The sequence below is a fragment of the Lissotriton vulgaris genome, chromosome 6 (assembly GCF_964263255.1).
Source record: "Lissotriton vulgaris chromosome 6, aLisVul1.2, whole genome shotgun sequence".
Taxonomy (NCBI): Eukaryota; Metazoa; Chordata; class Amphibia; order Caudata; family Salamandridae; genus Lissotriton; species Lissotriton vulgaris.
In genome coordinates this window covers 126,759,511-127,674,852 of record NC_141694.1, presented here as the reverse complement: position 1 = coordinate 127,674,852, position 915,342 = coordinate 126,759,511, and the positions used below count along the sequence as shown (strand labels likewise).

The 915,342-nt window shown below is 46.9% G+C and overlaps 2 protein-coding genes across 2 annotated transcripts; one reads left to right on the top strand and one right to left on the bottom strand.

The window, feature by feature from the left end:
* The first annotated feature begins 140,276 nt into the window (after positions 1-140,276).
* On the top strand, positions 140,277-281,303 carry TRMT61B (tRNA methyltransferase 61B). The gene is made up of 7 exons (XM_086926141.1): positions 140,277-141,274; positions 169,120-169,222; positions 173,877-174,067; positions 183,056-183,147; positions 236,150-236,364; positions 279,407-279,487; positions 281,011-281,303. Exons 1-7 carry the CDS (start codon positions 140,381-140,383, stop codon positions 281,061-281,063), a joined length of 1,629 nt encoding a protein of 542 aa, XP_086782267.1. The 5' UTR covers positions 140,277-140,380; the 3' UTR covers positions 281,064-281,303.
* On the bottom strand, positions 281,294-757,669 carry SPDYA (speedy/RINGO cell cycle regulator family member A). The gene is made up of 7 exons (XM_086926142.1): positions 757,432-757,669; positions 598,362-598,420; positions 593,505-593,561; positions 591,321-591,406; positions 547,965-548,136; positions 387,845-388,139; positions 281,294-281,465 (listed from the first exon to the last, which is right to left on the bottom strand). Exons 1-7 carry the CDS (start codon positions 757,667-757,669, stop codon positions 281,380-281,382), a joined length of 993 nt encoding a protein of 330 aa, XP_086782268.1. The 3' UTR covers positions 281,294-281,379.
* Between the last annotated feature and the right edge of the window lie 157,673 nt (positions 757,670-915,342).

Here is a 915,342-nt window from a genome sequence, read left to right as displayed (position 1 = left end):
GTCATCCTCTCCCAAAAATTCAAGAGCTGTTAGCAAATCTAGGCGGAGCTAGGTGGTTTTCATTGTTGGACTTAAAGTCCGCTTACCATCAGATTTCCTTGTCTAAAGATTCTCAAGAGTTAACAACCTTTGTGACCCCATTCGGAGCTTTTAAGTTTCTGAGACTCCCATTCGGGTTAGCGTCAGCAGCTAGCGTTTTTCAAAGGTTAATGGACTCTTTGTTTGGGGATCTGGTGGGGGTACAAGCATATTTGGATGACATTTTGATTTTCGCAAAGACAATGGATGAGCATAATGTTCTACTAAAAAAGGTTTTGTCTATTCTGGGTAGTAGGGGTATGACCGTCAGGGAAGACAAATGCAAGTTCGGGGTGTCTGAATTGGAGTACTTGGGTCATTCAATTTCGAAATCAGGCATTAGACCTAAATTTTCTGTGGTTAGGGCTCTGATGGAAGCTAAACCTCCAAGCGATAAGGATGCTCTGCGTTCGTTTCTGGGCCTAGCCGAGTACTATGCCAGGTTCGTGGAAGGGTACGCTCAGGTGGTGGAGCCACTGAGGTTACTCCTTAAGAAAGGCCAAAAGTTTGTTTGGACAAAAGATTTAGATGAGACTTTTGCTAAAGTCAAGGATTTGATTGTCTCTGCACGTTCCCTTCAGGCGTTTAGGGATGATTCCATGTGCATTATTGCAGTAGACGCAAGCATGAAAGGTCTTGGAGCTGTGCTATGTCAACAGGTGGAGGGCAAAGAACACACGGTAGCCTTTGCCTCTAGATCTTTGAAGGATTTTGAAAAGCATTACAGCACAATTGAGAGGGAGGCGTTAGCCTGCGTGTGGGCTGCCCAGAAGTTTAAGATGTACATCTGGGGTCGCAAGTTTGTGATGCTATCTGATCATAAACCCCTTTCATTTATTTTTAGCAAAGTTTCGGGTACTAATAGTCTTTCTCCTAGGCTGACTAGACTGGTCTCTAAACTTCAGGAATTCAATTTTGAATTAAGACACATTACTGGGGGCAAAAACTTCAGAGCAGATTGCTTGTCCAGGATGTTGATGGACAAGGATGATGAGGATGACTTGGTTGAGGAAGATGTGGAGTGTGTGTCAATGGTGGACGCTATTGAGGAGTGGAATTCGGTCATTTCTGAAAAAGATTGGAATGAAGTTAGCGAAATGGATGGTATTTTGTCCCAGGCTTTGGAGTTTTCAGCTAAGGTTTGGCCCGAGGTTAGAAACCTATCTGGGGACCTAAGGAATTTCGCTCAGGTGGCAGAGGAACTCTCAGTCAAGGATGGAGTTTTATTGAGAGGCGATAAGTTCGTTCCTCCCAGTGGTTTAAGAAACACTATTATCAAGTAAGCCCACGAGGGTCACCTTGGTGTGACCAAGACTTGTATGAGAATCAAAGCTCATTATTGGTGGCCGGGTATTGACTCACAGGTAAGGGCTACTGTGGACAATTGCGAAGAATGTTTGTTGTCTGATAAACATTGGAAGACTCATCAGGCTCCGTTACAACCTTCTCAATTTCCGGGGACGGCTTGGGAGAAGGTTGCTTTAGATTTCTCCGGTCCATATAAAGTTCTTCCGGAAGGGAAGAGGTACCTTATCTTAGCAATCGATTATTTCTCAAAGTGGATGTATTATAGGTTTGTAGAGGCTCCGGATTCAGATAATACCATTGCTTTCCTTGAAAGATTGTTCCGGCTGGAAGGAGCCCCTCGAACCTTAGTAACTGACAATGGGACCCATTTTGTCTCCGACAAGATGCGTACATTTTTGAAAGTGCACGATGTGAAACAGTTGAAGGTGGCACTTTATTCACCCTCGTCTAATGGTCTAGTAGAACGTGGCAATAAAGTTTTGAAAGAAGGAATACAAACGGCCCTAGCATCTGGCGTGGATGTTTTTAAGTTTTTGGAAAAGAAAATTTGGAATTATAATGTCTCGCCCCATTGTACGACTCAAGTGTCCCCTTTTCAATTGTTGCGGGGCAGGGAATTCCATTCCCCTTTATTTCCTGCTTGGTTAAGGAAGGTGGAGGGTAATCAATTTTCTTCAATAAGGGATAACATTGACTTTTCAGTTAAACAGAAACAGGCAGTAATGAAAGAGAATTATGACAGATCAAAAAGCGTGAAAGACATTCAAATGTTGGTGGGGGATTGGGTTATGATCAAAAAACCCTATAAAGTTGCGAAAGGTTTGTCTATGTTTTCAAGCCCTGTCCAAATCCTTAAAGTCAGTAAAAATGCTGTTTTTCTGGGGGACAAAGGTTGGTGGAATGTGAGACAATTGGCAAAGTTGACTGCAGACCAAGCAGCCCTCATTTCTAGGAGAAAAAATGTATCCACTCAGGAGGGATGTGATTGGTCACATTGGCTTCAACCAAAAGTAATTCAATATAACGATGGTTTGACTCCTACGTCACTTATTCCCTCTAAAGATTCCTCCCCTGCACAAGATCCTGTAGTTTCCCCTGCTGTTCCGTCTTGTAGTCGCAGTGGTCGTATTAGAAGACCCCCTGCAAGATATAACGAGTTTATATCTTTCTAGTTGTTTTAATTATTCTATTGTTATTTTTTCTGTATATTTGCATAAGGGGGAAGGTGATGTAGTGTATTGTATTCTTTGTTATTCTATTCTCGTGCTAATTATCCTTATCTCGTGAGCGCATGCCTGAGCACATGCACAGAATGTATACATGTATTCTTTTGAATGTGGAGACGCTTTCAGAAGCCAGGTGTCCGTTGTGTTTGTCCAGTTGCTACTTGGACTCCTGGCTGATGAGGCGCTCCTCCTGTGATTGGAAACCTACCAATAAACTTCATTTGGATTATATTCCTCTTCTGGAATCTTATTTAAGACTATCAGTCTTCTACACTGGCTCTCACCTGTTTGTCACTTTTACTTGGAATAAATATTATATTCTACAACTACAACTCGTTGATTGCTTCACTACAAATTGGCGACGAGGGAAACTGGAGTTTGAGCGTCTTTACGAGAATAATCTTTCTGGAAGAATATCGAAGGAAATCTCGTTTAAAAAAGAAAGCGGACCGGAGTAAAAGACTTTCTGTGAGTTACATTTTTTTTATTTTTTTTGCCTTCGCTTTGAAGTTGCCACCGCTTGCCGTCTGCGCCTTAACTTATTTAACAACTGCGGTATTATTTATGCACAGCGACTTTAACAGAGCAACCGTTAATTGTTATCGCCTACCTGCATCATTCAACTGTGCTCGCCATTCCACTGCATGCGCTGACTGTGAGAGGAACTGCGCGCGTCACTCATTAGCGCGTCTTCAACTATTCCCTCAGGAACTGACGTCAGACGCAGGTCACGCAGCGTGACCCCAACGTGGCGGCCATTTTATAAACTATGTTTACATTTCGAGCATTTCTCGCGTTGAAGATCGGCATTTCGAAGAGATGCTTTGATACATCGTGAGGAGGCAACGCACAAAAAAGGCAGTAACTAATCTACAGAATATACATTCCGGACAATACAGTAAGGTGAAGCTATACATAAAAAAAAATATAATGTATATATATTTTTTTTATTGCGACATTATAACAGGTGAGAAAGTCGGGTGAAGGTTGTTTTTTTTTCTAGTTATAAATTTGTACTTCACAGTGCATGGAAGAAGGTGACTGCAGTGTAACTACTGTTAATAAGGACAGAGACATGGCACAACAACATTTTTCAATTAGTCCTCCTGAACCATTTTGGGTTAAAGGTACCCAACCCAGTATAAAATGGATAGAATGGAAAGAGTACTTTGTTAATTATTTGGAAGCTGTTGATGAAACCAAAAAAATGAAAACTGAACAAAAAAAGAGACTGTTATTACATTCTTTAGGACCCATAGGTTTAAAAACATTTTCAAGGATGAGTAAATCTGATGACTCAGATCTTGATGAATTTGAGAATGCCATCAAAAATATGGATAAGTACTTTGCTCCCAAAGTATGTATCGGGGTCATAAGGCACAAATTCTTTCAAAGGAAACAAACTAAAGAGGAAACTGTCGATGAATGGATGGACGATCTTAAAAAACTTGCCATTGATTGTAAATTTGACAATTTACATGATGACCTGATACGTGATCAACTTGTGATGCACAACAACAACTCTGGTCTGCAAGATCGTCTTTGGGTCAATGGAGATGCACCTCTTGATTATGTGGTAGCTATCATGAGGAAATCTGAAATGTCTGGGAGGTGTGCCACGGTTGTGAAGGAGACTGAGAAAGATTTGTCCAAGACTTCTGGAACTGTTTGTAAGATTCAGGCTCCCAATAGAAATTTTCGTCAACAGCAGCAACAAGGGAGATGGACTGGTCAGCCTACAAGAGTTCAGAACAAGAACATGGAAGATAGGAGATGCTATAGATGTGATAGTAAAGAACATCTAGCATTTAGTAGACTTTGTCCAGCGTTAAAGAAGAAGTGTGGTATTTGTGGACTTTTAGGTCACTTTAGCAAGATGTGTCGCAGACGCAGTAATGTGAAATATGTGTATGAAGATGAGGGTGAGAGTATGGAGGAAGTAGAAACAGAGGATGAGTGTTGCATAAAGAGTGTTCGTGGAAACTATGTGATTAACATTTCCGAGGATTCCCTAAAAGGAAAACCAATTTGTGAGATATCTCTTGGTGGGGTGGTGATAAGTGTGTATGCGGACTCTGGTTCCCCATACACGATTGTAAATGAAGAAGTTTGGAGGAAGAAATTTGTAAATAAGATTGGTGAGCAATTGTATCCATCAGATGTTTGCCCAATCAGTTTTACAGGTAATAGAATTGGAATGATTGGTTTTAGGTGGCTTACATTTTTATTTAAAGGCAGGTCCACGAGAGCGAAGTTGTATGTGGCAAAGGTAGGACCATCAGTGTTAGGGTGGTTCGACCAGAAAAAATTGCACATCATCTTAGATCCTAATTCTAAGGATAAAGTATTGATTTTAGACGACTGTAGTAAAATGGAGGAAACACTGTCTGAAAATTTTCCCAAAGTGTTTAGCAAGGAGTTGGGTGTTCTGAAGGGGTTTGAACATAGGATCATTTTAAAAGCTGACGCGCAACCCAAAGTTCACAAAGTGAGACCAATACCTATACTGATAAGAGAGGAAGTTAAAAAGGAAATTCAGGGACTGCTTGCCAAAGGCATTATAGAGGAAATTGAAACATCAGAATGGATTTCTCTGATTGTGGTTGCCCGGAAACCCAACGGAAACATTTGTTTATGCATTGATTTGCGCCACTTGAACAATAATATCGTGGTTGAAAAATTTCCCCTTCCCAGAATCAATGAGATGGTATCTTCCCTTAAAGGTGCTACATGGTTCTCCACGGTTGATCTCTCTGCCGCTTACCACCAGGTAATGTTAGATCCCGACTCTAAGAACCTTACGGCGTTCATAACACCATTTGGTTGTTACCAGTTCAGGCGTATGCCTTTTGGGTTGGCCTCAGCCGCTGCTGTTTTTCAGCGGTTGATGCACAAACTTTTTGGAGACATGGAGAATATCTAATTTTTTCAAGATGATATCCTGGTTGCGGCAAAAGACAAAGAGAGCCATGATTCTAAATTAAAGCAAGTTTTGGAAACCTTGCAGTCAGCTGGCCTGACTGTAGAGTTATCCAAATGCAAATTCAGTCAAAGAAGTGTTTCATATTTGGGACATATCATAAGTGAAGAAGGTGTTGAACCCAAACCAACGTTAGTTGAGAATATAGTTAAATTCTCTGCACCTGTTTCAAAAGATGGGATGAGAGCGTTTCTTGGCATGGCCGAGTATTGTGCCAAGTTTATAAAAAAAATTTGCTGCAAAAGTTTACAATGTGCGTGCACTATTGAAGAAAAACACTAAGTTCATATGGAGTGAGTTATGTGAAGAAGAATTTAAATTAATCAAGAATGAACTGCAAAATGTAAATGCACTTGCCAGTTTTGACCCCAATATCGACTGTTTGTTAACAACTGACGCAAGTGACAAGGGCTTGGGCGCCGTACTGTCACAGCATGATGGGGAAGGTAAAGAAAAGATAATTCTGTTTGCTTCTAGGGCCCTTTCCCCTGCTGAAAGTAGGTACCCCATCATTGAAAGAGAAGCCCTTGCGTGTGCATGGGCATTAGAACATTTTTGAGCATTTGTTTGGGGCAAACCTGTGACCATTCGTACAGATCACAAACCTTTGATCCGTATATTGTCATGTGAAGGCATTTCTGGTGCGTCTGCGAGATTAGCTAGATTGTCTATGCGGATGAAGGAATATATCTATAAAATGGTTTACCTACCTGGATGGGATAACCGTATTGCTGATTGCCTATCAAGACTTCCACCTCCTCTTGAAGTATGTGATGACGACCCTTGGAGTGGGTATTGTGTGGCTTTAGTGCATGATTGTGGTGAACCGGCCATAAGTAAAACTGAGTGGTTGGCCGAACAGGAAAAAGACACTGTTTTGAAAAACGTTTTAGAATATTTCTGCAAAGGCTGGCCCAAGAAGAAGAGTATTCCTGTGTTGGATGCCTTTTGGCTAATCCGCACGGAGTTGTCCTCTAAAAATGATATACTCTTTAGGGGTGATAGAATTGTTCCACCTGTGTCATTGAGGAAGAAAATTTTGCAACTTTGTCACGAGGGGCATTTTGGTATTATGAGAACCAAGTCTATTGTCAAAGAAATGTTTTGGTGGCCAGGAGTTGACGGTGAAACAGAGGAGTTTGTTAAGAAATGTGTGGTTTGTGGGTCCGCTGACAAGACCCTTAGAACGTTCAAGCCCAAAATGAGCGATGGTTTAATTCCTGATTTCCCTTGGGACACTATTGCAATTGACATTATTGGACCTATTGGGGACTCTAAAGAATATGGGTTAGTTGCCATTAACCTTTTTTCCAAATGGCCTATTGTAAAATTTGTAGAAAAGATTGACACTCTGACAGTGCTTAATTTCTTAGATAAAATATTCATGGCAGAGGGTTTGCCGGCTTGTGTGCTATCTGACAATGGTGTCCAATTTACGTCCAAGCAGGCTAAGGAGTATTTTGACAGGTGTGGCGTCAAACACAAGACTACTGCACTGTATAACCCTACTGGGAACGGCACTGTTGAAAGGTTCAACAGAGTAATTAAAGGTGTAATTCAGGCCTCAGTGCATAGTAAACTTGATTGGAAAGTGCAGGTACAGAAAGCAGTTTGGTCATACAGGGTTACTGTGCAGAACAGCACTGGCACGTCCCCGTTCACCATGATGAGAGGCAGAACAGCAAGGTGTAAATTTAATCCTGCATGGCTTTTTGATGGAAAAATAGCATGTTGGTCTCCAGTTGAGGTCAGAGATAAATTACTGTCCAGTCACGACAAGAGCAAAAAGTTTTATGACTTTCATCACAACACCAAAGATGTTTCTGTCAAGGTTGGAGATTGGGTAAGGGTTAAGAAACCTTTTAAAGTGCCTAAGGGTGTAAGTCGCTTTGAACCACCATGTAAAGTAGCTGAAATTTTAAGGAATTCGGTAAGATTAGATGATGGAAGGGTGTGGAATCTTAAAAACATTGCATTGAATCCTGATCAGAATTGTGTAGAGGTATTTTCAAATTCTAGTGTCAACAATTTTGATTGGGTAGAAGATCATTTTGAGAATAGTCATGTTCAGTCTCAACTTGGCAATGATTTTGCGTCTGTTTCTTTTGAGCCCAAGCAATCCAGCCTTCCTTCGCATATTGAGGGGGGAGTGGGCGAGGGTTGCAGTCATGATGTCCAGACTAACACCAATGCCTCTACCTCTACAAGTCTGGACACATGTGGTACTCAGGATAAGGTCAGTGTCTTACCTGACAAAGAACAAGAGTTGTTCCTAGATGGCTTAAAGATTTCACTGTATAGCATTGTTGTTTTCTCTTTGTTGTTTTTTTTATTTTCTCTTACTATTCTTTTTCTTTCGTTTTACTTTTCTTCCTTTCATTGTATGGGGGGGGATGTGTTATGTTGTATATTCCTTTAATACCACGAGGTAAGAATATAGAGTGTAGTGTGTTCATGTGTTCTATGTGGGACTGCTGTTGTAGGCTGAGCTGTTGAGAGGAAGACATCGCTTCCCTGGCTCTCACCTGTTTGTCACTTTTACTTGGAATAAATATTATATTCTACAACTACAACTCGTTGATTGCTTCACTACAATTAGTTGAGGGGATTCTCTGGAAACCTCTTCAGGTGAGAGGTGGACACCTTCCCTCCAGAATGCCCCTGATTCCTACTTACATTAACCCAGGTTATTTGCATCCCTATAGGGAATGAAACATGTCCTGCAGGAACAGTATTGTATTTCAAGTACAGTACACCGGGTTCTGTAGGAGATAACCTATAGAAAGGATAGGGCTGCAGGCAGACCAGAATGGTGCTGTCATTACAAACAAATGCAAACTAGGTTGGCATATAAAGTGAGAAAAGAGGAGCTAAAGAAAGCCTTATGGATTCAGCTCCATGAAAGCGCACTAAGTAGAAACAGCGAATTATTTTGGAAAGTGGTGAAAGCACCTTTTCTGATGGATACAAAGGACCAGCCAAACATAGAAGTAGCTATTGAGGGCCAAACTTGGGTAAACCATTTTCCAAATTTTTTGGCAAACCCCCTGAAGTAGCTTCAATAGAAGGAAACAATAGACTAAATCAGGGCAATCCATTCCCAATCCCATTGGAAGTAGAACTATACGAGGTAATAAACGCAGTGAAAGCAAGTAAGAGCGGAAAAGCCCCTGGCCCGGATGGGGTACCAGTTGACTTCTTCAAATTTAAATTAGATCTGTGGGCCCCTATCATAAAAAGGGTGTTCGACACCACAATGAAGTGTGGATTACTTACATCCTGGACCCAATCAATTCTGGTGCCCATATTCATGAAGGGAAATAGAGAGGAGGTGACTTGTTATTGCCCGATCTCACTCCTGGACTCGCTGGGGAAAGTACTGGGCAGAGTGGTTCTCCAGCGCTTACAGGAGTGGGAGGACGATACCGGGACCCTCTCGGATATCCAGTATGGCTTCCGAGAGGGCCTCGGGACAACGGAACAAGCCCTGAACTTGGCCCTGATGATGGGAAAGTATGTGTCGGCCAAGCACGAAAAGTTGTATATGGTATACGTCGACCTTTCTGCAGCTTTCGACTGCGTTTCCCACGCAAAACTATGGTCAGTCCTGATCGACATGGGAATGGATATAGTTCTTGTAACCTTCCTTAGAGAACTCTATTCTAACGCCTCCTCCAGGGTGCGTTTTGGAGTACGGGGGGAACTGTCAGAGCCCTTTACAGTAGAGCGCGGCGTCAGGCAGGGTTGTGTCCTGGCTCCCTTTCTTTTCTCCCTCTATACCAATGGTCTTGAGGTAGAGATGTTGAAGGGGGGCTTGGACCTGCCCCGCGTGAAAGACCGCCTGGTGCCCGCGCTCTTGTATGCAGATGATGCAGTGATTTTAGCACGCACCCCACGGGAGCTACAAAAAGCCTTGAACAGCTACGCCAAATTTATGAGCAATCTAGATCTTCACATAAACATAAAAAAGACATACGTTATGGTGACAGGCCAAACAAAGAAACATGGAAAGAGCATCTTCCTTGATAATGAAAAATTAGAATCAACCCCCCAATACCCTTATTTAGGGATCATGATGGACGAGAAGCTTAACTGGAAAGCGGCTATAGAAGCCCGTAAACACCAACTTTTGCGCTCCATAGCGGCACTTATGAAATTCGCCCAGAAATTAGGAAAAAAACTCCACATTTATAAAGCTAAATGCCATTCCATCGCACTTTATGGGGCGGGCCTGTGGGGCCATAAAAATACAAAAGCCTTGCAGGTAGCGGAGAATACCTTCATGAGATTTCTATTGGCCGTCCCAAAACAAGTATCTACCTTTGCTTGTCACGCAGAGTTGGGAATGCCCCACATTGAGGACTTGGCTAAGATTGAACCTGTACTTCTCTGGCGCCGTATCTGGGTGTCAATAAAAAACACTTTCACTAAAGAGATTGTTGCAGACTGCATGACACTGGATCACGTTGAAAAAATAGACTGGCTAAGATACGTAAAAAAATTTCTTACTGACTTAGGGATGGCTGAGTACTACTCTAACCCCGCAACAATTGCTGAAATCCCAAAGAAAGAGTTAAAGGCAAGGGCATTGAGCCATATTGAAGAGCTACGTATCACCTCAGAGATCAAGAAACCATCAGTACAACATTCCTCAGCGGTTATGACTACATTGGAAATAGAACCCTCCCTAACATATGTTGATTCAAAATTTGAGCGCTTTTTATTAGCAAGATTCAGGCTGAATATTTTCCACAGGGTGGTAGCCTTTCCTAATAGAAATAGCTGGGAAGAAAACTTAATGGTATGCCCGTGTGATGAAACATCCGAACAGTTAACGATTCACACCGTACTGTTTTGCAAGTACTATTCCGCACACCGCAAGCTCTGGCTAATCCCCCTATTGAGAACTTTAGGTCTTAGAAAATGCCGTCCTGCTATGTTGTGGTTGCAATTCTTAAGCTCCGAACTTATATGTAAAACTGTGAGTACTTTTTTAAAATGTATTTTTAAACACAGAGTAAATCTTTAATATAATAATGTCTGATTACTTGGACTAAGGAACAACGGCATCAATTTTAAATGAATTTACATTAAATCTGTACTAGTCTTGTTAAAATGTATTTTAATGTATTGTAAACACTTTTATGGTTTTTCATGTAAATTGAAACCGAATAAAGATTTTACTTACTTACAATCAAATGCAAAAACAACAGTTGATGGACAGAATGCAGAACAATGTCATACATTCACCCCAATACAGAGATCTGGGCCTAAATCCATCATTTTTTTGCACTCCACACCACCCCAGTTCAGACATGGCCATATGCAAATCAGCCTTGACCCTGTGCCTCATGGGAACAGTCCAGCCCGAACTGCCAAGCCATGTCTTCCCTGGACCGGAATCAAGCATCCTAGGACCGGTTTCTGGCTATCAGCCGTCATCAGCCAGGATAGCTTGACTCCAGTGGTCTGGAGAGCACAGGACTCACGTCTGAGCATACCCATCCCACTCGGGGTGACAAATGCAAAAACAACAGTTGATGGACAGAAGCAGAACAATGTCATACATTCACCCCAGTACAGAGATCTGGGCCTAAATCCATCATATTTTCGCACTCTACATCACCCTAGTTCAGACATGGCCATATGCAAATCTGCCTTGACCCTGTGCCTCATGGGAACAGTCCAGCCCGAACTGCCAAGCCATGTCTTCCCTGGACCGGAATCAAGCATCCTAGGACCGGTTTCTGGCTATCAGCCGTCATCAGCCAGGATAGCTTGACTCCAGTGGTGTGGAGAGCATGGGACTCACGTCTGAGCATACCCATCCCACTCGGGGTGACAAATGAAAAAACAACAGTTGATGGACAGAACGCAGAAAAATGTCATACATTCACCCCAGTACAGAGATCTGGGCCTAAATCCATCATTTCTTTGCACCCCACACCACCCCAGTTCAGACATGGCCATATGCAAATCAACCTTGACCCTGTGCCTCATGGGAACAGTCCAGCCCGAACTGCCAAGCCATGTTTTCCCTGGACCGGAATCAAGCATCCTAGGACCGGTTTCTGGCTATCAGCCGTCATCAGCCAGCATAGCTTGAATCCAGTGGTGTGGAGAGCACATGACTCACGTCTGAGCATACCCATCCCACTCTGGGTGACAAATGCAAAAACAATACTTGATGGACAGAATGCAGAACAATGTCATACTTTCACCCCAGTACAGAGATCTGGGCCTAAATCCATCATTTTTTTGCACTCCACACCACCCCAGTTCAGGCATGGCCATATGCAAATCAGCCTTGACCCTGTGCCTCATGGGAACAGTCCAGCCCGAATTGCCAAGCCATGTCTTCCCTGGGTCCCGTGCTCACTAAGCCACTGGAGTCAAGCTATCCTGGCTGAAGACAGCTGATAGCCAGAAACCGGTCCTAGGATGCTTGATTCCGGTCCAGGGAAGACATGGCTCGGCAGTTTGGGCTGGACTGTTTCCATGAGGCACAGGGTCAAGACTGATTTGCATATGGCCATGTCTGAACTGGGGTGGCTTGGTGAGCAAAATAACGATGGATTTAACCCAGATCTGTGACTGGGTGTGAATGTTTTGCCATTGTGCTACATTCCGTCCATCATCTTGTGTGTTTTGCCGTTCACCCTATGTGGGAAGGATATGCCCAGACATGGGTTCCGTGCTCACTTAAGCCACTGGAGTCATGCTATCCTGGCTGAAGACAGCTGATAGCCAGAAACCGGTCCTAGGATGCTTGATTCCGGTCCAGGTAAGACATGGCTTGGCAGTTTGGGCTGGACTGTTCCCACGAGGCACAGGGTCAAGACTGATTTGCATATGGCCATGTGTGAACTGGGGTGGCTTGGTGAGTAAAATAACAAAGGATTAAACCCAGATCTGTGACTGAGGGTGAATGTTTTGCCATTGTGCAACATTCCGTCCATCATCTTGTGTGTTTTGCCGTTCACCCTATGTGGGAAGGGTATGCCCAGACGTGGGTCCCGTGCAGAAACCGGTCCTAGGATGCTTGATTCCGGTCCAGGGAAGACATGGCTTGGCAGTTTGGGCTGGACTGTTCCCATGAGGCACAGGGTCAAGACTGATTTGCATATGGCCATGTCTGAACTGGGGTGTCTTGGTGAGCAAAATAACGATGGATTAAACCCAGATCTGTGACTGGGGGTTAATGTTTTGCCATTGTGCAACATTCCATCCATCATCTTGTGTGTTTTGTCATTACAAACAAAGCAAATACAGGCATCAATTCTCAGGTTGTCAGATAGCCGAAAAGATGTTTTGTGCACGTGTGTGTCAAGTTCCTATATTTTTAGAGTGCCTTTGCATGATGTTAAATGGTGATGAACAGCACTTCATCCCAAAAAGAAAAGTGGTGCTGTGCGCGTATGTATTTTCCAAGCTTGATATCTTTAATGCAAAATATACATATTACATACATGCCAACATTTTAGGAAAGGCACGTGGGAGATTTAAAATAAAAAATCGGATGAATGAAAATTCCCTATTGACATATTGTAGAACATGCAATTTCAGGCGGGAGACAGCTAAAATAAAGCCATTTTTGGCTTACAAAATCGGTGCTCTCCCGCCTGAATTGGGTCTATTGGCATGTATGATATTAGGGCTTTACGTGAGATGTAAAACGTATGTGAGTGTGGGGTGGGGGCTCTAGAAGGGGCGTGGGCTTAAACATATAAACTTAATTTCAATAGTATATCCCCGATTGTCAGGTATTTGGGGGTCCTCTCTGAGGTTTGTTATTGCATTCATTTTCTTTTTATGCATTTTTATATAGCGCGAACTTTACCCAAAGGTGTCAGAGTGCTTTACAAAAGAACCAGGTAAGTTACAAAAGGTACACACGATAGACAAAATACGCTAACAAGTTACATATATACAGTTACAAAGGTACACAAGATAGACTCAACACACTAATAATTTACATATATACAGTTACAACACTAACAAGTTGAATATTTATATTGTAAAAAAATAAAATAAAATGGTGTCAGCTTTAGATTAAAACAGGAGTAAAGTATATATTTACAGAGTTGACCTCATGTGAGTGCTAGGTGGCCGTAAGGATCAAAAATGGGTTGTATTATTCCAGGAAGTGCCTTTGGAGGAGGAGAGTTTTAAGATCGCTTTTGAAAGTCTGATATATAACACAACAGCTGACAAACACCTAAAACAAGCCAGAATTATTGGTTTTGTCAATAGTTGTTAGCTGCTTAGGATTCAAGCAAGCCTGGCTAATGAGGAGTGTTACCCTAAAACCAGTCCCAGGATGCTAGTTTCCAGTTCAGGGAAGACCTGGCATAACATTGGTTTAACAGGGTGAATAACACATTTATACCCTCTCTCTGAGCTGAAACAATAATGGTAGCTCCTCGTTCTGGACTTCATATAACATATTGCCATGTTTTTATCTATTCACTTGTGTCTGCTGAGGTCCTCACCACACAACTGGTGTCTGTGGTATTTTGTACTGTTTGGCCAAGGGTATATGTCAGCGAAGGGGGGGCACAGCTCCCGCCACTCAGCGCATAGCGATGAGCCTGCGACGTATGCACTATCTTGTCTCGCGCATTTTGTCCAGTCCGTCAGATACTAGCTAGCCGCTCACTCAGGTGCGCTATTTGATTCCTCAGGGGGATTCTGTCATATTGTGCGAAAGTCCTTATGGATTGTGTCCCACTCCGTCGCCAGCAGTTGCTTTCGAATTCCTATTGCGTCTTCCTGACACAGCGCTATGCTCTCTGCTTGCGCCCAGCAAAATAGCAACTGGAATCAGGATTTTGTTGGTGGGGGTTCAGGGGAGTAACTGAATAAACATGAAAGGGAGCTTCCCCAAAGGATAAAAAATGAAACTATGAAAATCAACCAAGAACACCCACAGAAAGGCTGAAATATTTTGAAAAATGTATTTTAAGTCAATCATTTGTGATAAAATTATTGAGACCCTATATGATAAAGGTCAGCTTCTAGAGTACAAAAATTCTTTAAATGATGGGAGCTTGACTACGCATCAGCCCGAATACAAATAGAACAATAAAAACATGACATTTCATTCTTTCATTCTAACAGTCATTCACACGCTCTCATTCAAACGAACCAGTTATTCACTATCAATCACAACATCAAAAAACGTCATGCGATGGGAAAAAGCGCCGACGCGCGTTTCAGAAACACAAAGTTATTTCAGACGATCCTTCATCAGGGCGCATGTGTTTAATCCATAGATGAGAGTCGGTTCACAGTCTCAATTGTGGGCTAAAAAAGCAAATCTCTGAGTATGCCATAGCTGAGTAATCTGGGAGATGAACCTGTTATTTGAAACACTCCCAATAGTAAACGATATAATGTGGACGAAGGCTAGCAGGCAGAGGAGTTCCTATCATCTGATAAAAATGGTAAAATCGTCGACTCAAAGGGTTCAATTGGCGTTACTGTTCAGACCAGGTGGATTATGGGACGATTTGGCAGACTGGAAGGTTCAGATGTTCCCCTCCTATTTTATGATTGGCTGTAGAATCGATAGATCAGGAACAATATCGAGTGGATCCCTTAGTCTGGGAGTTCCGAAAAATCCCAGTAATGAAAACAAGGAAGTCTGTTCCTGATAATGTGTGGCAGTATATGGAAGGAGCAGAAAGCTGGGACTTCATGGGGGTTCAGGGGAGTTCCATCGCCGCGTGAGTATGCGCTTGGCTACCATAAGCCCTAAGTCTATGTTTTATATTTACTAGACCTCCTGCATAATCCCAAGATGCACATATCCCATGACCAGTTAAGAGTGCGCTCTGTATACTGTGCTAGACTTCTGGTGACTGATCCCCAATATTATCGTATGGATGTGCAGGACCATAGCATATGTAGTAAGTCCCCTCCTCTCTCACCATATCTTGGGCAGCTCGCTTCAGTGCGATTAAAATATTTATTTATTTTGGCGGGGGTCAAATAAGCCCTATGTACTATATAGTACTGGATGAGCCGGAACTTGGCGTTGTAGGTAGGGCTCTTGATGATATCCTCTCATTCACATCCAGTGCTGGGGTGCCGCAGGTCTGTATCCCAGTGAGCGCAAAGGGATTCTAGTCGCGGCGCTGTGTACACAATTCATGATTCCGCAAACCATCTAACTAGATGACAACCCGCGCCTAGTTCATGTAGATATTGCATAGTCAGATGCGTGGACTGCTCCTGCGCACCATTACCCCACATCTCTTGCAGCGTGCGAGCCACCACTGTATGTAATAAAAACGGACCAAGGGGTAGGCCTGAATCTTCATCAAGTGTCCGTCGCTATATAAGTCCCCTAACGTTAGAATACCCGCCTCCTTCCACTGTGGTAGTTCTGCGCTGATGACAGGTCAGTGTCTTCTGGGTGTGCCTAGAATAGGGAGAGACGGCGCATACAGGGTCACATGGGGGGTGACTCGCATGCTGCGATAGAAGCAGTAGTGAGCCACTTCCACCAGCAACTGGGCAGGCGGTCTGCCCTTCCTGCTCGGATGGTACAATGCCACAATCTGAGGGTGGGTAAGTCCCGGGGCACGAGTCGCTGAATATTCCAGGTGGCGCACGTTGAGTCATCTTGCCACCCACTGAAGCTGCGCTACAAGTTATATTGTTCCATATTGGGCAGTGAAAGACCTCTGCCGGTCGCTGAAGGGTAGATCTTGATTAGTGCCACCCTGCTGCGTGACCCGCCCCAGGTTAACCTCCGCACATCCAGCTCTAAGCTTTCAAACAGTGTTGGTTTAAGGCACAGGGGCACATTTACAAAATGGTACAGAAGTCGCAGGAGAACTACCATGTTAAGTAATGCAACCCGCCCCATGACCGTCAGGTCCAGGATGCCCCAGAATGTCAACTGCGTCCTTATTGCAGTGATAGCTCGCACCAGGTTACCCTCAAGTAGGTCCACAGGTTCTCTGTAGATAAGTATCCCGAGGTATCCGAATGCTGATAATTGCCAGTGTACTGGCTTGATGCTGAGGGACAGGTGTGAGTCTAAAGTGGACTCTGAGAAGGGGTACAGGCATGATTTGTCCCAGTTTACATGAAGTCCTGAAACACTAGCAAATTCAAGCAGTATTCTTTATATCGTTGCATAAGAGAACCTAACGTCTCTGAGGAATATAAGCAGGTCATTTGCGTATAAGGAGGTGCCATGCATGCCATCACGCATGGGGATTCCCCATTCGTCTTGTGTTTTTGTGCAATGACTCGGCCAGTAGCTCGATGGTCAGCACAAACAGTAGCGGCAAGAGCGGACACTCCTGTTGTGTACCATGTTCGATTGGGATCCGATCTGATAGGTATGGGCCAGTCTTAACTTAACTCAGGAACTTTTCCCCCAGGTCATATTTACGTAGCGCAGCAAACAAGAAACCCCTCTCTGGGGTGTCGAATGCCTTTTGCCAGATCTAATACTAGGAATCTAGAATGATCCCAGTCTACCCTGGAGTAGTGAGCCACTCTGAAGAACCAATGTAGATTTAGAGACGTGCCGCAAGCCGGCATGAAACCACTTAGGTGCGTGTACACCAACTTCTGAACCAGAGGAGCCAATCTACATGCTAGCCGTTTAGCTAGAACCGTATAATTTGTATTTAGAAATGCTAGCAGGTGGTATTAGCCTAGTAACTCTGTGTTCCTATTTGGCTTTGCTAACAACACCAATAAAGATTCACGCAATGTATCTGGCAGAATCCCTGTTTCTAGCGCATTACAATACACAATACACCTCATCGCAACCACTGACGACATCAGATCCCTGCTCGACAACGGGGAAACAGCGGCCCTCATCCTCCTGGACCTCTCTGGAGCATTCAACACTGTCTGCCACCGCACCCAAGTGCAGCACCTCAGCAACATCGGAGTCCAAGAGAAGGCACTGGAGTGGATCATCTCGTTCCCCGCCGGAAGAACCCAGAGAGTCCGCCTCCCCCCGTTCAGATCCGAAGCCACAGGAGTCATCTGCGGAGTACCACAAGGATCATCACTCAGCCCAACCCTCTTCAAAGTCTACATGAGCCCTCTCGCAGCCATCGCTCGCAAACACAACCTCAACATCATCTCCTACACCGACGACACCCAGCTGATCCTCTCCCACACCAACGACCCCGCCACCGCCAGAACCAGCCTGCACGAAGGGATGAAAGACATCGCCGAGTGGATGACAAACAGCCGCCTGAAACTGAACTCAGACAAGACGGAAGTCCTCATCCTAGGAACATCGCCCTCCGCCTGGGACAACTCCTGGTGGCCCTCTGCCCTGGGCACCACTCCCAAGCCAACGGACCACGCACGCAACCCGGGCTTCATCCTGGACTCCTCCCTCACGAAGACCAGACAAGTCAACGCCGTCTCATCATCATGCTTCAACACCCTGCGCATGCTCCATAAGATCTTCCAATGGATCCCCGCCGAAACCAGGAAGACGGTCACCCAGGCACTCGTCACTAGCCGGCTGGACTACGGAAACACCCTCTACGCCGGAACCACAGCCAAACTTCAGAAAAGACTCCAGCGCATCCAGAATGCCTCCACACGACTCGTCTTGAAAGTCCCCCGACACAGTCACATCTCCGACCACCTGAGAGACCTGCACTGGCTCCCCGTCAGCAAGAGGATCACGTTCAGGCTCCTCACCCACGCACAGAAGGCCCTCCACGACCTAGGCCCCAAGTTACTCAACAACCGCCTGACCTTCTACAAGCCCACCCGCCAGCTACGATCGACCAGTTTCGCCCTCGCCGCCGTACCACGCATTCGCAAAGCCACCGCCGGGGGAAGATTCTTCTCCTACCTTGCAGCCAAGACATGGAACTCCCTCCCCGTTCACCTCCGGCGGACCCAAGATCACCTTTCCTTCAGGAAGCTCCTCAAGACCTGGCTCTTCGAGCAGTAGCAGACCCCTCCCCCCCCCCCCAGCGCCTTGAGACCCTACCGGGTGAGTAGCGCGCTATACAAATGTCCATGATTGATTGATTGAATACATGGAGAGAAGCTGCGGCGCTAGCGAGCGAATCACTTCCTGTATTTTCGGCAATGTGAATGGCTCATTCAACTCCTCTTATTATTCGGCAGAGATTTGCGGCAGGGATGGTGGGGAGGAGACCAGCTCCTCTGTAGTTGCGCGGTGCACAAACTTGTATACTCTGGTGTAGTGTGATATGAATTCCTTATGTACATCCGGTTGTTTGGTGAGTATGTGTCCGGTGGCGGACTGTAAACACAGTATAGTTGTCTGTGTGTGTTCCAGTCGGATAAAACACGTAAGTGGCCTGCCCGCCCGGTCAGCTGCGGCGTGATTGCGTGCAGCATGTGATGTGTAATTTAAGCAGCGTAATCTCTCTAGCACCTCTGCTTGTTTCTGCTTTGTGCATCTATTGCTTGTTGTGTGGCCCCATCGTGTACTAAGTCGGCTTTCAGTCTGGTTAGGGTATGCTCAATGCAACTTATTTCATCATCGAGTTGTTTTCTAACAAACCAGCTTAACCCCGAGCAATGCTCCCTGATCGCTGCCTTTCCTGCATCCCACAGGACCCCTGCATCAGTTACGAATCCAGTGTTTTCTTTGAAATATGTGCCTATCTCCGCGTCTACTGTCTGACTTAATGGAGGCCTTCCAATGCCAGGTGCTGCAGCCTCCAAATGTGGGTAATGAGTTCCTCAACATCTCCCTGCAACTGCAATACATGGGGATTGTGGTCTGAATGCGTTTTACCCAAGTAGTTTTCTCTAGTACATGCGGGCCGACCGACTCGTCCCCGCAGGGGACCATCATAAGAGGGCGGCCCCCTTAGTGCCACAAGATGGCACACAGAGCAGCCTAGTGTCTCCGGACCCCGGTGGGTCCCGTTCGTCACTTCCGGCCGGGGCAGGGGGCGGGGAGCAGTATAACGTCCTCCCACACCCCCTGGCGGCCTCTTTGCCCCCTCACCCTGACGCCGTTTGTATGCCTTCTGGTAGCTCCGTCCAGAGGCCGGGTCTGGCGTCGGATTGCAGTTTCCACCGGTGGTTTGTCTTGCGGTGAGTCGCCCCCTCTCGGGGAAAGGTGTTGGACTGATTGTTCCGCTTTCGTGTTGGGGGGGGGTCGAGATGTTCTTGACTCCCCTGAGGAGCCGCGAACGGGGGGATGAGGCGTGCTACTCTCGTTTAGGAGAGAGCAAACAGTCTGGGTCGCGGGGACTCAGCCGCTACCCCCCACGCTTTTCGGGCCCGGGTTTGTTCGGAGGCCTGTGGGACCTCTGGGTTGTTGGATCCTGGCTGCAGCATAGCTCGGGGAGGGGGCGGTCGCAGGGCCTCCTTGTGGGGCACGGTCTCCTGGGGGGGCTCTGTCCGAGCCTGACGGGATAAAGATTTTTTTGGAGAATCAGGGAATGGCCCTAGGGTGCTGAGAGTTGTGCGAGGCCTGGAGGGCCCGGTGTGTGGCTGGCTGTGCCAGGGGATGGTAAGGGCGGTTGCTTTGTGGCGAGCGTGGGGAAGTGTGGTCGGAGCAGGGCTCTTCTTCCGCCACGCCGTAGTTCGAGAGCTGCTCCCTACTCTACCTACAGACTGGTATCGTAGCGCTACTCCACAAGACTCGCTATTGCCTGACTGATGTTTAAAAATTATCGCAGCGCTAGATTGCCGGTTCAGTTTAATATTTGCTAAAACTTTCATATTTGCCATAGCAATTTGAATCGTAGCGCTAGATTGCCATAGAGCGCTCTTACACTATTGTTAATTGTGGATTGCTGCCTGTTTAAATCGTCTGTGCCTGATTGTGCCGGTGCCACTGGCATTTGCATCGCGCCCACTGTGTGTATACCCCTATCCTGTTTCGGTTTTTGGCTTGCAGCCATTTTGTTGTTGTAGTTGTGCCCCCCTGGCCGAATATCCACCACGCACCCGCCTCCCAGCTGCTCCTCCCTCGCCCCCGCCCCCTCCACTATCCATACATGACAGATGCATTTGCGCGCAGCGTTCACCCGCAGCGGTCGCGCCCTATGCGCGCCGAAGGTGCGCCAAAGGTAAGCCCGTCTACGCCCGTCCGCGCCAGGACCGCGCCCAGCGCCAGACCCCCTGGTCCTCGCAAATGTCACTCCACCCGCATAACGTATGACGCTGCCTCTCTCGTTGCCCTTAACCCCGGTCGCCGGTCGCTCTCCACTATGCTGCACAGCTACCCCAGAATACACCCATGGACCGTTCGCCTGCCACGCCTGCAAGTTCACCTGCATCAGAACCCACACCAAATCCACTTCCCCCAAACACAGCTCCGACATTAACCACCTGAAGTGCATCCTGCTGAACACCCGCTCGGGCCACAGACACGCCACTGAACTCTGGGATCTACTCGACACTACATCGCCGGACGTTGCCTTCCTTACTGAAACATGGATGAACGCCTCTACAGCACCCGACATTGCCATAGCCATCCCAGACAATTACAAGATCATCCGAAAAGACCGCACCGTCCAAATAGGACTAGGCATCGCCATCGTCCATAAGAACACCATCCGAATCACGACCAGCTCCGACGACAACCTTGCGGCCGCCGAACACCTTCAATTCCAGATCCACACCGACCCCAGAACCACACTTAGAGGCACCCTCATCTACAGACCGCCAGGAACCCGCACACAATTCAACGAAGACATCACTGACTTCATCAGCCCACATGCCCTCACCTCCGAGAACTACATCCTACTGGGAGACCTCAACTTCCACCTGGAAAATAAAAATGACAGCAACACCACCAACCTTCTGGACAACCTGGCCAATCTCGGACTCAAACAACTTGTTGACACCCCCACCCACTTAGCCGGACACACGCTCGACCCTATCTTCACCTCCAGCAAACACATCTCCTTCGATCACACCTCAGCTCTTCACTGGACGGACCACAGCTGCATCCACTTCAGCTACAAAAAGACCACGACTCACAACCCCCCACAACCTATTCCTCGTAGAAAGTGGAATAAAATCACCTCCGACCAACTCACCACATCGCTTAACCAAAACCCCCCTGCCATTTCATCGGACCCAAACCAAACCGCCACCAAACTCACACAATGGATCACCCACAGCGCTGATGAATTAGCACCCTTGAAAAACCACCAGGTCAAACAAGGCAGCAAAAAGGCCCCCTGGTTCAACGAAGACCTTAAGAAATCTAAGAAGTTATGTCGCACCCCTGAGAAAACCTGGAGAAAAAACCCAACCACTGACAACCTGACCACCTTCAGGGACGCCACCCGCAAACACCACCAATTGATCCGATCCACCAAGAAATCAGCATTCAAGGATCGACTCGACAACAACGCCCACAACAGCAAGGAACTATTCAACATCGTCAAAGAATTAACAAACCCCACCGCCGGCACCAACGACATTACTCCCTCCCAAGACCTCTGCGACTCTTTATCCTCTTTCTTCCACAACAAAATCGTCGACATACATAACAGCTTTGAAAACCAGTCCGAAGAACAGTCCACTCCACCCACACCCGAACCAAAACAGCTCTCTCACAACCTTTGCGCCTGGAACCCAATCACTACTGAAGACACCATCCGCCTGATGAACTCCATCCACTCAGGTTCTCCAACCGACCCATGTCCCCACCACATCTTCAACAAAGCAGACTCCATCAACGCACCCCATCTCCGCGATGTCATCAACTGTTCCTTCAATTCCGCTACCTTCCCGGAAAGCTGGAAACATGCCGAACTCAGCGCCCTTCTGAAGAAACCCACAGCAGACCCCTCTGAACTTAAGAACTACCGCCCCATCTCACTCCTCCCATTCCCTGCCAAAGTCATTGAGAAAGCTGTCAATAATCAGCTCGCCTCCTTCCTCGAATCCAACAATTCCCTCGACCACTCACAGTCCGGCTTCCGAGCCAAACACAGCACCGAAACCGCCCTCTTCGCTGCCACAGACGACATCCGAACACTACTGGACAACGGAGAAACAGTTGCCCTCATTCTACTTGACCTCTCCGCCGCCTTCGACACAGTCTGTCATAACACCCTCATACAACGCCTCAGCAATGTCGGAATACAAGGAAAAGCTATGGACTGGATCACCTCGTTCCTCGCTGGAAGAACCCAGAGAGTCCGCCTCCCCCCATTCAAATCAGAGGCCACCGAAGTCATCTGCGACGTACCACAAGGATCATCTCTCAGTCCCACCCTCTTCAACGTTTACATGAGTCCCCTCGCATCCATCGTGCGACAACACATCCTCAACATCATCTCCTACGCAGATGACACCCAGCTGATCCTCTCCCTCACCAAAGACCCAAACACCGCCAAAACCAATCTACATGAAGGAATGAAAGAGGTAGCCGAATGGATGAAGAACAGCTGTTTAAAACTAAACTCGGACAAAACGGAAGTCCTCATCTTAGGATCATCCCCCTCTGCCAGGGACGACTCATGGTGGCCACCGGCCCTGGGTAAAGCAACCATACCTACAGATCACGCACGTAACCTGGGATTCATCCTGGACTCCTCCCTCTCGATGACCAGACAAGTCAATGCCGTCTCATCTTCATGTTTCAACATCCTACGCATGCTCAAAAAAATCTTCTGTTGGATCCCCACCAAAACAAGAAAGACAGTCTCCCACGCACTGGTCACCAGCCGACTGGATTATGGAAATACCCTTTACTCCGGAACCACAGCCAAACTACAGAAAAAACTCCAACGCATAAAAAACGCTTCAGCCAGACTCATACTGGACATCCCAGTCAAGCTCACATTTCCAGTCACCTGTAGGAACTCCACTGGCTCCCCGTCAACAAGAGAATAACGTTCCGTCTCCTCACCCATGCTCACAAGGCCCTCTACGAACTAGGACCCGAATGCCTCAACACACGACTTTCCTTCTACAAACCCACCCGCCAACTATGATCATCCAATCAAGCCATCGCTGCAATTCCGCGCATCCACAGATCCACCATGGGAGGAAGATCCTTCTCCTACTTAGCGGCCAAGACCTGGAATTCTCTCCCCACTCACCTCCGCCTTACTCAGAATCACCCCTCCTTCAGAAAGCAGCTAAAAACCTGGCTATTCGATAAATAATACACCCACCATCCCTCAAGCGCCTTGAGACCCTCTGGGTGAGTAGTGCGCTATACAAATTACAGAACTTGAACTTGAACTTTTATCCGAAAGGGAGCTGTCCCTATGCACTTTCTGTTATCCCCCCATCTCGCTTTCCGGGTGGCTTAGCAGTTCTTCGGTACTGGGGGAGGAGCTGGTAGTCTTTCTCGGAGCTTTTAAACCAGCCTAATGCTTTGTCGCTTGTTGGCTCATCGGTCACGTTACTACATTTTTGGATAGTACGGACGTTTGAACCACCCCCCACTCCCACCACCATCCGTAGGGACACTTCCAGTCTCGGTGTTTCATGCATTACGGGCTAGGGATACAGGTTGGGGCTTCGGGAAGGTGTTCGGGCCGAGATTCGTTCAAGCAGTGGCTAACATTTATGGTACGGCTTCACTTGCAAGGCGGATCCTCATATGGATTTGTAACTTGCGGGGTGGGCGATTTCCTCCACTGCCCCAGGGGCTGGGATCAGAGCGTCGCGGCAGGCCAGGGGGCTGTCTCTGCGGTTGCTGCCAGGTTGGGGTTGGCAATCACGGAGGCCCTCGGGTTTATATTTGTGCGACGGGAGTTGGACCGGGCCGGTGCAAGCGGCCACAGCGAGTCTGGTTATGACGCTCCGCTTTCCGCTGCAGTTGCCAATCATGTACACACTCTTATATGCCCATATAGCAAGGACCTTTCTCGAAGGTGTCAGAGCACTTCACAATAGGAACAGAACTGATACACGAGAGCACTATAGTGACCACATTACATAGGCAGATGCTAGTTGCATGTAGCAAGTGTCAATCGTCAGCAAACAATTCTAGAGTTTGCAAACGGTGCATTACAGGATGAAATATGACATGCATGCAAGTTACAAAGTAGAGGAATAATACTGCAAGATTTGGAGGGTCACTCAAACACAAGAACATACATTCTTAGGCAATGGTGGCACCTATGCAAGTACCGGAACTAAATCTCTATGTAAGAGGTAGCAAACATTGTGGTACTAGGGATGAGAGAAGTGTCCATGTTACAATAGAGTACCATATACAGGTAGAAGGATATGCTTCGTAATTGGCAGACACTAAAACCACAGGAACCACACGGGGGACAATTCCATAGTAAACACAATAGATTTTTCGAGAATGAAAGGTCTTCCTTCAGATATTAGGGGCTTGACAAGTTGGAAGTGGCTTGGCGGGAGGAGAACGTTGAAGTCAGTTGTGAAGGCCTGTGAGGCGAGGGTGTTTTTGGGAGGTACAGTAAACAAAGAACATTGTTCAATGTGAATTAGCATTTGAGTAATTATATTAGTATGTGCCTCAACCATCTCCTTACGAGAACGTTAGGTGGTCAACTAATTCTCGTAACTGACAAGCAGGCTTGGCCTTGGTAGCGCGGCAGCATTTATGGCCCCTGTCCCGTTGCAGTGACTTCATATTGGCAGAGGAGGGGGGCAGGGCTACCAAGGGATTTGTTGTATAAATACATGAACCGCGTGGGAGAACTACCCTACTCTCATGGGGGAGTCACCTGAAGCATCAACAAATTTATAGGCCACAGCACACTGGGGGTGTGGGGCTGTGGGCACAGCTGGGCTGAGCATAGGTCATCCATAAGGGGTGTGTTTCCTGTCCTCCTCTAGTCGGTAAAACAAGGGGTAGTTACTTGGGCATGCTCTTTGCGGTATTCAGCGCGCAAATTTCATGCATGTGGATATAAGGGCAGGTTGTATCACAAGTACGGCATATTACATACGTCCGCCAGTACCTCTGGATACAGACATGCACATTTCACACACTCCTGTGGCGGGCTACCAATCCCGGGGGCTACGTAGCGGTCCGGGGCGTGGTTGGTTCAACACCAAGGGTCACTTGGGACAGCAGGTAGGGTTAGCTGGGATGGAACTACAGCATCTAGGCTTGATAGGTTTTGTATAGGTCACCCCACATGGGAGGCAGTTTCTGCCCTGAAATGTATCAGACATTGGTACATTATGACTACAGGACGACTTTTTCATTCATGAGGCACCACTTTAGACCTTGATTGCAACATGATTTTGGATGTTGCAGGGGAGAGACCATAACATACTTTAACCCAGCCTTATTAAGACCCAGCTTTTCACTTTTTGTTCCTCAAAACATGCATTTGAGTTCCAGCCGCCGGGATAGCAAAATACTACATTGCTTTGGCCCGGAGGCACCAGGGAGCCTCATAACGTTGGCGGGAGTAAGCTTATCGCACTTTAGTATTATGGGGCCTCGCCTGGGGGGTTATGCGTTGGTTCCACCCCATGGGAGTAATCCAATTCTTGGCAACTAGTGAGTCTGAGCAGAACAGGTATCTCCTGTGCAATAATTGGGTGTTTTCTTTTGTAAAATGATTAGGTCTGGGCAATTTGTTTAGTCACTGGACAATAATTGGTGTGTTCTCTTGGAAACCAAATCATGCACCCCCTGTGGCATAATTGAAATGGGTTTGCTGTTAAACAATGGGTGAGTCGGAGCAATTCATGCATCCCCCGTGCAAGGATGGAATGTGTTCTTTGGTACAGCAGCTGGTGCTCAAGTAAGGGACTCGGATACTGTCGAGCGAGTTAGCAATATGCTTACCTGGCAATGCTGGTTATGGGCTGTTTTCATGGTACTGTTCTCTCTTCCTGAGACGCACGGGTTTCTTTGCATGATAGTCAAACCACGCCTGGCTGCCTGGCCTGCATGAGCGCGGAGCCTGTACAGGGGAAGAACACACGGTGGCTAGTGTGTGGGGTTCTGGGTAAGCACGTCCAGGAATAGAGTGTAAACTTTTTTCTAATTGCAGGACAATCGGATCAAGTACACTGGCACCACTCTGAGAAGAACATTTAGGGCCGTCAGAGTTTGGTTATAAAGGGGGCGAGCTTGTCGCACTACAGTATCGGGTGGTATAGTACCTTTGACATGTGCCTAGGGTTAAACTCAGGTATACAACTGGCAAATTATCTCAAGCCATGTGTCTAGCAGGCTATGTTTATGTATTCCCCGGATAGGGCTCGTAGGAGTGCATTACGTTAATAAGTGCAGCTTGTAGAATTGTTTTGATACGTTTTAAAATTGGTTTTATCAATTTAGTTGAAGACCGGTCACTTGCTGTGCGAAAATATATGGGACACAATAAATTATAATAACATTAGATCTTCCTGTCATAGCAATAAATCCGGGTCGCACAGGGGGGGGGGAGGGGCACTTGCTATCCTCCTTGCCTACTTTCTTGCGGGGTACACACTAGTCACTTTGGTAAATGTTTAGCCCAGCTAGGTGAGTTAGCCAAGTCTGGACATCCGGAAGTGGGATATGGCCCACCACTACTTTTTCAGCAACAAGTTCACCGGTGCTCAATTTACAAAGGGTGGTTGTTTCTGGTGCGCAGCACCGCCCCTCAATTTTCACTAGGTTACACTGTCTGGCCTTCAGAGAGGACCTCTACAACAGGCAGGAAGTAAGTCAAGTTCATTGGTGACTTTTGCCTTTGGATTTAACGGCTTGTTTTAACTTCTGGTGCCCAGAATAATTTGACACTTGTTGGCACGTTTCCAGCCAGACAAGTTTGGGTCTAGCAGGAGGGCCTGCATTGGAGTTGGCTGGGTTTTTACTTGGGGGTCCAGATGTGGGCAGGTTACAACAACAGTCTAAGTCGAAGTGCAGGGGTCTTACACGCAGTGGAGGGCCCTTGGCTAGGTGCACTGGTGATCGTTCGACCTGAGACAGTATTTAGTTAGTGGTTATTCAGGTTCTAAGGTGGGGAGATCTTAGGCAGTATTTACATGCCGGGAAGTAGAGTCCCAAGTTGCACAACATGGTATTTACTTTTGGATAGGGTGCTTGCTACTAGCCGCCTTGGGTCCAACGGGTGCTCAAACGGGGCGACATGTTAAGAGACAAATTGGGAAAGTTACACTGCATGGTAGAAGGGATGCTGTCGATGCAGGTCTCATACTAGCCTTAACGCAGGAGGAAGTCAATTATTGGCATGACTAAAGAGGTAAACCTGGTGTTAAAGGGATGGTATGCCGAAGAGAGACAGCTCTGTCTGCTCGCACAGGCAGGCTATTTCGGCAGGGGCTTAGCTGAGCTTGTGGCCAGGCTGGGGGCTTGTCCCAAGTATGTGGAGAATATCTAGGGTTGCAAGCATGCACCAAAAGATGGTTCTTCATAGACCAGCCAGGACAGACAAATACTCCAGCCCGACAGTCAGGCATTGGCAGAAGCTGCCAGATATATTGGGGATAGGGGTGCAAGATACTGAGGGGGTCATGGGGTCAGAACATAACCTGGCTATAACGATGGAAGAAGGAGTGTTTAGCGTTCTCACTGCTCAAGACGGGGCAAGTAATCCTTCAGGTTTGCACCTCCTCTCCGCAAGGCTAGGAGGCGAGGACACCATTACTTAGGTCACATACCCCTTGGCAGGATAGTCACCAAAGGGAGGGGGGATTGGCTGCAGCTGGCCTTGCCAGGACAGGGATAGCCATTCACACTCCTGGGGCATGTGGAGGAGATGAAGGTTAGAGCACAGACTGGGGAGTTTGGGCCAAGAAACCCCTCACTAGAGCTACGGGGGACATCAGGCTGGAAGGTGTCTTTGAGGGACGGGCAAGGGCATTATAGGGCTGTAGTACGGGACACTGCATTTGCGTTGACACGGATGGGTCCCAGGGGATACACCAAAAAGACTGAAGCGAAACATGGGGCACACAATTGTGCAGTTCGACACCGTCTTTGGTGTAGATATCAGGGTCACAGGTGGATTCACCAGTATAAGCATGGCCCGATTCTTGCTGGTTAAGGGAGTGGCCCTAGAAATAGCAGGATGTAAGTAGGAATGCCGGCCTTTGGTATGGGGCCCTGGCTGCGACGGTCGCCACATCCAATGCTGTGGCAGAGTTACAGGGCGATCCAGAGGCGGAAAAGTACTCAGGGGTACCCTCTTCAGGAGCGGAGCACAAAGGATTCTGAGGCCTAATATCCACAGGAAGTCTGTGTGGTGGACCCTGGGGTGCGATGGAGCCCCGTTATCCTACGGGCGGTTGGAAACCTGTACAACTGGGGGTCGCTTGAACGCTCCGCCCCTCGTAGGGGCGGGTGTGTGCAAGAGGGTGGACCGATGGTTCACAGGAAGTGGGAGTGACTACCCCCTCACCACAACCGCTAAGCACCGATTGGCCAAGGCCACGATGCAAGTTTGGCCCATCAGGTGGTAGGCCAAGAGAGGAGGCTTGCCTTTGGATCGCCTGTAGGATAACCCACCTTGTTGGCATATTGTTATTCTAATAAACCAGCAGCAAATTTTTCCCAACAAAAAAGTTGTCTTGTCTGCTTATTTTTTGCTGCATGTATGTTGCTGCGGGAGGGATGGTCAGTGTGGCCGATATTGGCACTATGTGGGCCGACCGACTCGTCCCCGCAGGGGACCCTCATAAGAGGGCCGCCCCCTTAGTGCCACAAGATGGCACACGAAGCAGCCTAGTGTCTCCGGACCCCGGTGGGTCCCGCTCGTCACTTCTGGCCGGGACGGGGGGGCGGGGAGAAGTATAAAGTCCTCCCACGCCCCCCTGGCGGCCTCTTTTCCCCCTCACCCTGACGCCGTTTCCCTCCCTACCGCTTACCTGGTGTTTTCAGGGTGGGGGGGGGGGGGGAATATGTTGTAATGTTTTTTATTTGTGTTGCAGGCGGAGTTACAGGGCCATCCAGTGGCGGAAAGGTACTCAGGGGTACCCTCTTCAGGAGCACAAAGGATGCTGAGGCCTAATATCCCCAGGAAGTCTTTGCGGTGGACCCTGGGGTGCGACAGCGCCCCGTTATCCTACGGGCGGTTGGAAACCTGTACAACTGGGGGTCGCTTGAGAGCTCTGCCCCTCGTAGGGGCGGGTGTGTGCAAGAGGGTGGACCGATGGTTCACAGGAAGTGGGAGTGACTACCCCCTCACCACAACCGCTAAGCACCGATTGGCTAAGGCCACGATGCAAGTTTGGCCCATCAGGTGGTAGGCCGCGAGAGGAGGCTTGCCTTTGGATCGCCTGTAGGATAACCCACCTTGTTGGCATATTGTTATTCTAATAAACCAGCAGCAAATTTTTCCCAACATAAAAGTTGTTTTGTCTGCTTATTTATGCTGCATGTATGTTGCTGCGGGAGGGATGGTCAGTGTGGCCGATATTGGCACTATGGCGTCAGCACCTGCTGGGTGGCAGCAAAACGGTTGATGCGGACATGTAGTCCATGTGGATGAGGGATCACTGACAAAATATCGACCTACTAAATATCGACCTACAGGAATATCGAGTCAAAAATATCGAGGGCAAGAATATCGACATCCTATCTACAACATGGTAAGTACAAAAATATCGAAAAAATAATATAGATGTTAAAATTATCGATGTTAAAAATATCGTTTTTTTTTCTTTTAAAATATAAATGTAAAATAAAGTAAATAACACTAATAAATAAAATGTACATAGTTTAAAGTATCTAATAATGTTTAAAATTAAGAAATAATACATATTTAATAATAATACATTAATTAAATATATACAGTAAATATATAATATATATGTACTGAACAATAAATAGTAATAATTATTTTACTAATTTATAATTTAATAAAATATATTCTAATTTACTAATACATTTACAAACATGAAACAATAACATAAATAAAATGTTTAAAATATAATAATTAAATATTCTTTTAATATTTATAACAATAATTATTTAAAACGTTGGATAGCGTAAGGGTAATAATTACTATTCCCACTCCAGAGAGTGCAACTGTAGGGAAAGCGTTGGATAGCGTAGGAGTATAAATTACTATTCCCACTCCAGAGAGTGCAACAGTAGGGAAAGCGTTGGATAGCGTAGGGGTAAAAATTACTATTCCCACTCCAGAGAGTGCAACAGTAGGGAAAGCGTTGGATAGCGTAGGAGTAAAAATTACTATTCCCACTCCAGAGAGTGCAACAGTAGGGAAAGCGTTGGATAGCGTAGGAGTAAAAATTACTATTCCCACTCCAGAGAGTGCAACAGTAGGGAAAGTGTTGGATAGCGTAGGGGTAACAATTACTATTCCCACTCCAGAGAGTGCAACAGTAGAGAAAGTGTTGGATAGCGTAGGGGTAACAATTACTATTCCAACTCCAGAGAGTGCAACAGTAGGGAAAGCGTTGGATAGTGTAGGGGTAAAATTTACTATTCCCACTCCATAGAGTGCAACTGTAGGGAAAGCGTTGGATAGCGTAGGGGTAAAAATGACTATTCCCACTCCAGAGAGTGCAACAGTAGGGAAAGCGTTGGATAGCGTAGGGGTAAAAAATTACTATTCCCACTCCAGAGAGTGCAACAGTAGGGAAAGCGTTGGATAGCGTAGGAGTAAAAATTACTATTCCCATTCCAGAGAGTGCTACAGTAGGGAAAACGTTGGATAGCGTAGGAGTAAAAATTACTATTCCCACTCCAGAGAGTGCAACAGTGGGGAAAGTGTTGGATAGCGTAGGGGTAACAATTACTATTCCAACTCCAGAGAGTGCAACAGTAGGGAAAGTGTTGGATAGCGTAAGGGTAAAAATTACTATTCCCACTCCAGAGAGTGCAACAGTAGGGAAAGCGTTGGATAGCGTAGGAGTAAAAATTACTATTCCCACTCCAGAGAGTGCAACAGTAGGGAAAGCGTTGGATAGCGTAGGAGTACATATTACTATTCCCACTCCAGAGAGTGCAACAGTAGGGAAAGTGTAGGATAGCGTAGGGGTAACAATTACTATTCCCACTCCAGAGAGTGCAACAGTAGGGAAAGTGTTGGATAGCGTCGGGTAACAATTACTATTCCAACTCCAGAGAGTGCAACAGTAGGGAAAGCGTTGGATAGCGTAGGGGTACAATTTACTATTCCCACTCCAGAGAGTGCAACTCCAGGGAAAGCGTTGGATAGCGTAGGGGTAAAAATTACTATTCCCACTCCAGAGAGTGCAACAGTAGGGAAAGTGTTGGATAGCGTAGGGGTAAAAATTACTATTCCCACTCCAGAGAGTGCAACAGTAGGGAAAGTGTTGGATAGCGTAGGGGTAAAAATTACTATTCCCACTCCAGAGAGTGCAACAGTAGGGAAAGCGTTGGATAGCGTAGGAGTAAAAATTACTATTCCCACTCCAGAGAGTGCAACAGTAGGGAAAGCGTTGGATAGCGTAGGAGTAAAAATTGCTATTTCCACTCCAGAGAGTGCAACAGTAGGGAAAGTGTTGGATAGCGTAGGGGTAACAATTACTATTCCAACTCCAGAGATTGTAACAGTAAGGAAAGCGTTGGATAGCGTAGGGGTAAAAATTACTATTCCCACTCCAGAGAGTGCAACAGTAGAGAAAGTGTTGGATAGCGTAGGGGTAAAAATTACTATTCCCACTCCAGAGAGTGCAACAGTAGGGAAAGTGTTGGAGAAGCGTAGGGGTTAAAATAACATACTTATAAATAAAAGCTTTTTTTAGTAATTAAAATTTAAACTATTAAATACATATAAACCATACACAATACCTATACATAATTAGTAAAGACATGATTATCAAAATATATTTGGCCCAAAATAAATATTAAAAAATACCAATTTATATTATTTAATGACCAATTAATAATTAATTATCAATTATATTATTAACAAAGCAATTAATTTAAATACACTATTACTTAATTACATTTAAATTACTTCCCACCATATTCCCCTATTAACCCACTACCCGCAACAGAACACATTTATCTATTTATGAATTAATGAAAATTATTTACCAATTAAAAAAAATTAATAACCAATTAATTAAAATTAATTAGCAATTATTTCAAATTAATTTATAATTCCAACTAATTAATAAATAATTAAACATAATTAAATTACTTCCCACCCTATTCCCCTATAAACCCACAACCCGCTACAAAACATATTTATCAATTATTCAATTAATTAAATTTTATTTCCAATTACATAAAATTAATTAGCAATTAATGAAAATTAATTTATAACTCCTACTAATTTATAATTAATTAAACATAATTAAATTACTTCCCACCCTATTCCCCTATAAACCCACAACCCGCTACAGAACATATTTATCAATTACTCAATTAATTAGAATTAATTTCCAATTAATTAAAATTAATTAGCAATTAATTAAAATTAATTTATAACTCCTACTAATTAATAATTATTTAAACATAATTAAATTACTTCTCACCCTATTCCCCTATAAACCCACAACCCGCTACAGAACATATTTATCAATTAATTAAAATTAATTTCCAATTAATTAAAATTAATTATCAATTAATTTACATTATTTTATAACTCCTACTAATTAATAATGAATTAAACATAATTAAATTACTTCCCACCCTATTCCCCTATAACCCCACTACCCGCTCCGGTACTAAAACATATAATTTGCTTATAAATAAATGTATTAATATATAAAATTAATACACATATAATATTATTTATTTTAAATACTTAAGTAACACATATAACACATACATAATAAAAAACAAAAAAATCATACAAATATCGATATTAGTGTCATCGAAATTAGTGACATCGATATATATGCTATCAATATTACTAACTTCGATATTACTTACATCGATATAAATAATTTTGATATTACTTACCTTAGGGTCGATATTCTGTCCAACGATATTCTTGACATCGATTTTCTATACCTTCGAAATTTCTAACACGATATTTTGGTAGGTCGATATTTACAACTCGATATTTTGACTGAGTACCGTGGATGAGAATAGTAAGAGTACAGGCGCAACTGCGGATTTAGGGCTCTCCACACATCTGGCCCTCACGCATTAGATGCTGCAGTTTTTTGTGACAGTGGAGGGAAAGACCTATCTATGGTGATGTTGAGGACCGAATTGAAGTACCCGCCTAATAGCCAGGGAACATCGCACCAGCACGAGAGTAGGTCAGACAACGTATGCCAGAATGTGTTTTCATTTGTGTTTGGGGCATAAATGTAGCCTATCACCATATGCATCTGATTCAGTCGCCCCTTTGATAAGACATATGTGCGGTAGGTATCTATTTCAGGCTCATTTGGTGTGAATAATGTCCCGGGTCTGATCAAATTAGGGCCCCCCTAGCAAAAGATGAATAGCCTGTGGCCAGTATCTGATCTTTCCACCTTTGCTGTAGTTTACGGATCTCCGGCTGTGCTATGTGTGTCTCTTGTAAGAGCACTACGTGGGCATTATGAAGCTTTAGATATGCGTGGATGTTATATCTGCATGCCGGCGTGTGCAACCCTCTGACAGTCCAGGTGACTACTTTAGTAGGTGGCATGAGTCAAGAGAAGAGCGCAGCACATTGTGTACCCCACTCAATATGGCTAGGGTTGGGTAGCTGTATACATTATAGTCAATGAGCGCGAGGCACAACCATTGTTGTTTGAGATTCATGTGAATGTCGGGGCGTGGAGTTGGTGAGAGAGGGAGCTGTGTGGGATTGAACTGGGGTAGAGCAGACGGACAACAGGTATCTGCCCAAACAATTAACAATGACATGTGGCAACTGACCGCTATATATGCCCCTAAGGCCTACTAATAATAGACAGACAAGGGCCCTGCCCATCTTGCCCCATAATCGGCATTTTGATAATTGGTCACTGGCACCATTGAAAAATAGATATGCCCTCCTAAGTTACCTAAAGGCGTGCGATTGAAACACAAGTCAAACTGTAGCACGGGACCCGCAACCCTTCCTCCCACGCAAATTAAAATCTACCCTAGTGCCCGATCAGCATGACCTGACTTTTATCTTGTGGAATATAGCGGGTTTCAGACTGAAATCACAGGATCCTGAATGGGAAATGTGTGTCTACAAGAAACTTGGGAGTTGAAAATGATCAGAATAGATGGGTTCAGAACTTATAAAACTCCGGCAGTAGCATAACATATAGGCCAAGCAAGAGGTGGGCTGGTTAGCCTAGTAGCCTGTAATAGTGGGACCAAGGTAAAAAAGTTTATAAATAGGTTGATATATAATCACATTCTTTTATGTGAAGGCAGGCAAGGAAAGGATTGACTCCCAATTAACCTATACAATAACAACTTCATGGGTGACATGGCTGAGGTAATAGACTCAATTGAGAAAGATATAGACATAACTACAGGAGAGCAATGCTAGCCCGTTAGATAGTCTATGGATGGGGACTTTAACATTCACACATGCAATAGGTCATACCTTACCATATGTGGTATCATGGATGATCATGTAGAGCCCATTTGCCACTTCATCCATAATGATTATGGCACCTCTATAAATAGACTATTATTGATTCATAATCTGGAGATAATAAACTCAGCAGATGTCAATACAGGCCTATTTGACCATACTTTTTTGCACAATATTTCAAGACAACAATAGATTTTATCTTGGCTTCTGAACACCTAAGATCACAGGTTTCCTCATCTAAGAGAACAGTTTATCCCTTTAGCGATCATGCAGCAATTAGCTGCCACATACGCTGGGGTAGGAGAGTCCCTATCTCAGGCGAACTAGTTACCAAACCCTCTATTGCGAGAAAAAATGATATTATCCTAAAGTGGGAGAAAGTGGATATACCAAATCTTAACTTCCAGAATAGTTACTACCATGGCACAGGAAATTACAACCTGTTTAGATCCACTCTCACACACAGAGGAACTAGTCATAGCTTTTGAGTTAATATTAACCAAAATTAATGACACCTTGTTACGCCCTTATAGCAGTACTTTTTATTTTTTCGTTTTTTTTTAGAGTTTTATATAGCGTGAACTAGACCAGAGACATCGAGTATCAGAGTGCTTTACATGAGCACCAGTTTCATTACAGATGGACACATTCATTTTTGTTAGGAACAGCGAGATTATTTCATTTGCCCAGAATCACAGGATGTGGAGCGTCATAGCCGAGACTCGAACCCGTGAGGCTACATCCTCTCCCCAACTGGTTGAACGACCGCTGCACTAAAGCTCTTAAAAATCTTCATACTGCCCTGTGTGCAAATCCAAGGGATACCTTACTGATAAAATCTCTACGCCGTACTTACAAAACAGAAAGAGAGAATAGATTAAGGGAGCTAAAAGTAGAGGCATGGGATAAACTAACAAAAGTAGCTACTATAAAAAATAGCAAGGACTTTTGGTGTCTAATTAATGCCCCGTTCCTCAGAGAAGAGTCTGATCCATCCACAGACCAGCATGTGACGGAGGATAACTGGGTAAGCCATTTCTCTGGGGTTTTTGGTAGAGAAAGGGTAGCCTCATTAGAGGAATCTCAGTGTTAGTCCCCACGGGATGGATCGCGTTTATTTTTTACTTCAGATTAACTGAAAGTGGCACTGAATCAATGCAAGTATCAAAAGGCTTTATTCGAGGATTAGACTCATAAAAGCACAAACATACATTTAAAATACATCATTAAACAATTGTTTCCTCGTTATATGCAGTAATTTAAAAAGGTTATGCAGGCATAAACATTTGATCAAGAGCAAATAAATATAAAACTTTGATACATAATTACACAGGAGCCAGAAGGGATACCCAATCAGTGCACTCTAGGGAAGAGCCCTCCGTCTAATAGACCATGCCCAACCCAAATACTTAGCTGTTGCTAGAACTACAGACATATGGGTGGAAGTATAAATGATTCGTAAGGCCTTGACTCCCCTGGATGTCCCTAGATTTTTACAAACAGGGACTAACCAAACTTTCCTCGGGTGGCATAAGCTTTACAAGAGAATAAGAAGTGGCCTATACTTACATTTGATGCACCACAAGCTGGACAATATGAGGTGGAGGAACTCCTCCACCTACCTGTCAGTGATCTCAATGGAAGGGCACCTGATCTTAACTGAAAGAAAAGCTTCCTGTCCCCATGGTTGGTTATGCTGTCCCAGTAGGGTTCCAAGACTGGATACAGTTTAGCTACCACAAACCGCCCCGTCATGGAGTCAGAATTAGTTTTACTCCAAACTCTTGCAGCTACATGATCCCAATATAGATCTTTAATTGCTTTTTTGCTTGGAAAGAGCTCCCCGGTTGGATTATCCCATAAATTTGAGAGACCAAGATCACCTAAAGAAGACCTAAGTTTTTTTAGCCAATCTATCCTATGAAAGATATCAGCCTTTATTATGGCTAGAAACCCCTCTGCGTAATGCAGGATCTCCGGGGTAGTCCAGAGACATCTCCAATAAAGAATCGGGTGCAACCTTGCTAGGTCGCTAACTGCTCTCCTCCCCAGGTCAAGACCAAGGGGAATCAGTGGGGTACTCTGCGGGTGTCCTGTAATTCCCCTAAAAAACCTATTCTCGGAGGTCTGCAAGGGGAGAAGCTTCCCAAAGCCCCACAGCTCTGCCCCGTAAAGAGCAGACCCAAGAGCCTTGGCGTCATATACTGCCAAAACGGGTTTTATTGGTTTGGACTTAGATTTTTTGTGCTCCACCCGAAGTGCCCCCGAGATCTGTTGGTGCCTCAAGACCGCCATTTCTATGTGCTGGGACCATCTTGAATCATTTGTTATCTGTATCCCAAGATAGGTAAATACAGTAACCACCTCTAGCAAACAATTGTTCAAGAATATTTTTGGCCTGGGTCTACGTTTTGGTGCAAAGGCCATCAGCTTGGTCTTACCCACATTGACTTCCAGGCCGTGCTCCCCGCAAAAAGAATCGAAAATGTTCAGAGCTCACTGCAGACCGCCTGGGGTTTTGGATAGAATTAGCGTATCGTCGGCGAACATCAGGATCGGAACCCTGAGGCCCGCCAACGATGGCGCATCTACACTGGCGTCCAACATTCGAGCCACTATCCCATTTATGAATAGTGAAAAAGGCAGGGGAGCCATTTCGCACTCCTGGCGTACTCCGCATTCAACCGGGAAGTCAGCAGAGGATTCACCATGCATGCCCCATTGGATTTTCGCGAAGTTGCACTCATGCAACCTCATTACCAGGGTAAGTAGCTCAGCCGGAAGACCCATTTCGCTCAAAACTGTCCAGAGCTTTCTCCTTGGGACCAGGTCGAAGGCAGCCCGCAGGTCAACAAAAGCAACATACAGGCTGCCTTTGCCTAGCACCACCGTCCCCCACTGTAGCAGAGCAAAACGAAACACCTGGTCAACTGTACTAGTGGTCTGCCGAAAACCAGCCTGGTAAGGGGACAGGGCATTGTTCTCGTCAACCCAATCCATCAATTTGTTAACCACCATCCTACCTACCACTTTTTGAATGGTGGCAATCAGGCTTATCGGCCTATAGTTGACTGGAAGAGACCGATCCCCTTTTTTGTATATGGGTATGATGATTGCTCCCCTCCATAGTTCCGGGACGACCGATCCCTTCGCAATGGCATTTCCCAAAAGGAATATATATATGGCCCACCGCGCCTTATCATTAATAAAAACATCAGCTGGTACGCCATCTAAACCCGGGGCCCTTCCCCCGGGGACAGTGCATAGATCATCTTCAGTTTCTTTAAGAGTGAATACATTCCCAGTGGAATATACAAATAAAATTGCTTCCACACCCTTATACTGAGGAGTCTCAGCATATTGGGGTTTAAAGTGATCTACCCAGGCACCCTCTGGGACGTTGTTACCGGGTTTGTCTGGAATTCCACCTCTACCCCACTTGACAATGTTCCAGAATAGCCTAGAATCCTTAGCCCCCGAGGCCTCCTTTAATTCGGCCCAATGCTGTTCGTCCCATAGTTTTTTAGCTAGGGATAGGCTGGCCTTATAATGCTTTCTGGCGCCACTAATCACTACCCCATCCCTACTCCGAATTGCTCTACCCAAGCTTAGCCTAGCTTCCCTACACTGGTGATTGTACCATTTAGCTAGTCTAGGTGGTTGTTTGCTATTTATCTTGCGGGGCCTCTGGAAGTGCGGTTTTAAGAGGAAAAAGAGTTTATCATGAATATCAGTTATTTGCCTTGACCCTGGGGTTACCGGGGTTGCATCCTCCATAGCCGTGATTGCAATGTCCACCTCGGAGGTTATGAATGCCATGGATTCCACATTAGCCAATACACTCGGCCATTTCAATTTACGCATGTCGTTAGTCATATCAGGCAGCGGACCATCGGTCGATTGAGAATTCCCTGTTGTAACCGACCACCAGTTGTGGGCCACATAGAGAGGGTTGTGATCACTCTCCAAACTACCCTTTATTTCCATGTCACATACTAACTGCCACAGGTTCAGGCTACAAAGGACATAGCCTATCCGGCTTTGGCTACGACCATTGTCAAATGTGCAGGCTCCTCCCCTGTCACTCTTCGTTCTCCCATTTAGGGCTCTTAGTCCCTGTTCCAGGCAGATGGCGTTCAATCGTATTATGTCGTTAGTCCACTGCCTAACCGGGGCCAAATCTAAAATTGGAACGCCCCATTGCGTGTCCTCCTCCCGCCCCAATGGATCATAAGAGATATCTAGGGGTTCAAAAGTCCGGTTTAGATCGCCAGCAACTATAGCTTTGTTGCCCAGGGACTGTTTTTCCAAAAGAGAGGATAAGGCCTCTAGGATAGGTGACTTCCCTCTTGTAGTGCCCCTGACATAGACAATATAGATGTCTAGTCCTCCCCTAGGGTCAAATACCATTCTTATCATTTGGATATCATTGCTACCTGATTCCACCATATTAATTGTTACGGGTAGGCCTTGACGTATCCAAATAGTTAGCCCCCCCATGGGTCGTCCCTTGTCACCTTTGCTAGCCGGGATTGAGAAGTTTAAGTAGCCCGGGAGGAATATAGGATTGCAGGTCCATGTCTCTTGGAATAGACATACATCAAAGCCATTGATGAAGTCTATCCAATTTTGGGATGCCAGCTTACTACTTAATCCCGCGATATTCCATGAGACCATCTTACCTAAACTGGAACCATCTACGGGAACTAATCCTATAGGGGGCGCCCCAGGATGACGAGTTAGGATTCCTACGTACCCCTCCTCATCTAGGTTTTTATCCTCGTTATTATTCACAACATTCTGAATGTCAACAATGCTAGTTACATTTAAATCCTCATTTTCTGATACCCCGGGAATTGATGCAGACTCCCCAAACCTTTCCTCTAAATTCATACTTTCCCGATTAATCATGGTATAATCTGGACAGAATTTTTCATGGCCCGATCCCTGAAGATTGTTACCATTTTGTCAATCAACCCACCCAGGATCTGCCATCACTTCAAAACAATTAGAAATTGGTACATTGTAAAGGTTTCCCTGCTGATAAGGTACAGTGAAAGGGTCAAATCCAGGAGTGGGGAAGTTGCGATAGCAACCTACTTCTGGGGTTATGCCAAAATGAATACCTGGTGGTCTCGGGTAGAAGAAGGTCAGGTCGACTACACCAATACCAACGCTACTTGTTCCCAAGTTCTGCCTCGTAATTAGATGTGCTACCCTGGAATCCTTGAAGTTAACAACTACACAATCCCCCTCAAAGCGCTTAGGGGGTACTACCTACCCAACCTATCCTTCTAACGCCAATAATCAGCCCATCCACTTCCCTGGGCAGTGGTCTGTTAGTCCTTAACCAATGCATTGCTTTGTTTTTCAGCATCTGGAAGGATTCTCTCTGCCCAGCCAACAACAATGGCACGTTGGTGAGGATGGCAACAAAAGGATAGGAGTCTGGGGACAGATTCATGGGTGGTATCCTGCGGGGCACTCTAGTAGGGATTGTGTCGGGCAGACTAGAAGCAAGTCATTGGAATTTGAAGTGGGGCGTTGGGATTTTTGGGTCCGGGATTCCCAGTATTGGATCTATCATTAGTACCCAGGACCACAGTATCTAAGCGCTTTGTGGGTTGAGATGTATTAACCCGTGAGTGGTCTGGTGGGTGGTAAGTAATCTTGGGGATTTGCCCTGAAAGACGGGGCCTCGTTTTTGTAGTAATAACAACAAGGGGTAGGGGCTCTGGAACAGGTACACCACTTGCCAGCCCACTTATTTTAGTAGGATTATTACTGTCCCCCATCCTAAGGTGGGTTTTAATTAGGGATTTAGTTGAAAAGAAGTTGTCTAAGGTAGCCTGTTCAAAGCAATTTAATCGATCAGCTAACCTTTTGACTCGTTCTTCAATGGGGGTCAGTAATGACTTCATCAACTTCTCAATGCAGTACTTTGAGGGCAGCAGGCTCTGACTGGGTTCCCATTGATGTCTTTCTAAACAACCAGGACCTCTGGGTCCCGTTACTTACTAACGTTCTTAATGCTGTGTCCAAAACGTATCCACTCTATTCTTAGAAAAAGTCTATTATTATACCGATCTTTAAAAAGGGGGACAAAGCCCTAGCGAAAAACTATCGCCCTATTTTGCTGTTCGACAGCACAACAAAACTAATGGGCCGACTTGCTAAATAGGCTAGAGTCATGGGTGGAAGAGAACAATACATTAATTCAATTGCAATATGGGTTTAGAAAGACAAAGGGGACAGTAGATTAGTGTCTCAATTTAAATTTGTTGATTGATAAATATACAGCGGCTAAAAATAGTCAGCTTTATATTTCCTTTACAGACCTGTCTGCCGCCTTCCATCAAGTGGCCCATTTGAAGGTCTGGTCCATAATGTCCAAAATTGAGATTGACAGAACAATAATTAATTTCATTTGCAAAATGTATTCCTCAGTTGAGGCTTGCATACGCATGGGCTCTCGCTCCTTTTCTTTAGCTTGTGGTGTAAGGCAGGGTTGTATACTTGCCCCCTTCCTATTCTCTCTCTACATGAACTGTGTAGAAGCAGCACTGGTGGAGACCAGGGGCGATGTCCCTATTATCGATTCAGCTCCAGTTCCCATACTCTCCTACACAGATGACGCGGTCCTACGCAGATGACGCGGTCCTGCTGGCCTGAACCGGGAATGCACTGCAGAGGCTAATAGATATCTACGTAAGTTTCATGAGCAATTGAGATCTGAAAGGTAATGAAGCTAAATAATTTGTGCTTATGGCGGGAGCAAGACCAAAAATGCAAATGAGGTGGCATGCTGGAGGGAGGAAATTGGAAGTAGTTGAATCGTTCACCTAATTGGGTGTATTGTTCGACTCCAAAAACTCATGGCGCAACATGCTAGAAAACCGAGCACTTATGATAGAAAGAAGCATAGGAGGCATCTTTAGTTTCATTAAGAAATTAGGGACCAAGCCGATAGAAACTATAAAGAAGATTTATGAAGCGAAAACAATCTCTATCCCAACCTATGGTGCAGCAGTGTGGGGAGTCATTCCTGCCTGTAGACTCCAACAAATAGAAAAAAAATTTGGAAGCGCCTGTTAGGCGTGGCCCAATATTGTCCTGCTATTAATTGCCACACATAATTAGATGTCCCCCTTATTTCAGACCACATTTGTGCCACTCCTGCTCTTCTCTGACACTCGATATGGTGGAGGGAGACCCTAAAGCTGACGTAAGACATTTTATTAGATTGCTTAAAACTAGTCGGTGCAGTAGAATAAAATGGTTGCTTTCTCTAAAGAATAGCTTATACACTATTGGGTTCCCAAAGTTATTTGACGATCCAACATCCTGTCTCCCTATTTTTAGGTCAAAGTTGAAAAAAGCGCTTAATTGAAAAGCAGGCTGAGAAGAGTTGGGAAACCAATCAACTTAAACCTAGGGTAAGACAATATCACCTCGACCAGAAAAACAAACTCACCTAGTCTTAACTTTTTATCGTTTGTGACCAATCATTATCATAGATTTTTGTTGATATCCTGGACTGCGCCCTCCTGCTGATGGAGACCTGAACACCCCTTCTTGCTGTCAGTCTCAGGTACCTTCTTGGACACTCTGGTACTGTTCCAGAGGTCAGTTCCCTTTCCAAGCTCTATGGGAACAGTGAACATAGACTCAATGAGGTACTGGCACAACTCTGCAAAACAATTGCAGAACATATGCACCCTCATTTTCAAATTGTAAACCCCATCATATTTGTTTACTGCACAGACCTTCACACAACCATCCAGAACCGTACTGTAGTAATCCACATAATCAACACCTAACTGCTTTTGGCTATCCCTTAACTTCAGACGATATTTCTCGGGGCTAGACAAAACTTCACATCAAGGGTTTCCTTCATGGGGCATATCTTACCATGTCAGCTTTCTCAAGGGGAAGTAAAGTATCCATCTTGTAGTTGACATGTGCTTCCACGGGTAATACCCCAGTCCTCCTCTGGGACTCAGTGCTTACAAAGGGCAAAATAGGCCTCAAACCACTGGTCTATGCCATCCCCTACCACATAGCTAGGCACCAGGTCTTTTGGAACTCCCTTACCTCTGCTAGGCACTTCACTGTTGCTGCCACCATTCTCAGTGGACTAAGAGATTCTCTTGGCTCTCAGATCCAGTTCTCTCTGGTCCCTCTCATTGTCCAGCAGGGCTGTCTTCTTTTCCAATGCCCGGTTCATTTTTTTCTCCTCCAGTGCCATCTCTGCTGCTGCAGTTTTCTCCTCAGCTGCCAGGACGGCTTTCTTTTTTTCTGCAGCTTCTTTTCTTCCATAACAAAGGTGGCCAGTTGTAACTTCAGAGCCTTCTCCGCTTGTCTGTCCTCTATCTCTGCTAGGGTCAGGCTGCTCTCTGCTCTTCTCTTCTAGACTCATCCTCTTCTGGCAGTGGAGCCTCTCCAGGGGAAGGCCCTCCTCCTCCTTTATCTTATCCTCATCCTCTGCTCCATCATCCTCTTGTTTCTGTGACCAGGCCTGCAGCAGACAGGCCTCATCCAAGGCTCTGCAAGTTATATGATACTCCAGTTTCTTGGACCATTTTTCCAGCTTCAACCCTCTCCCCTTGCACAGCTTTTTTAGATTTCCCACTTTGAGGCTCACAATTTCCATTCTCTTTAAAAAATCACAGGTGACACAAGCCAGAGGGTAGGAATGAAATGTAGGAAAATTAAAAAAAAATACCACTCAAATATCAGAGGTCAGTTTGAGAAATACATTTCGATTTTGACGTCAGATTACAAAAGTGATTTATGATTTTAACTTTAAATATTGGGTGGTACTGCAAAACACAAGTCTTGGATTCCACAACTAGACACCAATGTAAAAATTGGGTTATGACAACCTTTGTCAGGGTGAACCACTAAATTCACTAATTAAACTTGAGCTCCACTCCCTGGTAACCATGGCAGAGAGCAGACATATTTAATTTAAAGGCAATGTGTAAAGTTTTTACAGAGTGCTAAAACAGTAGCAAAATTAAAATGCAAAACAATAAAGATCCGAAAAAATATTAGAAAAATAGAGTCAAATGTAATAATCAAAATGCCACCAAAAGGGGAACCAGAGATATGCATTGTTAAGTAGAAATAGCCCCAAGAAGCACAAAGTGCCAATGATAGTCAATGGTTGTGGTCGAACAGGACCTAGGTGCAATTTGATGCTGACCGTGATGGAGCACGGGTCACATATACTAACAAAGTTCATTCTGGTCAAAGATTTTACCATCTGATTTTAGTTCTTTAAGTCCCAATCCACCATAGGATCACACATCTAAAGCCACCCAGGCCCTTTGTGGAGGCATGTAGAGACTCACAGTATAACAGGTAAAGTTCGTTCCAAGTCTAGTTGCCACTTATCATCTAAACAGTTGCAGGAAAGGCCTCTTGTAGCCTGCTGTATCCCTGTAGCTGAACAGGCGCTCAGCCTTATATCCCTTGCAGGCCACTTCTTTGTCCTTGGTACAAGTGGGTGAGCAGGTCCAGTCTTATAGGCTTTTCCCAGGTCTCAGACAGCAGGTTCAGTTCTCTTCTGATCCTATACAGGTCAGAGTGTTCTGAAATGGATGCCTGTAGTTGCCACATTTATTACTGTCACAAGCTTGTGGGTGAGAATGCCCCCTGGGGATGCCCTAACCAATGGGGTAGAGTTCCTGGGCTAACCCTACCAACTTTTCAAGATGGCTGTAGTCTTTGGCTATACTAAATTTGAGGCCTGAGGGCTGTGGGTGTGCTTGTGGAGTATAATATGGAAATACCAGTCTCCTCCCACATCTAACACCAACATTCTGTCTTGGGCAGTTCCCGTAGATCAACAAACTCAGAAACAGACTTCTGGTAAAATCAAAGCTAACCTTTCAGCAACCAGACAGTGGATACATTCAAGGTGTTCTGCTTACCTCCTTTGAAGTTAGCCCCAAATGTTGTATGTAAAACTCCGTCAGACCAGCCATGAGGATGTGACCTTCAAGCAGGATTTGACATAAATGTCAAAGGGGATATTCACAGTCCCTCCCAGGTGGTCACTCTGAATCAGTTCTGAGGCCACTCTTCCTCCCACTGGTGTTGGTGCCTGGCTGACTGGAAGGACAAAAGGTGAGTCAGACCCAGGTGTGATCTACATCTGCCTATGACAGGGGGCTTTTGAAGTGCACTAAGGGTCTGGCACACCCCATAGTACAAATGGATGAGTATGTTAAGCAGAAAAGTGAACCGCTCCGTCATCAGCTACAGTTGAGCTGTGCTGATGACGGAGCGGTTCCGTCATGGCCCGGCCGCCGCGCGTGCACGGCGCTGATTTCGCGCCTGCGCGGGCGTTCTAATGAGCGGGGCGGGTCATGACGGAACCGCTCCGTCACCAGCATAGCTCAACCGCGGCTGGTGACGGAGCGGCTCCGTCACCAGCATGCGGCTGCCCCACCCCTTTAGCGCTGCGCCGGAATAGCCGCCACAGCGAAGGGGTTAAAAGAACACTTGACTAGGGTGGACAATACTGACCACACACAATTATAAAATTAACTTAAAAAAATCTAAAATTGCTTACTTGAATGTGATGCTACTCACATACCGGCTATCTAGCTATGGTTAGGGTCTGGGTCTGGCTCCGGACTTCTTGCTGAAGTGTGCCACCTTACAGCCTCCAAATATGTTAAGAAAATTACAAGCCCTGATGGGAGGACTTGCTTGCTGCGTTATGCTGAGTGAGTGAAGCCCTTGTAGGATTTGATTTCTCCCACATTTTCTGAAAAACAATGGACAAACAATGGACAGAGAAACACAAAGCTATCTTACGTGGACTGCAAGCAGACTTGCTAGAGACTAAATATTTACAGACTAGGTATAGCAAAACAAACCTGGTTAGTAGAATTATTACCAGCTCTTCAAGCTCCACATATGCAGTTTACAATGAGGGTCAGACAACTCCTATAGCTACAAATTCACATTTGTAATCCACTCTTTGCACCCAATAGAAAAGATTCTTGCTGTTGTGCAGATGCCATGTGGAAAGATCCCTGTTAGGGCGAGGGAAACTAATCAGGGTGGCTCACTGGTTAGAGGCGGCAGACCCGAGAGCAGAGGACGGCCCGGGACCAGGGTTCGATTCCCGGCGCGGCAGGTTTCTGGACCAGGGTCAGCGGACTCGATAATTCTCTCGCCTCGGTGCCCACTCTGATCAGCGTTCACACTCGGAAACTCTGGGCATTAGCTTGCCTCATCTTCACTAACGGCCCTACCAGACCGCCGGGGATGCCTGGTCTCACCCTGGAGATACCCATTAAGGGACCATCTCTCAGGGAAGCCAGGAAGGGTTTCGCAGCGGTCGAAGCGCCTTGGGACCCTCCGGGTAAGTAGTGCGCTATATAAATACCTATACATTTACATTTACATTTACATTATAGCCTCTCTTATTCCTACACTAGAAGTAGTGACAAAAGCAAGCATTCCTAATGTTTGTGCTTTACACCTCAGTTGGGTACAGTGGGCCGCCTCATTAAGAACAGTTGATGTAAAAGTGAGTATGATCCACATGCAAGAATTGTTACAGAATGCACAAAATGTATCACAGACTACTAACATATTACTCATTGGGGACTACAAGAGTGTGTTTTACATGGACGACTCGGCACAGCCTGCAGTTAACACTAAACAGTTACACTCTGTAGCTTGACAGCAGTGCAGGGATTTTTTTTGAAGACTGTGGATTTAATCTGCTGCATACATACTCTAAAACTTTAAGTGATTGTACTGCACAACATGTAGAAATGCAAGCTTTGTTACTTGTGCAACAAAAGGCTAATTCATCAGTTCCAGGAGTAATAGTGTTGGATTAATCCTTCTTTGTATAAGGGTACAAAGATATAATGTCTATTTAGCACATTTTGTGCCTGAATGGATTCAGAGAGTCCCATAAAAGTGATTGATTTTATGCTAAAGGGAACTGCGCCGCCTACCTGTTACCAAAGTTTCAGAGTAGCTGCGGTAACCAGAACGCAAACCAATGTCGACATAGACCTTTTGGCAGCGATTCAAGTAGCAGCTAAAGATGAAAAGCCTCCTGATGGCTTTCTCTGCAAACATTCCTACACCTTTACTCAAGATGGTATACACCTGTTACAACGCAACTTTTACAACTACCTACCATTACAACGCAACTTTTACAACGCATACCATTACAACGCATTGCGCTGGGGGGCGCTCTAGGATAGGGAATAAGTTTAATTTACTATCCAACACCTTCCCTAGTGTCCACGGGGACTGGAGTTGGAATAGTAAATTATGCTTACCACTATCCAGCACCTCTAAGCGCTATGCGTTGTAATGGTATGCGTTGTAATGGTCGCGTTGTAATGGTAGGTAGTTGTAATGGTATGCATTGTAACGTCATACATCCCTCAAGATAGTACTCTAATTGTGTCTGCACCAAGATTGGGAGATAGACATATTCCTAATGAGCATGTTAGGTCAGATATAATTATAAAGCTCATGAAGGGTTAGTGTGTGTCCATGCTGGCATGAGTGCCACAGTAGCCATGCTACAACAAAGATATTCGTAGCCATATTTACCTACACAAACTAAGAACTATGTGAAGCAATGTAATATTTGTCAACAAATAAAATATTCTAGTTTCAGGACCAGCGCAGACTCCCATTACTATCTCCAATCACCTGTTAGGGGTAATTTTCCTCAAGCATATCGGGTCAATCATATTAGTAAACTGACATACGTTTATGTTAGTTGCTGTTGATTCATGCTCTAGATTCCTGTGGGTTTTGCCACAAAAAATGCTGATGCTCGAGTGTTCATAAAAAAGTTGCAGTGCTTAGGAGCAATGGGAGCAGTTCATACCTTTCATTCAGGTGATGGTCCTGCATTTGTGGCAAAGGTGTTTAGGGATTCTATGTCTGTTCTGTAAGTTTGTCTGCAACACTCTCACTCAACTCGCTCAGTGCCAATGGTACGCTTAAACAAGCCTTGACCACTAGGATAGACAATACAAGACTGAGTTGGCTTTGTAATCCTTATGAAGTTCAGAAAGCATTAAATAATTTGTCTAGGGGAGTATTAGCTGGTTACACTACATACAAGTTTTCTTCGGAGTCTCTATGTATGTGCCTGATCTTGATAGTTCTGGAAAGGTAGAGGAACAGAAAACATTTAAACTGAACAACTGTTTAACTGTCTTGCAGAGCATCCAGGAGGTTAGAGACACACTGCTTAATTTGAAACATACCTACTCTGCCACTGGGGAAGATAAGGTTTTTAAAACTGCTGACTAGTTGCTCCCCAAAGTGAAAGAGGTAGTTCCAGAACAATCCCCTATAAGTAAGTGTTTGTGCCACCCTACAGAACACTTGTCTGAGTTGATGGAGTAGAAGTCACATGATCTGTAACACTGCCTCCAGTGCCTAGTTTAAAGAAAAACAGGAAGTGTTGATTGACCACATTAAAAAGTACGAAATGACCTATTCTGTTCAGCAGCATACCTTTGATATCAAAGTGATTTCTAAGTAGAACTTCCCAGCCTCTCGCAACTCTAAAGGAACTACCCCTAGAAGAGTACAGCCACACAGAAATCCTGAGTCCCATACGGGGGGTGCTGCATCGGGCAAAGGGGACCATGTCCCCTGTCTAAAATTAGTTAGGGGACTCTGTGCACCGGTGTCCATCCCAGACTTATGCCCCTCTTCCTTCACAACTATGCCACAGGTGCTAGCTGCCTATGTTCAGAACTTATTTTGAACAGAATACAGTAATATCAAAACCAGTGCTCGACCAACTGGTGAAATGTCAAGAAAACATAGAGACATTCTACAAGACGTGAACAAGACCCAATGCACCTTCACATGTCAGACAATATACCATAAAATACAAATAATTTAACAATTAGACGTATTCTTTACTCAATACATGTTCATATGTAAAATCATTTTTTTAGTTGAATTTTTTTGGAGTGCTCAAATAGGTGGTTGCCAACTAAGGGCGGTTCTGTGGACAAAATCCTCATTTTAGAAACACTAAATGCAGGACAACTTCCATTATGGTTCTAATTACTATAACACATTTTTATAAATTTTGTTGTTGATTTCAGACACAATTTTAACAGTAGCCACACTCCACAAGTTCTACCACTGTTTTGATTCTTACCACGCAGCATTTCCTTTTACTTCCCTTATCATCACTTCATGCCCATTCTTCTGCATTTCTTTATTTGCCTTAACTGGCACTTTTGACTTACATCTCACCAATGAAATCATGGACTTAACTAGCTGTTTTAGTTTGTGCTCTGACATTCACCTCCTTATCTTCACCCCCTCTACTCCTCCTTTTATTCCCCTATCAGGGGCATCCCTTCTCTTCTTGCCTTACTCACTTTTTAATCGTAAATGGAATTTTACAAACATTTTCTCTCTTCTACTTGTGCTTCCTACTTACAATAACCTATCTGTGATAGTTCCTATTGATGTTCCCCTATATGTACTGATGTATCTAGTACCTGCCCATTGAACTGTACATGTCTGATAAATAATCCTTTCCCTCTTTAAATATTTATATTTTGCTGTTAAAACACTCTTTTTTTGTACCCTGTCATGTTTATGTATGGCTGCTCGCTACTATTGTAATTTTGTACTTCTACTGTATGCCATTCTAATGCTTGGTGTAATTTTTATATTTAAATATGTTACAGACTTTACCTTTTATGCAGAACACCAGTTGCCCATGAACACTCCTCATTTTTTTTTTAAATCTACTTTTTGTCAGAAATGAACGTTTTGGTAATACTTTTGTATTTGATCATGCATAGTGCTCCGCTGCCTATTGGCTGAGTTCTGTATACATAGATGCATACTCTAATGTGAAAGAAAACATCTGTTAAGGCATCTAAAGTATTGTGGTGTCCAAAATGCTTACAAATTTAATAGAATCACATTTTGAGTAGTAATCAAAGAATAATCAAGAAGTAGACATGCAATTCCAAATCTTTCAGATGATCCCCCAGGTATTTTAATTTGCAACATGGACGTCTTCCTACTTTTCACATTTGCATTGTACACTTTACAGTTACCACAAAGTTCAAACTTAGGCTCAATGTCTCTTTTCATGGTTGCCCGCTATTATGTTTCTCACAACCTTTTTTACTTAAAGTAATGCCCAACTGGCCCTTGTGTACCGACTCCACCAATTAGTACCTCACCTTCAAACCTGCCATAAATTTGAGCTCCCTCACATAAATTTCATAATTTAAAAAATATATATATATTTTTATTCAAATTGAACATAAAACGTACATCACATGATATATAATTTTACAGAAGGCACCACATTTATCACATCCACATTTTCAATAAAAGCAATAAGAACTTAGATCTGTGTTCCTCTCTACAATCTGACCCCTTGACTCATTTCCATATCAGCAGTTGGCGAAGTACACAACCCACCGGATACACGTTCCATTTACTCCATTTTCTATCCCATTTCTCATGACAACCCCGAGATTTAAACACATCTTTCTCAGCTATCATAGATTTATCGAGTTCCTGCGCCCAACTTTTTGGTGATGGCTCCTCCCCCACTTCTCATTTCATTGCAATAGCCCTCTTGACTAGTGTTTATCCCAATGCGGTCATTTGTTGTTCTACTTCTGTTAGATCCATTGCCTCCCAAATATTAATAAGCCCTTGGCGCGGCGTAAGGCTAATTTCGTTATCCAACGCCCTCTGCATATGTCTTGTGGCTCATTCCCACAGAATTTGTATTGCGGGACATCTCCAGATAAAAGGTTGCTTCCTGGTTGCAAGGACGAAGACACATCGAGTCTGATCTGTGCCCAATTTTTTCTAACGTGACCTCAGTTAGGTATTTTCTATGAAGGACTTTTAATTGGATACATTTCATCTTTTATGGATAACTCAAGAGATACTTTGACAATAGATTGCAACTCTCCTACGGGACATATTTCCTTTGGCAATCTGTTTTCTGAAAACCCCAGGCCTTACAGCAGTGAGTAATTCTCTTGAAAAAGCTGTTTGCATTTATTGTCACAGTCCTAGCTCTTTACCCCATTCTCCACTGCAGCAACCAAGCACTCTAAATCTTCCTTCCCAGTATACATGCCACCCCCTCTTATTTACATCTTCATTTATTGGTTGTCTGGGCAAACAATCAACTCTCTTTTTACATACACCATCAGTATAGTTAGACCTGAAAGTTGTACTCTATCAGTTTAGTTGCCAACCTGGCAATCATTACCATTAATTTAGTGGTGGGTGTGCACGCTTGTTCCACCAAATATGTATATCAGGAGTTGTGATCCATAAGTGACAGTTGGGATCTATTTATCAGGAAACGTGCCTCAGCCATGCAATGTTACCCATTCTCAACTCCTCTAGCTGCTGATGATATCATAAATTGGGTAATTCTAACATATATATAGTTTGGGTTCAGGAATTAATGTGTAGTGCATCCTCCACAGATACAAAGCCATTCACCAAGTGTTCTGATGTCCCAGGATCACTGCCAGCCTTACGTACTCCAGAAGAAACATATATCAAACCTGAGTCTGGAGTATTAATCGTGTGCACCTGCTAAGTGCTGTAAGGTAGACAACAGATCATGACCGAAAGCTAGTCTTGACTTTTACAACCTCCACTACTTGTGATTGTTGACAACTGTACCAGGTGGTGAAGATTTTAAACATCACACCTATAGAACAAACTTCACTCAAGTTAGCAAAAATCTAGGCTGCTTAAGGGCTGCCATAAAAAAAAAAAGTGAAGTCAGATCATCGGCTACCATTGCAAGGGGCTGATTTTGCAGAATGCTTAGAGATGCTGAGGTTCAAGCATCGATAAATCAGGAAACAACCATTACAATGCAGTCATTACAACGCACTACTTTTACAACGCGGCTCAGACAACGCGACTGCATTTACATCACATGCCATTACAGCGCAGACATTACAACAAATGCCATTACAATGCATACCATTACAACGCCTGCCATTACAATGGATTATAAGGTAAGTAATGGAGTTTTTTTAAGTTTTAGGGTGGGTATGGGTTTGGAGGTACATGGGAATAGTAATTTGTACCCCTACACTATCCAACACTTACCCTACTGTTGCACATACTGGAGTGGGAATAGTAATTTTTACTCCTACACTTTCCAACACTTACCCTACTGTTGCACTTACTGGACTGGGAATAGTCATTTTTACCCCTACTCTATCCAATACTTACCCCACTGTAAATGTAAATGTAAATGTATAGGCATTTATATAGCGCACTACTTTACCCGTAGGGTCCCAAGGCGCTTCGACTGCTGCGAAACCCTTCCTGGCTTCCCTGAGAGATGGTCCCTTAATGGGTATCTCCAGGGTGAGACCAGGCATCCCCGGCGGTCTGGTGGGGCCGTTAGTGAAGATGAGGCAAGCTAATGCCCAGAGTTGCCGAGTGTGATCACTGATCAGAGTGGGCACCGAGGCGAGAGAATTATCGAGTCCGCTGACCCTGGTCCAGAAACCTGCCGCGCCAGGAATCGAACCCTGGTCCCGGGCCGTCCTCTGCTCATGGGTCTGCCGCCTCTAACCAGTGAGCCACACTACTTCACTGTTACCCTAAAAGTATTATGCGTTGTAATGGTATGCATTGTAATGGAATGCGTTGTAAAGGTGGTTTCTAAAAATGCGTTGTAATGGCATGTTTTGTAAAATCACACGTTGTAAAAGTAGCTGCGATGTAAAACCCATGTTGTAAAGGCATGCGTTATAATTGCGTTGTAACGCCATATATTCCGATAAATCACCAACTCTGGTAGCCCAAGGCTAAAGGGGGGTGGAAGGGTTCACAAGGACTCGCAAGAAAATGTATGCATTACCAGTGAACAAATATGAGACCCGGAATCCAAGATCCACATTACCCACGAGGGTTATAGGCATACCTTCCATTACCCGATACCACCACCACAACCACTCAGTTCAACAGAAGTCCAGGTGATGTTATCATTAAATCCAATGGCTGGAAGCCACTTAGAAAAATTGAAGGGAGATGAAGAGTATCAGTCATTGTGGATCATTGAGGGCAAGGGTGCTCACCTATGGCCTACTAGACTTGAGCACTAGATTATAGATTCACCCCAAGTATGTGGTGTGCTTTCATTGACTACCGCGTTAAACACCATAATCATCCCTATATACAAAAAGGGAGATAGGTCGGATGCGAAGAACTACCGACCTATCTCACTTTTAGACTCGTCACTTAAAACAATGAGCCGAGTATTGTTGGCCAGGCTGGAGGAGTGGGCAGAAACGGGTGGTATCCTCGCGAAGTCCCAGTTTGGGTTCCGCAAAGGCATGGGAACTATAGAACAGTGTATTAATCTAGACCTTTTAATAGGAAAGTATACTCGCGCTAAGCAGGGGTCGCTGTTCCTCTGCTTTGCAGACCTTTGCAGCACGTTTGATCTCGTTGACAATGCATTGCTATGGTCGATACTATTAGAGCAAGGTGCCCCGCCTGGGATTATTTATTTTCTGGCCAGATTATATTCAATACTATCTGCCAACATAAGATATGGTCGAGGGGGAGAATGTACGAACAGTATCCATGTTAATCTGTGTATTCGACAAGTGTGCGTCCTCGCACCCCTTCTTTTTTTCCTCTTTATAAATGCGATTGATACCGAACTTAAGCAGGTCAACTCAGATGCCCCACAAGTTGATGGTCTGCCCATACCAGTCCTGCTTTATGCCGATGATTCGGTGCTTTTATCAAGAACCCCTTGTGGCCTACAGAGGCTAATGGATAAGTTTGCAGAGTTTATCAAGGGCAGGAAGCTAAAAATCAGTAACACCAAAACATTCATTATGCAGTGTGGGGAGAAAATGAGAAAGTTGAAATCATTCTATATAGAGGATAAAAAAATAGAAATTGTAAAAAAATTCTGTTATTTGGGGATTACGTTTAGTAGTAATGGTATGTGGTCACAAGAGATAATTAATGTGAAGGCCAAAATGTCTAAAAGTGCCCATGGAAATTTCAAATTTGCGACCAAGGTTGGGGACCGACGTATCCATGAAATGTTGCACATCTATCGTTGTAGATGTGTGTCAATCGCATTATATGGATCCGGCGTTTGGGGACACAGTAGGCATATGGATCTACAGGCCGAGGAAAATGGTTTTATTAAAAGACTGTTATGTTTACCAAAATCAGCCTCGAACGAGATTTCACATCGGGAACTGGGTTTGGATTTTTTGTCTGACCTAATCAGCCTAAGGCCCTTGATGGTGTGGAGAGCAGTCTGGTTGAAGGAAGAAACTGGCTTTACCAGGAGTATTATTAGTGATTGCCTTCTCCTAGACAAGTGCTCACTGATCCCATGGATCCATTATGTTGTGGTAACAGCTAGAGACATATTTAATCTAGATGTCAAGGCTGACCATGATTGTTTATCTGATATCCCCAAGAAAGAGCTAAAGTGTTGTTATATGAGTAAGAAAACTTATCTTCGTAGAGACACAAATATGTTGTTAACAACGTCACAATTTTATTTCTCCAATGTGGTGACACTTGGCTTCCAAAATTATCTGAGGATCGTCACCAAACCATCCCACCGGTTTGTCCTCACGAGACTGCGATTAGCAAGAGTCCACCATCTGGTGGCATTCCCTCGTATGAAAAATCATTCTTCCTCCCCCTGCCCTTGTGACGAGGTTACTAAGAAGAGTACTGCATATTTTTTTTTTATCTGCGACCTTTACTTGCACCTTAGAATTATGTACTTGAAACCACTATTTTAAAAAAGGCTGTAACAACGATAAAATCTGCAATGAGCCTTTTGTTCTGCCTAAAGGATCCAGACGTATGTTTTTTTACAGCCGTATTTATTTTAAAATCAATGGCCATTAGAAAAAGTATGGTTTTTTAACTCTTCCCAAGTCTTATCCGTATGTGCTGAACTATGTCTAAATCTCTGTTATGTTTTTTATCTCTGTATTTTTGTACTGGTATTTTAAATGATATTAACAATAGAGTGTATACTGAGAAACGTAAATTGCACATATTTTGTACGCTTTTATGATTGTTTTGTGAAATAATCGAATAAAGCTTTTGAAACTGAAACTGAAACTGAAACTGAAACTGACTCGAGCACTAGGTGATAGAGCAAGATAGGCTTCCAGGAGGAAAGGTCTGACTACCTTACAATAAATAACCATGGATTATAGTGAGCAGCACTAGGAATATGGTGACTACGAAGTGGGAGCAGGTTATAAGATGTGCCTATGCTGAAGTGACTCGCCCACCGACCAGGGAAAGTCACTCTCCCAGAGGGATAAGTCCATGAGGTTACTATGGTAGCAGATGGACACTCCCTTTGGTACCCAGTTCAAGAAAATTCTTGCCTTGGCTCCCTAACATCTTGACACTTTCCCTTGGCTGGGATCTGAAAACTGATGGAGTCACTTGTCGAAATCTCTATTTAGGATTAGTGTCTGGTGCCCATCTAGGGATCAAATGTCCCATATGTTACACTCTGAGACCTCATTCACCCGTTGCATCAATGAAGTGACTATGAACTGTACTTGAGACACTTTTGGTCACAGTGAATGAACAGACTTCAAAATGGTTTGTGCTGTACAGGCGAGACCTAGTGTGAGCTTACTGAGAACATGTAGGGCTTGGAGCCCGCTGATTGCTTACCATTTGTTGACTTTCCTTTCAATCTAATTTGCCTATTTCTTATTCGTGTACATTGTATCAATCTTGTGTTTGTCCCTCCCATGGAGCATGGCCTCTTTACCATCACTTTTGATTATCTGGCTTCTGTGCTGCCACTGTTTACTTTTTAACACTACTTTTTTCTTAATGGTTAAGTCTCATTTAGAGTGCATGTTTTTTACGAATATGTGACATTGCACAAACCATTACATTGCAAGTCATTACAACGACTTGCTGTAGGGGGCGCCCTGGATTTAGGAATAGTATGAATTACTATTCCTACTCCTGTTTGTGCAACTGCACCAAAGGTGTTGGATTTAAAATCCAACACATTCCCTAGTGTTGCACGCCCCCTACAACAAGTTGTTGATACGACTTGCTATGTAATGGTACGCGTGGTTACAACACTGTCGTTGTAACGACCACGTTGTAAAGGTACCGCGTTGTGGAGACAACGTTGTAAACGCGATTTCCTGTTTTTTACAGCTGTCTCCTGTAGAGGCCCCGTTAACCCCTAGTGAAGACTCGGACTCCGGAGCTACTTTCTTGTGCTTCTTTTATTCTCTATATGCCTACAACTCTCCTGGTCTTTTCTTATTCCCTCTTCCCCCGCCCCTTCCGCCTCTGCCTCCCCTGTCTCAATATCAGGGTCAGGCGAGGCAATACGACAACTCCCCCTTTTGTACAGTGAAGTTTACTGTCTCTTAGAGATCTTCAATAAGACGGACGGGTCGTTTGGCAATCCGTCGTGGCCGGCTGGCTCGCACCTGTTCAGGAGGATGGAGGTCTCTGACATCTTCATGCCTTGTCGGGCTGGAATGCTCTCGATTGCTGCGTTCTCTTTGGCTCAATGAATCAGTGCTGGAGCCTCGAGCCTGGGCTCGGTCTTGAGTGGAGGGATTATATTTTTTGAAATAAGATATGTTTCGGGTTATTCGTTTGTTGGCAGCCTCAGCTGTGACCATGGTCCCTTTTCGACTGGAGATTCGCAATGGGTGTGCGAGGTATCGGCTGTCTGCTTTCATTCTACGGTCGTGCTTAACCATCACCCAATCTCCTTCCTGAATGTCTGTCTATTTGGCATGCCTGCGTTGCTCAGCATAGTCTTTCATTTTTTATTTCTTGTCATGGTCCAGCTTCACCAGCGTGTCATGATCCAAAGTCACAGTTCGGGATTGTATGATAGCGCTTGAGGTAGGTAGCCGTGTGCGAGGAACTCGTCCAAGCATCAGGGTGGCCGGGAATTGATTTGTGGTACTGTGTGGTGTGGTGCGCTACGCTCGCAGTACTTCATTCAAGGCTTGTTGTACGTCATGATGAGCGATTTCTGCTTGCTGGACTGCCTTCTTGAGAGTCCCCATAAACCGTTCCACCATGCCGTTGGCTTGAGGCCATAAGGGGGTGATTTTCCTATGTTTGAAATTAAGATGTTTTGTGAATTCAGCGAATTTGTGACCATTGAACGGTGGTCCATTATCTGACTTTACTCTGGTGGGGATTCCCCACGCTGCAAAGGTCTCATCAATGATGGGGATGACAGCTGTCGCTTTGGTGGACGGTACTTGATGTGCGATGGAAAAGCGAGAGTACTCGTCCATGATGACGATAATATATTTGCCCGATTTCCGTTGGCCGAAGAAGTCAATTGCCACTTGCTGCCACACCCCATCTGGTAGTTCGGACATCTGCAGGGAGGCTGGCGGTTCGTCACGACCCACTAGTTGACATGAGACACAGTCTTTAAGTGTGGCTTCCACCATTTGATCCAGTAAGGGAAACCAGACGCGTTCCCGGAGTGCTTTCTTGGTGGCTACTATTCCTCTGTGTCCCTCGTGGGCCAGGTTGATGAATCCTTGTCTCAGTCGCTGAGCAATGACTATCCTCCGACCTCTTAGCAAGAGACCATCCGTGCTGATTGACAATTCCTCCTGGACATGTCGGAATGCTACCAGTTCCTGGCCATCAACGGTTGTGTCTGGATGGTTGTCCCTGAGATGTCTCCATGAGTTGGTACGGATTCGGACCATAACATCCTGAATAGTGGGGTCTTGACTAGATGCTTCACAAATGGCTTCCAGCGGTACTGCAGGAGGGCATGCGCTGTCGATGACGAAGTGAATGTATTCTTCAGCTACAGAACATCGCTCCAGGGTATGCAATTGTGGGTGTCGTGACATATAGTCCTCTGGGTTCTCTGCTTTCCCGGGATTATGGACAATGGTGTAGATATAGTCCTGCAAACGTAAGCCCCATCTTTCTATGCGCGGGGGCATCTGCGCTCATGGGTTGCCAAAGATGGTGACAAGTGCTTAGTGGTCTGTGATGCCCGTAAAATGTTTCCCGTATACGAACAGGTGGAAGTGCTCGCAGGCCCATACAACCGCAAGGCTCTCTTTCTCGGGTTGCGAGTAAGATTTCTCTGTGTCGGTGAGACTATGACTGGCATAGGCCACCACATGACATTGGTCTGCTTCTTCGTCGTATTGTGCCAGGATGGCACCTAGTCCGACCGAACTGGCATCCACCGTGCTTTCAGTTTTCCGTTTGGTGTCGAAGTAGGCTACGTTAATGGCAGAGCTCACAGCTTTCTTGATTTTGTTGAATGCGCGTTCACACACGGGTGACCATGGGAATTGTTGGCCTTGACGGGTGAGTTCTCTGAGCGGGTATCTGATGGTTGCGTAGTCTTTAATGTAGCGAGCGCAGTAACTCGCCATTCTCAAGAACGAACAAAGGTCGCTGATGTCCTGTGGTTGTGGGGTGTCCGCAAGGGCCGACACCTTCTCGGGATCTGGTTTCATGCCATCTTTGGAAAAGATATGTCCATAGAATTTCAATGTAGACTTGTGGAATTCACATTTGGATGAGTTCAGAGTGAGGTTGGCATTGAGTAATGCATGGCACACTTGGTCTATTGCTTTGTCGTGTTCTGTTTGGTTTTCTCCGAAGACTAGAATATCGTCACTATAGTTAAAGGCATTTGGGATGCCTTGGATCACTTGTCGAATGGCTTCTTGAAATATCTCGGCAGCAGAGGATTTTCCAAAGTTTAGGCGTTTGTAGCGGAACAGGCCTTGGTGAGTGGTGAAGGTGGTGATGTAGCGAGACTTCTCATGCAGTTCTAGTTGGTGGTATCCCTTGTTGAGATCCAGCTTTGAGAAGACGGTCGCTCCATTGAGGCGGGCAATCATATCGCTAATATGAGGTCCAGGATGTCGCTCTCTTTCAATGGCTGTATTTGGTGCGCGCATGTCCACACACAGGCGCACCTTATTGTCTTGTCCTTTCTTGGGCACTACCACTACGGGCAATACCCACAGAGTGGGCCCTGTGGACCGTTCAATGATGTCCGTCCTCAACAGGTCTTGTAGTTCGTCGTCCACTGTTTGTTGCAGATGAAAAGGTACCTTCCTGTGGTGTTGTACTATAGGTGACACTTGTTCGTCGATATGTAGCTTGACTTTGAACTGGTTGAGTTTCCCAAGACCCTTGAAGAGGTTCGGGAACTTGCTGACGATGTCTGGGGAATCATCTACCATGTATAGAAGTTCAACAACCTTGAGGGGTTCTGACGTCGGCAGACTGAGAAGACAATCTGCTGCATCCGGACCTTCAACACATGGACGTAGGCTTGAATCTGTCGGTCTTTATAAGCTAGGGTCGTGCTGAACTGTCGTAGGCACGGTAGCGGTTTCCTGGACATCCAGGTATAAACTCGAACAGCTGTTGGTTCCAGTTTCGGTCAGGGTTTCATGCTTTGATATTCCAGGGCGCAGATGTAGTTCAGAGACTCTCCTAAGTCTAGTGCAAACTTGGCAGGATGATTCCCTATTTGAATGTCCAGTTTCGGATATCTTTTCAGTCTGTCAGGATCTGACACCATGCATATGTATTCATCACTGTCCTGTGAGACAGGAGTGGGAGACGATGATTCCCGGGATGTTGACCTCTGGGATCTATATGAGCTGGCTGATTTGACGCTCGACCTCGACGGGCTAGATGAACGGCTTCCTCTTCCTTTCACTGCTCTGGCTTGGTGACGAGTGTCTGAGTTTGACTTGGTTGCCCTTATCTCAGATCTTCGTGTTTGACAGGTTGCTTCGAAGTGGTTTTCTCTACCACAGCGTGGCACTGTTGTCCGATGGCAGGGCACTGCCCTGCGTGGGGGTAGTCTTGTCCGCACCTATAGCATTTCGAGGCTGGTCTGTTTGTCCGACTGCCTCGAGGTCCATTTCGCGAAGACGTACCCCGGGAGGTCTGCATGGATCTTCCTGACTTGCGGTGATCCGACCAGCGCTTCGGATCGGTGTGGGACTGCATTCGGAATACTTGCTTCCTTTTCTCAGGCTTATTGGCTTCCATCTTCTTAGCGTGGTCTTCCGCTTGATCGTTTATACGCGTTAGTTCCTCTATTTCTTCAAGTGTGTAGTGTTTTTTTAACAACCGGCGGCGTAATGACTCTGACTGGCATCCTGCAATTATGCGTAGCCGCAGCGCGTCTTCTATGTTGAATGTGTCGAATTCGCAATATCGGGCTAGGCGTCGAATGCGAGCAATGAAGTCGCACATCGGTTCATCTTTTTCTTGCGACGCAAGGTTGAACGTGTACCGCTCATAGTCCAAGTTTCGCTTGTGCAGAAACTTCCGATCTAGAGCTCCTGTCACGTCGTCATATGAAGTGGCGCTGGCGGAAGGCAATTCTTTGATGATTTGTGCAATGTCTTTCCCTATCAGGTTTCGCAGCGCTATCAGCTTCTGCTTGGAGTCTTGTATTGAGACCCTGTCATAAAGTCCTCAAAATCTTCAGCCCAACTCTTCCATTTGGGCCCCATGCTGTTCCCTGATGTCAGCTCCAACGGTTCTGGCGGACGCAGATACGACACTCCCAGTATCATCGGATGTGGTTGCTGGGGTTGTATGGCTGATCCCATGGCTGCTGGTTGCGAAGTGTCAGGTTTTACTGACATTCTGGGCTCGGGTACAGGCTTTTCAGGACAGGCGGTGCTTTATCTGCTGAGATTCTTGTGATTTTGAAGGTATTTTGGAGGTTGCCTGACTTCAAAATGGCCACCGGATAACTGCCAATGTAGTTCTATGTATGGCGCCTGACTTCAAGATGGCCGCCAAAAGGGACATGAGACTCTGTCTTTACAGTGGCTCCAGTTTCTTATTAGCCTATTACTTCGAGGGTAGTCAATACTTTAGACTTGGACTCATCCTCTGGCAGCTCCAGTCTTCCTGGGATGGCGCTCACACAGTGCTCGCCTCTCTTCGTGATTTCAATTGCGTTTTCGCGCTCTTTTTCGTTTCGGCGCTCTGAGGAGGTTGTTCTCTGGCTGCACGATCACAGCAGGGGGGCAGCAGCAGTGGGTGGACAGGATCCCATCCTCATCGCCAGTGTAGAGGCTCCGTTAACCCCCAGTGAAGACTCGGACTGCGGAGCTACTTTCTCGTGCTTCTTTTATTCTCTATATGCCTGCAACTCTTCTACTCTTTTCTTATTCCCTCTTGTCCCCGCCCCTTTCGCCTCCGCCTGCCCTGTCTCAATATCAGGGTCAGGCGAGGCGATACAACACCTCCCTGCACTCTGTGCTGCTCTCTGTCATCCATGTAATTCTCCTAACTCCCCTTCATGTTGCAGTCAACCTGGTGTACTCCTTCTTTTTCTTTCTTGTCCTTGGGCATCCCCGCTCTACATTGCTGTTCAGCCTATTACTTTTCCCCAACCCCACCCTCCGTGCTGCTTCCCCCAACCACTCCTTTCTCTCTCACCTGTTGCTTATCCTCCTCAACCCATACTCCACACCCAGTGCCTGCTCATCCGTGTGCTTCACCCCACACCCCTCTACGTTTTTGTAAACAAAAAAAAGTGCTTGTGTTATTTTGAAGTTGCATGCTGTGAAGCATAGCTTAAAACCATTGGCAAATTCGATAGGTCCCACAGGCAAGACCTATTGGCTTTGCCAAGGCTTGTTCTTGGAAAGGTGGCAATAGTAAATAGTCTTATCAGGCGACAGATCCCTGCAGACGGAGGTGCGTTCCGGATTGCATGACCGTATTCAATCCCCAGGTGTTAACTAAAATGGGTTACTCTAACACCGGAGGTGACATATGGGAGCATTTCACCCCATGTATTAACAGGTAAGATGGAGAGTAGAGGAGCAGCAAATAACCGCCACATTTTGTGAGTGGTTCAGCTCACTCCTGCGTCACTACAGTAATTTAAATGCCCCATGCCTTGCAACTATCACACCCTAGAAATTTGTGAAAAGTTGCCCTATTGAATACTGTTAAGCCACTTTAAGACAGCTGTGAAATGCTTCAAATTTGACATTTGTTAGGTACAAGGTACAGGTTAACACATAAGGAATTGTAAATCTATTCCTATTATTTAATAACGCTTTATTTTTAAAGAGCGATTTAATGGGACACCACATTACTTTGAGGCCCGACTTGAAAAATGGACTTGACAAGGTCATTTATGCGGATGATTTTTAATTCTTTGTCAGGACTGAAAGCGAGGATTATGCATGTCTTTCCTAACTTTATTTAACAGTAGTCATTACCAAAAACATTCCACTAAACTTTTCTGTTCAAATAACTAAATTTCCCAAGTACATTGGGAAATAGTCAAAACAAAGTAACTGTCAGGACGCAGAAGTAATATGTGAAGTACATCCTTATTTACATTCATAGACACTACAAGAAAGGGTGGAATAGCAGATGGTTGTTGCCTTAAAATATGTTTCTTAGGATTCAATTCCTCCAATTACTGCTGTATACATTCAGGGAACAAGAAAGGATTCAGTATAATTGAACTTCTTCACATGCGTAGCAGACACATTGTGTGTACATTTGGACCTGCGGTCTAGTGGATCAGTATGCAATCATGTGGTACATTGTGGTGACTATTTAAACAGACTTGGAAGAGAGATCTGTGCTCCCAACTGTTGTTCCTGTATAGCTTCTGAAGGGGGATGCTGTAATCTTGCCTGTCCTGAAATTCTGCTTCAAGGATTCTTGACTGCTTGTCTGGATGAAAACATATTTTTCTGCTAATTATGTGAAGGTTGCCCCAGTTTCTGGATGCCGATATACTTTGTATTGATCTTGATTGAGTTAACCCTTTGGGTGCTCAGAATGACCTGAAACCATCCTCAGCAACGGTGGTTGTGTGCACCCACCTGTATTGGGTGTGCTAGTGCACCCCCACAGGCCCCCGCCACATGTCTCCATTGGGGGTGCCACCCACAATTACTCCCTCGACGATCTGATGACATCAGCATAAACATGGTACACCAACGTCATCAGATGGTGCCATGTGTAATAACGGAGCCACCCGGCCCGTCATCGCATGCACGCATGTACGCATGCACCCAGGGGCGGGGTAGCCCCTGGGTATAAATAAATGAGCGCAGGACCGCTCGTGGTCTTCCGGCCCCTAACCTGCAGAGAGTGTGAGCGTGATTCATTCACAGTGACAGCTAGGCCCCACGGCGTGGCATAGGTTTTCATTGCCACTTAGCCCCGACTCCACACTGGTGACGAGGCGGGTCTTGCCCCACGCCTCGCCTCCGTAGAAATAAGGCTACAACGTGCCTCTGCCTGGAGAGCTCGAGCAGATCGCGTTTGAGCCCTCAGCTAATGTCCAGGGGTCGCGGGTGCCCATCCCGCTACCAACGCATTGCCTGCCCGCCCGAGGCTGTTTGGTCTGCTCCTTCAACTAGTCCAGGCCGTGGCGCTCAGGTTAGCCTCGCAGGGACTCGCGGCCTACGCGGGTGCGGCCCCGCCCAGCCAGCAGCTCCAGCATTTGCCAGCCGTGGCCACGCCTGTGAGCAAGTGGTTTCCCGTGCTCGCCAGCGGCCCGTCCTGAAATACGAGGCAGCGCTGCGCATCGGGGGGACAGAGCCGGCCCTCGCGCACCTCCCGCCCGCATTGGGAAGAGCGTAGTTGGACGACAACGTCGTGAAGAGGGGAGGGAACAGGCCCATTCGTCTCCCACTCCCTGTGACACGCCACAGGAAAGAGAGAGTGGGTAGGTAGAGCGCTGTTTTGGCCGGGCCATGCCCGAGGAGTGCACACCATACCCTGCCTTTGCCTGGGTGAAGAAACAGCACCTCAGAGACAGCGCTCACAGCGGTAGACCCGAGTGACCCGGGTGCCTGGGAGGGGGGGCACAGCACACATCAGTGCACTAGCTCGTGCCCCGAGGGCGAACAACTACGCCTGCGCAAGTCAGACGCAACGACGTCACCAGAGAGAAGACATTAACCTGCTCTCCCCTGCTAACTTCAAGTGCCAGCCGAGGGTAACTTCTCCCACCCCAGCAAAGTGCCCTGAGGCCCTACGCAAGGACCGCGAGAGGCACACAGTGGGGAACCCCACCCACCTACCTCACAGCAAGGCGAGATTTGCGACGGCAGGCATCTGCCACATGCCAAATCACCCGACAGCATGAGTGTGCAGGCGGCAGGAAGCGGAGGCGCCGCAGCAGCACCTGCGCAGCAGCAAGCGCCTCAGGTCGTCACACCACCGCAAGTAGGCGCACAGGCCGAAGGCCCGGCGGCAGCCGCCGCGCCGGCCCCGCCCGGCCATGGAGTTGCGCCTTCCCTCCCACCATTCAGCGAACTTTCGGACCCATTCACGGCAGCGGCGAGATGGCGCCTGTGGATTGGAAGACTTGAACACTACTTCACTGGGAGACCGCTACTTACCAGCAAAACTCACCGCCATAGACGCTGCACCACGGAGGGAGAAGCCGCCACCGCCAAGAGTCATCTGCCCACAGAACTCCGCGTCGCCGCTCCGGGAACCACAACACCCGGCAGGCCTCGCGGCGTCACGTAGAGTGACGCGCATTGAGGGCGCGAAGGGCCATAAAGGCGGCAGGACACCGGCAAAGCGGGGGAGACCGCTACTTACCAGCAAAACTCACCGCCATAGACGCTGCACCACGGAGGGAGAAGCCGCCACCGCCAAGAGTCATCTGCCCACAGAACTCCGCGTCGCCGCTCCGGGAACCACAACACCCGGCAGGCCTCGCGGCGGCGCGTAGAGTGACGCGCATTGAGGGCGCGAAGGGCCATAAAGGCGGCAGGACACCGGCAAAGCGGGGGAGACCGCTACTTACCAGCAAAACTCACCGCCATAGACGCTGCACCACGGAGGGAGAAGCCGCCACCGCCAAGAGTCATCTGCCCACAGAACTCCGCGTCGCCGCTCCGGGAACCACAACACCCGGCAGGCCTCGCGGCGGCGCGTAGAGTGACGCGCATTGAGGGCGCGAAGGGCCATAAAGGCGGCAGGACACCGGCAAAGCGGGGGAGACCGTTACTTACCAGCAAAACTCACCGCCATAGACGCTGCACCACGGAGGGAGAAGCCGCCACCGCCAAGAGTCATCTGCCCACAGAACTCCGCGTCGCCGCTCCGGGAACCACAACACCCGGCAGGCCTCGCGGCGGCGCGTAGAGTGACGCGCATTGAGTGCGCGAAGGGCCATAAAGGCGGCAGGACACCGGCAAAGCGGGGGAGACCGCTACTTACTAGCAAAACTCACCGCCATAGAAATGCACCACGGAGGGAGAAGCCGCCACCGCCAAGAGTCATCTGCCCACAGAACTCCGCGTCGCCGCTCTGGGAACCACAACACCCGGCAGGCCTCGCGGCGGCGCGTAGAGTGACGCGCATTGAGGGCGCGAAGGGCCATAAAGGCGGCAGGACACCGGCAAAGCGGGGGAGACCGCTACTTACCAGCAAAACTCACCGCCATAGACGCTGCACCACGGAGGGAGAAGCCGCCACCGCCAAGAGTCATCTGCCCACAGAACTCCGCGTCGCCGCTCCGGGAACCACAACACCCGGCAGGCCTCGCGGCGGCGCGTAGAGTGACGCGCATTGAGGGCGCGAAGGGCCATAAAGGCGGCAGGACACCGGCAAAGCGGGGGAGACCGCTACTTACCAGCAAAACTCACCGCCATAGACGCTGCACCACAGAGGGAGAAGCCGCCACCGCCAAGAGTCATCTGCCCACAGAACTCTGCGTCGCCGCTCCGGGAACCACAACACCCGGCAGGCCTCGCGGCGGCGCGTAGAGTGACGCGCATTGAGGGCGCGAAGGGCCATAAAGGCGGCAGGACACCTGCATCGCGGGACGCCCGGGGCGAAGCCCGGGCAAAGGGCGGGCCCTCTACGGCCCTCATCAGCAGGAGGAGGCAGGGGCAGGGCCAGAAACTCTGCTCGAGGCTCACGAGGCCTCCTACTGACCAAGTAAGACCGTTTTGTTGGCAATAGCCCCCTGTGTGTTTTCAGGAGCTCAGGCACCTTGTTATATTTACTACTATGTCTAAAAAGGGATCTGCACCACCAGCTAACACTATGAAGAACTATTTGGTGCAAACAGTGGAAAAAATTAACCTACAGAGGAGAGAATCCTTGGGACTGAGTCAGTCACCTGACTTACACTGCCTGTCCCCTTCTCTAACCCCTTCACCTGAGGATTCCGTGTCCTTGCAGACTTTCTCTGATGCTTGTTTTAACTGTCCCACAACGCAGGAATCCGGCTCCATAAATGGCAATGTATTATCTGGATCTGGTCCTGAGGTTCTTATAGTGGACCTTGGAAATAAATCTGACAGTGATGAGGATCAGGAAATTCATGCAACCCCTACAGATGAAGATACTTCAATCACTGAACAACCCTCTCGCTCGGACTCTGGGAAAACTAAAAACCCGCCTAGGCGGGGGGGACTAAGATCTGGGACCAGGAGAAAGAGGGTAAACACCCCAAAAGCTCCCCATAAGGAAGCCGGAGGGGGAAGTGCTAAGTCTAATGTCAGCCTTGATGAGGACTTGTTTGACAGAATTGCTGAGTTAATAGATATGAAAATTAAATCCATTGTTAAACCATTGCTCTCTAAAATTGATAAATTACAATCTGAAGTTAAAAAACTGGGAGGGCAGATGAACAAACTAACTGAGGGTGTTGATAGTGTCATGACGTTAGCGTCAAACTTGGGTAATAACAGTAGGGAAGTTGACGATCAAGAGGGGGAGAATATAGTTGACGCCCCAAATAATCCACCACCCCAGCTTTCTGACCAAAAAACTAATGGTTCTAATATTAATAGAGGGGACGGTCCTTTAACGGTTGAGATACCCCCTGCACATGCTCAGCCAACCGACCCTCTTCAATTTATAGTTGAAGCTTCCCCTGTTGTTCTAGTACTGGCTAATGTACCACCTTTAGAAGCCGGTACTGAAGAGTCCCCTTCCTCCCTGTCTAATAAAGCCTTACAGTGGCTTACAACCAATATGAGATTAGCTCCAGGGGGGGGACAACAGCTAGCTCAAGAGATTAAAACCGCTAAAAGGGTTTCATGGCTGGGTAACCGCCCCAAAAAATTTAAGGGGGATTGCGTGGCAGTAAGCTTCTCACACACAGGTGTGCTACCCAATATCCTCATTAACTTACTTCCACCACAACGCAGGCAGGGTTCTGTTGTACCATTAACCTTGAAATTCTTTTATGGAGAGCAACAGAATGTTACATACCCTAAAACACCAGCCTTTGGATGGGATTCTAATTCTGATTTAAACCACAGATGGGGTCGTGAACATCCTCGCAATATTGTAAATCAATCAGTACCCCAAGGTTTTCAGAATCCTTTTGCTCAACCCCTCTTACTGTCCAATCGTTTTGCACCCTTATCCTTTTTGGATCATAATGACTGACTTCAGCCAGAACATTCTGGACAGACTGGGAACAATGTGCCTGTTCTTAGCATGCTTACTTGGAACATTGCACGTATTAAGACTAAAGCAGACAATGCAATATGGTTAAATTTTATATCTAAGTATGACATTATCGCTTTACAGGAAACCTGGGAAACAAACAATAGTTTTTCTCTTGATGGCTACAGTTACTTTTGTATCCCTGCTGTGGCTAGCACAGCAGGAAGAGCGAAGGGAGGCCTGATAAGCCTCTTTAAACTTAACATTAAAGGAAGCCTCAAGAAATGTGACTCAGGATCTGAGCATTGTCTTATTGTTGAATTGTCTCGTGCGGAATCTCCCAACATTTTGTTTATTAATTTTTATAATTCCAATGCTGCTGACTGTACGTCATATAGTCTAGGTAGATTGGATGATTTTCTGTCAGTCTATAGTGAAGATGTTAATGCATTTGAAATCATCTTCCTAGGGGATTTTAATATACACCCTTGCTTACTTTTGTGTGTTTGCGATGACACAGAATCCCCTCCTAATTGTGCAATGGTCCATCTTGAGCATAACAAACAGGGGAGTTGTCTAGAAAACTTCCTCGCAAGATGGAACCTATACGAATCCAGTTGTGGGGAGGGGGGGGTCAGGGCCCCTACTTTTAAGGGCTCAGACAATGGCTCTATCATTGATTATATTTTTATTTCTGCATACTTTTTAATCAAAGTTTTAATGTATAGAACTGTGGTATCCGCCTTTAGTGACCATAATCCAGTTTCCATGGATCTAGTAGTGAGTGAACTTTTAGGGCGAAACCATGGTCCTTGCCATAAAGATAGTTCACTTAAAGTTAAGGACCAGGGACGTAGACTGAAATGGGATAGTATAATCCCAGAACCCTTTGTTCAAGAAGTTCTATTAGAGGCAGAGGAAGAGGTCGGAGTGTGTTTATCTAGTGAAGCTAATGATGGGGAAGTAATCCTTGCATTTGGCAGCATATGTAGCAAGATAAACGGCAGGCTCTCTGTGATCAGTAAACCCAAGTTGAAACCTCTTAAAAGATGGTTTGATCACAGATGCTCCAAAGCACATTCTGCATTGCTCAATGCTCTTAAAACCGATCCAAGAGATCGTGACCTCATCAGTAATAGCAGAGCTCTATATAAAAAGGCCATTGCAGAAAGGAAGAAACAGCTTAAAGATGAAGCCTGGGCACAACTCACAGATCCAGCCATAATAAAAAATAGTGGAGATTTCTGGAGGATTGTTAACCAACCCCTTCTTACAGGGGAGGATAACTCCCCCCTAGAAACCAATATCCCAGATGAGGGTTGGATTAAACACTTCAGAGACATCTACTCAGACCATTATCATGCAGAGAATAGGGCACAGGAAGCGACTACTATTCCATCAGGTAATTATTTACACTTTGAAGTTGAGGAAGTTTTAGCTGCTATTGATTGTACCCTGACTAAAAAGGCACCGGGACCAGATGGTGTTCCTGCCGATGCCTTTAAATCCTTCCCTAACTTCTGGTCAAGACTGCTTTGCAGGGTCTTCAATGCTTTAAACCGTGACAATATTCCTAAGTCATGGAAAACATCAATAATTATTCCTGTTTTTAAAAAAGGAAATAGGCAGGACCCTGCATGCTAAAGGCCAATTTCACTGATAGACTCCTCAGTTAAGATTCTAGGGAGAGTCATATTAGTGAAATTGAATGAATGGGCCACAGAGAACAACATCTTGAGTAATGTGCAATATGGGTTTAGACCCAAGAGAAGTACCCTGGACCAGTGTCTCAATCTCCACCTGCTGATTGAGAAATATACCAGGGCTAAGGATGGGTCCATGTACCTTGGGTTCATGGACCTTTCCTCTGCATTTGATATGGTCAACAGAACTAAGCTCTGGGGAAAATTACTTGACATGGGCCTGGACAGATCCATAGTCAATTTATTGGCTGACCTCCATTCTGGCCTTACTGCCAAAATTAGAGTATCTACTAATGGAAGGTGCACAGATGTCTTTGCTTCTGAAAGGGGAGTCAGACAGGGTTGCATACTGGCGCCACTGTTGTTCACGCTATATGTGAACGCTCTGGAGCCTGCCCTCAGGGGCGTTACAAGCGACATCCCACGTGCAGGGGAACAGGGTATACCAGTTCTCCTTTACGCGGACGATGCGGTTCTTCTTGCTCGAACCGGGGTGGGGCTTCAACGACTCCTGGACGCCTTTGAATCCTTTATGGGTTCCCTTGACCTGAAAATAAATGCGAAAAAATCTCAGGTTATGCTCATGGGCCTGGCCTCAAGGAAATCTTTCCATTAAACCTTTTTCTGTGGGCAGGAAAAGCTTGTACTCGTCACCTCTTTTCCCTACCTGGGGATCACCTTTGATGAGAAAGGTAGTTGGGGTCCCCACGTAAAAAGTAGAGCAGCCATGCTGGCCAGAACATCCGCTGCCCTCCATGGGTTTTCTAAAAAACTGGGGGGTAGGCCAATTGCAGCTGTCAGTAAAATATACAAAGCTAAATGCATTTCAGTTGCATCATATGGTGGCTCATTGTGGGGTCATAGGGGAGTCGATCCCATACAGACAATGGAAAATAAATTTTTTAGATCTGTTTTGGGCGTCCCACAGTCAACCCCGTCCTATACCGTCCATACAGAACTAGGGGAAGGCTACATCGCAGATCTGATTAAAATTGCACCCTTAATCGCCTGGCTTAGGATGTGGCTTAATACAGAAATTCCCCTAAATCATACTATAATGAGGGATTGTTTGACCCTAGATAATGTACATAGGATTAGGTGGTTGATGTATATCAAGGATAGTTTTTCGAGGTTGGGGAGGCCTGAACTATACTCTGTCATTGACTCTATAACATCCAAAGACATTGTTTACACCAAGGTGGCTATGAAGGAGCTCCTATCCCTGGAGAGGGAAGAAGCCGAGCTGAAGAAACCCTGTGTCAGGGCCAGTCTATTGTTGGCTATACCTAATGGTCCTGACAGTTACCTCAATGTGGTGACCCATCCCTACCACAGGTTTATTTTAACTCGTTTTCGATTTAATTTGATTCATTTTAACTTGGGTTTTTACCCTGTGTGGAGTACCCCTGAAAAGGCACCGCCCTGTTCTTGCGATCATTTCTCTGAGCAAAGTACAATGCATTTTATAATGTTCTGTAGTTATTACAATGAAGCTCGGAAGTTGTTTCTTGTACCTATACTCAAGGAAGCAGGATTTATTCTAGTCAGACCTGCTCTTATTTACTTGCAAATGTTACAAACTCCCAGGATTATGTTTCACGTGGCTAGTTTCCTGGTGAGAGCTATAAGAAGCAGGAACATCAGACTTAAAAATGTGCCTACCTCCTTTTGTAGCTCAGATCTGCACATTAATTAGTCTGGCTGCTGGTGACTATTGGTCTAGAATCTTAGAATACATTGTAACAGGGCTAGTAGTCACCCTTTTCTAATACCCAGATGGGGACACACCTAGGAATTTTTTTTAAACTTTCTCGCACTTTAGCACCTTGCACTTTAGCACTTTGCACTTTGTATCAATCTCTTACTTATGAAATGTAACATGGTGTATGATGATTTTTTTTAACATGATTAATACTAAGATGTTTTTTAACTGTTTTTATTCATTGTACTTGTTGTTTGTGATTTTATGCCATTGTCTTTGTATGATATTAAGTTATCGCAATAAAGTATTTTGACTGACTGACACTACTTCACTGGGGTCCGAGAGACAGACGGGAAAGTGAAACTCTCACTACTGATGTGTTACGGAGGAGATGAACTCTACGAACTATTTGAGATGCTACCGGACAGGGGTGGAGCAGGTGATTACGACGCAGCCGTCAATGCATTGAATCGGTATTTTGACCCAAGGACAAACCCCGATTATGAGTGGTTCAAACTACAACAAGCACGCCAGGGCGAGGCAGAATCCATAGACGCATTTTACGCCAGGTTGAGGAAGCTCGCACTCGCCTGCGAATTGCCGGACCAGAGACTAGAAATCCGGGCGCAACTCATCCAGGGCTGCAGGTCGGTTCAGCTCAGACGCCTCATCCTCAGGCAGCTGCGAATATCACCAGATGAAATTCTCGTCCTCGCGAGATCGCATGAGCTCTCCAACGCCAGGGCCGACGAGATACAGGCCGCGCTCAGTCACTCCGAAACGCTTTCGAACGCCCCAACCATCAAAGAAGAACAGGTGGATGTCATCCGCCGACGCCCTCCTGCCCAGAAAGGAAACACACCCACCGCTCAACGCGCGGCGTGCGGAAACTGCGGCATGGACCACCCAGCGGGAGGAAGGTGTTTCACGAAAGGAAAGGTGTGCTCGAATTGTGGGAAACTGAACCACTTCGCGAAAGTGTGCCGCAGCAGTGGCAGCCGCAGCGCTGGATCGTACACAAGGAGTCCCACCGAGGGAGTGAAACAAATGTCGCTAGAAGACCCAGGCCCATGCAGCGACTCAGCGCGGTCCGCATTTCACCTGGAGGGGACGACGATGACGTCTCGGAAGAGAAGGGTCAAGAAGAAGGCCGCCGCCCATGTGTGAAGTCAACATAGCTGGCTCCCCAGTGCAAGCACTGATTGACACAGGGGCGTCGGTAAACATGATGGACAGTGCTCAGTATGAAAAGCTATCTCCACGCCCACCGCACTCACCTTCCAAGGCCAGAATCTATACCTACGATAGTGACGATCCGCTCCCACTGCGAGGAGTAATAGAAGTGGTAGCTGCTTGCAACAACCAGGAGGTGAAAACACAATTCCACTTCACAGGAGGACGACGCAGCACATTACTCAGTTGTCACACGGCCGAAGATCTCCAACTGGTGTTCTTTGCACGACAAGTGCATGAGCTGCACGATGATGCGATGCTTAAAGATTTCCCCACCTTATTCTATGGACTTGGCCGCCTTAAAGGAAAAACATTTAAATTACATGTGGATCACACAGTTAGGCCAACGGCACTGAGGCACCGGCGTGTGCTGTTTCACTTACGGCCACAGGTAGAGGAGGAGTTACGGAAGCTGGAGGAGTTGGATGTCATCGAAAAGGTATCGGGACCTACACCCTGGGTGTCGCCCCGCGTGGTTGCCCCTAAGCCAAAACAGCCGGGCGCCATACGCCTGTGTGTAGACATGCGCCTACCCAACAAGGCGGTGAAAAGGGAGATACACCTGACGTCCATGATGGACGACATCCTGGCCAATCTCAATGGAGCCCGATGGTTCTCTAAACTAGATTTGAACGCTGGGTACCACCAGCTTGAGCTGCACCAGGACAGCCGCAACATAACAACTTTTTCTACACACGTTGGCCTCCGAAGATACAAGAGGTAAGTTTCGGCGTGTCATCAGCCGCAGAGGTGTTCCAAAATGCAATTAGGGAACACTGTCGGGGTTGCTTGGAGTTATAAATCTGAGTGACGACATCCTCGTCTTCTCAAAGACCCTCGAGGAACACCACGGACACCTCCGTGCCACCCTACAACGTCTGGCTGACCATGGTCTCACTCTCCACAGGGCCAAATGCTCCTTCTACAAAGAGTCGGTGGAGTTCTTTGGATACATCTTCTCGAAGGATGGGCTACAAGTAGATCCCAGAAAGGCAGAAGCAATCAGGGCCGCGCCGAAACCAACGTCAGCGACAGAAGTCCGAAGCTTTTTAGGGATGGCCACTTACTGTGGCCGCTTCATCCCTGGCCTGGCATCCCTCTCGGAGCCTCTGCGTATGCTAACCAAGGCGGGTCAACCATGGACATGGGCCGAGAAGGAAGACGAAGCGTTCGCGGCCGTCAAGGCTGCACTCATCGATGACAAAGTCATGGCATACTTCAGGCCACACTGACGCACCGAAGTTGTTGTGGACGCCAGTCCAGTGGGTCTCGGGGCTGTCCTCATGCAGAAGACAGAAGAACATGAGTGGGTACCCACCGCTTATGCTAGTCGGACGCTGCCGCCTACCAAAATGAGGTACGCACAGATCGAACGGGAGGCTCTGGCAATCAAGTGGGCGTGCCAACACTTCCACCTATATCTATATGGACACGAATACAGAGTAGTCACTGACCACAAACCGCTGGTGCCACTGTTAGTAGGGACGGCCAGGCGCAGATTACCCAGCCGATTTCTTATCAAGGCACCCCGGCGGGACAACCACTGTGCAAGTCGACGTCGATGAGGTCGAAGAATTTGTGAAGATGGTCCTTACGCTGGACGTCATCGGGAAGGCCACGGATGAAGATGAATGCCTCAGCCGGGTGAAGGCCACACCGATGAACCGTGCCTGGAAGCACTTCCTAGAGGGGGTCAGTGCCCTCACTTTCGCAGAGCAGCAGGCGAGACAGCAAATATGGAGAGCCCAGAGCGAGCTCAGCGTGGGACCGCACGGGATTGTCCTCCGTGGCACGGCAATCGTCATTCCACACAGTCTGCAGAAAGAAGTGGTACGCTTAGCCCATCAAGGCCACCAACGGGTGTCAAAGACCAAGGCACGACTGCGTAGTAAAGTATGGTTCCCCAGTATGGACTCCGCCGTAGAGGAAGAAGTCAGCAACTGCCACTCCTGCACGATCACGGGCCAAGACCCCGCCCCACACCCGGTAATAACTGAGGAACCGTGTCTGCAGCCATGGTCAAAAATCAGCGTGGACTTTGGTTCCTTGCCTGACGGGCGACACACGCTGGTAGCCATAGACTCATACTCCCGTTTTCCAGTGGTGGAGGTGGTGCCTTCCACTGCGTTCATACATGTAAAGAAAGCCATGGAGAAGATCTTCACCATGTTGGGCCTGCCTGAGGAGCTAAAATCAGATAACGGGCCCCCGTTTCAGGGAAGAGAATTCCAGACATATCTGACCGCAAGAGGGGTTTGTCACAGGAAGATTACCCCGCAATGGCCCCAAGCGAACGGGGAGGTCAAGAGATTTATGCGAACTTTTAACCGTGCTCTTCAAATTGGAGTGGAGAAAGGAGAGGATGCAGAAGAATGCCTGTCTCAGTTCTTGAGCGCGTATAGGCAGACACCTCACTCCACCACGAGGTGTGCCCCAGCACATCTGCTGTTCAGGAAAGCACCCCGAGACTGCGTGTCGGCGGCACCGTCATGGCGTCCGCCGGAACTGGACCATAATGCCACTCAAGACAGAAGATGGCGCACTAATGAAAAGGCCAGTCAGGCGAGGAGAGCACAGACCAAATCCCTGGTGGTTGGTGACCAGGTTGTCCTTAAGAATAGACACCCGAACTGGAAGTTTGACACCGCCTATGAGCCCGAAGTGTGGAAAATAGTGAATGTCCGAGGCACCATGGTTTCTGCAGCCCGAGGCAAGAGAGACGTGACAAGGAACGTGTCGTGGTTCAAGCGTGTAGCCCGTGGGCATGGTGAAGCCAGTGATGCATCGGAGGGCATGGAGTATGAGGGAGGTGATCAAGCGGACAACGAGGCACCAACAAGCCAGAGCCAAGCAGAAGCATCTCCAATCAGACCTGAGACTGGAAAGGACAACGACACAGAAAGTACCCCAAGAGATATCCGGGGTAAAGCGGAGCAGCCTGATGGAGCCGGAAGGGTCGAGGGTCAACGCAGCCAAAGATACCATCTCCAGCCTAATCTGACTCCCAGTCAGAGGTTGAGAGACTATGCCTGCAAGCTGGGCTCCCTTAAGAAAGCCCCATGACTCTGGACTATCGATCTGTGAGTTTGGAGGGATGTAATAATGGAGCCACCCGGCCCGTCATCGCACGCACGCACGCATGCACCCAGGGGCGGAGTAGCCCCTGGGTATAAATAAATGGGCGCGGGACGGCTCGTGGTCTTCCGGCCCCTAACCTGCAGAGAGTGTGAGCGTGATTCATTCACAGTGTCAGCTAGGCCCCATGACGTGGCATAGGTTTTCATTGCCCCTCAGCCCAGACTCCACACCATGGACGTACTAGAAGCCTTTTGCTTGCAGTGCATCCAGGAGACAAGACGTTATTTGGTAAGTCCTTCTCCGACTGGGGGATTTAGGGGCCGTACAGACAGGTGAAATGGAAAGAGTTTTTCCTTTTCGCTGTGACTGTATGTAGTGGATTCGTGCCCTACAATCGCGTGTAGGGCAATCCAGGGCTTTGTTAGTGGTACAGGATGTTGCACCTTAGACAAGGGTTGATTCCCTTTGGGGTATTTATGATCCATGTTTTGCCCCCCCACCACCTGGGGGCTAGTTCAGCCATTTTTTCAGCCGATCTGCCTCCCCCCACGGAGGTGGGGGGGAGTACGAGGAAGAGGTTAAAACCTACTAGATTCCAGGGATTTTATTTTTATAAAATTGTGGGGATAGACCACTTGGGCAACAGCGTTCCCCTTGGAGTGCATCATTTTATTTTTGTATTGTATTCTCGCCTTCATGCAGAGGGCGTTTTGGCCGTTTTTAGGCCTGTTTTCCCTCTAAAGGGGCGGAAGCACACTAGACACCAGGGAATGATTATTTGAAAGGGAGTGACCCCATAGGCAAGGGTTGCTTCCCTTGGAGGGCTATAATATTTTAGATTTTGCCTCCCGAGGGCAGATCAGCTTGTTTTAGGCAGATCTGCCTTCTGGGGGAGGGGTGGTGGAAGCCCACTAGACACCAGGGATTATGTTTGGAGGGCAAGCAACCCCTTGGGTAAGAGTTGCTTCCCGTGGAGTGTAATTTTGTTTTGGTACTCTGCCTTCCCCTGAGGGCTAATTAGACATGTTTAGGCCGATCTGCCTTCTAATGAAAACAGAAGCCCACTAGACACCAGGGAATTATGTTTGGAAGGGGCTCCTTGGCCAAGGGTTGCTGCCCTTGGAGACTATATTATTTTGGTCTCTGGTCTTTTTTGAGTGGATTGGGCCTCAGGGTGGGTGGTAACACTTGAGCAACCTGGGAATCATTTAATGTATGTGCTGGGGGATCTGCTTCTTGGGTATGGTTTGCTTTCATCTTTTAGTGTCTTTTTTGCCTTTGTCATGCTTTCTTTTGGGTGAATATCAGTGTCTTTTGATTTCAGTTTTTTTATCATTTTTATGTGTGTTTTAATTTTCATTTCTTTAAATTGTAGAGCTAATTGTTTTTTTTGTTGTGATGGTGAATCCTGTTTGCGGGTGCAGCTTTGGCAAATCTGTAGTTTGTGGAGTTGTAGTTGGTAAATAACTTATTTTGTAATCTTTATAATGTGTATCCTTAGCCCGTTTGTACAATTTCTTTTGACTGATGTACTAATGTTTGAATCTTTAGCTTTTTGTGTGATTGTCTTTCAAAGTAACGTATTAATTTGTGCACGTTCCATAATGCCTTGTGATATGTGTAATGTATTTTTTCCCTTTCCAGTGGGATTTCTTTGGTGCTTGCTTTGTCTGTGCTAGGTAGGTGCAGTTGATCCTCAGTCATGCTGTTGCTGGCAAGTGAGTGGTATTGTTATTTAGTATATAGGTCTTTGTGTGCTTTGTATTGATTGACTTTTCCTTCCAGATTACTATATGACAGTTGTTTTACTTCCTGTGTGATAAAACCACAGTTTGTTTATTACTTATTTTACACAGTGTTGGTTATTGCGGACTTATTTGTTGTGTTACTTTTATTTGCAAGAATTATGGCTGACCAGAAGTTGACCACTCAGCAGGTTGCTGTTTTGCTTTTCAAATCTTCCTCTGACCATGTTTCTGAGTCTGAATGCATCAGAGGCAGAGGACGAAATCTTAGATTCTGGCTCTGAATTTTCTGTCCCAGAGGACGAAATCTTAGATTCTGGCTCTGAATTTTCTGTCCAATTGGAGAGATGCCTCTTTTAGAAGAGGACACTGATATGCTGATAATGCAGCAAGAGGAATCTGGTTTGCACCCTGGGGCTGAAAGGCTTCACATTGGACGTGCTAAACTCTGGGTTGCCCCAAACATCGTGCAGCCAGTGTTGCCTGCCTTTAAGGGTGAAGCAGGGTGTAGAGTCCATACTGAAAGCTTTTTGCTTATAAATTTCTTTCATTTGTTTATGGACAATGCATTTTTGGATGAGATTTTTGACCAGACTAATTTGTATGCTGAACAGTATTTGAGGGACAACAGTGGCAGACTTAAGCCCCACTCTAGAGCTTGTCAATGGACTCCCCAGAATCTGGATGAGTTTAAGAAGTTCTGGGGCTTAATTTTTTTGATGCGATTGATAAGAAAGCTGTAGCTTTAAACATATTGGTCTACTGGTCCTTGATGGCATTTGCTATATTTTCTGCAACCATGAGTCGTGATTGGTATTGTCTTCTGCATTTTGTTGATAATGCTTCAGCATAGACAAGGGATCACCTAGATGGTGACCATCTCTTCAAGATTCGGCCTGTCCTTGAGCATTTTGTAGATCGCTTTTCAGAAATATATTTTCCAGGGAAAGAAATAGCTGTGGATGAGTCTATGGTCCTGTTCAAGGGGTGTATGGTTTTTATGCAGTACATTCCTAGAAAGAGGGCATATTATGGAAATAAGATGTATATGCTGTCTGAGAGTAAGACTGGATGTGTCTATAATTGCAGGGCATAAAATGGTAGGAATTCTGCTATTAAACCCAGGTGTTGTCTGTCCACTATTGGAGTCAGTGAGAAAATTGTGTGGGAACTTGGTAGAGGAATTTTAACAAAGGTCACCATTTATACATCGATAACGTCTACACTTTTGTGCATTTGTTCAACAAATTATTCAAAGTGAACACTATTACATGTGGCACAACACACTCTAAGTATCAAGGTTACCCTAAAGAGCTTGTATGTAAAAAACTTCAGAGGGTCCAGTTCAGTGCCTTGTTTAGGGATGAACTTCTAGCAGTGAAATATTCAGCCAGGAGAGATGCTTACATGCTGACAACCATTCATGATGAAAGTACTTCACCTGTGACTCTTTGGAGTTAATTGTGCACTTTATAATACAATAAGCATAAGGATGGTGTAGCTAGGGTAGATCAGAAGTTGGAGCCTGACAGTGCTATTCGTAGGTCATACATTTGGTATAAGAAGTTGACGCTCATTTGTTTCATTTGGCAACCTTCAATGCTTTTGTTGTATTCAAGTTTTGTTCTCTAGAGTCAAGAATGACTTTTGTTCAGTTTCAGGAGTCTGTGATAAGAAGCCTTGTTGTTGCTGAGTACGCAAGTGTTCCTAGAGTTGGAGTGGTGGAGGATGTCGATAGATTGAGAGAGTGCCATTTTCTGGACCACATTCCTCCCACACCCAAAAAACCCAAACCTTTCCTTGTAGGAAACGTAGGGTCTGAGTCCAAAGAGGTATGCAAAAGGAGTCGTATGTACTGCACCGAGTGTCCTTGTAATCCTGGGCTATGTGTGCCCGCATCATATCACACGCAATTCAAGTATTGGGAGCAACCATGTGAGTAAAAATTCATTGACTGCTCTGTATAATTTTATATTTTTTGTTCAGTTTCATGATTAACAGTTGTTTGATGTATTTATTTAGACCTGTCATGTTTGTAGTCGTAGCGGGTTTTTCATCTTCTTCAAATTGGTTTGCATTTTTTTTTTTTTTTTTTGTAACTTATTTTTATTGACATTTTGCATTGACAGTGGCATGTTGTATCAAAAAACATTCACATCTAATATAGCTACTAGTATCTATCTCAGAGCGCATTAGTAATCATGTCATTACTAGTCAAGTGTCCAGTCACTATGGAAGTCGTCCGATAAGGACATGCTGAATATAAGTAGGAGGGGGGATAAACTGGGGTGGGTGTTCATGGAATGCAGGGCACAAAGAGCGGGTGTGACCGAAGGGTGAAGTGTACTCCTGTGATAATGTAGCACAGCAGGGTAATAAGGGTGGAGGGGGGACCCACACTCAGTTTAGGGACAAAAGGATGGCTTATCCTGAAGGCGCTTAGTTTGGTGCTGCCGTCAATTAGCTGCGGGTGTGCCGTGCGGTAGGGATCCGGCATTCGTGTCCATGGCTTGTCCCTGTGATAGTGTGATTTGCGACGTGTGAGGAACTCCCACCGGGTCGTCTTGGGCCAATGGTTGCGTAATTGATGTAGTAATATGGCCCGATCCATTGGATTTTCTTGTTTGTTAAAAGAAAACGTGTTTGCAGCGTGTGTAGACTGGCGCTTGGCTGGCATTGAGTGTGGACTGGCGCTTGGCTGTCAGTGTGGGTGGACTTGCACTTGGCTGTCAGTGTGTGTGGACTGGCGCTTGGCTGTCAGTGTTTGTGGACTGGCGCTTGGTTGGCAGTGTGTGCGGACTGGCGCTTGGCTGGCGGTGTGTATGTACTGGTGCTTGACTGGCGGTGTGCGTGGATCAACGATTGGCTTGCGATGTGTGTGAACTTGCATTTGGCTGCCAGTGTGAGTTGTGACCAGCAGCAAGCCACTACTCAAACACATCACCACCAAAAGGCCAGTCTACACATTTCATCAGCTTCCAGGTACTGTAACGGTTGTGTCTGAACTAGCATCTGGCTTATGCTGTGTGGCTGTGAGCACTGGTGGTGTGTCATTGGCCTCCGGCTGGTGGTGTAGGTGAGCTGGCATTTGCCTGGTGGTGTGTGTGTGTGTGTGTAGGGATTTGCTGGTGGCCACAACACACACATCCCTACTTATTTCACCTCCCAGCGCGGACGCGAGCAGCGAGATTGGCAACCTTGCTGTGTGCTGCACCTGCGTTGTATACTGAGAGGGTTCGGGGATACTAATTCCTTCTGAAAACGCATTTTTCATTTGAGGGCCAATAAGTTGTTTTAACCTGCGTCTTCTTACATTTTTTATCAACTTCGTTGTGCTTTAATGTGCGTGTGCAGTGACTATGACCGCGTTATTTCTTTAATTTCGTTGTATTTTAAAGTGTGTGTGCGGTGATTACGACTGCTCATATCTTACCCGTTGTTCCTCTTGTGCTGGTCCCCGTTCCGCCACGGCTTGTGCCGGTTGTGCGGAGGGACAGGAAGCACCGGCACACAAGCAGCGTCAACAGAGTTGCCCCTCCCCTTCCCTACTTATTTCACCTCCCAGCGCGGACGCGCGCAGCGAGATTGGCAACCTTGCTGTGTGCTAAACCTGCATTGAATACTGAGAAGGTTCGGGGACACTAATTATTTCTGAATACGCATTTTTCATTTGAGGGCCAAATAAGTTGTTTTAACCTGCGTCTTCTTAAATTTTTTATCAACTTCGTTGTGTTTTAATGTGTGTGTGCGGTGACTACGACCGCGTTATTTCTTTAATTTCATTGTATTTTAAAGTGTGTGTGTGGTGATTACGACCGCTCATCTCTTACCCGTTGTTCCTCTTGTGCTGGTCCCCGTTCCGCCACGGCTTGCGCTGGTTGTGCGGAGGGACAGGAAGCACCGGCACACAAGCAGCGTCAACAGAGCTGCCCCTCCCCTTCCCTACTTATTTCACCTCCCAGCGCGGACGCGCGCAGCGAGATTGGCAACCTTGCTGTGTGCTAAACCTGCGTTGAATACTGAGAGGGTTCGGGGACACTAATTCTTTCTGAATACGCATTTTTCATTTGAGGGCCAAATAAGTTGTTTTAACCTGCGTCTTATTAAATTTTTTATCAACTTCGTTGTGTTTTAATGTGTGTGTGCGGTGACTACGACCGCGTTATTTCTTTAATTTCATTGTATTTTAAAGTGTGTGTGTGGTGATTACACCGCTCATCTCTTACCAGTTGTTCCTCTTGTGCTGGTCCTCGTTCCGCCACGGCTTGCGCCAGTTGTGCGGAGGGACAGGAAGCACCGGCACACTAGCAGCGTCATCAGAGCTGCCCCGCCCCTTCCCTAATTATTTCACCTCCCAGCGCGGACGCGCACAGCGGCGCGCCGGTGGCGCGCCGAAGGCAAGCCCATCTGCGCCCGTCCGCGCCAGGACGCTGCCCATCGCCCTAAACCCCTGGTAAGTTTGTTATAACTTTCGAGGAGCCTAAGCGGCTTGTGTATATTAATCATGATTTGCTACAACCAACAGGAATTGCTCTCTCTAAACTCGTTTAATCCATCAGAATCCCGGGTCTGTCCCACTGCCATCCCTTTTAGGAATGAATCTGCCAGGATAGCTGTTTCCTCTTCACTCAGCGGGGGTTCCGAGGAACTTGTGCTTGAAAGCCCTTTGGAACTGAGCAATCCTAGTACGAACACGGACACCAAATTATTTGCTGCTCTCTATCTCAACACTAGATCTATCCCTAAATATGCGCTAGAGCTTTGGTGCTTACTGGATAATCAGAAACCTGACATTCGTTTCTTTACAGAAACATGGTTCCATAGCTAGGCTTCCTCTGATATTGCCACGGCATTTCCCAAAGAATATCATCTGATTAGGCAAGATAGAGAAGGAAAACGAGGGGGAGGCATTGCTGTAGCTGCAAAGGCCCCCATAGAGATTACCCGGCTTGTCTCGTTTTCCAACGATATGCTTGAAATTTTGATAATTAATATGAAATACTGCACTGCTTCCTTTGGCAGATTAGCTCTGGTATATAGACCCCCGACTTCGCCAACAATCTGTTAGACATTTTAGCATCCCATGTGCTGGCTACAGATAATTTTATCTTATTAGGTGACTTTAATCATCATGCAGAGTTACTATATGACACCGATTCTTGTAATTTAATTACAACCCTGGAAACCCTGGGACTAACCCAACGGGTACAAGGCCCCACCTACCAAGCGGGTCACTCATTGGATCTAATATTCTCCAACATAACTGATTTATATTGTGACTCTCCCCTGCAGATAATTTGGACTGATCACTTTTTAATAAATTTTAATTTTTAAAAGTTTATATATTTTATAAACCCTCCAGGTCATGGACCGCTACTCATAAAGAATCTACTTCTATACGACCTTGGCATAAATTGACTCCTGAGGCCTTCCTCGCGCATTTTAAGCCTCCGGATAATAGTTCTAATAGTACTGAAATAATGGCCACTCAATTAGAAGCGTCCATTCGCAACACTTTTGACGTAATTTTCCCGGAAACGAAAGTTAACCTAAAAAGAATCGCCTCACCTTGGTTTACCGAGACCTTGAAAAGAGAAAAAATGGTCTGCAGATCGGCGGAGAGGCTATGGCGGAAGTTTAGAACGCCAGAAAACCGCAAGAATTACAAATTATCCCATTTTAACTATCTAAAACATATAAAAGCAGCCAAATCGCTCTTATCACGCAAAGAATAAATAAGGCCGCCCAATCCAGTAAAGAATTGTATAAAATACTTAGGGAGTTCACCACCCCACAGGTGGAGCAATCAGTATTCGCTCCCACCTTGGAGTGGGTGAACTCATTGTCCTCTTATTTTCATAATAAAATCCAGCTAATCTATTCCTCGTTCCCTCCCTCCCATCAAAAAGTGGCCTTAAGTGGGGTGGCTTCTTCTTGTCTCGAGCCCTTTTTTGAAACCACTGACTCTCCATCCATGACAGAATTTGAGCCCACCTCCTCAGTAGAAGTGCTATTGGCACTCAAAAAATTAAATCAGGATCTCCTACAGATTCACTGTTTCCACGTAAGCGCAGCGAGATATTCCCGTTGTTGGTAGATAGCTTGACCAGTATATTGAATACCTCTTTTGAGAGTGCTTCCTTTCCCAGCTGTTGGAAGCTGGCTCAGGTCAGGCCGATCCTCAAAAAGCCCAACAGTGATCCCTCCATCTTGTCTAATTATAGACCAATATCTCTACTGCCTTACTTTGGGAAGGTCCTTGAATACTTAGTCAACAAACGTGTTTCTTCTTATCTTGAAACACATGCACTTCTTTATCCTTTGAAATCAGGTTTCCGTGCCGCCCTTGGCACTGAAACCGCAGTGATTAAGATAGTGGATAACATCCGACTCTCCCTGGACAGAGGCAAATCAGCCATTTTGGTCTTATTGGACCTTTCCGCTGCCTTCGACACCATCTCCCACAGCATTTTGAAACATAGGTTGTGGGAGATTGCTGTCAGAGGCAACGCCATGGCCTGGTTCATGGATTATCTCAAGGACCGTCATTCCTATGTCAAGATGAACTCCCATGCATCCATAAACATCCCTCTTTCTGTGGGGGTTCCACAGGGGTCGATTCTCAGCCCTTTATTATTTAATCTATCTTTCTCCCCTGGCCTATATTATAAAATCCTACAGCTTTACCACGGTGTCTTACGCAGACAATACGCAGGTGCTTATCACCTGCAGTCCCAAATTCCTGGAAACCTGCACCAGATTTAAACAATGCATGGTTCATATCAACAAGTGGATGAGTGAAAACAGACTTCAACTCAACTGCAGTAAGACCGAAATTCTGTTATTTGGTAAGGCCAAGACTATCTGGTCTCAGGATTGGTGGCCTCATGATCTAGGGGCCTTGCCCGGAACCTAAAGAAGTCGTACGAGATTTAGGCATCATGCTTGATAGTGCTCTCTCTATGAAAGCGCATGTCAATCAAGTATCCGGAACTTGTTTCGGAATATTACGGCAATTGCGAAAAATCTTTAAATGGCTTCCACCCGAAACCAGAAAGCCTTTGGTTCAGGGATTGATAGTCAGCAGGCTTGAATATGGAAATGCAATGTTTGCTTCCATAAATGAGAGTTTGCTGACCAAGTTGCAAACCCTCCAGAATACGGCTGCGAGACTAGTGTTGGGTGTGCCTCCTAGGTCTGCCTCCAAACCCAGCCTCAAAAAGCTGTACTGGCTACCTGTGCGCCAAAGATGCCATTTTAGAAATCTTGAGTTTAACACATAAACTCCTTCATGGCACTGGCCCCTCCTATTTAGCTAAAAAACTAGTCTGGTATACCTCGTCTAGAGCTCTTGCTCTAGCTCGAAGTTCTTGCTGTCCCAGCCTAGAGTCCGGACTTCCAGGAATGGATCTCGGTCCTTTTCATATGTGGCCCCTCAACTTTGGAATAAGTTGCCAACACATCTCCTGTCCCTCTCCAATCATCTGGAGTTCCGTCAGAGCTTGAAAACGTGGCTCTTTCCCAAATAAAGACTCCCCCGCGACGTTTCTCCGCTCTGGTAGGTTGATGCTTTCTTCTGCAAAGCGGCTTGAGACCTCTTTTGGTGATAAGTGCGCTATATAAAAGCATTTGACATTGACATTGACATTGACATTGACAAACGCCAGTCCACACATTCTGTCAGCTGCCAGGCTGTGTGATTGCTGTCAGTCCTGTGGGCTTATGAAAGTGATGGGCCCTTGAACTGTGCTGTTTATTGATATTAATGTTGTAATGCGCTGGGCACGTGGTGTGAATGGTTTTGTGTGCCACGTATGAAAGGTGTGTGAATGGCCTGTAAAGCAGTTGGTGCCTTGACGCGGCTCTACACCTCAGGAGCTGTGAGTCAATGGTTCAGCATTCTGAACTTTCAATTATTAACAGTGAATTTACATTTGTGAAATATTCTGTTAATAAAATTTACATTTTGAACTTTTCACTCACCCTCGTACCAAATCCAACCAGTATGTGTGTGTGTGTGTACTTAAGGAGTAGATGGTTGTGCAGTAATAATTGTCTTTTTTGTCTCTTTCTGCAAGGGTGTACACTGTCTCTAGGAAAAATCTACCAACTCGAGATATTTCCATAAACTAGACACCAGGTGGACTCCAGGGTGGCTTGTGTGGATCCCTCAAAGTACTAGAATCTGCTGGCAGACTCCAAACCTCCTGCCACCCAGAGTTCCCAAATATTGCCTGATAAACATTGTGCATCACCTGTGTGGGTGCGCCTAGTACCCGTAAAAGTGCAGTGTCCAAGACAATATGGCAACATAAACTAAAGTAGTAGCTGCAGGTTATGGGCCTGATTCGGCAGCCACACAGGAAAACCTACCACACCTAAGCATTTCTTAAAACTAGACTCCTGGGGAGGACAGAGTGATTTGCTTCTTGTGGACCCCACAAAGATTTCCTAGACACAATGAATGCCCTGCAAACCTCAACATTTGAGTACAAGTGCACATTTACCTTGCATTTCTTAGACGTATTCCTCCAGAATCATAAAGAAGCCACAAAATTCCTACCATCCAGCGTTTCCCCACTTGTCGCAATAAATTGATGTCAAGAGAAAGTGCATGCGCGCAGCTAGGCTCGACCTAAAAAGGGTACATTTTCAATGGCAAAATGTGATGTGTCCATGTTGCATTTTGGTACCTTTCCTATTGCGGCCACTAGCCCTACCCACACAAGTGAGGTACCATTTTTATCAAGAGGCTTGGGGCAATGGTAGGTGGAAGGAAATTAGTTGGTCTATGCAGATTCCAGAACTTTCCATCACAGAAATGTGAGGAAATTGTGTTTTTTAGTCAAAGTTTGAGTTTTGCAAGGACTTCTGGGTAGGGAAACCTGGTGGGAACCATTCAATTTACCCCACCCTGGATTCCCCTAGGTATCTAGTTTTCAGAAATGTACAGGGTAGCTAGGTTTCTCTTGGTTACAGATGAGCTGGGGCTCAAAACCCACAACCAGCCACATTGTAAAAAAAGGGTTTGTTTTCAGTGTAAAAATATGATGATTCATTGTTGCGTTTTGGGGACTTTTCTGTTGTGGGTACTAGCCCTATCCTCACAAGTGAGGTGCCATTTTTATTGGGATACTTGGAGAAATGGTAGGTGGTAGGATATTAGTTGCACCCTGTAGATTCCTGAACTTTCTGTCACAGAAATGTGAGGAAACATTTTTTTTAGTCAACGTTTGAGGTTTGCAAGGGCTTCTGGGTAGGAAAACCTGGTGGGAGCCATACAAGTCGCCCCACCTTGGATTCTCCTGGGTGGCTAGTTTTAAAAAATGTACTGGTTTGCTCGGTTTCCCGAGGTGCCGGCTGAGATAGGGCCCAAAATCCACAGCTAGGCACCGTACAAATAAAGGGTCAGTTTTCAGTGGAAGCATGTTATGTATCCTTGTTGAATTTTGGGTCTTTTCTTATCACAGGCACTAGGCCAACCCACACAAGTGTGGTAGCATTTTTATCGGTAGACTTATGGGAATATAGAATAATAGTTCTTGTTTTTACCAATTGTATTTCTCGGCATTTGTACCTTCCAAATGTGAGCCAATGTGTAAGAGAGAAGACATTTGGAGAAATGCCCTCTAGTTCATATGCTAGTATGGGTGCCCACAAATTCAGAGATGCGCAAATAACCACTGCTTCTAAACTCCATATCTTGTGTCTATTTTGGAAAATCAGAGGTTTCACAATGAAAAAACAGTGCAAGGTGCAGCTCAGATTTTGGCTCTAGGTACCTCAATTTCTTGGAAAACTCACAAATCCTACATGTCCCCACAACCAGAAGTGTCTAGCAAATGTAAAGGTATCTTGTTTTTGTAAATCGACCATTGTGATGAGAAGTTACAAATGAAAACATTGTCACAATTTTTCCAACTAATTTTCAATATTTTTTATTTCAATACTTCGTTTTTTGGGGAAAATCTTGACGGATCTACACAAATGACCACTTGCTCAATTCTGACTTTTGTCTTTTTTTTCAGACATGTATAGTTTTGTGGGATCCAACAGGGGCTTTCACCGGTTTCCTCTACAAACTGGAAGGAGGTTCAATGGACAAAAAATAGGATAAATGGGCTACCTCCCAGTAAAATGCCAAAACTCTGGTAAAAAATGTGGTTTTCTGACTCAAGTCTGCTTGTTTCTGAAAACTGTAAAGATGGAGATTTTAGCACAGCAAATCTTTTGTTGATGCCATTTACAGGAAAAAACAGACACGTTCTTCTGCTGCACTTTTTCCCATTTTTCCTCTAAAAAACAAAACTTTGTTTTGTTTTGACAAATTTCTCGCTCCCCTTCAGGCAAATTCACAATCCTGGATACCTTTTGAATCCCCAGGATGTTGGAAGAAAAGGATGCAAATTTGGCGTGAATAGCCTATTTGGAAAATAGTTATGGATGCCTAAGCGTAAACTATCCGAAATAGCCAAAAAAAGACTTAGCACTGGGAGGAGGTAAGGGCTAGCAGTAAAAGTGTTAAAGAGACTGTAACTTAGGAAGTGCTGCTAATTACCTAAAAGACTGATGCAGCTTGCTGGAGCAGATAATCTTAATGTTTATTTTTCATGATTTAACCCTTTTGCTGCTAGGCCTTTTCCCCTACTGTGTTAAGCCTTTTTTTTGCTTTTTGGGGTAGTTTGCGCTCAGGCCCCTGTAACTTTTTGTCCACGTAAGGTATCCATGCCAAATTTGCGCCCTTTTCTTCCAATATCATGGGGATTTTAAAGGTACCCAGGTTTTGTAGATTCCCTTGGAGGGGACCGAGAAATTAGCCAAAATATAGGGTAAAAACGTTTGGGGGGAAAAATGGGGAAAAGTGCTGCAGAAGAAAGCGTCTGTTTTTTTCCCCTGGTGGTAACACTAAAGGGTTTGTGGTGCTGAAACCATCATCTTCCCAGCATTCAGGGACAAACAGACTTTTGTCCGAAAACCAAATTCTTTTACACAGTTTTGGCATTTAACTAGGACATAGCCTATTTTTGCTATTTTTTTGTGCCTTCAACTTCCTTCTAGTTAGTGGTAGAAATAGTTGTGAAAGCAATTTATTTGGTAAAATATAAACAGTGAAAAATAGTATCAGAGGTGCCTATGTATTTCCAAAATAGGAACAAAATATAGAGTCTAAAAACAGTAGCTTTTTGCACACCTCCGAAATTGTGGTTACCCATACTAGCCTGTGAATTGTAGGACATTTTTCAAAGTGACTTATTTTTTACACATTGTCTTACATTAGGAAGGCAAAAATGCATAGATAGTCAATAAGTAATAACAGTTGCTCTAAAATTCTGAGTTCCATTACGTCTTCCAATACTAATGGTACCTCACTTGTGTGGGTAGGCCTAGTGCCCGCGACAGGAAACGCAACGTAGGCACACCACATTTTCACTGTGAAAACTGAAACCTTTTTTCGCAAAGTTCCTAGCTGTGAAATTTGAACCCTAGCTCTGTGGGCACCTAGGGAAACCTAGCAAACCTATAAATTTTTGAAAACTAGGCACCCAGAGGTATCCAGGAAGGGATGACGTGTGTGTGTGTCATTAGGTTCTGTTACTCAGAATCCCTTGCAAACTTCAAACTTTGTAAAACAAAAACACATTTTCCTCCGATTTCTGTGATGGAAAGTTCTGGAATCTGCATGGTTTCACAACATTTCACACACCCTGCATTTCTCAAAGTCTTCCGATAAAAAAAGTACCTCAGTTATGTGGGTAGGCCTAGTGCCCACGACAGAAAACCGCCCAAAACGCAATGTGGACACATCACATTTTTACAGTGTAAACAGACCCTTTTTTTGCAAAGTACCAGGCTGTAGATTCTGAACCCTAGCTTTGCCGGCACCTAGGGAAAACTTGTAAACCTATACATTTTTTAAAACTAGACACCCAGGGGAATTCAGGAGGGGGTGGCTTGCGTTGCTCTCGCCAGGTCCTGTTACCCAGAAAACACATTTTCCTCACATGTCTGTGATGGAAAGTTCTGGTATCTGCGTGCATCCACAAAATCCCACCCACCCGCAGTCTCAAAAGTCTTCCAGTAAAAATAGTACCTCATTTGTGTGGATAGGCCTAGTGCCGGCGACAGGAAACCGCCCAAAATCCAATGTGGACACACCACATTTTTATAGTAAAAACTGACCCTTTTTAGGTTTCGACTGGGGAACGGAGCGTAAGCTCCGCCCCCAGAGAAATCTGTAGTTTCCAGTAAGGACTCTTGAATACGCCCCTCTGTTCGATTGGCTAGCTCCATAAATGGAGGCTAGCCATTGGAACAGAGAGGCGTCCGTCATGGCCGGACCAGATTTGGGGGCGTTCCCGAGAATTTTTGGCTTTTGGCTACGTCATGCTACGTCAGCCAAAAGCCGGGAACGCCCCCGAATCTGGTCCGGCCGGGCCGTGCTTGCTGCTGTCCTGCCTTCCTCCGTGTCCCTCCTCCCGCCGTCCCCCCTCCCCCCTCCTCGCTGTCCTGTGCACGCTTCCCGCCTTCCTCCCGCCGTCCGTGTCCTCTCCCGCCGTCCGTGTCCTCTCCCGCCCCCCCCCCTGTCCTCGTAGGTGCTTGTTACATCCATGCCGAGCTCCACTGCGCGCGCCGTCCTCGGCTCACCTGCACTTTAAGAGACAGATTGTGGCCGGGTTTGATGAGCGGCAGAAACTCATAAACAGCCTCCAGAGGTGGAGGCTGCGGTTTATTAAACGTTCACTTTAGTAAGATTGATATCTGATGCGGTGGGTATTTTTAATGTGCCGAGAGCCACAGGCACTCCAGGTTTCTGGATCTGTTATGTCTTCCGGCTCCTCCTTGAGTCTGGGCGGACGCTTCATGCTGTCAGACCTAGGCGCGGTTTCAAACCAGCCCCCTTTGCGGATTGCGACGGGTCGGGTGTCTGGGGTGCTGGAGCGAGATGTGCAGCTCTGGGGTCAAACACAAGATTGACCGTCTACTTCACAAAGAAGCGGTCACATGGAAGTAACAGAAAAGCCGAAGGATGGGTGGGCTACAAGCCCCTCTATGTTCTTGATAAGCAACAAGATGCAGGAGAAGCTGTTCGAACCAGTGAAATGCGAGGACGTCCCCGGGTGGCAGGCAGGGAGTGTGAGGGGGGGGAGGGGAGGCGTCCCAAAAATCACGCAGGCACATGCTAACTTACAGTATACGACAAGTAGAGGGTGCACGGGAGTGGCTTAGGGGCAGCGGAAAGGGAGAGGAGCGCGGATTGGTAGGGACGCTAGGCGAGATGATTGATGTACGTGTCGGTGTCCCGACAGCACCCCTCGGGACTTTGTGCCCCCCTCGATCATACAATCCGAGCTTCTCACTTCTACATTGGCCACAAAAGGACTCGTTCGTCGTTGTAATTGTTGTTCTGCCATACTATGGGGTATATAATAACTAGTGAGTGGCGTGGATATATATGGTCACCAGCTCTTCCCCTTTGGTGCATCCTTCTGAAGTTCACATGGTGGCAGGAGGCATGCTTGCGTATAGACCTACCAGTGCCAGCCGCTGCGGGTAACTTCTTACTCTCGTTTCCCCCTCTGTGCCTCTCCACCGAGGCCTCTGGGGCATCGCAGTGCTCCCGTGCCGCGCCTGGGAGGGTCAACCCGGCTCCTGGCTGTGCGGCCCTGCTTGCAAAGGAGGCGGGCGTTGCAGGCGTTCATTAGCCCTGCGGCTTGCAGCCCCTGGGCTCTGGCTTTGCCTACTTAGCCTTCTGGGAAGGGCCTGGCCTGACTGAGCGGGTTGTGTCAGCAGCATGTTATCGCACCAATAAGCCTGCGTCCCCGCTGGATTTTGATACCCCTGCTGTTAGGCGGCCGATACATAATGTATGGGATGTGTGAGGGTAATGGCTCGTAAACAATTGTCGTGCTAACATATTACTGGCATGCGGAAATGTGTACGCTACCCCTCCTGGCTACATGGAGCACCTGCTCTCTTCCAGGCTGCCGCCTGCCAGGGTCTGGGGGTGCCACACTGGTGGGAAACGGATTCTTGTTTTCATTGCAAGTTTATCGAACGCGTGACTAACAGTACAATTACAGTTGCAGTGAATTCAGAATTCTTTTTCCCTAATACATTTGGAATCATAATTTGCCATAACATTTTATACGTTTTCCTTATTATGCAGCGCAGGTGCGATCATTAATCCGCAGTTTTTCTCTGGACCCTCATGAGTGTGAACAGGGTCAACTGTGGTGCGGAGTAGCTGAACTCCCCTGTGTCCTCTGATTGTGCATCATTGGCACACTTCACTACAGACCTCAGACACCTACGCTCAGCAGCTGTGATAAATACCAAGAAGGCTGTCCAGCGCCGCAGATGGTGATGCATGGGGTTCATTCAGTTTCGGCTCCACCGTGCTGTTTACACGTGTGTGCATGCTGACGATATGTTGCTTCTGTTGCAAGAGGAGCCCTCACTGGCCAGTCTAATCTCGGATACCTCGAATCTTCCCTTCCTTTTCAACTAAGTAAGTGAACCTTGTCAAAGCCAGTGGGTCTTGCCTTTCCTACCAGGCGTTGTACTGTGATTTATTATTTTTATTTTTTTTGCAGTTTTGTGTAGCGCGAACTCGACCCGGAGGTATTGAAGCCCATTAAAAGAGCACCAGTTACGTTATATTAAGGTGACATACATTTGAGAGGCGCAGTGTTTGTGTCCAGAATCACTGGATGTTGAGCTGATATTGAAAGTTGAACTTCTCTTCACATTTCCAGAGTCTGCAGCTGGGTCCGAAACGCCATATCCTCTCCAATGCTTGACTGTCCGTGCGTGTTTTCTTGTGTGTACTGCTCTGCATTGTGCAGGAGGCAAAAAATGGCAAAATCAATAGATCAAGCACCCAGTAGCAAAGGCGAGACCTAGTGGCTTTCCCAATCCGTATTCTCAATAGCAATTGAACGAAAACTAAATGGACCCTGTGCCCTTCAAATTTATGTGGGCGTTTTTGACCAAACATAATTTCTACGTCATTCTAAATTAGCGAGAGAGTGTTTTTGAGGTGAATGTGTATGTCCTTTTATTTAGTCAGGAACGCAGTAGTGCCTGAGGTCCGAGGTCTACTTATAAATCCTCAACTTGATATTCGTTTCTTTATTTAACATGTTTTTCACACAAGAGGTGAAAATTGCTTGCTGCACACGTCATTATTTGTTTTAAAAAGCGTCGTTAGGCGAGGGTTGTCGAAGATCGGCCCTTCCAGGCCTCGTGCCTGACTCTTTAATTTGATTGGTATTAACACCAACTTAACATAAGCACTATGCCATCTAATATAATAGTTAAAAAAATCTTTTTATTAACGATACAAAAAAGCATTCAGCTGCAAACACACCAAGGTAGACGAGGATAGCAACAGGGTATACAACATGCAGATTCAGATTTCCACTATTAGGCAGGACTCCCCCGCCCTGTCCCATCAACATGATCGTCAAAGTTATCAAGTCTAAGGCTTTCAGCACTAATCAGTACTATTGAGGAGGCCATACAAGGATTCCCCGATAGAAATTCCACTTGCCCTAGACCTGTTCCCACTTTCTGGGACAACCTCTACTTTCGTAGACCACTTTAACGGCCACCATGCATCAATCCATATATTTTTTCCAATCTAGAAGGGATGATGCTGAGGGTTCCTCCCAAGCCAGGGCAAGCACCACCAGCCCCAACGTGGTGCACAGCGGGCCCAGGCACCATCAGAGAAGGAGCAGCAGCAGCGGGAAGCCCAGCCAGCACCACATCTTGAACAGCGAGCAGAGGATGCTGGGGTTCACGTTACACGGCAGCAGACAGTACCAACCCCGCAAAAGTGCCTGGCTCCAACTCCGTGCAGAAGTAGCAGCACTCCGCACAAACAACACAGTGGTTGGTCTTTCTGTACAAGCCCAGGATGCCCCGAGCTGGACTCATCGTGCCCTGGCTGGCCCTGGCAGCGCCCGGGGCTCTGAGCAACGATAATTGCGGGATGTGCAGGGGTTCGTCAGTGTGGGGAAACTCCTCTGAAACACTGAATCAATTCCTATGATGCTTTTTCTACTCTGGTACAATAAGTGTTTAACAGGCCGCCAGGCAATGGTAGGAAATCTGTTGAGTCTGCCTTTTCTGTGCGGTCACCCCAGATTTTTCACCTTTATCGTGCTCCTATGGGTGCTGATCTAATCACTGTGTCCATTTTGTGACACTGTTGTTCAGTGCCACTGTGCGCGTTCTCTGGTTCTAAAATGGTACGGTCAAAATTGCTTTCACCCCATTGGTGTATTTAACTTTCCCATAAGGTCATGGGAGGTGGTGCAGAAAATACACTAATGGTTCTGGGTGGTGTGTGTGTGTGTGTGGCTCTGGGTGTGTGGGTGTGTGGCTCTGGGTGTCGGTGTGTGTGTGTGTGGCTCTGGGTGTGTGGCTCTGGGTGTGTGTGTGTGTGTGGCTCTGGGTGTGTGTGTGTGCCTCTGTGTGTGTGTGTGTGTGGCTGGCTCTGGGTGTGTTTGTGTGGCTCTGTGTGTGGTAGTAATTACTGTCTGCTGAGCTCGTCCGTTGGGTACAATAGGTCTCACATTTGCGAGAGATTAAGCTAATGGCAATGTAAATGACAATGCCATTTATTTATCTGTTTTCAAAACCAACACATAAATACAAATTTTGTCATTTACAATGCCAATAGCTCAAACTTTTCCAAAGGCGAAACCATTGCATTGTAAATGCTTGTTTTGCAAAGTGCCTAGCTGTAGATTTTGAACCCTAGCTCTGCCGACACCTAGGGAAACCTAGCAAACCTATACATTTTTTAATACTGCACACCCAAGTGAATGCAGGAGGGGGTGACTTGTGTGGCTCTCAGCAGGTTCTGTTACCCATAATCCCCTGCAAATCTCAAACTTAGTAAAACAAAAAACACATTTTCCTCACATTTCTGTGAGGGAAAGTTCTGGAATCTGTGTGGATCCCCAAAATTGCACCCTCCCCGCATTCCCCAAAGTCATCCGATAAAATGGTACCTCACTCGCGTGGATAGGCCAAGTACCCGTGACAGACAAGAGCCCAAAACATATTGAGGAGACATCACAATTACCTATAACAAAACAACTTGGTTTTGCAAGGGGAGGTCACCTGGGTTTTTGGCCTCTGGCTCGGCGGCCATCTTCGGAAACTACCAAACCTACACATTTCTGAAAACTTGACACCCAGGGGAGGCAAGCGAGGTATGGCTTGTGTGGACCCCCCAATGTTTTCCTACCCAGAATCCCCAAGCAAACCTCATATTTAGCTGAAAAATTCAAATGTTTCTCAAATTCTGTGTAGGAAAGTTATGGGATCACTGGGCTGACACAAATTTCCTACCACCCAGCGTTCCCTCAGGTCTCCTTATAAACATTCCACTTCACTCGCGTGGGTGGACCAAGTACCCGAGACAGGCAAGGGCCCAAAATGTACTGAGGAGACATCCAAATGACCTATCACAAAACAACCCGGTTTTGCAAGGGGGTCTCCTGGGGTTTTGGCCCCAGGCTCGGCGGCCATCTCAGGAAACTACTAAACCCACACATTTCTGAAAACTAGACACCCGAAGGAGTCCAGCGAGGTAGGGCTTGCATGGACCCCCCAATGTTTTCCTACCCAGAATCCCCTGCAAACTTCAAATGTAGCTGAAAAAATCAATTTTTCTCACATTTCTGTGTGGGAAATTTGTGGGATCACCGGGCTGACATAAATTTCCTACCACCCAGCGTTCCCACACTTCTCCCGATAAAAAACTGCTTTATTTAAAAAGCAGTCACAGACATGGTGGTCTACTAACCCTAGCAAGCCACCATCCCTGGGAGAGCTAGACATTCCTAATGGGGTCGCAAATTACACCTGCCTTTTGAATTTTAATGAGGCAGGCAATTTGCCACCCCCATTATGAATCCCAAGCAGGGTCTGAGACACTGTTGTAAATTTCAGTTTGCGAGTCGCACATTGACACAATGTGCGACTTGCAAATTGGAAGGTCGTACATCTGGCCCCAAGTTGTACTTTGTTTTAAGGAAGAAATCTATAGCAGAGTGTGAAGTGACAGTTTGCAATTATTGTGGACATAAAAGAAATGTCATGGACATAGAAAATTATATTTTAATCACCAGGTAATCATATACAGGAATTATTGAACACATATTTTGAAAGGATATATTAATGTCACTCTCACATTCTAAGTTTATGATTCTTAATACAGTTGTTTTCTAGATATAAACCTGCATATACACATGTTTATAGAGAGGCAGACATCCAAGAAATAGTGCATTAACCAATAGGTGGGTTTCATTCTTGGAGGCAGATTCACAAGCCCCTTGCGCCACTTTTGCTTCACTTTTCCCATGTTAAAAATGATGGAAAAGTGGAGCAATGGGCTTGTAAATCTGCTCCTTGGTGTTTATGTCCACTAAAGTAATACAGAAGTAATAATGAGTGTTTATCTTTATGTTTAGATATTGACCATTGAATCCATTACTGGCTGCTGTCTTCTCTTCATTTTGTATTCTAGTAAATCCATATTCACAATTGATTTGTGCAGGCAGGCAGGCCTTTCATGACCATGAGGACACACGATTCTATGAGGGTGAAGAATAGGAGTGGCCCCTTTCTGGCAGAGTCTCCCTGATAATTTGGCTAAACCCTTCTTACAGGCAGTTTCAGAAGCCCTGGAACTATCAACAATTTGCTTCAGCTACTAGTGGCCAGAGTTCTGGAAACTTTAATAGGAGGAAGTGTACCGCAGGGTCAGGGAAACTCAGAGGCTTAGTAAACAAGCATTAGAAATGCAATCGGGCTCGGATTTATTTGAGTTTGAGCTAATGGCATTGTAAATGGTAATGTATTTTTGCTAAGTGTTATGGAGTGTGTTAATGTGGTGGTGGTGGTAGTGGTAGTACTGGTGGTGGTGGTACTAGTAGTACTGGCGGTGGTGGTAGTACTGTTGGTGGTGGTAGTGGTAGTACTGGTGGGTGTAGTAGTGGTAGTACTGGTGGCTGTAGTAGTGGTAGTACTGGTGGTGGTAGTACTGATGGTGGTAGTACTGGTGATGGTGGTGGTACTGGTAGTGGTAGTACTGGTGGTGGTGGTACTGGTAGTGGTAGTACTGGTGGTGGTGGTACTGGTAGTACTGGCGGTGGTACTGGTAGTGGTAGTAGTGGTAGTACTGGAGGTGGTGGTACTGGTAATGGTAGTACTGTTGGTGGTAGTACTGGTGGTGGTAGTACTGGTAGTGGTGGTACTGGTAGCGGGAGTACTGGTGGTGGTGGTACTGGTAGCAGTAGCATTGGTGGTGGTGTTACTGCTGCCCGTAATACTGTTAGTGGTAGTACTGGTGGTGGTAGTGGTACTGGTGGTGGTAGTACTGGTGGTAGTAGTGGTACTGGTTGTGGTAGTACTGCTACTGATAGTACTGGTGGTGGTGGTAGTACTGTTGGTGGTGGTACTGGTAGTACTGGTGGCTGTAGTATTGGTAGTACTGGCGGCTGTAGTACTGGTAGTGCTGGTGGCTGTAGTACTGGTAGTACTGATGGTGGTAGTACTGGTAGTACTGGCCACTCTGCACTCACCGCCACTCTGCAGTCACCGCCACTCTGCAGTCACCGCCACTCTGCACTCACCGCCACTCTGCACTCACCGCCACTCTGCACTCTGCACTACCACTCTGCACTACCACTCTGCACTCTGCACTATCACTCTGCACTCTGCACTACCAATCTGCACTCTGCACTACCAATCTGCACTCTGCACTACCAATCTGCACTCTGCACTCTCAATCTGCACTCTGCACTACCACTCGCACTCTCAATCTGCACTCTGCACTCTGCGCTCTGCACTACCACTCTGCGCTCTGCACTACCACTCTGCGCTCTGCACTACCACTCTGCGCTCTGCGCTCTGCACTACCACTCTGCGCTCTGCACTACCACTCTGTGCTCTGCACTACCACTCTGCACTCTGCACTACCACTCTGCACTCCCACTCTGCACTCTGCACTACCAATCTGCACTCTGCACTCTCAATCTGCACTACCACTCTGCACTACCGCTCTGCACTACCACTCTGCAATACCACTCTCAATCTGCACTCTGCACTCTGCACTACCACTCTGCACTACCAATCTGCACTCTGCACTACCAATCTGCACTCTGCACTCTCAATCTGCACTCTCAATCTGCACTCTGCACTACCACTCGCACTCTCAAGCTGCACTCTGCACTACCACTCACACTCTCAATCTGCACTCTGCACTCTGCACTCTGCACTCTGCACTACCACTCTGCACTACCACTCTGCACTACCACTCTGCACTCTGAACTACCACTCTGCACTACCACTCTGCACTCTGCACTACCACTCTGCACTACCACTCTGCACTCTGCACTACCACTCTGCACTCTCAATCTGCACTCTGCACTCTCAATCTGCACTCTGCACTCTCAATCTGCACTCTGCACTACCACTCTGCACTCTGCACGAGCAGGGAGACTGTGTTCTCTCCTAGTGAGTGCCTGCAGCTGGCAAAAGCAAGGTGTGAAAAGCCCGGGTTTCATGGTTCGCTGGAAGGTGCACGTCTAGCAAGGTAAATTCACCATATTATTAAAGATGTGGTTGACGAAGACCAAGGTCATCAACATACACAATGTTCTGACTTTGAAGCGGATATCCATTTGAAAAAAAGAGAAGGTGTATTTATTTATCTCCCCTGTTATTCTTGTTTTTATGCTGCAGTTTGCAGCTAGGACATAATTCCCTGAGCTATTTCACCTGTAGTCTAAAACATGCGGGTTGTACAAGGCTCTAAGCAACAAACTCGCTATCCCACTAGTCTATGTTACACATAAATATGTGATCTACAAATATACGCTATATTCTGAAATAGGCATATTAATCATTTGAACTATTTTAACATTCAAACCTACGGCCAGAGGTTACACACAGATCTCTCGAGCACAATAACCACGGGTTGCATCTTACCACTATTATACCCCAAGACTTGCAAGTCAGACAGTTGTTTGCAGCAGCTGGTTTATCCCCAAAGAACATTTAATGTAGTCTGTAACCATTACCGTAAGCCCCGGACAACTTTACATTTTGTCAGATTTTTTTTTTTTTTTACAGCTGAGGGTATTACTGCAATACTTAGCCTGCCTGTCCTGAAGTCTTCTGGTCATGGTGCCGCCTTCTGACAATCGCCTTTACCCAATTGGTAGGTTCCTAGATCATATTTCCCCATTAACCGAAATAAAAAAGATGACCGAAAAACGAAGCATAAGAAGTCACGGTCACCTTCAAGGGGTGGAGCGTGTTAAGAACTTTCCTCAAACTTGTGTGCGGGTGCAAACTGCTTCTAAAAAGCGTGCTAGCGGTCTTAAGCGAGATAATGATTTATTAAGCGGTGAAGTTTTTGTTTAAGAAAAGTTCTTGAACTACGAAGAAGAGGCAAGTCTCGTTGGTGGCCACAACTTTAGTATTTAAAAACCCTCCAGTCACACAGATGACGTTTCGTTGTCGGCAGGCCATTCCCTCAGATCTGCCCTCCTCTGAGCAGGTCATCCATCAACCGCAGCAGAAGAATAGCGCGCCGTCACCGACCAGCACTACGGAAACAAAGAGGCCACATCACGCCTCCCAGCTTTCACCGCCTGTTGCCAAGAGCCCTTTCATGCCTCCAACTGCACTCATTTAATAAACACAAACCGAAAAAAAAAAAACATCAATTGTACCCTTCCCTTGCATGTCGCCTTTGTGATTTAAACACATGCATGCAAAACGGACCCTGTCAGAATTAAATTCAACTCGTAGAAAACTTTACTGCGAGAGACCATTTTGAATTCGGGACTATATAACAACTGAACTTGTATTCGAAACAGGCCGTGGTTGAAACATTAATCGAGCTGATGTAACCTACCTGAAATTACAAGTCATAAATTCATAACAGACATGACAAAATGTTGTCTTTTCGCTATGACACTGATTCGCTATGCCTGTGTGCACGTGAGGAGGACGCGCGCCCGACAAACTCACTGCTCTATGGTGAACGCACGCACACCATCTGGAATGCATTACACGGCCACCCTGACAGCTCCTAATTAAGATTAATAAGTCTTCCGTGCACGTAACCACACACTTTATGCCATGAAACTGAAATAAATGACGGACGAAAAGTTAATATAGCCTCTCACGTCAAGGCTACTAAATAGACAGCACAGCGAAGACGAATCACTAGGCAGATGCCATAAAAAACGCGGCGCGCACTAAGGAATGTGCCAGCCTGGACCCCTTTCAGAATTCTTTTTTTTTTCGAATACAAAAGAGCTCGGAAGCTCCGCCCCCACTTCGTGGTGACGCAGGCCCGAGCCCTAAAAATGACAAGAAATGTACGTGGTTCACCTCATTGAAGTAAGTGAGGTACACTTAAGTTGCGTTTGAAAAATGAAGTTTTTTCTCCTTCCGATATCCCCAATGGCATATACCGACTCTCTGGCTTGGAGGTCGAACCGCAACTGACACTTGCCATTAGAACATTCCTCAAATACATCATCCATGTACTACATCACCCCCCTTTTTTTAAACAAAATAATAATACTAAACAACTAATAACATAAAAACATCTTACCCCCAACCGCTAAATCCTATGGTTGGAAATCTAATGAAGTCATTGAACCTTTTAGGAACTTTTCTGATCCAACGACTAGCCTCATCTCTCATTTCGGGAAGTCCAGAACCAGCCTCACTTGAACCTGAAGCAATCACCCATTCCACTTCTTCCAAACCTCTATCTGTCTCAGTCCTACTCCCCACATCAGACTGCAGTAAATGTGCCAATCCTGATCCTCCAAACCATGCCTCTTCTACTTTATAAAATCATCCTGTTCTGTTGTCACCTTCACCAGTTGTCTCTTTTTCTACCAACCTTTACTGACAACAAATGCTGGTCCTTTACTGACTTGTACTGGACCGGAAAACTTAGACTCCCCTTTTCTCACATTGCAAGGTTTCTTAATGTAAACCCATTCACCCACGGACATGTCCTTGCCCGCAATGTAACACTTATTGTCAGAATTATTTTTCATAGTGATTTGTTTCTCAACCACCTTAGATGATACATTTTCAGTACTTAACTGATATAGATGTGTACCTCCCTTTCCCTTAACAGAGCAAACGTGGTGCAGTGTGACGACGTATTTTAATTCCACACCTTCTGCTCAATTAACTCCCCCACATCCAAACCAGACACGATGGCAGTGTGTATACCTTCCTTCATCACTTTATTGCCTTGCTCCACCAAACCATTCGAACAAGGCGAGTATAAAGCCACTTTGAAATGTTTTGTATCCCAAGTACTTATGAATGTACAAATCTTTCTGACACAAAATGTCTCCCGTTATCAGTGACTATAACCTTAGGGGCACCCTCCTTTAAAAATATAATTTTCAGGCACTCAATAGTATTATCCATATATGGTGACTCCACAAACCTATAAGACATCCATTTTGAAAAATAATCCACAGCAAATATTAAGTATTTCATCTCTGATGGTAAAACTGTTAATGGCCCTGAGAAATCCAAACCAATTTTTTCCCATGCCGCACTCGGAAATTGAGTTGGGTGTAATGGCATCTGTACTTTTCCTCCAGTGTTTATCTGACATTAAACATTCCGTACACTTCTCAATAAACATTTTAATCTGACTATCAATGGCAGGCCTCCAATAGTGTTGTTTCACCTTCATACTAGTCTTTGTGGCACCCAGATGCCCTTGATGTGCTTCCCTTATGATTGCCCCACGTAAATCAGCAGGAGGAATTAATCGATCACCCCGCATTGCCAAGTAATTTTCCACAGATAAAGCCTCTGCTATCCGTGCAAAAGTTTTCAAATACACACTTAAGCATCTCGAGTAAGACCACTTTTGGGTAATGTACTCAATCACCTTAATCAGTGTAGAATCTTTTCTGCCAGCCTCCCTCCAATCCTTTTCCAATATAACAGACCCACATTACGCTACTGCATTTACAACCGCCACACACTCCTCGTCATCCTCTAGAGGATCTTCTTCATCATCCTTTTCCAACAGCATTATGGACAAACAATCGGTTCGGAAATCTTTTCCTCTGTTGTCACAAAATGCGTGTAGAGCCTGATTAGATATGATTAACTCCTTCACCTTCACAAACGTAACTTTTAGCTCCTCAGACCATTTAAATGCCTGGTCTTTCCTTAGTAATGTATGTATTGGTTCAACCGTAAATAGTTATAACTATAATTGCCCACAAATCCGTCACAGTACTCTGCCAACCCCAAAAACGAGTGGAGAGTATCCCTACCCTTGGGTGTTTTAGCATCACTGATTGCTCTAATCACTGCTCTAATCACTGAGAACTTCGGCTTTTTACCAGTCTCTGATACTGTGTGTTCCAAATATTCAAACTCTCTTACAGCAGACTTGCATTTGTCTGCCCTTACAGTCATTTCCCACTCTTTTAAAATGGATAGCATCTTTCTTAAAATCACATTATGCTCTTCCAAGGTCTGGCCATATATCAGGATATCATCCAAATATGCTTGTACCACTTTGGTGTCATGAAATAACGTGTTCATAAGTTTCTGAAACACGGTGGCCGCTGATGCCAGACCAAACGGAAGTCTCCGAAACTTATAGGCACCAAAAGGGGTCACAAACGTTGTCAACTTCTGAGAGTCATTCGTCAATGATACCTTGTAATAAGCCAACCTTAAGTCAATAAGGGAAAACCACTAATCTCCCACAAGATTCACCAATAGCTCGTGAATTCCAGACAGTGGGTAGCAGTCCACAGCAACATTTCTGTTTAAGGCATGTAGGGCCATATGTATCAAGGAAACGATTTGCGATTCTGAATTAGCGAATTTTACCGAATCGCTAATTCAGAATCGCAAATCGGGATGTATCAACGCAATCGCAAATTTTTAGCGATTCGGAGAAAATCGCTAAAAGTTTGTGCGATGCAAAACAGCGATTCCGTAAAGGTAAAAAAATTGCTATTTAGCGAGTTCGCAACCAGTATTTTGCGAAATAGCACGATCGCAGCCCGAAAATCGCTAAATTGCGATGTTACCACGCGAAAAATCGCAATTTAGCGATTTTCTGGAAACATCCAATCGCAATCCTAATGCATAATGATGACATCACCATCTAGGAAGTGAAACATTACCCAAGGTGCTTCAGGACAGAGACAGAGAGTGTGAGAGTGTTGTTTGGAAGTCAGGAGCAATGGCAGAAGGTGGAAACCAGGATGTCCCAGCAAGCCAGCAGGACCAGCAAGAAGGGGAAACAGGCAGGAAGAGGAAACTAAAGTTTTCAGAGGCTGAACTGGAGACCCTCATCACCGAAATGGTGCCACACCATGAGGCACTATTTGGGAGGGTTCCCACAAGGTTCCAGAAGCCAGCAAAAGGAGGTTTTGGGAGGGCATCCAAGCCAAAGTGAATGCCCTAGGAGTCACCCACAGGACAGTTGAAGTGTTGAGGAAGCGCTGGTATGATCTGAGACAGCGCTCCAAGGAGAAGTTGGCTGCCAGACTGGAGCAGTCCCAGATCACCGGTGGGGGAACCTCCCACATCCCTGACTCCACACCACTGGAGGAGCTGGTAGAAGCCACACTGCCTACACAGAGTGTTGCGGGCGTGTCAGTGCTCGACAGCTCAGCACAACCTGCTGCAAGACCAGGTAAGAAGCATGCTTCCCCACCCTAAACCACCCCAGCAACCCCCTGCAGCAACCTAGGGATTAGGGGAACCACATGGCAGGCTAGAGCAATTACACAGGCAGACACAGCAATGCATTATGGGAGTTGTAGTCACCATAGACTGTAATGTAGAAAGTAGCTACAGATTTTAACTTAGTACTAAATTTACAGGTCAGGATAGGTGAATGACACAAGTAAAGTCAGGGAAGACTGTGAAAAATGTATTTGAATATCACATATAATGTGAAACAAATTAACGTGTGTTGTTCTATCCACAGCACCTGCAAGTGGGAATGCTACAGCCACTGCACCTGAGACAGGAATCCAAGCCTCTGGAGAAGGCAGCCATGGCAATGATTCTGATGGGGAGGACAGTCCTTACATCCGGCCACTGGGACAGAGTAGGAGGAACGTCAGGCCATTGAGGATTATGGATGACGATGAAGATGAAAATGATAATGTGCAGTCTGATGCACCAGTACCCCAGCAGCAGGAGTCCAGAGCAATGTCCAGAGGCAGGCGTAGACCCCGCACGGCCATCAGCTCCAATGTCCAACAGGAGGAATCTGTGTTCGCTGGCCTGGAGATGCACATGCTGCAGGTTCACCGGCTGCAAGCGAAGCACATGAAGGCCATTCAGAGGGAGATCAGGGCAGGGAACAGAGGCATACGGGAGGAAATCAGGGGGGCTGTGCAGGAGCTAACTGCAGAGTTGAGAGCGAAACGCGCAGCCAGGCGCAAAGAAATGGCCCGCATGGACCACTACACGCGTGCTATTAATCGCCTGGCTTCCTCCACCAATATGCTGGCAAGGCGTGCCATAGAGACACAGCGTGAATTCTCCCATGGTATCCAGGACATAGCCACTGTAGTGGTGCAGTCTACTGCCACCCTTGACGAGCTGCGTGCGCTGCGCACTGCTGGACCCGGGGTGCTTACCCCCAGTGAGGAGGACTCACAGTCGGTACGGAGCTCTAACACACCCCCACCCACTGTTGAGAGGCGCCATAGTGGCCGGAGCAACAGGCCTGCCACACTACAATAGGGACTGTTTTGAAAAGCAAATACCACACAGGGGAGTGATTGTGCCAGCAACAGTGTAACACTTGCTGCACTAAAGACTGATTGGTAGCACTGTGATGGAAACATGTGCTTTTGTTTTGGAGACTTCATCCATGTTTGTTTTGGATGTGTTACATTGTTGCAATTGGGTAGTAAACACGTTTGCAAAGCAACAAGTTGTCAGTGTATCATTTTCACTCACCTAGAAGTAGTTTCGCATGATCTCATCACGCCTCTGTCGGCCAGCTGCTGCAGCAGCTACACCAGCTTCCATGTGTATGGGTCCAGGTCCCTCCACGACAGTTGCTTCGGAGTCACTCAACCCCATAGGTGTCCCTTTCCTGGTTGCAATGTTGTGGAGCATGGCACAAGCTACAACAATTTTGCAGCACGTCTCAGGGCTGTATTGGAGGGCTCCTCCACTCTTGTGTATGCATCTGAATCTGCTCTTCAAAATCCCAAATGTTCTCTCAATGGTGCCTCTTGTGAAAATGTGTGCCCGGTTGTAGCGTCGCTGCCCAGCAGTGGCAGGATTCAGGTAGGGTGTCAGGATGAAAACCCGGACTGCATAGGCACTGTCCCCTGTGGATGGAAATGTGTAAAGGTCAGTCACTGTGATGCACATGCTGGCCATGTCAAATGTGGGCTGACAGTGTGTGCTGTTACCTAGTAGGTATCCCTCTCCAAATTCCCCTCTTGAGAGTCTACGGTATAGCCCACTGTGTCGGAATATGAAGGCGTCATGTGTGCTTCCAGGGTACTTCGCTACTATATCGGTGATAATGTTTTGGGCATCACACACCATCTGAATGTTCAGTGAGTGGTAGCATTTCCTGTTCCGGAATACATACTCAATGTTGGAGGGGGGTGAAATGGCTACATGTGTTCCATCTATACATCCTATGACATGGGGAAATTGGGCTATGTTGTAAAATTCCTGCTTGGTCTGTGCTAGTTCCTGTGGGGTGCTGGGGAAGTGTATGTGATGTTGCATCCTATGTGTCATGGCGCCAAGGAACGCATGGAAAAAGCGCGACAGGGCACTCTGTGACACCCCTCCTGCAGAGGCTATGACCCCCTGGAAACTACCTGAGGCCAGCAGGTGTAGTGAACAGAGGACCTGGATGTGAGTGGGTATGGCTTGTGTCCTGCGGGTGGGGTGTTCTAGGTGGGGCCTGAGTTCCTCTATCAAATCAAGTATGCTGTCTTCCTCCAGTCTGTAATGAGTGTAGATATCCTCCTCAGTGCGTTGAAAGATGGTGGTGCGTAACCGGAATATCCTCTCCTGCCGTCTCCTCCTCTGCGCCAGAGCTCTCACTCTTCGCCTCCTCACTATCATGTACAGGCCGGACATTGTGGTAGGGAGTGTGTTGCATTCTGGGCTGCAATTTATAGTTTGCACCTGGTTACCACCTGCTCCCACTTGATGGTAATTGCGATTCCTTATTTTGCGATTTTGAGAATTTCGCTATATGCGATTGTTTGATACATTCCATTGCGATTTCTGAATTGCGATTTCAGGTTTCATCGCTAATTTGGAAATCGCTATTGTAATCGCTATTTTGCATTGTCGCAACGCTTGGGAATCGCTAATTTGCGATTCATTATTTTGCGTCCGTTTTTGGCTTCATACATTGCGATTAGCGATTTTTGAGTCGCAAACGCTACTTTTTACCGATTCGCAGCGTTTGCGACTCATTTTTAACTTCATACATATGGCCCGTAAATCCGAACAAAGCCTGTTTTCCCCATACTTTTTCCAAGCAATTACTATGGGTGCCAACCATTGCAACAAATTCTTGGCCTGGATAATTCTCTGACAGCACAAACCTTGTAATGTGATCTTCAAATCTTCCCTGACACTCATAGACACCGCACACACTTTTTAAGCTACTGGTTGAGCATCAGGCAACAATCTAATATGATGTTCCCCACCTTTAACCAACCCCACTTGCTCACTGAACACCGACTTAAAATCAGCTAACATTTCCTTAATAGAACTCTCTGCTCCATCCACACTGCAAACAGACACACCCTGTACCCTTATCGGGTTCTCATCCCCAGGAACCAGATACAGACCCATGCATGGTAAGTCTTTCCACCCAATCATATCTGACAGCTACGTACACCTTTGTGTAAGTTTCTCTGCAGAAATTGGCAAACAAATACCCAATCATATCTACGTCCTTTTTCCCAAATGCCTTGGGATTCACATCCGCTTTGACACAAAGTTAAGCCTTTTCCCCACTTTTCATAAAAAAGTAGTATAGTTATTGGTGATCAGGAATCAGCCATGACCTGTAACACAGTGTTAACAATGGTAGAAAAACATAATGGGCCTTTAACCCAACATCACAATCCAGTGTTAGAACCACGTTGTTGAGGGAATCTGAGCATGTATCGACATCTACATCCACACTGTCTATTCTTACTGTTTTCTTATTACTCCTGCAAACCTTCTGAAAATGTCCCAATTGTTTACAACTCAAACAATGTTTGTTTATGGCCAGACACTCTATACAATTACTCAGATGACTCTTTAACAAACATCTGTAGCTAAAAGTGGATCCTTTTTTTGTGCAAATTTTGACTGTGTATCTTTCATACTAACCATGCATTTCCTCCTGATTTACGTCAGATGAACAAACCACATTGATACCCAAGACCGTATCCGTCTACATGGCTTTGGTCGAGATCGCCGACCTTTCAATACTTAATGCCAAGTCAATTACTTCAGCAAGTGATGGATTTTTGCAAATCAGTAATTTTTCTTTAATTTTGCGTAATACACAGTTAAATATTGGAATTGGTCTCTAATGTAATCGTCCGACAAGGAGCCAAAACCTCATGTAGTTGCCAATACCTTTAACGCTGAAATGTACTCCTCAACCTTTTTGTCCTCCATTTGCTTCCATTTATAGAAATTATGGCGCTCCAGCAAAAGGTTAAGAGTGTCTGAAATCACTTCCATATATAAATTCCATTGTCTATCACCAGACTGCCCTTGAGGAGGAAGTATCAGTGGGAGACTATCAAAAATGCACTAAGCTGCTTGCCCCAGACTCTCAAATAGCATGGCAAACTTACGTGCAGGAGCATATTCTATGGCTTCAATAGCCACCAAATGGTTCTCAAACTGTCTGAAACAATCTGACCACATCATAGCCGATTTACCTGACTTTCTTAGGAACAGTGGTGGTTGAGGGATTTGCCATGGTCTCTGTAAGTACAGATCAAACACAGAGATCCCCCCAAAAAGAAATTTGCTACTAGTAACTTTTTAAAGCCAAAGCTATTGGAAGCTATATCAAAGAAAGTGCATCTTCAAGTAGACCTAAATCCGTACTGTAGACAACATAAAGCTACCTTCTTTAAACCAGCTGTCACTTATGTTTAACATTGTTTAAAATGATGCCAGTGTAGCACTCCACAGCCCACTTAATATCCTGCTTTTTGGACCATAATTAATATGGCCGGCACGCCCCAAGGGATGATGTCCCCTGACTAGGGCGTGCCTGCCCGACAGGGACAATACAAAATTTTCCAGCTATCGCAACAAGAATTTTAGATTCTATTAAGGACACGGAGGTGAGGATTATGCTTACTTAATTTCTTTACTGACTCAATAGCAGCCAATGAAAAGAAAACTACTTAAGTAAAAAACAACATTTCCCATGAGGCTTTGAACCACGCCTCCTCGAACAGCCAATGGCAATACATCATAGTGAACAAAATGGAGAGGCACCATCTTGGCTTCTTCTTTCTTTGCAAACCAGTCCATAATGTCTGAATGAAAAACAAAGTTCCAACTCTCAATGGAGAGACAAACAGCAGAGTTCCATTCTCAACGGAGAATATAATCCAAGAATCCAAAGATCAGCATCCATCCTCCAACAACGCGGTGGTCAATCTCCAGCCGGAGCAGCAATTCAGTTCTGTTTAGAATCGTTCCCTGAAACAGAAAAAAGTTTGAAAATAGGGAACCACAAGGTCTGACTTCTCAGGGTGAGTGTCAACAATTTATGAAAATTGAATCATATAACATCGCAGTTGATATTAACTGTCCCAACGGGTGGGATAATCCTCGCCTCCGTGTCCTTAATAGAATCTAAAATTCTTGTTGCGATAGCTGGAAAATGTTTTATTCTATGTCAGGACCGGAGGCTTCTGATTATGCTGGTTCAACTCTCATCAATAACAACAGAGGAAACATGAGAAATAGGCTTGTAGTAAAACACCTTAAACATTGAATCTGACGACCAGTCGACCACTTTCAAGATATCCTCTAAGAGAGATCCTAACATGTATGCTTTAGAGGCCATAGCTCTTCTAGCAGAATGAGCACCATACACAGAAATATCAATGCCTGCTTCTGACATCACCCACCTGACCCACCTAGCCAAGGTGGCAACTGAAACTGGTCTAAAAGGTTTTTAAATTGCTAATAACAACTGACCCAACTGGTCAGACCAATGTGCAAGAGTGCGTTCCTCATAAACTTTTAAGCATTGCAAAACACATAATTTATTATTGTACGGGAAAGCAGGATACTCAACCGAACGTGACATTGTTTTTGTCCGTCTTGTGCTGATGAAAGAGACACCTTGTGGAGAAAACATTCTACCTGCTAGATCTAGAGCACACACATCAGACATTCTGCGACATGAGATTAAACATAACAGCATGGTGAGCTTGGCCGATAACTGTTTCAAAGAAAGATCTTTATTATCTGGCCAAGCCTCAAGTAAGGATAGGACCTTAGAGACGTCCCATAACGTTGAATACCTGGGACGCGGAGGATTAGCAACCCTGATACCTTTGAGTAACATACAAACTAGGGGATGCATCCCCACAGGTTTACCAACAAGAGAGTCATGGCCTGCCGAGATTGCTGATCTGAAGTTGTTAACCGACCTGTATGAACGACCCGATTCAGAACACTCCGACAGAAAGTTCAAAACCTCTTTTATATCTGATCCCATGGGATTCTCCTGCCGTTGAAGGCACCAACCCATCCATCATTTCCAGGAAGCTGAATATCGTTTCCGGGTGGATGGAGCCCAAGCTTGTTGTATAAAGCCGGCAGCCTCCGATGAAAGGCCGTCAATACTCTTGTGTCTCATGAGAGCGTCCACACCATGAGAGACAGTTGGTTCTGCAGGACCAGCGGATGGGGAGCTCCCACTGGGTCCCGGAGAAGCGCCGGGAATATTGGAAGTTGAAATGGAAGATCCACAGACAATTCCAATAGTGTGGGAAACCAGGACTGAGTCTTCCACAATGGTGTCACCAACACTATCAAAGCCGCCTGTCGACGGACCAGGGCCGCCACTCTCGGGATCAGGGCAAATGGAGGAAAAGCATAATTCCTCTGAGGCCCCCAATGCTGAAGGAACGCATCCATTCTCATCGCCATCGGGTCCGGTCTCCAGCTGAAGAAAAAATTGGGAGATGGGCATTGAGACGAGAGGCAAAGAGGTCTATCTTGCAAGGACCTCCCATATTCATGACCTTCGCAAACGGGGAAGGATGAAGCCTCCAGTCACTGTAATCCTTCAGGAATCTGGAGTTCCAATCCACCACATGATTGAGCTTGCCCAGTAGGTATTCCGCTGTGACATTGATCTTGTGATTCAGGCAGAAATGACAGAATTCCTTCACAATGTTCACCAACATACGTGACTTTATTCCTCCTAGGCGATTGATGTATCTCACCGCTGACACATTGTCCATCCAGAGGAGGATGTAACAATTGCTCTTCAGAGGGGATATTGATTTTATCGCAAATGATCCTGCTAATAACTCGAGGCAGTTGATGTGCAATTTCAACTCGTCGGCTGACCAACGTCCCCCTGTGGCTAAATCTCCTCACCAAGCGCCCCAACCCAACGACTGGCGTCAGACTCGATAATGACGTCTGGAGAGGCACCAAAAATCGCTCTTCCATTCCAGGACGCCATGTGCTACAGCCACCAAAGAAGTTCCACTCGAGCGTCTGGAGATAAGGTAATCAGGTGATTGTAATGAAACCTCTTTTGTAAGTAATAAATCTTGAGGCGTTGAAGGGCCTGATAGTAAGAGGCCCTAGAAAGATGGCTTGGATGGATGAGGCCAGGAGACCTACGATCCTCGCAAATACTCTCAACGAAATCATCTGTTTGGACAGAGTGTTTTTGATTTTTCGTTTGATAGATCTGATCTTGGTCAATGGAAGAAGAAGTTGCGTAGAAACTGAATCTATTTGGAAACCCAGAAAGTCTATCTGCTGGCTCGGAAGGATCACTGACTTGTTGATGTTTATGACGAAGCCCAGGTCCTGTAATAGGGATATCGTCCACTCCAAATGAGTGAGGAGAAGGTTCCGATTCTGAGCCAAGAGCAGCATGTTGTCAAGGTAGACAATCATGCGCACTCCCATTTCTTGAAGGCGGGTGACTTCTGGTTTCAAGAGCTTGGTGAAAACCCACGGGCTGACGACAGGCCAAATGGTAGTGAATGGTATCAGTACCATAGCCCTTTCCATTGGAATTGAAGGAAATTCTGATGAGAGGGGCAAATTGGGACCGTGAGGTAGGCATCTTTCAGGTCCAAGCGGATCATCCAGTCCTGTTCTAACAGGAGATCTCTCAGAAGATGGATGCCTTCCATCTTGAAATGCCTATATATCACAAAGGGGTTGAAATCCCTGAGATTTAAGACCAGTCTCTGACCTTCTCCTTTCTTTTGCACCAGAAAGACGTTGCTGCAAAACCCTCCAGGAATGGTCAAAAGATCTTGAAATTCGGAGTCTATAAAATTCTGTTCTTGAAGGGAAAAAAGGAGAGGCCAGGAAGGAGACATCTGACACGGGGAATCCAGAAGCTCTATCTGGTAGCCCTGTACAGTGTGAAGGATCCAGGCATCGGTGGTCAGACGTGTCCAATTCACAACAAAATGCAACAATCTGCCCCCTAGGGGAATCATCGGAAAAAAAAGACTTACCAGAGGACTGGGAATCGAAGTTTTTGTAGCCTCGGTTAACACCCCTGATGAAACGACCCCTGAAGCCTCGGGATCTGGATGGGTAGAAGCCCGCTTGGTCTGGTTCTTGGGTGTAACCTCTGCGCATGGGAGCTAGACCTCTCTGAGGACTAGGATTGATGTAGCGGCCGGGCGAGGGTCCCCTGCCACCCCCGACCCTACCAGAGACCTGATGGAAAACTCTCTTCAAGGAGGACTGCGATTTATCTAGTGAGGCGAAGGTACTCACAAACTTTGCAATGACCTTAACAAATTTCTCACCAAAAAGCTGCCCTTCTGCTAGCGGACCCAGTTCGGATGAGGCTAGCTCCACCAATTGCGGATCATTTCTAAGTAGGACAGATTTGCGCCGTTCAGAGGCCAAGGCGCAGTTAGCATTGCCCTCACATCCTTGTCAAAACTCTTTCGTAAGTGAGTTTGCATGTATTCCGCAACTGCAGGGGGGACCCAGTCAGTTGAGCGAAGATGGACAATGTTGGAAGGATCAAACATGAAGGGGGAGGGATGGACAGGGGATAAAGAGTGTTTGTGTTTTTTAGCGCACTTACGAGGCCTGGACTCTTGGGAGGACTCAGTGTCAGTGTCGGTGTCAATAGTGGTATCTGGAATCTGGATAGGAAGGGATTGGGATGGGGGAAGGGCCGGGGTGCCATCTTGAGCCTGCTCTTTTGATCTATAGAGCTTAGAGTAAGTGTGCACATGGGGCCATGGAGGCCTGGAGGTTCAGAGGGAGGAAGAGACCTCTGGATAGAAGAGGGCCCAGAAGGTGCAGGGGTAGTAGGTACCAGAAGGTCTAGGAGTTGGGATATAGGTAATAATGCGGAGGAGAGCACCTTATCCAGCTTGGCATCCAACTTTTTGTCTATAATGTCCTCCATTGACTCATCATAATAATATGTATCATCCTCTTGGTCATCACACGCAGCACCACCTCTTGGTAGAACTCGCAGTCTGCCATGTCTCAACAGCATACCAAATATTCAATCAAAATTCCCCAGTGGAAAGCACAATTATCAGCCCACACTTTCCTTAAGGTAGGGCGTCAGATGGGAGCAGTGCTGGGCAAAGACACAAAAGGAAGTTCAAAAATTGCGAGACTATTGGACTAATGGAGGGAGATAACCCTCACTTGCCTGCGCAGAGCAGGGGTGCCAAAATTAATTCCAGTCAGCTGGAGCTTGAAGGGTTAATGCTCCCGAGCCCTGGAGCTAAAACGCTGCCTTAATTGATGTAAATCCGCCCGTTAATTGCTCCAAAGCCAGCTGCGTTGATCACCGATTCAGCTTGGGGTAAGGCGTCTCTCCAGGAATGAAGAGGGAGCTGCGCGCGCGTGAGCTCCCGAGACACACAGGAAAGGCCAGCAACACTGGCAGCAGCAATAAAATGAAATTATGGGAGGAAAGCCTAAAGCGCTACACGCGCTCGAAAAAAGAGAACAACCGCAAGTGACACTTGCCATTCGAATCCCAACCCCCATCAGCGTTCACTCCACGTGCGAGTCAAGAACCAAATCAGAACATTACAATGTTCAATACATCAACATTCCTCAAATATATCAACCATGTACTCGTGAGAAAGTGACATCTTTCTTACATGGTATGCCCCCACTTTTTGCTGAATTGCTGATGTGCTTTGACTGAGTGTGCCCTGGGCTCCTGCCAATCAGGTTCCCAGGGCCTGTGTTCCTTCCCTAAAACTGTGTTGAAACCTAAACCCAATTGGCATCTCTAGCCACAGGTCAGCCCCTGGTAAATGGTACCCTAGGTACCCAGGGCACTGTGACCAAAGAAGACCCATAAGGTCTGCAGCACTTATTGTGCCACCCTTAGGGGCCCTGTACCCTGTCACACACACACACTGTCTTTGCAGGCTGAGTGTCTTGGTGCAGAACTAAACAAAGAGTCGCCATGGCACACAGCCCTGTGTGCCATGCCCACAAATACAATGCCCTGGCATACCTCAGTCACCCCTCTAGCTGTGTGCACTATGCCAGTGGTGTGGGTACAGGTGCATGAGCCCTGTGCCCCTACAGTACACAGGGCCATTCCTGGGCACTGTAAGTGCAGTGATGCCATTAAGAGTATATGGTGCTGGGAGGTTGTCATGATGAACTCCACAGCTCCCTAATGGCTACACTGAAGACTGACAACTTTGATATCAAACATCTCAGCACATTAAACCCACACTGATGCCAGTGTGGGATTTAATACCAAATGCACTACAGAGGGCATCTTAGAGATGCTCCCTGAAACCTAACTAACTCCCAGTGTCCTGACTGCATGGCTACCGAGGCTGCCACCACAGACATGTTTCTGGACCCCTGGGTCGAGAGCTTGCTGCTCTCGGGTGCCTGAAACAATGCACATCCTGGGACTAGGTGCCAAGCCTCCTCCCCCAGGATGGGCAGGGGAAGCTTCAAAGGCATGCCGCCTTTTGTGAGCTTCCCCAGGCCAATTGCTGTACTCAGCAACTGACCCCCACCGGTTCTGACCCCCACTCTGGCAGGAAGACAGTCGGGAAACCCTAAATGAGGAAAGGGGGTATGCCAGCCTGTGCCACCTCCACCCCTCAGGTGGGAGAGGTGAGGTAAAATTCAACTCCGGGCTACTGCCACCTTAAAGATGGGGAGCCCTACCCAATCAGAGCTAGGCCCCTGCCCCCTCCCACAGGAGAGGAGCAGGATAGGGGGTGTACTCACCCCAGGACAGGGACCCATTGGTACCTGCCCTTGCCCTACCTGTAACACCCCTTAATTTAGTATTCAGGGGCAGCCTGAACCTTCCTTCCTCAGATCCCGATTTTGAAACAAGAAGAACAACAAGAAACAAGAAGACCTGCCGTGCAGTTGCTAACAAGAGGACGACCCCAACTGACTTGGCCCCATAACCTACAGGCCTGTTGATCCTTGAACCTGCTCCTGCTAAACCCCGGTGTCTCCTGCTGACAGCAACCTTGAAAACCCCGGAGGACCTGCCTGCCTTAATCATCTAAAAGACTGGGACTCCCATGAGCAGTGGTTCTGCTCAAACAGCAACACCCCTGGTGCCAGCCAGGAACAGCGAATCCAGCACACTTTGCACCTGCCGAGCCCGGCCTGTGCCTGAGTGAACATAGACCATGAGGACGTCCCCCCAGCGATTGTGACCACAAATCCAGTACCCAAGGACCCTCCTCGACGACCCTGACGATGCCTGCAGCCTCACAACAAGGGACCCCTCCAACTACGACCAGCAGAGGGTAAGATTCCCGTCACCAAAAGACACCCCTGCACCCGGCGCCTCACGGCCCCCTGTGCCCAACTCCTCCAAGATCCTAACTTTCCTCTCGAAGTGGTGGTCGCTCCTGAAGAAGCTCCGTCCCCGAGCCTGCAGCCTTTGTTCAACTTCCAGCTTTCCCATTGACTGGCATTGGGCGGTGAAGGCCCAAAAGCACTCTGCAACCAGCCGCCCGAGTGCCGCTGGAAGTGCAGCAAATACCATACTCTACTTGCTCACTTTCCCTGTGTAAGTGACCAGGAGCTCAGCTCCCACAGCTGTGTGGCCTGCCTGTAGCAGCCACCAACCATAGGCCCCCTATCCTCAATAGGATAACATTGGGCCTACTCTCTCTGAACCCGGCTGCCCCTGTGCTGCTGAGGGTGTAACAACTGTACCTACCTGACCCTGGGAGACCCCTGAGTCTATGCCCAGAACCTTAACTCTCTCAGTCGAGTACTTACCCAAAAGCCCATAACTCACTTTTCTTCAATCGGGTACCATTAACTGGTTTCACTTGGAAATTCTTCTAAGTGTGGAGTTTTGAAACTTTAAAATAGTCATCTAAAATCAGCCGAACAACGAATTCCGAATTACTCGCCTGTTATCAGGAGAGATCCCAATGCTGTATCTTTCAGCCCAGCACTGAACCTGAAAAGTAATTATAACCGTGATTTACTGTTAACTCAATTTTTCTCCATAGGAAACCATTGTCTGGTTTTCACCAGAAAATCTTCTTAGTGTCCAAATTCCAAACTGTCAAATATTCCTTAAAAATCGCCTGTATGACCTAAATGAATCCTTTCAATTGTTTACAGGAGATGCACCAGAGCTGGATCCAGGATCCAACACTGAGTAAGAAAAAGTAACGATAACTTTACTTACCTGCTAAGAGAATTTCCTCCCATAGGATAACGTTGGTGATTCTATGTGAAAAAGTTTCTGTCAACTTTTAAAATACAATAATATTCCTTAAAAATCACAACTGTAACCAAAACGCTTTTACTCAACTGTTTACAGGAGATGTCCCAGGACTGAATCTAGGATCCAGTCTGATTGTTAGAAAAGTAATCCTTAAAGTAATTAATTGCATTTAACTAGAAATTCCCATTGAGCTCAATGTTACATTGTGTTTGAAATTGTGTTGCCTATTGCAACAACTGTAACTATTGTACTCAAAAGTCTATTGCCTATTTGAAATGTATTTAACTAAAGTAACTCATTCTGAGAAAGTATATTTTTATACCTTGTTGGTTCTAAAATAAAACAACTGTATATTTTTTATACAAACAATTGGCCCAGAGTTCAGTTCTTGAGTGTGTGAGACCATTTGCTGACTGAGTGTGTACAACAGATGCTTTACACTGTTCTCTGATACTGCCTACTGCTTGACCAAATTACCACTTTAAAGAGTAGGGTTATATCTAACTTTATCAAAAAATCAATTTGGGGAGAATGGACCACTTGTAACTACGTAGCCAGGGTTTCTTATGGTGCTGGTTAACCTTCATAAAAACTCTCATAAACGCACGTAGATGGTATGGCGGTATATCTTGATTCTCCGCTATTTACGTTGCGTTAGTGCATAATCATAGGGTTTTTATTTTCATGTATGCTAACCTCCACCCGGAGGTAACCACAAGATACGTAGTAGTGTCCAGAGAAAATCTAGTGCTCAAAAATAATGAGTTAAAATTCTTTGAATCATCTTTTGAGTTGTTCATATTAAATATAAGAGCGCAAATTGCACACTCTACATATAAGTTCAGCATAATATAGTTGAAGCTTAATAATGGGGTAAAAGATATGTAGAAATCGGACAAGCTGTTCTTCTATATATTTCTTTTTGTTCTTGTTTTCTTTCTTCTTTTGGCTATAGGTACTATTGACCTCAGTCTACTTAGATTGGAATACAGAACCACTTCTAGTTGCTGCACAAATTGTTTAAGTACATGCTTTTAATTGGTCCTGAAGAAAGCCCCATAGACCCGGCTGGGCACAGTGAGGCTGAAACATGTCGGCCTAAGTTTTAAATGCTGTGCAGAGGATCCAGTAACAGAGTAACAGGATCCAAAACTACACACCAAACATTTTTATTTTCTTGAATCACTTTTCCTTTTTTTTAATAAAAATACGCATCTTAAAGATGATTCAAAGAATTTTAACTCACTATTTTTGAGCACTAGATTTTCTCTGGACACTACTACGAATCCAGTGGTTACCTCAGGGTGGAGGTTAGCATACAAGAAAACAAAAACCCTATGATGTTGCACTAACGCAACGTAAATAGCGGAGAATCAAGATATACTGCCATATCATCTACGTGCGTTTATGAGTGTTTTTTATGAGGGTTAACCAGGACCATAATAAACCCTCACTACGCAGTCACAAGTGGTCCATTCTCCCCCAATTGATTTTTTGATATAAGATTGGAAGCTGAATGGACTTTGACCTCTTCCTCCCTCCCCCTTTTCTGATTGAAACATATATCTAACTTTAGCCTTTGTCATACCTCTGGGGACTGTGGACTCTGTGCACACTCTACCTTACGTTGGTCCAGTATATACAGAGCCACTTTCTTACAGTACTACACTCGTAGGATTTGTCAAACTAAGAGAATCCTATAAGAGGGAGCGAGCATTTACCCTCTACACAGAGGATGTACTACGTTGCCCTAGACTGTGAGCCCTACACCATTTCCCCCGTAAAAGGGGAGTGAGGTACAGATGATGATGTGACATCTGTTGAGGAACCAGGGGGGAGCAGACCCAACAGTAGAGTCGGACAACAAGCTGTCTTCATGGGACATGTTTGAACACAAGGATATATATCCCCCTAGAATAAATCTTCTAAGTGGGTGCCATCCACAAAGGTGGTAGTAGCAGTTGATGTGGCCAAGAAAGTCTCTATGTAGTATTCCTGGAACAAATATACACACAGTCAGATATGGATTAGGTGTTTTATTGATATTTCAGTTCTCAGGGTTATTCTTCTCTCCTTTGGATTTCTCCCTTTCCCACGTTGTTGCCGGGTGTAAGGGCCTTCTCCGTGAATCTTACAATCTCTCCTTCTACACAAGGGTTGTTCTCTCAACTTTCAATGGACCTGGGGTGGGGGGGAAATTATCCTCGGAGCAAAACCATATAAGAATGTAAGTGGTTCGTAAAATGGGCCTTGTACCCATTTGTGTACCCACCACCCTCAGCATGCACTAAACAGCCCACTCATGACATGTGTTCTCCCTTCACTTGCTTGTGTGCATCCTCACTCAAAGGATACCATTCCCCACACCACGACCATCTCAAATATAGATAGTGTATGAAAGGCACTTGCCTGAGACCACTACCCTCCTCTGGGGTCGTGGCGTTAGGAATCTCAGCGTGCCTCCGCCCTCCTGGACCGCCGGCTTCACAAGCATTGTATGGCGTCATAGTCCTTGGAGTCTCTCAAGAGGATTCTCTCCCTCAGTAGGCTGGTCACGTCTTCTCCTTGAGTCTCTGCGGGTGTTGCTGCCTCCTGAAAAGACTCAGCCCATTTCACCTGGGACATATCTTCTGTTGGAGAATTTCCATCCTCGCTCATACGCTCTCCGTCATCAGCTCCGTCATTTGCGCTGTCACTCTCCAACACACCTGCTCTCCTCATGCCCTCCTCCATTTCACTCTGCCTTTGTAACGCGTTGGCCCTGTGCGTTATTCTGACATTGCTTCCTACCAACTAGAGCATTGCAGTTCCGCCCATCTTTGGTATAATTGTGGCCATGTTGGATTTCTCGGGGCACCCTACTGAGCACACTCTAGATAAGGAAGTCTAGGTGGATCTAGCCACCTCGAAGGCAGGGCCTATATCCCAAGTGAACCGCTTTGGAGACCCCTTTGTCAAAGAACTAGGGAATTTTATGGCAGCCTTCTCAGCTCTTGACAAAACACAGACATCCATCTGGGACATTTTTCCCAGTGAAGGATTTAGTCAGTGCCGGAAGAGGCAGGCACCGCTCTTGTGGTCATCCCTATAACCAAGGCTCCATAGAAGGGCACAACAGGAGGAAAAATGGATGGAAGGATACCAGCTACACAGGAACCTTCTTCTTTTATGATGCATCACAAGAGTCATTGGCAGGAGGGGGTCATGTAAGGGAGCCAATGCCTCCTGAGATTTTCTGGTATGGATTATCCACTTTTCCCTTCTAGAGCTAGGAAGGCAGCTAAGGTGGTTCAGGAGCAAATGGGAGGACCTGACAAGCGATCCGTGGGTCCTACAAATGATTCAGGATTTTTGTTGTACAGAATTCTATGGGATTCCCAATTTAGACTTTTTGTCCCACCTCATGAGGTTCTTAATCAATAAATGAGCCTCATCGACAAAGAAGTGAAATAGATGGAAACCAAAGGTTTGGTTTACAGGTCAGTAATACACCCAAGAAGGTTTCTAAGCAATACCTTCCTGGTCAGAAAGAGAGGCTTGGATTTCCGGCCAGTGACAAACCTCAATGAATTCAACAAGTGGCTGGTTCACTGCCAGTGCAAGATGGAAGGTCTCCATCGTTTGATAGACGTGCTTCTTAAAGGAGACTGGATACTTGGGCTCGACCGAGAGGGTGCCAACTGAACGGTTCCCATCTTTCAACAACAAAGGAGATTTCTTCAATTCTGCTGGAGGGACCAAGTGTACAAGTTTCAAGCACTGCTATTTGGACTGTCGTCAGCCTCCTGGTGTTTTATCAGGTTGCTATGTCCTGTAACACATGGTAGGACCCAGCATAGGTCTTAGAAAATTATTCCTATGCCCAACCCTTGGTAATGTGGCTTCGAGCAGACAGGCTTAACTTCAAAGACAGTTTGTAAAGCATTTAAAAACACAATTTCAGCAAATAATTAAGACACATCACATAATAAAGATCCAACACCAATTTATAAAAATAGGAAATATTTTTATCTTTAATATGACACCAAAACGACAAACATCCAATGTAGGGAACCAGAGATATGAATTTCAAAGGTTTAATAAAATATAGCTCTTAGAAGATTAAAGCACCATATTGTGATACCTGCTCACGATAGACCGGGGCAAAGTCAAAGTTTCAGGCTGGGCGCCATGGAGCCCTGAGCGGCTACAGCCCCCGGCAGGTCCCGGTCTCAGTTTCTACCTTCACACTTAGAAATTTTTCTGGAGCTTTTTCTCTCGATGTCCCTTGAAGCTCCCAGCCAGTCCAGATTCGATGAGGGTTCACTGGCTTCACTTGTGATGAGGTCCCGGTGAACTTCCCTGGAGCGGACGTTGAAACTTTTCGGGAACTTTTTCTCGTGGAGTCTCTCGATGCTCTTCATGTAGCCGGATCCGGTGAGGGTTCGCCGGCTTCAGATTTTCTCTAGTCCCGGTCAATCCCTGGAAGTTGGAGCTATGGAGCTTTTAGCAGGACAAACCTGGTTGGCTTGGCATGCTCGCGGTTGAAGGTTGATTCGGTGCCTCTATGGAGGTTTTTTTCAAAGTTGGTCCAAAGTTCTCCAAACTTCTTGAACTTCTTCCTGAACTTCCTCAAGGGGTCCCAAAGTGTCTCAAACTCACTCTAAGGGTTTGGAAACTCCAAGAAGGTCCTTGAAAGTTGAGGACTTCAGTTTCAACAATCCACTGGTACGAAACCCTTCCAAATCCACTGGTGGGTCTCCGAGGTGTAGATTTAGTTGGTGATGTTCCAGTTGAGAGTTGAGTTGAGTTCAGTTGAGTTGAGTTGGCGCTCATAATGCTGGACCTCAGTGCTGTGTTTGACACTGTAGCTCATTCCATCCTGCTACAGTGTCTAAACCAGGCTGAGGTCACCAAGGCGGCATTGGGATGGCTTAAATCCTTCCTCATAGACCGAAGCTTCCAGGTTCAGAGAGGCAATTCCCTCTCAGACAGCATTGCCCTAGAACAGGGGGTGCCTCAGGGCTCTGCCCTGAGCCCCACCCTGTTTAACCTTTATATGGCCCCGCTGGCGGAGGTGGTTCAATCGTACGGCATAAAATTAGTATCTTATGCCGACGATACCCAACTCCTCATCTCCCTATCCCAGGCACCCACCTTGGCTGCTGCTAATTTCAAAACGTGCATGCAGGAGCTTGCAGGCTGGATGAACCAACACTGCCTGAAGCTCAATGGCTCAAAAACAGAGGTGCTTGTGATAGGGGGTAACTCGGCTAGTTGGACCCTGGACTGGTGGCCTCCTTGTTTAGGTCCTATGCCTTCTCCGTGCAAGGAAGCAAAGAACCTGGGTGTATGGGTTGATCCCAGACTCTCCTTTGACAGCCACGTCCAGAAGCTAGCAGGGAAATGCTTTGGTGTATTGAAGACCTTAAATCGCACCCTGGACCTCCTTCCTTTAGAGGCCAGACGCACGATGACCCAAGCTTTAGTCACCTCCCGTATCGATTACGGTAATGTTCTACTCTTAGGGACTACCGAGAAGAACATTAAAAAACTACAGGTTCTCCAGAACACGGCGGCCCGATTGGTCCTTAGGCTTCCCAGAAGAGCTGCCTCCAAGCCTACACTGGAGGCCCTTCACTGGCTCCCTATAAAAAAGAGGATCTTGTTTAAAGCGCTCCTAATATGCTACAGGATTACCTCTCAGGTAGCCCCTGAATACCTGAAGGATCTTGCTATCCCTTACATGCCCAACAGAGAATTGCGCTCCAAGGGTACCGGGCTTCTGAGTGCCCCCCGGATAAACAAAGCCAGAATGGGAGGGCGCTCCTTTCGTGCGCTGGCGGCCAAAAATTGGAACCTTCTTCCTCTGCACATTAGATTGGCAGAGACAGAGACCTTATTTAGGAGACTTTTAAAAACCTACCTCTTTACCCTTTAGGTCGCTCACTTTTCTCCTGCTACTCTCTCCACAGCGCGGGGACACGCCGAGATGGCGTCACCAGGCGCTTTATAAAATCCTTTATTATTATTATTATTATTATTTAACCTGTAGCTTTCAGGGAGGCCACTATTTAGTTCTTTTCCAGCAAGATAATCCACAGGGCTGTAGTTTCAGATAGGGCAGTCTTCAGGGGTCAGGCCTTAGAGTTCCTTGCACAGCAAAATCTTCTCAGCAGGGCACTTCTTGCTTCAGTAAGTTTCGAGAAGCAGATCTGGAGGGCTCTGCCCCTCTCAGATACTTATTCAAAATTCTCTGGGTCAAGCAACAGGTCACTTCTGACCAATGAGAGCAGGGTAACTCCTCATAGTATGACCTCATCCTGTAGAGCGTGGCATTATTTTGTCCCAGGGTGCATCACATCTTCCAAATCCATAATGGTTGATTTTCCAGCAAGGAGGTAAGAGCTGGCTAAACACACCCACTGGGGTGGCTTATTTTCATAGACTCTCCCCCTACCATCTGCACACAGCTTCCTTAAGCCTAGCCCTGACTCTCGGTCAAGAGTGTAAAAGTGTAACTGACACCCAGGCCTCCCCTCTGCCTTTGAAGAGCATGGTTTATGACTCCACCCCCAGGCATGGCATTCCTATGGACCTTTCACACTGCCCTCCTAGCAGAGTTGGTAACCCCATGGGGCTCTTTATCACCTCTTCAAAGCAGCCTTGCTGATCCACTTAACTCTGACCAATCAGGGCAGACCACTGAAAGGCTGAATTTGGACTTACAAACAAGAACGTTTTATAACTTCTTGTAGGTACACTTTAGAAGAAATTCAACAATATACTATTGTTGGAGTTTTCACTACAATTCTAGGAAGTGTTTGAAAGGTAGCTGTTGGACCCGGCCCTTTAGGCAGGTTCTCCCCGAGACTTTTTGCTTTTTCCTAGCCTGTTTCTGGAACCTGGTGGTGGTGATTTTAGGCCTCTGTGCACTTTTTCACTGTGGTACAGTGTAAAGTGCTTGAGCTCTCTGTGTATGTGTGGTGAGTGACCTGCCCTCCCATAGGAATGAATGGGGAATATGTATGCCCATGGTAGTTCCTGATGTGTGGGGAGTGCAGGGGCGAGTTTGGTATGAGAGAACTCGTGAGACTGAATGCTGCGAAATGGTATATGCGGCATGACTATGTCTAGTCTAGAAGTGCCACTTTTAGAAGTTGGTATATTTGTGTAATTTGTGTCTGGCGTGTGATTGGCTGGTGAGCCTGGTCCAGGAGTGCCTGGGCCTGCTTGTGGATTGACTGTCTGGTTTGAGGGTGACAGGGGCTGGAGAGCCCAGGAGGTTGTCTGAGTCAGCCCGTGGATGAAAGGCAGCATCTGCTGCCAGTGAAGTGGGAGGAGATAGCACCTGATAGTGAAGGGCTTTGCCTGCCTGACCACAATGCTGGCTTCACCTCCCGCTGGGCGACTGTCACCTCTGTCCCTGATACTGACAGGACTTCCCTATAACCAGTTCTAGCTGATTCTCACACTGCCTGCACAAAGACTTCAAAGACTTTTCCCTGTATAAGAAGAGGCTGTGCCCCCTTCCAAAATGTTCTTGTTTCGGACTTGAATCTACCAGGGGCGGGCGCTGCCCCTGGATGCCTGGAGGACTTCTGGGGGACCCCTCGGCCTTGCCTGGGCTGATGGGGGGATTTTGCTTTGCCCTGGATTACTGCTGTTTCTCTGGAGACCCTTGTGCTGGGTCCCCTTTGCTTCGCCTTCCTGAAGGACTTTGTGGAGGACTTTTGGGGCACTAGCGCCTGAGGAGTGCTTTGATTGTACTTGTTGCTGGACTGGTGACCTTTGGCTGCCTTTTAGCACTAGGAGCGCTTTATTTTTCTGTTGTAGCGCTTGGAAGCGCTTGACTTGCTATTTTTAGTGCATGGAGCGCTTTAAATTTCCTTTGGCGCCTAGGAGCGCTCTAGCTGTGTTCTAAACGCTTTGGAGCGCTTTGTTTCCCCCAGCGCTTGAGAGCGCTGTTTATTTGTTGACATTTACAACGGGAGTCCACCCCGTGCTTCGGCGAAAAAATCGCCGCCGTGGTTTCGACAGTGCGACCAGAGCCAGTGGGCTCGTCAGGAGGGCCGCGCTGCCATTGGGTGGCCCAGGGAGAGTTGCCGCGCAGCCATTGGCTGTTCCCCGGAAGCAGGGGTCCGGCCCGCCGCCTGGTTGTGGGCGGGGCCGGGAGGAAATGTTGTTCCGCTTCCCCCTGCCTGGGGGAAGCCTTTGCGGGAGTTGCCGGTCTCCCGTGCCCAGAGGGAGACCGGGGAAGAAGATGGCGTCAGCTGCTGTGGGTCTCCGGTGACCAAGAGTGAGCCCCGAGATGAGCAGGGAGGACGCCGCAGAGAGCGGCGCGACGATGGAGCCTCCCCCCAGCAGAGCCGGTGAGTGAAGGGCTGCGGGGGGGAAGCTCTGTGCGGTGCCGGTCGAGGCACTGAGTAAGGGCGGCCCCGAATGGCAGTGGGTCGCCCCACCGTGGTTACAGAGCCCGCGAGGGGCTCTTGAGGGCCCGCATTGCTGTCCGTTATTAAGGGGCATTTGATATTTTGAGCCCTGAGAGGCTCCCTGCCCCATGATGTTTAGAGCCCCGTGAGGCTCTTGGGGGACACCAGTGTTTTTAGAGCCAGAGTGGCTCCAACGTGCGCAGTGTTTGGTGTAAGAGCCTGTGTGGCTCCAGCAGTGGCGCAGTGTGCGCCTAAGGGTCAGTGAGGGCCCTGGCGCAGTTTTAATGATTCCCATCTGCCCAGCAATTAGAGGGCAGCTGCACCGTTTAGGTTTTGGATGTTCCCAGGTGCCCAGCAAGTAGTGGGCACCTGCTACGTTTAGGCTTGTGCTTGGACTGGCGCTGCATGGCAGCGCGCCCTGACATTTGGACACAGGGCGTCTGAGCCCCTTACAAGGCCAGTTGGCCTAGGGACTGCCACAGGTGGTGGCTTATGTAAGTTTTGTGCAATTGTATGGTTATTGCACCTCCGAATGTGTTTTCTTGCATCATGTGTTATTCCTGCACCTCTGAATGTTTTTAGACATCATGTGATTTTTGCGCTATTGTATTGTTCTGGCACCTCTGAATGTGTAGGTGTATGCATCATGTGTCTTCCTTTTCCCTGCGCTGCACCTCTGAATGTTTTAGGCATCATGTGTCTTCTTGCGCTGCACCCCTGAATGTATTTTATTGCATCATGTGCTCTGTCCTGAACACCGCTGAATGTGTAGGTTTATGCATCATGTGTTTCCCTTGTCTTACACCTCTGAATATTTTTAGGCATCATGTGTCTTCCTTTTCCCTGCGCTGCACCTCTGAATGTTTTAGGCATCATGTGTCTTCTTGCGCTGCACCTCTGAATGTATTTTATTGCATCATGTGCTTTGTTCTTAACACCGCTGAATGTGTAGGTTTATGCATCATGTGTTTCTCTTTACTACTCCTCTGAATGTGTTTCATGCATCATGGGTAATGTGTCCTTCTTAGACCCCTAAACGCTGTGTGATACTTAGGTGGTTGTCCTTACTACTCCTCGGAATGTATATTTATGGATCATGGGTAATGTGTTCCTTCTTTGACCCCTAAACGCTGTGTGATACTTAGGTGGTTGTCCTTACACCTCTGAATGTTTTAGGCATCATGTGTTTCTCTTCATTACTCCTCTGAATGTGTTTCATGCATCATGGGTAATGTGTTCTTGTTTATACCCCTAAATGTATTTTATTCTTAGGGGGTTGTTCTTTTTAGTACAGGTGGTCCTAGTGAGGTCCTGGTACCTGTTCCTAGTAGTTACTGGATGTATTTTATAACTGTTATCTTGTGCTATACTTATTCTAAGTTCTAAAAGTGGTATTTCTGATTCTGACAGTGGCCCATGTGGCCTTGTCCTGTAAATAATCCCTTGTGAATATTGCCCGTGCCAGTTGGCACAATGTACATGTGTGATACTATCTGATGTGTTTTTACAATACAAAAGTTATTTTATAATAACCTTGTGTGGAGTCTCTTTTGTGGTGTGCCTAGTATGTTGTTGCTGTTGTGTGCTGGCGCAAATGCTTTACACATTGCCTCCGAGTTTAGCCTTACTGCTTGTGCCAAGCTACCAAGGGGGTGAGCAGGGGTTATCTTGGTGTGTGACTTCCTTGCCCTGACTAGAATGGTGGTTTCTGCCTGGTTTTGGCGTCAGCCTTAGCCTACCAGAAATAGCCAGTTCTAACAGTAGCTCTATCTCCTTCCTATCAGGAGTTATTCTTTAATAACTCCCTGTAATGTTCACTTATGGGCCATGGGATTTGCAATGGGGAAAATGACTTGGTCCAGTTTTCTAGCACATGGGCTTATACAAACTTATTTTATAAGTATTTCCCAAATTTCTACAGGACCCCCACCCCCTGTGCAATTAGGGGAGACTTTAGGGGTTCTAAATTTGCAGAAATATTGCTGATCCTCCTTACCTAGTGCTCCTAGCATCAAAGTCGAATTTGAGCAGCACTTTAACACAACATGGGGAGTAAAATGTGAAATTTCACTTTATCCACACATATAAAAACTCATTTTATAAGGGTGTACCTTATAGATAACTGACCCTCCACCCCTGGGATACTAGGGGAGACCCTGGGGGTCCCTAATATGCCAAAACATTGTGGGTATTCCATTTGTAAGTGCCATACCACCAAAGTTGAGTTTGGGCACACTTTACTTTTTCAAAGCAGTCCTGGCACCCAGGGCTTTTTTTAAACTGACCTCAGGCTTCAGCAGTGCACACATGCAAGTGCAGAAAAAGCTGCTGGCCTCTAAACTGCCATGTCCCAGGGTACCGGGGACTTCTAGCTAGTTTCAATCCCCTGCCCTATTATATACTAGGGGCTGATGGGGTAGGTCATGCGAATTACAGGGGGTACCCCACCATACTATAGTGTACCCTAGTGTATGTTAGGTGTTTTAACTGTATTCTAATGTGTTCCTTTCAGCTTAGCACTGGCCCTGGGTCTGGTTAGGCAGAGCCCAGAGTCAGTCAAAATCAGTTACCACAAGCACCAGTCAGCAAAAGGTTGGGGGGTGCCCAGGGCACAGGATGACTTTTCAACAATGGGCCAATGCTGACAATAGTCATCCAATCTGAACATGACTAGTACTCTGCTGCAGAATCTGGGGTTTGAAATAAATGCAGTAAAATAAGAACTGTTCCTGAGCCAGACCCTGATATTCCTGGGGGTCTTCATACATTCAATGCATGCCACCCTCAGTCTACCTGAGAAGATTACAGCAATAAAGAAGGAATTGTAGACTGTCATTTGAAGGGACAGGGTGGGGAAGGATGTATGTCGTTACTACGCATGCTTTTACAACACATGCCTTTACCACGCAGGTTTTACAATGCAAGTCGTTACAACGACTTGCGTTGGGGGGCGCTGGATAGTGAATAGTTTAATTTACTATTCCAACTCCAGTCCCCGTGGATAGTAGGGAAGGTTTTGGATAGTAAATTAAACTATTCCCTATCCTACAGCGCCCCCCAGCGCAAGTCGTTGTAACGACTTGCGATGTAAAAGTTGTGTGGTAAAGGTACTGCGTGGTAAAAGTTGCGTTGTAAACACTGTTCCCCGAAGGAAAACACCCTTGGATGTGGCAGCTAATGTAAGAAATCTGACTGTTAAAACTAGGTAACCAAATTATAGGATGTGGATAAGGTCTTCAATCTTCTGTTACTTTGGTAAGACAACGTGTTCTTATCTTGAAATGAGTTATCAGCAAAACTCGCTAAGCTATCATGCCTAGTGTTTTGTCAAAGGGTCTCTGATGTCGGAGCATTAGATAATTGAGGGAATATATTTATGCAGGATGTGGTCCATTTCACAATAGCTACATGAACCAAAACTAGAAACAGCTCTATATTGTATCCAGCCTTTGTAGAGAAACAAACACTGTGCATGATAAGGTGTGCAGAAATAAGACTGCTGGGTGAGAGGCACCACTTGATTGCACTAAAGAAACCTTCCAAAACAGTATCATCTCCATCCTTAACCAGGTGGGTATGGTTGACTGCCGCAGTGGGCGGACGATTAGAAGATATTATGAATGTGGAAGACTATTCTTAAGAATCAACCTTTAAGAAGTTCTTGTTCAACCCCATTGCAGCAAAGGCATCTTAACTGGTAAGTAGGCTATAAGCATGCATAATCTTTGCCTCCATCCTGACAAAGAATCTAAAATTGCCTACACATAGAGAAGGAAAGTTTCAGTTCTACTAAAGACATGGTGGTGAGGATTATCCCATCCTGGAATCTTAGGGGAAAGGTTCTTTCCACTCCTGAGCTACTTCATTAAAAGTAAGTAAATTAATTTAAATTTGTTGATGGTATTGTTACAATGTATCATATTTCCATGAATCATGTGATGTTATTTTAGGATGCTAAATGTTACTTAGAGTAAAAACTATTTTGTGATCTACAAAAGGTGTTTTTCTCTTAAGAGGTTAAAAAATGTACATGTTATGTGAATAATGAAATGACTGGATAACGGTTTTGGATCAAAAGAACTAATATTGACTGACAAAGACGTTCGGAATTCCTTGCAAGAAGAACAAGCATTGGCATAGCCAATAGGTCTCGCCATTGAGAACTTATAAGTCTTTAGTTATGCAGCACAATATCCTCGGTGCAACAACATTAACTGTTGCATGGCTAAACAGTTATACGTCCCAAAGGCAAGACCTATTGGCTATGCCAATGCTTGTTTGAGTGGCAGCAGAGGGGAGGGACTGATGCATTCATGCAGTCCTTTGAAGATAAGACAATTTACAATGTCCGGCCTCTAGGAGGGGTGTAGATAAACAGGAGAGGCAATAAGGAAGTCTAAGTAGATGTATAGGTGTGACACGTATGGAGTTTAAATACATATACAAAGAAGTGCTGCTCACGGATGGAAAGATGGGCAAAGGAGGGCCTTCTGATGGCGAGGAGATTACAGCTGAACCCCTCTGAGCTGACATCACAGCTTCTGTAAAACAGAGCCCATTGACTCAATGAGTGGAAATGCAAACAAATGAAGGCGATAAAAAACAGTGACCCCCCCTTAAGTGTTCCTCCGCACACACGTTATCTGCTGACCCAACCATCACGTCCGCTTGTCACAGAGGGGCAGTAAATATGATTATCAGTTGACCTTTGATTTGTTAATCATCATATCGCCACCTCATTTCCTGCTTCTTTGGGAATATTCTAGACATGGATAGTCCAATTAGTTATTCATCCATGGCCATTGTCTTTTTACATATCTCCCAGACAACAGACGAGATTAATTTTTTTGACACTGCGCGGTCGTTTAAATAAAACACAACTGTTAGTGGCGTTCTCAACCTCATAAACAAGAACAAAGCAGGTTCTACCATAAATGTACGTTATTGTAGCATTTATACAGTACGTAAACCACAGGTGGGTTGCTGACGTGCTGGCATGCAGGTAGCATGCTGCTATACACCATGCAGGATGCTAGGTTGGGAGTGTTGCGTTAGTATTGGGTATGACGCGGTGCTTACCAGAGTGTGGTGAATGAAATGAGTGCAAGCAGGACCTAGGTTTGAGATAAGCTGGCAGCATTGGTTAAGTCGACAGGCGCCTAAGTGATTTTTGATCACCTCGAACGCTAAATAAAACAAACAAGGGGTTATGTAATAAAGAGAACTGGCAGTGATTTGCAAGAACACCTCAAGCTTGAACCAGACTGAAATTGACCCATTAATCACAAATCAGACAACAACAGACACACAGACCACGGTCGATTAGAACGCATGTGAAACACAAGAGGCATCAGACGCTCCCTACCTGAAGGAATTCTTTAATGTGCCTGAACTCCCCCACCTCTCTTCATAGCACTGCTCCAGGTCAAGACTTCTCTGGCAGGCAGCTAGACGGTACTGAAATGCAGGCCGTCAGCTCTGATGAGCTAAAATAGCAGGGAGGCGAAGGCTGCGCTCTGCCGACCACACATCTCCCCACTTTCACAGATGCAACAGCGCTTCCAGCCATAACAGGGATGAGTGCAACCTGCTTTTTGCCAAACCGTCATATACAAGTTCAACACGACGCTTTGTTATTGTAATGCTTTTATTTATTCGTCCCTGGCAAGGTAACTAGTGTGCACACGCGCCGACGGACCTTGGCAGCAGTTTTAACAAATTGCACAATGTTTACCGAATGCTATGGGGGGGGGGGGGCTGAGTGGGGGTTATGCTGTGCCACGGTTTCGTGGAGCCTACAGGGTCATGTTGGGCACTAATATACGGTAAACAAAAAGAAAAAAGTGAGTGCACCTCGCGCTGAAAACAAAAATAAAACAAGTTTATCAGGAGAGGAGGAGGCAGCAGGGGGAGGGGAGGGAGGAGGGGGAGGAGGGGGTCTGCGCCTGTTTCCCTTTCCGGAGCGAGCTTTGAAACCATCTGTTAATTACAAACAGATGGTTTCAAAGCTCGCTCCCGCAATGGAATCGCCAAACGTGCACATGTTGTCATTCAAAGCACTGCAATGCGTGCACGTTTTTGGCTGAAAAGGCAAATCGATTTCTAAAGGTCTTTTTCCTATGCAGTACATAAGCGCTGCGTAGGCGAGACCAAAAAGGACGTCAAAATTTAGACAGGGAACTTTATGATGGATAGTCATTGGTGATCAGTACATTATGCTGCGCTGAGGCCGGACACCAGGACTTGACCTAGTGTCCTTGTTCCAAAGTCGGCAGCTCTGGCCCTTAGGACACATGATCTCCAGATAAAAAGCTACTGTTTGTTTTACAAACAAATTTATTTGTTCTAAACAGTAATTAGTAATGCATCATTCTAGTAGCATTTGTAAATCATTAACCCATACTTGCCAACACTCCCAATTCAGACTGGAGACTACCGATTTCAAGGCTAGTCACCCGCATCCTGATTCTTGCATGCAGAAACCTTGTAGTGTTGCGGTCTACTGTATGCACGTTGCGTACCCACGCAACGTGCGGCGGCGGCCATTTTAGGATGCGCGCGCATCCTAGCATGGCATTAGCGCGAGTACGAGAGCAGAGCAAGGTGCAGGCTCGGCGCTCTCTGAGTTCTACACTGAATAAACACGTGGAACCCCACTAATAGCGTTGTGTGGTTATTTGGTTGCATGCAACCTTACAAAGGCGACGAGGACGGGGTGAGAAGGCAGAAGAACCCACGCAACCCCCCACAACAAAGAGAGAAAAAAAACGCTAGGGAAACCACAAAACTGATGAAAACAACGTCACAGGCCACCAGGAAACAACTAGGCACAGTGAAGGACGGTCACCAGGGAGCGAGGCAGAGCCCACAGCCCCGGGAAGGTAGGCGACCCCAGAACAGAGGCAGGAGACAGTACTGAAAAGGGAGCACATCGATCGGGGCACCCCACGACGTGACACAACGGAGAGCAGGAGCGCTGGCTACCTCAAGGATCAACGAAGGGGCAGAAGAAGGGTCCCCACAGTCACAGACAGAATATCGGGAGGGGAACAGCGCGCCAGGGAGCCCCAATAGTCACGGAGACACACCGGCCACTGAAAAGCGTGAAAAGATGAGCATGCAAACAGCGTCAGCGACGGCCCCCGTACAGTTCCTACCTAAACCAGGGGAACCTCTCATGAAGTGGGTGGATTGGCGAGACTACATAGACAACTTCATTAAGGTGTTGGAGGATGAGAACGAAGAGAAGTTCTCCAGCAAACGGAAGAGACGAATACTATTACACAATCTAGGCCCGGAGGGGTTAAGGATTTTCAAGAATTTGGTACCCAAACCACGAGCAAGCATGAATGACGATGTGTATGCACATGCCATAGAGGAGTTAAACGAACATTATAATCCCACCGTTTGTGTGTCAATAGACAGATAAAATTTCCAGCAGAGGAAACAACAACCAGGAGAGTCGGTAGAAGAATATGTCGCCGCACTGAGAAAGTTGGCATCCACATGCAGGTATGATACGTTCCAAGATGAATTCATCAAGGATCAGATTGTAATGCACACAACGAGCACCGCAGTACAAGACAAGTTGTGGGCCAGCAGAGACGCCACGCTACAGGAAGTAATGATAATAGTCAGAAGAGCAGAATTGGCGCGAAGGTGCGCAGAGGCGGCAAAGAGGGAAACCGCAGTGAGCACGATGGTGAACAAGATCGATGATGAAGAACGCCACAAGGAAAACAGGAGCAAGGGACCCCCTCCGAAGGGACCGAACAGATGGCAAGGTAACCCAGGACCGCCAAGCAAGCAGACGGGAACCAGCAAGAAATCGTGCTACAGGTGTGGGAGCTGGGCGCACGAAGCTCACGACAGGAAATGCCCAGCGTTTCGAGCCAAATGTATGTATTGTGGAATCGTAGGGCACTATGAAAAGGTATGCCTGAAGAAATCCTCCAAGAACAGGGTCAAATACATTGACCAAGCACAAGAAGACAGAGAAGGGGAGGACCATGAAGATGACGACACGGTTCTCTGCATCTACGACCAGGTGTTAAGCGTGGACAACAAGAGGTCGACCAAGCATGTGTTGGATATGACCATTGGGGCATACCAATAAGTATGGTGGCAGACTCAGGATCGCCCTACACCATTGTCCAGCGGGCCGTTTGGAACAACACTTTCAAACCGCACTTAGGCCCAGATCTAGAGAAATTGGACATCAAGCCGGTCACGTACAATGGGGACCGCACACCCATGCTGGGGTTCAGGCCACTGTGATTCGAATTCAGAGGACGGAAGGCCTACTGTAAGCTGTACATATCTGAGAGAGGTCCATCAGTGCTGGGATGGATGGACCAAGGCGATTTGGGCATCAAACTGGACCCGGGCGGCAAGGAGCAGATCCTGCTCACAGAACTAGAAGCATGGCCAGACTTAGATAAGTGGAAGACAGACTTTCCCAAAGTCTTTGGAGGCTAGTGGGCAAACTAGAGAAATTTGCGCACAAAATTATCCTCAAGGCAAATGCCATACCGGTGGCTCATAAGGTGAGGAACGTACCATTGGCAGTGAGAGAGGTGGTGCAAGTGGAGCTACAGGAGCTAGAAAAAAGGGGAATAATTGAACCAATCACGTGCGCTGAATGGCTGGCGCCGTTGGTGGTGGTTATGAAACCCAGTGGAAAGGTCAGACTCTGCGTAGACCTGCGCGAGCTGAATAAGAACATTGTAGTAGAGAAATTCCCCTTGCCTAGGATTGAAGAGATGCTGGCCATGACGAGAGGCATCAAATGGTACTCTACCATCGACTTGACATCTGCATACCATCAGATCGCCCTGCACCCAGAAAGCAGAAGGTTGACATCATTCATAACCCCCTTCGGGTGCTACCAGTTCTGCCGCATGCCATTTGGACTGGCTTCGGCAGCCGCTGTGTTTCAGAAATTGATGCACCAGTTGTTCAAGAACATGGATGGCATCCAATATTTTCAGGACGATATTCTGGTAATGGGGCGAGACAAATTAGACCACAACGCCAAACTCACGAAAGTCCTGAAGACACTAGAAGAGAAGGGCTTAACGGCTGAATGGGAGAAATGCCGACTGGGCATGGAATCAGTAACATATTTGGGACATGAGATAGGGGTGCAAGGCATCACGCCAAAGACTGAGAATGTGAAAGCAATCTGTGACGCACCCCCGCCAGCTAACAAGGAAGAAGTCAGGTAATTTTTAGGAATGGCGGAGTACTATAGTAAATTCGTTCAGCACTTTGCAACAAAGACACACCACATGAGGAGTCTGACAAGAGAAAGCTCAGTGTTCCACTGGTCAGAGGAAGCACAAGGGGAGTTTGAGAGCATCAAGAAGGATGTGGTTGGAGCCATACCACTTCAAGGGTATGATCCGCAAGGAAAATTGGTGCTAATTACGGACTCCAGTGATAAAGGCTTGGGCGCCGTGTTGATGCAGGATCGAGGACAGGGAGTGATGGAAATATTAAGCTTCGCCTCGCGCACATTGAGTGACACAGAGAAAAAATACAGTATCATAGAGAAGGAGATGCTGGCCGTGGTGTGGACTATGACAAGATTTAGACAATTCCTGTGGGGCACCCGCTTCCAATTGAAAACAGACCACAAACCTTTGGTGAAGGTATTAACCCCTTCGCTGCGGCGGCTATTCCGCCGCAGCGCTAAGGGGGTGGGGCGGCAGCGCGGCGGTTCCATACTAGTGACGGAACCGCTCCGTCACGGCTTGGCACTACTCCATGAAGGACACTTGGGGATAGTCAAGATGAAAATGAGAACCAAGCAAGGGTATTGGTGGCCAGGCATGGACCTAAGAACAGAAAGATACGTCCGAGAATGCCCACAGTGCAAGGGAGCAGACAAAACGCTCAAACCACTGCGCCCGCACTAGGTAAATTTGACCCTCCACAAAAGTCCGTGGGAGGAGCTGTCCATCAACGTCTTGGGCCCAATCTTGGATGGGCAAGGCATACAGAAATACGTATGCGTCATCATAGACAGATACTCAAAATGGCCTGAGATGAGGGTGGATGAAATAATGGACACAGAGACGATCTTGAATTTTCTGGATGACATATTCCTGAGAGAAGGTATCCCCAAATCGATACTAAGCGACAATGGTCCGCAGTTCACTTCGGAAAAATGGAATAACTTCATGGAAAGAAATGGCATCCTCTCCAAGCACACGTCGATCTACCACCCAGCGGGCAACGGTCAGGTGGAACGATTCAATCGTGTGGTGATGGGGTCGGTGCAGGCGGCCATACAAAACAACAAGGACTGGGAGAAGGAAATCTGGAAAATGATATGGGCCTACAGGATCACCCCCACAGGTACAGGATACAGCCCCTTCCAAATCTTGAGAGGCCGTGATCCTTTCACAAAGGACAATAGAGTATGGAAGGAGAAGACCATAGTGAGCCAGTGGTCTCCGGCAGTGGTCCTGGCAAACCTGGAGAAAGCCCAAGCTATATATGCTAAACACTATGACAAACGGCGGAACGTAAGAGACACAGGTCTGGAGGAAGGAGAATGGGTGCGAGTGAAGCAGGCAATGTTGCAAAGGAAGGGCGACAGCAAGTACAGCAAACTGTTGCAGGTGAAGGAAGTGTATGATAGGGCCGCTCTATTGAGTGACGGAAATGTGTGGTCACAAGACCGCATGGCAAGATGCAATAAAGTGCTACAGTGGAACCAAGCCGGAAGAGGATCCGACATCACGGGAGAGCCTAGAGTAGAAGAAGGATGACTTGATGGAGAAGCAAGCATGGCAGGAGAAGAACCTGGCGAGGAGCGAAACAACAGAGGAAGTCCCAGAACGGAGAAGGAGATGAGCTCAAGGGGTCCAAGGGAGAGCCTGACCACGCCGAACCAGGGGGGGGGGGGCAGAGCAGAGACTCCAGTGAGAGAGACAATGGCCACTCCGGTAAGACTAACCCAAAGGGGCAGAGCGGTGATCAAGCCCGCCAGGTTCCAGGACTTTGACATGAGCGGCGGACTGTAAGTCTCAGTTTTCATTGTTTGGAAAAAGGGGAGATATGTAGTGTCGCGGTCTAATGTATGCACGTTGCGTACCCACGCAACGTGCGGCGGCGGCCATTTTAGGATGCGCGCGCATCCTAGCGCAGCATTAGCGCGAGTACGAGAGCAGAGCAAGGTGCAGGCTCGGCGCTCTCTGAGTTCTACACTGAATAAACACGTGGAACCCCACTAATAGTGTTGTGTGGTTATTTGGTTGCATGCACCCTTACAAACCTGATTCTGAAGTTTTGTAAGACTGCCAAAAATAGTGTTAATGCCTGTCATACATGCACCAATCTTCCCCTCCAAGAATTGCCTCTGACATCAAGATTAGCTCTTTGTCCTCAATTCTTGGAGGGGGAATTAGAGCTTGTGACAGGCCTCAAATTGTACAAGTTTTTGTAAAGTTACCCAATAATGACAAGTATCAGGTGGTTGAGGTTGAACTCTTGTTTATTTGTTACAAGATAAATTATCTCCGAGGAGCGCCGGCCGGCGCTCTGCTCTATGCAATGATCGGCGCGCTAGTGAATGCGCGCGCACCCGGCGCCAACATGGCCGCCGTACGTCACGTCAACGTGACGTGCGTAAACTAGAACGCTACATATCTCCCCCTTTTACCAAAGACTAAATCAGTCACTTACACTTCGTTGTCTAGTTCAAAGTCTCGAAATCTGGATGGCCTTACAACTTGCCTTCCACTCCTGGTAACCCTACCAGTGTTCTCTCGAGTCCCTTGACACTGCGTTCCAGTACCTTCCATTTCTTCGCTCACCGCTCCGTCACTGTTCATATTTCCTCCTGACATGTCCATCTCAGCTCCTTGAGTCTCGCTCCCTTCTTCACCTTCTCGCGCCTCCACTGCACTTGCTCCATCACCATGCTCACTTCCGCTTGGCCTACTTTCCACATTCAACTCATCCATGTCTTCACCTTCCGTGTCCATTCGTCCCCATCTCAATACCTTGTTGCACCGAGCCATGCGGTCCTGAGACCACACGTTGCCGTCGCTCAGCAGGGCCGCTCGATCAAACACTTCCTTGACTTGCAGGGGTCTGCTATACTTGCTGTCTCCTTTCTTTTGTAGAGTGGCTAGCTTTACTCTCACCCACTCTCCCTTTTCCAGGCTAGTCTCCTTCACGTTCCTCCGTTTGTTGTAGTGGTTGGTGTAGATTGTTTGCGCTCTTTCCAGGTTAGCTCGTACCACTGCAGGGGACCACTCGCTCGTAACCACCTTATCCTTCCATACCCTATTGTCGTGCGTGAAGGGTTCACGTCCTCTCAATATTTGAAACGGGCTGTACCCCGTGCCTGTGGGGGTTATTCTGTAGGCCCATGCCATGTTCTCCAGCGCTTTTTCCCAGTCTTTGTTGCTGGATATGGCGGCTTGTATGGCTCCCATCACTACCCTATTGAATCGTTCTACCAGGCCATTTCCCGCTGGATGGTAAATTGCTGTGTGTTTGATGGTGATACATGAATTGGTTCCATCTCTCCGACGTGAACTGTGGCCCATTGTCACTCAAAATGGATTTGGGGATTCCTTCTCTTGTGAAGGTTTCGGACAGGAACTTCAGGATATTCTCCGTGTCCATGGACTCGCTCACTTTCAGCTCTGGCCATTTGGAGTATCGGTCTATGAGGACGCACACATACTTCTGCGTGCCCTGGTCGTCTAACACAGGTCCTAAAATGTCTATGGACAGCTCTTCCCACGGATTGGAGGGAGCATCAAACTTCCCAAGAGCTGGACGTAGTGGTTTCAATGTTTTATCCGCTCCTTGGCATTGGGGACACTCCCTGACGTGCCTCTCCGCTCTTATGTCCATTCCTGGCCACCAGTAATTTTGTTTCGATCTGGCCTCGAGTTTTCCAATGCCCAGGTGGCCTTCGTGTAGCAAGTCCAAGAGTTTTTCGGTGAGGTTCCTTGGGGGGATCACCTTGTCTCCTCTATAGATAAATATCCCCTTGTCTCCTACTGACAGTTCCTCCTTAACTTCGTAGTATGGTCTCAGGCTCGTTTTCACATTTCTCTTGTCCGGCCATCCTTGCAGGATGTGCATTTTCACTTCTTTGATGTCGGTATCCTCCTCGTATGCTTCGGCCCATTCTTGTTGGCTGATTAGCTTCTCTTGGTCCTCTACGAGGGCCACCATCTCCCCTTTGTCCGCAGGGTCTTCCTCTCCAGGGTCCATGGCCGCAGCTCTGCTCAGGTAATCCGCTACTCGGTTCCGATTTCCTGGGATGTATTCCACATCGTACCTGAACTCGAGTAACTTAAGGGACATTTTGATTATCCTGGGAGTGGCACTGGCATGGCCGCTCGATGTCAATACTTTTATCAACGGCTTGTGGTCTGTCTTGAGCAGAAATCGGGTACCCCACAGGAATTGCCAGAACCTTGTCATGGCCCACACCACCGCTAGCATCTCCTTCTCGATCACACTGTATTTGCTTTCCGTATCCGTCAATGCCCTGGATGCAAAGCTGATCGTCTCCATGTCCCCTCTTCCTCGGTCTTGCATGAACACAGCGCCCAGACCCTTGTCGCTGGCGTCGGTCGTGAGCACGGTGGTGCCCTGTGGGTCGTAGCCTTTGAGTGGTATGGCTCCCGTGACATCCTTTTTGATGGTTTCGAATTCTGCTTGAGCTACCGGTGTCCACTGAAACGTCGTGCTATCCCTGGTCAGCAACCGCATGTTGTAGGTCTTTGAGGCAAAGGGTACCACGAATTTACTATAGTACTCCGCCATTCCCAAGAACGACCTGACTTCTTCCTTGTTCTTGGGGGGTGGTGCTTCAGCGATGGCCTTTACGTTTTCTGCCTTTGGTGTGACCCCTTGTTGTCCGATTTCATGGCCTAGGTACGTCACTGATTGCAGGCCCAACCGGCACTTTGACCATTCCGCTGTGAGGCCTTTGACTTCCAGTGTTTTTAGCACCTTCCCTAACTTCCGGTCATGATCTGTCCTATCACGCCCCATCACCAGGATATCATCCTGGAAGTATTGGACTCCTTCACAGTCTCTGAATAGTTGGTGCATCATTTTCTGAAAGACTGCTGCCGCCGAGGCCAGCCCGAACGGCATGCGACAGAACCGGTAGCACCCGAACGGGGTGATGAAGGATGTTAGGCTTTTGCTGTCCGGATGCAGTGCTATTTGGTGGTAGGCTGATGTCAGGTCAATGGTGGAGTACCACCTTACTCCTCTGGTCTTGGCCAGCATCTCCTCGATTCTGGGAAGGGGAAATTTCTCCACCAAAATGTTTTTATTCAGTTCTCTCAGGTCCACACAGAGCCTGACCTTCCCGTTAGGCTTCATTACGACTACCAAGGGCGCCAGCCATTCGGCGCATGTGATTGGTTCTATGATGCCCTTCTTCTCCAGTTCTTGGAGTTCCGTCTGGACTGCTTCTCTCACTGCAATTGGTACATTTCTCACTTTGTGGGCTACTGGGATGGCTCCTTCCTTAAGCACGATCTTGTGTTGGAATTTCTCCATTCTCCCCACTGTGCCTCTGAACACCTTCGGGTAGTTCTCCTTCCATTTGTTCATGTCCGGCCATTCCTCCTGTTCTGCAAGTAGAATTTGTTCCTTCCCTCCTGGGTCGAGTTTTATTCCCAGGTCGCCCTGGTCTAACCATCCTAGGACGGAGGGTCCTTTTTCTGCAACGTATAGTTTGCACCACGCTGATCGGCCTCTAAACTCAAACAACAGGTGTCGGAATCCTAACATGGGAATGCGATCACCGTTGTAGGTGACCGGCCGTATGTCTAGTTTCTCCAGTTCTGGGCCCATCTTGGGTTGGAACTCTACTTCCCATACTGCCCGTTGCACGATGGTAAATGGAGATCCGGTGTCTGCCACTACTGTGATGGTGATGCCGCCCATGGACATGTCTAGGACGGGTTTGGTTGATCTCTTCCCATCCACGCTCAGTACTTGGTCGTATATGCATAAGACGGTGACCACTTCTTCCTCTGTGACTTCCTCGAGGTCTTCTTCACCTTGGTCAACATATTTCACCATTCCCTTTTGCTGTTTCTTCCGACACACCTTCTCGTAGTGGTCTACGATGCCGCAGTGCAGGCATTTTGACGGACATCTTCTGTCGTGTGCTTCATGGGACCAACTTCCGCACCTGTAGCACGTTTTCTTACTCTCACTGCTCGCCTGCTTCCCTTGCCATCTGTTGGTTCCTTTGGTCCCTGGCGGCTTGTTTCTTTGGTCTTTGCGGTGTTCCTCTTCTTGTATTCTGTTCACCATGGTTGGGGTGGCCACTTCCTTCTCGGTTGCATTTGCGCACCTCCGTGCGAGTTCCGCCCTCTTAACAATGACCAACACATCTTTGAGTGTAGTGTCGCCACTCGCCCACAGCTTGTCTTGTACGTTTGCGCTCGTGGTGTGCATGACAACCTGATCTTTAATGAACTCGTCTTCCCACAGTGCGTATTTGCACGTGGCTGCCAGTTTTCTCAGGGCCGCTACATATTCTTCGATGGTTTCTCCCGCCTTTTGTTTCCTTTGCTGGAAATTATATCTGTCCACTGAAACGCAGATGGTGGGGCGATAACGTTCATCTAGGTCTTCCACTGCATGTGCATACACGTCGTCGTCGGTATCTTCTCTTTTTTTCGGTACCAGACTCTTGTAGATTCTGAGTCCCTCTGGACCTAGATTCAGCAACAGGATACGTTTCTTTCTTTGAGGGGTGAACTTTTCTTCATTTTCATCCTCCAGGACCCCTATGAAATTGTCTATATATTCTTTCCAGTCCTCCCACTTCATCAGTGGATCTCCGGGTTTCGGCAGGAATTGCACAGGCGCAATCGCATACCCCGCCGGGGTACTCATCTTCACTTCCTTGGTGACTGTTATGTCGGTGCCTTTGCCTGTGGGGCTGCCTGGGGTGCTGTCCTTGATCCCTGTGTGCGTGTTTCCCTGGGGACTCTTGGTGCTGGTCCCCACCTCCTCCTCTTTGGTAGCCAGCGCTACACCCCCTTGGCGTGGATCTACAGGAACGTAGTGCGTGTGTCCTTGACTGTGGAGTGATTGCGCTGCCTCTCTGGCCTATACGCCGCTACTGTGATTGACTGTGGCACTGCCACGCTCCTCGGGTTCACTGTACCTCAGTATGTCCTGCCGTGTCTTGATGCGTCGTCTCATCGGCTGGGCTGCGCCAGGTATACCTTTCCTGTGTCTGGGTGGGCCAGGTGACCGTGTGTGTGGGTCCTTCTGTGCCTCGTGGCTGCCACGTGGAGTCCGACCTTCGTTCTGTGCTCCTCGTGGTCGTCTGGTTGTGCCTCCCACCTTCGTCGCCACTGTAAAGTTACCCAATAATGACAAGTAACAGGTGGTTGAGGTTGAACTCTTGTTTATTTGTTACAAGATAAATTATCTCCGAGGAGCGCCGGCCGGCGTTCTGCTCTATGCAATGATCGGCGCGCTAGTGAATGCGCGCGCACCCGGCGCCAACATGGCCGCCGTACGTCACGTCAACGTGACGTGCGTAAACTAGAATGCTACAGTTTTTATTTTCTATATGTTATTAAACTGCCAAAAATGAAATGCTGATTGTTTGTCACCATACATACCAATTGACCCGAATGAGGCAGATTGCCTCTGCGTCAATAAAAGTCGGTATATAAAATACCTTCTGCTCTTAAATGTTGCCAGGTGTGCTAATCTGAAATGATTTAAATTTGGCACGTTGATTTAGACGTTGTTTCAAATATGTGATAACGTTCCCATTTCAAGATGGCCGCCATGATTGACTGCAGACCTCCTGCGAGCTGCTCTGTGATTGGCTAGTGTGTCTTCTCTCTCTCTCTCTCTAGCGTCGAGGTTATGTGCCTGGCTGGCTTTTGACATTAGTATAGAACCTCGTGCAGGGGAAGGTGCAGTACTGATTATTGCAGTTGTGATGTTCTCGTCAGAAGGGTTAGCAGAGTCTTCATAGCAAGCATGCTGCAGTGTGGCAGGAAGCTCTTCACGCCAGTCCCGTGCAGGGCTCTGTTGCTGCACCGCGCCGCCGAGGGACTGCCGGAAGGGAGTGAATGGGTCTCCCCTTTGCATGCACTCTTCCGTTTGACAGCACCTTTCTACTCTTCTGCCTCCCAGAATAGTGGAGGCAGAAGAGACTTCGCGACTGGTGATGGCTGTGCTTCGGATCAGCCCCCTGCGGATTCTTGCCCACCTCCCGCTCAGCAGAGAAGCAGGCTGAGGAGAAGAAGGGGTTCTCTCTCTCCACTAGAAAGGCTTAGCCAGCTCATCCCCGCAGAGATGCTTTCTGAAGAGGTAACAGATCTCAGGGCGGCAGGACACCTTGAAAACACCAGCGTCGCCCCCCAGAGCTCGGCTACTGTATCTGAGCACACCCTGAACGCACAAGCCCTTCCTGCAAGACCACAGCCCCCAGTAGAGGAAAGGTGGTCGGGCAGCATCTCCCAGGACGTTAATTCAAGAGCCCCGACACGCATGGATGAAACGCCCCTGACTCCCACCAGCACGGCGCAGCCTTTCCAAGTGGAACCAGAGGTCAATATTGAGCCCCCCACGGGCGAAGAGCACCTGGATTGTTCACCTTTGGTTGGTCAAGGATGTGCCTTCAAAGTTGGGGATTTGTGCATGGCTGAGTTCCGTAGGAAATACTATTTGGAGTTTAAAAAGATGTTTACACTGACGGAAACGAACAAGCTGTTGAGTAATTGGGGGATGGTGTCTCACAAGGAGATCGCAGGGAAGCAGCCTGGACAAATGCTGAAGTCTTCTACTGGGTTTCCCCTGCTGTTCAGGAGACCTTCTTTAGAAGAGTTTGTGTTATTAATGAAAAGGGGGCCTACAATTTCATATCCGAAGGTGAGCTGATTGGGTGATTGGTAATGTTTTCTCGATTCCTTACTCTGCTTAGATTCAAGAATGTGTTTGACAACTTATCACCATATTTAGGTTCCACTTGCTCTACACAGTCAAGAGATCAGTATTAAGCATACACTCGTATGGGAGGATTGGGTTTGGTTGCGCGTGATTCAGAAGAAAAAAGACAAACTCAAGGAAAACTTAATTACAAACCTATTTTCTCAAATGGCTCTGTATGAATGGCTTTGGCAGGATGTTTGTAGTACATTAGTAGTTGGCTATGTTATCTTTCTAGTCTTTATGGAATACACCTCCTGTGTATTCTGTGTTCTGTGCTGGTTTATGCCCTGTATTCTATTCTGTGGCAGTTGACTGTTTGCTGCTGCAGTGTTGTGTTCGCTCTTGCTCTACTCTACATCTTGAATAAAGAAGTATATGAACTCTACCTACTACTCTGATGGAATCTATTTACTACAATTTTTGGCGACAAGGACTTGAACTCCACGCAAATGTAAAGCTGCACAAAGACAAGAGCGGACAAATTTGAGGTGATTCCGAATTTGGGTCTGCTTTGCTTCCTAAGACGCAGCTTAACACGAGTTGAGTATTGACTCTGCATCGCTCGATAATCCCCTCTTTCCACGGTAGAGCTACAGTTAAGGAAGTGTGCTCAACTCGTTCTGAGGCTGCAGAAAGCTTTTGCCTACATTGGAACCAACCCATTTTCAAGGTGACTTTAAAATATATTTTATGTGCTCTTTCGTTGTTATTCTTGAGTGCTTGTGACTGTTGGGTTTTTGTTTGGAGTCCGTCATTACTTCGTCTCTCCTCCTCGTACGTTGGCCCGGCTGCTCTGTCTTCACCGCTTCCCTTTGCCGGTCTGGTGACGTTATGTAATCCTGAAGGGGAGTTGGTGGACTGTTACATGACGCGCTAAGCTGTGTCCAATCCCTGCGCTCCAGTGACGTGGCATAACCTCATCCAATAGCGCTCACGCTGCCGGAGTCGCATCAGGGCGTCATTTCGTAAAAACGTCAAGAGCCATTTTGTTGTCATAATTACAGTCAATTCACCTCCAGCAGCGTAACTGCAAACCTCTTTGGTTCTGCCGGTTCATTAACGATTCGGTTACCTCAACAACGATACGCTCGTCATTTCTGAAGTTGTGTGAGTAATCTACTGTGAGCGTGTCTCCCAACACAACTGTATCTTCGACGATACACACGTCAAATTCTTTTTCGAAGGTACTGTTCACTTCACATATCTGTTGGTTAAAGTATTCTATTACCAGTGTATCTCTGACGATACACACGTCAGTTTCTTGGTGCAAGTATTGTTTAAGGAATATTGACTATTCTTTTGCCCTGGTCTTAAACTTGTTTTTACAGTTTTGCTAAATTTTTGTTCTTTTCACCATGACTGAACAAGCTCTGCAGCAAAACTGTACAGTTGTACTACCGCCAAGTTTCTTACCAACTCCAGGTCAACCTAGCATCTCATGGGAGGATTTGTTTCCCATGTTTGACAATTATTTAGATGCGTTTGATGCACAAGGATTCTCTGCAAAAAGAAAGAAGGCACTTCTACTTAGTTATTTGGGTAAAGAAGGCCAGAGAGTTTTTAAGTTCTTACCTCCCGGTATTGCAAGCTGGTGCACAAGCTTCTTTGGATGAATACAAAGAGGCCATTTCTCGCCTTGAAATAAGATATTCCAATGAAGAAAACTTAGTAATGAATAGGTATAAGTTTTATACCAAAAGTCAAAGAGTGGGTGAGTCAATTGATGACTTTGTTTCCAGATTGCGGGAAATGTCAGTTAAGTGTAAGTTTGGAAACCTGACAGATGAGTTGATTAGAGATCAACTCATAGTCCAATGCAACAATAAAAAAATTCAGGAACGTTTGTGGGCAGCAAAGAACCCAAACTTACAAACTGCTATTGATTTGGTGAAAATCGTTGAACAATCTGAGGGCTGCATGAAAGAGCTCGAAAAGAGAGCTGTGGTTACTGATGTCGGTGAAGTTTATGTATGCGATTCAACGATGTGTATTCAGGGGGATGACTATTTTGTGGAAGTTGCAGCTGTAAAAAACAAGAAATTTATCAACAGAAAGTTTGTTGGTGTGAAACCCCAGAATTCTGCAAGAACTGTCATTCAAAAACAGTGTGTTAGATGTGGCAGTCCAAGTCATGCCTCTGATTCAAAATTCTGTTTTGCTGCTAAGCAAGAATGTATGAAGTGTGGTAAAGTGGGCCACTATGCTAGGGTTTGTAGAGGGAGAGGGCGCTCCTCTATAGCATGTGTGAACAGCCTTGATGAGGTATCTGATGAATTTAATAAGATTTTAATTGTGGGTGTGGATGAACATAGTCACAGTGATGAAATGAGACGCAGAAACAGACCTAAAGCACTGTTTGTTATTAACGACAAGGATGTTTACTTAATGGTGGACACTGGCTCACGCTACACAATCATTCCCAATCACATTTATGTTGAGGGGTGGGGTAGTACTCCTCTTCTCCCTAAGGATATTTCTCCTGGTGGATATCCGAGGAACCATTAGACATTATTGGTTATTTTGATGCTTGTATCAAATTTTCTTCTAGACAGATTCAAGGGAAAGTGTATGTGTCTGCAACGGGACCTGCTATTCTAGGGTGGGTCCATCAATATGATCTCTCCATCATTGTCAATCCTCGTGCTGATCCACAAGTTATGGTTGTGGAAGATAATGAACAGCTTTCTATTTTATCTAGGTTTGAACATGTTTTTTGTGAGAAACTAGGGCGTTTGAAAGGTTATTCTCACAAAATTATTTTAAAGCAAGATTCTATTCCCGTCCAGCATATAGTTAGGAGAATACCCATTGTTATCAGAGACGAAGTAAAGCGTCTTCTTGATGATATGTTGTCTTCTGGCGTGATTGAAGCCGTGGAAGCTTCTCCTTGGGTTTTGCCCATCGTGGTCACGAAAAAATCGGACGGCAAGCTCCGCTTCTGTGTGGACTTGCGCTCATTGAAACAGTGTGTCATAGCTGATACTTTTCCTTTGCCTAACATCGCGGAACTTGTTACAACTCTCAAAGGTGCTTGTTTTTTTTCTAAGCTTGACCTTAGACGCGCTTACCACCAGATTGATTTGCATAGAGACTCTAGGAGTTTGACAGCTTTTATTACTCCGTGGGGCACTTATCAATTCAATAGGCTCCCTTTTGGATTAAATTCAGCGGCAAGCGTTTTTCAGCGGATGGTTACTGGCATTTTTGAGGGTGTACGAGATGTGGTCTATTTTCAAGACGACATTTTGATTTATGGGCAGACCGCAGATCAACATAATTCTACACTTAGGAGTGTTTTAGAGAAATTATCTGAGGCTGGTCTCACTTTGCGCAAAGACAAGTGTTTATTCTCAGTAGACCAGGTGGACTATCTAGGTTACACAATCACTTCTTCGGGTATCAAACCTAAGAGGGATTTGTGTGATGTCATTCGTTCTGCTCCTCGACCTGTTGATAAGGACCAGTTACGTTCCTTTATTGGACTTATCGAATACTACTCAAAGTTCGTAAAGAACTTTTCAGACAAGACTGGCTGTATAAGATCTTTGCTCAAGAGGAGTGGTAGTTTTGTTTGGGGCGATGAGCAGGAAAAATGCTTTGAGAACATCAAGAAGGAAATTTGTGGTGCTAATTTTTTGTCTCACGTTGATGTCAATAAGTCCATTGTCACAGTTGACGCTAGCGCAACAGGGTTAGGGGCTATGTTGTCTCAGGTTAAAGCTGGCTCTGAGGTTACTGTGGCCTTTGCTTCCAGGACTCACACTGACTCAGATAAAAATTATTCGGTTATCGAGAGGGAAGCTCTCGCTGCTTCCTGGGCAGTAGAGTATTTTAGGACATATCTATGGGGCATGAAGTTCATAATCAGGACTGACCATAAACCCCTCATTAAAGTCCTTTACCCAGGCTGAGCTGGTAAGGGTTCTGCCAGACTCATGAGATTGGCAGCTAAGCTTCAGGAATTTCAGTTTGTTGTGGAATACATTCAAGGGTGGAAAAACTTCCAAGCAGATTGCCTTTCAAGGTTATCTCTAGACTGGCGTAACTTGCATGAGTCAGATATTCTTTCAGATGTCGACGACATGGCTGTGGCTTCTGTTGAGGATGCGGTTTTCGTTGGGGAAGGTGTTTTCTCCAGTGATGAGTGGAAAAGAGAGATAGCATGTGACCACACTCTTCAAGAAGTTATCAAACGTATCAAATCAGGTTCTAGGCGTGAAAGTACTCTTTCAATCTCAGTTAGGCCCTATCTCAAAATTTTGGATGAACTTTCTTTCACCAGCAATGACATTTTGCTTAAAGGGGAGCAGTTTATACCTCCTTTTGGTCTCAGGAACAAGCTGTTGGCTTTAGCAAACGAGGGCCACATGGGACATACACTCACTCAACGCCGTTTAAGGAACCATTTTTGATGGCCTAGTATTGATTGCAGGTTGTAGACTGGATTGAGCATTGTACGATGTGCAAGGAAGGTGAAAAGCGGCTGAAGATCGGTCCTAAGTCAAAATCCGATACACACATACAGTGTCCTGAGTTACCATGGCATACTATCTGCCTTGATTTCATTGGTCCCATGGGGGAACTCAATGAGAAAGATAGGTTTGCCATGGTTTTGCGGATGTTTTTTCAAAATGGTTGGTCGTGAACTTTACTAATGACATCACTACTGAGAGCACCGTAAGATTTTTAGGAAACGTATTTAAAGGTGAGAGTTTACCGTCTATCATCCTTACTGACAATGGTACTCAACTCGTCTCTAGGAATATGCAAATTTTCTTGAAAGAGTGTGGCATTTCTCACCACCGTACTTCCTTATATAATCCCCAAGGCAACGCAGTGTGTGAAAGAGCAAGCAAAGTGGTGAAGGGCATAATTCAAATGGCTTCAGATGGTGGGGGTACTGTTAGGAAAATGGTCAACGAAATGTTGTGGGCCTATCGAACAACTCCCTCATCTAATGGCAAATCCCCTTTCCAGTTGATGAGAGGATGTGATCCAGATTCAAAGTTGGTACCTGCATGGAGGAGACAAGTTGTTGGTTTGCAGAGTGCACAGAATGTTTCGTTACCTCAGACTACACCTTTCTTAGTTGGGGATCTTGTCAAGGTCAAAAGTGGAAGGGTACAAATGGGTCTCTCGAAGTTCAAAGGTCCTTTTAAGGTTAAGAAAGTTCTCAATCACTGTGTTATTCTTAATAACGGTGAATGTTGGAATTTTAGAAGGGTGGCTCTCTATGAAAGAGTGAAGCCTCTGCCTGTTGACAATGTTTTTCCTTCCTCTTCATTGGATGGTGTGCCGCAAATTTCTCAGAATTTGTTACCTACCACCACCAGTGGTTATTTGATAGCTTCCAACACTCCTGTGGAGTCGTCTCCTCACAATGATGTTTCAAGTTCAGGGGGTGGTGATGCTCTTGTTCCAGATGTTTCTGTCCAAAGTAACATTGACAATGATTTCTCTTCACAGAATGATTTATTGCTTAGACGTCCTGTTAGGTCTCGCCGACCACCTACTTATCTACAGGATTTTATTCATTAATGTTGCTGTTTTTTTTTCTTTTCTTTTTTGATTTGTTTAAAAAAAAAAGAAAGGGAGAAGATGTGTAGTACATTAGTAGTTGGCTAGGTTATCTTTCTAGTCTTTATGGAATACACCTCCTGTGTATTCTGTGTTCTGTGCTGGTTTATGCTCTGTATTCTATTCTGTGGCAGTTGACTGTTTGCTGCTGCAGTGTTGTGTTCCTCTTGCTCTACTCTACATCTTGAATAAAGAAGTATATGAACTCTAACTACTACTCTGATGGAATCTATTTACTACAATGTTCAATATATTCTAGTGAATTCCCTCCATATGTCAAAAACAGTACATTTGTTTTTTTTGGTTGTTTTTGCAACATCAAATAGAGCTGTTTACTTTTTATGGAGAGATCGCCCATATCCCCACGTTACCCTTGCTTGTCCACCATGTCGTTGTCTTTTTTGTTGAAGAGAACCTCTATGTAAGCTTTGCATTTTTCTCGCTTTCGCTATTCCTGACCGCTCCCTCTCCCCTTCTTCCTCAATTATGCTTTTTTGTTACACAGTATCTACACACCTGTTTATACCAGAGTGTACAGATCCCTTCCTATTCATGAATATATCTACCTATACCTTTATTATAGTACCTACTCCAACCACTCTTCATTACTCTGCTTCCTTTTCTTTTGACCTGTTATCTTGTACCGTTGTCTCATCACAACCCATTTTCTGGTGTTTTTGTCAGATGAAATAGTTTCTTCTTTTAGAAAATTCATCAAAAAGTGTTTTCACAGGCTTAGGATTGTTAAAATGTTATCTGTTTTAGTTTTTACTCTGAAATTAGGTATTCATAGGTGCAGCTTTTAGGCATGCGCGTCATACTGATAGAGCGCGCAGGGACCTTTGCTATAAGTCCTGGGGATCGAAGAGGGAGTTAGTTTAAAACAGGCAGTATTTAAACACATTTATGTTTTCCTGTAATAACCACAGACTCTGGGGAAAGTTTTAAAACCTTTATCTATGAAAGATTTTCTGAGTCAAAATGAAAAAGCCACAATCTTGTGACCATAAATTTGACAAGCAAGAATATAACCAGTAGGACATAAAGTTTGTAAGAAATCACAATAACACCTTTAGACATTGGTACCTGAGAAGGGTGAGAAAGGGAAAAAGCATAAGGACATACCACATGGATTATATTTATCTAGAATGGTGCAATGACTAATCCTGGCCATGGGCTAGGGCAAAATATGGACCAGGCTCTCGACTAATCGGATGCCCACGGAACAAAACGGGTGCAAATCAGGAAAGGTGACCTGCTCTAAGTGCAACGCCAGCGCCACACCCCTATCTCTCTCAGGAAAAGCCAATTTTTTTACCCCGACTGGGTAATCGATAATTTCCACCAACACCTCGATTCTTCTGACGGAGTGCTCCGCCAGCAACTCTGCTCTCTATCTCCTATAGCATGCGTTGGGTCAGTGACAGGTCAGCTATTCGGACAAGTCGGACAATTTCTCTATCTAAACCTACCTTAGTTACACCATTTCGAGGGCAATGCACCACCCCTAAATGTTGCAAATCTATGTGTTCCCCTTCAGTGATTGGTCAGAAAGTCGAGGAGAGGTCATCACACCATACTAAGAAGAGATCATCTCAATTGACTGGTATTGATTAAGTCTCCACCCACAATGTATTTTCCTATGACTTTATTCCACCCACCAATATTATTTCATTTTAGCATACAATGTTGAAACAATTTGTAAGTCTTCTTCCTTTCCCCAGGTCATGGGGTGAGGTTCTCAGGCGCATCTTGGGGTAAGAAAATCCCTGGCACAGTTTCAATGCCACAGTTCGAGGTCTCTCATTTCTCCCGGCTCATGAGCAGAAAGGGTTTCAAAATGGCGATTCAAGACACCCCTCAAGCCCAAATACGACCTAATAACAAAGTCAAAGAAAGAAAAATTAGAATACAAAAATAAATGAATACACTGTATACCACTTATTTCTACTCTAAACCAATTACTTTATTTTAACTTTCGCATTAATAGTTAAGCAGATTAAACAAGCTTAGTACAAGCTGCTGCCTAAGCGTTAGCATGTGAGATTTAAAGTGGACATTTTGACACTAGTGCGCAGAAGCAAGAAATTCCCTCCAAAGCAGAAAGACGTCACACCACGTAGATGTGGCAGATGCATGCGCAATGAAGTTTCTGCGTTTTCGGCGGCCATTTTTAGTCACTTGAGTTAATGTTAGTGAATCAAAGAAAGTCTCTGCATATGAGACCTTGCTCCATCAATACTGTTGCAAAAACTAGGACTTTGATGTAGTTCTACAAGGTTTGCTTGAACACAGTTCAATGCACCAGCGCTGAATGTGAAAGACAGAAACCCACATAATACATTGTTAAAGTAGAGTTGTTGCTTTTTAACAGAGAATCCCTGTAACAGAAACCAACCAATTTTGATATATAAAAAATAAAATTGGTTGGTATCTACATACACACAGACGCACACTTTCTCTCTCCTTTTTAACTATAAAATCATTTATTACAAAAGGACTAATCGTTCCCACCAAAATGACTACACAGGATATCATAAAAACAGCAAGAAGGCATGATGTGAGCAGCAAGAATAAAATGAACATCTCTAACATGTTTAAATTGTCATTTAAAATCTTACACCTAAAACCTAATGCTATGGGCTACACTGAGAGAGCATAGAAAGTAAAGCAACTTGCATTCAAGAGATTCTTATGGAGAAGAGATGCACTGCATAACTTGTTGAAAGCAAGAGCTGTTATTATAGGCGGAGGCGTGAAGGCAGTGTTCCTGTGAAGGGTAAACATTGCTTTGGTAGAGACCTTCCTCTGGGACTAGACTTTATCAGCGGCAGGCGAGATGTAGCATCTTCAGACTGCGCTGACAGTGGGCGGGACCATCTCTGGCAGAATCTCTTTGTTAGACGGACCGGGAGGGTCGGCCGAGATTACGGGGAGAGGTCTCCAGGGAGAGCCGTCTCCAACGACTGTACAGATAAGTAACTTCCCCCCCCCACAGACGGACACCACACAAGGTTGAAGGTTAACGAGACTTTATATGCAATTCTTAGGTTACGATAGTACGATACAAGGAGGTCTGGACTCAGGGGTCCCCTCGGTTCTGATCTCTGGTTGAGGTAAAGGGTAGCGGGACAGTCTTAATTACCAATGAGGTCAAAATAGCTCACAATCCTCGAGCTCGGCGTTCTTAGATGGTCGGGCCGTGGAGGAGCCAAGCAGGTCCCGAGGTAGATGAAGGGCGACGGTCCGCGGCGGAGCCTGCAGGTCCCGGTGAAAGATGACGGTTACAACGGTCCGCGGCCACGCCAGCAGATCCGGGCGACGATGAAGGATGAAGGTTACGACGGCTGTGGCAGCGCCAACAGGCAGGACGATGGTGCACAGGACAGAGCTACGGCAGCGCCAGTAGTCCGTCCAGGATGAGTTCCTCTTTGCGTCTCTCGACTCCAAGATACAACTGCCTTCCTGCTCTGGCGCTGCCCCAGTTATAGGGCTGGTGTGCTTTGATGTCCGGACCCTCGCACTTGGAGGTCGGGAGGTCCGGGATGAGGGAGTCCAGACACCCAGCAGGGGGGTGGAGCCAGCGCCCGGGGAGGCGATGGGCGAGCGGCACTGGGCGGGGGAGAGCCATCGGCACCTCTTTCTCCCATTGACTTGCCAAGTAGCCCGCTCACCTCCTGGGTGGAGGGTGGTGCCGGAATGTCTGAGGCCGGGCTAGGCCCAGGGTTGAGGTCGATCGGGGGCCAGGCGGCCTCGTGGCGAAGTGTCCAAGATGGCGGCCCGGGCTGGGCGCATGGGCCGGCAGTGGATCGGACCCACGAGGTTATCATGCTCGAGGGCAGGGGTCCCTGAGGGGACGTAGGACGTGCAATGGAGGTGTGAGGTGCTTGCGTGACGGGGCTCGGGCCTGGTCGAGCCGGGGGAGAGCGGCCCGTCATGTGGCCTGTCCAACATGCGTCCCCCCCAGCTGAAGGCGGGGAGAGTTACCCATCCTCTTGGGGACTCTCTTCGTCGAGGCGGAAAAATCGGGACAGGCCATCCGCGTTGGCGTGGTCGGACCCAGGCCGGTGTTCGACTGTGAAGTCCATACCTTGCAGGGAGATGGACCAGCGTAGCAATTTTGGGTTCTCCCCCCGCATATGCATCAACCACTGCAGGGGTCGGTGGTCAGTCTGCACCCGGAAGTGGGTGCCAAAAAGGTAGGGCCGGAGCTTCTTGAGGGCCCATACCACAGCGAAGGCTTCCCTCTCTATGGTGCTCCAGCGTTGTTCCCGTGGTAGGAGTCTCCGGCTGATGAAGGCCACCGGTTGATCAAGGCCTTCGGTGTTTACTTGGGACAGGACCGCCCCAATGCCCTGGTCGGAGGCGTCCGTCTGGACGACGAACTCCCGGCTGTAGTCTGGGGCCTGGAGCACAGGAGCGGAACACATGGCGGCCTTTAATTGTTCGAATGCCGCTTGACACCCTGGGGTCCAGTTCACCTTTTTGGGCTGATTTTTTGACGTGAGTTCGGTGAGAGGCCCCACGATGGTACCATAGTCTTTCACGAACCTTCGGTAGTAGCCCGTGAGGCCCAGGAAGGCTCGCACCTCAGTTTGAGTGATAGGGGGTTGCCAGTTCTGGATGGCGGCAATTTTCAGCTGTAGAGGGGCCACTAGGCCGCTTCCCACCTGGTGTCCGAGGTAGGTCACCGACCCTTGTCCGATTTGGCATTTGCTAGCCTTGATCGTGAGGCCAGCTCGCTGAAGGGCTTGCAGCACTGCTTGGAGGTGGTGGAGGTGCTCGGTCCACTGGTGGCTGTACACAGCGATGTCGTCCAGGTAGGCGGCGCTGAATTCTTCGAGCCCCGCCAGGACCTGATTGACGAGCCGTTGGAAAGTCGCTGGGGCATTCTTCAGGCCGAAGGGCATGACCGTAAAATGATAGTGGCCATCGGGGGTGGAGAAGGCAGAACGTTCTTGTGCTCGGGGTGTGAGACCGATCTGCCAATAACCTGCCGTCAGGTCGAAGATGGTGAGGTAGCGGGCAGCGCCCATTCGGTCGACCAGTTCATCTGCCCGGGGGATGGGGTGTGCGTCCGTTCTGGTGACCTCATTCAGGCCCCGGTAGTCGACACAGAACCGGAGTTCGGGTGTGGTTCCGGGGGCGGCTGCTTTGGGGACCAGTACGACCGGGCTGGCCCATGGACTGTCTGAGGGCTCGATGACCCCGAGCGTGAGCATCTTAGCTACTTCCGCCTGGATGCAGGCCCGTACCCGATCAGGTACGCGGTAGGCCCGGTGGCGGATAGGGGGGCTGTCTCCGGTGTCCACATCGTGCACACACCAGGAAGTGACACCTGGGGTGAGGGAGAACAGACTGGCGAACCGGGATAGGAGGGCTTGGCACTCTTGACGTTGTTCTCTGGTGAGGGTCTCCGAGAGTCGGACCCCATCCACGGAGCCGTCTTGCTCCTGGGTCCGCAAGAGGTCAGGGAGAGGCTCGGAGTCGTCTTCAACCCCATTGTCTGTGGCCATCAGTAGGCTGAGTTCTGTTCGTGCAAAGTGGGGCTTCAGTCTGTTGGTGTGTAGGACTCGGAGTGGATTCCGGGAGGACTCCATATCGATCAGATAGGTGGCAGGACCTTTGCGCTCGATTACCTTGAAGGGTCCTGTCCATTTGTCTTGGAGAGCGCACGGCTCTGTGGGGGACATTACCCAGACCTGTTGCCCCGGCTCGAATTCGATGGATGAGGCGTTCTGGTCATACCATTTTTTCATGTTCTCTTGACTGGCCTCTAGGTTGGCTTTTGCTAGGTCTCTGAACCGCCGGGACTGGTTGCGGAGGGTGAGGAGGTACCGGAAGACATCTGGAGGGTTCTTTGCCGGAGGCATCTCCCAGCCTTCTTTGATCAGGCTGAGCGGCCCCCGCACTGGGTGCCCATAGAGCAGTTCGAAGGGGCTGAAGCCTAAGGATTTCTGTGGGACCTCCCGGTAGGCGAAGAGGAGGCACGGCAGCAGCACATCCCACTGGCGACGGAGGGGCTCTTCCAATCCCCCGATCATCCCTTTTAGCGTGCGATTGAACCGCTCAACAAGTCCGTTTCCTTGGGGGTGATAGGGGGTCGTGAAGCGGTAGGTGACCCCACACTGTTGCCAGAGGGACTTCATATATTTAGAAATAAAGTTCGTGCCTCTGTCACTGACGACTTCTCGGGGGAACCCCACACGGGAGAAGATCCCCATCAGGGCCCGGCCGACCACTGGGGCTGTCACGGTCCGGAGAGGAATAGCCTCAGGGTAGCGGGTGGCGTGGTCCACTAGTACCAGGATGAAGCGATGGCCTTGTCTTGTACGCGGGTCCAGGGGTCCCACAATGTCTATCCCGACCCTCTCAAATGGGGTCGTGACTACTGGAAAGGGTTGCAGGGGGGCCTTTAATTTGCGGCCGCTCTTCCCACTGGCTTGGCACGTGGGGCAAGATCGGCAATGCTGGTGCACATCGTTTCTCATTTTGGGCCAGAAGAAGTGGGTCACTAGGCGGCTGTAGGTTTTATCTTGTCCCAGGTGCCCTGCCAGGGGGACATCGTGGGCCAAATTTAGCAGGAAGTCTCTAAAGCGGAGGGGCACCACTAGGACTCGGTTGGCCCCCAGCTCGGCGATTCGTTGCTCGCTGTACAATAGATCATTGTCCCAGTAGACCCAATGAGTTCCGGAGGTGTCCCCTGCGCTTTGGGCGAGCGCTTGTTGTCGGAGTCCCTCAAGGGAGGGGCAGGTCTTCTGTTCCTGACGAAATTGTTCTTGTGTGGGTCCCCCTTCTTGAGCCCACTGGTCAAGATTAGCAAGGTCGGAAGGTTGAGCAAGTTCGAGGGGGGTGCCATGGTCGGGGGTCTCGGCGGGGGCGACCGGAGGCGGTGGCGCCGGCCATTCTGGTTCTTCCGGGTTGGCACGGGCGGCCATGGACCGGGTGGTGACGCACGCCCAGTCTGGGACGCCCAACATCCCCAAGTGTTCTTTTCGCTCCACGGCTGCCCACGGGGAGCTTTCCAGATCATTTCCGAGGAGGCAGCCCACGGGGGCGTCGTCTCGGACCGTTACCTTCAACATGCCAGAGACCCCTCCCCACTCAAAGGGGACGCAGGCCATCCGACACAGACTCTCCGAGTTGTCGGCTGATCGCACAGGGCAGAGAATGTTCGGTAGATATTGTTCTGGGGTCACCAGATGACAGCGGACGGCTGTCACACTGGCCCCGGTGTCTCGAAGGGCTTCGGCCCGTTGTCCATTGATGCTCACCCATTGGCTGTACTTCTGGGTGTTAGCGGGTAGGGGGACCCGCGGGACCATGTCTCTTCCCCCTAAGCATGCGAGAGTCATGGCGGCTGGCTCCCACTCTTGATACTCTTGCTCGTCTGTTTCTTGTTCCTCGGAGATCTGTTCTTCCCCTAGTGCCGCGGCGGCCACATGGCGGGGTTTTGGACTCTGATACTGCGGGCAGCTTGGGTCGTTTGCATAGTGGCCGACTCGTTGGCATCGGTGACATGTAACATTGGCTCTGTATCCCGGTCGCGCCGGGGTGCTGCCCCGGTTGGCCGGGGGGGTGGTGCTGGTAGTGGGGGCGGCCGGAGTGTTGTCTCTCCCTCGTCCTTGGCCCCCTCCTCCTCCTCTGGGTCGGTGGTGACCATTGTTGTTCCTGTTCTGCTCGTAGGACCCATTCCGGCCCACTCGGGTGATTTCCCACCGGTCAGCTTCGGCTGCGAGCTGCCGGGGATCGGTTAACTTGCTGTCGAGGAGGTGTTGGCGCAGTTCAATGAAGCAATTGTTGGACAGATGCTCCCATACCATCAGATTGAATAGCTGCTCGTAGGTCGTGACGTTGTTCCCTCTGATCCAGCCTTCGAAGGCTCGGCTAAAGTACGTTACATAGTCCACCCAAGTTGTACCTGGAATGCGTGTGCAGTCTCGGAACCTCTGACGGTACATCTCGGGCGTGAGGCCATAGCGGGTGAGGAGGGCCGCTTTCATATGGTCGTAGGAGGTCATCTGGTGGTCTGGGAGCTGTAACAGAGTGTCGCGGCCTTCATTGAGGAATTTGCCCCATAAGCCGGCTCCCCAGTCGGCTCTATCGATCCGGTGCGCAGTCATCGCGATTTCATAGGCCTTAAACCATTGCTGGATATCGTCTTCTCGAAAATATTCTCGGACCACATCCTTGGGGATGTGCACTTTTTTCTCCGTGGTCCCTGGGGTGGACGGTCTGTCGGGCACCCCTAACTCTTTATTTTGTTTGCGCAGGTTGATCTCGGCTAGGTTCCGTTCGTGCTCGTACGTTAGTCTTTTTTCCTCGAGCTCCCTTTGCCTCTGTTTCTCCTCTCTTTCTTCTCGGAGGCGAAGGTGCTCTAAGTTTATTTTTTGCTCGGAAAATTTGAGTTCTATGTCCATCTTGAGTCGGGCCATTTCGAGTTCGTGTAGTCGGGCTTTTTCTCTTTCTTGGATCTCGTCTTGCGAGAGACTGGTTCTTCGCCCCTCAGGGGCCGTGTTGGTATTTTTCGTGGTGCTTTGCTCAGGGGCTTCGACATCCCCGGTCTCTGCCCAAGATTCTAGGGCATGCTTAAAATCGTCCTTGGTACTTAGTCCGGTGGTAGCGATACCTAGTTCGATGCAGAACTGCTTTAGTTCACGATGGCTGTATTCCTCTAGTTTTTCCATTTGGAACTTCTCAGTTGATCCGCTCTCTTTAGTCGACATTGTTGTTCGTTGTGGGGTGAGCTACTCTCTGTACGTTATGCGGTGATTCGGATCCCGCCGCTGGCCACCAATGTTAGACGGACCGGGAGGGTCGGCCGAGATTACGGGGAGAGGTCTCCAGGGAGAGCCGTCTCCAACGACTGTACAGATAAGTAACTTCCCCCCCCCACAGACGGACACCACACAAGGTTGAAGGTTAACGAGACTTTATATGCAATTCTTAGGTTACGATAGTACGATACAAGGAGGTCTGGACTCAGGGGTCCCCTCGGTTCTGATCTCTGGTTGAGGTAAAGGGTAGCGGGACAGTCTTAATTACCAATGAGGTCAAAATAGCTCACAATCCTCGAGCTCGGCGTTCTTAGATGGTCGGGCCGTGGAGGAGCCAAGCAGGTCCCGAGGTAGATGAAGGGCGACGGTCCGCGGCGGAGCCTGCAGGTCCCGGTGAAAGATGACGGTTACAACGGTCCGCGGCCACGCCAGCAGATCCGGGCGACGATGAAGGATGAAGGTTACGACGGCTGTGGCAGCGCCAACAGGCAGGACGATGGTGCACAGGACAGAGCTACGGCAGCGCCAGTAGTCCGTCCAGGATGAGTTCCTCTTTGCGTCTCTCGACTCCAAGATACAACTGCCTTCCTGCTCTGGCGCTGCCCCAGTTATAGGGCTGGTGTGCTTTGATGTCCGGACCCTCGCACTTGGAGGTCGGGAGGTCCGGGATGAGGGAGTCCAGACACCCAGCAGGGGGGTGGAGCCAGCGCCCGGGGAGGCGATGGGCGAGCGGCACTGGGCGGGGGAGAGCCATCGGCACCTCTTTCTCCCATTGACTTGCCAAGTAGCCCGCTCACCTCCTGGGTGGAGGGTGGTGCCGGAATGTCTGAGGCCGGGCTAGGCCCAGGGTTGAGGTCGATCGGGGGCCAGGCGGCCTCGTGGCGAAGTGTCCAAGATGGCGGCCCGGGCTGGGCGCATGGGCCGGCAGTGGATCGGACCCACGAGGTTATCATGCTCGAGGGCAGGGGTCCCTGAGGGGACGTAGGACGTGCAATGGAGGTGTGAGGTGCTTGCGTGACGGGGCTCGGGCCTGGTCGAGCCGGGGGAGAGCGGCCCGTCATGTGGCCTGTCCAACACTCTTGCGGTAATCTGGGTGAAGCACTTCGCCTGAAAAGTGGTCAAGTGGCTGCACTTATATACTAAATCTTAACAGAGGTTGGAATTTCTGACATACGCTTAATCCTTTCCATGCGGCCGTCGCAAGCACTACCTCTATAGTGCTGCGCACGGCCCAGCCCACTCAATGGAACGCCCGCACCTCGGCAGAATTTTCGCCGCGCTTAAGGCGTTTAAAATATCTGACCTAGATTTTGCGCCTCAAAGTTTGCATCCCATACATTTCCTTATAAACATGTAGGGTAAAAGGTCATCAATTCAGACTGCACTATTTTGGTTATATGTCTGTATTCGTTCATATTTATCCCAGGATGCTTGTTTCCGGTTCAGGGAAGACCTGGCTTGGCAGTTCGTGCTGGACTGTTCCCATGAGGCACAGGGTCAAGACTGATTTGCAAATATCTGGGTCTGAACTGAGGCGGCGAAGTGAGCTAAAGAATGATGATGGATTCATCCCAGATCTGTGACTGGGGATGAGTTTTTGAAAAGTTTCAGCGCACCGTACATCATCTCCTTGTGTTTGCTTTGTTCGCCCTAAGTTGGCAGTGTATGCCCAGACGTGGGTCCTCTGCTCACTTTGCCACAGGTATATTGGCCAGTGATAATTCAAGAACGGTTTAAATCTAGACAATCCAGGCAAAAAGTCAGTGGATTCGAACAGCCACTCTGCAGTCATGGACAGCCTTCAATATGTTTATCTGTGATATCTGATGAAACAACTTAATAACACAAATTCTTGTTGGAAAGTACCTTTGCGTCTTCTGTTTGTGCCGGGGCGTTCGTACACTTGCTTTTCCTTTGTTGCGCGCACTGATTTATTCTACTGACAGAGCCATTGTAGTTTGCTATATACTCACCCATGCTCTGAGGGACACTGTGTTATACCTTTCCTTAAACGAGCCGAGTTTAAGGAAAGGGGTGTGGCCGTCATTAAAGTGAAAGTGTGGCATGGGCAGCTTTTACAAAAAAAGCATTTGTCAACTTGACAAACAAATGCTTATTTTGTACATGCACCCCATACCGCACTTTTACTTTAATGGCGGCCACGCCCCTTTATTTAGACACCGCTTGTCTAAAGAAAGGGGACCGTCTATATCAAAGTTGAAGCGCCGCATGGGAGTATTTTCCCCTTTATTTAGACACCGCTTGTCTAAAGAAAGGGGGCAGTCTATATCAAAGTTGAAGCGCCGCATGGGAGTATTTTCCAAACTAGCATTTGTAATGCAATAGGTGTTGCTTTTACGTAACTCCCATAAGTGCGAGACCTATTGTATGTAAATGCTTGTTATTTATTCTGATCACAAACCCTTAATTATCACTTTAACATGAGACTGCATCAACTTAAATATGGCCATCTTCTTTAGTCTTACTTAAAGCTTCAGCGTCCATGCAGGCGCTGCTAATAAACCCCTTAATTATACAATTTCCTAAGCATAAAGCTTAAAGTAAAGGTTAAAAGCTTCAGGTCCTAGGTGAAGTGCCTTCTTCATTGCATGTCCTGTTTTAAAGATTTGGCATTGTTCCACCTGATTGACTCTTTGAAATAATTTTATGCCTGTGAGTTATTGTAAGCAACATAAGCTTAACTTGGAGTCTATCCGAAATACACTTCTTTAAAGACACATAGTTTCCACACTCAGGCTCTTATAGATTCTTTATTTATCCTGCACCACGTTTGGTCTTCTGCAGACAACAGTCCTATGGTAACTATCTTGTGTTGAGGAAATGGGAACCTACACCAGCTATAATAGTTTGCTACTAAAACATTGGACTTCTTCTGTAAAGTAAAATATTTGTTCCAACAAATTTTCAACAAAAAAAATGATCATGCGCATAAGGGGTCCGTCAATTTGGGAAGAAGCATAAGTAAATGTCTTCTTCTCCAAGGTGATGTCACCTTTATAGTCTACATGAAACATATAGAGCTTACAGAAGAAATACCTAATATGCTTAAAATAAATGAATGGGTGAGTAAATGAATGCACTGTACATTTTTTTTATGTAGTTGATAAAAACTATGTAGGTCTCACACCTAAGTAACTGTCCTGATTCATTTTTAGGTCTCACCTGCCGTTGCAGCGCGAAAGCGCTGTAGCCAGCGAGACCTATTGTTCTTTTCCCCCCCAAGTGGCACAGACCGGTGCACGAGCCGATTAGGGTCTGTGGACGTGCTCACGCAGGCCGGCTGAAGGCACGTACACGCGCACAGACAGACACACACACCCCTCTTCCCTCCCCCCCAACTAAGCCCCACTTACGCATCAGCGGCCTCAGCCGCCACTCCTGACTTCTGCTGCCACCGCGGGGCTCTCCCTCAGGCATGGGAGTCCTGCATCACCACTGCTCTTCTGGGCCATCCACTCTGTGGGCTCGGGCTTCTCGCAGAAGACGGAAGTCCCGCCCCACGACAGGCGTGACGCTCCCGAACTTATGGTTTCGGGCTGTGCACGCTCACGGCTTGTAATTTCTAGGGTGCGATGCTTTGGCGTGACGTGCTTTTTATTTTTACACTAACTTTGTTTGAGAAAGGTATAACCAGTTTCTTTTTACGTGCTCTTTGAAGGACTTTTTAGCTGTTTAACTAATGGTTGAGTGATATGCATATATAAGAACGGATTTACTGGAGTTCATTATTTTATTGTACTATGCAATCCTGCCTGCTTCCAGGGTCCTAATGTACATGTTATGCAAGTACATTGTGCTTAAATCTGCACCGCTGCGACATTCCACGCTGTAACTGTTGTGCTTTGCAATCTTCTTAAATGCTTTGGTTCAACCAGGACTGTTTTGATCACTTGATTGCCCAACAACCTAATATTCTGAAGTGTGTTGTGTGTTTAACCTACTTGGCAGAGAATAGCTGCGGCTGCCTCAAGCCGTCATTTAAAAACCTAGAGCTTTTGTTGACACGTTCTGAATTATGTGATTAGATAATGCAGTCCTTGTTATAAAGAATGCTGTTTTTGGTGGGACGGGGGGAATGGGGAGCTCCGATGAATGCAGCAGTGATTTACATTCCAGGCTGAATCTGGTTTGTCTTTTAATTTAAACATCTCTCTGGCCTGGTTTATCTTGGCTTCGAATGTTCTACTTGCAGGCTTCTACACACCATTTAAACTTTAAAGTTAGGCCAGACTGCATATGGAGAGACTTATATTGGTCCTTAAGAACTGTGCTATGGTTTTGTAAATTAAAAATGCTTCCGCGAATGTGCCGTTGGTGTATCGCTACACTGGGTACATTTTCGAGGTGATTCGCTGTGTAAATTTCGCAGTCTGCAAACGCTGTGATTAAATGAATATTTCATCCGCCTCCTCTGACCGAAGATGAGGTCACCTCCTTTTAGTAGAATCTATTTATAGCTTGCCACGTGCCTGTCGGGGATCATGGCTGTACACAGGCCTCTGAACGGATCCTTGGTATGGCCTGGTAGGATTGCTCCTTGACCTGTTGATTACGAGAAAGTACATCGGTCTCCTACTGAGAGTCTCTTTCTTCTGCAGTCTCATGTGCAATGAAATAATTTTCTGCAGTGAAGGCAGAAACCACTCTTGCTTGGACATACACCGTCTGCGACTTTGCAATAAGAAACTGTATCTAGCATGACACCGGAGCAGGCACTGTAGAGTAACTTTGTATCTTGCTTTATGGCGCCATGTTGTATCGGACTCTAGTAACTAATTTCATGGCATGATGAACAATCCTTCTTTCTACACATCACTTGTTCACCAGTGTGGAAGAAGGGACATTTCATGTTTACCATCAGCAGATGGGAGAGTTTCCTCTAACCAGTGCTTGTTGTATTTTGCACTCTCTGTTCCTAACGTTATCATTTTCCCCTTCCTTCCGTGCCCCGTCTGTTTTCATTTTCAGCTGTTTTCATTCCTCTTCATTACACTATATCAAGGGCACGTTCAGTCCATTTCTCAGCAGAGAAGGGTGCGATAAAAATAGAAAAGTAACAATATGCAGCAGACCTGCTTTAGCCTGCTGCAGCAGAGAGGCCATAGATTGTATGGGCATGGAGCCTGGGTTATGTCCCCTGCACGGAAATCTGGTATATGGTTGTCGGTAGTTGAGCAACAAGCGAAGAAATAAAGGTTGCTCTGATAGTGCTTGGGTAGGTGTCTGTGTGTTGGTGTGTGAGTGGGGGGGGGGGGGGATAGCCATCCGTTCAGGATCTGACAGTTTTTCTACTAACTAGGCCGATGAGATAGTTGGCGTTTTCAAGGGCCAGGTATACATCTCTCACAGATACACATTTCACGCGGCCCGGCCGTCGGCGCACACTTCCTGCATCCTGACGGGCTGTCGCTCCAGCTCACATTCATCTTTGCTGTACAGCGCCCTAAAACACTGACGAGGCGCTGCTCTTCGTGAAGCAGCTATTAACTGAAGTTCACCCCCTCTGACAGGCAGTTAATGTTGCATTCCAAGGGCTGGGAGATGAAAGGTGTCCGCAGATGCTGGACAGGTAGGGAGCTCTAGGGTACTCAGAAGAGGAGGGCAGCGTGGTCCATGTAGGGAGAGCAGGGCCACTCGCCTTTCTTTTAAGAACAGGCTTTCTATAGCCTCCACTCCCTTCCACATGTCCCTCGCCTTCCCGCCCATTGCCTCCCTCTTTCTCTCTCCCCCTCACTCATGTACCTTCTTATTTCTGTCTCCCTTGCTCTCTGCCTCTCTCGTGATCTCCTTCCACAATATTTTCTTTCCTCCTTTATCCCCATGTCCATTTTGCGCCTTTCTTTTTGCCTTTCCCCATGACTATGCTCCTCTCTTTCCGAGTGGTTACTCTTTGTCCCTTCCCCTTTCCTCTGCTTTTCTCTACTTTTCCTAGGCTTTGTGGCTCCTTTTTGTAAACTGAATGTTTGATCTATTGGTGTTGCATTATTATTAGCAATGCAATAGCTCAAACTTCAATAATGCGAGACCTATTGCATTGCAAATGCTTGTTATTTAAGCCCTTGTTTATTTCATCCTGAAACAGTCTTATTGTTGCCATCATTTTCCCAATTGAAACAAATTATTATCACAATAAATACATGAAAAAAATCCGCAAAGAACAATCACTATATTTTATTTATGTGCATATTGAAAAACAATTTAGGTCATTAAAAACATAAAAATGCAATCAACACCTTGTTTATTTGAAGAAATGGGTTTCATACCTTTGATACTGTATTAGGTCTGTATGCCTGTATATCGCATACTTAATCGGCCAGACACCCTGGATAACAAGCATTTGCAATGCAATAAGTCTCACATTTGTGAAAGCTAGAGCTCTTGGTGTTGAAAATGAAAGTGTTTATTACTTTTGTTTTTTTGTATGCAGTGGAGTGATGATATTTACTTAGCGCTATTGCCATTCGTATGAGCTTGAGGTGCTGCAAAGCTAGAAAATGGGAAATAGGTTATGAGTGAGGGTAGACGATTATGGTGGCTGGAAAAAAGTAACAACATTCTGGAAATAGCAAACACTCAAAGGGAATGCAAGATTAAGTAAAGCATGTTAAATGTAAGCGGGAACAATATAGTTACGTAACGCTTTTACACTTATTATTCAGATATCATTGAGTGTTTTTGCATGAAAAGTGAAGAACATAACTACAGGGCTGGATGGGACCAGTTTTAATGTCCATTGCTTATATCCTTACAAAATCTAAGCAGTATGTTTTAAAAATACCACATCCCTGAACACAGAGCCGTGGTATACATTTTATAAACTAAAGTAAGGAAAACCGCTAATAAGGATCTTATTAAATGTTTCCCAATTTACGTATCAACCAGGGATTGCAGTACCTCCAGGAATGGTGCACTTTCCCAACCGGGGAAAGCAATGTTGTTCAAAGAAAGAGGAGGAAACTAAAGTAGCACTTCACTGGCAAACTCTGTAAAGTGGCGCAAATGTGTGTGGTTGTGAATAAAACCAATTTGGCCACTTTGCGACCACTCCGTCTTGCTTTTATTTATTTCACTTTCAAATAATCAAAAGAACACATACCAAAGTTGAGTTTCTAGGCGCACAGAAACTGCACTCTAACGTCTACGACTGCAGCCAATGAATCTGTCAAACTTCTAAGCATGCAACAGGCAGGATAACTAACCACGATGGCATGTGAAGTTCATGAAAGGTAACCAATTTACAAAGCACTACAGTGTAGGCGAGCTTCTCGTGCTGTGTGCAGTAATACCTTTGAAGTCAAACCTACAACCACTTTGACTGCAAGCAAGTTTCTAAACCTACAACACAGCAGTTTTTAATCACACAAACTGCAGCCGTGGGGCTTTAAAGCGTGTAGCAAAGAAGCAGGAATCGACCTACAAAGTAGAAGAACTAAAGAGGAGCTTGGAAGCACGAATACAGTGGTGCACTTCTAAGTAGGTTACAGAAAAATTACAGCCAACTGTCTGTGCAACCAATTACTAATCGCACAATAAAGAATTAAGGGCCATATGTATTAACAACCTGATTTGCGATTCGCAAATGGCGAATTTTTAAAAAATTTTTTTTAGTAATCGTTATTTGAGAATCTCAAATAGGGATGTATGTACAAAATCGAAACTTTTTAGCGATTTCTTAGTATTCCTTAATTGCGATTAGCAAAATGCGAATCGCAATTAAGGAATACTTTCCCATTCATTTCTATGGGCCAGGAGGCCCATAGGAATCAATGGGAAGTTATTCTCAATTTGCGATTCACAATTTGAGAATCGCAAATTGAGAATAATTTCAAGGGTGCAGGGGTGTCCAAAGGACACCCTGTTGCACCCCTGAAATAAGCATGGGTGCACATGTGGCGCACATACATGTCCTAAGGGCATGTATGTGCTTCCCATTGCACTTTGAAGAATGCGAAAAAGTGCATTTTTCATGGAATTCGCAAATTATCACCAACTTGAAGTTGGTGGTAATTTGCCATTCATTACGGCCAATTAGCTTTTTTTTTATGCTTCTTACATTGCTTTTAAGGAATCGCAAAATCTGCGATTCCTTTAATGCAATCGCAAAATAAGGAATCACAAATTTTTCTATTCCTTATTTTGCACGCAGATTTCTTTGATGCATACCATTTAGCACTATTGCGTTCGCAAATGCCGAAATTGGGCGAATTTCGGCGTTTGCGAACGCATTAGTGCTTGATACATATGGCCCTAAGAAACTGATACAGTGCTAAACACACATACAAAAGCACCTGTGACACACATAGCAGCACTAAATACATACAGTACTGCACTATGCACACAGCAGAACAAAAACACAATGCAAGACTTAAGGCACTGGCATCATCAAGCACATCCACACATCACCTAGCACCCCAGCACTACTGTTCCAAAAACATAGCACAGAACCATATATAACACAGCACCAAGCAGGATATCCCCAAACAGCACCAATCCCACGAGACTGACCTAAAAACGTCATAGTGTTAAGCCACACAATGCAACACTAAACTCACATGATTGATAGTGCAGTAAGTATGCAATGAAGCACTAAACACACACTTTATGGTATAAGGCACAAAGAACAGTAGCAAAAATATCTACACACACCACCCATCACACACATTACAATTAGGAGTACAAAATAGTGTAACACTAAATAAACAGCACAGAAATAAACACACCGCTAAGCAAACAGCAACTAAACTAAGTAACTAAACATACAGCAACTCAACAGGCGTGTACAGCACCAGAAACACAGCCCAACACTAAAGAGGCACAATACCTAAAACTTTGGCGGGTGGGGTACTCAAAACGTGGTGGACTAAGAGTAAACCTTAATCACCATATTAACAATATGTGAACCATTCTGTTGGGACTGGATGTATAGGGAGGTAATTTAGTTTGTTGTGTATCAATAGACAATTGTCTTTTGGATACTTGAACATTTGCTGCACAGAAAATTACAACAGTTTTCGAACAGTTGAGCCAAAGTGCATCATGCAGACTGAAGGAACATGGCGAAAGGGGCGTGACTGCGGTGTGAAACCGATATGTAATTACTGTGTGAGTGACTTCCCATACACATCAGAATCCGTAGCTAACTGACACTGTCGACTACCCTGATTGTGCCATTAGACTCACCTGCCAAACCAACATCAGCATAGAGATGTAAGCAGCCTGGGACAGCTAAACACATCCGGTGTCTCCCTTTGCCTGCCTATGCGTCACGTTATGCCCCTCATTAACCTCCGGTTCCGTACTGGTTTGTGTTAATTCACTGAGTGGGTCGTTCTATCACCAAAATCACCGGTATTATGAGCACCCTGTGCCACATATGAGAAACTTACAAGTCAATAATTTATTAGGATAACACGACGATATGTACAGAACATTACACATATTTACAAGCCTGCCCATGTCTCATTCTAGGTAAGGTGCCCTGGGCCTGGATCTCAAAGAGCCGTTAACGCTTCCTACGGGGGGGCTCTTAATGAGGCCGGTAATTAGAGGGGGCAGAGCCCGACGGCCATTCATATGGAGAGGGGACCGAGGGCTTCACTGAGGTCCCACTGTTGACCATGAATGTGCCCGTGCTGGGAGTCCCCCCCACCCGCCAAAGGCATGGACATATTCACCCTGAAAGAATGCATAGAATCTAAAACAACCAGGGAGATGTCTGACTTGGCAAGCTTCAACAAACTAGGGTAGGGGTACAAACGAGTGCTGCACTGTTTCATTTGCTTCAGTCTACATGTGTTTTGTGTGGACATTCAGAAGTCCCGAACAGTGTCTGTATAAATAGTATCGAAACAACCTATGAATTCCAGCATGTTAAGCCGCAAGTGCAAGATCCAGTCCGGATGGGCGAGCTGAAAAGGAGACTGGGAGGGAACAAACAAGACTCACTTCTAATAGAAAGTGGGCGTTTAGCATAAAGTGTGACGCTCGCCAATCAAAAGCATGGGCGGAGCTTCCACTCCACTTCCGAAATCGACTTGACGTGACGACAATAGATCTTTCAGCGTAAGCGCTGCAACGCTTGGCGAGTCCTAAAAACCCTGTTAAGGCTTCTTGCCCCCCATTCATTACTCCTCCAGAGCCCTCCTCAGGACTTCCTTTTTTTATTTAAATCTTTTTATTGACAATTTTACATAATAAATGCATTCCCCCCCCCCTTTCCCTGACCAAGACAATGTCAAAAATAGATAAATAAACAACTTATTATATACATACAACAGAAATGAATCCAATGTAATATACTTTACCATAAGGATACAAAGAAATAAAGATGAAGATACTACTATATACACAAAATACAATCATGTATTTCTCTGGATCCACAATAACATTGGTGACCAAATCCGCATGCCCATTAATGTTTTTTTAGCGCCTTTGTTTTTATAAATTGCAACTTCCAGGCTACAAGTGGCTAATAGCCTAGCCCTCCATTGTTGAAATGCGGGTGGATCAGGATCTAACCAGGCTGAGGCAATATTAAGTCGAAGTATTGCCATGGCCACGAATATTAACCCCTGAGTGTTTGTCTGTAATTCACGATTTGCAACCCCCAGCATGATTTCCTCCGTTGAGATTTCAATTCTTGTTTGACAAACTTCTGATAGAAATTCCGAAATGTCATTAATCAGCTTAGTCAGCGTGTTACATGTGGCAAATATATGTATAATATCGGCCCCAAATAGTGCACAACGAGGACATGTTGTTCCCTTCCCTGTTCCCCATTTAGTGATTTTCTTAGGGGTGTAATTTAGGAAGAAGAAGGTTTTATAAAATTGCGCCTGTAGCTTTATCGACAATTAATTTAGAGCAAAGTCATATGCTATGCGTGGGATATTAGAATGTACTCCCAGTTGTTCCTGCCAAATTGCGCATTGTTTGTCCATATCATCTGGGGCTATTAAATTCAATGTTTCATAGATTTCCCTAATCCTGGGAGTCGTTTTTTTACATAAATTATCAATCAATTGATTGTTCCGGACGTTCTCCCGCCCACAACTTTTCTTTGTTAGGAAGTTGGTGGTCATTGAACTCTAGTTCCACATATTCGCTGAGCTGTGATACACAGTCCTCATTAACATACTGCCTACCTGGCTGTCATTTCTTTTCTTTTAGTTCCCTTTTTAAATCTTCTGACCTCTTGGTAATGGAGTAGCATTGTATAAGGACAAGGATAGTGTTTCACCCAGTTTAGATATTTATCTGGTATTTAGTCCTCAAACTGCTGATCATCAGAACAGCACAACAGAATACCTCTCCGCTCTGAAGGCATTAGAATATAGCTTGTGATGAATGCATATCAAGGAGAGACGCACTAAAAGGGCATCTAAAACTAGGCACTTAAGACGTATTCTCAAATGCCTTTTAGTAAACTTCACACAGCTTTGGCTAATGATCCAGCACTGCCCACGCTGGTTGGACACATGGTGGCCCCTTTCTTTAAACATTGTGCTCCTCAAAATGAACATTAGGCGATTAAACATCACTTGAGAGCACAGAAGCCTATTCACCAGTCAAGAATTGGAACACTCTGGATTTTGCCCTTGCAGATTGGTTTTGCTTCATTGGAACTGGCACCTGTCTGGTTGGGGTATGTGTGTGCAAGATTACTACCAAGGGAGTATTTGTTGGCATTCCTGGATAGCTCCAGCAGCAACAATTGTCAGTCAGCCACAAACATGAGTAAATGCTGAAGGCTTCTGTTATCTATTTTTACATTTATTTTATTTCTAGTATTGTGCTGTCTACTTGAGGTCGTTATCTTTTCAGCCACCAGTACAGGGTTGCCATTTCTGATGGTCTCATACGTGATGTAGCTAGTCTTGTAGATGATGCAGATTTGTACGTTTTTCGGATCCAGTACAGCCTGTTCTGGGAATGTCCATTGTTGCACAGGTTTTGGGGGGAAGTCAAGACCAGGCTAAATGAGGTATCAGATAGGGATATTCAGCAGACCCTGGGTTTTTGTCTGCTACGCTGGTTTCCCCACACTGCCCGTAATAAGATTACCAGTAAATGTATAGATTTAGGATTAGTCCTAGCTAAAAGAGAGATTACTAGCCATTGGAAGGTGGTTACTGCACCTAATGATTCACGATGGCTGCGAGAGTTTATAAAGTGGGTTGACTGAGGGGATTTTTAGACTACAAATGGCTCAGAGAACCAATAATGACAAATTGTTGGACGCGGGTAGGGCATGGGTAGCGATGGTGGACTTGCTCAAGAGCCTGACTGATGTTGATGACTGACCCTATGAAGTGGGGGACCCACACTTGTGACCTGTAACATTGCCTTTGTTGAGTAGGAGGTTTGGATGTTGGGTAGTGAGATTGATATGAGAGCATCCCCCTAAGTGGAAGCTTACTTTTTGACACCGTGATTCTTATAGGTCTGTAGGAGTGCATGGGGCGCGACATAGTGGGGTACGGGGTAGAGCGACATGTCTGACAGGGAGGGGGGTGGACTAGGGCTTGTGGGGGGAGGAGGGAAGGGGGGGTGGAGTTGTTATTTAGTTAACCCATTGGATGTTGAGATGAACCAGACTATGATCCAGCCTGGAGCAGAAAGTTTCGACGAACTAGATGGAGTTGGAGGTCGCAACATCCTAGCAATGTCGGCTGGGCGGACAACTCCAAGAATGTAGACTGCGATGAGGACCTCGACGAGGTAGAACTGATTAAGATTGTGGCATAATATCTGTTTAAGGTGTTAAAAAATGTAATCCTACGTGAACTATGTAATCTGAGTTTCAATGCTTACGCATTTGGGATTAATGAATAAAATCTGGTTCCAAAAAAAAAAATGATGCAGATTTGTAAGAGGAGAAGCCAAGATAAGTACTTCATTGTTTGGAGTGATATGTTCAAATCTTTTCAGTCAATTGTTGAGACTTAATGCTGTATGTAAGGTGCCTTTAGTTTGGGAAGGCAAAGGTGCATCAGGAAGGTTGTTGAACAGAGCTTCACCTCGACTAGGTGACAGTGGCTTGCACCGTTGTCCTGATGCCTGTTTTGTGGAGATAGGGTTTTACTTATTTTTTTTTAGCTGGAGGATACCATGCTGTATTAGTTATCAGGGCCATGTGCCTGTTGAAGGAGGCATCTGTGTCATAGGTGTATCCCAGAGAATTTGCTTTGCTATTCTGGAGAGCCTAGGTGTCCATGTTCATTTCGAATAGCTATGCTTAAAAGAAATGTGAATATATCTTGATTCATAGTTTAAGATGTACCTTTTGCTTGAAAGAGCGGGACGTTTTGTGGTATAAATAAAGCGTTTTTCGTGGTCCGTATAGCCAAAAAGTATTGACTGTCCAAAGAGCTTTGTACATAATAAATGTCTCTTCTTTTTAATATGTAGGATAGTCACGCTATGCTGTCGCTGATGGATATCAACCCAGGGGACACTATATTGGAAGCTGGATCGGGGTCTGGAGGAATGAGCCTGTTTTTATCGAAAGCAGGTAGGATGCTGGATTTTGAGTATGATGTTTAAGCTGTGACTTGAAAGTCCTCTTTTCAGTTCTTTGGTAATCTATTCATTTGTCAGTTCATCAATTTGACAAAAGTAGGAGGCAAGAGTTAGTTCAAGTAAACTTTTAAAACCTAAAACAGGAAATGTTAGATCGTGATTCAAGTCAAGGGGTTTCATAGGAAAGGTCTTGTCGTGATGGGTCTTCCATTAGTGGTCTCTGGTTTAGTTTCATTTATTCTCTGCCTCCCACGGTTGGCTTTCATATGTACATGTTCTGTATTTTACATGTCCTAGAGGTGTCTATTCCTATAATGAAGAGCTGGCTGTGACTGCTCTAACCTATAATTCATGCAATTTGCTAATTTATAAGATTCCAAATTAGGCTGTATCAACTTGCCTTTCGTGTTATTTGGACACCCTTTGTCCTAATGTATGTATGTTTTCGAATGACTGTTTATTTTGTGTTCTAATTGATGTAATATGTGTATTTGTATGAGACTTTGTGTGAGAAATGTATCTACATCTAAATTACTAGCAATTGTAATTTGTTTCATATACCAACTTTGAAAAATTTCCCACTGAACTGGATTTTGTGAGTGTTTTTTTTTCTCTTTCTTCAGTTATGGGTGAAAATTGGTTTCACAGATTTATTTGCACTACAGTAATAAATAAATAATGACTGCTAGAAGCTCTGTGGCAGTCCCAATATGTAAAATTTGGGTTCACTTCATAAAGATTTTTCATGAGTAGGTATGCAGGCACTGAACTCTGTAATGAAGTTTCAGGTTTGGGCACCTCTCCCCTCATCAGTATTGATGGAGTGGGAATCAATTTAAATAAAAACGGTTTAGCATCTCTGTCTCACGCCAACAGGATTGATTCCTCGCTTTTTCTATGTCACAATACTATTTCTAAGTTCAGTCAATAATGACTGTTGATAAGTTTTTTAAGGATTTAATTTCCATTAGAGTTTAGTAAGTTCTTCTTTTTAGTCTTTTTATTCAATTAGTCAATTGCGTCAGTAAAATTTACAGAATTGATCATAAAAATATGGTTAGAACAAGTCCTAACAAATAACGAAATACACCGTGTTCCATAAAGGAAAGAATCCCTATTCTAACAATGAGCTGAAATGGGTGATAGCAGGAACCCATAACGAGTTCAAGTTCGAGAGGCAAGAGTGAGGTTAGCGCGTGCAGCTCAAAATTCAATCAGTCAGTAAAGCAGAACTTCCTTAAAGAGAGGTTCAAAAAATAATCCTGCAGTAGGAACTACAATCAGGTCAGGTACAGTGGCAAATCAGCATTTAGCCTTCAGCATAAAGCCATTAGCATTCAGCTTCAGTGCGGCAATCGGTAGGGGCAAGAGCATAGGGGAAAAAGAAAATAACCTACTCTAGGAACACACACCAATATAAACGGTAGAAAGAATATGTTGCAGTTTGTGTTGCTTCTTCTCCTCCTCTCATCCAATCATCTTTCTATGTCTTCTTGAGAACAATCTGGTCCCATCCTTTGCAACATCTCCACACAATGGGCTCACAAAGAATTATCTTGAAGTATGTTTATGTATAAGGCCTTTAGATTCGTAGATTTCCTTTCCCATGGCTATGACCACATTTGTAACCTTCTAATGAAATCAATTCTATGTTAGGCAAAATAATTGGCTATGTGAAATGGAAACATCAGCTGCTTCAAATATTATTCAGCATCACATTTTTTCATTAGAAAACGGAAAAGAAATGGAACAAACTATTAACATTTGCTATGCATGAATTGTATTGTGTGTGAAATAATATGAACTCATTCTATTCAATGATAAAGTATTTGTAGCAAAACATTTCAAACGTCATTATTAATCAAATACATTATTTAATACAATTTGAAGTCTTCACTAAAAGCCTGTTGGGGTGAGGTTAACTTTTAAGCATTTTGTGCATGTCTCGAGACATTTAAGTTTGCAGCTTGTGAAATGAAGCTTGCCTTAGACATTTCGAGGCCTAGTACTAAAAGATATGGTTATGTACTGCAATTTGCACATTTTAATGTTGTGTTAGTTCAAAATAAATTGCACATTACCAATGCACAGGTCTCTTTAACTATATTAATGTAGCATTTTAGTAAAAGCTTTTCATCTGTATGTTTGGCCTCATTACTGTTTAGTTTTGCTGCAGATCCCTGGTAAAGTGCCGGATTCCGGGTTTCCATTATTAACCATTTTCGCTACCTCACGCATCCCCAACCTCCACTAATGATCACTTGGCTGCACAGGTGACTCGTAACTCTTGTAGACAGACTGAACTATTTTGATTGTGGGTACTGCAGGGGCCCCTTCAATCCTCTCATCACACGTACTAAGCAGCACCAAAGTCTGCAATGTCAATTCAGGGGAGTAACCAGACCTGGGTCATGTTAGGTCTGCAGGCACAGCCCGACCTGACCACTATGTCTGCTTCAGCAGGAGAAGTCCAGGTGGCTTTGGTCTCCTCCAGCATTGCTCTATGTATCAAGCAGACGAGGAGGTGAACGGAGCTCCTGGTACATTCTCTGGCTTGGCTTGGTGTATCCAAATGGTGTCCCTGAAGAAAAATCCAGCTTACTTAGTCATGTCCCTCATGTTCCGTGTGTCCCTGTTCCACTGAAAACACCCAGTCCTGAGATCTGCCATCTTCAGCGCCTTAACACTCTTCCCACTCATTTACCCAAGTCTTTGTAAGTGTTGTGTTTTCCTTCTGTGCTGATCTTCTAGAAATTATTGGTCCACGTACATTGGGCATAACAATTCCCTCCTGTTCAATTCTCTGAATGTGAATTCAAAACTCGACTCATGCATTTGGCTTACACTAAATTCTTCTGGGAGTGTGCAAATAATGGAAGGAGCATTGCAGAGGGCGAGTAGGGACGGATTGAAAGCATCAGTCCCTCTATCACTAAAACCCAAGTAGCACCCTACAAACGTGGGGCTACCTACATCTGAGGATTCCTAGCATGGTCACCAGGTGCCCACGCATTGTGATGTGAACCCCATATAATTAGGAACAATTGGGGTTCAGTTATGACATACTACATGGATTTGCACATGGAGAGCCAATAAGTAACTTCTGCACTCGGATTAGGTATGTCACTTGACCAGTATTTTACCCATATCAACAGGTATTCAGTGGTGTGAGTCGGTGCTGATAAATAATAAACACCAACAATGAAGTGGCTGGTATTTCTATTATACCCCTATGTGCAGAAAGGCCTGTAGGATTGCTTTCTGTGGACTCCGTGCAGTAGCATGGTAAACAAAAAAACTTGAGAACCGAGACACAAGTGTACAATATTAAAAAGCTCTCAGGCCTTCTGTTATTCACTTCACAGGCAGACACAACCTTCGCCTCTAACCCCACCCTGTGGCAGAAGGACTGCACCTCAGTAGTTGCTTTTGAATTGAGGGCAGGCTTAGAGTCTGGCCTGGAAGGTGGTTCAGTGTGCGAGAGCCATTTAAATCCTTTGAGGCATCCAGGACTGAGGAATGTGTTGATGAGACTTTAGAGAACCACCATGCTCTGAGCAAGAGGGATCCTTTTAAGAGCTGCTGCCAGAGGATTGAGAAGGGGAAATGCTGCTACTGAAGGTGATGGGGAAAGATGGCCTTATTTATGGGTTTCATGAATTAGCAATTACTGTTTTTTCTTATGCATACCGAGGTAGATGAACAGGCATTTTTAACTCTGCCTTTAAAATCTTTAATTTACAGCACCGCACCTTAGATTTGGCACTTTAGATTGTGATGGTGGTCACTGTTAGGTGATTCATATTACTAAAATAAAGGATGTGGTGAGCTGTGTGAGCCTGCCATTCTTGAAAGCGATTGAAGGAAAGAGTGTAGGACACAATTACAAGTAAAGGGTGTGAATTAACGTTGTAGAGGGAATAAGAAGATGGAGCAGGAGAGCAGATGATGAAAGATAAAAGAAACGAGTGAAGGGACAGAAAATGTAGCGAGTCAGCCACTGATAAAAACATGAGTACAAAAGAGGTGTAGCGAAAGAAAATATGAAAGGGGTTAGAAATCCTAGAGCGAGGAGGAGCGTGGGTGTTGGTTGGCTGGTATTTCCCCTGCTCAAAGGTGGCAAACCTAACTGAAATGCAGGTAAAGAGGCTGTACCCCACTACTATAATCCATGGCAACCAACTATTTTTATTGTCTTGGCATGAACATAGGGGTGGTAGCCACCTATGTTAAAAACTAATAGCTCCTTGGGTATCCTCTGTTGCCCAGTTTTGTTGGTGAGCAACATAACCAAATCACTTAGGGCACTTGTTATAAACCTTGTGACCCTGGCCTTCTGCACAAGAAAACCTATGATGTAAGCTAGACGAGATAACAAGGAGCAATGTGTCACATGAACACTGCACCTTTCCATCCTGTAGTACATCTCTGCATCTTGAATATTGAGGACCTGACTCACAATGAGGTTTCTGTAAGTAGCTGTGCTTACCTCTGACTATCTCATGGGTTCCCTGAATCGGATCAGTTGTCTCTTTATGCGTTGAGTAAAATCATCTCCAGTCTGGTTTACAAATGCTTTGATGTTGGCAGTCTCTGTAGTTTTTACAGTCTGTATGTGTAAAACAGCTGATGTGCTTCGTTTTCAGCTGGCTCGGCGGGACGTGTTTTAAGTTTTGAAGTTCGAAGCGATCATCATCGACTTGCCAAGAGAAATTACCAACGCTGGCGGGATGCATGGCAAATCGGGCAAGGGCACCAGTGGCCAGATAATGTTGAGTTCATCAATAAGGACCTTTGCGCAGCAGAAGAGGATATCAAATCTATAACATTTGATGCGGTAAATCTACGAAGGGAACCCTCAGGCCCATTGATTTGAGATGGCCAGCTTCTATATTGTATAGACTGTGCTCGAAGTTTTTAAAGATGGCCTTTTTATTTTGATATTATTCATGCTGAGCAACTTTTGGCTCTAAACTTCTATCAGTTTCAGAAGCAGCAATTCACTTAACACTCATAATACCTATGCACCTAAAAACTATTGGGGGAATCGTAAAAAAGGTAACTGTGATTAATGTATTCCAATAGTTGCCAAGGTGAGGGGCTCCTCTGTGAATGTATTGTTGACGAGGGAATGAAAGAAATCATTAAGCATTATGTGACAAACTGCAGAGTAGAGGCGTCAGGTGCATTTCGGAGAGTATTGTGAGAATAAAAATTAATCTTACTCCCAGGTGTGCCTACATCATAAGACTTGATTATACAGTGGGCAGTGACCACCTTGGCATTTTCGCAGCCATCGTCTAAAACATTTTGATCCCCGTCACTTACTATCTTTATTAATTAAACCCTGGCAAAGGGATGCAGGACAGTCAGTGTTGTCCTGTTACATCAAACCAGAGGGTCTCCAACCTTTTCTGTAATGAGAGCTACTTATGTTCAAAGAAAGTCTACCTAAGCTACTCTTATTATGAGAGTTGTAGTAGTGACCACTTTAGCCAGGATTACATTAGTGGCCACCATATGCAAGATCACCAGCAGTGTCCACCTCAGTGCATCATGCGCGGTTACCAGCAGTAATGTAAAAAATACTTTGCCCATGTAGCATGCTTCTTCATGGGTAATACATTGCAGCAATAGTTAGTTTCCTGGCTCCAAGTTCATAACATTAATATTGGGTCTGCCCAACGCAAGATTATTTTTCATTAATTTCGTTTCATTCAAATACCATCTTTAACTCTATTTTGGAATGTCCACCATTTGTCTCCAAACATCAGCTTATGAATTCTGAAAAGCATACATTTTGGTCCTGAAAACCCCCCTTTCAATTTTGAAATACATATATTAATTCAACCAAGCAAAAGATTCAAATTCATTATGCTCGCTGCACAAAAGAGAGCTCCTTACAGGTAACTGGTGAGCAACCAGAGGCAATTTGCGTCTTTATTTCTGGCAGCCAGGTACAATAGCGTAATTTTTACACGCTCTCACCCGCCTCCTCTTAACTGGCCTAAACTGCACCTGTTTAATTTATGTTAATAAAATGTTAATTTTCCTGGCATGGATGCCATGTTCAAACCAGAATCTGCAGAAAGATCAGACCTCTTCATACACACTGCTGATTGGTAGATAGCTCTTTGGTTTTTTTTTAACTAGCAGAACTATTATTGATTCAGACAAAAAATACTTTAAAAAAATGTTTGGTTCGGCGGTTTCTATATCAGGCTTGTAGTCCTAGGTACGTGGGTCTGTAAATGTGCCTGGGATTTGCAGACTCTGTATTAAAAAAACAAGTTTCATTCTAAAGAAATTAATTTAATTAAAAAGCAAATTTGTAGTGTGAGTGGTCTACCTTTGAAGGCCCCACCTGGTACTTTGGGTCAAAATGTGCTGCCTTTGCCCCTTTCTATGGCATTCAAGACTTTTTCAGGACATGGGTACCGAGCCCCCAAGTCCCTTACTGGAGACTGCAAGAAAAAAAATTCTTATCCCTATCGGCCAATTGCAGCACTCTGGTCCACAAACACCTAGTGGACAACAAGAGAAAATATTCCCTTTTACAATGGAATTAGTTTTATTTTTTTTTCACAACAAATTTTATTGATTGATCAGGTAAAAGCACAAACACAGTTCTCCACGATCAGGAGGTTACTGCAAATTGTCAACACATATATATCATTGTAGCCCAATCAATAAAAGAAACATTTCGCCCTAACCCTCCCACAGCCACCCCGTAACCCCACTACCCACCCCTTATCCCTCCCTAGCCCTGTACACGCGATCATATCAAGCCTCCTGTAAGTGCTGTTGTGTATGCCAGGCGCCATGGGCCACTCTAGGCCTAGCGTCCATCCCCCAAATCCAGATCGTCGTCCGGTTCTGCTGGGGGATCCGGAGTCAAACCTCTGTAATCTGCCCACCGTTTCCAGATTTTGTAATGTTTCCGGGGGCAACCTCTGGCCTCGAACACTAGGCGCTCCAACCCCATAAAATAATCCAGTCCAGCTTTCCATGTGCTCGGGGGGGGGGGGCTCGCTCATTCTTCCACGCTTGTGGCAAGTCCCGCTTGGCCACCACTAGGCCCAACAGCAAAAGGTGACACTTGTAGATATTCCCACCTACACCCCCTAACACATGAAGGAGGCCCAGACGATGCGTGCGGGGGAGATCCCAGCCCAGCACTTCCGACAAACAACTCCAAACACCATTCCAGAACCTAGTCAAGCCAGCACATGACCACACTGTATGTATCAGGGAACCAATCTCAGCGCCACACCGCAGGCACTCCGGGGACCCAATCAGGCTCGCTTTCCACAGTCGCTCCCGTGTATAGTAGGCCCTGTGCAGATATTTGAATTGGATAAGTCGGAGTCGTACCGCAATGGCAGTCCCACGCGGGGACTTCAGGGCCTCCCTCCAGTCCTCTTCATCTAGGGGCCCTACGTCCTTTTCCCAGGCGTCCTTCAGCGGAAGCAGGGAGGAGGAACAATGAGTGACTAGCGTCTGATAGATGCGGGACACCTTTTTATCCCCAAGATCACCCATGAAAATCTTCGCTTCCACGGGGCTGACCTCCGGCAGTGACTCCAACCCAAGTAGGCTAGGCGCCAGTGCATGTCAAAATTGGTGATATCTGAAGAATTGAGTTTTAGACATGTGGAACTCATCCCGTAGTTCCTGGAACGACTTAAGAGTCACACCGGACATAACGTCTCCAAGCGAGGAAATCCCTATAGAGTCCCACCCGCCAAACCCCGTCAACGAGGCCAGCGCGGGGAGTTGTCCATTATGCCACAATGGGGTCTCCGCCATCAACCTTCCCCACCAACTCAAGCGGCGCAGCGATTGTCTCCAAACTGCAAAAAACACTTGTGTGGCTGACGGCAGCCGCCTCCTGATCCCGGCCGAGTACAAGATGGTATGTAGCGTGTTATTCCCCATCAGCGAGTGCTTCAGAGCATATGCCGGGTCACCTCCATCCCCATACCACCATTCATTTAAGACCAACAGATGGGAGGCTTGGTAATATGAGAGGATGTCTGATGTAGCTAGGACACCACATTATGTAGATATAAAGCATGTACGGAGCGCTACTCTAGCGGCACCCCCAGCCCACAAGAAGCGGCCCAGGACGGAATTGACCTGCCGGAACCATTGGGGTGTGATTGGGTGCGGATGGTTCTGCAATTGATAGAGGAGGCGCGGAAGGGCGACCATTTTAAAAATCGCCGATCTGCCATAGATGGTAAGGGGCATTCGAGACCAGGTTTTAACGTCCGTTTGGACCCCCTCCCACACAGGCATCACGTTACGCTCCCATGAGATCGTCGCCGACTCGGACTAGAACACTCCAAGATACAATATGCCCCCGGACGCCACTCGCAAGGCTGACGCCCACGGGCCCGTGCCCGCCCCGTCACCCAGCACCCACAGGGTGGACTTGCGCAGGTTAAGGTAGAGGCCCGATACTTCACCAAAGATACGCATTATCTCCAACACTCGGGGCCCGACCTATTTAAATCAGTGAGGAAAAAGAGGACGTCATCCGCATAGAGGGCGATTCTATCAGTAATGCCCCCATCCCATACAAAACCACGTAACTGTGCATCAATGCGTACCCAAGAAGCGAGGGGCTCCATAACCAACGCAAATAAATATGGGGACAGCGGGCAACCCTGGCGGGTCCCCCGGCCGATGTTAAACCTCTCCGAGATCGCTCCGGAGACACGCACGGACCCCGTGATGTCCGTATATAGAAGTTTGATATAGGAGATAAACACCGGGCCCAAGTTAACATGAGGCAGGAGCGCGAACAAATCGGTCCAACTCACCGAGTCGAAAGCCCTGTCTATATCCGCCAAGAGCAGGGCCGCCCGCTCTCCTGTGGCCCTCATAGCATCTATGGCCGTCTGCGCCCGGCGAATATTGTGACGCGTCTCTCTGCGTGGCGTAAAGCCCGCCTAATCCGGGTGGACTAGATCGGCTATATATGGGAGGAGACGGATCGCCAACGCCTTAGCCAACAGTTTAGCCTCAAAATTAAGCAACGATATAGGGCGATACGAATCGTGACGGTCAGGGGGCCTACCCAGTTTCTGAAAAACCACCACCTCCGCATGGCGCCAGTCAGCTGGCAGCCTACCTAATTCTCGTGCCGCCTCGAGCGGCCCTGTAATGGGACCCCAATTGGAGATGGAATTTCTTATAAAATTCACACGGGAAGCCGCTCGGCCCAGGTGCCTTCCCTGTGTTGAGCTGTCCCAGTGCATCACCCAGTTCCTCCGCCGTGAGGGGAAGGTCCAATGCCGCTTGCGTCTCAGTGGAGACTGCCCTCGGGGGCAGGTCAGCGATGAATTTGTCAATTGCCTCAGCTGAAAGGCAATCCTGCGGAGCATACTGCTCCGCATAGTAGCTGGCAAAGCTAGCTGCTAGTGCCGCCGGGTCCGTAACGGTGACACCGTTACCATCCGTAAGACCAGGCAGGGCAAGTGGCTGCAGGGTATGCTGGCAGAGCCTGTGGAGCATAGTATAGGACTTGTCCCCCCATTGATAAACCCTACTCCGCGTGGCCAACCACACCTGTCGAGCCTCGTCCAGTAACACCGATGCATAGGACTGCTGTGCCTGCAGAAGCAGCCGCACCGCCACAGCGTCCCCCTCCCCCTGACACTGTTGCTCCAGAGCTTCCACCCGAGCCGCCGCCGCCACTATGACTTCATGACGCCTGCGACGGGCCGCCGCACACCACACAATATCAATACCCCTAAGAGTAGGTTTCATGGCCTCCCAAACGACCGTCAAATCTGTACCTTCCACCAGATTTTCTCGCCAGTAGTCAGCAATTGCCCTACGCATATGTTGTACATAGTCAGTTTGCTGAAGGTGCCATGAAGACATCCTCCACCGGAATGGCTGTCTCGCCCTCTGTAGGTCAACCCCCGCGGCCACCGGGGAGTGATCAGACAGCCCCCTAGGTAGGATAGCAGCCTCCCGCGCTCTATTTAGGAACCCACTAGGCACAAAAATATAGTCCAACCGGAAGAAGGACCCATGGACAGCAGAGACCTACGTATACTCACGGGCCCTGGCATGCATGTGTCGCCAAATATCCGCCCAGCCCAGCCCTTTCACCATTGCACGCAGCCGGGTAGGGGCGGCAGCAGCGAGTGTCTCCTGCAACCTCCGACGGTCCTCATGCACATCCATCACGTCATTCCAATCTCCCCCCAGCACTGCTAGGGAATCCGGGATTTCAGCCCATACGGCAAACAGACGCTCAGCCAGGGACCACTGCAAGGGGGGGGGGAGAAGCATAAACACTGCCAAACGCAATTGATTCCGTGCCTACCATCCCCTGAACAAACACATATCGGGCCCGGGGGTCTATCCACTGTCTCTCGTGTACGTAGGCCAGCCTCCGATGGATCAGAATGGCAACGCCCCTGGAGCCCCTGGAAAACCCCGCATGTAAGACTTGTTGGTAACCATACCTTTGCAGGCTAAGCACTTTCGTCCCCATCATGTGAGCCTCTTGTAACAACAAAACATCTGCCGCTTCTCTCTTGCCCCATCGCAATATCGCCCCCCTCTTGATTTTATCCAGCATCCCCCTAACATTCCAGCTCAGTATACGTATTGACTCCCTGGGGAGCCCCGGGGTGGATGCCTCAGCCATAATCCCACGGGACCCAACACAAGAACGCCCCGCACCAGGCCCAGGCGCACAGCACATCACAGAACAAGGCACCAAGAGTTGCGTGTACCTCCCCCCCCTCCCCCCCAACCAACCCAAACCCCTCCCTCCCCCGCCCCCAAAACAAACCCCTCAACTCCCCATCCTCTGTTCCCTTTCCCCCACCCCAATACCTCATAGAACACTGAAGTATCTGTCGCGGCATGGGCAACCTCGGGCCCAAAACAGAGCGCCAAAGGCCAACCATACCAATGGATCCCAACTACCCTCTGAACAGAAGAAACCCCCCCCCCCTCCAAAGTCAACTCCCACTCACGTAGGAGGCAAGTAGCCCCTAGAAAAAGAGCACCCCGAACCCCACCCAATGTCATTATGACAAACCAGCTGTGGCAATATACTCAGCGTGCAATCATCAGTACAGTAGAACACAGCTGTTCAGCTCCTCCCAGCTGGAGCCTATGGCATCAGTAGATAGACACAGGACCCTGCATACTTTCAACGGCCCTTTCCCGAATGATCACAGTCAGTAGGCGCAGCAGATTGAGTGCCACTGCGAGAATTAGAGCGTCTCCGAGATCTAGACCTCCTGTTCCTTTTGCCCCGGGCATTTAGGTCCCCCCGGTCCTGCGATGGATCCCTCGAGTGGCCCGGGTCCAAGCCTGGATGAGCATGCGGCCTGACTCTCACTGTTTCATCAGTCCATTTGAAAACGTCCTCCGGCGTATCAAAGAAGTGAGTTTGTGATTGGAATACCACCCGTAGGCGGGCTGGGTAGAGCAAGGAGTATTGAATCTTCAGTAACAAGTGTAACCACAGGGGGGTGAGAGGCGCACTCTTAATTTAAACTTACTGCTTGCTATATGTTCAATCTATTTTGACAAGGGTGCTACACTAAAAACATGTGTTGGCTCCACATGTATAAACCAAATCAGACCCGGAACAGGATTAACCTGCTCTAGTGTGCACTGTTCCTAATGAACTGACTGTTCACAAATTTCAAACATAAATCAATTTCAAATCATGCTCATTATAGTTATACCACAGCATCAGTTTGTTTTGTACTGTTATTTACTTTTTGTTTCAAAACATAATCATATGACTTTTACACATACACATTCTTAATCATTTAACATTCAAATACTGTTATCATTGTTTACAGTGATTATCCATATTATTTTTGTTCATACAGATTCACTCATTGAATTTTTGTACAATGATAATTTTGCTACTGAACCATGATTAGTTTCTGGCCCAATGCATTTCGGAACAGAGGTTCCTTCCTCAGGGGCTGTGTTCGCGATATTATAAAGCAAAGACTCCTTATAACTGTTGCCTCGAAGGATATTCAAGCCCAGATGTCTACCTTCCCTGCAATATGGTGTGTGCGACTCAGCTCGTAGTGAATGCCCCGCAGCAGCGCGAGTGGAAAGGCGTGTCATCAGATGCTGCACCTCTTTGCGTTTTGTAAACTGACACTTAGTATGGAATATGCGTATCGGCTCGTTATTCTTGCTCCGCATCAACGCAAATGGAAAGGCGAGTCATCACGTTCTAGTCTTCTTATACGTTTTGTGGACTAACGCTATTCTTCTCAACCTCATCCGTACCGTCCGGCATTGACGGGAAGACTCTCCGGAGAGCAAGTCACCGAAGAGCTCAATAACCATATAGAGGAACTAGGCCGAAGACAGAGTTTTGTTATAAAATTATGGAACCCCGAGGTGACTTGCAACATCCTTATCGTGTCCGCCAGAAGTACTTTATGGAAATGAAATGAAATACCAGCTTTTGCAAAGCGCAAACAATTACCCCTAAGGGTGTCAAGGCGCTGGGGGCCGTTGGAAAGTTTAAGCGAGCTATTGCCCAGAGTCCCATGGTGCTGGGCTAACCTGGCACCGGGGATCAAATCATGAGCTCTGGTGCCCTGGACGCTGCACCACACCTCTTCCACTCCACTTCCATCTCATATAATATGGTCACACCATTACCTTTTCCACAAACCACTTAAAACTTTGGGCGGAGCTCTTACATATGAAAGATCGAGCCTGTTTGCAAACATGGAGAATAAAAATAAAACCTTCTAATGCAAAATTAAAAACATCAAAACCTGTTAGTTATTTGTTGCAAGCAGATATTGGAGACTGTTCAAAAGAAGTCAGTTTTAAAAAAATGAAGCTGCACTAGCTTGTAATGTGTAGAAACATGCAGAAAGATTGTAGCTTTTCTCCAACTATCTAATAAGTGAGAAAATAAACATGTTCTCTCTGCTTGTCATTGTAAGTTAAAAAACAGAGCAGAAGACAGAAAAGCAACGTTCTGTTTTCGTTGCTTTAAACAGCTGTTTCATTCATGTTCTTTGAGCTCACCTGCCTTTCACCTTGACTGCTGGGTCGGCAGCAGGCATTGTGACATTAGAACTCAACAGTAATAAGTTATTAGTTGAGTTCTGACGTCTTTTCTTTATTATCGGCGACTGAGTATGTCACAAGTTGCCTATTACCAAGAAATTAGAAACTGGCATTTATACAGGGATTATAGAATCCCATGTCAAATATACACTTCTTGTTATACTGTATAGGCCCACGATTGTATGTTAAGACGCTCTACGGCACTCATTGCATATACCCATGAGCCTCTACTAATAATCCTCCGTGACCATGATATTTTTCCTAGAAACCTGTTGGTGAAGGCAGTGCTAGGACATTTGCCATGTTTGTACATAAGTGCGCCGGTCTACCAGGCCAATCAAAATGCTCACTATGTGTAATGCACAAAGACACCTGTGTATAAAATAGCCTTGAAGGATAAGAGCTCTTAAAAGAATTCGTACTTGCTCTTGAAACGTTATCTCAGCCTGGTTGCTATTGTGGGAAGGGTTTGATCGCTTAACAGTGCCAACTTGGGGGATGGGGTTTTATTTTAGTAGTTGATGTGTGTGTTTAACTAAGGGACCGATTATCTTGCTCCTTTCTGTGGGAGGAGCGGAGAATTGTAAAGAAGTAGACCAAAATTAGATGCTATGTATAGCAGTTTTAAATCGGGGAACAGCAGTTTCATTCAGAAAGTCTCCTGTAAAGCAAGCCATGTTTTTTGGGGATTCTTAGTACCTAACCAGTGTGTCCACTTTCACTGCAGGTATCACTGGATATGCTCCATCCTCAAAGTGCCCTTCCTCTGATCTTCCAACACCTTAAACCTGGTGGTGTTTGTGCTGCCTATGTAGCAAAGTAAGTATTAGAACATACTGCTTGTATTGATTAACAAATTGTTCTGATGTGAAGTCAGGGTGTACCTGTTAAGTGGCTGCAGGAACCTTGGCAGATAAACTGGAAATATTTCAGTCCAGAATTTTGAGAGTTCCACTTGTATAGCAGTTGCTAATACACTACCTAATATGCTGCCTATGTACATGCTATTAACAATAATTAAGCATCTATTCATGTTCTTTCACTTTGTACGGAATGGTGAGATGTACCTCAGAGCCATTCTTCTTCAGTGGTGCAATGGCACACCTACTCCCTGCCCAGTGCGCTGAATGACGTTCAATGGTCAGATCATCTTTAAAAGATTTAATGTTCTTGTAAGCACTAGCAGCCTCATAAGCTAGCATTTTACTGCAGTCCCGGTTTCTCAATTCATTCTCCATATTATGTCCCAGTGAAAGTGGCATGCTGTTTGCTTTGCTGTATGAATAATTAGAGAATCGATGAAGCTGTCTTTTTAGGTCTCGCCTGAGCCAGCGCGCATGCGTTGCTTTTAAACTCGAAACACACGCTTGTGCGTGTGCTCTTTTTTTAAAATCTCCCGCTATTGGCCTTTGCATGCGTCTTTCTAAGAAAGACCGCACGCAATTGACCCTAGGAGGGTGCATGTCCCGCCTTCAATCTCCCATGGCCTAGGGGGCTAGCATCAGCGCCATCTGTTTTCAATTATCACTCCCGCGTCTCGCTTTCGCGTTAATTGAAAACAGATGGAGCTCGTGCTGGCTCTGGTGCACCCCCTCGTAGCCAGGGCTCCTTTTGTATCTGCCACAGTTTCTACGTGTCAGCAGGCACCAACCTTTATCTTTACCTTGCAGGTGTTCCCTATTTCTCACTCCAGCAGGTCTCGCTCTCTGGCACAGCTGCATGAGGGAAGTGAAAAGATGGCAGCGAGGAGGGTCATTCAGATTATGCTGCTAGTACATTACTGTGCATTTTCTCTATTGCCAGCAATCTTTGCTGAAGAAACATCTGTCAGACTGGATAGACACTACTTCCATCTTTACTCTTTCATTACCTCCGCTGTCAAAGTCCATACTGCCTTCTATGGAAGGCAATCTGTCTTGACATACTCTCATCGCAGCCGACCTGCACTCTCTGCGAAGCGCAACGTGTCAACCAAAGACCGCTCAGTCCCTGAGGCCATGAAGGATGGGTCTCCATCCCCTTCGAGTTCCCCTCTCCCAACCGATTCTCATTCATTCCTGTCCGAGCAGGAGCTTCTGGACCAGTAGTCCTTGGAAGGGATATTTCTACATATTTCTACATCACAAGCCCTACTTTGATCATCTTCAGCCCCTTCTATCTGCATACTGTTGAACCCACCTTCCTTAAGTTCAGTGAAGTTCATTGCTTGTCCTAGGTGCACCCTTTCTTGAGGATTTCGCATTGCCACAGGGCATGTTTTATGGGCCGGTTCTGCTTCCCGAGTTGGTTTTCATGCTGTGTAGTGATTGTAACACTCTCCGTCGAGAGGGGGATTGAGTCCCTGTATAGGTCCAACCGCTGCCTGATCAAGTGAATAAAGTTACATGTTTTGTCGCAAGTCCATGTTTACCATGATCACAGGCGAAACTGATTGTGCTTTATTAATCGACTTAAGTCCTTTTATGGAAGAATAGTGGTTGTCCGTCTTGGGTCTGCTTGAAAGTGTCTTAGTGCAAAGGCGGTCTAACTCTTTGAATGAGTGGGGTGCCGCTCGCTGCAGAGGAGAGGTGCGAACTCGGCGTTTGTGGTAGTTTACGGGGCAGAGCAGAGCCCTTTGTGTTGAGGCGCACAGGAGGGGAGAGTTGCCTTGTCGAGCGGGACACTGGGACTGCAAGGACCAGCATTCCCTGTTGGCTCACAGCTGGTGCCTCTTCCCGGGATCACCACGCCCACCTGCCTGCAGCTTCAAAACTCCTCGGGGCCCCCGCTTTGCGGGAGCTGCTCGCTGCAGAGGAGAGGTGCGAACTCGGCATTTGTGGTAGTTAACTGGGCAGAGCAGAGCCCTTTGTGTTGAGGCGCACAGGAGAGGAGAGGAGAGGAGAGGAGAGGAGAGGAGAGTTGCCTTGACGAGCGGACACCGGGACTGCAAGGACCAGCATTCCCTGTTGGCTCACAGCTGGTGCCTCTTCCCGGGATCACCACGCCCACCTGCCGTACATCAACAGGCTCCACCCGCGGAACACGGGACGAGCCCGGGCCAAGGGCGGGCCCGTTTTAGCCCGTTCGAGACCGGACCGGGCCACACCTCTTGGCTTCTACAGTCATCTATCTGAGGGGGACACTATAAAAACTGTAAGTGAAGGCTTTTTTCTTGATTGGGGGTTCCTGAACTATAAGATGGCTGGTCGCGAACTCAGGAGTAAAACCATACCTGCTATTAGCAGCACAGCAGGAACTTTGGACAACTACATTACTAGAACTAGCACACTTATATCCAACGAAATTTCTAACCTGGAAAAACGCCTTTCTCAAGAACTGTTAAGTACTAAAAGATCGCCACTGGGTCATATCAGGAATGCCAAGTCCCCAGTCAAGGGTGTGGTTACAATTAGCAGCTGTATTGAAATGCTGGATAATGTGGTAAATGTGGGGGCTGGCGATGTGGGGGGAACTCCTTCGCAATGTAACAACAGTAATGATCAAAGCATTTTGGAACCCAACCCTGTACCTATTGTAACCACTGACTCTGTAAAGATAATGCAGGGAACACAGAATGATAGCAATCCAAGGGGACAGCGAGAGGGGGCCATACCTAAAAGGAAACGCACTGATCATAAATTAGGTGGCCTGCAAGATCGCTAAACAAGTTGCTGGCTTAGACCCCCCCGGAGATAGAACCCCCACTCACAATATGGTTGATTTGAATAGTGATAATTCTTTTACCCAAGAGGAAGATCCAACGTCCACTAAATTAAGCATGATATGTAAAACTTTGCTAGACCCCCTTGTAACCAGATTAGCCCAGATAGAGCTAAGGCTGTCTAGTATTGAGAAGGCCACTGCCCTGGTAGGAGATTGTATGGATCGGGTCAAAATGATGTTGAGGGAGGGAGCGAACGGTGCTAATGAAGCGCAGGGTGGGACCCACACTGTCACCACTAATACCCAGGGAAGTGTGGGAGACACAGTACAAATGTTAACTAGTAACACCACTACTATTCCCCTGAAACATCTAGAACAAGAGCCTACCAGGAATGAGACCGAGAGACTCTGCACCAGTCGTGCATTGTAAGGCTAGCACGGTTCCTCGACAGCACAATAAGTTGGTTATTAATTTACCTCCAGAATCAAGCCCCTTTGTTGTTGTATTAAAAGGGGTACCTGTGCTGGAGGACCCGGTGAGGGAATCTTTTCAATCATTGAAAAACAAGGTTACTAGTTGGTTGAATAGGAATAGGCCTCTTCCTCCCCAATGTTTTAGTGAGATTTTGATGGTACGAAGGGTACACTGGATAGGTAACACCACTAAAAGTATCAACGGGGATTGCGTTCTGGTGAACTTTCGAGAACCAAGAACAGTTATGCATATATGTTCTTGGCCCCATCAAGTCCTTGATACTACTATCCAGTCTTTCCCTCTGTCCTTTTTCTATCAGGCTGCCCTTCAGACTTTCAACTGGGAGCTAGAGGATGGCTGGACTAGGGTGGGCTCCAGGGGAGGGAAAATTGGGACTGGGTCAGGGAAGGCCAATTTTAATCACCTGTGACCCTGTTTGACCTGTAATTGCTTCAGCCACCTCAACATGGTTGATGGACTCCCCCCACATTTGTTCTGGGAAGGTGCCGAGTCATTGGCCCGTTCCAGGCTAAAAAGACTCAATGGGCCCGTTACAATGAATTCTGACGAGGATTGTTGTCCAACCAAGGTATCCACAGGGTTGGACGCAAGTATTATTATAGCGGCCCCAAATTCTATGGTCACTCCTCCTGGTACTCTAACTCTCCAGTCCACAGAGCTTGGAAGTTCATCTACTGGCGACGTGGTACAGGAGATTATGGAACCCACTATGGGAAAATACAATATGGGAGGGAAGAGTGCTTCTAATTCTGACAGCCACGGCACTCTAACAATCTTTTCATGGAATTTGGCTGGCCTTGGTAACAAGATCGATTGCCCAGAATGGGGAACATTTATAGACTGGAATGATGTGTGTCTTTTTCATGAAACCTGGACCAGAGAGGAAAAGACACGCACTGGATATACTGCCTATTCTGTACTAGCGAGATGGGGCGGGAGGGGACGCCCCTCGGGGGGCCTTGCAATATGGGTGGGTTCCCACCTAGGCTGCACAGCCAAGTCCCTGAATACATCATCAGATGATGTGCAATGTGTGGTCCTGGAATGGCCTAATGGCACTAAGCTTGCACTGGTAAACGTATACTCTAGACCGGTGAGTGTCACCACGGAGTCCAACACAGTGGAGGAACTCTCTTCATTTATAAGCTCCATACCCAGTGGCACCAAGTTTGTGATTGGGGGTGACCTAAATTGCAACTTCGAACCGCTGGTGGGGCTTGCAGATGGAGGTTTCCCCGAGGAGGATGCTTGCTGGGCTATACACACTCTGGAATCCTCGCCCACCAGGCCTTGGACGCCATTGGCGGACAAATCACGTCCTTCACATTTAAGCACTCTTTTAGGGCGTGTAATGGTAGGGTTATCTCAGATCGACCCCCTAAATGCTTTTTTAACAAGCAGGGTCATGAAGCCCGGTTGGATTACATATTCCTGGAAACTAGTTCATGGCCTACAATAAGAGACTTTTTTTTAATACCTCGGGTCGACAGCGATCACAACGCCCTAAGCCTAAAAATAACCATGCCCGGTGTTGTAAGGGAGACTCTGGACGCGAACGGCGCCCCTGACTCTAGAATGATTTTAACCAATGATAGGAGAATAATAAAGTGGACAAAAATAGCAGAAAGACCGGAGCGAATTTCGGAGCTTTATGCTCTTATCCTCCCTATCCCAGAGAAAATTAGTGTTGCTCTCAATAATCGATCCATCTATGACAATTCCCGTATGGTAGGAACCCTGCATGAACAGTTAATAAATACATTATCAGATGTATTTTACCCTCCTGCGGCTAAGCAGCCGCAAAAAGGTTCTAGTCCTAATTGATACAACTCTACTTGTAGAAGAGCTAAGACGGCACTTGTTACTTCCATTAAAAATAAGGCTAGCAAGTCAGTCCAGACCTTGAGAGCTAACTACAAGCGTGTAATGAAGTGTGCAAGAGAGGAATAGGACCATGATAGGTGGACTGGTTTATCTAATGCCCTCGCTACTAGAGACCTACGAAGATTCTGTCCATTGTAAAAATTGGCTCGGTAGAGCCATCTGCAGCTGTGGAGGCGAATATAGCCGAAGGTGTCTGGGAAGAACACTTTCGTACCCTCTACGCAGCAGGACCTGCCATCCCGCTGGGAGTTCTAGGGGAGATGTCGTTAGATCAGATATGTCCACCGGATATCATTGAATTCACGATAAAGGAGGTCAAACGCTATATCTAAACTGGCAATTGGGAAGGCCCCGGGGCTGGACAAGCTACCAGGTGACCTCTTTAAACATCAACCGGCAATTTGGGCCCCATACCTCCTAATTATATTCAACGCAGTCCTGAGCGAAACCCCAGTGTCTGGTACTTGGCTGGGGGCAGAGATTGTCCCTGTATTTAAAAAGGGTTCACCTCTGCTTCCAGCCAACTACAGGCCGGTCAGTTTGATCGACGTCTCACAAAAGATCTTCGGAAGAATAATACTGGACCGTCTCCAGGACTGGATGGAGGAAAACTCCATACTAAGCCCATATCAGGCAGGGTTTAGAAACCGATTATCTACCATGGACCAGATACTTCGATTGAACATGTTATTCTGGAAGTCGGTCAAGCCTGAAGGGGGCAGTCTTTATACTGTGTTCGTAGATTTACGAGCAGCTTTTGAACTGGTTCCAAGACAAAAGCTGTGGGTTGTGCTTGCCGATTTGGGTGTTCCTCATCACCTGTTGCACATTCTAAAACGCCTACACCTGGACAATTTTGCTCGGGTTAGGTGTGGAAGAAACGGCCACCTTTCCACAAAATTCCCCGTTGGCAGGGGGGTGAGACAGGGTTGCATGTTAGCACCCACCCTGTTTTACCTTTGTCAACTGGGTAATTTCCCACCTAAATGGGATAAATCATACGGATGCGCCCAAACTCTCTGGTAGCAAGGTGCCAGGGATAATGTTCGCTGACGACACCCTGCTGCTTTCAAAATCACCAATGGGAATCCAGAGGGTTTTGGATGGCTTTGTGGGATTTTGTGAGTATAGGGGGTTGGAAATCAACGCTATGAAAACCAAATTCATGATTTTCAATCCCCCTGCACGGACTAGACTCAACCCGCGCATTGGAACAACCAGGCTGGAAAGAGTTCACGTTTTTGAATACTTAGGGATAACTCTTAATGAAAACATGACATGGGCCCCCCATCAAATAAAGTCCCAACTCAGGCAATCCCAGCTCATAGGAGGCATCCTAAAACTCTCCAACAGCTCCGCAATAAAACCTATTCGACCTGTAGTGGAGATTTACACAACAAGAGTGAGAGGGGCTGTCACCTACGGGGGTGAGCTCTGGGGGCACGCCTGTCACCCGGCGATTGTTGTCACAGAAACCAAATTCTTTAGGCAACTGCTGACGCTCCCCAGTAGCTCCCTCTTGCTACCCGTTAGACTGGATATGGGTCTTAGACCGATTGATGAGGTTGTGGGCCTGAAGCCTTTAATGTTTTGGAGGAGATTATGGAGCACCCCGGAGCTCTCTGTTTATAGACAGGAATTACTAGAGATTCTAAATACTACTAATACGGGGAAAATTCCATGGCTAGCTTACATCAAAGATGAATTTATTAAGCTGGGCCTCTCACAAATGTGGTATAATCCTGAAACCGCTTGCCTGAGCACCTCACGAAAAAGTCTGTCTAAACTTTTTTTTATGAAAGCAGATTATTATCCTCGATATCTAGCACTCACAGTGGCAGTTTAACAGACTCTTTCTTAAAGGTGAAGGATTTTTACTATTTTGAAACTGTCCTAGATGTTATTTTTCCGGCTTTTACAAGGAAGCTGTATTTGCAGTGGAGGTACGGCACACTACCAACCAGAGCTTTCACATGCAATTGGTTTGCATCTGCTTTGAAAAATTGTCCTAATTGCAGTTGTGACATTGAGAGTGAAGTACATATTATGTTCTTTTGCCCCGCATATCGGAGAGCGAGAAGGTACTGGTTGGTGCCCTCATACAAAAACATGCGAATCACTCATTGTATGCAAGCCCTACCTACGCATACTGAAAACTGATTTGTCATCTGTAGTTGTTTTTGCCGTTGCTAAATATCTGGCGGCTGTGTGGCTGAAATGCAGGGGAGCGCTGAACACTATTTAAAATTGCTAATGCACACGCACTTTATAAAGTTACTTATTTACTTGTTTTTTGTAAAGGCCATAGACTGTTTGCTATTTTCTGCTCTATAGATCCTTGACAGCTGTAACTTATAATGTTTTCATGTTTTTAATGGAATGGCTAATGTTTTTTATGATTGTATGCTTGTATTTTATGGCATGTATTGCCGAAATAAAGAAATATGATGATGAATACAGTATCTAAACAAACCGAAATTGCCTGATTTGGCAGTGCGAAGGTCTCGGCGTACCTCTGTAGTACCCAACGTTCTCGGTTTACAGCAAGACTGCAAGTGTTAAATGACTGAAGGGGCAGGAAAAACTCTGGCAGAGAAAATATTTATATGAGAAATCTCATTAGGCTGAAATTCCAGATGGCTTCTGAAAACGTACTGTTTTCTTTTTATAGTGTTTTGTGTCTCACAGTAGCAGGTCAATTCAATGTTCTTTAACATGTCAGGTTGGACGTTTGAGGCATTTTGAGTTTATGCAGTTTGGGGGCATCTTCCCTCACTAGTGCACTCCACTGACCCTCCCGTTCTTCAGCTTAACTTCAGTTACTCCACCATGTTTGTGATTTTGGAGACTATGATGTACTGAGATCAGGCAGGCGACCTAACCCTTAAAAATGTCCACTACTTTGATATACATGTTAGAAGGCGCTTTGTGAATGTACCTGCTGTTCCTGTGCAGCTGTGTCCACCCAGTGAAACATGTAGTATGAAAGTAGCGCAGGGTCTGACCGTCTAATCTGCCTGCTAATACCATATACTGCATGATCTCTAATATCCGACTGCAACCGCCGTTTCTCTTGTGGGTAACCATTCTAGTAACTATTCCCCTTTGGAAAACTGCCACCACCTCTGTTTGGATTTGGCTCTGATAATACCCATAGTGCATGCCCGGGGCAGTCTTGCACTCTGAAGCCTTGCAGTAGCTGAATGCATCCGCTGTAGGAGTGTGAACTTGAACAGTTAATTTGTGAAAAATGCTATGTGGCTGGTTTAGTCCTTTCTTTGACAACCGGAAGGATGTGAGTAATATCTTCAGCACAGGAATTATTGAACTTGTCCAAAGCCTGTTAATGTTTGTGGGTGGAGTTGGAAGTTGACTAGACCAGACCACTGATGTTTGTCAGTGTTGTGGTTGAGTGAATAAGGTGGAAAGGCCAAGGTCTCATTTTGCAACTTGCGAATAAAGCCAACGTGATCAGTTGAGGATTTTAAATAGAAAGGGTGAGTACCAATATTAGAGGACATTGTACCTACATTTTGAGGATAAATGCTGACAGTTGTTACATAAACCCACCAAACCTCTAAACTGAATTAAAAAATAAAAAGCAAAGCCTTCCTTTGAGGAAACCTTCCTTTGAGGTGTTATTGCGGTGCACACTGAATCGTTTTTACTGGCGAAAGCCTGAAAAAGGTGTAGTGCAGACTTGGGCTGGGAGATCTCCCACCCATGTGTGCAAAAATATATGTACGGTGTTATATAATATTTAAGAACACAGTGCAGGTGTTCTGATATCGCTCTTGACTTGCCTTTTGCTTGCAGAAAAAACTGAGCGGCTTGTCAGGGCTACTGCCCAGTCCCCCTTAATAGCTCAGCAGGTTATCAAACACTTTGATTTCGTCATTCCTCACTTAGGAGGTTATTATTTAGCTGTGAGGACCCCCTCATTGTGGAAATAAACACCAGTCACCGCTACAGGTCAGGCTGGCACCCCTCGCCCCCTGGGCAATATTTAGAGCAGTTTAGAACATGTTTCTTTCAGGAGGACTTACTCAGTTTATTTTCTCGCTTGCAAGTGCTGTGTATCACTGGCTCAAGAGATCCTAACTATTCATATCCTACAACAGCTCAAACTAAATTCTCCCTGTGGCAGTTGAAGTTTCTGCAGGAAGTGTGGTAGGGCTGCAAAAGACTGCACTCTGGTGTTGTATGTGGCTGAAGTGCAGCTCCTGCAGGACGCAGAGTCGGCTCTGTCGGTGCTTGTTTCAGTTTTGTGGGGGGAGTGTCACCGGAGCCCTTGCTTGTGACGGCTGCCTCCTGCAGAGGTAACATATAAACTGCTAGTGATGCTGGGATAACCTAATTACATGCCACATAAATACACTCTACTCAATGCAACATAAATACACTCCACATAATACCACACAGTGCCACATAATTATATACAGCATAATGACATGTTACTCAATGCAACATACACTCCAAATACCACTCAGTGCCACATAATTACACGCCACATAATTGCACTGTACTCAATGCATCGTAAGTACGCTCCACATAAATGCACTCTATACCACATACCACCAATCAACATAAATGCAATCCACAACATGACACAATTTCACTAAGCATAATTTCACTCAACACCAGTTCCAGGCCACACAATTCAACTCCACACATTTCCAATACACACTGCATAATTACACACTAAACAACATATTTCAACTCCACAATCCACAACATATCTCAATCCACACCATATAGTGTCACCACTTGAGCACCAAACATTCACCACCACCATTTTGCATCAGCCCACCACCGAAGCATCGCGTCAGTCTGCCCTTGGAATCTGGCATCTATTGATTCTCCCCTAGTGTCCGTCCGCTGCTCATGTTCTAATTAAATTACTGTTTTCCAACCTCCACTCCCCGTTTATTACGTCCCACTCCCCCATAACAACGACATTTATAACAAACAAGCATGAGAACAGGCAGGAAGAAGTTGCCAGCAGTGCAAGTACAAACAAAGTAGAAGTATGTTAAAATCGTTTTATAATCAGGTTTTTCAGTTGTATATAATGTCGTCTTCGTTTGTATAAACGTAACAAAAATGCTTAACACTTTTTATTATAACTTTTCAACATAATGCATAGCAACCAGAATGCTCTACAAAATAGCCAAAAGTTCTGGCTAAACAAATAAGGTGCCAAAGGCGAGACCTATTGGCTTTGCCAATGCTTGTTTTCTTATGTGCCTTTCCCTGTGTTTGGGCATCAAGAGGAGATTAAATTACACTGTCCTCTAACTCAACCCTTTGTCTGGCTTCTTCTTTCCACAGGCATTCCTTGTTCATTTTCTACTGCTATCTGTTTGAGTGAATAATTCTTGTGGTAGCATTGGATAGCTTCAATGGAGTGGGTCTCTTAGGAAGGGTCTGTATTTTGTTTTTCTGCAGGCTTGATCCCTGGGGCTGCTTTTCGTGAATGTACTCCAGAATAACAAAAAAGTAAATGTATACGTCTCCCTTCTTACGTCGCGCATTCAAGACCTCTTGTATATACTTTAGTATTTACTTATATATTAGTACATACTTATATGTGTACATACTTTGTGGGCACTGGAGATCAGTTAGGTCGAGCATTCAAGACCTCTTGTATATACTTTAGTATATACTTGTATATTAGTGTATTTACTTATATGTGTATGTACTCTGTGGGCTCTGGAGATCAGCCCTAGGACTTGTCTGCTTCCGCTTAGGGACTTCTTTTTCTGTTCAACTGCCTCTATTTAAATGTCTTTATAGAAGAGGACCAGTAAAGGTCAATAAAATTCCAGAATTGCTTTCTGCTGAGGGACCTTCTTTTTAAAAAAAAATTCGGGCAACTGTCTCTAACTTTCTTCATAGAAAACGATCAGCAGAGGTCAGTAAAATACCTGAATCACTTAAGCTTCTTTAGATTCCAGTACATAAAATTGTCTTCCATGAGCGCCCATATACAATAATATTTTTTTCAAATCTTGTATTTTTAGTGATATGACCACCGAATGCCCTGATTTTATACTAAAAACAGAGCTTTGGACCATACCATTTCATGCTTAAAGGCAATATTTCTCTCCATGTGTTCCCATACCTGGGGTGTCATGCAGTTTGGTGCTTACTTTTCCTCCATGTTAAAGAACAGCAGATGTTTCAGCACCCAGGCTAATCTGCTGCATAGCTAAATACATATAAGGTCCCAAATACGAGACCGATTGCATTGCAAATGCTTGTTTATCCGATTCTTTGCTTTGTCTTCTCCAATCCTGCTCTGTATAAGACCGAGACCTAGTTGCCAACATTGGTCATTTAAAAAGAATTTAAGCCTGAAATACAATAATATGAACTTTGGCCCACAATTACAACATAACCAGTATAGATGGAGGTGTGAGCTAATGAAAAGAGGGACGTTTCTGATGGTACCTGGTATCGAAAACATGTCATCCAGTCCATAGAGCGGTGGGGACCCAGGCAAGAGAAGTTAAGTCAGTCTGGGCAGTTGCAAACATGGATGCAGGTAAAATGAGACAAACTGTGGGGCAACTCAACACGGGTTGGTGGCACCATGGCTCTGTCCCCATGGTCCATCTGCAAAGGGCTTGATGGTGTAAGGGCCATTGCTTTATTAGCTACAGATGAGGGCTCTACGGTAAAAAAGCTTAGACAAACTGGGGAATATTATTTGAATGAATGTTTAAAATTTATAATGCGCAAACAATAACCCACAGGTATCAAGGCGCCTAACAGAAAGAGGTCAAAAAAGATTATTGCTTTGCTACAGGTACGCTTGCGTGAAAAAGTGAGTTTTCAGAGCCCTTTTAAAAGCCTGAAGGGTAAATTTGGTTAAGAGAAACTATTGCAGCCCGCATTTTTTGTTGGTGTTGAAAATTATGGTGAAACCCCAGTATACCGTCCACCTTCTAGACTGTTCTGGTGTTGGATTGTAATAAGAAAACAAATACTAACCCTGGCAACGCTAATAGGTCCGGCTTTAAAGGATTGCTGTATGGTGATGCAAAGCTTTACGGGAAATAGCATGGGAATGGATATGTATGTGCGTGGAAGCAAGGAACTGTAGAATAATATTGGTGTTGGTCAAAAGGTCAGGTGACAGTTGCACTGTCAAGCTAGACCTACAAATCCATGTAGGGTAATGACTGCCCTCCTCCCGTCCGTGCTGCTGCCAGAAAAAAACATACATCATCTACTTATCTTTAACACTTTATTAGCATTCCAGTGTTGTGTGTTTGTGTCCCTGAAACTTCATGCTCAGGCAGCTGGATAAACTAACAACGTGATCACAACTGCGTGGGGGCAAGCACTTTCTTGCGGCAGCTCACAACGTTTGCACATTCAGAGCATGTGCTCCTAGCTCCCAGCTGGTGGGTGGAGCCAAAAGCCTTCTCTAGTGATGATCACGATAATTGTCTGGTGACAGCTTTGTTGTCAAGCCACTTGACCATTTTCTACAGTCACAACATCTTATTGTGCTTGTGATTTTTAATACAGCTAATTCAGGATATTAAGTAGACGAGGCATCTGTGCGGAAGCAAAAAATTGTAGAATAGAATTGGTGTAGGTTAAAAGATCGCAAAGGTCATGAGGAAAACCAACACAGGGATAGCAGACCCAACTCAAGGTCCCCAGAACCACTACCAAGCCAAGTATGTATTTATTTGGTGGGGTGTCACACCCCCTGGAAGCTACTCCTCCGAGCAATCTCTTACATGGACTTAAATTCAAGGGAGGAACTTCATCTGGGCTGCCCATTAGACTTTGATCTCTCCCCTCAAGTGCACATTTTCAGCATACGGGGGGTTGGGGTAGGAACCTCTGACCTTTTAACTGTACAGTTGGTCAGCATTATGACTGGATCAATGACGCCTGTAACGACCATGCACAGTGTCTTGAACTAGACCGCTTTGCTGGGAGAGCACCTCACAAATACTTATGCAGGAGTAAAAGCCCTTGCTTCCTACCAGACGTTCTGGAAACAGCACTCATTTTATGGTCAGGAGTGCATATTCCAGAGGTTCAGAAGCTGAACTAGTTTGATAAATGGGATGCTATTGGTATTTCCACTCTGGGAGGTATGTGGTATAGAACACGCATGTGCTCCTTTGAGGAACTAGTATCCAACAAGCTAGCCCTGGCCTGTAACCCACTTAAACAATATAAATAAAGAAAATTAACTTTCCAACAAGTCAACAATAGAAACCAACAGCAGCAGCAGCACACACCCACAGTGGTATCTTCTCCCCACGTGGGAAGTAAAAACAAAACACCAGAGGCCTCATCTTTGGCAGCCTTCTCTCCACCTACCAACACCATACATCTGTACATACTCCAGGACCCTGTGTAGCTGGATCTACTCCCCTGCAGCAAACACCCCGAGCCACAACACATAGTGTTTCTAGGAGAAGTAGCAGGCAATGGCTGTTCGGCTTCCGAATGTTCCAACATATCTCCCCACATTTCCAGGGCTCTCTCCACATTATCATCCATGCGCACCAGCTGCAACTGCTGCTCCTCCGCCACACTTCACTGACGCATATCCGCTAACCACTGGTGGGCATCAGGACCATGTCCAGTGAATAGTGAGGTGCCGCTTTTCAATACTAATCCCAACAGGGCGAACCTATGTTTTATCTTTCCCCCATGCTTGGGGGTCGGAAGTACACCCAATAGGCAGTGTTTGATCAAGGTCTCAAGCCGGACATGGGTGTCCCCCTGTAGCACCTGCAATATTGCGATATCTTCTAATAACTCTATAGCATACAGCACTCCCACATCATGTGCAAGAATGCTGCTGGCTCCACCCTGCTCTGGGACGCACAGCAGATCGTGTTGTGTTGCTGGAGTGTTTAATATGTGTGGTGCAGATAATGAAATTGGGTGAGTTTGAACCGTGCATTACTGGCCGCCTCCTGGACCGGAGCGCAGGCTCGTCACCATTCACCCTCCATGAGAGGTTCAGGCAGATTGCCTGCCCATCTGTCATGGACTCCTGTCATATCCTTCTTGCGTTCAGCCTTCAGAGCCTTCTATATGTGGGATTTTATGTCTTTGGAGGAACCCATGTGCATCAGCAGCATCGTCTGCAATTCCACTGGCTTCGTGGGGCTATCGATCCAGACTTTGCATTCAGTGCGAGACACCTTGACTTACTGTAGAAATTGGGCTGCTGCAGCTGGAAGAACTCCTGTGTCTCGTGGAATGGGAGGAAGGAGCTATTGAGGTACTGATCACCAGCTGTGGTGGAGCCCCCTTGTGCCACTGCATCAGATCCATAACGGATTGTATCTGTTGGAAGCATGGCAACCACTTAAGGGGCAGTGACTTGCCGTATGGAGCCCTACGCAGCACTTACATGACTGCCTGCTCCCAGACCTCTGCCACCTACCAAACAATAAGTGGGTAGCTTTCTGGAACCCTTGCAGCTCACATCAAGCACCCAGGGAGGTCCATTCTAGTGCCCCACTAATGATGCCTTTTACCTCTTCGGGCCTTCTGCGCACCACTGTGCCGTGTACTGTAATAACCTGGCAAAGTAGTACATCCGGAGATCCGGCAGACTCGATACCCCTAGCTCAGTGTCTAACTTCAGGACCTCCAGCTTCACCCTACTCCTATTACAGACCACACCAGGTATCCCAAGCTGTTCAGCTTATTAAAGGTGGATTTTGACATGTGACAGAGGGAGTTCTGCAGGACATAGTGGCAGTGTGGTAGCACAACACCATCCGACTCGGGGATACCCTGCCCATCACAGACAAATGACATGCCAGAAACCGGTCCCCGGTAGCTTGTCTCCTTTCTGGTGAAGAATTGGCTTGGTAGTTTAGTCTGCCCTGTTCCCATGATGCACTGGGCCAGGGACAGACTGATCTGATTTGCATATAGCCAGGTTCTGAGCTGGGATGGTGCAGTGAGATAAATAACGGTGATGGATCAAGCCCTGATCTTTGGACTGGGTAAGAGTGGTCTGCTTAATTCAGACACTCTGTTCATCACCACCCCCTTTTCTGAACCACCCCCTTTTCTGAATCATCACAGACAAAGGCAGGAGGTTCCAAAACAGATAGACGTCTCCAGATTCTCGAGTACCCTACCCATGTTAAGGCTATAATTGGCCTCTGAAGTATAGGCCACCTGTATGCCCTAATAACAGAAGTGATCACGCTCACACTGGAGCCCCCCCCTTCACTGGGAGAGCGGCATCGTCCACCCGCACTAGCCCATCCAAAGGGAAGATCACTGACCTCTGACGGTTGACCCGCAAACCTGAGGCCTCCCCAAATTCAGCCATGATATCCAACAACGCTCTAACCGGTCGCTCTGGGTGGGTAACCAAGAGCAAGGCATCATCTGCATATATTGAAACTACGTAGGTACGACGTCCCACTTCTATGCCCCAGCGGGCCATGTCTCGGCGCACCTGAACCGTCAGGGCTCCATCACCAAAGCGAAAAGGAGCGGTGACAGTGGACACCCCTACCTCATGCCCGGTTCAATGGGCAGACACTCAGATGCCACATTCCCAGTCTGCCAGTTAGCCAGTCAAGACATTATCAATTTCGAGTCCTTCAGTTGACCATATTTCCCATTCTTTCGATTTGTTTCATTCATTGATTCTATATGTATATGATATTGGTGTTTTGTTATGTATTAATTTCTTTGTAGGATGTTTGATGTTTTATATATTATTTTTACATTGTTTGTTTCTATGTGTATCAAACCAATTGTACAGTGAGGTAAATATTGAATGCACAGTCAGTTTCATTTCTGCCTATTAATGTTAAAAAAGATACTTTAAAAGTCAAAATAATTGGCATTGAATAAGCATGCCTGGTTGGAATGTAATAAATATTTTTCTCACCTAAAAACGTTTTTTCGTTTAAGTAAGTGTGGTTTAGGCAATTTGTGTGCTTTATACTTAAAAAGGGTCTAGCCTTTACCACGTTTTCATAGACCCATCCCCTTTGGGTTCCAACATTCCCAGTCTGGACACGCCAAAGGTCCGGTATAGAGCAACTGCACCCATAACAAAAATACCGGTCCCAGCCCACTCAGAGATATTCCCATCTGAGTGTGTCAAAGGCATTTGCAATATCTAACATTACCACTGCAGCCTGCAAATCTGTGGCAGCAACCGAATAGCACATGGGTCAGCCTCTGCAGATTCATCTACATCCCTCTACCCGGCATAAATCCACATTGATCTTCATGTACCAAATGGGTCACTACCCAGCCTAACCGTATCGCCAGGGCCTTTGTATCGACTCCCAGCATGAGCAAGGGCCGATATGAATTCTGGTCTGATGGTACCTTACCGGGTTTCGGGAGTATGACAATCAGGGCCTCCCACATAGATCAAGGAAGCGGACTGCTGCGCCTGGACTCCTGAAGAGTCTCCAGTAGGCAGGGCACTTTCAGCCTAGCAAATGCCTGGTAATAATCCACCTGGAGCCCGTCCGGGCCCAGGGCACTGCTCTATACCATATTATGGACCCCCTCCTGCAGCAGGAGAAACTTCCTCCAGCCCCTGCTGCTATGCCTCCGTAAAACGAGGGAGCTCCAAGTCATCCACGAACTTCCAGGTGACCATGAGGCGATCCTGAGCCTCAGCGTGATAAACTGCTGGCGTGATAAACTGCTTGGCTCTTTCCCCTGTCCCTATAAAAATCGGCCACTTCCAGTTCACCCCCGTCAATAAACCACAAGAGTAGCTACCAGCGCCAGGATACCTGCCAGGTGACAGTCGCGCTTTATAAATATTTTAAATAATAATAATAATAAATAAGGTGACCCCTCAAGAGCAATTTAAGGGTCTGACTGTTCCGGCCACAGTGCTGTCTCCGCACTTCAGTGAAAAGATCAACTGGATAGACGTTCCCTTTTTAGCATCCACACCAGCATCCTACCTGACTTATCTCCCTCTATGTAGTTGCTGTCGGTAGTCATGCCAGATCAGACAGTCCAGCCTATCTCCAATTTCTCCTATTCGTCGCTGCATTGTCAAGAAGGCCTCCTGTCGCTCCCCACCCATGTGCACATGCTGCTGAAGGTCTGACAGAACCTTCTCCCTAGTCATCTCTAACTCAAGGCAGAGTCGTGCGCCACTAATGCAGAATATACATTTCCTGCATATCACTACCTTCAGAGTATCCCACTCCATCCCTCTCTGCAACGTCGACAACCAGTTAGTCTCAAAATAGTTAGTGGTCACCTCCCGGAGCGAAAAAGCATAACACCCAACACCTCAGTGCTGAGCTGCCAAAAACAGAACCTTGGCCAAGCTCCACCCATGCCCCACTTCAACAACAGCGGTGCATGGTGCGAAAGGAATCTACCAAAAATGTGAATATTCAGTATGGCAGCTGCCAGGACCCCCAACACCAGAAATTTGTAGAGACAACTATACGTCTCATGTGTAGATGCGTGGCACAAGGCGGATGACATACTCTGTTTTGTGCAAGACCGTGGCAGATGCAGATCTAAGTGCCAATCTAATGCATAATTAAAAATCCCTGGCCCACAGAAGAAGGATTCCCGACATAGGGAAGCAGTTTCCTTTCCAGCTCCAAGTAGAAACTCCATCATCGACATTCAGTGCATACACATTCAAAAGGCATTCTTCCAGACCATCCAGTAAACCATGCAATAAAAAGTACCAACCCTTCATGACTGTTTAAAACCACAAACTCGAAAGGGTACCTCTGGACCACCCAGGTCACAACCCCACGGGCATAGTTGGAATATGTGGCAGAGTGCAGCTGCCCCTTCTATTTCCTATGCATCTTGTGGACCTCAATGTCCATCAGATGTGTTTCCTGTAGCAGCGCAATGTGTATACCCTACATACGCAAGTATGTCTGTACTCTATTCTGTTTCACAACCTAATTTAGCCCACGGACATTCCATGTCACCAGCTTAAAATGCGTCATCATCCTAACTTAGTCCGGACACCTCCCACCCTATTATCGCCACCACAACCCAACACCCCATTATCGACACTGCAACTCCCCTTTCCCAAATGCAACACCGCTGATGTCCAATCCCAACTGTAACAATACACCCCATCAGCCCTGCCGGATAAACACAGACAAAAAAATGTGTGCTACCCCAACAATCTTAACCTCTTAAGTGCTGCGCCTATACCAACGGCCGACGGCACCACTACCTCGGGAGTGCTGCCGTCGGCCGTTGGACGTTCCAGCTGCACCTGCGCAATGGAACGTTCAGCACTGAAGCTGGACGTTCCAAAGCAGCTAAGGTGTTAATCTCCCCTAAACCCTCCCCGTTAAGAAATTCTCACACACCCAAGAGACATCCAAAAGGGAAAATAAGAAAAATAACAAATAGCAAACTCAACAACCACATGCAAAAACACCATCAACAATCAAGCACAAATGTATTTGGGGGTTGAACGCCTGGGACTGGCCACGACCGCTGTTACTCCCAAATGTCTTACCTCTGTTCCCAAACCTGCCCCCTCATGCACCTGCCTATACCTACACCTCCACAACCACAGAACACTACCACAACCAACCACTCAAAACGCACACTCGGCACTCCCCATCAGGCAAACCCACAAAGGGGGAGTGGCCCTGCCAGTTTACTCCGCATCCACTGCTCACACTTGAATGCTAGCACAGGTCCCAGGAATTGTACCATCCAAATAGAACAGGCTGCGTATGTGGAAGGCCATCTCGGACCCGCCTGTCCTAAAGCTTCCAGAAAAGGCCTCACCTTAGCAGTGAGTCAATGGTATTATAACATTGGGACTCCCCGCAACCGGGGTCTGCCCCACCCACATTTGTCTTGCCGTCGTTGAAATTGGTGGCAGTGACTCTCTCCACGAGCGCCTTCGCCTTCTCTCTCTCTGCCCAACCTGTGGCGCTCCAAGTCCAAGGTACCATCACAGCGGATCACCACCCAAGCACAGAACTGGGAGGCCACTTTGCCATGTTGCCAGTGAATCCCTCACTGGCGTCGAGCAGTATGTGTCCTGGGCCTAATCCACAGAGTGTTGGGAGGGGGGCTGGGGCCGGTATTCGACCATCTCCTCGTACCTCCCGCCAGTCCCACACCGTGTCGGGTGTGTTGAAGAAATGCATACGGTTGGCATGGAGCACCTGCATCTTTGCCGAGTAGAGAAGCACGTAGCACAGGCCCTGGCCTTTTAGTTTTTGTTTCACTCCCCCAAAGTACATCCACACCTCCTGTACTTTCCTTGTGTAGTCAGGAAAAGTATGGATCACCTGGTACTCGAAAGTGGGTGTTTCAGCCTGTCGGACTGCCTACAGAACGGCATCCCTGTCCCTACAGTTTAGCAGTTTTGCAAACATTGTGCGTGAGGGCGCCCCAACTGTAGGCCTCGGGCCAAGGCCTGGTGAGCCTGCTCGATCACAAACAGGTTAGACAGTTTGGCAGACTGAATGGTTTCCATAATCCAGCACTCAAAGAGTTCTGTGGCCTGTCCTATCACCTCTGGAAAGCCAACAAACTGGAGATTACAACATTTAGAGCACCGCTCTGCTTCTGTGCTCCAGCGTGGCTGTCTTAGCTGAAAGGTCAGTCGATGTAGTCCTCAAGGCAGTGACTGCCTGCTGGAGTTTGGCCACATCTTGTTCAGTGGCCAGAGAGCGTTCTGCAACTTTACACAAGTCCACATGAAACAGGCCAATGTTCAGAGAGACAGTAACTAGCTTGTACCACAGCACTGGTTGCTTAATTGCAGCCAGGATTTGAGCGTTTGTGGGACCCTGCAGCCCCCTTCCAGATGAGATCTCCCCTTGCACTCGTACCAGTGGCCGCGAACTGATCAATCTTGGTCTGTTGCACCCCTTTCTGTGGCCTGTCCTTCCCCATTGCGCTGTAGGACTCTAGGGGGAGAGGGGACCAGTCCGTCTACAATGCTCCGCTTCCCCATTTGTTACAAACACGGTCCTACCTAGCTGTCTACAGTAGGCGTCTCCTCCGGCACCGCCACTTAGCAACGAAAGGGAACATAATCTTCAGCTAGTCCCAGCAGCACTAGCTCTGGTCAGTGTACAGCAATATTCTCAGAAAGGAGGGTGGCGGGGACTATTCTGCACAACTCCAGCAGAACCACTAGTCTCGGAAGGGGGTCTTGGGGAGAACGAGAAGAGACATAGCCCTCCTGTCCCAGCCACAACCGCCAGTCAGCAGGGCTGCTCTCAGGGAAATGCAGAGACAGCGGCAGGACCCATCGACTCGCAACGGCCGACCCGAGGGACTTTTCTCGGCACTTCTCAGAAGCTCTCCAGTGGTGGCTCAGTCGACCCGGCAAGAAGATATGGGAGCAGGCCCTGTATACATCAGGCAAGAAGCTGGGGTGAACTCCCATTGTTCCAGCCACTCCCTCTTCAGTGCTGCGTGTCAGCTGCCACAGCAAATGTCAGGCTCTGCACAGTATAATGGGGCGCGCTGCAGAAAGCCCACTGCACAGGTACCCCGAGCCGCAACTACCAGCTTAAGGTGCCACTGTCCGCATGGCAATCTATGTCTTTCTTTTTGCCCTCCTGGGTGTGGCGCTGGCACGAAGCCGCTCACTGTAGGAGCTGGGGAAGCAATGGCGCAATAGCCTCCAGCAGGCAGTTGTCAAAGGCCTCTGTGGTGTAGCCCAGTCAGCAGGCATCACCACTGATTTCAAGTGAGTCATATTTGGCGCGATAGGAGGCTCCAGCGCAGGCCGGTCCGAGCCTCTGGCCCTTCTACCCTGTCCCCCTGAGCCACCTACAACATCAACAACTCCCAGACTGGGCCCCTGCGTGCCCTCTGACGCTCCCATACTCCGTTTCAAGGCGGCCGAACATTACGACCGAAGCTGGAAGAACTCCACAATCTGAACGGGACGGTCTGGTGGCTGGGGCAAAGTCTGGCAGAGGCAGCGAATGTGCCGTCGACAAACTGCAGCGAGGATGCCTGCAAGATATCCCTCCACACACCGAGGCACACTGCGAGAGACTGGTGATGGGTGGGGAAGAGGAGCCTGATACTGTTGCTGCACTGCGCTGCGAGAACCGCAACCGCTTCGGAAGAGGCCTGACGCTCGTTGGCAGAGTGGGGGTGGCCGCGGTCATAGCGCGGTCCCTGGGCGACCAGGTGGTCCTTTGGTGCCTGCGGCGGCCTGAATATCTCTGGCAGTGGGGGGGATTAGGCATTGGGGGATTGGTCCAGAGTGACCCCGGACCTTTATCAAGATTTGAATCCCCCCGGAGCTGAGCGGGGGACGGGGTTCCCTTGGGTCACTCATGAGGAAGCGGGACGACGGCCTGGCAGTCACTTGTGGAGGCATTTTGTGGGTGCGCAGAGCGGTTGAACACCCTGCCCCTCTCTGCAGAAGAGAGAACATACAGAACAGACAGGACTATACCCATTGAAAGTACACGCAACGGAAAACAAAAGTGGACTATATACAACAGTGACCGGTCTAGGACAAAGAGACTGAATGGAAAGGAAATAAGGGGGACTACACTGCAGTGATCGTTTGAGTTAGGCCATTTTCCTCCGTCTTGCGGCACATGAGCCTTGTAAACAAAGAAGGGTCCCCCACGAACCTCCTCTCTGGCTGAGCTAATGTGGCAGCCATCCAGGAGCGGTTGGAGTCAGTCACCAGTACTGGACATCTTTCATTCTGGCCAGCTGGCCCACCTCGGGTGGCCAAGAATTCCCTCTTAACGTTCCTATTCTACTTGCCTTCCAACCACCCATGTCTCTGCTTAACTATTAAGACCTCCCTACTGGTTTTGCTACTACGGCGGCCATCTACCTGCTCGGAGAGATGCCTTCGCCCAGAGTTTCGATCCAGGTCAGGATAAATGTCTCTACCTATCACTGTGATCCTCAAGGGGACTCCCGTTTCCATGCTGACTTCCATACTTTGAGGTCCTAATCCTTGGTGGTAGGGTTTTCCCCTTTATGATCCCACAACCTCTCCGCCACTGGAGACAAGTTATGCATTCAATCCCACCGGTATGATGGTTTAGAGGGGAGTTAGACCAGACTCCCTGGCCCTGCATTTCTATTTGCCCTCTGTCCACACTCTTTTTGGATTATCCTCACTCGACTTCCGGAATATGCACCCTCCTCTTCCTGTTCTTCTTCTTTGCGCTATCGCTACCCTAGTGGCCCCTTCTCTCCCTATCATGTCTTCCATTCAAATTAAGTCCGGAGTTAACTGTTTCTAAGTCATTTATCCCCCTAATCTGTCCAAAGCAGCAGCAAAACGGTTCAAGCACAACACCATTGAACAGTTCCCCGATTCCCTCTTTGTTGATCAATTCCATAATGGGTGCCTAGGGAAGCTAAAAAATGACGTAATTTTTTTCACTCACAATATCGCTTCCTGGTCCACCAGCTTCTTCAATTCCTTCAAGTCTCCTCCATCCCGCATGGAAAGCGGCTAAAAATGTCCCCCTCCACCAGCTTTAATGGCTCTCTTACCGTTACACTGTACGACAATGGCACTGTCATGATTCAAGCTACAGACTTCTGTCTCTTTGACCACCAAATGTCGGTTGTCAAACCCCTCCTGAAAAAGGCCACTTTGGACCCTGGGGTTCTGAAGAACTTCCACCCAATATCTCTGTTACCCGCACCAGCAAAAATTCTTGAGTCACACCTTAACCATCATTTAAGCACCTTCTTGGATGACTCTAGTTTGCTGGATTCATCTCAACACAGCTTTCGAAGAGCTCATAGTACTGAATCCGCCCTTACGGTGGTAACATCCGATCGAAGGTCGACATGGGCCAGACTACCCGTCTGGTCCTACTCGACCTCATGGCAGCCTTCGACACTCTGTCTCCCTCTGTCTTGATTGCGTGTCTTTGGGAGATTGGAGTTTGAGGCTCAGCCTTAAACCTCCTGACCTCTTTTCTTGCTCAAAGAGGACAGAGGGTGAAGCTGGGCGAATTCCTCTCCCCCTCCACACCAGTGCAGTGTGGGGTCCCCCAGGGATCTTCCCTGAGCCCCACACTCTTTAATATCTATGTGGCCCCACTAGCCAGGTTAGTAAGATCCTTTGGGCTAGAGGTGTTGTCATATGCTGACGACACCCAAATCATGGTTTCCCTTTCTCAATCAGTTAGCCTCTCAGCCCTTAACTTCAGGAACTGCATGGAAGCAGTCTCTCGATCGATGATTCAGAACTTCTTGAAGTTAAATGGAGAGAAGACAGAGGTCCTGATCTTCGGGGGTAACTAGGACATCTGGTCGACTGACTGGTGGCCGCCGTCCCTCGGGGTGTGTCCTCTTCCCTCTCAATATGCCAGGAATCTGGGTGTGCTGATAGATTCATCGCTCTCCTTTGACCGTTAGGTCAGTAGGACTGTTTCCACCTGCTGTGGGATCATCAGGGTCTTGAGAAAGATCGCTCACTACATCTCTCCCGAAGACCGGAAGCAGATCACTGTGACACTTGTCTCCTCGAAATTAGACTACTGTAATGCGCTTTATTCAGGCATCAATAAGAAGCTTATTCAGCGCTTACAGATAGTGCAAAATGCGGCAGCCAGGTTGGTTCTTAACCTTCCTAGACTCTCTTCAGCCTCTGTAGCTAGCAATAACCTGCATTGGTTGCCCATTCCGTCTAGGATCTCGTTTAATATTCTTTGTCTTGCCCATGGGGCTCTATATGGCTCAGGTTCTGAGGGCAATTGGGCCCTTCTACACCCTTACTCTCCCAGTAGAGCCCTTCGCTCTTCTAACAGAAACCTTTTGTCAGTTCCTCAGTTTTTTAAAGTAAGGTGGGGAGGGAGAGCCTTCTTCTCTCTGGCTCCTAGGTTGCGGAACACTCTCCCCCCTGAACTGGCAGGACAATCCTCTATCACACTCTTTCGTAAAGCATTGAAAAGCGGCTCTTTGTAGAGGCCTATCTGCAGTCTTGCACTAGAAGAATCACAAGCTGTTCGATCTTTAGGCGCCTTGATGCCCCTGGGCTAAGTTGCGCGGTACAAGTCTCCACTCATTCATCTCTTCCACTCCCTTCGTCCAACCCATTCAAATATGATCTCCCTAGATTCTTCCTTGAACTCCTCTCCTTTCACCCCCCTGACTTCCTGATGCTCCATCAGGCCCCGTTCTCTTTATTTCCCCCTACTTTTGCTCCTCATCTCCCACTCTTCTCCCTTCCCAATATGTTCCTCCCCATATCCTGTCTGCTCTGCCTCCGGCATCCACTCCCCCTCCTCACCTTGCACCTGCCTGTGTCACTAATGCTTTCTCCTCCCCCCCCTATTCCAACCAACCTCCCCCTTCTTATTCCACCTGTTTTACAACCAGGTCTACCGATCAACTTTCCTTACCTTCCCCCTTCCCTCCCCCTCTCACCTCATCCCTTTCCGCTCCTCCCGTACCCTTAATTCTTCTCATCCACCTTCCTTTTCTCTTCAAACTCCTCTCCCTCTTCCTTTGCTTCCCAACCATGTCTCACCCCTCTCACCTCATCCCTTTCTGCTCTTCCCTGTACCCTAAATTCTTCTCTTCCACCTTCCTTCTCTCTTCAACCTCCTCTCCCGCTTCCTTTGCTTCCCAACCATATCTCCCTCTTCGACAATTCCTTCCTCGTTTCTTTCTCTGACCTTGCAGTCCCTTATTCCCTCAGTTTCCATCTAGCCCAATCCCCCCACTCCACCTGTTACCTGTCCCCCTTCATTCACTGTTCATAACTTACAGTACCTGTCCAGCACCATTCTCTCTTTTCTCCCGCTTGTACAGCCCCTTCTCCTCTCTTCGCCACATACCTTTGGCATTCATCTAACCCTCTGCCCTCCCCTCCCTATTCAGCCTCTTCTCCTCTTGTATCCTCTTACCTTTGGCCTTCATCTGACCCCCCTCCTACCCCTCGACTTTCTCCTTCTATCTATGATCTCTACTCCTCCCCTCTGTTCAACATCAGTAACCTACTCTGCCCTCGGTACAATCTCACATCCAAGGGCGGCAGAGCCTTTTCTAGCACTGTCCCCCGAGCATGGAACCTTCTCCTGGGCGAACTCAGGAAGGAAACAAATCTATTGCTGTTCAGGAAAAAGCTGAAGACAGTGCTCTTCACAGAGGCATGGGGACCTCTGTGATCCGCTTTTTTTTCGTCTACTGATGTTGTGTTTCCGCTGATAGCGCTTAGATACCCCTGGGTGATATAGCGCTTTACAAGCTCATAATAACATAACCTAACATAACATCAGTACAAATTTTTCTCTTCCCACCACTGTTTTCCCATCCACTCCTATCGCTCACCACTTTCCCCACCTTCTACCCTTGCTCCCCAAATCCCCACCCATTCCCCCATCTGCACTTCCTCCCTTATCCCGTTCCCCCACCGTGCCCCGTCCTCCCTCACTCCCTTCTCTCCCTCCCACTATCCTGGCACCCACCTTGTTCAATTTCTACCTCGAACCATTATGGAACTTCCTAAGCAAATCTGGGATCCATTACCATCTTTATGGGGAAGACACTCAAATCTATCTCAAGGTGTCTTCCGCACACAATCTCTCATTACTCAACTCTACTCTCCACTCTATTCACAACTGGTTGTTAGCTCACCAACTCATTCTAAATTCCGCCAAAACCGAAATCCTTCTCCTTTCTACCTCTCTCTCTTACCTCCTCCCATCCAATCGTGGATAGATCAGCTGGACTTACCCAACAACAAACCCATCATTGTCGACCACGCTAAATCCCTAGTGTTGGACCTGGCCTTGTGGCGTGGTTTCCCCCCGTTCCTCAGCTCCCCGTTAGCCTAGCCCCGTACTCAGAAACCCCTGGCTGCCCTGCCCATGTCCGACCAAACGCCCGCGACCCGCATCTTCCTGTCCCCGGCCACCTTCCAGGCCGCGCGCCCCAAACCCGCAAGGCCCCATAGGCCCACCGGCAGCCATTTTCCCTTCCCGAGATCCCTGACTCCATGGGCTTAGCATGACCCCAGCCCCAGCGAAGCTTAGGCTCCAGACGCGCCAGCCCCTGTTGGGAGGGTGAGGGCTACCCTAGTGAGAGAAGACCGGGAGTTTCGATGGCACCTCCGGCCTCCCCTGAGAGACTGGTTTCTGTCACACCTCTGGTCTTCCCCTGGGGGCCAGTTTCGATTGCACCTCTGGCCTCCCCGAGTGCTGGCTCCAGACCTGCTGGGCGTCTGGGAATTCCAGGACACATCCTCAAAGGGATCAAAGGACCAACCGCCGGACCTCACCAACGGGCCGCCCCCAAAGCCTCAGACCTCCGCCTGCGAGGGTCTGGACATCAAAGGGCCCCTGGACTATATCAAAGCCCGCCCCTGAACTAGCGGGCAGTTGTATCCTGGACAAGAAAGCCCTGCTGATCTGATCGTGGCTGCCCTTGGGGAAAACTGAACTTCGTAACTCTTCGAGCCCTGCTGACGCTGACGCGGCTCATCCCTGGAACTGGAGCATCGGAGCCCCGCTGACCTCGTCGCGGCTCAAGCTTGAATCTTAAAGACCTTAACGAACATCCTGAGCCCTGCTGACGTGGTCGCGGCTCCTCACGAACTACCCTCCAGATCGAGCCCTGCTGACGCCGTCGCGGCTCCAGGAGTACTCTGGTCCGGCTGTACTATCGACGCTACCAACACGAGTTGAGTCAACATCAAGTGAATAGGACACCCAGTGCGACTACCATCTTTCGTAACCCCCGGCTCGAGGATTGAGAGCTGTGCGCAGGGTACGCTACGTACTGGCCTAAGAGACTGAGACTGTCCCGTTACCCCCTCCCCAGAAGCCTTGAGACTTTTACGAACCCTCGATCGTGTGTACATAAGAGTGCTAATTCCTTTTACCTGTTTATAAAGAACTTGATATCCAAAACCTACGTTGTAGTGTCTGTTCATAAGTGTGGTGTGGTCCTTGTGTGTACGATTCAATACTCGAGGTCCTTCCCGGTGGGGACCCCTCCCCGGTGGGGATCCCTCGTTAAGGCTCGGCATTATTGGTGGGAGAGGCGGGTCACAGAAGAATAGGCCTCTGGGATCGCCTCTTCTAACACCTAGGTGTCATACTTGACAAAAGACTCAACCTAATCTCTTACATCAACTCTATTGCCAAGAACGCACAATACCAGTTGCACCTTCTGTGGGGGATCTGCTGGTTTTTCCAGGAGAAAGACTTAAAAACCTTGGTACAATCGCTGGTTCTCTCAAAACTGGATTATTGCAATTCTCTTCTGACGGGCCTACCTAAATCTCACCTCCCCCCTTTCAAATCCATCCTCCATTCAGTAGCTCGCTTCATTACAGGGTCTAAACTAAGTGACCACATCACTCCTATCCTGTCCTCTCTTCGATGGCTTCCAATCGAGGCAAGATCTATCTACAAAACTGTCTGCATCAAACATAAAGCTTTGCACACATCCTCCCCTCGTTACCTGGCAAACAAACAAATTGTCCAGAGGCTCTCAACCCTCACGCAATGCGGAAAAGCTTCTGCTTGAGTCCCGTCTTCAAAAGGGAAAGATCGATGGCACAATCCTTCTCAGACAATGTGATGAGAATCTGGAACTCACTTCTCCCATTGCTATGTGCCACCTCCTCTACCCTGATCTTCAAAGCTGATCTCTTTCAAAGACATTTTCAGAACTAATACTTTAATGCTCAGGCCCCTCTTGGAAGTTCACTCCTCATTGTAAATTTTTATTTTTTCCAGTACATTCCTCACTCCTGCTTGCTTTGTTGGATTTTGTGTACGTAACCTTCATTTTTTGTCTCCTGTTTTTCTTTGTAATGTTTTATTGTGTTCCACTGTTCTCTTGTAACGTAACTGGCTCTATTGTACAGCGCTCTGACACCTTCGGGTAATGTCTGTGCTTTATAAAAATGCACTAAATAAATGTCTGGGTTGGAAAACTGTCTGGAAATGGGAGTGGTCCCTACGCCTTCCCTCCCTCTCCTCGCGGGGACCACGGGCAGCCTCACCACACCCGACCCAGGTCTTGCCTTGCAGCTTCCGCTCGCAGATGACCACTTTGACTTCGGCACAGCTCCGTGATCTCCTGGGCGCTTCTGTCTCAGTAGCTCAGCCCCTGGTCACCACTTAGCAGCAGCCAGTGCAGATCAGGGTGGCAGCTGGGACAATGGGGCCGCATCTCGCTGCACCTGAGCTCATTCACTCCGCGCCATCAAGACTGCAGTGCCACTGCAGGCTGCTGAATCTAAGGTCCTGCAAAGGCCCCATGTAGCGAACAACTCCCCCATCACTGCACACAAAGGGATCCACCGGTGCCCCCAGAGCATCAAGCTGTGTGGCTACCGTCCTTGCAGGACCGAGCCAGCATTAGGTAGAATATTTACGGACCATCTTGCCAGGCCACGTTTCCCCTCTTTGCCCTTCTTATGGTCCGACTCTCTGCTTGCACTTCTTATGGTCAGACTCATCGCTTGCCCTTCTTATGGTCAGACTCTCTGTCTCACCACTTCAGAGGGAGGTTTCAAATGCAGCTATTCTTCTGTGTGAGATATTTAATCCCTTGTTTGGGGTATTAGTTCCCTCTTATGGAGTTTGTCGATAGCTTATGACCCAGAGCTTAGGTATTTTGCTGTTTTTCAAAACTGGGTCTTTGTTGGGATTGTAATGGACAAGCGGCCATGAGCTTATGGACTTGCAAAAGGACCTGGTACAACCGTATCATCCAAGGAAATCAATACAGGTGGCTCCACCATTTCTGTTGACCCCAGTATCTGGAATGGAATTCTTTCACAGAGAAAACCATCAGGTAATGGATAAACACAAATTATGACACAGTATAGCTTCTTGCCATGAGAATAGGATGAATGGATCTGCATCTTTTGTATCACATGAGATTGTGGTGAATATTCTTGAAGATGGTGCTCATGCACATCCTCAAGATGATAATCCACAAAAAGAAGGATGAACCTGCTACAAAAATCCAAATATAGGCCCTTGGTGGATGAATGTTCCTGGCACTTCTCTAATAACAGGTGATCTGTCACCTAAATTGCTCACTTACCTCATACGTTGGCATTTCTGAGAGAGATCGAAGAAAAATGTCTTCAAGTTTCTCCACAATCGGGATCGTCTTTTGATAATGGAACTTCTTGTAATGAAACAATCTTCTACTGGTGCACATTCTTTTGGTCATGTGCAGACATAATCTGCAAACTCAGAAATCCCTCTGTTTGAGGAGAGTGTTACAACTTGGCAGATCTTCTCTCCAAGTAAGTCTGAAATAGTTACCCGATGTTTCTAGATGCGCCCAATTGACACCTGCCTGTTTCTCTTAGCATCAGTAAATGGTGGCAGGACTACTGTGCGAGTGCATTCTACTTTGCGAACTGTAACTGGTGACCGGTATGACAGTCCTAAAGATTCTCCTAGTTGTTGGAGACACCAAACAGGAGCTTTACTTTCAGAAACTGAATCGAGAGAACTTTTCTTTTAAAGACATTTTTATGTATTGTTTAACATTTCCAGAATCACAGTAAATCATGACAGAGGTTATACATCACAGGTGATTCTGACAATAATGCCAGTATATTCCTTTCGGGAATAGGACACATTCTCAGTATCAACCTTACATCAATAGAACATATCACTGATTCGGTATGTAAACAGCACTTTCATCAATATAAAAACGTAACCCTTAACACATCCAACCCCCAACCTCCCCCCAGGTCGCATTTGATATACTCTACCCGTATCGGATACAGAGGGACAGACTACTTCTTATGAGTGTTGTGTGTCTTCTGCACTCCTGGGCACTGGGAGACTCCAGTGTGTTGATGTTACCACTGAACCAACTTGGTCTGCCTGTGACCCCTCCGTCTCTCCCAGGGGAAGGGCCCCTCTCTTGGTGGATGTCTGTTTTCATGGCGTTCCATGCCCTCGCATCATCTTCAAGCTTTTCATATCTTCTATTTTCATTTGGATTAGCTCCGCTGTTGCCCACTCCCTCAGATCTTTAGCACAACTTTACACCATGGGGGAAGTAGAGCTCATCCACCTAATTGCTATTCTGCGTTTGGCTAGTACTAGCCCCAACTGAAGAAATTTCCTTGAGTTTTTTCCCCTTAGGTCTAGGGAGTAGTGCCAGTAATAACTCCTTAAAGAAATGAAGTATCGTCCATTCTGTAACTTTTGTTAAGCATTCTATCACCTTCCCCCAATGAAATGACAATTCCCGGCAATCCCAAGTCAACGGCATAAAATGGGCATCAGGACTTCCGCAATTCGGGCATTGGGTGGGCGTTCCGGTTATATTTTGTGTCGCACCCACGGGGTCTAATAGGTTTGATGTACAATTTTATATTTTGTGAGTTTGAATCTAGCGTTGGAGCTAATTTGTTGGACCCCCTCATGCACCCTCTTCTATCCGGTCTGTGTTAAGGATTCATCTAATATCGAGTCCCATTTAGTGTGAACTGGGAGAGGACCAGTGGGGATGTCCCCACTAAGCGCCCCATAAATGTGCAAAATTAATCTACATAGCTCGCCAAGGTGGAAATAACCTGTAGGGTAACCGTTATGGGTGGCTCTTGTGGAAAAATTGGCCACAATTCACGGGCCACTGCTGAGATTTTTGCATATTGAAGGTATTGCCCGTTGCCTAGCTCAAATATGGATTCCGCCTCCTCGTTAGTGAGGAATTGCTGGGCAGCATACAGATTCCCCATCATGTGACAACCCCCTCTGTCCATTTACCGGTTGACATGGTGTGCCCTATCCGTTTAAATGGTATCACGGCCCACAGCGGGGCATTTGGGGCATTGGGTGCTCTTTTCACCACAGTTTTGACTGCAACTTCCCAAGTTGTGGCACATGGTTACCAATGTATGGGATCTGGGTAGGCATCCTCTACCCCAGCATGAGGAGCTCAGGGAGAGGGATCCCCCCAGGCATGCCTGCCAGTAACCGCTTCTATCAGTTATCATGTTCGGCCATCCAGTGCACCGCATGCTGGAACTGCGCCGCCATATACTAGAGTTCCAACTGAGGGAACTCTAGCCCCCTCTGTTCCCATGTCTTCTGTAATGTATCTAATTTTACTCTTTTCCTTTTAGTTTCCCAAAGCAACTCCTCCAACAGGCGTTCCAGATGTCAGAAATACGTCTGTGGTATTTGGTAAAGTACGTTTTGCATGACATACAGACACCTTGGTAGGATCTCCATTTTGGTCAGTGCCACTTTACCCATCAGAGATAGCGGTAGCTCCCGCCAAAAAACGATTGATTTTTGATGCCCTCCACACACTTCCCTATGTTTCTCTCCAAATAGGCAGTCGGCGTGTGCACCAGCTTAATCACCAGGTATCTTACTTGGTCTCTGCCCAACTCATTCCCACCAGGGGTAGTTTGCTTTCTTCCTTCTCAACCAGGCGGCCCATGGGGAAGAGTTTAGATTTCCTTGGATTGAGGCGCAGTCCCGAAACCTCCCTAAATCTGGCCAATTCCCTTAGAAGCACAGGCACTGCCTCTTCAGGGTGTTGAAGGTATACAAGTGTATAATCTGTGTACATAGACACCACATGAATAACACTTCCCAGCGGTATCCCCCACCTCTCCATCACATTCCTAAGGGTGATCGCCAGGCGCTCCATCGCGAGCACGAAGATAAGGGTTCGAAGCTGTCCGACACTTGATTATGTAAAAGCGCCCTTAGGTCTAATGTATAGTAATTTCATCCATCCTATATACTTTTCCACCAGTCCCATCCTACCAAGTATCATCCTCGTGTAACTCCAATCAACAGTCGAAGGCCTGCTAGATATCCAGGAGGCACAATGCCCAGCTCTCTTCCTGAAGATGTGATGGTGCTAGTCTACGCAAAATATATGTAGAATTGCGACCAGAAATAAATCTGGCCTGGTCCTTGAGGACCAGTCTGGCCACATATGGAAGGAGACGTCCCGCCAACACGCAGCTAAGAATTTTTTCATCCATATTCAGGAGAGAAATAGGTCTGTAGGAGTTCGAAGAGAGGGGGGTCTCTATTCGGCTTGGGAATCATAGACACCAGGGCTTTCGTCATGCTGTTAGGAAGTTCCCCATGAGCCAGGGCTTCATTAAACACCTCTGGGAGGTGGTCAGCCAGCTGCAGGGAAATCTTTTGATAAAACTCCGCCGGGAGCCCATGGCTCCTGGGGCACTTCTCTGATTTCAGCTTTCTAATCAATGCTTGGACTTCCTCCCTAGAAATTGGTGCCCCTAGAGCTTTGGGTTCTTCCTCCCCGGGAGTGGGAAGCATCATCCCGTCAATAAATTCGCTGAGTACGTGCGGTCGAACCTGGATGGCAGATGTACACGTGTGTTGTGAGTGGGTCGCGAGTTCCTTCAGAATCACGTCTTGCGTGCATATCCTGTTTCCTTCACCATTTTGGAACTGTAGGATAGGTGTGTGTTCTGTCTCTGTCCTAATCAATCATGCTAGGACCGCTCCTGACCTGTCCCCCCTCCATATGTCATTTTTGCCTATAGGTAGTATACCTGTTTTCTTCTAGTCTTGTCCAGGCCTCTAGCATCTCTCTGCGGACCCGCGTCCATTCAGCCATACCAGTAGGTCTCTTGTAAAGAGCATCATCCAGGGTTTTAAACTGCTTTTCAAAGGATGCGTTATCAATACTGAGCTTGTGTTGTAACCCATATGTGGTCTGCATGCAAACCCCCCTTAGGACCACCTTCATGGCCTCTCATTCTGTGGATCTTTTAGCTGTCAATTATCCTAAAAAAAGTGTTGCACAGCCTCCATTACGGTCTTTGCGTATGGGGATATGTAAGTGCCTCAGCCCTATGTCGCCAGAGTGGAATGGCGGGTCGTCCCGGCCTGCTTTTCATGGTAAGTAATAAAGGTGCATGATCGGAAAGATATTGAGGTAAATAGGAAATGCCCTCCTTGGTAGTAGAAAGGCCCGGCGAGAGACAGCAGTGGTCTATTTCAGTAAATGTGTTGGAAGCAGGAGTGTAACAAGAAAACTCTCTTTTGGTGGGATTACGTTCCCTCCATTCATCCCGCAGCTGCATGCCCTGCATTATGGTGTTGAGTGAACTTGACATGCAGGGTTTAGTATTATCCCTAGGAGGTTCTCTGTCTAATTCTGCATCAAATATCCAATTAAAGTCTCCAAAAAGAATAAGTTCTGCTCCCATGTATGGTGTCGCTGCCTTCAGGACTGATGGGAAAAAATCAGGGCAGTCTAAGTTAGGCACATAAGCGTTAACAATACAAGCGTTAACAATACAAATTTCCCTGCCTTCCCTCCTCCCAAATAGAATAACATATCTCCCAACATATGTGGAATTTAAGTTTACGAACTGAACATCATCTGCGCCAGCTTGTCACCCACGTATAACCTGCACGACAGCCATTTTGGGTACCATGGTCTCCCCGTTCGCGATCGATCAACAGCGCGCTCCCCTGACCCTGCGAGCGTCCTCCGCGCACCCTGGCTGCCCCCCTCCCTCACATGCACAAGTCCGCATGACCCTGTCCTTGGGAGTCACGCTCGCGTCTGACCAACACCTCCTTTCCTTTCATGAATACCCCTCTGTTGGTAAACTCTCCCTCTGCGCTTGATTGTCCACGCGGCATGAATACCTCTCCTTTGATGACCCCTTCCACCGAGTCCGATTGTCCACACAGGTCCGAGGCCATCGCCTAAGCCGGGAGATACAGTTTACTGCCCCCTATTGTATGGAGTCGCTCCTCTTCAAAGGGCCCACTATTGATCCTGGCCTCCCCACCCCCTGGGATACGATCAGGCGCACACATCCTAAGAATCGGCGGAACACTCAGCTGCGTGATAGTCCCCTCCTCTTATCAGCAGGTTGAGGACCTCTATTGTGGATGCATGTGGGGGTGGGATTGACACGAGGATTACGGGGATGTCTTTTTCCTTACTTCACAATGTCTTGATTGTAATAAAGGGTGGTCACATGCCATAAACCAGTGTATAAGAGGCCAGGCCTCAGAGAGGCTGCTAGAGCACCTCGAGACGATACGTTGTTGTCTGATCTGATGTGTTCTGCTCCGTCTGTTTCCTGCCTTCAAGTCTCCAGCGCCTGCCTCTTTGTTTGATAACTAGAGTGGTATAGAGGCGGATAACGCCGGGCAACTCTGAAAAAGGTCATCAGCCCTACCCTTTTTCTACAATTGGCGCCCCATGTGGGGCCCGCTACCGAGCACCTTGAAGATGATGGAAGCGCCAGATAAGAAGATGATGGAAGCAACAGGAAATACCCGCTACAGGAACCCAAAGACTGACAATCGCCTTCTTCGTTGTCTCTCTCTTTTGCCTCCTCCTCATGACCTCCTTCTGGATCCTGGAGGAAAACACACCCGCTCGTCAAGTATTGCTGCCCACTGCTCAGCCAACCCCTACGAGAGAGCATCACCTAATCTCCCTGTCACCTCAGCTCCGAGAAAGGCGCAGGGAGTTCTGGAACAATTCCTTCGTGCAACTGTTGCACCAACACAACCTTGCTGCAAATGCCACGAACTGCTGGATCTGCGGGTTGCTCCCGCACGCCACTGGACACTCGATCCCTTTCATTCCTTCTCCTTTCTCAGTTCACGGCTCCTGCCTCGCCTGGCTGATCCTCATGCAAGAGAGCCACAGGGACAACGCCACTTCCGGCCAAACAGTATCACACTTCTACTATGGGTTCTGGCTGAACAAAACCGGAAGGACCTCTGCTCCCCTGTGTCCTGTACCCTCGGGTGCCACCTTCCTCAAGAACATCCCAGCCAAAGAACGTGTTGAAGTGCAAGTGCTCCACAATCCGGCTAGACCCACCTTCTCTCACCTGCAAAAACAAACTGCCGCCACCCTGACCGTGGCTCTGTCTGTTATCAATATCACAGGACTTGTGTGTCTCGAAGGCCAGGGAACACAGCTGGTGGGTCACAGTTCTTGCCGCATCACCAGAACATTGGACTCAGTTGATCCTCCTTCCTTTGTTGCTTCTCCAAATATGTACTTTGTTTGTGGCACCAAAGCTTACACCTGGCTCCCGAAAGGTTGGAAGGGCACCTGCTACATCGCCTTCGTTCTCCCTCCCACATATGTAGCCCCTGCTAACCATCACCGGCAGAGGCGCGCAAGTGACATTGAACAAGCCGACTCCACTGGAGCACAGTTCCTAGATGCAGCAAAGGGACTTGTTCCCCTGTGGGGCCCAATGGCGAACAGTCGCGCTATCCGACACCTGACCCAGGCAGTGGAAACAACGATTAACAACACGGCTGAGCTTCAGGCGGTCCGCCTTGTGGCCCTTCAAAACCGCCTTGTTCTAGATGTGGTTCTAGCCGATCGAGGAGGAGCATGCCGCATCATCGGATCTAGCTGTTGCACCTACGTGCCAGACAACTCGCCCTCAGTCTACAAAGCAATTGAACACCTCCACAGACTTTCCTCGGAGGTTCACCAAGAACAAGAGGGATGGTCGCTTGGGAGCTGGTTCTGGGGCACCTTGAAGGACTGGGGTTGGAGGTTGCTTTCCTTTGTATTGATACCTGTTGTGATACTATGTGGGTGTTGTTTAGGTGTTCAATGCCTGCCATCCTTGTGCGCACTTGTCTCTAACTGTGTGTGCCCAAAGACTTTGGACTTCGGAAATGAACGCATGAGCCCCCTCTATGAGGTAGAAATATGTGGCCTTATGGGGATAAATCCGAATTGACAAGTTGGCGAGACATGTTAAAAGGGAGGACTGTGGAATTTAAGTTTACGAACTGAACATCATCTGCGCCAGCTTGTCACCCACGTATAACCTGCACGACAGCCATTTTGGGTACCATGGTCTCCCCGTTCACGATCGATCACCAGCGCGCTCCCCTGACCCTGTGAGCGTCCTCTGCGCACCCTGGCTGCCCCCCTCCCTCACATGCACAAGTCCGCATGACCCTGTCCTTGGGAGTCACGCTCGCGTCTGACCAACACCTCCTTTCCTTTCATGAATACCCCTCTGTTGGTAAACTCTCCCTCTGCGCTTGATTGTCCACGCGGCATGAATACCTCTCCTTTGATGACCCCTTCCACCGAGTCCGATTGTCCACACAGGTCCGAGGCCATCGCCTAAGCCGGGAGATACAGTTTAATGCCCCCTATTGTATGGAGTCGCTCCTCTTCAAAGGGCCCACTATTGATCCTGGCCTCCCCACCCCCTGGGATACGATCAGGCGCACACATCCTAAGAATCGGCGGAACACTCAGCTGCGTGATAGTCCCCTCCTCTTATCAGCAGGTTGAGGACCTCTATTGTGGATGCATGTGGGGGTGAGATTGACACGAGGATTACGGGGATGTCTTTTTCCTTACTTCACAATGTCTTGATTGTAATAAAGGGTGGTCACATGCCATAAACCAGTGTATAAGAGGCCAGGCCTCAGAGAGGCTGCTAGAGCACCTCGAGACGATACCTTGTTGTCTGATCTGATGTGTTGTGCTCCGTCGGAATAAAAACTTCTGTTTCCTGCCTTCAAGTCTCCAGCGCCTGCCTCTTTGTTTGATAACTAGAGTGGTATAGAGGCGGATAACGCCGGGCAACTCTGAAAAAGGTCATCAGCCCTACCCTTTTTCTACACATATCTCCCATCAGGGTCCAAGACATGATGCAGGTGTTGAAATGGGACCGCCGGTGCCACCCACACCAGTGCCCCTCGCGCGAAGCCTGATTACGAGGTAGCATGTATCTGACCCCGCCATCTTTTCCGTATGCTCGATATGGAGTTCTCCCATATATATGTTTCTTGGAGCCCTGCAATTACTATTCTGTGCATCTTTAAAAAAGCGTGCACTTTTCGGCGTTTGTCAAGGCCGGCCATACCCCGCACATTCCAATTAAGTATCTTCAACGTTTGGACTGGCATGAGGATTTGTCTGAATGACACTAAATTGTGCCACCCATTCCCTGGTAAGGCCGACCCTTTGGCCTGTTAGTTTGTACGGCCCTTTGGCCCGTTAGTTTGTATAACACAGTGTAGTCCAGCGCAAACCTAAAAATTCCCCTACCAGCTGAAAAATCTTCGAAAATTGAACAAACCCAACCACCTCCCCACCCGATGGGCAGTTGTGTGAATTCCAATGTGTTTATTGTGATCTATAGAAAGAGCTGTACATACCGCCCCCTTCACAGAAAACATTTAAACATTTTAGGCTTATTGTTCAAGGGCTGAGACCCTGTCCAGCACTGTCCAACAAAACAAACGAGTGTTAGTGTCTGTCTAGTGCTGTGCTAGAGAACTGGCTACGCCGGGGTGTGAGATTGCTCTCAAGCCTCCCTGGTGGGCCTGGGAGGGGGTGGGGTGGAGGGGGGAGGGGCGTCACTACTCCTGCAGTCTCCCATGTCCTTATTGTAGATAATGATCAGCATGGTCTTCCAGGTGTACCTTCCGACTGGGGTCACAAGGGAGACCAGTGAATCTACTCAAGTCTTCCAGGGGCCCCATCAGGATACCTACGTGCCAGTCTCTCAGGGACCCCAATATGATACAGTTACTGACTGAACACCAATATTCAGCATTCAGTGTTCATTCGTGACCGCTGCCTGGATCGCCGGTTCAAACCTCTATGTCCAGGTGTCATTTCCATTGAGTCCGGCACAATCTCTGTATCTGAAGCCTGTAGCGTGCCGTGTTGTAGGACTGTGATGTGATCCAAGCTCGCTGTGCTTTTGGGTTGTGGTTGACGTGTAGATTGTCTGCATCCCCTCCATGATGTTTTCGTTGGTGTTGCTCCAGTGGAAGCTGTGGACGGCACCAGACGTCTCCCCTCAGAGGTTTTGGTATCCAGCCAGTCCCTTGCCTCCTCCGCTGAGAGGAAAAACAATGCGTGTCCGGGAACATGAGGCTGTAGGTTAAGTTTAAGTTTCTGTCTGCGTTTGATTGCAATAAAGGTCTTTCTCTGTTCCTGGACTCTCTGGGTGTAATCGGGGTGCACCGATATGGAGTGGCCTTCAAAGAAAAAGCACCGTCCGCTATGTGAGAGCTGAAGGAGGAATTCTCTGTCCCTAAAATTAAATAGCTTTGCGATAATTGCTTGAGTAGGCACTCTGGGTGTAGGGGGAGCCACCAGTGCTCTGTGTACTCTTTTGATACTAAATAATTTGGACAACTGTTTACAGCCATTTTGTGCATTATCCAGTCTTCAAGAAACAGTTCCATGGAAGGGCCCTCTGCTTTTTCAAGGAACCCAACAAATCTCAGGTTCCCTCTCCTCGACCTTCCTTCTGAATCTTCTGCCCGGTCGTTCACCTTTATAACCTGCCATTTCAGTTCCACCACCGTGGTGCCAAGCGTTTTCCCTTCCGCCTTTAAAGCGTCTGTTCCTTTCTCAGTGTCACCCTAGCCGAGACTTTCCGCAGGTCGCACCTCAATAAATTTGCATCTATGGCCACGGCATCTATTTTCTGTACCATGCCATCTCTGGTTGATTGGATTGCTTGAATGATGTCCCTTAGTGTGGTAGGGTCCTCAGTAAACCCCTTCGCGGGTTCTTCATCCTTGGCATCAGGCCCTTGTAATATGGGCTGGGCATAATTCGAGATTTTGTTGGCTTGTGCCTTCACTACTTCGGCCTTCCCCATGGTAACCGGTGCTGTATATTGTCTGGTATCCAAGGGGGCACCCCAGACATAAGAACCACCCGGGTGATCTATACCCAGGAGCTTCAGTTCATCCAATGCGCAATGCTGCTGACCCCGGGTCTCAATGGTATCCTGTTGGTTCTTTGAGGTGGACAACTTCCATGGAATCCCCAAGGGGACCAGCTCTCTAGGATCCCCGCGTTAAACTTAACTGGGTGCCTTATCACGTTGTCTCCTATCGGTCCAAGTGCCGCCTCACCCACTTGTATCCCACCTGAGGGCTCCCTCACAGGTCCCCGAGTGTTCTTCTCCCAGCCAGGATGGCCTGGGGCCACTGCCCTCCAGCCACGTTTGCCTCGCACGTCATCTGAGGTTCAATCAAGGCCCTCGGTGGGGGTCTTCATCTTCTCTGGGCTGGCAGCTAAATCTGGCCCCACCGCAGTCACGTGGGTTTAATTCTTGAGGGGTTCTCCCCCATTCCCCCGCCCCCCTTCTGGGGCCCTCCGCGCTGTCACCTCAGTCTTATCTGGGCCGTGTGACACCTCCCTGGTTTTTTCCTCGTTTCTGCTTCACGACCCCTCGAGGTCAGTCAATCTGCAGGACGAGGGCCTCCCAGCAGGAAAGGCGGCTCCGGACCTCGTCACGCCTGTGGCCCAGTCTTCCCACTGCTTCCTTATTACCGCCGGGGGCTTTCAGGCAAGCGGTCCATCCGCATTGATGTGAGGGGGAAGCAATTGCAGCCCGCTCTGTGTCTTGTGCCTCAAGCTTCCTTCGGCATCATGTGCACCGTGCCGCGTTACACACGCCAGTCACCGCTTGACCTACCGCTTGCACCCAGCTGAAGCTCGCTCTCCACTGGGGCTGCGTCATACCTGCGATTCTGTGGCAGGGTCCGGGTAGATCCTGGGTCCGATCGTTGCAGCACTGTTGCACCTCTGATAGTCAAAATGGTGCCGATTCCCAACCAGTGCGCGATCCCTGTCTCAGCGGTCCTGGAGTCCCCGAGTCGCGATAGCACTTATAGTTGCCTGGGGTCTCACGCTGTCCAGGAGACCATTTGCGAAGCAGACAAGGTCCAGGATTCTTCACGATTATGCCATAAATTGGGCTGCCGCACGGGGCTCTTACCGAGCACGTTTACGCGGCCATGATGGCAAGCCATCCCCTTTATTTGGAGGTTCTGTAGTTGATTGACATGTAAGTCAGGTGAATCATGGTTTCTCTCTTTCCAGGGAGCAGCAATTCGGGTACATACTTAGGTACTCCAAAAATATGTTTGGATGGTGTATGACATCTGACACACTTCTCAGAGAGTTATTGAATGCTTGCTGAACCTGATATAGGTTGTTGGTACCATGACAATCCTGTGTCAAGTACGCCTGCAACCTTTCAATCTTTCAACCTTGCAATCACACAAGGCTTGTTTAAGCAAATGCTATGTTAAAATATTTATAGAGCGCATGGCTGCCCCAGCAACAGGGCGTCCCAGTGCTATAGTCATTAGAGCAGGTAGGGACTTGCTCATGATCAGAGAATAGCAAGGCCTTCACAACCCTTCTAAAGGCCCAGTGATCCTGGATGCACCGAGTGGGGAGAGGCAGGGAGTTCCAGAGGGCGGGGGCTCTCGCCCGAAAGAGCTCCCCCCTACTCTAGCCCTATAAGCCTGTGGCACCCGGGCAAGGTGGAGGTCAGCCTAGCACAAGGCATAGGCAGGCACCTAGGGAAGACACCGATCACCCAGAATGATTAGGCCAGAGCCTGTGAGAATTTTAAAGAGATACAAAGGACATTAAAGAGGATTCTTTGCTCTACTGGAAGCCGGTGGATAAGTCCAGAGTCAGAGCAGTGCTTCAGAAGAGCGAAAAGTATCCGGGCGCAACATTCTGGGCCCGATGGAGCCTTTCGATCATCGTCTTGTTAGACGCAAGGAGCAATGCATTACAGTAGTCCAATCTAGCCAGTATGGTGGATTGAACTATCATCTGACGCGTGACGGAGTCGAAAAGCCCTAGAAGGGACTTTAAGCCCTGTAGAAGTCATGAAACAGATGCCTGCTGCAGATTTAGCCTGGGCACCAAAGGATAAGGTGCTACGACCCAGACACCCAAGTGCTTAATAGCTGTTTTGGGCAGAGGGGGTGAGCCAAGCACAGGGGGCCACCAGTGATTGCCCCATAGGTGGGTATCCCTTCTCAGAATGAGAATTTCCGTTTTAGTAGAATTCAGTTGAAGGCAGTTGGCGTCCATCCATTCGGAGATGTCTATAAGGATTTTCTTGGAATTTCACGGGGTCCTGCATAGGATCATTGGAAAAGGAAAACACTAGCTGCGTGTCATCGGCATATGACACCAGGGTGATGTTGCGCGCTTTCGCAACCAGTGCCAGCGGCTGAATATAAATATTGAACAGGGTGGGGCTCATTGCAGAGCCCTGGGGCCCTCAGAACGTAGTGGTTGGGAATAGGAGTGAAGCGCAGGGAGATGACTTGAAAAGTGCTAGCAGCCAGAAAAGATGTAAACCAGGAGAGAGCTTTACCGCCCACACCGATCTCCTGGAGCCAGTGCAGCAAGATCTTATGGGAGACTGTGTCAAATGCTGCACTCAGGTCGAGCAGAGTCAGCGCTGAGGCTCTGCCCTCATCCAGTGAGGCCTGCAACTGCTCTGTGACTGCAAGCAGAGCAGACTCCTTGCTGTACCAGGGTCTAAAACCGTTTTGAGAGGGGTCCAGGATCGAATTGGATTCCAGTTACTGAGTTAGAATAGCATTTACATACGATTCCGTCAGTTTGGCAATGAGCGGAAGCAGGGAATTTGGACTGAAGTTTTCAGGTCCAGCGTGTTTTTTTAGCAGGGGAATAACCTTAGCATGCTTCCATGATTCCGGTACCAAAGCAGAAGACTGGGACAGGTTGGTCAGTTCCAAACACCCGGGAAGCAAACAATCCTGGAACTTTATAAAAAGGTCAGGTTTGAGGGGGTCATCCAGAGACCCCAACTTTACCTTGGCAGAGAGCTAGGAGAGCACCAGAAGAGATGGGGGGGAGGGGTGGAGGGGGAGGAACGCTTGGCTTGGATATGTCCCCATGTAAGTGTCTGAGTCCTTGCTATCGGAACCAAATCTGTCATAGATTCGCTCAACTTTCCCTGTGAAAAACTTGGCCAATTCCTTGCAGTGAGCATTGGTGGATGCTGGGCATTAGTGGTGTTCTCTGCTACTGGTGGGGGTTTCACACTTTTTTTATTTTGATCGCAAAGTATGCGGCCCTAGCCTTCCGAATCAATTTATGGTAGACCTTAATAGCATCTCTGTACTGTGTTTTGGCTATGGGTTTGTAAGAACGTCTCCAGACTCATTCTAGGACCTTGCAGATCTCCCGAGCTAGAGTCAGGGACTCATAAAACCAGACGTTAGCCTGAGACCTTTTTGAGTGGGTCAGTTTGGCAGGAATTCACCTGTCCAGTACTCTAGTATTCCAGCCAAGGAAGGAGCTATTAGCTGCCTCTATGTTAGCAGGAAATTTAGGGCTGCCCAGAAATAGTTTGGGTCAAGCTTGTGCCAAGGGCGTTTGTTTGATTAGGGTAGACCTGCAATTTAAACCTTTCAGGCTTGTAGATAAACACATAAGGGACTGGTCAGTCCAAGTCCGAGGACGTGGGGCCTGAGCCTCTAGACCAGGAATATTAAAAAAAAACAGGGTCAAGAAGATGTCCAGCCAGGTGCATAGGCCCTGAAACCAATTGAGACAGTTGACAAGCTGCCATGTCTCCTAAAAAGTTGTTGATATTAGAGTCGCTATGCGATTCCAGATGGAGATTGAGGTTGCCTACGATATTAAAATTAGCTGTTTTTAATGCCTGGGTAGCAACTGCATTGGCCACAGCTTCTCCGAATGCTTTGGACGGGTCGGGCAGGCGGTAGATAGCAACCCAAAGAGTGTAAAGTTATAAGTGAGCGCAATTTTAAAAAGCCTGTTTTCGCAATCGGAAATGTCTTCAATGATGAGGTTAGATGGGTAGGATACTTTGTAGATGACTGCTATGCCGCCGCCCTTCCCTCCTGTTCTGTTCAGGAGGTTCATGGCATACCCAGGGGGCAGAGCCAGGGCTGGAATAGCTTTGGTATCCTGAGGGAGCCAAGTCTCTGTAAGAAATAAAATAGAATATCGGGAGACCGTTCCTGAAGAAGGCCAAACACATCTGCATGGTGCTTGACCAGGGAGCGGCAGTTTATGCTGCAGATTTAATAATCCCTCTTGTGTGAGGGAGGTGCTGATGTAGACAGACCGGTACTAGCCTTAAACTGGCACGAATTGAAATAAAAGGGGCAAGCAGTTGGAGACCAGCTATGGTTCGCACAGGCAGGAGCAGCATGGTAAAAAGCAAGAAGGCTTCAAGCTAGTAGACCAACCTGTGGGGGAGGGGGCATAGAAGCAGAGTGCCTGACTCCTGTTGATAGATGAGCTTGCCTTTGGCCCCTTCGCGTCTGCACTGTGGCGTGCATAAAGTACCGGGCGGGGGGCACCACTGGCTCCACCCAAGCTCATCCTAGATTGGCTAAAACTACTCAATCAGGACGAAGCACGGAAAAAGCAAAGAATGTCATTGGCTTGTCCCAAAATTATTTAAGTCTCTTGAATAAAGGACGCAAGAATAGCATACCTAATCCCAGAGTAACCATACCATTTCAGCAAACAACTTAGCAGCGAACACCAGGCCTTTATCTAAAAAAGACTACTCCCATTGCTACCAGGCATTGCAAGTCTTTTGTGCCTGCCCGACCAGTGGCAGTCTTTTGTGGCCTTACCCCTAGGAATCTTGAGGAATTATAGTTTTCTTGTGATTGTTGATGTAAGGTGGAATGAAATCTTGAGAATTCACTTAAATATTGATGTTAAACTTACTATGTCTTTCTCTAAATAAGCATTGAAATGAATCTATATGAATTATTAACTTGAAGCATAATATCAGAATATACGGTATACATTGTTTAATGGTAATTAACATAAATGCATATGAACCAATTGATGCAAATAGAAAATGACACAGGGCATGAGCAAGTTAGTAAATACATAATATAAGGGTCTTTTTTCATTTATTGAATTTTCTTTTTCACAGGACATACAGAATGTCAAACGGGGGCTTCTTATTGGCAGATGAGCAAACAGTGCCAAGTTGATGACCAAAAATGTTATTTTAACACTTGGTGAGGTGTGTAGCACTACCCAGCATTCTAGATCCAGGTTTACATATTAGAAGTATTGCCAAATAACACTGTGTACTCCTAGGATCTAGAGAAAAAGCTTGACAGCTGGCATGTATTGATAGGGTAGCCTGTGTTGCTGCTTACTACCAGTATAGTTTGTAGTGTTAGCTTTAGTGTGCAAACGAAAAGTTCTCTCAACATCATCTTAACACACTACCGATAAGGAGTTGAAGGAAGACCTTTCACCAACAAATGTGCTATGGATCATGTCCATATAGAATTTGTATCCCAGGGAGACATAATTGCAAAGCCAGCATATTGCATACCGCAAAACTTACCTGCTGTAAACGGGCAGATAGCTGGGCGGGAGGAGATACATGAAGTACATGTGCGTTTGGCATTTTCCTGAAAGCCTACTTTGGCATCCTCTGTCAACGCGATGCTTGATTTATTCCACAACCATATTTTCATGCAAAATGAACATCCTTTGTCAGTCCCAATGTCCTTCCTATTGTTCTTCCCATTTGCCCTTCCTTGCCACAGCTGAACCGAAATAACCTAGAATTTCTAGGTGCTGAACATGATCCCGGCACCGATTCAAGAGGGCAAAGCCTGTCCTGTTACTAATATATAATCTCCTGTGATCATTAGTTGTGCTAATCCAACGGGAGTGTCAACGCCAGAATTCTCAATTGCTGATGTTTTGCTGTTGTGAGAAAGCCAGAGGGATAAAGATCCATAGAAGACTTTTTCAGGCTTGACCGATACATTTCTTTAGAAATAGTAACTAAGATTACAATGGTCACTCTCCTAGAATTCATTTAGAAGTGGAGATGACACCAGTACTTTAAGGTTAATCAATTACATAGTCACTTCCTTATTTGGAAAAGTCACAGTAAATGATTTCGTCTCCTCGGTCCTGCCAGGATTCGGGGGCTCTAAGGTCTCAGCAGGGCCCGCCTAGCGGCTTTCGATCTGTGCTGCTAGGATACTGAAAGCTTATACCCTTAACTCGTTTTTTTTTTCAGATTTTCATTTTGCTTTGGTACTTTTCATATTGTATGCTTTTCCAAGAATATGGCACTATTTCTGCCTGCAGATTTTGGAAAAGCTTCAGGGACATGTTTGATCAGTGAAGGTTAGTGTTCTGCTAGGGGGAACTTTCGGCAACAAGCTGACATGTGCCTTGCCCAATATATCAAAACAATATTTGCTTTGTGTTTCCAAAATTGTTAAGTTTGCAAGTTGGTGTAATTCCCACATGGCAGATTGTCCACTCAATTGGGCTAGGAGGACCTTTTCCAAGCAGCTGATACTGATGCAAGTCTCCTGCCTGTTTTGGCGGGCTGCAGCTCACAGGTCCTGAGATGGTCTCTCTTTCTGCCCGAGGGCGCCATGTCCTGGGGTCAGAGGAGGACACGTTTTTTAAACATCAGGCCTCTTGGTTTTTAGGTCGAGCGACCTATCTCAATGCGCATGCGCATTGAGCGGGAGATCGATATATAGCGTCTTAAACAGACTTTACCTAACTGGGCGATTTGGTGCTGTGCCCGTGGCTTTTAGGTCAATGCGCAAACGCATTGACCTAAAATGCGCGTGCACATCACCAAATCGCCGTCTGATCCCTCAGCCGCACTCCTCCCACACCTTTGAAGTGAAGCTTAGCTTCACTTCAAAGGCCCCTGCTGCTTTCACACCCTCTCCCCGCTCCGCCCCCTCCCCTGCCTGCCGTGTCGCATTTCTCCCCCCCCCCCCCTTCTCTGCCTTCCCTCCGTCGCTCGGCCCCCTTCCCTCCCTCTGTTCCATCGCAGAATTACGTAGCAGCCCACGCAGAAAGCAATTTAGTTAACACAGATGACTCGGTGTGTTATAGTTTTATTGTATACCCTTTATTTGCTTATTGAATGTGCTTTCTGTGGTGGCAGGTTCTATCAATTGTTGTTCTGTTCCCTTCTGTGGATCCACAATTGTATTCCTACTTCTGTTTGTGTAATGTCTCAGTTTTTGTGTTTTTTACACAATATGTTCCCTCTTCTATAAATTCCCTTCACCTAGCAGCCTTTATCCCACCTGTCACCCCCCGATGAGCCGACCAACGCTTAAGCATGAGTTGCCGTGATTCCATGATTCACTAAACCTTCTCTCTTTCCCTCGAAGTCTATCCTATGTATCACGGACATGATGTCCAATACTCGATTGTTTTCTTCCGCATATTTTTTGCCAAACTTCAGCGACCTTTTTTGCAATGGATAAACCTGAATTACTGTTCAAACATGACACTTACCTAGCTTCACTCCATGAACATGGCATGAATGAGAGAGAGAAAGAAAGCGAGCATTCGCAAAGCCAGTAACCGAGCCTGTCATCCTTCTGAGGTTGGTAAAGTGAGTGGTAAAAGCAACATCTGTTATTTTACAATGCTTATTTTATTGATAAATTATTAGGGTGCTTTCAAACACCAGGTCTCGTATGAAACACTCTCTCTATATGGGCAAGCATTATAGGCATACATGTTTATTACTGCAGGTTCCTAAGTAATGCGGTGCAGTTTTACATATGGGTGTGTGGGTCTCTATAGGTGGCACAGGCTGATGGGTGCTATGGCGACATCTCTCTTTTCCATCGCGTCGTCACTGCTATCTCTCTTACCTTCTCCCATGCCTCTCTCTCACCCCTCAGACCTTCTCCCTACCCCCTCTCTCTCTCTGTACCCTTTCTTTTTATGGCCCCTCTCAACGCTCTGCAGGCTACAGCACCAATGCCCCGTTGGGCGCTTGGCCTGCCTTCTCAGCCTTCCATGGATCGCGACGCTCAGGCCACCCCTGCAGCACGGTTCTCAATGGCCTCTAACTCATAGCAGGATGCTTGGTTTTTTTCGGGATGGCTTCGACTGTTGGTTGTGTAATGTACTCTTTGTTCGAAATTCCGGAAGAATTGGATCTGTCTTAGACACAAATACAGACATGAATTTAAATGTTATTGAAATAAGATCATCTTTTCTTTGTCACAAACCCTTATGGAACCCACAGGACCACCACACCCACCACCACTACATCCACCACCATATCCAACACAACCACCACCGCATCCACCACCACCACCACCGCATCCACCATCACCACATCCACCGCATCCACCACCATCGCATCCACCGCATCTACCACCACACCCACCACCACTACTTCCACCACCACAACCACCACCACCTCCACATCCACCATGACATCCACCACCACATCCACAACCACCGCATCCACCACCACCACACCCACCACCACTACATCCACCACCACTACATCCACCACCACATCCACCACAACCACCACCCCATCCACCACCACCACCACCGCATCCACCATCACCACATCCACCGCATCCAAAACCACTGCATCCACCGCATCCACCATCACATCCACCATCAACGCCACATCCACCACCACCACCATCACATCCACCATCACCTCCACATCCACCATGACATCCACCATGACATCCACCATCACCTCCACATCCACCATGACATCCACCATGACATCCACCGCCACATCCACCACCACATCCACCACCACCACATCCACCACCGCATCCACCACCACCACCACTACATCCACCACCACATCCACTACAACCACCACCCACCACCCCATCCACCACTACCACCGCATCCACCACCACCACCGCATTCACCACATCCACCACCACCACATCCACCACCACATCCACCATTTATTTGCAAGTTTGTACAGCGCTGGCTTCACTCCCGGAGGAGTATCTCCGCGCCTTTGGCTTCTACAAAGAATTAAGAAGAAGGGCTATTGCAGATTTTCTAATCTACTGTTTAAACAGGAAGGTCTTCAACATTTTCCTGAAGGGAACCATCACCACCACATCCACCACCACATCCACCACCACATCCACCACCACATCCACCACCACATCCACCACCACATCCACCACCACATCCACCACCACATCCACCACCACATCCACCACATCCACATACACCACCGCCACATCCACCACCACCACCACATCCACCACCACCACATCCACCACCACTTCACCAACGCATCCACCACCACCACATCCACCGCATCCACCACATCCACCACCACCTCCACCACCACCACCACATCCACCACCACCACCACATCCACCGCATCCACCACCACCACCACATCCACCACCACCACCACATCCACCACCACCACCACATCCACCACCACCACCACATCCACCACCACTTCCACCGCATCCACCACCACCGCATCCACCACCACCACATCCACCACCACATCCACCACCACATCCACCACCACATCCACCACCACATCCACCACCACATCCACCACCACATCCACCACCACATCCACCACCGCATCCACCACCACCACATCCACCACCTCATCCACCACCGCATCCACCACCACATCCACCACCACATTCACCACCACTTCCACCACCACATTGACCACCACTTCCACCACATCCACAACCACCACATCCACCACCACATCCACCATCACCACCACATCCACCATCACATCCACCACCACCACCACCACGCCCACATCCACCATCACATCCACCATCACATCCACCACCACCACCACCACCACCAATCCCACATCCACCATCACATCCACCATCACCTCCACATCCACCATGACATCCACTGCCACATCCACCACGTCCACCACCACCGCATCCACCACCACCGCATCCACCACCACCGCATCCACCACCACCGCATGCACCACCACCACCACACCCACCACCACTACATCCACCACCACATCCACTACAACCACCACCCCATCCACCACTACCACCTCCACCACCACATCCACCACCACATCCACCATCACCTCCACCACCACCACATCCACCACCACCACCACATCCACCACCACCACCACATCCACCACCACCGCCACATCCACCACCACCACCACATCCACCACCACCGCATCCACCACCACCGCATGCACCACCGCCACCGCATCCACCATCACCACCACATCCACCACCACATCCACAACCACCACATCCACAACCACCACATCCACCACCACCACATCCACCACATCACCACCACATCCACCATCACCACCACATCCACCATCACCACCACATCCACCACCACCACATGCACCATCATCTCCACCATCACCTCCACCATCACCTCCACATCCACCATGAAATCTACCGCCACATCCACCACCACCACATCCACCACCACCACATCCACCACCACATCCACCACCACATCCACCACCACCACCACATCCACCACCACATCCACCACCACATCCACCGCCACCACCACATCCACCACCACATCCACCACCACTTCCACCACCACTTCCACCGCATCCACTACAACCACCACCCCATCCACCACTACCACTACCACCACCGCATCCACCACCACATCCACCACCACATCCACCACCACATCCACCACCACATCCACCATCACCTCCACCACCACCACATCCACCGCCACCGCCACATCCACCACCACCACATCCACCACCACCGCATCCACCACCACCGCATCCACCACCACCACCGCATCCACCACCACCACCGCATCCACCACCACCACCGCATCCACCACCGCATCCACCACCACATCCACATCCACAACCACCACATCCACCACATCACCACCAAATCCACCATCACCACCAAATCCACCATCACCACCAAATCCACCATCACATCCACCACCACCACCACATCCACCATCATCTCCACCATCACCTCCACATCCACCATGACATCCACCGCCACATCCATCACATCCACCACCACCACATCCACCACCACCGCATCCACCACCACCGCATGCACCACCACCACCACACCCACCCCCACTACAACCACCACCCCATCCACCACTACCACCACCACCGCATCCACCGCATCCACCACCACCACCACCACCGCATCCACCGCATCCACCACCGCATCCACCACCACATCCACCACCACATCCACCACCACATCCACCACCACATCCACCACCACATCCACCATCACATCCACCATCACATCCACCACCACATCCACCACCACATCCACCATCACCTCCACATCCACCATGAAATCCACCACCACCGCATCCACCACCGCCACATCCACCACCGCCACATCCACCACCACCGCCACATCCACCACCACCACCGCATCCACCACCACCGCATCCACCACCACCGCATCCACCACCACCGCATCCACCACCACCACCGCATCCACCACCACCACCGCATCCACCACCACCACCGCATCCACCACCACATCCACCACCACCGCATCCACCACCACCACCGCATCCACCACCACCACCGCATCCACCACCACCACCGCATCCACCACCACATCCACATCCACCACATCCACCACCACCACATCCACCACATCACCACCAAATCCACCATCACCACCACATCCACCATCACATCCACCACCACCACCACATCCACCATCATCTCCACCATCACCTCCACATCCACCATGACATCCACCGCCACATCCATCACATCCACCACCACCGCATCCACCACCACCGCATGCACCACCACCACCACACCCACCACCACTACATCCACCACCACATCCACTACAACCACCACCCCATCCACCACTACCACCACCACCGCATCCACCGCATCCACCACCACATCCACCACCACATCCACCATCACATCCACCATCACATCCACCACCACATCCACCACCACATCCACCATCACCTCCACATCCACCATGAAATCCACCGCCACATCCACCACCGCCACATCCACCACCACATCCACCACCACCACCACATCCACCACCACCACCACATCCACCACCACATCCACCACCACATCCACCACCACATCCACCACCACATCCACCACCACATCCACCACCACATCCACCACCACATCCACCATCACCTCCACATCCACCATGAAATCCACCGCCACATCCACCACCGCCACATCCGCCACATCCACCACCACCACCACATCCACCACCACCACCACATCCACCACCACCACCACATCCACCACCACCACCACATCCACCACCACTTCCACCGCATCCACCACCACCGCATCCACCACCACCACATCCACCACCACATCCACCACCACATCCACCACCACATCCACCACCACATCCACCACCACATCCACCACCACCTCCACCACCTCCTCCACCACCTCCTCCACCACCACCTCCTCCACCACCACCACATCCACCACCACCACATCCACCACCATCACTTCCACCACCACATCCACCACCACTTTCACCACATCCACATCCACCACCACATCCACCACATCACCACCACATCCACCACCTCCACCACATCCACCACCACCACCACATCCACCACATCCACCACCACATCCACCCCACATCCACCACCACCACCATCACCACCACATCCACCACCACCACATCCACCATCACCACACCACCACATCCACCACCACCATATACCCAAGATCCACCACCCCACATCTATATGTGTGTGGCTCTGTGTGTGTGTAGGTGCAAATGCAATGTTCTTGGATTTTCGTCACAATAAAATACACTGAACATAATCTTCACAAAAGTTATTTACAAACGTTTAAGCTATTGCCATTATAAATTACAAAAACTTTTATTTAAGTATTAATTATTTACAAAATTAAGAGCCATTGATATTTGTAATATCAATACATCTAAGTCACGTAAATACAACGCACATTGCATTACAAATGCTATAGGTGTCACATTTGCAAAAGTCAAAACTATTGACATTGTAACTGACAAAGCTATTAATTTTGCTATTTTCAAAACCAACACATAAATAAAAAGTGTCATTTAGAATGCCAATAGCTCAAACGTTCCTAATGCGAGACCTATTGCATTTCCAATGCTTGTTGTTTTTGCTTTTTGTGCCCTCAAATGCTTGCTCTTCCTTGTTCTAGTGAACATGTACACCAGCAACGTTTTATTTAATAGGGGATGAGGCACACACTTTCAGCATCTCTGCTTGCAGGCTATGCACATATATAAAACAATGAGCAAGTAGGCAGGATGCTAGAGCAGGCTCCACCTTTCCCAGCGAGCAGTTAGTCTTGGGCAAGTTTGTAGACTGTATCCAGGATAACGACTGCTGGTATTCTGAAATCCTTTTTACTTTGCGCACCTCACTACTTTCAGTGGCGTTTTGCAGGTAGTTCATTTTAGTTGCCGGGCCTGCGAATCTGTGTATGGGAAGGCCCAGGTGGTTGCCTGTGTATGCATAGCTATCCCATTCTATCCGAAGAAAATGCACTTTCTTAGACATGTATTATTAATGGTCTTTGCTCAATAGTTTTAAGCGGCATTACCGACTTTTTACGCAAGCACTGCATTTTATGTCATGCCTGAATATTTATTTATTGATTGCAATTTTATGTAGCGCGAACTCGAGCCATAGGTATTGGAGCGCTTTACATGAGCACCAGTTACGTTCATGTATTTAGGCACAGGGCGATTAAATGATTTTCCCCGAATCACAGGCTGTTGAACTGACGCCAGGACTCTGACCTGGTTCCCCAGTTCCGATATCGGCATCTCTGTCGCTCTCCAGCAATTTAGAGTTATGAACCTTGTCTTTTCTTCGTTTTTAATATCTTTGATAGATGCTTTGTATTTTGCTTATGGATATTTAGAACAGGGCTTGAATGGAAAGAAAGTTACTTTCAAAATACTTTAGAAAAACACTAAATTAATATGTAACTTAATCTTATCTCTGTTGTGCCTCGTTAGGCATTGAATGGTATAAATGATGCTCTGTGTACCATGTCAAATACAACGTTTTATTATGGAACTTGAATTGGGTTCTTTTAAGCTCTCCCTTTACCACAATAACTTGCTTAGCTTTAATTATTAAAATCCATCCTCATTGTAAAATTTCCATTCTAGGGAAGAACAATGTGTTTATTGTGTATTATTTATTGAGCATTACACAGGTGATCGATTTGCTGGAAGGAATCCGCATCTGCCAGTTGTCTCTCTTTTGCGAAAAGATCACTGAGGTTATTCATAAGGATTGGCTGGTGATCCCCTCCAGGCGGAAGGATGGCAGCATATCTCAGAGGATGGAACCCAAGCCATCTGAAGAGGTTCTGCGTCAAGACCCCACGCCAGCAGAGGATCAGGACCGTGAAGCCGAAGGTAATGGGTGCAGACTAGTCAGAGCAAATTTACTCCATAGTGGAGGCTTAATTTGCTTTCTTGTTTGATATATAGTCGCCTCTATTTCTTGCTTCACGTTCCTTTCATTTTCTAAGCATAGTCCACATCAGTGGTGCAGCAGAAACTCTGTGTTGAAGGTGAATCCTTCCTACCCTCAGTGGAGTATTATCTCAATGTTGAGATTTTATGTGCAGGTTAAGGTTTGTCTATTGACTGTTATTGTTCTCACTAGTGTGTAGCTCAGCCCTGTACTATTTATGTATGTTTTTTCAGTTTTTTGCAAGGGTAAGGTGAATATTTTGATGCATTTTGGCTTTCCTGCTGTCATGGCACAGTTCAGTTTTTTTATGGGAGTCGGGTCTAATGGAAACATTCCAGGTAAGTGCTTTGTCAGTCTTTAGTGGCAATGCTGATCAGGCGTCTTTATTCAAATAACTAGTGACATAGGCTAGTAGCAGAGCAAGTAGAATCCTTAAAGGTAACAAGAGGCTAGCATTTGTAAACCATTTGTAAAAAATCTTGTTATAATGCAGGCTGCGTCATCAGATGCTCCACTTCAAAATAGTGACCCTTCTGCTGTTTGCAAATCGTCCTGTTCATGCTCTTTGGTGAGACCTACCGCTATCTTTAATGGGTAAGGTGGCACTGACCAAAATGGTGATCCTATCAACGTGTCTGTATGTCATGCAAAACTCACTTTACCAAATACGACAGACGTATTTCCGACATCTGGACCTCCTACTGGTGGAGTTGCTTTGGAGATTCAAAAGGAAAAGGGTAAATGTGACAGGGCCTGCGGACCTAAAGTGACTATAGATACGGACTGGTGGTCCGCCACCCCCCTTTCACCATGCCCCTTTTCCCCACAGTTGCCACCTTGTACATGGACCGAGGAACCCGAGTCCGGCTGGACGGATGACATCAACTTGTGTGGCCCCTTTAAGACCACAGACCAGGAAGACGAGACTCCACCCCTCGACAACGTGACAACGTCAAAAGCAGGAAGTAGTGAAGGATCGTCGGACGGCGTTTCCCAGGAGGTAGCGGTTATCGAGGAGGACGGACGGAGGGACGCGGAGTCGAGGGATACAGAGAGCGACACGCCAGGAGGCCAACGCTTCGCCTCGCCACGTTCCCACAGGAGGAGCGTGGCTACAAGAGGTACGGGGTCGGGTAGCGGGTTGGGTCGGGCGGAGGAGACAGCCCTGTGTATAGTGTACAGCCAGAAAAACCTTCCTGCCTCTTCACGCGCACTTCCCCACACACCCCTGTAATTAAGACGAGTGCACCGGTTCACTGTGGTTTTTCCCTCACTCCCGGCCCTAAAGTGTTCTCGGAGTCTTCCAAGTCTCTGACCCAAGTTTCCTTTCTTTTTCCGGTACCGGAGTCGACCCTCGAGCGGAGAGACGATCCCTCACGGAGTACGACCAACCTGGCCATACACCCGGAATATCCAAGCTGAAGAGAGCTACCTTTTACTTTGGACCTTCCAGTGTTAAGGAGAGAATGTATAAACCCATAAATGAAAAAGACTTACATTATAATAAAGCCTTTGTTGAAACCTTTGCTTAAGGAGCCCGTGTTCCTTTTTTCCCCAGCATTGCCCACAAGTCCTAGCAAAGTAGTTGAGTTTCCTAACGTCCCGACCCGCTCGGGACAACTGGTGTCAGAAGTGGGATCTCCTCCAACATCCGTCTGTAGTAAAAAGATGGAGGCCCTTATCGAGTACATCATCAAAGGCCAAGAAAAACTGGAAAGGGCCGTGGAAAGCCAGCTTACTTCAGCACAGGCAGACCGACATATGTTCACTACAACCATAACGGCCCAACTGGAGAGTATGAGACAAGTGCCGCCTCCCCCTCAGGTCATCCCCGGTGAGGTGCGCCTGCACAGCCCTCATCCCACAGGCATGGCCCTCCAGAAATATGTACAAGGAGAGGATCCGCACGCGTTTCTTTTAAACTTCGAAAGGGCCGCCCGTGCAATGAGTTGGCCTGAAGACAAATGGCCGTTCTTTTTGGCTCCTCTCCTTACAGCTGAAGCCCAATCAGCTTATCAGGCCGCTAACCCCCTAGGCACAACCCCCTATGCAACCATTAAGATGGTCAACCTGGATCATTTGGGACTAGACCTGGAGGCCTATCGCGTTCGCTTTAGAAAAGAAAGAGGGGTTCCAGGGGAGAACCCGAAGACCCTTTTCTTTAGATTAAAGATGGCAGCGGATAAGTGGCTGCGTCCGGACTTGTGCAGAAAAGAGGATATATTGAACAAAGTGTATCTGGAACAATTTATGGAGGCATTGCCCAATGCCACGCAACGCTGGCTGCGTCAAAACGTGGGGATTACAGTCGAACAAGCCATAGAAATGGCATCCCAATATGCTCGGGCCCAGCCTAAGACCCCCTCTTGGGAGCCCGAGAAAGCCTCCAAACCCCTCCATCCCCCAAAGACAGACAAGAGACCCAAACCCGCGGTCGAGATCCCCAGAATGTTTAGGCCTGCGGGGCTGATGTCTACCCAGAATAAAGGTCCTCAGTGCTTCGAGTGTGGAGAATGGGGCCACATAGCGAGGATGTGCTCCAAAAGGAAGACACCAAAGGAACCCATGGAGGTCGGCTATCTCCCGAGAACAGTGATGTACTCCGCGGAAATGGGCAGCACGTTCTATGTGAGTATGAGGATGAATGGTTACAGGGTAAGGGCTTTGTTAGATTTGGGGTGCAGACAGTCAGTCATCCAAACCCGCTTTGTCAAGCAAGAACAGATGAACCCCCGAAGTCCTGTATATATACGGTGTGTGCACAGGGATGTAAAACCCTACCCTGTGGCCTCCATTACCATCACACTACCGGATAGGGAACCCTGTAGGGTCAGGGTGGGGGAAGTGGATTCTCTGCCAGAGGACATGATCCTGGGGACAGACAACCCCGAATTCCTCTCCCTCTTTAAGGAGACCCTTTCCCGACCAGGACAGAGAGAGAGCCTACCCACATACCTATCCCCTGAACCATGAGTTATTGACAGGAGTTTTAGGTTTGCCCAGGGAGAGGATAGGACCCTATTCCATGCCTGGGAAAACGCACACGCCCCGACTGGACTCAACCCTCAGTCATACCCCCGCTTCTTGATTAAGAATGAACTACTATACCGGCAGGTCAGACCAGAGGGAGAGCTGCAATTATTGGTGCCCAAATCCTTTCGCGAACAGGTTCTCTTTTTCGCTCATGCTCATTTGACGGCCGGTCATTCAGGCAAGGAAAAAACCACCGACAGCATAACCAGACATTTCTTTTGGCCAGGAATTTATCGGGATGTGAAGGATTACTGCGCCAAATGTGAGGTATGCCAGAGGCGAAACACCCACCGGCCAATTGCTGCACCACTTCAGAGGATGCCTATCATAGGAGTCCCGTTCGAACGGGTCGGCATGGACATAATCGGTCCCTTGCCGAAGTCGGGACGCGGACATCTGTATGCCCTCGTGATAGTAGACTACGCGACCCGGTTTGTGGAAGCCTTTCCTTTGCCAACCACCACCACGTCTGCCATCGCTGAGACGTTTGTAGAGCTTTTTTCTCGCGTCGGGTTCCCCAAGGAAGTGCTGACGGATCAGGGGACCCCCTTCACCTCGAAATTGATGAAAGAAGTGTGTGCATCTCTCGATATCAAGCATCTGAAGACCTCGGTGTACCACCCCCAGACCGACGGCCTTGTGGAAAGGTACAATCAGACCCTCAAGTTAACACTGAAAAAGATGCTGACGGCCGAAGGACCTACCTGGGACCGACTCTTGACTATCGCCCTGTATGTTATACGGGCACTGGGCTGTTCCTCCTTCGAGCTCTTGTATGGAAGGCTACCACGTTCCCTCCTAGAGATCACAAGAGAAATGTGGGAAAACGAGGAACCCCAAGAACAGAAGAGCATGCTGGAATACACCACATAGCTAAGAACTAAACTGGGGAAGCTACAAGAACTAGCATACTCCAACCTGGAACACCAACACGAAAGGTATAAAAAGACGTACGATAAAGGAAAGAAGCTAAGAAAACTGGACATCGGAAAGTGGGTTCTAGTGTTGTTACCTATTATGAGTAATAAAAACAAGAATGAGTGGCAAGGTCCGTTCCAGATCATCGACACCATCGGGCAAACTACCTACAGAATACGCCTGTCACCCACTAAAAGCCAAACGTATCACATCAACCTACTGAAAGAATGGTTAGGACCAGTACCCCGAGCAGGACATTACATCGGACAGACGAGCCAATCTAACTCCTCCACCTTGGATCAACTGGTGGTAAACCAAGGGTTGACCGCTCAGGAAAAGACCGAGCGAACAGACGCCCTGCGACCCTTCGCCGACGTCTTCTCTGACCTACCCGGGAGGACTAACTTAGCTGAACACCGAATAGAAACCCTACCGGGAGCAGTGGTGAAACAAAGACCTTACCGGATTCCCGCAGCTAGAAAAGAAGCCGTCAAAAGGGAAGTCCAAGACATGTTGAGACTGGGTGTAATCCGGCCCTCCCAGAGCCATTGGTCGTCCCCAATAGTGATGATACCCAAACCAGACGGGTCCAAACGCTTTTGTATGGACTTTCGGGCCTTGAACGCGGTGTCACACTTTGATACCTACCCTATCCCACGGGTGGACGATTTAATCGAGAAAATAGGTGACGCCCGATACATCACCACCATTGACCTCACGAAGGGGTATTGGCAGGTGCCTCTTCGTGAGGAGGATAGGAAGAAAACGGCATTCGTGACGAACGACGGAGCTTATGAATTCACGGTTCTTCCATTTGGCCTCCATGGGGCACCGGCGACCTTTCAACGCCTCATGAACCGAGTCTTACAACCTTACAACTCGTTCAGCTCAGCCTACCTGGACGATATCGTAATCTATAGCCAGGATTGGAAGATACATCTGCTCCACCTACAGACCATCCTCACAGCGCTACGAAGAGCGGGACTCCACATTAATGCAAACAAATCGAGAGCAGCGTTCCATAGCGTGAACTACCTGGGGTATGTACTGGGGGAGGGAACTATCGCTCCCCAAAGCGAAAAGGTACGAGCTATCGCTTCGGTTCCATTTCCCACTACCAAAAGAGATCTACGAGACTTCCTAGGACTGGTAGGGTACTACCGCAGGCTCATACCCTGTTTTGCCGAGGTAGCCGCGCCCTTAACCGACCTTCCCAGAAAAGACACAAAGTCCTGGGACTTTGGCCATCCGTCACCAGAATCCCTGAAGGCATTTTAGTTCCTGAAAACCACCATGACCACGGCCCCAGTCCTGGTATCCCCAGACCACACTAAGCCCTATGTGTTAGCCACAGATGCCTCCAATGTAGGAATAGGTGCGGTGTTGTCCCAAGTCAGCAAGGAAGGGGTTGAACACCCAGTGTTGTATGTGAGCAGGAAGCTCTTCCCCAGGGAGTGTAAATATTCCACTATTGAGAGGGAGGCCGTGGCTATAAAGTGGGCGATAGACAAACTACGATATTATTTGGAGGGCAAACCATTCATCCTACATACGGACCATGCCCCCTTGAAGTGGATACACCAAAACAGCAGCCACAACCCTCGAGTATTACGGTGGTTTCTGTCTTTACAGCCGTATTCCTTTACGGTACAACATCGGAAAGGGACAGACAACGGTAATGCGGACTTTCTTTCCCGTGTATTCCCTCTCCCCGAACGGGAGAAGCCAGGGGGGGAGGAATGTGACGGGGCCTGCGGACCTAAAATGACTATAGATACGGACTGGTGGTCCGCCACCCCCCTTTCACCATGCCCCTTTTCCCCACAGTTGCCACCTTGTACATGGACCGAGGAACCCGAGTCCGGCTGGACGGATGACATCAACTTGTGTGGCCCCTTTAAGACCACAGACCAGGAAGACGAAACTCCACCCCTCGACAACGTCAAAAGCAGGAAGTAGTGAAGGATCGTCGGACGGCGTTTCCCAGGAGGTAGCGGTTATCGAGGAGGACGGACGGAGGGACGTGGAGTCGAGGGATACAGAGAGCGACACGCCAGGAGGCCAACGTTTCAACGCTTCGCCCCGCCACGTTCCCACGGGAGGAGCGTGGCTCCAAGAGGTACGGGGTCAGGTAGCGGGTTGGGTCGGGCGGAGGAGACAGCCCAGTGTATAGTGTACAGCCAGAAAAACCTTCCTGCCTCTTCACGCGCACTTCCCCACACACCCCTGTAATTAAGACGAGTGCACCGGTTCACTGTGGTTTTTCCCTCACTCCCGGCCCTAAAGTGTTCTCGGAGTCTTCCAAGTCTCTGACCCAAGTTTCCTTTCTTTTTCCGGTACCGGAGTCGATCCTCGAGCGGAGAGACGATCCCTCACGGAGTACGACCAACCTGGCCATACACCCGGAATATCCAAGCTGAAGAGAGCTACCTTTTACTTTGGACCTTCCAGTGTTAAGGAGAGAGCGTATAAACCCATAAATGAAAACGACTTACATTCCAATAAAGCCTTCGTTGAAACCTTTGCTTAAGGAGCCAGTGTTCCTTTTTCCCCCAGCATTGCCCACAAGTCCTAGCGCAGTAGTTGAGTTTCCTAACGTCCCGACCCCCTCGGGACAGTAAAATTAGACACATTACAGAGGACATGGAAACAGAGGGGCTAGAGGTCCATCGGTTTGAACTTTACTATATGGCGGCGCAGCTCCAGCATGCGGTGCACTGGATGGACTAACATGATAACTGGAATAAGTGGTTACTGGCGGGCATGCGCAGGTAGATCCCTCTCCCTGAGCTCCTCATGCTTGGGTCGAGGGTGCCTACCCGGATCTCATACATTGTTCGCCATGTGGCCACAACTTGGGAAGTTGCAGTCAAAACCGTGGTGAAAAGAGCACCGTATGCCCCAGATGCCCCGCTGTGGGCCGTGATACCATTTAAACGGAGAGGTCACACCATGTCGACCAGTAAATGGACAGAGGGGGGTTGTCACACGATGAGGGATCTGTATGCTGCCCCACAATTCCTCACTAACGAGGATGCAGAATCCATATTTGAGCTAGGCAACGGGCAATACCTTCAATATGCAAAAATCTTGGCGGTGGCCCACGAATTGTGGCCAATGTTTCCACAAGAGACACCCATAACGGCTCTCCTACAGGCTATCTCCACCTTGGCGGTGGGACGTAGATTGATTTCACACATTTACGGGTGCTTAGGGGGGACATCTCCACTTGTCCTCTCCCAGTTCACACTAAAGGAGACTCGATATTAGATGAACCCTTAACGGAGACAAAATGGAGGAGGGTTCATGAGGGGGTCAAACATATTGGCTCCAACGCTAGATTTAAACTTGCACAATAAAATATTGTACATAAAACCTATTTGACCCAGCAAGTGCTACACAAAATATATTCCACTGCCCCAAGTGCGGAAGTCCTGATGCACATGACTTGGGAATGCCCGGAACGGTCATCTTATTGGGGGATGGTGATAAAATGCTTAATAAAAGTTATGGAACGGACGATACCTTATTCTGTTAAGGAGATATTACTGGGCATACTCCCTAAAGCTAGGGGGGGGGGTGGAACTCACAAGGAAGTTTCTTCAGTTGGGGCTAGTACTAGCCAAATGAAGAATAGCAATTAGGTGGATGAGGTTGACGACCCCCATGATGGAAAGTTGGGTTAAAGATCTATGGGAGTGGGCAACAGCGGAGTTAATCCGAATGAAAAGGGTTAGAAGAGATGAAAAGCTTGAAGATGATGCGAGGGCATGGAACGCCAGGAAAACAGACATCCCCAAGAAGAGGGGCCCTTCCCCCGGGAGAGACGGAGGGGTCACACACAGACCAAGTTGGTTCAGTGGTAACATCAACACACTGGAGTCTCCTAGTGCCCTGGAGTGTAAAAAAGACACACAACACTCATAAGACGTAGTCTGACCCTCGGTACCCGATACGGGTAGGGTATATCAAACGCGACAATGGGGGGGGGAGATAAGTTACGCATTACGTTTTTATATTGATGAAAGTGCTGTTTACATACCGAATCAGTAATGTGTTCTATTGATGTAAGGTTGATACTGTGATTGTGCCCTATTCCCGAAAGGAATGTACTGACATTGTCATTATCACCTGTGATGTATAACATCTGTCAGGATTTACTGTGATTCTGGAAATGTTAAACAATAAATAAACATTTATTTAAAAGAAAAGTTCTCCCGATTCAGTTTCTGAAAGTAAATCTGCTGTTTGGTGTTTCCAACAACTAGGAGAATGACTAAGGAAGAAATTGTGAAAAAAGCTTTAGAACGGTCATATCAGTCACAAGTTACAGTTCGCAAAGTAGAATGTGCTCACACAGTAATCTTTACAACAAGGGGTGGTGAGGGACAGAGTCTCTGAATTAAACAGAATACTCTCACCCCGTCAAGAGATCAGGGCTAGATCCAACACCGTTTTTTAGCTCACTGCACCATCCCAGTTTCAGAACCTGGCTGTATGCAAATTAGTCTGTTCCTGTCCCAGTGCATGATGGGAACAGGGCAAACCAAACTACAAAAGCCAATTCTTACACTGGGAAGGAAACAAGCTACCGGGGACCGGTTTCTGGCATTTCAGCCTCTTCGGCCCGGCTTGCTTGAATCCTGATGGTGCAATGAGCAAGGGACTCACATCCGAGTATACCCTTCCACGCTTAGGGTGGACAAAAATATTTACAACAAGGGGTGGTGAGGGACAGAGTCTCTGAATTAAACAGAATACTCTCACCCCGTCAAGAGATCAGGGCTAGATCCAACACCGTTTTTTAGCTCACTGCACCATCCCAGTTTCAGAACCTGGCTGTATGCAAATTAGTCTGTTCCTGTCCCAGTGCATGATGGGAACAGGGCAAACCAAACTACAAAAGCCAATTCTTACACTGGGAAGGAAACAAGCTACCGGGGACCGGTTTCTGGCATTTCAGCCTCTTCGGCCCGGCTTGCTTGAATCCTGATGGTGCAATGAGCAAGGGACTCACATCTGAGTATACCCTTCCACGCTTAGGGTGGACAAAAATATTTACAACAAGGGGTGGTGAGGGACAGAGTCTCTGAATTAAACAGAATACTCTCACCCCGTCAAGAGATCAGGGCTAGATCCAACACCGTTTTTTAGCTCACTGCACCATCCCAGTTTCAGAACCTGGCTGTATGCAAATTAGTCTGTTCCTGTCCCAGTGCATGATGGGAACAGGGCAAACCAAACTACAAAAGCCAATTCTTACACTGGGAAGGAAACAAGCTACCGGGGACCGGTTTCTGGCATTTCAGCCTCTTCGGCCCGGCTTGCTTGAATCCTGATGGTGCAATGAGCAAGGGACTCACATCTGAGTATACCCTTCCACGCTTAGGGTGGACAAAAATATTTACAACAAGGGGTGGTGAGGGACAGAGTCTCTGAATTAAACAGAATACTCTCACCCCGTCAAGAGATCAGGGCTAGATCCAACACCGTTTTTTAGCTCACTGCACCATCCCAGTTTCAGAACCTGGCTGTATGCAAATTAGTCTGTTCCTGTCCCAGTGCATGATGGGAACAGGGCAAACCAAACTACAAAAGCCAATTCTTACACTGGGAAGGAAACAAGCTACCGGGGACCGGTTTCTGGCATTTCAGCCTCTTCGGCCCGGCTTGCTTGAATCCTGATGGTGCAATGAGCAAGGGACTCACATCTGAGTATACCCTTCCACGCTTAGGGTGGACAAAAATATTTACAACAAGGGGTGGTGAGGGACAGAGTCTCTGAATTAAACAGAATACTCTCACCCCGTCAAGAGATCAGGGCTAGATCCAACACCGTTTTTTAGCTCACTGCACCATCCCAGTTTCAGAACCTGGCTGTATGCAAATTAGTCTGTTCCTGTCCCAGTGCATGATGGGAACAGGGCAAACCAAACTACAAAAGCCAATTCTTACACTGGGAAGGAAACAAGCTACCGGGGACCGGTTTCTGGCATTTCAGCCTCTTCGGCCCGGCTTGCTTGAATCCTGATGGTGCAATGAGCAAGGGACTCACATCTGAGTATACCCTTCCACGCTTAGGGTGGACAAAAATATTTACAACAAGGGGTGGTGAGGGACAGAGTCTCTGAATTAAACAGAATACTCTCACCCCGTCAAGAGATCAGGGCTAGATCCAACACCGTTTTTTAGCTCACTGCACCATCCCAGTTTCAGAACCTGGCTGTATGCAAATTAGTCTGTTCCTGTCCCAGTGCATGATGGGAACAGGGCAAACCAAACTACAAAAGCCAATTCTTACACTGGGAAGGAAACAAGCTACCGGGGACCGGTTTCTGGCATTTCAGCCTCTTCGGCCCGGCTTGCTTGAATCCTGATGGTGCAATGAGCAAGGGACTCACATCTGAGTATACCCTTCCACGCTTAGGGTGGACAAAAATATTTACAACAAGGGGTGGTGAGGGACAGAGTCTCTGAATTAAACAGAATACTCTCACCCCGTCAAGAGATCAGGGCTAGATCCAACACCGTTTTTTAGCTCACTGCACCATCCCAGTTTCAGAACCTGGCTGTATGCAAATTAGTCTGTTCCTGTCCCAGTGCATGATGGGAACAGGGCAAACCAAACTACAAAAGCCAATTCTTACACTGGGAAGGAAACAAGCTACCGGGGACCGGTTTCTGGCATTTCAGCCTCTTCGGCCCGGCTTGCTTGAATCCTGATGGTGCAATGAGCAAGGGACTCACATCTGAGTATACCCTTTCACGCTTAGGGTGGACAAAAATATTTACAACAAGGGGTGGTGAGGGACAGAGTCTCTGAATTAAACAGAATACTCTCACCCCGTCAAGAGATCAGGGCTAGATCCAACACCGTTTTTTAGCTCACTGCACCATCCCAGTTTCAGAACCTGGCTGTATGCAAATTAGTCTGTTCCTGTCCCAGTGCATGATGGGAACAGGGCAAACCAAACTACAAAAGCCAATTCTTACACTGGGAAGGAAACAAGCTACCGGGGACCGGTTTCTGGCATTTCAGCCTCTTCGGCCCGGCTTGCTTGAATCCTGATGGTGCAATGAGCAAGGGACTCACATCTGAGTATACCCTTCCACGCTTAGGGTGGACAAAAATATTTACAACAAGGGGTGGTGAGGGACAGAGTCTCTGAATTAAACAGAATACTCTCACCCCGTCAAGAGATCAGGGCTAGATCCAACACCGTTTTTTAGCTCACTGCACCATCCCAGTTTCAGAACCTGGCTGTATGCAAATTAGTCTGTTCCTGTCCCAGTGCATGATGGGAACAGGGCAAACCAAACTACAAAAGCCAATTCTTACACTGGGAAGGAAACAAGCTACCGGGGACCGGTTTCTGGCATTTCAGCCTCTTCGGCCCGGCTTGCTTGAATCCTGATGGTGCAATGAGCAAGGGACTCACATCTGAGTATACCCTTCCACGCTTAGGGTGGACAAAAATATTTACAACAAGGGGTGGTGAGGGACAGAGTCTCTGAATTAAACAGAATACTCTCACCCCGTCAAGAGATCAGGGCTAGATCCAACACCGTTTTTTAGCTCACTGCACCATCCCAGTTTCAGAACCTGGCTGTATGCAAATTAGTCTGTTCCTGTCCCAGTGCCTGATGGGAACAGGGCAAACCAAACTACAAAAGCCAATTCTTACACTGGGAAGGAAACAAGCTACCGGGGACCGGTTTCTGGCATTTCAGCCTCTTCGGCCCGGCTTGCTTGAATCCTGATGGTGCAATGAGCAAGGGACTCACATCTGAGTATACCCTTCCACGCTTAGGGTGGACAAAAATATTTACAACAAGGGGTGGTGAGGGACAGAGTCTCTGAATTAAACAGAATACTCTCACCCCGTCAAGAGATCAGGGCTAGATCCAACACCGTTTTTTAGCTCACTGCACCATCCCAGTTTCAGAACCTGGCTGTATGCAAATTAGTCTGTTCCTGTCCCAGTGCATGATGGGAACAGGGCAAACCAAACTACAAAAGCCAATTCTTACACTGGGAAGGAAACAAGCTACCGGGGACCGGTTTCTGGCATTTCAGCCTCTTCGGCCCGGCTTGCTTGAATCCTGATGGTGCAATGAGCAAGGGACTCACATCTGAGTATACCCTTCCACGCTTAGGGTGGACAAAAATATTTACAACAAGGGGTGGTGAGGGACAGAGTCTCTGAATTAAACAGAATACTCTCACCCCGTCAAGAGATCAGGGCTAGATCCAACACCGTTTTTTAGCTCACTGCACCATCCCAGTTTCAGAACCTGGCTGTATGCAAATTAGTCTGTTCCTGTCCCAGTGCATGATGGGAACAGGGCAAACCAAACTACAAAAGCCAATTCTTACACTGGGAAGGAAACAAGCTACCGGGGACCGGTTTCTGGCATTTCAGCCTCTTCGGCCCGGCTTGCTTGAATCCTGATGGTGCAATGAGCAAGGGACTCACATCTGAGTATACCCTTCCACGCTTAGGGTGGACAAAAATATTTACAACAAGGGGTGGTGAGGGACAGAGTCTCTGAATTAAACAGAATACTCTCACCCCGTCAAGAGATCAGGGCTAGATCCAACACCGTTTTTTAGCTCACTGCACCATCCCAGTTTCAGAACCTGGCTGTATGCAAATTAGTCTGTTCCTGTCCCAGTGCATGATGGGAACAGGGCAAACCAAACTACAAAAGCCAATTCTTACACTGGGAAGGAAACAAGCTACCGGGGACCGGTTTCTGGCATTTCAGCCTCTTCGGCCCGGCTTGCTTGAATCCTGATGGTGCAATGAGCAAGGGACTCACATCTGAGTATACCCTTCCACGCTTAGGGTGGACAAAAATATTTACAACAAGGGGTGGTGAGGGACAGAGTCTCTGAATTAAACAGAATACTCTCACCCCGTCAAGAGATCAGGGCTAGATCCAACACCGTTTTTTAGCTCACTGCACCATCCCAGTTTCAGAACCTGGCTGTATGCAAATTAGTCTGTTCCTGTCCCAGTGCATGATGGGAACAGGGCAAACCAAACTACAAAAGCCAATTCTTACACTGGGAAGGAAACAAGCTACCGGGGACCGGTTTCTGGCATTTCAGCCTCTTCGGCCCGGCTTGCTTGAATCCTGATGGTGCAATGAGCAAGGGACTCACATCTGAGTATACCCTTCCACGCTTAGGGTGGACAAAAATATTTACAACAAGGGGTGGTGAGGGACAGAGTCTCTGAATTAAACAGAATACTCTCACCCCGTCAAGAGATCAGGGCTAGATCCAACACCGTTTTTTAGCTCACTGCACCATCCCAGTTTCAGAACCTGGCTGTATGCAAATTAGTCTGTTCCTGTCCCAGTGCATGATGGGAACAGGGCAAACCAAACTACAAAAGCCAATTCTTACACTGGGAAGGAAACAAGCTACCGGGGACCGGTTTCTGGCATTTCAGCCTCTTCGGCCCGGCTTGCTTGAATCCTGATGGTGCAATGAGCAAGGGACTCACATCTGAGTATACCCTTCCACGCTTAGGGTGGACAAAAATATTTACAACAAGGGGTGGTGAGGGACAGAGTCTCTGAATTAAACAGAATACTCTCACCCCGTCAAGAGATCAGGGCTAGATCCAACACCGTTTTTTAGCTCACTGCACCATCCCAGTTTCAGAACCTGGCTGTATGCAAATTAGTCTGTTCCTGTCCCAGTGCATGATGGGAACAGGGCAAACCAAACTACAAAAGCCAATTCTTACACTGGGAAGGAAACAAGCTACCGGGGACCGGTTTCTGGCATTTCAGCCTCTTCGGCCCGGCTTGCTTGAATCCTGATGGTGCAATGAGCAAGGGACTCACATCTGAGTATACCCTTCCACGCTTAGGGTGGACAAAAATATTTACAACAAGGGGTGGTGAGGGACAGAGTCTCTGAATTAAACAGAATACTCTCACCCCGTCAAGAGATCAGGGCTAGATCCAACACCGTTTTTTAGCTCACTGCACCATCCCAGTTTCAGAACCTGGCTGTATGCAAATTAGTCTGTTCCTGTCCCAGTGCATGATGGGAACAGGGCAAACCAAACTACAAAAGCCAATTCTTACACTTACACTCAGACATGAGTCCCTTTCTCACTGCTCCATCAGGATTCAAGCAAGCCGGGCCGAAGAGGCTGAAATGCCAGAAACCGGTCCCCGGTAGCTTGTCTCCTTTCTGGTAAAGAATTGGCTTGGTAGTTTAGTCTGCCCTGTTCCCATGATGCACTGGGCCAGGGACAGACTGATTTGCATATAGCCATGTTCTGAGCTGGGATGGGGCAGTGAGATAAATAACGGTGATGGATCAAGCCCTGATCTTTGGACTGGGTAAGAGTGGTCTGCTCAATTCAGACACTCTGTTCATCACCACCCCCTTTTGTAAATCGATTTTGGCCACTATAGGTGTGGCAGGGTATACTCAGACATGAGTCCCTTTCTCACTGCTCCATCAGGATTCAAGCAAGCCGGGCCGAAGAGGCTGAAATGCCAGAAACCGGTCCCCGGTAGCTTGTCTCCTTTCTGGTAAAGAATTGGCTTGGTAGTTTAGTCTGCCCTGTTCCCATGATGCACTGGGCCAGGGACAGACTGATTTGCATATAGCCATGTTCTGAGCTGGGATGGGGCAGTGAGATAAATAACGGTGATGGATCAAGCCCTGATCTTTGGACTGGGTAAGAGTGGTCTGCTCAATTCAGACACTCTGTTCATCACCACCCCCTTTTGTAAATCGATTTTGGCCACTATAGGTGTGGCAGGGTATACTCAGACATGAGTCCCTTTCTCACTGCTCCATCAGGATTCAAGCAAGCCGGGCCGAAGAGGCTGAAATGCCAGAAACCGGTCCCCGGTAGCTTGTCTCCTTTCTGGTAAAGAATTGGCTTGGTAGTTTAGTCTGCCCTGTTCCCATGATGCACTGGGCCAGGGACAGACTGATTTGCATATAGCCATGTTCTGAGCTGGGATGGGGCAGTGAGATAAATAACGGTGATGGATCAAGCCCTGATCTTTGGACTGGGTAAGAGTGGTCTGCTCAATTCAGACACTCTGTTCATCACCACCCCCTTTTGTAAATCGATTTTGGCCACTATAGGTGTGGCAGGGTATACTCAGACATGAGTCCCTTTCTCACTGCTCCATCAGGATTCAAGCAAGCCGGGCCGAAGAGGCTGAAATGCCAGAAACCGGTCCCCGGTAGCTTGTCTCCTTTCTGGTAAAGAATTGGCTTGGTAGTTTAGTCTGCCCTGTTCCCATGATGCACTGGGCCAGGGACAGACTGATTTGCATATAGCCATGTTCTGAGCTGGGATGGGGCAGTGAGATAAATAACGGTGATGGATCAAGCCCTGATCTTTGGACTGGGTAAGAGTGGTCTGCTCAATTCAGACACTCTGTTCATCACCACCCCCTTTTGTAAATCGATTTTGGCCACTATAGGTGTGGCAGGGTATACTCAGACATGAGTCCCTTTCTCACTGCTCCATCAGGATTCAAGCAAGCCGGGCCGAAGAGGCTGAAATGCCAGAAACCGGTCCCCGGTAGCTTGTCTCCTTTCTGGTAAAGAATTGGCTTGGTAGTTTAGTCTGCCCTGTTCCCATGATGCACTGGGCCAGGGACAGACTGATTTGCATATAGCCATGTTCTGAGCTGGGATGGGGCAGTGAGATAAATAACGGTGATGGATCAAGCCCTGATCTTTGGACTGGGTAAGAGTGGTCTGCTCAATTCAGACACTCTGTTCATCACCACCCCCTTTTGTAAATCGATTTTGGCCACTATAGGTGTGGCAGGGTATACTCAGACATGAGTCCCTTTCTCACTGCTCCATCAGGATTCAAGCAAGCCGGGCCGAAGAGGCTGAAATGCCAGAAACCGGTCCCCGGTAGCTTGTCTCCTTTCTGGTAAAGAATTGGCTTGGTAGTTTAGTCTGCCCTGTTCCCATGATGCACTGGGCCAGGGACAGACTGATTTGCATATAGCCATGTTCTGAGCTGGGATGGGGCAGTGAGATAAATAACGGTGATGGATCAAGCCCTGATCTTTGGACTGGGTAAGAGTGGTCTGCTCAATTCAGACACTCTGTTCATCACCACCCCCTTTTGTAAATCGATTTTGGCCACTATAGGTGTGGCAGGGTATACTCAGACATGAGTCCCTTTCTCACTGCTCCATCAGGATTCAAGCAAGCCGGGCCGAAGAGGCTGAAATGCCAGAAACCGGTCCCCGGTAGCTTGTCTCCTTTCTGGTAAAGAATTGGCTTGGTAGTTTAGTCTGCCCTGTTCCCATGATGCACTGGGCCAGGGACAGACTGATTTGCATATAGCCATGTTCTGAGCTGGGATGGGGCAGTGAGATAAATAACGGTGATGGATCAAGCCCTGATCTTTGGACTGGGTAAGAGTGGTCTGCTCAATTCAGACACTCTGTTCATCACCACCCCCTTTTGTAAATCGATTTTGGCCACTATAGGTGTGGCAGGGTATACTCAGACATGAGTCCCTTTCTCACTGCTCCATCAGGATTCAAGCAAGCCGGGCCGAAGAGGCTGAAATGCCAGAAACCGGTCCCCGGTAGCTTGTCTCCTTTCTGGTAAAGAATTGGCTTGGTAGTTTAGTCTGCCCTGTTCCCATGATGCACTGGGCCAGGGACAGACTGATTTGCATATAGCCATGTTCTGAGCTGGGATGGGGCAGTGAGATAAATAACGGTGATGGATCAAGCCCTGATCTTTGGACTGGGTAAGAGTGGTCTGCTCAATTCAGACACTCTGTTCATCACCACCCCCTTTTGTAAATCGATTTTGGCCACTATAGGTGTGGCAGGGTATACTCAGACATGAGTCCCTTTCTCACTGCTCCATCAGGATTCAAGCAAGCCGGGCCGAAGAGGCTGAAATGCCAGAAACCGGTCCCCGGTAGCTTGTCTCCTTTCTGGTAAAGAATTGGCTTGGTAGTTTAGTCTGCCCTGTTCCCATGATGCACTGGGCCAGGGACAGACTGATTTGCATATAGCCATGTTCTGAGCTGGGATGGGGCAGTGAGATAAATAACGGTGATGGATCAAGCCCTGATCTTTGGACTGGGTAAGAGTGGTCTGCTCAATTCAGACACTCTGTTCATCACCACCCCCTTTTGTAAATCGATTTTGGCCACTATAGGTGTGGCAGGGTATACTCAGACATGAGTCCCTTTCTCACTGCTCCATCAGGATTCAAGCAAGCCGGGCCGAAGAGGCTGAAATGCCAGAAACCGGTCCCCGGTAGCTTGTCTCCTTTCTGGTAAAGAATTGGCTTGGTAGTTTAGTCTGCCCTGTTCCCATGATGCACTGGGCCAGGGACAGACTGATTTGCATATAGCCATGTTCTGAGCTGGGATGGGGCAGTGAGATAAATAACGGTGATGGATCAAGCCCTGATCTTTGGACTGGGTAAGAGTGGTCTGCTCAATTCAGACACTCTGTTCATCACCACCCCCTTTTGTAAATCCACACAGTAATCTTGCCACCATTTACTGATGCTAAGAAAAACAGGCAGGCGTCAATTGGGCGCATCAAGAAACTATTCCAGTTTTACTTGGATGAAAGATCTGCCAAGTTGCAACACTCTCCTTAATCAGGGAGGTTTCTGAGTTTGCAGCTTACGTCTTCACATCACCAAAATAATGTGCACCAATGGAAGATTGTTTCATTACAAGAAGTTTCATTATCAAAAGATGATCCTGATTGTGGAGAAACTAGAAGTCGTTTTTCTTCGATCTCTCTCAGAAATGCCAACGTCTGAGGTAAGTGAGCTATTTAGGTGACTGACCATTTGTTATTAGAGAAGTGGCAGGAACATTCATCCACCAAGGGCCTATATTTGGATTTTCGTAGCAAGTGCATCCTTCTTTTTGTGGATTAGAATGTGGATTATCATCTTTTGCATGAGCACTATCTTCCAGAATATTCACCACCATATCCTGTGATACAAGAGATGCAGATCCATTCATCCTATTCTCATGACAAGGAGCTATCCTGTGTAATAATTAGTGTTTATCCATTACCTGATGGTTTTCTCCATGAAATAAGTCAATTCCAGATACTAGGGCCAACAGAAATGGTGGAGCTACCTGTACTGATTTCCTTTGATGACATTGTTTAACCAGGTTCTTTTGCAAGTCCGTATGCTCATGGACGCTTGTCCTTTACAATCCTAACAAAGACCCAGTTTTGAAAAACAGCAAAATTCCTGATAGTGAACTCCGTACCTCACGCAGACTTTCTAAATTGCGCTGTGCCTCACCAGCAAGCTAAAGCCTTCTTCTCAGATGTGAAGTAGTTCACCTCTGGATTACTCAGCAGCCAGAATGCCAGTACTGCAATTCCCTCTTTCTTTTAAATGAATACAACGCCCATCTGCAAAAGGCTAGCATTGGTGTTCAGTTTATTCTTATCTTTCTATCAAATGATTTAAGCACATGAACAGTGAGAATCTCTCCAAACTCTGTATACCAGATAGTCCAAACCCCAATTTAGCATTTCTCCCTCTTAATAGGCCACTTTTCTTCCATGTGTCCAAGACTGTAGTGAGTGCTTTGTCATGCTCCTCCTTACATGTCCCAAAACAGAAATATTATTTAGAACATAGATCGCATTTGTGATGGACTTGAATTTTTGGTATCGTGTCCTTTGGAACACAGCAGCTGCGGAACTCTGGCCATTGGACATACACTCAAACCTATAAGATCCCTCTTATGTCGCAGATGAGCTAAGATGTATAAAACTGGCTTGTATTGCAACCTGGTGATATGCTGATAACAGAAAAAAGGTCGTGAATATCTGTGCCTCCTTAACCCTTTCGCTGCGGCGGCTATTCCGCCGCAGCGCTTAAGGGGCGGGGCGGCCGCCGCATGCTGGTGACAGAACCGCTCCGTCACCAGCTACAGTTGAGCTGTGCTGGTGACGGAGCGGTTCCGTCATGATCCGCCCCGCTCATTAAGACTGCCGCGCAGGCGCGAAATCAGCGCCGCGCAGGCGCGGCGGCCGGGCCATGACGGAACCGCTCCGTCATCAGCACAGCTCAACTGTAGCTGATGACGGAGCGGTTTCGTCATCAGCAGGGGAGGGGTTAAAAGTTGTGTGCTTTTCACCAGTGATGAGTAATGGATGAAAGGATAAATTACTTACCTGTAATGCTAGTTCTTTTCCAGGGGTATACTCCTCAAAGTCATTAGCACTGAATAATCCCCACCCACGTGCTGGACCCCGGAGCATATACAAAATGTCTAGAACCACACATAGTACTTTCGAAACACACACATACACATGTATATACACACATAAATATGCAGCCTATTATAGATCCAATAGACTAAAATGCCAAAATTACATGGATTTCTATAGCAAGAAAATAATATCACATGTAAATAGAGTAATATAGAGCATATACTGCAGTAGTGTTCAACAACAACCCTTTATTTTCATAAAAGAAAAACAGGTAATCGCAGGCAATTTGTTCTTAGGCTGCATATATGAATAATCCTCACTGTACAATAAAAACTGGCACTTTGTCTTAAGGCTTCAGATAACCTGGACACCGTGCCTGTAAGACCCCCAGGAGCCCCTTGCTCCCATCGTACACCACAGGTGACAGGTCAGTACTGTTTGTACGGCGTACTAACCTGTAGTACCCAGGATATCCGATGCAAACAACACACTATCCTACTGATAATGCTCGTCTTGAGATGCGGGAGGGTTGCTTATGACTTGGATGAGTATACCCCTGGAAAAGAACTAGGATTACAGGTAAGTAACTTATCTTGCTCTTCCATGGGATACTCCCCAATAGTCATAAGTACCGAATAGAGTAGCAGGCCCATACCTACTTCTTCGCGGACGAGCGAACAGTAGCAAGAACATTTAACATGGTATTTAATACATAATCATCCAAACAGGTTTCTGAGTGAGGCTTGCCCAAATTGGGCATCCGCCTGTGTATCATAGTCCAAACAGTAATGGTGCGTAAAAGTGTGTACTAAGCGCGATGTGGCTGCTTTACAAATTTCTGCCATAGGTATGTTTCTAAGTAGAGCTGTGATAGAAGCCCTGGTGGAATGGGCCTTAGGCTTGCCAGGAAGGTCTATATTGGCCAGTTGATAGGACAAGGATATACAAGACACTATCCATCTAGAGATAGATCTTTTAGAAGCTGCAGAACCAGTATTTATTGACCCGTAGTTTATAAACAGTCGGACCATTTTCCTCAAGCTCTTTGTCTTATCTAAGTAGAACTTCAGAACCCTTTTGAGGTCCAAAGAGTGAAGGGACCTTTCCGGAGGATTTGAAGGATTCACAAAGAACGTGGGGAGGGTGACTGACTGATTAATGTGGAAATCCGAGACTACTTTGGGTAAAAAACTCGGATGTGTTCCTAAAACCACTCTGTATGAGAAACAGCATAGGGCTCTTTACAGCATAGCGCCTGGATCTCACTCACTCTGCGAGCAGAGGTGATAGCCACTAGAAAAGCAGCTTTCCATGTGAAATGTTGTAAAGAAGATCTGTGAATAGGCTCTAATGGAGCACCCATCAATTTCGCTGAAACAATGTTGAGCTCCCAGAGTGGAGAAGGAGCCCTAACTGGAGGATAAACCTTTCTTAATCCCTCGAAAATCTTTGACCACAGGGATTTTGAAGAAGGAAATCTGATTTGGGGATTTTCTATACGCCGTTATAGCTGCAAGATGAACCTTAATATAGATAAATTTAAGACCAGATTTGGCCAAAAGCAGTAAATATGGTTAAAGCACCTGTTCCTGACCCTAGACAGGGTCATGTTCATTGTTTGTGCACCATAAGTAGAAACGCTTCCACTTAAAAGCATAGGATTGTCTATTGGAAGGTCTCTTGACCTCTTTTAGAATGTTCATACATTCCGAAGTCAAATCTAGATGTTCGTATTGAAGGACTTCAGGAGCCATGCCGTCAATCGTAGGGATGAGAGATTGGGGTGAAATACCTTCCCTTGGTTCTTAGATAGCTGAAGGACATTCGGATACCACCACTGATGAAGCCATTCCGGGGCTATCAGGATCATTCTGGAATTGATCCTGTAAAACTTGTTGATCACTGTGGGAATCAACGGAATTGGTGGCAAGGCGTACAGTAATGTCGGACACCATTTTATCAAACAGCATTGCCCCGAGAGCCAGGTTGGGGAAAACTGGATGCGAAGACGGGGCATTTTGCGTTTACCACGTCTGCAAACAGGTTGATGTCTGGTGTTCCCCAGTTTTGGAAGATGCTTTGAGTCGTTTAGAACCCAGTCTTGAGCTTCGACGAATTCTCTGCTTAAGGAGTCCGCCTGGACATTGAGAGTCCCAGGAGATGCATTGCCAAAATGTTTAAGTCTCTTGCGAGAAGCCACTTCCAGATGCTCTGAGACTCTAGAGAAAGAGGTCTCAATCGGGTACCCACTTGTTTAAGTAATGCATGATGGTGGTGTTGGCCGTTTGGATCAGAAGGTACTGGGACTGGAGTGAAGTTTACAACGATTTTAGAGCCAAAATTACTGCTCTCAACTCGAAGAGATTGATATGGTAACTTTGTTCTGTCTCCGACCACAGGCCCTGAACTTGCAAAGCACCCATGTGGGCACCCCATCCCTGGAGTGAAGCATCCGTGACTATCGTCTGGGTAGGAGGGTCCCGGTAAAAGTGAACTCCCTTCATCAGATTGGATCTCTTCATCCACCATTTGATGTATTCCTTGGCCAATTGGGAGAGAAGCATCTGATCCTCCAAGCACCCCGATATCTGCATCCATTGGTCCTCCAGAGATTGCTGCAAAGGACACATGTTTAATCTGGCGTTTGGTACGATGAAGATGCATGATGCCATTGATCCCAGGAGTTATGACACCTGTCTGACTGTGGGATACTGTGTGAGAAAAAGATTGCGACATTTCTCGTGACTTGAAGATAACCTCTCCTCCGAAGGACAATCGCTTGCTTTTGCGGTATCCAGTGAGCACCCAGGTAGTGGATCTTTTGAGATGGGTTGAAGATTGATTTCTTGTAGTTTACATGGAGACCCAACCTGCTTAGTAGTAGCAGAACGAACGAGAGATGAGTCTGAAGCAGAGCAGATGACGAGCTCTTCATGAGCCTGTCGTCCATGTAAGGATATATGAATATGCCTTGCTTGCGAAGAAACGCTGCCACCACTGCCATGCACTTGGGGCTCAAATCAGCTCCCCGAATGTTTTCGAACAGGACAACCTTGAACTGAAAGTGTTGGGATGACACTTGGAACCGTAGAAATTTACAATGTTTTATGTTCTCTGGAACAGGAAAGTATGCGTCCTGTAGGTCTATAGCACACATCCAGTCTTCGTGATGGAGCTGAAGGAATATTTGATGTAAAGCCCACATTCGAAACTTCTCTTTGCGAATGCATTTATTCAGCAGTCTCAAGTCAAGTATTGGTCTGTATTCTCTGGTAGGACTTCCTTTTCTGCACCAGAAAATAGCGAGAATAAATCCCCTGCTTTCTTTGTGGAATAGGGAACTTTTCTATGGCAAGTTTTTGTAGGAGAACGTTTACTTCTGCTTGTGACAAGTGGTGTCCTTGAAGAGGCCTTTGCCGCAGAGGAACTGATGGTGGTGGGGATTTGAACCTGAGCAGATATTCATTCTGCACAATATTCAGAACCCACTTGTCCTTTGTTAGTTTTCCCCACTCCTCCAGATGTAACTTAACACTTCCTCCCAACACTCTGGTGGGAGGTCAACGAGCATAGAGGAAGCCATCCCACATTGTTTCGCTGGTTGTTTAGGAGCATTAGACTGCTGTTTTGTAGATCCTCTCCCTCGTCCAGGTCTTCTTTGTTGGTAGTGGGGACATGACTTGACCTTGATTTTGTGTGTTCCAATGAGGGGTTTGAACCCTCTGTTGAAAGGAACGTCGATCATAGGGACGGAACCTAAGCCTAAATTCTTTCCGCTTCTCTAAGCCAACAGCTTTTAGAGTGTCCAAGACCTTCTTCATTTTGGACATTTTGTCTTCGGCATGGGAATCAAACAGAGAGGATCCGTTGAATGGAAGGTTTGTGATTTTTCTCTGTGCATCCGGCTTTAGTCACGTAAGACAAAGCAATGCCATGCGAGTATCCATTGGCCGCCAAATCAGATGTATCCGCGGCTGCACTGATGATCTTATTAGCTATCTGTCCTCCTTCTTGCAGGATCTCCTGGAAGTCCTTTTGATCCTCCTTCGGTAGCGTCTCTTTAAATCTCGCCAAAGAGTCCCAGAGAGACCTATCGTACCGACCCAGCAGGGTGGAAGCACTAGCCAACTTCATTACCGAAGCAGAGGTATTGCACATTTGTTTACCTAGAGAATCCATATTTTTGCTGTCCTTCTCTGGTGGAGCAGTATAGAAAGTGTTCGCCGAATGTGCCTTTCTGGCTTCAGCCACTGTGACTGAGTCTGGAAGTGGGTCAGTACGAAGAAAAAGCGGGTCCTGTTCTGAAGCCTTCTATTTTTTGGAAATCCGTGTGGGAGCTGAACCCATTGTGACGGGAGTAAGGAAGGTCTGCATTGCTGGCTCTAGCAGACCTGGAACCAAGGGAAGCAGAGGCCTTGCTGAAGACCTATGATGAAGGGTTTGGAAGATGACGGACGTTGAAACTGGAGGTGAACACATAGTGATGTTTAGCTTCTTGGCACCCCTGCAGAGAACTTTATTAAAAGTTGCTATATTGTCTATCGGAGACACCCTGTACGGGGGTGGCGTGGATGAAGCAGGCGAGTAATCTCTAATGGAAGACCTTGTAGACGTCGGTGATGATGGACATCTACATCATATTTTATGAGTAGGAGAACGGCGATATAGAACGATGCCTCGACAACAACCCGGACAATGCCACCACTGACGTTGACCGCTGTGGAGACACACTTGAAGATTCGTGTCTCTGCAGTGATGCCCTCGACGTCTGACTCTTCGGCGACGTGACAGTCTTCTCGACGTTGAATGCCGGTAGGTGTGTGGTGCCCTCGACGTCGACCGTCTGTGGGTCGGAGAGAGAGTTCTGGTCGCCGATCCTCTCAACGCTGACCTTCGTAAAGGAGGCAGAGATCTGGACGTCGACCAGTGTCTCATCGTCGACGAATGCTTCAACGTCGACTTTGGTCTGTCATCACCCATATACTGTCATCACCCATTATATTCGAGCCCAAAGTATGCCTCGATATCTACTTACGTTTTGTCCATGGAGGTTCTCGTCCTTAAACGGCGATCTGTCCCTCGACGTCTTAGGGTGACTTACTAATTTTTCTGATGCCGATTTCGACGCTGACGGCGAGCACTCTGGAATCTGCTTTCTTCTGGAAGCTGGGGAAGCAGATCAACACCTCTATTGTTTTCCATGAGAGGAGGGCTTCTTGGGATAAATCTCAAGGCCACTTTTAGTTTTTCCTTTCTCCATTGACGCATGAAGTCTGATCTTTTCTCTGTCACGCAGAGTTCTCTTAGAAAATTATTGGCAGTAGTAACACTTCTGTGGATTGTGTGAGGATGGCAGACACGCAATACACACAGACATTTATTAAATAAAGCTGGCATGTCTGACATAAAAAGATTGTAAAATTGTGAGAAAAGAGTTAGAAAATAATACTAGCAAAGGCAAATGTTGAATAAAGTTGTAGAAAATCATTTTCTGACTAGAAAAAGTCAATAAAGACCGAGCTCAAGCTCCAATATCCTCACAGAAAGAGCCGGAAAAAAGAACTGACATAACTGTCACCTGTGGGGCATGATGGGAGCAAGGGGCTCCTGGAGGTCTTAAAGGCACAGTGTCCAGGTTCTCTGAAGCCTTAAAGGCAAGGTGCCAGTTTTTCTATTATACTGTGATGATTATTCATCTATGCAGCATAAGAACAAATTGCCTATGATTACCTGTTTTTCTTTAATGAAAATAAAGGGTTGTTGAACAGTACTGCAGTATATGTTCTTTATTACTCTATTTACATGTGATATTATTTTCTTGCTATAGAAATCCATTTAATTTTGGCATTGTAGTCTATTGGATCTATAATAGGCTGCATATTTGTGTGTGTATATACATGTATATGTGTGTGTTTCGGAAGTACTATGTACTTGTGCTTCGAAACCTACACATATATATGTATTTTTGTATATGCTCTGGGGTCCCGGATGTGGGCGGAGATTATTCAGTACTTATGACTATTGATGAGTATCCTCTGGAAGAGAAATTTGTATTCAAACGAAGGTCTGTCCATACATAGTCCGATGAACTCACTGGGTGTTTTTAGCTAAAACTACTGGTGCCAATCACTCAGCCTCCATTCCTTTTGATAAATCCCTCATCACATAACCTTCCCATTTCTCTCTTTAATGGTTTTCGTTTCACCATGTCACACTATGCACTTTGTAATCCTTGTATACAACGCTGTCTTTCAGAAATATTTTATGTACCTTGACCTTGACCCTGTTCTCAGGTAAGGTCGCCCCCCACGCCGCATCTCCCTACTCCCGTTCCCAGCAAAAGTGACTGAGAAGATTGTCAACAAACAGCTAACCCGCTACCTCGAAGACAACAACATCCTGGGCCCTTCCCAATCCGGTTTCCACAGCACCGAGACCGCCCTCATCGCCGCCACTGACGACATCAGGATCCTGATGGACAAAGGAGAAACAGCCACCCTCATCCTCCTGGACCTATCAGCAGCCTTCGACACGGTCTGCCACCGCACCCTATCAGCACGCCTCCATGACGCCGGAATCCAAGAGAAGGCCCTGGCCTGGACCACATCCTTCCTCTCCGGCAGAACCCAGAGTGCCCGCCTCCCACCCTTCCGCTCAAAAACAACCAAGATCATCTGCGGCGTCCCACAGGGATCCTCCCTAAGCCCGACACTGTTCAATATCTAGATGGCACCTTTCGCCCACGTTGCACGACAACATAACCTCAACATCATCCCCTACGCCGACGACACCCAGCTGATCATATTCCTCACCGAAGACCGCCAAAGCCAACCTCCACAGAGGAATGAAGGCCGTCGCCGACTGGATGAAGGACAGCAGACTGAAGCTGAACTCAGACAAGACGGAGGTCTTCATCCTCTGACCCACCCCATCAGCCTGGGACGACTCCTGGTGGCCCACATCGCTAGGCACAGCCCCGAAACCCACCGACCACGCACGCAACCTGGGGTTTATCCTCGACTCCGCCCTCTCCATGACCAAGCAAGTCAACGCCGTCTCTGCGTCCTGCTTCAACACCCTCCGAATGCTCCGCAGGATTTTCAAATGGATCCCTTCCAACATGAGAAAAACCGTCACCCAGGCCCTCATCACCAGCAGACTCGACTACGGGAACGCCCTCTACTCAAGAACAACAACCAAGCTCCTGAGACGACTACAACGAATCCAAAACGCTTGGCCCGACTGATCCTCGACTTCCACCGACGCAGCCACATCACAGCCCACCTGAGAGGCCTACACTGGCTCCCCGTCAACAAGAGGATCACCTTCAAACTCCTCATCCACGCACACAAAGCACTACAAAAAACCGGCACCAACATACCTCAAAGACTGACTCTGCTTCCGCACCCACGCAGCCTCCGCACTGCCAACCTTGACCTCTCCACAGTCCCTCGAATCCTTCTCCTACCTCACCGCCAAGACCTGGAACGCTCTCCCTACCAGCCTACAGACCCAGGACCTGCTGGCCTTCAGAAGACTTCTCAAGACCTGGTTCTTCAATCAGTAGCAGCCTCCCCCCCCCCAGCCCCCCCCCCCCCAGCGCCTTGAGACCCTCACTGGTATGTAGCGCACTTTAGAAATGTATTGATTGATTGATGTTCAAAGCCTTGCAGTAAATCTAAATTTTCTCTGAAGATTTTGGATAACATGCTTTCGAGTTTTAAAGTTCCACACTCTCAACCACGTCAAACATTTCTACATAACCCACCACTTAATCAAGATGATTAGGGTCAAGTCTGAACATAAGATCAGGTTACTGAGATTAACCCTAAAGACAATCTCCATCCATTAATGCATACACTTTGGCCCAGATTCTAACCCTTTTAAACTCTAATGCACTCTCAAAATAGCCCAACACCGGTTATCATATGCTCTCTCTTAGCCTGATATCAGATGGTTTAATAGTTACCTCTAAAAACTGATACTCCCATAAAAGTATAACAAGCACACAAATTTGTGAGAACCTGTATACAATGCACCCAATTTTAATGGTACAATATGTACTATGCTTAACACTGTCACTTTCTTGCAAAATGAAACCTTCCTCCTGATCTTCTTTATCCACAACAGCCATGCAATCGTTTTATCTTCTACTTCCTACTGCACCAAGTGATTTTTTTGTTTAAACATGCAGGCATAAAGCCATTTACTACAGATTTGACCTAATGTAGGACCGTTTCTGAGAGTGGCAAAGTGACTAAAAAGCCCACACGTAAAACACAGATTTCTGCAATTATCACCCATCCTTTTCTTACTGATACGTTTACATTCCGCCCTCTCCTTGAAGTGAGCAATAGGGATATCTTTAACATGAACCACTCTTTGCACACTGCATCTTGCACCCTGCCTTTGACCAGTAATACGTGTATAGTAAGATGTTTGTAACTACCCTGACCCCCATCCCCACAGTCTAACCTCAACATATCTTTAAGATACCAAGACAGATAATTTAAACAATTATTTTATTTGTGCTGGTATCGACTTCAAAGAAGTCAACAAAACCGTTTTTTGGGGCAGCAGTATAACAGTTTTACTTACAGAAAATATGCTTAGGGGAGGAATGGCGTGAGTCAGAGCTCCGGAGCTTAGAGGTTGAAGTTGAAGACGCTGCGGGTAGATCCCGGTGTGACAAAGTGCAGATGGTGGAGAGTCTCAGAAAAAACAGTGGGTGCGAGCTTGGAACGGTTACTTGAAAAATTGCCTGATGATGGTTCTTGGTGGCAAAGTCTCCAACATGTTATGGTAGAAAGAGCACAAAGGGTGCTGAAAAGGCCTCCTGCTTTCGGAGCCCCCCACAGGACCGTAATGGCCAGATTATTAAACTTTCGGGACAGGGACATCATCCTACAAGTGGTCTGCGCATACGGCCCCTGGCAGATGAACGGAAAATTGGTGAATATCTACCCAGACTTCACCAGCACAGTGCATTGCCAACGGAAAACGTTCTTCTCACTTAAACACCAATTGAGGAAACTGAACTTAAAATATGCACTGTTCTTTTCCACAAAACTTCATATCATAGACCATGATGGATCACATTCCTTTACATCTCCTACGAGGTGTGGGAGTGGCTGGAGGCTGGGGCCGCCGGGTTCTGAATGGATGAAAAAGTATAGGCCTCCAAATTGGTGGATAAAGAAAACTAGGTTTAATCCATGACAACGACCCCAAGCAGCCACTACCAAGGACCAAGTGGAGATGGAACGTGCCAAAGAAGAGGCGGACATCCAACACCTCAGGTCCCTGGTTACTGTTAACAGATGGACAGCGCTGGAAAAAGATATAGAAGACAACGAAGGGGAGTCTGATGACTCCAGTAGCGACTAGGATGAATTGGCCCTGCCGGTGGTCACACTGATGATGTTGTACACTATTATTTAACAGGACCGAGATTTGACTTTGAGAGTGTACTGCATCAGCCCAGGGCCAGAGCCCCAGGGTGGGAACACAACATGCTGCCCTACACAGGCAGTTTAAGGATTGTCCGGTCTGTGTGGCCACGCCCCTCAATTGGTACACATAAGCTTTTCCTTTACCGGTTGACGTACTTGTTCATCGTGTTTCAGCAACAGACCCCTGGAGCGTGGGAGAGGCTGACAGTTCTAGATCCGCAGCGTAAGGTTGTGGAATGGGAGACTGATTGAGAGGGTGGCATTTTGAGCCTTGCTTGGTTGAGAGACGGGTAGCACAGTGCAGTATTGAGTAGGAAACACCTTGTGAAAATCGCAGATGGAAGGTCATACATCTAAACAGGCAACCAGGGGATTGACCCAAAAAGTACTCTTTGTGAACATCAGTGGCCTGGGCAACAAACGAAAGAGGGGGGTGGTATGGAAATACCTAGCTAGACATCACCCAAATACTATTATGATGTAGAAAACCCAACTGGTGGGCAACACATTTGGGTTTCTGATCGGGGTAGATATAAAATGATAGTCTGTGCGGCGTTCTCCTTGGGTACCAGGGGTGTGAGAATCCTAGCTAGTGAATCCCTCCCACTATGGATTACGCACACCTAGGTAGACAAAGGTGGGTGTCAGACAGCAGCGTGCAGAAGATGGAATGTAGAAAACTTGGTGTTAGCATTATGGTACTTTTCCCCCAGACCTGCAGACGGATGGGCTTGACAAGTTGAGGGGACTAGATAGTGGAAATACCCAAGACCCTTCTCTTAGTTGAAGGTGACTTGAATGTAAACCTCCTGGGTGAACTGTACAGGGTCTTGGGACGTGCCCAGGGTGGATCCATTCTGGCCTATTTTTTAGAGACAAGGGGAATGATGGACCTGTTGTGAGAGTAGCACCCTGGGACGCGTTAGTATTGCTATGCATCCAACACAAGATGCTCAATGTAACACCTGGACTACTTCCTGGTGACATGGCACCAACTTGGACAGATTTAGAAATGCAAGCTTCCTGCTGACGGGTATCTGCTCACTCTCCCAGTTACAACCATACAGAGAGCACTCCAGTGACAAGAGTGGAATGGAGGTTGGATCCATGGGAGATGAATGAGTGGAACACCAGAAGCTTTATTATAGAGACCACGAACCTCTACTTTAAAGAAAACCAAGAAACTGTGAAATTAGGGGCTGGCTTGTGGTAAGCCTATGAATCAGTAGTATGGGGTCAGTTAATTGCACATTTGACAGGGAATAATAGGGATGCAAGGACTGAAAGGAATTGGAGATTAGACTGATGCAGTGAGAGATGTAGAATCTGGCCTCTCCCTCATCAGAACAAGCATACAAATTAGAATGCACTAGAGAGAACTATACTGGTCTCAAAGCAGAAAGTGGACGATGTAGAGCAAGGCAGGTTAAGCTGTTCGAGGTGGTAAACAAGGCTGGGAAACTCCTGGCCTGGTTGGCATAAAAAGAGGACAGGCAGAGATGGGTACACTCATTCACTATAAATGACAGCAGGGTGACTGAGACTCCGGCTGATATTGCGCAGGCTTTGCCACCTACCTAGGTGACTTGTTTTGGTCACGAAGTGGTGACAGGGTGGGAGGCTTAGAGGGCTATGTTGACGATATCCAACCCCTAGGCTCGGTAGCGAGGAATGTCACTCCCTAGAAGCAGATATTACAGAGACGGAGATCATGGTGGCTCTATCCCAACCAAAAAATGGTAAGTTCCCAGGCCCAAATGGCCAGCCGCACAAATTCTTTAAATGTATGCGATCCTGTGCCACTGGACCGCTCCATGCTATGTTCTACGAAGCAAGGAAGAAAGGTACTTTCCTGCATGATCTACAGCATGCAACAATTGTTCTTATTCATAAGAAAGGCAAGGTACAAAAGGATTGCATCTCCTGCAGGCTAATGTCATTGCTGAACATAGAGACAAAGATCCACGTGAAGGTCCTAGTGAACCCCATGATGGAGGTGGTAGACTCCTTTGTGGCCCAGATCAATTGGGTTTCATCCCTTATGGGGCAATGAGACTGACCGGATACCTTGCCCAAAGACACCCCCTGGCTGAGTCCGCAATATTGCTGGCCCTGGATGCTTAAAAAACATTTGATTCATTAGGTGGCCCAACATGATGTTGATCCTGTTAAAGATGGGCTTCGGCCTGATATGTCTGACCTGGGTGAGGCTGCTTTATAAGGACCCGATAGCCCACATTCAGGTAAATGGGGCACTGTCGTCTGAATTTGGGTGGGCAGGGGCATCAGATGGGTGGCCACTGCCACTGCGAAAAGTAAGGGGGACAATCGTGCCGCTGGATGAATGAGTGCGAAGAGACGCCTTTATACGAGACCTCCGATGGGATCCAGACTGGGAGGATGGGATTTTCTTATACACAGATAATCTTGCTTTATTCGGCGGACCTGGAACATTCTGTCCTTAGAGTATTGCAGATCCTGAAGGTGTTTGACACCTATACGTGGATCCGTATTAACTGATCTATGTCAGTGATGTTTCCACGTACAGACTAGGAACTAGAACTGGGTGAAACAACCGCTCTAAGTGAGAACCTTTAGGATTTTCCAATCTCTGGATTTACATAACTACTGGCTCAGAACTGTTCTTTAGGAAGAACCTGACTAGAATCCTGAAAACTGCAGGAACAATGTGAGTCGCTGGAGAGAAATTCCAGTGTCCCTGCTGGGAAGGGCAGCCCTATACAAAATTATTTACCTACACAACGTTCTTTATCTTGCAAAATACCCCTTTGATATCTCAGACGGGTTTTTCTGCTCAGCGGATGAGTTGACATGATTACTGGGGAAAAGGAGGTAGGACTACATGGGGGGACTTTTAGGCTAGCCTGGCCGCCCTGTCTAGGAAGCCCCTGGAGGGAGGCATCACCCTTCCAAACTTGCAACTATATTACTGGGCTGCTCGACTGCTGGTGGTAAACGACTGGGCATTTACCACACTGCTGGAGCCCTCGTTAATTGCGAACTGAAGGGTGATGGACCAGAAGAGCCACGTCCTCCGACTTTATGGGCAGGGCAAGACAGCCTTTCTTCATGCCGCAACAGCTACCGTGGTTAAGATATGGCAATGGGCAACTCGGGCTCTGGGGTACGAAGGCAAGTTGACACTAGAAACCCCTCTGTGGTAGTCAGACATATTAAAAGGTCTGCGGATCATAGAAGGGTACAAGAAATGGGGCATGCTGGGCATCTCCAAGGTGGGGGCATATGGCGGGACAGTCCAATGGCACCCTTCCCTGAACTACAGGAGCAGTATGAGCTGATGGGGAGGCAATATTTCTGATACTTATAGCTGAAGTATATTCTGTAGGATTATGATGGCCTACTACAAGACCTGGCAGAGGAGCCACAATTAGACTATAGGGTGCTGGAGGTCCCTCTGAGCAGTCAAGCTGCCTCCCAAATATTCTCCGCACTCCTGAATAATAGTCTACAATTGATGTATAGCTTGAGAGATCGGTGGAAACGAGACCTGGGTCGACTAGATGGCGACTGGGGTGCGGAATGAACCTCCCAGCGGGAGGTGGTAGGTTTACCCCTAAATTTGGTCAATTTAACTCCTTTGTTGCCGCTTCATTGGAGCAGATTGCCCCTCTCCTATTTGTGAGATAGCAGATAAATAACACGTCTGCAGATGGTATATCTGGTTCATATATTCATTTCCTGGAGGTTAGTTGAAAAGAAAACTAAGAAATGCTTTTATTTAAAACTTAGAACTGGAAAAATAGAAAAAAAATAATTGTGAAAATGAATAATGCTGACAATACTCTTCTGGAAACTTTTAGAACTCTCAAATCATTAGATATTTTTGTATTCAGTCTTTTTTATGATATGTTTCAAGACCTATTCATAAGCTTTACTTAACTGTTGACGTTGTTTTCTGATTCTACTACTACACTGTTAAAATTCTCTCCTGAGGGTTTGTTTTTTATTTAAGATTTTGGGAAACGTCTTGTAGCAAGCAAGCCCATAGGGTCACTAAAAGACCCTTGTGCTTGCAAATGTCTCCCCTCAGTGAAACAATTGTGTTGGCCTTCTTTTGCTACAGGTCATTAGCTTCCCTATAGCCTTGGGTTTTGCATGTACTCAGCTTAAATTAGCAATCATATATTACAGATGAAGCGTGTATTACTGATGAAGCCTCCGCTCAATCCAAAAGATCCACCCAGTTTCCACCCATGCCTTTATTGCCATTCCTTACTAAATTACTGGAAAGGGCAGTGAATGTCCAATTTTAGGATTTTGTGGAAGAAAACAGTGTTACTGAGCTGCACCATATAGTGGATGACTACAGTGTGGGTACCCCAATTTTATTAGACATGGCAGTAAAATTCAGTACTGTTTGCCATATGTTTCTATGATAGTGAGTAACTTTCAGTACCTTAATTTGTCAGTAGCTCTAGATGGTAATCTTTTTTTCTTGTTGTAGGGACACCATTTGTTCAGTTGTAATTCTTTTCCTCAGCACCAACACCCATGTGTGGCGTGTTCCTCAGGACCTCTCATTAGCCTATCTTTTATTTAATCTGAATGTCACCCCTCTGGTTCATCTGCTGAATGGTGTGTGCTTTGCCTTTAGATGTAGCCAAAAGATGGAATGGTTGCTTACCTGTAATCCTAGTTCTCCTTAGTGGAATCTCCATAGAAATCCTAAACCCTGAATAATCCTCTATATGTATATTCCAAAAGAGCTCGAATTTACACACTTCAGGTCCTACCAAAACACTTCAAGAGTTAGTCCATTAAATCATATTTGTCCATTGAAGTGTATCATACATTCACTGGTATTGCTGAAGAAGGTTCTACTTCATGAAAATAAGTTGTTATGCGTATAGTTATAAAAAACACCATAGTGCCACCATAAGTCCATGGATGGAGTTCACACTAACAAGAAAATACAGTAATAGTGTAATTATGTTATGTGAGTTACAAGTTTGCAATTTGCCTTTATAGCCCTGATGAAGTCAAAGGTTGGTGTACTGTGTGACGAAACATGTGTTGTCCTCAAGTTTTGAAGCCAAAGGAATAAAAAGAAAAGAAGAAATACTAACTTCAGACTGACTTTTGAAAACAAAGTTTGGACACAGAGTGTTGCTCAGAACTTTTCGTTGAATTTCTACCCTGTTGTTGCCCATATCACACTTAATACTACATTTGAACTTTGTCTGATAACAGCCATTTTTAGATTGCTCATTAAATTCTAATTTTTAGTGTTAAGCACTCCTTTCTTGGTTTCTTACTTTTTCACCCTATCTTCATTTTAGCCTACTGCAATTTATTTATTTATTTATTTATTTATTTATTTATTTATTTATTCAGTTTATAAAGCGCGACAGCTACCCGAAAGGGTTTCCCGGCGCTGAAGATTGCAACTAGTAGAAGGCAAGAAGGGAAAACACAGTTATTGGTTAAAGAGCCACTTCAAACTCTCTTCCTATCCCAATCTGCTTGGTTTCTGATCTCTCATCAACACAATGTTGATGTCATCAATCTAGCGTTCCAGGGACTTCCAGAACATCTCCAGAACCATATAAAATAAAGAGATCTGAGCATCTGATCTAGCGGTGTGCCAAAGGCGACCCCATCTGCGCTCAGACAATCCTGAAGGTCAGGAATGCTGCCGATTTAAGCCCTCGACTCATTTTAGATCATTGAAGGAACAGCTTTTGATGCGCCACCTCCCAGGATCACAGACGATCGGACCTAATCACATCACATATCAAAGCCCTTTCACTTCCAAAATATGTTGAAAACCTGCTGACATCTCGATGTACCTCAATGAAATCCCCATCTAATAATTTATCACATACTAACACATTCCAGCATGTGGCTTTAATTAATGCTTGACTGATCTCTAGACATTGTATGGACGGTTTTGATTTACTCACTGCACACAACCTTGATATGCTATTTTTAAATTTAAATTTGTTTTATTGATTTCGAAAGCAAAGACAGGCAATACATTGCAATAGAAAGGCATCATGTAAAGGAAGCATTCGAGACCGACATATAAGGCTTCTCCACAAAGCGAATTGCAAGCAAGATACATGAGCCGGACCAGGAATGCGATGCAAGAATTGTAGTTGCCGAGCTTAATAGAGGAACAAAACTTCAAAAACGGAAACCCAAAACTCCCAACCCCCCCACCCCAGCTAGTGGGCCATGTCAGGAAAACGATCGCCAAAGTGCCTGTAAGTGGTATAGCGTGCCTTTTCAGGAGATCATGAAGGGTCATGAGGGGCCTCTGTGAGGCGTATTAAGCGGAGATATCTGGGGCATGTGATTTCATTGAATTCAGTGGAGAGGAGGGACAGCAGTGGTAGCCATACCTTTCGGAACGTGGCTGCGGAATGTGTGAGTGTAGCCTGAATGCGCTCCATGCCTTATGTAAACCAGATTTTGTGCAACCATCATGTATGGGTGGGTTTGGTGGTGGATCCCCAGAGTGACAAAATATGTTGTGTTGCCGCCTGTATAGCAATCCCCATTTGACGTCCTCGGATTGATTTCAGAGGGAAGGTCATTGCATTGGGAAGGCCGAGGATTGTATAGGCAGGGAACCGTGGGATTTCAGTATCGAAAGTTTTATCTAAATCATCTAAGACCGCTACCCAATAGTCCCTGACCTCCCAACAGTCCCAAAGGATAGGAGTCATGGTGCCTTGCTCCCCGCAGCCTCTCCAACAGAGCGCACTACGAGCCGGATTCCTCTTGTGGGGTTAAGATGCCAGTAAAGGGCCAATTTCACTGCTGCCTCCCTGCCCGCTGTGTTGCGTGTAGTGTGGGAAGCACTAAAGTATATGGAGCTCCATTCCCGGGCCGTCAAGGTCTTCCCCAGCTCTGCCTCCCAACGCTTCTGTCCCGCTGCCCGACCTGGCGCACTTGGGGGTGTAAGCATCTTGTAAAGGTCCGAGATAAGATGCTTGTCCGATTCCTTAGTCACCAGCCACCGCTCAAAACTTGTCATACGTCTGCCTACCAGGGGAGCATAGTCTGGGTGCGTGAGCCAGTGCCGGAGTTGAAAGTATTGGAACAGGTGGGGGGAGACGACATCATATCCTTCCGACAGATCGGAGAGGGAAAGAAAGCCCTGCAGGTCGAAAAGATGACGCCTGACCTGCAACTCGTACCGCGCCACTGCGAAAAGGCGCGGGGGTCAGTGCCCCGTGGGAATTCGGGGTTGTCTTGGAGGGGGGTGAGCGGGGAGGGAAAGGTCGTCAGATCTCTCTTAACGGCAACCGTGTCCCAGACGTGCAGGATGTTGCGGGTGATGGGAGATCTCTGGAGATATTTTGGCCGTTCATGTCGGCGAAGGAACGGAATTTTCCAGAGGGACGTCTGAGCCATCACCCTATCCTGAAATAACCATCTTTTTTCAGATTCTGGTCTTTACCACTCCACCAGATAGCGGATTTGGGAAGCCAGGAAATATTGCTGGAGATTGGGGATCCCGAGGCCACCCTCGTCTAAGCCACGATATGCCAGTTGTTTGTGCAGACGCGGGCGCTCCCCACCCTCCCTTCCCCCCCCCCCAGATAAAATGGTGAAAGGCAGTCTGCAGACCTGCGATGGCGCCAGCTGGGGGAGACACCTGTATGGTTTGGAAGACATACAGAATCTTAGGCAGGGCCGACATTTTCACTGCTGCAACTCGCCCCAACAGAGAGAGCGGTTGTTTGGACCATCGCGTGAGGTCGGCTCGGATCCAGGAGGTGAGGGTCGTGTAGTTGAGGACGACCGTCTAATCTGTGGATGAAGCGAGCGTGATGCCCAAGTAAAGGAGTTGCATTGTCGGCTGCAGGCTGCCTCCATACGACAGCGTGCTTTCCAGAGAATGGCTATTCCTGCCTAAGGGCAGTATCAACGACTTCCCCCTGTTAATTTTGAAGCCAGACATGGCGCTAAAGGTATCAATTTCCTCCAGAAATACAGGAATTGAGCATTCCGGATGGTCGAGTGCAGCTATTAATATTATTATTATTATTATTATTATTATTGCATTTATTGAGCGCACAGCTACCCGGAGGTTTCCCGGCGCTTGCCTTGGGAACCCGTCCTGGCTTTTCCCTGTGAGATAGCCCCTACAGGGCATCCCCAAGGTGAAAGCCAGGCATCCCGCCGCAGGGGGCCGTTGTGGAGATTAAGCAAGCTTAATGCCCAGAGTTGCAGAGTGAGAACCCATGATTAGAGCAGGCACCGAAGCGAGAATTATCAAGTCCGTGGACATTTGAGCTCAAGACCCTGCCGCGTCGGGAATTGAACCCTGGTCCCGGGTCTGACCTCAGCTTCCGGGTCTGCCTGCTCTACACCGTGAGCCACACTGCTCCACTATGATGTCACCGGCGTATAGGCTGATCGTGTGAGGCTTCCCGCCAAAAAGTGATGCCTTGGATGTTGGGGATATCACGGATCTTTTGCACCAGCGGCTCTACATAGAGAGCAAATAAAAGGGGCGAAAGTGGGCACCCTTGCCGCGTGCCCCGTTGGATTTCGAAGGGGCTGGAGCGGAAGCCGCCCAGGCGAACCCGCGCGAAAGGATGGTGGAAACAGCTCGAGATCCAAGATTGAAAGCGATCCCTGAGCCGGAATCGAGCTAAGACCCGCTGCAAAAAGGTCCAATCGACCTGGTCAAACGCTTTTTCAGCGTCGATGGCTATGAGAGCCGAGTCCGATTGATGGAAGTGGGCCTTGTCGACCAGGTGGAGGATTCGCTTGGTGTTGTCGCTACACTGGCGACTCGGGACAAAGCCCGATTGATCGGGTTCTGGAATCCCAGGAAGATACGGCCCGAGATGTGCGGCCAGCACTCCGGTAAAAAGGTTCAGGTCTAAATTGACGAGAGAGATGGGACGAAACGCCGAGCAGTGTGTGGGGTCTTTGCCAGGTTTAGGCAGCACCACGATCTCAGCCGCCAACATATCCGGAGGGATGGAACCGGGGCCAGTGAAGGAGTTGAAGAGCCGAGTCAGGATAAGAGCGAGTATCGGGCTGAAGGTCTTGTAACCGGCCGAGACGCCATCCGGCCCCGGGGATTTGAGAGGGCGGAGGCGAGATATAAGCGGCTACCACTTCTTTCAAGCGGATGGGAGCCTCCAGAGCGTCTGCATTAGCCGGGGAGAGCGTGGTAATCTCCGCCGTCTCCAGATAGCCATTGATATCCTTGCCCGGAACAGTTTCAGCGCGGTATAATGAGGCGTAGAAGTCCCGGAACATTTCCGCGACCCTCGCCTCCCCCTCGACGGCAACGCCGTTGTCATCCCGAAGGCCAGAGAGTTTCGAGCGCTGGGATTTGGCTTTCAGCGCACTGGCAAGGAGGCGGCCAGTCCTGTTCCCCTGACGTAATAAGAGTGACGCAGGCGGAGAGCAGCGAACTCTGCCCCGTCCGTGTCTAGGTTGGCCAATTGGGCCCTGGCGGCCTTCAGCTGTTTCCACACTCCTGGAGCCCCGGTGCGACTGTGAACTCTCTCGAGTACAGAAACCTGGTTGGAGAGGTTTTCCTGTTTCGCCTTGCGAATCTTAGCCTCCGCAGCCGCTATCGCGATAAGTTCGCCGCGGCTGGCGATCATGAGCAGTAACTCCACAGCGTCATGGTCGGAGAGTGCAGCAGGGACAATGCGAACATCTGCAAGGGCAGTGGCAAGATTAGAGGAGCCGAGGAAGTAGTCAAGCCTGGCATAAGTGCGGTGCACATGTGAGTAAAAAAAGTGAATTGGGATGCCCTAGGGTGTTTGGCCCTCCATAAATCCACCAGACCCCGTTCGTGTAGCCAAGCCTTACCTGCGGTGAAGAGGGTGCCCGTCTCCCCGTACCTATGCCCGGATCTATCCATATGAGTGTCCATCACCAGATTAAGGTCCCTCCCCCCCAAGAAGTAAGAAAGATCCAGGGGATTGAAGCGTCGCCGAAATGGCACCATTCATAAAGGGCTCCTGACCTGTGTTAGGAGTGTAAAGTGAACCAATTGTTAGACGTTGGTCACCGATGGAGAAGCTGTAAGCAAGGAGTCTGCCTTTAATTTCCCCCACTTTATCCCCCACCTGCCCCCGAAAGTGCTTAGAAACCAGAATGGCTACCCCTGCCTTTTTCAATGGGAGAGAGGAAAAGAACTGCTGGGGAAAAGCGCGGGAGCGCATCGTATGCCAATCTTTCGCTAGCAAGTGAGTCTCTTCGAGTAAACAGATCTCGGCCCCGTGCTTTCCAGATAGGAAATCACTGCCCTCCGCTTGATGGGATTGTTCAAGCCCTTCACATTTAGGGTTAATACCTTCAAAACAGAATTAGCCATCACGAGTCAGGTAGAGAGAAGGCACTGCAAGTGGGTGATAGCACCACGCCATGAAGTGAAGGTGGATGGCGATAGATCCAACTTGTTGAACCCCCCTTTGGCACACTGGCTCCCTCCCCAAACCCCTTCAGCCATCCTCAACCCCCCCTCCGACACCCATCCCCCCCCCCACCATCCCCCTCCTCCCCTAACCCCAACCCCAACAGGTCCCCCGATTCCAAAACCCAACCCCCTCCTCCAGCCACCCCAACCCCCCAACTGTGAGAGTTCAAAGTCCCAGTCCTGCCAGTCCAACACAGGGCTGTGGTAGTGTTACCTAGTGGGGTAATGTCCAGCGACGACCATCGTGGCCCCCCCGTCCACCCCCGCCTAGCATACAAACGTGCTGAGATGATCCTCCCCTGGAATGTGAAGTTAATCAGAGGCTAATCAGAGGGTGACGTTTCTTTGGCCACTTCTAAGATGGCCGTGGCTCTCTCCTGTGAGATGATGTGGGCTTCAGGTTTCGAGCGCAACTCCGGGGAGCGTCTGCAACCCACCGTGTGCCAGCCTCTTCTGGAGTGTCCTTGTGAGGACCTCACTGGTGATGCCTCCTCCGCCATCTCTATGCCCAATAGTGCACAAGTGTCCTTGAGCGAACGCAACTGTTGTAGGGCTCTGTTCCATTTGAATATAAGTCGGAATGGGTGACCCCAGGAATATGGAACCTCATGTGTACGTAGGAAGTCCGTAGCCACCTTGAATGCCTTCCTCTTCTGTAGAGTGATAGCCGAAAGCTCTTGGAACAGGGCAATGGGGTGACCGCGAAATTGAAGGGGTTGTTTTCGCCGGGCCTCACGGAGAATTCTCTCTTTGAGCGGGAAGTCAGGGAGGAAGGCCAAAATGTCAGGAGGTGGGGCAGGTGAACGCCTAGGGAGCCTCTCTCTATGTGCCCTGTCTATCCTGATGACAAAGTCGGAGGGTTCCCCCAGGATGTCACGGAAAATATCTTGCAGATAGCCAGTGACGTCCGTCCCCTCTGCCTTCTGAGGGGCCCCCCGGACCCGTATGTTGTTTCGACTGGACCGATTTTCTAAGTCCTCTGCGTGGGCCTGTAGGTCTAACTGTTGATCTTTGAGCCGCAGGACCTCCTGCTGGAGCTGCTCGATCTAGTCACTTCTAGCTTGATCAGCGTCTTCAATAGCGACCAAGCGTTCTCCGAGGCCTTCCACATCTCTCCTAAGTTCCCTAACCTTTCCGGCAACCTCCTGCTTCAGCGATTTGAAATAGTCTCTGAGGGAATTAAACAGGGACTCCAAAAAGGACTTGGTGATGGGCACATGGTCATCGGAGGGCGCCGGTTGTGATTTTGTGACCTCTGGGGAGGGTGGACCTTTGTCGGTCCTTGTTTGGCTTTTCGCGAGCATCTCTGGGAGCGTGCGGTCCCCCTTCTTCCTAAGACCCGCTATATTGTCCACTGTGCCGCCTCTAGGTCCACGTGCGGGTCGGTCTAGGCCCCTGGGGTATAGATGTGTGCCGGTGGGGCCCCAGATGTAGTCCCTTCTGATGTTGCGGTGGGTGTTGACACTGCCCAAGTGCGGGGCCTCTGTATATCTGACCCCAGTAGCCGATGAAGGGTAGTCTCGTCGTGTGGAGACCACAGCCCCAGGGAGCCGTCTGTCGCCACCTTGTGCTTTAAGCTATCCTCTGGCCAGGGGACAGCAGCAGCCAGGCAGGACCCAGATGCAGATGCGGCCCCCCAGGCCCTGCCTTGGGAAGACTCATGGGGTACTTTTGGCACACGCCAGTATAGATGGCCACTATCCCCTAAGCAGAGTCCTCCAGGTGGCGCTTAGGGCCCCCCCGCCTTGTCTCAGCGGCTGTCGGCTGTCTGGTAGTCGTTCTGTTGGGGCCCCGCCGCCGGTGACCCCCGGCGTCGCCGTGCAGTGATCCCGGGCGAGTTTGCGCTCGTGTCTCCCTTATTCTGCGTCCCCTCTGCACAGAAGGTGTGTGGCCGGTGGGCCCCGCTAGGTCTGACGCCGGGGACTCTATTATGCCCCCCGAGCTTGCTGCTCCCACCAGTCTCGCACAGCACTCCTCACCTTCATGGGGGCCCCGGGGGCCGCAGCTCAACCAGCTCTCCCACGGGCCGCCAGGATCCGTGCGCGATTCTCTCTCCTCTCTCCGAGGTGCCGGAGGGCTCGCACGTCAGCTCCCGTACAGGGAGTGACGCGGTGGCGGTCGCTCACTCCGCCCGTTGCCCACACTCGCTCCGGCCTCCAGGCCAGCAGGCAGAGAGCGCGGGTGATGCTGTGCTGCGGTATGACCTGCCGGTAGCTGGGGATCAGGTCGGCTGCAGTCACTCGGCAGGACCGGCTGCCATTTTCTTCCCTCAAGGGCTGGGCGAGTCGCACACAAACAGGAAGGAGCCCGGAGGCCGCGCGGGCCGGGCCATGGACACACCGGGAAAGCCAAGAAGTGCCCAACCAAGGCAGCCGGGTTTCAAGGTGCTTAAGGGGGTCGAGCAGCGATGAAAAAGGCGCTAAGGGGGATCGGGACAGGGAGCCACTAAAACAAATGTCCTTTCAGACTGCCATCTTGGCCACGCCCCCCTCTGATATGTTATTTTTAACAGAAACTTGGTTGATACCCTGGTCCACACCGCCATTACTTGATGCTTATTCTTCTGCCTACTCATATTTATCAGTCTTATCCTGTCAGTGATAAGCGAGGTGGGGGTGTTGCCATTTTCATAAAGGAAGAACATTCCATATTTAGACCAGTAATCCCCCACTTTGTATGACACTGAATATCTTTCTATAACTAGTTCACCACATGCACAATAAACACTCCTATTTACCTAAGTTTAATTAACGGCTGACAACACTAAGCTTCTCCTATGGCCACTGAATCTTCTTGGGATATTTCAGTGTGTATATTGAAGTCTCCTAAGCCTTCCATTAGTTTGGAACATCCGTAAGTGTCAATGTCTACCCTGCACCTTCAGCCAAAAGCTTCCAAAATATCATAGTCATTAATTACCAACCTTGTCTAAAATGTCTGTTATCTTCTCATTTTTATAGTTTTAAGTGAATGGTGGTCTTGGAGTTGATTATATACTGCTAGATGATTAGTGTGCTGGAATCTCTAAATCTACTTCAAGAAGGACTACCTCCAGTTGCATATATCTCTGTGTGGCTTGTTAGTCAAGGAAACCACCCAGTGATACTTACTGTTCTTAACAATTATTAAAGGCTTTGATACGGAGTACATCGAAAATGTTCTGAATCCGAACCACTTTGTAGTCTTTACACAGTTTGAAATTGTTCCCCTAAATTCAAAGTGTAATTAATGTAGGCCCAGTTGTATCCCTCACTCTTAATAGGTTTTGGTGGGGTATCACTTAGTGTTCTATAATTAGAATTGTTTAATTTCTTTCATGAAATAATATATGTTGCTTGTCAGACAAAGTAAGTAGAGAACTTGGTTCGGGAATTGGCTACAGTAGTTGAGTTGGCTTAAACACTTAATGTTACTAACCCTAGTACTGAAATCCAGTTCGGGTAGAGCAGTCCTCCAACGTTCCATCCTGCATGACATTTCATATGCTCTCAGGTTACCATAGGACTTCAGGACCATGCTTCACTCCATTGCGAAAATAGCTGCTTACAAATACAAAGTAATCACTGACCTATATTCGCAAACTGTCTTTCGAACAGCAATCTGAGGATCATAACAGTAGACGGAAGCATGACATTAAACTATATACCGCTTCAAATAGGTGCACATTCAATTGGCTTTAACTTTCTATTAGAAATTGAATGAATGGGTAGAATTATTAAAAGTTAGTCTAAATAAATATTTTGCATTTGACTTATGTTGTTATTATAACACTAAATGACACTGGTAATTTCTAGCGCTTATAACATGACTGGCTGTTAACATTACACATTTTACAAGTTGCTATTTCTCATAAAGCAATGTTAAGGTAGTGTTACTATGTTTTTCTTTACGCAGAGTCGCTGCCGGAAGACGTTGTGCCATTTGGTTCAGTACCATATATCGCTAGACCCTATCCTTGGCAGACTGGGCACACAGGTGAGATTTTTTTTTTTGATAAACAAATTTTATTGATTTTACAAAGAAAAACCAGCCAATCAGCAAGGTTCCAGGACGGCAAAGGAAGGCATACAATGATCTGGACAATCCAAGGGACAAGTGCATACAAATCAAAAGGACCGCATTTGGAAAATCCCCTACTAAACTAAACAAAGCCCCCCAACCACTTCCCCCAAACCCTACGATACTTCTTGGGGCACACACGTGCTGCATACATTGTTTTCTCTTATGCGGCACACCAGTCGACCCCTGCCTGCCACTTCCCTGCAGTGGGAGGGTCAGGACTCTTCCAAACTTAGGCAATATCCCTGCCACTGCCATTGCCGTCATATAAAACAACTTTTCATGTCTGGACCCGTCCAACCCATCTGTGATGCCCAGGATCGCATGCTTCGGGTCGTGAGGAATCTCACACCCCAGCACCTCAGTGAGCTCCCTCTGTCTCCCCAGAAGTTCGCCAAGCGCGGACATGACCACACCACATGGAAAAAATTGGTGTCAAATAGCCAGCATGAAAGAAGCCGAGCTGTATCATGCGCAGCCTGGCTGAGGCCGTGACTGTCTTGGTTGCCATATGGGCGTCACGCCAGTCGTCTTCTTCCAGGGGCCCACCCATTCCTCCCATTGGGTCCTCAGCCGCTTAAGCGAGGTGGGGGTATCGTTAATGAGTGTCCAATAGATGCTGGAGATGCCCCCCCCCTACCCAGATCCCCCAACATGATTTGTACCTCGGGCGGGCTGTGGTCCGGGAGACGAGTGCCAGTCGTGAGGTGCACCTGAAGGGCGTGACGCAGCTGCAAATATCTGTAGAACTGTGAATAATACAAGGAGTATCTTCCCTGGAGGTCCCGAAAGGAGCGCATATGATCACCCACCCAGACGTAACCCAGCTGCGAGATACCTATCAGGTCCCATGACTGGAAGACCTGCAGCCCGCTGACTTCCCTGAGCAAGTTCCCTTGCCACAAGGGTGTGCATTGGGTCAGAGTGCGGGTCCATCTGGTGTGGCGGACGCAGCCCGCCATGCCAGAAATGCTGAGCGAGTCATGTCGGGCAGACAAGACGAGACTGGACTAGTGCCCCATACATCATTGATTGGAGGTTGGACAAGCCCAACTCACTAAGTTCCAGCCTATAAGCCGGATCAGACCAACCCCCGTTAAACCAGTCATGCAGCACGACCAAGCGTGTTGCCAAGTAATACAAGTATAAGTGGGCCATCCCTAGACACCGTCAAAGGACGGTATCTGACAGATGCACAGGGCCAATCGGGACCTGCCCCCAACCCCCCCCCCCCCCCCTCCCCCCCCCCAACACACAGGTGAGATTTAAGAGTTTATGTACGTGTTAAATATATAGACAAATATGTTGTTTTTTAAAGCGTAGTGTTCAGCAAACTAAAAACTCTAGTCACAGAACATATATTATTGAGGCAGAGATGACATTGAAACAGTTTGTAAAATTTTATTTAACACATTTACATTTTTTTTTCTTAAATATAGCTTTCCTTGTCAAGCTGAGGAAATTCATACCGGCATCCAAAAACCTGATGTGACAAGACAACTGGCTGCTGAAAGACAACAAACTCTTAAAAAATTTAAAACAATGTAAATGATAGATGTCTTTTTCACATGTGAATGACTCCAACTATATACATATATTTCTTTTAAATATTTTAAATATTTTTTAAGGGTATGTACAACTACCTTATGAAAGGTAACACTGAAGAGAACAAGTAAAGCAAGCTGTGGAAAAGCAAATGGTGCAAATAAAATCACTTTGGGTTTAAAACGAATTTCATAAAATGTTTTCATTTTCTCGGAGTTGCCATGTGCAGCAGCCTTAAAAACCTTCATAGATGACCATGGTCTTCATTCTTCGTGTCCTGTAAACCACTCCATGGATCTGTCATGTGTTTGACCTCCTTTCTTCCGTTTGTTAGATTGGCTGTTGCCGTCTACCGAAAAGCAAATAAAATACACATAGGGCTGTAGTGCAGGACATAGCAAGTTTATTAAAATATAGGCTTTATGTACCACCCACACCTTATGCCAAGCATTGCCACCAACATTCCAGCGCTAGTATGGGTACCATCATGCCATGGATAGCCTCAGTATGCCAAATATCACCATTAATATACCAGGGCCAGGTTGTTGCTAGAGATGCCTGCCCAGTATTCCAATATTAACCAATATGTGAAGAGCAGCATTATGCCAAAGGTGGGCACCATAGCTCTATGGATACTTAACGTATACAAATATTGTTTGCAATATGCTAGGGTCACCACCCTGGGTCACCACCCTGGCAGGCATGTACACAGGTACACTCACTTACACACGCAGTATTTTTGCACTTTTTTGCTGGTTGGTTGATGTGGGCCTGCACCAGCTGTTTCACTTCTCTTCCCATGGCCTCTGGTGCTCTACTTATGGTTTGTTCAAGTAATATATGGTAAAGGCTGGCGACAAAGATACAAGATGACTCATTGCACAGAGCCAGGTTGGGCTCGAAATGTGAATTACACTGTATTGGTGAATCAAACCTGACATTTGTGAAGGAGCAACAACATATATCACTCCATTAGAAAGCGTTAGGGCATGTTTGGAGGCTTAGCTTTTGCACTGTCCAACAGCGCTTTAAAGCAGAAACTGCTTATGCCTACTTGTCTGAGCATGGACCACCAGCCAACTGTTACTCGAGGGACTGGGGCTGTGTGCTGCACACTTTCAGACCTTGCACCATCAAGAGCAACACACATTTGCAATACAATTGGTCTCACATTTGTGAAAGTTAGAGCTATTGGCATTGTAAATGATATTGTTTTTTACTCCGTCTAGAGGACTGAGAATGAGGAATTACCACTAGGAAGAGAGACAGCTGCAGCACTGCCTAGAGGACCTGGACTGAAGAATTATCACTGGCACTACAGAAGCAGCTGCAACACTGTCTAGAGGACTTATAAAGATGAAATACTGATGAGACCAGGGAAGCAGGTAGCAGCACTGTCTATAATACTTAGAATGAGGAATTACCGACTGGACCAGAGAAGCAGCTACCAGCACTGTCTAAAGGACTTAGAATGAGGAATTATTGACAGGAACAAAGAAGCAGCTGCAGCACTGCCTATAGGTCTTAAAATGTGGGAATTACCGACCGAACCAGAGAAGCAGCTACAGTGCTGTCTAGAGGATTCAGAATGGCAGAATTACTGATGATACCAGAGAAGCAACAAGCAGCACTGTCTGGAGGACTGAGAAGAAAAGAGTTACTTACCTGTAACTATAGTTATCCAGTGTTGGCATCTTTCATAGATTCACATGCCTGAATCATTCCCAGTCGTCGTCGTGGAAGTCCCACGGGACATAAATAACAAAGTAGTAAGTACTAGATAATACCTTTCCATAGGCTATTATGGTAGCAACCATATTCTCTATAGCCTATTAGTCTCCTTTTACAAAAAGGACCAAACTGAAAACGTAGCCAATCAGCACCCAGCACCCTCTAGAACCTTCCCAAGAGAGGCTGAGTCCCTCAGATTTTACCAGCACGAGTAAAGTAAGTACTACATCCTAGAGCAGAGGTCTTCAAACTTTTGTAGGCTGAGCCCCCCCAGCTGAATGTTTTTAGATATTGGGCCACCTGCCGGAAATGTCTGGAATCGACCCCCATGCGCATATACCGGGCATATCCAGCAAATAATGTTCAATACAATAAGAGTGTTTAGTAAACTGCAGGTTTGTGAGTGGGTGTGGTGAAATGACAGAGGCTTATTACACAGCTCAAAACACCACTTTCAAAGATAAAATGTGCACAAATGGTTTTTACAAGAATGCTTTGTTTTACACAGAACATAGATTGATAATAACACCACCAACATAAGTGTGACAGGTGTGCCTGTTTTTCAAAGACGGTCAATCTTTGGAAAGAACTTTTAATTGTTTTCTAGAGCTACCTGAAGGATCCATGACTGATAATAACAGGGAACAAAGACAGAAAAGTCCCATTACAAATGAATACGTACAGGGCCGACTTTAGGGCAGTGCAACAGGTGCAGCCGCAATGGGTGCTGACCTATGGAGGGTGCGCCGACCACATGGGGAGGTGCTGTGTTTAGCAGTAAGTTATGAATGGCACATATGTATGGTGGTAGTGAGAGGATCCGAGGAGGCAGTCATGGGGCGTGGGGGCGCCAAAAACGATTCTTACACCAGGCGCCACCAGCGCTACAGCCAGCCATGAATACATACTTTTTAGTGTCAAGACAGGCAATTTGCAGGCTGTTTAAACAAAACATGGCTGGTTGGCATTTTGCGCGCCTGCCTGTGTAATTTTAAAAGAAACTTTCAGGGACGTTTTAAGGATTTTGGGGGCCCTGGGCCAAATGTATTTTGGGGGCTCCAGTTCGGACCATCTTTGGTTTTATGATCCAGTCTCAGCTCTTTCATGCCTTCTTTGGTCAAATAATAAATGTGTGTACATCTGATATTCAGGGATAGTGATGCATGTTTTCAGTATGTAACACAACAGCAGTTCACTAATATTACTGCAAATAATCTCACACCCTCCATTTCTCATGTGTGAGGTCATGTATTGATCTAAAATACACTTTTTATATGGATGTTGCATGACACAAACGCATTTTGTCTGCAAAATGTCTGTGATAGACTCTTACACATTAAAAAATGAATTAATGAAAAACGCAATTTACAACACTGTTTAAAAAAATGTCATGCTCATGAGGGGATAACTCTATAGAACAGAGCTGGCTCTTTCAGTCAGCCCTCCCTGTCCCTAAATCACCCCACCCCTCTCCCTCTTTGAAAGGCTGGGGCCCTGGACCAGAGCCCACCTTGCCCAGAGCCCACCTTGCCCATGCCTTGAAACATCCCTGGAAAGTTTGTCTCCTCTCTGGGAACAGCTAACTCTCCCAGGAGGGGGTTAACTCAGAGCTGAAATGCTTCAGCTGCAGTGGGAGGCAAGGGGTCTCCTCTGCTAAAACCGAAAGCGTGTCTGTTGGTTTGTTTTCGGTTTTAGCAGAGGAGTCCTTCCTCCCACTGCAGCTGAAGCATTAACCCCCTCCTGGGAGGGTTAACATAACAAAAGTATGGGCGCTTTGTGCCCCGCCGGTTTCCCCTTCCTCCTCCCTCCTCCCCCCTTACCGGATTTCTCCCAGCCCAGGAGAAGGTCAGATTACAGTGGAGTGAGCGCCCCCCCTGAGATGGTGTCATGCCCCCCCCAGGGGGGTGCGCCCCACAGATTGAAGAACTCTGTCCTAGAGGGTCCTCTCCGGGGAGGAGGGTGGGTTGCATGTGAATCTATGAAAGATACCAATACTGGATAACTGTAGTTACAGGTAAGTAACTTGTTTCTTATCCAGTATTGGGGTATCTTTCATAGATTCACATGCCTGAATCAGAATAGTAAGCAGTTCCTTGTCTGTATGTGTGTGTGTGTATATTTATATATATATATATATATATATATATATATATATATATATATATATATATATATATATATATATATATATATATATATATATATATATATATATTGATTGGGGAAAGGGTAAGAAATGCACTGAAAATTGTCTATATGTATATAGAATGTCTGCATTGTGGATTAACTGTATTATAAACATTGGATCTACATGTCCCAGAATTCATGGGCATGACAAACAGGAAGTAACATAAAAACAGTTGCTGAAGGTATTACCACTTACCGTGACCAAGGCCGCAAGGCTGAAACGCGTTGGTGTGCAGACTGGGCTCTGTTGAATAAACCAAAAAGTAAATCGAGTTCCTGAGTGCGGCGTCTTCTTGTTGCAAAAAAATATATATATATTCCTGTTCACAAGATGCCCATAGCAGGGTGCACTCACTGTCGGCGTTAATAGGGTCAGGGAAGATCTTCAGCACACCCTGCGTCTGCAGCACCTGACGCGTCTCTGGCTCCGCCCTTTTTCAGAGGTATGCTGCTACATTCAAATGCTGACACGTGACTATCCAAAAAATACCCTTTAATGCTGCACACAATTAAACTCAGGTGAGTAAAAGCACAAAGTATCCTGGGATTGGAGGTCCATATCACACCCCAGTGGGCTGGCAGCATTTGCAATGCACAATAAAATTTTGTAATTCACTAGCATCTTCCCCCATTCAGCCACTCGCCAGTATGTTCCATCGTGCTATCAACTGGTGACAACTACGAAGCCGCCATCTGAGCGGCGGTGAAAACCCCCGACCGGACCGGCCGGATTTATTCCTGTTCACTAGTTGCCCATACCGGGGTGCACTCACTGTCGGCGTTAATAGGGTCAGGGAAGATCTTCAGTACACCCTGCGTCTGCAGCACCTGGCGTGTTTCTGGCTCCGCCCTTCTTCAGAGGTACGCTGCTACATTGAAATGCTGACACGTGACTATCCAAAAAATACCCTTTAATGCTGCACACAATCAAACTCGGATATATACTAGCAGCCCGTCCCGACCTTGTCCGGGAGCAACAGGCTTCCCCGACATTGTCCAGCAGCCCGTCCCCTGCCTGCCCCGACCCCCGCCTGCCCCGACATGGGTCCCCTTACCTCAGCCGCCGCTCCTCCCGCCTGTCCGCTGCACGCACCGCCGTTGGCCTGTCCGCTGCTCCTCATGTCACCGCTCCTCCCCCGCGCCATGTCCGCCGCTCCCTTACCTCAGCCGCCGCTCCTCCAGCCTGTCCGCTGCTCCTCACGTCACTGCTCCTCCCTAGCCCCCTGTCCGCCGCTCCTCGTTGCGCTCCGGGACGCTGCTCCTCCCCGCGCTCCTGACGTGAGCATGCACGTCGCGGCCGGCTCTACTTTGGAGGGACTACTTTTTTTTTTTTTACTGTAAATTTTTTAAATAACGTTTTTAAAAAAAATGTATATAGCCTATAACCATCTACACACCCTGACGATTCCAACGGTGTATTGGGTGTGTGGATTGGTGCTGTGGCTCCCGAGTTTACCCGCCTCAAAGGCTGAAAGTTCTTCCTTTATTATAGTAGTATAGATATACATATATATATCCGTGCATGAATATGCGTAAAATGCAGACTCGTCGTAAAAGAAACTAGCATTAAAAATGCAATAGGTCTCGCCTTTCATTAAGCTTTGCTATACAATACAATTAGCAAAGCAAATGGCTTGTACTTAATCTAAGTCGAGACCTATTGCATTTTCAATGCTTGTTCTATGTGTCTACCATATGGGATATTCCATGTATTCAAATTGTTTGTGTACTTGAAAAGCTTTATATCGAAATTGGAATAAAAATGATCTAAAATATGTTATGTAAAACAAACTGTCTTTTTGAATATTTGTTGAATGACTTGGCTTTATTGTGACGCGTTAACGCTTTATATTGAGGCGAGATATTCCTCCCCATCATTTCATTAGGCAGGCTTGTTGTCGTGTTTGCTTCTGTGGTCTTTACCCCCTGTATCCCTGCCTTAATATGGAATTGACCAGGGACCCTCTTCTTTTTTGAACAAATTGTAACTCTTGCCACCGATCTGCAAGAGGTAACAGGGACCTCGTAACGAGGCTCTAAACATGCCCTATCCAGGAAGTGGCACACATTTATCATGATCCCCGGGTGTCCTTTGGGAAGGGACATGGACATATCACCACAGGGGGAAGGGGATGCAACCACATTGTCCATTGGTCCAAGATTGGTTCATAGCTGTGTTCAAAGGGAGGCCGGATTAATGTTGCACCTACACGCAACAGTGCAGCAGGCGCAGCACTGTCAGTATCTGCACTCAGACCACTTAGGGAGGGCACTGAAGGACTCCAGCAGGGTTTGTGGCACCTAGGATCAGACAGCCACTCATACAAGAATTCGTGTCTCGTCTGTGGGGGTCTCATCATATGTGCTAATTTGCAGAGATAGTGCAGGAGACAGAGGTTTGTTTGTTGGTGCACATGGGAGAAAGTTATGGGCAAGCATTCTGATCCATCCCCTGGTGCCGAGAGCTCATGTTGTTCTGTGTCAGATGAGTACTTACCCCAGTTCTTGCTTGCTTGGGTTCAAGGTGGTGGATCTGATGTCACTCATTTCATTGCGAACATGGTGATCTGTCCTAGAGTCATGTCATCCATTTAACGCTGCCCCCTATGCTGTGCACATGCCTGAACATGCACATAGCAGACCCATCCACTGTGCATAAATCCTGAAGTTAGAATATTAAACTGCACAAAGAAGGGTGTGAGAGAATTCGGATGTACTTGGAATCACATTATTGTTCTACGATCCTTGTAAAATTCATATGGCCAGTAAATCCCAATCCATACTGTCTGTTTCAAGGTTTGTAAGGGAAGCTACGTGTCTGGTGCACATATAAGTGTCGGATGGTCCTGCAGTGAGCAAATGTCACGGCTAACATGTTTAGTCCTATGGAAAAGAGTTATTGTACAATTGAAACTGTGGCTTGTTGTTCCACCCTCAGAAAGATACAAGTCTGAACACACAACGTTATGGTTAAAACATACCCCCCTAACTTGTGAGCCAAACCTAATGGGTGCTTGTTTTTTTTATCTGCACTAGTGAGTAATACTGTCTGTACAATGTTTGTCTGGGGGTCCAATCAGGTAGTGTGCACCTTCCTGTATTCGCCATTGTAAGTTGCCATGTACTGTGTAGCTACTCACCAGATCTTCTGGAGGCCAGCCGTCATGAGCAGTACTGAGACCTCCACTTGAGGCTGAGATGGGTGTGACGTCAGGTGGTTCATGCTCGTATGCCATGTTCTCCTTCGCCAAAGGCATATCGTTCGGACCATACCTTGATACAACGAAGGGTTTGCTGTATGAACGCTCCAATGTTATTCTGGGAGGAGAGTTTGTGGGGAGGTGCTCTTGACCACGGTGGTGCATGCTTGTTAGGTGGCAAGTATGCATTGTTTGGCAATAATTGGCCGTCAACTTATGGATTATTCAGCACTACACTTTGTTTCTTTAAACGTAGGAAATTTCCTTTGGAATTTCCCTACGCATAAATGTGAGTTTCTAGAGTACTAGCAGGACTCCTGAGAGGTAACACTCGGTGTCGAGGGGCTCAGAGCATCATTGTCCTTCCTTGGCGGTGTCTTATTGAAGAGCCACAAAAACTCATCTAGTAGAGTTGTGACACACTACAGTACAAATTGGCTTTTTTTTAGAATGCCTCAGGTCATTGTTCCTCAAAGTACCCAAGGCAAGCAACAGAATATGGTCCAACAGGAGGCATCACCCCAGATACCCACTAAGAGTAGCCGTGTGCTAGAGGTGCAAGATGATTTGCAGCCGAAAGCCCTTTGGGGAGAATTTGACTCTAGAAGCACAAATGAAACCTAAAAGAAACCCCCAAGTGCAGGATGTGACTTTAACAACTTTAACAAATAGGATGAGGAAAGGTCTTGTTTTCCTACTTGGAGCTTTGTGACATTATACGAAGCGCAGTAGAGAATGACTCAAGACAACCACAGGCTTTGGTGGAGCTGCTCTAGGTTGGCCATGATCAAAGTGTGAAACCCGGGACGGAGCAGGCATAAGTTATCAAGCTTTAGACAGTAGGCGGAAGCTAAGGAGTTAAAGAGAGCAGGCAGCAGCTAAAGACAGTAGGCAGAAATAAGGCGCTCAAGAGAGCATGCAGAAGATAAGGAGCTCAAGAGCTGGCAGAAGCTAAGGAGCTTAAGAGCTGGCAGAAGCTAAGGAGCTCAAGAGCTGGCAGAAGCTAAGGAGCTCAAGAGCTGGCAGATGCTAAGGAGCTCAAGATAGCAGGCAGAAGCTAAGGAGCTCAAGAGACAGGCAGAAGATAAGGAGCTCAAGAGCAGGCAGAAGGTAAGGAGCTAAAGAGAACAGGCGGAAGCTGCGTGGCTAAAGTGAGGAGGCAAGTGATAAGGAGCTAAAGAGAGCAGGGAGAAGCTAAGCAGCTAAAGAGCAGAGAGAAGCTAAGCCGCTAAAGAGCAGGCAGAAGATAAGGAGCTCAAGAGAGCAGGCAGCAGCTAAGCGGCTAAAGAGCAGGCAGGAGATAAAGAGAGCAGGCGGAACTTAAGGAGCAAAAGAGAGCAGGTGGAAGTTAAGGAGGTAAAGAGAGCAGGCTCAGAGACACAGCAGCACGGTTTATGGGTTCCTATATGGGGTCTCTATATTGGACGCCTCAAATCGTACTCATTGGCTGTGAATCTCACACCTTGGAGCTTCGCCTCTCTCTTGGCCAGTCCCACTTACTGAACTGATTTTAACTGTGCCTCGCCTCATGAACCATCTACAAAGCAATTAGATTTTGTTACAAACCCCTAAACTCCTGCACCCATGGACTCCAGGACTGTGACTGGGCCTCTGAGAGGCGCAAGCAGTCACTGCCTCTTCCCTCCTTACAGGCCCCCAGACAAAATACTATATACCTGTGTAGATTTAAATTTTAAAAAGTGTCTAAATCTGAGCTATCCGAAGACGTCTGGCGGCCTCTAGCTGCTCTCTTTCCAGAATCACAGCTGGGTTCTGTGGGCTGGTGGTAGGTGGCAATGGGCCTCATTTAAGCCTAAGAATAAAAAGTTAATTTGTTAATTATTTAGAGATTCAGACCCTTGTTTAATCCTCATAGCTCATCAATACCAGGTTTACTGTTTTAGGACTTCAGAATATTCATGTGACACAAGGCACTTCAATGGAACGTGCAAGCTGGACAGCATTTCAGTGTTCAGCACCCCACCCCCAGGGAACGTTCTATGCACGAAAGGCGCTTTCAACTCGACAACTCTATGGCTTCAGGCAGACAGGTCAATAAAGAGTTCCATGATCTAGCTGGATATTCTCTGGGGCCATGGGGGCGCTTCAAAGATGCAGCTGAGAGCTGGTGCGAACATTCTGTATGTGCGCTGCACATGATGCACCCCAGATCACACTGCGCGCTCGCTCTACCTGTCACTTCTAATACGTAGTAACTGAGCAGTCCTTTAAAAACTCTAGCTAGCACGAGCTCAAGGGGGTCGCTAATGCCGATTCTAGCCTCAAACCTATCTGAAATGTATAAAATCGCAGTCACTCTTGAAAACACATTATATTGACTCACACCATCTATACAGAACTCTGCACCCCCCAGGTGTCCGGTGACCTGGAGGCAAATGATTGGGATCCCCTGTTTAGAAATGGAGGTACGGGGCCTCCACAGTGTGCTTTTTCATGAAGTCAATATAACCAATAACAGAATCACATTTCGCTCCACCGTTAATTCAACTCAAATCAACATAGGTAAGGTTAGAGAGACCTCTCTAACAAGAATTGGCAAAGCCAATAGGGTGGGCATTCAGTGCCAGTGCTAGATCTATTTGCTTTGCCAGTGTTTATTTTGCTTTATCGTCATACCTTTTGTAAAGCTTTGTTAGTGGAGGAGCTGCCAGGTCCTTGTGTCTATTAAAACAAGCTCTCTGCATTGCGCTAGCGGCAGTGAAAGTGAAACCAAACACGCTAACACGATATTTAAAAACAAGATGGCGTGGGACTGTCCACAGTCCCATGGACACGCACATGCTGTTTGCAATAGACAAATGGCGAGAGCAGCCATCTTTGTCCATTGCAGACGTGTGCATGAGAGCCCTCGCAGAACTGATTCCTAAAGGTCCTCTCTGGCGAGAGCAGCGCATGCTACGCTTTCGCCAGGCGAGACCTAAAAAGCACTTTGTGGATGGTGGGTAGCACTACAAAAATTTTTTACACAATAGTAAACCAAAGAGGAAGGATCTTAATAGAAAACAGTGTATAGAATACCTACAATATTAATAATCAAAGTAGTAAAAATGTATTATGCATATAGTAGTAAAAAAGACATAGAATGCAACCAAACCTCTCTCAGAAGAGGCTTACCTTAAAATAGGTTCCTTAACACCGCCTGTCCCACAGATGCATCAGCACGTTGTGATGACTCCAGGCAATAGTGCTGCGCAAACAGGTGCGTTGTCTTCCACGTAGCATCTCTACAGATTTTCTCAAGCGGCACTCCTGCAAATAGGTCAGTTGATGCTGAAACTGCTCTAGTAGAGTGCGCTTTCACAGTACTTGATAAAGGCTTGCCAGCCTTGTAATTGCAAAACTGAATTGCACACGCTATCAATTTGGCTTTAGTAGCTTTGGAGACTGCAGTACCTTGAGAGTTTGGACCATAAACTACAAATAGTTGATTAGATTTCCTGATGTCCTTGGTTTTTTGCAAATAAAATTTAAGGCATCTCTTGAGGTCCAGAGTGTGCAAAGCTCTTTCCGTAGGTGTGGAAGGGTTAAAAAAGAAAGTCCTCAGAATGACTGGTTAATTTAAATGGAATCATGTAGGGACCTTAGGGATGAACTTGAAGGTTCGTCCTCAGAGTGACTGTTTGATCTGTGAATCTCAAGTAAAGATGAGATATGGGGAAGGCCTGTATTTCACTAACGCTTCTTGTTGAAGTTAGTGCTAAGAGAAGGGCAACCTTCCATGTCAAGAACTTTAATTCTGCCCTATGTATGGGCTCAAACTGTGGCTTTAACAACTGAGCCAACACCATATTAAGGTGCCATTCTGGCGGCGGAGCCTTGATGGGTGGAAAAGCACGAAATAGACCTTTCATTCATTTTTTAATGACTCTTGAAGACCCCAGAAATGGAGTATGAGGTGATCGCCTGTACCTTGATATGGCTGCCAGGTGAACTTGGATTGACGGGTAAGTTAGACCAGATTTTGCTAATAAAAGCAAATAAGGTAGTATTTCCTCGGGAGCAGAAAGAAAAGGATCAATCTCTTTACGTCTGCACCATATGCAGACACGTTTCCATTTAAGATTGTAAGTCTTATTGGTGCTTTCAGCTCTAGATTTGCTAATGAGGTCTTTGCAATCTTGTGAAATCTTCACATCTCTAAATTCAAGGAATTCAGGAGCCACGCATGCAGTTGAAGAAAAGCTGGTTTCGGGTGACGCACTTGGCCCCTGTTCTTTGTCAATAGCGTTGGTGTTGGCAATAGACGGATGGGTTGTGCTTCCGAGAGAAGGAGGAGTTCCGTGTACCAGTGCTGTCTGGGCCACCTGGGGGCTAGCAGGAGAATCAGGCAGCGCTCCCATTTAATCTTTGTGAGGACCCTGGGTATCAGTGGAATGGGGGGGAAAGCGTATGCATAGATCCCTGACCAACGCAGCAAAAGAGCATTCCCTCGAGAGTTCGGGAGAGGTAACCTGCTTGCGAAGAACTAGCTTTTTGAGTTTAGTTGTGTCGCAAATAGGTCTAGAGTTGGTTTCCCACAGACTGCAAATATCTCGTCCAGCTGCGCTTGTTCCAGCTCCAATTTGTGACAGCTGTTGCTCGTTTTGCTCAAGGTGTTCGCCAAGGTGTTTCGAAGACCCAGGACATGTTCAGCTGTGAGAAAAATGAGATAGAGCGTCAACCAGTTCCATAACTCCTGTGCATCTTGAGACCGTGTCAGGGATTTTGTACCTCCTTGCTTGTTTATATAAAACATGTTTGTGGTGTTGTCCGTGCGGATCAACACTGACGATCCCTGTAATGGATAAAGTAAAACTCGAAGAGATAACAAAATGACTTTGAGCTCCAGTCTGTTTATGTGCATCTGCCGCTGGGTAAAGGACCACCTTCCTTGTACCTGTAGGTCCTGCAAGTGTCCTCCCCATCATTCCATAGAAGCATCTGTTGTGACTACGAACTCCGGAAGAACTGGGAGAAAAGACTGTCCTTGCATGAGATGAGAAGTCTGAGTCCACCACTTGAGGACTTCTTTCATCTGAGAAGTGACCCTCATTACATCGCCAATCAGTGGTTCAATCAAGATCTAAAAACCACTAAACTGGCGGTTCGCCGAGCGGAACGAGCCTGGAGGAAAAACTATTGCCCCTCTTTGCGACTAGAGTTCATCAACATCTTGACTCTATACAAAAAAAACATCTTGGAGGCAAAAACCATCTATTTCTCCTCCAAAATTCTCGCAGCCGAAAACAAATCGAAGGAAATCTTTTCGATCGTCCATAATTTGGCATTTTCGGACAGAACCTCCCTCAAACCTACTCCTTCCCAGGAACTTTGTCACTCCCTCAATAACTTCTTTATTCAAAAAATCGCCATTATAAAAGCTAACATCCCCCTTCCTTCCCCCTCCTTTGTGGACCCTCAGTGCCCTCCCCCTAAGGAACACCTCACTGCCCTTCCACTTCTAACCAAAGAATCTCTGACTGCTATAATCCCACTCGTCAAATCTGGTTCCCCACTAGATCCCTGTCCGGCCCATATTCTCCGTCACATCTTCCTCAGCTGTCCTGACCCTCCCCTCCACGCTCTTAACAGCTCTCTTTCTCAGGGCGTGGTACCTAACTCACTCAAATCCGCTGTCATTGTCCCGATATTGAAGAAACCGGGCGCTGATCCCTCAGTCCCAGCCAATTTTCGCCCCATTTCCCTCCTGCCGTTTCTGGCGAAAGTTCTCGAGCGCCATGTTACTTCTGCCTTGAGTTCTTTCGTGGAGAAGAATGGGTCCTCGCCCCCCGCCAGGCCGGGTTTCGCCCCGCACACTCTACGGAGTCCGTAGTGCTTTCGGTCCTTGACAACCTCAGGGAGGGTATGGATACCAATCAACCTCAGGCCCTGGTCCTCCTCGATCTCTCAGCCGCTTTTGACACGGTGGATCATTCCATCTTGCTTTCCCGTGTCAGGGCGGCGGGGATCGGGGGCACGGCGTTGGTCTGGTTATCCTCCTTCCTAAGGGACCGTACCCAGGCTGTCCGCCTGGGTGATTTCACTGCGGATTTCCGTAATATTCAGTGCGGGGTCCCCCAAGGTTCCTCCCTTTCCCCCCATTTATTTAACCTATACATCTCCCCTCTTATTTTTTCACTGCAACAAATGGAGGTCGCCGTATTTAATTACGCGGACGACCTCCAGCTTGTCTTTAACCTTTCCTCCTCCCCCGACTCTGCTCTTAACTTTCAAACTATCATGATTCACATCCGTGACTGGATGAACCACAATCATCTTAAACTCAACCCAGACAAAACAGAGCTGGTGTTGACGGGTGGTTCATCCAGCCCCTGGTCCCCCATCTTCTGGCCCCCTTCCCTTGGCCCCCCCCCCCTGCCCCCTCTACCTCAGTTAAAACTCTCGGCATCCAGCTCAACTCCCAACTCACCCTTCACTCCCAGGTCAGCTCTGTGGTTTCCTCTTCCTTTCTGGCACTGCGTACCATACGCAAGGTGTCCCGTTTTTTCTCATTTGATGCACTAAAACTGATTACCCTTGCCATGGTCGTGTCCCGCCTGGATTACGGCAACGCCCTATATGCAGGTATTCCTGCATATAGTCTTCGGCGGTTGCAGCAGATCCAAAACCAGGCGGCGCGCCTGGTGTTCAAACTTCCTAAATCTCACCATACCACTCCCCTCCTAAAGTCCCTACACTGGCTTCCTGTCTGTGCCCGTGTCCAGTTAAAACTCGCCTCTATCACCTTTCAGGCACGACTGGGCACGGCTCCGGCCTTCATCTCATCTGAGATTATCCCCTACGTTCCCGCTAGGGAACTGCGGTCTTCTACCCAATCCCTTCTTACGGTCCCACGGTTCCGGAGAAAGAAATGGGGAGGCTCTAAATTTGCGACCCTTGCTCCGATTTTCTGGAACTCACTGCCTTTGGAGCTCAGAGCTTCAACCTCGTACTTACTGTTCCGGAAACAGCTCAAGGCACATCTTTTTGCTAAATTTTTTAACTAATATTCTACTTCTCTCTCCTGTCCCCACTTAGCTTCCGCTCTCATGTCCAGTTCTCTGTCAGTTTAGCGCCATGAAACCGCTGGTGTACGTGCGCTGTATAAATAATTTTAAATAGAAAATAAATAGAAATAAATCGTCGAAGGAGCCTGAAGTTTGAACCCATTGACTTTGTAATTCCTCTTGAAGAAGTCTCATGTGTAATTGAGTTAGAGGTACAAGATCTATTGCAGAAGAGAGCTTTCCCAACAGAGATTTGTACATTCTCACTGAAACTCAATTTTTTCTGTACAGAGTGCCAATGCTCTTAACCACTGTTGCCTTTCCTTGGAGAGAAAAGCCTTGTTTTGGATGGTGTCTTGTTTTGCTCCTAGAAATGTCATTATCCGATTTGGGTAAATTGAACATTTTTGAAAATTGATCGAAAGACCCAGCTTGTGGAAAAGAGTGAGGCAATCCTTTGTTGCTTTTTCCACTAAGCGAGAAGATGGTGCCTTTAGCAGCCAGTCGTCGAGGTAAGGGAATACCTGATGACCTTTGTTTCTCAAGGCTGCCGCCACTGGAGCCAGGAATTTTGTGAATGTCCATGGAGCTGATTTGTGGCCAAATGTAAGAACTCTGAATTAATAGTGGGTACCGGCCACTGTGAACCTTAGGAACTTCCTGTGCTTTGGATGAATAGGGCCATGGGAATATGCATTCTAGAGATCTAATGACGTCATGTAATCGCTCTTGTTGAGGCGACGTAGGATGTCTGAAAGAGTAACAATCCTGAATGTTTGACTCTCTAGATATTTGTTAAATTTTCTGAGGTCTAGGATAGGCTTCCACTCTCCTGACTTTTTGCGAATGAGAAAGAAGCGGGAGTAGAAACCTTTCCTCCATTTGGAAAAAGGGACCTTTTCTATTGTCCTTTTCAGAAGCATGACACGTGCTGCCTTTTTGAGTAAGTGAAGGTGAGGGGGTGCGATCCCCTGGGTGGAGTATTGGGCAGTTTTTGGAGGAATTCCAATGTATGGCCATAAGAGATGAGATCCAGGACCCACCTGTCTGTAGTGATGTTTTTCCGCTGATCGATATGCTTGGAAATCTTAGCACCATTTTGGGGGAAAGAATGAGCAGCTGGTACCCCATTGAATTCACTGCTTTCAGACAGCATCATGGCCTTGGGACCCCGCTCTGCGTTTGGAACCTTGTCTGGAGAAACCAGCTGTATTTGCTTGTCTGTAGAACTGTTGATACCCTTGACGGTATTGCGGCTGATAGGTCTGATAGGACTGGGATCGCTGATTATTTCCTCTATAATTGGAGAAGCCCCTACCTCTGGCTCCTCGAAAGGGCACTTTGTGATACTGCAGGGTACCTTAGCCATGTCAGTGTCTTTCTTGATGGCGGTAAGTGCCTCATCAATATGGCTTCCAAACAAACTTTCACCATCGTAGGCCATATCCAATATCTTGGTTTGGACTTCTGGGCGGAAATTAGTTGCCCTCAACCATCCTTGACGTCGTAAGACAGCAGCTCTAGCTAAATGTCTGAAACCAGCTGTGGCAATGTCCGTAGCTATATTAATGATCTCAGAAGCTGCTCTCTCTCCCTCAGTGAGCAACTTAACAAACTCTTCCTTATTAGTATCCGGAATGACCTCTTTTATTGCACCAATGTCTGATCATATTTGCCTGTCATAACGGGCTAGGATGGCTAAAGCGTTAGCGGCCCTAACATAGACTGTCGCCATAGAAGAGACCCTTTTTCCAATTGCATCCAGGCGTCTACCTTCCTTGTCTGGTGGAGAGAGGATAGGTGTAGATGGATTTTTCGAGCGTCTTTGCGTTGCCTGAGAGATCACGGAGTCAGGCTTAGGGTGACTTGTAAGACACGCTGGAGAGCCCTCAGGCGCTCCATATTTCTTGTCTAACCTGGGAAGCACAGGAAGTAAAGAAGCCGGTGCCTTCATGACTTTAATTCCTTCTTGACAGATATGGTCAATTATGGGTATTGACCTGACAGTCTTCCTTTCCTGGTCCTTGAAATCATACAGGCAACAATCCAACTGATGGACCACCGCTGGTAAATGAATTTGCTTAGCGGCTCTGTGGATAATATTATGGAATCCTCCGATATCCTCAGGAGGCGAATCCAAAGGTTGATGAGGCGGCGGTGAAGGAGTTTGCGCTATGTAATCATCCCACTCATCCGCTGGTGGAGAGGGGTCTGGTAGCTCACCTTCTTTCATGTTCCTCTTCAGACGTTGTAGGGTCGTCTCTGGGAGGAAGAGGAATTATGGGAACCTGTGCCATTACCGGAGTAGCCCGGAGGTGGAGGCATTCGTGTTTGCGGAGCTTCTTGCAGAGGTGGAGGAGGCATAACATCCTCCTGAGGAGGAAACCTTTGTTTATAGTCCATAAACATGCTCTGAAGAGCCATGATCAACTCCGGAAGCAATTGAGCAGACTGCTGCCTGAGCTGTTCGAAATATTGTTGGTACTGAACTGGAGGGGCAGGATAATGATGGTAATAATGATCCTCCTCCTCATCCTCCTCCTGATATTTAACGTGTAGCTCTGAAGGACTACGTGCAGCTCTAAACTGGCCCTTATCATCCGAATCCTCCACGTCCAACAGATGGCGAGAAGGAAGCAGGACTTTTTGGTGTACTAAACTGCTGTTGTGCAGGTTGTTGAAATGGTGTTGATGAACCAGTATAATAAACTGGATGTTTTATCGTCGATGGTGAATCTTTCGTCGTCGACGGTACTGTCACAGCCAATGGGAATGCTATTGCCGCATCTTCAGTCGACGATGGCATCGTCGTCTACGGTAGCTTTGCCTGCGTCGACGGAGGTGTAGTCGTCGACAGTGTCTTCGCTGTCGACAATGGTGTTGACGGTGTCGTCAATGGTGGTGTCATCGTCGACCGCTTCGCTGACAGGCTCGTCGACGATGTGGTCTTGACCCTAGTCGTCGACAACAAGGGCAGCATTGATGATATAGAACCTCCAGAACGCACCGTCGATTTGGTAAGCGCCGTCAACGATCTCGACGACGAGAAAGTCACTGTGGTCGTCGTTGAAGTGAGAACAGGCGTCGATGGTGAACCTGCGCCTGATGAAGACTTGTGGCCATTCTTACCCTTAGAAAGGCCAGAATACTCTGGCTTTTCCTTAGATGTTCCTGGAATCTGAGGGGATCCGATCTCTTAGGAGATTTTAGGTTGCTTCTCCTTTTTAAGAGATTCTTTAGGCGCTTCAGAGGTTTTAGATTGTTTCTTCCTCTCTTTAGCCTGACCCTCAGGCGACCTGGGCATCTTGAGTGACAAAGAGGACATGTCACTGTCAACATTTGAAGACGCAGACTGTCTTTTCTTCAGCCAAAGTAAAAGCCTCCCTTCTCTATCCCTCAAGGTCTTAGTGGAGAAGCTGCGGCAAATGTTACAATGTTTTGTCTCATGGCTAGGATAGGGACAATAGATACAATCCTTGTGTGCATCATCAACAGGCACCCTCTTCTTCCTAAGGGGTTTGCAGGCTCTAAATAATCCATTCTTCTCAATGAAACTTATCTGAGAAATTTGTAGTAAACTGAGCAGAGCTCAGGGAGACTCCCTTACACTACGAAGTGCGGTGAAAATCTGAGGGACTCAGCCTTTCTTGAGAAGGTTCTAGAGGGTGCTGGATGCTGATTGGCTGAGGTTTCACTTTTGTCCTTTTTGTAAAAGGAGACTAATAGGCTATAGAGAATATGGTTGCTACCATAATAGCCTATGGAAAGGTATTATGTAGTACTTACTCCTTTGTTATTTATGTACCGTGGGACTCCCACTACGATGGCTGGGAATGATTCAGACATGTGAATCTATGAAAGATACCCCAATACTGGATAATGAGGAATTACCACTGTGATCAGAGACACAGCTACAGCACTGCCTAGAGGATTTAGAATGACTATAGAATCAGCTAGCAGCACTGCCCAGAGGACTAAGAATTAGGAAGTATCACTGGGACCAGAGAAGAAGCTGCAGCACTGCCTAGAGGACTTTGAGGGATAACTGATGGGACCAGAGAAGCAGCTAGCAGCCCTGTTTAGGGGACTAAGAATGAGGAATTACCACTGGGACCAGAGACACAGCTCCAGCACTGCCTAGACCACTTAGAATGAGGAATTACAGACGGGACCAGAGCTGAACTAGCGTCACTGTCTAGAGGACTTAGAATGAGGAATTACCGCTGGGACCAGAGAAGCAGCTGCAGCACGGTCTACAGGAATAAGAATGAGTAATTACCAATGGGACCAGTGAAGCAGCTGCAACACTGTCCAGAGAACGTTTATTGAGGAATTATCACTGGCAACTGAGATGCAGCTGGAGGACTAAGAATTGGGATTTACCACTGGGCCCGGATAACCAGCTAGCAGCACTGTCTAGAGGACTTGGAATGTCCTGATCCGTGTAGGGAACCATTCCCTACCCCAATAGACCCATAAACCAGTGTTTTGTGAGATTATACAGGAGGAATATAGAACGGAGCTCATTCTGACTCCTATGTAAAATTCGTCAAGCCTGCACATAACCAGAAGTGCACCGACTGAAAGCAAAAAATATAAATTCACTCCACTCCTAATTAAACCGAGTAAAATCAAGCACACGGAATAAGGGTATTGCATTCCGTTAGAAAGGGGATTTGTGGTTGGCTAGGGCATGTGCCTAAGCCAGGCAGAAACCACCACTCTAGTAAGGGTAAGGGAGTCGCACGCTGAAGATAACCCCTGCTGGTAGCTTGGTAGCTCGACACGAGCAGTCAGGCTTATCCCAGAGGCAATGTGTAAGACGTTTACGCAACGCGTTCCCACAGCAGTGACAAACTGGGCAAAAAAGAAACTCCACACAAGGTTATATCACAAATAGCCTTTGTATTACTCATAAAACACATTAGAACATAATCACTTATATACACTGTCACACTTGGCACTTAGTATGACTTAAAACAAAAATACAACAGAGTATTGGGGGGTCCTAGGGGAGTTAGTTTATAGACAATGTAAGTACCTTGTCCCCCAACTACTACTACAAAAAACAAGAGAGGTACTAAGAGTCTATGAAGTGAAGAACTGACAGGACCAGATTGTGTCCAGTATGAGTGTTCAGATCAAACCGTTGATCTTGAGCACATGACACTATTATGTCATAGAGGTGAGGAAAGGAAGATACAGGGTTTAGAAAGTTAGAACATAGTACCCATCCGCCCACTCATCAGTGGAATTTCGTCATCTGGGTTGGTGAAAAGAAAGGTGTCCTATGGGCTTTTCCTCAGGGAGAGTCTGAGGTGGTCAAATGTTGGACCCTTAAGAACCACATCCAACCAACAGAGGATAGTGTGTGAGTGGAAGGGGCAAATAAATTTGCAGTGCTCAGAAAAGAAAAGAGAAGGAAACTAATCCTAGTGATTAAAAATACCTACTTTGATGACAAAAGAAAACTTTTATTCGGTGTGACCATCAAAGTGGTATCGTTAAAAACAGTATGCTGATAGCATGTAAGGAATTGCTATCTATCATGTGTGTTAATCGGTCGACATGTTTCAGCCTATACCGGCTTTCTTCAGGACCTATGATAAGCTACTGCAACATATACTTATCGTGAGTTGGAACTTGAACATGAACAATCTCCAACAAATGAAGGTGTATCTCCTCCTGTGCATAAAAATGTGGGAAACAAAAAAACACAGTGTTAAATATATACAAGCTATGTGGTGTTTACCTCAACCTCTTGAAAAGCAAAGAAAACATAGTCTTCACTCACCCCAATTGTAGGGAGAAAAAACCTCACCTCGCCTGGCAACAGCTCAGGTTGGAAGGAGGCCACGCACTGAAAAGATAAGTGCGAGAATAAAAATTAATAATGCAGTAACTAAATAAGTCCTGCATTTTGTTTTAGACTTTTACAAACAGTGACACCAAAAGGCATAAGGAGGCGGCTGGATTGAGAAGCTGATGTAAAATTCATCTCTAAAGATTGTATCAAACCCCTTAATATTCCAAGGTTGTGCTACCAGTGGAGTTATTCAAAGAGGGCCAGAAACCGCCATGCTATGTTGTTAGCGCGAAGTTAAATCAAAGGGAGTTGGAGTCTTCCTATTCAGAGCCCTCTCAGAAAGAAGCGCAACATGGAGCACTCAAAAACTCACCTCTCCGTCGTTACCTCGGGTAGAATCCTGAGCCGAGGGGGAGGTGACTGGCTCACTGAGAATGGCTGTTAATAACAGCCGGTGGCGGACCTGAGAGAGAACTCTCAGTAAGTGCGTTGTTATTGGTTGTCAGAAATCGACCAATAGTGGCGATGCAAGCTAAGCCTGCAAAAGCACGAACCTCTTTGCGCGTTCTCATTGGTTAAGACTTAAACCAATGCCAGCGGATGGAGGCTTTTTGTGCGGAACTGTGTAAAATACGTCCCGCTAGTTTTCTATCAGTCATTCATGGTGATCATACATCTGTATAAGAGAACGACCTCATCTGAGGACTGCATGTAGAGCATTCGCATGGAAAACGTACGCCGCCCAATGATTCTGAGTATGTCAGGGAATCGTCTAAATGGGCTTTGGCACAAGGTGCGTGATTGGTGAGCTTGCAACCAATCACGCACTGTTTGGTAAAAAGGGGGTTGTTTTGTTTACCTTTCATAATGCCAATATAATATGTTGAAGAACAGGTCCGCGGTTTGCAGAGAAGTGATAGAAAGCAGATTAATGTTCATCTACACTCCATGTATACATCAGATGGTGTGTGAAAAAAGGAATTGTCATGTCTAACAGGTCGTATCCGAATGTAAACAAATGAATAGACAGATCGACCGGCAAGTTGCAACCAAGTTGTGTATACCAAAGGGAAGGCAGTATGTCGGAGGCTTGTCCGCTACTATGTGCGATCCCTAGGTTGCGGCTGTGTATAACAGTAATATTGGGCGAGGCTAGATTTACATGGTGCCAATATCAAATGGGTAGTCAATTCTATGGACCAGAGAGAGCGGGCCTAGACACTGACAACCTCCCATGTGGGACCAATGAGGTGGAGATGGTGTGCACCCATGTTTGAAATGTTAGCCCCAGGTGACCAAAAGCCAAGGTGAACTGTAAATATAATGATGTTGAAGATGGATGCTCACAGTTGCATCCAGGGTATATCATCGTTTAGCCCTTGTGTGTCGCTTCGCAGTTTGTAGACCCACCTTTGCTCTTTTCTCAGAAGGAACAATGAAATGTCTGTGATGTGACTGGGTATGTGTGGTTGTTCCAGGATTAACCACCTCAGTTCATCAGGATTATGTTTTTTCTCCAGAAAATGTGAGGTAAGGCGGGTAGCCTGTTTTGTGCGTTTGATTGTACTTTTGTGCTCTTGGATGCGCAGTTTGATTTTTCTTGCTGTCATCCCTATGTACCTTAAGCCACAAGGACAGGTGATCTGATAGATGACTTTGTCACTATTACAGTTTGTGTGACGTTTTAGTTTCCAGGGTATAGTGGTGCCAATATCGACTTCCAGGGTTTTACTGGTTTGGGCACACACTGAGCAGTTGCCACAAGGATAATGGCCCTGCACTGGAGGAAGATTCCATAGGTTAGAAGTGGATTCTGCAATGTCATCACGAGGTCTTGTGTGTACAAGAGCATCTCTAAGATTAGCCCCTCTCTTAAAAGAGAACAGTGGTAGAGAGATGTGTTCACCAGAGCTATTTAAAATGCGCCATTTCTGTCTAATTATTTTCTGTATTTTAGACGAAGAGGTGTTGTATGTGGTGACACACACTATTCTGTCGAGGGTGGTTTTGCAACTGGTGGTTCAAGTAGGGCCTCACGATGATTATTGGCAGCAAGTTTGAAAGACTTGTGAACCAGAGATTTAGGATATCGCCGCATTCTCAGTTTGCTAGTGAGATCCTTTGCTTTTGCACGGAAGTCTACAGTGTCAGAGCAGTTCCTCCTGACCCTGAGGAACTGGCCAAAAGGAAGATTTTCCCTCAGGGAACGGGGATGATGGCTGTCGAATCTGAGCAATGAGTTCCGTGCCATAGGTTTTCGATATAGAGAACTGGCCAAATGCCCTTCTTGTGGAAAGATTGTCAAATCAAGAAAGGGGAGTTCAGTTTTACTGTGCTCTAATGTGAACCGAAGGTAAGGGTTTTGTCCGTTCAACCAGTCTTGAAAAAGCAAGAGGGATTGTATATCTCCTTGCCAGACCACTATGATGTCATCAATATACCGTTTCCACATCTTCAAATGATGAAGATGTGGATTGGTGTTATTCAGTACCTGTTGGGTCTCAAAATGATGGACATAAAGATTCGCTAAGCTGGGTGTGAATTTACTGCCCATAGATGTCCCCGAGATCTGTAAATACTGAGAGTCCTCGAAGGCGAAAAAGTTTTCAGTCATGGCAATCCTTGCCAGCTCCATTATAAAATGGATGGGAGTTACAATATCCGCCGAAAAATCTTCTAGAAGTGTTTTAACCGTCTCCAGTGTCTCAGTCTGTGGTATACACGTGTAGAGTGATTCGACATCAAAACTTGCTAGAATGTCAGTGTTGATGTCGAAAGGGACATCGGGTAGTTTCCGTAAGATGTCCTTGGTATCTTGGAGATATGTTGGCATGGTTTTCACAATCGGACTGAGAAAAACATCAACAAAGCTTGATAGAGGCTCTAACAAAGATCCGATTCCAGAGATAATCGGCCGGCCAGGCGGTGGTCTGGCCGGTTTATGAATCTTTGGAAGGGTGTAGAAATACGGAATGATGGGGTATTTCGTGACTAGAAAGTTGGCCTCTTGTGGGGTGATCCATCCCTCAGTGCTAGCTTCTTCCACTAGACACTAAGGGCCAGATGTAGGTAGCCCTTTACCGATCGGAATCGGCCGAAAATACCGATTTTCGGCCGTTTCCGATCGGTAAAGGGCTATTGAGATGTAGGGGCACATTTTCGGTAATTTTACCGAATCGGTATCATTACCGAATCGGTAAATTTACCGATTCGGTAATATGTACCGAATCGGTAAAATAATTACCGATTCGGTAATATTTACCGATTCGGTAAAATTACCGAAAATGCAATGTAGGTAGGCAATGTACCTCCTGCACATGGCTTACAGAATCGGTATTTTACCATGGAAAACAAATCCATGGTAAAATACCGATTCCGGTGTGCATGCACATGTGTGCATGCACACCTATGCCATGTGACAGGCAGACCTGCCCTTAGGGCAGGTATGCCTGCCACATGGCACCCACGCCTGTTTAGGGGGTGCCAGGGGGTGTCAAAGTGACACCCCCTGCACCCTTGTGAAATTCGGTATTTACCGATTCGGTAAATACCGAATCGGTAAAGCCTATTGATTCCTATGGGCTTTGAAGCCCATAGGAATCAATAGGCTTTACCGATTCGGTATTTACCGAATCGGTAAATACCGAATTTTACCGATTCGGTAAAAGGGAACATCTGGATTCCCTACATACCAACCCCTCACATTTACCGAATCTTAATTACCGAATCGGTAAAATTCGGTAATTTTCGGTAATTAAGATTCGGTAAATGTTACTTACCTACATCTGGCCCTTAATCTCATTGGAGAGTCTGGTAGTGGGATTATCAGCAAGGGGGGTGTAGAACTGTGTGTTGCCTAATTGTCTAAGACATTCATTACGATATGTAGTGATGTCTTGAACGACAATGGCTCCCCCCTTGTCCGCCGGTTTGATCACTATCGTGGTGTCTTTGGAAAGCGAATTTAGGGCGGCTCTGTCTTTCTTGGAAAGGTTCTGGTAGTTTCCTTCTTTGGAGAAGTTTATAGAGTTCAAATCTTGCAATACTGCTGCCTCAAAAGTGCCAACCTTGGATGGCACTTGTTGGAGTAGAGGCATAAAGTTGGATTTAACTTTCAGTCCTGTGTTCGTGTCATTATTCGGTATAACAGGCTCTTTATCTTTGAAAAAATAGTGTAGCCTGATAGTCCTGAAAAATCGTTCGATTTCACTCCTTAACAGAAAGGGTTCTCCACGGTTAGTGGGAACAAACCCGAGACCTCTGTTGAGAACCTCTTGTTCACTGGGGGTAATGATCCGGCTGCTCAGGTTCACAACTAGATCTTCTTCCGGGGGCTGGGGTGTGTCGTCTACTGGCCTCGTTTGTTGTGGCTCGTCGAAGGATCTTGATCCGCTGCCCATTGTACATGGCCTTGTCCCTGCCCTCTTCGTCTGCCTCGGTTCCAACCACGGCCCTGTCCTAAAAAAGCCTGGTTGTCAAAATACTGAGGCTGCATGGGGTAGTGAGACATAGGTGGGGGAAATTGAGGGTAACCCCATGGGGCGGGTGGCCACCATGGTCCTGTCTGATACATACTGCCCCGTCCGTTATATCTCTTGTTGGCTCGATTATTGCGGCCTCTGCCCCTTGGTTGACTGGTATCCCCACTGTCTGAGCTAGAGGAATCAGTGTCTGTTGATGTGGCATAGGAAGAACCTTGAATGTTTTTCTGTTTATGAGAGTCAGTGGGAGTGTAATTATCACTGGTGTATGGGTATACTCTCTCATGTGAAAATTTGGCCAGATCTTTCTTGAACTTCTCTATCTTGGCCAAAAAGATTGGTTCTTTATATTCCTTATTCGCCTTGTTGGAATCTTCTTGTTGTTTCTCGAATTTTTTAGCTGTTAAGGTAGTCTGGATTTGTCCTTCAAGGATCTGTATTTCCACCAAGATGGCGTCTGCAATACGTTTGGCTGTGGTGATAATTAAAATCAGCCAATCTCTTGTACAGCGCCATGCTATTAGCGACCAGTCCTTGATAAAGGCCTTGTCTGTGAGAAACAGCCTCGGCGCATTGGTCACTATGAGACCTGTAGGGGCACATTTACCATGCAAATACTCCGCCATGATCTGTCCATGTATGACTGTGCGAGAATGACTTTTTTTAAGGTTAAGTACTGTCTCCCAGTCTGCCACTACAGTAGGTGTCGGGGTTGGGAGTTGATCTAGCATGCTCGGATTTTCTGATAGAATAGATGATAAAGTCTCATCATCAAAACCCAAACCATGGGGTTACCCTCAATTTCCCCCACCTATGTCTCACTACCCCATGCAGCCTCAGTATTTTGACAACCAGGCTTTTTTAGGACAGGGCCGTGGTTGGAACCGAGGCAGACGAAGAGGGCAGGGACAAGGCCATGTACAATGGGCAGCCGATCAAGATCCTTCGACGAGCCACAACAAACGAGGCCAGTAGACGACACACCCCAGCCCCCGGAAGAAGATCTAGTTGTGAACCTGAGCAGCCGGATCATTACCCCCAGTGAACAAGAGGTTCTCAACAGAGGTCTCGGGTTTGTTCCCACTAACCGTGGAGAACCCTTTCTGTTAAGGAGTGAAATCGAACGATTTTTCAGGACTATCAGGCTACACTATTTTTTCAAAGATAAAGAGCCTGTTATACTGAATAATGACACGAACACAGGACTGAAAGTTAAATCCAACTTTATGCCTCTACTCCAACAAGTGCCATCCAAGGTTGGCACTTTTGAGGCAGCAGTATTGCAAGATTTGAACTCTATAAACTTCTCCAAAGAAGGAAACTACCAGAACCTTTCCAAGAAAGACAGAGCCGCCCTAAATTCGCTTTCCAAAGACACCACGATAGTGATCAAACCGGCGGACAAGGGGGGAGCCATTGTCGTTCAAGACATCACTACATATCGTAATGAATGTCTTAGACAATTAGGCAACACACAGTTCTACACCCCCCTTGCTGATAATCCCACTACCAGACTCTCCAATGAGATTAAGTGTCTAGTGGAAGAAGCTAGCACTGAGGGATGGATCACCCCACAAGAGGCCAACTTTCTAGTCACAAAATACCCCATCATTCCGTATTTCTACACCCTTCCAAAGATTCATAAACCGGCCAGACCACCGCCTGGCCGGCCGATTATCTCTGGAATCGGATCTTTGTTAGAGCCTCTATCAAGCTTTGTTGATGTTTTTCTCAGTCCGATTGTGAAAACCATGCCAACATATCTCCAAGATACCAAGGACATCTTACGGAAACTACCCGATGTCCCTTTCAACATCAACACTGACATTCTAGCAAGTTTTGATGTCGAATCACTCTACACGTGTATACCACAGACTGAGACACTGGAGACGGTTAAAACACTTCTAGAAGATTTTTCGGCGGATATTGTAACTCCCATCCATTTTATAATGGAGCTGGCAAGGATTGCCATGACCGAAAACTTTTTCGCCTTCGAGGACTCTCTGTATTTACAGATCTCGGGGACATCTATGGGCAGTAAATTCGCACCCAGCTTAGCGAATCTTTATGTCCATCATTTTGAGACCCAACAGGTACTGAATAACACCAATCCACATCTTCATCATTTGAAGATGTGGAAACGGTATATTGATGACATCATAGTGGTCTGGCAAGGAGATATACAATCTCTCTTGCTTTTTCAAGACTGGTTGAACGGACAAAACCCTCACCTTCGGTTCACATTAGAGCACAGTAAAACTGAACTCCCCTTTCTTGATTTGACAATCTTTCCACAAGAAGGGTATTTGGCCAGTTCTCTATATCGAAAACCTATGGCACGGAACTCATTGCTCAGATTCGACAGCCATCATCCCCGTTCCCTGAGGGAAAATCTTCCTTTTGGCCAGTTCCTCAGGGTCCGGAGGAACTGCTCTGACACTGTAGACTTCCGTGCAAAAGCAAAGGATCTCACTAGCAAACTGAGAATGCGGCGATATCCTAAATCTCTGGTTCACAAGTCTTTCAAACTTGCTGCCAATAATCATCGTGAGGCCCTACTTGAACCACCAGTTGCAAAACCACCCTCGACAGAATAGTGTGTGTCACCACATACAACACCTCTTCGTCTAAAATACAGAAAATAATTAGACAGAAATGGCGCATTTTAAATAGCTCTGGTGAACACATCTCTCTACCACTGTTCTCTTTTAAGAGAGGGGCTAATCTTAGAGATGCTCTTGTACACACAAGACCTCGTGATGACATTGCAGAATCCACTTCTAACCTATGGAATCTTCCTCCAGTGCAGGGCCATTATCCTTGTGGCAACTGCTCAGTGTGTGCCCAAACCAGTAAAACCCTGGAAGTCGATATTGGCACCACTATACCCTGGAAACTAAAACGTCACACAAACTGTAATAGTGACAAAGTCATCTATCAGATCACCTGTCCTTGTGGCTTAAGGTACATAGGGATGACAGCAAGAAAAATCAAACTGCGCATCCAAGAGCACAAAAGTACAATCAGACGCACAAAACAGGCTACCCGCCTTACCTCACATTTTCTGGAGAAAAAACATCATCCTGATGAACTGAGGTGGTTAATCCTGGAACAACCACACATACCCAGTCACATCACAGACATTTCATTGTTCCTTCTGAGAAAAGAGCAAAGGTGGGTCTACAAACTGCGAAGCGACACACAAGGGCTAAACGATGATATACCCTGGATGCAACTGTGAGCATCCATCTTCAACATCATTATATTTACAGTTCACCTTGGCTTTTGGTCACCTGGGGCTAACATTTCAAACATGGGTGCACACCATCTCCACCTCATTGGTCCCACATGGGAGGTTGTCAGTGTCTAGGCCCGCTCTCTCTGGTCCATAGAATTGACTACCCATTTGATATTGGCACCATGTAAATCTAGCCTCGCCCAATATTACTGTTATACGCAGCCGCAACCTAGGGATCGCACATAGTAGCGGACAAGCCTCCGACATACTGCCTTCCCTTTGGTATACACAACTTGGTTGCAACTTGCCGGTCGATCTGTCTATTCATTTGTTTACATTAGGATACGACCTGTTAGACATGACAATTCCTTTTTTCACACACCATCTGATGTATACATGGAGTGTAGATGAACATTAATCTGCTTTCTATCACTTCTCTGCAAACCGCGGACCTGTTCTTCAACATATTATATTGGCATTATGAAAGGTAAACAAAACAACCCCCTTTTTACCAAACAGTGCGTGATTGGTTGCAAGCTCACCAATCACGCACCTTGTGCCAAAGCCCATTTAGACGATTCCCTGACATACTCAGAGTCATTGGGCGGCGTACGTTTTCCATGCGAATGCTCTACATGCAGTCCTCAGATGAGGTCGTTCTCTTATACAGATGTATGATCACCATGAATGACTGATAGAAAACTAGCGGGACGTATTTTACACAGTTCCGCACAAAAAGCCTCCATCCGCTTGCATTGGTTTAAGTCTTAACCAATGAGAACGCGCAAAGAGGTTCGTGCTTTTGCAGGCTTAGCTTGCATTGCCACTATTGGTCGATTTCTGACAACCAATAACAACGCACATACTGAGAGTTCTCTCTCAGGTCCGCCACCGGCTGTTATTAACAGCCATTCTCAGTGAGCCAGTCACCTCCCCCTCGGCTCAGGATTCTACCCGAGGTAACGACGGAGAGGTGAGTTCTTGAGTGCTCCATGTTGCACTTCTTTCTGAGAGGGCTCTGAATAGGAAGACTCCAACTCCCTTTGATTTAACTTCGTGCTAACAACATAGCATGGCGGTTTCTGGCCCTCTTTGAATAACTCCACTGGTAGCACAACCTTGGAATATTAAGGGGTTTGATACAATTTTTAGAGATGAATTTCACATCAGCTTCTCAATCCAGCCGCCTCCTTATGCCTTTTGGTGTCACTGTTTGTAAAAGTCTAAAACAAAATGCAGGACTTATTTAGTTACTGCATTATTAATTTTTATTCTCGCACTTATCTTTTCAGTGCGTGGCCTCCTTCCAACCTGAGCTGTTGCCAGGCGAGGTGAGGTTTTTTCTCCCTACAATTGGGGTGAGTGAAGACTATGTTTTCTTTGCTTTTCAAGAGGTTGAGGTAAACACCACATAGCTTGTATATATTTAACACTGTGTTTTTTTGTTTCCCACATTTTTATGCACAGGAGGAGATACACCTTCATTTGTTGGAGATTGTTCATGTTCAAGTTCCAACTCACGATAAGTATATGTTGCAGTAGCTTATCATAGGTCCTGAAGAAAGCCGGTATAGGCTGAAACATGTCGACCGATTAACACACATGATAGATAGCAATTCCTTACATGCTATCAGCACACTGTTTTTAACGATACCACTTTGATGGTCACACCGAATAAAAGTTTTCTTTTGTCATCAAAGTAGGTATTTTTAATCACTAGGATTAGTTTCCTTCTCTTTTCTTTTCTGAGCACTGCAAATTTATTTGCCCCTTCCACTCACACACTATCCTCTGTTGGTTGGATGTGGTTCTTAAGGGTCCAACATTTGGCCACCTCAGACTCTCCCTGAGGAAAAGCCCATAGGACACCTTTCTTTTCACCAACCCAGATGACGAAATTCCACTGATGAGTGGGCGGATGGGTACTATGTTCTAACTTTCTAAACCCTGTATCTTCCTTTCCTCACCTCTATGACATAATAGTGTCATGTGCTCAAGATCAACGGTTTGATCTGAACACTCATACTGGACACAATCTGGTCCTGTCAGTTCTTCACTTCATAGACTCTTAGCACTTAGTAGGACTTTACAGGGATTATATACACTATAGGGCCAATCGAGCCACTGTCCTAACCATCACAATTCCCAGTTAGCAAAAGGAACCAGTAACTATTGGTAAGAGTTCACTTAGCATTAGCACATTATGCATAAATCATCAGAGGCAGTGCTCGACACAGTACGTTAGGCACACCATCAGCAACCGTGCCCCCAAAGTACCCACTTCCAGAGGGTACACAGGTAAAAAGAAAGCATTCGGTGACTTCCAGAAATACATCCGGGTGAATCTACCTGCATGGCCCTGCAACTCCTTGGAGTCCGATTGCCCCTACCATGGCCATCACGCCTGCGACCAAGCGGTGCAGCTGCAACAATATAGGCAAATGCAAAAGCCACTGTGGCCCCAGGCACGTTTTACTCACAGCGTGTTGGATGCTCCCACTGCTGATGGAGGATGCCCCTGGAGCTCTGAGCACCAGGTATGGGGGTGAGGCATTCACCCACCTGGTCACTGCCTATCACAAGCAGGTGAGGGTGCAGCTGCCTGCAACCATGCAGCACAGCTGCTAGGACATGCCTGTAATGCACAATAAGGCCAGTCAGGGGCCTCCCACCTTGGCGCCTCATACCAGGGCTGCCCGCAACAGTGCGGTGCAGCCGCTCTGCCAGAAACAGAGAAAAACGGACAGCAGGGCACGGAGCGAAGCCTCCGTCAGCTCCGCCCACAACCAGGCATCCTTCGCCTGACTTTCTCTTTTGGTCAGCTCTTGTTGACGTGCAGTGCATGGCAACGGCCCTGCCCTCAACCAGGCTCAACCTGGTCTCCGCCTGCTTTCCTTCGGCCCTCCCATTCCTCTCGGACCCTCGGGGCAAGGCAGTGCCGCACAGACTGCCGGATTGCGGGCGAGCCTTCCTTTCTGTTTTGGTTTTCACTCAGCCGCCCTCCGGCCCCACTGTGGGCGTGCTGTAGAGCAACTCTGAATGCGGCCTCCTCATTGGCTTCTGGGGGCATGACCGGGCAAGACTGCAAACTCCAGCCGGCCCTGCTAGTTGCCCGGCAATGCTTGTGATTCCTGCGGCGTTCGTCCAGCTGACGGGCAGCCGCCTTAGATTCCTGCAAATAGCTTTGGCTCTCGAATCCGCCTTGGAATGATCTTCAACTGGTTCAGGGATACCGGCTGCAACCCAGGGTTCTTACCACGTGCTGCCACACACAAGAGCGCTTCTTCACGTTCTCTCTGTCCGCCCCCGGTAGACAAAGGGGACAACTCTCGCGTCCCAGCAAAGTGCTCCAAAATTAGCACGGGTTAGGGAGCTCCTCGCCCACCCTGCTCTGAATTTCAAAGTCACAGGGCCCTCTAGCAGAGGAGAAGTCCTTTGTGGTGGTTCCTCCTGGTGCCCAGCAGTCCTTCAGCTCCAAATAAGCACAACGCTTCAACACAGACATGGGGTCACAGCCACAATATTTATATCACTGATGCCTTTATTCTACCCCCTGGCACAGGGCTCTGTGCCCAGTCCAAACCAGTTCTGGGGGGCACTTACACATTTTTTTCAGGTGCACAACAACCCTTATTGCTAGTGTAGGTTCTGGCCCCAGACACACCACAGGGGGGCGGAGCCAGCATTGTGGAAGGCAGGTAAATTCTTATTCAGGATCAGGTGCTACTCCTCCCACTACTCCAAATGCAGAGCGGCCTATTCAGTCTAGGGCTGACTCACCCAGCCCCTCTGGAGCCACTGCACCTCCCCAGCCCTTGTCATCCAGAGCCAGACATGCAATACACAACAGGCAGGCACAAAGACCCATAGCACACAGAAATGCCCACTTCTAAAAGTGGCATTTCTAAAATAGTGATAATCAATCTGCGAACACCATCACGCAGCATTTATTACCACTATTCCAAACATACCAAACCTGATCAATCCAACCCTATCATATCAGGAATTACCACTGAAACACATACCCGGGAATCCCCAATGCATTCCTATGAGAGAGCGGTTTGTCACTACCAGGACATGTCACAAAGTTAAGGCACATGTCGTACCTTTTACCTACAGTGCACCCTGCCCATAGGGCTAGCTAGGGCTTACTTTAGGAGTGACTGATATGTAGTAAAAGGGTAGTCATAGACATGGCAACTTCTTTATGTGCCACGTCGCAGCGACAGTAAAATGCGCGCGCAGGACCTGCAGTGGCAGAGGCCTGAGACTGGTTTGAAAGACTACTTTGGTGGGTGGCGCAAGCTGGGCTGCAAGCCCATCAGTAGCATTTAATTTACTGGCCCTGGGTATATGAGATGCCACTTTACATGGGACTGATGGGTAAATTAAATATGTCAAACAGGTGTAGACAAATCTTACCACGTTTACCATAGAGAACACACGCACTTTACCACTGGACAGCAGTGCCCAGAGCCCTAAAATCACCAACACCAGGTCAGAAAAATATCAATAGGAAGGCAAAAAAGTTGTGGATGACCCTGCAAAAAGGTCCAAGTCCAACACAAATATGTTAAACGCCAAACTAAAAGCACACTACGAGAACAAAAATGGAGTCTGCAACTAAAATAAACATGACCTAAACAGTGTCACATTTACAAAATGTGAAGAGTTAACAAAGAATGTTTGTCATCAGCTAATAGGCTTTGAATTAGCTCATGAAAGTTGTTTTAAATAAACTAGAAAAAAAGGATTTATTCTTCAAAAGGTCCACGCTATAATATCTGCGAGTCAAAACAGTGGCATTAGAGTACAATACATTGCACATAGGGTTATGCAACTACAGAAACTAAAAAGGAATTTTTTTTACAAAGTGCTGCAGCCTGCACAAAAATAAAATAAAGGTAAAAAACCCTTAAAAAAAGGATATATATGTAATAGGGCAATTTTCCTGGGAAGGAGCAAGACTTGAAAATGTGGGACAAATAAAGGCCATAAACTAAACAAAACAAGCTTTTACGAATGACGCACATCTGAGCAAATTGCTAACGAGGGGCGAAATTAAAACCCACATACGAAACACAGCATGCCTCGCAGAGTAGCCATGCCCTGCCTAGGATCGACCTAAAAACGAGGTTGGGCTGCAACTGGACAATGCAACTCTGGTTGCTCTTGATTGCTCTGAGCTACGCATGTTAACTGCCCACCATGAGATTATGGGTGCTAGCGGTAGGCAAGTGTGCAGCTTGGGGGAGGGCCATTAAAGGCTATTGCTTAATGGCACCATGTGAACAGTAAGACTGTTAAATCCTGTGTTTTTTTCTCTCTCTCTCGCTCTCTCCCCCCCCCCGCCCCCCCCCCCCCCAGTTTATGCCTGAATTCTGATTTGCAGAACCAACCTCTGCATTCCTTAGATGATGCTAATATATTATCAAATTCTACAAATACTGGTTTAACTGCTATAAAAGTGAACCCTGAAACCCCGTCACAGATGGACATAAGTCACAAAACGTTAGCTGCTGTAGTACATCAGCAACCTAACTCCATTAATAAACTCCTGCATATTAACAGCATCCTGATGAAAACTGAATTATGTATACATTACTCTCGAAGCCAGGCTCGCTTTCAATTCCAAACATTTGAATCCAGTCAAATGGCAAAGAATGTTTGAGTTGTAATTGAAAAATCAAAGGACTGGTCAGTTGTTGGGATGGTCGACTGTTGAAGTGAGACCTATTTAGCGTGGAAAACCTTCACTGCTCCCTCTTCCCACTTTTTTGAAATGCCTAAGTTTTTACTATGGTGTACTTGAAGTTTGTCTTGCTAAACATTAGGCCTGGGTGGTGAACTCCGCTGAGTTTGCGAAGTTATCTGCACTCTGTGCTCCGCGGAGCTCAGGAGTGCAGAAAACTCAGCTTCGCGTAGTGCAGCATAGTTTTTTCCCCGCTCGCGAACAGTAAGTTTGCCAGCTGCAGCTCGGGTAGAATTTCTACCCGAGCGGCAGGAAGACCAGTGCGAACAGCAGTTCGCACTACACTCCGCCATTTGCTGAACTTCGCAGAGTTTTTTGGTAACTTCGTGGAGTTCCGTGTAGCAAAACTCCGTAAAATACGCCCAGGCTTACTAAACATCAGGGCTATGCCGTGGTATTAAAAGCACATTAAAAATGTACTCCGTTCTCAGTCAGGTTGATCTCAGCTCTTCAATTATGCTTCGAATAGTGTTTTGGCATCAGTTATTGTCCAGGCGCACAGGCTAACCCTGTGGTGAGACTGCCTAATGGCTCTCTGCAGTTAAGGTCCATGCAGCCCCCTAACAAAGGTCCCTTGCCTTCGTTTTATCTGTGTAATGTATGAAAAAAAGAACGTCCGTATGTATGTGATTGCATGGTTCATGGATGGTTGGAGAGTAGTAGAGTTCATTTGGACCACATGATTAAGACACAAAACAGTGGTCTCTAGTTCTGAGTTGTCCCTCTTTCCGAAGACTGTGTACCAGGAGGGGGGAAGTGTCCAGGTTATCCCAATGGGTTTCCCTGTTCTGGGTGAAAGGCAACCATCTTCCATGTTCTGCAGCCATCTGTCTTGGCAATGGGAGTAAATGCCATCCTCATTCTTAGCGGGAATACACAACACCTAGACCAGAGAGTACTGGTCTGACTGTAGACTCTTGCCTCATAAGTCTCCAGAAATCTTGACTGCATTGGTATTGAAGGGTTACACAGAACAGACTTGAATGTAACCAAGCCTGTGGCCAGCGCTAGCATGCTGCTTAACAAGTAGAGGGATAGAAGTATTTGACACCTCGACTAAAAATGAGTTTGTCCTCTAAACTCAGAGGACACATGCAAACAAGTATCTTACAGAATACATCGGAGCAAGAGTGGAAACTCATGCCCAGTCTGGAGGAAGAACGGTAACGGCAAAGTCTGGGAAGCCTGCAAAGTCTCAATGTTGCTATGACCTGAACAAAGAGCAAGCATTTGCAATGCAATAGGTCTCGTATTAGGAAAGTTTGAGCTATTGGTTTTGTAAATGACAATTTTTTTATTTATGTGTTGTTTTTGAAAATAGCTAAATTAGTAGCTTTGTCATTTACAATGCCAATAGTTATAACTTTCGCAAATGTGACACCTATAGAATTTGTAATGCAACAGGTTTTGTATTGACGTGACTTAGATGTATTGATATTACAAATAACAATGGCTTTTAATTTTTTAAAATAATTAATACTTAAATAAAAGTGATAGTAGTTTATAATGGCAATAGCTAACTAACTGATTATAAAAATGGCTTGAAAGAAGTCCTTGATCTTGATAGTGGCAGTAAAATTTTCTGGTTTAAACACGTAAAAACTTGGTTAATTAAGATTGGATTAACACATTTTTGGAATGAGCCGGAATCTTTAAACTCTGCCTCTAAGAAAATAGTCAAACTGTCTTTTTGGTCATATGTGAGCCATGACTCTGTGTATATAAGAACGCACGGTCCTCTTACCGAAAAATTTCTTATGGTAAAAAATGAGGCATCTTTTGAACAATTTTTCGATGAGATCCAGCCACCCTTGGCTAAAACATTGTATATAAAATTCAGATATGGGACCTTGAGGACAAAGGCCATTGAGAAAAGCTGGGGGAAAATAAACAATGATCATTGCACCTTGTGCACCAACAATCAAAGGGAGGATGTTCTACATATATTGTTTTTTTGCCCTAGTTATGGTAACGCAAGGAAAAAATGGATAGTTCCCTTGTGTTACAACATCGGCTCCTCTTCCCATAAGGAAGCTGGCAGGATCTTAATTACGGATACCAGACAAGTAATTGTGTTTGGAATCAGTAAATTTCTATTGGCCGTAAATTTCATTAGACAGAAAGTATCTCTTTCTTTTAAAAAAAATGCTTATCCTATGAACCTACTTAAACCACGAACCTTGTTTAGTTAAGTCGTGTGTTGCCTGGCTGTTATAAATCATAAATCAATTTAATGTTTTTTAACTCGAATTTTTAATCATTTTAAATATTTATTTAACTTCTGTGACAAATCCTAACCACAATATTGTGTCCCAAATATGATGAAAGGTAGATTTAATAACAGGGTGTTCAATTATAATGAAATGTAGTATTGACTATTGTTTTTGAGTATAATGAAATGTAGTATTGATTATTGTTTTTGAGTATTACGCTGTTTGTATTTTATTGTTATCTTTTATGTTGCAAAGCAACGAAATAAAGATTGAACTTGACTTGACTTATAATGGCAATAGCTTAAACTTTTGTAAATAACTTTTGTGAAGATTATGTTCAGTGACGAAAATCCAAGAACAGAAGTGAAATATTAACATCTTTTTGTGACATTTGTAATAAAGCTTGAAACATTGAGAGAACATATTTGAACCAGTGATGCTGTGGTGGTGCTGAGTGATGCTGTGGTTGCGCTGAGTGATGAAAACAAGTTACTTACCTGTAACTACAGTTATCCAGTATTGGTATCTTTCATAGATTGACATGCCTGAATCATTCCCCATCGTCGAGGCGGGAGTCCCACGGTAAATTATATATATATAGCAGTGCCTAAAAACCATTAGTAGTAGGCTAGAAAAGGATATAGGCCCAACTAGGCCCAAAACTTAGCAGCCTATCTACCTCATTATGTAAAAAGAACTGAAAATGTAGCCTCAGCCAATCAGCTAACCTCACCCTCTAGAACCTTCCCAGCCCAGGCAGTTCTCCTCAGATTTTCCCAGCACAAGTGAGAAGTAGTATCCATAATAAGAACTGCCCAGCCGGGGAGGAGGGTGGGTGCATGTGAATCTATGAAAGATACCAATACTGGATAACTGTAGTTACAGGTAAGTAACTTGTTTTCTTATCCAGTATTGGGGTATCTTTCATAGATTCACATGCCTGAATCAGAATAGCAAGCAGTAATAACCATAACTGTCGGTAGAGGAAGGTGGGAGACAATCCAAACCATATATCCCCACACAACCTGGAAGGTACTAGAGCAAGAACATATTTCAGTACATATGTATAATCATGACAATACCTTCATATAATATATATCTATATATAGAGCATTAAAACAGTATTTTAGCACAAATGTAGCAATAGAAACAAGAAAACCATAAAAGGCTGACCTCAGTGAAGAAGATGCTGCAACACTGCTTCTCCCACTGACGTATCTTCATGTAGCACCGGCTGCAGGCAATAGTGCTTGGTAAAAGTATGCACACTTTTCCATGTAGCAGCACGGCAGATGTTTTCCAGGTTCACCCCTGCAAATAGGGCTGTAGACGCTGACATCATCCTGGTGGAATGCGCCTTAACCGTTCTTGTCAGGGGCTTGTTCGCTTTCTCATGACAGAAGACAATGACAGAGGAAAGCCATCTGGCTATAGTTGCCTTCGTCACTGCCTGACCACGTGTAGCTTGGCCATAAGCTACAAACAGTTGGGTAGATTTGCGCAAATCTTTTGTCTTTTGTAAATAGAATTTGAGGCATCTTTGGACATCCAAGGAATGCAGCATCCTTTCAGCTGGAGTCTTGGGGTCTGGAAAGAAAGTTTTGAGTTTCACCGGTTGATTGATGTGAAACTGGGTCGGAACTTTGGGAATAAACTTAGGATGAGTTCTAAGTATCACACAATCTTTTGAAAAATGTAGGAAAGGTTCCGATATAGTGAACGCTTGTATCTCACTTACTCTCCGGGCTGAAGTGAGGGCCAACAAAATAGCCACTTTCCAAGTCAAGAATTTAAGTTCTGATTTATGAATTGGTTCAAAAGGCCTTTTGAGCAATTGAGATAACACAATATTGAGATCCCACTCAGGAGGAGGAGGCCGCACTGGAGGGAAAACTCTAAATAATCCTTTAAGGAACTGTTTAATTAAAGAGGAAGAGCACAAAGATGGTTTGTTGTAACTCTTCCTGAATCTGGATATGGCAGCAAGGTGAACTTTGATAGAAGAAAAAGCGAGACCTGATCTGGCTAGAGACAGCAGATAAGGAAGAATCTTCTCTGGAGGAGACTGTAGTGGATGGACGTCACGCTCTCCGCACCATAAACAGAATCTCTTCCATTTGAAGCGATAGGTTCTGATGGTAGACTGTGCACGAGCCTGAGATAGAACAGCTCTACAGTCTGGAGAAATCTCCAGGTCCTTAAACTCTAAGAAGTCAGGAGCCAGGCGTGCAAGTGCAGCGACTGAGGATCTGGATGAAGTATTTGTCCTTCCTCCCTTGTCAGCATTGAAAGTGTCGGCTTGAGGCGCAGTGGAGGTTGATGGGAGAGTATCAGAAGCTCCTGGAACCAATACTGTCTCGGCCAGCGAGGAGCAATTGGGATTAGAGAGTAACGCTCTCTCTTCATTTTCTGTAGAACCTTTGGGATGAGAGGAATCGGTGGGAAGGCATACGCAAAGATTCCGGTCCACCTCATCAACAGGGCATATCCTCTCGATCCTTGCTGTTGGAACCTGCTGGCAAAGTATATGCATTTGCTGTTCTGTTGCGTGGCAAACAGGTCCAGTGTTGGTGTGCCCCAGAGCTGGAAAATTGTTTCCACTTGGCGTTGTTCGAGTTCCCACTCGTGACATCCTGTGAACGATCTGCTGAGATCGTCGGCCAGAGAATTCTGAATTCCCTGAACATGCTCCGCTCTGAGGGAAATTTTGTGATGGAGTAACCATTCCCACATTTCCTGCGCTTGAAGAGACAGGGCTAGAGATTTTGTGCCCCCTTGCTTGTTTACGTAAAACACGCTGGTGGTGTTGTCCGTGCGCACCAGCACTGCAGAGCCTGCAATTCTTGGCAGGAAGACTCGCAAGGACAGAAAAATGGCCCTCAACTCGAGGCAGTTGATGTGTTTGTGCTTGTACTGATGGGACCACCGTCCCTGCACTTGAAGGTCTTGGAGATGGCCTCCCCAACCCTCCATGGAGGCATCTGTCGTCAGAGTAAATTCCGGTAGGGTCTGAAGAAAAGTGAGCCCCGGAGACAAATTGTTCTTTGCCGCCCACCATAGAAGAGCTTGTTTCATCTTGGGCGTGACCTTGATTCGGTCCTCGAAAGATCCGTCTATCTGCCGCCACTGTCGATGCAATTCCTCTTGGAGAGGCCTCATTCTGAGTCGAGCCAGTGGAACTAGATGGAGTGCAGAGGAACACATCCCTAGCAGGGAAACAAACTGTCGGACCGAAAGAGACTTTTTTGACCGTATTTGACTTGCCAGCTTTGTGATCTTGTCCTGACGAATTTGGGTCAAGAAGGCCTTGCACTGAGAAGTGTCCAGTACTGCTCCTAGGAACGTCAGAATTTGTTTGGGTTGCAGTTGAGATTTTTTGACGTTGAGGGTCAGGCCCAGATTCGAGAACATTGATAGAGCACTTTTGACCGATTGCCTTGTTGAAGTTTTTGTTGGACTCTTTATTAACCAATCGTCGAGGTACGGGAATACTTGGATTCCCTGTGACCTCAACGCAGCTGCAACCGGAACTAGAGTCTTGGTAAAGATTCTCGGTGCAGATTTCAGGCCGAAAGGGAGCACCTTGAATTGAAAATGGACACCAGCCACTGTGAATCTCAGATACTTGCGGTGGTTTGGATGAATGGGAATGTGGAAGTAAGCGTCTTCCATATCCAGGGAAGCCATGAAATCGCCTTCCATGAGGCAATTGAGGACATCCGTGAGCGTCACCATGCGGAAACTCTGCTTTTTCAGATATTTGTTTAAGTTTCGTAGATCCAAAATTGGACGCCACTCTCCTGAAACCTTTCCCACAAGGAAGAAGCGAGAGTAAAACCCCTGATTTTTCTGGGATGTTGGAACTTTTTCTATCGCATTTTTGTGTAGCATCTTCATGGCTTCCATGTATAACAAATGAAGACGAGGAGGGGAGGGACCCCTGGGCGGTGACGTTGGAGGTTTCTGCAAGAACTCCAGAGTGTTTCCGTGTTTGACTATGTCCAGAACCCACTGATCTGAAGTTATCTTCCGCCACTGTTGATAAAAGGCGGAGATCTTGGCGCCCACGGGGAGGGAAGGAAGGGAGGATGGTGTCCGGCAAAACTCACTGGCGTTTATTTGAATCGCGTCCCTGGTAGTTAGAACGTCGTTTCCCTCCTTGACGAGAGAAACCCGCTGACGATGACTGCCGATAGGACTGTTGGTAGTACGGCTTATTCTGAGGTTGATACTGGCGGTTTTGCTGATTCTGATAATGTCCTCGGGAAGAAAAACCACGGCCTCTTGCTCCTCTGAAAAAACCTCGCTTATACTGTAGTGTACCAAGCGATTTGGCCGTATCAGTATCCGTTTTGATCGCAAGCAATGCTTCATCTATGTGCTTGCCAAATAATAACTCGCCATCATAGGCCATGTCAAGTATTTTGGTCTGGACTTCAGGTCTGAAAGAAGTCGCCTTGAGCCATCCTTGCCGTCTGAGAACTGCCGCTCCGGCCAATTGTCTAAAGGCTGTATTAGAGACATCGAGGGCGCAATCGATAATCTCAGAAGCTGCCCGCTCGCCTTCCATGACAACCTTCCTGACCTCTTCAACACGGTCATCGGGAACCAGGTTGATGAATTCCGACAGATCTGACCACATTTGTCTGTCATAACGTGCTAAAATTGCCAAAGAATTAGCAATCTTAACAGTAGCAGCGGCATTAGCTGAGAACCTCTTCCCAATCGCATCCAATCTCCTGCCCTCTTTGTCTGGAGGTGTTGAAATTGGTGCAGCCGGATTCTTGGATCGTTGTTGAGCCGCTTGTAAAATCACTGAGTCAGGACGTGGATGACCAATCAAACATGAAGGAGTATCCGGTGGTGCTCGGTACTTCTTGTCAACTCTTGGAAGAACCGCCGGGATGGAAGCTGGCGTCTTCATTATATTAATCCCTTCTTTCCAAATATATTCAATGATAGGGACAGATCTGGATACCCTTCTATACCCTTCTTTGAAATCATGAAGAAAACAGTCAGTCTGCTCAACCGAAACTGTAATTGCAAATCGAGCAGCTGCCCGGTGCATGATGTTATGAAAACCTCCTATGTCTTCTGGCGGAGAATCTGAAGGTTGTGGCAAATTAGGAGAGGGCATAGGAATGATGTAATCATTCCATGGTTCCGTAGGCGTGGAATCCGGAAGTTCCCCATCTTCTCTTTCATCCTCATCTGGAGAGGAGACGTCAACATCATGACCTCCAGTCCCGGGGTCAACATCCTGCCTTGGAGAGTGCGAAGGATGTGGCGGGGAATTTATCGGCATGTCTACTGGCACAGGATTTGGAATAGGCAGAGTTGGTGGAAACCTCTGACGATAATCAGCCAGCATGGCCTGTAAATCATGAATTAGAAAAGACGGAAGAAGAGTCGTGTCTTCTGCGTGTTGTTGCTCCTGATGATAAGGAGTAGCTAAATTTTCCTGATAGTAATGAACCTCATCATCATCTTCATCCTCTTGATATTTTATGTGTAACTGGGAAGGGTGATGGGCCACTCCAAAAGGCTCGTCATCATCCCCTTCATCATCAGAATCTGCCTCCACGTAGTTTTCCAAAATATGCGAAGGCAAGAGGGGAGACAAATGAGAGTAACTCTGTCTCTGAAATGATTTCATCTGGAAATGGGTATACTGTACCCTTACCGGAGATGTGGGCAATAAATGCGTAGACGGCACATTCAAAGATGCCAGCGCTGCTGTCGACGGTAGAAGTGAAACAGATGTGTGAGTTGCCGGTACTGTCGTCGACGGTATCGTCATTGGTGTTGTAATCGTCAACGAGGACTTTTTTGAAGGCGTCCTAGTAGACGGATCCGTCGACGGACTCTTCGTCGTCGAGCTTGTCGTCGATGGAGCTGAAACCTTCGTCGACGGGCTCGTCGTCGACGGGCTTGTCGTCGACAGGGTCTTCGTCGACGGGCTCTTCGTCGACGGGGTCTTCATCGACGGGATCTTCGTCGACGGGATCTTCGTCGACTGGATAGTGGAAACCTTCGTCGACGGGGGAGCCGTCGACGAGAGCGTCGACGGAAGCGATGACGAATGCTTCGTAGATGGTGATTTGGTCGTCGACGGAAGACTCGTCGACGACGAGCTTTTCTTCGATGATTTTTTCTCAGAAGAAGAAACCATGACGGAAATCACAGGAGAAGTAATTGCTGAGGTGGTAACAGTACTTGAAGAAGTAGAGGACGTAGAATAGGTGGTGACAGTGAGAGAGGACACCAAAGAGACAGCTTTAGTGCGGACTGTACTCACAGTAGAAGACTGTGTTGACGCAGCACTCTTTGTGGACTCAGAGGGTTTATGAGAGAATTTAGGTTTTTTCAATCTCTCAGGAGAACACCTCTCTTTGGAACTGGCTCTCTTACTTGAGGTACAGGCTCTGTCCTCGTCATCTGTGGCAGACGACTTCAGCCACAAAAGAACTCTTGCCTCTCTATCCCTGATGGTCTTAGGAGGGAAGGTTCGACATATCCTGCAATCCTTCACAACATGTGAAGGGTGCAAACAATAAATACAATCAGAGTGCTGGTCGTCCACATGTACCCTCTTCTTGAAGCAGGAACCACAAGCCTTGAATAGAGCCTTCTTTTCAGACATCTTGAGAGAATAGAAGAAATTTTGAAGAAAAACTGAGTAGGCACTCAGGGAGACTCCCTTACACACGAAGTGCGGTGAAAATCTGAGGAGAACTGCCTGGGCTGGGAAGGTTCTAGAGGGTGAGGTTAGCTGATTGGCTGAGGCTACATTTTCAGTTCTTTTTACATAATGAGGTAGATAGGCTGCTAAGTTTTGGGCCTAGTTGGGCCTATATCCTTTTCTAGCCTACTACTAATGGTTTTTAGGCACTGCTATATATATATAATTTACCGTGGGACTCTCGCCTCGACGACGGGGAATGATTCAGGCATGTGAATCTATGAAAGATACCCCAATACTGGATAAGCTGTGGTTACGCTGAGTGATGCTGTGGTGGTGCTGAGTGGTGCTGTGGTGGTGCTGAGTGGTGCTGTGGTGGTGCTGAGTGGTGCTGTGGTGGTGCGTGGTGGTGCTGTGGTGGTGCGTGGTGGTGCTGTGGTGGTGCTGTGGTGGTGCTGAGTGATGCTGTGGTGGTGCTGAGTGGTGCTGTGGTGGTGCTGTGGTGGTGCTGAGTGATGCTGAGTGATGCTGTGGTGGTGCTGAGGTGGTGCTGAGAGATAATGTGGTGGTGCTGAGTGATAATGTGGTGTTGCTGAGTGATGCTGTGATGGTGCTGAGTGATCCTGTGGTGGTGCTGAGTGATGCTGTGGTGCTGCTGAGTGGTGCTGAATGGTGCTGTGGTGGTGCTGAGTGATGCTGTGGTGGTGCTGAGTGATAATGTGGTGGTGCTGAGTGGTGCAGTGGTGGTGCTGAGTGGTGCCGTGGTGGTGCTGAGTGGTGCCGTGGTGGTGCTGAGTGGTGCTGTGGTGGTGCTGAGTGTTGCTGTGGTGGTGCTGAGTGGTGCTGTTATGATGCTGAGTGATGCTGTGGTGGTGCTGAGTGATGCTGTGGTGATGCTGAGTGATGTTGTGGTGGTGCTGAGTGATCCTGTGGTGGTGCTGAGTGATCCTGTGGTGGTGCTGAGTGATGCTGTGGTGGTGCTGAGTGGTGCTGTGGTGGTGCTGAGTGGTGCTGTGGTGGTGCTGAGTGATGCTGTGGTGGTGCTGAGGTGGTGCTGAGTGATAATGTGGTGGTGCTGAGTGATAATGTGGTGGTGCTGAGTGGTGCTGTGGTGGTGCTGAATGATGCTGTGGTGGTGCAGAGTGGTGCTGTGGTGGTGCTGAGTGATAATGTGGTGGTGCTGAGTGATAATGTGGTGGTGCTGAGTGATGCTGGGGTAGCGATGATGTGGTGATGCAGAGGGCAGAAAGTCACAACAAACGAGTCTAACAGAGGGCAGAAGGGCAGAAAAACAAGGGAAAACAAGTCTAACAGACTTATATGTATTGATATTACAAATAACAATGGCTTTTAATTTTCTTAAATAATTAATACTTAAATAATTTATTTAAATTGTAATGGCAATAGCTTAAACTTTTGTAAATAACTTTTGTGAAGATTATGTTCAGTGTTTTTTATTGTGACGAAAATCCAAAAACAGAAGTGAAATATTAACATCTTTTTGTGATTTGTAATGCACATGTGTGTAAGGCGCGTGTGAGGTAGCAGAGATACACAAAGCGAAAAACGTCTAAATGCTGTATGGGTAAGTCATGCAAAATTAGTATAACTTTACTGGTAGGTGACATCAGGTGAGTTCTTGCCATGGGTATGATTGCATGTACATATTATACAAGTGCCCAGTAAAAGTTCAAAGGGCAATGTCATAAGAGTGAATCTGAGCTCGCACACAGTTATAACTTCGTGGCTTTTATGTATTTCTCACACTTATCAGTACATACAAGACTTTGAAATATCCACTGTAAGAAGACATCGACTTCCATATTATTGACAAATTAAACAGAAGAGGAGCAGGAATATCAGCACTCTCCTGTGACGTATGCCTTGTTGAGAAGAGGGGCCATCCATGTCATTAAAAGAAATATAGGAAAGGGGGCGGGGGTAATAATATTGACACAAGTTTAAAAAGTGAATCATGAGGAATACATACGCCTGTGTTAAGAAGCAGGCAGAGGTCAGACATGCTGAGCAAAATCCGGGCCTTCAAGAGGTATATATTTACTAAGGATTGCGTGGGTGCTTTAGTAAATATACCCCTAGGTGCAAACTGCGAGGCACCGGCTGTAGTGTCTAGCTGGAGAGACGAAAACATGAACACAGCGTGGTGTTGAGTACAACAGAGTGGGCAGTTGAACTGTTCCTAGCAATTAGGACTGAGAGGGAAGAAATTGGGAAAGACAGAAATAAAGCTTGATAGGAAGAAGTGAAGTGTGAACGACTGAGAAGAGGAAAAGAAGGCAGAAGTCTAATTGGAGGAAAGGAGGGAGAAGGACCGAGGAAGAAAACTGACGGAGACAGAGGGAAGGAAAAAAGGGCGAAGGGAAGGATAACTAGGCGAGAATGACCGGAATACGGAAAATGATGCGGAAGGGGGGAGGAAAAAAGATGTACACCGATTAAAGGCGTGAAAGTGATTGAGAAAGACTAAATGGATAAAATGAAGGGTGAGAGGAGGAGAAGCAGCAGAAGAGCTAAGGGTAGGTGAAGGAGAGGTTTGGGAGGTACAATCAGGGAAGAATAGGGGAGAGTAAGGGTGACGAGACGCACGGGGAGCAGCAGCCTTTGATGTGCCGGCCGGCCGTGGGCAGTGAATAATTAGGGGAGGAGAAATGCCAGCCTGAGGCACAGCGCACACTGGGGGAAGCTTCAGATGCATTTTAAGCCCCATTCGTGAAACATTGCACTAATGCCCATGTCTGTAAGGCGCGTGTGAGGTAGCAGAGATACACAAAGCGAAAAAAACGTCTAAATGCTGTATGGGTAATTCATGCAAAATTAGTAGAACTTTAGTGGTGGTGACATCAGGTGAGTTTGTGCCATGGGTATGATTGCATGTACATATTATCCAAGTGCCCAGTAAAAGTTCAAAGAACAATGTCATAAGAGTGAAACTGAGCTCACACACAGTTATAACTTTGTGGCTTTTATGCATTTCTCACACTTATTAGTGCATACAAGACTTTTGAAATATCCACTGTAAGAAGACATCGACTTCCATATTATTGACAAATTAAACAGAAGAGGAGCAGGAATATCAGCACTCCCCTGTGACGTATGCCGTGTCGGGAAGAGGGGCCATGTCATTAAAAGAAATATAGGAAAGGGGGGCGGGAGTAATAATATTGACACAAGTTTAAAAAGTGAATCATGAGGAATACATACGCCTGTGTTAAGAAGCGGGCAGAGGTCAGATATGCTGAGCAAAATCCGGGCCTTCAAGAGGTATATATTTACTAAGGATTGTGTGGGTGCTGGCGGGTGCTTTAGTAAATATACCCCTAGGTGCAAACTACGAGGCACCGGCTGTAGTGTCTAGCTGGAGAGACGAAAACATGAACACAGCGTGGTGTTGAGTACAACAGAGTGGGGAGTTGATCTGTTACTAGCAAATAGGACTGAGAGGGAAGAAAGGGGGAGATTCAGAAATAAAGCTTGATAGGAAGAAGTGAAGTGTGAACGGCTGAGAAGAGGAAAAGAAGGCAGAAGGGTAATGGGAGGAAAGGAGAGAGAAGGACCGAGAAAGAAAACTGAAGGAGACAGAGGGAAGGAAACAAGTAAATTCTGAACTAGGAACAGAGCATAAGAAAAATAAAGCAGCAGAAAAAAAACAAGAATGAAAGACAGGCCAAAGCAGGGTGAAGGATTGGAGCATGAAACAAAAGGCGAGTGTGTTATGTAGCGCTTTTTGGAGGTAAGGATGAAGGGTGGGGAAAGCCTTCAAGGCAGCGCTGGGAGGGGGGCTGGGCACGAAGGAAGGAGAAATGCGATTCACGGCCTGGCGGCCGTGAAGTGTGAAGCAGTGGGCGGGGAAGCAGATCCTTTTTAAGCTCTCGGAGGCAGGAGCAAATGGTAAGGGGAGGAGAAATGCTGCTGGAAGGCTCGGGCAAGCTGGTGCACGAGGACGTGCACTTCTAGAAATCCGCTAGTTTAGCTTTTTGGTTTCACCCCAATAGGTCTCTCTACGAGACCTAAAAAGAACCAACCTTACTGCCGAGGAGCTGAACAGTGAAACTCTTCATAAATGTTGAGGATTCCAGTAGGCATAAGTGTGTAGCTACAGAGTATGGGTTCAAAACTTAACATAAAAAACACCACTCTGTGTGAATAACAAGAACTAGAATAGAGGATGGAATGTTTATTCCAATGAAGAGTATCAAGGGTCAGTATTTGTACTGAACATAAGCATCCCATATGGCCTTTTTGGGAAGGTTAGCTACCTATCTACATAACAGTATTTCTGATGGATACTTCTAACCGCAGAGTCCTCACTGTTAAAATATCCCTACGGCACTAGTTAGGATCCAGAAGCTTCAACACTGCTCCTGCGTGCCACTAGCTAGCGCTATGTGGCTCCATGCTGGCTCTGTACCACCCTGGAAATGACAGAGTGGAAACGCATATTAGTGCGATCCCTGCATGCTGACCTATGTTCCTTTCTTTCTGACGTGGATCTTATGCTTTGATCGCAACAAGTTCGTCGGTCTTCCAATATCTTCTAAAACAAAATCCATTGTGCTAGGGAATGATGTCCAATCCTAAAATTACAGACCTTAAACCATGTCATGATTGCTGGAAACGGATTCGGGCGACGGAAGGTGTTTCTCTGGTGCTTTGGCTTAGGGCACTACAAGAATGTGTGCAACTGTCAGTGGCAGCTAGTGCATTTTAAATATGGTGGGGTGGAAAGTGTCGACCTGATGAAAATGTGTGAGCGAGCCAACTCAGAGGTGCGCGGAGGTATTCCTCCCTGCAAGAAAATATTGAAACACAATAAATTCAAATGGTGGATTTTACAGCACACTGCCAAACATGAAAACATTGCATTTCAGTGTAACACCTAGAACAGTAGCAGAGTGTGCAGTGTTTTCCCCTAGTCTTAGCTGCACGCAGATAGAAAGTATGCACTGGCTTAAGAAGAATTACGATCTCACTAGAAAACCTGTATTGTGTACAATACTTTCTGCCAGCAGTTACTTTCTACAGTTCTGTTCTCTGTTTCGGCCTTTTAGCAACTCAGGAGATTGAGGCCAGAATCAGGCAAGCAAGCTTTCCTCATACTATGGTCACAGCCCAGTAATAGAGGCCCCTTACTGTTGGCAATACCCATGTATTGCACTCTGGATGTTTTGTACCATTCATCCTAGCCATTATCCGCAGAGATCTCCAATGCATGTTAAGATTGGCAATTTAAATGCCATGCTTCCATTTGTCGGTATATGCCACCTGGGCATTGCCTGCTGCTGTGACCAATGTTCATTAATGTATGGAGGCGATCAGGCGTATTGGTAACTGCTGTGACCCATGCAACTCGACGCTGTCCTTGCTAAACTGTTCGGCCTTACTTCTGTGTAACCCTTCTCTCCTTCCTTTGTGCCCCCCTGGCCTGTAACCTATCTCCCACTATTTATAATTTGTTTAGTCCGTCTTCTTCATTATGTTCACTCTTCACAACCCTACTATCCATGCCCTGCTCACTCTCCCCTCTAACACAGCTCTTTTCTGTATATACTGTAGTCGTTATCAGCTCTTTCACCTCTTTTTACCTCTACTCCGCTCTTTTTTCTCTCTAGCCTTTCTCAACTGTTTTCTTTTTCTTCTCTCCATTCCTGCTTTCGTTCTCCCTACTGTCACCTCACTCCTTCACACCTGATGTGTCTTGTCTCACCTACTGTATTTAGGTGGTCCTCCTCTCTCTTCTTCCCTGCTATCTTTCATCTTTCTTTTCTCTTGTTGACATTACTCTAATCTCTGGGCGTACTTTGTTTTGATTCTCAACTTGAACACCTAACTGTTAGACCTGGCCCACTTGGCGTGGGTCTCCATACCTCCAGGGCCCCGTCCGTTGGCCCAGTACGAGGCCAACACCCGGTAACCCTATCCTCTGTCCACCCTGATCCCTCCTGACCCCGGAGGAATAGTAGCAGCCCCCGAGTAGCACCCCCATTCCCTCCAGAGACCCGACCCGATAACCCCCACACCACGCTCTGATCCCCGAGAAACCTAGACTCCCAACGCGACATGCCGGCTGAGGGAAGTGAGCCTCTCCCCCGTGGAATGGGGCGCAGGAGTTTCGATAACACCTCCTGCCGGGGATGGCCCCCCTCCCCGCCGAGCGTCTGGGAGCTCTCCTGCGCGACTTCAAAGGGAAAGAGGGCCAGATGGCCCGAAGGACCGACAATTAGCCCCAGGCCAATTAGCCAAGACCGCCTGGGAGGGCTTAAACTTCAAAGGAGAAGAGGAGTGTAACCGAAGCGACTGGCAGAGGGAGCGCAGTTAAATCCTGGAAGAAGAGAGCCTGCTGACCTGGTCGCGGCTGCTCCGTTGGAAGAAAAGAAATCTACGAGCTGTCCCTAACCACTGGAGCCCTGCTGACCTGGTCGCGGCCCAGCCTGCTGAGTAGAGACGGTGCTTCCTTGCTGGAACCCCTGGAGCCTGCTAACCTGGTCGCGGCCCAGCCTGCTGAGTAAGGACCGTGCTTCCTTGCTGGAACCCCTGGAGCCCTGCTGACATGGTCGCGGCCCAGCTTGCTGAGTAAAGACCGTTCTTCCTTGCTGGAACGCCTGGAGCCCTGCTGACCTGGTCCCGGCTCCCCTGAACCTCGAGGACACTTTTATCTACCCCTGCCCGCGCCCTGGAAACCTAGTCGCAGCTCGAGCCGGACCCTGTGTGCCCCGTGCTGAAATCCACAAGGAGATCCGCAGTGCCTGTGGAGTACGAGCCGGACCCTGGGCGCCCCGTGCTGGAAAACCACAAGGAGGTCCGCAGCGCTCGTGAAGTACGAGCCGGACCCTGTGCGCACCGCACTGTGACAACCGAGGAGATCTGCATCGCTCGTGAGGTACGCGCCGGACCCTGTGCGCCCTGCACTGTGACAACCGAAGAGATCCGCATCGCTCGTGAGGTACAAGCCGGACCCAGTGCGCACCGCACTGTAACACCCAAGGAGATACGCCTCGCTCGTGAAGTACAAGCCGGACCCTGTGCACGCCGAACCTGTAAACCGCAAGGGGACCACCCAGGGCTCGACAGGTACGGGCCGTACCAACGAAATCTCCAATAACCTCTGCATCAAAAGACTACATTGGACCGGGGAGTACGACTCGAACACGCAGGGCGGCACGCACTGGAGGCTGCGCTGTGTCACGCGACTCGAGGATTGTGAGTCGTACGCCTGAAACAGCTGCCCCAAGGCCCCTCTGTATCCCGCGGCTCGAGGATTGAGAGCTGTGCGCTGGATACGTGTCAGCCTCCTCACCAGCGACCGTGGGACTATTCTAACTAGTCCCCCGAACCGGACCAGACCTGGACTAAGGACACCTCCTCCGTGGGGACTGTGAGTACCTGGCCCATCCCTCCGAAGTCCCTGAGCCAACCCCGTCCATAGTTACCCCTGTCCTCAGAGTAACCCTGACCCCAACCCTGATTGTGCATTATATTATAGACCTGCTGAGAAATACTTTATAAAGAATCTATTCCGCATCTGACCAACCCATGTGGTGTCAATTTGTAGTGTGGCAGAGGTTCGATATACATGACCATAAGTGCTTAAAGCCTCACGGGGAGTGTGTGACTCACGTGCTCGGCAACGTTCCTGGAGGAGGGGGATCCCGGGGTGGCCAGAAGTAACTACCTCTGTCCCCTAGAGATCTTCCCACTCCAACACTAACACTTTGAGGATGGCGCACTTCTGTAATTTTGTCTGATTGCATGTATTAAGAAAGAAAGGAAGAGACGCACAGACACATTGATCTCTTCCTTAAAAATTTAAATAACTTTCAGGGTGCTTCATATATCCTCATTGTACTGTTCGGCGCTTTAGTTCCCGAGGTTGCGAACTGCAGAAATGGAGGCATGAAATAATGTACCAGGAAGAAAAAAGCACACACCAGGAACTATCCTCTCATTGCCCCTAGTAGGAAAATATAGAAACAAGAGTTTAATAGTAGTGATTTACCACAAGTACATTTCCACCTCCAGAAAATGCACATAATTATGACATAAAATATTTTCTGAAGAAAATGTAAAGACTGTAAATTGGGCTTTAATTTTAAATGTGTTTGATTTTGAATAAATTATTTATTTTTTATTAATTGCCGAATTTAAAATGTGTCACTGTTGCAAACAATTATTTACAAATGCCCAGAAGTATTTAAGAACTCATGTGCTCCATACTCTTAAAACACAAGTGAAGTGATAACACTATTCTAAATTTCACAGAGCAGAGTACAATAACTCTTGCTGTCTCCAGTGATGCCTGGGCAGAGAATGGTACCCTTTTCCTTGATTTAAGAGCAAGGAAAGCCCGCGGGCCCCAAATGCTGCAGGTACAAACACCACCTCACCTCCGCAATACCAGGCTCAGAGCTGGGCCTGAGGCCAGACAGTGCTTAATTTGAGCCAGTGGTTTCCAGTGCTCGGCACCGACACTTAATTGTCAACGCCCGCACTTGTGACAGTCTGCCACAAGGTGGCTCTGTCTGGCTAATTCAGAGATTTGATTTGAGTTTTGTGAAGCGCGAACAAATACCCGGAGGTGTGTCGGCGCTGAGAGTTAAAGAAACATAGAGGACAGAGTTGGGTGCCGATTACGATGTCGTTCGGAAAGGCTTCAAATGGGATTCGGTATTGCAGAATCCGATTCAGAACCTTTGTTTCCGAACAAATCGTACTCATTTCCCAACAGCCGAATATGATGCACGAAACCGTTCGGGCGGTCCGAATCGATTCCGAAAGGCATTCGGACAGCCGGAGTCTTTCGGAGCCGAATCGTACAGCTCTTGGACACTGTTTCCGAATCAGCAATTATGATAACCGATTCGGACAGCCGTTCCGAATCGGTCTGCCCGACACCAAACGGCTGTCAGAATCTGGTTTTGGGGGCCCGTTGCTGCCCCCCTTCACTTGGAGGCGTCTGATTGGGGCCTGTGGGGGTACCCACAGGACCCCCCTTCCCAACCATGCACAATGTGGCAGGCACCAAGTGTTGCCCACCACAGGGTGCAAGGTTTTCCCCAACAACCCCTTTTAGCAACGCAAGCCTGTGTTCTCGTTCAGAACACAGGCTCCCATTGAAGTCAATGCGTGTCCGACCGAACGATGTTGGGAAGCATCGTAATCGGTCATTTGGACTCGCAGGACCTCATTCCTTCTGAAACGATTCCGAGACCGATTCATTCGGAACAGTTTCCGAACGATATCGTAATCGGCCCCTTAGTGTTTAGTGGAAAGCCACGCTTTCAAAAGCTTGCAGAAACTCCAAAGAGGGGGCTGTTTTCATTTCCAAGGGAAGCTTGTCCAGTTTTGAGAGATGGTCACAACAACAGTCAATTACAACTTTAATATACATTAACAATTACTTAACTGTTTCCCAAGCCACTGTTCTAGCTTTGGGGGCCTCGAATAATCCGAATTATCACACTTGTAGGAGTGAGATGGTTAGGTAGTTGTGTTGTTACTTTCATTGGCAGAATAGCAGGGGCAATGTGTGGTGCAATCTGCTGTGGCCTATGGACGAGAGCCCTGGCACTGGCGCCGGACAACATTTCCTTTTCATTACAGCAGGTTTTATTTGGCAGAGCAGGAATAGAGGCATGAGCTAGCATGGTCAGTCTTTCCATACAAATAGGATCACTTCTGCAAATCCTGTGACTTCTGATGATGCAGACCCCTCTCGAGTCCCGTCTGTGCAGTCTGCTGTGCTGACTGTGCGCAGCCCAGGGACAGTCTGAGGCTCTGTAAGGTGGCCATTGTAACTAGTTATTGCTGCTGGACAGCTTAGTGCACAATCTTGACCCTAAATGGGCTGAATCCACCAGCAGGTTCAACTCCGCCAGTTAGTCCACCATGTCACACCACCATATCAAGAATCTGGGCATCACTTTGCTCAAGGTCTGACACAGTACTAAGAGGTTACCAGTGACTCAGAAATGTGACATGGTAAAGGAAACTGCTGGGGCAGACGGCACAATACTTTCCTTTTTAGTGCCTGTGCTGCATGACACACACCTTGCCCAAGCACAGCAGCAGCCTCATGCACATAGACCAAGTATATTCAACATAGGTGTTAGATTTGGGGGTCTCTAGTTGGCACAAGTAGGTACTTGTGACAAGTAGGGACCCTCTCCTCTAGTCAGGACAAGGGGATTACACTCCTAAAATAACCCCTGCTCACCCTCTAGGCTGCATGGCGAGAGCAGTCGAGGCTTACTTCAGAGGCGTTGTAAGTTAAGCAGTTGTGACCACATGCAGTAACCCAGTGACAACACTACAAATGGTCACAACACAGGTTTTATATAAAAAATAAGCAGACTTTATATAGAGTTACCCCAAGACAATAAACGACAAAAATACACACTATGATTACTTTAAAATGGTAGATTAAGCTTAGTTCAGTTCAGTTCTTAGATGCGACACTCTGCGTCAATGTACCTTAAGTTGCGATGCGCTTCCATGACAAGCAATGTCGCAGCGATGGGAAATGGGGTAAAGTCAGGTGCAAAGAAATAAAGACGTGAAGATCTTCCAGATGCGCACGCTTCTCGGGGATGCGTGGACTGCAGCGGCGACCCTCTTACATGCGATGGCAACAGCTCCAGCGGCGACGCTCTTCTCCACGATGCGTGAAGCTTCCGCTCGATGCGACAACTACAGCGGCAACATCCAAGATGCGATGGCAGCAGCTCCGACGGCGGCACGCTTCTCGGGGATGCGAGGTGCTCTTGGTCGGTGCGGTGCAATGCGACAGTTCCAGCGGCGACACCCTCCTTCTTCGGAGTTGCAATGGCAGGTAGAGCGACGGCGACATGCTCCGATCTCGTTGCGAGATTCTTCTCCTGATGCGGTGCAGTGCGACGGCTCCAGGGGCGACACCCTCCTTCTTTGGAGTTGCGACGGCAGCAGCGACACGCTTCCTCTTCGTTGCGGCATGCTTCTCTCCAATGCGGTGCAGTGCGACAGTTCCAGCGGCGACACCCTCCTTCGGAGTTGCGACGGCAGATACAGCAACGTGACACACTTCTTCTTGTTGAGTCGTGCTACCAGCTCCTTGCGACACGCAGTTCCTCAGAAGGCCCAAAACAGCAGCAGGCAATTCCAAAGAACTCTGGGGAGCCAGGGGGGGCGGCGGGGGGGAATCTGTTGTCCCTGAGACTTCAGCAGGAGGCAAGCTCTTTTCCAAGCCCTTGGAGATCCTTTACAAGTTGAAAGCAAAGTACACAAAGTTCCTTTCTCCTTCCTTTGGCAGTAAGGCAACCACTGCAGGCCAATCCCCCAAGCCGCACTTCAGCTTGGAAATAGTCTCTCCTCAGTTTCTTCTGGTTCCTCTCCTCCGTAAAGGTTTCTTCTTGTAGTCCAAAGTGATCTAATTTCATGGGATCAGGGTCCCAATATTTATACCCAGAAATCCTTTGTTCTCTGAGGGGAGAGGGGCCTTTGCCCAGTCCAAACCAGTTCTGAAGCACTCTGTTTACCAGACTTCTCCTCTCCTTTCACAGTGCAGGGCAGAAGCATCAGATGCCCCACAGGAGGTGGAGCCAGCATTGTGGAAGGTAAGTACAGTCCTGGAGCACTTTGTTGACAGGACTACTTCTCTTCTTTCAGTGTGCAGGGCAGAGACAGTAGCCGCTCCCCAGGGGGTGGAGCCAGCATTGTGGAAGGCAGGCACAGCCCTATTCAAGGTTCAGGTGCGACTCCTCCCTCCCATCTAGATACAGATCTATCTATTCACCACTGGGAGACTCCGCCTGTCTCCTGGAATTCCCCAGCCCTGTCACTCACGAAACCAGACATAGGAATACACAACCTAGCAGAGGCAGGTTTAAATGGTTAGGCAAGCAAATACCTACTTTCTAAAAGTGGTATTTGTAAACCCAGAATATTAAAATAAACTTTACTAAAAGATGTTGTTAGACCTGTCTGACTGTGTGGGTTCCCTACCAATTATCATTTATTTTGTCCCCTTTTTGCCTCCTACATTTTTCTTTTCTTTTGATGTCCACTGGAATTTTTGGCGTTGTCCTAGGGGCTAGGTGCTACCTTGCCCCTCTATATTACTGAGGCCTAGCTGTCCTTAGAGTATGGGGACAACAGGGACACAAAATGGTGGCTTGTAACTGCCATAATCTTTTTACCTCAGGCCTTGAGGCCATAGGAAACTATGGACAGGTTCTAGAACCTTCTGGCTGGCTCTGGTAGCCAGAGCCTAGCCTATAAAAGGTCAGTACCCGGGCGGCCATTTTAGAGTGACCAGGGGTAGTACAGAGAGCACCGTGTGTGGAGGGAGGCGATAGAACAGGGAGGTAGGCACACTGTTAGAGGCTAGACCGTCCCCCGGGCCGACTGTCTACACTGAGGAAGTCACCCCCTAGCCATTGACTGAGCCCCATCACCTGCTGTTTGGTCCAAAAACCTTTAACATTGGCGGTGCCCTGGGAACAGCGTCTGTGACCCCACTGCGAGGAGCAGTTAATAGTGGCTCTGGGAAATTCCTCTGGGAAACCTCCAGTTAGGAAGAGACTGTCACAGTTCCCTTCTGTCATCCTCAACGATCGCTTGTGAGTTAAAACTGTGGTGAGCGATTCCTGACCCGGGAGGAGTGAAGGGTTGTAGGTAGCAGGGTCGATGTAAGAAGGCTGAAACCCCGGCTTGAGCCCTGCCACTTGCTGCCACCTGGAGTTAAGAGGTTTATTCCCTGTAAAGTTCCCCTGTTTTGACCACACTTAGATTACTCAGTGGGGCACGTAGGAGAAGAACGAGAGGGGAACGTTAGTGACGACCCTGCTACTACTTCAGAACTTCGAAATTGTAGAAAGAGAAAGTAACCCTACCGTGAGGTGACTGGGCCCATGGGGTAGTGTTGCCGAGCAGTGTTTCTGCTGCTGATCGGCGGAGTCCTCGCCCCCCTCCCCCCCCCCCCCCCCCCCCCCCACCCCCCTTGTTGTTTGATCTAGGGGTAGAGAGGAAAGGGGGCCCGGTTTAAGTCAGCCGAGTGTGGTTCTCTGAGGCGACGCTGCGTGTGAGCAAACACCCCGTCCGAAGATCGCCGGAAGAAGGGGGCAGGAAGCTGAGGAGGCCGGACTGCGGGCAACTCCCACCTCCACTGACAGGCGAGAGAGGGGCGGAGAACGAGAACGGAAGCAGCGTGTGTGAAGCGCTGCATATCCCCGGCCTGAATCACGGCTGGGATCCTGCTGTATGTGAGCTGAAGTCCGACTGAAGAGTGGAAGGGCGGGCAGAACGAGCGGACTGGGAACCAACGCAGCAACCTCCGGGTAAGATCGTGGAGGTGCTTTGGGGGCGCTCATTGCCGCCACTGGAGAATATTAAACCTGGCTTTCTGACACTGAAAGGAGGAGCGGGGGAGCCATTTGAACAAACAATACTTGTCACAGTGCTTAGGAAGAGAAGAGCTAAGCGATTAGGAAGTGCCCAGTGAAAGTGACTTGTTGAGAACATCGAGGCTGCATTAACTGACTGAACCAACTGTCCCTCTGCCATAGCGCCTTGGAAGGAAGGAGGGGAGGTCAATTCTTGAGAAGTCTAAATGTACCTGGGAAATTGATTTATGTCTGAGTGACAAACCCATGAAAACTGTTATTAGAGGCCTTATTGGTGTTAGAATATACCAGGTTGTATATTGCCTGCTTCCTTTCAGAGGAGAGAGGGAGATTGATTATTTGAGTACAACTTTACTGCTAGAGTACAGAAATCTGAGAAATGTCAACGGATTAAGATTCTATAAGAATGGGAAATGTTTACATCTGCAAATGAACCTTTACTATGCAAAAAGTGTAAATGTGACCCTGATTGCAACTAAGAGAAAACCAAAACTAACTAAGAAGATATAAAGGTTTTTCTACTTTTCTAATCACGGTGTGGTGTTTCCTTTTTGGTGGATGGGCATTGGGTTACTGTGAAGGTTGTGGTGCAAGTGTTACACCATTGCCTTGGAGAAGGTTCTTCCACTCTATGCCAGGCTACCCTATGTGGACTGGTAACCCCAGGTCCAACATAATTGGTGTTCAGCGGTGGGATTAGAGCTTATACTTGCATCTACCTGGCAGTAGCCTAGTGTGCTCCACAGACCCACATCTGGAGTTTTCTCCAAGCGGACTCCCTAATTAAACTTTTGCTTTTCCAAATTTACTCCTGGTGGTGGGTGGAGGTAGCTCTTACTTTACACCCTTCCTTAAATTCTTCCAAGTGGCTGTTTGATACCCTATTGACAAAATGGAATTTGATTTAGAAGAGTTGGAGACCTATACAGCGGCACAACTCAGAAAATTCTATCAAAGTAAGGGGGTGTTTTTCAAGTGTGCTGCTGAAAAGGGGGAACTCCAGACCAGCTTGAGAGCATGGGTGGCAGCTCACCCAGATGGAAAGGAGGAGGAAGAGGCCGACCGGGACACTGTCATCGGGGTAGATGTATTGTACCGACCTGAGGGGGAGAACCTACTGACAGGTCCCAGAACACTCTTAACGGAGGTTAGCAGTGTCTCTGTGAGGAGCTTAACTGAAGCTGAACTGACGGACCGAAGAGAGGAAAGACAGTTAAAATGGGAATTAGCGAGATTGGAGAAGGAGAGGGAGGAGAAGAGGTTAACCCATGAACTGTGTCTCAGGGAGCTAGATCTCAAGGCCCTGCAAGTAGGTACTTCTAGCACTCCTAATGGTGGCAGCGAATCCAAAGAGATAACCAGGGAACCCAGACCCTATTTCCAATGGATATAGTCACCAGCTACAGTGCAAAGTGGCTGGCTGCCTATGAGGTCTCCTTAAGAGCCCATGGGATATTGGAAAAACACTGGGGGGGTGGTTTGTATAAATACATGCCTCCTGCAGGAAGGGATACCCTCTTGGCCCTAGAGCAGGGAGAGCAGACCCACTACCCCACCATGAAAGTGGCGCTGATAAAAAAGTTTGGGCTGACTCCGGAGAAGTATCAACAGAAGTTTAGGAGCAGCCACAAATTAGGCACATAGAATTGGGTGGATTTCCTTGACTATGCAAAGAAGGCCCTGGAGGGTTGGGTACAAGGCAGCGAGGTGGGGGACTACGAGGTGTTGTATGACCTTATCCTTAAGGAGCACCTACTCGAGAAATGTTTTCCCGAGCTGCGACAACACCTGGTGGACAGCAAGCTGACCAGCCCCTGGAAGCTTGCTGAGGAGGCGGACATTTGGGCTAGTACCCGGTCGTCCTCAAAGGGGACTGGAGTGGATTCCCAAAGGACCGGACAGGGCGCACCCCAGAAGAAAGAGGGGGGAGATAAAAAGAGGGAGTTCTCAAGAGGCCCCCAAAACAGTTTCCAGGGAAAGGTAACAGGATTCACCCCTAAGGCTAACCCGCCCAGAAACCCTCATCCTGGCCAAAGTCAGCAGCCAAGGGTTGTCCACTGCTTTGAGTGTGGTGGCGTTGGGCACTATAAGGGAGATGTAAAGTGCCCCAAGAGACCACCCCCTCCCACTGGAGAAAAAGCCCCGGGAGTAGCTAGTGTAGTGCTCGGGGAGGAGTTGCCCTTGGATAAGGGGGGGGAGTGGGCGGGTGTCACCTTAGTGTCCCTGGGAGATCGAGAGATGGTTCCAAAGATCCAGGTGCCCCCAAATACTACTAGTATGGGCAGTGGGTCACCATCAATGGCCAAAGAGGGGAAGCTCTGAGAGACACAGGAGCCAGTATGACTATGGTAAGGAGTGAACTGGTGTCTCCAGAGCAGGTGATTCCACATGTACTCTACCCCGCCGCGATGGCTGACGGCAGAATGGGCCACTACCCAGTGGCCGAGGTTCCATTTGAGTGGGAAGGGGTTGCAGGTCTACTTCGAGTTTCTGTAAGCCCTGCCGTGCCAGTTAATTGTCTGTTGGGGAATGACATGGAGCACATTGCTTTGGAGGAGGTGGAATACCGGACTCATTCTGAGATGCTGGGTACACCTGACTGGGCCTGTGCTAGCACAAGGTCCGCGACTACCTGGAGGGGGAGTTTGCTTGGGCTGGAGCCTGGAACAAATGCCCAGCCAGCTGCCAGAAAGGGAAAGATTCGGGGACAGGAGAAGCCTGCCTCGGCATCCACGCCCCGTGAGGCAGATAGGCCACCTGCGGTGGTGGACCAGGAGTCCGCGGAGGGGGATGTTATCTCCCTGGAGAACCTACCTGTCCCTGCCGAGTGGCATGTGGAAGGAGGGCCTACCAGGGAGGAGTTTTGTAAGGGCCAGAAGGAGTGCCCTACTCTTGAGGAACTGAGGTGACAGGCTGAAGCCCAGGCAGCAGGGAACGTTACTGGGAATTACCATATTTACTGGGAGGATGGACTCCTCTACAGTGAACCTAAGGCACCCGTGCACGGTTCATCACGGGCCTTGGTTGTCCCTCAACGTTATCGAGCCTTTCTTTTAGAATTGGCTCATGAGATACCCTTGGCAGGACACTTAGGACAGGACAAGACCTTTGCCCGGCTTGTCCCCCACTTTTATTGGCCTCAGATGAGGGTGGCATCCGACACGTACTGTCGGGCATGTGTATCTTGCCAAGCCAGTGGGAAAACAGGGATGAAGCTAAAAGCTCCCCTGGAACCACTTCCTGTCGTTGGCACCCCCTTTGAAAGGGTGGGCATCTGCATTGTGGGGCCATTGGATCCACCAACTTCAGCTGGCCACAGGTTCATCCTGGTTCTGGTGGATCACGCCACGCGATACCCAGAGGCAATTCCTCTGAGGATCATTACTGCACCTGTAGTGGCGAGGGCCCTGATGAGGATCTTTACCCGAGTGGGTTTCCCCAAAGAGGTTGTGTCCGACAGGGGGACCAACTTCATGTCAGCTTACATGCGGGCTATGTGGAAAGAGTGTGGGGCTAATTTGGCAACCAAGTCAAAGATCAGGCGCACAGCTCTAAGTACAGGAATATATTACAAATTCAACAATATCTGAAACGTGAACTGAGCGAAAGCCGGGAAGTTGACGAGGAGACACTGCGATAACCGAACAGGTACACGTACTCGTGTATCCTGTTACCTTTAATTGCTGTATCGGATCTGATGTTCCCTTCAGAGAGGAATCACCTATACAACGATAGGCTCTTCTAACTGATTTCTACGTATCACAAAAATATTGTGAAGCATTGTTTTTGGCAAGACTTAATTGTGACTGAGCCCTGATGAAGTCTGTTGATGCAGGGATTAGCATCAGACGAAACACGTGTTGGCTGAAAGACAATTAAGGACAAATTGTGAATTGGAGTGAAGAAATACCATTAAAGGAGATTGGAATACTGGAATTGTGGAATTTTTCTTAATTAATGAAATTACTGTGGCAAGGAAGATATTACTCCTGCACTGAACATAATTGAACATTGTACCGGATTGGTGGATTCACAACCTATTATATTTGTGGAGCTCAGAGAGATACTGTTCTGTATGGAAAGAGTGTGGGGTTACCTACCGGTTCACCACTCCTTACCACCCACAGACCAATGGTCTGGTGGAGAGGTTCAACAAGACCTTGAAAGGCATGATCAGAAGTCTGCCTGAGAGCCTGCGGAGGAAATGGGACGTCCTCCCACTCTGTTTGTTGTTTTCCTACAGGGAAGTTCCACAGAAGGGAGTGGGCTTCAGCCCCTTCGAGGTTTTGTTTGGGCACCCTGTGTGCGGACCTCTCAGCCTGGTGAAAGACGGATGGGAAAAGACTCCCAGGAAGCTTCCCCAGGATGTGGTGAGCTATATGCTGGCCTTCCGGAGCCAAATGGCTAAGTTGTGGAAGCAAGCTTCTGACAACTTGGAAGCCAGCCAAGCAGTGATGAAGGAGTGGTATGACCACAATGCTCACCCGGTGGAATTGGAGCCTGGCCAGAAAGTGTGGGTGATGGAACCTGGAGAGCTTAGTGCCCTCCAGGATCGCTGGACAGGCCCCTTTGAGGTGATGGAGAAAAAGGGTAAGGCCACTTACTTAGTGGATCTGAAAATCCCCAGACAGCCCCTACGGGTGCTTCATGCCATTCGTCTCAAACCCCAAACCCAGATTGTTTGAGTGCTCGTGGTGTCCTGAGGCGGAAAGCCGGGACGTTGAGATTGTATGTACATGCAGACTACTTGATTGTACTTATTGAGTAATTGACAACTCGGTTTTTAACCTTCTCACTGCGTCCGTATTTTAATACTTTCACTGGTTGTTAATTTGTGGCACAGTGCTCCTGGCAGATAAGGGATCGCTTACACCCTCTATGAGCCTCCCTGATCGAGCGCTGCCCATTGTAGCCGATTTTGGTGCCACCTGGGGTACAGCATTTAGGTGCCACCATCTTGGGTGAGGGAAGGAGTAGGCGAGCGGTCTAGTGCTCGGCCCCTCCCGCCCTCGCAGCTACAAAAAGCCCATCTTCTCCCACGAACCCAGATTGATTGAGTGCTCGTGGTGTCCTGAACGTTGAGATTGTACGAGATTGAGATTTGACGTTGAGATTGTATGTACATGCAGACTACTTGATTATACTTATTGAGTAATTGACAACTCGTTTTTAACCCTCTCACTGCGTCCGTATTTTAATACTTTCACTGGTTGTTAATTTGTGGCACAGTGCTCCTGGCAGATAAGGGATCGCTTACACCCTCTATCAGCCTCCCTGATCGAGCGCTGCCCATTGTAGCCGATTTTGGTGCTACCTGGGGTACAGCATTTTGGTGCCGCCATCTTAGGTGAGGGAAGGAGTATGCGATTAGTCTAGTGCTCGGCCCCTCCCGCCCTCGCAGCTACAAAAAGCCCATCTTCTCCCACGAACCCAGATTGATTGAGTGCTCGTGGTGTCCTGAGGCGGAAAGCTGGGAGGTTGAGATTGTATGTACATGCAGACTACTTGATTGTACTTATTGAGTAATTGACAACTCGTTTTTTAACCTTCTCACTGCGTCTGTATTTTAATACTTTCACTGGTTGTTAATTTGTGGCACAGTGCTCCAGGCAGATAAGGGATCGCTTACACCCTCTATCAGCCTCCCCGATCGAGCGCTGCCCATTGTAGCCGATTTTGGTGCTACCTGGGGTACAGCATTTAGGTACCGCCATCTTAGGTGAGGGAAGGAGTAGGCGAGCGGTCTAGTGCTCGGCCCCTCCCGCCCTCTCAGCTACAAAAAGCCCATCTTCTCCCACGAACCCAGATTGATTGAGTGCTCGTGGTGTCCTGAGGCGGAAAGCCGGGACGTTGAGATTGTATGTACATGCAGACTACTTGATTGTACTTATTGAGTAATTGACAACTCATTTTTTAACCTTCTCACTGTGTCTGTATTTTAATACTTTCACTGGTTGTTAATTTGTGGCACAGTGCTCATGGCAGATAAGGGATCGCTTACACTCTCTATCAGCCTCCCTGATCGAGCGCTGCCCATTGTAGCCGATTTTGGTGCTACCTGGGGTACAGCATTTAGGTGCCGCCATCTTAGGTGAGGGAAGGAGTAGGTGAGCGGTCTAGTGCTCGGCCCCTCCCGCCCTCGCAGCTACAAAATGGACTCCTCTACCAGGGAGCGCAGCGGACGGGTGCAGCGGGCGTGCCGACGGCGCGCCGAAGGTGCGCCAAAGGTAAGCCCGTCTGCGCCCGTCCGCGCTCGTACCGGGCATAGGGCAGGAAATGCTGCCATTACCATGCCTCTCATTACCTACAATAGACAAGAGCTCATGGCTATTCAGGCTACCTCTACCACCTGTAGTTATAAACAGGACATCTCAAGACTGAAGGGCCCGTGAGTTGCAGAGGATGTCACAGAGTCTTCCACTGGACTCAAACCGCCACATACACTACAAACGATAAAGAACTAAAAGGAGCCCTGATTAATGCCAGATCACTACCGAAACACGCACTAGACATCTATGATGTAATATTAGAAGGGAACTTAGATTGCCTGTTTGTTACGGAAACGTGGCTCAAATCATGGTCCACACCAGACATAGTGCATGCCCTTCCTCTGGGATATCGTATTCAGAGGATGGATAGGGAGGAAAACCGGGGTGGGGGAATAGCAATTATATACAGAGAGTCACTTAACTGTACTATAATGAAACTACAGGAGCTTAAGGAAGCGGAAGCAATGGGCTTTCTAATTAAGCTTAATGATTCCTTTACGTTTGCAGGGGCTCTGATTTATCGCCCCCCAGGCCCATGCAAAGGCTTCCTGGAAAGTATTGGGGAAGCGCTGAGCTCTCTGGCACTTCGTTTCTCCAATTTTACATTACTTGATGACATCAATATACACCTTGAGTCCCAAACTGATGCTTCAGCAATTTGCTTCAGGGACACAATGGACGTGTTAGGCCTAAATTTATGCATCACACAGCCCACGCATGAGGCAGGACATACGATTGATTGCATATCGACCAACCTACAAGAACTCCAAATCAAATGCCCCATAGTCCAAATATGGACAGACCATGCTTTAATACCTTTTGTCTTACCATTACAAACGATTAGAAAAGGGGGGCGGAGCTTGCCGGCGTCCATGAAAGACGTGTGAGCGCTGAGCTCCTCGCCTGAGCCCCTTTAATATTCGTCAAATCTATCCTTTTGGCGCCTAGCCGGCCCTGAAATCTGAGGTGGACTCACCATCTACCCCCCGGCCAGGTGGGGGGCCTTTCCCCGGTCGAATTCGGTGGTGGTTTCGCTCCGCTGTTCAGAGGAGGGCGCAGTGGCGGACCAGGCCGTAATCCGCGGTCTATCCTGAGGAGCAGCCCGAGCTGCGTCACGCTACGTGCGGCTAGTGGTGCCGGAGTGGAGTCGGTCCGCCCGCTTGGTGACTGCATGCTGTGCCTGCTGTGTGTTCTCGAGCTGTGTTCCCGGGAGCGGCTATGGTGGACCTGCCCACGGTTGTGCACTTAATGGAGAAAAACTGCGGATGCTTTGAGGTGCGCTGGCAAGGTGCGGGAGACCCCCGGTGGACCGCTGTCTCCCCGCGGAGAGTTTCGTCGGCAGTTGCCTGCCCCTGGGGCACCTCGGAGACCACTGTGGTGCTGTGACTTGGGCGTGCACTGGAGTGTGGGGGCCCAGTTTGCTTGACATTGGTGGGGTCTGGCTTCGTGTGAGTGCCTAGTGGCTTGCTTCTCTGGCTCCTGGGCCTACTCGTGTCTCGAGACCCGCGGCCGCCATTTTGACTGCATTTCTTGCTGCGCAACAACTCGCCCCACGGAGCTTGCTCCCCCAGCGCCCCCTCTTCGCCCCACCAGCACTCGCTGGCGACATCTTTGCTGGCAGTAGGGCGCTTTGCTGAATGTCCTCCAGGAACGCCATGGGGAAAGGTGATAAGAATCAACCTAAACTGTCGTTTGACCAGCGGAAAGCGGAGGGGCCGGCTCCGGATGCCTCAACGCGGCCCACGGCTGCTGACAGTTCATTATGTGCAGACATCCGTGAAATGTTGGGTGCCATGGAGAAAGGCTTACAAGACAGTACGGCGGCGATTGGCACAAAAATCGACGCTTTGTCCTTCAGGATGGACCGCATGTCTGAGAGGGTGGATAAACATGCTGAGCGGCTAGATATGGCGGAACGGCGGTTAACGGAAGCTGAGGAAGCCCAAACGGAATGGGATGAAGATCGCAAGCAGTTCGGTCGCCTACTCCAAGTCATACAGGACAAGACGGAGGACTTGGAAGCACGCTCACGGCGCTCCAACGTCCGCATTATTGGGGTGGCGGAATCTACCAACACTGGCAAAATGGAGTTGTTTGTGGAGAAATTGCTCCAGACACTGCTGGGGGAGGAGGTCTTCTCCCCTATGTTCATCGTCGAGAGGGCTCATCGCACCCTGGGGCCGAAGCCACAACCAGGACTTCCGCCGCGGCCGATTATTGCCAAACTTTTGAACTATAGGGATCGAGACTTGGCGCTCCGGCTGGCGAGGGAGAAGGGAAGTTTGCAATTTGAGGGCATGAACATCTCCCTCTATCCGGACTTCACGGCGAGAGTGCAAGAGGAGAGGAAGCGCTTCGCCCCGTATAAGAAGCAGATGAGAGACCTGGGGCTGGACTACGCCATGTTGTACCCAGCGAGACTCAGAATCAACAAACAAGCACACTCGCATTTTTTCACGGACCCGGCGGACCTGAAAAAATCTCTGAAGGAGTGGGCCAAGGAACAGCGCAACAGCCCGAGGGGTCAGCGTGAGGACGCGGAGGAGGCCGCTTCCATGGACGGTCAGGGGTAATCTACCTTGTGGCCTTTTAACCGGCTCGGCTCGGCCTCATCTGTGCGTTTATCTCAGCTGCAGGTCCTATGAACCTACTTAATTGACAATGTGGGGTGTGATTTTGCTGGTTGTGGGTTGAAATGGGGCTGTGGCATCAACATGGTTTACTGTTCGGTGATAGCTTTGGGGGAGGCTCCCCTCCGAGTGGGGGATCTGTTATTTGACGATTTTCTTTTTCTTGGGCTGGTGAGGGTGCCGAATGTTGCTAGGGGGCAGGGTGGTGGAGCCACCGAGGTCTGTGGTCCTTGTCCTGATTGTACTGCTGTCTAGCTGGGAACCTCTGCCCCGCGCTTTCGGCTTTTGGCTCCCCGGAGGGCCTTTGGGTTTGTAGTGTGTTTCATTGGGGAGGAACGATGGTGGGTGGTGGTGAGTCCTGTCTGACCGGGTTGGGGTTGGTCGGCTGTGGGTGGGTGGGCGATTGCTCTAATCTTCTTTTGTTGATCATGATGTGTGGGTTGTTGGGGGACTGTTGGGGGAGGGTTTGGTTGGGCCAGCTACTGGATTGTGTCTACTGTACCGTCTGTGCTACACTGATTTGTTCCCTGTCCTACAATGGCGAATGTTGAGTCACTAGGGCCGGAGAGTGGCCCCAACTGGCTCCGACTGCTATCATGGAATGTGAGGGGGCTGAATGATTTCCGTAAACTTAGGAAGGTATTAGCCTATTTGCAGCAGCACCGGGTTGATCTCGCCTTGCTGCAAGAAACCCACCTGCCTCTGACCAGTCCTATATTACAGACCAGGGGTCTTGGGAGTGCTTGTGTTACTGCAGGGTTCAATACGCATGCAAGAGGTGTGATTACGTGGGCTAATCCCAAATCTCAGTTGTCACTGCAGCAGGTTGTCGTGGACCCGGAGGGTCGGTATGCAGTTGCCCGCTGTGTGGGGAAAGGCCACAATTTGTTGGTTGTGAATCTGTATGGCCCCAACTACGACACTCCCGCTTTCTATACCTTGCTGGCAGACCTCTGTAGACAGTATGAGGGCTCTAGGCTGCTATGGGGGGGGGACTTCAATTTTGTGTTGAACCCGGAGTTGGATAGATCGGCTGGTGCCCCCCGGCGGCCTCGGCATTACTTATGCAGGCGGAGCTAGTGAAATTCGATCTGCTGGACGTGTGGCGCCATAGGCACCCGGGGAAGGGTGGATTCACTCATTACTCAGCCTATCCTAATGTCCACACAAGGATTGATTATTGGTTTGTCTCCCGATCCCTCCTTGACTCAGTGAAGGGGTGTGCTGTGTTGCCTCGCACGCTGTCTGACCACTCGCCACTGCTTTTGCTACTAGAGGCCCCGGCTAGGAGGATACCCCCGTTCACCTGGAGGTTCCCCCCGTATTCACTTCTAGATGAGGCCTTCAGAGGGGAACTGGCTGAGGACATAGACACGAACTTTTCAACTAATGTGGGGTCGGTGGATAGTGTCCAGGTGCTCTGGGATGCATTCAAGGTGTACATCCGGGGGATGACGATGGCCAAACACTCAGGGGTGCTTAAAGCTATCAGGCAGCGGTTGAAATATCTGGAAACACAGTTGTCTGATCTGGAACGTCAAGCGGGAGGTGTAGGAGCCGCGGACATGACTGACAGGCTTAAGCCCCTGCTAGCGGAATTCCATGAGGAGGCGGATAGGGAGATACGGCATATGGGAAAATATGCCACAGCGCGCACGTATGGGGAACGGGACCGCCCAGGCTCCCTGCTTGCTAAGCTGATGCGTAATAGCAGGCCGCCCCTAGTGATCGAGGAGTTGTTAACAGCTAATGGTGATGTGGTGACGGGGGAGCAGGATATCCTGTCGGAATTTCATACTTATTATACGGCATTGTACACGTCGAAATCGAGCCACCTAGAGGAGGAAATAGACGACTACTTGAGTTACATCCAGATGCCCTTTTTAGCTGACTGGCAAAGGGAATTTCTGATGGCCCCATTCCAGAAAGAAGAGATCACGGAGGCGCTGGAGGGGATGAGGTCAGGCAGCGCTCCTGGGTCGGACGGCCTTACGGTGGCCTTCTACAAAGCCTTTCAGGATAAGCTGGTCCCCTACTTGATGCTCCTTTTTGACGACATTTGTCAACAATGTAGCATGTCGAAGTCTATGAGGGAGGCGCTTCTCATCACCATCCTGAAACCGGGCAAACCCCCCAACCAATGTGGCTCATATAGGCCGCTTTCACTGATTAACGTAGATGCTAAATTGTATGCAAAGGTTTTGGCGACACGATTGGCTCTCCTGGTCCCGGACGTGGTTGCCCCGGAGCAGGCTGGGTTCGTCCCCGCCCGGAATTTGACCTATAACATTCGCACGGTGCTAGGCGCTATTCAGCATGTCCGGCAAGAGAATAAGGCTGTGGCTATTTTCCTGGATATGGAAAAGGCCTTTGACTCAGTAGAGGGGTCATTTATGCTCAGAGTCCTCCGTAAGTATGGGCTTGGCGAACCCTTCCTTCAGATGCTAGGAGCCCTATACTACAAGCCGACTGCGCGGCTAAAGATAGGGAACTCGGTCACTGCCCCAATTGAGATCAGCAGGGGCACTCGGCAGGGTTGCCCCCTCTCCCCACTTTTGTATGCACTGGTGGCGGAACCCCTGGCCTGCGCAATAAGAGAATACCACGGGTTTGAGGGGATCAACTTCCCTTCTTATCAGATTGGCATCTCGACGTACGCAGACGACACTTTGTTGTATGTCCGGGAACCGGAGGTGAATCTGTCGGCGGTCTTGCGGGAGGTGGTGCGGTTCGGGGCCCTTTCGGGAATCGGGTCAATTGGAATAAGTCTGTGGCGTTGCCTTTGACTCCGGTGACTCTCCCATTCGACTCGGAATATCCGCTGCAATGGACCACGGACTCCATACGTTATTTGGGGATCCGTATTCACACCGATCCCGAGATCCTGATACGCGAGAACTATGGGGTTGCCTACTCCAAGCTGGTGGATGACGTTGAGGTGTGGTGCAGGCTCCCGCTGTCCCTAATGGGTAGGATTGCAATTATGAAGATGGTGGTTCTCCCCAGATTCCTCTTTCTCTTTGCTAACATACCTGTCGTACTCTCCAAGGCCTTTTTTCGGCAGCTTACTCAGACGCTTATTAGGCTTGCGTGGGGGGGCAAACAGCCGAGGGTTCAATGGCAAACTCTCCTGCTTCCTTATGAGCGCGGGGGTCTGAGGGCTCCCGACCTAGAAAGGTACTACAGGATAGCGCAGGGGGCTCATCTCCACACCTGGATCCATGGGGACCCTGGCATCCCGCACGTGAAGCTGGAGCGACTCTTTGCAGACCCCACCCCGCTTCCGGCCACAATATGCTGTCCTGTCGATCGCAGGGTCGGTAATTTGGACTCCATTGCTGCCACAAACCACGCTTGGCATGAGCTGGTCCGCTCCCGTGAGAGTGAGCTGTTGTACTCTCCCCTTCTGCGAGTGGAATGGGCGGTGTGGTTGGCCCCGCTGACGGAGAAGGGTGTCCTGAAGGCGTTACGGGATCTGGGCATTGACATGATGGGGGACCTCTTTTTGAACGGCACGGTGAATACGTCGCAGCAGGTCCTCCAATCCCACACTGGGGCGACGCTATTGCACGGCTTCCAATACCACCGGGTCCGCAGAGCATTGCGGGAATTGCTGGGCCCGGAATTGGCAGAACCGCAGGAAGTGCCTGAGCTTACGTACGTTATTAAGAACCCCTCTCCTCGTAAACTGGTAACTGCTCTTAAGAAACTTGGAGATAGGCACCGGCAGTACCCTCCCTCCAAGGCCAGATTGGCCTGGCAGTGTGATCTTCAGTCGCCGATCTCGGATGAGATGTGGCTATACTGCTGCACGAACACTAGGAAGATTTCGCTCAATAGTAGACATCGCCTGATACACTTTAAATACCTACAGCGGGTCTATTATACACCGGACAGGTTACATAGATACGGACTACGGGAGTCGGCGGAGTGTGAGCGTTGCCATTTTCCCACAGCTGATTTCCTACATATGTCCTGGACTTGCCCAAGTATCCATAAGTTTTGGCGGGAGGTATTCGCGGAACTTAGCTCTATGCTGGGTACGGAGGTTCTGCCTTGCCCGGCACTGGCGTTGCTGGGTTTTTCTAAACCGTTGCCTGTGGCGATGCAACGCCTCGCTGACATGGCTTTGCTGACGGCCAAGCGCCTGATTGCGTTGTGCTGGATGAGGGGGCCGGTTCCTACTAAAAAGCGCTGGGAGACGGATTTGCTGTATTGCTGCACACAGTCTGAGGTGTATAATGAACTGCTTCCCCCAAAGAGTCGCCCTAGGAATTTCTGGGGGTTATATAGGGAATACCAGTGCGCTAAAGGGGATGATGAGTCAGACCCTGAAGGGGAGGAGTTGGATGAACTACAGGAGGTTGGGGTGGCGATGGCGGAGGCTGGCATGATGTGTGATTGAATGTTCACCTGTTGGAGGTGGTTGACAGGTTCCTTCCTGGTCTCAACTGAAAAGCAGAGTGCGTAACTCCCTGGGAAGGCTGCGCTGGGAGGGTGTCCTTAGTGGTCCTTTTTGAACTCTGCATCATTCCATTGGGCCCTCGGCCCCGTAGCTGTGGGTCCTTCGTTCGTCTGTAGACTCGGTAGTTAGTGCAGGTGGGTGGGTGGACACGGGTATGGGTAGGCTGGCTTGTTTGTAGGGTTTGGGTTTGTTTTAGCTGTGGGTTTATTGCACCTTTCCCCCCCCCCTTTTCAGGATATTTTGTCTTCATGATTCCGAGACTTTGTTTAGCACACGCAAACTGACTGCATTACTTTTGCACACCGAACTATGGTCAGGAGTGTCAGCACCAGTATTACCTATCCTCTCTTTTTGATATCAGCCATTAGACGTTTCCACAACACGGTTTTGTTTTTGTGTCTTTCTTTCCTATAAATGCGCCGCCAGGCCTCCGGGATGCTGGCATTACGGCTGTGTATATGACCTCTGCTCAGGGATCTGGGTGCTATCTATTGTTGCCGCCGGCCTCCGGGTTGTAGGCGATGAGTGCTGTGTGCAAACTTCGAAGGTGTAATAAAGTACAAATTTAACAAAAAAAAAACGATTAGAAAAAATAAACTGGCAGGGACATTAACCCATTGCAGTCAGGGAGAATGGAAAGCCGTAATAAAACACCCTGAATTAATTAATATGGCGAAGGAACATGAGCCATTGTGGTCAGGACAACCGGATGTGGAGAATGACATCTTTAGGAAATGGATGTCAGAACTGAAAGAGAAAGCAGCCCCGGGAAGTCGTAAACCTAGGTCAGCCAAAAAGAAACAATCGGCGCCATGGTTCAACCCCATGTTAAAAATCAAACAAGGAGAGGTACGAAGAGCTGAGCGTAGATGGAGGAAAAACTACTGCAATGATGATCGCAATAAATATAAAACAGCTAGAAGCGCATATCATGCACTGATTAAACAAGCAAAGACGAATTTTTATACTGCAGAAATAGAAAACGCCAGTAATAAACAAAAAACCATCTTCAAAATTGTAAACTGCTTTAATAAGCCCAAAATATTAGAACAGGAAATCCCGCCCTCGGAGAGTCTGTGTAACATTATTGCAGACTACTTTGAGGACAAAGTGCTGGGCCTTATGAAGGACTTCACTACTCCCGAAGCAATGGCAGAAGACGAAAACAGGGTAAGGAACCAGTTGGAGACCTTTCACCCAATTAGTATGGAGGAGACATCTAAGGCAATTTTAGCTGCCAAGTCAGGCTCTCCTTTCGACCCATGTCCCCCGACACTGCTATACATGATTGTTGAGGTAGCTAACCCGGTGATTAATGGAATTGTAAATGCTTCCTTGGTCACGGCAAATATTCCATCAGAATGGAAACTAGCCGCAGTCAAACCACTACAAAAAAAGCAACTGCCCGACCCCACCACGTTATCAAATCTTTGACCAATATCACTACTTCCAGTGCTATGTAAGATCACAGAGGCCTGTGTAAATAAACAGATCACCAGGTTTTTGGAAGATAACGAAGCATGGCATCCCAATCAATCAGGCTTCAGGGCGCAACATTCTACTGAATCTGCCCTCCTGTTCACCACGGATACCATTCGTATGGCACTGGACCAGGGTAAGAAGGCCGTCCTGATTTTGTTAGACCTGTCGGCGGCCTTCGACACGGTCTCGCATGCCATACTGATTGATAGGCTGAAAACATCTGGCATCTCCGGCACAGTCTTAGATTGGATTAAGAACTTCCTGAGTGGCAGGAGACAAGTAGTCACCCTGGGCGAATTTCGATCTAAGGAGAAGCAAATTAAGACGGGAGTGCCGCAAGGGTCGAGCCTCGGCCCGACATTGTTTAATGTTTACACTGCTCCTTTGGTCAAGTTAATATCGACATTTGGAATTGATGTAGTGGCATATGCCGACGACACTCAATTGATACTGGTCCTGGACAAAGATACACAGGAATGGGAAGAAAATCTCAAGTGTTGCCTAACTGCTACATTCAATTGGATGAAGACTAACCATCTAAAATGTAACACGGGCAAGACGGAGATTGTGCCAATGGGCCCAAATAACAACTTTGTCCCCAAAACATGGTGGCCGGAAAGAGCAGAAATCGCCCCACACAACCGAGTCGGCACGGAATCTAGGGATCACGTTCGACAGCAATCTGTCTTTTAAGCAGCAGGCTCTGAAGGTCGCAGGGACCTGCTTTGCCATCATCAAAGGACTCAGGAAGTTTTTTGATCTACTTCCGTTGGAGGACAGAAAAACGGTAACAGTTGCCTTGGTGACATCAAGGATAGACTATTACTACAGTCTATATGCAGGGACCAACAAAACTATTACCCATAAGCTTCAAATGGTGCAAAATGCAGCAGCCAGGCTAGTCCTGAAATGGCTGAAGAAATCATCAGCAACATCGGCACTAAACACACTGCATTGGTTACCAATAACCAAGAGGGTCCTTTTCAAAATATTGATCATTACTTTTAGAGCCGTCTACGCCCTAGGCCCAAAATACCTACAGCGGAGATTTGCCAGATACCATCCTACACGCACCCTCCGATTGTCTAGAGCGAACTTATTGTCGGTCCCTACTTTCAGGCTTAGCACTAGAGGCGGCAAATCACTCCCAGTCCTTGGAGCAAAAGCCTGGAATACTCTCCCCCCTTTTCTACGTGCATTAGACAAGGAAAAAGATTTCAGAAAGGGATTGAAAACCTGGGTCTTTAAGTTACAGGACACCTGTCTGCAATCCTATGATCACCCCAGATTTTTGCTTTTTGCTTCACTGGTTTACGACTTCCCTGGCTGTGGGCCTGCTAATCAGACCCACAGCCTAGCTGTTTCTCTCTAAATTGACACGTGTACCTTAGGTGCATTTACCAATTGGTACTGGGCCACCTTATCAGTCCCTGTACCCAGGGCATAGGTGTACCCAGGGCCTACAAGGGGCTGCAGCATGTATTATGCCACCCCTGGCTGGCCATCTAAATCTGACACAACTAGCTGCACGACAGCTGGGGCAAGGTGGTGTAATCACCCTTTGCTTTAGATATAGTATACCTATATCTAACCCTAAAATGGACACATGTATTCCTATCAGTCACTCCTATGGCAGGCCTTAATAATCCTGAAGGCAGAGTGCTTGGAATTATGTGAGATGGTGCTCTGGCATGAGCTGAGCCCGTCTGCAGCTTGCGGAACCAAGTCCTAATAGCTGTTCTATGATAACGCGTACCATATACTCTTAAGTGCATTATAAGCCTCGCGGTTATTTGCTATCTTTGGTATCGCTTTATCAAAACATGTCGAGTAAGGTGTCATACGAATTGGAATACTAACCCCTCGCCAATTCTGGTGACGGGGTTAGCATTCCACCCTTCTAGAGGGACACAACATGTATGTAACTGTGAACCCCGGTTAAAGTTAACTCGAGCCTCAGCATCACAAAATGGATGCTGCCACCACAGACACAAGACTGACCTCCTGCTGCTGGGAGTCCTTCCAGCGAGGAGAGCTTGGACAAAGGGTTTCCTGTCAGGGGCGGTGCTGGCACCATCCCAGACAGGGTTTTGTGTATCCTAGGTAGGCAGGGCTGAATAGGAAGGTGACTGCAAGTGGCACCCCGGTGCTCACTATGCATCTGCCGGCTTGAACCAGTTCCAGGGGCACACCAGCCCCTGAGCTGGGGAAGGTCCGGACAGGGGAGAGGGGTGTAACCACCCCCCTTCCTGGTCCCACCCATGGGCAGGACCTAGTCGCGTACCAGCCCCTTTCTTTAGAATAAAGGTGGGAGCGGGGACCCTTCCAAATTAGATCATCTTTGAATCCTGAAACTACTTTCTACGAAAGGAACTCAAGACTTCTTCTCAAGATTTCTCCCTTGTGACTAAGGAGTAGTCACCCTGCATCAGCAGGCACCAACTAAGTATCTTGTGGTTTGCTGCACGTCCTTCCTCCGGAACCAGACCGACCAGCACGACGAGACCCGGACTCCCTGCCATCTCTGACCTCTACCTGCCTCTACAGCACAGCTGAGAACCGTGGGTGCGACGAGACCAGAGGACCCGGCTATCATCAGAACCAGCACGACACTGACCCAGCACGACCGCCGAGGGACCCTCGAGTGGGTGCACTGGGGTAAGAGAAGGCCCAACCCCAATCAGCACGAGCACCGAAGTCCAGCCCCCCACCATCCACCAGATCTGCCTGGGGCCCTTTTGCTTCTGTGTCGCTTGCCACGTTGTCCGGTCACTTGCCCGTTGGCTAGTGACCCTCCAGACGACGTCCTACGTTTGTTTCACCGCTGGTCTAGCTCCTCTAGACTGGCCCTTGTCTCCTCTTGAAGGGGACCTTCCTCGGACCCTCCTGGTCCACTCCAGATGCCATTTTGTGTCCCCACGTGGGCTTGCCTTAGCCAAGGCTTGTTGCCTCCTTCACCGGATCCAGCATCGCCAGCAGCAGACATCCGACGTGGGACAGCTCGCAGACCTCCAGCCTGGTCGACATCAGCGCCCATGGTCCGTGCAGCAGCAGAATCCAGTGTCACCTCTTCACCTGGCTGAGTGACCTCGTCCGGTGCCATCCTGGTGCCCACCTAATCACTGGCTAGTGATTCAGAACTCGGTCCCCTCTGCTTACAGGTACTCTTCTTCACTGATCCGTCCTTGGATCAGCCCGGAACATCTTCACTGGTCGCCTGCCAGCAACTTTTACTTCAGGCTCCGGTTCGTCAACGAGGATTCCCGACGACACTTGAACCCTATGCAGCCGCAGCCCCTGGGCTAGGTAAACCGAGTACCACGGTGCTCCAGCGTAGATCCACTCTCTAAGTGTCTAGATCCACTTTCGTTTTTGACCTACCTAGTCGGGTTCGACCGAGAACACTAACTTTGCATTTACTAGCATCCATAGACTTTGTCCCGCATTACGCGTGAGAGTTTCCACTCTGCACCCGGCGCCCCTAGGCCTCCTGCTTCTAATCTAAGGGTTCAGCATTGTAGGCCTAGCGATTCTAAAGTCTCTGAGAACTGTTACTTACCTGCTAGTGATTCGCATTCCACTTCCATAGTATATGGTTTTTCGTGCCCCTCGGGCATTTGCGTAAATTATGCGACTTTCAGTATTTCTTTAAGAGTTTTGTATTGTGCTTAGCACCCTGTCCTCATAAAGAGTCCAGGGTTGTTGTGTTATAAATAAATATCCTTTTATTTTCATAACAACTTGTGTGGTGTCCTTTCACTTGGTGTTCAAGGGGTATATGTGATGGTATAACAGCTGGCTTAACACGCCCTCTAGAGTTTAGCCTAAGGACTGCTCTTGTCCATGCTACTAGGATAGCTGGTCTATAAGGTTGACTTACAACCAATCATCAATAAGGGTCGTTTGGACTGATACATAGTGATCACTAGAATAGTGAGCACTGCATATCAGGTCAACTTCTCACATTGGTGAGCAGTGGTTGGGATTTGAGCTTGCTGTTGTTTTACCACACGTATCCTAAGAATATCATTTGAAAGATCACATAAGTACCAAGGTACATATAACTTAGCTTAGAATACTCTGAGTTCTACTGAACCAGCTGTTGTAGTTTAACAGGGCCTAGCACACCCTGACTACAACTCTTAGCAAGGGATCAGTAGGCAAACAAATAGTGTAGGTAAGTGCACCACTTACACCTCACTAGAAAAGCATGTCAGACAAAGGAGGGAACTCAGAGGCCCCCCTTGTGTCAGTTGACCCTCCACAGGTCATTTCAAGATATGCAGCTCTTAGCTTCCAGGAAATGAGACAAGTGTGTACCTCCAGGAAGCTAAAACAGGGTTCTAACCGTACCATCCCATTCCTGATTGGTCTCTTAGAGACTTATGATGCCAGGAGGGCTTCTAACACAGGCCCTCCTAATCCAGATGGGAGCATTCCCCCCTTAGAGGGAACCCTTGGGGACCCTGACCTCCACCTCAATGGAACAGTGAGTGAAGGAGAGGAAGAGGATCAGGAGTTATCAGGGGATGAGGCAGACAAAGGTCAGGTAGAAGTCAGTAGACTCACTAGGACCAACTTAAGCAGGCATGAGAATGGACTTGGGGGACCCCCAGGGCCACTTTCAGGCAGGCTTAACATTGGGAATGGACGAGTTAGGTCTCTATCCAGAGGCTCTAACAGATCCATTCGAACCAATGGCTCTCAGACCTCTTCTCACAGAGGGATGACATCCCCTCAGAGGAGAGAGCATGAGGCCAAGGTGAGGGAAGTCAATCTGAGGATTGAAAGGGAAGAACTTGCCCTGGCCAAAGAGAGACTTGCCTTTGCTAGAGAGCAGAAATTGAGTGGGGCAGACCCCACTGGTGGCAGCATTTTACCTAGAGAAAAGGACAGGAGTTTAGACACTAGACACCTGAGTAGGATAGTGCCCCCCTTTAAACAAGGGGATGCTATCCACAAATGGATAACTGCTTTGGAGAGGGCCTGCACTGTCCAGTGCGTCCCCCAGAGTCAGTGGGCAGCTGTCTTGTGGCTCTCCTTTGAAGGCAAAGGTAGAGATAAGCTCCTCACTACTAGAGCTGAGGATGCTAACAATTACCAAGTCCTAAAAAATACACTGATTGATGGTTTGGCCTAACCACTGAGCAGTACAGGTTGCTGTTCAGGGACACCCAGAAAACTCAGTCTCAGGATTGGTCTGACTTTGTGGATTGTGCCACTAAGGCTTTGGAGGGCTGGTTGCTGGGCAGTAAGGTTACTGATTACACAGGATTGTACAATCTGATCATGAGAGAACAGATTTTAAATAATTGTCAGAACCAGTTGTTGCATCAGCACCTTGTTGACTCGGATCTGACCTCTCCCCAAGAATTGGAAAAGAAGGCAGACAGATGGGTCAGAACAAGGGTTAAGCAGAACCAGACTCAGAACCAGGGTGGTCAGAAGAAAGCAGACCAAAAGGGTAGTAATAAGAATGAACAAAATGACCAGAAGTCTTCGACAGGCCCCCAACAAACCAAAGAGGGTGGGGGTCAGGCTTCACAGCAGAAAAAGAAGACTCAAGAAGGCCAGTCTAAAAGGTGGTGCCAGTACTGTAAAAGTAAAAATCACTGGTTTAGTGAGTGCACCAAGAAAGGAGGGCAAACTCCTACCACTACAGCCCCTAAGGCACCTGCACCCCCTAGTACAGTCAGTAGTGGTAGTGCACCTCCCAAGGGATTAGTTGGGTTAACCTTGGGATCTGAGGGGTATGACAACTTAGTTGGCACACTCACTCAGGCTGTCCTTGTCTGTACAGGGGATGTGGATATATCCCCTGAAGCAAGTCCCAATACTTTATGCAAATACAGGCAGACACCTTTTATAAATGGAAAAATGCCTCAGGCCTACAGGGACACTTGTGCCAGTGTCACAATCGTGACACCTAACTTTGTGGACCCTGGACAGATCATGCTAGGTACAGACTACCTAGTGACCAATGCCAGCAATGTCACTACCCACCATAGTATGGCAATTGTTGATTTCTCCTGGGGAGGGGTAAGTGGCCAACAGAAAGTTGTGGTTAGTTCAGACCTCCCAGTTGAATGTTTGTTGGGCAATGATTTGGAGACATCCCTATGGTCAGAAGTGGAGCAGAGGACTCACATGGAAATGTTAGGCTTGCCAGCACATGTGCTTGCTGTGACTAGGTCACAGGCCAGAAGATGCCCCACTGAACAGGTGCTGGATCCTGGAACAATGGACCAGACACCTTCCAAGAGAAAGAGCAGTAGGGTTAAGGCATTGCCTTCCGCCTTGCCCCAGGTTGTGGATCAAGTCTCAGAGGAGGCTGACCTTCAAGAACTGAGGGAAACTGAGCCTAAAGAACTTGAACCTGATCAGGCTGAGTTTCTGGGTTCAGGGGGACCCTCCAGGGAAGACCTGGGGAAGGCACAGTTAGACTGCCCTTCTCTTGAACCCCTCAGACAGCAGGATGCTGCTGAGGCTGCAGGGAACGCCACAGGTACCCACAAGGTATACTGGGATGATGGACTCCTGTACTCTGAAGCAAGAGACCCCAAACCTGGTGCAACCAGGAGGCTGGTCATCCCCTTGTCACCGAGAGGTTTCCTTCTTACCTTGGCCCATAAGATTCCCCTTGCAGGACACTTAGGCCAGAATAAGACTTGGGACAACTTGTCTCACACTTTCACTGGCCTTACATGAATGAAGATACCAGGGAGTTTTGTCGCTCCTGTGTCACTTGCCAAGCCAGTGGTAAGTCAGGTGGCACAACAAAGGCCCCCCTTATACCACTACCTGTGGTGGGGATACCCTTTGAAAGAGTGGGGATTGACATTGTTGGTCCAATGGAACCCCAGACAGCATCAGGGCACAAGTTTATACTGGTGGTGGTGGACCATGCCACCAGGTATCCTGAAGCTATTCCCCTTAGGACCACTACAGCACCTGTTGTGGCAAGAGCCCTAGTTGGAGTGTTCTCCAGAGTGGACTTCCCTAAGGAGGTTGTCTCTGACAGAGGTGCAAACTTCATGTCAGGATATCTGACTGCTATGTGGAAGGAATGTGGTGTCAACTACAAGTTCACCACACCCTATCATCCACAGTGCAATGGGCTTGTTGAACGGTTCAACAGGACCCTAAAAGGGATGATTCATGGACTACCTGAAAAGCTCAGGCGTAGATGGGATGTCCTGATACCCTGCCTTTTGTTTGCTTATAGAGAAGTCCCACAGAAGGGGGTTGGCTACAGCCCTTTTGAACTTTTGTATGGACATCCTGTAAGAGGACCCCTTTGTTTGGTGAAGGAAGGATGGGAGAGACCTCTCAAAAAGCCTGCAACCAACATTGTGGACTATGTACTTGGTCTCCGCTCCAGGATGGCTGAGTATATGGAAAAGGCTTCTAAAAACCTTGAGGCAAGCCAAGAACTCCAAAAAGCTTGGCATGACCAAAAGGCTGTCCTGACTGTGTACACGCCTGGACAGAAGGTGTGGGTGTTGGAGCCAGTGGCCCCAGCAGCACTCAAAGACAAATGGTCTGGGCCCCACACAATCATTGAGCAAAAGGGAGAGGTCACCTACCTGGTGGACCTTGGAACTCCAAGGAGCCCCCACAGGGTGCTCCATTTGAACAGGCTCAATGCATATGTCGACAGGAAGGACATGAGTTTGCTCATGGCCACAGATGAGGGACAGGAGGAGGAGAGTGACCCTCTCCCAGACCTGCTCACTCAGAACCCTGATGATGGGTCAGTACATGGTGTTGTCTTTTGTGGCAGCCTCTCTGAGCATCAGCAAAAGGATTGCAAACAAGTTCTTCAATCCTTTAGACATATGTTCTCTCTGACACCCAGTCAGACCAATTGGTGTACCCAGGAGGTTGACACTGGGGACAGTCTGCCAGTTAAGAGTAAAATCTACAGGCAGCCTGATCATGTCAGAGACTGCATCAAAACAGAAGTGCAGAAAATGTTGGAGCTGGGAGTCATTGAGCCCTCAGATAGCCCTTGGGCTAGTCCAGTAGTTCTAGTGCCAAAGCCTCACACCCAGGGTGGTAAGAAAGAGATGAGGTTTTGCGTAGACTACAGAGGCCTCAATGCAGTCACTAAGACTGATTCCCACCCAATACCAAGGGCAGATGAACTTATAGATAGATTGGCTTCTGCCAACTACTTAAGCACATTTGACCTGACAGCTGGGTATTGGCAAATCAGGTTAGCTGAGGAAGACAAGCCCAAGACAGCATTTTCTACCCCTGGTGGGCATTATCAGTTTGTGGTAATGCCCTTTGGTTTGAAAAATGCACCTGCCACCTTCCAAAGGCTGGTGAATCAAGTTCTCACTGGGCTGGATGACTTCTGTGCAGCATATCTTGATGATATAGCTGTCTTTAGTTCCACCTGGGAGGATCACCTGGTCCACCTGAGGAAAGTGTTAGAGGCACTGCAGAAAGCAGGTCTCACTATCAAGGCCACAAAGTGCCAGATAGGGCAGACACAGGTTGTATACCTGGGCCATCTTGTAGGTGGAGGCCAGGTTCAGCCACTGGAGAGCAAGATACAGTCCATCAAGGACTGGGCTCCTCTAACCACCCAGACTCGGGTTCGAGCTTTCTTGGGCCTGACTGGTTATTACAGGAAATTTGTCAGAAATTATGGATCAATTGTGACTCCACTTAATGACCTGACAAGTAAAAAGATGCCAAAGAAAGTTCAGTGGACAGCAGGCTGTCAAAAAGCATTCGATGACCTAAAGCAGGCCATGTGCACAGCACCTATCCTAAAGAGTCCAGACTACTCCAAACCATTCATTGTCCAAACAGATGCTTCTGAGTTGGGTGTGGGAGCTGTTCTATCTCAGCTGAATTTTGATGGTCATGACCAGCCCATTGCTTTTATTAGCAGAAGGCTGACCCCCAGAGATAAAAATTGGTCAGCTATTGAGAGGGAGGCCTTTGCTGTGGTTTGGGCCCTGAAGAAACTGAGGCCATACTTGTTTGGCACTCATTTCAAGATTCAGACCGACCATAAGCCCCTCTTGTGGCTAAATCAGATGAAGGGTGAAAACCCCAAACTACTTAGGTGGTCCATTTCCCTACAGGGGATGGATTTTACAGTGGAGCATAGACCTGGCACTGATCATGGCAATGCAGATGGGCTCTCCAGGTATTTCCACTTAGAGCAAGAAGACTCACCTGGTCAAGGTTAGTTTATTGTCCCAAAGTTTGGGGGGCGGGGGGGGGGTCATGTAGGAGAGTAGGGTCTGCAATCCTATGATCACCCCAGATTTTTGCTTCACTGGTTTACGACTTCCCTGGCTGTGGGCCTGCTAATCAGACCCACAGCCTAGCTGTTCTCTCCCTAAATTGACACGTGTACCTTAGGGTCATTTGCCAATTGGTACTGGGCCACCTTATCAGTCCCTGTACCCAGGGCATAGGTGTACCCAGGGCCTACCAGGGGCTGCAGCATGTATTATGCCACCCCTGGCTGGCCATCTAAATCTGACACAACTGGCTGCACGACAGCTGGGGCAAGGTGGTGTAATCACCCTTTGCTTTAGATATAGTATACCTATATCTAACCCTAAAATGGACACATGTATTCCTATCAGTCACTCCTATGGCAGGCCTTAACAATCCTGAAGGCAGAGTGCTTGGAATTATGTGAGATGGTGCTCTGGCATGAGCTGAGCCCATCTGCAGCTTGCAAATCCAAGTCATAATAGCTGTTCTATGATAACGCGTACCATATACTCTTAAGTGCATTATAATCCTCACGGTTATTTGCTATCTTTGGTATCGCTTTATCAAAACATGTCGAGTAAGGTGTCATCATACAAATTGGAATACTAACCCCTCGCCAATTCTGGCGACGGGGTTAGCATTCCCCCCTTCTAGAGGGACACAACATGTATGTAACTGTGAACCCCGGTTAAAGTTAACCCGAGCCTCAGCATCACAAAATGGATGCTGCCACCACAGACACAAGTCTGACCTCCTGCTACTGGGAGTCCTTCCAGCGAGGAGAGCTTGGACAAAGGGTTTCCTGTCAGGGGTGGTGCTAGCACCATCCCAGACAGGGTTTTGTGTATCCTAGGTAGGCAGGGCTGAATAGGAAGGTGACTGCAAGTGGCACCCCGGTGCTCACTATGCATCTGCCGGCTTGAACCAGTTCCAGGGGCACACCAGCCCCTGAGCTGGGGAAGGTCCGGACAGGGGAGAGGGGTGTAACCACCCCTCTTCCTGGTCCCACCCATAGGCAGGACCTAGTCGCGTACCAGCCCCTTTCTTTAGAATAAAGGTGGGAGCGGGGACCCTTCCAAATTAGATCATCTTTGAATCCTGAAACTACTTTCTACGAAAGGAACTCAAGACTTCTTCTCAAGATTTCTCCCTTGTGACTAAGGAGTAGTCACCCTGCATCAGCAGGCACCAACTAAGTATCTTGCGGTTTGCTGCACGTCCTTCCTCCGGAACCAGACCGACCAGCACGACGAGACCCGGACTCTCTGCCATCTCTGACCTCTACCTGCCTCTACAGCACAGCTGAGAACCTTGGGTGCGACGAGACAAGAGGACCCGGCTATCATCAGAACCAGCTCGACACTGACCCAGCACGACCACCGAGGGACCCTCGAGTGGGTGCACTGGGGTAAGAGAAGCCCCAACCCCAAGCAGCACGAGCACCGAAGTCCAGCCCCCCAGCATCCACCAGATCTGCGTGGGGCCCTTTTGCTTCTGTGTCGCTTGCCACGTTGTCCGGTCACTTGCCTGTTGGCTAGTGACCCTCCAGACGACGTCCTACGTTTGTTTCACCGCTGGTCTAGCTTCTCTAGACTGGCCCTTGTCTTTCCCTTGAAGGGGACCTTCCTCGGACCCTCCTGGTCCACTCCAGACGCCATTTTGTGTCGCCACGTGGGCTTGCCTTAGCCAAGGCTTGTTGCCTCCTTCACCGGATCCAGCATCGCCAGCAGCAGACATCCGACGTGGGACAGCTCGCAGACCTCCAGCCTGGTCGACATCAGCGCCCCTGGCCCGTGCAGCAGCAGAATCCAGTGTCACCTCTTCACCTGGCTGAGTGACCTCGTCCGGTGCCATCCTGGTGCCCACCTAATCACTGGCTAGTGATTCAGAACTCGGTCCCCTCTGCTTACAGGTACTCTTCTTCACTGATCCGTCCTTGGATCAGCCCGGAACATCTTCACTGGTCGCCTGCCAGCAACTTTTACTTCAGGCTCCTGGTTCGTCAACGAGGATTCCCGACGACACTTGAATCCTATGCAGCCGCAGCCCCTGGGCTAGGTAAACCAAGTACCACGGTGCTCCAGCGTAGATCCACTCTCTTAGTGTCTAGATCCACTTTCGTTTTTGACCTACCTAGTCGGGTTCGCCCGAGAACACTAACTTTGCATTTACTAGCATCTATAGACTTTGTCCCGCATTACGCGTGAGAGTTTCCACTCTGCACACGGCGCCCCTAGGCATCCTGCTTCTAATCTAAGGGTTCAGCATTGTAGGCCTAGCGATTCTAAAGTCTCTGAGAACTGTTACTTACCTGCTAGTGATTCGCATTCCACTTCCATAGTATATGGTTTTTAGTGCCCCTCGGGCATTTGCGTAAATTGTGCGACTTTCAGTATTTCTTTAAGAGTTTTGTATTGTGCTTAGCACCCTGTCCTCATAAAGAGTCCAGGGTTGTTGTGTTATAAATAAATATCCTTTTATTTTCATAACAACTTGTGTGGTGTCTTTTCACCTGGTGTTCAAGGGGTATATGTGATGGTATAACAGCTGGCTTAACACGCCCTCTAGAGTTTAGCCTAAGGACTGCTCTTGTCCATGCTACTAGGATAGCTGGTCTATAAGGTTGACTTACAACCAATCATCAATAAGGGTTGTTTGGACTGATACATAGTGATCACTAGAATAGTGAGCACTGCATATCAGGCCAACTTCTCACAGAGGCTATCATGGCCTGGGAGCCCCCCAAGACCCAAACAGAGGTTCGAGCTTTCCTGGGCCTCACAGGATACTACCGTCGCTTTGTGAAGGGGTATGGCACCATTGTGGCACCCCTAACTGAACTTACTTCCAAGAAGCAACCCCGATGGGTAGTCTGGACGGGGGCTTGTCAGCGAGCCTTTGACACCTTGAAACAAGCAATGTGTGCTGCTCCAGTCCTCAGGGCCCCTGATTTCTCCAAGGAATTCATCATCCAAACAGACGCATCAGAACATGGCATTGGGGCAGTGTTATCGCAACTCAACGAAGAGGGTCTGGATCAACCTGTTGTTTTCCTGTCCAGGAGACTGCTTCCCCGGGAACAGAGGTGGAGTGCAATTGAGCGGGAAGCCTTTGCGGTGGTATGGGCTCTGAAGAAGCTGCGGCCATACCTGTTTGGCTCGCACTTCCTGGTACAGACCGACCACCGCCCCCTTCGTTGGCTGATGCAAATGAAGGGAGAGAATCCTAAGCTGTTGAGATGGTCTATCTATCTACAGGGAATGGACTTCCGGGTGGAACATCGGCCTGGAGTGGACCATGCCAACGCAGACGGTCTCTCTAGGTATTTCCGCCTTAGTGATGAGAACTCCCAAGGGGTTGGGTAGCTCTCCCCACTTTCAGCTGGGGGGGACGCCTGTTAGATCTGTCCGATTGTGGGGGTTCCCTACCAATTATTATTTATTTTGTCCCCTTTTTGCCTCCTACATTTTTCTTTTCTTTGGAATTTTTGGCGTTGTCCTAGGGGCTAGGTGCCACCTTGCCCCTCTATATTACTGAGGCCTAGCTGTCCTTAGAGTATGGGGACAACAGGGACACAAAATGGTGGCTTGTAACTGCCATAATCTTTTTACCTCAGGCCTTGAGGCCATAGGAAACTATGGAGAGGTTCTAGAACCGTCTGGCTGGTTCTGGTAGCCAGAGCCTAGCCTATAAAAGGCCAGTACCCGGGCGGCCATTTTAGGGTGACCAGGTGTGAGACTTGGCCCTTTCCCCAGAATTTTTTTTCGCTTTTTATCCCCTGTTAATTTAGAATGCCCCTATTGAAACAACAGTGTGTAGGCCTTGTGTGGTGGAGAAGGGCCTGTGTAGTGTAAAACTAGTGTTAAAGTACAGGTACTTCCTACCCCTAACATGGCCGCCACAGACCACTGCTGCAGCAGCGTGGTTTAGTGGGCGCATTCTAGTAGCCAGGGGCTGGCTGGAACCCTCAGGCAATGTATCCATCTTAGCCTGCCAGCCTGCCCATAGGTAGAATGGTGGAACCACCTAGCACCACCTGGAACCTTCTGGAACAGGTGAGGTGACACCAACTGACACCAACTGACACTACCAACTGTCAACTGGCACTATAAAAGGAAAGGGAGGGAACTTTCCTGAGGAGAGAAGCTGAGGGGAAGACCTGGGGAAGTACCTACGCAGGAGGATAGGCAGTGGGGGTCAGGGCAGGGTCTTATGATGCTGGAATGACAGGGCCTAGTGTGCTGCTTTACAAGTGTTGAGGTATCCTGTTCCCCCCCACTGACCTAGCCCCGCGGCAGGGAACCCCCAGGGACCACTTGAGGGGATTGGCTGAGGAGATCCAACACCAGCCACCAACTTAACCCCCTTCAAGGAAACAAGAACCCAACTGCTATTTACAAGGGCGCAAGAAACAGCTGCGCCAAGAAGAAATCAAGGAACAAGAAACCAAGCAAATAAACTAAGGGCGCAAGAAACATCACGCCAAGAAGAGAACTAAATCCCCACAGGACTGTTGAGGAACTTCCCAGGTATTGGCGCTGTGTCGCTCCCTGTGCCCCTCCTGACGCCACCTGGGGTTCCTGCGCTAACCTGCCACTGCTGTGTGGCTTGTCCTGTGAGCTGCCTTTACTTTAAATCCACAATGGATGAAGCGCTGAATCAGAGATTGCCTGTCCTGTCAAGCTGCTTGTAAAGCGCTGTGAACTGTTGCCCTTGAGAAGCGCTATACATGTCTCCCAAGCGCTGGTCTCCCCAGCACTGCGGCACCCTTGCAAGTGCTGTATTTCTCCCCCATGTAAACAAGAACAGGTCCCAACAGGTATTATTTAAAAGACTGTTTCAATAGGAGTATGCCACAAGCATTACTAAGAACAGAACACAAGGAGTCAGAGGATTGAAAAAAGGGTGGTATTATTCACCAAGGGTAAGGGGTAATACATTTACAGTTAAGACAGCACTGTAAAGATTAGATCTTGTGACAACCCAGTGGCACTTGGTGCAAGGTGCTATATACAGTTTGAAGTGAAAATGAGAAGTGCAAGTGCTTTTAAAAAACAGCATAAGTGGCGCATACATGAAATTATGTACATCATTTAAAGCTTCAATTACAGAACAAGTTACAATCACTTGAACAATAGTTTTTGGTAAGAGCTTTAAGTGTGATATGCGTCGTATGATTCACGCTGTGTGGTCGACGGCGTTTCGATCCCCTTGGTTTGGGATCGTCATCAGGACGGGGTTGTCGATGGATACAGTGAGTTGCCAGTTGGGATGGCGAGTCTGGCGGCACACGGCTGTTACTAGCGTCAATTGCTGGTCGCGTTCCGTCCCAGGGATGCTCACAGAGTTGGGCAGCGTCTGGAAAAATGAAAAGCACAGAAGGCAAGCGCTCATCTGGCGTGGCTGGTCGGCAGTAAATGCGGGAACAGGATATGTGTTTGCATTGTTTAGCCTCAGTTTTTGGGGCTGCATTGATGTGAGAAAAATGATATATGTGCATACATATATGTGGAGCGAGATATATGTGTTTTATACATATATATTTTTATATTGTTTCCGGGGTCCCGCACATGGGCGGGAATATTCAGTGCTTATGACTATTGATGAGGATCCCCTGGAAGAGAAACAGCTGCGCCAAGAAGAAATCAAGGAACAAGAAACCAAGCAAATAAACTAAGGGCGCAAGAAACATCACGCCAAGAAGAGAACTAAATCCCCACAGGACTGTTGAGGAACTTCCCAGGTATTGGCGCTGTGTCGCTCCCTGTGCCCCTCCTGACGCCACCTGGGGTTCCTGCGCTAACCTGCCACTGCTGTGTGGCTTGTCCTGTGAGCTGCCTTTACTTTAAATCCACAATGGATGAAGCGCTGAATCAGAGATTGCCTGTCCTGTCAAGCTGCTTGTAAAGCGCTGTGAACTGTTGCCCTTGAGAAGCGCTATACATGTCTCCCAAGCGCTGGTCTCCCCAGCACTGCGGCACCCTTGCAAGTGCTGTATTTCTCCCCCAGGCGCTGGACTGCCTGAAGACTGTTACTGTAGGAGAGCTGTACATGTGGCTCCAAGCGCTAACTCTGCTAAGGCTGTCATCTGCTGTGCCCCTGAAAGCGCTATAGTCTACCTATATTAAGCGCTGCATTAGTGCCTCTAAACGCTATCTTGAATGCCCCTGCGAAGCGCTGTGAAGTTGTGAGGCGCTGTACATCTTTTAGCTGTCATCAGTGACCAGTACTACATCAGCAAAGTGCTGTGAGGAGGAATGTGCTGTACCACCCCTGCTGGGCCCTTGAACTGGGCCAGGAGTTTATTTGTAACCCTGCTGTATTGCCTACCGAGCCCCTGTATATTAAAAAGGCCAGGGGGCTGAGAACTGGAATGGGAATAATCTCCTAATGAGAAGTTGATTCCTAGTTGAGGAACTGGTTAGTGTTACATAAAGGAAATGGGTACCCTTGCAGAGTGAATTGGGATCCAAGCACTAATGAGAGGTGTTGCCTTTTTGAGGGATGCTACACTGATGGAATGTCTATCCAATTGGAAATGTTTATTCCTGACTAAGGAAGTGTTTTACCTACGCTTAGGGGATGGTTCTTCCTGCTTGAGTGTTACTGGCCTGTTTGGTCAGGGAGGGTGGTGAGATGTTTGCTCATTAACCATGGAATGTTCCACCTTGGCTGGATGTTCTGATGTAATACGGTCTAATGGCAAGTTAAGCCCTAAATAAGGAACTGTTTATATTTACCTAATGTGATGTTGCTTGATCTGTTAGGAAGTGTTCTACATTCCTGCCTAATGCCATGTTTAGTTAGAACTAATGGGATGTCTACATAATGAGGTGTTTACTTAAGGGGATGCCATCCTTGTTGCATGAAATGCATATTCCTGATTGCTGAAATGTTTTATTCCTATTTAGTGCTATATGGATTTAAAACCTACCGTTAGTTATCTGCATATTTATAGATGTGAAACGCTCACCCTTGTTTGGTGAGGAGTGGGTAAAATGCCCACAGAACCAATGAGACGCAATGCTATTTGGTTGTCTCTTTAATGTATTTCTTTCAGGTGCTGACTCAAAGCAAGGCGGTAGTCAGGCCTGTGTTCTTCAAATATTTATTTATCTAATATTTAATATTTATTGCATATTCAAGATTCATTCATCTAGTATTTATTACAGAGAAATGAAACATATGTATTTGTAAAGGTAAACTGAAAAGCTAATGTTATAATGAATTTCTTCTACCCTGATCCTGCTCCATCTACCTGATTATCTATCTTAATAAAGTTAACTTGAGTTTTTACACAAACTCACTGGAGTGGTGTCACTAATTGCGTGCCCAGGTTTCTGACTCAGTGGTTGCGTGTGCTGCATGGTTGCTTTACACATAAGCTTTCTGATGCCTACCCGCTCGTGCCATGCTATCCTAGGGGACTGGTGACCCCAGTTCCAACATATTGGTGTCGAGCGGTGGGATACAGGACTTGTGACCATGCAGCACCCTCCATTGGGACAGGGTGCACAGCAATTGGGCTGCACAATTATTGTGTGTGTAAGCCAAAGTAATTGACCCCTCCACTGTCTAGCCTGTGAGTGTATCAAGATCTGTTAGACCTAATCCTGTCACCCACGTCCTGGTATCTTTTCCCAGATTTATCTGAGTCCCCACCTGGCGTACTGGAGTGTTGTGTCAGGGGATGGGGGTGCCTGTTGGGAGGCGGAGGGAAGAAGGAACTCCGTACCACTTTGGGGGCACGGGTAGGAGCCCACCCAGAGGGGAGAGGGGATGGGAACAGGAGGGGCAGGTCACACCCAGGGAGGCGGGCACACCAGAAGACCCAGGCCTACTCAAAATTGTTGTCTGACAACGTGCTACCGGGAGGATGTTCTGGGGCAGGGAGTAGAGTAACTGGGGGTGCGCCTCGTCTAAGATGATAGAGCATGAGAGGGAGAGTGAGGGCCTTGCATTGGATGAGAGGAAGCTGGTGCACAGGCTTCAGCTAGAAGAGTTAGAGCTGAAGGCCTTGGAATTATGTGTACCAGGTGCTTCCAATGGTGGCAGCGTACCCGAGGTTCGGAGTTTAGACCAGTCACAGAGTGTAGGACCTGGACTGGGGTTTCAGGATCAGGAATTGCCTGACCTGGAGGGTGGGGTACCGGTAACTAAGGACCCTACCAGAGTGACTCTCAGGGGTACTACTCCAGGTGGGAGGGTGCGGAACCCTGGGAGGGGGTGCAGAGGGAGGAAGGACTCTCCTCTGGCACCGGTCCAGCCACAGGGCGCAGATCCTGGGTTGGGTGGCTAGGTTCAGGGGTTGCCTGACCTGGCGGGAGGAATCTCTGTATTCAGAGTTCCTCCGGTTGTGACTTCCAGGGGTAGCTATCCGGGGAGGAGGGTGGGGAACCCTGGGAGGGGGTGCAGAGGGAGGAAGGACTCTCCTCTGGCACCGGTCCAGCCACGGGGTTAAGATCCTGGGTTGGGTGGCCAGGTTCAGGGGTTGCCTGACCTGGCGGGAGGAATCTCTGTATTCAGAGTTCCCCCGGTTGTGACTCTCAGGGGTACTACTCCAGATGGGAGGGTGCGGAAGCCTGGGAGGGGGTGCAGGGAGAGGTAGGTCTCGCCCCTGTTACCAATTCAACTTAAGGGTTTAGACCCTAGGTTGAGGAGGAGAGTGGAAAAAGGTACCACGGGCCTGGGGCGACTGCCCCCCACTCTGAGAGAGAGTAAGGGCCAGAGACATCTGGATTGGAGGTCTGTCCTGGCCGCATCCCACTAGGAACACCAGTGGGGTGGTTGGATTAGCGAGGATGTCATGGTGGTATTGGGCCTGCGTCCACCTTTTTCCGCCCCAAGCAGGGAAGCCCGTCAAGGGAATGATCAGTCTACCCTGGCTTTTGGCTGGGGGGGGGGAGATGTGTGAGACTTGGCCCTTTCCCCAGAAATTTTTCGCTTTTTATCCCCTGTTAATTTAGAATGCCCCTATTGAAACAACAGTGTGTAGGCCTTGTGTGGTGGAGAAGGGCCTGTGTAGTGTAAAACTAGTGTTAAAGTACAGGTACTTCCTACCCCTAACATGACCGCCACAGACCACTGCTGCAGCAGCGTGGTTTAGTGGGCGCATTCTAGTAGCCAGGGGCTGGCTGGAACCCTCAGGCAATGTATCCATCTTAGCCTGCCAGCCTGCCCATAGGTAGAATGGTGGAACCACCTAGCACCACCTGGAACCTTCTGGAACAGGTGAGGTGACACCAACTGACACCAACTGACACTACCAACTGTCAACTGGCACTATAAAAGGAAAGGGAGGGAACTTTCCTGAGGAGAGAAGCTGAGGGGAAGACCTGGGGAAGTACCTACGCAGGAGGATAGGCAGTGGGGGTCAGGGCAGGGTCTTATGATGCTGGAATGACAGGGCCTAGTGTGCTGCTTTACAAGTGTTGAGGTATCCTGTTCCCCCCCCACTGACCTAGCCCCGCAGCAGGGAACCCCCAGGGACCACTTGAGGGGATTGGCTGAGGAGATCCAACACCAGCCACCAACTTAACCCCCTTCAAGGAAACAAGAACCCAACTGCTATTTACAAGGGCGCAAGAAGGATAAGTTACTTACCTGTAATCCTAGTTCTCTTCCAGGGGTATCCTCATCAAAGTCATAAGCACTGAATATTCCCGCCCATGTGCGGGACCCCGGAAACAATATAAAAATATATATGTATAAAACACATATATCTCGCTCCACATATATGTATGTACATATATCATTTTTCTCACATCAATGCAGCCCCAAAAACTGAGGCTAAACAATGCAAACACATATACATGAACTGCAATTAGTAAGGAATCAAAAAACACATTAGGTCGAAAAACCCTTGAACTTTGTGTTTTAATGAGTCAAACCACTCATAAATCCTGAAAATTGCTTATAAATAGACATTGTTAGCCCTCAGGCTGCATTGCAAAACAATACCATAGAAAATGAAACCATTTTCACAATAACTGGCACTGTGCCTTTAAGGCAGCCCTGACCCCAGGCTTCCCATCATGCCTCAGGGGTGACAGTTAGGTCAGTTGTTCTTTGCATAACCCTGAAAACAGGGCTCACCACAAGATTGAAAACAAAAACAGTACCAAATCTCATTTACCTGGGGAGGCGGGTGGGTTGCTTATGACTTTGATGAGGATACCCCTGGAAGAGAACTAGGATTACAGGTAAGTAACTTATCCTTCTCTTCCAGGGGATCCTCATCAATAGTCATAAGCACTGAATAGAATAGCAAGCCCATCAACCACCTGCAGGTAAATGAGAAGTACATGACCCAACCAATCATAACAGCCAAAAGAAACTCTAGCTGTTAAACAGATTCCTCAGGGAGGCCTGGCCCACCTGGGTATCTGCTCTCGTGTCAGAATCTAGACAGTAATGTCTGGTAAATGTATGGACAGACCTCCAGGTCGCCGCTTTACAAATCTCAGACATGGGTACATCCTGCAGGTAAGCCGCCGTGGCTGCTCTACCTCTAGTAGAATGCGCCTTAGGGGAACCCCCTAAAGTCTTCCGTGCCAATTGGTAAGCAAGCTTGATACACGAAACGATCCACCTGGAGATAGAACGTTTCGAGGCTGCATGACCAGTCCTGATCGAACCGTAGTTAACAAACAATTGATCAGACTGTCGAATAGACTTGGACCTGTCCAGATAGAACTTTAAAACCCTTTTCAGGTCCAGAGAGTGTAACGCCCTCTCAGCTGGAGTAGAGGGATTAGGAAAGAAAGTGGGTAAAGAGATAGACTGATTGACATGAAAATCAGACACCACTTTAGGCAGGAAAGAAGGATGCGTTCTAAGCACCACTCTGTTCAGATGAAAAACCGTATACGGTTCTTTAGTACATAGGGCCTGAATTTCGCTCACCCTACGGGCTGACGTAATCGCTATCAAAAAAGCCGCTTTCCAGGAAATATGCTGTAAAGAAGCTTTATGAATAGGTTCAAAAGGTGAACCCATCAATTTTGATAGGACTAGGTTCAGCTCCCAAGGCGGAGCAGGAGGCCGAACAGGAGGGTACACTTTCTTTAGACCCTGCAGGAAATCTTTTACTGCAGGAAGCTGAAAAAAAGAAGTTTGTGAAGGTGATCGCCTATAGGCTGAAATAGCGGCTAAATGCACCTTAATGGAGTTAAACTTCAAACCTGCTTTAGTCAGGTACAACAAGTATGGGAGAACTGCTTCTTCCTGACTTTTTATCGGATTGTGACCATTCTGCATGCACCACATATAGAATCTCTTCCACTTGCATGCATACGAATGTCTAGTGGAAGGGCGTCGTGCTTCTTTCAGAATGTCCATGCAGTCCTGTGGCAGCCCTAGGTTTCCGTACTGTATGACCTCAGGAGCCAAGCTGCCAAGTTCAGTGACGGAAGGTTGGGATGGTGAATCCTCCCGTTCATCTTCGACAACAGGTCCTGCCTGCATGGAAGCCTCTTGTGAGGAGACACTGATAGGTGAAGTAGGTCTGTGTACCACCATTGTCTCGGCCAGTCGGGTGCAATCAGGATCATGTTGTGCACGAGTAGTTCAGCTTGCTCACCACCTTCGGGATCAGCGGAAGGGGTGGGAAGGCGTACACAAACTGCCCCGACCAGTCCATTAACAGAGCATTCCCTCTCGTTCCTGGTCGATAGAACCTGGAGGCGAAGCTTGGGCATTTGGTGTTTTCATCGTCTGCGAAGAGATCTATTGAAGGACGACCCCAAGACTGGAAAATGTCGTCTAGCACTTCGTCGTTGAGAACCCAGTCTTCTCTGTCTTCGAAGTGCCGACTTAGAGCGTCCGCCCTCACGTTCTGCTCTCCTGGGAGGTGGACTGCCTGAACAGACAACTTGCGAGCTAGAAGCCAATGCCAGATGCGCTGAGCTTCCAGAGACAGAGTCCTTGAGCGTGTTCCTCCCTGCTTGTTTAAATAGTACATCGTGGTGGTGTTGTCCGTCTGTACTAGAATCATTTTCTCTTGAAGCGAGGGAAGGAACGCTTTGAGAGCCAGGTGAACCGCTCTCAACTCCAGCAAGTTGATATGATAAGTGCTTTCCTTGGGAGACCACAGACCCTGCACTTGTAGGGGTCCCATGTGCGCTCCCCATCCTTGCAATGATGCATCTGTGATGATCGTTTGTATTGGAGGCGGCTGATGGAAGAGGACTCCCATCTGCATGTTCTGTCTCTTTGTCCACCATTGGAGGGATGATTGAGCAACCTCCGACAAAGTGATCCGATCGTCCCACTGATCTGAATGTTGGTCCCATTTGTCCTCCAGATCCTGCTGAAGAGGACGCATCCGAAGTCTGGCGATCGGTACTAGGAAGATGCAGGAAGCCATCGACCCCAAGAGCGAGGCTATCTTCCGCACCTTCTGGGTCCTGTGGAGAAGAACTTGCTGGCACTTGAGAGCTATCGAAGACTGTCTCTCCTCCGAAGGAAACACTTTTCCTACTTCGGAGTCTAGCAGAGCTCCTAGGAAGTGGATCCTCTGAGTTGGTTGTGAGACAGACTTGTTGAAATTGACATGCAGGCCTAGACGTTGACAAAGTTCTATGCATGTCTTGAATTGATTCCTTACATTGCCTGGAGTGGGACCTTTCAACAGCCAATCGTCTAAGTATGGGTATACGAAGACTCCCCTGCGGCGTAGAGCTGCCGCCACCACTGCGACACACTTGGTGAACACTCTGGGAGCCGACTTCAACCCAAACGGGAGGACTTTGAACTGGTAGTGAGAGGTCCCCACCCGGAACCGAAGGAATCTTCTGTGATCTTGCCGTATTGGAATATGGAAGTACGCATCTTGAAGGTCCATCGAACACATCCAATCCCCCTGCCGGAGATGTGGATATATCTGATGAAGCGCCAACATGCAAAACTTTTCTTTTCGTACATGCAGATTGAGTGTTCTCAAGTCCAGAATGGGCCTGTATTCTTCCTTCTGGCCCTTTTTTCTGACCAGAAAATACCTCGAGTACACTCCTTTCCCCCTCTGTGACACCGGAACTCTCTCGATGGCTTCTTTCTCGAGGAGTGTAGCTACTTCTGCTTTTAACCTTTGTAGCTGGTGACTTGATGTTGACATCGGGGAAACGTGCGGAGGTAGACGATGGAAACGAAGACAGTATCCATTCTGCAGCGTAGACAACACCCATTGATCTTTGGTGATGGACTGCCACTCTTTTCTGTGATGCGCAATGCTTCCCCCCACTGGAGTGGGTAACGGCGCTGGGGGAAGTGAAAACTCATTGCTTCTGCTGCGCTTTATTGAAGTTGTTGCCTTGGCGCTGGTTTCCATTTCCCTTGGAATTGCCCTTGCCTTTGTACTGTGTCTTTTGTTGGCCTTGTTGGTTCTGGCCTTTCTGCCATTGAGGGGTTTGAACCCTCTGCTTCGAATAACCCTTGTTGTTCGAACGGAATTTCTTCTTAAATTCCTTTTTCTTCTCGAGTCCCACCGCTTTGAGAGTGTCTAACTCGGTCTTCATCCGCTGCATTTCTTCATCCGCACTCGCTCCAAAGAGAGATGTGCCTGAAAAAGGAAGGTTCAGGATTCTTGCTTGAGCCTCCGGTTTTAATGCTGTGAGGCGTAACCAAGATGTTCTTCTTGCTGTTACTCCGTGCACATAGCCATGTGCCGCCAGAGTTGCCCCATCTGCTGCTGAACCTATAATCTGGTTGGAGACTTGACTGCCCTCCATCAGAACCTCCTCAAAGTCCTTTCTGTCTTCTTCAGGGAGCTTTGCGGTAAATTTCTGAAGAGAGTCCCACAGAGACCTGTCATACCTGCCGAGCAGGGCCTCCGCGTTAGAAACCTTGAGGAAAGAGGCTGAGGTGTTACACACCCTTCTCCCCCATGAGTCCTGCACCTTGCTGTCCTTATCCGGAGGTACCGTGGATGAGGAAGCCACCGCATTGGATTTCCTTGCCGCCGTAATGATCACTGAATCTGGCGGGGGATCAGCTTTGAGGAACAGAAGATCCTCTTCCGGAGGACGATACTTTTTGAGAATCCTCGCTGGAACGGACTTCACCGTTGCCGGAGTGAGGAAGACTTCATTCACATGATCCATTATACCCGGAACCAGCGGCAACAACGTTTTGGGTGCTGATCTGTGTTGCAGGGTTTCGAATATGACAGTCGTCTTGACTTGTGGAGCTGTCATCGGCACTCCCAGTTTCAGGGCTCCTCTGCCCAAGATATCTTGGAATGAGAAAATATCCTCAGTTGGAGACACTCTTGAGCGTGGACTGTTTGTAAGAGTCGGGGAGTAATCCCTGTGTGATCGTGTTCTCGACGAACTTGAAGAACTACTTGCCCTCCTGGACCTAGTTCTTCTGCTAGAACGCGTCTTGGAACGATATCTCTCTCTGTGACGAGAATGCCTCCTGCTTGAGTGTCTAGAACGAGACCTTTCTCTGCTGGGAAGAGGTTGGTCTCAATATCGTTTTAGGCGCTCTGCCGTCTCCTTGTCCTTTGCCCAGTGGTGAAGAGGTCTATTCCACCTTGGGAAAAGGTGAACCGAAGGAGATTTGTGGACGGGATCCCTCTCAGGTGTACGCGACCGTAGAGGTCGTTCCGTTCGATCCTGTTGCGATCTTGCAGGTGATTCGGACCTCCCCCTGTTAGATGCGCCGCTCCGTCCATTCGAGGATCTCCAAGATGATGAGGATGATGAGGAAAGGCTCACCAGAGATCCAGAAGGAGATCTTGAGCGAGATCTTTCTTCTGCAAGTCTCCGTCTCTTGGCGGGGGGATCCTGCACTGGAGATTGTTCCACCTCCGCAGCCGATGCTGAGCCTGGAGAACCCAACTGCGGCTCCAGGGCATGAGTCTGGACATGGCCTGAGTCACCTTCCTTGTCTCGAACCTCCTCCTTTGATTTTGTAGGAGTAACGTTCTTTGTTTGCGAAGAACTTCTCTCCCTAGACCTTTGCTGATCCCTCGGCGGTGGTTGTATCGACGCCGAGCGCCGAGCAGGAAGACGCTCCCTCGACGTCGACCGTGATTTTCCCGTCGACCTCGGGTGGCGATGGCTGTCCTTCGACGTTGAAGGCTGTCTGCTCGACGTCGATGGAGGCTGTTTCGACGCCGATCGTCGTTGATTTGACGGCGACTGGGCGTGCCTCGACTCCAAATGCCGCTCCGACGTCGAACGCTCTCGTCCAGGCGTCGACGTTGGCTGCATCGACGTCGACCAATGATGTGTCGACAGAGGCTCCCTCGACGTCGAACGACCATGGCTAGTCGTCGACGGAGGATGACTCGACGCCGAACGTCGATGGTCCGACGTCGACGGAGAATGCCTCGACGTCACAGCATGACGATGCTGTTTCGACATCATACGGCTCGCCGTCGAGCTCTTCCGCTGCGACGGCGACCTGTCCCTCGACGCTGACTGAAGCGGAGGTACCTTCGATGTAGACGCTGAAGACATCTTCTTCGTCGCCGTCGACTGCTCCTCCAACGCCGATCCCGACGTCGAATGCGAACCAGTCGGGGCTCCTCTCGACGTCGACCGCGTCTTCCGACTTTTCTGCTTCTTGGGAGATCTTCCTCTCTCAGAAAGTCCATAAGCTCTAATCCTCTCTCGATCCTTAAGAGTCCTTGAAGACAAAACCTGGCAGTGTTCACAGGTTTTAGAGGAATGAGAGACTGGTAGACACAGGATACAGACTGAATGAGAGTCAGTCTTTGCCTTTTTCCTTCCACATGAAGGACAGTTGTTGAAGAGAGAAGGCATTTTTTTACAGGAAAAATACCTTTTTTAAGCACAAAAAGTGTTCAAACAGCACTCTATGTCTAAAAGACGTCGAGTGAAGCCAAAAAATCTAGTAAAAGCTAAGTATTTTCTTGACAGAAAGTCAAAAAGAAAAGGAGCTGTTTCACCAGGGTCCTGACTGAAGGAGCCGGAAAGAACAACTGACCTAACTGTCACCCCTGAGGCATGATGGGAAGCCTGGGGTCAGGGCTGCCTTAAAGGCACAGTGCCAGTTATTGTGAAAATGGTTTCATTTTCTATGGTATTGTTTTGCAATGCAGCCTGAGGGCTAACAATGTCTATTTATAAGCAATTTTCAGGATTTATGAGTGGTTTGACTCATTAAAACACAAAGTTCAAGGGTTTTTTGACCTAATGTGTTTTTTGATTCCTTACTAATTGCAGTTCATGTATATGTGTTTGCATTGTTTAGCCTCAGTTTTTGGGGCTGCATTGATGTGAGAAAAATGATATATGTGCATACATATATGTGGAGCGAGATATATGTGTTTTATACATATATATTTTTATATTGTTTCCGGGGTCCCGCACATGGGCGGGAATATTCAGTGCTTATGACTATTGATGAGGATCCCCTGGAAGAGAAACAGCTGCGCCAAGAAGAAATCAAGGAACAAGAAACCAAGCAAATAAACTAAGGGCGCAAGAAACATCACGCCAAGAAGAGAACTAAATCCCCACAGGACTGTTGAGGAACTTCCCAGGTATTGGCGCTGTGTCGCTCCCTGTGCCCCTCCTGACGCCACCTGGGGTTCCTGCGCTAACCTGCCACTGCTGTGTGGCTTGTCCTGTGAGCTGCCTTTACTTTAAATCCACAATGGATGAAGCGCTGAATCAGAGATTGCCTGTCCTGTCAAGCTGCTTGTAAAGCGCTGTGAACTGTTGCCCTTGAGAAGCGCTATACATGTCTCCCAAGCGCTGGTCTCCCCAGCACTGCGGCACCCTTGCAAGTGCTGTATTTCTCCCCCAGGCGCTGGACTGCCTGAAGACTGTTACTGTAGGAGAGCTGTACATGTGGCTCCAAGCGCTAACTCTGCTAAGGCTGTCATCTGCTGTGCCCCTGAAAGCGCTATAGTCTACCTATATTAAGCGCTGCATTAGTGCCTCTAAACGCTATCTTGAATGCCCCTGCGAAGCGCTGTGAAGTTGTGAGGCGCTGTACATCTTTTAGCTGTCATCAGTGACCAGTACTACATCAGCAAAGCGCTGTGAGGAGGAATGTGCTGTACCACCCCTGCTGGGCCCTTGAACTGGGCCAGGAGTTTATTTGTAACCCTGCTGTATTGCCTACCGAGCCCCTGTATATTAAAAAGGCCAGGGGGCTGAGAACTGGAATGGGAATAATCTCCTAATGAGAAGTTGATTCCTAGTTGAGGAACTGGTTAGTGTTACCTAAAGGAAATGGGTACCCTTGCAGAGGGAATTGGGATCCAAGCACTAATGAGAGGTGTTGCCTTTTTGAGGGATGCTACACTGATGGAATGTCTATCCAATTGGAAATGTTTATTCCTGACTAAGGAAGTGTTTTACCTACGCTTAGGGGATGGTTCTTCCTGCTTGAGTGTTACTGGCCTGTTTGGTCAGGGAGGGTGGTGAGATGTTTGCTCATTAACCATGGAATGTTCCACCTTGGCTGGATGTTCTGATGTAATACGGCCTAATGGCAAGTTAAGCCCTAAATAAGGAACTGTTTATATTTACCTAATGTGATGTTGCTTGATCTGTTAGGAAGTGTTCTACATTCCTGCCTAATGCCATGTTTAGTTAGAACTAATGGGATGTCTACATAATGAGGTGTTTACTTAAGGGGATGCCATCCTTGTTGCATGAAATGCATATTCCTGATTGCTGAAATGTTTTATTCCTATTTAGTGCTATATGGATTTAAAACCTACCGTTAGTTATCTGCATATTTATAGATGTGAAACGCTCACCCTTGTTTGGTGAGGAGTGGGTAAAATGCCCACAGAACCAATGAGACGCAATGCTATTTGGTTGTCTCTTTAATGTATTTCTTTCATTTGCTGACTCAAAGCAAGGCGGTAGTCAGGCCTGTGTTCTTCAAATATTTATTTATCTAATATTTAATATTTATTGCATATTCAAGATTCATTCATCTAGTATTTATTACAGAGAAATGAAACATATGTATTTGTAAAGGTAAACTGAAAAGCTAATGTTATAATGAATTTCTTCTACCCTGATCCTGCTCCATCTACCTGATTATCTATCTTAATAAAGTTAACTTGAGTTTTTACACAAACTCACTGGAGTGGTGTCACTAATTGCGTGCCCAGGTTTCTGACTCAGTGGTTGCGTGTGCTGCATGGTTGCTTTACACATAAGCTTTCTGATGCCTACCCGCTCGTGCCATGCTACCCTAGGGGACTGGTGACCCCAGTTCCAACACCAGGGGTAGTACAGAGAGCACCGTGTGTGAAGGGAGGCGATAGAACAGGGAGGTAGGCACACTGTTAGAGGCTAGACCGTCCCCCGGGCCGGCTGTCTACACTGAGGAAGTCACCCCCTAGCTATTGACTGAGCCCCATCACCTGCTGTTTGGTCCAAAAACCTTTAACCTTTGCGGTGCCCTGGGAACAGCGTCTGTGACCCCACTACGAGGAGCAGTTAATAGTGGCTCTGGGAAACCTCCGGTTAGGAAGAGACTGTCACAGTTCCCTTTTGTCATCCTCAACGATCGCTTGATGTGGTGAGCGATTCTTGAACCAGGAGGAGTGAAGGGTTGTAGGTAGCAGGGTCGATGTAAGAAGGCTGAAACCCCGGCTTGAGCCCTGCCACTTGCTGCCACCTGGAGTTAAAAGGTTTATTCCCTGTAAAGTTCCCCTGTTTTGACCACACTTAGATTACTCAGTGGGGCACGTATGAGAAGAACGAGAGGGGAACGTTAGTGACGACCCTGCTACTACTTCAGAACTTCGAAATTGTGGAAAGAGAATGTAACCCTACCATGAGGTGACTGGGCCACTGGGGTAGTGTTGCCGAGCGGTGTTTCTGCTGCGGATCGGCGGTGTCCTCGGGCCCCCCCCTTGTTTTTTGATCTAGGGGTAGAGAGGAAAAGGGGCCCAGTTTAAGTCCGCCGAGTGTGGGTTCTCTGAGGCGACGCTGCGTGTGAGTGAACACCCCGTCAGAAGAGCGCCGGAAGAAGGGGGCGGGAAGCTGAGGAGGCCGGACTGCGGGCAACTCCCACCTCCACTGACAGGCGAGAGAGGGGCAGAGAACGAGAACGGAAGCAGCGTGTGTGAAGCGCTGCACATCCCCGGCCTGAATCACGGCTGGGATCCTGCTGTATGTGAGCTGAAGTCCGACTGAAGAGTCGGAAGGGCGGGCAGAACGAGCGGACTGAGAACCAACGCAGCAACCTCCGGGTAAGATCGTGGAGGTGCTTTGGGGGCGCTCATTACCGCCACTGGAGAATATTAAACCTGGCTTTCTGACACTGAAAGGAGGGGCGGGGGAGCCATTTGAACAAACAATACTTGTCACACAGTGCTTAGGAAGAGAAGAGCTAAGCAATTAGGAAGTGCCCAGTGAAAATTGTGACTTGTTGAGAACATCGAGGCTGCATTAACTGACTGAACCAACTTTCCCTCTGCCATAGCGCCTTGTAAGGAAGAAGGTCGATTCTTGAGAAGTCTAAATGAACCTGGGAAATTGATTTATGCCTGAGTGACAAACCCATGAAAACTGTTATTAGAGGCCTTATTGGTGTTCGAATATACCAGGTTGTATAATGCCTGCCTCTCTTTCAGAGGAGGGAAGGAGATTGATTATTTGAGTACAACTTTACTGCTAGAGTACAGAAATCTGAGAAATGTCAACGAATTAAGATTCTATAAGAATGGGAAATGTTTACATCTGCAAATGAACCTTTACTATGAAAAAAAGTGTAAATGTGACCCTGATTGCAACTAAGAGAAAAACGAAACTAACTAAGAAGATATAAAGGTTTTTCTACTTTTCTAATCACGGTGTGGTGTTTCCTTTTTGGTGGATGGGCATTGGGTTACTGTGAAGGTTGTGGTGCAAGTGTTACACTATTGCCTTGGAAAAGGTTCTTCCACTCTGTGCCAGGCTACCCTATGTGGACTGGTAACCCCAGGTCCAACAGATGTATTTTATTATTCTGAGTTCAGGCATACTAAACTCGACTTTCTACCATATTCTCTGAGACAGTTAGGATTATAAAATGTAATAATTCTAACAGCCCATTCTGGCCTATGGAGAACAGGTAGCCTTGCAATAGTAAAAATTCACTGTAATTCACTATTAGGACATGCCACACACATCCGGGCTTGTCCTGCCTTATACTTACAATGCACCCTGCCCTTGGGCCTACCATAGGGGTGACTTAATATGAAGAAAAGGGAAGGTTTAGGGACTGGGAAGGGGGTGCACTTGCCCAGTCAGCATGACAGTACCAGACTGCACGCAGGCTCTGCAATGGCAGACCTTAGACACATTTTACAAGTATGCTTCTGTGGGTAGCACAACCAGTGCTGCAGGCCCACCAGCATCATTTGGATTACACGCCCTGGCACACTCAGTGCACTAGACTATAGTCTGACAAGTAAGCCAAAATAGCCAAACATGGAATCACTAATCCATACATCAATTTACAATAGGGATCACTTGCACTGTATAGCAGTGGCACAGTGCCCAAAGCATCTAATACCAGCAAAAACACACGAGGCAACAGAAAAAATGGAAAGGAGACCCACCCCAATGGTGCCAGGTCTAAGAATAGCTATACAAAAGGGGGATGATGGACGGAGCGTTTGAGCAAATCAAACACTCACCCCCAGTCAACTGATCTGGGTTTAATTCATCACCATTCTTTAGCTCACTCAGCCACCCCAGTTCAGACATGGCCATATGCAAATCAGTCAGACCCTGTGCCTCATGGGAACAGTCCTGCCCGAACTGCCAAGCCATGTCTCCCCTGACCAGAAACAAGCATCCTGGGACCGGTTTCGGATTCATAATCCTCATCAGCTAGGCTATCTTGAATCCAGTGGCCAAGTGAGCAAGGGACTCACGTCTGAGCATACCCTGCCAACTTAGGGCGAACAAAGCGATACAAATGGGGATGATGGAGAAGCGTTTGAGCAAATCAAACACTCACCCCCAGTCAACTGATCTGAGTTTAATCCATCACCATTTTTTAGCTCACTCAGCCACCCCAGTTCAGACATGGCCATATGCAAATCAGTCTGACCCTGTGCCTCATGGGAACAGTCCAGCCCGAACTGCCAAGCCATGTCTCCCCTGGACCAGAAACAAGCATCCTGGGACCGGTTTCGGATTCATAATCCTCATCAGCCAGGCTATCTTGAATCCAGTGGCCAAGTGAGCAAGGGACTCACGTCTGAGCATACCCTGCCAACTTAGGGCGAACAAAGCGATACAAAAGGGGATAATGGACGGAGCGTTTGAGCAAATCAAACACTCACCCCCAGTCAACTGATCTGGGTTTAATCCATCACCATTCTTTAGCTCACTCAGCCACCCCAGTTCAGACATGGCCATATGCAAATCAGTCTGACCCTGTGCCTCATGGGAATAGTCCAGCCCGAACTGCCAAGCCATGTCTTCCCTGGACCAGAAACAAGCATCCTGGGACCGGTTTCGGATTCTTAATACTCATCAGCCAGGCTATCTTGAATCCAGTGGCCAAGTGAGCAAGGGACTCACGTCTGAGCATACCCTGCCAACTTAGGGCGAACAAAGCGATACAAAAGGGGATGATGGATGGAGCGTTTGAGCAAATCAAACACTCACCCCCAATCAACTGATCTGGGTTTAATCCATCACCATTCTTTAGCTCACACAGCCACCCCAGTTCAGACATGGCCATATGCAAATCAGTCTGACCCTGTGCCTCATGGGAACAGTCCAGCCCGAATTGCCAAGCCATGCCTTCCCTGGACCAGAAACAAGCATCCTGGGACCGGTTTCGGATTCATAATCCTCATCAGCCAGGCTATCTTGAATCCAGTGGCCAAGTGAGCAAGGGACTCACGTCTGAGCATACCCTGCCAACTTAGGGCGAACAAAGCGATACAAAAGGGGATGATGGACGGTCTAACAATAGGGCATTGGCGTCCTTGGTGCAAGGAAATGCAGCCACAGGACATTTCCACTTCAAAAGGACTCGAACGGATCGACCGCCCAACGAGATGACCCTGAACCAATTTAAACACAATCTCTACCAATGTTGCACTACAAAAGCGTAAACAGTCACCATACAGCCTGATTCCAATACTATTCTTCTTCTAGAATGGACGTGCCCTCAGTGGCTCCATTGTCTTCAGCTCAGATTCTGATCAAAGCTTGCCACCACCCAGAGATGATGATGGGCATGTTTTACACCCCCTTCAATTATGACAATACTTCATGGATTTACCAGAGGCTAGTGGGCTTGATAGCTCCCTTAAAACAAGGTTGAACTTTCCATTTCCAGTGGAAGACACTGCCTCATTTGCAGTGGTAATTCAACATGCAGACTTGGACTTGGGCCTACAACTACCCTCCATTTATGTTAAAAACAAATGTCTTTATGGAAATCTTGCAGCATGTGCCAGTCACACCTACGTTGTTGTTCCTGTTCAGTGAGGCCCCTCACTGACACTTTAATGGGCATCTGGTCAAAGCCCTAATCTTCCCCACCCGAGAATAGGCTGCTGGCCAGACATTACAGACTGGCACCAAGCAACCATGATTTCCTCACAAGACACCATACGTCGGAAAGTGTGGTGGTTCAGGCTTCAATCAGCAAGGCGAACCCCACCCTATTCCCCATAGAGAGAGTCAGAGGCTGAGGTGTTCAGAAAACAACTGTTCCCTTTAGACCAGCCTGGCAATGCGCTCAGTCAATGCAGTTTGTTTGTTAGGCAGATATAGGCACACATTCTGAGAGATGAGCTGCTAGATGCTGCCTGCAGTCCCAGAATACCTTAGGGCATCACTTGCTCAACCCATTCAGAATGATCAAGATGGATCCAAATACTTGATTCATGCTGGCCTTGATACTACTGGTTGCCTGGGAAAATCAGTTGGCACTAGTGTTCTGCTCCACTGCAATCCCTGGATGCGTTCCACAGGATTCTCTGGAGGTGGACAAGCCTTTCTCTTGGATATGCCTTTCGATGGTTCATGCCTGTTCAATGCAAATGTCAACTGTGTTTTAAAGTGCTTTAAGAAAAGTAGGTCCTCTGCACATTCTCTGGGTCTCCTGACTCTGCTAAATAGTTTACTCACAAGTTTCGAAAATTCGGAGACTATATTAGGGGTTTAGCTAGCGTATAGGCAGCATCAGTTCCCCCAGCTTGTGCTGCTTGATCTTACCATTGTTCAACAATCAAGATCAGAAAAAGAGTAACTTGGTCAATCAGTTGGAGTGCACCAGTATTGTAGCCCTGGGACACAAGGGGCAAACAACAGTACCCAAGCAGAATGCTTCCCAGTAACCACTGACTACCCCAGGAGCCCTAGAATAGGCCTCACTTCCACCATGTTAGTCAAGTGAAATACTATTTTTAAAAACATGTGCTTTGATTTAAAAAAAAAAAAAGCAGTATTGTACGACATAATCTGATTGTGACATAAATGGTAAATATATTGACAAGACTTGAGATACAAAATTAAGAGCACACCAGGAAAGCGTTTTCTTAAATTGTTATAACCGACAAACTGGTACTTGATACCCGAGTTTCTAACATGTAGTTAAAACTACTTTTACAATGTAAACATGCTTAGGCTATATTTTTTAAGGTGAACATTCCAAGTACCATATGTGTAGGAGGCTTCTAAGTGTATGGAAATATTTGAGTGCTCTAATAAAAGATTCAGTGTCACCATTATTCATGTGACAACAGGTGTTTCTAATTGTGACTGATTTAATAGCCATTCAACTCAACAAGCAAAACGGGTGTTATTTGAAGGGGACAGCTAAAAAAGAATGCATCTTATTTTTTGGTAGAGTATTACCTTTTAGGTCTAGCCTGAGTCAGTGCGCATGCGCTGCTTTGCAAGACTTGTTGTGGTGGAGTAGCGAATAGAAGCCCCGCCCACTCTCCGCCCATATTTGCCATTGGCTTGTGTCATTGTCTGTCCTAAATGCTGGCTTCTGATTCATAAATAGGCTTGTTAGTCCCTCCTTAGTACAGCCTCCTCTTCATTTGCCACCTCCCATGGCGACTGACCCCTTTACTTTGGTTGTTACACGGTACGTGATATTTTAGACTGTGAGCACTATTTTCTTTAATGAGGTTCTCCTCCTCAGGCACGTCATGCTTTGGTATCCACCCCATCCCTCCTGTTGTTGGGCCTTTTCCCCCCCACCTCCCTTCCTACCTGCCGTTATCCGTGCCTTCTTGCCCCCGAACTGCCCGCTCTCCTATTGTACCTGCCTTCTCGCCATCCCTTCTTTGATTATTTTTTCCTCACCTCAGCGCCTTAGTGTGGCATTTTTTCTGCCCGCCAAAGGATGTTTGCCCTCTAATGGTTCAATGACTCATTCATGCCCTTACAAGGGTTGTTATTAATGCATAATCACGTCTTAGTCCTAGTCATAGAGTTTTATTGACCACACATATCACCCAGAGGGGTCTCAAAGCGCTGCAGCGAATGCTGGTGAAAGCGAAGATAGCACTGCTGAAAACGAGGGAAGGGTGGGCAGTCAGAACAGCCAGGTTTTAAGCTTTATTCAGAACTGGTTATGATTCGAAATAGTGCGCAGCTGCAATGGGAGTTCGTTCCACAGGCGGGGGGCTAGATGGAAAAATGATCGGCCACGGTGCCTAGCCGTTCGCACCCTGAGTGGAGTGAGAATATGTTTAGTTCCAGACCTAAGGTTTTTGGGAGGGAGATACCAGTTTAGTTTATGGCCAGGTAGCTTGGCCCATTTTCAAACAAGGTCTTGTGTACCAGATAGCTCATCTTAAAACTGATCCGTTTTCTAACTGAGCCAGTGAAGAGTTTTCAGACTGAGCACTGACAAGGACCGAGGTTGAAGGTTTAGTACCAGCCTGGCAGCTGTGTTCTGTAAGACTTGGAGCCTGGTGACAAGCTCTCTGTTGATTGAGGCCATTAACCCTTTCCATGCTCATGACGAGCTCAGCTCGTCATGATGCACGGTTGAGCTGTGCTGATGACGAGCTGAGCTCGTCATGATCAATGGACCCAACGATAAGTCAGCATAGGAGGGGAAAACACCTAGCAGCCAAGGTGTTAAAGCATTTCCATAGTCAAGACGACTGATGATTAAGCCTTGGACAAGCGGTTTTCTTGACTCTAATGGGATCCGTTGGAAGATCTTATGTACGCCTCGTTAGGTCATAACAAGTACTCACTATTTGGTTTACCTGGTCTTTCATGGATAGTTTGTCATCAATTTTTACTCCAAGGTTGCGTACCATGGGTTTAGGAGAAAGACAGGAGCCAAGACTATGGGGCCACTAGTGGTTGGACCAGTGTCCATGACCCTTGCCAAATAAGATGATCTCGGTCTTACTGGCATTGAGCTGCAGATAGTTAGCTTGCATCCATAGGTTAATATGAGTCATACAGTTTTTAAATCTAATTCTAGTATTAGTTGGGCCGGGACCGAGGGTGATTAGTAGCTGGGTGTCATCAGCGTATGACAATACGTCAAACCCATATGATCTAATCACCTTGGACAGGGGTGCCACATAAAAGTTGAAAAGGATGAGTATGGATCCCTGGGGGACTCACTTGTCTACCATCCTGGATGGCTACGAGAAGCTGGGGTGCCCAGTTGTACTATGGTAGTTCGGTCTTTTAAATAGCTTCTGAGCCAGCTTAGGGCTGTTCCTCTGATACTCATCTCTCACAGTTGTTGTTATAATATATGGTGGGAGATGGTGTCGAAGGCGGCTGACATGTCTAGCAGGACGTCAGCAGGAAAGCATGGGTTGCACTCGGTTTCCAGACTTTGATGCACGGGAGTACGATTCCCTGTGTCTAAAACCCTTTATCTGTGTGTCTTTGAGTATTTCTAGACCACACCCAATTTTCAAAAAAGGTTCTCCGCTGTGCAGAAGTGCCCCCACCTCATCCATCATGGTGATATTTTTATGAGCTAAGACTTGACAGACAGTTATGTAATGAAAGTGCATTTTAAACTGTTCATGGGGCCACGCACCCCGTTTATTCCACGCTCACGGGATAACCCTCCCCCCCCAACCCCACCCCCCCACCCCCTTCCCCTCACTCTCCGTTGTTGTTTGCAGAAGTTATTTTGACAGATTGTGTGCTCAGTAGCAGAAGGAATGAGATCCGGCCGAACTATTACAGGCATAGGAGCACTGAAGCGAGAACCGTTCACCTTTAGCTGTAACAACTACGGTGGCTCGTGCAGTGCACTACTCTCGGGAATTTTCTTATTTTACTTTTGGAACGGTCAGGTTATGCCCAGTTTAATTAAAACTCAGAAATCTGCGGCCTACATGCGGTATGTTTTGTCAAAGAGTGCCTGTGATGGTGTTCTGTCTATGTAAGCATTGGCAAAGACAATAGGTTTCGCATATACAAGATCTATTTTCTTTGTCTATATTTTTAACCATGTTGGCATAGCAGCGTGGCCTCTCTGTAACATGACTAATTTTTTATTTTATTTTTAAAGTGCTACTGCATGGCAAATGTTGACTGCGTCATGCTGCTTTCATTTTCTTTATTTCCAGCCCTAATGGACAGCTGCCGCACTGCTGTGCAACACGGTTAAAAAACATCGACAAAGCCAATTGATGTATTTTAGGCGAGATCTATTGGCATTGCCAATGCTTGTTATTTCATATATTTGTATCGTGTAAACATCCGTTAAACTTGTAGCAGTCTTGTCAGATATGAAAGACCGATTCACTTTAACACATGAAACCCCGTCTGCTCAAATTCTTCAGTTGACTCAAGAAATGTGGTAGGCAGAAGGGTAACTGTTAGTGTTTGGGACAAGAGGGCACACAAGTAGTTCTACTTCAGTCTTTCACTTCTAGAGTTTCATCCCACCCGTGCAGCAACTTCTCAAATCCCATTAGGAAGGAAAGCAGTGAATCATCCTTAATATGCACCTTGAATTACAATGTAAGCTACTCCTACCTGGCAACTGAGGAGGATCAATCAGCATTTTGTCACAGGAGTTTGATCCATCGGAATCCTGGGATTCCTGCTCCTCCTTCTCATTGATGGAAGCACTGGATGAGGACGAAGAGGAGGGAGACAGTCCTAGCCCTACGAATCTCCCTTTCTTACCACAGATTGAACAGTTTATAGGCGTTGCACTTGGTCCTTTAGGGAATGGGGCGTCTTCCTTGCCGTAATTTCGAACTGCTCCACTGTGGTGTACAGAACGCTCTCGCTGCCAGATGTAATGCATCGGTGCAATGGCCATTACCTAAATTAGGAGAGAAACGTTTTTAGAATTGTCTGTAAAAATGTTTCAGCAAAAAGGTCACCAGCATGAAAATATAATGTACTATCTTATTCACTCAGATTACTGAAACTTTTCAAATATTCATGCGGAGTTTTTAACTCCGACTACATGAAGCTAAGGCAAAACATTGCTTAGATACAAATCTAATGGGAATACTGAAAATATTTCCATTCTTATACACCTCTCATGCTAGCCTGCTGCCATCACATCTAGACACAGGTACTGTACCTAAGCCAGTGCCTTAAATATTGCTTCTCTGTGAAAATAAAGGCTAATGTGATGGATATGTCTAACTGCAGATTCCTTACCTGTTGAATTCCCCCGGGTGCCAGACTGCATCCGGTGTGCCGACAGGTGGTGCCAGGGGTCTTGATGGTGTGAGACACGTCTCTGAGCTACAGTCATTGTCCATGCAATCTTCTCCCTGGGCAAATTGGTGCTTCATTTATCCTGACACTCCCTTGCACGTGCACTTTCCCTGCCTTTTTTGCTCCACCTCACCCTTCTAAGGAAGACAGGCTTCAGCAGCTAGATCCAAAAAGATCTACATGGATCGTATGACAGAGCACCAGGTGGATGATCATCTTTTTATAGGCTTTGTCGGTGCTAAAATGGTGAATGGTGATCCAGTAGCAAACATTATCCAGGTGAATCATCTTGTGCATAAAAACATGCTATGTCCTGGTAAAAAAGGAGCCTTCAGATGGCCTTCAGGCTCATTCCACCCGAGCCAAGGCTTTGGACATCTGCCAGGTTGCTAAATGGGTGTCTGTGTACATCTTCACCAGGCATTAATATCAGTTCAATAAATCCACAGGAAGGGCCAAGGTAGGCGCTGCTTTGCTATTCATGAAAACTGTGAGGAATCAGCGGTAAAAAGGTGCCACCGAAGAAATACAGATTAATTACTGCCGTCACTCCTCTCTGTCCTTCGTTATGGACTCCAGAAAGATACTAAGTTAGATTTTGCATGCTGTCACTCTTGCAATTTGTCACAATCGAACCACGTTAAAGGGTGCATAAAGAAAGTAACTGACGTCAGCAAAAGGGGGTCGCCTATATTGGGCTCCATACCTTTGCTTCTAGAGGCAGTGTGAGGTAAATGAGCAGTCTGATGAAGTTGCCCGCCCATTGGAAGCAAATGCTGTGAAGAATTCTGGACACAATCTGGCACCTGGGGGATTGAAAAGGCTAGGAATCTGCAGTTAGATAGAGTATCCTCCAGAAAAAGCATTACCAAAGGTACGTAATTTGTCTGACAGATTGTGCAAATAATGCCCTTCTAGGGGTTAGGCACGCAGTGAAGAATTAACATATCCAGGTATACAACAATCACACATTTAAATGCAACTTTTATTTTGCACTGATTACTTTACTATTTAAAATTAATTAATACTTCAACACTAGGGCTTTTTCAATAAGACAGAGGAGTGTGATAAAGAAGAATTAGTTGGGCTATTCAGATCAGTTGCTGTGGCTGCAATGATCCATTTACTGCTTTTGAGACTGCAATATTAAGCTGTGCTGTGAGGGGTATACTCTTTTCATTGGTTGAAGAGACCCCTTGATGCAAACCACATTACTCTCTTGATACCCAGCAAATTAAACATTCCTGATCAGAGGCGAAGGTGGTTGCTGGATCGAATTTGTGTCACATGAGCCTGGCACATCGCCATTCTTTCATCTATGCAAGAACTGATGCTGCAAAGAGTTGCCCCACCTTCATAGTGTCACACGGTCGGATAAGTATTTATTAAGTAGAATTGTAAAGGTCTATATGTAGCTGTTGGGTTTCTTCAGATTGCTGATAATGTGAGCACCATTAAGTTGTGCAATGTCTATTATTTAAGCATATTACGGGCTGTTCGGTTGTGATGTGCACTATAAAGTCATTATCCCTATATTTTTGAGTGGGTTTTAGAGCAGCTTATAGGTGCACCCTGTGGGAACAATACAACTCAAAAAACTTAGGGGCAGATTCACAACCCCGTGTCCTGCCAGTGAGTCACTTTTTGTGACACACTGGCAGCTTATTTTTCTGCCCCATATTTATCAGGACAGGAGAAGCTACCCTGTGTTGCTTTTCCTGTCCTTGTAAATACAGCCCCTTTACACGCAGCACTTTGCGTGAAAGGGGCGTTCTATGGGTGCTGCTGTGGGTGTTCCCACGCAACACCCATGTAACCAGACACATTTCCAGATTTACAAGAAATATTAAATCTGGAAATGCGTCTCAATGCTACGCCTCCCCAGGGGAGGCGTAGGGAGACGCAATGAGGGGAAATGTATTCATTTGTCCTTGTTGTTTTCCTCTATGCATGCTGCATTCTGCAGCAGCTATCAATAGAGTTGTACAGAGTTCCCCAAGGGGAGCCAAAGAATTTTAGCTCAGCCTTTCTTCTCTCTCACTCACTTAAAAAGTGGGGGTTCAGTGCATGGTGTAGACCCTTGTCAGAATGTAAGGATACCTCACACAGGCTATCGGCAGGACCACAACTGTTGCCCCAGCCGATGACCGTCCAGCGTCATCATCGGTATCCTGCTCCTACGGCAGGCTGGCGGTGCAATGCCCGTCGGGCAGCTACAAAAGCTGCACTTTGGCGGAGATCTTCTATTCCGTGCCAACGGGTGTGTGGGTGTGAGGGGCCTGTAAAAAGGTGCAATAGTGAGCGTGGTGGTGTGTTTTAAAAAAAGTCAGTAGAGTCCTAAAATAGAGAGGATTTTATTGGTCAGGCTCACTGCTTTATTAAAAAAGTGAAGGGGTATTAAGGAGTGGTGAACAATGAGACCAAACCTTTATTCAACCCTTGTTGTGGAAACGGTCAACATGTTTCTCGCCCTAAGGGCGATTCATCAGGACCTTGTGCTCATGTAATTGCTAACATCCCCCGGGATTTGGGAGGACACTGGTATACGACCTGTATGGTGTCGCTCGCGGATGTTTCCTTATAACAGAACTCCTGAAAATGAAGAGAAACAAGCACCCAAACAATGATGTCAAAAGTAAATCATTATTGTGCCTATATCCAGGGTGTCGGCGGATACGTGCCCAGTGGTTAACGTTCTGTTTAGGCGGTGGTAGGGTCGGGTGGTGCTGTGAGTGAGAATTGTTTAGAAAATATATAAACATATATATACACAGTGCGCCTAGGTGAGCAGCTCAGCATAGTGCTGCCATGCTGCATCGCTATAACATGCATCTAGGTGAAGGCGTCGCATTCTCGCCTGTGCATATGTACAGGAAAGTGGTGCATCCTCATTTAGTCGAGCGGTGGATTGCGCCAATGGTATATTATTATGCAAGCATTTATAGGCTAAGATTTGAGCCGAAAACGCTTAAAAAGCTTAAAAAACCGCACAGTTAGAACCAAGAGGTAGTGTGATGTAATTTGACACTCTGTAGCTAAGTAAGTTCGATGCTGGCGAGAAGGTCGTGTATCCCAGCAAGGAAAAAATGATTAAATAAATAAAGCGAGTCAACATGCCATGCTGGATGCGTGCGTCTGAAGAGACGCGTGCGTCTATGTGAACGCCAGTTACAGAGTCACTGTACCACTTACCCGGAGGAATTCCTGTATAAGGCCTCACAAGCTGTCCAGGTGGGGCCAGCAGCGATTGAGGAATTCCTATAAGGAAAGTAGCGTATTTTAACGGGATCGTAGGGGCAAGTAGCCGGCTGGTGACCCAATAACGTGAGAGGGCTAGCTTCGTGTAAAAGCCAGGGGCTGCCTGTCAAACCTCAGATCCCCACCTTACCTCGGACGTCGCTGGTGGCAGGCTGCTCTACACCTACCCCTCCCACACGAACTCCGGTGACTGGACAGCCGGCAGCGTAGTACAGCGAGGTCCAGTGTTGATAACGGAGAGTAAAGCGCGCGCAGGGGGTGTGTCAATCCAATCGCCTGATTACGGCGCGCGGCAGTAGAAACCAACGAGGGGTTGGTAGGCGATAGCGCGGACCAAGTCCAAAATAAACCGGCGCCATCTTAGAATGGGTTTGAAAGGCTCGCAAGGCTTGTACGGGGCACTAGGGAGTGGACCAAGGGTCCAGATTGGAAATAATAATAATATTCTAGCGGGTTTCCCCCTAGCATGCGCAAGTGTGGAGCACCGAAGGCATGGCCAGAGAAAGTGTTCAAGCCAGCCCAGAATGGATTTGCAAAGACTTCTTTGTATATATAAATAAATATATATATCCAGTGGGGCATGTATTGAGGCGCTTGGGAAAGGATAGCTAGGCTAGATTAGTAGTGACTAGGTAGTGGGTCTCCCCTTGGCATACGCAAGTAATATGCAAGGGATGAACTAGAGATAGCACTGAACAATTCGGAGGCCATCTATAATTCGGTATGGGAGTGCAGCCAGGCATGTTGAGACACTAGTAATTGGACAACTGGTCCGGAATGATCCCTATCTGGCGAGTGTCGCCCAGGGCACCCCATCATTCAGTCCCAGATCGTCGCTCTGAAGCCGATGTATCCATCTCTGTTCATATCTGAACAGGGCTTGTTGGTTCAGGTTCGGTAAAGACTCGATGACAGTCCATCGAATGTTCTCTGGAGAGTGATTATTGTCCTTGCAGTGTTCGTACAGCTTTGTGTGTGTTTTATGACATCGGACGTTGCTATTGTGCTCCATTATACGTTGCTTCACAGGACGCATTGTCATCCCGATGTACAATAGATCGCAAGGACAGATCAAAGCATAAATGCATTTGGAACTGTTGCAGTTGGTATGTCTGCTCATTGTCCAAGTGAAGTTCTTGTTCAGTACAACGGTCTTACCCTGGATGGTCTGGGGGCAGACAACACAGGATCCACAGCGATAGTGTCCAGTCACTGGGGGGAGGTCCCAGAGTGTATTAACAGACTGAGTGCTGGTTTTCTTAGGACGGGTATGGATGAGGGTGTCCTTGAGGTTAGCCGTCCTTTTAAATGCAAATCGTGGGTGCGGTAACTCCATACCTGCGGAGTTGAGAATACCCCAGTGGGTATTGACAGTCTTTTTAATGAATGAGGAGTTTCTTGTAAATGAAGTAACACAAGTGATCTTATCATCCGGCTCCTTGGGGTGTGTCTCAAGAAGGGCCTCTCTATTATTGTTGAGGGCCCGTTTGGTAGAGTTCTTTAGAAGACGTGTGGGGTAACCCCGGTCGAGGAGTTTGGTTTGCAGAGTTTGTGCCTGTCGTTTGTAGTCGGCGATTGAACTGCAATTTCTCCGAAGGCGGAGAAATTGTCCAAAGGGGAGGTTATCCCTAAGGGATTTCGTGTGGTGACTGGAGTAAGGCAGGAGACTGTTCCTGTCAGTCTCCTTCGTGTAGAGACTGGTGCTGATTGTAGTTGGCTCCAGGATTATGCTGAGGTCCAAATAGGGTATGGATTGATCCGAGATGGTGCCAGTGAACTTAAGAAAGGGGTCTTGTTGATTTATCCATGTGCAGAAAGCCTCACATGTCGTCCGATCCCCCTTCCAGAACACCAGGATGTCGTCGATGTACCGACGCCAGCACGTGAGATTTTCACGGAATGGGTTGTATTCAGGGGGGTAGATGCATTTTTTCTCGAACGATGCCATGTAGAGGCATGCCAGGCTCGGCGCAAAGGTCGAGCCCATTGATGTCCCGCGGATCTGGTGGTACAGGTTGGACTCGTATTTGAAAAAGTTTTCGGTCAATGCAATATATGCCAACTCCATTATAAATGAAACAGGGGTAGGGGACGACCACTCTTCTTGTCGTAGAAGGGCGTCCACAACTTCCAGCGTTGCCTGTTGGGGTATATTTGTATACAACGCTTCCACGTCGAGAGTTAAGAGAAGGTCAATGTCCTCTCTGCCATCCATGTCGTCGATGAGCCGAAGCACATCTCTCGTGTCCTGCAAATATGACGGGATGGATTTAACCAGAGGTTGCAGGAAGGCATCGCAGAATTGAGAAAGGGGTTCTAAAATTGAGCCGATGCCAGACACAATAGGTCTACCCGGGACTGGGGTGGTACCCTTATGTATTTTAGGCAGGGTGTAGAAGTATGGTATGACCGGGTCGGTGGTCACCAGAAATTCTGCCTCTTTTTTACTTATCCATTCGTTGGTCTCTGCTTCGATGACCAGGGACATCACGGTGGTGGTCAGTCGGTTGGTTGGATCCTCTGTCAATAATCTATAATGGGACGTGTTTGCTAGTTGGCGTCTACACTCCTGATCGTAGTCATCGTAGTTTTGTATGACAGTGGCTCCCCCCTTGTCAGCTTGCTTGATGACAATTGAAGTGTCCTTGCAGAGGGATGAAGCTGCCTGTCTTTCAACATTGGAAAGGTTGTTAAACGGTTTGATAGAGGGTTTGTTCTTCATGGTTTGCAGAACCGCTCTTTCAAACGTCAGGACCTCTGGTGGAACCATCCCATCGGTGGGGGTGAAGGAGGAAGGCTTCCTGAGACCCGTGTCCTCACAGGGTAAGTCGGGCCGATTGTTGAAGAAGGCCCGGAGACGTATCTTTCTGAAGAACTGCTTAAGCTCGATCATTTCCTGAAATGAGTCAGGGATCGGTGTAGGGACAAAGCCCAGTCCTTTTTCCAGGACACTCTCCTCTGTGGTGGTCAGATTTCTATTGGAAAGGTTCACGATCAAACTCTTCTCCCTTTGGTTGTCGCGCTCCTGGTTTCCACTCCCGTTGGCTCTGGCATCTGGTCTTGCCACTGTACACCCTTGTTCCCGCCTCGCTTTCGCCCTCTTCCTCTGCCCCAACCTCTGCCTTGAAAAGGAGGCGGATTAAGGGGGTAGAATTGCGGGGGGCCCTGAGGGTAGAAGGGGTATTGCCATGGTGGTGGTACATGGGGTGGGCCATGGAACACTGGTCCTTGGTGGTATCCTTGTTGCCATGGACGTGTTGGTCGTGCATTTCTCACTGGATAGCCTCCACTGGAATCACTACTCGTGGAGCCCCGCCTGGTGTCTGTGCTTGAATTATCGTCCGAAGAGTAGGTGTTCTTCTTTCCTTTGTAGTCATCCTTGAGGTAGGGATAGACCTTCTCCTTTGCGAATTTGGCTATATCTTTCTCCAATTTGGTGGTTTTCTGTTTGAGCAGGAAGTCATAGTGGTCAGCCATCTCTTGGTTGATCTCAGCGAGTTTTGTTGTAAAGGCTGGTTTGTTGATAACGATTCACGGGTTAATGATGACAGAATACCTGAGGAGCAATATAGCGCCGCAGGGCCTAATTGTAAACATCGTCCCCAGGCTGTTCTTAGACGACAAACGGTTCAAAGTAGACTGGTGCCAGGTCTCCTGGAAATGCACCAAGGACCTACTGTTTCTGATCAGCCAGACTGCCAAACGATTGTCTGAAGCGCTCCAAGAGAAAATCTCTGCCATAGAAGCAACCATGAAAAATGCCACTTCCAAAAACAACAAACCAGCCTTTACAACAAAACTCACTGAGATCAACCAAGAGATGGCTGACCACTATGACTTCCTGCTCAAACAGAAAACCACCAAATTGGAGAAAGATATAGCCAAATTCGCAAAGGAGAAGGTCTATCCCTACCTCAAGGATGACTACAAAGGAAAGAAGAACACCTACTCTTCGGACGATAATTCAAGCACAGACACCAGGCGGGGCTCCACGAGTAGTGATTCCAGTGGAGGCTATCCAGTGAGAAATGCACGACCAACACGTCCATGGCAACAAGGATACCACCAAGGACCAGTGTTCCATGGCCCACCCCATGTACCACCACCATGGCAATACCCCTTCTACCCTCAGGGCCCCCCGCAATTCTACCCCCTTAATCCGCCTCCTTTTCAAGGCAGAGGTTGGGGCAGAGGAAGAGGGCGAAAGCGAGGCGGGAACAAGGGTGTACAGTGGCAAGACCAGATGCCAGAGCCAACGGGAGTGGAAACCAGGAGCGCGACAACCAAAGGGAGAAGAGTTTGATCGTGAACCTTTCCAATAGAAATCTGACCACCACAGAGGAGAGTGTCCTGGAAAAAGGACTGGGCTTTGTCCCTACACCGATCCCTGACTCATTTCAGGAAATGATCGAGCTTAAGCAGTTCTTCAGAAAGATACGTCTCCGGGCCTTCTTCAACAATCAGCCCGACTTACCCTGTGAGGACACGGGTCTCAGGAAGCCTTCCTCCTTCACCCCCACCGATGGGATGGTTCCACCAGAGGTCCTGACGTTTGAAAGAGCGGTTCTGCAAACCATGAAGAACAAACCCTCTATCAAACCGTTTAACAACCTTTCCAATGTTGAAAGACAGGCAGCTTCCTCCCTCGGCAAGGACACTTCAATTGTCATCAAGCAAGCTGACAAGGGGGGAGCCACTGTCATACAAAACTACGATGACTACGATCAGGAGTGTAGACGCCAACTAGCAAACACGTCCCATTATAGATTATTGACAGAGGATCCAACCAACCGACTGACCACCACCGTGATGTCCCTGGTCATCGAAGCAGAGACCAACGAATGGATAAGTAAAAAAGAGGCAGAATTTCTGGTGACCACCGACCCGGTCATACCATACTTCTACACCCTGCCTAAAATACATAAGGGTACCACCCCAGTCCCGGGTAGACCTATTGTGTCTGGCATCGGCTCAATTTTAGAACCCCTTTCTCAATTCTGCGATGCCTTCCTGCAACCTCTGGTTAAATCCATCCCGTCATATTTGCAGGACACGAGAGATGTGCTTCGGCTCATCGACGACATGGATGGCAGAGAGGACATTGACCTTCTCTTAACTCTCGACGTGGAAGCGTTGTATACAAATATACCCCAACAGGCAACGCTGGAAGTTGTGGACGCCCTTCTACGACAAGAAGAGTGGTCGTCCCCTACCCCTGTTTCATTTATAATGGAGTTGGCATATATTGCATTGACCGAAAACTTTTTCAAATACGAGTCCAACCTGTACCACCAGATCCGCGGGACATCAATGGGCTCGACCTTTGCGCCGAGCCTGGCATGCCTCTACATGGCATCGTTCGAGAAAAAATGCATCTACCCCCCTGAATACAACCCATTCCGTGAAAATCTCACGTGCTGGCGTCGGTACATCGACGACATCCTGGTGTTCTGGAAGGGGGATCGGACGACATGTGAGGCTTTCTGCACATGGATAAATCAACAAGACCCCTTTCTTAAGTTCACTGGCACCATCTCGGATCAATCCATACCCTATTTGGACCTCAGCATAATCCTGGAGCCAACTACAATCAGCACCAGTCTCTACACGAAGGAGACTGACAGGAACAGTCTCCTGCCTTACTCCAGTCACCACACGAAATCCCTTAGGGATAACCTCCCCTTTGGACAATTTCTCCGCCTTCGGAGAAATTGCAGTTCAATCGCCGACTACAAACGACAGGCACAAACTCTGCAAACCAAACTCCTCGACCGGGGTTACCCCACACGTCTTCTAAAGAACTCTACCAAACGGGCCCTCAACAATAATAGAGAGGCCCTTCTTGAGACACACCCCAAGGAGCCGGATGATAAGATCACTTGTGTTACTTCATTTACAAGAAACTCCTCATTCATTAAAAAGACTGTCAATACCCACTGGGGTATTCTCAACTCCGCAGGTATGGAGTTACCGCACCCACGATTTGCATTTAAAAGGACGGCTAACCTCAAGGACACCCTCATCCATACCCGTCCTAAGAAAACCAGCACTCAGTCTGTTAATACACTCTGGGACCTCCCCCCAGTGACTGGACACTATCGCTGTGGATCCTGTGTTGTCTGCCCCCAGACCATCCAGGGTAAGACCGTTGTACTGAACAAGAACTTCACTTGGACAATGAGCAGACATACCAACTGCAACAGTTCCAAATGCATTTATGCTTTGATCTGTCCTTGCGATCTATTGTACATCGGGATGACAATGCGTCCTGTGAAGCAACGTATAATGGAGCACAATAGCAACGTCCGATGTCATAAAACACACACAAAGCTGTACGAACACTGCAAGGACAATAATCACTCTCCAGAGAACATTCGATGGACTGTCATCGAGTCTTTACCGAACCTGAACCAACAAGCCCTGTTCAGATATGAACAGAGATGGATACATCGGCTTCAGAGCGACGATCTGGGACTGAATGATGGGGTGCCCTGGGCGACACTCGCCAGATAGGGATCATTCCGGACCAGTTGTCCAATTACTAGTGTCTCAACATGCCTGGCTGCACTCCCATACCGAATTATAGATGGCCTCCGAATTGTTCAGTGCTATCTCTAGTTCATCCCTTGCATATTACTTGCGTATGCCAAGGGGAGACCCACTACCTAGTCACTACTAATCTAGCCTAGCTATCCTTTCCCAAGCGCCTCAATACATGCCCCACTGGATATATATATTTATTTATATATACAAAGAAGTCTTTGCAAATCCATTCTGGGCTGGCTTGAACACTTTCTCTGGCCATGCCTTCGGTGCTCCACACTTGCGCATGCTAGGGGGAAACCCGCTAGAATATTATTATTATTTCCAATCTGGACCCTTGGTCCACTCCCTAGTGCCCCGTACAAGCCTTGCGAGCCTTTCAAACCCATTCTAAGATGACGCCGGTTTATTTTGGACTTGGTCCGCGCTATCGCCTACCAACCCCTCGTTGGTTTCTACTGCCGCGCGCCGTAATCGGGCGATTGGATTGACACACCCCCTGCGCGCGCTTTACTCTCCGTTATCAACACTGGACCTCGCTGTACTACGCTGCCGGCTGTCCAGTCACCGGAGTTCGTGTGGGAGGGGTAGGTGTAGAGCAGCCTGCCACCAGCGACGTCCGAGGTAAGGTGGGGATCTGAGGTTTGACAGGCAGCCCCTGGCTTTTACACGAAGCTAGCCCTCTCACGTTATTGGGTCACCAGCCGGCTACTTGCCCCTACGATCCCGTTAAAATACGCTACTTTCCTTATAGGAATTCCTCAATCGCTGCTGGCCCCACCTGGACAGCTTGTGAGGCCTTATACAGGAATTCCTCCGGGTAAGTGGTACAGTGACTCTGTAACTGGCGTTCACATAGACGCACGCGTCTCTTCAGACGCACGCATCCAGCATGGCATGTTGACTCGCTTTATTTATTTAATCATTTTTTCCTTGCTGGGATACACGACCTTCTCGCCAGCATCGAACTTACTTAGCTACAGAGTGTCAAATTACATCACACTACCTCTTGGTTCTAACTGTGCGGTTTTTTAAGCTTTTTAAGCGTTTTCGGCTCAAATCTTAGCCTATAAATGCTTGCATAATAATATACCATTGGCGCAATCCACCGCTCGACTAAATGAGGATGCACCACTTTCCTGTACATATGCACAGGCGAGAATGCGACGCCTTCACCTAGATGCATGTTATAGCGATGCAGCATGGCAGCACTATGCTGAGCTGCTCACCTAGGCGCACTGTGTATATATATGTTTATATATTTTCTAAACAATTCTCACTCACAGCACCACCCGACCCTACCACCGCCTAAACAGAACGTTAACCACTGGGCACGTATCCGCCGACACCCTGGATATAGGCACAATAATGATTTACTTTTGACATCATTGTTTGGGTGCTTGTTTCTCTTCATTTTCAGGAGTTCTGTTATAAGGAAACATCCGCGAGCGACACCATACAGGTCGTATACCAGTGTCCTCCCAAATCCCGGGGGATGTTAGCAATTATATGAGCACAAGGTCCTGATGAATCGCCCTTAGGGCGAGAAACATGTTGACCGTTTCCACAACAAGGGTTGAATAAAGGTTTGGTCTCATTGTTCACCACTCCTTAATACCCCTTCACTTTTTTAATAAAGCAGTGAGCCTGACCAATAAAATCCTCTCTATTTTAGGACTCTACTGACTTTTTTTAAAACACACCACCACGCTCACTATTGCACCTTTTTACAGGCCCCTCACACCCACACACCCGTTGGCACGGAATAGAAGATCTCCGCCAAAGTGCAGCTTTTGTAGCTGCCCGACGGGCATTGCACCGCCAGCCTGCCGTAGGAGCAGGATACCGATGATGACGCTGGACGGTCATCGGCTGGGGCAACAGTTGTGGTCCTGCCGATAGCCTGTGTGAGGTATCCTTACATTCTGACAAGGGTCTACACCATGCACTGAACCCCCACTTTTTAAGTGAGTGAGAGAGAAGAAAGGCTGAGCTAAAATTCTTTGGCTCCCCTTGGGGAACTCTGTACAACTCTATTGATAGCTGTTTCTCAGGACGAGTACATTGGACCCCACTCAAAAATCGTCCACCCCCATTCCCCTTTTTTTGATACCAGCTTCAGCGTGCATCCTGCACGGGAATTGCTTTGTTTTAGGTTACCAGGGGCAAGGATTTTCCGCCCCTTGGACCAAGCCGCACAGAAAACCTTGAGTACACTCTGTTGAGTGTTTCTTTGACACTCTGCCCTGGCCACGTAGCACAGGGCACCCCGACCCCTGCCACATTCCACACCAATATGGAGGATGTCCCTGGTCTCAGCTTTAATGAAGATACTATTGCTGAAACACTAAGGAACACTCCTTCACTCCTCAATAATCCTCCAGCTGCGGTGTCAGGAACTTCTTCTGATGAGTGGTCCACACTATGTGAGATGAAAAAAGAACTGATCAGGATAACGATTCACGGGTTAATGATGACAGAATACCTGAAGAGCAATATAGCGCCTCAGGGCCTAATTGTAAACATCGTCCCCAGGCTGTTCTTAGACGACAAACGGTTCAAAGTAGACTGGTGCCAGGTCTCCTGGAAATGCACCAAGGACCTACTGTTTCTGATCAGCCAGACTGCCAAACGATTGTCTGAAGCGCTCCAAGAGAAAATCTCTGCCATAGAAGCAACCATGAAAAATGCCACTTCCAAAAACAACAAACCAGCCTTTACAACAAAACTCGCTGAGATCAACCAAGAGATGGCTGACCACTATGACTTCCTGCTCAAACAGAAAACCACCAAATTGGAGAAAGATATAGCCAAATTCGCAAAGGAGAAGGTCTATCCCTACCTCAAGGATGACTACAAAGGAAAGAAGAACACCTACTCTTCGGACGATAATTCAAGCACAGACACCAGGCGGGGCTCCACGAGTAGTGATTCCAGTGGAGGCTATCCAGTGAGAAATGCACGACCAACACGTCCATGGCAACAAGGATACCACCAAGGACCAGTGTTCCATGGCCCACCCCATGTACCACCACCATGGCAATACCCCTTCTACCCTCAGGGCCCCCCGCAATTCTACCCCCTTAATCCGCCTCCTTTTCAAGGCAGAGGTTGGGGCAGAGGAAGAGGGCGAAAGCGAGGCGGGAACAAGGGTGTACAGTGGCAAGACCAGATGCCAGAGCCAACGGGAGTGGAAACCAGGAGCGCGACAACCAAAGGGAGAAGAGTTTGATCGTGAACCTTTCCAATAGAAATCTGACCACCACAGAGGAGAGTGTCCTGGAAAAAGGACTGGGCTTTGTCCCTACACCGATCCCTGACTCATTTCAGGAAATGATCGAGCTTAAGCAGTTCTTCAGAAAGATACGTCTCCGGGCCTTCTTCAACAATCGGCCCGACTTACCCTGTGAGGACACGGGTCTCAGGAAGCCTTCCTCCTTCACCCCCACCGATGGGATGGTTCCACCAGAGGTCCTGACGTTTGAAAGAGCGGTTCTGCAAACCATGAAGAACAAACCCTCTATCAAACCGTTTAACAACCTTTCCAATGTTGAAAGACAGGCAGCTTCCTCCCTCGGCAAGGACACTTCAATTGTCATCAAGCAAGCTGACAAGGGGGGAGCCACTGTCATACAAAACTACGATGACTACGATCAGGAGTGTAGACGCCAACTAGCAAACACGTCCCATTATAGATTATTGACAGAGGATCCAACCAACCGACTGACCACCACCGTGATGTCCCTGGTCATCGAAGCAGAGACCAACGAATGGATAAGTAAAAAAGAGGCAGAATTTCTGGTGACCACCGACCCGGTCATACCATACTTCTACACCCTGCCTAAAATACATAAGGGTACCACCCCAGTCCCGGGTAGACCTATTGTGTCTGGCATCGGCTCAATTTTAGAACCCCTTTCTCAATTCTGCGATGCCTTCCTGCAACCTCTGGTTAAATCCATCCCGTCATATTTGCAGGACACGAGAGATGTGCTTCGGCTCATCGACGACATGGATGGCAGAGAGGACATTGACCTTCTCTTAACTCTCGACGTGGAAGCGTTGTATACAAATATACCCCAACAGGCAACGCTGGAAGTTGTGGACGCCCTTCTACGACAAGAAGAGTGGTCGTCCCCTACCCCTGTTTCATTTATAATGGAGTTGGCATATATTGCATTGACCGAAAACTTTTTCAAATACGAGTCCAACCTGTACCACCAGATCCGCGGGACATCAATGGGCTCGACCTTTGCGCCGAGCCTGGCATGCCTCTACATGGCATCGTTCGAGAAAAAATGCATCTACCCCCCTGAATACAACCCATTCCGTGAAAATCTCACGTGCTGGCGTCGGTACATCGACGACATCCTGGTGTTCTGGAAGGGGGATCGGACGACATGTGAGGCTTTCTGCACATGGATAAATCAACAAGACCCCTTTCTTAAGTTCACTGGCACCATCTCGGATCAATCCATACCCTATTTGGACCTCAGCATAATCCTGGAGCCAACTACAATCAGCACCAGTCTCTACACGAAGGAGACTGACAGGAACAGTCTCCTGCCTTACTCCAGTCACCACACGAAATCCCTTAGGGATAACCTCCCCTTTGGACAATTTCTCCGCCTTCGGAGAAATTGCAGTTCAATCGCCGACTACAAACGACAGGCACAAACTCTGCAAACCAAACTCCTCGACCGGGGTTACCCCACACGTCTTCTAAAGAACTCTACCAAACGGGCCCTCAACAATAATAGAGAGGCCCTTCTTGAGACACACCCCAAGGAGCCGGATGATAAGATCACTTGTGTTACTTCATTTACAAGAAACTCCTCATTCATTAAAAAGACTGTCAATACCCACTGGGGTATTCTCAACTCCGCAGGTATGGAGTTACCGCACCCACGATTTGCATTTAAAAGGACGGCTAACCTCAAGGACACCCTCATCCATACCCGTCCTAAGAAAACCAGCACTCAGTCTGTTAATACACTCTGGGACCTCCCCCCAGTGACTGGACACTATCGCTGTGGATCCTGTGTTGTCTGCCCCCAGACCATCCAGGGTAAGACCGTTGTACTGAACAAGAACTTCACGTGGACAATGAGCAGACATACCAACTGCAACAGTTCCAAATGCATTTATGCTTTGATCTGTCCTTGCGATCTATTGTACATCGGGATGACAATGCGTCCTGTGAAGCAACGTATAATGGAGCACAATAGCAACGTCCGATGTCATAAAACACACACAAAGCTGTACGAACACTGCAAGGACAATAATCACTCTCCAGAGAACATTCGATGGACTGTCATCGAGTCTTTACCGAACCTGAACCAACAAGCCCTGTTCAGATATGAACAGAGATGGATACATCGGCTTCAGAGCGACGATCTGGGACTGAATGATGGGGTGCCCTGGGCGACACTCGCCAGATAGGGATCATTCCGGACCAGTTGTCCAATTACTAGTGTCTCAACATGCCTGGCTGCACTCCCATACCGAATTATAGATGGCCTCCGAATTGTTCAGTGCTATCTCTAGTTCATCCCTTGCATATTACTTGCGTATGCCAAGGGGAGACCCACTACCTAGTCACTACTAATCTAGCCTAGCTATCCTTTCCCAAGCGCCTCAATACATGCCCCACTGGATATATATATTTATTTATATATACAAAGAAGTCTTTGCAAATCCATTCTGGGCTGGCTTGAACACTTTCTCTGGCCATGCCTTCGGTGCTCCACACTTGCGCATGCTAGGGGGAAACCCGCTAGAATATTATTATTATTTCCAATCTGGACCCTTGGTCCACTCCCTAGTGCCCCGTACAAGCCTTGCGAGCCTTTCAAACCCATTCTAAGATGGCGCCGGTTTATTTTGGACTTGGTCCGCGCTATCGCCTACCAACCCCTCGTTGGTTTCTACTGCCGCGCGCCGTAATCGGGCGATTGGATTGACACACCCCCTGCGCGCGCTTTACTCTCCGTTATCAACACTGGACCTCGCTGTACTACGCTGCCGGCTGTCCAGTCACCGGAGTTCGTGTGGGAGGGGTAGGTGTAGAGCAGCCTGCCACCAGCGACGTCCGAGGTAAGGTGGGGATCTGAGGTTTGACAGGCAGCCCCTGGCTTTTACACGAAGCTAGCCCTCTCACGTTATTGGGTCACCAGCCGGCTACTTGCCCCTACGATCCCGTTAAAATACGCTACTTTCCTTATAGGAATTCCTCAATCGCTGCTGGCCCCACCTGGACAGCTTGTGAGGCCTTATACAGGAATTCCTCCGGGTAAGTGGTACAGTGACTCTGTAACTGGCGTTCACATAGACGCACGCGTCTCTTCAGACGCACGCATCCAGCATGGCATGTTGACTCGCTTTATTTATTTAATCATTTTTTCCTTGCTGGGATACACGACCTTCTCGCCAGCATCGAACTTACTTAGCTACAGAGTGTCAAATTACATCACACTACCTCTTGGTTCTAACTGTGCGGTTTTTTAAGCTTTTTAAGCGTTTTCGGCTCAAATCTTAGCCTATAAATGCTTGCATAATAATATACCATTGGCGCAATCCACCGCTCGACTAAATGAGGATGCACCACTTTCCTGTACATATGCACAGGCGAGAATGCGACGCCTTCACCTAGATGCATGTTATAGCGATGCAGCATGGCAGCACTATGCTGAGCTGCTCACCTAGGCGCACTGTGTATATATATGTTTATATATTTTCTAAACAATTCTCACTCACAGCACCACCCGACCCTACCACCGCCTAAACAGAACGTTAACCACTGGGCACGTATCCGCCGACACCCTGGATATAGGCACAATAATGATTTACTTTTGACATCATTGTTTGGGTGCTTGTTTCTCTTCATTTTCAGGAGTTCTGTTATAAGGAAACATCCGCGAGCGACACCATACAGGTCGTATACCAGTGTCCTCCCAAATCCCGGGGGATGTTAGCAATTATATGAGCACAAGGTCCTGATGAATCGCCCTTAGGGCGAGAAACATGTTGACCGTTTCCACAACAAGGGTTGAATAAAGGTTTGGTCTCATTGTTCACCACTCCTTAATACCCCTTCACTTTTTTAATAAAGCAGTGAGCCTGACCAATAAAATCCTCTCTATTTTAGGACTCTACTGACTTTTTTTAAAACACACCACCACGCTCACTATTGCACCTTTTTACAGGCCCCTCACACCCACACACCCGTTGGCACGGAATAGAAGATCTCCGCCAAAGTGCAGCTTTTGTAGCTGCCCGACGGGCATTGCACCGCCAGCCTGCCGTAGGAGCAGGATACCGATGATGACGCTGGACGGTCATCGGCTGGGGCAACAGTTGTGGTCCTGCCGATAGCCTGTGTGAGGTATCCTTACATTCTGACAAGGGTCTACACCATGCACTGAACCCCCACTTTTTAAGTGAGTGAGAGAGAAGAAAGGCTGAGCTAAAATTCTTTGGCTCCCCTTGGGGAACTCTGTACAACTCTATTGATAGCTGTTTCTCAGGACGAGTACATTGGACCCCACTCAAAAATCGTCCACCCCCATTCCCCCTTTTTTGATACCAGCATTCTGCAGCACACATAGAACGAGGAAATAACCTCTAATGATTGTTTATGTACAGGAAGGTGTCCCTTATCCAGTATTGGGGTATCTTTCATAGATTCACATGCTTAGAATAATCCCCGCCGACGAGGTGGGAGTCTTGCGTTATAATAAAACATATACATAATAGTCATAAAAAACATTATACAATAGGCTACTATGGACAGCAAAGTCACTACATTAGCCTATCTTAGTCCTTTTGTAAAAAGAACCAAATTTGGAACACAGCCAATCAGGCTGCAGCACCCTCTTAGAACACTCCACAGAGAGGCAAACCCTCATATTTTTCTACCGCACGTCGTGTTATAGGGAGTCTCCCTGAGCTCTGCTCAGTTTTCTATAGCTATGTCCGATTCTTCTAAGAAAAGCTTATTTTTGCCTTGTTCTTCATGTGGGACGAAGAGACTACATTTTGAAGATCCCCACAAGGAATGTATTTACTGTCTTTATCCAGCACACTAGCAGCCCGTCCCGACGTTGTCCGGGTATGAATTGCTGCCGGCCAGTAGTATATTGTTTTGTAGGATTTCGTTTTGATAGCATATCTTATCTGTGACAGGCCTGTGAAACGCTCCGATTCACAGTGCACTGCTGATGCACTTAAGAGTGCGTGTTTAGTACTGTGTGAACTCGAGTTTCCCTACTTTATTTTTCCTTGCAATATTATATAGTGCGAACTCAACAACATGGCATGAGCACAATTTACATTACAGAAGAACAAATTAATTTCTGGTAGGCACGGGGAGACAAATCGATTTGCCTGGAACCACAGGATGTTGAGCTGATGCAGAGATTCGAACGTAGCTCCCCAGCTCTAAAGTTCGCAATTCTAGAACTTGTGGCGGGAGGTGTGTCTAAAAGTGTATGTCGGTGCTGGTCATCAATGAGAGAGACCTGTGCATTTTTCAAATGGGTGGTGAAAAAATATGTTGCTGGAGATGTGGGCCGCCGTGCCACCAATGTACCTACCGGGGGAGGGTATACACCCATTATTCTGCAACTTTATTTCCGCATACCATCACTCCGCATACTTTCATTACGAAAGTACCATGACTCTGCAATGCCATTATAACGATGGCATTACATTTTATATGTTTTACCACGCATACATTTACAACGAAATTCGTTGTAAATGCATGAATGGTAATAGCATGTTTTTTTATGTTTGGATAAGGTAAGTATGGTATAGGGGTATATGTTTTTGGATATTTTGGAGGGGTATTTATAGAGCGAGGCGTTCGCTCCGGAAGGAGCATCATGGCGCTGTAAGTCCTTGAAACCAGATCGCAGAGTGATAGGAGGGGGGGTCTAGATGGCTGCTTTTGTCCAGTCGTCGGAAAGATTAAAAATCCAAGTTTTGAGGAGCTTCCTAAAAGGCTTCTCGAGAGTCTGAAGTCTGAGATGTCTGGACAAGCTGTTCCAGGCTCTAATAGCCAGGGTAGTGAGGGTTTTTCCGCCTTTAGACTTCAGATTGAACTTGGTGGGGGTCATGAAGTTTTCTTGTGAAGATCGGAGGGAGCGACTCGGATTATAATGAGGGAAGCGTCTGGACAGATAGGGGGGACCGGATTTGTTAAAGCCTCGGAAAGCTACGGTGAGAATCTTTTTTTTTTAAATTTTTGAAAACCTTTATTGTGCATCAAGAAAGAACAAATACGGGCCTACAACCATCAGGCCGGCCACAGATACTCATGAAGCACCAGTGCATGCAATACGGCGACACAGTAATATGGCAATACCATCAACAATTATTTAATAGTTACACTATAAAGCACCGTGATACCATGTCCCAGGATCGATGAAGGTTAATTTAAAATTTTCTTGCAGCTATTAAATTCAATTTGTAATTTTTCTTAATCATAAAAGAGAAATAATAGGCTAAAAAGGCAGAGTCCGTGCAGGCGGAACATGACATTAGCTACAATGCACCACGCAATCTAACAACCCAACAATCAAGTCCCCCCCAGGCGGCATGGCAGCGAGAAGTATATGCAACAGGGGTATCAGTCCTAACTCCCCACCCAAAGTCCGCCGCCACCCATCCCCTAGTAGGACTAGACACGGACCAAGAAAGAAAAAAGAGGAAAAACAAAAGTAAGGAGAAAAAATAAGGCACCATAGAAACTGAAACTAGAAACTAAAGTTCTAACCCCCCACCCTACACGCATGCAGAGGCTACGGCCTGCCCCCCCCCCTCAGCAGTGTGTCTGTCGCCCAATAAACCCGAAATATAGCAAGAAGAAAGGAAGGAAAAGAAAAAGAAGTAAAATACAATAATATCCAAAATATAGAGAGTGAGAAAAGAACATCCTAATCTTCAACTCTCACAAAACACAAAGAAGTCGAGAGGAGGAGCAATACTAGACGCTCCCGGCTTCCCCAGCCACAAGCACATCCTCCACCCTGACCATGACAGTGCAATAGCAAAGATCAATGCAGATACAGATGAGGAAAGTCAACTCGCAGTGTGCGTCTGAAATAAATGCAAAACAGTCCCAACCCCGTCTTAACGAGCCAAGAAGCCGATAGCAAAGAAGAGCAGCCTAGCCCTGGCCCGATCTTGGATGCGTCCCCGAATACAGTCCCTGAAGAAAGCCCGCCCCCTCTGAAACAAAGAGACAATATGGCCGCATAGGGAAGGAGAGTGACTCAGGAGCACAAAATGGCCGTCGAGTATAACCATACAATCCTTTGTCCATCATAGAAAGTTCCTCCGGGACATCTGGAGAATATAGGCTCCTCAGTAAAAAGAGTGAAGGGCACGAGGAAGGTGCCATCGAGGGGGCCAGAGGTTGCATATCCAGGGCACAAGTCAATAGCGATGTTGAAGGCAACAATGAGGCAGACCCCGGAGGAAGGGGAAACAAAGTATCACAGGCGGGTCTGTCGGACGGCCGGTCGCGGGCACCAGTAGAGTCAAAAGCAGGCACATCATCTCTGTAGGCAGGAAGAAACACTGTATCCCCACGAGGCTCCGGCAGAGGCAAATCAAAGCCGTGCTGGGTCCTGACAATGCGCTCCTGCCCCAGATCGGACACCATTTTGTCAAATTTCTCACCCAGTACGTGGAAGTCCTTGCACATTTCTGATCGGAAGTCACACAGGGCGATCAGGATAGATCCACAAGATAGTGGTGGCTGCAGCCCTTTCTTCTCGATCCCCCGGGAAGGTGCTTGTGAGCTGTCCCCTAGCGCAAGCAGGGTAACACAATCCACGGGCAGGGATGGGCGCTCTGCCCCGTGCCACGAGTCGCCAGACAAAGCCATGGTATCAAGAATACAGAGTAGTTGCCGGGGCGGGTGCAGCACGAACAGGCGCCAAAGCAGGACTCAATATCCCCAAAGTTAGTTCCGATCGGGCACCCGTCACTGAAAACCGCCTCGCATCAGGTTGAGACACCGGGACAAAGAAGCAGGTAGCCGATGCTGATTAGACATGGCCGAGCAACCCATGCCGCGCACATCCAGCCCCAAACAAAGAATCCGTACCTGCAGAGGGTCTCATCCCAGCAAGCACTTTCAAGGCACAGCTTGCGATGGACCGCGGCAGGCAGCGCAATCAGGATAGTGTCCCGTGAGAACGACACCACTTTCAAGTCCCCGGCGCCGCGCGGGTGACCCGGCCGCCACTAAGCCTCCGAGGCTCGGCGACGGACGACAGTGCAGGCGAGGGTCCAGGGCTTCAGACAGCTTCGCAAATATCTCCGGCCACCGGGCTAGTCGAGAGTCCGGGGAAACACGAATGGAGTCAGCACAGCATCGCGAACGTTCCGCCGCCAAGAACCACCAGGATAGAAGTCCTACAGTGAGAATCTTGAAGGGGTACTGAGGTATATATTTTGGGGTGTTTGGGTATTTTAAGGGTTCAGATATAGTTTTGGGTTATGGGGTACAGGGGTAGTGTTAGGGTTTAGGGATAGGTATGGGTTTTAGGGTACAGGGGTATTTTTAGGGTTCAGGGCTAGGTTTGGGTTTTGGGGTATAGGGGTATTTTTAGGGTCAGGGGTAGGTTTGGGTGTTGGGGTACAGGGGTATTTTTAGGGTTCAGGGCTAGGTTTGGGTTTTGGGGTACAGGGGTATTTTAGGGTTCAGGGGTAGTTTTGGGGTACAGGGTTATTTTTAGGGTTCATGGCTAGGTTTGGGTTTTGGGGTACCGGGGTATTTTTAGGGTTCAGGGGTAGGTTTGGGTTTTGGGGTACAGGGGTATTTTAAGGGTTCAGTGCTAGGTTTGGGGTTTGGGGTACAGGGGTATTTTGGGGTTCAGGGGTAGGTTTGAGTTTTGAGGTACAGGGGTATTTATAGGGTTCAGGGCTAGGTTTGGGTTTTGTGGTACAGGGGTATTTTTAGGGTTTAGGGATAGGTTTGGGTTTTGGAGTACAGGGTATATTTATAGGGTTAAGATGGGTTAGTGTTTAAGGGTGTTGGGGTATTTTAAGGAGTAAGGGTGGGTTATGATTATGGGGTGCAGGGGTATTTAAAGGGAGCAGGGTGGGATTAGCACACAATATGAGACATGGCATGAAGGGCGGAACGTACCACACGCCCCCAGCGTTTGTCACACCCCCAGCACAAGCCCACAGCACAACGCAGACACGCCCACAAGGGACTACTTTGCTGGTACGGTTCTTTTACCTTTTAAATGTATATGGTGGGCGTCTGCATAGCCTATGTCCTTCTGCTGCAACTGCCCTTTCCAACGCTGTATTGGGTGTTGTGATTGGTGCTGTGGTTCCTGAGATTACCTGCCTCAAAGATATGGGCTCTCTCTTTAATATATTAGTATGGATTATAGAATCCCATGTATTATAAGGAAATTAGAGACAGACTTTTATACGAGGACTAGCAGCCCGTCCCGACGTTGTCTGGGTATGAATTGCTGCCGGCCAGTAGTATATTGTTTTGTAGGATTTCGTTTTGATAGCATTTCTTATCTGTGACAGGCCTGTGAAACGCTCCGATTCACAGTGCACTGCTGATGCACTTAAGAGTGCGCGATCAGTAGTGTGTGAACTCGAGTTTCCCTACTTTATTTTTCCTTGCAATATTATATAGCGTGAACTCGACAACATGGCATGAGCACAATTTACATTACAGAAGAACACATTCATTTGTGGTAGGCACGGGGAGACAAAGCGATTTGCCTGGAATCACAGGATGTTGAGCTGATGCCGAGATTCGAACGTAGCTCCCCAGCTTTAAAGTTTGCAATTCTAGAACTTGTGGCGGGAGGTGTGCCTAAAAGTGTATGTCGTGCTGGTCATCAATGAGAGAGACCTGTGCATTTTTCAAATGGGTGGTGAAAAAATATGAGTATGTTGCTGGAGATGTGGGCCGCCGTGCCACCAATGTACTTACCGGGGGAGGTTAAACACCCATTATTCTGCAATTTTCTTTCCGCATACCATCACTCCGCATACTTTCATTACGAAAGTACCATGACTCCGCAATGCCATTATAACGCATGGCATTACATTTTATATGCTTTTACCACGCATACATTTACAACGAAATTCGTTGTAAATGCATAAATGGCAAAAGCATGTTTTTTTTAATGTTTGGATAAGGTAAGTATGGGTATAGGGGTATATGTTTTGGGGTACTGAGGTTTATGTTTTGGGGTGTTTGGGTATTTTAAGGGTTCAGATATAGTTTTGGGTTATGGGGTACAGGGGTAGTTTTAGAGTTTAGGGATAGGTATGGGTTTTGGGGTACAGGGATATTTTTAGGGTTCAGGGCGAGGTTTGGGTTTTGGGGTATAGGGGTATTTTTAGGGTTCAGGGGTAGGTTTGGGTTTTGGGGTACAGGGGTATTTTTAGGGTTCAGGGCTAGGTTTGGGTTTTGGGGTACAGGGGTATTTTAGGGTTCAGGGGTAGTTTTGGGGTACAGGGTTATTTTTAGGGTTCAGGGCTAGGTTTGGGTTTTGGGTTACAGGGGTATTTTTAGAGTTCAGGGCTAGGTTTGGGTTTTGGGGTACAGGGGTATTTTAGGGTTCAGGGGTAGGTTTGGGTTTTGAGGTACAGGGGTACTTATAGGGTTCAGGGCTAAGTTTGGGTTTTGTGGTACAGGGGTATTTTGAGGGTTTAGGGATAGGTTTGAGTTTTGGGGTACAGGGTATATTTATAGGGTTAAGGTGGGTTAGTGTTTAGGGGTTTGGGGTATTTTAAGGAGTAAGTGTGGGTTATGATTATGGGGTGCAGGGGTATTTAAAGGGAGCAGGGTGGGATTAGCACACAATATGAGAAATGGCATGAAGGGCGGAATGTACCACACGCCCCCAGCGTTTGTCACACCCCCAGCACACGCCCACAGCACAACGCAGACACGCCCACAAGGGACTACTTTGCTGGCACAGTTCTTTTACCTTTTTAATGTATATGGTGGGCGTCTGCATAGCCTATGTCCTTCTGCTGCAACTGCCCTTTCCAACGCTGTATTGGGTGTTGCGATTGGTGCTGTGGTTCCTGAGATTATCCGCCTCAAAGATTTGGGCTCTCTCTTTATTATATTAGCATTAGTATGGACAATGTGAAAGACTGCAGGATTTGTAGAACCTTCCCTGCCAAGACTTTGAAAGACAGAGAAGGAAGATTGCTGGTTTGGCTGGAGAAGTTGAAGGCTACTTCTGATGTCGTTTCAGGAGAAGATTGCAGTGTTCGTCCTCAGGTGTCCACCCCTCTAACCAAGAAGAGGGATAGATCTGATGATCGCCCTGAGCAACAGAGTAAGACCTTGAAGAAGCCTCATTCTGAGACTGGTCACTCTTCTATAAAAGAGAAGCTTTCATTCTCTTCAGAGGGGAAATATGGTGAAAAAGGATAGATTTCTGTGAAAACTGCCTCAAAACAGCACAAAACTCATTCTGAGTCTATCAAAATCCCGTCGGCGTCGAAAAAATCATCATTGACGACGAAATCTCCTCAGGCGGGGAGTGCTTTCTCTTCGTTGACGGAGAAAATCCTGTCGTCGACGATTGCTCCGTCGACGCCGGCATCGTCGACAATGATATCATTGCCTGCTTTGTCGTCGTCGACAATACCAACGACGACGACTACTCATTTCTCGTCCACGCCTACCTCATTGTCGACCGGTCACTTGCCGTCGATGCTTCCGCCTTTGACGATGACTCAACTCCCGTCGATGACAGCAGCGGCTTCGATGACGACAACATCGTCGATGATGTTTTTTTCCGTCAACGACGTCGATGATGATAATGTCCACTGTACAAAAGGGGGTGGTGATGAACGGAGCATCTGAACCAACCAAACACTCACATCCAGTCAACAGATCTGGGTTTAATCCATCACCGTTCTTTAGCCCACTCTGCCACCCCAGTTCAGACCTGGCCATGTGCAGATCAGTCTGACCCTGTGCCTCATGAGAACAGTCCAGCCCGAACTGCCAATCCATGCCTTCCCTGGACCGGAAACAAGCTTCCTAGGACCGGTTTCTGGCATTACAGCCGTCTTCAGCCAGGCTTGCTTGAAATCAGTGGCAAAGTGAGCAAGGGACTCAGGTCTGAGCATACCCTGCCAACTTATGGCGAACAAAGGGGTACAAAAGGGGGTGGTGATGGACAGAGCATCTGAACCAATCAAACACTCACACGTCCATGGTAGCTTCTGTTATGGCTATCTAAGCTGGTACTGACTCACCCTCTATGTACATCTCATCGACGCTGAAGTGTAAAAGACCTGCATATTTACAGATTACACCAGTTTTGACATCAAAATTGTCGTCGTTCCAATCGTCAACAAACTATTATCAGGACTTTTCTCACATTTCACCCTTGCCTCCTAGTCATTATCAGGAGGAGTCAGATGATCATGGACTTTTTAATCCAGCTCGCAACCCTTCTCAACTCAGGATCAAATATCAGGATGAAGACTAAGAAGAATACAATGAGCCTTGTGAGTCTCTGCGAGGTCCTCAAGAGACTTCATTTCAGCAGGAACCTATGGTGCAAATGCCTATGGCCTTAATACAAGACCTCACGGCTATGATAAGGGATTATTATACACATTTTCCACCAGCAGCGCCTTTTCCAACACACCTTCCTACGCCTCCTATTTTACAGGTTTCAGGTCCTTCTGCTCCCATCAATGAACCTCAGGAGGTATTACCTGTGCAACATTGTACCGACCGGATTTTCGGACCAGATGGGATCAGCTCCTAGGAGCCCCTCTAACCCAGCCGGAACGTAATCACCTCCCTCCTTAGAACGTATTTACACTGGGTATGGATATATGTATGTACATCTCGTACCTAAGGATGGGGAAAAATCGCAATAAACATGCATAGGTTTTCTACAATATCCTATTCACACCAACTAGTCTCGCGGCCACTTAGGCCCAGACTAATCTACCCTGGGGCAGGTCTGATTATATACTCTCACACACTGATCTCCCTCAGTGCTCACTCGACACGCAATCCAGCGTGTCTACACACATGGGCCTGCAGTCCCAGTGCTCTCATCCACACACACGGTCCGCAATCCAGCAGACCTCCACACCGTATCCTTCCGGTGCTCTCATTCACACACGGTCCGCAATCCGGCAGACCTCCACACCGTATCCCTCCGGTGTTCTCATTCACACACGATCTGCAATCCGGCAGACCTACACACCGTCTATCTTAGGTGCTCTCATTAACGCTGTGTACCAACGACGATCACTTTCCTATGAACACTTAGGGAAGAAGTCTCTCATTATCTACTCAGGATAAAACTACGATAATAGAAATTAGTATGGCTTTCCAAATTGCAATATGTACCTTCTGCTCCTGACATCAAATGTTCCCTTCCTTCCTCATTGCTCAATCATCTCTTACCTGATCGGGATTCGCATCCGTTCATGCAAACAATGTTTGACTAGAAGACAAGGTTACCCCGATTGAACAAGAATACAAGGCACATGTCGGTTCACTAAAAACTGGGGTGTTTTATTACAATAAAAATGAACACAATACTACACAATATATATTCTGCAAAGAAAAGTAAAGGTTAGAATGCGCGCTTTGCAAGGGAAAGGGCAGAGGTCACCTGGTTAATATGAAGTCGGGGTTCGGCAGTCATCTAGGTTCCCTTCTCGTCTGTGTCTTGGCTCGTCTCAGAATCACACCTTAGCAGTCACGGGTACACGTCTGCACCGCTATGCTCGATCTCCTCTGCTTCCCTCCAAGTCACTGGAACCTTGCTCGCTATTAACTACCGTCTCTCTCTCTCTCTCTCTCTCTGTCTCTGTGCGCTCTGCGCTACTTCTCCTTCAGTCTTTCTCAGAGAGTCTCGGTTTCAAAATCTTTCTCGGACTTCAAAATGGCGACTGTCTGCCTTGAAAATAATTAATGGCATAGATGCTAACGGCTAGCTGCCGCCTACAGACTGACTGACTCATTGCCTAACACTCTCGCTAATATCAAAACCTGTCCCTTCATGGAAAGTTACAGCCAGTAACCTGCCGCCCACCAAATTCTTGTACCTCCCCGTACCAAGGACACGTTCCCAGCCGGCCGGCCTGGAGTTGTGTCTTCGGAGTGGAGAAAAATACAGTCTTTCGATAAGGGCCAACCTGAACCGGTTCTCTCCAAGCGAACAACACCTCGAAACTAAAACATTACACTTGACCTAGAAAGCCTCTCAAGCTACCAGGCAGAGGGCAAGATGGAGTCTGTCCCGTTTAAGGCCTACAAGGCCCAAAATAAGCAAAACTCCATGGAAGATATACTAACACTCTTGCAAAAGGATGGATCATCACTAATACTTATATATCTATCCCCTAGCTTAAGTTTATAAGCCCTGATCTAAAGAAAATGGTACGAAAATGCACTACTGTGCCTCATGGATAGGTCCTACTTATAGTCCTAATCCCTATACTATAAGGGTAATAGGCTGGAGTCATCTTCCATCATCCTCCCTCTAAAGAGGGTCGAAAAAGTCGGTCATTACAAACATTTAGTCCAGGATGATGATGATGATACTGTTGCAGAGGATAGGGAATTACCAAATTCACCCACGACTGTGAATGAATGGAATGAATACTTGATTCCTACGCCATCTTCTCCAGTTCCTCAGGCAGTAGATTCCCCTCCTGAAGATATTGGAGGTTTTCATGCGATTATGGAGAGGCAGCAACCCGATTTCACCTTCCGGTATCTGTGAAGCAAACAGATTGTTTTCTTTATGATTTTAAAGACCAGAGTACGAAGCCCGTCCGTTCTATCCCCATAATTGATCATATCTGGGAAGAAGGAACAAAAATAATGAAGAATCCACTTTCAATGCCTGCGATTGTTCCTAGAATCGATAAGAAATACAAAGCACCAGATAATGCTCCTGCTTGCCTGTCCGGACATCCTAGACCAGATTCCGTTATTTCACAGGCTGCTCAACGTAAGTCTTGGAATTCATCCATTCCTGTGACCGCACCGCCGGATAAGGATGGGAGGCGCCTTGATAACATTGGCAGGAGTTTCACCACCATGGTGGGAGCTTCAGTTCGCGCTACAAACTCACTGGCGAGTCTAGGGAGATATGACCGCCAACTATGGTCGGACATTGCCCCATATCTCGACTACTTACCTGATGACAAGAAGCAGGAGGCAAGAAAAAATCTCCTTGAAGGAGAAAGGGCTGGATCCAAAATAACTGATATTTCTATGGACCTAGCCTCCTTGGGCTTTCGTCAACTGGCTGGAGCAGCAGTCCTCAGACGTCAGGGATGGTTGAAATCTACCACCTTTCGCCCTGAAGTCCAAACAAAGATTTTGGACATGCCATTCAACAGTGATATGTTGTTTTAAAAACATATAGATGAGGCTCTACAAGACATCAAAAAAGATACTGGCACTACCAGAGCCCTCAGCACCTTACAATATAGCAATACTCCTTTGCGGGGATCTCGAGGCAGAGGATCGTATTCCTTTTGTGGTGGCTATCAAATATACCAATACCAAGGCAATCAGGGAAGATATTACAATCAACAACAGCAGCAGCAGCAGTCCTACAGAAATCCTCCTGCTGCCGCATATAGACAGCAGAATAGAAGACGACAACCTCAAGGCAGGGATTCTGCTAGAAAACAGTGATGACCTGCAGCAGCTCTGCCACACCTTATTTACAGTAGTCCGAATATATACTGACATCTCAACAATTGGAAAAGGTTAACCACAGACAAGTGGGTCTTGGATATTCTCAAATTTGGGCATACCCTGGAATTTGTCAGTATCCCTCCTCCTCACCCACCTTTAAAGAAACATTCTCCACATCTTCCACTTCTCAGGAAAGAAGCAAAAATCATGCTCTCGAAAGGAGCAATAGAAAGAGTCCCCCACTCTCAGGTGGGGAAAAGGTTTTATTCCCGCTTTTTTCTAATAAAGAAAAAGTCAGGGGAATGGAGGCTTATCCTGTATTTAAGAAAGCTGAAAAAATATCTTCAAAATAAATCCTTTTGCATGGTCACACTTCAAGAAATCCTCCAGCTTCTGGACCATGCAGAATTCTGACAACATTGGATCTCCAGGATGCATACTTCCACATCCCCATTCACCCCAAATATCGGAAATTCCTTCGTTTCACTGTGGCAGGTGCTCATTTTCAATTCAAAGTCCTCCCCTTTGGTCTACGTTCAGCAGCAAGAGTCTTTACAAAATACCTGGCCCCGGTGGCGGCTCATCTCAGACTTCAAGGAATACAACTTTTTCCTTATCTGGACGACTCTGCCCTGATTGATGCACAGGCAAAATACTATGCATCCCTGGTGCTAGCCGATCTGGTACAGTGGTCTGATACGAATAGCAAGGTCCCGTTAAACCAGACAGGGTTTCGTCGCGGAACTGGCACAATGGCAAATGCAATGGCGCTGTGCATGATTGGCGAAAGCAGTCTACTTAACCATCGGGAACTATATACCTGCTTTGTCGACTTTAAAGCGGCATTCGACCGTGTTAATAGGAATTTGCTATGGGCCAAACTGAAAAAGCAGGGCCTGCCGGAGTCAATCCTAACGCCGATTATTGACCTGTATAGCAACACCTGGATGCAGGTAAAAATCAACAATGGGCAAAGGCTAACCAGGAAGATACACACCTTTGATGGGTTGAAGCAAGGTTGTGTGTTGGCTCCCCACCTCTTCAATTTATTTATGGCCGATTTAACACCAAGGCTCGATCTGGTCAATGCCTACCCCCCTCGGCTGGGGACGCTTTGTGTAACTCACCTATCTTACGCCGATGATGTGGTCCTGTTAAGCCAGACTCGAATAGGCCTGCATCGGCTACTACTTGAGCTGACCCGCTACACAAAACAGAATATGATAGAAATAAACCGCGCGAAAACAAAAACCATGGTCATAACCCGACGCCACAAACCGCCATAAACATTTACTAATGTCAAACTTGAATCGGTGGGAAGTTACAAGTATCTTGGGATACTGCTGGATAAGCGTCTTAACTTCCAGGCACAATTCAACAGCATGGAAAAGAAGGGCATGGCCCTAATGCACGCCTTCACAAGCTTAGCTACCGAACTCAAAGGTCCTTTGGTCTCGCCATTGCTAACAATAATGAAAGCTAAACTTATTCCAACGATAGCTTACGGGAGCATATTGCACCATGGCAAGAGTGCACAACTTTTGGATAATGTGCAAATGAGAATTTACAAACGCATCTTTGCGCTACCAAGTAAAGCATCCCCGGCCCAGGTAAGACTGGAACTGGGCCTAAAATCTCAAGTGCTACTGAGGAAGTATGAGACCATAAAATTCTGGTATAATATCTGGATGCACCAAGAGATCATGCTCTATCGTGCTATGTGGGAAACCATCATCAAATGTCCAAATTCAAACTATGCCAAGTACCTCAAAATCTCATTGGAATCAACAAATCTGGTTGGACTCTGGGAAACCAAGCTCCAAGTACCTTTATTCAAACAGGTGGTCAGGAAGGCAGCCATCAAACACTCATTTTTGGATGACAAATTAGCTTTCAGTCTCAGGTCACATGCTTGGATGACTATCCAATCATACAAAAAACTAGTGCCGGCGCACTATCTGGACCTGACCTTTTCGCCTTATATCAAACATAAATATCTTAATATAAGGCTGGGTAGTTTGCCAACCAACGCTGAGCGTCCGAAGTGGAAGCCAGAAGAAAGTGAAGGGTGCGGGCTATGTGGTGCGGCAAGGCAAGATTTTACCCACCTGATTTGCATCTGCTCGGCTCTCATACAGGAACGTCGGAATTGGTTGAAAGCCAAGTTCAAGCAGTTTGGAACACGTACCTGTAGGTCTGCGATTATACAAACATTATGTACCACAGACCCCCAATTCATTTGCAGATCAATCAAATTTATCGAACATTTTGAGAAAAAGCAAAAATTATTGGCAAAATCTTGACCATGGACATTGTTTTACCCCAGAAAGACATTTGTTTTTTTACTACCAATTTTAAATTCTATTACTCTCACATCAGTGTGTTTTTAGTATATTACCATACCTGTATTTTTGTAATGGTTTTAATTAACTATACAATAAAGTTTCTTCATTCATTATCTGGACGACTGGATATTAAAGGCTCCTTCTTTTCGGCAGGCTTCTCGAGCATCGTCCACATGCCTTCAACTATTTCAATCTCTGGGGCTGTCCCTCAACATTAAAAAATCAGTTCTTTGTCCTTCCCAAAGGATTCAATTTCTAGGAGCAGTCTTGGATACTATCCACAGTCTTGGATACTATCCAAGACAAGGCATTCTTGTCCAAAGAAAGGCAATCACGTCTGATTTCTCTGGAATCAGACCTCCTGGGAATACTATCCTCAGCAATTCTGTTGGTACCTCACACCCGCCTAAGTATGAGGCCGATTCAAGAGGAGCTAGACAGCCAATGGCTACAGATCTCGGGGTCGTTCGGCGACATAGTGAAAATAACTCCAATTATGCGGGAAGCACTGCGTTGGTGGCTGCGCTCCAAGAATGTCTCAATCGGGCTCACTTTTCTTCCTTCTGTGCCGGTGTTCATCCTCACTACAGATGCCTCCCTAGAAGGGTGTGGCGCACACCTTCAAGATCTTTGCATACGTGGAAAGTGGCCTGCTACAATGGCAAAAATGCATATCACGGGGGCGTGGCTAAGATGGCAACCTAGGAGGTAGCAAACCTTCGAGGCTTCCCGCTCTGAGTTCCCCTTTCCAGCTGTTTTTGCGCTTTTATACCCGGTTTTGCAAGAAACCGAGCCAGGGGCTGTGCAGAAACAGGAGGCGAGCGCTTAAGGAAGTTCGGAGGCCTCCGGGACACTTGGTGGAGCGACGCGGTGGATCGGAGCCGGCCGCCGAGTAATGGCGGTTACTTGAGCTGGGCGCCAGGGACGGTGTGCCTAATCCCCACGGGGGGGCCTGTGGCTGAGGAGAGTTGGCGCGGCCGGTCGCTGTTGGCCGGGAGGTGCCTGTAGAGCTGAGCAGCAGCGGTGAAGTGAGCCGGCGGTCATGGAGCGCGGCTGGAGGCAGGAGAGGGGCCCGCCACGGGCGTCGTGAAAATTGAGGCCCGGGGTCTGGGCCTTCGGTCCTGGGCCCAATCAGTGGCCCCGGCGGGCCCCTGGGAAGCGGACAGGCGCTGGCCCTGCACTGCACCCTCATGGCTGTAGAAGGCACAGCGCAGTGAGGGAGTAGTGGCGGCCCAAGCAGAGGTGAGCAGAGCTCGGCGCCAGAGAGCGGGGTGGTCGGAGAGCCCCGCTGGAGAAGGCGCGGAAACGGACAGTGGGGCGCCTGGGCCTGTCGGCCCGAGAATCGTCTGACAGCGCCGGCGGCGGAGTCCGGCCCCAGGGCGCATTTCTATAACCGGAGTTGAGGAGTGATTGGTGGTGGCCATCGGAGGGACTGGGCCCTGCCCCCGCTGCACCGCTTGTGGAGCTGAGTGTTTTTGTGAGGCCTGGGAGCAGCCGTGCGGCCATAGTGGAGGACTGGGACAATGATTGAGACCCTGGGCGGCCCCGACTTTTGCTGAGCTTGGGTCCCCCTACGATCTGGTACGGCAGGGGCCCGCTTCCACGTGAGGAAGGTTCACCCACACAGGAGGAGTAGAAGGGCTCCAAGTCTTCAGCCCGTGATTGCCAGAGGGTCAGAGAAGGGAGCCCTGGGAGACTGAGGCAGCGGCTTTCCCGGCCGAGAACTGGGAGAGCCGGAGGCCCCGTGGCGGGACGACGCGGAGGGCCTGTCCGACGCTCCTGCTGGAACACATTGCTTGGTGCCCATAAAACAGGAGGTGGCACCCCACCCCCACCGTAGCACTCCAACGCAACATCTGATCTCTCTCTTGAAGGGCCTATAGAGCTAGCCAAAGGGCCCGGGGGCCCGCAGAGGAGCGGCGGCTAGCGCAGAAGGTTCACGGTGCTCCCACATGCACTAGGGTGTCCGGCACTATAGAAGTACCGCCGAGAGGATGCCCAGCAGAGAGGCCTAAGTGCTTTCTACTCGCCGAGGCACGGGCGGGTCATGGCTAACACAAGGAAGAAGGGGGAGCGATCCCTCAAGGACATGTTCACCAAATCACCCTCCACAGGGGAAGAAGAAGGGGGTGCGTCCCCGAGGACAGCACGGCCATCGCAGGGCCTGACGCCTACAGAGAACCCCGTCATGAGGGAGTTCCTAGAGACACTGTTCAACACCCTCCGGGAGGATTTCCGGTTCCTAAAGCAAGACGTAGCGGGTGAGATCAGGGAAATCCGCTGTGACGTTGATGGTCTGTCGGAGCGTGTCATGCTGTTGAAGAGAGCGCACATTCCACCTTTTGCAACAGGAAATCATTCGCCTAAAGGACCAATACTTGGACCTTCAAGCACATGCAGAGGACCTGGAAAACAGGTCCCGGCGCAACAACATTCGCGTCCGAGGAGTCCCGTCATGAGAAGAGGGGTCTGACATGGTGGGCTACCTCCAAGGCCTCTTCAGGCACATCGGGTAGGCCTGGATAGGCGAGCTCCGGCCCGCCTCCAGACATTCTGGCTTTCCTCCTGGACTTCGTACTAAAAGAGCGTATTCTGCGGGAGGCCAGGAAGAAACAGCCTCTCCACTATCAGGGTCACCCTGTAGCCCTCTATCAGGACCTTGCCTCCATAACTTTTCAAAAGCAAAAAGCCTTTAAGGAAGTGAAATCCTATTTGAGAGATAAAGGGGTGCCATACTCGTGAGGACACCCCTTTCGCATCATTTTTAAGTGGAATGGCAAGTTACAGCAGCTGCGATCACATCAAGAAACTTGCGAACTGCTGGCCATCGAAAGGCGGAGCCGCGAGTCCTCCCACGCTCCAACACAGCGACTGTCGAGGGATGGCTGGCAGACAGTGGAACGCCGGAGCCCTCCCAAATCCGTCATGAAGCCGGACAACCTGGCGTCGACTCAAGAAAGAGAAGCGGCTCTGGAGGCGGTGAAGCTAGATACCTCCCCTTTTGAGTGACTGTACGAAAGCAACCGGGGTGTGCATAGCATAATGATTAAGCCGGCCGGGGGGTGGGCGGGGGGGGGAGGGGGAGAGCGGGGTTTCCCCGATTCCACGTAGACCCTCATTCTTTCTACATTGCAAGTGCCGGTACCTGTGGACTTCAGGCGTTGGACAATGGTAACGGGCTACCGGGGCTATTTCTAAGGTGGAGGTTGACTGGCTCCATGATAGGGGGCTGGTGGATGTCTGGATGGTAGCCTATCCCCATAGCAAGCAATACTCCTTTTATTCCCATGTCCACCATACCTATGCTCGCCTTGGCCACTTTATAGGGTCATCCGAACTCAATACCCTGGTCAGGTCGGTTGACATCATCCCCGCGGCACTGTCAGATCACAATGCGATTAAGCTGACTATTGACTGGCGCTCTGCAAGTCAGAGAAAAGGGAAGTGGCGTCTACGGGAGTCTCTGTTGCAGCAACCGGACGCCTGCCGGCAAGTGCGGAAATGCCTAACGGATTACTTAGCGTCCAATGATACCGAGGGCACTCCATTGACGGCACTTTGGAGGGCCCTTAAAGCTGTGGTGAGAGGCGAGCTCATCGCGCTTTCCGCAGCTGACAACCGCGCGTGTAAGGAAAAGCGGGAGGAGCCGACAGCCAAGGTGCTGGAACTTGGGCATGTTCATAGCAGGACTGGGGCCCCGCGTATGTTGCGACAACTCAAAGCAGGCAGAGCTCATATATAGGCGGTGATAGGACAGGGAAGCTCCTGGCCAGCAAACTAAGGGCGCATGCAAAGCGCTCCAGGGTCGCGGCTGTCCATACCTCAGATGGGATGAGGGTCGAAGAGGATGAGCAGATTGCAGAAGCCTTCCGGGCGTTCTACGCCTCCTTGTATAGCCGGGACACCACCGTTGACGGAGCAGGGGAGGAATACCTTGGCCGAGCCGCAATCACAGCTCTCAATGCTTCGGGGGCTGCCGCGCTGGACGCTCCCATTAGGGTGGAAGAGGTGATCAGCGCGATAGCGCGCCTCAAACCGTTGAAGTCTCCAGGCCCAGACGGGTTCTCCGCGGGCTTTTATAAGACCTTTTGCCAAACTTTGGCACCCGTGTTGACCCGCTTATTCAATTCCTTTATGGGGCCGGGCTCGATTCGGGCAGAAATGTTGAAAACTGACGTTGTTGTCCTTCCCAAGCCCGGGAAGGATCCCACCCAATGCGCGGCATGTAGGCCGATCTCCCCCCTGAACCTCGATTTGAAATTATTCATGGGAGTTTTAGCAGCTAGATTGGGCCTGCTCCTTCCAGGTATAATCGAGCCTGACCAGTCGGGCTTTATTCCCAACAGGCAAAGCAGCAATAACACCAAAAGAATCCTGCATCTAATAGATAAGGCCCATTATGGGGGACTAGACGCTACATTGCTCTCGATCGATGCCGAGAAAGCATTTGATCGGGTGGATTGGGGGTTCCTGGATAAAACATTGGCCCATTTCGGGGTGGGAGAGCGCTTCCGGGCTTGGGTGGCGAGCTGCTATGACAGACCCAGGGCGACGATCCGGGTTAACGGATCGTGCTCCAAACCTTTTGAGATTCAGCGGGGCACAAGATAGGAATGTCCCCTTTCCCCCCTTCTCTTTGCGTTGTATGTCGAACCCTTAGCATAGCGTATTAGGGACAACCCTCAAATATCTGGCATCCCTTTTGGGGGGAACAGCACACAATCAGCTTATATGCTGATGACATCTTGGTGACGCTCACCTCTCCCCGGCGTTCTGTTCCTGCTTTTCTGGGAGAGCTTGAAGAATTTGGCAGGGTATCGGTCAATGTGGGGAAGTCTATGCTTTTGCCCCTGGGCCTCCATTAGGGTGCCCCAGTAGATGCCTTTCAGGAGATGGGGGGAGTGAGGATTCAGGGTGAAATCCCTTACCTTGGGATCACATTAACCCTGTCTACTACCTCCATGCTTACCCGCAATTACACTAAGCTCACCCTTCAGGTGACCGCCGCTCTGCAGCGCTGGAGAACGTACCCTTTATCGCTGTTGGGCAGCGTAGCTGTGGTAAAGATGTCCATATTGCCTAAAATACTGTATGTTTTTCAAACGATACCGTTAATGCCTCCCCTACGCTACATACGTGTGCTACAGTCTGAGATCCAGCATTTTATATGGGGCGGGAAGTGACAGAGGCTTTGCCGTGACTTGGCCTCTCGTCCTCCGGGGGGAGGGAGTTCTTGGGATCCCTCATCTGGTGACATACTACAAAGCTGCCCAGCTCAGCTATCTAGTAGAATGGAGCAGACCAGAATCCGAAAAACTGTGGCTCTTTCAGGATAGGGCTATGGCCCGCCTCCCCCTGTGGAAGGTTCCTTGCTTGAAGCCAACCGACCGCCCCTCGTACATGCAGAAATCTCCGATAACCCGATCAGCGCTGAAGGTGTGGGACTCGGTCGCCTTGCAAAGGAATCTCACGTCCTTCCCCTCGTCTTTTACCCCTCTTTTTGATAACCCGGACTTCCCTCCGGGCGCAGACGCGCAAGCTTTCCCTCAATGGCGTGCATCGCCCTGCAGATCGGCGGGTCACCTTTTTGATCTTCAGGGCTTCATTTCCTTCTCGGATGTGCCTGATTGGTATGACCCCAAACGATTTCAATATTTTCAGCTCCGTCACTGGCTGCTCCATTCCGACGTGCGCCCTTGGGTTAGCCATAAACTTACGACCTTCGAGAAATGGCTCCTCTCCAAGCACTCCGATCGTAAAATGATCTCTGAACTGTACCCTATGTTGCCCCCCCCCAGCACTGCAGGAGAAGTCTGCGGGTCAGCGCCGCTGGGAAGCGGAACTAGGCCGTAGTCTTTTGCTAAAGGAATGGCAACAGATCTATTACAGGGCTCACCATACGGCACGGAACGCGGGGAGTAGGGAAGTGGCGGTCGAGGTGGCCAGCTACTGGCATTTGACGCCGGCTCGTCTGCACCAAATTAATCCAGACCGTAGCTCTGACTGTTGGAGGGGAAGTGGGGAAACAGGTACTTTGACTCACCTACTTTGGGAGTGCAGGGAGGTACAAGGGTTTTGGGACGGAGTTCTTACAAATGTAGACACCTATTTTGAAACAGAGATTCCTCGCTTTCCTGCCTACAACCTCCTAGGATTACCTAACGCACTCACTTTTCCACTTAAATCTGTACGGGGGAAACAAATGGGGATAGCTCTGGGTGCAGCTGTACATCACATCTTATCTCTTTGGGGCTCCAAGACTAGGCCCTCGCATACAGGGTGGTTGCATAAGTTATGGTACGTTATTGGCATGGAGCGTATGCAAGCCGGCCTCAACAGCCTCCTTCCGGGAGGTGTGGCGACTGTCCGATCATCTCGCTGCTGGCGCAAGAATTTATTGAAGTGACTTGCCCTAAGTATCTGCGACTGCTTAGACTCACAGAGGCTCCGACTCTTGCGGAAGGGTCGCAAGATGGGTAATCCATGGTATTTCCATGGCGCATGGCACACAGGTTCTGGGGTGGGGGTGGGAGGGCGTTGGGCTAGGGTGGGCGGGTTGGGCAGGGTGGTTAGACAGGTGCGGCTAGGGGGAAGACATGTTTATTGTTGGCTACAGCACCACGGGCATACATAGACCGGGGGCAGGTACTCCACTTCTGACCTGGGCGTTTGCTGGTGGAATATCGATTACACATGCTGGGGCTGTATGCTTTGGATTTTTTGAATGTGCCTGTTGGTCTCTGGTGGGAGGCAGTGGGTGTCATACCCTGAAGTAATGTACCGTTGTCTGCTTGCATTGATAAAATCCAAAAATAAAGTTATAAAAAAAAATGCATATCACTTTCTTGGAGCTTCGAGCCATTTCCCTGGCGTTGCAGTCCTTTCTCCCGAGGCTTCAAGGGTCAACAGTTCTCATCAGAACCGACAACACCACTTGCATGCATTACTTAAACAAGCAAGGAGGTACCCGTTCACTCATACTATCTCAAGAAGCTCAAAGCATTTGGGAATTGCTGCTTTCTCACAACATCACGATAAAGGTGGAACATTTTCCGGGAATTCACAACATTCTAGCGGACACTCTAAGCAGGACTTGGAAGTCCTGTCACGAATGGGAGTTGGATCAATCAGTGGTGGAACGCATACTTCGGAAGTGGGGCAAACTAAATCTGGATCTCTTTGCCTCCAAAAGCAATCTGAAGTGCCCATTATTTGCTGGTTGGGAACCGGAGAAGGGCTCTTGGGGGAACGCCTTCATGATGAGATGGCCAGAGACCCCACTTTCTGTTGCTCCCAAGACTTCTGCGCAAGCTCAAAATGGAATCATGCTGCCTGATTCTCATTGCACCACAGTGGCCACGTCAGCATTGGTTCACGGAGCTTCTACTACTGTCCAAACGCAGACCTTACCGCCTTCCTGCAATTCCGACCCTTTTATCAATGAGCAAGGGCCAGATTCTCCATCCTCGTCCAGTCCAATTGCATCTTCATGCATGGTTTCTGGATTCACAGAATTCAAGGAGATAGATTCACCTCAGGATTGTAGAGATATTCTTGCTAGAGAAAGAGCTCCTTCTACTTTAAAGACTTACGCTTTGAAATGGAAATGATTCTGGTCTGGGTGCAGTGACAAAGATATACATCTTTTAAGATGTTCTCCATAAAAAGTTCTGCCTTATCTTCTATCGTTAAGTAAGTCTGGTCTTATGTTATGTAAGTTACATTTAGCGGCCATCTCGACCTACAGACGGTCTGCAGGAGCTGCATCCCTTTGCTCTAATCGCTTGATCAAACAATTTCTATAGGGGTTTTTCAGAACTTTCCCACCCGTCAGAGCTCATCCTTCAGGATGGAGGCTTAGGGCCAGATGTAGGTAAATTCAATTTAGTGAGTCCTTAATAGCGATGTTTACCGAATCGCTATTAAGGACTTGCTAAATTGAATGTAGGTAGGAATCGAAAAAATATTTGCGATTCCTTAATATTCCTTAATTGCGAATCGCAAATTGAGATTCGCAATCAAGGAATACCATCCCATACATTCCTATGGGCCACAAGGCCCATAGGAATCAATAGGATTTGCGCCCACATTTTGCGAGAACCCAAGAGGCACTCACAAATGGTGGGCACAATTTCAAGGGTGCAACGGTTCCAAAAGGACACTTGTTGCACCCCTGAAATGTGCATGTGTGCACATGTGGCGCACATACATGCCCTAAGGGCATGAATGTGTGCCACATGGCATTTTAAAAAAAGCAAAAAAGTGCATTTTTAAAGGAAATCGGTTTTAATTAGCGATTCTATAAGGCTAAAGTGCATTTTCTTTTGTGCTACTTACATTGCATTTAAGGAATCATAATTTTCTATTCCTTAAATGGAATCGCAAAATAGGGAATCACAATTTTTTTAATTCTTTATTTTGCGAGTAGGTTTAATCTTACCTACATTGCTCAAAGCAAAATTGTGATCGCAAAGGCTGAAATTCTGCAAATTTTGGCGTTTGCGATCGCTATTTGGCTTCCTACATCTGGCCCTAAATCTGGTGTTACAACAGCTCATGAAGCATCCATTTGAGCCTGTTCACAAGGTTGACCTCAAGTACCTCTCCTGGAAAATGGCACTTTTAGTGGCGCTCAGCTCTGCTCGTAGAGTCAGTGAAATCCAGGCTTTCACTATCAAACAACCTTATTTGAAATGCACCAATTATTATGTCCTCCTCAGAACAAATCCAAAGTTTATTCCAAAGGTTCCCTCTACATTCCACCTTAATGAGCCTGTTATACTGTGTTCTTTCTTTCCCAATCCGTCTTTCCCTGCTGAGAAGTCTTTGCATACCTTGGATGTTAAAAGGTGTCTGAGATTCTATATTTCACGTTCTGTGTCCATCAGAAAGTTGGATGAATTATTTATTTCCTATGGTGGTCATAAGCCAGAAACACCTGTGATGAAATCCCCTATTGCAAGGTGGATTGCATCTGCTATCCAATTCTGCCTTTCTAAAGCTGGACATCCTTAACCTATGAAACCCAAGAATCACTCCACAAGGGCAGTGTCTTCATCTACTGCTCTTCTTGCCGGAGCATATTTGGAGAAGATTTTCCATGCTGCAACTTGGAAAAATGTGCACACTTTTACACGGCATTACGGTCTCGATGTGGCGACAGAATCTGAGTAAGCAGTGGGACAAGCAGTGTTGCGAAATCTTTTCAAATAAGGTAAGCCTCTGCAAGGAGGGGATTATATCATTACATGTCAGTATATATATAAGCGACAAGAGAATAAAAAGAAGTTTTTCACCACGCTGTTGTCGTCTCCTCTTCAGATGATTGTTGAGGTTTGAGCTCGTAATATATATATATATGAAAAAAGCAGCCCCTGTTCCGTCAATGGTCGGCGGAACACAGCAGGTTTAGACCTCCAATGGCCCCACAGAATGCAGCGAAAATCAGGCCAAGAAACCAATCAAGCCTCAAGTGAGTTGCAGAATGGCGATTTATTCAATAAGAGATGACGCGTTTCACGCCACTAGGGAGCTTGTTCACATAGCGCGCTCAGAGCCATTTTAGACACATATATAGTGAAAATAAAGGTGGGACAATACAAAAAAAGTGTACACACCTTCTTTGCATTTTATAGTAGAAATAGTAAAAAGACTGAATATACTGCAAGTGCAAGAAAATGAAAAAAGACAGACTGCTATTCACAAGAACAATAAATAATTCATGTGTGAAAAGTGTGATCAAAAAATAACCAAGGATATATATAAACACTGGATGTAAAACTCATTAATCAATGATATAATCAAATAAATGTTGAATATTTCATTTGAGAGGTAAACAAAACCCAGAAATTTCTTTTCAACAAAATACCGGCATAGTGCCTGTTTAAATAGAAAAGATCAAAGGTATTTACCATAATTCATTGAAAAACAGCACAGCTTATATTGCGACATAGTGACTTATTCCATAGTAGAGCAGTGATCACATTGTAAAATTCAAACTGAGATTACTTGTCTGTCTAATAAAGATGATCTAACATAGTGATGTGGTGAAAAATAACGTGTTGAAAAAGCAAAACAGACAAACAGTATTGTAATGTACTAAACCATAAAATTGAGAAAATCTTAATCTAAAGAAAGCACACAGCGAGCAAATATGGTAAATGAAAGACAATCTTAATACCAACTAATATAAGCTACTATAGCAATAGTGTAATAGAACACTCTGTTCCCGAGTCATATTACATTGTATTTCTATTTACAAAAAATGCACAAGTGGGATAGTCACCAGCCGGTGACTGATCCAAGGCAGGCACACCCTAGAGGCCAACAATAATGTGGAAACAAGATGGTAACAATGAGAAAAGGGAGCGCCCTAAGGAAAGGCAAAGACAAGAGATAAGGCAGCACGGAAGCCAGTTTATAAGAAGTTACTCAGATCTTCCGTCAGATTAAGGCCATTTGGGGCCTTGGTTTCCAAGGACAGTATAAGATGTGACTCTTTCTGTCTGAGTAGCTTCATCCTTTCACCCCCCCGACTGGGCTGAGGTAACGAACATAACACAGTATACTCAAAGTCTTTGAGTTTTTTGTCAGGTACTGCACGAAAATGCCTGGCTACAGGATAATTACTGTCGCTGTTGATGATTGCACGAATGTGCTGAAGAATACGTTGGTGTACTGGGAGCTTAGTGCTCCCGATGTATTCAAGATTGCAAGTGCATCTTAGTTTATACACAACGAATTCAGACCTGCAGGTAAGGTGTTCACGAATGGGTATAAGTGTTGTGCGGAAAGCAGTAACATAGTGTGTACTGTTTTTGGCGAATGTGCAAGCGCGACAGGAGGTGCACTTAAAGAAGCCCGTTTTATATACGAGACTCTTCTTAAGTGGACCCTCTGGCATTGGCCTGTCTAATGCATCACGCATAGAGGGCGCCATCCTGCTCTGCGCAGAAACGGCTGCTCCCCTCACCTCCCTCTCCTGTTGGTATTGTTAACCTACTGCTTATCAACTCGCCGCACTGTTCATTTCTTGCATCAGCTTTGTGCAGCGCTCTCATTACTGCTAATTAACCTGCCGCACAGTTTAATTTCTTTCATCTGCCTTGTGTAGCGCTCGTGCACTGTTTAATTTATTTCATCTGCCTTGTGTAGCGCTCGTGCACTGTTTAATTTATTTCATCTGCCTTGTGTAGCGCTCGTGCACTGTTTAATTTATTTCATCTGCCTTGTGTAGCGCTCGTGCACTGTTTAATTTATTTCATCTGCCTTGTGTAGCGCTCGTGCACTGTTTAATTTATTTCATCTGCCTTGTGTAGCGCTCGTGCACTGTTTAATTTATTTCATCTGCCTTGTGTAGCGCTCGTGCACTGTTTAATTTATTTCATCTGCCTTGTGTAGCGCTCGTGTAACATCATTAGCATTGTCTGTATATGCTTAGCTTTGTTTAGCGCTCGTGTAACATCATTAGCATTGTGTTGTCCTGTTAAGCCTGTGCAGCGCTCGTGTAATAACAACTCACTTTGGAAATCTGTAACTCTAGGGGCAGCGCTCGATAACGCTACTTGGCATTCACTTTCACCACTAGCGCTTTCACTGCGGTGCACACCGAGGTTTGCAGCGCTCGAGATAATTGACCTACGCACATTTGTTTACCCTGCAGCCATTTTGCTCTGACCCCTTGGCCCGTCCCAGACCCTCCCTGCACCTAGACCCCGCCTCACTGCTGACCCTCCCACCCACAGAGGTAGAGCCTACGCTTGCCCTCGTGGAGAGCTGTAGCCATCCTGCTCTGCGCAGAAACGGCTGCTCCCCTCACCTCCCTCTCCTGTTGGTATTGTTAACCTACTGCTTATCAACTCGCCGCACTGTTCATTTCTTGCATCAGCTTTGTGCAGCGCTCTCATTACTGCTAATTAACCTGCCGCACAGTTTAATTTCTTTCATCTGCCTTGTGTAGCGCTCGTGCACTGTTTAATTTATTTCATCTGCCTTGTGTAGCGCTCGTGCACTGTTTAATTTATTTCATCTGCCTTGTGTAGCGCTCGTGCACTGTTTAATTTATTTCATCTGCCTTGTGTAGCGCTTGTGTAACATCATTAGCATTGTCTGTATATGCTTAGCTTTGTTTAGCGCTCGTGTAACATCATTAGCATTGTGTTGTCCTGTTAAGCCTGTGCAGCGCTCGTGTATTAACAACTCACTTTGGAAATCTGTAACTCTAGGGGCAGCGCTCGATAACGCTACTTGGCATTCACTTTCACCACTAGCGCTTTCACTGCGGTGCACACCGAGGTTTGCAGCGCTCGAGATAATTGACCTACGCACATTTGTTTACCCTGCAGCCATTTTGCTCTGACCCCTTGGCCCGTCCCAGACCCTCCCTGCACCTAGACCCCGCCTCACTGCTGACCCTCCCACGCTCCGCCCCTTCCACCATCCATTTATGGCCAATGCCTCCACGCGCAGCGTCCACGCGCTACGGACACGCCGAAGGTGAGCCAAAGGTAAGCCCGTCTACGCCCGTCCGCGCCTGGACCGCGCCCAGCGCCAGACCCCCTGCCCCTCGCGCTGCCCAGCCCTCCCGCATTACCTACGATGCCGCCACCCTCCTAGCCCTTAACACCGGTCGCGCCCCCAACTGCGTCCAAGCCGCCCCTGGACAAACCCATGGACCTTTCTCCTGCTTCTCCTGCAAATTCAGCGGCACCGACAACATCTCCGGTACGACCACACCAAAGATTCCCGACCCCAACCACCTACAATGCATCCTTCTCAACACCCGATCAGTCCACAGGCACGCCATTGACCTATGGAATCTACTAGACACCACTTCTCCGGACATCGCCTTCCTTACGGAAACATGGATGAATGCTTCCTCCGCACCAGACATCACCATTGCCATCCCGGAAGACTATAAGATCACTCGCAAAGACCGTACCAGCCACACAGGAGGAGGAATCGCTATCGTCCATAAGAAATCAATCCGCATCTCAACCAGCTCTGACGCCAACCTCGCCAACTCCGAACACCTTCACTTCCAGATCCACATCGACCCCAAAACCACACTCAGAGGTACCCTCCTCTACAGACCACCAGGACCCCGCGCAAAATTCAGTGAAGACATCACGGACTTCATCACCCCACACGCGCTCCCCTCCAAAGACTACATCCTTCTGGGAGACCTCAACTTTCACCTTGAAAAGATCAACGACCGCAACACCGCCACCCTCGTGGACAACCTCGCCAACCTCGGACTTAAACAACTAGTCACTTCCCCCACCCACATCGCAGGTCACACACTCGACCCCATCTTCACCTCCAGCAACCACGTCTCCTTCAGCCACACCACGGACCTCCTCTGGACTGACCACAGCTGCGTTCACTTCACCTACAACAAACCAAAACCCAACATCCACCTCCAACCCACCCTGCAAAGGAACTGGAACAAAATCACCACGGACCAAATCTCCGCATCGCTCCTTCTAAACACCCCAGCCCTCTCTTCTAACGCTAACGAAGCCGCCGCCAACCTCACCCTATGGCTATCCAACTCCGCTGACACCTTGGCACCACTGAAAAAACGTCAAAACAAACCTGGCAGCAAGAAGGCATCATGGTTCAACGATGATCTCAAGAAGTCCAAGAAACTCTGCCGCTCCCTTGAAAAGGCCTGGAAAAAAGACCCAACCACCAGCACCAAGGACGCCTTCAAAAACGCCACCCGCACTCACCACCAACTAATCCGAAAAGCCAAGAAAACAGCATTCAAGGATCGACTTGACGACAACGCTCACAACAGCAAGGAACTTTTCAACATCGTCAAGGAATTTTCCAATCCCTCGGCCAACTCTAACGACATCACCCCCTCTCAAACCCTCTGCGACTCCCTAGCCTCATTTTTCCACAACAAGATTGCAGACATCCACAACAGCTTTGACAACCAACCCGGAAACCAACCCACCCAACCACTTGCTGATCATCTTCCCCCCGTGAACACCCTTAACGACTGGAACCCAATCTCCACTGAGGACACCATCCGCTTGATGAATTCCATCCACTCAGGATCCCCCACAGACCCATGTCCTCACTACATCTTCAACAAAGCAGACTCCGTCATAGCACCGCACCTCCGAGACGTCATCAACTGCTCCTTCAACTCCGCCACCTTCCCGGAAGACTGGAAACACGCTGAACTCACCGCCCTTCTGAAAAAACCCACAGCGGACCCCACCGAACTCAAAAATTACCGCCCCATCTCGCTTCTTCCATTCACGGCCAAAGTCATCGAGAAAGCTGTCAACAACCAGCTCGCCGCCTTCCTCGAAACCAACAAATCCCTCGACCCCTCACAATCTGGCTTCCGAGCAAAACACAGCACTGAGACCGCCCTCATCGCAGCAACGGACGACATTCGAACTCTACTGGACAACGGAAACACAGTCGCCCTCATCCTCCTCGACCTCTCTGCAGCATTCGACACAGTCTGCCACAGCACCCTTTTACAACGCCTCAATAACATCGGAATCCAAGGAAAAGCACTTGAATGGATCACCTCGTTCCTCACCGGAAGAACCCAGAGAGTCCGCCTTCCACCATTCAAGTCCGAGGCCTCTGAAGTCATCTGCGGCGTACCACAAGGATCCTCACTCAGTCCCACCCTCTTCAACGTATACATGAGCCCCCTCGCGGCCATAGCACGCCAACACAACCTCAACATCATCTCGTACGCGGATGACACTCAACTGATCCTTTCCCTCACCAATGACCCCAGCACCACCAAAACTAACCTACACGAAGGAATGAAAGAAGTTGCCGAATGGATGAAACAAAGCCGTCTGAAACTGAACTCAGACAAAACAGAAGTCCTCATCTTAGGTACATCCCCCTCTGCATGGGACGACTCCTGGTGGCCGGAAGCCCTCGGAAAAGCACCCATCCCGACAGACCACGCACGGAACCTAGGCGTCATCCTGGATTCTTCACTCTCAATGAACAGACAAGTCAGCGCCGTATCCTCCTCCTGCTTCAACATTCTTCGGATGCTCAGAAAAACATTTCGCTGGATCCCCACCGAAACTAGGAAAACAGTCACCCACGCTCTGGTCACGAGCCGACTCGACTACGGAAACACCCTCTACGCAGGTACCACCGCAAAACTCCAGAAGAAACTCCAACGAATCCAAAACGCCTCAGCAAGACTCATATTAGACATCCCACGCAACGAACACATCTCTGGTCACCTTAAAGACCTCCACTGGCTACCCGTCAATAAGAGGATCACTTTCCGACTGCTTACCCACGCACACAAATCACTCTACGACATCGGTCCAGAATGCCTCAACTCACGACTGTCCTTCTACACCCCCTCCCGCCAACTACGTTCTTCCAGCCAAGCCCTCGCCACTGTACCTCGCATCAACAAGACCACCATGGGAGGCAGATCCTTTTCATACCTGGCTGCTAAAACATGGAACTCACTCCCCGCTAACCTTCGCCTTACCCAGAACCACCTAGCATTCAGAAAGCAACTTAAAACGTGGATATTTGACAAGTAATCCTCCTCCCCCTTCCTAAGCGCCTTGAAACCCTCCGGGTACGTAGTGCGCTATATAAATTCTTTGACTTGACTTGACTTGACTCTTCTGAATGTTATAGTCGGTGTTTTTGAAAGTAATGGTCCAAGAATGACATCAGTCAGAATTATGGGCCATTCAGTACAGATGATACGTCTGATCTTGCGTTCCTGTGTGGTGAAATTGGTTATAAGTCTCACAGTGCATTCAGAGGCAGGAACATTAGGGGCCTTTGGTGCAAGGAGTGTATCACGTCCAATTGAACATGGTTTCTGAAGGGCTTGTTCTAGAATTTTAGCAGAATAGCCTCTATTAAGAAAACGTTGTTTGGACTCTCTGAGACAGACATCAAGGGACTCTTTGTCACTACAAATCCTGCAGATGCAAATACATTCCCCATAGGGGATGCTTCTGATAGTATGAGCAGGGTGAGCGCTCTGAGCATGCAAAATTGCATTGCCTGCTGTAGACTTGCGGTGAAGACAGGTTTCAATTTTGTTATTTTTGATAAGCACTCGAACATCAAGAAACTCTGCTGTATCAGTTGTGGTGGTAGATGTAAATTTAAGATTCAATTCATTTGTATTTATATCCATCACAAATGCATTAGCTTCCACCACTGTACCTCTCCAAATTATACAAACATCGTCAATAAAACGCCAGTAGTTGACAATATTGGGTAACCATCGTTGGTGCGTGGTTCTGAGCTCGTGTTCCTCCCACCAGCCCACATGTAAACATGAGTAACTGAAGGAGAAACACGAGCCCATCGCCACACCTCGCAACTGCTGGTATATCTGGCCCTGAAAACGGAAAAAGTTAGTGGTGAGACAGATTTTAATCATTTCGAGTATCATTCTGTTATGCTCTCGAAAACAAATGTCCCTACTGCTCAGATATTGTTCACAGGCATTGATTCCTTGCTGATGGTGGATTGAGGTATAGAGCGACTCGATATCCATAACCAGGAACAGATAATTATCACACCATTCAACATTCATAAGTTTGTTTAAAAAGTCCGTAGTGTCCTTCAGATATGATGGGAGATTTGACATGTGAGGTTGCAGAAAATAATCCACGTACTTGGAGAGGTTTTCGTTCATGCTGCCGATGGCGGCAATGATAGGGCGACCTGGAGTGGGTGTCAAATGTTTATGCACTTTCGGGAGGAAGTAAAGAACTGGCGTGACTGGATGTTCGTTGTTGAGGAAGTTACATTCATCTTTTGTTAATAGTCCCAGTCTTTTCCATGCATGAATTTTTTTACGAGTTGTAGCATGGCTCTGTGTCATGGCAAATTGGGTTGACATGAGGTAACATGAAGAGTCGAGTAATTGTCTCTCAGCCTCGATAATGTAATCCTTAGTTTGCCACAACACTGTATTTCCCCCCCTTATCAGCATTTTTAATTATGACATCCTTATTCTTTTGTAGTTTACTCAGAAGCTTGTGGTATTGGTTGTCATTATAGTTTTCTTGTCTGCTTTGATTAGAGGTTAGTCTGTTCAATGTTTTTAGTTCTGTAATCACCCTATCGCTGAATACATCAACTGCATCGCGTGGCATGATCGGTAAAAATGTAGATCTAGGGCGGAAAGGTGTAGCAACAGAACAATGAACATCAGTACTTTGGCTCACACTGGGAGTTGTTTGAGAATCATTTTCATAGGCTAAGTCTAACAGATTCTGTAAGTCCGCAGTGTCATGTACCTGAAGTGATGATCTTGGTACTTCAGAGGTATCCGCAAGTGGAGTTTTATTTCGTTTTGATTCTAATTTGAAATATTTAATTAATTTGATTTTGCGGATGAACTTGTAGACATCTATGCGTGTCTGATTGTAAGAGATTCTGTTAGGCGGACAATAAGACAACCCAAGGGAGAGTAACTGTTGTTCTGATTTTGTCAAAGGGAGATTAGTTAGGTTGATGACAGTATTATCCATCAGGCTTGTCATTTTCTCCAGTTCTTTTTTGTTCTCCCTCGCGAGGTACTTGCGTTTGAAGAGCCTCCTCCTGGTATGCCTGCGCTGGCTGATTGATTGCCTTGTTTTGTTTGAGGTTGCCGGGAGCGCAGGGAATAGCGGCGGTCCTCACTGACAAAATTCAGCTCCTCGATTACTGAGAAATTTTCACGACCACAGGTGCTAAGATCGGGTCTCACTGGTACATTTTCATCATCACTGGTCGAAGTCAGAGAATTAATTGACAAATATCGCTGTTGTCTGTTTGTATAGTACTATCAGAGGTTGAAGGCTGATTAGATGTTGGATTAGTATTATTTGCCACCGCCTTACGTTTTAAATTGTCATATTTACGTGAGAAGGTGAAGATCATACCAGTGGCATAATCGTTTTTATCTCTTGCAAATTTTGTGATCTTCCTCTCTATAATTGTTTCCTCCAGTTTCTTTATGCGAATGTCGATCTCCGCTTTGCTTTTGGTGATTAGATCAGTTTCTCCTGAGGCTTCCAGAAGGCTATTCACACGGTCAATTTCGATTAATAATTTGTCGCGATCTGATTCTGCATATCTAATGAGGATGTGCAGCATATTCATCGAGCTTTTCAAATTATTGTCGGCCCATTCTTGGAGCATCTGGGGATCTGGATTTTCATAAGTTGGCACAATGAGCACCCTTAGACCGCGTGGTATCCTGTCAGCATCTCTGTATTTCTCGAGGGATTTTTTCTCCCACCACTTCGAAATTTCACTACGTAGTAGTTTCTCTAGTGTCTTTAAAAGTGTTTTTACATCACTGTTGGCGGAAATGGGTGCAACACTATTGGGAACAGAAGTGTTAGTTGGTAGGCTGTCAAAGCGAGCTTCAGCTGTGGCTTCCCTGTTTCTGAGCGCGTCGCTTGATATCATATTCAGATGAATAAATTCAATATTTAATCGTCAGACTTGGTGCAATTCAAACCAAGTAATCTGCAAAGGTGTAATGCGTTTCGCTGCATACACAGTGTTTCAGGCAAATCCTGTAACCCGCTGAAACTGAGCGTGAAAATATAGAGAAAACACAACCAAAAGGGAAAGGGGAGTGTCTTACCGGAATCGGTGCCGGGTTGCCTGCCAATCAGCCGATCGGTAAGTTTCCACAACCACCACGCCGAAAAGACTGAGCTCCCCACCTCCTTAGCGTGTGACTCGTAGTCCAGATAGTCTCACTCGAGCGGGGGGCACAGCAAAAAGCAGATTCCAACGAATCCAATCCAAAAAGGCGCCGAAGACGCCAGTAGCTGCGCCGACGCCGTGCCTCAGCATACAGGAGGGTCCAAAAGCCGGAAGCAGCAAATCCCGGCAGATGTATGAAAAAAGCAGTCCCTGTTCCGTCAATGGTCGGCGGAACACAGCAGGTTTAGACCTCCAATGGCCCCACAGAATGCAGCGAAAATCAGGCCAAGAAACCAATCAAACACAAGGGCAGTGTCTTCATCTACTGCTCTTTTTGCCGGAGCATCTTTAGAGAAGATTTTCCATGCTGAAACTTGGAAAAATGTGCACACTTTTACACGGCATTACGGTCTCGATGTGGCGACAGAAGCTGAGTAAGCAGTGGGTCAAGCAGTGTTGCGAAATCTTTTCAAATAAGGTAAGCCTCTGCAAGGAGGGGATTATATCATTACATGTCGGTATATATATATATATTCACTGAAAAAACCATAGGTTATAGATCATATATAGTTAGGAATTAGCATTTACAAAACCTTAATTTACTCGCACAAAACCATAGAAATTCGAATATATAGTTAGTTGCAATAACTATATATCGCGCACCCGCAATCCACTGCTGATGATGTCCAATATTGCATCATTCATGACATGGTCAGTGACATCACTGATGACATCACTGATGACAACACCCAGTGACTGTATGTTTCTGTAAAGTTAAAATATGTCTTACATATTGAAGAATGAGTGGATGTATAGATGTCTGGATGAAGGATTTAGTAGGTGCATGACTGACTGTATGAGTGAGTGATTAAATGTGTCTCACTGAGTGCATGGGTTAGTGACTAAACTGTCTTAATTTGTGCATCATTATGTCTATTGTTCTGTAAACTGCTGCTTGTGTTGATCAGTAGCTATATAAGTAACTATTTGGGTTATTGATTGGTTGCCCAAGTATTTGTATGGGAGACTGAGTGTGTGTGTGTGGGTGACTGGGAGGTGTGTGACTCTGTGCATAGATGTGTGAGCAGTTGATTCACTAGATGTATGGGTTCAAAAGTGCATGTGGAAACAGCTGTATGGGCGGTTGACTGTGTGCATGAGTGTATTGGTGAGTGAATGGATATCTCAGTGCTACATGTCAAAGTAAGTACATATGTAAAACACAGTACATATGAGAGTTGACATATATAAATAACTGTGCATAAGAGCCAGTGAATGTGTGAGTGGCTGTATGGATCATTGTGAACTTGTATCAGGGATTGTATAAGAGAGTAAATATGTGTTAGTATATGTTTGAATAAGTAAGGTGTGTATAACTGTATAGTTGAGGAAATGGAGGTGTGATTGATTCTTTGCATGACTGACTAGGTGTGTGAGTAACTCCATGGATGAGTGACAGTCTGTGAGTGTCTGTTTACACTGATTGTATCTAAGGTTATATTATTGTCTGAAGAGGTTCATTGTATTATCACATGAATAATATTATCAGTGATGTGATCAGTAATGTCAAATGAGATGTCATCAGTGATGTCATCAGTGATGTCATTTGAGATGTCATCCGTGATGTCATTTGAGATGTCATCAGTGATGTCAATTAAGATGTCATCAGTGATGTCATCAGTGATATCACTGACCATGTCATGAATGATGTGATATGTGACATCATCAGCAGTGGATTGCGGGTGCGCGATATATAGTTATTGCAACTAACTATATATTCGAATTTCTATGGTTTTGTGCGAGTAAATTAAGGTTTTGTAAATGCTAATTCCTAACTATATATGGTCTATAGCCTATGGTTTTTTCAGTGAATTTCAATGGTTTTTTAATAGCAAATATGAAAAGCTGTAAAATGTCAAGTACGTGGTAAGTAAAAACATTTTCGTATTTATGCACGCTGATGATTCTTGGAAGAGGTTGACACAGATGACATCTTAAGGAACAAAGAAAGACAAATTAAGGATGAGGAAGTTGTCACTTTAGTTTTTTCATCAGCTAGCGACAGCAACAAACACATTGTAATGGAGATTAGAGAGGCTACGGATGGGTGAATAAATTTTGAAAAGAAATGGCGACTCCCCCCTTTAGCAGATTAGCTAAATCTTTGCGTAATTTGGGCATAAAAGTTATATTATTGGAAGTAGATGGTTATAGTTCTGGTTAATTTCCATTCAGAGTGTCCTACACAACACCACTCTAGGTAAACACTACTTTATGTAAAACCTGGGACATAGCACTCATTGGAATGTTTGTGATCTTTCCTGTTAAGATGCATCATAAGTTATTTTAACCATTCCATAGAAAGTCATGTATAAAAATGAATACACAGACACAAGTAACATGTGTATCCAAAAACAAAATACAGATTTCGGCCTTATTTATTGCCTCTAGTTTTCAAAGGCAGATTTCTGTGGAAAACATGCACATTAAGGGTTGCCTTTCCTTAAACCTTTGTTTTTTTTTAAAAATTGGAAGAAACAAAAAGTCTTCCCTTCCATAAATAACCCAAGACTTTTTTTTTGTTATGGCAAGGAAACGAAATAGAGAATAAACTATAGTTGGTCACCATGGGGTTTAAAGAAGGGATGGTTCTTCACCAGATTAGATATTTACCCAGACCCTCATTCTCCAATGTGATGAACTAGGCTAAAATTCTTCTGGTGCCTGCACCCTGTCACAGAATATCACCCCAAAACATGAAAGCGCCCAAACACCAGATTGAGTTGAACCCCACAGTAAGCCTTATTTCTTCAGGGCCTCAGAATTTCTTTTGCTTTGCTCATGGAAATTGTGGGATATAGGACAGATAAGGTGTCACCATTAAGAAAGGGTAGTATTTAAATTTGCATATCAATTATGTTTAACCTTTTAGAAATATGATATGCTAGCTTGAACTTATGCTTTACATTTGAAGCCGAATTCAACAGCTTAAGTAAGTAGGTTTTCGTAGTTGTAACTTTAAAGGGTGATCTAGCAAGTTGTAAAGATTTTCTAAAACATTGGAGCGTATTTAGTTTTTTAATGTACATGTTTATGAAACGATTACACAAATGAAACATTTGTGAGTTTTAAATTTCCGGAGAAGTATCATTCACCAATAGCTTTCTCTGTAGATGTTTTTCCATTAACAATCCCAGTTCCATCACCCGCCCAGGATATCACTACTGTTAGTTGTCATTGTTGCTTCTGTTTTAATAAAAAATGTTTTAAGGTGTTTACTGTTTTTGTTGCGATGTATATATTTATAAGTTATTAAAGTGTTATAATCCTACTAATTTTTTATCGATTATTTCTCTTTGAGATATTCCCTGTCTAAAAAAAGAGAAGAATAGGAATATTCTGTCTCCCTTTGCAGATAGTGAAGGATAGGTAATGCGGACTTTTGTCCCCCATTGTAATCCGTCATGCCTGTTTTTCTCTCCACTGATTGATTGATTGGCTGGACATTTATTGTTCAAAGAATAGTTCTTTCGAGGTATTCTCTGTTTGCAAATAACGTGGAATAGAAATATTCTGTCTAGTCTTTGCAAGTAGTGAAGGGTGGGTAATGCGGACCTTTGTCCCCCGTTGTAATCTGTGATGCCCATCTACTCCCCACTGATTGATAAACTAGTTCCACCCGGACCATTTATGAGAGGTACATCATCTGGCTCAACCGGAGGGTACCCCTAATAAAGAAGACATATGTAAAATACGAAGTAATCACTATATCCTGTTAAACAGAAACTTTAGCATGAAACACACTTGAAAAGGAAGGGAAAGAAATCGAACAAAATCAGTAGGCCACTGATGAGTTTTTGACTTCGCTAGAAATAAGAAACATGAAAGTGGTGAGAGAAGCCAAGCTTGGCGTTACGGCAGCCACGAGGTAGCTAGGCTCCGCCACCCCCCCCCCCACTGCTCCAAGCATGTCTGTCCCACCGCCCGCCACACCCAATAACGGTAACATGAAATAGATACAAATCAGCAGATACCTACCCCCATTCCGGAAACTCCCGAAGTGCAACAGGTTCGCGGCTACGCCCATCCGGAAGACGAGGCCTTCGGCACGTGTAGGGCGAGTCCTGCTGGCAGCCGTCGGCCGGGGAGGTCGTCGCGTAAGGTGGGCCAGGAGAGGAGCCGAGGCTGACGGGATCCCTTGTCCCATCCTCTTCTTTTTTCAATAATGGCTGCGACAACGGGGGGGGGATGTCTTGCACATGCCACCGCCCCCCCCCCCCTCCCCCTGGGCCAGGAGAGGAGCCAAGGCCGATGGGATCCCTCTTCTTTCTTAAATAATGTCTGCGACAACGGGGGGGATGTCTTGCACATGCCACCGATCCCCCCCTCCCCCCCTGGGCCAGGAGAGGAGCCGAGGCCGACGGCATCCCTCTTCTTTCTTCAATAATGGCTGCGACAACAGGGGGGGGGATGTCTTGCACATGCCACCGACCCCCCCCCCCCCTCCTATCTCCTGGTCTGGCCCCGGCTTCGTATAAGCTCCCCGTTCGGTCCTGAAGCGGCGCCCTGCAGGCCACGGGGGGGATGTCTCGCCTCTGCCTCCGACCCCCCCCTCTTATCGCCTGGTCCGGACATCACGGATATCAATGCCAGGTGTCGGCGTGGGGTGCGCTGGGAGGGAGAGGCGGCGCGAACGAGCCTCTCCCACCCCCCCAGGTGGGGGCCCCTCAGCTGCACCCCTAACGCTCCACTCACCCAACAAAAGGTCTCGTCCACTATTGCGAGGCAATGATGCTCCGCTCACCCAGCGGGGGTCTCGTCCACTGTTGCGGTGCAACGGCGCTTCTAGTTTCCTGGGTCCAGAAACGTTCTCCTCAACTTTGAAGATTCTATAAGAGCCACGGGGGCCCCCGACCCCCGCAGACAACCCCGATGGGGAATGACTGCCATGATCACCCACGGAACGACCACGACGTAGCCGCGGGACGTCGGCGCGCTCATGCCGGCGCCGGCCTCAGTCTTGAAATGACCAAAATCCTGCAAGACTACCAACTTGATCAGTTCCGGTGGGACACCAGTATGACCCGGTAGGAGAGATTGTTGCCTCCCACCCCACTTTGACTGATGGTTCATGTCGCCAGTCCCCTCTGCTACCCTTCAACGAAAACTTTTGGACTGCTGAAAGAGGTCCCGGTCCAACCACGAGTTGGTGGAGACATTTTGACTATACTTGGACCTTCCTGACCTCACCCGAAATGGCGCTGGTACAAATGAAACTCTCAACTCCTTGTTGTGCCCCAATTGCTCAGCCTTGATATCATGAGATATGTATGCAGCTTTTAGCACATGAATTGATATGGGATAAGACTGATTATATGTTCGGACAATGAATTGATCCGGGATGGGTATTGATTATACGTTCGAACAATGAATTGACATGGGACGGGTACTGATTACACGTTCGGACAATAAATTGATATTAAGTTCTAATGCATCATTGATTACTGTATTTATTGAAGGTTCGAATTGTCGACACTTTTGGTACTTGCTCACAATGAATTATCGATATGATTTTGTTGCACTTGTCGCACTTTTTACTATGAAATCAACGACCACTCACTCTGTTATGTTTTCCACAAATAAATACCCCCCCCCCCCCCATTTACAGTTCCAGCCTGCTCCGTGGCCGGCCCACGGGGTTGTAGGCCCGTATTTGTGCACCAACATTTTTATTAAAGGTTTTTGAAAAAGCAAACGTAGTTGTAACGCGTAGATTGGTAAGTTTCGAATAAATGGCCACTGTTTCCGATTTAAATTTTTTTTTTTTTTAAAAGCAGGTGAAATGAAGCAGCTCGATTAGTTAAGGGTTAAAAAGTATAGTACGCAGAAACATTGCAAATATGAATGGTCCAGGTTTGTTGTATGTGTTTTTCATTTTTGTACAGCATAAAGCAATCGATAAAGATCCTGGTATTTAGCCTCTACTTTATATGCTACCTGTATCAGGGAAGTTGTTTTAAATGCCCCTAAGCCACCCCGAAGGAATGTCACCTGGCCCCCCTAGTACGAACGAAAACGACCCCGTACCACTGTAGGTTATCTCTCTTCCTCAAAGGAGAGCACGAGCTCGCCCCACTTTACACCGACTGCCCTTTGTTTTGACCCTCCCCTGCACACAATCCGTAATGCCACACTTGGGCGACCTATGCTATCCACAGGCCTCCGATAATTATCGCTCCCACATTACCGGTCCCCCCTGGGCTTAAACGCCGAGATGGTAGGGACTGCATCCTGTGGAGATAGGCAGAGTATGTAGTAAGTAAAAGCCTTTTCGGGTTTATGCACGCTGATGTGTTTTAAACGCTGCCCCCGCCCCTTCTTTTTCCCACTTTTCTGCAGGTCACTTCGGAACGTCGATTATAGTACGGAAAAATGGTGACTTAACGGCCGATGGGATGAGAAAAAGGGTTTGAATATGGTGCCTATACACGACGAGCAAACAATGACTATGTCTCTCTCTGAACCCAGCGCTTGGGAGGGCAGCCTGAAGCAGAAACTTGACGGGTTATTACAGGATGACAAAATATGACTTCGCTTGCCACCCCGAATAATACAACCAAGAATGACGTGCACCAATGAATAAATTCCTACGTTTAACTAAATAGGGAAAGTTTAAGGAATATTCCGAGGTGAGGTTTACCCAAGTACCCTCCGTCTGGAGGATTAGGAATGTTGCCAATGTTTAAGATTTACCACCTCCTTCTCGCACCCTCATAGACATGAAACTCAAAGCTGCCCCATTGTTCTCCCGACTGACACCTACCGTTGCCTCAGCCTGGAAACCCATTCGCTAAAAATGATTCGAAGATCCCCCCTGAGTATTAGCCCGACCAAGTTAGTTCCCGACCAATTGGCAAAGGTGTAAGTATTTGCAACCAAAGCCACCAGCGAAGGCAGCCGACGATAAGAGAGAAGAAAAAGGTAAAAAGAGCTCAGCCCCCAGATTAATTAAGTAGGATCCTAAGGATGCGCAGCATGCAGGAAGAGATCTTTTTGGCCAGCAACTGTTCTATGTTTTGTCTTGGATTTTTGTATATAATACATGTACTGTCTTCCCCCGCCCGAGTTTGTGTGTATGTATGTATGTTTTGAAATGACAGGCTCTCCTCATGAGAAATAAAACTCTGTTCTTGTGTTCCTGCTTCCAGCGCCCGTCTCTTTTTTTGGTAACCGTTCAAGATGGGAACTAAGTGGCGTCTTGTGCCAGCAGCCTGGGCATCGGTTGTAATCTGGGCTGAATTTTCCTCAGCACGGGGTGTGATTCTCAAGGAAGAGCAGGTCATATGGGAGGAGGTTTATGGCCCATGCATGAGAGAGAGAGCGTGTGTGACCAGTGCGTGGGGGAGATGCTTGCGAAGGTGGGGAGCCATGCTGAGGATCGGCGGCGTGGGTCTGGTCAAGGCATCTAAAATGGCTGCCGTACACGACAAAAGTGTGGCATTGTTAAAAAAGCAAGATGGCGGCCGCACCGGACTGTTTAGAATGTTGACAGACACCGGAGAGCCAATCAGCTTCGCTTCGCAAAGCTCCGTTACGCGAAAAGTACGCGATCTGGAGCGCTATCCGGGACGCTGTCACAGATATATCAGTTTTTTTAAACGTTAATTTCTCAAAATCCACTGGAGCACATATATTGAGACCCAGTAAAGGCACATTGAGCTAACAGTCCCTACAATTTTGCCAAGTTTCGTGTAAATCCATTCAGCCGTTCGAGCTAAAAGTGAGGCCAAACGCCCTACGGAAAAATGAATGGGAAAAACGTGTTTTGGGACCTCCCTTTTTTCTCGGCCCCCCCTTGACGAAACCCTCCCAAATTTTCAGGGGCTGCTCAGAAACAAAATGTGCCATTTTCCTGAAAATTTCAGCCGATTCCGTCCACAAACGCCAAAGTTATTAGACATAGAATTTTCCATAGAGAAAAAATCCTAACTATATATACCTACTGGCGACCGCCAGTAGGTAATATATATATATATATTTATATAGATATTTGAGAAACACAGTCTGAAAACCAGAAAGAAACAATACACCATATATATAATTTTCTATATATATATATATATGGTAGCGAAACGGGAATTTGCCATTTTGTGTTTCGATTTAATTAAATTACAAGATGGAGGAAAAACAATGTGAGAAATGGGTATAAGGGGGTACGGGAGACGTATCCTGACCCGCTATGTTTTCTGAGGGTGCTTGAGGAGGCTCATATATGTTGATACTTGTCTTCCAGCGGCTGCGCGTGAGCGTTTTCTTTTTTTTTGTTTTTGCTGCGTGACGTCTGTTAACGTTCGATTCGAAGGAAATCAGGAAGTGTTGACCGCCATTTTGTCAGTGCGAGTAAATATATTGTTAAAAATAATTGTTATAAATTAATCCGTATTGATAAACATTGTCTGCGCCATCTTGCTTTTTTAACAATGCCACACTTTTGTCGTGTACGGCAGCCATTTTAGATGCCCTGACCAGACCCACTCTCTGCACGCCGCCGATCCTCAGCATGGCTCCCCACCTTCGCAAGCATCTCCCCCACGCACTGGTCACACACGCTCTCTCTCTCATGCATGGGCCATAAACCTCCTCCCATATGCGCTGCTCTTCCTTGAGAATCACACCCCGTGCTGAGGAAAATTCAGCCCAGATTACAACCGATGCCCAGGCTGCTGGCACAAGACGCCACTTAGTTCACATCTTGAACGGTTACCAAATAAAGAGACGGGCGCTGGAAGCAGGAACACAAGAACAGAGTTTTATTTCTCATGAGGAGAGCCTGTCATTTCAAAACATACATACATACACACAAACTCGGGCGGGGGGAGACAGTACATGTATTATATACAAAAATCCAAGACAAAACATAGAACAGTTGCTGGCCAAAAAGATCTCTTCCTGCATGCTGCGCATCCTTAGCATCCTACTTAATTCATCTGGGGGCTGAGCTCTTTTTACCTTTTTCTTCTCTCTTATCGTCGGCTGCCTTCGCTGGTGGCTTTGGTTGCAAATACTTACACCTTTGCCAATTGGTCCCGAACTAACCTGGTCGGGCTAATACTCGATTGGATCTTCGAATCATTTTTATAGAATGGGTTTCCTTGGTTGAGGCAACGGTAGGTGTCAGTCGGGAGAACAATGGGGCAGCTTTGAGTTCATGTCTATGAGGGTGCGAGAAGGAGGTGGTAAATCTTAAACATTGGCAACATTCCTAGTCCTCCAGACGGAGGGTACTTGGGTAAACCTCACCTCGGAATATTCCTTAAACTTTCCCTATTTAGTTAAACGTAGGAATTTATTCATTGGTGCACGTCATTCTTGGTTGTATTATTCGGGGTGCCAAGCGAAGTCATATTTTGTCATCCTGTAATAACCCGTCAAGTTTCTGCTTCAGGCTGCCCTCCCAAGCGCTGGGTTCAGAGAGAGACATAGTCATTGTTTGCTCGTCGTGTATAGGCACCATATTCAAATCCTTTTTCTCATCCCATCGGCCGTTAAGTCACCATTTTTGCGTACTATAATCGACGTTCCGAAGTGACCTGCAGAAAAGAGGGAAAAAGAAGGTGCGGGGGCAGCGTTTAAAACACATCAGCGCGCATAAACCCGAAAAGGCTTTTACTTACTACATACTCGGCCTATCTCCACGGGATGCAGTCCCTACCATCTCGGCGTTTAAGCCCAGGGGGGACCGGTAATGTGGGAGAGATAATTATCGGAGGCCTGTGGATAGCATAGGTCGCCCAAGTGTGGCATTACGGATCGTGTGCAGGGGAGAGTCAAAACAAAGGGCAGTCAGTGTACAGTGGGGGCGAGCTCGTGCTCTCCTTTGAGGAAGAGAGATAACCTACAGTGGTACGGGGTCGTTTTCGTTCGTACTAGGGGGGCCAGGTGACATTCCTTCGGGGTGGCTTAGGGGCATTTAAAACAACTTCCCTGATACAGGTAGCATATAAAGTAGAGGCTAAATACCAGGATCTTTATCGATTGCTTTATGCTGTACAAAAATGAAAAACACATACAACAAACCTGGACCATTCATGTTTGCAAGGTTTCTGCGTACTATACTTTTTAACCCTTAACTAATCGAGCTGCTTAATTTCACCTGCTTTTTTTTTTTATTTTTTTTTAAAATCGGAAACAGTGGCCATTTATTCGAAACTTACCAATCTACGCGTTACAACTACGTTTGCTTTTTCAAAAACCTTTAATAAAAATGTTGGTGCACAAATACGGGCCTACAACCCCGTGGGCCGGCCACGGAGCAGGCTGGAACTGTAAATGGGGGGGGGTATTTATTTGTGGAAAACATAACAGAGTCAGTGGTCGTTGATTTCATAGTAAAAAGTGCGACAAGTGCAACAAAATCATATCGATAATTCATTGTGAGCAAGTACCAAAAGTGTCGACAATTCGAACCTTCAATAAATACAGTAATCAATGATGCATTAGAACTTAATATCAATTCATTGTCCGAACGTGTAATCAGTACCCGTCCCATGTCAATTCATTGTTCGAACGTATAATCAATACCCATCCCGGATCAATTCATTGTCCGAACATATAATCAGTCTTATCCCATATCAATTCATGTGCTAAAAACTGCATACATATCTCATGATATCAAGGCTGAGCAATCGGGGCACAACAAGGAGTTGAGAGTTTCATTTGTACCGGCGCCATTTTGGGTGAGGTCAGGAAGGTCCAAGTATAGTCAAAATGTCTCCACCAACTCGTGGTTGGACCGGGGCCTCTTTCGGCAGTCCAAAAGTTTTCGTTGAAGGGTAGCAGAGGGGACTGGCGACATGAACCATCAGTCAAAGTGGGGTGGGAGGCAACAATCTCTCCTACCGGGTCATACTGGTGTCCCACCGGAACTGATCAAGTTGGTAGTCTTGCAGGATTTTGGTCATTTCAAGACTGAGGCCGGCGCCGGCATGAGCGCGCCGACGTCCTGCGGCTACGTCGTGGTCGTTCTGTGGGTGATCATGGCAGTCATTCCCAATCGGGGGTGTCTGCGGGGGTCGGGGGCCCCCGTGGCTCTTATAGAATCTTCAAAGTTGAGGAGAACGTTTCTGGACGCAGGAAACTAGAAGCGCCGTTGCACCGCAACAGTGGACGAGACCCCCGCTGGGTGAGCGGAGCATCATTGCCTCGCAATAGTGGACGAGAGCTTTTGTTGGGTGAGTGGAGCGTTAGGGGTGCAGCTGAGGGGCCCCCACCTGGGGGGGTGGGAGAGGCTTGTTCGCGCCGCCTCTCCCTCCCAGCGCACCCCACGCCGACACCTGGCGTTGATATCCGTGATGTCCGGACCAGGCGATAAGAGGGGGGGGGTCGGAGACAGAGGCAAGACATCCCCCCCGTGGCCTGCAGGGCGCCGCTTCAGGACCGAACGGGGAGCTTATACGAAGCCGGGGCCAGACCAGGAGATAGGAGGGGGGGGGGTCGGTGGCATGTGCAAGACATCCTCCCCCCGTTGTCGCAGCCATTATTGAAGAAAGAAGAGGGATCCCGTCGGCCTCGTCTTCTCTCCTGGCCCAGGGGGGGGGGGTCGTGGCATGTGCAAGACATCCCCCCCCGTTGTCGCAGACATTATTGAAGAAAGAAGAGGGATCCCGTCGGCCTCGGCTCCTCTCCTGGCCCACCTTACGCGACGACCTCCCCGGCCGACGGCTGCCAGCAGGACTCGCCCTACACGTGCCGAAGGCCTCGTCTTCCGGATGGGCGTAGCCGCAAACCTGTTGCACTTCGGGAGTTTCCGGAATGGGGGTAGGTATCTGCTGATTTGTATCTATTTCATGTTACCGTTATTGGGCGTGGCGGCCGGTGGGACAGACATGCTTGGAGCAGTGGGGGGGTGGCGGAGCCTAGCTACCTCGTGGCTGCCGTAACGTCAAGCTTGGCTTCTCTCACCACTTTCATGTTTCTTATTTCTAGCGAAGTAAAAAACTCATCAGTGGCCTACTGATTTTGTTCGATTTCTTTCCCTTCCTTTTCAAGTGTGTTTCATGCTAAAGTTTCTGTTTAACAGGATATAGTGATTACTTCGTATTTTACATATGTCTTCTTTATTAGGGGTACCCTCCGGTTGAGCCAGATGATGTACCTCTAATAAATGGTCTGGGTGGAACTAGTTTATCAATCAGTGGGGAGTAGATGGGCATCACAGATTACAACGGGGGACAAAGGTCCGCATTACCCACCCTTCACTACTTGCAAAGACTAGACAGAATATTTCTATTCCACGTTATTTGCAAACAGAGAATACCTCGAAAGAACTATTCCTTGAACAATAAATGTCCAGCCAATCAATCAATCAGTGGGGAGAAAAACAGGCATGACGGATTACAACGGGGGACAAAAGTCTGCATTACCTATCCTTCACTATCTGCAAAGGGAGACAGAATATTCCTATTCTTCTCTTTTTTTAGACAGGGAATAAGAGCAATAATCGATAAAAAATTTGTAGGATTATAACACTTTAATAACTTATAAATATATACATCGCAACAAAAACAGTAAACACCTTAAAACATTTTTTATTAAAACAGAAGCAACAATGACAACTAACAGTAGTGATATCCTGGGCGGGTGATGGAACTGGGATTGTTAATGGAAAAACATCTACAGAGAAAGCTATTGGTCAATTATACTTCTCCGGAAATGTAAAACTCACAAATGTTTCATTTGTGTAATCGTTTCATAAACATTTACATTAAAAAACTAAATACGCTCCACTGTTTTAGAAAATCTTTACAACTTGCTAGATCACCCTTTAAAGTTACAACTACGAAAACCTACTTACTTAAGCTGTTGAATTCGGCTTCAAATGTAAAGCATAAGTTCAAGCTAGCATATCATATTTCTAAAAGGTTAAACATAATTGATATGCAAATTTAAATACTACCCTTTCTTAATGGTGACACCTTATCTGTCCTATATCCCACAATTTCCATGAGCAAAGCAAAAGAAATTCTGAGGCCCTGAAGAAATAAGGCTTACTGTGGGGTTCAACTCAATCTGGTGTTTGGGCGCTTTCATGTTTTGGGGTGATATTCTGTGACAGGGTGCAGGCACCAGAAGAATTTTAGCCTAGTTCATCACATTGGAGAATGAGGGTCTGTGTAAATATCTAATCTGGTGAAGAACCATCCCTTCTTTAAACCCCATGGTGACCAACTATAGTTTATTATCTATTTCGTTTCCTTGCCATAACAAAAAAAAAGTCTTGGGTTATTTATGGAAGGGAAGACTTTTTGTTTCTTCCAATTTTTTAAAAAAAACAAAGGTTTAAGGAAAGGCAACCCTTAATGTGCATGTTTTCCACAGAAATTTGCCTTTGAAAACTAGAGGCAATAAATAAGGCCGAAATCTGTATTTTGTTTTTGGATACACATGTTACTTTTGTCTGTGTATTCATTTTTATGCATGACTTTATATGGAATGGTTAAAATAACTTATGATGCATCTTAACAGGAAAGATCACAAACATTCCAATGAGTGCTATGTCCCAGGTGTTACATAAAGTAGTGTTTACCTAGAATGGTGCTGTGTAGGACACTCTGAATGGAAATTAACCAGAACTATAACCATCTACTTCCAATAATATAACTTTTATGCTCAAATTACGCAAAGATTTAGCTAATCTGCTAAAGGGGGGAGTCGCCATTTATTTTCAAAATGTATTCACCCATCCGTAGCCTCTCTAATCTCCATTACAATGTGTTTGTTGCTGTCGCTAGCTGATGAAAAAACTAAAGTGACAACTTCCTCATCCTTAATTTGTCTTTCTTTGTTCCTTAAGATGTCATCTGTGTCAACCTCTTCCAAGAATCATCAGCGTGCATAAATACGAAAATGTTTTTACTTACCACGTACTTGACATTTTACAGCTTTTCATATTTGCTATTAAAAAACCATTGAAATTCACTGAAAAAACCATAGGTTATAGACCATATATAGTTAGGAATTAGCATTTACAAAACCTTAATTTACTCGCACAAAACCATAGAAATTCGAATATATAGTTAGTTGCAATAACTATATATCGCGCACCCGCAATCCACTGCTGATGATGTCACATATTACATCATTCATGACATGGTCAGTGACATCACTGATGACATCACTGATGACATCTTAAATGACATCACTGATGACATCTCAAATGACATCACGGATGACATCTCAAATGACATCACTGATGACATCACTGATGACATCTCATTTGACATTACTGATCACATCACTGATAATATTATTCATGTGATAATACGATGAACCTCTTCAGACTCTAATATAACCTTAGATACAATCAGTGTAAACAGACACTCACAGACTGTCACTCATCCATGGAGTTACTCACACACCTAGTCAGTCATGCAAAGAATCAATCACACCTCCATTTCCTCAACTCTACAGTTATACACACCTTACTTATTCAAACATATACTAACACATATTTACTCTCTTATACAATCCCTGATACAAGTTCACAATGATCCATACAGCCACTCACACATTCACTGGCTCTTATGCACAGTTATTTAAATATGTCAACTCTCACATGTACTGTGTTTTACATATGTACTTACTTTGACATGTAGCACTGAGATATCCATTCACTCACCAATACACTCATGCACACAGTCAACCGCCCATACAGCTGTTTCCACATGCACTTTTGAACCCATACATCTAGTGAATCAACTGCTCACACATCTATGCACAGAGTCACACACCTCCCAGTCACCCACACACACACACTCAGTCTCCCATACAAATACTTGGGCAACCAATGAATAACCCAAATAGTTACTTATATAGCTACTGATCAACACAAGCAGCAGTTTACAGAACAACAGACATAATGATGCACAAATTAAGACAGTTTAGTCACTAACCCATGCACTCAGTCAAGTCAAGTCAATAAATTTGTATAGCGCGCTACATACCCAGAGGGTCTCAAGGCGCTTGCGGAGGGGTGGGGAATTATTTGTCAAATATCCACGTTTTTAGTTGCTTTCTGAATGCTAGGTGGTTCTGAGTAAGGCGAAGGTGAGTGGGAAGTGAGTTCCAGGTTTTAGCTGCCAGGTAGGAGAAGGATCTACCTCCCATGGTGCTTTTGTTGATGCGAGGTACAGTGGCAAGGGCTTGGTTGGAGGATCGTAGCTGGCGGGAGGGGGTGTAGAAGGACAGTCGTGTGTTGAGGCATTCGGGTCCGATTTCGTAGAGTGCTTTGTGTGCGTGGGTTAGGAGCCGGAAGGTAATCCTCTTATTGACGGGGAGCCAGTGGAGGTTTTTCAGGTGACCAGAGATGTGTTCTTTACGCGGGATGTCTAGTACGAGCCTGGCTGAAGCGTTCTGGATGCGTTGGAGTTTTTTCTGGAGTTTTGCGGTGGTCCCGGCGTAAAGGGTGTTTCCGTAGGCCAGTCGGCTCGTGACCAGAGCGTGGGTGACCGTTTTTCTAGTTTCGGTGGGGATCCAGCGAAATGTTTTTTTGAGCATGCGAAGAATGTTGAAGCAAGATGAAGAAACGGCGTTGACTTGCCTGTTCATCGAGAGTGAGGAATCCAGGATGACGCCCAGGTTCCGTGCGTGGTCAGTCGGGATGGGTGCTTTTCCGAGGGCCTCTGGCCACCAAGAGTCGTCCCAGGCTGAGGGGGAGGTACCTAAGATAAGGACTTTTGTTTTGTCGGAATTCAGTTTCAGACGGCTGTGATTCATCCATTCGGCTACTTCTTTCATTCCTTCATGCAGGTTGGTTTTGGCAGTGTTCGGGTCTTTGGTGAGTGAGAGGATCAGTTGAGTGTCGTCGGCGTAGGAGATGATGTTGAGGTTGTGTTGGCGTGCGATAACCGCGAGGGGGCTCATGTATACGTTGAAGAGGGTGGGGCTGAGTGAGGATCCTTGTGGTACGCCGCAGATGACTTCAGTGGCCTCTGACTTGAATGGTGGAAGGCGGACTCTCTGGGTTCTTCCGGTGAGGAACGAGGTGATCCATTCCAGTGCTTTTCCTTGGATTCCGACGTTTCTGAGGCGTTGTAAAAGGGTGCTATGACAGACCGTGTCGAAGGCTGCGGAGAGGTCGAGGAGGATGAGGGCGACTGTGTCTCCATTGTCCAGTAGAGTTCGAATGTCGTCTGTTGCTGCGATGAGGGCGGTTTCAGTGCTGTGCTTGGCTCGGAAGCGGGATTGTGAGGAGTCGAGGGATTTGTTGGTTTCGAGGAATGCGGCGAGCTGGTTGTTGACCGCTTTCTCGATGACTTTGGCCGGGAATGGAAGGAGTGAGATAGGGCGGTAGTTTTTGAGTTCGGTGGGGTCAGCTGTGGGTTTCTTCAGGAGGGCGCTGAGTTCGGCATGTTTCCAGCTTTCCGGGAAGGTTGCGGAGTTGAGGGAGCAGTTGATGACGTCACGGAGGTGCGGTGCTATAATGGAGTCTGCTTTGTTAAAGATGTGGTGAGGGCATGGGTCTGTGGGGGATCCTGAGTGGATAGAGTTCATCAGACAGATGGTGTCCTCAGTGGAGATTGGCTTCCAGTCATTGAGGATGTTGAGGGGGGGAGGGGGTCCTGCGGGGGGTTGGGTGGGTTGGACATCGGGTCGGTTGTCGAAGCTGTTGTGGATGTCTGCAATTTTGTTGTGGAAGAATGAGGCTAGGGAGTCGCATAGGGCTTGAGAGGGGGTGATGTCATTGGAGTTGGCTGAGGGGTTGGTAAATTCCTTGACGATGTTGAATAATTCCTTGCTGTTGTGGGCGTTGTTATCTAGTCGGTCCTTGAAAGCGGCTTTCTTGGCGTTTCGGATCAGTTGGTGGTGTATGCAGGTGGCGTTTTTGAAGGGGTCCTTGGTGCTGGTGGTTGGGTCTTTTTTCCAGGCCTTCTCCAGGGAGCGACAGAGTTTCTTGGATTTCTTGAGATCATCGTTGAACCATGAGGCCTTCTTGCTGCTTGGTTTGATTTGTCGTTTTTTCAGTGGCGCTAGGATGTCGGCGCTGTTGGATAACCATTGGGTGAGGTTGGTGGCTGCTTGGTCGGGGTTGGAGGAGTGGGTTGGGGGGTTTTGAAGAAGCGATGAGGAGATCTGGTCGATGGTGATTTTGTTCCAGTTTCTTTGCAGAGAGGGTTGGGGGTGGTTGTTGGATGTGGGCTTGTTGTAGGTAAAGTGAACGCAGCTGTGGTCAGTCCAAAGGAGAGCTGTGGTGTGGCTGAAGGAGACATGTTTGCTGGAGGTGAAGATAGGGTCGAGTGTGTGACCTGCAATGTGGGTGGGGGTAGTGACAAGTTGTTTAAGTCCGAGGTTGGCGAGGTTGTCCAACAGGGTGGTGGTGTTGCGGTCGTTGTTCTTTTCAAGGTGAAAGTTGAGGTCTCCCAAAAGGATGTAATCCTCGGAGGGGAGCGCGTGTGGAGTGATGAAGTCCGTGATGTCTTCACTAAATTGTGCGCGGGGTCCTGGTGGCCTGTATAGGAGGGTGCCTCTGAGTGTGGTCTTGGGGTCGATGTGGATCTGGAAGTGAAGGTGTTCAGTGTTGGCGAGATTGACGTCTGAGCTGGTTGACATGCGGATGGATTTCTTATGGACGATAGCGATGCCTCCTCCTGTGTGGCCGGTACGGTCCTTGCGAATGATCTTATAGCCTTCCGGGATGGCGATGGTGATGTCTGGGGCTGAAGAGGCGTTCATCCATGTTTCTGTTAGGAAGGCGACGTCCGGGGAGATGGTGTCTAGTAGATTCCAAAGGTCGATGGCGTGCCTGTGGACCGAGCGGGTGTTGAGCAGGATGCAATGTAGGTGGTTGGGGTCGGATATCTGTTGTGTGTTCGTAGATGAGGAGTTGTTCTTGGTGCCATCGAACTTGCAGGAGTTGCAGGAAAAGGGTCCATGAGTGTGGCCAGGAGCGGCTTGGACGCAGTTGGGGGAGCGGCCGGGGTTAAGGGCTAGGAGGGTGGTAGTGTCGTAAGTAATGCGGGAGGGGTGGGTGGGACGGGGGCCAGGGGGTCTGGCGCTGGGCGCGGTCCAGGCGCGGACGGGCGTAGACGGGCTTACCTTTGGCGCACCTTCGGCGCGACTGGGGCGCGATCGCTGATGGAACACTGACTCCCAGGTGTGTTCCATCTGCAAATGTCCTTAGAAGCATAAGATGCATTTTTGGATGTACCATTGTTTTTTGTCTTTACCATTTGACGTGCAGATCACTCTGCCGCATTTCCCATCTGGAAAACGCTCATAGTTACCTTTTGGTATAGAAAGTTCTTCTTTTAAAATAAAGCCATAACATCAGTCTGGAAAATTGTCTTATTCAGTAACAAGAAATCTTTTATCAAAAGAAAAACGGAAGTCATCAGAGCCATTTCCCTGCTAACTCCCACACCCTCCAATACTTCTGAGTGGTATTACACAGTTCCATAGATCAAAACCAGAATTGACATATTCATAAACATACTTATGTGTAGTAATCAAGACATTTGTGGAGAAGTGTGGCTCACTGGTTAGAGGAGGCAGACCTGGAAGCAGAGGTCAGCCCGGGACCAGGGTTCAATTCCCGGCTCGGCGGGTCTTGAGTCCTAAATTGTCCACGGACTCGACAATTCTCGCTCTGGTGCCTACTCGATTCACGGGTTCACACTCTGCGACTCTGGGCAATAGCTTGCTTAATCTCCACAACGGCCCCTCGCGGTGGGATGCCTGGCTTTCACCTTGTGGATACCCTGCCGGGGTTATCTCACAGGGGAATACCAGGACGGGTTCCCTAAGCAAGCGCTTGGATACCGGGTCGGTGATTTGCGCTATATAAATACATGCACGTTTACATTTGTGAACTTCATCACTCTACATATTGTTAAATACGTTTTGGGATTAGAGCTGAAATAGGGAACATTATGCTCAAAACGTAGCTCACTCTGTGGCTCAAGAAAGGATGTATTTAGGAGAGTTCTAACAGTTCTGGATTGATGCAAATACATTTGAGGGTACCTGTTGTAGCAAAAGTGGGCCCTGTGTTTGTCAGCATTCACATTTGAATCCACTTTAGGAAATGTTGCAAATGACTGACATCCTTAAATAGTCTCTTAGTCACCGCAAGTTCTCAGTCACTGGCACAAAGACCTGGCGCCACAATGTCATCTAGGTTCATCCAAAATGTGTGTAGAATTTCAACAATCTCTGTGGGTCACAGGATCGGATACTGAAACTTTTCCCAGTTCACACCATCCTGAAGTAGAAGTGCTGGAAATGTCACAGTGGATGCGGAAATAAACAGCACATGTTGCATGATGTAATAAATAGTTTGATGGCAGCTCAACACTGATCGGTACGACTTAATCCAAGCCGAAAGATACTGTCCATGAACATTTGAATAGCAAAGAAATACCTGCTAAATATGTTAGCCTTAGGGTGTCTTTCACCTTACCTTTCTGCCTTACTCCTCCTGTTTTTAATGAATTCGTTTTTGATGGTCTTAGGACTGTGCTCCCTTTACCACTGCAAACCAGTGCTAAAGTGCTTGTGCTCTCTCCTTCAAACATGGTTCAATTGGCTTACACCGAATTGGCACATTTCATTTACTTGGGTGTCCTTAGTAAAGTGGTACTATATGTACTCAGGGCCTGTAAATTAAATGTTTCGAGTAAGCCTGCAGCACTCATTATGCCACTCACATAAGTAACCCTCTAAATATGTCTCACGCCTCCCATTGCAAGCTGTGGGTTCAGTTGTAAACTGTCATTTCGACCAAAATAAACCTTTTGTCAGGCCTAAACCTTAGTTTTTACTATGTACGCTAAGTGAACCCTAGGGTAGACCCTAAACAGCCCTTAGGTCAAAGTTCAGTGCATTTAGAAAGTTGAAATGTACTTTTAAGTTTTACATGTCCTGGTAGTGAAAAACTCTTAAATACATTTTTCACTATTATTTGAATTTATTTTTTATTTGAAAGTTTTATATGCAGGCTACATCTTCCATTGGGTTACTTTTGTGCATTTAATAAGTGAGAACTTCCTATTGGGAGCAATAGGAAAGTCAAGTTTGGTCTCTAAAGAATTTTAATTAAAACCCTCTTTAATGGTGGAGTTGGATTATAAGTCACAATTCTGAAAATGCCACTTTTACAAAGATGAACAAAAAACCAGGAAATTAACTTTACTGAAACCGTTCTTTCGAATAAACAAGGAATATAAAGAAAGCAGTTGATGACGTCAGCTTTTGATGATACCATCTGCTTCGAACCTACTTTCCCCTCCTGAGGCGGAAGCCGGGAGGTCTCCCTACTTTTCTTTTATTTAGAACACTTGACTCGTGTTTTTTTAAAATTTACAATTTCACTGTGTGCCTCTGCAGTTGTGCTCGCGCTTGTGTCTAAAGCGTGCAGGAGCACAGCGCTGCTTATTTTTCGATCTCCCAGCGCTTGTAAGCGCTTTGCTTCCCCCCCCTCCCTTGCCTGGGACTCTGAGACCGCCCTCGGCTGAGTATTGACGCCGAGGGCTGGGATCTCATCTTGGCAGCCATCTTGGGGGTAGGACTTCCACACGCGCGCTCTAGCAGCGCTATAAAAAGCTCACCTCTTTCTCCGCGCAGCGGACGCGTTCAGCGGCCGCGCCGGATCTGCGCCGGAGTCGTGCCAGAGTCCTGCCCGTCTGCGCCCGTCAGCGTCCCGGAGGCGTTCGGCGTGGCAGGTACCTCTGGCCACTATGTGCTGCTATTCCGCTCAGGAGCTCTTGTTATTGCGCAATCGCAATACTTCATGCCTATCAGTCTTCCCTAGCCGGTATAAGGGTAAGCATAAGTGCCCTGCCTGTCTTTGGCACCCTGTTCGCACCCTCCCTTCCCATTTGTCTGTTAAGGAGAGTAGCTCTAAACATCTTTGTCTACTCCTTAATACGAGGTCATTGCATCGCCACACTCAAGAGATCTTTGATCTTCTGTCAACTATCAGTCCCACCTGTCTGATGCTTACTGAGACATGGCTCAATGATTCCTCTAATCCGGACATAGTGGCTGCCATTCCCACTGACTACACCATCTATCGTCAGGATAGAGACAAGGGAAGGGGAGGAGGAGTCGCCCTGATTGTGAAGAATTCTCTTCCGTGCACGGTCACTCACACACATACCATCGAAGGGACCGATTCATTAGCCTTCACCATCTCTTTATCACCGCAACAAGCATTGAAGGGTATGATCGTTTACAGACCCCCGGGCGCTGTCGGCTCTTTTTTCGAGGACCTCCAACAGGCCATGTCGGTCCTTGTTTTGAGATCGGAGCAGTGCTTATTGGTAGGCGATTTTAATTTTCACATGGACGACCACAATGACCAAAATGCCATCAAATTGTTGGATATTACATCTACCCTGGGCCTTTCCCCTTATCTTTTTGGTCCTACCCACGATAAAGGCCACACACTTGATCAGGTTTTTTCCACCATACCTATCATGAACGTTACACTCTCGCCTATCGTTTGGTCTGACCATTTCCTGGCCCACTTCGAAATACATTCTATCTCGGCCCCCCCTGCCAGAACCACGAGACAGCAGGGCAGCAACTACAGGACACTGCACAGGGTGACCTCGGACATGCTCACACATGCCTTAATTGATCACCCTGTGGTCTGTACTGGGGATCTAGAGGAAGATCTGGAGAGCTTACAATCATGGCTCCTCGCCAGACTCGATGAGTTCGCTCCCCTCCAGCCACCCAGGTCCGCTGCTCGACGGGTCTCTGCTCCCTGGTTCACGGAGGACCTAGCCATTGCCCGCAGGCATTGCAAAGTGGCAGAGCGTGCATGGAGAGCCCAGTATGAGCCTGAGGCTAAACAACGTTATAAAACAACGATGAAGGCATACCATGAACTTGTTCTTCAGAGCAAGAAACGATATCTCGCCAAAAGGATTGACGACGCTGCCAACTCCTGTAAGGAGATTTTCTCAATCGTGCGGGAATTTACTGGCCCTCGGTCTGTTTCCACTCAGAGTGCCCCGACAGAGATCTGGGCCAACACTATTGCCAACTTTTTTACCACCAAAATCAGGCAAATCCAGGCCTCCTTTCCGCAGAGAGACCTGGATAATGTGTCTGTGAGGCCGATTGAGGCAGTGCCTCTGTCTCCACCGGGCCCAGTCCTGCTCGATTTTCCTCCTCTCTCGGCTGACACATCTTTAACCCTGATGAGGAACCTTAAGTCGGGCTCACCATTAGACCCATGCCCGGCAAAATTTCTGGCGAGAGTGGCAGATGCTATAAATCCTATAGCCAATCCCATCCTTAATCTATCTCTGAGCGAGGGCTTTTTGCCTCCGACCTGGAAGCAAGCCATGGTCATTCCTCTGATCAAGAAACCTAATCTTGACCCGGAGGCTCCTTCCAACTACAGACCAATCTCGCTCCTCCCAGCACTGACCAAGATCTTGGAAAAGCACGTACATGGCGTGCTCTCCAATTTCCTGGAGTCTAATGATCTGCTCCATGAGTCCCAATCGGGATTCCGTTCCAACTTAAGCACCGAGACGGCGCTCTTGGAAGTCTTGGAGATCATTAGAGAGGTGCTGGATATGGGAGGCAGGGTGCTGTTAGTCATGCTAGACCTGTCGGCGGCGTTTGACACCGTCCCCCATGAGGATCTCCTCATTAGGCTCCATGACATCGGGCTTGGGGGGACGGTGCTCAACTGGTTTTCTTCCTTTTTGGCCAGCCGCCGCCAGACGGTCTGGGTTCCACCCGGATCCGCCGAGATGCCGCCATTGGGAGTCGGAGTGCCTCAGGGCTCTATCCTGAGCCCCACTCTTTTCAACATCTTGATGACCCCTCTGGCGACATTGGCGGAGTCCTATGGGGCCCGGATCGTCTCTTATGCTGACGACACTCAGCTCCTCTTCACCTGTCGTAAGGGTGAAGAGTTTGATGGCGAAGGGATCCGCGAGTGCCTTGGGGCTGTTTTTAGCTGGTTTTCACAAAACAGCCTCAAGTGCAACTCGGATAAGTCCGAGATACTATTCTTCGGATGCCCCTCTGAACCAGATTGGCGAGGCTGGTGGCCTGTAGACAAGTTCCCTCCCACACAGTCATCTAAGTGGGCTAAGAACCTGGGAGTCAAAATCGACAATGAGCTGTCGCTCAAATCCCAGGTGTCCACCCTTACGGGAACCTGTTTCGGGATCCTCAGAATGTTGCGCAAGTTTTTCCCCTTACTTTCGGAGCAACATCGGAGGATTACCGTTCAGGCCCTCATAGGGTCCAGATTGGACTATGCTAACGCTCTTTATCTGGGCCTGCCTGAATACCTCCTCCAACGCCTGCAGATCACCCAGAACGCTGCTGCGCGTGCCATCTTTGGCCTTCATCGTCGGACTAGTGCCTCTCATCTTCTTGCATCCCTTCACTGGCTCCCGGTGCGGAAGAGGATACTGTTTAAGACCATGACTCTTGCCCACAAGGCCTTATATGGCACTGGTGCCAAGTATCTTCAGAGGAGGCTGGACTTTTATCGACCGGCACGCTCCCTTAGGTCAGAAACTTTGGCCTTGGCTCGGGTTCCACGTATCAAAAAGGCTCGGCTAGGCGGCCGGTCTTTTAGCTTTCTCGCTCCTAAGCTTTGGAACTCATTGCCGTTGTCTCTGCGGAGCACCTCTAATTTGCTTATCTTCAGGAAAAACTTGAAAACTTGGCTATTTGCCGGATAATTCTCCCCTCTGTGGCCCCTTTCTTTGTTACTGTTATGTTTTCTGCCCCCCTTTTGGTTTGGAGCTCAAAGCGCCGGGACACTCCTTTGGAGTAGCCGTTGCGCTATATAAGCCCTAATTTAACATAACATAACATAACATAACATTGCATTTCTTGAGATTTGAAAAGATTTTGTTTTCTCATAGTGATATCTTGTACATCATTTACTTTTCTATATTTGTGGACTAAAGTTTGTTAAACACTAAATCTGAGTGCATTAGGTAGTGCACTTTCTGTCTAAGACAGAATGTCCTCATTTTTGTTTAATTGTTGAACAGGTGGTAGAGTGGAACCACCGCAGAGGGTGCACACCAACATTGAGAAATATGGGTTCTAGTGAATATTGTGTTTAAAATTTGAAGTTGATACTTTTACAAAGTTGGCATCTTCTTGTCTAACCATTTGGTGCCTGGAGCATAAATAAGTGTAGGTGGCAGTTGTCCTTTGTGTATTACTCACAAACAGTGAGACAAAGTGAGGTTCCGTGACAATTGTAAGTGGTGTTTTCGACTCGCACGAATATGGTCGAGTCTGGTATCTATGAACCGCAAATGACGAGTTTAGTGGGTGTACGCGTTTTCGCTGTGCTAACCTAAACCGTTCGTTTGTTTCGTGGGTTTCTTCATCTGAACCCACGGGTTCCATCTTAGATACGGCATCCATTTTGTTTCTTGCCCTTAAGTAGCCAGCGAACGGACGCTGTCCGCTTCGCGACCCTGGGATTCCCAAACTCTTGCGGAAGACACGTTTCCTTTGAAGGTGTCTTTATGACGAGGGGGATGACATTGTAAGGCAGATGGCCCCGCTCGAGGCTCATCTTGCCGTGCCGGTCTATTGTCTCAGTTGTGCATTCATTAGGCACGTCCCCTTTGATGCCTGCAACTCGTGTTTCCTGATACCACCCCTTTTACACCCTTTTCGATCTGTTCACTGTTCCCGTCTTCCTCTGCACCTGTTTCTGTCTCTTCCTCGGTTCGTTTACTGTTGATTGGAATGTACTAATGGTGGGAAGATGTACTTTTACAGTTGGGAACTGCCAAATGTTACTGTAATTATGTTCCGGGCCCTGAATACATGAAAGCGACCCCTTATGATCTTTACGATGGGAACCAGGTTGTAAACCTTTGTGCACCATGTTATCCTATGCTCAAAAACTGTATAAGAAGAGCGATCCACAGATGCAATTTGAAGCAGACTCCTCGAACTTGCACACGTTGTACTTCCTGTGACTTCTGTGTTACCTGCAGTAATAAACCTCGAATCTTTGACGCCGAAGGAAGTGTCCCGTGTCTCTGTCATTTGTACGCCGGAACAGGTTACCCACAAAGGTTTTAGGTGTTATCCCTGGCACCGCTGGGTCTTAGAAAAACCCAGTCCTTCAGTTGGCGCCCAACGTTGGGCTGCATCAGTGGTACCGGTCCAAAGCCCGACGATCGTGAGGAACTTCGTGTGAAATCTCCGAGGGAAGGTGCACCCCGCTTCATCGATCCTGTTGTCGAAACAACTGGCCCGACGACTTTTCCCGCGAAGATCCCCGCCTCCTGACGGCTGCGACGGACTGCTGCCCTGACTGTAGACCTGTTTTGGCGCCTGGCGTAGACCTTGGTACAGCGAGACGATTGACGGGCCTTCCTGGTGACGCCATTGATCTTTGAGTTAAGTATTTGTGGGTCGCTCCCAGAGTCCTTCGTTGTGGGTGCTTAGTTGTTGCATGGTTCCATTGCATTTGTGGTTCTTGGTATTTTGTTCTTTGTTGTACTATTTGACGTCTGCAGTCGCCAAAAACCGAGGGTTTTTGCTCTTTGCAGGGACATTGTAATCCTATAACCCTTGACGTTTGTGAAACTCGGTTAGCGTGCACGATGCCTGGCCGTAGTACTTTGTTCAGTTGCTTTAGAAGTTGTGGTGCGGATTCCCGACTGGAGGACTCGTGTCCGATACCTCCGGTTGGAACTCCAACTTACGAGTTGTACAGCCGACACGGTTTGGGTCCAATTACATTCAATGAGTGTTGGGTTTGTTACACTAAAAAAGACGGTGTCCTTAGTTGGCCACCTCATGGTAGTTTTGAAGCCCCGATTTTAGATAATCTTGAAGCTAAATTGTTCCAAAGAAAAGCAAGGCCGGCCATGTTTGATTCCTTTTGGTTGTGGCGTAAAGAAGCCAAACAAAAAGAAATCAAGCAGATTAAACGTAATAAGAGAGAAGGAATTGTTACAACGGTAAGAAACGCTGAGCAGTTCCAGCGAGATAAGGAGGAAAAGGAAGTTTTCGATAGATTGCAGCGCATGACTATAGATAAGTGTTACCCCGCTTTACCGACGGATACGGATAAGAAGGAGTAAGCAGTAGAGGACCCCTTGTTGTCCTAGCTCTTGAAGTTACCACCTCCGTATGCACAGGGTACCGCAGTTCCTGTGGTTCCCCCTGTCCCTGTCCCTCCACCTGCTCCTGTTCCTGTACGCCAACCTGTTCCCGTTCTTCAACCTGTTCCTGCTCCTCTACCTGCTCCCGTCCCTACTGCTCCCCCGCTTGTACTTCCTCATACTCCTGCTCCCGCTCTTTCTCCTGTTCTGGTTACTCCTGCTGTTCCTTCTGTTCCTGACACCTCTCTTGTTACCCCGGTGTGTTACTCTACTACCCCATCTGCTCGACGTCGTGTCCCTTCTGTTGCTGCTAACTTCTTCACTTCTCTTGGACCGGTTCTTGAGTCCGCTGGTTCTGATGGTCCTCAAAGGCGAAGTCAGCTTCCTGGTAGTAGGGAACGTGACTCGCTATATAATATGGCGATGGGTTGGATTAGATACCCCCTTAGGAATCCTCCACGTGTGGTGCATGATACGTTCTGTCAATTCAACATACCAACACAAAGGTTCGTGTTTGAGGAAATGTGCAAGCTTTTACGTGATCAAATATCGGCTGATGCGTCTGATGATGTATTGACTGCTCTAACTAATCTTCAGCTCCAGTTTGCGAGCGGAATAATGGTGGGTAGCAATGTTCGACGAGCTGTCGAGCAGTTGCTATCTTTTCGTCCTTCTATAATGCCTCGGGCATTGTTCTTAGAAGACATTGAGGAACCAGCAGCAGCGCCTGGTCAGTATCCCATGCGCGAGGTTCCACCAGTGTGGATGCCTGGTGATGCTCAGGCTGTTCCTATTGTTCCGCCACACTTTCAGAGAGTGTGGATACATCTTCCGTGGAAACGATCGGAAGTTTTGCAGGTTAAGCAGACTTTGCCCGACCCTCGCAAAAATCCTGCAGGGTACTATAAAGAATTGTCGCAGCTCGTGGATGCTACGATAATGAATCTTGCCGACATTGATATGCTGTTTGGCAATGTCGTACCGCAACCGGTATGGGCAAAGATTCGTCAGGAAGACCAGGCGGCAGAATTAGGCGGTGACTGGCCTGCACTTCTTGCTGCGGATGCCTTGCAAGTTGGTGGGGCTAAGCCCGAACAGTTGATTGCTAATCTCCCTCAGAGAATAATAACTCTTATGAAGACGCTTATGCCAGCTATAAAGGTGAATTGGGACAAGTTGTCCGCTTGCAAGCAAAAGAAGGATGAGAGTGTCTCTGATTTCTTTACGAGATTTGAGGAGGCATTCATTGATCATAGTGGTCAAGATATGGGCACTGAGGGAGGTCAGAGATTGTTTGTGGACAAGTTTGTATCAAATTTGTTGCCGGACTTAAGCAACAAATTACGGAATTCAGAGAGTGCGTGGGCTGTTTCCACTTCTGCTCAGATATTGGCTACGGCCCAATATTATGAGAATAGGGAGAAAGAGGAAAATGATTGTGCCGATAAAAAGACAAAAGAGCTCAAAACTAAAGTGTTGTTGCAGCAAGCGTATCCTCCACGTTCGAATCAGAATGATTCGCAACAGCGGAATCGATCGCAGTCTCAGTCGAATAGGTCGCAATCGCGAAATGACTCCTCTTCGCAGAGATCTACGTTGGGGTACAATCAGTGTGCCTATTGTAGGGGGGAGGGTCATTTGAAATTCGATTGTCCAGTTTTGCGCGATCGAAATAGTGGTAATTCATCTAGAGGAGGTCGTAGTGGTCCTCAACAGGCATCACGTGGTAGAGGTCGCGGTGCTCAAAATGATCGTTCAAATAATTCTTCCGATTCTAATAATTGTTTCGATCAGCGCGGATCGTCCCAAGGAAGATCTGCGCAGTACAATGTGGACGATTATTACGTCGATCAGGGCACTGACGATGGTAATTACTAGGACAGCCATAGACAAGGAGAGGGAGTAGTGTCAGTACCGGTTGATCAGAGAGGGCCTTACGTCGCAGTTGCCACCTCGGGCGTCGTTGAGCCTTTTCTGTTGGACACTGGTGCAGCGAAAAGTTCTATCATGCATTCGAAACTCCCTGGCGCACCTTTGTCTGGCTTAACAAATGTTTCCGTTGGATTCTCTGGCGCCCCTGTTAGCAATCCGGTTTCGCGCCCTTTGCCCCTTGCCATTGGGCCTCGTGAGCTAAAAGCTCCTTTGATTTTGACTACTGGTTGTGGTGAGAATCTCTTGGGCCTGGATTTGCTGAAACGTCTGTATGCGACTTTGTATTGTTCTTCTGCGGGAGTGAAGCTTACATTAGGTGAGAAAGTTATCTCTCCTATGTACTTGTCCATCGACAAGCTTCCACCGGAATTGAGTTCTCTTCCTGCATCTTTGTGGGCAACGGGTCCCAATGATGTGGGCCTGCTTGATATCTCCCCTTATGTTGTTCACCTGAAATCTAATGTGCGTTTGCCACGTATTCCCCAGTATCGTATCTCCCTTGATGGTGAGCGAGCACTGTTGGCGATCATCTACGATTTGATTGACAAAGATGTTATCGAGGAGACTCGGGGAAACGTGTGCAATAGCCCTGTGCTGCCCATTCTGAAGCGCACTGATCCATCAAAGCCCCCTGTTTATCGTTTTGTTATCGATTTACGGGAGGTGAATAAAATTGTGATTCCTCAGTTCCCTGTGGTGCCCGACATTACGGCTCTACTGACTCTGATTCCAGCCTCTGCATCTTGGTTCTCGGTGATCGATCTGAAGAAGGCTTTCTTCAGCATTCCGATTGCTGAGGAGAGTAGGGACCTTTTCGGTTTCTCTCTTGGTGGCCGCAGCTTTAGGTTTAAACGCGCTCCTCAGGGCTACTGTGAGAGTCCATCGATATACAGCCAAGCCTTGAAGAGCCAACTTGATGCGTTTGCATTGCCGGCCGGTGCGGCCTTGATCCAATATGTCGATGACTTATTGGTGGCTGCGGACACTCAGGACATTTGCAAAATTGCTACGGTGTCATTGTTGCAGCATCTCTGTGACTTACATCACAAGGTGTCACCTTCTAAGCTGCAATATTGTTGCCAAGAAGTAACCTATCTAGGTCACTTATTGTCAAAGGAGGGAAGAAGGTTGACCCCAGAGAGAATTGCAGCGATTGCTCGAATGACTGTGCCAACAACTCAGAGAGATGTGCGTGCCTTTTTAGGTATCACGTCATACTGCAGGCAATGGATTCCAAATTTTTCATTGCTAGCGAAACCATTGGTGGCTCTTACGTGCAAGGATGTTCCAACTCCTTTACCATGGACGGAAGAATGTCAGAAAAGTTTTTCTGAATTGCGTGATGCGTTGTGTTCGGCCCCTGTGTTAGGTACTCCTGACTACAGTAAGCCGTTTACACTATACGTTCACGAGAGGGAAGGTTGTGCGTTGAGTGTTTTGACGCAACAATTTGGTGGTAAGCAACGTCCATGTGCATATTTTTCCTCGACCTTGGACCCAGTAGCTAGAGCATTGCCGAGTTGTTTGAGAGCAACGGCGGCAGCTGCGGTGTCCATCCGACAATCTGCAGGATTGATTATGGATAATATGCTTACGGTGATGGTTCCGCATGCAGTTGACACTCTCTTGAATCGTACGAAAACCCAACACCTGACGAGTGCAAAGTTGTCTGGGTATGAGTTGACGCTTTTGGCGAGTCACATTCAAATAAAACGCTGTAATGTCCTGAACCCGACGACTTTGTTGCCAATCAGTATGGAATCAGACGAGGTAGCACCTCATGACTGCTACTTACGAACTGAGGAAGAAACAAAAGGTCGTGTTGATTTGAAAAATACTCCATTGGAAGACCCCGATGGGACCCTGTATGTGGATGGGTTGTGTTTTAAGTTGCCGAATGGTGATGTGACGACTGCGTATGCTGTGGTGGCGTTGAGTACGGTTGTGGAGACTGCGAGATTGAATCAGAATTCTGCACAGGCGGCAGAGCTGATTGCCTTGACCAGAGCGTGTGTGTTGTCGAAAGGGAAACGGGTGAATGTGTTTACGGACAGCCAGTATGCATTTGGTGTTGCTCATAGTTTTGGACGATTGTGGAGAGAGAGAGGTTTCATGACGTCGCATGGTACAAAGATTCAGCATGGACAGCTTGTGAATGATCTTTTGGATGCACTTACATTGCCCGAGCAGGTGGCGATTATTAAATGTAGTGCACACCGTAAGGTGACGGATGATGTTGGTCGTGGCAATGCGTTTGCGGATGAGATTGCTAAGGAGACTGCCCGGGACCTTAGCACTAGAATGTATGTGACGAGTTCGGTAAGGTGGCCTGCAGAAACTGGTATGTGTGAGGACACTATCGAGAGTGTGAAAGCGATTCAGAACGAGGCCACTGAGTCTGAAAAGACGAAGTGGAAAGAGAGTACGGGAAAGTTGGATGCGAATGGCTGTTGGATCGATTTGTCGGAGAATAAGAGGTGGATGTTGCCGGATGCGTATGTGCTGGCTGTTGTGACGATGGCACACGGCTTGGCACATATTAGTGCGAAAGGTATCTGCAAGTTGTTGTCCCCTGTATGGAAGAATGATGGTATCGCTAAGTGTGCTGAGAGATTGGTTAAGAATTGTATGATATGTATGATGTATAATCCTGGTAAGGGAACTCCTACACCCCCTGGCCATTTTGCTCCCCCTTCATGTCCCTTTGAGGTGATTCAGCTAGACTTCATCCATATGGAGCGATGCAATAACCTGAAGTACGTTTTAGTTGTGGTTTGCGCATTCTCCCGATGGATTGAAGCCTACCCTCTCAAAGACAACACTGCTCTGTCCACTGCAAAAATCCTACTGAAGGAATATTTTCCTCGGTATGGAATGCCACGGGTTGTATGGTCTGATAACGGAAGTGAGTTTGTGGGGAGTGTGATGAATAATGTGTGTAAGGGCCTTGGAATTACACAGAAATTCCACAGCGCCAATCATCCTCAGTCAGCAGGTTTGGTTGAAGGGTATAATGGCACCCTTAAATTGAAACTAGCGAAGATTCAGGCTACGACTGGTCTCTCGTCGCCTGACGCTTTGCCCTTAGCTCTTCTGTCAACCAGGGCGACTGTACACTCCCGAGTAGGGCTCAGTCCCTATGAGATTGTGTTCGGCCGCCCTGCCAATGTTTGGGGGGTCCCTAGACCCAGTGTGTTCTCTGATCTTGAGTACCCAACGTTGATCGATTATCTTCATGATCTGACTGCTAAACTGAGGTTAATTCACCAACAGGTCTTTGAAGCACTGCCGACGCAGACGGAGGGTCCAGGCACCAGCTCCAGCCCGGAGACTGGGTGGTGACGAGGAATTTTGGCCGGAAGCGCAACCTTGAGCCTCGTTTTACCGGACCCTACCAAGTGCTCCTTGCCACGAGGACTGCTGTTCATTTGGAAGGGCGTAAGAACTGGGTGCATGCCACCCATATCAAAAAGGTACCTATACCTTTACCAGCAGACTCGTGGGTGAGGAAGGGCATCGCCTCGTCTGAAGTTGAAACTGTGCCGAACTTTGTTCCATTCAGCGACACTCAGCCTGTCGGAGATACCTCAGTGCAGCAGTACGACATTGTTGAACATTTGTCATCACAGAACTCAAGATCTGAACAATTGACTGATCAACAGAACTCTGTGTCATCATCGGACCAACTGTTTGATGAACAGACACGTCCCGGGAGAAGCCGATATTTTCTCCGCTCCAACACCAGAGACTAATAAAATATCTTTGCTTTCTCCCCTGACATCCACGTTAACTCATTGCCACTACAGAGTTTGAACACACTTGCATAATTGTGATTTTGTAAATTTTGAGTCTTTTTCTACGTATGTGTTTTTGCTTCCACAGCTAGGAGATTTTGTATATATTGTTGATTAAAAATACCTTACATCCGGGTGGACCGTAGGGCCGCGCGGGTACTTCCTTCTGGTTAGTAGGTCTTGACATTAGGTCAGAGACCGTCGATTCCTAGGGACTCCTGGGGATTGATTACTGCTACACAGAACGAAGTGCGTCAAGAACGTAGCGGACGGTTTTAGAGGATGGCTTTCTCGAAGCTGTCGGAATTGGAAAAGGCTCAGGCCCAAAGATTCGAATTGCGCAGAATTGCACGTACAAAATGCTTCATGTTTCAGGTGTTCCTTCTGTTCTTAACTGTTTCCTCGTTATTGGTGGGTGGGGTGTATTACATGATACAGTCATTGTTGCCTTCTGCCTCACTTACCCCTTCTTCTGAACTTAAACTTACCTCCACTGTTTCTCCTCATTCCTTCCACATCTTACCCCAACACGAGCAGGTTAGACGTGCGGAATTCATGAACAATTCCTTCGTTCAGCTCCTTCATCAGCATCAGTTGGTGATGAACACTACCAATTGTTGGGTGTGTGGGTTAATGCCACATACCACCGATAAGGGAATTCCGTACTTGGTCCTTCCTTATAGTTCCCAGGGTTCAGCTCGAGCATTCCAAACAATGTTTCGAAGCGCACTAGATTCTTACCCCAATCGAGAGCCACGTTCTCCACACTTTGGTCCCGGTCCGTACCATAAGCCTTTGGCAATAGCGATTGCTGATTTAGATAGGGATATCTATGAGCCGTCGCTCATCCCAGAGGAAGAGGTGCGAGCCTATAGGGATCTCAGTGAGGTTGAGTATAGTGCGCTCGTGGGCGAAAGACAGCTTAAAAGCTCGTCTCCAATATGGATCGTACCCCACCTTGGTAATTTCTGTCTAAAAGGCCGTGGCCGAAGCCTGAGAGCTCACCTTGGGGAGAGTGCTTGCTCTGAGACGTATGTCTTACCAATGCTCTCTTCCCCTGTTCTCCTGACTGCCAAGGGTACGTACTTTGTCTGTTACGACCGTGCATATACATGGTTGCCCCTTGACTTTGCGGGCACCTGTTATATTGCAAACTTGTTGCCACCGACTTTTAAAGTCGCCTCCGATTACCACAAGACCAGAGTTGTGAGGGGCGTGATTAGCAAAGAGGACACCGCCGGTCAAGAGGCAGGAGACTTTTTCAAGGGTTTCTTGCCGTTTTGGGGGCCTATGATCAATAGTAGGAACCTGAGACAGTTGACTCGAGTGGTGGAATCGACCGCTAACATCACCGCCAGTGCCCTTGGTAATATCACAGCAGAGCTTCAGGCGGATAGACTGATGACGTTACAAAATCGTATGGTTTTAGACGTTGTTTTAGCAGATCGAGGTGGAGTATGTAAGGTGATCCATTCTAGTTGTTGTATATTCATTCCAGACAACGCTCCGACTGTCTATCAAGCCATCTCGAAGTTGCATAAGATCTCTGAGTCCATACACGTGGACGTAGGGGATTGGACGCTACTCGGGTGGTTTTGGGGCCTAATGTCGACTTGGGGTTGGAAGATTCTGATGATCATCGGGGTTGTTGTAGCATTCCTGTTCACGTGTTGTCTTTGTGTGCAGTGTGGTCCTGCCTTATGTGGCCTCTGTGCTACGACGTGTATAAGGCGGCCGCCTGTTACCAAAGGAACTCTGATGGATAGAATTATGTTGCAACAGCATCTAGATGGTCTGATGAATATCGAGATCGATTTTGATTCCGACTAATGCTTGCCTACATGAGGGCAAAAGGATCGTCTGAGGTTCCGTGACAATTGTAAGTGGTGTTTTCGACTCGCACGAATATGGTCGAGTCTGGTATCTATGAACCGCAAATGACGAGTTTAGTGGGTGTACGCGTTTTCGCTGTGCTAACCTAAACCGTTTGTTTGTTTCGTGGGTTTCTTCATCTGAACCCACGGGTTCCATCTTAGATATGGCATCCATTTTGTTTCTTGCCCTCAAGTAGCCAGCGAACGGACGCTGTCCGCTTCGCGACCCTGGGATTCCCAAACTCTTGCGGAAGACACGTTTCCTTTGAAGGTGTCTTTATGACGAGGGGGATGACATTGTAAGGCAGATGGCCCCGCTCGAGGCTCATCTTGCCGTGCCGGTCTATTGTCTCATTTGTGCATTCATTAGGCACGTCCCCTTTGACGCCTGCAACTCGTGTTTCCTGATACCACCCCTTTTACACCCTTTTCGATCTGTTCACTGTTCCCGTCTTCCTCTGCACCTGTTTCTGTCTCTTCCTCGGTTCGTTTACTGTTGATTGGAATGTACTAATGGTGGGAAGATGTACTTTTACAGTTGGGAACTGCCAAATGTTACTGTAATTATGTTCCGGGCCCTGAATACATGAAAGCGACCCCTTATGATCTTTACGATGGGAACCAGGTTGTAAACCTTTGTGCACCATGTTATCCTATGCTCAAAAACTGTATAAGAAGAGCGATCCACAGATGCAATTTGAAGCAGACTCCTCGAACTTGCACACGTTGTACTTCCTGTGACTTCTGTGTTCCCTGCAGTAATAAACCTAGAATCTTTGACGCCGAAGGAAGTGTCCCGTGTCTCTGTCATTTGTACGCCGGAACAGGTTACCCACGAAGGTTTTAGGTGTTATCCCTGGCACCGCTGGGTCTTAGAAAAACCCAGTCCTTCAAAAGGGAGAAATAGGTGTTGTCAGGATGGGCCATCTCTGTTAGGATGAGGGGCAGGACCTGTCACCTACCACATTTGCACATCACAAAGACTCTGCCTCAGCATGCGCCCAAAGGGTTTCACACTAGTTTATTTTGCCCCAGACAGACTAGGGCCAGGGAAGGGAGGCAGGAAATTCCAGACACCTCTGTACAGGGAGGACTCTAGAAGCTTCTCCCACTTCAAAGTGAGCATTAGGTATAAATAGTGGACCCTCAGACGCACTCTTCAGAACACTTCTGGACCTATGTACTCTGCCAGGAAGAAGGATTGCTCAGTTGTGAAGTCTGTCCTGCTGTCCAAACTCTTATTTACTGACCAAGAACAGCTTTGCTGTCCAAGACCTGTTGTTGCTTCATAAGGACTCTTCTGCTGCTGTGAGCTGCCCTGCTGAATCCAGCCTGCTTGTGTGGACCCAGAACTCCAGGCACTCTCCAAGGGTTAGTCGGCTGGCCCTCTTCGTCTTCACTGCCTCCACCAGCATTCTCTCTAGGGGGTCATTGACAAAGTCTGCCATCAGTTTATGTAAGACGCTGCTTCGCATGGCATACAGATTTGAAAAATATTGCGCAAATTGGGAATCTTTCTCTTTATCGCCTGTAACAGTTTTCCCCTCTGAGGTCACTAGGGACAATATTGGTGGGTTGTTTTGTATATTTTTGCAAAGTCTATGAAGCATACTTTCTGACTTATCAACCCATTGGTATATGCGGGACCGGGATGCCAGACATATTGCCTTTGCCTCATTTGTTAATGTTTGTTGGAGAAGAGCTAGAGTTTGAGCTAGGGTAGTACGTAGCTCTGACTGCCAACCTCTCTGACACCGTGCCTCCCAATCCTGAGCTTGTTCTTCTAAAGCAATGATAAATTGCATGCGCCTGCGTTTTTCCCATCTAGAATATCTTTGGATAAGGCCTCTAACAGTGGACAAGACCCACACCCGATTATGGGAGAGATATTCTTCACTCTCCTCCTACATACTAGCATTGCGCTTATAATCTTGCAGTGACTTGATATCCAGTCGCCGCTGCAGCTGTGATCAGGCAGGCCCAACAGCAACTTTATCTCTACCGGGTAGTAGTCTGACAGTCCTCATGGGTGTATGTGTGCTAAGCTAACGTTGTGCACAACCGCCTTAGGTACTAAGAAATAGACTAGTGACGTGCACCCCCCTGAGTATTATGTATAGCTTCTGTCTCCAGAATGGCTTAGCCTCTAGACATCTGATAGCACCAACAACTTCATGAAGGTTGCAATCGATGCTCGGCCTCTAGAGGCTCCCCTTTGTCTTCAGGACCTGTCCCACGCTTCCTCCACCACCCCATTCCAGTCTCCCCCATCACCTCCAGCCTCTCAGGGAACTCCCCTAGCAGCTGGGGGCGCAGCATAAACAATACTTTCTGGGTAACGAACTTCAAGGAATCTTTTCGCAGAACAGCCATTCCCCTAGACCTCTTAGTAAATCCTGAATGATAAACCTGTGAATACCCATGCCAGGCCAGGAATGGGGTTTTATTTCCCAATAGGGCCAACTCCTCGAGGAACAGGATATCTGCCTGTAATTGTTGTACATAGCGCATGTCTGCTTAATCCTGTTCAATAAGCTGTTCACATTCCAGGAGACCAGACTAGGTAAGTCTCCCGAGGATCCTGCCCTCAGTGCTCGGGTGGGGGATTGCCAGTTATTTATTTTATTTATTTATTTATTTTACAGATTTGTAGAGCGCATGGCTGCCCATAGGCGTCCCAGCGCTGACAGACAAAAACCTAGTGAGAGATGTTTTTATGGGAACAGCCATGTTTTGAGTGCTCTACGAAATGAAAAAAGGTTAGGTTGGGCTCTGAGGTTAGGGGGGAGCGAGTTCCAAAGTTTGGCAGCGTTGAGGGAGAACAGTCGGCCGCCTGAGCGGGCTTTTCTAATCCTGGGGATTGAGGCTAGGTTACAGTTGGAGGAGCGGAGAGTTCTAGAGGTGGTGTGGGGTGAAATGAGATTTTGGAGTATGGGAGGGGCCTTGCCGTGCATAATCTTGTGGGTCGTGCAGAGAGCCTTGAATTGAATTCTCTCTTGGATGGGGAGCCAGTGAAGGGCCTTCAAAGATGGTTTGGCGGAGCAGCGACGATGGGTACCTGTAAGAATGCGGGCTGCCGCATTCTGGGCCGTTTGAAGTTTTGCTAGAACTTTTTTGGGGGCCCCTAGGTATAGGGCATTGCCATAGTCCAAACGAGATAGTACAAGGCCGTGGATGAGGAGTTTACGGGATTGAGTCGGAAGCAAGGGTAGAATTTTTCTTGCCGATCTTAGAAGACCGTGGCAGGTTCCAGCAGTTTTCCGTGCTTGGGCTGAGAAGTTAAGTTCTTCATCTAACCAGATGCCCAGGCTCTTAATTTCTGGTTTAGACGCAGGGGGGAGGCCTATGGCTGACGGCCATATGGAGGTGGAGCTGTATAAAGATTTGTTGCCTAAAAACATGATCTCAGTTTTTTCATTATTCAGCTTGAGGTGGGAGCTACTCATCCATTTTGTTATTTCGATCAAGCAAGTGTGCAGGTTGGGAATGGAGAGGTCTTGCTGGTTAAGGGAGACCACAAGTTGAGTGTCGTCGGCATATGTCAGGAGTTTGATGCCATATGGGGCGACGACCTTCTCGAGGGGGGACATATAAACATTAAAAAGGGTTGGGCTCAGAGACGAGCCCTGTGGTACCCCGCAGTTGATGGCTGTAGGTCTGGACGTGAAGGTGCCCTCTGTCACCTGAAAGAGTCGGTTTTTGAGGAAGGATTCTAACCAGGCCAGAGCCACTCCTGTGACTCCAAGGTGTTTGAGTCTTTGGATAAGGATAGAGTGGAGTCACCATGAAGCAGGGGGCACCAGCAGAAGGGTCATGGACAACACCAACTGTAAACCATGCAAACATAAACCAGAAATTACCAAACCCGCCCAACCAAAACTTCGTGAACCTGAAGTATCTGGTGCTGGAATAGCCCTCTCCCAGTACCAACGGGGCTGCAGGAAGAGCGTCTCCCCAATCGAATCCCTACCCAACACTATGATGTTAACCTGTGATATCCAACGTGGAGGTTATATCTCCAACTGTCTGTAGTGGGACAACAATAAAACAGTAAAAAACTGTCTGGCGGGAGGAAGCCTCAACTCTGTTCCATGAACATTGCCTCCACTGCCATCTCGCCCCAAGCCGGTTGTTAGAAATGAGGGTCTCTAGTTGGCAGAGGGAGGCACCACTGTCCAAATAGGGACCCTTGCTTCTAGTCAGGGTAAGGAGGAAACTCTCTGAGATAACCCCTGCTTACCCTCTAGGTAGCTTGGCACGAGCAGTCAAGGCTAATCAGAAGGCAATGTGTAAAGTATTTGTACCAACACTCACAGTAACACAGTGAAAACACCACAAACTGACTCCACAACAGCTTGGAAAAATAAAGGTATTTCATCTAAACTACACAAGACCAAAACGACAAAAATCCAACATACACAGTTCAAGAATATGGTTTCAAAAGAGTTTTTAAGGTTGTAATAAAAGTTCTTTAGGTTGCGATAAAATAATCCACAGTTGCGTGAAAAGTTCACAGTTGCGTCACGTTTCAGACACAATACCTTTAGTTGCGACAAAGGTCCAAAAGCAGAAGCTGGAGCGGTGGAAAAAAAGTGATGCCTTGCTCCTGAGACCCTGGGGAGGTGATGTGACAGCCCCGCTGCAGCAGCGGGCGTGTTGCGACGAATCCGGTCTGTATGGGGAGGAAGGCCACTTGTATGGATTCCGGTGCTGAGGTTCCGTTGGAAGTTTGTTCTCGCAAAGGCATGATGCGTCGTTCTCGTAGGGGCTGCGACAATCTCCGGACGACAATGCGTGATCCAGCGGCGATCTCTCTCTCGCAGCTCATCGATGTGTTGGCTCTGCGACGATGTTCGCAGCGACGTGATGCGGTCCGCAAGCAGGCGTTGCGGCGATCTCACCCAGCAACGACAGGCTCTGCGACGACACTTGCAGCGATGTTCGGCTTCCCGCACCTATCGGGTGCATCCTGCAAACGAAGGATGGGACGGCTCTGACAGCGGCCCATAGAAGGATTACAAAAGTGGATTTTTCAATGCCTGCTTTCTATTTACAATGGTATGTAATGCCCGCATCTTTAAAGCACACGAGTCAATTACCTGCCGTCCTACGCTGTAAGGCTTCGGTTCCGCGGTATCTGTTTTTTTGCAGCCGACTGTCGCGTTCAGTCAAAAGGAATAAAAAGGACAAGGAAATGTTTTTAATTTAGCGTTTAGACGCTAGTGCAAAGCTTGTTTTGATTAAGCGCAGTAACGCGCTGTACTTGTTCTGCCTTACCGAGTATTCTTAGCTTATTCGCCGTAACAACGAGTCCTCCTTATTGCCGCGATTAACCCAGAGCTTCTGATGGGAATAGTGAGTCCCTTCTCTGTTGCCGCTAGTTATTCTTCCCTGTCACTGATATAATAGAAGGACCAAGGCTTTTTAGGTAGACGGCGGCCATTACTAAGAAGTTACAGCCTGATTCATCAAGCATAATTGCGCTCGCAAAGGGCCAGATTCTGAGAATCTGGCCCTTTGCAAGTGCAATTTTTGCTTTTGGGATTCATCATCCCAAAAGCAAAAGTCTCTATTTAAGAAATTGCATGTTTGCGAGGAATTGGATTTAAGGAATCTCTAATAGAGATTCCTTAAATCCAATTCATCAACCAATTTGAAAATGCAAAATAGCAATATTTGGTCGCAATTTACCACCAAGTCTGACTTGGTGGTAAATTGCGAAAAAAGAGTAAAAAGCACTTTAGTGCATTTTTTTCATTTGCATGTTACACACACACATGTCCTTCGGACATGTGTGTGCGCAACACCTGTTCAAATGTGCATTTAAGGGGTGCTACAGGGTGTCCTTTGGACACCCCTGGCACCCTTCAAATCGCTATCTTATTAGAGATTAGCAAATTGCTAATCGCAAATAAGGAATACTCCCCATTCATTCCTATGGGCCTTTTGGCCCATAGGAATGAATGGGGAGTTTTTCCTTATTTGCGATTAGCAATTTGCTAATCTCAAATAAGGAATTTGTAGGAATCGCATTTTCTTTTGCGATTCCTACATGAATACCGTTTTGCGAGTCTCTAATAGAGATTCCTTATGATTCTCTATTAGAGACTCGCAAAACGGTTTGATGATGAATCAGGCGGTATATGTTATAAATGGGGTTTACTCGAATATTAGGTGAACATTATGAAATGATATTATGAAGCACCATTATATATTGAGATTACCACAGAAAACTATCCCTTATTTGATCAACAGAACATGATACGTATTATGTGTAATCAGATGAACATCTTCTTCAACCTGCATTATCATTTGTATGCATTTCCACTAAAAATACATTAGTTCACTTTGCAAAGTACTCGTTTCTTCCTGCCTATTTACAATCTGAATTTTCAGAACGTTTTATTAATTGATAATATATATACCTCTATGTTTTTGTTAACAATGTAAGTGTGTTAGTTATGTTGCTGTAATTGAATGCATTTTGTGTATCGCGGGTCTGAAATTCGAGTGCCTAGATCCGGCAGTCTTTCTTTCTGCTTATAAAAAGAAGATCATCTCCATTTTGTCATTTAATCCACAAGGGACTAGCGTCTGCAATCTCCGTATCCAATAGGCTTCCCTTTGGAGAAGGGTCCTAGCATTGTCAAAACCTAACTTCTGCGAAACTTGTTCTACTATTTGAAACCTCAACTGTGCTATAGAATGTCGCAATTCTGTCCAGTGTTGTGCCAGTGGCGATGTTGCGCTTTTGTTTCTTATTCGACTCTTGTGTTCAGACAGTCGTACACAACAAATGCAGCCATTCAGCCTAGGGCTGACTCAGCCAGCCTCCTGGGGAATCCCCAGCCCCTGTCACTCTCAAACCAGACAGTCAATACACAAACAGGCCAAGGCACACAGAAGGGTCATACAAGAGAACAGCAACTTTCTAAAAGTGCTATTCTCAAACACAGGATTTAAAAACAACCTTTCCTAAAAGATGTGTTATTAAATTCTGAGTTCAGGGGTACTAGACTCTTATGTCCTATCTTGTTCCTATGAGAGGAAATGCTGGAAGCCACTGTAGCCAGCATCCTCCATGTTAATCTATGGAGCAAGATAGCCTTACAATAGTGAAAATGAAAATGGCTGCCATTCACTACAAGAGAATGTCACCTGCACCAGTACATGCTCTACCTTTCACATACACTGCACCCTGCCCAGGGGGGTACCTTGGGCCTTCCATAGGGGTGACCAATGTGCACAAAAAGGGAAGGGTTAGGCCTGGTCAGTGGGGACACTGACCAGTTCACAGACTGCACACAGGCACTGCAGTGGCAGGCCTGAGACACCATTTTCGGGCTTCTCATGTGGGTTGCACAATCAGTGCTGCAGGCCCACTAGTAGCATTTGTCATCACCAGCCCTGGCACACCCAGTGCACTTTACTAGGGACTTCTTGGTGATACAAATATGCCGATCATGTATATCCAATCATCATCACAATTTACACAGGGAGAACTTACACTCTGGCACTGATCAGCAGTGGCAGAGTGTCCAAAGCATCTAAACCAGCATTGGCTATCAGTCGCCAACAGAATAAAATTCAAAGCTCTGACGCTTGCGTTCAGATCTCTGTATGGCTTCTGCCCACAATACCTGAAAAACCGCCTTCCAAGATATGCCCAAAGCCGTGTACTACGGTCCAATGACCGTGTCCAACTGATCGTTCCGCGGGCAAAAAAGGCACGGCTAGGAGGTCGGACTTTCTCAGCCAACGTCGCTGCTCTGTGGAACTCCCTGCCAAAAGCAATACAACAGGCCCCCTCCGAACCCTGCTTTAAGAAACTGCTAAAGACGTGGCTTTTCACTCAGCCACGCTAACTCTCCCATTCTTTTGCCTCAGGTTACTTGTGTTCTATTAGCGCCGGGACACCTCCTCGAGAGGTAGCTGTTCGCGCTGTATAAAATCCAGTATTATTATTATTATTAAAAACGAAATCCAGCACAGCATCAAAAATACAGGAGGTAGAGTCCAAAAAGACAGGGGAAACCACGCCAAAGATGCCAGGTCTAACACGCGTCCCCTCCAGCTGAAAGTGGGGGGGAACTGCCCACCCTCTTGGGGGTTCTCTTCACTGAGGCGGAAAAACCTGGACAGACCATCAGCGTTGGCGTGTTCTGTACCGGGGCGGTGTTCCACCGTAAAGTCCATTCCCTGTAGGGAGATAGACCACCTCAACAGTTTTGGGTTCTCCCCTCTCATCTGCATCAACCACCTCAGGGGCCTGTGGTCGGTCTGAACACAGAAGTGAGTCCCAAACAGGTAGGGCCTCAGCTTCTTCAGGGCCCAGACCACAGCAAAAGCTTCCCTTTCAATCGCACTCCACTTCTGTTCCCTGGGGAGTAGTCTCCTACTAATGGAAGCCACGGGCTGGCCCCATCCTCTTCAGTGATCTGTGAGAGTAATCAATCAATCAATCAAAGCATTTATATAGCGCACTACTCACCCAGAGGCTCTCAAGGCGCTAGGGGAGGGGGGTCCGCTACTGCTCGAACAGCCAGGTCTTGAGTTGCTTCCTGAAGGCGAGGTGGTCCTGGGTCAGGCAGAGGTGGGTCGGGAGGGAGTTCCATGTCTTGGCGGTGAGGTAGGAGAAGGACCGTCCACCTGTGGTGGCTCTTCGGATGCGGGGACGGCGGCGAGGGCGTGGCCGGTCGATCGAAGCTGGCGTTTGAGAGAGTAGAAGTTGAGGCGGCTGTTGAGGTATCCTGGGCCTTGGTTGTGTAGGGCTTTGTGTGCGTGGGTGAGGAGTCGGAAGGTGATTCTCTTGTTGACCGGGAGCCAGTGCAAGTCTCTCAGGTGTCCGGAGATGTGGCAGCGGCGGGGGATGTCCAGGATGAGTCGTGCTAAGGCGTTCTGGATCCGCTGGAGTCTCTTCTGGAGTTTGGCGGTGGTTCCGGCGTAGAGGGAGTTGCCGTAGTCCAGACGGCTGGTGACGAGGGCCTGGGTGACCGTCTTCCTGGTCTCGGTGGGGATCGGAAGAGTACTGCTCCCACACCATGCTCTGAAGCGTCTGTCTGCACTATGAACTCACTGGAGAAATCAGGTGCCTTGAGCACCAGTGCTGTGCACATGGCAGTCTTCAGGGCATCAAAAGCAGTCCGGCAGACTTCGGTCCAGTTCACTCTTTTGGGCAACTTCTTAGAAGTCAGTTCTGTCAAGGGGGCAACTATGGTGCCGTATCCCGTGACAAACCATCTGTAATACCCGGTGAGACCTAAAAAGGCTCTCAGCTCTGTCTGGGTCTTGGGGGGCTCCGAAGCCAGAATGGTATCAATCTTCGCCTGTAGGGGCGCCACCTGGCCGCTCCCCACCTGGTGTCCCACGTACACCACAGATCCCTGCCCTATCTGGCACTTACTGGCCTTGATAGTGAGGCCTGCCCTTTGCAGAGCCTTCAACACTTCGCAGAGGTGTTGCAAGTGTTCCTCCCACATGGAGCTGAACACAGCAATGTCATCCAGGTATGCAGCGCTGAACTCCTCCAGCCCAGTCAGTTCCTGGTTAACCAGTCTCTGGAAGGTGACAGGGGCATTCTTCAACCGAAAGGGCATGTCTCGGAACTGGAAGTGCCCCTCTGGCGTTGAGAATGCGGACTTCTCTTTGGCCCCCATCAGTTAAGGCAATCTGCCAGTACCCAGAAGTCAAATCAAAGGTACTGAGGTACTAGGCAGCTCCCAACCGATCCATGAGCTCATCAGCTCTGGGGATGGGGTGTGCGTCAGTCTTCGTGACCGCATTGAGCCCACGGTAGTCCACGCAAAACCTGAGTTCTGGAGTGGCACCTGGTGCAGCAGCTTTTGGCACTAAGACCACTGGGCTAGCCCAGGGGCTGCTGGAGGGCTCAATCACCCCTAGCGCCAACATCTTGGAAACCTCTTCCTTGATGCTGGCCCTGACCTTGTCAGCTACTCTGTAAAATGTTTGTTTCACAGGTAAACTATCTCCAGTGTCCACATCATGGACGCACCAATTGGTGATACCTGGGGTCAGGGAGAACAGGGGGGCAAACTGACCCAGCACTTGGCGACAGTCCCTCTGCTGTTCTGGGGTCAGGGTGGGCGAGAGGACCACACCATCCACTGACCCGTCTTGCTCCTTAGCTGCCAGAAGGTCAGGGAGAGGATCACTATCCTCTTCCCCTCCAGCATCTGTAGCCATGGGCATTGTCACTTCAGACCTCTCAAAGTGTGGCTTGAGGCGGTTCACATGCAAGACTCTCAGGGGTTGCCTGGGGGTCCTTAAGTTAACCAGGTAGGTTACTTCACTTTTCCTTTCCACCACCTCATATGGCCCAGTCCACTTGTCTTGGAGCGCGCAAGGCTCCACTGGCGCCATCACCAACACTTTCTGCCCAGGTTGAAATTCGACCAGAGTGGTATTCTGGTCGTACCATCTTTTCATTTCTTCCTGGCTAGCTTCTAGGTTCTCCTGTGCGAGCTTCCTGAAGTGCTGTGTCTGGTTGCGAATGGCCAGCACATAGCTGAACACATCCTGCAGGGGTCTTCCCACAGGATTTCTCCCACCCCTCCTTCACCAGTGTGAGAGGTCCTCTAACAGGATGGCCATACAGAAGTTCAAAGGGACTGAACCCTAAGGACTTCTGAGGTACCTCCTTGTAGGCAAACAACAGGCATGGTAAAAAGACGTCCCACTTCCGTCTCATGGGCTCTTCTAGGCCCGTAATCATACCCTTCAGGGTGCGGTTGAACCTTTCAACCAACCCATTTCCTTGAGGGTGGTAAGGAGTGGTGAACTTGTAAGTTACCCCACACTCCTCCCTCAGAGACTTCATGTACCTAGAGATGAAGTTGGTACCCAGGTCGGAGGCCACCTCTCTGGGGAACCCCACACGGGAAAAGATCCCCATCAATGCACGGCCCACCACGGGGGCTGTGATTGTTCTGAGAGGTACTACTTCCGGGTACCGGGTGGCATGGTCCACCAAGACCAGGATGAACTTGTTGCCTAAGGCTGTCTTGGGGTCCAGGGGCCCCACGATGTCGATGCACACCCGCTCGAAAGGGATGCTCACCACAGGGAAGGGTTGGAGGGGTGCCTTGCACTTCACTCCAGTCTTGCCACTGGCCTGACATGTTTTGCAAGACCTACAAAAGGAACCAACGTGCTTCCTCATCTAGGGCCAGTGGAAGTGGGTGACAAGCCTGTTTAGGGTCTTGTCTTGCCCCAGATGTCCTGCGAGAGGCACGTCATAAGCCAGACCCAGTAGGAAGTCCCTGAAGCGCGCGGGTACCACCAGCACACGGGCTGCACCGGGCTCAGCAAACTTGGGCTCGCTATATAGTAAATCATCTTCCCAGTAGATGAAGTGATCTCTGGCCGCTCCACCTGCTGCCTGGTCTGCAGCCTGCTGCCGCAGACCCACGAGGGACGGGCACTCTTTCTGCTCCTGACAGAATTCCTCCCTGGAGGGCCCACCTTCTTGCTGCCAATGGGTCAGCTCAGGTAGGTCGCCCAGTTCGGCTACCTGTTCCCGTGTAGGTTCCAGGGCATCCCACTCAGGGTCTGCTTCCTCCTGGACCGTGGGAACAGCTGGGGCTGGTTTCCCGCGCCCTCTGCCCTGTCCTCTCCTGGCAGGTTCCTGGGTCACTGTTTCAGGCTCCAGTTCTGCTGAATCACCCCTACTGGCTGCCACATTACGCGTGGTCACACAGATCCACGCAGGCAACCCCAACATTTAATTTAATTTAATTTAAAAAACATTTATAAAGCGCAACGTCCACCGAGCGGTTTCTTGGCGCTAACAGAGGTCCGAATTACTGAGGATTGCAGGGATGAGTGTGTTTATGAGGGGAAGGCCTGTCTAAACAGGAACGTTTTGAGGTCTTTTCGAAAAGAGGCATAGTGGGTGGCAGAACGTAGGTGATCAGGCAGAGAGTTCCAAAAGGTGGGGGCCAAGGTAGAAAAATTGGCACCACCCCACTTTTTTCGCTTAAAACGTGGGGTTTGGAGGAAAGCTTTGGAAGAAGACCGGAGCTCTCTAGATGGAACATATTCGCTTATTAGCGAGGAAATGAAGGCCGGGGCAGTGCCTTGCCGGGCCTGGAAGGTCATACAGGCGGTCTTGAAAAGGGAACGCTCCCTGATAGGCAGCCAGTGGAGCTCCCTAAGGAGGGGGGAGGAATGATGGTAGCGTGGAAGACCGTAAATAAGCCGGGCCGCGTGGTTCTGCACCACCTGGAGCCTCCGTAAGCTGTATGCCGGAATGCCATTATAGAGGGCATTGGCATAATCCAGCCGCGAGATAACCAATGCGGCCATGATCAGTTTGAGAGCCTGGGGGGAAAAAAAACGGGAAACGGTACGGATTGTTCGAAGGGTGAGGAAGCAAGAGGAGACTACGGAACTGATTTGGGAGTGAAGGGTGAGATGACTGTTAATTTTCACTCCCAGTGTTTTTACTGTGACTGAAGGGGTAGGGGCGGGACCAAGAGTGGGGGGCCAAAAGTGGGGGTTCCAAATCTGTGGAAAAGTGGGGCATCTCCAAATAAGTTAGGTGTTCTACATCCTTCCATGGAGAACTCTCCAGGTCGTTACCTAGCAGACAGTCTACAGGCAAGGCATCACTGACAACAACTTCCAAAAGACCAGAGACTCCCCCCCACTCAAAGGGAACACGTGCCACTTTGCAAAGGCGCACTGAACTGCCAGCTGCTACTATAGGGCGGAGTACATTAGGGATACACTGCTCTTCAGACACCCACTGACACCTCACGGATGTCACACTTGCCCGGTGTCTCTCAGAGCCTCTATCTACCTCCCATTGATGGTCACCTTCTGTCCATATTTCTTAGAGTTCATGGGCAGTAGGGTTTCCTGGACCATCTCTTGGGTCTCCTAAATAGACAAGGGACGTAACTGCTAGCCCCAACTCCCCACTAGAAACCAAATCCCCTCCCAAAGCTACACTTGCTAACCCTGGGGCTGGAGCACCAGTGGGTGCTGGGGGCCTCTTGGGGCACCGGCTGATAACATGTCCCACCTCATTGCAGTGAAAGCAGGTAGGGGGACCTCTGTTGTCCCGCCTGCCCCTAGGGGGCCATGGCTGTCTAGTTTTGGGGGGGTTGGGATTCCTTCTCCTGGGAACTATTTTGGGGCCCTGGTGTGGACTCTTTTTGATTGCCCTTGTCCCCCCCACTCTTCTGCTGGGGACCCTGCCCACCTTTGGCTGTTGTACCCACAATTTCTCTGTGGACCCTGGTACTGGTCCAGCGGTCCGCCTCCTTAGCAAGCTCAATGGGGTCTGTCAGCTTGCTGTCTAAAAGATGCTGGCGCAGCTCTGGAACACAAAGACTACTCAAGTGCTCCCAACTGATTAAATGCAACAACCCCTTAAAATCAGTTACTTTGCTGCCCTTCATCCAACCTTCCAGTGCACGCGAGTACAAATTCACACACTCCATCCAAGTCTCAGATTCTTTCTTCTTAGAATTTCTAAACTGCAGTCTGTACTGCTCTGGAGTAAGTCCATACCTGAGACATAGAGCCTCCTTCATATTGGGGTAGGTCATGGTACCTGTTAATTCTGAGGGCTCTAGAGCACTCCTCCCAGAAGCCTCAAAATGTTTCCACAGGCCCGCCCCCCAATGCTGTTCAGGCACACCATTCATTCTCGATGCAATCTCATTGGAAGTAAACCAGGCATAAGTATCCTCACTCCTATTATAATTCTGTACCAGATCCTTGGGAATATATACTTTACCCCCATGCACTGGCTGCACGCTGCCACCATTTGAACTGGCATCCACCTCCTTGGCTTTAAGATCCAGTTCTCTCATGCTTAACTCATGAGCCAAAAGCAATTTCTTTTCCTCCAAGGCGCGGGCACTTTTGCTCTCCTCCGCCGCCTTTTCTATCTCTTTATCCATTTCCAATTGCTTCATTTTCATTTTCATGACTTCCAAGTCATATTCTCTTACTCTCTGATTTTCTTGTAACTCTTCTGGGGTGAGGCCCCTACCGGAATGGTTGCTGCCAGCTCCTGAGCCTACTCTGCCCACTGGCAGATCTGTGACTTGAAAACCATTCTCTGCATCCACATCATCATTTCCCTCTTGTGCCTCCCAATGGGCCTTCAAGATTCTCTGTAGCTCCTCCTTCCTGTAGGCGCTCTTTATGGGGCACTTAAACTCGTGGCAGAATTTCCTAAGATGCTCAACTTTGTATGAATACAAATCCCCAATGACAAATTCCAACTCTACTTCTGCCTCCTTACTGGGTGCCTTCCGATTCATTCACAGACATGATGCTTGGAAGAGTTACTCAAAAATAGAATCAAAAATCAAAACCAGTAGTATGCGGTGGCGTAGTGGTCTGCACTCACTAGTGATGTACACCAATCAAAGTGGGTCTGGTACAAATAGAAGTTCAAATCCACACCGCTGACCAACAATGTTAGAAATGGGGGTCTCTAGTTGGCAGAGGTAGGTGCCACTGTCCAAATAAGGGCCCTTGCTTCTAGTCAGAGTAAGGAGGAAACCTTTGAGATAACCCCTGCTCACCCTCTAGGTAGCTTGGCACGAGCAGTCAAGGCTAATCTGAAGGCAATGTGTAAAGTATTTGTACCAACACTCACAGTAACACAGTGAAAACACCACAAACTGACTCCACAACAGTTTAGAAAAATAAAGGTATTTCATCTAAACTACACAAGACCAATACGACAAAAATCCAACATACACAGTTCAAGAATATGGTTTCAAAAGAGTTCTTAAGGTTGTAATAAAAGTTCTTTAGGTTGCGATAAAATAATCCACAGTTGCATGAAAAGTTCACAGTTGCGTCACGTTTCAGACACAATACCTTTAGTTGCGATAAAGTTCCAAAAGCAGAAGCTGGTGCGGTGGAAAACAAGTGATGCATTGCTCCTAGGTTGGAGATGCGACAGCCCCGCTGCAGCAGCGGGCGTGTTGCGACGAATCTGGTCTGTATGGATTCCGGTGCGGAGGTTCCGTAGGAAGTTTGTTCTCGCAAAGGCACGAAGCCTCGATCTCGTAGGGGCTGCGGCGATCTCCGGGGTGATGATGCGCGATCCAGCGGTGATCTCTCTCTCGCAGCTCCTTGATGCGATGGCTCTGTGACGATGTTCGCAGTGACGTGATGCGGTCCGAAAGCAGGCGGTGCGGCGATCTCACCCAGTGTCGACAGGCTCTGCGACGACACTTGCAGCGATGTTCGGCTTCCCGCACCGATCGGGTGCGTCCCGAAGGATGCGACGGCTCTGACAGCGGCAATAGGCACTGCGACGATCTCGACCTTCGTAGTGGCGGGAATTTCCTCGCACTGTCGGGGATGCGCTCCGCAGCGAGCGATGCGATAACTCCTCTTCAGCAAAGTCTCTCAAGCTTAGTTTCCAGCTTCCCAACACAGGTACAAATTCCAGAGGCATCACACATGGGCCAAGCACTCCAGGAAGGACAGAACTCTCTCAGTAGAGCTCAGGGGAAGCTGGGGATGAAGTCCTTTTGTTCCTGGGGCTTCAGGACAGGGAGCCAGCTCTTCTCATGCCCTTGGAGATTCCTTAAAGCAAGGAGACACAGCACAGCAAAGTCCTTCCCCTCTCCTTGGCAGCAGAGCAACAGCAGGGCAATCCAGCAGAGCAACAGCTGGACAATCTTCCTTCTTCATTTTTCAGCTTTCTCCTTGGCAGAGGTTCCTTCTTGATCCAGGATGATCTAATTTTCTGTTGTCAGGGGTCCTGTACTTATACCCCTAAAAGTCTATGTTCTCTTTGTGCAAGTGGGCCCTGAGCCTGGTCTGAAACAGTTCTGGGTGTTTCTTGAGTTCTTTGTTTTCCTGGCTTCTCCTTTCCTTTCAGAGTGAGGGACAGGGTTGTCAGCCGCCCAGCACGAGGTGGAGCCAGCATTGTGGAAGGCAGGCATAGCCCTATTCAGGCCCAGGTGCTATCTCCTCCCACCTCTCAAGTTGCAAATGCAGTCATTCAGCCTAGGGCTGACTCAGCCAGCCTCCTGGGGAATCCCCAGCCCCTGTCCCTCTCAAACCAGACAATCAATACACAAACAGGCCAAGGCACACAGAAGGGTCAGACAAGAGAACAGCAACTTTCTAAAAGTGCTGTTCTCAAACACAGGATTTAAAATCAACCTTTCCTAAAAGATGTGTTATTAAATTCTGAGTTCAGGGATACTAGACTCTTATGTCCTATCTTGTTCCTATGAGAAGAAATGCTGGTAGCCACTGTAGCCACTGTAGCCAGCATCCCCCATGTTAATCTATGAAGCAAGATAGCCTTACAATAGTGAAAACGAAAATGGCTGCCATTCACTACCAGAGCATGTCACCTGCACCAGTACATGCTCTACCTTTCACATACACTGCACCCTGCCCAGGGGGTACCTTGGGCCTTCCATAGGGGTGACCATTGTGCATAAAAAGGGAAGGGTTAGGCCTGGTTAGTGGGGACACTGACCAGGAGGACATGGCAGTTCACAGACTGCACACAGGCACTGCAGTGGCAGGCCTGAGACACCATTTTGGGGCTACTCATGTGGGTGGCACAATCAATGCTGCAGGCCCACTAGTAGCATTTGTCATCACCAGCCCTGGCACACCCAGTGCACTTTACTAGGGACATCTTGGTGAAACAAATATGCCGATCATGTATATCCAGTACAAAAGGGGTTGGTGCAGCCCGAACTGCCAAGCCATGTCTTCCCTGGACCAGAAACAAGCTTCCGAGGACCGGTTTCTGGCATTCCAGCCTTCTTCAGCCCAGCTTGCTTGAATCCAGTGGCAAAGTGAGCGAGGGACTCACGTCTGAGTATACCCTGCCACACTTATGGCGGCCAAAAGCGGTACAAAAGGGGTTGGTGATGGACGGAGCTTCTGAATCAATCAGACACTCACACCCAGTCAAGAGATCTGGGTTTAATCCATCACCGTTCTTTAGCCCACTCTGCCACCCCAGTTCAGACATGGCTATATGCAAATCAGTCTGACCCTGTGCCTCATGGGAACAGTGCAGCCCGAACTGCCAAGCCATGTCTTCCCTGGACCGGAAACAAGCTTCCGAGGACCGGTTTCTGGCATTCCAGCCTTCTTCAGCCTGGCTTGCTTGAATCCAGTGGCAAAGTGAGCAAGGGACTCACGTCTGAGTATACCCTGCCACACTTATGGCGGCCAAAAGCTGTGGTGTTGAGTGTAACACCTGCATGGGGAAGGCAGAGGCCGAACCCCACCAGGTGCCACGGCCTCCACCAGCGGGGGTTTGAGGCCTTAAGGCCAATCTTTGCTCCATCCAGTGAAACACCTCCTCCGGGGATTAAGAAAAGAATGTATGGTCCTTGTAAATCACCTTTAGCTTCACCGGGTAGAGCAGCATGTAATGGATGTTGAGGTCCCGGAGTTTTCTTTTAGCCTCCACAAATTTGCTGCACAAGTGTAGTGTAGTCAAGAAAAATAATTATTTTGTGCGACTGGTAGAGAACAACCTCCTGGGAGCGAGCATATCGCAGAATAGCATCCCTGTCTGAGTAGTTTGGGAGACTTGCAATAATAGGCCTGGGAGGCACCCCAAGCGATGGTCTCTGTACTAAGGCTCTGTGCACCTTCTTAATGATGACACAGAAGACACAGAGTCCACAGGTATCAGGGATCTCAAACAGTGATTCAGGAACCACTCGGGGTCGGTCCCTTTGCATCCATCTGGAAACCACACCAATCTGAGGTTATTTTGACACACTCTGCCTTCTACTTCCGCCACTCTAGTGGCGATTTCTCTGGAGATCGTCGTGAGACGCTGAATAGTCTGTTTCATATCTGCCACCATGTCCTTAACTCTCACCTCTGCCTCAGAAATCCTGTCCACAGCTTGGTGAAGGTCCTGGTGCAACAGCATCGCATCTGTTCCCACTGCCCCAATTTTGGCCTCCAGTGCTTCTCTTGATTGATCTATTGCCACCAGGATTCAGGAGGTGTCTATCCCTGTGTCTCTGGGGCCACTGCCCTGAATAGCCTTCCCCCACTGACGGAGCCACAATCAACATACTCCTGAATGGGCGAACTTGTTGAGTGTGGTCTGTTTAGCAGGGAGGTATTTGTCCCTGGCCCTCCTGGCCAGTGAATTCCTGTCTTGGGCGATCTAAAAAAAAACACACCGCTCCAACTCACCTGCCCTCTGCCCATGTGCCAAAGGCAGTCAAGAGCTCCCAGAGGGTCATTGACATTCTACAAGGTGAACCAGTGGGTGATGGGGCACACCACCACCACTCACAGGTCTCCGGTGTTGCATCTGCCTGCCAATCTGGGACCCCCTTTCATCACTCTATTCATCCAGGTGGCACTCGTACAGGTCAAACATGCATGCAGTCAAGGCGATGGCAGCGCCAGGATCAGGGCAGAGTTAGAATCGTGTCGCTAAGCCAGGTACCTCAAGGGGTGGGCCAGGGGAGTCATTTCACCTCTGGGCACCACATCCATTCATTGGCCCCTTCTGCTGTGTTGTTCCTTTAAGCCCAATGGGGGCAAGTTCAGCAGCCTCAGTCCATCTCCCTCCTCCAACCAACGACAGTCTCTTCACTGGTCAGATACACTCACAGGCTCTTCAGCAGCTGCCGCTGCAAGCCCGCGCGGCTTCCTCTGATCAGGTGCCGTCACAGCCATGACTTACACCCTGCTCCAATCACAGCGAGATCAGTGCTGTTCCCCAAGCGGGGCAAATGGCCTCCAGATGGGTGAAGGATCCCCTGTTGTAGCCAACAATTCCTTTGGGCTGCACAGTGCAACTGCATGCCCTTCCTGTAGCCTCTCCCTGGCTTCAGTGCATCCGCGACACCAGCAACATGTTTCACGCTGTTCTGCAGGGCTCCAAGCCACCGTCCTGCCTCCCCGGAGGCACCATCAGCCTCGCTCCATGCCTGCCTGAAGCCAGAGACAGATCGAAGGGTTCCCTGAGGGAAAGATTGAATAGGATCAATGGCGAGCAGCACAAAGCAGTTTCAACTCGTGTTCACCATCTTAGGTGGTCCAGCCATGTCCCCCCAGCTTTCTTAATTTTTAACTTTGGCTCCATACCCCTCCTGAAAACATGGTGTGCTAAATAATCAAAGCCAGCAACAGGAAACTTGAACTTAGCTCCGGAACAGTTAACGCATGATCACAGAAAAGTTTCATGCTGCCTCCCAGTCTCTCATTGTGTTTGTGAAGAGACATCTGGAGGTCACCAAACACGTGGACACACCCACGTACCACAGTATAAAACCAACCCCTTCCAGAACCAACAGCCTTTGCACACCACAAGCCGAGATGGAGAGACCGGACACCATCGACTCACACAGCGCAACATAACACCCACCTATCTCCACACGACAGCACTCTCACCCACACACCTCACATATCTATTCCACCACCTTGCACCCTGCTGCCCTCACCCATTTGCACCATGCGCACAAATCCACCAAATCCACCGACTCAGATTGGAAAGTGATGGTAGATGAGACAATCAGGGGAGAACCACATTTGTTTGGGAACCTGGTCAAACACCCCCCCCCCCCTTGCACGTAAGAATCAGACATGGGCAAGGATCCACAGCAATGCCATAGGGACCACCCTACGCACTGTGCATGACACCAGGAGACGTTGCTAGACCCCAAGGGCCGGCTCAAGCTTCGGGCCTATAGGAAACATGTGGTGGCTCAGAAAACTGGTGGTGGCCCTCCCATTTCACCACTAACCCTCACTGAATAGGAGGAAAAGGTGCCTGCCATAATGTATCCAGAGAGTCTCACAGGAGTCGAGCGGGGACTGGAGGCTGGTAAGTACTAAATGATCAAACTGCAATGTACTGTTGTGCACAAGTGAGCTCCAATCGCCGCCCACATCTAACTCATGTAGAATGCACGCTTGCAGTATGAATGCATCACAAGGACAGCATTTCCTTACTCGGCTTCACCCCACAGGTAGGTGGCAGGGCCGGACTGAGAACAGAAACCAGCCCTAGCAAACTGCTCAGCTGCCCCCCCTGGGATCAGGGGGAGTGCAGGTGAGCAGTTTGCGATGGCCGGTTTTGGCCGATTTTGTTACCGGGGGCCGACATTACCGACCCCCGGTAACAAAAACGGCCCTTCAGGGGCCCAAAACCAGCCCCCACCCTAGCGGCCTACCGGGGAAACGCCCGGTGCCCGCTATGGCCAGTCCGGCCCTGGTAGGTGGTCAGCTCCTGCACCCTGGCATCCCTCCCAAACAGCATGGCTCATCCTCCCCACCCCACAGCCTTGTGACAGCTAACACTGTTGAGAGTCCCTCCTAACAGGTAGCTAGCCATCTTACAGGAGAGGGGCTGCTGAGACCTGACAGCAAGACCACAACTTCCACAAGGCCCTCTGTCTCCCCTCACAAACAGCTTGGAGCCAAATGACCCCCTCATCCCGCACTTGGTTGCCAACTCTGGAAACCCCCATAAGTTTTAGGCAGTGCACATACAGCTGATACCATCGAGAGGCCACATGATTCACAGTGTCATTGATGAAGTCACATTTAACTGCAAAGCAGAACACAAGAACGTGCCCACAAAAAGCCAATGTGCAAGTCCCATTGCCTCCAAGCAGAAAGACTCAGATCAACACAACACATGCATGGAAACTCTGTCAACCCTCACAAACCACACGATGGAAGTACAAAAAGCACAACACAAATCCTGAAGTCGCGGCATAGTAGTCAGATACACATAGAAAAATCCCAAATGTCCAAACATGAACTGAATAGGATGAGCAACAAATTAGTACCAGAGGAAATGTCCTCGGAAATACAATATCTGAACATATGAAATTGGCCCTTTAGCCATGTCACATCGCTAATGAGCAATGTATATACCCAGGGCTTTAAGTGGGTTGAAAAAACGGGAGGGTCTCACAAAGGCGCATGGCCAATGTAATTAAGGGTGTGGCTCAAAAACGTGAGCTAAAAGTCTGTGCTCAGCATATTGAGCTGCCCGACTTGCATGCTTCTGTTTCTGCTATTGCACCCAGATATATGCTACAACAAGTAACATGATACCTACAACATGTACGGACTACTGGCTTTGTCAATGTTTGTCAATTGCAAAAGATAAATTAGCAGCAACTATGGCTTGCATATAACATTGAAAAAGCTTTCACTTAAAGCCCTGGTGACAGCACAACAATATTGCTGCTCCTGTGTTTCCAAAGAAGGGAAATCTAGAGACAAAATGAATCCTTAAAGTATTTCACTTCCCCACAACACTCACCAGGCGTGACGCCATGGCGTAACTTCACCACTAGTGAGAAGAGAGGAATGTGACCATGCGCACATCGACGTGCCTGCTCTCATTGCAGTCCAAACAAAAAATGGACCGCCTGTGCCAGGGCACAAAACAGAGCCCAATGGAGACCCGTATCGAGGCCCCCTTAAAAAAATGAAGGTGCCCAGCTCCGGTGAGACCCAGCCCACTTAAAGCCCTGTATGCACCTTGACATCATGTTCGACTGCTGACAAACTGTCATGAATGCCTAGTAATGCCAAGGTTAAAATTCAGGTCATCTGAAATTGATTATACCAACATGAACATTAAAGGTGTGCTGTGTGCCAAACATGCTGACAATAAAACCTAACAGGTGGCTCGTTAGCAACAGCAGGCGACCATGCCATGGACGAGCCCAGACAGTCCCCACTGGAAGGTGAACCCTCGGATGCAGACTGCCTGGTCTTTTCAAGTGAGGAGGACCGACCTGGCCCCTCCGGCGTGCCCAACACCGCCCATGCTCAGGCTCTCACTGACCCCACCACCACCACCACCACTCACACAACAGCTGCACTGCCAACGCAGACCCCTGCAGCAATGACCACTGCCTCCAACACTGTCCCTGTGCCAGCAGTTGCCAGTACCACCAGGCACACCGGGGATGCTGGGGACGGTGTGCCGCTGCGGCGCCAGGCAACGCCACAGGTCCGTGGCTTTAGGGCAGGTGGCAGGCCAACTGGGGGACAGTCGCAGGAGGACAATGAGACAGAGGCCCTGGACACCGTGCAAACTGCCCTCAGTGCACACCAGCAGAACCAGGGGCAAATGGGATAGGTCCTTGAAGAACTGCGGGAACAGTGCCTGCTGCAGAGGTCCATGGACACTCGCTTGGGACCAACTGCTGAGTACACAGGCCAGCTTGTGGGTGTCCTGCAGGACATGCCTGCTACTCTAATAGCTGACCACCCCTCCACCCCGGCCATCCTAATGATAGTCACACCACCTCAGCAGTGGACACAAAGAAGGGTGAGTCACACCACAGCAAATCCTCAGACACCTCTGAGCATGCAACAGGTGCCCCCCTGGCAAACAGCAGAGGGTGCGACCGAAAAAGACCCCGGGATGATCATGTGGCACCTCACCGTGCTGTACCAGTTCTCGAAGCAACAGCTGATGTCACCACTGTAACACAGAGCATTGACTTTGTTGTAAATCAGAACCCACATTGCCACAAGGATGGGAATGCTCTGTTGGACTTTGGAACTCTACCATTTTGTGTTCTACCCTAACTATCCATGTAACATCACTGTAAAATTCACCTCTCACCTGTCACTCATTGTTAAATAAATACAACTCACAACAGTAAGACTTGGTGTCAAGAGCATTTTCAGCACAGTAAGTAGCATGTTAACTCACACAATGTATCTGAATATGTAAAAGCGAGACACAAGGAATTAACAGTGTGTTGACAGATCATGGCCTAACCGCAAAAGCACACTACTAGGCAACATTGTACAATATACCTTCCAGAGAACACTGGCCAACACCATCAACTGATCATCACATCATCTGATGCGAAACAATACAAATCTCACCAGTTTCAGGAAACAGCTTAAAAACCTCCTGTTCAACAACTAATAACCTCAGTGGTCAGGTTTGTTTGGTTTAGCTCCAGCGCCTGGACGCCTCAGGGCAACTGCAGCGCTTTATAAGCCTAATTTTCATTTCATTTCATTTCATTTCATTTCATTTTCAACATGGACAGTAGGGGACTGGAGCACACGACTACACCTCCCAACGCAGTTCACCCCTTAGCATCCTGGTAAATGCAGTTTAGCTAAAATGCTCACTTGTGTCACCGTTGTCGTGTGTCACCAAAGTTGGTGATGGTCAGTGCTGTGAGTCTCAAGACTCCTGTGGGTAGCTTTATCATCCTACATCAGTAGAGGTAAGGTGCATTGTGACGGTGTCTGCTGACACTCCACTCGAGTCTCTGTATCTCTCCCTGCCCAACTCAGGTTAAACACTTCAGTCCCATGACAAGTAAGCATTATGACTGAAATACATTTACCAGGAAGCTAAGGGATGAACTGTGCTAGGAGGTGAGGTAGTGTGCTCCCATCCCCCTAATAACATGGACATGATAGAAGTTGTCACAGATCACATAGCACAGAACAGTTAAATGCAGTGTGCCCACAAGACCCTGCATCACAACACATCCTGTCATGTGGACGATGGTGACATTGTCGCATTCACAAACTCAAGTACTGTTGCAAAGGGCTTTTCATGTGACGTGTGATTTATGCATGTTTACCCACATAAACACCAGTCCCTGAGAACATGCCTACGCTAAATCTATTTCCCAAACATACTTAGCTTCTCCTGAATGAGTACAACTGCTGCGGGCACAGGCCAGGCATCATGTATATAAGACCTGTTGCACAACATGTTCCTTTTGTGGCAATATTCTCCTAACTCCCCCATATGTGATTGTGGATAGCCATTTGTGGCCTTACATTCCCACCACGAAAGTATACTTTAATAAGTGTGCATGCACAATGGGCTTCTGTTTAGACAAGTAGTCACTCCCACACCAGCCCGGATACCTTCGAATTCCAGGTGTCTGGACCGTCCCGCGCGATTCAGTCACTGCTGAACACTGCACTCCCACTTTTTTCTCGGTGAACTGACACACAAATTATCTATAGCGTCTGATACTGAAGGCCATTGCACACTTTTTTCAAACATGTGGGCTTCAGCCTTGTCCCTTTGTTTCATGCTTTTTCTGGAGTGTCACTGTGTTTCATTCCTCCAAATTCCATACTGCATTTAGCGGTTTCAATCATTACTTTGGCTGTACAGCCGAGCGCTGGTTCTAAGAATGCTCTCATGCCATGTCTGACCGTACTGTGGGCCAGGCCGAGCCCGGTCAGTTGCAACTGTACCGTGACAGCATGCAGCTTCTCTTTGGATGTGTCCCATTAGCTAACGTTCCGCTTCGCGTATTTCACCTGTGTGCAACCTGTCTTTTCCTGCATAAGGTGTCCGGGTGGGTCATGGATGTCTGCCTTTCAAGCACATACCTTGCTGACCTGGATCATGAGCAGTGGGTGAGTCCTTTGTTGGTCCACGAGCAGGACTGCTTCGGTGAGACACATGTCTATGGGGATGCCTTTCAAGGTCTCAGACAGGCTAACAGCTGCACCTGTGCGTTTGCGCAATCGCTCCTCTGCCTTGCCTACAGTGAACCTCTCCCAGCTTGCGATGGGTTGCTCCTTTGAAACTAGTGGTCCGAGGAGCACATCTGTTCTTTCATACTGCTGGATTGGATGGCGGTCCTTTTTGCTGAGGATGATTTGTATCGTCTTTTGGAATTAATTGCCTTCGAAGCGGCCTGTTCCTTTTTGGATTCGTAACAACTTAACAGCAACAGGCCCTGTTGGTGACTAATTCAATTTTCGTTTAACTTTCTTCACACCTCCTGACACGAATTGTCATTCAGGCACTTTATCCCTGTCTGGCTTTGACTATGCTGACCTCTGCAGTCTGTTTCGCTTGGTACCACAGACCTGAGCGGAGGGGGGGTGCTGGCATTTGACCATCGTGGACATTGTCGTCTGGCATGAGCCCGGCGTCCACTATGCCGCTGTTGCGCACAAATATTACATGGCATAGTTGTTTTGCAAGTACCCAGGGCTCGAGTCGGGGGTACAAGCAGGTACACGGCATCTCCCCCCTCTTCTTACAGGGTTGACGCCGTACCACCTGCCAAGAAGTTGGCCCCCACAGAAATATGCAGAACTTGTCCCGGTATATTTTTCAGACATCGGGACACGTTCAGCAGCACCTGCACATTGACTGCTTTCCATTCCCAGGAGCAATGTGCAAGCAGCGAGGGAGCCTTTTTTCACCTCCAGCTGGGCCGAAGTTAAGGGGCCATCTGGCCTTCTTTTGTTTGTATATGCTGACTAGGGGCTGCCTTGATTTTTACATTTGAATGTAGATGCCACAGAGGGAAACATATAAAATACACAAAAATGCCTAAACCACACTTACTTCAAACAAAAGCCTTTCAAGGGATGGAAAAATATTTATTCAATCCAAACCTGGCAACTTTATTTATTGCCAATTATTTTGTACTTCATCAAAAACTACTTATGCTTTAAAAAACAGAAAAAAACACTGTACATTGAAATATTTTACACTTTTGTACATAGAGAGCTAAACAATATTTGAACAAATGTACCAACATCAAACATCACCGTACTGTGGGCCAGGCCGAGCTCGGTCAGTTGCAACTGTACCGTGACAGCATGCAGCTTCTCTTTGGATGTGTCCCATTAGCTGTGCTGCACATCAGTTATAAGCTAACGTTCCGCTACGCGTATTTCACCTGTGTGCAACCTGTCTTTTCCTGCATAAGGTGTCCGGGTGGGTCATGGATGTCTGCCTTTCAAACACATACCTTCGAAAGGCACGAAAGGAAAGTTAATCAAGGACAGCGTCTTGTTCCAAGTCTCCCTCCCCACAGTACCCACCCTAATTCCCTTCTCCCCATCTAGCCACTTTGTTACTCATTGCAGTTAAGCTTGAGTCAAGGCTGCTGGAAGGTGGGCTTCTTGAGGGTACTGCTCCTGAGGAACCCAACAGAATTTTACCCGTTCTGACAGCTACATCGGGATGTTATTTGCATTTTGTCTTACTTGGTCAGTCCCCCCACTTCTTTTTCATGGGACCTGTGCCCTGCAAGTACCTAAGTATATGTCTGTTACATAAGAAGTGTCCGCAGAGATTGGCCAGGAGTACTGTCTGAACATTCTGTCCGTGGTCGGAGAACATTGTCCGTTGTCATTCTGTTCTGGTCTGGCCCTAGCACGCCGACTCAACAAAGTCTCAAAGCAGCAAGAGGACACTGTTTCCTTTTATATGTCATGGGAAGGCGGGCTAGATGCCCCACACTTGGATAGTGATCCATCCAGTGTTCAGAGCGACACAGCAAATGTGATGTACATGTCACCATATATAGGCTGAGGAATCGGGTCTGCTGACAAAACCCATAGACCAGGGACATCCCGTACAAATTTTTCCTGCAAGAGGTGGGGGGATATGCTCATGGGTCTTCATCCAGAGGGATTATTGATGCAACATCTTGCTTCATGTTAAATGGATATGTCACTGTGGTAACTGGTTTGGTACTCATGCATTCTCGACTTGTTGTGGCAAGTATGTTGCATGTTTTGACACTGTAGTAAAAAGTGCACATTTCAAACCGTTTTTATGTCTTCAACTTATCTACTTGTATACAGGCGCTTGAATGTCTCTGAGAGAGTAGGAGAGCTAGTGAGGCAGTATAGTAATTGTGTCCTGTGCTTAGGGGTACTTCGGGGTGCTCAGTCCCTGCATGCCCAAGTTCTCTAATCCTGCTCATAGTCCAGTATGTGTACAAAATCTCAGGAACAATTGTCAGAGTTTGTGAGACAACAGCAAGGCACACAGACACAGTCATAGTCACTCATTGTTAACTTGCACTCAACTGGAGTAGTTGACAATGAGCTGTTGACGCTAGTCAAGACCTTCTTCCTCACTACTGTCAACGTCACTGGGCATGTGTTGGTTGGGAGTGGGTGACTGGTGCTGTTCAGCAAGATGTAGCAGTCAAGTGCCGACCCAAGATAGTTTGTACACACGTGTGAGATGATCTGATCCGCCTGGCATTCCACTTGCATGTTGATGGAGTGGTAGTGTTTGCTGTTCCTGTAGGTGTGTTCACTTGCCTGTGGTGGAACAAGGGCAATGTGGGTACCATCAATGGCTCCCACAACATTTGTGATGCCTCCCAGGCTGGCCCGGCTCCAGGAATTTTTATTTGGGTGGGCCAAGGATGCATTCGGGTGGGCCACTGCGGGCACGTTTTGTCACTTATATCTCTCCCAAGGCCTGCTTCAGGGCCCTCCTTTATCTCTCCTTAGTTTTACCTATGAAACCCATTCTTTTCTATCCAAATATCTTTCTAGATGTTATCACTCTCATAAAGTGTTTTTTCCATATAATGTCCTTCTGATGGGAGGAGGAGGTTTTCTGAGGAGGGAGTATCAGGCAAGTGACACTTCTCAGGCTCTCGCTAATGCCCTCCTCCTCGGATTCCCTCACTGGCACCCTCCACCAGTACCCCTCATCTCTCCATAGCCATTCTCTCATATGCATTTCATTTGTTGTATAGCGCTACTCATATCAGTGTACTTTACTTCACGCACATATTGTAAAAAGACAATCAATCATGCAAGTATGTAAGTAAATCAGTCTATAAGGAATATCACAAAAGAAAATGAGGATTACAAGGTGTAAGAATCACATGTCATCCATACTGGTGGGCAGTATATTTTAAGAGCGTTTAATCCGGAAAAGCACAAACTCAGGATTTAATGCACACCCCAGTGGTTAAGGGTTGGCTTTACTGATAAAAATGTATATGTGCGCCAACAAACTCTTTTTGGCCTCATTAGAATGATGAAAGACTGGGGAAGTTCTGACTACATTACAACACAGAAATAAAGCTGAAGTTCTAACTATATCATTCAGGTTATCATTCAGTTCTTCGGTGACAATTCCTAGGTCACTGTCCAATGATAGGATTGTAACTTCTGAACTGCAAGTAACACAAGAATTTCTGTCACAAAGGCAGTAACCCACTGAGCTAGCCACATAAAATGATGTTTATCTGCATTTCAAAACTTCCAACAGACAAAGAATTGGCAGGATCATTAATCACCAGTTATCTGGTCATTTTTATTATTGTCTTACATACGTGGGAGAGCATTGATGATGATACAAAATGTTTAAATACAGTATACAGGAAGTATGTGTCTTGCTGGGCCTTCCCTGATGGTTTTAAAAAGAACAAATAGGCAGACATTCTCTCAACTGTTCGGTTCCTACTCACTGCCCCATCTGATGAGCAGCTGCAGTGGCCAGGTAAGGTGAATCAAGAGTAATAAACTTTTCTTCTCCCTGTGGAATTGAAAAGGAAATATCCACACAGCAGAACGGTTAAGGTTACCCGGTGCAGAAGAGAGGATTTGCCCCATCTACATACCCATATTTTACCTGCACGAGTAGGCGGGGACACAGCCCGCCTTTCTAAAAGGAGATGTGCGATTAGGGGTGCCTGTGAGAGAGGGCTCAGGCCCAATCCCGCAACTCCCAGAACAGAATGGTAATCAACGTTTGGAGGAAAGTTTTACATGAGAGTGGCCATTTACTACTGGCCTTCGTGCCGTCACTGCCAGGGCCACAGCTCATGTTTGGGTGGGCTAGGCTCATGTTTGGGTGGGCCTGGCCCACCCGGCCCACCGCTAGAACTGGGCATGCTCCCAGGTCATGGGACCCCCCTACACAGCTGCCAATTCATCCCTCCTCAGGAAGTGGACATGTCTGTCCTTGTAAAGCATCAATGCTGGCAGGACGTCACACAACACCATGCTGAACATGGGCTGTGATATCCCACCGGCGCTGGACACAGTGTAATGGAAAACCCCAGTAGCAGAGAAGTGCAGTGCAGCCATGACCTTCACTGTAGCAGACAATGCAGCCGGATATATTAATTTGGGCTTCACATGGGGCCCCAAATGGGCATATTGGTTCCGTAGTGTGCGTCAAACCTAGCGGAATTTCCAGATGATTTCGATGTCCTCCATCGTCGCCAGGTCTGGGCCAGGTTGAAGGATGGGGGTCTCCCCCTATGTATGTCAGGGTACACAAGCATGAGCTGAGCTATAGATGAGATGTGGTGAACAGCTTACCCAGAGACTCACACAACCACAACATTGAATGGATTCATGGTCACGTGAAGTGCACAGGTAGGTGACCTGCATTCAGACGTTGTTTTTCTTCACTCACTCGCCATACTGACTCTAACTACAACATCCAAAGAAGTCGATGTTTATTGCATATAGTACACTGCAACATCAAGGATGAGCTGCCCTGTGGTTTGATGGCATAGCACTAGTGTTTACAACTGGGGTAAGAAAACAAGCTAACTACAAGATATATGGTGCATTCACAAAAATATAGATCTGGCCTTCATCTATGTGAAAACAATGCGTTTTGAAGTTATTTACTAATCAAGTTACAACAACAGTTGTTCTTTCTTATAAAAATACATTCATTTTTTATTTATTGTTATTTTCCAATAGTTTTACACACATAAATATCAAAACGCACAATATGTCTTTCACAAAGACTCAAAGGTCACACTCTCTCATACTATCACAGTGTAGAGACTAGCTGGTCGCTGTTCTAGTTGTTCTGATGTACCAGCCACTCCCAGAGGGCTGGCTTACCCCCAAGCCCACAGCCTCCCAGCACAGACATCACTGGACCTGTGACCCTGTCAGCAAATGGGGCGGGCGCACGTGCCCTGGACCAGTACACCCATGCAAGTGCAGTGTCTGTGTGTGTGTGGTTACTTGATATGCATGGGGGCTTGTGGCCCACAACATGTCACATTGGGTGCACCAATCACTTTAGGCAAATGAGTTGTCATGTGTGATGCAATTCCCATGGTGCCAATGCAAATGCAGTATGTGTTCGCATGCGCGGTGCTGGCATCCACAGTGATGACACACATTGGCTCCAACTGAATGATGCAGGGTTGCGGTTGCAGCTTCACGGCCTCCATGGTGTGGCAAATACTTTGTGAATGAGCCATCAGCCAATGGGAGCCTTTGGCGTACATATTTTGATATTGTGGTGTGCCCGCTCTGCAACTGCGGGGCTCGGCATTGGCCCCAACTGCCTTCATGGGCACCGAGGATCACTGTTGGGGATTGAATGGGCCTCGCACTTTGCATTTGGCAGGTTGCCACATTTATCGTGGTGCCGCCACGCTTGCTGGGAGTTGCAGTTGTTCAGGGGTTGCATGCGTGGGGATGATTGGTACGTACCTCTGCTGTTGAGCGTGGCAGCGTCTTCCCTACCGGAGATGCATCAGGTAGAGCAGGGTGGAGGCCTGTGGCGCAGGATCCATGGCGGCTCCGCTGGTTTAGATGGGTACTGTATCGGCTTTTCCTCTCCGTTATGTTATGTAATGTAAAAATAAATTTATAGAGCGCATGTACCCTGGGGAGGTTTCATGGTGCTAATTTGGTTGAGATCTAGGTCATAAAAGAAGGGTTTAGAAAGCCTATCGGAAGAGCCAAGTTTTTAAGAGACTTCTGAAGCCAAGAAGATTGGTATAGAAGCGAATTTCGGGGGGAAGAGAGTTCCAGAATATGGGGACCAAGGTGGAAAACCTGGCACCACCATTACGCTTTAGTCTGAAATGAGGGATAAGTAGAAGATTTTTGTAGGCTGAGCAAAGATTTTGTGTGATAATGTATTTGTTAATCATATTATCAACAAATTTCAGGCTTTTTCCGTAAAGTGACTTAAAAATAAGACATCCAATCTTGAAAGCACACCGCTGAACAACCGGAAGCCTGTGTAATTCCTTCAAGAGAGGAGTGATGTGATGATGCCTAGGATGGTGGACAATTAGATGTGTAGCCTGGTTTTCTACTATCTGTAAGCGTCTGGAAAGATAGAGAGGGATGCCAAAATATAATGAATTGGCATAATCGACCATGGCGATACTCACCTGAATCCGGGCATCTTGAGTGAGAAATCTACAAATCTTTTTTATTTTGCGAAGTTGAAAACAACAGGTGGAGATCACCGATCTAATCTGAGGCTTCAGAGTAAGATCCTGACTGACAATCACCCCTAGGCTTTTAGCCGAACTAGAAAGAACAGGAGGCTGACCCAGCTCCGTAGGCCAGAAATGGGGTCCCCATGGATTTTTAGCAATTCTACCTGTTAAAACCAGCTCCGTCTTGTCCAGATAGAGTTTTAAATGGTTCTAGTTCATCCTTTGACTGATGAACAGCATGGTCGATTGAAAGGCATGAACCGACTCTGAGGAGTTACTGGTGGAGAAAATAAGTTGAAAATTGTCTGCATAGTTGAAAGTGCAGACTCTGCGCTTCTTCAGGGCTCGGACAAGAGAGAGGAGTTAAAGGCTGTACAGCAGAGGAGCCCTGAGGGACTCCACAAGAAATTTTGACTCTAGGGGCGGTAATTTGGGCTGTAAAGACTGCCTGGGAGAGGTTTTCAAAAAAGGAGCTGATCCAGCTGAGGGCAGGACCCGCAATTTCTGCATCCCTCACACGGTCGACCAAAAGGGAGTGGTCGACCGTGTCGAAGGCAGCAGAAAGATCAAGCAGGACAAGGGCCTGCGAGGAGCCCCTGTCGACCTCACCACGAAGGGTATCTAAAACTGTGAGGATTACCGCCTTAGTAGAATGCCCTGGACGGAAGCCAGCTTGATGGGAATTGAAAAATTCAGATTCCTCCAAGAAGTCTGTAAGACAACCTGTAACATAGGCTTCCAAAACCTTAGATAAATAAGGAAGGAGGTGTAGGAGAGTAGGGTCTGCTTCCTATGGTCACCCCCACTTTTTGCTTTTGCTTTACTGGTTTTCGACTTAGATGTGGCTGTGGCCCTGCTAATCAGACCCACAGCCCTGATGCACACTCTCTAAATTCAAGCCATATACTCTAGGTACATACACAATTGGGAACTGGGTCACCTTGTCAGCCCCGGTAAAAAATGTACCCTAGGTACTCAGGGCATAGGTGTAACCAAGGCCTTCCAGGGGCTGCAGCATGTATCGTGCCACCCCTGGCTGGCCACTCAAATAGACACAACTGTCTGATCACTCAGCTGGGGCAAGGTCGTGTAATCACCCCTTGCTTAGGTGTAGTATTCCTATACCTACTTACATATAGACACATAGTAACCTATAAGTCACTCCTATGGCAGGCCTTGACAATCCTGAAGGCAGAGTGCTTGGTTATGTGTGAGATGGTGCTCTAGCACGAGCTGAGCCTGTCTGCAGCTTTCGGAACCATGTCCTTATAGCTGTTCTATGATATTGCCATACCATATACTCTTAAGTGCATTATGAACCTCAAGGTTAAATGCTAACTTTGGTTTGGCTTTATCCAAACATGTCATGTAAGGTGTCATATGCTTTGGAATACTACCTCCTCGCCAATTCTGGCGACGGGGGTAGCATTCCACCCTTCTAGAGGGAGAAGACATGTTAGTTCTGACTATCCTGGTTAAAGTTAACCAGAGCCCCAGCATCACAAAATGGATGCTGCTTCCACAGACACAAGTCTGACCTCCTGCTGCTGGAAGTCCTTCCAGTCATGGAGGTTTGGACAATAGGTTGCCTGCTTGGGGAGGTGCGAGCACCACCCCAGACAGGAGGATGTGTTTTGGGACAGGGAGGGCTGAATAAATTCAGACACTGCCTGGAGCACTCTAGGTGCTCCATGCAGACCCCAGTTCAAACCGGTTGCTGGGGCACTCCAGCCCCAGCTCTGGCGCAAAACTGCACAAAGGAAAGGGGGTGTAACCACCCCCCTTCCTGGTCCACTCATAGGAGGGACCTAGTGACCAAACCAACCCCCTTTAGTTGTATAAAGGTAGGAGCTGACCCAGGAGACTTTAGATTAATCCTGGAATCGAACTGAACCAAAACTCTGGACCCTTCGACATTCACCTGAGCTGAAGACTGAAGAAATCTCCCTTGTGGCCAAGGAGTGACCACCTTGAGCAACCAGGCACCATCCAGCAACTCGACGGCTTGCTTTGACCCCGTTCCCGCCAGAACCCGAGCACAGAGCCTGACAAGACCTTGACTCCCGGACCTCTCTGACCCCACTGCACGACTCCAGCACAGCTGAGCCCCGTGGAAGGCGTCGGAACCCGTGGAAGCAGGCAACTTGGAAAGTCTTCAACTTGCTAACAGCGCAGCTCCTGAGGCCTCCTCGAAGGATGTGCACTGGGGACTGAGACACCCCGACACCGAGCTCCAGTTGCATCGAAGACCAGCCCTCCACACTCCACGAGATCTGCGTGTGGCCCTTCTGCTTGTGTTCTGCTCGACGCGTTGTCCCGGCTGCTGGCCAGTTGGCTAGTAGCCCTGTGGCGACGATCCTTTGAAAATCCATCGCTAGTCTGGTTGCTCCAGACTGGCACTTGCTTCCCTGAAAAGTTGAAGTACCTCAGACCCTCCTGGTCTGCACCAGAAGCTCATTGTGTATCCTGCATGGGTTCCCTTCGCTTAGGCTTGTTGGCTCCGATCTTGAAGCCGACCCCTCCATCTGAGAGAACCTTCGTGGGACAGCTCCTCTCCAGCACCTGGTCGTCCTCGACGCCTCCTGGTCCGTGTGGCTGCAACAACAAGCTTCACGACAGCACCTGATTGCTCCTCGACGACGTCTGGTTCCTTCCTGGTTCCACCCGGTCACTGGCTAGTGACCTAGACTCTGTCCCCTCTGCTTTCAGGTCTTCTTCAACTCCGATCCACCCTTGGATCCACTCGGACATCTTCCTCCTGGTCGCCTGCAGGATCTTTCTTCACAGGCTCCATAGACTTCAACGGCGAAACCCAACACATCTACACACCTATGCACCCGCTTCCTGTGGGTGAGGTAACGTGAATACTTCGGTGGAGAAGTGTGGCTCACTGGTTAGAGCAGGCAGACCCTGAAGCAGAGGTCAGACCCGGGACCAGGGTTCAATTCCCGACGCGGCAGGGTCTTGAGCTCAAATGTCCACGGACTCGATAATTCTCGCTTCGGTGCCTGACCTAATCATGGGTTCACACTCTGCAACTCTGGGCATTAAGCTCGCTTAATCTCCACAACGGCCCCCCGCGGCGGGATGCCTGCCTTTCACCTTGGGGATGCCCTGTAGGGGCTATCTCACAGGGAAAAGCCAGGACGGGTTCCCAAGGCAAGCGCTTAGAGACCCCTGGGTGATAAGTGCTATATAAATCCAATATACAATACAATACAATACAATACAATACAATACAACGGTATTGACTATCCAAGTGTCTAGGTTTTTAGTTATATCCTTCTAGCTAGACCGGAAGTGTCCTAAATCTTTATTTAATTACCTTCTAAGTTGCCATTGACTTTCTATTGACTCTCACGTGAGTTTACTGACACTGCACGCGCCGCCTGTGGGCCTCCTACCCCTAACCTAAGGGTCAGATAGTGTAACCACAGCGATTCTCTAGGCCCTAGGCCTTCTCCTTTCCCAAGTCGTGGTTCTTATACCACTTACTTAGTATATGGTTTTACGTGCCCCTGGTGCCTAACTGTAAATTGTGCTATTTAAAGTATTTCTGAGTATAACTTGTTATGTGCTTTTGCCTCTGACCACATAAAGAGTTCAGAGGAGTGTGTTAGTGAATAAATACATATATATTTTACATATATCCTGTGTGGTGTCCTTTCATTTGGTATTCAAGGGGTTACATATGGTAAAACAGCTGGCTTTACACGCCCTCAAGAGTCTTTTAGCCTAAGACTGCTTTGTCCATGCTACCTCTAGGATAGCTGGTCTAAAAGGTTGACTTTACAACCATCACCATAAGGGTTGTTTGGACTGGTGCAAAGTGTTCACTAGAATAGTGTACATCATATACCAGGCCAACTTCTCACATTGGAGTGCAGCGGTTCGGATTAGAGCTTTCTGTTGTTTTACCACTTGTAATCTTGAGATATCATTTGAAAGATCACATAGGTACCTGTAGGTACATATAAAACAAGTCTTAGTATACTTAAGTTCTACTGGACTTAGTTGTTGTAGGACAAGGGCCTTGCACACCCTGACTACAACTCCTAGAGAGGTTCTTTAAAAAAACATATAGTGTAGGTAGGTGCAACACCACACCTCACTAGAAAGCAGGTCTTAGACAATGAACCCCAGTGGTTCACTGACTGCAGAGGTAGATCCCTTGAGGACTGCTTCGAGATATGAAGCCTAAGCCTTTCCAGATTTGAGACAATTGTGCACCTCCAGAAGGCTAAAACAGGGTTCAAACCCTACCCTCAAATTCCTGATTGAGCTATTAGAAGAGAATGATGCTCAGCAGTCACTTAAGACAGGTGATACAGGTAGTGCAGACGAAGTCTTTCCCTCCTCAGATGATAATACTGATACTCCAGTACCAGATGAGGAAGAAGGAGATGGGGTAGAAGAAGATGAGTCTGATCCTGAGGTAAACAGCCAGGTCACAGTCAGAAGACTTAGCCAGGCTAGCTTAAGCACACATGGGAGTCGGTATGGGCAGCCCCTTTACAGATCCCTAAGTGGGCTTAACCAGAGGCAGAGAAGAGGAAGGTCCCACTCTGGGGACTCCTTCCACTCACAGGCCTCAAATGGCTCTCATGGCTCTGCTCAGAGAGGGATGACTTCCCCTCAGAGAAGGGAACGTGAGGCCAAAATGAGAGAAGCTGCTCTTAGGATTGAAAGACCGGAACTTGAGGTTGCCCTGTCCAAAGAGAAGCTTGCTCGTGCTAGAGAGCATAGAGAGAGTGGGTTAGACCCCACTGGTGGCAGCAATATCCCTAAGGATAAAGATAGGTCCTATGAGAATGCACACCTAAGCAAGATTATGCCCCCCTACAAAGAAGGGGATGACATCCACAAATGGATTACTGCTTTGGAGAGGTCCTGCAGAGTACAGCAGGTACCCCAAAGACAGTGGGCAGCAATCATATGGCTCTCCTTTTCTGAAAAAGGTAGAGATAAGCTCCTCACAGTCAGTGATGGGGATGCTAACAACTACTCTGTCCTGAAGAGTGCTCTGATTGATGGGTTTGGCCTTACCACTGAACAGTATAGGTTGATGTTCAGAGATACCCAGAAGACACAGACTCAGGACTGGACTGATTTTGTTGATTGTGCCACTAAGGCACTGGAAGGCTGGTTATTGGGAAGTGAAGTTAAGGACTATACAGGATTGTATAATTTGATCATGAGAGAGCAAATACTTAACAATTGTCATAACCAGTTATTGCATCAATACCCGATTGACTCTGATCTGACCTCTCCCCAAGAATTGGAAAGAAGGCAGACAAATGGGTCAGAACCAGAACTAAGCAGAAAAAACAGAACCAACGGGGTGATCAGAAAAAGGGAGACCAGAAGGGTAATGAGCAGAAAAAAAAGACCAGAAGTCTTCACCAGGCCCCCAAAAGGCACAGGGGGAGGGTGGCTCCAAAAAGAACAAACAGAAACAAGAAGGTCAAAAGAAGCCCTTGTGTGGATACTGTAAGTCAGTCTCTCACTGGTTTAGTGAGTGCACTAAGGGCACAGCACCAACCGCCATTGTCCCTAAGGCAACTGTCCCCCTGTACCGACCGGATTTTCGGTCCAGAAGATGAGTCTGATCCTGAGGTAAACAGCCAGGTCACAGTCAGAAGACTTAGCCAGGCTAGCTTAAGCACACATGGGAGTCGGTATGGGCAGCCCCTTTACAGATCCCTAAGTGGGCTTAACCAGAGGCAGAGAAGAGGAAGGTCCCACTCTGGGGACTCCTTCCACTCACAGGCCCCTCTAACCCAGCCGGAACGTAATCACCTCCCTCCTTAGAACGTATTTACAATGGGTATGGATATATGTATGTACATCTCGTACCTAAGGATGGGGAAAATTGCAATAAACATGCATAGGTTTTCTACAATATCCTATTCACACCAACTAGTCTCGCGGCCACTTAGGCCCAGACTAATCTACCCTGGGGTAGGTCTGATTATATACTCTCACACACTGATCTCCCTCAGTGCTCACTCGACACGCAATCCAGCGTGTCTACACACATGGGCCTGCAGTCCCAGTGCTCTCATCCACACACGGTCTGCAATCCGGCAGACCTACACACCGTATCCCTCCGGTGTTCTCATTCACACACGGTCCGCAATCCGGTAGACCTACACACCGTATCCCTCTGGTGTTCTCATTCACACACGATCCGCAATCCGGCAGACCTACACACCGTCTATCTTAGGTGCTCTCATTAACGCCGTGTACCAACGACAATCACTTTCCTATGAACACTTAGGGAAGAAGTCTCTCATTATCTACTCAGGATAAAACTACGATAATAGAAATTTGTATGGCTTTCCAAATTGCAATATGTACCTTCTGCTCCTGACATCAAATGTTCCCTTCCTTCCTCATTACTCAATCATCTCTTACCTGATCGGGATTCGCATCCGCTCATGCAAAAATGTTTGACTAGAAGACAAGGTTACCCCGATTGAACAAGAATACAAGGCACATGTCGGTTCACTAAGAACTGGGGTGTTTTATTACAATAAAAATAAACACAATACTACACAATGTATATTCTGCAAAGAAAAGTAAAGGTTAGAACGCGCGCTTAATAAGGGAAAGGGCGGAGGTCACCTGGTTAATATGAAGTTGGGGTTCGGCAGTCATCTAGGTTCCCTTCTCATCTCTGTGTCTTGGCTCGTCTCGGAATCACACCTCAGCAGTCACGGGTACACGTCTGCACCGCTATGCTCAATCTCCTCTGCTTCCCTCCAAGTCACTGGAACCTTGCTTGCTCTTGACTACCGTCTCTTTCTCTCTCTCTCTCTGTCTCTGTGCACTCCGTGCTACTTCTCCTTCAGTCTTTCTCAGAGAGAGAGTCTCGGTTTCAAAATCTTTCTCGAACTTCAAAATGGCGACTGTCTGCCTTGAAAATAATTAATGGCATAGATGCTAACGGCTAGCTGCCGCCTACAGACTGACTGACTCATTGCCTAACACTTTCGCTAATATCAAAACCTGTCCCTTCATGGAAAGTTACGGCTAGTAACCTGCCGCCCACCAAATTCTTGTACCTCCCCGTACCAAGGACACGTTCCCAGCCGGCCTGGAGTTGTGTCTTCGGAGTGGAGAAAAATACAGTCTTTCGATAAGGGCCAGCCTGAACCGGTTCTCTCCAAGCAGACAACACCTCAAAACTAAAACATTATACTTGACCTAGAAAGCCTCTCAAGCTACCAGGCAGAGGGCAAGATGGAGTCTGTCCCGTTTAAGGCCTACAAGGCCCAAAATACGCATAACTCCATGGAAGATATACTAACACTCTTGCAAAAGGATGGATCATCACTAATACTTATATATCTATCCCCTAGCTTAAGTTTATAAGTCCTGATCTAAAGAGAAGGGTACGAAAATGCACTACTGTGCCTCATGGATAGGTCCTACTTATAGTCCTAATCCCTATACTATAAGGGTAATAGGCTGGAGTCATCTTCCATCATCCTCCCTCTAAAGAGGGTCGAAAAAAGTCGGTCATTACACCCCCCTAGTCCAGCTATTAGTGGTGGTTCCCAGCAAAAGGGTGTAGTAGGGTTGACCCTGGGAACTGAGATGGACACTGGCCTAGTCAGAGTACCAGCTCAGGCTGTTCTAGTCTGTGATGGGGACATAGCAATGTCCTCTACTGTAATTCCCAGTAATCTGAGCAAGTACAGGCAGACGCCTTTTTATTAATGACAAGATGGCTCAGGCCTACAGGGACACATGTGCCAGTGTCACCATGGTGACACCTAACTTTGTGGACCCTGATCAGATCATACTAGATGAAAAGTACCTAGTGACCAATGCTAGCAATGCCACTACCTCCCATAGTGTGGCGGTTGTTAACTTCTCCTGGGGAGGGGTAACTGGCCTCAAGAAAGTTGTTTTGAGTTCAGACCTTCCAGTAGAGTGTCTGTTGAGAAATGATCTTGAAACCTCAGTTTGGTCTGAGGTGGAATATAGGACCCATGCAGAAATGCTGGGAATTTCAGCACATGTCCTTGCTGTGACCAGGTCACAGGCCAAAAAGCGCTTACCTGAAAAAGTGCTGGATCTTGGAACAATAGACCAGACACTACCCAAGAGAAAGAGCAAGAGGGTTAAGGCAGTGCCTTCCCCCCTGCCTCAGGTTGAGGATCAGCCCTCCCAGAAGGATGATTCTGAGATCCAAGAGGGAACTGTCATAGAAGAACTTGAGCCTGATCAGGTTGAGTTTCTTGGGACAGGGGGACCCTCAAGGGCAGATCTGAGGCAGGCACAATTAGATTGTTCCTCTCTTGAACCCCTCGGACAGCAGGCTGCTGCTGAGGCTGCTGGGAATGCTCAAGGTACCCATAAAGTGTATTGGGATGATGGGCTCCTTTATTCAGAGGCTAAAGACCCCAAGCCTGGTGCTTCCAGGAGGTTGGTCATACCTCTGCAATTTAGGGGCGTCCTTCTTACATTGGCCCATGATATTCCCTTAGCAGGATACCTGGGCCAGAACAAGACTTGGTACAGGCTTGTCCCACACTTTCACTGGCACCATATGTCAGAGGATACAAAGGAGTTTTGTCGCTCCTGTGTTACCTGCCAAGCCAGTGGCAAGTCAGGTGGCACAACAAAGGCCCCCCCTCATACCACTACCTGTGGTGGGGTACCCTTTGAAAGAGTGGGGATAGACATTGTAGGACCAATGGACCCCCAAACAGCATCTGTGCACAGATTTATACTGGTGGTAGTGGATCATGCCACCAGGTATCCAGAAGCTATTCCCCTGAGGACCACAACAGCTCCTGTTGTGGCTAGGGCCCTACTTTGAGTTTTCTCCAGAGTGGGGTTTCCAAAGGAGGTTGTCTCTGACAGAGGTTCAAACTTCATGTCAGGATATCTAACTGCAATGTGGAAGGAGTGTGGTGTCAACTATAACCCACAGTGTAATGGGCTTGTGGAAAGATTCAACAAGACCCTCAAAGGGATGATAAAAGGGTTACCTGAAAAGCTGAGGTGAAGATGGGACATCCTTTTACCCTGCCTTCTGTTTGCTTACAGAGAGGTCCCACAAAAAGGGATTGGCTACAGCCCTTTTGAGCTTTTGTTTGGGCATCCTGTAAGAGGACCCCTATGTCTTGTGAAGGAAGGATGGGAGTTACCTCTCAAAAAGCCTAAGCATGACATAGTGGACTATGTACTTGGTCTCCGCTCCAGGATGGCTGAGTATATGGAGAAGGCTTCCAAAAACCTTGAGGCCAGCCAAGAATTACAGAAAGCTTGACATGACCAAAAGGCTGTGCTGACTGTGTACCAGCCAGGGCAGAAAGTATGGGTGTTGGAGCCAGTGGCCCCAGCAGCACTCTAGGACAAATGGTCTGGACCCCATGCAATAGTTGAACAGAAGGGAGAAGTCACCTACTTGGTGGACCTTGGGACTCCCAGAAGCCCCCACAGGATGCTTCATGTCAACAGACTTAAAGCATTTGTCGACAGGGCAGACATGGGCTTGCTCATGGCTACAGATGAGGGGCAGGAGGAAGAGAGTGACCCTCTCTCAGACCTGCTTACTCAAAACCCTGAGGATGGCTCAGTGGATGGTGTGGTCTTTTAAAGCAGCCTCTCTGACCATCAGCAACAGGATTGTAGACAAGTTCTGCAGTCTTACAGACATTTGTTTTCTCTGACCCCAAATCAGACAAGCTGGTGCACCCATGAGGTGGACACTGATGACGGTCTGCCTGTCAAGAGTAAAATCTACAGGCAACCTGACCATGTCAGGGACTCCATTAGGACAGATGTCCAAAAGATGTTGGAGCTGGGAGTTATTGAGCCCTCAGAGAGCACTTGGGCCAGTCCAGTAGTCCTGGTGCCAAAACCTCACACCCAAGATGGTAAGAGAGAGATGAGGTTTTGTGTGGACTACAGAGGTCTCAATGTTGTCACTAGGACAGATGCCCACCCCATCCCCAGGGCAGATGAGCTCATTGATAGATTGACTTCTGCCAAGTTCTTGAGCACATTTGACCTGACAGCAGGCTACTGACAAATCAGATTAGCTGAGGATGCAAAAGCCAAGACAGCATTTTCGACCACATGAGGGCATTATCAATTTGTGGTAATGCCCTTTGGTTTGAAGAATGCACCTGCCACTTTCCAAAGGCTGGTGAATCAAGTTCTCACAGGACTGGAAGACTATTGTGCAGCTTATCTAGATGATATTGCTGTCTTTAGCTCCACCTGGGAGGATCACCTGGCCCACCTGAGGAATGTTTTAGAGGCCCTGCAAAAGGCAGGCCTCACTATCAAGGCCACTAAGTGCCAGATAGGGCAGAGCAAGGTTGTGTACCTGGGCCACCTGGTAGGTAGGGGTCAGGTTCAGCCACTGGAGAGCAAGATCCAGACCATCAGAGACTGGACTCCTCCAATCACCCAGACACAGGTCAGAGCTTTTGTGGGCCTGTCTAGGTACTACAGGAAGTTTGCGAAAAACTATGGGTCCATTGTGACACCACTGAATGATTTAACTTCCAAAAAGATGCCAAAGAAAGTTCAGTGGACAGTTAGCTGTCAAAAGCCATTTGATGACCTGAAGCAGGCCATGTGTACCGCACCTATTCTGAAAAGTCCAGATTACTCCAAAGAGTTCATAGTCCAAACAGATGCTTCTGAGTTGGGTGTGGGAGCTGTACTTTCACAACTGAATATAGATGGTCAAGACCAGCCCATTGCTTTCATAAGCAGAAGGCTGACCCCTAGAGAGAAACGTTGGTCAGCTATAGAGAGGGAGGCTTTGCTGTGGTTTGGGCCCTGAAGAAGCTGAGGCCATACTTGTTTGGCACTTAATTCAAGATTCAGACCGACCACAAGCCCCTCCTATGGTTAAATCAGATGAAGGGTGAAAATCCCAAACTTCTTAGGTGGTCCATTTCCTTACAGGGGATGGACTTTACAGTGGAACATAGACCTGGGACTGACCATGCAAATCCAGATGGATTCTCCAGATATTTCCACTTAGAACATGAAGACTCAACTGGTCAAGGTTAGTTCAATGTCCCTAGGTTTGGGGGGGGGTTGTGTAGGAGAGTAGGGTCTGCTTCCTATGGTCACCCCCACCTTTTGCTTTTGCTTTACTGGTTTTTGACTTAGATGTGGCTGTGGGTCTGCTAATCAGACCCACAGCCCTGATGCACTCTCTCTAAATTCAAGCCATGTACTCTAGGTACATACACAATTGGGAATTGGGTCACCTTGTCAGTCCCTGTAAAAGTGTACCCTAGGTACTCAGGGCATAGGTGTAACCAAGGCCTACCAGGGCCTGCAGCATGTATTGTGCCACCCCTGGCTGGGCACTCAAATAGACACAACTGGGTGATCACTCAGCTGGGGCAAGGTCGTGTAATCACCCCTTGCTTAGGTGTAGTATTCCTATACCTACTTACATATAGACACATAGTAACCTATAAGTCACTCCTATGGTAGGCCTTGACAATCCTGAAGGCAGAGTGCTTGGTTATGTGTGAGATGGTGCTCTAGCATGAGCTGAGCATGTCTGCAGCTTTCGGAACCATGTCCTTATAGCTGTTCTATGATATTGTCATACCATATACTCTTAAGTGCATTATGAACATCAAGGGTAAATGCTAACTTCGGTTTGGCTTTATCCAAACATGTCGTGTAAGGTGTCATACGCTTTGGAATACTACCACTCGCCAATCCTGGCGATGGGGGTAGCATTCCACCCTTCTAGAGGGAGAAGACATGTTAGTTCTGACTATCCCGGTTAAAGTTAACCAGAGCCCCAGCATCACAAAATGAATGCTGCTGCCACAGACACAAGTCTGACCTCCTGCTGCTGGGAGTCCTTCCAGTCATGGAGGTTTGGACAATAGGTTTGCTGCTTGGGGAGGTGCGAGCACCACCCGTAACAGGAGGATGTGTATTGGGACAGGGAGGGCTGAATAAAATCAGACACTGCCTGGAGCACTCTAGGTGCTCCATGCAGACCCTAGTTCAAACTGGTTGCTGGGGCACTCCAGCCCCAGCTCTGGCGTAAAACTGCACAAAGGAAAGGGGGTGTAACCCTCCCCCTTCCTGGTCCCACCCATATGAGGGACCTAGTGACCAAACCAGCCCCCTTTAGTTGTATAAAGGTAGGAGCTGACCCAGGAGACTTTAGATTAATCCTGGAATCGAACTGAACCGAAACTCTGGACCCTTCGACATTCACTTGAGCTGAAGACTGAGAAATCTCCCTTGTGGCCAAGGAGTGACCACCCTAGGCAATCAGGCACCATTAAGCAACTCGACGGCTTGCTTTGTCCCCGGTCCCGCCGGAACCCGAGCACAGAGCCTGACAAGACCTCAACTCCCGGAACTCTCTGACCCCACTGCACGACTCCAGCACAGCTGAGCCCCGTGGAAGGCGTCGGAACCCGTGGAAGCAGGCAACTTGGAAAGTCTTCAACTTGCTAACAGCGCAGCTCCTGAGGCCTCCTCGAAGCTGTGCACTGGGGACTGAGACACCCCGACACCAAGCTCCACCTGCACCGAAGACCAGCCCTCCACACTCCACGAGATCTGCGTGTGGTCCTTCTGCTTGTGTTCTGCTCGACGCGTTGTCCCGGTTGCTGGCCAGTTGGCTAGTAGCCCTGTGACGACGATCCTTTGAAAATCCATCGCTGGTCTGGTTGCTCCAGACTGGCACTTGCTTCCCTGAAAAGGTGAAGTACCTCAGACCCTCCTAGTCTGCACCAGAAGCTCTTTGTGTATCCTGCGTGGGTTGCCTTTGCTTAGGCTTGTTGGCTCCGATCTTGAAGCTGACCCCTCCATCTGCGAGAACCTTCGTGGGACAGCTCCTCTCCAGCACCTGGTCATCCTCGACGCCTCCTGGTCCGCGTGGCTGCAACAACAAGCTTCATGACAGGACCTGATTGCTCCTCGACGACGTCTGGCTCCCCCCTGGTTCCATCCGGTCACTGGCTAGTGACCTAGACTCGGTCCCCTCTGCTTTCAGGTCTTCTTCAACTCCGATCTACCCTTGGATCCACCCGGACATCTTCCTCCTGGTCGCCTGCAGCATCTTTCTTCACAGGCTCCATAGACTTCAACGGCGAAACCCGACACATCTTCACACCTATGCACCCGCTTCCTGTGGGTGAGGTAACGCGAGTACTTCGGTGCTCTCAAGGGTATTGACTATCCAAGTGTCTAGGTTTTTAGTTGTATCCTTCTAGCTAGACCGGAAGTGTCCTAATTCTTCATTTACTTACCTTCTAAGTTCCCATTGACTTTCTATTGACTCTCGCGTGAGTGTACTGACACTGCACGCGCCGCCTGTGGGCCTCCTACTCCTAACCTAAGGGTCAGATAGTGTAGCTCCAGCGATTGTCTAGGCCCTAGGCCTTCTCCTTTCCCAAGTCGTGGTTCTTATACCACTTACTTAGTATATGGTTTTACGTGCCCCTAGGGCCTAACTGTAAATTGTGCTATTTAAAGTATTTCTGAGTATAACTTGTTATGTGCTTTTGCCTCTGACCTCATAAAGAGTTCAGAGGAGTGTGTTAGTGAATAAATACATATATATTTTATATATATCCTGTGTGGTGTCCTTTCATTTGGTATTCAAGGGGTTACATATGGTAACACAGCTGGCTTTACACACCCTCAAGAGTCTTTTAGCCTAAGACTGCTTTGTCCTTGCTACCTCTAGGATAGCTGGTCTATAAGGTTGACTTTACAACCATCACCATAAGGGTTGTTTGGACTGGTGCAAGGTGTTCACTAGAATAGTGAACATCATATACCAGGCCAGCTGCTCACGGATGTATGTCGTTACAACGCATACTTTTACTCCGCATACCATTACAACGCGGTTTTTACAACGCATACCATTACAACGCATAGCGCTTTGAGGTGCTGGATAGTGGTAAGTATAATTTACTATTCTAACTCCAGTCCCCGTGGACCCTAGGGAAGGTGTTGGATAGTAAATTAAACTTACCTCTTATCCTAGAGCGCCCCCCAGCGCAATGCGTTGTAATGTCATGCGTTGTAATGCCTGCGTTTTAATGGTAGTGCGGAGTAAAAGTTGCGTTGTAACGGGTGTATACCGCTGCTCACAGGAGGGAGATAGGGCGATAGTTTGTCAGAATGAGTGGATCTGATCCCACCTTCTTTAAAAGGGGAACAACAATTGCCACTTTAAAAGTTGCAGGGACAGTGCCTTGGGACAAAGACTCATTTAAGAGATTGAGAGCAGGACTAGGAAGGATGGCAACAATTTCCTTCAAAATGCTGGGAGGGCAACAGTCAGTGGGGGAGCCCAATTTGACTTTTGAAAGTTTGTAATTGCCGGGTGGCGCGCTAGCAAGATGGCCGCACAAGTGTGAGGCTCCTGCAGCCTGGTGTCCATATCCTGGAATTTATCCTGCTTAATGATCTATTAAGTGCTAGGAAGACTGCCAAGTGGGAGATCTTCGGTCCTAACAGACTCGCTGAAACTTGCAGGAGAATTGGACTAAACCTGCTCCTGAACTGACGCTTGGAAGAATTGTCCGAGGTGCAGTGCAGACCTGCGTGGGTGGATGGAGTGGCCGCTGTGACTACTTGAGCCCGCGGCTGCCCTAGGAACATCTGGGCCGCATGACGCAGCGTATGCAGTGAAGGCGGGAGCATCACCCCAGGGCCCCATCCGGAGACCGGTACTGTGCGGCATCTGGAGGAGCCAGACGACGAAGTGCAGAGGTAGGAAGAGGGCGACGCTGCCGAAACTGGGCAGGATTCAGGCGGTGAGACGAGTGACACATAGTGGGCAGCAGCGGCCTGGTGCTTTTTCGGCGGCGGGAGTGCATAATATCTGCCACCACGTACGAGCAGTGCTGGCACCTGGACATGTGTTGCCCTGCTCGGGGGGCCCTGCGGGAGTACAGTTGCGGCATTGATACACGTTTGAGTGAGGGAGACTGAGTTGCTGCTTCACCCCCTTTCTGCCGTATTGCAGAACAGAGAGACGATTTGGGGACATGATACCGCCCGTGGCCCCTACTGAGGTGAGGAGAGGGTCCGGATCCTGGGTGGCACATCCTCGCTCCATTGGCACTAAGAGCACTGCAGGGAGCCAAAGTCTGTCGCCATTTTGCTTCAGGGACACAATTTTGTGTTGGGGGGGGCGGGAAGTGCGCTCGGTGGCCCTGCAGGCATCGGCTTGTCTGCTCGCTAGGGGAAGTGCTCCTGCATGGGCCAGCATTGTGCAGGAGAGCCTCTTTGATATAGTACACCCCAGCTACTGGTACCTTGGATTTCCACCTGGTGGGGGTACAGTACATCTGATTGCTGCCTGGTAGTCTGAGGGACTGTTATAATCTGATTTGTCTGCTGCGCTGAGACACTGCAGTACTGGGCACAACTAATTGCGGCGCGATGTGGCTGGATCTACGACTATTGACTGCACTTGAGTTACTTGCCCTAGAGGAGACATCAGGGCCCCCCACATGTACTGTTCGGACTAACTGGTGAGCGGGGATAATCAGTGGTTGTGTGCTATTGGCTGGGAGACATTGCGAAACCCCATACTTGTGCTGAAGAGGCTGTTGAATGTCCCAATCCCCAGCTGACACATCCAGTTGGGAGACAGAAAGTGCGCGGGGGTGGTGCGGTTGGCTGCTTCCCCCACCTTAGTGCCATTATGGGGAAGCCGGACACGAGACAGCCGAAGTTGAATTTTGAGGCTGCGAAAAAAAAAGTGCCCGCAACTTGCAGGATGACCGGGACCCGGACGGAGGGGGGGGGGGAGGGGGGGTGGCCCAGGGAAGCGGTACCGCACAGGATACAGATGTGCAGAGCATCCTTCAGGTGGTCAGGCAAGGCTTTGCCACTTTAGTGGATAAGGTTGATCGCATGTCGTCACGTATGGACGCCATAGCACACAAGCTGGAGGGGCATGAGGATCGAATAAAGGACACAGAACGGCGCATCTTGGACGCTGAAGACGCAATATCCAGGAATACTACGCAGCTTGCCCACATGGACAAATTACTGAAGATTATAGCCGCCAAGTAGGCGCAATACCATACGAGTGTATTCAATTCCAGAATCAACAAACACGGGAAAAATTGAAGAGGATGTGGAAAAAATGCTGGTGGCAGTGATTGGTGTTGACTCCTTCTCGAACCAGTTCATTGTGGAGCGGGCTCATAGATACTTCGGACCACGTCCGCCGCCGGGTAGTACTCCACGGCCCATAATAGTGACGCTTTTGAATTATAGAGACCGAGATGTGGCCTTGCGTGTAGCGAGAAGTAAGAAGACCCTGACGTACGACGGGAACACATTTCAATCAGCCATTTTATTGTCGAGTATAATAAATAAAGATGAACTTAGGGAAAAAACACTTATGGTCAATTGCAAATTCCTTTGGTAAACTGGCACCCAACCATATTTGCTGTTACATTTAAAACCCTTAATTAAGAACAAATTTATGCTACTATGGTTTCGGAGATATCCGACTTAACACGGAATACCAAAATGGGAATATAAGTGGCTTACTAAAATGTGTAGGTTATGTGGTTCTTGTGAGGAAACCTTAGTGCATATAGTAACTCTATGCCCCAAATTGTTAGAAGAGTGGAAAACTATATTAAAGTCTATTTTTAATGAATTGTGGGCAAGATCTTGTAGAAACGCCATCTTATGTCTTAAATGGAGCCTCCACCCGTTTTGTTTCTCGATTTGTTAAGTTTATTTTTATAGCTGAAAAGAAACTTTGTAATATTCACAATTGAAGTGAGGATATTTACGATACGAAAATTATTTAAAATGCTGCAATGTATTTCTTGGGTTATGCACGATCTTTAAACCGTAGTTGTTAGGGTTTGATATCCCAGTGTACTGTTGCTGTTTGTTATATTGTTATTAAATGGTTTTAGGGATAGTGCTAGCATCCCTTAAATTAGAATAGTTAAAATCTGCTTAGCGGAAACACACACAATCTCCGAGGTTTGAAAGATTGAATTCTACTACGAATTCTATTTCCTTGACTCTGTTCACATTGTTAGAAAGTATCTTTTGACTGATGTATGGTATATTATAAATCAAAGTTGCCAGTATTAAGCAGTTTATTTTTGTTTCTACAGTCTATTTTTACAAATGCACTTTATTGCTAACGTCGTTCCTATTGCAATTCTACTATGGTTGGTTGTTTTTTATGTATCCTTCACTATTCTAACGTTTCTTGGTATATTGACAACTTTAGGTGCTAGCACAATGCACTTTAGTTTCCGGTGCCAAAAGTTTACTAGCACAATTGCACTTTATTGCGATAGCTGTTTAAAATGTTATTTTATTGGGCATTTTTTATCTTCACAGTTTCCATTGTTATAAAGTCTTTCTCAGAGTAATGTATTGTATACTGTAAATTATAGCTGCTGGCACAATGCACTTTACTTTTGCATGCTGATCATTGGCAGTTAAATAAACTATGTTAGGGCTTAGTTGTAGATTATTTTTGGATATAAATGTACATTGTAGCTTACTTTTTAACCTAATTTTATATTGTATATGTACTTTGCCGATTGTATTGATTTTAAGTAATCAACAAATAAATAAATATTACATTATGTTCTCCATCTACCCGGATTTCACTCCTATAGTGCAGGAAGAACGACGTAAGTTTCTGGACGTTAAAAACAAACTAAGGAAAGCACAAATTGACTAATGCACTATTGTACCCAACGCGTCTCAGGGTCACGCATCAGGGCAAACAGAGGTTCTTCAATAAGCCGGAGCAAGTGGAGGAATTTCTCAAGCATGTGAGGCGCACGAATCACACTGACGGAGGCATAGCGGCATCACAACAGTCTATGTCGACGGGAGCGGAAGATGATTTGCAATGATGCAGGTCCTAGTCGGCTCTACTCAGTTACAATAAGACTTTGAAAGTGCAACTGATTGGGGATAGGTCAGATGACAGAGGACACACAAAATATTGTATGATGCGACCATTGAGTTATATCTACTACACTCCGGGCACCCCCTGCTCCCCTGAGACCGAATGTTCCATCTATGAAGGGCTCTGTGGGCGAGGGGTTTCTGTGTTGCCATCTAGGGATGGCCCCCGATGGGTATCCCCCCAGGATTGTCCACTGCATGATATTTGCAGGGACTGTAGGGCTGTTTTTGTATTTGTTTGGGTCGGGGTCAGGGGAGGGAGGGCGCGTGACTGTTACTGGCAAGTTGAGGCTGCTTCAGTAGGAGGAGGGGAGGAGAATACTGGGACTGTTCTCAGCACACTTCTTGCAGGGGCTATGAGACTGTTATCACTGCAGTTGGGCTTGGGGAGGATGGGAGCGTGACTAGTGTTGGCAAGTTGGGGTTGCTTCAGTGGGTGGGGGTGGAAGAGGGAGAGAGCTGGTTTGATTTTTGTATTACACTGCTGCATCAGGATGTCGACTTCCAAAGATATGGAAGGATGGCAGATGAGGTAACTGGTAAGCAAACCTACAGTATTGTTCTACGTTAGTACAGGTGGATTGGGTTGCATTGCGTGGATGCTATGCAGATCAATGCTAGATTTCCAAAAGTATGGCTAATGCAGATTCTGAGGCGCTAAATGTTATCATGTGGAATGTTAGGGGCCTGGGAGATCCAAGGAAGAAAAGGCATATATTGGCAAAATTGGACAAACATCAAGTGCGCCTTAGAGGCCAAACAACTTTGCAAGCAAATGGGCAGAGCACAGAATCTTTTCCTCTTATTCCTCGTACGCAAGGGGAACAGCGATCTTTATAAAAAAATGGGTACCATTCCATTTGGCAGGAGCTACATGGGACTCGCAGGGCTGCTATTGCCTAGCATGGGGGCGGCTGGGGTTTATCTCTGTTACAATGGCCTGCTGCTACGGGCCAAAAACAGACCATCCGGGCTTTTATACCACTCTGTGGGCCAGGATCTTTGAGGTGGGCTCTGATCAGGTTATTTGGGGTGGTGATTTCAATGTTACATATAACCCTACTTTGGACAGGTCACATCCGGCCCCTCATCATTACACCAAAGAGCGCATAACTGTACAAGACACTATAGACACCTATCAACTGATTGATGCTTGGAGACACTTCCACCCACACGCACAAGAAGGTACGCACTACACGGCACAGGCAGCCGTGAGACTGGACTACTGGTTGGTGTCCTGAGGGTTGGCCCCCGCAATAAACTGAGTGGGGCACTTGACCAGAAAGTACTCGGATCATGCTCCGGTGCTGCTCACGCTTTCTTCCTCTGACTTTGACACACCGCGCAACAGTTGGCGACTCCATGCCCCTCTCCTACTAGACACTGTATTTCAGGAAGAGCTGCGTGTAGAAATACAGGATTTTTTTGTGCGTAACAAAGACTCGGTGAACAGTGTCGAAATCATTTGGGAGGAATTTAAAGTCCCGATCCGTGGGTACTGCATATCGAAGGGATCCGGAGTCCTTAAAGATATACTCAACTCCTTACGGAGTTTGGAAGCAGAGCTAAAAACGCTAGAAGTGGAGCTTGCAGCGGACCTGAATGGTTCTGCCCAAGCTAAGTTTAGAGAAACACTTACGGAATACATGGATGTAGCACAGAGGGAAACGCGGTTTTGGGGCAAATTCTGGGTGGCCAGATGTTACGGTGAAGGGGAAAGGCCAGGTAAGGCTCTAGCGCACATGGTTAGAAAGCTTCGCTACTCTAGTTATGTATTGGAAATTGAAGACCTAGATGGGACGGTTTATCAGGACACGGCCAACATACTTAATGCCTTTGCGAGCCACTACAACCGCCTCTACACTACAAATAGGGCGGATGACTTGAACCTGGATAGTTTTTGGGGGGATGTGGCGCTGGGCTGGTTGAGTGATGTACAGAGAACTTTCTTATGTGCCCCTTTTGAACTGGATGAGGTCAGAGAGGCCATCATGAGTATGCAATCAGGGAAGGCCATGGGAACTGACGGAATTCCTATAGAATTCTATAAAACATATACAGATCTAATGGCCCCCATTCTTCGTGAAGTGTATGAGGAGTCGCTGGAGGTTGGCAGCCTCCCTGCCTCTAGGAGAGAGGCTCTTATAATTTCACTTTTGAAGCCGGGGAAACCGCCCAAGCAATGATACTCCTACAGGCCGCTCTCCCTACTAAATTGCAATCCCAAAATATTAGCAAAAATAATTGCAACCCGACTGAGCCTGCTGATGGAGAATTTGATCCTCCCTGACCAGTCGGGCTTAGTGCCCGGGAGGGCCACCTCCCAAAACCTGAGAACTCTGTTTGCCATCTTGAATAATGTCTCGCCAGACCTTCCTTTAGCTGCAGTTTTTTTAGACGCCACTAAGGCTTTTGATTCCATTGAGTGGGACTACATCTTTGGGGCGATGTTGTGAATGGGCTTTCCACCCCTATTCCTCTCATGGATCAAACTATTATACCATTTACCGGTTACTAAGGTACTTATTAATGGGCATACCTCACAGACGTTCCAAATCACTAGGGGTACTCGTCAGGAGTGCCCACTTTCCCCATTGCTCTTTGCTATTGCAGGGGAGCCGTTAGCAGCGAAACTGTGACAACATCATAAAGATTATGCCTTGAGGTATAATATGCGCCAAATACTCCTATCTCTCTATGCAGACGACATCATTCTTTACATCCGGGACCCACAGCAAAATTTGAACCCGCTCCTCAGGGAATTTATAGTGTTTGGGAAATTGTCGGGATCCAAATTAATTGGGGGAAATAAAGTATTTTCCCTCTGACGACTGCAACAGTTCGCTTCCCGCTGGACTATCCTCTGGGATGGTGTGAAGAGGAACTGAGATATCTGGGGATACGAGTTACTAGGGACAAAGAGGCGCTTATGCGATTGAATTATGGTGTAGCCATGACCCGTATAGCGGAATGTGTCAACTGCTGGATAGCGTTGCCCCTCTCCATGGCGGGCCAAGCATCCTTAATTAAAATGGTGGTGCTCCCCAAATACTTTACCTCTTTTTAAGTATTCCGCACTACCCAGGGGCCTTTTTCTTTAAGACGTTAAAGACAGAGTTGACATGCCTTGTATTGGGAGGTAAACAACCGAGATTGCAATAGAATGTACTGATTAGACCTTACTCACAGGGAGGGTTTGGGATTCCGAATTTCGAACTATACTACATGAGTGCGCAAGCCCATTATACATGGTTTTGGGTGGCGCAGCCACGGTATATGCCGCAAGTCGCGGCAGAACACTGGCTTGCACATCCCATCTCAATAGATGGGGTCATATATGAGCCTGTGGGAGCTACGGACAAGATGCCGACAGCCCTTACATGCACGATTTCATCATGGCAGCGCATAGGGCGCATGCTGAATGCCCCCATGCTCTACTCTCGGTTGTTACCTCTCACTTACCACCCGAGCATGCCCCTTCTCCAGGAGGCCATTTTTCACAACTTTAAAAAGTGCACTCTTATCCGCACCTGGGGGGACTTCTATCATAACGGTCAATTCCGTATTATTGAGCAGATGTTTCAGGACACACAACAAACCCCACTGGATGTTTTTTAGGTCGAGGACTCGTCGCACTGCTGTAAGCAGTGAGGGCGGAGCTCCGACGAATTAATGTTTTTTAGTAAGGGGGCTTGAACCCGCCCCTCTTCTCCATTGGCTGGCTTCCTAAACGGAGGCCAGCCATTGGAGGAGAGGGGCGTCACTCGGTTCAAGCCCCGTCTTTTTCGGATTCAGGGGCGTTTTTTTAAGCTTCTTTCTATTTACTTTCTCTCCTCTTCCCATTGGCTGGAATTTTACCTTCCAGCCAATGGGAAGAGGAGAGAAAGTAAACCACGCCAGAATCGGAAAAAGACAACACTTTCTCTGAGGCATTTCTGCCTCGCCTCAGAGAAACGTGGTCATGTTAGGTAACCCTTCTGTACTTGTTGTTTTTCATGTTACTTAGCCTGGCTCCCTCACCAGCTTGTTGGCGCAGATGGCTTACTTGTTTCATATAAAGCACTGCTCCTAACTGAAAACTCTATGGTTGTGGGGAATTCCCGTTTTCAGAACGAAACTAAAACTACCTGGTGCGGTTACAGGCTCATGCGGTTCCCACACAGCCGAAGTAGGAACCGAGGGCTGGGAAAGTCCCGCTGTCACCGTCTGATAGAAGCGTCGGCTGCGCCCGGCGACCTTTAGCCCGGGGACACCTCCATGCCTGGCGGCACGGGTTTGGGGCTCCCTCGGCCTCCCCGAGCCTCCGGCTCTCTATCGTGAGTGGGAGCCGAGCAGTGGGAGGTGGGCGGGTGCCTGGTGCTTGTGCTGAGCTGGGGGTGCAGGTGTCAGCCGGCATGGGTAACTAACTGGCACCTTATTACAACAAACTCTTGTGTGTGGACTTTGCGCTCCGTGTGCCCGGCGGCTCCGGGTAAGAGGGAGACACAAATATTGCACATAACAGGCCCCCCCTGGACTCCGAGACAGTCCCGGACATCACTGGGCGATTCTCCAAGAGGACAAACCTCACACCTGGTTCGTCTGACTTTGATCGGCGCCGGTGCCCCCTGCCAGCTTCGTGTCCGTATGCAGGCATAGAGGGAGGTAAGTACGGCACGCCAGGGAAGTGTTCGCTTACACTTTTTCCCGTCTGCTTGTCTTGCACTGGTGGCTGTGGCCCAAGCATGAAAGGCGTGTTCACTCCATGATTCAGAAAAAAGCTATTTGTAATTGCATTGTATTTTTAACAGAAAGTGTAACATGATTGTAATTTAAATGGTAATTCAATATTAACATTTCACGAGCGCTCTGTGTCTGTTTATCTGACAAGAACTTTCCTAGCAAATGGCATTACAAACGTTTCCCCAACCAATCCCCGCCCCCGACACTCTTCCCACCACTAATAGAATGTGTTTCTCCGTACAGGGTCAGAAGGGAGCGCTTTGGTGCCACTGCTTGGGGTTTAATTGCCGTAATTAGGAGAGAAGGATTGTCGTTAAAGGAGTACCGGGGATCGCAGTCTCGCATAACGGACTCTCCAGTGAAGTTCTGGATAGGTGGGCGCCCCAACTGTCCAGGGTGCCATGGCACAACCCCTGTCCCCCCGCAGCCTGGGCTTTCTGTTGTTCTTTCTCCTGCATGGGGTGGGCTCCCTCCTACTCTCGGGCTGCAAGCAGGATTGCGGGGAGGGCACTGGCAAGACCCCCGGAGGTCCCGATGTGCCAGGAGGAAAGGTGATCTGCAGCAGTTTGGAACTCAGCCACGTCCCTGAGTTGCTGCCCAACAGGACCGTCAATCTGTGAGTAGCATCCAGGGTTCTGGGGCCATGGGAAAGGGGTTCTCCAGTAACACACCGAAAAAAGTAGTGGGTTTAAGTTAGAGCGAGGGAATGAGGAGCGAGTGGGGTGCGGGTGAAAGAAAATGTGGGTCTTTGTACTCGGTGGTGGAAGTCTGCGTAGGATCTTGGTGGACGAGGATGGATCACGTTTTTTTCATTAATTCTAAATGTATCCCTCACTCCCGTTTGTTGCAAGCCCTCTTCTTTCATTTTGGAACTTGTTGTTGAGTTCATTTGAACCCACCGGAGACAGTTCCCACGGTTGGAAAAGATACGTCTTTGTGACTTAGAGGGGTCTGTCAGCCCCAACGTCATTTGTGGTATTGGGCCATGCAACCTAACGGGAAATAGTGTTATCAAGTGGGCAAAGGTTGCTTGGCATGTTGGTGGAAGCAGAGGTGCAATGATACACAGGTACAAGAGTTCAGGTGGCACGCTGGTGGGAGGGTTTAGGTGGCACCTCCATGGCAGGCTCTGAGATGGAGATGTTAGGTTGCAGGCTGGTAGAACGAGAGCTTAGATGGCACACTGATGGCATACTAGTAGGAGGAGGTGTTAGATGAATGGAGAGCTTCGGTGGCATGCTGGTGAAGGGATTTCTTGGGTGGCACACAGATAAAAGCAGAGCTTTGGTGGTATGCTAGTTAGTGAGCTTATGTGGCACACTATTAGAAGGAGAGATTAGGTTGTCACGCTGGTGAAAGTAGAGATTAGGTGAAGCGCTGGTGGAATTAAGGTTTAGGTGGCATGTTGGTGTAATCTACTTAGGTGGCATGCTAGCAGGAGAGCTTAGGTAGGATGTTAGCTGAAAACGAGCTTAGGTGGGATGCCACTAGAGAGCATGCTTCGGTGTAACTTCTGCGGAAGGAGAGCACTGGTAGGATGCCGGTGGAAGGAAAGTGCAGATGGGCTGCTGGCAGATGAAAAGCGTAGATGGCACACTGAGGGAACAAGGGCATAGGTGATCCACTGCGAGAAGGAGTTTTTTAAGTGGCACGCTGGTGGAAGTAAAGTATTGGTGGCACACTCGTGGAAGAAGCGCCTAGGGGGCACACTGGTAGGAGAGCTTATGTGCCAACTGTTAATAGGGTAACTTGCACCACATTCTTGTGGGTTGGCAGCTTAAGTGCAACCAATGGGTCTGACTGGTGGAGCTTTTGTGTAAGGATAGAGGAAGGGGATTAGGTGGCAGACTGGTAAAGTTGTCCTTTTTGGAATGTTAGTAAAGAGTGGCTTGTTTGTTCAGGTGAGAGGGCTCACATGTAAGTTTCTCGTGTTGATTACTATTTGATGAGGTTTAGAATAGGCTCCTGGTAGTAGACTGACATCCATGTGGCACTGAGGCAGAGCTTAGTGGAACATTGGTAGAGAGAGACATGATGGGATACTGGTCAAAGGTCACTCCTCAGGGTGGCTCAGTTTGGATGTAGATAGAAGAAGCTTCAAGATGCCTTTCATGGATACCGGACGATATATCCATGTGTACTCAGTTCTCACATAATGGACTGACCAGTGGAATTCTGGATATGTGCGCACCAGAGCCATGGGATGATAGTGGCGTAACAAAACTTGAGAAGGCCTCCCTGCAAAAGGATCCAGTCAGGATCCACGGGGGGCCTCCTGGAGCTCGGGAGCCCGTCTGCACTGTCACTCCACTGTGATATGGCCCTGCCCCCACCCAGCGTGGAATGTCTGTTTATTCTTCTGCAGAGTTTGTTGCCAAATGTGAGCTCTGGTGCCTCATTGGCAAACTGTTGTGACACATTACAGGGCTCATTTGTGACACTCTAGCAGAAGGCGTCCCAGTGAGCACACTAGGCAAAAGTGGTACATAGTGGGACTATGGTTGGGTTGCTTGAGTAGGTAGCAAGACAAAGGAGGTGGGGTATGTTGGGATACTTAAGCAGGATCAGTGATATCTTGGTAGTGTTGTTAATGTTGAGACTCTAGTGGGATACCAGCAATATGAGAGTCCGCATTTTGCTTGAAACTACTTATGTGATCTGGGGAAACAACCTTTACAACACAACTTTTACAATGCACTACCATTACAACGAAACTTTTACAACGCAACATCCATTACAACGCATGCATTTACAATGCAACCATTACAACACATGACACTACAACGCACACCACTACAACGCATGTCATTACAACTCAGTCATTACAACGCATACCATTACAACGCATAACATTAACATCCAACACTTACCCTACTGTTGCACCCCCTGGAGTTAGAATAGTAATTTTTACCCCTACACTATCCAACACTTTCCATACTGTTGCACCCCTGGAGTTAGAATAGTAATTTTTACCCCTACACTATCCAACACTTACCCTACTGTTGCACCCCCTGGAGTTAGAATAGTAAATGTTACCCCTACACTATCCAATACTTACCAAACATGCAATGTAATGTAATGCGTTGTAATGGTATGCGTTGTAAAGGTAGTATGCGTTGTAATGGAATGCGTTGTAAATGTAGTTTTTAAAATTTTGTTGTAATGGAATGCGTTGTAATGGATGTTGCGTGGTAAAAAATGTTTTGTAAAGGTATGCGTTGTAAAAGTGTGCGTTGTAACGTCATACATCCGTGATCTGGTAGTGGTAGACGTAACTTGGGATGCAGGCTGGTGGTGTTTGTCAGAGAAGGCTTAGGTGTGATTGTGCTATCTTACAATTAACAAGGAGGTGCCTTTGTGGTTATTGATATGACATGGGAATTGACATATTTGTTTTCACTAATAACTTTCGACCTGTACTGTAAATCCATAAAGAAAAGATTCCAACAAGGTAAAATAACAAACAAATACATTTTGTAAATTCGTAATATTCAATGGATAAATGAAAAGGAGGAGGACATTTACTTTCTCATATATGAAGAAGACCCTTGACAATTGCCCATTCAACAGCTGCTAAAGCACTGGCTTTGGTTGGGAGGAGTGTCTCTTGAACCCACCATATTAACTGTTTATGGATCTATTCAGGTACTTGCAAGCCTGGTTTCTTATTTTAATATATTTAGAAGTGTCATTTTCATGATCCTAATAATTGAATCATTAGAATTCTCTGATATGTCACACATTCTTGCATGGCCACCAGACTTTGCTCTATTGAAGTAAGTACCCGCTCAAGGACTGGGGATGGACTCGCCCTTTTCACCTCATCACTAATTTATTTAAGATTGACTTAGCACTTTTTGAGTCCCCTTACAGATCCAAGCAATTAGACAACTGTGGGTATCCCATTGGCAAACTTACTTACATATACTTTGCCCTTTCTGTGTTCTTATTTTTAATGCATGTTACTTTGATTTCTTACTATAACATGGCTCACTGCTTTCCCACATGTCACATTGCCCCGATGATGATCCGTTAATTTAGCAGAGTCGAAACACTGTAGAGGCTTATGGCCAGTGGAATTTGTTTTTGTAATCCATCATCATAATGACCTTCAACTTTTCAGATTATCCTGTTATTAAAACAACTGATTGTATTGTTCCTTTCCCATATTGTTTTTTTACGCTCAGTATCATATTCGGTGTTATCTATGCCTGAGCACATATGAGTACTGAGCACTTTACTTATATGCAGTAAAAATATCACATACCTGTAAAGTATATCTCCTTTTTCTTTTCATTTAGTAATCGAATATGACTAATTTACAAGATTTATTTATCTGTTCTTTTACCACATGGGATCTCTGTTTTAGATGTGTTTACTGCCCTTGAGTCCGGGTGGTTCTATTCTAGGGGTAGCCCCTGCCTCCCTCATACAGTACATCAGCACCAACATTTGGCAAACGCTGAACAAAGAACCAAAGGGTCAAAGATTTGCTAGAGAACAGTAAATAGGGTCAAAAGTTATTCTGGAAGCACATTTTAAAAGTGGTGCCTAGGACATTTCCATTTGAATTTCCTTCCCACCGTATCAAAAACTGCTGCTCAGCTTTACATCAACCTTCATGCTAAAATATGAAGATACAGACTTGATGTGTGTGAACGGTTACTTGTGGGCAACATCTGTGTTTTCAAGTGTTTTCGGAAGCATAAGTTATTTGTCTCTGCTCATAAGCTCATTACCCAGCCTGGGAATCTCAGATCCCATTATTCTACGTGATTTTGTCCTTCTAGTCTGATGCATTTGAAAACTGGGGGGTTATATGTGCCATTACCAAACACAGGATCCTGTTGGGTGCATAGAAGTCTTTCACTTTTTGTACTTCCAGCAAGGAGCCAGTGAGATTTCAAGACTGACTTTATGTAGTCACTCACGCCTTCTTCAATTGAGGCATTGTCTGCCATCCTGCGTTTGAAGCCTTTCTAGATCTCACAGTTCTTGATGTTGCTATAGTCTGGTATCAACATTACAAAGGCTGTCATAAGCTCCACTTAGTGGTCACTGCCGAGGAGATAGGTAACTAAGAGTAGGGAGAGTTGCAGAGTAAGGTTCTTAACCGTCGCATTAACTTGAGGCACACAAGGAAGTTCTTTCTTGAAAGGTCTAGATTCCTTACTTTCAGCGAGGTAGTTAGCAGTACTCCAGGGCTGGGGCCCGAGTAGTAGTTTGTGTTATATCCTGCATTAGAATGCCATTCTTGGACCCATTCAGATAAAGGAAGCTTTCCTTCGTCCTATGGGACACGTGTTTCTGGTGAGTAGTGATGATCAGATGCCATCCAGGATAGATTCATAGATACCAGTTTATTCTCAAAGTATTTTCAGACAGATGATGTGGTGCACGGTGTAGGCAGATGAGGTCCATGTTCTTGTTTTCATATAAGGACAGTAGAGTTAGTATTGCACATTGGTCAGGATAGTTTTTAATATGCAGGATGTTACTGAGTTCTCTGAGGTGGATTCTGGCTCTTTCCTAATGAATTTATCACTTAAAGGCAGTGTTTGATTCACTGGTTAGAAGTTGAAAAGCTGTGAAAGAGGCTTGAATAGGAGATTGGACAGTGGGAGTGATATGGATAATGACAGCTCACCTATGTGTCTCCTAGGATGTCATGGTTGGTCAGTTTCAGTCAGATACTGAAGTTAGCCCTTGATTACACATTCAACAGCTTTAACATTGTTCTTTCTCTGTCACTTATGTTGACGCTTGTATTCTTTTGTTACTTAAGCCAGCTGTTGAGTATCGTTTGTTTGTGATTTATTTAACGATTACGCTATTGGCAATGTAATTGACAATGCCATTTATTTATGATTTCAAAACAAAAAACACCCAAAAAAATGTCATGAGCAATGCCAGTAGGTCTACCTTTAATAATGCCGAGACCATTGCATTGTAAATGCTTGTCTGTTTATCTGACTCCGACAGGGGATACGTTCTCTTACCCCAGATTTCCCAGCTGAACCACAAGCACTGACACCACTACAGCTGACACTACAGTGCACGACAGCTAAGCGTCTAGTCTCCCTGATATATCGTACAGTGCACACGCAGAGAGAAGTGCCGGCTACCGTGTCCCGCACGAGGTGGGGGGAGGAGCTGGGTTTTGCCCTAACGGATGATCATTGGGATTTCTGTTGCTTGCAGATTGAACCGGTTTCAGCCAGTAGCAGACTCCGCATAATTCATTATAAGTACGGGTTTCAGCCAGCAGCAGGCTCCGCATAATTCATTATAAGTTGCTGCATAGACTGTATTACACCCCAGCCAGGGTGCACAAATATAAACTAAGAGACTCGGACAGATGTGACAGGTGTCACGCTGAGGGTGCAGACTTTTACATCTGGCGTGGGAGTGCCCGGGGGTGAGCAGCTTCTGGGAGCAGGTCTTCCAGTCTTTGACATGGATGATAAACACACACGTGGAGCCTACACCACTGATGGCCCTGCTATATGTTAAGCCTCTGCGGGTAGAGCACTGCAAATATGTAGCAATCGCGCTGCTCATGTATAAGAGGAGGGTGGCATGTCGTTGGGGCAGGGGACAAGCACACACGTTTAAGAGCTGTATTGAAGATTTGGTGAACTGCCAAGAATGTCTCACAACATATGCCGAACTGCTACCCACTGCCTCCAGACCCAGGGATATATGGGCCCCTTTGACATGTTACCTACTAACACACCCACGAGGGTCGCCATAGCTGGATTCAGATGTACCTATGCATTAGAGAGGCAGGAGGATATGTCACTGAGAGGTGGAGATGGCACTGTACACGATGGAGAGGGCGACTGTGGACGCCATGACTTATTTTTGTTCGATTTGAATGTGGGCTGCCTTATTAATTATGTATGCGTAGTTTCGAAAAGGAAGTGATGGAAATGTATATTGATTACGTGCCTGTTCAATAATATGAAGAACGATACCCAATATAGCCCTTGCTACTATATAGATTCAGTGCTGTACCTTATCGAGATATATGTGGAAATTTGCTATTAAATGTAATATGAGTGAAACCGAACCAATACTGTACTACTCACTGAGAGCAGAGATGCTTATGTTGTTTGTTTTTGCATATCTGAAAATAATAAACAGAAAGTAAAAAATAAAAAAATTTGTAATTGCCTCGCCGCTTTCTTTCCAATTGTCTTAGAGTAATTTTTGGTGTTTCAGCTCAGTGGAGAACCATTTCTGGACATCATAGCGGCGAGGGGCATGGATGTTCCTAATGGGAGCGAACTTGTCGCTGGTGGCCAGTAACCAACTGGTTATCTGTGCATCCGCCTGGTTAATCTCCGTTGTTGTGTTTCCGCCATTTGCAATGTGGTGGTTTTTACGTGGCGGTGGGAAGGGCTGTTTGCAACATCGTAATCCAGTTGGCGGACGGAATGTGTTTCCGCACGCCGGTATTGCTCTATTGGCTCCATCCACCACCCTTGCGTACGCAAAAAAAGTGAGGAGCCAGACAGACCGCGGCGGCCGGAAAATGGCCTCTGTTGGACCATTGTAATTTGGTGGGCGCAATGACCGCACCCGGAGCGGGAAAATGAACATTTTCCGCCACCAGCACCGATGGGCTTCCTTCTGGCATCGTAATGAGCCCCTATGTGCCTCCTCAGTAACCTTCAATTAGAATTGGTGATATGATTCTGTGCGGCTTATCCCAGTGTTGCCTGGCATGAAGGTCTCCTCACTAGCCGTTTTCTTTTTCTGCTCTGCTTTTATAACATTACTTCACTATTATAGAAAGTCTCAGAATAACCAATTAGCCGAGTGAAGTGATGCCATTTCACTTATTTTCATTCAGCAAGACAACATTCTTTTGAACAACAACAATAAATAGGAAATGTAATTATCAACGTTCTAGAAACTCATCATAAATTAATAACAAATAAAGCAAGACAGCACAGTCTGCACTGAGATAAAATACTGTAAATATATTCAAGGAATAGTTGATTATCACATTGAAGAATATAATCACATAGGCTAATATACTTTCTGTTAATCACAAATACTCACTTTTGATTGACTGATTCAATGCACTTCTTGCTTTTATGTGACTTATTTCTTTCGCTTAGGATTGTATATCTCAAACCTTGTTTAAGAAATATGAAACTAATACCATTAATGCTGCTATGACCCTACTTCTTCCACTCAAAGAACCAGATATTTGTTTTTATTCTGCCACATATATTTTAAGTGCAATTAAGACCAGAAAGAGTATGCTGTTCTAACGTAAATTGTACCCCCTGCATCCTGCACTTTAGATATTGCACTTTGAGCCCATGTGTTCTGACCCTTCGTTTTTATAGCCATGTTTCGCTGCTTGAGTCAATTGTTTACATCCGGAGTTATGATACAATCTATTCACTTTAAACTATACTCTGTTTTTATAATCATGTTACGCCGCTATGTGTTTATTGTTTACATCTGGAGTTATGATACAATTTATGCATTTTAAACTGCTCTTTGTGAATCCCTGGTGTTCTTATCAACCTTAATTATGTAAAGTTGCTTACAATCTACACTAAGAGAACCAATGCAATGTATGACACATTTCGGAAAATAATTAACTGTATGTTTTATTTATCCCGTATGTCGATTTTATTAATTTTTAACAGTCACATGTTAGATACTGCGCTTTTATGGTTGTTTGTTCCAACCGAATAAAGCTTGTTTTGAATTGAATTGATTGACTGACTCATGTAACTCAAGCTGGGTAATGCCCAAACGAGAAAATACATAATACTCATGACACCTTAATCCCTGCCAGACTTAAAAGCCTAGTTTTAGAGATTACCTGCTCAGGATGATTGGGATCCAGTTTTATGTTCACTTTCCTTGGTCATACTTGCCCAATAAATTTGACTATGTACGCGGCACCTCTAGCCACACTGCCATTGAATTCCAAAACTGTATCAAACTCACTTTTCACTTTAATTTTCTTTCCCCCATTGGCAAACATTTTAACCCTTGATTCACATAAAATAATACTGTGAACACTTTGAAACTTTTCCTCTCCAATTAGGGTGACATGTGAACACGAATCAGCCATGACTCTCACTTCAAGACCATTGATGGAAATATTTCAAAATAATGGTTTCCTTGTCCTATCACCTCATCATCCAGACTGGCAAGCTCACCCACAACAGTCAGCACATAACCACTTACTTTCCCCACCAACGTCTTCACTTTCAAATCTGGACACCGTACTATTCTGTCTTTTGACTGAGATGCCAGATTTGCATACCTGAGTAAAATTACCTTCTCTACCACATTTGAAAGATGTCTGAGTCTAGCCTAGGGTGGGGTTAGCTTTGCCTGAAGGAGACCTGCTTCCATATCTAAAACATATTTTGTTCCTACCCTCTTGTGGTTCCTTCCTCAGATAATCCTGTTTACTTTTCGTTTTGAGCCATAAGCAGTTTTCAGAATGTCTTTAAAATTGACGCCTTGTACCTTGATTTCTTTACAAGTCAGTGTATCATTTGCATTAGACATTTCTTTCATGTAAGCTTCGAAATGTTCTATTCCTCGAGCTATATTCAAACCCAACTCTAGATCCGGGTCCTATGTCGACAACAAACTTCCCTGATTCTTTTTAAATCATTTTTCTTCTCTTCTAACTGATCTCGAAGGATCTCACCCTTCAGATCACAATAATCACTTGTCACTGCCAATGTCATTAAAGCAGTAAAAAAAATCACGTAGCATACATTTGAGGATATTCAATGTTCTATGCTTAATGGAACAGAGCATGTCAAATTGGAAATTGTCAAGTGAGGAGTAGATTTATGATGCGCTAGTCTCACCTCCGATGTACTGTTTTGATAGATTTAAATGTGGTCTGTAGTCAACAATGCACACTAAAACAGTGTGTACGGCTCAAAAATACATGCTTGAAATGTTGCAGGGTAACATGCAGATGCAAGATGGTGCCTGATGGGTGCGTTCCATGTGGCAAGACACTAGTGTGATGACGTGGTGCACATAAACGCAGTAGGATATCAGGTTCAGGCATTGTCTGGCCCGAAGTCTTTGGAAAGCTCAGGTGTGAGTCGGGTAGCACACAACTCATTGATCTCCGGACCTGAGAAGTGACTCCACACCCAGGCAGAAAGGCTACTGACACAAAGCAGTCGACACTCAAAAACTGGTCACACAAGATGCTCCTGGTGTTTAATTGCAGGCCCAAGAGTGACACTAGACCCTCAACTAGGAAGCGACTGCCAGGAGAGAACGTTGGGCACTTGAAGGTAAACACGTTCCAGAAAAGAACATAAGCATTACAGGTCAAATAATTCTTAACACTTAACACACTTACTGGAAGTGGTGGAAGGAACATTTCTGACACTTTCATCTCCAGAGCAGGGAAATTCCACCTTTCTTGAACAGTACAATACCCTGCTCTCACAATCCTGGAGTGTTTTGTGGAGAATTTTCTACAGAATTTTCTGTTCTGATGTTTATGCTTTGGGTAAAGGCATTAAATGCACTGTTTGTGCGGGTCCTCTGTTTGGAGATGGCTTTTTCCCACAAGCTCCTTAGGACCTGATCCTTACTTGGAAAAGCTGACATTCCAGAGATAAGGACACAATCTGGTCCAAACCACCCAAAGACAGAAGAATTGCAAAGTGGTTGGATAAATCCAGAAAAATCCCTGGGGTGGAGAAAAAGCACAACCTGTAGCAAACTGAGCAGAGTTCACTAAAGACCCCATACACTGATGGCATGTGATGAACATCTGGGAGGTAATGACTGGAAGGAGTGGAGTGGAGTTCATTGGTTGAAATTCTGATCTTTTCAACTGAGGTTGAATAGATACTAAATATGCACTTGTTGTGTTTTATCTAGGACCCCGATCAATATTGTGACCTCATGCCCCTATACGGCTATAATCAATACATATCCCTATAATGGCATAACAATCAGAACCATATTTCAGTAACTCGTCTCTGCAGCTCATGACAGTCCATGACACAGCAGAAGCCACTTCCTTAGATTCCTAGATAGCACACTGAGTTCTTTCGACATCTCAAACCCCCCAGCAACCTGGGAAAGCCCCGCTTGCTTTGTTTTGATTAGTAATAGAACTCCTGCGAGCACTGTAAGAACGACCAGTTCTTAGTGACATCTTTATTGACGTCTTATGTCCAAAAACTTACTTCAAACTCGGCACCTTTCAGGTATAAATATACCAACGTTGCCTTAAGCAAAGACACAGTGGTGGTGAATACTGGAGCAGAACAGCTGTCCCTTGCAGAGCCCAGCAGATGCGAGAAACCCACGGACGCTGCCCCTCCTCCTTGACGCGCTGAGAAAGACGCTGTCTTTTCTCCTGCCGAGAAAATCCAGCTCCGGCGTTTCCAGCCTACCCTTGCTGGTAACTGGGATATCGGGTCCTAAGAGGAGATACCAGACCTCCTGCATTCTATTCCAGAGGTACGGTGCTGACTAAACCCTTAGAGAGAATTCTTGAAACAAACTCTTGGCAAAACCAACTTAACTTAAACTGCTACTTACTCCCTCCCTTGTATTAGGCTTAGGTCAGGTACACTGGGGTAGGCGTAGTTAGAAGCACCAGTTGACGTTGTTAGCCAATGTATATATGAATGTATATATTTTATTCATTTTAACTATCTTATGGCTAAGAAACCATATCAATGCTTTTACAGTATTATTTCGTAATACTCCTTTTACTGTACGCACTTTTTATAATAACAAGTCCTGCAATTGTGGCAATTCATTTCTCTTGCATGAGAAGGAAGACTGCTCAATAAATAATATCTTTTATTGAAAACTCCCGTCTCTCTATTCTCTGCATCCTGGTGAAAGTAAATCTTCACAACTGACTGAGTGAAATAGCTGTCTATTGTTTCACACAACTCTAGAGATTGACTCTTATTCTGAGGAGCAAAGTTGTCATGTTTATGCGGTTGTCGGAAGCTGAATCCCTTCTTGTCTGAAACCTGGGAAGCTGATCACTTCCTATTCAGTCAAGAAAGTTTCCAGTGACCTCTGAGCTAGCTGGCGCAAACCTAAATTAAGTCTAACATAGTCAGTAGAGACCTAGAAGACCGCAGTCCTACGTCTACACTGCTGTTTATGTTATTCCAATGCGCAGGGCCTATAGGGAAAATAGGAACTACAGTACATGGCGCCCAACATTTGGTAAGGCGATAAAACTAACGCAAGACGTTAGAGTAACTCAGTCGTGCTTTTTCACACAGACCCATTCTCCCGTAAATACTCCAATAGACGTCTGGAGTGGTTGAAAGTTTAAAATCCGCCGGAACTTAGTAGGAAGAGATTCCTATGTAAATTTTCTGGTTTAGTTAACGTTGAAGGATACAGTGTTCCAAAATATTGTGCACCTAATCTTTGTTTCCATGGAAACCTGCTCTGCAAACTTTCATTAATACAATGTCAAATAATGGCAATAACAACGGAACCAATGAAGTCGCAGTAGATGCAGATCAACCGGGTTTCGATGTTACAGGGATTAATGAACTGGATGCAATTATCATCCCAGCAAACATAAGAAAAACTATAATGTTAAAACTTATAGAAAACGGACTGACATCACGAGGTGGTACAGTCATTTTCCTGATAGAGGCACACGAATATCGGCAGACAGAGGTATTCTATTCTTGGATAAACTTTCCAGCGGCAAACGCTACAACACACGAGTTTCACTATTACAAAATAGAGGAACCACCGGAAGAGTACGCTCCTTTCGAGGAGATTGAAATCCCATTAAAATACCAAGAGCACCTGCTCTGGTTTAAAGGCTCCCTAAAACATAATGATCACATCACCAGGCTCGGTCCACTGGGTAGACCAGGAGCAACGTGGCCAGTTCTAGCCAGCTACACACCACATCCAGACATTGAAAAAATGTCAAGAGAAGAACTTTTAGCACAGCTAAAATTACTGATTAAAATACATAGACAGTTAGTCCAATATGTAATGCGGACTGCAACAGTCCAAACAGCTGTTAATGTTCCACAGCTGACCCCTCATCAGGGGAACACAAATAAAATTACACCACAGAACATACAATCATGTCTTGGAAAAACTCCTGCAAAACGGGAACAAATTTCTTTTTGGTTAGCACAGAAAATTACTCAAATAGAGGCAGTATTCCCAAATACTACCCCTATTGAGAAACACAGAATTCTGACTATCTGCCTTCCAATGGGGGTCGCACCACATGTGGAGGACTGTGACACTTGGGTTACAGTCTTTGCTTCCATTTACACAAAAACACATAGTGTTCCGTCCATGGCGGTAATACCGGATGTGCTAAAACAAATTCAGAATGAATACGGTCCAGAACCTGCTTTAACTCTTGGTATGAAATTACTGAAACACTTCAAGCAGGTCTCGGCTATATTACTAGCCAACATAAAAGGAGAAGCAGCATCTGTGGCGATCCGCCAGAAATTGAAAGAAACAGATATAACAGATCAACCAATTGAGCTTGCCAGAATTATAGAAAAATGCTATGAAGAATTAGGTAGAGATAGTTTGGGTGGGAAACCTGTAAAACCCCAACTACTCGAAAATCTTGAAAAATTATTTATTAAAAATAATCTAAACACTACTAAAAAGAGCTGGGATGGAAATAAACAATCCACTCCCACAGAAAAAGTTTTCCAGTCCAGAGGAAGGTCTCCTCGACGGAGGGTAAGAACTCTGACTCGAGAGCACCAGTCTCCCCAGAGGGAGCACTCTGAGAAAAGATATAACCTTAGAAATAGGGATAACTTGAAAAAGCCTGATAGATATCAAAGTATTGATACACGTCCCTCTAGATCTTTTTCGCAGAAATCGGAAAGAAGAGGACGGTCAGACCCAAGGGAAGAGCACACCAAGTCCAAAGACAAGGAACCTGCTCAAAGTAAAAAATTAAAATTCCCAAGGAAGAAGGTAGCCAGTATTAGAGTAATCGAACATGCCGAGAATACTGAGGACACAGCTGAAAAACGGAGAGTGGACACAGACAATGCGAGACAGTGCAGCAGAAATCACCATAGCTCGCAAGATCCTGATGAGTCATCTGGAGACAGTGGATACGAATGAATACATTCAGGTAGAAACTGCAGATACCAGAGTTAGCGAACCACATAAGATATACGAAATAACACTGCGTATAGAGGGAGATAAGACTAGAAGAATAAGGGGTCTATTTTGGGATAACCTCTCAAAAAGCTATGATATCCTGTTAGCCGAGAAAGATTGGCCCCCAGAGTTTGTCAGGGAGTGCCCTCATGGCGAAGAAATGATTATGCCTGCCTTCTCAAATCACATTCCAATTCACACAAAATATATATATGCAAGGAAATGGGCAGTAGCCCAGGCACCAGCATTATATAAGAATCATGTAGGATGGGATGAGGACTCTCCTCCTCACAAAATCCAGTTAAAAAATCAACAGACTGCACAAAGGCAGTACCCAATTAAGCAAGAAGCTAAAAAACAGGTCAGGGAGATTTTAGATCAACTTGAATACCTAGGGGTAATTGAAACATGCACCTCTCAAATGAACAATCCTTTGTTTCCTGTCTCCAAACCGGACGATTCGTATCGTCTAGTCTTGGACTACAGACACCTTAACTCATGTTGCAAAACATTTGCGGTACAAAATTTGCACAGTGCGGCACTAATGAATAACATAGTTCGCAAAAAATACAAAACGACATTAGACATATCTAATGGGTTCTTTTGCCAAAATATTGCACCAGAAAGCAGGTACTTGACTGCTTTCTCAATAATGGGGTCACCGAAAAATTTCTGTAGGCTCCCACTGAGATTCAAGAACAGCCCAGGACTATTCTCAGCTAGAGTATCAGAGTTACTACAAATATATGATGATGAGGCATTATCTTATGTCGATGACATCTATCTCACAGACAACGACTTGGATACTCACTTGAAAAGGGTGAACACCATAATACTTGGGTTCGCAACAGAGGGTTACAAATTCAACTTTAAAAAGTCACGAATTGCCCATCTAACAGTATTATTTTTAGGATACAAATTATCAAGTGAAGGAAAAAGCCTAGCGGACAACTTAGAAAAGTGTGCTGTACTCCAAGCACCGAAAACGCTGAAGAACTTACAATCGATTCTAGGCTTCCTGAATTTCGGAAGAACTTACATTCTAATCTACGCAGAAAGAATTAAACCTCTCTACGAATTAATAAAACCTGATTTTAAACCAATCAACTGGACTCAAAAACACACGGAAATTTTGAGATCACTGCAAACAGACATGTTAGCAAAAACAAAATTAGAAACATGTGACAATACACGCAACCTGCAGAAGACGTGAAATACTATTTCGCCCCGCACATGAAAAAACTGAATGATTTAAAATATGAAAAAGAATATCCTCTGCCAATCGAAATTCTCCCTCTAGAACAGTACTCCTGTGTAATCTATACAGACAGATTTGTACAGCATTACAATGTAGAAGATAAATCCTACGATGCAGCCTGCGCGATTGTTAAAGGTCGCTGGCTCTGCGGCAAATTCAGACCGAAAATAACAAAAACTGAATCAATGAGAAAATGTTCGGCTCAGCGAGCTGAAATCAGATCTTTAAAGATGGCGCTTGAAAATGCCGAACGTGAATTCCCGACACTAATCGTGTGTGATTCGCATTTTTGCGTCAACTCCTACAATAATGATTTGCAGAACTGGGTTCAAAATGATTACAAAGATGACACAGGTGCCACAATCAAGCATAGGATGCTTTGGAAACAAGTAGTTCTTTTACAGAAAGAACTACAAAAGACTCACGTGATACACACTCTGAGTCAACGACGTGATGGCGTTCACGTTGCAGGGAATTCATTGGCTAATACAGCCATAGCGGAAGCAAGTAAACCGGCTTCCGTAGCCACAAAAAAGCGTTCAGAAAAATACATAGACGGGCAAACCATGCTGGCAGTAAAAACGTCTTCAAAAGGCAACTGTGCAGCACTACTGTGAACTATCCACTCAATTATACATACGTAATTGATGCAAACTCCGTTCCTTTTGCTCGAATCCCTGGAGTGGGGGATAGGGTAATTCCAAACACGAACCGGAGAAAGTTATTAATAGCAGACACACACATGGGTGAAGGTCCAAGGCACAAACAGATGACGGAATCTCTGACCGAATTACAAGCAGTATACTGGTGGCCGGGGATGAGCCTGCACCATTATAAATTTGTAAAGAGCTGTCCAGACTGCGACAGAGACCGCAGTAACGAGTCAAGCGGGGTAATGCCATGGCCTTGTATGAAGGTAGCATTGAGCTATCTACACATGCAATCCAGCGTCCTATTAATTGTTTAAGACTACATTCACTTTAAAAATGTGGCCCCAGCGCTCGGCTGAAGCCAAAACTGTTATAAAAGATTTGCGAGTCTTTACCGGCATATACGCAATTGCCATGCTTCATTCTGACCAGGGTCCTGCTTTTAGCTCTCGAGCTTATAAGGAGGCCATGAGCAGCATGGGCATTGGATTGTGATTCTCTTGTCCATTTCATCCTGAGGGAAATAGCGTAGTGGAAAGAAAAAACCGAGACATAAAGCAATCTATAACAGCAAAGGTATTCGGTTCGGGTCTTAACAACCTGCCAAGAAATTCTCTAAAAGGTTTCAGCCCGTACGAACTATTGTTCGGAACTAGAATGCATGTTCAGGGCTTAGATAGTCTTGCTTCAGTGGTAGAAGATAAGAATAAAAACTTTTGAACCTCGTGGTAATTTGCGAAAAATGTTTAAAATGCTCAAATTAGCATTTTAAACACTGTCATGTTACAGACACACATGTCCTTAGGACATGTGTGTGTGAAACATCCATTTTAAAATACATTTCAGGGGTGCAGGGGGGGGGTCCTTTGGACCCCGCCCCTGCACCCATGGAATGCATCAACATTTTGCGAATTCCAATTTGCGAATTCGCAATTACCATTGATTCCTATGGGCCTTTTGGCCCATAGGAATCAATGGGAATTGCGAAATCGCAAATTGGAATTCGCATAATATTTGCAATTCGGTAAAAATTGCGATTTTTACCGAATCGCAAATATTATGCACTTTCAATAATGCATCCCGTTTTGCGATTCCTTATTTGCGATTCGGTAAAAATCGCAAATTTGGAATCGCAAAACGGGAGTTTGATGCATGTGGGCAATAGACTTTTAAAGAAAAAGCAACAGAACTCTTTCATCAAATCAAGGAAGCATATTTGAATGCACCATTGATTGAGCATTGGATTGTATCAGGGGTACTTATACTCCTACTATGCCTGATTTTAGTTTTTTTTAGGAAAATTTATTACAGTTCAATGGACACAGCAAGTCAGAACATCAACTTAGTTCTGAAACCTCACAGATCATCTCACGTCAAGAAAAGAGAACTACCATCAGTAAATGTCACAGCCATTCCAATACCCGGCGGGGTAGTTTGGGACAAGACAGACTATGAAATATATGGCCCGGTCGAATTCTTGAAATATCCTCGCCAGTTTAAGGTTTCATTAAGTGACTTTGTAAAACCAAGTACATTCTCTGATGATTGGGACTTTAAAAGTATAAATGATATGATGTCAGATTTGGTGTTGTCAGCAAAATTTACAGAACATGATTATTTACAAGGTTCATCTAATTATGAACAGATGTACTGTTTTTCACATTACGCAGACCACTATTTACATAAATCTGCCCAACCTAGAAATGTTTTTAAATATAACCAATGGGAATATTGTGCTACTCCACCTAAAAGCAGTTCAATAACATTCTATGAGAAATTCCAATACTTCTCAGGGTTTAACACGAGTAATGCAGAAACATTTTATTATAAACTTTTGGAAAAAACAGGGACGAAAAACATGCTGACAAATACTAAATTGATATATTCAGAAGCGTTTTATGAAAAAATGATTACATTTGGTTTTGATTTCTGGAAAAATAACATTGAAACAAAAACCATCTGGGGTACAAAAGATTGGCAGGTACAAGGCCTAGAAGCATTATTTCGAGCCTGCATGATCTCAGAACAAATAATGTTCCTGAATGACACAATTAAACAAACAACCTGTCTTGGCCTTGCTAAGATTAAAGACCTTAACAAACCGTCTATTCCAAAGCCAATACATGATAATGCAAGCACAGATATTGAAATAGACGTATCCCTAATTTTAAATGAAAACAGAACACATCCTGATTGGAAAAAGTGGTTAATCTGGCCTACAGACACGAATAACTGTCAAGGTAGATTCCTGAACAAAATACAGGGGTTAAAAATGTCCAGACCAGACCCTAGATACTACCAGAGACAACATCCAGGGATAGTAACAACATACAGTGTAGGGAAACTCTGCCTTGAATGGCTATAAACATCCACACTGGCACAAATTAAGCAACACTTGTCTTTACTTAATGATGGTGCTGACTTGCGCGATTTCATTATAGGACCACGCAAACAGCGTCAAAAACGTTTCATAGCGGCCAGCATATATGCGGCATACAACGAGGCTTGGAAAGAAACTCAAATTGAAACAGCCGAGAAAATACGAGAAATTGATCGTATCAATTTGGAAAAATCACTTTCTGTTGTGGACAATGGGTTAATGACTCTGTCCTCCAGAATATATTCACTGGACAGTATTGTATCATCTGCTATTGACATAATAGACCAGGACTTGCTAATGTTACAACATGGCCAGTCCCAATTACGTTCTATTGTACAGCTAGGCTGGACGTTGAAAAACCTTCGTTCAGGCTATGTGCCATGGCGTTTAATCAACACAACGTCATTGTTTTCCATCTTTAACCTTACTGATAAACAAATCAGTTTGGCACAGAAAGGAGCAGACTATACAATCCTGAGCATCGAAAAACTTGAGAGATTACCATTGACAATGTCAGAAAGACCTGTCATTGAATGGATAATACACGGGATTATCACAATTCCGATAACAACTTTCCAATTTAAAAATTGCCTTGAGTATATACCGGCAGGCCAGTATGAAAGGTTGGGTAAAGGATACATTAAGTCATCATGGAAATTACCTTATACACACACATGTTATAGTGACAACAACAAAAATGTATTTCTTAGTGGTAATGAGTGTAAACATTCACTAAGCGGTATACTTTTGTGCCAAGGTATTAACTTACATGGGGCCTGTGACGGTACTTCAAACAACCTTTCATGCCACCAACATGGCACACCTGCAGCACAAATAGAGCCATTCTTTAGGCAACTTTCTAACGGGAGTTACGTTCTAATAACAGATCACAGCTGTTGTGGCTTGGTGCCAGGGAAAGCATATCTCTTAAGCGTGAGTTCCATGGTCACTTGCTGTATGCAAGCATTGTATCCAAACGGCCCTGGAGACTCAGTGGCTCCGATTTGGCCTAATTTGAATATCTCTTCTATACGAATTGATCCTTTAAGCAGAATGAAGTCTGTACTTTTGCAGACAACAGTGCCCATCTCGTCATCAAAAGAGACGTATGATCTCCAAGTTGCAAGGACGGCGACAGAGATACATGCACTTTTATCAACAAATTGCCCGGTGCATTTCAAAGAAATGCTCAGCCAAATACTAAATATGTCGAATGCCAGTGGTATCTCGAATGCATTTAAGACAGTTTTTTCGTGACTGTTAACACCATTTGAAGCGGTCCTGGGTATCTTTCCAAATTTTGTACATCCGATTTTTGACGGCGTACCACTACTTTTGGGACTCGTAGAAGGTATTTTATTTTAGATTCTCCTGCTCCGATATGGCAAACGAAAATGCAGACATGACTCCGGCACGGATGGAAGAAACGATCCTAACAATACGCTACCGGGACCGCATAACTAAAGTCCTTGGGATAGCTCGGCTACGAGATCTGAATATGACCTGGTTTCTTTCATTCAGACCTATATGGCAGACCTGCATCTTACCTGTGCTTCGATGTATGCTATGCGGAGAGGAATACGTGTTAGACACCTGTCTTGCACTACCATCAGCAATACCAATGGACGTCGATACTTTGCTAAGTCCAGTAACGGCTCACTCATCGTGTTGTCCCCAGCGGTTACCAATCCTGATGACGGCATTCGTTGAGACTCCTGCACTACGACTAGGTGGTGGCAGTGAAGCAAGAAATGAAAGCAGCATCACCCAGGTACGACCTTCTGTGAGCATTGCTGATCCTGAAATCGATGATAGCAATCATTCTCACAACTGCCAAGTTACAGCATTATCGAACTTGGTCGAACTGTCACCTGAATATATAGACCAATTCTTTGCGAGCCTGTCTGAAATTATGTTCTCTCCTGAACAGAAACAATAACTTTTTGGGAAAACAATCCGGCACACAGCGTTCCCATGAACTCTGAATTCGGCCTTCAGCTTTTTAAAACAAAACAAAAGCTACTGAAAAGCATTTTGAACTATTTTTCCCCGCTCACCATGAAATTAATTTTTCCAAAATATTTACCTTTTTTTTCTGGCACACGTCCTTTGCTTAAAGTAGAACTATTCATAAAGAACAGAGCTTCTATTTTTAATAGATCTAGAGACAAAAAATTTACCTTAGCCTCTAGCACATTTTACAGCAAATTGTATTTATATGTGATGAAATAGTCTCGCTCTTTTCCGTATTTAGAGACTTTTTCCTGTGTAAATCTTCGCAGAATCGTTCAAATAATTACAAATGCAATATTTTTGAATGATTACTATGCTTGATAACGTACAGTACCAATTCATTTCCATGTATTTCAAGTACACCATTTCAAATGCAAAATGTATTTTTGGGGTGGGTATGAATACACGTGCTTCTTATTGCTTTCGTTTTTAGTAATTTGATGGACATAAATCCGTGGAGTGGTTGTTGTGTTTTATCTAGGACCCCGATCAATATTGTGACCTCATGCCCCTATACGGCTATAATCAATACATATCCCTATAATGGCATAACGATCAGAACCATATTTCAGTAACTTGTCTCTGCAGCTCATGACAGTCCATGACACAGCAGAAGCCACTTCCTTAGATTCCTAGATAGCACACCGAGTTCTTTCGACATCTCAAACCCACCAGCAACCTGGGAAAGCCCTGCTTGCTTTGTTTTGATTAGTAATAGAACTCCTGCGAGCACTGTAAGAACGACCAGTTCTTAGTGACATCTTTATTGACGTCTTATGTCCAAAAACTTACGTCAAACTCGGCACCTTTCAGGTATAAATATACCAACGTTGCCTTGAGCAAAGACACAGTGGTGGTGAATACTGGTGCAGAACAGCTGTCCCTTGCAGAGCCCAGCAGATGCGACAAGCCCACGGACGCTACCCCTCCTCCTTGACGCACTGAGAAAGACGCTGTCTTTTATCCTGCCGAGAAAATCCAGCTCCGGCGTTTCCAGCCTACCCTTGCGGGTAACTGGGATATTGGGTCCTGAGAGGAGATACCAGACCTCCTGCATTCTATTCCAGAGGTACGGTGCTGACTAAACCCTTAGAGAGAATTCTTGAAACAAACTCTTGGCAAAACCAACTTAACTTAAACTGCTACTTACTCCCTCCCTTGTATTAGGCTTAGGTCAGGTACACTGGGGTAAGCGTAGTTAGAAGCACCAGTTGAGGTCGTTAGCCAATGTATATATGAATGTATATATTTTATTCATTTTAACTATCTTATGGCTAAGAAACCATATCAATGCTTTTACAGTATTATTTCGCAATACTCCTTTTACTGTACACACTTTTTATAATAACAAGTCTTGCAATGGTGGCAATTCAGTTCTCTTGCATGAGAAGGAAGACTGCTCAATAAATAATATCTTTTATTGAAAACGCTGTCTCTCTATTCTGTGCATCCTGGTGAAAGTAAATCTGCACAACTGACTACGTGAAATAGCTGTCTATTGTTTCACACGACTCTAGAGATTGACTCTTATTCTGAGGAGCAAAGTTGTCATGTTTATGTGGTTGTCGGAAGCTGAATCCCTTCTTGTCTGAAACCTGGGAAGCTGATCACTTCCTATTCAGTGAAGAAAGTTTCCAGTGACCTCTGAGCTAGCTGGCGCAAACCTAAATTAAGTCTAACATAGTCAGTAGAGACCTAGAAGACCGCAGTCCTACGTCTACACTGCTGTTTATGTTATTCCAATGCGCAGGGCCTATAGGGAAAATAGGAACTACACTACACACTGTTTTGTAGTTGTTTTTAATGGAAATTATTTTCTATACTGCTCAATATCTACAGGCGGCTCCCACTTCAACGACCGGGAAGATTAAAAAATTTGATTCTAGGAAACATGCAGTATGGGCGAACTGTAAATAATTCTTACATGACATGCATAACAAAGAGGTGTAAATATGGCATCAAAGCCTATACAAATTCACAATAACCACTCAAAGTGTTATATTTGATAATACGCAAAGAAAGGTGAAAAGGGTAATAGTACCTCTTCACAGCAACGCCTGCTGACAGCAGCCCTATAATCAATTCTGGCCCAAAGTTGGTCCTTCAGCTTTAAAAAACTGGGAAAAAGTTTCCTCCAATTTTTTCCTAAAGCCCATGGAAATATTTCATACTTTGACTCCTCTTCGTCTTCCTCAACTGTGTTTGCTAGGTACCTGTAACAAAAGGTATAAGAGGGAATATCTAGCATGATCAAGTAATCCACAAGTTATCTGTAGATGAATCAAAACAAATTACACAACTCATTTTGCAGTATCCTACTATTGCAATTGGCAGGACCTCAGTACATTCCGTATGTAGATTGTGCAACTCTGATTTGCCACTTGCCTACACTGATACCCTAATGTTTACCAACAGTGCCCTTCCCTTAGTTCTTTCCTTAATTCTTTAATGTACTTTCCTTACTTCTTATCTCAACTAGGAATTGATCAGGACTAATCCAAATAAATATAAAAGCCTGAAACATTGTGGGGTGACTATGGTGGTGTCCTAAAGTTACAATACAATTTCTCTATTTTTCTTTCACTTTCTGCACCATGTGCCATGAGTGGGAGAGTTCGTGAAAAGTCAGCACATGTTTGTAGATATGTTATCTCATGTTATTCACATTTGTTTAACCATTGTTATGGAATCATAGCACATTCACTGTCTGGGTGCCTTTTGTGCGGATCTAGGAGATCCATCAATCAGACTGTAGAAACGATCATGTAATAGTGTTTTTTCTTTTCCAGATTAGTAGAAGTAGAGAGTGTGTGCAACTTTATGGTATTTTATTCTCGACTGGCAAGATTAACTATTAATCACTTGGCCACAGAATAGTGCTTTTCATTTCTATGTCACACCTCAAGTACATGTCTTATAATGCAATGTTGTGCACTTGAGGGTGTCCTATGTTTATGCTAGTGTCTTCTGTTAGCTTCTTGGGTGTACGCTGGTGCTGTTTGTGACAGTGCTGTTAATTTGGCAGCGCTTTGTCAACAGTATGAGTTTGTTGCTCCGTTGTATGCATGCTGGTTCTGTCTACCACACGCTGTCCGAGGATGATCATTTGAAGGTGAGACTAGAACAACGGCACATGGTGCTATTATTCGGTATAGATTGATGATGGATTTCCAATGAAATACTATTTGTTGTGCTGGCTGTGTGTGATAAAGGCTGATTGTTGGGGTTTGTGTCAGATTTTGGTTTGGATAGTGAGATTAGTAAGAGGAAAAATAAGTATCCAAAACAAGAGTCGACATGATAGATTACGGTGGTGCTTCTAAGGGTGAGTAGTCAGTCCTGGTTTTCCTCCTGGAGAATCACAAAACACAAAAGCTCAAGGAAAGGTAGTGCAATCTTCACAGTGACAGCAATCCTATGTTAATACCTTTGGGACTCTTGAAATGCACACTTGGTAAGTTTGCGGTTTTAGTGATTTGAGGTTGGTGGTGATTGGTCTCTGGCAGGCGTAGTAGTCGGAGATATCTAGGGCATGTCAACTATTGTGAAAGCAGGGACATGCACGGGCACCAGAGATCCCCAAATGCCTCCCCTCTCCAGGCCCGGGTCATGGAGATCTTTTCCATCCCCAGGATATGCCAGAGCCTCTGAAGCCAGTTGGTGTGTGTAGGAGTCTGTGGCGAACCCCATTGGCTGAGAATGTTTTGGATAGCAGCTCCTAGCGCCAAGCCTATTTGACGCCTGTGTCTGGTTTTCAGGGCAGTGGCGTAACGAAACTTGAGGGGGTCCCCTGCAAAGTACATGGAGGGGGCCCCCCATTCCCTGCGTCAGTCAAGCGCTCTCAGGCCAGCGACCCGCCATACTGCAGAGACTCACCCCAGCCATAAAAAAAGGATTCTGGTTCCTCCATTGGTCACATCCGCCCTTTCATCGGGCGATTTACATACATCAGTAAATACTGCTGCTGCGCCCTCCAGCAAAGTTACATAACACTGCCTCCAGCCGGCCCACCAAACTCATTCCTCCTACTTGATGACCCACCTTCAAGCGAGCCCACTCAGTTGACCACCTCCAAACACAGAACACTGCCTTCGTGCCTGCTACTAACGCCTCCATTAACTCTACTCTCACCCCTACGAAACCCGCAGTTATGCTTTTCAATCCGCCTTTAAAACCACTCTCGGATGTCACTGTGAAACCATTACTGCCGCCCACTGCTCCCTTTTCCACCACCGACAGAAAGACTGATGGCCGGTCCCTATCTAATCACTGCCTACCAGTAAAGACAGAACTTTTCAGCTGCTGCCCTCCCCAATGCCACTGTGGTCGTTTAAAACATGTTAAACAATCTCTTCAACTGACCACCCCAACCACAGTTCTTCCTGCTAGCCTCTACCGCATCAAAGACGTTCCTGCTACTTTTCATTCTCTGCATGATGCACACAATAATATTAAATGTACAAAGGGTCCGGTTTTTGTTTCCTCAGGCCAACATTAATTTACACTATGTACCCCACTAAACCATACCTCTTGTCAAAGGCAAATATGATCCCATGTGTAGTACCAGTCAGCAAGTACCCCAAGGACAAACACCAGAGAGAATGCACAATTCATGTAATTAAACCTACAGTGACAACCTATAATTTCCCCACCCACTGTCAGCCCAGTGAAGTCTGCAACGGCACAGTAGCCATCAATACCGGCAATGTCTAAAGCACATTTCCACTTCCTTTCAATGGCAGCTCCTGATACATATACCTATGACTTCTGGGCAGCATCTACCACAGACCACAGCATTCTTTGTCTCACTAAGACTAACCGAATGCTGTCGGTGAACGCTTCTCTTCCCCCTTCCTTACTAAGACCTAATGGAGTATAGCAAAAATATATATAGTATTTTCGTATGCAAATAGCGTATCAAGCACTTGCTGCCCGCAGTCCTCACCAGATCCACAAGTATCAATATTATGCTATCGCACCATCCTATCAACCCTATTATAATCTGGAGATGTTTTGTATCCCTTCTGTGAACTGGGAAAAGCAATATCTTGCACGAAAACAAGTCCCTTTCAAACCTTTGCTACTTATACAGGCTCGCAAAGCACTTACTTGTTTTACTAACTGTCGTTGTAAAGCAAACAGGTAACTCATTCTAGCATTGGAATTACTGCTTAGAAGTGTGGAAGTTAATACTGAGACATAGGATGATTTTTTGCATGTTTGCCAGACACTCGTTCTTCCCTGCATGTGCACACAATGAAACAATACCATTTAGCTTAATAAATTGTTCAGCAATATACTGGAAGGTGACGAAACAGTCCATATTATTTTTACAAAGAAAAATAGACAAACGTCCACTTTATACCCCATGACATTAGTGTACACCGCTTGTCCAAATCCACGCCACCTAATTCAGCCCTGCCAAGTACCACGCATCTGGCGTTAGACAAACGCATTTAAGTGTGGTGATCCGCATCACCGCACTGAAATGCAAAATCACGCATAAAAGGCATTGCGCCTCCTCGGGTACCAGTGCTGCTAATCAATGCTGGTGTAGTATTATTTCCATGTGGCTGCTGCCTGTTTCTGGTGCTTCCCCTGTCTCCTAAACGCGATGCAGTAAATTTCGTTATGCAGTACAGCTGTCTGTGTGGTAGTCCTGTAATGAATGTCCCTTTTCTGTGCCCAGAGCATTTTGCCGTATTTTCCATAGTGTGCCCATAAAGTTGGGTCTCTCGAGGATCTGTTGCAGGCGCGCGCGCGCATCATGCACCGGCAGCCCTACAATGTCAGCTGCTTCGAGTGCGACATCTGCAAGGACTGGTTCCTGACGAGTGCTAGGGGCTTGAGAAGGACACCGGAGCTCTGGAGTGGGTGATGTTGTGACCCGGGATAACCTCCGCCTCGCTGCGGGAGCGATGTGCAAAAATGGCCGCTCTGCATGGAGGGGCCGCGATCTAAGATTCCAACACGATGACACCACAGCGCTGAAGTGCACAATTTCATTGCTGTTTTGATGTTGGAGGAACGGAAATAAAGATGAGTAAGTATTAAAGTAAGAACATGCAGGAGTCTGTTTCCAGGCTGATTCCTACTTGTTTTCTTCTAAACTTTCACAAGGCGGTAAAAGCTACTTTCAGCAGCAGACATACCAGAATGAAAAACAAAACGTTAATTGTGAAGGTCCTGTAACTCCTGTGACCTAGGTGTATTGGTAACTTTTACCTGTGTCAGAGTGTTGATTTCTTCAGATGCAAGATAGATAAGCAGCTGCACTGGTTAGGGGTGTTACATTGAGTAATTGCTGAATGAGTGACAATGGTTTCCAAAAGCCTTACTGTACCCAGGTGACATTGTATTGATACCGCACAATACACTCTCGGAGTGCATAGACATAACCTCCCCTCCCTTTACTGCCATGAATTATTGCTCCTCAGAGGGTTAGCGCCTCCAGTCATCTCTCATAGTTCCACCTGTTACTGTGGTCAGTCACCTCGCAGCCATCCAACGCCTGTTGGCCCTCCCGTGGTCCTAAATGCTCCTCTTTTGACTAGAGTCCATCAAGAGGCATGCTCTAACAGTCTACTATATTGCCTCATCCAACCTCTCAAGTTCGGGCCTCTGCCTGCTGGTCGCAGGCCCGTGAGGCCCAATTTACACACACACAGAGGAGGCGTCAGGTCCCCCTCCGTCCAGCAGGTGTTGTATTAATGCACCTACAGACTTTGCTCCGCAGACAAGCTGATTGAGCCAAGGGTCTAGGTGCCAACCGTGGCGCATTGAGCTGTGGCCTAACTCTCGTCTGGGAGCATCAGAGGTACCACTGCACATACTGCTTCAGGCTTGGATCTCCACTCCTCTCACACTCCTGGCTAAATAGACGAAACACTTCAGACTAGGGCAGTCTAAACCACATAGTCCTAAAACACGTTATATCCCAGTTGAACCCTACCTCAGACAGAAGATCACTGAGGAGGAACTAAAGGGTAGGTCACTGGGTCTTACTGTGATTTTAGCATCCCCGAACCGGACTGATTACTCAGATGAAAGCAGCTCTTTTTGGAAGGTTTAATCTGACCACAGATTAGCATTTAAAAAACCTTTGCAGCATTTCTACGCAGAGTAAACAGACATTATGGAGGACCTGATTGGACCTTGAATGAACTGCCACTTTTAAAGTGCTGAAGTAAGTGTAACCTGGTGCAGGCAAACCTCTGATTTCTGCAGAGAACATCATAGCTGCCAAGGTTTCAGATTGTTTATGCGTGACATTTTCATAATTTCAGTGTAATTATGAGTGAGATTCAATGACTATGAGTGACGCTTTCTCATGAGCAAAATCAAGCAATAAAGACATAAAAATGGCCTCTGCACTCGCCCCTTTCAACCTGTGACAGACCTTACAAGGCTCCAATTTTTACCAGCGTCAGACTTGATATGTGCATATTCTAGTGCTTTCAGTCACATCTGGGAAATTGGAGCAGTAGAATAAAAAATTCACTATCAACCACTGCACCAGCTAGGACAAAATTTAGAGATTGTATTAATCATTTGAAAATTTCATGAGATTAATGTAAAAGAATGATTTTCTCATTTATGTTGCTTTACTTGCCAGGTCTGCGCTTCACCACTTGAGCTGTGTGTTCTATTGCCAGGCTCGGAAGGAGGGTCATGGGCTACAGAAGAATTGAGGAATTGAAAGGTGTGTCTGAGCTAAGGTCGGACTGGCCTATAGGGCTTAGGCAGTGCCTGGTGTGTGTGAGCGCTTGTTTTTTTGCCTATTTATGGCTCTGTTTTGTGGCCTTCTGACTGTGCCATTTTTAAAGGTTTAAGTGTATGTGTTATAATAACAAACAGAGCATGGCTCAAATTAATTAAGTCTTCCACTCCTTGCAAAACACTTGTACGATGTGTACAAGTGAAACCTGGCGATACCAAAGGAGATGATGGACGGAGCGTTTGAGCAAATCAAACACTCACCCCCAGTGAACTGATCTGGGTTTAATCCATCATCATTCTTTAGCTCACTCCACCACCCCAGCTCAGACATGGCCATTTGAAAATCAGTCTGACCCTGTGCCTCATGGAAACAGTCCAGCCTGAACTGCCGACCCATGTCTTCCCTGGACCGGAAACAAGAATCCTGGGACCGGTTTCGGGTTCATAACCCTCATCAGCCAGGCTATCTTGAATCCAGTGGCAAAATGAGCAAGGGACCCACGTCTGGGCATACCCTGCCAACTTAGGGTGAGCAAAGCGATACCAAAGGGGATGATGGACGGAGCGTTTGAGCAAATCAAACACTCACCCCCCCAGTCAACTGATCTTGGTTTAATCCATCATCATTCTTTATCTATCTCCACCACCCCAGTTCAGACATGGCCATATGCAAATCAGTCTGACCCTGTGCCTCATGGGAACAGTCCAGCCCAAACTGCCAAGCCATGTCTTCCCTCAACCGGAAACAAGCATCCACCACCACTTCATCAGGGCGGCCAAGAGGACCTCCTTCAAAGACCGCCTCAACAATAACGCACACAATAGCAAGTAGCTCTTCAATATCGTGAAGAAACTCTCCAACCCCAGCTCCAACACCAACGACATCTCGCCGTCGCAAGCCCTGTGCGACTCCCTCGTCACCTCTTCCACCGCAAGATAGCAGACATCCACAACAGCTTCAACACCCAGACTGCCTCAAAGGCAGCAATACAACAGACCCTCCGCACACCATTGACCACGACCCCCTGCTAGGCTGGGCCAGCGTGAGCATCGATGACACCATCAAGACCATGTGCACAATCCACTCTGGCTCTCCCTCAGACCCATTCCCGCACCGCTTCTTCAACAGAGCAAGCAGCTCCATCGCATCCCACCGGCGCAACGTCATCAATCTCTACCTCGAGACTGTGACCTTCCCAGAGATCTGGAAACACTCCGAGATCAGCACCCTACTCAAAAAACCTAAGGCAGACGAGACCTCAAGCCCATCTCTTTGCTCCCCTTCCCGGCCAAGGTCATCGAGAAAACCGGCAACAGACAGCTAATCCAATACCTCAAAGATACAGAATCCTGGACCCTTCCCAGTCAGGGTTCCGCAGCAACCACAGCACCGAGTTTGCCCTCATCGCTGCCACTGACGACATCAGGACCCTGCTGGACAATGGCGAGACCGCTGCACTTATCCTTCTAGACCTCTCTGCCGCCTTCAACACCGTCTGCCACCGCACACTACGTGCACGCCTTCACACCGCAGGGATCCGAGACAAGGCTCTGGATTGGACCACCTCCTTCCTCTCCGGCAGAACCCAGAGCGTCCGCCTCCCCCCATTCCGTTCCAAAGCCTCCGAGATCATCTGCGGCGTACCCCAGGGATCCTCCCTCAGCCCGACGCTGTTCAAAATGTACATGGCCCGCTCGCACACGTAGCCCGACAGCACGACCTCAACATAATCTCCTACGCCCACGACACTCAACTGATCCTCTCCCTCTCCAAGGACCCCATCACCGCCAAAGCCAACCTCCAAGAAGGAATGAAGGCCGTAGCGGACTGGATGAAGACCAGCCGTCTGAAGCTGAACTCGGACAAGATGGAGGTCCTCATCCTCTGCTCCAACCCTTCAGCCTGCGACGACTCCTGGTGGCCGACGGCACTGGGGGCAGCCCCGACACCCACCGACCACGCACGCAATCTGGGGATCAACCTTAACTCAACGCTCTCAATGATCAAGCAAGTCAACACCGTTTCCTCCTCCTGCTTCAACACCCCCTGCATGCTCTGCAAGATCTTCAGATGGATCCCGAAAGATACAAGAAAGACAGTCACCCAGGCCCTCGTCAGCAGTTGACTTGGCTACAGATACGCCCTCTACGCAGAAGCCCTGACCAAGCTCATCAAACGACTACAACGCATCCAAAACGCCTCCGCACGACTGATCCTCGACGTACCACGCCATGGCCACATCACCCCCCACCTGAGAAACCTGCACTGGCTTCCCGTCAGCAAGAGGCTATCCTTCAAGTTCCTCACCCACGCACACAAGGTACTCCACAAGACCGGCCCAGCCTAGGGGGCGTGGCCTGGCAGCCTTAGATGGCAGACGTGCCTCTCTGGAGCTCCGTCCCGGCTGCCCGCTTCAGCCACGCCAAACGATACGGAGATCCTCTCCAAGCCCTCCGGCCATAATGCAACAGAATTCGACACCCCTGGAACCCCTCAGCGCCCCTGAAGTGTGATGTAACGAGGGGTTTCCACGAGAGCGGGACGGCCGACCTGCGGCAGAGGTCAAATTGGCGGCACCTCTCAGAAAGACAGACGGCGGGTACTAGCGACGGCTGAATCAAGCCTCCTCACAAGCGAACAGGAGTTACCCCCGGAGGCAGGTGTGTCCCGAGCGGAGGGGGCGACGGCCGGATCGGAGCCCCCGATGTCCCCAAGAGGCAGGTGAGAGCGCACACTCCGACGGGGCTCCGGGCCCTGCCGGCTGTGGACGGCCCGTGGGGCCTAGCTCCTGTGCCACAATAACGCGGCCATCGTGGGGGACCCCCACTGTCCTGCAAAGACTGCCAACCCCCCCGCCTGCTGCTGGAGAGTTTCAGGTACGGGGTGCGTTCCGGGAGGTGGACCAGCGGGTGGGATGCATGGGCCTTGCTACACCGGGCACCCTCGGCACTGAACTGCCACTGAATTCCCTCGCCGCGACCCCCGCTGGAAGCCACCAACCCGGCACGCAACCCAGCATCGGCCGCGGACGCATGCCCCACTATGCCGGCGCAGCTCCGGCGGCGCCGCGACCCCCACCCACCCCCAGCGCTGGGACTCTGAGCGCTGGGGGGGGCAACAGGACCTGAATGTGAGGACGCCAGCTGGGAACAGAGCGGAGGGCTCACCGCACAACACCCGCCATTACTCTGGGATGGCGGAAACCCCTGCGCAGGCTGTGACTAATAACCCAGGGACCCCACGACAAGACACAGACCGAGGGGCAGCGGGGTCCTGCAGAAGAGGTGCTGAATATCGCCAGGGCCACACGGACACGCCCAGGGCCCTGTGAGCACAAGACGAGGCCTACAGCGTACTACAGCCACACAGCACACAACCCTTGAACTCCCTGCACGCCGCCTCGGCGCATTGCTGGCTCTGGGCAGTGCCTCTGGTCCCCCCCCCGGCACTGGGACTCGAGGTGCGCGTGGGGGCCCCCGGGCTGGGTGAAGGTGTAGGATGGTACCAACCAGCGCGGAGGGGTGACCCACATAGACAAAGGCAGCCACAACAACCATCAGCGACAGGGGGCGAAACGGACAAGGCAGACACATGCTGGGCCCGACACGCAGCATTAAGACCAAGCACAGGTGGAGCTGGACCCCCAGCTATCGCAGCGCCCTGACACCGCAGCAGCAGTAACTCGTCAGCCATCCGCAGCTCATCACACATTGCATGCTCTAATCAGATGGCGGCCCCGATGCCCCCCTGCTCCCGGCGCCGGGACTCGAGGCGCGAATAAGGGGCCCAGATAGGAATTATTCCATACGACATCATGGGACGTCAACGAATCACGGGGTCCACACCGACGCAGAGTCGCAGGCAGGCTTCCCCGGAACCCGCAAATTCCAAGGCAAAAGAGGGGCCCTCCCACGCAGCATCCACATCAGACAAACTGGATAAAGTACTCGCCACCATTGAACACTCCAGGGTAACGATGGAGAATTAGTTTGGAGAACTGGCAGCAGACATCAATATCCTGCGAGATGACCATCGGAAATTGGTGGATAAAGTTAAGCATGCCGCAACGACGCTTCAAGTAATGGAACCACAGGTACGGACACACCAAGATGCCCTGAAAGACCTCCAGCAAAGAATACAACTCCTTGAAAATAAAAAAGACGATTTGGAAGGACGCTCTCGGAGGAGTAATATCCGCATCTAGAACCTGCCGGAAGGCTCAGAAGGGACTCACCCAGTTAAACACATGGAAGCATGGATTAAGTTATTTACCCGACCAGAAGATTTGACTCCGTTCTTCTCCATAGAAAGGGCACACCGAGTACCAGCTCGTAAACCAATCCCAGGCTCACTACCTCGACAGTTTCTCCTGAAGCTACTCCACTTCCAGGATAGAGACACTATTCAATGGCAGCCAGGCAGAAGGGTGCGCTTCACGTAGAAGATAAGCGCGTCATGCTGTTCCCAGACTACTCACGAGCCACTTTCCTAGCGGTCAAGCGAACCCTGCAACAGAAACAGGTGCAATACACTCTCCTCTTTCCAGCCCGCTTAAAAATTCTCCATAAAGGCTCTACACATTTTTTCACCGACCCAGCGGAGGCAAGTGACTGGATAGACCAGCAGCTACCCGGGCCAGATGCCCATGAGAACACGCAAAGCCGCCGGCAGTCGAACCGCCCCAGACGTCAACAGAAAACGATCACCCTCACACAGCTCAACTCCCGCTTGGAGCCACTCACGCATCGCTCCCCCAATCTAGAACAAATTATTGCAGAGAGCAGGAGGGCTCTACAGGCGGTAGCGGCGAGAAGGGTAGTTGAGAACAACGCTGATATGGAAAAAGCTCCCCACATCTTCACGTCGGACGACGAAGCCAGTGATACACATACATCTCATGACGGCACTGGCACACCGCCACTAGTCACTCCGCAAACGGCAGACGCGTTGATATAGATGGCGATGAGAGGAGCATGTCATGCTAAAATGTAGCACCCTGGCGATGTCCATCCCCTAGACTTTCGGTGTATACAGGGCAGTGATGGAGGGCAAGACTAAACAACCCCACGGGCGACCCGCCTGGGCTTGTCACAGAACGAGATGACGCATGGGCTACACCATGAGGGACCATTTCCCCAGCACCATGAACTGGTTGTTATAAAGCGGGTGGCCGGACCTCTGGAGACACCCGCAACCGAGCCACCACCCACTCTCACAGAACGATTTAAAGACAGTACATGAAGTACAGTTTGGACATCCAGTTTCCGACGCTATGTCCCTCCAGTTGGGAAGTTTCCCAGGCATCCAAGTTTTGCTTCCCCGTTTTGCAGGCTCACCCTAGATCCCCTGCAGATCAATCTAGTAGAACAATATGTAATCAATGGACTGTGGGCGAAAGAAGGAGTAGGTTACAGAAGGGAGGTGAAGGGATGACACACGGGAGCGGCAGACCCATTTTTGGCAACACACCATGACCCAAAGAGTCCCTAACACGGATATGAAGATCATTACCATAAATGTTAGGGGTATGCACAGGGCTAGCAAGCGCTACGCTGTCTATGCATACATCAAACGACAGCAGGCACAGATAGCGCTCTTACAAGAGACACACTTGACAGCGCAGGAAGTGAGCCGACTACATAGGAAATGGCAGGGTATTGTATGTGCCACTACCTACTCGGCATATGCCAGGGGTGCCCTTATCTGGATCAGGCCGGGAGTCCCGTTTAAAGAGCACACACGGGTCACGGATAAGGAAGGCCGATATGCCCTTATAGAGGGCTTTCTGGAAGGCCAGGCTATCCTGCTGGGAAGTATATACGCCCCTAATGTAGAACAAAACTTCTATTGGACACGCCTCACGGGAGTACTTACCCAGTACACTTCAGTCCCATGGCTCTTAGGTGGAGATTATAATTGTGTTCTGAACATCCGGCTAGATAGGTCCCACCCCCCACCAGTACACTCCCCAGCACACAAACGGACAACTCAATATCAAGCATGGGTGCAACACTGTAACCTGATAGACCCGTGGCAGGAACAAAACCCAGACGCTAAACTATACACCTTTCACTCTATCCCACACAACCTACGTGTCCGCCTCAATAGATTACCCTGCTCCACGACGGTGCTCCCACATGTACAACACTCTGATTATCTCGACAGAGTCCTCTCAGATCATGATGCCCATATACTGACACTCAGATGGAGACCTCCACACCCCCCGTGCCCACATGGAAACTGCCACGTGATTGTCTTTCCGATTAGGTATCTCGACAGGAACACGGCTCCTATATCCGGGAACACTTTGCGCTCAACTCAGGCACAGCAGGGTCTAGCCTAATAGAATGGGACGCGTTTAAAGTAGAAGCCAGGGGTTACTGCATGCAACAAATAGCGGGGGTTCGCAAGACCCTGGACAGAACTCTTCAAACAGCGGAACTGAAGCTAGCAACACTAATGAAACAAACGGACATCACCGAAGCCACTACCGAGCAGAGGCACTACGAGACCTACGTAAATATAACTTTAGGCCCTATGCCGCCAGGACACACAGGGAGGGAAATAGGGCGGGTACACTATTAGCATGGTTAGCCAGACAGGAAGTGAACACAAACCCGGTCACGGAACTACTAGACCGCTTGGGTACCCCAAGACACTCGCAAATCGACATTTTGCACATCTTTCGAGATTACTACTCAGAAATCTACCAAGCCCCAGCGCAAACGAATCAATGGGAAAAAACACAATTCCTCCGCCCACTACACATCCACCACATCCCAAGAACGACCAGAAAAGACTTGGATTCCAAGATCAAAGCCCCTTAGGTCACTCAAGCCATTAGACAACTAGCGCGACATAAAACCCCGGGAATAGACTGCTTCCCACTCGAATATTACAGCACATTCTCGATACATCTTGTCCCCAAGGTAGTGACTGTACTCGACGAGGCACTGGTCAGGGGAGAACTCCCCGGGTCATTCCGAGAGTCCATCATTGTAACTTTTCTCAAGCCACATAGGAACCCCGTCCTCCCCGCCTCATACAGACCGATAACACTACTAAATACAGACTGTAAACTATTAGGGAAGATTTTAGCAAACCGATACACCCAAATCCTGGCGCCAATGGTACACCCTGACCAAAACGGGTTTGTTCCAGGTCGAAACACCTCACAAAACATACGTAGGCTGTTCCATATCCAAGACAGAACGAGAACACACTTCCCAAACGCAGCCTGCTTGATCATAGATCTTGAAAATGCGTTTGATACTTTACTCTGGCCATATCTGTTTGCGGTTCTGCGCAGAGTCTGGATGGGACCTGTTCTGTTGAAATACACCAAACTACTCTACAAGGGCCTCACATCTCGAGTGCGGATAGGCAAATATATATCAGCCCCATTTCAGATAGAGAGAGGGACAAGACAAGGGTGCCCCCTGTCCCCTCTCTTGTTCGCTCTAGCAGTTGAACCTCTTGCAATTAAACTACGACAGGAGGGACAGGCATGGGGCATACCGATAGCAGACATAACACACTGCGTATCACTTTACGCTGATGATCTTTTGATCTATGTCAGAGACATTACGAGTGACCTATCTACGGTCTGGTCAGCGCTACAGGACTTTGCGGCAGCCTCAGGTCTTAGAGTCATTTGGACCAAGTCCACGATATTCCCTTTGAGTCCACATCTAGCTCTACACGACATACAGGTGGGCACCCACACGCTCACTTGCAGTACGGTAGCACCTAGATACCTGGGGGTACAATTATTTCACACTCCCACAGATTTATATGACGGAAATCACTGCAAGGTCTTAGCTGGACTGAGAGCATCAGTACAATTCTGGAAAACGCTACCCCTGGCCCCCATAGGCCGCATAGCACTTGCAAAGATGATAATGGTCCCACGACTCCTGTACCATTTCGCCAACCTCCCGGTGATACCGCCACGGTCCTTTTTTAAAGAACTAAACACGCTCCGCACAGCCCTGATCTGGGGACGGGGAGACGCAGGGTAGCCCTGACCACGCTTTACCTACCCACGACTCAGGGAGGACTCGGTGCTTCGGCATAGATTTGGGACCCCCTCTATAGTTAATTTTATGACCAGGGAACAGAGAGGAAATTATCTAACAGAACATGATAAAGTTCCCCTGTGGCCTATTCACATTTACTCATATGGCATAGCTCATATAATTAATCATAGAGCCTTCAGATTAACACAGGTACACAATATCTCATTCTTAGTATTTTATTCATTTTTCTGTAGTGTATCAAAAAAGAATCTTTTTCTTCTATTTTACTATTTTTCCATGTATATTTGCAATTCATCTATAATGTAAGTTTCGCCATTAAAATTCAATAAACAATTCATTTGTCATTATAATTCAATATATAAGTAAGAGGAAATAATTTAGACAATAAAGAACAAAAGACCCTGTCAAGCACACATTTATCAACATTCACACTTACTCATTCATACATATATACACACTTAATTTTATATCACAAAACTATTTCTAAGGTTGAGGTAACACAGATGTTAATCGTGAATTTCCACGCCAGGACTCGGTGCCCCGACCTTCGAAGCATACTTTCTGGCTGCAAAACTCCAATGGTTGTCGTACTGGACAGTGGAGCGCCATATTGGGGAAACACTCACGGAACAAGGACGGATCCCCCTTCCAGCCATACGCAGGCTATTACTCCCAGGTACAAAGCCCCTGCATACATACCCCTTGCAAGTGACAGTTGCACGCACATGTATGCTGAGGAATGGATCCACCGACTGTCCAGAGGGAAACCCCCGTACTCACCACTACTTCCATTGATAGGCTTCCCTCATAACGATCTTTATTATACCACCCGCGCCCTCCAGGTTTGGACAGACCACTCTATCACAGGCATGGCGTCCCTTTTCGATGACGGACAGTTAATGACATACGCCCAATTGACAGATCTCTATGACCTTCCTCCGGGGCAATTTTTACTACACCGACAGCTAATAGACAGCAGGCGGGTGAACCCCCAACACAACTGGTAATACACACCATCATACATATGGGAGTGGGTAGGCGCCTGGTCACATGGCTATACAAGGCAGTCCGAGAGCTTCTTCTCCGTCCCCTGGACACATTGCGACAGACATGGGAGGACGAAGTAGGTCGGGTGTTTAACGACAAAGAGTGGGAAAAAGCTCTAGAATATCCAAAGAAAGTCTCCAGAAATGCCCGTTTCCATAGGGCGTACCTCACCCCGCAGCGTCTCCACCAGTTCTATCCTGACACACACTTTGCCTGCCCCCGATGTCAGGCCCCCGAAGCTGACTTCAAACACATGTTTTGGGATTGCCCAATAGTTAAGCAATATTGGAACCAGGTACACCACACACTCCAGGATGTTACTGGTAACTCGACCAGTGCCTTAGGGTTGTTCCGCAAACGGAAAACCGAGAAGGTACCATGCCGATTCGCTTCATTGGCCATTCTCCTAGCTAAGAGAGGGATAGCTAAGCATTGGCGAGCCCTGGATGGACCCCCTGTGGCAGCATGGATTGGGGCAGCGAAGAAATGGGGGGCGGCAGAAGAGGAGGCGCTGCAGGATGAGGAGGTGAAAGGTATGCGAAAACACCCAATCTCCCTTGAATGGGCGCAACTGATGCACCTATTTACCCACGTAACAACACAGCCACCCTCCCCACCCACCTCCCAGGCACAGCAGGGCTCGACAAATCCACTCGCCCGCTCGCATTTGCGAGGGAGAATGGATGAGGACGAGCTATTTTTAGGTCCTACTCGCCCTTTCTGGCGTGTAGGAAGACAAACTAACTTTTGTCCTCTGTCTTTGAAAACTGAGCAAAAGTGACAAGATAACAAGATTTAAAGGCATTTTTATTGCTCACAAAGGGACTGAGCAATAAAGATGCCTTTAAATCTTGTTAACTTGTCACTTTTGCTCTGTTTTCAGAGACAGAGGTCAAGAAGGTTGCAGTTGGGTCGAGGGGATTTTCCAAGTTACTAGACCTGCAGGACTAGTACAATTTTTTAGATTTGTCATGCCCTGCACAGCCCCTATTGGGCTCCCCACAGGGACAGATAGGAGAGAATCCACGAGTAACCAGTGGTCCCTAGAAGGAAAGATAGCAGAACGCCGACCCTACCTCCCCCAAGAGGTACATGGCGGTGGCCTTCAGCAACTGCCACGGTACAAAAGGAGGTGGTGATGGACGGAGCATCTGAACCAATCAAACACTCACACCCAGTCAACAGATCTGGGTTTAATCCATCACCATTCTTTAGCCCACTCTGTCACCCCAGTTCAGACATGGCCAAATGCAAATCAGTCTGACCCTGTGCCTCATGGGAACAGTCCAGCCCGAACTGCCAAGCCATGCCGTCCCTGGACCGGAAACAAGCTTCCTGGGACCGGTTTCTGGCATTACAGCCGTCTTTAGCCAGGCTTGCTTGAATCCAGTGGCAAAGTGAGCAAGGGACTCATGTCTGAGCATACCCTGCCAACTTATGGCGAACAACCACCGGTGGCTTGCCGCCAAGACATTGAACACCCTCCCACTGAGCCTACGACAGACCTAAGACCTGCTGACCTTCAGGAGGATACTCAAGACCTGGCTGTTCGATCAGTAGCGCCCCTCATTCCTGCAGCGCCTTGAGACCCTCGCGGGTATGTAGTGCGCTTTACAAATGATTGATTGATTGATTGATTCCATGCCACACAATTCAACTATAAATCATGTAACCCTACAACATTCCATACCACATAATTACAATCCTAAAATTGAAAAAAAAACACATATTTCCACTTCACTACACACCACATAATTCCACATCACATAATAACATTCCACACAACTTAATAACACTCCAAACCACATAATTACACTCTACACAACACAATTCAACTACACATAATCCCACTTCAACCTATATAATTATACTTCACGCAACATATTTACACTGCACTCCAAAAAACATAATTACCCTCTACAAAATACAACTCTGCAACATGCTGCATGATTCCACTCCACACAATTATACGCCACACATGCCACATAATTCCACATGTCACACAATTACACAATTCATCTCCACGCAATTCATCACACAACATAATTACACTCCACATAATACCACTCAGCACCTTATAATTTACCTCCATATAATTATGCTCAACTCCATTTGCATAAATACACTCCACACAAATCCAGTCTATGCCACGTAGCAACATTCCACATAACTACACTTCACACCATGCCTCATAATACCACTCAACATAATTTTCAGTCAGCACCGCACAATTCCACGTCACACAAATTCAACTCTACACATTTCCATTCCACACCACATAATTCAACAACTACATAATTCAAACCAACAACACACCACATACATCCATTCTACACCACAAAATTCCACATCATGCTACAATATTTAACAGCACACCACATAAGTAAACTCCACTACATACCAATCCAAAATATCATTCTGATAATCTCACTCCAAGAAACACAATCCGACTCCAAAACACACAATCCCACTCCATGACAGAAAATCCCACTCCACATAATTCCAGAACACCTTGAAACAGGTCATGCCAATTATAGCCCCCATCCTGATAAACCTGATCGACGCTTCGCTCACCTCCGGATTAGTTCCCCCTAAGTGGAAAGAGGCGAGGGTCAAAGCTCTACTAAAAAAGCCCAATCTGGACCCGTCAGATCTGGGCAACTATTGCCCGATCTCCCTTCTCACGGCCAAAAGCAAGGTAACAGAGAAACACGTTAATTCAACTCTCTCCGGATTTCTCGAAAGCTATAACCGTCTGCATCCCTCCCAAACCGGTTTCCAATGATGCCAAAGTACCGAAACGGCTCTACTGGCAGTGGTAGAGGAGAGCAGGAAAATCCTGGACTCAGGAGGTTCGGCGGCCATTTTACCCCTTGACCTGAGTGCCGCTTTCGATACGGTGAATCACGCAATTCTGATCGGGAGACTCAGGAACATAGGAGTGGATGGCACGGTGCTCCGATGGCTATCCTCTTTTCTAGAGGGAAGAACCTATCAGGTTTTTGATGAAAATACTGTTTCCAAACCTACCCACCTCCAGTGCTGAGTGCCTCAGGGGTCCTCGCTCAGCCCAACCCTTTTTTCAATAATTACATGTCCCTGCTAGCAGCCAGAATAGATCCACATGTCATTCGTATAGTCACCTACGCTGATGATACTCAGCTGGTGGTCAGGCTCAATCAACCCGAACAGGAAATTCATACCCTCTACTACTCTCTAAATGACATCTCAGACGGGATGGATGACTCCCAGCTCAAACTAAATGGAGGAAAAACAGAGATTATGATTTTGGGTAACACTATCAGTTTTAATCCCAGTCCGATGTGGCCCTCTAGCATGGGTCCAGCCCATACCCCAAAATTAGAAATTAAGAGCCTCGGGGCATGGCTGGACCAGGATCTCAGTCTCAGAACCCAAGCCAAGAAAACAGCAGTCCTTTGCTACGGCCTACTTAGAATGGCACGAAAGGTCCTCCCCCTCCTTCCCCCGGCGGCGAAGAAAGTACTGGTCCAAAGCAGCGCAGCAAGACTGCTGACGGGACCCTCCAACAGGCTGTCGGCCAGACCGGCCCTTCGCACCCTCCACTGGCTCCCGGTTCAGGAGCAGATCAGGTTTAAGGCTCAGTGGCTGGTACACAAAGCATGGCAAGGACTCAGCCCACCCACAATCTCCACTCTGATTCGTCCCTACAAAGCCAGTCGGAACCTTCGATCAGATGATCTACATCTGGCAGAGATCCCTGAGATCAAGAGATCCAGAAGTGGTGGCAGACTTTTCTCACATAATGCCTCCAATCTCTGGAATTCCCTGCCTCTCCACCTCCGCGTAATTTCGGACCACATGGAACTAAAGACCTTGCTCTTTCCCTAGTCCCTATGGCCCCCTGTGTCGGTGACTTAGCGCTGGGAGGCCTCCGGGTAGCCATGCGCTCTATAAATGTTCTTCCCTTCCATTCCATTCCAGTACACTCAATACCACACACTTACTATCCACATAATTACACTGCACACCATGCCACATTATTTCACTACACAGATCCAATCCACACAACACAATTCCTTGTAACAATTCCAATCCAAACCATATATGACTTACATATATGCAAATGCATATATTGCAAAACCATATATTGCAAATGCTGGTTTACCTTCCAGTGCGTCCCAGCAGACCCTGTTCCTGGAGGGAGTTGCAATCCTTCTCCTGCCCCTGTCAGCACTTCTCTGTGCTGCCTCCTGCTCTCTGTGGGGCCCCTACCCCCATCCTTTTTCCGGGCCTGGCTCTTGGCTCTGACTGAAGAGAAACAATGTAAATTATTACTTTGTTTCTCTTCAGTCCTGGGTCGGTGCAGGAGCTCACAGCAGGCTCACACTGCAGCTGCTGCTTTAGAGGGTGAGAGGCTTGCTTTAGAGCATGCCTCTCTCCCACAGCTCTCACCGAAGAGCTGAGGGTGCCCCCTTCACCCACTGAAGACTGGGGGCCCCGTACCGCGGGGGCTGCGGGGGTGTTTGTTACGCCCCTGTTTCAGGGGATAGGTCAAAGGGTTTGGAAGGCCTAGGAGTATGTTTGAAGGGAAGCGCGGCAGTTGGGTGTCCAGGTGTTTGTCAATATCATTAAGTACCTGCACCCAAAACTGTTGGATTTGGGGGCACTCCAACAGGATACCCAGGCTGCGACATTACCACTCATTCCTTTAACCCACAAGCCATTAAGACTTGCTGTAGGGGGCACAATGTTGGACTGTTGATGGATTTTTAGGCTCAACACCTTCCCTACTGTTGCACTGACTAGAGTTGAAATTGTAATTTATAGTATTCCAAAGTACAGCGCCCTCTAAAGCAAGTCGTTGTAATGGCTTGCGCGCTAAAGTAACACGTGCTAAAGTTTCAGTCAGGGTAGTAACTGCGCTACAAAGGCCTATGCATGCAGGGTTCCGTCATACAACCCCTTTTGCCTTTTTCCTTTCTCAATTTACTTTTCCTTTCTCTCCTCTTTCTTGATTTCGCTGTCTCTACTTTTTTTCTTCTTCTTTGATTCCTTTCTTTCAGTCTTCTCTTCTTTCTTAGTCTTTTCCCCTGTTAATTTTTCTCTGCCTTTCTCTTTCTTGTTATATTTACTGTTCCTTTCTTTTTTCCTTTCTTCCTCTATTGCTGTCCTTTTATTAATGTCTAATTTCTCTGTCTTTCCTATTTTCTTTTGTCTTCTTCTCTTTTCTACCTTTTCTTTCACTTATTTTTCCTTTTCTTACTTTCCATGCTTTAACATTTTCTTTCTCTTGCCACCTTTCTTTCCTTTGTCATGCTTTTCCATCCTTCTTTTTAATACTTTTTACTTTTTCATTGTTTCTTCTTCACCTTTCATTCATTGTTATCTCTGTTTATTTAATTTTCTTTTTAATTTCTCTTCGATTTTATTTGCTTATTTCTCTGTTTATTTTTCTTCATTCTTCCTCTCATTTTGTTCCTTCTTTCCTTGTCTTTCTCTACTTCTTTCTTACTTCTTTTCCTTTCTTTATCTTGCTTTCTTCTCTCATTCTTTCCATTGTCTCTTCTTCTGTCCTTTCTTCCTCTCACGTTCTCTCTCTCTCAAGAGCAAATTAACAAAACTTAATCTCAGGAACCCCAAATGTAAACCTTTTGCAATACACCTTCTGTGTCAATAACACTGTATACTCCCTTTAGCAGAATTAGGGTACTCTAGGGGAAGAGTATAAGTTATTCGGCATCTGTGTACATGTATCGAATCCCTATCTTAGCAGTTTTAAATGATCAGAAGTACCTCTTACTTTAGGACAGATTGGCAGTGGCAGCTGGTGATATTTGAAAGTGGTGAGGCGTAAAAGTTTGTTATGACTTTTATGTAGTGAGCAACGCAGCCAGCTTAGTTGACAAATGTGGGGTCCAGGCTGGATCCTCCTCCAGAAGAAAAAATTGAAAAAAAGATCTGCACATCTTCAACCACCTATCTATTCTCTTCAGCACTATCTTTTCACTCGTCCCGAATGCACTTCCTTGCATCTCCCTCACTTACACTGCACTCACTCACCTCTAAGCAATTTATTTTACCTTTGCCCTCTAAATATTTTCCCATCTGTGCACCTCTTTCACGCATATTTTCATAAAATTGCAAATACAACTGGAAGGCATGACCATTGTTCTGTGTGCGCTGCAGAGAGCCCAGCCCACTGACAGGCACTTTGCTTTGGCTTCTGGGTCAGCATCAGAGCTCTCAATCAAAGCCCCTCATAAGCACCTGCACAGCTCAAAGTATGAATGGAAAAAAATACAGAAAGGAACACAATATGATTAAATAGCTAACTTTCGAGGGAGGCAAGATTAAGTAAAACTTGAAATAAGAGAGTAACTAAATTGCTGACATGCATTGCTTTAACATTTTTAACACTCATTGTTCATAAATCAATCCGTGTTTTTGGCATTAATGTTGTTAAGGGCATGAAGATCGGGCCAGTTTTATTGTCATACAGCAGATAAGGAATACGTTACTTACCTGTAACTGCAGTTATCCAGTATTGGTATCTTTCATAGATTCACATGCCTGCATCATTCCCCGTCGTTGGGATGGGAGTCCCCGGTACATAAATAAAGTAATGTCTCATTAGACATACAGAGTAATAAGCCAAGGGCCTCACATTAGTAACATATCCATGTCCTTTTGTAAAAAGGACCAAATTTTGGAGAAGAGCCAATCAGCTATCACCACCCTCTGGAACTTCCTGGAAGGAGCTCTAGTCCCTCAGAATTTCGTAAGCACAGTGCTAAGTAGTTGCATTACTGAGAGGACTAGGAGAGCATTTCCAGGGGAGGTGGGTGGGTTGCATGTGAATCTATCTAAGATACCAATACTGGATAACTGCAGTTACAGGTAAGTAACGCATTCCTTATCCAGTATTAGGGTATCTTTCATAGATTCACATGCCTGAATCAGAGTAGTAAGCAATGATATGCACATTTCTGATGGTACAGTATCACAAATTCACCAGATAATAACATATCAATGTGAAACTTAGAATGTACCAAAATGCAATGAAAGAGAATAGTAAGGAACACAATAGAGAAATGTGCGTACAGAAGAAAGAATGGTGGGATGAAGAGAAAAGGCTCACCTTTAATGAAATTGATGACGGAGCACAGCCTGTCCCTCTGCCGCATCCTTCATGAGTTCTGTATCCAAGCAGTAATGGTTGGTAAATGTATGCAGCGTCTTCCATGTTGCCGCTCTGCAGATGTCTGTAATGGGCACTCCTGCAAAGAGTGCCATGGAGGTAGAAATTGCCCTAGTGGAATGGGCTTGAACCTTGGAACGCAGGGGTTGCCCCGCTTGCTGGTGACAGAACATAATAGCTGCAGATATCCATCGAGAGATACTTTGCTTAGTGAGCGTAAGACCTTTCCTAGGTCGACTGAAAGCCACAAAGACTTGGTTGGATTTATGAAATGTTTTTGACCTGTCAATGTAAAATGTAAGGCAGGTTTAAGGTCAAGAGAATGTAGAGTTCTTTCTGCCGCCGTTTGAGGATTTGGAAAAAAGGATCTCAATACTATAGGCTCGTTGATATGAAAGTCTGACGGGACCTTAGGCATAAATTTAGGATTGGTTCGAAGTATGACCCTGTCGTGTTTGAATTGAAGGAAAGGGTCTTGAATTGAAAATGCATGAAGTTCACTTACTCGCCTTGCCGAGGTTAGGGCAAGAAGTAGTGCCATTTTCCAGGAGAGATACTTAAGTTCAGCTCTGTGTATCAGCTCAAAAGGGTGTTTCATAAGCTGGGCAAGAACTGTGTTAAGTTGCCAAGTGGGAGGTAAAGTCTTTACAGGAGAGAATGTCCTGAATAGACCTTTAAGAAACTGTTTAATCAACCTGCTAGACCAAAGAGAAGGGTCTGCAGAGGATCTTCTGAAACGGGATATTGCTGCCAGGTTAACTTTAATGGAAGCGTGTGCAAGACCTGAATTGGCCAGATGGAGGAGGTAAGGCAATATTTGTTCCGGAGAAGATGAAAGAGGGTGCATCTTTTTCGAATTGCACCAGATGCAGAACCTCTTCTATTTTAAGGAATATGTTTTGTTGGTACTGTCGGCTCGAGCCCGAGCCAAAACTGCCCTGCAGTCCGGAGGAATATCTAGGCCAGGGAATTCTCTGAACTCAGGAGCCAAGCCGATAATTTCAGTGATGCTGGATCCGGATGTTGGACTTGTTGCTGGCTCATTGTGAGAAGAGAGGGAAATGGTTTCAATGGGATTGGCGGTTCCAGGGAGTGAAGATAAAGCTCCGTGAACCAGTGCTGGCGCAGCCATGCTGGAGCTATCAATATGAGAGTGCAAGGTTCCGCTTTCAACTTCCTGAGGACCCTGAGAATCAGGGGAAATGGAGGAAAAGTGTACGCAAAGACGTTGAACCATGCGATCGAAAAGGCATTCCCTAGAGATCCCTTTTGGGGACACCAGCTTGCGAAGTGTTGGCATTTGGCGTTCTGCTTGGTAGCAAATAGGTCCAGGTGAGGGGTGCCCCATTGGGAGAAAATGCGGTTGAGATTCCATTGAATTAACTCCCATTCATGGCACATTGTTTGTTGTGTGCTTAGTGAGTCGGCGTAAACATTGTCTGTTCCTGGGACGTACTCTGCCCGAAAATGTTGTGATGAAGCAACCAGTTCCAAATATGTTATGACTCATGAGAGTGTGTCAGAGAACGAGTCCCTCCCCGTTTGTTTAGATAGTGCATTGTCATGGTATTGTCCGTCCGCACAAGCACTAGAGAATTTTTGATCCTTGGAAGGAATGCCAGAAGAGCTAGATAGACAGCTCACAGCTCGAGGACATTTATGCGAAGTTTCTGTTCGGAAAGGGACCACTTTCCGCTGATCTGGAGTTCTTGGAGGAAAGCTCCCCAACCTTCCATGGACGCATCTGTTGTGATGGTATGTGGAGAAGTTGGAAGCAAGAAAGACAAGACTTGAGAAAGGTTCTGAGGGCAAACCCACCACCTTAGAGCCTTGACCATCTTAGGGGTCATTCGGATGACATTGTCGAATGACCCTGTACGTTGGACCCATTGAGCCGATAGTGCCTCTTGAAGAGGGCGCATGTGGAGGCGACAGTGCGGAACCAGTAGAATGCAGGAAGACATCATCCAGAGCAGGGATTTGAAAAGGCGCACTGTGAGAGAATTTTTGGATCTTATGCGATTTGCCAAGGAAAAAAGTCTGTCTGCTCGCTCTTGTGAGGGAAAAGCTTTCTTCTGGGTCGTGTCGAGAGTAGCACCCAGGAAAGTTATACGCTGGGAAGGCTGGAGGACGGACTTGCCCTGATTGAGAGTGAGCCTCAAGCGATCGAAAAGCTGTTGATAGGGGTTGGAAGACCTGGTCGCACCTTCTAGAGAAGGTGCTTTGATGAGCCAGTCGTCCAGATATGGAAAGACTTGATGGTGTTGCTGTCTGAGATATGCGGCCACCGGAGAAAGGCACTTCGTAAAAATGTGTGCCGACGATTTTAGTCCGAAAGGCAGGACCCGAAATTGGCAGTGCCTGTCCGCTACAGCAAACCTAATGAACTTTTTGTGATTCCTGTGGATAGGGACGGGAAAATAGGCGTCTTGAAGATCTAAGGACACCATGCAGTCGTTTGCATTGAGAAGTTGCAGCACCTTGAATGGTAACCATGCAAAACGACTGCTTCTTTAAAAATGTGTTGAGACTTCTCAAATCTAGGAGTGGCCTCCATTTCTTCTCTTTTTTCCACACCAGGAAAAAAGGGGAGTTAAACCCCTTCCCCTGTTGACGAGGAGGAACTCTTTCTATAGCTCCCTTCCGGAGCATCAGTGAAAGCTCCAGGAGTAGAAGACATAAGTTCTTGTGAAGCATAGTTCGGGGAGGGGGTTGAGGATGAATTTGTATGAACTCCAGCGAGTGTCCAAATTGAACCAGCTGGAGGACCCAGTGGTCTGTTATCTTTTTTCAATTGTGTAGGAAATGAGAAATTCTTCCTCCAACTCTGGAGGGTGGAAAGGAAGTGGAGACCAGTGGCAGTGAAGAGTCATTGTCGCTGAGCGGCGTCTTTCTGTTGACCCCCTTTTCCTCGAAAGGAGGACATAGTGTAAGACGACTGTTGTTGCTGTTGACGCTGCTGGTACTGTGGCCGTTATTGCTAATTGGAAGGATAGGAAGATCGGTAGGGCTGGTAGTCTCCTCTCGTGGAAGACTGTCCCCTTCCTCTTGAGCCACTAAAAGGAGGGTTTTTGAATTAAAGGGTACCCAAAGCTCTAGCTTTATCGGTATCCTTTTTCATGCCATGAAGAGCGTCATCGATATGTGTGCCGAAAAGAAGCTGACCGTCGTAGGGCATGTCAAGAACTTTAGTTTGTACTTCCGGTCGGAATGCAGTTGCCTTTAGCCAACCTTGGCGCCGTAGTACCGCAGCACCGGCCAGTTGGCGAAGACTAGTAAAGGCGATATCCATCGCACAATCGATGATCTCGGACGCTGTTAGTTCGCCCTCCAGCAAGATCTTTTTTGTTTCTTCCTTTGAATCGTCTGGCAAGGCCCCAATGTCTGCCCACATCTGTCTGTTACCGTCCTAACAGTGCCAAGGAGTCGAAAGCACGCACTATTAATGCTGAGATGGACGAGAAAAGTTTCCCAATATTATTAAGCCGTCTACCTTCCTTATCTGGAGGAGCGGTCCGCGGTGCAGAAGGATTTTTATATTTCCGCTGAGCGGCCTGTGTGATGACTGAGTCAGGCTTGGAGTGTCAGGTCAGGTATGCTGGAGCAGTGTCGGGACCCCTGTATTTTTTGTCCAGCCGAGGAAGCACCGGGGGTAGAGAATAAGGATTGTGCATAATCTTTACACCCTGATCCCGTATGTAGTCAACAATAGGTATAGACCTGACAGATTTTTTGAAAGGTTCCTTAAAGTCATAAAGGAAGCAATCCTGTTGGTGGGAAGGCATGGGTATCTGGAAGTGCTGTGCCACTCTCTCTAGGATGTTATGGAAACCCCCGATATCCTCAGGAGGCGAGTCAGCTTGAGTAGGCACCAGGGATACTGGACAAGGAATTACGTGTCCATCCCACTCATCATGTGTTGATTGGGAATCGTGAATTTCCCCTTCCTCATGTGGATCCTCCTCCTCATCATCCATGGAAGGTGGAGGCTGTGAAGTGGAAGGCCCAGGCTGTAAAATCAGGGGTGAAGGCCGGAGCGGCTACTGGTGGATGTGGAGACGTTGCCAAAGTTGGAAACCTCTGCTTATAATCAGTGATTAGAAATTGGAGGTCGGAAACCAGGGACGCAGGTAGGCAAACCATAGGAGGTGGAGGCGGATGGCACTCTTCAAGATAATCCACCTGGTCCTACTGCTCTTGGTCATCGTAGTCCGAGCTGTTGTGGTACTTGGCGTGAAGTTCAGATGGGCTTGTTGCAGTTCTGAACATACTGCCATCGTCAGAATCTTCCTCCTTCAAGAGGTGAGTAGGTGGCAAAGGTTGGACCCTACTAGAAGAAGCCAAGGCCGGTGTCAGCGTGCATTTTGTAATCTTGAGGTGGAGACACACACTGTGTATCTTGGGTTCTGTTGTCATCGACGAGCCCGTCGACGGAGTAGTCGTCGACGGCGAAACGTCGACGGGTACCCACGGTGGTAACGGCGATGGAGCTCCCGTCGACGGAGCTGTCGTAGACGGTGTTGACGTCGTCGAGGAGGTCCTCGTCGACGACAGGGTAGACATCTACGGAACAGTCTTCGTCAACGTAGGTGTTGACATGCTCGCCACCGATCTTAGGGTCGACGACGATTTCTTTATTTTTATCGTCGACGAGATAGACCTACCAGCCGTCAACGATGAAGTTGTCGTTGTCGACGTGGATACAGTTGAAGACGCGACAGAAGTTGAGACTGTCGTCGTCGACGAGGTTACAGTCAAAGATGTAGAAGGAGATTTCCTCGTCATTGAAGCCACCGTCGACAAGGCCGTCGTCTATGAGGTGGAAACAGGCTTTTTGAAGATGTGAAGAACCTCCTGAGGAGAAACCTTTGCCGGCAAAGCCTTAGGATGTGCCTCTGAAGACTTTTTGTGCGTCTTCTTTTGAGGTGGCTGCAATGAAAGTCTTGGAGAGGCCACTCTAGGTCTTTTCTGAGAGGAATGTAAAGACTTGGAGGAACATTCACTCTTCTCAGAAGACACAGCTTGGTCTTTATCTTTAAGCCTCTGCAGCCAAATTAAGATGCGTCCCTCCCTGTCTTTGAGGGTTTTTGAAGAAAAGGTGCGACATACCTTACAGTCCTTTGAAGAGTAATCTGGGTAAAGGCAGTAGAGACAGTCCTTGTGTTGGTCATCCACATGAAGTCTCTTATTACCACAGGAAGCGCAGGACCTAAAAAGGCCTTTCTTAGGAGTCTCTGCCATGAAGAACCTGAGAACTCCACACAGATGAAGGAATTTTGGAGAAAAGGGCACTGGAAATCCAGAAAACAATGAAAGCAGAGCTCAGTGGAGACTCCCTTAGCACGACGTGCGGTAGAAAATCTGAGGGACTAGAGCTCCTTTCAGGAAGGTTCCAGAGGGTGGTGATAGCTGATTGGCTCTTCTCTGAAGTTTGGTCCTTTTTACAAAAGGACATGAATATGTTACTAATGGGGGTACAGGTCACAGCTCCAGTACGCCGTGAGGGCAACGGCAACGGCTCTTTTACCTAACATTGGCGGCACTCTGCTCCAGCAACCCACGCCGTGAGGGGAACGGCTAGAGTTCCAGCACACGCCGGTCTCGGCAGCAGTGGGACACTACAACTACCAGCTGCCCTGGGGACTGGCGCACTACTGACGCCCACGATGCGCCCGGAGGCGCTTTAAGAGGAAGGAACGCCGAACGCACCGCGCGACGCGCGCGGGCAGCGCCGGGAGAAGCCCGGGACAAGGGCGGGATCATCTGTGGCCATCAGGGGCCAGAAGAGGCCGGGCCGGGCTATCCCCCTTGAGTTCATGAACAGAAACAGTGGGCATTAAAGGTACTGTTGCAACCCCAGAACCCATGAGACTGACCTGATTGCCCCAGTATTTTAATATGGGTATGCTAACATATTTAAATATATTGATTCTTTTTTAGCGTATCGCCTGATTGTATTGTATGATTTTGTTTGTTTCTAAATTCCAAATAATATCTTTTACTTTCATATATCATATCAAAAGGCTTTATTCGAGGATTAGACTCATAAAAGCACAAACATACATTTAAAATATATCATTAAACAATTGTTTCCTCGTTAAATGCAGTAATTTAAAAAAGATTATGCAGACATAGACAATTGATCTATGTCTATCTGTTACTTGTTTTATCTTTAGTCTCTCCTGGAATTTAGAGAATGGGTAAAAAGGGTTGTTTAGCCAAGAAATTGACTTCGCCCCAGCTTACTTCTAGTTCACAATCAACCGCAATTGATAGGATGTTAGCGAAAGCTCTTGGTGCAGTAGCCACTGAAATTGAAAGAACAGAAAGACGCCTATCGATTTCTCCCATCCTAGACAGTAACTTGCAGACCTCCAACTCACTTGATGAAACAGAACCATCTTTACTTGAATTGGTTAGTGAACCACCCGTAAACATAGACGTCATTATTAGGGAGTCTTTGACTCTGCCCACCCGTCCAAGACTAGATAGAAACACCAAAACTAAGTCAAGAACAATAGCAAAACCTCCAGCTAAAAGGAAAAAAACTCATGATAGCATGGTAGATACGGAAAAATCACCAATGACTAACTTAGAAGCAGATCCTACTGTGCACATTGATGAACAGCCAGGCTGGGTGACTTCCTTGGTAACAAACCTACAGAGTCAGATGAGAGCTATTATTAAGGAGGAACTTAGGCCTATTCCAAAAAGGTTGGAGGATCTCTTAACAGCAATGGACAGGGGATCAGTATCCAAGAGTAAGTCTAGTCAGGGGATCAGTATAAGTAGAAACACCACCAATACTCCCACTAGAGACAAACCTAATGTTTCTGTAAGTAGTAGAGTACTATCCCCAACAATCATATTAATCCCAGGTGTTAAAAATTTGGTGAATTCTAGTAAGGAAGTAGGGACATCAAAACCCAACTTATTACCAGTAAAGGAAAAAATGTCCCAACCCCCAGCATTAGAAAGTTTAGGGGAAAAAGAGAAGACTATTGGCCTAGGTCATACTGTAATACGCCCTTCCTCTGAACAAAATGACAAAGTTTTTAAACCGCCAAACATAAATCTACCACCGGCTTCAACTCCGTATGTGTTAATCCTGGCCGGGGTACCTGAGTTAAGGAAGGGCCAGACAGAATCCTACCAAGAGTTAAAAAACAAAAGTGTTCCTTAGTTAATCAACCATTGTAATTTTGGTTACGACAATTCTGAAGAGATTTTATTCACCAGAAGGGTGGGGTGGATAGGTGCACGACATAAAAACATACAGGGAAATTGTATAGTTATCAATTTTAGAAATCCCGCAACTGTTGAAAGAATTTTAGCATCAGTGTCTGGGATTGACACTGGTAAAATGATCTTACTTCACTTAGGTTTCTTTTATCCCCCCAGAGTACCACAGAGGTACGGCCACTGCAACCAAGCAAGGTGGAGGTTTTTTTAAAACTAATTACTCCCCATTAAATAGAGTTCACAATTGGAGCAACCAATCATGTTTCAATATACCGACCAACAATAGGTTTAGCCCACTGGAAGGGGTAGACTGACTGATGGTAGCACCAGTGGTGGCACAGGTAGGTGGTCAGGACAATTTAGCCACACCTGACAATAAGGCCTCCCCGTCTGAGCCCTATACCCCTAGACAGGATGGTTGGGTCGGAGAGTACCTGAGCGGTTCCCAAACCAGTCCAACAAAAGGTGCTGGGCCAAATTCAGGTGGTAGGCCCCATTTGCCCCATAGCGGCCAATGGAATTGATAAGCCGGTCCTGCATTTAGAACAGCTGCCTGGCTCTGAGATTCACAACACGTTGTCTATGAAAACTGGTAACATGAACACAACCAGCAAGTAATTACGAAAGTGTTATCCTGGAACGTAGCAGGAATTATTAGTAAAATTGACAACCCTGATTGGAGATCTTTTATCGAGGAACAGGACATATGTATGTTACTGTAGGAGAGTAGGGTCTGCAATCCTATGATCACCCGGACTTTTTGTTTTTGTTTCACTGGTTTACGACTTTCTCGGGCTGTTGGCCTGCCAATCAGACCCACAGCCTAGCTGTTCTCTCGCTAAATTGATGTGTGTACCTTAGGTGCATTACCCAATTGGAACTGGGCCACCCTGTCAGACCCTGTAACTCAGGGCATCGGTGTACCCAGGGCGGGGGGGCGTGGCTAGCAGCCGATGAAGACGGTTGCAGCTTAACGAGGCTCCCGACCCTCTGCCCATAATCCGCCGTTCATCCTGTTCAAGACCCGGGATCCCCGTGGAAATCGGGTCGATCCCGGAGATAACGCCCAGGTCTGCCCCGGTTGGGGTGGCGAGCCGTAGAAACAGCCACAGAGGATGCAGCAGGGCGAGGAGCACCCGAGACACCCGAGCGCAAGATGGCGGCGTACTGACTTGCGGCCGCCGGAGTGCAGCAGCGGGTCCACCCCTGAGGTCTTGCTGATCGGGAGAGGGGAGAAGCGAAGCGCCGGACTGCCGGGGAGAAGCTGAGGCTGTCCAGTGTACCGGCGGGCCCTGAGGTCAGTGCGAGGTCCGGTCGCGGGTGATGCCCTGACGAGGCTCCGCCCCCTCCGCGAGGCGATCAATCTGGGCCCCGGCATTGAGGCCCGCGACCCCAGTGGGTGCTGCCCGGTCCCGGGCCCTGGCGGAGCGCCCATAAACGGCCGATACACGGCAGACCTTATCCCTGGGAGGCTTTACAAGGGGCCCGGACATAGAAGCTGCCCTGGTGCAGCCCACCCCCGCCCGGGAGGACTACTCTGGGACCCGGCTTCAAGGCCAGTGATCCGGATGGGCGGCTGACTATCCCTGGACCCGACTGAGCAGTGGTGCTGCCTTTGTGAGGGGCCCGGAGGAGCGTTGGGCCCGGCCGCAGCACCGTCACACTAGACCTGTGTGACGCGGGAGCGGAGAGCCAAGGCCGGGGGAGGGCGGTGCGCCCGCAGCGGATTCCCGTGCTCTACTCTTTATACCCCGGTTTCGGGGCCTGGTTGTTCTCTCCTCAGGGTGGAGGCAGCTCCGGCCCACCGACGCAGCTGCACAGTGAGGAGAGCCTGAGGGGGAGCAGAGTGGAGGGGAGTGGAGACGGAGCCTGCCTCACGGACCCCAGCGCAGACCCCCCAGCACCTGGCTCTCGGAGAGACAGAAGGACCCTGAGTGGCCCCAGGGCAGTGTCCCCACTCCTAGTGCCCGATTCGATCCCACGAAACTGTTCCGAAGGGTCGGTGCACCGCTGGACGACCGGCTCGCGACAGAGCCACCGTGAGGCCAGTGGCCTGCCTATCACAGGGGTCATCGTCGCCACCCGACCGGCCTTGGGGGCCCGGACCCGCACTGACGGTGCAAGATGAGGAAACCTAGGGGGCCCAAAGGGGATGGGAGCCCGGCCACGGAAACACCGGAAGACTCCTCACAACCTCCCACGGAGCTACAACTGATGCAGGACAGGATACTGGACGCCATTGCTGCCACGAAGGAGGCACTGCATCACGATATTGGACAGGTGGCGACGGGGCTGGGGCTTCTGCGAGCGGACCACATGAAACTGTGGATGCGGAAGCCACCCTGAAGGATGTCGTGCCGGCACATAAATCAATGGAGGGACGGCTCACGGACGCGATGGAGCGGATACAATCCCTGGAGAGGAGAGCAGAGGATGCTGAAAACCGCAGTCGGCGGAACAACGTGCGCCTGGTGGGTCTTCCAGAAAAAAAAGAGGGCACGGACATGGTGGGCTACCTGACCGAATGGCTAAAGACTGTGGTTGCCCCGGAGGGCCTGTCTCCCTTCTTCACCCTGGAGCGGGCGCACCGCGTGCCTTCCCGGCCCCCGCGTCTGGGTCTACCACCACGCCCAGTGGTCATCAAACTGCTCCACTACAAGGACCGGGACTGGCTCCTGCAGCGGGCCAGGGATGCTGGCCCATTTCAAGTGGACAATAGTAAAGTTACGCTATTCCCGGACTACACGTTTGAGACCCAAAAACAGCGTGCCTCTTTCCTCTCTATCAAAAAGGAACTGCGTACGGAAGGGTTGCAGTACTCGCTGTTGTTCCCGGCCAAACTTTGAGTGATAGTGGACGAGAAGGCGCTGTTCTTTGAAACATCGGCGGAGGCATGGGCCTGGTGGGACACCTACAAAGCAGGAACGGGCGGGGCTCGATTTAGGGCCGAGGAGGAGCGCCAGAACCAGACAGTCAGACGATCGCGACGGCTCCGTGGGCGCAACCGGGGGTCCAGAAGGCCGAAACGGAGGACGAACGGAGAGCAGCGCTGCAGGCAGTGAAAGAGGTATCTGGAACGGCGCCAGTCCACTCGGCGAGGGAATCAGCCTCGGAAGCCCTGGCCACGGGCTCGGACACTGACTTATCGGGGCTGGAGGGTGCCAGGGGCCCGAAGGTCACGCCTCAGACTTCAGGGGAGATCTTCGAGGCCTGACAGCTGTCCGCGATCTCGGAGGGACGAGAACCTGAAGGCGACGCCTCTACGAACACTGGGACAGACCACTGTGAGACTTTTCTTTTATGAGTCGCATTGAGTACTGTGGGGCGGGGGGGTATGGGAACAGGGTTTGAAAGGTTCAGTAGACTGTTCACGTGCCGTAGGGCCCATAAGGCCTCCGTGGTGTTTACTACGGACTACAAAATTTAGTGAGCACGTTAGCTCACCAGTTTGGATGGGAGCAACTTCTTTGCAGTTGGGTCCTGTTCTGGGGGAGGGGGGACCTGGAGAAGTTGGGGTGACTCGAGGTGTGGTTTGGGGAGGGGGGATAGGGGGGGAGTTGGGGGCAGGAGGGGGCGGGATGGTGTCTGGTGTCCGGATGCGAACTGTTATAGACTTAAATCGAACAACTTGGGGCGATGGCTAATATGGGTTCGCTGCAATGTGTGTCCTGGAATGTGCGGGGACTGAACTCAATGACGAGGAGGCACAAGATACATTCCCACCTGGTCCGTAGAGGGGTTCATATTGCCTTCCTGCAAGAGACCCATTTAACTAAAAAAGAGGGTGCCGCACTGCAGAGGAGATGGAGGGGTCACCTGTTCCACACCACATACTCAGCGTTTGCCAGGGGGACACTAATTTGGATCCGGGCGGGGGTTCCCTTCCAGGTCACTAGGCACACTGTGTACCCAGACGGGAGATATGTAGCGGTCGAGGGTTTGCTCAGGGGTCGCCAGATAGTACTTTGCAGCGCCTATGCGCCGAACGTAGAGCAGGCATCATACTTCACTAGGCTGTCCAGGCAGTTAGCCTCTTATTTAACTGGACCAGTGCTGATGGGGGGGGGGGACTTCAACTCTATAGAGGACACTACCTTGGATAGATCGCACCTGCCACTGCACGCATCCCCAGTTCACAGACTAGCGAGACACAGATCATCCTGGCAGGGGAAGTGGGACCTGACGGACGCATGGCGCGTCCAACACCCAACTGTGAGGGATTATTCCTTCTACTCGGGCATACACAACCTCCACGTCCGCATAGACGCTTTCCTGTGCTCCCAGTCGGTATTACCGTTGGTTGCCCGGACTGAGTACCTGGCACGCACGATATCGGACCACAACCCCTTACTCCTCACGCTGGCTTGGATGAACGAAGTTTCGCCGATCCCGACGTGGCGGCTTCGCCCAGACACGTTAGATGACCCGCCGTTCAGCGGAGCGTTGGAAGACAGGATCTCCCAATACTTTGCAGAGAATGAGGGGACTGCCTCCTCCAGGGCCACGGAATGGGACGCGCTCAAGGTCGTGGTGAGGGGGCACTGTATAGGGAAATTTGCGGGTGCACGGCGGACGCTGGTGGATGATTTGGACAAGGCCGAGCGGGCCCTGAGGGAAGCAGAGAAACAACGGCCCAACCACCCCGAACTGCAGGACAGGGTATGCGCAGCGCGAGAGGCAGTGGCGGTGGAGGTGGAACGCCTTCGTAGTTTTGACTATAAGACATACTTAACTAAGGCACTTGCTGAGGGTGATAAGACAGGGACGCTCCTGGCCTGGTTGGCTAATCCCAGTAGGGGCGCTACCCCGATACTGTCCCTGACTGGTGCGGATGGCGCTACATACAACACCCAGCCGGACATATTGCATTGCTTTAGAGCGTATTACGAACGGCTGTATAGGGGGGGCCCTGTGGATCGAGCCGAGATGATGGAAGCCCTGCTGTCTGAGGTCCACTTACCACGTCTAGAGCAGGAACAAGCGGAAGCCCTCGGGGGCCCGATTGACTTGGCGGAAATTAGAGGGGCCATAAAAAGAATGGCGCGCAATAAAACACCGGGAATAGACGGACTGCCAGTTGAGTTTTATGGTAAATATATAGGTATCCTAGCCCCACGCCTCCAAATAATATATAACGAAGCAAAAGAGAAAGGGGAGTTGCCCCGCTCGATGCGCGAGGCGATCATGATTCCCTTAATAAAACCACGTAGAGACAGCTCTGACCCGGCGTCGTACCGACCGTTGTCGATGTTGACGACAGATTATAAAATACTGAGTACTATACTGGCCACTAGGCTGGTGGCCCACATGCAAGAGCTGATCCACAAGGACCAGTCGGGCTTCATACCCACCAGAAACACGTCACACAACATTCGCAGGTTGCTGAGGTTAGTGGCAGACCCCCCATCGTTCGCCAGAGCCCCTATGGTAATGGCGATCGACATAGAGAAGGCCTTCGATAGCCTGGAATGGAGCTACTTGTACAGGGTGATGCAAAGTTTTGGCATCGGTGAGGGCTATGTGCGGTGGACGAAGGTGCTATATGCATCGGCGGGCGCTAGGGTACGGGTGGGAGCGTTGACATCGGATCGATATGAGGTGCATAGGGGTACTAGACAAGGGTGTGCGCTCTCTCCCCTGTTATTTGCCCTCGCGATGGAACCATTAGCGGCGCTGGCTAGGACAGGTGACTTTTACCAGGGGCTAGAGGTTGGCGGGACTCGCCACCATATATCGTTGTATGCGGACGACCTCCTACTGTTCTTGGATAATGCCAAAGAGGCAGTAGAGGGGGCGGAGGGCCTACTGGCGCGATTCGGGGATGTCTCGGGCCTAAAAGTGAATTGGGCGAAGACTTGCCTCTTCCCTCTCCGGAAGGCGGAGCGGTGCCCTTTGGACCGTCCCGAACTCCGCTGGGAGCCGAACTGTCTACCCTATTTGGGGGTGCATATCTACCATGAGCCCGCAGACCTACTGGATGGCAATATAGGCCGCTGTATCCGAACGTTGCAGGGTAACATGACCTTTTGGGCCACCCTCCCTTTGTCCATGACAGGCCGGGTATCTCTGCTTAAAATGATTGCCCTGCCGCGATTATTGTACTTCTTTCGGACCCTTCCTGTGTGGATACCGGGAAGCGTCTTTAGACGCCTAAAGTCCCAAGTGGTGTCCTTTCTGTGGGGCACTGGCAGGCGGAGAATAGCTTTGGCTACCCTGACCCGCCCGAAGAATGAGGGTGGACTCGCGGTCCCTGATTTCGAGCTCTATTATTTGGCTGCCCAGCTGCAATTTTTCACGCAGGAAGTGGCAAGGGTGTACCGTGGTCCGGAGCATGAGAGGGATATTGGCACCCCCCGCCATGTACTGGCGTATATTACCCTGCAACAGAAGCTAGCACTCAGAGGGCTATCCCAGGAAGAACGTTTGCTGAGGCTGTACTGGAACCGCATGCAAAGGCGAGCTGGTCCTGGACACCCGTACGCGCCCGAAATCCCGCTGGGTATGCTCACAGCGTTGCCACATGGCGGTGACTGGTCGGCCCTCCGGGGTTGGGAGGAGGCTGGCCTGCAGATGGTGGGGGACCTCTATACTGACGGGGTGCTCACGCTGTACCAGACCTTACAGGAGAAATACGATCTCCCGAGAGGGGACTATTTACTGCACGCGGCTGTGGTACGGGTGATTCAAGCGCACTGGGGGGAGGGACTGCTTGAGCCCACGACGTCGCAGCCGTGCCAATACACGATGATGACTGCAGGGACGTTCAAGGCAGTCACATGTCTACACTCCAGATTACTCATGGACAATTTGCAGCCTCTTGCGCGACTAAAAGGCCAATGGGAGGCAGACCTGCAGAGAAAGATCCCGGACACGACGTGGGCTCAATTAGTTCAGAGAGCCAGGAAGAGCACCAGAAACGCCCGCTTCCAATTAATACATCTCTACATTCTTCATAGAGCCTACCTTACCCCGAATAAAATAGCGCGATACTTTGGCGCAGTGGACGCAGCATGCCCCAGGTGTGCGCTGTTAGGTGCAGACTTACTGCACATGCTGAGGGACTGTCCACACCTGCAGGACGTCTGGAGGGTGGTGGGCGACACCCTGAACGAGGTCACGGACAGGGATCTGCAATATGATGGTGCGACTACACTCTTACACTGGTTTCCGCACACACGCAAGAATAAACTGACGAGCAAATTCATAGACATGGGCCTACTTATCGCGAAGAGGGAGCTCACCAGTGGGTGGAAATCAAAGACAGCGCCAACACACCGGAAATGGCTGACCGAGTTTCAGAAATAGGCGGCGGCAGAGAGCACGATCAGATACCAACTAGCACGGCGGGGGTCAGACGAGAAAGCTCAGGAAACGGCACTGGCGTGGGAAATCCTAGTCCAAGCACTCAGGGATAGTGCAGTGGAGAGTGAAGAGGAAGGGGAAGCGGTGGGCCCAGGGGTCCCAGAGGAGGCGGTGCCGATCCTAGCGCCTACCACAGACACACACACTCAATAATCAACTCCAAACTTCGTAGATTGCCAACACACTTCAGTATACTGCTACCGGACACAGGCACTGGACACCACAGAACACCGGGGGGAGGGGAGGAAGGGGGGGGGGTGAAGCATCCCAATGATACCAGGAATCGCAGCGAACACTGATCGGATGCTGGAGGGGGGGGGGCTTGTTGATAAAAGTTAAAAGCAGATAGCGGTTGACCACTGGCCACGCCAACGCTTGGTGGAGAAGAGGATGCACTGATTGTGACGTACGCCACCCGGCCTCCGGGATGCGGGTTATGAGGCTGTGTGAATACTACTCGGAGGGAATGTGAGAATCTGGGGTCCCGCGCAAACATACTTGCAAATTTACTGTAATGCTTGCATTGGAATCTGCAATAAAAATAGTTTTACAAAAAAAAAATCGGTGTACCCAGGGCCTACCAGGAGCTGAAGCATGTATTATGCCACCCCTGGATGGCCATCTAAAACTGACACAACTGGCTGCACGACAGCTGGGGCAACGTGGCGTATTCGCTCGTTGCTGTAGGTATAGTATCCCTAGATCTAACCTTAAATTGGACACCCGAGTTCCTATCAGTCACTCCTATGGCAGGCCTTTACAATCCTGAAGGCAGAGTGCGTGGAATCGTGTGAATTGGGCTCTGGCACGAGCCGAGCCCAGTTGCAGCCTGCGGAACCAAGACCCAATGGCTGTTCCATGATAACGCGTATCATATCGGTAACTTCGGTATAGCGTTATCAAGACATGTCGAGTAAGGTGTCATACGAATCGGGAAGCTGCCCCCTCACCAATCCTGGCGACGAGGTTAGCATTCCGCCCTTCTAGAGGGACACGACATGTACGTAACTGTGAACCCCGGTTAAAGTTAACTGAAGCCTCAGCTCCAGAAAATGGATGCTGCCACCACAGACACGAGTCTGACCTCCTGCTGCTGGGAGTCCTTCCAGCGAGGAGAGCTTGGACAAAGGGTTTCCTGTCAGGGGCGGTGTTCGCACCCTCCCAGACAGGGTTTTGTGTATTCTGGGTAGGTAGGGCTTTGCAGGAAGGTGACTGCGGAGTGGCACCCCGGTGCTCACTACGCATCTGCCGGCTAGAACCAGTTCCAGGGGCGCGCAGCCCCTGACCTGGGGAAAGTCCGGCAGGGGAGAGGGGTGTAACTACCCCCCTTCCTGGTCCCACCCCTAGGGCAGGACCTAGTCATGTACCCACCCCTTTCTTTAGGATAAAGGAAGGAGCGGGGACCCTTCCAAATTAGATCATCTTTGAATCAAGAACTACTTTCTACGAAAGGACATTCGAGACTCTTCTCAAGATTTCTCCCTTGTGGCTAAGGAGTAGTCACCCTGCACCCGCAGGCACCATCTAAGAACTCTGCGGTTTGCTGCAAGTCCTTCCTCAGGAATCCGACGACCCAGCTCGACGAGAACCGGCTTCCCTGGCACCTCTGACCTCTACCCACATTGTCAGCTCAGCTGAGATCTGTGGGTGCGACGAGACCTCGAGGGACCGGCCATCATCAAAACCTGCACGCTTTCTTAAACCAGCACGATCACCGAAGGAATCCTCTGGTGAGTGCTCTGGGGTCCGAGAAGCCCCGACCCTGAGCCGCTCCAGCATCGAAGTGCAGTCTCCCAGCATCTCCACGATCTGCGTGGGGCCCTTCTGCTTTGCCGCTCAGCACGTTGTCCGGTTACTAGCCGCTGGCTTGTGACCTCCTTGACGACATCCGACAACCACCGCTGCTGGTCTGGTTGCTCCAGACCGGCCTTTGCTCCCTTTTACGAGAGGAGCACCCCGGACCCTCCTGGTCCACTCAAGACACCATTTTAGGCCCACCACGTGGCCCTGAAATCTGCCAAGGCTTGTTGCCCTAATCCTGGGCCCAGCGACGCCGACAGCATCAACCTTCGTGGGACAGCTCGCACCTCCATCCTGGTCGCCGACAACGCCTCCTGGTCCGTGAGACTGCAGAGCCTAGCGTCGCCCACTCACCTAGTCGAGGTGACGGCCATCCGGTGCCCTCCTGGTACCCTCTGACTACTGGCTAGTAGTACGAACTTGGTCCCCTCTGCTTTCAGGTATCAACGATCTCTGATCCAGGCTTGGATCTCTACGAACTATTCTTCACTGGTCGCCGGCCAGCAACTCCTTCCTTCCGGCTCCTGGCTCGTCAGCAAAGACCCCCGACGCCTGTAAGACTGGTGCAGCCGCAGCCCTTGTGGCTAGGTAACTCCGGCATTTCGGTGCCCGCATAGCCTCCTTACTTAAGGGTCCCGAGTCCCTCGCTTCCGACTTGCCTTATCGGGTCCGCCCGAGACCACTAAACTTTCCGTGCCCTCGGGCACTTGTTTTGATTGTGCACTTGAAGTATTTTCCTAAGAGTTTTGTTCTGTGCTTAGTACCCTGTCGTGATAGGGTCCGTCCAGCACTCACTTATGATTTAATTTTGCTAGATAAGATTGTTTTCCCTTAAATAGATATTTTTGTAGCTGCGCACAGTCACAGAAAGAAGATTATCACTTATAAACATAATAGAATTAGGACTGTTACACAGTCCGAGGTCGCGATCACGTGATCGCTAATTGAGCCAATCAGCGAGCAGAGTGCTTTAAATAGGGACACACAGAATGCCAGATAGCAGCGGATTCGTTGAGAACACGCAAGCGAGGGACGCTTTCATTCTTTCATTTCCCGGTATGTACACAAACGAGAGAGGAGCAGAATGCGCGCTAATGAATGTTTGTTAGAGTAAACTTTGTTTAGTTTAGCGGTATAGCGATATGGGTGCTATCACAATTTTCTACTATGGTGCTTCATTATTTTAGACGGAAAATGGATTTTGGTGTTTGACATTTTTGTACCAATATAAACAAGGATGTGTGATGCAAAAAGTGACCATGATGGTAGAAATAAGTCATTTGGTGAATTAGAAATGTTTGTTCACACCATACAGAGTAGTGGATCAAATACTAATGTAATAATGTACCTAAGTTTAAGGGCTGATTGCGACTTTTTCTTGATTTTCTTTACTAGGACCCCCGAAGAAGGGTCACCATAGACCCGAAATGCATTGGGTAAATGGGAGATGATAACTAAGATTGGTTGGAAAACTAAAGAATTTAAGTAAATGAGAAAGAAGGAATAAACAGAGAATATTGATACAAAGAAAACAGTTTGGATTATCATTATTTTGGCATATATATTCACCTGAGGAGAACCCAGTGGTTCATGTGAAAGTGTGCAGAATGTTACCATAGGCATCGGGATTTCCCGGTGTCTCACTTTTTGCAAGACTTAGTACCCTGTCCTCATAAAGAGTACAGTGCTGTTGTGATTCTAATAAATATACTGTTTATTTTCATAACACTTGTGTGGTGTCCTTTCACTTGATGTTCAAGGGGTATGTGATGGTATAACAGCTGGCTTAACACGCCTTCTAGAGTTTAGCCCGAAGACTGCTCGTATCCACGCTACTAGGATAGCTGGTCTAAGGTTGACTTACAACCAATTACCATAAGGGTCGTTTGGACCGATGCATAGTGGTCGCTAGAATAGTGAACACTGCATATCGGGCCAACTTCTCACAGTTACAGGAAACATGGGCAAGAGGAGAAGTCAGCATGCAAGGGTTTGCCTCCTTTTACATTCCGGCAATATCCGTAGGCGTAGGAAGACCCTCGGGGGGTTTAATTATATGGGTAGGTGCGCATTTAGGCTGCATGGCTGTTCAATTAGACTCTTCCTCCAGTGATATTTTATGTGTAAAATTGCAGTTTCCCCATCATAATCCAATTATATTAATTAATGTTTATTCAAGACCAACACCCAGAGGGAAGGAATCCACGACTCTGGATGACCTTGATATAGTTTTATCAAGTCTACCTGTAAATCATATGGTTATATTAGGAGGCGACCTCAATTGCCAGTTTGAGCTCCTTGAGGGCCTGCACTGTGACAATATTCCTGGGGAGCATCTCCTCTTTGGAATTCCAGAAACGAATTGCCCCCCGTGACTAAATGGGCACCCTTAGTAATTCAGTTGAATGCACTTACTATTAAATACTCCCTCCGAGCTTATAATGGCAGGTTGTCCTCTGAAACCTCATGCGCCTTTACGTTTCATAGCAAAGACAGGGGGGTTTTATTTCATTATATTATGTTAAATATAAATTTTTGGGATAGGCTGATTTTAAAATCGTCCCTCGCATTGACAGTGACCATGATGCGTTTGGTTGTTGAACTCCGTTCTATTACCCCCATGGCGCCGCAATCTACAGATTCCCTTGAAGATCATGGATTAATTGTTTTAAATTGTAGAAGGCGTGTGCGATGGACAAACTTTACCCAATCACAGGAAAATATGAGCTCATTATATGATGCTCTAGTACCAGTGCTGTTAGAAGCTTCTACCCTATATGACATCAATAGGAACTCCATGGACTTAGAAGCAATCGGTCTGAACCTTGAAAAACTGAAAGACATCCTAAAAGATTTATTTTTCCCAAACAAGAAAAAGAAGTCTAGTAGGCCTGAGCCCCACCCTTGGTAGAACACCACCTGTCGTAAAGCAAAAAGCGCATTGGTGGCTTCAATTAAAATAAAGGATCGCCCCCAAATTAAAACTTTGAGAAGGGCATATAAAACAGTTGAACAGGGAGCCAAACAGAGGTAGGAAAGGGAAAATTGGGACCTACTAAAAACAGCTCTTGGGGAAAGAGACATGAGATCTTTTTGTTGGATTGTTAATACAGGCTCTACAGTTCCCAAAAAAGCTCTAGAACCTAATCTGGGAGAAGAGGTCTAGCAGGATCACTTTGAAGCCCTGTACAAGGAAAGGGAGCACTTAGAGGTACTCCCAATTGACCATTGCCCGGTTGGTACCTCAGGATCGAGTATATCCCTTCTGGAAGTAAAAGCTGCAATAGTTAGAATTGCTCAAGGTAAAGCCCCAGGTCTCGATAAGATCCCTGGGGATCTTTTCAGGAGCGAGCCATCAATCTGGGCTCCCTACTTTGTGGTTCTTTTCAATGCCATTATGATGGGGATGAAGATCCCAGCAAGCTGGGCAGGTGCTGAGATTATCCCACTTTTTAAAAAGGGTTCCCCCTTATTACCAAGTAACTACAGATCAATCAGTCTTAAAATGTACTATGCAATTTATATACAAATGTTTTAATGTGGTCTTTTGACGTGCCCTTAATGAACAGTAGCCACCTCTATGCAAAATCTTAATACTTTCTTTTAACCTTTTAGACATAAGAAAAAAATAATAATTTTTAAAACGTCACATGGTTTTATTGAAAACTCTTCTGATGTACTTTATATAAGAATGCTATAAACTCTGTACTTTTTAGGTCATGTTGGCCGAAATAAAGTTTTCCTGAACTGAACTGTTACTAATGTGAGGCCCTTGGCCTATTACTCTATATGTCTAATGAGACATTACTTTATGTATGTACCGGGGACTCCCATCCCGAAGCCGGGGAATGATTCAGGCATGTGAATCTATGAAAGATACCCTAATACTGGATAACTGTCTGTTATATGCACATATCTCTGCTTTGCCCTTGACTTGGGTATTTGGATCAACTTCACAAGGGAACAAGTGGCCTGCTCGTCTTTTGCATCCACTTCATGGTGACCTGCAGCCAGGGCCTGGGGTGTCACAGTGGGGGTCTCAAAACAACATACATATTAGAAGATTGGGTGGGATCTATGCCTGTGAATGACAAACGCTACTCTCACGCAAGGAGGGAGACTCCAACGCCCCAAACCATGAGGCTGACAGCATCACTTGCCTACAGAAAATAGTGCCATGGCAATGATTCATTATGGAGGGCTTTCGAACAGCAAGCCCTGCGTCGTGCGTCCCAGTTCAGAAAGTTGATTTACTGCCTGGCTTCCGTCTCCTGATTCAGACCGAGGCAGGGCAGCAGGCAGCCTCTGACACATAGCCCAGACTTAAATACATTGATTTGTTCAGACATACAATCGTATCTCTAGATAAATTGGTCTGTTTAATAGCTGCACAGGAATGTGAAGGGAATAATTTCAGGGCGGCATAGCCCCAGAGCTCTAATGGAGAATCCGCCCCTGAAGATTGGAGAACCCTACTCTAAAGAATCAACCCTTCTTCTTCAAGGAACCTGATAAGCCTTTTCTTTATATTCATTAGCCAGTCAGCCCTATTATGAATTAAGAAATAGGCCTCCACTCCCTGGTTAGCTGTGTAGTGAGTCACTCCTAGCCCAGACCCGGTACCACTGCATCTGCAGCACTGTTGATGGCTATGCTCCGTCATAAGCGAAGGCCTCCTCACGGGAGCCTGGTCACCTTTACAATAAGCAGCAGGTGGAGGATTGTACTACATTCCAATTGTCTGTGCAGTCACCAAATTTTCTCCCAAAAGTCATGATTATGAACAAAACTACTACGGTGCCATGTACAGTAACTGACAGGTTATACCACAGACGTGATTCTTGCCTTTGGGATAAGAACAGTTTGAAGAGTAATATGTAACATAAGCTGAAATAAATGTGTTCGATTGTTCTCAATGTTAGCCTCTCACTACAGACTGCTTTCCTCGATTTTGTCAATGTTGAACAATATGACTAAGCAGCAATTGAAAATATAGCACGTACTTACAAAGCAACAAAGAAATTCATTCTGCTGTGCTCACTTATGCTAAATCCAGCTCTTTTGAAATAGACAAACGTCATCGCCAATAGATACTGTCAAAAGAGGGGACAATTTCAGACGTTACTCTCATTGAACACCACCATGTTATACACACAACTAAATAAAATGACAATGTTCATTTTACCAAAGGTAGGATGGTAACTGTCACTGAAAAGGCTGTAATCAATTCTACAATAAAATGCCTCATAGCTATACCTACATTAATAGGTCTCACGGCAAAATCTGCACAAGTTAACATAGCATGTATTTGCATATTTTCCTAGTTTATAGATACTGCACAAACTCTAAATGAGTAAAATTGCATTTTTATTTACAATACATGTTTACATTTACAGTTTTTCTACAGTTTGTGATCAAAACAAGTTGCTTCATTTGCTGTTAAGTGCATTTTTAAGGTACACGGGACGTTTCAGAGTTTGATTCACATTCTTTGGAGAGTCAACAAACTTAAAATACCTACTGTGGTAACTTCAATCTAGCATTGTTTAATACTTCCGTTATGTTATATTCTTTTATCTTTACCAAGCATCTAATGCGGTGCAAAGGCACTTTTTTGGGTTGCATTGTTCAAGCTATTTAAGTAGAAAACGTTAAGCTGCTGTTAGTGGAGGGCTCGATGGCAGAAGTGATGCAGCACTGCCTCTGCTGCTTTACAACTTCATCAATAAAACTTGGAGCTAATCACATCTGAAGATAAGCCCCAGGGACACTGAAAGGTAAACAATAAGGAGTCATTGCATTGGGCTCAAGTACAATGAGAAAGAAGAACACAATTGCTCTTTGATCAAAAAGCATTGACAACGCAATAGGTCTTACCTATGCAAAATTTATTTGGCTTTGTCAATGTTTTTTTAGCCATTTTGTTTGTACCACCACTGCTGTGTATTGTATAGTAGTATAGTATGGTATGAAATGGTTGACATGGCCTGCCTTTGTATAGTGTGGTATGGTATGGCCTGTAATTGTATGGTATGGCCTGTTGTTAGAAGATGGGTTATTGGTTGAGTGGGTGAAACCGTACTCTAGCAACAGCCACACTCTTTGTCAGGGACACCACAAAAAGTCACTAAATTAACCTGTGTTTAACCCTAGGGTACCTTGGCACAGAAGCCGTTAAGATTAACTTAGAGGCAATGTGTAAGGTATTTGTGCTGCACTTGAACAGTAATAAGGCAAAAACACAACAGAAAAAAAAATCCCACAAAAATAGAGTAAACTTTAATAAATTATTTGACACCAAATGACAAAAATCCAATCAGTAGACGTAGAGTTACATATTTTGAAAGTTTAAAGTAAAAAATAGTCAAAGTGCCAACCGTGAACATCTAGTCGCGAAAGACCAAGGCAAAGTCGAAGGTTATTGCCAACTGTGTTAAAGCGCGTTTCAGATACACAAAGTGGACTGGACAAGGTCTCTGCTCACCTTTGGAATTAGAATAATTAAAAAAAAATATCTGAGAAGGTAAATTTCAGGGGGCAAGGCAGCTTGCGGTGTCCGAGGAGGAGGCATTGTTGTCAGGGAGCCGCTGGATGACGACGCAGTGAAGATTTTTACGTTCAGACTTAGTTTCATTTATGGGAAGTCGAAAATCTCCAGCGGGACGAAGCGGCAGGCTGTAGTCATTGAGGGCTCTACAAGAACGGATACCCTTTCTTCGATGAGCAGCTGAACAGGATTTGCTCCTGTGGAAAAGAATGTTGCTGCAAAGTCAGACCAAGCGGCAATGCACCTTAGGCAGATCGGTGAGCAGGTAGGTCCCAGTCTCCACTCTGTTCTCATGGCACTTTATGGCTGAAAATTTTCGAAGTTCCAAGTTTTGGATTTGAACTATTGGTACAACTTTAGCACCCCCTTTAAGGGTTCAGGACTGAAGTGGCACCACTTGAAGGGTCGAGCAGGGTCCAGTTGCACAACCAAGATGGTTGGAGCCTTTTCTTTCCTTTTCTTTCCCTGAAGCTGTGATCAGGGAGCTAGCAAACTAGCCCTTGGAGTCACTCTGGAAATCCTTGGTGGAAGCAGTGAAGCAGGTCTCAAACACCAGGACAGTCCTCTCAGGGCACATGGCATGCCTCAGGAAAATGCAACCACGAGCTCTGTAAAGTAAACAAAGCACTTATCCGAATCCCCACCTTCTGATTCCACAGGGAAAGAGTGGCGCTGTAAAAGGGTGGAAGGCTGCAGTTTATCTGTAGGAGGTCAGAATTGACATATTATTGAAGCTCCAATCCACTTGAGTTTTTAAATAGAAGGCCAGAAGAAATCAGAGGTCTCCATCTGCAAGAGCACTACAGAGGCGTCCGTCTGCAAGAGCATTGCAGAGGCCTCCATCTCTGCAATGAAAGAGCACTGCAGAGCACTCCGCATGCACATGACACCACACTTTTCACTTGACACAAGAAAAACGAGGCGTTACGGGAGCTGCACGAAAATATGCATTTGGGAGGGAGTTATGTAAAAACATAAAGAATTAAGGTATTAGTTGCTGTCTTCAGTGGAAGATAGAACTAGTGTCATTAATTTTAAAGTGCCTCTTGTGGAGTTAGAGGACAGTAAATAAATTCAGGCAAAAAGGTCTCTACTCCAAACAGGCCGGGCCCGAGCGTGTTCTCCAGCTGCTACATTTTTCATACCTGCTCGCTGTGGATGGGGGGCATTGTCCGGACTGGGGAAAAGCTTTAAGCTAGGTGAGTCCTTCATTTAACCTTTGGACTGCACAAACCATCTGCGTGCGCCGATTCTCCCCAAGCCGCGAATCTGACTGGAGCACGAAATGGGGTCCTGCATACCTGCAACGTGGGAATCAGACACCTCGAGTCTGCGCAGTGTCTTCAAAAGTGTTGATAGACTCCGTAGACCCAATTTTTCTGCTTCCCGCCTGCCTGCAGCCTCTATCCCACCCTTTTCCAACTCATCAGAGGGAGGGACCCACCCACCCGAAAGGGTTGGGTGACCATGCTCTCCACTCCCTGATTGACATGAAGCCCTGCATTATAGGGCTTCTGTCTAAGCCACCCGGGGCTAATGTTACCCCTCACGTCATCAGGGGGTGAAGACTGGTTCTCAAGCCTCTGTATTTGCAGAGCTGATCACCTCACAGGCCCCAGGGCTGTGAGAGCCTGAGCCCGGCAAGTACATAAGAGGCTTGGTCCGCCCAGGGGTAGCATGTTTTGTTAAGTCAACAAATCAAGAAGCATGTGACTGGCAGTGTGCAGCGACCCCTCAGCTAGCATGAATTGTGTGTAAGTGTTTTTTTTTAAAGAAAAACTAGAACAGATTTAGCGTGAACAAATTACATTAATTATATTCTGTCTAGGGGTAAAAGTGAAGGGGGCGGAGCCCCAACGCCCACGAGCAGAAACCGCTGCTGACACCAGGACATGTTAAATTTAAAAGTACACGTACATCTTTGTAAATACACAGCACCCTGCCTTATGGGCTGTTGAGCCTACCTTAGGGGTGATTACACATATTAAAAAGAAGGCTGTAGGCCTAGCAAGGGGCTTGTTTTGCCAGATTGAATTGGCAGTTTAAAACAGCACACTGCCTGGCATGGCAGGCCTAAGACATGTTTTAAGGGGCGACCAACACCACAACGCACTGTTGCTTCTTCTGGCCCAAACCCACAACCCCTCTCCTCTCTCTTTCACTCGACCATCAATCAAATCTCAATGGCTTATATGGACAGGACCCAACAACTGTTGTAAACAAAGCAATTCCCTTACATCCGCCACATCAATCTGCAGCCCCCCATTTAAATTCTGCAAGAAATGACTGGGCCTCACTTATCTGGGCAAAGACATGAAAACGACCCATTAAACAACACTTTAAGTGTGACCATTTGCATCAAAAATGCTTGGGCGCCCACAGATTGAAAGGATACAATCATATTCTTAAACTCTCTGTGTCTTCAAACAGTGTTGAATGTCATAACGGAAATAATCCTAAAAGGGAATTGGCTTTGCACCAAATAAAGGTTCTTCCCCTTATAGCTTTGTCTAGAACTCTCTCTTTCAGCCTGTAGTCTGCAAAATTGATCAGAATGGGGTGGGGAAGGATTAGCATTCTGTGGGTTCTGGAAAGGTCGCCATGATGGGCCTGCATAATGGTTAGATCCTGCGGGCCTCAGATAGGATATGAGATTGAATTAATGAGCCTAGCAAAGCCACCATGCCACCAGTTCTCTTTCCCTTTGAGCACCTGAACAAGTCTCAAATTGGATTGCCTTGAATGATTTTCAAAGTATTCCTGCTTTTCGCGCAAGGACCTAATCTCTTGATCCAATCTTGCGCTCAATGTCTAGTTTATCCTCACAGTTTGATACCCATTGCTAAACTTCCACGCGGCGATCTGCGAACTGAGTCTATTGCACCTCAAACTGCTTCATTTTATTTTCAAGTTCAACGTGCTGAGACTGTTAACCTTTAACTTCTCCCAGAACTTTTCAGAAACTATCGCAGACCTCAATGCATCTACCCCAATATCCAGATCAACCATGGTTTGTAGAGCGAACTTCAGTGCTTGTCTATTAACTGAGCTAGATGTCCCCGAGGTCGAAGTCATATGGCCTGACTATAAACCTTCCTCTGGAGTACGATTTGCTCTCAATCTCTGTACAGCATGTGCCTGAGCGTCAGTGCCAATCTTATCTTCTGAAATAATTTTGGCAGGCAAAGTCCCCATCTCTGGGGTCCCAGCCTGGCCCAGGGTAGCATCTGCCTAGACCGCAACTATTTTTGAGACTGCGTATTTTACTATTAACACCTGAATCATTGAGCCCCCGCCATTTGGGCATAGATCCCTGTATTTTTTACTGCTGTTATATGCGTTGTTGGAAGCCTGACTACCTTGGTCAGGCCAGGAAAAACCTATACACCTCCTCTACAGGGTCCTGCTAACCATCTGAGCAGGCAAGTTAACACATGCCTCTTCAGTATCTTCACCACCAACTTCTGCTCTGGGGCATCCTCACCACCAGTGCTATAAATGGCCGGTATTCATTACAGGCAATTCTTTATTTTGAGAGGGAAAGTACCTGCACTTCCACCTTCCCTATTGTTATTAACACGGAGCCCATCTTTCTCAATGTTCAGCGACGGCCGTTAGACCAAGTCCGTATTTGGTCCAATAGCAGACATGTTTAACGGGGGAGCAACTGTCTTCAAGCTCCCCCGCAGAAATCGCTGTGATGAAAAGAAGCTTGAGGCGGACTTGGAGGTGGCTGCCTGCTGCTATTTCCCACTCCTCATGCTCCTTGCTCTTCTTTTCAGACACTTTTGTGGCATAAGCGAACTGGAGCCTCTCAGAAACGATGTTGAGGTAAATGAGGTCCTCATAAATTCTTCCTCTCCCCCGGGGGCTTTGGTTAAATCTTGCTGACTTGGCTTCACGCTCACTTAGCATCCGCAATTAGTAAATTAATGTCTAGACCTCATTGAATTGTTCTGGTGGGCCAAAAAAAAGTGTCTCACTTGTGAAGAGCACAAAGCCATCGCCAGTCTACCCTCCCTTCCTCCAAGTCGCAGCCTACGTGCAACAGCAGCTTAAATGCCCAGGTCAGTCTCGCCAGTATGGACTCACCAGCTGAATCACGTTACAGCATTTAATCCTTTTTTTCCGCAGGGGGAAAGCTGGTGCCTTTGCTGCGAGGCCGAGTCCTCCCCTCTGAACCCCTGGATCCTTGTTACTGATGCTTGATGGTCCGCAATGCCACACTGTACAGACAGCTTTGACAGACTGCGCTTTTGCCATCCGGCCTTCTCCCGACAGATAAGGTGGGTGGTGCCAGCGGGGACTGGACGCGGGGCTATGGGAGGGTGGCATAGCGTTCCGTATCTGAAGCTCAGCCTCTACAATCACTTATTTTACAACTGACTAGAAAATTATGATGCAAATTTATATGAACAGGTTGGACAGCGAGGTGACCACGTTAATGAAATCTAATCACACACATTAATTAATATAGGAAGAATGTTAGCAGCTAACACTCTTTATTTATGGGAACTGAAAAATTACGCAGAAATGAGAATGAACCATTAACTAAGATGCAGAGCAAGCCTTACACTTGGTAAATTGGACTTTATTTATCTGTGGAAGATTCTGAAGACTGTGACATTTGCAACCAATTAGGTCAATGTCAACTCTTTATCAGGTTTTTCAAGTAGAACTAGTTTGAAAGGTAAACAGGTGGGGTGGATTTGTAGGAGTTGAAGGACTCTTCCCTCTATTATTTATGTTTTTTACTGAACTGCAGTTGAGTTGATAAAACTGAGTCCCAACTTACCAGGTGCTATGAAAATTCTGTTATATGTAGACAATGGATGTCCCCCCACCTGAAAGCTATGCACTGGCTCCCGATCCGCAAGAGGATAACTTTTAAAGCTATGTTTTTGGCCTTTAAAGCACTCCATGGCACGGGGGCTCCATATCTCTAGAAAAGAGTCCAATTCTACCACCCGCATCGTGCTCTGAGATCCTCGGCGCTTCAGTTTGCGCGTATCCCCAAATTCCAACGTGCACAGATTGGTAGTTGCTCCTTTCATGTGCAAGCAGCCCAACTTTGGAACAGTCTCCTTCTGGCACTTAGACTGACTCGGGACCTTCTCACTTTTAGGAAGTCACTGAAAACCTGGCTATTCCAGCAATAGCATTCATCTTAGTAGTGCCTTTAGTCAGCCACGACCAGGATGCTTAGCGCCGGGACACTCAATCGAGTAGCCATGCGTTCTATAAATTCCTAGTAACATAACATAACATAACAATATGGTAATTTTTCTAGGCAGGTCTCAATAGAGTATTTACAGTAAAAGATATATTTTCACAAATATCAGGTTAAAAATAAAAAAATCTGAAAAAATTATACTTTGTCTTTGCAGTAAGCCTATACATGGATTCTTATTTTGTTCTAAATTGGAGACGAAGGAAGTCAGAGGAAAAGGCTATAAAATAATCTAAATCTGGGAATCAAATTGGATGAGTTTAAGTATTACCTTATCGCCAACTTTACAGCAGCAGTCCATCCACAAAAAGTCTTGAATTAAATCATCATCTGAACAAAGTAAAATAAAACAAGAAAAGCCAGAAAATAATTATGCATATGAGTTTTAGAAATGATAAGTTGGTCAGCTAAGCAGCAGTTAAGATACTATGACAACATTGTGAATCGCTGACATAAAGGAACATTTCAGAGCATGGTGAAATAAAGCAAATGAGAGCAAATAATATACATTTTTCCAAAATTACAGAGATATGAGATGATGCACATGCGTATGTTTGTGAAAAGACACGTACATCTCCAAGCACTGTCCATGATTTGTCAGTTAATACAGCGTAAGAATAATACACATGCAGGATTCTGGATAACTTCTTCAACAGGCAGAACTATATCTCATTTTACCCTTTTAAACTAAGTTATTTCAAAATATAAAGAACAATACAAATGTGTTTAAAACTGTCAATAGGTGTCAGTCCTTTCTTTCCTTAGGCTCTTTCTTGAGGGAAGAATGATTGAGGCAGTCTTTCCCAATCTTTCCCTTGTGCTTTATAAGCTAGCACTAGGAAGTCACACGAATGTACAAGGTAAGGTGCTAAAAAATGTCGAGGAATACAAACAGACAGCAGGAAAAAAGGCTGTAGGGCAACTGGGAGACAAAAAAGCACTAGGCACAAAAAACTCTCAGAGAAAAGCACAATCAAACATAGGCACAAATATAAACAAAAAGAAAATGATAGATACAATAAGAAATAAAGGAATGTAATAGAAAAGGTTGTTGAATCACAGCAAATTCAAAGTATTTCCAAGCAATGCAGTGCAAGGGAGATACAGAGCATTTGCCTTAAATTATAGTCTTACTAGAGATCACGTCCCAGGTTGACCCGGAAGTGCTTTTGCATCACCTTGAATTGGAATTTCCCAAATATGCTTTAATCCAGTGGTTCTTAACCTTTTTACTTTTGTGGACCCACACTGAATCTTTACTGGAAGTTAGTGCCTCTCGCCTTAAGTAGTGGCTGTGGTTTGGACCTCAAAAGAATACACAAAATATAGAAAAAGTCTACATTAAATAAATGCTTCTTCTTCAAAATCTTTATTTCGATCACATGATCATAAAAGATGTACAAAATTGTCACATTGATTAAAAAATGCAGAAGATATAATTATATCATTAATTTAAAATGCATTTAAGAGTTAAAACATATAATGATCAGAATGGGTACCAGCAAATCAGGGATTCAGGTCTGTCGAGTCCCCAGCTCTCTTAATCAAACGGGTTCGGGCATACCACATTGCAGTTAAAAATTTTGATAGGACAAATACAATGGGTGGGGATAGATCAGTCTTTAAAACTCTGTATGCGGGTAGAAATGTTCTAAATCCCATATTTTTAAGCAGGGGGACCAGCCAGTATTTCCTGCTTTTCTGATAGGCTCGGCAGAAAAAAACCACATGTACATCATTCTCCTTTGTATAGGCACATGCATGGCAGATCTCTGTAGAAGGCCGACAAGACCATGCTGCGGTAAAAGATGCCAAGGGAAGGGTCCCATACCTCCATTGCAGGAATAATTTCCTAGTTAGCACCGGAGTCATGTCATCTAGGACACTTTCAAGTTTGTATGAGTCTTTGGTTTTTATGAATTGATGAGTCAAGGATCCATCACGAGTGCTGTCCAGAGCTCCGAGGAGCGTTTTATCATAGTACGCTCTGGATAACGCCTTTCTCGGCGTCCTGTTACTTGTATTTATCGGATCTGACCATAAATCTGGTAGACCAATTATCTCGGAGGTTCTCTTAATATAATTTAACCAAGGTGTCTTAGTGAGGTTGGGCAACGATAAGAATTCCTGCAACTCAGCTCTGTAGGTTAAGAGGTCCGGACTGCTCCAGAGGCGGCGCCAGAAGGTTAGAGGTTTGAGCCCTAGTTCCTCCGTTATGGGCCTAAAGCCCATATCCAGCCTTAAGGGCAGGAGTGGGGTACTCAACGGAAGAGCTGTGAGCTACCTTAGAAATTTATTCTCTGTGGTCAGCAATTTTGGCGATGGAATGTGGCCCCACAACTCTCCCCCGTATGTGGCTCCCCCCGCGCCTGGGCCTTATAAATTTGGATTACAGGGGTGAGTGGGCGATATGATGACTTGCTCGCTATTCTCATGATACCACCCGCCATCTGTGCCAATTTGATGTTTACTTTTGACTGATGTGCAGACCACGTTAAATTATCATTTAGGGTTATCCCCAGATACTCAATTGTGTGGACCCTTTCCAAGCGTACTGTACCCAGCAGGGGTTTAGGCGGTTTAGGGGCATGGGGTTAAGAATCATAAATTTGGTTTTCTGGGGATTGATTTCAAGTCCCCTTTCTGTACAGAACTCCAGAAAACCATCCAACATCCGCTGTATGTAAATGAATGCACAATTTATGAAAATGCTCATTTCATTCCAAACAAAACAAGCATTTACAATGCAACGGTCTCGCCTTTGCAAAAGTTAGAGCTATTGGCATTGTAAATGACAAAATCGTTATTTATGTTTTGGTTTTTAAAACAGATAAATAAATGGCATTGTTAATCGCTCGCAAATGCAAGACCTATTGCATTTGCACCCTCACACACACGCAGAGCCACACAGAGCCACACACACAGAGTCACACACACAGAGCCACACACACACACAGAGCCACACACACAGAGCCACACACAGACCGAGCCACACACAGACCGAGCCACACACAGACAGAACCACACACAGACAGAGCCACACACAGACCGAGCCACACACACACAGAGCCACACAGAGTCACACACACACACACACACACATACACAGAGCCACAGACACACAGAGCCACACACAGACAGAGCGCCACACACACAGTGCCACACACACACACAGCACCACACACACACAGCCCCACACACACAAAGCCCCACACACACACACCCACAGCGCCACACACACACACAGCGACACACACACACAGCGCCACACACACAGAGCGCCAGGGGTGAGGGGATGTGAGGGTGAGGGTGTGTGAGCCTGAGGGTGAGGGGGTGTGAGGGTGAGAGGGTGTGAGGGTGTGAGTGTGAGGGGGTGTGAGGGTGTGAGTGTGAGGGGGTGTGAGGGTGAGGGGGTGTGAGGGTGGCGGGTGAGGGTGAGGGGGTGTGAGGGGGAGGGTGAGAGGTTGAGGGAGGGTGGGGGTGTGTGGGGGTGTGAGGGTGTGAGGGGGTATGAGGGTGAGTTTGGGTGAGGGGGTGTGAGGGTGAGTGGGTGTGAGTGGGTGTGTGAGGGTGAGGGTGTGTGAGTGTGAGGGGGTGTGAGGGTGTGAATGTGAGGGGGTGTGAGGGTGTGAATGTGAGGGGGTGTGAGGGTGAGGGTGTGTGGGGGGTGAGGGTGAGTGGGTGTGAGGGTGAGGGTGTGAGGGTGAGGGTGTGTGAAGGTGGGGGTGTGATGGGGTGGGAGGGTGAGAGGGTGGGGAGTGGGCTCTTGGAAAATGGGAGGCCTGTTCCCAGGCTTAAAAAGCCTGTGCTTACCTCTTCCATCTAAAGGGAAAGCTGAAAAATAAACACAAAATATATAAAAATGTTCAAAGCTGAAGCCGACGCAGAAGCAAAGCCCTGTCATAAAAGGGCAACAGAGAGGCCAGCAGACATCCAGTGTGGCGGAAAGGGGGGTCGCCTACCACTGGCGCTATAAAAACATGCCCCAGACTTGAAATGGGAAAGCAGCAGCGAGGGCTTTGACATTTGAACTTCGGCATGACATTTAGGCGGATCGTGCATTGTGCCCTGTGTAAAGCATCTTCTGGTTCATTTAGCCGGCAGCACCCCAAGAGGGGCCGGGCCAGGGCTGCGTCAGCCACCTTTGAGGGCACTTCCAGTGGGAGGGATTTACTGCATGGGAGCAGGGCTTCCACACAAGCGCCGCATTCTTGTGCGGTGCCACAATGCCAAGATGCGGAGAGAGCCCCTCTCGGTGAACACAAACTTTTATTCAAGCACACAGTTCGCTAATTGGCAGCAGCTCTTTGAGCGAAAAATCCTCACACCGCAGTGCGCTGCCCTCCCATCTTCTTAGGGAGCAACAGCCTCAAAGACACTGAAAGAGAGCAAGCAGCAAAGGGAAACAGGCCTTCAATGTCCAACTTTGGCACTGCTCGATGAGTGATGACTTCATTCGCTTCACGGGAGAAGTGTCTCCACCCTACGGTCGGGAAAGCAGGCCTTTGAGAGAGTTCTCATGGTTTGTGACGTTAAGAGAACGATTCAAAAGTGCAGAGAAATGGTATTCCAGTTTAGAAATGTATTAAACAAGCGCTCGCCATTTGTCTTTAAGCCCCGTCCTTTTCAGACTGGGGGGGCGTGTTTTTCTTTCTCCCCTCTTCTCCATTGGCTGGAATGTAAACAACGGGCGTGTTTTTGACTGTTGTTTACATTCCAGCCAATAGAGAAGAGGGGAGAAAGAAACTAATAAACACGCCCCCCAATCCGAAAAAGGACGGGGCTTAGATCGAGAGAATGTCGTCACTGGGACCTCTTCTCCAATGGCTGGCCGTTGTTTAGAAGGCCAGCCAATGGAGAAGAGGGGCGGGGCTTAACCTCGCTACTCAGAGACATTAAATCTCGCCAGCGAGACTGCGCATGTGCGCAGCCTACGCTAGCCCAGACCTAAAAACGACCCGACTCCCAACCCAGAGCCCTAAATTCAGCAATAATCCTTTATGGGTTCTGAAGTAGCTTGCTACTCACCGAAAAAGTGCTTCATCACCTCGTCAGATGTAGTAAGCACTATATATGCAATTAAAATACAATACAATCACAGAGAAAAACAGGACTCTGAGCAGGGCCGGCATTTAGCATGGGCAAGCTGGGCCCACGGTGCCAATTTTCTGAGGTGCGCTCAGAGCTTGTGCATTAAGGTTATGCCAACAGCAGCACCCTTCTCGTCAAGCTCCAGCCTTGTCCTTGTCTCTTTCCAGTTTCAGGTGATTTTAGTCCTTCATTATCCAATGGCAGGCAATGTTTTTAAAACCCTTTTATCCCCCTTATTTGCCTGCCTTCACCCTTTGACCCCTACTGGCACAAATCAACAAAATCACCATCTGCTGTGAGGCAGCTAAGCTATTGGGGATTTAGGTGGGCTGGGGGAAGTCTGGGGATGTTTGCGCTCAGGGGCCAGTCAGTGCTCACCCAGGTAATGACCAGTGGACATAAAAGGGATCCTTTGATGCCTCATTTAGTTCAGTGCTATCAACACAGGTGCCAAATTTCTGTCCGCCCAGGGCGCTATCTTAGCAAAGGTTAGCTCTAGCTCTTAGAGCCGTCTTTATGTTGTTTTTGTGCCACCATCTTCATGAACCCTAAAACCTGGGGTACCAAGTGACTTGCAGGAGTATAAAAAGATAATCTGACCCAACCAATTTCCTCGCCCACCCACATTAAGGGCCACATACTGAACCAGATATGGACCCATAATTTAGCACTCTCCCAGCCATCTGTCTCCCCCTGCGTTTGGTCAGACCACCATCTAGTCGACACCACCCTCATTGTCACTGGTAGGACCTCCGCCCCTCTGAAGGCTGGCGGCCTCTCATGCAAATGGAACTCCCACGACTCCGAGGGCTTCCTTGCGACCTTAGCCGACACCCGCCCAGCCATTAACACACCTGGCAATATCGACATGATGGAAAGTGATATTGGCACCTGGCTAAGATCGGCCAGTGACCAATTTGCCCCCCTGACCAAGTTCCGCCGCACAAGACACCACAACTCCCACAGATGGTTCTCTGGTGACCTTAAGAAACACAAACTGAAGGTGCGCCAGTTAGAACGGACGTGGAGACGCAATTACTCCGAGCCAGACAGATTACAATACACTACAGCTCGCAGAGAATATAAAAACGCAATCTCCTTAGCCAAATCGGAACACTTCTCAAACAGAATTTCGTCCGCGGACAATAAATCAAAGGAGGTCTTCAAAATCATGAATGAACTCACCTCAGACGACAGAACTCTCCCGGGTCAGACCCCCACTCAAGAGACCTGCGATGCTCTCAATCTTTTTTTTATCGAGAAAATCAATAAAATCAAGGACTCCATCCCCCTCCTCCCTCAGATTTCCCCCCCTAGACACCCTTCCGAACAACTCATCGTCCTTCACCCACTTCCCCACCCTCAACCCCAACTCACTAGCTGAACTTGCGACCCGGGTAAAATCAGGCTCCCCGAATGACTGCTGCCCTCCTTCGGTCCTACGGGACGTCTGTCTCAAATTACCCGACTGCATTTTACCTCTGCTGAATAGCTCTCTCAGCACCGGCACTGTCCCCAGCACCTTCAAGGAGGCCATTTTAGTGCCTCTCCTGAATAAACCTGGTGCAGACCCGGCGGAACTCTCTAACTTCCGTCCCATATCGCTCTTGCCCTACCTTTCCAAACGAATGGAGGCCCACATCACCAGGTGTCTCTCCAACTTCATCGAGACCTCCTGCCACCTGGAACCTAACCAGGCCGGCTTCAGGCCAGCCCATTCCACTGAGGCTGTCATCCTCGCTGTCCTGGACACGCTGAGGAGGAACGCTGACACAGGGACCCCCCAGGCCCTCGTACTCCTGGATTTGTCGGCCGCGTTCAACACGGTTGACCACAACATCCTCCTTCACCGTGTCGAGCGGGCAGGCATCCAGGGTCCTGCCCTCAAATGGACTCAGTCCTTTCTGACCGGCAGAACACAAGCCGTCCGCTTGGGCCCCTATACAGCGCCCAAAACGCCCACGACCTGTGGAGTCCCTCAGGGCTCTTCCCTGTCACCCCTATTATTCAACCTCTACCTCCGGCCCCTGATTCACTCGCTCCAGAGCTGGGACATCACAGTGTATAACTACGCTGACGACCTGCAGATAATCTTCCCACTCAACTCTTCGGACGCCGTGAACAACTTCCAATCCGCCATGATACACATCCAGGAGTGGATGAACCACAACCAACTAAAATTAAATCCTGGAAAAACTGAGCTCCTCCTCCCAGGTTCCAGCCCCTCCCACTGGGGTCCGCAGTTCTGGCCTAACAAACTAGGCCCCCCTCCGGTTCTTGTGAAATCAGTAAAAAGTCTTGGTGTGACCATTGACGCTGAACTCTCCCTCAGATCTCAAGTGGGCGCTGTGATCTCCTCGTGTACGTTCCAGCTTCGTAAAATCCGCAAAGTCAGTCACCTACTACCACCAGCTGCTCTGGTCCAGGTCATCATCTCCCTGGTGCTATCCCGCCTGGACTTCTCCATCACCCTGTACTACGGACTACCAAAATCATTGCTAAATCGCCTTCAGGTCGTGCAGAACCAGGCTGCCCGTCTCATCTACAAAACTCCCAAATGGCAGTCGGCCAAACCTCTGCTACACAAACTGCATTGGCTACCCATAGAGCAAAGGGCGGCCTTCAAGCTGGGCTGCCTCACGTTCAAATCCCTTCACTGTTCCAGGCCCGCCTTCCTGACAACACTCATCAAACCACACCGTCCAACGAGCAATCTTCGTTCAGCTCACCTCAACCTGCTTACTGTTCCCAAAACCAACGAATTCGGTGGCCGTCGGTTCGCCCACCTTGCACCCAAATTGTGGAATCCCCTTCCCCTGACCATTAAATCCAGTAGCTCCCTCCTTCATTTCCGAAAACTGCTCAAAACCTTCCTTTTTCCCCTACCCGGCTAAACTCCGCCTCCTGTGATCCCAATCTCACCTCTGTCTTACAGCGCCAGGAAACCCACGGTGTCAGTGGGCTCTACAAATTCCACTTAACATAACATAACATAACATAAGCCAAGGGTAGCAGCTGTAAAAGCAGGCTACACCCAACTGGCATCCATACAAGTTCTTCCAGAAAATATTTTCCGCACCTCACTCTGTAGCAGCACATGCTTAATTGGTTTATTTGTAATTGCTGGACTCAAGCATGCCTTACTTCAGGTAGACTACACTCCTCAGGCAATAGTCAGGTTTTGGTGGAGGTAGGTGGTTGACGGGGGTGAACCCAGCCTTAGATGAGCTTTGAATCCTGGTTTGACAATCAACAGCAGCCAGTGTAGGCGAGGCAGCATTGGGGAGATACAACTGAAATTCAATGCTCCTGATACTAGCCTTGCAGTTGTATGCAAGACTCCTTTGTATTGTGCCAGGGTGTTTTGGGAAGGCCTGGCAATGCAATCCTACTAGAAATGAGCCAAACTGCTGAAAGCCTGCCTAGCAGATGGCTGTTTGACTTTGCAGTCCTTGTTCTTTTTAGCATGTCTGAGACTTGTATTGTTCTCGACACTGTTCATAAGAGTGGATAGATTTTCTGTTTTCGCCATCGTATTACGTTTCCAGCACATATGGGTCTAGCTTATCCTTGGTGGGATACAAATAGATGTAAATGTGCATCCAAAAGAGAGGGGTCGGTGGGGGTTGGGGGGTGTAGCAAAGAATTCGAATTTCAAAAATTCTACCAGGTTAAAAAACAGTAATATTTGGAGATACTCGGGTAAAGATGGAGACCAACTAAAGACTTTTTGCGCTGCAGCATGTGGGGAAACCAGAGAGGGCCCCTAAAGTGTGGTACTGAAAATTCTGGACTCAGGTGTTCTGTGGTACCGAAATTCTGCACTCGAGTCATAAACATCGTTGTATCATAACGAATTTGATACTAGCAGACCGGTAATGGCTTAAATACTATACATAAACATTTTCGTCATGATCGAGTGACGAAATCACCCTGAAATCGAAGTTTTCGTCCTGAACCTCGGGTTCCATTTTGTGAGCGGCAGCCATTTTGTGATTGCCCTCACATAGCCAAATAACTAAGGACGAATTCGATCTGAAGGACACGTACACCTTTTCTGACTCCTCTGTGACCTGGGCGAGCTGACTCCACTGCCTCAAGCCAAACCTGTTCGAGCAGTTCCTTTCCCAGTGGCCGAATAAGATTAGTATCAAGGCACAACATGTCATAAACCGTTCATCGCACACAAACTATTCCTAATCTCACACACACCTGTCCCTGTTTCTTCTTTATGACCTGTTTTACGAGGAGGAGGTGCCCGTTTTTATTAGAGGTCCGTCGATATCTGATGAAAGTTCTGGGCCTTGTCGGGTAATTTATTATGAACTGGACAAACTGAAATGTGGGCTTGTCATCATGACTCTGCTTTTCCTTTGTAGTGAAAATATGTGTATGGTCAACTGTAAAATAAGGAATGTTTGCCTGAAGCTTATTATTTTGTATAAAAAGAGAAGGCTGGCTTTGTAAATTTGAGCAGTCTCCTGAGAACATACATGCTGTTGTACTTCTAGGATACCTGTTACTGGTTGCAGCCAATAAATACGATCTTTGACTTCACCTAGAAGACTCTGTGTTTCTGTAGTCTGAAACAGGAAGGACTCGAAGTCTTTGGGTGTTCTCCCTGGCACCGCTGGGTTCTTAAAAACCCGGTACTTCAGTTGGCGCCCATCGTGGGGCGGTATCAGCGGTACCGGTCCAAGCCAGAGGTTCGTGAGGAGCTTCGTGTGAAAATTCTGGAAGAAGGCCATCCACTTCATCGACCCCTGTATGTCGACCTGGTCCGAAAGTCTTTGCTGCGAGGTTCCCCGCGTCCCGACGGCTACGAAGGACTGCTGCCCTGACTATCGCCCTGTTTTGGACCCTTGATGATTGGTAGAGCGAAACGATAGACGAGTCTTCTGGTGACGTCATCGATCATCGATACCTCAGTTAAGTATAAGTGGAGCGTCTCCCAGTCCTTAGTTTGGTTCTTAGTTTGGTATCCCTTTGGGATCGCTTTGATTTGGAACTTGCAAGTGCCAAAGCCGAAGGACTCGTGTATTCACAAGACTATCGTATTCGATAATCCTTTGAAGTTTGAAGCTAGACTAGAGAGCGAAGATGCCTGGTCTTAGCAGACTTGGAAATTTGTTTTGTCTTGGTTGTAGTAGGGATTCCCGATTGGAGGACTCGTGTCCGGTTCCTCCGATTGGAACTCCGAACTATGAATTATATGTGAAGCATGGCGTAGGCCCTATCACATATAACGAAGTATGGATCCGATACACCAGAAAGGATGGTGTTTTAAAATGGCCCCAATATGGTAGCTTTGACACAGAAATTTGGGATAATCTAGAGGTTAAACTTTTTAAGAAGAAAGCCCGGCCGGCGATGTTTGACTCTTTTCGCCTATGGTGCAAAGAAGCCAAACAGAGAGAAATGAAATTAGCGAAGAAAAATAAACGAGAACGAGGTATGTCAATGGTACAAGCTGCTGTTGTATTTAGGGATAATGAAGAAGAGCATGAAAGTGAACAGATGAAACGAGTAAAGAAGTTAGCGGCAGATAGGTGCTACCCAGTTTTGCCGACTAAAGAACAGGAAGCAAGGAACGATCTTGAGAAAGATCCGTTAATGTCACATCTCCTGAGTTCGCCACCCCCTTATGCACAAAATGCTACGGCACCACCACCACCGGTTGTGGCTGTACAACCTCCGATTGTTATGCCTCCTGTGAATCCTCCACAACCAGCTCCTCTTCCGTTGGTTACCATTCCTTTGGCGCAGCCTCCTCAGGGGCCGCCAACTTTGCCTTTGCCTGCTACTTCTACGTCTGTTCCTAATGCTCCTCCTACTCCGACTCTGGATTCTTCCCTTATTCTTTCTTCTTCTCCTTCTACCAGACAGCGAATGACTGCTGCCTTTTCTGGTTTCTTTTCTCCTTGGTTGGGATAATTGGGTATGTCCCCTGCTACAGATCGTAGACAGTCACGCAGTCAATTGCCTGACTCTAGAGAGAAAGAGATATTGGATCGTTTGGCGCATAAATGGGTTACAGACCCGATACAATATGATTTAGAATCTATTATGGATGTCTTCCATCAGTGGGAAGCATCGAAGCAGAGATACGTCTTTGAGACAATGTGTGTTTTCCTTTCCGAGGAACTGGAGGAAGATAATTCGGAACGCAATATGTCTGAGTTGTATCGTGTGCGGTTCGAGTTTGCAAAGGGCACAATTGTGGGTTCTGATGTTAAGACAGCAGTTGCGACATTGTTGTCGTTTAGGAGTGAGAGTGTTTCCCAGTCGTTGTTTGACTCTGAGGTTAAGCGGAAGGCAAGACAATATCCAATGAGAGAGGTTCCCCAGGTGTGGAAAGAGGAAGTGGCTGCTGGTCCAGGTAATAATCCTCCACTTGTACCGGCTCATTTTCAGCGCGTCTGGGTGCATGTTCCATGGAAGCGCGCTGAAGTTTTAGCTATCAAACAGTCTTTACCTGATCCACGCAAGAATCCAGCAGGGTACTATAAAGAACTGACTCAGACCGTGGGTTCGTGTATTATGAACTTGGCGGACATAGACATGTTGTTTGGTAATGTTGTTCCACAACCTATTTGGAGTAAGATTCGTCATACGGATCATGTGGCTGAATTGGGTGATACATGGGTTAATCTTAGGGACGCTGACAATAGACAAGTAGGCGGTGCTAAGCCTGAGGATCTGATTACTGAACTCCCTGATAAGATTATTACGTATATGAAGACTCTAATGCCCGAATTGCGTGTTAATTGGGACAAGTTGTCTGCGTGCAAACAGAAAAAGGATGAAACTGTGTCTGACTTTTTCACGCGGTTTGAAGAGACTTTTGTAGATCATAGTGGTCAGGATATGTCTACGGAGGGTTGTCAGAGATTGTTTGTTGACAAATTTGTACATAATTTGCTTCCTGAATTATGTAATAAGTTGAAGGATTCTGAGAGTGCTTGGGCTGTTTCCACGTCAGCACAGATTTTAGCTACGGCCCAGTACTATGAGAATAGGCGTAAAGATGAGTTAGAGAAAGCGGATAAAAAGACTAAGGAATTGAAAACTAAAGTCCTTCTACAGCGACATACACCTCGTACTAATAGCCCGACTATCAGCAACCTCAGCAATATTCGAAGAACTCGCAAAGAAACGAGTCTTCTCAGCAACGTTTACCGTATGGTCCCAATCAGTGCGCGTATTGCAAAGAAGAGGGTCATTTCAAGAGTAGTTGTCCGGTCTTGTTACAGCGTACGAATGGTGCTTCTGGTGCAAGAGGTCGAGGTGTTCAACAAGCTCCTAGAGGTAGGGGACGTGGAAATTTCTCCCAGAACGCTCGTCCTTTCCCGCCTCAGAATTCCATGAATAGTTTCAACCAGCAGAATAACGCGTTTACTAGGACAGCTCAGTACTATGCTGATGACTACTATGCAGAAAATGAGAATATGGAAGGTGATGATTGCTAGGACAGCCATGGATAAAGAGAGGGAGTCGTTTCAGTTCCAGTAGATCAGAGTGGGCCTTATGTTGAGGTGATTACATCAGGTGTGTCAGAGCCTTTTCTGTTGGATACTGGTGCTACAAAGAGTTCTATTACGCACTCAAAACTCCCTGGCACACCTTTGTCTGGCGAAATGAACGTTTCAGTAGGTTTTTCTGGCGCCCCGGTTAGGAACCCGATTCCTAGTCCTATGTCCCTTTCTATTGGACCTTGTGAATTCGAAGCACCCCTTATTCTTACGACAGGTTGTGGTGAAAATTTGTTGGGACTGAATTTGTTGAAAAGATTATATGCGACTTTGTACTGTTCTCCTTCGGGAGTACAACTTACACTGGGTAAGAAAGTGGTCTCTCCAATGTATTTGCCGAAGGATAAACTTCCGACAGAATTGTCTTCTCTTCCGGATATTCTTTGGGCTACTGGTCCTAATGATGTGGGTCTCATGGAAATCGCGCCATATGTTGTAACACTGAAAGCCAATGTTAGAATGCCACGTATTCCCCACTACAAAATCTCTAGCGAAGGTGAAAAGGCGTTGTTAGCGATCATTTATGATCTGATTGAGAAAGATGTAATTGAAGAGACAAGAGGAAACGTTTTTAATAGTGCCGGTTTTGAAGCGTACTGATCCTTCCCAGCCACCTGTTTACAGATTTGTGATTGATCTTAGGGAGGTCAATAAAATAGTTGTGCCACAGTTTCCCGTTGTCCCTGATATCACTTCCCTATTGACTATGATTCCAGCTTCAGCCACTTGGTTCTCGGTGATTGACTTGAAGAATGCTTTCTTCAGCACCCCGATTGCCGAGGAGAGCAGAGATATTTTTGGCTTCAGTTTAGGAGGCCGAAGCTTCCGCTTCAAACGCGCTCCTCAGGGCTACTGTGAAAGTCCATCAATATACAGTCAGGCTTTAAAAACACAGCTTGACACAATTGTTTTAACTGACGGTGCTACCCTTATTCAATACGTCGATAATTTGCTGAAATGCCAGAAACCGGTCCCCGGAAGCTTGTCTCCTTTCCAGTGAATAATTGGCTTGGTAGTCTGGTCTGCCCTGTTCCCATGATGCACTGGGCCAGGGACAGACTAATTTGCATATAGCCAGGTTCTGAGCTGGGATGGTGCAGTGAGCTAAAAAACGGTGATGGATCAAGCCCTGATCTTTGGACTGGGTAAGAGTGGTCTGCTTAATTCAGACACTCTGTTCATCACCACCCCCTTTTCTGTATCGTTTTTGGCCACTATAGGTGTGGCAGGGTATACTCAGACATGAGTCCTTTGCTCACTGCACCATCAGGATTCAAGCAAGCCGGGCCGACGACGGCTGAAATGCCAGAAGCCGGTCCCCGGAAGCTTGTCTCCTTTCCAGTGAAGAATTGGCTTGGTAGTCTGGTCTGCCCTGTTCCCATGATGCACTGGGCCAGGGACAGACTAATTTGCATATAGCCAGGTTCTGAGCTGAGATGGTGCAGTGAGCTAAAAAACGGTAATGGATCAAGCCCTGATCTTTGGACTGGGTAAGAGTGGTCTGCTTAATTCAGACACTCTGTTCATCACCACCCCCTTTTCTGTATCGTTTTTGGCCACTATAGGTGTGGCAGGGTATACTCAGACATGAGTCCCTTGCTCACTGCACCATCAGGATTCAAGCAAGCCGGGCCGACGACGGCTGAAATGCCAGAAACCGGTCCCCGGAAGCTTGTCTCCTTTCCAGTGAAGAATTGGCTTGGTAGTCTGGTCTGCCCTGTTCCCATGATGCACTGGGCCAGGGACAGACTAATTTGCATATATCCAGGTTCTGAGCTGGGATGGTGCAGTGAGCTAAAAAACGGTGATGGATCAAGCCCTGATCTTTGGACTGGGTAAGAGTGGTCTGCTTAATTCAGACACTCTGTTCATCACCACCCCCTTTTCTGTATCGTTTTTGGCCACTATAGGTGTGGCAGGGTATACTCAGACATGAGTCCCTTGCTCACTGCACCATCAGGATTCAAGCAAGCCGGGCCGACGACAGCTGAAATGCCAGAAACCGGTCCCCGGAAGCTTGTCTCCTTTCCAGTGAAGAATTGGCTTGGTAGTCTGGTCTGCCCTGTTCCCATGATGCACTGGGCCAGGGACAGACTAATTTGCATATAGCCAGGTTCTGAGCTGGGATGGGGAAGTGAGCTAAAAAACGGTGATGGATCAAGCCCTGATCTTTGGACTGGGTAAGAGTGGTCTGCTTAATTCAGACACTCTGTTCATCACCACCCCCTTTTCTGTATCGTTTTTGGCCACTATAGGTGTGGCAGGGTATACTCAGACATGAGTCCCTTGCTCACTGCACCATCAGGATTCAAGCAAGCCGGGCCGACGACGGCTGAAATGCCAGAAACCGGTCCCCGGAAGCTTGTCTCCTTTCCAGTGAAGAATTGGCTTGGTAGTCTGGTCTGCCCTGTTCCCATGATGCACTGGGCCAGGGACAGACTAATTTGCATATAGCCAGGTTCTGAGCTGGGATGGTGCAGTGAGCTAAAAATCGGTGATGGATCAAGCCCTGATCTTTGGACTGGGTAAGAGTGGTCTGCTTAATTCAGACACTCTGTTCATCACCACCCCCTTTTCTGTATCGATGATTTGCTAATAGCTGCAGATACTGAGGATATTTGTAAAGAAGCCACATTGTCGTTGTTGCGTCATTTGTGTGATCTGCATCACAAAGTCTCTCTTTCAAAATTGCAATATTGTCGACAAGAAGTAACCTACTTAGGTCACCTCTTATCGAAGGAGGGAAGGAAACTGACCCCAGAAAGAATACAGGCAATTGCAAAATTGAGTGTCCCAAGGACACAGAGAGAAGTGCGTGCTTTCTTGGGCATTACATCATATTGCAGATAATGGATACCGAATTTTTCCTTACTGGCCAAACCTTTGGTGGCATTAACTTGTAAAGATACACCGAATCCCATTCCGTGGTCTGAAGAGTGTCAGAAAAGTTTTTCAGAATTGCGTGATGCATTGTGTTCGGCTCCTGTGTTGGGTACCCCCGACTACAGTAAGCCTTTTACATTGTATGTCCATGAGAAAGAAGGTTGCGCATTGTCAGTTCTGACACAGTCTTTTGGGGACAAACAGCATCCATGAGCGTATTTTTCGGCGATCCGGTAGATAAGGCGTTGCCAAGTTGCTTAAGAGCCACTGCGGCAGCAGCTATTTCTATTCGACAGTCTGTAGGGTTAGTAATGAATAACATGTTAATTGTGATGGTCCCGCATGCAGTAGACATTCTGTTAAACAGAACAAAGACACAGCACTTAACTAGTGCTCGATTGTCAGGGTATGAGCTGACACTGTTGGCAAGTCATGTGCACATAAAGAGGTGCAATACATTAAACCCAGCCACATTGTTGCCGATTTTAACTGAGACAAATGATGATAGTGAAGATCAGCATGACTGTTTTCTGAGAACCGAAGAAGAGACGAAAGGGAGAGTAGATCTTAGAGACACTCCTCTTCCGGAATGTGATGGTACTTTGTGGGTTGATGGTTCGTGTTTCAAGTTGCCGAATGGTGATACGACTGCAGCATATGCTGTGACGACTTTGCATACTATTGTTGAAGCTGCACGAATCCCACAGAATTCAGCGCAAGCAGCAGAGTTGATTGCACTTACAAGAGCGTGTGTGTTGGCGAAAGGAAAACGAGTGAATGTGTACACGGACAGCCCGTATGCATTTGGTGTGGCCCACAGTTTTGGACGATTGTGGAAAGAACGTGGGTTCCTGACTTCGCATGGTGCTAAGATCCAGCATGGTCAGCTGGTGAATGAGCTTCTCGAGTCACTGACCTTGCCGTTACAGGTTGCGATTGTGAAATGCAGTGCACACAAAAAGGTTACGGATGATGTTGGTCGTGGAAATGCGTTTGCGGATGAAGTTGCGAAAGAAACTGCTAGGAATGTAATGAGTCGAATGTATATTGCAGGTCCTGCGAGATGGATTGGTGATGTTGGTATGTGTGAAGATACGATTGAGAGTGTGAAGTCCATTCAAGCTGAAGCCACAGAGAAAGAGTTGAATGAATGGAGAGAAAGTAAGGGTAAATTGGATGCAAATGGTTGTTGGACTGATTTGTCAGAGCATCAGCGATGGTTATTACCCGATGCGTATGTGCTTGCAGTGGTGACAATGACTCATGGAATGGCTCATATCAGTGTGAAAGGGATCTGTAAGTTGTTGGCTCCAGTATGGCAAAATGCTGAAATCCCTAAGTGTGCAGAGAATGTGGTCAAGAATTGTATGGTGTGCCTGAAATACAATCCTGGTAGGGGAACCCCAACTCCAGCTGGTCATTTTGCACCTCCAACGTATCCGTTCGAGGTTTTGCAGCTACATTTCATCCACATGGAAAGGTGCAACAATTTGAAATACGTACTCGTTGTTGTTTGTGCCTTTTCAAGATGGGTCGAAGCATACCCCTTAAAGGACAATACTGCCTTGTCCACAGCTAAAGCCCTTGTCAAAGAATTCTTCCCCAGATTTGGAATGCCTAGAATGGTTTGGAGTGATAATGGGAGTGAATTTGTGGGTCGAGTGATGAAGAAAGTGTGTGAGGGGCTAGGCATTCAGCAAAAGTTCCACGCTGTAAATCACCCCCAATCAGCTGGACTAGTAGAGTGCTATAATGGCACGTTAAAACTGAAATTGGCCAAGATTCAAGCGAGCACAGGCCTTAAATGGCCTGATGCCCTGCCCTTGGCACTCCTATCAACGAGAATGACTGTTCACTCTAGAGTGGGACTTAGTCCCTATGAAATTGTGTTCGGCCGCCCGGCCAACATATGGGGAATGCCAAGGCCCACCAGGTTTCGCGAAATAGAACACCCTGTACTGCTTGATTATCTGTATGAATTGACGGCTAAATTGTGTGTTTTACACCAACAGGTCCACAACACTCTACCTCAGGCCTCTGAAGCTCCAGGGCATCCTATCGATCCTGGATCCTATGTGCTGATTAAGAATTTTCAGCAAACAAAGAATGACCAGCCCCGGTGGACCGGCCCTCATCTAGTTCTTCTCTCGACAAGATCAGCTGTTTGAGTGGAAGGAAAGAAACACTGTATCCACGGCATTCATTGTAAGAGGGTCCCACTGCCTCTTCCGTATGACCGGTGGGTCCAGGAGGGGATAGCTGACTCTGAAACTGAGACTGTGCCTCGTTTCCTACCTTTTAGCGATGCACGTGTGAAAGGAACAACTTCTGAAAAGGAAAGCGACAACATTTTGCAAGAAGCTGTGCCTCCGTCAATTCGATTGAACACTACAGAGCCTGAACTCTTATTCCAAGACCAGACAGCACCTGGCAGAAACCGTTACAATTTAAGGCCAAGAACTATGACTATGGACAAATAAAATATTTCTTTTTACTTTTTGATTGTGCAGCTCTCTCATCCGAGAAACCTGCTCATTTTTGTTTTTCGAACCGCCATCCGGTTCTGCTGCTAGGGTCGCGGTTGCCCAAGTCTTTGGAGTGCAGCTGAAGACGGTTAGGTCGACAGTTCTGGTTGGTCTAAGGGAGTTGCCCTGGACTAAAAGAAGCACTCTTCAGCAGAAACACCCTACCACCGCAGGCAGCAAATTAGAGAGGATGGAGTTTTCTGAGATGGAGAGGCCTGCCAAACGAATGAACTTTAAAGATAAAATGTGTATATTAATATCAAAGAAGAGATCGTTAATATGTTGTATTTTCATGTTGCTTGGTGTCATGATATTTTTAATAGGATATGTTTTATACACTTTTCAAGTGACATTTGAACCCACTACACAGCCCATACCTCCTCCTACTGTTTCCTCGCACTCTTTTCACCCCCTGCCCGAACATGAGTTCTCTAGAAGATTAGAGTTTATTAATAACTCTTTCATTCAGCTTTTACACCAACACCAATTAGTAGTAAACACAACTAACTGCTGGGTGTGTGGTCTTATGCCGCATACGACAGACAAGGGTATCCCATACCTGGTCTTACCATTTAGCTACAATGGTTCATTATGGGCATTTCAAACAGGGTTCATATTTGCCATCAAACCATATTCCCCACATTCCACGAAAAGTAACTCAAACAACAAAGCATTAGTAGTAGGAATTGCAAATATGAGCAGAACAATTGACTCGTACAGAACGATTCCTAAAGATGAGTTGCAAGCTTATGTTAAATGGAATATGACGAAATATGGAGCTGCTTTGAGTGAGAACCAGCGAGCGAAGAGATCCTCCTCTAGTTGGATTGTACCCCATCAGGGTCACCTATGTCTGCAAGGTAATGGCAAAAATCCCAGGGCTCAGTTGGGGAAGAGCGTCTGCACGGAAACATGTGTTTACATCTCGAAATTCCCCTTCGTTCTTGGCAGCTAAGAGTACTTATTTCATCTGCCATGATAGAGCCTATACATGGTTGCCCCCTGACTGCTCGGGCACTTGTTTTGTCTAGTTCCTGTTGCCTCCCACCTACACGGCCGCGGCAGATTACCATAGGGCAAGGATAGTTAGAGGTGTCATCAGTAAAGAAGACACTGCAGGACAAGAATTCGGAGATTTTGCAAAGGGTTTTCTGCGGTTTTGGGGGCCGATGGTGAACAGCAGGAACATAAGGCAATTGACAAGGGTGGTTGAATCCACTATAGTTGAAACTGCCGGTGCCCTTAGTAATTTGACTGCTGAGCTCCAGTCGAATCGCCTTATGACTCTCCAAAACAGGGTCGCGTTAGATGTCATACTTGCAGACCGAGGTGGGGTATGTAAAGTGATCCAATCAAGTTGCTGCATTTTCATCCCCGATAACGCTCCGACGGTATACCAGGCCATCTCCAAACTGCATAAGATCTCTGAATCCATTCACGTGGATGAAGGAGACTGGTCCTTGATGGGGTGGTTCTGGGAACTGATATCTGCCTGGGGATGGAAGATTCTGATAGTCATTGGGATGATCCTAGCCATCCTTTTCCTGTTCTGTCTGTGTGTACAGTGTACTCCTGCAATATGTGGCCTCTGTGCTACATCATGTGTAAGGAAACCTGTATCAAGAAACGAACTAAGTAATAGGATGATGCAGACCTGGACTCAGATTAGCGTGAGTATAGGTTATTGCCTATGAAAGGGCAAAAGGAGGTTCTGTGGTACTGAAAATTCTGGACTCAGGTGTTCTGTGGAACCGAAATTCTGCACTCGAGTCATAAACATCGTTGTATCATAACGAATTTGATACTAGCAGACCGGTAATGGTTTAAATACTATACATAAACATTTTCGTCATGATCGAGTGACAAAGTCACCCTGAAATCGAAGTTTTCGTCCTGAACCTTCGGGTTCCATTTTGTGAGCGGCAGCCATTTTGTGATTGCCCTCACATAGCCAAATAACTAAGGCCGAATTCGATCTGAAGGACACGTACACCTTTTCTGACTCCTCTGTGACCTGGGCGAGCTGACTCCACTACCTCAAGCCAAACCTGTTCGGGCAGTTCCTTTCCCAGTGGCCGAATGAGATTAGTATCAAGGCACAACATGTCATAAACCGTTCATCGCACACAAACTATGCCTAATCTCACACACACCTGTCCCTGTTTCTTCTTTATGACCTGTTTTACGAGGAGGAGGTGCCCGTTTTTATTAGGGGTCCGTCGATATCTGATGAAAGTTCTGGGCCTTGTCGGGTAATTTATTATGAACTGGACAAACTGAAATGTGGGCTTGTCATCATGACTCTGCTTTTCCTTTGTAGTGAAAATATGTGTATGGTCAACTGTAAAATAAGGAATGTTTGCCTGAAGCTTATTATTTTGTATAAAAAGAGAAGGCTGGCTTTGTAAATTTGAGCAGTCTCCTGAGAACATACATGCTGTTGTACTTCTAGGATACCTGTTACTGGTTTCAGCCAATAAATACGATCTTTGACTTCACCTAGAAGACTCTGTGTTTCTGTAGTCTGAAACAGGAAGGACTCGAAGTCTTTGGGTGTTCTCCCGGGCACCGCTGGGTTCTTTAAAACCCGGCACTTCAAAAGGCCCCAGCATGCATGACTTCAATTTACCACCGTATTTGTTTTTCAGGGCTCTACATTACAATCCAGCTGCTGTATACCTAGAAGTTTCCATTGTCTCTCGTCGTATGCGTATTCTGTCTATCTTTATGAAAGAGGGAAATTTGTTCCGGGTGGAAGAAATTGCTTGGCGACCTATGTGGCTGAAAGAATAGACGGTGACACGCCTGTGCACTTTCCAGAATGCAGACATTTTGTTGCAACCTTTCCCCTGCCAGTCTCTCCATATGTCGGCCTAATGAAGCCAGGCCGGTACCGCGGAAATACCAAAGAGCATCACAGACTAAGGGACAGCGCGAGCCAAACATCATCACTGAGGGCCAGCGCGAGCCGACCAGCACGACCGAGGGCCAGCGCGAGTCGAGCATCACCACTGAGGGCCAGCGCGAGCCGCTAGAAAGCAGCGCTTTGACGATATTTCTCTTGATAAGCACGGAGGGTTTGTGTGTGATGAGCTCCATTTGAGGCAGCACGGTAATGGTCACTTTGCTGACGGAGAAAGCTTTCACTGGCAGAAATCATTCCCGACCTTTAAAGGTCAGAGGGTCACGTGTGGGGCGCAGGTTCATGGGCAGCCGCAACACAAAGACTGCCCAGGCCCCTCGCCTCCACAGAAATAGCTTTTAACAACCTCCGGAACGGTGACATCTTTGTGAATAAAGGAATATGGTGGAAATGGACCAACTGGTGGAGAATAAATACGCATCTTGTGTGGTCGCAGGCTGCGTGCTCCAAAAAGGCGATGCACATATGTATGTGAAAGATGACCTTATTTATCAGAACGTGCCTAGAAGTGGTGCAGTTAAACACTGGAATGGAAATTAAACAAGGCACACATCCACCCGCCGGACCGCAATCATCCCACCCGCCCCAGCTCCATGAAAAAAAAAATGGCGGCCGCAAACATCCGGGAAAAAAAAAAAGTAAACACCCACATGTTCATGACAGCAAAAAAAGGGGCAGAGCTTAAAAAAAACAGTGGAACGCCCACGAATCTGCTCCGACAATTATTGACACATCTCTCTTCCAATGGCTAGCCTCCATTTATGGAGCTAGCCAATGGAAGAGAGAGGCGGGTTAAAGCCCCGTACTGAAGATCAAAAGATTTCACCTGCGCGACACTGCTTGCGCAGTGAACGCCAGGCGAAACCTAAAAGTACAAATATACCCACTGCTTGTCAGAGGGGATAACCAGCACCAAAACCCTTGCAAACTAAAATAATCTATGAAACTCCATGTAACAAAAAACCTTTCTGTAGGCTTTAATTTAGAGTAACAGCAATCCACCCTCAAATACCTATTGACTTTAACTTATGTTATTCTTAATCAATACACCTGGCCTACTGCCTTTATTGTAACTTTTCATTATAAACAATCGGGCATATATCTTTTTTTTATTGACTTGTCACCATAACCAACTTAAACCCATTCTACTAAGCGTAAGCTTTTCACAAGACAAATATCCGGCATACAGTCATAAAAATATAAATGCATGCAAAGTGACGATTGGCAAAGCAAAATACTATCTCTCCTAAGAGAGCTTAATAAGGATTGCTGTACTGCATATCTTCCATTCCCACTGTTTGTTCGGGTAGCTCACCCACACTCTTGCCTACTACATTAATCTGTGAAATTACAAAGTGTCTGCCTATAGGCTTTACCACAGTGTAATAACAATCAATCCTTTAAAGACTATTGTCTTTAATGCATGTTTTTCACAATTAGTTGCTTAGGTCTACTGGCCTTGTAATAACATTTAATAATAAACAGATCAAACCTATGAAATCTAGCATGCTTTTCCCAAATGAACAGAGGAAGCCTTTACCCATTAACATTGGCTCTACAATTAATTGCCTACCGGCCTATTCAAGCGCATATAAACTGGTAACCATCATACATCCAGTTATAAAATTACAAATAAAATACAAATATGTAGAGAAATTGAGCTTGAAAAACAGCAAGGCTTAACATGAATTATCACAGAGAAACCTCCCAATTGGCCAACATCAAAACACTTGCCTATTACTGTAATCTGAGAGATTTAATGCAACAAAATACCGATCTGTAGGCTTTAACATAGAGTAATACAATCCACACCTAAATGCTTATCCACTATAACATATGCTTATCACAATAAATACATCAGGCTTAATGCCTTTATCACAATCTTTCATAATAAACAGATCAGGCCTATAGCCATGATCACTGGCATGCACAAGCGGCTCCTCCACTTGACCTAAGTGTTAGGACGGGCAGGGACAGCGCAGTGGCAGCAGCAGAAAGCTATGCGCTTTAAAATGTGCATGTCTCTTTGGCTGTTGCCTTGGGCCGGCCAGCTAATCAGACATGCGCATTTTACATTTCTTTACCTAGGCTGGGTTAGAAAAGGTGCATGCCTCCAGTGCTCTTAGGAGCGCTGAGAGAGGCCGCTCTATCCAATCCTGGTGCTGCTTTCATGCTGTGACCAGGACTGGGTAGTGCAGTCTCCTGCTTCCGGGGCTTACAGAAGATGCCGAAGGGTGGAGAACGTTGCACGGTTAAGAAAGGAAGGTAAGCTCGTTTATTATTTTTTGTTGTTGTGCGCCCTGCCCCTCCACCCTCTGTATATTACAGCTGCCACCGCTGGTTTGCCACCATAACATCTTAGTCCTGCTGCATCAAGTATAAACTTTGCCACAAGTAAAAAAACAATTGAATCCTTGCATCCATGCAGTCTTTTTAGTGGAAGCACATAAATTCCACCAAATCAAATCCTGTACTTAGGAAGACCATTATTTGGATGGACCCTAAGCCCCTCTCTCACTAGGACTCTGATAGCTCTTTTCTGTTTTGTTTTTTTATAAACCAGATTTTATTGGCATTTAGTGTTTCAACACTTTACATACTGTTCAGTCCAAGCATTGCTTACAGTATTCCCAGTGTATTGCTGGTGCATTAAATTCAAACTTCCCAACTGGTGCCACATTCCCTCCCTACACACTCCTTCTCTCTTGAGTTGCGTCTGCTAGTTATCTCTTTCCTCTGATGAAGATTGGCGACTGATACCGCCCTGAAGTGGGATCTATTGAGCATGAGTTCCACTTGCTTTTAACCCGATGTGGGGGGAAGCGGGGGTCTTCCAGCAGGGCCCTGTCTCTATCTGTCCTGTACCTCATCTGCTGCTTGGTTTTGTGGAGGGGTGCTATCCGGTGTTGGTTATTCCTGCTCCTGCTCAGGTGCCATCAGGTTATCTACTAACTGTCCCCATGCTCTGGCTCTGTCAATGGTGCCTATGCCTCTCTCTGCCTCTGCCAGTAATAAACTTCCTTCCGCGCTTGCCCATTTTTCTACTTTGCAACTCCATACCCCCACTCTCGTCCCTTTGCTGATTTCCAGTCCTGGTGATCCCTGTTTACTTAGTACTAGGGCCAGGTCTTGCAATTTTGCGGTTGTTTTAGTCTTGGCTGTGTGTGGGAACCAGCCCAGAATGCAGTGCCCCAAGGTGCGTGGGATTTCCTTGTCTATTACCGTCCCTAATACATGAAGGACCTCATCCCAGAAGTGGGTCAGTGTGGGGCAATCCCAAAACATGTGTAGAATGTGTGCCTCCCTTAGGGTAAGCCGCCTCCTCTACCTGAAAATGCTTCCTGATACGAGCCGGCATGAGATAGGCCCTTTGTAGGACATAGTAGTTGATTAGTTTCAATCTTGCGATCCTGGTTGCCTTTAGTGTTCCCTCAACAATACCCTCCCAGACCTCTTCTGGAAGCGGGATTCCTGAGTCCTCGTCCCACTGCGCTCGCAATCACTCCATTGGCTGCTGGATTATCTTGGCTCATGGCTCTGTATAGACACAAGACTGTTTTTATCCTCCCCACCAACGTGAAGACATATCGGCACCCGTCCAGCCCCTGGCGCGCTACAGATCCGGTGCCTCAATGTTTTCTCATGCTCATGATAAGTGCCCTATGTAGTAGAAAGTGGCCCTGGGGCAGATCATATGCGGACCGGAAGTCCTCAAAGGGGAACATTTCGGAGTCACAGTATAAGTCTCTCGCTCTCTGCGCACCGGCCTCCTCCCAGACATCGACACCCCCCAGTTCCCCCTGTGCGGGAGGCCCCTAAGTATCTTCAGTGGTAGCTCGAGCGAATATGGAAGTTTATGATTGCGTGCTGGAGGTACCTGAACCAGCATTTGGTGATTACTTCAGTTTCCATAGTGTTGTGCGCTGTTTGACGTCGCACTTGCAGTACCAGTTTTGCCTGTTACGCGTCTGTTGGCGCAAACAGGTGTAGTGCTAGAGGCACTCTTGTGGTTTGAGACCCTGTGATGACCTTTGACTACCATGATTTTAACTGACTTTAGTGTGTTATTTCATCCTAGTCTGGATGTACGACGTTCAGACATATGCCTTGCTTCTATTCTTTCTTGTAATCTTGCTGTCTTTCAGTGGGAGCGGTCACAGAGTAAGACAGCCTTGCCAAGAGCAGGGTGTGTGGGATGTGCATTTGAAAGCATGAAAGGGAGAGAGAGGTGTGAAATGTACTCTTTGGTTTCGAAGTGCAGTATTGTGGGCAGTGATGCACACATGTGCTCGGTGTTGTATAAGAATTATGAAGTGCACACTATTGACTTTGACATGGCCTCATGTCATCCTTTTACCTGACTTTGCCTTGCTTCAGATTTTCTGCGTGCACAGCAGCACTTGCAAGTTGTTTGGGTTATAAGAATTATGAGTGCTTACTATTAGCTTTGACATGGCCTCATGTCATCTTGTTTTCCCTGGCTTTGCCTTGCTTCAGCACAGCAGCGCTTGCAAGTTGCTTGGGAAATTCACGTTCAAGGTCTTTCTGTTTTCGTGAGGGATTGTTTATGTATTCTGAAAGGCTTTGTGAGCTGTGAGCTTCGTAAAGATAGAGGCTGGAACATGCAAGATTTGAAGAAGGGGATGTGAGAGCTCCTTCCTGCCGTGTGAATGCTTGCTTGGAACCTGGCCAGTTCTGGTAAGATTCCTCCAGGGGGAGGTCTTTCTCGAACCTTCTAGTGTGTTTAAAGCTGAGGGTTGTGGGTTTGGAGACAGGGAGTTTGGAATCCGAGCGAGGGCGGACGCGTCTATCTCGGAGTATGAACCCTGGTTGCTGAAGGCTCTCAATCACGGCTGTTTACTTCCCCAGTCTGAGATGCGGTGTTTTGCACCAGGTGATGTATTGAGTTTTGATTATTGCCATTGTGATGTGAGCCAGTGGCTGAGATCATTTGATGTGTGTGTGAGTGTTTTCTTAGTGATGTGTGAGTGAGTCAAGGTGCACCTCCAAAGTACCCATTTGATGTATATATAGCTTTCTGATCTGTATATTTGCTTGAATCTTATCTCATATTATTTGCTGCTTGTTTATTAATCAGTATTATTCATGCATTTATGTTATTGCTTGCATATAAACATCTATACTATTATTATAAAGAGAGAACTCTGTCCTTTGAGCCAGGTAAACTCGAAAAGTACACCACCAATCGCAACACCCAATACAGCATTGGAAAGGGGAGGTCCAGTAGATGGACATAGGCTATATAAAAAAAAAATATACGTTATTTAAAAAATTTACAATAAAAAAGTAGTCCCTTCGAGGTAGCGCCGGCCGTGTGCGCTAACCACGTACGTGCTGACATCAACATCGGAGGACGGGAGCGCGAGGAGGAGTGGCGGACAGGACCGCGGGGAGGAGCGGCGGATTACAGCGCGGGGAGGAGCGGAGAACTTAGCCACACTGGAGCGGCCTGAGGTACGTGAACCGCGGGGAGGAGCGGTGAATTAAGGAGGGCTGGACTGCAGCGGCGGCGGACAACAGCGCGGGGAGGGGCGGAGAACTTAGCCACACTGGAGCGGCCTGAGGTACATGAACCGCGGGGAGGAGCGGTGAAGTAAGGTGGACTGGAGCGGGATGACAGGTAAAGTTTAGCGCTGCAGCGGGCGTGTATACTGGCTTTGTTCATTTGCAGCATCGGATGCGTGGCCACAGTGTTAGGGAGCAGGGCGTGTGCGGATGATTGGGGGCACTGAAGGTGGCGGTGAACTTGGGCTGAGGAGGTGGTTGGGGGCCTGGGTTTCGGCGACTGGGAGCAAGCCTGACTGCCCCGGGACAACATGGGAATGGAAGGGAGCCTGGGGTTAAGCAGAGTTAGGAATAAGTAACAGCACCCAAAACTCTGCTTAAAAGTATGGGACCAGTGCAATTACATGTCGGCGGGTGGGATACCAGCAAGCCTGATTGCCCCCGGACAACGTTGGGGCGGGCTGCTAGTATATATATATAGATATTAAAAAAAAAATATATATATATATATATATATATATATATATTCTTTGTGCATTTGACATCTGGGAAAGTCTAGAGCATTGTGTAAAATAAAACCCCAAGCCTTATTCAAAAGAGAGAGAGTTAGTAAAATAAAACCCTTTTCCAAAGGTGCTGTGTTAAAGTGTTTTCACTGCTCCGGGTGTGGGGCTACTATGTGGAAGATTATTATCTGATAAGCGCATTCAAAACAACGGGTATTGTGTTCTTTCCGGGTCTTGTCCCGGTGCCAACCACTGTATTAACCAGTTGAGCTGCGTCGCCAAGTAATACAACTCTAGATCTGGTACCGCCAGGCCACCTGTCGCCGAAGATCTCTTCAGCGTGGTTAGAGCCACTCTCTTGCGTACCGTTCCTCATAAGACTGACGTTATTATGGAATCCAGCTCTTTAAACTTTGCCCTTGGTATCCATACTGGGAGAGTGCCAAAAAAGTACAGCAGCCGGGGACAGGACCACCATCTTTAATAGGGCCACCCTGCCTGCCACGGACAGCAGCAGGGTTCCCCAGAAGCCCATGGTTGCTCGCAGTTTGTTAATCACGTTGCCTACATTGCCCTCTAGCAGATCTACTGTTGGGAGGTAGATTCTTACTCCCAGATATGACAGACATTGGGGCTCCCATTGGACGTTATCTAAGGCCAGGGGCGGAGGTGCGTTTGGAACCACAGGGAAGAGCTTTGACTTCTGCCAATTGACTTTGAGTCCAGATAGGTTACCAAACTCTTCGCGCATCAAAATAGCTAAAACCAAATTAATGAATGGTGAAGGAGAGACGAGTTGAGCATGACCCTTGAGGAACCTCTGTAAAATCGGGGACTTCAACAAAAGGGTTGATCAGGCAACTGGATGAAGGCAGAAATAGCAGATAGAGCCCTTAAGAGTGTACAGAGCAGAGCCCTTCTGGGCAAGAGAAATAATGAAAAGCAGAAACTCAGAAGGAGGAGCAGAAAGGGGATCAACAGATTTTAATACACACCATGTTCAGATTTATTCCAACGGAGGCATACGCCATCTGTATGGAGGGACACCTAGCAGCCAAGATGACATTACAGACTTCGGGAGGAAAGTTGAAAGCTATCAACTATTTGAAAATTTGGTTGGGGGTGCACGTAATAAGAAAAGAGTCCAGAAAGAATAGTATTTGTATGCAAAAAGTGTCTTATTTATTCAAATTTTTCTGTTTTCAAAAAGTTCCACATTTGTCAACAAACATCAGCCAACGCGTTTCTCTCCCTCACTGGGAGCTTCCTCAGGGCAATTGAATTAGTGACGAGCCGTCAGAATTGAAAATGCTTGTAGTACATTGAAAGTCTAACCGGACGCATTGTTCTTTGCCCGGAATTGGATAGATGTCAACTAGCCGAGGTCTTGGCTCGGTAATTTACTACTGCATTTGGACCGTGCAGAGATACGTATTCCTTCTCAGGCAGCGGTTTGTCGATTCCTTTTGTTGAGGGTCAGTCTTCTATGAATGACTGACAGTAAAAGTGATTCAAAAGAGGTCAGTTCTTGGTTACAAGGGATCCAACAGGATCCTGCCTCGTAATTCTTCCTATGCGTGCGTAGGTTGTCTCATATGTCCCATATATACAAACCGAGTTTCAGGATCAAAAGGTCTTCCGAGCGGCGTGTCGTATGGTAACGTCTGGGTCCCGCTATCAACTGTCGCTGCTCAATCTCCACGCAGGAAGGCGGAGAGTTGACAGTTTCAGGTGGATGACCCTCTGCTGCATCAACAGAAAATCATCCTGAAGGAGCAGCCAGATAATAAGATCAACGGCCATACTAAGAAGCTCAGGATACCAGAACCCCTGTGTCAGTCCTGCGCCACAAGGATGACTTTGGCCCAGTTGTTCTTGATCTTCTTAAGAACTCTGGGTAGGAGGGGTATGGGCCGAAAGGCACAAAGGAAGCCTGTGCTCCACTTGCGCCGAAAAGTTTCTCAAATGGAGTGCTGCCTTGGAACATTCAGTGCGTAAAACTGCTGACATTGTGCATTCTCAGCAGTAGTTAACAGATCTGACCAAGGCTCTCCCCACTGCTGAAAGAGACCTTGCACCACCTCCAAATGGAGACGCCATTCATGATCCACTAAGCATCTTCTGCTGAGTTCATCTGCTCTGGCATTCAGAGAACCTGCAAGATGTTGAAACATCAGAGGTATGCCCTAGCGTTCCAGCCACGTCCAGAGATGCAGGATCTCTTGACAGAGTCCACAACCCTACCTGCCCTGTTTGTTGCAGTACCACATGGCGGTGGTGTTGCCCGTCAACATTTGTACCACCCTTCCCGTGAAGGAGGGTAGAAAGGCTTTTAATGCCAGTTGGATCCCATGGAGCTCCAGCATGTTGATGTGGAGTCCGGATTCCACCAGAGACCAGAGTCCTCTTATCACCTCTCCAAAATAGCCGTCCCCATCCCAGGAGTAATGCATCCGTCACTACTGTAAGAGGTGTCTCTTGATTGTGATCTGTTCTCTCTATTCTTTTGCTGTTTATTATCCCATTTCTTCTTGAAAGAATCAGGTGCTTACTTGGTGTTATCCTTATCAGGTCCACCCATGAGTTGAGGCTTCATGGCTCTAGCTTCCAAATTATCTCTACCTAATGCGGCATATGTATCTTCAATAGTTTTTTGGTAATTCCTGCTCCTGTTGTATAGGAGTGAAATCTCTCAGGCCTTGGCTTATAGCCACCGCTAATGCCTTCCCTTTCATGTTAGCCAACATAATTGAGGATACCTGGGCAAAATTTCCTAACAATTTCATCCCTAAGTTTAGAGCGGGTTCTGCTCCCTACTCGTTCTATATCTGTCTCAATATGTCTGGTATCACTGCTATTGAAGGGATATCATGAGTTCTGGTAAAGATGGCAGTCAAAACTGTACCCCAAGAGATACAATCCTCTATCGGGGGAGCTATCCACCTTGGCCAGCAGATTGTTAGCATTCTGTGTTTTTATCGAGGGCTTGTGTTTGGGAACACTGCCCCTGAGTGGTTTTCGGAGCTATCCAGAATGGCATTTGCTCACGTTTAGTGGGCATTTTTTCCATAACCGCGTACCATGTTTGTGAGGAAATTTTTGTCGCAGCTCCATGTATTTGTCCTTCTGGTGTAACCCTTGTTGGTTGAAGTGTGAGGGTTTTCATAATGAACTGTGTTACATTTCTGTAAATTTTTACTATTTCTTTGTGTAGTGGACGTATGTCTGCTACCGGCATTGCATCAATGTCTGGATGCTGCGTGTATGGTGCTAGGACCGGCCAAGTCACTCCGTCTCTGCTGAGTGGACTTTATCTGTTGTGTGTGGGAGGGTGCCTTTATAACCAGTTTATGTGCTCCTGGTAGGGGAGGTGAATGTCAATGTCCTAATATGGACAATATACTTCTGGTGTTTCATCCGGAGTGTAAGTATGAATTGTATTTGTGCGTGCATCTGCTCTTGGGAATTTGACCCACAAATAGAATACCTCTGTCCTGTATGATTCGTGAGCCTCAATCACAAAGGTTACTGTTCCACCTCTTGCTGAGACTCCATAATCTGCAAATTTTTAAGTTTATATGTTTATAGCACCTTCCTGTTCCTCTTCCACTGCTGCATTCGTACGTAATGCTGCTACAGAGTTCTCTTCTTCAGATATTGTTGAAAAGAGTTTCAAGGAAACTGAGATAAGGTCTTATGCACAATAGGGAACTATTATCCTTCAAGCTTGAATAAACCTACAGCCAATACATCGGATATGCCTACTTAGCTGCAGCAGATCTTTCCCTTCCCACCCCAGACGTCTTTGGACATATGTGAGTAGGGGTCTCTGAGAAAAGCACGACTGAACTACTCAGATTTGACTGTTAAATAGGAAACAAACCAACATTGGCAGCGCCATGTCGTGTAGTTCCTATAAACCTATATAGGACCTGCGCGTTTAACAACATAAACTGTGGGAGTGGTGTCCAGACTGATTCCAGACACCCCCACTGGATAAGTTCGCCTTTATACCAGCTAGCTCACAGTGCCCCTATGAACTCCTCTTACCAAGGAGCAAATAGGTTTTGACAACTATCAAACTTGACAACCCTGATCCCTAAGGGATCTTGGAAACAGTATAGTCATTTTCGTTCAGTCACTCATGCTCACTATGTCTCAGAGAGATACACAAAATAAACGCCGAGGATGTTTTCAATTAGCATTATTGAACTAGCGTCATTCTAGTGTAAAATATGTGTGCTGCATCAACGATAAGACAGAAATAGATATAAACGATTATAAGCACCAGCAGAGTAAATTGATGATAGATTTCTACCATAGGGCTAAAACAATGAGTATATGAAGGCATATGAATACATGACAGTAATAATGCATACTCCTGCTGTTGATTATAGTTAAGTTCTGATTGCCAAGACATTACACCAGATGATTGCGCACTAGACTTGAAATTTAGCGGAAATGGCTGAGATGTAACATGTCACAACTGCACTGTTTTGTAGTCTTACTATGCATGTTATGCTGCTGTATTGCAGCTATATCAGATGTTGTGAAAAACGTATAAACCATAATAAAAACAAATTTAAACTAAACAATTATGCATTCTCCTGCAATGATAACCCTAACTAGATGTATCTAAATCTACCTAGCATGTATGTAGTTGTATATCCAAGAATCCCCCTAGGATAGAACCAAACCCATTACCCGGTGTGAGAGAATGAAGGACCATGTCTTGCTCTAACGATGGACACCCCGCGAGGGATGTTAGACCACTGCGTGCTGGAGTGTCTGCATGCAGGAACCTCAGCATCTCGCGTCAGTGTGTCAGCATGGCAGTGTTTCTCCTCTGCATGCCCCAGCAAAGATATGGTGCTTATATACCCAAAAGGTACCCTCAGGAGTTCTACCTTTCTGTGTCATATCAGCCAAGGATGACGCAAGGGATGACCCTTATACATAGTTATTATGCAGTAGATGGTAGTCCTGCTGTGATTCAGAGAATTCTCATGCCTAATAAATGAGACTAGTTTTTGGAGAAAACCACCCGCCATTTATGCAGCCCCTAACTAGGTAAAAGGTCAGCACAAATCAGTTATGTAGTACAATGGCACAGTAAATGTAGGTGAAAAGTTAGGTGACTACCCAGGCTTATATTGGGGTACATTACAGATCATAACAGCAGAGAGGAAGATAACAGCAGCAGCAATGATAGACGAGCAGGGCATGTGCAAATGTGGATTAAAGGCAAAAATATAATGGAACGCATATTTCATTGACTGCTTATGGTTTTTAGGTGAACGGAAAAAAAATTTAAGATTTTTTTATCACTTATGGAATTGGATCAAGCCTTCAACCTGTTGATAGATATGAGATTTGTAAATGTTGTACGTGGAATTGGGAGATATTCAAGTACAATGCGGGAGCTATTAAAAGGTTTGTCTGATAATTTGTAAGGGACTTGGTGGGTTGATAGACCCCCCACCCCCATCAAACTGTTTCTTCTTTTTATACTGCTGTAATTATATTGTGATATGTGCTTTAACCACTTTTTATCTGTGTATGATTTTAGGTTGTATTTATGTTAATGTTTATAGACCAAGGTCTAAATAAACAAATATTTCACTGACACCAATAACTCAACTACATTACAACTCCACACTAATGTTGCAATATCACTGATACATAGCCAATCCTCACCCCCTTGAAGTGAAAACTGATTACAAAAATATAGATGCCTTATAACATTCCTCTTTCAGGGTCGTGAACCAGGGTCAGCGGACTCGATAATTCTCGCCTCGGTGCCTACTCTAACCAGGATCACACTCGGCAACTCTGGGCATTAGCTTGCCTCATCTCCACAACGGCCCCCCAGAAACGCCGGGAATGCCTGGTTTCACCTTGGAGATACCCAGAAGGGAACATCTCACAGGGAAAAGCCAGGACGGGTTCCCCAGCGGTTTATAGCGCCAGGACGCCTCCGGGTAGCAGTGCGCTTTACAAGACACACACATTTACATTTACATTTCAGTCCCCATGTCTAGTACATTACGTGGAACAGCTGTGGCAGGGTGGCAACCAGACCCTGAACCTCAAAGCACCGCTTTGTCAGGGACGTGGATCCACTGAGAATTCCATACTTCCTAGATCCTATGTAGAGGCATTATGTACACCCTCATTACAAAGGTATGGTGTACACCCTCCCCTTATTAAAGAAAGAAGGGGAATACAGGTCAACAGAAGAGAAAACACAGAAGCATTTTTGTTGAAAAAGAACAAATTACTTGCCTTCAGTAACTTTCTTTCTGATGGATACTCTAACCTCAGAATTCTCACCAGAACTGCTACTAGATTTAGCAACCCACCAGCTTTATCTGGGGAACGACAAACCCACGCACGCACTGGGGCATCTGTTGGATCCCATTTTTTCAAACATCCTGGACCTTACAGTGGGAGTGCCAATCCCGATACCGTGGACCGACCACCTGCTTATTCCGTTTAGCTGGTGGATCCCGACCACTCCACTTCCCAGACAAGCTCCCGGTAAATCCTCACACCCTTGGTCTAAATTGGACACGGCCAAATAGAAGCATGCCTTGGAACACTCCCCGCCAAACTCTGAGGCAAACCCCGCAGTTCCGGATGTCAAGTTTTCCTCGTGGATTTAAAACTCCCTTAATACCGTCCTCCCCAAAAAACTCTACCTTAAACCTTGGGAAAAAAACACCCTGCCCTGGTTCACGCAGGAGGTCCGCCTCCTGAAAAATCTTTGTAAAAAGACTGAAAGATTGTGGAGGAAGGACTATGACCCTCATAGGAAGAGGGATTATAAACTCACAATCCTCAACTACAAAAAAGCCCTTAAAGCCGTGCAAGCAGTATTCTTCGAAGAAAAAATCAGAACTGCCTCTAGCTCGTCAAGAGAAACTTTTCAAATAGTGAAAAAGCTTTTAAAACCCCCGGAGCCTCAACGCCCTGGTGATCTCGCGGACAACCGCTGTAACGAGCTAGCAACATTTTTTGCTCAAAAGATCCAAAATATTCTGAATCAACTCCCCCCTCACCATTCTGCGGACCTACCCGACCCATGTCCGACACAGTCGCAGAACCTTAATATCGGACTGGACACGTTTCTCCCTATTAGCGAGGACACCTGTCTCCTATTTTACAGTCAATTAAGAGTGGCTCCCCGCTTGACCCAGCCCCTGTTAAGATCTTAAAACTTGTGGCACCCACCATTCTCGCCGCGATGGTGAATGTGATTAACTCCTCTCTATCGCAGGGAATGGTCCCCCCTAGCTGGAAGAAGGCTGTGGTTAAGGCCCTATTAAAAAACCTAACCTTAACCCCCTAAACTTGACCAACTTTAGGCCGATTTCCCTTCTGCCAAGCATCAGCAAGATAGCAGAAAAATTCATCAACAGCCAGTTGTCCAACTATCTTGAATCCAGTGAACTGCTCAAACCCTCACAGACAGGCTTTCGCCCTGGCCAGGGCATCGAGACTGCGATGGTGGCGATAGTCGAAGAGGCCAGGAAGATCATTGATGCAGGAGGATCAGTGGCAGTGATCCTCCTGGATCTAAGTGTGGCCTTCGATACCGTTAACCATTGCACGTTGGTCCAACGGCTCAGGGATCAAGGTATTTCAGGGCTTGCCCAGGACTGGCTAAAATCCTTCCTGTATAGCCGCTCCTTCCAGGTGGCTGAGGGTAACTACATCTCTGAAGTGACCCCTATACACTGCGGAGTGCCGCAGAGTTCTTCCCTGAGCCCTACGCTCTTCAACGTGTACATGTCGCCCCTCGAAAAAATCGTTACCCCTTATGGAATCAAACTACTGACATATGCAGATGATACCCAACTTGTAGTATCACTAAGCCATCAGGACAATCCCACCAATCATCTGCATTCCTGCCTTGGAGACATAGTCAGCTGGATGGACAGGTCCCACTTAAAACTGAACAGTGATAAGACGGAGATATTGGTGATGGGCAACCAGTCCCGTTTCCGCCCAGAGACCTTGTGGCCCCCCTGCATGTGTCCGCCTCCAACTCTTAAATCTGATATCAAAAGCCTGGGGATCTGGCTGGATCAGGAGCTTACCCTGAACACCCAAGCAAGGAAACTCCAGGTAGTGCAAAACACTGCTGCACGGATCCTTACAGACACCAACAACCGCTGTTCGGCCAAACCGGCCTTAGAGCATTGCATTGGCTGCCAGTACTGGAAAGAATGCATTTCAAGCCCTCTTTCTAACCCACAAGATACAACATGGTAAGGCCCCACCTATCCTCAAAGATCTTATCGTCCCCTACACTACCAACAGAACCCTCCGATCCTCTAACCTCCATCTGGCCCTGACGCCCAGGATCAAGAAGGCTCGATCTGGAGGCCGGCGGTTCTCGTACAATGCCTCCAAACTGTGGAACTCCCTTGCGTGCTCAACCCAATCTCCTCCCTTTCCGTAAACTTCTGAAGACCTGGCTGTTCCCGTAACTCTCCCCCCTCTGCTTTCGCTTTTTTCTATCATTAACGCTGGGATGCTTACGGGCAGCCATGCGCTCTAGAAATCCTCAAACATAAACATAAACATAAACATGGTTCTAGAAATGTTCTCAGCAATACACTTGTGCATCGGTAGTAGGGGCTGTCTGGGTCCTGCTATACCAAAAGAGCCAGAATTTCACACATGCTAAGAGCTGAAGTGATCACAATGACTAAGACAGTTTTGAAAGTCAGAAGATGCAACAAGCAGCTGTGCATCAGTTAAAACCGAGTGCACATGAAGAATATCTGATGCAAGTTAAGATCACACTGTGGAATCACAAATAGTTTGTGAGGGAATGTGTGGCGAACCTTTGATAAACTACAGCACAACAGGTGATTTAAACAAAGATGGCGGGCCCCGCAAATGCAAAAAGGCTGAAAAGGGCCAACAAATAACCTGGGCCAAAGACAAAACAAACAATAAAAGATCTAACAGTTTGGCTTGTATAATATTTGTGTTGCTGACTCCACACAAGGCCGCAAATGTATTCAGCGATCTGTGTAAACGAACTTTGCAGAGAGAAACCTTCCTTTGATGGACTGTAGTGCTTTAACACCACGTAAATGGTTGCAACTCCAACAGACTGATGTGGAGTATAATTTCAATTGGCGACCACAGTTCTCTAAACTCCACCTCTCCCAGGTGACTTCCTTTGAGGGGTGTAATGACGGGCGCTAGGCCCTTATTATGCCGATGAGAAATCAGACACGGACACAGTGATAGTGGTTAGCTAAATGGGCCCTGAGCACGTGCGCTCAGCCCCTTTTATTGGCCAGGGTCATCTGACCAATGACGCCTGTTGGTGGGTGGGTGTTTAGTGTACTGACATCAGAGTGAGACACTAGACCGTGTCTACGATATTACATCCCTCCCAACCTTAGTTAAGAAAATGAAACTAACTCAAGTCCAACCTGTGGGAAAGAATATAGTTCACACAAAACCCATAACTCAAACACAACGACTCCCACATAGTCTTCTCCACTGCTGGTCATGTTGAATACTGGTAATGGTGTCTCTTCTTGCCTTGGCAGACTTGCAGCTTGGAGGTGGGTTGTACAGTCTCTCTCGCTCTAACTCACGTCTCGTGTATGTGTAGAGGTAGGAATATCAGGGCCCTCGTGTGTTGCTTTCCGCCGGACCGTCCTAGTTAAGATGTTTGGTTCAAACTGGTGTCTGTTCCTGACGGGATCTTCAGCTGCAGGTTATCCCTCTCACGGATACCCCGCTCTCGCGGGTGTCCCCTCTCACTGGATGTCCCGGAGGCCCCTTTCTGCCAGGCTCCCACTGGACCGGAGGACATGCGGCCTTGCCGCTCCAACGCGTTGAAGGGCGTCGCCACGGGTCCTCTCTCTGTGTCCGAAGCTCCACCTGAAAGGGTGTTGTTGGCACTGATTCCGTTGTGTGCGACCTTATCTCCTCCAGGATCTTCAGCGCGAGCTTCAACAGTCCGTCTCTCGTCATGGGATCCGCTGCCACCAGTGTCTCTGAGGCCTCTGCCCCTGGGTTTCCGCGGCCCTGTATCCGTTCCATCCCAGAGGTGGTTGTTGCCAACAGACCGGCCTGCTCGCTTCTGTCATTCCTGGGTGACTGTCGGGTTCGCACGTGGATGCTTGCTTCCAGTGGTGTTACATGTGTCTCTGTCGTGCGTGTGGACTGTCGTGCACCTCTCACGTTCTCCTCGGTGTTTCCCATTCTGGTGTGTTGTAGTGTCTTGTTCCACACTCCTCTTTGCTCTGCTCCTTTCTCTTGTCTTCCTATCGTCGTACTGCTCAGACCTCTTCTCCTTTCTTTTCTTTGGTGGTGGTAAATGTGCCACTCAGACCTCTTCTCCTTTCTTTTCTTCAGTGGTGGCAAACGTGCCACTCAGACCTCTTCTTTATTTTCTTCTCTGGTGGCAAACGTGCTACTCAGACCTCTTCTCCTTTCTTTTCCTTTGTGGTGTTGTGCCTCTCCTTCTCCATCTTCCTTTTCGCAACGCAGTCTGGTCATCTTGCTGTCTTCGTCTTCCTGACCAAACTTCTCCAGGCAGCTTGCACTCCGCCTGTTTCCCCCTGGCCTTGTCCTGGTTCTCGGACACTGTCTCCTTCTAGTCTGTGACTGGACCGGTTGTTGCGATCTTCTCTCTTAACTCTGAATGTTAAACTGTGGTTGTCGAAGTTCGCTGGTCCATGTTCGTGGACTGTGTCTTGGTGGTCGAACTTCTCGGACCTCTTGCCGGTCCACTCTGCCGATGCTGGCAGGCCATCCTCGGTCCTCTTGCTGGACCTCTTGCCATGTCACTGTTTGCTGACCCTTGCTTCAGTCACCTCCATTCGCGACCCCCTGGTGGGTCAGCTTCTTGGTGCGGCCATCTGGCTGGCCGGCTTCTTGGATGCGTTACGTCGTATGGCCGTCTGAATTCTCCATGCGACCGCCTGAGGGGTCAGCTTCGTGGTGCGACCATCTGGGTGGTCGGCTTCTCCTTCTGCGTGAGTCTTCATGCTTCGCCGTCTTCTGTGTGTTCGCTCTTCACTCGTTCTGGTGCTTTAGCATTGGCGCGCTTTTGTCCGCGCTCTTCCTGTGCTTCGTTGGGTGTGGAGGGTTACATCACCACTCTTTCTTGCTTCGCGTTCAGGTCGCTCCCCGTTACTTCACGGGGTGTGCTTGCCGCACGTTCTTTTCTTTCTGTGGTCTTGGAGAGGCGTCCGCTTTCCTTGCCCTGCCTCGCACTTGCCTGGTGGAGAGTCTCGGGACCACTGTATCTTCGTGTGGTCGTGCTCCTGTCACTTTCTCCCGGCAGCAGTGACAGCCTGTGGCCACTAGGCGTCACCGTGCCTTACGTCGGTGTGGCTTCAGTGCTTCTGGTGGACTGCGCCTCTGCTCCGTTGACCTTCTCTTGGTGCGTGGAGTTCCTTCACTCCTTGCGTGTTCCTGCGCAGTGCTGTCCTGCTGTGCTTTCCTAGTGTGTGTTTGGAGTTCTTGTGCTCCTGGCGCGTTCCTGCCCTCTCACGAATCAGAGTCCTCTTGTTGCAGTCTCTAGGTTGCATTGCTGAAGACTTGCCTTGACTCTGGAGCCTTTCTTTAGTTTGTCCAATGCTTGATTGCTGCCTCCTCTATGGCAGTATCTGTAAACGGCCATTAGATGGCAGCATGGGATGGCTTGGTTTGCAGTCTACATCCTTGTGTGCTCTTCTGGAGCTTTCCTCCTCCTTCAGATGGAGCTGCTGGTGCTGGGCTGTGTGCTGCGTGGGTGCAGGTGGTGATGCAGCCACTCTGGCCTCACTGGTGTGCTGGGGCAGGCCTCGAGGAGGCCAGGTAAGTTCTCTTCTTTTAGTTGTACATCTGGGAGGCAGGAGGGCACAGGCACTTTCCTTGGTGAAGCCGGACAGAGAGGTGAGGCATCTCTGTGAGCCGCGCGCTGCGGCAGGACTCCCTCTGCTTTGCGGTGAGTGTCACTTTGCTTGTGCCTGTCTTTCGTTTTCTGCTCTGCGGCTATGGGCCGCACTGTCCTTTGACCTTCTCCCCCCCTACCTACATGCGGCAGCAGCTTGCAACACACTCGCTGCGCAGGGTGGGGGATGGATCTCCGGCGGTCTAGGGGTTCTTCTGGCGTCTCGATAACCCCGCCGTCGCAGCAACCCTCCTCACGTGCGGTGGGGGAAGGGGTGTCAGCGCGCTTACCGGAGCCTGGCGCTCCTCTTCCATATGTGGGCAGCGTCTCTTCCTACAGCGGGTGGGCTTTGTGTGCATTGGCGCCCGGCAGCTCTCCACACGCTGCTGGTCGCTGCCTGATTCGCCATGCAGGGTTGCGCTTCTGCTGTGGCGCCTTCACAGTTCTTTCTCCACCATCCCCCTCGCGGCAGGCTTCCTCACTGCATGGGCTGCGCGGGAGGGGCGACGCTTTCCTTGGTGGCCGCGGGTCGCGTGCTTCGTTGTCCCTGCAGCCTCGTCCAGTTCTTGCCGTGCGCGGGGGGGAAAGGGGTGTTCGGTAAGGTCTCTCCCGGCAGGTGCGGGTGGGCCCGCTTGCATGCACAGTCTCGGCGGCGCTAGCTGGCGGCCGCCATTACTTCTGTTGCGTCCTCTGCGGGTGGACTCCGCTTTCAGAGGCCAGTGACCGGCAGCTCTCCACACACTGCGTGCACATTCACTCCGCCGCCGCAGTAGCTTCCGTCATACGCTGCGCGGCTGGGGTCGGGGTCTCTGCAGGCAGGCCGCAGGAGGGCTCAGCTGGCCTTGCTTTATTCGTGGGCCGTTCCTGATGCACCGGCTCACCTCCGGCCTGCGGGCCTTTCTTCAGTGGGGGTCACACTATTTCGGCCGACACGGGTGGGCTCCGGTCGGTCCGCTTTCTCCCAGGCACTTATCAGTAGGATCATACGGTGCGGGGTAGGCTCCCGGTCACCTCAGGTCACGCCTCCACATGGCGCTCAGTTGCGGCCGGCGCAGGTGGGCTCTGGTCGGTCCGCACTCCGTCACTCCGGCTTGAGAGGTGCGGGGTGGGCTCCCGGTCACCCCCTCATCTTTGTCCAGGCCCGGGGCTCGTCACACGCCCCGTGGGCCTCTCGGCGTCTGGCGCCAATCCTGTGGGGGGAGGGGGGCGCGACGTCGCTCTGCACTTCTCTCCCCTTTTCCCCACGGATTCCTCAGCTGTGGCACGCTGGGCACAGCTCCGCTCTTGTCGCCAATGTAATGACGGGCGCTAGGCCCTCATTATGCCGATGAGAAATCAGGCACGGACACAGTGATAGTGGTTAGCTAAATGGGCCCTGAGCACGTGCGCTCAGCCCCTTTTATTGGCCAGGGTCATCTGACCAATGACGCCTGGTGGTGGGTGGGTGTTTAGTGTACTGACATCAGAGTGAGACACTAGACCGTGTCTACGATATTACAAGGGGGGCAACTCGATATCCACCATACATCTCCTTCCCTTAAGCCCTATAGCTCTTGTACATAAGAACACTGTTCCTACGAGTCCCTAATGCCTCTTACGTGCAGGAAGGAGTCCGCTAGCCAGAAAACCTAGATCAATGGTAGCGAGGAGGGGCCAATGCCATGTGAGGAGGTCCCGAAGAACCCGGAAGTGCGCCTGAATCCCGAGACGCAAGGAGGTCAGACTGCTGAAAAGAACGCTGACGCCATGGCAAGGGATCCTGTCCGGGAGCAGAGAGAGACTGACTCGTCCTACAAAGAGGAGACTACAGGAGCCATCGCCCCTCAAGACCGAGACGCAGATGGACGTACGGAGACCTTGTCCTAGGAGTGGTGGATACCCCCGGAGGACGCCTGTGAGCTGCCGCAACTCAGGAGAGTTGCGGCCATTGCGGTACGTGAATCAGGAGGGGGGAGGGAGTAAAGGGAGGGAACCGGGGACAGGGATACGCCACAATCTGCACTGTGTGTCACCGTATTGCCACTAGTCTCCTGCACTGTACATGAACCTTCACGTCCCCCACACGAATCCCGCGTTTGAACTCCACAGGTTGTTTTGGGCACTTAATCCACGTGGAAGTTGGTTATTGGAACAGTGATAAACCCCAACTTCTGCCTTCCCTACCCTCCAGTGGTTAACTACTGAAAGGTCTGGATACCGGTCCATCCCGAGTACCCTGTAGATAAGAGACTGTTGGCCAGGGTACAATACGTCTGTAGTACTGGCAGTTTGGCTATCTTGTGTGCGGTTCTGTGTACAGCACCCTTTTTGCTATTTGCATGCATATCTCTCACTTATGGGGACTGTGGAGTACCCTATCTTAATTAAAGCCTAAAAGACCGTAGAGACTTAACGCCCTTCTCTTTTCTTCTCTACTGAGCCTCCTGGGGTGTCCCTCAAAAGAAAAGACGAGCTATATTGGAGGAAGACCAATGCCGAGACCCAGAGAGGAAGAAGTGAAGATCCCACCAATGTTGCTGGCTTTTGGTTTCTGCTACTTCAAATAAAAGCTTGTCAAAGTTGATCCCCGAATTCGGCCTCCTAGATTCTTCTTTTGCCCGTCCCTCTAACACTTCCCCAAACCATCAGTGATGCATTTGTCACCACCATCAGCTGTGGGTGAGCTAGGGAGAGGGGTCTGCTGCTGGTCTGCAGTGAGAGCTGCTTGACCACAAATAGGACTCTTGGACCGAGGCTGAAACATCGGAATCATAGCCTGAATATCTTAGTGACACAGTGAAGGCCCTACATTGCACTGTATCCAAGCCAACTACTATTAGTTAACGTTTCAGTTAAATATTCAGTTGGGACTTAGAACGTTGATCGAGACCCCCTACGATGTCCAAAGGTTTTAGGCGGTGACCTCCGTAATCACTTTTGTGAACATCCGAGTGGTACTGGTGAGACCACAAGGGAGCCACAGCAAACTGAAAATGCTCCTGCCCTACCCTTGAACCACAGGCAAAGTATATTTAGACTACAGGACAGGCATATAAAAATACACATTATGCATATCTAAGACTATCATCTAGTTGCCCGCATCCAGGGCTAACAGAACCTGGGCCACCATATTTTGAAATCTCTCCTTGCATTTAGGCATTCATAGGGCTAAGATCTAAAACATGGTGGGGGGCTCCCTCCTTCTTCAGCAAGAGGAAATAGCAGGAGTAACAACCGATCTCTATTTCAGAGGATGGTATCCTCTGAATGACATATCCTGACAGCACAGCTCGCAACCCTTGCAGCAAAATGGAAGGGCAAAGCCCTGCTCGGCGATCTGAAGCACCCATCTGTTAGATGTGATGGACTGCCACCCTGGGAGGAAATGCTGGGTGGTTGTTAAAGTTCTTTTGAGGCTGATGTCACAGAGGAGGACAGGGGGAAGATCGGTACCCCTAGTGACTTGCATGTTTCCTGATGATCTCCGTCCCCAGTCATAAATGGTGTGAGGTCACAGCACGCCCCTGACTCCAAGAGGGCACATTCTGCACACGACTTGGAGTTGTGCCCAAACACCAAAGGACACCTGTTTATGATGGCCACAACATGACTTGAACTCTATAGTTTAATGTGGGGACATCATTCCCTTGTACACTGGAATTCAGGTTGAAAACGTGTCAAAAAGACAAAAAAGAGAGCAGAGCGCCGGATCGGATCTGATATCAGCGCGCAATGGTGAAGCTTGTATGCTGCTCCGTTCATTCAATTCTGGTGCAGTATAGGCCAACGCAGAGGCGCAATGCACCACCCAGCAGCACATGGAAGCACTGCTGAGAAAATTCCCAGATCCAGCGTGATACCTGGGGATATTCTAAAGGTCATGATTCTGCAGTTAGAAATATTAATCAAAAAGGCATTGATAAAACGTAAACATCACTTGCTGTCTGCCTGTGATACACAAGGTGGAGTGAGTTCTAAGTAGGAATGCTAAATACCACAAAGTTATTATACACTTATACCGCATATATTTACCTTTCATTATCATTGTGAAAGCATTAACAAAGCCAGAGATCAACCAAGATACCAGCTCTGATCCTCGAGATCAGAAAGAGAAAAGAGGTCTGTGAACAGCAGCAGCTGGATGGATGATCAACCATAAATAAAAACAAAGCCAGATGTAAAATGGGATCCAGGCAGGGAGAAAACAAGAAAAGTGATGGGTCTCGAAGTTGGGTGGACAAACTGAATGGGAGAAGAGAGCCTTTACAATCACAAACTGTTCCCAGACAGAACCATGAATGCAGTGCGGTTAATTATGCTCTACATAGGCCTACCTGGTAGTGACACTGTACACTAGGAAGTTCCCACCTCTGCAGTGGTTAGCATTCTATCTGCTCTCAGATGCCAATGTTCCTCCTACCAAAGTCTCCAAGCCCTCATCCTGTCTAAATCATGTAATTCTGATGTGGAATGGTGATGCAATAGCAGGTCTTTAGCACATTTCCATTTAAATGAGCAGCTCCTTAACCCCTTCCCAGTCACTTCTGTGTAGAAAGACTGAGACTCACCCAGATAGGTATGTTTCACTGATATCAATGTCACAACCTCACCCTTGAGAAGTGTATTACTGCGATTGTTGTAGCTCAAATCTGCCTTCTTGTCTGAATATGCCTAGGCACTTTACTAATAACATTCTTATATTTTATGTGACATGACCTAAAATGTTCTCATAAATATCATATCACCTCTTATTTTGCACATCCAGCAACATATTTCCGCTTCTCCACTTACTGTGCTAATATGTGGACTGGCGTCAGAGAGCAGATGGATGTTAGGCTATTACCATGCCAGTTGAGAATTGTCTAAGCATATTTCACTCTGCATAAATCTGAGGATGGTGAAGATGTGATTCACCCTTTTACCTCTGTACTAAACAGTCTTCCATATCATGTCTATATTTGCTTATAACTCATAACAGTCTACCAGTAGCTGTCACCCATGCGAGGGCATCGAGTATGTTCACATTTACTTAGTAACACGTTATGCTGAGTCCTCCATTTTTCTCTTGTTCTCCCAGTTCTCCCGCAGAGTTCAAGTTGCAATTGCACAAGTACAATCCAGACTAAACCAAAATAGTGTTGTTTGTTTACAGGCCATTAAAAATGTTATAGATCGGACCCGATTTAATTTCAGAAAAATGTTCATGTTTCAGAGTAATTGCATTGACTACCATTAAAAGAAGGATCATGTTTGAATCCACCAATAGCCTTAATAAAACACTATATGGTCATTAGGCCTGGGAGGTAAATTCTGTTCCGCTCGTGGAAGTTACAGAATGTGGGTAATTTCGTGTTAAGAATTGCCCGAAATTTCGCGATCCGCTGCTTCGCAGAATTTTTTGCTTGTTCACGCTTTCAAAATAAGTGTTTGCTAGATATTTCCCTCCGAGCACGCAAACAGCGGTCCCGAACAGGAAAAAAGCATCACAAACGGGCGGATCGAGCAATTTTGCATTTGCGCGGAGATTTTGCGTGCTTGCTGAGATTTTTTACCATTTCGCTGAGCTTTGCATAGCACGACTACGCAAATTCCGCCAACCCCCAATTTGGACATAGCAGTTGAATTCAAAACACATTCCCCATGCTAGTTTTCAGATCAAAAAACAATCTTGAGTTCTCCTTACAGAACTTTAAACTTAACAAATGGATAGAAAGATCCTTCCATATTTAGGCACTCTACATTGGAACTCCCTTCTATACAAGATAATAGTCACATCGTACAAGTTCAAGTTCCGGAAACAACTCAAAGCCTGAACCTTAGAACAGTAAGTCTTAGCTACTCCTCTTCCTGTCCCACTTTGAATGCTGCCCTTCGGTGAAAATCTATACTGCCGGCAGTCTATGAGTGACTGAGTGATTTACAATAAATAAATGTTCCCATACACATACTATTTGTTTGTGATATTTCAAGAGTCTGGATGTTCCTATTTCAAGAGCGACAGTGATACATAGGCCTCTGCAATCAACTCTATACCATATCCACATTACCACTTTAGGGGACAACCTTAATCCAGCAATTAGGCCCTCTACCATCGATTGATTACGCAAGTCTCTGACTATAATACAATAAATATGTTCTTTATCCATTTGTAACTTATTTTTACCCTTTTACTTTTCTAACTAATGCATGTCTGTTTCATCATGTGACAAAAATGTGTCATCTCTCTCATATATTTATCAGCATGGGCATCATTTGCCACGTCTAGCAAGATCTCAGCTGCAATGTCACAATTCCAAGTTTGTATTACTATTTTCTGCACCATCAGGAGAATCATGTCCATCTCTATCTTCAAGGGCAGTTTTCCAGCAGCTGACATCAAGGCGAACCATCCACACACCAAGCACCTGTAGCACTGTTGGGTAAGACACTACCTGACCTCATGTCAAATGCCACATGCAAAGCAACAGATGGATTTAGTTTCGAAGAACCATATTCATCAAACCATTTATGACAATTGTTTTATTCTACATGGATTTAATCAAGTTGAGGAAGCCAACTTGGAGAAAGCCCTTATTTAGAAATTGAGTTTTTGGTTGGCAGAGGTATATATTCTGTTCAAGCAAGACCCACAATCCTAGACAGGGTAAGTCACATCACACCCTAAATTATGCTGTGCTCTACCTCTGTTAGCTTGGCACATAGCAGTCAGGTTCAACATAAAAGGTAATGTGTAAAGTATTAGTGCAACACTTCAAACAGTAACTCAGTGAAAACACCTGAAAAAAACTCCACTCCAGGATAGGAAAAGGGGGAATATCTGCATGAGTAAAACAAGACCAAAACGACAAAAATTCAATAAGTAGAACAAGAGTTATGAATTTTTTGATAAATAAACTCAAATATAGTGCTTAAAAGCATAAAACGCCAACAGGAGCTATCTGGTCGCGCTAGACCAGGTAAAATCCTAAAGTTCAGGCTGACTGTGATGGAGCGCAGGTTGGATACAGGCACCAGCATCGGCCTGCTGTGAAGTACCTTTTTTGCATCGAAAATGAGATATGAGGAGCTAAGAGGCGGTGCGTCAACGATGACTATCCATGGGATGGCGGTGATGCGTTGTCGTAGACCCGCGCTAAGGTGAAGATGCATCGAAAATGGAGGCAGTGCGATGCGCAGTCAGCGATGCAATGCACTCGAACCTCGCAGTAGTGGCGATGCGTCATCATTGCTGGAGATCCGCCAGTTCTAGGCAGGGCAATGGCATCGATTTTTACTGGAGCAGCACTTTATACCCACTTCCAAGGGCCCAGGACTGGATTGGCAGCACCTGACAGGGCAAGACTCACATATGGCAGAGACTAGGTGTAGCAGGTGAGTTGGAAGTCTTTTAAATCCCTAAGACTTCAATTAGGAGGCAGGCCAGCAAGCCCTTGGAGTCTATTTGGTTCTGGGTTCAAGTGATGTGGGCCCAGTCCTTCTCACCCAGGCAAAAAGGGCAGCAGGTCAGCACAGCCAGAAAGCAGTTTTTCCCAAGCAACGGTTCAGCAGTGGCAGTTCTTCAACTCACAGCAGTCCTTTTTCCTATCAGCGTATCCACAGGTCCAGAGGTGTACTTAAGTGGTAGGGCCAGCAGTCCAGTTCTTATACTTAATGGTGCTTTGAATGGGTTGACTTCAAAGGAGGGTTTTGAAGTGCACAGATGTCCTCCCTTCCAGCCCTACCGCCAGACTCACTACAAGGGGTTAGGCAGTCCTTTGTGTGAGAACAGGAGATAGCCTAGTAAGTGTGAGGCAGTGCCCAGCTCCCCCTCTCATCCTCCCAGGAAGACCCATCATTTCAAAATAGGAGTGATAAATCCGACTTTACCAGTAAAGAGGATTTGTCATTATCTTTCCAGAGGTATTTAACATGACAGATCTACTACCTCTCAATCAGGAATTACAGACATTTAAGTGTAATATGGAATACCCAATGTTATCCAATGAGAGGGATAGGCCTCACAGTAGTGAAAAACGACTGTGTGTTTTTCAGTATCAGGACATGCAAAAGTTAAACATGCAGGTCCTCCCTTTTGATTACACAGCACCTTGCCCAATGGGCTACCTAGGCCTACCTTAGGGGTGGCTTATATAAAATAAAAGGGCAGTTTAAGACTTGGCAAGAGGTTTAAATGGCAAATCAACAAGGCAGTGTAAACTGCACATACAAGCTCTGCAGTGGCAGGCCTGAGACATGTCTATAGGTGGTAGAATCAGTACTGCATACCCACTAGTAGCATATAATTTACAGGCCCTGGCCACAGGTAGTTCACTCTACTAGGGACTTAAATGTAAATTAAATATGCTAATTGTAGATAAGTCAATCAAACCATGTTTTGGGGACTGAGCACAAGCACTTTAGTGCTGGTTAGCAGACGCAAGGTGCACAGTCCTAAGGCAAATACAAAGAATTCAGCAAAACTGGAGGCAAGCCGGCAAAATGTTTGGGAGAAGACCATACTAAAGATGACAGGTCTAACTGAAAATTCTTTACAACAGGTACCTTTTTCTATTTTTAGGCGGCTGCTCTCAGCTTATTAAACCCCTCTGCCCTCCTTGCCTTCCCTGTTTGCCTTATTTGTTTCCCCACTTAACCCTAACCATTTCACCATTTCCCTGCCAATAAACCCTCTTCAGCACCCCTCTAACTTGCCCTTCTTTCTTGCAACTAATCCACTAGATAATGTGGCTGCCATTTTCCTACCCTGTCCCCTATTACTCTTCGCCTGTATCAATAGGTAAAAAGTAAAAATAATAAAAAGGCTTTGCGACCACTATTACTCCCTCTAAAGAATGCGTTAAAATAAAAAATGTAACATTATGTTTCAAAATAATAGTCATTTCAATTAAAAAATATAGATATATCTCAATTGTTCTCATGAAATCATCAATTGTATCATGTTTTGTAAATTCTGCTATAACTGGTCTGGACTTGGGAATCGAACGAAGGTTGATGCATTTTTAATTTCGTTAAAATAATGTTTTTTTTAAATCTACTTTTTAGGGGTTGTCAAATAAGCTTTTTTGACTTTGTATTTCTGTCACAGTCACTACATACCACTTAAGCATCAATATAACATCCCATTTGACTTTGATGAAGTGTCACCTGTTCCGTAAGTTATTGTGGAACGTCTTTTTGTTGTGCCTACACCCTCTCTATTATACAAGCCATAAATTTAATTTCACTACCCTTGCATCACTTGTGGACAAACTTCATTACAATTATGCCATACCATCGGAGGATGGCATGCAATCCTGAGAGTAAACCGAAACCTCCAATAGGCTGCTATCTCTGTGGCACGAATGATGCAAAGAGAAAGGAGACAGTTGACCCCTCCGCATGAGGACACCTCCAAGCACATATCATGGCTGGCCAGCCATAGCCCTACTGCAGATGATTTCAAGTGCCCAGACACCACTCAAAAGCCACTGATGAATATCCTGGCTATAACTCACCTAAATCCACTCCTCAGCCTACAAGTACCTGAGTTGCGTCAACTGTTCCATCCTTGTACCCAGGTTCAACCTAAGTCTTCTCTTCACCTTCTCAAGTGAAGCTGACTTCTCTCCTATTGAGAGTTTCCCTTTATAACCTACCTCACGTACCCCCTTCGCACATTACAATAAGCTGGCTCCATCAGAAGCCCATGGAGTTGAATGTACCAATGCTTTCCTCTGGGAGGACAAGCTGCTGTACAGGGTGCAATTTGTGAAATGGGTTGAACATATGAAGCATCTCTACTCACCTGGAAGACTAACCAATGTTGGTCTTGTGCCCACCAAACATCTGAGGACCTTGTTCTTAGTCCTAATAATGATCTGTATAATACTTAACAGGGCTGAAACGTTGTCAGCCTTAAGACGTTACGATTAAGGACCGTTCACTGAATTCAAAATGTCACATTTTTGTATAAGAATATTTTATTGATCCAATGTTCTATTTATATACATCCGTTTGGCACCTTTATCACTCATTGTGTGATTGCAGGAGCACATTTATTGTTTTACACATAGTATGCTGTGATTTCCGATTACATTTGTAAAGTCAGTCACAATGATGCTAAGATTTCCTTTACGAAGCCGTAAACTCCTAAACCTATGAACTACTTAAATAATACCTCCATCAGATACTGCTAAAGAATATGTACAGCATGCATGGCTAAAAAATGCATATATGATGGCGGATACATCTAAGTATACAAGGTATGTACATGATTTTGACAATTAACACGTTGTCTATGCTACTGTGTCAGAATGGTTAATACTTACCCATAACACAGTCTAGGGTCTGTGTCTGACGAAATAGAAATAGCCATAGGTGTTATGTGAATTTAGCAATATAAAGTCACTTAGGACGAAAACAAGGCCATACAACCATGGTGATCTGTGCATTCTTCATAATGTGCACATAATTTATCATAGCCAAGCTCCTGTGTGCCAACATCATGATGAAAGTGGATTTAATAAATGTATTTTTTGAAAAAATATAAAAGAAGAACATTAGACAACATGCTCTCAACTACACATTATATAAGTCAACATATCATTCAGAAAATACAGCACATTAAGATCCATCAAACATAAGCCTTGCAAACGATACATGGCTGTACGGTAAGTGCTGCTGATCGTGAGCCTCAACGTGAGTTTGGAGGATAAGGCAGTTTCAATTACTCTCCTGTGCGGAAAACCTTGGGTACAGTTAATGGGGCGGATAGGATAGTCCCCAAGATATTTTGTGCCTGCAGGTTACCAGCATCAGAGGCCTCCCCAGTGCCTGCAGCACTCCCTTGCGGTATGGGTGTGAACACCCTCTGCGCTGCAGCACCTGGCCCTTGCCAAATTTCAATCCGCACTTCACTGCTAAGCTAAATGCCTGGTCCCCCATATAGCTGAAAAACATTTTGGAGGGCACCCTTCATCATCATGATCATGTCTAATTTCAACTAGGAGAAGCACTGATCTATATTTTTTATCTCCTCCGCCATTTGGAGGGTTATGGGTCAAAGGAAGCAGAATAAACGAGGATTAATTTAGAAAGACTCAGGAATACTTCCTGTGTGCAACTTCCTGGTTCTCGCGATTAGTGGAACACTCTGTCTCCACTAAGTAGTTCTCCAACAACATTGTAGAAAAATACACCACGCAGGTGTATAAACTTTTGGAAATTTAACAAGTGAAGGGAACAACATGCTTGGGTTTATTATTATGGATCCATCGTAGTACCAGGCACTTTATATTGTTATAATTGTATAAGTGTAAATGTGTGACTTAGTGTATGTGGGAACACTCCCAGATTTGTTAGGTGTAATTCTTCGTGTTTCATATGGGGTTTCCTGATCTGAGGGGAGTTACATGTGTGAACAAATGATGTATATACACATGTCTGATTGTGTCGATTAATAAATGGGTGATGTGTTAGTGGATGCTTATTTTTCCTCTTACCTTCCACAAGTCAACTTTCTTCCCTCAGTGGTCCCTATTCTTATTGGCCTCTCCTGTCCCCTCCCCTTTCCATTTTCCGATTTTCCCTTCCATCTTTGCCTTTTCCACATCCGTTTTTATCTCTAAGGACTTTCTCCTTCTTAGCTCTTTCCTCTACCTCCTCTGCTAAGCAATTGAAAAATCAATGGTAACTAACTTGCTTCCTCCTCCAACTCCTCCTTCCACCTTCAAGCCTCCTCTCACCCCTAAGATCTTTTCAGTCACACTTTGTTACTCCTTACACCTCCAACTTCTGGCCCCTACCATCTGTCACTACCTTGCTTCTCTACCTTACACTTTCTATATCTCCCAACGAAGAAACAGACAGCAAACTGCTCCTCTACCCCAGCCCCTTCCCTCTTCACATCGCTCACACAATAGGATATTCTCGACCACCCCTTTACATTCTCTTACACCTACCTATCCACCTAGCATCTCAGCCTACTCCATTCCCCTACCACCTAATCTCCTCCCCACCCTATCCTACCTCAACCCATTCAGCTCCTCTAATCCAGCCTCCTCTCCACCCACCACCATCCTTCTGACCTCACCCATCCCTCCATGCTGGACCACTCCTTCTCCTTCTCCCCATCTCTCTATCCACCAACCCAAGTCACCTTAAAGTTAAGTGCTTTTAGCCTTTGGTATTTATGTATTTATATATCACCTTAGCTGCTTTGGAACGTCCAGCTCCAGTGCTGAACGTTCCATTGCGCAGGTGCAGCTGGAACGTCCAACGGCCGACGGCAGCACTCCCGAGGTAGTGGTGCCGTCGGCCGCTGGTATAGGCGCAGCACTTAAGAGGTTAAGGTTTAGAAACCATACAATGTTTTTACAGTATTATTTTATAATACTCTTCATGCTGTACGCATTACACTTTGCAGCCTGTATTACGATTGTAGCAGTTCACTTTACTTGCATGAGAAAGAAGACTGTTCAATAAATACTTTTATTGAAAATGCCCTTCTCTCTGCACCTCTGATGAAACGAAGCATGCACGATTGACTGAGTAAAATATCTATCTATTGTTTCCACGACTCTGAAGATGCGTTTATTCTTGGGGAAACAAAGTTGTCATGCTTATGCGGTTGTCAGAAACTAATCCCTTCTTGTTTATACAGAAAGTTTCTAGTGACCTCTGAGCTAGCTGGCACTCACAATTAAGTCTAATATATTCGATAGAGAACTAGTAGACATAAGTCCTACGTCAAATCTATAGGATATATTATTCCACTGTGCAGAGCCTATTGGGAATATAGGAACTACACTACATTGCGCCCAGCATTTGGTAATGCACTAATTTAACACTAGATACTAGAGTAACTCAGTCGTTCTTTTCACAGAGACCCCTTTTTCCCATAAAATACTCCAATAGACATCTGGAGTGGATAATAGGATAAAATATCCGCCATAACTGAGTAGGACGAAAATCCTATGTATTAGTTTCTGGTTTTGTTCAACGTTGAAGGATACAGTGTTCCAAAATATTGTGCACCTTATCTTTGTTTCCTTGAAACTTGCTCTGCAAGCTTTCAGCCAACAAAATGAGTGCCGAAGAGAACGGGTGAGCTGCAGGAACTGCAGCCCAAGCGGGCTTAGACATTACAGGTTTCCAACAAAACGACCCGGATGCTATAATCATCCAGGAAAACTTAAGGAAAGCAATCACTATAAAACTTATAACAAATGGCCTATCACCAAGAGGTGGTACGGTAATTTTTGTCATAGAGGCACATGAATATCCGCAGACAGAAGTATTCTATTCATGGATTTTCTTCCCTGAACCAACTCCAGTATCACGTGTTTCACTACTACAAAGTAGAGAAACATCCAACGGAATACACTCCTTTCGAGGATGTTGAAATTCCACTAACTCACCAAGAGCATGCGCTCTAGTTTAAAGGCGCCCTACAACATCAAAATCACATTACCAGGCTTGGTCCACTAGGTAGTCCAGGAGCAACATCGCCGGCACTAGCCAGCTATACACCACATCCTGCCATTGAAGTAATGTCAGATGCGGAACTATTAGTTCAACTAAAACAGCTAATTAAAATACATAGACAATTGGTTCAATATGTCATGCAGACTCTAACAGTCCAACCTCCTACAAGGTTTCCACAACAAACCCCTCACCAAGGGAATACAAATAAAATCACACCACAGACTATACAGTCAGTCATTGGTAAATTGCCCTAAAAAAGGGAACAAATTTCATTCTGGATAGCTCAAAAAATTTCAAATCGAGGCAGTATTTCCAGATACTACCCCTCACGAAAAACACAGAATTCTAACAATCTGTTTACCCATGGGGATCGCACAACACCAGGAGGAGGATTGTGACACTTGGGGTACAGTCTTTGCTGCAATCTACACAAAAACACATGGTGTTCCGTCTATGGTGGTAATACCAGATGTCCTGAAACAGATTCAAAATGAATAAAGGGCCGAGCCTGCTTTGAATCTGGGTATGAAATTACTGGGGGATTTCAAACAAGTCTCAGCTATAATATTAGCTAATATTAAAGGTGAGGCAGCGTCTGTGTCGATCCACCAAAAATTAAGAGAATTTGATGTAACTGAGCAACCATATGAACTGGCCAGAATAATTGAAAAATCCTATGAAGAACTAGGTAGAGATAGTTTGGGTGGGAAACCAGTTAAACCGCAACTAACTGAAAGTCCTGAAAAGGTCTTTATTGAAAACACTCTCACTACTCCCAAAAAGAAGTGGGAGAACACTAAACAAACTTCTAAAGAGAAGCGTTCTCAGTCCCGAGGTAGGTCTCCTCAAAAGGAGCCCTCTGAAAAGAGATATAACCTCAGGAACAGGGATAATTTGAAAAAAACTGATAGATATCAAGATACTGATACACGTTCCTCTCGTACCTCTCAGACCTCCTCACAGAAATCGGAAAGAAGAGGACGGTCAGAACACAAGGAGGAATGTGTGAAGTCCAAAGACGATGAACACGTTCCAAAAAATAAGAAAACCCAATTCACCAAAAAGAAGGAAGCAGGTCTAAAAATCAGACATGCCGAGGATCTTGAGGACACAACTCAAGAACGGGGAGTGGGCCTAAACAATGCTGGACAGCGCAGCAGAAGTCACCATAGCTTGCAAGACCTTGAAGGATCATCTGGAGACAGTGGACTTGAATGAGTACCTTCAAGTTAAAACAGCTGATACCAGGGTTAGTGTACCACATAAGTCATATGAAGCAATGCTCCGGATGGAGGGGGACATAGTTAGGAAAATAAGAGCGCTCTTTTGGGAGAAGCTCTCTAATGTTATGACATTCTTCTAGCTGAAAAAACTGGCTACCAAAATTTGTCAGGGAGTGCCCACATGGCGAAGACATCATTATGCCAGCCTTCTCAAATCATATTCCAATTAACTTAAAATACACCTATGCCAGAAAATGGGCTGTAGCCCAGGCTTCAGCACTATATAAAAATCATGTAGGATGGGATGAGGACTCTCCTCACCATAAAATCCAGTTAAAAAGTCAACCAACTGCACAGAGGCAGTATCCAGTTAAGCAAGAAGCTAAAAAGTAGGTCAGGGAGATATTAGATCAACTTGAATATCAAGGGGTGATTGAAACATGCACCTCATCAATGAACAATCCTTTGTTTCCTGTCTCCAAACCAGACAATACATATCGTCTAGTTTTGGACTACAGACATTTAAACTCTTGTTGCTAAACCTTTGCAGTACAAAATGCACACAGTGCAGCACTAATGAATAATATTGTGCGTAAAAAACTTTAACCACATTAGATATTTCTAAAGGTTTCTTCTGTCCAATCATTGCACTTGAAAGCAGGTACTTGACCGCTTTCTCAATTATGGGGACACAACGTCACTTCTGTTGTCTCCCCCAGGGATTCAAGAATAGTCTGGGGTTATTTTCAGCAAGAGTAACAGAGTTACTACAAAGGTATGATGATGAGGCATTATCTTATGTCGATGACATGTATCTAATAGAGGATGACTTGGACAGGCACTTGAACAGAGTGAATACCATTATACTTGGATTCGCCTCTGAAGGGTACAAATTCAACTTTAAGAAATCAAGAATTGCCCACCTCAACGTCCTTTTTCTAGGATACGAGTTATCAAGTGAAGGCAAAAGCCTGGCAGACAACTTCTTGGAAAAGTGTGCGCTGCTCCAACCTCCAAAAACGCTGAAAAACGTAGTCAATTCTAGGTCTCCTTAATTTTGGAAGAACTTACATTCTAAACTACGCAGAAAGGGTTAAACCTCTCCACGAATTAATAAATTAATTGGACTCAAAAACACACAGAAATTTTGCGTTCAGTGCAAACAGACATGTTAGCAACAACACATTTACAGACATGCGTAAACGCACGCAATCTTGTAATCCCAATCATCCCAGGAAAATGTGGATTCACGTACTTAACTTTAATGAAGGTGAAAAAGTACCAATTGCTTATAAATCACACTTGTACACACAAGCTGAAATGAAATTCACTTCTACAGAAAAAATTCTGACAGTGGTTCAAACTGCAGTAGCAAAAGAGAGAGCCCTCGCACAGGGAAAACGCATAATGGTTGTTACTCCTGTACCTGCTTTAGAAGCAGTGACAAAAGCAAGCATTCCGAAAGCTAAGGCTTTACATCCAAGATGGATACAATGGGTTAACTTTCTTTCTGCAACGTTTTCGAACCCTACTTGAAAACACAAGAATTTCTACAATACAAACAAGAAAGTCCTCTGCCCACTGAGATCTGCCTCTAGAACAGTACGAATGTATAATTTATACAGACGGATCAGCACAGCCCGCAATTGGAGGTAAACAAGCTTATAGTGCTTGGTGCGCGATTGTTAAAGGTTGCTGGTGCGGTGGTACATTTCAACCTATAGTCACAAAAATACAATCTTTTGGAGATTGTACAGCTCAGGGAGCTGAACTACAAGCATTCAAGATGGCGCTTGAAAATACCGATCGCAAATTCCCCACACTCGTAGTGTGCGATTCGTATGACTGCGTTCAATCTTACAATGAATACTTGCAGAATTGGATTTAAAACGGTTTCAAAGATGCAAAAGGTGGCACAATCAAGCATAAGTTGCTTTGGGAACAAGTAGTTCAATTACAGAAAGAACTACAAAAGACTCACGTGATCCATACACTGAGTCATCAGCGTGATGGCGTTCACGTTGCAGGGAATTAATTGGCTGATGAAGCTGCGAAGGCAGCTGTGCAAACGGCTTCCGTAGCTGCAATCACTCGTTCAAAAACAAAAACTAGACTGCAAAATAATGCAAGCTGTCGCCGCTTCCAACAAAGACAGCGGTAAAACATTACCCAAAGGCTTTCCACTCAAATACTCGTATATAACTGATGTGAATAATGTTCCTTTTGCTCGAATCCCTGGAGTGGGGATAGAGTAATTCCAAACATGGAACATAGATTAGGACTAATCTTAGCAGCACATGAAGGGCTCGCCTCTGCACACGCAGGTGTTTCTGCTACAGTATCATCATAAAATAGAGATACTGGTGGCCACGCATGAGGAAACAGACCAGAAACTATGTTTTGGAATGTGAAATTTGCCACAACATGAAGGTTTCAACAGTGAAACGCCCGGCGAAGACGCCCCTTTTAATTTCAGATAAACGATTAGCGTGCATTTACCTGGACCACTGTGGTCCCTTACAGAGGGATGGTAATTACAAATATATCATGGTCGCAGTGGATTAATGCTCAAGATTCATTTGGATGTGGCTTCAGCTCTCGGCTGATGCCCAAACTGTTATAAAAGATTTGCGAGTCTTTATCGGCACATACGCAGTCGGCACGCTACATTCTGACCAGGGTCCTGCGTTTAGCCCCAAAGCTAACAAAAGAAACCATGGCCAGTTTGGGCATTGCATTGCGGTGTTCAAGTCCATTCCATCCTGAGGTAAATTCTGAAGTGGAGAGAGAAAACCGGGACATAAAGCAATTTATAACAGCTACGGTATTAGGCTCGGGTGACGTGTGGGTCAAACATCTAATAAATGTCCCAACGTAGTCTAAATAATCTGCCAAGAAATTCTCTGGGTGGAATCACTCCATATGAAATCCTTTTTGGTACTAGAATGAATGTCCAGGACCTTGATCGTCACACTTCAGTGGTAGAACAAAAACCCTTTGATATCAAAGACCGTTTGGCTGTTTTGCATGACTTAAATGAAACAAGGAGAAGTCAAAGCAACACATTGCAGAAGCCAATGACCACTGAAGGGGAACCACCCGTCCCAGCAAGGCCTGTCTGGATTCCAAAGATTGGGGATCTAGTCAGAGATAAGATCGCGGATAAGAAGGAATTTGGGCCTTCTTACAGACAACCAGTACCTGTGCTAGCAATCCACGGATCAAGAACAGTGTTACTGCCGCCCCTTGCTGGAAGAAAGGAGAACAGGTTAGTATCCATCGAACTGGTAAAACCACATCATGTAGCCAATAATAAGTAGAAGGGCCAGTGGACTCCAAAGATGTAGCAGATGACCAAATCTTGCTACTATCCAAGTGGTTCAAACTGAGAGACTCATTACCTTTGAGGAATCTGCAGTACGAAAAGAAGGACTAAGCAATAAAGCTAGGGAACTGGTGCCTCTTGAGACCCCAATAACAGTTTGTCAAGAAACTCCTGTCTACAATGATGTAGCATCTGACTATACTAATATGACAGGGGATCCAGTAGCTCCAGTGATTTCAAGTAATCCTGATGCAATACCTACAATTGACAGAACTGCCTCTGGTTATTTAATTAACTTTTATACGTTTTCCGAGGATCCCAGTGAGCCTGAAACAACGTCAGTAAATAAAACTTTTAAAGAACAAGTAATGGAACTTTTTCAGCAACTTGAAAAAACTTATCTGGTTTCACCATGGGTTGAACTTTGGATTGTGCTAGGCGTACTTTTTCTCCTACTTTGGCACATCCTTGTATTAAGTTTGGGAATGCTGATAAATGGAAGATATAGTAAAATGGACACAGCAAGTAAGAACATCAACTTACTCCTCAAGCCACACAAATCATCTCATCGTGAACAAAGAGACTTGACATCAGTGAACATCACAGCTGTTCCTATACCTGGTGATACAGTATGGGACAGAACTGATTATGATATCTTTGGTCCTGCAGAGCTGTTGAAGATTCCACATCAATTCAAGGTTTCCTTGAGTGACTTTGTTTCACCCAGCACGTTTTCTGATGATTGGGACTTTCAGACTGTTAATAATATGATGTCAGACTTAGAGATGTCTGCAAAGTTTACAAAACATGAATATTTAGAAGCTTCACAAGTCATGAACAAATGTACTGTTATAATCACTATGGTCATCATTATTTGCACGCATCTGCAAACCCTAGAAATGTTTATACTTTTAATCAATGGGAACACTGTCCAACACCACCAAAGGGTAGCTCAAAAACATTCTATGAAAAATGTCCATACTTCTCAGGTTTTAATGTCTCAAATCCAGAAACATTTTACTTTAAAAATATAAATAAGACAGGAATGAAAAGTATGTTTACTAATACTAAGCAAATTTATTCTGCAGCATTTTATGCCCAGCTGTCCTCAGGTTTTGACTTTTGGAGAGACAACATTGAAACAAAAACTGTCTGGGGCACAAAAGACTACTGGCAGGTGCAGGGACTAGAAGCTTTATTTCGAGCATGCATTATCCCTGAACAAATAATGTTTTTGAACGACACTGTGCAACAGACATCCTGTCTTGGACTAGGCAAGATAAAAGATTTGAACAAACAGTCCATACCTACACCTACACCTGATAGTAAAAACACTTCAGAAGGAGGGGTCGACGTAAAAACAAGTTTACTTAAAAACAGAACTGATCCTGATTGGAAAAAATGGTTAAACGGGCCCACAGACACAAACAACTGTCAAGATAGATTCCTGAATAAGACACAAGGGTTTACATTTACTAGGCCAGATCCAAGATATGTCCAGAAACAACATCCAGGGATAGTAACAACATACAGTGTAGGAAAACTGTGTCTTGACTGACTACAAAAATACACACTAATAGAGGTAAAACAACACTTATGTTTACTTAAAGATGGCGTTGATTTAAGGGACTTCTTTCAAGGTCCTGCAAAATGGCGTCATAAACGTTTTATATACGCTGGCATATATGCCATTTATAATGAAGCTTGGAAAGCGACACAAGCAGAAACTGCAGAACGAATACGAGAAATTGGTCGTATTAATTTAGAGAAAGCTCTCTCTGTAGTTGACAATGGGTTAACGACTCTGTCATCCAGTATCCTTTGCCATAACATAATGGAACAGGACTTGCTCATGCTACAGCATGGACAGTCACAATTGCGTTCTATAATGCTTTTAGGCTGGACGTTACAAAATCTTCGTTCTGGATGTGTGCCATGGCGTCTAATCAACACCAGGTCATAGTTTTCTGTATTTAACCTTACAGATAAACAAATCACTTTGGCACAAAGAACAGCAGACTATACGGTGCTGAGTATTGAGAAACTGGAATGAGTACCATTAACTGTTTCAGAAAAACCTGCAACAGAATGGCTAATACATGGGACAATCACTCTGCCTGTCACAATTTTCCATTTTCAATATTGTTTGAAAGATATACCAGCTGGTGTGTATGAAAGGTTGGGTAAAGAATACATTTAGTCAACCTTGGAATTACCATATACACACAGATGTTGGAGTGGGGGAAAAGAGGTATTTCTTAGTGGTACAAACTGCAAAAGTGCTCTAAGCGGTACACTCTTATGTCAGGGTATTAATTTACATGGAGCCTGCAATGGTTCTTCGACCAACTTATCCTGCCACCTGCAAGGTTCTCCAGCTGCAGTGATAGATCCAATTTTTAGGCAGCTTTCTAACGGAAGCTATATTATGTTGAATGATCACAGCTGCTGTGGCATGTTGCCAGGAATAGCCTATCTCGTAACTGTGTCAGCCAGGGTCACTTGTTGTATGCAAGTATTGTTTCCAAAAACTAAGACAGACGGGAAGTCACCGCTAAGGCCTTCACTGAACATCTCTGCTATATGAATTGATACTTTAAGCAGAATGAAAGCCATTCTTTTACAAAAAACTGTGCCTCTGACCTCGTCCAAAGAAATGTATAAACTACAAGTTGCAAGGTCCTCTGTAGAAATACATGCCCTTTTATCGACAAACTGCCCTGTACATTTCGTAGAAATGTTAGGTCGTATCTTAAACATGTCTGATACCAGTGGTATTATACATGTATTTAAGACAGTTTTTTCAGGACTGTTAGCACCTTTTGAAGCAGTCCTCGGCATATTTCCAAACTTCATGCACTCTGTGTTCGGCGGCCTGCCTCCCATTTTGTGACTCATAGCAGGAATACTATTCGTGTTCCTTCTGCTCCGATATGGCAAGTCCGGTCACCAGCGACACCCAGATTACCATAGAGAGCACTCTCCTGGCAATGAAGTGTTGTGAATGCATTGATACAGATACTGGGCTTGGCTCGTTTAAGAGATCTGAATACCACGTGGTTTCTATCATTCTGACCAACCTGGCAAGATTGTATCTTACCTGTTCTACGATGCCTGCACTACCATCAGTCCAGCCAATGGATGTTGATACTTTGCTTGGTTCGGTAACGGCCCATGCATTGTGTTGTCCCCAGTGGCTACCAATCCTGATGACGGCATTCATTGAGGTCTCACAGACGCAATCTGCTGGCGGTGAGATTCGTGGATCGACAGGCACACAGGTACCAACACCATCTCCATTGAACATTGCTAATGGGGCTAACACTGATGGCGATGCTTCACATTTTTGTGCAATCGGTTTACTTAACGAAGTTGTCCAACTTTGACCTACTGTGGTTGACGAATTCTTTACCAGCTTAGAAGATTTGATGTTTTCTCCAAACAACAAGACTGACTTTTCAAAGAAGCACACAGCATTCTATGGGACTCTGTATTTGACCTTCACTTTTCAAAACAAAACTTTTAACTTTAGAAGACTGTTTTTATATGTATAGGATCTCAAACCTGGATAGTTTGTTTTTCCAGTTTAACTTTCTAATACGATAATTGTGCTAATGCTGATATTTTATAGCAATGGTTTTAAGTAACTGCGCTAATTTAATAAAAACTGAAACTTTAGAACTCTATTTTTCTACGATTTTACTTTTTCCAAAATTGAACTCTTTTTTGGCACAAAGTAATCTGCTTAAGTAGAACTATTCATAGAGAACAAGAATTCTTGAAATACTTCCAAGAGAAAACATTTGACCTTGTCCACAACCAAAACAATTTATATATTCTGTCATGGAATGGTCTCGAATTTTCTTCTGTATTCAAGAGTCATTTCAGAAATGTAATTTCATGATTCATTCACATAGCATTTTCAATGTCATACTGTATGCTTTGAATGAAAAATTGCTTTTAAAATGCGGACAGCACAAATGCTCATTTTCATGTGCAACTATTTTGAATGCATTTTATGTATTTTGGGTCGGGTTTTACACATCATGCTTTAGATATGTTTTAAATGCTTAGAATTTAGTAATGTCGAACATAATAAAGTGGGGTGGGTGTTGTATGGCGTTTTAGGATCCGAGCGAAATTTCCCGATTCATGCCCTTATATAGGTACAATTCACATTTATATAGACATAGAAATCATACCCATTTTTAAACATAGCCCATGCAGTCTAAATACAGGAATGGCTACTTCCACCCGTTCCAAAAAGCCACAACGATTTCTTGGAAAAATCGGCTTAAGCAGTCAGGGGCATCCCCTTGCTTGAATATTGATTTGTCCAAGAACTCATGGAGTTTTCAAAGAACTACCATTCCCTTGGGGTTCTTTGATGACGTTATTATGCCCGACTTTACGTCAAACTAGGCACCTTCAAGGTATAAATATGCCTACACTTGCCCTAGCAAACACACGGTGGTTCGGAGCAGCTCGACTATCTACTTGCCCGACGCAGCTTGCTACAGCAAGTGCCGAAGGAACCCGACCCTCCAGCTGACGCACTGATCGAGAAGCTGACCTTTATCTCGCTGAGAATCCAGCTCAAGGTATGGAACTGATCAGACCCTAAAGAGAAATCTTGGATAGATTATTGGCAAAGAAACTAAACCTATGCTACACCACACTTACTTCTTCCCTCGTACTAGACTTAGGTTAGGTACATCGGGGTAGGCGTATTTTAGAAGCACCAGTTGCGTACTTTTAGCCTTTGTTATTTATGTATGTTATGTTATGTTATGTTAATAGGAATTATAGAGCGCACGGTCACCCAGAGGTTTCATGGCGTATGTATTTATATATGGTTTAGAAACCATACATTGCTTTTACAGTATTATTTTATAATACTCTTCACACTGTACGCATTATACTTTACAGCCTGTATTACGATTGTAGCAGTTCACTTTACTTGCATGAGAAAGAAGACTGTTCAATAAATCCTTTTATTGAAAATGCCCGTCTCGCTATTTCTCTGCACCTCTGATGAAACGAAGCATGCATGATTGACTGAGTAAAATATCTGTCTATTGTTTCCACAACTCTGAAGATACGTTTATTCTTGGGGAAACAAAGTTGTCATGTTTATGCGGTTGTCAGAAACGAATTCCTTCTTGTTTATTCGAGAAAGTTTCTAGCGACCTCTGAGTTAGCTGGCACTCACAATTAAGTATAATATATTCGATAGAGACCTAGTAGACATAAGTCCTAAGTCAAATCTCTAGGATATATTATTCCAATGCGCAGAGCCTATTGGGAATATAGGAACTACACTACAGTGCCAGTCTTTAAGACTCACAATAGCACACAGCAGATCCCTGGCAACATTCCTGGTTGTTTTGGTGTTTCACTTCTGAACAGATTGTTGACTCCCCCACACCTCATTATTTTCTCCATTGTTTGGGTCAAGGCATTTCACACCCTCTTTCTTCATGCTCCTCAGTGCTCCGTTATTTTCTAATTAACCTCCCCACTCTCCTTCAGATATCTATTCTCACCTGTGCTTTCTGATTCCTCCAAGGGCATGCTTCTTTGTAGTATCCTGTGCATTTCACTGTGTTTCCCTTTAATACTGTAAGGTTCTGGTATTCTAGAATGTATTGTCACTTGGCAACTTTGGGATTCAGTGACTGTCTGTTGGAGCTGTTGATGGAGACGGTCCTGACCGACTCCACTTTACATGTAGCCAATAAAATAACCAGTTTAAACTTACTCCCTGTGCCTGGTTACTACATTGTTCTACTCCATCATCACGGACAGCCTGAGTCTCCTCTGCTTCTTAGGCTCTGGGCCTGTATCCTGCCAGGACCGAAACTTGTTATAGGGCCTAATTCAGATCTTGGCGGACAGTTTACTCCATCACAACAGTCACATCCGCCGAAATATAAATCCCAATAAATCTTATGAAATTTATATTTCGGTGGATGGGTTATCCATCATGTTGTGATGGATTAACCTGTCCACCACTCAGGCCCATAGTCTTTCCTTGCAGAGTGAGAGGTAAGATGCCCTATTCCTTTCTTTTTATGTTTACATTCTATGAGCATTCTATTTTATACAAGCTCATCACAAGGAGTCTTTTTTATTTATTTTATTTATTGCTTAGATGTATAAAGGTTTCTTCCAGTGCTGAAATGATGTGGAGATGATGTTTTGGTTGACGTTTTGGTCTTGTTTGTTGGCATCTATAAGACCATCATCAGGACTAGTGTTATTCACAAAGAAAGCCCCTTGGAGGAAAAGGGCGAACGTGGAGTTGGTCGCCGACTTGAATCTATTTCAAAATGGGAGGATCTGTATATTCAGTCCTATCACACCAACCAATCGTTGGTGTGATAGGACTGAATATACATTTTGGATCTATTGATCATTTGTGGGCAAGGATGATGACCCATACCTAGGCACCCAACAACTAAAATAGTGACCCAAAGATTGTTTTGCCTATACTTTGTAAAGCACCAATACCACTCAGAACTTTCATCCTCCTATCTTCTCTATGGGAGGATCTGTACCCGCTTCTGTGTTCATGTAATACTACAGGGATTTGTATATTGCATTTCGATTCGAGAGGGCTAAGGTTTCTATTGAGGAGGTCCGTTTTTCGTGTGATTTATACCACGAGTCTGGCTTTCCAACTAAGAACTTCATCATAAATATACAAATGGTCTTATAGATGCCAACAAACAAGACCGAAACGTCGACCAAAACATCATCTCCACATCATTTCAGCACTGGAAGAGACCTTTATAAATCTATGAATTTGGTTTTCTTCGTTTATTAATGAGTTGATGATATGTTGTGAATTGAACAGTTAATGTACATGTACTATTCATGACTTTCACTCGAAGATTGCTTCTTTTTTAACCCCATGATTCAGATCTATTGATTTGCTCAAAATACAAGACTTTTCAGATATAAATAGTTTGCTGTGTGCTTATTCTCTTCTTCTCTCTTTTGGATCCTCATTGAATGTTGTTTTGAACTACTTTAAAATGTACCAGTTATCTTAGAGATACAAATAGGTTTAATTGCTTAAAAACCTTTGACTGGGAGGAGGAGCTTAGCGCGCATCCAAGATGGTCGCGTGAGCTGTGAGCTCCCGAAACCCTCGCCGCCTCCTACATCTATCCTGTCACGTATCCTGTTTCCAACTATGGGTTATTGTAGCTGAGACTCTCCTGACCTAGATGTCCTTTTTCAAAATTTGAATCGGATGCCGGACACCTGAAATACTCCGTCCTGAAGCCTGAAGGCCTACACCGTGCGACATCCAGGGACCTGGGCATCTGGAATACCCCGAGAGTAATTGAACAACAACGGCGTATGGAAGGGATCGCTGTCCGGGGCCTACTTTCGGTTTCGGTTTTCCCCGCCCAAAACGGCTGGGAGATGACTGTCCCTTGATCCAGCTGGCCCGTGTGCTCACTTGCTTAATTGCTCTTCACCGGCGCCCTGGACTTTGATTTTTTGCTGCTTCTCTCCGTCGGGAGCCATTCTCACCACGTCCCAAAGGCCCCCAAGGGGCGCGCAGCCTACCATGGCGGGTAAGCCTGATAGCGACAAGCGGATGACCAAGAACACATCTCGGGGTGGCCTTACCTAAACTACCATTATGAACCGCTTTGCGCGCCACAAGGGTTCACCCAGCGGAACTTGCAAAACTTCTGAGGACCTTGGTGGTGGCCCCCCTGAAACGGAGGAGCTGACTCTTCGAGATGCGATGGGCGCCATCGCGAGCGTGAAGTCATCCATGGGCCAACAATATGAGACTTTGGCCGCTAAAATTGACACAGTGGCAGTGGATGTCAGTTTGATTAGGGCGGATTTGGCTAAGACAAACAAGAGAGTCAAGTCGCTGGACATCAAAGCCGCTAGTCTCACCACCGACGTTTCGGATCTCCAGACCGAGGTCCGGACCCTACGAACCTTGAGTGAACAGTTTGCCCGCCGGCTCGAGGATTTTGAAAGCCGTGCTAGGCGAAATAACGTTCGCATTGTCGGAGTTCCGGAGTCCTCAGCCGATCAATCAACAAATCTCCTTGTGGAGGACCTGATTCTGAACTATCTCGCCCCTAAGGGCCTAAGTAACTTCTTCGCGGTGGAGCGTGCCCATAGAGTTCCGGGCGGACGACGCACACAGGGTGCTACACCACGACCCATCATTGCGAGGATCTTTAACTTCAGGGACGCCATCTTGCAGGCTTCGAGGACCAATGGCCCCACCAAATTTGAGAATGCATCCATTAGCTTCTACCCCGACTTCACTCAATCGGTGCAGAAACAGAGACTGGGATTTACCGGAGTGAAGCGTAGACTGAGAGACCTGGGCATGAAATATGCCATGCTCTTCCCTGCCCGATTACATCTCGAACATAATGAGCGTGTGTTATTTTTTGATATGCCAGGGGTGGTTAGTGACTGGTTGGACGCTTTGTCGATGCAGCAGGACACTGCGGAGCAGTCCAAGGGCGCAGAGGGAGGCCAGGAGGAGTAAGGAAATCGGCATGTGTAACTGCCGTACCACGTTGCGGTGGTTCGTTCTCTTTTTGGAGTCACTGACATTTTCATGAAACTAACCCTGGGGCGGCGGGGGGATTGGGACTTGTCCTCCTCCTGGGGTGTTCCTTTTTCTTCTTGTAGAATAGTTTTCTAGGGTAGGGCGACAGGCACACTGCAAATTGGGGTGGATTTTTGTGTTTTCGCAGGGGTGCAGGGTGGGGGGATGTGTGTGTGGGACATTTTGGGGGAGGGGGGGTTCTTTCTTTCTGTTTGCACTGTTTCAGAGGCTGCATACTGTCGCATATTGGGATCTGTGTTTCCTTCACAGGGTTTGGGGGACCCTGCCAATACTTATGGGATGGGGGATAGGGGGCTGAGAGTTATAAGTTGGAATGTCAACGGCTTGGGGGACAAGATAAAACGGGGGATCGTACTTCAATACTTGAAACGCCATTCACCTGAAATTGTACTATTGCAGGAAACACACTTGGTGGGGAACACGTTCCATGCTATGAATAGGAGGGGTTACAGGTTGGCTGCACACTCGGGGTTCACCTCGGGATCCAGAGGGACGGTGTTATGATCCGAAATTCCCTCCCCCTGGAGATTGATGACACGGTAGTAGACGATAGGGGACGGTATGCAGCCATTATCGGTAGGTGGGAAGGGAAGGCGATCTCCATCCTCTCAATATACGTTCCCCCGGGCCTACAGACCACCACATTTGCCGACCTGGGGAAACTGGTGTTGGGACTTCCCGAGGGGATTTTGGTGGTTGGAGGTGATTTTAACTCGGTTGCTGACGGCTTGGTGGATCTTCATCCTCCCAGGGCCCTCACGCAGTCGCAGTCCGGCCTTGGTGGCTTCTTGGAAACGTTTGGCATGGTTGATTATTGGCGGATGCTTCACCCCGGGCAGTCTCAGTACACCTTCCACTCTGGGGCACATGGGATCTTGGCTAGGCTTGATTACATCCTCATGCCTGCAGCCCAGGCTGTATCGGTGAGAGTGGTCCGACACTTGCCCAGAGGCATCTCGGATCACTCCCCACTGTGGATATTCATTGATCTCCACCTGGGCTCCGGGGGCCGGGGCGCCCCGATCAATCCCTAGCATCTCCGTCTTCCGGAGACCAGGGCCGGGGTGGTTAAGGCAATTGACCATTACTTTGCTGAGAATGGGGGATCGGTGTCCTCGTCTGTGTCCCTGTGGGAGGCTTTTAAAACTGTTATTCGGGGTCAGACGCTATCGCTGATTGCCAGTTCAAAGAAACGCCACAATGAGGAGGTTGAGCAGTTGGAATCTGACTTTGTTGCTTTAGAAGCAGACCTTGAGTCGGGGGTCACGCGAGACAAGATACATGTTTTGCGACTGAAACAATCTGACTATAAAGCAGGGGTGTCAAACTCAAATTCATCGGGGGCCGCATCAGCAGTTTGGTCACCCTCAAAGGGCCGGTTGTATCTGTAGGACTATGTGTCCACTCTTTATTATCATAAATTATTGTCACTGCATTCAATTATTACTGTTTTTTGTAATAATAACTAGCTCTTAAAGCAGAAACATAGTCAGAATAATGGCAAGTAGATATTCAAATGTACATACCGGCTCGTCTCCATTAATCACAAACATGTATTCACTTTCCCATCTCTCCTGAAATTGCCTTCCCTCTGCATCAACTTTTCTTTTCTTGGACATTTTTCGGTTATTTGATTGTAGTTTATGGTCCCTACACCACTGTAAAGTGACACGGAAGTGGTCAGTATATCCAAAGTTTACCGCTCAGACTTTTAAGCAGAATAATAAGCAGAACCCCCTCCCCCCCCCCCACATACATCATATGTGTACTTACAGTACAGGAGAGAAGGGTTCAGGCAGCCGTTGGATCTGTCACAGATCACAGGATGGCATGCGCTCAACAAGTGGAGGTTTCCTGAATGCATGTAAAGTGGAGGTTTCCTGTGTAGAACGGCCGGCGCTGCTAGAGGGCAGACGTTCTCTGGCTTGTAGGCTGCCGCGCATGCGCTGAAGAGGCGGCTTTCTTGTGTCAATAACGCTAGAGGGCAGACGTTCTCTGGCTTGTAGGCTTCCGCGCATGCGCTGAAGAGGCGGCTTTCTTGTCTCAATAAAAAAAAAGCGAGAATAAAAGGTGAAGGCTGGCGACCGGCGGCGGCTACACGGGCCACATGACGAGGTCTGGCGGGCCGGATTCGGCCCGCGGGCCTTGTGTTTGACACCACTGCTATAAAGCCTTGGTGACGAATGCTGCGAAAGCTATGATTCGGGAGCAACAGGGCCGTTTGTATGATGTGGGTGACAAGGCCGGGAAGTTGATTGCATGGTTGGACAAGAAAGAAAGACTGAATCAAGTGGTGCAGGTTGTCGAACGTGTGGATGGTGTACGTGTGGTGGATCCACTGGAGATCGTGGAAGAGTTTGCCTGTCACTTCCAAGCGGTGTATGCACCGGTCTCTGATTGGCCGGAGGAGGACTCGCGTCTTTTGCTCAGGGATATCGCTTTGCCTAGCTTGTCCGACTCTGACAGAGAGTTTATGGAGGCGGATTTTTCCACCGATGAAGTAGCGCTCGCCATTCGATCCATTTGCTCCGGGAAGGCCACAGGCCCGAACGGCATACCTATCGAGCTGTATAATTTGTGTCCGAACAAAATGGCGCCGTACCTTTGCTCGATGTTTATGGAGTCCAGGGAGAAAGGCTCACTTCCCCGAGATCAGAGATTGGCATCTATAGCCGTAATACATAAAGAAGGGAAACCCCGTGAGTTGTGCACTTCCTATAGACCCATTTCACTCCTCAATGCCGAACCCAAGATCCTGTCAAGGACAAAAAAGATGCCCGGACCCTCTTATCTTAATGTGGAACTTAATTAATAGAAACCAAGCGCAATTTTATGAAACTTGGTAAGGTACTTTTATTTATACCTGTTACTCTTGTTTTTTTGAAATATTTTTTGTAAGAACTTTTGTTTTTTGGCAAAAATAGATAAACATTAACACATTGTTCTACAATTAAACAATTTTGCAAAAGAAACACAAATTTAAAACGATATTGCAGTAACACAGAACAATATACATTACAAACAGACAATTCATACATTTTTGTCAAAATGAATTCATACGTGTAGACAAAACAAAGCAAAGTACAACCAAGAGCAAAGACAGAATGTACAAATCTCAGTAAGTCACTTAATGATACTACTAGCTCTAGTGGGTGTCAAAACCGTTAGCGAATTGATTGATTACAGTGATTGAGGACTTGGTGCACCCGGATCAGTCCGGCTTTATTCCAACCAGCAACACTGCATTGAATTTACATCGTCTACACAGCGTTCTGGCGAGGGTGGAGACGTTAGGTGAGCAGGCCATTTTGGTTTCTCTGGATGCCACCATAGCATTCGATACAGTGGAATGGCCGTACCTATGGGCGGCTCTGACGAAATTTGGCTTCGGACCGGTGTTCATTAGCTGGGTTCGGCTACTTTATGAAGTGCCCCTGGCTCAGGTGGTCGTTAATGGTAGGGTTTTGGCTTCTTTTGTCCTTGGGAGAGGTACGCGGCAAGGGTGCCCCCTGTCCCCGCTGCTCTTTGCTTTGCCTCTGGAACCCCTGGCCGCCTGGCTGCGGTGGGAACCGTCGCTTAAGGGTATTCGGTGGTCCCCTGGCTTCGAAGACCGCATCTCATTGTTGCGGAAGACATTCTCCTTTACCTCACCTCCCCTCGGAAATCTTTGGGGGTACTGTTCGATGTCCTTAGCTCCTTCGGCAGAAACTCTGGCCTGGTGATGAACTGGAGTAAGTCCTGTGTCTATTCGCTCACTGACGATACGCCACTTGTGCTGCGCAACTGCCCGATACAAGCCTCGCCCTCCGGATTCAAGTATTTGGGTATATATATCTCACTTGATCTTGCTGTTAGGTATCAACGCAACTTGCTCCCTCCGCTTCTCCGTTTGAAGGCTGATGTGAAAGCTTAGTGTAAGCTGCCGCTGTCCCTGGTGAGCAGGGCAGCTCTCTTCAAAATGATGTCCCTCCCCAGGTTTTTGTATGCACTCCAAAACAATCTTGACCTTGTACCTATCAGCTATTTCCATGAGATCGAGAGCCTTCAAAGAAAGTTGTTGTGGACCGGACATCCCCGGATTGCCTTGGCTAAGCTCACGCTGCCTTGGTACGATCTTATCTTATGCTGTATTTATAAAGCGCGCTGACACCGGAGGCACGATGGCGGCATAGCGTTGCCTGACATCAGGCGTTACTACTGGGCCTCTCAACTGAGTTCGTTTAATCATGCACTATATGGCCCAGTTTCTAACCCGGCCTTTGCTATGGATAATTAGTTGCTTTCGGGTGGGAATTACTACAGGGCGCTCTACTCCAGGCGGCCAGACAAGACGTTAACAGGGCCCACCAAGGTAGCGGTGCGGATCTGGTATAGTGCTAATATAGCTATGGGTTGGTCAGACACTATCACTCGAGCACTCCACTCTATGTCTTCTGTTTGACAGGTTCTTCTTTTTTCAATTGATATGAGTGCACATAAAGATTATGCATAAGTTAATAACCGTGGTGTATTATGTTTGCGCACTTCTGCACTCTGTTGAAACACCCGATTGTGCACATTGTAACATCCGATGGTTCCTTAGTCCGCAACCTTTCACCTGTCACTTTCCAGTTCCTTTTGTAAACCACAGCTAGATAAAGGAATCTTGCTTCGTATAGCATATTTGAGAGACTAGCGGTTTCAATACACAGCGGACAAGTTAATTTCTTATGCGGATGCGCGAGTAACTAACGTGCGCCGCCTTCCGTAGTGTGGCGCTTCATTATTTGAGTACGCATGCGCGTAGAACTAGCGCTAAAGCTGCGGCTTTATTTACTATCTCGCAGGTCCATTTCCCCGATAGTTCGGCTCCACAGTAATCGCACACATGCGCCATAGCACCGGCGCTCTAACCACCTTTAGTTTTGGCAGGCAATTAGGAGTTCATCTGACTAATTATCCAATCACCTTCGACATAAAAGGGAGGAGTCCGGTCCGAGTCGGTACCTCCACTCCCTCTCGGATGACAGAGAGAGGTACCGACGGACAGGTAAGGACTCCTCCTTGTAGGCTTTGGGTAACTTTTGAAACCAACTCCCAATCTTAAACTATTTACCCCGGACAACATGGGGTAACCAGTATGTTTCTCCCTTATGTTTGGCTGTGGGCCAGACTGACTTTGTCCACAGGAGGATAGGTAGTAATGGGATGCTAGAGCTAATAGGCAGGGCATATAACTTTGAGATTTATGCCTTTTTCCCTTTGCACCTTAGAGCGGGGCCTCATATTTCCCGAGCGGTTGCCGGGCGAGGTGAGGTCATCTCCCACGCAAAGCGTGGTGAGTACACACAGACAGTTTATTTGGTAAAAGTTGTTGTGTGTAAGAGTAAATATACTCAGTAATAAGCTAAGTACAAATCTCTTATGCTTTGTGTGTTGTCTGTACAGTCCCTTGTGAATAATTGGATATATATGTGAATGTTGTTTGTTATTGTTTTTCAATAGGATTGAGAAATAATGTACATCTCCCTTGTGAACATTGGGGCTCCAGGTTCCTGGTAGATATATGTACCTCTATTATTTAAATATATTTGTTACTTTTTCTTGCACTCACGTTTATACAGTGGCAGTAGCTTACCAATTAGGTCCTGATGAAAGCCGGATAGTATCTAGTTTGGCTGAAACATGTTGACCTCCTGCACAGCGCCATAGTGTAGTTATAAATTCACTACCAGGCGTGTTTTTATGTTTAACACTTAGACACTTTCCATTAAATATATTTTTGTCTAAGTCGTTAATTTTAATTTTTCACCACAGCACTGCACCACACACCCAGAGGACTATTCTTGAGTAACAGCTTGGCTAGAGATTTCGATCCCACATCCATATCCACACCATCTTTTGATGGGCTGGGCGGCCGGTTGGATGTACTAACAAACATCCCATATGATAAAACTCTGCCAGAAGGGTGGTCTGATGGGAATATCTCAGTCAGCTGTAATGCTCTCTACTATTCACATACTCTAGTTTTCTTAAGTTTCTAGTACAGCAACACACACTTGACCGATCATTTCAATGTGTGTTTGGGTTTTGATCCTCCAGGGCACCTAGTCTATCTGTCTGGTCAAGAAACATGGACTGGTGCATGTTTCGAGAAAAAACGGTCTATGTTGCCCGGGGCAGGCCTAAGAAGTGGGGGAGGATATGGAATCAGTGGAACCAGTATCGTGGAGAGATCTGTGCTCCCCCCTTTGTGAATCCACCGGAGGTGTGGCAATCCCCTTAGCCAGATATTCCTTCTAGTCTTGATTTTCCACAATACACTGCTAGCTGGCTCGCCTCCCCCCCCCCCCCTAGTTTCAATTGTTGTCGTGTGACATCCTTTTAGATGTGGGTCCCGCCCTCGCGTGGGATCATTTGTGTATAAGCCTTATGTTTTGCCTCGACTGTTATTTATGATTTTTCTCCTTTCATTTGTCTGTTTGGTTTTCTAAAAAATATAAAAGAAAAAGACCTTCTTTCTCCTGAGTTCAAAAGTGCATTGCTACGACATGTTTGCTTAATTGCCGCCGGACACCCGGGTTGTCGGCTGAAGTGCTGTGTACCACACTCATCCTATATGCTTGTTGACAATGGTGGAAACCGACCCAGGGTGACTGAATGCTTGTTACTGTATAATCAAACTTGTCAATAAAGGTTTTTAAAAAAAAAAAACCTTTGACTGAAATGTGTTGAATTAAAGGCACAATGGCAGTTTTTGGTGAAAATGCTTTCATTTTCTATGCTATTGGTTTACAATGCAGCCTGTAGGCTAACAATGTCTACGTTATTTGCAGTTTTTCTCGTTATGAGTGTTTTACTTATAAAAAAAACAGAGTTCAAGTGCTACTTGCCCTCTTGTGTTTTTATATATTGGTAAATAATGTCTTTATGTGTGTAATTACATTGTTTAGCCTCCTATTGGGAGCTGCATTGGTATGAGAAAAAAATGATATATGTATATATATATATATATATATATATAGAGAAAGTCAGAGGCCGCATAGGGGGACTACTTTGGAGACTCCTTATTGCAGTTAATGCAAGAGGGGCGCGGGCGTATGCATTTCGGCCGTGGGGCCTCTTCAGCGCCCAGCATGTAACAGAAAATGATCGTGCCGCCAAACAGTTCTGCCCCACCTGATACAGGTTAAGTTCAAGTGTGCCTGCCTCGTCAGTTCCCTGGTGTTGTAGACAAGTAGCAAGGGGCGCTGAGATGTCTTTGTCCAACTCTCAGCCCCATGTGGTGTCCCTCAAGGCTCATCCCTGAGTCCGACACTATTTAATATCTACGTGTCGGACCTTGCTAAAACCATCAAAGCACATGGGATGAGCCTAACCTCTTACGCCGACGATACCCAACTAGTGTTGGCAATCAAAGGGGACGGAGATCAAGTGGCCGAACAATTCAAGAAAGGACTCCTAGATATAGGAGATTGGATGTCAACCAACTGTTTAAAGTTGAACTCTGACAAAACAGAGGTACTCATTTTTGGAACCCTTCTGCCAGCATGGCCTTCGAGTTGGTGGCCTGACACCTTTGGTATGCCTCCCATCCCCGTTACCAAAGTCAGGAACCTTGGCATCATCTTCGATGATGCCCTAAATTTTATGGACCATGCCAATAAAACGGTGTCTTCGGCACATCTAAAGCTTAAGATGATCAGGAAAATACACCCTTTTCTACCTGAATCAGCCATTAAGACACTGGTTACATCTCTTGTTTTGTCCTCCCTGGACTACTGTAATGGTCTCTTTCTAAATGCTCAAGCCAGAGTCATTACCAAATTGCAGACCATTCAAAACGCCGCAGCACGCTTGCTTGCTGGCAAAACCAAATTCGAATCCATCTCCAATAGCATTAAAGACCTTCACTGGCTCACTGTGCAGAAAAGAATCCAATTCAAAGCTTTATGCATTGTGTTCAAGGCACTTAACAACCAAGGCCCCCAGTTTTTAAGAGACCAACTTCAATTGCACAAACCGTCCAGAGCCTTAAGGTCAGCCACCCTAAACCAATTAGTTACCCCTCGTACCAAAACTGTCACCTGGGGCGATCGCCGCTTTCTGGTGGCCGCCCCCAGGCTCTGGAACACTCTGCCTCTCAACCTCAAGCGAAGTCCCACCCTCCTTCAATTCCGTAAGCTTTTGAAAACCTGGCTGTTCACTCAATAGTCAATCAGCTCAGAGGCATTTACAAATAACTGGTTTACAGCGCCAAGACGCCCACGGGTATAAGCTGCGATTTAGAAATGTTAAAAATAAATAAATAAATAAATTTGGGCCGAGATCCTGGCGGCATGAGGTGCCAGTACATTGTTAATTGTTCCTGACAGTAGGTAACGTCCGTCATCCAAGCCTGGCTAGTGGGGGCAGGCTTCCTACCCTAGTGCATCGCCACTCTATTTTTGGCCTGCAAAAGTAACATCGCAGTGAGGCGTTGGTAGCCTTCAGGGGCGTCTTTCACATATCCAAGAAGACAGAGCATGGGGTTGGGTGGAAAAGGGGCCTCTATGATGGTGCCTACCATACCGCAAACAGCAGCCCAGACATCCGCCACCCTACGACATGACTATGCCAGATGCAACAAGCATTGGCATAGGCAATAGGTCTTGCCTTTGGGACCTTATAAGTGTTTAGCCATGCAACAGTTGATGTTGTTGCACCAAGGATACTGTGCTGCAAAACTAAATACTTATAAGGTCCAAAAGGCCAGACCTATTGGCTAAGCCAATTCTTGTCTGACTAGGCAACCATGATGGCTGTCTCTTAGATGCTAGAGACATTGGACTTGAAAAGGGACAGGAGACCCTTACAATCCTGCCCTGATGCGATGGGTTAAGGTATCAGAATTTTCAGTTCCGCTTTATGTAAATATCATGCAGAATTCATTTGTTGAGTTTCATGCTACATTGGTATGATTTTCAAAGTGGTTTCTTAACTCATTTTTGCAATAGTAATGGCCCTATTGCATAATTTTACGTAGATGTTGCACTGTGTTGGAAACGGCAGCAGCTGCCACAGGTTCCCAGGTGTAAGCCTGGAATACCTTCTGCATTCCAAAAATCTGAAAATTTATTCTGAACGTAATGGAAAACCAAAAAGAGTAAATTGTTTTTGCTAATAATGATCGGGCTCTGTAAGAGTTGTATTGGGCAGTGAAAGGCTCATTATGATGACACATAACCGAACTTGCGCTGAAATAAACAGAAATTGTGATAATGACAAGGCATCATGATCGTTGCGATGATCATTGACAATGTGTGGTTTCCTACTGGGAGTCAAGTGAAGGCACAAGAACAAATGGTGCCAAAAATGAGTCATGGGAAGTAAACACATGCATTCATCCAGGGTTGCAACAATTGTCGCCAACAGTCTTGAGGAACCTTTTTTTAAACCAAGGGCAGAATAGATATAACATATAGTACTATATTCTCATCCTCCTAGACCTCTCCGCGGCCTTCGACACTGTCTGCCACCGTACACTAGTACAGCGCCTCAGCAACATCGGAATCCAGGAGAAGGCACTGGAATGGATCACTTCGTTCCTCGCCGGAAGGACACAGAGAGTCCGCCTCCTCCCGTTGAGATCAGAAGCCACCGAAGTCATCTGCGGCGTTCCTCAAGGCTCCTCACTCAGCCCAACCCTCTTCAACGTCTCATGAGCCCCCTCGGAGACATCGCACGCCAACACAACCTCAACACCATCTCCTACGCCGACGACACTCAGCTGATCCTCTCCCTCACCAACGATCCCGCCACCGCCAGAGCCAACCTACACGAAAGGATGACAGACCTAGCCAAGTGGATGATGAGCAGCCGCCTGAAACTGAACTCGGACAAGACGGAAGTCCTCATCCTGGGATCATCAACCTCCGCCTGGGACGACTCCTGGTGGCCCCCCGCCCTGGGCAGCGCACCCAAACCAACAGACCACGCACGCAACCTGGTCTTCATCCTGGACTCCTCCCTCTCCATGACCAGACAAGTCAACGCCGTCTCCTCGTCATGCTTCAACATCCTGCGCATGCTACGTAAGATCTTCCGGTGGATCCCCACCGAGACCAGGAAGACGGTCACCCAGGCCCTCGTCACCAGCCGTCTGGACTACGGCAACTCCCTCTACGCCGGAACCACCGCCAAACTCCAGAAGAGACTCCAGAGGATCCAGAACGCCTCAGCACGACTCATCCTGGACATCCCCCGTCGCAGCCACACCTCCGGACACCTGAGAGATCTGCACTGGCTCCCGGTCAACAAGAGAATCACCTTCCGTCTCCTCACCCACGCACACAAGGCCCTACACAACCAAGGCCCAGGATACCTCAACAGCCGCCTCAACTTCTACGCTCCCACACGCCAACTTCGATCGACCGGCCATGCCCTCGCCGCCGTCCCCCGGATCCGAAGAGCCACCACAGGAGGAAGGTCCTTCTCCTACCTGGCTGCCAAGACCTGGAACTCCCTCCCGACCCACCTCCGCCTGACCCAGGACCACCTCGCCTTCAGGAAGCAGCTCAAGACCTGGCTGTTCGAGCAGTAGCGGACCCCCCTCCCCCAGCGCCTTGAGACGCTCCGGGTGAGTAGTGCGCTATATAAATGCTGTGATTGATTGATTGATTGATTGATTGATTTTGCACGAGTTTTGTAAACCTCGAAAATTCGAGATAGTATTTTAACAAACATGCTTTAGTCATACAAATAAAAATGCATGCGTAAGTATGGGCTCAAAAGCACCAAACAATACTAATAAGTTCTAGCCTCTTCCCATTATGTCGAGCTCGGTCATTTTCAGCTTCATAACATACAATGCATGATGTTCTGATGTCATAATGTGGCCACTTTTGATATTGCAAGCATCGGTATAAACACACTGGCATGTTAATGCTTGCACTCGTGCTTGTGCTGGAATCCACGACATCGAGCAGCAGCGCGCAGGCGATATGTTTTCAATTAGCACGCGTACCGCTGCTCGCTCCCGCAAGGTGAATGCCAGCACAAGCACGAGGGTGCTGGAAAAGGAGCAGAACAATTTCCAAGATAATTAACATTAACTGCTCACCATAGAACAGAGCCTGGAATGATCAGCTTTTCTACAAGTACAACTACAATCCAGACTTATGGAATAGTCCCAACCAGCACACCACTCCAATAAAACAAAGGCAACCGACCCAACATAGCCTTGCAATGACCTCGACATAAGTCATCCAAAGATGGGTATGGCTTTCCACACAGCACATGAAGATCCGCTGTCTGTGTATAAGAAGGACCTATGGTTCTAGACAGAGAGACAGAGACACACTTCTGCCTTACTTCTACCAACCCCAAGATGGGGAACATTACCAACAGGCTTTTTAATGGCCCTCCCAGACTCCTTCTGATATAATCGGAGTCAACACAATATCATGAGCCAATTTACTACCAGATTCCCCAACATAAGCCGGACTGACATAATATAGGACAGGGCCTATCGAACCTTGCAGACATAGACGCAGGCTCTACCAGCCTGATTAACTAATCACTCAATACAGACCCAACAGTGGTGCAGAGAGAACTACCACACATTGATGGTCAACAGAGGATTCCAACCCAGTGCTACCAACAGGTCCTGAATAGTCACATACCCAGAGCACCAATATCTCAAAATGTCAGTGATATAAGCGATGATTATAATACAGTGCCTCTTGGTAAATCTTCGTACTTGACATCTCATAATGGCAACCATATAAAGGAGGACTATAATGAAGTCTATCCATTGAGATATCGGACTCCACTCACCCTCTTTCTACACAGATTACCTCTCTGGAACATTAACATCTCAGAGCGGAAAACCTCCTGCCAAGTGTCACACAGGAAATCGGATTGAGAACATAAAGGAAAAAAATAATACCATCACATTGAAGCTAGTTGCAGAGCCATTTGTAAATGACAGCATACTGAAAACTACAAAAACACGGGTCAATATCATAATTTGATACCCCTCAGGACCTCACACTGCTAAGGACTACGTCCCAAAGCATAACTGTACCTCAGTAGCATCACGACAACATGGAAGCATTTCCAACGCAGGTTGAAAGCAAAAACAGCACCTTGTTTGTGTGGTCTGGAAGTGCACTATCAGTGTAAATGAGCACTTCAATACCCCACAAGGCGTAGTAAGTGATGTGAAAATGCTACAATATAGTACAAGAAGCATCCTTCGCAATTTCTATATGCACCTCACATCACAACAGTTGAGCAATAAACTATGTGTTACAAACGTAAGGTTACATCCAATGTCATGAGCAATAAGGAACAGACTTGGGTTAGGGTAATATTGTAGCCAAATTAAACCAGAAGTAGGCCATTTTGCCACATTGCAGGAACCTCAATGGCGCGTGTGCAGTTTTACTGGAGATTAGTAACGAAGAACAGGTCCACACATCCTATTCCTGGATCAAGGTTCCTTCAAGGGTACACCAACATACAAAACATGGGAATGCTGCAGGTTAATAAATAAAACCACATCTACTGTGTTGCTTTGTAATGGACCACCATATAAAGCACAGAAACAAATCTTGTGTCTAAGTGAAACTGTGCCATGACTGACAGCAGCCTTTTTATAAAGGAACTACCACTCTACTGGATCTAGTGCATGGGTGCTCGCAAACATTTTCTCAGGGGTGCAAAAGGTATATTGTGGGGCGTGCCCGAGTGCTGCATCGATAGCAGGGCAAGCCCAGAGAGATGGGGTGGGTTAGGTGTAGTAAGGATGTTGAGGAAACAGCAGGTAAGTTTCAGAGGTTTATCTCAGGGTTTACATAAACCCACGAACAGGAGCCCCGGCGTCTGTGAGGAACCACCAGTAACTGACAAACACTGCAGTGAGCCACACAGACACAGTTCCAATCCAGAGTGTGTAACTTATGTTGTATCGCAATAAGTTATCCTCGTGATAGAGGTGCATGAGGATACTTCACCCTACAACATTTCCCTTCTTTTTCTTTTACTACAGGAGCATATGTTATAACTTAGTAAAGAAAGAATACAAGCAGATATAAAACATGTTCTCATGCCATCACGAGGCCACTTTTGATATTGCAAGCATCGGTATAAACACACTGGCATGTTAATGCTTGCACTCGTGCTGGCATCCACAACAGCGAGCAGCGGCGCGCAGGCCATATGTTTTCAATTAGCATGCACGCCGCTGCTCGCTCCCGCAAGGTGGATGCCAGCACAAGCCTGAGTGTGCTTGAAAAGGAGCAGACCGATTTCTAAAGGTCATCTCCTAGTGCAGGGCATGCGCGCTGCCTAGGCGAGACCTAAAAATATGGCATTGGGCTTGTGACAGTGTAGGCAACGTGAATCAGTAACTAGTCCCATCCTAAAAAGCTGCAATGGAGTGTGGTAGTCGGTTTATCTGGTTAAAATGTATCAATCTCAGTCTATAGTCAAGGGACAGCATTTCAGATTGGCCACAGCATTAATCCCACTGCGCATCGGACATGTCCGATCCCAGTTCCTCCTCCCAGGCAGCTGTTGCTTTCAGAGTACTTATCGGGAAGGCGGTCATCGTGAGGGTGTAAAGCTGAGTAATAAGCTGGCGAGGAGATATAGATGTGTGTACATATTCCAGTGCTGCAGCTATAGGAATGTGCTATGCAATGTACAGCAAGCGGCTCTGATGTGGTAGTACAAGAGCGTATCGAGTGGCCGAGGGGCGTGTGCGTCGGCTCACAGGCAAAGAAAGGAACCAGCCCTCTGGATATAGGTCAGCGAAGCCTTTGATGCCAAGTGCTCCTGCGGGCCTAACTGTACCCTTGTCGTGTACGGGAGGGAACATAGGGCCCGATTCACAGAACTAACTTAAGACAAAAACCTAAACTTACTACCATTTTGGTATTCACAGAAGGCACTTACTCATTTTGGTATTCACAGAAGGCACTTACTCATTTCGTAATTCACAGAAGTTAGGAGTCCTAACTTTAGGACTCCTAAATGCCTTCTGTGGATACCGAAAGTTTTAAAGTTAGGTTTTTTCTCAATTTAGTAGTAGTAAAGTTAGGAGTCCTAACTTCAAGACTCCTAAATGCCTTCTGTGAATACCGAAAGTCTTAAAATCAGGATTTTTCTCAACTTTACTACTACTAAACTGAAAAAAATCCTAATTTTAAGACTTTTGGTATTCACAGAAGGTGTTTAGGAGTCCTAAAGTTAGGAGTCCTAACTTTACTACTACTAAATTGGGAAAATTCCTAATTTTAGGACTTTCGGTATTCACAGAAGGCATTGAGGAGCCCTAAAGTTAGGAGTCCTAACTTTACTACTCCTAAACTGAGAAAAATCCTAACTTTAGGACTTTCGGTATTCACAGAGGGCATTTAGGAGTCCTAAAGTTAGGACTCCTAACTTCTGTGAATACCGAAATGAGTAAGTGTCTTCTGTGAATACCAAAATGAGTAAGTGCCTTCTGTGAATACGAAAATGGTAGTAAGTTTAGGATTTTGTCATAAGTTAGTTCTGTGAATCGGGCCCATAGTGTTGTCAGCCAGTGATATAGAAGGCACGTACAGTTTTGCGAGGCCAGCACATCTGCGAAGACCGTCCCAAGCCCACCTCACAATTCCACAGTGTTAGTTTCAGTTAGGGGTTTCTTGTAGGGTTGGAACAGTGCTGTCACAGTGCTGTCGCAAGCGGCCATGGGAACACCTGTTCCTGCTCCACTGCTACACGTGGTTGAAACTGGGTCGGTGGAGCCAAAAATGCATTTAATGTGCTTGGAGCCTACAACTGCATGTCAGGCACCACCAGCCCACTGGGTAAGCGGTAATGTTCGTAAGTAGCCCTCGGTTGCCCACACGCCCATTCTAGCGCGATCATATTTGACCTCAACCGCTTGAAGAATTGTGTTGTGAGTGGAAGTGGAACATTGACAAACAGATATGAAAACTTGGGTAATATTACTTTTTTTGCAATGGCTATGTGGCCTGCTAAGGATAAGAGTAGCTCAGTCCACAACTGGACATGCGTCTCCAGCCGATCCTTTACGCGACCATAATTCGCTCGCCATAGCTCCTCCGGGTCTCTGCTAAGCCATATTCCCATCTACCTGGTCAGTTCCACTGCCCATCTCAATGGAAACTCAGTTGCATATGGCGTTGTGGCCTCTGTAAACGGCAATCGGCCTGATTTGTTCCAGTTTATCTGGATTCCCAAGTACCCCCCGAAGTGTACCACCTCTTGCATCATCAGTTCTAAGTTTGTCCGCAGTTCTCGTATGTAGAGAGTGACATCGTCAGCATACATTGACACAACCAAGCCACATGTCGTGAAGCCAATGCCTCTATCTGCATGATGCTGGCACAATCTGGCAGTCAGTGGTTCCATAGCTATAGAAAATAGGAGCAGGGATAAGGGGCATCCATGCCTCCTGCCCCGAATGATTTCAATCTGTTCTGAGACATGCCAGTGAAGCCTGACGCGAGTCGTGGGGAGAGTATATAGAAGTAGCATCTGTTGGACAAATTTAGGGCTAAGCCCCAGACGCCAAAGCAGTGGGAAAAGGAATGTCCACTCTAGGGAGTTGAATGTCTTAGTGACATCACAATGGGCGCACACTGCTGGGATAGAGGGGTGAATGTGGTGAATTACTACAAATTTGCTGCGGAGATTGTGCGAAGTGGTACGGCCGGGGACAAAGTCTGACAGGTCTGGTCTCACAATCAGGGGCATGAGGGTCAACAAGCAGTTTCCCAGCACCTTGGCGTATATCTTATTGTCTATATTTATGAGGGAGAGGGGCCAGTAGGAGTCTAAGTGTTCCACTGGCTTATCTAGTTTCAGTAAGGTCACTATAACTGTCTCTCGTTGACATGGGGGAAGATGGTCTTTAGTGAGTGAGTCTTGGTACATTTCTAGGAGATGCTGGATTAAGGGAGGAGCATACTCTTTGTAGAAAGCTGGTGTTAACCTGTCTAGGCTGGGGGCTTGGTCTCCTGGTAGGTTCGCAATAACCTGGGCGATCTTCTCCGAGTTGATTGTGGAATCAAGATACTTCTGATGGAACGGATCCAGCCATATTAGCTGTATGGTATCTAGATAATCCTGCAGTGACGACATATCGCACACCAATCCTGCTGTGCATAATTTAGCATATAAAGAGGACATAACCCCTATCAGCGCTGATGGGGAGGAGATCAGCTGAGACCTTCCATCCAATAATTCGGTTACATTTGTGGATGCTTGGGGCCTGCACAGTAATCCTGCTAGCGTTCTCCCAGGGCGATCCCTCTCGCCATATCTCTGCACCCGTGCCTCCCTTCCCAGGTATTTCACCTCCCTATCTGCCTACTCCCGGTAGTCTGATATTTTATTCCTGATGTCTGCTAATACAGAAATGCTGGGGATTCTGAATATATTCCCACTCAAGGGCCTGGATCTCCAGTTCCAATCTGACCAGGGACCCTTGTTTCGCCTTCAGTGCCCCTGATTGCTTGGCAATACAGGTCTCACATATTACCACCTTGAACGCCTCCCACAGGGTGAATGGCGTTTGAACCGACCCAGTGTTGAGCGCAAAATAGTCTTTTATGGCAGAATAGATTTTCTCTCTAAATACAGAATCCTGCAACGCATGCGACGGCAGGCGCAATATAAACGCTCAGGGGAGTGTATGTGGGATGCGGATGACCAGCTGTACTGGAGAGTGATCAAAAAGTGTATGCAAAAGGTGTGTAACTGATTCGCTCCAAGTCATAACGTCTTGGGACACAAGCCAAAATTCCATGCGGTACCAAGAGTTGTGGTACGTAGAGAAACATGTGCCTTCGCATGTATTTCGAGTGTGTGGTGCCAAACTTGTTAGAGCTGGTTGTCTAGAATTAGTGTATTGACCATGTTACTGACTTGTGGGTGTTGCTGTCTTGTGTTGGAGCGGTCCATAGTCCCTTCCATTGTCATGTTGAAGTCCCCCCACACCATCGCCTGCCTGTCTATAGACCGACATTTGTCTCCATGTTTTCAGGAAGAAGTCTTAGTCGTCAATATTAGGGCCGTATATGGCCACCATAGTGATTGGTTGCTCATACAGCGTGACTACCAGAATAACGTGCCTGCCGTCTTTGTCAACCAGAGAGTGTGATGTGTGCCATGCTAAGCCTTTTCTTAGCAATATCACAACACCTCAACCATAATTGGAATACATGGAGGAGTGAATCTCACCACACCAACGAGAACGGATGTGAGACGCGGAATTGGTAGTCAAGTGTGTCTCTTGTAAAAAACAAATGTCTATCTTGTGATGGGCTAGGTATGCCTGTACTTGGAGGGATTTGTGGCAGTCATGTAGCTCTCGTACGTTCTAAGTTAGCTATGAGACAAAAGCCATGGTGTCAAAGCAAGGGGATAGCTATTGTGATGTGTCAATGGAAAGTACTTTGCGTGCAACTTTGCCGGGATGTCGCTCGTTGCCTGTCAAGCGGAGTTCTAAAAGAGGCAATGAAGAGTATAATCTTCGGTCTAAGCTGTGTTGAAAACAGTACTACGCTGGGACGTTAGTACAGCTGCTCCCCATAAAACCCTGGCTTCAAAAGCCCCTCTGCCACCCACACCAACCTCAAAATCAGGTTGAGTCAACGTTCCCTCCCTCCCCAGAAAACCCCAACTCAAAGTTACCATGAATTGCTTCAGGAATTATCCCTTGGGGACATGGGCTCACTAGGTGGACGCCCCCATCTTATAAGCTGGGGTGACCAAGCAGCAGTTCAGGGGAGAATAAAGTTCAGACGCCATCTTGGCCGACAATTGTCCAGTGGCACAGAGTATCTTATGAGAGTGTCTATTCAGCGGACCAAAAGGGCGAGAGGGAGCCAGAAGTTAGCATTGTAGAGCACCTCTAGCTTCACAGATGAAGTAGTTTGATTTTGGTTGTTATATGTGTTTTTGTCGTAAACGCTGGTCTGCCCATCCTCCATCAAGTGAAGATTTTAGCAGGGAATATCGAGTCTTGGTAAGCTGCTTGGTAAATTTCAGAGCAGTGTTGGGATCGACAAAGAAGTGCATCTTGCCGTCATGTGGAATCTGCGACTTGGTGGGATAGAGAAGGGCATAAGGTATCTCTATTTGTTGCAGAATGCGCTTTGCGGGGAGGAATTCCCGTCTCGCTGCCTGCACCATGAGGGTGAAGTCTGGGTAGAAGGAGAGGGTGTTTCCCTGGTGTCTGATCTTGCTTCATTTACTTACCCGTCTCAGGATTGTGTCCTGGTCCCGGTAATTAAACAAGCAGGCTATTATGGGGCGAACCGGAGTCCCCAGAGGTGGCCTCGACATTCTGGTTTCCAGGTGATTTAGACATATTTCATGGGTGCCCAATTGCTTTTTTACCTGGTCCAGGTGAGCAATGGAGAGATCCAATTTGGAGTCTATGGTTTTCAGACTGGTTCTCATGTCCAACAAGAGTGTATGGATACCATCATCCCGCATGCTGGTCTCCTCCGGCTGTGTAGCCTGGCCTTCAGTCTCCTGGTTTGACTCTCCTTGTCGGGTGTGTTGCATGCCCTCAAAGGCCAGTTTAGACTGTTTAGTGTCCTGTTTGCCCATATTGACAGCATCCTGTGAGGTGGTATGCCTGAGGGAGGCACAGATGTTATCCAGAAGGCCGCGCTGTTGGATCAGAGGCACCTCCTCCACTTCCCCCACTACGCTGGTGCAAAGAGTCCACTCCAAGTAAACAGAGGACCCTGTCTCCTCTCCTCCTTCCCGCTCACTGTGTGGGCCACAAGTGGGTTCAGCAAGCAGGGGTAGCAGTATCCTCCTCTGTGCAGTTATCGGACAAGATGGCAGCTGTATAGTTTTTAGGTCTCGCCTAGCTTTCACGTAAGCGATGCTCTGCGAGACATTTAGTGGGGCTTTAGAAAGTGCTCCCTAAGTCTGAAGGCAGATCGGGTACAGTGCATGTGCGCCGGGCGTGCACACCATTTGTCAGCCTGCGTGATCACTTTCACGGCCGCTTTGATGTTCTCAGTGAGCTGCGCGACCACTGAGAACATCAAAGCGGCTGCGAAAGTGATCACCATTTTTATTACTTGCTCGCTTGTGCTTCTTACCAACCTTCAAATAACTGCCCACCCTTGTTGCTTTCCTTTCACTGCCCCCCAGTATCTTCTGTCCCCCTCGTGGTCCTCCTACTACATTAATCTAACTTTTTTTCTATAGCCTGGCAGCTTCCATTTGCTGCCTGGCTCTAACGAGTGCTTTTAGAATATACTTGGTCAAGCAAGCCTGACTGTCTTTCCATTTTCGACACATCTGGTTTTCTGCTAAATTGATTTCCTTTTTGTCTCCTTTTAAATCCCCTACTTGCAGCACTAGATATGCAAATATCCTTGACCTGGACTCTGCTAGTACCGTCTTGTATTTCACGATAAAAGGAAGGTGAGCTATCAACTTTCCGTTCATTCTTGCCTGCGCTGTTCCACGTGCGCCTGTTTAAACACTACTTTCGAGCAGATTATATCGCTATAGTTCTGCCTCATTGTCACAAGTCCTTGACAGAGCTCGCCTCTGTTAAAAAATCAATCCCTATTTACAACAGGGAGGTGAACAATGTTATTTCTCTTTTCTTTTATAGTTTAGGTAGTGCTATTAAACTCATGTGTGATTAAATATTGCATCTGAGCAAGTTACATCGTTTTCATTTTACTTTATTCTTACATGTTTAGAGATTGAGCCCACCACTGTCAAAAGACTCCTCAAACTTTATTCCTTGTTTAACGCAGCTGTTTTTTCCTAGTGACTTATACCACAAATTTGATTTACGGCCCAGCAGGTTACTTCGCTATCAGATGAGCCACAATCTCTAGAGCCGCGCTGATCTGCTTTCTGGTAAAGTGTTTACTCCGTTGGATTACTGGATTGGGCCATCTAGGTTTCTCCATACAATTATGCCGTTTTATGTTATCATGATTTCATTTTCTTCACAGGCCATACTTGATTTCAAGAACTAACAGCTGCCCCTGCCACTAGGAGTGTGTTATCCATGGTAGCATCCACGTATTCAGGCATGAAAGGTTTGTTTCTATGACCTCTTGCAGCGATAATTGAATGAGACTTTATTTTGACTTATTTTATGCACTTTAATTATTCTATTATCAGTCTCTTCATTGCCCCTTGGCCACGTTCGTTTAGACTTGACACAACCACTGAATATTGTCCTTGAAACTTGAATTCATTTGAGTTCAGTTACCTTTTTTGATGTTTTCGTCTCCATTCCCTTTTTTACTATTTCATTTTTACTTTCATTCTCCATTTTTGTGTATCTTCATTTTTAGGGCTTACTGCGTTTTTTTTTTTTACAAAGCTTTCAGTGGCTCTTGTTTATGCTGTAAACGCCTGCCATCTAAACTAATATAATAAAGAGAAAGCCCAAACCCTTGAGGCGGGTAATCTCAGGAACCACAGCACCAATCACAACACCCAATACAGTGTTGGAAAGGGCAGTTGCAGCAGAAGGACATAGGCTATGCCGACGCCCACCATATACATTTAAAAGGTAAAAGAACCGTGCCAGCAAAGTAGTCCCTAGTGGGCGTGTCTGCGTTGTGCTGTGGTCGTGTGCTGGGGGCGTGACAAACGCTGGGGGCGTCTGCTACGTTCCGCCCTTCATGCCATGTCTCATATCCTGTGCTGTGGGCGTGTGCTGGGGGCGTGGGCATGTGCGGGGCACAGGATTACGGAAAAAAAGCGAGCGTTGAGCCCAATATTTCATTGTTTTTTCTTCCCAAGTTCTGTACATTCCAGCTCCGGGTGTGCTTGCCCCGCGCTCCCAGTGACATGCACCTGCTTTACTGTATGGAGGTCAGGTATGGTGCTATTCCTAAGGGCCGGAAGGAGCACAAACAGGGGCCATTGTGCAGGAAATGTAATCTCGCCTTAACTTCCGGTGACGCCTGAAGCGCACACTGGAGATTTTCCACTTCTGTTGCACACAGGCCTCTCGCCACGCACATCCGGACACAAGGCCCGCCTCCACAAAAATAGCAAGAAAGGGACTATCCCTCCCCCGGGAATATGTGATGATATTCCGCAAACCAACATCCCGCATACCATCACTCCGCAATTTTTATAACGCAGGACTATTACTCCGCAAAGACATCATTTCTAAAACTTTTACAACTCATATGACTTTATCACGCATGCCATTATAACGCAAATGCATGTGTAGTAAAGTCATATACATTGTAAAAGTACATTATTAAAACATCAAATATATGTTTGTATATATGTGTATTTATATATATATATATATATATATATATATATATATATATCTCCAACCCACAGTTCAATCCGCGAACTGTTCCACAAATAAGGACACTCCAGCCTGATTTATCGGTCTCTGCGCTTGGTTTATTTTCAGCGCGTACACTCAGTCAACATACAATTGCGTTTCGGCGTTGCCGCCTTCGTCAGTGCTAGCTAACAGAGACATTTTTTTCGTTTAAATAAAGTTTCCATTCAGCACATCACATGTTAAAAATAAACATAAAAGAGGCACATAAGTTCATTTACTTTTGTCAGCCATCTTGGAGTGTTCAAATCGGCATTTGCAACCTCTTATTTATCTTTTGGCTTTACTTCATTGCATAGGTATTTAAGCTATTCAATATGCGGTATATTCAATTCATATCAATTTACCATATTGTTTAACCATACATTGGTATTTTCCGCAATTTACATTTCCTAACTGTTTTTTTATTAAATCTGTTGCCTAGCAATGTAATACTACATCGTGTATTCAGCCCTGAATGGGCTTTCCAACGGACTCTTGCATCAGAGTACATCTGACTCAATTCACTCTCATAGAACGTGCCTCGAGGTATCCTCTCAGTACCTGTTATTGCGCCCTGAATGGGCATACTCATCATCATTTACAGGGAGTATACACAATCATGGGAAGGGAGAAGCAGCATAATACAGTTTCATATGTAACAATATGCAAAAATATATCAAAAAATCAGAAAATCAAACATTCAAAAAATCAAAAAATCAATGATCAAGGGGTAGAGGAGATACACAGTACAGGGAGATTATTTCAGTTCACTACTTTAGTTATGCTGGTTACTATAGATGTACCCACATTTCCTCTTCATTGTTCAGGCCTATCAGATTTTTTGTCTGGAGCATAATGATGTAACGGGACTCAAGCGTTCTTAATTTCTTGACCCAGTTCCCTCCTCTCTCTGTTCTCACCAGTTGGTCTAATATGAAAAAGGATAACAAATTGTTATTACTTTGATGTTCTTTTTCATAATGCCGAGCCACTGGGTAGGTCTGGTCTTTCAGATTGATGGCCCTCATGTGTTCGAGTATTCTTAACTTTGTCTGTTTTATGGTACTGCCCACATATTTTTTTCCGCATGGACACACCAAACAGTAAACTGTGAACTCTGAGTTGCAGAAATTTGTTTTTTCTGTCCCCTTCCTGGTACCTCATACTCCTTAACCTTATGGGAATTCCTACAGGCCTTGCATTTCATGCATGGGTAAAAACCCAATGCTGGGGCTTTCTTCTTTTTCTGACTTTCATGATGACTGTTTACTAGATGACAAGTCACCAGAGGTGTTCCAAATCCTACGCAGAAATTGGAATATACTCAAATCTGATGGCGTAGTGGGAAAGTCACTATCTGACCACCCGCTGGTACCATACCGTAGAAGTCACTCACTGAAAGACCATCTAGTAAACAGTCATCATGAAAGTAAGAAAAAGAAGAAAGCCCCAGCATTGGGTTTTTACCCATGCATGAAATGCAAGGCCTGTAGGAATTCCCATAAGGTTAAGGAGTATAAGGTACCAGGAAGGGGACAGAAAAAACAAATTTCTGCAACTCAGAGTTCACAGTTTACTGTTTGGTGTGTCCATGCGGAAAAAAAATATGTGGGCAGTACCATAAAACAGACAAAGTTAAGAATACTCGAACACATGAGGGCCATCAATCTGAAAGACCAGACCTACCCAGTGGCTCGGCATTATGAAAAAGAACATCAAAGTAATAACAATTTGTTATCCTTTCTCATATTAGACCAACTGGTGAGAACAGAGAGAGGAGGGAACTGGGTCAAGAAATTAAGAACGCTTGAGTCCCGTTACATCATTATGCTCCAGACAAAAAATCCGATAGGCCTGAACAATGAAGAGGAAATGTGGGTACATCTATAGTGACCAGCATAACTAAAGTAGTGAACTGAAATAATCTCCCTGTACTGTGTATCTCCTCTACCCCTTGATCATTGATTTTTTGATTTTTTGATTGTTTGATTTTCTGATTTTTTGATATATTTTTGCATATTGTTAAATATGAAACTGTATTATGCTGCTTCTCCCTTCCCATGATTGTGTATCCTCCCTGTAAATGATGATGAGTATGCCCATTCAGGGCGCAATAACAGGTACTGAGAGGATACCTCGAGGCACGTTCTATGAGAGTGAATTGAGTCGGATGTACTCTGATGCAAGAGTCCGTTGGAAAGCCCATTCAGGGCTGAATACACGATGTAGTATTACATTGCTAGGCAACAGATTTAATAAAAAAACAGTTAGGAAATGTAAATTGCGGAAAATACCAATGTATGGTTAAACAATATGGTAAATTGATATGAATTGAATATACCGCATATTGAATAGCTTAAATACCTATGCAATGAAGTAAAGCCAAAAGATAAATAAGAGGTTGCAAATGCCGATTTGAACACTCCAAGATGGCTGCCAAAAGTGAATGAACTTATGTGCCTCTTTTATGTTTATTTTTAACATGTGATGTGTTGAATGGAAACTTTATTTAAACGAAAAAAATGTCTCTGTTAGCCACCACTGACGAAGGCGGCAACGCCGAAACGCGTTTGTTTGTTGACTGAGTGTACGCGCTGAAAATAAACCAAGCGCAGAGACCGATAAATCAGGCTGGAGTGCCCTTATTTGTGGAACAGTACGCGGATTGAACTGTGGGTTGGAGAGATGTTACGCACTCCACCGTGCGTTAAGGAGGCACCCGGGGTAAAGCAGAGAGGCAGATGGTGGATGTGAGTTGTGTATATATATATATATATATATATATATATATATATATACACACATTTTTTTAATTTAATTAAAAAATGTATTCTTTTAAATTGCATTATTTATATTATTTTTATTTATTATTTTATTTTATTACCCTTAACATCCTAAAAACTAATCCCACCCTACTCCCTTTAAATACACCTGTACCCCATAATCATAACCCACCCTTACTCGTTAAAATACCCCAACACCCTTACACTAACCCATCTTAACCCTGTAAGTATACCATGTACCCCAAAACGCAAACCTATCCATAAACCCTAAAAATACCCCTGTACATCAAAACCCAAACCTAGCCCTGAACCCTATAAATACCCCTGTACCTCAAAACCCAAATCTACCTCTGAACCCTAAAAATACCCCTGTACCCCAAAACCCAAACCTAGCCCTGAACCTTAAAAATACCCCTGTACCCCAAAACCAAAACCTACCCCTGAACCCTAAATTACCCCTGTACCCCAAAACCCAAACCTAGCCCTGAACCCTTAAAATACCCCTGTACCCCAAAACCCAAACCTACCCCTGAACCCTAAAAATACCCCTGTACCCCAACACCCAAACCTAGCCGTGAACCCTAAAAATAACCCTGTACCCCAAAACCCAAACCTAGCCCTGAACCCTAAAAATACCCCTTTACCCCAAAACCCAAACCTAGCCCTGAACCCTGAAAATACCCCTGTACCCCAAAACCCAAACCTACCCCTGAACCCTAAAAATACCCCTGTACCCCAAAACCCAAACCTAGCCCTGAACCCTAAAAATACCGCTGTACAGCAAAATCCATACCTATCCCTAAACCCTAAAACTACCCCTGTACCCCATAACCCAAAACTATATCTGAAACCTTAAAATACCCAAACACCCCAAAACATATACCTCAGTACCCCAAAACATATACCCCTATACCCATACTTACCTTATCCAAACATTAAAAAAAACATGCTTTTACCATTCATGCATTTACAAGGAATTTTGTTGTAAATGTATGCGTGGTAAAAGCATATAAAATGTAATGCCATGCGTTATAATGGCATTGCAGAGTCATGGTACTTTCCTAATGAAAGTATGCGGAGTGATGGTATGCGGAAAGAAAGTTGCGGAATAAAGGGTGTTTACCCTCCCCCGGTAAGTAAATTGGTGGCACAACGGCCCACATCTCCAGCAACATACTCATATTTTTTCACCACCCATTTGAAAAATGCACAGGTCTCTCTCATTGGTGGCCAGTACCGACATAAACTTTTAGACACACCTCCCGCCACAAGTTCTAGAATTGCGAACTTTAGAGCTGGGGAGCTACGTTCGAATCTCAGCATCAGCTCAACATCCTGTGATTCCAGACAAATAGCTTCGTCTCCCCGTGCCTACCACAAATGAATGTGTTCTTCTGTAATGTAAATTGTGCTCATGCCATGTTGTCGAGTTCGCGCTATATAATATTGCACGGAAAAATAAAGTAGGGAAACTCGAGTTCACACACTACTGAACGCGCACTCTTAAGTGCATCAGCAGTGCACTGTAAATCGGAGCGTTTCACAGGCCTGTCACAGATGAGAAATGCTATCAAAACAAAATCCTACAAAACAATATACTACTGGTCGGCAGCAATTCATACCCGGACAACATCGGGACGGGCTGCTAGTTGCTAATAAAACAACGCCGCACACAGAGGCATCAACCCATTGTAGGATGCTTCAGATCTTTTCAGGAGTAACGCCTATGTACGTTCTTTTAGAAATGAATTGGGTCTAAAGGACTATTCATTTTGCATAAAATGAACACTTGCCGGTCCTCTGTTAATCTCTTATACTTCCATTTGACGAAATATCTTTTCAATATTTATTTCCATTCAATTTTGAAAATCACTGACATTCCAGGATGCCGCTATCCTAAATGTATCACCGTAAAATAATTTAAGTAAAACATGCTTTCTTAATATATCGACTCTCAGGTGGCAATATTCAAAGATAAACATCGGAACTACTGTCGCATTCAATATTATTTGAGATATGAGTGTATAAAGAACGCAATCCTTATTCACTGTTCTTGTTTTGGTTGCTGGCACTCTGTGCTCAGCGCTGGGAACTCTGCAGGCAGAACGGGGAGGGCTTGGATGATAAACGCTGACGTCAACTATGCTCCCCCCTTCCCCCCCCCCCCCCGGCTCAACCTGCCAGACCCACTTCCTGGCTGATATTGACACACAGACCGGCTTTGCCATTGCTTTAAAGACTGGAGTCTCGGAGAGTGAAGTAAGTGCAGATACTCTACGAACAATAGGGCTCTAGGCCTGTGCTGCGAACGGGGAACTACTGCAGGGCACTGAATGTTGTGCGTGTGAGTACTCACCACCAGGTCTCTCTTAGAGTATGCGCTGCAGGGTACTGCTGAGGTGAATTTAACTAAAGATTGCCTTGAATGTCAGCAGCTTTGAACCTGTTTGGGAACACACACAACCACCACACACAACCACACACACAACCACATATTCAACCACACACAATCACACCCAACCACTCAACCACAACCACACACACACACAACCACAACCACACACAGCCACACCCAACCACAAAACACACACAACCACACACACACAAACACACAATCACACAACCACACAGACAACCACACAGACAACCACATACACAACCACACCCACACAACCACACACACACAGCCACACACACAACCACACACACAACCACACAAACACACACACACACAACCACACACAACCACACACACAACCACAAGCACTCACAAGCACACGCACAGCCACACACACAACAACCACACACAACCACAACCACACACAACCACACCCACACACACAAACACAACCACACCCACACACACAACCACAACCACACACACAACCACACACAACTACATACAACCACAACCACACACAACCACAACCACACACACAACCACACCCAAACCACACACAAACAACCACACACACAACCACACACACACAACCCACAACCACACACACAACCCACAACCACACACACATTCACCCATATGCACACCCAAACCACACACACACAACCACACACACAACCACACACCCAACCACACACACACACAACCACACACACAACCGCACACACACAACCACACACACACACCACACACACAACCACACACAACCACAACCACACACGCTTTAAAGACTGGAGTCTCGGAGAGTGAAGTAAGTGCAGATATTCTACGAACAATAGGGCTCTAGGCCCGTGCTCCGAACGGGGAACTACTGCAGGGCACTGAATGCTGTGCATGTGAGTACTAACCACCAGGTCTCTCTTAGAGTATGCGCTGCAGGGTACTGCGGAGGTGAATTTAACTAAACATTGCCTTGAATTTCAGCAGCTTTGAACCTGTTTGGGAACACACACAACCACCACACACAACCACACACACACAACCACACATTCAACCACACATTCAACCACACACAACCACACCCAACCACTCAACCACACACACAACCACAACCACACACAGCCACACCCAACCACAAAACACACACAACCTCAATCACACAACCACAGACAACCACACACACAACCATATACACAACCACATACACCCACACACAAAACCACACACACAACCACACAACCACACACAAACACACATATACCACCATACACACTCCCAACCACACACACACAACCACAAGCACTCACAAGCACACACACAACCACACACACACACACACAACCACAACCACACACACCACCACAACCACACACACAACCACAAACACACACACAGCCCACAACCACACACACACCCAAACCACACACACACAACCACACACACACCCACACACACAACCACACACACACAACCACACAAACACAACCACACACAACCACACACACACAACCACACACACACACAACCACACACACACAACCAAGCCAAACCACACCCAACCACAGACACACCAACCACACACACAACCACACCCTCAAAACACCACACACAACCACACACATACAACCACACACACACAACCACACAAACAACCACACACAACACACACACAACCACACACACACGCAACCACACACACACAACCACACATACAACCACAAATACAACCACACACACACAACCACACCGTCAGTGCACACTTTCCCCAGGCACAGACACCATCAGTCGTCAGTGCATGCTTTCACCAGGCACAAACACCACCAGCCGTCAGTGCACACTTCCACCAGGCACACACCACCAGACGTCAGTGCACGCTTTCACCAGGCACACATACACCACCAGATGTCAGTGCACGCTTTCACCAGGCACACACACATCACCAGCCATCAGTGCACGCTTCCAACAGGCACACACCACCAGCCATCAGTGCACACATCAATTGTTAACACATCCACAATTAACTATTGTAGCAATCGCAGTATGGCGCACTTTACTTTTAAATATATTAATCTAAAGCGCAGCATGCCACCATTGCTACAAAAATAAATACACATTTTTTGGGCCTACAATTCATAGACTTTTGTTTCAATTGGTGTTGCAATATTTAGCAATGCCAATAGCTCAAACTTAATTAATGTGAGACATATTCCATTGCAAATGCTTGTTTTCATTGTGATGCTGGGGTATCCCAGCATATCTGCAGTACTTTTTCTATCTCCCAGCTCCCTCCAGCAGTACTTCAGTGTGTAGGAGATAATCTTTCGGCCTCAGCGGGCGCACAAAGCTCGGGGATCACAGGTTGTCACAGGGCCTGCGGCGCAACAGCCTCAGGATTGGCAATTCCTGCGCTCCTAGCACCCGCAGGTGAAGTGCTATTTTTGGCAGGGGCTCAGTCCATCAACATGAGGGTTGCTGCCCCGTTGCTGACAGGATCTGTTCCTCAGCCCCAGGGTTCCCGGTGCTTCCCGCGTAGTTCCTCTGCAAGCACGGTCAGGAGGGTATTGCAGTGTGGTTGAGGAGGCACGGGCCTTTCCCTTACCTCCGCTGCTTCGGTTGCGGCTCCTGAAGTATTCGTCTGCCTATGCGGGCCTCTATGGAGGAGAGCTTCGTCGCTCTCAGGTGCCAAGAGGAGTCGGGAGAGGAAGGGTGACCCCCAACAGTCCCAGTGATCCCCCTCTCAGCAGCGTATCTCACCCCGGCTGTAGCATCCAGCACCAGTCTCACGCAGCCTCCGTAGGTAGTTCCTCAAGCTTGTCGGTCCCCTCCTTTCTCGTGTTGCGTGTCGATCTCTGTAACCTTACCTGCCAGTCCATCTCCACCCAGGCTTTGTTCACACTCTCCCCACTTGGGTCTGTGGAGTAGGCCGCCTCAGGCCTCAGGCCTCAGTCGGGTCATGGCACCGCGAGATCACTGAATTTAGGGTGCCATCATAGGTATTTGCAGCCCCAGTGGGAAAACGCCAGCTCGTGCTACCTATATACAGCAGGTCATGCGTCCCCATCATCAGGATAATTTCGGATTCATCGCTCAGCCAGCAGAGTCCCCTCAAAGTGCAGCCATCTTATGGCCAGGCGAAGCCATGCCCTCGTCACAAGGAGTCTGAATTGTTTTTAGGTATATTGTTTCTTTATTTTTAAAGATTATCGAGCTGTGGTTCTGTGATGATCTGAGGCTGACATCATTCCACACCAATGTTTCTGGTGCCTTACCCTTTCCCCAATTTTGCCCCTGGTTCCTAATGAGGTATTCCTATTCACTATCAGCTATGGTTGTTTGGGAATGTCTCTCTTAATAAATAAAACTGTAAAAAAAAAAGTATTCAATATTACAATTAGAATTCCAAGTTTGTTTGTGATGTGATGATCATTCGAGTGTGGTGTCTCAGGATAGCATATATGGTCAATGTAATAGCGGACTATTCATCACTGACTCGACATTTGCAAGCCAGTGTGACGCAGTAACCAAATTAGCAGCTCAGGTGCAATGTGTAGCCACTAATCATACACCTGCAGACCCTGACCTCTGGTATGTGTCCCCATCCTACAAACCAAGATGGGACCATAGTTCAGGGGTAAGGGTTACAAGAAAGCTCCATCCCAGCCTAAAATTATCTTGCACACCACTTCTGGGGAGTGCTGAACATCGCCTCACACCCTCCCATCCAGATGATCAAGTCTTCTGAAGATCGATTTGAGGATACCAAATTGAACTCAAAATGATTGCTCGCATCTGTAGATGTGCCTTGTTGGACCTTGGTTGAAGAAGGTTCATTTTTCTTTTGTTTGAATATCTTTATTTATTTTCATTATATACTCATAATACATGTCAGAATCAATAATCAGGGAAATGCAACAGGTCATCATTTAGTCATACAACAGCCATCAGAAGAAAACCCTCTTCTCTCTAAAACACCAATCCCACATCATTCCACCCAATAGAAGGAGGAAGTGAGAGAGAGAAAAATATGGGAGTGAAAAATAATAAATAGAGGTTAACCCTGAAAGGTATGCTGTTCACAATGACAAATCACATGCCTAAGGAACAAGGGGACCGTTCCGGAGAAATATAATGTGTTGGGCAACTGAAAATCTAAATAAGCCCCAGGTCGTGCCCTGACTAGTTGTGGGCGGTGCTTGTGTTGGAAGTGACATTTAGAGAGTGGTTAGCCATATGTTGTAGAGTGCAATGCGCCATAGGGCATGCGGGTGTGTTTCAACGTGGCTTAATCTTCCAAGTATGTGTCACTGTCAGCTCTCATCCAATAATAGGCATGGGGCATAATGCCCAGTTCGTGTCCATATATAAATGCTTTGAAGTGGCGGGTGACTGACATGTCTTCCTAATATTCAAAGTAACTCAACCAATGCATCAATCTAAAAAAATAACAACTTTTGCGATGCCAAAATATAACTAATAAAAAATTGGAAAGGGAGAAATCAAGATAGTTACAACAACTTGAAGTAAGACATGTTTCCATAGAATGTCATGAGCATGTGTCTTCGGCGCCAGGGAGGAGCCAGTGCGTGGGCCCGGTGGGCAGGAGTCCGTTTGTGGGCGGTGCTTGTGTTGAAAGTGACATTTAGAGAGTGGTTAGCCATATGTTGTAGAGTGCAATGCGCCATAGGGCATGCAGGTGTGTTTCAACGTGGCTTAATCTTCCAAGTATGTGTCACTGTCAGCTCTCATCCAATAATAGGCATGGGGCATAATGCCCAGTTCGTGTCCATATATAAATGGTTTGAAGTGGCGGGTGACTGACATGTCTTCCTAATATTCAAAGTAACTCAACAAATGCGTCAATCTAAAAAAATAACAACTTTTGCGATGCCAAAATATAACTAATAAAAAATTGGAACGGGAGAAATCAAGATAGTTACAACAACTTTAAGTAAGACATGTTTCCATAGAATGTCATGAGCATGTGTCTTCGGCGCCAGGGAGGAGCCAGTGCGTGGGCCCGGTGGGCAGGAGTCCGCCGTGGCGTGGATTCCTCCGGAGAGGGAGAGCTGATTCCTTGTGTCAAGCCCTCAGCGCTGAGGGGGGGTGGAACCACCGTCATGTGGATCAGCAGTACACGTACGTGATGTAACTGCTGTGTATTGTACGCAACTATGCAGCTTTTAGTGATCGAGGGGATGTGTAGCCCTTCACTCCGTCCACCTCCCAGGTTGGACCCCGGGGGTTTTGAAAACGTCTAAGTAATGCCCTGGGCAAGACACGCCCGGTGGAAAGACTTCAGGGTATCATCCCAGAGCTGGGCAATGGGGAATTTTCTCAGCCCCGCCGTCTCTTACCTATGTAGGGTAGTGCTCTCTGCCCTTGCCCAGTTGTCAAAAGAGGTACGCCAGTGCTTTAAATGTGGGGGTTCACTACTCTTCCATCATTTAGGGAGTCGTCTTTTAGCCGTGATGAGCCCTAGATCCCAGAATCTAGAAGGGACTTTATTGTGTTTTGTTCTTTTGTAGAGGCCCAGCAGACACACCTCCCATGTGTGTTGCCGGTCCTCACTAACGCCCTCCGCCAACAGAGCTGTCACTGTGTGCCAGTATGTTTGTATGTTGGGGCAGGACCACAGCATATGGAGGAGGTCTGCACCAATCAGTGAGCATCTCGGACACGCAGAAGTTGTAAGCGCGAAGTACTTGTTAATTTTATTAGGTGACAGGTACGTGCGATGTTAAATATAAAATTGGATACGTTTAAAACGGGAATTGCGCGGTACGTTAATGGGGCTGGCCAGCACCATCGCCCATTCCTTATCCATCCATGCCCTTCCCCTGTCTGTCGCCCATTTGTCCCAAAGCGGTTGAGAGGAGCAGTGCGTGTGCGCCAAAAGAGCCTGCGTCAACCAGTGGACCACATGGGAGCCATTTCCCATGACATGCAAGTATTGGATTAAAAGGTGTGTGGGCAACTCCTCGGAGATGTCGCCCCAGGCCCGTGTGAATGTGTGTGTAATGGTCGCGTGTAAGAGGAACTGCCCAGCTGGGTGGCCTGTATCTGCAGCTAGTGTCACGAAGGGAACCAGGGCACCGTCTGTGTACAAGTCCCAAACGGTGTCCACCCCAGCTTGTGTCCAGCGCTGCAGCGCAGCCTCCACCACCACTCCGCCCTCTCGGGCGTTCCAAACAGTGGGAGCACCGGGGCATAAGGCGTCACAGCTCGGGTGAGTTTCAGGCTGCGGATATTGCATTTTCGGGCCACTGCTAAGTGTATCTGCGATAAGCATGTAATTTTGGTCAAGGGGTGGAACAGTGTATGGATCTGCATATGGGTCCAGACAGTAACATCCGTGGCAGTATCACACAGGTTCCTCCCACTCAGCCATCCAGCCACCCACTGCAGCTGTGCCGCCAGATAGTAAAGCTCCTGGTTAGGAACTGCTAGTCCTCCCGCTTCCACAGGCACGTAAAGTTTTGTCAATGCTACATTGGTTGACGAAGGTTCATAGGACATCAGATGGGGATGAGGAGACCGGGAGAGAAGTAATACTCCACCTTACCTGCAACAAATACATGTAATATCTGTTATAACGAACCCAAGAGAATGCTGCAGATATTCCATAAATGCATGTAATCAATATTTGTTTCATCAAAGTACTGGGATGTGGTGAAGTTATAAGTAACAATGTTTCTCATGCTATCCACAAGGCACACTTGCTGTCCCAGTGAGGTAGGTTAATCTATCAAGTAGCCATATAAACAAAACCCCTAGCAACCACCTGGCATGCAAATGATGCCTGAAAATATACCTTTTGTGTGCGCACTCGGGTATGGCAGAGGAAACCACTGAAGCAGTCTCTAGCATTGCAGACAGCTTGTATATTGATGGACTGCCAGAAGTGCCTTTTGCAGAATTTATTCACCCTGTGGTGGGGAGGCTAAAGTGCCATATGGCTGCAATCAATTGCACCTAAGACCCAAGGGAAGTGGATAATGGAATAGAATTCTATGTCAGGACCGGCGATGAGGATTATGCTCTACTTTATTTTATTTTCATTCCAGCAGTCTTAAACAATAACTTTAAAAAACGTGCTTTCCTAAGCTGCAAAGAGAAAGGTCAACACAGTTCAACCAATCAACAATCCATAATTTCCATAAGAGGCAGGAATCCCCCAAATAGCTTCAGCTTTCTTCCATTGCCTTCTGGGCTTTATAATTGATTGTACTGTGCTTAATCGTTCTTTCACGTGGCTTCTTCGTGTGGCCGTGGGAGCAATACTCATCGCTCCATTTGCGGCGTCCAGCAAGCATCGGGACCGCATGAGTCAGCTTCGGTAACTGATGAGCTTGCGCGCCCGTGGAGTATGAGCCAACCTGGGCCACCTGGAAGGCTCTGACACCCGTGTGTCGTACAGGTCTGTATTCACAGCGAAATGCCTGACGCTGGCGTCCCTTGTCCTAGTGACTCCTCAGTATCCACTTGCAAAAACCACAGATGATGGACAGAATGCAGAACAATGTCATACATTTATTTATTTATTTTTTGCAATTTTTAAAGCGCGCAAATACCCGTAAGGGTGTCTCGGCGCTATTGATTACAGAGCTCCCTGATGGTGTGACGGGGGAGTTAGGACGATGAGAACAGCCATGTTTTAAGGCTCTTTCTGAATTTGAGGAGCGTGGGGGCAGTTTTGATATGAAGTGGTAGGGTGTTCCAGTTTGGCCGTTGCAGTTGTGAAACATCTGTCTCCCCAGATGGCCTTTCTTGTCCTGGGGACGCTCAGCAGGTGGGCAGAGGAAGATCGAAGGGTCCTGCGTTGTTCCAGTGGGCGGAGAGCTCTTTTTAGAAACTGTGGTCCTGCACTATTCAAAGTTTTATAGGCTATGCACAGAGCCTTAAATTTGATTTGGCTCCTAACCGGAAGCCAATATAGTTCCTTGATATGAGCTGAGGTTGAAGTGAACTTAGGAATGGATAGTAGGGTTCTCGCCGCCGCGTTTTGTACTGTCTGGAGCTTGTCGAGAACCTTTTCTTGGGCATTCAGGAGAAGAGAGTTACAATAGTCGGTTCTCGAGAACACTAAGGTGCTGATGAGTGTTTTGCCCGTGGACTGTGGTAGGTAAGGATGTCATTTTTTAATTTTCTTTAGAGTGTAGAAGGCAGATGATGCAACAGCATTGACATTCACCCCAGTACAGAAATCTGGGCCTAAATCCATCGTTTTTTGGCACTCCACACCACCCCAGTTCAGACATGGCCATATGCAAATCAGTCTGACCCTGTGCTCATGGGAACAGTCCAGCCCGAACTGCCAAGCCATGCCTTCCCTGGACCGGAAACAAGCTTCCGAGGACCGGTTTCTGGCATTCCAGCCGTCTTCAGCCCGGCGTGCTTGAATCCAGTGGTGTGGAGTGCATGGGACTCACGTCTGAGCATACCCATCCCACTCGGGGTGACAATTGCCCAAACCACAGATGATGGACAGAATGCAGAACAATGTCATACATTCACCCCAGTACAGAGATCTGGGCCTAAATCCATCGTTTTTTGCACTCCACACCACCCCAGTTCAGACATGGCCATATGCAAATCAGTCTGACCCTGTGCCTCATGGGAACAGTCCAGCCGAACTGCCAAGCCATGCCTTCCCTGGACCGGAAACAAGCTTCCGAGGACCGGTTTCTGGCATTCCAGCCGTCTTCAGCCCAGCTTGCTTGAATCCAGTGGTGTGGAGTGCATGGGACTCACGTCTGAGCATACCCATCCCACTCGGGGTGACAATTGCAAAAACCACAGATGATGGACAGAATGCAGAACAATGTCATACATTCACCCCAGTACAGAGATCTGGGCCTAAATCCATCGTTTTTTTGCACTCCACACCACCCCAGTTCAGACATGGCCATATGCAAATCAGTCTGACCCTGTGCCTCATGGGAACAGTCCAGCCCGAACTGCCAAGCCATGCCTTCCCTGGACCGGAAACAAGCTTCAGAGGACCGGTTTCTGGCATTCCAGCCGTCTTCAGCCCGGCTTGCTTGAATCCAGTGATGTGGAGTGCATGGGACTCACGTCTGAGCATACCCATCCCACTCAGGGTGACAATTGCAAAAACCACAGATGATGGACAGAATGCAGAACAATGTCATACATTCACCCCAGTACAGAGATCTGGGCCTAAATCCATCGTTTTTTTGCACTCCACACCACCCCAGTTCAGACATGGCCATATGCAAATCTGTCCTTGGATGCTTGATTCCGGTCTAGGAAAGACATGGCTTGGTAGTTCGGGCTGGACTGTTCCCATGAGGCACAGGGTCAAGGCTGATTTGCAGTCCAGTTTTGCCTCGTGGTAAGTTCACCCAAAATTAGACTGTCCCAGTCACCAAACTGAGCACTAGGTTAAGTATTTATATTCAAGAAAAATATTCATTACAGCCACAGTATGTACCAACCTCAACCTAAAGTATGCAGCAGGTACTCCTGTTTCTACATAACATCTCTGACTGGCAGGGACACTGCGCCCTGCTGCCTGAGCCTGGTTGAAATTGAGTGGGGTCATGGAGGAGGAATACTCAGAAAAAGAGTCCCAGCAGGTCCTCCCCGGACGATGAATTTTGTGAGGCAGTAGATGCCTCAATCCATAAGGCATTAGGGGCTGCCAAGGGGCCCTTTGCGCACCACCTAATGGAAATGGCTTATGCTTCCTCAACCCCCCAATGCATTTGAGATGATGCCCACCCGCTGGGTGGCCCCTCCTCATTTGTGCGTGCGCCTGAGCGCAAGAGTGACCCTGGGGTGGATTTGAGCTCATTAAGAAAACTTTTCTTGCCTGCCCTGCCTTGAGTACACTGGATACCTTTGCTGACACGGCCAACCTATCCCACCCCCATTGCATTGACGCACAGAAGATGACTCCCATGGTGACTCTAATGATAAGGCCGCACCCTCCCGGGCCTGGTGTCCTTCATTGGTCCCCCCTCCCTCAGAGCCATTAGATCGTGGCACAGAGGATTCCTCTGATATGCGAGTCCCAGAAGATCTATTGCATCCCCGCTCAGATGTAAAGAGGCCAAGTCTGTGGCAGGTTGCCTTAGAAAAACCATAGAGAAAGAGGTCAGAATGTACCCGTCCCTTCCTCTCAGGTAAGGTTGCACTGACCATGGATATAGATTCCTGCATGCCCATCTTCTTGCAGAAGTATATCAGAGAACCCAAGAAGGGCATTAATATGTCCTGGAAATCCTGGCAGGATAAGCTGTTCGCCATCTGTGGACCTCTCTCAAAGATCTTAGATTTGGCCGAGGAGGCCAAGGCCTCTGGTACCCCAGTTGTCCTGGAGGTGCTCTTGAGGTTGGCACAACACGCTAGGGAATGCCAACTGAGCCTTGTCAACGGACAAACGTTGTTCCCTCCTTCTGAAGGTGGACCCCAAACTGGGGGATTTGGCATCCACAGAGCTGGTGCGGTGGAGCAAGATGGATTCTTCGGGAAGCCATTCATTATGGAGCTTGGGAAATATGTAGCCACTTTTAACTCCTTAAATAAGGCACAAGCATCAATCAAAAAGATTTTTCATACCCAAATTTTTGTTGGGGGCATCATGGCAAAGGGTGCTAAACCAGATGCTTTTATATCCTAGTCCCTTCCAGAGGCTTCAAGAAGTCCCAGGACCAGTCCAGACAAGGGGAGTTCTTCCAATGGTGGAGAGGTTAATGTGGCTGTGGTTCCAGAAGTTCCTCTGGAGGGCAGTTCCAAGCCCCAACAGGTGAGAGTTTGCCTTTCTTCCCAACTAAAAGTGGGAGGCCGGTTGGCTCTAGTCACTCACAATTGGGAACAGCTCACTTCTGAAGCATGGGTTCTACAAACTATCAGGGGTTTTCATATCGAGTTCTATAGGACTATGATTCAGGAATCTCACCCACATCCGCTGCTAGTTTTTGCAGAAATCAGACCACCTTGATAAATCAAGAGGTGGCGGATCTGCTGCAAAAAAAGAGTTATTACCTGGACCTGCCTCCATCCCCAGGGGTTTCTGAGCTAATATTTTTGGGTGGACAAGACAGATGGTGGTCAATGACCAGTGCTCAACCTCATGGCTTTCAATGGATGGCTGGTCTATCGTCATTTCAAGATGGATGGTATCCATTTTTTGCACAATCTTCTTTGTCCCAATGACTGGATGGTGTGTTTGGACTTGAAGGATGCGTATTTAGCATTCCCCATTTTTATTTCACACTGCAGTTCCTGCAGTTCAGGTGGCGGGACCAGGTGTACGAGTTTGCAACTCTTCTATTCAGACTCCTCAGCTCTCTGGTGTTTTACTAAGGTTCTCAAACCGGTGGTGGAATTTCTCAGGGCAAGAGGGTTTCGCCTCATAATTTACTTGGATGACCTCCTCCTTTTAGACCAATGTCTAATACGTTTGCTGGAACAGTTTCAAACAATAGTGGATTTGCTGCAAAGTTTAGTTTTCGTGGTCAACGAGCAAAAGTTGTTTCTCGTCCCTGCCAAACAGATGCAGTTTTTTGGTTTTGTCATAGATTCAGTGGCAAAGATCTTAAGCTTCCCATCTCTGAAGGTAACCAAAATTTGCCGAGAGTTGATGAGGAAGCTGTCCAGATCCATGACCACTCTCAGGCAGGGAGCCAGGGTTGTAGGTCTTCTATCCTCCTCCATACAGGCGATCTTCCTGGGCCCTCTCCATTACCGGGCCCTACAAAGCCTCAAAACCGTTCTCCTTTACCGGGGTCTCCAATATTCTGAACAGATCCCCTTAGGAGGAAGTCACAGTAGAAATGAAATGGTGGCTGGACCACATGGAGGCATGGAACAGTCGGGGCGTATTCATTTCCAATCCGGATTTAATAACAGAGTCTGATGTCAGCAAGTCCGGCTGGGGAGCCTCCTGTGGGGATTCCTTTACAGGAAGAAAGTGGTCCATAGATGAGCAGCAGTTCCACATCAATTGCTTGGAGCTAATGGCTGGGTCATTTGCAATCAAGCATTGGACAAAAGACAGGGTTGACCGCAGTGACTTTCTCAAGATGGACAACGTGTCAGTGGTACTCTACATCAACTATCTAAGGGGTACCAAGTCAGAAGTCTCAGTGGATCTATGTCACAATGTCTCAAAGATGGCGGATTACCATACCGGAGCGTCCAATGTCGTAGCAGACTATTGCTCCAGAACATGGTTGGACATGAGTTTGTAGCAGTTGAACTCCTTAGTCTTTCGGAGGCTGGATGCCCTTTGGAGTCCCTCCACAGTGTATCTTTTTGCCTCCCAGCTAGATCATCAACTTCCCAGTTACTTCAGAATTGGTCTTTGGAAACAGGATACGCCTTTACCTCGTTTACCATCATCATGAGGCTATCAGCTAAGGTCAGAAGGCAGAGGGCGAAGGTGGTCTTGATCACTCCATACTGGAGTGAACAAATATTCTTCCCAGTTCAACTGTAACTTTCCTGGGATTCTCCAATCCTTTTACCCCACATGCTGGATCTCCTTAAGGATCCTCTGGGCAATCATCAGCCGCTAGTCTCTCATGGCCTGGCAGATTTACGCAAAGCTGGAGACTCCCTGGTCTTTTGCAGAAGGTGAAAGAATGCTGGCAGCAGCGTGGCCAGATGAAACTAATAGCGTTACAGGTCCACATGGGCCAGATGGGTTGATTAGAGTATTCAAAATATTCGAGGTCCCATGGGGTGTGTAGTGGTCCCTATCAGGAACTTTTTGGCATTCTTTGCATCCCAGGGACTGGTATATTGTACAATCAACTCCTATAGGTCAGCCATTTCAGTAGGACATGTCCCCTAACAAGTTTCTCCAGTGAGCGAGCACCCATTGGTGTATAAGATGATAAGAGGAATACATTTGGTACTCCCACTGGAACCCAGGTACTCATGGGATGTTAACAAAGTCTTATACCTTTTCCAATCTAGGCAACCGAACAAGCACTTGTCGCGCAATTCATTGTCAGAAAAACTCACCATGCTTCTATGTCTAGTGTCATGTAGGAGTGTGTCAGACTTGCGGGCCCTGGACATCTCAAGACGTACCAAGTCAAACTCCAAAGTGGTGTCTTATCCAGCTTTTGGCAAAGCCCCCAAGTTGTGTGTGGTACGTTGCCTCATGGCATACGAAGGTATAGTCGAAAAACTCCATCCACTGGGGGGAGAGGGAGTTGTTAATATCCCTCAGGAAAACTTTCAAAGGGGTCACTCCTTCCATCATAGCTTGTTGTATCCCAAGGGTAATGCAAGAAGTGGGCACTGATGTCTCGCAATTTGGAGTCCATTTTGTCAGAGGTGCAATGGCCTCCAAAGCATTTTCTCTAGGGGCTCACCTTGAAGAAAATATTAACGCAGAAGATTGCTCTCCAGACTCCATGTTCAAGCGGTACTATTTTAAGCCAGTCACGGATATGGTGTCTTTGGTGGTGGGGAAGCTTTGAAGAGCTTAATCCTTGCCTTTGGTCCGGACATAGATGAAACATTTCCTAGTAAACATGAAGGAAAGTTTCAAATCTATTAAGGACACAGAGGAAAGGATTATTCCCACCCAAGGTTCTTGAGGCCCTTTGTTTCTCCCATCCTCGAAGAATGTATGTGATTTGAGGTCTTGTTTGGAAACACATTTTCATGACTTTAGTATTGCTTGTTTTCTTCTTACCACTGACTGTGTTTTGTTTCAATGTGAGTGTCTCCACTATAAAAGTTCATAATTATCTTCTAACTGTGGTTCTGCATGGTTTGAGAGGGGTTCTCTTGATTGAGGTCAGAAGGTTCAGATTCATAGTTCTTGTCTCTGGATTGTCGCAGGACCTAATGGTTCCAAAGCAGACTAATGCAAGTAGTGGAAGCGATACTGTCACAGTCAAGAAAGAGGAAGCTATTTTGGGATTTTCTGCCTTTATGGATATGCTGGACTATTGATTGGTTTAACTGTGTTGACCTCATTTAAAAATGATGTAATTGTCTTCTTGTAGGTTGGAGGTCAGCCAAACAAGTAACAATGTTCAATGGAATCCTTCCTCTACAAAGGAACATTAACACTTAACAAAAATTTCTTTGGATTTACTATAATTATGCATGAATAATGCTATGCACTTGATAGAACTTTAAACAGACACTCAGATCGTCCACCAAGTCTCTTCTGAGTGTCCCTAGGGTACGTATGGCTAGAAACGGTGACAGGACTTTCAGTAAAACAGCACCCGAGGCCTGGAACTCTTTTCCCCTCCAGCTTAGGACGGAACCCGACTACCTGAGATTCCGCAAACAGTTAAAAACATGGCTTTTTTAGATCTGTCCTTGCCTTCCCTTGGTTTCTGCTAGGAGGTTTCTGCAAGCGCTCTGAGACCTTCGGGTGATTTATGCGCTATACAAGTGTAAATAATAATAAATAATAATAATAAATAATAAATATATATTCTATAAATGGAGGAAACAACTATTAACTAAAGGCATAACTGTAATTCTTTCTGTTCTAAGGCCCTTCAAAGTACTATCTGAGAAATCTGCAACAATGAGAAGTGTATCTGTGGTGATCATACCCTGAGGTAACGGCTGCTGATCTCTGCAGTTGTGAAAGGCACAATATACCGTTAATAGCATGAGCTCTCTTGTAGTCTAACCCCTACTGGTATTTGTTTATATTTATTTATACCAGAATTTTCTGGTGCCCTGACAAGTTCAGTAAATGGTTGATGCACTACATTTCTGCAAAACTGAAAGGTACAGTACAAAGTTTATAACTAGAGACCTCAGCAACACTGACAGGTGCCTTATGCTGGAAATATCTTTAGACATCTGTAGTTCTGACAAGTGCCTGAGGCTTGTAATGCTCTGTGGTCTGTGCAGCACTGACTGATGCCATAGATACCTCCAAGCCTAACAGGTATAGACGGCCCTTTACACCTGGAACTGTCTGCTGCCCTGATAGGTGCAGTACAGTGTTCACAACCTGAGATCTTTGCAACTCTGACAATTGCAGAATAACATCTGCACCCTAAAGCTGCTGCAGCTCTAACAGTTACTGTGTGGTATTAATACCCTGAGACCTCTGTAGGCCTGTCATGTACTGTACAGGGTTAAACCAAATAATCTCTTCAGCTCTGACAGCCACTATACCTTAATAATCCAATGAGAAAGGGATACTGAACATATTGTGGGTTTTATGCCATGAGATAGATGCAATTCAGGCAAGTGCATTTTTGGTAGTATTCCCTGAGGTCACTATGACTTTGAGGCAGATGGATTTATACCACTGTGTTTACAGCTCAGCCATGCAACAGACTTTGCACAGACATCTGGATTTTGGGTGCTACGGTGGATTCTGTATAGATGTTCAGCCATAGAAGAAGCTAACGTAAGGCACATTTAAGAACATGGTGTGGAGTCCTCAACTTTCAGCCTTGTCACATAACACATGAAAAACATGGAAATGTTAAATGTGGAAATGCAACTCACAAGCTGAGAACCCCCAGAGAAAATCAAGCAGAATGCAGAGTCCAGATAAAACAAAACAAAACTTTCGAACACATGCCTAAAGTCTGAGCAAGTTTATTAAGGAATATAAACAATTAGTAATAACAAAAATGTGACAAGGGTTTCCCCCTTAGCCCAGTGAAAATCAATGTTAATTTCCCCATCTTCGCCTCTCCCCCAATATAAGCTTCAACTTTTTACTGCTATAAAAAATGCTGAGTCAATAGAGACCATAACATGCATAGCAAAAATAATAAATGTTAATAAAAAATAGCGCCGGCTTGTATCAAACAAATTCCTGTGATTAATACACTTAAAAGTTTAAAAGACCATGTATGCTAAATCAAATCAAATCAAATCAGGTGTTTATTAAGCACAACTACTCACCGTAAGGGTCTCAAGGCGCTGGGGGTGTGGGGGGGATTCGCAGGTTCCAGTCCATCAAGGAGGGGGTCTGTCGAAGCGCCAGGTTGTGAGATGTCTTGCGCAGATGGGGAGGGATATTATCTGTCTGAGATTGAGGGGAAGGTCATTCCAGGCCTTGGTCACGAGGAAGGAGAAGGAGCGGCCTCCCGATCTGGTCTTTCAGGTGCGGGGGACCACGGCGTAGGAAAGCTGGGCTGGTCGTAGGGTCCTTTGGGGTGCGTGGAATTTGAGTCGGCTGTTCAGGTATGCTGGTCTGGTGTTGTGGAGGGCCTTGTGAGCCTGGGTTAGCATCTTGAAGGTGACTCGAGCTTTGATGGGGAGCCAGTGGAGTGTGCGCAGGTGCTTGGAGACGTGGCAGTGTCTTGGCAGGTTGAGGACCAGTCTTGAGGCAGGGTTTTGGATGTTCTGTAGCTAGAGGTTAGGTTTTTGTTTATACCGGCATAGAGTGCGTTGGCGTAGTCGAGCCTGCTGGTGACAAAGGCGTGAGTAGTAACAGTCTTTCTGTGTTCGAGGGGATCAATTTGAAGGTCTCACATAGGAGGCGGAGGATGTGGAAGCAGGAGGACGGGACAGAGTTGATCAGGTGGTCAATTTTGAGCTCTGGGTCCAGGATGATTTGCAGGTTGCGTGCGTGGTCAGTGGGGGTGGGCGGGCTTCCGAGAGCAGGGGGCCACCAGGTGTCATTCCAGGCATCTGGATTTGGGTCCATGATGAGTACTTCCGTTTTGTTGGTGTTTAGTTGTAGGCTGCTGTTTTTCATCAATTGGCAACAGCTTCCATGCTTTCTTGAAAGTTGTGTCTGGGGGTGTTGGGTTCGTTGGATAGGGAGAGTATAAGTTGGGTGTCGTCTGCGTATGACACAATGTTGAGTCCGTAAGTTCTGACGATGCGGGCGAGCGGAGCCATGTAGATTTTAAAGAGCGTAGGGCTGAGGAAGGACCCTTGGGGGACTCCGTAGGTGGTAGGTGTAGGGTCCGAGAGGAAAGAGGGGAGTCTGACCCGCTGCGTTCTGCTGGAAAGGAAGGAGCGGATCCAGTCGAGGACCTTGTCTTGCATCGTGGAGTCTGCGCATTAGGGTGCGGTGAGAGACAGTGTTGAACGCCGCTGAGAGGTCGAGGAGGATGAGGGCTGCTGTTTTTCCTTTGTCCAGTAAGGTACGGATGTCGTCTGTTGAGGCGAGGAGGGCGGTTTCCGTACTGTGGTTTTTTCTTAAGCCGGATTGGGAGGAGTCGAGGATGTTGTGCTCTTCGATGAATGTGGCGAGTTGGCTATTGATGGCTCTGTCGATGGCTTTGGCTGGGAACGGGAGCGGGGAGATGGGTCTTTCGTTTTTGAGGTCGGGGGGTTCGCCGAGGGTTTTTTCAGGAGGGGGTTGATCTCAGCGTGTTTCCAGTTGTCTGGGAACGAGGTGTTTGCCAGGGAGCGGTTGATGGTGTGGCAGAGCATGGGGGCGATGGTGTTGGTGGCTCTGTTGAAAATGCGGTGGGGGCAGGGGTCCGTGTGGGCCCTGGTGTGGATTGATTTCATCGTCTTCAGTGTGTCTTCGGTGGTGAGGGCTGTCGATCGCTGGCTTCTGGATGTCTGGGTGGTTGGTGAGGGTTCAGTGTGTTGGTTGTCTTTGTCGAAGTTGTCATAGATGCGCTTGATATTGTCGTGGAAAAAGGTGCTGAGTTTGTCTTGTGAGGGAGGAATGCCGGTGGACTCACTGGTGGGTTGGGCGAACTCCTTGATAATGTTGAAGAGTTCTTTGCTGTTGTGTGCATGAGTGGAGATTCTGTCTTCAATCGCTTTTTTCCTTGTTTTTCTGATGAGTTGGTGGTGGTCGTTGGTGGCGGCTCTGAAGTTGTTGTGGTCTTTCGTGGATTTGGTGTTCCTCCAGGCCTTTTCGAGGCTGCGGCAAGAGCGTCTGGACTCTCGAAGTTCGTTTTTCTTGAGAAGGGCTATGGTGTTGGCGCTGTCAGGGATCCATCTGTGCAGGGTTGGGGCTGCGGTGTTGGCATAGTCGTTTTCCAGGATGGTTGGGGTGGAGTTGTTGAGTGATGAGGTTAGCTGGTCTTTGGTGATTCTGGTCCAGTTTCTTCATGGCAGCAGGTGCTGGAGTCTGTGGATGGTGGGTGTTCTGAAGGTGAAGTGGTTTGAATCGATGGTCAGTCCTTGGGAGTTCAGTGGTGTGGCTGAAGGTGATGGAGTTTCCTGTTGTGATGAGGGGATCGAGGGTGTGCCCTGCTGAGTGCGTGGGTTCAGTCACGATCTGGCGGAGTCCAATGTTGTGGAGGTTGTCCAGGAGGGATGTGGTGCTGGGGTCCAGTTGGTTGTCGAGGTGGAACTTGAGGTTTCCCAGTATGGTGTAGTTGGTGGACGCTATGGCATGTGGGGAGATGATGTCCGTGATGGAGTTGGCGAAAAGTCCGTGGGGTCCTGGGGGTCGATAGATGAGAGTTCCTCGGAGGGTGGAGCTAGGGCTGGCCAGAATCTTGAAGTGAAGGTGTTTCATCAGGTTTGTGGGCTCGTCGGTGAGTGCGCTCAGGTGGAGGGTAGATTTGTGGACGATAGCAATTCCTCCTCCCAGGTGGGTGGGCGGTCCTTCCTGGAGATCTTGTATCCTTGGAGAATGGCAATGGCGATGTCCAATCTGGAAGTGGTGTTGGTCCAGGTTGCGGTAAAGAATGCTACGTCTGGGGTAGTGCTGTCGAAGAGGTCCCAGATTTTGGTGGCATGTTTGTGGACGTATCGGAAGTTTAGGACAATGCATTGCAGGGTCTTCGGTTCGGTTGTGTTCCTGCGGGCGGATTGCGCTGGGCAAGTGGTCTTGGCGGTGCTGCAGGTGTGCTGGCAGCGGTGACAACTGAAGGGTCCGTGGGTGTCGGCTGGTGATGCTAGCTTGCAGTTGTTTTTGCGGCCTGGATTGAGAGCGTGAAGCGTGGAGAACGCTACGACCGCTGGGTCGTAGCGTTGGCGGAGCAGAGATCCAGGGTTCCTGGCGCTGATCGCAGTCGGGTCACGTATGGGCACAGACGGGCTTGCCTTTCCTGCGCTGCCGTGCAGCAGCCGCTATTAAGTAGGGGTCGGGGAGGGCTGGACAGCTGGGAGGCGGGAGCGGGGTGGGGAGCTGGATTGGGCTGGTCGGACTGGTTGTGATGGGGGGAAGGGGCCCCGGAGGCAGCAGCAGCGGGGAAAAACAGGCTGAAAAAGGAAAAAGGCAAAAAGAGAGAGAAAAGTGCAAATAAGGCAGCAAAAGTGCAAGAAAGAGGGGAGGAAAGATACAGAGGACACAGGAGAGTGAAAGGGGGAGATTGAGATGAGGGTAAAAAACTGGAGACAGAGGTCCACTTCACCACCAGGGATGAGGCGCAGGTGAAACCTGCGGGTGAAGGAGGGCCTCAAACACCAACACTGGAAAGAGCAGGGGCTCGGGGGAAGGCCTCACTTAATGGTGGAGCTCCGAGGGAGGTAGAGCAATTTCACTGATATTGAGTCAGTTTTTTTGCTTTGATTTGATTTACCACAGCTTGCTTGCAAGTCCAGACCAGGAGTTGAATAAATAGTGGACGAAGCATCAAGCATTGCTCATTTAAAACTAATGAACAGATACATAGAGCGTCCAACAGTGTTTCCTCTCTAGCCCCACATATCCTGCAACTCAGCTCGCCATTGGTTTTCTGCCACAGTGGAGAGCGGGATGCAGTGGAGCGAATGCCAAACCTATGCAATGCAAATTTTCTTGTTAGTGTTTTGGAATGCTGTTATCAAAGAATGGTTGTTGCTTTAAAATTGCACAAGAGTTTACAATTTACCAAGCATGCTTTTGTTAATTTTTTATCTTCTAAATAAGGCTTTGTTTGCATTAGCTTGCTCTGGGTTTTTAAAAACTTAACGTTGTTATAGGCAAGATCCAAATGTGGTTCGCCTGTTAGTAGCTTATGATCCACTAGAAAATGTCTGTGAGGTAAAGCTGTGCTCGCCGTAGACATCTTGTGCCCTAATAATTAATCCATGTAACTAGTTGGGCCGCACGCAGCTTATGCAACATTTTTTGAAAGGCACCTTTACTTTCTAAGTCCTGCTTGACTAGGTTAAACTCTAGCCATACCTGAGCTTGACCAGTATTTTTGGGCAATCCAAAGGCTTGTCTTTAAGTTTCTGCACTCAAGCAATCCAACAGAGTAGTGTGCCTTCCTCTCATTATTTCTCTTGCATAGGCAACTGCAGGTTTTAACTCATAACCTCCAGCAAGGGCCTGACGATTGGGCCCCATAATGACTGTCATTGAGTTAAATGCCGCCCTGAGTGTCAATATTTTAATTTTCATCGATTTACCCAGAGGCATATAGCAGCCCTTGCTGTCTATGATGACCCCCAGGTATACATACTGCGAAACTGTTTCCAATTTCTCACCATTTATATCCCAATATCCCTTAACGTCAATTTTTTCCCCAGCTTTCAAGGTCCTTGTTTTTTTATAGTTAACTATAGTTAGTTTGTTGTTAGTTGCGTAGATGTGGAGGGTATCCAAAAGCTTTGAAGGCCTACCCTCCTTTTGCCTAATAGTATAGATCATCTGCATATAGTAAATTTGATACCTGCCGGGCACACAGTTATGGAGCATCTGTGGCAGTATTATTTCATTTGCTCGACAAATCGGAAATGTACAGATTGAACAGAAAAGGAGCGAGCACACAAAGCTGAGTTTGACACAAGTTTTGTATTTGTATATAAAAGTTAGATGGCCTTTAATAGTGGATGTATGACGTTACAACGAATACGTTTACAACACATTTTTTACAACACAACATCCATTACAACGCATTCCTTTACAACGCATGCCATTAGAACGAATTTTTAAAAACTCACTTTACAACGCATTCCAAGAAGTTTTTTTCCATGCAAATGGACAATTCTAAAAGATTTGAAAGAGATCCTGGCTGGAATCCTGTCTGATTTAACAGTAGTACTTTAAGAAGCAAACTCGCAAAATATTTGGCCTCTACATCAAGGAGGGCTATGAGTCTATAATTAGCTGGGTTACTTTTCACACCTCCTTTGAAAATTATCGAGCCTCTCCATGATTCTGGAACTTCTACTGTCAGCAAGGCTGTGCTATATAGTGTGGTGCGTTCTATGCGCCAACATTTTGGGATGACTTTAAAAATGGCCAGTAGCATGCCACTTGGGCCAGGTGTTCTAGCCGCCTTTGCATGCATAATTACCTTTAATATTTTTTCCATACACACTGTCTCTGGTACTGGTGTTTGTGGTTAGTCAAGGATAAGAAACTTTATAGATATCTGCAGAACACATGTGACATAAACTGAAATAGTGAGTTCATTGCAGATGTACAGCAATCTCATGAGAAAGGCACAAAGGACCTTGAGAAAAGATACAAAGACTTTAAACATCCAGACGCTGACCTGGTTATTTGTGAATCCTCACTAAGTACTGCCTAGCAAAAGCAAGTACTGGCAAAGCCAATAGGTTTTGGGGATGAAAGAGCTATTGGCTTTGTAAATGTTTTTTAGCCAAGAGAACACAATTAATGTGTGTAAGTAAGTTTTTGGTATGGAGCTAGCAAATGGGAAGTCTACGGGCGGGCAGAAGCCCACATATTGAATACAAGAATCTCTATACGTAACATTTGGTTAGTAATGAACTCACAGAGTGTTTTAAATAAAAAAGCAATGCCATTGTTTGTTTTTTTCTAATATTTTTCTTCAATCACTTCTCTTTTCCATCAACAGTTGTCAACCAACCAAACAATACAATCTTGTATTTTGCAACAGTGGTTAGCTGCTGTCCATTGCAGACCTTAGTTTTATGTTTTTAATCTAACTTATCAGCACTGTTTTTCTCTAATAGCATATTATGCCAGCTACTGTATTCACCGTCTCTCTGCTTGTGTGGCTCACCAAGTAGGGGCGTAGGTGCTGTGGCACAGAGGCGCCCGAGGGGCCGACTGAACCCTGAATATTGCTGTTATTCACAGTTCAAACAGCAGCCAAGGGACCCTTTCCTTCCATGCACTATGGCCCATGACATACTGGTTACGAAACTGGTGGCGAGGGGGCATCACTTCAAACACAGGTAAAGGAAACCTACCCCTAGACAAGCAGTCCTGGTGTGGCACCCCAGTAGAGATGGTTGTGATGGAGACAGCATGGGATGTGATTGATGCCCTTGACCAGCCAATGAGTGGCTGCAACGGATTAACTGGCTTCACGTCTATTTGCATTTTAGTAAGTTTACATACTAATCGTGCATCTAAATACAAAACAAGCAGTCATATCAGCAACTTATTATGGACTCATTCAACCTGCTTTAGGCACCTGGGCCTCTTTCATAAAGATTGCATAATTTGGTTTCAGCATATGGAACATAACCAGGATTCCAATCCAGGCTTCTGCAACAAGCAAAACATGTGATCCTTGACAGATGCATATCGCTCATTTATCTTCCCTGACAAAATTAAGAGTGTGTAGAAATAAGTCAACATCTAGTATCGCAAGCGCAGGACATGCTTCATTGTTCACATGCATGCAAACACAGAACCAACAAGGGGTTTTACCCATGAGAAAATACCAATGTATCTGCAGGGACCAGGGTTACATACAGTTGCAGACCAGTTTTGAAAACTATCCAAACAATAGCTCAGGTAAGCATCCAAGTGACAGACTTCAATAGATACCGGTGCTCAAACTGTGGCGTAGTTTGAGATTTTATATAGTTTATAATGCTGATCTAATTTTAAATGTGAACATTTTACGCCTATGGTAATGTGAAGTGCACAAAATTACACACTTTGGTCAAACGGAGAAGCCACAGTTACACTCCGGTTCTGCTCACGATCTCAGTTTGTACTAAAGGAGCAGCTGTGATTAGTGCTCTGTTCTCCTGGTGTCAAGCCATGCCATTCAACTCCCAACGCAATTTAATGGGCTAGAGTATTTCCCTTTACAAATACTACTTTTAAGTGAATAAACAGCGTGCTGCTCGTGTGTGAGAGGGAATCCAAAATGTATTGGCATTTATATAGCACACTACTTACCCGTAGGGTCCCAAGGCGCTTTGACCGCTGCGAAACCCTTCCTGGCTTCCCTGAGAGATGGTCCCTTAATGGGTATCTCCAGGGTGAGACCAGGCATCCCCGGCGGTCTGGTGGGGCCGTTAGTGAAGATGAGGCAAGCTAATGCCCAGAGTTGCCGAGTGTGATCGCTGATCAGAGTGGGCACCGAGGCGAGAGAATTATCGGGTCCGCTGACCCTGGTCCAGAAACCTGCCGTGCCGGGAATCGAACCCTGGTCCCGGGCCGTCCTCTGCTCTCGGGTCTGCCGCCTCTAACCAGTGAGCCACACTACTTCATGCAGCTGGCTGTTCTTGTATAGTATTAAATAAGGCACCGGGTGTAAACTCCTTACCAGTGGAAAAGCTATGTTGGAACTTTTGCGAGGAATTGCACCTGAGAGAGGGACACAATGCACACTAAAATAACAAGATGCATACAGCGTCAACAAACAGGAATGAGGGCCCTCCCTGGGACGGGTCTAGCAGCAAAGCGGGTTGAGGCCAAAGAGAAAGAAAAGTTAACAGGCTCCCTCAGAAAAGAGTGTCTGACATTTGACCACGGTCTTTGAATGCACTGCAAATGTGACGAGAGAAGGACATGATTTACAGGCATGTTTACACAAATGGAGCTCGGAGCGAGTGAAAACACCAACGCTCATGTAAAGAGCTATTCAACAAAGAAAAAAGTAGTTCCTAAAACTGTTCCTAAAATAGTAGCAATGGATGGATAGTAGTAATTGATCAATGCTCTCGGGGATAAACAAAAGTAGAAGCAGGACGCCTGCACGCTATGGACAAATGGGGAGAAAAAATAACGTATATACAACATATCTCTGTGATACAGCGAATGCGCTGTCTAGAGCAGAGACCTAAAATTATCTTATTACATCAGATGAGGTACAGCCTGCCCAGCAAACAAGATGGTGTTGGATCCAGCAAGATGTGGGAGAAGTGTGGTGCAGCGGCAAGGGCGACTGACTCTAGAGCCTGGGGCTCACGGTTCAATCCCCAGACCTGGTAGCAGATCAGATCAGCATCATATGACTCTGGGCAATACCTCACTTAATCTCCACGACCGCCCCCAGCGCCGTGAGACCCCTTATTAGTTTGTGCTTTACAAATACTGGGTTATTTGTTATTAGGATGTCATCAGCTATCACAGTAATGTTAAAGCAAATATGTGCAGATGCTTGAGGCATAAGCATAAGTTACAGCTCTCTAGTCTATACTTCAGCACGAGGCACTACTATTTTAAAAAGCATTATCACATGCTGACTCCTTGTCGATGTACCTGGTTCATCGTTGTGATGACTTCTGTAGAGTAATGCTACCCACAGTGCAGGCCCACTGGCTACTACCTTAATGATGCCAATGCAGCAACAAACGGGCGATAATTAGGCAGCAGGGACTGAGAGACATTACTTGTTGGAGGTATGTTCCGAGCACCTCCAACAAAAACATGACTGGTACTCTGCAGTATTCAGAAATCTGCAATTGGACATGGAGAGGAAAGTGACAGTTGGTACTGCTTTGCAGCAGGAACTCAGACTCGATTTCAAGTTGTTGAAGCTGCTCACAAACCCAAGTGCTACTGCGAAGAGTGATGCATAACTGTGACCTCCGCTACTGCCATTGGGCAATAGGGCGAGCTTTTACAAACCGTGAGACAGAGTCCCACTGGCAAAAATTTTAAAGCACACAGGCACCAAACTCCTCCCAAAATCCCCAGCCATGGATCGTTGAAAACTCACCATCCACGAGCACTGACATGACGACATAACCCAGCCAGAGCTCAATGAAAACTCATCATCCACCGAGCACTGGCATAGGAACACCACATCATTTGAGGCTATCACAATGACAGGAGATGTAACACCCAGGAGACTTAGAAAGAAACTGAGAAGTTAAAGTACATCTAGATGATACGTTTCTGTGTGTGTAATCCAAAGTCCTATATGTCAACATTGAACGGTGTGAGATTTAATTATCTAATGAAATGCATGATATCAAATGAATAGAGGTTGCTGTTTCCCATCATGCCAAATGGGTTTTCAATATTGAATGGTGACTCTTCTACACTGTGTGAGAAACCATATCCATTCTTAATGGCAAACATACTGTGGTGGTAACTGTCATGAAGGTGAAGCTTTTGACCTTGATTGAGAGTGGTATGAATGTTGGTGGGGAGTGACAGTATTGTGTCACATCCTTTCCCTGTATCTCCCTCTTTGGGGCTGAGAGCTGGATCACAGTAGAAATATCCCCACACCGACTGGCAACTCTGTCTCACTCTTCATGCGCCCTTTGGTTAAAGAGTTTATTTTGCAAGTTTTCTCGTTGCACGAATGCTTTTAAGATCTTCCAATGTCCTCGTAAATATTGGTCATTTGCTGTTTTCTTTCTCCCACAACTGGACTACTACACAGAATGAGAAAGCATGCTGGAAAATGTCAGAAGAAACAAATACTACAAAAAAAAGACAAATATGAGGAAACACTTTAAGTTGCTAACATTTCTAACTATATCCATAAGGTTTTGAAAATAAGAGATCCTCTCACTGCAGTGGAAAAACTCTAACGGTGTTCTGGGATCCTTCTACCAGGAGTCAGTAAAAGACTCTTGCGTAACACCCAGTGTAAAGGATGGTACATGGAAGCTGCTAACTCCTAAATGGAGCAGAGTTCTTTTTTCAGCTTTCCGTGACTGCTGCCTTTGTGGCTGCATTTCCTACATGTTTTTCCCTTTCATGTAGGCAGTAAGATTATGGCAGCATCAGATCGTTCCTTATATTACAAAACAGACACACGCCTGTGCAATCATAATCTGGAGAACTGTGACATGTAATTTAAGACTCAGCGATGCAGACATTTGGCTAGCGGTGTTCATCACTGGATCCTCCCTGGCCCTGAGGACCTTCCTTTATGTTTTGTTTTCTGTAATTTGTATAGTGCACTGCTAATGCTTTAAACAATACTCTCCAAAAACGTGAAAGGTGTTGAGTACCTCTGAAAGAAATTACTGTATGAGGCAATCCATGAAGATGAAAAATAGTAAAACACAGAGCCGTTTTTCAGCTGTTGGTAACTTAGACTGAGAAGCAAAATGGGCTATTTTTGAAAAAATATCTATTATAATCATTATTACAAGGTATATTCTGAAGGTGGAAAAAGATGGTTGAGTCATTACTAATTTTCATAAAATCCAATTATAATTGCTTAGTTGGCACAAAAATATCTTGTTGACTGAAATGTAAGTCACTCTAGAGTCAAACTAGAGTGTTATTTAGATTCACCTGTTTCTGAGCTATCTGGACAATGCTTAAGAAAGACGGAGCTATTCCTACTACATGTTGAGAACGAATTACAAGCTGATCATAAGTGATAACTCGATATAAAAAAGCGGGACAGAGAATTTAGGGACTAGGAATACAAGTGATAGTAAAATCATGCTGTTCAAAGAAAAATGCCTTTCTAACGTGACAGCTATTCCTGCATTTAATATTTATCAATCACTTAATTTCGATAATCAGTTTGAATTTCAAATGACTGTAGTAACCAGTAAAAGATGTTTGTGTTCTTCATGGCTAAGAGTTCCCTTTTAAGTACTGAGTAATTCAGTGCAGACTCAACAACAGACCGACAAAGCATGAGACGTCTATAGTCATGCTCTAGTAACAGAAACGCTCCAACTGCTCTTTCAAAGGGGTCTGATTTCACAATTACGTTGCCTGGAGTAGAAGGATGACATAATATTCGTGCTTAGGTCATTTTCTATTATGTATACTGAAATCTCAGTTAAAATTTTGCAGCCAAAACCTCTTTTCATATTTTTTAAAAACACAATATCACTGGTTATCTCTGCTAAATTCTTCATGAATTGGTGAGTAAACTTTGAGACTCTTCAACATTAGTAAGAGAGGCAAGAGCAGCATGGGCAAAATGTTCTTAGAACCAATGGAAAGGTCACAGTCCTTCAACCTAAATCCAAGATACTCAACTTCTTTCTCAATTTTCAAACTTCTCAGTTTTACAAGACAAATAATGTTGCTGAAATCTTGAATACATAAACAACCCATGGTCTTTATGTTCCAAAAGAGTGTTTGGAAACCCTAGCATATCATCAACATAGAGGAATACAAATGGTTTTAAGACATACTATATTGACACCACAACTCACTGAAAGATGTCAGGCACATTGCACAACCCAAATAATATTACACGTATTCAATATGTAAAAATTGGATGTGGAAAGCTGTTTTACACTCATTGTCTTCCTTTATATGCAAAATCAAGTTTAGTAAAGACTCACACACAATGGTCTGACTCCAAATTCTAGTTCCACTGCTGCCCAGTATGTGCAACACTCCAGTGGCTCATGAAACAGCCATCCAGGTAACTGCTAGAGCGCAGATGCCAGAACAACTCGGATGGCACGGCCACCCAGCCATGCACTGAGCGTGGCTTCCAAAAACAATGTGTTAAACATAACCAGAGATTATTTTTTCACCTTGTCTTTGGTCGATTAGCTTCTCTCTCATCAAACAAAGGACCACAAACAGGTGTGTCTGATCCATTTGTTTCAGAAGAGGCTGAGAGAATGCTGTAGGGGAATGAGACAGTGTTTTTGATCCTCTCTTTTAGACTAGAGGTAACTCTTGCTCAAGCAACGCTCACCATTCATCAGTGCTTGAACTTAGGCCAGTGATGGAGTTCAGCCCACAGAACGTCAAGAACAGGAAGGTGTCATCACAGAATGCTCAATTGAATCTGAAATGGTATACTGCCCAAAAAAGGGAGTATTCTGATTGCCTGATTCGCACCCAACGTTCCATGCAGGGTGCAAGAGTTAATTAGATTATAAATGGACTTGGAATAGAGACATGTTCACTAACCTTTTTATATTCTGGCCTATTTTAGAAATATTTCAGGGAGATAATTAAGGTTCTATTAACCTTACAACTAAAAAGTATCTAAAGTCTAAAGCTGCAAGCAGTAGAGGTATGCAGAAGTTTACAGTTTTGATTCTTACTTAAGACAGTAGAGAAGAAGGAGAACAGCAGACAAATTCAAAAGGCGTTGATTTGCTTGCATATTTTGTTTCACAGTCAGCTTGTCCACAGCTAATCAGACAATTAAACAGAGAGGTAGTAACTCTGCTAAACAAAAGAAAATTAGGCAGTGGAGGTTGTAGCATGGAGTTGATGGGAAAGATTTTAGAGATCCTTAATCTTGCTGTAAACCTGAAAATAAAGAGGACATAGCAAAGCCTGTCTATGAGAAAGTACAGGTGGATAACATGTCTAACCATTTTAATACAGACACACTGGACAGGTTATGTTGCTACACCTGTGTGCGCTCAGGGTTCATGTCATGCAAGCACAGTGTGGCTGGAGGATTTGGGCATGAAGTCGGATGGTACCTAGTATAATCTACCCACCCCAGAAAAGTAGATATTATTATTATAGAATTTTGTACCGCGCACGGTTACCCTTGGGCATCCCAGCGCTTATAGAAACCTAGAGCAGGCTATTAATAGAGAGCAGAGAAGCTACAGTTATTCTGGAAAAAGATGCGTTTTCAGATGTTTCCGGAATCTGAGGAGGTTTGGTTCGGAGCGCAACGAGAATGGGAGGGAGTTCCAGGCGCGCGCTGTATGGATAGAGAAACTCCTGCCCCCTGAACGGGCTCTCCTGATTCTCCTTATCTGAAGGAAATGTTTGTTGTCAGAGCGCAAGGCTCTAGTGGGCTTGTAGGGGCGAATCATGTCCTTCAGAATAGCTGGTCCTTTCCCCTGTATGCTCTTGTGGGCGATGCACAGGGCCTTAAAGGTGACTCTCTCTTTGACAGGGAGCCAATGGAGTGCTTTTAAAGCAGGCCTGGCTGACTACCTGGCCGGAACGTTCCGCAGCAGCCTTGCTGCAGCGTTCTGCACTTGTTGCAGGATCTTGAACGTAGACTCTGGCGCTCCGAGAAAGAGCGCGTTACTATAATCCAGGCGTGAGATAATTAAGCCTTGGACTAGCAACTTCCGGGAGAGTTCTGGTAGCAGGGGGAGAACCTTACGGGCCGACCGGAGCATTCCATAGCACACGCCCGCAGTCTTCTTGGCGTGTGTCCTAAAGGACAAATCCGGCTCCAGCCAGACCCCCAGGCTCTTAATCTCCTTTTTTGGGTCGGGCGGGGTGCCCATGCAGTTGGGCCAGCTGCTTGGCGAGAGGGCAAAACTTGACTGGCCCAAGATCATCAGCTCAGATATTCAGGGAACTCCAGTACAGAGTTGCTTGTGTAGGTCTTACTACACTTTCTGACCTGAAATGCCCAGCCCATGAAAACAAAAAAAAATCCCATACGGTTTTAAGGGGGTAGTTACAGTATTTGAAACACAGATTGGCCAGCACCCATGGATCTGTACCAAACCCGGGCATTCACAAAAACTAGAGGCTCAGGGAAAACAATAGTGGTGTGTCTTGTGTAGACCCCAATCCTGCAAGTGTTTCTACCCAAATGCCCGGCAAATGTCAAAGTACGGGGAAAAATTCCAAACATTTGTTATGGAAAACCTGGGAACATACAGTGAACGGCGAAGATTTTAGCAGCCTTCACTTCCGTACTTCTCCCAGTAAAAATAATACTCCACATGTGGGGGAGGGCTACTGCCTGTGACAAGTAAGAACCAAATATGTGACCATGTGAAGACCATTTTGACATTACATTGTCTTCCAAGGGTCAAAGACATATGGTCACAGTTTCCCTCCCACCAATGTGCAGTACTGTTTCCATCTGAAGAAATGGGGAAATGCAGGACGGTAGGACTTTTGCAGTTGGCTACAAGAGCTAGAGTTAATTGTCACATTAATGTAAGGAAATTGATTTTTTCACTAACATGTAGATGTTTTCATGACACTTGGAGCAAGAAAATGTGCTGGGATCAACTCAAGCCATAAAACCCTACACAGGCCTGGGTGTCCAGCATTCAGAAATAGTGTGACTGGTAAATTTCTCTGAGCCCAGATTGGCCCACAATTTCCCGACCTATCTATAGCCTCTGAATCACTGAAATTCACAGGACATGTGTGGCTTCCAAATGTAAATCAAAGGGCAAATGAGAACACATTTTGTAAAATGCCCTCTGAATTACATGGTATTACAGGTATTTCCAAATTCGGAGTGAAACCACTATTACTAAAATCGGATTTTTTGGCACATTTGAAAAATGCATTCCTTTCCTTTCTTCCCATTATTCATTCATTAGATTTCCCCTTTTGAATTGATTCTTGGTTAGAACACAATGAAAAATTATTATAAACCACAGCAGAGTTGATGGCTTTTAATATTCCGTTATTTTAGATGACCACCAATGCTATCTATCCCTGCAACAGAAAAGCACCTGACGAACATAAAGGTATATCACTTTTGAAGATCATCAGTGCAGAAAATTACAGATGAAAACACTGTCACCTATTTCAAGATTTTCCTACCTTCTTCCATTATTTTTGTATTTCAATTATTAATTATTTCGGAAAACAATCTGCAATCTATATAAATGACACCTGGCTGAATTCAGAACGTTGTATTCTTTTCAGCCCATGTATGATGTAGTATGGTTTAGGGCCTCTTTTTGCGTGCATGTTATGTTAGCAGGGCTTATTAGAAGTTTAAACGCCATTTTACCTTTTGCTGCGTTTTGCACACAACACTGCTTAGCTGTTTTTGCAAGTTAGCTTTCACGAAGGTCTATATATGAGAAAAGGTTTATTTTTCGACATCTCTAGACATACATCGTGCCCCCAGTCTGGACAGTGAGTGCTGAGCCGCTGAGGTTATCATAACATGTGAGCCGTTTATCGGCATGTCCGTGTAACACATTCTAGACACAACATTTTGGCAGCTGCGAGCCGAGCAAGATTCTGGCGCCTTTATCATAGCACACTTGACATAATTTCCCACACTTGGAAGATTCCAGGGATGCAGAGAGCCTTGCTGATCCAGATGTAATTTACACTTACTGAGCAGACAGGTAATGAGGTCCCCCAAAACAAGCTCAAGAGACCTTCTTTAGTTTATAATACATAGTTCCTATATTGGGAGGGTGTTAAAACTAGGTGCTATATCACCTATTTGCACTATCATTGTAATATGATTCCTCCTTTTGTATTTTATGGAGTTGTAACCATGCTGACCATATTATTTTTAATCATATGTCTGCTTATGTTGACTAAAATAATGCGCATGAGATCACCTCGTTAAAATAAATGTTTTAACCTTACCGTGTCTCTTTTTTACCCCTGTTGTGGACTGGTATGAGAGTATAACAAAGAGTGTTCTCACTTCCCACCATTCCTGAGATGATCCTAAGTTGCATGTTCTAGGTTGTCTAATCATTGGTTACTTTGCTATAGGACGAAGAGCTAATGTGACACTGATGCTAGCTGGTTGGAGATTTTCTAGGCACCGAGGCGAGTTTCTGGTACACCACAATTCATTAATGTCCTAGGTCTCTGGGCAGTTCTGTGTATGAGCAGAAATCCCTGCAACATGGCGCCCAACGAGTTTGGTCTTATTGTGAGACACTTGAGTAGTGCTTATATCAGTCTACGACCCCCTCACTATTGTTTCCGGTTGTCACTAGTGACGGATAAAACCTACCTATAATTACATAGGTTACTTCAAGCTTGAGAAATTTGAACGGTTTCCTGTATTGAGTTATTATCCAGTTGTGCCTTTTTGTATTGCATTGTATTTCTCTATTACTGTTTCGTTATGGCTGCTGTTGATATCCCAGCACCCATTCGTGTGGCTGTACGGAATCACTTGCAGGAGTACCTCGTTTCTATGGAGTGACAGGCAGTGGTGTTTGTTGTGTCAGCTGACGCGGTGTACCCGTTTGAGTTGTATTACTCATGGGTTACGTTTCCCAAGGTAGATGCTAATACTGGTGTTTTTCACACTTACACCCCTGCTGATGCTCCTGCTGCATACGCTCCATATCAGACAGTTGAAATTCCTATTTCTGCTTGGCAGCATGCCGTTTGGTTTAATGGCGCCCTCCCACACGTTATTACAGCGGTCAGACAAGGGCCGTTGTCGATTCCAGGCGCTACTTGGCCTGTTTTAGCTGCATACACCCCGCATCCTCAGGCGGGGCAGTTATCAGCTATTCACCTAAGACCTCTATATGCCTCTGCAGTATCAGTGATTAGGAGTCTGGTTCATTACATTACCCGCAACCTCCCGGGTGGGGCCCTGGGTGGTGCGGTGCATCTAGTTGGCGGTGGCGGGCTGAAGCTTAGTCCCGTCATAGTTAATGCGGTTATGGGCAAGCGGATAAAGAGGAGATGCCTTTTTGTATTGCCGAGAAATTCGACCAACTGGAAGCAGTATTCCCGAATACTAGTCCTGTAGATAAACACAGGATCCTCATAGTTAGTTTGCAGAAAGACTTAGTGCCAGACGTAAATGAGTGTACAACTTGGGGTGTGATTTTTGCCGCAGTCTAAACTAGGTGCTTTGGCCCCCGTCAATGACTGTTCTGCGCTCTGTGATCAAACGTGTTCAGGATGAACACGGACCAGAGGCGGCTGTGGAGTTGGGAATGCAACTCGTGGGAGCGTTTGACATGGTAGCGATCTCGTCCTTGCTAATGTAAAGGGGGATGCAGTAAGTTTCCAGGTCTCTAATGCTTTGGGCGATGTCCCCGAGGCCGACAAACCCCGTCAATTACCGAAAATTATTACGGAGGCTTATAAGACCGTTGGTCGTAATAGTTTGGGTGTTAAGCCTTTCGCTAAGAAAGAAAAACAGCAGCAAACTCAACAAGCGTCATCTGATAAAGATGATCGCCCAAAAGTTCCGAAACAAAATTGGAATAAGAACAAAAAACAGGAGAAACAGCAGCAGAAACAGGGGTCCCGTCCCGCTTTACCTACACCTGCCCCTGCAGAGCGTAAATATGAGTTGCGCGACCGAAGTACTATTAAGTCACCTGATAGATTTCAGGTTCCTGAAATACGATCTCCTCGCTCTTTACAGGAAACATCGGTAACAGCCACCGGTGGAGGAGGCGGCGGCAGAGGTTGAGGTGCCCAACAGAGCCGTGAGCAGCTTCGTAAGGCTGACGGAAAAGGCAAGCAGGACGAGACACTGCGCCCAAGGCCCCAGTTTCAAAAGAAGAAAGTTGCTGCAGTAACAGCGAGATATGCCACAGATAGTGAGAATGCAGCTTCGGAATCTGACATGGGCGCTGACACTGCTAGACAGCGCGGCAGAGATTACCATCATTCGAGAGGCGCTGCTTCCACTACTGAGGGTGACAGCGACTGACACCTTCATTGTAGTTGAGACAGCAGACACTAGAGTGGCTCCCCCTGATAGGCTTTATGAAATTGTTCTACTAATTGAAGGTGACAGAGAACGTACGATCAAAGGGGTCTTTTAGGAAAATCTAACAACTACGTATGATATTTTGTTGCCGGAGGTCGATTGGCCCCCACCCTTTGTTTTAGCTGCTCCGCAAGGGGAGGAGGTGATCCTCCCCGCTTTCGCGCACACAGTGCCGAAGGAGCAGGCTCTGCAGTATGCAGAAGATTGGCCTAAGGCGCTTGCGTCAGCATTGTACCGTATTCACTGTGGATGGGACAAATTTTCCCCTCGACTTGCGGTCGATGTCACAGCCTCAACCCCAATACCCCATGCGACGAGAAGCAAAGTCGTCTGTTGCAGAAATCCTTGAACAATTAGAATATCAAGGTGTAATTGAAACGTCTGTGTCTCCGATGAATAATCCACTTTTTACTGTGACCAAGTCAGATGGCTCGTACCGTTTGGTATTGGATTACCGCCACTTAAACTCTCATTGTCATACAGTTCTGCTCTTGTGGATAGTCTTGTGCGCAAAAGGTTTAAAACCACACTTGACATATCCAATGGTTTTTTGCCCACAATCTGTCCCCTCTTAGTAGACAATGGACAGCTTTTACAAGCGGCGGCAAACAGCGCCAATTCCTTCGTTTGGCTATGGGCTACAAGAATAGTCCAGGCGTATTTGCCACCCGCATTGTCTCTCTCTTAAAGAGACTCGACGCAGATGCATGTTCGTATGTGGATGATATTTGTCTCCCAGACGAGTTATAACCGCATCTGTGCCGTGTTGACCGCATAATTTGCCGTTTTGCGGACATAGGCTATGAATTCAACTTTGCAAAATCACACATTGCAGAGTACACAGTGTTGTTCCTGGGCTACGAGCTCAACATTGAAGGTCGAGGGTTAGCTCCTCACTTTTTGGAGAAATGCGCACTTTTGCGAGCTCCCACAACGCTGAAAAAGCTACAATTTCTACTGGGCTTTTAAAATTTCGGTCATACATACATTCCGGAATATGCCTAGCGTATCAAACCGCGTTATGCGTTGATATAACCTACTTTTTCCAAATCGTGCTGGCTCCCAGAACATTCAGCCATCTTGCAATCTTTGCAGGCTGTTCTTCATAAATCTAAATTCTTGTTGACTCGTGATAACCACACCAACCTGGTGATAAGAATCGTGCCAGGGGCGGTGGGTTTCACGTACCTCACTTTTAATGAGGGTAACACAGTCCCTATCGCTTACAAGTCACACTTGTACACTTCGGCTGAGTTGCGGTTTTCCACTGTGGAAAAAGTTTTGACAGCAGTGCAAATGGCGATTCTTAAGGAATGTGCACTGTCGCAGGGAAAACGCATTTTGGTTGTTACTCCGTATGCTGCCTTAGAGGCAGTGACGAAAGCCAGTGTACCAAATTCCAAAGCTTTGCACCCTCGGTGGATACAATGGGCTACATCCTTGACATCCCCGGATGTCACGTTCATTTTTGATTCCTCCCTGCAGACTCAAGAGTACTTACAGTATTAATTTGTTCATCCTGCTCCTCTGAGGAGCAGGATGAGGGTCCATCCCGCCCACTTGAGGATTCCGGCTGTATCATTTACACTGATGGAAGTGCGCAAGCAGCTACAGTTTAAAAAAATGCGTATTCTTCAGCCTGCGCAATTGTGGTTGGTACTATGGTGGATAGTGAATTCAAGTCTGATCTCGTGCATACTCAGACATTAGGGGACTGTACCGCCCAGTTGGCAGAGCTTCGTGCTCTGATGCTTGCATTGGGGTACGCCAATCCCAGTGTGACTACCTCCTCTTCCGCAGAGATCTCAAGACCTTCCTTTTTACCCAAGCCTTCCCATCCTGAAATCTTCACCTTTCCCCTTTTTTCCGACCCACTGAGCAGCTGTTACCAGTGAGCGCCAAGAAACCGCCAGGTGTACGAGCGCTATACAAATCCCTTCAAATTCAAATTCAAATTATTGTGAGTGACTCTTACTATTGTGTTCAGTCTTACAATGACAATCTACCCTCTTGGACTCAAAATGATTATCGGGACTCCAAGGGTCGCACAATAAAACATAAAATGATCTGGGTTTGAGTGGCAGAGCTCAAAGAACGACTCCCACTCGTTTCTGTAATTCATACTCTGGGTCATCAGCGCTTTGGGGTTCACGCTGTTGGCAACTGTATCGCGGACGAGGCTGGGAAGACAGCAGTAGCAACATTTGTAGTGGCAGCAGTTACAAGTTCCAAAAGTAAGATTGATGATGACATCTTGGTAGCTATTGCCGCAACAGAGAAGGAAGGTAATTACCCTAAGGGTTTCCCTTCTAAATACTCTTATCATTTAAGTCCTGATAAAGTTCCTTATGTTAGAATTAACAACGTTGGTGACAGGTTAATACCCAACGCGGACTGCAGACAGGCTTTGATTACAGCAGCCCACGCCAGGATGGCTTCGGCGCATGCCGGCCTGTCAGCTACTGTATCTCTTCTCCAGCAACAATATTGTTGGTGGGGTTTGTGCAAACAGACAAGTGATTTTGTCCTTCAATGTGGCATTTGTCAGCAAATTAAACCTTCCTCTGCTGCATGCCCGCCCCAAACTCAGTTGTACATATCTAATGAACCACTTGTGTGTGTTTATTTAGATCACTGCGGTCCTTTCTCCTCTGATACTGCGTATAAGTACATCTTAGTTGCAGTTGACTCTTGCACGCGCTTTGTCTGGGTGTGGCCTCAAAGGAGCGCTGATTCTAGAACTGTCGTAAGGGATTTGCATGTCATTATGGGAATTTCTGCGTGAGGTACCTTTCTTTCGGACCAGGGTCCAGCGTTCGCCTCTAAGGCGTACAAGGATGCCACGGCTTTATTGGGGGTCCAGGTCAAATTTTCGTCTCCATACCGGCCTGAGGGTAATAGTGTTGTGGAACAGATGAACCGTGACTTAAAGCAATCCTTGACAGCGAAAGTTTTAGATGCTGGCAGAGACTGGCTAACGCACCTCAATAGCGTACTACGTGCACTAAATAATTTCCCTAGAAGGTCTCTGGGTGAGCGGACCCCATACGAAATGCTCTTTGGCATCAAGATGTTTGTTCCGGACCTTGATTGTCTAGACATGGCGGCAGGAGCCGCATCCTTTGACGTAGATGAACATTCTAATGTTTTGCAGAACCTACAAAGGACCAGAGACAATCTTGCAAAGGAACACTTGCCCTCCACGTCTGAAGCTGCGTTGCAGGTTCCGATAGTTGGCTGGCTACCCCAAGTTGGAGAACTGGTCCGTGAGTAGATCAACAACAAAAAGGAGTTTGGTCCTTCCTATCGTGCTCCAGTTGCCGTGCTTGGTGTGCAGAGTACAAGAACAGTCATTTTACCTCCTCTTCCTGGACGAAAGGGGAACAGGTACAATTCATTTGACAATGTCAAACCACACAGGGTGGCTGGTTCCCTATAGTATGACGCCTGCGGTTTCGTATCCAGCAATGGTGCGACACTCTGTTTTGGCCCTGGATCCTGTCGTCGGGCCTGATGTTGCTGTTGAAATGAGTCCACTAACGAATCCTTTATTGAATCAACCTGCTGGTGATCCTCTTAATGATACTGAATATACTTACCCCACTGACTTGTCCATGCCTGATTTGGTGACCCTTGTGGCTAATCAATCCCTTTTTTCATTTGACACTGGCTCTTCCACATTCAAGTCCCCTTCAAAAGTTTCGATTTTTGCTACCTGGTTTAAAAAACATTTTTTGATTCCCCCTTGGACTTACATTTGGCTTGAATTTCTTGCAATTTTTTTATTCATGTCCATAGGATTGTGGTGTATTTTTTTCTGTTTTATCAATGGACACTATGTGGAGGAATGTGTAGAGATGTCATTCTTGGAATGTTAATGTGTTGCCTAGCAGCTCAGAATATTATGATTAGAAAGGACTGAACTGAGCTGTGAAGTAGGTTGTGGGTGAAGCTGGAGGTTCCTGTACAACTCTACAATAAACCTTTTATCTCTTCTTGCTTGCCTGGACTCATCTTTACACTGGCGACGAGGTAAACCTACACATTTTCTGCGCAAGGGGCAGATCTTGGTGCCTCCACCCTTGGACTTTGAATTTCTCACCCAATTTTTTGTAAGTAAATTGATTTAATTCTGAACTGAACTCTACTGGATTTCATATTGACTGATCTTAAATGAGCAAAGAATTAGAGAGTTATTGAACTTAAGTAACACTTGAAAGACTTAAATGAGCAAAGAAAATAACAGTTATTAGACTTGAGGAGCCTTTGAACCTATTTGAGAGATTACTGTTTTGCCCTGTGGACTTCGATTATATATTGCTGCACTTTTGAATTGGAGAACTGAAGTGTTTCTAAAGGATTGCTGTGTTATCCTTCAATTTTGTAAAACTTTGATGTGAGAGACTTTGCTTTTAAAGACGTTTTCTATGGAGAGACTGCTTCGCTATTTTGTAATTTGATGTGACAAGGTCCGAGCTCGCTGTCTATTTTTCTTCACAAAAGTTGCAGTCACAGAAAAAAAAAACGTAATCATCTCTCACCGGTCACCGGCCATTTCCTAACGGTTTCCAAGCGGCATTTGTTGTTCTTTGACATTGCTGTACCGCTCCTCGAGGAAGCGCTGCCATTCATCACCGGACTTCCGACTTCTTCTCGTGAGCCTTCAAGCGTCACTACGTGGCGTCCAGCATCCAGCGTCCATTGACGTCATCTGTCAAGCGTCACTACGTGACGTCCAGCGTCTGTCGGCCATTTTGACTCATTGGGGAGAATTGTATTCATAGACATTAACTCTGCGGTGATCTTGGTTTTGCTGTTACGATCGTTTCCTCTTCAACAACGAACATCAATTATCGAGCAGCATTTTGTCAAATCAACATCTACAACGTTTATTCTTCGCTTCAATGCTGGAAGAAAAGTAACTCAACATTAGATGAAGGTTTTTATTTTAATTTATTACTTTAGTTTCTTTACTTTTTACTAATATTTTTCTTTCAGGTGTATTCTACAATATATTTAATCTGTATAATATGGGAGATCAAACCTTGTCCTCTTCACCATCTTTCTTGCCAACTCCGGGTGAGCCAACCATTCCCTGGAAAGAATGGAAAAAGCTTTTTCTCACATACATTCTTGCCTCTGGGGCTGATAAATATGGCCCAGTACGTAAGCAAGCTATATTGTTACATAATTTGGGGGTGGAAGGTCGTAGGTTAAATGAGAATTTACCTGAAGTTTCTCTTGGTAATGGAGATGGGCAAGCTGTAAATGTTTATGAAATGAGTTTACAGATGTTAGAAACTAGGTTTTCGATAAAAGTTAATGTAGTTCTTGAAAAACATAAATTCTTTTGTAGAATACAAAAGATGGATGAGGATATTGCATCTTATGTTGCTGCTTTAAGAGGGTTATCATTAACTTGCCAATTTGGGGCTCTGACTGATTCACTTATACGTGATCAAATTGTCAGATGTACTAATAACAAAAGAGTACGTGAGAAGTTACTTATAAAAGATTCAGGATTGGAAGAAGCTATATAGATAGCTAAGGGTTTGGAACATACTGATAAGTGGATAAAAGAAATGGATAAGTGCTCAAATTCTCTTGTTAATAAGGATGAAGCGGTGAAAGTTTCAATCTCTAAAGATTCAGAAGTTCATGCCAATGTTGATGAAACTAAAATAGTTAAGCCATTTAACAAGTTCCAAGTTAAGTCTGATAATACATTTTCTGATAAAAGCAAAGAATTTCATCAATCTAGTAATGCCAAACTCACAACATTTCGACCCATCAAGTGTTATTGTTGTGGTGCCCCTGGTCACATAGCTTCCAGTGTTAAGTGTGTCGCTAGAAATGCGATTTGTAGAACATGTGGAATGAGGGGTCATCTTGCTAAAGTTTGTAGGACTAAAATGCCTTCTGTTCATCAAATAGATGATTCATGTGAAGATGTTCATGATTTTATTCCTTCTATTGATAATATTGTAGCTCATCAAGTGAACATGCAATATGATGAAGCCTCTGTTGGGAATGTTGATGCCACTAATATTCCTAGAGAAAGTACTGACAAGCTTGAAAAACCCCATTACGTCATCAAATTTGAGTCTGTGGGTGTAAATATGCTAATTGATTCCGGAAGTTTATATACTTTGATGTCAAAAGAAATGTACGTCAAGTCTTGGGGTGCATTAGCAGATAAGGAAGATTGGGATCCATCTGATATCAGAGCTGTTGGTTATGGTGGGAAAAGCATTGATATCTAGGGTTTAAAGTGGATGGTAATTGAATTTCAGAACAAAAGAGTTTATGGTCGTGTTTATTTGACTAAGCAAGGGTCAAATTTGTTGGGGTAGCGTCATCAAAAAGATTTAGGTATAGTTTTAAATCCTAATGCTACCAAACCAGTTCAATCTGTATTTTTAGTTAATGATGATAACTATGACTCGTTGATTATGGAAAAATACTCTGATGTGTTCAGTGATGACTTGGGAAAACTCAAGAATTTTTCTCACAAGATCATTCTTAAGAGCAATGCTACTCCAGTGGTTCACAAAGTAAGGTCTGTGCCTCATCTTATGAAAGGTCCTTTGCAAGAAGAACTTGATAAGTTATTGAAGCTGGGTATAATTGAGCCTATTGAGGCTTCTGAGTGGTTGGCACCCATTGTCGTCGCTCCCAAGGATGGGGGGAAGAAAATTCGCTTATGCATTGACCTTCGTGACTTAAACAAAAATATATGGGTTTCATGGGATTACATGAACACGAGTTTATTATTTCTGCCTTTCAATTTGACTCTTAAACAGCAATTTATGTCAATGAAGGATGCCACGTTTTCACTGTTGCATATTGAAAAGTGAGAACCTTTACCCTTTTCAGTAGCGGAATCCAATTCGGCTACTGGGTTGATAACTTCAAATTTGAGTCCTGCGTGAAACACTATGCGATAGGCAGGTTTGAGCCACTGGGTGGAGCCTATTTTCATGAGGTCTGGAATCTCCAGTTCACATATAGGTGCTTGAGGGATGGAAAAGAAGTTTATTTAAATGGCGAAGATTGCACGACGACACCAGATCATTCATTAACATGCAGAAATCTTCAGTTGCACAGTTCTTGTAATGTGCTTGCACCGAACTTAGCCTGTCTTCTGAAAGGTACTCTAGTCCCGGCCATTACACCGACATACACATTGCTTGCAAACGGTAGTTATTTATTATTAAATAATGAAGAGTGTTGTGGGATGCATGCTGGAATTCCTTATATCGTTACGGTTTCCCAGCGTGTAATTTGCTACAAGAATGTGTTGTTCCCTCCTCCGCATGGCAGGCTTGATGTTTCCATCTGGCCCTCTATTTCAACCTTGAAAGCAGAGTTTAACAAGATGAGTAGAATAAGAGCTCTTTTGTCCCAGAAGTATGTCCCCCTTACATCTGCGCGTGAGACATCCGTCCTTCACGTTGCAAATACTCGTACTGAGGTAAATGCCTTATTAAACACAGACCTGCCCCTGCATTTCGGTGCTTTGATTCACACAATCTTAAATGCCTCGTCGACGACTGGCCTGGCACATTTATTCTAAAGTAGTATGTTCTGGCCTTGTGACCTCATTTCAAACTATATTTGGTGTGATCCCTGCATTTTTTCATTCGATTTTTCCAAGTGTATTTGGCGTTCTCCCCTTGCTCCTGGCTTTAGGTGTGGGCATACTGCTGTTAATTTGTTTACTGCAAAAAGGATGCACAGTCTGTGCCCCACGACGACCTGTCCCGGCTGCTCCACCTTCGTAACCGGATGCTGGAATAGTATGGTTTGCTGCCTCTGGCGACACTGAGTGTGGCGTATGGTTTATCTTTCCGGTTCTCATTCTTCACTTGCGTGCAGGCTGTTTTCCATTGCCTGGATTGTGGATTTGAATGGGCCCTGGATTTGTGTCTCTGCAATACTGTGTCTCCTGACCTGGATTTTAATCTACTAATGAGTCCATTAGTTGCTCATGAACTAGATTGTTCTAGTGCTGAGTTTATGGCCTGCGCAGCGGCTCATGGGGTTCTAGGCAATTGGAACATTTGGACTGTGGCCAATGACTTTCTGGCGGGCAGTTATCTTGAAGTAAGCCGAGGTGTCCTCTGATGGTACTAGAGGCTCTGGCAATCGAGGAACATGTATGTTTTTTCCCGTTACTTAATTGGATGGCTGAAATGTTCATGGATGATAACGACTTCCTATTGGAGGCAGTTGCAACATATGGGGCCATATGTAGATAAATCTAATTTACCAACTCCTAAATATCGAATTTTACCGATTCGGTATTCCGGAATCGGTAAATGAGATGTAGGAAAAAAATCGGTAACATTTTCCGAATCGGAAAAATTCAGTAAATTTTACCGATTCTGTATTTACCGAATCGGTATTTACCGATTCGGAGATTCAAAATACAAGCAATTGAAGATTCAACCAATCATGTGCATCCACCCCACCCCACAACCAAGCAATGAGGAACCAACCAATCCTGTGCATCCACCCCACCCCACAACCAGGAAGTGGCCACACCCATGCAGGTGCAGACAATCAGAATCTTCTGGAGAGCTGTGAACAAATGAGCCACTGGCTGTACTGAGCTGAGAAGAACTGCAGGATGGCATGCCAGGAATCACAGAGGGAAGGAGCAGACAGAAAAAGAAAGTTGAAGTTCAGCTTCAGGTGCTCGTGGAGAAGGTGGTCAAACACCACACCCAGCTTTTTGGGAAACAGTCCCTGCAGGTAGCAGATGCTGTGAAACGGAAGACCTGGCTGGAAATCCAAGCGAAGGTGAACGCCATAGGGGTGAGCCCACAAGAGATAGATGACTTAAAAAAACGCTGGTATGATCTCAGGATCATTACCAAAAAGAAGCTGGCTACCTGGAAGAAAGTGTCACAGGGGGAGGAAGGAGTAGGGCACCTGCCCTCACTCACCTGGAGCAGCTGGTAGAGTCGACCCTGGAGCCCGAGAGAGTGTTTGGGATCAGGGATGCAGACAGCTCAACCCGAGCTGCAACAAAACAAGGTAAGGAGAATGCGAAGCAATCCTCCCCCACTTCCCTGTCCCCCTTCGCCAATGTGGCTGTGTGACTCACACTCCAGTACAGGATTTGGGATACACCAGCAATGCATCATGGGAGAGGTAGTCATTGAAACACCCATTATGACAGTCATCACACAAAACAACTAGGCATGCCACACACACCATTCAGAAGCAGTTGAGGATATTGAGATAGTCTGACAGGATTGTAATTTAATACTGAAATACAGGGTTGCAGCACCACTGAGCTAATGTCCATATCTGTCCACAGGAGAGTCATCGCGCAGGACAGCACAGGAGAAGGAGGGAAGGGCACCCCGTCAGGGAAGGACTGAGGATGCCAGTACGAGTGCAGGTCACAGCACTGAACCACCACCCGCACCAACACCACAGGTAGCTACACCATCAGAGCCAGCAACAACAGCACAGCCAGCATCGCCACTGCTGAATGAATCACTACAGCAGGACTCACAAGCACAGTCAGCCTCACCAGTCTCAAATTCATCAGTAGTGGTAAGGTCCAGGAGGCATGCTGTACCCACTCTCCATGTCATGGAGACATCCTCTGACGACGAAAGGGAGGGTGACACCACAACTGCTCCACTGGAGGCAACCAATGCTGGGCTGCAGTCCAACTCCTAGGGTGTGCACACAGGTGCAAAACGCTGTAGGGTCCGGGAGAGCAGCACAACTCGGCAGGGTGACGGGGTCTTCAACAGGCTGGAGGCAACCATGGTTAAAGTGCAGCGCCTGCAGGGGAAGGCCATACAATCAGTGCAAAGCGGCACTTAAATCAAAACATGGGCAATATAGAACGGGGCATCAGCTCCATGGCGGAGAGCATGAGGGAAATGGCAGAGGGAATGCGGGACATGTCCCAGTCTATGATGGCACTCTGCGACAAACTTGACGAGGACAGGGCAAGAATGCTCAGGGAGAGGCAGTACATGCAGCAGCACACCAAGGCGGTGAACCGTCTGGCAACGGCCACTTCCCTGCTATGCAAGCGCTCTGTGGCAATGCAGAAGGGCTTATGCACTGTTGCACTGATGTCTCCAGGGGGATGGGGAAGGTGACATCCGCAATGGAACTGCTGCTGACCACCCGGTCAGCCAACGCTGGTGCTCTAGGTGTGGGGGAGAGAGAAGAGACCACCAGCAGGTTCAGCAATAGCACACCTGTACCAGAAACCCGTAAGAGCAGCAGGCGCCATTTTGCAGGCCCTGGATCAACAGCCGGTGTGGAAAGCCAGCTGCAGGCATCCAACACTGTAGTGCATGGGCGCAGACATTAATGCTGCCCACACCTTCATGAACATTATTTGGGTGAAGTAACCTGTGATTACCAAGTAAGGTTGTCACCAATTTGACTGGCATGGTGTGCCATTTGCTGATTGACGTAGTGCCCAGTTATTAAACTACGTAATGCACATGCAACGCCTGGCTGTGTCTCCTTACTTACTTAAAAATAGTTGCGTGTGATCTCTGCCAGTCTCAGTCTCCCATCTGTTGCTGGCGCTGCTCCTGCTGCATAGTGCTTTGGCTGTTCAAGGCCATCATCAATGTCCTCATAATACGTTATTTCAACTTCTGTTCCTCTCTTTGTAGCAAGGTTGTGCAGCATAGCACAGGTTGCAATGATTTTACAGCAGATGATGGATCTCTGCTTTAAAATCCACCTCCACTTTTGTGGAGGCAGCGGAACCTGCTTTTCAATAGTCCAAAGGTGTGCTTCACAATGTTGTGTGTTGATCTGTGTGCCACATTGTAACGTCTCTCACTCCGAGTTGATGGGTTCAGGTAGGAAGTGAGGACAAAGGACCACACAGCATAAGCGCTATCGCCTAGGTGGGAAAGAGAGTGCCATTACTTACATACTAAAAAAACATTCAGCTGCAGTATCTATCAGGGTGTCTCACGGTGATTTACCTAGCAGGTGTACTTCCCCAAATTCTCCTGCAGCCAGGCGTGTGTAGATCCCACTGTTCTGGAATATGTACGTATCGTGGGTGCTCCCAGGAAATTTGGCCACAATGTCAGTAATTATGTTGCCAGTGTCGCAGATCACCTGCACATTTATTGAGTTGGTGGACTTTCTGTTCCTGTAGATGTATTCTGTGGCTGCAGGAGGGCAGATTGGAATGTGTGTCCCATCAATACAGCCTATGACATGCGGGAACTGTGCCATTTGGTAAAAGTCTGTCTTGGATTTCTGCAGTTCCGCTTATGTGTTTGGGAAGCTGATGTAGTGGTGCATTCTCTGCATCATGGCATCCAGAAACTTTCTAAAAAAATGGGACAGGCAACTCTAGGACACCCCGCCTACCGCAGCTATCACCCCCTGGTAACTGCCAGAGTCAAGGAGATGTAGGCTACAGAGCACCTGCACATGTGGTGATATGGCGTGGTGTTGGGTGATCCAGGAGTGGGTGCAGGTCCCTTATCAAGTCAGGATGGTGCGGGGGTGTAGCCTGAACCTCTCATGGATCTCTGCCTCAGTAAGTTGGAAGAGTGTGATCCGCTGTCTGTAGACTTGCTCCTCCCGTCTCCAGATCCTCTCTCCTGCTGCCCATAGCCGTAGCCTTGCAATGACGTAGAAAGCCGCCATAGTGATCACACTGTTGCATTTTGGGATTGCTTACATTCCATGTGGATGATTACCACCTGCTTCCAGTTGGTGTTATTTACTGACTCTTAAATACAGAATTTCATGAAATTCAGTATTTAAGATTTTACCTACATATCTTTTGTCGTTTTACCGTTTCATATTTACCGATTCGGTAAATTAGAATTCGGTAATTACCGATTCGGTAAATATGAATTCGGTAATGATGAATCAGTATTTACCGATTCATATTTACTGAATCCTTACTTTTTGACATCCTACATCTCGATGGCCTGAATACTAGTCGGTAACGGCAAATTTACTGAATTTCGGCCGTTACCGTCCGGTATTCAGCTACCTACATATGGCCCATGGTGCTTATACATTGTTGGATTGAAGTACGGATTTTTTTTTCTGCGTCATAAACATGTACTGAAATCGTGAATATATTTTTATTAATGTCTTGATTTTTCCTTGCATGTTTGAGGTCTTTTTTCATGAGATGGTCACCCGTGCTTGTTTTCACTGATTTGGTTATTTTGATTCAGATTTTTTTATTCCCAGTACTCAAGTTTGGCAAAATTCCTGAACTTGGTTCTGTCTCATTCGAACTTGAACTCTGCGTTCTATGGAGTTTGCCCTGCTAATTGTGCGTTCCCAGAACAAGGGAGGGTGTAGTATGGTTTAGGGCCTCTTTTTGCGTGCATGTTATGTTAGCAGAAGTTTAAACGCCATTTTACCTTTTGCAAATTTTTGCACACAACACTGCTTAGCTGTTTTTGCAAGTTAGCTTTCACAAAGGTCTATATAGGAGAAAAGTTTTGTTTTTCGACATCTCTAGACATACATCCTGCCCCCAGTCTGTACAGTGAGTGCTGAGCCGCCGAGGTTATCATAACATGGGAGCCTGTTTATCTGCATGTCCTTGTAACACATTCTAGACACAACATTTTGGCAGTTGCGAGCCGAGCAAGATTCTGGCGTCTTTATCATAGAACACTTGCCATAATTTCACACACTTGGAAGATTCCAGGGATGTAGAGTGACTTGCTGATATAGATGTAATTTACACTTACTGAGCGGACAGGTAATGGGGTCCCCCAAAACAAGCTCAAGAGACCTCCTTTAGTTTATAATACATAGTTCCTATATAGGGAGGGTGTTAAAACTAGGCGCTACATCACCTGTTTGCACTATCATTGTAATATGATTCCTCCTTTTGTATGTTATGGAGTTGTACCCATGCTGGCCATATTATTTTTATTCATATGTCTGCTTATGTTGACTAAAATACTGCGCATGAGATCACATCGTTAAAATAAATGTTTTAACCTTACTGTGTCTCTTTTTTACTCCTGTTGTGGACTGGAATGAGAGTATAATAAAAGAGTGTTCTCACTTCCCACCATTCCTGAGATGGTCCTAAGTCCCATGTATGTTCTAGGTTGTCTAATCATTGGTTACTTTGCTATAGGACGAAGCGCTAATGTGACACTGATGCTAGCTGGTTGGGGTTTTTCTAGGCACTGAGGTGAGTTTCTGGTACACCACAATTCACTAACGTCCTAGGTCTCTGGGAACAGTTCTGTGTATGAGCAGAAATCCTTGCAACAATGAGTTGCATATCCTTTTACCCCACAAACTTCAAGTGCGATGAAACCACAGATATAGTAAATAATGAGCACCACTGATAAAAATTGGAAAATCTGTGCTGAAAAATATTGCGGTTCTTTTTCTACAACTATGCCTGTGACTGAAAGCTTGTAAGGAGGTGATCTTAGCACTGCAAGCCTTTTGTTGTAAAAAGGATAAAAAAAGAAAGAAACAGAATACTTGAACAACACTTGTACCCAATGTAAAAATAAAATGACACATTCTGTGTATTTTTTCAGAAACCCTAGTTACCCTATGAATCTCGAGAATCTTTTGGGTGTATGGGAGAATTTCAGCGCTCATGTGACAAAACACTCAGAGATATAGACACAAATTCCTCATTCTTTTGGGTGCTTGCAATAGTAATGGGAGAAGAGAACACCCTACTTCTCACTACGCAATCCTAAGATTGAGCACAATATTATAGCACAGATTGCAGCACACCACTTATCATAACAATATTGCTTGTTACACAAAAAAACACATAGAACAGGTAGTTGGGCTCTTGAAGGTTTCTTTCTTTTTCTTTTTATTCTTTTAAACTCCAATCCCCTTCTGTCATGCCAACGCGTTTCGCCAAGGTTATCATTAACCAACCGGCTTCATCAGGGCTGGAAATGATACAAGATGCGCGTTTACAAGAACATTCCTGTCTATAGCGCTACATTTACATACATAGAGCCCCTTTGTGGTCAACACACCTGTGCTTATTCATCATATAATACTCAGTGAGCCATGCATAAAATTGCTCCTTATTAATAATCTGTGATGCACACATTATTTGATAAAAAACTTTCCAATTATATATCAACATGTTGCACATTATCAGCTCATAATGGTCATGCATTGCATTAAGGATTTGTTATTTAGAACCGCTTACAACTTAGCTCTATGATGTGTTGGTGACCCGAGTATAAAAGTGCCAGCTGAAACCACTGTGTTCTCTTAAGATTATACAACCCAAGTGATGGAGAAGTATTATACTACATTCCACACATAGTTACCTTAATCCTTAGTGTTATTCCTTGATACCTGATGTAAAACAGATCCATTTGGATAACAGTAACCTCTTGACAGACAAGGCAAAGCTAAAATCATCATGTATTTGATCAGTAATTACAATATTCACTAAATGAATCCTACCTTAATAGTTTCCTTCCCTTTAATGACAACCTCGGCAAAACGCGTTGGCATGGCAGAAGGGGATTGGAGTTTAAAAGAATAAAAAGAAAAAGAAAGAAACCTTCAAAAGCCCAACTACCTGTTCTATGTGTTTTTTTGTGTAACAAGCAATATTGTTATGATAAGTGGTGTGCTGCAATCTTTGCTATAATACCTTATGAATCTCCCAACATGTGGAGAAAACGAAGCACATTTGGTCTGGAAATCTATTATGGAAAACATTTATGAAGGCTAACATGTGTACTGTCCCAAATTTGAAAACAAGTATAAGCAAAGCCAATAGGTATCATCAGGTGCATATCTATTGGTTTTGCTAATGTTTAAAGGGTTTTGTTAACAACAAAACTCATTCCAAGATGGTTCCTGTGGGTGTGCATGGATGCACATTGGCAATCTTGGAATGCTTTTGGATTTAATGTTAACAAAAGCCATTCCAAGATGGCCACATGGCCTGCACATGCATGCCAGACATCTTGGAAGGGGTTTTCAAACAAAAAATAACCCAACATGATTGCAGTGCATGCGCTCACATAGACAGCCCATCTTAGAATGGTTTGAGAACTATTTAAAGATGACTGTCTGCCAATACCGGTGGTTGATAGTGTGAGCAAGAGAATGAGGGGGAGGCAATATATGTTGGGGGCATTTTTCTGGGTTCTGACAGTCCAGCTGTCAGATAGACCTGCTGTTAACAATATAGAGTCAACATGGTCTGCTCCTGCAGCCCTGAATCCTCGGTACTATGGTTGTTGAGATTCAAAAGGGCCTCCTTGCTTCTCCGACTCACTAAGATTACCACTGGGGCAGCTAGTCAATGTCCACCCTATCTAGGTATTTTGAGAGTTGGCACTAGTTCCTAAGAAGCCAAGTGTTGTTATTGACTGGTGAATCCATTGTTTTACCCCTAATTGTTAGGGGAACCTAGGCAGTCCTTTCAGTGGATAGTAAGGCATATGATCTGTTGGATTTAGCCCAAGTTTAAGGGCGAGTACAACGTTTCAGATGAGATTAGTATTTCTGAATATCAATTGTGACTGTGTTAACACATCTTTGATTGTTAAATATCTTGATCTTTACACTGTACGGTTTGAACCCAAGTCTTTTGCATACCACTTTTGTGCCGGATCATTATTTAGATATCATCTGTTTGCGTTCCCCAGGATGTCAATTGTACCATCACATACCCTCCCACAGACCGATCATTTGGACCGCCCATTTCTGACATTTTCTCAGAATTTTATCTGCTCCACTCTTGTAATTTTACTAAATTCTAAAATGTTAAACGCACATCATAGGGGTTTAATATGGTAATTGGAAAGAGGTTTCTGGTGACATCTTAAATAATGCAATTTGTATTTGTTCTTTTGACTACACCATGTCCTCTATCTCACTAGTGGAGCCTTATAATGATCTCATTTATTTATTTATTTATTTAGCACATTTGTAGAGCGCTCTATTACCCGGAGGTGTCCTGGCGCTGGAATGATAGGGTTAACGTGAGTGAGCAGGCTTACTGAGTGAAGAGCCAAGTCTTGAGTCCTTTTCTAAAGGCCATCAGTCCCTGAGTTTGTCTGAGCACAAGTGGGAGTTTGTTCCAGGCCTCTGCCGCCCTAAGGGAGAAGCTCCTACCTCCCCAGCGAGCTCTTTTGATTCTGGGGACCGTGACCAGGGCCAATTCTCCTGACCTCAGGGTTCGTGCTGATTTATGCCAGCGGAAAAGCAATTTCATGTGTCTAGGGCCCATATCATGAAGGGCTTTGAAGACCATGCATAGTGCCTTAAATGTAATTCTCTTACGAATTGGCAGCCAGTGTAGTGCCACCAGATCCTGAGTTACCGAGGCAAATTTGGGAGTATCGGTGATCAGGCGGGCGGCTGCATTTTGCAATAGTTGGAGTTTATTGAGTACACTCTGCTGGGCGTTTAACATCAGGCTGTTACAGTAGTCCAGGCGTGAGAGCACTAGACCTGTAACAATCGTTTTCCTGTGTTTCTTCTCCAGATACGGGAGGATTTTTCTGGTGGTTTTGAGGGTGTAATGGAGAGAGGAAGAGAGTGCGTTCATCTGGGGTTTAAAGGACAGGGTGCTGTCCACCAGAATGCCCAGGTTTTTGACTTTGTCAACCGGTACGGGGAGTGGTCCCATTTCGTCTGGCCACCATCTCGGGGACCAGAAGTTCTCCCTATCTCCAAAGAGCAGGACCTCTGTCTTCGAGGAGTTCAGTTTAAGGCAGCTTTGTGCCATCCAGCACCCCACTTTGTGCATACAGTTTTTGAATCTGTCTGCTGTATTATAAGTGTTGCCGGGTAGGAGGGACACCACAATCTGTGTGTCGTCGGCGTACGCCGTGAGTTGAAAGCCGAACGATTGAATCACAGGGGCGAGGGTCGACACAAACATTAAAAGGGGTGGGACTAAGCGAAGATCCCTGGGGGACTTCACAAGGTAGTACAAATGATTGCGATTCATGACTTCCTAGCGCCACTGTCTGGGTTCTATCAGACAGGAAAGCCTGTAGGATTTTTAGTGCCTTACCCTGGATTCCATAGGCCCTCAACCGGTCCACCAGCAAGTTGTGGTGGACCGTGTCGAAGGCCGCGGAAAGATCCAACAGAATCAGGGCCGCTCTGCCTCCTGCATCCATCACCTGCCTAATGTCTTCCATTGACTTGATCAGGGCGGATTCCGTGCTATGTTCCGCACGAAAACCGTGTTGGGAGGAGTCGAGATGATCCCCTGTTTTTAGAAAGGCGCTTAGTTGTGCATTCAGGCAGCCTTCTATTATTTTGGCTGGGAGGGGGAGTCGGGCGATCGGGCGGTAATTGTTCATCTCAGTGAAGTCTAAGTTGTTTTTTTTTAGCAGGGGTAGGATAGAGGCTTGCTTCCATCTAGAGGGATATTCCCCTTTCTCCAGCATCTGATTAAAAAGGGGGGTGAGTCCCCTGGCAATGGCCTATGGTGCTAGTTTGGCTACTGCAGTGGGACAGGGATCGTGAGGGGAGCCTGATTTAATTTTTTGTATGCGTCTCATCACTTCCTTTTCCGTGATGGGCTGGAAGTGTAGAAGCGTTACCACAGGTCTGAGGGGATCCGGGTCCTTGCTCGGGGAAGAAGTCTTCACCTGACTGTCTAGGGAAAAAAAGATGTTCTCAACCTTTTCACGAAAGAAGGTGGCCAAACTTTCACAGAGTGAAAGACTAGCGGGAATTTCTGTGGTCTTTGGGTTTGCTAGGGAAGAGACCGTTTGGAATAATTCTTTGGGGGTATTGCTAGCATCTTCTATCTGTTTAGTGAGAAAGGCCTTTTTTGCTTGTAAGATTCTTTCTTTATAACGTCTTTGCTCAGAGTTGAGAGTTTGTTTATCCGATTCGCTATAGTTCATTCGCCAGATCTTTTCGAGCTTTTTGCATCGTATTTTGTGTTCCCTGATTTGTTCTGTAAACCACGGAGCAGCGGGATTAGCCCGGGTGGAGTGGGTAGTTTTGGGGGGAGCCAAGAGTAAGCAAGCCTGGTCCAACCAGGCTGTATAGATCATAGCAGCTTCCTCCACGTTGTTAGGAAGAGGGGTCAGGGAGTTTTTTAATATGTCATCCAGATTGTCCCCTTTAATGTTCTTCCATTTTCTAACTTGTCTCGGGACGTTTCTAGTGCTAGGTGGTTTTTCAGGAGTGGTAAGGGGAATGGCAAAGTGAATTGCTGAGTGATCTGACCAGGAGACTGGTGAGACCGAGGTAACTTTTAGAGTGGGCTGATTAGAGAAAATCCCGTCTAGGGTGTGTCCCGCTTTGTGTGTGGGATCAGATACCAGTTGCATCATGTCGATCCCCAGTAGTAGGTCAGTTAAATCTCGGGTGTCTGTGTCTGCATTGCATTCCAGATGATAATTAAAGTCACCCAGTAGAGTGAACCTCTGGGTACATGCTGCCGCTTCTAGTAGTTTACTCAATGCTGCTAGAAATCGGGTTTTCTCACCTGGGGGCCTGTATACAAGGCAGCCTGTAAAGGACAGGTGATTTGAGAGAGTGAAATTAAAAAGCAGAGATTCATCAAGGCCCGCGGGACCGGGTTGAAAGGAGCCTCTAATGTTTTTATGGTGGATGATGGCTAGGCCACCACCTCTCCTCTTGTCCCTGTTTTGGGTGTGGCAAACAAAATCCTGGGGGGTGGCTTTAACTATATCTGGGCCTGATGCAGTCCATGATTCAGTAATGAATGCTATTTTTATGTCTTCATCCTGGATTAGCTCTGCTATTTCCGAGCTGTGTTTAACTAGCGACCTCGTGTTGAGAAGGAGGCACTTCACCAGAGGGTCTTTTTTTCTAAAACAGGTGTTTTGGTTTCCTTGGGGTGCTATAGGTAGCCAGAGGAGATTAGGCAACAGTTGAGAGCAGTGAGCACAATGGGAAGAAGTAAATGGGGATTTCGTCCCAGGTTCCCATGTTTTACATCCCTTGCTGGATGAATTCAGCATCAAAATATTTAGCTCTTTTAAAAACGGATCCATCGAAAATGTTATGTTATTACAGCAGTTAGTTTTCACAAGAACCAAGATCTCTAAAGCTCTCTCGCCATGCTATAAAGTGCCGTTGGGATGCAAAGAAATGATCTGCATATCAAAGCTGAATAAAAGAAATCAAATTATACAACTAAGAGAGCTGAATTTGCATTATCTTCAAATAAAATATTGAAGGCCCACAATCCATAATTAGAAATGTTCTCAGTGAATAACGAGTTGTGTGATTCCCCCTACATTGACGGTCGTGGATAACTCCTTAGACAATTGTAATTGGAGAGTTGACTTTTTACTAAGAAAACGGATATCTCTGCAGTGCGCTCCCCTTATGAACTCCTCTTCCCTTAAGTTCCTTGCCATTTATTCTCATCAGCATCTCCAGACAGATTGTCCAGTTTCTCTCCTGTGAATGAAATGGAGTTCACTGCACTGGTGGCTTCAAGTAAATATTATGGGTACCGGGACAACTACACAAAAAGTAATAAGAGGAAGGACCTTAGTAGGACTAAAGTGATCATCAATAAGTCCTTTTTGGAAGGCCAAGTTCTGGAAATCCTAAAAACGACAGGTGACTCTTTTGCTTGGGATTTTTCTTGAACATAGTACTGAGGTTACAACTGTGTCAGCTCTTGATGACTTATGATGTCATGCAGATTCAAATATTTCAGCTCCCTTGATTCTTTTAGACCTCTCTGCAGCATTTGATATTATGAGTCATTCTATTCCATTGGCCAGGCTCTATTACTTAGGGATTAAAGATTTTGCTCTAATCTGTTTTCAGATTTTCTGTCAAAAAGATCTTTCCGGATTTCACTTCCATCCTTCGAATCCTCTGGAAGACTGCACATGTGGAGTCTTGCAGGGCTCCATCTTGTCACCATTGTTGTTTAATCTATACATGACCCCTTTAGCTCACCTTTTTCAATTTTGAGTATGGCATCTTTCTCTATGCAGACAACACTCAAATAACTGTAAAACTAGAGGGAGGTCTGTAGCTGCTCACCAACACAACTGCCTCTAAAATCTCCACCTCTGGATAATGGTAAACCATCTAAATCTCAACAGCGGCAAGATTGAAATTCCCTGTCCCACCAAGCCTCCTATGTTCTCAGAGCTACCTTTTGGGTCGAATATTCTGGGCCATATGCATATGCCTACCTCTGTAAGAGGTGGGATAGATCTTGGTGTAAAAATCAACTCTTCTCTGACTTTAGGTAATCAGATCTGTTCGTTGGCAAAATACTGTCCTTTTTAATTGCATATGTTCAGATGAGTTCCCCATCTTGTCTTGCCATCACATAAGGTGCCAATCCTGAACACATCTTTACCGGCACAACTTTATTATTGTAATTAAATCTATCTTTATTTGCATGCCTATATGATTCAAACGCTGCAACTCTATAATAATGCCACTTGATTAGCTCTTGACTTACATCAGAGAGACCATATTACACAAACTCTGGTCGCCTTACATTGGCCATTTATACTCCTGACAGGTCGCCTCTTTGTCATATATATTTAGTAAAATGGGATTCACCTTGCAGACTCTTGATATCCAAAAATAAGTGTCTTTTAGACATCCCCAAAAGGGCTTTTTCTGCTGCGGCCGCATCTAGATGGAACTTTTTTTGCACTATGTTTATAGGAATCTGAGTGGTTGAAATTTAGGAAACAACTGAAGACCTAGGTATTTCCTGCGCTCTTGTCTTGCTTCATAGATCTGTTCACCCTTCTATTGTTTCTATCTGTGATGATGTTTAACTAGTTTGGGGTTATTAGTGTGACCCAGTAAGGGTGAAGCTGCACTTTAGTAATACCAACCACAATCGCTATATGCTATAATTGATGACAGCAGGCATCAATGCTCTCTTAGGAATAGCGATCCATCAGGGTCTGATAGCCGTATTACACTGTAAACTAGTGTTTTCTTTGCTTATTCACTGTGATGCCTTTTTTAATAGTAACCCCTTCCCTGCTAGGCCTCCCCAATGTGCTAAGCCTTTTTTTGGCTATTTGGGATAGTTTGTGCTTAGGCCCCTGTAACCTTTTTCCCATATAAGGTATCCACGCCAAATGTGCGTCCTTTTCTTCCAACACCTTGAGGATTCGAAATGTACCCAGGGTTTGTGGATTTCCCAGGAAGGGACTGAGACATTGGCCAAAATACAGCAAATTTTAGGAAAAATTGGAAAAAAGTGTAGCAGAAGAAAGCATCTGTTTTTTCCCTGCAAAGTATTTAAATAAAGGATTTGTGGTACTATAAACACCATCTTCCCAGCTTTCAGAAACAGGCAAACTTTTGTCAGAAAACCAATATTTTCTACACTGTTTGGGCATTTTACTGGGACATAACCTATTCTTCCTTTTGTTTGTGCTTTTGACCTCCTTCCTGTTAGTGGTAGAAATGGGTGTGAAGGCAATAACGGATCCCGGAGAACTATACCTTTCTGAAAAGTAGACAAAATTCTGAATTCAGCAAGAGTCATTTCTGTAGATCCTTGAAGGTTCTTAGGTCGAGCATTCGAGACATCTTGTATATACTTTAGTATATACTTATATGTGTATGTACTTTGTGGGCTCTGGAGATCAGCCCTAGGACTTTGGGACATTTTTTCTGTTCAACTGCTTCTATTTAACTGTCTTGTTAGAAAGTGACCATTAGAGGTCAGTAAAGTAACAGAATTGCTTTCTACTTGTTCAACTGCCTCTATTTAACTGTATAGATAGAAAACAACCAATAGAGGTCAGTAAAATACCAGAATTGCTTTCGGCATCTTCAACTGTCTCTATTTAACTGCCTTGATAGAAAATTACCAGTAAAGGTCAGTAAAATACCAGAATTGCTTTCTGCTTAGGGACTTTCTTTTTTTAATTTTCCTAGCAACTGCCTCTATTTAACTTTCTTAATAGAAAACAACCAGCAGAAGTCAGTAAAATACCAGAATCACTTTAGCATTCTCTAGATTTCCAGCCATAGAAATTATCTTACACGAGCACCCATAGACAATATTTTTTTCAAATCTTGTATTTTCAGTGCTATGAAGGCCCTGATTTTATACTAAAAACAGAGCTTCGGACTATACCATTTCCCACTGAAAGGAAATATTTCTCTCCATGTATTCCCATACCTGGTGTGTCACGCAGTTTGTTGTTTACTTTCCCTCCATGTTAAAGAACAGTATATGTTTCAGCACCCAGGCTAATGCGTTGCATAGCTAAATACATATAAGGTCCCAAAGACAAGACCGATTGCATTACTAATTGAGTTGGAAAAATCAGCCATTTGTGTTTCACCTGTAAAATCTTCTAAGTATGGTACATTCTTGAAAGCAATATACCGTTACGTCCACTAGATCCTTCTGGTTGGGGGATATATAGGACTTGTTGGTTCACCAAGAAACTGAGGTGCCCAGAGCCAATAACTGAGCTGCGTCTTGCACTGGTTTTTCATTGTATACCGGGTATATAGCAATTCATTTGGTTAAATATAAAGAGTGAAAAACAGGGACCATGGAGACCTACATATTTCCTTAATGAGAACAAAATATGAAGTTTAGAACGTTTAGATGCAGTGGTTATTTGCACATCTCCATAATTGTGGATATCCATTCAAGCATGTGAAATAGAGGACATTTTTCAAAATGACTTCTTTTTTACACATTCTCTTTCATTTGGAAGGCAGAAATACAAAGAAAGTCAATTTGGAATAAAACTTGTTCTAATATTCTGTGTTTCCCTAAGTCTCCAGATAAAAATGTGTGGGTAGGCCTAGTGCCAGCGACAGGAACAACCCAACACACATCACATTTTTCCAGTGAAAACTGACCCTTTTTTTGCAATATGCCTAGCTGTGGATTTTGGACTCTAGCTCAGCCAGCACCTAGGGAAACCTAGCAAGCCTATACTTTTTTCAAAAACTAGACATCAAGGGGAATCCAGGATGGGGTGTCTGGCCCTCATCAGGTTCTGTTACCCAGAATCCCTTTCAAAGTCCAAACCGGGATGGAAAGTTCTGGAATCTGCAGGTAGCCACAAACTTCCACCCACCCAGCATTTCCTCAAGTCTTTCGAAAAAATGGTACCTTACTTGTGTGGGTAGGCGTATTGCCCGCGATAGGAAATGGCCTAAAGCATACTGTGGAAACTTCAAAATTATCTATTACAAAAAGACCTTGTTTTGTGTGGGAGTTATCTGCGTTTTTTAACCAGGGCTCGGTGACCATCTAGGGAAATCTACCAAACCCAGACATTTCTTAAAACTAGACACCCCGAGGAGTCCAAGGAGGTGTGACTTGTGTGGATCCCCCATCGTTTTCCTACCCAGAATCCCCTGCGTTTTGGCCCTTGCCAGTCGTGGGTACTTGGCCCACCCACACAAGTGAGGTATAATTTTTATCGGGAGACCTGGAGGAACTTTGGATGGTAGAAATGTTGTGTCAGCCCGGTAATCCCACAACTTTCCCACACAGAAATGTGAGAAAATGTGATTTTGTTCAGATAAAATCTAAGGTTTGCAGAACATTCTGGGTAGGAAAACGTTGGGCGATCCACTCAAGCCACACCTTCTTGGACTCCTTAGGGTGTCTAGTTTTCAGAAATATCTGGGTTTGGTAGCTTTCCCTAGATGGCCACCGAATCCGGGACCAAAAACGCAGGTGACTCCCTCACAAAACCATTTCTTTTTGGGATCGATAATTATGAATTCTACACAGTACGTTCAGTACGCTCTAGGCCTAACCACACAAGTGAGGTACCATTTTTATTGGGAGACTTGGGGGAATGCTGGGTGGGTGGACGTTTGTGGCTCCCCAGCTTGGCGGTCATTTATAAATTTGACGGGTAATCCCTCTACCAGGAGGATAGAGTAATTTACTCCGTCACCCTGGAGGAGCAACAGGCTTTCTGCCATAATATAAATCAGCTCTTTGTCCCAATTTTTTAGGGTTTCTAGACCACTCTTCTGGGTCATCTATAAGGCTGCACACAACAAGGAGCTAAAGAGGGAAAGAGAAACAACCAGGTCACCCTCCACTCAGTAGTAAGTATCAATACAAAAAAACCTTTAATTGCCATGACAATTTGAGGGCAATTTCTTCAGGGCACCGAGAGGACTCACAGATGGAGTCTCTTGTGTGACCTACAAAGAAAGAGCTGGTACGAGGAACAGTGGCTCATTTAGGTCCCCGGAAAAAAGTTATTTAAATGTCCAGTACTGGTGCCAGGCGACCCTCTTGCCCTGAAGAAATTGCCCTCAAATTGCTGTGGCAATGAAACATGTTGGCTCAGTATAGCGGTATGCATGATAAGCAAGCGATTTTTTTATTTTTGAATAATAAAGTTGATATCGAGTTAAGTGCAACTTTTTTCAATTTTAGATTCACATGGTTGCATGGAGGGATGTGATTCGTTTATTTACCTCACTCTTTTCACAGCACCACATTTTGTTTTGGTTTTGGACACTTTTATTATATTTTTTTAAGGCAAGATGTCTACCTATGATGATAAAAATGGGCACAGCTGGTGAGTACCAACCAGCGATCTCGATTCGTGGTGCGCACATGTGGGGTCATCTTGCCTTTCTCACATTTTTTCAATTTTTTTTTAATGCAATGCTTAAGTTGTATGCACTGTTCACAGTAATCCTCCTGTATGTTGTTCAGGGGACTCCTCCTGGCTCCTCCCAAAACTATAGGGTGAAGGGTTCCTGGGGGACCCTAAACACGTTTGCAGCAGTTCCTATCAGCGCCACCGCAAACAATCCTACAGTGCACCTAAAAATGAAGGAACCATCTCACTGTTCCTGCTCTGGGGGTAGTTTCTTCACTCCATTAAAGGCTAAGTATTGGCTGGGAAGCTACTGGACAGCTATTGTAAATTAGCCTCAGGAGCTTCCGGCAGAGGAAAGGTACTTTCTAAATGTTACATTTTCTAAACATTTATTAAAATTCAACTTAACCAATAAATTGCACTTTTATTTCATATGACAAAAATTCCTTGAATTATTTAAATTCTTTCCTGTCAAAATTTACTGATTACAGTTAATAATTTGTATTCTGACATTTTCTAGGATTTAGCTAGAGCTTTGGCAGTGACACTAGTGTTTAGGGCCCAGTCACTGCAGGAACATGCCAATATTAATTTCACACATGTTCCACTTTTAAACATCAGACACCCTAACTTGTGGGCCACAAGGAGGACTACGAGGTGACATTCATATTTAAAAACAGGATTTCCTGGCCGTCAAAAAGGAGTATTTTAGGGACTTATAGACACATTAAATATCTAAATCGAGGATAGGATGCCAGTTTATCCATGTTTAAAGTGTCCAGAAAAAGGCAAAGAGTCTAAGGTGACCATTCAGGAAAGGCAGATTTGCTACAATAAACAAAGGGGACCGCAGGCGGTGCGTGCTGCTTGAAGCAGCACACGCCGCAATGTTAAAAAAACATGTTTTCCTTTGCTTGCACGAAGCTGCAGGCACGGCGTGATGCCTGCCGCTTCGTGCACGCAAAGGCAGGGGGTACCATAGGTACCCTTCATGTGCACCCCCCACGCCCCCTTCAATCCTGGGGGTCCGCAACGGGCCCCCGAAGACAACACCGTATGCCTTTCCACGGAGGAAATGCCGCCGTGGAAAGACATATGACCGCAGTCATCGTAATATGGCTGGCGGTGTTTGATAGACACCGCCAGCCATGTTAGAGCTTTTCCGCCACGGTCGGAAGGCGACCGCGGCGGAATAGCGGCGGACGGAAAATAGATCCCCCAGCCATCCTAATCTGGGGGGGGGGGGGTCTTTTTCCAGTCCGCAGCGGATAATCCGCATCCTCCGGGCCGGCGGTAGCTTCCGCCGGCCCGGAGGATGTGGATTATCCGCAATCCTAATGAGCCCCTAAATGTTTTTGTGTTACTCCACGACTCTGGACTTCCCAAACTCTGGATTATTTTAACAAAATCCTGTAATTTAAAGTGGAAGATATGGTGAAAGTGGCAAGACTGATATCTGATTCAGTAATACGTAAAAAGGCCATGACAACACTGGCCTGCTCAGCAGCATGTAGAAATGTTATTATATTTGACATATGTCGCCCATTTTAAATTCACCCATGTCTATAAAGCATAGTTTATGAATAAACTTTGTTATTCAATTCAGGCAACTAGTGCTCCAAACATTTCAATTTGCACTTAATGTGGCCCCAAATATCCATAATATGTAGGACTGTAGGACTTTATACCTGCAAACCAGTGTAATCTTCAAATGTAATTTACTTGAGGTCAGCCAGCTGTATCTCAAGTGATCTACAGAAATGCACTTGCAGTACATCTTATCTACATGACGGGCACCCTTTCAGACGTGCAACATTGTCAGCGCAATGTAACGGCACTCAAGAAGAATAATTAAAGACTATGAAAAAAAAATACCTATTACACCACTGCATTTCCTATTCTAATTAATGCTGCCTACAATTTGTCTTATATAAAGATTATTGTTTCCTGCAGATACAATTGGATATCCCACTGGATTAAAGTATATGGTTCTCTAGTGCCAGTACAACCAAAATTGATTGAAGCATTGACTAATTAGCAAAGGCATAAGGCCTTTTTAAAAGTTCCTTGTATTTTTGAGTGGTGCCCTATTGGTAATTGGCAGATGTGAAAACAAATAAACGTCACATAAAGACCTAGGGCCTGATAACTAATAACTTGCGGTGGATTTGCAGTGGGGGTCGGGGACCCCCACACCAGCGAACCGGCCTCCATAATAAAAATATGGTGGTTGGACCTACAGGGAATAGCCACAACCACAAGGAATCCACGATCCCTGGAGGTCTTTCAGCAGTCAAGGGAAGCAATATGCTTGGCGGTGTTGCTGCACCAGCAACCATATTATGAGTTTCCCCACCTCCACCAATATCATGGCGATGAGCCCGTCATGAAAAGGCTGGAGGTGGGAAAACAAAGGGGACCTTACAAGGCCTCCTGTTGCCCCAGTGTACGGGGATGCATGCAGGGGGGCACATGTCGTGCCCCCCTGTCTGCATGCCCCCTTTTCCTGCACAGCATGGACTGAAAAGTCCATGCTGTGCAGGAACGGCCTTAGGCGCTCCAATTGCTGTTCCTTTTCAAGAAGCACCGCAATGGGACCACCGCGCCGCTTACCCACCAAACAATGAGGAAACTTGTAATCTGGTGTGCAGGGAGAGGCCACCTTTGGTGGTCTGGGAGCGGGGCGCTGGCATGGCGGCCTGCTCCCAGACCGCCAAAGTCGTAATCAGGCTCTTAGACAGCAGTCATCTTGGAATGGATAGATTTGCCTTCCCTAGTGGGGCGAGTTACAGTCCAAACTGGCTGACACAAATGGACTTGGGACTTCTTAGAATGGCTTCAACATTCAAAGATGTCCCCCTCATAGACCGGCGATAGATAGGAGGTAGGTCAAGTGAGTTGTATGGCATATGGAAAGAAGACTGTCAGGTCTTACCTGAAATCTCATTCTGATTTCACATCCAGACTAGAGGGTAAACAAGGTAGGACAAAATGTGGACTGGTAAGGGTAGGTAGGCAGTGGTGTGGTCGATGGAGTGGGAGCTGGAGGTGATGTCCAGGGGATTCCCGGCAGCAGGCCAAAGATAACTTGATGGGAGGAAAATGAATCAACTTTCCCAAAACAAAATGGCCACCACTACCAGTCTATGGCACTAGGATAAACCATTTCAAGATGTGGACAGGGTTTCACTTCCCTTTCAGGCAACTGAGCAGGTTGCTGTCACTCCTATGTTCGGACTTCGCTCTCCTATGGATAGAACTGCTGTTATTTTGCCTATCGTTCCCTAGTCAAGTTCTTTCACAGGCTAAACGTATTGTTGTTGTACCTTTCTGTTTATACTTAAAACACTGATCTAGTCTGGCATGCACTTGCTGGTGCTCCACTTATCCTCACCTCCAGGACACTGAGCTGTACAAGTGTATATATATAGATTGTAAATAATCTTACATGACCTACTAAGCGGGTATGTTGACTCCATGCATTGCCAAATATTGTCACAGGTTGTGGTTCCCAGTATACTTCTAAGTGTTAATCCCTAATTATGGTGTTGGCTACTGCAAATATCAAATCAAGTAGACTTCGGCCAATATACTGAATAATACCTCCACAGGTTTGTTACACATGACCAAGAAGACTGTCTGTGATGGATTCTAATTGCAGAGCTTGTACATAACTCTTTCCTCTGCTCCCTCAATTCATCACCATTTTTCTGTTATTTTGGTTGTCATACTTGGATGTTACCCACTGACTTACCCTTGAGCTCAGGTCACTCTGAATGTGCCTCGATATGTTTGCTACAATGAATTCAAGAGGATGTAATCTCGTATCGGACTACCCCTAGGGCCACTTATAAGAGACATGCTGATGCTCTCCGTGCCCTTCTAACACAGCTCTGGACACTATAAGGCTGTCCACTCAGTACTTATATGTTCCTGGGTATCTCAAGAAGTTCCCTCCACATTTTGTGGTACACCTTCCATTTTCTGCTATGATCAATCCTGCGTCTGTCCAACTCACCTTACATACACATTAGTGAATCCACCCCTCTTTTCATATCTCTCTCATAAAGCCACCATCTCCTGGTCTTTCACATAGCATCATTTCTCCTCCTTCTCTAGTACAAGGTAATGATAGAGTATATGCAATCCCTGGTTCCAGATGGGTGAAGGGTCAATTACAGTACCTCACTGTTTGGAAGGGTTCCCTCACTTCAGATAGGTCTTGGGAGCCTGCTTCATTTGTCCACGACCCCTGCTTGGTTCAAGCTTTTTAACTCATCTAAACATTAGGGCAGTTTAGATGATGAAGTGCTGTTAGGACTCAACTGAAATCTTACTCAATTACCATATCCAATTAAGAGGCTAAACACCCAAGGCAGATGAAGATGAGGGCCGGTAGGTAGTGAGAAATGGAGTAGGAGCTGGAATTGCTGGTGTCAAGGAGATTCATAGTAATTCAGGTGTCAGGAACAACATGATAGTGGAAAAGGCATTGCCTTTATCAAAATAAAATTACCACTACTACCAGTCTATGTCAATAAATTAAACGTGTAGATTTATATAGCACAGCTTATTACCCGTGAGGGTAACCAGGCTCCGTCCATGGGCACGGGGAGATTAGGTGATTTGCCCAGAATCACAGGATGTTGTGCCAACGCTGAGACTCAAACCCAGATTCCCAGCTCCCGAGTCAGTAGCTCTTGTTGCCACACCACATCCGCACCTGCCACTGAGACAAACCATTTCAAGTTTGTGTCTGCCAAGGCTTTTACTTCCTTTTCCAGGTTAGGAATGGCAGAGAAACTTAAAAAGCACTCATGGCTTCACTTCCTTGCCTGTCACCTAAGCGTCTCTGTGAGCTTTTCGCTGTTGCTTTTATTTTACACCCAACTGTCCCTCAGAAAGCACTTTTATTTTTTTTGCTGTTCTCTTAGGTTCACCTCCTAATCAAGATTTTCCTCTGACTGAACTTACCATTTGGTATATCTTCCTATTTATATTGAAATAATGATTGAGTGGCTACCTGGAGTATGTATCCTCAAGCATGCACCACCTGGGTCTTAACCTTTTTCTTATTTCCAGGATGGTGAGTGGTAAAGTGAATGTATAAGACTGGCAAACTCTTTCGACCTACTATGCTGACATGCGTTTAAAACAAATATCTTTACTAGAGCAGTCTTACATAAAAGATTCCATTGTTACTCCCTCTCCTATCCCAGCTTCCCCCAAGTCTTATGTGCAGCACAGGTTTTCACTTGCTGTGCTAGTTTATTTGGTTAGTGGCATATGAAGAGCGGTCAGCTTATATTCTTAGCATAGATGGTTGAGATACGGGCGCTGATAAGGACTGATGGTTGGCTCACTCTTTGAATAATGGTAAGTTGAATCACTCATAAATTATGATTTTAGTAGTCACAACTGATGTGGTGTACCCTATTAGCAATGGGCAACTGCCCTCAGAGATTAACCCATCAGAAAAACTGGAAAAAATGTGGTTGAGGTTTGTGTGTGTGCATAGAAAAACTGACGGTGTTTGGTTGTGAAAGTTGATTTCGTCCATCATAGCATCTTTAAGACAACCCCTCCCTTGTTAATATTTTCACATAGTATACGAATACGAATGGTCGTTCCAAATCGGACCCTGGAGGTGCCCACACCTACAACAGGACGGGCCACACCTCCAGAATTGATTTCATCATGCTGAACTACAATCTTTGGCCTCTCCATAAAGACATGGAGGTTATTGTGTCTTCTGACAGCGACCACAACCCCCTCTCTTTAACCCTCACTTCCCCGTGGCAGACGAAGAAACTGGATAAGCCCCTTTATATCTGGAAATCATCCCACAATGTTGCACCGACTAACTGTAGCAGGCGCCTGAAGTGGGCTAAAGTCAAAGCAGGCGAGGGTAGACTGATGCAAGCTGGGGCCATTCTGTCTGTGGTGGAATCCCAGCTTGATGCTTTATGCTTATCCAGCCTAAACGTGTTACCTTTATTTACAGAAACCATAGCAGCGCTGAGCGAACTGTTTGTTATCCCTCAACCTAAGGTTAGGACTGCAGCTAATAGTATTCCTAAGGCTAAAGATAAATGGTATTCGGCCAAATGTAGAGCTGCGAAGGGGGAGCTCATCTCTGCAGTAAAAAACAGGGACCCAGCGACTATCAGTTCCGCAAGGAAATCTTATAAAAAAGCGGTGACTGAGGCGAAGGAGATTTACGAAAATCACTTTTGGCGGGAGCTAACTGAGGCAAGTAATAGGAAGGACTCAAAGGGGTTCTGGGATCTCTTGAGAGCAAGAAACAAGCCCATTGATCAGCAGTTAACTTGCAACATTCCCGGCGATGTTTGGTTTGCCCATTTTTCCAAATTATACTCTGTTACACCAGGGGGAACTCCTTGTCCAGGCTCCATGATCTGCCCAACAACTATTCCTCTTGTCATCGACGACCCTTTTACCACTCAGGAAGTCGAAAGGGCAATTGGAGGTATTGTTTCTAACAAGGCTCCAGGTCCTGACGGGATTCCAGGTGACCTCCTGAAGTCCCACCCAGCAGTTTGGGGCAGATTAATTGCCACACTCTTAAACGAGGCTCTACTGGGAGGCTCCTTTCCTGACTCTTGGAGAGGCGCTGAAGTGGTGCCAATCTTTAAGAAAGGCAGCAGGGATGATCCAGCAAATTATCGCCCCATCAGTTTGCTGGATTCAACCCAAAAGGTGGCAGGAAAGGTGGTACTGGGCAGGATTTTGCAGTGGGTTGGCGAGGAAAAGATTCTGTCTGACTTCCAGGCAGGATTTAGATCAGGGACAGGCACCATCGAGCAGACATTCCGTCTCCTAATGCTATACTGGAAAGTGATGGTGCTTGGAGGGGGCAGTTTGTACCTAGTCTTTATAGACTTGCGTACTGCCTTCGACCTGGTCCCACGGGCACTACTTTGGAATGTCCTCGATGGATTAGGCCTACCCAGGTCGCCAAGACCTGGAACTCCCTCCCGACCGACCTGCGCCTGACCCAAGACCACCTCTCCTTCAGGAAGAAGCTGAAGACCTGGCTGTTCGAGCAGTAGCGGCTCCCCCCCCCCCCAGCGCCTTGAGACCCCACGGGTATGTAGCGCGCTTTATAAGTGTCACTGATTGATTGATTGATTACCCCCCTACCTGCTGTTCCTGCTCAGAAAATTCCATGAGGATAATTTTGCCCAGATCAGATGGGGTGTCCAGGGAGAAAAAACATCTCGAATCCCAGTAGACAGGGGCGTCCGCCAAGGGTGCGTGCTCGCCCCCACTCTGTTCTCTCTTTATGTCAACGGAGTGGTGGAGCACCTGCTACAACATCCTGCAGACGCACCCACCCTGGCGGGCATAAAAGTTCCCACGCTCCTGTTTGCGGATGACACCCTTCTGATATCCAAATCACCAGCGGGCATCCAGAAACTGCTCACTACCTTTAAATCCTTCTGTGACTCCAAAGGACTTGCAATAAACATAGGTAACACAAAATTCCTTGTCCTCAACCCCCCCAAGAAATCCGTTACTCCTCCTATCTTAGATTCTATCCCTCTGGAAAGAGTCAAAGAATTCGACTACCTAGGAATACGTCTCAGCGATAACATGACCTGGAAAGCACATCACCAGAAGGTATTCCTGACTCACAAAAGGGCTACTGGAGCCTTGCTTAAAGAACAGCGAGCCTCATCTCTAAAACCAATTGGGGCACTGATTGATATCTATAGAGCAAGGGTTGTAAGTGCAGCCCTGTACGGGGCTGAACTATGGGGTTTGCAGAGAGTTGATACTCTGGCCCATCTCGAAAACAATTTTCATAAAGATCTGATGAGGCTACCCCACAGTACCCCTACAATCCCTCTCTTGCTGGATACAGGCACACGTCCAATCTGTGAGCAAGCAAAATTGCGTCCCTTGCTACTTTGGTCTCGGATATGGAATGTCCCTGAACTGTGTAGCTATGCTGATGCCCTAAGAGATCTTCTGTCGCTTCCAGGTTGTAATAAGGTACCCTGGTTGAGGGAAGTCAAACTCCTGCTCTATGAGCTGGGTTTGGGAGATGCCTGGGTCAACAAAACTGCACCTCCCAAACAGCTACTTAAGAAGGTGTATTGGCTATGGGTAGATAATAAGCGAATGTCCAACCCCAACCACTGTAAATCTGTCGCCCAGTTCCTGCTAGTTAAGGAGTTCCCTTATAGGGAACCCTATCTGGACCTTATTTATAATTCTGGAGACAGATCGCTGTACTTTAAATTTAGGGTGGGTGTGCTCCCTTTGGGATTGTTTACCTCCTCTTGGAACCCTCCGCTTCAAACGCTTCCGTATTGCCCGTTCTGTGTTATAAAGGTTGAGTCTGTCGCCCACTTTTTGTTTGAGTGTAAAATTTATGCAGCGCCAAGATCGAAATGGTTAAAGCCCTTGTGTAAGACCATGGGAACAAGATCACATGTTGAAGCCCTACGTATATTGCGCTCAGATGCACGTCCATTTTTTGCATGTTGCATGGCTAAATTCCTAGGTTGGGCTTGGCGCATAAGAACCTCAAGGATGTTGTTGCTCCAGTAAAGTGTCCTTTGATAAAACTGTATTTCAAGATGGTGTATATATGAAGAAGGATATCATTATCTGCACACTTGTTTTTACTGCTTTTATTCCTTGAATCTTAAAGTACTATATTGTATATTCTGTACTGTTTTAAATTGATGTTGTATTGCTTTTATGATACGTACTGTATCGAAATAAAGTTATTACACATAGTATACAAGCAGTGGTCAGATCAAAGCACGTGAATGAATTATTTATTTTACTGCACTCTCTCCATAGACTGCAGAATTTGTAGGAAGGCTAATGATTTGTCTCCATTACTAGAATCAATTCCACCTGAACTTTTCATTGACATCCTGGTCTAGAAAGTAATGCCTTTATGGGTCGGTGCAATACTCTGCCCACCTTGTACATGTACGCCCCCATTTAAACAGTGGAAATGTCAAAGATCCAGCCTCCTAGAATGATTTACTCAGCATTCTCATTCAGCCAAAAATTATTTCATGCGGAAAAGTACAGGATTTTCATGAAGTAGATGAAAATGTTTTTATTCCCAGTACTGAATGTTCATCAGTGCTGGTTATTGTTTTTTAATCAGTGCTATTTGCAGAGCGATAGCTTACTGGAGGCATACCAGAGTACCTGTAAATTATTACGTGACGATTATGGCCCTTTGTAAAATCAAAATAATACATCACTTATTAACAACACACGTAATCAAATCTTGGGTGAAGGGCAGTAAATACATGATTTAAATAAATAAGCAAAAAGAAAAACATTATCTTAATGTACATATAGACGTTAAAGAGAGTTTGTATACTTACAACATTATCAACCTACCAAACAATTTAAAGAATGCAGTCATTTCTTGACGTTGAATAATGAGGCATGGACCTTTGGTACGTTTAGACTTGTTATTAGGGAAAGGACTCCGTCCGCATGTTTCTTGCCCATCTTTAAAAATAGGACGTTTCAAATAAACTGCTTTCTTCTGCTGCTGCTGCGACCGAGATGCTCCTGTTCTTACACGTATAGTTACTGTGGGAGGAGTCTGACAGCAGATCTGATTGAGTCTCATATTTAGGAATGTGCCTGTTAGAATAGGAAAGTTAACAATACATATGACCAACATCAAGCTATTCTTGTACAGCTCAAACTTGATTTCTCTAAAAACCTCTTTTGGGGTAGTTGGAAGTGCACAATTTTCGGTTGAAACATGCTTCTGGAGTTCTGCTTAACGCAGACTTTACATAGGAAATACCCTCTTTTGCTTAGTGAATACCCTTTGAGACATTGAATGATTCTGCAGCATATATGGAACATGCCTGGTCTGCCTAACCCGGGTTCTGTTTTTCTGAATTTGAGGCAGATCAGTAAAAGGGTCAAATTATTGTGGGAAAATTATTTATTGGGTATGCATGCAAAAATGTTAATGTTTGCTCTTCACTACAGCAAGTATGCCCTACCCAGCTCCTCCAAATGTAACACCCTACCATTTACCCTCCTCACCACATCCTCTCTTTCACTCTGGAAAAAAATATTCAACTGAAAACAACGCAACACTATCAACCAAAGATTTTCTACTCTGAAATACAGCCACCGGAATCGTGCACCTCATCGACAGCACCACCCCGGACCTAGCGTTCTGCACCGAAACCTGGACCAACATCACCTTGGGACCAGACATCGTCATCGCCATTCCCCAAGGATACAAGATCTCCAGGAAGGACCGCCCCACCCACCCACCCAACTGCGTCCAAGCCGCTCCTGGACACACCCATGGACCCTTCTCCTGCAACTCCTGCAAGTTCGACGGCACCAAGAACAACTCCTCATCTACGAACACACAACAGATATCCGACCCCAACCACCTACAATGCATCCTGTTCAACACCCGCTCAGTCCACAGGCACGCCATCGACCTCTGGAATCTACTAGACACCATCTCTCCGGACGTCGCCTTCCTAACAGAAACATGGATGAACGCCACATCAGCCCCAGACATCACCATTGCCATCCCGGAAGGCTATAAGATCATTCGCAAGGACCGTACCGGCCACACAGGAGGAGGCATCGCTATCGTCCATAAGAAATCCTTCCGCATCTCAACCAGCTCAGACGTCAATCTCGCCAACACTGAACACCTTCACTTCCAGATCCACATCGACCCCAAGACCACACTCAGAGGCACCCTCCTTTACAGGCCACCAGGACCCCGCGCACAATTTAGTGAAGACATCACGGACTTCATCACTCCACACGCGCTCCCCTCCAAGGATTACATCCTTTTGGGAGACCTCAACTTTCACCTTGAAAAGAACAACGACCGCAACACCACCACCCTTTTGGACAACCTCGCCAACCTCGGACTTAAACAACTTGTCACTACCCCCACCCACATCGCAGGTCACATACTCGACCCAATCTTCACCTCCAGCAAACATGTCTCCTTCAGCCACACCACAGCTCTCCTTTGGACTGACCACAGCTGCGTTCACTTTACCTACAACAAGCCCACATCCACCAACCACCCCCAACCCACTCTGCAAAGAAACTGGAACAAAATCACCATCGACCAGATCTCCTCATCGCTTCTTCTAAACCCCCCAGCCCACTCCTCAAACCCCGACCAAGCAGCCACCAACCTCACCCAATGGTTATCCAACAGCGCCGACATCCTAGCACCACTGAAAAAACGACAAATCAAACTAGGCAGCAAGAAGGCCTCCTGGTTCAACGATGATCTTAAGAAATCCAAGAAACTCTGTCGCTCTCTTGAGAAGGCCTGGAAAAAAGACCCAACCACCAGCACCAAGGACGCCTTCAAAAACGCCACCCGCATACACCACCAACTGATCCGGAATGCCAAGAAAGCCGCTTTCAAGGACCGACTAGATAACAACGCCCACAACAGCAAGGAATTATTCAACATCGTCAAGGAATTTACCAACCCCTCAGCCAACTCCAACAACATCACCGCCTCTCAAGCCCTCTGCGACTCCCTAGCCTCATTCTTCCACAACAAAATTGCAGACATCCACAACAGCTTCGACAACCGACCCGAAGACCAACCCACCCAACCCCCTGCAGGACCCCCACCCCCCTTGAACATCCTCAATGACTGGAAGCCAATCTCCACTGAGGACACCATCCGTCTGATGAACTCTATCCACTCAGGGTCCCCCACAGACCCATGCCCTCACCACATCTTTAACAAAGCAGACTCCATTATAGCACCGCACCTCCGAGACGTCATCAACTGCTCCCTCAACTCTGCAACCTTCCCGGAAAGCTGGAAACATGCCGAACTCAGCGCCCTCCTGAAGAAACCCACAGCTGACCCCACCGAACTCAAAAACTACCGCCCTATCTCACTCCTTCCATTCCCGGCCAAAGTCATTGAGAAAGCGGTCAACAACCAGCTCGCCGCATTCCTCGAAACCAACAAATCCCTCGACTCCTCACAGTCCGGCTTCCGAGCCAAGCACAGCACTGAGACCGCCCTCATGGCAGCCACAGACGACATTCGAACTCTACTGGACAATGGAGACACAGTCGCCCTCATCCTCCTCGACCTCTCCGCAGCCTTCGACACGGTCTGTCATAGCACCCTATTACAACGCCTCAGAAACATCGGAATCCAAGGAAAAGCACTGGAATGGATCACCTCGTTCCTCACCGGAAGAACCCAGAGAGTCCGCCTTCCACCATTCAAGTCAGAGGCCACTGAAGTCATCTGCGGCGTACCACAAGGATCTTCACTCAGCCCCACCCTCTTCAACGTATACATGAGCCCCCTCGCGGTCATCGCACGCCAACACAACCTCAACATCATCTCCTACGCCGATGACACTCAACTGATCCTATCTCTCACCAGAGACCCTAACACTGCCAAAACCAACCTGCATGAAGGAATGAAAGAAGTAGCCGACTGGATGAAGCACAGCCGTCTGAAACTGAACTCAGACAAAACAGAAGTCCTCATCCTAGGCACCTCCCCCTCCGCCTGGGATGACTCTTGGTGGCCAGAGGCCCTTGGAAAAGCACCCATCCCGACGGACCACGCACGGAACCTGGGCGTCATCCTGGATTCCTCACTCTCGATGAACAGACAAGTCAACGCCGTTTCTTCATCTTGCTTCAACATTCTTCGCATGCTCAAAAAAACATTTCGTTGGATCCCCACCGAAACTAGAAAAACGGTCACCCATGCTCTGGTCACGAGCCAACTGGACTACGGAAACACCCTCTACGCCGGTACCACCGCAAAACTCCAGAAAAAACTCCAACGCATCCAGAACGCTTCAGCCAGGCTCATATTAGACATCCCGCGTAAAGAACACATCGCTGGTCACCTGAAAAACCTCCACTGGCTCCCTGTCAATAAGAGGATTACTTTCCGGCTCCTAACCCACGCACACAAAGCACTCTACGAAATCGGACCCGAATGCCTCAACACACGACTGTCCTTCTACACCCCCTCCCGCCAGCTACGATCCTCCAACCAAGCCCTTGCCACTGTACCTCGCATCAACAAAACCACCATGGGAGGTAGATCCTTCTCCTACCTGGCAGCTAAAACCTGGAACTCACTTCCCACTCACCTTCGCCTTACTCAGAACCACCTAGCATTCAGAAAGCAACTTAAAACGTGGATATTTGACAAATAATTCCCCACCCTTCTTCAAGCGCCTTGAGACCCTCTGGGTATGTAGCGCGCTATATAAATTTATTGACTTGACTTGACTTGACCCTCTGCCTGAGCACACTCCCAGACGAGCGCACAGACCTGATGGAACACCTTCAATTCAAGATAATGGCTAGCCCCACCTCCACCCTGCGAGGAACCCTTATCTACTGGTCCCCTGGACCCCGTGGACTTTTCACCAACTCCATCACGGACATCATCTCCCCGCATGCCATCACGTCCACCAACTACACCCTACTTGGAGACCTCAACTTCCACCTCGACATCCAACTGGACCCCAGCACCACACCCCTCCTGGACAACCTCCACAACATTGGAGTCCGCCAAATTGTGACCGAACCCACGCACCCAGCAGGACACACCCTCGACCCCCTCCTCACAACTGGAAACTCCATCATCTTCAGCCACACCACCGAACTCCCATGGACTGACCATCGATGCGTCCACTTTACCTTCAGAACACCCACCATCTACAGACACCGGCATCTGTTCCCACGAAGAAACTGGACCAGAATCACCGACAACCAGCTAACCTCATCACTCAGCAACTCCACCCAACCATCGCGGAAAACGACGACCCCAATACCACAGCCCGAACCCTGAACAGATGGATCTTCGACAGCGCCTACACCATAGCCCCCTTCAAAAAAAACAACAACACACACGCCAAGAAAGCTAGATGGTTTACCACTGAACTTCGAGAGTCCAGATGCACTTGCCACCGCCGCGAAAAGGCCTGGAGGAACACGATATGCACAGAAGCCCACAACAATTTCAGAGCCGCCACCAATGCCCACCACCAACTCATCAGAAAAACGAGGAAAAAAGCGATTGAAGACAGAATCTCCACTCATGCACACAACAGCAAAGTACTCTTCAACATCATCAAGGAGTTTCCCCAATCCACCAGCGAGTCCACCGACATCCCACACTCACAAGACCTCAGTGACAAACTCAGCACCTTTTTCCACCACAAAATCAAGAGCATCTTTGATAACTTCCACGAAAACAACCAACACACTGAACTCTCACCAACCATCCCCGACACCCTAAAGCCAGCAATCAACAACTGGGCCGCCCTCACCACTGAAGACAAACTGAAGACGATGAAGTCAATCCACTCCAGGGCTCCCACGGACCCCTGCCCCCACCACATTTTCAAATGAGCCGCAGATACCATCGCACCCATGCTCTGCCACACCATCAATCGCTCCCTGGCAACCGCCTCGTTCCCCGACGACTGGAAACACGCCGAGATCAACCCCCTTCCTGAAGAAACCCTCGGCGGACCCCACCGACCTAAAAAACGGCAGACCCATCTCCCTGCTCCCGTTCCCAGCGAAAGTCATTGAGAAAGCCATCAACAGCCAACTCGCCACATTCATCGAAGAGCACAACATCCTCGACTCCTCCCAATCCGGCTTCAGAAAAAAACACAGTAAAGAAACCACCCTCCTCGCCCTAACAGATGATATCCTCACCCTACTGGGCAAAAGAGAAACAGCAGCCCTCATTCTCCTTGACCTCTCAGCGGCGTTCGACACAGTCTCTCAGGTACCCTAATACGCAGACTCCACGATGCAGGGATCCAAGACAAGGTCCTCGACTGGATCCGCTCCTTCCTCTCCGGCAGAACGCAGCGGGTCAGACTCCCTGCTTTCCTCTCTGACCCCACACCAACCACCTGCGGAGTCCCCCAGGGATCCTCCCTCAGCCCTACGCTCTTCAATGTCTACATGGCTCTGCTCGCCCCCATCGTCAGAACCTACGGACTCAACATTGTGTCATACGCAGACGACACCCATCTCATCCTCCCCCTATCCAATGAACCAAACACCACCGGACACAACTTTTGAGAAGGCATGGAAGCCGTCGCCAAATGGATGAAAAACAGCTGCCTACAACTAACCACCAACAAAACGGAAGTACTCATCATGGGCCCAAACCCCGACGCTTGGAACGACACCTGGTGGCCCCCCGCCCTCGGAAGCCCGCCCACCCCCATGGACCTCGCACGCAACCTGGGTATCATCATGGACTCAGAGCTCAAAATGGACTGCCAGATCAACTGTCTCGTCCTTCTGCTTCCACACCTTCTGCCTCCTACATAAGACCTTCAAATGGATCCTCCTCGAACACAGAAAGACTGTCACTCACACCTTGGTCACCAGCAGACTCGACTACGGCAACGCACTCTGAGCCGGAATAAACAAAAACCTCACCGCAAGCTACAGAACATCCAAAATGCCGCCGCAAGACTGGTCCTCAACCTGCCAAGACACTGCCACATCTCCCAGAACCGGCGCACACTCCACTGGCTCCCCAACGAAGCTAGAGTCACCTTCAAGGTGCTCACCCACGCTCACAAGGCCCTCCACGACCCTGGACCAGCATACCTGAACAGCCGACTCAAATTCCACGCACCCCAAAGGACCCTACGATCAGTCCAGCTCTTCTACGCCGCAGTCCCCCGCTCCAAAAAAACCACATAGGGAGGCCTCTTCTTCTCCTTCCTCATGGCCAGAGCCTGGAATGACCTTCCGCTCCACCTCAGACAGACAACATCGCTCCCCATCTTAACAAGAAACCTCAAAACCTGGCTCTTCGACAGATCCACTTTTTGATGGACTGGAACCTGCAAACACCCCCACACCCACTCCCCAGCACCTTGAGACCCTTACGGGCGAGTAGTCACGCTTAAAAAACACCTTGATTGATTGCTCCGCATCTGTCTTCTTTTTGTCACTAAATTTCTAATGCAGAAGTTCTTAACAAAGGATCCATAAAGAGCTTTACAAGACTTCAAAGTAGTTTATTACAGTCTCAGGTATAATACCCAATCAGGTGGTCTTTTGCTAAGTATCTAAATATCATAGTTTCTATTAACCAAAGTAAGGTTAATTTCAAGACAGATCATGACCAGACCACAACATGCACAGCAAAATGAGAAGAAACACGCCTCAACATACACTAGCTTATACAAACTGCATTACCCAGGTGAAGCCTGTTGGAAATAGTAAAATGGCTGAAACAGGAAACAGCCATTACACCGCGGCTTGAACCACGCTGTGCCTTAACAACATGGTCCGATCCACAACTGCATCTTAACAACGCATTCCTTTACCACGTAAATCGTAACAACGACTTGCTGTAAGGAAAGCGTTGTTGGACTGATGTTGGAGATTAAGTCCAACACTTTCCCTACAGTTGTGCAGACTGGAGTTGGAAATAGTAAATTATACTATTCCAAAGTCCAGCGCTTTCCCTAAAGCAGGTAGTTGTAATGATTTACATGGTAAGTCATTACAAATGCGTTATAAAAATGTTAAATGCCTGCATGTTGAAACACGTCAGCCAATCTTTTGGACATCTATGGGCAATATTGAGGAAGGGTCCTGTGAGAAAGAAACCCTCACAGTACTTCTCTTATTCATGAATAATCTTTCTTGTTCAGGCACTACCTTTCTCCTCCTTTGAACTTCTTCAAATTGATATCTACATTACCAACATAAAAAACTGAAACATATTATATACTACTCCTTGGAAAACAACTCCATATTCAAAATTAGTTAATAAAATTCCTCACATCCAACCTTCTTCTTCCACGTGACACTATCCTCTTTGGAGAGTTTAAATTCAGCTGGAACATATCCTCCACCGTATCACTTTGGAATTGGTTTCCTCCCTCTCGACTAATGATCTTTATTAACTCCGTAAGAAACTTACTCATGCTAAAGGTTACATCCTCTGCATTATCATTTCCAAACTGAACTGTGTCCAAGTCCTAGATCCAACCATAATGGACCCGTCTCACTATTTCCTTATCCCTCACTACATTTCACTCCTCCACCAGCATCACAACCACCCAATCTCAAAACAAAAGTGAATACAATTGAAGTAGTGACTATCAACCAATAGATAGGAATTATCTGACCATGTTCATCTCTTCTATTCTCTGAACTTACCTGCCTCCTGTGACACTAATATACTCTCCAAAAATTCTACTCTTCCACTTAAGCAATTGTTAACAACATTACCCTCTTTTATGGAAAACCTTAAACAAAACCTCCATTTGGCTTTCATCGAACCTTAGTGTCAAGAGGCACTCTTATATGAGCTGAAAGACTGGAAACTACTCAAGAAAACTCATCTGTCACTTGCCCAGATCAAACTTAGAAGATAAATTTACAAATCCTCTGAGCACAAAAAACAAACCGAAGAAATGGTTTGAAATTATTCGTCCTCAAATTAGTGCTGCTTTTCTCTCTGGATCTGATGCACCCTGATGTAATACATTCTCTTAGTTTATCACTAACAAAATAAACAAAATAGATTAGTACCTTGACGTTTCCAAACCTGACCAAGCTACTGAACTCCTCTGGTTTGAATACCTAAAATCAGAAGATAAACATGCCAATACTGTCTACCTCTGCTAAATTCCTGGGTTAATTTCTTAACTGTTATGTATATTTTTATGGTGCCCACATCACTCAGGGGCGTACCCTGGTGCCTTATGATGGGGATGCCCTGACTAGGGCCTACTGGAATAGCCAGGTCTTAAGATTTTTTCAGAATTCTAAGATAGAGCTGCAGCTCTAATGTGAAGGGGGAGGTTGTTCCAGGTTTTGGGGTCCCGGTATGAAAAGCCAAGCCACAAGCTCTGGCTCCTTTGATGCGTGAGACATGAAAGAGCAGGAGTCCGGCTAACCGAAGGTGTATGGTCAGTGTGTGAAAGATGATGCAATTGTTCAGGTATGTTTTTAACTTTTTTTTTTTAAGTTTCAAAAACCTTTATTGTGTGTAATAACAGACTATACAGTACATCATCTCCTTACGATTGTCAAAATATAATAGCATTATGTTCGCACTGCTAGTGATGGGCCTTGGCCATCCATCCTATCCCCCCTCCCCCTCTACCCTATCCAACTCACCCCAACCTGAACTTCCCCCCTCCCACTCTTAATTATGACGGCATTTCCGGGTATGGCAGCATTTATCACATTCAGGTTCTTGGATCTTGACGTTCAGTTCTGAAGGCATTTCAGTGTCTCTTTCAGTCTTTCAGAGGGTCAGAGTCTGCTTTCGGCTTCTCCCTCCTGCAACCGTTCAATGGTATGATCCCTATTTACAAAGTCTTACTGTATGCCTACTTCCCTCATAACGCTCCACACAATCAGAAACATTTCCCATGGTTACCAACCACTCCCCCCAGCTTCATCATCTTCCATGTGCTGCGCTAGAAGGTAGGCCGTCAGGGGCCCCCAAATATTCTTGGGCCGAGACTTCATCGGCAATTGTTCTGCATATGTGTGCAATTGTTCCTGCCACGTGGTTAGGTCTTGGATTCAGTCCTTAAATTTGGGGGATCTGCCCCTCCCCCACCTGCGGGCCACCTGTCTCCTTGCAAGCAGCACTCCCATTGCCAGGAATTTCTTGTGTATTATCCCAATGTCTCCCACCAGTCCCAACAGGGCCGTAAGTGGGGATGGCTCTACCTGTATACCTATCATATGTTTTCAGGCCTACAAAGACCTCCTCTCAGTATGTGGGAACTTGTGGGCATTGCCATGCCAAGTGCATAAAATCCGGTCCCCCCCGCCGCAGCGCACACACCTGTCATTCTCCCTAAGTTGAAACCGGTGTAGCCTAGCTGGGGTATGATAAAGCCAATGTAGGAATTTATACTGCAGTAAGCGTGATCTGCTGTTGCTGGTGACAGCTTCCGTCTGGATACAGCACGCCTCCCATTGGTCGTCCGTTAAGGGATTGTCTAGATCATTATCCCACTCCCTCCTGGCTCTCACGATTTCGAGGGGGGGTTGCACCTCTCACCTGTTTATACAGCAACAATATGGTATGCTTGGGGATGTCGGTGTGTAAGAGCAGATGTAGGGGCGCAAATATGTCAGGCTCCATCGGGAATTCCAGGTTTTTGCTCTCAAACTTTGTCTGAGTCGGGTATATATAAACATATCCATGAACGTGGGTTCCACCCTCCGAAGAATTGTTCTTTCGTGTGGAACTGCCTCTCTACGTATAGATCCCACCCAGGTTCTATATTGTAGCTTGTCTAGCATCTTTTGGCTTATCCTCTCGGTTGTTACTGGCAGCAGCGGGAGATGCCTCAGCAGCACTCTAGGGGAGTACATCAGCTGCGCCCCTCCCACGCATGCGAGCCATCTCCATGCGCTCACTGTGCAGTCGACCGTAGACGGGTCTCTCTCCCTCTCTTTGATCTGTGTGAACAGATATCCCTCCGGGGGTGTCGCGCCATATATCCATCCTCCACCGCAAGTCGGGGCATGAACGGGGTGGATGGAACCAGTATACAGGGAAGTGTGCTTGTGCGCAGTGGTAATATTTTTCGAAATTGGGGACATCGTACCCTCCCTGATGATACGGTAGCATCAGTGTGTCCATACTCAACCATGCCTACTTACCCCCCATATGAGCCGCACAAGCTACGTTTTTAGTGTGCTGAAAAAAAAATCTGCCCGGTTGGTAGGGAATATTTATAAACAAGTATAAAAATGTCACCAGTATTGTCATCTTGATTAAAGATATTCGTCCTGCCATTGGCAGTTTTATCCACATAGATATGTTATCCGTCACTCTGTCTATGGCCAATCCGTAATTCCTGTGCATTAGCGCTTCTTTGTCTCTTGTAATGTGTATACCCAAATATTTAAAATCTCCTGTCTCCCACACCAGAGGGTAGTCAATTTGGTGCTGCGCTGTTTTGTTCGTCAAGGGGAATACTGCAGACTTAGTTCAATTTATCTGCACTCCCGATATAGCCCCAAATTTAGTGATTACCCGCATTACCGGGTTGAGGTTGTCCTGCGGTTTGTGGATATACAGCGTTATATCGTCGGCATATGAGGAGACGAGTAACTGACTGGCCGGGTATACTAGCACTCTGTGGTTATAGTGCTGTCTTAATTTCACTGCTAAGGGTTCTATTGCCAGAGCGAATAAAACTGGGGAGAGCGGGCACCCCTGCCTCGTGCCTCTAGTGATTGAGAATGGCGCAGATCTGGATCCATTTAGCAGCACTGCTGCTCATGGCCGTTCATACAACAATTGTATCCAGTTTACAAATGTGTCCGGCATTCCCATATACCTCAGTGTCCCCATCAGGTAGTCCCACTCTACCAAGTCAAACCCTTTGGTGGCGTCCAAAAAGACAGCCACCGCGGCGCTACCCAGGTCATTATCTTGCAGTACCGCCAGGAGAGTCCTAAGGTTGTGGGATGTGGCACGGCTCAGGACAAATCCTGCCTGATTGGGCAAAACCCTTCGTTCTAATAGAAGATTAAGCCGTGTTGCTAGTACTTTCGCTAAGATTTTATTGTCACAATTCAGGAGCGATAGAGGGCGATATGATTCACAGCTAGTCGGGGTTTCCCGGGTTTCCACAAGCACATTATTTGGGCTTCCCTCATGGTGGACGGCAGGCTCCCCATATCTAGCGCCTCATAAAACACCGCTTTCAGGATGGGTGCAAGAATTGACACATACCTTTTGTGGCGTTCGTCGGTTGAGTGCTGAAGCTGTTGTGTATGTCCGCGATCTTGTTGTGGAAGTAGGAGGCAAGGGAGTTGCAGAGGTCTTGCGAAGGGGTGATGTCGTTGTTTCCGGCGTTGGGGTTGGAGAGCTCTTTGACGATGTTGAAGAGTTCCTTGCTGTTGTGTGCGTTGTTGTCCAGTCGTTCCTTGAATGCAGTTTTCTTGGTGGCGTGGATGAGTTGGTGGTGTTTTCGGGTGGCGAGCTTGAGGGCAGTCATGTTGTCCGGTGTTGGGTCTCTGCGCCAGGTTCTCTCGAGGGCTCGGCAGTTCTTCTTGGAGCTCTTGAGTTCGTCGGTGAACCATGGGGCTTTCTTGCTACCGGGTCTGCTAGGCGGGGTCCTCAGGGGGGCGAGCTCGTCTGCGCAGTCGCTGATCCACTTCGTGAGGTTGGTGGCCGCCTGGCTGGGGTTCGTTGTGCTGGTGGGAGGGTTCATGCTCAGGGAGGTCGCGAGCTGGTCGGCTTTGATCTTGTTCCAGCTCCTGCGTGCAACCTGTTTCTGGTGGTGGTGGATCGTGGTCCTTCCGAAGCTGAAGTGGACGCAGCTGTGGTCCGTCCAGTGGAGTCCGGTGGTGTGGCTGAAGGCGGGTTTCTTGCAGTAGGGCCACCATTACGTGATGACGATCTGGATATCCAAGCACCTGTCTCTGTTTTCGCGGTTTATTCAACCCCCTCACGTTCCAAGATATAACATTTAGGTCACTCCTATCGCCTGTGGTGTCTGCCATTCCAACTAGTTGTGATGTCCTACATTTGTGTATGCTGTTCTCGCCTCTTAATTGTGTTCTGTGCGCCGTTCCCCCCCAGTTCCCCTGCCCCCGCCCACTTGGCTATCCCAACATGCCGAGCAATTACTCCCTCCCACATCCCAAATCTGTGATCAAACAGATCCCTTCCTATCCTCTAAAGTAAAACAGTAAAGGGGTATGCCCTTGTACAGGGACCACTAGGGGCTCACACCTTGCCCACTCAACCCCCCTGCTGCCCCACTTAAATAAGCGGGCTGCATCGAGCGGGACGGAGGTGAGTGTCCGGGCGGTAAATGTTATATTATCTATGAACAAGTATAATACATCACCAACTCGAAAAAGTTCTCAGAAAGTCACTGTGCCCTGCCGATTCTTTCTTTCCAGAATCTGAAGCTTGGGTGAAGCTATTGAAATCCCCCCCACACAAAAACTATGTGAGGACTTAGCCAGGCATTTCACCAATAAGATCGACCTGATTTATCAGTCCTTTGAGACGACAATGGCAGAACATGGAGAGGGAGATGCTCCCAAAGAACCTCGGGTGGAAGAGGACCTCCCCCACAGGTTGGACTCCTTTGCCGCTAGGACCACTATGCAAGTGGAAGGCCTATTAAGCCGTGTAAAGTCGGGTTCACCATCTGACCCGGTGCCACCAGCAGTAATGGCAATTCTTAGCCCAATTCTAGCAGCGCACTTTCTAAATTATATAACATCTCCTTGGAAACAGCAATATTTCCAATTGAATGGAAAGAAGCGCGGGTCAAGCCACTCCTAAAGAAGGCGTCGGCGGACCCATCCGAACTGCAGAATTATAGGCCAATATCACTCCTCCCCTGTTGTGCGAAGGTCTTGGAAACTCTAGTGAACAAACAACTGTCCCAATACTTGGAACAAAACCACCTCCTGGATCCTTTCCAGTCGGGATTTCGTGCATCCCACAGTACTGAGGCTGCATTGCTCGAAGTAACAGATACCATCAGGATGACACTAGACGGAGGGAGCCCGGTGATCCTCGTCCTCCTTGATCTGTCAGCAGCATTTGATACCATCTCTCACTGACTGCTGCTAGACAGATTGAGGGGGATTGGGGTGAGGGGTAAAGCTCTGGAGTGGATTCAGAGTTTTTTATCGGGACGTACACAGAGTATCCAGCTGGGACCATTCGTATCACAGACTAGCGGGATGGATAGGGGTGTTCGGCAGGGCTCACTATTGAGCCCCACGCTGTTCAACGTTTATGTAACACCCCTGGCGGATATTATCAGAAGCCACGGGTTTGAGACCATCTCCTATGCGGACGACACACAGCTAATCGTCCCCATTGAGGATGATATTACATCAACTCAACAGAAATTCAGAAGCTGTATGTCTAGTATTGCCGTCTGTATTAGGAGGAATTTCTTACAACTTAACTCCTCAAAAAACGAAATTCTGCTTTTCGGAAAAGCCCACACAATCTGGTCCCCTGAGTGGTGGCCACCCAAGTTGGATGAACCTCCACCACCCAGGAAGTGGGCGAACAACCTGTGTGTAAGGATCGATGATGAATTATCCATGGAAGAACAGGTCAAGATAGTGTCCGGTACGTGCTTTTGCACAATGAGGATGCTTAGGAAAATCTTTCCCTGGATTCCTTTAGCAGCAAGGAAGACCCTAATCCAATCACTCTTGGTGAGTCGACTTGATTACGGCAATGCGATTCTGGTGGGTGCCCGCGAGGACCTACTGACATGTTTACAGGTGGTACAGAACACCGCGGCCCGCCTTGCCTTAAATAAGCTGCTTCTAACCCCTTCGGCTCCTTTGCTGAATCAATTGCACTGGCTACCGGTAAGGAAACAAGCCATCTTTAAGATGCTATGTGTAGCTTTCAAAACTCTTCAGGGGAAGGGACCTGTGTATCTCAGTAACAGACTCAGGTGGTATTAGCCGGTATGACAGCTAAGATCCAGCAATGCCAACCTTCTGTGTACTCAGATAATACACAGAGTAAGAAAGGGTGGCAGAGCTTTATGCCATCTAGCACCGGGATACTGGAATAAGCTGCCAGTAAATATCAGGGCCTGCAGCGCTCTACCTACCTTTAAGAAACTTTTGAAAACTCGGTTCTTATAGGTGTTCCTGCCGCTCTGTGCTTTCTCCCGTAGCGCTGTGAGATCCTCTTGGGGATGATTCGCCCTCGCTTAACAAATACACAAATACAAATACAGTGTGAACTATGGCCTCTCCCTCCTTATTGGCAGGGCCCCTGTAATTATGCAGCAGGGAAGCACAAAATTAAGTGGCAGGGTTGCCTAAATTATGTACCAAGAAAATGAAAATGATGCGGTAAAAGGCGGCACTTTTTAATACTATTACATCATTATTTTGTACTTTTTACACATGGAAATACTGTCTAGTCAAAGATTTCCCCTCATTTGTACCAGTTTAAAAACCAAATACTGGAAAAGTAACAGAAAGATGGCTGATTAACCTTGGAAACGGCCTTCCACTGCACGGGAATCCACGTTGCTGCGCATTTAGTAACGTTTGACCTATTTGAGCTAAGAAACAAATTTTCTTTTTCCGACGATTATGCCGCAGATGATGGATTAATAAACAAATGCAGCAAATCCATAATTATGCGGAAAAAAGGTGCGGTCGTGGATTTGCACAGTTCCAATGTCCCTGCTTGTTGGCCTTGCTTACAACAGTGCTACATCCTTTGGCCAGGTTTCTTACATAACACTAAAAACGGGAACACACTACCACCACTCATGCCAACCTTAAATGGCTCCTAATCAAGTCATGCTGCACTGTGAGAACTGCCTGCCTCACATTAAACAGAAAAAACACAACCACAGCCCAATAGGTCAAATATTAATCAAGGCCTCACTCAAAACCCATTTAAAAATTAAACGCTTCAATAATAAAGTAATTGCTAAAATCAATTCATGGTAAATCCAAAGATATAAGTATAAGTAAATTGTCTAGTGGGGGGAAATTAAGGGAATCCGGGACTCAGGACACAGTACACAAATATTGTAGCGTGTTGTATTAGTGCGGTGCTAAAAGAGAATGGATGTCAAAGAGAAGGGATGTCATACCTACATCCCTGACACAGAGGTAAAGTAGTTGAAAACAAGTCTCCTAGCACACACAATGTTATAAAACAAAAATAAGAGTCATCCAATCGTCCTTATGATCTTCCATCTTCTCTTTAGTTGGATTCATATTCCTCTGCCAGCTAACATGTGTTTCGTCAAAGGGTGTATCACCCTACGACTTCCTCAGGGCTAGAAAATTAAATTGAAGCCTATCTTACAAAATTATCCGTTGTATACAGTTTGAAAATTTACACCCAGTGTGCTTCTCAACCAATTCCTATAATGCTGTATAAAGTGCTTGTGGAAACGCTTATTTTTTACACTTGAACCACTATTTCCACATAATTAATCTTTAATGCGGTACATTAATTTGTGACATGCTTTGGCACTTTATCAGCACCCATCACTTTGCTTTGATTGCCACTACACCCAGTGGGTAAGTCCTTATCATTTCAGTGTGTTATACTATAATCCTGTGAATCGTGCACGGAAATATAAGGCATACTGATGTGTTCCACTATTTATCGTCTGCACCGGCCAAACACAAAACGCAAAGTACACTAAGTCGCGGGTCGATCCCCGCACTATAGCGATAACTATAGTTAAATTCCCAATTATATCAGTGCAGTGTACCCCGTTTTGCAAATCTGCATGTCTTACACGTATATGGTCCAGAGAATCCATGGGCTTTCTCTCGGTGTGCGCATCTGTACCTGCAGTAAAAAATACAAAGTGCACTTAATTCCGGGTCCAAACCCGAAGTCTTGCGGTAACCCTCATACAAGTTCCTTAATTGTATCAGTGCGGCATCTCCTGTTTCCCAAATCTACGTAACTTAACTGTGTGCGGGCCGGACAATCCTCAATCTCTCTCTCAGGGTGCATGTCCACCTCGCATTTGTGGCAGACACCATCTTGGCTTACTCAAATATAACACAAAGTACGTGAACGTTTCCTGTTAAAAGACGGACCACCTTTGTCATTCAAGTGGCTACAACATCTAGGAGTATGTCAATACTCTTAATATTAAATGCTGTAAAAAGTCGATAATAGGGATATTACGGTATCCGCTCCCAATCAATACTTGCAGTCATGATAATCTATAATCGCGTGTTGTTGGTATTCGGCTCCGAGTCAACGCTTGCAGTCATGTTACTCCATAAGCGCGTGTCCAGCTTTAACCACTCTGTATAAGTATATCAGTCCCTATACATTAAATGCTGTGATTATTCGGAATCCGTCAGTGTATGCTGTGATTCCACTTTTTAACCACATGTTGAGTTGTTAAGGTTATTAGGGAAGGGTTCCTTAAACTATCTGCTTATATAATATTAGCCATGATGGGGATACAAGTACAGGTGAGGGTACATCAAATCCACTGTAACACTACTTTTTTACAGGAGGTAGAAAGGATAAGGAGGGGCAATCGAGATCAGGGCCCAAGACCAAACAAGCCAAGAAAACAAGAAGGGGCCAGAGAGGAGGTAGAAAAAGGAAACAAACGCAGGGGTATGCATACAAGAACATGGGACAAGAAAAAGTAGGAGCAGCAGAACTAGGAGTCCAATCGTGAATTCATCCAAAACACTGCACAATGTGTAGGTGGGCCAAGTATAAAACTAAGACTTTGAGAGACAGAAATGGTAAGGAATACAGCATACGTACAAACATTACATGGCACACTAAGTATGTAGTTTACATTATCATATGTAAGTGGGACCGCCTGTACGTAGGAAGCACGATTTGCGTTCTCAAAGATAGAGTGAGTGATCATATGAGAGCTATAAAAACTAGTGAAGCAAGACACCCAGTGGCAGTGCATATGAATGAATATCAGTCACAAGGACCACACAGAAATGTCATTGTCTATGGCATTGATCATGTGTCAAGGGACTCCAGAGGTTGTAATAGAGAACTGTCCCTGAGAATATGTGAGGCTAGGTGGATCATAAGACTGCATACAGTTGGATATGGTTTGAAAATTCATTAAGAGCTGCGCTACTTCTTGGGGGATTAACAACTTAATTTACCTCCTCCAAGGTAAAGTGCAGCAATATCCATATTTCTAAAAGAATTCTTGATCAAAATGAGGCGATTCTGAATACAACGGTATATGAGGACGAGGTGAGATAATACCTACATTTGGAGAAGGTCTTGATAGAAAGGAGGTGATTTTGAGTATGAAGGTATCTGATGCCAGTTACATGTCTGAAATCTGTATTGGATCCTACTATGTACTATTGAATAGCTTATGACTTATAAGAATCTCACCACATGCTAATGGATTACCAATGATATTTAATCAAAATTACCTAAATTAAGTTGTCACTATATTTATGTTATTATATTGTGATATATATTTATGTGGAAGTATACAACAATAAGACATTGTAACCTGTGATTTGGCCAGTAGTGACTCCAGGGTGCCAGAACCTTCGAGGTTTAAAATTGAGGCACCTACTTTGAATCATGCTGAATATAAGAGGTCATTGAGGATAAATAGACATTCCTGCCTGCAACTTGATTGAGTCCGTTTTCAATTTCGAGGATGGGCTTGAACAGAGTATAAACAGATAGTCGGTATTAGGCGCCCTTCTTTAATAACCTTAACAATTCAACATAAGGTTATAAAGTGGAATCATGGCATGCACTGACAGATACCAATGAATCACAGCATTTAATGTACAGGGACTAACATACTTATACAATGGTGGTTAAAGCTGGACACGCGATTATGGAGTAACAAGACTGCAAGCGTAGACTAGGGGTGGAATGCAGAATACACACGAATATAGAGTATCGTGGATACTGTAATATCACTGTTATCTACTTTCCACAGCATCTAACGTTAAGAGTATCAACATACTCCAATATGGCATTGCCACTTGAATTAGAGGATGGGCTTGACAGAGTATAAACAAACAGTCAGTATTACGCACCCTTCTCTAATAACCTTAACAACTCAACATGAGCTTATAAAGTGGAATCACGGCATGCGCTGACTGATCTCAATTAACCACGACATTTAATGTATAGGGACTGATATACTTATACAGAGGTGGTTAAAGCTGGAATTGTGATTATGGAGTAACATGACTGCAAGTATTGACTGGAAGCGGATACCGTAAAATCACTGTTATCGACTTTTTACAGCATCTAATGTTAAGAGTACTGACATACTCCACTATGGCTTGGCCACTAGAATGACAAACGTGGTCCGTCTTCTAACCGGAAACAGTCACATACTTGGTGTTATGTTAGAGTAAGTCAAGATGGCGCCTACCACAAACAAGGGGTGGACGCAAACTCCCAGAGAGAAGTTATGGATTGTCTCGCCCGCACACAGGTTAATAACGTAGATTTGGAAACGGGGGACGCCGCGCTGATACAATTAAGGAACTTTGATGAGAGTTACCACAAGACTATGGCTAGTGAACCGGGATTAAGTGCACTTTATTTTTTCATCGCAGGTGCAGACGCGCACGCCAAGAGAAAGGCTGTGGATTCTCTGGCCAGTACACGGGTAAAACATGGAGATTTGGGAAATGAGGGACACCCCACTGATATAATTAGGAATTTGACTATTGTTATCTCTAGACTGAGGGCTAGACTCGGGACTTAGTGTACTTTGCATTTTGTGTTTGGCAAGTGCAGACGATAAATAGTGCAACACGCCTGTATACCTATAATGAAGATTCACAACATTGACAATTTGGAATATATACATATGGTTTGACTACTTAACCTAAGGTACATGGGACAATAATATACAGACCATAGAATTGATATCATGCTAGGATTAATTATAAATGAGAATATGTATTATTTTACAGAGCAAGACTACGGAGTACAGGTACTTTTACACAGAGATGACTGACGGTCCTGTATACCCGTTATTAATATATGTTGGAATCTTGGGATCCACTGGCATGACACCGCAATTTGCTTATGCACGGTCTTATATTGATGTACACAATTCAAAGGATTATAGTATAACACACTGACAGCATTGTACTCAGCTTATACCACATAAAGATAAGGATTTGCCCACTGGGTGTAGTGGCAAACAAAGTGATTGGTGCTGATGAAGTGCCAAAGCATGACACAAATAAATGTAGCATAATAAAGATGAATAATGAGGAAATCTAAATAATGTGGAAATAGCGGTTCAAGTGTAAGAAATCAGCATTTCCAACAGCACTTTATACAATATAATAGGGATTGGCTGAGAAGCACACTGGGTGTACAGTTCCAAACTGTATACAATGGTTAATTTTGTAAGATAGGCTTTAATTTAATTTTCCAGCCCTCAAGAAGTCGTTGAGTGAAACACCCATTGACGAGACATGTATTGGCTGGCAGAGAAATCCGAATCCAATTAAAGAAAAGACTGAAGAACATAAGGACGATTGGATGACTCTTATTTGTGTTTATACAACATTGCATGTGCTAGGAGACTTGTTTACATATAAGCATTAGTAGCCTCCATTTGTTTTTTATGTGATGTGATTTGTAAAGCGCAACATCACCCTTGAGGGTATCCATGGGTAAATTAGTTAATTTAATAGCCAGGTTTTCAGCTTCTTGCAGAATTCAAGGAGAGAAGGAGGCTCTGATGTGGAGAGGGAGGTCCTTCCACGATTTTGGGCGATGTACGAGAATACCCGTCGCCCTGATCTGATTATGTGTGTGATGTATGAGAGTAGAAGTACTTTAGAGCACCAGTGTCTGGTGGAAGGCGGTTCAACTGTTCAGGTAGGGGGCCTGAGAAGCATAGTGCCTTGAATGTGTGCGATGAGGTTGAAATGCGTAGGTTTGTGTTCGGGGTCTCCCTGAGGTGTGGTGTGATGTTCGTTGGAATCCTATTTAATTGTGAAAATAATACATAATAACGAAAAAACAGTAGAACAAAATAACAAAGAGAGGTGCTCAATTTCCCCAGTCTCCACACAAAGAATGCCATTAGAGAATAATTACAAATGCTTATGTACAGTATTGAAACATACCTTTGAAGTCCAGATATTGGAGGTGTCTATAATCATTTAACATAATCCTCAGAAATGTTTTTAAATGAATACACGAAGACCTGTTCTGCATGTTGTAGTATCAATATAGTTTTGACCTATCTTTTCTGGGGTCATCATTAAGACTTACAAAATGAAAAAACACCTCGGTGGAAGGGAAAAAAAATGAAAAAGATAAAAAATGATTCTTTAATATGATTATTTATAATGCTAGCATAAGGAGTGGCAATCAACGTGAAAGCATCTGTGATGAATCAGAAGTAAAACCAACGAGTACGTCCAGGCAAAGAAAGATATTGAATCACTATTTAGAGGAAGAAAGATCATTGCTCATGACGATAAAGGCAACAAAGAATTAATTTCAAACTCTAAAACGTTAAGCCTGTAAAAGAGTTGCACTCCAGTGAGTAGTCGGTAATCACGTAACTCATTCAATGTGCGTCAAAAAGGCCGATAAACAAGAATAAAAGAGATAACGCAATGGAAGTAACAGTGGAAAGATCAACATTTTCCAAACGCGGGAAGAGTTTCTACAAGCGCACCTGGTGACCGTTGAAAAGGGCTAACAAGTCCTACTCGGGAGTTAGGAAGAGCCCTGGCTGACGGGGAGGTGGTCGGCAAATCGGGGCCCAGCAGGGAAGCCTAAACCGTCACCGACGCCGCTGAGCTGCCTCTGACGCGCCCCGCGCACCTGCGCCGGGATCAAAGATGGCGGCTCGGGAAGGGTCAGGGAACCCATGAAGCGTGGTATTAAATGGGGAAGCGATTTTAGTTTAAAGATAAATATCAGTAGTTTAAATATTGACTCACTCGACGGTAACCCCCCCAAAAAAACAGCATATAAAAGACAAGATTTATAAGAATAGAAAAAACTGACTAGAAAAAAAGACCACGTTTGGTATGCCTGTTAAGCGCATCAGTTAAAAATGAAGATAAACTCATCGTAATCGTCAGGTAAGTGATCTTGGAGTGGACCATTACAAGGGCAGAACAACCCAACATATTCTGTCCTGTTCGTTAACAGCAATTATGTCCTGTCCGATAACATCAATGGTTATAATAAAAGCATAAAGAGAAGAAATGGATCATTATCGAAAACAACTCAGGTAGGAATGCATGCATGCATGTAAACATTTTGAAACTTAAACGAGGAACTACACCTCAATGTAGTGTGGCACTAGTAGTGGTCACTCTGTAACATACTCAGCTTCTGTGTTGTTTGCCCCACATAAATTAAGTCTCACATGACACCAAATAAAATAAATGGCATTCGATGCGTAGCAAGTATTGAAGGACTTCAGTTCTGAGGCAAAATATCTTTGTGTTCAGTGAGCATTGTGAATATACATGCAAATGAGTTTCCAAATTATGATGCACTGTGGTATCAGGTAGACTCCAGAATAAAGTTAATATTTTTTTTCAGTAATACAGCCTTTGCTGGTTCATACTACATAGTCTTTATTATCACAAGCATATGTGCATGCAAGTAATGGAAAATCTATAGTCATATTCCCAGCTAGACATTCCATTGTTTCATATTCCTACCTTGGAAAAGCAATTTGGCCACTAATTGTTTCCTGCTGATAAGCAAATGCTGGGTGACAAAACATATTTTCTGGGTGAAGTAATTCCTTTTGTAATGCGTCTTCCACTATCTTTTCTTCACTCGTATCATTCCTTGCCTGAGTAGTCACTCCCCTTAACTAAGCCTTGTAGGCATCCCACACTATCCTATCCATGACACTACCTTGATTTAAATAATACAAATCTTTAGTAAGGACTGCTAACTAAGTAATAAAATCCTGATGAGAGGAACCTCCCCCCCATAGTCCATTTAACCCTCTTTGGGCACTTTCTTCTATCAGTCTCCAACTCTAAACCCACTGGTTTATGTTCCGACACGGCTGTTGGAATATATTTAATTTGTCCTACTTTTGGGTTCAATTTACTATCCATAAATCAGTAATGTAATCTAGAGCTATGAATGGGGGTTCTATGTAAATGTAAATTGATACTTGTATAGTGCACTACTCACCCGCAAGGGTCTCAAGGCGCTTGTACGAATACCGCTGTGGAACCCATCCTGGCTTTCCCTGTGAGGCGTCCACTCCTGGGCACCCCCAAGGTTGAGGCCAGGCATCCTTAGCGTTGTGGGGGCCGTTGTGGAGATTAAGCAAGCTATTGCCCAGAGTTGCATTGTGGGACTCTATGATTGGAATAGGCCCGAGGCGAGAATTATCAGGTCCGTGGAATTTCGAGCCCAAGACCCGCCGAGGCGGGGAATTGAACCCTGGTCCCGGGCTAGACTTCTGCATCAGGGTCTGCCTCTCTAACCATTGAGCCACACTTCTAGAAAGAGTAAACTCTTTGGTCGCCCATCTTCTCTTTCCAAGCATATCCAAGACCTAGGTCTCTTAGCATATGTTTCAAGCTATAAGTAATATTAGGGGACGTTTTTCCTGCCCTAGAGTTAGTCCTGTCTAAGGTATAATTCCTAAAAATACTGAAATCTCTCCCCATATGATTGGTTCCATGTACCCTAGGAGCCTACCAAATATGTATCTACGCTGAGTCATGTCAACAAAATAGGAACATAACAACCCACACATACCATTTTTATTGCACCAATCCTCAATTCAGCTGTTGCCCATCTACCTCTTACATCTGACTCTGATCGTAGCGCCTGTATTGAACTCTGTTCTGCAATTAAAATAGCAACTCCTTCATCCCACTTAGCCGGGTTGTGGTGATCACATCTTCTGGGTAGAAAATACACATTTAGGGGCCACATGTATCGTTATTTCAAATAGTGATTACCTAATTCTGATTCTCTGCGAATTGCAATTAGGTAATCGCTATTTGAATGTCTGAAACTCCATGAGTTTCATTTAGCATTTCCTAATGAGTTGCAAATCGCCCTACCTCATTAATGAGGCAGGTTGCAATTTGCGGCTCATTAGGAATTGCAAAAATCACAGGGATGGTGGCCTACTGAGGTCACTGCACCACCATGTCCATGATTGCATTTAAATAAAGCAATAATTTGTTTTTAAAATGCAACCCCTTTTCCTTTGAGGAGAACAGGTTGCATTTAAAAAAGAAAAATTAAAAGTGTATCTTAAACTTTTTAAGAGGAGGCAGTGGGCCATGGGACCACTGCCTGCTCTTAAAAACATTTTTACAAACTGTCACAAAGGAGTCCCAGGGATACCCCTTCCCGTTTATGAATGCCACATACTTTGAAGTAGGTGGTAAAATGCAAATGTTTTGCAACCGAATTTCGGCCGCAAAACATTCCTACATACCACTGCGGTTCGGTATTAGGAAAGGTGCCCTAAACACACCCATTCCTAATATCAAATCAATATGTATTTGCAATTCCAAATTGTGATTTGGTAACGTTACCGAAACGCAAATTAGAATTCATACATTCCAAAAACATTTTACAGGTCGCAAATGGGCCGATTCTGTGGATCAGGCCGTTGCGACTGGAAAACTGCATGATGCATGTGTCCCTTAGTTCTTTCTCTGATAAATGTGTTTCCTGCAAAATCATTACATCAGCTCCCTGTTCTTTCAGTTGTTGCATTATGATCATCTGTCTCTTTTTTACCATTATTCCATTTTCATTCCATGATAAAAATGTGATGCTTCTATTACTCATGTCGGTCGATTTTATAATCTTATAGACCTTCTAGAGCCCCCCACTCTACCATACATCTGCAAATAAATTTGTTTTCTACACATATTTGTTTTTTACACGTATTTGTTACATTAGGCTCAATATGTATACCGTATTTTCCGGCGTATAAGACAACTTTTTAACCCCTTAAAATGTTCTCCAAAGTCGGGGGTCGTCTTATACGCCGGGTACCAAATTTTTAGGAGTGGAAGCAACGCTCCACCGACTTTGAATATGGAGAAAAAATCAAGTAGAACCAAGTCAGCACCCACGAGCCCTCCAATATGGTCTCTGGGCTCTTGCTTCACACTCCCTGTGCCGTAGGGCCCTGCTACTGATCCCCCTTATATTTGTGCTTACAGTACAGTATGTGAGTCGTACTACAATCCCCTCTAGCTGTACTTTATTTACCCGAAGCAATGTTATATAGCGCAGACTTTACCCGAAGAGCGCTTCACAACAGTCCAGTAATGATACACGAGGAGAAAATTACAACAAAACAAACTACAAAAGCAAACGTTAAGTTAAGTTACGGTACATGAATAAAAAAATGTACAGTCTCTTACAGTCTCGTAGTGCCGATGGGAGCAGGCTCTCACGGGGCATTTCGGTATTTTCGAACTGCGTATTCAGTGTTGAGCTACAGCGGGCACATGCGCTGATCTGGCGTCTCTCTCTCCTTCCGATGTGGCCATAAATCTCACGTTCATCGGAAGGAGAGGAGCGTCAGTACCGTACGTCATCTCCTCAGTTCATGGGCATTGAAAGGGAACTGTAGAAAGTTCCCGCCGGCAATACAGTACTGCGAAGTGGGGGTAGTCTTATACGGCGAGTATAGCATGAAACCTACATTTCATCCAGAAAAGTAGGGGGTCGTCTTATACGCCGGGTCGTCCTATACTCCGGAAAATACGGTAGTTTTTTTGTGTCTCTTTTCCTAAATGCTCCCCACCCTGTGCAACCTATCCGAAACTGCTCCCTTCTCATGAAGCCACCCCTGGGGAACCCTCCCTTTTCCTCAACCATATCCTCCTCCATTGGCTAACCAGGCATTTAGATAATCCCCTCATTCTCCCTTTCCTTTTGACCCTGTATTCCCTGTGTCAATATAACAATGTGATTCAGAACCCTGATTTGTGCTTACACCCGGTAACACCATTCTTTAATCTGTTTACTAAACTACTCTCTTGCCCTCAATCCAGGTTTCATGTAGTCAATAATTGCTTTCCCTGATGGATTTGCTGTATGAATAGGTTGGTGTCTTCCTCGTAACTAATGGTGTGCATTTTATATTGCCCCATAACTTTCAGGATAGGTGGGAATTTCAACTGCGCATTTTCCCCCTAATTATATAAACGTAGTCATCCTTTTCCTCAGCTCCCACCTCCTCTCCTTCGAGTTGCAAATTATATAAAATATTTGATTAGGCGTCCTTCGGAAAGGAATGATTGAAATCTTAGGAAGGCTGTGATAGAGTTCAAAAAGACTATGACCCCAAACTTAGACCCGAACCTCATTACTTATTTATATAAATTTAGGTTGTGATCCAATAAAGGGCCTAGAGAGGTCTTGAAACAAGGTGAAGACAGACTTCTTGATGTTTCGGGCCCAGTTGAAAGGGTCTTCGATATGGTAGAAGAATCCTGTATAAATGGAACAGATCTAAAGATCAATCTGTTGCGAGGGGAGCCAAAGGGCAATCTGTGTAATTGGCAACGTTAATGTGGGAATTCTAGCAGAAAGATTGAAGGTGGTCCAGTTTAGAATACGTCCAAAACTAGGGGATTTCCCCCAAAAGTAAACAAGTGAGGAGTCCAAGGGACTTCTGTTTTGAGATGGGTTGGGCACACATCTGATCGTTTAAAGCAAGAAAAGTCTTTAAACGTCACCACCTTTATCTTTAACTCTTTACCAAAGATTGTCTCTTTAACTTGAACATTTCAGAAATTAACCAAACCTGTCCTTCGTTTTGTCCTTTTGAGACTTATACAATATGTATCCTAGTGGACTTTCTGGATCTCTGCCTCCAAATCGGATTGGTATGTTCCCTCAAAGAGACCACCCTTAAACATACTGATCTCACATTTGTTAAAATTCTTGATATCCTGCTCTTCAATATCCCCAAGGACATTATTATTCGGAATGTTATTCCACCTTGTTTGGCTTTCTGACCTCTCCAATATAGCCTGGGTAGTTTTGCTTTGAACCCTAAGCTCTGCCAGATCACAGGAATTTCTTTCGATGTCTACAGTGGCTTTAGGCATGACTCCATCTAATATTACTGTTCTTGCTGTTTAAGTCATCAATTTTATCTGCTAACCTTTGGCCGGAGTCATGTATCTCTTTGTGATTGTTTTCTGAAACATCAAACTTGTTTTTCATCTCTCCGACTATCTCCAGCAGTGACATTTTCGTTTCATGCACTACTTCTCCCGACTGTGATATGGGACCCTCCATGAGGGAAGTGTTGAGACCTCTATTATTGTCTGTACTCCGTCCAGAAGCAAGAATATAAGGCCATATTGGTAAAAAAGCAGCAGGTGATTTTGGAAGCTAGCAGCTGGGACCAGTTTCTGCCAGATGAGAGAGCAGGCAAATTATTAGTTTGGAGGGCAAAAACCCAAGAAACCCGCAATGACAGCAGGGATGTGGAATTCCTATAGCCCGACGCCACATATTGTTTGGGGTCAAGGGCAACAAGTTTTAATGTGCATTTTGTCCTTGGGACAAGTAGGCCCAACCCCCTGAAACAAACTCTTTGGCTGCCAGTTTACAGTACCACATTGTGGATCAGGGAAGGGCATTCTCTCCAATTAAGGGAATATGTGTATTAATGCTGTTCAAACTTGTATATATGGTTCATTAACGCAAAGCCTTTATTATTAGGGTGAGCACTAAAGTAAATGTTTTAAGCTCAGCCTGCACTACTGATGGCGGTTCTAGTATAAAAGTGTACACACATGTTCAAAGTTTAGTAATATGAGGCTCTGTATAATGCACCCAGAATGCTCTGATTATATGCAAATATTTGCAGAAGCTTCAAAGCAAGAGTGATGATTCTTTGCTTTCAAAATAAAACGTTCACAAAAAAATGCATGTAAGAAAAGAAAACATTTAGCTAAACTACTGTAAGGTTTTAGGTACTGTATCTTTGCAGCATCATTTAGTAACATGTTGATGTATGTTAGTATTTCCCAAAAATATTCATAATGGAAATCAGTGTAACCAGTTTAAATACGAATATGGAAAACAAAAATAAACTAGCATTGGCAAAGCTAGTGGGTCTGAAATTGGTTGTCAGCCTTTTGGTTTTGTCAAGGCGTGACTTGTTTAGGCATGGTTTTTGTAAAACCTTAACAGTGTGGGAGCTGCTGGGTCCTCACCATTCTAACAAGCATTGGCAAAAGAAAACCAAAAAAAGGTTGGTCTCTGCACACATTGCCACAGCGGTTCTGGGCACTGAACAAAACTTTGTGTGCCAATACGCTCCTTCTAAAAGAGCAAAATACTGTACTTACAGGGACACTAGCTGATAGACAGGCGGAGAGAGACAGAATAAAAAACAAAACAAAAAGGTCATGGTTAACACCAGGCCTAATTAGAGGCCCAATTATTAAAGAAAGTCTCAAAAGTGCATCCATGGTATATATCCTTGAAGTAATTGCATATGTACAGTTTCCATGAATTCACAAGAATTTACAGAAGTAGGCCAAGAAATAGTACTCCCAGAAAATATTTGTGAACTGCATTTTAGCATGAGCAAATATGCAGGTGTAGATTTGCTCATGTGAAAATATGAATGTTTTCAAGTTCACTTTTCCTCCAACCACTTTTTTCCCAAACCTGGAAGAAGCTTTAAGTCGGCCACTGTCAGTAGTAAATTTCCAACCGTTCTCAGTATGGGAAATGATTAGAGAAAAATTGTTGAAAACCCTTAAAACATGCACGTTAGTAGGTTTGCACAGACTAAAAAGTGCATTCCAACCCTGGAACTATTGCTTAAGACTACCTTCAGCCCCAGTATGCAGACCTGCAGAAACATAGCAGCATAACGGAATTGCTAGTATTCAAACACTATTATGGTATGAACCCTGGCATAATCAGAGAGGCTATATCACAACGCTTATATATTGACATGGCACAAAGGGGACAAGTAGATATTGTTAAAGGACAAGTAGATTTAATAAACAGCCTGCCCCATGGACAAGTAGATATTTTATTAAATTCCACACCCCTGAATGACATCAACTGTATTAAATTCAGTAATAATGAGAAAGAACTAACACAGCCGGAGGAAATTCAGCTGCTTTTGAGTGGTTTTATAAAGAGTTATATAAAAGCACTCGGGCTGTGGATATGCAGGACGAAAGTACGTCGTTGGATTCTATAAAGCTCCCTCGGTTACCAGAAAGGAAATCTGAGGAATTAGTGCAGGAAATATCAGAAAGGGAGATTTCTGAGGCTATTAGGAAAATTAAGGAGAAGGTACCAGGACCATCCAGGATCCAGGGTGAATGTCAATTCTCAGAGGTTAGATATATAGAGAATCATGGAGGAATCAATAACCCTAACGGAACATGTGTTAAAATCAAAGCCCCCAAAAAATATGAGCGAGAGAGCGAGTAGAGTAAGAAAAGGAAGTATAGAGAACCTGGCAAGGAAGCAAGTAACAAAAGGCATGGGAAAGAGAGAACAAAATAATAAGGGGAAGCAAAACATCGAGAATGCTATTGAAGTTAAAACTAACACACAACAACTTCATAGGGGGCCAAAATCAAAAGGTATGGAGCTAAGAGGAAACCAATGGCTGTATTTTGAGCAAGTAAAAATGGGAAGGGGCGGGAAAAAAATGAAGAAGAGCTCCTATTTAAATAGATCACTTCTTCTTAATTCATTCGCCCACTGCCCTAACTTGAAAGGGATCGGCACAAAAGATCTTCGCCAGGTGAGCTTTCAAGCAACGCCCGATGGAAAAGAGTTTACCAAGGTTCAAGTTTACTCTGACTTGGTGTAATGGCTGGATTTTCTGAGTAGGTGGGATCAGCCCCCAGGGGCCCCTCCAACCCAGCCAGAACGTACTCACCTTCCCTCCTCAGGACCACCTATTCAGGCACCTGGTACCTACCTGAGGATGGGGAACTCGCAATATACAAGCTCATATTATTAAAAACACCACTAAATCTATAGGGATACTAAGAATCCTCACTGATTACTAGGGATATCCATACCCTACACCACACTTATTCACATCAGTTGGTCTCGCGGCCACCCTGACCCAGGCCGTTCTACCCTAGGGCAGATATGACACACAATCCTGTGCGTCTACACATGGGCCTGCAGAACCCAATGCTCCCTTTTCCAAACTGTTCGCAATCCTGCGAAACTACACACTAGTTCGACCTCCTAGTGTTCTCACTTATTCAAGCCACAATCCAGTGGGTATACACACTGGTAATCCTCCCCAGTGCTCTCATTAACGCCGCATATCAACGACGACCACATTCCTATGAACAGTTATCAGGATAATATCTCAGTTACCTACTCGGAATAAAACTATAATAATGACTTTGAACACGGTTCCAAATTATATGGTGTACTTTCTGTTCTTGGCATCAAAGGTCCACTCACTCCCTCTTTATGTGATCACCACTTACCTGATTGGGATTACTCATCCATTCACGTACCTAGTAACTACCTAGGAGATATATTTACCTTCAGTGAACAAGAATAGGAGATACACACCAGTTTGTTATAAACTGGGGGTTATTTTATTACAACAATATAAACATTTACACAGATCTGACAAAGACTATAGGTAGAACACACCGCTGAAAGAGAAGGATTAAACATAACAGGAACACTGCGCTGAAAGGGAAAAGATTAGACATAAAGTGTAAGTGTAACTAATGTGATGAAAACAATATCACCTGATTAGTGTGAAGTCTTGTTCTAGCTGTCATCTGGGTTCCTCTCTCGTCTGTGCCTTGGCTCATCTCAGACTCTCTCTCTCTCCTGCACTCTTGGGTACACCTCTGCGCTGATCGCTCTGTCTCTGGACTCCTCTCCCCCACACGAACTGTCTCCACCTTCTATCTTCAATCTTAATGGTTCCTGCCGCTCTGATCACCGTTCATTCCACTAGCTTATTCACTCTGTCTCTGCGCCAATGTCCAATTAACTCCATCTGCTCCCATAGGTTAGTCCACGATCTCTCCTCCGTCTCTTCTAAAAGGCTTTACTTCAGACTCCAGCTATTCACACCTCCTCCTGATAAGCAACTGCTTCTGACTGCTTCCTTCAGTTCCAGCTCACTATTCAACTCAGCTCTTCTCCAGCTTGAACCCTCTCTCTCTCTGCCAACTCCACTCCACTGCTTTTCACTCCTCCACCTTAACACGACCCTCTGGCTTCGCCACCTTCACTCGACTCCCTCTCTGCTTGACTCTCTGGCTGACTGACTGACTCCGCCTCTGCACTTCACTGATATAGAATGCTGTTTCCTCATGGAAAGTTCCAGCCAGCAGCTTCCTCCCACCAATCCCATGCACCAGGCTCCTTGCGCTAGACGCTCCCACAGTGACCAGTCTGCTTGTTTCGTCTAGAGACCTGAGCCCGGGAACAATTCCTGATTAGATTCAGCTCTGGCCGGTTCTCTCCGGTCCGCTTAGGGCGAACAACAGTTATAACTATAAACTTTGCCTTTGCCCTGAAAAGCCTCTCAGCTTCATCAAGATGGAGTCCCTCTAGCTCTAGGCCTGTAGGCCTGAAAGGGGTGAAATGCTCCTTAGCTCTGTCAGAATACCTACATAAACCATACCAATGTGTCTAATATGTCAAAGCCAATAGGCAATAGACAGGTTAAAGTCAAGAATAAAGGCATATTAAGCAGCTATCCTCTTCTAGATCTGGAAAAAAGGGCTTAAAAGTACCAACACAGGCTATGAATACCTATACTAGATGCGAGCAAGATTAATGATCTATATCACTGCTAAATAAAGCCAAAAACTCTGCCATTACACTTGGTAAAAAACGCTATTGAGAGAGCAGAAAGTGAGATACTAAAAGCAGGGATTCGGTTAGTACCGATTAAAGAAATAGGGGCAGAAGAAAGGTTACCGCAAGGCAAAGCTTTTTTAAAGCACCATGCTGGGCTAGGTAAACGCCAAGTAAGATTGTTAGAAAGAGGTGCAGGGCTAAGCTCGGGAAACCTTAATATTATAATAAATAACTCTGCTCCTGAGGACTCTTGGAAGTATTGGAGCCTTAACACTAGCCCCCCAGGATCTTCCAAGCAGTACTTAGAGGACTCAAATAGGTACGGGCTCCTTAGCGATGTGGAATAGGTAACTGGGCAGCCATGTGGCCTAAAGATAGTCTCCTGGAATATAAATGGGTTAGGAAATCAGATAAAACTGTTAAAAGAACTAGCAAAAAATAATATGATCCTTTGTATCCAGGAGACCTGGCTATGTGGTGAGCCCCCCATAGTGGAAGGGTTCCGTCAAGCTTACCGACCGGCTGTAAAATCTAGTTCAGGACGCCCGGCAGGGGGTCTATTGACGCTAATATCTACAAAACTGGTGAAAAAGGTGTGCTCACTGTAACATGTAAATGGCTACTCTGCTGTAGAATAACCCTATTCGCTGCTGGTACAAGTATGAAAATGTGTTGCTTTTCAATGTGTACATGCAATGGGGTACCCAGGTTGAATATGGAGTTGAAATGGGAAAATTTAAGAATGACTTAGATCTATTGTATGAAAAGTACGATTCAGATTTGATTTTGTTGGTAGGAGATTTTAATCATAAACTTAACCCTAAGCGGTGGAGAAGTGTGGCTCACCGGTTAGATGCGGCAGACCCAGAAGCAGAGGTCGGCCTGGGACCAGGGTTCAATTCCCGACTCGGCAGGGTACGGAACCAATGTCAGCGGCTCGATAAATCTCGCCTCGGTGCCTCTCTAAACCATGGGTCCCACGCTGCAACTCTGGGCAATAGCTTGCTTAATCTCCACAACGGCCCCCTCGCTGCCGGGGATGCCTGTCTTCACCTTGGGGATGCTCAATAGGGACCATCTCACAGGGAAAGCCAGGACGGGTTCCCCAGTAGTACACAGCGCCAAGAAACCCCAGGGTGAACGTGCGCTCTACAAATTCATACTAACATAACATAACATAACATCTCATGTATCTGGAAATTTTAGAATCAAACGATATAATGGAAGCAAAGTTCCCCGAAAGTTCATGCTCTTTGAATGATGTAAACTTGGGGAACTATCTAGCGACCTAGAGCCTTTTCTGTTTGAATGGTAGGTTCCCACAAGACCGCCTGGCTAAGAAAACTTTTAAACAAGGGTCACAATATTGCCCCATAGATTATGTGTTCATGCCAGCATGGAAATTCAATTTAATAAAGGGTTTCAGGGTCAACCATACAGAAGATAGCGACCACAACACCTTAGAATTGGTGCTGGCCTATCCTAACGAAACTGTCACCGAGAAGGTAATTATACAACAGATGGATTATCCTAGGCGAATCTCAACACGGCTAACTGAAGAATATATAGAAAAGTTAACCAGGCTCCAACAAAAGATACCCCTAGGATGTGCAGCTGGTTTAGACTTGGCCTGGTATGTTGATAAGATAAATCAAGTGGTACAAAGCAGTAAGGTTAAACTTAGAACAGATGTAAAGGCCAGCAAGAGCAGTCAAATCACACAGGTTAAGAAAGGCAATTGGTTTAATATGGAATGTCTAAATAAGAAAAGAGAAATAAGGAGGGAACAAAGCAGTCTGAGTAAAAAATATAATAAGGCTAGAGCAGAAAGACTCGCCAAATTAAAGAAAGATTATATAATGCTTCTTAATAGTACAAGAAGAGCACATAAGGATACCTGTTGGGGAAAACTTCTGGAGGCAATAGAATCCAAGAACATACAGCAGTTCTGGAAACTAGTCCGTTCAGTATCAGAGGCCTCAGCCGCTTCAATGATCCGTGTGGTAGAAGAGGGTGCTTGGGAGGTTTACCTGAAAGAACTATACCCAGCGGGGAGAGAAATTGAAGAGGAACTGCAGGGGAACTGGAGAGGTCAAGTAGATGATCTAAAACCTGACTTCTCAGTAGAAAATGTACTGAATACGATAAAGACCCTTAACTTAACAAGAGCCGCTGGTCCAGACAACCTGCCAGCACTGATAATTAAGTCACGAACACCATGGTGGGCGGAATTTTTCTCTAACATGTTTTCAGTAATTCTAAAATCAAGAATAATACCTAGTACTTGGAAGGGTGCGATAATTAGGCCGATCCATAAAAAAGGGGACGTTAATGCACTAAAGAACTATAGATTAATTAATCTACTTGATATTGGAGAGAACATTTTTGCTAAGATAATATTGGGTAGAATAAAGATTTGGGCAGAAGAGAGAGCAATTATCCCAGTGGAACAAGGTGGTTTTAAAGAAGGCCCCTCTACAATAGATCACTGCTTCGCCCTATGGGCCCTGGCCTGGAAATCGATAGACCAAATGGGAAGCTACATTGTTGTTTTGTCGATTATAGGGCAGCGTTCGACTCTGTGGATCGAAATAAACTTTGGGAAGATATGTCAAAGTATGGATTACCGGTTGGCTTGTTGATGATCCTAAAAGAGCTTCACAGTGGAAACTGGGCCCAGGTAATTAGAGATATGCAGGGGCACTAACTCACAAGATACTAGTAGGGAACGGACTTAGACAGGGGTGCGTCTTGGCACCCCTGTTATTTTCAATCTTTTTGGCAGATCTCCCCGCTGCTCTTGAAGTAGAAAGAAGTGCAAGTCCAAAAATGAATGGCCATAAAGTCCCTTGCCTTCTTTATGCTGATGACTTAGTGATCATGGATCAAACTGAAATTGGACTTCAAAGGAAATGAACCGCTTTTAAACACTATTGTGATAGGAAAATACTGACTGTAAATAGGGAGAAAACTAAGGTTTTATGTTTTGGGAAGAGTAAGAAGAATTTCAATTGGTTTTTGGGTGATGACAAACTAGAGACAGTTAATGAATATAGATATTTAGGCCTCTGGTTTGACAGTGCACTAAAATGGCGCACCCATTTGGAGGCTCAAAAGCCAAAAGCATTCTCATCCACTTGTAGGATAAAAAAATGTAATAAAGAATATGAAGACATGACACATAAACCAATGATAAAGGCATTTGAAGCAATGATCCCCCACCCCCAAGTATTGGATGGGGCAGAAGTGTTATACTTGAGCGGTAAACATACGTGGGATCAGGAAGAGGGAACATTTTTAAAAATGTTATTGTCTTTACCAAATTGTACAATGGTTCAAGCAATCAGAATGGAACTAGGGCTGATTTCTTGGAGTGTACAATCTCAAATGGTCCTAGCAGGATTCTGGAAGCGCCAAGACCCAGGAGTGACACCTAAGGTCTCACAATGGTGTGGAGAGGAAATCCAGACAAGCAATCTTGGCTGGGCAAAGGAGGTGAGAAAGACTCTCCAGAAAGTATCAGGGCGTCTTAAATTGAGATCTATCCATAAGGCCCTGATAGGCAACTTTACAAAGAAAACACTTAGGGAACAAGGCCAGTCGCTCTCAAGGGCACAGGACCTGAATTACATGCAGGAGAAAAAGTCGGTCCAGTGGTTAAAGATCTCATGGGTAAATGAAGGCTGGTTCCCTTATCTGGAAATATTGCCTAACCAAGGGTTACGACATGAAATATTAAGGACCCGGGTTGGGATCAACCCCTGGAAGATAGACAGGAAATTAAAATCTGTACTGATTGCCCCAGAAGGTAATTGTAAGTGTGGGCGTGGTATAAGAAACGATATGTTGCACATTTTGCTTGATTGCACATTTGTACAGGATTTAAGGAAATTGTTTTTACGTCCTATATTCCTATCACATAAGACATTTACACGTGCCCATGCGATATGCTTACTAACAGATATGCATTCGCTAGAAATTGCAATCGCATTGGGCAAATTCCTGAAGGCCGTAAAAGATTTTGGAAGGGAGATATCGAAGGATGGGCACTGATTTTAAGTTCTTTTAAGCCTTTTATAAAGTTTTAATCTGTCTTTTTATTCTTCCAGATATGTGAAAACTTTGGTAAAATTTGGGTTTAATGAATTGTGTATCAGGAGATGTTACCCTCTTTTAACCTTCTCTTTTTTCTTTTTAACAAATATGAATTTTATTTATGACGTAGGAATATTTTGTCTGCTCGTACTTTATCCGATTCTGTTTGCATTTTGTTTGTATTGTTTAAAAGACTATGGTCTAAATAAACAAGTTTCTCTCTCTTTCTCAGAATCGTGATTGTATTAAAGACAAGGAGGCTATCTTTATACATAACATTTTATTTACCACTTCTGAGCAGCATTTAAAACCTTCAAATAGAATAGAACGAAATCATAAAACAATAGAACATCCATTGAGTACATAAGACCCCAGCGTTCCAATCTCATCCTCTTTTGTTTCTCTTCCTCATCCAATAACATCTTGTACTGTGTTCTTCCAAATACTAAGACTCTGAAATTTCCCCAAACATTTATTTCTTTACATATATATATATATTCCATCAACTTGGCTCGTCCTTGTCGACCCCTGGCGCTTCTGAAACCGGTGCCGTATTCCTCGGCAGAGCCCCGCCGAATTTTATTAAAGCCACCTCCTTTGCAGGAATTAATACGCACTCGCAAGATCTCTTCTTTCCAATTATTTATTGATTTGCAGTTTCCAGCAAAATAAATACCGACGCGTTTCGCCGCCAACCGACGGCTTGCTCACGGTTAATATTTACATTTACACATAACTTCCTTTAAGAAGTGATTTCGAAACACATGTGATTTGCTAGGTCATTTCCTGTAATGTTCGCTAAGCATTATGGGTTTTGTAGTTTGTTGGATATTTTGTGTACACTATTTTACGTTTCAATACCAAAACACATTTGTACAATTCACCATTTATGTTCACATTGTATTTTTAGTGCCCGACAATGTTGCTTTGCTATATTTCTTAGCCCCTAAGGTTTGCCACCAGTGTTATCCCTCCCGGATTGGTCATTTTTAGATGGTAATTAACTGGGTATGAGATTATTTTATGTTTTTTGTCCCATGTCCACATACCTTACAGCCCATGTATACCCCTCTATTATTTGATTGGGTTACTCTTTGCTCAGGCATTCAAAATTCTTGGTCGATGTTTTAGTTAACTACATCTGAGGATGTTTCGTGGCCACAATCACAAACAATCCAAGACGATTGAGTAAGTGGCGGCAATTTCAAACAGGAGCGGCATTGACATCCAGCCCCTCGGGCAGGAACTCATAAAGGTCCCAAAAGCAAAACGAGGAGACCGCAACAAACACACAATACTTTATCTATGCAAACAGAACGAATTTCCAGCATTCAGTAAATAAATACACAGATATATGGAACAAAGAGAAGCGAAACGCAGTGAACAGTTGAGCTCCCTTTTTGTTCAAATCTGTTTTTATTGTGAACACAGCGATAAGCCTACAACCCCTTTCTGGAGCCGGCCGCGCATAGAAAAGCCAGTAGGTAAAACTAGACAGGGGAGATGGAGTCATTAACACAGCGCCCTGCCTACAACCCCCGGAGGGGGGGGGGGCGGCCGCGTGGCGTAGGGGAGAGCAGAGCAAGAGGTGGCCATAAGCTGGCAATGCGTCGTTGTGTGGGGTAGGCGCGTATGCGAGGAACAGCAATGGTGTCACATTTTCAACAGGCCCAACAGGGACCTAACTGCCCCAAAGAGGGGTGGAAGCCAGAGTGGCAAGTAGGAAGGAAGTAAAGTCGGGAAAGGAGCTAGCAGTGACAAGGTGAAGAGGAGGCAGAGGGGTGCACCCGTGGTCACAAACAGGAAATGCAAAACACAAAGCGGCACTGGGGGTAGCGGTTAAGAGTCTAGTCTGCTGGGGTCAGCAGGGATGAGGGCGTCCTCGAACAATTGCAGAGCGCGAAGCCTGGGAGGCATGTGGCGGGCATAGCTGATGGAGCACAAGAGACGCACTAGGGGTTCCCACACTGCCTTGAAGCGCACCCCCCTGGATTGTATCCGCGCTGTGAGGAGTTCCATAGTCAGGACCTGCCAGAGGCGCACGAACCAGGATGCTATCGGCGGCGCCTCTGCTCGCTTCCAGTACAGGGCAATGAGCTGTTTGGCAGCACCTAACATGTGAAGGGTGAGGATCCAGTCGCTGCGCGTGAGGGCTCTAAGTGTGGGGGGTCGGATGCCCAGTAGGAGTGTGCAAATCTCTTCAGGGAGGGGGAAACCCAACACCTTCTTGATGTGACTGAGGACCTCCTTCCAAAAGACAGCCAGGGTAGGGCAGGACCACCAGATGTGTACGAAGTCACCAGTCGCAGTGCCACACCTCCAGCACAACGGCGAGGAAGCGGGGAACATTTTGTTGAGTCGCAGGGGGGTGTAGTACCATTGCGTCAGCATCTTGTATGCGTTTTCCCTTTGCGGGATGCTGCGGTAGGTTTTGGGGATGTCGTTCCAGAGCCGAGTCCATTGAGAGGGCGTGATGTCAGCGCCTGTCGCCGACTGCCACTGCTTCTGATAGGGGTGTACAGGTGGGGCGGTGGGGTGCTGCAAGATGTTGTAGATCTGGGAGATGAGCCGTTTCAGCCCCCCGAGGGATCGTGCCAACTTCTCAAAGGGGGTATATGCCCTAGTAGCAGCCTGGTACATGTCATCTCCCGAGGTCCAGTGGCGCAGCTGTGTATATTGTAAGTGGGCGGTGAGGGGGAGCCTAAATTCCTCCTTGCAGTCTAGCCATGTTTTAGGCGACCCGCCAAGAAAAAGGTCTCCTGCAACTCTGCAGTCGCCTTGCGTCCAGCTCTCAAAAGCTCGGGTCCGGGCAGCTGGGGGGAAGTGCGGGTTACCCGCAATGGGAGTGTGTGGAGAGGGAAACGTGGTGAGACCCTTGGCCACTGCCACCCTGTCCCATACTTCAAGAACCGTCCTCGTGGGGACCGCAAGATATGCACTTCTGGAACGTGCCACCCGCGGTAACCAAGGCAGGTCCCATATGGTGCGCCCCGTGACCGATCGGTCCATGTGGAACCAGTGCTTGTCGCTTTCGCGTGCACCCCATTCGATCACGTACCGGAGGTGTGCCGCCCAATAGTAGTGGAGGAGATTCGGGCAGGCAAGACCGCCCCTGTCTCTCGGTTCCATCAGGACTTTCTGCGAGAACCGGGGTCTTTTGCCCCCCCATATGAAGGACGTGAGGTCGCGTTGGAGGTTTCTGATGCAGTGAATCAGGATCGGGGTGGGGAGGCACTGGAAAACATACAGAATGCGGGGGAGGACGGACATCTTGACAGCGTTGAGCCGCCCCAGCCAGGAGATCATCAAGGGTTTCTATTTTCGCAGGTCAGCCAGAACTTCCTTGCGGCAAGAGGCCCAATTCCTCGAGGACCACGAGTCAAGATGGGGCGCGAGGTCCAGGCCCAGGTATTGAATATGGCTGTCCGCCCAGCGATAGGGCGTGACCCCCTGCAGGAAAGAGATCTCCTCGTCGGGGACGGTGAGGTTAAGCGCCCAAGACTTGGCGTGGTTGATTTTAAGGCCGGACGCCTGCTCAAACAGGGAGAGGGCTTCGTGCACCGCTGGGAAGGAGACCCGAGGGTTCGTAAGAGTAAGAATCAGGTCATCGGCGAAGAGCGCTACCTTATTAGTGCGCCCTCCGTGGGGGATACCATGAATGTCAGGGGTACGCCTAATCAGCTCCGCCAGCGGCTCAACCGCAAGGGCGAACAGGAGCGGCGACAGCGGGCATCCCTGCCTCGTGCCCCTGTGGACCGAAAGCGGCGAAGTCAATTGGCCATTGACCCGAATTCGGGCTTGCGGTCCTAGGTAGGGGGCCATGCACCTGGATATCATGATAGGGCCAAGACCTAGTTTCTTGAGGACCGCCCGCAGGAAGGTCCAATCGATCCGGTCGAAGGCTTTTTCTGCGTCCAGCGAGAGGAGACAAGCCGGTATTTTCCAATGGTGCACCTTTCCCACCAAGTGTGCCAGCCTGCGGACATTGTCGGCTCCCTGGCGGTCTCGGATAAATCCCACCTGGTCCGGATTCACCAGGCCCGGCATGTGTGGGTCAAGTCGTTTGGCCAAAACCTTGGTGTAAATCTTGAGATCAGTGTTAAGGAGGGCGATGGGGCGGTAGGAGGCGCACAGGTCCGGGTCTTTCCCAGGTTTGGGGATCAGGGCTATTTCCGCCAGACCCATGTCAGGGGAGGGGCCAACGGTATCAGAAAAGGAGCTGTATAGTCGCAACAGATGCGGGCGGAGCTGGGTCAAGAACAGGCGATAGAAGGCCAACGGTAGGCCGTCTGGCCCCGGGGTTTTCCCCACGGGGAGATCCTTAACAGCCTCCGTTATTTCCTCCTCCTGTAAGGGGCTCTCCAGCGAGGCCGCACACGCCGGGGACAGGGTGGACCCCCCGTAGTCTGCGAGGACGGCCTCTCGGGCCTCCGGGGAGGTGGGCTCCTCGGCATATAGGGAGGAGTAGTAAGCAACAAAGGCGGCCTGCTTGGCCTTCTCGGCGGTGGCGCAAGTGCCGTCCTGCTGCTTGACGTTGGCGATGTGGGCCCTAGCGGTACGTGCCCGCAGCCTGCCGGCCAGTAGTCGGCCAACCTTGTCCCCACCCTCGTAATACCGTTGCTTGAGCACTAGCAGGGAGTGTTCCGCCTTGTTGGTGCGCAGGGTGCGGAGTTGCCCCCGTAGGTTAGCTAGAGTTCTCTTTGACGCCCGCGAGGGGGAGGCCCGGTCCCGGGCCTCCGCAAGCTTGATTTCGCTAGCCAGGTCGGTTTCCAACTTGGACACCTCCTTCCTCCGTGCCGCCGCCAGGGAGGTGATGTGACCCCGAATGGTGGCCTTGAAGGCATCCCAAACCGTGTGAAACGGCAGATCAGGGGTGTCGTTAACGGCGAAATACGAGTCTATGGCGTCACGGATGCTGGCGACGTCGTCCGGGTCCCGAAGGATCCTCGGGGGGAGCGTCCATCGGCGTTCACGAGCGGCTTGGGACAGGGGGTCCTGTAGCAAGAGCTCCACGTGAGCGTGGTCCGACAGGGAGATGTCGGAGATAGCAGCAGCTAAAGAGTCTCGGGCCACCTCAAGGGAGGCGAAAAGATAGTCGATTCGGGAGTACGTCCTATGAGAGTGTGAGTAGAAGGAGTAGTCCCGGGCCCCCGGGTTGTGGTAGCGCCACACATCCACAAGCCCCAGGTCCCTTAGCTGTGTTCTAAGAGTGGAAGACATTGCTCCCGCTCCATTAAAGGGGGCTCCCGCCCGATCTAGCTCGGGGTCCCAAACAAGATTGAAATCGCCGCCCAGGATCACATTATTGTCGCCCGATGGGAACTGCTCCCGCAGGAGTGTCTGGAGGTATTTGTCCTGCGACTGGTTGGGAGCATAGACACACCCAAGCGTGAACTGCGCACGGCCCAGCTGTATCGTGGCTCGGAGGAAGCGCCCGTCAGCACTTTTGAAAGGTTTCACGGATCCCCGCCTAATGCCAGCCCTGCATAGGATTGCCACCCCCGCTGTCTTGGTGTCAGAGGATGCCCAGAACTGTGTAGGGTATCTAGGGTGAGCCATGCGTTTGGTGTCTCCCCTGAGAAGGTGCGTCTCCTGGAGGAGGATAATGTCAGGGGCGTGGTGTAGGAGGTAGCGCCATACCTGCTGCCGCTTGTTGGGGGAGTTGAGCCCTTTGACGTTGAGAGAGAGGACTTTCAAGGGTGTAGGGATGTTCGCTGTCATAGCACTAAGGGGGGGTGGAGTCGCGCATAACCCAGTGTAGCAGACCCTCCCGTAGACAATACAGCGGCAGCCACTTCTCGCCCCCAGCGTGTCAGCCCCCGCAGAACCCACCCCTCCACCCCACCGCAGGCGCGAGAAGAACGCGAAAGGAAAGGGCAGTATAAAAGTGAAGTAGGAAGAGAAAGGTGAGGAAAAAGAAGAAAGGCACAAAAAAGAGATCGAACCAAAACAGGCCAACAGGGCCAGTATACAATGTCCCAGGTACTGGACATCCTCTACCCGAGGGTTTGGATGAAGCCAGGAATGTCACTTCCTACAGGACAAAGGGAGGGAGCGGAGATCTGGGCAAGTGGAGTAGTATCAAATCGTCTCAGAGCCCATCCACCCCGCTGCCTAGAGGTAGTCCGGGGGTGTGTCAGGCTGCGGGGCCACTTGGTCCGTTCAGGCGCCAGTGGGGCGCAGGGGCTCTGCGGTGAAGTCCGGGACCTGAAGGAGGCAAAGAGCGTCGTCTTTTCCACGAACAACGGGGGTAGGCCACCATGGAGCCGGGAGACACGCTGAAGTGCCTAGAAGGCGAGCGTGTGCACAGGGAAGCTGGAGTCACAGTGGCAACGTTCAGTGGTCACCTGGAGTCGAGGGGCGATCCCCACCCTCAGATCCTGAAGCAGGGGGCTGGGAGGCCCGCTCCTCGCGGTCGCCCTCGAGGGAGCGGATGTGGGCAATGATGTCCTGCTTAGTCTGCGAGGTAGAAAGTGCGTCCACCGGAGGGGACCGCCGACGTCTGCGCACAGAGGACCATTCAGAGCGTGGAGGGGCCTTCTCCGAGCGGGGAGGACGCGTCGGGCTGTGATCTGGTGACTCCGGCATGTCCAGCAGTTGCGCCGCCTCCCGGTAGGACCTAAGTGACCTGCGCTTGCCCTCCCACCTGAAGATGAGTGCAAAGGGATGTCCCCACTGGTAAGAGATGTTGAGGGTCCGGAGCTTCTCTGTGATCGGGCGGAAGACTCGCCGTCTGTGGAGTGTGGTGGGGGCCAGGTCCTGGAAGATCTGGATCTTGTGGCCTTCGTATCGCAGGTCCGGGTTATCCCTAGCCGCCTTCAGGATGGCCTCCTTCTCGGTGAAGTAGTGGAGCCTGGTGACGATGTCGGGCAGGAGACCCGCTTTTCCTCCCGCTCCGAAGACACGGTGTGCGCGGTCTAGGCGCGGCGGGGGGGCGTCCTCTTCGCCCCACACCGCTTGCAAGAGTAGGGCCACATAGGCCATGGTATTAGTCCCCTCTTCTCCGAGTGGCACACCCCGTATGCGGAGGTTGTTGCGGCGTCCCCTGTTTTCCAAGTCTTCCTGTTTGATCTGGAGCTGGATATGCTGTTCCTCGAGGGTCGCCACTCTCCGCCAGATTTGTTCTAGGTCCTCAGTGCGGGAGTCGACCGTTCTTTCCAGGCCGTCGACGCGATCGCCGAGGTCGGTGACTTCCTTGCGCATTTCTTTGACGCAGGTGTGGACCTCCGTCCTGAGGGACCCAATTTCAGTCTTCAGATCAGCCATAAAGGAGGTCATGAAGGCCTGCGTCACCGGTGGGGAGTCGGGTGGCGGTGGGGGCTTCCCCCCTGACGGTGCCGAGGGCCCTCCGGAGGGTGATGGCGAGCCCGCCTTACCCCACATAGAGGCTACTGACGCCCCTCTGGTCGTCGTGGGTGTGGGGTCCGGTTTATTCCCCTTGCCGCGGGTCATGGTCCACGTGGGCCGCACTCAAATAAAGGAAGTCCAGGCCGTGGAGGGGCCGTCGGAGCTAGGGTGGGCAGCGCACCCGAGAAGATGAGGCAGCGCGGAGGCAGGGGAGGCGGCGGAGAGGTGAGGACTGTAGATGGGCCACAGCAGGCCGGGCCGGTGTCCGCAGGCGGGGGGCCTCTCGCAGTCTCGTGGTGCGGCTCAGTCCCCCGGCGCCGCCCAGGTCAGGGCCTCCTCCCAGTGTAGCGCCTAGCCGGTCCCACCGCAGCCGGCAAGGGGTGTCCAGGAGGGTCCCTGCCTCCCAGCGGCGGGGAGCCCAGTGTCAAGGGGTAACAGGCAGCAGAGATCCCTGGGGTCCCCGCGTGCGCACAGCAGGGTCACCCAGTCCGGGGTCCGCCAGGCGTGGCAGGGCCGGGTCTCGGCGGCAAGGCGGCTAGGGGTCGGTTGCTGCAGGGCTGGGGCCCACCAAGGCTCAGGGGTCGCCAATGCACAGCGGCTCAACAGCGCGCCAGGCCGCAGTCCATGTGTCCAGGGCGGCTGGGGGCGCTCAGGCTGGGATTGTCGGTGTGTGGGGGTCGGCCCTCCGCCAAAGGGGGGAAGTGGCGGGAAGACCAACCGCCGGGCCCCGCAAGCGTCGGGCCCCTCCGGGAGATGGCAGGCGGGGGGGGGGGCAGCGCGCTGCAGCTCACCGTCTGGGCCCTGCGACGGGCGATGGAGTCCCGACCAGGGCTCGCGTGCACGGGGGCCGCCGGCAATCCCACAGATCCGGGCCTGGTTTTCCCGCCGAGGCCGGGGACTCAGGTAGGAGCGGCGTCCGGGCCGCCGCTGTGCCTCACGCTGGTGGCAGTCCGGCAGTCCGGCTCTAGCAGCTCCGGCGCGGCTCCGCCGGCGACAGACTGGGGCCGCTGGTCCCGCACGGCTGCAGGTGAGGCCAGGAGTGCTCCGGTGTCCCCTCCGGGCCGCAGTGCCGGTCCTCTCCCCAGGGGCTCGTCCCGACATCCCAGTAGCAGTCTCTGGGCAAGATGGCGGTCAGCGACCGTTGGCGGGGATCCCGCCGGCTGGTGGTGTGGCCGTAGGAGCTTTCACGGCCGCGTCTCTTCGCCGATGAGGGGCACCAGCAGGGACCGTGATGCGTGGGGGTCCCCAGGAGTGATTACCCCCCGAAAACTACGCTGAAGCAAGCGAAATAAAGCAGCGGGGCGACGGAGCTCAAGTGAGACACGTCTGCTCACATCGCCGCCGTAGCCACGCCCCGAGCTCCCTTTTTGATGAAGAAACAACAGTGCAGAATAAAGATAAGACCAAACAAAATATCCCGAAATCAGACACAAGGAGTAAATTAAAATCATGGGAAAAGTTGAGTAAAAAAGAAATAAATAAATGGTGGGAGATAATTACCTTAAAAAAATATTTGGAAGTAAGAAGAGTACCAAGGGGACTGAGAATCTCACTAATGCCCAGTCAGCAAGATGCCTCAAATGACCTATTGAAGGAATGGGGTCAACACATACTGGATTCCTCATTAGGATTGATGACGATCTTAGTCAAACATTTGGAGATAGCCTTGGCAAAAATTAAGGAAGAATTGACAGAACTGGAAAAAGACTTGGCATCTATTGATGTGGACCAGGAAATGACAAAATTAAAAGCTGACTTGGAAAAATATGTTGACAAACATGAGGATATAGTAAGAAATTGCAAACAAATAAAATATCAAAGAGCGAACATTACAGGAAGTGACCTAGCAAATCACATGTGTTTCGAAATCACTTCTTAAAGGAAGTTATGTGTAAATGTAAATATCAACCGTGAGCAAGCCGTCGGTTGGCGGCGAAACGCGTCGGTATTTATTTTGCTGGAAACTGCAAATAAATAAATAATTGGAAAGAAGAGATCCTGCGAGTGCGTATTCATTCCTGCAAAGGAGGTGGCTTTAATATATATATATATATATATATATATATATATATATATATATATATATATATATATATATATATATATATATATATATATTTTTTTTTTTTTTTTACATAGACCCGAATTTCATATCACAATACATTATCAGCTAGATTCATCATTGTCCCGTTTTGCGAGTCCTTAATAACGATTATTAAGGAATTGCTATTAAGGACTTGCAAAACGGGATTCATGTAGGAATTGCTAAATAAATTGCGATTCCTACACATTCCTTATTTGCGATTAGCAATTTGCTAATCGCAAATAAGGATGCAATTTCAAGGGTGCCAGGGTGTCCAAAGGACACCCTGTAGCACCCCTGAAATGAAAATGTAGACTGATGTTGCGCACACACATGTCCAAAGGACATGTGTGTGTGTAACATACAACTGAGAAAAATGCACAAAAGTGCATTTTTCTCAGTTTTCACTATTTACCACGAAGTCAGATTTCGTGGTAAATAGCGGCCAAAAATAGCGATTTCGCAATTTTTAAATGCTTCTTGAATTGCATTTAAGGAATCTCTAATTGAGGTTCCTTAAATGCAATTATAGGCAAATATGCGATCTCTAAAAATGCGATTTTTGCATTTGGGATGATGAATCCCAAATGCAAAAATAGCGCTCGCAAAGGGCCAGATTATCAGAATCTGGCCCTTTGCAAGCCGTTTTCGGCTTGATGAATCTGGCCGTTAATAAATAAAAAATTTCATCTTATACAGAAAATCGCAATCAGATTAAACATATACACATAAAATACTCTATACTAAAATTTGTAATGCTAGGTGCATGGAATTAATACATTTACAATATAGGTGAGTGAGATTGAAAGTAGTGATTATAAAAATAACTGATTTCTATGTGATTGAGGATGTACACTAGGGTAATTTATGTAGCAGTATGTAACATCTGCGGCATTCCTCAAGGCTCCTCGCTCAGCCCCACCCTTTCAACGTCTACATGAGCCCCCTCGCAGCCATTGCACGCCAACACAACCTAAACATCATCTCCTATGCTGACGACACCCAGCTGATCCTCTCCCTCACCAACGACCCCGCCACCGCCAGAGTCAGCCTCCAGAAGGGAATGAAAGACGTCGCGGAATGGATGAAGCTCAGCCGTCTGAAACTGAACTCAGACAAAACGGAAGTCCTCATCCTCGGACCATGCCCCTCCGCCTGGGACGACTCCTGGTGGCCTGCTGCACTGGGCACCGCCCCCAAGCCCACGGACCGCTCACGCAACCTGGGTTTCATCCTGGACTCCTCCCTCACGATGACCAAGCAAGTCAACGCCGTCTCGTCCTCATGCTTCAACACCCGGCGCATGCTCCGAAAGATCTTTCGGTGGATCCCCACCGAAACCAGAAAGACGGTCACCCTGGCCCTCGTCACCAGCCGACTGGACCAAGGGAACGCCCTCTACGCCGGAACCACAGCCAAACTACAGAAAAGACTCCAGCGCATCCAGAACGCTTCTGCACGACTCATTCTGGACATCCCCCGTCACAGCCACATCTCTGCCCACCTGAGAGACCTGCACTGGCTCCCCGTCAGCAAGAGGATCACATTCAGGCTCCTCAACCACGCACACAAGGCTCTCCACGACATGGGCCCGAATACCTCAACAACCGCCTCACGTTCTATACACCCACCTGCCAGCTCCGATCCGCCAGCCTCGCCCTCGCCACCAACCCACGGATTCGCAGAACCACCACCGGAGGAAGATCTTTCTCCTACCTGGCGGCCAAGACGTGGAACTCCCTCCCCACCCACCTACGACTGACCCAGGACCATCTCTCCTTCAGGAAGCAACTCAAGACCTGGCTCTTCGAGCAGTAGCAGCACCCCCCCTCCCTTTTCTCCCAGCACCTTGAGACCCTAACGGGTGAGTAGCACGCTCTATAAATGTGTTGACTGATTGATTAACCCAAATTTGATAAATTATATATATTAAAAATACTAACCCCTGGTATTAGAAATGCTGGTGACATATGTTTATACATATCACAGCCACAACTTGCAGCTCTATACCATTGCTGCTATTATTATCTTTGCTACGAAGAGCTTTTCTCCACCTTTCTAAGGGTGACCATATCGCCGACCCAAGTTTCCTTGCACCCGTCCCTCTACAAGTATAAAGCTCAATCTCTTGGTTATAAACTCCCATGAGCCGAGCTAACCACATTGAGAAGGTGGGAGGCTCCGAGTCTTTCCATCTTGCGGCAATTATTACTCTTAGAACTGCTGTGCACATGAATACAAAGTAGTTCTCATCTGTGTTCAGACCAGCACAGCTATCGTAACCGGTTAGCATCAATGTGGGAGGTAAATTAATACTCTCCTGATAGCTCCTCACAGAAGTTAGTCACCTGCTTTTTTATGGGCAGCAAACTATCACAGTCAGAAAACATGTGAACCAGGGTTGCTGGTCCTTGACCGCACCTTGGGCATCTATCATCGTCCCTCATACCCCAACTTAACAGTTTGGCTGGGGTATAATAAAGGTTAAATAACGTCTTGTTGTGCTGAGCTTTAAGACTTGTTGATCAGAGTATTTTACCTGCTATTGACATTTACATATACACATCTACATCCGGATTATGCAATCTCCCTGCCCATCCCGTTTTGGTTTCTTAAAGATCGTCCCCAGTGCTTTTAAGCAAGAGGCTGTAGATATTTCTGATTCTGTTACCGCTCTTAGCTATTAGCTAACTTCTCGTGGAGAAGTGTGGCTCAGGGGTTAGAGGCGGCAGACCCGGAAGCTGAGATCGGCCCTGGACCAGGGTTCAATTCCCCGCCTCGGCGGGTCATGGGCTCAAAAATTCCACGGACTCGATAATTCTCGCTCCGGTGCCTTCTCGACTCACGGGTTCACACTCTGCGACTCTGGGCAATAGCTTGCTTAATCTCCACAACGGCCCCTCGCGGCGGGATGCCTGGCTTTCACCTTGTGGATACCCTGCCGGGGTTATCTCACAGGGGAATACCAGGACGGGTTCCCTAAGCAAGCGCCGGGAAACCCTTTGTGGGTGGCTGTGCGCTATATAAGCTCAAATACATTTACATTTACATTTTAGCTCTATTAGTGGAATGTCCCCCCCGGTAGTCCCCTTGATCCTTGACCAATAAAATACTTGCGGATTTGAACATATTTAAAATACTTCCTGGTCAAAATTCCATATTTCTGCTATAGAGCTTTAAATATACGTAACTGACCATCTTTGAACAGCTCACCTATCCTTGTTAAGCCTAATTGTTCCAATTGCCTACCCATCACATCATTAAAAGAGTGTGGAAGATCTTGTGCATGCCACAGTGAAGTATAGTAATTTCTTTTTGTAATTTGTCAGAGCTTTCTGGACCTTCTACCATACTTCCCAGGCACTATACATAACCTTTAAACTAAGCTTCTTGTAATAACTTGGTTTAGTCTGACGCATGAGCACCCCATTGACGCTCTTTCCAATTATAAGTTCAAATATGGTCAGGATCTTATCCTCCTCCAAATCTTGACTCAGAGAGGAGCGAATAAGAATGCCATCTGATAAAGTAGACATGCCCATTGATGTAAACAAATATTAGGAATTGCTAGCCCCTCCGTGGCCGCGGGAGTGACATGTATTTTAATGTACGTCTAATTTTCCTATATTGCCATATAAACCTTGAAAAGATCCCTTCCAATGTTTTTAGAGTTTCTACATCTATCATGAATGGGATAGACCGAAAGAGGTATAGAATTTTCGGCATCATTGTCATTTTGAGAACATTTCCTCTTCTTATTACTGACAGATGTAGTCTATCAATTCTTCTCAGATCCGCAGAGATGGTCTTAATCATTGGTTCGTAATTGATTTTGTTTACTGTATTAATTTCTGAGCTGATTCTTACACCCAGATATATGGCGTTCTGTACACACCTTGGATCGTTAAAATCTACGTTGTTAGTGCAAACAATGAGAGTCTTATCTACATTTAGGGAATATCCTAAAACCTGCCCAAATTCATTTGCGATAACCGTTGCCTCTCTAATTGCATTAGCAGGGTCCGTTGTTAAAAATGGTGACGTCATCTGCATATGCCAAGATATTTGTTTCATATCTCCTGGAAGTTACAGGTTTAATTATCTGACTGCTTATAAGTTTTTCAATCAGGGGGTTTATATATAGGGCAAATAATAGAGGGGAGCAGGGGTATCCCTGTCTCGTACCCCTTGTAATAATGATATTAGCTGATGTCTCCCCCATCATACGAAGACGAGCCTTAGGGTTAACATACATTGCCGTTATTGCCCTGACAATTCTAGATCCAAAGCCTTTCATCTCCAGCAGCCTCCATAAAACCTCCCAAGCCACCCGATCAAATGCCTTTCTGCGTCGAGGAGGATCATGGCCATCCGACCCCCCATAGCAGCTTGTATATCAAATAATATTAACACCCTTCTGATGTGGCCGGTCGTTCCCCTGCCGGGAATAAAGCCATGTTGCCAGGGCGAAACCAGATGGCCAATGATCCTCCCTATTAGCCAATATCTTAGAATATGATTTAGTATCTGAATTAATCAGAGATATGGGTCTATATGATGACGGGTTATCGGGTGGTTTACCTTTTTAATGAAAAACAACAATATCTGTCTCCCTCCAGGACTCAGGAACCTGTCCGCTATGTTGTATCCCTAGAAATCAATCTAAAAGTAATAGGGCCATAACCGTATGAGTCTGCTTAGAAAACTATAGAGGAATGCTGTCGGGCCCGGCTGCCTTCCCTGATGGTAACTCCTGTAGCCTGAAATCACTATCCAGCTGCTCCTTGGTCTGACTATACAATAGAGGCCCTATCTCAGTTTCTATGAAACTTGGTATATCTTCTTGGGCAATCCCACCCTCTTCCTTATACAGCAACTGATAATATTCATGAAATATCCTGATAACATCCACAGTCTCCGTATAGTTCTGACCCTCCTTTCTAATAACCGCTATATGGTTTTTAACATTCTCCTGCCTAATGCGGAGTGCCAACAGTTTTCCTACTTGTTCCCCAGTCTCATAACATTTTTCCAGTTGTGACTGATATATTTCTGCTGAATTCTGGGTAAGCCGACTGTTAATTTCCGCTTTGAGGGAAACCTTCAAAAGTTGTGTCTCTGTAGCTTCTTGTCCCTGAGCTAACAAGGCTATATGATCTTCCTCTGCCCTTGCAAGCTCATCTAATAGTCGTTCATTTTCTAGACGCCTCTCCTTTTTTTCCTGTGCAACATAGCTGATTGTCTCCCCCCTTAGGGCGGCTTTAAAAGTGTCCCATACCGTATTGCGGCAAGCGCTATATCTGTTAATATCAAAAAAATCTTGAGCCCGAGCCCTAACATATTCTTTATAGTTCTGATTTATCAGGTGTTTCTTATAGAATGTCCATTTGTTGTATCTCTTTCCGGGAGTTTCTACCTGTAGGTCAAGAATGAACAGATTATGGTCCGAGATTACTTTCGGTATGTTTCTAATCCCAATCTTATTAATAAGTACTTTAGATACAAAGAAATAATCTAGTCTTGTGTATTTTTATGAGGAAAAGAGTAATAAGTGAATCCTGGATCATTAGTTCTTTTGTTCCCCCATACATCCACCAGGCCATGACTTTCAATCAGGGAAGATAATGCTCTATGCACTTTGGGCTTCCGCCCAACATATTTTGTACTGCTATCTATATTGATAGAGATATTGACGCCACCACATATAATTAAAGGACTCGACCAGGTAGCTAATTCTATCTCAAGGTGATCTAAAATCTCAGGGTCATCTTGGTTGGAACCATAAATTGCACAGATAGTGACCCCGACATCTAACTCAACCATTGACCAACGCCCCATTGCATCAGAGGCCTATCGTTTTGCTTCCCCTATACTATTTTTTATAGAAATCGTGACCCCCCCGAATAGTTGATGTCTGGGATGTGCAAGCCACCATAACATAACCTCTTATAGACATCATATTCCTTTTTCCCAAGGACATGGGTTTCTTGTATACATAAGATGTCTATGTTATTTATTCTAACAAACTCGGCCAAGACTATTCTTTTATTCCGATCATTCAATCCTCCAACGTTCATAGTACATATATTTATTCTACCCATCATTTCCTGAATATCTTGCACCTTCCATATCTGACTGCATCGTCTTCTTTTAACTTGCTCTTTTCTAAACATGTTCTTGCTTCGTGTACCCTATGTTCCAAACTTGGCATATGGAGCTAAAACACAATTTCTTTGCTTATACTATCTGTTTTCCCCACTTCAACCCACTTCCTCGTTTGGGAGGGAGGGATAATGCTAGCCTCCTGGTCTTTAATAAAATCACAATTCTCTATACTGTTAACCTCTAAGAACTGACATTTTATGTCAAGAAAGTCGGCTAGCTTTATGCACGTTTAAAGTCCTTCAAAACTAGGTCTGCAACATGCTCAAATGGTCTAATTCCTGAATACTCTATCATTCGACCAATCCAGTGTTTTCAAAATATCCTTTAAATTTCCACCTGCATTAAACACTTTCAATGTCATTGCTCCACAAATTGAATGCACCTTGAACATATCCAGAGATTCACACCTGATTCATGCATTATGTTCTTTAGCCATCTTGCTATTGTTGCCATAGATACTGCTCCATGCGGCTTCACATATGAGATCATTAAGTGATCCACTCCTGCACCTCTGAGTTCACTAACAGCATTGCCATAAGGGCAGGGTAAGAACGCTTCTCAGTTCATGTGTAAAAACCCTCTTTTAATAAATATATTACTAAAGCATGATATGGTAGTGCACTGTCATTTGCAGACGGCTCATTTTCTATTGAAATGAACACACAAATGGGCACTAAAATGCAGTTCTACTGATGAAACTATATAGCATGTAAACAATAATTTTTGGAAATTGGGGTTCAGCAAAAATGATTACCATTTGCACATTACCAAGTAAAGTGTTCTGATTTTTTTTTTTTTTAATTTTTCAAAAACCTTTATTGTACATATAAAGCATGGTACATCAATGCAATGAATTCAAGCAACTGTGTGTCAAGTACTTTACAAATTATGAGCATCTTCCCACGCTTAGCGTTATATATGAAGCAGTAACGTTGTATGAAAGGAAATTGACATTTACCCCGTTCTCTCCCAACTAACATTAACCCCAATACATCAATACAATATGCATAGGCTGTGAGGTTTTAGGTTTAAACCTATATTAACTGATGAAACCCCACTGAAAGAAAAATAGCCCTCACTGGTGATAACATATAAACACTGAAAAAACACCTGCACAACCACAAACTAAATGCCATTCAAAGAAAGGAAAAAGAAAGTGAAAGAGTCATTTTGTTCTTACTGAAGGGGTCAATAAAATGTAACTTTGTTATACAAGCTAGTAGTAAGAAAGACTGGCTAACATTATTCTGCTTGAGTTTTGTTCTTTAGGGATGCCACTAAAATATTGTTTCTTCTTCCTTTTACTTTTTTCAGTTTTGTGGCCTTTGGTCTAAAGATGTAGGGTTTAGTTTCACGTTTTAGGTTTAGTTTAATTATTTTATAAACTGTAGAAAATCAGGACATATCAAACTCACATTTGATATTTTGGCTGCATTTGATTCTTTCACTGATAGGTAAAACGGCTAGTTTCATAAAAATCTTTCCTAATATGTGTCATCACATTTACCCACAGAGAATGGGTAAAACCCCTTAATACATCAGACCATAGTTTCTAGTGGGACAGTATTGATAGTAAGTGAATTGCCAACACCTCAGGCTTTAAACATTAAATGCAAGGTATAGTGACAAGTATATATATCACCAAGCATCTGGGATAGTGGTGAAAATGTGACACCAGACTTTTGGAAAACATGGAACGCAGTGTCACTTGTTATGCTCTGCAAAAAAGGTTCTTTCCAAGTTCAACAAAGATTGGAGTGATATTGTTTGTATTTGTAGTGATTCAGCTACGTATATAAAAAATGTGTGTGATGACCTGTCAAAATTGATACCCTAGCTGTAGTGATTCCCTGTAGGAGATCCTTGCCACTTGTTAGATGGTATGCTGAAAGCATCTTTACAATCTCCAGAGTTAATGAAGGATGCTATTGACTTTTTAGTCCATTCTGGTGCACTGTTTTCTTATGCCCAGGAACTAAAACGCAAATATTTATCAATTCGTGCTTTATGTGGTATCAAAGAAAGAGTCATCTCAACTGTGTCCCTTAGCTGATGGTTCTCAGCCCAAGGGGCTATGAATGCTGAGAGGGCCTTTTCACAGGAGTTTACATGGGAAGGAAAGCACGAGCGCACATGACCAAAGACTCACTGAAGAAGTATTGTATGGTGTACTACAATAGGATTCATTTGCAAAAATCTCTTTGGACCTCATATACGCTATACGTACACTGTCTATATATCATGTTTTTTCAGTGCAGAAAGCAAGCAATGATAAAAGCAAAACGTTCCATAAACACCAGAAAAACACTTTTTCTGTTGTTTTTAGTGGCGTGGAAATGTGTAACCACTGATAACAACTGTTTTTTAAGATATTGAAAACACTGAAAAAACCCCACCAGAATTTACCAAAAATAGAAACTGAAAGCAAGACAGCCTAAATATGCATTTCTGAAGTAAGCAGCACATCCAAAGTCTAAGACAAAGTAGTGAGATGAAAGACGACTATAGCTGCTGTCAGAGGGTCAATCTGGCGAGAGGTACAATCCGGAACTACAAGACCCAAGGACAGTGTGTGGGTATACGGCATTATACAAAACATCCTAGTGTGAACTCTAGGGGGTATTCGCCCAACAGGTGTGCTGTCAGGAGGCTAGAGAAATGTACTATCTCGCATGTGCAATCCTTAAACAGAAGACTGCGACGCACCGGCGTCAGCAGTGGGTATTTCTTCCTGCCCGTCCCCATCCTCCGCTTGCTGTCGAAGTAGGAAGGACATGAAGGGGGCCCAGATGTCTTTAGGCTTCGATCTTAAAGGCAGTATTCTGCGTGATCATGCAAATGTTCCTGCCATGTGGACATGGTTCGGACCCAACACTTAAACTTTGGAGCTCGCCCCCACCCCCATCGGCACGCCACTAAGGGTTTGGCTAGTAAGAGGCTAAGTGCCAGGAATTTTCTATGCCCAGTTACCACAGGCTGTGTCAGGCCCAGTAGCGCTATCAATGGACAGGGGGTCACTGTAGTGCCCAGCATAGTAGAGAGCCCCTCAAACACCTGTTTCCAATATGTGGCAACCTGGGGGCAGGACCAAGCTAGATGTATGAAGTCATCCCCAGCGGAACCACAGCGGAGGCAGCAATCAGGTTCACAAAGGTGGAATTTATGTAATCGAGCAGGGGTGTGGTATATACGGTGTAAGAATTTAGAATGTAGGAGCCTTAACCTATTGATGCCGGTGATTGCTTTAGTTTGTGTGCAGCTAAGCTCCCATTGTTCATCTGTCAATGGCTCTGTAAGGTCTCCATCCCATTCAAGTCGGGCCCTCAACGTGGTGGGACGTGGCGCGTCTTGTACGTGTTTGTAAAGCTGTGAAATAACGCGTAACACCGGATTTAAATTATCTTGGGGCTTCTTAATGTAGAGCGTCATGTCGTCCGCGTAAAGCGACATGAGCAATTGATGGGCAGGGTAGATGAGGGCGCGGTGGTTGTGCTTTTGACGGAGTTTAGCGGCTAGGGGCTCAATCGCGATAGCAAAAAGAATAGGGGATAGAGAGCAGCCCTGGCGTGTGCCTCTTTGAACAGTGAAAGGGGTAGATCTGGCACCATTGAGCAATACAGTCGCGGTTGGCTGATGGTATAGTAACCTAACCCAGTCTATGAAACTGAACGGCATCCCCATGTGTTGCAGTGTGCCCAGTAGGTAATCCCACTCTAGAGAATCGAAAGCCTTGGTGGCATCTAAGAATACCGTCACGGCCTCGCATTTAGGGTCAATGTCCTGAAGTACCACGTGCAGAGTGCGAAAATTGTGCGATGTAGCCCGGTTAGGGACAAACCCAGCTTGACCTGGCAAGATCAAGCTCTCCATGAGGAGATTGAGGCGCGTTGCTAATACTTTAGCCAAGATTTTAGTGTCGCAGTTTAATAGCGACAAGGGCCGATAGGAGTCACGTTGAGTAGGGGGCTTACCCGGCTTGAGCAGGAAGGTTATGAGCGCTTCACGCATGGTGCGGGGGAGACTACCTTCCTCTAGTGCTGCGTAATATACTTGTTTCAAAATGGGGGCCAAAATGGGAGCAAAGAGTTTGTAAAAGTCTATAGGTAGACCATCGGACCCAGGAGCTTTGCCAGATCGCATACCCATAATAGCCTCAGTTATCTCATCTATCTCCAGCTCTAGATGGAGGAATTTCTGCTGAGTGTCCCCTAGCCAAGCCAATGCGACATCATTGAAGTAAGCTGGGAGGTCAAGAGGTTCTGTCCTGTGTGAGGAATACAGCGCACAATAGTGTTCCTGAAATATGCGGAGCTGATCAGGGAGGTTCGTATGTATGTTACTGTCAGTGTTGTGTATTTCAGTGACATAGTCTCGCTCGGCTTGCTGATATTGGGGTCTCCGACCTTGCCCTGGATTGGCTGAGCTCCTTTCTCTCGTCTAGATCCCAGCAGGTCTGGCTCCCTCCTTTTTCTTCCTTGGCTAAGCCTCTCACGACTGGGGTCCCTCAGGGCTCCACTTTGAGCCCTCTGCTTTTTAATGTTTATTTGACCCCCCTGATAGAGCTAGCCGAACAACTGGGGGCCAAAATTATTGCCTGTGCCGATGACACACAGCTGCTGTTTACCTGGCCCAGCGCTGTCTTAGATACAGAGCGGATTCAGACCTGTCTATCCTCAGTTTTTAATTGGTTAGCTTCCGCACAACTGAAGTGCAATGAGGATAAGACGGAAATTCTGCTCTAAGGTCAATTCCCCCCTAACTTCAGAGAATCACTTTGGCCGGTTGGTTTCCCGATGCCCTGTTCAGTTAATGTCCTCGCTAAGAACTTGGGGGTCTGGTTTGGGGAAGACCTCCGGTTTGAGGGGCATATCAAGAAGCTGACTGGAGGCTGCTTTGGGACTCTTAAGGTGCTTCAGAAGTTTTTCCCTTATCTTCCTGCCTCAGCAAGAGAGTCAGTCGCGAGAGCTTTAATTCTCTCGCGTCTCGACTATGCCAACGTCTGCTGAGTGGCTCCCCGGCTTACATGGTAAGGCGTCTCCAGGTGATCCAAAACGCGAACGCCAGACTGCTGGATAATATTTCCAGCCGGGTTAGCGTAAGGAATCACCTGCAGAGTCTGCACTGGTTGCCAGTTCCTCAAAGGATTATTTTTAAAATGTTGACACTGGCTCATAAAGCTATCAATGGGCAAGGACCCGCCTACTTGATGAAACAATTTAGTTGCTACTCTCCCAATCGATCCGTCCGCTCTGCCGCTCAAATTCTGCTGCAGGTTCCTCGCTTCCGGTGTACCTGGCTGGGAGGGCAATCAGTGGCGGTGAAGGCCGCTTTGGCCTGGAATGAGCTTCCTCTATCCCTGCGAGCTACCTTGAATTTTGGCTCTTTTAAAAAAGCGCTGAAAACCCATCTGTTTTGGCTGGCCTTCTAGCTTTCTCTTTTTTGTAGTGTTGGCTGTTTAATCTGTTTCTTCATCTTCGCGCCAGGATACTCCGGCAGTAATTGAGCGCGTTACAAAACAGCATAACATAACATAACATAGTTATGAAATCTGGGGGGCTTAATCGAATTCGCCAATGCCTTGCCAGGCCTGTCCCCCTCCCCGTAAATGCGAGCCATATGTGGTCGTCCAAGAAATTTACATTCCCTATCTGCAACTTGAGTGTATTCCGTGAGTTTTTTGCGCATTTGGGCCTGTACTACACAGTCGTCAGGGTTTTGAGCAATGTAATGTTCAAGCTCGCCCAGGTCAGTTTCTAAAGTATGCAGTTCTGTACGTAAGGATTTCAGAATGCCCCCGCCCTTGGATATGCACCAACCCCTAACTGTGACCTTAAAGGCCTCCCAGACTGTTGTGACACATTCAACCGAGGACATGTTGCGCTCAAAGAAGTCCCGAATGTCTTGTTCCATTTCAGCCTTAAAAACTACATCTTTGAGGTGTGCCGAGTTAAGCCGCCAGCTTGAGTAAGGTGAACATGCCAGGGAAACTTGGAGTTCTAAGAGGTCTGGAGAGTGATCTGAGTAAGTACGGGCTAAGTGCTGTACCCACAGCAGCCAGGGCGCCACACCTGCCGATATGAAAATATAGTCAAAGCGCGCCCAAGTAGAGTGTACAGAAGAATAATGTGTGCCTTCTTTGAGGGTGGGATGGGCATACCTCCAGGCATCAATCAAGCTGTTATCTTCAACTATAGCGCAGAGCGTACTTTGCGTGGTGGTGTGGTGGGAGGGGAGCGTTCTCAATCTGTCCATCGGGGGACGCAATGCAGTGTTAAAATCTTCCCCCCAGATGATATGTGTAATGCCCAGCGTTTGGATCTTCCCCCATAGTACGAGCAAGGCATTCGGGTTGTCAACATTGGGGCCATAGTAATTGGCAAATAGGACATCGTGTGCATGCAGTCGACCCATAATAAACAGAATCTGCCTTCTGTATCATGGTCCACACCGTTGGGTGTGAATGCCACCCCGCGCTTGATAAGAACAGTGACCCCCCGGAGTAGTTAGAATAGGAGGAGAAGGTGCGGCGCATGGCCCACCTTGATGTGAACTGGTAGACCCCCTAGGGGCCAGATGTGTCTTCTGTAGGAGGGCGATGTGTATTCCATGCCTATCAAGGTATCCCAACACCTGTCTGCGCTTTTTGGGGCCGTTTAGGCCTCGTATGTTCCAGGTGGTCAATTTAATGTGCTGTATTGTCTTATCCTCGCCCAGGGAGACCATAACCATACATGTCTGTTGTCACTAGTCGTGGATGTGTAGAATGTGCAATAAGAAATAGCAGTTTATCCTGTGAATCAGATTAAGAGTGCGGCACGGCTACAGAAAATGCTTTGGTATGCAGTAGGATACGTTGTCCGTTGATCCCTCCCCCCACCCACTCCGGCAACTAGGCAACAGTGGAGAAAGAGGAGGGGTTCACCCTGTACCAAGGGAAGAGTCGCTAGGAGCCATTGACCCGCCCATACACCTCCCTTCTTTCACCCACCGGTAACACAGCCGTCGGCCGAGAACTCAAGTGTGGGACGGACATGGATGTCTGAGGAATAGAGTAAGTGCAAAAGTGAAACAGTATAACATTCTTATACTTCACCAAGCAGTTCTGAGTGTCGCACCAAAGCAAAGGAGGCCAAGTTCTCCACTGGGATTTGTTGCGGCCACTGGAGTCACTCCTGTTGGGAGAGTGGAGAGGGCGACCTGGAGCAGCCGCCGGGAGCCGCCGTCCTGGACGTCGTCTGTTTGTGTCGCTTAAGGTAATCCTCAGCCTGCTGCGGGGATCCAAAGATGTGTTGCTTCCCATGATGTGTGATTTTTAGTTTGGCCGGGTAGAGCATGGCGTATGGAATTTCAAGAGATTGCAGCTTTTTCTTTATTCCTGTGAATTTGCGGCGTGCTTCCTGCACTGTAGTTGTAAAGTCCGGGTAAAAGGACAGCGAGGTGTACTCATAGGGGACATGTTGTTTCTCTCGGGCCAGCCGCAGAACTGTGTCCCTGTCCCGGTAATTTAGAAACTGGGCAACAATAGGTCTTGGTGGGGCGCAGGGGGGGAGGGCGGGCCGCAAGGGAACGGTGCGCCGTCTCTATCGTAAGGTGTGCAGAGAAGGAGTCCCTGCCAAAAAGGTCAGCTATAAGTTTTTCTATGAAGTCCTCCATGCGCCCTGTATTGGTTGTCTCCGCAAGGCCTAAAATTTGCACGTTGTTTCTTCGCGACCTGGCTTCAAGGTTCTCGTTTTTGTCCGCTATCATTTTAAGTAGCTTGTCCATTTGAGTGACCTGGCATCCATTAGTCGTGGCAGTGTCTTCTAGATCAGAGGTTCTACTCTCAGCCTCCTTCAAACGGGTATCATGCTGGCCTAGTTTTGCCACGACAGTGTCCAATCTTGTGTTAAGCCCATCCATTTTGGAATCGATCGAGGTGAGGCTTTGTTTTATTCCAAGGAGAAGTGACTTTCAGTCTTCATCAGGTGGGGCCATGGCCCCAGAAGTAGTCTGCTCCACCGACTGGGTTTCAGAGTTTTTTCGGGCCTCATAGGGCAGTTTGGATTGTCAGACATCGTTCCGCCCCAATGTGTAGTAAGAGACAAGAAGGTGCGATGAGGGCCGTGCGGCGTCAGTGGAGTCGCGAGGAAGTAGCAGCCAGAGATGATCAGATTGAGCCAGGGGGGGGGACAGTCTAGTATTGCCTGCAAAGGATGAGTGGGCCTCAGGGCTCTCGAGGCCTAGTCTTGAATGCTGGCCTCTACAGTGGCAGGTTGCGACCAGTGAAGCGTGGTGTCTGAAGGCAAGGGAGATCCAGTATTAGCCTCCTGTGTCCTGAGGTAAGTAGGGGGGAGTGTTCAGGTGTTAGCCAGTAGTAGGCTTGTAGCAATGCCAGTGAAGTGCGGCACTGAAGGGCCTCCTAGCGCGGATTGTTTAGAGTAAGGCAGCACGGATCGATGGCACCACAGTGGAGGAGGGTGGCTTCCAAAATGGCGGTCATATCTAAAGGGCAGTCTCAAAGTCTACCCCAACAGCAACCGCGTGGAAGCTGGCCAAGATCGGGCGGCACTCAACCGGACCCAGCCCTCGGCCTCAGGGTGGGGGGGGGGAGTGCGTCACAAAAAGCCAGTCCAGCTCAGCCGCTCGCAAGCCCCACAAGCAGCAACAATCAAACAGATGGGATAGAGACAGAGCTGCGAGTGCAAACTAATCTAGAGGAAGTAGGTCACTGGGCATATAAGGGATCGGTGGGTTTGGACCGCCCGATCAACGGCGAGGCACAGGTGGTTGACGCTCGCAGCTGCTGCCGGGACCTCCCCCCCGGTCTAAGAGAGGCTGATGAAGCTGTGTCGGGCGTCACAAAGGCCGTGCCGTTCCAAGCGTACGTGGTGGTCACGGTTCAATGAGGGGGGGGTCGAGGTATAGTAATAGCGCTTCTGGCACTGTAGTCTTACTGTAGTCTTTAATGCACTATGCCCCCCAGTGTTCACAATTGGCGATGGGCGCCTCGCGTCATGTAGTGGGTGGTGGGCACTAGCAGCCAAATATTGCGGGAAGAAGGCCCAAGGCCCCGGCCCGTAGTGGCGTTCCCGGCCACGCGGAGGCCTGGGCTTGACAGGGGCTCAGTGTTGTAAGAGCGTGGTGCAGTGGGAGCGGGGAAAGTGTAGGCAGTCCCCTCACCTCAGCTCCGGGCTGGCAGTCGATATCTCCGGCAGCGGTGCGAGTGTCTCGCTCCTTCCGATGCAGGCCTCTCGCTCAGGCAGCCTCACGACTCCGGACAGGCCCAAAAGCCGCGGCGCGGAGTTTCAGTCTCGTCCAGGCCGCGAGCTCCAATGAAGGACGGCGGGGTCCGCAGATGGGCTGAAGCGGCTGTATCACGGCGATCTCCTCAGCTAGTGCAGCATGTGAGATACCGGAAGAATCCTTACACCTTCACTGTGCCAGCGGTGATGCTTGCAAGCATTGAAATGCACTTCAGGATGGGATGGAGGATAGTGTAAGGCTCAGAGGGGCTGGAGCCTCACAGAAGCGCGGCCATCTTAGTCTAACGCCACCTAGCGCCCCCACAGTGTTCTGATTTGTTTTTATCCTATTAAAATCTATTTTTTCATCACATAGAGTTACAAAAGCTGTGCTTTCATACCTAATTAAATATAATTTGAAATGTTTGTACAGTTTACTTATTAGATATTTAAATGTGGGTTACAAAAAAAACTGACTTCCTACAACCTTTCATCTCACACTCTTTGAACAGCACAATTTTCAAACAGTTCACTGTGAAAAATCCTCTACTTGTCTTTCTCTGACTCTAAAGTTACTTGTATGAATACATAAACTGACTTTAGACCTCTGTCTCTGAACTTAGAGCAAATGTGAAAAGATCAAAACAAGATTTAAAGGCATTTACTTTGTGAGTGAACAGTACACCTGTTTTTTATCATCTCGCCAGAACGGGCCAGTAGGCCCTAAAATAGCTAAAAAAATCAGACTCGCCATAGCTGGGCATGTAGATTTCTAGAGGTCTGTGATTACATGGAATCAGTTGCACTGGTAAAGACCACGTATGTATTCTGGAAACAAAAGATCAGAGATCTAGCAGTAGGAATTATTTTTGGTTCTTCATGATCTGGTGAATGAATGGCTTCATTCCCGCTTTGAATGGGTCCAATTATTACAACTCCTTATACTCTGCTGGCGATGAAGTTGGCTTTGTATGGTTCTGTGGTTGGGTGAAATGACAATTTGAGTTAAGATGATGGGGACAAAAAAAAAGTAATTCTGCAGTTTTTTATGAATCTTGACCAGTTTCACAAGTTTTTGGTGTGTGAGTAAAAAATTGTGCCACAGACAAATGTCAGTTCTTATTTCGATCCTACAGTTAGCAAGTATTCTCTGGGTGAGAACAATGTCGTTTTATTTCTTTTAACAAAATAGATAATAATACTTGAGAATGATGTCCATCTCAGTAGTACATTTAATTGAGAACTAGTCATAACACATTAATGAACAAGTTACTTACCTTCGGTAACAATATATCTGTAAGAAACATAGATTAGTTATAGATTCCTTACCTTAGAATTACCCCCATGCGTCAGATTGGATCCAGAAAGTTTTTTGCCAGCAGTAGCTCTGCGCGTCAAAAGGTGGCATCGGTCGACTCCTCGTTTGTCATCAGCGTTGTGGTTGCTGGGATGACGTCATGGTAGCTACATTGATGCCGCCCTTGCCCGCTGACGTCAATTCTGTACACGACTTTCCACACCAGAAGCGCAGAGCCATGCAAGACACTGACCACTACTGCACAAAATTAGGGCCCTGAAAGGAAGTCCTTAACCCTAGAAGTCAGTTCGCAGAACGGGGAGGATGGGTGGGGTGCTAAGGAATCTATAACTAAACTATGTTTCTTACATCGTTACCGAAGGTAAGTAACTTGTTCATCTGAAAGAAACAGTTAGTTATGGATTCCTTACATTAGACCAACTTCAGAGTTGGGTCTGCAAACTAAGTTCACACCAGAAAGTCCTGGAGATCAAAACGGCCAAAGAAGCCGTCTCTCCTGAATTGGCTGTCCAGGCAGTAGTGTTTGGTGAACGTGTGCTGCGATGAACACGTAGCTACCTGACAGATGTTGTTAAGAGGTCTCAAAGCAGTAGTAGCTGCCTTCGCCCTCGTGGAATGGGCGTGCATCCCTACTAGAGGCTCCTTCTTTACCAAAGAGTAGCAAGCTTTGATGCACAGAACGACCCACCTGGAGATGGTCCGTTTGTGCACGGCCCGACCTTTCTTAGTGCCCATGTAACCAACAAAGAGCTGGTCTTCCACCCAGAATTGTTTGGTGCAATCCAAGAAGAAAGAAAGCGCATGTTTTAGATACAAACGGTGAAGCCTCTCTTACTCTTTTGAAGGATGTGGAGGCGGAAAGGAGGTGGGCAAAGTGATGGTTTGGCCAATGTGGAAAGAAGTAACCACCTTGGGAAGAAAGGAAGGTCTAGTTCTGAGGATGACCTTGTCCGGATGAACAGCCAGAAAGGGAGGCTTGGAAGAAAGAGCTTGTAGCTCACTCACCCTGTGCACAGAGGTGATGGCCACCAAAAAGACTGTTTTCAAAGTTAGAAGCCTGAGACGACAGTTATGTAATGGCTCACAGGGAGAGCACATAAGGTATGTAAGAACCAAGTTCAAGTCCCACTGAGGCATTAAAGGGAACAGGAGGAAAAAGATGAGTAATGCCGTTAAGGAAACGATTTACAACAAGGGACTTGAAAAGAGAAGGCTGATCAGGAAGCCTAAGGAAAGCTGAAATGGCAGAGAGATAGCCCTTTTAAGTGCCCAGAGCCCTGCTGGGCCAAAGAAAGGAGGGTCAAGAGAACCTCAGAAAGAGGGGCGGAAAGGGGATCCACAGCCTTTGCTATGCTCCATGCCACAAATTTGTTCTATCTGCATGCTTATACCGTCTTAGTGGAGGGACGCCTGGCTGCCAAGATTACATCACAGACTTCGGGAGGCAGGTCAAACAACGTCAACTGCTGCTGCTCAATCTCCACGCAAGGAGGTGGAGGCTGGATAGGTTCGGGTGGAGGACCGTCCCCTGCTGCTGCGACAGAAGATCCTCCCGAAGAGGCAGTCTGATTGGAGGATCGATAGTCATATGTAGCAGCTCGCGATACCAGCCTCTTCGTGCCTTGTGCCCGGTTGCGCTTGATCTTCTTCAGCACTCTGGGCAGAAGTGGTATAGGTGGAAAGGTGTACAGAAGACCGCAACTCCACTTGCAACGAAAAGCGTCGCCTAGCAAGTGCTGCCTTGGAAATTCCGACACGCAGAATTGCTGATATTGTGCATTCTCTTCGGTGGCAAATAGATCTAACCAAGGCTCTCCCACTGCTGAAAGAGACCTTGCACAACCTCTGTGTGAAGACGCCATTCATGATCCATCATGCACCTGCGGTCGAGCTCGTCCGCTCTGGCGTTCAGTGAACCTGCTAGGTGTTGAACCACCAGGGATGTGCCCTGATGTTTAAGCCATGTCCAGAGAGTTGGAAGGCCTCTTGACATAGGTTCCAAGACCCCACCCCGCCCTTTTTGTTGCAGTAGCACATGACAATGGTGTTGTCCGTGAACACCTGCATTACTCTTCCCCGGACAGAGGAAAGGAATGCTTTTAGTGCAAGATGAATCGCCTGATGCTCCAGAAGGTTGATTTGGAGCCCGGACTCCGCCGGAGACCAGAGGCCTCTGATCTCCGCCTCTCCCATGTGGCCGCCCCATCCCAGAAGGGACACGTCTGTCACCACTGTGTGGTCTGGTTGGGGAAGGGAGAGGGATCTGCCGTTGACCCAATTCTGGTTTGTTAGCCACTACAGCAATTGTTGTGAAGTGCCCTCAGAGATCTGGACGCAATCGGGCAGATTCCCCATATGCTGCACCCACTGGAGCTTCAGGTCCCACTGCAGAGCCCGCAAATGCCACCTGGCATGATCTACAAGCAGGATGCAGGAGGCCATGAGCCCCACTGGCCTCAGGGTCATTCTGACCGAAACCCAGGATAGGTGCTGAAAGATCGGAATCACAGCCTGAATCATAGCCAAACTCGGTGTTTGGAAGGAGCGACCCGAAACTGGGTCATGTCCAGCACCGCTCCGATGAAGAGGAGCTACTGAGAGGGAGTCAGTTGTGACTTCGGCACTTTGATGGAGAACCCCAGCAAATGCAGGAGGTCGGCTGTAGTCTGGAGGTGGGGGACGACAGCCTGGGGCGAGCCGGCCTTTAACAGCCAGTGGTCGAGATAGGGGAAGACTAGAACCCCTGATCTGCGCAGATGACCTGCGACCACCTCCATCACTTTTGTGAACACCCAAGGGGCGCTGGTAAGGCCAAAGAAAAGCATGGTAAACTGAAAGTGCTTGTGGCCTACCGTGAACCGTAGGTAACACCAGTAGGCCGGCAGGACGGGAATGTGAAAGTAAGCGTCCTGCAAGTCCAACACAACCATCCAGTCTCCAGGATCGAGGGAAGACAAGACCTGAGCCAGCTTCAACATTTTGAACTTCTCCTTCGGGAGGAAGCAGTTGACGTCCCTGAGATCCAAGATAGGTTGCAGGCCTTTGTCCTTCTTGGGCACCAGAAAGTAGTGGGAATAGCAACCACAACCTACTTCTGGGAAAGAAACTCGCTCAATTGCACCTTTGGCCAAGAGTGCTGAAACTTCCTGTTGGAGAAGGACCAGAGGATCCTCTGACATGCGTTGGTACTGAGGTGGCATGAATGGAGCGGTAGTCTCGTAGGGGAGGGAGTAGCCCCATCGGACTATTTGCAAAACTCACCTTTCTGAAGTGGGGAAGGTATTGGTGAATCCTGCCACCCACTGGCCCCTGAAAGGTCAGACTAGGAGGTTTCGGAGGCTGCTGTAGAGGGGGCTGTGATGGACTAGCCTGCTCTCTGGCCCCCAGAAACACGACGTTGGTTCCCACGTCCCTGGCCGCACAGGGGCTGAACAGCCTGGCCTGTGGCTCTGGGTGGGACGTGTCAGGGCACCCCTACCGTAGCCACAAAAGGGGCAAAAAGCAGACTGCACAGGGCGGGTGGTGGAGAGGCCCAAGGACCTGGCCATAGCCCGAGAGTCATTAAAGCACTCTAGTGCGCTGTCTGCTTTGTCACCGAATAGGCGACGGCCATCAAAGGGCATGTCCATACAGGTGAATTGTATATATAGTCAACCTCAACCAGGCGTAGCGTCGAAGGGCTACCGACGTGGAAATAGTTCTGCCTAGTGAGTCAGCGGCATCCAGCCAACAGCGGATGGTAAACTTGGCTGCATCTCTCCCTTTGGCAACTGCTTGAGAGAGTACGGCAAGGCTTCCTCCAGGCACTGAGCCAGCACTTGCACAACCGTATGCCACATGGAGTGGGTGTAACAGCCCAACAGACATGCAGTGTTAACCGACTGAAGTCCCAAGCTGGAAGAAGAAAACATCTTCATGGAGGAAGAAAACATCTTCTTCCCAAGATGGTCCAGCTTTTTGGATTCCCTATCCGGTGGAGTGGTAGGGAATTGGCCCTGGGAGGTGGAGGCTTGGACCACCAAGCTCTCAGGGTGGAGTTGGGAGAGGAAAGTGGGGTCGCCTGGGGCCGGGCGGTGGCGTCGGGCAATCATCTTGTCCACAGCAGCTCCTGTGTTGGGCCTGGACCATGTGCCCGAAAGGATGTCCTTGCGAGCTTCATTAAACGGTAGCAGGGGCTCCAAAGAGCTCGCTGCCGGTTGAAGCACCTCTGTCAGGAGGTTAGTCCTGACTGCCACCATAGGTAGCTTGAGGTGGAGGGCCTCAGCCGCCCTAAGAAAAACCACTGCTTATGACGATCCCTCCTCCGTAGCCACGGTAAGAGGAGACAACTTGCCATGGTCTGGTGAGGTATCCAGACCACTGGCTTTCTCCAATTCCTCTCTCCAGTCCAGTTCATAACCTAGCTGTTCGGGTAAAGGGTCCACAGACCCCTCCCGGTCCTCCTCAGCCTCCTCTGGCTGCAAATCAAGTCTCGGAGAGCTAGGGTAGAACAGAGGCACAAAATTACCTGTCGACGCCGGTCCAGCTCTGTGTCTACCTCGAGGTGGAGGCCGGGGTCGACGTCGGCTGGAGACACAGCTGACCCCGGCTGCGTATGTGGTGCCAGTGGAATCGGCGTCTGTGGAGGTGTTACAAGGTCGACTGGCACAGATCCGGAACCAGGCCTGGATCCAAGAGGACCCAGCAGTGACGAAGCCGCTGACGTCGAGGGCCCTATGCACCCAGCTGAGTCCGCGGGGCCCGAAGTTGCACCTGCGGATTCGGTCTACCCAAAGATGGCATGCATCTCTTCTTAAAAAGCTCGAAGCTGGGCAAGGGTCGCTCCGAGTCCCGGGACGGGAGGGAAGCTCGGAGCCGACCCTTCAGGCTCCGCACGCGGAGCCTCTGGTAGGGCACCATGTGCATCTCTCGTCGCGTCAGCCGATGGATGGGGAGAAGTCGAACAGCGAAAATGCTTCTTCGACTTCTTTTTGTGTTTGACTTACTTGACCCGAGTGCGAAGGCTTGGAAGAAGAATGATGGTGGGTCCGCGACCGGTGCCTCAACCTTCTACGCGACCGGGACCTGGAGCGGCGAGGAGCCGACTGCCGGGCCTCGAGAAGCTTTCGGACTGCTCCTGCAAAGACTTCGGATTCATAGTCCGGCAGTCGGGCACGACTTGGGGTCGTGGTTGCGCCTCAGGCAGAAGAGGCACAGGCGGTTCAGTCACTGACATCAGTCGGTTACAGGAACTACAAGCCTTGAAGCCGGGCATCCCTCGTGCACCAGGAGTCGGTGGACTTGAAAACAATGTCGACAAAAGTCGAGAAAAAAGTCAGTCAAAAAGTGACTGGAGGTCCCACTCTCTCCGGATCTACATTAGCTGGCATGGAAAAAAAAAGAACTGACGTCAGCGCGTGAGGGCGACGTCTATGTAGCTACCGCGACGTCATCCCGGCGACCACGCCGCCGACGACGAACGTGGAGTCGAATGACGCCATCTTTCGACACAGAGGTACTGCGGATGAAAAACTTGCCAGATCCAGTTTGACGCCTGGGATTAATTCTACTTTACACAACCGTTGAGGGTATGCCGGATCATGTACTAATAATGACCATGGACAAGAAATCATTACTTGAATTTCAAACCCCATCCACCCGGATCCCTACCCAACTTGAAACTACTGTGTATCACTGAAGGGATGTCAATATAAGAAGGGTGGTCGGAGGGGACAGGAATGCCTAGGTGGGTGTAGTGTAACAGGTTTATGAACGTAGTGAACACTGATAATTATGGGAGCCACACCCTAGTCTTTAACAGGTGAGGAGTATTACTAAACTAATGAATATCCTCTCAATGGTAACCCACTGTCCCCCCAGGATCCATAGCTTGTGTTTTAAAGCTTGCAAATAACAAATCACATTCCATGAAGATTGAGGTTTTGCAGAGTCCTCTATGTTCTTCCAGTCTAATAGCTATGCTTTCGGGGAGGGCCCACTGGCAGAGGTCTTCTCCCCAGTCTAACAATCTAGGTGCTTTAAGGGATTTCCAGTGCTCAGTAAGAAGGCGTTTCATACCCCTACCTTGGAACATCTAGGACCTCAGAGCAATCTCAGTTTACAACTTTCCATAGTGTCCCAGCAGGACGGGTCTATGACCTTGCAGTGCTTTGGTTATTCCTGTCCAGTAGTCTGATAGTTGCGGGCAAGCCCACAGCATGTGGAGCAAGTCCGCCCCCTTCACTTAGCAACGATTCACAGAATGAACTGAAGACTAAATCCTAAACTTACTACTATTTGGTATTCACAGAATGCACTTAATACTTTTGGGATTCACAGAGTGAACTTACTACTTTTGGTATTCACAGAATAGATTTAAGACTACTAACTTTACGTCCGAACTCGGGCCAGAAATTCCGGCCCGGAGGCGGAGCTTCCGGTGTGGGGGCGGAGCTTCCGGCCCAGAGGCGGAGCTTCTGGCTTGGGGGCAGAGCTTGCGGCCCGGAGGCGGAGCTTCCGGCCCGGAGTCGGAGCTTGCGGCCCAGAGGTGGAGATTACAGCCATGGCTAAAATCCCCACCTCCGAGCCGGAAGCTTCGCCTCCAAGCCGCAAACTCCGCCTCCGAGCCAGAAGCTCCGCCTCCAGGCCGTAAGCTGCGCCCCCAAGCCGGAAGCTCCACCTCCGGGCTGGAATTTCCGGCCCGAGTTCGGATGTAAAGTTAGTAGTCTTAAATCTATTCTGTGAATACCGAAAGTAGTAAGTTTATTCTGTGAATCCTGAAAGTAGTAAGTGCATTCTGTGAATACCAAATAGTAGTACGTTTAGGATTTAGTCTTAAGTTCATTCTGTGAATCGGGCCCAAGGACATGATGAGGGTGATGTTGAATATATCGAATTAATTTTTATAAAATGTTAACTATGCCCTATGTAAAATAGCAAATTGAATAAATGTAAGTCTCGAATTACGAGATATCTTCTTGGGGTATTCCAGTAGTTTTGCCCATTCTTTGTCAGAAAAATACTCTACCAAAGTCTGCCTCCCTCTTCTCTCTTAGTGAAGTAAGTGGTGTCATGAGATGACCACAAAGTCCTTTATACAGCCAGCACACTAAATGTCACCCATGTCCCATTGTGTGAAATGCTCTCAGTAATTCATATGTCATTGGTTCCTGATCATCAATTGCCCAATGTCGATGCACATACCGTAGGTGACTGGCTTGTGTTTGAAGAAAAAATGTCTAGGGGATTATATGTGTGTATGAAATCTTCGTGTGACATGAGAGTATTATCTGCAAACAGGTCTCCAACTGTGGTGACGCCTCCCACTGCCATGGTGTAAATCTCCTACTAGTTAGTGTGCCAGACACAGTGGGGAGGCCACGTAGGGGGATGCTGGGAGAGTAAGGCGGTTGAAATGGGAATATCTCGGGGCCAACTTCTAATGCAACAGAGCGATATGCAATAGCAGCGCATGTGTAGGTAATGCCGGGGCACGCAGGCATAACAAACGGTGGAGCAGTCCACGTTCAAGTTGCGCCTCGGTAAGATCTGTTTCTAATAGGTTGTGGCCAGCGAGCCAATATGCTAACCACTGCAATTATCCAGCTATACAGTACTCCTTAAAATCGGGAGCTCCCAGCCCTCCTCTACCTCCGGTAGTTAGAGATTTGCTAGACTGACTCTATGACGTTCTTAACCCCATATCAGATCAGCCAACAGTGTGTTAAGGTGCTGTAATATCCCTGTAGGAATCAGAATTAGTAACTTCACAAAATTGTATACTTGTCATGGCAGCATTACCATTTTGGCTAGTGCCAGTCGACCAGCCACAGGTAAAGGCAATGTTTTTTTTTTAATAATTATTTTTATTAAACAATCTCAACATAAAGGTACAATTTCACAATGATCATTAGAGGGAGTTACAGCGAAGCTAAGTATGCATACATATAAAACAACATGATTAGTCGAATATCACCGGGAGGGGAGATCTTCACCATCAGCATCTCGGGGAGGGGTGAGGTGCCGGGTTTTTAGAGACCCGGTGGTGCCAGGGGATCACACCCGAAGACCTCTAGGTTCTCCCTGTTCTGGACTTACAGAAACACGGAGTCTTCTAGGTAAAGTCAAGGATCAAGTTTATTGGCTGCAACCAAGTAACATGCATCCTAGAAGTACGACAACACGGGCCGTAAGTTCTCAGGAGACTGTTCGTTTTTACAGAACCAGACTTCTCCTTATATACACAAATAACGGCTGCAGGCAAGAATTCTTAAGTTTACGATATGGCAATACAAATATTTCCACAATAATACAAAGAGCGAAGTCATGCTGGTCAGCACATATTTCAGATGTCCAGTTTGTGATGGATTACCCCGCCAGATCCAGAACTCCCATCAGATATCGATGAAATGCCAATAAGGTCGAGCCCCCTCCCATCATAAAACGGGTCATAAACAAGAATCGTGGACAGGTGTGTGTATGGAAAACAGGGTTTGTATGCAGTGAAGGGTTTATGACATGTTGTGCTTTGATGATATCGGGCTCGGCCACTGAGCGAGGAGCTGCCCAAACAGGCTTGGCTGGAGGCAGTGGAGTCAGCTCGGCCAGGTCATGGTGGAGTCAGCTACAAAGGACGTGTCCTTTTAGATCAAGCTCGGCTTTAATCGATTGACTTATATGAGGGCAAGCCATAAGATGGATGCCGTTTACAAAATGGAGTCTGCGGGTTTCGAGATGCGAATCAAGATTTGAGGGTGTTAGCATCGCTTAATTATGACGCAAATGCAGGGGGATGATGTCCTAATCATTACCGGTTCGTAGATACCAAATTCGTCATGAGATGAAGGTATTTTATAACACAGGTGTTGGACCCCGAGACTGGTGAACTGGGGGGGTCCAGAATTGCAGTACCACAGACCCTCCTTTTGCCCTTATATAAGGCAATAACTCACGCTAGTCCGAGTCCAAATCGGTATTGATGAATTCACGGAGATGCTGCTGTAGCATCATTCTGTTGCTCAGTTCGTCCCTTGACACAGGCTTCCTTACACATGAGGTGGCGCAGAGGCCACATATTGCAGGAATGCACTGCACAAACAGGCAGAACATAAACAGAACAGCTAAGATCATCCCAATGAAGATCAGAGTTTTCCATCCCCAGGCAGAGATCAGTTCCCAGAACCACCCTAGCAGAGACCAATCCCCTTTTTCTGTGTGAAGGGAATCAAATATTTTGTGTAATTTGGAGATGGCCTGGTACACTGTCGGAGCATTATCGGGGATGAAAATGCAGCAACTAGATTGGATCACTCTACATACACCACCACGGTCTGCAAGTATGACGTCTAGGGCAACCCGGTTTTGAAGGGTCATAAGTCGATCCGACTGAAGCTCAGCTGTCAGGTTGCTAAGGGCACCGGCCGTTTCAGTCACGGCGGACTCAACTATCCTCGTTAATTGTCGAATGTTCCTGCTGTTCACCATAGGCCCCCAAAATGGCAGAAAACCCTTTGCGAAGTCCCCAAATTCTTGACCCGCAGTGTCGTCTTGACTCACGACACCCCTAACTGTCCTTGTCCGATGGTAATCTGCCCCGGCCGTGAAGGTGGGTGGCAGCAGAAACGAGATGAAGCATGTGCCCGAGAAGTCGGCAGGCAACCAAGTGTACGCCTTGTCGTGGCAGATGAAGTATGTACCCTTAGCCGCCAAGAATGGAGGGGAAGTTCGGGAGGCAAACACGTAAGTTTCCGTGCATATGCTCTTCCCCAATTGAGCTCCGGGATCCCTGCCAATGCCTTGCAGACATAAGTGACCACGGCGGGGTACTACCCAGACTGATGGTGATTTCTTTGGTTTCTGGCTCTCGCTTAATGACATCCCATACTTGGTGATGTTCCACCTACTGTATGGGGTAAACTCATCTTTGGGAGTGGCTCTGATCGTGTCAATATCTCTACTCATGTTCTTGATTCCTGCTATTAATGCCTTGTTGTTTGAGTTCTCTCCCCGAACGTAGGGTTCAAGAGAAAACAGGAACATGGTCTGGAAAGCCCACAAAGAACCGTAATAACTGAAGGGCAGGACGAAGTAAGGGATACCCTTATCGGTTGTGTGCGGCATGAGTCCACATATCCAACAGTTTGTGTTGTTCATTACAGATTGGTGCTGGTGTAGGAGTAAGACAAATGAATTATTTACAAATTCGAGTCTTCTGGCAGACTCGTGTTCAGGTAGGGGATGGAAGGAGTGTGTCGGATCAGTGGGAGAAGGTGCGAGTTGTGTGTTGTGTATGAATGGAACTCGAAAAATGGACAGAGCAAAGCTAGTCAAAAACATTATTATACTACACAACATTAGGATGCTTAACACTAGAAAACGTCTCTTTGCCATTATAGTACATATTTTCTTTTCAAAAGTCATGTGTCTAGCAGGTCTCTCAACCCTCGGAAACTCCATCCTCTGGTTGCTGCCCACGGTGGGTGGTTGCTTCTGCCAAGATGTGCGCTCTGTCCAGTCCGGGGTGATTCCCTCAGACTGACCAGAACCGTTGACCTAGGCGTCCCCGGCTGCACTAATCAGACTTCAACCGCGGCCTTAGCAGCAGAACCGGATGGCGGTTCGAAAATCAAAAATGAGCTAGTTCCCTGGGCGAGAGAGCTGTGGAATCAAAAATAGTTCATGGAAAAAGGGAAGATCGCACTAGTTCGAGTATGTCAGTTCTTTGGTCTTGACCTTAGATTATATCGTTCCTTTCCAGGCACGGTGTGATCTTCAAACAGTGTTTCAGGTTTTGTAGTGTCCAACTGCAGCGACCGTGGCACAGATCCTTGCAGAGTACAATCACTCTCTTTGTCGGTATTCGTTCCTTTTAATCGTGCATCGCTGAAGGGGACAAAATGTGGTACAGATTCGGTCTCGGAGTCAGCGACTCCTTGCTGGACCCATCGGTCGTATGGAAGGGGCAACGGGACCCTTTTGCAATGGGCGCCGTGCACCCAATGTTTCTTTCCGTGGACACGTACTGCAGAGCGGGTCGATAGTAGAACCTGGAAAGGTCCGGTCCAACGAGGCTCCTCGTTCTTGGTACGTCTGAAATTCCGGATCAGGATCCAGGAGCCGGGTTCGATAGTGTGGCCTGGATCGTCAGACGCAGGTGGCGAGGAGCTGTGGACCTGTTGATTTAAAGCATGCAGTTTAGTTGTCAATTCGTGCAAATAGTCAAACAGTACAGGGTGCTCGATTTCACCTATCCTCCTAGGCCTTGGCACGCCCCAGATGTTAGCTGGGCGGCCAAACACTATCTCGTAAGGGCTAAGTCCTAATCTAGAATGGACAATCATCCTGGTAGACAGGAGTGCTAAAGGCAGGGCGTCTGGCCACTTGAGGCCTGTGCTGGCTTGGATCTTGGCCAGTTTCAATTTTAACGTGCCATTATAGCACTCTACTAATCCTGCCGATTGGGGGTGGTTTGCAGCGTGGAACTTCTGGCGGACGCCTAGACACTCACACACTCTCTTCATCACTCGTCCCACAAATTCACTTCCGTTATCACTCCAGACAATCCTAGGCATGCTGAATCTAGGGAAAAATTCCTTGACAAGGGCTTTGGCAGTTGACAATGCAGTGTTGTCCTTAAGGGGGTATGCTTCTATCCACCTGGAGAAAGCGCAAACGACAACAAGGACGTATTTCAGGTTTTTGCACCCCTCCATGTGAATGAAGTCGAGTTGTAAGACCTCGAACGGATACGTTGGAGGTGCAAAATGACCAGCTGGGGTCGGGGTTCCCCTACCGGGATTGTGCTTCAAACACACCATACAGTTTCTGACCAGATTCTCTGCACATTTTGGGATACCACTATTCTGCCATACTGGGGCCAACAGCTTACATATTCCTTTCACACTGATATGTGCCATTCCATGGGCCATCGTCACCACTGCGAGCACATAGGCGTTAGGTAACAACCATCGCTGATGTTCTGACAGTTCGACCCAATAACCATTCGCGTCTAACCTACCCTTGCTTTCTCTCCATTCGTTCACCTCTTTCTCAGTCGCGTCAGATTGTATAGATTTCACGCTTTCGATGGTGTCTTCACACATACCCACATCAGGGGTCCATCTAGCAGGACCTACGACATACATCCGACTCATCGTGTTCCTTGCAGTCTCTTTCGCGACCTCATCGGCAAATGCATTCCCTCGCCCAACATCATCTTGAATCTTTCTATGCGCGCTACACTTCACAATCGCAACCTGTAGGGGCAAGGTCAGTGACTCGAGAAGGTCGTGTACTAGCTGGCCATTTTGTATCTTTGCACCATGTGACGTCAGGAACCCACGTTCACGCCACAATCTTCCAAAACTGTGGGCGACGCCAAAGGCGTACTGACTATCAGTGTACACATTCACTCGTTTTTCTTTCGCCAACACGCATGCTCTTGTGAGTGCGATTAGTTCTGCTGCTTGTGCAGAATTCTGGGGGATGCGAGCTGTCTCTACAATCGTATGTAATGTTGTCACGGCATATGCTGCAGTCGTGTCACCATTCGGCAACTTGAAACATGAACCATCAACCCATAAATTATCATTACATTCAGGGAAGGGAGTGTCCTGCAAGTCTACTCTCCCTTTTGTCTCTTCCTCTGTCCTAAAGCAGCAGTCATGTTTGTCGATTTTATTTGTCTCTGCTGGTGGAATGGTTAGGTTCTGTGTTTTTGGCCTGTTCAGTAGGATATCTACTGCATGTGGGACCATAACGGTCAGAGTATTATTCATGACTAACCCAGCCGACTGTCGAATACAGACAGCCGCTGCGGCAGTGGCCCTCAAACAACTCGGTAATGCCTTAGCTACGGGATCTAGAGTCGCGGAGAAGTATGCACATGGGCGTTGTTTGTCCCCAAAGTGCTGTGTCAGGACTGATAATGCACAACCTTCCTTCTCATGGACGTATAATGTAAACGGTTTGCTGTAGTCGGGATTGCCTAACACAGGAGCCGAACATAATGCTTCACGCAACTCATGGAAACTCGCCTGACAATCTTCAGACCAAGGCAAAGGATTGGGTGTGTCTTTACGCATTAATGCCAGCATGGGTTTGGCCAACAGTGAGAAGTTCGGTATCCATTGTCTACAGTACGATGTAATGCCCAAGAAGGCACGCACTTCTCTTTGCGTCCTTGGGACACTCAGTTCTGCAATCGCCTGTATTCTTTCCGGGGTCAGTTTCCTTCCCTCCTTCGATAAGATGTGACCTAAGTAGGTTACTTCTTGTCGGCAAAATTGTAGTTTGGAAAGCGAGATTTTGTGCCTCGTGTCACATAAATGACGCAACAATGACAACGTGGCTTGTTTGCAAATTTCTTCAGTATCTGCAGCTATCAGTAAGTCGTCTACATACTGTATCAGAGTCGCGCCACCAGGTGGAACAATCGTATCGAGTTGTGTTTTCAGAGCCTGGCTGAATATTGATGGACTCTCGCAGTAGCCCTGAGGAGCGCGTCTGAAGCGGAAGCTTCGTCCTCCTAGATTGAAGCCAAAGATGTCTCTGCTCTCTTCGGCAATCGGGATGCTGAAGAAAGCGTTCTTCAGGTCAATCACCGAAAACCAATTGGCTGAGGCTGGAACCATTGCCAATAAGGCAGTAATGTCGGGGACGACTGGAAACTGCGGTACAACGATCTTATTCACTTCCCTGAGATCAATCACGAATCGGTACACAGGGGGCTGTGAAGGATCGGTACGCTTTAAGACAGGTAAAACAGGACTGTTGCAAATGTTGCCTGTTGTTTCTTCAATGACGTCTTTCTCAATCAAATCGTATATTATTTCTAGCAAAGCCGTTTCACATTCTTTTGACATTTTATATTGGGGAATACGTGGCAACCTAACGTCAGTTTTCAATGTTATGACATACGGTGCTATTTCCAAATGACCCACATCATTAGAACCATTCGCCCAAAGTACATCTGGAAGAGATGATAATTCAGTCGGTATTCTTTCTTTTGACACATACATCGGGGAAATCACTCTTTTACCAAGCGTAAGCTGTACTGAAGGAGAACAGTACAAGGTCGCATATAGTCTCTTCAGTAAATCCAAACCTAACAAATTTTCGCCACAACCTGTTGTAAGAATGAGGGGTGCTTCTAATTCGCATGAGCCAACAGAAAGGGGCATGGGACTGGAGATCGGGTTTCTAACAGGGGCGCCAGAAAAACCTACTGAAACATTCATTTCGCCAGACAAAGGTGCGCCTGGAAGTTTTGAGTGCATAATCAAACTTTTTGTAGCACCAGTATCCAGCAGAAATGGCTCCGACACTCCGGATGTAATTACCTCTACATAAGGTCCATTCTGATCTACTGGAACTGAAACAACTCCCTCTCTTTGTCCATGGCTGTCCTAGTAATTATTACTCTCATTCTCGTTTTCTGCGTAATAGTCATCTGCATAGTACTGAGCTGACCTGGAAGATGCATTGTTCTGTTGGTCAAAGCTGTTCATAGAATTCTGAGGCGGAAAAGAAGTGGTGTTCTGGGAGAAATTTCCACGGCCCCTACCTCTAGGAACCTGTTGAACACCTCTACCTCTTGCGCCGGAAACACCGTTTAGGCGTCGTGCAAGAGCTTGACAATTACTTTTGAAATGACCCTCTTCTTTGCAATATGCACATTGATTCGGGCCATATGGAGAACGCTGGTGGGAAAACTCGTTTCCTTGTGCGTTTCTCGAATACTGCTGTGGTTGCTGATAATTTGGCTGACTAGGGGTGCGAGGCGGATAGGCTTGCTGGAGAAGGACTTTAGTTTTTAGTTCCTTAGTCTTCCTCTCAGTCTTATCTAGCTCGTCTTTGCGCCTATTTTCATAGTACTGGGCTGTGGCTAAAATCTGTGCTGACGTGGAGACAGCCCAAGCACTCTCTGAATCTTTCAGTTTATTGCATAGTTCGGGAAGCAGGTTATGTACAAATTTGTCTACAAACAGTCTTTGGCCACCCTCGGTAGCCATATCCTGACCACTATGATCGGTGAAAGTCTCCTCAAATCTCGTGAAAAAGTCAGACACATTCTCATCTTTCTTCTGCTTGCATGCAGATAGCTTGTCCCAATTTACACGCAATTCAGGCATTAACGTTTTCATGTACGCAATAATCCTACCTGGAAGATCCGCTATTAACGGCTCGGGTTTAGAACCACCAACTTGTCTAGCATCAGTAGCAGTAATATTAGCCCATGAGTCACCTAGTTCTTGATCGTGATCCGCATGACGAATTTTACTCCATAAAGGATGCGGAACAACATTCCCAAACAACATGTCTATATCTGCTAAATTCATTATACATGAGCTGGCAGTCTGTGATAATTCCTTATAATAACCTGCTGGGTTTTTACGTGGATCAGGTAGTGTCTGTTTGAGTGCTAAAACTTCGGAACTTTTCCAGTGGACATGTACCCATACTCGCTGGAAATGCGGTGGAACAGGCGGTTGCGCATTCGCATCACCTTCCCTCCATACCGGAGGAACCTCTCTCATGGGGTACTGTTGCGCTCTTTTTCTATCAGACACATCATCCTCATCAAACGATCTAGAGCTATTTCCCGTGCTCCTGTAAGATAACAACAAATCCATTGCTTTCTCAACATCTGTGCCTATAATCATGCCTTCGTAAAATTTGAATCGCATGCGGGCTAGTTCCTGCATTCTGCGTTTTGGGTCATTGTCTCGTACATCTTCCCACAGGTACACACACATCTCCTCAAATACGTATCTTTGAGTGGATGGGTCCCACTGACGGAAAACTTCCATAACAGACTGAAGATCATATCTTGCAGTATCAGTAACCCATTTGCGTGCTAACTCATTCAGTACTTCTCTTTCCTCGTAGTCGGGTAGTTGACTGCGCAACTGTCTACGTTCTGGTTTAGGGGTCGTTTTAGGCGACCCAAAGAAGGGCGAGAATAGACCAGTGACAGTTCTTGCCACTCTCTGCCTAACAGAAGGAGAAGCTTGCGGCGAAACAGATGTGCCAGAGGAGACAGGCTGATGTAAAGAGGAAGTCGAAGCAACAGCAGGGGAGGTTGAGGCAGTAGCAGACGTAGCAGACGTAGTATCGTAGGGAATAGTTGGAGCAGTAGGCAAGGTTGTAGAAGTAGGAGTATGTAGCAAAGGCGGCGGCCCTTGAGAAGGCTGCGCTGGAGAAGTAGGAACCAGCTGAAGAGAAGCTGGTGTTTGTGCAAGAGCTGTATTTCGTGCACCTGGGCGCGGTATAACAAAGTGCTTCGGGGGTGCGGTAGCATCTAGCGCATATGGGGGTGGTGAATTCAATAAGTGCGACATTAAAGGATCGTTCTCTGATTTCCCTTTTGAGCTTTGTCCTTCACGTGGCAACATCGGGTAGCATTTATCTACTGCTAACTTCTTGCTTCTGAGCATTTGTTCACTTTCTTGCTCTTCCTCATTATCTCTGTATGCGATGGCAGCTTGTACCATCGACATACCTCTTTTATTCTTCTTTGCTAATTTTATTTCTTTCTGTTTGGCTTCTTTGCGCCATAAGCGAAAAGAGTCAAACATCGCCGGCCGGGCTTTCTTCTTAAACAATTTGACCTCGAGGTTGTCTAATATTTCTGAGTCGAAACTACCATGTTGGGGCCATTTTAAAACACCATCCTTGCGGGTGTATTTTATCCATACCTCATTATACGTAATAGGACCTACTCCATGCTTTATATATAACTCATATGTTGGAGTTCCGATCGGAGGAACCGGACACGAATCCTCTAATCGGGAGTCCTTACTACGACCAAGACAAAACAAGTTTCCAAGTCTGCTGAGACCAGGCATCTTTGCTCACTAGTCTAGCTTCAAACTTCAAGGGATTATCTAATTATGATATTATCGTGAATACACGAACCCCTCGGTTTTGGTGCTTGCAAGTACCAATAATACAAACCGTATCTCTGGGATACCAAAACTAAGGACCAAGAACCAATACAAATCGTATCTCTAGGATACCAAAGCTAAGAACCAAACTAAGGACTAGACTAAGAACTGGGAGACGCTCCACTTATACTTAACTGAATATTGAAGATCGGTGACGTCATTAGAAGACTCGTCTATCATTTCGCTCTACCAAGGATCACTGGGTCCAAAACAGGGCGATAGTCAGGGCAGCAGTCCTTCGTAGCCGTCGGGACGCGGGGAACCTCGCAGCAAAGACCTTCGGAACCACGTCGACATGCAGGGGTCGCTGAAGTGGCTGGCGGTCCTCCGGAATTTTCACACGAAGCTCCTCACGAACATCTGGCTTGGACCGTCACCGCTTGATATCGCCTCGAGTTGGGCGCCAACTGAGGTGCCGGGTTTTTAGAGACCCGGTGGTGCCAGGGGATCACACCCGAAGACCTCTAGGCTCTCCCTGTTCTGGACTTACAGAAACACGGAGTCTTCTAGGTAAAGTCAAGGATCAAGTTTATTGGCTGCAACCAAGTAACATGTGTCCTAGAAGGACGACAACACGGGCCGTAAGTTCTCAGGAGACTGTTTGTTTTTACAGAACCAGACTTCTTCTTCTTCTCCTTCGCTGGAGCAGCTGTGCGCATTAAAAATGCAAATAACATAACATAACATAACTTCTCCTTATATACACAAATAACGGCTGCAGGCAAGAATTCTTAAGTTTACGATATGGCAATACAAATATTTCCACAATAATACAAAGAGCGAAGTCATGCTGGTCAGCACATATTTCAGATGTCCAGTTTGTGATGGATTACCCCGCCAGATCCAGAACTCCCATCAGATATCGATGAAATGCCAATAAGGTCGAGCCCCCTCCCATCATAAAATGGGTCATAAACAAGAATCGTGGACAGGTGTGTGTGTGTATGGAAAACAGGGTTTGTATGCAGTGAAGGGTTTATGACATGTTGTGCTTTGATGATATCAGGCTCGGCCACTGGGCGAGGAGCTGCCCAAACAGGCTTGGCTGGAGGCAGTGGAGTCAGCTCGGCCAGGTCATGGGGGAGTCAGCTACAAAGGACGTGTCCTTTTAGATCAAGCTCGGCTTTAATCGATTGACTTATATGAGGGCAAGCCATAAGATGGATGCCGTTTACAAAATGGAGTCTGCGGGTTTCGAGACGCGAATCAAGATTTGAGGGTGTTAGCATCGCTTAATTATGACGCAAATGCAGGGGGATGATGTCCTAATCATTACCGGTTCGTAGATACCAAATTCGTCATGAGATGAAGGTATTTTATAACACAGGTGTTGGACCCCGAGACTGGTGAACCGGGGAGGTCCAGAATTGCAGTACCACAGGGGTACAAATATTGCCACGGTATGTATTCCAGGGGGCCCTTAGACCATTTTCGGGGGCAACCTCGGGCCACATAAACTGTCTTCTCTCGTATCATACAGGTCTTTCTCCCAATCTGCAACCGTAGGTGTACGCGAGGCTCCCCAGAGTTGCACAATATTTCTCTTGGCAATCATGCAGCCTAGTGTGACCCATTGCATGGAATAAGTGTGAAGGTCAGTAGGTTCCCAGATGTTAAGAAGGCATCTGGGGGCCTCTGGCTTGATTTCTACCTCCAGTTTGTCGCTCATAATTACATGTATATTACGCCAATACTCCTGGATAGGCTTACAGTGCCATAGTATGTGAATGAATGTGCCTAATTGTGTGCATCCCCGCCTGTAAAATCCTTCCAACAGCCCACCCATACGCATCAGCTGGGGACCAGTTATGTAGATTCTGTGAAGGATTTTGAGCTGCACCAGTCTGAGTCGCGCTGGGTTAGCCACAGTTTTAGGGGAGGAGATCGCTGTCTGCCAATTTTCCTCATCCTGTTCTATTCCGTCCTCGGTCCATTTGTCCTGTAGTGTCTGCAGGGGGTCCTCCATATTGTTGATTAGTTTTCGATATGTTAGGGAAATGGCCTTTTCAGGCAGGTGACCATCAAGTAGTCTGTCCTCTAATGGGGAGTGATCCGGCGGAGTTGTGAAACTGGACAATGCTGTTTGCAGAGCATGCCGGATTTGTAAGTACATAAAAAACTCCAAATCCGCCAGTGCATATTGGGTCTGGAGGGTTTTGAAAGATTTCACTCCCTCAGTGCACCAAAGATCTCTGACATGGTAAATACCGATTAGGTCCCATTTGTCAAACCACTTGGTATTTCCTAAATATCCAAGTTCCTGTGAGACCCATAGGGGTGTGGCAAGAGTCAACTTCTTGTGCCAGCCCAGAGACTTAGTCGCAGAGTGCCAGATTTTGACTGTGTGGTTGGTGGGGCCAGTAAGTGGGTATCTGCCTGCTTTAGAATATATTGCACGGGAATAAGCCCCATTAGGAAGAATCCAGCGATCCATAAGGAACCCCGGATTGTCAGGGGGACCATAAGTGCAGTGATTTATGGCTGTGAGGTGCGCTGCCCAGTAGTATTTTCTGATGTCTGGCAAACTGACCACCGTCGTACCAGCTGAGTGTGAGCATCTTTAAGGCAATACGCGGCCACCCCCCCAGAGAAGGTTCGCTGAAGCCTTTCAATTTCCTGAAAGTACGAGTTTGGAACAGGATCAGCCAAGTTCTGCATGACCTATAAGAAATGGGGTAATGACATCATTTTGAATAATGCCGCTTTGCCCAATAGCGAAAGTGGGAGTGATTTCCAGTTTGCTATCTCACACCTGAGTCTCTTTAGGGGGGTAGCCAGGTTACGGGCATATCTGACAGCGGGGTCAAGAGAGATGAAGATCCCCAAGTATTTGAAGCCTTCTGAGATTATGGGTATAGGGCAGTTTCAGGGTAAAGGGGGGGTTCAGAAGTGGGGGCATGGCCTTGCCATGGACTAAGATGGCAGCGCCTTAGTGTAGCTCCTGGCCGAGCCCTGAAATCCGTCAGTAATCTGAGTTCCCACGGGACACCAGTACCTCACAGGTGTTGAGCAGGGGTGCGCGAACGTGCCCCCACCCCCGGCCCCTTTCTCGAGCCACGGACCACACAGGGTACCAGGGATTCGGAGGTGTGGCTGTCAGTGCTGGGCCTGGCGCACACGAAGCATCAGAACATGGCCGCTTAGTGGAGGGCGGACCGTCTAGGGACGACCCTCGGAGAGACCGGACGGCGCGGCGAGTGCGCCAAGCTTGTGACCATGACCACCCCGGCCGTGTGTGGGCCAGGGGAGAATGTGGAACAGGTGCTGCCAGCGGGCCCGGCCAGTGGGGTGGCAGGGAGCCATGCACCAGAGGTCTGGAGTGTGGACCGGGCCCAGTGGAAATAGACCGGCGGTTGGCCGGAAGATGTGTTTTGTGGGTCCTCCTTTCTCCCTCGCCACCTCACCCCAAGACACAGAATCCTAAAACTGGCTGTGAGGCTATGGGCGGGGTCGCAGCGGTTGACAATGAGGGATGGAGTGCAACACTCAGCCCTCTCCCCGTGAGGCCTTGAGGCTAGAGTTGCCCCGTGGCTGGATGTTCCTCGTGTAGAGGTGAGAGGGGCTGATGTTGGAGGGAGTTTGCGGGGACGAACCGGGCAGCATCCACGGACAGCAAGACTCTGATTTGGGATCCGTCCACAGAGGGAGATTATTGGTCAAGGTGCTGGGGGATGGCTGCCTCTGTGCTATTACTTTGATCAATGCAAGGGGCCCGGCTCATGAATAAGTGGAGGGTGCTTCTCCCTCGCAATCTTCAGGATAGTTGCATTCTTTCCTTGAGTTGCCCTGGCCAGGGGGAGAAGTGGAATGGGACCCGGTGAGGAAACGCGCTGCACTATGTATGCTATGCTCCATGGGCCTAGTCAGCTAAGGGCACTTTGAGACAGGGGGCAAGCAGCAGCTGATCCAATGTGGGCTGCAGAAAGGCCCTGCCTGAATTAAAACACTGTCCGGTCCATGAGTGAAGGACTCCCAGCTTCCTGCTTTGCCACCCATGCGGTGTTGGCAATCGTTTTGTTCAACCCCAGTGACAGAGGGTGAAAAGATGGTGAAAGCAAAGGGATCAGGCCCACCTCAAGATAACAAAATTGACAACTATGCCGTCCCCAGGCCTTCCAAAGTTCCGGAGGGAGAGGTGGCTGAGAAGCGGCCATAATAGTGGCGGATAAGGGATGTGAAGGGCTCGCTGGAACCAAAAATAGACTCAGTATCCGTAGACGTCAAACTAATGTGAGCGTACCTCTCCAAACTCAGTAAAAATGTCATGACGGCCGAAACTAACATCACCCAGCTGAAATCCACAACAAAACGTCTTGAGTCACAGGCGCTCATGCAGACCCAGCAAAACGCACACATGGCGGCAAGGCTAGAAGACCAAGAGGGGAAAGCGAGGAGAAACAACCTTTGTGTAATTGAGGTCCCAGAGGGGAAGGAGGGCCCCAGTGTAGATCTATTCCTGAAGGATTTCATAGTGAATATGCTGCAACCGGAAATACTGTCAAATTCTTTTCAAGGGCCGTGTCCAGGCAAGATGGCCGGGGTTTTCGGGTGGTCCTAACTCACCCTGGCTCCGGGACCATGGGCTGTAACTTTGGCTGATCTGCAGCGTTTTAATCGCTGAATGTGAACGGAGGGCAAGGGGATTCATGGGGAGCAGGCGACTGCGGTTATGGAGGCAGAGCGGCATCTGAATTAAGGCTGCTTTTCCAGATTACAACTTGAGGAGCGGAGAGACTGTTAGACAAAATGGCAGCGGCGCCTGGGATCTCTGCTCCTGTGTCTTGCGGCGGCCGTTGCGGTTCCTGATCGTTGATGCAGTCACTGCCTGCAGAACAAAAGTGGTGGAGGAGCGCTGCAGTGAGACCTGGCGATTATAGAGGTTGCTGGAGGCGGTATGAACGAGCGGCTGCGGGTGCCTGACTAGGATTGTGCAGATGCCTTTCGGCACCGGGAAAACTGGACTCCCAGCACGAGAGACACCCCTGCATGTAAGAGGTCAGCTTAAGGGGCAGCAATTGGCCATATGAAACAAGGGGGCATGGGGGCTGAGAAGAAATAGCGAGGACAACCGATCAGGGCATGCCTGATTGTAATATGACGCCCGGAAGAGACATGCCTCACTATGACTTGGCCTAACTGCCCATTTTAGACTCTTGATTTGGGTCTCTGTTCATAGAAATTTGGGGAAATGAGGGCTGGCGACGAGTAGGAGCTTTAAGGGCAACACCCCCTGGTGGAAAAACTGGATGCCTGCCTTGGTCCTCGCAGGTGCTGCACTTGGACCACAGGGCCGTAGGGGGTGCAAGCTTATCCCTGTTTGCTGAAGTAGGACTTTCCTCCAGAGGGTGAAAAGGTGACGTGCAGGAGGGAACGACGCGGGAGAGGCAACATGATTAAAAAGTGTGGGCTTCTCCACACACGGAGGGAAGAGGAGATGAGCCGCACATATGCCACCCAAAAAAGCCTCTGCTAAGGTGTCCAGCTACTCCACTCCTTCAGAGAAGAAAATACCGTAGGATCATGCTGACGAGGCCACAGCCATGGCACTAAACAAAGAAAATCTTATTGCGTCCCTTAGAGACTTCAAGGCGGAGTTCCGCACAGAGATTAAGGTGGATATCAAATTCTCCATGTACCAACCGAAGGCTGACCTCTCGGAACGGATGGCTACGCTCCAGCAGGATTTGGATTAGGTGGGCACACAAGTGCTAGACATCGAGGCGCAAAAGCAAGATCTAGATAAAAGAATGTCGGCATCCCAGGATAAAATACAGGAGCTACATACCCAGCTACAGTCAGCGCTGCTAAAGACTGAGGACCTTCAAAATAGAGCATGGAGAGACAACATTAGGATTAAGGACCTGGAGGAGGGGGTGGAGGGTCCTGATCTAGAAACATCTCTGGAGGGTCTCTTCGCAGAACACTAGGGGCAAACCAAATGAATATCAAGATCGAGCGGGTACATCGAGTGGGACCCCAGCATGGGGGAGACCGACATCGCTCCCGTGATATCCTGATGAAACTCTATTCATTCAAAGTGAAGGAGGCTATCTTGCAAGTGGTCCGGAAAAAGGACAAGATCTCCTTCCAGGGCTATCACAGTAACCTATACCAGGATTGGGGCCCTCAACTCTCCTACGGCGGCAGCAATTTCGACCTCTCACCACGAAACTAAGAGCAGACAAAATGAAATACAGATGGACCTACCCTTTTGGTCTGGTTTTTGAATTCGATAACAAAACAAAGCACATCAAGGAGCTGGAGGAAGGTCTGAGGTTGGGTGGGCTCCCTCTGGGGCCAGAGGACCGCATGGGAGACCCTGCTAATATGAAAAGAAACAATAAACTGTTTCAATGGAGCTGGAGGAAGGTCTGAGGTTGGGTGGGCTCCCTCCGGGGCCAGAGGACCGCATGGGAGACCCTGCTAATGAGCAAAGAACCAATAAACTGTTTCAATGGAACGTGAGCTTGACGGGACAACACTATAGGGACTAGAAATATCCAATTTAGACCTCCTGGTGGTTCTTCTTGAAGGGGGGACTCCGTCATTATTCATAAACTTTGGAAGAGGGGAGCCTCCACCTAGGGCTCAATGGGTTGCCAGGCTTCACTTTTGACATCCCTGCAATCACCTACACTCAAACTCTACAACTATGCAAGTTGCGTTGGCGATGGATTCCGGTTTTGAGGAACAGCCGGGGCCCGGGCCTGGACCGGACTCCCCACATTATCTGCTCTATTTTCCAGGCCTCTATAGCAGTGGGAGCACGAGCTGCCCGGCGCAGGTTTTGGGTTTTTCTTCAGTTAGGACGGATTCTGGTCTCTTGGCGGTCAATGGCACATGGGTTGGCGGGCTTACAATGCATTTTCAAATCTTGTGAATGCTATGCTCTATTCCTTGGTAGTACAATATGAAGATAGGGTGAAGTTGTGGCTTCAGGTCCAATTTATGCGGGGGTTCACGCTGGGACTATGTTGATTACATTAACTTTGTGGAACGTAAAGGGCTTAAGATCACCCCTTAAGCGTCAAAACGTTTGGAAATATCTCTCAGACCACTCCTATGAGGTGGTGGACCTACAGGAAACACACCTAAAGAGGGAAGTGGAGCTATAGTTGCACCACAAAAACTATGCCTTGATCTACAGATCCTCAGCGGCTACGAAACATAGACGGGTGTTGTTGCTGTTTCACAATTCTTCCCAAATTTCAGCCTGAAGCCATAAAATCAGATAAGTTGGGGAGGGTTATTATGTGTAAGGGGTTTCTCAGGGGAAGGCTGTGTACGTTTGATTCGGCATATGCACCTAACACAGGCCAACAGTTGGTCTTGTCCTCCTTGCTCAATATGTTGGGAGGATTTGCTGAGGGGCTGACAATACTAACGGGGGACTTCAACCGCACGTGGCATGCAGATTTGAATAGCACCTACCCTCACAGAGCACCCACAGGCAGTTTCCCCTAATCTGCTCTTCACCAAGTAACCCGCGATAACTGTAGTGTGTCTGCCTTGGTTTTTTTCTGTTTCTAGGGGCCTCTTTGCTAAAGCGCCGGGACACCCTTTGGGGTGGCCTGCGCTCTAAAAGTTTGGCTTACATTAACATAAAACACTCCATCCACACTATGGGGCTATTAGATGATTGGCGGCAAGTACACCCTGATGCTAAAGATTACTCCTTCTTTTCCCATGTCCATCAAACATATTCAAGATTAGACTATATCTTCATAAACCTAGAGTTGTTGGGGACCCTTCAGGATGCAAAAATACTGCTGATCTCTATTGCTGATCACAGCTTAGTGCTGATTAGTTTAAACTGGGATAAGGAAGCCGCCAAGATGGTATTTTCTAGTTTCCCTGACTAGAGACAAGCTAATGCGAGAGGACTTGTGGGGGGGCGATTTTGGATTTCTTTCGTCAGGATACTTCTCACCTGACTAATTGGGACGCCTTTTAAGCAGTTATAAGGGGGAAATATATAGAGCTTAATTCAGCCTTGAATAAACAGAGAACTAAGGAGCGAAAGGCTCTTGAGGTGGAATTATAGGTTGCTGAGAAGAAGCATAAGCAAAACCCTTCACGCCCGTTGCAGCGCAAATTGAGAGCCTTAAGGGGGAAGGTAAAAGCCATCTATGCCAACAGAGCGGAGTTCCCCCTTTTACGAATGTGCCATGTCTCTTACGCATAGGGTAATAAGAAAGGCTCCCATCTCGCACGCCAAGTACGGGAAAAAAGGGAAAAGGAGTATACACTTAAGGTCTGAGATGAGGTTGCTAGGGGTCGGGAGTGGTCCTCTTTCCCTTCGATATACACACAATACATTTCAACCCAGAATTCCCCCCAGCGCTCCAGGAGGGTCCATTTGATGCATGGAAGGAAGGCGGATGCCTGATGCTCTCTGATCTATTTCATAACTATGATATCCTAACGTTATAGAGCTGCCAAGGGGATTTCAATATGACACCAAGTGAACACGTCCACTACATTCAACTTAAACATTGGGCACTGCAACCACAGGTTCGGGAGGCTGCCACACGAGAGAAGACACCGATAGAGAAATTTGTTCAGAAGGTGGGCTCCATGATGTGTGTGATTTCCTTTCGCTACAATCTTCTTCTCACTACTACACATGCACAAGACCCTGTTATAGGCATTCCTTGGAACAGTGGGTAGGGAGAGAGATCTCAGAGGCGGATTGAAAGCATCTATGGAGGGGCATGGCCAAAGATAACCATTCATTAAATCTAAGGGACACACATTTTAAGATCCTCTGCGATTGGTATCTATATCCGTCCAAATTCAAAAAGATTTTCCCAGGGACATCAGACCTATGCTGGAGGGGTTGCGGCTTCTTAGGGGACTTTTGTCATATTTGGTGGGATTGCCCTACGATTCCTCTCTTCTGGGAGGAAATCCTTTTGCACATGAAGGAGACGCTGGGGTGTCCTATTCCTACAGCCATGGAGGGGGCCCTGCTGGGCTTGAGAGGGTCAGAGCTAGAGCACCAGACCAAAGCGGATAGAGCAATTATGGGGGCATTCTTAGGAGCAGCCAAGATAGCGATTGCAGGGGCCTGGAAAAAGAAAGCAGGGCCGGTGCTTTCACAATGGCATTCCCGCCTCTGGAGGATCCTAACCTTGGAAAGGATGGCAGATGTGTTTAGGGACGACTATAAAAAGGCTGGTTGCCTACCTGACAAAGGACCTTTCTTTGTCAGTCTGCCCACCGACACTACGTGAAATGCACCTGTTTCAGTTTTAGTTGGGATAGGAGGGGTCACCTGGCTGGCCCAGCTAATTCCTGGTAAACGCGAAAGCTGACAGCCATATACATTTGACCTAGAGATCAACATGTGCAGAAGCTAGCAATCGTCCTCTATGTCTTTTTCAGTTGAGGGAGGGCAGGGAGGGGTGGGTGGGGGTTTAATTGTTGGGGAACGTTTAATAGATTTCTCTTGAAAACAGGCCTAGCGAGCATATATAAAAAAGAATCCACCACAGAGGTCTGACTGTATTCAGGGAAGTGTGTTACTCATCCTGGTCTGGATGCACGCAGTGTTTGCGTAAATACCCCTCACACACCAAAAGGGCCCTTGGTGTCATGATTCATCATAGCGGTCTTCCAGCCCCGCTGCGAGATGGGGCGTGCTACGACCTACGACTACGCGGGAGCACTTGTTGTAACAATACTATGTGTAGTGATCGGGTAGTGAGAGGAGAGGTCAGGAGTGAATATGGGGACCTAGCCTCCTGGACTTAAAAAACTTTAATAGGTTGGCGAGGCTGGACCCGCTAAAAAAGTGATGCGGAGATGTCCTGCCTATAATGTGCGGATACTCCTATAAAGTCAACATGTTTCGAAGCAAAGGCTTCTTCATCATGAATGAAAGATCCCCTCAGTACTCACTATGTTAGTTTTCTCAAATGGGTGTGTTATATACAAAAGTGAAAAATGAAAAGATGCATGAAATGTTATGCACTTAATACGATACCTAATAGTACCATCTATGTGTTAATCTGGAAGAAAAAGTACAATTAATAGCGCTTTCCCATGCGCAAACACTCGAAATCTGCGAAAGGAGAATTGATAAAAAAGTGAAAACAACCACATGGTGACAATATCGTGATCTTAGTGTCATCAATATTGTGGTCTATCAGTGCGAAGACCTGTGGAAGAAACAAGGAACATGCAAGACACAAACACATGGAACAGAAAACACACACTCGATTTATGTGACTAGAGTAATTGTAGTAAACTTTGTAAATACTCAATGTCATCAGTCAAAGGATAATACATACTATGTAATGCAAACGCGATTCCCTTCCCCACCCGTTACAAGAGGCTCATAGAGTATTAACTCCTACATTACATAGTATGTATTATACTATGACTGAACTATCACACGCTGAACATATGTGCTGAACATATGTGCGGTGTTTGCTTCGAAAACAGCCTCGGATCCAAACGTGAACAGTTAATCATTAAAGAGGGGCAGAGAGACAGAAGCTCCTTACCTGAATATGTCAGCGTTTGTGCTTGTTCTGTGCTCAACGAGCCAGGGGTCCTGGCCTTGGGCCCGGTCCAGGCGCGATGGGGGCAGACGGGCTTGTCGTAGGCACGCCAGCAGCGCGTCCGCTGTGTGCCCGGCTCAGCATTTCCTATGAAGTGCCCCCCCAGAAGTAGCGTGCGAGCAGGGACCAGAAACACTAAAACGCCAACCACCCAACATGGCGCTCAGGCATGGCGTGAGACCGTCAGCACTCTCTCTGTTCAATCGAGAGCCCCCGTGGCGGACCGAAGAGTGAGACGACTCCCCGAAGCTAAACTGAAATTATGACGCTAGGTTCTTAAAAACAATGGTAATGCTGGTGAGAATATTATGATAAGGTCGCTAAAAGAAATAAAAACAACGATCTGCAATATTAAGTAAATTTAAAAAAACTGAAGAACCATAAGATTGTGAAGAACCTTACTTGCGCTCACGTCCGCTGCGCACCTGGATTAGCATTTCTTGTGAAGTGCACCCACGGAAGTAGTGTGCGAGCAGGGACCAGAAACACTAAAACGCCAACCACCCAATATGGCGCTCAGGCGTGATGTGAGACCGTCAGCACTCTCTCCGCTCACTCAGGAGCCCGCGTGGCGGACCCGAGAGTGAGACGACTCCCTGAAGGTAAACTGACCAAATGACGCTATATTCTTAAAAACACTGGCAATGCTGGTGAGAATATTATGCTAAGGTCGCTAAAAGCAATAAAAGCAATGCGCTGCAAAATTGAGTACATTTAAAAAGTGGAAGAACCATAAGGCTGTGCAGCACCCTTCTTGCCCTGGTGTCATACAAGACTACATAGACAAAAACATGGTGCCAGGTGGGCTCCGCATATATATTACATTGTCTTACTAATCACCAAACCCACGCATGTTGGAGGATTGGGCAGAAAATTCCACCGAAAATTCAAGAAATATGCTGAGCATTCTTAGAACAAGATTCAAACAACATGAAGAGGATATAAAAGTGAGAAAGTAGAGAAAACTTCACAGAGGCTGTGCTGACTATGAGAGTGGCCGTATACTCACATACAGCAACAAGTATGCTCATCTCTACGAGAACCAACCATTCATGCCCAAAGTCAGAACAACAATGGAGGAAAGGACAGAACCCTCTTCCATAGAAATCAGTGATTCTGACACCAACAACTCTGCCACTACTGCCAGCTCTGTCTTTGAAAAAGAGGTGGTAACCAAACCTGCGACTTTATTATATGAATACCGGCTCCTGAGGAGTGGCCGGCAGACAGCAAGAACAACACCTTCACCAATGACCCCAGGAAGGGGGAGAGGACAACTGGGCAGAGGAAGAAGAGGCAGGGGAGGAGCCAACAAAGGAGAAGACGACGAAAACAAAAAGACCAAAAGCGGCAGAGGAAAGGAGCACATCGGCAACAAAGCTGGAAGCTCCAAGGTGAAGCAATAATGGAGGACGAAACGGTAAATAGAACCATTGTCAAACTTACAGAACACCCTTATTCCCCTTGAAAAGAAAACACTTTGTCCCACAAAGCTTTTCAATTATTCTGAAACCAGCATCGACATCTATAAGTTTATTAGGAAATTGAAACTAAGGAAGTGGCATTACCTCAAAATCCCCAAATCAGTGTCTGACAAAAGCTCGTCTCACAACATTGACCCTTACCCCAAACTCACTGTAGGGGATGCGGACACGCTTCTCCTTATGCATGAACTACAAATGGCCACTGATTCCATTACAAGTGATCCCATTATCAATGCCAATGACTTGGATATTACTACTGATCTTTCTGCATACACTAAATTCAAACCACGTTAAATTTTTTACTCTAACCTTCCACACGATAATATTGACTCTTTCCATGGAGTAATCACCAAAGGTCTCATGAAACTCAAACATTGTGACTGGATTAATGACCCACGCAAACGCAATCTGTCCATCAAACAGAAAGACATCATAAAGTTGTTAGCCGAAGACACAAACATTCTCATCAGGTTAGTCGACAAGGGTGGCAACATTGTCCTCATGAGCAGAGAAATGTATATCACCGAAGCTCTAAGACACCCGAATGACCCGAGATTTTATCTCAAGACCGGCACTGAAATATACAATGACAGTATTTTGACAACGTGGAATAAACTTACTGAATGGGAGCGTGAAGATATCATTACATGGGAAGAATATTGCTTCCTGAAAACAGACTATCCCAAGCTACCTATTATGTACCTCCTACCCAAAATACACAAAGATCCTGTAATTCCCCCTGGCAGACCCATTGTATCCTCTATAGGCAGTGGACTGGAAAAGGTTTCTAAATATATTGATCACTTTCTTAGAGAACATGTCACCTCTCTTCCTTCACACATTAGGGACATTACATTTTTTCTTTCTATACTTGAGGGCACTATTTGGGAAGACAGTTTCCTGCTTGACACCCTTGACGTTAATTCCTTGTACATAATAATTGATCATACCCAAGGTAACAAAACATGTTTCCACTTCCTAAAAAACAAACACATAGGGTATTTAGATCATACCAACATGTTATTAGATATGATGGGCCAGTTCCTTCTTGATAACATCTTCATATTTAATGGCACCATGTACAAACATGTGCTAGGTACAGCCATGGGAACATGTTTTACTCCAAGCTGTGCCAATCTGTTACTAGGTCTATGGGAAGAAGAGATTCGTAGGGACACAAACATGAGCTCAGACTTCTCCAAAGAGATACTATGCCTTCGCTACATTGACGATTTCTTTGTAATTTGGAACGGTACTGAGGATGAGGCCACAGAATTAATCAACAACTCAATAGTAACTACTACAACATAACACTCACCCATAACATGAGTAGGGAGTGGATTGAGTTTTTAGATGTTAAGGGTACAGTATGCCATGGAACCTTACAAACTAGCCTCTTCAGTAAAACTACTGCAGGCAGCAGTCTTCTCCATGCTCTCAGCAGCCACCGGGTAATCTTAAATTGAGTATTCGGTAATGGGAACTGCTGAGAGCGAGAAGAAACTGCAGTACTGAAGAAGCATACACTGCTGAATGTGACGACATGATCAATAGATTCCGAGCCAGGGGTTACCCTAACTGGGTACTTGAGGGTGCCCACGACAAAGTCAACAAGGTCAAGAGATCACAAACCCTCAACGTACACAACACAGAAACTGACACTAAGGGTACTAGAGGACCCAAAGACACGAGGGTGATCATGACATACAATAGCAACTCTCAGCAGATACACAGCATCCTGGCATGCAACTGGGACATTCTTACCAGTGACCCGGCTATAAGTCATACCCTCTATAAAAGACCTAGGGTCACATATAAGAAAGGCCGTAACCTGAGAAATATCCTGATACACAGTGACATAACCCAAACACACCACCAAGGGGATCATAACTTGAAAGGTTTTTTGCAGTGCGGACATTGCAAGGTGATGCTGCAATAGCCACATGATCAAGGAATTCTCCTCACCTGAGAGGAACAAAACCAAATCTGTAACTCAATTCCTGACATGCAGCACTACCTTTGTCATATATGTGCTGGAATTCCCCTGCAAACTGAGATATGTGGGGAGCACAACCCTGATGACCAAGAAGCTTCTTTGCAATTAAATAAGTGCACACCGGTCTAAGGGGTGGCAACCGGGTACTCAAGCTTCGTAAATTTGAATCCAAATGGATATTAGAGCTCAAGACCAATTACCTTGTGGGACAAAATCTGGACGAGGAACTCAACACTCATCTACATGATGGCTAAAACTCTCTGCCAAAGTACTTGCCAAAGTACCTCTGTAATTTTGCCAGGCTTGGATAACATGTTGCACAACACTCTGTTTCAACTAGTAATGTGATTGTTTTCAGAAAAGTTTTGTATTGTGTATGTTACTCTGTGATTGTTGTTTGGAACTTTTCCTGATTGTAACCAGGATGATTTTTCTGCTTTTTCACAGAAGGGAAAGGAAGGGACCCACTGCTGTTGGACGGACACTTTTTGCACAGGCTCCCTACCCTTTTCTTCCCCGGTTTTGGGCATACACACCACTAAGATAAGACATTTTCAGGTCATTTATTGTTGCTTTCATCAACAGTAATACTCCGTTTGAACTCTTATGATTTCACATTTTGCACTTTGCTCCCTGTAGGCGCTACCTATCTCCACGTGTCTCTATTTTACCCTGGGCCACTAGGTAACTGCAGCCTTAACCTTGCCAACTGGCAACGATTGTATCTCATTTGCATACAGATCTTAACAATGATGAGTTCGAATGTTATGTTATGTTATTTGACATTTGTTAAGCGCATATATCATCGTAAGGTCTCATAGCGCTGATCCAAGAAGTAGCAGTAGGTGACAGAGAGGACGAGCTGAGTGTGAGTGCAATTAGAATAATAGAGTTTTGAGGGACTTACGGAGTTTTTTATGATCGCTTTCTATTCGAAGGAGTATGGGCATTGTGTTCCAGATAGTAGGGGCGATTTTGGAGAAAGATCTGTTGCCGTATTTGACGGTACGGGTCTTTGGTATGGTTAGGAGATGTTTACTGGCTGAGCGAAGGGTTCTGGTGGGTTGATACAAGATTAGTTTCTGCGCTAGGTAGTGGGGTATTTTTTGTTTAGGGTGTTATGCACAAGGCAACCTATTTTAAAGGCGATTCTGTTTTTAATGGGCAGCTAGTGAAGGGACTTCATACTAGGGGGCAGAGGGGGCGAACGGGGGCAGGGGGAGGGTTTAAGGACCAGTCTGGCCGCAGTGTTTTGCAGGACCTGGAGTTTGGTTTAGGTGAGCTTTATTTATGAATGCCAACACAGCATACTCATAGTCAAGGCGGCTGATGATCAATCCTTGCACTAATGGCATACGTGAAGAGAGTGGTATCCATTTGAAGATTCTTCTCACGCTGCGCATTAGCCCATAGCATGTGCGCACTACCTGGTTGACGTTGTGCGACATAGAAAGTTTGGTGTCAATTGTCAAGCCTAGGTTGCGTGCTGCCATCTTCGGAGGAAGGCAGGGCCCTAACGTGGAGGGCCACCAGTCGTCGGTCCACAGTTGCTGGGCCTTACCGAACAGTAAGATCTCAGTTTTTCCGGCATTGAGCTGGAGGTGGTTAGTAGGCATCAGACACTGTTTAAATTGGAGCTTTGTGCAGGTGGGATCTGGATCGAAGGTGATTAATATTTGGGTGTCAGCAGCGTTCAACACTGTATCAAAGCCATGAGCTTTGATTATTTTGGCTAGGAGGGATAGATACAAGTTAAAAAGGGTGGGGCTCAGTTTGGAACCCCGGGGGATGCCCTTATCTATAGGCTGGCTACTGGATGTTAAAGATCCTATTTGGACTTTCGAGGTACGGTTGGTGAGGTAGTTCTTGATCCAGTTTAGCGCAGTGCCCTCGACACCAAACTCATACAGTCGATCCAGGAGGATGCTGTGGGAGATGGTGTCAAAGGCTGCCAACAGGTCTAATAGCACCAAGACGGCGGGTTGTTTAGCATTGAGGGCGAGTTTGATGTTGTCAACCATCTCGAGCAATGCTGTGGGAGGCTCTGAACCCGAACTGTGAGGGGTCAAGCAGGTTATTATTCTCAAGGTGCGCGGACAATTGCTTGTTTGCTAGTTTCTCCAGTACCTTCCCGCAGAGAGGTAGGAGGGAGATGGGGCTGTAATTATTCTGCACTTTGGGGTCAGAGGTAGGCTTTTTAAGAATGGGTTTTACTATGGCCTCTTTCCAGGTGTTGGGTACAGTGGAAAGAGACAGTGAGTTGTTGAGTAGTTTAGTCAGTCTGGGAGTGAGGGCGGGCCCGATTTTCTATATGATATGGGCGGGGGTTGGGTCAGTGGGGGAGCCAGATTTGATCCTAGAGAGGGTTAGTAGGACTTCTTCCTCAGTAGTGGGTGGAATTCTCTGAGGGGTGTGAGGCAGGGTCTGGGTGTATCAGGATTCCTAGCTGAAAGGGGTGAGCTTTCAGGCTGAGGGAAAAAGCTGTGGATGATGTTAATTTTATTCACAAAAAAGACTGAGAGTGAGTCGATCCACTCTTGTGAGGAGGTCAGAGTTGGTTGGCAGGAGGGGGGGTAGGTGAAATCTTTGAAGATTTTATAGAGCTCTTTTTCTGAGTTGGCAGCTCGGTTGATTTTTTTTGCAGCACCTATATGATCCATATAGCGCCAATGGCTAATTTTATAATCCAGCTTATCTGAGGCGCTTTGTGTGTGTCTCCATTTGCGTTCCGCCTTTCTATTTGCTAGCTTGTCATTCTTTAGGTCCGGTGTGAACCAGGGGCAAAATTTGGGAGGACATTTCGTAAATTTGAATGGTGCGATTTTATCGAGTGTGGATGAGATGGCTTGATCAAGCGACTTGGCCGCTTCATCAGGGCTCTCAGGTTTGGGGCAAATTATCCCTTACACAGTCTTCTCTCATTACGATGCTGCTAAAAGAGTCTAAAGTGTGCGGGCGCTAGCTAAAGAATTGATGTAAATTTTGAGGAATGTAGCTGTACCACATAATTCAGGCCAAGCTTGATCAATGCTGTTATTTTCGTAGTATTTACTTTCCAGAAAGTATTTTTTCTTTACACTTATTGTTGCAGTTGACCTCTGGGCAAATGTGTTTATCATTGGGACTCTGTGTGGTATTTATCAGCCATTGGGTGAATGAAGCTCCTTGTATCAGTTCCCCGATGTACTTTCTAATAATAGTTTTTCTGAATTCGAATTAAATCAATACTTAGCGCCATAAGAAAGCACAAGAACACATATCTGTAATGTATATTGTGAACACGTGTTATATCGGTGGACGTACAGTACCATTAACTATATAATGTTCTCTGTGGTTTTTTGCGTTTGTCAATTGTTTCAAAATGGCCCCTGTATTTGTCATGGATGCCTCCCAATCTCCTGTTGGAGTCATTTGTTTATGTTTACACGTGGCTATGTATTGCACCTTCACTGCTTACTCATTGTGTGATCAAGACAGCGTTGCGGTCGAAACGTGTTACCTTTGACCATTAAACCTACTTCCATTGGCATCTCCTGAGTGTGCGCATCATTGGGACTCTTTGTGGTATGATATATACATGTATACATATAAACATACATACACATATGATATATACATATAAACACACATAAACATATATACACATATGATATATATATATATATATATATATATATATATATATGTTCATATGTATATATCATTCCTTCTAGCAAGCAAAAGATCATATGTTCACACTATGATCTCTGAACAGCTGTGAAGTACAGAGGATAGAGATGTATAATAGAGAAGGATCAAATGTCTCAAAGAGAGAGAATATCCAAACTTCAGTCAGGATACTATATCATAACTTGGCATAGGTAAAAGCTACATCAAAAATCCATATATATGGATACAACCTTTATCCTACAGGATAAAGGTACACAAGGAGATGATGGACAGAGCGCTGAAGCTTTTCAGACACTCACCCCCAGTCACGGATCTGGGTTGAATCCATCATCGTTCTTTAGCTCACTTCGCCCCCCCAATTCAGACCCAGCTATATGCTAATCAGTCTTGACCCTGTGCCTCATGGGAACAATCCAGCCCACAGAAAAACATCTCATTGAAATCACAAATAAGAACTGCCAAGACAGGGACAACACATCGGGTGCTGCAAAACACATATCATAGTACAGCTTTGAATCAGAACACAAACTAGGAGAAGACCTTCTTACGCTAACATCTCTGCCATCCAGATGAAAGAAAGGAAGAGGCTAAGGGTCTGTACCACCCCTCTGTCCCTAAAGCTACTTAACGCAGTGTTCTCAGAGGCACAAAAAATGAACACCAGCAATTAAAACAGACTGGACTGCCTCTGAAAATCCAGCGGTACAAAGCCATGCTCGCCGACGCAACACCACAGAAGACGCCATGAACTGACCAATTGAATCAGTGGTGTCCATTTTACACCTAATGATTCACCTTGCCGACTGCCGCCCATCCAACATCAATTGACTTAATTTGTCCCTATTTTCCTCTGGAATTAATGGCAATAGCTGTGCCAACGGATCCCATAAGGCATGAGAAAAACATCCTGTGGGGTGTTTATTGGCAAAGAAGGCAAACAGGATCATCAAGGGCTGGGAGGTGCTGGTGGGCAACAGTACGGTCCACAGGTACACCAGTATCGGGCTTGGCCCATGTCCCCAGTAAAATATCATATAGTGCCTCACAAAAAGGTAGCACTGTTTCAAACCCTGACTGACTGCGATGAAAAACATCAATGAGGGGGTCTGTAGATTTCTCCACCGTAGGTAGAGTCAAATGTAAAACATCCGCCACTCTTCTTCTCACCTCTGCCAAAGAAGCACTGCCTCAGAGGCAAGACTAGGAGGAGTTAGAAGGTTCGAAGCAGGGGAAGACTCTAGCCCGCTTGTTTCATCTAACTCCAAAATCCAGCTGTCCACAATAGGAGGTAGAGGTTGTACTAAAGTAACCTCTTCCTCATTTCCTTCCATCAACTCCAACAAACCTTGAATTACTTGCTCCGCAACAGACACCGTGCTCAGAAACTGGAAGGCAGTTGGTCGACGCCAACAGGTCTCGCACCGACTCTGGTTTGAAGCCTTCGAAAACTTCTTGAGGAACAACCGACATTGTTCCGGAGTCAGTCGGCGTCAAAGGTCTGAGCCCCGGAGGGTTGTGCTCCGGCATCCCTAAGGGCCTGACCACAGCTGAGAATAAATTCATCAGCAACGACGCAGTCACTGTACCCATCACCTCCTTGGGGCTCGAAGGCTCTCCAGAGGAAGGTCCAGGTCCAAAAATGACATGGGGAGCATAATAATACTCTTTCATCTGGGCTCAGTTCTCCAAGGCTCCAGGAAATGAAGGGAGAAGCGGGAGCGACTCTTGAGAAGTCCTCAGCAGAAGGGTGTGTGGAGCTACCCAAACCCCGTTGTGAGAGGAAGAAGCCCCAGAAAGCTGTGACTTCGATAGCTTATGACGCTTACAGTGAGTCATGGACGTGGACCGCTGACATGGTTCACATGGTGTAGCGCAATGCTCACGGAAACAGCCTCTGGATAGGCTCCATATCCGAGCCGCAGACTGGGAAGTTGACTGCTTAGGAGTACTAGAAGACCTTGACAACCACGCGGGGTCAGGAACTTCGTTCATCGCTCCAGTATCGCCTTCAGTTTCAGCAGTTGGCAGGAGTCGCTCTTCAGCGTTGTGATGTTCGCCCAAGCACCACATGCATATAGCCACCGGATCCTTAACCGACTTCTGCCGAGCACAAGACCCACAGGATTTAAATCCAGAAGGCATAAAGAACCCTAGTACATTGTTTCAGATAAAAGGTCATCACAGCAGGCCAAAAATCAGCCAGAGATGCGCTTCTCCGGATCCACGTTACTGCGTGGAAGAGAAGAAACTGACGTCCGCATGCCGGAGGGGACATATATTGCTCCAATGAAGTCATAAACCGGAGTCGACTTAACCACTGAGCCGTACAACGCCATCCCCTGGCACACATCAATACTGCTGAAAAATTTCCAGATCCAGTCTGACACAAGAGGAGAATTCAAAAGTTAAGGAATGTGGGCCCAATTCACAGAACTAATTTAAGACAAAATCCCAAACTTACTACTTTTGATATTGACAGAAGTTAGGATTTTGTCTTAAGTTTGTCTTAAGACAGACTTAAGACAGACTTAAGACAAAATTCTAACTTAAGTATGTCTTAAGTCTGTCTTAAGACAAACTTAAGACAAAATCCTAACTTCTGTGAATACCAAAAGTAGTAAGTTTAGGATTTTGTCTTAAGTTAGTTCTGTGAATCGGGCCCTCCGGAGTGGCTAAATGTCTCTATCAAATACTAAAAGTAATGTCGGTGTTCGTAATAGATAAAAAACAAAAATCTTCAGCCAGCTTCCCTGAAATTTTCTTCCAGGGTAGAAAACTCTCCAGTCATTCAATATTTTCACCACCTACCTCAAGCTGTTTCAAACTTTTGCTATTTATTTTCTTTATTTCTGTAATGTGAAACGGGCAATACATTTTGTCACCATTAAAATGACTGTAAGCACTCTATATTTGCAGTATACCTTCTCCAACACCCTATGGCATCGTTTGCACTTTAAAAAATTCTAGTCGGTAATGTAACCATGATTTAAACATCTATTACATAGATGCCTCCAGTTTAAATCCAAATAGGGCCGAGTATACCCTTCGTCAGATCTTTTTGGGTTCAAGAAAATGTTCTTCCTCGAGGTAGGTAATATAAACAGCGACTTGGTGAAACTATGACACAACACAGCTTCTAAGTTATGTTATGTATTGTTATGCTGCGAGGGTATCCTGGAGCTTGCAAAATGTGCTTAAAGTTGTCTGCAGTTGTTTTGAGAGCGTTCAAGAAGACCTCGAGTTGAGCCAGTCAGGCATCTGCCGAAAGGTTTTAGGGCCAGATGTTGGTAATCCCCGATTACGATTCTTAAATACCGAATCACACTGATTCGGTATTTAAGAACTGGCAATCGGGATGTAGGTATATTTACCGAATCAATTACTGAATCGGTAAGATTCGGTAATTGCCATTGATTCCTATGGGCCTTGAGGCCCATAGGAATCAATGTCAATTACCGAATCGGTAATACCGATTTGGTAAAATTACCGAATTTACAAGGGGGACCGGGTGTCACTTTGACACCTTGTTGCACCCCTGATTCTGGCTTGTGTGCAATGTGACACACATACATGCCCTTAGGGCATGTATGTGTGCCGCATGGCACAGGTGTCATGCACAGATGTGCATGTACACAGGAATTCGTTATTTACCATGAGATAGTATCGCATGGTAAATAACGAATTCTTAAGGGCCTGTGGCACGATTTTAAGTTCCACCTACATCTGGAATTACCGATTCGGTAAATATACCGAGTTGGTATTTTACCGAATCGGTAAATTTACAGATTCGGTAATATTCGGGCCCCCTACATCTCAAAAACTAAGTACCGGTCGGTAACGGCCAAAATCGGCCGTTACCGACCGGTAATTGGCGACCTACATCTGGCCCTTAGTGTCTCGGCCTCCTCCACTGTGGCACGGTGTCTGCAAGAGGTAGCAGAGGGCATGGAGGAGGTTGGAGCCTGGGGATAGTCCAGCAAGTCAGGAGGGCCGACTTCCTAGTGAAAGGCGGCACCACCAGTTTTCCGGAGCTTCAGTTCTCAGACAAAAGTGAAAGTAGATGCTCCTGTAAAGAGAGGCACTGTGCATGAACAGCAAAAACATGCAGTGTCTCTGTCTACTTCATATCACCGTATGTTACAGAATCATCACAGCTCATGATTCTGATGATGGCAAGTCACATGGTGAAGGCCTCATCTGCGCTCTCCTCCTCGACTTGACCCATTATTACTATTCAGCATTTATTAAGCACATAACTACCCCAAGGCATCCCAGCGCTGGCTGCAGGACAGAAGAAGAGCTGAGAGATTATAGGGTGGGATTTTGAAATAGCCACGTTTTAAGAAGTTTTTGAAAAGGGAGATAGCGTGACTATGAGCGAAAGATACAGTGGCAGGGTGTTCCAGAGTCTAGCTACATTGTAAGAAATGGACTTTCCTCCACTTCCTGCTCTCTTAGTTTTGGGAATGACCGCTAATTTTTGATTAGCTGACCGAAGGTATTTCCGAGGGCAGTAGAAGGAGATGAAGGACTGATTGATTAATGGCTCCTCCACCATAGGGTCCTATGGGCTATACACAGAGATTTGAATTGTATTCTTTCCAGAATTGGTACCCAGTGTAAGGTCTTCAGGGCCGACTGAGCCGACGGTTTTAGGGATCCCAAGCAACAGCAGGGTAGCACAGTTTTGCTTGACTTGGAATTTCCTTGGAATTTCCTTATCGTCACTTTGGGGGCTCCCAAATAAAGAGGGGTGCCATAATCCAAACTAGAAAGGACCAGGGCTTGGACCAAGGTTCTCCTCACCTCCACCGGAAGCAGAGGGAGAATTTTCCTGAGCAGTCTGAGGGTGCCGAAGCAAGTTCCTGCCAGTTTCACTGCATGGTGGTCAAAATTAAAGGACTTATACAGCCAGAGCCATGCAAGACTGACATGTAGCCCCAGCAGTAGAGGGCTGAAATTCACATCTCCTGGGGCTACCTTAGAAAGTGATGCTTGCGGAGAATCGTAATAGGTGTGACCGGGAATGCCTGAAGACCGACAGGGCTAGAACAAGGTAAACCTTGGCTTAGCCCAGCATATCTGCAAAGGTATGCATGTGCCAGAGACAAGGGCCTGGAGCGACAGTCAGCGGGTGAGAGCCAGCCAGCCAGGCAGAGCTCATTTTCTATTTACTTCTATAATCATTACAACAGTAATTAGAAAATTAGCATTTTGATTTTGAAGGAAATTGGGTGGGTCGGAACCCCTTTGCTAAAGCAAACAGCCACTGCACACTGGCAAATAAATGAAAGCCAAAAAGGCAGAAAAGGCAAAACAGAGGGCAGAAAATCATGCAGGAAAGGCAAAAAAGAGGGCAGAAAAGGCACAGCGGGCAGCAGAAAAGGCAAAACAGAACAGGAAACGAGCAGAGAGGCACAACGGGTAGACAGGCAGCAGAGGATAGTGGACTGTGGGTAAGTTGGACAGAACTGTCGCAAGGGGAGCTGGCACAGGGACCTGCTCCACTAATGTGGATGGGCCCTGCAACCATGGCAGGAAAGGCCCTAAAACTCAGGCTAGAAAAGATCACATTTTTCACTCAAAACCCAGTCTTTTTTTGCAAGTTGGGTAGCTGTGGATGTTGGTCTTGGGCTTGGGCTCAGCAGCCATGCAGGTTTACCAACCAAACTGAGACATTTTTGAAAACTGGACACCTGGGAAGTACAAGGTGGTGGTGTCGCTTGCGTGGATTCCCAAGACGTTTTTTTACCCAGAATATTCTATAAACCTCAAATTTGACCTAAAAATCTACATGTTACCCACATTTGTGGTGGAAATCTCAAACTTTGCTCAAAATCTCACATTTGTGATGGAAACTTCTGGAATTTGCAGGAATCCCTAAATTTTCTCCCACTTATCGTTTCCACAATTGTCCTGATAAATATGCTACCCCACTTATGTGGCTGGCCAGTGTGCAGGCGACAGTAAGATATCATACTAGGGACTAGGGCAGTCATTTACGAAAGACTCATATAGTCCCTGGTTTCATTACATATCTGCCCCCAAGGGGGAAAAAGCCTGATATTGCCGAGGAGGGTCACAGGGCCATGCTCAGTGGGGATGTTCCCCCCACCCTGCCCAAAGAAAGCAGAGCTGTTTTTCATGGTCTGGAGTCTTGGGTGCCTTATGCCCCCCGGCGAAGTGAGGCAGGAAGACTGATCTAGTCAGGGTTTGGAAGGAAAGCTCCTCCCCCGCAAATAAAAGGAGTGGAGTTTTACTTCCCTGGTATCTAGCAGGCTTCCTACTGCTCACCCTCCAAGAGAGGACATATTGGGTGTAAATGTCCCCTATCTGCCCATCTTGGGGGTGGCAGAAATACTGCTACAACCAGGTTTGGGGGGCATAAACCAATGCAGGCATTGGCGCAACCCCTCCCCCCCAAAAGTAATGCTTTTTCATTCCTTGATGTCTAGTGTTTTCTGCCCCTCACAGGGGCTTGGGAGCATAGCGGGGGTGGGGGATGAACACCCCTAGCTGCCCTACAAGAGGCAGAAAGGCTGATACAGCCATCAAGGCTCTTTCCCCACAATCACCATCTCTAGTAGTCTAATGGAGCAGATCCTGCCCCACGTGTCCAGTGCAATCCCCAAATCAGAATCCACCAGGGATACAACACATCCTCTCCAGTTTGAGCACTGCTCAAGTGGCAAAATAATCATTGATCAAAAGTGAAAGAAGACCACACTATAGTGCAGTCTTTAATTGTTGTTTTGCTGTGCTGTCAGCGTGCTCGTGTTGTGGCAAACCAAAAAAAAGAACCTCTGAACAAGAGCTTAATTTCTGAAAAAAATCTTCAGATTTGTTTTATAGAAGAAATGTTCTCTTCCTGTATGGAGGACAGCCCATTGACATCATCCATACTATGAAGATGGTGCAAAAGACATCAACCAGTCGTCCTCCACACTAAGGGATTTAAAGAGATGAGTCTTCAACTTTTTCCTACATTGGAGCAGTGCTGGGGCCGTCCTGATGGATAAGGGATTGCTGTTCAAAATCCTAGGTGCATTGATAGAAAAGGTTTGCCGCCTTGTGTTTTTAAGGTGTTGTCTAGGCAGCGCGCATGCGCTGCTCTAGGAATGTCTTTAGCCATTGGTCTGCTCATTTTGAAGCACACTCGTGCTGGGGCGGCATCCACTTTGCGGGAGCGAGCAGCGGTGCACGTGCTAATTGGCCGCTGCTCGCTCCTGCAAGGCGGATGCCGCCACAAGCACAAGTGTGCTTCAAAACAGTCATTAAAATGCTTGTTTTAACTCCCACCTATCTGGAGTGTGTGTTTTTTGGAGTGTGTTTTTTTAACTCCCACCTATCCAACAAGGAGTTTCTACCAGTGAATCAAATTCTAGACATTTTCTTGTACTGCGCATATTAATCATGCAAAAGAAAATGTGTTCAGATTTTTTTGATTTGCATTTACATAAAATGTTCTTTTTTTGCACAGATAACTTGATAGAGTATATATCTTACAAAAGATTTTAGTGCAGAGCACCTGTTTCGTCTTAAGTCTGTTTTATGTTTTAATGTCCCACAGTTGTTTTAAACAAAGCACCACACTGAATCCAAAGTGATAATAAATGCATAATATCCATATGATACTGCTGCTGTGTGTATATCCTCCCAGTTAGGAAAAAACATAAAGAGAACCCTTGCAAATGGGTCAACTGAAAACTATGCACCAACCTGCCCCCAATGTTACCCTTATATTCTATGCAAGCTTTGGTTACCATTCTACGCTGACGATCTATCCTCTGCTAATACCCATGAACCCCTCTGCAACAACCCAGCTGTTGCCTGTTAGTACCGGGCACCTCCAGGCCTCCGCACGCCTGCCAGTCATCAACATAGATTCTGGCCCTTCTTCTGTCATCACAGAAGTTTACATGCCAGAAGAATGCAACATCTAGCCTTCCTCGAACCATAGAGCCTGCATAAACCTGTAGGCCATTTTGGAATGGGATGGTCTCAGCAGGTAGACTAGAAATACAAGTAAGAACTATTTTTTGAAAATACCAATGTAGTTGGTTAGCAACAGTATACTTTCAGAGCGCTATAAATGTTCTAAAAGCAGGTAAATATGATAAACGCCACAGTGGCCGACAGCCTGAATATGGGACCGTGAGTTTAGTTTTATCATTTACCAACTTTTAAAGAGGAAAAATAGCATTCTAGGTCTATCAGTCTGTAGATTTACTATGCAAGAAGGGATTTCGAATGCAGACAAGTAGCCTGTTTTCTGCTTTAGTTATGTGTATTAGGTTTAGCTGGCCAGGGACCTTTAGGGTGTGCGAACGATCTATCGCCATGTCTGACTCTATGATCCGTTCAACATATACATGGCCCCACTCGCCCTCGTCGCCAGACTGCACAACCTCAACCTCATCTCCTACACCGATGACACACAACTGATCTTCTCACTCACCAAGGACCCTATCACCACCAAAACCCACCTCCACAAAGGTATGAAAGCCGTCGCCGAATGGATGAAGAACAGCCATCTGAAGCTGAACTCGGACAAGATGGTGGTCCTCATCCTCGGCTTCACGCCTTCGGCCTGGGATGACTGCTCGTGGCCGACTGCCCTGAGGGCGGCCACAACACCCACCGAACACGCACGCAACCTGGGGTTCATCCTCGACTCAACGCTCTCCATGACTAAGCAAGTCAACGGCATCTCATCCTCCTGTTTCAACACCCTCCGCATTCTCCGAAAAATCTACAAGTGGATCCCCACTGACACTAGAAGAACGGTCTCCCAGCCCCTCGTCAGCAGCAGACTGGACTACGGAAACGCCCTCTACGCTGGAACCCGGCCAAACTGCTGAAACGACTGCAACGCACAGAACGCCTCTGCCCGCCTGATCCTGGACATCCCTAGCCACAGCCACAGCCACATCACACCCCACCTGAGAGACCTGCACTGGCTTCCCATCAACAAGAGGATCACCTTCAAGCTCCTCACCCACGCACACAAAGCCCTCCACAACACCGGTCCAGCATACGTCAACAAACTGCTCACCTTCTACACCCCGAACCGCCAGCTCCGCTCTGCCGACCTCGTCACCGTCCCCCGCATCAGGAGAACAACCACCGGGGGCAGATCATTCTCCTACCTCGCCGCCAAGTCCTGGAACACCCTCCCCATCCTACTACGGCAGACCGAAGACCTACTAACCTGTAGGAGGCTACTCAAGACCTGGCTGTTCGAGCAGTAGCAGCCACCCCGCTTTACAAATGTCCTGATTGATTGATTGATTGATTGATCAGAACAAACTTCAGCTGCTGTCACTGCAGTGTTTCAATTAAGTCTTGCCCCTGGAAGAGTGTATTTCCGCCTGCTGCATCTTCCTTATGGATCTGGGGACACACCCGAGGTTTTAAAAGTGGTAGTGTTAAGGGTGAGGAATTGGAGGTTGTAAACTTCATTACTCTGCCACAGTGGAGTCTTAGAGCGAAAGAACAAACCAAACTCCCCCGTCTTCACAATAGTTCGTTGAACTAGTTGAAGTCTGCATCAGTGATGGAGGAGAAACACTGGGGAATATTCAACACCATAACTTTCACCTTAACATTTGTCATGTTCGTCAGCATGAACCGCTTAGACACACGTATTAGGTAGGATAAGGCTAGGGTTGTATACCAATGTTATGTATAATTTTAGGACCCTATTGTAAGTTTTCCGATTCATGCCCTTATATAGGTATAAATCACCATATCCTTATATAGGCATAGAAATCAGAACCATATTTAGGCATAGCTCATGCAGTCCAAATACGGCAGGGCTACTTCCACTAGTTCCGAAAACCCACAACGATTTCTTGGAGAAACCCGGATTCTGCAGTCAGGGACTTCCCCTTGCTTGAATATTGATTTATCCAAGAACTCATGGAGTTTTCAAAGAACTGAGACTCTTTGGTGATGTTATTATGTCCACCTTTATGTCAAACTCGGCACCTTCAAGGTATAAATATGCCCACACTCGCTCAAGCAAACACACAGTGGTTTGGAACAGTTCGACTATCTACTTGCCCGACGCACCCTGCTAAAGCAAGTGCCGAAGAAAGCCGACCGTCCAGCAGACGCACTGTGAGAGACGCTGTCTTTTCTCCTGCCGAGAAATCCAGCTCCAGTATTTTTAGGCTACCCTTGCGGGTTGTTGGGAAATCGAGTCTCGAGACCGACCGCCTCCATTCTAAACTAAGGTACGGAGATGATTAGACCCTTAGAGAAATCTTGAGCAGATTCTTGACAAAAGAATACTACATTTATGCTACACCTCACTTTATATATGGTTTAGGAACCATGGAATGCTCTTACAGTATTATTTTATTCTACTATTTATACTGTACGCATTATATTTTACAAACAGTTTACTATTGTAGCAGTTCATTTCTTATGCTTGAGAAAGAAGACTGTTCAATAAAAAATCTTTTATTGAAAACGCCCATCTTTCTACTTTCTCTGCACCTCTAGTGAAACGAAGCATGCACGATTGACTGAGTGAAATATCTATCTATTGTTTCCACGACTCTGAAGCTACGTTTTATCTTGGGGAAACAAAGTTGTCATGTTAATGCAGTTGTCAGAGACTAATCCCTTTTTGTGAATTCGAGAAAGTTTCTAGTGACCTCTGACCTTTGCCTAGAGACTACGGTGGCAGCTTACTCTTTTCGCTCGGTGACTCTTCAACTAAGATTTATAATTGATTTCCGACATCGCTTTGAGAAATGAAATTTCGGCCTGTGTACTATTGACTCAACGCCATAAGTGAGAGATATTTGCGATTCCACAGTGTGATACAACCATCTAACATTGATCTATTCCATAGACTGGGTCACACTAATAACCATTTCTAAAAGGGTCAACTATACCTTACAAACTTTCGTCCTGATGATGGTCTTGGGATGACACCGTTAAGACCGAATCGTCGACACACCAGTCCATGTCTGCATTAATTGACATTTATTGCTTCTGATTTACTGCTTATTCAAACGAGAAGTCATTGTTATTAAACATACAGACTGGACTTTTATCTTTTGTATTAATGGAATGAATGTCTTTTTCCTTGCACTTGAGATATGGTATCAATTCAGTTGACTTTGAACCCATACAATTTTATTCAAGAAAACAAATAATAAGTCTTTTTTTAAATATAACTTCTTGTGTTGCTTCTCATTTTCCATTTTGCTTCTCTTGAGCGAGTGTGGTGGCTCATTTGGTTCCCTCCCTAATAATAAGGTGAGACTAAACAAGTTCAGCAGCTGATGTTCTCAGTTTAAGTGTCTAAGTAATATAGATCTTAGTCGCTGCAATTACTTATCAAAAGCAAAACCCTTGCTGGTATCTTTATCTTTACATATTGTTTGCCCGAGCCCGCACGGGTATATTGGGTTACCATCCCGGAAAACGTGAGGAAAAATATAGCTAATAAGCTTATAGAAAATGGCCTATCTTCGAGAGGTGGTACAGTCATATTTGTCATAGAGGCAATTTGAATATCGTCAGAGGTCTTCTACTCATGGATTGTCTTTCCACAGGCAAATCCAACAACACGTGTTCCACTTCTATAAGATAGAGGAACATCCAGCGGAATACGTTCCTTTCGAGGACGTTGAAATTCCACTAGCATCAGCTCTGGTTTAATGGCGCCCTACAACATCAAAATCACATTACCAGGCTCTGTGCACTAGGTAGGCCTGGTGCTACATGGCCGGTATTAGCCAGCTATACACCACATACTGACATTGAAAAAATGACAGGACCAGAACTGTTAGCTCAGCTAAAACAATTTATTAAAATACATAGACAATTGGTACAATATGTAATGCGGACCTTAACAGTCCAACCTGCTATTAGAATTCCACAGCACACCCCTCATCAGGGGATCACAAACAAAATGACACCACAGACTATACAGTCAGTAATCGGTAAGTTGCCTGCAAAAAGGGAACAAATTCCATTCTGGTTAGCCCAGAAAATTACTCAAATAGAGGCAGTATTTCCCGATAGTACACCTCATGAGAAACACAGGATTCTAACAATATGTTTACCAATGGGGATTGCACCACACGTAGAGGACTGTGACACTTGGGATACAGTCTTTGCTTCAATCCACACAAAAACACATGGTGTCCCGTCTATGGCGGTAATACCAGATGTTCTGAGACAGATTCAAAATGAACACGTTCCAGAACCGGCCTTGAATCTAGGTATGAAACTACTGAAAGATTTCAAACAGGTCTCAGCTATCTTATTAGCTAGCATTAATGGGGAAGCAGCATAAGTGGCAATCCGCCAAAAATTAAAAGAACTTGATATAACTGAGCAACCGTTTGAACTTGCCAGAATTATTGAAAAATCCTATGAAGAACTAGGAAGAGATAGTTTGGGAGGGAAACCTGTAAAGCCTGAACTAAAAGAAAATCCTGAAAAAGTTTTTATCAAAAAAAATCTAACTACTCCTAAAAGGAAATGGGAAAATAGTAGACAATCACTTCCTAAAGAGAAGCGTTCTCAGTCCAGGGGTAGATCTCCTCAAAAGGAGCACTCTGAAAAGAGATTTAATCTTAGAAATAGGGATAATTTGAGAAAACCTGATAGATATCAAGATACTGATACACGATCCTCTTGTATCTTTCAAACTTCCTTGCAGAAATCCGAAAGAAGAGGACGATCAGAACACAAAGAAGAACGCGTGAAATCCAAAGATGAACAACACATTCTAAAAAATAAGAAAAGCCAATTCTCCAAAAAGAAGGTAGCAAGTCTAAAAATCAGACATGCCGAGGATCTTGAGGACACAACTCAAGAACGGGGAGTGGGCCTAGACAATGTTGGACAGCGCAGCAGAGGTCACCATACCTCGCAGGATCCTGAAAGATCATCTGGAGACAGTGGGTCTGAATGAATACATTCAGGTTGAAACTGCTGACACCAGGGTTAGTGTACCTCATAAGTTATATGAAGTTACACTCCGAATAGAGGGGGATATAACTAGGAAAATAAAAGCACTATTTTGGGAAAAATGATCTAAGGGTTATGACATCCTTCTAGCTGAAAAAGACTGGCCACCTGAATTTTTCAGGGAGTGCCCACATGGCAAATAGCTCATTATGCCAGCCTTCTCTAATCATTATCCTAAAAAATACACCTATGCCAGAAAATGGGTTGTTCCCCAGGCTCCAGCATTATATAAAAATCATGTGAGATGGGATGAGGACTCTCCACACCACAAAATCCAGTTAAAAATCAACCTACTACTCAGAGGCAGTATCCAGTAAAACAGGAAGCTAAAAAACAAGTCAGGGAGATCTTAGATCAACTTGAATACCAGGGGGTGATTGAACATGCACCTCGTCAATGAACAATCCTTTGTTTCCTGTCTCCAAACCAGATGAAACATATCGTCTAGTTTTGGATTACAGACATTTAAACTCTTGTTGCAAAACCTTTGCAGTACAAAATTCACACAGTGCAGCACATATGAATAATATAGTTCGGAAGAAATGTAAAACTACTTTAGATATTTCAAACGGTTTCGTTTGTCAAAACTTTGCACCAGAAAGCAAGTACTTGACCGCTTTTTCAATCATGGGGACACAGCAACAATTTTGCCGTCTCCCCCAGGAATTCAAGAATAGTCCAGGATTATTTTCAGCCAGAGTAACAGAGTTACTACAAATGTTTGATGATGAGGCATTATCTTATGTCGATGACATCTATATTAAAGATGATGACTTGGACAGGCACTTGAACAGGGTGAACACCATAGTACTTGGGTTCGCCTCAGAAGGGTATAAATACAACTTTAAAAAGTCCAGAATTGCCCACCTCAATGTCCTATTCTTGGGATACGAACTTTCGAGTGAAGGCAAAAGCCTGGCAGCAAACTTTTTAGAAAAATGTGCACCTCTCCAAACTCCAAAAACCCTGAAAAACCTACAGTCAATTCTAGGATTCCTAAACTTCGGAAGAACTTACATCCTGAATTACACAGAAAGGGTTAAACCTCTCTACGAACTAATCAAACCTGATTTCAAAGCAACTAATTGGACTAAAAAACACACAGAAATGTTGCTTTCAGTACAAACAGACATGTTGGCAACAACACACTTACAAACACGCAACAATGTATGCAACCTTGTTATCCGAATCATCCCAGGGAGCTGCGGATTTACATACCTAACCTTTAATGAAGATGAAAAGGTACAAATAGCTCACAAATCGCACTTGTACACACAAGCTGAAATGAAATTCACTTCAACAGAAAAAATTCTGACAGCGGTTCAGACTGCTGTAGCAAAGGAGAGAGCCCTAGCACAGGGTAAACACATTAAATTCGTTACACCTGTACCTGCCTTAGAGGCAGTGACGAAGTCAAGCATTCCAAATGCAAAAGCTCTACATCCAAGATGGATACAATGGATTAATTCTCTTGCTGCAACAGACGTTGAATACGTTTTTGACCCTTACTTGAAGACACAGGAATTTCTCCAATACGAACAAGAATGTCCTCTGCCTACTGAAATTCTACCTCTAGAACATTACAGCTGTATAATATATACAGACGGATCAGCACAGCCCGCGATTGGGGGTAAACAAGCTTACAGTGCTGCGTGCGCGATTGTTAAAGGTCGCTGGCATGATGAAAAATTCAGACCTATGGTAACAAAAACTCAGTCACTAGGAGACTGTACAGCTGAGAGAGCTGAACTACAGGCCTTCAAGATGGCGTTTGAAAATACCGATCGCAAATTCCCCACACTCATAGTGTGCGATTCGTATTACTGTGTCCAGTCTTAAAATGAATACTTGCACCCCTGGGTTCAAAATGGGTTTAAAGATGCAAAAGGTGGCACAATCAAGCATAAAATGCTTTGGGAACAAGTAGTTCTTTTGCAGACAGAACTACAAAAGACTCACGTGATCCATACACTGAGTCATCAGCGTGATGGCGTTCACGTTGAAGGGAATTCATTGGCTGATGAAGCCGCAAAGGCAGCTGTGAAAACAGCTTCCGTAGCTATAATCAATCGTTTGAAAACAACAATAGACGGTGCAACCATGCTCGCTGTCAATGCCACGAGCAAAGGCAGTGGAGCCACATTACCTTTAAATTATCCACTCGAGTATACATACATAATTGATGCAAACTCTGTTCCTTTTGCTCGAATCCCTGGAGTGGGGGATAGGGTAATTCCAAACAGGATCCAGAGAGGTGCTCTCGTTTTCGGAGCACATATGGGAGAGGGTCTGATACATCAAAGGATCTTAAAATCACTAGTAGAACTAGAAAAGATGTACTGGTGGCCAGGGAGGAGTCTCCACATTTACGAATTTGGAATTAATTGTGATGTATGCTACAGAGACCACAGCTTTGAACAACACCAGATTCCTGACTACAACGTAGCCAGCCCAGTACAGACACCGCTGTTAGACAGCATTAGGCTTTCTACACGCAGACTTCACCATGGACGAATGCGGTCCCACAAATATTAAGACGAGATTCATTTGGATGTGGCCTCAGCGCTCAGCTGATGCTCGAACTGTTATAAAAGATTTGCGAGTCTTTCTCGGCACATACGCAATCGGCATGCTACATTCTGACCAGGGTCCTGCGTTTAGCTCTAGGGCTTACAAGAAGGCCATGGCCAGCTTGGGCGTTGCATTGCGATTTTGGAGTCCATTCCATCCTGAGGGAAATTCAGTTGTGGAGAGAAAAAACTGTGACATAAAGCAATCTATAACAGCTAGGGTATTAGGTTCGAGTGATGGGTGGGTCAAACATCGAATAAATGTCAAACGCAGTCTTAATAACCTGCCAAGAAATTCTCTGGGTGGAATCACTCCATATGAAATCCTTTTTGGTACTAGAATGTTGTTTGAAGATCTCGATCATCACACTTCAGTGGTGGAACAAAAACCCTTTGATATCAAAGATCGTTTGGCTGTTTTACAGGACTTAAATGAACAAGAAGAAGTCTAAGCAATACCAGTGAAAAGCCAACGACCACTGAAGAAAAACCACCTGTCCCAGCAAGACCTGCCTGGATTCCAAAGATTGGGGATCTGGTCAGGGAGAAAATAGCGGACAAGAAGGAATTTGGTCCTTCTTACAGAAAACCAGTACCTGTGCTAGCAATCCACGGATCAAGAACAGTACTACTGCCGCCCCTTGCTGGAAAAAAGGAGAACCGGTCTGTGTCAATTGACCTGGTAAAACCACACCATGTAGCCGATAATATGTAGTAGGCCCAGTGGACTCCCAAGATGTAGCAGACGACCAAATCTTGCTACAATGCAAGAGGTTGAAACTGAAAGACTTATCACCTTTGCAACAAAGCCATGGAACTTGTGCCTCTTGATACCCAAATAACAGTTCGTCAAGAAACTCCCTTCTACAATGATGTAGCATCTGACTATACAAACATGTCAAGGGAACAAGCAACTCCAGCGATTTCAAAGAATCCGGATGCAATACCAACATTTGACAGAACTGCCTCTGGCTATTTTATCAACTTCAATAACTTTTCTGAGGATCCTAGTGAACCTGAAACTACACCAGCAAACAAATCTTTCAAGGAAAAAGTAAAGGACCTTGGTCAAGAGCTTACAAATACATATCTAGTTTCACCATGGGTTTAACTTTGGATTGTGTTAGGTGTACTTTACCTCCTGCTATGGCTCATTCTTGTGTTAAGTTTGGGAAAGCTGATAGATGGAAAGCACATTAAAATGGATACAGCAAGTAAGAACATCAACTTGCTCCTGAAGCCACACAAATCATCTCATCGTGAACAACGAGACATGTCATCGACGAACATCACAGCGGTCCCACTCCCTGGTGGAATAGCATGGGATACAACTGACTATGACATTTATGGCCCTGTTGAGCTGCTAAAGATTCCTCATCAATTTAAAGTTTCCTTGAGGGATTTTGTTTCGCTCAGCACATTTTCTGATGACTGGGACTTTGAGACTGTTAATAACATGATGGCAGAATTGGAAATGTCAGCAAAATTTACAAAACATGAATACTTAGAAGGTTCATCAAATTATGAAGACATTTATTGTTTTAATCATTTTGGCCATCATTACTTGCATAAATCTGCAAACCCTAGAAATGTTTTAACTTATAATCAATGGGAACATTGTCCAACACCTCCAAAAGGATGTATGACGTTAGCACGCATACTATTACCACGCATACCTTTACAACGCGGTATTTACAACGAATACCGTTACAACGCATAGTGCTTTGACGTGCTGGATAGTGGTAAGTATAATTTTATATTCCAACTCCAGTCCCCGTGGACACTAGGGAAGGTGTTGGATATAAAATTAAACTTATTCCCTATCCTAGAGCGCCCCCCAGCGCAATGCGTTGTAATGGTATGCGTGGTAATGCCTGCGTTGTAATGGTAGTGCGTTGTAACAAATGCGTGCTAAATGTTGTATACCCCTCCAAAAGGTAGTTCTAGAACGTTTCTTAGAAAATGTCCATATTTCACAGGTTTTAATGTTACAAACCCAGAAAGTTTTTACTTTAAAAATTTGAATAAGACAGGCATGAAAAGTATGTTGACAAATACTAAACACATTTATTCTGCTACCTTTTATGCTAAATTGTCCATCTTAGACTTTGACTTTTGGAAAGACAACATTGAGACAAAAACTGTTTGTGGCTCAAAAGACTGGCAGGTACAAGCTTTAGAAACATTGTTCAGAGCCTGCATCATCCCAGAACAAATGATGTTCCTAAATGACGCTTTTTAACAGACATCTTGTCTTGGCATTGCTAAGATAAAAGATTTAAACAAACTGTCCATACCTAAGCCCACACCTGATAGCAATTAAACTTCAGATGAGGAGGTAGACTTAAATTATATTTTACAACAGAACAGAACAAATCCTGAATAGAAAAAATGGTTCATCTGGCCCACAGACACAAATAACTGTCAAGATAGATTCCTGAACAAGACACAAGGGTTCACAGTAACTCTGCTAGATCCAAGATATATCCAAAGACAACATCCAGGGATATTAACAACTTACAGTGTAGGAAAATTATTCCTTGAATGGCTACAGAAATCCACACTTCAGGAAATAAAACAACACTTATCTTTGCTTAAAGATAGCGTTGATTTACGAGAATTCTTAATAGGGCCTCGTAATCCACGTCATAAACGTTTCATATTCGCCAGTATATACGCTGCTTACAATGAAGCTTGGAAAGTCACGCAAATGTAAACAGCTGAAAGAATATGAGAAATTGATTGTATTAATATAGAGAAATCACTCTCTGTAGTTGACAATGGGTTAACAACTCTGTCGTCCAGAATATATTCTTCAGACAGCATTGTATCATCTGGAAATAGACATAATGGAACAGGACTTGCTAATGCTACAACATGGCCAATCTCAATTACGTTCTATAATGCTACTAGGCTGGACATTGCAAAACCTTTGTTCTGGCTATGTGCCCTGGCGTTTAATCAACACTACGTCATTGTTTACTGTATTTAACCTTACAGATAAACAAATCTTGTTGGACAAAGGGTAGCAGACTATACAGTGCTGAGCATTGAAAAACTGGAGAGAATACATTAAGTCGACCAGGGATTTACCATACACACACAAATGTTGGAGTGGGGGAAAGGAAATATTTCTTAGTGGTAAAAATTGTGAAAACTCACTAAGCGGTACACTATTGTGTCATGGTATTAATTTACACGGAGCTTCCGAAGGTTCTTACAATAACCTTTCCTGCCACCTGCAGGGTTCGCCCACAGCGGTGATAGATCCAATTTTCAGGCAGCTTTCCAATGGTAGCTACGTTATGTTAAATGATCACAGCTGTTGTGGAATGATGCCAGGAATAAGCTATCTCCTTACTGTGTCAGCCAGGGTCACTTGCTGTATGCAAATATTGTTTCCTAAAACCAAGACAGACGGGGAGTCGCCACTTTGGCCTTCTCTGAACATCTCTACTATACGAATTGATAAGTTAAGCAGAATGAAAGCTATTCTTGTGCAAAAAACTGTGCCACTGACCTCGTCCAGAGAGACATATGATCTGAAAGTTGCAAGGTCCTCTGTAGAGATACATGCATTACTATCAACAAACTGCCCAGTACATTTCGCAGAAATTTTAGGTCGTATCTTTAACATGTCTGATACCAGCGGTATTGCACATGTATTTAAGACGATTTTTTCCGGACTGTTAGCACCCTTTGAAGCAGTCCTGGGCATTTTTCCTAACTTCGTCCACTCTGTGTTCGGCGGACTGCCTCTCATTTTGGGACTCGTAACAGGGATCTTATTTTTATTCCTCCTGCTCTGTTATGGCAAATCCGCCACCAGTGATACCCAAGCCAGCATTGAAAATGCGCTGCAGGCTATGAGGTACTGTGACAGAATAACACAGATCCTTGGCTTGGCTCGTTTGAGAGATCTGAATACCATATGGTTCCTGTCATTCAGACCAATCTGGCAAGATTACATCTTACCTGGTCTACAATGCCTGCTTTGTTGTGAGGAATGCGTGTTAGATGTCTGTCTAACACTACCATTGGTTATGCCAACGGATGCTGACGCATTACTGGGTCCGGTAACGGATCATGTGTTGTGTTGCCCCCAACGGCTACCAATCCTGATGACGGCATTCATTGAGATCTCACCAGCAAATCCAATTAGAGGTGAGATACGCGGATCAACAGGCACACAGGTACCATCTGATATTAACATTGCTAACGCGGCTGACGCTGACAGCGATGCTTCGCATCTGTGCACAATTTACTTTTTTAATGAAGTAGTCGAACTTTCATCTACGGTGGTAGACAATTTCTTTGCCAGCCTTGATGACTTACTCCTGACACCGGGAATATCTTTTGAAATTAGTACACAGCGTTCTTTCGAACTCTGAAATTCGACCTTCACTTTTTTCAAAACAAAAACTACCAAGTGTGAGACTCTATTTTTTCGACAGATTTATTTGACTTTTTCCAAAAAACGAAATGAACTTTGGCACAAAGTAATCTGCTTAAAGTAGAACTATTCTTAGAGAACAAGAATTCCTTGAAACACTTCCTAAGAAACAATATTAGCCTAATCCACAAACAAACAAAAAAGTTTGTATATTCTGCTATGGGATGGTCTCGATTTTTTTTTCTGTAACTCAGAGCCATTTCATAAATGTAATTTTCAAGATTCATTCAGTTAGCATTGCGAATATCATATCATATGCTTACAATGAAGTCATTTCCTTTAAATGTCTACTATACAAAATGCTCATTTTTTCGTGTGCAACCATTTAAAAATGCATTTTATATGATTTTTGGGGGGTTGTAAACACATGCTTTAGATTATATGTTTTAGTATTTACTCTTAGATGAACATAATAGTGTGGAGTGGGTGTTATGTATCATTTTAGGACCCTATTGTAAGTTTCCTGATTCATGCCCTTATATAGGTATAAATCACCATATCCTTATATAGGCATAGAAATCAGAACCATATTTAGGCATAGCTCATTTAGTCCAAATACAGCAGGGCTACTTCCACTAGTTCCGAAATTCCACAACGATTTCTTGGAAAAACTCGCCTTCAGCAGTCAGGGACTTCCCCTTGCTTGAATATTGATTTATCCAAGAACTCATGGAGTTTTCAAAGAACTGAGACTCTTTGGTGACGTTATTATGTCCAACTTTACTTCTAACTCGGCACCTTCAAGGTATAAATATGCCCACACTCGCTCAAGCAAACACACAGTGGTTTGGAGCAGTTCGACTATCTACTTGCCCGAAACGCCCTGCTACAGCAAGTGCCGAAGGAAGCCGACCCTCCAGCAAATGCACTGAGAGAGACGCTGTCTTTTCTCCTGCCAAGAAATCCAGCTCCAGTGTTTCCAAGCTACCCTTGCGGGTTGTTGGGAAATCGAGTCTCGAGACCGACCTTCTCCATTCTAAACTAAGGTACGGAGCTGATTAGACCGTTAGAGAAATCTTGAGCAGATTCTTGGCAAAAGAATACTACATTTATGCTACACCTCACTTACTTCTTCCCTCGTACTAAGCTTAGGTTAGGTACACTGGGGTAGGCGTATTTTAGAAGCACCAGTTGAGTACCTTTAGCCTCTGTTATTTATGTATGTATTTATATATGGTTTAGGAACCATACAATGCTCTTACAGTATTATTTTATTCTACTATTTATACTGTACATATTATATTTTACAAACAGTTTTACTATTGTAGCAGTTCATTCTTATGCTTGAGAAAGAAGTGTGTTCAATAAAACCTTTTATTGAAAACGCCAGTCTTTCTACTTTCTCTGCACCTCTAGTGAAACGAAGCATGCACGATTGACTGAGTGAAATATCTATCTATTGTTTGCACGACTCTGAAGCTACGTTTTATATTGGGGAAACAAAGTTGTCATGTTTATGCGGTTGTCAGAGACTAATCCCTTCTTGTGAATTCGAGAGAGTTTCTAGTGACCTCTGAGCTAGCTGGCACACACTATTAAGTCTAGTATATTCGAAAAAGACCTATTCGACCTCAGTCCTATGTCTAATCTATAGGATATATTACTCCGAAGCGCAGAGCCTAGAGGGAATATACGAACTACACTACACCAAGATTCCTGTCCTATGCTTGCAGTCGTTAGCCTAACGTGTTTTATGATTAGAAACTGTGCTAGTTTATTTTCATTAAACCATGTACACTGATGCACGTGCTAATTCTCATTTTCAGGGCAGACCAGCTATTTATTTACAAAGTTTTAAATAACATGAACAAGATCCCGAGGGATAACAGAGCGCTTTACAATATGATGGGAGGAAGGAAAAAAGCAATAACTATAACAATATCAATAAGAGGAAGGGAGATCAAGAATATACAGTGCAACATGCAACCAGGAGTGTAATACAATAAAACAGGTGTAGGCAGGCAACAAAGGTGAGACACAGTGTACAATAAGGGGGAGCTGTAACAAAAGTAAAAACAAAATTTGGAACAATGTCAATGGGCCCATGGGTATCACCCTATTAGGGTATGAATTTGTTCATTAGGAATCTTTTGGCTTCCACTTTGAACGCTGCCAATGAGGAGATTCTGCGAACTTCCGGTGGGAGAGAGTTTCAGAACTTAGGAGCAGCTCCGGAGAAAGCTCAGTTACAACTTCTCTTTTTCGTAAGGATGAGTGGTTTCAGGAGGAGGGTAGAGGCGCTTCTTGAAGCTCTTACGCCACAGGATAGTTTAAGTTTTTGCGCAAGGTACGTAGGAGTATTAAGGTGAAGGGCTTTGTGTGTGAGAACAGCAACCTTTAATTGAATTCGTGCTTCCAAGGGCAACCAATTGAGGGATTTTAGAACTTGGAAGATATGATCTTTTTGCTTGGTATCTGTAACCAGTCTGGCAGCCGAGTTAAGTGCACCCCTTAGAGGAACCAGAGCGTATTTGGGAAGGCCACTGAGGGTAGCACTACCGTAATCTAACCTCGGCAAGACAAGGGCTTGGGCCACTTGCTTGAAATCTAACTACTCCTAAAAAGAAATGGGAAAATAGTAGACAATCACTTCCTAAAGAGAAGCGTTCTCAGTCCAGGGGTAGATCTCCTCAAAAGGAGCACTCTGAAAAGAGATATAATCTTAGAAATGGGGATAATTTGAGAAAACCTGATAGATATCAAGATACTGATACACGATCCTCTCGTACCTTTCAAACTTCCTTGCAGAAATCCAAAAGAACAGGACGATCAGAAGACAAAGAAGAACGCGTGAAGTCCAAAGATGAACAACACATTCCAAAAAATAAGAAAATCCAATTCTCCAAAAAGAAGGTAGCAAGTCTCAAAATCAGACATGCCGAGGATCTTGATGACACAACTCAAGAACGGGGAGTGGGCCCAGACAATGTTGGACAGCGCAGCAGAGGTCACCATAGCTCGCAGGATCCTGAAAGATCTGGAGACAGTGGATCTGAATGAATAAATTCAGGTTTAAACTGCCAACACCAGGGTTAGTGTACCTCATACGTTATATGATGTAACACTCTGAATAGAGGGGATATATCTAGGAAAATAAAAGCACTATTTCTGGGAAAATTATCTAAGGGTTATGGCATCCTTCTAGCTGAAAAAGACTGGCCACCTGAATTTTTCAGGGAGTGCCCACATGGCGAAGAGATCATTATGCCAGCCTTCTCTAATCATATTCCTATTCATAAAAAATACACCTATGCCAGAAAATGGGCTGTTGCCCAGGCTCCAGCATTATATAAAAATCATGTGGGATGGGATGAGGACTCTACACACTACAAAATCCAGTTAAAAAATCAACCTACTGCTCAGAGGCAGTATCCAGTAAAGCAGGAAGCTAAAAAACAAGTCAGGGAGATCTTAGATCAACTTGAATACCAGGGGGTGATTGAACATGCACCTCGTCAATGAACAATCCTTTGTTTCCTGTCTCCAAACCAGATGAAACATATCGTCTAGTTTTGGAATACAGACATTTAAACTCTTATTGCAAAACCTTTGCAGTACAAAATTCACACAGTGCAGCACTCATGAATAATATAGTTCGGAAGAAATGTAAAACTGCTGTAGATATTTCAAACGGTTTCTTCTGTCAAAACATTGCACCAGAAAGCAGGTACTTGACCGCTTTTTCAATCATGGGGACACAGAGACAATTTTGCCGTCTCCCCCAGGGATTCAAGAATAGTCCAAGATTATTTTCAGCCAGAGTAACAGAGTTACTACAAATGTTTGATGATGAGGCATTATCTTATGTCGATGACATCTATCTTACAGATGATGACTTGGACAGGCACTTGAACAGGGTGAACACCATATTACTTGGGTTTGCCTCAGACGGGTATAAATTCAAGTTTAAAAAGTCCAGAATTGCCCACCTCAACGTCCTATTCTTGGGATACAAACTTTTGAGTGAAGGCAAAAGCCTGGCAGCAAACTATTTAGAAAAATGTGCGCCTCTCCAAACTCCAAAAACGCTGAAAAACCTACAGTCAATTCTAGGATTCCTAAACTTCGGAAGAACTTACATTCTGAATTACGCAGAAAGGGTTAAACCTCTCTACAAACTAATCAAACCTGATTTCAAAGCAACTAATTGGACTAAAAAACACACAGAAATTTTGCGTTCAGTACAAACAGACATGTTGGCAACAACACACTTACAAACACGCAACAATGTACGCAACCTTGTCATCCGAATCATCCCAGGGAGATGCGGATTCACATACCTAACCTTTAATGAAGGTGAAAAGGTACCAATAGCTCACAAATCGCACTTGTACACACCAGCTCAAATTAAATTCACTTCAACAGAAAAATTCTGACAGCGGTTCAGACTGCTGTAGCAAAGGAGAGAGCCCTAGCACAGGGTAAACGCATTAAAGTGTTACACCTGTACCTGCCTTAGAGGCAGTGACGAAGGCAAGCATTCCAAATGCAAAAGCTCTACATCCAAGATGGATACAATGGGTTAATTCTCTTGCTGCAACAGATATTGAATACGTTTTTGACCCTTACTTGAAGACACAAGAATTTCTCCAATACGAACAAGAATGTCCTCTGCCTACTGAAATTCTACCTCTAGAACATTACGGCTGTATAATATATACAGACGGATCAGCACAGCACGCGATTGGGGGTAAACAAGCTTACAGTGCTGCGTGCGCGATTGTTAAAGGTCGCTGTCACGATGGTAAATTCAGACCTATGGTAACAAAAACTCAGTCTCTAGGAGACTGTACAGCTCAGCGAGCTGAACTACAGGCCTTCAAGATGGCGCTTGAAAATACCGATCGCGAATTCCTCACACTCATAGTGTGCGATTCGTATTACTGCGTCCAGTCTTACAATGAATACTTGCAGACCTGGGTTCAAAATGGGTTTAAAGATGTAAAAGGTGGCACAATCAAGCATAAAATGCTTTGGGAACAAGTAGTTCTTTTGCAGACAGAACTACAAAAGACTCAAGTGATCCATACACTGAGTCATCAGCGTGATGGCGTTCACGTTGAAGGGAATTCATTGGCTGATGAAGCCGCAAAGGCAGCTGTGAAAACAGCTTCCATAGCTATAATCAATCATTTGAAAACAACAATAGACGGTGAAACCATGCTCGCTGTCAATGCCGAGAGCAAAAGCAGTGGAGCCACGTTACCTCTAAATTATCCACTCGAGTATACATACATAATTGATGCAAACTCTGTTCCTTTTGCTCGAATCCCTGGAGTGGGGGATAGGGTAATTCCAAACAGGAACCGTAGAGGTGCTCACGTTTTCGAAGCACATATATGAGAGGGTCTGATACATCAAGGGATCTCAAAATCGCTCGTAGAACTAGAAAAGATGTACTGGTGGCCAGGGATGAGTCTCCACATTTACGAATTTGGAATTAATTGTGATGTATGCTACAGAGACCACAGCTTTGAACAACACCAGATTCCTGACTACAACGTAGCCAGCCCAGTACTGACACCACTGTTAGACAGCATTAGGCTTTCTTCACGCAGACATCACCATGGACGAATGCGGTCCCACAAATATTAAGACAAGATTCATTTGGATGTGGCCTCAGCGCTCAGCTGACGCTCAAACTGTTATAAAAGATTTGCGAGTCTTTATCGGTACATACGCAATTGGCATGCTACATTCTGACCAGGGTCCTGCGTGTAGCTCTAGGGCTTACAAGGAGGCCATAGCAAGCTTGGGCGTTGGATTCCGATTATCTGAAAGAGACAAGTTAGTGATAGATTCCTTGCCTTAGAATATCCCCAGGCGTTAGACTGGATCTGGAAAATTTTGCGTAGCAATACCCGTGCGCTCCGGCAGGCGTCGTCCGCGGCTCCGCGTCCGTCGTCGTTAGCGCCGGAATGACGTCGTCGGAGTACACAGACGCCGCCTATGCGCGCTGACGTCAGTTCTTCTTTTTTCCGTGCCAGCTCTTCCCCTTAGTCTTTTTTGACTACACTTTTTGATCTTTTTGATCATTTCTTTTCTCGAGTCTTCGACTCCTACAGTGCTGGTAGGGATGCCCGGGTTTAAGCCCTGTTCCAGGTGCGACCGACTGATGTCGGTTACCGACCCCCATCGCCGGTGCCTCAAGTGTTTAGGCCTCGACCACGACAACCGCACCTGCTCCGACTGCCGGGCCCTGACGTCGAAAGCTAGGTGGGAGCGGTCCCGCAAGCGACTGGAACTCCGGCAGTCGGCCCCGCGCCGTTCCAGGTCCCGGTCCCACAGGAGGTCGAGGGACGGGTCGCGGGGTTGGAGCCCTCACAGCTCCGGGAGTGGACATCGGTCCTCAGGCTCCAAGTCCTCAGGTAAGAGGCATGAGAGGTCGGAGAGACGTCATCGTTCCTCCGACCCACCCCGACGCTCGCGCAATACGGCCGTGGGTTCGGGTGACACCACCCACGCGGCTCCAACAGAGTCGCTGGCGTCGCCGCCTGCCCCACAAGTTCGGGTCCCTGGGCATGACGCGACGCCTGAGGAGATCGAGCGGTACCTCATGGCCATGAAGTCCCTCCCTCCTCAGCCGGGTTCTGTGGCGCCTCCTGGCCCAACGGCCCTGGCTGGAGGGCCTAGCGGGTCGGGTGCTTCGGCCTGACGCTGTCGGGTGCTCCGGCCCGACGACGCCGGCGACTTCGGTCCCGGCGCCGCAGGCCCTCTCTGGATCCGCTTCCGGATCCGGGTCGTTACCGAATGACCTCACGACCTCACCGGCGCCGGCCCAGCGGGTGTCGCCCCCGGCGCCTGCTATGGGCGCCACCCCCGATCTTACCCTTGGTCCGGTTCCGGTGCCGGAGCGGCGCCACAGGGCGCCGCTACCGACGGCCTTTGGGGATTTCTATTTCCATGAACTGGCCCCATCCGCTGACCCTGAACTCCAGGAGTTGGGTGACGAGGGTGATTGGGAGGGGTCTGAGGACCCTCTGGCATGGGATTGCCAGTCTCAGTAGGACTGGACATATGAGCTTGGGGAGGCCAGTGGCATTGACACTTCGCCAGACACTGGTTTTGTCTCCCCTCCAACCGTGGCTACGGAGGAGGGGGCTGCTTATAGTGTAGTGTTGACAAGGGCAGCCAAGGCCCTAAACCTTGAGCTCCTTGTCGCGGCAGTGAGGACTAACCTCCTCACTGAGGTCCTTAAACCGCAGACAAGCTCCAGTGAGCCTCTGCTGCCTTCTAATGAGGCCTTGTGTGACGTTCTTGTGGGCACTTGGTCCCAGCCTGCCACAGGTCTGCCTGTGGATAGGAACGTGGCCAGACGCTACCGCCCGGCCCCGGTCGACCCATGCTTTTTGTCCTTTATCCCACCCCGAGAGCCTGGTAATCCAGGCCTCCGCTTCCCAGACCGCATTCCTGACAGCCCCGCCCGATCGGGAATCCAAGAGGTACGAAAAGTTCGGGAAGAAGGTGTTCTCGTCCCTCAGTTTGGGACAGCGGTCAGTCAATACCGCATGCCTCTTGGGCCGCTACACCCACACCCTGTGGGACACGGTTGTGGAAGTGCTGCCACAATGCCCAGAGGAGGCCCTGGCTAAACTCGCCCAAGCCCTCGCGGAGGGCCGAGATACAGCACGGTATTCCATCCGGTGTGGGCTGGATACAACGGACTCATTGGGCAGGGCGATGGCAACGATGGTGGCGGATCGACGCCACGCCTGGTTGAGGTCCGCCAACTTTTTGGCCGATGTCCAGGCTACCCTTCTGGATATGCCGTTTGATGGCCGTCGCCTCTTTGGCGACAAGGCAGACCATGCGCTTGAGCGTTTTAAGGACTTCAGGGCAACGGCCAAGTCCTTGGGCCTCTCGGCCCCACGCCAGCAAACGGGTGCCTTTCGCTCCTTTTGTGGCCAAGGAAGGGGGGCCCCCACACGTGCCGCCAGCCACGCGCCGCAGAACATTCAACAGCGCGATGGCAGCCGTGGAAACCGCCGTAGCGGCGGTCAGGGACCACGGCGAGGCCAGTCCACACCTTCCCCCGCAGCACCTGCCTCAAAACCCTCCTAGTCCGTGCTTTCAGGCCCATGTGACGCCAGTGGGGGAGGGTTCGCCATCACCTCTTCCACTGGCGCACTGTCACGTCGGACAGGTGGGTGCTGCAAATCGTCCAAAGGGGCTACTCCCTCCCCTTCGAGGCGACCCCTCCAGCCATACCACCGCAATTCCAACGCATGCTGGGGGATCACTTGCAACTTCTGCAAGAGGAAGTCACGGCCCTCTTGGCCAAGGGGGCCATCGAGCGCGTTCCAGGGCCGGAAGTAGGGTGTGGTTGTTGTGAGAAGTTGGCCTGATATATAGTGCTCACTATTCTAGTGATCACTGTGTATCATGCCAAACGACCCTTCTTGATGATTGGTTGAAAGTCAACCTTATAGACCAGCTATCCTAGTAGCGTGGACAAAAGCAGTCTTTAGGCTAAACTCTAGAGGGCGTGTTAAGCCAGCTGTTTTACCATCACATATACCCCTTGAACACCAAGTGAAAGGACACCACACAAGTTGTTATAAAAATAAAGTATATTTATTAATAACAAGTCTACCCTGAACTCTTTATGAGTCAGGGAGCTAAGCACAATACAAAACTCTTGCGAAAATACTACAAGTAGCACAATTTGCACAAATGCCCGAGGGGCACGAAAAACCATATACTCTAAAAGTGGAATGCGAAATACTAGCAGGCGAGTAACTCGATCCAGAGGCTTCAGGATCGCTAGGACTACACTACTGAACTCTAAGGTTAGGAGCAGGAGGCCTAGGGAGATCGGGTGCAGAGTGTGCACTCTCTTGCGGGATGCGGGACAAAGTCTATGGAGGCTAGTATTTCTAAAGTTACTGTTTCCGGACGAATCCGAGACAGTAGGTAGACTTAAAACGAAAAAGGATCTGGACACTTGGATAGTTAACATGCGTAGGAGCACCGAAATGCTCTGGTTACCTAGCCCAGGGGCTGCGGCTGCATAGGGTTCAAAAGACGTCGGGAATCCTCGTTGTAGTCTATGGAGCCTGAAAGAAGAAGTTGCTGGCAGGCGACCAGTGAAGATGTTCGGTGTGATCCAAGGCTGGATCGGTGATGGAGACGACCTGAAAGCAGAGGGGACTCAGTTCTTAATCACTAGCCAGTGGTTGTGTGGGCACCAGGATGGCACCGGATGAGGTCACCGCGATCAGGTGAGTGGGCGACGCTGGACTCTGCAGTCACACGGGCCAGGAGGCGTTGTCGGCGACCAGGCTGGAGGTGCGAGCTGTCCCACGAGGATGTCTGCTGTCAGCGATGCTGAAACCAGGATTGGAGCAACAAGCCTTGGCAAAGTCAAGCCCACGCGGTGGAGTCAAGATGGCGTCTGGAGTGGACCAGGAGGGTCCGGGGTGCTCCTCTTTTGGAAGGGAGCAAGGGCCAGTCTGGAGCAACCAGACCAGCGGTGAAAACGTCGTGGTACATCGTCAGGAGGACCACTAGCCAACGGGCAAGTGACCGGACAACGCGGTAAGCAGCAAAGAGCAGAAGGGCCCCACGCAGATCTCGTGGATGCTGGGGGGCTGGACTTCGGTGCTGGAGCTGCTCTGGGTTGAAGCTTCTCAAACCCCAGTGCACTCACTCGAGGATCCCTCGACGGTCGTGCTGGTTAAGCGTCGTGCAGGTTTTGAAGATGGCCGGTCCCTCAGGTCTCGTCACACCCACGAATCTCAGCTAGGCTGATGATGCAAGTAGAGGTCAGAGATGGCAGGGAATCCGGGTCTCGTCGAGCTGGTCAGTCTTGATCCGGAGGATTGACGTGCAGCAAACCGCAAATGCTTAGGTGGTGCCTGCCGGTGCAGGGTGGCTACTCCTTAGCCACAAGGGAGAGTCTTCAGAGAATGTCAAGAGTTCCTTTCGTGGAAAGTAGTTCAAGATTCAAGATTATCTAATTTGGGAAGGGGGCCCGCTCCTACCTTTATCTTAAGAAAAGGGGCTGACACGCGACTAGGCCCTGCCCATGGGTGGGACCAGGAGGGGGGTGGTTACACCCCTCTCCTTTGTCCGGACTCTCCCCAGCTCAGGGGCTGGGGTGCCCCTGGAACTGGTTTGAGCCGGCATATGCACAGTGAGCACCGGGTTGCCACTTGCAGTCACCTTCCTCTCAGCCCTGCCTACCTGGGATACACAAAACCCTGTCTGGGATGGTGCTAGCACCGCCCCTGACAGGAAACCCTTTGTCCGAGCTCTCCTCGCTGCAAGGACTCCCAGCAGCAGGAGGTCAGACTTGTGTCTGTGGTGGCAGCATCCATTTTCTGATGCTGAGGCTCGAGTTAACTTTAACCGGGGTTCACAGTTACATACATTTTGTGTCCCTCTAGAAGGGGGGAATGCTAACCCCGTCGCCAGAATTGGCGAGGGGTTAGTATTCCAATTCGTATGACACCTTACTCGACATGTTTTGATAATGCTATGACAAAGTTAGCATTTGACCGCGAGGTACATAATGCACTTAAGAGTATATGGTATAGCGTTATCATGGAACAGCTATTAGGACTTGGTTCCGCAAGCTGCAAACAGGCTCAGCTCATGCCAGAGCACCATCTCACATAATTCCAAGCACTCTGCCTTCAGGATTGATAAGGCCTGCCATAGGAGTGACTGATAGGAATATATGTGTCCATTTTAGGGTTAGATATAGGAATACTATATCTAAAGCAAAGGGTGATTACACCACCTTGCCCCAGCTGCCGTGCAGCCAGTTGTGTCAGATTTGGATGGCCAGCCAGGGGTGGCATAATACATGCTGCAGCCCCTGGTAGGCCCTGGGTGCACCTATGCCCTGGGTACCTAAGGTACACTGTACAGGGGTTGATAAGGTGACTCAGTATCCAATTAGATATGTACCTAAGGTACATGGAATCCATTTTACAGAGTGAGCAGTGGGCCTGGGGTCCAGAACAGCAGGGCCCCAGGTCAACTAAGTCGAAAAACCAGCAAAACACCAGGCAAAAAGTTGGGGGCAACCATAGTCAGATATCCACCTTCCTACATAACCCCCCCCCCCCCCAAATGAAAGGAGACAAGGCTATCCTTGACCAGGTAAGCCTATATTGCCTGAGTGGCCATATGAGGTGGTATATGCACTGGCATGGTTACCCCCTATCTCATGGTCCACTAAGCAATCCCTCACCCTAGGGGTATCTGAGGGCCTCCACCATAGGGAATCTCTACCTGTGGTGTGTTTTGGCAAAGTGAAAGGCTGGTGTTGGGATGGAGTACTGAAGTGAGACTCCACTAATGTTGGGCTCAACCTCCTCCAATCACTATCCACCCTATGTGCCTTTCTTTCCAGGACTGAGTTACTGTGAGCTCTCAGGGTCAACCTCTGGCTACCTAAAGCTGGAGGCTGAGTCCCTCTGTTTGACTTACTGGAGGGACAGGTCAGGTTTGGGGCCCTCAGGTCCCAGGTTTTGCTGTGCCCAACAGTGTCCATCTCTGGGAGGTCCCTAGCTAATTTTAAGGGGGATCCCTCAGGAGTTTGTTTTATTTTCACTTGGCTAGGACTACTAGCTTCAGTGCCCTTAATCTGATGATTGGGGAGTTCTTTTGGACAGGGGGCCCTTTGGGGTCCACCACTGGCCTCCCTGACCTCTACAGCCCTGGGCTGACTGAGGCAGGGTAGAGAGGGGCAGGTTACCTGCTCCAGACTGGGTCCCACCTTGGAAGGGTCCACTTACATCAGGGGTTCTGCCAGGCTAGGCCTGACTACCTCTGGGGCAGTTTCTTCACAACGGGTCAGATCAGTTCCCTGAGGAGGCTGATCCTTTCCTAAAGTCTGGTGGGAGGGAGATTTCTCTTCCTCCTCAATGCTCTCTGTCTGAGTGGAGTGATCCATAGTTTCAGGCTTCACAACACTATTATCTGTCTGAGTTTGAGCTGTGGCCATCACAACTCCATCAACCTTTTCAGGAAGGGACTCAGTTTGGGTATGGGCTGTGACCATCACAGCCTTGCCAACCTGTTCAGGGAAGGAATCTGCCTGAGATTGGGCTGTGACTGGCACAGCCCTCCTGACCTGTTCAGGGAGGACATCTTGGACTGGGGCTGTGGCTATCACTGCCCCACTAACCTTATCATGGAGGTTTACCATTTTAAAATAGGTTTCTTGCTCTACCTCAGCCCAGGCTGAGATCTCTAAATCATTCCCCAGTAGGCAATCTATAAGCAAGTTTGATGACACTGGCACTCTCTTGAGGCCAGTGACACCTCCCCAGCTGAGATTGACCACTGCTATGGGATGATCTCTCTGCACTCCATCAATGTTGGTCACCTGGTATGTGGCTCCAGGTATAAGTTGCCTTGAGGGGACTAGGCTCTCAGTGACCATGGTGATGCTAGCCCCTGTATCTCTATAGGCCTCAACTTTTGAACCATTGATGAGGGGCTCCTGTCTGTACTTGTCCAAAGTGTTGGGACAAGCTGTGAAGTTGGCAAACCCCTTGCCAGTCTCACAGACAAGAGTATCTAAGTCAGGGGACCTGGTTAGGCCAGAGTCCCCAGGAACTCCCAAAGTAAATGCACCCAAATTCTTGGGGGCACTCCCACCACCTGGGGGATTACTACTAGTAGTAACAGGAGGCTTGGAAGTGTTACTTGGGGGTATGTTCTCCTTATTGTTGTTGGCCCTTGGGCAACTGCTGTCAGTTTTCAAGTGGCCTACCTGTTTGCAGGTATGGCAATAAGGTTTCTTTTGGGTATTGGAAGGATTCTGGGACCCACTCTTTTCAGAGGATTTTTGGGGCCCTGATGTCGTTTGATCAGAAGATTTATTCCCACCCTTCTCTTGAGGCTTGGTTGATTCTTTCTTTTGGTCACCGCCCTGGTTCTTAGGCCTAATCCTGGTTCTGACCCATTTGTCTGCCCTCTTACCCAATTCTTGTGGAGAGGTCAGATCAGAGTCTACCAGGTGCTGGTGTAATAACTGGTTCTGACAATTATTTAAGACTTGCTCTCTCATTATAAGATTATACAATCCTGTGAAGTCAGTAAATGTACTACCCAATAGCCAGCCTTCTAGAGCCTTAGTGGCACAATCAACAAAGTCAGTCCAATCCTGAGACTGAGTTTTCTGGGTGTCCCTGAACAGCAACCTGTACTGCTCAGTTGTTAAGCCAAACCCATCAACCAGTGTATTCTTCAGGACTTGGTAATTGTTAGCATCCTCAGCTCTAGTAGTGAGGAGCTTATCTCTACCTTTACCTTCAAAGGAGAGCCACAGAATAGCTGCCCACTGACTCTGGGGGATGCACTGGACAGTGCAGGCCCTCTCCAAAGCAGTCATCCATTCGTGGATGTCATCCCCTTGTTTAAAGGGGGGCACTATCTTACTCAGGTGTCTAGTATCAAAACTCCTGTCCTTATCTCTAGGGATAATGCTGCCACCAGTGAGGTCTGCCCCACTCAATTTCTGCTCTCTGGCAAAGGCAAGTCTTTCTTTGGCAAGGGCAAGTTCTTCCCTCTCAATCCTCAGATTGAGCTTCATGCTCTCTTCTCTGAGGGGAGGTCATCCCTCTCCGAGAAGATGCCCGAGAGACATGGGTATGAATAGATCTGTTAGAGCCTCTTGAGCGAGACCTAACTCGTCTATTCCCAATGTTAAGCCTTCCTGGGAGTGGTCCTGGGGGTCCCCCATTTCCATTCTCGTGGATGCTTAAGTTGGTCCTGGTGAGCCTACTGACTACTACTGGACCTTTGTCTGCCTCATCCCCTGACAACTCCTGATCCTCTTCCTCCTTTTCACTTTCTGCTCCATGGAGGTTAAGGTCAGGGTCACCAAGGGTTCCCTCTAAGGGGGGCATGCTCCCATCTGGATTAGAGGGGCCTGGGTTAGAAGCCCTTCTGGCATCATATGTCTCTAAGAGACCTATCAGAAAAGGAGTGGTAGGGTTAGAACCCTGTTTTAGTTTCCTGGAGGTACACAATTGTCTCATCTCCTGGAAGCTAAGAGCTGCATATCTTGACATGACCTGTGGAGGGTCAACTGACACAAGGGGAGTTACTGAGTTCTCTCCTTTGTCAGACATGCTTTTCTAGTGAGGTGTAAGTGGTGCACGTACCTACACTATAGGTTTACCTACTGATCCCTTGCTAAGAGTTGTAGTCAGGGTGTGCTAAGCCCTGTTACACTACAACAGCTGGTTCAGTAGAACTCAGAGTATTCTAAGCTAAGTTATATGTACCTTGGTACTTATGTGATCTTTCAAATGATATTCTTAGGATACGTGTGTGGCAAAACAACAGCAAGCTCAAATCCCAACCGCTGCACACCAATGTGAGAAGTTGGCCTGATATATAGTGCTCACTATTCTAGTGATCACTGTGTATCATACCAAACGACCCTTATTGATGATTGGTTGTAAGTCAACCTTATAGACCAGCTATCCTAGTAGCGTGGACAAAAGCAGTCTTTAGGCTAAACTCTAGAGGGCGTGTTAAGGCAGCTGTTTTACCATCACATATACCCCTTGAACACCAAGTGAAAGGACACCACACAAGTTGTTATAAAAATAAAGTATATTTATTAATAACAAGTGTACCCTGAACTCTTTATGAGTCAGGGAGCTAAGCACAATACAAAACTCTTGCGAAAATACTACAAGTTGCACAATTTACACAAATGCCGAGGGGCACAAAAAACCATATACTCTAAAAGTGGAATGCGAAATACTAGCAGGCGAGTAACTCGATCCAGAGGCTTCAGGATCGCTAGGACTACACTACTGAACTCTAAGGTTAGGAGCAGGAGGCCTAGGGAGATCGGGTGCAGAGTGTGCACTCTCACGCGGGATGCGGGTCAAAGTCTATGGAGGCTAGTATTTCTAAAGTTACTGTTTCCGGACGAATCCGGCTAGGTAGACTTAAAACGAAAAAGGATCTGGACACTTGGATAGTGAACCTGCGTTGGAGCACCGAAATGCTCAGGTTACCTAGCCCAGGGGCTGCGGCTGCATAGGGTTCAAAAGACGTCGGGAATCCTCGTTGTAGTCTATGGAGCCTGAAAGAAGAAGTTGCTGGCAGGCGACCAGTGAAGATGTTCGGTGTGATCCAAGGCTGGATCGGTGATGGAGACGACCTGAAAGCAGAGGGGACTCAGTTCTTAATCACTAGCCAGTGATTGTGTGGGCACCAGGATGGCACCGGATGAGGTCACCGAGATCAGGTGAGTGGGCGACGCTGGACTCTGCAGTCACACGGGCCAGGAGGCGTTGTCGGCGACCAGGCTGGAGGTGCGAGCTGTCCCACAAGGGTGTCTGCTGTCGACGATGCTGAAACCAGGATTGGAGCAACAAGCCTTGGCAAAGGCAAGCCCACGCGGTGGAGTCAAGATGGCGTCTGGAGTGGACCAGGAGGGTCCGGGGTGCTCCTCTTTTGGAAGGGAGCAAGGGCCAGTCTGGAGCAACCAGACCAGCGGTGAAAACGTCGTGGTACGTCGTCAGGAGGACCACTAGCCAACGGGCAAGTGACCGGACAACGCGGTAAGCAGCAAAGAGCAGAAGGGCCCCACGCAGATCTCGTGGATGCTGGGGGGCTGGACTTCGGTGCTGGAGCTGCTCTGGGTTGGGGCTTCTCAAACCCCAGTGCACTCACACAAGGATCCCTCGGCGGTCGTGCTGGTTAAGCGTGGTGCAGGTTTTGAAGATGGCCGGTCCCTCAGGTCGCGTCACACCCACGAATCTCAGCTGGGCTGATGATGCAGGTAGAGGTCAGAGATGGCAGGGAATCTGGGTCTTGTCGAGCTGGTCAGTCTTGATCCGGAGGATGGACGTGCAGCAAACCGCAAATGCTTAGGTGGTGCCTGCGGGTGCAGGGTGGCTACTCCTTAGCCACAAGGGAGAGTCTTCAGAGAATGTCAAGAGTTCCTTTCGTGGAAAGTAGTTCAAGATTCAAGATTATCTAATTTGGGAAGGGGGCCCGCTCCTACCTTTATCCTAAGAAAAGGGGCTGGCACGCGATTGCCCATGGGTGGGACCAGGAGGGGGGTGGTTACACCCCTCTCCTTTGTCCAGGCTCTCCCCAGCTCAGGGGCTGGGGTGCCCCTGGAACTGGTTTGAGCTGGCATATGCACAGTGAGTACCGGGGTGCCACTTGCAGTCACCTTCCTCTCAGCCCTGCCTACCTGGGATACACAAAACCCTGTCTGGGATGGTGCTAGCACCGCCCCTGACAGGGAACCCTTTGTCCGAGCTCTCCTTGCTGGAAGGACTCCCAGCAGCAGGAGGTCAGGCTTGTGTCTGTGGTGGCAGCATTCATTTTGTGATGCTGAGGCTCGAGTTAACTTTAACCGGGGTTCACAGTTACATACATGTAGTGTCCCTCTAGAAGTGGGGAATGCTAACCCCGTCGCCAGAATTGGCGAGGGGTTAGTATTCCAATTCGTATGACACCTTACTCGACATGTTTTGATAATGCTATGCCAAAGTTAGCATTTGACCGCGAGGTACATAATGCACTTAAGAGTATATGGTATAGCGTTATCATGGAACAGCTATTAGGACTTGGTTCCGCAAGCTGCAAATGGGCTCAGCTCATGCCAGAGCACCATCTCACATAATTCCAAGCACTCTGCCTTCAGGATTGATAAGGCCTGCCATAGGAGTAACTGATAGGAATATATATGTCCATTTTAGGGTTAGATATAGGAATACTATATCTAAAGCAAAGGGTGATTACACCACCTTGCCCCAGCTGTCGTGCAGCCAGTTGTGTCAGATTTGGATGGCCAGCCAGGGGTGGCGTCTATGTACTCCGACGACGTCATTTCGGCGCTAACAACGCCAACGAGGGACGCGGAGCCGCGGACGACGCATGCCGGCGCGCAGGGGTATTGCTACGCAAAATTTTCCGTATCCAGTCTGACGCCTGGAGATATTCTAAAGTAAGGAATCTATCACTAATTAATGTCTCTTACAGATATATCGTTACACAAGTAGTAACTTGTGCTTTGAGTCCATTCCATCCTGAGGGAAATTCGGTTGTGGAGAGAAAAAACTGTGACATAAAGCAATCTATAACAGCTAGGGTATTAGGTTCGGGTGATGGGTGGGTCAAACATCTAATAAATGTCCAACGTAGTCTTAATAACCTGCAAAGAAATTCTCTGGGTGAAATCACTCCATATGAAATCCTTTTTGGTACTAGAATGTTGGTTGAAGATCTCGATCGTCACACTTCAGTGGTGGAACAAAAACCCTTTGATATCAAAGATCGTTTGGCTGTTTTACAGGACTTAAATGAAACAAGAAGACCTCTAAGCAATACCAGCGAAAAGCCAACGACCACTGAAGAAAAACCACCTGTCCCAGCAAGACCTGTCTGGATTCCAAAGATTGGGGATCTGGTCAGGGAGAAAATAGCGGACAAGAAGGAATTTGGGGGCATATTACCAAGCTATAGCGATAATTATCGCTAAGCTTGGTTAGCGGGCAAAATAATATCGCCGAGCTTTTCCTATTTTTATCGCTTAGGAGCCTTGATATTATCAAGGTTTATCTCCTAAGCGATACAAATCGGCCGAAATGCATGAATATCGCTGTGAAGTTAGCGATATTCATGCATTACCGAGCAAATGCTCTTAGCCATGTTATCCACCTACCATTGGATAATATGGCTAAGAACAGCTCAGGCCAGGCGTTAGCTTTTGGAGATAATCGCGCTTAGCGCGATTATTTCCAAAGTTGGTAATAGGAGGTAAAGATGTTAGCGACTGTTTCCAGTCGCTAACATCTTGGCACGCCCACTTTGCATGTCATTAGCAATAATTATCGCTGACATGCAAAGTGGGCACCTAAATGCCCGCTATCTCCTATGAGCTGTCGCTAACTGGTGTTAGCAACAGCTAGGTAATAGGGCAATATAATTATCGCCGCTTTAGCAGGAAAAATTCCTGCTAAAGCGGTGATAATGCCCTTGGTAATATGCCCCTTGGTCCTTCTTACAGAAAACCAGTACCTGTGCTAGCAATCCACGGATCAAGAACAGTACTACTGCCGCGCCTTGCTGGAAAAAAGGAGAACCGGTCTGTGTCAATTGACCTGGTAAAACCACACCATGTGGCCAATAATAAGTAGTAGACCCAGTGGACTCCCAAGATGTAGCAGACGACCAAATCTTGCTACATTCCAAGAGGTTCAAACTGAAAGACTTATCACCTTTGATAAACCTGCAGTGAGATAAGAAGGACTATGCAACAAAGCCATGGAACTTGTGCCTCTTGATACCCAAATAACAGTTAGTCAAGAAACTCCCGTCTACAATGATGTAGCATCTGACTATACAAACATGTCAAGGGAACAAGCAACTCCAGCGATTTCAAAGAATCTGGATGCAATACCAACAATTGACAGAACTGCCTCTGGCTATTTTATCAACTTCGATAATTTTTCTGAGGATCCCAGTGAACCTGAAACTACGCCAGCAAACAAATCTTTCAAGGAAAAAGTAAAGGACCTTGGTCAAGAGCTTACAAATACATATCTGGTTTCACCATAGGTTGAACTTTGGACTGTTTTAGGTGTTCTTTATCTCCTGCTATGGCTCATTCTTGTGTTAAGTTTGGGAAAGCTGATAGATGGAAAGCACATTAAAATGGACACAGCAAGTAAGAACATCAACTTGCTCTTGAAGCCACACATATCATCTCATCGTGAACAACGAGACCTGTCATCAATGAATATCACAGCGGTCCCACTACCGGGTGGAATAGCATGGGATACAACTGACTATGACATTTATGGCCCTGTTGAGCTGCTAAAAATTCCTTATCAATTTATAGTTTCCTTGAGTGATTTCGTTTCACCCAGCACATTTTCTGATAATTGGGACTTTGAGACTGTTAATAACATGATGGCAGACTTTGAAATGTCTCCAAAATTTACAAAACATGAATACTTAGAAGGTTCATCAAATATGAAGAAATGTATTGTTTTAATCATTTTGGCCATCATTACTTGCAGAAATCTGCAAACCCTAGAAATGTTTTAACTTATAATCAATGGGAAAATTGTCCAACACCTCCAAAAGGTAGTTCCGTAACGTTTCTTAGAAAATGTCCATATTTCACAGGTTTTAATGTTAAATCCCCAGAAAGTTTTTACTTTAAAAATGTGAATAAGACAGGCATGAAAAGTATGTTGACAAATACTAAACAAATTTATTCTGCTGCCTTTTCGGCTCAATTGTCCACCTTAGGCTTTGACTTGTGTAAAGACAACATTGAGACACAAACTGTTTGGAGCTCAAAAGGCTGGCATGTACAAGGTTTAGAAACATTGTTCAGAGCCTGCATCATCCTAGAACAAATGATGTTCCTAAATGACACTGTTCAAATGGCATCTTGTCTTGGCATTGCTAAGGTAAAAGATTTAAACAAACCGTCCATACCTAAGCCCACACCTGATAGTAATTTAACTTCAGATGAGGAGGTAGACGTAAAATATATTTTACAACAGAACAGAACAAATCCTGAATGTAAAAAATGGTTAATCTGGCCCACAGACACAAATAACTGTCAAGATAGATTCCTGAACAAGACACAAGGATTCACAGTACTCGGCCAGATCCAAGATATATCCAAAGACAGCATCCAGGGATAATAACAACTTACAGTGTAGGAAAATTATGCCTTGAATGGCTACAGAAATCTACACTCCAGGAAATAAAACAACACTTATCTTTGCTTAAAGATGGCGTTGATTTACGAGAATTCTTAATAGGGCCTCGTAATCCACGTCATAAACGTTTTGTATTCGCCAGTATATACGCTGCTTACAATGAAGCTTGGAAAGTCACGCAAATGGAACCAGCTGAAAGAATATGAGAAATTGATTGTATTAATTTAGTGAAATTACTCTCTGTAGTTGACAATGAGTTAACAACTCTGTCGTCCAGAATATATTCTTTGGACAGCATTATATCATCTGCCTTAGACATAATGGAACAGGACTTGCTAATGCTACAACATGGCTAGTCTCAATTACGTTCTATAATGCTACTAGGCTGGACGTTGCAAAACCTTTGTTCTGGATATGTGCCCTGGCGTTTAATCAACACTACGTCATTGTTTACTGTATTTAACCGTACAGATAAACAAATATCGTTGTCACAGAGGGGAGCAGACTACACGGTGCTGAGCATTGAAAAACTGGAGAGATTACCATTGACCGTGTCTGAGAAACCATCAGTTGAATGGATAATACATGGCACCATCACGATACCAGTGACGACTTTCCAGTTTCAGTATTGCTTAAAACACATACCGATTCAGAAAAGGGGGTGGTGATGGACAGAGCATCTGAATTAAACAGAACACTCCTACCCAGTCAATAGATCAGGGCTTGATCCATCACCGTTTTTTAGCTCACTGCACCATCCCAGCTCAGAACCTGGCTACATGCAAATTAGTCTGTCCCTGGCCCAGTGCATCATGGGAACAGGGCAGACCAAACTACCAAGCCAATTCTTATACTGGAAAGGAAACAAGCTTCCGGGGACCGGTTTCTGGCATTACAGCCGTCTTCGGCCCGGCTTGCTTGAATCCTGATGGTGCAGTGAGCAAACGACTCACATCTGAGCATACCCTTCCACGCTTATGGTGGACAAAACGATTCAGAAAAGGGGGTGGTGATGGACAGAGTATCTGAATTAAACAGAACACTCCTACCCAGTCAACAGATCAGGGCTTGATCCATCACCGTTTTTTAGCTCACTGCACCATCCCAGCTCAGAACCTGGCTACATGCAAATTAGTCTGTCCCTGGCCCAGTGCATCATGGGAACAGGGCAGACCAAACTACCAAGCCAATTCTTATACTGGAAAGGAAACAAGCTTCCAGGGACCGGTTTCTGGCATTACAGCCGTCTTCGGCCTGGCTTGCTTGAATCCTGATGATCCATCACCACCCCCTTTTCTGAATCGTTTTGTCCACCATAAGCGTGGAAGGGTATGCTCAGACATGAGTCCCTTGCTCACTGCACCATCAGGATTCAAGCAAGCCTGGCCGAAGACGGCTGTAATGCCAGAAACCGGTCCCCGGAAGCTTGTTTCCTTTCCAGTAAAAGAATTGGGTTGGAACCCTCACTTTATGCCGTATCCACATTTCAACCCCCAAGGATACCCGCATCCTTTTCAGGACAGAGGCGGGCGGGGCAACCGAGGGAGGCAGAAAGGTCCCAACCATGTACACTGGGACACGCAAGAAGGGACAGGGGACCCCAACAACTCAATACCGACAGATCAGAGACCCGGTCCCAGCAATGCGAAACCCTAGTGGTGAATTTATCTTCTCACAATCTGAAACACAAGTTTTGGAGAAAGGATTAGGTTTTATCCTCACTCCTAAACTTGACCGCTTCAAACTCCACTGTGAGCTGAGCCAATTTTTTAGGAAATTACGCTTAAAAAACTTTTTCGAATCACCAGAAAGAGAACAAGTGGAAGGCACTGAGAATGACACAGACTTTAAACTTAAATCAACCTTTGTACCACCAACACATACAGTCGTACCTGAGATCCTAGCCTTTGAACAAGCTGTGTTCAAAGAAATAGAACAGCTGCAAGAACCGACCCCCTTTAAGAACTTGACCGCCGAGGAGTTCAAGGCCATACAATCCCTTAAAAACAATAAGGATATTGTCATCAAAAGTGCGGACAAGGGGGGCGGGATTGTGATTCTCAACAAAAATTATTACGAAACTGAATGTCGAAGACTTCTGAGCAATGCTGACAACTACATTCCGCTTGAGGCGGATCCAACAAATGATCTAAGAAGCGAAATTTGTGACCTCGTGTCAACAGCAGAAAGGGACGGTTGGATTACGAAGAAAGAGGCTGACTTCCTGACGTCGTCAGAGGGACGAGTCCCTTACTTTTACGTACTACCAAAAACACATAAAAATGTGTTTCCCCCCCCCGGACGACCAATTGTCTCGGGTCTGGGATCACTTTTGGAGCCCCTCTCACAATATTGTGATTTCTTCTTAAAACCTATTGTGCAATCCACCACCACCTATCTCAAGGACACAAAGAGTTTTCTTTTTCTGCTTAACACAATTTCTTTACCGAACGCTTCTTGTTTCCTTGTCTCGATGGATATCGAGAGCTTGTATACCTGCATCCCGCAGGACGAGACCATTAAAGTGGTCAAGGAAGCTTTGGACCAGGCGGTGTGGAACTTCAACACCACCCGTGATTTTGTAGTTGACTGTGCCACCCTTGCCCTCAAACGTAACTTTTTCGAATACGATGGCCAACTCTACCTACAAGCAACGGGAACTTCGATGGGCAGCACTTTTGCCCCATCGGTAGCGGGGCTCTACGTTTATGATTTCGAGTCAAAACACATTCTGAATCCTCTGAACCCATACGGCAACAACATCGCCGTATGGCGACGATACATAGACAACGTGTTTATGATTTGGCAAGGAGATGAGCCCACCCTTTTCGAGTTCTATGCCTGGATCAATACGTGCGATGACCACCTGAGGTTCACCCATGAACACTCCCGGTATGAACTCACGTTCTTAGACGTTACCATCAAGAGGGAAGGCAATCGACTGGAGACCAAAACCTTCCAAAAACCAACAGCAAAAAACAACCTGTTGCATTTCACCAGTTATCACCCCCGGGCCCTACGCGAGAATCTCCCGTATGGGCAGTATCTGAGAATACGGCGAAATTGTAGCACCCTGTCTACATATAAACAACAAGCGAGTGCGTTGACGATCAAATTAGAGAAAAGGGGATACCTGAACAGGATCCTAAATACAAGCCAAAAGAGAGCACGGAACCAACAAAGGGAGGCCTTGTTGGAAGATAATCCCCCGCCAGAAAGGAGCGAGATCCCTCTAACATGTGTCACAACATTCAACCCAATATCTAATGCAGTGAGTAAATGCATATCCAGGAATTGGAGAATTATCACCAGTAACAAGGCACATTGGCAAAAACCACTCTTCTCCTATAAAAGGGGTACCAGCCTGAAAGACTCCCTGGTCCATACGCGACCAAGAGAAGATAACAATCCCAACCAAACACCGAGTGTTCTTAACGCATGGGGGCTACCACCAGTAACGGGACACCACCCTTGCGGCAATTGCAGTATCTGTCATCTGACTTCACATATCAAATTTCTGAACTTGACGGATGGCACACACTGGGTCCAACGTAGCCATACCAATTGTAACACCACAAATGTGGTATATTTGATTACGTGCAGATGCAGATTACAATATGTAGGGATGACATCTAGACGTGTGAAAACCAGAATATGCGAGCATCGAAGCAACATCCGTTGCAAAAAATCAACAATAAAACTTACAGCACATTTTTTGCAAACCAATCACACACCTAATGACATCGAGTGGACAATCCTTGAACACCTGGAGGGCAGTTCTGAGTCCTTTCTATTCGAGAAGGAACAACGTTAGGTGTACCGCCTGGGTACTAACACAAAGGGCCTCAACGATGAGATACCGTGGGGCAGTGCATTACGCTGATGGGTTAACACACCCCCTCTTCCTGTCTCTCCAAACGTGAGGTCAAAATTTCTGAGTACCAGCTAGAGCACACAGGCACCTCAGTTAGGGACACAGTCGATACCAGTTGGGAAGGGACACATGTAGGTCCGTAAACACATACATCATTCTGTGTGATGACCAACCGCCTTCCCCCCCAAGGCTAATATTTGATCCCTCTTCTCTTTTATACTGCTTGTTTCGAGCACAATATTGCACCATCTAAGCGAGGGACCAGTTTAATATTTGATCCCTATCCCCTTTTACACTGCTGGTTTGAAGCACTACTATGCACCATCCATGCGAGGGACTAAGGCTAATGTTTGATCCTTCTCTATACTGTTTGCTTTGAGTGCAATACTGTACCATCCAAGCGAGGGGTCACTTTGCCAGCAGTTATCCCTCTTCTCTTCTCTTTTATACTGCTTGTTTTGAGCGCAATTCTGCACCATGCAAGCGAGGGACCAAAGCTATGGTTTGATACCTCTTCTTCCCCCCCTTTATACTGCTTGTTTTGAGCGGAATACTGCAGCATCCAGGCGGGGGATCACTTTCCCAGTAGTTGCCCCGGTTTTCCATAAAATGTGTTTGTAATCTATTTGAAACTCCGCAACTAGTAATAAAGTACTTGGTTCATTACTAGAACTTGGACTCGAACCCTCATTTCCAGGGTTACGAGCACTAACACGTTTGCCATGTTAGAGTCCCCCTGACATCATTATCCCACGTGGGACCGCCGAGCCAACTACGTTGGTTTCCGTGTAATCTGAACCACCCGAAGGTTGCCTGTTACTTTAAGACGAGGGGCGTGCCTTTGAGCCACCGACATCACACACCCACGAGGGCCGGCCGAACCAATCAGGGGCACCAAGCATTTAAACCGGCCTGTTTACCTTCGCGGGACTCCCGGAAGACAGCCGCCGACTGGATAGGTGCACCGAGGGGAGTAAGTAAGTCGACCCTACCCTGCTACCAAGGCGAGCATTCGTGACCCTAGACACTCCGTATTAATTGCTTACGGTCTCTTATCTTTGGTATTTCTTTCAGAAAAACGCCACGTGAAGATATCCCACGCTGTCGTCTCCGTAGGGGCGTAATCATGTCCCTTAGGAAGTGAGTTTTTTTCAAAAACTTCCAGAAGACCCACTGTTGCTTGTAACTTCTCCCGCTTTAAGAGGGAGCTTTCCTCTGTGTGTGTCTTTCTTGTTTCTTTAAACATCCTAGGATATATACTTGCAAACATCGTTTTAACACTGCGTCTTCTGTATTAACCCTATCGTTACTTCAGTAGAAAACGAGTTGCATATTGTTCGTTCGAATTGAGAGCCGAGCAATCACCTGATACCGACCTCATTACAGGGACGGTGTTTGTGGCTAATTTAGATGCACCCAACTATGGAATCTAAGGTAGCACCCCACTACTGGTGTCACATAAATCATGCATGATACCTATACTTCCTCATTTTTGCAACAAATGTTGATCAAAACTTCCCATTGAAGAAAGTAACCCTTCTTCTTCATGTTTATGTGTGTGTGGTCTTGTTTGTCCCTTCTCCCTTACAGGTCTTTTTACACATCCCTACCAACTGTGTAGTGGGTAATTGACGGAAAATATCCGAAAATTTTCACTGTATATATTTTTCACACTTTTAGCCTCCCGGGAGGGTGCGCCTTAGCGCGCACACCACCGGAGGACTTTTTGTAGGTCCTGAAGAAAGCTGAGCTAAACGCAACCAAACAGCTGAAACATGTTGACCAACCTCTGTCTTGGATTAGGATTCCGGTTCCTTAATTAAGAACCTGGGGAGTCCGCTCACTTTGTTTTTAACCAATGCAGGCTGGCCATAATTAAAAAATTTTTAAAGGCACAACCTTTGCATTTTTTAACATTGAACACATTTGCACAATCACATTTAGTCACCTCCTAATTTGGGCACTGTTGCACTCACCACATCCTGCTCTGCTGTAACCAGGCGTCGTAGCACGCTGGGGAGACATTCGGTCACCCCAGCGGGGACCCAATGATGAAGCATGTCACCAACTAGTGGTGAGTGAGGGTCCTTCAAACAAGTAAGGTTCTTTTCCCTCCGCCTACTATAGGGTGACCAGCAAGCCCCCTGACTTTCTTCTACTGAGGATAGTCCATCGGGCTCATACAGGGACTTTGAGATTGCCCCACAGTGTGTATGCACGTGTGTGAGCATTGATCACGCGTGCAGCACACAGCGGAGTTAAACTTTTAACTGCCACTAGTTTTATTATTTTTTGTATCACAGTCACTCCTTTGTTGTTTATATACATTTAACCGGGGTACAGGAGTGCCTATGCCCTTCCTCTCTTGTTAATATTGAATACCATGACAACGCGTACCATATACTCTTAAGTGCATTATAATCCTCGTGGTTATTTGCTAACTTTGGTATCGCATTATCAAAACATGTCGAGTAAGGTGTCATACGAATTGGAATACTAACCCCTCGCCAATTCTGGTGACGGGGTTAGCATTCCACGACATGTATGTAACTGTGAACCCCAGTTACAGTTAACTCGAGCCTCAACATCACAAAATGGATGATGCCACCACAGACAAAAGTCTGACCTCCTGCTGCTGGGAGTCCTTCCAACGAGGGAGGTTTAGACAAAGGGTTTCCTGCCTTGGGAGGTGCTAGCACCACCCCAGACAGGATTTTGTGTATTAGGTAGGACAGGGCTGAAAGGAATGAGACATGCCTGGGGCACACAAGGTGTCCCTGTGCATATGCCTGTCCAAACCTGTTCCTGGGGCAATCCAGCCCTGAGCTGGCGCAGGACCGAACAAAGGAAAGGGGGTGTAACCACCCCCCTTCCTGGTCCCACCCAGAGGAGGGACCTAGTTGTAGTGCAGCCCCCTTTAGCCGGATAAAGGTAGGAGCTGGTCCCATTCCAAATTAGATTATCCTGATCAACTTCACAGGAAGAAACTCTGGACCTCGACGTTCTGCTCCACAGAAGACAGAAGGAATCTCCCTTGTGGGCAAGGAGTGTCCACCCTGCATCTGCAGGCACCATCAGCGTACCGCGACTTCCCTTTGTCGTCTTCCTGCACAGGATCCAGACTTCAGAGCCTGACGAGACCCGGATTCCCAGACCTCTCCAACCTCAACCCACATCTGCAGCCGAGCTGAGACCGTGGGTGCCACGAGACACGTGGGACCGGCCATCTTGGAAGAAGCAGCACTTCGCTCCAGCACGACTTCAGAGGCATCCTCGTCCAAGTGCTTTGGGGACTGAGAAGCCCCTACCCCGAGCAGCTCCTGCATCGAAGATCAGCCCTCCAGCATCCACGAGATCTGCGTGGGGCCCTTCTGCCTGTTTGCTGCTCTACGCGTTGTCTGGTCACTTGCCGGCTGGCTTGTGACCTCCTAGACGACGAACTCCGACAACTTTGCTGCTGGTCTGGTTGCTCCAGACTGGCCCTTGCTCCCTTCCAAAAGAGGAGCACCCCGGACCCTCCTGGTCCACTCCAGATGCCGTTTCCACTCACCGCATGGGTTGCCATTGCCAAGGCCTGTTGAACCCGAATCCGGAGACGACACCGCCAACAGCGAGAGCCTGCGTGGGACAGCTCGTGCCTCCATCCTGGTCATCGAAGACACCACCTGGTCCACGTGGCTGCAGAGACAAGCGTCCACCTTCACCTGATCGCGACGACGACATCTGGTTCCACTCCTGGTTCCACTCTAGTCACTGGCTAGTGACTTTGAACATTGTCCCCTCTGCTTTCAGGTTCTTCTCTTCACCAATCCACCCTATGATTGCACCGGACATCTTCCTCCTGACCGCCTGCAGCATCTTTTCCGCCAGGCTGCATAGACTCCAACGCCGGAATCCGACATGACTTGGCACCTATGCACCCGCAGCCTGTGGGTGAGGTAACACGAGCATTTCGGTGCTCAGGGGTAGCTTCACTATCCTAGTGTCCAGTTCCATTGTCGTTTCAGTTCTACCTAGTCAGGGACGTCCGTTCTCACCTTTTCTTTAAGCTGTACTGTCCGTAGCCGATTGTACACATCTCGCGTGTGAGTTCACACTCTGCACACGCGTTCCGTGGGCCTCCTATTACTTACCTCCAGTTAGTATAGCGTGGTCCCAGCGATCCTACAGCCTCTGGACAGCTCCATTCCTTTGATTAACTTTCGCATTCCATTTATTTAGTATATGGTTTGTTGCGCCCCTCAGGCGTTCTTGTAAATACTGTGCGAACTCGTATTTCCTTTCAAGTATTGTCATGTGCTTAGCCCTCTGACCTCATAAAGAGTTCAGAGGTGTATGTTAGTTAATAAATATCTGTTTATTTTCATAACAACCTGTGTGGTGTCCTTTCACTTGGTATTCAAGGGGTTATATGTGGTAAAACAGCTGGCTTCACATGCCATTCAGAGTTTAGCCTAAAGACTGCTTTTGTCCACGCTACTAGGATAGCTGGTCTATAAGGTTGACTTACAACCAATCACCATAAGGGTTGTTTGGACTGATACAAGGTGATCACTAGAACTAGTGAGCATCATATATCAGGCCAACTTCTCACATAGATGGTGATAGTTGTGGTAGCTTTGAGAAAGGAGGAGGGAGATGTTGTTATTTTGAGGCCACATGCGTTTTTCTTGGATCCAGTTATTCGAAGCATGAGTAGAGCACAGACCGCTAGCAGGCCCGCTTTCTAGTATAGAAGATGAGGTTGTTAACAACAGAACCTATGTTGGTGCAGAAGTAATGGTCAGACACTAAAGTTTCTTGTCTAGCTTTGAGTAAGCGATGTTTGTATTTCTTTGCCGCGTTCTTAGAGAGGTCAGTTGGGTAATTAATGATGAAGGCATCAAGACCATTGGGATCGGGACGTATCTCCATTCTGAAAAAGACTAAGTAAAGCTGGGGGTCCAAGTAAAGTAAGGATCAAGGGGTGAGAGAAACCGACATCACTCCTGGGGATTTGCAGTGGATTTTGCAGAAATAATGTTGTATAGACCAGAAAGGGTCAATCCAATGAAGCAATTAAAAAAAATATATAGAGGATTAGAAAGCTATAGAAACTCTGACCAGTTTGAGATGAGTGGTGACCTGGGATCAGAGCCATGAACATTCACATGCGCTATAAGAGGGGACCACCCCGTTAAATCTGTTTCGTGTTCTATCTACTCGCCGTTTTTTGTATCTAATAGTCAGCCTCTTTCTGCTCTCCCATTTGCCCCCTTCGAGATCCTCCTCTCCATCTGCATTCTGCCAGCACCCTCCTACCCAATAGTCATCCATCACCACCACCACCATTCCACCACCACTACGTCTTCCACCAACAACAGGTCCTCCACCACATCCACCACCACCACGTCCACCACATCCACCACCACCACCACATCCAAATCCACCATGTCCACCACCATGTCCACCACCACCATGTTCACCACCACCAGGTTCACCACCACCACGTCCACCACCACGTCCACCACCACGTCCACCACCACCACCACGTCCACCACGTCCACCGCCACCACGTCCACCGCCACCACGTCCACCGCCACCACGTCCACCACCACCACGTCCACCACCAACACGTCCACCATCACCACCACCACCACGTCCACCACCACCACCCGTGACAGGTAAAGTGTCACTGGAGGGCAGGGGTAATAGGAGTGTCAACCCTGGCTGTACATGGGACATTTAAGGATGCATTGGGTGCAAGAAGACGGGAATAGGGACTAGAAATATTACACCAGACCCAAGATACATTTTGAAGAGGCGCAATTTCACAGGGGCTCCTGTAAAAGCATTTGCAGCATCTCTACCGCACAGTGGCATACCTGCACGAGCCTCTCACTCAAAATTCTATTTTAGCCATGCAACACTTGATGTTATTGCACCAAGGATATTGTGCTGTATAACTAAACACTTATAAGGTCCCAAAGGCGTGACCTATTGGCTATGTCAATGCTTGTTCTTTTTAGGTCTCGCATAGGCAGCGCGTGCGCCGTCTCTTCAAGAGCTGCTGTATTCAGGTATTGAATTTAAGCTCTTCCCATTTTTCACCCACCTTTACACTTGGCTTCCCATCCTGTCCGCTGTAAATAATGGATTTTGTTCATCAATAGGCTTAGTGGACCCTCCCTCTCTCCTGCTGTTACCTCCGATAAGGACAGCCCCTCTTACATAAGTTCTTACTCTGTAGCTTTCATTAGCAGTTTGACAAACTATTTACTTAATTAATGTACACAGCACTTGGGGGATGTGAGCTTCAACAATCGCCGCTGCTTCTTGTTTTGTTTGACTTTTCGCTTCCTGTTATCAGACTTGCCATTTGCATTTCTTTCTCATCTGACCCGTTTAAAGGGCACCTGATCGTGCACTTCCTCCTCCCGTGTTTGGTTTACTTCGGTCGGCTTGTTTTCTTTGAATTGCCCAAACACTGTTTGTTTCAGTGTATATTTGGTTTGGAATTGCCATTGTTTATTTAAATTGATTTGTTAGGAGTTTTCATTTTATTTATTACGATTTAGTGCAGCTGACACAAAGACTCGAACCTGGTTCCCCAGGCACAAGGTGGGCAGCTCTGTACGCCACATCAATAGGTTAAAAAAAACGTGTTTGTTTCCATTCATTCATGATTGACCCTTCGCTTCCCACCTAACAGACTTGTTAGTAACTGTAGTTTGCAAGTGCAGACCTCAGCTGGAATTAGTCGTCCCAGTTTACTTGATTTAATAAAGGATTTTAAAGCTTTCAGTTGGAGTAAAGAAAATATGTAAAAGATTCACCCGTAGAATAAAGGAGAAAACCACATAGCATAACCATAAACTTACTCCAGTATTGGAACTTTCATAGATTCCCATTGCTTGTATCATTCCCCGTCGTCGGAATGGGAGCCTCGGTCATTATATATATATATATATACATATATACCTAGGTAAATACACCCTTATAGGTGTAAAAAGTAAAAAATTAGGCCTAGGCCTCATTATATTTTGTAGCCTATAGGTGTCCTTATGTAAATAGACCCAAAACTCACATTAGCAACCAATCAGATCAGCCTCACCCTGTGGAACCTTCCTGAGACAGCTCAGAGCCTCAGATTTTCTACTGCATCGTTGGTGACAGGGAGTCTCCTTAGAGCTCTGCTCTAACTTCTACTTGAGGTACTATTTAAGCAGTTTTTTGACAGGATTTCTTTCAGCTTTACTATGGCTGATAAGGAAAAGAAGAGCCTTTTCAGGCCTTGTGCCACTTGTGGCAAAAAACGACTTTATACTGAGGATAAACATAAGGACTGTATATACTGTTTATACCCCGACCACAAGGCAGAGGGTTGTAAGATATGCAGGATGATGTCTGTGAAGACCCTCCGTGATCGTGAAGGAAGGTTACTTATTTGGCTCAGGAAATTGGAAAGGAAGGAGGTAGGGGTATCTAGTGACGAGGAAGATGCCAGATCATCATCTTCTAAGACATCTTTGAAGAGGGGTGGATCATCTGTGGAGGTTTCATCTGAACCCCCCTCAAAGGCTATGCGTGGGACCTCTGATAGGTCTGGCAAGCCCGGGCCTAGCGAATCTCCTCACGAGAGTGTAAAGGAGAGGGAAAGGCAAGCACCTCAGGTGCAGAAGGCAAAACTGGATGAGAGCTCGGCTGGGCCTTCTCATCAGGAGAACGTTTCTAAGTCCTTCAAAAAACCAACTGTAGAGGCCTCAACAGGGGTCAAAAAAGGCTCTAAAGCCTCTGTGGTGACTTTGTCTCCTCAGTCGTCGACGAGCCATCCAGCGATGATGAGGACGACGACGGCGAAAGCGTCGACGAGGACTTCGACGTCGATGAAGACTGGGTCGGCGACAGCGTCGACGACGATGACTACGTCGATGGTTACCACCTCGTCGACGAAGACCATTCCGTCGACAATGACTATTCCGTCGACGGTGGCAATCTCGTCGACGACAACGATCTCGTTGACGACGACGAGCCCGTCGACGATGACAGTTTCGTCGACGATGATGAACCCGTTGAAAATGACGAGCCCGTCGACGATGACGATCCCGTCGACGGTGAAGGTACTCTCGTCGACGGTCCCGTCGACGACGGTTCAAAATATGGAGATGGTGGATTCGTTTATGACGCCGTCGACGGCAGGTGCTAGAGAAGGCACCAGGAAGAGGAGGATAACTCCGGATATGACTTCACCTAGAAAGGTGCCATCATTACCTCCAGCCCTGTTGTTGGACGAAGAGGATTACTCGGAGGAGGAGAATGAGATGTATGGAGATGCATACAGTCTCTAATAAAAGAGAGAGGGACCCCAAAACCCAAAGGGATAGGGTTCCACGAATGACGCAAGTCAAAAAGAAATTCCCTTTGGGTAAATTCGCAAAGGTACGTAAATACTCACAGAACAAACAAACAAACTAATGACATGGAAGCAATGTAAACATTACAATATATGTGAAAACACTCTGGCAAAAAAGTAAAGTATAAAACAATTTATTATGTACACATTACATCAATTAAAAATAGGGCTACCCGAGGTGACGAGCAGGACCACACGCGGGACGCACATCTATGTAACTCGGAAGGGCGCCAAAAGAGAGTATCTCTCCGAGTATACAGAGACCGGAACGCTAACTGCTTTGTCAGCCGATATGAATTGCTGACACAAGGTGGTGTATAAACGGAATTTGGAACCGTATCCTGAAGTACTGCGTGTTCATGTGGCAGCGCTTTTATTTTGCTGTCTTCCAGAAATCTAGCTGGATGCGTGCTCGTTACCCTCATTTAAAGCACATATTTGATGTGTTGATAACTTTATAAATACTTTGAATTCAGACAGAGGAATATTCGCTGGACGAAAAACCTCAAAGAAGGAGGCGAAATACCCCTTTTTAACACATTGCTTTATCTATCATCCATTTCGAGAATTTTACTGGGAAACAGTATTTGTGTAATGTCCTGATGAAGGCGGATCTGATTGATTGTACCGCCGAAACGCGTCGACGCCCTAGGAGTTAATCAGGGACTATAAGTCAAGGAAAAATTCAAAATCAATATTTGTATTTGGGTTTAATCCTTTTCCCTGTGTACTCCTTTTTAATTGATTTGGTGTTTTTATTATTAATTGTACCGTCCTCTATATATGTTTCCCTATTTTTAATTGATGTAATGTGTACATAATAAATTGTTTTATACTTTACTTTTTTGCCAGAGTGTTTTCACATATATTGTAATGTTTACATTGCTTCCATGTCATTAGTTTGTTTGTTTGTTCTGTGAGTATTTACGTACCTTTGCGAATTTACCCAAAGGGAATTTCTTTTTGACTGGAGATGCATACAGTCCTTCTCAGTTGAATCTAAAATACCATGATTCTGACCAAGATGAGGAGTATTATTATCGGCAGGAGCAGCGACCACAAAAACAGGTCGCATACCAGGAAACCCAGGCACAGCAGTGACAATGCCTATGAGTCTTTTGACAGACTTAAGAGCAATGCTGGAGGAGTATAGGAGCAGACAAGGGTCGCGACCAGTGGAAGGTCAAGCGCAGGTTCAGCCACAGGTGGTGGCAGCTCAGTCTGTACCTCCTTCACAGGGGGAAGAGGAGAGGGAATATCCTCGGCAGACACAAGTCCAAGTAGATACCTCGGATGAGGATGAAGCAGGTGACAACCAGGATCAGGATCCTGATAACGAATGGAACCAGTATATAGCTCCGGATCCGGCTTCTCCAGTGCCGGACCCGGTAGATTCACCTCCGGCTGATGTGGGAGGTTTCTTCAGTTTGATGGAAAGAGTCACGGCACGATTTAAGCTAACCATGCCTGCAACATCTACGGATTGTTTCTTGTATGATTTTAAAGAGGCATACCGTAAGACAGTGCGTTCGATTCCCATTGTAGAGCACATATGGGAGGAAGGAAAGAAGGTGATGCAGTCCCCAGCGACGGTCATTCCAACTCTTCCACACTTGGAGAAAAAATATAAAGCTCCTGATGACAGTCCCGCCTGCTTGATTGGACAACCTAGACCAGACTCGGTCATATCGCAGGCGGCGCAGAAGAAATCACGGAATCCTTCGGCCACCCTCACAACTCCACCAGACAAGGAGGGTAGAAGGTTAGACAACGCTGGGAAGCGTTTTTCGTCTATGGCTAGCTTGTTGGTCAGAGCGGCCAATGCCTTGGCGATTCTAGCAAGATACGACCGCCAGATGTGGAGTGATGTGGCACACTATGTGGACCTTCTAGCGGATGACCCTAAAGCTGAAGCACAGAAACTTCTAGAAGAGGGACAACGTTCTTCTTCGGAAATGATTGACTGCGCGATGGACATCGCCACCATTTCTTTCCGTGCTTTGGGCAGCGCGGCGGTTCTTCGGCGACAGGGGTGGCTACGAGCGACTTACTTCCGACCAGAGGTCCAGAATAGGATTCTGGACTTGCCCTTTGATGGGGACATGTTATTTGGAAAACTTGTCGATGAGACCCTACAGGGAATAAAGAAGGACACAGAGACAGCAAGGGCTCTTGGAAACCTACAATATAGAAAGACACCGTTCCGTGGAGCAAGAGGAAGAGGCTTCACTTCACCAAGAGGAGGCTATCAGCAGCAACGGTACTCGCAGCAGTCGCAGTCGTACAGACCTCAGTACGGCAATCAATATTATCAGCGACAGTCACAATCTCAATCGTTCTCTCGTCAGAACGCTCGTGGACGACAAGGGCGTCAGGGCAAAGACGCTGGCAAGCGTCAATAGCGGCCTCCTGACTCTGCCAACTATTCCTCCGCTTCTGGGATCTCCAGTGGGAGGCAGGATATCACAACATCTGAGCAGCTGGGAAGAAATAACATCGGATCAGTGGGTATTGAACATCATCCGACATGGGCATACGCTAGAATTCCAGGAATTTCCACCTACAAGAGCTCCCCACGCCACTACTTCAAAACATCTAAACCTTCTGCAATTGGAAGTTCGACAAATGCTTCAGAAGGGGGCGATCCAACGTGTTCCCCTATCACAAAGAGGAGAAGGTTTCTATTCAAGATTTTTTCTGATCGGCAAAACAAAACAAAAGTGGCGTCCGATCCTGGACTTAAGGGAGCTAAACACCTATCTCGTGAAGCTGTCGTTTCGGATGATTTCACTCCAGGACATATTGCGCCTCTTGAATCCAGGCGACTTCATGGCTACATTAGACCTGGAAGATGCCTATTTTCATATCCCGATCCATCCAGCTCACAGACGTTTCCTTCGCTTTACAGTAGGCAAGAGTCACTTCCAGTTCATGGTGCTCCCATTTGGATTAAAATCCGCTCCTCGGATATTCACAAAGGTGCTGGCCCCGGTAGCAGCATTTCTGAGAAGACAGTCGCTGGAAGTATTCCCGTACTTAGACGACTGGCTGCTGAAGGCTCCAAGCTTCCAAGAGGCAACAGAAGCAGTGAACAGATGCTTAAACCTCTTTATTCATCTGGGTTTGCAACTCAACAAAGAAAAATCGGTTCTTCAACCGGCAGGTACGGTGAAGTTCTTGGGAGCGATACTCGATACTCAGGTGTGCAAAGCCTTCCCATCGGAAGAGAGACAGATGAAACTCATGTCTTCAGCCGCTCGATTGCAGAAGAAAAGTTGGATGACAGTCAGGATGTACAAATCTCTTCTAGGGTCGATTTCATCCTGTATTCAATTGATTCCGCACTGCAGGCTGCAAATGCGCCCCTTGCAGGAGGAACTGGACCTTCAGTGGAGACAGGTGGAAGGGTCGTTCGACGACAGAGTAACGGTTACCCAGCAGATGAAACGGACGGTTTCATGGTGGATGAAAAGATCTCACCTCACAGTGGGTCTCAGTTTCAGGGCGGCACCGGCTCCTCGCGTCATTACCACAGACGCTTCCCTTCAGGGTTGGGGAGCGGTCATGCAAGACCTCCAAGTCAGTGGTCACTGGACTCCAGGAGAACGTCGCTTACATATCAACGTTCTGGAGCTAAGGGCTATTCGGTTGGCAATGTTGGCTTTCCTTCCAAGGATTTCAAATTCGGCAATCCTAGTGCGGACGGACAACACCACCGCAATGCATTATGTCAACAAGCAGGGAGGCACAAGATCGCCACTGCTTTCTCAGGAAACCCAGCTGCTGTGGGAATGGGCGATCTCACAGAACATCACGCTCGTGGCAGAACACCTTCCAGGAGTATGCAACACGAAGGCGGATACGCTAAGCCGCCTGAGGGCAGTCTCACACGAGTGGGAATTGGACAACACAGTGGTCAAGAACATCTTCTCCCGTTGGGGGACCCCAGCGATCGACCTGTTTGCAACACCGAGGAACAAGAAATGCCGGTGTTATGCAAGCAGGGAACACCATCGAGGGTCACTGGGGAATGCCCTTTCGATGTCTTGGTCAGGCGCATTTGTATACGCCTTTCCGCCATTTCCCCTGATTCCTCGAGTCCTCAAGAAGCTCAAGATGGACAAGTGCAGGATGATACTGATAGCGCCTGCCTGGGCTAGCCAGTTCTGGTACACGGAGTTGCTTCTTCTATCGGAGAAGCAGCCCATTCATCTGCACCCCAACCAGACACTTCTATCAATGTACAACGGCCAGGTTCTCCACCCGAACCCGAGCTCGCTTCAATTGACAGCTTGGCTCCTGAATACAGAGAGTTTAAAGATTTAGACATTTCAGAGGAATGCAGGAACATCTTGGCGCTGGCACGAGCTCCTAGCACTAATAAGACATATAGAGCGAAATGGAAGAGGTTCTATTTATGGTGCCAGAGAGAAGGAGTGCAACCATTCTCATCAGCTCCGCATCAACTCTTGCCATACATTCTATCTTTGGCACAGGCAAGTCTGGCTCATGCTTCCATCAAGGTCCACTTGGCAGCTATTTCCAGGTATAGAAGAACAAGATCGGGCCCTTCTCTATTATCAGCAAGAGTAATAAAACAATTCCTGAAAGGACCGTTTAGAGTTTTTCCGCCAGTTCGGCCCCCACCTCCGGTGTGGCACTTGAATGTGGTCCTGGCTCAACTGATGAGATCGCCATTTGAGCCAATACATAGGGCGGACCTGAAGTTCCTATCATGGAAAGTGGCGCTTCTTCTGGCACTCACCTCTGCAAGGAGAGTAGGGGAACTTCAGGCTTTAACTATCAAAGAACCTTTCTTGCAGTTCAAGAATGATACATTGATCCTACGAATGAACCCCAAGTTCATTCCGAAGGTGCCGACGGACTTTCATCTTAATGAATCGGTGGTTCTGAATTCCTTTTTTCCTCGGCCTTCAACCCAGGCTGAGAGGACACTTCATTCTCTGGACGTTCAGAGATGTTTGAAATTCTATCTACAACGCACAGCTGGATTTCGAAAGACACCCCAGCTGTTTGTGGCTTTCGGAGCCCCAAGGAAAGGATTTCCATTGTCAAAACAAGGGATTTCTAGAAGGATATCAAGTGCGATCCGTTTCTGCCACCAGGCGGCAGGCAAGCCTTTGCAAGGACAGGTGAAGGCACATTCCACAAGATCAATCTCAGCGTCAACAGCGCTGTTTGCTGGAGTATCGATAAAGGATATTTACAGAGCGGCCACCTGAAGCAGTACTCACTCATTCACGAGGCACTACTGCCTGGAGGCGGCTGCAAAGGAGGATTCGGCTGTTGGACAAGCAGTCCTGAGAAATCTCTTCCAATAAGAGGTGAGCTTTCCTCTCTTCCCTCCTCCTGTTTTTTCAAACATTTCGTTTATTATGCTATGGTTGCTGATTTATAGTTGTTATGATGTGTGATATCATTGGTTTATAATGGTTCTGTAACTATGCACGAAATGTTTGAGGTATGCTAACTGCTATCTACTCTGATACAAGCAATGGGAATCTATGAAAGTTCCAATACTGGAGTAAGAAACAAGTTACTTACCTGTAACTTTAGTTCTCCAGTATTGGTAACTTTCATAGATTCCCATGCGCCCACCCGCCTCCCCTGGGAAAGCTCACTTTAGGGCTAGGTGATTATGTGGCAAAGCAACGGCTACGAAAATCTGAGGCTCTGAGCTTTCTCAGGAAGGTTCCACAGGGTGAGGCTGATCTGATTGGTTGCTAATGTGAGTTTTGGGTCTTTTTACATAGGGACACCTATAGGCTACAAAATATAATGAGGCCTAGGCCTAATTTTTTACTTTTTACACCTATTAGGATGTATTTACCTAGGTATATATATATGTATATATATATATTTACCGAGGCTCCCATTCCGACGACGGGGAATGATACAAGCAATGGGAATCTATGAAAGTTACCAATACTGGAGAACTAAAGTTACAGGTAAGTAACTTGTTTCATCTCTCTGCCATAGCCACTTACACGTGAAAGAGGAGTGTGAGAAGGTGGTTCTGACCATCTGAATTTTTTGCTTTTTGAACACCTGATTTTTTTGCTTTTACTGTGGGGGAGCCTTATAAGCTGAAACTCACCCACAGTGAACTCATGATGAAATAGATTGCATGTGGATTTCACCGGTGTCTGCCTTGTGAGAGAAGGCCACTGCACTGCAGCCAGGGTAAGGGGCACTGGACTTGTTTCAAGTGGATGCGTGTGCACATGCATGTGCACCCGTATAAGGGCTACACTGAAGAGATTCCGGTCGTGGGCAGTCCAGGAGCGGGTACAGATAGAATGGTGTGGCAGGAATTGTGCAGAGTTGGGTGGTGGAATGAATGAATGAAAATAATTTTATAAAGCGCGCACATGCCCGAGGGTTAACAAAGAACAGCTGACACGTGTTTCATCAGTACCATCAATCAGTACCACCATTTTCTCAAGGCTATATGAACGAAAAAGAATCAGGATCCGTCCAATTCTTTTCTATAAAATGAGATGTAATATTGGGTTCAAAGACCATTCCACAACACGTTAGGGTCCGCAACAAACGGGTCCGAATAATAACGAGACCGAAGAAACACTGTTTCTTCGGTCTCGTTATTATGCGGACCCGTTTGTTCGTTCACAGCCTCTAAACTCCTTGGGGCAGTGCCTCAGTTCGCTGATATTTCGCGACGTGGCTACTTTCATCTACTATCTCGACACCGGGTCTTTATTTGGGACTGTTGTCCTGCTTATTTCTTGTCGGGGCTTTAATCTTACAATTTTGGGTTCACAATTTTAACAGATTAAGCTTATGATCTAACGTGTTGTGGAATGGTCTTTGAACCCAATATTACATCTCATTTTATAGAAAAGAATTGGACGGATCCTGATTTTTTTTCGTTCATGTAGCCTTGAGAAAGTCGTGGTACTGATTGATGGTACTGACGAAACACGTGTCGGCTGTTCTTTGTTAACCCTACTTTTATGATGGATCTCCAAATAAAGGAAATGAAAATATGAACTTTTTGCTCTACTATTCTGTCTGAATATGAACATCATATGATATTTACAAATTTGACTGTCGTTTGTGTATCCTGTGACTAATTAGTCATTTAAATTCATTTGCTCTTAAGGATTGTGCTCTCTTTGACCCCTCTCTTTGTAGCTATACAATTGCCAATCTTTGATGGGCAGTAGTCTCTCCTGGTAGTGAGTGACAGTGGTCTGTGCAGCCCTCCATCTTAAACTTAAGATTTTACTCTACATTTCAAATCCAGTACAATTGTCTAACTAATAAGAATCTGTGTATGTGTGGTTCTCTCCATTTTGGAAGCACCACTACCGATCTTCTTTTTTCACATACCAGAGGGTGACATAGCACTAAAGAAAAGAGAGAGAAAAAGAGAGTGCGGAAAATAGAACACAGTCAGTAGGACCGAACCTGGTACATGCGGCAGCCTGTTATACTACTTTCGTGAACAGCCATGTTTTCAATTGCTTCCTAAATTGCATCGGGAGGCTTGACCTCGCAGCAAGAGATGGAGTAGGTTCCACCATTTACCTGCACATATGGAGAAAACCCGACCCCCCCATATAGCTTTATTAAATCTTAAAGGGTTAACAAAGCGTAAAGAGCTGTGTTAGACCTGGCACCTTGGCGTGTGTCTTCCTGCCATTTTTTGCTGTTGCCTCATGTGTTTTTGTTGGTGTTAGGTGCTTTGGGCACTGTGCCACTGCTGTCCAGTGCCACACTGCAAATGCTCCCTATGGTAAATTGATGTATGGATTAGGTGGTACTTGACACCCGCCCCCCCTCGGGAGGGGTGAGGATGTTATGCAATATCAAGAAGTATTTCCAACAGCTTATGTATATTTGTAAATTGATGCATATTATTGAGTAGTGTGTGTGTAATAAATGTACTCTTCCATTTCTTTATAAAGCCAAGTACAGACTGGACAATCAATTATTGAGTGTTATTTCTGCGTACCTATAAATGGCGATTACTAGCCCACACCACCTCCCTTGAGTAAGCGTTAGACTGCTCTGCAACTCTACTACCCTGGGGGGGGGACAAATGTTCATCCTTGTCTTATTGGCCAATGGATGCTCCTTGTTGAAAAACGAGGCATTATTTGTGAGGCCTGCACAAACAGTGGGCCCGATTCACAGAACTAACTTAAGACAAAATCCTAAACTTACTACCATTTTGCTATTCACAGAAGGCACTTACTCATTTTGGTATTCACAGAATGCACTTACCCATTTCGGTATTCACAGACGTTAGGAGTCCTAACTTTAGGACTCCTAAATGCCTTCTGTGAATACCGAAAGTCTTAAAGTTAGGATTTTTCTGAGTTTAGGAGCAGTAAAGTTAGAAGTCCTAACTTTATAACTCCTAAACTGAGAAAAATCTTAATTTTAAGACTTTCGTCATTCACAGTAGGCATTTAGGAATCCTAATGTTAGGAGTACTAACTTTACTACTCCGAACTGAGAAAAATCCTAATTATAAGACTTTCGGTATTCACAGAAGGCATTTAGGAGTCCTAAAGTTAGGAGTCCTAACTTTACTACTCCTAAACTGAGGAAAATTTTAACTTTAAGATTTTCGGTATTCACAGAAGGCATTTAGGAGTCCTAAAGTTAGGACTCCTAATTTCTGTGAATACCGAAATGAGTAAGTGCATTCTGTGAATACCAAAATGAGTAAGTGCCTTCTGTGAATACCAAAATGGTAGTAAGTTTAGGATTTTGTCTTAAGTTAGTTCTGTGAATCGGGCCCACTGTTTGTGCAGGCCTCACAAATAATGCCTGGTTTTCAACAAGGAGCATCCATTGGCCAATAAGACAAGGATGAACATTTGTCCCCCCCAGGAATTTATTGTACCTAGAGACTGAGCTGCTTCAGCAACAGCTGGGTTTATGGCATTTGAGACTGAACGGCCTCCAACAGCTTCTGAGTTTCCTGTAGCAGGAGATTGAGCTGCCTGCAGCTGCTGCACAGTTTGCTGTGGTTCTTTTGGACTTCCCAGATGCTGTGGACGCCTTGAGTCAGCACAATGTTGAACCTGAAAACCAGTAAGTGGTCACTCCACAAGCTACAATGGGCTGCTGGTGGAATGTGAATTAAGTATACAACAGAACACTATATAAAGGCCTAATCTGGAAAGACTTTACACTGAGAGTGACTTTGCAAACTAAGGCTCACTGTCCATGAACTGTGCACTTTCCACTCCCAACTTACAAAACAATATCCCTGTACCGGCAGGAAAACAATTAAAAAGAACAAAGAAAACCAAAGCAGCAATTGCATTTCATGATATTATGGGTATTGCAAATGAGTCCATGAACTGCTTCTTTCTCCACATTGCAGTAACCGAGCTCTAATAAGTAAAGCCCATATTACAAGTGCAGTGAAATAAAATTGTCAATTTTGCAGCTATTCGCGCTTTATTCAAAGCCAGTTTAATAAGTCTCTTCACACTTTATTTGATCAGGACAGGCTCACAGTATAATTCATTGTTTTTTTGATAAAGTAGAAGTGTTCCATGGGCATTAGAGTTGATCCATTCCTAAGATGAAAGTTAAAGTGCTTATGGGTGGGTGCGCTAGCGAGCCCAAGGCAAGATGGCCGCACTCTAGTGAGGCTCTGCCGGACGGGCTAACAATCCATCATTCATCTGCTGACCCGTCGCACATCGACCCGCTAAATTGACAGCACTATATTAAAGATTTACAGCGCAATCTCCCAGTGTCTGCAGGTGCCATGTAACGATCTTGGAGTGCCAGATTTGGGATGATGAAATGCTGACCGCAAGTACACTAGTGCACAAGATGGCGGTCTGAGTGTGATGAGCTGTGCCTTGACGTGGGAACAATTGCTGGTCCTCTTGCGGTGTGAAGACGCGTCCGGGACGAAAGTGAGGCACGGCTGCAAGGAGATGTGCGGGCAGCCTGTGTCCTGATTGGGCCGGTGAGTGACATTGGGATCCCCCTGCCACGCGTGCTGTGACCGGCTGGGGTGGGGGACAGTATCCTGGGGACCTGTGTCGGTCTGGGGATCCGGCTGTCTCCTTTGGTTGCTGGCAGAG

What these genes read in the sequence shown, in the direction of transcription:
- TRMT61B (XM_086926141.1), top strand. Translation starts at nt 140,381, where the DNA reads ATGCTGCAGTGTGGCAGGAAGCTCTTCACGCCAGTCCCGTGCAGGGCT. An exon ending in AATCTATAACATTTGATGCG is followed by an intron (nt 174,068 to 183,055) that starts GTAAATCTACGA and finishes CTTTCACTGCAG; the next exon opens with GTATCACTGGATATGCTCCA. An exon ending in TCAGGACCGTGAAGCCGAAG is followed by an intron (nt 236,365 to 279,406) that starts GTAATGGGTGCA and finishes TTCTTTACGCAG; the next exon opens with AGTCGCTGCCGGAAGACGTT.
- SPDYA (XM_086926142.1), bottom strand. Translation starts at nt 757,669, where the DNA reads ATGAGACTCAATCAGATCTGCTGTCAGACTCCTCCCACAGTAACTATA. An exon ending in ATGAATTTCTTTGTTGCTTT is followed by an intron (nt 548,137 to 591,320) that starts GTAAGTACGTGC and finishes CTTTTGTTACAG; the next exon opens with GTACCTAGCAAACACAGTTG. An exon ending in TGATCCTCCTCAGTTGCCAG is followed by an intron (nt 281,466 to 387,844) that starts GTAGGAGTAGCT and finishes GCTTTTCGGTAG; the next exon opens with ACGGCAACAGCCAATCTAAC.